The 1,144,650-nt window shown below is 46.3% G+C and overlaps 25 protein-coding genes, 7 long non-coding RNA genes and 3 other non-coding genes across 130 annotated transcripts; 21 read left to right on the forward strand and 14 right to left on the reverse strand.

The window, feature by feature from the left end:
- Positions 1-9,448: 9,448 nt before the first annotated feature.
- On the forward strand, positions 9,449-22,356 carry DENR (density regulated re-initiation and release factor). Of its 2 annotated transcripts, XM_006047197.4 has the most exons (8): positions 9,449-9,604; positions 10,405-10,518; positions 14,163-14,182; positions 14,867-14,951; positions 16,847-16,930; positions 19,659-19,775; positions 20,501-20,640; positions 20,748-22,356. In XM_006047197.4, exons 2-8 carry the CDS (start codon positions 10,413-10,415, stop codon positions 20,790-20,792), a joined length of 597 nt encoding a protein of 198 aa, XP_006047259.1. In that variant the 5' UTR covers positions 9,449-9,604; positions 10,405-10,412; the 3' UTR covers positions 20,793-22,356. The 2 variants fall into 2 exon arrangements, with proteins under 2 accessions (XP_006047259.1, XP_044786177.1); XM_044930242.2 differs by lacking the exons at positions 14,163-14,182; positions 14,867-14,951.
- Positions 18,654-18,784, forward strand: LOC112580058. The gene has a single exon (XR_003104412.1). It is a non-coding gene; the product is annotated as a small nucleolar RNA SNORA70 (small nucleolar RNA).
- Positions 22,357-24,785: 2,429 nt separating the features above from the next.
- CCDC62 (coiled-coil domain containing 62) lies at positions 24,786-70,139 on the forward strand. 17 transcript variants are annotated; one of them, XM_044930244.2, is made up of 15 exons: positions 24,787-25,296; positions 25,386-25,468; positions 26,453-26,611; positions 29,936-30,164; positions 32,734-32,900; positions 35,703-35,804; positions 38,212-38,383; positions 40,568-40,669; positions 46,182-46,270; positions 46,616-46,731; positions 48,562-49,287; positions 52,213-52,369; positions 57,911-58,033; positions 68,564-68,657; positions 69,348-70,139. In XM_044930244.2, the coding sequence occupies exons 3-14, from the start codon at positions 26,537-26,539 to the stop codon at positions 68,615-68,617; spliced, it is 2,112 nt and encodes a 703-aa protein (XP_044786179.2). In that variant the 5' UTR covers positions 24,787-25,296; positions 25,386-25,468; positions 26,453-26,536; the 3' UTR covers positions 68,618-68,657; positions 69,348-70,139. The 17 variants fall into 17 exon arrangements, with proteins under 17 accessions (XP_044786182.2, XP_044786179.2, XP_044786178.2 ...); XM_044930252.2 differs by lacking the exon at positions 26,453-26,611 and adding an exon at positions 27,261-27,315 and having other exon boundaries at positions 24,789-25,296; XM_044930247.2 differs by having other exon boundaries at positions 24,786-25,468; positions 46,185-46,270.
- A 6,228-nt stretch (positions 70,140-76,367) lies between these two features.
- HIP1R (huntingtin interacting protein 1 related) lies at positions 76,368-103,292 on the forward strand. Of its 7 annotated transcripts, none has more exons than XM_025267732.3 (32): positions 76,372-76,553; positions 90,976-91,039; positions 91,445-91,587; positions 91,838-91,898; positions 92,831-92,976; positions 93,295-93,371; positions 93,611-93,672; positions 95,280-95,420; positions 96,125-96,182; positions 96,300-96,375; positions 96,538-96,678; positions 96,783-96,844; positions 97,057-97,129; positions 97,216-97,399; positions 97,488-97,576; positions 97,659-97,775; positions 97,872-97,973; positions 98,194-98,388; positions 98,617-98,764; positions 98,879-98,965; positions 99,277-99,384; positions 99,521-99,657; positions 99,884-99,994; positions 100,195-100,253; positions 100,505-100,535; positions 100,621-100,683; positions 101,060-101,160; positions 101,292-101,397; positions 101,495-101,618; positions 101,698-101,759; positions 101,874-102,077; positions 102,307-103,292. In XM_025267732.3, exons 1-32 carry the CDS (start codon positions 76,461-76,463, stop codon positions 102,349-102,351), a joined length of 3,270 nt encoding a protein of 1,089 aa, XP_025123517.1. In that variant the 5' UTR covers positions 76,372-76,460; the 3' UTR covers positions 102,352-103,292. The 7 variants fall into 7 exon arrangements, 5 of the variants coding, with proteins under 5 accessions (XP_025123519.1, XP_044786190.1, XP_025123517.1 ...); XM_006047200.4 differs by having other exon boundaries at positions 76,373-76,553; positions 91,842-91,898; positions 92,896-92,976; XM_025267733.3 differs by having other exon boundaries at positions 76,468-76,553; positions 92,896-92,976.
- LOC123329944 lies at positions 76,560-90,975 on the forward strand. Of its 2 annotated transcripts, none has more exons than XR_006545573.2 (2): positions 76,560-79,880; positions 87,538-90,975. It is a non-coding gene; the product is annotated as an uncharacterized LOC123329944 (long non-coding RNA). The 2 variants fall into 2 exon arrangements; XR_006545574.2 differs by lacking the exon at positions 87,538-90,975 and adding an exon at positions 80,604-80,853.
- On the reverse strand, positions 78,798-80,212 carry LOC123329943. 2 transcript variants are annotated; one of them, XR_006545572.1, is made up of 4 exons: positions 80,074-80,212; positions 79,657-79,765; positions 79,347-79,427; positions 78,798-78,921 (listed from the first exon to the last, which is right to left on the reverse strand). It is a non-coding gene; the product is annotated as an uncharacterized LOC123329943 (long non-coding RNA). The 2 variants fall into 2 exon arrangements; XR_006545571.1 differs by lacking the exon at positions 78,798-78,921 and having other exon boundaries at positions 79,342-79,427.
- Positions 103,293-105,037: 1,745 nt separating the features above from the next.
- On the reverse strand, positions 105,038-136,440 carry VPS37B (VPS37B subunit of ESCRT-I). Its single transcript, XM_006047199.4, has 4 exons — positions 136,249-136,440; positions 109,601-109,772; positions 107,957-108,039; positions 105,038-107,258 (listed from the first exon to the last, which is right to left on the reverse strand). Exons 1-4 carry the CDS (start codon positions 136,357-136,359, stop codon positions 106,755-106,757), a joined length of 870 nt encoding a protein of 289 aa, XP_006047261.4. The 5' UTR covers positions 136,360-136,440; the 3' UTR covers positions 105,038-106,754.
- Positions 115,936-116,007, reverse strand: TRNAC-ACA. Its single transcript has one exon. It is a non-coding gene; the product is annotated as a tRNA-Cys (tRNA).
- Positions 136,441-148,169: 11,729 nt separating the features above from the next.
- On the forward strand, positions 148,170-150,047 carry LOC123329945. Its single transcript, XR_006545575.1, has 2 exons — positions 148,170-149,313; positions 149,515-150,047. It is a non-coding gene; the product is annotated as an uncharacterized LOC123329945 (long non-coding RNA).
- Positions 150,048-150,896: 849 nt separating this feature from the next.
- On the forward strand, positions 150,897-155,667 carry LOC123329942. Of its 2 annotated transcripts, none has more exons than XR_006545570.2 (2): positions 150,897-152,593; positions 155,026-155,667. It is a non-coding gene; the product is annotated as an uncharacterized LOC123329942 (long non-coding RNA). The 2 variants fall into 2 exon arrangements; XR_006545569.1 differs by lacking the exon at positions 150,897-152,593 and adding an exon at positions 154,263-154,511.
- A 14,025-nt stretch (positions 155,668-169,692) lies between these two features.
- On the reverse strand, positions 169,693-213,110 carry ABCB9 (ATP binding cassette subfamily B member 9). Of its 7 annotated transcripts, XM_044930266.2 has the most exons (13): positions 212,662-213,110; positions 201,947-202,027; positions 193,636-194,333; positions 186,647-186,761; positions 185,929-186,059; positions 184,822-185,027; positions 181,921-182,118; positions 180,499-180,627; positions 178,229-178,417; positions 177,565-177,738; positions 174,839-174,998; positions 173,174-173,310; positions 169,693-170,936 (listed from the first exon to the last, which is right to left on the reverse strand). In XM_044930266.2, the coding sequence occupies exons 3-13, from the start codon at positions 194,246-194,248 to the stop codon at positions 170,676-170,678; spliced, it is 2,313 nt and encodes a 770-aa protein (XP_044786201.1). In that variant the 5' UTR covers positions 194,249-194,333; positions 201,947-202,027; positions 212,662-213,110; the 3' UTR covers positions 169,693-170,675. The 7 variants fall into 7 exon arrangements, with proteins under 7 accessions (XP_044786201.1, XP_006047264.2, XP_025123524.2 ...); XM_006047202.4 differs by lacking the exons at positions 201,947-202,027; positions 212,662-213,110 and adding an exon at positions 199,424-199,634 and having other exon boundaries at positions 193,636-194,249; XM_025267739.3 differs by lacking the exons at positions 201,947-202,027; positions 212,662-213,110 and adding an exon at positions 199,424-199,634 and having other exon boundaries at positions 193,636-194,252.
- Positions 213,111-213,133: 23 nt separating this feature from the next.
- OGFOD2 (2-oxoglutarate and iron dependent oxygenase domain containing 2) lies at positions 213,134-216,617 on the forward strand. Of its 3 annotated transcripts, XM_006047206.3 has the most exons (7): positions 213,134-213,419; positions 213,846-213,902; positions 214,582-214,695; positions 214,785-214,884; positions 215,562-215,689; positions 215,943-216,200; positions 216,274-216,617. In XM_006047206.3, exons 1-7 carry the CDS (start codon positions 213,288-213,290, stop codon positions 216,535-216,537), a joined length of 1,053 nt encoding a protein of 350 aa, XP_006047268.1. In that variant the 5' UTR covers positions 213,134-213,287; the 3' UTR covers positions 216,538-216,617. The 3 variants fall into 3 exon arrangements, with proteins under 3 accessions (XP_006047268.1, XP_006047269.1, XP_006047270.1); XM_006047207.3 differs by lacking the exon at positions 214,582-214,695; XM_006047208.3 differs by lacking the exons at positions 213,846-213,902; positions 214,582-214,695.
- A 1,352-nt stretch (positions 216,618-217,969) lies between these two features.
- ARL6IP4 (ADP ribosylation factor like GTPase 6 interacting protein 4) lies at positions 217,970-220,424 on the forward strand. Of its 3 annotated transcripts, none has more exons than XM_006047203.3 (6): positions 217,970-218,131; positions 218,499-218,672; positions 219,071-219,379; positions 219,463-219,580; positions 219,982-220,051; positions 220,130-220,424. In XM_006047203.3, the coding sequence occupies exons 2-6, from the start codon at positions 218,510-218,512 to the stop codon at positions 220,184-220,186; spliced, it is 717 nt and encodes a 238-aa protein (XP_006047265.2). In that variant the 5' UTR covers positions 217,970-218,131; positions 218,499-218,509; the 3' UTR covers positions 220,187-220,424. The 3 variants fall into 3 exon arrangements, with proteins under 3 accessions (XP_006047265.2, XP_006047267.2, XP_044786202.1); XM_006047205.3 differs by having other exon boundaries at positions 219,095-219,379; XM_044930267.1 differs by having other exon boundaries at positions 218,130-218,272.
- A 558-nt stretch (positions 220,425-220,982) lies between these two features.
- Positions 220,983-380,735, reverse strand: PITPNM2 (phosphatidylinositol transfer protein membrane associated 2). 18 transcript variants are annotated; one of them, XM_044930256.2, is made up of 27 exons: positions 380,646-380,664; positions 341,301-341,389; positions 258,505-258,677; positions 249,952-250,166; positions 248,773-248,894; positions 245,530-245,757; positions 242,610-242,918; positions 241,560-241,655; positions 238,754-238,858; positions 238,512-238,582; positions 235,443-235,690; positions 234,635-234,824; positions 234,376-234,495; positions 233,606-233,811; positions 231,888-232,066; positions 230,209-230,379; positions 229,495-229,644; positions 228,265-228,429; positions 227,448-227,579; positions 226,389-226,537; positions 225,943-226,059; positions 225,482-225,598; positions 225,211-225,359; positions 224,969-225,118; positions 224,396-224,579; positions 224,186-224,314; positions 220,983-223,975 (listed from the first exon to the last, which is right to left on the reverse strand). In XM_044930256.2, the coding sequence occupies exons 3-27, from the start codon at positions 258,580-258,582 to the stop codon at positions 223,649-223,651; spliced, it is 4,107 nt and encodes a 1,368-aa protein (XP_044786191.1). In that variant the 5' UTR covers positions 258,583-258,677; positions 341,301-341,389; positions 380,646-380,664; the 3' UTR covers positions 220,983-223,648. The 18 variants fall into 18 exon arrangements, with proteins under 18 accessions (XP_044786191.1, XP_044786192.1, XP_025123526.1 ...); XM_044930257.2 differs by lacking the exon at positions 380,646-380,664 and adding an exon at positions 379,764-379,894; XM_025267741.3 differs by lacking the exons at positions 258,505-258,677; positions 380,646-380,664 and adding exons at positions 373,345-373,587; positions 379,764-379,880.
- Positions 380,736-384,939: 4,204 nt separating this feature from the next.
- On the reverse strand, positions 384,940-437,254 carry MPHOSPH9 (M-phase phosphoprotein 9). 12 transcript variants are annotated; one of them, XM_006041421.4, is made up of 24 exons: positions 437,117-437,254; positions 434,076-434,338; positions 431,878-431,987; positions 425,547-425,636; positions 424,282-424,805; positions 423,274-423,397; positions 419,608-419,698; positions 417,860-417,966; positions 414,482-414,607; positions 413,858-414,318; positions 413,400-413,555; positions 409,524-409,611; positions 407,648-407,863; positions 404,270-404,317; positions 402,987-403,051; positions 401,471-401,572; positions 394,908-395,033; positions 393,612-393,784; positions 392,316-392,462; positions 391,406-391,526; positions 390,494-390,597; positions 389,573-389,820; positions 389,199-389,267; positions 384,940-385,443 (listed from the first exon to the last, which is right to left on the reverse strand). In XM_006041421.4, the coding sequence occupies exons 3-24, from the start codon at positions 431,932-431,934 to the stop codon at positions 385,342-385,344; spliced, it is 3,345 nt and encodes a 1,114-aa protein (XP_006041483.2). In that variant the 5' UTR covers positions 431,935-431,987; positions 434,076-434,338; positions 437,117-437,254; the 3' UTR covers positions 384,940-385,341. The 12 variants fall into 12 exon arrangements, with proteins under 12 accessions (XP_006041483.2, XP_006041477.2, XP_044786195.2 ...); XM_006041415.4 differs by having other exon boundaries at positions 431,878-432,031; XM_044930260.2 differs by lacking the exon at positions 431,878-431,987.
- A 21-nt stretch (positions 437,255-437,275) lies between these two features.
- Positions 437,276-450,111, forward strand: MTRFR (mitochondrial translation release factor in rescue). 3 transcript variants are annotated; one of them, XM_006041424.4, is made up of 4 exons: positions 437,276-437,426; positions 440,394-440,443; positions 447,718-448,018; positions 449,727-450,111. In XM_006041424.4, the coding sequence occupies exons 3-4, from the start codon at positions 447,737-447,739 to the stop codon at positions 449,961-449,963; spliced, it is 519 nt and encodes a 172-aa protein (XP_006041486.2). In that variant the 5' UTR covers positions 437,276-437,426; positions 440,394-440,443; positions 447,718-447,736; the 3' UTR covers positions 449,964-450,111. The 3 variants fall into 3 exon arrangements, with proteins under 3 accessions (XP_006041486.2, XP_006041485.2, XP_025123555.2); XM_006041423.4 differs by lacking the exon at positions 437,276-437,426 and adding an exon at positions 437,436-437,573; XM_025267770.3 differs by lacking the exon at positions 437,276-437,426 and adding an exon at positions 437,630-437,719.
- Positions 450,112-452,269: 2,158 nt separating this feature from the next.
- CDK2AP1 (cyclin dependent kinase 2 associated protein 1) lies at positions 452,270-462,825 on the reverse strand. Its single transcript, XM_025267771.3, has 4 exons — positions 462,479-462,825; positions 457,588-457,685; positions 455,800-455,926; positions 452,270-453,092 (listed from the first exon to the last, which is right to left on the reverse strand). The coding sequence occupies exons 1-4, from the start codon at positions 462,531-462,533 to the stop codon at positions 453,025-453,027; spliced, it is 348 nt and encodes a 115-aa protein (XP_025123556.1). The 5' UTR covers positions 462,534-462,825; the 3' UTR covers positions 452,270-453,024.
- A 17,056-nt stretch (positions 462,826-479,881) lies between these two features.
- Positions 479,882-532,103, reverse strand: SBNO1 (strawberry notch homolog 1). 2 transcript variants are annotated; one of them, XM_044930269.2, is made up of 32 exons: positions 531,915-532,103; positions 523,322-523,453; positions 522,660-522,764; positions 520,434-520,743; positions 516,929-517,029; positions 513,272-513,368; positions 511,735-511,895; positions 508,142-508,275; positions 507,865-507,955; positions 506,510-506,671; positions 505,376-505,511; positions 505,187-505,292; positions 504,899-505,052; positions 504,289-504,471; positions 503,374-503,471; positions 501,305-501,456; positions 498,448-498,645; positions 497,902-498,069; positions 497,628-497,803; positions 497,021-497,152; positions 495,240-495,375; positions 494,427-494,539; positions 494,266-494,337; positions 493,700-493,799; positions 491,638-491,712; positions 490,833-490,979; positions 490,654-490,748; positions 490,463-490,555; positions 484,541-484,678; positions 483,800-483,876; positions 482,577-482,770; positions 479,882-481,404 (listed from the first exon to the last, which is right to left on the reverse strand). In XM_044930269.2, the coding sequence occupies exons 2-32, from the start codon at positions 523,451-523,453 to the stop codon at positions 481,262-481,264; spliced, it is 4,179 nt and encodes a 1,392-aa protein (XP_044786204.1). In that variant the 5' UTR covers positions 531,915-532,103; the 3' UTR covers positions 479,882-481,261. The 2 variants fall into 2 exon arrangements, with proteins under 2 accessions (XP_044786204.1, XP_044786203.1); XM_044930268.2 differs by having other exon boundaries at positions 520,434-520,746.
- Positions 532,104-541,503: 9,400 nt separating this feature from the next.
- Positions 541,504-542,394, reverse strand: LOC102392760. The gene is made up of 2 exons (XR_326065.4): positions 542,047-542,394; positions 541,504-541,623 (listed from the first exon to the last, which is right to left on the reverse strand). It is a non-coding gene; the product is annotated as an uncharacterized LOC102392760 (long non-coding RNA).
- Positions 542,395-542,622: 228 nt separating this feature from the next.
- On the forward strand, positions 542,623-561,317 carry KMT5A (lysine methyltransferase 5A). 4 transcript variants are annotated; one of them, XM_025267773.3, is made up of 8 exons: positions 542,623-542,782; positions 548,120-548,241; positions 549,333-549,489; positions 552,586-552,805; positions 553,186-553,273; positions 556,137-556,196; positions 558,435-558,625; positions 559,395-561,317. In XM_025267773.3, exons 1-8 carry the CDS (start codon positions 542,773-542,775, stop codon positions 559,603-559,605), a joined length of 1,059 nt encoding a protein of 352 aa, XP_025123558.1. In that variant the 5' UTR covers positions 542,623-542,772; the 3' UTR covers positions 559,606-561,317. The 4 variants fall into 4 exon arrangements, with proteins under 4 accessions (XP_025123558.1, XP_025123557.2, XP_025123559.1 ...); XM_025267774.3 differs by lacking the exon at positions 542,623-542,782 and adding an exon at positions 547,737-547,872; XM_025267772.3 differs by lacking the exons at positions 542,623-542,782; positions 548,120-548,241 and adding an exon at positions 547,644-547,872.
- Positions 561,318-565,851: 4,534 nt separating this feature from the next.
- Positions 565,852-592,382, reverse strand: RILPL2 (Rab interacting lysosomal protein like 2). Of its 3 annotated transcripts, none has more exons than XM_006041409.4 (4): positions 591,790-592,269; positions 582,878-583,029; positions 575,766-575,879; positions 565,852-566,376 (listed from the first exon to the last, which is right to left on the reverse strand). In XM_006041409.4, exons 1-4 carry the CDS (start codon positions 592,111-592,113, stop codon positions 566,346-566,348), a joined length of 621 nt encoding a protein of 206 aa, XP_006041471.1. In that variant the 5' UTR covers positions 592,114-592,269; the 3' UTR covers positions 565,852-566,345. The 3 variants fall into 3 exon arrangements, with proteins under 3 accessions (XP_006041471.1, XP_025123562.2, XP_006041472.1); XM_025267777.3 differs by having other exon boundaries at positions 566,303-568,504; positions 591,790-592,382; XM_006041410.4 differs by lacking the exon at positions 565,852-566,376 and adding an exon at positions 574,684-575,202 and having other exon boundaries at positions 591,790-592,382.
- LOC112580053 lies at positions 576,004-576,115 on the reverse strand. The gene has a single exon (XR_003104408.3). It is a non-coding gene; the product is annotated as a U6 spliceosomal RNA (small nuclear RNA).
- Positions 592,383-609,339: 16,957 nt separating the features above from the next.
- On the forward strand, positions 609,340-613,133 carry SNRNP35 (small nuclear ribonucleoprotein U11/U12 subunit 35). Of its 2 annotated transcripts, none has more exons than XM_006041408.4 (2): positions 609,340-609,479; positions 612,261-613,133. In XM_006041408.4, exon 2 carries the CDS (start codon positions 612,264-612,266, stop codon positions 612,999-613,001), a length of 738 nt encoding a protein of 245 aa, XP_006041470.1. In that variant the 5' UTR covers positions 609,340-609,479; positions 612,261-612,263; the 3' UTR covers positions 613,002-613,133. The 2 variants fall into 2 exon arrangements, with proteins under 2 accessions (XP_006041470.1, XP_044786205.1); XM_044930270.2 differs by lacking the exon at positions 609,340-609,479 and adding an exon at positions 611,782-611,916.
- A 4,516-nt stretch (positions 613,134-617,649) lies between these two features.
- RILPL1 (Rab interacting lysosomal protein like 1) lies at positions 617,650-660,264 on the reverse strand. Of its 7 annotated transcripts, none has more exons than XM_044930271.2 (9): positions 659,473-660,264; positions 651,911-652,061; positions 643,212-643,330; positions 642,330-642,551; positions 638,253-638,366; positions 630,199-630,371; positions 627,685-627,777; positions 620,360-620,383; positions 617,650-618,493 (listed from the first exon to the last, which is right to left on the reverse strand). In XM_044930271.2, the coding sequence occupies exons 1-9, from the start codon at positions 659,779-659,781 to the stop codon at positions 618,349-618,351; spliced, it is 1,350 nt and encodes a 449-aa protein (XP_044786206.2). In that variant the 5' UTR covers positions 659,782-660,264; the 3' UTR covers positions 617,650-618,348. The 7 variants fall into 7 exon arrangements, with proteins under 7 accessions (XP_044786206.2, XP_044786209.2, XP_044786207.2 ...); XM_044930273.2 differs by lacking the exon at positions 620,360-620,383 and adding an exon at positions 620,662-620,749 and having other exon boundaries at positions 618,350-618,493; XM_044930274.2 differs by lacking the exon at positions 638,253-638,366.
- Positions 660,265-660,441: 177 nt separating this feature from the next.
- On the forward strand, positions 660,442-676,079 carry LOC123329948. The gene is made up of 3 exons (XR_006545579.2): positions 660,442-660,572; positions 662,083-662,238; positions 674,992-676,079. It is a non-coding gene; the product is annotated as an uncharacterized LOC123329948 (long non-coding RNA).
- A 3,905-nt stretch (positions 676,080-679,984) lies between these two features.
- Positions 679,985-689,424, forward strand: TMED2 (transmembrane p24 trafficking protein 2). Of its 2 annotated transcripts, XM_006041403.4 has the most exons (5): positions 679,985-680,282; positions 681,970-682,162; positions 682,544-682,564; positions 684,510-684,617; positions 687,900-689,424. In XM_006041403.4, exons 1-5 carry the CDS (start codon positions 680,103-680,105, stop codon positions 688,022-688,024), a joined length of 627 nt encoding a protein of 208 aa, XP_006041465.1. In that variant the 5' UTR covers positions 679,985-680,102; the 3' UTR covers positions 688,025-689,424. The 2 variants fall into 2 exon arrangements, with proteins under 2 accessions (XP_006041465.1, XP_006041466.1); XM_006041404.4 differs by lacking the exon at positions 682,544-682,564 and having other exon boundaries at positions 679,988-680,282.
- Positions 689,425-692,267: 2,843 nt separating this feature from the next.
- DDX55 (DEAD-box helicase 55) lies at positions 692,268-710,363 on the forward strand. The gene is made up of 14 exons (XM_006041402.4): positions 692,268-692,618; positions 695,935-695,985; positions 696,077-696,163; positions 697,554-697,645; positions 697,726-697,788; positions 700,282-700,431; positions 700,977-701,166; positions 703,909-703,991; positions 705,199-705,330; positions 706,189-706,281; positions 707,235-707,349; positions 707,807-707,975; positions 708,920-709,215; positions 709,611-710,363. Exons 1-14 carry the CDS (start codon positions 692,511-692,513, stop codon positions 709,785-709,787), a joined length of 1,806 nt encoding a protein of 601 aa, XP_006041464.3. The 5' UTR covers positions 692,268-692,510; the 3' UTR covers positions 709,788-710,363.
- A 98-nt stretch (positions 710,364-710,461) lies between these two features.
- Positions 710,462-722,948, reverse strand: EIF2B1 (eukaryotic translation initiation factor 2B subunit alpha). The gene is made up of 9 exons (XM_025267783.2): positions 722,800-722,948; positions 721,830-721,931; positions 720,056-720,192; positions 719,807-719,923; positions 717,670-717,782; positions 715,412-715,480; positions 714,070-714,145; positions 712,023-712,148; positions 710,462-711,301 (listed from the first exon to the last, which is right to left on the reverse strand). The coding sequence occupies exons 1-9, from the start codon at positions 722,810-722,812 to the stop codon at positions 711,137-711,139; spliced, it is 918 nt and encodes a 305-aa protein (XP_025123568.1). The 5' UTR covers positions 722,813-722,948; the 3' UTR covers positions 710,462-711,136.
- Positions 722,949-722,971: 23 nt separating this feature from the next.
- Positions 722,972-744,548, forward strand: GTF2H3 (general transcription factor IIH subunit 3). Of its 4 annotated transcripts, XM_006041398.3 has the most exons (13): positions 722,972-723,102; positions 726,644-726,723; positions 730,951-731,057; positions 731,488-731,654; positions 734,842-734,904; positions 736,182-736,211; positions 736,360-736,388; positions 738,796-738,870; positions 740,022-740,075; positions 741,990-742,058; positions 742,460-742,595; positions 742,876-742,912; positions 743,005-744,548. In XM_006041398.3, exons 1-13 carry the CDS (start codon positions 723,090-723,092, stop codon positions 743,072-743,074), a joined length of 930 nt encoding a protein of 309 aa, XP_006041460.1. In that variant the 5' UTR covers positions 722,972-723,089; the 3' UTR covers positions 743,075-744,548. The 4 variants fall into 4 exon arrangements, with proteins under 4 accessions (XP_006041460.1, XP_006041461.1, XP_044786215.1 ...); XM_006041399.3 differs by lacking the exon at positions 726,644-726,723 and having other exon boundaries at positions 723,019-723,102; XM_044930280.1 differs by lacking the exon at positions 730,951-731,057 and having other exon boundaries at positions 723,069-723,102; positions 736,174-736,211.
- Positions 744,549-745,641: 1,093 nt separating this feature from the next.
- Positions 745,642-774,374, forward strand: TCTN2 (tectonic family member 2). Of its 7 annotated transcripts, XM_025267780.3 has the most exons (19): positions 745,642-745,936; positions 746,113-746,220; positions 746,665-746,741; positions 748,014-748,209; positions 748,665-748,733; positions 750,176-750,276; positions 755,145-755,335; positions 756,384-756,510; positions 757,541-757,682; positions 757,904-757,969; positions 759,532-759,666; positions 759,920-759,997; positions 763,682-763,762; positions 764,659-764,770; positions 768,287-768,393; positions 771,708-771,864; positions 772,644-772,769; positions 773,411-773,499; positions 774,155-774,374. In XM_025267780.3, exons 1-19 carry the CDS (start codon positions 745,855-745,857, stop codon positions 774,256-774,258), a joined length of 2,148 nt encoding a protein of 715 aa, XP_025123565.3. In that variant the 5' UTR covers positions 745,642-745,854; the 3' UTR covers positions 774,259-774,374. The 7 variants fall into 7 exon arrangements, 6 of the variants coding, with proteins under 6 accessions (XP_025123565.3, XP_025123564.2, XP_025123563.3 ...); XM_025267778.3 differs by lacking the exon at positions 763,682-763,762 and having other exon boundaries at positions 745,721-745,936; XM_044930278.2 differs by lacking the exon at positions 759,532-759,666 and having other exon boundaries at positions 745,721-745,936.
- A 4,862-nt stretch (positions 774,375-779,236) lies between these two features.
- On the forward strand, positions 779,237-820,134 carry ATP6V0A2 (ATPase H+ transporting V0 subunit a2). Of its 2 annotated transcripts, XM_025267784.3 has the most exons (20): positions 779,237-779,582; positions 784,319-784,397; positions 787,501-787,598; positions 788,961-789,098; positions 790,182-790,270; positions 791,490-791,616; positions 798,954-799,036; positions 801,311-801,404; positions 802,091-802,303; positions 804,922-805,072; positions 805,469-805,605; positions 806,161-806,348; positions 806,451-806,541; positions 808,077-808,195; positions 808,862-809,072; positions 809,783-809,902; positions 811,638-811,757; positions 814,180-814,297; positions 816,327-816,498; positions 817,112-820,134. In XM_025267784.3, exons 1-20 carry the CDS (start codon positions 779,466-779,468, stop codon positions 817,209-817,211), a joined length of 2,565 nt encoding a protein of 854 aa, XP_025123569.3. In that variant the 5' UTR covers positions 779,237-779,465; the 3' UTR covers positions 817,212-820,134. The 2 variants fall into 2 exon arrangements, with proteins under 2 accessions (XP_025123569.3, XP_044786212.2); XM_044930277.2 differs by lacking the exon at positions 816,327-816,498.
- Positions 820,135-820,252: 118 nt separating this feature from the next.
- On the forward strand, positions 820,253-981,661 carry DNAH10 (dynein axonemal heavy chain 10). Its single transcript, XM_006056319.4, has 79 exons — positions 820,253-821,168; positions 826,045-826,131; positions 829,151-829,251; positions 830,753-830,861; positions 833,549-833,664; positions 839,347-839,563; positions 841,334-841,491; positions 843,187-843,417; positions 847,200-847,390; positions 849,022-849,220; positions 854,763-854,957; positions 855,694-855,864; positions 858,158-858,334; positions 859,447-859,572; positions 861,211-861,383; positions 862,439-862,590; positions 866,177-866,341; positions 866,935-867,142; positions 867,281-867,437; positions 870,684-871,160; positions 871,327-871,485; positions 873,385-873,501; positions 873,585-873,687; positions 875,139-875,317; positions 877,485-877,696; positions 879,504-879,657; positions 880,823-881,056; positions 882,029-882,151; positions 883,519-883,752; positions 886,476-886,699; positions 889,200-889,469; positions 889,622-889,805; positions 891,687-891,821; positions 892,932-893,084; positions 895,394-895,582; positions 897,323-897,469; positions 898,414-898,605; positions 900,366-900,484; positions 902,691-902,849; positions 903,306-903,441; positions 904,198-904,320; positions 906,291-906,425; positions 906,725-906,941; positions 911,119-911,238; positions 912,506-912,651; positions 918,650-918,802; positions 920,202-920,462; positions 922,996-923,168; positions 924,552-924,645; positions 925,010-925,177; positions 925,865-926,053; positions 929,048-929,219; positions 931,897-932,100; positions 933,020-933,100; positions 936,698-936,895; positions 937,564-937,725; positions 941,318-941,492; positions 949,192-949,373; positions 951,422-951,558; positions 953,178-953,395; positions 956,262-956,483; positions 956,680-956,827; positions 960,679-960,958; positions 962,138-962,367; positions 963,095-963,368; positions 965,888-965,992; positions 966,393-966,547; positions 967,167-967,321; positions 971,156-971,339; positions 972,136-972,336; positions 973,384-973,593; positions 973,727-973,822; positions 974,870-975,041; positions 976,366-976,497; positions 976,672-976,883; positions 976,976-977,143; positions 978,801-978,981; positions 980,471-980,616; positions 981,316-981,661. The coding sequence occupies exons 1-79, from the start codon at positions 820,955-820,957 to the stop codon at positions 981,460-981,462; spliced, it is 13,773 nt and encodes a 4,590-aa protein (XP_006056381.4). The 5' UTR covers positions 820,253-820,954; the 3' UTR covers positions 981,463-981,661.
- A 1,061-nt stretch (positions 981,662-982,722) lies between these two features.
- CCDC92 (coiled-coil domain containing 92) lies at positions 982,723-1,019,149 on the reverse strand. Of its 4 annotated transcripts, XM_044930281.2 has the most exons (5): positions 1,018,656-1,018,825; positions 995,332-995,378; positions 986,701-986,847; positions 986,027-986,068; positions 982,723-984,155 (listed from the first exon to the last, which is right to left on the reverse strand). In XM_044930281.2, the coding sequence occupies exons 3-5, from the start codon at positions 986,828-986,830 to the stop codon at positions 983,380-983,382; spliced, it is 948 nt and encodes a 315-aa protein (XP_044786216.1). In that variant the 5' UTR covers positions 986,831-986,847; positions 995,332-995,378; positions 1,018,656-1,018,825; the 3' UTR covers positions 982,723-983,379. The 4 variants fall into 4 exon arrangements, with proteins under 4 accessions (XP_044786216.1, XP_025123571.1, XP_025123570.1 ...); XM_025267786.3 differs by lacking the exons at positions 995,332-995,378; positions 1,018,656-1,018,825 and adding an exon at positions 1,019,006-1,019,149; XM_025267785.3 differs by lacking the exon at positions 995,332-995,378.
- Positions 1,018,821-1,055,415, forward strand: ZNF664 (zinc finger protein 664). Of its 3 annotated transcripts, none has more exons than XM_025267789.3 (5): positions 1,018,821-1,018,956; positions 1,020,141-1,020,277; positions 1,035,528-1,035,615; positions 1,051,388-1,051,448; positions 1,051,556-1,055,415. In XM_025267789.3, the coding sequence occupies exon 5, from the start codon at positions 1,052,061-1,052,063 to the stop codon at positions 1,052,916-1,052,918; it is 858 nt and encodes a 285-aa protein (XP_025123574.1). In that variant the 5' UTR covers positions 1,018,821-1,018,956; positions 1,020,141-1,020,277; positions 1,035,528-1,035,615; positions 1,051,388-1,051,448; positions 1,051,556-1,052,060; the 3' UTR covers positions 1,052,919-1,055,415. The 3 variants fall into 3 exon arrangements, with proteins under 3 accessions (XP_025123574.1, XP_006056376.1, XP_006056378.1); XM_006056314.4 differs by lacking the exon at positions 1,018,821-1,018,956 and adding an exon at positions 1,019,382-1,019,537; XM_006056316.4 differs by lacking the exons at positions 1,018,821-1,018,956; positions 1,035,528-1,035,615 and adding an exon at positions 1,019,382-1,019,537.
- A 68,836-nt stretch (positions 1,055,416-1,124,251) lies between these two features.
- Positions 1,124,252-1,134,801, forward strand: LOC112579941. Its single transcript, XR_006545580.2, has 2 exons — positions 1,124,252-1,126,601; positions 1,131,781-1,134,801. It is a non-coding gene; the product is annotated as an uncharacterized LOC112579941 (long non-coding RNA).
- The last annotated feature ends 9,849 nt before the right edge of the window (positions 1,134,802-1,144,650 follow it).

The raw sequence follows: 1,144,650 nt of genomic DNA on the forward strand, positions 1-1,144,650 counted from the left end.
GTGTTATGACAAAGTATCGTGTGTGGTAAGACGTCACTTCTCATTCAAGGAGCCCAGGGCAAATGCTTTCATTTTCTTTGACAGAAGTCTTCTCAGAAAGTGACAGAACGATTCTTCCTTCAGGCTTCATCCGAATGACAGGTCTTGCAGCATTACTTCCCCATTGCCTCTTAGCCAGCTCTTACCTTTGTCCCCTTCCTTCACACATGCTTTGCTTGAACATCGGTTCCCCTCTTGTGTTAAAGGAAATGACACTGACCAGGGTTCTTGGCCTTCCCCAATCAATAGAAATTGACTACAGACCAGACAAGAAATTCAGGCAAGGCTTTATTGGGGTCCCTGCTGCAGCAGAGGGGAGTGGGAACAAGTAACAGGTTCCCTTGCTTGCTCATTTCCTGGGAGAGGGGGGCGATCTGGTTCCTTATACGTGGTGAGGGTAACGGTGTGGTCTGTCCAGAGAGGTACCCGGGGTCTTTTGCTCACCCTTTAGGTGGTGTTGTGTGTAGGGGGCATATGTAGTACCCTATTTTTGCTTCCAACACCCTGTTTTTGTTCCCAGCTATTCAGATGTGACAATTGGATTTTTTGGGGCCTTTTTGTATCTTTTGTCCAGAATTTGCCCCAACTGCATATGTGCACAGTTATTTTTCAGTCCCTTATAGGTTCTTTGAATTTCATTGTTGGAGGAAAGGTTTGTCCAGGTGCAAGCACCCCAACACTGCAGCAAAGGGTCCCAAGTTCCAGGCTTGTCTCAGAAATGCTGGGCTTCCTGATAGTATCATTTAGGGATGGAGATGCATAGAAAACTTTTGGAGAAGGAAATGGCAACCCACTCCAGTGTTCTTGCCTGGAGAATCCCAGGGATGGGGGAGCCTGGTGGGCTGCCGTCTCTGGGGTCGCACAGAGTCAGACACGACTGAAGCGACTTAGCAGCAGCAGCAGTAGCAGAAAACTTTACTGTAGTAAACAGTTGGTGGGGGGGAGCGGGGAGCCAGGGAGGCTGTAGGGATGGGGAGTGTTTGTCTTTCATAATAGGAAGCTTTAGAAGGAGGACAGTCAAAAGCTGATACAATGACTCAACAATGCTATCCAGAATATAGGCTGTTCATGTTTCCAGTCCAAGATCCTTAGCATATGCACCTTCATTCTCAGGCTTGCAAAATGGTTGTAAGCCATCCTCATGGTTGCAAGATGGCTTATGTTCATGTTTCAGTTGGAAAGAAGACAGAAAATTTGACTTTGTTTTTAAATAAGGAATTGCCTTTTTATTTGAGAATGTTAAGTGATAAATTTTTTTAAAAAACAGAGAATTCCCTGGTAGTCCAGTGGTTCAGTTCAGTTCAGTTGCTCTGCTGCTGCTGCTGCTAACTCACTTCAGTCGTGTCCGACTCTGTGCAACCCCATACAGGGCCAGTTTCCTCCGTCCCTGGGATTCTCCAGGCAATAACACTGAAGTGGGTTGCCATTTCCTTCTCCAATGCATGAAAGTGGAAAGTGAAAAGTGAAAGTGAAGTCGCTCAGTCGTGTCCGACTCATAGCAACCTCATGCACTGCAGCCTGTCAGGCTCCTCCGTCTATGGGAGTTTTCAGGCAAGAGTACTGGAGTGGGTTGCCATCAGTCGCTCAGGCATGTCCAACTCTTTGTGACCGCATGGACTGCAGCATGCCAGGCTTCCCTGTCCATCACCAACTCCCAGAGCTTACTCAAAATCATGTCCTTCTCCTTCTCCTCCTGCCTTCAATCTTTCCCAGCATCAGTGTCTTTTCAAATGAGTCAGCTCTTTGCATCAGGTGGCCAAAGTATTGGAGTTTCAGCTTCAACATCAGTCCTTCCAATGAATATTCAGGACTGATTTCCTTCAGGATGGACTGGTTGGATCTCCTTGCAGTCCAAGGGACTCTCAAGAGTCTTCTCCAACACTACAGTTCAAAAGCATCAATTCTTCAGTGCTCAGCCTTCTTCACAGTCCAACTCTCACATCCATACATGACTACTGGAAAAACCATAGCTTTGACTAGATGGACATTTGTTGGCAAAGTAATGTCTCTGCTTTTTATTATGCTGTCTAGGTTGGCCGTAACTTTTCTTCCAAGGAGCAAGCATCTTTTAATTTCATGGCTGCAGTCACCATCTGCAGTGATTTTGAAGCCCAAAAAATAAAATCTGTCACTGTTTCCATTGTTTCCCCTTTTATTTGCCATGAAGTGATGGGATCAGATGCCATGATCTTAGTTTTCTGAATGTTGAGCTTTAAGCCAACTTTTTCACTCTCCTCTTTCACTTTCATCAAGAGGCTCTTTAGTTCCTCTTCACTTTCTGCCATAAGGGTGGTGTCATCTGCATATCTGAGGTTATTGATATTTCTCCTGGCAATCTTGATGCCAGCTTGTGCTTCATTCAGCCCAGCATTTCTCATGACGTACTCTGCATATAAGTTAAATAAGCAGGGTGACAACATACAGCGTTGATGTACTCCTTTTCCTATTTGGAACCAGTCTGTTGTTCCATGTCCAGTTCTAACTGTTGCTTCCTCACCTGCATACAGATTTCTCAGGAGACAGGTCAGGTAGTCTGGTATTCCCATCTCTTTCAGAATTTTCCACAGTTTACTGTGATCCACACAGTCAAAGGCTTTGGCATAGTCAAGAAACCAGAAATAGATGTTTTTCTGGAATTCTCTTGCTTTTTCGATGATCCAGCGGATGTTGGCAATTTGATCTCTGGTTCCTCTGCCTTTTCTAAAACCAGCTTGAACATCTGGAAGTTCACGGTTCACATACTGTTGAAGCCTGACTTGGTGAATTTAGAGCATTACTTTACTAGCGTGTGAGATGAGTGCAATTGTGCAGTAGTTTGAAAATTCTTTGGCATTGCCTTTCTTTGGGATTGGAATGAAAACTGACCTTTTCCAGTCCTGCGGCCACTACTGAGTTTTCCAAATTTGCTGGCATATTGAGTGCAGCACTTTCATAGTATCATCTTTTCGGATTTGAAATTGCTCAGCTGGAATTCCATCACCTTCACTAGCTTTGTTTGTAGTGATGTTTCCTAAGGCCCACTTGACTCCACATTTCAGGATGCCTGGCCCATGGTGATCTCACCATGGTGGTGTCTGGTTCATGAAGATCTTTTTTGTATAGTTCTTCTGTGTATTCTTGCCACCTCTTCTTAATATCTTCTGCTTCCGTTAGGTCCATACCACTTCTGTCCTTTATTGTGCCCACCTTTGCATGAAATGTTCCCTTGGTATCTCTAATTTTCTTGAAGAGATCTCTAGTCTTTCCCATTCTATTGTTTTCCTCTATTTCTTGGCACTGATCACTGAGGAAGGGTTTCTTATCTCTCCTTGTTATTCTTTGGAACTCTGCATTCAGATGGGTATATCTTTCCTTTTCTCCTTTGCCTTTTGTGTCTTTTATTTTCTCAGCTATTTGTAAGGCCTCCTCAGACAACCATTTTGCCTTTTTGCATTTCTTTTTCTTGGAGATGGCCTTGATCCCTGCCTCCTATACAGTGTCACAAACCTCTGTCCATAGTTCTTCAGGCACTCTGGCTATCAGATCTAATCCCTTGAATCTATTTGTCACTTCCCCTGTATAATCGTAAGGGATTTGAATGGTCTTGTGGTTTTCCTACTTTCTTCAATTTGAGTCTGAATTTGGCAATAAGGAGTCCATGACCTGAGCCACAGTCAGCTCTCAGTCCTGTTTTTGCTGACTGTATAGAGCTTCTCCATCTTTGACTGCAAAGAATATATCAATCTGATTTCGGTATTGACCATTTGGTGATCTCCATGTGTAGAGTCTTCTCTTATGTTGTTGGAAAAGGGTGTTTGCTATGACCAGTGTGTTCTCTTGGCAGAACTCTGTTAGCCTTTGACCTGCTCCGTTTTGTACTCCAAGGTCAAATTTGCCTGTTACTCCAGATATCTCTTGACTTCCTACTTTTGCATTCCAGTCCCCTATAATGAGAAGAACATCTTTTTTAGGTCCTTGAGTCCAGTGGTTAATACTCATGCCTTCACTGCCAAGGGCCCAGGTTCAGTCTCTGGTTGGAGAACTAAGATCCTGTAAGCCACGAGGTCCTGTAAACCACAAGAAATAAACAAGCATGACTCTTGTCCAATTATAAGTAAACGTGTCAATATTTTTATTTCATTCCTTAATTAGTATGGGAATCAGGAGATGTGAAAACCAATTCAAAGGAGAATTTAAAAAAACATGCACACATAGGCATTCATATACACATACATAAGAACCAGAAATGCCGAAATGAATTTACAAGCAGATGGAATACTAGTCAACAGAGAAATAATCAATTACAGCTCCACTAGACAGAAGTGATTTGCATTTCTATGGACAAGAGCAAACTGCTTGGCTATCCATTTTTAACAACTTATGAAATTGTAAAATAGCACAAAGACAAGGAAAGATAGCATTGAAGAGAATGCTAAACAGGACACCCAGTGTTCTTTTTTGTCCATTTAAAAATCTTTCACAGTGTTTCCCAAGAGAAGAGATGCCCTTCTCAGCACCCACTTACATCTCATTGACCAGAATTGCATCACTTAGCCTCCTTCACTGCAAGAGAGGCTGGGCAATCAAGCATCTTTAGCTGGACACATGGTGACCTCAAGTAAAACAGGATTCTGTTAGTAAGGTAGTCTGCCTCACCTGTATACCCACTTGATGTGTTAAGAGCACTAGATTTTTATTTTTAGAAATGTTTATTTATTTGGCTGCACCAGATCTTTGTTGCAGCTCATGGGATCTTTCCCTTGTGGGAGATCTTCCTTGCAGTGTGTGTGTGTGTATGTATGTGTGTGTGTGTGTGTTAGTTGCTCAGTCTTGTCTGACTCTTTGCAACCCCATGGACTGTAGCCCACCAGGCTCCTCTGTCCATGGAATTCTCCAGGCAAGAATACTGGAGTGGGTAGCCATTCCCTTCTCCAAGGGATCTTCCCAACCCAGGGATCGAACCTGGGTCTCCTGCATTGCAGGTGGATAACCACCTGAGCCACCAGGGAAGCTCTCCTTGTGACATGAGGGATCTTTTTAGTTTTGGCATGCTGGCTCCTATTTGTGGCATGTGGGACCTACTTCCTTGTCCAGGGATCCAACCTGGACCCCCTGCATTGGGAATGCAGATTCTCAACCACCTAACCACCAGGGAAGTCCCTAAGGGTTCTAGATTTTAATATAATTTTAGCACACGTGAGTATGAGGATGGCTGGAGTAAACTGTTGGTTTTGATACTATTATTGACTATGCCAAAGCCTTTGACTGTGTGGATCACAGTAAACTGTGGAAAAGTCTGAAAGAGATGGGAATACCAGACCACCTGACCTGCCTCTTGAGAAACCTATATGCAGGTCAGAAGCAACAGTTAGAACTGGACATGGAACAACAGACTGGTTCCAAATAGGAAAAGGAGTATGTCAAGACTGTATATTGTCACCCTGCTTATTTAACTTATATGCAGAGTACATCATGAGAAATGCTGGGCTGGTAGAAGCATAAGCTGGAATCAAGATTGCCAGGAGAAATATCAATAACCTCAGATATGCAGATGACACCACCCTTATGGCAGAAAGAGAAGAGGAACTAAAGAGCCTCTTGATGAAAGTGAAAGAGGAGAGTGAAAAAGTTGGCTTAAAGCTCAACATTCAGAAAACGAAGATCATGGCATCTGGTCCCATCACTTCGTGGGAAATAGATGGGGAAACAGTGGAAACAGTGTCAGACTATTTTTTTGGGCTCCAAAATCACTGCAGATGGTGATTGCAGCCATGAAATTAAAAAACGCTTACTCCTTGGAAGGAAAGTTATGACCAACCTAGATAGCATATTCAAAAGCAGAGACATTACTTTGCCAACAACGGTCCGTCTAGTCAAGGCTATGGTTTTTCCAGTGGTTATGTATGGATGTGAGAGTTGGACTGTGAAGAAAGTTGAGCACCGAAGAATTGATGCTTTTGAACTGTGGTGTTGGAGAAGACTTTCGAGAGTCCCGTGGACTGCAAGGAGATCCAACCAGTCCATCCTAAAGGAAATCAGTCCTGAATATTCATTGGAAGGACTGATGTTGAAGCTGAAACTCCAATACTTTGGCCACCTGATGCAAAGAGCTGACTCATTTGAAAAGACTGATGCTGGGAGGGATTGGGGGCAGGAAGAGAAGGGGACGACAGAGGATGAGATGGCTGGATGGCATCACCGACTCAATGGATGTGAGTTTGAGTAAACTCCGGGAGTTGGTGATGGACAGGGAGGCCTGGCATGCTGCGATTCATGGGGTTGCAAAAAGCTGGACATGACTGAGTGGCTGAACTGAACTGAACTGAACCTGTTTCCACATTCCAAACACAGTTCCAAAAATGGACACTTGACTCAGGGCTTGACTAGTTATGGTGATTGATTTAGGAATGGATGCAATTGGAAACAAGCCCATCAGATTCAACCTTTGGACTTTCATTGGAACAAAACTATAACTTACACTAGAAAAACAGTAATACTTAAGGCTGAAACATATTTAGTCAATTTCCTGAAAATGTTTAGTTTTCAACTGGATGCCTGTATTCTTTGCAATAATTCCCCTGCCTCTAAGAGTCTGTGGCCTCCTGGTGAGAAACCACTGTGCTGTTTCTTTATTTAATAGGTTGTTCCTCCTTTTATTATCTGAATGCTGACAGGTTGTGACAAGTGCGTGAGAAAGTACAGCTCTGGGTTTGAATGCCAGCAATGTCAGGCAGAGTTCACCTAGAGAACAGTATTTAAATACTATCTAAGTATTTAAAGCAGAGGGGAATTTCATTCAGGGCTTTAAAAGCTAAACAGAGATAGTGAAGCCACTCAGAAATCAGCAGCAAGAGGTCATCAATCACCACTGGTAGGCTAGAGACTAGATCTAGGGAAGGGGCGATGTTACAGGAGCCCAGAAGCTGATATGCTTAAATTATACAGGGGGAGACATCGGTACTCATAGAGATGTTGCCCAAGAAGATGGCACGGTCTCATTACTGCCTCCCATTGACTGAACTAGCTGGAAGCTCAGGAAAAAGAAAGCTTGGAAATTCAGTCATAGGAGTCAACACCCCCTTCTCTACAAAGCAGAGCAGGAAAAGCGTGAGGAATGGCACTGAAGACATTAGGTCTACTACACAGGACTGGGCACTCATCCATATTTCCTCATGTCTAAGATGCCACTGACTGCAAGATGCACCTTAGTTTATGCATCACTAAGAAAGGAAAAATACTGCCAAATTAAACTATGCCACAGTGAAATCCCATAGACAGAGGAGTCTGGCGGGCAACAGTTCATGGGGTCACAAAGAGTCTGACATGACTTAGCAACTAAAACAACAATGCAAAGACTCCATTCCATGCAATACATCTTGATACAAGAGATGTGAAAATGTAAAAATATGTGTGTCTTAAAATCATTAACATGCTACTAGCTATGTGTCTTAAGCATAGGTAAACGATGCATTCCCATCTTTGAGCTTTGATTTTACCCTCTATTTGGAAATTAGAGACAGTCACTACATTGTAAGGATTTTGTAATTCTAAGACTGTTAAGCTCAATAAGATTAGGGACTTTGTCTCTTGTTCACTGTTTCCCCAGCATGTAGCACATAGGGCATTCTCAGTTATCAGTCATGTCTGACTCTTTGAGACCCCCATGGACTATAACCTGCCAGTCTCCTCTGTCCATGGAATCTTCCAGACAAGTATACTGGAGCCGATTGCCATTTCCTACTCCAGGGGATCTTCCCGACCCAGGGATTGAACCCGCATCTGTTGTATCTCCTGCATTGGCAGGTGGCTTCTTTACCACTGTGCTACCTAGGAAGCCCCTGGCACCTAGTAAGAACCCAAGTTTTAGGAAATGAAGTCACCTGGACTTGATCTCCAAAGGAACAGGTTCTTGGCACGTTAAGTATCAATAAATGGAACCTTTTATTATTGGAATCAAATAGGCTTAGAAACAAGATCTTTAATATCTTTTAGAATTGATGCTCTTTTGCTAGAGGGGGAAACCACTCATTTATATAAGAAAGATATGAGTAGAGGTCATAGTCTCTGGGGCAAAAGATTATGCTAGATGGCTTCATACACACTAAGTTCTGAGCAGACGATTTAAGGGTGGTACTGGTGGTGGCAAATGAAGCTGTAGGGAAGGGGGAGAATGAGACAGATGTGAGTGGAGGAAACAGCAAAACAGAAAGAACCACCTCCAACATCTACACAGCACTTTTGGTCTCCATTTCCCTAACCCACATCTCTTCAACTGTTGCAGTGTTATTCCCATTTCCTAAATAGGACTCAGGCTGAAGATGGATATTCATTTTGGTTTTTCCCAAAATGAAACAACTAGATAGAAGCAAAGCCAAGACACACCTGGTATGTGAAAACCTGATGAGAAATGGACTATTTCCTGCAATATCAGTAAACAAAGGATGTGACAGTCATCATCACCACCAAACTATGAGCTGGTGAACTCGGAGGGAACTCGGGAAGGAAAAAATACCTACCATCTAGCAGTCATCAGACTACAGCTACTCCCTACAACAAGCCCTGAGGACTCAGGATGGGAAAACACAGGATATTGGCCCCAGGTAGCTGAGGTGTATATTAAAGGAGAGATTTCAGTAAGCCCAGACTACTGCATCTGCTCATACACAGAAAAATCACTTAATTTCTTTACTTGACATACCTGATTTTCTTTAATTAACAATAATCTTTTGATTTTTCAGACTACCTGCTCCTTGCTGCAAAATGCCTATATATCCTGGCTTCTGCCCTCCCCAGAACAGTTCTCTCAGGGTTAACTTGAGATGCTGCCTCCTAGGCTTGAAGCCCTAAAATTCCAGCCAAGTAAAACCTAACTCTCAATCTTGAGGTTGTGAATAATTTTTTAGTCTACAGTGACGTGGGAGAGTTTAATTCCAATTTAAAACACATATAAGGATCAGTAAACACCAGGAAGCTGTGAAAATAGTTGTTAGGTTGGTGAGATTGCAGGGCAATGAGAAAAATGGAATAGCATTGACACTGTCTTTTTAAAAAGAATTCCGCCAATATAGAGTAGGGCGTTGAAATTAAACCAAACGCCTTTTCCAGTTGCAATCTCCCCGCGGAGGAATGACATCCAATAGGCTGGACGTCAGTCAGGACTGAAGGATGCACTCCAGACCCCAGGGCCACGGCCACGTCCCCGCCTCAGCAGTAAGCAGTAAGGAGTAAGCAGTAAGCAGTCTTCGCTTTCCAAAGAGCGCCCCCTTCCGCGCCGCGACCGCGAACCACCCACCCTCTCCCACAGGTAACGAGCACCGCCTACTGGCTGTCAGCCTCTAGGCTGCTTGGCCCCGCCCCTGAGCGAAACGCGCATGCTCTCCAATTCCTCCCCGCCCCAGCCTTCAGGCTTCTCGCGACAGCCGCCCGGCGGCCACTGAATCTCGCGATAAAGGCTTATTGTCTCGCGGGACCGCCGCTGGTAGACGCGCTCTCGGGCGGCTCTGGCTGGGGAAGAGGAATCGCATGTGTCGCTTCAGCTGGCGGTAGTGGCGGGCGCGGAGGCGGCGGAGGCTGTGCGACCGCCTGGGTAATAACCCCTCGTGCCTCTCCCGCTTCGGAGAAGCTTGTAGAGAGCGTGGGGAAGCTGAGGTGCTGTCCGGCGGAAGGGGGCCGGGCCGGGCGTCTCCACACCCCCGCCCACATGGGCCGCTCTGGTGTCCCCGGGGTTGCCCCCTTCGCTTCAGGTCGCGCCCTCACACCTGACCGCTCTTGTCGCCTTAGTCCCCTTACATTCTGCTCCTTTCTGGTCCTTTCGCCCGTATTCTGTCTCCTCAGACTCTGGTCTCCCCACCCTCTCTCACTTCCATCCCCTCTCCCGACTCGAAAGCGTCCCTTTCTTGGCATCCAGCCGCCCCCACACCCTGCACTCTGGGCGCCTCCGGCGGCCCACCCCTTCTTCACCCCCTCTTCGTAGGTTTTTCCAGCCTCTTCAGCTGCTTCTTGGCCTTTCTCTGTTGTTGTACTTTGCATCCCTTCCGAATCACCCCCAAACCTTTTGCCTTGTCTCCACCGAGGTCACTATCCCCATCCTTTTTTCCCATTCCTGCTTCTTCCACCGGTGCCCCCCCCCCCCCCCCCCGCCGCGTTGTCATGGTCCATTGCTATGAATCTCACTGTTGTCGCTGGCTTTCCTGTAGACCTGGAAAATGGTGTGCCCAGAATTAATCATATTTTATGAATCCAGCTTCTTACCTTTCATTCAGCAGAGAATTGAAACAGATTTTGGGTGGGGGGATTTCTAGTGGAAGACAAGGCTACACCTGAACAGTGTTTCTCTCAGGGCCTTGGTCCCAAATAGTAAAGCTGTGTTATTTTCTTTTCTGACAGGTTTTGAAATGGCTGCTGACATTTCTGAATCCGGTGGGCATGATTGCAGAGGAGACCAGAGGAGCAACACCAAGTTAGATGCAGATTACCCACTTCGAGTCCTTTACTGTGGAGGTAAGTGGTGGAAGGCAGAAAATGGCTTTCACTCACTGTATTTTTATACGTTATGATCAGTGGCTTCACATTTGGTCCAAGTAATTTTTTCATCTTTGTCATTTGGTGAATCTTTACTTGGGAGTTGGGCAAGAGGAGGCATGGATGAACAGATTTTCCCAACCTGTGGGACTTGGGTCTTGCTACTTGGCCTGGAGAAATTTTCAGTCCAGTTGAAATAGACATGTGTAAATAGATTATTCCAGCCCAAAGTAACTTTCCAGTCTGGCTGTTAAAGTTGGGCTTCTTGTAAGATAATTGACTCTTAAGGGATGACTGGATGAGGGAGTGGGAAAATGCATCCTAGATGAAGTGAATAGCTGTGTAAGGAAAAGCTTGTCTGTGGAGAAATAAGCGGTTTTGTATGAGTATAGTATGTAGTGTAGAAATAGTGTAATAACAAGTGGAAGATGATGAGGCTGGAGTGATGGGCAGTAGGACAGTTGTGGGAAAGTGTCCTTGGTCTGATTAATAAAATGTGGATCAGGGATTTTTTTCCCTTTGATTGTGTTTCCTCATTTTCAATTCAGAAATATTTGTTAATTGGAGATAACTAATTTTCCTAGCATCTTGGAAAGGTTCAGAAAAATTTGAAGACATACGACAGTAAAGTAAAGGGCAAGTAAATATTATCTTTTTTAGTAAATATTTTTGGCCACTTACTATGTGCCTAACTGTTTTGTGTGCTGGAAACTGAATAATGAATAAATTAGGAGAAGTCATTGTTCTTGTGGACCTTACCTTCTGTGAATGTAATAGAGATTTCTTCTGGAATTTAAGTACTATAAAAGGAGAGGTGTTGTCACTGAGTTGAAAAATTGTATCGACGCATCATTTATTTACTGTCTTTGATTAAGAAAATAAAATGAGTATAAAATATCCCAGAGAGTAGGCAGGGGAACTTTATGTAAGGTTGACTTTGGCGTCATGGACCAGGGTTTGCATCCTTACCTTGGGCATTACCAGCTGCTCCTGCTTAATTCTAGCTCTGTGACCTTGGGCAAGTTACCTGATTTAACTAAGGATTAGAGGTCTGTTTCTTAAGGTCTGTAAAAAAAAAGATGGTGATTACATCTGGAGTCAGATAATTCCTATAAAGCTGGTTCAGCAATGAATTCAAGAACATAATAACAGTAAGTGCTCTTATTAAAAAAGTATACTGACTTAGTTTATTCATTCTTGCTTGTCAGATGTAGTTATGAGTTACTGTTCTTTGTATCCTAATTCATTGAATCTAAGTCTCCATATGTTATAAGAGGCACCATTATTTTAGGTTCCACTTAGAAAGAAAAATTTGTTAAGATTGACATGCCATAATTATGGGATGCATCCCTATAAAAGTGAAAAGAAGAAAGAATTAATGAAATACAGTATGTGAAAGCCATCCTCTTCAATTGCTTATGTCACCCCTCAGATGGCTTTGAATAACCACACTAAGTATGCATCTAACCCAGTGATATTTCACCAGTAGTCACCAGAGGTCCCTAACCTTTTTGAGAAAGGTTTATTTTTATTTCCCTAGTTTGTATTGATACTCCAGGCACTAGGATGGAGACAGGATTACCTTTTCCTCAAGGAGTTTAAGGTCTAGTTGTAGGAGAAGGACTTAGGGAATATTCAATGCTAAATTTAAAAGACCAGAGCTATGAATTAGGATTTTAGGAAAAGGAGGGATCTTTGTTCGAAGGGAAGCTGGGAAAGTGAAGTGAGAAACCTTAAGTAATAGGTAGAATTTGCAAGGAAAGGTGGAGGAATTCACAAAAACAGTATGGGGGCAAGGTTTAATGTGGTATTTTCAGGGTAGAGGGGGAAAAAAAGGAGCTAATTGGTGCAGAATGCTGGTTGAAATATAGTGAGAAACAAGGGTACGTGGATGGGGTCATTTCCAGGGAGACATTTGTCTGCAGGACTGAGACTTCAGAATCTGAAGTCAGTCTGAGTTTGAATCCTGGTTTAGCCAGGATTGGCCAAGCCAGGCCAGTGACCTTGACCAGTTCCTCATCCAGAAAATGGATAACAGAGCCTACCTCAGCAGGCTGTTGAAAAGAATAAATAAAATAATGCTTCTAAAGGCCCCATCTCCTAATAGCACCACATTGTGAATTTTGAGGGGACACAAACATGAAGACCATAGCAGAAGGTTTCATGGATGATGGACTTTGTTCTTCATATCTCATCAGCAGGTGTATAAGGTCAGGTTGTTAGTAATGTAAAGCTGGTGACTGCTCATTATTTTCATTGAAGAGCTATAGTTTACAAATAGTAAATCATCTGTGGAGGAAAATTGACTCAAATAATGTGGAACTTGGAAGATATGTCCAACTTTTTTCATCATATTAGAATTTTGCTGAACTGAATATTATTTGAAATGGTGTACAAAGTTTTATGGTTTTAGGGTTTGCAGTAATGGTATTTAACCTGTAATTATATCCTGAAAGTGTGGCTGAATATCTGTTCCTACTAGTGATTGAACTTGAACTGTGAAGATCAGAGAGCTCTGGTTAAGCAGGCAGAGCTTTAGTAGGAAACTCTAAACTGAAATAGATGGTGCATTTTATCGAATAGTTTCTGCCACATTACCACCTTTGTCATTGGATGAGCTATTGAACCTATTTCAGGGCTTCATCTATAAAAGACCGATAATGGGCTGGTACACCGCTGCATTGCCTTGATAGGTTCTGTGGTTTAATTAGGTAAACGAGCATGAGCTTCAGAAACAGACCAGGGTTCAAATCTTGTTCTAACCAGATGCAAATGAATTACTTGTTCTAAGTCTCATTTTTGTCAATCATAATAAACATGGTAATTCTTACTTATCGGGTTGTGATGATGAAACATAATACAAAGTATAACAGAGTGCCTGGGATGTGCCCAGTAGATGGTAATTGCTGTTACTAGTAATGGTGTACCACCCGTCCTCTCCCTCACAAGCCTCAAGGTGTTGGGCGCACTGTACCAGTCCATTCCTCACCTTAAAAATTAAGCAGTTGACCCAGTAATAGAGTTATAGATAAAATTGAGAAACTTTGAGTTTTTCTAGTCCCTTAGCCTTTGCAGGCTATCTAGTGACAAGACTGAACCAACTCCCTTTGAAGGAAGGAAATTCAGTTTCATGATCTTGTATAGCATAACATGAAAAGGAGAGGAAAACTGTATTGCAAAGAAATGGTAACAGAAGTGCTACTGAAGTCTGTAAATGTGTTCGTATGAACGAAAATTAGTGGCTGTTTTAGTGAAGTTATCAAAAGAAATAACCAGCTCCATTTAAGCTTTGTTGCATGGGTAATTGTTCCCATCCTAGCTTAGTTTCCAACCCATTGAAGTGGTTGTGGTAAAACCGTAAGACATTCCAGATAGTATAGTCTGATGTTTTAGCAACTGAAGGAGACATTGTTCTTTAGATCAAAAAAAGAAATCAAGATAGTATCTCTATTAACCATGTGGCATTAACCTCAAAAAAAGCACATGATGGGGGTAGTATTTGAAAAGTGGTATAGACAAGTTACAGGAAAAAACAGAAACGAAGCGTTTTGTCAAATTATTAAGTCCTGTGTGTGTGTACTTATTTATTTATATTTTCAAATCTTTTCTCTCCATTTCCCCAGTCTGTTCATTACCAACAGAGGTAAGTTCTTTTCAAATTCTTTTTTTCTTTTTTAATTTGAGGTTATTGATTTTATAGCTAGCTTGGGAACTTCATTTTGTTATTTTTCATTTTCTGTCATTTGCTGGCAGAGTTTCAACCTTTTATAGAGAACTTCGGTTTAGAATGATTTTATGGTCCTACAGATTGTTTTTTTTTAGACTTTGAGTCATATGTGTGCATCTTTTGCACTTGTCTATACATAGTTTGGATTTTTGCGCAGAACTCATGGTCAGCCAATAAAACAAGAGTAACCTTAAAGTCAAAGTTTAACATCCAAACAGAGAAGAGAAAGCATAAATTATGTGTAAGGCTTTCTGTTGATAAGCTTCTTAAGTCAGGCTCTGTGGGCAGTTCATACAAATGAGACGCCTATATGCCCGAAGCAAGAAATGCTTGTGGTTATTTTTGTCTGTTTCCTCCTTTTTCTAATGGCCCTTCTGTTTGTTGGAGAGGAAATAAATTGCTACAGTGAGGAGGTGTGTTTTAATTTTTAATTTCTTATGGGACATTTCCTGATTGAATACAGATTTTCTGTGGATGAGACATTAGGTGGGAGTAGTTGATTTTATCATTCTATAAATAGCAGGCACAGGGAATGATTTTTTAATTAAAATGATTAAAAATATACTGTTGTGACTCAGTTTGTTCTTTTCCCCCCTCCAGTACTGTGAATATATGCCTGATGTTGCTAAATGTAGACAATGGTTAGAGAAGAATTTTCCAAATGAGTTTGCAAAACTTACTGTAGGTATGAACATTTTTTTTTTTCTTGCATAAAAGCCTGTACACCTGAAACAGATGCATGTAGGGCATTATTTTAAAGATACAAAAGTCCTCTAGTAGGAACAGAATTGTATCACTCTAATATCTATGTCTATTGACTGTAAAACTGTTTTAAGTTCTTCGGTTAATTAAGATTTCTTACATAAAATCGCAGACCACTTCATGAGTCTTATCTGGATAGGATAGGTCAAAATATCAACGTTCTTATATAAAGAAGAGTAAATGATTTAGGGATATATATTTTCACTCATTCGCTTAACAAATTATTTCTTGTATGCCTGCTATATGCTACACACTCTTTTAGATGCTGAGAATAAAGCAGTAAACAAAAGACTTGTTCTTTGGAAATTATAGAGGGAGAGACAAAATAAATAAAACAAGACAAATGAAATAAATACATTAAATTATGATAAGCAGGGAATAGAAAGATAAGAATTTTGGGGGAGGGAATTTGAAATCTTGAAAGATAAAAGATGGCATTTGAACAAAGACCTAAAATAAGTGAGGGAGAGAGTCCTTTGAATATCTGGGTGAAGAATTTTCCAGGCAGATAACGCACCCAGTGCAAAGGCCCTGAGGCAAACACTTAGCGCATACAGCATATTTAGAAAACAGCAAGGAGGCCTTTGGTTTTTTGTGTTTTTTTTTGGTGGGAGGGTGGTCAGGGGCAGGTAGGAGATGAAGTCAGAGAAGTAACAAAGGACTATGTCTTAAAGAGCGAGTCTAGGCTTTTCTGAATGAGATGAGAAGCCTTTGGAGCAGTTTGGGCAGAAGAGTGATGATAAGGTCTGACTTTTGTTTCAACAGCATCTTTGGCTGCTATGTTGAAAATAGACTGAAGAGAGACTTCCCTGGTGGTCCAGTGGTTAAGACTGGGCTTCCAGAGCAGGGATGTAGGGGACTCAGATTCAATCCCTGGTCAAAGAACTAAGATCCCACATGCTGCGTGGCATGGCTAAAAAAAAAAGACTGAAGAGAGGCATAGGCAGCAAAGCAGGGAGATCAAGTAGGTGGCTCTTGCAGTGATTGGGTCAGGAGGATGACCACCTAGTCCAGGATGGTAGCAGTGGGGTGGTGAGAAGTGGTCAGATTCTGGACATGTTTTGAAGGTAGAGCTGACAGGGTGTCCTGATGTGTTGCTGTCCTGATGTGGGATGTGAGGAAAAGGGCCAGCTGCACTTCTGACCAAAGCAACTAGAATGGAGTTGCTGTAGCCAAAGGTAAGGAAAACTGCAGAAGGACAGATTTCCTCAGTTAGCAAATTGATAGCTTTTCGTACAAGACTGGTAAAAATGAAGGCAGTAGCAGAAGAAGGGAAACCCTGGGCCAGAAACAAGGCTATCGAAGTATACCCAATGTTACCCTGCTATTTGCTGCTTTGATTTTCAGATAGTTTTCCATGAGGCACAACCCCTGAGACAACATGGTCCGTCTGTGATTGGATAAGCACCCTCAAATCTGATGTAACAGTCAGTCTACCTGGTGGGCCCTGACTTGCCTAGGATGTATCTTCATATTCAGGACCAGGCTTTCTGTTAACAGAATCAGTATGCTTGATGCTAAACACTCCTGTGGAGTCTTGAGGGTTTTACGCTACTTTAATGTAGCTTCTGTCACCGTACACTTAAACCATAATGACTTCAGAATCAGGCCTGATAGGAGTCCAGGAATACAATCACTGACTTTATAAATGTTATACTCATTTGTTGGTAAAATACCTTATTTGTCTGTAAAGGTATTATCCTTCAATTAAAAAATAAATAAAATACCTTATTTGTGTATGAGGTTTCTCAGGGGTAATTTCTTAATGTTAGCATGAAGTGATGTCAGTGCTTATAAGGGTTTTGTTTTTACATCTAGAAAATTCACCCAAACAAGAAGCTGGAATTAGTGAGGGTCAAGGAACAGCCGGGGAAGAGGAAGAGAAGAAAAAACAAAAGAGAGGTGAGGCGTGATTTGACTTATACAAACATACTGCTAGAACAGGGCTCCCCAGAAAGCTTAGAATCTGCCTGCCAACGCAGGGAATGTGGGGTCAATCCCTGGGTCGAGAAGATCCCCTTGAGAAGGAAATAGCAACCCATCCCAGTATTCTTGCCTGGGAAATCCCATGGACAGAAGAGCCTGGTGGGCTACAGTCCGTGGGGTTGCAAAAGAGTTGTACACGACTTAGCAACTATACAACAATAATCACCAGAAGAAATAAGAAATGAAAGCATTCCCAAACTGAATAACATCTTCCTGTTACTGCCTTCTGTGTGAATACCATACAGAGGGGTACAGGATCGTTCTCAGGATGACTGGGTTTCCTATGATTTGGTCTCTATCAGTAAGTTGGACCCAAGGAAACTTGCTTCATTTGCCATGTATATACATAAAAAACAGCCAGCCAGCTTGTTTATGACTTAAAAACTTTGTTACCTTATAAAAATACCTTATGTATTCTATTTAAATAGAGTGAGGACATTTATAAAAGATTTTGTTCTCTCCTTATTACTGTCAGCTCAGTTGAATTTTTCTTTTCACAACTGATGAATATACTTGTCTACCTCTCCTCCTTCTAAAATGAATTTCTCGTGCCTTGTATCCTATCCCTGCCTGTTTCTTCTTCCTGAATTAATTCTCCCATAACTAAAATTAGCTTATAAATATTTTCTAGGACTTCGCATTAAAACAAAAAACATTCCCCCAAGAACTCGTGTCTCTCTTTGCCATATTCTCCTCCCCATTGCCTTCTTAGCTGGACTTCCTTGCTAAGACTAGACTCAGCTATCCTCCTTTCAGTTCAGTCATTGAGCCTTCACTCCTCAGTCCATCCTTACCTGACTTTGATGCCATTGAAACTCCTCTGATAAGGGTCACAAATGGCTGGGTGTTTGCTCAGTGGTGAGAGAGCGTCTGAATACTCCTTTCTGAAGTGTTGTGCTTGCTCCCTTATTCTGCTTTCCTTCCTCCTCAGGCTTCTGTGCAGACTTCTCCCTTCTGTCCCTTTAAAAAATGGTGTTTCCCAGGACTCGGTGCACTTACCTTCTCATTCTGCATATCCTCCCTGGATGATTCTTCTGCATCCTTAACTTTTGCCCCCACTCTGCACTTAGAACTCCCAAATCTAGTCCTGGGGGATCATGTCTCTAGACTAGAAATGTGCATGGTCCCATAGGCACTTCAAACACAGCACTTCCAAAGTAAACTTACTTAAGTCCCGAATCTGCATCTTTGGTTTTGTTCACTTTGATTAATGACAGCAGTTTATCCAATCATTTGAGCCAAAAACCTGAGACCCATCTTGGCTTCTTTCTTTTTGCCCCTTTGAATCAGTTCTGAATTCTGTGATTTCGTCTCCTTCCTCTGTTTATTCTGTACCTATTGGCCATTGCTGTTGCTACTGCTTTATTTAGATTTTGATTAGTTTCTGCCTGAACTAATGTAGAAGCCTCCTCAGTGGCCTCTCTTTCATTGCTCTTCACAGGCCCACCCTCCACACGGTATGATGATCTTGACAGACCATAAATCAATGATTTCACTCCTGCATAGTCACTTGTATGCTGGGTTCTTTTCTTTGCAGTATAAAGAGCTTGATGTACTAGTTCTTGAATGACTGGTATATAATCTTTGCCTATCTGGCTTTCTTTCCTACATATCATAAGCTTCCTTCAGACAAGTGTATTTGCAGCCAATTAAGCCAACCATGCTCTTTTCCCCATGGGGGCTCAGTGTGCAATGGTTGTGAACAGTACACTACCTCCTCTGTAGTGTATTCAATTTGTGGCCTATATGAGTCGCCCTAAGGAGACAGCCCTTTCCAGTGGACACTCGCATCCACCCTAACGAGACCAATTGCCTATGGGACCACCCCAGTTTAGGCTCCAGACAGGTATGTGAAGTGCCTTTGGAAAGCCCCAGGACACAGTGGCCAGGGTCCACATTGGTCGAGTTGCTATGTCCATCCATACCAAGCTGCAGAATACGGAGCATGTGATTGAAGCACTCTGCAGGGCTAAGCTCAAGTTCCCTGGATGCCAGATGATCCACATCACCAAGAATTGGGGATTTACTAAGTTTAATGTGAATGAGTTTGAAAACATGGAGGCAGAAAAGTGGCTTGTCCCAGATGGTTGTGGGGTCGAGTACAACCCTAACCGTGGCCCCCTGGACAAGTGGCGGGCCCTGCACTCAAGGGAGCCTTGGCACTGTCTTTTCCTTACTAGGCCAACCAGTAAATCCTACTTTCCTGTTACACACACCAAAAGACAAAGCATAGTTCTCAATTACAGCATACAGAAACCTTTTCTGTCCTCTGGAAGTAGAGTAAGCCATTCCTCTGCAGCGCTTATGGTAGTGCTGTGTTCATGGATCCTATTTCAGTATATACCAGATTGCTGTAATTTAACCTGTTCTCTCCTTGCCCTGGACTGAGAGCCTCTGGAGGACAGGGACTGTGTTTGTGTTCTCTTGGTCTTTGTGTCCTCAGCCCTTAGTGCAGTGCACAGCACATACTACTTACAATGTATTGACTGAATGAATACTCATGCATGTGTTTATGAATTTTGTATTAGAAAAAGAAGCTTTAGAAATTAATATTTTATACCTTTTGAAAATCAGTATATTTAAAGATAGTATTCTCTATTTATGATAAAACAACTAATCCTGAACTGTTTCTTAATAAATAAAGGTGGAAGGGGTCAAATAAAACAGAAAAAGAAGACTGTACCACAAAAGGTTACGATAGCCAAAATTCCCAGAGCAAAGAAGAAATATGTAACAAGAGTGTGTGGCCTTGCAACTTTTGGTGAGTTCAAGCTTAAGTATGTTTAAAATTTGTGAGTTTTATTCATTAATTCATTTCATTCTCTTTTTAATCTATTATCATGAAAATTTTACAGTTCTGTTTTTTGCTAAGAAGGATACAAAATGAGATTTTGGATTTCTAACTATAGTCAAATTTAAAATTTTAAAAATCTTTTGCAGAGGGGACTGGTTTGACTTTCCATTCCAGAATTTCTGCTTGTGCACATTTTATCTAGAATGAGGGCTGGACAGGTTTCCCTGAGCAGGTCTACCAGCACTGCTCCTTTTTCCCTCCCAGTCTCAGTAGCCAAACAGTTGCAAAATGACCTGTCCCCTCTGTCTGACAGTAGCAGGGGAGGGAAGGTGGTTAGTGGTGGAGTGTCTTCCTTTGTAAAAAGGGATAACCACAAGAACTTCATTTACTTGGAAGTGTATATGTAATGTTGGAATTCATGTGTTCCTGGATTTTCTTTGGTCTTACTATATGAATCAGGAATAGTATGGATGATCTTATTTTTATGTACTGAGGCTTTATCTGACCTTAAAAATGTTACATTGTTCAGATGACTGCCTATGGGTAGTTTGTAATTACTGTTCTGAAAGGAACATGAAACCCATTAATATGATCTGTTTTATGAATTTAAAATGCAGATTAAATTTCAAAATGGAAAAATATCTTTGACATATGATTCCAATTATAGTCTGTTTCTTTTTTTAAAATAACAGAAATTGATCTTAAAGAAGCACAAAGATTTTTTGCTCAGAAATTCTCCTGTGGTGCCTCAGTAACAGGGGAGGATGAAATCATCATTCAGGGAGACTTTACAGATGATATTATTGATGTCATTCAGGAAAAATGGCCAGAGGTGAGTATTTGGAACTTGTGCATCTATAGAAGTAAGTTACTAAAGCAGTTGCTTCCATGTTAGTTGCTAAGCACAGCTCATGAAATGTAATTATTTGTGTTTTATAGGTGGATGATGATAGCATTGAAGATCTTGGAGAAGTGAAGAAGTGATTTTGAAAATGTGTCTGTATTTAATGATCTGAACTGATTGTTAATGTGGCCAAAGGGAGAGAGGCCTTTTAAAAATATATATATTTATCCTACAGTAAAACTGTAGCCTACCCCTCGCCCTTGGAATTGTCACTGTTCTGTACAAGGCTGCTTGTTTTTGGGTGTGTGTTTTTTTTTTGTTTTTTGTTTTTTAATTGCCAAAGTCTAATAAATAGGAGAGACTGTCATGCTTATGCATGAGATAGAATTTAGTCAAATAAAAAATTTTGGTCGTTTGGTACTGACTTTTCTCTTTCTTTTTAACTTTATTTTTGGAAAAACTAGATTTTCTGTGGAAAGCTTTTCTGTTGATTATTTTAAAATAATCACAATTTAATCAAAAATGATTTTTTTTTTTTTAATCTGAGTGATATTTTAAAGATTTGAATTTGGCTTCATCACCAGTAATAACTCTCCTTGCTTCTTTGGTGTGGTAGTTTTGAGACGCTTGAGTATCTCATGGATCTCTGGTTGAATTTGCTTCATGGTCACCAACCAAGTTCACTTTGTGGGCATATTAACATATTGTTGGTAACAGCTGTTTAAGCTGTTGTGGAGATTATTTGGTAAAATATATTAAAAGCCTTAAAACCATCTGCACTGTTTGACCCACTTCTTTGGCATTATCCTAAAGATATAATGTCTTGCTTAAAACTATGGATGAGGGTGTTCATCACAGTGCTACTCATAATATTTAAAAAATTGCAAATGATTATAAATGCACAGTTGGGAAATGGTTAAAGAAATGATGGTGTGTCATATGGTAGGATATTTGCATATATTTTAAAATACTTTCTAAGAATTCTTGGAAAGGTGTTTGATAATGGTAAGTAGGGGGTCAGACACCCAAATCCATTTTATACATTATTTTCATCATCTTGAGTGGACAACCATTCAGAGAGCCTGAGTTCTTGCTCTGGCTGTAAATTTATGTGAGTGAAATTCTGCTAGTCATTTGAAAATAATATACACCATTGCTCAGTATAGTCTGGAAAGCAGCAATTGAAATGTGTTTTTCTTGGAAGAGAAGCAGTGACAATGAATCTTAATGAATATATTAAATGAATTTAAACTCTGTTTTTATAAAGGTCCTAAGTCTGGTGCTACAAATTGGAAAGAAGACTCAGTGGTATTTTAAGTTGCTGTCAACACCTTTAAGAAAGTTAGAACCCATTGTCTGTTGCCATGCAGAATACCATCTTGAATGAATGAGTGGGTTTTTGAGTAATTGAAACATTAGGAAGAATGTATAAATAAAGTTGTAAATTAAGAAAATGAAATTCTGCATTAACTGTGAGTTTAGTTAAAATTATCTAATGAAGCAAATTTATCCATTAAGACCACTTGATATGTGTTATGTATGTATTCTGTTGGTGCTAGAAGATGTCTGTGTGCTTGTATCAACACGTGACTTCATGTAAAGATTCTTAATGTTCACAGTTCTTGGCAAATGCAGTTTCAGTCCATTTATAGCCACAGTGGATGTTACTGCAGGAAAATGCAGGATTAAAACTGTCCTTGTGTATATGTGTGAATCTTTTTCTTTGACTTGAAATTTAAAATGCAACTGTTTAATCTCTGATTAAAATCTATTGTTCAAGGGGAATTCTGTGGCCGTCCAGTGGTTAGGACTCAGCATTTTCACAGCTGTGGCCTGGGTTCAATCCCTTGTCAGGGAACTAAGATCCCACAAGCCTCATGGCATGGCCACACACACACACACAATATATATATATATAGTTCAAGGACTGAGTTGAATTCATACATTCTGTATATACTTTTATTATGTAAATACTTTCACAATCTAGTATTTTTAGCAAAAAGAATACTTTAAACAGCTTTATAATATGTGTAAGAGATTTACAATGATTAAGCTGGCAACTTCAAATACAAATACAGTTTTGGTATGTAGTGTCTTATTTTTAAAAAACATCTGGCAATATATGGTTTTAAATTCTTTTTTAGTTAAATTGTTGTTAAATAACATTAAGTCAGCTGTCAGGTATAATCCATGGTAGCTTTCTCATTCTTAAAAATTAATAACAATTTTTAAAAAACAATTTATACCTTTTAGGTTCTGTTATTTACTAAATGTCTTTACTTAGGAAATATGGTAGAGAAACTGGAATGAGTCTGTAGAGTTCATCAGTTTGAATTAGTGCATAACTAGATGCTGTTTAATTCTTATATTTTCTCTTTAAAGATTTTTTACCTTAAAATACTAAGATTTTTGATTTGCAACTAGTCATAATAACCCTCTTAACCACATCCAATTGGTACTTAGCAACCATAACTCATAAAAATGAGCCTCATTTCTTACTGCTTCTATACTTGTACTTTTAAAGTGAATATTAGGCATGTGATTGCCTGGTAAAGAAGGACATTTTAGGGCTTCCTAAAACTCCCAGGTTTTACAAAAGTGAAATTTGAGAAGCATGTGAGTTAAAATGTTCCTCACTTGGAAAATTGACATTCAACCACATTCCTTTTCATCTTTCTCATTCTACCACCACAACTTACTGCATAGTCATCTATTGATAAGTCATTTAACAATTCGTCAGCATTTGCTTTCTTGATTTTTAAACTCTAAGGCATTGCCTTTTTGGTTCTGAACATGAGCCTATCCTGAGGAGACAGGTGTCTTCCAAATCAGTAAAGTTTCAAGGTAAGATTTTTTTTTTTTTCTTTTTAAAAATGTTGGCAGTGCTGGATCTTCATTGCTGCAAGAGCTTTTCTGTAGTTGAGAGTGCAGGCTACTTTCTAGTTTTGGTTTGCAGGCTTCTCATTGCGGTGGCTTCTCTTGCTGTGGAGCATGGTCTTCAGTGGTGGTGGCTCCCCAGCTCTATAGCACAGGGTCGATAGTTGTGCACAGGCTTAGTTGCTCTGCAGCATGTGGGGTCTTCCCCGAATAGGGATCGAACCTGTGTCTCCTGCGTTGGCAGGTGGATTCTTTACCGATTCTTTACCATTGAGCCACCAGGGAAGCTCCAAGGCAAGAAATTTTAAATTTGTTTTTTCCATGTTCAGGTTATCTTTTATGAACATGAGGGCGTGTTTTGCTAATTCAGTCAACCAAAAGTAAAGTTGAAATACGATTAAGAATTTGTCTTGCCAGCACTGCCATCTTAGGGGTTAAGCAGTAGGGGTGGGTGACCAGAGATTAAATATAATAAGCATTACTTTTTTATAGTTCAGTTCCTATAAGAGTAAAAAGGGGGAAGGAGTGATTATGAACAGGAGAATAAAATCTTAATCTCAACTCAGAACATGGTAAATATTGTCAAGATAAAATGCCAAGGGTCTCCCCCCACAGGGTGCACAACCACCTGCTTCCCAGGGGGCAGGACCCTCAGGGTGTGCACCTCTACCCCATGGGGGTACATCATCATTTAACTTACGCCAGGGAGGTGTATGCCCCCCTCCAAGGGGGACAGCACACCCACTGATTCAATCTGCTTTAGTAAAGATCAGATCAGATCAGTTGCTCAGCCGCGTCCGACTCTTTGTGACCCATGAATCGCAGCACGCCAGGCCTCCCTGTCCATCACCAACTCCCGGAGTTCACTCAGTCCATCGAGTGAGTCAGTGATGCCATCCAGCCATCTCAACCTCTGTCGTCCCCTTCTCCTGCCCCCAGTCCCCCCCAGCATCAGAGTCTTTTCCAATGAGTCAACTCTTCGCATGAGGTGGCCAAAGTACTGGAGTTTCAGCTTTAGCATCATTCCTTCCAAAGAAATCCCAGGGCTGATCTTCAGAATGGACTGGTTGGATCTCCTTGCAGTCCAAGGGACTCTCAAGAGTCGTCTCCAACACCACAGTTCAAAAGCATCAATTCTTCGGTGCTCAGCCTTCTTGACAGTCCAACTCTCACATCCATACATGACCACTGGAAAAACCATAGCCTTGACTAGACGAACCTTTGTTGGCAAAGTAATGTCTCTGCTTTTGAATGTACTATCTAGGTTGGTCATAACTTTCCTTCCAAGGAGTAAGCGTCTTTTAATTTCATGGCTGCAGTCACCATCTGTAGTGATTTTAGTGACCCTAATTAAATCAATCTCCTCCTTAATGTGTGTCCCAAGAGGTAAGGCAGATTGATTTAATGGGGTGGGGTGGTGTCAGGAAACCTAAGATGTTTCATTGATTTAATGAACGTTAGGCGATTTAAGGACTCGATTTAACGGCGGGTGGGGTTGGGTGACAGTATTTGAGGGAGGTGATTTAATCAGCAGTGACTCATGATTTAGGGGTTGGTTTAATATATAGGAGTCACACAACACAGGGTGTTGACTGAATCAATGGGAATCACCTGACTTAGGACAGGGACTGATTTAACAATAGGAATCAAGTCATCCAGGGGCTGATGAAATCAGCCCGGGCACCCCTCAAGAGGGACAGCACCCTTCCAGGCTGAGCAGCAGGGTGGGTGTACGTCCACCCTAAGGCGTCACGTCTACCCCAAAAGGTGCATCTCATCATTTGATGTAACAAAAGAGCTACATCAAGAGTAAAAAAATCCCTAAACTTTTTACTCTCTTTATCTGTGATTCTCAGTTTAGAACTGTGCGGGGCTGGTCAGCAATTGACTATCAACTACTACCAGAGGTGGCGTCTGCCTCCATCTATTTGAATGCCAGGTACGGACTGTTCTCCCTACCCGGATGTGCAGGGCAGCTAAGGCGACAACGCTCACAGTTTAGGAGGGAAAGATGCGAGTCTGTAAGCAGCTGGTCATACATAGGCCAGGACGATGTGGCAGAGACGGCCGTTCATTTGTTCCATCATTCTCTGGGTAGTGGTGAAGGAGCGGTTCTTTGCGGGCCGCGGTAACGGCTTTTACATCGCCAAACCATTCGAGAGTCTCCAGACTTGCAAGAACAAAACGCCGGGATGGCGGCGCGGCTCGCGCCAGGAGGGAGCCAGCCCCCCTTGGGGTCTCGCGAGAGCCGGGGCGGCCCCTCGGCGACGCCGTAGGCCGAGTGGGCCGGGCGCGCTCCGCGGGGTCGGCGGTTTGGGCGGGGTGGCTTGGGCCGGCGAGGGCGCGGGGCTCCGGGGTTCGGGGCTCGCCCCCCGCCGCTCCAGGCAGGCGCGCCGATGGCGTTTCTAAGGTGACGCTGCGCACACCGACTGTCTCTGGGGGTGGAGGAAACACCTATGAACCCTTCGGCCTCCTTCCTGGCCGGGCGCCAGGTGAGCGGCCGCCCCTCGGCGCCTCCGGTTTCCGCCGGCTCGTCCCAGGGCGAGCGGAGAGCAGTCCTCTGGGACAACGTGCATGGGGGTTACTCAGGCATCGTTCCTGCTTAAAATGTGAAACAATACCCAGGACGCAGGGGAGCGTCACGTCCGTTTCCTTACCTTAATGAAAACGTGTTGTTCAGTCCAGGCGCGGTGCTCACTTTTTAACGATATATCAATGGGCATCTGCAGGGTTGTTTCTCCATACACCTGCTCGTTTACCTGCCCTTGCTTCCCAGCCACCTGCGAGTGGAGCAGCGCTGTAATCACCAGTTTTCCCAAAACGTCTTGAAAGTAAACTTGCCTAAGATGTGCATGTATCTGGTCCGTATAGGTTGAGATGAACGTGTTTTGCACACGTGGTCCATTGTTGTTTCCCGTGTTAGAATCCGTGCTCCTGGCTGGCGAGCTCAATGCCCCAAGCAACTGGTCTGCCCAGAGAATATTGGTTGAGTGAATGAGTGAGTGAAATGGCTTACCAAAGACTGGAATTCAAGTCTTATGGCTTGGAATTCCTTGACTCCAAGTTCCATTTTCTGTGTTTAGTAAGTAAGTAATTAATTCGTCATTATTATTTCTCTACAACTCTTATAATTCAGAAAGCAATAATGATGTACATGGGTCTCTGGTAAACAGTAACACTTTTTTTTTTAATTGGAGTATAATTGGTTTACAATATTGCGTTAGTTTCAGTGTACAGCATAGTGATTCAGTTTTTTGTTTTTTAGTTCTTTAGTTCATAGATGGGGACAGTGCCATACTTAAGAATGTGACTTACAGCCTAGCTAATAATTTGTTAATAATAGCTAATGTTTGTTGATCGGTTATGATGGAACAAAATTTTATTAAGGCAGGACATGAAAATTTTAACATAAAATTTTCTCTGCACTTTGAGCCACACCCTCCTCGTGTGTATTGTGCATCCCCTTTATACATTAACTAGATCCCTTTAAAAGACCTAGGAATGCCTGCTTACAAAAAAAAAAAAAAGGTTTGGTTTTTTTTTTTCCTTAGAACTAGCAAGCAACTCCTTAGTAGATAGCATTCCTTTTTCAATCATGTAAGGGGTCACAATGACCCACCACTTGCCTTGTCTGTGCAAATCTAAACTGTGTAAAGGTGAATGTATTATTTTGATGTATTTTCAACTCTTTGTCTTGAAAACATATGTAACTGTGTTTTGACATCTTATAGGCAGAATGGTTCTCAGAGCTTTTTGAAAGACTGTCTCCCAGGTTACAATCCTCAGGTTGGCTGGAAAAAATCTTTCATTTCTTTTTTAGATTTAACTGTTGATTGATTTTTAAAGACACAATAGTGTGTCATTTTTAATGATACAATGGGAAGTGCTTTACAGACCTAATCTTGCTTAATCCACACGACTAAGAAATCGAAATAGTGTTACTACCATTTCACAGCAAAGAAACTAAGGATTAAGAAAGTTAAGTAACTTGCCCAAGGTCTTGGAGCCACCAAGTGGCTCATTCTGGATTCCCACTTAGCTGAGACCAACTTGACTGCACTAGACTTTCAAATGATGTATGCCTAAAAGAAATTATTGTAGATAATTTTGTTAGGCATGAAAATGGCATCTTGGCTATATAAAAATGTTCATTTTTAGAGAGGCATACCAAAGTATCTAAAAGTAAAATACATTTTTTATCAACAACAAAAAGAAAAAGAAAGATTGAAACGTTGCAAAATTTTTGATAGTAGTAAGACCTAGCTACTGAGCAAATGTGAGTTCATTATACTGTTCTTTTATCTTCAGTGTATGTTTGAAATTTTTCCTTTACAAAATTTGTTTTTAAGTAGGTATGTTGAATTTGAACCAGTTATATTTAAACAATATTTACTTCCTGTTTCCCTTTAGTTGATTGTTCTAGAATTGCTAGATGGGGGTATAAGATGGGGGATAATATTGTTGATTGATACAAGGAGCTGCTGCTGCTGCTGCGTTGCTTCAGTCGTGTCCAACTTTGTGCGACCCCATAGACGGCAGCCCACCAGACTTCCCGTCCCTGGGATTCTCCAGGCAAGAACACTGGAGTGGGTTGCCATTTCCTCCTCCAATGCATGAAAGGGAAAAGTGAAAGTGAAGTCGCTTAGTCGTATCTGACTGTAGCAACCCTGCAGGGGTCCAGACCCGGCTGATCCAGGGTATTCGAAGGAGAGACGGCGTAGGCGAGGGTCAGGAAACAACTGCTTAATTAAACGTTAATTAAGGATATAAAGAGTAATAGAATGAGGATAGCTCGGTAGGAAAATTCAGTGGAGAAAAGAGGCTGAGTAGCTTGGTTTACGCGGGAGACCAATAAAACTTCAAGACAAGAAGCTTGCACCACTTACGTAGGCCGCAGGCATCCTTCCGTTCTCCCGAAGGAGAGGAGACACAGTCCTCCCCGGTCGGATCTTAGAAGCCTAGGCATAATTAGTAAGCATGGCGGGTTCCACGCTCCAGATGGAGACTCAGCCAGAGTGAGAGAGAGACATGGGGAGACCAGTCTTTCGAGGAACTGATCCCAAATCTTTATTTTCCATGGTCTACTTTTATACACTGAGATGTTATGCAAAAGTCACTCGGGGTCAGCAGTCCTGACTTTTATCAAAGTCAGGTGCTTCACACAAATGTATACAGAGGTCTTAGGGGTGTTACATCATCTTCTGGCCAGGGGGCCTGCTGACAATTTATGGCCCTCTCCTTGTGACAGCGGTCAGTCAACCAGAACACTTATTTCTCCAGGGGTGATTATTCTTAAAACAGATGCCACCCAAATAAAGTTACATTCCTATAGGGAGAGGGTGTAGTGGGTTTTAGTTAAGGAAAGAATTTACTTAGCCTAAGGTCTGATGTGATTAATATCAAAGGTTAATACTTATTTCTTCTATGTATTCATTAATGTGTGTAAGGGCAGGGGATATGGAGACTTAGCAACAAGCATTGGCTCAACAAATGAAAAACCCTTCATCAATACAATTTCTAATCAGCCCATTATACTTATGGTTTTCTAACTTTTCTAAGGAACCTGTTTTTAGAAGGTTTAAAGCACCTCGTGCCTCTCACAGTTGGGAGGCTGTGAGCAATCACATGTGGCCGGACAAGCCTGTCAGGCAGGCTAGAGAACCTTCAGAGGAGTTTGTACATTGAAACACTCCTATCACGCCCAGGAATTATTATTAACTGGAGCTCTAAGTTAACTCCTTCTCCGAAAGAGGTGGTGGGGGACAGCCCCCGTAAAGTCAGAGGTGTAGGGGAGAGCGCAAAGTAGTAAAGTAGGCAGGCTCTGGTTATGGGGGTAGATGCTTGAGGATTTCCAGGGGGACTCCTGAGGCTCAATCCTGCCTTTGCGTATGTTGAGCCTCCTTCCTCATGACCTTTGCCATGGGCGGAGTGCCTCACGCCGGCTGCCAACACAACCCCATGGACTGAAGCCTACCAGGCTCCTCCGTCCATGGGATTTTCTAGGCAAAAGTACTGGAGTGGGGTGCCATTGCCTTCTCCTAATACAAGGAGGGTTGACAGCAAAGAAAAAAAATGCAGAAATGGGTTTATCTGTGATTAACCAAATGAAGGTTTTACAACTGGTCCTGCTCTTTAAGAGTAGTGTGTTTGGTATGACAGAAAATGATAGAGACAGAGTGTATAGTAGATGTTAGCATATGTTAAATATACATAATTTTGCCGCCATGTTATAATCAAGAAATAAAATTCCTTGATTCAAGTTGCTACCTTGAATTGGCAGCAAAAGAAGATACTGAGTTGGCCCTAAAATTCCTTTGGCCAACCCAATATAATTGTTTGGAAAATATGCTTTGGCTGATTTATGTCGATGGTTTTATTTTGACATGAATCTACTTTCTATATTTAGAACATTGGGTCAGAGGTTGAGATTTCCACTATTGAGAAACAACGGAAAGAGCTGCAGCTGCTCATTGGAGAGTTAAAAGATCGAGATAGAGAGCTCAATGATATGGTTGCAGTACATCAGAGACAACTTCTTTCATGGGAAGAGGATCGGCAGAAAGTGTTGACTTTGGAAGAACGTTGCAGCAAATTAGAAGGTCAGACATATCTTCAGCATCATCCATCTAGCGCTGGTACATGCCAACATACTGAAAGCGCTCATGGGAAAAATAGAGAAGGAACATCTCAACACAGTCCCTGTTGTCCTAGAGTTTAATTGAAGATAGGAGGACTTCATGAACATTCACAGCAGAACAGACAAACACAATGTGAATTAAAGTAGGGCAAGCAAAGTATTAATACTTAACTGTAGAAAGAGTGCTGGGACAGCTCCAGTAGACAGGAAGGGTCAAGAGCGAACCTGAAGGAAATTAGTTTTGAGCTAGAATATGAATGAAGATGCCACTGAACTGACCATTCCTTTTGAACTGACTCAAAGATTTTAAACTTTTGATATTGAACTTGATCTCAAGTACTTAAAACAGTCATCTTTTAAAATTACAGCAACCTCAAAAGTGACTTACAAAAATTTCCCTTTGTACCATATTTTAACTGTCATCCTTTTGGTGCTACCCTAAAATCTGACTGTTCTATTGACAGTCAGACTATGTTAATATTACTAGAATGTACTAGAGGAGGAGATACTAGATCTGTTTATAGAAAAGTAGGGACTTCCCTGGTGGTCCATTGGTTAAGAATCCAATGCAGGGGATGTGGATTCGATCTCTGGTTGGGGATCTGAGATCCTGCATGCCATGGGGCAACTAAGCCCTCGTGTCACGACTACCGAGCTCACATGCCTCCACCAGAGAACCTGGGTTCTGCAACTAAGACCTGACACAGTCAAAAAAATAAGAGAGATAATCATATATCCCCTTCTTTTTTTTTTTTTTTTGCTTTTATTACACAAAGGATTCTGTAAATGTGACAGTCTAAACATGATTAATTTTTCAATTTCCTGATGACCATCTGATTTTACTCTAACTGTATGCACCCACACATATATACATATAATACAGTATTTGTTTATTTTTTAAATTTAATTTTGTTTTAATTTTTGACCATGCCATGCGGCATTTGGGATCTAAGTTCCCTGAGTAGGGATCAAACCTGTGCCCTCTGCATTGGAAGCACAGAGTCTTAACCAGTGGACCACCAGGGAAGTCCCAATAAGGTATTTTTAAATTAAGGTGTACACATTGATTTTTGGAAATAATGCTGTTGCACACTTAATAGAATACAATATACTGCCATATAAACATAACTTTTATATGCACTGGAAAACCAAAGTATTTGTGTGATTCACTTTATTATGATATTCCCTTTATTGCAGTGGTTTGGAACTGAACCTACAATATCTCAGAGGTCTGCCTGTATAACCATTAGTATCTGGTTTTAAAATGATCAAGACATTTGAATAGGCATTTCATGGAAAACTGGCCAATAAATTTACAAAAACGTTCTCATTCGTAAATTAGGGAAATGAAAACGAAAATTAAGATCATAATGAGACTTCTTACACTTAACAAACTGGCGAAAAATACCAGGCACTGGTAAAATTGTGGAGCAAGGGAAGATTCATTGACTGCTGGTAGGAGAGTCAATTAGTACAACTACTTTGGAAGAATCACGTGACAATTCTGGTAAAGTTGAAGATATACCAAGCTTTGGCTCTGCATTTCCACTTCTGGAAGAATACTCCCACTTCAGTATGCAAGTGAATTACCTACAAGTGAAGTGAAAGTGTTAGTCACTCAGTCGTGTCCGACTCTTTGCAACCCTATGGACTGTAGCCCACTCGGCTCCTATGTCCATGGAATTGTCCAGATAAGGATACTGGAGTGGGTGGCCATTCCATTCTCCAGGGAATCTTCCTGACCCAAGGATCCAACCCAGGTCTCCTGCATTGCAGGCAGATTATTTACTATCTGAGCCACTAGGGAAGTCCTCAGGATCTTACTAATAAGTAGATTGTGATACAGTAGGTCTGTGGCCTAAGAATCTGCATATTTAACAAGTTCACAGTTGATATTGGTGCAGCTGGTCTGAGGGACCACGTTTTATTTAGGAGCTCTTGCAAAAGCATGAAGATGCTTGTGCAAGAATATTCAGAGCAACATCGTACATAATAGCTGTGAAGTGGAAACAGTCCAAATGACCATCAACAGTAGAATGTATATGTAAATGTTGGCATGATCATATAATGTTATTATGTAGGAATGACAGTGCACAAGGAGGAGTTACACGGCCACATGGACACATCTCAGGATCATCATCTTTATTTTTTGGCCCTGCAGTGCAGCTTGTGGGATCTTAGTAACCGGACCAGGGATCAAACCTGTGCCCTTGGCAGTGAAAGGGCAGAGTCCTAACCACTGGACCACTAGAGAATTCACAGAATCATAATCTTAAGTGAAAAACAGCAAGCAGAATTCACACAATTAAACTATTTTTAGGGATGTGATCAAAGATAGTGAAACTGTAATAAAAAACAAGGAAATGACCCAGGATGGTGGTTGGAAGGTGGGGAATTGGAGAGACTGTTCAGGAAGTGACATACAGAGCTCTGGGTTGCTGCTAGTGTCTTGACTAGGTACAGTATCGTGCATTTCATAATAAAAACTTTTCAAAGAAGAATTAACCTTTGAAAGATTCCTTAGCACCCTTACTTTTAAGCCATTGCCTGAAAATAATCTCCCTCAGGTGAACTACATAAAAGAACTGAAATAATCAAGTCACTCACAAAGAAGGTAAAAAGCCTTGAATCGAACCAAATTGAATGCCAGAGTACTCTTCAGAAGACTCAGCTACAGCTTCAGGAGATGGCCCAGAAGGCAACCCATTCCTCTCTCCTCTCTGAAGACCTTGAGGTTGGTTTTATTTTTTTTTTAATTAATTAATTTTTTATTAGAGTGTAATTGCTTTACAATGTTGTGTTTCTGCTGTACGACAAAGTCAACTGGTAAGATTGGTTTTCAGGTAAGCTTCGCTAGCCCAAATTCTGTTTGTGTTTCAGTTATTAAAGTAGTTCATAGACTTAAATATTTCCATTAAATGTGTGTGTGTATAAAAGTATACCCATCCATTCAGCGTCACAGTTTTATATTGATGGTGAGCTTTGGTTAGCCAGGAAATGGCAACCCACTCCAGTGTTCTTGCCTGGAGAATCGCAGGGACCGGGGAGCCTGGTGGGCTGCCGTCTATGGGGTCGCACAGAGTCGGACACGACTGAAGTGACTCAGCAGCAGCAGCAGCAGTGTTGTTTTGTCTTGAAGATGAAACTTCATTACAGCTCTTTTTTAATCGTTAGGCCATTTGTTTGGTAGTATCCTTCATTTTATCAACAGTGGGTTAATTTTAAAAGTCTTTCTCAAAGTCTGAGATCGGTATCATCATGCAGCTTCAAATTATGTTTCCTGAATAACTGTGTCTAATCTGATGAAACAGATACCTACCTCATGTTAGTGGCATATTGGGAACAAAATGTCAGAGTGATCTTTCAGTTTTCAGTCCTGGCCGATAAGTCATCAAATATCTTGTGAGCTCATGCTTTTTTGAGAGGCACAGTGAGACAGCCTTTTTAAAAATATTTATTTATTTATCTTTTTTTTTTTTTTTTTAACTGTACTGGGTCTTTGTTGCTTCAAGGGCTTTTCTCTAGTTTCAGAGAGTAGAGGCTACTCTCTTGTTGTGGTACACGGGCTTCTCATTGTGGTAGCTTCTCTTGTTTCAGCGCAAGGGCTCTAGGGTGGACAGGCTTCAGTAGGTGCAGCTCACGGGCTCAGTAGTTGTGGTGCATGTGGGATCTTCCAGGACCAGGGATGAATCCATTGGCAGATGGATTTTTACCACTGAGCCTCTGGGGAAGCCTGAGAAAGCCTTTTTTGCTGTTGTTGTTACTGCCTTCATGTTCTTGTTTCATAATGATACCAGTATAGATCTTGGTAGTATCTTAATAACTCATAATAATTGTATAGATTTTGGTAATATCTTAATAACTCATAATAATTGTATAGATTTTATGTCTTAAATTTTTTTTTTTCAGATTACTCTTCTAGACAGTTTCTAGCTGTAAAATAAGTGAAAACTATTAATGGAATCTCTTGATGTGAAAGGGAAAGTCACTCAGTCCTGTCTGACTCTTTGCGACCCCCATGAACTATACAGTCCATGGAATTCTCTAGGCCAGGATACTGGAGTGGGTAGCCCTTCCCTTCTCCAGGGGATCTTCCCAACCCAGGGATCGAACTCAGGTCCCCACATTGCAGGCGGATTCTTTACCAACTGAGCCACAAGGAAACCCCAGAATCTCTTGATATGTTGAATTAAAAAATGGAAGTATGTTAGTCAGCTTGGGCTGCCATAACAAAATACCATAGACTGAGGGAAGGCTTAAAAACAGAGATTTTCTTCCTCAGGGTTCTGCAGGTTAGAAGTTGAAGATCATGGTGCCGGCTTGGTTGGTTTCTGGTGAGGGCTCTCTTCTTGACTTGCAAATGGAATGGTCACCTTCTTACTACATCCTCATGTGACAGGGAGAGAGACAGCACCTGAGCAAGCTCTCTGGTATCTTTTCTTCTGAGGGCTCTGATCCCATCCTGAGGGCCCCACCCTCATGACCTCATCTAAACCTAATTCCCTTTCAAAGGCTCCACCCCCAAACACCATCACATTGGAAGTTAGGGCTTCAGCATATGCATTTGAGGGGGGATGCAGTTCAGTCTGTAGCAGGGAGATTTTTTTCTTTTTTTAAATTAATAAACTTTGTTTTTTTAGAGAAGTTTAGGTTCATAGCAAAATTGGGTGGAATGTACAGAGATTTCTCATAGACACCCCCTACCCCGCCCCCTCCCCCAGCCAGCCTCCTCCACTGTGGACATTGTGCATCCCAGGGGAACTGATACATTTGTTGTAACCAGTGACATGTCATTGCCACATCATTGGGTGAGACATAGTCCATAGTTTACATCAGGGTTCACTCTTGGTGTTGTACATTCTGTGGGTTTTGACAAATAATGACCTGTAACCACCATTGTAATATTATACAAAATATTTTCCCAACCCTGAAAACCCTCTCTGCTCTGTTCTTCTTTATTGCAGTCCCTTGCAAGCCCTGATCTCATAGTTTTGCCTTTTCCAGAATGTCATGTAGTTGAAACCATAGAATATATAGCCTTTTCAGATTGGCTTCTTTCGCTTAGTAATATGCATTTAAGTTTCCTCCATCAAATCTAGATCTAGATCTAGATCTAAATTAAAAAATCCCTGATAAGTGAGAATACCTCAATGTGAAGTTATTTCAACATAAAGTAAAAAAAGATGCACAGAAGTTCTTAATGCTACTTTATTTTAGCAAAGGAAATCTCTCACTAATCCAGTTTCTGTTCATTCTTCCCGTTCACGTTCCTCTTTCTCACCAACCAGAAAGTATACATAAAAGACCATTAGGAAGAAGGCACGTTTATAAACGTAACAGATAGAATTTAGAAGGGAATCATAAGAACTGAGAGGAAATAGATGTTTGTGTTGCTTTTTGATGACTGCTTAAATAGCTCACTTTGTTACTGAAAAGGTTAAAGAAAAAACAAAAAGAATGAGCACAGATTATGGCTGGTGAGAGTAGTGAAAGCTTTTAAATGACTGGGTTAGTATTTTGTGCTTTTTCTTTGTAGGCTAGAAATGAAAATCTCAGCAACACATTAGTGGAACTTTCTGCTCAAGTGGGACAACTGCAAGCTCGTGAACAGGCTCTCACCACCATGATAAAGCTGAAGGTAATTCAGAATAATGATACCTCTATGTGGCAGCCACCTTGTGGTCGATAAAGTATAGTCATGTACCTTATCTTACTTAAGTCCCACAGCAACCCACAGATAGGTTGAGCTATCAATATTATTCTCTTTTTTTTAAATTCTGGTTTTAGAAATGAGGGAAACAAATTTAAAATGATGCACCCAAGGCATTGAGAGGAGGCAGAACTCCACTGTGGGTTTCTGTCTTCAAGGCCTGTTCCATGGTCTAGCATGCCTGAAATTAGCTGGTTTTCTTCTGAGGTATTCTACTACTAGGTCTCATAAAGTTATTAGCAGTCAGATTACTTGTTAATGTTTTTTAATTGAAAAGAAAACTTAGCAATCAGCAGTTGATACAGTCACTAACATGCCTTAAACAGTGGTTGATGAACAGTTATCTTTTTTTTTTTTTTTTTTTTTTTTGTGGCCACATCATGCAGCATGTGGGGAATTAGTTCCCTGACCAGGGATTGAACCCGTGCTCCCTGCACTGGGAGTGTGGAGTCTTAACCACTGGACCACCAGGGAAGTCCTGATAAATAGTCTCTTCTATTTGATGACACATGTGTTTGACCACAGGTGACTAGAGAAGTGATGCTGGTATAATGGGATACTGATGGTAATTGACATGTGATTTTTCCCACCACATGATCAGGGACAAGGTTTCAGAAAATTAAAGAGAAAATATTAAAATCTATAGAGTTGTCTTTAATCAAGTAGTGACCAGTTTCCTGGCTTCAGCAACCCCTACAGTTTCCATCGAAGCAAAGTCCTGGTAAAGCTGCCAGTACCGAGATGCTGAAAATGATTGCCTGACTGGTGTGTGTGCAGTGGCATTTGCTTAACTGTGTCCATGTACTTAATAGGACTACTGTGAAGTTATCAGATTACTTTGTTATCTGATCACAAAGTTCCATCTCCTGCATCCCAACCCCTGTCGGTTTTTGAATGATCTGCCCCAACCCTATTTTTTCCATAAATCCTCCTAACGTGAGATATGCAAACTGTGAAGTGTTTTAGGAACACACATATGATGCTACCACAGAAACTTTTGTCCTTAAGCAAAGGTGAAACCTGCTGATAATTGATATTCCCTATGAGTGGTGGGGAGAGTACTTTTACTTATTATTTTCATACCTTCAGGTGTTATTTGAATTGCTTTTCAACAAGCAGATAGATACCTTTTATGTAATTAAAACAACCACTTCAACAGTAAGAGGTTCTGGCTTGGGTAGGTTTGGGATGAGGTCTTGGAGTTGTCTTAAGAAGCTGAAAAGAAGGAAAGGAAGAGAGGGCCTCTGGGATTTATCTGTAATCCAGAAAATACAGCCCACTCCAGGGCCTCCAGTCCTCCTATTGCTATTATAGTTTCATAGGTAATCAAATGTTTGGTTCTAGACTTTCTGAGACTGAAAACTGGTGGTTCGTGCATGGTTTTGGGGGCCAGCCAGCCAAGTTCAAATCAAAACTCTGTCACTAACTTGTGCTATGCTTAGTCACTCAGTCATGTCCGACTCTTTGTGACCCCATGGACTGCATCCCACCAGGCTCCTCTGTCCATGGGATTCCCCAGGCAAGAATACTGGAGTGGGTTGCCATGCCCTCCTCCAGGGGATCTTCCCAACCCAGGGATCAAACCCAGGTCTCCTGCATTGTAGGTAGATTCTTTACCTCCTGAGCCACCAGGGAAACCCAGCTTGTGTAATTGTGGCCAATTTCCTATCTACTCCTCTGTCATGTGGGTAATAACAATATTTCTTACCTCAGATAGTTACTATGAGGCTTAAATGAGTTAACACATGGAAAGCGCTGGATTGCAACTGGGTACACAATTACATGACACGGTCTTTTTTTTTTTTTTAGTTTTTATTAGTGTACAGTTAGGGCTTCCCTGGTGGCTCAGAGGTAAAGCCTCTGCCTGCAATGTGGGAGACCCAGGTTTGATCCCTGGGTCAGGAAGATCCCCTGGAGAAGGAAATGGCAACCCACTCCAGTACTCTTGCCTGGAAAATTCCATGGGCCACAATCCATGGGGTCGCAAAGAGTTGGACACGACTAAGCGACTTCACTTTTACTTTTCACAGTTGATTTACCATGTTCTGTGTTTTAAGTGTACATCAAAGTAAATCAGTTATATATACACATATACCCACTTCTTTTTAGATTCTTTTCCCATATAGGCCATTACAGAGTAGTGAGTAGAGTTCCCTGTGCTATACAGCAGGTTCTTACTAATTATTTATTCTATATATATGTCGGACTATATAGTAGTATGTACCCGTCAATCCCAATCTCCCAATTTATCCCTGCTCCACAATGAGATTTCAGTAAGTGTCATCTTGTTTAGTTGGCATTTTAAAATGTAACAGTTTTCAAATTTGGGTTTTAGGACAAAGATATTATTGAGGCAGTCAATCACATTGCTGACTGTTCGGGTAAATTTAAATTGTTAGAGCACGCCTTACGTGATGCTAAGATGGTGGAGACCTGTATTGTGAAAGAAAAGCAAGATTATAAGCAGAAATTGAAGGCACTTAAGATTGAAGTCAATAAATTAAAAGGTAAGGAAGAGGCCTAAATGGAGGTGTTTTATCTTGGGAATATATTTCTTCATTTGAGATCACTTAATCTGATAACTGGGAAGAGGTCTGTTGTTAGCATTAGGTCCCATCATGAAATGTTCATTTCATTTGTATAGAATTATGCAGCAGTTTTTGTGTTACAAGATGAATAGCAAGAGTGGGGAAAACTGCCTAATGCATTATATTTAAAAAATAATCCTGCCTTTGCTGTACCAGTTAACTATTGCTACTATATGCCTTGTGGCAACCAACGATGGTATCTCAGTGGTGTCCTTTGATAAACTCATTTATCTGGAAGCCACTAGGGAATTGGCTGATCTCTGTTGGGCCCACTGGAGCATCTTTTCCCCGGCTGGGTAGTGTGGGCATTTCTTCCCATGGTGAAGGCAGAAACTTAAGAGAGGAAGCAGAAACATAAGAGGGCCTGGCACACCATCACTTGCCCTTCATTCTGTGGCCAAAGTGACTCACATGGGTGAACCCAGAGTCAGGCAATGGAAAAATATCCTCTGCCCTTTTATGGGAAAAACTAAAAAAAAAAAAAAATTGAGGAATGAATGCAGGGAGGGATAAGGAGTTGCCACCTACAACTCAGACTACCAGAGTGGCTGTTCAGTGAATGTTCTCTTTTGGGGAGAATTCCTTTTGTGTCCTCCTTTTTCTGTTTTCATTCTCACAGTAACTCCATGGTTTATTCTACTCCTTAAAGTTTTCTAATGAAACAAAGGTTGGGTATGGCAGATAGGTTAGTGCTACATACTTGGAGGTAGATCTAGGTGATAGAGTAAAAATTTGCATTTGTCTACAAAGCCCTGGTGGCTCAGATGGTAAAGCGTCTATCTACAATGTAGGAGACTGGGGTTCGAGCTCTGGGTTGGGAAGATCCCCTGGAGAAGGAAATGGCAATCCACTCCAGTACTGTTGCCTGGAAAATCCCATGGACAGAGGAGCCTGGTAGGCTACAGTCTATGGGGTCACAAAGAGTCAGACACGACTGAATCTGTATCTGTCTATCTACAGAGGGTAAAGGGGGAGGCCCACTTGTCTCTGGCTTTTCCCAGCTGTATCACAGAAGAAGCTGTTGGATTCAGGAGCTATCTGGGTCTTAATTCCACACCCAGATGATTGCATTTGTAAGTGGTCATCAGTTGGACCTGAGGACTGACTCTCACAGTGGAACAGGCAGCCTTAGAATGACAAAGTGGTGCAATGGTGTGGTTACTCCGCCTCTGTCCCAGGCGGGGCCCCTTATGAGGCAGGGAGTTACTGTTGAAATTGGGAAAGGTTATTGTGACAGGTTTAGTTTAAAAGACTCCACCTGCTAAAATCTTGTTCTAATGATGCCCTGACTTCTGGCAAATGATAATTTTGTGTCCATTTGTAGCTTCATCTAAAACCATAATCATACTATAAGCCCCTTGACAGCAGGGATGGACTCTGATAGCACAGCCCTTGAAGTATATTGCAGGCATTCAGTAAATTTATTGAATGTTATGTATACCTAGGTAAGATTAAAAGTAAAAAGAAGTCTGTTTTATCAAGTTTTACGCCTTATTTTAGAAATTTAACATTTGTTTAAAAAATATAAAATAAAAACAGGGTCATGGGTAGTGGGCCAGAGAGTAAGGGACAGAGACTCATTTAGTTTGAGCACACTGGAAAGACATCTTCGAAGAGAATATTTGAGCTGAAACTTGGAAGAACTAGTCATGTAAAAATCTGGGCCAAGATCTTCCAGGCAGAAGAAACAGCAAATGCAAAAGCCCTGGGGTGGGTTCAGGGGTCGGGGCAAGTGAAAGGAACAGATTGAAAGGACAGGGCCAGGCTGTACAGGGCTTAAGGGTCTGAGTTTATATTTCATCCTAAATGTAGTATGAGGGCTTTTAGCAGAGAAGTGGTGCCAGCAGATGGCCCTGATGGCTCTGTGGACATCAGGCTGCAATGGAAGAGGCAAGGTTCGCGCAGGGAGACAGTGGGAGCCTTGGCCAGGATCACTGCCAAGCATGCAGTGAAATGTCAGTTACGGGACATTTTAGCTGTAGATCCAACAGGACTTCATATAGATTGCAAGTGGGTGCTAAGGACATGAGAGGTATTCGCAGTGTATATTCCTCTAGAAACTAGTATTTATTTGAGGACTTTCTCCCCCTTCTATTTGTGAAGACGATCTAAATGAAAAGACAACAGAAAATAATGAACAACGAGAAGAGATCATTCGGCTCAAGCAAGAGAAGAGTTACCTGCATGACGAATTGGTCTTTACTGGTAAAAATAGATTGTTTAAGTGATTGAATAGTTATATATTTTGTAACCTGTACTTTCTTTGGTACTACCATGGTGGGCTAAATGAACTGTGCCTGCTTCAAAATACTATATGTATTTATGTAATTAATTTTAACACCCTTTGAGAAATGAAGAGAGACCACACAGGACATTTTAAAGCTGTCATCGTGCTTCCCAGTTAACTCAGTGTTCCCTTCTGTAAAATGAGGAACTGCTCTCCCTTCCAGCTTGAGTATGTGACTATACTTCTTACTAAAAATGTAACACTTGGCTTAAAAATTCATTAAGAAAGAATCTTATGAGCCAAAGAAGGGAGGATGTTCATACTTTTGCAAACACTAGGTAAAAATTAGGAATTCAACATTTTTTCAGTTTTCCAAATAAACCACCCGTAATTATTACAGTAGGAAAACTTCATGTGTTTTATTACATCAGTATGACCCCAAAATAATAATATTGGAGATGAATTGTTCATGATTTGAAAGCAAGTTTGTCAATAATGTGCAGTGTAAAAATTGCACACACACTTCCCCACCGGCTGCCATATTCTCCTGCACTTTTAACCCCAACTCACCCCAGTATGTTAGAGTGTGTAGCCCCTCCTTTCTCTACTCCCAACTGAGAATCACTGAGATATAGATCTGATCCATATATGGCTAGATCTGATCCATATATGGCCCTGCCAGCCAAGATTTTTTTGGACTTTAATTCTGGTAGTTTGTATTAAGAAAAGCATAGATTTGGAGATAAAATTCAAAATAGAAATTAAATGAACATTTTTGGGTGTACTCATACAGACCTTCAATGTTCTTCCTTCTAGGAAGAGAATACATTTCTATAAGTTAAAGGACAGGATACGGTATTACTTTTTTTTTTTTTTTTCTCAAATGAAGTGGAATTCTTAATTCTAATCTCGTGTAATTAAGATAGGAGAAATGCAGTTTTCTACCACTAGAGGTCACTATTTCTGTTATTTCTAGGATTGCTGTGTTTCAAAGCAATACTCTCCTATACAGCATGCACACAGCTAAAGATACATATATAAAGATATACATATATTTGGATGTATACATAAAGATACGTATATTTGTGGCTTTACAGTTTAATTCACACAATCTTTGGATCAGTGTATATTTGCCAGGCACTCTGTTAGTGACCAAGGCCCACAGAGAATTTAGTGTTACACAAATGCTATGAATAAAATGCTATGAAAGGTCAGAAGATGGAGAAAAATTCACAAGATATTTTAATAAATAACAACCTTTTCTTTTGGTTCATCTATTTCTACTCATTCTGTTAGGTATTATTAGGTAAAGTATATGTAATTTGTTACCTAATACTCCAATAAATCCATTTTGTGAAATAATTTTTTTAATCATTTCCTAAGCTGATTTCTTAAACATTTTTTCTGCTCAAACCACTGTCTCAGAACAATTTTTGTACGCTTAAATGATAAAAGTGAATTATGCCTAAAAATAATTTTTAAAGGCTTAACATGATAATATGCTCTCAGGTGCCATGGCTGAAAATTAACACATTTTATTCGAGATTGGAAGATGCCTTAGAAATGTACTTTTAATTCAAAACTTCATTTTCCCTCTTATTGAAGTTTTCACATAGGCTTAGAGACAGGTTTCATTTGTCCATGTTGCTTATAAGAAGTTTTTTTTTAAAAAAACATGATGCTAGTTTACACTTCTGTGGTCCTGGGAGTTCTGTAAGACTGCGTGAAGGTCTTTCAGGCAGTGAAAGGCACAGCGGCTTGACCAGAGCTCAGCAGGTCCAGACGGCCAGCGCCCCTTCTTTATGCTGCTGTCCTCAGGCTGCCTTGCTCAGGCAGGTGTCAGCAGAGAGTTCCATATCTCTTTGTTTTCAGTAACCAACGTGTGAAAATAGGCAGGCCCACTCCACTGTGGTCCCTAGATGATCCAGCCATGTAGGAAAGTGTCAGATCTAAGGAAGTAGTTCTGTTTTATGCAACAGTAGATGAATCTAAAGACAGTTAAGGCAGTACTGAAATACATTTAGAATTGCCCTTTTGATGCCAGATAAAGTCGTTCGCTTTTGTCTAGGGGGCCGTGCTGTGCCCTAAAGAAGTTATCTCTAAACACTGGGAAGGCACCAGCACGTTAGATGCTGTTGAAAATGAGAGGTGGGTAGAACAGAGAGCAGCCAGGAGGCCTAGAGGCCGATAGGCATCACTTCCCCTGTGAAAGGAGCTATGGCCCCTCTTTTATTGTTTTCTTTGTGCATAGGATTGAATTCATACAAACTAAATGGGGCTTCATAAATATTGCAAGTGCACTGCTTTTTTAGACTTTTGTTGTGGTGTTGACTCATCTAATGCAAGGAAATAAATTCAGAAATGAGGAGACTTAGTAGTTTAAACCTGAGGCAGTAGCTTTCACTGTGCTGTGTCCTCCATTCTGTGCACGTGGATTACCTTTTTGAAATAAGATGATACTGCAGGCCCGGGTTGGAAGGGCTGAGCATTAAGCGTGTTTGGGTAGGAGGTGGTGGCTTTTCACAGGTCACTCCTCGTGCTTTATTCCACCTGGCCCTGCTATGATTACCACCAAGCACTTGGCAGAAAAGCTGTCTGGGTAGAGTCTCCGTCCCCAGCAAAGCTCATGGCTTTGTCCTTGGTTGGTTTCTGTGATGTTCCAAATGTAAAGCAATGATAAAATAAATATTTGTATTTTTCATCCAATAGAAAAATGACACATGGAAAAAGAACTATTAATAAACCATAGGAGTTGCACATTTCGATTTAGGCTGCATCTAATTGACTCAAAATCCATTCATGTAATAGAGGGCCATTTTGTGCATTTCATTTGAACTTCTTATAAAGATAGTAGGGTTTTTTTGGGTTAAACATTTATTGTTGATCTCTCACTTCTGAGTGAATGAAATGATTTCTCATTAAGCATAATACTAATATTTTTTTCTGGTGCAAGACTTCATATAGCACATCAGATCTTTCTTTTCTGTGGGTTCTCATTTGCCAAGTTCTGAAACCATTTTAAAAATATTGACTTCGCATCATCTCACACGCTAGTAAAGTAATGCTCAAAATTCTCCAAGCCAGGCTTCAGCAATACGTGAATCGTGAACTTCCTGATGTTCAAGCTGGGTTTAGAAAAGGCAGAGGAACCAGAGATCAAATTGCCAATATCTGCTGGATCATGGAAAAAGCAAGAGAGTTCCAGAAAAACATCTATTTCTGCTTTATTGACTATGCCAAAGCCTTTGACTGTGTGGATCACAATAAACTGGAAAATTCTGAAAGAGATGGGAATACCAGAACACCTGACCTGCCTCTTGAGAAATTTGTATGCAGGTCAGGAAGCAACAGTTAGAACTGGACATGAAACAGTAGACTGGTTCCAAATAGGAAAAGGAGTCCGTCAAGGCTGTATATTGTCACCCTGCTTATTTAACTTCTATGCAGAGTACATCATGAGAAACGCTGGGCTGGAAGAAGCACAAGCTGGAATCAAGATTGCCGGGAGAAATATCAATAACCTCAGATATGCAGGTGACACCACCCTTATGGCAGAAAGTGAAGAGGAACTAAAAAGCCTCTTGATGAAAGTGAAAGCGGAGAGTGAAAAAGTTGGCTTAAGGCTCAACATTCAGAAAACGAAGATCATGGCATCCAGTCCCATCACTTCATGGGAAATAGATGGGGAAACAGTGTCAGACTTTATTTTTTTGGGCTCCAAAATCACTGCAGATGGTGACTGCAGCCATGAAATTAAAAGACGCTTACTCCTTGGAAGGAAAGTTATGACCAACCTGCTGCTGCTAAGTCACTTCAGTCGTGTCCGACTCTGTGTGACCCCATAGACGGCAGCCCACCACGCTCCCCCGTCTCTGGGATTCTCCAGGCAAGAACACTGGAGTGGGTTGCCATTTCCTTCTCCAATGCATGAAAGTGAAAAGTGAAAGTGAAGTCACTCAGTCGTGTCTGACCCTCAGCGACCCCATGGACTGCAGCCTTCCAGGCTCCTCCATCCATGGGATTTTCCAGGCAAGAGTACTGGAGTGGGGTGCCATTGCCTTCTCCATGACCAACCTAGACAGCATATTCAAAAGCAGAGACATTACTTTGCCAACAAAGGTTTGTTTAGTCAAGGCTATGGTTTTTCCTGTGGTCATGTATGGATGTGAGAGTTGGACCGTGAAGAAGGCTGAGCACCTAAGAATTTATGCTTTTGAACTGTGGTGTTGGAGAAGACTCTTGAGAGTCCCTTGGACTGCAGGGAGATGCAACCAGTCCATTCTGAAGGAGATCAGCCCTGGGATTTCTTTGGAAGGAATGATGCTAAAGCTGAAACTCTAGTACTTTGGCCACCTCATGCGAAGAGTTGACTCATTGGAAAAGACTCTGATGCTGGGAGGGACTCGGGGCAGGAGGAGAAGGGGACGTCAGAGGATGAGATGGCTAGATGGCATCACTGACTCGATGGACGTGAGTCTGAGTGAACTTCGGGAGTTGGTGATGGACAGGGAGGCCTGGCATGCTGCGATTCATGGTGTCGCAAAGAGTTGGACACGACTGAGCGACTGAACTGACTGACTGACTGATACTCCAACTCTAGTTATAATGAAGTGTCCCCATTTCAGCAGAATGTTTATGGTCTTTATAAAAGAATGAATATTTTAAAAAATACCTCTTTTTCTTTCTGAGCTAGGAAATTGAGTGTAATATTCAAGTGTATGTTCAAGACAATTCTGAATCTTAATTACCTATCAGGTAAAAAGAGTTCTCAAGAAATAGAAAGTCTGTAAAGGAGTCCTGGGCTTTCATTAAAATGGAAAGACAAGTTTATCTACCTATGGGGTCACCTCATAGGTTCAAGTATCTTAAGTCTTTGGTTTGCAAGATCACATAGGAATAGCCTGATTGTGAGATTATATCAGATTGACTTACATACTGAAGAAAACAGTGATTTTTTTTTTCCCCCTTGTAATGTTAGTTTTTTTTTTCTGTTGATAAAAGTAATATGTTGTTTGGATTTTTATAAGGAAAATGCATTTACAAGTTACCTGTGTAATGTGAATAAATAAGTAAAGAATAAAGTATTAAATTTTAGAGATTTAGAACTCATCCCCTCCCCCCCAAAAAAGGAAAACAATTTTATTTAATCCTTACATCTAAAAATAACTTCTTTTGATATTTCAGTGTGCTTGCCCTCAGCCTTTTTCAGTGCATATGTACATACAGACACACACAAGTCATTTGATCATAGAGTTTGTACAGTTTGGAATACTTTTTTTGACTTAGCATTAATTATATTGCGAAAGTTTTCAAATTTAGTTAGAAGCACAGATTCAGCTTCTTCCTGGACATCCATTTTGCAATTTTAAAATTCAGAAACGAGTGGGAAAAAAAATTGTTAGCCATGTGCACATTCAATTGTCAGAAATGAAGAAGTGTGTATTGATGTGGCTGGTGAAAAATGTTTTAATAATATTTGTTCTTAAATAGCAGAGAGAGAAAAAAGGAAAGATGAGCTACTTGATATCGCAAAGTCAAAGCAAGAACGCATGAATGCAGAGCTGCATAATCTGAGACAGGTACGTCCCCAATCACTCTTCACTATTAAGTGGGAAACATTTATAAACAGATATTAAATTAGGAAAAGTGTATGCCTGGTGATTTTGTTTATGGTGCTTCTGGAATCCTGACTACTTTAAAGGTGTATCAATCGTATTAACCTCGCAGACAGAGTCTTGCTTATAGTAAAGGAGACTAGTTATACTAACAAATCTTGGTGCTAACATAGGAAAAAGGAAAGCAAACATATTCAGCATACGTCTTTAGCCACTGTCTGATACGTTTTAGCGTCTGAAACACCCAATTGTTGGCTTGCTTTAGCTTTGTCGTTACACTTTGTATTGATTTATCAATATCTGTGGCAGATTTACGTAAAACAACAGCGTGATCTGCAGTTTCTTAATTTCAATGTGGAAAATTCTCAGGAATTAATACAGATATATGACTCAAAGATGGAGGAATCAAAGGGCATGGAATCCAGGTAACCTTAGTAAGATGCCATTAATATGATATTGTATTTATTTCCATAATTCATCAATATTTGTTAAGTACCTACTATGGGTCAGTACTTACTACTATTCCCTAGATAGCAGGGAGTAAATGGGAAAAAATATATGTGAGCTAATAATTATCATTTTAATCCTGGGTTGTAGTGAGACTAGATTTAGAATTTAGGCATGATCCTAATTAAACTATTTGATAAATTTCATTAAATACATTATTTGTGTGTGTGTGTTGTATAGAAGGCTTTGAGGTAGAGTAGACATTACAGAGATAAATCATTTATTCAGAACTCTCAGTATTTTAGGCACTGGGCTAGGAATAGGGAGAATAAAGATATACTGGGTATTATGCTTATCTAAAAGAAAGAACATCAAAGAATGGTAGAAATAACTGCAGTAGAAGTTCAGCTGAGGGTGACCTCTGCTCTCAGCTTGATTTTTCCATTTTCCTTATTAATAGAAGAAGATATCTGCTCTTACCTATAATAGGCAGTATGTGAATTAAATTGGTTTCTGTAAAAGTAAAATATAAACATATGAAGAGTGGTTTAATTTAATAAGCATACAACTGTCCCACAGTTCAGTTTAGTCCACATATCCAGCCAAAATAGTAAGGGAGTGGTGGAAAGGAGGGGGCATTCGGGGAACTCCCATCTCCCCACGTAAGGGCAGAAGCTGGGCCCAGTGGCACGCTCCTTTCCCTAGGAGGCTGGCGTTCGGGGTCGGGAGTGGTCAGGAGTTGTAGGGTTTTGCTACAGACAGGAAGACTGGGGACTCACCCCACACTTTGCTGCATTTGCTGTGCTTTTCTTTGGGTCTTTTACTGGGGATTCTAACACCATTGCTCTGTATCCCAGCATCTGCAGCTGCTACTAATAAACACCAGACCAAGCCGGCGATCTCCAGCAGGCAGAAGCCCCTAACCAGTTGTCTCTCTTTCCTTTTTGTACTTCCATTTCCTCTGGGAGGCACCTGGGCTAGACGATTGAGGTTATTCTTTAAGAACATAAAGTGGCCTTTCCCATTCTAGAAGGAGAATCAGAATCATGTAGATTAGAACACCTGAACACATGTGACATGAGAATTTTAACAGGCAGTGTAGTAAAAGGTTTGTCACAATGAGTTTTATTTTATGCACGTGTCATTTTTACTTTAGACTGGTTTTCAATACATAGCTACATAGGTGCAGCAGATAAATGGGATAGTCAGAATACAGTATGGTGAACACATTTGGCACTGTCCAGTTTATCTCTGTACCTTGAATCCCCATTGCCTTTCAGTTCTGGCTTTAGCTCTGTTTACTGTGAAACTAATAGAATTAGGAAAAGAAATAACAGATCAGTCAACAAGTATTTACAGAACACTGAGTGTGTACTAACGACCGTCCTAGGTGCTAGGGGGATTAAAAATGGCTTCATATGTGAAAAACACCCTTAAGCATCTTTAGACAAGACATTCATGTGTCTGAAACAGTGAGCCATACAGTTGTAATAGGAGAGTCTCTCTCTGATGAATTAGATCATATATGCAGTAAGATAATGATTTGCAGTATGGACAGTATGTATAGTAGACCTTAAGGATGGGACATGGGGGAGTGGGCATATGGGCTTGGTGATCAGAAAGACTTCCTGGAGGAGGCTGGGCTAAAATTGGGCTCCAAAGAATATAAAATTACTACCTTCTGTTTTCAACTGAGACAAATGGGTCTTATTAGGGTTTAGCTCAACTGATGAGGTTTGAGTGAAATATTTAGAATGATAGTATCAAGTATATCTTATAACTTCCCGTTTTTTGTAATGCCACCATAGCAGAGACATGTGTTTATCAGACCTTGAAAATAACCACCTAAAAGTCGATTTTAAGAGGGAGAAAAATCAGAAGTCACTGGTTAAGGACCAAAAATTTGAGACCACGTTGGTTCAGCAAACTAGGTCAGACAAGAGCTCTTGTGATGTATGCAAAGAGAAGAAACTACAGGTTAATACTTCATTTGGGGGAAAAAGTGTAATTGCTATCTCATCTCTATTTGCAAAAGACTTAGTGGAGAAACAAAAGTCTTGGTCTTTGGGAGGAAAAATCCAGATTGAACCCGAAAACAAAAGTACATTTTGCAAGATCCACGCAAAATCACACAAAGGGAATGGAATTGGGATTCAGAACGAAGAGAAGCAACCCTCAGAAACATCAACATCTGTATCTGATGATAAATGGCATGACGTCAACGTTTACCTGGGCCTGGCCAGCTGTTCTGATTCAAAACAGCCAGAAAAGCTGGATGTCGACTATCAGGACCAGCTGGAAAGGCCTGGAGTCTCCTGTTGCCACAAAAATGAAGCCTGTGTGGATGAAAGCGACATGTGGGAGTCCAAGAGCTGCCACCCGAGTGACTTCGTAATCGAAGCGCCGGGCCACATGTCTGACGTGGAGTGGATGAGCATCTTCAAGCCTTCCAAAGTGCAGAGGGTCGTGCGCCACAAATCTGTGTGCACTTGTTCAGAAAGCGCCAGCGGGACCAAGTACAACTCTTCGACAAGGTTAGTCTCGTTTCACGTTTGTAAACACCCAGGGAGCCTACTTGGTGGTGTGGTTCAGTTGCTAAGTTGTATCCAATTCTTTTGCACCCCATGGACTGTAGCCCGCCGGGTACCTCTGTCCATGGGATTCTTCCAGCAAGAATACTAGAGCTGGTTGCCATTTCCTCCTCTAGGGGATCTCCCCCACCCAGGGATTGAACCCACGTCTCTGCATTTTCATGTGGATTCTTTACCGCCGAGCCACCAGGGAAGCCCAGGGAGCCTACTTACTGAGTTTAGAAATAGAAAAGGCCTGCAGGAGCCACTTCATGCCAGCTGTGAAATGCAAGCAGCGTTCGCAACAGACATTGCGTTTGACAAACCACTTTCTCTTTTCATCACAGCGCAGGCTGTTGAGTTTTTGATTGCACAGAGACTTGATTCCAGTGAGAAGTTTGTGCCTAGGACAGCATCTGAGGCAAAGGTTTTGCTTAACAACACAGCCAGTTGTCATGAGCTGAGCAAACATGTTTTATTTTAAAACAAACGGGGAGGTCACTTCACAGAGTAGAATGCTGCTCTGGGGCATTCCTCAGCCTGGATCCTTTTGAATCGATAAGCTGTTTCTTTCATGTCCAGATTACATTCCCTAGACCCCAGATAAGACATTCTCCTGGCCTGCATTGGCTTATTGATACATCCAACTGCTTTGGCCTTTGTGTTCAGTTTACATCTCCCAAACTTTCTTACTTTTCAAAATCATGCAGGAGAAAGAATATTTGTATTTAACAAGCTTTTTGGCCTTTTTCTTTCAGTTTTATTGAGATATAACTGAGGTAGAACACTGTCTAAATGTAAGGTGTTTGCCATAACGATTTAAGTACATCAAGAAATGATGAGCACAGTAAGTTTAGTGAATGGCCATCATCTCATGTAGATACAAAAGAAAAAAAAATTATTGTTTCCTTGTGATGAGAACCCTTAGGATTTACCTTCTCAGCAATTTTTGTATATAGCCTACAGCTGTGTAAATGTTATTAATCCTACTGTATGTGAAGTCTCTAGTTCTTATAACTAAGTTTGTGCCTTTTGACCATTTCTATCTGACTGTATTTTTTATTTTGTTTAAGACAAGAAAATGCATTCAGTTCAGTTCAGTCACTCAGTCGTGTCCGACTCTTTGCGACACCATGAATTGCAGCACGCCAGGCCTCCCTGTCCATCACCAACTCCCGGAGTTCACTCAGACTTACGTCCATCGAGTCAGTGATGCCATCCAGCCATCTCATCCTCTGTCGTCCCCTTCTCCTCCTGCCCCCAATCCCTCCCAGCATCAGAGTCTTTTCCAATGAGTCAACTCTTTGCATGAGGTGGCCAAAGTACTGGAGTTTCAGCTTCAGCATCATTCCCTCCAAAGAAATCCCAGGGCTGATCTCCTTCAGAATGGACTGGTTGGATCTCCTTGCAGTCCAAGGGACTCTCAAGAGTCTTCTCCAACACCACAGTTCAAAAGCATCAATTCTTCGGTGCTCAGCCTTCTTCTTAGTTGTTAGCAAATGCTTCCCTTTCAGGCTCATCCCACTGTCCGTTGCTGAATCCTGTAGGTAGTTGTGGGGCACTATCCTAACTTGTGCTATTTTTAAAGAAAACCTTGCTCTTTGACCTTAAATTATAGAAAGAATAAAGTTTCTCTATTGAGAGCCTTATCTGAATCATCACATTGCCTTTCATAGGACTTTATAGTTAAAAATTCCTTTTGGGGATTTTCATTGTTTGGGTTTTCATTTGGCCTGTTTAGAAGCCTGAGTCATTTAAAAATCATATACTGATTCTGTCAGTTGCAAAAGCTTTTTGAAAAATTGGTTGTTACACTAAATGTTACCTGTTGATATTTGGTTTTAATAAAAGATTGCCTTAAGTGATCACAAATCCCAGTAGGACACAACTTCCTGTTTTTCACTACTGAACAAAAACACGCATATATTAAGGGAAAAATTTTGTGTTAGACAGTTTTAAGAGCACAGTGGACATACATTAAATTTAAGGCATGAAAGAAATTCCAAAGCAACTTCTGAGTTTTCTTTCCAGGCCCTTTTGACCTCCCTGGCTTGAAATAATTCAAGTGACTTCTTGTTCTTCCAGCAGAGGCACATGCCAAGGCATCGCATGACAAATGCATGATTAAGTAGAAAAGATAATCATGTTTTCCCATTCTTCCTTAGATTATAAGAACTTGTGTGCACACTTCATCATCTGACCAAAATGTTCTTCACATTTATACCTCCATTCCATTTGACAGCTAGGGGTGTATCTGTGGACAGAGAAGCCATAGCAGCCTGCCCTGACTGATCCAGAAGGTCCGTGGGAGAAGGAGGTTTCCAGGGCCTGTTTCCAGGCTCTCTGCTTTGAGCCCAGACTTTAATAACCTGCCCAGAAACTTAGCTACATGTGTCTGTTCTCTAATTACTGAGATCCTGTAGAAGAATTAAGGACCCATAACAGTGCCATTCAACTTTCAGAAAAGAACTTTTAAAAAACTATTAGCAAAAATCAATCTCACGCCGAAAACCTAAAATCTACACGTTTAACCTTATACTGTATTCATTTCTTTCCCCCGTCTCTCTTGGATGATCCTATCCCTCAAACCTTCTTTTCTTTGCTGTTTTTTCCCCAAGGTGTAGAGAGGAGGACAATTCTCTCTTCTGTAGTTACCCTTTAACAAAGAATTTTGTTTTCTTGCTGTGAAGGGTATGCAATAATTTATAATATCCTATATAAATATTCTATTCAAATCTATAACATTCTATTCAAACTTGAGCTTCTTCATGAAAAAGGAAAAATCTCTCTTTTTGTCCTGTTGAGATGCTTTTCTGTATAAGAGTACTGGTGTCATATGTTTGCTATTGTTTCAAGATGCCTGTTTTTGTTTGGTTTTATTATTCACAGTGAGCTGATCGCCATCCAGCAGTCCCACTGTTTGGATTCTTCAAAATCTGCCTTAAGAGAGGATGAGAAGTTGATAGAGACAGACTCCTCTTCGGCTAAAAAGAACTCATCTAAGATTTTGTTAGTCAACAAAGACGCAGCCCTGCCCAGTGAAAAGGTTTGTATTTTGCTTAGAAATACTCAGCTTAGGGACTTTTCTGGCAGTCCAGTGGTTGGGACTTAGCCTTCCGATGCAGGGCGCTGTGGGCTTGATCCCTGATCGGGGAGCTAGGACCCCACATGCCTCATGGCCAAAAAACAAAGAACAAAAGAGGAATATTGTAACAAATTCAATAAAGACTTTAAAGATGGTCCATATTTAAAAAAAAAAAATCTTTAAAGAAAGAAAGAAATACCCAGCTTATTCAAGCACGATTTCTCCCCAGTACACTTTCAATTCTCCTGTAGCAATATTGTTAGCGTGCTTATGTTAGCGTGCTTAATTTTGGCTGTTCTTCAGGTTTTATTTTAACCATAGGACTTTACCTGCATTATTGAACTGAAGTCATACTTACTTCCTTTCTGTTTTCTTTAAACATACTGTAGGTTAGCTTCAGGCAAAATGTCCCTCAGGCCCTCCAAGTGATTGCTGTATCTATTTTTAGTAAATAGCTTAAACACACAGAAAATGAAGAGTACAAGAAGCAACTGTGTACCTACATTCAGATTTAACATGTTTACATTTTGCTGTATTTGCTGTATTTTTCAAGTGTTAAAGAAATTGAATGTTACAGATAAAGAGTAAACCCTGTGTGTCGTTCTGCCCTGTCCACCCCTGCCACCAGTTAACCACTACCATGAAGTTGTGTCCACATTTGTTTTTATGCTTTTATGTTTTTCATAAAAGTGTACACTTAAACATCACATACTGTTCAGTTCAGTTCAGTTCAGTCGCTCAGTCGTGTCCAACTCTTTGCAACCCCATGAATCACAGCACACCAGGCCTCCCTGTCCATCACCAACTCCCGGAGTTCACTTAGACTCACGTCCATGGAGTCAGTGATGCCATCCATCGAGTCAGTGATGCCATCCAGCCATCTCATCCTCTGGCGTCCCCTTCTCCTCCTGCCCCCGATCCCTCCCAGCATCAGAGTCTTTTCCAATGAGTCAACTCTTCGCATAAGGTGGCCAAAGTACTGGAGTTTCAGCTTCAGCATCATTCCTTCCAAAGAAATCCCAGGGCTGATCTCCTTCAGAATGGACTGGTTGGATCTCCTTGCAGTCCAAGGGACTCTCAAGAGTCTTCTCCAACACCACAGTTCAAAAGCATCAATTCTTCGGCGCTCAGCCTTCTTGACAGTCCAACTCTCACATTCATACATGAACACAGGAAAAACCATAGCCTTGACTAGACGGACCTTTGTTGGCAAAGTAATGTCTCTGCTTTTGAATATGCTATCTAGGTTGGTCATAACTTTCCTTCCAAGGAGTAAGCATCTTTTAATTTCATGGCTGCAGTCACTATCTGCAGTGATTTTGGAGCCCCCCAAAAATAAAGTCTGACACTGTTTCCACTGTTTCCCCATCTATTTCCCATGAAGTGGTGGGACCAGATGCCATGATCTTCATTTTCTGAATGTTGAGCTTTAAGCCAACTTTTTCACTCTCCACTTTCACTTTCATCAAGAGGCTTTTTAGTTCCTCTTCACTTTTTCCATAAGAGTGGTGTCATCTGCATATCTGAGGTTATTGATATTTCTCCTGGCAATCTTGATTCCAGCTTGTGCTTCTTCCAGCCCAGCGTTTCTCATGATGTACTCTGCATAGAAGTTAAATAAGCAGGGTGACAATATACAGCCTTGACGGACTCCTTTTCCTATTTGGAACCAGTCTGTTGTTCCATGTCCAGTTCTAACTGTTGCTTCCTGACCTGCATACAGATTTCTCAAGAGGCAGGTCAGGTGTTCTGGTATTCCCATCTCTTTCAGAATTTTCCACAGTTTATGGTGATCCACACAGTCAAAGGCTTTGGCATAGTCAATAAAGCAGAAATAGATGTTTTTCTGGAACTCTCTTGCTTTTTTGATGATCCAGCAGATGTTGGCAATTTGATCTCTGGTTCCTCTGCCTTTTCTAAAACCAGCTTGAACATCAGGAAGTTCACGGTTCATGTATTGCTGAAGCCTGGCTTGGAGAATTTTGAGCATTACTTTACTTGCATGTGAGATGAGTGCAATTGTACGGTAGTTTGAGCATTCTTTGGCATTGGCTTTCTTAGGGATTGGAATGAAAACTGACCTTTTCCAGTCCTGTGGCCACTTCTGAGTTTTCCAAATTTGCTGGCATATTGAGTGCAGCACTTTCACAGCATCATCTTTCAGGATTTGAAATAGCTCCACTGGAATTCCATCACCTCCACTAGCTTTGTTCGTAGTGATGCTTTCTAAGGCCCACTTGACTTCACATTCCAGGATGTGTGGCTCTAGGTCAGTGATCACATCATCGTGATTATCTGGGTTGTGAAGATCTTTTTTGTACAGTTCTTCTGTGTATTCTTGCCATCTCTTCTTAATATCTTCTGCTTCTGTTAGGTCCATACCATTTCTGTCCTTTATCAAGCCCATCTTTGCATGAAATGTTCCCTTGGTATCTCTAATTTTCTTGAAGAGATCTCTAGTCTTTCCCATTCTGTTGTTTTCCTCTATTCCTTTGCACTGATCGCTGAGGAAGGCTTTCTTATCTCTTCTTGCTATTCTTTGGAACTCTGCATTCAGATGCTTATGTCTTTCCTTTTCTCCTTTGCTTTTCGCTTCTCTTCTTTTCACAGCTATTTGTAAGGCCTCCCCAGACAGCCATTTTGCTTTTTTGCATTTCTTTTCCATGGGGATGGTCTTGATCCCTGTCTCCTGTGCAATGTCACGAACCTCATTCCACAGTTCATCAGGCACTCTATCTATCAGATCTAGGCCCTTAAATCTATTTCTCACTTCCACTGTATAATCATAAGGGATTTGATTTAGGTCATACCTGAATGGTCTAGTGGTTTTCCCTACTTTCTTCAATTTAAGTCTGAATTTGGTAATAAGGAATTCATGATCTGAGCCACAGTCAGCTCCCGGTCTTGTTTTTGTTGACTGTATAGAGCTAGCTTCTCCATCTTTGGCTGCAAAGAACATAATCAGTCTGATTTCAGTGTTGACCATCTGGTGATGTCCATGTGTAGAGTCTTCTCTTGTGTTGTTGGAAGAGGGTGTTTGCTATGACCAGTGCATTTTCTTGGCAAAATTCTGTTAGTCTGCCCTGCTTCATACCATATTCCAAGGCCAAATTTGCCTGTTACTCCAGGTGTTTCTTGACTTCCTACTTTTGCATTCCAGTCCCCTATAATGAAAAGGACATGTTTTTTGGGTGTTAGTTCTAAAAGGTCTTGTAGGTCTTCATAGAACCGTTCAACTTCAGCTTCTTCAGTGTTACTGGTTGGGGCATAGACTCTTTGTTTAAAATGTACGTAAATGTCTTTTGCAGTGTGATTTTCCAGCTGTCAGTATTTTGTGGCCCTCATCAGTGTTGACACTGTGGAACTGGCCTCTTGATTCTGATGGTCGCTCAGTGTGCTGTCCAGTGACCGAATCCACCGCAGTCTGTCTGTTCACACCCCGACATGCAGGCAGTGAGGTTGTTTCCGTGTGGGTGTGTGTTTAGTTGCTCAGTCATGTCCGACTCTTTTCGACCCCATGGACTGTAGTTCGCCAAGCTCCTCTGTCCATGGAATTCTCCAGGCAAGAATACTGGAGTGGGCTGCCATTTCCTACTCCAGGGGATCTATCTCCCCAGGGATGGAGTCCACTTCTCCTGCACTCCTGCATTGGCAGGCTGATTCTTCATGACTGAGCCACCTGGGAAGCCCTGGGGTTGTTTCTACACTCATTATTGTAGATGAGCCAGTGTCTTTATCATGAACAGGCTCCTGATCGCAGCTCTATCATAAAGAAAATTAGTTCAAGTAAACTTAGTCATTTTGGGGGTTATTTTGGGAAGATATCTGGCTTTGAAAGCATCTGATCTGAGTTCAAATCCCCATTTTGCTTTGTCTTAGCTCAGTGACCTTAATACAGTTATTTAACTTCTTTGAGCCTCAATTTCTTCACCTACAAATATATAATTAAAGCATCACAGTTGGGGCTTCCTTCATAGCTCAGATGATAAAACATCTGCCTCCAATGCAGGAGACCTGGGTTTGATCCCTGAGTTGGGAAGATCCATTGCAGAAGGAAATGGCAAGCCACTCCAGTATCCTTGCCTGGAAAACCTCATGGACAGACGAGCCTGGTGGGCTGCAGTCCATGGGGTCGCAAAGAGTCAGACACGACTGAGCGACTAACACACACACAGAGCATCACAATTCCTTGGTTTCAAGGGGATGTCGTAGGGCTTGGCCGCTAATGCGTATTTTGATGAGTGTTGGTTCTCTTTGTTATGAATTGATGGTCCTAAGTGTTGACGAGAATCAGGAGCATCTGGACCGTTCATTCACTGATGGTGGGAATGTAAATGGCAGAGCCATTTTGGAAAACACTTGGGTACTTTCTATTAAAAAACTGCTTAAAAAAAAAAGTTAAATATACACCTACCATATGACCCAGCTATTCTACTCCTGGAGAAATGGAAACATATGTACACATAAATATTCAAGCAGCTTTATTTTCACTAAACAAAACTGGGAACAACCTGAGTATGCTACAGAAGGTGGTTTATCCATACAATGGAGTACTTCTCAGCAATAAAAAGGAATGAACTATTTATACACATACAGCATGGATGTACCCCAAGATAATTATGCTGAGATAAGAAGCCAGACAGACAAAAGTATGTAATGCATTTATATAAAATTCTAGAAAATGCAAACTAATCTCCTGTGAGAGAAAGCAGATCAGTAGTTGTCTGGGAATGGGAAGGAGGGACTCTGAGAGGCAGGATTTCCCCAGGGAGACAGGCATGGCAAATGTGACCTGTATTCATCATGGGAATGGTTTCCTGGGTGTGTACACGTGCCAGAACTCACCAGATGTTAATTGTATATAGTTAGTTGTATGTTCACTGTGGAAAACTCACAGGTTGTACACATGTTATATACTGTGAAAAACTTTTAACACAAAGTAGAAAATTAAACAAGAATGAACAAACTAAGGTATATTTCCACATATTTTTGGAAGCTAACAGAGGACTTCCCTGGCGGTCCAGTGGTTAAGACTCTGTGCTCCCAGTGCAAAGGATCTAGGTTTGATCCCTGGTCAGGGAACTAACCTACATGCTCTATAGTGTGACCAAAAAATAAAAAATTAAACAATTTAAAAGCTAGCAAGCCTTAAGTGTTAAAGTTGCATTTTGTAAGTGTTTTGACTTGATAATTACAGCCTTGACAAGTTGATTTAAGAGAGGTAAACAATGCCTATGATTCTTTTATCACATGGGTGTTACTTAATTAGTTGTAGTAAGTTCTGTTGAAGTCAAATTACCTAGTCAAATAGGTTTTAAGAAAGAACTGAAATTTCGTTCTTTTAGTATTTAGTGTTCTGCTTTGGCGTATAACAAACACCTAAAGTCAAAGAACTAGTCATGAATAGTTGATGTTTGTGTCTGTTAGATTGTTTCTTGTAGACATAAATGTTGGAAAGTGTTTCTTGATTTCATCAGTGCTTGAACTGTGTTGTGTTCCCAGGATGATTTTTCTCCCACGAGTAAGCTTCAGCGTTTGCTGGCAGAATCCCGTCAGATGGTCACGGACCTGGAGCTGAGCACCCTGCTTCCCATCAGCTCTGAGAATCTCAGCACCAGCAAAAGTGTACGTGCTTCCTTTTCTTTTGACCCAACCTGTAGTATCTGAACATCTTCCGTCATTGTGTGCGAACGTCACTTTCTGTTAGAGTGATGGTGTCTTCATGTCTGGGGGAAGGGGTTAGCAGCCTGCGTTTAAGGAGGAACAGAATGTTGCCACAGATGTCACCACACCCGGACTTCCTCTTTCCAATTACCTGGGCACATGCACGTACATTCTGGGGGATTTTTAAAAGACATTTTATTATACAAAATTTCAAGTACAGATGTAGAAAGACTACTTCTAATCCCAGAGTTTCAGTAACCATCAGCTTTCTGCTGTCTTTGTTTCATCTTCCCCCATCGGTCCTGTTTTTTCCTGAAACATTTTAAAGCAAACCCTAGACATAATGTCAGGTTTCTCTGGTGGCTCAGTGGTAAAGAATCCACCTGCCAATGCAGGAGATGCAAGAGACATCTTGCATCTTGCATTCAATCCCTAGGTCAGGAAGATCCCCTGGAGTAGGAAATGGCAAGCCACTCTAGTATTCTTGCCTGGAAAATCCCATGGACAGAGGAGCCTGGCGGGTAGCTACAATCCGTGGGGTCACACAGAGTTGAACATGACTTAGCAAAAACAACAGACATCATGTCTTTTCACGCATATGTACTTCATTCTGTAGCTCTAACAGATAAAGACTTTTATTAGACCCAGCCAAATTCACAGTAACTTTTTAATATTGTCTAATGACTACACCACCTTAAGGTCTCCCTGTTTGTCTCAAAAGTATCTTTTTACTATTTGTTCAAATTAATACTCAATCAAGGTCCATATTTTGCACTTCAGTGAATCCCTAAGGTCTCTCTTCATCACTAACAGTTCCTTCTCCTTCCTTCCCTCCCTCTCTCCTTCCTTCCTCCTCTCTTCTTTCTCTTTTGTTTCATTTTTTAAAAAATATTTATTTGTTTGACTGTGCTGGGTCTTAGTTGCAGCGCGTGGGATCTTATCTTATTAGTTCCTCAACCAGAGATCAAACCTGGGCCCCCTCCATTGAGTGTAGAGTCTTAGCCACTAGACCACCAGAGAAGTCCTTCTGTCTTCGTCTTTTGATGCCACTTATCTGTGGGAGAAGCACTGGGTCATTGTCGCGTAGATTTGCCCAGGGACTGAGATGGGCTGGATGGCTTCACCCTCACTGTTGCGTCACACGTCCCTCTCGCCTCCAGATTCCTGTAAGCTGGTATTTCTCTCTAGTGACTTGTTTAGACTTGGGGTCAGTTTGGGTTCTTTTCATTGGCTTTGGCGCTACGCCCTCATGGTGACACCCAGTCTGCTGCCTGTGCATCGTATCAGGGGATCCTCCTGTCTGGTTGCCCCGCTTTTGAATGTCAGACTTAATGGGGAGATAATGGTCAGCCTGAGCTTTTTTATTATAGAGTTTCCCTAAAGTTCACTTAATGACTTTCGTGTTTCTTGATTGTTGTGCTTTAGATCTGTTGTTTCATTAGGGATTGCAAAATAGTCATTTTCTAAATCTATCCGTCTTTGAGGAGTGTGTCACACATTAATTCTAAACGCTTTCTCTGAGCACAGGAACATTGCAGTAGCAGTGATATAAGTTGCTTTGTAGATTTTATAGCCTGACATAAATAGTGAAAAGAACACTGAACTTGAAATCAGGGCACTAGAGTCCCAGTTTCCCAGTCTGTAAAATACAAGCTTGAGATGGGTACTATAAGATTCCAGGTCCATTAGTTGGATGCGCTGTAGACATAGTTCAAGATACTTGAAAGCCATTGAGTTAAACTTTTTTGTATCCCTGACCAAATAAAATTAGAAAGATCTGCAAGACATTGAAATACCATTTGTTAAAAAAATTCTTTAATTTATTTTTGGCCGCACTGTGTCTTAGTTGCAGCAGGCAGGATCTTTGCTGTAACAGACGGGATCTTTCATTTCAGCGCCCTGGCTTCTCTCTAGTTGTGGTGTGAGAGCTCAGGTGCCCTTCTGTCTGTGGGATTTTAGTTCACCAAAATCCCACAGATTTTTTTTTTTAACTTTTTTTACTTTGTATTGGGGTATAGCTGATTAACAATGTTGTGATAGTTTGAGGTGAACAGGGAAGGGACTCAGTCATACATATACATGTATCCATTTCCCCCCAAAACTCCCCTCCCATTCAGGCTATGGAAGATGGATTCTTACCACTGGGCCACTAGGGAAATCCTGAAATACCTCTTTTTTTTTTTCATCATTTATTTATTTGTTTATGGCTGCGCTGGGTCTTCATCGCTGCACCTGGGGCTTTCTCCAGTTTTGGTGAGCGGGGGCTACTCTGGCTGCAGTGTGTGGGCTCCGCGTCGCAGTGGTTGCTCTTGTTGCAGAGCACGAGCCCTGTGCACAGGCTAAGGAGCTGCGGTGCACAGGCTGGGTTGCTCTGCAGCATGTGGGATCTTCCTGGACCAGGGATTGAACCTGCGTCTCCTGCATTGGTAGGCAGATTCTTAACCACTGAGCCACCAGGAAAGCCCTTAATGCCTATATGCAGGCGTACATGTGTGCGAAGTTGCTTCAGTCGTGTCCAACTCTTTGTGACCCACTGGACTACAGCCCACTAGGCTCCTCTGCCCATGAGACTCTTCAGATAAGAATGTTGGAGGGTTGCCATTCCCTTCTCTAGGGCATCTTCCCAACCCTGGGATCGAACCCACATCTCTTATGTCTCCTGCATTGGCAGGTGGGTTCTTGACCACTAGCGCCACCTGGGAAACACTAGACTCAGTGGTAAAGAATCTGCCTGCCAAGCAAGAGACGTGGGTTCAGTCCCTGGGTTGGGAAGATCCCCTGGAGGAGGAAATGGCAACCCACTCTAGCATCCCTGCCTGGGAAATCCCATGGACAGAGGATCCTGGCGGGCTACAGTCCATGGGGTCAAAAAAGAATTGGAACCAACTTAGCTACTGAACAACCACCACCAACATCCCTCTCAAGATATAGAACATCTCCATCACCCCAGAAAGTTCCCTCATGGTCTTTGGAGTGAATCTTTCCCTACCTCCACCCTAGGCAACTACTGATTTGACTTTTATCATTAGGGAACAGTTTTGCCTGTTCTAGAACTTCATATAAATGCAATGATACAGGTTTTACTGTTATTTTATGACCAACCTAGACAGCATATTCGGAGAAGGCAATGGCAACCCACTCCAGTACTCTTGCCTAGAAAATCCCATGGACAGAGGAGCCTGGTGGGCTGCAGTCCATGGGGTCGCTAGGAGTCAGACACGACTGAGCGACTTCACTTTCACTTTTCACTTCCATGCATTGGAGAAGGAAATGGCAACCCACTCCAGTGTCCTTGCCTGGAGAATCCCAGGGACGGGGGAGCCTTGTGGGCTGATGTCTCTGGGGTCACACAGAGACGACTGAAGTGACTTAGCAGCAGCAGCAGACAGCATATTAAAAAACAGAGACATTACTTTGCCAACAAAGGTCCGTCTAGTCAAAGCTATGATTTTTCCAGGAGTCATGTATGGATGTAAGAGCTGAACTATAAAGAAAGCTGAATGCTGAAGAATTGATGCTTTTAAACTGTGGTGTTACGGAGAACACTCTTGAGAGTCCCTTGGACTGCAAGGAGATCCAACCAGTCCATCCTAAAGGAAAGCAGTCCTGAATATTCATTGCAAGGACTGATGCTGAAGCTGAAACTCCAATACTTTGGCCACCTGATGCAAAGAACTGACTCATTGGAAAAGACTGCTGGGAAAGATTGAAAGCAGGAGGGGGAGGGGACGACAGAGGATGAGATGGCTGGATGGCATCACCGACTCGATGGACATGAGTTTGAGTAAACTCCGGGAGTTGGTGATGGACAGGGAGGCCTGGCGTGCTGCAGTCCATGGGGTCACAAAGAGTCGGACACAACTAAGCGACCAAAGTAACTGACTGACTTACAGGTTGTACTCCTTATCTAGCTTCTTTCAGTAGAATTATTTTGAGATTCATACGTTGAATTCATTCATTCATTCATATGTTGCTGTTTATCAGTATTTCACTCTTTTTTATTGCTGATTAGCATTCCATTGTATGAAAAGACCACAGTTTGTTTATTTGCCCGTTGATGGGCTATTTGGGTTGTTACCAGTTTTGGACTATCATAAGTAAAGCTGTGAACATTTCACACACACAAGCCTTTTTTTTAAATTAACATATGTCTTCATTTCTCTAAGGGTAAATACCTAGAATTGCTAGTTATAGCATTTAAATTTTTAATAAACTGCCAAGTCATTTTTCAGAGTGGTTGGTACCATTTTATGTCCCTCCCAGCCCTGTATGAAAGACCTAGGTTCTCCACAGCCTCACACAACCGTGGTTTTTTTTTTAATTATTAATTTTTGGCTGCACTGGGTCTTCATTGCTGCTCACTGGCTTTCTCTAGTTGTGGTGAGCGGGGGGCACTCTCTGTTTGTGGGGTGCCAGCTTCTCATTGTGGTGGCTTCTCTTGCTGCAGAGCAGAGGCTCTTGTGTACTGGTTCAGTAGTTGAGGCTCAGTAGTAGTCACTCCGTGGCATATGGAGTCCTCCTGGACCCAGCAATCAAGTCGTTGTCCCCTGCTTTGGAAGGCGGAGTGTTAACCACTGGACCACCAGGGAAGTCCCTGACCTCAGTGTTGTCAGTCCATTTGATTTTAGCCATTCTAGTATATTTGACATAGCACCTCACTGCCATTGACTAATTTGCATTTTCCTGATAACCTAACGACAAGCATCTTCATGCACTCCTTGGCCCTTCAGGTGTCTTCCCCTTCTCCTATGTACTCTGTTTTCCCAGCATCTCTAGAATCAGTGAATCCGTTCAGTTCAGTTCCGTAGCTCAGTTATGTCCGACTCTTTGCGACTCCATGAACCACATAATGCCAGGCCTCCCTGTCCATCACCAACTCCTGGAGTCCACCCAAACTCATGTCCATCAAGTCAGTGATGCCATCCAACCATCTAATCCTCTGTCGTCCCCTTCTCCTCCTGCCCTCAATCTTTCCAAGCATCAGGGTCTTATCTAATGAGTCAGCTCTTTGCATGAGGTGGCCAAAGTATTGGAGTTTCAACTTCAGCATCAGTCATTCCAATGAACACCCAGGACTGATCTCCTTTAGGATGGACTGGTTGGATCTCCTTGCAGTCCAAGGGACTCTCAAGAGTCTTCTCCAACACCACAGTTCAAAAGCATCAATTCTTCTGTGCTCAGCTTTCTTTATAGTCCAACTCTCACATCCATACATGACCATTGGAAAAACCATAGCTTTGACTAGATGGACCTTTGTTGGCAAAGTAATGTCTCTGCTTTTGAATATGCTATCTAGGTTGGTCATAACTTTCCTTCCAAGGAGTAAGTGTCTTTTAATTTCATGGCTGCAATCACCATCTGCAGTGATTTTGGAGCCCCCCAAAATAAAGTCAGCCAGTTTCCACTGTTTCCACTGTTTCCCCATCTATTTGCCATGAAGTGATGGGACCGGATGCCATGATCTTAGTTTCTGAATGTTGAGCTTTAAGCCAACTTTTTCACTCTCCTCTTTCACTTTCATCAAGAGGCTCTTTAGTTCTTCACTTTCTGCAATAAGGGTGGTGTCATCTGCATATCTGAGGTTATTGATATTTCTCCCGACGATCTTGATTCCAGCTTGTGCTTCCTCCAGCCCAGCGTTTCTCATGATGTACTCTGCATAGAAGTTAAATAAGCAGGGTGACAATGTATATCCTTAATGTATTCCTTTTCCTATTTGGAACTAGTCTGTTGTTCCATGTCCAGTTCTAACTGTTGCTTCCTGACCTGCATACAGATTTCTCAGGAGGCAGGTCAGGTGGTCTGGTATTTCCATCTCTTGAAGAATTTCCCACAGTTTATTGTGATCCACACAGTCAAAAGCTTTGGCATAGTCAATAAAGCAGAAATAGATGTTTTTTTGGAACTCTCTTGCTTTTTCCATGATCCAGCAGATGTTGGCAATTTGATCTCTGGTTCCTCTGCCTTTTCTAAAACCAGCTTGAACATCAGGAAGTTCACGGTTCACATATTGCTGAAGCCTGGCTTGGAGAATTTTAAGTATTACTTTACTAGCGTGTGAGATGAGTGCAATTGTGCGGTAGTTTGAGCATTCTTTGGCATTGGCTTTCTTAGGTATTGGAATGAAAACTGACCTTTTCCAGTCCTGTGGCCACTTCTGAGTTTTCCAAATTTGCTGGCATATTGAGTGCAGCACTTTCACAGCATCATCTTTCAGGATTTGAAATAGCTCCACTGGAATTCCATCACCTCCACTAGAATCAGTGAATAATACATTGGAAAGTATATGACATCTGAAGGCAGTATTTTTGCCAACTTAATGATTATCTGATTCTAGCTGTGGGATGTTAAGCAAGAGATTTAATCACTTTCCCTCTCCTGTGAAAGGAATGTTGCGATGAGATCTTCTGGATCTTTCCAGCTCAAAAATTCTTTTAAACCAAGTTTTCAGTAACCTTTTCACTAACCTGAAGTGTCTTTAAGTCCTTTGCCCATTTTAAATATGAGTTGTTGGTATTTCCTAGGAGGATTTTTTTCTTGACAAAATCTTTGCAGCATCGTGAAGTTGTTTATTTACATTGGGGTAGAACATTTTTAAGTATTGGTAAGAGTTTTTAAAGTTTTTAACAGCATTTATTGAGGTATAGTTCACCTATCTGTAGCCTCCCCCATGTAGAAGTGTATACAGTTCAGTGGTTTAGTATATTTACAAAGTTGCGCAACCGTCAGCGTGATCCAGCTTTAGAACCTTTTCATCATTCCAGAAGAACCTTGCACCCACTGGCAGTTACTCCCCATTTTACTTCCCCTCCCCGCTTCAGGCCGATGTTCATCTACTTTCTGTCCTTGCGGATTTGTTGGGCAGAGATTTTTCATCAGAGTTTGTTGAATAGAATTCAGAAGATCCATAAATTTTGATGGAGGGGTAAAAATTACACATTAGGTTATTTTTGTTAATCTCTAATTGAAATAGAGCACGTCTTTCAATTACGAATATAGGAAATGAGCCATCTTCACACCTGCTACTTATGATCTTGTTATTAGTAGAAATAACAAGTAATTCTACCACATTGCAGTTATTACTGGTGTCTTGAAATATCATTTACACTAAGTACTGTGTCAGAATTACAGACCACTAGGCCTGCTGCTAGACCTTATTATTTAATGCCCTAATAAAGAAGGCTATATACTATTGTATCACAGTCTTATTTAGTATTTTGATAACCACAGTTATAGCTTCCATAATGCAACATATGGGTTCCTAAAAATCACCACACAGTGCAAAACTGCACAATAAAAACCATACAATTTATGGGGAAAATGGGATTTGGAACATAGCCTCAAAACCTTTATCAGTGACACATCTTGAAAAGGACATTTAAATGGTAGGACAGCTTTATGCATGTGTTAAGAAACACACAAATATTGCCATAAATGTGGCACTTGACCCTGAGAAAGCCCTGAAGTTTGCAGGTAGAATTGGGCATCGGAGAGGCTGCAGTCTGTGACTCACTGGAAAGTGGCAGGAGGAGGGCAATTGGTTAGAAAGTCATAGCAGCGGGTGTGGATGTGTTTCATGACACCCCCGGGGCGAGAGCTGGTGGGCGTTGGAGGGGTCTGGAAGTAGGGGTGAGTATATTCCTACATGACCCAGCCCAGTTCACCTAGGGTTTCTTGTGGACAAAAATTAGGCATTAACAAATGCAAACAACTCAAGTCATTCTTAGATATATCAGATGAATTGGAACAAATGTGTGTTTTCAAAACAAGTGTCATAGCAGAACCAGCTATGCTTCAGAGTCATCCTTCTGACAGCTCCTACTCACCCTCATGGCCTCGGGTTCTTCTCTTAACCTCCTCTTCGGGGTTTCATGTTAATTCCTAAGATGTAATCAGGAGCTCTCACTTTTGTCCTCATAGCACCGCTGGGGGGTGGGGGTGTGTGTCAGAGTGCGTGTCCCGGCACATGACAGCTGGGAACATCCATGGGTCTCTGCTCCCGCTTTAGCACCTTTAGGAGCCTCAGTCACTCATCCTAGCCCCCACCCCCCGGTGTAGCACAGGCCATACCTGCTACAGAGTATGCTTGGTAAATACCGTGAATGGAGCTGATAGGAGTTCAGGAAGAATGCAGAAGGGTGACCACAGGTGTAGATGGAAAAAATGCTACAGCTATTCAAGTTTGGTGAAAACTTGGTTTAAGAGAATTTTTGAGCTAGAAAGATCCAGAAGAGAGATCTCATCACAACCATTCCTTTTACAGGAGAGGGAAAGTGATTAAATCTCTTGCTTAACATCCCAGCTAGAATCAGATAATCATTTAGTTGGCAAAAATACTGCTTTCAGATGTAATATATTTTCCAATGGATTATTCACTGATTCTAGAGATGTTGGGAAAGTAAAATTTAACTAACAGAAATCTACTTGGCAGTGCACTTTGCAAATTCTGCCCCTCTGGCCCTTTGAGTGGAGTATTGCTGGTTACAGAAAATAGTACATAATTTTGTAAAAAATTCTTAATTTTTGCAGCAAGGAAGCAGGATAAGTTTTGAGCAGCCTGTCTGCTTCCCCAAGATTTTGCCATCTGTCGCTAAACACAAAGGTCTTAATTGAAAGCCTGTCTCTGAAATAGGCATTCTCACATTGCTGGGGAAGCACAAAGTACTTCTGTCCTTCTGGCAAGGAACCTGTCAATGTTGTCTAAAACTTGCCCTGGCAGCATCACTTTGGGACTCTCTCATTCACATACAGCTGTGTATATGTAAAATGGTATATGGACAGGTTTTTCACAGCAGCCTTGCTTTATTTTTATATTATTATTTGTAAAATATTTGTTTTTACTTATTCATTTATTTGGCTGCACCAGGTCTTAGTTGTGGCATACGAACTCTTAGTTGCAGCTTGTGGGATCTAGCTTCCCCGATGAGGGGTCGAACCTAGGCCCACTGTATTGGGAGCGTGGAGTCTTAGCCACTGGACCACCAGGAAAGTCCCATGGCAGCATTGCTTTATAACAGCCAAAGTTAGGAACTGATCTGAGTGTCCAGCAAGAAGAATCTGAGTGAATAGCTGTGGCCTGTCCACCAACGGAATATGACCCTGAGACAGAACAGGAAGGTCGTAGGTGCGGAGATGTTTCCAGGATATTCAGTTCAGTCACTCAGTCGTGTCCGACTCTTTGTGACCCCGTGGACTGTAGCACACCAGACTTCCCTGTCCATCACCAACTCCGAGAGCTTGCTCAAACTCATGTTCATTGAGTTGGTGATGCCATCTAACCGTCTCATCCTCTGTCATCCCCTTCTCCTCGGCCCTCAATCTTGCCCAGCATCAGGGTCTTTTTCAGCATGTACTAGTGAGTGAGAGGAGACAGGATCCTGAAAGCTTCATGTGGTATTCTACACATGAGGTGGGAACAGGAATCTGTCTATGTATATATGTTCAAACCATGCTCTTTAAAAAACATTAATTTAAAAATAGAGGAAAAAAAGGAATGAGTGAGACAGCACAGCTGCCGCACCATCAGCAGCAGACCTCCCGCGGGGTGGGGTGGGTTTCAGTTTCAGCCTGAAACTGAAGTCGGAGTTTTGACCCGAACACAGGACTCAGTCTCCTCATCAGTAGTTGGCAGCTGTTGGGATTACCTGTCAAGGTTCTTAACTTTTTCTGTGGCAGGCTGGTAAAGCCTATGGATCCCTTTTAGAATCATCTTTTTAATTTTATTTTAGTATCATTAAAAAAAAATTTACTTATTTATTTTTGGCTGTGCCATGAGGCATGGAAGTGTGGAGTCTTAACCACTGGACCACCAGGGAAGTCCCCCCTAGAAAAATGAAGTAAAATACATCATATTGTAAAATACATAGGAAGGCTATCCCAGTAGAGAGGAGAGCAGCGTGATTAAGAGCCCAGGGGTCTGGAAGCACCAAGAAGAATCCCAACATGGCTCAAAGGCTGGCCCCGTGGGAAGATGAGGCGGCGAGCAAGCCCAGGTTCACCACTGGAGTCTACCAGTGTCTTTTCAAGTATCCTCCTCCTCTTCTTTCCTTCTTCTTTTTTAATATCTCCCCAAAGCCTAACCATATTACGCCCTCAGTAGGCACTGTGCTGAATTAAAGCGTTGCTCAGAGTTGTGGAGTCTTCTTGATGACCCTTGTCCTCACTGCAGGCTCACCGCAGAGTCTATATTAAGGCTGACAGAGAGCCAGTTATATTTGGGCGTTAGCTGACTCCCAGGGTTTAGCCATAACACGCATACGGTAAAGCAAATAGAACATTCCAACTGCAGGCTTAGAGACAGAGGGGCCCCACACATGAGCAGGAAATCAGTCCATCTTTGTTGGCTGGCTGGCTGATGGTTGTATGAAATTGCTTCATTGTATTTCATTAATTCCCTAAGGTCTTTTAAAGGCATTTCTGCTGTATTTGTGTATTGTCCTCCTAAGTATTTTCTTATTCCATCCTGGGTACTCATTGGGAGTTGTTTTGTAGAATATGGAAGTCTCAGAAGAGTCAGCTGAAAAAAATATCCCTCTCGGTAACTGAAGAAAACAAAAGTTAACTTCAGTGTTCATCGTGATCATGGGTAAGTCACCTTTCCTTATCTCACCTTATATTTATATTTAATAAGTAACTTGGGAACATTGATAATCTAGAAGCACAGCAATGAGTTTGACCCCTAGTCCTTTCTCTCTTGCCTGACCTATTTATACACATCTTCTAAATTTAATTAGAGTCAAATGTCAGTTACTTATAAGAGAAATGCAGATCCAAAAGTTCTTGTTGTCAGTACCTAGAATTTTAAGCCTAAAGAAGTGAATGCATATACCTTTCAAACTCCTATGTCAGTATTTTCATCCGAATGTCTGTCTGAAAAGAAGTCTTTCCATGGGGTTTCAAGTATTCTAAAAAAGGCTTATTGACCCAGGAAGCACTTTCTTGATTTGTGTTTCCTTCTATCGAACCTTCATTTCCTATGCCAAGTTTCTTTAGAAGCCAGTTTGATAAGTTAAAATATAAAATCATCTCAGTTGTTTTCCACTTAAGCATAAGAACATTTTTTACAATTGTGAACGCACCAAGCGTAAGCAGCCCTCTCTCCCTGTCTTCTTTCTCTTTCCTGAGAAGTCCTCATATTTCTAATAGTTTGCATGACCTTATGTTGTTGAGAATCAAGACTGTATAGTTCATTTTTTTTTTTAGAAGCTGGGAGCTTATCGCACACCATCCAGTGCTCATTGATTTTGATTTGATTAACTGTGTTTCCTTCCCACAGAAGCTGATTTCTCATCCATGTGGAAGGCAGGAAGCAGACATTCATACCTAATACTTAGCCTTGAAAACAAAAAGCGGATGGTAATCCTTTGTAAGCAACATCTAATACCAAAGGGGAGCTGAAACCGAAAGTTAATTTTTAAACATCTATATCTTGTTTGTCTTCAGGTTAGCCATTTTCATGTGGAAGAAATATTTTTCATGTGTAAGAAATGAGACCTAATTGTATATTATATGTAATATGCCAACTTGGAATTTATGCTTACAGAGAAAAAGCCTTCTCTATAAAGACGCTGACTCTGGTTAAATACTCCAGAAGCTCTATAAAAGTGTGAACATCAAATGGAGAATCCATGCATAAAAAATGCTGTTTTAGCCATCTGATTTTTTAAAACCTGTGCATACATTTACATTATAGCCAGTAGCTTATCAGTGTCAGCTCCAAATATATGAGAAATAGTTTTCCCTTGTAGTTTTAGCCCTGAACTTGGCTGTGTAAATAGCCATAAAGTGATACAATATAAAACCTTTTTAACTGCAAACTATCTCTTGGGTTACTGACAGTCGAGGTCCTTCAGTCCCAAAAGCTGAGCAGAGCTCCCTCTTGTCTGGATCAGTAGTAGTCCCATCAACTTATACAAACCAAAGCTCGCTGGAAGATCAAGTTTTATATGCATTTTTTTTTTTAATCCTTGAAGACTGAAACTTCTGTTTTAACCTGTAAAGTAATTTAATTTTTTAAAGAATATAATGATCAGCTTCAGTCAATAAAAAATATTTTTAATAATAAAAATAGTTTTTTGGGGTTTCTTTTTCTGACACAGGAGCAAAATAAGGACGGTTACTCTCTTGAAACCAAACCTGGCAAGTTAATTTCCTGAGGAATGGGAATGCAGTTTTTTTAAGCATTGCCGATATCAAAGTTCTATTGTGCTTATCAATGCCCCTTTGTTAAAAGGTTTCAGTGCTACTTCAGAGATGATTTTCATGAGAGTGGAGGAGCCACCCCATTTAGCCTTTTTAATGAGGGTGCTGAAAAGAGAAATTGGGTGAAGTTTGGCTATGCTCTTTATAAACGCTTGCTTTCTCCCCCAGGCTAGGCTAGTTTATACAGGGCAAAACTGAGAAAGGTCCTGTGTATTCGATTGTGAACGATTGCCTCCAAGTTAGAAACCCAGAATGTCCCTGGAGAGGCCGACTTTCTGAGAAACAAAATATTAAATTTTCTCCTTCTCTTCATGATAGGTTCACGGCTGCACGTCAACTTACCTAGTGAAAAGAGAAAACACTGATGAGATGCTAAGAACACTTTCAGGGACCTGAAGGATTTGAAAAAAGTCCAGTTGTTTTGTAACTAAATGTCTTTTAGCTCATAGAGTTATAGTATCTACCCATACCTATTCTTACCCATCCATATTCTTGTGTATTACAGTACATGCATTTCAAAAATGGAAACCTTAGTATTATCAATTTCTGTCTCTCAACCCTAGTTATTTAAGTCCATAAGCAATTTCTGTGAAAGAGAGGCAGCCTTTGGTTACAAGATAAAACTAGATTTCAGCCTTTATATTTTGTCATCAACATTTTTCATCTTGAAAGGGGAATTCCCTGGCAGTCCAGTGGGTAGGACTCTCTGTTTTCACGGCCAAGGGTGAGGGTTTGGTTCCTGGTTGGGGAAGTGGTTTTTCCGGTAGTCATGTATGGATGTGAGAGTTGGACTATAAAAAAAGCTCATTGCCGAAGAATTGAAGATTTTGAACTGTGGTGTTGGAGAAGACTCTTGAGAGTCCTTTGGACTGCAAGGAGATCAAACCAGTCAATCCTAAATGAAATCAGTTCTGAATATTCATTGGCAGGACTGATGCTGAAGCTGAAACTCCAATACTTTGGCCACGTGACACGAAGAACTGACTCATTTGAAAAGACCCTGATGCTGGGAAAGATGGAAGGCAGGAGGAAAAGGGGATGACAGAGGATGAGATGGTTGGATGATATCACTGACTCGATGGACTTGAGTTTGAGCAAGCTCCGGGAGTTGGTGATGGACAGGGAAGCCTGGCGTGCTGCAGTCCATGGGGTCACAAAGAGTCGGACACAACTGAGCGACTGAACTGAACTGGGAAAGTAGGATCCCATAGGCCATTCAGTGGCCAAAAAAGGAGGCAACTGAATTGTACTATAATTTGCCTGCCAGAAATTATCTCAGCCTTCAAAAAAGACTGATGGAAGTGTATTTTTAGAGTTTGTGAACAGATCTATTAAATAGAAATAACCCAAAAGAAAGAAATTCTGAATAAAGATAATACCGAAATTCTGAATACAAGATAATACTTAACAGTTTTACCTTAAAAGTGCTGATAGAATGAAAAGGATTGAGGGTCACTATGGGGTAAACTTGGTTTATTTCAGGAAACGTGGCTGAGGTTTAGAACCTTGTGTGTGTGTGAATCGCTCAGTCGTGTCTGACTCCTTGTGACAATATGGACTATAGCCCACCAGGCCCCTCTGTCCATGGGATCTCCCAGGCAAGAATACTGGAGTGGGTGGCCATTTCCTTCTCCAGGGGATCTTCCCGACCCAGAGATTGAACCTGGTTCTTCTGCATTCACAGGCAGGTTGTTTACCGTCTAAGCCACAGGGAAGCCCCAGAACTTTGTGTATACCATTGATCCTGGATTGATCTGGAGTTGTTCTTGGTGACCTTGATCTGAGATTTTCCTTCTCTGGTGAGATACCAGTAGCTACAGTGGCTGTTTCCAAGCCATGCATCTTTGTTTCTCTTGAGCCATGTGATGACAATTCTGTTGGGGTCCATTTCAAAAAGGTTCATCATTCTGGGCCAAACAGAATCATCATAGTAACCACTACATACGTGATACAGAACAATGAATACAATCAGATTAAGAAACCAGACACATTAATCAGAATCACAGCTGACAAGGTAGGTTAAAAACCAGAATGGTCTTTGAGAGAACTTCATCAAATGAGGGCACATTAGTCAGTCCTGTAAATGATGATTTCTGGGTCCTCAGCCAAATGCACGCTTACGAGGTCTAGCAAAGAGACAAAATAATTTGAGCTCGCATTAAATATTGTTTTGCTGGCCACTGCAGACACAACAGGGAGCAAAGCAGACTCAATCTTTGTTTACAGTCTAGTGAAGTTGTTTAGTTGTTAAGTCATGTCCAACTCTTGTGTGACCCCATGGGCTGTAGCCCCCCAGGATCCTCTGTCCATGGGATTTCCAGGCAAGAATACTGGAGTGGGTTCTCCATTTCCTTCTCCAGGGGATCTTCCTGACTCAGGGAGCAAACCCATGTCTCCTGATTTGGCAGATGGGTTCTTTACCACTGAGCCACCAGGGATGCCCATCTAATGGAAGAGACAGATCTTAATCAAATCACAAATAGGTTGTGAAAACCTGGTAAGTGCTACAAAAAATAAAGCTTTGAACTACTGTGTCAGCATACAATAGGAGCATAGGTCAAGAGTGGAGGGTTCAGGGAAGGCTTCCCTGAGGAAGTGGCATCTGAACTAAGCCTAAAGATAAGTAGATGCTGACTGGCAAACAGGAAGAAAAAGAGCATTCCAGATAAATGGTAACAGCATGTGCAAAGGCCCTGAGGTAGAAAGGAGCGTGGTACATTTTCTGACCTGATGGACTAGGATGGAGCAAGATGAAGCAGGAAAGAGAGGCTGGGACACCAGATCAGACACACGTCAAGGAGGCAGCATGGGAATTACAGCACCATCATTTACTAAGTCCAATGATGTAAACTCTACTGTTTGCTTTCTTGGTTTTCCTTGTAGTCAGGTCTAAGTTATCCAGTTATCCTAAATGCTCCTAAATATCCAATGTCCTAAATGCTTTGCCCTTGTAATGGCCCAGGGGAAGCATTAAACAGCACTGGAGATATGCAACAAAAAGCAGAATCTCAGCCAAATAGTCACAGAGCCAGTTCTAGAATCAGGTCTCCTGCCTGAAGGTGTTCTCACGAGGAACCTGACAGATTGAGGGTGGGGAAGATTGTGTCCTTGTGTCCATAGGAATGCTCTTTCATAAAACTAAGCCATTTGTTGATGTGCCAAATTACGGGGGACTCTGTATTCACTTTTTCAGCTCCTTCATTCCACACATATTTTTGTTGGATGTTGCTAATGCACCAGACACCCTGCTAGGCACCACCAGGATAAAACTGAGTAAGGCAGGGAACCCCCTGGTGGTCCAGTGATCAGGGAACTCAGATTGCACAGTCTGTACTGTGCAACAAAAAATTACTAAAAAAAACTTAGTAAGACAGTGTGGTCCTTACCCTCCAGCTGCTCAAATATCTTTCTTACAAACAGATCAATCATAATTCATTAGAGATGTCTTTAACAAAGTACTCTGGGATCCCAACAGTATTGAGCACAGCTCCTGGCACAGTTACCAACCCTTTATTATTGATAGGAGTGGTAGTTGGTTGCTGATGTTAAGTCCCTGTGGCAGACATAGCTTTTTTTTTTTTTTTTTTAATTTATTTTTGGCTGTGCCACGTGGCGCATGGGATCTTAGTTCCCTGACCAGGGATTGAACCCATGCCCCCTGCATTGGGAGCTCAGAGTCTTAACCACTAGGCCTCCAGGGAAGTCCCAAGTCCCTGTGGCAGACATTCTAAACCCGGAGAGGGTGTTGCCTGGTTTAAAAGAAGATGCGTGAAGGTCACATAATACGTGCTTTTGTTGAATGTGGAAAAAGGTGTTTGACAAACAGCTGGTTTGGAGCCTGCAAATCCCTTTCCTGCAGGCCTTCTTCCCCCACAGCTGTTAACTAGGGGCTGAGGGTTAAAATGAAATTATATATGCAAAGGGTTTTACCTGCTGCTAGGGGCTGAGGGTTAAAATGAAACAATACATGCAGAGGGTTTTACCTAGTGCCTAGCAAATACTAAGCATTCAGTAAATATTAGCTGTGCTTAGTGCTCAGTTGTGTCCTATTGTATGCAACCCCATGGACTGCAGCCCGTCAGGCTCCTCTGTCCACGGGGATTCTCCAGGCGAGACTCCTGGAGTGGGTTGCCACACCCTCCTTCAGGGGACCTTCGCAACCCAGGGATGGAACCCAGGTTTCCTGCATTGCAGGCAGATTCTTCACTGTCTGAACCACCAGGGAAGCCCAAATATTAGCTATTGTTATTTTATTGTAAAGAAGATTTTCGGTGATTAGAATTAAAGCAGAATTATTTCCTCTTTATAGGGGAGTAAGAGGAAAGCCTTCTTAAATACATCTTTCAAGTTCCCAGTGTCAGCTCCGGGACTAGACAGTGAGGATAGAGTGAGGTTACAGAAGGTGTCCAGCAAACAACATTCAGGGTTATGTAGGTATCACCTTCCCACTTCAAGGGGTGTCCTTAGTATTGGGTGATTTCACACCTATACTCTGAAAGGAAAGCTGAGGCTAGCAGAAACAAAATAACCATTTGAGAGCATACCTGTGATTTAAAAAGAAAAAAAAAAACTTTAATTTTGTGACTGGTAATTTTAGAAGCAAACCAGTAATAATATTAAAAAAGGAAAAAAAAAAAAAAAGACTCACATCACCTGTGGCATCTGCTGCATGCTCTCTGATGAATCAGCTCTGAGTTGGTCCAGAGCTGTCTCCAGGCTGTCCCAGCCCTGCCTCTCCCGGTCAGGTTCTCAGCCCTAGGAGGGTCTCTGAAAAGTCATCCCACAGTCCCGCGTTGATTACAGCTGTGATAACACTCCTGCCAATGCAGGAGAAGTAAGAGACAGCGATTCGATCCCTGGGTCGGGAAGATCCCCCGGAACAGGGCATGGCAACCCACTCCAGTATTCTTGCCTGGAGAATCCCATGGGCAGAGGAGCCTAACGGGCCTCAGTCCATAGGGTCCTACAGAGTCGGACACATATTCTTGCCTGGAGAATCCCATGGACAGAGGAGCCTAACGGGCCTCAGTCCATAGGGTCCTGCAGAGTCGGACACGACTGAGCGCGCACACACGCAGTTACATTAGAGATGCACAGAGTGGACAGCCAAATTTTATGCCTTTGACACATAAAGAGAGTCCCTTGGACTGCAAGGAGATCCAACCAGTCCATCCTAAAGGAAATCAGTCCTGAATATTCATTGGAAGGACTGATGGTGAAACCGAAACTCCAATACTTTTGGCCACCTGATACGAAGAGCTGACTCATTTGTAAAGACCCGGATGCTGGGAAAGATTGAAGGTAGGAGAAGGAGATGACAGAGGATGAGATGGTTGGATGGCATCACCGACTTAATGGACATGAGTTTGAGTAAACTCCGGGAGTTGAAGGACAGGGTGGCCTGGCGTGCTGCAGTCCATAAGGTCGCAAAGAGTCGGAGACGACTGAGCGACTGAACTGAATGGGCACATAAAAGTAATAGGTGCTGCTGCTGCTAAGTCGCTTCAGTCGTGTCCGACTCTGTGCGACCCCATAGACAGCAGCCCACTAGGCTCCTCTGTCCCTGGGATTCTCCAGGCAAGAACACTGGAGTGGATTGCCATTTCCTTCTCCAATGCAGGAAAGTGAAAAGTGAAAGCGAAGTCGCTCAGTCGTGCCCGACTCTTAACGACCCCATGGACTGCAGCCCACCAGGCTCCTCCGTCCATGGGATTTTCCAGGCAAGAGTACTGGAGTGGGGTGCCATTGCCTTCTCCGTAAAAGTAATAGAGGCCTGTTTAAAACGAAAGAAAAAGTGTCTAGATGTGCTCCCCTTGGTCAGGTTTCATTGAGGCCAGGTTTTCTCCAGTTAACCAGATCTTGACCTGGTGCGGACAGGGCTCAATGAGTCGGGGAGGAGGCTGTGTGTGCAGACAGAGGAGAGACGGGTGTTTCTGCTCCTACACTTGAGGCGTGGAGGGGCTGGGGGCCCCAGGCGCCGAGGCCTGGGCCAGCGCACCCCACCGGGGCGGGGCGGGGGGGCGGGGCGGGGAAGGGGGCGGTGCCTGGGCGGGGCGACAGCAAAGCTCCTCCCCCGAAGGGCGGGCGTTGCCGTGCGGTGGGCGGCCTCGCGGTGCCTAGGCTTGGGCGGCCCGCCTGGGTCGCTCAGTCGCGCGGAGCCCGGCCAGGGAGCGCAGGCGGCGGCAGGATGAACAGCATCAAGAACGTGCCGGCGCGGGTGCTGAACCGCAGGCCTGGCCACAGCCTGGAGGCCGAGCGCGAGCAGTTCGACAAGACCCAGGCGAGCGGCGGGGCCGCGGGCGGGCGGGCTGGCGGACTGCGCCCTCTCCCCTTCCCCTCACACACGTCCCTCGAGCCCGGCCTGCGCCCGTCCCCGGGGTGCCCCAGGCCCCTCTCTCCCGGCCGCCTGTATTCCCCTGGCTGCATCTCGGTCACGGCCACCCCAGATCCCCGGCCTCCGCCGCCCCGGACGCAGGTGAACCGGAAGCGCGCGCCGGCGCCCGGGCCGGAGGCGGCGCGGGGGGCTGGGGTGGCCGGGACTGAGATGCCGCCGGGGACTGAGATGCAACTGAGGGGCCCAGGTGGCCCGGGAACCGGCCAGGTATTCAGGGACTGAGATACGGTCGGGGGCCGAGATGGCTAGGGGACAGCGGTGTCCAGGGACCGAGAGGCGGCCGGGGACCTCGGGTGCCCAGGGGCCGAGAGGCGGCTGGACACCTCAGATGGCCAGAGCACCAAAGTGTCCAGAGACTGAGGCGGGTGGGGACCGAGGTGGCCGGGAGCCCAGGTGGCGGAAGGGGATCCAGCTGGAGGGGGCCGAGACGCCGCGGTGGGCCAGGTGGGTCAAGGTACGTCCCGGGCCCGGGTGCGTCCAGCCCGGGTTGGCCCGAGTGGATTTCTCCACCCTGAGCGCCTCCCCTCCCGGGCTCCGGCCACCTTTTTCCACGCCTTAAAAGAATGCCCCCTCTTCGGAGAAGCAATGCATTTCCTTCAAGGAAACTCAGTGCTTCCTTTCCTCCTGAGTTGTTTTCCAGGGCCGCACAATATCTTATTATCTGCTTGGCGAAAAGTTTCACGTATGTAGCCAGACTTGTTTGCCCGAGCCATTGGCCCACATATAAACAGGTTCACACCCCCTTATTAAATGCCGGCGCCTGACAGACAGAAACTTCCTAGGGTTCCCTTCCTGCACTTCCCACGCTCAGGCATCTCTTCCTGAGGGTGGCCTATCCCGGGAAGGTTATTTTAACAATGAAACAATGACAGGGGGTGTGTATTTGTCCGTGTGTTCCTGCTGAGACCACACTGATGAGGGCTGAGACCACACTGATGAGGGCGTTGCTGTTTCTGGTTTTCTGTTCCTTTTTATTTTACCAACACTGAGGTGGTGTTCTGCCTGGGTGGGGGTGGGGGGAACTTACTTGTTTATTTGCCAAAGTAAGTCAACCAGGACTGACACAACAGAAAGTTTTTCTTTAGAGATAAGCCGTGGACTTCCCTGGCGGTCCAGTGGTTAAGACTGTGCCCTGCATGCTGGGGGCAGGGGTTCCATCCCTAGTTGGAGGACTAAGATCCTCCAAGGGTAGGCCAGAAAACGAAAGGAGCTAGAAGGATGGAACTTACCCCTGTCTGAAGCCAGGTGGTGACATTTGTGTCTGCCATTATTAGCAAGGTTCTCCCTGTAGGAGCAACAACTTCTGAGGTGTCTTTCAAATCAAGTTAGTACATGCAACCTACAACAACTTTCGCTTTGAAGTAAGAGAAAATGCAGAGGAAACAGCTAACCTTTGTGCTTGAGATTAACAAGGAAAATGATAATAAAACCTTGGCTCTAGGAAAGCCTAGCCACAAATTATTAATTTATCCTTGTGATCATCATCATCCGGCCCCTGGTATATTTTCAGCCCAGATAGCCCATCATAAAAACAAACGTGGCATTTAATTTAAAGTCATTAATGCATAATTAACTGTGCCAGGAATTTACAGAAGGATGGGGAGAAAAATTTAATTGGCAGAGAGAATCTGGATGTTGTCAGATGTTATTCAGTCTCGGATTTTTAGTTTCTTTCACGCTTTTGAGAAGGTTTAGAGAGGCCGGATTGCTACATAGAAGAGATGAAATTAAAGGGCTGAGTTCATTGATCTTACTCTTAAATTGTGATAAATCAAGGGCAAGCTTCCCGAATGTCAAAGAGAGTTCCCGATACAGCACCGCATATTTTGATGGTTGGTTTGGTAAACAAGAGGGTGTTTTGTTCTTGCTGCTTGGTTTTTTCTCAGAGGCTGAGAGTGTTACTTACAATGAATAATTCTTTCTAATAGGTGAATCTCATAGGCTTTACCCATTCCAGGGCTCTTTTTTTTTTTTTTCTGGAAAGATGGGAGTTCAGGTTCAGTGTCTAGATTTGTCTTCAGAATGACTTATTGAGAGATGCAGGAATAAGGTTTTGTGCATGGTTAATATTTAATTAGCTCGCTCCCAGAAATATCTAGTGAGCTGCCAGCCGGGCCCCATTGGAGGAAAGGACATGGAGAGCCGAAGCTGCTGCTTACAGGTCTCCTTCTGAACAGAAAATAGTGCATCCAGCCCTCAAACACTCCTTGCCTTCGCAATGCACTGTCCGGGTCTCCTCGTTGACCACAGCACCCTGTATATCAGAGGGGCATTTTGGCTTCCTTAGAACATGTGTCCCCACTGTCCTGCCAGCCTCGCTATTCCTCCTGGCCTTATGGGTCAAGAAGAGGAAAAATGTGACTGACCACACCCTGTTTTGCAAAAGGGTTTCTAACCCTGCCCGGGTCAGGAAAGTGGAGGGAGGGCAGTCTTGCATCCTTCACGTTGCGGGTACTCGTGGTTGTTATGTGATGTCAGTGCGTGAGTGCCTGTGTATTAATCCCCAGGGCGCTGTGCAGAAAGCTGGTCTATTCTTCCCCAAGACTTTATGGTCCCTTTGGTGATAAAGCCCCTTTTTAAAATGGAAGGGACAAAACTGCACTGGCGTTTTGTTGTTGTAGTGTTCTGAGTACAGAACACTGGGATACAGCGTACCCGTGTTCTGAACATGAAAATCACCTGTCTTGTTTCGAAGGTGGTGCGATATCACCGAAAGTTGGTGCACCTGTGTCCCTGGGCAGGGTGCTGAACTCCTGTTCCCTGTAAAAATAGAGAAAATTCCATCTACTTCCTTGGGCTGTTTCAAGGTCTAGAAACGATGGGGTGGGCTAAAGAGGCCCCCCGCCCCACACCAAAGATGTCCATGTCCTAATTCCTGGAACCCGTGAATATCTTAGCAGTCCTGGGTAAGAAAAATGCTAATCAGAGGACCTTAAAAATAGGGGGCATGGCCTGGGTTAGCCAGGTGGTCCCAGTGTAATTACAGTACCTTTAAATGTGGAAGAGGTCACGAGGAGGTCAGGGTGATGTGCGGTGAGGGGGACGCCGTGGGACATTGCTGGCTTTAAAGCTGAAGGAATGTGAGTGTCCTCTAGAAGCTGAAAAAGGCCAAGAAATGGATTTTTTCACAAAACTTCTAGAAAGAAACGCAGCCCTGCAGGCATCTTGATTTCAGCCCCTAAGATCCATTTTGGACTTCTGACCTCCAGAACTGTAAGATGATATGTTTGTGTTGTTTTAAACCACTGAGCCCACTGTGGTCATTTGTTAACAGGAGGAATATTCAGCAAATACCATCAAAACGCGAAACATGTAGTATGGAGCTCTGCAAGTGGTCAGCGATAGCCTTCTTTCTCCCTGCCCCCACCTCCCCGAAAAGCTTTACAATTTGAGAACTATTTCAGACCTTCCACTAGCGAGGAGACCCATCTTTGAGGCCTAGCATGGGTGATGGCTCAGCAGATGGGAGTCCTAGAAATGCTAAACCCTAAGCTTGTTCTCTTCCTTGTCTATGAGCACATTGGCTGTCTGGGCCTCTGTTTCCCGTGCAGGAAATGGAATCAGAGCCCCAAAGCTTCTTTAAGGTCAGGACGAGAGAGGGGCCCCATTGCTCAGTGAGCCGTGCCGGCGGGGGAAGAAGAGCATCACGCCTGGGTGGGAGGGTCAGGAGTTAGGGGCTTTCTGGGAGGGGTGGGAGCTGTGGAGGGGGAGCAGCAGGCGGTAAACTGTTCATACGTTCAATTTTTCAGGTCAGTGACATACTGCCTCTGTGGAAATGAAATCTTACAAAGATTAACATTTATTGACACTTAGGGCTTCTCACCCTGGCTTGTCCAATAGAGACAGAATAGGAGCCACCTGTATCACGTTTAGATTACTTAGCCACCCTAAAGACATAAGCAGGTGAAATTAATTTTCATCGTATATTTTATTTAGCCCAGTGTATCCAAACTACGGGGCTTCCCCGGTGGCTCAGCGGTAAAGAATCTGCCTGCAGTGCAGGGGACAAGGGATTGGTCCCTGGGTCGGGAAGATCCCCTGGAGAAGGGAATGAGAGCCCGCTCCAGAACTCGTGCCTGGATAATCCCATGGACAGAGAAGACTGGCGGGCTGCAGTCCATGGGGCCACAAAGAGTCGGACACGCCTGAGCACGCACATCCAAAATATAACGATCCCAGCACGTAATCACTGTGGAAATTATGAATGGGGTATTTTACATTCTTTTCCTCCTCCTGAGTCTTCAGACTCGTTTTGTGTTTGATTCAGCACATCTCAATTTGGGCTCACATTTCAGGTGCTCGGTAACTTGGCCGGCAGCTACTGGATTGGTTGACCGGGTGTTAGAATCACCTGGGGGCGTTTTTACACTTGTCAGTGTCTAAATCCTGGTGACTGGGAGTGATTTGACTTGGATTGGAGTCCTGCGCACATGGTCTATTAAAGTTCCCTAGCCAGGAATTCTGTAGAACCTCAGAATCAAAGGCAAGCCCCAGCACACGGACAGGTGTTTGGGCACTTCACTTGAATTTCTGGTTTGAAGGCCGTTCCCAAATTGGCAGTAGTCTTTTGGACTTCCGATTTCCTCTGTCCTGACTTGCCTACGCGTGAGTGTCATCACCCGTCTCCGCCGGGCAGGCAGACTTACACACTCTCCCTTTTAAAAAACATTTTATAGTTGATTTACAATGTCTAATTTCTGTTGTACAGCAAAGTGACTCAGTTATACATATAGTCTTTTCATATTCTTCTCCACTATGGTTTATCGCAGGAATACAGTTCCCTGTGCTATACGGAAGGACCTTGTTGTTTATCCATCCGGCGTGTAATAGTTTGCATCTGCTAACCCCAGACTCCGAGTCCTTCCGTCCCCTGGTCACCCACCCCCTTGGCAATCACAAATCTGTTCTCTATGTTGTAAGTCTGTTTTTGTTGTGTTGATGAATTCACTTGTGTCATATTTTAGATTCCACATAGAAGTGATATCATAGGGTCTTACTCTTTCTGACTCATTTCACTTAGTATGATCATTTCTAGGTCCCTCCGTGTTGCTGCAAATGGCGTGACTCATTCTTTTAGTGGCTGTGTTATATTCCCTTGTGTATATGTGCCGCATCTTTATCCATCCACCTGTTGATGGATACGTTGTTTCCATGCCTTGGCTGTTGTAAATAATTATACATGCTCCCTTTCCGTCTTCCGTATTCCTTATAGATACTGTGGTATTACAACACTGTAAGTCACCAACCCCTTTCTGGGCCTCATTTAAATGTTTATTTTAAAAAAGTTCCCCTACCTCTGAGTCTAGGAGGAAACCTCAACCATATGGTGGAAGTCAGAAAGCCCCCAGTTCCACCCACGTCTGTCGGCTCCCGGAAGGCTGGGGCAAAGGAAGGGGCCTGGCACCCAGCGTAGGCTGATTGAAAGGCTAACGAGAGGTGAGCCCGAGGTTTTCTGAAAAGGAAGGGAGAACCAACCTGGCTCACAACCCGGCTCACAACCCCCTGGGATGCTGCCCGCAAAGCCACACCTGAGCAGCCCTAGCAGCAGTGGTCTTCCTCCCCGGCCCCCAGGGGTGGGCCAGCTGGGGTGGGTGGGGGGTGGTGAGCCGTGCCCTTCCTTCCAATGGCACTGCTGTTTCATGCCCCTGAGACACCCTCCACCTGGTCCTGCCCCATCAGCCCGCTTGGTGATGCTCAGGACAGCTGCTGACTTCCGGGTTCCTGCGTTTTCCCCCCAGAATCCCCCTGGGCTCCCCATGTGTCTTGTGACCTCTTGGTCCAGGCTGGGGTGAGGCTGCGGTTGCTCATCCTTCTCCACCCTCTTCCCACCTTTGCTGTGCGTTTCTCCCATGCGTTCATGAGGGACCACTGACTGACTGTTGGCTTGGTTCTGGTGCCCTGGGATGTGTCTCTTCTGAGGGTGTTCACTTTGGTAAAGGAGGTGGGAGATGGGCAGGGGGGCTCTGTGCCTCAGTCACCCCATCTGCAAAATGGAGCTAATCCTAGCGCCCGAGTCATGGAGTAGGTGTGAGGCTTTGTGGGACGCCCCAGCGCCTGGTGCAGAGCCGGTGCTCGACCGAGCAGCTGTTGGCCATTAGGCTGTGCGTGGGAACGCAGGCTAGACCAAAGAAATAGAAGTAGCGCCCTCCTGGCTTCTGTCCCTGTGTCCCCAGATGAGCCTCTGTAAGTGGGGAGCTGGGGCGGTCAGGGAGGGCTGCCACAGAAGGTAGGGAGCCGCCCATTCCTGGCAGGGCGATCCTGCGGTGCCACCTTCTCAGGTATGGCAGGCCCTGTTCCTGGGTGACTCTGTGCCCTGGAAGATGCCCCAGGGGGACCCCCCAGAGAGGTTGGGGGAGGCCAGCTGGGACTTCTTGGCAGAAAGGCCTGCCCTCCTGACCTTGCCCCCAGGTCAGCGTCCCGTTTGTGAATGAAACCCGCCTGGGCACTGAGTCCAGCTGCGCGAGGTGGAAACTCTTTGGAATCGAGTCTAGGCCTGCTTGGCTGGGGCAGTGGGGCGGGAGGTGGGGGGGGGGAGCGCAGGGAAACCCAGCCAGCTAACCTGAGCTGGGTCCCAGAGAGCGTTTGCCAGGAGCGCCTCTGCCAGCCAGGCCAACAGCAGTACCCTTCCCCCGCTCCACCTGGCTCCAGGGTGGACTCAAATATCACCTTGTTTGCAAAGCCTTCCTGTGCTGCCCTAGTTCTCGCGATGCTATCCCCATTTGCTTCCCCGTCTCCCGAAACCCTGCAGCCAAACCAGCAGGAGTGGGTGGACCTGAGGCTGGGCATGTGTTTGGATCCAGAGTCACTCGAGGAGGAGAGATCGTATAGCCTCCCTCCCAGCCCCTAAGCACCATCCCCTGAACCCCAGGGTCCTCAGGCAGGACACCCTTGACTCCTCCTGTGTCCTGGCACCCAGGAGTGCCTGGCTCAGGACCCAATTGGCGAGTGTGCACCAAATGAATGGGTGCCCTGGGGACCCGTGGGTCTCCCTTCTTTGATGCTGCTGCTGCTTGGTGAAGCCTAAAAGGCCCTGCCACCCACTGCAGGGAAAGACTGAGCCCTTGGAGAAAAGTTTAGTAGAGGCGGGGTTGTTTTTCCTCCTGCTGAAACAAACACAAATCTCAAGTTGCAATAGGTTCTCCCGCCAGAGTGACTCAGCCTCCTAGATTGTGGGCCAGACAGGTCTGGGGAGTGATGTCAGCAGGACCCAGGAAGGAACCTGCCCCGGGTCTGGCTCCCTGTCCGTCCTGGAGGCGGGACTCAGACCACATCCTCCTGTACCACTTCCTCCTCATGTGTCACCTGCAGAGCCCAGGGGTGGTGGTGGGGGGCGGGGAAGTGGCAGTGCCCACCCCCACTGAGCCTCATCCTGGGGAATGGGAGGAGCCCGCCTGGGGCTCATGCCCTCCCCTCCCCTATCCAGTTTCATAAGGTCAAATGATTGAGGGGCTCGGACCAAGCGGGGACTGGGGGGCGGGAGTGGAGGGAAAAGACGGTTGAATGGGCAGGATGGTGTCGCTCTACAGACTTCCCATCTGCTGAAATGACCAAGCTGCCGACCTCTGACCCTGAGTTCCCACCGCTTTGCCTATGACAACATCCAGCCACCTGTCTGGCTACAGAAATCCTGTGTTTGCTTCATCAGTGGCCATCGAGGTGGCAAAAGCATTTGAATGCGGTCTCTCTTTGCTCTTTGGAAACACTAAAGCAGGATAACCCACCTCTCTGCCAGCCCCTGTGCCCCAGCTCTTTGAAGGACGTTTTTTGTTTTTTGTTTTTTTTTTTTTTTTGGTCCCTGCCAAGTGCTACCATGAAGTGTCAAGATAACAGGACGAGGAAGATTAAGTCTGATTCATTTCAGGGTTGGTTTTAAAAATAGAAATGGTTTTATAGTTGCCTTTGGTATTTAGTGGTTAAATCATTAGCTGGAGAAAGAGACACACACACTACCCTGAATTTAACCAGCACTTAATTTTGAAAGAGTTTTTGTTCATTCAAGTTTTCACCCTTTCACTCATCCAATAAAGATTTATTGACCACGGGTTTGAGGACTAGAGGTACAGCAGGGAGCAAGCAAGACCAGCCAGGTTCCTCATGCCAAGTTCAAGTTCAGGGCTGGGAGGTAGAATAAATGATTAACACATGGTTTCAGAGAATAAGTACCCTGGGTGAAAGTGACCGAGAGAGTGCTCTCTGTGTGGAGGAGGGGGCTGCTCTAGAGAGGGGGCTTGGAGGAAAATTCCTGGGAGGGGCGTCTTAGAGCAGAGCAGGGTGACCCCAGAAGCACCGCTGGGCCTGGGGGTGGGACCAGACTTGCCCTGTTTGAGGACCAGAAGGAAAGCAGTGTGGCTAGAACAGAGCAAGATGTCCCACCCCTCCCACGAAGATGTCCTACATCTTCGTATGTGTTTGTGTCCTCCAAGACCCAAGGGTTTTTTATTCCTGCTTCCCAGATGGGAAAGAGGAGGTTTCTAAAGTGAAGGTTCCCTAGTGAGTCAGGGTGCGCGGGCCTGGGGTCTCCGGGCCAGGGTGCCGTGGGTGGCCGTGGTGGAGCCGGGAGAGCCGACCTGTATTTGTCCCCATGCACGTGGGCTCCTGGGGAAGGGGTCTCCCCGAGTCTGCATTCCTCTGCTGTGCAGAGGCCCCATAGCCTGGCTGGGAGGTCAGACCTCACAGAGAACAGTCAGGGCTGCAGCCTCTGCGGTCACTGGGCTCTGACCCCTTGCTGCGGTTTCCAGAACAGTGGCTCTGTGAGTAGTTGCATACTCGGTGACCATGCTCCCCTGAGGTGCTCCCTGGGCGCCCTCTGCCTGGTGTGCAGTCCCATGGCGATGGGGCGGGCAGGAGGTCTTAACTTCTGTCTCGAGTCCACAGCAGGTGCCCAGGTGGCAAGCCTCGGGGAATATCACCTGTGGGGTCTACTCCCCACCCCCCGCCCCACCTCACCGGGTGCCCTCCTGACTGCACAGAGATGCTCCCTCTGTGTTCCTGGGGGTCACCCATCCAGGGCCAAGCGCCCCTGGAGGCTCTGTCCACCCTGGTCCTGGGATTGTCGCCCTGGGCTTGACTCCCAGGCCTCTGCTGGCACCAGACGGGGTTTTATTTGACAAACAAGAACGAGACTGTTCCTGGAAGCAGGGCAGGTGTGTCCTGGGGTCCCACAGACCCAGTGGAGCCCACATAAGAGGCCTTCCTAGAGGTCCCCAGCTCGGCGGCCAGACAGGAGCCGCCCCAGGAGGAGCCGGAGGGAGCCAAAATGAAGTCAGGCAACCTTCCTTGCCCACAGGAATGGGGACCCTTGGGAGACCCCCCCCAGCTCCTTGCCACCGCCCAGTTGCTGTTATTCCCTGTGGTTTGCACAAATCCGGATCCGGAATCCGCATGATGACTTGGGGTCAGGCCAGGTCCTCCCTGGGTGACAGCAGGTCTGGGACCCAGGTCCCTGCAGTGGGACAGAGGGGCCTGAAGGACGTGCGGGCCCCCAGCCCCCCAGCCCCTCCTGCTGTGAGACCCAGGACCGGCGGTGTCTAAGGGGACTGTCTGCAGAGCCAACAGCCTGGGTCCCGGTGCTACCCGGCCACCCTGGGGACTGCTCACCCTGGGTTAGTGGGGAGGGTCACGGGAGGCTTGTCTGGGGGGACAGCGCCTGGAGTAGTGCCCAGTGGGGTGTGGGTGCTGGGGCTGCGTTTCCTCATTATGACCTTGAGCAATTGACTTAACCTTCTCGAGCTCTGATTTCTTCATCCACCTGCTTCCAGGGTTACTCAGGAGACTAAATGAGATAATGCTGGTAAGACGCTCGGCACGGTGCCTGGCACATGGCTGAACTTGATAAAAATAATTTTATTAGTCATTTATTGAGGCCAGCTCTCTGGCCCTTCAGCATGAAGTATGCCTCCTGCCAGCTTCCCTGGGGCCAGCGATTCCAAGTGCATCTCCAGAGCCTGCTGGAGGCCTCCCAGCCCTCAGCCTGGTCCTCCCTGTCCAGAGGGGCAGGCCCCTTGCCATGAGGAGGTCCGTGGGCCTAGGCTTGGAGTTCTCCAGCAGAGAAGGAGCAGCCGTGGTCTGAATGCTCGGGACGTGGTGTAGTCACCCAGCCTCAGGGTCCACCTCTGCCTGCCCTCCCCTGTCTCTGCAGAACCCCCTCAGCTCCTTCCCCCGGAGTCCCCCTACCATCACCCGGCATATCTGGGGGTCTCACAGACCCACCGTTCCTGCTCTTGTCCTGCTCTCCCAGCCTGGTTCAGAAGTGGGCACAGCTGCTCCCTGCCCTCCCCTGCCACGCACCCCTCGCCCCCATCATCCCCAGCCACTCAAAGATTGAGTGGGAAGTCAGATAAACAGACCCCCAGGACGGTCGCCACCTGCCCCTTGCCAATCCCCGCCCCCTCCCCGGACCCTCTCTTCAGTTTGGGCTCTTCTATCTCCACACCCAGTGAAAAAGGGAAAGTATTAGTAACTCAGTCATGTCCAACTCTTTGCGACCCCATGGACTGTATGTAGCCCATCAGGCTCCTCTGTCCATGGGATTCTCCAGGATACTGGAATGGGTTGCTGTTTTCCTTCTCCAGGGGATCTTCCTGACTTACGGATTGAACCCATGTCTCCTGCATTGGCAGGCGGGTTCTTTATCACTTGTGCCACCTGGGAAGCCGGTCTCCACACCCAGGCTCCTAATCAACCCATTCTGCTTGAAGTTTCTGCTGTCTCCCGGAGGGAAAGGCTCTCTCCATGGCAGTTGATCCTGCCCGTCCTGAGAGATTATACTCTGTTGGCAGAACTGCCCCGCTTGTTGGACCAGGGCGGAAGGCAGCCTCTTTCAGTCCCCGGTGTCCCTCTGACTGCCCCCCACCCCTTGGTCTCCCCACAGGCACTGGGGGGCTGGTGGAGGACGCCGTGCTGTGTGGACAGGACCGGGTGTCGTAGTCAGAGCCGCCCTGGACTGGAAGCCCGGGAGCAGAGCCATGGCGGAGTCGGCCGGCACAGATTCCTGGGCTGAGGAGAGGAACCGCGGTGTTCCCCACCCCCCGATTCTGCGGCACATGCAGGACAGTCTAGGGAGGCGATGGGCACCCCGGGGCCTGCTGTCCTGTCCTGGGACGGGGCTTGGCTGCCGCGCCTGGCAGGAACAGCAGGCCTGTGAGCGTCCACAGACTCCCTCTGTGTGAGCACTGTGCCTCCTTGGGAGACTTCCCAGCCCACACATCTGCCGCTGCACACAACGGGGCCTGTTCCCTCCGGGAGGGACCCTGTTCCCGCAGCCGGTGGCGCAGGGAGCGGGCGGCACCAGGAGGCGGGGCTTATGGGGGGACAGGAGGGGCCTGGTGCCCAGACTGTGCCGCGGGCCTGAGTCACCCACATCTCGCTGGGTCCCCAGAGCCTCCCTCGCTGCCTCTGGAAACCGTCCATGTGCACCCCAGGGCACTGACATGGACTTGGGGGAAGGGGGTGGGGGGTGAGTAAGGACACTGTCAGGGATGCTGAGTGCGTGGAGAAGCGTAAATCAGGGGAGACTGAAACAGTGGGAGGAAGTGGACTCCCCAGAGGAAAGGCCGGGTGCGCTTCCTGGGGGTCCAGGCCCAGCCATGAGAGGGTGCTTACATCTGGACTGACGCTGCGGGAGGGCGGGGAGGTGGGCCCAGCTCCCGGCTCCCCTGCTGGGCCCCAGCCGGCCCACTTGGGCAGGGTGGGTCGCTGCTGCAGGCTGGGGGAAGGGGGGCAGGGGGCTGGCCTCCAGGAGGAAGGGGGTCTGGGGTCGGCCCCAGGACAGCGGGAGGGCAGGGCGCCTGCTGAGCCTGACTGCAGGTGACATTTTGGTGTCCCCCAGCCTTCGGGGCAGCCTGCTTTGCACGTGTGGCCCTCCTCTGCGCTGGCCCATGGTCTTGCAGGCCAGGTGGCAGTCGTCAGAGCCAGCTCAAGTGTTAGGGTAGCTGGGGGATGGGGTTACACACCCCAGAGACGGGCCCACTCCCACCTTACGGGCTGGTGTGCCCGCCCCGCCAGCTCTCTGCCTGTGCTGGAAGGAGGGGCCTGGGAGCTGGACCACAGGATCGTTAAGGACACAGCCAGACCTGTCTGTGCCCTTATTAGCTGTACAGATACCCAAGCTCTTGGAGCCTCAGTTTCCTCATCAGGAAAGTGGGCTCATGTCCATTGGGAGCGTGTTGCCTGGACCTGGCGCAGGGGAGTGCCCAGGCGTTGCTGGTTGTTGATCTCCGTCCTCAGCCTCTGTGGGCTGAGTTCTCTGCCTGATGGGGCGTGATGTTGGCCAGCAGGCAGCAGTACACCCGGGCCGGCTCCTCTCACAGTTGATGCCTGTGGAACGCGGGCAGGCGCCTGGGCCTCAGGGAGGCTGAGCTGGCAGAGGACCAGCAAACACAGAACAGATGGCTAGGGAGCCTTCCGTGTCTGGCTCGCCAAGGCTTCTCACGTAAGGGGAGCCAGAACCAGCCTGTGTCCTCTCAGGACCCTGGTCCACAGTGAGGCCAGAGCCGCACCTCCAGCCTGGCCCTTGATGCCGGGGGAGCCGCCCCCCAGGGCCCAGCGTGCTGTGTGCCGCTGCCCAGCTCTCCCCGAGCCCCCAAGAACAGCCACAATGGGTGCTGTGTGTGAAAGGAGGTCAGCCGGCCTGGCTGGGGTGGGCGTGAGGGGCCCAGCCGGCCCAGCCCCAGCCACTCCCAGGTCCGGGAGCCGGAGCAGAAAGCACGGCCATGGCTCTTGGGGTTGCTCTCCTAGCAGAGCAGGCCTCCAGTCGGTCACAACAGGACCACAGATGAGTGAGATCGCCTCGTGCGTGGCAGGGCCAGGTCCTGTTGCCCCCGCTCCAGAGACGGAGAGCAGAGTGGCCTCCGGGTTAGAAAGAAAGGAAACGCCCACTGCCCCTAGGGGTTCTCTCTCCATCCTGTCTTGCTCCCATCACAGCTGGGCCCGCTCCAGACAAGTCGGGGCAGGACCGGGCTGCAGGGGGAGCAGGGACCCCCTTGCCTAGCCTTGAGAGCTCCCTGGACGGCTGAGGCCACGTGGGGTCTGGGGCCGCACTTGTAGGGGACTTGGGAGAATCGCTGAGCTGGAGAGGTGTCTACACTGGGCAGGGACCCCATCCAACCCTCCCACCAACCAGCAGCTCTTCTCACTCGATCCACAAGCTCAGGGCTAGGTGGGTGGACAGAGGCTTACAAGACCTGTCACCACGTGGAGAATTAAAACATATCCATGAGCAAGCCCAGGGCCAGTGGTGGTTCCTGGGTGAGTGGGGTGGGGGTGACAGTCAGTGCCCCGAGCCTTTGGTGAGGGAACAGTCATATCCAGGAAGCCTTCTCGGAAGAGGAGGCGTTGTGCGCAGGGGGTCAAGACTCCAGCAGGTGGAGGAGGGAGGGGACCTGAGGCTGCCACCTTGCTCGGAGCCTGAGTGGGGGCAGCATGTGTGTAGGTGGGTCCTCCCCTTCCTGCCACCCCTGGTGGGTTGCAGTCACTGTTTGGGTCAGTGGGGCTGGGAGCTGAGTCAGGACTCACCCACCCAGGATGCACACAGACAGGCTGTGGGACCTGGTGTATCCTGGTTTTCCACGTAGTGGCTGTGGGGGCCTCATCTCTCTAGGCCAGGCCCCGGGGTAAAGTGGGGGTGACATGCATCTCCTGGTGGAGTCCTGGAAGGCTCAGGCCACAGCAGTCTCTCCAAGAGGCGGGACCCATGGAAGCTGTCAGGAGGGGACTGGCCTTGCCCCCAGGGTCCCGGGGGGCCACACCTTCTGGGGAGAAGGAACTGCCTGCAGTTTTCAGATCAGAGTTGTTCTCCTGCAGCACAAGCTGGCCCTTGGCCTTATTTCCCAGACCCCAGATGCTCTCAGTGGCGGCAGCATCGAGCGTTAGTTGTAGTTTGAGCTGCACGTATCAAGTGAAAGAAAAGTCCCGAGTGGTCTGGTTTGCTTAGGTTAGAGAATTTCTTTTTTTAAAATCATATTTATTTAATTTTTGACTGTGTTGGGTCTTAGTTGTGGTGGGCAGGATCTCGCCTTGTGGCTCTCAGGCTCAGGAGTTGCATTGGGCAGGCTTAGTTGCCCCGTGGCGTGGGGACTCTTGGTTCCCAGCCAGGGGTCAAACCTGCGTCCCCGGCATTGGAAGGTGGATTCTTCACCACTGGACCACCAGGGAAGTCCCTCAGAGAATTTCCGTTCTCCCCTCATCTCTGCCCTCGCCTCTAACCAGCGGGAAGGAGCCATCCTGTCTTTGTGTCCCCTCCGTTGGCTGCTCTCTCCCAGGAAGGCTGCCGGGTGGGTCTCTGACCTCTGTCTCCTCTGTCCCCTCCCAGGCCATCAGCATCAGCAAAGCCATCAACACCCAGGAGGCCCCCGTGAAGGAGAAGCATGCCCGGCGTATCCTCCCTGCGGCCTTTCCTCTGGGCCCCTGGGGGAGGTGGGGAGTGTGAGGCGTGCATGGGGGAGATGGATGTGGGGAGCAGCGGGCGCTGCGGACAGCCCGATGAGGCGTGGCCCCCACGGCCTGGTGCCAGCCTTGCTCGGCCCCTTCCAGACTCTGAGTCCCGCCTGGGGAAGGCCACCTATTGTCTTGGGCCGTTGGGCCCGGCATGGGACGTGGGGCACGACCGTGCCTTGCTTAGCTGAGAACCACAGTGCTCAGTAGGGGGCCAGCGGGGGGCGGGGAGGGGGCTGGTGGCCCGCCACCCCCATCTCTGTGGTCAGTCTCCTGCTTGGCTGCACCCACCGAGCCCTCACCCACACTGGGGGCTCTGCCGTGTGCACTTGGCCTTGACCTGGCAGGCATCATCCTGGGCACTCACCACGAGAAGGGGGCCTTCACCTTCTGGTCCTACGCCATTGGGCTCCCGCTGCCCAGCAGTGCCATCCTCAGCTGGAAGTTCTGCCACGTGCTCCACAAGGTCCTCCGGGATGGGCACCCCAATGTGAGTAGCTGCCACCCGCTGGTCCAGGGGCCCTGGCCCTCCTTCTGCCACCCCCACCCCCGCGAGCACCGCCGAGCCGCGTCCTCTGAAATGAGTATGGGACCGTCCGCAAGTCTGGGCCCCTCAGCTCTGGGCTGGCCGCCCGTCCTGCCGCTGCCCTCCGTCTGCCCCGCCTCGAGGGAGCAAGTGTCAGCCCTGCCCCTGGAAGGCACTGGCTCCTTCATCCTTCCCCCTTTGTCCCCGCCTCGAGGCAGGTGCTACACGACTGCCAGCGGTACCGGAGCAACATTCGGGAGGTCGGAGACCTGTGGGTAGGTGCGGGGAGCGGGCGCGGGGGCTTGGGGGCACACGGGGCCTGGGGAACGGAGCCCCAGTGGTGGTGTCCTCCCAGCAGAGTCAGAGCCACGTTCTCGGGGGCCGCGGTTGGGGAGGAGAGCGTCAGTACCTGAACCTGAGCCTTGTTCTTAAGACCTGGCGCAGGAAGCCCCAGACGCACCGCTGGTGGGCCCTCCAGCTCCAGAATTCAGCCCTTCAGTCCCTGGAGGTCGAGTGCCCCACACTGAGTCTAGGTGAGGGGTGCAGACTCTAGGCCCCCCAGGACCGTTGGCAGCTGTCGAATCTTGGGAATCTGTGTTTTCAGCAGGCTCCCCAAAGATTCTCATCCACAGTGAGGTCTCAGAGCCCCCAGCAGCGTGTGTTCTAGGTCCGCTCCACAATCAGGAATCAGGGGCATCCCCCAGGCAGAGAGAGGGCCCCTGGCCTTATTTGTCCTCCAGGAGCATGGCTGGGGCTGCATCAGCCATGCAGGGGGCCGGGCGGGCCTCTGGAACTGACCAACCTGCAGTGGGGAGGCCCCTAGAAGGAAAACGCGTCCCTGGTGCCATCTGCAGACGTGGGCCCAGCTGCTGTGGCCACGGGGGACGTGGTGTTGGGAGGAGGTGGTGGGGAGGGTGTGTGTACACACCCATAGGAATGTAGCTCCCTGGCTGCCACCAGCATTTTAATAAAGTGTCCCGGCTCAGAACTGGCCTCTTGCCTGGACAAAGAGCTCTTTTGTCACAAGAGTCTCTCTGGCAAGACCGATAAGGAGAGAGCAATAGGCAGGGAGGGAGCTGGCAGAGAAACTCTTCAGGGAAAGGAGGTCAGCCACCTCTGGTGAGCTGAGCGGTGTTTGTTGAATGAATAAGGGACCGGGTGGGTGGGCGCAGGACCGACATCCCACTCGTGGCCTTGCTTCTTGCAGCCTTGGCTTCCTTGCTGGGCCCAAGGGGTTCCCGGGCACGTCCTCACCCCGGGCTTTCTCCGCAGGGTCACTTGCACGACCGATACGGGCAGCTGGTGAATATTTACACCAAACTCTTGCTGACCAAGATCTCCTTTCACCTCAAGGTAGCTTCCTCAGGGGAGTCTGGGGTTCTTCCCCCCGCTCCACCGCCACGACATCAAGGAAGGTGGGGGGGTGTCGGACACTCCAGACAGACGGCAGGGAAGTCAGAAGGCCTAGGGGTGGCTCCCAGCGTGGGGCTCTGGCTGGACCTCGCATCCTCTCCACCTCAGGGTCTGCAGGCAGTGCCCGGGGCGGGTGGTGGCTCCACAGGCTGGGGGGTGGGGGCTGCTGCTCCAGCCCCTCCCTCCCTCAGATACTGGAGGCGGCACTGGGCCAGAGCCGAGGGGGGCTGAGGTTGCATGGGGGTGTCCTCTCCACAGCACCCGCAGTTTCCTGCGGGCCTGGAGGTGACAGACGAGGTGCTGGAGAAGGCGGCTGGGACCGATGTCAACAACATGTGAGTCCCCCGGCTCCCCCAGGGTGGGGGTTGTGCCCTGTCCCAGGGCCGAAGGTCACGGGTGCCCAGAAGATGAGGCTGAAGCTAAAGGGATGGGCTCACGTGGAACTGGGTGTTTTGGCTGAAGGACCGCCGTCTGGGTATCATGCGAGGGTGTAGCCACGAGCATCCCTCCTGCCTGGGGGGCTGGGGGCACGCCCCGCACCCCTCCCACCCAGCTCTTCCTCCTTCCCCTGTAGCTTCCAGCTCACCGTGGAGATGTTCGATTACATGGACTGCGAGCTGAAGCTCTCTGAATCAGGTGAGCCGCCGGGGGGACCCTGGGGCCTCCAGGTGCTCCAAAGCGCAGGGAGGAGAGGCCTTTTCACCCCTGCAGGATGCCAGGCCCCTGGTGGGCATGTCCAGGGCGAGGTCTGGCAGAAGGAGCCCCGCTCTGTTGGCCCCAAGGTAGGAGAGGGGAGGGCAGGCCGTGGAGGACCCCAGGAGCCATGTCTTCAGGTTTCCAACCACCTCCTACCCAGGGCAGTTAGTTTGGGACAGTCCCACCCATTCTCTGCCGTGAAAGGCCTCTGAGTCACTTCTCCCTGCCCAGGAACCCAACAGCCTTAGGACAGGAAATCTCAGCCCCACCACCTCCCCATACCGCCACCAGGGCTGCAGAGGTGACGGTTTTGAGTGGCAGCTTCGAGACAACTTGTGGGTGACTCGGTGCGCTCCATAGGAGAGTGAGAGGCAGATGCCTTTTTAAGGGGAAGCCAGGAGTTAGAAAGAGTAGGTCCGGGCAGCCTCCTGGCGCCGGTGTCTGGACCCTGAGGCCGGGTGGTCTGGTGTTGGGGGCAGCTGTCCGGAGGTGTGCCTCTCCCCGAGGGCACCCCCACCCCATGTGCCAGCATCTCCTGGAGAAACAGCCTGAGGGGGAGTGGGCGTTCCCCACCCTGAGCTTTCTAACAGCCCCAAACGGAAACATCCTGAACGCCCCCCAGATGAGAAGTGACTGAGTTGTGTTTTAAAACCCCAAGTCGTGTTTTATGTGTATTTAGATTTTTTTACAAGGAAAACACTTGGCCTGACACGTAACTAAGAATCAAGGTTTGAGCAGGTGCTGTGCCTCCCCCGCGGCCCTTCCCTCCCGGGCGTCCTCGTGTCACCCTGGAGGCTTGCAGTTGGCCCCACCCCAGGCAAGGCGGGAGTAGGCCCGAGGTAGGGCCCCTGTCTGGAACAGTGTCCCCCGTGGACCGCCCTGGGTGTCACCTACTCACGTCTCTCCCTGCCCCAGAGAGGGGCCCGGCCTGGGGCAGCAGTACGTCTGTCTCTTTCCCTCCTGCTTGGTCCATCGGATGAAAGGATGATTCTCAGGGGCAGGGAAGATTGACCCCGGGATCAAGTGAGGTTTTGGGGTCCCTTGGGGTTTGCAGAACCACATCCTGAATCTGCTGCTATGAGACTGGCCAAGCCTGGGCTGTTCCACGTCTGTGCAACCTTAGGTCTCTCAGATTCAGAGTGAGGGGGGAGCCTGTGGGTACAGGACTGTCGAAGTCACCCGGATCCTCGGGCCCGCTGCCTGGAGGCTCTCGGGAGACGAGAGTCGCTGGCCGAGCTGAGCTGGGGTTCGTGTGCCCCCGCCTTGCTGTCATCCTCATTGGTGGGAGGGCTGGGCCTCAGTCTGCGGCAGCTTCAGAGCCTGGGGTCCCTCCTCGCCTCGAGGAGCGCGCCAGTTGCCGAGAGGCTGGGGTCGAGTCCCACTGCCCAGCAGGACTGGCAAGGCCAGTAACCCAGGCCATTGCCCTGTCTTCGGGTGACAGCCAGCTGTCCTCACCGTGGTCATCCCTACTCCTGTGACCGGAGTAGGCTCCACACTGGTGTCTCCGGGTCCCCTGTTCAGGCTCCTCCTGCCCCTCTTTTCTGCAGTTTTCCGGCAGCTCAACACGGCCATCGCTGTGTCCCAGATGTCCTCAGGCCAGTGCCGCCTGGCCCCCCTCATCCAGGTCATCCAGGACTGCAGCCACCTCTACCACTACACGGTCAAGCTTATGTTCAAGCTGCACTCCTGTGAGTCCCCGTGCCCTGAACCCTGCCTGCCTCGGCCTTGAGGGTCAGCTGAAGCCCCAGAGGGCTGTGCGGACAGCCTGTGTTAGGGATGGGAATTGAGCAATCTTTAAGATACTCATTTATTATTTATAAATATATTTATATATTATTTATTTATTGCTTACATATTATTTATATAATGAGTAATAAGCCCATTACCCATTAATAGAAATAACATTTGTTATGGAAAAAAAAAATAACTATTTTCCAAAAACAAAGATTTAGCAGGGAGAGCTGCAGAGATTTACATGTTTGCAGTTCCCTTGACCGCCTGGCCCCGGAGGCCGCAGTGGGGCCTCTCCTGTGCCGCTGGGGAGCACTGGGAGTCCCGTGGTGTCTCCTTAGTGTTCAGAAGGGGTCTGTGCGCTGCTCCACCGTCAGCCGTCTGACTCCAGTCCTGACGCCCCAGCAGAGCCTGGCGGGCAGTGGGCTGTGCTTGAGGTTCCGCCCATCCTTCGCTCACTCAGTTGAAAGCCTGACCCCCTCACAGGGGTTCCTGGGGCCTCCTGATGGTGGGTGGGACCCAACCAGGTGGCAGGAGGTCTTGTCTCTAGTCTCCGATGGTTTCTAGAAGGGGGAGGAGCAAGGAGGGGCCAGGGAGGGAGCCCTTTGAAGTCTCAGAGCGGTGAGCAGAGAGGAAGCCCCTCCAACCTTGCTGCCCCCAGGTCTCCCAGCGGACACCCTGCAAGGTCACAGGGACCGGTTCCACGAACAGTTTCACAGGTACCGGCCTGGGCGGGGTTGAGGATGGCAAGAACGGGGCTCCTCGGCTCTCGCCACAGCGCTGGGGCTGCGGGCCGGGTCCTGGCTCCTGATGATCTGCCTCCCTCCCTCCCGCAGCCTCAGGAACTTCTTCCGCAGAGCCTCGGACATGCTCTACTTCAAGCGGCTCATCCAGATCCCCCGGCTGCCCGAGGTACCTGCGCCCTCCAGTGGCCGCCGCCGGGGCTGCAGCCCTCCCTGTCCCTGCGCTGGGATGGGGTTGGGGGGGCGTGTGGCTGGGGGGTCGGCAGAGGGAGGGGCTTCCTGGTTGTTGGGGCGGGGAGCGCCCAGCAGCTTTCACCCACTGCCTCCGCAGGGACCCCCCAACTTCCTGCGGGCCTCGGCGCTGGCCGAGCACATCAAGCCGGTGGTGGTGATCCCCGAGGAGGCCCCCGAGGACGAGGAACCCGAGAACCTCATTGAGATCAGCACGGGGCCCCCCGCGGGGGAACCAGCGGTGAGCGGCGCCCCCTCCCTCCCTCCTCCCTCCCTCCCTCCCTCCCTCGGTCTCCTGGGGGAGCGGGGCGGAACTCACCGAGCAAGCATTGTTGCCCGTGGCAGGTGGTGGCGGACCTCTTCGAGCAGACCTTTGGACCCCCCAATGGCTCTGTGAAGGACGACAGGTGAGGGCCTGGGGAGCCCACTGCAGTGCAGGGCGGTGGAGATGGGGAACAACAGCCTTCAGGGAGCTGTGATCCTGAAAGACCACGGGTGGGGGACACAAGCAGGAGATGCCCAAATCTACTGAAGATAAGACCGGGGGCTGTGCCCCGGTCCCCCAAGGGCCCTGCGTGACTGAGCTTGAGCGTCAGGGCCCGCCGACCTCTGTCCCCAGGGACCTCCAGATCGAGGCCTTGAAGCGGGAGGTGGAGATGCTCCGCAGCGAGCTGGACAAGATCAAGCTAGAGGTGAGGGGTGCGGGCAGTGGGGCTGGACCCGGGGCTGGCCGGCCTGCGGACCCCACACCCACACCCGCGCCCCTCCCGCCGCCCAGGCCCAGCGGTTCATCTCGCAGCTGAAGGGCCAGGTGAACGCGCTGGAGGCAGAGCTGGAGGAGCAGCGGAAGCAGAAGCAGAAGGCCCTGGTGGACAACGAGCAGCTCCGCCATGAGCTGGCCCAGCTGCGCGCCGCCCAAGTGGAGGGCGAGCGGAACCAGGGGCTGCGCGAGGAGGCCGAGAGTATGTGGGCAGGGCCGGGGGGTGGGGCAGATGGGGGGAGCTGATCCCGAGTTGGGGGTCACGGCCACGGCCTCTTCCGCCCCTGCAGAGAAGGCCAGCGCTACAGAGGCACGCTACAACAAGCTGAAGGAAAAGCACAGCGAGCTTGTCAACACGCACGCCGAGCTGCTCAGGAAGGTAGGCCGGTACACAGAGGGGCGGGAGGGGAGCCCCGAGCGTGGCGGAGCCTGAACCGAACCCGTCCAGTCTGTCCGTGCAGAACGCGGACACGGCCAAGCAGCTGACCGTGACGCAGCAGAGCCAGGAGGAGGTGGCGCGGGTGAAGGAGCAGCTGGCCTTCCAGGTGGAGCAGGTGAAGCGGGAGTCAGAGATGAAGGTGCGTCTTGGAGCCCCCGCCCCCACCATGCCCAGAGCACCCCCCCACCCCCCCGTCTCCACTGCCCCCTGTAACATCCTGTCCCACCATGTCCAGCTGGAGGAGCAGAGTGACCAGCTGGAGAAGCTCAAGAGGGAGCTGGAGGCCAAGGCGGGAGAGCTGGTGCGCGTGCAGGAGGTGCTGAGCCGCACGGAGCAGGTGTGGGGCCTCCCCAGCTAGGAGCATGGGGTTCAGAGGGGCCCTTGGTTTGGGGTGCAGCTGGGACGAGCACCAGGGGACACTTGGGAAGCAGGAACTGGTCCTCGCTCAGCCCTCAGTCCCTACCCCCTAGTCTTGTGGGCCCCTAGGAACTGTGAATTCAGGTGGGGATGGGGCGGGCAGGCACCCGGCAGCCCACTCACACACTGGGTGTTCACAGAGTGGGTCGGAACTGAGCTCCAGGCTGGATGCGCTGAGTGTGGACAGGGACGAGCTGAGCAGGGTCGTGCAGCAGCGCGAGGCTGACCTGCTGGCAGCCCAGAGCCTGGCTCGGGAGAAGGAGGAGGCGCTGAACCAGGAGCGGCAGCGCGTCTCCCGGGAGAGGGACGAGCTGCAGGGGCGGCTGGCGGACAAGGTAGGAGAAGGTAGCGGGACTCGCCCTCCCTGTGTGATGGCCGCCTGGGGACAGGAGCCCTTCTTAGCACTGAGCTGGCTGCCCTGCTCTGGCAGGAGCCGCCCAGGCACTGAGGGGTGGAGCAGGACCTCTCTCCAGAGCCCCCTCCTCAGCGAGGGTCTTAGGGGGCACCTGGCTAGCTGACCTGGCCGGGGTCTCCACCACCCCTCTGTCTCCCCCGCCCTCCAGGAGTCTCAGGAGCAGGGGCTGCAGCAGAGGCTGCTGGACGAGCAGTTCGCGATGCTCCGGGCTACTGCCGCGGAGGCTGAACGCATCCTGCAGGATGCGGTGGGCAAGCTGGACGACCCCCTGCACCTGCGCTGCACCAGCTCCCCAGGTAGGGCCGCCCGCCTGCCCACTGTCCCTCCCGCCCTACACCCTGAGAGAGGTGGGCTGCGTGCTGGGGCCTCAGCCCAGGCCCCTCCCCTGACCCGGCCTCCTTGTCTGGCAGACTACCTAGTGAGCAGGGCCCAGGCCGCCCTGGACGCGGTGAGCGCCCTGGAGAAGGGCCACGCCCAGTACCTGACCTCCAGAGCAGGTGAGTGCCCTGGACAGTGCATGGGACAGGGCAGAGGCCGCAGGCCGTGGTGCCCACCGGCCATTGCCACCTGTGGGCCGCCTCTTCAGGGAGCCACACCCTGGAGCCCACCCACCCTGCAGGCCTGGGGTCCCACAGACCCCGGTTTGGTTCCTGCTCTGCTGCTTTGTAGCTGCGTGCCCTGGGCCTGCCCCGCTCCCCCCTGCGCTCTGGGAGCTGGGCTGCTGGGCCCTTGGGGCTCTTGGGCGGGGAGGCAGCACCAGGCCTCGCTGCGAGGCAGCAGTGTTAGGGTGTGTCGTCCCCCCGAGCAGACGCCTCCGGCCTCGTGGCGGCCCTGACCCGGTTCTCGCACCTGACTGCGGACACCATCGTCCATGGCAGCGCCACCTCCCACCTGGCCCCCACCGACCCTGCTGACCGTAAGTGGGCCCCAGGCGCGTGCCACATGTGGTCCTTGTGGACCTGGGAAGGGGGGCGGCTGCAGAGAGGTTCTGGCGTCAGGCCGGGCCAGGGTCGTCCAGGGCTCCCCCCTTACAGCCCTCTTCCCCACCCCAGGCCTGATCGACACTTGCAGGGAGTGTGGGGCCCGGGCGCTGGAGCTCATGGGGCAGCTGCAGGAACAGCAGGCCCTGCTGCAGGCCCGGCCTGGCCTGGTGCGGACCCCCCTGCAGGGCATCCTCCAGCTGGGCCAGGTGAGGCGGGCAGCGGAGCGTGGGCCAGGAGGAGGGCGGTGGGGCCGGGGTCCCGTTTCTCCGTATCTCCTTCCAGCTTGGGCTGAGCAGGGGCTCAAGTGCAGGGCCTGCCACTGCGGGGCACAGGTTGGGGAAAGAGCACTGCCCGTCTGGCCCCCAGGCTCTGTGGGGCAGCCAGGGCAGAATCCATCCACCCTGCCTGACTCCCGGATGCCTCATCCCCCAGGAGCTGAAGCCCAAGAGCCTGGACGTGCGTCAGGAGGAGCTCGGGGCTATGGTGGACAAGGAGATGGCAGCCACATCTGCGGCCATCGAAGATGCCGTGCGGAGGATTGAGGTGAGGACTGGGGGTGGGGGCAGGAGTCCGGGTGCGCCTCCCTCTGCGGGAGGGCCAGATGGCTTCTGCAGGTCAGAGGCGAGGGGGCGGCCGAGGCTCTGTGACTGATGAGGTGGTGGGGGCTGACCAGCACCAGTGTCCCCCTTCGTTGCATGCTGCCCTCCTCCCAGCCCACTCAAAGCTCTTGTCGTTGGGTGTAGGACATGATGAACCAGGCCCGCCATGCCAGCTCTGGGGTGAAGCTGGAAGTGAACGAGAGGTGAGCCCCACTGTGCCTCCCGGTCTCCCCGGGGCGGGTTCCTCAGTTTTCCCGGATCTGGGGAGGTGGGTTCTATCCCTCTGACTGCTTAGCCCTCCAGTAAGAAGGGCTGGGAACTGGCAGAGCACACCCTGCCCTGTGGGCCCACCTGCTGCGCGCCCACGAGGCCGCAGCTCCCTGGTTCCCCGTGGCTTCCAGGGCCACAGTGCAGACCCTTTTCACTCGTTCCCCGTCCCTCCTGCTCCTCCCAGGATCCTCAACTCCTGCACGGATTTGATGAAGGTGAGTGGCTGGCTGAGACCCAAGCTGGGTGGGCTCTGTACCTGGCAGGGCCGCCCAAGGGTGACTTGTGTCTTGATCTTGGCAGGCCATCCGGCTCCTGGTGACAACATCCACCAGCCTGCAAAAGGAGATCGTGGAGAGTGGCAGGGTGAGCTGGGCTGCTGGTGGGATGGGGCATCCCTGGCTGGGCCAGGTGGGGCCCACTCCTTAGTGGGCAGGCTGCACAGCTGGGCCATCGAGGACAGATTCCTGCAAGGGGCCTGACCCCAGAGCCCTCTTTGTCCCAAATCTCCCTGTGGTTTAAGATTCCCCCCAGGGCTCCTTTTGGGCGTGAAACTCCTGAAGTGTACAGAATGGCGGCAGCAGGCCCTCCCCCAGGGCCTGCAGCGTGCCTGGGACCCACAGCCCAGGGGTGCGCCCCTGTGGCTGGGTGAGGGGAGAGGAAGAAGGGCTCGCCCCTGGGGATCTGGTGTCCTCCTGGTGACATCCTTGACTGGTCCACCCTGTCCTCCTGTCACCACTAGGGGGCAGCCACGCAGCAGGAATTTTATGCCAAGAACTCGAGGTGGACGGAAGGCCTGATCTCTGCCTCCAAGGCGGTGGGCTGGGGAGCCACCCAACTGGTGTATGTTGCCCCAGGTCTGGGGGTGGGGTGGAGGGGGCAGGGTTGAGGTGCTCAGGGTTTGCGGAGGGGGCGTGGGGGTGCCTGGCTGTCCAGGGGGTCGGAGACCCAGGCCCCACCCGTTCTGCCCCCAGGGAGTCGGCAGACAAGGTGGTGCTGCACATGGGCAAGTACGAGGAGCTCATCGTCTGCTCGCATGAGATCGCGGCCAGCACGGCCCAGCTGGTGGCGGCCTCCAAGGTGAGGTTCCTTGGCCTCCCCGGGAGGGAGACCGCGGGGCGGTGGTGCACGCGGTGGGCCCGTCCCTGAGCCATCCCCGCGCCACCCACGCCCCCAGGTGAAGGCCGACAAGCACAGCCCCCACCTGAGTCGCCTGCAGGAGTGCTCGCGCACTGTCAACGAGATGGCCGCCAACGTGGTGGCCTCCACCAAGTCGGGCCAGGAGCAGGTCGAAGACAGAGGTGGGCACTGGCGTCCCCGTGGGGCGGGGCGGGGGTGGGGAAGGCACGCAGACACTGACCCACCCCGCTCTGCCCACAGACACCATGGACTTCTCCGGCCTCTCCCTCATCAAGCTGAAGAAGCAGGAGATGGAGACCCAGGTAGCTGCCCTCCCACCTCCCCTTCCTGTCCTGTTCTGCACCCCCCCTGCTCCTGTGCAGTCCCCTCTCCCTGGGGCGAGGCCCAGCCTGCTGAGCTGCTGTGCGGGGCTGCAGGTGCGGGCCCTGGAGCTGGAGAAGACGCTGGAGGTGGAACGTGTGCGCCTCGGGGAGCTGCGGAGGCAGCACTACCTGCTGGCCGGGGCCGTGGGGGCACCTGGCGAGGAGGAGCCCAGCCAGCCCAGCGCTGCCCCCCGCAGCGGGACCAAGAAGCCGCCCCTGGCCCAGAAACCCACTGTGGCCCCAAGGCAGGACCACCAGGTGCCCAGCCGGTGGGGGGGGGGGGGTGACGGGATGGGCCCTGGGGTGCTGGCCCTTGGGGACAGTCAGACACCACTGACCGGGGGGGAGCAGACACATTGCCTGGCATCCCAGGGAGCATGGCAGGGGCCCAGAGCTCATCCCACGGGAGGTGCGGGGGGCCCTGACCCAGGGTGTGTCCTGCACTCCCGGCCGTGGCCACTGAGCCCCTCACCTTTGACTCTTGCAGCTCGAGAAGAAGGATGGCAGCTACGCAGCTCAAGTCGTGAACTAAGCCCCCTGCAAGGGGTCCGGCAGGGAGGCTGACGGGAGACCTGGGCCTCATGGCTGAGGCGCCTCCGAGAGGCCCGGCCGCCCCCCAGGGGCCCAAGCCCCTGGCCCCCAGCCCTCACTGAGGGCTGACCACACGCCCAGGACTGACTGAGGCTGTCCTCCTGGACAAGAGCCTGTTTATCTGCAACAGGGACCGCTGAGAGCAGCTAGGCCCTGGCGGCCTGAGCCACAGCTCTTCGGGAAATACACAGAGCGTTTTGAGTATTTTGAGCTAGACCTTTTGTGAGTTTGTGTTCCGCACACCGGAAGGCAGGGCCACTCCCTGCCCTCTGGACCTGCGGTCTGAGGTTAGCGATGAAGGGCACAGTCTGTGCTGGCTGCTGGGGACGGGTGAGAGGTCACTTGTTTGTAGCCCTCTTGGGGCGTGGGCTCCAGGGAGACATGACTGGTGTGGCCCCAGGCAAAGCAGGATGGGGTCTCGCCCCTTTCTCCCTGGGCCTCGCCCTAGGGCGTCACTGACGCCTAGGGTGCGCCGAGCACAGGGAGGTGACCTTGACCTGGGAGAGGCGGGCCCCGCGCCCACCGGGCACAGGTGCTGCCACCCCCCCGGAGTCTGCGGTGACCCTCCTCCTTCCTGTTCTTCACTCCCCGGATCTGCCAGCCCTGCCCGGGAGCCCTCACCCCTTGCCCACCGCCTTCCTCCCTCTGCCGCCCCCACCCCTGGGAGGCTTCCAACCACACAAGGCCCAGAAGCCAGGAGCTGCCTGCCCACTCTGCAGATCAAAAGTACCTCCTGCTCCCCGGGAAGGGGCGCGTTTGGATGAGCGTGCTCCCCTGCCGCCCCCCTCCTCCGGGGAAAGGGGGAGACCCCGGGTCTTTGCGTGTAGTTATTTCCTTGTGTTGAAGGGTCCTACTGGCAATAAAACGCACTGACTGTTGTCACCCTTGGCCCCCTGAGGAGCCGCGTCTGGTGGTGCTTCTCTCTGCAGCCAGGACGCTCGGCGGAGAAGGGGCCCACCAAGTCTGTACAGTGGAGCACTAGGGGCTACAGAAAGCCTTCTGGTGCTTTTTCTGCCAAGAAGCGTCCAGCTTGTTTCCCAAGGGGAGGGCTATGACGCTGGGGCGCCTGTTGCTGTCTTAGGGCTTTTCCTCAAGAGGCCTCTGTTGCCAGCCAGAGGCCCCCGCCCCAGCGCTGTGGGAAGCTGTACCCCTTTCAGAAAGGGAGGGGTGAGGCCGATTCCTGGCAGTCAAGACTTGCACCTGCATGTCACACGCCTGAGCATGGTGGCAAGCCTGACTCCTGGCCGCGGCTGCCTGTAGTGGCAACACAGAGTCGAGTCTTTAGGGAACTTACCGGGCGCCGAGGCTCCTCAGAGCGCAGTGGGCTGCACCGCACCCTCCTTCCCCAGCAGCACCCTGGGCACAGCCTTGGCCGGCTGCCTCAGAAACCGCGCCCTCCCTGCTGGTCGCCAGCACTTGGGGAACCCAAGGACGATGCAGGTCGGGGGAGAAGCAGGTCACCTTGGGTGGCTCCTGCCCTGTGGCCTCCTGCAAGCACCCTGCTCCGGGGCTGTGGTTTCCTGACCACGAGGTGGGGCCCTGCCGCCTCCAGGGTGGTTGGCAAGGGGCGGGTGAGGTCAGGTGAGAAAGGGCTCCTTGAGCTGGAAGGGCACGGGGAGGGAGCAGCGTCTGCTCGTCTGCTAGGGAGACGGTTTCAGCCAACAGACCGACGCACCCGGTTCTTGCACCAAATCCAAACCAGTGCAGAAGCATGTGCGCTGGCTACACTCACGACCCCAGCGGACACACCTTTCCCTGGAGCCCCCATCGGTGAGCACACCACCTACCACTCTGGCTGGGGCTTCCTGGGCGTGGCCCAGAGGAGGGGGAGAGCTCACATGGGGCTGTGAGGAGCCAAGCGCACTTCCAGCCCCCTGGGGATAGACTACGGATCTGCCTGTAAGCTTCCTAGCAGCCACTGGGAAAAGACAAAACTCAGACATTCTTGTAAACAAAAGCAAGTTGCTTTCTCAGCAGAAGCCCCCCCCCACCACAGGAAAACCAGAGTGTCTTGAAACCCTCAGCACCCTGAAGGGCACGCGGCCGTCTGTTTCGAGCAGACAGCGACGGGGAAGCTTCCGCAGGGCGGCTCCAGCCTTGCGCTCCTGAGAGCTCCTCCCAGGGGCACAGAGGCCGAGGCGCAGCTCAGCCGGGGGCCATGGCCCGAGGTTCCCCTTCCCACCCTCCAGCAGTGTGCAATGCTGCCACGGGTCCTCTCCGAACACCTGTGGGCGAGCCTCTGGAGCAGAAGGCCAGCCACTGGATCTAGTCTACCTGAAATCGGCAGAGAACGTCCTCACCAGAGCTCCCATTGGCTGGCCTGAACCCAAAGGGCACCCTGAGTGCCCTGCTCTGAGGCGCTGGCAGGGCAGCCCGGACCCCAAAGGCATCTTCTGATGGAGGCGGGAACATGCTATCTTCTTGACGTACCTTGAGAAGCTGATTAAAAAACAACACTGCTGTGAGGGCTGGGGCTCCTGGGCCAGGCGGACACCTCAGCCACCTCCATGGCCTTCCATGTCTGAACTTCAACCACCTTACTGGTCCGCTTCACTGTTGGAACGCTGACTGCTGAGACGCCAGAACCAGACACATCACAAAGCTCCCCAGGCAAATGAAGGCCGGGCTGTTATTAACAATTCTCTATTTATTAAAAAGGATCTTACAGCTTTACAGCCACAGCTCAGATGTGGCCCTGGAGAGACAGCGAGGCCAGCTTGGTGGCCCCTTCCCCCCATCAACGCCGACCGAGCTCACGCGTTTGGCTGTGCCCCTGGCAGGGGGCGGGCACCCCCAATGGCGGGGCGGACGGCAGAGGTACGGGGTGGTGGCACCACTCTCGAGGTTCAGACATGGCAGGCCCACCTGATTGGCAGGGCAGGACGTCGACCTGTACAGCTGTTCTCTTCAAAACAGTTAACGATACAGCAGAGTTCAAGTCCAGGAGAAGAAATGTACAGTCATCCAGGACAAAGGGTGGTGGCTTTGCCCACGGCCTGCTGGGCCAGACCTGTCTGAGCGCTGCCTGGATTCTGTCCTCTGGGCTGCAGCCTGCTGGCGAGTCATGGGTCCGAGTTCCACCACTCAGCACGGCTTTTTCCGTCAGCAGGTGGAGGGGGGCACCACCCCCCCCAACCCCCTGCCCCAGCTGGGCCCTGGGAGCCCGGCACACATGGCACATGCAGACGAGCGCCCGGGGGGGCAGGAGAAGCCGGGGTGCGGCCAGGGCCTCGGAGCTCGTCGGCCCCCCTCCACACCGAGGGGCTGCTAGCGGCCGTCGCACCCCTGCCCCAAGCCCAGCCAGAGGCGGAGAATATTGGCTACGAGTAAGTATCCTGGTTCAAGCTGGGTGGACTTTCCTGCCACCCACAACACGACAAGGAACGGATGCAGACGAGACCCCCGGCCTGGCCGGCCTCCCCCGGCCCCGGGTGAAGCTAAGGCACAGCACGGGCACGGCACAGGCCACAGGCGTGCCCATGCGCTGCTTGCACCAAACGAAACTGCATCACTTCATCTGCATCTCAACCTGCGCAGAACTGGATGTGCATTTTTCCGAAAGTTTCCCTGAATGGTCTTGTGAGTGTCAAAAAAAACATTTTCTTCCCCAATATAAAACAGGAAAAGTACACACGTAGTAAAAACACTGGAGGAGTAGGTCTTCACAGAAGCCTGGGCTGGCTCGAGGAGCAGCAGCAGCTGGGGACGGCCTCCCTGTGCCAAGCCCAGCTCCCACCCGCCTCCTCACCCGGCCATGACTTGCCGGCCTCTGGACGTGGCTGGGGGCCAAGTGCAAACTCCGTGGGCGGCTGTGAAGCGTCCAGGGTCGGGGAGGGAGGGACTGGGAGGACCGCCCGCCCCACGCAGGTCCAGGGAGCACCTTCCGGGCTGGCTCACCCGACCAACCCCCACTGGCGGCTGCAGTGGATGGTGGTCTGGGACGCACAGAACCGTCTTGAAAATAAAGAAGAAATGATGAACCGTGCTTATTAAATAAAGCTGCAATAGGAAGACGATGATCCTACGTGGGAACAGAGGTGGGGGGGAGGCTTTTCCCCCCCAAACTCAGGGGCTCATCAACACAGAACAAGGAACCATACTGAGCACACACACCAGCTCGACCACAGCCATGCCCGGCCGAGCCCCCGTGCACGGCTGCCTCGGTGTCCAAAACCAGGGTTCTACGTCTATCACCACTGACCTACGGCTCTAAAACCAGCCAGATGCCCTGCCCTGGGCACCAGAGACCCTGGCAAAGCAGCCAGTGCCCACAGTCTCCATCTGTGTGTGTAGAGCCCCGGCCGGCAGGCGGCAAGGGAGCCTCCCGGGGAGGACAAGGGCTGCTCACTGGAGGATGAAGCCTGGCTGGTGCGGGGGCAGCCGGGGCGGGGGTCTCTGGGGCAGCGCTGGCGGGTACGGGGGTGACACAAACTGCTGCATGGAGAAGCCCTGCTGGGCGGGGAGGCCCCCTCGGGGGGGCAGCGGCGGGCACTGCGCGACCGGGTACGGGAGGGCCTGTCCTGAGCCCATGGCAGCGGTGAACGGCGTAGCTAAGCGTCCTGCAGGCGCCGGGGGCGGTAGGGGCGGCATGCGCCGAGGCACCACGGAGGGGGGCCCGCTGGCCTCCGGGGCAGGGTAGGGCAGGGCGGTGGCGGGGGCTGGCTCGGGCACCCTGGGTGGCAGCGGGGCGGGCGCGGGGGCCTGCGGCAGTCTCTGCCCCTTCAGCACCATCTCCTGGAGCTTCTCGATTTTAACCCTTCGCATGTGGGCCAGTTTCCGCTTGCTCTGATAGACGTCGATGAAAGAGTCCAGAGGGAGTTCTCCATCAAGAAACTTCTCGGCCATGTTCTGAAGGAGCAGGAGAAACTCAGTCATGGGCCGGGCGGGTCAGCCGTTAGGGGAGGAAGACCCCCTCACCGACCGGGGCAAGGGGAGACGGGGCGAGCCTCCTCCCGACACCCGTCCCGTCCTCACTGCAACCGTGGCCCACCCAGGACAGGGGCCAAGAAGAGAGGAGGGCCGGTCCTGTCCGCCTCCCGAACTGCAAAATGGACAGGCAGCAGGCCCTGCGAGAGCAGCCTTCAGGCGACAGGGCCCGAGACCTGCGTTTCCTTCCCTCCGCTGGCTGCGACCTGACACGCTCACTCCACGCAGGCCGGCGGGACAGGAACCTGCTCGTGCCCACGAGGGCCACCCTGCCCAGTGGGTCATCAGACCACACGGCCCAGTTTGGCACCGTGCTGCCCGCCCCAATGTGCCACAGCGGCTCAACTTTTGACCCCGATTCGTTTCCTTATCACTGAGCAGGCTTGAGCCTCAGGTGCTCGGCGGGCCGTGCCCACAGGCTCCGCCCAGCCAGCTGACTCGGACAGATGGTAACTCAGCCGCCAGCACCCACAGGCCAGGTGCTGAGTCTCAGTGCAGCACGCGCCCCTCACGGGAAGACCTGGCTGCCCCGCTGCTTCCCTGGACCCCTGCCCGGTGCGCTCCTCAGCCCACAGGCCCGCCTGCCCCAACCTGGGGTGTCCCCCAGGGCTGCCAGTTACCTCGGTATCTTCCTCAATCTTGGCCCCTTCAGCCTGCAGAAGCGCTAAAAGGGTCTCCAAGGAAGCGCTGCTGGACTGTTTATCTGGAAGAAGCAGGAGGCACAATGGGGTCAGGGGGCACCGGCACCCCCTCAGAGATCACCTCGGCCCCCAGCCCCTTGGAGCGACCCACCCCATGCCCTCAAAGAAAGAGTGCACTTTAGTTGGAGAGGCAACAGGGGAGGAGCACCTAGTGAGCGGGCTTTCCAGGAAGCAGAAGGGACGCAGGAACATGCAGGAGAGGAAGGAGGGCACGCGACCAGCGGGGTGGGGCGGGGCGGGGGTCTGTGCCCGAGCTAGAGCGGCCGTGTCACCACCCGCCCCACGATAAGCCTGCAACCACCCTGTTACTTCCTTAGGATTTCTGAAGGATGATTTACACAAACACCTAAAGTAGACACATCTCCAGTGTATGTGTATAAACTGCCCCCCAATCCAGACTGAGACAGAACGTCTGCAGAGGCTCCAGCCCTGCTCCCAGAGGTGCTGCCGTCCATTCCCCAGGAACGCTGCCTGGTTCTGAGCTTCACCCAAGTGGTCTCACACAGGGTGCTCCGTGCTGGCCTCTCTCGCTCAACACGTCTCTGAGACCATCCGTGTGGTGGCACGAAAGGGGAGCTCGTGCCTTTTGACGCCATGTGGCACGGAAAGCTGCGTATCACGACTTACCCATCAGTCCAGAGATGGGTGTTTAGATTGCGTCCAAATTTAGCTCTTACAAATAAAGCTACAGCGAGCCCTCTTGCGTGTATCTCTTGGTAGACGTGAACGTCCGCTTTTGTGGGGGAGACGCCCACCAGCGAGACAGGAATAAGAGCGCGCGGCTCCACTGCACTCCAGGTGCTGACAGACAGCATCTCCAGTTCTCACCCCTCCCAGCGACGCAGAGCCCTGCGTGCCCGCCAGCACCACCGTTACCAGTCTTTTCGCCTCTGCTCAGTCTGGTCAGGCGTGTTACAGCACATGCTTTCTACAGTTACAGCGATACAGGGACCACGGTATTGGATGGTACTGAAACGTCACTGGAGAGAGTGATCTTTTAGCCTTCTCTTTCTCTTTGGCCACGCTGCACGACACGGGGTCTTAGTTCCCTGCTCAGGAACTGAACCTGGGGCCGTGGCAGCGGAAGCAACACGTCCTAACGCTGCACCACCAGCGAAGGCCCTTTTTAACCTTCTGTGAATCTCAGAGTTCCCTTGAAAGCTACTTAGGCCTCAATGCTAGTCAACTCCTGCGTCACTTCATAATGGCTGCAAATTAAAGAGTGACATTAAAATAAAGTATCCCAGTGATCAATCTCTTTCAGCATTAACTGTGAGGGCCCAACCTCACAGGATAAAACATTAGTTGTATTATCAGAATTCAGAATATTGCCTTTTTTTCCTATGCTGTTTGGAAAAGGTGCAATCTTGTTGAAAAGGCAATCAAGTCTCTTTCTCTAAACTAGTGACACAATCCTATATACAGATGGTTTTTGGCAGCAGTGATCACTGTCTTAATCTGAAATTGTTCCCTAAATAACATTTCTTTCCTGGTTAGTGCAACAGCTTGAAAATGTACCCTTCCATCAGCTCCTTATTCTTGAAAGATCACCCTAAAAGTTACCTAGCTTGGTCTTCTTTATCTGATAGGCTTCAAAGAGCACCTGGAGTTCCTGGTATTTCTGGGTCAAACAAGCCTTCCGAGAGTCCAGCTGGGGCTGGTAGAGGAGGTTTCCTTCTGCCAGGCTCCGGTTGCTGGCCAGCGTCATCTCCTTGTTGAGCTGAACGTTCTGTGTCTGAAAGGACCATGCAGGGTGATGAGAAGCAGTGTGTTAACCCCCGAGCGCCATCCCCAGGGCCACGGCACCAAGAGCATATGTTTGGCTGGGCGGCTGCCCCTACCCCACCTCCAGCCCCAATCTTGAACACTGCTGTCTGTTCTTAAAGAGCAAGGCCATTTCCTCTCCCTCTGGCCCACAGGCTGGGCTTTGTCCTGGGACCTGCAAGGCTTTCATGCCCAGAGCTTTGCTGTGACCAGAATTCCTTACTGCTGCCACTGTGCTCTTAGAAGTGACTGGCTCTAAACATTCAGAGCTAGGCTTTTCTTAAACAAGCTGCTGCTGCTCTAGAGAAGTGGAAGAATCACTTCTTATCAGAGGAGGATTGGCATGGTGTCAATTCAGGCTTAGTCACCAGGATCTGAGACCAAACATGAAAGCCTGAGATCCTGGGAAGGAGCCCGCTCAGGGGCCCTGTTCTACCCCGTCTCCATGCCCACCGCATCTGAGCAGAGGCCCAGCTCCTCGTCACTGGTCCACCACTGCCGCTGGCCCAAAGCCGGGGGCAGGGGATTTATCTGCCAACAGGGGTTCTGGGCATCCAGGGGGTGACAGATTGTCTGGGGGTGGAGAAGCCCCGCTGGACCTCAGTGAGAGGGGTAGTGGGAAGTCTGAGAAAAGGTGAGGAAGTCCTAAAGAAACATAACCCAAAAGTACACCTGAATAAAAGGGCAAAAACGCAGCGTCATGTGTCTAGTCCAGTTCCCTTTCCCCTCGCTCGCTGGGCAGTCCTCCACGGCCCGCAGCCCCCTTGCTCCTGGATGTGAAGACTCCTTTGCCCCGACCTCGCTCAGAAGTGCTCCTTCAGACCCACACCAGCCATCCCGTCGTCCACCCCATAGTAATACTGTCTACACCCCACCCTACACCACCCCACCCAGGCTATTTTCGCTGCTACTTCCTTCCTCCTGCTCCTCAGACTGTAGATTCCTGGCCTCGCTGCCTTGCCTTGGCTCTGACCCTCCCCCTCCAGCCATACCGTTTGGTGCTTGTGTACAGTTCCTAACGCGTACGTGTGTGCACACACGCACACACACACGTGTGAGAACAAAGAAAGATCCTGGGACGCCCTGACCACTGAGAGGTGGGGGTGGGGACGATCCTCTCCTTCAGTTCAGTCGCTCAGTCATGCCCGACTCTCCGCGACCCCACGGACTGCAGCACGCCAGGCTTCCCTGTCCATCACCAACTCCCAGAGTTCACTCAAACTCAAGTCAATCAAGTCGGTGATGACATCCAACCATCTCATTCTCTGTCATCCCTTTCTCCTCCTGTCTTCAATCTTTCCCAGCATTTTCCCCAGATTCTCTCCTTTGCAGACACCTAATCTGCATCTCTCCACCTAGATCACTTCATGGCAAACAGATAGGGAAAAAATGGAAACAGGGACAGACTTTATTTTCTTGGGATCCAAAATCACTGCAGATGGTCTGCAACGATGAAATTAAAACACGCTTGCTCCTTGGAAGAAAAGCTATGACAAACCTAGATAGCATATTAAAAAGCAGAGACATTACTTTACCGACAAAGGTCCCTATAGTCAAAGCTATGGTTTTTCCATGTATGGATGTGACAGTTGGACCATAAAGAAAGCTAAGCTGCCGAAGAACTGATGCTTTTGAACTGTGGTGTTGGAGAAGACTCTTGAGGGTCCCTCAGACTGCAAGGAGATCCAACCAGTCCATCCTAAAGGAAATCAATCCTGAATATTCATTGGAAGGACTGATGCAGAAACTTCAATACTTTGGCCACCTGATGAGAAGAAGTGACTCATTGGAAAAGACCCTGATGCTGGGAAAGATTGAAGGTGGGAAGAGAAGGGGACAACAGAGGATGAGATGGTTGGATGGCATCACCAACTTGATGGACAAGAGTTTGAGCAAAAGCTCCGGAGGTTGCTGATGGACAGGGAAGCCTGGCATGCTGCAGTCCATGGGGTTGCAAAGAGTCGGACACAACTGAGCGACTGAACTGAGTGACTGATCCACCTGGATGACAGGGCAGGGCCCTCAAGATTAGGCTCAATTTAAAGCAGAATTTAATTTAAAGTAGAAAATTAAGCCTATAGCTTAATATAGTTCAACACTATAAATCTGTGCAGTAGAAACTCTCCTCTCTTGCTGCTGTTTTTAGCCAGCAAGGAAAATGGGGGCTGGCAAGACAACTGGGGGAAACAGAGACTCCAGTCTTGAAGGGCACAAACAAAACTTTGCCCACACCAAGACCCAGAGGAAAGGAGCAGTGACCCCTACAGGAGACTGAGCCAAAACTGCCTGCTAGAGCTGAAGCCCCTGGAGGCGGCTCAGCAGGGGCTCCACGGGGATGGGGGCACTGGAGGGTCCCCCTCGGCGTAAACCCTCTTGGAATTCACCATCAACCCCACCATAAAGCCTGGAGACCCCAGGGCTGGGTGGCTTCAGGCCAAACAACTAGCAGGGAGGGAATGCAGCCACACCCATCAGCAGAAAACTGGATTAAAGCTTTACTGAGCAAGGCCCTGCCCACCAAAGCAAGACCCAGTTTTTCCCATCACCAGTCCCTCCCATCAAGAAGCTTACACAAGCCTCTTAGCCTTATTCATCAAAGGGCAGACAGAAGAAGTGAGAAAAAGCACAGTTTCACAGCGGCTAAAACAAGCCCTGTTATAGAAAGTTAATCATGATGAAAAAGCAGAAAGTGATGTCTGAGATGAAGGGACAAGATAAAATCTCAGAAAAACAACTAAATGAGGTAGAAATAGGCAACCTTCCAGAAAAAGAATTCAGAATAATGATAGTGAAGATGATCCAGGATCTCAGGAAAAGAACAGAGGCAAATATTGAGAAGATGCAAGTGTTTACCAAAGACCTGCAAGAACTAAAGAACAAACAGAGCTGAATACTACACTAGAAGGAATCAACAGCATAATAACTGAGGCAGAAGAATGGATAAATGACCTGGAGGACAGAATCATGGAGATCACTGTCACAGCCGAGAATACAGAAAAAAGGATGAAAAGAAATGAAGACAGCCTAAGAAACCTCTGGGACATTAAACGCACCAACATTCACATTATAGGGGTCCCGGAAGGAGAAGAGAAAGAGAAAGGAACTGAGAAAATACTTGAAGAGATAATAGCTGAAAACTTCCTGAACATGGGAAAGGGCTTCCTCAACCAAGTCCAGGAGGTACAGAGAGTCCCAGGAAGGATAAACCCAATAAGGAACACACTGAGACATATGGTAATCAAACTGACAAAAATTAAAAGACAGAGATAAAATATTAAAAGCAACAAGGGGAAAATGACAAATAACAAGGGAACTCCCATCAGGCTATCAGCTGACTTCTCAACAGAAACTGCACACCAGAAGGGAATGGCATGACATACCTAAAGTAATGAAAGGGGAAAACCTACAACCAAGAATACTCTACCCAGCAAGACTTGCATTCAGATTTGATGGAGAAATCAAAAGCTTTCCAGACAAGCAAAAGTTAAAGAGAATTCAGCACCACCAAACCAGCTTTACAACAAATGCTAAAGGAACTTCTCTAGGCAAGAAACACAAGAGAAGGCAAAGACCTACAGAAAATAAACCCAAAACAATTAACAAAATAGTAACAGGATCATACATATTGATAATTACCTTAAATGTAAATGGATTAAATACACCAACCAAAAGACACAGACTGCTGGGTGGATGAAAACATGCATGTATGCACTTCCACTTTCCACATCGCTGCCTGACCCCACAAATTGTATATAATTATTTTATATTGTTAATCATGTTCCCATTATGGCTTGCAATTGTAATTATCTTTTATTGTTTGGCTACTGATTGTGAAAACTGATGAACATTTTTTACTACTGTGATCATGTAACTATTACTCACTTAATACCATTGTATCATGACTGATCAATAGAAAAATAACAGAACTCCATATATCACCAAAACTAGGATCCAACAGAAAACGTGTAATCACTTTTTAAAATCCAGATGCATATCAGAATCATCTTGAAATTTTCTGGAAAATTAAAATACTCAGGTATTGCTTTTTTTTTTCTCCAGAGCTCCAGATATGTTTCTAATGAGCAGTCATGAAAAACAACCAGAATACATGATGATCTTTTACTTTTATCTAGTTTGTTTCACTTTTTCTATTTCATATTCAGTACTCCCATATCATTTAGCTTATGTTCTCCAATTTCTCCGTCTCTTTTTTTTGATGTTCTTTCTTAAGCCTTTATCAAGAGCAGTAGAAAAGCTTTTGTATACATATCAGTTCAGTTCAGTTCTGTTGCTCAGTCGTGTCCGACTCTTTGCGACCCCATGAATCGCAGCACGCCAGGCCTCCCTGTCCATCGCCAACTCCCGGAGTTCACTTAGACTCATGTCCAACAAGTCAGTGATGCCATCCAGCCATCTCATCCTCTGTCGTCCCCTTCTCCTCCTGCCCCCAATCCCTCCCAGCATCAGAGTCTTTTCCAATGAGTCAACTCTTCGCATGAGGTGGCCAAAGTACTGGAGTTTCAGCTTTAGCATCATTCCTTCCAAAGAAATCCCAGGACTGATCTCCTTTTAGAATGGACTGGTTGGATCTCCTTGCAGTCCAAGGGACTCTCAAGAGTCTTCTCCAACACCACAGTTCAAAAGCATCAATTCTTCGGTGCTCAGCTTTCTTCACAGTCCAACTCTCACATCCATACATGACCACTGGAAAAACCATAGCCTTGACTAGATGGACCTTTGTTGGCAAAGTAATGTCTTTGCTTTTGAATATACTATCTAGGTTGGTCATAACTTTCCTTCCAAGGAGTAAGCGTCTTTTAATTTCATGGCTGCAGTCACCATCTGCAGTGATTTTGGAGCCCAGAAAAATAAAGTCTGACACTTTCCCCATCTATTTCCCATGAAGTGATGGGACCAGATGCCATGATCTTCATTTTCTGAATGCTGAGCTTTAAGCCAACTTTTTCACTCTCCACTTTCACCTTCATCAAGAGGCTTTTTTAGTTCCTCTTCACTTTCTGCCATAAGGGTGGTGTCATCTGCATATCTGATGTATACATATAAATATGTATAATACATATATTTTAGAAAACTTACAAATTTTTGCCTAACTAAAAAAATTATGGCATTTTGATTCCACTTGTTTGACTTAGTATGAATAGACTGCTAGATTTCTGATTAAAAAACAGATATGCAACAAGCGACAAAGGTTCACTGTACAACACAGGGAACTACAGTCAATATCTTGTAGTAACCTCTGATGGAAAATAATTCCAAAAATGACGTATGTGTATTTATGGAACTGAATCACCTTGCTGTGCACCTGAAACACTGTAAGCCAACTGTACTTCAATAAACTACACTTTTTTAAAAAACAAAACAAAAATAAACCACTGTACACCCTGGAAAACAGCTCAGAAACTCCTTTTAAACAAAATAGGCAACTACCATACCATCCAGAAGTTGTGTGCTTTGGCATTTATTCCAGAAAGGTGAAAGTTTATGTTCACAAAAAAACCCTACACATCAATGACCAGAATGGCCTGCTATGTAATCAAAACCTTGATGCCACCCAGGTGTCCTTCAGCAGGCGAAGGGCTTCATCACAGCCTCTACCCACAGCAGGAGCGGGCGCAGCCCTGGGAGAGGACAAGCTGCCGAGACACGTGGACGCCTGGGTGAAGACCCGCGCCACTCGGCTGAGCAGGGGGAAATACAACTCACAGGGGCGCCGACTCTGTGATTCGGTGCATACAACACTTCCTGAAATGACAGAACTACAGAAACGGAGACTGATTCATGGCTGGGGGGAGGGACGCGGCTGTCAGAGGCAGCAGGAAGCTCCTCATGGCCGTGGTTCCCTGCTCTGTTATCAGTGTCAAAAGTCTGGTTTGCTGTCACTGGGGGAACCTGGGTTAAAGGGCGCACAGGATCTCTGTGTTATCTCTTACAACTGCACGTGAATCTACAATCACCTCTCAATTTAAAGTGTGAAAGGGAAGTGAAAGTGAAGTAGCTCAGTCGTGTCCGACTCTTTGCGACCCCATGGACTACAGCCTACCAGGCTCCTCCGTCCATGGGATTTTCCAGGCAAGGGTACTGGAGTGGGGTGCCATTCCCTTCTCCAGGAGATCTTCCCAACCCAGGGATTGAACCTGGGTCTTCTGCATTGTAGGCAGACGCTTTACCATCTGAGCCACCAGGGAAGTCCAAATTTAAAGTTTCAGTTCAATTCAGGCGCTCAGTCGTGTCTGACTCTTTGCGACCCCATGAATTGCAGCACGCCAGGCCTCCCTGTCCATCACCAACTCCCGGAGTTCACTCAGACTCACATCAATCAAGTCAGTGATGCCATCCAGCCATCTCATCCTCTGTCATCCCCTTCTCCTCCTGCCCCCAATCCCTCCCAGCATCAGGGTCTTTTCCAACGAGTCAACTCTTCGCATGAGGTGGCCAAAGTACTGGAGTTTCAGCTTTAGCATCATTCCTTCCAAAGAAATCCCAGGGCTGATCTCCTTCAGAATGGACTGGTTGGATCTCTTTGCAGTCCAAGGGACTCTCAAGAGTCTTCTCCAACACCACAGTTCAAAAACATCAATTCTTCGGTGCTCAGCTTTCTTCACGGTCCAACTCTCACATCCATACATGACCACTGGAAAAACCATAGCCTTGACTAGATGGACCTTTGTTGGCAAAGTAATGTCTCTGCTTTTGAATATGCTATCTAGGTTGGTCATAACTTTCCTTCCAAGGAGTAAGTGTCTTTGAATTTCATGGCTGCAGTCACCATCTGCAGTGATTTTGGAGCCCCGAAAAATAAAGTCTGACATTGTTTCCACTGTTTCCCCATCTATAGGGGCTTCCCTAGTGGTCCAGGGTAAGAATCCGCTGGCCAGTGCAGGGGACATGGGTTCAATCCCTGGTCCGGGAAGATCCCACATGCTGCAAAGCAACCAAGCCTGTGTGCCACAACTACTGAGCCCAAGCTCCAAAGCCCATGTGCCGCGATGACTGAGCATGCCTGCCCTGGAGCCTGGGCTCGGCAGCAAGAGAAACCACAGCAACGACAGAGTAGCCCCTGTTCACCGCAACTAGAGAAAGCCCAAGTGCAGCAATGAAGACCCAGCACGGCAAAATATCATACATCTTTTTTTAAAACAAAAAATACAAATAAACCGTTGGTGAGATCTTCTGCTCCTACTGGTCTCATCTGATGGACAAGAAGGGAGCAAAGGGGTTCAAAGTCACAGTCCAGACCCACCACCCCGGGCAAACTGTCATTCTGACTCAATCAGCTCTGTGTGTAATAAACTCTGAGAGGAACAGGCATGTTTCTGTCCTCAGATCACTGAAAATGGAACAGAACTCCTCGTGCCCTGAGCTCTGAGCCCTGGGGTGACTGGCCCTCACTCACCCTGTCCCGCCAGTTCCGAGAGCCAACCAAGCTCTGCCCATGAGCCCCAGCTTAGTGCCTTGTCCACAGAGGCCCCCCCAACTGTCCTCTCTGCCACCCCCTGTCCCAGCACCTTGTTTCTTCCCTGTCTCTAGTGAAAGTCAGCGAGCACTATGTCTGTGTCCCCACTCACTGTCAACCCCTTCAGAGCGTTGACAGGTCCTGTCATCTGTGGTGGGCCAAGCACCCAGCGCACAGCGCCACTCAGCGCACAGCGCCACTCAGCGCACAGCGCCACTCAGCGCACAGCGCCACTCAGCGCACAGCGCCACTCAGCGCACAGCGCCACTCAGCAAGGATCTGCTGAATGAAGCAGGGAGACACTCTCACCCCCTAAAAAGCCAGTCACGTGAGGCCAGGTCTGGCCAACAAGGTGGGTAAAAAACCACAGAGTTTAAAAAAAAAAAGAGCTGTGCCTGACGCCCCAAATCCTTTATGCAACAGATGGGCTCCCTTAAAAGAGCTCTTTAGACTTTGTGGGTCCCAAGACCCTCTGTGGATGGTCTCACTCAGCCTGGATCTAAGGGTGATCAGATCAGGAACGTTCCCGTCTTCAGAGCGCCGTCAAGCGCCGCCACCTCCAAGGGCTACCCTGCAGCGGGGCTGCCTGTGTCAACCGAGTCCCTGGGCGCAGAGTGTGCATGCTCAGTCATATCTGACTCTTGGCGACCGCATGGACTGAAGTCGGCCAGGTTCCTCTCCGGCAAGAATACTGGAGTGAGTTGCTGTTTCCTTCTCCGGGGCATCTTCCCAACCCAGGAATCGAACCCACGTCTCCTGGATCTCCTGCACTGGCAGGCAGATTCTTTACCACTAAACCACCTAGGAGGGAAGGGGGGTGTTCACAAATCCCCCATGCCCAGACCAGTTCTGGAGTGTCTTCAAAGCCCCTGGGTGATCCCAATATCCAGCAAAGCATCCGGCCTAAAGTATGTCTATGAATAAAGCGTATTTTCCTGGGACCCAAGTCAGGTCAGACTCACGGCTATAAGTCACACACAGGATGCACGGAGGCAAACTAAAACTTCAACCCACAGGGACGACTGTTAAGCTGGCTGTTTTCTCTCCATCCCTGAGTGTTCAGATGTTTTTACATGAACATCAGGAAAATCTCCAGTGGCCTTCAGGGCACACCTGCAGTGCTCTCTGGGGTGGGGGTGGGCAGTACTGTGGAGACCGGTGGCGAGGACAGTGGCTGAGGTGGGAAGAAGCCCCTTTCTTCAGCCTCTGACAAAGCTCTTCCAATACAACCGTGGGTAGGCAAAGACCTTCCTCCCTGATGTTCCTCTTCATCATCCCAGTTGAGGAAAGCTGGGAGGAAGCAGCCAGCCTTGTTCTATCATTTGCAAAGCAAAGGTGGGGACAGGACTCGGGGGACTGGACAAGCCACACTCGGCAAGGCTGAAGCAGCAGCCACCCTGAGTGATGAGACGATCCAACTCCCAACCTCCTGTCCTACCGACCCGAGGACGCCGGGAGAGGCCCACCGCGCAGAGCCACAGACCCTGAAATTGAAAACAGGCTCTCCGACCTCTTGATGGTTTCTCATGATCCTTTTTCTTAACCATAGAGAAATCTTTTCAGGAAATAATCTCTCTGTGGTAACGAAACATTTTTATATGTCTGCTCAGTTTCACTTCAGTTTCCTTTCCCTTTTCTGTTCAAAATCAAAGAAAACTGAGATGTGTGATGGCAGCATTTACAGTTAAGTTCGATGTAGAGAGTGGCTGCTGCCCATCGGTTCATCTGTGAGCAGGGCTGTCGGAAAGGATGGTCACCCGCAGCCTACAGCGACCTCTCAAGGGTGTGACTTTTTTTTTTACTTTCCTCTTTCTACTTGTAAACAATGTATGAATCATTGCAATAAGTATGTATAAATTTACAGTAAGTTATGCTTTAATTAAAAAAAAAAAACTGTTAGATATTAATAGAACCAGAGAGGCAGAGGCTCTAGAGAGAGAAGCTGCCTTTGTTTAAAGCAAATAAAACAACGAAGGTCTTTTACGCACGCTTGTCCAGGCCAAGTGGTGCTCCCCTCTCTCGTGGGGGGCTCACACATCACCACAGGACATTCTCACAGAATCCACCCGCCACCTCAAATGCTCAGGTCATTATTTATCTGAAGGAGTGTGGTAAAAAATAAAGTTGGTTAAGAAAGAAAACAGATCTAAACTCCCCTCTGGGTGACAAGAGTGGTGTTACAGACGAGAGGCGCGGGGGCAGCCCGGGAACCGGCCTGCGCCCCGCTGTCCTGCGCTGGGTCAGGGCTCGGGGGTGCAGTGAGGCCACGTCTTCCAAACCAGATGCTTCTCCGGTGGGAAGTTCGGATTCCAGCTGGCTGGTCGGCCCCTTCAACTACACCTGCTCCTTCCTGAACACTCGGTGGGTACACCTGCTGATGGTTCCAAGCTAAACCTTTTTATGGAAAAATACTCACAGAGTGGTCCTTCCTCCCACTTTATATAATCCTTATCGTAACAAAGTCAATGACATTACTGAATTATGTTAGCAAATTTCAACGAAATGGATGGAAATCCTTAGTCATATTAGAAGTCCTTTAAATGCTCAAAAGCCAGGAAGGACTCAGAATCTGTGCTGGGAACTAAGATAACAACACAGGTTTGGGATGAGCCTGGTGGTCCAGTGGTTAAGAATTCGCCTTCCAACGCAGCGGACGAGGGTTCGGTCCCTGGTCAGGGAACCAAGATCCCACACGCTCCGGGGCAACTAAGCCTGTGAGCGCAGCTGCTGAGCCCGTGTCACAGCTGGAAGCCCACGCGCCACGACGACGCGCTCTCGTGGCGCCAGTAAGGCCTGAGCAGGCAAAATAAATAAGTAAATATTTAAAACACACACCTGCCTTCTTACTTACCGCCACGCTCAGAAGGCCTAGTATTTATGCAATCAATGATCCCATTTTATTTAATGAGCAAACGTCTTGTCTGGCGGATAAAACGCTCCCTGCCAACAATTTTGCTCACGCTGCTCCCGGCCTGGCGCCCCCTTCTCCTCAGACCCCTGGTCTGGCCACGGCTTTCGGCCTCTTTTTGGCCTCAGAAAGCCACACTCTCACTCTCGGATCGTCAGGCATGTGGCATAACCTACACGCCACTCGATCCACCCACTTAAAAGTGTGAGACCCCACGGTGAACTGCACCAGCCCTGGGGGGTCTACACCCACTACCTCCTTGTAAAGAACCCCTTTATTAAACACCCCTGGAGTCCCCTAAGCCGAGTGCCCCCTGTCCTGCCAGAGGCCCAGCTGGTACACCTGAATTGGCTTTCCCCGTAACATGCAGTGACATCTGGGCTCCTTCCTGTGGCCTCACCCAGCGCACCTCTGGCTTTACTCTGTGTTGCAGTTCGCTGTGCTTATTTATCTGTTTATTCATTCACCTGAAAAAGCATTTTATGAGGCACTGTTACACGCTGGCTCTGGGCAGGGTAGGCGATGGACATGGGTGAACAAGCAGGCAGAGACCCTGCCCTCACAAAGCGCCAACTGACTGAAGACAAATGAAACCAAGTCACGCTAACACTACCACTGAGTCACAACTCCCGGGAGTGACGGGGGCTTGTGTGGGCTGAATGGTGGTCCCCAAGAAGAAATGTCACATTCTAATCCCTGGAGCCTGGGGATGTGACCTGATTCAGGGAAAAGGTGTTTGCAGATGTAATTAAGTTAAGGATCTGAAGATAAAGAGATCACCTTGGATTATGTGGGAGGCCTGAAATCCAATGACAAATGTCCTCGTAGGAAACACATACAGGAGAAGATGTAGAGGGGAGAAGGCCAAGAGAAGACAGAGACGGGGATGAGTGATGCGGCCATAAGCCAAGGAGCCAGCAACACCAGGAGCGGGAAGAGGCTAAGCATGGATTCTCCCCTAGAGACTCTGCAGGGAGCATGGACACCCCTGATTTTGGACTTCCAGCCTCCAGAATTGTGAGAGTGTAAGTTTTTCTTGTTTTAAGCCACCGAGTTCGTGTGATGTGTTATGGCGTCCACAGGAAATGACTCCAGGGCTGGAAACTTCCATTTCCCCTCGAGATCCACTCTCCATCCTGCTCTGGGTCCCGGGGGGCTGCCTGGCTGAACCACAGCCACCACGTGCCTTCTGGTTCCAGCTGGACTCAGCGATGGGAACTGAGGGTGGGAGGAGCCTGAGAGGAGAAGGGGGTTCTCTGGGCCCCCTCCCTCTGGGGTGGCTGTAGGTGACCTCAGCCACCACCCTCATCCAAAGCAGCCCTCTCGCTCCTTCCCTCGTTCTCCACAGGCTGCTCCATCCCTCAGGCCTGGAGGTGGGACGCACACACCTGTGGCCAGTCCCGCACCGGCCTTGGGGGGTCTACATCCTCGCCCCCCAAGCTGAGTGCCCCATCTTGCCAAAGGCCCGACACACAGAAGTGGAATGGCTTTTCCCGAGATGTACACCGACATCTGAGCACACGCTCAGCCTTCTGATGAGAACATCAGGCTCCTGAAGAGAACTGTGTCGTGTTCACGCCCCCTTGCCCAGAACGTGGCACGGCACCCAGCTCACCGTCACCTAGCGCTAAATGCTTGTCCTGCTCGATCTGGAGGACTCCTGACTGCTGTGGCCTTGGGCCACTGCCCGTCAGCTGTTAAAACCTTGCCAAACTAGCTTCTTTGAATGTTTATAATACATTTTTAAACAGTTAATGTCACAGATAAATGCTCATTATTACACACAACCAGGCGAAACTATGTGCGCCAGGAGTGTAACAGTTTGGGAGGGAGACGCAAAGGGAGGACACTGAGATGACGACGGTGAAGAAAAACCCCCGCCACGGCGCAGACGTCAGACACGCAACACGCATCTGCAGACTCATCAGACACCGGCCAGCTTCACACAACCCCTTCTCTTCAGCTCAAAGTCAGCCCTCCTGGAAAGCCTATTAAAACGTGGGAGTAACGTTATGATTGTGATGGCCTGCTGCTGCTGCTAAGTCGCGTCAGTCGTGTCCGACTCTGTGCGACCCCAGAGACGGCAGCCCATCAGGCTCCCCCGTCCCTGGGACTCTCCAGGCAAGAACACTGGAGTGGGTTGCCATTGAAGCCACTTATTTCACATATCTTTTTTTTTTTAATCACTCACAAACTCCAGTACCTAGACTATGAATCATGAGAGCCACCAAAACATGTTTCAACACAGTGGTTGGCTCATTTCATTCATTCATTCAAAAAATACTTAAGAAGCACCATTACATGCCAAGCTTGGGAGAGACGACAACCAGAATACAGTCTGTCCTCTTGAGCATCAGTCTCTGCGTCAAGACCCCCTTGGAGACAGGCCATGGGAGCTGAACACCACCCAACTCCAGAGGGCACCATTCACTCTGCACTGCAGCCCCGGCTGCATTTGCTCTTCAAATAAAAGGCCCCGGGGAGGAAAAAGGGGGGGTGGGGGGGGAGTCAAACAGATATGAATTTAAAGATTTAAGATGAGTTATTGGTGGTGACAGGAAAGCTTCACTCGCCAGCACCTTTCAATGCCCAGCGAACATTCACTGAGCACCCACTGCACAGCTTGGTGCTGTGCCGCCTTCTCGTCACGTGTTATCTCCATTTAACCCTCTTGGTGAGGGTGAGATAAATCTGTTCCCATTTTACTTGGGAAAAAGGAAATTCAGTCTTAGGAAGGTTGAAGAGACCACTGCAGTCAAAAGTACCGGGAAGGAGCTCCGGACCTGCAACCTTCAGCGTGAGGATGTTCAGCCCCAGCGTCTCCTGCATGATCGCGCCATCGACTGCACCACAGAATCCACCCTCCCACACGGAGGACAGTCTATCACGTCTACCACCACATCTCTAAGTGCCAATAACCATCTAAATTCCCTTCCTATTTATGTCTATTTTTTTATATTTTCAAACACAAAGCAAAGCAAAGGTTAAATATAATGAATCCCTGGGTGCCCTTCTCCCGGGTTCGACAATCAGCAACATTTACCGATTGCGTTCCATTTGCCTGTACTCCTCACTTTAGGGAATGCATTTTAAAGCAAATCTCGGCATAGTATCATTTCACCCTTAAAATGGCACAAGAACTTTTATTAACTCCAACTACAATGCCATAACTACACTTACTAAAAATTCTTTAATTTCACCTTCTGTATGGATCGGCTTGCATTCCTCTATGAGCATTCTGCCTCATCTGTTTGAGTATTTGAAATAACTGATATAGGAAAAGCAGGATGAATGTGTGATTTCACCACCCCTCCACTTTTAAAACCACTTTTAGAAGGCTGAGTTAGTGCTCCAGCAAACTCTAAAAACAACCAGCAGGCTTTTTTTCTGGAGGTACCATTATTAGGTAACAGATTTTTAACCAGCTGTCGTCATTAATCTTTCCAGTGCTCAAGTTGTTCACGGCCAGTGGGAGACACCTCGAGCCGGCTCTCAGGCTGACACCCACCCCGGGCCCTGACAGCTGCCCTGCTCTCTGCTGAAACAAGATGTCCCAGACCCATCTGTACTCATGGGGCCCCCAACCCAGACTGGTCCTTCTCAAAGACATACTTTTTCCTTCTGCTGGGAAATTAATTTTGATTTGGATCTTTTCCTCTCTAAATAAAATTAAGTAGACAATTATTTTTAATACAAAGATATAGAACGGAAGAAATCTCAGCCTTTGTACTTCCTACTAGGAACGTTCAGGTTGCATTAAGACTTTAAACACAGCAGGCTTAGGGATTAGGTGATAAAAAGGTCAGCATGCATTCAGCCAGGTTAACCTCATTTCCTTTAACTGTGCTATACTTGATCTAGTTCAAGTTCACCAATTAATTTTAGGGTGGATTTCACCAAAGTTGTATGCAATTTGAGTTTAGGCTTAAATACTAAAGGTTATCAGAACACCCAAAATCATCCTCCATTCAGTGAAAAGATGTTCCCAGTGATGCAATCACTTTATCAGAGTCTTCCAATTAGAGACAGCCTCTCAGGAGGAGCCTGTAATCCAAGCCTACAATATCCCAGAGGAGACTTGCAAATGCAACCCAATGTGGCTTGATTTAACCCAAGTATTCCTTGTGTTTTTATGAAAAAACTTAACAGCTGCTGAGTTGGACTGTTTAACATGCTAACAAAATTAAGAACCTGAAAAAACAAAAAATACAGTTAAAGAACTGGAGAACATTCTGAAACTGTTCTAAAATACAACAGTCTCGTGGGCTGTGTGAAACCATCTCCAAGGCTACAGCCTACTCGGGAAAGGACATTTGCCAGCTGCTTATCAAATGTTCCACCAAAACAACCACTCAAACAGAATGTATTAGACTAAAAAAGACAGCTATTTCTGATGGCAGATACCAAAATCCTTCTTGCTGACAGAAACTTGCTGTCCTTAGAAAGCAGCAGATGACGGATGCAGACTCGACCAAACCTTTCCACATGGAGCTGGCTCGCTCCATGATGAGTGTTATTCACTTTAAGTGCAAAACTGAACACAGAAATGCAAAAAACTAGGCTTGAAAATAAATGGACCAGCTCCAGGGAAGAAGTTAGTGGTCTCAGCGACACACAACTTGATTGTTTTCTACTTCTGGCAGGCACAACATACCAGGGTGCTCTGTTGGGCTTTTTTTTTTCCCCAGAAGACTTACTTCCTAATATTTAGAGGAAAACTAAACAAGATCTTCCCACTTCCTGGACTTGTGTGGACAGCTATGCCAGTAACAAGCGTTATTCCTGGCATCAGGGGCCTCACAATTCCTGGGGACTCAGGATGGAGACAGAGAGGGGTGAGGAGCAGAAGGCAAGATGGGACCCAAACAGACCACAATGTTACCTGTCTCTGACCCTCATCTCCTAAAAGCAAGGGGCCTGTCACACCTGGACCCACCCTACTCCTACGGAATCAGAACCTCACTGCAGGTGAACCAGGAAAACAGAGAAGCCCTCATTTCATACTATCAGAACCAGTCAGCTCAGCTGCTGGTTAACTGAGCAGTTCGGTTCAAGTGGTGACTCACGAAACACTTAGAATTTTATAGATCTTATCCATGTTTTTCATTTAAGGCAAAGGTCTTTTCTTAGAGATAAGGTCCACTAGCTCAAGTTTCAAAAATTCCTCATCCAGACCACAACCTCTCTGTGGGGAACTTAAAAAAAGACACTGGACAAGCAAGATGAGAGCAGAATCCTTCTGGAATCTTCAATTTCCCCCATCAAGTCCATACCTAATTCACTAGCTTTTTTTCCTCTAGTGAATCACCTGTTAGCCCTCAGCTTACAGTTTTTTTTTTAAGATTTTTCTGATGTGGACCATTTAAAGCCTTTATTGACTTCATTACAACAGGGTTTCTATTTAATGCTTTTGCTTTTTGGCCATGGAGGCATGTGGGAGTTTAGCTCGTTGACTAGGGATTGAACCCTCATGCCCTGTACTGGAAGGCAAAGTCTCAGCCCTTGGACAGCCAGGGAGTCCCAGCTTACAGTTCTCACACACGGTTCATCAGTCGCCATAGTATTTAATGAAATCATGTGATTATGATAACAAATAAAATCAGTGAACAGGTCTAAGAGCCAACACACTTGACTCTGGGTAATTACTCAGTGTCGGAGCTGAAATGCCCAGGGGATCTGACCATGATGGGGGGAGGCATCAATCATTGTACCTGATGAAGGGCCTGGAGAGCGCCAATTACTGGGACACTTTAGTTAAGTGGAGGGAGGTCAACTAATAGCTTCTACTGTAATTTTAAAGCCCAGATCCCTCCTCCCCTTCCCAAAAGAAAGCAGTCTATGGAAGACAGAACTTCTAAACTTGGCTTTTCTTATTAGTAGTTCCTTGCCAGCACAACCAACCAAAGCGTTCACTTGTTTAGCGAGAGCTTCGGGGTTTTCCCCTCTTCGTCTCCTCTTAACCACAACTTACAAGGAAAGTATGTATGAGAATTTTCTGGGATGGTCTTTACACAGGTGCAGGTGAGAAAACGCCTCTCCAGGAAGATCTGGGTGTGTATTAAGACTATATCTTTAGAAGATTTTGCTTTTACATGTAAAATATATCATGACATGAACTTTCCAACACCTGACTCAAACATTCAGTTCACTAGATAACATTTACTCTCACATGACTGAAATTATTCATCTCTGTTCAGTATGAGAAAATGCTATTCTAATAACGAGGTTTGTTTTTTTTTTCTAGTCTGTGGGTAGAGAAAGGGATTAGTCAAAGGAGAATCAGTTACTCTAAGTTATTCTACTTAAATTTCATACACACACAAAACTGCAATTATAACTGATGCAGGGAATAAAATTTCTAACAAAAAGAATCACCAGATAATAATTTTTTGAAAATAAGTCATTCTTAAGTGTTGATATTTTAATAGATTTATGTTCAAAGATGTTAACTGTAATATAAATTATGAAAGCAAAAAAAAACCAAAACCAGTACCTAAGGGACTAGTCACATAATTGTAGCATCAGTTCAGTCGCTCAGTCATGTCAGACTCTTTATGACCCCACAGACTGCTGCACGCCAGGCCTCCCTGACCATCACCAACTCCCGGAGTTTACTCAAACTCATGTCCATTGAGTCGCTGATGCCATCCAATCATCCCATCCTCTGTCATCCCCTTCTCCTACCACCTTCAATCTTTCCCAGCATCAGGTCTTTTCAAATGCATCAATTCTTCCCATCCATCAGGTGGCCAAAGTATTGGAATTTCAGCTTTAGCATCAGTCCTTCCCGGAGAAGGCAATGGCACCCCACTCCAGTACTTTTGCCTAGAAAATCCCACGGACAGAGGAGCCTGGTAGGCTGCACTCCATGAGGTCGATAGAGTCGGACACGACTGAGCGACTTCACTTTCACTTTTCACTTTCATGTACTGGAGAAGGAAATGGCAACCCACTCCAGTGTTCTTGCCTGGAGAATCCCAGGGACGGGGAAGCCTGGTGGGCTGCCGTCTATGGGGTCGCACAGAGTCGGACATCAGTCCTTCCAATGAATATTCAGGACTGATTTACTTTAGGATGGACTAGTTGGATCTCCTTGCTGTCCAAGTTGCAGCATACCCACATGATTAAAATATAAGTCACTAAAAATCATGTCATTGAAGAATCTTCTGACAAAAAATAAGAAAGTGTTCAGGGCACAACTTCACAGATAAAAAACAAGACAAAAATACATGCAAAATTATCCCAGTGGCAGAAAACATAAAGAAAACATATAAAATGTTTAACAGTGTTTATCTCTGAGTGGTGGTATCACACGTGACTATGTATTTCTTCTTCATAGTTCTGTATTTTTTAGTTTTTCTATAATATGAATGTTAAAAATGCAATTTTTAAAGGTTTAATCAATTGGGATCAGAAATTTCATACACTATATAGACTTCCTTGCCTTCTCAAACAGAGAGATGAAAACAGGACAGCCTCTGATGGGACAGAATTGTCAGTATCAAGTAACCATAGAGCCCTCTGTGATAAAAACATACTCCTGGGCCACGGAAGCAGATGGCTACATTTATGACCTTAAATAAGCAGTTGCCGAAGTATGCCCCAGGGAACCTAGCCCCACCAGACTGATTAAGCGTGGGAAATATTGCAATACATACTATTAATAGCTGGAAGAGAAAAACCAAACAAAGCAAAGCAAAAATAAAACCCCTCTTATTTAACCAGGTTCCCCAAATTTCTTCACCATGGAACCCTTTTAATGTAATCACCATCAAAAGCCATGGAATCAAATAGCCCCAACCACTTCATTAACAACTGTTGAAGCTTTATTTACTGGGCATTTATTAAACTGTCATGCACTGTGTTCCACAGTTTACAAACACCGTCTTATTTAATCCTCCAAATGTCTCTTAAGGATGCTATCTTAATTCTCCCATTTTAAAGATGGGGAAGCCAATACTTAGGAAGGTTCATCTGTGTCCAAAGTCTCCTAGCAACCCAAATCCTGTCTTAACCACTATGCTTAACAGCTGATCTTCCATTTTTTGAGCAGCTTCATTTATTTCTTGATGGTGTATAATCGGGTCTACTAGTTATCTCCTACACCCTGTAAAAAATCTGCCACTGACAAGCCGAGAAGACCAAGCGTGTCGTTATCTGAGTTGTGTGCAAAGCAAGATTCAGCAGACTGGGCACTGGGTTCAGCGTTCCCCGCTAAGAGATTCTGGCTGACTGAAAAAAATTTTTTTCTTCCAAATTCTTTCAGCCTTCTGACTGATCCCTCTGCTTTCTGGTCTTACCCCCTCAAATCCATCCTCCTCTGGCTGTCTGAATCATTTGTATGAATCACCAAGTGTGACCGCGCCACTCCCAGGCTTAAAACCCTCCCTGTGACTGGACGGTGAAGCCCGAGCCCTTTCAGCAAGCTTGGGACCGTCGGGTTTCTGCCGGCCTCTCTGACCCCGTCCCCTCATGCCCTGCCCTGGTCCCTCCAGCGAGGCCTCCAACAGTCCTGTGCACATGCTGTTTCTTTCCTCGTGTCTCTCTTTGTGGGGCTCGGAAACCCTTCTCCCTCCTTACCTGGCTAACTCACCCTTGCAATCACAGCTCCTGAGTCATCTCCAGGAAACACTCCAATCGGCAGGAGTCACCCCCAGCCCAGCAAAGGCTCTCCGGGTCTCCCTCCCACTAGGGCGTGCCCTCACCCCTCCTGCGTCACGTACATTGGGATCGGCTTACGTGTACCAGCGCGATCCTCAAAGATGAAAATTCTGTGGCTTAGCGGTTTCACATCCCCAAGGTGCTCCATGAAGGTTGAGTAAATGCATAAACTTCCTCGACATCAGCTGTGCTCGGGAAAGCCGCTTTCTGATGGCAAACGTTAATTAGCACTTATTCTGTCCCTCTGCCAATGCCGGCCCTGGGCTATGGTATGAAAATAACCTCAGGGCGCCATTAGCTAACCTTGGAGACAATAACCTACAGACCAGAGAGCTCCACCCATGGCTCTCTTTTCCCTCTTCCCTGTGAAGAAACTAGAATTTTCCTCCGTCTTTGTACCATTGGGTAGTTTGGTTTTCCTGAATGATGATGGGATGTAAAAACCCCCTGGAGCCGAAGAAGGAGATAAACCAGCTAAAACTCTTGCCCCAGCGTGTTCCGAGCCTCAGCAATCACACCCGTGAGCAGAGGCTGACGCACAGGTCGTTACAGACACCAGGCACTGCGGCCTGGCATGGTCCCCTGAGCAACAACCTGCCAAATGCTGTGATAAAAGCCGAATCTACGACCGAGCTGACTGGGCTCAAGAGCACCTCGATTCTGCACGTGTCCTGAGGTTCCTCTTGACCAGTCTGTACAGCACAGGCAGCGCAAAAGGATGCTGACTTGTCTGTAAAGTCGAGTCATCAGACCCGTTTCTCCTTGCGCCTCCATGGCACCTCTTTCCTTTTCCCAACCCGCCGATGATAAGCTCAATGGCCTTTTAAACTTTTATGTTCGCCTTGATTTCAACAAGTGCTTGGGAGAGGTTACTTAGCTCTCAAATTTGTATCCCTGAGCTCCAGAACCGCACAGTCAACTGCCCACTGCACGAGGCCACGTAACTGCCCTGCCTGTCCCCCTGCCGGGCTCCACGGCCCCAGGGACCGCCACCTCCCCCCCCACCCCCCCCCACCCCCCGCCTTGCTCTGGGCCCTCCTTTTACTCACTTTCGCTTAAAGCCCAGCTAGCTCCACTCACTCAGGAGCACTAACTGGGCACAGCCTATGTGCCAGGCCTGTGCTAGGGTGCCCGGGACACAAAGAATGGAACCCCAGGGCCAGGCAGGACACAGGGAAGCAAGTGACTTACAAAATGTGTGTCAAGTGCCACCAAAGAGACACAAAAGAGGCTAAGGGGCCGTGTGTCTGTGACTGAGCGGGAAGAGCGTTTGGAAGGCAAAGCTGATGGGCCCCTCAGTGGGCAGGGGAGGGGGGTACAGCTCCATGAGGGTGGGAAGTAGGAAGGGGCTAGGCCAGCTGGTCTGCATCTCCCCCCCCAGAACTCTGGCTCGAATCCTAAGCTCTTCTCGCCTGGTCTTCCGGAACCCCCCACGCCAACCCAGCCCACACTGCGGCCAGCACGGCCTTCCTGAGGCGCTCCTCCAATCACACCGCGGCCCCGCTCCAGAGTCACGGAAACTCAGTGCTACCAAGTGAGTTGCCACGCAGCTCCTGCCCGGGCTCTCGGCCTCGTCAGCTTTCTTTCTTGTCACTTCCCTTCACACGAGCAAACCTGACCTGGTAACTCACGAGTCATGAAACCTGCCCCGAGCTTTCCTGCTTGGTGCCCGGGCTCAGCCGCCTTCCTGAGCCCCCACTTCGGTCAATATACAATTGAGAGAAATAAATACCTAATTCAAGACAGTGGCTCCCTGGGGGGGTGGGGGTGGCGATCACGCTCGGGATGGAGCACAGGGTTTGCTCTGGCTCAGTCGCGTTTTCTTCCTAAGCTGCTGGCAGGTACACAGATGTTCCTTGTGTCATTCCACCCCCTTACAGGAATTACTGTATTTCATCATTTATTTTCTTAAAGCTTGCCCGCCTATCAAAGTCCATCTCTTGCAGTAGGAACCTAACCTAGCCAGAAAGCCCCTCTTCATCTGACATTCAATGTTATTTACAATTCATGTGTGGCCTTTCTCTTATTCTTCCTCTAAAGAAAATAAACAAACGACTGTGGTAAAATATACACAACACGGGCCTTTCCTGGCGGCTGGGTGGTGAAGAACCAGCCTGCCAATGCAGGGGATATGGGTTTGATGCCTGGGCTGGGAAGATCCCCTGGAAAAGAAAATGGCAACCCACTCCACTATTCTTACCCGGGAAATCCCATGGACAGAGGAGCCCGGTGGGCTACACCCCACGGGCTCACAAAGAGTCAGACACGACTTTCCGACTAAAACAGCGCACACACGAGACTGGCCGCTGCCACCACTTTCCAGGGCGCACTCGCACGCCAACGGCGCGAGTCTGCTGTGCGGCCACACCGTCACCTGTCTCATCTCCCCAATCCGAAGCCCCCACCTCCCATTCTCTCTGGTGCTGTGGATGTCTGTGCACTGAACCTCCCCCCAAGTTATAATACAGCGATTATACGCTATTCGTGCTTCTACCCTTTGCACTGCCTCACAGGTGGGCGCTGCACAGACGTGGACCTGACACGGAATCGTCTAGAAATGGCAGCCAGGACGTTATGCCTTTTAGTTTTAGCAATAACAGCCGATAACAACAGTCTACTCAGTGTTCACTCTGTGCCAGGTACCATGATAAGTATTCTAACAACTTCTCTGATTTAGCCCACCTGCAACCCTATGGAGGCGCTTGCTGTTATTGTCCCCTTTATTTTCAATGAGGAAACTGCAACTGGAAAGACTGAATGCTTGCCAAAGGTCACATCGCTGGTAACAAAAGCCAGTTCTGTGCTGAGCCGCCCCCACTGAGCTTTTAATCAATACAGAGGAAGTAGACAGCAATTAAGTAAAATAAGGGATCGGATTTCACGTAAGCCAGCCTAAACAATTCTGAAAATCTCGTCAAAGAAAGGGAGCCACCCTCTACCAGCTTCACCTGCAATGCCACTTAGCCTCACAAGAACCCTAGAGGCAGGCACGGTCACTGTCCTCACTTTCCAGGGGACGCACTGAGCTGGAAAACAATAAAATAAGTCACCAAAGTCGCAGCTATAGTCTTTCCACGAAATCCAGATGCCTTCTTTGAAAAAGAGTCAGCCAATATTGGATTCCAGAAAATATTCTGGGACACAGTAATGTTTTACTCAAGAGTTAAAGTCATAGGTCCATGGAAGAGAAGATTTAAACATAAAAGTTGCAGCCTTTATATATATGCAGTAATGACTGGCTGACAGGAACAGAAACATACTCCTGTAGTAGCCACTCAAAAGGGTTTCACATCTCAGCCTCTAAAAACCAGTCCCACCAGCGTTCAGAGCTCGTTTGAGGAAGCAGTCCCTCGTCCGTACGCTTCAAAGAGCCCTTATGATTCATGCAGTAGCTTCGCAGCCCCACACAAACCACCCCAGAACACGCCTTAGGGAAACAGCTTCTTCCAGACCAGGCTCTTGAGTTTCCACAGAACTGTTTCTCAGATCCTCAGTTTTTGCATGTGGGCAGTTTCACCTGTCACAGGAGCAGAGTTCCTGAGTTTGAATTCTTAGTGAATCCTCAGCTAACACCAACTCGTCAGCATTTCCTCAGAAAGCACACTGGGAAGAATGACCCAAGAGGTCCGGTTTAGCTGCCTAATCCCCTGAGCGATGGTTCCTTTTAAGGGAGTGCCCTGCAAGTCCAATGGGGTTAATGTGGACAGACAGACAAAGGCGCATTCCACCGCCAAGTAAAAATAACTTGACATAAAAATAAAAACGTGTGCATAAGAAATATCAGCCCAGAGCAAAAGGAAAGAGCTGCCTATCAGTAGGGACACACTACATTTTAGAGAACTGCATGCAGACAAGAGGAACAGGAAAAGAGAAACCCACGGGCAGGGAAAATGAGAATGTCTGCTGCTCCAACACATTTGACTCTAGTTTCCAGCTGGACTACAGCTCAGAAGCCACAATTAAAACAATGTAAGTGAAGCACAATACACAGCTTATTTAAACCTAACAGTGAACGCCTTCAAAACCTAGCCACACTTTCCAGTCGCCACAAAATAGCCCCTCAGGCTTGAAGAAGCCTTACTCTACAATTTAAAACACTTCCTTCTGCCAATTAAAAAAAAAAAGGCCTCGGTTTAGGGTAAGAGATCTACTCCTGAAAGTCCTGTTCTATTTACTGTCTCATTCTAGTGCTACTGAGACAATCACTAACCACAGAAAGCTAAAAAAAAAAAATTTAGGCTAATAACAAATAAAAATCTACTCTAGATTCTTGAAATAAGACCCTATTATCTGGCTGGGATGACCTTATATGCATGATTGTCAATAACTGTTCCAAAAAGAGAACTACAAATTACTCATGCAATTACTCTTTACTGAACACTATTAATATGTACCATGTTAAGGACCTAACCCTGGAGTAGGAAATGGCAACCCGCTCCAGTATTCCTGCCTGGAAAATTCCATGAACAGAGGAGACTGGTGGGTTACAGTTCATGGGGTCCCAAAGAACTGGACATGACTAAGCACTCACACAAGCACCTAACACGCACTCTCTAATATAATCCCCAAGTCAACTCTGAGAAGTATTTTCATTGAACTTTCCTGGTGGTCCAGTGGTTAAGAATCTGTCTCATCAATGCAGGGGATACAAGTTCGATCCCTGGTCTCGAAAGATCCCACAGGCCACAGGGCAGCTGAGCCCCTGTGCCATAACTACTGAAGCCCGAGTGCCCTAAAGTCTGTGCCCCATGAGAGAAGCACGTGGGCAGCTTCTCTGCAACGAGAAGTCCAATCACTGCAAGTAGAATAGCCCCGCTCACCACAACTAGAGAAAACCCACATGCGTAAACCAAGACCCAGCGCGGCCAAAAATAAAACTAAGAAGTATATTTTCTTTCCCACATATCCTTCCCCAGCGGCGGCTCACAGAGGTGAGGTGACCTGCCTGCAGTCACACAGCTGGGCAGTGGCCAGGCCTGGCCCGGAATGTGTAATTCCAGAGCCCGAACGTTCTTTAACACCAGATCATAAACATGCCATCTGGTCAAAGCTATTTCACAAATATTTCCTTCTGTCTCACAGCCACCCCCAAATAAACCAACACGCAACATCAGCAGCTGAGTGAAACTGCCAGGGCCAGAATGCTGGTTGTTCACATCACAGCCCTTCCCTCAGAAACCCACCACACACGTCCAGGGCAACAGGACTTTCGAAGGGTCACCATGGCTGGGTGAGCTGCCTGGCTAAGGCAGTCTGGTTTTCACGTTCAATTTCCTTGTTTTAATACAAGCACTATACCCTGAAGAACAAACTTCTGCTGAGTAATTTAACTTAATCACGTGGCCTAATCAAGAGAGATTGGTCCTCAGTATCTGTATGAGGTACTCTGGCATGAAGATCACCTGTACTAAAAAAACAAAAACAAAAAAACCCCTGCTAGATTAATCTGCCTCTCCCTTTAAATAGTAACCTACGGTGTGTCTCAGATAGAGGAAACAGGTAAAGCTGTCCTAACAGCCTGAGTCAGCAGACTGACTTGACTCCACAATCTTCCCTCCACTAAAAGGCACTTTACTTCTATTAATGTTCTACTAATATAACTACAGTACTCTGTCCTGAAACTGGGGAGTCACATATAATAAAATTAACTTGTAGGCAGTGTTACACATTAGAAATACATACCTATCATTTTATTATTAAACTAGAAAGATGCCTACAGGCAGTCGACAAAAGGTCTCCCGGCAACTGACAAGCAGAGTTAACTAAGCAAAGATTTTCTTTCTTTGGAGACATGAAACTCTCATTCAGTCAAGAAAGATGGATTTTGTCACTTATTCTTCTCTTAAAAGGAAAGCGCCACATGGAGACCATAAATGGGGTGAATTGCATCTCAGAGCAATGTTATATGTGCCAAGTTACAAAGCCTGTGAATACAAGGGGTGGATTAATGGAAAGACTGATACCATCTTACTACAGTGGCCTCTCTGTAGCTCCGGACAATGATCTGTTGAGGGTTTTCCAGTGGTTTTGAATGTGCAACCTCCATACAAGCCCCCTTTTAAGGGGGCTGGCTCAGTGCTGAACAGTCAATCCCTTTGCAGAAAGCAAGCCAAAAGCCCCCACACAAGCTTCTGGGTGAGAAGCTTGGCCCTGTAGGCGTGGGAAGGCTCAGACTTCAGAGACAAAGGAGCAAAAGCAGGAGGTGGGCTGGGGAGAGCTGGCTGGGCCAGGGTCTACCAGCCTGGAGAGGACCCAGATTCACAGGCTGGACTTTCGGGGAAAGAGTTCAAAAGGGCTGGGGGAGAAGGACAGAAGAAAGCACACCAGGAGCGAAGTCAGTTACCCCTGAGAACAAACCCTGCTACAAGGGATGGAGGGAGATCTCCAGAAACAGTAGTGGGCACACCTTGCAGAGACGGGGCAGTCTGTCTACTATCAGAGGTGGGGGTGGGCTGTCAGCCCCTGACCTCCAGTTTATCTCCTAAAAAACAACTTCAGGGATCCTCCTTGGCCCCAGCTAGGAAGGACACTGTGGGGCAGAGCCACCATGCTAGAATTACCACATTCCCTTCTTCCACGGAGGGGGGCATGGCATCCTGCCAACCCACAAGACCAGAGGTGAGCCCCCGGGACAACACTGGTAAGACACCTTCCAAATGAAGTCAGACCCGGAACAGGCCCTCTGACCCTAAGGATCCCTCGGATAAACAGCCAAATCAGATCTTAACCTAGGTAAGTCCGCTGCCTCGTGTCTCCCAGCCTTGGAGACCCCTGCCCACCTCTAAGGCCCATCTCAGAACCACCTCTCAGATTTAGCTAGACACTGCCCCCAAATCCATCTTGGAACCCCCGGTCCTTTCCTAAGATTCCTATCTAGCTAATCCACTCAGCCCCTCAAAGCCTATCCTCAGATCCCAGTAATTATTTCCCTGTACCGTCAACCCTTCCCTCAACACCAACCCCTGCCCAGACCTAATCTTCCGCCCCCTCAGTCCCGTCTCAGGCATCCCCAATCCTCGATTACCGTCCCCTCGACCCATTCCAACCCAGTTTCGGTCCCTCAATTCCCTCCTCGCCTCCCCAAACTCGGCCACAGCCCTCCACGATCCCGAATACCCCTTCCAGGCTCCCTAATCCGCGTTCCACTCCGCCTCAGGACCCCTCCAGCCCCCGCAAGCTCTGTCCCACCCAAGAGCTTTTCCCAGCTCCGCCCCAGCCTCGGTCCCCTCATCCCCAACCCCACCTCAAGCCCCCCTCCCCAATTTCTCGTCCCAGTCTCCTCAACCCAACATGAAGCACCGCGACCGTCTCCGCCTCGGGCCACCTCCAGCCCGCCGCGGGCCCCCGGCCCCGCGCCCCCCTCGAGGCCCCGCCACCGCCGCTTTGAGCTGCCGCTCGGCTCACCTCCTCCATCTTCTGCACCATCTCTGTCAGCTGCCCCTCATCCTCCAACAGCTCGTTGAGCTGCACCAGCGACAACCCGGCGAACCGAGCTTCGCTCACACCGCCCGCCATCGTCCCGTCTCGGCCGCCGCCGCCGCCGCAGCTCTGGCAGCCAAGCTCCACGGACCGGAAGCGCCGCCCTCAAGGCCCGCCCCCAGCGGGGGGGCACGTGACGCCAGCCGTGGGCCCTGACGTCATCGCCTCGCGGGCGGGAGGACATGACGTCGCAGTGTGGGCTCTTGGCAGGAAGAGTGTTAGGGGCTGGGGTTGTCTCTGGGAAGAATGGGGGCTTCTAAGGGAAGGGACCTGGAGACAGGCTTGGGACGCAGTGGTCAGCGGTAATGATGTCACTGCAGCATGACATCAGGAGGGTGTCAGAAGAGCCTTTTCCTCCAGGAAAAGAAAGGCGTAGATGTGAAGAAAGTAGGCAGTGGGACGGAAGTTTGTGCAGCCTAAACCCAGCCTGACCGAGGGAACCCCAAAGAAGGGGATTTATGGGAAAACAACTCTAGATGCCTTTGGTTTTTCATAATTGTGGAACTGCCAAGTCATTCGACAAAATTGAGACCTACTATGTGGACTAGGAACTGGGTATATCAGTTCAGTTCAGTTGCTCAGTCGTGTCCAACTCTTTGCAACCCCATGAATTGCAGCACACCAGGCCTCCCTGTCCATCACCAACTCCCGGAGTTCACTCTAACTCATGTCCATCGAGTCGGTGATGCCATCCAGCCATCTCATCCTCTGTCATCCCCTTCTCCTCCTGCCCCCAATCCCTCCCAGCATCAGAGCCTTTTCCAATGAGTCAACTCTACGCATGAGGTGGCCAGAGTATTGGAGTTTCAGCTTTAGCATCAGTCCTTCCAATGAACACCCAGGACTGATCTCCTTTAGGATGGACTGGTTGTATCTCCTTGCAGTTCAAGGGACTCTCGTGAGTCTTCTCCAACACCACAGTTCAAAAGCATCAATTCTTTGGTGCTCAGCTTTCTTCACAGTCCAACTGTCACATCCATACATGACCCCTGGAAAAAACAATGCCTTGACTAGACGGACCTTTGTTGGCAAAGTAATGTCTCTGCTTTTGAATATGCTATCTAGGTTGGTCATAACTTTCCTTCCAAGGAGTAAGCATCTTTTAATTTCATGGCTGCAATCACCATCTGCAGTGATTTTGGAGCCCCCCAAAATAAAGTCTGACACTGTTGCCACTGCTTCCCCATCTATTTCCCATGAAGTGATGGGACCAGATGCCATGATCTTAGTTTTCTGAATGTTGAGCCTTAAGCCAACTTTTTCACTCTCCTCTTTCACTTTCATCAAGAGGCTTTTTAGTTCCTCTTCACTTTCTGCCATAAGGGTGGTGTCATCTGTATATCTGAGGTTATTGAGATTTCTTCTGGCAATCTTGATTCCAGCTTGTGCTTCCTCCAGCCCAGCGTTTCTCATGATGTACTCCGCACATAAGTTAAATAAGCACAGTGACAATATACAGCCTTGACATACTCCTTTCCCTATTTGGAACCAGTCTGTTGTTCCATGTCCAGTTCTAACTGTTGCTTCTGACCTACATATAGGTTTCTCAAGAGGCAGGTCAGGTGGTCTGGTATTCCCATCTCTTTCAGAATTTTCCACATTTTATTGTGATCCACACAGTCAAAGGCTTTGGCATAGTCAATAAAGCAGAAATAGATATTTTCCTGAAACTCTCTTGCTTTTTCCATGATCCAGCGGATGTTGGCAATTTGATCTCTGGTTCCTCTGCCTTTTCTAAAACCAGCTTAAACATCTGGACATTCACGATTCACGTATTGCTGAAGCCTGGCTCGGAGAATTTTGAGCATTATTTTACTAGCGTGTGAGATGAGTGCAATTGTAAGGTAGTTTGAGCATTCTTTGGCATTGCCTTTCTTTGAGATTGGAATGAAAACTGACCTTTTCCAGTCCTGTGGCTACTTCTGAGTTTTCCAAATTTGCTGGCATATTGAGTGCAGCACTTTCACAGCATCACCTTTCAGGATTTGAAATAGCTCAACGGGAATTCCATCACTTCCACTAGCTTTGTTCGTAATGATGCTTTTTAAGGCCCACTTGACTTCACATTCCAGAATGTCTGGCTCTAATTGGGTATATAGTTCTGAATAAAATAAAAAGGACCCCCGCTGACATGGAGCTAACAGACAGGGAGGCAAACAAAAAAATAAACGAAGTGATTACAAATTGGGAGCGTGCAAAGAAGGAAGTGAATGTTGAAATAAAGAGAGTAATGGGGATACCTTTAAAGAGAGCAATAAAAGGTGGTCCTCTCAGGGAAGATGACATCTGAGGAGATCTGAAGGGTGAGAAGGGCAGAATCACCCACCATTCCTATAGGAAGCGCAAGCCTGCAAGACCAGCATGTACGGAAGCCCCGAGTCAGTTCTAGCTTGGTACATTCAAGGACGGGCAGAAAACCAGTATGACTGGAGCATCAGAGCAGGGACCCATGTTAGTGCCGTGTGCCTCAACTCAGAGGAAGGTACCTAGACATTTAGGTGGGCCAAGCTGTGCTCTTTCAGAGAGATTATTGCCGGTGCCATTGTGCAGTCTCCCCACCCCTAGAAGCGTCTCAAGATCCAGGAATTCTGGGAACTTGTTATCCTGCTTTGGAATCTTCCACAGTTCTAGCTGGACGAAACCAACATCTGAGCATAACCACAAAAGCCTCCTAATTTTACACATAAGGAAACTGAGGCCCTTGGAGGAGGAAGTTGTCTTTTTTTTCAAAATCAAGTAATTGGCACATCTCCTGGCTCCCAGACTGGCATTGGCCACGCTGGCATCCTACCACACTGACCTCGGCACATAACTCAGCACTGAGCACAGTCCAGACATTCAGTAAACACTTGTTGGCTGACTAACGAGCTTTGTGCATGAGGCTGATGTTTTTGCTCCCCCATCCATAGAACATAAGGTCTGAGTTGTCTGCCCATACATTAGACTGGGCTCCAGTGACCATTCTCTTTCCTCCTAGCCCCTGTGACTAAGGGCACACATTAGTGGGAGATGAGTAAAACTAGCAGAAGCATTTCATACTGTCTGTAAACAAAAGATTTTTATTGAGTTCTAAAAGGGCCCTTGATTGTTTTCTTCCTTTGAGCTTGTCCAAAAAGGTGGCTTTAAGAAAGACCATAATAAAGAAGAAGGGGATGGAGAAAGTCAAGTTTATAACCAGAGTAGGCACTCAGTTTAATTTCATTATTTTCCCTTTTCTCTCCAGGAAAAGTATAAACCTGCCAAATTGAGAATAGTAGCTGTACTTCCAGGAAATCCTCACCCATGAGGCTTAAGATGATGTCCAGAAGTTTCTCAAATTCCCCACAGAAGGTAAGAACAAGGTTGGAGGTCAGAGCACTCCAGAACATAGAGGGGTGACGTGACTCATCCAAGGCACACCAAGAGCAAACCTGGTCCTGAATGGCATACCTGTGTACAATGGGCCCTAGAATGCTTAGTCCAAACCAGGTTCACAGCAGCCCTGCCTGGTCCTTATAAACCTTCTCAAACCTGCTTTCTGCCACTGACCTAGTCGAGTCACACACCACTTCCTTTGTCAAACAGAGCAAACCGCAGAAAGGTCTTGTTTTCTGCTGCTCTAAAAACTTCTCGTCGCTCTTAAAAGTGGTTGAGAGAAGAAAAGAAACATAAGAAGATCCTGGCATTGGTGTCAAACCTGTTGATTTGAATGCGTGGGTGAGCTGGTACATCTCCCCCCCCCCCGGCTTTGTGTTAAACTAAGGTCCGGGTTTCTCTGCAAACTTACACCTGCCTGCAGTATTTCTGGGTTAACTAAAATTTTGCACCGGTGAATCAGGGGCAATGTGTGTAGGTGCCAGGGCTTCTGTCTCAATAGGAGCATTGTTACTGCCTAGAAACGGATCTCCTGTTACATAACATGGGGAAATGGTTTGGAAGGCATACTTCCCCACCACCTGATACAAAAAGAAAAATATATAAGGTTCAACTAGGTAGAAGTTATGGTCTTCTAGCCTTGAGGTTAGAATTCTTTCTCTCTGATGGAAGTAAAGAGAATTACAGATAGATATTTTCCAGTTTGAGAAGCTGGAAGAAAATCTGGACCTGATGATGCCATATCCGTAGCACACGCTGTCAGCTATGTATGGGCAGCAGAGGAATGATTCCCTAAGGCGGCAGGTGGAAGAGCCATGCTCCTCGGGACGTGTTGCTCCTCCTGATGTCACCCTGTTGTCACTGTCATCTACTAATATCCAAATAGCCAACATGACCTAAGTACTAGTCATCAAGAAGGGGGGAAAAACTCATTTTGGACAAAGTCCCTACTTTGGCGAGTGTAAGGAAGATATAAAAATAGAGAGCAGTATTTTTTTAAATTATATTTAAGGTTGGTGTTATTAGGGTGTGTTAGGAAGGTAGAGAATGTAGAAAGCTTGGGTATTTTGATTTGAGGTTTGTATTTTCTTGGTTTGGGGATTTTTCTCTTATTTTTTTATTCCCTTGTGTGGTTTATTTAATCAACTATTTCAGTCCCCCCACAAAAAAGAAGAAGACGGAGAGAGAAAATATAACAAACCCTCATGTAACTCACCAAGCTAAGGACTAAACATCACAGGCACAGTTAAAGCCCTTAATATCCTTTCTCCCTCTCTAGAGGATAGCTACTGTCCTATTTATTTTACCTTACATGTATATATCCATAATCTTAATTTTAAAACATACACATTATATGTATATATGCGTATATAAGGGGCTTCCCAGGTGGCGCTATTGGTAAAGAACCTGCCTGCCAATGCAGGAGACATAAGAGATGCGGGTTCAATCCCTGGCTCAGGAAGATCCCCTGGAGGAGGGCATGGCAACCCACTCCAGTATTCTTCCCTGGAGAATTCCATAGACAGAGAAGCCTGGCAGGCTGTAGTCCATTGGGCTGCAAAGAGTCAGACACGACTGAAGCGACTCAGCACAGCACAGCACAGCACACATACGTATATACACAAACAGATCTTTCCGCTACTTGCTTTTTAGGATCAATGGTGAGTTTTTTGCTTTTTTTTTTTTTTTTTTTTTGGCCACACTGGATGGTTGTGGAATCTTAGTTCCCCAACCAGGGATCAAACTCCAGGCCCACAGCAGTGAAAGCACGCGGTCCTAACCACTAGACCACCATGGACTTCCCAGCAGTGGGTTTCTGAGATGTATCTTTGTTGATTCAGGCTTCCCAGGCGGCTCAGTGGTAAAGAATCCACCTGCTGCAGGAGATGCAGAAGAGGTAGGTTTGCTTTCTGGGTTGTGAAGATCCCCTGGAGGAGGAAATGGCAACCCATTCCAGTATTCTTGCCTTAAAAAAAAAAACAACTCATGTACAGAGAAGTCTAGCATGCTGCAATCCGCAGGGTCACAAACAATTGGACATGACTGAGCACACACACATCCTTGCTGATTCATATAGTTTGGAACATTTTTTCCATAGCTGTATGGTGTGCCATTATATACATACGTGACAGTTTTTAAACTCCTTTCTTCTGTTGTTGCGGTCCTAGGGTATTCACATCTCAACATTATGAGATGTTGCTAAATTGCTTTCCAAAATCGTTGTACTGGTAGTGCTTGTTTTATTGTGATCAAATATATGTAAAATTTACCATTTTGAATATTTTAAGTGCACAGTTCAGTGGCATCAAGTACATTCACATTGTTGTGTGACCATTGCCACCATCCGTCTCCATAAGTGAAACTCTGTACCCGTGAAGCAGTAATTCCTATTTCCCTCTTCACCCTCTATAAACCATTATTCTATTTTCTGTCTCTATGAATTTGACCCTACTAGAGGCCTCACAGAAGAAGGCAATGGCACCCCACTCCAGTACTCTTGCCTGGAAAATCCCATGGGCGGAGGAGCCTGGTGGGCTGCCGTCTGTGAGGTCTCACAGAGTCAGACACAACTGAAGTGACTTAGCAGCAGCAGCAGCAGAGGCCTCACATAAATGGAATCATATAATACTTGTCATTTTGTCTTCCCTGGTGGTCCAGTGGTTAAGACTTCTTCCTTCCAATGTAGGGGGTACAGGTTCTATTCCTGCTCGGGGAAGCTAGGATCCCACATGCCTCTCGGCCAAATAAACACCAAAATATAAAACAGAGGCCATATTGTAACAAATTCAAGGACTTTAAAAAACTTTGTCCTTTTGTGACTACCTTATTTTACTTAAAATAATGTCTTCAGGGTTCATCCTTGTTGTAGCATGTGTCAGAATTTCATTCCTTTTAAAGGATGAATAATACCCCATTGTGTGTACCAACCACATTTTGTTTATCTGTCAATGGATATTTGGGCTGTTTCTACCTTTTCTGTTGTGAATAATGCCACTATGAACACTGGTGTACAATTATCTGTTCGAGTCCTTCATTTCAGTCCTTTTGGATGTACACCCAGAAGTAGAATTTCTGGACTATATGGTATTTTTATCTTTTGGGGGAACCACCATATTGTTTGACAACATATATTGGTGCACATAGCAACTGCACCATTTCACATTCCCACCAGTCACACACAAGGACTCCAGTTTCTCTGCATCCATGTCAAACTCATTTTCTGGAGGGTTTTTTCCTTTTCTTTTCTTAAGTATATAAACAGCCATTCCAGACTCTTCGTTGGCTTTGCTTTTGTGAAAAAAAAATAAAATAAAAAAACTTGTGCCAAAAAAAGTGATCTCTGAAAGATTTGTATCACCTCATCTCTCACCCAGTGTAGGGCAGATGTAGGAGTGTCTAAAAAGTTCCATAAACTGACTATTATCTAAAAAGATAACTCTACAAGCCAGGAAGTAAGATGTAAAGCGGTCCTGGATGAGTAGAGAAATGAATGTTTCTGTATGTAAAGGATGTGGCTAATTTTGAGACTGAGAACTTGAAAGTGATGAAGGGAACGGGAGACAGATGGCTGTTAGATATCGGAAAGGTGCCTGGGGTAGCCAGCCTCCTGATAAGCACACCTGTGAGTAGCCCTCTGTTGTCTGCTAACAGAGCTGGGCTGTGTGATCGGGGGAATAAGGCAGTGATGGACATCACTTCCAAGATTAGGCTTCTATTTCACACTCCTCTTTCACCTGATGAACTCTGGGGTGAGCCAGCTGTCATATCAGGAGGACATTCAAGACTGACACATGATGGGGCTTCCCTGGTGGTCCCGTGGTTAAGGCTGGGCCAATGAATGCAAGGGACACAGATTCGATCCCTGGTCCAGGAGGATCCCACTTGCTACAGAGCAACTGAGCCCATGCACCACACTGCTGCGCCAGAGCTCTAGAGCCCAAGATATGCTACTACTGAGCCTACACACTGCAGTTACTGAAGCCTGCGCGCCTAGGGCCTGTGTTCCCCAGCAAGAGAAGCCCTCGCAATGAGAAGCCTGCAAACTGCAACTCGAGAAAGCCTGAGTGCAGCACCGAAGACCCATAACAGCCAAAAATAAATAAAACAAATCTTTAAAAAAAAAAAGAAGTCGTACACATGATGAATTACACACTACCAACAACCATCCTCAGCTGAACCTCAGGTGACCATAGCCTCATGAGAGACCCTGAGCCACAACCACCCAGCTACACTGCTCCGGGGCTCCTGACCCTCAGAGACTATGAGAGATAATAACTGTTGTTGTTAAACTGCTAAGTTCTGGTGTAATTTGTTCTGCAGTAAGAGATAACTAATGCTGCACCTGGAGAGGGGTCATAAGAGATAAGGATGAATAAAGAACCATATTATGATGACTTCTGAAGTAGGAAATGGCAACCTGCTCTAGTATCCTTGCCTGGAAAATTGCATGGAGAGGGGACCCTGGTGGGCTACAGTTCGTGGGGTCACAAAGAGTCAGACATGACTGAGTGACTGAGCACACGCGCACACACATTATGAAACTTAAAATGATCAACATTAAGAGAACGGATAAGTCTGGGTGGTAAATCTGACGTGGTATATTTAATAGCCATGCAAATAAGCAGCAGACTATCAAACAACATGGAAAAACCAATAGGAGTTAATATCAAGGTACAAAGGCAAAATATAATCACATATTGTGATTATAACTATGAACAAGTCATGCTTGTATATAAACAAAGACTAGAAAGTCTTTTTAAATTGTTGGTGGATAGGACAGTAGATTAAAATTTTTCTTGTATGAGAGTTATGTTAAGGTGACAACTTGCTTGTAGTTTTTTGTTTTTTAACAACAAAAAAAGAGAAAAATGATGCTGGTTCCTTTTAGCAGCTACTGACAACCTCAGAAAAACCTTTATTGAACATCAGTGCAAAGACCAAAATAATCACCAAAGACATAATGAATTCCTCAAACCCCAGACTTCTATGCGAAGCCAACCCACAAGAATTAAAAATGTGTTGACTCATACTCCAGTTTTTACAGTCTGATCTCCTTTCAACTCCCTACTTTAGTGTTGCTGAAATTTTACTCTTCTCACTATGTTAAAGAGTTTAAAAAAAAAAACAACTGGCTTTGCTTTTTGTACCTCTCACCAGAAACTATTCTGTTCTGCACCATTATTTCAAATTAAAGCAAGCAGCAGACTTCCCTGATGGCCCAATGGGGAAGAGTCTGCCTGCCAATGCAGGGGACACAGGTCTGATCCCTGGTCTAGGAAGACTCCTCCTGCCGCGGAGCCACTAAGCCTGTATGCCACCATTACTGAAGTCTGCAAGCCTAGAGCTTGTGCTTCACCACGAAGCCGCCGCAGTGAGTAGCCCGCACCCCCGACGAAGAGCAGCTTCTGCTCAGTGCAACTGGAGAGAGCTCATGTGCAGCCAAAAATAAATTAATTTTTTTAAAAAGAGCCAATAAAGCTATTCACTCTTCTGTTCAACCTTCCCCTCCTGCTCAACGAATCCATTCCACAGGGAAGATCATCTGTAAGATTACTTAACTTTTGCTCCCCCGAAGAACAGTTTCACAGATTGTCCCTGGAGAGGACTCTAAATGTTTTCAAATTCCAGAACTTTGTTTTCCTCACCAAAATGGCCTTCAGAAAGTGTTCAATATTTTGGCCTGTCTTTCCTTGACCCTGCAGCTAAACCACAGAGGCAATAAACAGTCTGTGCTGTGTATATATATACTGTAGTAAGCTTGACAACGTCAAGAATATGAAGTTCATGCACCTAGAAATTAATTTGGCTCTAAATTTCGCTTCCAGTCCTCACAAGGTTTGAAAAACCTAACATATGAGCAATGGTTACGACATTTAAGTTGATTTACATGTAGGTAAAACTAGAAAGACAAGATTTCCAGGCAATGTACTTGCAAACTCTCTAGGGAGAAACTGAAACTTTCTCAAGGTGGTACTTTCAAAAGAACCTTTATAGGGTTTGGGTTTGGGGTTTTTTTAAGTTATAAAAGTAATTTGCATCTTTCATTTCTTAACTGGGTGATGGGTTTATTTTTCTCTGTCTCTTTTGGGTAAATTTGAAGTACTTCACAACAAAAATATACAGATTAACATTCAGAAACTTAAATATTTACTGTGAAAACTACTCCAAGTAGTTAAGATGTAAACTGTAATGTTAAAAAGAAATCCTAATCTCTTATCCTAGAGGTAACTATAATAAACAGATTTGTGTTTTTCTTTCTAGAATTTTTCTAAATCTGGGCAAACACATACACATGTAACATTTCATTTAGCAGAAGTAGGATTTTATGACATACCCTGCAGTTGGAAGTTTAGTAATTTTAGTTAGTTACACCACATTCTTTTGAATGGTTGTATAGTATTCCAGAGGACCTGCTGTGGGCCTCTGGGTTTCTAGTTGTCCATACACTATGATGCAATGAACTCTCTCATATATACATCTTTGCATACTTCTGTGAGTATATAGGTAGGAGAATTTCCTCTCAGTTGAAATGGAACTTCTTAATTTTTTAATAGATTTTTAAAGAACAGTTTCAGATTTACAGAAAAAAAAAATGATAGTTCAAAAGTTCCCATATTGTCCCTCACCCAGTTTTCCATTTTTAACATTTTATATTAGTAAGGTTCATTTGCCACAATTAATAAATCAATAAATTAATAAATCAATCAGATCAGATCAGTCGCTCAGTCATGTCCAACTCTTTGCGACCCCATGAATCGCAGCACGCCAGGCCTCCCAGTCCATCACCAACTCCCGGAGTTCACTGAGACTCATGTCCATCGAGTCAGTGATGCCATCCAGCCATCTCATCCTCTGTCGTCCCCTTCTCCTCTTGCCCCCAATCCCTCCCAGCATCAGAGTCTTTTCCAATGAGTCAACTCTTCGCATGAGGTGGCCAAAGTACTGGAGTTTCAGCTTTAGCATCATTCCTTCCAAAGAACACCCAGGGCTGATCTCCTTCAGAATGGACTGGTTGGATCTCCTTGCAGTCCAAGGGACTCTCAAGAGTCTTCTCCAACACCACAGTACAAAAGCATCAATTCTTCGGCGCTCAGCCTTCTTCACAGTCCAACTCTCACATCCATACATGACCACAGGAAAAACCATAGCCTTGACTAGACGAACCTTTGTTGGCAAAGTAATGTCTCTGCTTTTGAATATGCTCTCTAGGTTGGTCATAACTTTCCTTCCAAGGAGTAAGCGTCTTTTAATTTCATGGCTGCAGTCACCATCTGCAGTGATTTTGGAGCCCAGAAAAATAAAGTCTGACACTGTTTCCACTGTTTCTCCATCTATTTCCCATGAAGTGATAGGACCGGATTCAATTTTCTGAATGTTGAGGTTTAAGACAACTTTTTCACTCTCCACTTTCACTTTCATCAAGAGGCTTTTTAGTTCCTCTTCACTTTCTGCCATAAGGGTGGTGTCATCTGCATATCTGAGGTTATTGATATTTCTCCCAGTCAATCTTGATTCCACCTTGTGTTTCTTCCAGTCCATAGTGATACCTTATTTCGAACTAAGGGCATACTTCATCTCAAGGGCCTTTGTTTTTTATATCTAATGTTCTTTTTCTGTCCTGGGATCCTAATGAGGATACCATACTGGATTTGGTCATTAGGTCTCCTTAGGCCCTGCTGCTGCTGCTGCTGCTGCGTCACTTCAGGCATGTCGGACTCAGCGACCCCATGGACTGCAGCCTACCAGGCTTCTCCGTCCATGGGATTTTCTAGGCAAGAGTACTGGAGTGGGGTGCCATTGCCTTCTCCGCCTTAGGCCCTGAGGTTGTGGCAATTTCTCAGGCTTTCTTTGGTTTTCAGGACCTTGAGGAGCACAGGCATTTTATAGGTTGCTCTCTATTGAGAATTTGTCTAGTGTTTTTGGGGACCTCCCTAGTGGTGCAGTGGCTTCCAGTGCAGGGGGCCCGGCTTCCATCCCTGGTCAAGGAACTAAGATCCCATATGCCACGACTAAGACCTAGCACAGCCAAATAAATATTTTTTAAAAAACACTAAAAAGGTCTTTCTCATGATTAGTGCCTTTCTCATGATTAGACAGGAGTTACAGGTTTTGGGGAAGAGGGTCATTATCATCATGTTGTAGCCTTTCTCATGATTAGACAGGAGTTACAGGTTTTGGGGAAGAGGGTCATTATCATCATGTTGTAGCAAGAGTATAGACAAACACTGACTTCTCTGATGGTACAGTGGATAAGAATCCACCTACCAAGGCAAGAGAAATCGGTTCAGTCCCTGATCTGGGAAGATCCCACACGCCATGGAGCGACTAAGTCCGTGCCCCACAACTACTGAAGCCCGCACGCCCTAGAGGCTGTGCTCAGCAACCCCACAACTACTGAAGCCCGCACGCCCTAGAGGCTGTGCTCAGCAACAAGAGAAGCTACGCAATGAGAAGCCTGCACATTGCAACAAAGAGTAGCTTTCGATCATCGCAACTAGAGAAGGCTGTGGGCAGCAGTGAAGACCCAGAACAACCAAAAAAAAAAAAAGGGTATAGACAACCGGACCTGATTGGTCACTGTCCATGTGGCCTTTGATCACCTCTGAGTAGCCAGGGTGTCAGGTGTCTCCCTGTGAAGTCATTTGCCTCCTCTCCACAGTCCTCTTGAGAAGAAAGTCACGAAGCACAGCCTACACTTAAGGAATTGCTCCCCCTTTTTAATTTTTAAGGTCATAAAATGGTATAAAAATCCAATTTTAAATCAGTTGACATGGAGGCAAAACAAAAAGCCATTGTTAACAGCCTCTTGAGTTTCCTTCCTGGAATTTTTTTCAAGGCATTTTCAAGTCACTATTTTCATCTCCACCCTGCCACCCACTCCTCACCTTTTTTTTTTTTTCCTTTTTAAAAGGGGGGATCATATTTGACTTCACGGAATCTATAATTTTGTAATCATGCCACTAAAGAAGATAAAGCAACGTGACTGTTTAATAACATGATCTGACCTGCAGAGCATTTCAAAAGCACTTGAAGCTTTTTCAGCAAACACTGCCTCCCTTTTCATTTCCTCTATCAGCACTGAAAATAGTTGGAGTTTTTTTTTCTCTCTCTTAATTCCATGCATTAAAAAAAAAGAGATTCTTCTCGACAGAAGGTGTTAATTCAGGCATTAAATCTGGAACATTCTAATCACTGTGAAGTTTTGTGTGTCTCATCTTTGGCAGAAAACGTGTGAAGATGAGAGCTTATTCCTTACACCTTACAGCTCCTGAAGCGGCTCTACAGAAGCTCATCACTTACATCCTCCCACACTTGAGTCACCTCCCACCTCCTGACCTCGTGTTCCCAGCTTCAGGGTTTCCAGAAGCCCACCTAGTTCCCTCTCATCTTGCAGGAGGGGCTGCCTTAGCTGATGCACCCCAAATCTGCCTTCTCCTCCCAAGCCTCTCCCCTGTACAATTTTGAACTGCACAAGTCATAAATGAATCCCTCTGTATTCGTTTCCTGTGGTGGCTTTAACGAACCACCACCAACTTAAACACAAATTCACTCTTCCACTGTTCTGGATATCAAGAGGCTGAAGTCAGGAAGTCCTAAGCGGAAGGTGCTGGTGGAACTGGTCCCTTCTGCATGCTGGTGAGGTGGAGTGCTGGCGGAAGTGGCCCCTTCTGCAGGCTGGGGGGGGGGTCCCCTTCCTTGCCCTCTTGCAGCTTCTGGTGGCTGCCCGCATTCCTTGGCTGGGGGCCACCTTCCATTTTCAGAGTGCATCGCACAGACCTCTGCTCCCACTATCATGCCCCCTCCCTCACTCTGACCCCCCTGCTTCCCTTTCATAAGGACCCTGTGATCACATCGACCTCACCTGGATGACCAGGAGATGCCTCATCTCAAGGGCTTTAACTGAACACACCTGCTAAGCCCTTCTGGCCTCATAAGGCAATGTGACAGGTATTGAGTATTAGGATGTGGGTTTACTTGGGGGAGTATTATTCAGCCAGCCACACCATCCTTCTTTAAACAGAAATAAGTCAGAATCTAAGAGCCCCTTTGGGGCTTCCCTGGTGGCTCAGCGGTAAAGAATCCGCCTGCCAATGCAGGAGATGCAGGTTCAATCCCTGGGTTGGGAAGTTTCCCTGGAGAAGGAAATGGCAACACACTCCAGTATTCTTGCCTCGGAAATCCCATGGACAGAGGAGCCTGGCAGGATCCTAGGGTACCCTCAGGAAAGACGGCATCGGCCAGAGAGAGATGACACGGGTCTTATAATAAATTGAAACCTGATAGTCTGGGGTTGAACGATAAGAAAATAAAGGAGAAAAAATAAAGAGAAGAGAAAGAGGCTTGATCTTCCTTGATTAATACAGAAAGCCAATAAAGCTCCTGTGTTCTAAGGAGTCATCCTGAAAGAAGAACAGAGAGAGAAAAGGAGGAAAAGGAAAAAAAGAATGACACGGGGAGACCAAGCTTTGGTGAGCGAGGCCCATAACTTTATTTTCAAAAGGAACTTTTATACCTTGACTTGTACATAGAGGGAAATGAAAGATGCAAAGTCATACAGAGTCAGCTCAACATTACATCAGTTTGACCTTCACCGGGACCAGGATGTTTTCTGCATACCTTTTCATTTACAAGGGTCTTTGTGTTAGGTACATTATCTTCTGGCCCTGTGGCCTGCCAACATTTTATGACTCTTTTTTGATAAAGGTTGGTCAACCAGAAAACTTGTTTTTTCTTTTAAAGTGTTTTTTTTTTTTTTTTCAATCTGCATCACCGTCAAAAAGTACTAAACAAAGTTACATTTCATAGAGCAAAGGTATGGTGGGTTACAAGAAAGAAAGAACCAATTAGCTCAAAGGTCTGATGAGGTTAATTCCAAGGCTACTACTTGTTTTTCTTACATTCCAACTATGTTAACTAATGCACTCCCAGGTGTACCAGGGATAAGGGATATGGGCACTTGGCAGCAAGCATTGGCTCAACAATGAAGCCCTTTACCAGTACTATCTATTCTAATAATTTTTCATCCCTTAAAGGACTCTATGCTCATTAGGACTTTTAGAATGTTTTGGCCTCCCATGCCTTTCAAGGTTAGGGAGTTGTGAACAGTCATGTGTGTTAATTGTAAGAGTATGGATAAACCTGTCAGGCAAGCTAGAATGCCAACAGAGGGGTTAAAATAGAAATATTCTTTTCATGCCCAGGAGACTTATTAATTAGAGCCCTAAGTTGACTTTTTCCAGAGAAAGGTGGTTGGGGATAGCCCCCTGTTAATGTCAGAAGAGTTGGTGAAAGGCACAAAATAGTAAGACAGACTGACTCTGGTTTTGGGGTAGATGCTCGAGCAGATTCAGGGGGTCCCTTGAGGCCTGATCCGCCTTTGCCCGTCAGGTCTCTTCTGCATGACCTTTGTCATGGGTGGGATCTCATGGGGTCACAAAGAGTCAGACACAACTTAGCGACTAAATAGCAATATTATTCAGCTAGCCTCACCATCCCCCTTTAAACACAAATAAATCAGAACCTAAGTGCCCCTTTGACCGCCTAACGTTGTACCCCATCCTGTGTCCCAAGAGAGACCACTATTAACTCAACTTGGGGTGTATTTTTTTGACCATTTTTATCTTTAACATATGTACATATATTCACACAGCAGATTTATTTAGTATATTGTTGATGGTGAATTTTTTAAATTAAAAACTCAAGTGGCATATTATTCAACATCGTTCTCTGTTTTAAGATTCATCTATTAATAGATACAAAAGTAGTTCAGCTGCCACCATTGAAAACTATTTGCGTTTCGTAGTAAAATATACACAAAATTTGCCATTTTAACCACTTTTAAATCTGCAGCTCCACGGCATTAAGCACATTCACATTGTTGTACAACCTCCACCATCAACTCCGATTTTCATCAGCATAAACTGAAACTCTGTCCCCCTTAAACAACTCCCCGATTCCCCATCGCCCTCACCCCAGGGACCTCTCTTCTTTCTATTTCGATGAGTTTGCCTCTTTCAGATATTTCGTATAAGAAGCATCACATAGTATTGATGCTTTTCTGTCTGATTTTGTCTCACTTTGCATAATGTTTTCAAGCTTCCTGCATCTCACAGCACTATCGGCACTTCATCTGGCAATCCAGGCCTTCTGTTTGCGCTCAATCGACCTGCACCTGTTTACATTTTCTTTTGCAAGCCATCTGCAACCTTTTCCACCTGGGTTTGATCTGTCCCTGCCAATGAATTGTAAACTAGGGCCAAAAAAAAAAAAAAAAAAACCACCAAGGGACACTGGTTCGATCCCTGGTGTGGGAGGACCCACGTGCCTCTCAGCAACCGAGTCCGTGAGCTCCAACTACTGAAGCCTGGTCTGGGTAACTGGAGCACCTGGGTTACCAGGTACACGCTCCAGGAGGAGCAAATGATTTTATTTCTTAGACTTCTCTTTTCCCATCTGGAAAATGGGGCTAATTCCTGTCTCAGCTCCTTGACTGTAAAAATAAGGCATCGCAGGGTGATCATCCCTGGTGATCCAGTGACTAAGACTCTGCACTCCCAATGCAGGGGGCCCGGGTTCAATCGCTGGTCAGGGAACTAAGATCCTACATGCCACAACTAAAGACCCTGCACAGCCAAATAAATAAGTTAATAAAAATAGATTAAAAAAAAATAAGGCATATGTATAGAAAAGCCTGCATGGGCAGATCTTGCCTCTTGACAAGTCAACCCCCGGCAGCCTGGTCTGGGTGGCCTGAGGTTCCCCCGACGCCTGGCAGGGGCTTGACAGAGGAAATAAAAAGCTACAGAAACCCTTTCTAACCCTCCTTCCTCCTCTCCTCTTGGCTGGAAGGGCTGGGATGGTTTTTCTGGGCTGGAAATATTTGTCTTTGTTCGAGAAGAGAAAGACGGCTGAGCAGGTGAAGCTACGCCTCTTCCCTGAGGGGAAAGCTCTGGAGACTCTCGGGGTTTGCAGGCTGGGCTAGCCACAGCTCAGTAGCTGGGTAACATTCCTCCTCCGGCCTGTCTATTTTAAAGCACACAGATAACAAGGGAGGCGAGGCGAGATGACAAAGGCTGAACAGTGGGTGAAGGACATCTGGCACCAGGAGCTGGCAGCAGGCTGACGGCTTTCAGTGACATGGCCCAGCTCCTGCTGTGTGCAAGCCTGGGAGAGGAACGTGGGGGCCTGGGAGGAGTGGGGGGCTCCCTCTCCCCTCCTGAATGCAGCTCACAACTGAGGGAAGGGAGGGGGCAGGGCACACTTATCACGGAATCTTTTATTCACTCTTCACTCATTCAACAAATATTTGGCCTCTTCAATTCTGTTGACATCTCTTTATCAGTCCTGGATAATTCCTAGCCATTCTCTCTCTTTTTTTTTTTTTTTTTTTGGCCACACTGTGAGGCATGAGGGATCCTATTCCCCAACCAGGGATTGAACCCCCAGACCCCTGTACTGGCAAAGTGGAGTCTTAATCACGGGTATGTGCTAAGTCGCTTCAGTCATGTCCGTCTCTTTGCGACCCCATGGGCTGTTGCGCTCCAGGCTCTTCTGTCCATGGGATTCTCCAGGCAAGAATACTGGAGTGGGTTGCCATGCCCTCCTTCAAGGGGTTCTTCCTGACCCCAGGACTGAACTCACATCTCTTCAGTCTCCTGCACTGGCAGGAGGGTTCTTTACCACTGGCGCCACCTGAGAAGCCCCCTTAACCACAGGACCGCCAGGGAAGGGAAGTGCCCTGAGCCATTCTGTCTTACAATGGTTTCCCACCCCATTCTCTCTTGCTTCACTAAAACTCCAAACAAAGGTATAACTAATAAATCCTCCCATTCTCGTTTTTCTCTTTCTGGTATTTTCTATATTTTTCTCTCCATGTTGTAGTTATGGATTTCTCCTAATATCTCACTAATCCTTCTGCTGTGTCCAGTCTTCTGTCAAATATAATTGTGTTTATTATTTATTAAATTTCTACCAGCTCTGTTTTGTTCTTTAACAAATCTCCTAGGTTGCTTTTCATAGCTTGCTGTTGATCCTTGTAAACATTTTCAAGCTTGCTGATGATTTATTTGTGTGTGTGCTAGTCACTCAGTCGTGTCTGACTGACTGTAACCCCATGGACTCTAACCTCCAGGCTCGTTGGTCCATGCGATTCTTCAGGCAAGAATACTTGAGTGGGCAGCCAGTTCCTTCTCCAGGGGATCTTCCTGACCTAGGGATCGAACCCAGGTCTCCCACCTTGCAGGCAGATTCTTTACCATCTGAGCCACCAGGGAATTTTAACCAGGGTCAATAAACATGAGCGCCTTAGAATCTGGATAATCCAGTCCCCCAGGTTTCTGTGAGTCTGCTTCTGCTGGCTCTTGCTCATAGTGCTCTGTTCCCTTGTGAGCTAGGTTTTCTTCAACCATTTTGTTCGTTGCCCTTGGACAATTATTTGTGGGGATTCTCTGTGGCCTAGACTGAATGAGCTGACCTCTGAGGAAGACCTGTGCTGCTTCTGCCGGGCTCTTAAGGCAGCACCAGCTGGAGCCATCTCAGATCAAGCTCCTGTGGGCAGGCAGGTCTGCAGCAACGATTTCTTGGGAATTATTTTCTTGCTGTTCCTTTTTCTGGCTTGTTCATCATCAAGACAGACCACTCTGCCATCCACCCTCTGGGGTTAGGGTCGGTCATGTCCCCCCATGCTGTCCTGGTCAATGTTGAGTAGTCAGCTATCAGGGAGGGAAAAAGCCCTAAACCGTAGCACCTGCTGCTCACTGTGGTGTAAATACTCTCACTGTGGTTGGTTTCAAGCTGCCAGCAAGAAGTCAAAAATGTGACAGTTGGAAGACCTGGTGAGCCCGACCCAGGCGTTTGGGGTCTCCCCCAGGATTTGGGTGAATTTGAGCTGAGAGAGTCCTGAATGAGAAGGGGGTGGCCAGGAGAGGAGGAGTAAGGGGAAGGGGTGCAGGCAGAGGGAAGATCTTTGCATGGGCTCAGAGGTGGGGACAAAGTTGGCATGCTTTAGGGAAAGACGGAGGCCATCGTGGCTGGTGTGGTAAGCTGGGGGAGGGAATGGCAGAGATGAGATTTGGGGAGGGAAGCATGGCTAGGAGACCCCAGATCAGAAAGGCCAGCTTTATTCCAAGGGTAGGAGAGGTCACTGCAGGGTTTGAACCAGAGGAGTGAGAGGATCTGATTTAGAGGGTTTTTGTTTGTTTTGCTGCACCTCATGGCATGTGGGATCTTAGTTCCCCCACCAGGGATTGAACCTGTGCCCCCTGGAGTGGAAGCTCAGAGTCCTAACCACTGGACCACTAGGGAAGTCCCTGATTTATTAGAGTTTTAATAACCTCCATGACTCCTTAGGTGTAGGCTGCACATAGAGACTTCCTGCCAGAGAAAATAGCATGGAGAAGGGTAAAGAGTAACTTTGCAGCGGAGATGCCTGAGGAGCATGAACGCCAAGGCAGGTGACCAAAGTCAATAGCGAGATGATGGCGCGTCGATAGTATTACCTTTGACTTGAGGCGACGACAATGGCACCTGGTCTGTGTGGCACATGGTCTGCCTTCCAACATGCCCCTGCTCACAGTCTGATCGTGAGAAAAGCAGCAGACAAATCCCAAAGGACACTCCACAAACACCTGCCCCCTCCTCCTCAAAACTGTCAAGATCATGAAAAACGAGAAAAGTGTGAAACTGTCACAGCCAAGAGGAGCCTAAGGAGACACGGCAGTTAAATGTAACGTGGTCCCCTGGAGGGTGTCCCAGAGCAGAAAGAGGATATTAAGGGGGGAAAAAAAAAACAAGGAAATCTGAATAAAGCATGGACTTTCGTTAATGATGTATCAATATCAGTTCATTCATTGTCACATACCATCCTCATGTTAAATGTTAATAATCAGGGAAACTGGGTATATGTATTACTAGCCCAATTTCTGTACTATCATCCCAATTATTTTGTAAATCTAAAACTGAAAAATAAAGTCTAGTTGTAAAAACAAAAAAGGAAGATCTTGCTGGCTGCTGTGTGGACAATGGGTCCTAAGGGTGGGGTGAGATGGGAGCTCAAAGACAAAGATCATTATCCCAGCCGTGCGGTGAGATGTGGCTTGGGGTTTCCAAGGCACAAAGGAGATGGAGAAACAGAATCAGCCCCACTGGGCAGGACGAACTGAGAGCCTATCCAGAGATGAACTGCTGGAATAGAGAAAGGGAGGAGTCAGGTATGAAGGCCAGGTCTCTGGACTCCAGGGACTGGAAGATGGCGTTGTTAATGAAGGTGGAATTTATGTAGTGGGGGTGGGGGGAGGGGGAAAAGGTTTGGGAGAAAAGTCTCCAGAGGCTGCATTTCCGCTGTGATGAGTCTGAGGTGGCTTTGGGACTTCAGAAAGGAAATATCGGGTAGACAGGGAGGTGGACGAATTCCTCTGGCAGTTAGCCTTAACGCACCTGCTATGAGAAAGTAGCACCCACCTACTATGGGGGGACCTGGGTGTGAAGAGGCACAGGTCCTGCCTTTGAGAAACTGAAGAGTATGTTTGAAGAGCGAATATTTCACTAGGAAAGTGTTGGCAAATCAAACACATGAGGATGGGGACTTCTCTGGTGGCCCAGTAGATAAGAATCTGCCTGCCAATGTGGGGGACTCGGGTTCAAGCCCTGGTCAGGAAGATTCCACGTGCCTTGGAGCAACTAAACCCGTCTGCTGCCACTACTGATGCCCTCGCTCCCAGAATCCACACACCACAACGAAGAGGAGCCGTGCACGCTGTAACTAGAGAAAGCCCTTACCCAGCCATGAAGGTGCAGGAAAAACCCGAAAAAAATCACTGCATGAAAATAAAGGTCCTAGTTTTGAAAAAAACAAATGCATGAGGATGAGGAGACCAGGTAGGGTAGTGAGAAATCTGGGGAGACTGCCTGGAGGCAGCGAGGGCACAGAGGCTGTACCCAAAGCAGACATCTTCCAATTCCAGACAAGACTAACCTTCACCAGAGCCAGTCCACATCAGTCCAGACTTCAGCCAGCCTCCCATTTGGAAACAGCCTTCCCTTTTCTGAGGCTGATGTCCAGAAAAGCCAAATAACTGAGGGTCAGAGATCAGAGAACTCACATGTGGCAGGTGCCCAGGCCTCAGGGCCCAGGTAACTGTCTTGAGTCGGTTTCTGAGGTCCTGGAGTCTCTGATTGCCTTTGGTTATGTAATGCATCGATCCAATCCAGGGCCAGGAAAGGTGAAGGGCCTCATATGTCCCCGGGCCCTTGCTGACCAGCGGAGCAGAAAACCCCTCAAAGTGTTTCTCAAAGCCCCACAGGTCCTTCAGTTATGAAGACCAGCAGGACATCCTGAACAGGCCAGCAGGAATGTCCAATGGTGAAACAATTGCTACACCCCCCGTTTGTGGCTACCGAGCAGGGTGAGCCCAGGCCTGGCTGTCTTGGGGAGCGGTGGGGGGTGGGGGGGCGCCTCCCCTGGCCCTGTCCACACAGAGCCAGAGGATCAGTCATATCACACCCTGATCAAAATCCTCCTGTGCTCTCCACCTTTGCAGAGTCGGTCACACACCTCCCATCTCATCCTGTTCCTTCTTCCGGCTTCACCTTGTCCATGCTCCACCCCACTGCCCACTTCCTGCTCTGGCAACATCCAAGCTTCTTCTGCCTGCTTCTTAGTCTTGAGACCTGCTACCCCTTTGCCTCTAGTCAATTTTTCCCACTATCTTTCTTATCTTTTAAAGAGGTGAAATTCATATAACATGCAATCAACCATTTTAAAGCATGCAAATCCCTTAGTCTTAGTTATATTTACAATGTGATTATCACCAGGTCTTGGGAATTACAAAACTCTCTCGTCACCCCATAAAAACCACTTCTCACCCAATGAAGCCTCACTGCCCTGCTCGCTAACCTTTAACCTGCTTTCTGTCTAGAGACTTGCTTATTCTGAGTAAGTCATATAAAAGTAATCATACTTTCACACTTTTGTGACTGGCTTCTTTTATTAGCAAAATGTTTTCGAGGTTTATCCACATTGTGGCCTGTATCAGAACTTCATTCCTTTAAAAAAAATTTTTTATTTGGCTGCACCAGATTGTAGTTGCAGCATGTGGGATCTAGTTCCCTGACCAGGGATGGAACTTGGGCCCCTTGCATGGGCAGCATGGAGTCTTAGCCACTGGACCACTAGGGAAGTCCCTTCATTTCATTTTATGCCAAATAATATAGTCCGCTGTCTGCATAGACCACAGTTTGTTTATTCATTTGTTAGTGGATGGACACGGGTTGTTTCCACTTTCTGGCAATTGTAAATAGACCTGTTATAAACATTCATGGACAAGTTTCTGCATGGATACCCATTTTCATTTCTTTGGGGTCTGTACCTAGGAGTGGGATTGCTGGGTCACATGGTAACTTCAGGGTCAACTTTTTGAGGAACCTCCAGACTTATTCTTTGCCCCTGATATCCGGGGCTGGCCCTTGCTCCTCATTCAGCCCTCAGCTCAGATGTGACCTCCTCAGATCACCTCAGCTCAAATAACACTCCTCTCCCAACCACTCTCGTGTCTTTTCACAATGCTGGGTTCATGATCCCTTAGGACATAGGTGATTCCGTACCTCTTGTTTTCCCTGGTGACCCACAGCCTCACACAGTACCCAGCATTCAATGAATGATAATAAGTCACTGCTCAACAAGGGATATGACTAAGAGGCTTGTAAGGTGGTCAAGCTCCAACATTTTGGCCACCTGATGTGAAGAGCTGACTCATCGGAAAAGACCCTGATGCTGGGAAAGATTGAGGACAGAGAACGAACGAGATGGTTGGATGGCATCACCAACTCAACAGACATGAGTCTGAGCAAGCTCTGGAAGATAGTTAAGAAAAGGGAAGTCTGGTGTGCTGCAGTCCATGGGGTCGCAAAGAGTCAGACATAACTGAGTGACTGAACAACAAAGATGGACAAGACAGAATGCAGGTCAGGGAAACGTAAAGTTAAGAGTAATCCTCTGCTACATAATGAATACTGATCCGTGGGCGTTTGGCACCCTACTGAGGTGGCAGATCTCACAGCTCTATTCTCTGATCTGTGTGCAGTCAGAACGTAAAGGTTTAAAAGGCATGTTTTTGGGACTTTGCTGGTGGTTCAGTGGCTAAGACTCTGCGCTCCCAATGCAGGGGGCCTGGGTTCCAACCCTGGTTAGGGAACTAGATCTCACGTGCCACAACTAAAGATCCCGCGTGCAGCAATTAAGACCTGCATGTGTGCGTGCTAATTTACTTCAGTTGTGTCCAACTCTGCAGCCCTATGGACTGTAGCCCCCCAGACTCCTCTGTCCATGGGATTCTCCAGGCAAGGGTCCTGAAGTGGGTTGCCATGCCCTCCTCCAGGGAACTAAGACCATCTTACAAGCCTGGAAGTGCAGCCAAATAAAGAAATAATGCTTCTAGAAAATGTTTTATAATTATTATATAAATAATAATAATCAATCAGCTGAATGACCGACCTCAGGCTATCTAAGGTGAGGCATGTCCTTGTCATCTTAAGTCTGTTGGTACCACCCAGGGTGACTCAGCTCTTTAGTGGACTACTTCCTCCTGCCCGCTCCCCCATCCAAGGAGAAACAGAAACCAGTGTAAGGAAGTCACGCTGATGATCTATTTCTAAATCCCTCCCCGTTGGTGACTCAGCACAGACATCTCTTCAGCAAGCCCCAACTCCATGGGCTGGCACAGGTAACCCCTAGTGACTAATTGCAAAGGGAAGAAAAAAAGACAAAGGTGGAAAAAAAGGGTGGAAAACAGGGTGGAAAAAAAGACAAGGATGGGGTGGGAAATTAGTTGTGTGTATAATCTCACAGTCAGCCTGGTGCAATGGTTAAGTGCTCCAGCTGGGGGTTTAGGCTGCCAGGGTTCAAATCCCAGCTTTGGGACTTGCTACAGGTTATTTTTATTTGCTTTGTTACAGGGAGTGGGCTTCTCTTGTTGTGACTCAGAAGTTTCAGCATGAGGGCTTACTGCTCCAAGGCATGGGGGAATCTTAGTTCCCAACCAGGGATCGAACCCAGGTCTCCTGCATTGGAAGATGGAGTCTTAACAGTGGACCACCAGGGAAGTCCCTCTGCATGTTATTTAATTTCACTTTTCTTTTTTTGGAAAAACAGGGTTAATAGTAGTAGCTGTCTCATAGGCTTGTTGTGAGAATTAAAACAGTTAATATTATATAAAGTGCTTAGAGAGAGCTGGGTATGTTGGAAATGCTTCATACAAGAATAGTCATCATCATTATCATCCATCTCAGTACTGGTATCTGCAGCTGGGCAATCAGACAGAAGGAGATAATAAATGGGCTTTTAAAAAGTTAAATGGGGAATTTCTTGGCAGTCCAGTGGTTAAAACTCTTTGTGACCCCATGGACTGTAGTCTGCCATGCTCCTCTGTCCATTCCCAGGCAAGAATACTGGAGCAGTTTGCCATTTTCTCTTCCAGGAGATCTTCCTGACCCAGGGATCGAACCCACATCTCTCCCATCTCCTGTATTGTCAGACGGCTTCTTTACCACTCGTGCCACCTGGGAAGCCCTAAGTCCAGGCACGTGGGTCCAAGACCCGGCACATGGGTTCGAGTCCCAGTCTGAGTTACACATCTTCAAACACGACCAATTTTTATTTTATGTGCACTGTACCACAATTTTTTAAAAAAGTAAACATTAAACAGCCTCTTTCAGAGCCATCTGCCAAAAAAAAAACAAGGTAAAAAAAGTCTCTGTATTATTATTTGAAATTATAATAGTTCTCCTACCTGGGGCCAGAAATAACTATGTCAGCAGAAATGGCTGTTTGGGTCCTGAATTTGAAAGTCCTCGCTCTGTGCAGTCTTCTAGAACTTCAGGTCCTGGAGGAGGGCAGGATGACTGACTGGATGGAGCTGCCCGCAGCGGGGGCTCAGGTCTGGGGGAGTGTCTCACCTGGACGCACTGGCTGGCTCTCGGGCTTTTCAACAACTTCTGTTTTCAGTAAACAGAAATCAGAACAGCTGTTCTCCATCTTGTCTTCCGCAGCCCCTTGGGCACTTACCATGCAAGGACTGGGTTAGCTTGTTTTGAGTATCCCATCCTTCCCACCCCGCCCCGGGGAAAACGGACACCCAATCCTGAAACACACGTGTGCCTACTGCTCATAACCAACCACTGTTCACCTTTTCTTCTATTTGCTCTGAATCCACTTTTATTCTTAACAAAAGAGTAAAGCATCGTATGTTCGTGCCCTTCTAGTCTCCAACCACCAGAGACAAACTCCAGCATGAATGGAGCCTGTAGCCTCCCAGCCGATTGATTTCTGAACTCTGTACACATATTTATAGATCCAAGAAATAGATTTGCTAGTGTTTTGTATTAACACAGATAAACACTATCGTAATATCTTTCGGCAACGTGCGTTTTTTTTTTTTGCTTGTTTATGTTTTTGAGATCTTTCCAAGTTAATATGTATGGATCCAATATGCCTTTTCTTCCCACATAATATTTCACTGTATATCCTGTACCATATTTTTAAAAACCAAATTAAAGACCTCTCCATTGTTTCTAGTGATTTGCAAATGAAAACCAGGTGGCTATGAGCATCCTTGGGCTAATTGCTGCAGAGCAATATTTTTCAAATAGCCTGAGGCATACCTAAGTCATGAAGTCAAATTTTCCTTAAATGATATAGGGTAGAATAACGTGTAATGAATACTATTCCTTGGTGAAGGTTTTGTTTTGTGTGCATGTGTGCTTGGTAGGGAGGTAAAGATGTTCTTCTTACTAATAAGGATTACAGTGAAAGCAAAGTTTAAAAAAACATTGCTCTCCCAGTAATTCTACCCAAGAGAAATGCGAGGTATAGCCATGCAAAAAGTACATGAATGTTCACAGAAGCTCTATTCACAATAGTCGTAAAGTGGAAACCACCCAAATGTCCCATGAGCAGACGAATGGAAAAACAAAACGGGATCTAGCCATAAAATAGAATCTTATTCCATCATAATAAAAAATAAAGTATGGACACATGTTCCAACACAGAACTTTAAAGACATGATGCTCAGTGAAAGAGGCCAGGCACAAAAGGCCACATATCGTCTGATTCCGTGCACATGAAATGTCCAAAAGAGACAGATCCATAGAGACAGAAAGCAGATTAGTGGTTGCCAGGGGCTGGCAGAGGGTGGGGCGGGGGAGCGGAGAGTGACTGCTTCCTGGGTACGGATTTCCTTTCGGGGTGGTGAAAGTGTTCTGGAAGCAGCTAGTGATGAGAGTTCCCCAGCACTGCAGATTTACTAAAAGCTACTGAATTCTGTGCTTTAAAATGGTTTAAGTAATGAAGTCCATGGTATGTGAATTTTATTTCAATTTTAAAAAAAGGAAAACCACTCCTCTAAGGCAAGGGTCCCCAACCTCTGGGATCTATGCCTGATGCTCTGAGTTGGAGCTGATGTAATAGTAATAATAGAAATGAAGTGCACGATAAGTGTAACATGCTTGAATCATCCTGAAACCATCCCGCCTGGCCCCCAGTCGTTGGAAAAGTTGTCTTCCACAAAACCTGTCCCTGGGGCCAAAAAGGTTGGGGACCGCTGCTCTAAGAGTGGAATAGTTGTAGAGTTTGCACATTTCAACTTTTTTTTACTAGATGTGGCAAATTGCTCTCCCAATTTGAATTCTTACCACCGTGAGCTTCTGTCTCCCCACAATCACACCAATATCTCATACCCAAGAGAAGAACAAGAAGGGGAATAATTCAGAGCTAAGTTGTGGGTATAAACCAGGGCTCACAATCTAGAGGCCCAAGGACTTGTTTTGTTTGCCCTGTTTGTATTTTTTAAAAAGTTTGAATTAGATACCTACCGTTAAAGTCAAGACATCACAAAATGTGGTTTGGCCACTTCCCTTGAAACATCGGAAAACTTGGCCCCATTTCATACACATTTCCTTGTGTTGACAGCAGCCGAGGTGAGCAGCCAGTGCCCGCTTTCAAGGAGTAATGAGGTCTTCACTTCACCATAGTCCCCACCGCTCCCTAATATCGTACAGCTGGTCCCCTCTATGGCTTTATGTTCCCCCTCTGGCCCATGTACTTTGATCGCACTCATCCTGGTGTAAAGTTTGTTTTTTTAAGGATTTCCTTATTTATTTGGCTGTGCTGAGTCTTGGTTGTGGCACTAGGGTCTTCAATCTTCCTTATGGTATTTGGGATCCTCAGTTACGGCACATGGGATCTATTAATGGTTCCCTGACCAGGGACCAGTCCCCTGCATTGGGAGCTCAGAGTCTTAGCCACTGAATCACCAGGAAGTCTCAGGGTGTAAAGTTTTGAGCTCCACATGGGAGCTCACCCTAATAGCTTGTATTGGCACAACCATACAGGGCAGCCCTGATGAAGAGGAGGAGATGATTTCCAAGCCAACGAACTATGGATGTTTTCCTGAGGTAAGGGAGGTTGCAGCCAGACAGGGGAGAAAAGCAGACTTGGGAGTTTGAGGGGAAGGTGGGGTCAGAGCCCTGGCACAGCCACCGTGCCAGGGAGTGGAGTGACCGTCATTCCAGTGCCCACTTGAGCATGCTCAGCCTCAAAGAGCCCACCATGAGCAACATCTCAAGTTCCTGGGTTTCTGTCCTTGGAGCTGTCGGCTCTGACCGTGACCCCAAATCAGATTAACGGCCTCCTCCCAACACATACGCTTTGGGTCAGAGTCTGCGGAGGCCAGCTGTTTGGAAGAACCCATCTGCTGCCTGATGCACTCAGCTCCGCTTCAGGGGCCAGTGTGGAGGAGGGAGAGGGCAGCGACTGGGGAGTGGGGTGCCCTGTAGCAGACAGCTCTGACGGTGAGAAATGTCCAGGGTGATGACCTGGGACGGGGAGCAGAGTGCTGCTTATAGAATTCTCTGCATTTTTAAAATATTAACAACAACAAAAGTGCCCCCTTTACCAAATGCCAAAGATTCAGTTGTAGAGAGAGGCTTTCCCAGACCCCTGCCTCTAGCGAGGACAGCTACCCAGGACTAGGTACATAATGTGCAGGGCCCGGAGAAAAGTGAAAATGCAGGGTCTCTTGTTCACAACTGAAGAATTTCAAGGAAAGTTCCAGGTGGTCCAGTGATTAAGACTCCACGCTCCCCATGCAGGGAGCCTGGATTCGATCCCTGGTCAGGGAACTAGATCCCACATGCTGCAATGAAGACTGAAGGTCCTTCATGTTTCGACTAAGGCCTAGCGTGGCCAGTTTAAAATATATATATTAAAAAAGAAGAGGAATTGCAAGGTGGTGGCCAGAGCTTTAAATCAAACGTGGGGCTCTTCTGAGCACAGAGGCCCTGGGTGACTATCTGGGCTTCACGACACCCCTTACCTCCTGCCACCCACCCCTTGAAGCCAGGGCTACCTCTGCCCTCTCACCGGCCCAGATTCTCACACCAGGATTAGGCCTGCTCTGGGTCTCCACAGCCCCCCAGCTCCTTCTTGCTTGTATCTTTGCCTGTCTCTCCTCCAGATGGCGCTTTTCCTGAAGGTCCAGCTGCCACGCTTTCCCCTGACTGCCTGGACCAGAGGAAGGCCGCTGTATTAGCCCAATGAATGGTCATTCAGAAAAAGTCAGCTTCAAAAATATGGCTCTCTACCTTCTGCCCACTAGGACGGCTATAATTTAAAAGAAATACACAGGAGGACCTCCCTGGTGGCCCAGTGGTTTAGACTTCGTTTAAACCACCACTTAAACAACCAATGAAATGGGTGCAAGTTCAGTCCTGGGTCGGGGAGTTAAGGTCCTACATGCCTTGTGGCCAAAAAACTCAAAGATAAAACAGAAGCAGTATTATAACAAATTCAATAAAGAATCAAAAAAGTTTTTAAATAAAACCAAAAAATAACAGAAAATAACAAGTGTTGGTGAGGATGTGGCGAAATTGGACCCTCCTACTTTGCCAGTGGGAATGTGAAATGGTGCAGCCACTGTGGAAGATGGAGTGGCGATTTCTCAGAGTGATCATATGACCCAGCAATCCTACTCCTAAGTATAAACCTCAGAGAATCAAAAATATGGCCACACAAAAATGTGACTGTTCATGGCAGCACTGTCCACAGTAGGCAAAATGTGAAAATAACCCAAGCGTTCAGCAGTGGATGGATGGATAAACAGAATAAACAGAATGGATTCCATCGATACAATGGAATATTATTCAGCCATAAAAAGGAATGAAGCACTGATATAGGCATAGATAGACATAGACATTGGAGAAGGAAATGGCACCCCACTCCAGTGTTCTTGCCTGGAGAATCCCGGGGACGGGGGAGCCTGGTGAGCTGCCGTCTCTGGGGTCGCACAGAGTCGGACCCGACTGAAACGACTTAGCAGCAGCAGCAGCAGACGTAGACATGGATGAACCGTGAAAACATGATGCTGAGTGAAAGAAGTCAGAGAGAAAAGGCCACAATGTCTACAATTCCATGGATATGAAGTGTCCAGAACAGGTGAATTGACAGAGACAGAAAGCAGACTAGTGGTTGCCAGGGTCTGAGGGAGGTGGGGGAATGGAGGGTGATGGTTAATGGGGACCTGGTTTTTTTGGGGGGAAGGGTGATAAAAATGTCCTGGAAAGAGAGGATGGTGACGGTTTCACCACACTGTCAATGTACTACATGTCATTAGTGGTAAATGTTATGCATATTTTATCTTAATAAAAACAATTTTTAAAAACCTATCTTTGAATTGAATTGAATTTTAGAACAGAAAAAGGACACAGTGGGGAAACTGGGGAAATCCAAAAAAAGCTTGGCATTTCACTGCCAGCGCTGTGCCTGTGTGGGCTTCTTAGTCGTGACAAACGTGTCCCAGTCATGTGAGACAGCATAAGGCAAAGCTGGTGAGGGTATAAATACAGCGACGCCTTCTATCATCACTGCAACTTTTCTGCAAACCTAAAATGATTCCAAAATGAAACATTTATTCTCGAAAATCATACGTAATTTCCAGAAAAGGGCTTGTTTAGTCTCCAGAAGGTTCTTTTGGCTGGCTAGGGCCCACTCTGGGGTTCAGATTTGCAATTTAGGGAGCTGGAGCTGACTTCAGCCTGGGAGAGGGAGAAGAATCTGGAATTCCGAGGCTGGGAGAGAGGGATGAGGTGAAGAGAGGGGGATGGGGAGGAGGGAAGGAGGAGTCTGGGCAAGAATGGAGTTGGGCTAGCGGGATCCTCCATGGAAGCGCCTTGCTGGAGAAACTCCAAGAACTTTGGAGAACAGGAATGTCCAGCACAGAGGTTGCTAATGGATAACTCACAGTCCAAAGACTAGGGAGGTGTTATATTTACCCTTGGTTTTGTAAATATAATTGAGCCAATCTATAAAAAATCTATAAACTCTCACATGACAATTGGAAATTTCCAACTTCCTTGGAAACATCTGAAAATCTGCTAATTTGAGGCCACCTTTCTCTATGTCCCCAGATCTGGAGCTGAGTCCCAGCCATCCCCTTTATTTATTTTTAAATTTATTTATTTATTTGTGGCTGCATCAGATCTTCGTTTTGGCATGCAGGATCTTTAGTTGTGGTGAACAGGCTGCTTCCTAGTCATGGAACACGGGCTTAGTTGCCCCAACACATGTCAGATCTCAGTTCCCTGACCAGGGTCCAGACCCACATCCCCTGCATCAGGAGGCAGATTCTTAACCACTGGATCACCAGGGAAGTCCCCTGGCCATGCTCTTTAAAGGGGTGTGAGCTCTCCTGTTTGCCATGATCCCCACCATCCCCTATTGTCACCAATTATGGCAAGAAAAATAAAGAATCTGCCTGCAATGCAGGAGGTGTGGGTTTGATCCCTGGGTTGGGAAGATCCCCTGGAGAAGGAAATGACAACCTTCTCCAGTGTTCTTGCCTGGGAGAATCCCACGGACAGAGGAGCCTGGCGGGCTACAGTCCACGGGGTCGCAAAGAGTGGGACACAACTTAGCAACTAAACAGCAACAACTGACACTGAGCTTCAGTCACCACTTATCTTTGAGCTTGCACCATATTTTACAGACTAATTGAACAGATTTTCTCTGTACTATGCCAAAAGTGGAAAAGCAAAAGAGAAATCAAGACATTGTCTGATTTTTATTATATCTGGCTGGCTTCACTCACCTATGATACCTACCTGGCTCCTGGAGAGACTCAGGTTTAAGAACTCAAGTCTCATGTTTGATGGGCAGCTTTCCCTTGCAGGTTAACCTACCCGCCCCAATCCACAGTCTTAAGTCTTCATGCTCACAGGTGTTGTGTGGTTGGGATCAAACATACACATTCTTCTTGGGTGTGAATCTTGGTTCTACTCTTTACTAGCTGAGTGGTCTTGGGCAGGTGGCTTAACTTCTCTGTGCCTCAGTTTCCCCATCTATAAAGCAGGGATGACACTGTACCTACCTTTTAGAGGTTTTATGAGGATTATGTGATGCAGCTCATATAAAGCACACACACCTGTGCCTGAAACGTAACAAAAGAGGCAGAGATTTCAGGGGGTGACGAGTGCTGTGATGATAACAGATCAGGGTGACCGGGGGAAACCCCACACTCAGTACCTGCCGAGCAGGAGGGGCCCATGAGCTGAGAGAGAAATGAGAAAGAATCATCTGGGAACCCAGGGGGAGGAACAGTGTGTCAGGAAGAAGGAACAGGCAATGTAAGGGCTCAGAGGCAAGAATGAGCTTGACTCGCTCAAGGAGAAGCAAGAAGGGAGAGGAGCTACTGAAAGGCAGGCAGAGGCCGCAGGGAGGCGTTTGGACTTGATGCACTGAGACACCCTGGAGGGTTCTCAGCACTCAGAGGCCAGGATCCGATTGACAGGAGGGACACATGACCTGGCAGCAGCAGGCTGGTCCGGTCTGAAGCCTCTGCTTCCAGTCCCATGATCCCTGTCACAACCAGCCTGACTCAAGCATGGCTGGCGTTGCCCTCTGAGCATTGCAACCCCGGACCCCCAAACCAAACAGGAAGTCTTGAGGTGACCTTGGGCCAGGGCAGGGGAAACCGGGATGGGGCAGAGTAGGGGATGCAAAAACCACGTGAAAGAAGGCTACAAGGTGTATGCTACTCAGTCATGTCCAATTCTTTGTGAATCCACGGACTATAGCCCACCAGGCTCCTCTGTCCATGGGATTCTCCAGGCAAGAATACTGGAGTGGGTTGCCATGCCCTCCTCCAGGGGATCTTCCCAACCTGGGATCAAACCCCAGCCTCCTGTGGCTCCTGCACTGCAGGTGGATTCTTTACCGCTGAGCCACTGGGAAAGTCCAAAGACTGCAAGGCTCCCCCTAAAGAGACCCATCTCAAATCCCTGGAAACCGTGAGAGTGACCTTACTTGGAAAAAGGGTCTTTGCAGACCTGGTTCAGAATCTCAAGGTGAGATGATTCTGGATAATTCACATGGGCTCAAAATCCAATGTCAAATGTCCTTACAAGAGAAAGGCAGAGGGAGATTTGAGACATGGGGAAGAAGGCTGGGTGATGATGAAGGCAGAGACTGGAGGGAGGCAGCCACAAGCCAGGAAGCTTTGGAGCCCCCAGAAGCAGGAAGGACCCTCCCCTAGAGCCTTCGGAAGGAGCTCAGCCCTGTCAGACTTCTGGCCTCCAGGTCTGGGAACGATATGGTTCTGTTGCTTTAAGGCACTTGCTTTGTGGTCATTGGTTACAGAGGCCACAGGAAACCAGCACACCCTCCTCCAAGGGCCCCCACCTTCCCAGACAAGAGGTTCAATTTCTCCTTTCACCCTTGTGACACATCCCCCATTACAGGTGAGAACACCGAGGCCCAGAGAGGGGAAGACAAATGGGGAAGCTCCTTACAGTTATCTCAACCTTCCTCCTGCCTGAATTGAGCTCACCTATGTATCTTGTTGTTGAGCAAACTCCGGGAGATAGTGAAGGACAGGGAAGCCTGGCGTGCTGCAGTCCTTGGGTCGCAGAGTCAGACACGACTGAGCAACTGAACAACATGTGCCTTGCTGGGTTTTCACAGCATTTTAAAATTTGTGTTTATTTTTATCATGGTATGGTAAGCACAGCAAAAAGAGTCCAGATAACACAATGCCCTGAAACTTTTTCATTCCCTGATCTTGGCGGGGGTTAGCTGCGGGGTCTTGGCTGTGTAGTGTAGGGTAAATCAATTAACCTCTTTGAGCTTCAGATTCCTCAACTTTAAAATGCGGAGAGAATTGGTGGTTGTGAGGATTAAATGAGATCAGACACTAAGCACCTGGTATCTCTCCAATTCCACCTGAAACCCCAGCCTGGGCCTGAGCAGGTTCTTGCTGGGGCACCCAGTTCTCAGGTTCACGATGGCTTCTTCAGGGAGGGAGCCAGAGGGTCCTGGATAAATAAGATGCTCAAGGCAGGTCCAAGGCCCTGAGGGCATGCAGGGGACTGAGCTGGCCACGGTGTGGGCCTCAGGCCTCGATTTATTTGGCAGGAAAATGGATACACGGCAGACATGGAGCTGGTGTATGCAGTGTGACTTCACTGGTTGTTAAAAATATTCAAATACTTCCATACCTGTTGGTAAAAGCCACTGCCCCAGGCCCTCTCCCAGGACCCCCGACTTCTGCACAATTCAGCAAGTAGGAACTACCACCAGGAACTCCTGTGTCCAGCCCTAAGCCTCCCTTCTGACTGAGCTGTACTGCTGGGTTACGTGTCTTAGCGCCATGGGCTGGTGAGCGTAGGGTGCTCTGTCCCTGATGGAAAAAACGGGTGCCATTTGCTGGGTCTCGGCTTTCCCGGGAGGCACAAAGGACCTGGGGGTTTAGTGGAGACCGATCTGTTATCCTGCACAAGCCCCATGGAGACAGATGGACGGACGTGAGTGTCTGCGCTGGGGATCCTGGGGATGTGAAGGGCACCCGCACACTGGATGGGGGGAAGGCCCTAGACCGCCCAGAGTCTCCCCACAATTACACCAGGCAGTGCCTGATGAAGAAACCTAACCAGGCGATGAGGCAGATGGCCCAGGAAGAGGTCAGAGGTCAGGGGTCAGAGGTAGTATACTTTATTGACCGGGTTCTCCCAACATCTCACAACCCCCCTATAAAGCCAGACCTGGGCTTTGCCAGCATCCCATGCACCGGACTCCCAGACGTCCAGAGAGCCTCAGAACGGCAGAGCAGATGTGGGGAGGGCGCTGCCAGCCAGGGGAGAGGGCGTGAGGAGGGGCAAGCCAGAGGGAGGGGCTCAAGCTGGGCACTGGGCCGGGGACCCCCCGAGGCTCCGCCAGGCCTGGCCAGCCCCTCACTCCCCTAGTTAAGGTTCGTAGTGGTTCACAGTGAGACTGGCTTAGATTTGGGGGGTGATGGGCAGGCAGGTGCCTTCCACTCCCCGCCCACTGTTGGCCTGACTCACGAAGCTGGAAGAGGGCAAGACAGAGGGCAAGACGGGAAGTCCCTCCACCCCACCGTGTTCCCACCACCACAGGGACTGGGAAGCCCCTTCTCTCCAGGGGCAAACAGCAGAGGCCCAGTTCTCCCTGACATCCCCCCAGGCTCTTAGGGAGAAGGGTCATTCACTCCTGGCTCAGAAGTTTCCAGAACATCTCAGGGACGTTGCCCATCATTACTCCCAATTAGAAAAATTGTTTTGAAATCTAGGAGTTGATGGGGGCCATCAAACCAAGCAGTAAAAAAACCTGGTTAAGATCTTGGTTTAAAAAGGTAGTTCTACCTTCGCCTAGAAGCTTCGGGAGACCAGCCCGAGAGACCAGTGGTGTCTCCGTGCCCAGACTGGCAGGGGTGGCTCATGGCAGCAGGGGGCCGGTGGTGGCCTGGGGAACAGGGCAGGGACCCGGGGAAGAGATGCAGGAAGCGGTGACTTGTGGGGCAGGGCAGGTGGCCCTCCCCCTCCAGTGCCATGGGCTTGGGCTCAGAGGGCAGTGGGGGCGGCCAGGATGGGGGGCCCCCGTGGGCACCTCTGCCAGGCCGGCTCTGGGGCCTCTTCCCCACCGGGAGAGGCGGGCCCTGCGGTCAGGCCTTGTGACTGCCGTTGCCCGGTGGCTCCCTGTGGCCGGCTGTGAAGTCCACGGTGGGCTCGAGCCCCAGCATCTGCCGCTGCACCAGCCTGGCGTAGAGGCCGCCCTGGGCCAGCAGCTGCTGGTGTGTGCCCTGCTGCACCACGCGGCCCTTGTCGAGCACCACGATGAGGTGCGCCCGCTCCACCGTGCTCAGCCGGTGCGCGATGATGAGCACCGTGTGTTTCTGCAGATTGCCGTGGATGGCCTGCTGGATCTGCGGACACAGGAGGGCACCGGCTCACAAGGGCGCTGCCGCCGCCCACCACACCACCCAGTCCTGGCTCAGATCCCGGGTCCACCACATCCCATGGACGTTCAGCCTCTCTGGGGCTTCTTCTTTTTCTGGGGCTTCAAGCGAGGGCTTGCACAGGACCTGCTTCCTGAGTTTTTGTCCTTGGGGGACAGAGCTCAGAGCCTGACATGGGGCAGCACTCGGTGAATGACGGAAGGGCTCCCGACATGGTCTTCCCCTAACCCTGGCCTTGGTTAATGGTCTCACCGTCAGCCTCAGAGCTCATGCCAACAAAACCAGCATCACCTGCTTCCTCATCCTTCCCTCACCCCCCAAACCTGACTCATCAGCAAATCCTGTAGCCCCATCTCCCCAGGGTCTCTCTGCTCTATCTTTCCACCTCTGCCACTGTTCCTTTTCCCTTGGATCCCGGCAACTTTCCTGGTGCGCTCCCCACGTGGATTTAATACTTTTAATCAGTTCTTGTTGAACTCGCGCTCCAAGCCCTCCAAGAGCTTCTTGTCCTATTTAGGATAAAACCCAAACTCCTGGGGGGAATTTTTGGGCCGTGAAACTCTTCTGCATAACATGACATCCTGTGTTTGTTAACACCCATAGAATTCGCAACACAAAGGGACCCCAGATGTGAATGATGACCTTGAGTTAATGACAATGCACTAATACCAATTTTCAATGGGAACTAATATACTGCTAATATAAAATGTTAATAACAGGTGACACTGAGGGGGAGGGGTATATACGGGAACGCTGTACTTTCTGCTCAATTTTCTTTAAACGTAAACCTACTCTAAAAACAAACAAACAAACAAACAAAAAACACACACACACAAAAACCACCAAACCCCTTTCTAGGGCCTGAACAGCTGGCGTACCCACCATGACTCTGTCCCGACCTCACCATGCTCGACCCCCACCATCAACCATGCTGACCTTGGGGGGTTGGCTGTGGACCTGCTCCGAGCCTTTCCCCTCACTGCCCCTCTCCCCAGGACGCTCTCACCCAGATCCCCCTGACTGGCTCCTTTCCCTTCTGGTCTCAGCTCAATAGCTCCTTGATGACCCTGGTTCTGCACGTGAATTCTGGGCAGGTGTGACCCCATCTGAACCCTGCACTAAGGCAGCCATATTACAGCGGGGCTCCTGCAGGGCCAAAGTCTTGTCCTTGGGATGACCCCAGCCCCTAAGTGCCGCCAGGGGAACTGAGTGTCCTAACCAACACATGCTGGGTGGCGGCAGCTGAGCCCCCTTTCTTAGAGCACTTACTTACCAAAAGGGGCTTAGAGTTGTCAACCTTCCTCTGTCCCATGGAGATACATATGCAAATCTCCTAAAGCTCAGGAATGTCTCTCTCTGTCATTCCTTTGAAATGTAGTCATTGGAAGGATAGGGCCCCATCTCCCAGACTCGGTGGGGGACAGGAATCCTAATTCGAGTGGTTGCCCACTGTCTGCCAGCTCCCAGCCCTTTGTGAGTCTCCCCTGAGCCCTGCTCCTGCCCCTTCCCTGCGCCCTCAATCTCCCTTTGAAATGGCTGCCCCATCACCATCATCACCCCTGCACAAATCTTAGACCTCAGCTCTTTCCCCTGCTTTATTAGCTACTGGATAAAATCTGTTTTCCCAGCTTTAACTAATGGCCAGCTGTGTTTCTCAACCTCTCCACCACAGGACTGTTTCATTTTCTACATAGCACAGCCCCCAGGGCAAACTCACCCTTGTCTTCTTGTTATCTGTCTCTCGACCTGGACTGGAAACACCTTGGGGGCAGGGGCCAATGTGACCCTGGCACCCAGAACAGCGCTGGTGCCCGGGAGGCAGGCATTAAATACCGTGTGATAAATGAATGGATCCATGGTGAGATAGGGGTAGCTAAGTCTTCAAATACACTGTGGGCCCCTCTTTATCAATGACATGAGAGCTGGAGTAAGACACTCAGGTTATGCGCTCCAGGGTGGAGCTCCTAATCCAGGGCCCACCTCTCCTGACTCAAACCCAGGTGCATTTGGTTTCAACACTTAGAGCCCTGAGGCTGGGCTGAGTGACCATGCCCTGGGTCTCCTCTGTCCCCGCTCTCTGCCCTCAGCTCCGGAACACTCCAGTCCAGGAAGCTGGCCTGGGAGAGTCCCGACAGCCACCCTGAGCCCTTCCCAGCACCTGTCCGCTGCTCTGCTCCAGCATCACCTGCCACCCCACAACTCACCAGATACTCGCTCTCCGCATCCAGGGCGCTGGTGGCTTCGTCCAGGATGAGAACGGGTGGGTTCCGCACCAGAGCCCGGGCCATGGCCACCCGCTGCTTCTGGCCCCCGGAAAGCTGGGCACCCTTCTCCCCTGTCTCTGCGAGGCGGAGGCACAGGGGCAAGTGAGTGGGAGGGGAGGCTGGGTGGCCCTTGGGGAGAGACGAGCAGTCCCTTGCCTCTGCCCTTCCCTTCTGCCAAGGGAGCTCTGCTCCCCGGGAAAGGTGGGGCTGAGAGGGCCGCTGGCTGGAAACCTCATGGAACAATGCTCCCTCTTCCTGTTCATGAGGGGCAAGCAAATTATGACTGTGTGCGGTTGGTACCAAGATGCCAACTTTTACTTATTAATCTGGCAAAACTCCAAACGTTTGAGAACACACTGTGCTGGGGTGGCCGAGGGGGCACCCCCAGTCTTCCTGGGGTACAGCTGCTGAGATCCCTGTGCACACTCCTCTGTGTGTTGGGTTGTGCTGTGTGAGTACACAGACCACAATTACAGACACACACCTGGACCAGCAAACCCATTTCTGGGAATATTTCCTGCTCATTTACTTGCTCGCGCACTGTGACTCACAGCACTGTTAACTGAGAACGACAAAACCCCCAAACCAAAAACACAATACAAATTGTCTATCAATAGGAAACTGAGGAAATCAGTTATTTTTGAGGAAAGTATTATAAAGCCACACAGTAGAATACTGTGCAGTAGCTAAAAAAAAAAAGTATCTTTCTAGGTATCAATATGGAAAAAAAAAGGTATCACTTAAAAAAACAGGTGCAGAATATAAGGTGCTGTTTGGTTTTTTTTTTTCTGTAGATGGTGGGAGGAACTAAAAACACATACTCATATATGCATAAAGAAGCTCCAAAATGACATGTAAGAAATTAATGAAAGAAGCTTTGGTGGGGCCCGGAGGAAACTGGTAGTGAAGACTGGGATGAAATGAAACTTTTCACTGGATATAGTTAGGTCTAATTTTTTAGTTTTGAACTGTGTGAATAGCCCTGCGGCAAGAGTTAAAATTTTAAAATACATTAAATCAAATCTATAAGTTAATATACTGTTCAACTCATTAAGTTAAAATACTTATTCACATAAAGTAACTATAAATAACATAATACATATACCATTTTAAAACAATTATGTTTCGGAACTAAACTGAGGTGATGGTTTTAAAGCCCTGAGAATGCACTAAGTGCTATTTATTTCTGGCCGCACCACACGGCGTGTGGGATCTTAGTTCCCTGACCAGGGATCAAACCCATGCCCCCTTGCAGTGGAAGCACAGAGTCTTAACCACTGGACCACTAGGGAAGTACCTGAATTGTTCACTTTAAAATAGTTAAGTTTAGGGACTTGCCCAGTGGCCCAGTGGTTAAGAATCTGCCTTGCAGTGCAGGGGCAACTAAGCCTGAGAGCTGTAAGAAAAGCTCCCAAGTCCTGCAGCCAAGACTCAATGCAGCAAAATAAATAAATAGATAAATATTTAAAAACAGTTGTTTATGTTACGTGGATTTCCCCTGAAATAATAAAGAGTAGCTGGCAGAGGGCAACGCATAGCTCAGAGGGTTGAATCCCTGAGGATGGCCCTCCGGGCACAGTGGAGGTGATGCTCTGGGCCCTGTACCTGTATTGTAGCCGTCCTGGAGCTCCATGATGAAGCCGTGGGCATTGGCCTTCTGGGCAGCCTCCACCACTGTCTCGAAGGGCACGGCGGGCAGGCCATAGGAGATGTTGTCTGTGATGGAGCGAGCAAACAACACTGGCTCCTGGCTCACCAGGGAGATCTGTGGGGGAGGGAGGACGGCATGGGAGGCCGGGAACCTCAGCAGCCCCGGGCCTGGCTGATGCCTGGGGCCTCAAGCCTGACATCTGATCAGGGCCCACGGCTGGCTGCTGCATTCAGCGGCGTCTCTTCTTTCCAAACAGTGGAGTCCACTTTCTGCACAAGCCCTCAGCCGCCCTGACCAACACACTGGGGGCCCCGCTAAGCTTGCTGCTCTGGGCTCAGCCAAGTTCCCTGACCTCCGAGACAGAGCTCATTGGCTGCCTCTGACCTGGAAGAAAAGAGAGTGAGAGAGTGTGGAGTGTGCCTCTGTGAGTCTGTCCATGGCAAGAAGCAAGAGGCCAGAGCAGGCAGAGGCCACAGGGACCTCCCAGATGGTGCCCCCTCCCTTTTAGAGACCAACAGAAAGGAACTATTGTCTCAGGGTCCCAGCTTTAGGAATGTGTATGTAGTTGGAGGATGTCACTACAATACTTTAAATAGCCAAAAAGAACAAAAATCTAATTGTCCATAAATTGAGGATTGATTAAATGATTACAGTGCATCTATAAAATCAAGCTGCTATATATATATATTTTTTTAATAAATATAAAATGATTCTATTTTTGTTTAAAAAAAAAGTGTATGTGTCTTTATATATTGTTGTTGCTGCTGTTTACTTGCTAAGCCACGTCCGATTCTTTGTGACCCCGTGGACTGTAGCCTACCAGGCTCCTTTGTCTATGGCATTTCCCAGGTAAGAATAGTGGAGTGGATTGCCATTTTCTTCTCCTCGGGATCTTCCCAATCCAGGGATTGAATCCGTGTCTCCTGCGTCTCCTATGTTACAGGCAGATTCTTTTCCACTGAGCTACCAGGGAAGACTTTACATGTAGATATGTTTATGTAAAGATGGGAAACATGCTGGAAAGGGAAGGATGTTGACTAAACTGATAATGCTGGACCGTGCCATGGGGTGGAATTCAAAATGGGAGGTGGAGGGGATTCTCATGTGTTTGTTATAAAATTCTCTGAATATATGGGAATATAGTTAGATGGTTGAGTTCTACTGCTTTGGGTTTATGAAAATTAAAAATTTAAACAGAGGATATTCACAAAAGAGGAAATCCAAAACTCCAAGAAACGTATGAAAAAGGACTTAAAATCTTTAGTCACCAGGAAAATGCAAAAGACCTCAAAGAACCACCTGTAGACACTCACCAACTGGTTACAGATACAGGACTGATACTAGGTATCTGAGATTAAGTATCTGAGCATGTCAACTATTGCAAAGCCTGAGTGCCCTGTCCAGGAGCCACTTCCAGAACTCTGGTGGGCAGCAGCCCGGTGGTGGCATACCTGAGACCACTTCTCCACCACCTACCCCTGGTTATATACACATGAGTGGGAAGAGGTCACAATCTGCGGCCTCCACCAGCATCTACAACTAGCTGGAAGTTCTGGAGTCTCTGTGGCAACCCAGGCTCTCGGGTAACTTAATGTCTGTTGATGATGTAAATGGCATCTGCTTGGTAGTTGGTGTTTCCCGTATAGTGCACAACCTGAACAACCATCCAGGGTGTCCCTGCTCTTATACCAGCTCAGGGTCAGATGCTGAGTGCACCTGTCTGAGAAGATTACCAAAAACTGTAAGGTCACGAATAGCCTCCTTTAAGTACCGGAGATAATTCAAATGTGGAAAACCTGAACTCTCTTTCACTGCTGGTGGGACTATAAAGTTGAAAAAAGAAAAAAGTAAACCACCTTAATGGCAGGAGTTACTAGAGCTGCGGATACTCATCCACTCTGGGAGAACCTACCCACCGTGCATACCAGGACACACAGACAGTATCGGTGCTGTCCGTATCAATATTGTTGCTAAATATTGATACTAAAAAAACAGGAAACACCCCCAACTGTCCATCAAGAAACAGAATGTGTAAATGGACTGTGACATGTTTACACAGTGGATTATCTCCCAGCAATGAAAATGAGGGAACTACAAACACAGCCTCAACCTGGAAAACTCACAAATAACGCTGAGTGGAGGAAACAGGACGCAGAGAATACATGTGTTATGACGCCAGTCAGATGAAGTTCAAAACTAGCAAAACACAGCTGCACTGTCTGGGGAGCCACACAGCGATGGGAAGAACAAAAGAAAAGCAAGAAAGTGATGATTATGAAGGTTGGGTGAGATGGCGCTTCTTGGGAGGCAAAGAAGGGGCACATGGAGTGGGGTGGCGGGGGGGGGGTGCTTCTGGAGTGCTGGAATGTTCTATTTCTTGAACTGGGTGGTGTTACGTTGGTGGTAATCCTTTTTTTTTTTTTCTTAATATATATTTTATTTGGTTGCATTGGGTCTTAGTTACAGCATGTGGGATCTAGTTTCCTGAACAGGGATCAAACCTGGGCCCCTTCCATTGGGAGCACAGAGTCTTAGCCACTGGACCACCCGGGAAATCCCGGTGATAATCCTTTGAACTGGGTGTGTATCCTGAGCCCTCTTGCCTGCATCTGTTAGTGCGTGCGAGAGAAGGTCAAACAGGGAAAGGGCGGAGGAGGGCAGCAAAGGCCCGTGCACCTACCACTCGGTGTAAGTACTTGTGGTCATAGGCGCCGATGGGCTTCCCGTCCAGCAGCACTTGGCCCCCCTCCAGGGGGTAGAAGTTCTCCAGGATGTTGACGCACGAGCTCTTTCCGCTGCCCGATGGCCCCACGAGCGCAGTCACCTTTCCTGGGGACAGGCTGAAGGAGACGTTCTGCAAGGAACATGGACACAAGGCGGGGCCGCTGGCTCACTCAGACGCTCTGGTCTCAGAGGCCCCGGGCACCCTTCCCAGCCTGCCCCACTGCCGCCGCCCCCAGAAGGCTCTCCTTTCTAGGCCTTGACAGCACTTTTATACTCGTCTCCTTTGCCTGGAATGTTCTCTCTGCAGAGAGCCATTAGCTGGCTGCTGCTCCTTGTTTAGGTCCCAGATCAAAAGTCACTTCCCCCGAGAAGCCCTCTTGGACTATTAATACCATCTCTGCGGACTACCCTGATTTATTGCCTTCCTAGCATTTCTCTTGGAATCCTTTTGTTAAGGCTCTGCCCTCCCCAACAAGGGCCCAACTCCAGGAGTGGAGGGACTCTGCTTTTCGTAGTTTTGGCTGCACTGCCAAGACCTGGCCTGTAGGAGGTGTGAGAGAGATGGGAGGAGGGAAAGGATGATTGGGGGTGGTGGTGGGGGTACTCGGGCCCTCTCTCACCTGCAAGACTTGGGTGTGGGGCCGAGTGCGGTAGGTGAAGGTCACGTTCTCAAAGTCCACCCGGCCCTCCAGGTGGTCAGGGGCCAAGTTCCCGTCATGCACCATGGTTGGCTGCCGATCAATGAACTCAAACACCTTCTCGGCGGCCCCTACTCCTTGCATCAGGCCGCTGTAGACGGAGCCCACGGACTGTGGGGGGAGGATAAACATGTTCCTGACCCATTGACACCCCAGTCCTAGGTCCCCTCACCATGGTGCCAGAGGGATGAAGTGGGTGCAGAGAGAGCAAGAACACAGCAGCAGGTCTGACGGGGGCGGGCATGGTCACAGGAGGCTGTCCGAGCCCCACCTGCTTGTACAGCAGACCAGGACCATGATGCAAAAAATGAAGACAGTGATAAAAAATACTGATGCTTTATGTGTTACAGCTAAACCTCACCACTGTCCAGCAGGGTAGGCGTTATCACCCGCCAGAAGAAGAAATGAAATTGCAGAGAAGCCAGAATGTAGCAGAACAGGAATTGGACCTTCCTCTTTCAGCTGCCACAGAATTTTTAAATTTCGATGATAAAAACGGCCCTAAATGTATACTATACATTTCCTTGGGTAAAAATATACACAAGTATAAATATGAATAATGACTCATTTTACTGAGTGCATATATGTCTTATGAGGTAGCTGCTATCATTAGCTCCTCTGTGGTGATAAAGAAACCGAGGCACAGAGTGCTCAAGTAACTTCCCCCAGGCCACACAGATGGAGAAGCAGCAGAGCCAGGATTCAAACCCTGGCGTCTGGCTCCTGAGTTCAGGCCCTTATGACTTGTGACTGCGGGTCCTGGTTGGTGAAATGGGGGTAATATTAGTGCCTGTATCGTGGTTCTGTGAAGACAGTACTCAGCACATAGGGAGCCCTCAATACACCACAGCTGTTAACATCCAGATAGAATTACTCATATTACTCATAAGACACAAGTGCTGTGTAGACACTGTCCTCTGTCCCTCATCCCAGAGGTGGTCCCGGTTATCAGGAACTGTGTCTTTCAAGTCCTTTCTCTATGCATTTACGAACACATGCAAGTACATAATTAAATAATTTTGAGACGAAAGAAAACCATGAGATCAGCCCATCCCTATGACTCAGAGACTAGCTTTTGCACTAATTCTGTGTCTTAGGGTTCTCCACACCAGTGCACACAGCTCTGCCTCGCTCCTGTGGCTGCTGCCTTGTTTTTGTAGCACAGACGGACTGTTTGTGGCATACAGACATACCGTGTTGCCCAATCGCTGGCTGACAAGCATTTAACTTCTCACTGTTATAAACAGTGCCACACTGGAATCCTGGGACACATGTCTGCCCACTGCTGTGGATGTTCCTGAAGCATGGCTTCCTTGACGCTGATTCAAATGACACTGAGGGTCTGACTGGAGCTAAGGCAAAGTGCCGTCTGCAGAAGACACCAACCCGCCCCTGACCCCCACATCTTTGGGCTTTTATCACTGCAGGATACTCAGGCTCTACCTTAGTGCTGGAGGGCTTTGTGGGGGGGTGGGGTCAGACCAGAGAACGAACACCCTCACTCTATGCATCCTCTGGAAGTGACTGATGGCAATTTAGGCACAAGCTCCCCAGCTCCCTCATCTCAGGACCTGCTGGTGGGAGAAGCCAAATTAAGAGTTAATCTACAAGGACTTCCCTGCTGCCCCAGTGGCTAAGGCTCCGTGCTCCCGATGCGGGGGGCCCGGGTTCGATCCCTGGTCCAGGAATTGGATCCTGCATGCCGCATCTAAGACCAGGCACAGGCAAATAAATTTTAAAATAAAATTGAAATACTGAATGTGTGTGTGTGTGTGTGTGTATATATGATATAATCCACTTAAAAAACAAACCCACTCTGTTCTTTTTCCATAGAGCTGCTCTTTAAAGTGGGTTAAAATAAAGTCAGACCATCTGGCTTGGAACTGGGAACCCCTACGAACATAGGGGGCAGGTCACTGAACCACTCTGAGCCTCAGCTGCTTTTTCTGGGAAGTGGGGACCCGGGGAGCACTGGGCCTCATACAGGTGCTCAGGGGCATCTTCTGAAATAATCTCTGTTGCTGCCACTCTGCTCCGCAAAGTTGCTGTCATTTTAGTCTCCTTGTTGGTATTATCATGTCCTTTAGGAAGAAATGCCACCTCCTGTGGACCCTGGAGCACCCCCATTCAGATCCCTCCCCCTTACCTCTCCCTCCTCCCCGGGACCCCCCCTCCCCCAGCCAGCCCCTCACCTCCATACAGTCTCCCAGGACAAACTCATAGATGATGAAGGAGATGAGGTTGCCACTGGTCATCTGCCCCGAGATGACGAGGTGGCCCCCGTAGTAGAGGATGCTGACCTGGACCACAAGCAGCGTGAGCTGGAGGGCAGACGGAAAGCGGAGTCTGACTCACGGTGGGGCCTTGACTTAGGTCCACAACCCCATTGCCTCTGTCCCCCCGCCCCACAGACTGCAGGGGAGGTGAGAGCAGCTGTGGACTCTGCACTCACAGTCACAAACTGCACGTCCAGCCAGCGGCAGGGACGGCCTCCCGCGAGCTGGTGCCCCTCTGTCACTCACACCCTCCCCACCCCCACCAGGGAGTTCTTCCCTGCAAAGGCCCCCTGCTGGAACAGGCCATGAGCCTGGTCAGGAACAAGGCTTTCTTTGTCAGGCCCTGGCGTACACACACACACACACACACACAGCTCCCAAGCGCCTCAGTGAGGCCAAGCTGGAGCTATTCGTCTCCTTCTTATTGGGAAAAGCGTGGTTCAGAGAGGCTGAGTCCCCTGGCTAAGGTCACACCGCAAGCCAGGCCAAGCAGATGAGGTCAGTATTACCAGGAAGGAGAGGCTGTGTCTGGGGTGTGCTTGCTTCCTGCCCCCTCTGGTGCCGGGGGAGAGTCTGCGAGAGGAGTGGAACCTGCATACCCATGACACAACCCACTCAGGGTCCCTATCTGCCCCTCCTCATCCCAAGCCAGTGATGCTGGGTCAGAACTAGACCCACAGCTGGACCACAGTGCCTTTGCACAAGCAGCAAGAGGCGCCCTTGCTGGTGGGCAGACTGCCAGGAGACTTGGCTGGTGGATTCCAGGCCTTTCTCCCCTCTGGCTGGGCACTTTTGAGGAGGGGTTACCCTGGGTAGGGGGAGGTCCCAGAAGGTCCTTATCCCCTGCCTGTCTGTAGACCACCGGCTCCTTCCTTGCCCTAAATCCCAAACCCTCCTCATGCCTACCCCAGCTCTTCCGCCACAGCCCACCCTCAGGCGTGGCCAGCACACAGTGACAGGCCCCACATGCTTCTTCTCCAGGAGGGGCTGGAACGCGTCCCCAGGGAGTGAGCCGGACACTCTAGGACCTGCCGGGAAGCTGCCCAGGTCGCATCCCCAGGTGGCCTCAGGGTGACTCCCCACCTTGGCAGGGGTGTCTCCCCAAAAGGGAAAAGAAAGTTCCTGCCCGGCCACCCCACACCCAGGTGAGAGGTAAGAAGGGGTGTCCTGGGCGGACATTCACAGGAGTCTACATTTCTTTCCAGAAAGATCCTCTGAGGACAAGCAGAAAGTCGGGACAAAGTCGAGTCTCACACCAGCATGCAGGGACCTGGGCTAATGTACTGACTAAGGGGTCCCCCGCCTTTGTGTCAGGCCTGCCCGGGCTGGGGCACGTACCCCGCTGCCCCAGACGTAGTACATGTAGGCCGCGGCTTCCTTCCTGTTCAGCTTGTACACCTGCTGCAGCTTCCGCGAGTACACCTCCGCCTCCTCCTCCTCGTTGGCAAAGCTCCGCACTGTCTTCATGGCGCTGATGGTCTCCTCGGCCGTGCTGCTGGCTCTGGCCAGAGCACTCTGGACCTCTTTGGAGAGCCTCTATGGGTGCGAGCGGGAACAAAGAGGAGGAGACCTCAAAACAGACAGGCACACCCTCTGCCCGAGCCCCAGGTCTCTCTGGGGTTTTCTGTCTTTAGTTGGTGTCAGATCTATGCAGGGAGTTCCAGGGACAAGGGGATGAGACCTAGCTCCCCTTCCTCCCCCATCTCCTTCTAGCATGATTTGCTGAGCTCAGACAACAGACTCCAGCTGGGATTTGGGGGTGAGCTCCTGAGGCTCTATCTCCTGAGGGATGGGCCACTGATCGTGAAGTTATCTCTAGTATTCAGAGGAAGTTATGCATGACCATACATAATCTTCTCAGAAAACGAGTCTCGATACCTGATCCTGAGCTGGCATAAGAGCAGGGATGCTCTGGATGGTTGTTCAGGTTATATACTGCACAAGAAACACTACCTATTAAGGAGGCACCATTTACATCCAGCAACATACATTATGTGAGAGACTGAAAACTAGCACAGAGATTCCAGAACTCTTAGCTGAGTTCTAGATGGTGGTGGAGGTCACGGGCTATGAAATCTGCCCACATGGTGTGCTTATTACTGGGGATGAATGGCTGAGAAGTGGTTCCAAGGAAATGATCACTGGACTGCTGCCCACAGAGTTCCGGAAGCAGTCCTTGGGCCTCACTATTCAGGCTCTGCGACAGCTACCACACTCAGAACTTCACACCAGCCAGGAAGGCTGCCCAGAGGCTCCTTGGCATGTCTCGTGACCTGCGAGTCACGCCCAGGCCCTCAGAAGGACACAGTGTACTCAGGCTCAGGCACCTGGGAGGAGCTACACTGCCTTGAGTCACAGTTGGCCGCAGACGATGTGTGTGGCTTGTGGTGATGACTCAGTGATGGTATCCTATACATGGGGTACAGGTACGAGACCTAAATAGGGCTTGCTTGAGGCCACAGCCCTGAACCTGAAGGTGGAGCCTGAGGCGTGCACAGAGGCAGGGCTGCTGTGATGCGGGGCGCTCCAGGGCTTCCTGGCCCCTCCCAGGGGCTGGCAGGAAGGCAGGAAGGGTGGGGTGGAAGGGAAACTGCTGACTCCAACTCATATATTTACTTTCTCTCCTCAGGAACAAAAACAGTGAGGCCAGTGATCCAGAGCTGCAGGGGAGAGGGCCCTCCTGGGTGATGGGGCTCTGCAGGAGGGTGACACAGTGGGCTGTGGGTAATGGATTCATTTAGGTGCTGGCCTCAGGCCGTGGGCACTAAGGGTCCTGACCAAGTGGGGACCTCAGGGTCCAAGCGCCCTGCTCAGGAGCGCCCCTGTCCCCCTCAGGCCTGGATCACTGGGGAAGGGGCTGCCTGCACCTGCCTGCACCCACCCTGGGGCCCTGAGAGCTCAGAGGCCCCCACCACTGTGGGAAGCAGGAGGAAGCTGAGGCCGGGGCCTCGCTTACAGGCTGATCCTTCTGACGGCAGCGCTGGGGGCAGCCAGAGGGGACTGCTGCTTGCCCGTCACTGCATCGTGGGTGAGGGCCTCGATCATGGGGGCCTGGGTGCCTCCACCCGCTGCCCCAACCTTGAAAATACGCTCTATAGAAAGAGAGCAAACTTTGCATGCAGTGAAGCCCAAACTTCCCACAAAGGCCTATACCATCTACCCATCACCTCCCGGCTCTCTCCTCACTTCTGGTTCCGGCCTCACCAGCCCTCCTGCGTCTCCTCAAACAGGCCAGTCACGGTCCCACCTCAGAGCCTTTGCACTGGCCGTGCCCTCCGCTTGGAACGAGCTTCCCCAATATGGCCACCTCTTTACTCAAAGGCCACCTTCTCAGAAAGACCAATTTAAAATTGCAGCCTGGGACTTCCCTGGTGGTCCAGTGGTTAAGGATCCACCTGCCAATACAGGGGACACAGGTTTCATCCATCGTCCAGGAAGATCCCACATGTCTTGCAGCAGCTAAGCCTGTGCACCACAGCTACTGAGCCTGCACCCCAGAGCCCGTGCTCTGCAACCAGAGCACCCACCGCAATGAGGAGCCCGTACACCACAACTAGAAAGTGGTCCCTGCTCGCCACAATGAGAGAAAGCCCAAGCGCAGCAATGAAGATGCAGCGCAGCCAAAAATAAAATAAATAAAAACTTTAAAAAAGGATAGCAAAAGAAAGACATTTAACTTTAAAAATAAAATAAAACTGCAACCAACCCAATGCTCTCTATTATGCTATTTCTTTTCATTTATCTCCTTATCTCCTCCAACTTTTATTGTATTATATATATCTCTAGTCGTTAAGTCATGTCTGACTCTTGTGACCCCATGAACTGCAGGCTCCTCTGTTCATGGGATTCTCCAGGCAAGAATACTGGACTGGGTTGCCATTTCCTTCTCCAGGGGATCTTCCCGACACAGGAATTGAACCCGGGTCTACTGCATTGCAGGTAGATTCTTTACCAACTCAGCTATGACTGTATTATATATTTCCATAATTATCATTGTTGCTATTTATTGGCTGGTTCTATTAGAATATAAGTTCCATGGGGACAGGGGTCCTGTCTGATTGATGTATCCCAGTTCCTGGGACTTAGTAGGTGCTCAGGAAACATTTATTGAATGACTGAATGCAAACTCAGTTTTAAGACAAGTCCCTCGCTGGCCCCCAGCGGCCCTCTGAGCCCATCCTAAGGGATCATTTGAGAGCTGCTGGTGGGGGACCCCAGTGGGGATCAGGCGGGGCCTACCTTGTAGTACTTGCCGTAGATGTCGGATACCATCATGATGATGGGGAAACCCATGAAGGTGACCAAGGACAGTTGCCACGAGAGGCTGAACATGAAGACCACCACACCTGTGACCTTAACCGTATTCCGCAGGAAGATGTTGATATTCTGGGAGACCAGGTCGCTGACCATGGTGGTGTCCGAGGTGAGGCGGGAGATGAGGTCCCCTGGAACACAGGCCTCTCAGCTCCCTCTGCAGTAACAGGGCCACTGAGGGCGGGGGAGGGGGACCCTTGGGGAACTTGGACCTTCCCTGTCTTCTGGGCTGGGCTGCAGGGGGGACAGGGTGAGTCGACGGCCCTGAGGGCTGCTCTGCGTCCAGCCCTTGTCACCAGCATCTGGTTTCAGCTTCAGCATCTCCCAGAGCACAGAGGAGGCAGCTGAGGCTCAGAGAGGGGAAGAGTCTTGCTCAGCGCCGCACAGCATGGCTGTGACGGAGCCAGAGCTGAACCCGTGGCCCCTCCCTGTCACTGGCAGAGGGGCCACTCCCCTCTTCAGCCTCATGGTAATAACCATCTGAGCTATGGAAGAGAGAGGACCAGACCGCCCCTTACTGATGGCTGGATACTGGGCTAAGACCTTGACAACAATCCCGTGGGGCAGCTCCTGTTATTGTTCCCATCTTACGGAGGAGAAAACAGAGGCTCAGAGAGGTGAAGTCAGGGATGGGGCCTGCACCCAGGCTGGGCTGCCTCAGAGACTGGATCTCGGCCCCCCGTTCTGTCCCGTCTCCCTGCCCTGTTCACCCCCACAGGCCGGGGGAGTCCTGGCCCATGTGCTTCCCACAAGCCAGCGGGAGGTGAGGCCTTGGTTGCTTCAGGGACAGGGTGGCCTGGCCAGGGTCCTAGAGTGGCCACAGCTCACAGCAAAACCTCAGACCAGCTCCCCAGGGCTCAGGGGGGCTGGAGGCCCATGCCAGCCACCAGGGGCATCCCCACCCTGAACTGGATGGCAGGGAGAGTCAGCAGGACTGAGAGCACTGATTCACTCAGTTAAATCCTCAATGCGGGGCAGGCCCACCTGGCCGGGCCCAGCCCCAGGTTGCCCGAGGCCCCCGGGAAGACCAACCTGTGCGATTCTCATCAAAGAAGCTTGTCTCCTGAGACACCAGCGAGCGGAAGAGACGGTTACGGAGACGAATGTTCAGTCTGGCAAATATGAGGGTAAAAATGCCGCCCCGAATACCTGCGGCAAATGAGCTAATTGCAGATAAGAGATGTTATGTATAGCACGACGTCCTTCCGGCAACTGACCCCCGCCCCCCACTGCTCCCTCCCTACTGCTGTCAGGCCAGGGCCTTCGCAGGGGCAAGGGACCCCAACCTTGAGCCCACTCTCTGGGGCTGGCACTGCCAGGGGGTCACCCTGTTCCCAACAGGAGCCCCCAAGGTGAGGGCACAGGGGGGACTTCTTTCACTGTGGGTGAGAAGCCCAGCTCCACCCATCAGGCCTCTTGCCTTTCCAGAACAGCACAGACAAAGCTGGCCCTTGTTTCCTGCCTGGAAAACAGCTGGGGGTGGGGTGGTGCTGAAAGGGGAACCCCGAGGACTGAAGTCATTTTTAGGGACAAGAGGGGTGTGGCTCTATGGTGGGGCTCAACCAAATGGGCAGAACTAAGCCAGTAGCTGGGTTGTTGGTTACCATGGGGACCAGCTGAGGGACAGGCCTTAGCCTCCCATCCCAAGGGGCGTTTCTTGGGCCTCCGTGGCCCCTTTTTCTCTCAGGAGCTACCCCATCCCCGTTCACAACTGCAGGCCTGGTGGGTGGGGGCAGGCAGGGGTCGCTACCTGCCGATGGCCAGCACACACAGGATGATGACCGCCGCGCTGAACTGCTCCATGCTTTTCTGGATGACGATGCCGTCAATGGCCCGGCCAGTGTAGTAGGGAAGGAAGGTCTCTCCTGCCGGAGACAGGGCGGGCTCATGGGGGCGTCTGCAGTCAGGAGGGGGCTATGGAAGCCCCCAGACTACCCTCACTGCTTACTCCACTCGTGGGGTTTTCTCTCTCTGCAAATTCCTGCTTAGTAGCCAGGCGGGGAAGGGGGGAGGGGCCCCCTCTTTTCAGAGATCAGGAACATGGGAAATGTGAGTTATTCAGTTTATACTGACTGGATCCTGTTATCATGAATAATGGCTCCCAGTCATGGAGAACACAGAGCCACGGGGCTCCCGGGTGATAGTTCATCCCCTCTGCACGAGGACTCAGAAGGCGACCCTGTTATCATACATTTTACAGATGAAGAAAGTGGACCGAAAAGATGAGCTGAGGCCCACCCAGTCACACCACCAACTGATGGCTGACAGCCACAAAAGTTCACTTCTTTCTTCTGTCTGCCAGAGGGTTCAGAGTCCAAATTCTAGAAGCTCAGAAGATGTTGATGTTCTGCTTCTGAGCAATGCTAGAACCGCCACCCCACCCTTCTTGGTCGGGCACGTTACAGCTTGCCAGATAATTTCTTACCCATGTGTCTCGCTGTATCTTCACATCGATCCTGGGTGTGGCGGGCGGAAAGGGGCATCTGGGAGAGATGTCATCCCCATTTCACTGAGGTGGAATGGGAGACTCAGAGGGGCTGAGTAACTTGCTTGACATCACACAGCAATTAAGAGGACGGCAGGACGCAAACCCAAACCAGCTTCCAGTCTGGGACTCATTTCTTGTGCCTTCCCTCCCAATAACCTGGAATGAATGGCCCACTCTCATGGAAATGATGGACACGAAACGGGAGGCGGTCAGACCAGACTGTGTCCGGTTTTCACTGCAGCTCTTTCAGCAGCCACAGCCTGGGTCAGCACCAGGCATAGAGGAGGCACACAATAAAAGTCAACCAATGCTCTGTGCAGGTCTGGTGGGTCCCTCCCCAGGCCGCGAGGCAGAACTGGCTCAGCCAAGACAGTGAGGCCTTCCGTGGGGTTCTGGCGCCCTCTGCTGGTCTTGGCGCAGGAACCACAGGGTGGCTACAAAGCTGGCCTCCATCTCCCCTGCCCTTGGCCAGATAGGGTCTCCAGCCAGAAGTTCTGCCTCAGCTGCATCTCTGCCTCAGTTTACCCACAGGGAAGTAAAGGGCCTGAGGAGCTTCAGCAGAATTTTTGGTCCAACAAGCACCAGTGATGGTATTAACCACCACAGACGTTCATGGAGCCCCTGCTGGGTGGGGGCGCTGAACTAGTAAGCAGGTAGGCAAACTCTTTTGTTGAATCTGCCCAAGAACCAGGTGAAACTCTCCGGTCTGCCAGCAAATCTTGCGGCTCTACTTTCAAAATATTTCCAGAATTTGCTGCCTCTCCCTCTACTGTCCCACCTGGCTTTGTCAACGTCCTTTGGATGGTCTCAACTAAGTCTTAGTTCTCCTTGCTGCCACCTTTGTCCCCATCAACCTGTTCTCCACTCCCAGCAGACAGCAGGACCTTGTGAAACCCAAGTCAGATCGTCTCATCCTGGATCAAAATCCTCACAGTGGCTGACACCCCCTGCATGACTGGCCCTGGTACTGAGCTACTAACTTCTACTCTCCCTCTACTCTCTCTACTTTTCCTTTAATAATCAGGCAGCTTTCTGCCTCAGGACCTTTGCATAGGCTGTTCCCTCTGCCTGGACCACTGTTACCCCAGATAGCGGCTCCTTCACCTCTTTTAAGTCTCAAATGCCTTCCAATAATCCTATAAGTGTAGTATTATCATTTTTCCCATTTTACAGATGAGGAAAGTGGGGGTCAGAAAGGTTAAGTCATTTGCCCAAGGTTATTGTAGTTAGGTTGCTGTGAAATCCGTACTAAAGAATTGAGGGAGACACTCATCACTAAAATTAATCTTTTTTTTTCCACAATGGGCAGTTTTCCTTTTAGATTATAAGGTTTCAGAAAAATCTGGGCCCTACTGGATGCTTACTGATTGAAAAATAATCGATAATCCCAGTGTGTGTGCATGCGTGCTCAGTCACTCAGTTGTGTCCGACTCTTTGTAACCCCATGGACTGTAACCTGCCAGGCTCTTCTGTCCATGGAATTCTCCAAGAATACTGGAGTGGGTTGCCATCCCCTTCTCCAGGGGATCCTCTCGACTCAGGAATCGAACTCATGTCTTCTGCATTGGCAGGCAGATTCTTTACCACTACACCACCTGGGAAGACCAATAACCATAGTCTTTAACTTTTGTGAAGTACCTAGTTTTGCCAGGCACTTTGCTTCACCTCATTTAATTTTCACAATAATCTGGGACTTCCCTGGTGGTCCAGTGGTTAGGACTCTGCACTTCCACTGCAGGGGATACAAATTCAATCCCCAGTCAGGGAACTAAGATGCCCTGCGGACAAGTTCAATCCCCGGTCAGGGAATTAAGATGCCCTGCGGTGCAGCCAAAAAAAAAAAAAAAATTCACAAAACCCTGACAAAGCCCTCATTACAGGATGAGACACTGAAGTTTGGCCATAGTAAGTAAACTCAACTAAAACTATCTGAGACTTCCCTGGTGGTCCAGTGGTTAAAAACCTACACTTCCGATGCAGGGGGTGCAGCTTTGATCCCTGGTTGGGGAACTAAGATCCCAGATGCTGTGTGGTGTGGCCAAAAAAATAAAACCATGAGTGAAGTTGGGGGCCTGTTCTCAAGTTGAAGCCCTTGACCTCAACATAACCCTATGGGCTGGCACAATCTGCTCGGCTGTATTTTAGGACATCTGTATCCCTGAGCGCACAACCGTTGACCACAGCACCCTGGCAGGCGGGGGAAACAAGGCCGTGTGGGAGACAGCGTGTGCCCATCCCAACATGGGCAGGATGGCCATTCACTCATTCATCTACTCAGTGAGTCTGATTCTGTGCCCAGTACTGGGGGCCCTGAAGGAGTCAGATCTGACCTCTGACCCCAAGGGGCTCCAAGCCTGCTAGGGGAGGCAGCAGAGTAGACCCAAGATACTCCTGTCACCAAAGCTGTAGCTAAGGACCAGGGTCAATAGAATAGGCTGCTCACGAGCAGACTGCTGACCTCGTAGCATGAGGAGGAGAACCAGTCTCGTTAAATGACAAGGGGTCATCTCAGTACTCACGGCCACTAAAACTGGGAGCTTCCTATATGCCAGGAGTTGTCCGAGGCAGCCTACTTGTATGAGCTCACTGAACCTCACAACTGCTGAGATGCCCATTTTATAGACGAGCAGACGTGCCTAAAATCACACAGTGGTCAAGGGGCTGGAACTGAGAGGACAGAGGGTAGACGGTACATGGAAAGGGGCTTGAGGGCTCGCCCAGTTCTCTCTAAGATCACTGTGGCTCTGTGGCTGCTCCCAGACTCTGTCCCTCTGTGAGTTAAATATGTAACAACTCACAGGAGTGAACATCCCGGTACTTACCGGAGGTAACAAGCTCTGTACCTCTCCTTCTCCTCCCAGTCCTTTTTGTTTGTTTGTTTGCCTGTGCCTCATGGCATGTGGGATCTTAGATCCCCAATCAGGGATTGAACCCATGACTCTTGCATTGGAAGTTTGGAGTCTTAACCATTGGATCACCAGGGATGTCCCACTCCTCTCTGTCTTTATTCCAACTTTACAACATCTTGGAACAAGGATACTAGCAACCCCCATTTCACAGAAAAAAGATGTGAATCTATGAAAGGTTGGATCATCCGCCCACAGTCACACAGCCAGGCCTGGAGCAGGAATGGAATTGGTACCTGGGCCTTGTCACCCCCAGAACCCACAGAGTTTCCACCCTGCGATGTCATCTTCCCACTGTGTTGCTGAAGTGGCACTTTCAAACTGTTCGGACCAGACCAGAGTAACAGATATCATTTATATCACCAACCAGGACACACACACAGGTGCATACAACTAGGATAAAAGTTTCATGCAACTTAAGCTCATCAACTTAAGCTGGTTTTAGAAAAGGCAGAGGAACCAGAGATCAAATTGCCAACATCTGCTGGATCATGGAAAAAGCAAGAGAGTTCCAGAAAAACATCTATTTCTGCTTTATTGACTATGCCAAAGCCTTTGACTGTGGGGATCACAATAAACTGTGGAAAATTCTGAAAGAGATGGCAATACCAGACCACCTGACCTGCCTCTTGAGAAACCTACATGCAGGTCAGGAAGCAACAGTTAGAACTGGACATGGAACAACAGACTGGTTCCAAATAGGAAAAGGAGTACGTCAAGGCTGTATATTGTCACCCTGCTTATTTAACTTCTATGCAGAGTACATCATGAGAAACGCTGGGCTGGAAGAAGCACAAGCTGGAATCAAGATTGTCGGGAGAAACATCAATAACCTCAGATATGCAGATGATACCACCCTTATGGCAGAAAGTGAAGAGGAACTAAAAAGCTCTTGATGAAAGTAAAAGAGGAGAGTGAAAAAGTTGGCTTAAAGCTCAACATTCAGAAAACAAAGATCATGGATCTGGTCCCATCACTTCATGGGAAGTAGATGGGGAAACAGTGGAAGCAGTGTCAGACTTAATTTTTGGGGGCTCCAAAATCACTGCAGATGGTGATTGCAGCCATGAAATTAAAAGACGCTTACTCCTTGGAAGGAAAGTTATGACCAACCTAGATAGCATATTAAAAAGCAGAGACATTACTTTGCCAACAAAGGTCTGTCTAGTCAAGGCTATGGTTTTTCCAGTGGTCATGTATGGATGTGAGAGTTGGATTGTGAAGAAAACTGAGCGCCGAAGAATTAATGCTTTTGAACTGTGGTGTTGGAGAAGACTCTTGAGAGTCTCTTGGACTTCAAGGAGATCCAACCAGTCCATTCTAAAGGAGATCAGTCCTGGATGTTCATTGGAAGGACTGATGCTAAAGCTGAAACGAAGAGTTGACTCATTGGAAAAGACTCTGATGCTGGAAAGGATTGGGGGCAGGAGGAGAAGGGGACGCCAGAGGATGAGATGGCTGGATGGCATCACCGACTCAATGGACATGAGTTTGAGTAAACTCTGGGAGTTGGTGATGGACAGGGAGGCCTGGAGTGCTGCGATTCATGGGGTCGCAAAGAGTCGGACACGACTAAGTGACTGAACTGAACTGAAGATCATCACAGACTACATACCCTGATGGCTGTATTCTGCTTCATTATAAAAAATGCTTTGAACCCAGAAATGTCACTTATCTATAGGATGACTTCTTTAGATATATTCACATTTATAGGAAATGTGTATAAACAAGAAAAAAACAGACTCAAAACCACCCAAGAGTCCAATAACAGGAGATTGACTAAATAATCTATGGTACAGTCACACAGTGGAATATTATGCAGTCAAAAACAAAATGAGGAACTGGGAAAATTCTAGGATGTATTATTGTTGTTATTGTTTTATATGGCTGCACTGCATAGCAAGATCAAACAAGTCAGTTCTAAAGGAAATAAACCCTGAATATTCATTGGAAGGACTGATGCTGAAGCTCTAATACTTTGTATACGTGCTGCTGAAGCGAGCATCGACGCTCCAATACTTTGGCCACTTGATGCAAAGAACAGACCCATTGGAAAAGACCCTGATGCTGGGAAAGACAGCTAAAAGGAGAAGGAGGCGCAGAGGATGAGACAGTTAGATGACATCACTGACTCAGTGGACATGAATTTGAGCAACTCTGGGAGATAGTGGAGGACAGAGGAGCCTGGCATGCTGCAGTCCATGGGACTGCAAAGAGTCAGACACAAACTCTGACTGAACAACAACAACAGCGCAGCATGTGGGATCTTAGTTCCCCTACCAGGGATTGAACACGTGCTGTTGCATTGGAAGCTCAGAATCTTAACCACTGGACCACCAGGAAAGTGCCCAGGATATATTAAGTGAGAAGAGCAAGACACAGACTAGAGTGCAAAAGGTGGGGGGAGAGAGACTTCTTTGCTTATAGCTGTATAAAGAAACACTGCTGCTGCTGAGTCGCTTCAGCCATGTCCAACTCTGTGCGACCCCATAGACAGCAGCCCACCAGGCTCCCCCGTCCCTGGGATTCTCCAGGCAAGAACACTGGAGTGGTTGCCATTTCCTTCTCCAATGCATGAAAGTGAAAAGTGAAAGTGAAGTCGCTCAGTCGTGTCCGACTCTTAGCGACCCCATGGACTGCGGCCCACCAGGCTCCTCCGCCCATGAGATTTTCCAGGCAAGAGTACTGGAGTGGGGTGCCATCGCCTTCTCCAAAAGAAACACTGGAAGCATATATAAGAAATGAATAAAAGTGGTTTCCTGCCCACTTGGAAGTTGCTGGAACCATTTCCTGTAGTTAGCCCTGGGCAGGGGGATTTAGGATTGTCAGGGGCAGAATTAGGGCGAAACACTCAATGTTTACCTTTGCGTATTAATTTGATGTTTGAACCATGGAAGGAAGATATTAAAACTGGAGAGGACAGGGCTTCCCTGGCGGCTCAGTAGTAAAGAATCCGCCTGCCAATTCAGGAGATGCGGGTTAGATACCTGCTCCAGGAAGATCGCACATGCTGCGGAGCAGCCAAGCCCTTGTGCTACCGAGCCTGTGCTCTAGAGCCCGGGAGCCCCAGCTACTGCAGCGCGCGTGCCTGAAGCCTGTGCTCCACGACCAGGGAAGCCACCGCAACAAGAACCCTGTGCACCGCGACCAGAGTAGCCCCTGCTTGCCACAACTAGAGAAAAGCCCGCACAGCGACAAAGACCTGGCACAGCCCAAAATACATAAATAAATAAAATTTTAAAAAATTGTATTAAAAAAAAAAAAACTTGAGAGGAAAGAAGAGGTGGTCACACCCCCCAAACATATTCCCTGGGTGCCCACCAGGCCCCACGGGCTGGCACTTACCCAGAGCCGCCACGATGAGGAAGAAGGAGGCCGCCACGAGGAAGGCGATGTCGGGCTTGGTGTAGGACAGCAGCTTCTGCAGCGTGGCCCCGGACGCCTGTTCGGGTGCAGGCCGGTCCTCGCCGGGGAAGCCCTCGCCCTCACCCTCGCCCTCGGCCCCAGCGCCCCGCCCGAGGGCCTTGGCGTCTGGCCGCACCGTGGACAGCAGCCACCAGAGCAGGAAGGAGGCAGCGAGTGAGATGTAGGTCCACACGAAGAGGGCCCAGAACCACGGGTCCCGGACCGGCTTGCGTACCTCGGAGAAGAGCAGCAGCTTCACCATGGTGTAGATGCCCCCGAAGAGGCACACGAGGGCGATGACTGTCCATGAGGCCCGCAGCCTCCGGGGCCCCAGGGTGCTGTTCTTGGCCACGCCAATGGTGGCCCCCAGCAGCAGGCAGCTACGGTACACGCAGGCCGCCCAGAGGTCCAGCACCGAGTCAAAGATGTTGAAGTGGCGGATGTCCTCCAGCAGGCTGCGGTCCAGGTGGCTGAGGATGTAGATGGCCGTGGTCATGCCGACGTCCAAGCTCATGAAGGCCAGGGTCACCACCACCGCCTTGCACAGCCGCATCCTGCTGGCCGGGGGTAGGCAGGCATTGAGCGGCAGGCTCTAGCTCATGGGGGCAAGGCCATTGTCTGCGGGGGCGAGGCCAGACCTGCAGGGGGCAGTGGGGCGAGGGGTGAGGGCATGCTGCTTGCTGGCTGTGTGACGTTGAGCAAGTCACTTGACATCTCTGAGCCTCAGATTCCTCATCGGTAAAATGGCAGTGACAAATTACAGAGGGGGAGGGTGAAAGTTCTGCTCATTCAGGGAATATTTATTGAGTGCCCTCGGTGGGCCAGACTCTGTTCTTTGTGCTGAGGATTAAAAAAAAATTCTTTATTTAGCTGCACGGGGTCTTAGCGGCAGCATGCAGGATTTTTAGTTGTAGCATTCAAGCTCTTAGTTGGGGCATGTGGGTCGGGTTCCCCGGCCAGGGATTGAACCTGGACCCCTGCACTGGGAGTGCTGAGTCTTAGCCACTGGACCGCCAGGGAAGTCCTTGTGCTGGGGATTTAACTGTGAACCAAAATAACAAAGATTCCTGCTCTTGAGGAGATGGGACATTCATGTCAGAGACAGACAATTAGTAAGTGATACCGAGTGTTAAGAGACAGGGTTTGGGGGGAAGAGTTGGGTGTAAGGGATGTGAGGGCAATTTTAAATGGGGGTGCAGGGAAGACTTTGCTGTGAAGGTAACACTTAAGTAAGACTGAAAGAGATGAGGGAGTCTGCCATGTGCATACCTGGGGGAAAGCATTTTGGACAGGTGGACAGGCGAGAGCCCTGAGGTAGGAATGTGTTGATGTGCTTGAGGGAGACAAGGAGACCTGGGGGTCTCTGATGCCCCATTTGCAAAACAGGCAAAGCTCCAGAGTCTCCAAAGGAGGAGAGAGGCATGGAGCAACAGGAGGGGTGGCTGTAAATAGCAACTGGGAATGGGGCAGTGGGGCAGGGGGGCAGCCTGAGAGACCCTCTCCCCCACAGCTCTGAGGCTCAGATCAAGGTGACTGACTGGATGTTCTGGAATGCCAGAAACCTCACACAACTCCAGGAGGCCAGTGCTTCCACATTCCCATTTACAGTTGGGGAAACTGAGGCACAGAGAGCCAAAAGCACATGGCCCATGTCGCTCTGGTAACAATGGCCTGAGCTGGGACTCATACCAGTGTGTGCAGGGTCCCAGCACCTGACCACAACCTCAGACAACAGCAGGTGTCCAATTACTATGAGCAAACAATTACGAGGCACAGCGCTTCCTAGAGTCCCACCCTTTATGTGAGCCACGCGCTTTGTATGTGTCCGCTTATTTAGCCCTCACAACAACTTTGTCAGATTTACACTATCATTCCCACTTAGCTGATGGAGAAACTGAGGCCCAGAGGAGCTAATAACTTGCCTAAGATCACACAGCTGTTGAGCAGTGGAGCTCTGATTTGAACCCAGAGCTGTCTGGTTTTAGAAGCTAGGCTCTAAACCGCTAAGCTAAAATGCTTGTCAAGATAGCAAGTCCTTACAACAGCCAAGACATGGAAGCAACCTAAATGTCTGTTGACAGATGAATGGATAAAGATGTGGTATATATACATACACACACACACACACACACACACACACACACACACACACACAACGGAATGCTGCTGCTGCTGCTGCTAAGTCGCTTCAGTCGTGTCCGACTCTGTGTGACCCCATAGACGGCAGCCCACCAGGCTCCCCCGTCCCTGGGATTCTCCAGGCAAGAGTACTGGAGTGGGGTGCCATTGCCTTCTCCTACTCAGCCATAAAAAAGGATGAAATAATGCCATTTGCAGGAACATGGATAGACCTAGAGATTACCACACTAAGTGAAGTGAATCAGAAAGAGAAAGACAAATACCACATGATGTCACTTATATGTGGAATCTAAAATATGACACAAATATTAATGAAACAGAAATGGACTCACAGACGAAGAGAACAGACTTGTGGTTACCAAAGGGGAGGGGGGGTGGGGGAGGGATAAACTAGGAGTTTGGGACTAGCAGATACGACATATAAAATAAACAAGGACCTGCTGTATAGCAGAGGGAACTATGTCCAATATCTTGCAATAAACCATAATGGAAAAGAATATGAAAAAGACTATATATATAACTGAATCACTGCTGTACACCAGAAACGAATACAACATTGAACATCAACTATACTTCAATTTAAAAATACACACATATATATGTGTGTATATATACACACACACGCATACAGCAAGCGCAAACACAGAATGTTCATCAAAGGAGAACAGAGCCTATATGAGAGGGGGCTCCACCAAGAAAAGAACTGAGGACAGTGATAACACCGACGAGGACAGCAGCAAGAGCAGTAACAGCAGACACTGATGTTACCGTGCGCCTGGCACTGTTTTGAGTGGTTTATGTGCAGTCGTCCCTCACAAGAATCCTATGAGGTATGTTTCATTGTTATCCACATTTTACGGTGAGAAAACTAAGGCACATAGAGGTTAAGTGATCTGCTCCAGGCCACCCAGCTAGGAGGAGGTAGCAGAGCTGGGATGTGAACCCAGGCCTTTTGAGTTCTAAAATCTGGGCTCTCAACTCCGAAACCGTGATTCTTCAAACCAGCCTCGCGGCAGGAAGGGGGTAGGCAAGACTTTTAATGATGCTCAGGAGGGTCTGAGATGCAGAGGGGACACAGGGGTGTGATGGTCCCCAAGCCTGAGGGGCTCTACTGTCACCACAGCTCTTCCAGGGAGACTCAAGTCCATCCTAGAGAAGACGGTTGCCCGTCAGCAGCTGACTCTTCCAGGGAAGCCCGGGCTGAGGGGAATCCGGGGCAGGGGAGGGGGTGGAGGTGGGGATGGGGGAACAGAAAACCCCCTGCGCAGGCCTTTGTCCCACCCCCAGTAGGGCTGCCGACTCAGGCTCCTGTCTGCTGCAATGCAGAGGCCTCAGGGAGCCGGTGAGTGGGTGAGCATGAGACAGAGCCTGGGGAGGGATGCTCTTGGCCTGGTGCCTCCACAGGCCTCCTGGCCGCAAAGGCCCTGCCAGCCACCTTGGCTGCAGCTCACCTCGGGGTGGGGACGAGGAGTCCCTTTAGCCCTTGGGGAGGAGCTGGCATTCAGAAGTGGGAGAGGAGGCAGACCTGCCAGAGGCCAGCACAGGAGCAGGGTGGGGGGTGGGGTGCTGCACCAGCTCTCCCCACCCCGACTCCCAGCCACTGAGGAAATCCCTTCCCGACACCCTCCGCTTTGGGTAAAGTCAACCCGTTTGATGGCCAGCCACCTACCTGGGAGCCCAGCTGTTATCTTCCTCACCGGTATAACCACATTGTACAGATGGGGAAACCGAGGCCCAGAGAGGGAGGGAGAGAGGATGGTCTGAGGTTACCCAGCGAGTGGGGGCAGAGCAATCACAGCACTGGGGTGCCCAGCTCTCAAGTGCTGAGTCCTCCTACTCCAGGCTCTGATGGATCAGAATCCAACTCAGGTCAGGTTACAGCCCTCAGTGGAGATGGGACGACTCTTGTTATTTTTAAAGTTACCGAGCAGCAGAATGAAGGGGATGCAACCACCAGCCCAGGCTGGGAGGAGGGGAGGATGGGGACCAGTGGGATGCTTGGAGCCATGTCCATGCTCTCCATCTACCTGACCTGGGTTTGGCCAGGTGAAGCTGGAGGGCAAATTGTGGGCACATGGGTGACATGTGTGCCCCAAGGGACAAGGACAGGGTGGTGGCCAGAGGTCAGGGCAGCTGTGCCCAGGGCCTGATGTGCCCAGGAAGACAGGGTCAACTTGCCTTGACCCTAAGAGCTAAGGAATGGCATAGGATTAGCAAATGACCCCACCCTCACTGACGGTCCTGTCAAAGGCTTTTCTTTCTGGTAGAAGAAATGGTGGTTGGGGCATCGCCAGCTGTCAGATGCACAAAAGGGAAGTCTGAAACAGCCAGGAGACAATTTACAAGGGTGACAGGTACTGTTTACATTTAGGGAGTATTGCTAAGTGTTTGACAATGTACTAAGTGCCTGGCACCTCCCTTCCTGATTATTCACTGCTACTCAGGGAGGGTCTCTCAGTTATCATTCCCATTTTACAGATAGGCAAACAAAGGCTTGGGGAAGTCAAATGACCTGCAGAGAACAGGTGAAATCCACACTTAACTCTCTGGGACCCAGGCTATGCAGGGCTCCCAAGAAAGCGTCATGAAGAACCTGGAGGGGCCCACCCAGTTCAGTTCACCCCCAACTTCTGGGGTGAACTTTTCACCCCCCAGCGGTATTGTCCAGCTGACTGGGGCCGGTGCTGTGGGACGGTATCACTGTGGGGTCTCTGGATGCAGGGCCAGGACTTCTTCCTCCCTGACTCCCACCTTTGCTGAGCCCCCTAGCCCACGCTGGGCCTTCGAAGAGTTGTTTCAGATGACTCACAGCGCTAGGTGAAGCGAACTGGGGAAGCTACGGTGGCCTTCCTGCCAGCCTCCTTTGGTCACCTGGCACCTGCCCCCCTGAAGCAAGGGAATGGAGGCCAGCCAATCTCCAGGGGGCGGGGCAGTGGGCGGGGAATCCTGTCAGACCAGTTGAAAGCTAATTTAATTAACCTCAGGTCTGGGGAGGGGCACCCTGCTTTAACAGAGGCTTAGAAACAAGGCAGAGACCCTTGGGAACCCACAGGCTTAACTGCCAAGATGGAGGCAGAGAAGGCTCAACCCACTGGCCAGCCAGGGTGAGTGGGGGGAAGGGGTTCGCCAAGGTCGGCAGACCCAGGCCTGCCCCCAGGTTTCTGATATAGCCAGGCTCTCAGGATCTATGAGCACGGCCCGCTGGAAGGTGCGGGGAGCCCTCGGAAGAGCTGCCAGTCAGATCTTGGGGGAACAGTCATCCCAGGATCCACCCCCAAAAGGCACCCCCACCATTTTCCAAGAGGTGCCGGCACCTAAAAGGTTAAAAAAAAAAAGTGCACTCTCCTTGCGGCGTAGAAAGGATGCTGCAGGGATGGGGGGCTGGGACATGCGACTGCGGGCGGTGGGGTCCCAAGGCAGGGGCCAGGAAGGCTCCCAGGAGGCTCCCACTTTCTACCGAGATGCCTTTACTCCACCCCCGGGGCAGGGAGAGCCAAGTGGCCCCCCAGCCTGTGCAGGCATAGCACCTCGACCTGAGAAAGATCTGGGTCGGGGGTCCCGGGCGCTGCACTCTTACCTGTTATCTTACCTGGCACCAGGTGGGCCGTGGGGAGGGGGAGCAGCGGGCTGGGGTCCTCAGGGGCGCCGGTTCCGCGCGGCTCATTGGAGACTGCGCCCGGCGCTGCGCTCGCTCCTCCCCTCCCTCCTCCCGCCGCTCCTCCCTCCTCCCGCCGCTCCTCCGGGCCTTCCGCCCCGGGCTGCGCCGCAGCAAGGTCGGTGCGAACCCGGCAGGGCGGGCACCCTGGCTCGCTGATGGGCGGGGAGGGGCCTCCCGCCGGGCGGGGCCTCTGGGGGGGCGTGGCCAGGGCTACCCCGCCCGCCCACCTGCGGCAAGCCCCGCCCCCACCTGCGGCGAGCCCCGCCCCCATCCGCAAGGCCAAGGTTCTTCTGGGGGGCTCCAGCCCTTAGAGGCCTCGGGCCCATTCTGAGCAGGGGGAAATGGCCACACCTGCTGCGGGGGGCCTGCTCTTTAATCTGCCTTTTGTTCCAGAGGGACAACCTTGCCAGCCCTGGAGGATGGAGGTTACAATCCTCATTCATTCAACCGATATTTGGTGAAAGGCACTATGTGCTGTAGAGATGCTTTGGAGAACAAAGCAAGATCCTTGCCCTTCTGGGGCTGATACTCTAGTGAGCGAGCCAGGCGCTACCCATAATGAATAAGTAAATTATACTTGTTGGAAGGGAATACATTTCATGGAGAAAAATAGAGCCAGGGTGGTGGGAAGTGGGAGAGAGGAGGGAACCTACATGTCCTCCGTCATCGCTAGGGTCTAGGTGCTCGATGCTGGGTGTGAAAAAAGAGAAAACTCCCATTCTTTGTGGGGTGCGGAAATCAACAAGTAAACACGGTAAGATAATCTCAGGTAGTGCCAGGTTATTACTTATTTCCTGTAAAGTAAATAAAACCCGAAGGGCTTCCTGAGGAAGGTGAAAGGGGAGAAAGAGGGAGCCATGGCAAGATCGGGAGGGGATGTATTCTAGGTGAGAGGAACTGCCAGTGGAAAGGCTCTGAGGTGGGAACTCACCTGGCATTTGAGGAACAGAAGAGGGATCCATTCATGGGCAGGAGCGTAGGTCAAGCCCAGAGGAGTTGGGGGGTGGGGACAAGATATGCCCCTGTCTCTATTCAGCCTTCAGTCAGAGATTGAAAACACTCCCTGAATTTAAAACAGCCTCTGCTCCTCACACTGGACAGCTTCTTTCAAGGGGATCTGGCCAAGTGCAGAATTGTAAATGCACTTCTTTTTTTTGACCCAGTAGGAAGTTCTTCTATAGATAGACTTGTGGAGGGAGCAGAAGATACTAGTTTGCAGATAGTTACTGGAGAAGCAAAAGTCTGGTGGTAACTCGCCAAATAATTACAGAGCATGCTCAACAGAATACTCTGTAGGGGGGGGGGGACAACTATGTGTCAATCTATACACAAAAGTTACAGAAAGGTATGAAATGACCTCCTCAATGAGTAAAAGCAAGGGATAGAATCAAGCTGAAATATGATACTGTTTGTGCAAAAACAAAAGCAAATATATAATTGTACCGGAAGAGAAGCTCCTGGATGGATTATCCAAAAGCTAGAGTGACTCAGAGCTGGGACCAGATTCAGGCTCTCTCATTTTTGCTGTGTGAGAATAGCCAACATCATATTGAAGGAGCAAAGCAAAGTCATTGTGCTGACACTACCTGACTTCAGGACTTACTCTAAAGCTGCCATAATCAGGACAGTGCGTTGTTGACAAGAGACAAATGGATCAATGGGACAGTGCAGGGAGCCCAGAAATAGACCCATGTAATAGTCAACTGATCTCCCACAAGGGAGGAAAGGCAACACAGTGGAACAAAGACAGTCTTTTCAGCAAACGGTGCTGAAACAACTGGACACCCATGTGCAAAAAAAAAAAAATCTTGTCACAAATCTTATATCTTTCACAAAAGTTAACTCAAAATGGCTCACAGATCTAAATGTAGAACACAAAACTATCAAACTCCTAGAAGATAATGTAGGAGAAAAATCTCTATTTTCTTGGGGATGGAGATGATTTTTTTAGATATAACATCAAAGGCATGATCCATGAAAGAAAGAACTGATAAGCTAGACTTCATTGAAATTAAAAAAATTCTGGAACTTCCCTGCTGGTCCAGTGGCTAAGACTTCACGCTCCCAATGCAGGGGGCCTGGGGTTCAATCCTTGGTCTGGACTAGATCCCACGTGTGGGAACTAAGAGCCTGCATAGTCAAATTTAAAAAAAAAAAAAATAAAACTTCCACTCTGCGAAAGATATTGTTCAAGGAATGAAAAGAAAAGCCACATACTGGGAGAAAATACTTGTTTTTTATATATATATCTGATAAAAGATTGTTATCTAAACCATACAAAGATCTCTTCAAATTCAACAATAAGAAAACAAATAATCTGAAAAACAGGGAAGAGACCTGAACAGACATTTCACCAAATGAAAAATACAGATGGAAAATAAACATATGGCAAGACAGTCAATGTAATTTTCATTAGAAAATTGCACATTGAAACAACGAGATACCACTACATACCTAATAGAATGGCCCAAATCCAAAGCACTGACAGCACCGAATGCTGATGAAGATGCGGATGACAGGAACTCTCTTTCATTGCTGGGGGGACGCAAAATGGCACAGTTAATTTGGAAGAGAGTTTGGTGGCTTCTTACAAAATCAAACATACTCCTACCATATGATCCCGCAATCACACTCCCCAAACGAGTTGAAAACCTATGTCCACACAGAAACCTGCACACAGATGTTTAGGGCATCTTTATTCATAATTGCCAACACTTGGAAGCAACCAAGATGTCCTTCAGGAGGTGAATGGCTCAAATGATAATCCAGACAATGGAATTGTACTCTGTGCTGAAAAATATAAATTATCAAGCCATGAAAAGAGAGAAGAAACATAAATGCATATTACTAAGGGAGACAGGGTTTCCCAGGTGGCGCTAGTGGTAAAGAGCTGCCTGCCAATGCAGGAGACATAGGTGATGCCGGTTTGATCCCTGGGTCTGGAAGATCCTCTGGAGGAAGGCATGGCAACCCACTCCAGTATTCTTGTCCGGAGAATCCCATGGACAGGGGAGCCTGGTGAGATTCAATCCATGGGGTTGCAAGGAATCAGATATGACTGAAGCGATTCAGCACTCATGCACACAAGGGAGACAAGCCAATCTGAAAAGACTAAATACTGGATGATTTCAACTATAGCATATCCTGGAAAAGATAAACTATGGAGGAACTTCCCTAGCAGTCTAGTTACAGTTCCGCACTTCCACTGTAGGGGGCACGGGTTTGATCCCTGGTGGGGAACTGCGATCCTGCATGCCCTGTGGTGAAGCCAAAAAAACCCAAAACAAAACCTATGGAGACAGTAAAAGGATAAGTTTGCCAGGGGTCAAGAGAGGATGGGGAAGACTTCCCTGGTGGCATATTAGATTAGAATCTGCCTGCCAGTGCAGGGGACATGGCTTGGATCCCTGGTCCAGGAAGATTCCACATGCTTCGAGAACAACTAAACAAGTGCACCACCACTACTGAGGCTTTTGCGCTTGTTCTAGGACCTCTGTGCTGCCACTACTGAAGCCTGAGAGCCTGTGCTCTACGACAGGAGAGGCCACCGCCATGAGAAGCCTGCTGCAACACAGAGTAGCCCCTGCTCGCCACAACTAGAAAAAGCCCGAACAGCAACAAAGACCTCAGTTCAGTTCAGTCGCTCAGTCGTGGCCAACTCCTTGCGACCCCATGAATCGCAGCACACCAGGCCTCCCTGTCCATCACCAACTCCTGGAATTCACTCAGACTCATGTCCATCGAGTTGGTGATGCCATCCAGCCATCTCATCCTCTGTCGTCCCCTTCTCCTCCTGTCCCCAATTCCTCCCAGCATCAGAGTCTTTTCCAATGAGTCAACTCTTCGCATGAGGTGGCCAAAGTACTGGAGTTTCAGCTTTAGCATCATTCCTTCCAAAGAACACCCAGGGCTGATCTCCTTCAGAATGGACTGGTTGGATCTCCTTGCAGTCCAAGGGACTCTCAAGAGTCTTCTCCAACACCACAGTTCAAAAGCATCAATTCTTCGGCGCTCAGCCTTCTTCACAGTCTAACTCTCACATCCATACATGACCACTGGAAAAACCATAGCCTTGACTAAACGGACCTTTGTTGGCAAAGTAATGTCTTTGCTTTTCAATATGCTATCTAGGTTGGTCATAACTTTTCTTCCAAGGCGTAAGCATCTTTTAATTTCATGGCTGCAGTCACCATCTGCAGTGATTTTGGAGCCCCCAAAAATAAAGTCTGACGCTGTTTGCACTGTTTCTCCATCTATTTCCCATGAAGTGATGGGACCAGATCCATGATCTTTGTTTTCTGAATGTTGAGCTTTAAGCCAACTTTTTCACTCTCCTCTTTCACTTTCATCAAGAGGCTTTTTAGTTCCTCTTCACTTTCTGCCATAAGGGTGGTGTCATCTGCATATCTGAGGTTATTGATATTTCTCCCGGCAATCTTGATTCCAGCTTGTGCTTCTTCCAGCCCAGCGTTTCTCATGATGTACTCTGCATAGAAGTTAAATAAGCAGGGTGACAATATACAGCCTTGACGTACTCCTTTTCCTATTTGGAACCAGTCTGTTGTTCCATGTCCAATTCTAACTGTTGCTTCCTGACCTGCATACAGATTTCTCAAGAAGCAGGTCAGGTGGTCTGGTATTCCCATCTCTTTCAGAAAATTTTCCACAGTTTATTGTGATCCCCACAGTCAAAGGCTTTGGCATAGTCAATAAAGCAGAAATAGATGTTTTTCTGGAACTCTCTTGCTTTTTCCATGATCCAGCGGATGTTGGCAATTTGATCTCTGGTTCCTCTGCCTTTTCTAAAACCAGCTTGAACATCAGGAAGTTCACGGTTCACATATTGCTGAAGCCTGGCTTGGATAATTTTGAGCATTACTTTACTAGCATGTGAGATGAGTGCAATTGTGCGGTAGTTTGAGCATTCTTTGGCATTGCCTTTCTTTGGGATTGGAATGAAAACTGACCTTTTCCAGTTCTGTGGCCACTGCTGAGTTTTCCAAATTTGCTGGCATATTGAGTGCAGCACTTTCACAGCATCATCTTTCAGGATTTGAAATAGCTCAACTGGAATTCCATCACCTCCACTAGCTTTGTTCGTAGTGATGCTTTCTAAGGCCCACTTGACCTCACATTCCAGGATGTCTGGCTCTAGGTCAGTGATCACACCATCGTGATTATCTGAGTTGTGAAAACCTTTTTTGTACAGTTCTTCTGTGTATTCTTGCCATCTCTTCTTAATATCTTCTGTTTCTGTTAGGTCCATATCTTTTCTGTCCTTTATCGAGCCCATCTTTGCATGAAATGTTCCCTTGGTATCTCTAATTTTCTTCAAGAGATCTCTAGTCTTTCCCATTCTGTTGTTTTCCTCTATTTCTTTGCAATGATCGCTGAGGAAGGCTTTCTTATCTCTTCTTGCTATTCTTTGGAACTCTGCATTCAGATGCTTATATCAAACCCCACGTCCAAGGAGCGGTGGTGGGCAGGTGCAGGAGGGCCTAGAGGAGCTATCCCACATTGAAGGTCAGGAAGGGCGGTGGTGAGGAAATACCCCTCGTCCAAGGTAAGGAGCAGCGGCTGCGCTTTGCTGGAGCAGCCGTGAAGAGCTACCCCACGCCCAAGGTAAGAGAAACCCAATTAAGACGGTAGGTGTTGCAAGAGGCATCAGAGGGCAGACACACTGAAACCATACCCACAGCAAACTAGTCAATCTAATCACACTAGGACCACAGCCTTGTCTAACTCAATGAAACTAAGCCATGCCCGTGGGGCAACCCAAGATGGGTGGGTCATGGTGGAGAGATCTGACAGAATGTGGTCCACTGGAGAAGGGAATGGCAAACCACTTCAGTATTCTTGCCTTGAGAACCCCATGAACAGTATGAAAAGGCAAAATGATAGGATACTGAAAGAGGAACTCCCCAGGTCAGTAGGTGCCCAATGTGCTACTGGAGATCAGTGGAGAAATAACTCCAGAAAGAATGAGGGGATGGAGCCAAAGCAAAAACAATACCCAGCTGTGGATGTGACTGGTGCCGGGAGCCGGCATATTGCATATTGAGTGCATATTGCATATTGAGTGCAGCACTTTCCACAGCATCATCTTTCAGGATCTGGAATAGCTCAACTGGAATTCTATCACTGCCAGGAGCAGGAGCTTCGCCCATGGCAAAGGTCATGAGGAAGGAGGCTCGGCACACGCAAAGGCAGGATCGAGCCTCAGGAGGCCGCCTGGAAATTCTCGAGCATCTACCCCCAAACCATAGTCTGCCTACTTTCGGCTTTGTGCTCTCACCTACACCTCTAACTTTACGGGGGCTGTCCCCCACTACCTCTCTCTGAAAAAAGAGTTAGCTTACAGGTCCAGTTAATAATTCCTGGGTGTGACAGTGTTTCAACCTACAAACTCCTTTGGAAATCCTCTAGCCTGCCTGAATAGGTTTTTCCAGCCACATGTGATTGTTCAGAGCCTCCCAACTGTGAGAGGCAGGAGATGTTCTAAACTGTCTAAACACAGATTCTTTTGAGTAGTTAAAAGATTGATTAGAAATTGTATTGGTGAAGGGTTTTTCACTTATTGAGCCAATGTTTGCTGCTAAGTCTCCATACTCCTTACCTACTGTGTCCTTGGCAGTGTATTGATTGATATAATGGGTGTATAGAAATGTAAATAGTAGCCTCAATGTTTGTAACGTTGGACCCTTGCGTTAATTCTTTTCTTGATTGAGCCCACCTCACCTTTGCCCTATAGGAATGCAGCTTTGTCCAATGCTTTTTTGGAGGCTGGTGCCTGACTTTGGAATAATCACCTTTAGAGAAAGATAAGTTTCTTAAAATGTTAACAGGCCTCCTGGCCAGAAGATGATGTAATTCACCTGAACTTTTGCATATGATAAGTTTGAAAGCCTGGCTTCGATTAGGACCAGGAACCGCTGTCCTTGCATGACTCCACCCCTTCCCCCATTATCCTCTATGCATAACTTTAGGTATAAAAACTACTTTGGAAAATAAAGTGCAGGCCTTGTTCACCGAAACTTGGTCTCCCCATGTCGCGCTCTTTCTCAAATTCTGGCTGAGTCTCCATCTGGAGCGCGGAACCCACCATGCTTGCTAATTATGCCTGGGCTTCTAAGATCCGACTGGGGAGGCCTCAGTGTCTCCTCTCCTTCGGGAGAACGGAAGGACACCTGCGGCCTACGTAAGTGGTGCAAACTTCTTGCCTTGAAGTTTTATTGGTCTCCCGCGTAAACCAAGCTACTCAGCCTCTTTTCTCCACTGAATTTTCCTACTGAGCTATCCTCATTCTATTACTCTTTATATCTTTGATAAATATTTATAAATAAATAGGTCGCCGACGCCGTCCCCGCTTCGAATACCCTGGATCAGCTGGGGCTGGACCCCGGCAGACTGGTGATAGAAGCAAGGTCCGATGCTGTAAAGAGCAATATTGCATAGGAACCTGGAATGTCAGGTCCATGAATCAAGGCAAATTGGAAGTGGTCAAACAGGAGATGGCAAGAGTGAATGTCGACATTCTAGGAATCAGCGAACTCAAATGGACTGGAATGGGTGAATTTAACTCAGATGACCATTATATCTACTACTGCGGACAGGAATCCCTCAGAAGAAATGGAGTAGCTATCTTGGTCAACAAAAGAGTCTGTAATGCAGTACTTGGATGCAATCTCAAAAACGACAGAATGATCTCTGTTCGTTTCCAAGGCAAACCATTCAATATCACAGTAATCCAAGTCTATGCCCCAACCAGCAATGCTGAAGAAACTGAAGTTGAACAGTACTATGAAGACCTACAAGATCTTTTAGAACTAATACCCAAAAAAGATGTCCTTTTCATTATAGGGGACTGGAATGCAAAAGTAGGAAGTCAAGAAACACCTGGAGGAACAGGCAAATTTGGCCTTGGAATACGGAATGAAGCAGGGCAAAGACTAATAGAGTTTTGCCAAGAAAATGCACTGGTCATAGCAAACACCCTCTTCCAACAACACAGGAGAAGACTCTACACATGGACATCACTAGATGGTCAACACCGAAATCAGATTGATTATGTTCTTTGCAGCCAAAGATGGAGAAGCTCTATACAGTCAGCAAAAACAAGACCGGGAGCTAACTGTGGCTCAGATCATGAACTCCTTATTACCAAATTCAGACTTAAATTGAAGAAAGTAGGGAAAACCACTAGACCATTCAGGTATGACCTAAATCAAATCCCTTGCGATTATACAGTAGAAGTGAGAAATAGATTTAAGGGCCTAGATCTGATAGATAGAGTGCCTGATGAACTATGGAGTGAGGTTTGTGACATCGTACAGGAGACAGGGATCAAGACCATCCCCATGGAAAAGAAATGCAAAAAAGCAAAATGGCTGTCTGAGGAGGCCTTACAAATAGCTGTGAGAAGAAGAGAAGCGAAAAGCAAAGGAGAAAAGGAAAGATATAAACAAAGACCTAGCGCAACCAAAAAAAAATAAATTAAAAATTTAAAATAATAGTAATTTAAAAAAAGAAAGGAAGAGGGGATGAACGAATAGGCAGAGCATAGCAGATTTTTAGGGCATTGAAACTATTCCATATGACACCATAATAGTAGATATGTGACCATATACATTGTCAAAAACCATAGAATATGCAACTCCAAGAGTGAACCCTAATGTAAATGAAGTACTTTGGGTGGTAATGACATGCCAAGGTGACAATCGATTGTAACAAATGTACCACCCGGTGTGGGATGTTAATGGTCGGGGGAGGCTCTGTGTGGGAGGCAGCAGGGAACACATGATGAATCTCTATACTTTCCACTCTATTTTGCTGTGAACCTAAAACTGCTCTGAAGAAATAAAGTGTATTAAAAAATGGTTAAGAAGCCAATTTTACATTATGTATATTTTAACCACAGTAAAAACTGTTCATTATAGCTTCATCCATGACGTCCCCAAACTGGAAACAATGCAAATGCCCATCAGCTGTAGGAGATACAATGAATGGTGGAGGAGGGCACCTGGTGGAATACTATGCAGTCACAAAAAAACATAAGCCGCTGCTACATACAACACTGATGAATCTCAAGATCATAATGCTGGGGGTGGGGGAGAGATAAATTAGGAGTTTGGGATTAGCAGATATAAACTACTATATAAAAAACAGATCAACAATAAGATCCTATTGTATAGCACAGGGAACTAAATTCAACATCCTATAATAAACTATAGTGAGAAAGAATTATGAAAAAGAATATGCATATATGTATAACTGAATCACTTTTCTGTACATCAGAAGCAAGCTAACACAAAACTGTAAATGAACTACACTTAAAATAATGCCAAGTGAAAGAAGCGGTATACAAAACAACACATACTACATGATTTTATCTGTATTGAATTCAAGAACAGGCAAAACTGATCTTTGCTCTTAGAAGTCAGAGTAGTGACTACCGTTGGGATGGCCAGTCATTGATGGGGGACATGTGGTGGTGGTGGTGGGGGTGGCTGGGATGTTCTGTTTTTGGATCTGGGTGCTGGTTATGTGGGTGTGTCTAGTTTATGAAAATTCACCAAACTGGACACTTATGATTTGTGCCCTTTTGTACATGTGTGCTGTCAGTTCAAGTGAATATGTACATACATATATACACATACATACATGCACACACACACATCACTCTGGAATCCAAAGATGGGTGTTCTCCTTTTTTCGGCCGTGCTGCAGAGGCTTGTGGCATTTTAGTTCCCCGACCAGGGATTGAACCCTGTGAGAGTGCAGAGTCCCAACCACTAGACCACCAGAGAATTCCCCAGTTGGATGTTCTAATTCTGCTTCTGCATCCACTAGGTTTATGTCCCTAGGCAGGACCCTGAACTTCACTGAGCCTCTGTTTCCTCATCTGTAAAATTAGGATAGGGGCTTCCCTGGTGGGTCAGTGGTAAAGAATCCACCTGCCAATGAAGGAGACATGGGCTCAATCTCTGGGTCAGGAAGATCCCCTGGAGAAGGAAATAGTAACTCACTCCAGTGTTCTTGCCTGGAAATCCCAAGGACAGAGGAATCTGGCGGGTTATAGTCCATGGGGTCGAAAAAGAGTTGGACATGACTGAGCGACTAAACAGCAACAAAATTAAGGATAATAATATCTCACAAGGTCGACAGAAGTCCAAGTGAGTGCTGGCTGTGAGCACAGTGATTCGGTGCTTACTCTTATTATTCTGGCTGTGGTTCCCTCTGGTGACGGAGCCCAGGTTGGGGCAGAGTGGGGTTGGGGATGCCGTTTCCAGGGCAGAGGTGGGGCACGGGGAGGGCCAGTCTCAACTGAGAAGCAGAAGACACTCATCTTGCAAAAACAGCCAAAAAAGGAGCACCCTAACAAGTGAGCTAGCCAGGGTTGGGGGGCTGCACATGCAGGCCTGTGTGGTGGCTGCCTGGGCAGCTGGTCTGCCCTGGGCCTGGGGAGGCGGGAGGGGGACAGTAGGGTGCTAAGAAGGGAAATGAATGAAGACCTGGGGAAATAGATCCTCTCCTGGAGAGCAGGGCCCTTCACTATCGCTGGGCAATCAAGATGGCTATAAAACTTTAACCACCTGCTCAGGCCCCACAGCTCTGGGCTGGGGAGTGGGGTCCTTGAGGGGCAAGCATGTCCCTGACAGTCATTCTGCTCCCTGGGGAAGCCTGGTAGCTTCGGGAGTCCCAGGTCTGGGCCCCAGAATCTCTGAGGTGCAAAGACCTGGTTTTCATGCCCAAGAAGGAACCCAGCAGGGTCAGACTTGGGTTCCTTCCAGACTGCCCCACATATGAGCTGTGTGACCTCGCATGGGTCACTTAACCTCTCTGAGCCTCATTTTCCACATCTGTCAGATGGCGATAGCTCCTACCTCAAGTTCCTACCTTGTTGTGAGGACTAAACAGCTTCCCTTTGTACATAGAAAAAAATCCAAAATGGTACCAGTGGCCCAAAGATTTGGTCCCAAATACAACCCTGGCCCTGTTCTCTATGACTCACCCTCTTGTAGGCTTTTTGCTGTCCTTCAAGCACTCCAAGCTCAGCCCACTGCAGGGCCTTTGGGTTTACTGGGTTTATTAATACAAGTGTGCGATTGTGACTGTAATGTGGAATGTTGCATGCATATAAAGGAGGGAGTGTTGGTGATATGTGTGAGGGTGTGTACACATGTGTGATTTTGTGTGAATGTGTGCTAGCACGTAAGTCTGTGTTTGAGTGTGTGCAAGAGTGTGTGTGACTGTGGATGTGAGTGTGACTGTGTGAACCTGTGTGTACACAAGAGGAAAGGAAAGCAGAGTCATCAAGAAAATGCCAACAAAGGATTTCCCTGGCAGTCCCAGTGTTGGGTCTCCACGCTTCCACTGCAGGAAGTGTGGGTTCGATCCCTGGTCAGGAACTGAGATCCTACAAGCTACACGGTGTGGTCAAAATATTCATACTGTGGTGAACAGGGAACTCAAAGGGAAGACTGTTGGGTTCAATCCCCATATGTATATGTCCCTTCCTGGGGAATGACCTGGAGCAGGTCACTGCACCTCTCTGGGCCTCAGTTTCCCCATGTGTGCGTGTGTGTTTAGTTGCTCAGTCCTGTTTGACTCTCTGTGACCCCACCAGGCTCCTCTGTTCATGGGATTCTCCAGGCAAGAATACTGGGGTGGCCAGCCATTCTCTTCTCCAGGGCATATTCCTGACCCAGGGATCGAACCTGGGTCTCCTGAATTGCAGGTGGATTCTTCACTATGTGAGCCACCAGGGAAGCCCCTTGCCCCTCTGTAACATGGTGATATAACAGTACCCAGCTCCAAGGTTTGCTGTAGGGATGAAAGGAGTTAAGGTGACTGGTAGTAGACGTGTTAGCTCAGGTCCAGTCGAGGTGGGGCTCAGCCAACAGTTGTCATCCATAGTCACTGTTTATCTGGGGGTATTAAAGCCCCAGAGTCTTCCTCCCCACCTCCATCCCAGCTTCACGCTGAACCGTGCAGGGAACTCTAGTGCAGGAAGAAGTTCTACAGGTCAAGACTTCCTCCCCAGGTGTGCAGCTTCATTCTGCCAGCTTGGCAACATGACTGCCAGCCCAGCTTCTTCTCAGGGCTTTGCAGATTGGGACTTTGGGGGTGCATGGTGGATCATAATGGGGTTCCCAAGACAGAGTTATCATGCGAAATTCCATGCTGGATGAAGCACAAGCTAGAATCAAGACTGCCAGGAGAAATATCAATAACCTCAGATATGCAGATGACACCACCCTTATGGCAGAAAGTGAAGAACTAAAAAGCCCCTTGATGAAAGAGGAGAGTGAAAATCTTGGCTTAAAACTCAACTTTCAGAAAACTAAGATCATGGCATCTAGTCCCATCACTTCATGGCAAATAGACAGGGAAACAATGGCAACAGTGAGAGAGTTTATTTTTGGGGGGCTCCAAAATCACTGCAGATGGTGACTGCAGCCATGAAATTAGAAGACGCTTGCTCCTTGGAAGAAAAGCTATGACCAACCTAGACAGCACATTAAAAAGCAGAGACATTACTTTGCCAACAAAGGTCCATCTAGTTAAAGCTATGGTTTTTCCAGTAGTACATATGGATGTGAGAGTTGGACTATAAAGAAAGCTGAGCACTTAGAATTGATGCTTTTGAACTGTGGTGTTGGAGTAGACTCTTGAGAGTCCCCTGGACAGCAAGGAGATCAAACCAGTCAATCCTAAAGGAAATCAGTCCTGAAGGACTGATGCTGAAGCTGAAACTCCAATACTTGGGCCACCTGATGCGAGGAACTGATTCACTGGAAGAGACCTTGATGCTGGGAAAGATTGAAGGCGGGAGGAGAAGGGGAGGACAGAGGATGAGATGGTTGGATGGCATCACTGACTGGATGGACATGAGATTGAACAAGCTCCAGGAGTTGGTGATGGACAGGGAAACCTGGCGTGCTGCAGTCCACGGGGTCGCAAAGAGTCTGACAGGACTGAGCGACTGAACTGGAGTAAACTGAAGACAGAGTTGCGTGTACTGTGATTGGGTCTCCGCGATGCTGCGGGGCACGCTCTATCAAACAGAAACATACTCATCTCACACTTGGCTGTGCAGAACTTGAACCTGGTTGTGCGGGCTGTGGCCACGACGGACCACACTCTATTCCCCCCCCCCCCCCCCACACCTGAATCCGTGACGAGAGCCACCGGAAGTCTCGCCGGACGGAGCCCTCTCTTGGAGACACTCTCTGGGGCAATCCGCGGCGAATCCTAAGAGATAGGGGCGTAGGCATCGGGAGCGCCGGACAGGGACCGGGATGAATGCTAAACGCAAGCTCAGACGCACAAAACTGGAGCGCAGTTGGAACAAAATCGGACCCCAAGGCTCCAACTGTCCTCGTGACTTCAGCTGGTCCGCTAAAAGCTCCTAGCAGAAAAAGGAGGCAGCGCGTTTAAGCCGAAGGTCTTGGAATTCCGAGTTCCTACTTCTCCACGTCCTGTGAGGGTGTGACTTAAGTTCACCTATCTGTAAAGAGGGATGAGTAATCCCCGCCTCGCGGATGGAGAAACTGTGAAGCTGCAGCCCATCAGGCTGGCGTGCTCTTAGCCGACGCTGCCAGTCTCATTCCTGCCTGGGAGTATCTTTCTGCACCGCAGACCGTTTTGTGGGGCGGAGTCTTCGTTCTTTTCTGAATTTGGGAATTTAGAACGGACCCTTGGCCGCTGGTTCCAAACCGCGCCCCTGCCCGGCTGGGGGCGTACCCGGAAGTGTCCCTACGGTAGCCGGTGGGGCAATGCAACACTTCTTACCATGGGGACCGCAGCGGCTCCCCGGCGTTTCTGCCGCTGCGCTTGCTTTTGCTCAGAGAACTTGTACGTGGCGCGCTACGGGCTGCACGTGCGCTTCCGGAGCGAACAGCAGCTGCGCCAGGACTACGAGCCCGTGAGTGGCCTCTATTGGCTCTGCGGGAAAACGAGCGGGGAGCGGTGGTGGAGGAGGGATCTCAGTCCCCGGGGTCGTTTACTTTGCCTTTGGCGCACTCAGATCGGACGAGAAGATTGACTTAACCTCTAGCTGCCTCCCGTATTTTCCACCTCAGATGACGATCATGGTATAGCTTTAGTGCGACTGTCGTTAGGAATCAATGAATGAACTACATGTAAAGTGCTCAGGGCACAGCCTGGCTGAGTACTCTCTGTTATTAACAAGAGCCGCTGCTGTGTGCTTAATGTGCTTATCACATTTCATTTTTTCGATGATCCTGTGATCGGATCATCTTCATTTCAAGGTGGAGAAGCTGAGGCTCAGAGACCTTAAGAGACTTGCCCCAGGTCACACTATCACGCTTATTGGTTTTTCTGCTCTCAGATCCTGCGCAGCCGAGGCTGTGTCAGCCCTAAAGACTTCCAGCAGCTGTTGGGAGAGGTAACACTCCCCACCCTCCACCGCCCCCTCTGCACCCAGCCCGGCCCTTTCTGTTTAGATTTGTGTCAGCAGCTTGAGGGGTCTCCCGGCCTCAGGTGTGCCATTGTCAGATCCCAGAAGGGCTCCTTTGACCTCCCCTTACTTCCTCCTGTCCCCACTTAGCACAGCACCTGGGTGCCGGCACCTGGAAAAGAAAAAGCAGGGAAAACGCCAGTTGTCTGCTTTGTGCCCTTTTGAGATGAGAAACTTGCACTCAAGGGGAGGAGTCACCTACTCAAGGTTTCACACCAGGTGCCACCTGGCTCCTGATTCTTTATTCCCCCCCCACACCACTTCTGCCACTGCTGCTTGTCTCCCATGGAAGGGGAGGGGGTGGTGTTAAGTGTCGAGAAGCTTCCTAAGACAGCCATCTGCAGCCTCTGGAACACAAGACTTAACCAGGACTCTGTTTCCCCTCCCTGCTTGGGCCCAGCTGGTGAAGGTGCAGCGATGGGTCTCAATCCAGCCAAGCTGGTGCAGCCCTCAGTGGGATGGGCCCCCTTCTGGAAGGAATCCCCGTCAGCTAACAATTTAACACCTGCCGTTTACCCTGGCAGAGTCAGGAACATAGGAAGACTGGGCGTCCCCTTGGGAGGGATGGGAGGCCCCGTTCTGGTACCCAGGCCATGTGTCACCCCAGCTGGAGCAGGAGGTGGGGCGGCGGCGGCGGCTGGGGCCGGAGTCGGCTGCCAGGAAAGCCCTCATTGCCAGCTCCTACCGCCCAGCACGGCCAGAGGTCTACAACTTGCTGCAGGTACCTGGCAGGGGGCAGGTTACTGGAAGGAGGTGGAGGATCCGGGCCTGGGGGCTGTCTGCCCCATGGCTGGTGTGTTCTGCCCCTAGGAGGCCACTTTGGCCCCTGAATTTCTGGCTGCAGCTGAATACAGCGCATCTTCAGGCGCAGACCTTAAGGGCCTTCTCCAGCGGCTGGAGACAGTGTCAGGTGAGGTCTTGGCCTGCCACTTGGCAGGACTGGGGGTGGCAGACTGGGGTCCCTTCACCCACCATATCTGCTTCTAAAAGTCAACCCAGCAGGAGTGAGAAGAGGGGTAGGATGGAACTATCAGGAGGAGGGCATCGTATTCACTCACTTGCACACACATCCACCACAGTGATCAGTAATTCAGTGCTGTGCACCAGGCACGAGCCAGCCGGCATCCTCAAACTGGGGTGACTAAAGACGTTAATGAGGGGATGGTTGAGACAAGTGTGGGCTCAGGGGTCAGCGAGGGATGGTGAGAGACCTGCCCCAGGGTTAGCAGTGGCGGTGGGAATGGGGAACAGTTCCCATCCTGAGACCTGAAGGAGGGGGCAAGAGTGAAGTCTCCTGAACCTGCCAGGACCTGGAGCTGGGGGGGAGGGGTGACCAGCCAGGATGCACATCTGAATTTGGGGGTCAGACCTCAGGGCAGGGTGAGGATCTAGGGATGAGTGGTGGGGGGGTCCAAGAATAGGGCACCCTTGCCACACACATTATGTCATTTGACCATCACAAGAGCCCATTTAATCACAAGGTGAGTACTCACATCATCCCCATTCTACAGATGAGGAGACTGAGGCTGGGGGGAGTGAAAAGGTTAGCTCCTGGCTAACCAAACTTCCCTCCCTCTCCTTCCGCAGAGGAGAAGCGAATTTACCGGCTGCCAGTGTTCACAGCGCCCTTCTGCCAGGCCCTGCTGGAGGAGCTGGAGCACTTCGAGCAGTCAGACATGCCCAAGGGAAGACCCAACACCATGAACAACTATGGGGTGGGTGAGGTTCCACCCGGCTGGCACAAGGAGGCAGGGACGTCCGTCTGGGGAGACGTGTTCCCAGCACAGACCTCCTCTGAGCCTTGGTCTCACCATCTGTAAGATGAAATCAGGCAGTATTATTATGAAGTTAAGCAGGTTGATGATGTCTGCACAGCACTCAGCACTGTCCTTAGTGAGGGACTCCCCCAGGGACCCAGGGACAGGCCCTACCAGCTTCCCTGCTAATTCTGGGCTCCCCCACCCCCAGGTGTTGCTACATGAGCTAGGCCTGGATGAACCACTGGTAACACCACTGCGGGAGCGCTTCCTCCAGCCGCTGATGGCCCTGCTATATCCAGACTGTGGTGGGGGCTGGCTGGACAGCCACCGGGCCTTTGTGGTCAAATACGCGCCCGGCCAGGACCGCGAGCTGGGCTGCCACTATGATAACGCCGAGCTCACCCTCAATGTATCCCTGGGCAAGGCCTTCACAGGGGGTGCCCTCTACTTCGGGGATCTCTTCCAGGTTAGTGTGTTTAACCCGTGGGGCTGGGCCGGAGCCACCGTGAGTACCCAGGCCTGAGCCCCACTGTCCACAGGTGCCTTCGACCCTGGCCAAGCCCTTGGAGGTGGAGCACGTGGTGGGCCAGGGCCTCCTGCACCGGGGGGGCCAGCTGCACGGGGCCCGGCCCCTGGGCACTGGTGAGCGCTGGAACTTGGTCGTCTGGCTCCGGGCCTCGGCCGTGCGCAACCGCCTCTGCCCCATGTGCTGCCGCAAGCCTGACCTGGTGGACGACGAGGGCTTCGGTGATGGCTTCACCCGCGAGGAGCCCGCCACGGTGGATGTGTGTACCCTAACTTGAGCTTGGCCAGGGCCAGGGTGGCGGGCAAGGATGGAAATAAACGCCATGCAGCCCTCAGCACTTCTTGCTTTGAGAGGACACACAGGCTTCTGGGTCATTCTTTCAGCAGACAGGCTGGCTTAGGTCGGGCTTGTAGACCAGAGCCTGAGACCAGAATTCCTGTGCAAGTGGTTTAAGGAGGGAGCGCTCCAGGGAGGAGCAGGACAGGGCAGGAAGGAGCTGGACCAGGATGGTTTGACACAGCATCCAGCTTCAGCCCCATCCCACTGGGCTCTCTGGAGCATGAACTGTAGCACAGTTTGCCCCCAACAGCAGTTATTGGCTATGGGGTGTTTCAGGGTATGGAGTGGGTGAGTAACTTCCCCAACATCCATCTCCAGGGCAGCGTGGCTCCCAGTGGCCAAGGGAATCTTCCAGAGCAGAGTCCAGGTGTGGGGTGTCAGCAGCAGACACCATGGCTAAGGTCGAGAGCACCTGTCTTCTAAGGGGATTTGGGTGGGTCACCAACAAAGATGGAAGGTGGGTCACCTCCATCTTCTGGATGGTATGGAGGGGTTGCTACAGAAGGATTAAAAGCAGGGACTTGGAGCCAGACTGCCTGGATTCAAATTCTGATTCTGCCACTTCCAGTTGTGACTGGGGGTAAGCCACCTGCCTCTCTCTGCCTTAGTCTTTTTTTCCTGGAAGTACCTATGTCCTAGAGCTGTTTTGAGGATCAAATGACTTCCCATTTATAAAGCAGTTTACAACAGTCCTCTGGGTTTGCTGCTGTCATTACTATCAAAGAGTTTGCAACTCGGTGGCCCCAAGACTGGATGAGGCATGCAGCTATGCTATGTTTGGGAGAGTCTTCCATGTTGAAATCTTGAGTTTGGGCTCCCCTGGCAAAGTGGGAAGATCTGGAAATACCCGGCCCCAGTCCACATTGCAGAAACCAGGGAGACCAGACTCAGCTGCCCCCACTCTCGAGGCCTGTGGTACACTCCCTCACAGGGGTCCCTCATATGTTGCTGTGATCTTCCTGGTTTCCATGGACGTCTGAGTTTGTGACCTCTGTATTACTGAAAGCAGACATCGTAAAGACCAAGGTTCTGGAGCTCATGGCCTGCTGGTGTGGACATGTCCGCAGAAAATCCACAGTCGCCTCCTCCCCTGGGCTTCACAGGGACTGGGGGTGCTGCGGGCCGACCGAATAGGATAGAGATGGGAGAGGGCACAGCTGCGGCAAAGGGCCTGTGAGCTCTGGGACTGGCACCAGGCTGGCGAGCAGGTCTCTCGTCCGGGAGCTCCCCCTAGAGGTGGAAGCCTGGAGCCCCAGCTCGCCTCTCTGGGAGGTGAGCGCGCCAGACTCGGTTTCTTGGGCTGCCCCACAAACGGAACATGGGGCTTCAGAACTAAAGGCAGCAGCCCTCGCTTCGCGGCCGGACAGCCTCCCAGTGCACCGCCCGGGCCGGAAGTCACCCAGCCATTGCTTCCTCACGCGAAGGCGTGGTGCAGGGTTGGCGGTCCCGCCGGATGGGCGGTTGAAGAGGGAGCGGAACAGCCCCGGGGACTTTCTTTGAGGCGGCAGGCCGCGGAGGGCACGGGGTGGAGGGTAGGTGCACGTGGGAAGGGAAGAGGAACGCACCTGGCAGCCAAGGAGCGCAGCCGTTCCTAAAGGCGCCTGAGGTGCGCGCGCAGCCGTGAAGCGTCCGCGCGGGGGCGGACCCTTAAAGGGGCCGCAGCGGTGGAGCAGGTAGTCCGCGGAGAACTTGGGTTACCCGGGTTTGGGGGCGGGCGAGGATCATACGGTTCCTCCTACTCTCCCTCAATAACGCTGCCCCGGGTAGTGACGGATGCCAGGCCCCAGAAGACCAGGCCGAGTCTGGTTGACTCGGCCAGAGTAGAGCCTCCCTGGGAACCCAGTCCGCGGGCCGGCCCCGTGATCGATCCCGGGTTTAAGCGCGCCTTCGTGTCTGCAGCTCGCGGCGCTATGGCTCATGTCGGCTCCCGCAAGCGCTCTAGGAGTCGCAGCCGTTCCCGGGGGCGAGGGTCGGAAAAGAAAAGGAAGAAGAGCAGTAAGGACGTCCGGAGGAGCTGCTCGGCTTCGAGATCCCTAAGCCGCAAGGCCAGCACCACCTCCTCTGGGGCTGAGGGTGAGGACCAGAGGGAATGGGAAAGGGATGAGGGAACATCAGGGAGGAAGTTGCAGGTAGTCGGGAGGGCTTCTCCAGACTGACTTTGGGGAAATCGCAGAGAGCACTATTCAGAGGGACACAAGAGTGTCCTCGCTATCTGGAATGAAAGACGCTCAGAATCCAGGGGCTGGGCCAACCCATTGAATACGGAGTGAAGCAAGAAGTTTATCATAATTTTGGTGTAGCAGGGCCTAAGATGTGGGTGCTGGCCACCTTGCTCTTGGGCAGACAGTGACTGCGGAGTCGAGAAGGTGCCTCTCCACAGCGTGCTGAAGCCCTGCCAGGAGGTAGCCTGAGCCTGCTACAGGCCAGAGCAAGGGGACGAAGGTTTACTTCTTCCCCTCCTGGCCTTCCAGCCTCACCTTCTCCCTGCATCACAGAGAGAAGCAAGCACAAGGCCCGGAGGAGACCACGATCCAGCTCCTCCTCCTCTTCTTCCAGTTCTTCTAGCTCCTCTTCCTCTTCGTCTTCCTCCTCTTCCTCCAGCGATGGCCGGAAGAAGCGGGGGAAGCACAAAGACAAGAAGAGGAAGAAGAAGAAGAAAAGGAAGAAGAAGCTGAAGAAGAGAGGCAAGGAGAAGGCCAGAATGCAGCAGACTGAGGCTCTGCCCGGGCCCTCGCTGGACCAGTGGCACAGAGCAGCCAAGGAGGAAGAGGATGGCCCAGGTACTGTGCTGCCCGGGGTGCAGGGCAGGGAGGGTCCCCTCCCTGAGGCCCTGCCACCGCCTCCCTGCCATCTTCCCTTCCAGTCCTGACGGACGAGCAGAAGTCCCGCATCCAGGCCATGAAGCCCATGACCAAGGAGGAGTGGGATGCCCGGCAGAGCGTCATCCGCAAGGTGGTGGACCCGGAGACAGGACGCACCAGGTGGGGCGCGCTGCCCCAGACCGCACTCTGAGGAGGAGGGATGGGGGCTGCTGCTGCTCGAAACAGGCTGATGTCCAGGGGAAAAGTCCCTTGTTGATGAGCCTTCTCAGGCCATTGCTCCCTATTGGCTGGAGTAGGCAATTGCAGGAGCTGGAAAGGCCTTGAGGGAGGGCCTTCAAAGAGCCACAGCTGGCCTGTCTGATGGCAGAGCTACCCTCTGTCCTCATCTCTGTGGAAAGGGAGGGAGGTAAGGAGGGAGGAGTGGGAGTGGCCAGCAGGGTGTGGCAGCCTGCTCAGGGTGGTGGTGGGACCTGGGCCTGGCACCCCTCTGTCAGGTACTTCTGGTTCTGGTGCTCTGGCCTCTCAGTTAAGAGGCTCAGCCTGCCCACCTCCATCCCCAGGCTCATTAAGGGAGATGGCGAGGTCTTAGAGGAAATCGTCACCAAGGAGCGACACAGAGAGATCAATAAGGTGGGTGTCGCCCCCTTACCCAGGCCCACCCCCAGCTCTTCTTCTGACCTGTCCCCTCCTGTGTGCTTTCTTCCCCAGCAAGCCACCCGAGGGGACGGCCTGGCCTTCCAGATGCGAGCAGGGCTCCTGCCCTGAGGCCCCCCCCGGCCCCCGGCCAAGGCCTGCTACACACAGTGTTGGCATGACCTGGAGGCTGGCCTCAGGGTGGGCAGCGGGGAGCCCGCTGGGTGTTCTTTCTCCTGCAGACCAGCCTCTGGCCCAGCCTCCTCTGCAATTCAGGGAGTGGAGGTCGGGGGTCACTGGCCGAGTCAGCTCCTCCATCTCCCGAAAGAGCTCACCTTCCCAGATATTAAATGTTCCCTGGTTGGAGACATCCTCTGTGTTGTTGCTTTTTGTGCTGAGGGGGAGGGAAGGAGGCAACCCGACTTCAGGGCAAAAATAAGGACTCTGCAAGCTTTGGCGGGGGGCACACACCAGCCACTCTTGCGGTCCTCACCCTCAGGTCAGCCTGCCTGGACCAGAGCCCCACCCCACCCCAACTGAATCCCAAACCCTCGGCTCTTAAGCTGATTTCCTCAGGCCTGGCGGGAGGCTGTTGCCCTTGCTGTTAACTCTGCAGATAAGAGAGTCCTGCTGGCCTGGGAGGAGTCCTGGCCCAGCTCTCAGGCTGTGTCCTCTGTGAGGTGGAGGCTGACAGCACCCACCTCCGTCACTGGATTGCTGTGAGGACAGACCGAGTTCATGCCCAGGAAGGGGCTAGAAGGAAGCCCAGCAGAGATAAGGCCCATGGGGGTGTGTTGGTATCATTGTGAGCACAGCTGGCCTTGTGTACTGGGAAGGACTGCCTTTACTCCCAAGGGCAGGCTGCACCCCCCCAGCCAGCCCCCACCCCCAGTGCTCTGGTGGTCGGCGCAGTACTGAGACCCAGAAGGAAGCCTTCTTGCTTTAATCGGTGTAACAGATGACAACACAGTACACAGCACACTCAGGCCCGATGGAGCAGGGACAGCAAGGGCGGGCGGGGATACGTCAGGACACCGCTCACAGGCGGCCCAGACAGACAAGACAGACAGGTTGAGACGTGAAGGCTGCGACGTGGCAGGTGGGCAGGCAGGCGGTTCAGACCGAGCTGGGAAGGGGGCATGGGGTCTCTGCGGAATCCCTCTTTAGACATCAAAGAGAAGGCAGGTGGTGGGGTCTGGGAGTGGTGGGCTGAGGCTCAGTCCTGGGGGTGGGGGGCTGGGACTAAGGCTTCTACTCTAACAGGCCTGGGGTGGGGTGGCAGTCAGCAAGGCCTGCCTCACCCTTTGGTTATGACTGGTCGGGCCTGAGCCCTGCAGCTCAGCACCCAATGCTGTAAACATTTTTGGTATTTTTAAAGGACTCTGTCCTCCCTCTCTTAGTTTCTGAAAAACTGGTGCTTCCTTAAGAGGATAATGTGCCAAGAGGAATCTGAAGGGAGGCAGGAAGCCGACCTGGATATAGAAGAGAGACGTCCACGGGGAGGGTGGGCTGCCCACCTCACCATCTATGGCTGAGGGCCGCTGGGAGAGGCCCGGACTATTGCTGTTGTCCTTGGCATGGCTGGCGGCTGGGTAGGCAGGTGGGGAGCTCGGAGCCGTGGGGCAGCGGCCCGCTGGGAGAGGCCGAGCTCGCTGCCCACCCAGCCTCCCGGGGCTGGCGGCCTCCAGGCCTTTATTGCAGGCGGGCCAAGACTCTTGCAGGTGCTCCTCCATCCGGATGGCTGCTCACCGAGGCGACAGGCGAGATGGGGTGAGGTGGGACCGACAGGAGGAGGCACTGGCCACGGGGCCCCTGGCTGGGGCTGTGATTGTCGGGCCGAGCGATTCCCGCTGGGAGCAGGGGTTAGATATTGCACTTTCACTGCAACAGTTACATTAAAACTTGGTCCATAAAATAATCGTCGCTTTATACATAATGCCGGAAACAACAAAAAGCTACATCTTAAATATGAATAAATTCTGAAGGTCCCATCCCTCCAGACATTTTTTCTCTGCACAAAATAAATAGCTTTCACTCTGTACAGACCCACTTTTGCAGAACATTTACATGACCCTTTGGCTGTACATATCTACACACAGGAAAATGTTAACATCCGTTTGTGTGCCTCACCATCCCAGCCCGCGAGGCCCCAAGGCCGTATCCAGGTTGGCAGCCGCTTCTCACAGAAGCAGCCTGGATGTTGGACGGCTAGCTGAGCCCTGGCAGGCTCCCCTGTCATGAAGCGGGTGGAGGAGCAGCAGAGGGGCTGCCTGGAGCTGAGGCCACAGCTGAGATTGCGGTCAGTTCTGGGGAGGGAGGGCTGATGCTCAGACCCAGCGCACAGGACAGCATGGTCCTTACCAGGTGGGAAGTGTAGTCATGGCTGCCTGCCCTTAAGCTAACTAAGCGAGTTGTGGCTTCTTCTATTCGGCATCGAAACGGAATTGGCATTTAAAAAAAAAAAAAAAAAAAAAAGGGTGTGCCCCACTCACCCCAGAGTAGAAATTCTGTGGAATTAATGGGGCTCGGGTGAGGCAGAGAGGCCATGCCCATGACAGGGCCCTGGGACCCAGAACCAGGCTGGACTCCGTCACAGTGCTGGGTGTTTTCATGTGGAGGGGCTGCGTTTGGTACAGAAAGAGTTAAGAAAAGGAAGCAGCCAAGGATTGCTCATTTAAAAAAACCTCATAGAAATCAGATTGGAGAAGTAGAAAGGTGTAGAAACGCGGAAGGGAGGGCCGAGGCTTGGAGCCTTGGCTGATGGCAGGCGAGGAGAAGAGGCCAGGCCTGTCCAGGCCCCGCGGCCCCAGGCAAGGCTTCTCAGGAGCCATTTGGCTTCACCAACTGACCTGGCAGCCTGAGCTGTGCCCAGGGCAGAGATGGCGCCAGGCCCACGGCTGAACTGGGCTCCAGATGGGGCAGGTGGAAGAGGCTGGGGTCTGGGGCTGCCATGGGTTCATGGGCCAGGCAGAGCGGCAGAAATTATGATATGGCCTTTCTCTCCTATTTGTACAAGGATTCTCCGCCCTGGAGTCTTCTGTGTAGTGGCAGGTCTTGGATGGGCAAACGTTGAATTTTCATGCATGTCCATGAGTCTGTAGCCATAGGAGATGGTGATGAATCTCCACTCTCAAAAATCAGTGCAAAACCAGTGAGGTCAAACAGTTGAGTAACTCGAGTCAACAAGAAGCAGGCTGTCCCCCTCTGTCGCAGCTGCTACCAAGTGGGAGGAGACCTGGGGGTCAGGGCGAGCAAGTGGATGGGAGGTGCCCAGGCCTGGCATCGGAATGCGGGTACGTCAATGCAGGGCAAGCGTCCAGGAGCGCCTTCTGGCCAGTCCACGTTGGGAGTCCTGGTCCTTAGGTCTTCCCAGGGATGGTCGTCCTGCCAACTTCCACGACCAGCTGGAACCCCGCAGACCCTAAAGTGTGAGGCTGGGCTGGGAGGGCTGTGTCTGGCACAGCCCGTGTCCTCTGCCGGGCCCTGGGACGAGCTTTGCCCCAGCCGACCGTACGTGCCCAGGCCAGGCCTCCTGGCAGGGCGGGCCGCCCTGGCCTAGCACCATGGAGACCACAGCGCCTCACTCCCGGTGCCCTACTTGGGGCCCGCGGCTGGTCCGGGCTCTGGCCGGCCGGCCAAGGTGCGGCCCCAGCAGCCGGCCGCCATGCTCATGCTGCGCTGTCCCCGCTGCTCGCTGTCCGCCTGGCTCTGCGTCCGCTCGTGCGGCCGGGGGCCGGGGCCACTGGGCTGGGCCGAGATGGTGCGGAGCAGGTGGTTCCGGGAGCGCAGGAAGTCGCCTTGGCCCGGCAGGCCGAAGCTGCCCTTGCGCAGCGCCATGCGGGTGGCCGCGTTGCGGGCTGGCCGCGCCCGGTGGTTGTACTTGAGCTGGGCCAGGTGGGCCGCGTAGCCGTCGGTGATGAACTGTGGGTGAGGGCAGCGGGAAGCACGGCTGTCAGGGGGCGGGACTCCGGGTTGCCCGGCAGCCGGGGGGCGGGGCGCCCAGGGCGGCGCGGCAGTCGGGGGGCGGGGCTCCGGGGGTGTCCCGGCAGTGGGGGGGCGGGGCTCCCAGGGCGGCGCGGCAGTCGGAGGGCGGGGCTGCCCGCCTGCCCCGTCCACCTGAACGCCGCTCACCTGGCACTGCTGCTGCAGCTTCTTGGTGGGCCGGCCCACGATGTAGATCTGCATGGGGGACAGGCTGATGGAGCTGTAGACCGCCACGTCCTTAGTGGAGCCGTAGGCCGCGTGCACGCGCAGGTGCAGCTGTGGGCGAGACCGGTGTGGGCGCAGGCTCAGCCCTTCCGCCCCCACCCCCACCCCGCTCCCTTCCACTCGGGGACCCACCTCGGAGATGAGCAGCTTCAGGAAGTTGGCCTTGTGCCGCAGCGGGTCGTGCACCAGGCCGTCACAGAAGGACACCACGCCGTGGGGGAAGTTGTGCTGAGCCAACCACGCCACCACCCGCTGCTTCTGCATGTCAGGCCGGCCAGTCACGTAGATGATGAGGTAGCCCAGGTCCTGCCAGTGCCTGGGGGCGAGGGGGCAGGCCTGGGTGTCCCACGGCCGCACTGTCCTCCCTCTGGGGCTGCCTGGTCTCCTTGCCCAGCCAGCCCCACTAGCGGGCACAGGCTTCAACAGTAACAGCCCCAGCACAGTGCTCACTGCTCGCCTCTCACAATCCCCACTTCCACCCTCTGCAGCAGGTGTAACTGGTCTTGTTAGGAAAAGCCCTGCTTCCCAGGTGAGGGAACTGAGGCATCCACAGTAAGAGATCCCAGCTGGGAAGTGGTGCTGCTGGCCCCTCCAAGCCACAGGGTCCCTGCCCCCTGTCCTGGCTCTGGCACCCAAGACCATCCTCTCTGCCCAGCCCCCAGCTACCTGCCTTTGAGCCCACCCACTGCCCCTGGGGGCACTCACCGCACCACGTCCACAGCCCCGGCTCGCACTTTGGGGTCGCTGCCCATGATGGACACGCTGGCAGCGAAGGAGCCATCAATGCTGAAAACCACGAACTCCGTGCCCTTGGGCAGCACGGTGATGTAGCTGTCAGCAAACGTGTGGTCTCCCCTGGGAGGGGGTGGCTCGTCAGAACCCACTGGGACCCCTTCCTCCAGCCCCAGACCAGGTCGGCCCACCCACTCGTTCTTCCCAGCTCCTACCTGACCACCATCTTGATGGGGTAGACTCCCACACCTAGGCGATGGGTCTCAGGGATGGTGTAGGAGACGCGCCCACTGCTGTTGGTCACCAGCGTGTCCAGGTACAGCCACTCACCCGAGGGCGGCTGCATCATGATGTGCACGTCCACCTGGAGCCAGGCAGGCTGGTCATGGGTGGCCATGCCCCTGACCTCCCCAACCCCGACTCTCCACCGCCCAGCCAGAGGGAGGCGGGGCGGGGTGGGGCTCCCACAGGGTCCCAGGTCTTTACCTTCTCCCCGGTCAGGGTGACCATGTCCAGGGGCCCGTACATGAACCGGCCCGTCAAGACCTGTGGGCCATCCTCGTTGGCGACCGCGTCATTGATCCGGTGGTTGGCTGTCACATTCTGGGGGGGGGGGGGGTGCAGGAGCAAGGTTGGGTCAGGGTAGGGGATGGAGGGGTGGCTGGGGTCTCCTGGGCTCAGCTCAAACTTCCCAGGGGCCTGGGGGTGAGCATGGGCACAAAGTCAGATGGCCCAGGGTTCAAGTCCAGCTCGGCCACTGACCTACATGGCCTTGGTGTGGGTCCCTGTCTGTAAATGGGGGAACAGCTCCAACCTCAGACTGTGAGGATTAAGTAAGACAGCACACATCTCTGTGACTCAGTTTCCTCATCTTTAAAATGGGGTTTTCTCAGGAGGATTCAATAGGACAATAGCCCTGGAGTCGGGGCACCCAGAGGACCCCTCACCCGAAGCTTCACGTGGGTCCTCTTGCGCTGCCACTTCTCTCTCGGCTTCGAGGGGGTGAACACCGAGACCTCCTTGCCGTCTAGCTCCAAGATGCTGGAGTTGTCGTGCCTCATGACCTGCGAGGGGACAGAGGGGGGTCACAGGGCAGACTCAAGCCTGGGGCTTCCTGTTCCGTGGGGAGAGGCCAGTGGCCCTAGGGGCCCAACTAACTTTGTGAGGGTTTGGGGGGACAAACCCCACTACAGTCCACCCTCTGGCCCCCGAGAATTCACATCTGTCCCGTGAAGGTGTACATCCATTCACCCCATCTCCATGGCTTCCTCTGCTGGGGCCAGAAAAGTGGGGTCTCCCACCGTCCTCATTTATGAAATGGGGCCGAGTCAGCAGCAGGGTCACTCAGGGACCTGAGAGGTGTTGGTGTGTCTGGTACGGGGACTCTGGGTACCTGTCTCAGCAGGAAGGAGACCACATCCGTTGACTCCCAGTAGCTGGCGTGGAACAGGTGGGGCAGGGCCACGGTGGGGAAGGCCGTTAGAGCATCGGGGCAGTACAGGGCGTAGTCGATCCGCTTCTGGCCCCACCACTTCGCAGCAACTGCCAAGAGGAGGGGACCTTGACTGGGCTGGGCCCCCGAGGGTCACCTGGCCTCTCAGGCCCAGCTCTGCCCAGAGACAAAACCCTCCTCTGACCAGGGAGCAGGACCATCACCAAAGCGAGTCTCCTTCTCCCGGGCTCAGCGATAGGGGAGCGGCGAGAAGGCACAGGAGGTCGGGACAGCAGCAAGCGGCCCAAGTGCTCCGGGGACGGGGAGTGGGGGCTGTGGCTCAGCAGGGAAGTGTGGAGTTAGAGGGGGAGGGGAAGAGCCCAGTGTGGAGGCAGGACTCCCTGGCCCTGGTCAACCCCTTGTCAACTCCCGCCCTGGGCCTCATCACTGCCCTCTCTGGGCTTCTCCTGGACCCCTTGAATGCCCGTCCCACCTCCCCAGGCCTCAAAACTGTGAAAGGCTTCCCAGAGCGGGAGTCTCAGGTCCTGGGTCTCAAGGCAGAGGCCTGATGCCCTCAGCCCCTGGCAGGCAGAGTGTGAAGTGAGGGCCTTCAGTCAGACGGAGCCTGTGTGCATATGTGCGGGTGAATCCGGCTCCCCCTTGGGGCTGGGGGGCTGCCCCAGGTTTGCAAAGAGCCTCCCCAGTGGCTGGAGGCCGGAGGTGTACTGGTTCAGGGTCGGAGCTCTCTGCCTGCAGCCTGCCTGATAGGTGACGCCGGTCCTCACCCAGCCTCTGTCCAGCGCACCCCTCCTCAGCGCCCCCCCTCCCCCGCTCCCAGCCCCTAGCTAACTCCAGCGGCTTCTGCCTCCTCCCTGGAAGTCAGGGTGCTCCCAGCCCAAGCTCCAGCTCCCTGGTTAGGCGTCAGCAGGGCCCTGGGGGTGAGGTGTGTCTGGAAATCAAAGCATGACCCCAATTAGAGGAGAAGCATGTGTGCGCATGGAGGCCCGTGGTGCCCGGTACCTTCACTGATGTCCAAGTCGGGGAGGCGAGGGGCCCTCTCCCGCTTGCCCAGGGTAGAGGGGGCTGGGTGGGGGAGGGCAAGTAGGGACAGGCGCCTGACGCTGGGGGTGTGGCTGAGCGGAGCTGGGGCCTCTGAGGAGCAAGAACAACAGGAGAGGCTCAGCCATGCTGGGGCTACCACGCCAGCTAGCCTTAGCCTAGACCCTCTGCTCTGACAGGCGGCTGGGGAGCCAGTCACATGGGAGGGAGGCCGGCAGGGGGTTGCTGGCCCTGGCAAGAGTGAGAGGGGATAGTCCAGACTCTGCTTCCAGCTGCTAAGAAGATGGAAGGAGCCAAGGAGGCCGAGGTGATCCACCCCCTGGGGTGGCAAAAGGGGCCGTGCACAGGAGACCTCGCTTCCCTGGCTCCCCTGGGCCACCCCTCCAGCTTCTCCAGAAATGGCCCCCAGCTTTCTCCCTCAAGGAACATCTGCCCCTCTGGGCCTAGGACCCCTCCTCGCAGACCCATCACCCTGCAGCTGAGACAGCACCACCGATCTCCTACCAGCTGGACTTGGCCCCCCACTCCAGGGCCACCCTTTTATATGCTCCTTCCTTCCACAGTTCTCGATGGACACTGGGGCAGGACGACTCTTCACTGTGGGGCCATCCTGAGCATCATAAGGTGTTTAGCAGGTCTCTACCCACCAGATGCCAGTGGCACCCACCCCAGTAGTCTCCAACTGTCCTCTGGGGGGGCATAATGGGCCCGGTTGACACCGGCCGCGACAGGACAGAGCCCCCTGGCTCTGATGGGTGGGTAGCGCTGCTGCACTTACTCTGGGCGATGCCAGATGCCGTGTAGCTCTCGGCCATGCCGGACACCTGGCTGGCGATGCTGATCTCGCTGGCCCGGCGGAAGCCTCGGGTGCTGGGGGCTGAGCCGGGTGAGGAGGGGGCCGCGTGCTCTTGGAAGACCGTGTTGTGGGCCTGGAGTGCCTCTGCTGCAGGTGGACAGGGACCAGAGACCAGGGGTAAGGGGGCCTTGCCCAGCCCGGCCCCGGGACCCCCGAGCAGGGGTGCCCAGTGTGTGCTAGGGCTGGGGCAGGCCAGAGCGGCAGCTGTGCCAGGCAAGGCCAACACCAGCTGCAGAGGAGTGGGGGGCATCTGAGCACAACTGGCAGACAGGATGGGCCCATGCGTGCCAGGGCCTGCCTGTTCAGGGTCGAGAGGGCAGGGCTCAGAGCTGAGGCAGAGAGAAGGGAGAGCTGGGGCAGGGCTGGACAGACGGACCAATACAGACACAGTGGGCAGGGAGGCAAGGTGGCCAGGCTCATGCCCCACCCTGGCCACCCTTCCAGTCTCTTGGTCTAGTCTAGCCTTCTTGGCCTCTGGGGCCCGGCCTGGCCTGACCCACAGCCCATGGCAGCTGGGTTTGGGGTGCTAGCGACAGGGGCCTGGGACGGCTTCCTAGGCATGTCCTAGGCGGAGGACTGAGCAAATGAGACAGCATCGTGCATGCCCCTCACACATGGGCCACATGAGCCAGCCCCGGATGGGCATCTAGGGACAAAGGAAGAGGGCTGAGGGCTCCAGCCAGGCTCACCTGGGCCCGGGCTGAGGGCGGGCCAGAGGACCCACCTCTAGACAGGAGCAGGAGGTGCCTGGACCTCCTCAGGGAGGGAGGAAGTGGGTCGAGAATCCAACCCTGTGCTGGGACCGAAGTCTTCTCCTGGGGGACAGGTGGGTCCCAGAGGGCCCGAGGCCTCACCCCAACTCTTGGCTGCCCCTACTGGTAGCCTCAGAAGTGGGGGACAGAGACCTTGGGCTGACACCTGTGCTGGGTGACCCCAGGACAGCTGCTCTCCTCTCTGGGCTCCTTCTTTGCTTTGAGTCCCCTCCCCGCACTGCCCAGTGCCAAGACCACTCCCAGGGACCTGTCCTGCCCCGTCTCTGCTCCTCGCCACAGTCCCCCAAACTCTGGGTGGCCAAGGAGTGGGTGGGGGGTCCCTGAGGACCAGCGGTCAGCCAGCGAAGCAGACACCACCACGAGCAGGGGGGTTACACACACTCAGCGCAGCCCGGGCTCGGGCGGGGCCCGTCTTGCGAGGTGAGCGCGGGCACGGGGATACTGGTTTCCAGGAAGCCGTCCCCGGAAGGGAGAGGGGCCAGGGGGCCGCCCTCCAAGACCAGCTCGGGGTTTCTCTGCACGGTCTCGACTGGAGGCAGACGGGGAGAGAACAGAGGACAAGAACAGACACTCGTGTGGACGCTCCGACAGACACAGGGCTCCTCAAGGACCAAGACAGGACTGGGACACACGGGGGGCAGGAGGGACGGGCCGTTCCCGGGAGGGACGAGATGGACCACGGGCAGCCCTCGTTCACGCGACCTATCTCCAGGCCAGGTGACCTGGAAGTTCCGGGCCAATAGCCTGCCGTGGGGGCCCTTCACAGGGCGGGACACAGGCCCAGACTCTGCCAGGGTCCCTTGGGTCCTCAGCTCTGCCTTGGTGGGGCAGTGGGAAGGGGAGCGGTGCCCTGGCTCTGTGCTGTGTGTGAAGCGGCGGGAAGGGGGAGGCCTGTGGAGGTGTCTCACGCCTTCCTCCCTGGGGCGAGGCACCTGCACCTACGCCAGCTGTCCAGCTTCTAAAGGGCTCAGTGCAGGCCGCCCCTTCCCGCACGCAGGGCCACCCCCGGAACCTGGAGCACCCAAGGAGTCGGGCCAACTCCCATCCTCCCCCAGGGCCGGGGCCGGTGGAGGTGGGGCACAGGTTTTCTCACCCAGCAGCGTGGAGCAGCCGTCCCCCAGCGGGTAGCGCTGGTAGCGGGGGATGCTGAAAGGCGGCAGGGCGTGGAATCGCCGCTCCAGTAGCGGCTCCAGGCGCGAGGCCGATGGGTCAGCGGGGTGGAAGAGGTTGTAGACTTGCTGGCAGGCCGGCCGCAGCTGGAAAACTGAGGGCGGGGCGGAGTCGCAGAGCCTGGAGTTAGCTCCGCCCTAAGGAGGCGGGGCCTAGAGCCGGCTAAGGTCCGGTGGGGTGGGATGTGCTTGGGGTTTTAGAAAACAGAGAAACCCAAAAGTGTGTCTCCATCGATTTGGGGTCCTGTTTGGGCCACTGTCCCTTTATTAACCAAATTTATTTTAATTAAGAAAATTATGATAGTGGTAAATTTTTTTGTTTTTTGTAGTACAGGGATATATACGATATAAGACATATAACGGAAAGCTCCTCTCCACCCCCAGAGCGCTAAGGCTAGAGCCCTACCTGCAAACCCTGGGGAGCCCCGAGCATGTGCGGCCGCGCAGGCTAGAGCCTGCTCATCCACTCTGATTGAAAATGTTTCCAGGCTCTGAGCTTCTGAACATTTTGCAGTTGTTGGGAAGATGCCCTGGTGGTCGAGTGCAGGGGACACAGGGTTTTTGAGTCCTCGTCTAGGAAGATCTCACATGCCGCTGATCGACTAAACTTGTGCTTCCCAACTACTGAGCCCGAGGGCTGCAACTATTGAAACCGGAGCACCTAGAGCCTGTGCTCTGCGACAAAAGCCTTCGCTTGCTGCAGCTAGATAAAGTGCGTGCACAGCAATGAAGACCCAACACCAAAAAAAAAACCAAACTTGCACACAAATAGAAATATGATCTATGCTTTTTGTACTTGACCTTTTTTTTCATTTAACACAAAAAATGTTGGGAGTCTTTCATACGAATATTTTCACTGAGCCCCTTTCTTTTGAATTGCACTGGGGCATTGCTTTGTACGGCTGTGCCAAAGTTGATTTAACCTCAGCCTGCATCCCATTTAGGTTGTTTCAGGTTTTCCATGATTACAGATGACGTTGCCCTGCCATCTCTGTCTCTTGAGTCTGTGCACTCATGTGGGTGCACAGTGTCTTGCCCTTGGGCAGGTGTCTACAACCTTTCTGAGCCTCAGTTTCCTCCTGGGGCCCCTCCCCTGCGCAGCTCTTGTAGGATGGGAGGGAGCCCACACCGGTTGATTCTGGGGGCACTGGGCAGGGACCGCTGCTCTGACAGCTTTTTAACCGACACTTTTCCACCTCCCTGTGTGTGTTGTCTTGAGGAGGAACCTGGAGCAGCATGGCTGTGGTCCCTCTGGGGCTGGGAGGCCACTGCATCAGGGAGACTTCAGGGGTGCCTGGCTTCCTTATGGGAGACTGGGTCTGTCCTCATCTGATCCTGGGGCAGCCCCCTCCATCTCTGGACCTCAACTCCCAGAGGTGCCTTAGAGATGAAATGAAACAGTGTGTTGGGAAATGGGGCTGGAGACTGAGCTGGGTTGAGGCTGGAACAAAGGAGAGCCATGGGCCCTTGGTGAGGCAGGGGGTGCAGAAAAGAGGCTGATGCAGGAAGGGGCCTGGGATGTGGCCCTGGCCTTGTAACAGGGGTTCACTGAGATCCTCTGCCCAGCTCATGGACCCCTACCCTCCCCTGCAGGGACTCTCACCATCCAGGGAGGGGATGACCGTCTTCCTCAAGGCAAGGACCAGCCCCAGGGGGCACCCGAAGAGGAAGAGGTCAGCGACCTCAAAGTCGAACTTGCCCACGGCCCCTGCACCGTCCAGCATGGTGGAGCTGCTCGAGCGGCGGGAGCTGGGCTCGTTCCTCAGCACGCTGGCATGGAGGCTGCAGGTATGAGGTGGGGTGGGGAGACGAGTGAGGTCACACCACGGCCCTCCTCCAGGCCAGCCTGCCCTCAGCCTCCTGAAAGAGGCTCCTCGGGGGTCATCAGGCCCCAACGAAGCTTGGGTCCTGTGCAGTCCTGCGAGTGCAGCTGTCCAGCACCTGCTGGGACACCCCTGGTGACAGTAGGGCCCGACCTCTCCAGGGAGCCCACTGCCTTTGGGACAGCCCTGGCTGGGACCATGCTGTCCCCAGTCAGTTCTGCCTGCTGACTCTGCCAATCCCTGCTTCTTCCCCTGCCCCAGTCAGTCTGTTCCCTCTGACTCAGACGTGGATGGACCCAGAGACTATCATACAGAGTGATGTAAGTCAGAGAAGCAAATATCTTGTATCAAGACATACATGTAGACTCTAGAAAAATGGTACAGATGAACTTGTTTGTAAAGCAGAAATAGACACACAGACGTAGAGAACAAACGAATAGACACCAAGGTGGGAACAAGGAGGTGGAATGAATAGAGATTGAGATTGACATATATGCACTATCAATACTATGTATAAAACAGATAGGGCCTCCCTGGTGGCTCAGACGGTAAAGAATCTGCCTGCAGTGTAGGAGACCCAGGTTCGATCCCTGGAGGAGGGAAAGGCAACCCACTCCAGGATTCTTGCCTGGAGAAGTCCATGGACAGAGGAGCTTTGTGGGCTACAGTCCATGGGGTCAAAAAGAGTCGAACATGACTGATTGACTAACACTTTCACTTACTTTTTTTCATAAAATAGTTAACTAATGAAAACCTGCTGGATGGCACAGGGAACTCTACTCAGTGCTCTGTGGTAACCTAAATGAGAAGGAAATCCAAAAAAGAGGGGATATATGTATGTACATACATATGTATATATATATATATGTATATATATATGTATATACATATAGCTGATTCACTTGGCTGTATATTAGAAACACAACATTGTAAAGCAACTGTATCCCAATTTAAAATATATATATATATGACTTCGCTGGTAGCTCAGCTGGTAAAGAATCCGCCTGCAATGCAGGGACCCCAGTTCAATTTCTGGGTGAGGAAGATCCCCTGGAAAAGGGATGGGCTACCCACTCTAGTATTCTTGGGCTTCCCTGGTGGCTCAGATGGTAAAGAATCTGCCTGCAATGCGGGAGACCTAGGTTTGATCCCTGGGTTGGGAAGACCCCCTGGGGGAGGGCATGGCTACCCACTCTAGTATTTTTGCCTGGAGAATCCTATGGACAGAGGAGCCCGGTGGGCTATAGTCCATGGGATTGCAAAGAGTCAGACACAACTGAGCGACTAAGCACAGCACAGCACAGCATGACCATAAAAAAAAAAAGACCACAGTTGCACCCAACACCTCTTGGCTGAAGAACCGTGGGCCTACCCTGCGGACCCCAGGACCTAGGTCAGGGGGCCTTCAGGTCTCTCACATTGGCCATCAGCACCACCTGGTCTGTGTCTCCCCATCTTAGAGTCCCCATCCTCACCCAGCGGGGGCCTCCCCACCCACCTGGACAGGAAGGCCTGGTGCTGCTGGATGGTGTCCAGCTCATAGGTGGACGAGTCACTCCTCTTGCGGGGTAGCTGCCGTTTGGGGTCTTCATTGCCGTTGCTCCGGGGGATGTCGATGTTGCTGCGGCTCAGGTGCCGGCTGCTCTCCAGGTTGCTGCCATGTGCCGTGTTGACCGTCGAGCCGGGAGACAGCAGGTCAGCATCCTGGAATGGCCCCACACAGGTTCACTTCCCGGTGGCCACTGGCCTGGCCCTCTCTTCAGTGTCGTGGGAGCCGAGTCTCCCCTCCTGACCCTAGGCCTGTGGCAGATTCTCACCCAAGCCAGGGAGGAAAAGGCCCCATCCCTGTGTGCCCTATGGTTCCTCCCATCTTCACTCCTGGCCCAGCCCATCCATCTGGGCCTTGCTGACTTCCCACTGATCCTGCCGCCTCGCCCAGCCCACCAGGCTGCTTGCTACTCTGCAGCAGAGGGACCTTGGGTCCTTTCTCCTGCCAGGAGGCTCAGAGGATCCAGGCCCTCATGGTGATGGATCTGCTCTCCACGGTGCAGACCCGGCTTCACTGCCTGCTGAAACCGCTTGCGCTCCTGTTTGGCCTCACTGCAGCTGCTCACCTGTGCCATGCATCTGTCCCCCGCCTCTGGGCACCTGCGTTGGCAACCCTGACCCTTCCTTTTTACCGCAGGCCTCTGGGATGTTTGGAGTCAGAGGGTGACATGGTCTCCATCCTGAAGGTCCCCTGCTCTGGGGGCTGGAGGGAGCTCGTACCTGCACGCTGGCCACACTGCCCCGGCGGCTGCTGCTCTGACTCTCAGACACCGGCTGGTTGCTGCAGCATAAGGCATCGAACGCCAGGATGCCCCCAACACAGTCGCCGATCAGGCAGACCTGGGTGGGGAGAGGTCCAGGGCCCTGAGCGCCCGCCCCGCTTGCTGGGGTGCTGGCTGGGGAGAGCCCTGGGCCGGAGGACCAGGCCAGTCCACCCTGCAGGGGTTTCTATCTCCCCTTCTCCCACCCCACAACTCACCTGCCCGTTGAAGGTCACGCCCTCCTGGGACTTGATGAAGTCCCCGTAGGCGAGGTTGGCTCGTTGAATCACTGTGGCAACGGCCTCCTGGTACTGGGGTGAGGAGGTTGCCAGCAGGGGCAGGGCGGCCAAGGGGATGTGGTCCTGGCTGCTGGACAGACAGCCTTCGTCGTGGCTGTAGGGGCTGAGGCTGGGGGAAGGGAACCCGTCAGGAGAGAGCAGGTGGCTTCAGTTCCGCCCAGGGGGCCCCCTCGCCTCTGTCCCGAACATCAGAGCTGGAGCTGCCTGACACCCTGAGAGCCTCGGCCCTGACTCAGCAAACCACGTGGGGATGCTTCCAGGCCAGGCCTGGGGAACAGGGCTGGGGAGTAATCTCAGAGGCAGGGCAGCATTCTCATATCACAGATGCAGAGACTGAGGCTCAGCTTTGGGCCCCAAACTCTAACCCCCCTGTATCCTCCTGGTGGCTCACACGGTAAAGAATCCGCCTGCAATACAGGAGACCCAGGTTCAATCCCTGGGTTGGGAAGATTCCCCCAGAGAAGGGAACAGCTACCCACTCCAGTATTCTTGCCTGGAGAATTCCATGGACAGAGGAACTTGGCAGGCTACAGTCCATGGGGTCGCAAAGATCTGGACATGACTGAGCGACTAACACACTCTAACCTCAGCCATCTTGCATGGGTTTGCTGCCTCCCAACAGAACAAGTTAGACAGCTGGATTGGATGACGGGACCATGGTCCCAATATTAGGTGGGGCAGTCTCTGACCCTCGGGGCCAGGGGAGGAGTGGAGCCTACACACTCACTCGGAGACGAGGGCGAAGGCATCGGAGCAGATGGGCGGGCAGGGCACCAGGCGGATGGCGAGGTGGCCCAGGGCGCTGGGGTAGTGCACGCGTATGACGGTGTCGAACACCGTGGCGATGGTGTTGGCGTCTCCCTGCTTGGAGCTGGGGTCCCCGGCGCCCGTGTCCAGGATGGTGCCTCCGTGCAACAGCAGCAGCAGCACGTGGATTTTGGAGGGCGGTGCGGCCAGTGGAGGGCTGACCTCGTCCTGTGTGGGTGGGGGGGTTGGTGGGGGTCAACTCCCTGGGAACTCAGCTCTGTGCCCGGGCCGAAGCTTCTGTCATGCTAGGGAAAGAGGCCTGTTGAGGCCCAATCACACCCTCTGAAAACCCCGATCTCAGTTCCTCTGCTCTGGGGCCTGGTGCCCGATGCCTCAAGCCCTTCCCCTGGTGGGGGAGGCCAGCTGCTCCTCCCCGTCCGTCCTCTCTGCCTGCAGCCCAGCTCCTGGCCGCCGACCTGACCAGGGTACAGAGGACATGGAGAGAGGGGTCTATTCCACCCAAAGCACAAACTCCACTTCCCATCAAGGGGGCCCAGACAGGGGTTTCTGGGGCTTCTGGCCTTGCGGAGGAGGCAGAAGCTCAGTCCAGTGCGGGCCTTTGGGGTCAACCTGCCCTCCGTGTGTCTGTGTCCAGGCATTGGACGGTCACAGACTCACTTAAGAGGGGCTGGGGTCAGGGACTCAGCCTGGCTGCTCTGCCAACAGCACTGAGCTCTCATTCTATCTATACGGGCTGTCCCTGGACTATGGCCTCCAGGCCCCGCCATTCCCAGACTCTAAGACCAAGGTCCTCAAGAGCAGAGATGTCCCAGCAGAGGTAGAGCCCCAGCACCTTAGAACAGAGAGGGCAACGCAGGTATCTCTATCTGAAACCACCCCCCACCCCCACCATTTGTGAGGAGTCATGCTCCCACTTCTTGCTGCTCAGCCCTGCTTGTGAGGTCCAAGTGAGACTTGCATATATCCAACTGTTCCATTTCGAGACGAGGTGGCCCAGAGAGGCCAAGGGACTTATCTAAGGTCACACAGCATGTCAGTGCCAAGCTGGACTGGAACCCAGAGCTTCTACCACCAGCTCAGTGCTCTTCTCCTACCCCAGGCTGTAATCCCAGTTCAGGGGCCTCACCCCGCCCCCAACTCCTGGTGTGTGACTGTGGGAGGCCAGAGCCCAAGAGGAGCCACTGCTGAGTACTCGCCATGCACATGTGATATCAGTGAGTGTGGGGGTCGGGGAAGGGAGCTGAAGAGAGGGGCCTCTCCCTAAGGAACCAGCAAGACAGAACAAGGGGCTGAAGCCATCTGGAGGGCCCTTGGGGGTCAGCTGGCCCTGAACTGGGCCATCGGCTGGCAGGAGTGGGCAGCAGCAGGACCCAAGTGTCAATGCAGAGCCCAGGAGAGGGGTGGGCAGCGCGGGCGCTGAGCCCAGCAACCAGTGAGGCCACAGGGACAGATCGGGCTAGACTGGGAGCCTTTGAGCAGCAGAGGGCTTTGGGTGAGAGGAAGGCTGATGGGCGGGCGGTCCTCGGCCCAGAGAGGAAATAAGACTGGGTTGCATCAATCCCCAGGAGGGGCCTGGTCATCAGCCAGTCATGGGCCTTGGGGCCTAGGCAGGAACGCACGCCCAGCAGAGCTTGGGTCCAACTCCTGTCTCTTCTGAGGGCTGCACACGGCTGCTGGGCCTGGGAGGGAATGAACTCATGGCCTGAGGCATGGTGGGGTCATTGGCTGCCCGATGGTCTCAAGGATTAATCAATACAGTCAGGCGAGGGGCTCATGGAAGGAATATATTTGAGCAGCCTCCTGGTCACCCAGACATACCCCTAGTCACCTGGGATGGGCAGGGCTGGGCAGTGAGGGGAGCCTGCCTGGGCCTGGCTGCCAGGACCCAGCACTGACCAGCCCGAGACACAACTTTCCTCCTGTGCAAACTGCTTTCTACCAGGGCATGCCCTGCCTGAGACTCGAACCCTAGTGGGAACAGAGCCCTCGGGAGGCAGGGCCTGGGAGCCAGCTCTGGGGAGCCAGGAGGGCCCCATCAGTGGCTCCGTAAAGCCGTCCTCCTTCCCTGAGGTTGGGAGAGGAGCTCTGGTTTGGGGGCTGTTGCAAGCAAAGGGATCCGACTGAGGATGGCAGTACTCCAGAACTGGTGCTGGGCCAAAATGCGCATCCGCAGGCAGATCCAGAGCCCGAGGCCCCTTCTGCCCCTCCTGGGCGGTGGGGGGGAGGCGGCTGTCAGAGCTGTGTGCACCAAAGGGGAGGAGGGGGTTCGCTTTGCTTCATTGCCATTAACTGGCAACTGGAAATCAACGCCCCTTGTCCCAGTTACCCTTCTAGAAAAGCCTGCTTCAACCTTGGACCTCAAAGAGAACCCCAAGAGGAGAGGGCAGTGTGGATGCCCCCCCCCAACCCCTAGTCCAAACTCCCCAGGGGTCCTGAGTCCCCAGGGGTATCATCTCCACCTTGGGCAGCTAGAGGCCAGAGCAGCACGGTGACCCCGCTCCACTCCGGCTCCTGCCCGAACGCAAACAGCTCTGACGGCCCGCAGGTGGAGGAGCAGAAGGGGCGTGAGCTCCGTGCAAAGAACCCCCAAAGCGGACACAGGCACTCTACCAAGACAGCTTTATTGCACACTGAGAGTAGGGCGGCCACGGCCAGCCACATCACTTCTGCCTAGGTGACTTTCGTTTCCTCCCCTTCCATCTTTTTTTCTTCAGGGACTTCAGACAGGTTGAGCACAAAGTGAAGATCTTATTTTTGATCTGGAATTTACAAGTTTCTCATTTTAGTCTCCAGGGTTGGAGCAGGGCAAGGCCTTCCTTGGGGGAGCTGTCCTACTGGAGCAGACCCTACTGGTTGTCAGGGACTTCAGAGGGGGTGGGTCCAGGCCTCTCTCCAGTGGTGCCCAGGCCAGAGTGGACGTGAGGCTGTGGGTGCCAAGTTCTGCCTCCATTGCCCCCTTGGGAACCGGTCCTTGGCGCCCTGGCCCCTGGCCCCCGCGGCCCTGGCCCTCTGCCACCTCGGAACTCACCTCGATGATGTTCAGCTGCTCCACGCTGGAGGCCACCCTGAACTCGGGGGTGCTCTGGCGATACAGACCATCTGCAACACAGAAGCGGTGGGTGCTGTGAGCAGACAACACCAGACAGAGGTTGTGACCATGACCTGCAAGCCCCCTCAGTCCCCCCGGGTGGCTGGGTGCTCCTTTTCGGGGAGGAGGGGCTTGGTCCACTTAGCTGCCCTCCCCAGGCCCTGCTGCCCCCAGCTGGTTACCCTGTGAGTCCTCTGGCTCAGGGCTTTCGATTTTGTCCATGAGATCGTTGGAGTTCCACTTGGTGATGTCCTTGGGGAACATTTCCTCTGAGTCAGACAGGTCCTCTGGGAAGGAAAGAGAGGGGCTTCAGCGCCTCGATCAAGGGTGGGGACCGGGGTGGTGTCGGTCACTGGGAGGCCCGGCTTCCAGTGGCGGAGGGCCTGGGAGTGGCCAGTCCGGGGGCCCCCATGCTTCTATGGCCCGTGTGCCCCTCCCCACTCAGTTCTGTGGTCTCTCTTCCTTAACAGGATGGACACATGGCCACCTTCTCACAGGACTTCTGCCTGATGTTTTTGGTTTGTTATTATTATTATTATTGGCTATGCTGGGTCTTTGGTGCTACATGTGGGTTTTCCCTAGTTGTGGAGAGCAAGGGCTAACTCTAGTTGCGGTGTGCTGGCTTCTCATTGCTGTCTGCTTGATTTTTTTTTAAAAATTGTGGTAACATTCACTGAACATAAAACTCACTATTTTAACCATTTTCAAGTAGCACTTAGTCCACTCAGAATGCTGTGCAACCACTAGCTCTATCTGGTCCCAGAGCTCCTCCATCTCCCCACACGGAGACCTGTCCCCATTAGCAAGCATGCCCCAGCCCCCCTCTCCCAGCCCCTGGCAACTGCTGGTGGACTTTCCACACATGGTACCTACAGTATGCGGCCTTTTGTGTCTGGCTTCTTCCACTTCACATGGTGGGGTTTTTGTATTTTTTTCAGTTCAGTTGCTCAGTCGTCTCCAACTCTTTGTGACTCCATGCACTCCAGAACGCCAGGCTTCCCTGTCCATCACCAACTCCTGGAGCTTACTCAAACTCATGTCCATTGAGTCGGTGATGCCATCCAACCATCTCATCCTCTGTTGTCCCCTTCTCCTCCCGCCTTCAATCTTTCCCAGCAGGAGGGTCTTTTCAAATGAGTCCGTTCTTCACATCAGGTGGCCAAAGTATTGGCGTTTCAGCCAGCATCAGTCCTTCCAATGAATACTCAGGATTGATCTCCTTTAGGATGGACTGGTTGGATCTCCTTGCTGTCCAGGGAACTCTCAAGAGTCTTCTCCAATACTTTTTTTTTTTTTTAGTATTTATTTATTTGGCTGTTCCGGATCTTAGTTGCCGCCCATGGGATCTTTAGTGGCAGCATGCGAACTCTTAGTTGCAGCATGTGGGATCTAGGTCCCTGACCAGGGATCAAACCTGGGCCTTCTGCACTGGGAGCTTAAAGTCTTAGCCACCGGGCCATCAGGGGAGTCCCCACACGGTATTTTTAAGATTCAACCACGTGTCAGTGCTTCATCCCTTTTCATGCCTGAGTCATAGTCCGTCATATGGATGGACTTCAGTTTGTTTCTCCATAATGTTCCTGACTGTTTTTAATGTCCACAAAAGGATAGCTTAGTGAGAAGCGCTGCTGTGAACAATTCCACCCATGAGTCTTGTGTCTGCTTTCCTGAGAACGTATCCCCGTGACCCCTGGGTAGGAAGCGGTTGTATGGACCCTGGCATGTATGTGCTGGTCCCTCCTCCCTGGGTCACTGGGACGGTTTCCTCAGGACGCTGCAGCAGTGACATCTCCTGCTCTGCTGTCTCTCCTCTTTTCCAGATTTTTCTAAAACTCTTCCTGTGTCTTTCCCTCATGTCAGGGACACAGAGCCAGGAAGGGCTTAGCCTTTTGGCCTGGCTGGAGGGGAGAGTGGGAGTGTGGGATGCCCCATACCCACTCCCTACTCTCGGGGAGGCCCCAGTGGAGAGGCCAGCTCAGGGGCCACTTGGCTCCTGTACCAAGTCCCCCCACCCTGCCTTCCAGGTTTGGCAGGGGCCAAACCTGCCTCTGCCCTGTTGCGGGCCCGTGGGCAAGTACCTGTCCCTTTCTGAGCCCGTGTCCTGCCTTGTGAACTGCAAATCCATCTCCTTGAACTTGCCTGCCAGCCCCTCTTACTTCCTTGAGAGGAACAACCAAGGTATGAAGGAAGGCTGTTTAGGCCCTGCATCTTCCCAGCACAGGTGGGTGATTCATCTGGCTGTTTTCTTGCTGTGCTTGTTCTGAGATTCGTGGGAAAAGGGGCTCTTTACGTATTTTCTGCTTCTTCGCATTTTTGAGGTTTCTGAATTACACGTGTGTTAATTTAATCATGAAAAGACAGTAATTACAAAAAATTAGAAAATCAGAAGTTACACTTTCGTAAGCTTCTGAGGGAATTTTTTTTTTTTTTTTGATTGTGCCACACAGCTTGCAGGATCTTAGTTCCCTGACCAGGGATTGAACCCACGCCCTCGGCAATGAAAGCACCAAGTCCTAACCACTGGACCGCCAGGGAATTCCCTTAGGGAGTTAAATTCGGCAGAGGATGAGGTGGTTGGATGGCATCACCAACTCAATGGACAGGAGTCGGAGCAAACTCCAGGAGATGGTGAAGGACCTCGAAGCCTGAGGTGCTGCAGTCCGTGGGGTGGCAGAGTCGAACACAACTGACTGACTGAACAACAACAATGGAAAAAATGTCCCTGTATGATTGTAAATTTGTTTTGGGGGGTTTGAGAGAACAGTCCCTACCCGCCAGATCCAGGGCACATCCTGATATCAGGGTTAGGGTATGAGAGCCCAGACTCCTGGTGACCTCATCTTATCCTGCCTCCGCCCCTGATGCCCTGCTGTTCACCCAGAACTTTCCACGGGTAATTCCCATCATGACTTGCATCCCCACCAACCCTTTCAGATCCCACCCCTCCCTCTCTTGGGAAGACCGGTGCGCTCCAGGGTGCCCACCTACCATGAGCATCGAAGAACTCGTCGTCCGAGCTCTCGTCTGAGTCCCGGGCGATACTCTGCATCCTCCATTCCGAGATGCTGTGGCGGGAAGGACTCGCTGGAAGGCAAAACCGCAGACCGACTGAGGACCTGGCTGCCCCGGGAAGAGCAGGCGGAAGCGGGCAGGTGCGATGACGCTGGAGCGGGGCCAGGAGGGCTCAGAGGGGATGGAGTGAGGGCAGGGTGGCCCTGGCTCACCTCCCAGCCCACCTGGCACAGCGAGGTCCTGTCCCGTGAGGACATGGAGTGGGGAGGGTATTGGGTATGAGGCCAGGATGTGCAGCCACCCGGGCTGGGGTCCACTCGTGTGCCCCTGACCTGGCTGGCCCAGGAGCGAGCCCCTTAGACTGCCACAGTGACGCTGATAGGTAGGGAGGCTGGGCAGTGGTGGGGAGTGAGATTAAAGGTACAGTGTATGTGTTTCCCTGGATCCCTTCAGCACAGGACAAACAAGCCTGGCGTAGGAAAAACTGGATTTGCAGGCATAGAGGGGGACTCCTGGTATTTTACACAAAATACCCTGAGTTTTCCCACTAGCCATTGCACTTTCACATCAGTTTCAGAGAAAGGATTTTCTCAGTATCTGAAGGCTTTCAAGGTCCTTTGGCAGAAGCCCCTCCTGGGTATGCTGGGTGTATCCCCCACCCCAGACCTCTCTCCTCTCTGCCTCGGAAGCCTGGCTCCTCAGAGCTGCAGCCAACCGGGTCCTACGAGGGGCTGGGAGCGGGGTTCACATGTGGCCAGCCTGCCTGTCTGCCCGGGGCTATGTGGGTGAGTCTGGGGGAACCTGCCAGGGTTGGGGGTCGCCCTGGGCTTTACTCTGCAGCAGAGGCTACGAAGAGGTGACTGGTTCTGACTCCCTACAGGTGTAGCCTTGGATCCGAAAGCAGCAGACCACCTTCAGTGTTAGAACGCCCCACAGCTGCCCTGGGATGGGAGCTGCCCTGAGGGGTGGTCACTGGTGTGGACGAGTAGCGGGGGGAACCCCACAGCATGGTCGCAGGGTGCTCACCTCCCCGCTTGGATGACCGAGATGACTTGGAGGATGTGGACCACTGCTTCTTCAGACCCCTGCCCGCCAGGGGCTCCCCACCACTGCTGCTGGGCTGGGAGGGCTCCCCAGAGGCCTGGTCCTGGGCAGCCTCATTTTTGGCCAGCTCCACGGCCCCTTTGTCCTCCTCATTGAACTGGGCCATCTTGCGGGACAGCATGAGCTGGGCCTCCTTTTCCAGCTCCCGGATGTTGTCCATGTTCAGCCCGTACCATTCGTCCTGCCAGCACCAGGCCTGCCGGTGGGCCCTCACCATCACCTTCCGCAGGCCTAGGGGCAGGGGTGCAGGGAAGACAAACAGGCCTGTGTCAGAGTCTCCCGGGGACCCTCGGCTGGGAGGCACCCCAGGCTGCGGGTCAGGCTCTGCTCCATACCCACTGCTTGGCCTCCAGCAAGCCACTGTCTCTCCAACCCCCAGGTTCATTTTCCCATGTGCAAATGAGGGATCCAGTTTATAGACGGCCTCCCGAGTTCATAGTGGCTCTGTAACTGGGGCAGGGGGTCTCCTCCCTCAAGGGGAGCTGGAGGAGGGCTCCCTGAGTGTTTCCTATCTGGTCTAGTGTGCCTCTCTTAAATTTCCCACAGAAAAATCAAGCTTAAGTTTGAAGCAGGTTGGTCCTTTCTTTTTTGAAATTCACTTTTAATTTGTTTTTATTTTTTTTTATTAAAAAAACTTTTGGCCACGCCATGTGACATGTGGGATCTTAGTTCCCCGACCAGAGATCGAACCCCTGTCCCCTGTATTGGAAGCACGGAGTGTTAATCAATGGGCCACGAGGGAAGTGCTGGTCCTTTCTTTTTAAAATAAATACATACGCATATAAAACATGATAGGGATTTCCCTGGTGGCCCAGTGGCTAAAACTGAGCTCCCAATGCAAGGGGTCCAGGTTCAATCCCTGGTTAGGGAACTAGATCCCACATTATGAAACTAAGAGATTGAATGCTGTGACTAAATGATCCCATGTGCCATAAGGAAGACTGAAGTTTCCATGTGCTGCAACTACAACCCAGCACAGCCACATAAACAAATATAAAATAAAATAAAACAGGATAAAAACATACAGGAATATCTTATACATAGAAGGCAGAAAATAAGATACTTTAAAGGTATAAAGAACAGAAGAACCACGAGCACAGGGAGCAGATGGGGGCTGCCTTGGGTGAGGATGAGAGTGGGGGTGATTGGGAAAGACTCTGGGGGGGTGGAATGTTCTAGAACTATGTGCACTACTCTGCAAATACACTCAAACTTACGGAACTCAAACTTCTCTTACAACAAATGCAAAATTAGGCCTCAATAAGCTGCTTAAAAAAACATTAAGAAGAAATAAATCACCTCGGCTCCCCCCCGACACACACATCATTCTTCAAGGGAGCAGAAGTGACCAGCAACACGGACCCCACCATCACCCTCCCACCCCGTAAGGGTCCATCCTGAGTTCTGTGTTTATCATTTGCTCTTCTTTCCATGTTTTTCTATACAAGATGTTGGGTTGGTCTACATGTTGTTGACATTTACATGTATGTGTCATGCTGCACGTTATTTTTCCGCCACTGGCTTTTCTGGGTGAGTTTCTGGTTTGTTGCTGTGCGGTCGATTTTTATTTGTTTGAAATACCACATTTTATTTATTCCTTCTCCTGCCAATGGGCCTTTGGCTCACTTTCACTGTTTGTCCATTTTGCTTTTACAAACCTGCTGCTCTGAACATTCCAGAACGTGCATTTGAGTTTCTCCCAGGGGGTGGGGCAGACCCAGGAGGGTTGTCACTGGATCCTCCGCCCGCTTTCCTACAGAAAACTGAGCGGCTTCCCGGGTAGCCCAGTCCTTGCTTGTCCCCAGGCTGGTCTCCGGCGACCCTTGCTCCTGATTCCCCCTTCCTGGACTCGCTCAGGCCGCTCTGTCTCCCCTGCTGTCCTTTCTAAATCCCTCAATCCCAAACGTCTGCCTAGAAGGAACTCCCTCTCACCCTCTGTTCCTGGGAGGGTGCTCCCAGGCCCCAGGCTACGGCCTCAGGAACACCACCCTCAGGGCCAGCCAGCACTAATGGTGGACAGACTGTCTGATGCCACGTTATGTCTGGACAAGGACAGATGGGCCAGAAGATTTGGGGTCACACCCAGGACTGGCCCTGTGCAATCAAGGGGGAGGCGGGGAGTGACAGTGGCCACCCTGCTGGGCCAGGGAGAGCCAATGTGACAGTTGTGAGGTGTCACCAGCCGTGCTGTGACCCTGCTCAGGGCTACAGTCACCCTTACTCTGGGAGTCAATGGCTGTCGCCTGGGTGCTGCCCTGGATCATGAGCCTCGGGGCTAAGACCAGGCCCTGGGCACTGACCCCTACCCTGACCTGGGGGACATGGAAGGAGCCGAGGTAGCTCTAGGGCGGGGAGGACCCTGGGTCAGCTCTAGCTGTGCCAGGAGCCCCCAGTCATCTGTTGGTCCTCTGTTCCCTGGGCACTTGCTCCAGGCCAGGCCAGTATGGGTGTGAGGACCAGAGGATGGCCAAGCCGCTGTCTGCTGGGACTTTCAACCCAAAGCAGGAGGCAGCACTGGTGCAGGGCCTGGGGTCTGGCCCCAGGGTGCCAAGAGGTGCCATGAACAGCAGGAAGGAGGCGTTACACCCCATGGGGGTGGGCACCACATGTTAGAAACTCCAGCTAGTCCAGAGCGTCTGGGGCAGGACACACACTGCCTGTCTTCAGTAGGTGCTCAACAAGTGTTTGTGTGGTCAAGGTAAACCAGGTGGGATGCTGCACATGGGCCCTGGGGTCACCTGCCCAGAGTAACAGAAACTTGGAGTCCCAGGCAGATGCGGGGGCGGGGGGGGGGTGCAGCAGGCGGATGGAGGGACACAGAGGGAGAGGCCGGCACCCTCACCTGTGTCGTGGATGAACCTCTCGATCTTGGACTGCATGCCCCAGTAGCGGAACTCCACCTTGCAGAGCTTGTAGGCGCACATGATGGGGAACACCTGCTGCTTGTACTCCTCAATCCAGTTCTCCGATAGGGGCCCCCGCTGGGTCTTGGTCGAGTGGAACAGCTTGGGGTCCTCTTCCATCTTATACTCATTGGGGGGCACGGGGTCCTTGACAATGTCGATGAAATCTACGAGGAGACCCCCCTGTGCGTGACCCCTTCGGCCCCAACCTCTACCCCACCCCTCCCTTTCCAGTCTCCTCTCCCATGTCCCTGCCATCCCCGAATCTCGGCAGGACCCCAGGCTTGGATGTGTCCCAGGGCCCCACATGGGAGTGGAGATGCTGCTCTGGACCACTCTGATCCCCGAGCTCCCCCGACCTCAGGACCTGTGTCTTTCCTTGTTGTCTTTTCAAATCATTTCAGCAAAACCCCTGCTTTGTGCACTGTTGCCAAAGCGCATAAATCAGGTGATGAGCTGGAGGAGCACGGGTGGGGAAGATGAATTTCCATGGAGGATGTGGGATGGGGCGGGGGAGAGTAAAAGAGGACAAGCTGGCATTTCAGCCACAGGCGCAGAACTGTGAGGCGGAGAACGTCCCAGAGTGTGACTCTTGACCCAGAAGTGGGGCAGTTTGGGGAACCACCAGAGTGTTTGCGTGGTGAGAGGTGACGGGGATGCAGCTGGACTCATCAGCCATCACTCGCCAGGCACCCTGAAGGTGGCTGGTCTGCTAGGAAGCCCTTCCCAGACAGACAGCAGGAGGAGTCCAGAAACCACGTTTGAAGGGCCCAGAGGGAGGTGTTGGGCATGAGCCAGTCCAGGATGTGCTGGGCGCTGGGGAAACAGGACTGGGGGCTGGTAAGACCTGATTCGGGGAAGGGGGGTGACAGTGACTCTGGGAAGAATGACCTCTGGTCAAATGCCTCCTCCCCCAAGTCAAAACCATCTCGCTGGGCTGGCTCCTGTGGTATGCGTGTGTCAGATGGGGCGGTGTGCACACTTGGTGAGGAGGAACCTAGGACGGGGCTTGTAGCTCAGAGAACCTCCTTTCAGAGGTGTGGGGACGATGGCACTTGGTGGGGCTCTGCCGGGCCCGGGCCCTGGCTGTCTCATCTTCCTGGCACCGGGTCTGGGCTGTGGTTTACAGAGGAAGACATCAGCCCCACTGGAACAGGCAAGGGGTCAGAGCAGCCCGAGGGCAGCAGACAGTGGAGGGGATTTACATCCTTCCCGGAGTAGACCACATGCACGGTGCACTGGGGCAGGCAACGGCCACCAAGAGGAGGGCTGGGACGTGAACCATGACGGGAGGCCTCCGGGGAGAGCCTGCAGCTGGCCAGACAAAAGCTGTCAGAGGGCCTGGGCCCTTCCTTCCTGTTACGGGTAGAGTGTGTCCCCTGGCAAACGCATATGTCGGCCCCAGAATATGACCTTATTTGGAGACAGGGTCTTGAAAGAAGTCATCAGAAGGAGGGCACCTAATCTAACCAGCATGGTTATGCAAAGGAGAAAGCAGTAAAAGTTTTAGTTCCGCAGTCGTGGTCGGACGCTTTGTGACCCCATGGACTGTAGCCCGCCAGGCTCCTCTGTCCATGGATTCTCCTGGCAGAAACACTGGAGTGGGTAGCCATTCCCTTTTCCAAGGGATCTTCCTGATCCAGGGATTGAACCTGGGTCTCCCACATTGCAACAAAGGAGAGATTTGGCTCAATTAAAAAAAAAAAACACAACACCTGAAACTAACACAATATTTTAAATCAAGTATACTTCAATTAAAAAAGAAAAAGGAGAAATGTGAATATAGACTTGAACACGGACAGAACACCATGTAAAGATAAAGGCAGAGATTGGGGTGGAGTGTCTACAGGCCAAAGAACACCAAAGACTGCCAGCAGCCACAGGAAGCTAGGGGAACTCCCCTGGAGGCCCAGCAGTTAAGAATCCACCTTCCAATGCAGGGGACATGGGTTTGATCCCTGGTTGGGGAACTAAGATGCCACGGGGTTACTAAGCCCTCTTGCTCTGGAGCCTATGTGCTGCAACTAGAGAAACCATGCATTGCAATAAAAGATCCTGCATGCTGCAACTAAGACATGATGCAGTCAAATAAATAAATATTTAAAATTTAAAAAGAGCTAAGGGAGAGACCCCAAACAGATTCTCCCTCAGGGACTTCAGAAGCAGTCAACCCTGCCAACACCTTGACCTTGACTCTGACCTCCAAAATCGTGAGACACTAAGCATCTGTTTCTTTAAGCCCTTAAGTCTGTGGTACCCTGTTCTGATGATTCTAGCAAGCTGATGCATCTCCCAAACCCCAGTGGGGCCTAAAAGCTCGGGCAGGAGGGAGGAGTCCCAGGGAAAAGCCATCTCGGCATCCGAGGGTGGCTGAGGGTCATCACCACCCCTCCAACACCCGTCTGAGACCCACAATGGCTCATTCCTAGGGGCCTGGGGGCTGTCAAGGTGCAGCTGGTCCACTGATGTGTTTTGTCTGGCTGGTATACAAAGATTTTAAAAATATTTGTCAACCTTGAGGAACTGGGAGATTTCACATGAAAACCCTGATTTCTGGCTTCTCTTTTTCTTTTTTCTTTTCAGGCCATGCCATACAGCATGTGGGATCTGAATTCCCCAACCAGTGAACCCGTGTCCCCTGCATTGGGAGCGCAGAGTCTCAACCACTGGACTGCCAAGGACGTCCCTCAGGCCTCTCTTGAAAATGACTTAACAAATGGAACCCATTTCCTGCACGGTGTAGTCAGCTGGAGGGGAGTGGAGGAGAGGCCACCCACCATGAAGGGGACACAGGCCCCACTGTATGCACAGCCCCCACCCGGCCTGCCACATCCACCGATGGCTGTCAGCCCTAGATGGCTCCCAAGCACACGTGCATTTCTGGGGATGGGGACACCTCAAAGGGATGGAGGGAAGGGGCTTGAGTGGAAAAGCACTTAGCCTCAGTGGGCACATCAGGGAAATGGGGCCAAGGAGACCTGTCCTGCCTCCCCAACTCCCCCGACTTCCCACCAGGCTGGCTTGGACTCTAACCTCCCCTCCCAGGACAGAAGCCGGTCTGGAGCCTGCCAGGCCTGGAGACCAGAGGCAGAATCGAGGGGCCCATGGGCAGGGCAACTGGGAACTTGGCCCCGCAGGGCTCCTGGCCCTCCTAGGGTGGGAGCATCAGGGTGGACGGTTACCGATTGTCAGCTGGTTCTTTTCCACAGGAGACAGGCTGAAAACGTTGGGGTTTTCTCCAGCATCGGTTTTATAAAAGGTTTCGATGTCGATGGAGAATTTCTCCACAAAAGGGCAAGTGAACCTGTGGGGGAAGGAGAGTATCCACCAGGACCCGGGCTTGGAGGGGTGGGCGTGGGTCGCTGGGTGGAGGATGAAGGCTGGAGTGGTGGGTGAGACCTGTCTGTTCTGTCCTCCTGGACCTTCACTGCATGCCAAGAAGAGCCAAGTCCAAGTTGGGGCCAGCGGGAGGGGTGGACTTACGAGGGGGGGGGAGTCATTGCAGGAAGTGGCTGGCAGCCTGTGTCCACGCGTGTGAGGCATGATGCGAATACGGTGTGGATGCAGTTAAGGTGGCACAGTACCAAATGGGCTGAATCTGGACCAGCACTTGGTGTGACATGCCACCCTCTCCCCTGTCCCCTAAGAAGCCAGGTGTGGCAACAGGGAGACAGCCTCTCTCTCTTGGCTGGAGATGAGCTCAGAGGAGAAAAGTACTGCTGGGAAGTGAACAACCTGGATGGATTCCCCAGCAAGTTCCAGGCCCTCACCCACCTGGACAAAGAAGCCCCAGAAGACTCGTGGGGACCCCACCTGTTCAGCACATGGGTGGCCCCCTCTCTCTTCTAATCAAGCAGTGCTCAGTTATATTGGGTGGGGGGCACAGAGTGAAAAGTGCCCCCTACCCAGGGGGATCCAAAGAAAGCCGTGCTCAACATGGCTTGTTATAAAATATCATCATAGTCGCTGAAGGTGTCAGGGTTGGAGGGAATCTCTGAGCCATCTGGGCTACCCTCAGTTCCTGTTTCTTCCCAGCTGGTGGACTGTCCTGCATTCCTAGGCAAACATTAAAGTGAGTCTGTGTTCCCTGAGCCTTCCCAGATGGCAAAGGAGTCTCAGATGGCCCTCACTGGACTCATGCCTTCCTGGGCTCCCCCCACTGGCAGGCTAGGAGGCACCTAGAGGTATAGCCTGCCCTCTCCTGTCTATTCCCCTGAGGGGGAACCTTCAGGGTACCACTTAGAATGGAGGCTCAGCTCCCTGGGAGCCAGGCAGCTGAGACTGTCTGGGGGGCCAGCGCCAGTATCTATGCCCCTGGGTTACTTCCTGGGAGGGCGACATGGGGCCGAGGGCAGGCTCACCTGGTTCGAGTGTAGGGGTAGGCGTTCCAGGACTCCTCCACCACCCGCAGGGCCGCCTTGGGCAGGATGGAGCGGAACCAGCTGGGGATGTGCATGCCCACATGGTACACCTTGTGCGTGTATTGCCCGGAGCCGCCGGGGCCATCTGTGTACGGCCGGTTCTCCAGGATCTCCACGCCGCTGCCTTCGCCGTGCGTCTCGTTCCGGCTCTTCTTCTGTGGGGACAAAAGCACGTGTGGGTCTGAAGCTCTCTGCAGAAGGGGGGAGGCTCGGGAGACCCAGGTGAGGGTGCTGAGTGCAGCAGGGCAGGGGCGGCTTTGGCCAACCAGGCTGGCTCCTTTTGGGTTACTTCAACACATCCTCCTCAAATACCTCCCCCTACAAGGCTCCACGTGTCCCAGCATTCATGCAGAAGACTGAAGGGCCACGGTTCCCTCTCCGAGCCCAGTACTGCACATGCAAACTCCTCCGTTCTGACTCCTGAATCTCCTGGGCCTGAAAGCGTCCCCAAGGTCAGGAGGAGGTGCTTGCTTTCTCACCTTTTAGCCAACATTGTACTGGAGGTTCTAGCCAGAGAAATTAGGCAAGAAAAAGCAATAGTAAGAGGCATTCGAATTGGAAAGAAGAAGTAGGGACTTCCCAGGTGGCATAGTGGTTAACACTGCAATCTCCCACTGCAGGGTGCCAGGTTCCGTCTCTGATCAGGGAAGTAGATCCCTCACGCCACGACGAAGAGTTTGCATGCCGCAAATACAGATTCTGCAATAAAGATTCCATGTGCCGCAACTAAGACCCGATGCAGCCAAAAAAATTTTTTTTATAAAGGAAGAAGTGGGGCTTCTCTAGTGACTCAGTGGTAAAGACTCTGCCTGCAAATAAGGGAAACATGGGTTGGATCCCTGGTCCAGAAGATCCCACATGCAGTGGAATAACAAAGCCCATGAGCCACAACTGCTGAGCCTGCGCTCCAGAGCCCATGCTCCACAGGAGAAGCCACTGCAGTAAGTCCAAGAACTGCAACTAGAGAAAGTCCTTGAAGAAACCAAGACCCGGCCCAGCCAAAAATAAAATAAATAAAAACATTTTTTTAAAGAAAGAAGTAAAACTATCTCAATTTGTTAATGACACAATCTTAAACACAGAAAAACCTAAAATCCTCCCAAATCTGTTAGATCTAATACATGAATTCAACGGAGTTGTAGGATACAAAATCAACACACAAGAACAAATAATGCAGAAAGGAAATAAAGAAATCATTTCCATTTACAATGGCGTCCAAAAGAATAAAATACTTAAGAATAAATTTAACCAAGGAGGAGCGAGAGTTGTATACAGAAAACTATAAAACATTACTGAAAGAAATTAAAGAAGGTTTAAAATAAATGGAAAAGACATCTGTGTTCATATGAATTGGAAGATTTAATATTGTGAAGATGTCAACACTCCCCAAAGCAATCCGTGGGTCGAATGTAATCCTTATCAAAATCCAATGGCCTTTTCAGTAGAAAGGGAAAAACTGATCCTAAAATTCATACAGAATTTTGAGGGATCTCAAATAGTCAAAACAATCTTGAAAATAAAACAAAGTTGGAAAGCTCACATTTTCTCATATCAAAACTTGCTAATAAGGACTTCCCTGGTAGTCCAGTGGTTAAGAATCCACCTTCCAAAGCAGGGGATGTGGGTTTGATCCCTGGTCAGGAGAAGGCAATGGCACCCCACTCCAGTACTCTTGCCTGGAAAATCCCATGGACAGAGGAGCCTGGTAGGCTGCAGTCCATGGGGTCGCGAAGAGTCGGACACGACTGAGCGACTTCACTTTTACTTTCCACTTTCATGCATTGGAGAAGGAAATGGCAACCCACTCCAGCGTTCTTGCCTGGAGAATCCCAGGGACGGGGGAGCCTGGTGGGCTGCCGTCTATGGGGTCGCACAGAGTCGGACACGACTGAAGCGACTTAGCAGCAGCAGCAGCAGGAAACTAAGATCCCACATCCTCCATGGTGTGGCCAATTTTAAAAAAAGTGCTATAAAACTATAGTAATCAAAACAGTGCAGCACTGGCATAGGACAAGTCTGTGTAATGGAAGTGAGAGTTTAGAAATAAATCCAATATTTACATACTATATTTACTGATTTTCAACAAGGGTGCCAAAACCATTCAATGGGAGAAGGAACAGTCTTTACAACAAATGCTGCTGGGACAATTAGATATCCACATGCCCACAATGCCATACCACATATAAAGAGGAACTCAAAACAGATCAAAGACCAACTTGTTAGAACTAAAAGCATAGAACTCTTAGGAGAAAATATTAGGGCAAATCTTCATGACCTTGGATTTGACAATGGTTTTTCAAATATGATACCCAAAGTATAGGCAGTCAGAGAAAAAAAATCTAAATTGGGCTTTATCAAAATTTAAGAAAGAACAGGGGCTTCTCTGATGGTCCAGTGGTTAAGGCACTGCACAAGCTTATGCTGCAAGGGGCACAGGTTTGATTCTGGTTTGGGAACTAGGACCCTGCATGGCATGAGGCACAGCCAAAAAAAAAAAAGAAACTTTTGTGTATCAAGGGATGCTATCAAGAGCGTGAAAGGACAACACAGAATGAAAGCAAAGTTTTTGTAAATAATACATCTGATAAATTATGTCCGTACAATGAAATGTGACATGGCCATAAAAAAGAAGGAAGTACGGACACATGTTACTACATGGTTGAACCCTGAAAACATGTTCAGTTAAAGAAATATACTGTATGACCCCACTTCTGTGAAATGCTTAGAACAGGCAAATTTAGAGAGTCAGAAAGTAGATTATTGGTTGCCTGGGTGTTGGGGGATAATGGAGAGTGACTTCTTTATGGGGTGATGAAAATGCTCTAAAATTGCGATAATTTCACAACTCTGAAAAGTGCTAAAAGCCACTAAACTGTACACTTTAAATGTGTGAATTGTGCAGTGTGGGACTTACATCTCAATAAGTCTGGTATAAAATCAAACAAACAAAGAAATAAAAACCAACCCTGCCTCCTGCACTCAACTAAGATTTCAGAGAGTTCAAACACAAGGAATGAGAAGGGGCCTTGGAGGCACTACCCAAGAGATGGAACGTCTAGGTCACCCCCAAGTGTCTCTCTGCCTCCAACGTCCTTCCTGGGGTCTGAAAGGTCGGGTTTCTGCTTTTGCACAAAACCTTCATGGTCAAGGTGCTAGTGACTTTAAACCCAGCATCTGTTTCCATGGCAACATGCTGGCATCACCAAGGTCATCTTCGGTCAGCTTCCTGGACAGCAGCTGTGCACACGCTGGCACGTGCACGCACCCCGAGTGCAGGCACACACCCACGCCCACAGGCATCCCCAACAGCACTGCCTCATCCTTGGGCACGACTCTCTTAGGGCACAAAGATGTACTATATCTCCATGTCCAGAGCCACTGGGTCCCCCTCAGAAAAAAAAAAAGACCCTGATTGAGGCCAAGGAGGGGTCAGAGCAGGGACATGCCCATTCCCTGCTCTTTAAAGGAGCTCCTGGAATGCGGCCCAGATTCTGTAATGAAAACAGTAACCGTTTCCTGGATGCCTTCCAAGCTCCCGCCTCTTACAGCATCCTTGTTGATTAGTGGTTGTGCTAAGTGCCTGCTATGTTCTTTCTCCTTTAGTTCCTGCAGCAGCCCCTTGAGAAAGGCGCAGGCCTGCTCTCACTCCCAATGTTCAGATGGGAAGGTGGAGGCCCAGAGAGGCAGTGACCCATCCGAGGCTACAGTTACTAAATGGCAGAGCCGGGACAAACTCAGACCTGTTAGATTCCGGGGCCTGCTCACCCACGGCATTGGGCACCTCAAGGAAAACGCCTCAGCACAGAGAGGTGCTAATAAACAGTTACTGAGCAAGTGGAGACTGTAGTCCTAACCCTGCAATCACCTTTCTCTCATCCTGGACAGGCTGCTTCCGCCTGGTGTCAGTTCCCAAAACCCTAGTCGGGGGTGGGGCTCCCTCTCTGCCTAAGGCCCAGGGTAGTGGGTTGCAGCCTCCCTGCCAGACCATGTCCACCTGGAATCTCAAACTGTGACCTTACTTGGGAATAGGGTCTTTGCGGATGGAATTAGTTAAGATGAGGTCATCTTAATGTAAATGGATTGGACAATTTAGGGTGGCCCCTATATTCAATGCGGAGAAGGCAATGGCACCCCACTCCAGTACTCTAGCCTGGAAAATCCCATGGACGGAGGAGCCTGGTGGGCTGCAGTCCATGGGGTGGCTAAGAGTCGGACACGACTGAGTGACTTCACGTTCACTTTTCACTTTCATGCACTGGAGAAGGAAATGGCAACCCACTCCAGTGTTCTTGCCTGGAGAATCTCAGGGACGGGGGAGCCTGGTGGGCTGCCTTCTATGGGGTCGCACAGAGTCAGACATGACTGAAGCAACTTAGCAGCAGCAGCAATATTCAATGAGAAGGCATCCTTCTCATTCTCATTCTCATAAGGCATCCTTATGAGAAAATAAAACGGGGGACACGTCCCTGGTGGTCCAGTGGTTAAGAATCTGCCTTGCAATGCAGGGGAAGGGGGTTCGATCCCTGGTCAGGAGATCCCACATGCCGAGGAGCAGCTAAGTCTGTGCCCACGTGCTGCAACGAAAGAGTCCGTGCACCACAACAGAAGACCCACGCGATGCAACGAAGATCCCATGTGACATGACTGGGACCTGACACAGCGAAAGAAAGAAGAGGAAACGGAGACACACACACACACAGGGAAGATGGATACAGACACACACAGAGGGCAGGGGGCCATGTGACAATGGAGGCAGAGACTGCAGTGAGACAGCCTTAAATTGAGAAATGCCGAGCATTGTTGGCCACCACCAGAAGCTAGGAGAGACAAGGAAGGATTCTCCCCAGCCTCCCAAAGCCTCCAGAGGGAGCATAGCCCCCTAACACCTTGATTTTGAACTTCTAACCTCCAGAACTTTGAGAGAATACATTTCCATTGCTTTAAGCCACCTAGTTTGCGGTGGTTTGTTACAACGGCCCCAGGGCATGGAATGAAGGTCTGGGGTTCCGGGTGGCTAGCGAGAAGAGGATGTGCAGGTCGGAGGGGCCAGGGCACAGGGAGTCTCTGAAGGTGCCCAGCCAGCTGGGATCTGAGGGCAGAGAAGGACAGAGAGGGAGCAGGGACGGGGGTGGGGTTGGGGGGGTCCTTCCTGCTTGGCCTTAGTGGGGCTGCACAGACCCCAGGTCCCAGGGTTGGGGCAGGGGAGAAGAGGTGGAGGGGAGGGCAGGCGGCGCTTGGTGCCTCCCCCGGGGACCATGGAAGGACAGGTAGGAGAGATAGGCCCGGCTCCCAGGGGCACAGATGCCCAGTGTGAGACCTGATGGGTCCCCCTGCCTACTCTACCCACACAGGCTGGGTGGAGAACCTTCCCCTCCTCCTGTGCTCCCCTGCCGCATCCCTGGAGCCTGGGGTATGCAAGAGAGAAGTCTGGGCCACCTGGCCCAGAAAAAGCCTGGTTCAGAAAAAGCCCTGGATGAAGGGGCGGGGAGGGGGTGGGTTTAAAAGATTCAAAGACCAAGAAACCCCCAGCCAATCAGGCAGCTCTCAGAGCTGTCCAGGGTCCTGGCCAAGCCGCTTCCGATCACTTCCTCCCTTTGCTGAGCACCTCCAAGGATGGAAGGCTCTTTCTCCACCAAACAGACTGATTTTTCTTCTTCTTTTGAAACCGTGAACAACATGTATATTGAATTTCATTCAGGCAGGTGCGAGGCACTGTGACACGTAAGCCCATCTTGTTCACAACCTCAGGGAGGAGGTGGTTTGTTCAGCAGGCAGGCCTCTTTCTAGTTGCCACCCCAGCTGGCAAGCGGGATCACTGGGCAATGGATGAATGGTCTTGCTCTTCTTTCTGCAGAAACAAAGCTGCCTTCCTTGATGGTCCATCCACCTCGTAAGGCCTAGCTCAGAAAGGAGGCCCTCCTGGAGCACTGGCCCCAAGCCCACGTGAGCACCGGGTTCCCGTGCCCCCAGGCCCACTGGTCTGGTCTCTATTCAGTGGGCTGCATACACATCTGTCTCCCTGCAGGCAATCCCAGGCACAAAAAGTGCTTTTCATTCATCTCTGTAGCCCAACCCTCAGCCACAGCCGGGCACAGAAGAGTCTGGTGAATTTAACTTCTTTTTTAAAGAAATATTTACTCATTTATTTATTGGGCAGTGCAGGGTCTTAGTTATGGCATGTGGGTTCTGGTTCCCTGACCAGGGATGGGACCCAGGACTCCTGCATTGGGAGCACGAATTCTTAGCCACTGGACCACCAGGGGAGTCCCTCAACTGAGTTTTTTAACAGCATTATTGAGGTATGACGGACAAACAGTAAACCATATATATGTAAAGGTACAGTCACTGAGCTGTGATGTGGGTCCACGCCCCTAAAACTGTCACGCAGTGGAGATAACGGGCATGTCCATCACCCCCACAGTGGATGGAGCCCCCCCCAGAACTTCAGGGCCAGAGGTGGGTAAGATAAATTCCAGAGTGGGAGAGAGGTGACTGGCCTTGGGAGGCAGACGGTGTCGGTGAGGCTGTAGGAGGCAACACACAGGATGCTGGGGACGTTTCACATTAACTGCAGCTACAGGAAAGATGTTGAAAAACAAGCAACTCGAAACAGGGGCTGCAGACAGATGGCAGGTGTTTGAGGAGCCCTGAGTCAGAGGTGGCTATATACTCAGAAAAGCCTGGGGTACCCTAGAAGCTGAAAGCCAGCCCCTGGGATCTTGATGTCCCCAGCCTCCCAGAAGAGCTGAGCCACCGGCTGTGGGCCAGGGCTCCCTGCCGGCTCAAGGAGGAATGAAGAAGCCACAGGACACACAGATCCTCTGGCAGATCAGCTGGTCCTTGAGCAGGCTGAGCCATCTCCCGAGTGCCTGGCGCTGGGGGGCTGATGCTAGTCTCGCCTCTCCCCACTCTCTAGGAATAATTATGGGGTAAGTGGTTCAAGAGGGAATCGAGTGGCACTTCTGAAGAGGCATGAAGCAAACAGCCCCCCAGAGAGGCTGAGTTTGCCTTCTGTTCTCTTCCCGGCCAAGCATTCCATGCAGTGCTCTGGGTCAAACTCGGAATGGATGTGGAGGCCCTGCCGGGCTCCCCCTGCCCTGCCATGATGGGGCCCTGCTTAGCTAGGGGCGGCACTGAGGCATCCTTGTACCCCGGAGAGCCAGAGCCAGGAGGGAAGCAGGTTCACAATCAGTCCCCCAAGTGGGACGAAGGCTGCCAGGCCAGGCAAAGGGCTGGGGCACCGAGAATGAGCGAGAGGCTGGCAGAGAAGCTGGGATGGGACTCCACCCTCCACTGAGCAGGACCCTAGCCAAGACCTCAAGGAGCAGGAGCTCTGGTCCCATCTGGGCCATAAGGATGCAATCCTGGGGCTCCCCATCCTGGGTTCCAGGCTACTCAGGCACTGAGTAGGGAGCCCAGCAATGTCTTGGATGGGGTGCTCATCTCTGGCTTTTCACAGGACCAATCATCCTCAAATCCATTTGTGTGCATGCTAAGTCGTTTAAGTTGTGTCCAACTCTTTGCAACTCTGTGGACTACAGTCTGCCAGGCTCCTCTGTCCTTGGGATTCTCCAGGCAAGAATACTGGAGGGGGTTGCCATGCCCTTCTCCATGGGATCTTTCCAACCTAGGGATCGAACAGGCATCTCTTACGTCTCTTGCACTGGCAGGTGGGTTCTTTACCACTAGCGTCACGTGGGAAACCCCAAAGTCACCTGTGACTCTGTAAATCAGCCACTTAGCCTAGGGTAGAGAGGAAAGTGTGTACCTGGAGCCAGGAGGCAGGCTGTGTGTTCCCGGACAAGTCATTGAACTTCTCTGGGCCTCACACCTTCCTGTCTGTCAAATGGGTTGTTGTGGACTGACTGTTTGTGTCCCCTGTCCCCCTATGTTGCAGCCCCAACCTCCAATGTGATGGTGCTGGGAGGTCAGGCCTTTGGGAGGTGTTTAGGTCATGAAGGTGGGGCCCTCACAATGGGATCAGTATAAAGAGACCCTCCCAAGGAGCTCCCTGGCTCCGTCCACTGTGTGAAGACACAGTGAGAAGGTGACCGTCTGTAAGCCTGGAAGAGAGCCCTCACCAGACACGGAATCTGTCAGCACCTTGATCTTGGACTTTCCAGCCGCCAGCACTGTGAGAAATAAACGTCTGTTGTTTAAGCTGCCTCATCTGCAGCATTTTACAGCCCAAGCTGATGAAACGCAAGGGTGATATCTGGATCAGTGAAAAGACGGGTGTTAAATACAGAGTGCGAGTCTTACACATGCTGCTAATACTGTGCTGGTGAGACAACCCAAACGCCACAAACATCTGCAGGGTGTTGCATGTGCCTGGCTTTGTGCTTGGAAGCCAGAGCTCGGGTGCAATTCACACACTGACCAGGAGCCCACTGAACAGACACTGCTGTGAAGGCCGCGGTGCCACCCCGCCCTGACGTTGGTGCTAAGAGCCGCTGTGGGCATGGTGGGGCCTGTCCTGGCCCCACCACCCACCTGTATCATGTACAGCTGGGCGATGCGGTACTCCTCCACGGTCATCGGCAGAGGAATCCGATATTCCTTTATAATCATCTTGGAGTCCAAGCCTTCCCGTCGATGGGGAACTGCGTGTTGGGACTTCTAGACGAGGTTCCTTAAATAACCATGACAAAATTCACCAAGGACCCCTGAGAGAGAAAGAGAGGACAGGAGAGTCACTTTCTGCAAAGGCTGGTGAGTACAGTGGCACAGGGAGGACCTAGTCTTGATCCCAAGTTAGAATTCTGACCTCAGTTCGGCCACAAGCCCACAGCATGACCTTGAGACCAACGTGTGACCTTGAGCAGGTTCCCTCTACCTCCCCAGCCTCCATTTTCCCTGTTGGCTCAGCAACTGTGTACTGGACATGTATAAACTGATCAGCCTGGTGGAAATAAAGGATTGTTCTCCTGCCAGCGAGAGCCAGGCAACAAGAGGGCATCACATCCCTTAAGAGTCAAGAGCATCGAGCTCCTGTTTTACTCGCAGGTCTAATAAGCGGCAGCCTCAGCTCTCCTGTGCTCTGGGGTAGCTGGAGGCAGGCATGGTGATAGCAGCAAGTGATGATGGCTGGCAAGAAGTCAGGACAGGGGCTTCCCTGCTGGTCCAGTGGTTAAGACTGTGCACTTCCCATGCGAGGGGCAAGGGTTTGATCCCTGCTTGGGGAGCTAAGATCCTGCATGCTGCATGGTCAAAATTTTTTTTAAAAGGGTACAACTTGAAAATATAAATAAAATGAAATATAATACATAAATAAAATATAATAAAAAATAAGAAGGCAGGACAAATGAAACTATGAAAAACAAATGTGAACAATTTTAAAAACTGGCGGTCTGGGACCCTTCAGCATCAGGGCAGTTGGTCCTGGTCCTGTCACTGGGCACAGATGGCAGCACTACTTCCAGCAGGAGACCTCGGGTTATCAAAGGAGGCGCCCTGACATGTAGTTTCAGTTCAATGCACCACCCACTGCTGACTGATACCTACTCTACTGTTGACATTGGGCTAGGTCTTGGAGGTAGAAGAGGAAAGTAAGATACACGGTGGGGTCGCACAGCATGTGAATTATGTATCAATAAAGCTCATTGAAAACATAAGCAAGGGGCTTCCCCTGGCAGTTCAGTGGTTATGATTCCGCCTTCCACCGCAAGGGGTGCAGGTTTGATCCCACCTGCCTAGCAGCCAAAAAAACAAAACATAAAATGGAAGCAATATTGTAACAAATTTAATAGACTTTAAAAATGGTGCACATTAAAAAAAATTTTTTTAATTAAAAGCTATAAGCAAGCAATGTATTCATAGCAGCTTGTATTTAACACAACAATATATTTGATGAAGACCTGCACCGAAAGGAATCATATTTTAAAAAACAAATTTAATCCTTGAAGGAGGCATATCCTCAGCGATCTGGAAAATGAAATCACCCATCAGAGTCTTTCCCCTAGATGGCAGGGGCTTCACTGTAAATATATTTGGTTACCCCTAGAGAGATCAGATGGTATTAACTGGAAGCTGAGTGAAGGCTTCCAAGACAGCCAGTGGCAGAATCAGGATAGTACTTCAGAAGGATCACACCGGGGATAGCAGTTGGTGAGGATTCACGGTGACTGGAGGCAGGGTGTCAGCTAAGTGATAAAAGTGAGGGACTGACCAGGCAGGCAGCTTCCCCAGGGCACCAAGTGTATGAGGCCTGAGCATCGCCCAGGCACTAATGCATTACTGGATAACTAACAAGACTGGGAAAAGCATATATACCAGAACTCCTGGGATAATCAGTACATAAGATGGAAAAGAAATCCCTTAATAAACCACCTAACAGGAGAGATGGAGCTGGGGGGTGTATATAAATAGGTCAGAGATGGCCCTGCATTATTAGCCCAAAATAACCCCCATGCTGTTGACTTCTTTACAGTAGGTAGGTCTGTATTGTGCTCAGTCCCTCAGACATGTCCGACTCTTTCTGACCCTATGGATTGTAGCCCACCAGGCTCCTCTGTCCAAGAGATTCTCCAGGCAACAATACTGGAGTGGGCTGCCATGCCCTCCTCCAGGGGATCTTCCCGACTCAGGGATCAAACCTGCGTCTCCCGCGCCGCCAGCACTGCAGGCAGACTCTTGACTGCTGAGCCTCCTGGGAAGCCCAGGCCGGACTATTAGCCCCCCTGCAAAACCTCCAGCATCAAACTCAACTTCTCACGTATCCAATTGCTTTAAATACAGTCCAGATAAGCATCTCTTTAGCCAATTAAGACTTCATCTATGGACTTCCTGGTGGTCCAGTGGTTGAGAATCTGCCTTCCAATTGCAGCAGACACGGGTCCTGTCCCTGGTCCAGGAAGATCCCACATGCCCCAGGGCATCTAAGACCCTGAGCCACAACGTTAGAGCCCAAGAGCTCTAGGGCTCATGCTCTGCAATAAAAGCAGTCTGTATGCAGCAATGAAGACTCAGTGCAGCCAAAAAAAAAAAAAAAAAGAGAGAGAGAGAGAGAAACAACCCCTGGGCTCAGCTGGGGGCAGCACAACACCTAGGTTGGCACTCTCAAGAGAGTAAGACACCAATTTGGGCACCTCCTCACACACACACACACACACACACACACACACACAAAACGAGAAAGAATTAATGTTTGAGAGGTTGGACGAAATGAGGACTGGAGCAAGGAAGGGAAAACCTAGGTTCAGTAAGTGTCATGTTTCCAAAGCGTTTCCGCTGTTTTGTGGGCTCCTTCTGCAGCAAGGGATAAATGCAATGACCGAGAACGACCTTGGGCAAGATCCACATTGTCTAAATAACAAAGAAGACAGATGCTAACAAAGAGGTCAGAGGCAAACTCTAAATGTTCTTGAGAAACTGTAGGAATCTAAGCAATCTGCCCTCTGGGCTCTTCAGAGCTCCACAGTAGATGACCTGCCCACACTCGCCCATACATAAGTCAGACCAAGTGTCTGCTGGTTTGCCTCCTGTGGCCTGCTAGGCACCAGGGCAGGCTGTGGGGCTCGACTACGCTTCTTCCTTCCGTGCGAGTGTGCTCAGTCGTGTCCGATTCTTTGCAACCTTATGGGCTATAGCCCTCCAGGCTCCTCTGTCCATGGGATTCTCCAGGCAAGAATACTGGAGTGGGTTGCCATGCCTTCCTCCAGGGGATCTTCCTGACCCAGGGATTGAACCTGCATCTCCTGTGGCTCCTGCACTGCAGGCAGATTCTTTACATTGAGCCACAGGAGAAGCCCATTTAACTGCATGGTAACTAACAATAGGGGAGAGGAATCAGAAATTAAGAGTGACACAAAATGTGCAGGCAAGACTTCCCTAGTGGTCCAGTGGTTAAGACTTCACCTTCCAATGCAGGCGGTGCGGGTTCGATCCCTGGTAGGGGAGCTAAGATCTCACATGCCCTTCGGCCAAAACATAAAACAGAGGCAATATTGTAATGAATTCAATAAAGATTTTTGGAAAAACTGGTCCACGTTAAAAAAAAAAGTCTTTAAAAAATGCACTGGCAGTCACAGTGGAGTTCCACCCTGGGATCTGAGGTCATAACCTGACAACGCCTTTCTCAGCTGTGTGACCTGTGCCTCAGACTCTCTATACACATAATGGGGATAACACCACCTGCTGTCCAGAGTCATTATCAGGGTCACCGAGATAAGGGCAGGTGAAGTGCTTGCATGCCAGGGGGTGTTCGTCACTCAGAGGGGATTTCAGAAAGGCTTTACAGAATGTGGAGCTTCCAGATGACATGAGTGGGGTTTCCTGGGTCTGTGAGATTCTGTTCAGCAGAGCAGGTGGGAGGAGGATGCTTTGGGAGAAGGAACAGCATGTGCAAAGGCCCTGGGGCAAGAACGTGACGCCCCATCTGAATGGTGCAACCCCGGGACTGTCACATGGTGTCCCTGGAGGATGGTACTGGGGCAGGGGTTGGGGTGCAAAGACCATTGGCAGCCACTGTCCCCAGGGCAGAACATGTTCAAGGCCTAGACGTGGCTACTCCCTGAAGCCAGGCATGACAGCCCACTCATGTGTGCATGGAGTCCAGTGTCAGGTTGAGTGGGAGCAGGGTGACAAATGATCTGCCTTTGCTTCCAGAAGGGCTTTCTCCCAGGGGAGGAAAGACACACTGGCCAGATGGGGTATGACCACAAAGCCCACTTTCTTAACTAGCACTTGTGCACATTAGTCAAGCTGTCCTTCCGAGCAGCCCTGGGGAAGGTCTGCAGTCATCCACGCCTGTCCGGGCTGATCTCTGGGAAGCCACCGGTGCTCTGCCTGTCTCAGGTCACTCTGCCTCGGCCAGAGGAGCAGCGCTCAGGAGAGGGATGGGCCATCTGGGGGTTTTCTTTCAAGGAGATCACTCTGAAGGGCCTGGCAGTCTCTTGCCTCATCGGGTACTTGCATTTTATTTACTTAAAATCAGATCTGTTTCTTTCTACACCTACACTAGTCAGTTCAGACAACCATCCTGACTTCCTGTTGATGGAGGAGTAGGGGCACTTCCGTTCTCAAAATGACACAGAATGACTAAAGACACAGAAAAGTCACCATGGCCGTGAAACGAGGAAATGGTTGCACCCTAACCACAGTCCGTGAAGGACAGCAGCCAGACGCCACAAGGCCCGAGCTGTCAGCAAGGGACATGCTGAGAGCTAACATGTGCCACCTCGGACCTCCAAACAAATAACATCACCTCCTGGAAGACACAGAACCATGGAGTCTAGGGCTGTGGATGACCCCAGGGGAAGACAGCCATCACCCCACATTTTGTTTTCTACTTTAAGTTTTTAAAAGTTATTTTTATTTATTGTTAGGCTGTGGGCTTCCCTGGTAGCTCAGCTGGTAAAGAATTCACCTGCAGTGCAGGAGACCCCAGTTTGATTCCTGGATTGGGAAGATTCACTGGAGAAGGGATAGGCTATTCACTCCAGTACTTTTGGGCTTCCCTGGTGGCTCAGCTGGTAAAGAATCTGCCTGCAATGTGGGAGACCTGGGTTTGATCCATGGGTTGGGAAGATCCCCTGGAGAAGGGAATGGCTACCCACTCCAGTATTCTGGCCTGGAGAACTCCATGAACTGTATAGTCTATGGGGTAGCAAAGAGTCAGACACGACTGAGCGACTTTCACTTTCATTAGGCTGCAGTGGGTCTTAGTTGCAGTATGCAGGCTTTCAACTGCAGCACGCGGGATCTTAGTTCCCTGGCCAGGGATGGAACCCAGGCCCCTCACATTGGGAGCATGGAGTATTATTAACCTCTGGACCACCAAATAAGTCCCTTCTTTTCTATTTTTTTTATTGAATTATTACATAGATCCAGAAACATGCACATAAGTACACATCGGTATATTTTCACATACTGAACACACCTATGTGACCAGAACCCAGGTCAAAAAACAGAAACAACCCAGAGCCCCCACTTCAATCCACCAAGGCACAACCTCCCCAACCATGGACAACCACTGTCCTGCCTTTTGCCTGTTTTGTATTTTGTACTAGGTTGAAGCCTGGGCTTCCCAGGTAGTGGTAAAGAATACGCCTGCCAATGCAGGAGATATAAAAGACACAGGTTCAATCCCTGGGTCAGGAAGATCTTCTAGAGGAGGAAGTGGCAACCCAGTCCAGTATCCTTGCCTGGAGAATCCCAAGGACAGAGGAGCCTGGCAGGCTACAGTCGGTGGGGTCTCAAAGAGTCAGACATGACTGAAGCAATTTCGCATGCATGCACTAGGTTGAAGCCTACAAAATTGCCAATATCCAACTGTCTTTGACCCACCAAATGAGCAATTTCATATGAAATCATGCTGTAAGTGCACTTTTGATTCTAAGCTGCTTTTGAAACATCATGATCCCAGGGTTCATCCAATTTGCTGCATGTGATTGTAGAGGGCTCAGTCTCATTGCTATCTAGCATTTCACTCCGCATATATGCTATAATTGATTTAACTATTCCATCGTTGATGGGCATTTGGGTAATTTTCAATTTGGAGCTTATTGGGAATAGGGCTGCTGTGAACAACTGAATACACTTACAAATGCAATTTTACATTATGGAATGGACGGGGAGTGACAGTTGATGGACCAATATGCCATTTCTATGTCAGAACTTAGTTTTCCAAGGAAAGGAGTGAATGGGGCTTGGGAGGGAGGCAGGGCAGTGAGGGGATGGATAATAAGACAGAGAATCAGAGACTTAAAGAGCTTTTTTATGAACCACAATGACTGCATGAACCCCCAAACCTGAGAGAGCTGGAATCCATGGGCACAGGATAAATAATAGCTCTGGGAGGGAGACAATAAATTAGCCCAAAATGCAGCTGCAGACTGCCCTGGATCATTCCCTGAATTTCCTGCAAGCTTCTATTTAGAAGGCAGCTACAGAACAATAATAAGAAAGAAATTCACATAGGTCGTGTGCATCGCGGGTGGGGGGCGGGAAATGACGAACATGCATCACAGGAGGAATCATCCAGAAAAATGCAGAAAGATTTCAGAAAAACAGCTCTCCCTTGAGTCAGAGAAATTACAGATATAATCTCTTAGAAACAAGTTGGGGCAGAGGAGTGGAAGAAAGTAAACAAATTTAAACAAGAAATTATTGGATAACAGAAGAGATGAAAGCTGAAAGGCTGGTAAGCAGAGTTCAGGGGAAAATGGAAAAGAAAAATACATACATCACAGATACTTTTTAGAGCCTTATCATAAGCAATGAATAAAGAGGCAAAACATAGTGTGAACAATTAAGGATGGTAGGCGGGCTTGAGAAACTCACAGAAGATTAAGTGAAGACTAATAAGACAAAATGACAGATATGGGAGGCAGAAGGACATCCAACATATATATAATTGGTATGCTTCTCTGAGAAAATAGAATAATCGAATGGAAGTGGGAGAAGTATTCAAATATATAATGAAAAAAATTTCCTGAAATAAAAAAAGGTTTGACTCTGCAGATTAACTGCCATTCTGCAGTCCAGGAAAACCTGATGGTGTAACAAACATCAAGACATCCTTAAAAACCTGGTTGAGCTTAAAGGATAAAGAATCATACAACCAGGGTGGATGTGGAGATGGTTGAGGACAATCAAAATCCTCCTCAGCAACACAATTTCAAAACACAGTGGAGCAATATCTACAGAGTTCTAAGAGAAGGAAAATGTAAGCCAGAATTTTTATATCCAGCTAAACTGTCCTTTAAGCATACAGTGAATAGACATTCTGAAACATGAATTTAGGAGCTTAGACATCCATGAGGTGTCTTTAACATTGCCTGATACTAAAATCCATTCAACCCAAAGATAAATAAGAGTAAGATCATCAATGGAGAGATCCTGGTGAATACTAAGTCATATTTTTGAAATCATGACAGTTATGGTTACTGAATAAAACACAAAGACCTTGACATGGTATATAAATAATATAACTAAGAAAAATTGAGAATGGAAGAACAGAAGTTGACAATAATTTCCTCAACTTCCATGGCATGGAAGTTGATTCATTATGTAGATTAAAAAACAAATGAGGAGTGAATAGTTGGAGCACAGGAATTCTTAGAGCAGTAGAATTACTGGACATGATGCTACCGTGCTGGATGCACATCATCCTACATTTGTCAAAACACATAGATGGTACAACACAAAAAGCGTGACCCTTAAAGGAAACTATGGCCTTTGAGTCTGGGTGAACTCCGCGAGTTGGTGATGGACAGGGAGGCCCGGCGTGCTGCGATTCATGGGGTTGCAAAGAGTCGGACACGACTGAGCAACTGAACTGAACTGAACTGAACTGATGGACTCTGGGTGGTAACAATACATCGATGTAGTGTCATCGGTTGTAATGAACCACTCCAGTGGGGGTGTTGATAACAGGGGAGGCTGTGCTTGTATAGGTGGGGGTGGGGAGTATATGGAGAATCTCTGTACCTTCCTCTCAATTTTGCTGTGAATTTAAAACGTCCAACTCACACCTTTTAAAGTTTTTCTCTCAGAAAGTAGATTAGAGGTTAGCAGGGGCAAGGGAGAAGAGGGGAATGGTGAGTCATTATTGAATGCTTACAGAGTTTCAATTTTGGTGATAAAAAAAATCCTGAAAATAGCAGTGGGGATAGTTGTTCAACACTGTAAATGTTCCAATGCCACACAATTTTACACTTAAAAAGTGGTTAAAAAGGCAAATTTTGTCATATATAAATATATATCACAATTTAAAAAATTAATGTAATAGGCCAAAAACCATTGAATTGTACATTTTAAATGTGAATTGTATGGGATGTGAATTATATCTAACAAACCTCTTAAGGGAATTCCCTCATGGTCCAGTGGTTAAGACTCTGTGCTTCCACTGCAGGGGGCACAGGTGCTATTCCTAATCAGGGAACCTACAAGCCTGGTGGTGAAGACAAAATAATAATAGTAATAATAATAATAATAAAGCTGTTAAGTTTGCTTCCTCTTTTCTCATCTTAACTCTAACCTGTTAGAAACTATTATCACTGAAGAAATGTTGAAATGTTTGAATAAATGTTTTTCTGAAGTTTAACAAATACATGCAAATAGGTGATTTGCCGTTGGTTAAATTCAAGTAAAATTAAATTTGATCTTTATTTTTAAAATGCATGCAGAGGGGCTTCCTTAACAGTCCAGTGGTTAAGACTCTGCATGTCCAATGCGGGGGACCCAGGTTCAATCCCTGGTTGGGGAACTAAGATCCCATATGCTGTGCAGCGCAGCCATAAACGAAAAATAAACAAAATGCATAAATACATAAAAAAGCATATTTTAGAGCATTAAAATATTATAGCATTTTTAAAAAAGCTTTTACTGCTCTGTACATATCTGTATCATGCCATGCATATCTATACAGAATCTGGATAAGTGTTCAATGGATGCTGTGCACACACACGCTAAGTCACTTCAGTTGTGTCTGACTCTTTGCAACCCTATGGACGATAGACCGCCAGGCCCTTCTGTCCATGGGATTCTCCAAGCAAGAATATTGGAGTGGGTTGCCATGCTCTCATTCAGGGGAACTTCCCAACCCAGGGATCGAACTCAAGTCTCTTATGTCTCCTGCATTGGCAGGGTGGCTCTTTACCACTAGCGCCACCTGGGAAGCCTGGATGCCGGAGAGGGTTATTGCAAATTGACGGAATTTTGGGCAACTTTTACTAGCACTTTTCTTTATCGCTCACTTTTTCATGAGGCAGCTGCAAGAGTGTGAGCAGTATGTGTATAGCCGGCCAGAGAAGGTCATCTGCGTAGTTGTGAAAATGATGAACTCTGAGTCAGTCAGACCTTCTGCCACCTCCCAGCAGTGACTGTAGGCAAACTGCTTAATCTCTTTGCTCTTTCATTTGATCTTCTACAAAATAAGAGGTGAGAATAGCACCTACCCCATTGGGCTATCTTGTGGATTAAATGAGATTGTGCCCATAAAACACTTTAGTCCGGTTCCAGCCAGCACTCAGCTTAGCAATTAGGAGGCGCTGCTGTGCTGAGCAGGGTCTGGAAGGCAGGTGCCTGGGGAACAGAGTCCGTGGGCGCCTGGCTGGGCTGCCAGGTGCAGGCACAGGTGCAGACACTACACCCACCAGCATCAGGGAAAGACAGCCCAGCACCCAGGACAACAGTGTCCACACGACGAATGGCAGGTGCTGGTTGGCTTTGCAGCCAGAATGCAGACCTGGTTAGGGCACACAGGAGTCCCTGTGTTCCCTCTCCGGCTGAGTCTGGAGCCCGGGGTGGGGCACAGACAGACCCCAGCCCCCTAAAGAGAGAAGGCAGTGTGACTTGGCCTCCGCCTGTCCACTGTGCCTCCTCACCCAGCCCTGAACCCTCAGATGATCTCATTACACCCACTCTGGCTGCCTGGGCTCGAGAGGCAGACTCACATTTCATCTTGGTCCCTGCTGGAGTCGTGATGGGTTAGACAGAATTATATTTTACTGCCTTCCACAGGGCAGCTTTTGGGGCTAGAATAATGAGACGGAAGAAAGAAATATACAAGTCTGCAGAGGCTCGCCTGCGTGGGAAGCCAGGCAAGGAGTCTGTGTGACCGTCACCCACAAACCACTACTTTCCCCCCAGCCTCTCTGCAAGAACAGTGACAGACCTCCTAGAGGGCCCCTCAGATGTGGCCCAAGGCTCTAGAAAAGCCTTGGGTTTCCAGAATCCCTGTATTCATGACCTTAGAAAAGACTCCCAGGCTCCATGTTCATCAGGAAACAGCAGAAGGGCCAGGTGATGTCAGAGTGGGGGCCACTTGGCATGGCAATCAGGGAGGCCACGAGGGGCGGAACCACCTCTGGTCAAGATGCACAGCTGACTGTGTCCTGCTGGGCCCAGAGCCCTGGCTCGGGCTGGGAGCTGGGGAGGGCAAGGGTGGGGGCTGACCCTCCCCCTTTCAGGTAGCTCATCCCATGAGAACTAACACGGGAAGACAGAGAAAATGGGTCTGCAGTTGACCCAGAATATCTGATTCTGCCCAAGGGCTTGTGGACAGGACAGCTCTTGGGACCTCTCTAGCTGAGAGTTCAAAGGTCTCTAGGGACCCCGGGTTGGGGGGGGGGGGCATTATCAGAGAAGATTGGTGGATTATTAAGGTTTGGCTCAGAAGGGTGGGCAGCTAGGAAGAAACAACAGTGGCTCTGAGCGGAGGCCAGGGCAAGACACCCGGACTGGGAGGGGGAGCGAGAGAATTGAGTTTACAGAGAACCTAATCTGTTTTTCCGTGATTAGCCGGGGTTTGACGTCACAGATGGAATTTAGGAGTGAGGCTGTGCAGAGGCAGCGGAGGATGGAATCCATCCAAATACAATTCAGCTGCATTCTGGCCATTAGGTCTGGAAGTTCCTCCAAGCCAGGCCAGCGGAGCCTGCCTACACATTCACAACAGAGGAGGGGACGGTTGGTGGGGAAGGGAGGGGCCCTGGGCACATTGGGAACGAACTTTCTGGATCCCCTGGGTCTCTCTGCTGCTGTCTTTAGGAAGCCCCCTTCTTCTGCTCTCTGCTTCCCCAGCCTACGGGCCCCCAACCAGGGGCCAAAGTGGGTATATATTAAAAGAACTTCAGCTGCCCCCATGTGGGCAACTCCTTCCCTCCATACCTCCTCCTGCCATCCAGATCCAGGGACGGCAGGCTCCAGATGAATGGGAGAGGGTGTAAAGAGGAAAGGGGCAGTGTCCCAGGGACCAGCGCACCAGGCCCTGGGTGGAGTGGATGAGGGGTGGTGCGGGGAGAGTGTGACCACTAATTAGCTGCCTCTCTGTCCCCTGGGGTAAAAGCAGGAGCAGACATATGCCCCCATGAAATTCTGAGCTGGAAGGAACAGGGCAGAGGCTTGCTATTTCTGCCCCAAAGTAGTCTCACCTTTATCCGTTAGACACTGGACTTCCTCCAAGGTTATGGGGAACAGTATAGGACACGCCCGTTCCAGTCCAACCCTCACTTTATAAATGGGGAGACTGACGCCTGGATTTCACAGGTGTGAAGAGCTGGAGGACACAGACTCCCTCCGTGTCCTGTAACCTTAGAAGATGATGACACAGCACCCTGCAGCTTGAGTGCTGAAGGGGCCCCGTGGAGCCCCAAAGCCCCGAGCACCCCTGCAGTCACTGACATCCCAGGAAAGGCCACACGTCTCCTCGCTGTTTCCCTGCAGTGCCAACCTGGGGACGACTGCCAAGCCACTGCGGGACTCAGTCATCAGCCCTTCCCTCCGGGGACAGGGGCCACCTGGGGGCAGCTCACAGTGCTCTGCAGGCTGGGCATGCTGGGTGGTGGGGGTGGGACCCTTGGGATGTGTGCGAGGCTTCTGCAGCATAAGGTCTGTAACACCCCAACTCTAACAGCAGCCGGGGCTGAGCAGCGAGGACTTTTTATCGCTATGGTGCAGAGAGCAAAGCAGGTTCCCAGAGGGCTGGCGCCCTCAAGGACAGCCACAACACTAAGGGCGAGGGGCACCCCACTTTCCCCAATTTCATGACTCCTACTCCCTGCCAGCTCCAACCCTGCTTGTTGGGAAACAAAGAAAGGAGATGTGCAGGTGAGGAAATTCAAACTGAAGTCCCCCAGGGACTTTCTTGGGGGGCAGGGGTCCAGTGGTTAAGACTCCAAGCTGCCCATTCAGGGGACATGGGTTTGATCCCTGGTCAGGGAACTAAGATTCCCTCATGCTGTGGAGTGTGGCCAAAAAAGATTAAAAAAAAAAACAAAACAAGATCCAGATCCTCCAAGATGAGCAAGAGGGGTACTAGCCAGAACTCACCCCACCCCTTCTGCTGATCACCCTGTGGGGACCCTGCTGGTCACTGCCACCAAGACCAGCACCCTGATGGCCTCCCGGGAGCCAGCCACTCCCCGCTCTTAGCACTGAGCACAGCTCAAAGGAGGTGGGGCCGTTCACACAGAATGCCACTGGATGCTTAGAGGTCATAACAGAAACATACACCCAGAGGGACCTGAGCTGACAGTCTGGCTCCAAGCTGTGGCTCACACAGCTGTCACCTGGGGGATGGCTCAGAGGTTCTGGCTCCTGGTGGCCTCCCCTGGGTGGTACCACTGCGGCACCCAGGTCACTTTCTTATGTTGGCAGTACCCACATCTGTTCACCTAAGCTCCTGCATCTGGGCCTCAGGGGAGTCCGCTGGCCTTAGAGATGAGCACCCCTTGAGGGGAGACTGTCCCCCAGCTACTGGGTCAGGAGGAGGAGGAACCCACCAAACCAGATGCTAGGAGGTGGGAGCACCTCCAGGTTAGTGGGGGAGCCGGGAGCTCTGCTTAAGCTGGTGTTCAGAAGGCCATCCATTACAGGCTGGGGTTCTGCTGCAGGCCGTGCCCCAGGGCACCTCCGCTCATGAGTCCCCTGGGAAACATAAGCTTCTGGGCAGCAGAGTTAATAAGAAAAACCGGTAATGAGAGCCAGACCTGAGATTTTCACCCAAACTGGGACGACCCCTTATGTGACGATAACGATGTGATAATGACAACATGAAATAAACATCAGGCTCCCAGCACTGAATGCTCACTTCTCAGACCAGCCTGGGCTCCAGGGGCTTGTGGACACCTCAGAGGACTCAGCACCTGGCAATCTTGCCCCAGTGATTCTGCTCCTACACCCACCCCAGCTATTTTATACCTTCTCCTCAACTGTTCTTCTCCTTTATTCCCTCAAATTCCCATGCTGTTGCTGCTGCTGCTGCTAAGCACTTCAGTCGTGTCCGACTCTGTGCGACCCCATAGACGGCAGCCCACCAGGCTCCCCCCGTCCCTGGGATTCTCCAGGCAAGAACACTGGAGTGGGTGGCTATTTCCTTCTCCAATGCATGAAAGTGAAAAGTGAACGTGAAGTCACTCAGTCGTGTCCGACTCTTAGCTACCTCATGGACTGCAGCCCACCAGGCTCCTCCGTCCATGGGATTTTCCAGGCAAGAGTACTGGAGTGGGGTGCCATCGCCTTCTCCAAATTCCCACCCTAGAATCCACTAATCCACCAGTACCTATTGCTCCTGCTATGAATACAAAGGAAGAGCATCATGGCTCCCAAGAGAGGTCAACCTCTTGAGCACTGAGTCCCATCCTCGTCATTTAAGAACCTTCTTCTGGACTTCCCTGGTGGTCCAGCGATTAAGAATCTGCCTGCCAAGGCAGGGGACATGGGTTCAATTCCTAGTCTGGGAAGATCCTACATGCTTTGGGGCAACTAAGCCTGTGTATCACAACTACAGAGCCTGTGCTCCAGAGCCCAAGAATCACAACTATTGAGCCTGTGTGCCACAACTACTGAGCCAGCACTCTAGAGATACAGTGCTCTGCAACAAGTCTCCCCACAACTAGAGAAAGCCCTTGCACAGCAACAAAGACCCAGTGCGGTAGAAAGAACCTTTTCCTGATGGGCAGAACTGAACAGACATTTTTCTTCTTTTTGGCCATGCTGCATGGCATGTGGGATCTTAGTTCCTCAACCAGGGATTGAACTCATGTCTCCTGCAGTGGAAGCACAGGGTCCTAACCACTGGACCGTCAGAGAACTCCATTAATAGACATTTTTCTGAAGAAGCCATACAGATGGCCAGCAGGCACGCGAACAGATGCTCAACATCACTAATCATTTGGGAAATGAAAATCGAAACCATCAAGAGCTATCACCTCTCGCCTGTCAGAATGGCTGTCATCAAAAAGACCACAAACAACAAATGCTGGAGAGAGTGTGGAGAAAAGGGTACACGTGAACACTGTTGGTGGGAATATAAACTGGTGCAGCCACTGTGTAAAACAATATGGAGTTTCCTCAAAACACTAAAAATAGAATTAGCATGTTGTTTTGTTGTTTAGTCACTCAGTGGCGTCTGACTGTTTGCAACCTATGGATTGTGGCCCATCAGGCTCCTCCATCCATGAGATTTTCTAGGCAAGAACACTGAAGTGGGTTGCCAGTCCCTTCTCCAGAATTACCACAAGATCCAACAATCCCACTCCTCGGTATAAATTTGAAGAAAATGAAGACATTATTTTGAAAAGATATATGCACCCCAATGTTCATAACAGCATTATTTACAATTGCCAAAATATGAAAGCAATCTAAGTGTCCACCAACAGATGAATGGATAAAGAAGCTGTGGTGTATATGAAAGTGAAAGTCACTCAGTTATGTCTGACTCCTTTCAACCCAGTGGACTGCAGCCTGCCAGGCTTCTCTGTCCAGGGAATTATCTAAGCAAGAACACTGGAGTGGTTGACCCTTCCCTTCTCCAGGGGATCTTCCCAACCCAGGGATCGAACCCAGGTCTTGATCCACTATATACACACACAATAGAACACTGCTGCTGCTGCTGCGTCGCTTCAGTCGTGTCCGACCCTGTGTGGCCCCCATAGACGGCAGCCCACCAGGCTCCCCCGTCCCTGGGATTCTCCAGGCAAGAACACTGGAGTGGGTTGCCATTTCCTTCTCCAATGCATGAAAGTGAAAAGTCAAAGTGAAGTCACTCAGTCGTGTCCGACTCTTCGCGACCCCATGGACTGCAGCCCACCAGGCTCCTCTGTCCATGGGATTTTCCAGGCAAGAGTACTGGAGTGGGGTGCCATTGCCTTCTTTGCAATAGAACACTATTCAGCTATAAAAAATAATGAAATTTTGCCATTTGCCACAACATGGGTTGACTTGGAAGGTATTAGGCTTAGCGAAATAAGTCAGAGAAAGACAAATACTGTATGTTGTCACTTATATGTGGAATCTAAAAATAAAACTAATAAATGTAACAAAACAGACACAGAGAACAAACCAATGGATGCCAGTAGGGATGGGCAAGCTAGAAGTGGGGAATCAACAGGCACAAACTAGGCAGCATAAAATAAATAAGATACAGGGTATATTGTACAGCACACGGAATATAGCCAATATTTTATACTAACTTTAAATGGGGTATAAATGTATAAAATACTGAACCTCTATGTTTTACACCTGAAACCAACATAATGTTGTAAATCAACTGTACTTTAATTTAAAAAAACAAATGAAAATTAAAGAGCAGGGCTTCCCTGGTGGCTCAGTGGTAAAGAATACGTCTGCCAATGCAGAAGACACAAGTTTGATCCCTGGTCTGGGAAGATCCCACATCTGAGAACAACTAGGCTAGTGTGCCACAACTACTGAGCCTGTGCTCTGGAGCCTGGGAGCCACAACTACCGAGCTCAGGTGCTGCAGCTACCGAAGCCCTGGCACCCGAGAGCCTGTGCTCCACAACGAGAGAAGCCACTGCAAAGAGAGGCCCGCATACTGCAACGAAGAGTAGCCCCCATTTGAGGCAACTAGAGAAAAGTCAGCACAGCAATGAAGACCCAGCACAGCCAAAAATAACTAAATAATAAATAAATAAATAAATATTTAGAAATTTAAAGATCAGAAAAAAAGAACCTTCTCCTAAATTAACTCTCTCCTATCAGTTTCTGTCTGTCTACAGCAGCCCCCTGTCCCATCAGCATGCAAATGTGCTGGTAATAGGTCCCATATTTACAAAAAACCCCTAATAGCTTGCTTTCTTTTTTAAAATTTTTTAAAAATTTATTTTTATTTATTTGGCTGCTCTGGGTCTTAGCTTCGGCACACAGGATTTTTTAGTTGCAGCATGGGAACTCTTAGTTGTGGCATGTGGGATCTAATTCCCCAACCAGGGATCAAACCCTCACCCCCTGCACTGGGAGTGTGGAATCTCAGCCACTGGTCCACCAGGGGAGTCCCTTGATATCTTTTTTAAGCTAACACTTTTGAGATATAATTAGTACGTAAAAATCTACTAGTTGTAGGTGTACAACAGAAAGATTTGATCCCACAGCTCTCTACACCCCAGTTCCTCTTGGAACCATCCCATCTCTCCACTCCCCATTATAGCAAAAATCCTCTCCAGAGCTAGCTATTCCTGGGATTTCAGCCCACTACATCCCCGAAGCTGCATCAGTCAAGGCCATGACCAGGTGGCTAAGCCGGTGGCCAGCTCTCAGTCCTCGTATTTCCACTCTTTTTGTTAATTCCTGTGTCTAACGCATACTGATGGAGCGTCCATGGCTTGCAGGCAGGTAGCACAGACCTTGAATAGATTTCTGCCTGGAAAAGGTTCATTTTGCTTGGCCAGCACACCCAACCAGCAAACCTCCAATTGGAGCCGACTGTGTGCAAGGTTCCAGCATCTAGGCTCTGAGCCAGCTTATTCAGGGCCTGTCAACCATCAACTGCAATTTATGAGTTTCATTGGCTTCAAAAAAACAAATAAATAACTGGTGTTGTGCAGCCTGCACATAGCCCTGCCAGGCTGGCTTCAAACCGGGAGGGGCATCAACCTCATGTTGGGATATTTAGGAGCCAGTGTCCCTGGTCCTACCCCCTTAACCCAAGGCTCTAAGTCCCCACAGTATCTATTTTTTTTTTTTCACTTGAGTTTCTCTAGCTGCCCTAAATCATGTAGGATCTTAGTTCCCTGACCAGGGATTGAACTCAACTCCCCTGCTTTGGAAGCAGATTCTTAGCCACTGGAGCACTGGGGCAGTCCCCCGAACAGCGTCTGTTGCAAAAGCTACAGCCCAATGGGGCCCAGACCCAGTGCTTTCTAGTTGTTTCAGTGAGCGTTAGAGCCCTTTAGCTCCAAGAAACTACCCACAGTTGCCCACGATGCCTGAAACCGTGTTTCCCAGACTTGGCAATCCCAAGAACCAACTGAAATGTTCTTTGAAGACACAGATGCTGGAGCAACTGAAGACTCAGAGACTAAGCCCCATCCCCACCCTAGTTCATCATGGGCACCACGAGGAGGATGACAAGAAAATACAGTTCAGGGGCTTCCATGGTGGTCCAGTGGTTAAGAATCCACCTTCCACTGCAGGGGACACAGGCTTTAATCCCTGGTCCAGAAGGATTCTACATGTCATGGCCATGGAGCAACTAAGCCCGTGTGCCGCAGCGTGCACCCTAGAGCCTGTGCTCTACAGGAAGAGAAGCCACCGCAATGAGAAGCCTACGCACCGCAACCAGAGAGTAGCTTGCTCGCCGCAGCTAAAGAAAGCCCGCGTGAGAGCAATGAAGACCCATCGCAGCCAGAAATAAATAAATAAATAAATAATTTAAAAATCCTCTTAAAAAAAAAAATACAGTCCATTCCATCCTGACTCTTTCGAAGACCCTACCAGGGCCTTATCATACCCTGCACCCCGACGCGTGGAAATCAGATTTTCTGCTTGGTCCCCTGGTGTATAAATTGCCTCAATCATTTCACACATTCAGGCCACATGAATAAACTATGAGCTACTTAATCCTCATGACTGCCTTGAGTTAGATATATTACCCTCATTTATCTATTTGTTTTATTGAGGTATAATCTGCATTGCATACAATTCAGTCTTTCAGAGTGGACAATTCAGTGGGTTTCGATGTATTATTTACAGAGTTGTGCAACAATCATCACTGTCTAATTCCAGAACATTTTTCATCCCCAAAGAAAACCCCACACTCATCATCACTCAGTCTTCATCCCCTCCTCACCTCCCCGGGGAACATTAATCTGCTTTTGGCTCTTATGGATTTGCTGGTTCTGGATATTTCATTTCATATGGAATCGTACAATAGCCATTGGTGTCTGGCTTCTTAAACTTAGCATCACGCCTCAAGTTTCATCCACCTTGTAGTCTGTGTCAGTACCTCACTCCTTTTTGTGCAGAATAGCATTCTACTGCATGGCTATTATGCCCATTTATATATATATATATATATATATATATATATATATATATATATATACATATTCATTTATTTGGCTGTACCAGGTCTTAGTTGCAGCACTCAGGATCTTCCATCTTCATTGCAGCATGCTGGATCTTCAGTTGCGATATGTGAAATCTATTAGTTCCCTGACTAGGGATCAAACAGGGGCACCCCGCATTGGGAGCTTGGAGTCTTACCCACTGGACTACCAGGGAAGTCCCTATTATACCCCTTGTTAGAGCTGAAGAAGGGCTTCCCAGGTGGCGCTAGTGGTAAAGAACCTGCCTGCCAATGCAGTAGAGCTAAGAGATGAGAGTTCCATCCCTGGATCGGGAAGATCCCTGGAGGAGGGCATGGCAACCCATTCCAGTATTCTTGCCTGGAGAATTCCATGGACAGAGGAGCCTGGCGGGCTATAGTCCATGGGGTCACAAAGAGTCGGGACACAACTGAGCGACTCAGCACACACACACACACACACACACACACACACACACATAGCTGAGGAAAACCATGGCTCATTGTCATTAAGGCATCTTGTGCCTGGTTACTCAGTACACATTGCAGTCAGGTTTATCTATCTTTCTCTGCAGCCAGGATAGAAATAGCTTAAGAACTGAACAAATTCTTCTAAATTTACATCAATTTATATAAATCTATCCCCCAAGTACAAATAACCACATGTTATGGTTTACAAATGCTTTTAGCTTCGTACTCTCACTTTTGCAGCTCAGTTCTCCAAGGTGGAAAAGGCAAGTGTGCCCCATTTTGGAAAGGAATCAAAATTTTAAGTGGTGTATTCAAGGCTAGAGATATTTATTGATGGGTTAGTAGTGACTGCATCCAAATCCAGATATACCGTGCACAAACAGGTTTTTTTGCTCACAGCAAAAAAAAAAAAAAATGTTTGTTTAAAGCAAAAAAAACTTTAATGCTTTTTACAAAGATGCATGACTTGGTGAAATCATTTTTGTCTTTTTCTTTTGGATTATTTTGTCATGAGGGCAAACCTTGGATCTGAGGGCCAACCCCATGTAAATTCTGCCCAAGAGTCGTTACTTGGCTTTATTTTAATGTTCCTGGCTGATCTTGGAAATCAAGGCTGCTTTCTCTTTCCAAACACAGATTCCTTGGTTCCAGCCCAAAAGTGCTGCACTACAGAGTGTGGAACCTGGGAATATGTATTTTTAATAAATTCCCTGTGTGGCTCATAAGAACAGAAAAGCACCTAGAGGCTAAAATCTTAACTCCATAACCTTGCAAGTCAAGTCCTTAAAATCAGGTCTCAATCAGTCCCTCCCACCTCTCCTCCCAGCAAGAAATCTGACACTGGGGCCCCTCTGAATGGCACGCAAGCAGCAGTGTTTACTAAGCCAGAGGTCCAGCTCTGTGCCAGGTGCCCGGGGAGCAGGGGACCAAGACAGAGCCCTTGGGGAGCCCCTAGGTCAGCAGTCCCCTATCTTTTTGGCAACAGGGACTAGTTTCATGGAAGACAATTTTTCCGCAGACTTGGGGACTGGGGGATGGTTTCAGAATAATTACATTTATTGTGTGCTTTATTTCTAATCTAATGCTATTGTTGATCTGACAGGAGGTACCAGCCCACGGCCTGCACTGGGGAAGACGGACATTTCACAAGTCACTGAAGACCTGGTGGGAATATTATTCAGCCTTAAAAAGGAAGGAGATTCTGCTACCTGGGCCTTGCCTGCCTTCCTATGGCTCTAGCCACCTGGGCTGCTTCCTCTTCATGGAATATGCCAGGCTACTTCTTGATCCAGGCCTCTGCCATCCCCCTTAAATGCCTGTCCTCTAGGTGACGGCCCAGGTGACCCCTTGTCCTGATATGGGCCTCGGTCCTGATGCCATGTGCCCTCGGTGGAGGCTTTCCACTGGCTCAGCACCCTCTGGAACGGTCCGATCCACTTGCACACAGCTGTGCCTTCCCCCCAGCACAGCCAACCCCACGGCCGGGACCTCACCTGTCTTGCTCATGGGTAGAAGAGCACTAGGGATGATGCAACGAGAGCAAATTCACCCTGTTCATCTTGTCATTCTCGGCAGGTGCCAGGGAGCAGGGGCCTGGCGCTTACTGGGTACTCAGGAAAGCTTGCCCGGCAAACATTCACGCAGCCCCGCGACAGGCAGATAACATTGCTCAGCAGCCAAAGTGCTAATTACGAACTGCTCCCTTAGCTGTTCCTGAGAGCAACCAAAGGATTCTCCAAGAATAGCGTACCCTCCCTGTCACGTCCCTGGAAGAACACACCGGCTTTCTTGACAGCGTCTGTGACTCAGACTGTTCATGGAGCCAGACTTGCCTCCCCCCCCACAGTGTGCACAGGGGTAGAGACCTCAGACAGGCGGAGAGAGAGCTGCGTGTTGTTATCCGCAGCCTGGGGTACACAGCAGCATCTGGGACTGTAGTGGCCCCTCCTCCAATGGGGGTGGGCTTGGGAGCGACCAGCATGGCCCTGAAGGAGATATGGCAAAGCCCGGCAGCCCTAATGCCCCTAGAGAGGCTGCCACCCCCTCTCGGATGTGCATGGTACATTACAGTTCATCATGCTCAGAAAGTCAGTGCTCAGAAGCAGCCTGAGCAAGGCAGGAAGACAAAAGCCCAGAGGGGCTGAGTCATTCAGTGAGGCCACACAGCGAGTTACGGGCAGAGAATCCCCCTGGAATCGCTCTTTCCTGGCCTGTGACCCAGAACTTGCTCTGCTGTGCCCTTGGGTAAGCAAGGGGCCAGGTGCCGCAGGCTTCAGCAATTGGGTCCGAAGACCCGCCTCAGAAGGGAGCAGGCAGGGTGAGCTGGATGCTGAGCCAGAAGGCCCAGCAGTGTCCCCAGGGGGAGTTGCCCACGTGAGTGCACATGCAAAGCTCTGTACGACTTTGGCCAGGTCGTGCTCCCCCTCACCACGTGAGTGCTGTGGCCTTTAGAGCCAGGCCTCCCAGGACTGCTAGGGAACACAACCTTCCTGGAAAGTTTCCCAGGTAATTGGCTCTTCTTCATACCTATCAGTTTCCCTTCATCGCCCCATAAAATCCTCCTGCTGATGACAGATGTCATTCCTCTCCAGGCAGGGAGAAGGGAAAGAAAGAAAACACACACACACACAAACTGGTGAAATTAGGAAGGTCCAGAAGAATATCTATTTCTGCTTCATTGGCTACACTAAAACCTTCGACTGTGTGGAAAACAACAAACTGCGGAAAATTCTTAAAGAGATGGGAGGGAAGGCCACATCACCTGACCTGTCTCCCGAGAAACCCGTATGCAGGTCAAGAAGCAACAGTTAGAACCAAATATGGAACAATGGACTGGTTCAAAATCGGAGGAGTTCAAGGCTGTATATTGTCACCCTGTTTATTTAACTTATATGCAGAGTACATCATGTGAAATGCAGGGCTTGATGAATCACAAGCTGGAATCAAGATCACCAGAAGAAATATCAACAGCCTCAGAAATGCACGTAATACCACTCTGATGGCAGAAAGTGAAGAACTAAAGAGCCTCTTGATGAAGGTGAAAGAGGAGAGTAAGAAAGCTGGCTTGAAACTCAACATTAAAAAAAAACAAACTAAAGATCATGGCATCTGGTGCCAGAATTTCAAGGCAAATAGAAAGGGAAAAAATGGAAGCAATGACAGATTTTATTTTCCTGGGCTCCAAAATAACTGGATGGTGATTGCAGCCATGAAATTAAAAGGCACTTGCTCCTTGAAAGGAAAGCTATGACAAACCTAGATAGTGTGTTAAAAAGCAGAGACATGCTTTTGGCCGACAAAGGTCCATACAGTCAAAGCTATGGTTTTTCCAGCAGTCATGTGCAGATGTGAGAGTTGAATCATAAAGAAAGCTAAGCACCGAAGAACTGATGCTTTCAAACTGTGGTGTTGGAGAAGACTCTCGAGAGCCCCATGGACTGCAAGGAGATCAAACCAGTCAACCCTAAAGGAAATCAACCCTGAATACTCATCGGAAGGACTGTTGCTGAAGCCCTAGTACTTTGGCTATCTGATGAGTAGAGCCGAATCATTGAAAAAGACCCTGATGCTGGGAAAGATTGCAGGCAGGGGGAGAAGGGGGTGGCAGAAGATAGATGGTGAGATAGCATCACTGACTCAACGGACATGATTTTGAGCAAATTCTGGGAGACAGTGGAGGACAGAAGAACCTGGATTACATACAGTCCATGGGGTCACAAAGAAATGCACACGACTTAGTGACTGAACAACAACCTGGGTCCACAATTTGGGAAGAGAAAGCATCAGCTGTAGCTGGGTTGCCTAGTTCAGTTGCATAGGCTGTTCACTGCCCAAGTCTAAGCAGTGACACGCTCATGGACTACCATTGGATTAGCACTCCCTTGAGTTGGGCAGTACAGGGAAAGGGCCCTGCCTGATTTGGAGGAATGTCCTCACTAGTCTCAAGGCCCACATCTCACTAACACTTGCCCTAGCATAAGGACTCCTCAGTTCTCAGGGACTGAAGCCCAGGACCTAAGAGAAGAAATTAACCATCTTCTATGAGCTGAGTTTCACGTTCTTCTCCAGCATTTTCTCCTCTCTCTCCAAATCACTCTCCATTCCTACCTCTGTCTCTGATCAGTTCTGGAAAGTGTTCAGCAGCTCTCTCTTCAAATATGAACTCTGGCTTATAGTCCTCTCCTCTTCCTGGAACTCTGACTAGATAAATGTTAGGTATTCTCCTCCTCTGCGTGTCTTATCTCCTCTACAGTTTCCTCACATCTGGCTTCCAGTCATTAATCCCTTTTTCAGCTATGACTACTCTCCTAGTGAAGTTCTGTTTGATTCTTTTCCAGATCTGCTGCTGCTTTTATTTTTTGGCTGTGCTGCACAGCATGCAGGATCCTAGTTCCCTGACTACGGATTGAACCTGTGCCTTTGGCAGTAAAATCGCAGAGTCCTACTGAAACACCAGGGAATTCACTGCTTCATTTCTTTACAGCTTTTTATCCCCTGCACATATTTTCAACCATGCCTTTTATTTATTTTAATGCATCAAATGTAGTCAGTTTAAGGTCTAGTCCTAAATATTGGTGTGTCTGCAGTACTGAGGGGCTGTTTGTGCCGCAGACCGTCCAGGCTGCCTCTGGCTCACAGCACCTCCTCTCCTCTGGGCTCAGTTACTCTTAACTATGAACTGATCATTTTCTGTGGAGGTTCTTGGCAGAAATCTTCTGAGACTGAGAACAAGGGTCTATTTTTCTTGAGAGAATTTACATTTGCTTCATCAAATGCCTGGCTGCGACCCTGAACTCACCTGAGCTCTCACCTTAAATCACCAGCTAGTGGTTTGTTTTGTGTGTGTATGTATTTTTTGTTTGTTGGGGGGATATTTTTGCTTTTTTAAGCAATACTTAAAAAAAAAAAGTATTTATTTATTTATACATGGACTTCCCTGGTGGTTCAGATGGTAAAGAATCTGCCTGCAATGTAGGAAATCCGGGTTCGATCCCTGGGTCAGGACGATCCCCTGAAGAAGGGGAAGAAAACCTACTCCAGTATTCTGGCCTGGAGACTTCCATGGACAGAGGAGCCTGGCAGACTACAGCCCATGGGGTCAGAAAGAGTCAGACTCAACTGAGCGAGTAACACTGTCGTTTATTTACGGCTGCATTAGGTCTTAGGCGCAGCACTCAGGCTTCTTTCCAGTTGTGGCACTTGGGCTCGGTGGTTGCAGTGTAGGTTTAGTTGCCCTGCAGCATGTGGGATCTTAGTTCCCCGACCAGAGATTGAACCTCTGTCCCCTGCATTAGAAGGTAAAGTCTTAACCACTGAACCACCAGGGAAGTGCCTAGTGGTCAATCTGAACCACTAGGAAGTTTGAGTTCCTCTTTCTCATTCTTCTACTCTTCCGCCCAAACAGCTAGTAAGTCTATTTGTTTCTGGGGGCTGCTGTCACAAACTGGGTGGCTTTCAGCAATGTAAATGTATTCTCTCACAGTTTTGGAGGCCAGAGGTCCGATATTAAGGTGTCATTGAGGTTGGCTCCTTGTCCCATGCCTGTCTCCCGACATCTGGAAGTTGTTGGCAATCCTTGGCATTCCTTAGCTTGTAGCTGCATCACTGGAATGCTTCCTCTGTCGTCACACAGCCTTCTCCCTGTGTCTCTGGGTCCCTGCATCTTCACAGGGCTTTCTTATAAGGAAACCAGTCACTGGACTTAAGGTCCATCCTACTCCAGTAGGACCACATCTTCACTTGATTACATCTGCAAAGACTCTATTTCCAAATAAGGTCAAAAGACGGTGCGCTTGATCTCAACTGCAGGCCAAAGTTTACTGACTCTTGTTCCAGTGACCATCTTTCAATATTTAAACACATGTACTTAAACATGTAACTCTCTAGGGTGCTTAGATTAAAATGAATCTATCTTGGCCTTCCCTGGTGGTCCAGTGGTTAAGAATCTGCCTGCCAATGCAAAGGACATGGGTTTGATCCCAGGTCAGAGAAGATTCCACATGCCTTGGGGCAACTAAGCCCTTGTGCCACAACTACGGAAGCCCGCGAACCCTAGAGCCTGTTTTCCGCAACAAGAGAAGCCACTGCAATGGGAAGCCCGTGCACTGCAGTGAAGAGTAACCCCGACTCACAGCAACTAGAGAAAGCCCGCGCACAGTCACGAAGACCCACCACAGCCAAAAAATTAAATAAATACAACTTTTAAAAGAGAAACTTTAAATTAAAAAAAAAAGTCTACCTCTCCTTCTTCAACAAGAAAAGAAACAATAGCTGTATTCATTCTAGCTCCTCACTGATCCCCCAAACTGTGGGGGTCACTCCAGAACCCCTTCCTGCTCATCACTCACAGCTAGGCTCAGAGCACACTGAGAACCTCTCTACCTCCTGGAAACAGTACAGGCCACTGTTTCCTTTTTCGATCGAATCCCATTTTCACTCCATCTTTTGGGACTCCCTCATGGTTTGTTTTTCACTAAAGGTGTATCTTTGCCTACATGGATATTTGCGTGTGTGCGCGCTTAGTCGTGTCCGACTCTTTGTGACCCCGTGGACTGTATACCCCACCAGGTTCTCTATCCATGGAATTTTTCAGGCAAGAACACTGGAATGGGTTGCCATTTCCTACTTCAGGGGAGTGTTCCTAACCCAGGAATAGAGCCCGTGTCTCTTGCATCTCCTGCATGCGCAGGCAGATTCTTTACCACTGTGCCACCCGTGAAGCCCTACATGGATATTTAGTAGTATCTTTTCTATCACACGGAAAGATGTGGAGCAAGAAGAGAGGGCTATGGGATGCCCTCAGTCTGCAAACAGTGATCTTGCCCCTGCTTAAACTTCCAAGGATTTTTAAAAAAACGAGAGGACAAAGGGAACACAGTCAGTCCTTCAGTGATGACAAAGGCACGGAGGCTGTCGACAGCTATATCCCCTCCATGTACCCAGTCTGGGACAAGGGATCTGGCACTTGGGCCTCAACAGAGCTGAGCCCTAGTCCCTGGGGGCATTTGGATATGCAACTCCAGCCATTGCTGATGCCGGCTGCCCCATTCTCCCTCCCATGGTGACGTGAGCATCCATGTAGGTCCCTTTTTACTGGAGCTGGCTGGAGCTGGACTTCTGTTACTCACAACCAGACAAGTCCTGACTAATATAGGATAATATCTTCTTTTGATCTTTTGCATGTTTTTCACTTGTTGAGCAAATCTCTTTCTCCTAAAGGGCATAGAGATAAATTTCACCCTGCCCTGAGGTCAAAAAACGATGGGAAAAAAAAAAAATCCGAATCAGCTTACATGTTCAGTTATTCTGAACTCTCTCACACTGCTGTCTTTGTCCATGCAATGGAGAGTTGATCTGGTCGGGGAAAGGGTGAGGCAGATGACAGGACATCCGCCTCCCTTACATCACACGTAGATAATATCTGTGAAGCCTGAGCACTCTCTGTGAGTCTGGGGAGTTGCTCGGGGCTTCTAACAAATCTAGTTCCACCTGCCGAACTACCTCAAAGCCTTCTTCCCACCCCCAGGAGGTGGTAACACCACCAGCTGGGCCTGCCCAGTGTGTCCAGCGCCGCTCGGGCTTGGTGCTAAACAGACACAACACCGGGGACCAAAATAAAACACATCTCGGTAAGATCTTGACTCAGCTTTGCAGGAACAGCGGGCTCCTGTGCACACACTCCCCCACCCTGCATGCCTGTTTGTAAATTAATCACACGTCAGAAGACTCTGCTCAGAGTCACAGGTTTCTGGACCACTCTGAGGGGAGCTTGGGCTACGGGATCTTTGGATCAACGTCAAAACCAGATGAATCCTTTCACCAGACCCTAGATGGGAATTCTGTCTTCCCAGACCCCTAAGCCATCTTCGTCTTGCATCCCTCCCCAGCAGAAGCATAGAGGGCAGGGGGAACCAGCACTGCCCGCCCTCCCCCCGCCCCCGCTCCAAGAGCCCTGTCTACAAAAGTCTCCTCCATATATTGATATGACAGTTTAAACATAGACACGCACACTTGTAAGATGTTACTGGAAGCTGTGTGAAAGCAAGATTAGAAGAAGCAGAAAGGGTCTTCCCTGGTGGTCCAGTGGTTGAGAATCGGTCTCCCAATGCAGGGGACATGGGTTCGATCCCTGGTTGGGGAACTAGATCCCCCATGCCCTGGGGCAACTAGAGAAGCCAACACACTGCAACTACTGAGCCCTTGTGCTGCAACAAAGACCGTGTTGTTCAGCTGCTCAGTTGTGTTTGCCTCTTTGCGACCCCATGGACTATAGCACGCCAGACTTCCCTGCCCTTCACCATCTCCCGGGGTTTGCTCAAAGTCCTGGTGCAGCCACAAATAATAAACAACAATAAAACATCTTGAGGAAAAAAGAAGTAGAGAGAAGGTAGTTAGGAAGCAGCATTTTTAAATTGTATGTTCACACCCACACTGGCCATTGTTTCAGGCCCCTGCCTCTCTCTGGGGTTCTTTGCTGTGGCGCTAACCTCTCTCTGCTCCTGGGTTCACAGGTTCCTGGAACACTGCCCAGTCCCAAGCCCCGTTGAGCATCCCTGAGTCAGTTCTAAGGGTCCCTGGGTGGGAGCAGAGGGTCAGTGGAAGGAACGTGGGGCTGAGCTTGCTGACCTGTACTCGTCACGTAGCCCTGGCCTCAGTTTACTCATCTGGGAAGCAGAGTGAATACCTGAACTCTGGGAGCTCTTAGGCGATGCCAGGTACCCCAGTGGAAGAGCATAGGCTGATAGCTTATGCTCACGTTGCCTGGGAGACAAACTCCTCTTCTATTTGGAGCTGTCCCAGACTGTTCCATGCTGGCTTCTCACCGAGAGGGCTTCACCTGAGCAGACAGATGTGGGGACAGCACCACTGCGGTTACTTGCCTTCGTGGGCTGGGGTTGGGTTCACTGTGTCAGCAGCTCCTGCCAATACCAGGAAGCCCGGGCCCAGGCTGCTGCCTCCTTCTGCTAGACTGGAAGCATGAAAGAATTGAGCTGCCCTGCCCTCCTCTTCCAGAAAGTCCTCCTGGGTTGAATGAGAAACGCTCACAGTCTTTCCGCACTTCCTGTCCCTGTGTAACACTGGATCCTGTCCCTGCCCTTGGGCATTGGGGTGATGGTCCACAACCTGGGCCTTGGGATCTGGCTTTCTCCACATTCAGCTCAACTGGGGAGTCACAGGATTCCATTAAGAATGAGGCCAACAACCATCAAGGAACATACCTTAAAGTTTCCTCTTTAGGGCTTTGTAGTCCTGGGAATTCATTGTTCACTGAGGTCTAGCCCTTGGCTGTGAATGGGGACCAAGTGGGTATAGACTGAAGTCATCATTTGCTTTGGGCAAGTTGGGGAGCTCTAAGGCCTCAGATTCCAAATGCAGTAAGTGTGTATATGTATGTGTATCCCTTTCTAACAGACTTTGAGAAGAGCAAAGGAAGGAATGTTCATACCACTGTTCTCATCCTATAAATATTTATGAAGTGCCCTACACAGACCCGAATGAAACCAGGGGTGGGCAGAAGGCAGGACCAGTGGTTCCTAAGACTTTCTCCAGGGATTTCTCTAGTGGTCCAGTGGCTAAGACTCCGAGCTCCCAATGCATGGGGCCCAGGATCAATCCCTGGTCAGGGAACTAGATCCTGTATGCCCCAACTAAAGATCAAAGAACCTGCTTGCCACAACTAAGACCCAGAGCAGCCTTTTTTTTTTTTTTAAATAAAGGACTCTATTTCCACAGGCAATGGGCCTACAGACTCTGAAGCTGGGGCGTCCTGGGGCCCGTGGAAGCTGTGGGCACTGGTGGTGAGAACCCAGACACTTGGACGCCTGGCTAATTGCAGGGAGCCTCCAGGGTTCCCCACCCACTGACGCCCACCCCAAGTGAGGAACAAGTCCGGGGAGAGCAGGAGGTAGAGCCATCTGTCTTGTCCTGAATTATTAACCGCGGAGGAGGAGGTGCAGGCAAGGCCGTGGACCAAGGCAGGGGAACCAGGAGCAGCTGACCCCGCCCTGGAGGGAAGTGGGTGGTCAGGGAGGGGGAGCAGGGCCTTTGACCACACATGCCCCGGGGATCTAGAGATTCAGCTGTGACCTTTGGTAGCAGCTGGGCTATGAGCCTGGAGGCGATTTTCCTGTCCAGGCTGCAAAAACTAAACCAAGGTTCATTCCCTGAGCTTTTACTTTTCCAAGTAGTTATGAACCAGTGTTCCTCATTCCTTCCTGTGGGGCATTTTGCAGAAGATTAAAGCAAGGCCGGACAAGATCAGGCAGTTCAGCCAAAATTTCTCGACTGTCAGGGACCGGCATGCATCCCAGGCCCTAAGCGCCACCTGAAGACCCTCCCCGTGGACTGCCCATCGCTAGGCAGAACAGAATGTCGAATTCGCCCCACTTGTGGTCCCCATTCCTCCCGGCCTCGGTTCCAGGCCTTGTCAGCCCTCCCTGGGAGGCAGAACAGCTTCCTCGTTGGCCTCCAAGCTTCCAGTTTGGATTTCCCTCATTTCCAAAATCTTCCCTCTAGAAGCCAACAGACACACCGCGTTTGAGAATTTTGCAGCTATTCCCAGTTTTATGGCGAAATAAATAGCAAAAATAGAATTTTGCTATTCCCAGTTTTATGGCGAGGGCCACCGCCAGGGTCAGAGCCCCGCCCCCGAACGGCACTCAAGGCCCTAGGCTCCGCCCCCGCCGTCTGGGACATGCCCACCTTTTGGCCGCCTGGAGCCGCGCTGTGGACCGCTTCGCACCTCGCGTCCCCGTCAAGGGCAGCGTTCACGGGCTCACCGGTTCTCCCGTGTCTGGCACGCGGCGGGAGCTCCCTCACTTTGCCTGAAGCATGTGCTGAGATTCACACTTGCTTGTCCTTCTGTCGAAAAGTCCTTCCCCACCTGGTCTCCCTGGCAAACTCCCAAAGTGTCCTTTAAAACTTAATCGGCACGCGCCTTGCCAGCACCCCCCTAGATCGAAGCTGGGTGCCCCAGGATTCTCAGGGAGCACCTCGCCTCCAGCCCTCACACAGCCCATTCCCACTGCCTGGCCCCAGACCAGGAGGCTCCAGGGCAGGACTCTGGCACATCCTGAATCTTGGGTACCACTATAGAGCTGCAAAGATGCTCAGGGACCACCTCCCGGCGTGGTGGTCCCTGGGAGGAAGAAGACCAATCCCCAGCACGTGGCAGGGTACACAGAGCCCATGTTTCCAGAAAGTCAGAGAGAGGCGCTGGAGGCTTGGGGTCACTTCTGGGGGATCTTCCAGGAGGCAGTCTGGACAGGAGCCAGTAGACAGGCCACCTCCCCATGGACTAGCCCCTGCCCCCTTACACTGGTGGGCAGCTTACATGGGGGGCCCTTAGCCTGAGTCCTGGTCAAGGATCTAAACAGAGGGTGGGTCCAGAGAAGGTTGGGAAGGAATGTTCCTGAGTATGCAAGTGTTCCTGAGACCACTACCACTGGTCTCCTCATCCTATAAATATTTACAAAGTGCCCTAGAGGGACCCTGAGTGAAACCTTCTAGGCAGAAGGCAGAGTTTCTGACTCTCCACCACTGTGTCTTCGGGACCTGGGTCTGTGCTCTCAGCTGTGGGGGCACTGGCCCAGGCTCACCCCAGTCTTTCCACACACGGCCACACACACAATTAATGCCCCAGCAGGTGCCGGGCCTGCTTCTCCCGCAGGTCCAGCTTGCGCCTCACTGATCTGTTCTTTACAGAATGTATCTGAACGTCCTTCCTGGACCAGTGTGAGGCTGGGAGCTACAGCCAGACTGGACCTAGGGCTGGTCTGAGGGCCACAGAGCAGAAAGTACAGGGTGAGCTTAGGACACAGGGGAACAAACCAGAACAGAAAAGTCAGGCTGAATGGCCCCCAGCATCTGATGTACGTGTGATTTCACTGATAGGAAACATCCGAACTGGCAAATCCCTAGAGGAAAGCAGGTTGGTGGGTGTCAGGGGCTGCGGGAGGGACTGTTTATGGATATGAGGTTTCCTCTGGGGAGTGACAGAAATGTTCTGAAACTAGAAAGAAGTGGTAATGTTCTCAATACCATGAACGTATTGTATGTATGTTCAGTTGCTCAGTCGTGGTCAACTCTTTGTGACCCCATGGACTGTCCATAGGATTTTTCAGACAAGAATACTATGCTTACTCCTTGAAAGGAAAGTTATGACCAACCTAGATAGCATATTGAAAAGCAGAGACATTACTTTGCCAATGAAGGTCTGTCTAGTCAAGGCTATGGTTTTTCCATTGGTCACGTATGGATGTGAGAGTTGGACTGTGAAGAAAGCTGAGTGCTGAAGAATTGATGCTTTTGAACTGTGGTTTTGGAGAAGACTCTTGTGAGTCCCTTGGACTGCAAGGAGATCCAACCAGTACATTCTAAAGGAGATCAGTCCTGGGTATTCTTTGGAAGGAATGCTGCTAAAGCTGAAACTCCAGTACTTTGGCCACCTCATGCGAAGATTTGACTCATTGGAAAAGACTCTGATGCTGGGAGGGATTGGGGGCAGGAGGAAAAGGGAACAACAAAGGATGAGATGGCTGGATGACATCACCGACTCGATGGATGTGGGTTTGGGTGAACTCCGGGAGTTGGTGATGGACAGGGAGGCCTGGCGTGCTGCAATTCATGGGGTCGTAAAGAGTCGGACATGACTGACTGAACTGAACTGAACTGAGAGTGGATTGCCATTTCCTCCTCCAGGGGATCTTCCCAACCCAGGGATCAAACTCGTGTCTCCTGTGTCTCCTGCATTGCAGGTGGATTCTTTACCTGTTGAGCCATCTTAAATGCCACTAAATTGTTCACCCTAACATGGTTAGTTCTTTTTTTTTTTTTTTAATGTTATATGAATTTCATCTCCAGAAAATTTTTTAGGAAAAAATAAAGTCACAAAATGCCATTCATCAGTTTCCCTCCTTTATCCAGTATGCCTTGGCAGCCACCCTGTTTTTGCTGAGCCAGCATCCCAGCTCTTAGGTCCCCAGGGCTCAGAGCACCAACCATGGGCGCATTTTCTATGTTACCCTGTGTTTGTTTGTTTCCCACAGCACACTGTAAGAGAGGGGGACTGACTGTATCACCTTCCTGCTTAAAATTGTCAAGAATTCACCTTTAGGACTTCCCTGGCTGTCCAGTGGTTAAGAGTCTGCCTGCCAATGCAGGGGACACGGGTTCAATCCCTGATCCAGTAAAATCCCACATGCCTCGGGCAACTAAGCCTGTGTACCACAACTACTGAGCCCACATGCCTAGAGCCTGTGCTCTGCGATGAGAGAAGCCACCTCAGTGAGAAGCCCGAGTGCCACAGCTAGAGAGTAGCCCCTGCTCGCCGCAACTGGAGAAAGCCTTTGAGCAGCAACAATGACCCCAGCCAATAAATCAATCAATAAACAAAAATTTTAAAAATTCACCTTTATTCACCAGAGAACACTTGAGCTCCGTATCCTGGCACTCAAGGGCTTGGATAAACTAGCGATGGAGCAACCTCATACATGGAGGTCCCCAGATGGTCTGGGGATGCCCAGCCTATAGAGCTGAGCCCCGCCTTGTTGATAAAGCCATCAGTAGCCCAAGCCTCCTCAGCCAGTGCCCCTTCCCTCCAACCAAGCTCTCTGCATGAAGGACGTGTGTTTTTCACATCTGGGCTGCTTCGAGATCTCATTTTCCCCACAAAACTGTGAGTCCTCCAAGAACCAGAAACCACGTGTCCTCTCCTGTGGATGCTCCTGATGCTACCACAATGCTGCCCAACTCCAAGGGCGGGGTCGCTCTCTTCTACGTAACAATGCTTACACCCACTGTTCACTTAATGGTTTCACCTGAATGGACATACAATCCCCCAGCACAGATAAACAAATGGTTTTGTTATATATATATAAAAGTCAGAAGAAAACACAAGTGCACCTCCAACTAGAGCGGTCGAATAGACTTGCAGAGTCCACAGTATACACTCAGGGAGAGGATGAAGGCTGGGGTTGAGGTCACCACAGGGAACACCAGATGGGTGGTGCAAAGTACAACCGAGAAAAGTTTCCAGAGCCCAGGGTACAGATGTGGTGCTCCTTACAGGGGCCTGGGGTAGTGCAGGGATCTTTAAGGGTGCTAGGTTGACACCAATGGGATCACAGAACTCAGACACTGAAGAGGAATGTGTTACCTAACCCCATCATTGTATAGATGGGACCTTAAGACCCAGAGAGGGCTCCCCTCTCAGTGCTTCCACTGCAGGGGACTAGGGTTTGACCCCTGGTTGAGGAACTAAGATCCCATATGCCGTGCAGTGTAGCCAACAAAAAAATAAGGCCCAGAGAGGGGCAAGGAATTGATTTGTTTATCCAGCCATCAATGCATCAATCTTCAATGCATCTATTCATCTGTCACCTACCCATCTATCCATTCATCCATCCACACATGCATTCATGTATCCATCCATGCATCCATCAGCTATCAAGCGTGCATGCACACATCCACCCATACATCCACACACACATGCATCCATCCATCTATCCATCCCTCCCTCCTCTCCTTCTAGGGAGCTAGGGCATAGCCCTAGCCTCTCAACCCTAAGCTCTCCACAAGGGGCCACAGTTGCTTTCAAGTCCATGGCCACACAGAGGAACTTTCTTGACCCCATTAGGTAGGAAAGAAGCAAGTCCCTGCTACTGGGGCTCATGCCAAAGTACATACTATCTCAAGCACCTGCCCTAAAGCCTGTTCACTGACAGCTCAGGGTGGGCAACTGCTTAGAGCCCACTCTGCAGATCAGGAAATGGCAGCCCTCCTGGGATTCGCTCTCTCCCTGCACTATGACGTGGGGCAGGTGTGGCTTGGCCGGGGGCAGGGTGGGGGTGGGAGACACTCTTGGTGGGTAAGAGGTCAAGCAAAGGCTCTCAAGCAGGACTGCCACGGCAGGCAGGTGGCGAGGGGATCCCTGGGTCGCCACAGGATGGTGGGAGATGTGTGGGGAAGAGCTTGCACATCGGGGAGCATGCACTCGGGGACTTCGGAGCCCGCCAACGCTCCCATATGCAAGGGAGCTCCTGAAGGTTACAGGGAGAGCTGGTCCCCAAGAAGGGCAGGCAGATGGGGTTTGAGCAGAGTGATGCCAGCTCCCTGTGCGCCCGCAGCTTCAGACAGCACTGCAGAAGAGGCTCGGAGGCGAGCAGCTCTGAGTGCTCGCAGCCGCCAGCTGCCGCGAACAGGCAAGGTAAGGAGATGGCACAGGTGCGTGTACAAAAGGACTATCTGAGAAGCAGGAACTGCAGCAGCGGGTGGGTGGTGGGTCCCCAAGGAGGCCCTGCAGCACAGAGCGTCTCCTGGCTCGCTCCCCTCCTCCCTGCCCAGGGAAGGGCCCGGCTCGCATCTGTCTTCTCCCCTCCATTCACACCTGGGAACCATCTGCTTGCCTCCTCCCCATTCAACGTGCTTTGCCTACAAATCCAGTATGCTATGTCCCCATACTCCCTCGCGGAGAGGCAGCAAGATGGAAGAGCAAGTCTGAGCCCTGGCACTTTCTCTTCTCTGTCTTTAGATAAGATACATAAAGTTCACTCATCTGTAAAGGGGAGGGGATGGTGATAATACATCCAAGGAGAAGGGTCAGACATACGTGCAGAGAGAAGCCCACAGTATGCCTGGCAATAAGGATGTGTTCTGTCACCCATGGTGATCATAAAAATGTCTGCCTCCTGGGCACTGCTGGTGGTGCTGGGTGGAGTCCTAGAGGCCCCTGTGGGTGGCATCACCACTTTCGCTCCAGGAAAGAGACCCACTGGGAGGGACACTGAGGGTGCTGGGGCAGGGGCTAATTGTAACCAGAACAAAAGCAGGTTTATCCTTGGGGCCAGACACATTTAAGAATTCAGAGCTCCCCACACGTTAGATGGGAACGCTGCATATTTCAGCAGCATCCAATAATCAACTCCGTGGATATTTCTGCAGTGAAATAAGTGAACCCAGAATACATAAGGGCTATAAATAGCCCCATTTGGACTATAAATAGCTTCACCTCGGTTCAGGCGGGAGTTTGCTGCCAAGTGAGTTATGAAAAAGTGTTTGCTTTGCAGAGCTTCCTGGAGTTTGGAATTGAGGATAAGGAATTGCGGTTCTGCACGTCAGTGTTTTTCATCACAAACCAGGGAAACAACACTGTCAGCCCTGGCTCATCCCGCAGCCGGCGAGGTCCCGATCAGAGTCACAAGCCTCCTGCCCCCAACACCTGCCGGCCCCTGACCCCGGGGACACTGCACAAGGAGACCAGTCAGCAAGCAAAAACAAAGGCGCACACGCAGAAACACACATGATGATGCATGTAAACATAATCACACCAGCCGCAGGCGCGGAGGCAAACCGAGCCGCAGGCCCAATCCGGCCTTCTCGGTGCTTCAAGGATGGGGAGGGGCCCGCTGTTTGGGAACGCAAACAGGGGCCCCTCGAGGCCCGCTGTTTGGGAATGCTGATCGACATGTTCTGTGAAGTTGCTTCAATGATCAGAATAAAAAGGGGGGACCTCCCTGGTGGTCCAGTGGTTAGGAATCTGCCTTCCAATGCAGGGGACTGGGTTTGATCCCAGGTTGGGGAACTAAGATCCCACATGTTGTGGGGCAACTAAAAGTCCCCGTGCCACAATGAAGAGCCCACCCATGGCAAGGAAGACCAAGCACAGACAGGAAATAATTTAAAAAATAAAATAAGTAAAATAAAAGGAGGTGTTGGGGGTGGGAGAGGGATACATTACAAGTTTGAGAGTAGCAAAAATAGTCAACAAGGTCCTACTGTATAGCACAGGTAACTATACTCAATATCTTGTAATAGGCCACAATGGGGAAGAACATGAAAAAGAATATATATGTACACACACATATATGTATGTATACGGGGCTTCCCAGGTGGCACTGGTAAAGAACCTGCCTGCCAATGCAGGAGACGTAAGTTCCATCTCTGGGTTGGGAAGATCCCCTGAAGTAGGAAATGGCAACCCACTCTACTCTTCTTGAGTAGAGAATCCCATGAACAGAGGAGCCTTGTGGTCTACAGTCCATAAGGTCGAAAAGAGTTGGACACGACTGGAGTGACTTAGCACGCATACACACACATATGTACATATATGTATGACTGAATCACTTTGCTGTACACCAGAAACTAACACGACATTGTAAATCAGCTCTACTCCCATAAATAACTAATTAAGGGTGATATTAAAAGGGCAGCATATTCAGTCCCATAGATGCCCTTATGCCCCCAGGCTCTCTTTTGAGGCCAAGCCTTAGTGGATCTCTGTCCTATTCCAGGTTCCCCGGGTGAACACAGACAGAATCTTCAAGCTGCTGGTTCTAGGCAGCCCCAAGAGACTGGGCTCACAGTCTGGAGAGGGAAGCTGAGAGCAGGGACAAGCTTACCCAGGAGGAGGGGGTAAGACATCAAAGGCAGAGCCCAGCTTTGAAGCCAGACCAGGATTCCCATAGCGGCTCCACCCTTCACTGGGTCTTGGCAATTTACTCCCTCTCCGAGCCTCAGTTCTTCCGTTTATAGAAGTAGGTCCAATGTCATAGACGTCCCGTAGGGTAGTCCGGCGGAGGTGGGGGCTGGTAAATGAAGAGGCAATGACTGGGGACTTCCCTGGTGGCCCAGTGGTTGAGAATCTGCATGCTAGTGCAGGGGACACGGCTTGGATCCCAGCTCCAAGAAGATTCCACAGGCCCCGGAACAACCGAGCCTGTGCACCACAACTATAGAAGCCTGTGCTCTAGAGCCCATGCTCTGAAACAAGAGAAGCCACCGGAGTAAGAAGCTTGAGCACCAAAATGAAAAGTAGCCCCTGCTCGCCACAGCTAAAGAAAACCCCCGTGCACAGCAACAAAGACCCAGTGCAGCCAAAAATAAATAAACAAAAAATTGTTAAATGCCTTTAAAAATGAGAGAGAGACAATGAACGTAAAGTGCCCAGCACACAACACCCAAGGGACAGTAGCGGCTGCCATCAGTACCATGACGATGGCAACGGTAATGCTGAGACAGCCCTGCTAAGGGAGGGCTTCCCTCTGACCTGCATCCTCACACTCACAATAGTTAGGAGTAGAGGAAGTAACTCATCAATATTGTCCTCACCAACCTTCCCACCACCGGCTGGGACCCCTGCCTGCATGATGACACGAGGCGGGCAGACAGATGCCCTCTCCGCATCTTCTGTTGGAAGACTGCAGCCAAGAGGCTGATGGGGACTTCAGTCAGTTCAGTCGCGTCCAACTCTTTGTGACCCCATGGACTGCAGCACACCAAGCCTCTCTGTCTTTCACCATCTCCCAGAACTTGCTCAAACTCATGTCCATTGAGTCAGTGATGCCATCCGATCATCTCATCCTCTGTCGATCCCTTCTCCTGCTCTCAATCTTTCCCAGCACCAGGGTCTTTTCTAATGAAAAGAAAAGACCTTCGCAGTAGGTGGCCAAAATATTGGAGCTTCAGCATTAGTCCTTCCAATGAATATTCAGGACTACTTTCCTTTAGGACTGACTAGTTTGATATCCTTGCAGTCCAAAGGGACTTGGTCAAGGTCAAACCGGGCAAGTTAGTCACAGGGAGGAAACAAGAATCCTTGATTCTAAGCCCAGGTTACCCACCCAAGCCGGCATCCTGAAGCTGGCAGCCCTTAGCAGCCTCTGGGCACTCCTGGGAGTAAGGCCACCTTAGGGACACAGGGATGTGAAGCCACATCCGGTGGCCCAGGCTGAGTGAGGCGCAGGGCTGGTGAGCTGGAGGGGAGGGCAAGAAGAAGAGGGGGTGGCTGGGGTGCGGGGAACTGAGTCATCTTAACCGGTCCAAGCCCATCGCACACAGTCTGGCTCTTCTATCTTTGGCGGGGAGCCTGGGGCTATTTCTGGAAGCTCTGCACACAGCCCGCCACTTCCCTGCCAGGCTGACTGGGTCAAAAACAAAACCAGCCCAGCAACAGCCCCATGTCAACAGGGTGGGGAGGGGGGAGGCACTCGACAGCCCTGAACGGAACAGCAGGCTTGGGGGTGGTGGGGGCGGCGGGGGCAGGCACCATCTCCCCACCCTGCAAAAAATAAAATAAAACGAGGTGGTGAAACAAACAAACAAAGCTAGTGGGAGGCAGCAAGATGCGGTGGGGAAGACTCGCTTTGGCACAGATGGACTTCAGTTCAAATTTAAGCTCTGTCTTTGAGCCAGTCATTCAACCCCTCCAGGCCTCAGTTCACCAGTTTGCAGGAACATCATCCACTTCATGGGGTTAGGCAGGATTAAATAAGATGATGCTGGGGCACTGGGTACCTCCTTCTGGACAACTGAACTCTTCGCCTCAGCCTGATACTCTGGTCATCCCTCCAAGGCAGCTCAAAGCCCCCTCTCCTGGGCAGCCCCAGTCCACCCAAAGCAAGTACTCAGAAAACCCCTGTGGGTAGAATGAAAGCGGGGAAAGGGCTGGCAGCAGAGAGTGGAGGACAAGGATGGGAATGGTCATGTAGGGCGTTTTTCCAAGGAGCTGGTACCACGGGAGTGGCAGTCACAGGTTATCATGTCTCTCTGACAGATGACAGGCGCGGGCTCAGAGAAGGGAAGTGACATGCCCAAGGTCACTTGGCGAGTCAGAGCTCAGGGAAGCCCAGCTCGCCCCAGTGAGGGCTGAGGTCCTCAGCAAGCTGCGCTCTGATTTGTCTGGAGGAGAAACTGGGGCCTAAGGGCAGGGAAGACAGCATGGCTCAGAGAGGAAGGTACAGGTGGCATAGGACATTCTTGAAGGATCATCTTTGCCCAGGGGCCTGGGCTCAGGGGTCTGGAGCTAATTATGGACCAAGGAGGGTGGGAGCATGTATTGGGAAACTGACAGCCTAGTCAGACCCCCCCAACCCCGTACTTTTCTCATTAGACTCTCAGAAAGGAGCTCAGCTTGATGTTTTGCAATGACCTAGACGGGTGGAATGGAGGTGGAGGGTAGAAGGGAGGCTCATGAGGGAGGGGATATATGTATGCATATGGCTGACTCATGATGTTGTGCAGCAGAAACTAACACAATGTTGTAAAGCAATTATACTCTAATAAAAGAAACGGGGGAAAAAAAAGCCCCAGGTTTGGACTCACAATAGCCAAAAGGTGGGTGCAATCCATGTGTCCATGGATGGATGAACTGATAACCAAATGTGGTCGATCCACACAATGGAATGTTATTCAGTCTTAAAAAGGAAGGAAATTCTAACTCCTGCTACAACATGGAAGACATGATGCTATGTGAAATAATCCAGACACAAAAGAACAAGTGGTGTGTGATCCCACTTCTATGAGGTGCCCGGAGAGACTCATAGCGACAGAAAGGGGCTGGGGGGAGTGGGGGCTTAGTGTTTAATGCGGACAGGCTTTCAGCTCAGGGAAAGAAAAGAGTTCTGGAGATGGATGGTGGTGATGGTTCATGAGAATATGAATGTACTTAGCCGCTGAACCGCACACTTAAAAATGATTAAAATGGTAAATTTTGTTATATGTGGTGGTGGTTTAGTCGCTAAGTCGTGCCTGATCTTTGCGACCCCATAGACTGTCACCCACCAGGCTCCTCTGTCCATGGGATTTTCCGGGCAAGAACACTGGAGTGGGTTGCCATTTCCTTCTGCAGGGGATCTTTCCCACCCAGGGGTCTAATTCCAGTCTCATGTATTGCAGGCGGATTTTTTTACTGACTGAGCTACGAGGGAAGCCTGTTACGTGTATTTTACGTGTGTTATGTGTACTTTATCACAATTTTAAAATAAAACAGAAAAGGGAGAAAAAGCCCCAGAATTGGGTACAGGGTTTTCTTTGGGGGTGATGAAAATATTTTGGAACTAGACAGAAGTGACTGTACAACATCGTGAGTGTACTAAATGCCACCGAATTGTATACTTTAGAAACAGTTTTATGTTATGTGAATCTCAACTAAAAAAAAAATTAAGCTGCTGAGGATGAGGCAGGTGGCTCCAGCGGACAGGCACCCTGGGCGGGGCTGAGAGCTAACGGTGTCTTCCATCACTGAGCCTATTACTTCTCACTGAGCAGGAGCATCTAAGGGACATCACAGGTGTGGGCAGGGATGCAGACAGGTGGTTGAGATGCCAGCAGCCAGGCAGGCACAGGCCACCTGCTCCCGGCAAAGAGGAATGCATGGCACCATGGCAGGGTCCCCTCCATCACCCCTGGATGTAAACAGTTCCTAGAAGTCAGACACAGGAAGGGTTTCACACAGCAGCAGGATCCATTGCTCCTTAGTGGATGGGGACACAGGGCCCTTTGAGGGAGAGGGATACACCCAAGGTCTGCAGGAGGTCACGGCAATGCTGGACCTTACGTTCTCCAAAAGCATCCAGCCTGTGCGTGCAGTTGTGGAGACCAGCATTCCCTCACGGCTGAGATGTGTTCAGTGCATCTCGTCTGGGACAGGCCCTGGACGCATGGGGATGAAGGCTCTTGCAGGTGCCAAGCACCTAGATGACCACTCCACACTGTGCCCCCCCAGTGTAGTGCCCCGTGAGGGCTCAGTGCTGAGACAGAGGCAGAGTTGGGGGCAGGCAGGGTGTCTGGCTGGCCCCTGGACAAGGTTCCTGGGCAAGCTGGCAGGATGTGGAGCTTCCAGAGAGATTGAGGGAGGGAGACCCGGCTGCAGAAGCCAATGGGGTGGGACGGCACGTCGGGGGAAGGGGTGGTTGGGCTTTGCAGAGGAGTCGATGGCAGCATGTGGGAGCACTCCTCCCCCCGCAAACCCATGAGCCAGGGGTCTGGGGCTGGCACTGCCATGTCCCTTTGGCTGCCCTGGGGTGAGTCTCAGTCTCAGGCTCAGAGCTCATGGGATGGGGACTCGGATGCTGTGTGCAATACCAGTCCTTTGAGGGCTGGGAAAGCATCTCCCAGGACGGCACGCTCACCCCTACAAGGTCCTGCTGGAAGGCTTTTTGTCAAGCAATCTGTCTCCCTGGGACTCAATCTGGTCCTGAAGCTCTTCAGAGCCTTGTTTAGCTTTTCTTGCCCAGGACACCATAAAGCATGCATCCAGGACTTCTCAGGTGGTCCAGTGGTTGGGAATCTGCCGGCCAATACAGGGGACATGGGTTCGCTCGCTGGTCCAGGAAGATCCCACATGCCACAGAGTGACTACGCCCGGGAGCCACGACTATGGAGACTGTGCTACAGCTACTGAAGCCCGTGTGCCCTGGAGCCCGTGCTCTGCAGCAAAGAAGCCACCACAGTGAGAAGCCCGCACACCGCTAGAGAGTAACCCCCGATCGCCGCAACTAAAGAAAGCCCATGTGCAGCAACGAAGACCCAGTGCAGCCGAAAACAATAAAATAAATTAAAAATAAATATATAAATAAATAAAACCAACCTTAACAAAACAAAACAGGTGTCCAAGCGGCACACCCTCTCCAGGATAGTTACCCACGCTCCCCACTGGCTATCACATCACCTCCTGTGCCCTGGACTCTGATTCTACTCGCAGAGCCAAAGCTGCCCTAGCTGACAACAGAGCCTGAGGCAGCTAAAAGCCCCAGATCTGTTTCCTGGGACCTCCCCCTGCCAGACTACTGCTTCCCCTGCCAGCGCAACAGACCTGCCCTGCCTGCTGGGTGGAGTGGACAGCAGTGCGTCCCCCGAAATTTGTGTCCACCTGCAACCTCAGAATATGACCTGATTTGGAAATAGGGGCTTTTTCAGACCTAGTTAAGGATCTTGAGAGGAGATCATCCTGGATTTAGGATGAACCCAAAATCCAACGAAGCGTCTCCATATAAGAAGAGGAGAGGACATAGGAGGAGGACATGCAGAGGGGACGACCATGTGAACACAGAGAGATCGGAGAGACGCAGCCACAAGTCAAGGAACACCTGGGGCCACCAGGAGCTGGGAGAAGCCAGCAGGGATCCTCCCCTAGAATCTTCAGAGGGAGCACAGCCCTGACGACATCTTGATTTCAGACTTTTGACCTCCAGAACGGAGAGACAATCCATCTCTGTGGTTCTAAGCCACCCAGCCTGAGGTCTACTGTCACGGCAGCTCTGGGACGCTGGTTCACTGGTTTGCAGCATCAGGAAACAGGATGTAGCCCGAGCTGACCACATGGGCATCACCCAGTGTCCCCCTGCGCTGGGAGCCTTCAGGAGACAAGGCAATGGCGTCCTGGCCAGGAGGGTGACACCGGAGCTCAGCAGGACAGAGCACGCCTGTCACCAGGCTCTCCCAGGGCTGCAGCCCAATTAGGTAAGGTCACTTGAGGAGCCCATGCAAGGCTGTGAGAAGCCATTCTCTGTCTGCTATGAAGTGGCTGCTGGATGTGCGGCCACACGGCCTTTCTGCTTTCCCCATGCTGCTGTCTAGACAGCTTGTTCCATGCCCCCACACCTGGTCAGGCCAGCCCAGCCCTGTCTGAGTTCTCAGGGGAGCCAGCCCCAAGCCAGCACCAGATGCACAGGCCTAACCCAAGCACCGCCGTTTCTTCCCTTTTTAAAAAATTTTGACCATGTCATGTGGCATGTGAGATCTTATTTCCCCAACCAGGGATCAAACCCGTGACCTTTGCATTGGGAGTCCTGAGTCTTAAGCACTGGACCACCAGGGAAGTCCCAGCCACTGCAGTTTCTCTGGTGAGAGATGCTTGACCTCCACCCTGACCTTTGGCTCAGTGTCCCTTACATGTCTCCATTTTTGGAGAACCTCTCATTGGGGGATGGGGAGCTGGCCAAGGCTTCTGGAAGCTCTGGGACTGAGATTGGGGTTACCCTGGTCTCCTGTTGGGTAAGGGAGCTCAGACAGTTGAGCATCAGCAAACCCCTGTGGCGGGGAGGGGCTCTCCCTCTCCCAGCTCTGTGGATGCTGCCGTGCCAAGGGGCAAGGTTAGGGCCATCACAGCACTGATGAAGTTGGTGCTCAAAGGGCTTTGCCATGGCCAAGAGCAGCATCTCTGCAACTGAAGTCCAGGGATGAGCTGCTTTAGAAATGTCTCGTGAGCTTGTTCAAAATCAAGGTTCCTGGGACTTTCTTGGTGGCCCAGGGGCTGAGAATCCACCTTCCAATGCAGGGGACGCAGGTTCAATCCCTGGTCGGGGAACTAAGATCCACATGCCGAACAGCAACTAAGCCTGCCCACCACAACTAGAGAGTATGTGCACTGAAATGAACGACCTACCTGCTGCAACTAATAAGGGCCCCCTGGGGCCCCCCTAGAAGGCACTTGCTGCTGTCAACCGCCTGCAGAGACAGGTCTCATGGAGCACCCAGGCCAGGCAGCTCCGAGGAATGTGGCACTGGCCAGGCCCAGGCAGGAGCCCTCCCACTGGCTGCCGCACTTGAGTCCTCGCAGACTGCCCGGTGGTTAGAGGGAGCACAGCTGTCCATGGCACAGAGGCTCTTCTCCCAGGAGTACCGGGCAGTATCTCCTCCTCAGGCTGCACACGAGGCAGCCCTGCCTGCTAAATGACCGCCTGGGGACTTCCCTGGGGTCCAGTGGTTAAGACTCCATGCTTCCAATGTAGGGGGCGTGGGTTCGATCCTTGGTCAGGGAACTAGGATCCCACATGCTGGGCAGCACTGCCAAAAAGTAAATTTTTTTTTTTTAAAGACAACAACAACAAACAGGACCAACTGGTTCTTCAGCCAGGACCAGTAGGGGGTACACCTCTAAGGGCTCAGCATGGAAAAGGCCCTGCATGCACCGGCCCAGCCAGCATTGGCTGTGGGGCAAGAAGCAGCCCAAGAATGTGATGGCTCGTGCCCGTGCTTTGCAGAAGGAACATCACCTTGTCACCAGCGAGGTCTCTCCACAGCTGCAAAGGGAGGGGGGCAGGTAGAAGGGAGCAGGGGCCAGTGCGGAGAGGAAGGGGGACTCTTCCCTGGCCCTGGAGCTGCCCAGCCCAGCCCAGCTTGGCTCTGGGATACTCAAGAGAACCCATCTGGGTCTCTGTGCCAATTTCCCCAACTTCTGGGCCTGACCTGGAATCCCCAGTGCGTAGGCTGCTGCCCGGGAGGGCAGAGGGCTACAAACAGCTTCAAGCCGCCCTCTTACCCCCAGGGGAAGCGGCCAGGAGGTGATTCAAGCATAGATTCTGCTCTCTGCTCTCTTTCTGGGTCTGGGGAGGCCCCTCCTTGGCACTGTGGCCACATCCGGCTCCAGCAATGAGACACACTCCCTGTGCCTTGGTTTCTCCACCAGCAACACTGCAGGGGCCCTGTGCCCTCAGCTGGCTGGCGAGGCCCAGGCCTTCCTCTTCTAAGCCGCAGGCAGCTAGTGACCACACCTCTGACGGAAGCTCCCGCTGGCCACAGCACAGCACTAGCTCTCCAAACATTTGGGAACATGTAAAGCAGCAGCTGACCTGGCCCCGATCCTCGGATGACCTTTGGTACAGACTGTCTATTTGAAACTAATCCTTTTCTTGAGTCCTGCCCTGGAGGAGAACCCTATAACGCAATCACTGGCATCATCTCGCTCCTTCTCTCGGCCCGTTCTCACCCAGCGCCCCGGCACGAGGATCGCCCTTGTTCTGCACAGAACACAACTCAGGCTGGCGGCACTGAGTGACTTCCGCCAGGCCTCACAGCTGGAACTCAATGCCGGGTCCATGTGGCTAACGACTTCTGCTCCTCCTGTCTCCCCAGGGCAGCCCCCACCTCCCAGTCTCCCCATCCAGGAACCTGGAGTCCCAAGGTAGGACTTTAGCCATGCAGTTCGCAGGGGCCCAGTGGGCAAAGGAAACCAGGCAGCTGGCGTGCGTTCTGAATTCCCCGTTCCCGGTTCCTTGTCTGCGCAGCCTGCTGCGGCCCTGACAAAGCCCAGTCACAGCCGCAGGCAGTGATAATGGTGTGTCCACGCCTCGAAAGCTGTGAAGTGCCTGACAAGGGCACGGGGCGACAGGCGGAGTGAGGTGCTGGCCAGGAGTGTGAGGCTCTGCATATACCCTCCCTGGTCCTTCCCGCCTCCCAAGGGCACCGTCCTTAACCCTGTTGTGCAGGCCAGGAAACTGAGCTCAGAGAGGCCAAGGGGGATCTCCCAGGTCTCACGCCTAGGCTGATGGCAGAGAGTGGACAGGAGAGGGGCTTGGTCTCGCTTCCACCTCCACGTTTCACCAGCAGGCGGTGGGCACCTGATGGTGTGAGATGGCCCCGAATGAGCCCCACACTCCCGCCCTGTGCTGCCTTCTGTCCTCCCTGCGACCCCCGGAGAGGTGAGGAGGACCTGATGAGAAATGATTCTCTTGTAGCAAGGTGGGGAACCTGGAACAGAACTCGCTGGGGGTGCTGGCTCGGGTACCACCACGCTCACCTTGGAGGTTGGGGTGGCCCACAGGCAGCAGAGCCAGAACTCCCAGCAAGCAAGCCAAGATTTACTGAAAGGGGTTCTCTGGAGCCAGGGGTTCAGTGGAAGGCCACAAGGCCGACAGCACGGGAAGGGAGGCTGCAGCTTGGACCCAAACGAAACCAGCATCCTGGCAAGAAACCATCAACTTTATCCAGGCCTGGGGCAAGCAGCAGGCTCCGTCCTCTGGAAGGAAAGACTCAGGCCCCGGGGAAGGCCTCGCCCAGCCCCAACCTTGGAGGCCCTCCAGTCCAGGGAGAGCCCTGTCTCAAGAGAGAGTCTGGCCTGGCCACAACCTGTAAGCTCCCCCACCATAGCTCCCTCTTGCCCGCAGGCTGGCCAGCCATTGGCTTTGTTCATGTGGCTTCTTAAGGTACAAACCCTCCTCTGTTATGTCACGATTCTGTCCAGTTTTAGAGAAAAGCTCTCAAATGCTGTTCTGTTTTTGTTTTTTTTTTTTCATTTCTAACTTACCAAAAAGTTGCAAAAATAACATAAGAACTCTTAGATTCTCTCTACCTAGAATCACTGTTTAAATCATCTGCTTTACCACTGGCGCACTCTCTCTCTGCGTATCTATATGCATATATCTACATACTCCAAACGCTTACAGTCTTTTCTGAGCCATCAGATAGTACGATACCAGGATATCTAAATGCATGATAACAACCCTCTGATGCCAATTCTTGGGATTCACTGCCACACACCCTCACATTCCTCTCCTCCTGGCTGAGGTACATAAAGTGGGTGGTGCTCTCTCCAGGTTACAGATGAGGAAACTGAGGCACAGTGTCCTGGGGTACATGGCCCTCCTTCTACACCAAGCCACCCACACCTAAGGTCTCATAAAACACACACACCCACTCTGCAGACTTTTGGATGACAAGACGATGTCTTAACTCTTTTTCTTTTTTCCCAGAGAACGTTTCATGTGGCTCTCATTTATTTATATTTGGCCTGGCACACAGGATCTTCGTTCCCTGACCAAGAATCAAACCCACGGCCCCCTGCAGTGGAAGCATGGAGTCTTAACCACTGGACCACCAGGAGAGTCCCTACCTTAAGTTTTACAAGAATGTGAGCCAGGCTGCCCCCACAGCACATTAGAGAGCAGATCAGCACCCGGAGAATCAAGATTCTCTACAGAGCAGAGGGTGGGAGTGATGGGCGGTGGGAGTGTAAGGGGCTCCCCACTCCACCCTGCACCGCCTCCTCCTTCAGGGCCTGCCCTCTGCTTCTTTTTTTTTCTCTCCTTAGACAGCTGGGATGGAGGGCCTCCTCCCTGGGGGAGCAAGGACTGGGTCTTCCCTTCATCCTAAAGCCCAGAGGCAGGGGGCCCCATGCAGAGCAGGCTGTGTGTGTAACTGATGAGTGAATGAATGAGTCCGAGAGCTGAGTTCTGGCTCTGCCATAGCGCGGGCTACTCAACTGCTCTGATGCTCAGTTTATGCTTCTGCTCAGTCGCTCAGTCCTGTCTGACTCTTTGCGACCCTATAGACTATAGCTTGCCAGGCTCCTCTGTCCATGGGATTTCTCAGGCAAGAATACTGGAGCAGCTTGCCATTTCCTACTCTAGGGGATCTTCCTGGCCTCAGTTTTCTCACCTGTAAAATGGGACAACACCAACCACTTCTACAGTGTGGTTGCAAATTTTTACATTAGATGAGATTTGTGAAGGCGCCTGTGAGGTGGGTGTTAAGACCCCAGCTCAGAGTCTGCTGAACCAGACAATGGGGAGAGATGGAAAGCAGAGCTGAGGATGCCTAAGTACAAACAATGTGGGGAGGCGCGCACACACACTTGCACGCACGCATGCACACACGGCCTCACGGCTCAGCACCTCTCAAGCTCAGCACTCTCTCTCTTTGACAGCCCCTCTTCCTTTCAGCTTGAGACCCTCAGCAGCCCAATCTGAAAAGCTGGCACCTGGGGCTTCCACTGAAGACACAAGTATACTAATGTCTATAACACACCTAACAACATAGCAAAGCCTGGGGCGATGTGGAAAAGAGGAACGGTAAGAGAGGAGGGCAGAGCTTTCCAGAAGTGGACACAAATGGTCTGTCTCACTCACATAAGACTCGGAGCTAAAAAGCAATGCACAAAAAGGACGGCTGTGTGATCTTATCAATACTGGGAACTGTTTATGGGAGATCATGTTATCAAGGGCAGAATGCCAGCTGGTACATGCACCCCTGATGGAAGCAGGGAAAACGGTGTGTGTGTGTGTGTGTGTGTGTGTGTGAGTGTGCATGTGTATGACTGCGTGCGTGTGTGTGTGTGTGTGTGTGTGTGTTCAGGCACATTGCAAAGCAGACCGGGAGAGTTGAATGTTCATGAGCTTCTGTTCTCCTGCACAATTTCTTAAGCCATTTGTGTAAAAAGATGAACTGCTACCACTAAGATTTTCTTAGTCTCAGCCTCTCAGGTGGTCGTGGTCCCAAGTCCTAGAACCCTGGATATTGAGCCAGGACCGCCTGTCCTGCCCGACACAGCCTGGGTAGGGGGGACGCCAGCGCACAGGGCAAGGCAAACCAAACTTTCCCCGCAGAGATCTTCCTGTGGGCTTCCTGAGGTCTGTCCGAACCACCAGGCTTCCCACCGAGCCCTCCCCTGCATCCCAGGGCTCCCGTCGAATTAAAGAAGAGAGAGAGCCACTCACCGCCTGAAAGCCAGCCAACACGGCCACTATTCCACTTTTCCTGGAGTGAGCTTTCCACACTTGGGGAGGCTGGAGCCACCGGCAGCCAAAAGGCTCTCACCTCTCCGACCTGCTCTCACACCCTCTGCGGCTCTTTACGAGGCTTTCAAGTAAGGCACCGGTTTGTGAGGTTGCTCGGAGAGAGGAGGCTGGCTCCTTGTGCTGGAGGACAGGAGAGGGAGGGGGGGAGGCTGGCACGGAGCACTCAGGATTCACTCTGGATGAAAGCCGGCGGGTTGGTGGAGCCGTGCTTCCCTCCCGCCCCACACCACCCCCTCCACCCCCGCCCCGCAAGCCAGCCCTGCTCTGCCATCCTTCCAACTAGCTGGCATGCTGATTAAACACAAATGTGGATCACCCAAGCATTGCCCCCCCACCCTGGACGCCCGTGAAAGACACCCTTCCTTGAGGGGAGGCCAAGTAACCCCAGCGGCCGCAACCTCCTGTGGGTTCTGGGAGCTGAGCTGAGAACAGGGTGCCGCCACTCACGGGGCTGACCTTTCCCGTGTCACATCAGATTTTCCGTTCGCCAGCAAACCCAACCCAACCCAACCAGCACGCGGCCTCCCCACCCCATCTCACGACTCGTAAAGCCATCAGAATTTACAGCAAACGACCAGAATCCAGACGCGGCTAATGTCATTAAGAAGCCTGCACAGCGCCCAGATGCCGGCAGGGGCTCGGTGACAGACAGACGCCAGCCTCGCAGTGAAGGGAAAGCAAGACACAGCACAGACGCCGCAGGCACAAAAGCCTTCCTCTCATCCTGCCCCACAGGAACCGATCTGATTATCAAAGGGAAACACGGAGGACTCAGAGGTTAAGGCGGCTTTAGCGAAACAGGGCTTCGGGAGCAAACACAGTTTAAAGAGACCCGACCACAGACCCAGCCTGGGGTGGGGGGTGGGGGAGCCCTGCCTTGGGCTGTCTGTTTTTGAACGCAGTCCGCCAGAGATAATGCTGAAAACAAGCACATAATCCAAGGAACCGCCTGACTCTGAACACATACCTGAGTGTCTAGGCGCCCTGCCACCTCAGCCCCCAAGGTGGGGACCACGATCACGGCTGACTATTATTTCCTCTGATACCTGCACCAAACTTTCAAGCCTCCCTCTGAGTCACTGGCATTCACTTTCTATTTAAAGATCACACAGGGCTTCCTCTTAAGCACCATTCAAACCCGTGGCTTCTAAGAACTGGGTGTTAAATCTGTTTTCTTCGGGCCTCACTTTCCATCAACAGAGATGTTCTCTTTGACAGCGAGGGGTTCTTTTTTTCCATCATCCACTGCCAGGAGGCAGAGGTAACCAGAGGGGCACGGATCCCAAGACCACCCCTGGGACGGGCGGCGGATGGAGTAATCTCCCCGATTCCTTTCTGGAGAGCTATGAGAAGCTGTCCTGAATGTCATGGCTGGAAACGGGGTAGACACAACGGAAAACCTCAACCTGCTGGGCAGCGGTCTTAGGATTCTGTCTGAGCCACACTCCACTGAGGGGCTGTCCCAGACACACAGTGGTACTGCCCAGGACAGCCAGACAGCTAGGACCCTCCCTCTGCCCGGATCAGCCTGACTACACCATCTTCTGGGAAATGCTTGGTTACGGGGATGAAACATTTCCCCCACCAAACTCCGTTTCCAGGTGAGAAAGGATTAGATAGAGAAATCTGTACCAAGCCATCACCACTTGGGAGCCCTGTCCCATCTGGGGTGTACGTGCATGCCCCCAAATTCCCTCTCCCTCCTCGTGTGGTCAGACCAGTCCAGGAAAGCAGACTCTTCCTGCTGTGTAGTGATGAGGCTGAAAACTGGAAGAGCAAGAGACAGCCACAGACCCAAGCACCAGGAGTGGGAGTGGGCCACTTAGAGCCACCCTGGAGGAAAGACCCCACATGCGCCCAAACTCTGCTGTGTGCCCTCCAGCTCCGAGTCGGGCCATGTCTCTCCCTCCCTCTCCCCCTCCACCCCAGCGACTCCAGGGAAAACAAGCAGCCCACGTGACCAGGACAGAGCCTGCCTTGCTAATAAACCCATCCCAAGGCTCTGACAGTTTTAGCAGAACATTACCTTTCAGGAAGAAAATGTAAGGACCGGGAAGAGGGGAGAGAAAGTGTCAGGGCTGGAAGCCACATGCCACAGGAGCCGGCCGGGGGCTGGTCCCATGGTCTCCCATGTCTGCGGAGGATCCCTGAGCTCCCCATGCTGACGGCCTCAGGGAGCCACCCTGGGCACACAGCCCTGCCGGCAACCCATGCTTGGAGACGGCAGGGTGCCTCAGGGACCAGGGACGGACGGAGGGATGGACCGATGGATGGAAGCGCCGTGAGCCTGGCGGGGACGGAGGAGGAAGGGAGGCCAAGAGGAAGGGGTGGGGAGAGAGGAGAGAGAGGGAGGGAAGAGGAAGAATTGATTCTCGCTCCTCCACTGGGACCACTGAGCTAAGTTGCCATGGAGAAAGGGGAGCCGCTGGCAGAGCCCGAGGCGGGCGGAGGAACCTTATGCCAGAGGGAAGGCGTCAGCTTGGAGCCAATCCCCACACTTCTGGTGCGGCCTCCCCCAAACCAGGCCTTCTGGGCTGAGGCGGCCAGGCTGGGAAGGGAACTGGCCCGACTCAGTGGGGCAGACAGCAGCTCTCTGCCTGCTGGGAGGAGACGGGGGTGAGTGGACAGGAAGCTCAGGGCTTCCTTGCCTGGTTCACTGTGCTCCATCACCCCGAGATGAGCTGCGCTCCTCATCTCATGCCCGGCCACCTGCCCGGCTAAACTCCGTGGGGACTGAGGGGCCTAGAGCCCCTCCCGATGCCCTGGGTACCACCTGGGGCCCTGGTGTTGGAGGAGGCATTTCTGACCTCCACCTGTCTCCTTGTCTAGAAAAATCAGCGTCGCCAGACCTTAAGGCACATTTCCCCATGAGTTTCAGCCATATTTTCCAACCTCAGGTGGGATGAGGGGACATTCAACTAAGGGAGGATTTCGACACCCAGAGCCTCTTTTGCAGAAAGTGCAGGAAAGATGAAGGCACTCTGGGGTGCCGGGTGGATGACCCTCCCATGTAGACAGCCCTCCTGGTTGGACAGCCCTCCCAGGTGGACGACCTTCCAGGGTGGATGACCCTCCAGGTGGACAATCCTCCCGGGTGGATGCCTCTCCAGGGTGGACAGCCCTCGCAGGCTCTGCCTCCCTGCTGTCTCCCGCGCTGGGCTGCTGCCACTGGCCCCTGCCAGCCCCGCTGCTAGTCCAGTCCACGACCCCGGCCCCAGCTCTGGCCTTTGCTGCTGGCCCCACACTCACACCACGCTGTAGAAATGGGGACAGAGAAAGCACCGGGAGGCCTGGGCTGCGGTCTCAGCCTCCCCTCTTGGACAGGGGCACATCCAGGCCCATCTCTGGGCCTCCACTCCTCACCACAAGCAGACACAACCCCACCATCCTCCCAACTGGAACTCCAGGGCAGTTCAATACCAAGACAGCAGGGGCCGGGGAAGGTGCATAGATACCAGCTTAGGAACGTTGTGCCCTTGTGGGGAACGGAAGCATGTCGGGCATACCTCCTACATGTCCCACTCCCCTTGCTGCCCATGGCCAGGACTGAGGCCCTGGAGAGACTGAAGGCAACGCAGAGGCCTTGTACCACCTGACGCACACAGACCCGAGGGTGGCCCCAGCTGGGTTCCGGTCTCTGAGGGCCACGATCTGGGAGACCTTTTCTCTCCACCATTTTCTTCTAGTTTCCCCCTCATGCTTTATTATGAAAACGTTCACACACACAGCAAAGTTGAACACATTTCCTATTGAACATTACATACGTGCACCATTGAGATTCTACCATTTCCTCTCACTTGTGTTTAATGTGGCAAAACACCCTTAAAATTTACCATTTTTTAAAAGATTTTTTTTAAATGTGGACCATTTTTTAAAGCCTTTATTGAATTTGTTATAATATCACTTCTGTTTTGTGGTTTTGGGGTTTTTTGGCTGAGAGGCATGCAGGACCTTAGCAACCCCTCCACTGGAAAGAGAAGTCCTAGCCACTCGTGGTGGTGGTAGTTTACTTGCTAAACTGTGTCTGACTCTTTGAGACCCCATGGACTGTAGCCCACTGGGTTCCTCTGTCCATGGGATTCTCCAGGCAAGAATACTGGAGTGGGTTGACATTTCCTTCTTCCCGACCCAGGGACTGAACCCTCATCTTCCGCATTGCAGGCTGGTTCTTTACCGCTGAGTCACCAGAAAAGCCCCGTCGCCCCTGAACCACCAGGGAAGTCCCATTCTTACTGTTTCAAAGCCCACAGGTCAGAGGCATGGAGTGCCACAATCCCCTCTCATTCCAGAACATTTTGACCACCCACAGCCTCACCATGATAGGCACTGACTCCCCGCCTCCCCACCCCCCCGCTCAGCTCCCGGCAACCACCAGTCTGCTCTAGGTTTCTGTGAGTTCACCTGCTCTGGACACTTCAGATCAACGGGCTCGTACACGCCGTGGCCCTTCATGTGGCCTCTTTCACTCTGCATCGGGATCGGGTTCTCGAGGTTCGTCCACTTGGTAGTGTGTGTCAGTGCTTCACTCCTCTTTACGGCTGAATCACAGCATTGGAGTCATTGGATATGTGCGTTGCTTCCAGCCTTTGGCTATGGTTCTCTCGCTTTTAGAATGAGTTTTTCAGAGCCCAGTGATGTTTCCTGAAGCCTCTCCTATGGGATTTGGTCTCAAAAGGAGGCCCCAAATGGAAATGTCAATCCTTGCTCAGCCTTTTCATTAAAGCATTGCTCCCCACCGGGTAATGGAGCCTGAGTCGGGGAGCTCCACCAGGCCCTGAGGCAGGGGTGCCAGACACGTGTGTGGCCAGCTAGTGACTTTGGGTCACCTCTGTCCCAGGAAGCAGCCCTCCGGGCAGCAGGACCCATGTGCACACCATCCCCACATCTACCCAATGCCCCCAGGTTCGAGTGCTCTCTTACACTCACTAGCTGCCTGACTAGTGAGTCATTTTCCTTTCTCTGAGCCTCAGCTTCTCCATCTGTAAAATGGGGGCAAACAGTCTCCACCTTGAGGGGGTGCTCTGGAGATGATACCAGTGTTGTTTCATGGAACTTTCTGGGATGACGGACGTGTTCTATGCCTGAGCCACCGCTAGCCCAGGGGCTACTGAGCCCCTGGAAGGTGAACAGTGTGACTGGACAATGGAATTTTTAATTCTATTTTACTTTAATTTAAACTTGAAATGAAGGGACTTCCCTGGGGGTTTAGTGGCTAAGACGCTGAGATCCCAATGCAGGCAGCCTGGGTTCAATCCCTAGTCCAGGAACTAGATCCCACATGCCACAATGAAAGATCTGGTGCAGCCAAATAAATAATGCTTTTAAAAATTAAATTTAAATTAAGAAGTCACATGGGGCTACTGATGATCGCTCTGGACAGAGCAGCTCTAAGCTCTTAACAGGCTGGGAACACAGGCCCTGCACATAGCTCCTCTGTCTTTTCCTCTATCCCTTCCCCTCCCTACTTACCCCACGGTGTCTGGGCAGTTGGAGCGAACCTCTGTTTGCAGCCTGGCCCCCCATGCTCCCTCTAAAAGGACAGAAGGTGGGCAGTCGGGCTCTCGGGGAACACAACAGGCATCAGCTGGGGAGTGGGTACAGTAGACTCCATAATGATGTAGGGCCCTGAACCGCTGACCTCTCCTCCTGCCCCCCTGGCCCCAGACCCCTATTCTAGAACCCCATCTCCTGCCGTTTCCCCCAGCAACTCCTGAGGTCATCCCTGGAATGTCCAGGGAGGAGTTGGAGGATTGAAACAGACCCTCTCAGCACTCCTAAAGTAGCAGCAGGGATCCCTGTGGGGATGGACAGGGGGTCCGTGATCTCTGCCTGGGCTATCTTGGCTTTTCAGGGACATCTTCCCACGTTCTCATAGGCTTATGCCCTGGCACTGGGACTGGACTAGGGTCCAGGCCAGATTTCAGTTCGACCTTTTCACTCTGCAGATGCTGAAACCCAGACGCGGCTGCAGGAACACAAGGCAAGGTGGGGGTATAGGGAGGGGGGCATTGGGGCTGAAGTCCAGGCCCCTGACTCCCCCCAGGCTGGCCTTCATGGGCCTGAGAGGCAGGAGACTCTGAGATGGGCCAGGGTAGGAGGGGACCCCCAGCACTCCACCCCACACCAGGGCAGGTCAAGGGCCCAGGGGACGGCTGTGTGGCTTCAAAGCCAGAACAATGGGAACCAAAGCCTGGCCAAAGCCACCATCCCACTCCTGTTGCCCCGGAACCAACCCCACCAGCCCCTATCTGCCCAAGTTGGGGAGAAGTGATGTCTGGGGGATGGCAGTGGGGACTCCAGTAAAATTTAAACATAACCATAAATAACCATAACTCCGCGTGTGCTGTGAGCCCACCAACAGGTATGGGTCACCTAGAGACTGCTGCCGAGGACTGGGGGCCCTGGGTGGCTCCCCCTCACCCTGAAAAACCTCCTCTTAGGCTCCCACATGCCCCCTGCTTCTCTTAACAGGACAGCCAGAGGGATCTTCTACAAACCTGTGCCCCAAAGTGACCTGGCCTCACCCCACTCACAGTGAACATCTGGAGGCCCTGCTCTACCCGCCTCGGAGAATCTGTCCCTCGGGCCCTCTGCCCAGAGCCCCTCCCCCTGCAGCCTCTGCTCTGGGCCCCTCCTCACTGAGGCTTTCCTTGACCACCCGTCTTTCTTTCTTTGCCATGCCGAGCCTCATGTGGGATCTTAGTTCCCCGACCAGGGATTGAACCCACACCCCTTGCACTGGATTGTGGAGTCTTAACTGCTAGACTGCCAGGGAAGTCCTTCCACTTTATTTCAAACTTCACTCCAATGTCAGCACTCCCTTGACTTTCCCCTTTACTTCATAGCTTTGATACTTATCTAAAATACTATGTACTTTCCTTTCTTCTTCTGCTATTTTAAAAATTGTAGTAAAATACACACAACATCAAGCTTACCATCTCAATCATTTTCAAATGTACAGTTCCGTGGCATTAAATACCTTCATACTGTGGTGCAACCATCAACCCCATCCATCTCCAGAACTTCTTCATCTTGTAAAACTGAAACTCTGTCCCCACTGAACAGCAACTCCTGGTCCCGGCCCCCGTGGCCCCTGGCACCCGCCATTCTACTTTGATTGCTTTCGGCACGTCACAGGAGTGGAGCCATACAGTCGCTGTCCTGTCTCTGGCTTATTTTACTCCGCTTCCCTGGTGGCTCGGATGGTAAAGTGTCTGCCTGCAATGCGGGACACCCAGATTCAATCCCTGGGTCAGGAAGATCCTCTGGAGAAGGAAATGGCAACCCACTCCAGTACTCTTGCCTGGAAAATTCCATGGACGGAGGAGCCTGGTAGGCTACAGCCCATGGGGTCGCAAAGAGTCGGACCCGGCTGACCAACTTCCCTTTCTTTCTTTCCTTTATTTTACTCAGAGTAACACGTTTTGGGTTCATCCATGATGTGACACGTTCTTTTTTTTAAAAAACTGTCTTTCCCACTGGAATGTGGCACGAGTAGTAAAGAACCCATTTGCCAATGCAGGAGATACAAGAGATGGGGGTTGGATCCCTGGGTTGGGAAGATCCCCTGGAGGAGGGCTTGGCCAACCACTCCAGTATTCCTGCCTGGAGAATCCCCATGGACAGAGGAGCCTGGTGGGCTACAGTCCTTGATGTCACAAAGAGCTGGACATGACTGAAAGGACTTGATAGATATGCCCACTAGAGTAGAGGCTCCAGGGGCAAAGATTTGGATTGGGTTGTACTCACTGCTATCTCCCCACGGCACCCAGCAGGCAGTGAACACATTTTTGGGATGAATGAATGAGCGTCTGAGTGAATGAATGAAGACTCTGTAGTACCCTACGCTACAGGGCTGGGTCTGCCCCTCCCCACATCGTGAACCAACTCCCATGATGATAGCCCCGCCCCATGGCTCTAGACCCCTGCCCTGGAGTCCCAGGACCACTGTTCCAAGGGGTGACCACACTCAGCATACACAAAACCGCCTATTTGATGGTGGGCTTTCCCCCTAGACATGGTGCACCTATGGGAGGATTATGACAGGGACAGACAGATGCCCAGCTGTGGACGTGGCGATGTGCCCTGGAGCCTCACACTGGCCTTGAGGGTAGGGAGGAGGGACAGAGTGAGGAACTGGAATACACAGCGGGGAGGCTGCGCACATGGGCTTCAGGTGACCTGGAGTTCGCTGTGGACCCAGCCCCTGCTCAGAGCACGGTTCACACCTCAGTGGTCCCTTGTCCTCCACCTTCTCCACATCCTGCCTGGCTTCTTACAGCCTCCTCTCTGAGAACTCATTTTACTCCTGTTTTGGGGCTAGACAAGGTCACACAATCAAATTCATGTATAAGGAGGACCTCTCCGCACGTGCAGCGAGCCTGAAGGGTCACCAGCACTCCAGCCAGGCTGGCTGGCTCCAAGGGATGTGGGGACCTTAGCCCTTGCCAGGCTTGGGCGGGAGGTGTCCACCTCTCGGGCAGTGGCCAGGGGCCCACGGCAAGGCTCAGCACCCAGCCAGACCTCAACCCATGGGGGTGGAAGACAGTCACCCCAAAAGAGCCCAGATCACTACAGAGAGCCCCTCCCTGCACCAGGAAAACAGACTGAGACAGTGGAAAAACAGCTGTACCTTTAAATTATTTGGCTCAAAGATATGAAAAACATTTGCCTGTTGAAGCTGTTTGCATGTTTGGTTATTTTTAGGGTCAACTGAAGTTGCCTCCCTTGGAACCAAATGAAGCCCAGGAGGCACGTAGTCTTCTTTCCCAGATGGGGGCCCCAGACCTGCATCCCTGGGAACTGGGGCTTGAGTGTGAGAGCCCTGGGGGTCGAAGACAGCAGGGGCCCCCACCACCACCCAAACACACACACCAGGGGAGCCAGGGCAAGTCTGCCGGGACCTTTAAGGAGACGTTCGCTGCTGACAGCGTGGCCGCCCACCTGGGTCCAGAAAGAGACCCCATCTCCTGCCGGGAGCAGGCTTTGAAGAGAAGGAAGCTGGAGGCCCTATCTCCCACCAGGCCTGGCTAATGGGAATATTTTGCTGACATATTTCTAGAACAAACGGCAATTAGAGCAGATTTGCTCTTTCACTCCCCCTCCCCAAAACAGGAATAAATCAGCTCGACCAATTTCCCAGCTAATGATTTCCTCCATTAAATTAAAAAGAAGAAGAAAATGTTTTTTTTTTTTTAAATAGATTACCAGCCCTGTGCTTTTGGAGACCATGTGACCTGTCAGCTCCTCTTAAGCCCTGATACATCAAAGTCCCTTCATTAATTTTTAATAAATAAAACAGTCATAGTCTAAAAAGCAGTCCTCCTCCACCTGCTCCCAGTCGGCCTGGCACACAAGGGTCAGCTCCCAGGCTGGCCATGGGAAGCCAGCTCATTCGGGCCGAAGATAATCTGAGAATCAGTGTGTGAGATCCATTTCACAGATGGGAAAGATGAGGCTCAGACAAGCAGCACCTAAACACGAGGCCCACAGAGGACTAAATGTGGGTTGAGGGTCTTGATTTCAAGATGTTCCCATTTGTTGTTGTTCAGTCCCTAAATTGTGTTTGACTCTTTGCTACCCCATGGACTGCAGCACGCCAGGCTCCTCTGTCCTCCACTATCTCCCAGAGTTTGCTCAAACTCATGTTAATTGAGTTGATGATGCTATCTATCTCATCCTCTGCTGCATCCCTTCTCCCTTTGCCTTCAATCTTTCCCAGCGTTGGGGTTTTATCCAATGAGTCAGCTCTTCACATCAAGTGGCCAAAGTATTGGAGCTTCAGTTTCAGCAACAGTCATTCCTAGTGAATATTCAGGGTTGATTTCCTTTAGGACTGACTGGTTTGATCTCCTTGCAGTCCAAGGGACTCTCAAAAGTCTTCTCCAGCACCACAGTTCAAAAGTATTAATTCTTCAGTGCTTAGCCTTCTTTATAGTCAAATTCTCACATCCACACATGACCACTAGAGAAATGCAAACAGGTGAAGCCAGGAGCTAAGGAGCCCCAGCCTTCAGGTGTAAGGATGGCATGAGTCACTTTACCCGGGACCTGGGCCTCTTTTCCTCTTGTTGCTCTGCAGCTCCTGGGACAGAGGCCCGCAAGCATCACATATATTTCTAAAAAGTTCACCTCCCTCCCCCAACAGCAGTGGTGAACCTTGGAAGCTCTGTGCCAAGGGAAAGAAGGCAGACACCACAGGACAAATACTGTATGATTCCACTCGTATGAGGTACTTAGAGTCAGCAGATCCTTAGAGACCGGAGGTGGAAAGGTGAGTATGGTGGTGGCGGGGGGGTAAGTGTTTAATGGGGACAGAGTTTCTCTTTGGGGAAAGAAAAGAGCTCTGGAGATGCTGCTATTGATGGTGACCCAACAACTTGAGCGTAGTTAATGCCACTGAACTTAAAATGGATCAAGTGGTCAATCTTATGTGTATTTTGTGCTTAGTCACTCAGTCATATCTGACTCTTTGCGACCCCATGGACTGTAGCCTGCCAGGCACCTCTGTCCATGGAATTCTCCAGGCAAGAATACTCCAAGTGGGCAGCCATTCCCTTCTCCAGGGGACCTTCCCAACCCAGGGATTGAACACAGGTCTCCCGCATTGCAGGCAGATTCTTTACTGTCTGAGCCACCAGAGACAGTGGACTTGTTTTTTTCCTTTTTATATCTTTTCATTGTGGTAAAACAAAAGCCCACTCTCCAAAATGCTATTTGAAGACACAGGAAGGGGGACTTCCATGGTGGCCCAGGGGTTATTCCATACTCTCAATTGCAGGGGGGTCCACGTTCAATCCCTGGTCAATGAACTATATCCCGCATGCCACAACTAAGGCCCGACATAGACAAATAATTTTTTTTTTTTTAATTTAAAAAAAAAATACAGGAGGGCCTAACAACTCCACAGCGACCAAGTCGGCACCCTCTGTGGCCTGCTGCTAGACAGACCTCAATTCCTGAAGTACAGCCGGGGAGCTCACAGGCCCCTCCAGTCATGTAGAAATGCCAGGGACCTTCAGAGAAAGGCTCCTTGTGTCAGCCAGCGTCACTGAGACAGGATTCTGTGTCCCTGATGGCCTATCAGAGGCCAGAAGGTAGGCAGAGGCTAAGAAGAGCCAGAAGATACCCTCTCTGAAAGATGCCCCAGGGCCTTTGGACATGCTGTGCCCTCTGCCAGGAATGCATTTCCCCAGATATACATGACTTGATTCCTAAGCTTACATAGGTTTCTACAGAGAGGTCCTCTCTGAACCATCCTGTAGCCAGATGCAGGGAAGGTTGCAGGGACCAGGCAGGCTGGCCTTGAGCAAGAATGGGAACCCAACAGCCCTCAGCATCCATGGTGGGCTGGCACCAACACACTGTCCCTGGCAGGAGAGAAGCAGCTCATGGGAGGGCTGTTAGATCCTGGCCCCACCACTACCAGCCAGAGGGCTTGGCAAGTTCCTTCATCCCTCTAAGCCTCAGTTTTCTTTTTTTATAAAGGGGATGGGAACGTCCCTGGTGGTCCAGTGGTTAAGACTCCATGCTGCCAACGCAGGGGGCACAGGTTCAATCCCTGGTGGGGGGAACTAAGATTCCACATGCTGCATGGTGCGGCCGAAAATTAAAAAAAAAAAAAAATAGGGATGGACTTAGAAAACAAATTTATGACTGCTGGGCGGGGTCGGGGAAGGGAGAAAGGATACTTAGAGAGTTTGGGATGGAGACGCACACGCTGCTATATTTAAAATGGATAGCCAGCAAGGACCTCCTGTACAGCACAGGGCACTCTGCTCCGTGTGATGTGGCAGCCTGCATGGGATGGGGCTGGGGGAGAGTGGATACATGTATGTGTGGCTGAGTCCCTTTGCGTCCACCTGAAACTATCGCAACATTGTTCACTGGCCATACCTCAATACAAAATAAAAAGTAATAAAAAGTTCAGGAAAAAAATGGGGAAATGGGGATGAAAATAGACTTCTTTGAGGGCAATGTGAGATGATGTATGTGAGTGTTGGTATAGGGCTGGGACGTGGCCAAAGGTCAACAAATGGTAACAATTCCAATTATAAACTCCCAAACATGCAGGCACGTTCCTTCAAACAGGGCCCAGGGGGAATGATCCCAGAAAACTCAAATAACGACACACACGGCTAATCACTACCCAGGCTAGCCGAGGGTCAGTGACCCGGAAGGCAGAGGATGGCGCCTGTAGGCTTACTGTGCAGTGTATTCGATTTAACTGATTGAATCATTTTATCCCCATTTTGCAGATGAGGTAACTGGAGCACAGACAGGTTAGTCACTTACTTGCTTCAGGTCTGGAGCCGAAGTCAAACCCTGGTCATGTGGCCCCAGGGCCTGCCTCAGCTGGTCCTCACTGATCCATAGTGCCTCTTTTTTTTAGTTAACATTTTTTTTTTCTTACAGTAGGTCCTTATTGGTTATCATTTAAAATATAGCAGTGTGCACATGTCAATCTCAAACTCCCTAACTTTCCTTCTCCCCAACCCTTCCACCCTGGTAACGACAGCTTTCTTCTCTAAATCTGTTTCTGTTTTGTAAATAAGTTCAATCATATCAACACTTTTTTAGATTCCGCATATAAGCCATATCATGTGGTATTCGTCTTTCTCTTCTGACTTAGTTCACTTAGTATGATCATCTCTAGGTCCATCATAGTATATCTTGAGAGAAGTGTGAATGGAGGAAGGGAGGGAGGAAGGAGAGAAGGAAGCAAAGGACGGGGGAGTCCAAAAGAGCAGAGGCAGAGACCCAGACAGCTTCCGCAGCTCTGACATCCGGGCTACGTGAGTTTCCAGAAGTTGGAGGGAAAGATCTCAGAACAGGCCCCCTTGGGGAAGCCCACAGCTCAGCGGGACCCGCCTGGTTCCTCTCAAAGGTCTCCAGGGCCAGGCCCAAGATCTTCGTACTTCGTTCCGCTCAGCTCATCTGCACGGATCAGCACCCCCATGTGCAATTAACTTCCTCAGCACCTGGGCTGGGCAGGGAGAGGGAAGGAACAGCTCAGCACTCAGCTCTACCTTGCGATGCCTCCCCAGCAGCTCAGAGACCCAGGGGACCCCTGAAAGCCCTAATCCTCTCAGCGGCCAGACCCAGAGGGCCCTACACGCTGGTGGGTGGTTCTATGTGCCCGGCCGAAGGGCAAGAGGCTTCCAACTCATTCTTGAAGGTGATTCATTTCCCTCTATGCCAGGAGTCCCCAGCCCTGGGGACACAGACCAGTAAGGGTCCATGGCCTGTTAGGAACCAGGCCACACAGCAGGAGGTGAGTGGCGGGCTAAGCTTCATTTGTATTTATAGCCGCTCTAGTTACAGGAAAACAAGCTCAGGGCTCCCACTGATTCTGTTTAATGGTGAGTTGTATAATTATTTCATTATATATCACAGTGTAACACTAATAGAAATAAAGGACACAATAAATGTAATGCACTCGAATCATCCTGCAACCATTCCCCCCAACTCTGCCCTGGTCCATGGAAAAACTGTCTTCCACAAAACTGGTCCCTGGTGCCAAAAAGGTTAGGCACCGCTGCCCTGTGATACCTTCCATCTTCATTAACAACTCTTAGGCTACTGCAATACAGAATTTCTAACTGGTCTCCCTGCTTCTACTCCACAGGGCAGCCAAAGTGAGCATTTTAAAATGTAAATGCAAAAAAAAAAAAAAAAAATGTAAATGCAAATAGGAATATGTCATGCCTGTACCTCAACACCCTCCCCAGCTCCTCTCACACTTAGGACTTTTTCTTTGCTGTTCTGAGAGGCATGCAGGATCTTAGCTCCCCAATCAGGGATTGAACCCACACCCCCTGCAGTGGAAGTACAGAGCCTTAATCACTGGATGGCCAGGGAAGTCCCAAGTCCAAAAATCTTTATCATGACCTACAAGTCCTCCAAGATCACACCCCTGACTCTGCCACCTCCTACCACCTTCCTCTTGTACTCCTCAGACTTGCCGAGCACACCTCTGCCTCAGGGCCTTTGCACCTACTGTTCCCTCTTTCTCAGATATTACAGGACTGGCTTTCCAAGTTTGTTTAGGTTTTAACAGGGAGGTCCTCTCTGATCACGCTGTCTCAAACCCCCTACCACCTCCTCCTCTCTCTCTATTCTAATCCCTTGCTCATTTTCCATCCTGGCATTTAGTATGGCCTGTTTGTTAGGAGGGGATTTCATCTGGTTCACTGCTGGATTTCTAGTGCTTAGAACAATGCCTGGTACCTGAGTGGTGTCCCAAAACTCTGTTGGATTTATTTTTTGGCCACACTGCGAGGCTTTGGGGATCTTAGTTTCCTGATCAGGCCCCTGCAGTGAAAGCACCAAGTCCAAACACTGGACCGCCAGGGAATTTCCCTGTCTATGGTTTCAGACTTGAGGATGGTTGGTGGAAGTCGGGGAGTTTCTGGGGACGGCTGACGTCTTGTTGATCAATCTGCATGGTCAGTCTGTATAAAGTTATCAGCAGGACACCTAACGTCTATATGCTTTTCGTAGCATTGTTACACTTCTATAAAAAGTTTTTAAAAAACTTTTTTAAAAAGCTCCATTAAATGAATGAATTATGGATAACTAAACAATGAAAGATGTACACCAAAGCTCTTTAAAAGCATGTATAAGCCATTATCTTGTAATAACGGATAATGGAATATAGTCTGCAAAAATACTGACTCACTATGAATCTAATATAATACTGTAAATCAACTATACTTCAATAAGAATAAATAAATCAATAAACAAAAGCACAGATAGATTTAACAAGACCCCTAGTACCTACCAAGCCGATCAAACTAAGTGGAACACGGAGTTCTCTCACCATGAACCACATAAAGTCATCTTGCTTTTTATGGAGAATGAGAAGGGAAGGGACAGGTCCTTCAGGACACGGCAGCCACAAGCACTTAGTGAGGCACTGTTTAGGGCACATCTATGGTCCCTTTATGCAAATCTGGAGAAGTTCAAAGTTGTAAAACTCCAACCCCACTTGGCACTAGAGATCAAGCTGTTGGTCCCAAATGCACTCTTGCAACTGGCCAGGGGACACCAGTCTGTCGGGGTACCAACAACAACGACATCCCTGGCAGAGGCTGTAAGTGCCTCTTCCCACCAGCTAGATGGGCACCGTCAGAGGAGATGGACTGTGCCTGGCCTGGCTGCCTAGCCTTTAACCTTCCTGCCTTCTTCCGATGGCCTCCCGCCCGCCCTGCCTGCTTCCCAAGGGGGCCTTCTCACTCACTGCCAGCCCAGAGCCCTCTCCTGGGGAGACCATTCTGCTGCCTCCAGCTCTCTTCTGGGTTCCAGGACTGACTCTTTGAAGACTGATCCCCCCCAAAATGGGAACAGGTCTTCGTCTCGGCTGGTCTGCAAAGCTGGGCTGAGGGAAGAGGAAGATGACGAGAAAACACGAATTTTCCTTGCAGGAGAAAAAACACAAATTTTCCTCCCATACTCAGAAAAGATGTGGAACATCTATACCTCACTCTCAACAAAACAACTCGTGCAGGGACTCCCCTGATGACGCAGTGGTTAAGAATCTGCCTCGCACGCAGATTCTTTTCTATCTCCACTTTACAGGCATTTCTATCTCCACTTTACAGATGTACAAAAGGAAGCTCCGAGAAGGTAATTGCTTCAAGTCCCACCAGGAGTTACAGACCCAGCTGGCACTCTGTCCTGCCCATCTAGATCCCAGTGACCACAAACTGGGCAGATAAGCCTCCAGAAGGAGTCAAAAACCAGGCCAGCAACGCCCAGCCAAGTTACCTCATCTCTTGGCATTTCCTCATCTGTTAGAATAAGGTTCATATCAGCGCTGACACTGGGAGTATGGCAAAAATGAGATAAGATACCATGAGAGGAGCATCCAGCACAGGGCCTGGTCCAGGGCACACACCCACTAAACATCAGCAGCGGTTCACGTTCAGCAGCATGCTCATTAATTTCATGAACGTTACACCGTGAGGTTCCTGCAGGCCCACCTGCCTGCTTCCTCGGAGCCAAGGACAAGCTGGAAGCTAGGTAGTGAGGCTGTGGCTGGAGCACCCAGGGTAAGCAGAGGAGTTAGGCTGCTCACGCGGTCACCCGCTCACTGGCAGGCCCCCGCTGACCTTGCAGAAACAGCAAGGAGTGCTTCCTCTCTCCCAGGTGCCTGGCCTCACAGCAGGATCAACATCCTGCAGCCTCTTCCTTAGGAGACAGGCTTTCAGAAGCCCCCAAGTTGCTTGTGGCAGCCTCGTGGGGCACATGACTTATGGCTGCTCCCACGCTCCCAGCTACAAGAGCTGCCCTCTGTCTTCCAGTAAAACCCGAGAGAGGCTGATCAATGTTCTCCTGCTTCATTCCCACCACCACAGACGGGGGGTTGGGGAGTGAAAGTGACAGTGTTAGTGGCCCAGTCTTGTCCGTCTCTTTGTGACCCCATGGACTGTAGCCCCCCAGGTTCCTCTGCCCATGGAATTCTCCAGGGAAGAATACTGGAGCGGGTTGCCATTCCCTTCTCCAGGGGAATTTTCCTGACCCAGGGATCAAACCTGGGCCTCCAGCATTGCAGGCAGATTCTTTACTGTCTGAGCCACCAGGGAAGCCACTGGCGGTGGGGGTGGGGAGTGGGGGCGGGAAGGGGAGTTATTAAATCCATCCATCTAACTTCTCCACGATAGGTCAGTGGTTCCTGATACTAGTGCTTCTTTACTGTGTAGTGGGGATGGGGGTGGGGAGGGTGGCTGGGGGTGGGCCAGGGGTGGGGAAGACAGAAGACAGCATAACTGTGTGTCTAAGACCCAAATGCAAAACGCGTAAGGGTCAGCTTGGCTGATGGTTTTTAAGACGTTGACATTGTAACGCCCTGGCCAGCCACTCTCTGATTCAGATACCTTACTCCCACCATCTAGAGCCTACGAGAGCCCGGCTGTCAAACCCAGAAAGCCACCTCCCCACACTGTGCTGGAGACCCCGTCTATAACCGGCCTGCAGTTCCTATGAAGATCAGCTCTCGTCTCTGGGCCACCCCATCGCCATAAGATGGCACCTTGGAGAGTAAGAGCTGCCTCAGTCTACTTGCAAGCTGGGAGGCCCTCCTACCCCGATGAGTCCTCTTTTATCACCCCCGTCTTGCAGGACTGATGCCGGGGCTCATATTAAATAAAGCAGACAAAGCCTCCTGTGGATGCCTGACTTCCAGAGCCAGTCAGTGCAGGAGCTGTTTCTCTTTGCCTCCTAGCCCTCCTGTTTGGTTCTGGAACTTGAGGGGTCCTTGCAAGTCAGACAGCTCAGCAGAGAGACCCCTCAGCCAGCGTTCCACACTGACAGTGTGGGGTGGGTGAGGCCTCACGTGAAGGCTGCAGAATCTTTTTTAAAAAGTTTTTTTTTTTTTTTTGCATTTATTTATTTGGCTGTGCCAGGTCTTAGTTGCGGCATGCAGGATCTTTAGTTGTGGCATGTGAACTCTTGGTTGCAGCGTGTGAGGTCTAGTTCCCTGACCAGGGATCAGACCCAGGCCCCCTGTATTGAGTGCTCAAAGTCTTAACCACTGGACCACCAGGGAAGTCCCTGGAGGCTTCAGAATCTTCCCCGTGACTCTGACTGCAGCCTCCGTCCTCCCCCAAGAACCAGGGGTGGCTCAGGTGTGGCCCCTGGAGAGCTGAGAAGCGCGATTCCTTTGAATAGAAGATTCTGTGCCCCAGAAGGCAGTGCCACACGCAGCCGTAAACAGGATTACTAGTCACTCTGTTTGAGAAGATGAGACCATTAGAGCAAGATTAAACTAATGTGTAACTGCCCTCTTCTAATCCCTGGGTTGGACTCAATCAGGCTGGCTGTCATCTGAGTCCCTTTGGATCTGCTTTGAGGCTCCTGGAGGCCTTAGAGGTGAATCTCAAGGTGGAGCCTTGGGACACATGCAGCTCAGGATTCCAGTCTTGGAACAAGGCCTCTTGTCTGCCGAGGCCTTGTGCTCTCCTCATCTGTCCGTCTCATGGAAAGAGAAAAGAAAGACTGGCAGGAAACCCCGAATGGACCCTCTCCCTCCGGCCCCCTCACAAACTCTCCCTTCTCCCACTCAAGAGGCCTCTCAGAGAAAGAACGTCCTCACTCCACTCATGGGAGCTCCTCTTGGAAGCTGCCTTTCCTGCTGCTGGCATCCTCTGCAACTGTCCCCTGACCCTCTCAGTAGCTCAGAGCTGTGTTTGAGATGGAAAAAATGTCACTCTTTAAAAATGCACTCAACCGACGAGAGGAGAACAAAATGTCGTCAATGACACACGCGGTTCAGCCACGAAAAGGAATGAAGCGCCGACACAGACTACAACATGAATCAACTTGAAGACGGCGTGCTGGGTGAAGGCAGCCTGGCACAAAGGGCCGCAGGCTGTCGGTCTCCATTTATACGGAATGTCCAGAAGAGGCAAAATCCAGAGAGAGGGAAAGCAGACTAGCGGAGGCCAGGGGCTGGGGGTGTAGAAAGCGATGGGACAGGGGGAACGTCAAGGGCTTCATTTTTGGAGGGATGAAAATGTTGTCAAACTGCGATGGCTGTACAACTCCGAGAATATACTAAAAACCCTGAACTGTACAGTTTAAATGAATGAATTGTATAGGATGTGAATTATAATCTGAAAAGGCTTTTGTGGAAAAAAAAAAAAAAAAGAAAACCCACAGAGAGACTTCCCTGGAGGTACAGAGGTTCAGACTCCGGGCTTCCACTGCAGGAGGCATGGGTTCAATCCCTGGCCAGGGAACTAAGATCCTGCACACCACACGTTGTTGTTCAGTCGTGTCCAACTGTTTGCAGTTCCATGGACTGTAGCACCCCAGGCTTCTCTGTCCATGAGATTTCCCAGGGAAGAATAGTGGAGTGGGTTGCCACTTCCTTCTCCAAGGGATCTTCCTGACCCAGAGATCAAACCCAGGTCTCTTGCATTGGAGGCAGATTCCTTACCATCTGAGCTACCAGGGAAGCCCTATAAACCAGGAAATGTAAGTAAAAGTCCTGAGTTCTGTGAACTTCCAGAGAATCATCGAACCTGAAGTTGGGGAGGGTAGGAACCCCCATTTGTAGCCAAGTCAGAAGTAGGTAACCTGGGACCCACTATTTGTGATTAGCATCTGAAGTGGGGGTGGGGGGAAGCAATCTTGTGGGACTGAGCCCTTAACTCAAAAGGTCTTCACTAACCCTGGGAAGTTAATGTCAGAATTGAATTGACTGTAAGGACACTCACATGTTGCCCATAGAGAACTGGAAAATTGCTTGGTGTGGCAAACCCACACATTTGGTGTTGGAAGTATTGAGCAGAGAAATGGTTTTGCTTTATTTCCTATCGGAGAAATGAGGACTTGTACTTGCATGACCTTCAGGAGGCTCCTGACTCTGACCTTCTTAATCCATGAAGGCTGGGATTTTGGGACAGCATCTGACTTTTGACTCACACAGTTCTTAACAAAGACCACAGCATTCCCCCAAGGCAAGATCAAGCCCACACAATCTCCCCTTTCGCCTATTTATCAATCGACACCAGCAGAATCATAAATACTTGGTGATGTATTTATGTATAAATCATAAATACATTTATAAATACATAAATACAAGACTGGACTAACTTCTGGGTTCTGTGGTTTACTGGAGCAACCATGTTTATCTTTCCATCACACGGCACTTTCTAAGTCACTGCTTTTTCAGGGCGCTGGCACTCAGCACAGAGTCAGCACTGGGGTGAGGAGGGGTACGTGGCAGGCAGGAGCGGGGGTACTGAGAGTCACAAATCAACATCCTTTTACAACGGGCTGATTCGGGGTCGGAACCTGGAGAGGGAAGCCGGGGTCATGGACTAAGCCTCCAGGGAAGCAGTTATCTCGGCTCCAGACCTAGGCTACTGGCAGCGGCCACACTTGCTGGACAAAGTCACCCCTCCGGTGATAAGGGGACCTGAGCAAGTCAGAACCAATGGATGGCTCCAAGCACAGCCCCATCATCTTTAGAAACCCGACTTTCTCAGGCACCCACAAGTGTACATCCTGAATTTCACAGGTTCCGTTAAAAGCAACAACAACAACAACAAATCTTTCAGGTGCTCAACAGTGCAAGACATCACGATGCTGCCATCAGCCTGCCCCCTCCTCCCCCACCTCTGACCTGTCATCCCCATGGAGTCAGATGAAGCCTTTTCTAATACATCAGAGTGCTAGAGGACTGAGCCCCTCAACACTCTCCCTCGGCTTTCAAGCCAGCATCCATGCTCCTTAACCAGACCACAAGACCTGCCCCCTACCCCCGCTGGTCTGGCTCCTTCCCTGGGCTCAGCCTGCGCTACCAGCCAGACCCCGCAGCACCTGCTCTGGCTTCTGTGCCTTTGCACAGGCTGTTTCTTCTGCCAGGAAGGCCCTCTACCACCTCCCGGGTTGGGTGAACTTGGCATTCCAAGAAGTCCAGCCCAAGTGTTGGTGCCCTTCCTCCACGGGTTCCGTGCCCCAGAAGCAGGTCCCCCAACCCATTCCCATGGGCTCATAACTGCCCACTGACTCTAGTCCTTTCTGGTGGCCAGTGAGCTCCTGAGAGTGGGGATGACACCTGATTCATCCCTTGGGGCCGAATGACGGGTCCACACACGTGCCGCCCACTCGAGACATCGACGTGGCCCTGTGGTTCCCTTTGTCCTCGAAGCCCTGAAGCAGCTGCAATGACCATGGGGCAGGGGTGCAGACCCCTCATCCACAGGAAAGGCAGGGCTGTCCACTCCCCCTCCGCAGGGCTGATGTTCACAGTGTTAATAACCATCCTATCCTTGCAGTGGGCCTGAGCGCACGGTCCCCCGAATGCAAGGGGTCTTTGTTCACTAAGGCTGCAGAGGGGACCGGGCTCGTGGGAACCACTTCCCACAACTGGTGACTGCATAGTAAGGATACTTTGTTCACGGGGACATCCCAGGATTCTCGCCAGCTCACCGACTCCTATCCTTTTCCATGAAAAGTGTCTCCCAGGTGCGTGTCCTGGTCCTTGCTCAGCGCCAGCCCAGGTACCTGATGCTGCCTAGGAGGGGGCGGTCAGAGCCGGGGAGGAGGCAGGTGGAGAAAGGTGGGCCCGAGGAGGGGGTGAGGGGTGAGGGGCCAGGGACCACCGGACTCCTGCCCCCTGAGACTCTATCCTCGATGGAACAGGGGGTCACTAGGCAGCCGGCTTTGGGTGAGCACTGAGGACTGGGAAACCAGAAGATAAACAAACCTGGGATCTTTTCAGGAGGAGGCAGCCGGGAGGAAGCAGAAGAAGGAGAGAGACAGCAGCTTGAGAAAGCAGAGCAGGCACCCCAGAGCAGGCCCAAGTCCAGAACCACCCAGAACCTGTCCTTGTCTACTGGCCGTGCTTGCAACAGGACTGGGCCTGGGGAAGCCAGGGGGCTGGAGATGCTGGCCGGGGGCTGCCTTTGGGGCACAACACGTGACTGTCCCAGGACTCTTGCTTGGGGTTGGGGGGCGGCTGGTCCCCTTTATCCTAGCAAGGCTAAGGGGGAACTACCTCTGGCAGCCCTGTCCAGCCATGCAAGGTTCCTACAGACCAGTTCCTCCCTCCTCTCCTCCCACGGACCTTCCCTCCTGCCGCCCCTCTGCCACCCGGCCCCACCAGGCACAAGTGTGCTTTGCGAGGGAGCCGGCGAAGAGATGTCTTTCCGCACGGCACAGCGTGGCTGGGGAGGTGTTCCAGCAGACTTATTTATAGCCAAGCACCCCGTCCGCACGCTCTCCAGTGCTGCCTGCCTCGTTTGCCTGCCTGCCTGCCTGCCACTGGGGCTTTTCAATCCGTGTCTATATTTATCCCGAAGCCGTGGGGATAATGGCAAGGCCAAAAATAGCCGTGAAGACATTCACGTGAAGATGATGGACAGGTCTCCAGCTCCTGGCTGACCTCACCCCCCCACCCCTCCTCCCAACACTCCGCATCTGCCGCTTGGCCGTGGGTAACGGGGAACAGCTGGAGGGACTGGGGAGGCGGCCGAAGCCAGATGGGAACAACATAATCCCTCTCTTCACGCTGGCCGTGGTCCTCTGTAGTGATGCGGCGGGCCAAGTCCAAAATGATACATCACAGCCGCTGGGCTGTGGGGAGACCAAAGGTGACACGGTCTCTTGATGGACGTCAGCATGTTAATCAGCTCACAGACAGAAGGGAGAGTCAGAGATGGTACATATGCACAAAAAGCAGGTCACCCGCGCACCAAGAATGCAAGGAGATGCCCCCTGCCTGGCCCCTTGCACCTGGACGCAGGTGCCGGGCTCACCGTGGAAATGTGCGCATGGTCTCCTGTTGACCTGGCTTCTTCCCACCTCCTGGAAGGGAGGACGAATCAAAGACAACCTGGCTGGTCAGGGAAGATGCTGAGACGTTAGGGGAACTGGTGGGTGGCTCCTGCTCCCCCTGCTTCAACATCCTGGAAAGAGTATGCTCCATCTGGGATGGGGGACAGACATCAATAGAGGGAGGCTCAGGAACTTCCCTGGTGGTCCAGTGTTTAAGATCTGAGCTTCCACTGCAGGGGGTACAGGTTGGATCCCTGGTTGGGGAACTGGTCGAGACTCCATACACTGCCTGGTGCAGCCAAAAAAATAGAATTAAAAACAAAAAAGAAAAGAAAGGCACAGAGTGCAGCAGGAGCCAAGAGAAGCAGCTGGCCACTTGATGGGAATGATTTCATGCAAAGGGGGCATTCTGGTTGGGCTTTGAAGGCTGCACAGGCGTTTACCAGGGGGGGAGAAGGGGGAAAGGCATGAGCCAGTGCCTTTAGTACTCAAAGTGCGTGGTATGTCTGGGGAATGGGGGAAGTCCCAAGTGTCAGAAGTGGTGAGTCAAGTGGTGAGATGGACCCAATCACAGATCTGAAGGGCTTTTGAGCACATGGGATTCAGGAGGCTCACTCACATTCTTGGAGCTGTGGCTGTGCCCTGCAGTGTTCTCTGACCTGTCACTGCTCCCAACAGGGAGGAGCTTTCTGACCTCATGCAGCCCGGCTTCCTATGACAGGACCTCTGGGCAGATCCCTGACACCTGAATCTCTAGCTACCCTGGTCCTGACTTACATCTGACTCCCCATCCACCCATCCCCTCCCACGAGTCTCTCCAGGGGAGCCCAGGCTGCAGGAGCACCTCCCCACAAGCAGGGAAAGAACCTCCAGTTGTGAAGTGACCACGGGCCGTCCCACATAGTTTCCATTCAATCCTGGTCCCTGGGCCAGGTAGATTCAACCTGTCCATTTCACAGATGATGACATGAGGCCTTTGGGACGTTGAACCCCTCAATCTTCTTAAGACCACATTGTAGTTGGTGACTGAGCTGGGTTTATAATGAGGTTGGCCTCAACTCTGTAGATAGGGCTTCTCAGCTGCTTTCTTCCTTCCCTGCTAGGAGGTCCTTGATGTGTGTGTCAGCAGGACTTTTGTAGGATCCAGTCCCTCTCCAGGCTAATCTCCATTTCACCACCCTTGACCCTGCACTTCTGCCACTTGGGATTTTCCCCACCCCACCACCCAAAATACCACACACTTTGAGTACTAAAGGCATCGGCTCGTGCTATTCCCTGTGCCTTCCCCACTTTGCTCCTGTCCAACTCCTATGCATCCTTCAAAACCCAGTTGAAATGCCTCCCCTTTCTATGAAATCTTCCCCATCAGGCAGTTGGCTGCTGCCTTCTCTCTGGTCTGGCTGCACTCTGTGCCTCCCTCTACTGATGCACTATTTGCTCTGACTCGTGTCTGATCCCAGATGGCACACTCTCCTCCCTCCCCGTGACCCACTGCCTGGCACAGTAAACATCTGCCAGGTGAGAGAGTGAACCAATTCCCTCCTCCCCTCACACAGAGCTGTCATTTTTTCCTACCTCCCTCCAATTGTTTTCCTAAAGACTGGACTCTCTTCAGTAATCGAGGTGAATGATAAGCCCGGGTGCTCTCTGACTCTTCCTCCCCATCTGGGCAGCACACAGGCTGCCAGGCTCTCCTACTGCTTGGAGAACACCCAGTGCTGCCAGGTTGATGAGCTGCTGCTCTGCCAGGGCACCGACAGCAGGGCCACCCCCCGGCCGAGGGAGCAGGCCTGTCTCTGTGCCTGGGGGCTGGCGAGGCCCTGGGGACTCTGGGCCACATCTGCAGCGTGGGGCTCCAAGGACACATTCCATCACTGGGCTGACTCTCTGCGGGGCTCCTGCCAGGGCTGCCTCCTCCTCCCCAAAGGCTGACCTCAGAGCAGGAGCTGGGCTGCCAAGGAACAGGGGCCGCTTCATGGGGCTGGGTCTCGGCTCCCCAGCGCTGCTGGGTCTGAGTGACCCAAACCGCCCCCGATTCTGGAGGCCTGGCTCCGTCCGAATGCTCCCTGTGTTCCTGGGTCAAAGGTCAAAGTGCCTTTTGGAGTTGAAGCCACCCCTAACATCACAGATCCCTGTCAGACCCTCCAAGTGAAGGGAGCTCCCAGGGTGCAAGACAGTGACAGTCTAGGGAGCTTTCCCAGGGGTGATCAGAAGAATCAAAAGCACCAAAACATGTGGTACCCCCAGAAGCCAATTCTGCATCCTTTAAAACAGCGCTTCCCAGCCTTTTTGGCACCAGGGACTGATTTCATGGAAGACAATGTTTCCATGGACCGGGGCTGGGGGGAGGGGATGGTGTGGGGATGATTCAAGTGAGTTACATTTACTGTGCACTTTATTTCTGTCATCATTACATCAGTACCACCTCAGATTATCAGGCATTAGGTCCAGGAGGTTGGGGACCCAGGCTGTAAAATATCATGGACGGGGTACCTACTATGTGCCCAGTGCCTGCAGTCTTGGGGTGGGGGCACGGAAATACTTACAATAGCAAAAACTAGATACAGCCCCCACCAAGCACTTTATAGACATTCTCATTTAATCCCCATGACAACCTGTAGTGAGCACTAATCTTGTCCCCATTTTATAGACAAGGAAACTGAGGCTGAGAAAGGTGAAGGGACCTGTCCCAAGTCCCCCAGCCAGATTCTAAACCTGGGCAGCTTGGCTCTGGACCCTGCATTAACCGCCACACTACACAATTCTGCACGACCATCATTATAAAACAGTGCGCATTGAAAAATGGGACAGTCGCCTTGGAAAAGTCTGGCAGATCCTCAAAATGTTAAATACGAGAGTTTTCATATAACCCAGCAATTCCCCTTCTAGGGATGTACTCAAGGGAAATGAAATGTAGGTCCACACAAAAACATATACATGGGGGATTTCCCTGGTGGTCCAGTGGCTAAGACTCCTCATTCCCAAGGCTGGGGGCCTGGGCTTGATTCTGGGTCGGGGATCTAGCTCCCGCATGCTGCAACTAAGAGTTCATTTACTGAAACTAAAGATCCCACATGCAGCAGCTAAGACCCAGTGAGGCCAAATAAATAAAAATAAATATTATAAAAATGTACGCATGAAATATTTTTTAAAATGTATACATGAATGTTGAGAGCAGCCTTATTCACAGTAATCCGAGAGTGGGGGGAATTCCCAGGTAGTCTAGCAGTTAAGACTTTGAGCTTTCACTGACCAGGGGGACAGGGATTCAATCCCTTGTTGGGGAACTATGATCCTGCAAGTTGTGAAGCTCAGCCGAAAAGAAAACAGTGGGGAAAATGCAAATGCCTATCAACTGATGAATGGATATATGTATCCATCCACTCAAGCGAATGTTATCCTGAGATAAAAAGGAATGAAGTACCGATTCAGGTTACCACGTGCATGAGCCTTGAAAACATCACTGTGAGTGAAAGAAGCCAGTCACCAAAGGCCACATATTGTAGGATTCCATTTACACGAAGTGTCCAGAATAGGCAAATCCACAGAGATGGAAAACGGATGAGTGGTTGCCAGAGGCTGAGGCATAGGGACACTGATTCACTGAGCACCTACTAAGTGCCAGGCACTGGGCAAGCTACTCTACACTGCCCCCCTCTTTTTTAACATTTATTTATTTGGCTGTGCATGTGAACGCTTAGTTGTGGTCTGTGGGATCTAGATGCCTGGCCAGGGATGGAACCCAGGCCCCCTGCGTTGAGAGCGCAGAATCTTAGCCACTGGACCACTGGGGACGTCCCTAAACTGCCTGTCTCTTGGGCCCTCTTTCCTCTGGTTACAGTCTTTTTAAATCTAGGCCATTCTTGCAAGATGCTTTAAAGGTTCAAGAAAACACACCCCTGACCTCAGAAGTCCCCTTGAGATGGGAGTAAAGCGTGAGTCACGGGAATGGGGCTGGCCCTGGGGCGGTCTGTGACGTTGGAGGAGGAGTCCTCCTGCTGGGATGTCAGCTCGGCTCCCCGCTGCTGCCTCATCTCATCCTGTCGCCCTGGCCTGCTTCTTGGATCCAATGGATAAGCCTGTGCACAGGGAGGTACCAGGGAGTAAGGGCAACACACTTCCCCAGAGTATTTATAACTCTCACGAGAACCAAAGGGAAGGAGTGACCAACTGAGGGAGGAGGCGTGGCTCTCCTTCTAAGCCTCTCAAAGCACAGCTCTGCTCTATTTTCACCTCCAGCACACGGAACAGCTCAGGCACACAGAAGGTGCTTAATTTGTGTTACTCGAATGATCACCTGACTTAAGGCAGCTCCTCTCATCTGGGAACCCCCCTCCTGGAAAGCATGCTGCAGGAACAAGCCAACAGACTCCCTTTCCTCCGGGAAACTGAGGAGTTGCAGATCCCCAAACCCATCACAGACGCAGGCGCAGCCTGAGCACGGCACTGGACCTTGATTGTCCTGGAGAATGGGTCCCATCCTGAGAACTGCCCCAGGGAGGCTAGGAAGGGTCCCCCTCCGTCCTCCACAAGTGCTGCAGCCCAAGGCAAGCAAGGACTAAATGGCTCGTGCCCTGGAGGGAGTCTGTCTGGGTTTTGTTTTTTGCCATCCCCTCACTTCCCAGGTGGCACTAGTGGTAAAGAACCCACCTGCCAATGCAGTAGACTTAAGAGATGAGGCTTTGGTCCCTGGATTGGGAAGAGCCCCTGGAGGAGGGCATGGCAACCCACTCCAGTATTCTTGCCTGGAGAATCCTATGGACAGAGGAGTCTGGCAGGCTATAGTCCATGGGGTCACAAAGCGTCGGAGATGGCTGAAGCGATTTAGCACAGCACACACGCACACTTCTAGCTCCCAAGGAAAACTCCAACAAAAGGACCAAGGTAGGCGTGACACCAGGCCACTGAGGCTCAAGCCCCACCTCAGTGATCCAGCTCCATCTCCCATGTCTGGGCACCACGCTCTCATCAGCCCTGTCCTGGGACCACCTGTGGCCACCAGGTGACAGGTTGCCTCCCAGGAGTTGCACCTGGGTCCCCGTATTTTAAGCGCAGCCTGTGATGAGTGACACAGCTGTAGGCAGTGAGATCCCAGCCCCCACCTACCCTCCTTGCTCCCTTTCTTATAAGGGATGAACTGTGGATTTAAGTAGACCACTAAGCATGCAGGAGGCCTCTGACTCGTGTTCCCCGGGGTATCTGGTAACTGTAGTGGCTGTTCATAGAGTCCACCCTGGGACAGAGATCCCAGGCCTGGACAGCGCCTGCACGTGCCTCACACCTGAGCCTGATTATCCATGATCATGGGGGCATCCTCGGTCCACCTGTCTGTCTCCTCAAACTGTTAGCTCTTCCAGAGCAAGGCGACCTTGTCTCTGGGCCATCACCTTAGTACTAGCTCAATAAAACCTTCAAAAACATGCACAGAGAAAGAGAAAAACTAATATCATATAAACCCACATATGTGAAATCTATAAAAATGGTACAGGTGAACTTATTTGCAAAGCAGAAATATAGACAGAGACATAGAGAACAAGCATATGGACATCAGGGGGGAAGACTGGGTGGGATGAACTGGGAGATTGGGGTTGACATGCATATACTACTGCGTATAAAATAGGTAACTAACGAGAACCTGTGGTCAGGTATGGATGTGAGAGTTGGACTGTGAAGAAGGCTGAGTGTTGAAGAATTGATGCTTTTGAACTGTGGTGTTGGAGAAGACTCTTGAGAGTCCCTTGGACTGCAAGGAGATCCAACCAGTCCATTCTGAAGGAGATCAGCCCTGGGATTTCTTTGGAAGGAATGATGCTAAAGCTGAAACTCCAGTACTTTGGCCACCTCATGCGAAGAGTTGACTCATTGGAAAAGACTCTGATGCTGGGAGGGATTGGGGGCAGGAGGAGAAGGGGACGACAGAGGTTGAGATGGCTGGATGGCATCACTGACTCGATGGACTGAGTGAACTCCGGGAGTTGGTGATGGACAGGGAGGCCTGGCATGCTGCGATTCATGGGGTCGCAAAGAGTCAGACACGACTGAGCGACTGAACTGAACTGAACTGAATGAGAACCTACTGAATAGCACAAGGGAGCTCTACTCAGGGCTGTGTGGTGATCTAAATGGGAAGGAAATCCAAAAAAGAGGGGATCTACGTACAGGTATAGCTGATTCACTTTGCTGTACAGCATAAACTAACACAACATTGTGAAGCAAATACACTCCAATTAAAAAAAAAATGCATAAGAGCATTGCCTCTGATCTGCCCAAGAGTTTAGACACGACCACCAAGACTTCAGCCCAACTGAGATCAAAATGCGGGCCCAGAGAGAGCCATTAAAGACCCAGAGCATCTAGAATCTCCAGCTTACACTCCAGGTTCCTGCCAGCCAATAAGTCTACCAGGACCCCATGCTCTGCTGCAGTGTCAGGGGCCTTCCTCCCTTGGAACCTCACACCTATGCAGGTCTCCTTACAGAGCCACCATGGGTTCAGCTACAAACACTGTGGACTCGGGGTCAGAAGCTCCAGTCTTGGCTCTGTAGGTTAAGTGAAAAGGTTGCACTAGATGATGTCTTCTTACGTGCTCAGTCAGTAAGTCACGTCCAACTCTTTGAGACCCCATGAACTGAAGCCCCCCCAGGCTCCTCTGTCCATGGGATTCTCCAGGCAAGAATTCTGGAGTGGGTTGCCATTTCCTTCTCCAGGGGATCTTCCTGACCCAGAGATCGAACCTGAGTCTCCTGCATCTCTTGCATTGGCAGGTAGATTCTTTATCACTGAGCCACCTGGGAAGCCTAGATGATCTCTTGGGTCCTTTCAAGTCCATGAGAACCTGGTTTTTAAAAGCCCACACAAGAACTTTCCAGACTAGGTTGTTAAGACTCTGCACTCACAATGCAGAGGTCCCAGGTTTGACCCCTGGTCAGGAAGTAGATCCCACATGTGGCAACTAAGAGTCTGCATGCCACAGCTAAAGATCCCGCATGCTGCCACAAAGATCAAAGATCCCCGGTGTGCCGCAGCTGAGATCCAGTGCAGCCAAGTAAGTAAATATATATTTTTTAAAAAGAAAAAAGTACACACAATGAGGATCACCTCATTCCTCGGCAATTCCTTCCAGCTCTGCCTTTGAAACATGCCTGGAGCCCAACTCTCTGATCAGTGCCATGCTGCCACCCTGGCCCAGCACCTGACAGCTCACCTCTTGCGTGCGTCTCCCCACTGGTCTCCCTGCTTCCTTTCTTCACCCCATCCAGTCTGTTCTCAACACAGTAGCCAGAAACCATCCTTTTAAAGCACAGGTTGGATCCTGGCCCTTCTCTGGTCAAACTCTGGAGTGGTATCATACCTTACTTAATCAAGGCAAAAGTCCAGACAGGATTTCAAGGCCCTGCTGGATTTGGGCTCTCGTATTTCTCCAACCTCCCGCTCCTTCCCTCACTCCCTCACTCAGGTTTCTTGAGCACCCTGGACAAACTCCTGCCTCAGTGCTTTTGCACAGGTTGTATCTGCCTGGGATAACCTCCTAGCTCTCTCCCTCACCTCCTTTAGGCTTTTGCTTAAATGTCCTTGACCGGAGAGGCCTTCTCTCCCCCTGTTTATTTAGCTGTGATCACCATTTGATGTACTTATATATTTTACTGCATATTTATATACTGTATGTCTACCCCCCTGCTAGACTATAAGCCCAGGAGGGCTAGAGTTTTAAAAGTTTTATCACGCCTTTATACCCAGCTCCCAGAAAAGCAGCCACGCACTAAATACATGTTGAACGAATAGGTTTTGATTATTTGTGGTAGTCTGGACATGCGACTAAGAAAAATGGTCTCAGGCTATATGACCCTCCAGCTTGACAGAGTCCCTCTGAGAATCCCAAGCTCTGGACACTGTCTCCGAGAATCAAAGTGATTATTTTGGGCAGGTTCAAGGCTCAGGAAGTATGTGGAGGGACAAAGCAAGGAAATGACACAGACCTGGTCTGGTCCCCAGGAGGTGTGGGGGGTCATTCCATAAGCAGATGCTTCCTTGCTGGGCAAGACAGGGTTATAAACAAAGCTCATTACTGCATGAGACACCCATCAAGGGGAAAGCACAGGAAGGAAAACTCAAGGGGTGGGCTCTTCATTAGAACCAGGGAGGACTTCCTCGGTGGCCCAGGAGTTAAGAATCCTCCTGCCAATGCAGGAGACATGGGTCTGATTCCTGGTGCAGGAAGCCTCCACATGCTGCAGAGCAGCTAAGTCCGTGTGCCACAACTGCTAAGCCTGCGCTCTAGAGCCTGGAAGCTGCAACTACTGAAGCCCAAGTGCCCTAGAGCGTGTGCGCTACAACAACAGAGGCCACCTCGATGGGAAGCCCGTACACCGGGTGGGAGAGTGGTCCCTTCTCACCGCAACTAGAGAAAGCCCATGCAGAGCAATGAAGACCCAGTGCAGCCAAAAATAATCCATTAATTTTAAAAGAAAGAACCAGGGAGAGGCTGACACAGGGGAAGAGAGAGCAAAGGGCAGCCAGAAGTGGGGCAGCAGTGCCAAGAGCCTGCGGACAGAGCTCCAGGGGCACCCCAGCCCAACCACTAAAGCCAAGCCAGCTGCTCGCCCCACCCTGCCCTGCCGACCCCAGAGCTCTCAAGCCAAGGGCCCTCGAGCCTGGCTCTCCAAAAGGTGCCCGGGCGAACGTCCACAAGTGACCAGGAGCAGAGGCCAGAAACAAGGCCCAAGAAGTGCAGCTCCTGCCACCTGGGTGAAGGTGAAGCATGTTCTGGGGAAGATGTGTGTCACCGAGGCCAAGAGGGCAAACCCCGGGAGTGGGTACCTGGGGCTCCTGAGGAGAGGACGAAATGGGAGGTAGAAGGACACTGCTCCCGGCAGGGTGGTGGGGTGGGGAGGTTCCCCAGAGAACGTGGAAAGAAGGGAGGGTCAGGCTCCAGTGGAAGCCCCCTCCACTTTCTACCCGAGTCTGGGCAGGGCTGGCCAGGCGAAAAGGGAATATGGGGGACTTCCCTGGTGGTCCAGTGACTAGGACTCTGAGCTCCCAATGCAGGGGGGCCCGGGTACGATCCCTGGTCGGGGAGCTGGGTCCCACACACCACAGCTAAAGAGTGTGCATGCTGCAACTAAGATCGAAGATCCTGTGTGTAGCAACTAGGACCCAACGCAGCCAAAATAAACAAATGTTTAAAAAAAAGAAAGAAAAGGGAATATGGATGGGAGAGGTCAGGAAAGGACATTGAGGAGACACCAAATCCTGCCCAGCTGATTCTTAAGCGCTGTGGGGGGACCTCGAAGGACCACAAGGCAAACCCCAGTCCTTGCTCCTGTTGCCCCTCCCCACCCCGCCCCTCCGTGCATGCTCGTGGCCTCCCTCATTGACCCAGCAGACCTACAATCCGGGAACTGTCAGCCAACCCTCCCATGTGGGGCTGGGGTGCAGACGGGGGCGTACAGCTTCCACAAATGAAGGAAAGACACCTTACCCCTCCCTCAGCCTCCACCCAGGGGCCCGAGGGGAGGTGGGGAGGCCAGCTCGGTGGCTCGGACTGGTGTGGACGAACAGTGTGTCGGTTGCGGCTGTGGTCTGAGGTCCCTGCCCTTGTCATCAGCTCTCTTCCTCCTCAGGAGACAGTAGTGACCTTGCGGGGGCCTTGGCGGGCAGTGGCGACAATGGCAGGAAGTGCCCCTCCCTGCCAGCTGGGGAGTCAGGAAGGAAGTGACTGACTCCGAGCCTGGGCCCTGGGACCCCGGCTGAGCCCCCACCCCAAGAACTAGCCCGCCCCCCCCACTAAGAGCTAGAAGCTCTGCTCACCTGCTCAGGACGGCAAAAGTCCTCTGCTTTGGGGAGAGGCGGGGCTGAGAGCAGATGCTCTCGCCACTGGGACCCCCCTCTTAGAGGCAGACCTCCTGCGGATGGACGGCTCCTAAGTCAGGTCAGAGGATGCAGAACGCGAATGCAGCCAGGCTGAGCTGTGAAGACAACTCTAGCTGCCCCCTGCCCGCCCTCCACCCCACCCCCACCTCCGGGAAGGACGGGCTCTGGGTTCCTCTGGAGCAAGGAGCTTCTCTACAAAAACACCCTGCTCCTTAAGCCTTTTCCTCTCCAGCCCCCTGCAGAGGAGACAAGGAGTTGATCTCCCTCTCGGAAGGGGCATCTCACTCCACACCACCCCCTGCCTCTTGCCATCCAGGGTCCAGTGGTCTCCATGTCTGACCAGGCCACAAACTCCCAAGAAGAGCTCAAAGGCAGGTAAGGCGTGACCGTGATTGTCTTCACTGTCTGGGGGTCCAGGGTAGAGCCCAGAAGGGGGAACCTCAGGATGTTGGAACAGCATATGCAAAGCGCAGAGGTGAGAGGGCAGAGCGGACACTGGGCCAACACCAGGGCAGAAACCCCACAGGGGCTTAGACTGCAGAACTGCATCTCGGGCACCTGGGATGGTACCCAGTTGTCACTGGGTACTCAGTAAATGTTCGCTGGGTGAACAAGAGAAGTTGAAGAGTTCCTTTTTTTTTAAGATTGTTTTTGATGTGGACCATTTTTAAAGTCTTTATTGAATTTGTTACAATATTGCTTCTATCTTTCTTATTTACTTATTTTTTTTGGTTTCTTTTTGGCCGTGAGGCGTGTGGCATTTTAGTTCCTGAACCAGGGATCAAACCCGCGTCCCCTGCACTGGAAGGCAGAGTCTTAACCACTGGACCGCCAAGGGAGTCCCCGAGGAGTTCTAAGTGAGGACCTGCAGATGAGGGGAGGCTGTAAGCCCACCGTCCGTAACACCACGGAACTGGGTGCGAGGCCATCAGGAAGGACAAGAACCCCCTTCCTGTAGAAGAGGAAACAGGAAGCGAAGGCTCTGTGGGAGCAGGGCCCCTCCAACCGACATGAACTGATGTCAGAGCTCAGGCCAGGCTGTGTGGGCCGAGGAGGGCTCACCAGGCCCCCACCTCCGGCCAGCAGGAGGACAAGTGGCCGCGGAGAGGCAGAGAGGCCCCTGTGTCCCCATGTCAACTCCTTCCCCAAACACCCATTTGAGACACCTTGGAGAAAATTCGTGCAAAACAACAGAACAAAAAATACAACACAAAAAAGAAAAAGAAAAAAAAAAATACAACACAGCACTCTTCCTTCTTAGCACTTGGAGGCCTTTTCACAGCAACAAAAACGGGTGAGCAATTAGAGGAGACAGCCCACGGTGAAACACGGCAGTGAGTGGGCCCATGGCTGTGGCCTTGTCTGCTGGGCCCCGTGTGCCCAGGGAGCAGAGGAAGCCCAAGCGAGGTGTGGAGGGGGAGGGGAGAGGAGGGGAGGGCAGGGGGACTTACCTGGAGCCAGGCCCCCAGCCCATGGGGAAGCCCAGCTGTGTTTGGGAAACCACGTCATGTGCATGGGTCTAGACTTGGGGTCCAATGCCAAGATCACCACTGACTAGCTGTGTGACCTTGAGCCAGATACTTGCCCTCTCTGAGCTTCAGCTGCCTCATGTAAAACAGGGATTGTCAGTATTCTTGCCTGAAAAAATCCCATAGATGGAGGAGCCTGGCAGGCAGGCTACAGTCCAAAGGGTCAGACACGACTGAGCGACTAAGCACACATGCAGGCAAGGGCCTCTGCACAAGTTACTGTGTGCTTAGCAGAGGCAGTGCGTTTACAACCCATAGCCCAGCCGACACAGCAGAAACCAGAGACTTTAGTGTTCCCTTCTTCTCCCTCCAGGTTAGTTTCCCCAAATGGAATGTCCCCTCTCTGAGCCCCAAAGCTCAAACCAGCCAATTAGCACACAGGGAGAAGAGTTCATCGATGTTCAGGAAAGGAAAAGGCAACATCACTTCAGCTGCTCTGCCCACCAGAGGCCTTGGGTGTGACAAAAAGGGGACAGAGGGAAGCCGGGGCCTGAGACTCAGGACAGCAATGGGATGAGATGGACCGGAAGCCAGCATGGGGGCTCCTGCGAGAACTCGGGGCAGAAGGAGAGAAAGGGCCAGCCCCTGGGGGATGCGCTACTGGTCCTGACTCCATAGAGGATCCCAGCCCATCACAGCCTCCGGCCTCAGTTTCCTCCAGGGAGGTGGTTACCCTAAAACACTCACACTGTTGTTTCCATGTTGCCAACCACAACTTGTGAGACACGGGAAACCAGCACCCAGACTGCGTGCTCAGACGCTTCAGTCATGTGTGACTCCTTGTGACCCATGGACTGTAGCCCGCCAGGCTCCTCTGTCCGTAGGATTCTCCAGCAAGAATACTGGAGTGAGTTGCCAGGTCCTCCTCCAGGGGATCTTCCTGACCCAGGGATCGAACCCATGTCTCTTAGGTCTCCTGAATTGGTAGGCGGGTTCTTTACCACTAGCACCACCTGGGAAGCTCACCCTGGAAGCCCCAAAACTCTGGTCCTGTCTCTGACTGGGGTGGGGAGGACCAGGCTGAGCCAGGGAACCAAGAGCAGAGAAGCACCCCCAGGGTGCCCTGTACAAAGGAGAGTAACACAGGCTGCCCTGGGGAAGCCAAAGCTACCAGAGACAGAACATCACTCCTTCCTGCTAGGTGAAGATGAGTCAATATCTACAAGACGCAGGATTGATGAATACAATCTACCCCATGTAAATCAGACAAAGTCAGATATTTACAGAAGAGGAAACGGCAGTTGAGCCCCTGCACCCCCAAACTCCACAGCTTGAGGGGGGCAGTCCTTACCTGCGGGTCTGCGTGAGAAGGCAGCGCTGATGTCCTACTCTTGAGGCCCACAGAAGGGTATGGGGCACCAGGGCAGCCTGGCCAGCATCCTGCAGGGAGAAGGCCAGAGGGCGAAGGGGTGAGATACCTAGTCGCTCTGATTTTTCAGAGCCCACTGGGAAATCCACATGGCCAGGCCTCATCCTGAGTAACGCCAGAGAAATCCAGATGTGACCAGAGGACAGGAGTGGGACACCTGGCTAAAGGAGTCTTCATTTGACAAAAGGGACTCCTTCCAGGACACGTTCCTGGAGGTTGATCCACCCGACACTGCCCGTGACTTCCTCTGTTAGGAAGACAGCCCGAGGAACCCAAACCCCCATCTCTAGCACATGTGGGAAGCTTTTTTGTTTCAGAAGCCCAGCGTGGCACCCTCAGCCTCAAACCTGAGGCTTTTCACCCATCAACCTTTGGGACTGCGGGACCTCGGGACCTCAAGCTGCAGAGGGGAGGCAGGCGGGAGACGGGGATGCGGAGGGGCGGGATATAACAGCCCGGAGCTCTCGGTCAGCAGTTAGCCAGCATCTTGATGCCTGGGACAGGGTCACAGTCAGCCTCTCGGGGAGATGCAGATGACTCTCACCTTCTAATCAAGCCCCTGAACTTGGGCAGTATGTGGCTGGAGGCCCACCTCCACCAGAGGCCAGAGACGAGCACTCACAACAAAATGAAAAGAGGTGGAGAAACAGATTTCCAGGGAGTCCCGGGGTGCAGCCAGCCTACAAGAGCATAGAACATGCGCAGGCACCATGAAAGCCGCCACCCGATCCAGGGCTCCCCCCAGGACACAAGATGCTCCCCTGAACCACGTGTGCAGCTCAACATGAAACGGAGCAGGACCCCTGTGGTCCTTGCCCACCCCACCCTCCACAACCATGCCCACAGCCTGCCTTTTGTCTGTGGAAAAACTTGAGCCAAACAATAAGCTTAATCGGAGAAGTAAGAAGATGCAGAAACAAAGGAAAACAGTCAAAGGAGACCAAATAATGATAGTTTGGTCATTAAACATAGTCAAGGACCTCCAGTTCCTCCTCAAGGGCTATAGGTAACATTCCCAGCCGTGTCCTGGCAGCTGTTTCGCAGATAGAGACCCCCACTAAGTGGAAGAAGTTAACTACACGATGACCAGACACAAGCCATGACACAAGCTGCCACAATTCCGAGAACTGGCCTCAAAGAAATGGAAACAATCCTGGAACTGAAGATTAACTATACTTAAAACCACCAAGATGACCGCTGGTCAGACCGCTGAAGACCAATTTCAAGATGAGCATCAGAGCTGACTCTGCTGTTTCTGCCTGGAGCCCCCTCTCTCCATCTATAAAATCTCTTGCCCCCTGATTGTTGGTGCAGCATGGTGGGGGAGGGAAAGTCAGCCTTTGGACAGGTGTACCGCCTCCCCCGATCCCCGTTTGCTGGCATCCATTTCCTTTCCACCAACCTGGCCTCTCTACTGGTTTTTGAGCTTCGAGCAGCCAGACCCCACTTTTGGTTACAAAGACGTGTTCTTGTTTGTCTGACATCGGTGCTTCCCGTGCACGGTGCCCAGGAGGCAGGCAGCAGTCCTGGAGGCCTCCCAGTGACTATGATGGGAAGGCAGAAGCCTTGACTGTTGCAGGAACCCTCCTCCAGAGCAACCCTACTCCTGGGGCTGAGGCCAGGCACCTCAGCCTGGGTGCTGGGTGTTTGGTGCTGGGTGTCCCTGGCAACCAGGGACACCAGAGGTAAAAATCAAAGAAGAGGGGGGTTTCATGGTGCCCCAGAAAAATGAAAGTGATACATTGCAGAATGAGGGCACAGACGGTGAGAGTTCAGAGGAGGAAGAGAAGCGAACTAGGGAGGTGAAAAGATAACCAGCGACGGCACAGTGGTGGGAGGTGTGGCTGCAAACGACAGAGATCGGCTTTTCACACGCCGCCCACCCCACTGCAGTCCCACGCTCCCTCCGGGGGAAGCCTCGGCAAATGCTGTGAATTCCTCTTTGGGACCGGCCTGCAGGGGTTGAGGCTCCTTCTCTGCCCCGCACTTACATGTGCAACCCCTGAAGAACGAAACATCCCAGGTGACCCAGGTGCCAGTTCCCCTCCCAGACACACTAACTCGGCCAGCTCCCCGGCTCCATCCCATCAGAACCCTTGGCTTGCCCTGGCGTACATGCCCTGCCTCTGCAGGACTTCTCCTCTCTTCTGCTTCTTAGCTCCACCAACAACCACCAACCCCTCTAGGAGAGTGCCCATCTCCCCATTTGAGGGGTCAGGAAACCTGCCAAGAGGTTTAGTCAAAGTCGAGCCGGCTTCAGCGTGACTCCCCTCCACTGTGTGCACCTCTCCCAGGATGTCACCTCTTCCAGGTGAGAAGGTCAGCTGTGACTCACACACCCCCTTCCCCCTACCACCCGCTGCAGAAGATCCGAGGGGGGCTGCGAGAAAGGATGCTCACTCTTCACACAGGGGTGCATGGTGGGGAAATGATTTTTCTGACAAAAGAAAGCATTTAAAATCCAAAAATTGAATGCAGGGTCAACTTAAAGAGCAAGGCAGCTCCTGGCGGGACAGAGCTCTAGGGGCAGCGGGGCAAAAGCACACTGAAATAAAGTAGGAAGATGCTGCGGGAGGACTTGGCTTTCCTCCCATGACCACTCACACAAAAGGCGAAAAGCCAATCAGCCTGCTCCCTTAAAGGGGATGAAACATCAAAAGAGAACACAATTCCAGGCTGAGACTTCCTGCACACGTGTTCCGTGCACGCCTGTAGCTGTGGTCTAGGGGGGCATGGAGGGAAGTTCTGGAACTAAATGATGTGCAGTGTGTTGCTGTTTACCAGGAACAAAGACATTTTATTCCTTTGAGCTCCCTCCCCCAGTGTTACTGAAGTATAGTCGACAAATAAAATTGTGATATACTTCAAGTGTATAGCCATAAAAAGAATGAAATAAAGCCATTTGCAGCAACATGGATAGACCTAGAGAAAAAGACGATACAAATGAACTTACAAAATAAACCCACAGATATAGAAAATAAGTTTAGGATTACCAAATGGGAAAGGTGGGGTGGCACAAAGTAGGAGTTTGGGATTAGCATACAAACACTGAAAGTGGAAGTCGCTCAGTCATGTCCGACTCTTTGCGATCCCATGGACTGTACCCTGCTGGGGTCCCCATGGAATTCCCTCCATGGAATTCTCCAAGCCAGAATACTGGAGTGGGTAGCTGTTCCTTTCTCCAGGGGCTCTTCCCAACCCAGGAATCGAACCGGGGTCTCCCGCATTGCAGGCAGATTCTTTACCAGCTGAGCTACCAGGGAGCCCAGCATATGCACACTGCTGCTGCTGCTAAGTCACTTCAGTCGTGTCTGACTCTGTGCAACCCCATAGACGGCAGCCCACCAGGTTCCCCGTCCCTGGGATTCTCCAGGCAAGAATACTGGAGTGGGTTGCCATTTCCTTCTCCAATGCATGAAAGTGAAAAGTGAAAGGGAAGTCACTCAACCGTGTCCAACTCTTCACGACCCCATGGATTGCAGCCTACCAGGCTCCTCTGTCCATGGGATTTTCCAGGCAAGAGTACTGGAGTAGGGTGCCATCGCCTTCTCTGATATGTACACTACTATATATAAAAGGGATAAACAACAAGGACCTACTATGTAGCATAGGGAACTAAAGTCAATATCTTGTAAAAATCTATAATGGAAAAGAATCTGAAAACGAATATATATGTATATGTATAACTGAATCATCTTGCTATACACCTGAAACCAAGACAACATTGTAAACCAACCATACTTCAATTAAAAAAAAATAAAAAGTGTACAGTATGATGATCTGATAGACGTACGCACCGTGAAAGGATTCCCACCATTGAGTTTATTATTCTATCACCATGTTGGTTTTACTGTTGTTGTTTTGTGGTGAGAACACTTAAGCTCTACTCTTTTAGCAAATCTCCCTTATACAATACTACAGTGTTATCAATTGTAGTCATCATGTTATACATTAGCTCCTCTTCTTTCAGCTTTAAATCTAAATCTTCAATATGCCTCTTCAATGACTTGGAAAATTGCAAGAGGGTGAAAAAAAGAAAAAAAAAAAAAAGCAAACCCCATCCTTTGAGAACAGAAGTCAGAATTGCTTTCCTGAAAAATTTTCAGATCCCTCAATGTTTTAGTCGGTGGACATGAATTAGTAAGTGAATCTGTTTCTCTACACAACTGCTATTAATAGAATATCAGTCTCTCTTCATCCCCACTAAATAAATGTCAAACAAACACTTAAAGAATACTGGTTTGATGGGGTGCCAAATGACTAGCTTGCCCAGACGTCCACATGTCTAAAGCTGGCCCTGGTCGAGAGTGTAAGTTCCAAACGAGTGGGTAGCACGGCTGGAGTTAAACACTGTTGTTTCCATCCTCCGTTGACATGGAGACCGGGGGAGGCAGGTGGCTGAAGAATGGGCAGAGAGGGATGGATGCAAACGGCAGTGGTACCCAAGCAAGTTGTCCAGGTTGCTGATAACAGGTATGGGCTGTCCAGCTTTTGATTCCATCTGAAGGTATGGCTCTTGACTTTCTGATTTATTAAGATGTAATTCACATGCCACAAAATTAACCCATTTTTTAAAAAAAATTCATGTGGGATCTTATTTCCCCAAACAGGGCTTGAACCTGCATTGCCTGCATTGGAAGGCAGATTTTTAACCACTGGACCATCAAGGAAGTCCCATGACCCTTCTAAGGGGTACGGTTTAGCCGCATTTAGTACATTCATAAAGTTGTGTGACTATCACCTCTCTCGAGCTCTGGAACATCACACACCCCAACATCGCCCCCCATCAAGGAAATCCCACGTCTATTAGCAGTCACTCGGCAAATCCCTTCCCTCCAGCCCCTGGCCAGTGCCATCTGCTTTCTGTCTACAGATTTGTCTACACTGGACATTTCACGTGGCCTTGTGTGTTGGACTGCTTGCACTTCGAATCATGTTTTCAAGGTTCATCCACATCGTGGCATGTGTCAGTACTTCGTTCTTCTTTTGTGGCTGAACAGCACGGCACTGTGTGGATCGACTCTTGTTCATCCGCTCATTTGTGAATGGACACTTGGGTTGTTTCCGCTCTGGGGCTATTATGAATTATGCTGCTGAGAACATTCATGTACAAGTTTTTATGTAGACATATGTTTTTGATTCTTTTAGGTACATAGCTAGGAGTTCCTGATTTTTAATAAAATAATTTAAAATGAGTAATACATTCTGAAAAGATTTCTAAAAAAGGCATGAGAGTGAGTTTCTCTGTTGTCCCTGTCCCCTGGCACCTGGTTCTTCTCCCCAGGGTCAAGCTAACTCTCCCTGAGAGGCCCAGACACAATGCACAGCCTGCTGCACCTTACAGTCCTCTGGCAGGAGGAGACCTGACAACTAGATGAGGCCAGAATCAGCTCAGTGATGCTTCGCAGCAGGCACAGGGCGCAGTCTGAGTCTGGTCTCTGCCGCCTGTCAGCAGCCCGGCCCTGGGAATCGGCTTAGCGCCCCGGGCGGACAGGTTTTGACATCTGGCTCTGCCATCTCTAGGCCCTGTGGCCTGAAGCCAGCTGCTTAACTCCTCTGGACTTGGCTTCCTTATCTGTAGAAGAGCGCTCACACTAGGACTTCACTACTGGTCCAGTGGCTGAGGCTCCCTGCTCCTAATGCAGGGGGCCTGGGTTCGAGCCCTGGGAAAGGAACTAGATCTCACATGCTGCAGTTAAAGAAAACAAAAGATCCCGCATGCCGCCACTAAGACCCAGAACAGCCAAATAAATAAGAAATAAAATAAGTATTTTTTTTTTTTTAAAATAAAGAGTGCTAACACTACTACCTAGTTCACAGGACCGCCAAGAAGGGCCCATGAGCTCAGGAAGGCAGGTGCTCGCACCGCGCCCGGCACACAGCAGGCACCCAGTGCTTGCCGCCGCTGTAGTTACTACCACAACTACTTACTACACTGCGGCCGACCCCATCCTCGGTCTCCCCACCTGGGAAACGGCAGCAGACACCTCCCGTGCACGGTTATGTGGACTGCACGAGACCTCAGGGTGGGCCGCCGTTGCTGAGCAGCGAGAGCTCTGGGAGAGTCAGGGTGGCCACGCTGCATGCCCAATCCCCCGCTCCTGCTCCGGAACCACCCCAAGGAGAGGACGGGTGTCCCCACTCAGCACCCTCAGCCCTGAATACTCCACGCCGCCACCCACAAGTACAGAGAAAGACCCTGCTTCCTGGACCCTCAGCCCTGAGGGGCAAGGGGGGGCAATGGCTGGGCTTCTTATTTCTTGTCCCTTTCCAGTCACCACCCACCAACCCTTTCTGGTTCCTTCCCTCTGCTTTCTCAACACACTCAACTCTGAACCTGAACATCTCTCTCTGAAGCCCAGGCATGGAGGCAGCAGGGAAACCCTCAGAGACCTTCAAAGTGAAGGGGCCTCGAGTGAGGAAGGACACATTAGCAGGGCCATTAGGAAGCTGTTAGGGGTGATCTGCTCCCAGCTGGTAGGAGGCGAAACCAAGCCTGCAGAACAAACCCGGGTCCGGGAGGGCAGAGCGGGGAGAGGAGCTGAACAGGGCTGCTTTGGGCGTGTAAAAGTTCACGGGGAAAACACCCAACACACACACTCACACACACGCTTAACAGAAAGGAGAAATTCTTAGCCTGCAGCAGTTGGTAGCATTATGTAAAATCCCAAGCCCACAAAAATATCATTTGGATGATAAAAAGTTAAATTTAGCTAAGTACAGAGTGACTAATACTACGAGGGAGGGGCAGCGCCCCCAGTTGCCTGGAGCTGATACAGCTGGCTTTTAGAAACTTTTGACAAGTAACCAGGGCCTGGTGCGGCCCAGAATAACAGATTATGTAATAGGAGGCGCAGCCATTAGCAGTACAGAGCAGACGGCAGACGCTGCAGCTGCCTGGAGGCAGGGGACCACTGGGGTCTGACTGCAGCTTCTCCCATAGCACCCGGCCTCTGGGAGCCCGGGAGATCCAGGGGCATCCATCAGCGGGGATGCGTTAGCGTGAGTGGATCCACCTGCCTCTTTTGCAAAGAGCTTCTCCCAGAGTGGCTGTGCTGGATGTTTACCTTGGTGGCCCCTCGTGGGCCAGGGCCCTGGGAAGTCCCTGTTCTTTAAATCCAGTCTGGCCCCATGTCCTGTACTGACCAACAGAACTGGGAGAATTGGGGAGGCGGAGTCACACTGGAGCAGAACCTTAAGGAAGGACTGGTTGAGACTCACTGAAGGCAGAGGCTCCAGCAGATGTTAGCACCGTGTTCACAACAGCACTAGTGACAACAGCAGAAGGCAGGCTGCCCTGCCAGCAGGTAGATGCATGAGCAAAATGTGATCTATACAAAGGAACAGTATACAGCCCTCGAAAGGAAGGACACCCCGTCACATACGACAACATGGATGAGCCTCGAGGACGCTATGCGGAGTGAGATCAACCAGACAAACAGGACAAATACTCTCTCATTCCATTTATATAAGGCACCCGTAAGAGTCAAGCCCAGAGAGATGGAAAGTAGCAGGGTGGCTGCCAGGTGCTGGGGGAAGGAGGACGGGGAGTTAAGTGCTTAATGGGGATAAATTTTCAGTTTTGCAAGGTGAAAAGGATTCTGTGGGTGGTGAAGATGGTTGCAACGATATGAATGCACATTGCCACAGATCTGTACACTTAAAAATGGTTACAGCATGCACCTGAAACTAACACAATGCTGTTGTTTTTTAGTTCATTTGTATTGGAGTGCAAATGCTTTACAATGTTGTATTAGTTTCCACTCTACAGCAAAATGAATCAGCTACATGTATACAAATATTCCCTCTTTTTTTGGTCTTAATTCCCACTTAGGTCACCAGAGAGCACTGAACAGAGTTCCCTCTAGTTTCATCCCTCTATAGTCTCATCAGTTATCTATTTTATACATCGTGTCTATAAGTGTATGTGTGTATCAATCCCAACTATGCTTCAATTAAAGCAATGGTTAAAGTGATACATTTTACACTATAGGTATTTCACTTCAATAAAAAAATTAGATTTTTTTTTAAGAAAAGAAGAGGATGGAGGAGAAGGAGGAGGCATGGATGTGTCTGTCTGTCCGCTGGGGGAGTGGGCAGCCATCATGTAAGAAGTCCAAATAGCTGGAGATCACTGAGCCAATCCAGCCATGGGGAGGGGTCATGCACAGAGGAACCAGTGCCTCAACTGATAGTCAAGAGCCTATACCCACCCACCGGCCATGGGAGCTGGGTCATGTGTGGAAATGCCTCTTCCACCTTGAGTCAAGCCATCCCAGTTGACATCAGCGGAGCAGGGATGAGCCGTCCCCAGGAAGCCCTGCCCGAATTGCCACGCCATCAACAAATAAATGGTGCTTTCAGCCACTAAGCTGGGGCGGGGGGGTACTCTGTTGCAGCAGCAGAACACTGACACAGCAGTCAAGCCCTCTAATGGGTTTGGGGGAAATTTCTGTTATGAAGCTCTTCCACGCTCTCACATATGAGTCACTGAGAGAAGTCAGTGCTTGAATGAGTCTGAGGAAAAGACTGATTTGCCACTCCCCAAATCCCAGTGGAATAAACGCTGAAATCAAGCCCTGTGGTAACATTCAAACAGCTGCTGGGAAGGCTGGGAGATTTCTCCAATGATCCAATGGACTAATCAGGCCATCCATCAGCTGATCAATTCAACCTTCTTTTTAACAGTCATTCTTTTTAGGCCATAAAAAGAATGACTTTGAATGGTCCTGCCCAGAGAAGGGACTGGTACAGTGTGGACAGAGATATTGGTGGAATTTCCTGTGATGGGTTGGGGGGTGGGTAGTGATCCCAGGTGTGGGGGCTGAGAACAGAGTTCTAGCTGGCTGACTCTGAGCAAGTCTGTTCCCCTCTCTGGGCCTCAGTTTCCCCAGCTGTACAGTGAGAAGATTGATGTCTAAAAGGCCTTTCCAGGTATGGAGCAAAGGGACTCCTCCTACACTGTTGGTGGGAATGCAGATTGGTACAACCACTATGGAGAACAGTACGGAGGTTCCTTAAGAAACTAAAAATAGAGTTACTGTATGATTCAGCAACTCCACTCCTGGGCATATATCCAGAGGAAGCCATAATTTTAAAAGATACACGCACCCCAACGTTCACTGCAGCGCTGCTTACAACAGCCAAGACGTGGAAGCAACCTGAGTGTCCATCGGCAGAGGAACGGGTAAAGACGACGTTGCTTATTTTATACAATGGAATACTACTCAGCCATCAAAAGAATGAAATAATGCCATTTGCAACTACACAGACAGACCTAGAGATTATCATACTAAGTGAAGTAAGGCAGACAGAGAAATACAAATATCACATGACATCACTCATACGTGGAACCTAATTCTTAAAAAAATGACATAAGTGAACTTATTTACAAAACAGAAGTAGACTCACAGACTTCAAAAACAAACTTATGGTTACCAAAGGGGAAAACCTGACGGGGAGGGATAAATTAGGAGCTTGGGATTAACGTACACATAGTACTAAATATTAGACAGATAACTAACAAGGACCTAGTGTATAGCACAGGGAACTCTACTCAACACTCTGCAATCACCTATGTGGGAAAAGAATGTGGAAAAGAATGTGAAAAAGAATGAATACATGTATATATATATATAACTGAATTACTTTGCTGTACACCTGAAACTAACAGAACATTGTAAATCAACTATATTCCAATAATTTTTTAAATTAATAATAAGAAAAGACTTCTCCCTTGGGTTCCAACAGTCTGCAACACTGCAGTCTTGGCAGAAGGGAAAGCAACACTAAAATAGAATCCAAAACACTGAACAAAGTCCAATTACCTGTGTTTACAGGGAGACACACACACTGGAGTCTTCACCTCTGTCCCCTGGGGGCCGGGGCACTCTTATCTCTGCGTCCTGTGTGAATTTGTTTGTTCCTTCCACAGCATTCCCTGTGGAAGTCCGGCTTGATCCAATTTCCTCTTCTGAATTACACTTTAGCTCCCTGGATTCTTAGTGGGGCTGTGTGATTAGTTCTGTGAATAGAGGGATGTACACCACTCCCCCACCCCCAGGCCTGCCCCTAAGACACCTCACATGATCTTCTGTGCTGAGACTCCTAATTGAGGACAATCTACATGCAAATGAATTGGAAAAAAAAAACAAACCACTTAGCTGTGGACTTCCTAGTAGGCAAAGCAAAGAGGGCAACAGGCTGACCACAGAGCTCTGCTAACCGAAAAACATACTGCTCATGATAAGAATCTCTGTCTTGGCCAAGAGCTCTGAGAGGAAGGCTCTCCAGGGCCTCTGGGTGAGGGAAACGGTGTCGGGGCAGGAGGGAGCAAGAGGCCAGGCTTGTCCTGAAATCTGTTCCCTCCATGGCAGAGGGAGGGCCAGCTTTGGTGGTCCTCCTGTGGCCTGACTGGTGCATTACTGCACGGAGTGTAATTCTTCATCCTTGTTAATGTCAATACCACAGCAGCATGATAAATACGGAAAATATTTACATACCCGTACCACGGATGGGTTGTTTAGACCATCTGGCTACAGGATGCGGTAAGTGTTGTCAAACACATGGCCTGTCTATAAAGGCTGTGCCTCAGCCCTGGGGGAGGCCGGGCTCCGGGGTTCAGGTGGCTTCCCTGAGCCGTATCCCCACCATACACTGGACCACGGGGAACCTGAGACACCAACTCACATCTCAGCAGGCCTGGACCCACTATCAGCCTCAGGCCCCTGCCAGTTGGGAGTAGAGCCCTCAAACTCCCTCTTCTGCTCCCTCTGGGTAAGCACGTCTGATAACCTCCTGACACTTCTTTAGTAAAGAACTCTTCAGGACTCAAGTGTTTCAGACAAGACTCACTTGGCAAGGACTTCCCGGGTGGTCCAGTGGTTAAGAATCTGCCTGCCAATGCAGGGGCCACAGGTTTGATTCCTGGTCCTGGAAGATCCCACATGCCTGAGGGCAACTGAGCCCACGCACCACAACTATTGATCCTGTGCTTTAAAATCCAGTCACAACTACGGAGCCGACATGCTGCCACTACTGAAGCCCGTTTACCAAAGAGCCCGTGCTCCACAACAAGAGAAGCCACCGCAGTGAGAAGCCCGAGTCCTAAAACTGGAGAGTAGTTCCTGCTCTCTGCTACTAGAGAAAGCACGCTTGCAGCAGCGAAGACCCAGCACAGCCAAAAGTAAATAAATAAATCAGTCTTTAAAAAAAGAAAAAAGACTCACTCAGCAAGACCGCCCCAATCCACAGCCACCCCGGGAATGTCTCCAGGGAGCTCACGGGACTGTGGGGAATTCTCAAGAGGCAAACAGCATAATTCGCTTGTGTCTGAAGCAGCCTCTGCCTGAGCTTCGTCTCGCTAGAGAGGCAGGAGACAAGGGTGAGGTGCCACCGCTCCTGAAGGATGGACGATGGTGAGCTTAAGTTCGCTTCAGGGAGAGTTTCTTCTGTTGAGTTCTGAGATCAGGCTAAATAACAGAGGTTTTTTTCCTCCTGGGTGGATGTTAATATTTTCCCCTTTTCCTTCTTTTAAATTTCAGGTGTGGGGCGTGTTGCTTTATTAATTTTAGTAAGAGCCAAAAAGTTCCCTTCAGAGCTCGTTTTCAGAGTAGCAATTTTCTTAATGGGACGCATGCGTTTGCCGCCCACGGGAGGAGCCATGTCAGCCTGGCAGTCACAGCGCCCGGTGAACACCTTCCTGACAACCGTTAGTCAAATGGAAACTCGCCGCATTGGCTGCGTGGCCAGCAGCCTGGGCCGACACTCTGACAAGGGCTTTTGAGGGGGGGGCATGCCTGGAGGGAAGGTAGGCCGTGTTTCTGTCCACTATGAACTCACAGCTTTAGGGTCTCTTTTTTTTAATTTTTTTTTTTTTTTGATGTAGACCATTTTAAAAGTCTTTCTTGAACTTGTTATAATATTGCTTCTGTTTTATATTTTGGGTTTGGGGCCACAAGGCATGTGGGATTTTAGCTCCCTGAACAGGGACAGAACTTGCATCCCCTGCATTGGAAGGCGAAGTCTTAACCACTGGACCATCGGGAAATATCTAGTCTCTCTTTTTTTCCATTTTTTTAAAGCCTTTTGTTTCGTATTGGAGTATAGCCAGTTAACAATGTTGTGACAGTTTCAGGGGAACAATGAAGGGACTGAGCCATACATATACACGTATCCATTCTCCCCCAAGCTGCCTTCCCATCCAGGCTGCCATATAACATTGAGTAGAATTCCCTGTGCTGTATAGAAGGTCCTTGTTGGTTATTCACTTAAAATATAGCCGTGTGGACTTGTCTGTCCCAAACTTCCTAACTATCCATTCCCCCCTTTCCCCCAGCAACCATAACTTTGTTCTCTAAGTCTGTGAGTCTCTTTCTGTTTTGTAAGTTCATTTGTATCATTTCTTTTTAGATTCCACATATACTGGATATCATATGATATTTCTCCTTCTCTGTCTGACCTACTTCACTCCTTAGAGTCTTCTTATAACAAACACCCTTGAAGATTTAAAATGTACCAACCAGAGCGTTCAGGGCCTCAGGTAGCACACGGACTGGGTTCAAGTGCCAGCTGACCACCTTGCCTCCTGGAATCTGGATTTTGACTGTGAAATGAGGGTTAGTGACAGCCAGAAGCCGCTTCCTGCTCTGACAGTCATGAGCTGGCTCTGCAGTGACTGGGCCAGTAGGGGACTCTGTGGCCATGGAATCAATCGAGTGCCACAGTCTTTCCAAGGACTGGCCCTCTGTCCGTGCAAACAGGGTGAGGACCACAAACCCCACATGGGAGAGGTGAAAAAAGTCAGAGCCTGAGGCCAGACACAGCCTGAGGCTCAGGGGCTTGCTACCGTGTTCCAGAAGAGCAAGCCCATGTGCACAACCCACACCCTCTAAAAGCACCGAGACCAGCAGGCCAGGTGGCTTGACGATAGAGTTGGGACAACAGTTCTCACTGGTAACACACCGAGCACCCAGCGAGGCCCCATATCCGTGCAGAAGGCTCAGCATCTCTCTGGGAGGCGCTTCTGACCCCTTGAGCCCCAGCAGAGATGTCTGCTCAGAGCCACCAAGGAGTTTCAGACTCCTGTTCCACTCACTGGCTTGCAGACAGAGCTGGGCAAAGGCTCTTTTTGCAAAGTGAGCTGCTGGGGACACGGACATATGGTGACAAAGACCACACCCAGGTCGCTGCTTGCTTCATTCTCACTGGGCTCAACAAACACCCAGGGATAGAACTTCCCCTGGTGTCCAGTGGTTAAGACTCTGTGCCTGTACTGCAGGGGGCACAGGTTCGATCCCTGGTGCAGAATGTGGCCCCCAAAAAAACCCCAAAGCATTTAACAGCAAGCCAGCAAGAGGCTTCTTTTGTTTAAATGCAAAAATATAAGATGGCCAAGAGTGGGCCCAGCACCTCAGAACAGGGCATGGCTTAGGGGGAGTGGGTTAGCCCCAGGCCTCCCAAGTCAGAGTGAGGATCTTTTCCAGACAGCCCAATCTGAGTTCCCATGTCTCCAGCTCTCAAGGCCTCCCTGGCTCCCATGCCCCAGTGGACAAGCCAGCACTAGGCACCACTAGGCCCCCTCCAGTTCAAGGAGAAATGAGAACTGTGGGTCAATGGAGCAAGCCATACTAAAAGCTCTGTGTATTCTCTTTTTATTCTTAGATTAGATCTTTCCTATTTCTTAGTGTCCTTTAGTTCATGAGAAGATGGCTACGGGGAATTACAGCTTTCCTCTGTGTGTGGTTAATTATTCATAACAAATTTTAACATTTTTAGGCATTTTTAAGTGTGCAACGGCATTAAGCACATTCACAGTGTTGGGCAACTAGCTTCACCACCCGTTTCCAGAACCTTCTCATCCCCCCAAACAGAAACCCTATAATCATTCAACACTAACTCCCCAGGCCCCTTTTCCCCCAACCCTAGGTAATGTCCGTGAATGGTACCTCTTTAAAAATAATGTTCTTACTTGGCAACATTATCTTGTAATTAAAAAAAAAAAATTTGTTTATTTGTCTGCATCGGATCTCAGTTGTGGCATGCAAGGTCTTCCGTTGCAGCGCATGGACTCTCTAGTTGTGGCACACAGGCTTAGTTGCCCCACGGCAGGTGGGATTCTAGTTCCCCAACCAGGGGGTTGAACCCGCATCCCCTGCCTTGCAAATTGGAGTCTCAACCCCTGAACCACCAGGAAAGTCCCTTATATTGTAATTTTAAAGCTCCTGGTGCTTCTCAGCTACTTGATGATAGATGAGTCGACAGAGGAGGGGCCTGGACAACTTCTGTCCCCCACCCCACCAGGAAGGAACTTTACAGGCCACAGTCTGTCTGGAGGAATCACAGGCTACCCCCCTGCCGTGCTTGAGTGGACATCTAATGGGAGCCCGCTGGCCAGGAACTCTGCTAGACTTGCCCTTTGCGGTAGAAAGGCTCTCACCCAATTTTCTCCAGATTTTCATTTTACTTAAAAGCTCTTCCTTGCTTGGGGTTTTGAGGTTAAAAACCACTGTCTCTTGCTCCCACACCGTAAGCTGGAGTGTCAATTGGGCCTACCTTTATGGAGAGCAATTGAGCAGTAGCTACAGAAAATAAAAGGCAAATACTCCTTGACCTAGTAATTCTACTTCGGGAAAATTTATTCTGCAGATTTGAAAGCCTATTTGCATCAAAACCTACGAACCAGGACACTCACTGAGGCAGTATGCTCTTCCTTGGTTACAATGCAAAACTCCATGGATGGGGAGTTGGTTTAAGAAACGATGATGCATCCAGTAGCCAAATAACAAGCCCATCATTAAAAAGCTCCAGGCATGGGACTTCCCTGGTGGTCCAGTGGTTAAGACCCTGCGCTTCCACTGCAGAGGGCACAGTTCCAACCCTCGTTGGGGAACTAAGGTCTTGCATGAGGCAAAGGTGAGGCCAAAAAATAGAAGGAAAACAAAAAAGTCCCGGACAGCCTAAATGAACCGATAGAGGAGGACCTCCAGATGTCTGAATTGTCAAAATTAAGTCAAAACAGCAGGTGCATAGGGAGGCAGTCATTTGTGGTTTTCTGAAGTAATATACACTCATATATGCAGAGCATCTTTCTGAAAGATACACGCACCGGGAGACTACAGACAGGAAGCAAAGAAGACTTACGTTTACCTCTCAGCCCTTTGACATTGGGTACCAAGTACTGAATATACTGTATTACTTATCCAAACAATATTTTTCATACCAAGTATGGTCTTTATTTATTATTTTGTTATTGGACTACTTTATTGGAAACTATGAATTTGTAAGTTCTGTAAATCAAGGAATGTATCTAATTTATCTTCTTTCTTCTAGTTTTTTTATGTTTAAGATGCACAGCATAATGACTTGATCTAGTTTATCTTTAACACCTTGCCAATGTCTGGTATAACATCATGTACAACTTTTTGTGTGTTTTAGTAATTTTTTGAAGACATGAAAGAATGAGTAAACAATGAGTGAAGAAAAGTAGTGGAGGGGCCTCCCTGGCCGTCGAGGGGTGAGACTTCGCCTTCCACTGCAGGGAAGTGGGGTTGGGCAGCTTAGATCCCACGTGTCTCGAGCCCAAAAAACCAAAACATAAAACACAAGAAATATTGTAACAAACTCAATAAAGACTTTAAAAAGTGGTCCACATCCAAAAACTTAAAAAAACATACTCCAATATAAAATTTAAAAAATGAAAAAAGAATTTATTAAAAAAAAAAAGGATTGGAAAACTAAGTCATATTCTTTAAATACTAGAAAACCATGAGTCTTGAGTTGCCAGGGAAGGAAGAGATTGAGGGGAGGCAGGAAGTGACCGACTGTGGCAATTGAGGTAGAAAAATCAGACTTGGTAATTTCAAAGGAAGATAAACACCACTGACAGGGCAGTGACATTGGTGTTAAAGGTTTAAGTGGGGACTTCTCTGGTGGTCCAGAGGCTAAGAGTCCGAGCTCCCAATGCAGGGTGCCAGGGTTTGATCCCCGATCAGGGAACTAGACCGACCCCACGTGCTGCAAATAAGACTTGGCAAAGTCAAATACATAAATATATTTTTAAAAATATGTTTAATTGAACAAGAGTTTTTAAATTTTTAATAACTATTTTAACTTTTTTTTTTCATGTGACTCAATTTATTGAGATATTTGCTTTATTGCAGTGGTCTGGAACCAAACCCATTGTATCTCCAAAGTATGCCTGTATTGTATTATTTTAATTTTTTTTTAAGTCAACATTTAATGTTTCTTTTGGAACAGTAGAATGCCAAAAAAAAAAAGTAGGTAGTCCAAATGATTTTAAAACACATTTTTTTGGAAACTACATTATATCTACCTTTTAATCCTTTGAACCACACATTCCTAAAGAATTAGAAAGTATATCAAGAAACCATCCCTCTCCAGTGAGCTGGTTCCCAGGTTTGAGAGCTCTCCAGGGATCAATGCATACATACCAAGCTCGGGAGCACTTGCCCGTGATCCTCCATGATCCAGTCTGCAGGCCAGCAGCAACCCTGACCATTGAGAAGTGGGCTGACCAGCAAGGCCCCTAGGCTTCAAGGAACAAACTTCCACAAAGCCCGAGGCCCTCAGTCCTCGGAAAGTTATACTCGCCCCCTTGGCCGCTCATACAAACAATGGTGGCTAAAATAAGGCAAAAGATTAACAGTGGCAAAACCACGCTGAGGAGAGGAAAGGAAAAGAAACAGGAAGGAGGGAAGGCTACCTTAAAAGGAATTGAGAGAGCCTGGGGTTCACTCAGAGGGCCGTCTGGCAGGCATGCCCCAATCCAGCTCTTCCAAGGCCCTCCAGGACAGCTGGGTTCATGACACCCAAACTTCATCTGCATCTTGGTAGCTCCGGCCAGTTGGATGACTCACCCATCCCTGAAAGACTGAGTTATACCGAGGGCTCGCTGTTTATTCAGAGAGAGACAAGAAATGCCATGGAGAAAGAGCAGGATCATCACCAGGGAAACATGAAGGATGCCTCAGTCCCCAACAAACTGGTTCATTCAGTGTCCTTGAGCTGGTTTATTTAATTTTATTCATTTATTTATGGTTGTGCGGGGTCTTCATTGCTGTGCACGGGCTTTCTCCAGTTGCAGCGAGCGGGGGTTACTCATCGTTGCGGTGCTCAGGCTTCTCATTGCAGCGGCTTCTCTTGTTATGGAGCACGGGTTCTAAAGCGTGGGCTTCAGGAGCTGTGGTACATGGGCTTAGTTGCTCCACAGCATGTGGAATCTTCCTGGACCAGGGATTGAACTGGTGTCCCCTGCAATGGCAGGAGAATTCTTAACCATTAATCCACTAGGGAAGACGTCATCTTTTTTTTTAATTGGCCACCATACCATCTTATTACTTCTAAATATTGTATCTATTTTGAAGCCCTAACCTGTATCCATCTCAAAACATTAATTTTGCAACCTTGTTTCTCAGTCTTCTGCTCCGCATCTTTCCTAGCCCATAGCACTAGCTTCACTCTGAAGTGATGATTTTTAGTGAGAGAGGTTCTTGCAACTAACATTAAGGGAATTCCACTTAGAGCAGAGTTTTTAAATGCTTGGCCCCCAGATCTCTTTTGGACACATTCTCCAGTAGCATTCTGCACCTCTTGGAAAACGCTGTAGAGTGTTTCACTCTTAAGGATTAAGTTGCTACTGATCAGAGATGCTCTTTGTCATGCGGAAATCTATTCCTACCCTTTAACTGTTATGTTTTTAAGAGCAATGGGTGTTGAACTTGATTAAATGCTTTTCTGACATCTACTGAAAGCATCTAAGTTCTTTTTCTTCCTCTTTTTTTTTTCCCTTTTGGTAGATTTCCTCATCTTTAATCATCTGCTTATAACTTTAAGTCTGGTCCACGACCCAGTGTACCGACCCCTGTGCCGGGAGCCAGACTAGGGCAGCAAATAGCTCTTGCATACAGAGGAAAGTGGGGGGTACAGAACATGGAAAACACAGACAGCTGAACAGCACGCTAGCATTTGTGAATTCATGTATCACACAAAAGTCACAGTGAGAACCCAAGGAACCACACGAGTTAAGCGAATCACAGAGGGCTTCCTGTAGGAGGCGACAGAGGGAATTTAGAGACAGGCTGGAAATGAGGGCATCTGGATTTGAGTCTTGCCCCCCATGGAGCCCAAGAACATGATTTCCTGGCCTCTAATTTTGTCAAGGCTATGGTTTTTCCAGTAGTCATGTATGGATGTGAGAGTTGGACTGTGAAGAAAGCTGAGTGTCAAAGAATTGATGCTTTTGAACTGTGGTGTTGGAGAAGACTCTTGAGAGTCCCTGGGACTGCAAGGAGATCCAACCAGTCCATTCTGAAGATCAGTCCTGGGTGTTCTTTGAAAGGAATAATGCTAAAGCTGAAACTCCAGTACTTGGGCCACCTCATGCGAAGAGTTGACTCGTTGGAAAAGACCCTGATGCTGGGAGGGATTGGGGGCAGGAGGAGAAGAGGACGACAGAGGATGAGATGGCTGGATGGCGTCACTGACTTGATGGACGTGAGTTTGAGTGAACTCCAGGAGTTGGTGATGGACAGGGAGGCCTGGCGTGCTACAATTCATGGGGTCGCAAAGAGTTGGACACGACTGAGCGACTGAATGGAACTGAATTTTGTCAGCAATAAAACAGAAATAATCATAGACCACGAGACCTTCAGAGGCATCCAGGTTAGCCTCCTTCATTTGCAAACACTAGAGGCAGAGGATCAAAGGGAAGTGATTTGTTCAAGATCATCGAGCCATCCCTACTGTTTATCTTGGTTCCAAGGGGAGGGGGAGAGAAACAAAGACAACCTGGAGATCTTGGGCAGAAAGGAAGCAGAGAACACCCGGTGTGTCATGACCCTTCCCCTGTAATAAACATTATTGTTGTCTCCTTGAAAGCAGGCTGAGTCAGGCGGCAGCCCGTGTGCTGTTCTCAAGGTGCAGAGGCCAGCGGTCAGAGGAGCCTAGACGGGAAGAGGGGAGGTCCTGGAGCCGCCCCTGCAGCAGCCCCAGGTCTCCTGCATCAACACACTTGTGCAGACGTACATGGATGGCTTTGCAATCACTCATTCACTCCCCTATTCATTCTGCAAGTACGGAGCCCATACTGAAGCATGTCCCCCAAGTTCATGTCCTCCTTGGAACCTCAAAACTTGAACTTATGTGGAAATATGATCTTTGCAGATGTAATTAAGTGAAGTTAGGCTGGGTTGGGGGCAGGGGCCTGGATCCAGTATGACTGATGTCTTTTTTTTTTTTTTTTGGCTGCCCTGGGTCTTCACTGCTGTGGGCTTTCTCTGGTTGTGGTGAGCATGGGCTAGTTTTCATTGCAATATGCAGGCTTCTCGTTGCAGTTGTTTCTCTTGCTGTAGGGTGTGCAGGCTCAATACCTGTAGCACACTACGTGGCTTAGTTGCCCTGTAGCAGGTGGGATCTTCCTGGACCAGGGGTCGAAGCTGTGCCCCCTGCATTGGCAGGTGGATTCTTAACTCTTGGACCACCAGGGAAGTCCCTGATTGGTGTTCTTATACAAAGAGGAGAAGAGATACAGAAATAGATGCACACAGAGGGAAAACAACCACATGAAGACAGAGGCAGAGATGGCGGGATGGGGGGTACATCTATAGGCCAAGGAGAGCTGAGGATAGCCAGCCACCACCATGAGCGAGGGATGTGTAAGACTCTCCCCTTAAGCCTCCAGGAGGAAGCAATCCTAAATTTGGACGTGTGGTCTCCTGAACCAAGAAAGAACAACTCCTCTTGTTTTAAGCCACCCAGTTTGTGGTGCTTGATTATGCAGCCCCAGGAGCCCCAGAGTTTGCCCCATGGAACCTCTTGCTGGGAGGGAGAGCGGGTGTTTGATTGGAATCCTTCAAACCACATTATCGCCATCAGCAGGCTGGTCTTCCCAGCCACCATGCCATACATGGCCTGTGAGTGAGCGTCCCAGCCTCCCTAGGCCAGACACAGAAAACCAAGTGCTCCTTAAGCTGTGAGGCCCCAGGTACCACTCAACACACTTTGCACACATTGTCCTCTAAACGTCATACGCATGTGCTCAGGTGTTCAGTCGTGTCCAACTCTGCGACCGCATAGACTGTAGCCCACCAGGCTCCTCTGTCCTTGGCATTCTCCAGGCAAGAATACTGGAGTAGGTTGCCATTTCCTTCTCCAGGGGATCTTCTTGACCCAGGGATCGAACCCACATCTCCTGACTGCCAGGCAGACTCTTTAAAGCCCACTTTAAAAGTCAGTTTCAGCCAAAAGGCAGGTGAGGACACAACAAATCTGAGAGAGCAGTCCGTGCCAGAACCATACTCCAAATCTGGACTGTCTGCATGGGGGTGGGGGGAACACGCTCTTTTGCATACCCACTTCCCAGCTCCCCCAGGGCTGTAGCACCTGCCCCTGGCAGGCCTGTCTCCCACTCATTTGCAGCTGTGGGGACCCCAGGCAGTTGGCATCTGGTCTTTGATGGTATTTATCTTTCCACTCCCTGAGAGCAAGCGAGAGCCATAAAAGGCCACGCCCAACGTCAGGTGCGCAAGCGTTTCGTACAGACAGATGTCGTTCACACGTGGCGACCAGGCCTGGCCACTAATGGACAGGGACGCCTCCCCCGGGAGCGCGAGAGCCTGGGATGCAGCTCACAGCTCAACTCACTGCTGAGCTGCAGGGCCTTGGCCAGGCCACAGGTGTGGACATCTCCCAGTGCCTGGACCAGGCCAGGCACTCCACAAGCAAAAGCAAGATGTGAGCCACCACAAGGCCCACTTGAGGTTCTAGCACAAGCCTGAGACTTCTGTTTGGGTACCATCTTAATGCTTTTTGGCCATGGGACATGTGGGATCTTAGTTCTCTGACTAGGGATGTAACCCGTGCAGTGGAAGTATAGAATGTTAACCGCTGGACTGCCAGGGAAGTCCTCCATTTGAATCATTTTTAAGTGCACAATTCAGTGGCATTGAGGCTATTCCCAGTGTTGTGCAATCACCATGGCTATTTCCAGAATATTTTCATCACCTCAAACAGAAGCTCTGTCCCCTCTAACTCCCACCCCCAGCCCCCGGTAAGCACTGCTCTCCTTTCTGCCTCTGAATTTGCTATTCTCAGCACCTCATACAAGTGGAATCACACAATATTGCCTTTTTGTGTCTGGCTTCTTTCTCTTAGCATCGTGTTTTCAAGGATCATTCATGTGGTAGCTTGTGTCAGTACTTCATTCCTTTTTGGCCACGTAATATTCCATCATATGGCTATACCACACCATTTCTTTTATCCATTTATCAGCTGATGCACTGGGTGGTTTTCAGCTCTGGCTATTGTGAATAATACTGCTAAGAAAACAGGTGTATAAGTACCTGTTTGATTCCCTGCTTTCAATGCTTTGGAGTAGAATAACGCACGAGTAGAATTCTAGTAGCATTGTTTTGTATGGGTGGACCACATTCTATTAGCCCATCATCAGTTGGTAACCAGACAGAGGACCCAGAGATCAAATCACCAACATCCGCTGGATCATCAAGAAAGCAAGAGAGCTCCAGAAAAACGTCTACTTCTGCTTTATTGACTACACCAAAGCCTTTGACCATGTGGATCACAACAAACTGTGGAAAATTCTCAAAGAGATGGGAATACCAGATCACCTTACCTGCCTCCTGAGAAATCTGTATGCAGGTCAAGAAGCAACAGTTAGAACTGGACATGGACCAACAGATTGGTTTCAAATTGGGAAAGGAGTACGTCAAGGCTATATATTGTCACCTTGTTTATTTAACTTATATGCAGAGTACATCATGCGAAATGCTGGGCTGGATGAAGCACAAGCTGGAATCAAGACTGCCAAGAGAAATATCAATAACCTCAGATATGCAGATGATACCACCCTATGGCAGAAAGTGAAGAAGAACTAAAGAGTCTCGATGAAAGTCAAAGAGGAGAGTGAAAAAGTTGGCTTAAAACTCAATATTCAGAAAACTAAGATCATGACATCCGGTCCCATCACATGGCAAATAGATGGGGAAACAATGGAAACAGTGAGAGACTATTTTGGGGGGCTCCAAAATCACTGCAGATGGTGACCGCAGCCATGAAATTAAAAGACACTTGCTCCTTGGAAGGAAAGCTATGACCAACCTAAACAGCATATTAAAAAGCAGAGACATTACTTTGCCAACAAAGTTCTGTCTAGTCAAGGCTATGGTTTTTCCAGGGGTCATGTATGGATGTGAGAGTTGGAATATGAAGAAAGTTGAGCACCGAAGAAGTGATGCTTTTGAACTGTGGTGTTGGAGAAGACTCTTGAGAGTTCCTTAGACTGCAAGGAGATCCAATCAGTCCAGCCTAAATGAAATCAGTCCTGAATTTTCATTGGAAGGACTGATGCTGAAGCTGAAACTCCAATACTTTGGCCAACTGATGAGAAGAACTGACTCACTGGAAAAGACCTTGATGCTGGGAAAGACTGAAGGCGGGAGAAGGGGACAACAGAGGATGAGATGGTTGGATGTCATCACTGACTCAATGGACATGAGTTTGAGCAAGCTCTGGGAGCTGGTGAAGGACAGTGAAGCCTGGCATGCTGCTGTCCATGGGGTTGTGAAGAGTCAGACACGACTGAGTGACTGAATGAACTGAACCTGGTGTTGCTGCTTTCCTTTTTTCTCTTTGGCCATGCCACTCGTGGGATCTTAGTTCCCCGACTAGGGATGGGGTCCAGGCTCTCGGCAGTGAAAATGTGGAGTCCAAACACCGAATCACTAGGGAATTCCCAGTAACTCTGTGTTTAATCACTTAAAGAACCACTAAACTGCTTTCCACAGTGGCTGCACCATTCTACATCCCACCAGCCAGGGGACAGGGATTCCCATTTTTCCACAGCCTCGTGAACACTTGTTATTTTCCACTTTGGGATACTAGTCAAGCCTGAGATGCCAGAAGAAGGGAAGAGACAAGCGCGCCCGGGGCCCTGGACATGGCCTGCTGGCACCTGTGCACTTCAGCCTGCTCTCTGCAGGGCTGCACGGGTGCGGGCTGGAGAGTTGAGAGCATTCGGTTCAGTTCCAGCACTGGTGTTTGTGGCTGTGCGACGCTGGACACAGACTTTAACCGCTGGGAGCCTTAGTCACATCCTCTGTGGGAACCGAGCTAACGCCCCAAGTGTCACTTCCCACAGGAGGTGGGGCTGTGAATCTATGAGAGCAACAGAAGGAAGAGTATTTTCAGCAACTCTACAGGGGGATACAGAGGTGGTAGAAAGAGGGGGGCAGGGTTAACCTCCCTTGATAGATCGCTTATGATCGTGTCTGGACAGGACTAGAATACGTTCCCCTTCAACCTCCTCTTTTTCTGCCTATTCAAAAAAGTTTTTTGTTTTAATTAATTAGTTAAGTTTTGGCTGCTCTGGGTCTTCGGTGCTGCACGTAGGCTTTCTCTAGTTGGGCGAGCGGGGGATACTCTAGTTGCGGTGCTCGGGCTTCTCATTCTAGTGGCTCGTCTTGTTTCGGAGCTGGAGGGCTTCAGTAGTCGCCGCACTGGGGCCCTAAAGCACAGGCTCAGCAGCCGTGGCACAGGGGCTTCGTTGCCCCTCGGCATGTGGGAACTCCCCGGACCAGGGACTGAAACTGCATCCCCTGCATTGGCAGGCAGACCCTTCACCACTGGACCACCAGGGAAGTCCTCTTTCTCTGCCTTTGATTGGAGAAGCCAAAATATGGGGAAAAGTAGAAAGACAAAGAGGGAATAGGAAGAATGCTAGATGACCGACTGAGGGCGACCTTGCATCGGAATAATTACCGGACACAGACACACACCCCAGTGTACACACACACACGCACACACACTGACAGTTCTTGAGTCACATCATGGATTCAAAGTTTGTCTGAATTTCTTATGTCACCAGATCGAGAGAAGCACACAGACAGCAGGAATTACAACCCAAATTTTCAGAGGAGGAAATGAAGGCCCAAAGAAGTGGGGTCACACACAGCCCAGTCCAAGTGGGGCCTCTGGACACGAGTGCAGCTCAGCCAAACCATAAGACAGCCATGGACACCGAGCTCCACTCAGGGCCCAGGCCCACGGCTTGTTCTTCCAAAGCAGCAGCAGCATAGGTCTGTCTGTGTCTGTCTCTCTCTCACATACATACCCAGTGACTGAGGTCTCCACCGAGCAGCCAAGGCTACATTCCAGGAAAGAAACAGGACCCTTTTTCCTCTCACCAGCAGGAAAAGCACATAGCCTCGTGGGCCCCCAGCCGGCATCTCCATAGTGACAGAATCACAGAGGCTGTGGGGCTAAAAATAAAGCTTCCACTTTCTGAAACCCCCGTCTGCTTAGCTCCAGCTGCATGAGGGCTTGGTGATGCTCCGTGGCCAACACCTAAACAGCGAAGAGGGGCCCTCTGCCCTGAGGACGGGGGACAGACAGCACACCCGGGACACTAGGAACAAAAGACCACCTGTACTCTCACGAAAGAGTTCCCGAAGGTTGTCACCCACAGGCTCCCAGACAAAAGGGCTCCATGTGTGTAATGACAGCAAGCAAAAGGCGCCCCAGCTTCCATGCACAAACGTCCCCACACGTGCACAAGCAACCCGTTCATGGCAGCCCTTGGGAGGCACCTCTTAAGCCTTGAAACTAATAAGTGTTCCTTTTCCAGAAGTACCAAGGGTTTGCAAGTTTTCCCACTTAAAAAAAAAAAAAAAGATTTTCAAAATGCTTAGCTCCCCAGGCAGGCTCTCAAAAACCTACTTCACTGCAAAAATGGGTGCAGTGTATGGTAAATGGTCTAAAACAGTCATTTAGCCAAGGGCTTCCCCGGTGGCTCACAGAGCTTCCCCAATAGCTCAGTTGGTAAAAAAAAAAAAAAAAAAAAAAAAATCTGCCTACAACGCAGGAGACCCTGGTTTGATTCCCAAGTCAGCAAAATCCAAAATCCGCTGGAGAAGGGATAAGCTACTCGAGCATTCTTGGGCTTCCCTGGCGGCTCAGCTGGTAAAGAATCCGCCTGCAATGTAGGAGACCTGGGTTTGATCCCTGGGTTGGGAAGATCCCCTGGAGAAAGGAAAGGCTACCCACTCCAGTATTCTGGCCTGAAGAATTCCACAGACTGTAGAGTCTATGGGGTGGCAAAGAGACAGACACTACTGAGCAACTTTCACTTTCACTTTCCCTGGTGGCTCAATGGTGAAGAATCCACCTGTCAATGCAAGAGACGTGGGTTCAATCCCTGGGTCAGGAAGATCCTCCGGAGAAGGAAATGGCAACCCACTCTAGTATTCTTGCCTGGGAAGTCCCGTGGACAGAAGAGCCTGGCAGGCTACAGTCTATGGGGTCAAGAAGAGTTGGATGTGACTGAGCACACACACACAGATGGATTTTTTTCAGAGCCAGACTGCCTGGACTTGAATGGCACCTTTGGGGTAGCCAGCTTTCTGTTTTGGGCCTCAGTTTTCTCATCTGCACAATGGGACTAACTGCAGGGTGCCATTGAGGACCAGGCATAGACTAGGTGCTTCAAGAGCTCAGTTATTCAGCTGTCTGGGGGTCCTGTCCTTGGTGGGTCAGCCTGAGAACCCGCTAGCAAATGGACATTCCAACTGAGAACAGCTTTTCAAAGGGCCAGCTGTGCATCAGCTGGAAACTCCCCATCTTAGCCAGCAATTTGCACACACTGAAACCCCGCCCCGCCAACTCTCCATCTACATGACCTTCCCCAAATCAACCCTCAGCCTCGGCTTATCTTCTAAATAATCTATAACATGGATCACAACGAACGATTCCCAGTATGATTATTAACTATATTATGGCTCATTTTAAACAGCCTTAAAATTCGCACAATGAATGCAACTCCTCATTAGTCACACAGCCCTGAGTTAATAATTAAGCAGCCTTAATTGGTGGATGTGGAAAGGCATGGCGCAGCTTCCTAGGCACCACTGCACACGGAACCAGCCCAGCCCTATAATGGATTTCCTAAGTCAGCTCACAGAGCTAATTCACATCGAAAGTTAATTAGCCTAATGAAGGCAAGTGCGACTTAGTGACTTCCAGCCTGATTCTGCTCTGACTCAGCCACCCCAGGAGGCTGCCAATGCCATCCTCCTGGGTTCGATTTCCTGGAGCTCCAAGGAAGGGGCCCCAGGGACGGTGCTTCGGGGAACCATGTGTTCCTGGCTCCCCGACTGCGATCAGCTGGGAGTCAGCGAGCACTCAGAAGGCCACAGAGAGGCAGGATGCACCTCCTTGTGGAGTTCGTTCTGGAATCTCTGCAAGGGAGGGAACCTTCCAGCAAGTGGAAGTCATAGGTGAGCCCCAGTGAGGGGGAGGGCCAGGCACCACCAACCTTCATAACCTATGACTGGTGAAGACCAGGACTGTCCCTTGTCCCTGACCAGGAAGATAGCAGCTCACATATGCAGGGCAGCTGACAATCCACAAAACTACCCTCTCATTCAGACTCTCGCTGCGTCCTCCCCTGGGAGGGAGCATCGCTGGATGGATACAGAAACCAAGGCCCAGAAAGGCAGGCTCATCAAAGGCCACTCATCTTGGAAATGGCACAACTCAGATCTCCCAGACCCCCAGGCCCTCCTGGTCCAGCTGTCTCTCACTGTTCCTCGTTCAGGGGCAAGCCAAAGTCAACATCTTGCTGGCCCAGAAACAGCCCAAGTGTCCATCAACAGGAAAACAGAATCTATCTATATACAGTGGCATATTACTCGGCCAAGAGAAGAAGGAAATTCTGACACAAGCTACAATGCAGGTGAATCTGAAGGACATTATGCTCAGTGAAACAAACCAGACCTCAAAAGGACAAATACTGTATGATTCCACTTATTCGAGGCACCCAGAGAGAACCTGCAGAAACAGAAAGCAGAACGGTGGGTGCCAAGGGCTGGAGGGAAGAGGACGTTGTCGTTTAACGGGGACAGAGTTTCAGTTTGGGAAGAGGAAGAAGTTCTGGACAGGGATGGGGGTGATGGTTGCACAATAGGGTGAATGTACTTAATGCCACGCGACTGCTGAAAAATGGTCACGGCAGTAAATTTGACATTATGTGTATTTTACCATTCACACACACAAAAATGAAGTACTGATATCTGCTACAACATGGGTAAACCTTGAAAACATCATGTTACATGAGAGAAGCCAAAAACCAAAGGTCACACAGTGTAAGATTCCATTCGTTGGGTGGCCAAAAAGTTTGCTGGGGTTTTTCCGTAAGATCGTATGGAAAAAAACCAAATGGATTTTTTTTTTTTTTGTCCAACCTAATATTTGAAATAATCGGAACAGATAAATCTATAGAGGCAGAAAACAGAAGAGTGGTGGCCACAAGCCAGGGGAGGAGAGAGAAGGGAGGAGACTGCTGATGGGTGTGGGGTCTCCTTTCGGGGTGGTGAGGATGCTCTAGGATGAGACAGAGGTGGTGGTCGCACAGCACTGAGAACATAGCATGTGCCACTGAATTGCACATTTACAAGTGGTCAGTTCTCTGTTACATGAATTCCACTACAAATTTTTAAAGAAGGCCAGGAAAGAAAACCCCGTATTCTCTTCTCCTGCACCCATCTGCCTTCCCCTCTCCTGCATCCACACCCTCACCCAGCACCCTCATTCTCTGCCGGGCATGTGTCCAGTGGCCCTTCCTGGCCCTTCCATGCGCTGCACACCCTGCAACCTCCATTTTCCCTCTGCGTCCAGCCTGAGCACAGTCAGAGGCTTGGAATCCTCCTGAGTGTATGTCCTTCCGAGCAGGCTGGATTCTAGGGAGAGCAGGAGAAATCTGGAAGGCAGCCTCCTGGGAGAGCAGGTGGGCCAGACTGCCTTCCCCAAGTTTCCTCCCGTCAGAGGCTTCGTTAAACCCTCTTCTTGGACTTCTCTGCTGGTCCAGGGGTTAAGAATCCTCCTGCCAATGTAGGGGACGTGGGTTCCATCCCTGGTCCGGGAAGATCCTATGGGCCTCACAGCAACTGAGCCCAGGCTCTGCAACCACTGAGCCCGAGCACCTAGAGACTGTGCTCCACAACGAGAAGCCACTGCAATGAGAAGCTGGCGCACAGCAACAAAGATCCAGCACGGCCCCAAATAAAAATGAATTAACAATAAAATCCTCTTTCAAGTTCAGAACCAGGCAAGGTGCTCCAGGAAGCCAAAAAGGCATACCTCAGCCCTGCCCGGGGAGCGGTGCTGGCTAGGACACCTGGACCCTAGGAGCCACCTGGAGAGGATGACAGTCCTAGAGTGGCCTACACAGTGTGGAGGGCCCCAGGGAAAAACAAACCCTCTAACTCTTGCCCATCGGACTCCGGCCTGAGCTAGAGAATCTCACGGGGACCCACCTGTGTCTCTTCTCCACCCAGTGGCCACTGGGCCTCCCGCTCTCCCAGCCTGGAGGAACCCGGAGATAGCAGGGCAGCCGATCGCAGTGCTGCTGGGAGACACAAAGCGCTGGCCTCTGCCTGCTCCCCTCCCTGCTGCCACGTCTTTTCTAATGAGGGAGAGAAAGGGCACAAGTGGGGCAGAAAGAGGGGTAAAACCCAGAACAAAGTGACCCACTGCCACTGGATGGGTCAAAGAGGATGGTGAGCAGGGCGCACCCACCATGGTGGACGAGGCCCCGTCCACTCTGAACTGTGCCCTTTAAAAGCACACCTGCCCTGCCCCTCCCCCACGCACGGGCATCCTGATACAGCCAGTCTGAAAGCTGCTCTCACTTCAGGGAAGGGAAAGGCACCACTTCCCAGGACCTCAAAGACACACAACACGCAGGGCCTCTGACCACAGCCTCCTGGGTGTGTGGCTACAAGACTCGACAATGGGGAGCCCAGGGGGCCCCCAAGTCATGCCCACGTTGTGATCCCAGAGCACACTGCCCTGTCTCAGGAATCTATGATAAATCCTGGTCTACATCCATGGTGCTTTGGGCCTCTTTGAAGAGCAAAGGCTACAGAACAAGAAAATAGAAATTCTGTTTTCTTCTCTGGGTAAAAAATGAAACAAAAAATTCACACAAACCCAAACCGAAAACTTCTGGGCACTGTTCAGACTGAACTGCATCAGGACATACTCATGGAGTTTTTGTTGCTGTATTTGGCCACACGGCAGGTTTTCCAGGATCTTAGCTCCCCAATCAGGGATTGAACCCCAGGCCTCAGCAGGGAAAGCCATGAGTCCTGACCACTGGACCATCAGGCAACTCCCCCGATGGATTTATAAGCAACAACATAACAACATGGCATGGGTCATGGAAGGAATGCAGCGGCATGAACTTGAAGAATCAAGGACCCCAGTAGGACAAGAATCCTGGCCAGCCATTAACTTGCTCTATGGTTGGCCCAAATCATGCCCTCCCTGAGCTGTAGTGTGTGTGAAATGTGACAGCTACAAGCACTGGATGCCAAATCAAGACTGCTTCCAGCCTCAGGTTCCCCACCTGTAAAATGGGCACAGCAGCACTTCTGGGAGTTAAGTGAAAAGCAACAGGCAGAAGCTCTCTGGGCCACGGAGGGTACGACCCAAAACATGGAGGAATGAGAAAGGACGTTTTCCCTCTGGATCTCTAGCCACTACCTCTCCCCAAATGGTCATCAGTTGGCCCTGAGTTACCTCCCGGCCACTGTACTGGGCACAGGGGACTCAAAGTCAAATAAGCCCAGGACCCTGAGCCTGCAGAGCAGCTAGGCTTGACTGGGGGATCCCCATAGTCTGGAGAGGGAAGAGTTGCCTTCTCCTTGGGCAGGAATCTCAGGATCCAGAAAAGTCCACTATGAAGTATCAACCTGTCTGGTTATGTGATGGGTGCCTTTATCAGCCTGAACCCTCCAGACACCAGTCCTGTAGCTCTCAGGCCACCAAGACAAACTCAAGTGAACCAAACATCTCAAATTTCACAAGCCCACCTCCCTCCAGTTCACAACCGCATCTTGAGTCTCAAGCCTTCTCCCCATCCAGTCTGGGGTGGTAAGGTTTCGGGCAAATGGAAAGTCATTCCTCCTGAAAGATCAAACCCGTGGATTTTTTTTTTTTCCCCAACACTCCTTCCACTCTCCTATTCTCTTAAGATGCTGAATTCCTCTTTTCCCCCGCTGCTGCAAAATCAGACAGCACATTTCTCAGGAAAGGGGACAGTCAGCCAGGAAAAATAACTAGGTATAAAGAGACAGCAATGGGTGTGATTGGCGCTCTAAACCTTGGTACCTAAGGAGTGAAGGGCAGGCTGCGCTGGTCAGCTCTCATCACCATGAGCTCACGACGCTCGGGTGAGTCATCGAGGCTAAGACCCGAAATAAAACCAGTGGCTCGGGAACTCAGCTGAATACTGATGGAGTGATATGTTCCCTGCCTCCCCTGGCTACTCCTGGTGGCAAAAGCTCAGGCTACATGGCCCCCAAGTATAAAAATTAATGAGCTCTTTTCCATACTGGGTTAATGCAAATTGTGCTCTGGATCAATTAAATCGGCCACTTCAGAACTTTGCTTGGCTGCGTTGGGAAATGTCACAGGCGTGGGGGGACAAAATGAGGTCTTAAGTTATGCATGTCCATCTGACGGCTCAACAAGGGGGAGTGCTTTCAGAACTCGAAGCTTTTGTTATTAATGGTGTTTTAGTGTTGGGTTCTTAAACACATCAAACAAATTTCCTTCAAACTGGTAGTTACTGACTGCCACGGGGAAGGCTGCAGGCCTCCCACCTCCCAGATGGCTCAACCACAATGAACGCGTGGCCTGTCAGATGCACAACACTGACGAACTAATTGAAATATGCTGTGGGAAGCCAACCCCAAATAAATGTGAAATAGCGGCTTCCTTACGCCAGAGCCCGCCTGCCGAACGCCCTCCCTGGCTGGCCATCCGTACCGGCTGAGCGGTCCCCTGGCTCCGAGAGCGCCACCTCTGTGTGGTTTTCAATGGACTTAAATGTCTTTTTTTTTTTTTTTCCCATTGTGATTACCCGAGAGGGAAAAATTCTAATTGCAGAAAATGTTTGGTTTTCCTCCCTCTTATGGGAAAAAAAGAGAAACCCTGCAAGTGGAAAGTCAACTCTCACGAAGTGCCCAGGAAACAATTATTGGGCCCTCAGGCAGGATGGAGGGAAGAAATGGACCCATGGGCAATAAAGAGGCCTTGACCGGCCTCCAGAGCTGCGGGCAGCCCTGTGCAGATGGATGCTGGTCCCTGTCGGAACTGGGAATGGCCACCCCAACGTCTGCCCCTGGCCCTTCAAGGAGGGTTTTCAAGGGGCTGTAAAGAGACAGCAGATGGACAGCCCATCTTTCACCCGCTTCGCGCAGGGCGCTGGCGCCTAGTGGGCTCTCCCTGGGGCCTGACTCCTCCGTCGACCACAGCCAGGTGAGGCCAGGAGGCCGCAGGGCCTGACTCGGTCCGGCAGGGCTGCAGCGGGAGATAGCTCTTGCCCTGCCTCACAGCATAGCAGATGAGTCAGCCAGGCCCTACGGAGACCTGGGCAGTAGTCCCCGGCTGCTAAAAGAGAAAATTGCATCCTTCAAGGGGAACCATCTCCGAAAAGGGAAATAAAGAACCTTGGAGAAAAGAAATAGCAATAACTCCTATGACCTGTGTACCAACTCTTCAAGGGGCACAAGCGACAGAACATTTTTGTAAAGGTGTCCAGGAGTAAGAAAGCCAGGATTGGAGGCGTGGGGCCCCAGGAAGCCCCATGCTGGCCCGAAGTGCCTCCCTAGGAGCATCATTCCTTTGGGTGACAGGCTGCCCTCAGCTCCTCCCAGCAAAGACCAGTTCTGTTAGATGTGAGGTTGCCCACATCTTCTGGTGTGCTGGAACATGGGACCTCCTGTTTGCAGGCTGTGGAAAGGGGAAATGGGCACCCTTCTGGAAGGGGTACAGGAGGGCGAGGGGGGAAACCTACGTCCAGATATTTCTCCTTCTTCTGGCACCCAGGACGGAGCAAACACAAGAAGCTTCGGTCCCAGCCTTTACTCACCAAGCATCACTGAGCGTCGCCGAGGAGTCCAGGTGGCACTAGTAGTATAGAATCCACCTGCCAAAGCAGGAAACTCGGCTTCGATCCCGGGTCAGGAAGATCCGCTGGAGGAGGCAATGGCAGCCCACTCTAGCATTCTTGCCTGGAGAATCCCAGGGACAGAGGAGCCTGGAGGGCTACAGTCCTTGGGGCGGCAAAGAACTGAACTCAGCTGAGCACACGTGAGGAGCCCTGTTCTGGATGCTGCAGACACAACGACAAAGACAGCAGATGAGGTCTGTGCCTGGGAATGGGAGGACTGTGGCCACGGAGAGGAAGGCTCTCACAACAAACGCGATAGGAGCTCAGGGAAAAGAACGACACTTGGGATCAGCCAGGGGTGGGTGCAAGTGTTGGCCGGGCCCCAGCTACTCACACAAGCTGCATCAGGTCCTTCACCTCTCTGAGCCTGTTTCCTTTCTGTTAAATGTGGCAACAGTCCCTCCTTATCACTCAGGAATGCTGTGTTGTGGAACTACTTTGCATAAACAGTCGGTACCCATTATTCACAGATTTCGTAGTATTTACGGCCCCTCCTATCTGGCTACAGTTTTACCTGTAACTCAGAAACTGAGGAGCGCAGTGCTTACTCGGTCTTTTGCAGACGTGCACAGAGCAGGGAAAAACTGAGTCACCCTGACTGCCTGAGCCCTGCAGAGGTCAAACAAGGCGGCCCCTGCCTTTCAGTTCAAACTGTCAACAAGTATCCTCTCCGTGGTCTGTTTAGTGCCACGGTTTTCACACTTCTGTACTTTTTGTTAGCGATTTAACATGGCCCCAAGCATGAGGCTGAAGCGCTGTCTGGTGCTCAGAGCTGGGGAAAACCATGATGCGCCTTATGGAGAAAACATGTGTGTTAGAGGATCTTCACTCAGGCATCGAGTGATGGTGCTGTTGGCTGAGTTCAATTTGATGAATCAACTGTTGTTGCTGTTTAGTCACTAAGTCATGTTTCTTTTGCGACCCCATGAACTGTAGCCCACCAGGCTCCTCTGTCCTGGATTTCCCAGGCAAGAATACTGGGTGCGTTGTCATTTCCTCCTCCAGGGGATCTTCCCGACCCAGGGATCGAACCTGCATCTCCTGAACTGGCTGACAGGCGGATTCTTTTCCACTCAGCCACCAGGGAAGCCCAATGAATCAGTAACATATATTAAGTAAGAAACACACACAAAAAGAGTTTTCTATTGGTCAGGGGACAAACGTTGTGGCCAGAGGCTGGCAGGAACCTAACTCTGAATTTCCCCAAAGAGCAGAACTGCCAGAACTGGACCTGGACTGTGTGCACACGTGACCTGGGATGTATTATATTACACTTGAAGACCTTCTGCCCTGCTGGGCCACCGCCCCACGCAGCTGAAGGTTGACATGTCCACACCCATCCGGTCAGCATTACCATGGGATGGGAATCAGCCTTGGGATCCCCAAGTCCTCGGGCTTCTTTTAATAACTCTCTGTCTTTCCCCTGTACCACCAACTCCCCACACCATCCCATAAAAGGGAAATGGGACTATGGGGTGAGGGCTCTCGGAGGAAAAGCTTTGAGAAAGATGCCGTATTTCAGCAAAAAGAGGGTGTGAAACTGCTTTCTCTCTTTAAAAAAAAAATTCATTTTTTTTTTACAATGAGGACTTAAAAAAAAAAAAACTTATGTGGCTGTGCATGCAGCATGTGCACCTGTGGCATGCAGGATCTAGTTCCCTGATCAGGGATCAAACCCTGGCCCCCTGCATCGGGAGCTTGGAGTCTTAAGCCCTGGACCACCAGGGAAGTCTCGAAACTGCTTTCTCAATGTTCTTCCCCAAGCCGTTTGCTTGGGTTTGATTTGTTTGCTGCCGGAACCCTGCCTGTTGGTTAATCTGGTTTCTCTCCTCTGGCAAGGGCAGTTGTTAATATGAGTAACTGAAGCGAATGCCAGCCCTCCTCTCCAACAGGGCTCTTTCTGCCTTTGGTCATGACGATTTTGCAGGACTTTCTCTTGGTGTTCACCAGCCTGGAAGTGAGGAAGGCAGTACCCCTGTACCTACTTTACAGGAACAAAGGACCGATGTACAGGGCTGCTGCCTGTCGTCAACCCCCGCCAGTAACAAGAGCCCGCACCGAGCTGGGAATTAGGGACCTGGGTTCCAGGTTTTGGGGCAGGTCTTGGGCAAGTCACTTCTCTTCTCTGGCATCACTCATCCTTAACGGGGCACAGTCCTCAAGGCTCCAGTGTTCCCAGAGTCTCCTGCAAGGCTGGAGAAGACCTGAAAAGGCACCACCAATCTTGCCATTTTCTCTCCTTTTCCACAGGAAACTTTTCTGGAAGGGCCCTGGTGATAACCATAGATTTGAAACTCTAAATTCTACACACCTTTCCAGGTGCTGTGACTATCAAAACTCCACCCATTCTTCAAGGCCGCCTTCAAATCCCACCTCTTCCAGGAAGTCAACTCTGACCGCCTTACCCAGAAAGGGCGTCTCCTCCTCTGAACCCTGCCTGCTGTTTAAGCCACAGCATGCCCTGTGTTACCTGTGGGGCGAATCACCCTAACCACACCGTGAGTCGAAGTTTTACGTTCAATGTTACTTATTATATTCAACTCTTTATATGTCCAGTTTTCCAGAAACCCTTTGTGATGACTGATAAAGGTAGATTTACACATATGTATATATACGCACATAGACAGTAAAGTAGAAATTAGTATGCTGACTATGAGAGTGAGTGAATATAGCCTGTACATGAATATGTTGCGTTGTCCGTCCAGCGTCCTGGAAGCCAGGGAAGAGGAGGTGACATGAATCAGTCAGAAATACAGTGCAGGTGGAATGAGCAGAGTCCAGCAGAACTGGGTAGAAACCTGCAGAGCCTTTGGACAAGTGGGTTGACCTCTCTGTGTCTCAGCTTCTTTCTCTGGGAGAAAGGAGGGCAAACACCACCTCACTGGCAGGGTGCATGGGGCAGCCTTGTGCACGCTGTACATGCAGTACACATACCAAACATGTTTTCCCCCCATCTTCCTTCCCATGATCAGAGGAAGCAAACTACTTTCCCTGCACACAGGGGAGGCAAAGCGTCTAAATTCTAAAATCAATTTTTCATACACGCTCTAAGAAGACTTGAGCAGAGAGGGAGCAATGCCCCTTGTTCATTACCGCGGGCTTTAGAGCAGAGCGGACAAGGATTTGCCATGGCTGCCACGGCACTACTTGGTAACATTCTGGGTACCTCGTGAAAGCCTAATAAACACTGATGGAAGGATGCAGAGAGAAGTCATTTGAAGACCACTTAGCGGGGCTTCACTGGTGGTCCAGTGGTTAAGAATCTGCCTGCCAGTGCAGGGGACATGGGTTCGATCTCTGATCCAGGAGGATCCCACATGCCCTGGAGCAACTGAGCCCGTGCGCCAAAACTACTGAGCCTATGTGCAACAACTACTGAAGTGCGAATGCTCTAGAGCCTGTGCTCGGCAACAAGAGAAGCCACCGCAATGAGAAGCCCACAAACGGCAACGAGAGAGCAGCCCCCCACTCACCACAACTAGAAAGAAGTCCACACAGCAACGAAGACCCAGGACAGCCAAAAATAAAATAAATAAATAATTTTTTAAACCTTCATTATTAAAAACAAATAAAAGACCACTTAGCTACATTGGTGTCCGGTGGCAGGGGGTCCTGGTGGGCAGGTTTCGGGAGGTCTGTCCACAAGGCTGAGAAGGGGTGGGAAGGGGCCTGGAAGCATGTGAATGCTCACTCAGGATGGCTCACCTTTCCTGCCCATGGCTAAGGACACAGGCATGAGATCACTGGCCTTCCACAACGGAGCATACACTCCCCCACCCTCTACTCCATTGTCTTTTCCAAAAGCAGCCAAGCAGAGATCTCGAAACACCAGAAGTTTCCGCTTCTAATCTCTACAGATGAATGGCACCGTTCTCCATGACTGGCTCTTCTCAGAGACCAAGCTGGAAAGCCTGAACGGGATGGGATGGTGAGAACATCTGCCTGCTTTCATTTCATTTATGTATTTTTTTTCTTTGGCTGAACCTCACGGTTTGCAGAACATCCCCAACCAGGGATTGAACCCGAGCCCCCTACTGTGGAAACAGAGTCTTGGGCACTGGAGCACCAGGGAAGTCCCCGTCTGCCTGGTTTTAAAACAGGCCTCTAGATAGGGAGGAAGGCAAAGTTGGGTCCCTGTGAGACAGAATGTATAGTCAACTGGAACAAGGGCTCTCAGCTTCTCACCTTTATCCCACAGACCTTTTCCCTAGAGCCTCCCATGTGCCAGGCACGGGAGAGGCAGAGAAATGAGATTTAGGGCCAACCCCTGCTCCCCTAGGAGCTCAGTCTAGCAGGGAGGCACAGGATAACATTCAACTGCCATTCTTCGTGGTAAGTTGAATTAGCATGGGGCACAAAGGTGGAGGTAATGGACTCCACCTGGGAAGGCCAGTGAAGACAAGCCTGGATCTCTGTAACGAACAGTCAAAAAGGCAGAGGATGCAGGGCCCAAATCCTGTAGGGCCTCATAGAAGCAGAGGAATTTTCTTTCAGATTCCATAAGGAAGGACCAACCAAAATCAAGAGAAACCTGGTAACTTAGTTAGAGACGTTATGGGAGGGCCAGGCCTGGAACCTTGAATCCCAGTCTGGTTCTCTACTGCCTCCCATGTCCGATGAGTGTGGAAGGCCAAAGAGAGAAGTCCATTCCACACTCAGGGCCCAGAGAGCTCACAGTCTGTGCCTGGACATCCTCATAGCAGAGCGTGTACTGTCCTAGTCATTTGGCAAGTCACTCCCTACAAGAAAAACAGCCCTTCCTAACTCATGGTGTTTCTCTCTGCAAAGAAAGAGGGCTGGGAGTCTCTTCCAATCGCCAGCGAAGAATTTAACAGGGACAGTCCAGGAGTCAGATAAGCGAGGGTCCCGGAGCTAAGCTGGGGCGGGGGGGGGACTTCTACTCCATCCAGACACTGATGCTGACAGTGCCCAGGATGCTGACCCAGGGCAGGCCCAGGGATGACTCGAACCCCACCTCCATCCTCCAGGAGCTGCCAATCCCGCAGGGGAGATAAGCCAGACACAAAAGTAACTATAAAACAAGGCAGGTGGTGATAAGAGTCACACGAGAGACCCAGATAAGGTGCAATGGGAGTTCAGAGCAGAGATGAGTCACACTGGGGGCTTGGCCATGGGGAAGACTCAAATGAAGGGGAGCATTCCCTTCAGAAAGGAGGGAGGGGTCTAGCCTGCCACCCCAATGGCTCCCTGGTGGGGATTGGGGAGAGAGCTAGCAGTGGACAGAGAAAGATGCTCAAAGGAGGTCCCCTCTGAAGAACTCTGATTCTAGAGGGGAGGGGGTGGGCAGGCCTGAGACTTTCTGCCCTACCCCATATTTCAGAGGTAGGGACAGGAATGTAGGATGAGGAATCCAGAATTTATGTAGGGGGCAGCAAATGGGTTGAAAGGGGATAGAGCTAGAAGATTTGCCTTGAAATGACATTTACCTAGCAAACACACTCTATTTACTCAGAACGTCCATCTGAGGTTACCCTAAGGGAGAATTAGCTGCACGTTATGGGGGAGGGGGGACTCAAGAGTTTTCCCCTCCCCAAGTCACCCAGCGGCCCTGCACGCCCCCCGCCCCCCACCCCATAAGAAAGGCTGAGAGGGATAGGAAAGCAGATGGCTGCTCAGACACAGAGCTGGCACCGCAGGTTTTACAACAGGAAAGGGCGACTCACGGGATGGAGATTGGCCAGATTTTTTCCTCCAGCGAGGGGGACAACCAGGAGCACTTCTTCCAAGTCCTGGCCCCCTCTCTCTGAGGGCCACACCCCACGCTTAGGCCCCGGGTTACACCCCCAGGCAGGCCAGGGCTGGAGGAGGAGAGAAGCGCAGAGGGCTGGACGGAGGGCTGTGGCCACCACTTCCTCCCGACCCCTCGGTCAGGCGCGCGGGCCGGCCGGGGAAGGCCCAGCACCGCACACACACCTGCCCCTGGGCCGCCGCGACACTTGTCACTGGGGGAGGGGAGCCCTCCGCGCCCCAGCCGGAACCGACAGAAATTCAGAATTAGCATTGGGCCCCCCACCCCCCGAATCCGGAGAGCCAGTGCTTGGGGTAGGGGGGTCGGGTGCCGGGCTGGGGGCGGATTTCCTCAGCCCCGGGTCCCGGCGCGCCACACCCTCCTCGCAGCGCGGGGCGGGGGGCCCGGGTCTCCCACTTTTCCCCGCACCGGCCAGGAGGGCGGGCCGGGGCCTCCGGGAGCCGCCGCCCTCCCGGCCGGTGCGGGGTGGGGGGTCCCCGCCCCGAGCCCGCCCCCACTGGGGTTCGCTGCGGGCCTGAGGAGGGGGCCCAGCCGCGCCGCCTTCCGGCCGGGCCGCCGAGACACTCACCCCGCTCTGCACGGCGCTGCTCCGTCCTCTTCGTCCGCGCTGGGCCGCCGTCGCCTCACGCGGCCCGGGAGACTCCGGCCCGGTGGCCCCAGCCCGGCCGGCTGCGCCCCGCGGCTCCACGCGCCGCCGCCGCCGCCAGCTGGCCCCGGGCGAGCGGCCGGGCTCCCGCGGGCATGCTCCCAGATCGTCGGCTGGCGGGCGGCGAGCGGGCGCACGTGCGGGCCGCCTCGGGTCTAGGCGCTCGGAGCGCGGGCCGCGGGCGGGGATGGAGGCGGCGGCCGGCGAGGCGCGGGGCCGGGCGCTCCCGCGGACCGACCTGACAGCTCTACACGGCGGCAGCGCCGTGCCCCGCGCGCCTCAGCGGCCGCTGCTGCCCGTCCGCGCCGGGCCCGCCTCGCATTCCCTCACTCGGCGGTGGGCCTGCGCCTCCGTCAGGCCACGCGCGGAGCCGCCCGCCGCCTCCGCCCGCCCGCCCGCCGCAAGGGCCAGCCTCCGCCCGGAGAAACCCCGACAAACTTGGCCCCGCTCGGGCGTCAGGTCTGCGCTCGCCCGGGCGACCCCCGCAAAGGCCTGGAGGTCACTTCCATGAGGGGAGGCCCCGGCCCACAACCTCTTGGCCCTTTTAACACTGTGAGCCTCACTTGCCAGGAGACACTCCCCCCGCCACCCCCCCACCCCCAACAATACGAGGGGAAAGGAATGAGCAGATTTACAGAAAAGAAAAAAGCGAAAAGAAAAATCGAGTCCTTTGGGAGTATAATGACAGAATCAGGGGGAACGAGCTGCGGAAAACTAAGGCAGGCATTTGGAATGTGTGGGCAAACCAAAGGTAGTCAGTGGAAGTCCAGACCTTGACACCTGGTGCTTTTATCCGTTACCAACCTGATTTGTAGAAATAGAGGCAACCAGGGGTTCTCTCCTCAGGACACCAAATATGGTCTGGACTGAAAAATGAAAATGCTCTTTGGCAATCAGAAGGCGTGGCAGTAATAGTAGCCAGAGGGTAAGTTCTAGGCCCCTGACCTCAAGAAGGAACTGGCAGAGGATCAGAAATAGCTTCATCTTGATATTCCAACCAGACTGGACACTCCAGTTGAACCAAGAGGGTACTGAGTGATATTTAAATCATGAAGTATATATTTAGATTAAGCAAGGAAGGCCTTGTCAAGATTTGAAATAACTGAATTAAACAGGGCACACCCCCAACCTAGGAGTAGTTTACTTATCACTAAGTATCACTTTCTCAGGTTGAAAGGAGCCAGGGAGCGCTTCCCCTTGGGAGGGCAAGTGTAAGGTGACGTTAAAAGCAGCCCAAGATGAGTTCAGATCAAGTCAAAGAGAGTACAACCCAGACCAAAGGCTATCCCATCTCCTTGGACACTGAATGGGCCAACTCCTTCCCTCCACCAAGAGGCATCCTAAGAGCCAGTCAAGTTTTCCAGCCCCAGCTGCTGTTGAGTCGGCCAGGGATTGAGTCATCATCTGTCTCCTGCACAGGCGTCCTCCTTGCCTGAGGATCTGTGGAAGCCAAAATGAGCGACAGGTCCTTTCACTGCTACTTCTGCCTTGACCTTTTTTTTTTTTTTTTTTTACCTTTATCAAAAAAGTAACGTTTTCAGAGCATATAGATTTCGGGAGTGAGGCTCTCTGCCTGTAGGCCAGTCAGAACAGAGCCCCTGGGCAGCTGCCCTTGTAACCCTGCAGTGCCTGCCCCCAAAACAGTAACTCAGAGGACTTAACACCATTAAAAACCAGAGCCCACAACTGGCCAGCAGGAATAAATACACTGATAGCACAGATGTTTGTATCCACAAATATTTATTCAATGCCTGTATGCAAAGAGATGGTCCCTGCTCTTGCGGAGCTTACAATTTCATCACTCCAGCATCTGACTAGATTTTAAAACTGCAACAAGGACTGGTCTTTATCTAATGTCAGTAGCACTACAGGAAGCAGATTTCTCACTGTATTGGTCATGGTTACAGTGAAATTGTGAATAAAGCATTATCTCTGAAGTCTGTCGTCACAGCAATGACATGGCATATAATGTCCAGCAAATGCAAAGTTATGGCTTGATTCCTCCTATTTGAGAGGAGCCTACTGAAATAGAACACAAATCAGAAAGGGAAAGCTTAGTAACACAGGTCCTAAGAATACTGGTGTAGTTTATTATTAAACTGCCACAGAACTCTTGGCAAGGCAGGAAATTATTTCCTGCAACATTGGTGCAATATAATTCATTTAATCAGACCTGCAAATTTCATAACCATGTACAATCACTTGTGATGGGTAAATACGATTTACCTTTGATTCCTAAAGGGCTCTAGACATGTATCGATATTTATTTTCTAAAGCTTCTTAAAGACTCACAGCACAAGTGGCACATTAAAATTTACTGAAAACTGCTTTTGAGATATCTAAAATTCAAAATGACAGAAATGTCTAACTTCTCAGAATTCAAATAGCATTCAGCCAAGCACCTGGCTTTTCCGAGTTAAAAAGGGGAACAAATTCTGGTTGCTTATCAAACTCCAAAAGCAAATCATAAACTTCATGTTAACTTTCAAACATTCAGTGGCATCCTCTTCCTTTGTGTGGTCCTGCTGCACAGGCCAGCAACTTTAGAAGTCTAATTATGGAACATTCAAAGGAGCAATTATTTTTATTACATTGGCAATACTTTTTTTTTTTTTTAGCAAAACAAGCTTATATCAAACAACTCCCAAGTCACATTTAAGATTGCAGGGTATCTGAACTTACTACAGAGGTCATCAATTACTCATGGAAAAAAAAAAAAAAAAAACCAGAGGGAAGCTCATTTAAACCCCGAGAAAGCTCATTTTTTGCAAAAAGATGGAGAGAACATCTTTGACCACCTAACGTATGTCAACCAGCCCAAGGCAGTTTTTAAGTCAATTGTTAGGGACATGGTCTACTTTTCTAAGAAAGCACTGAAATCACTACTTCAAAAGCCTATTTAATAACTCAGAATGAATCTGAAATGTACTACTGATTGAAAACTTAAGAGACACCAGGCACTTTGCATATAATCTCCCACAATGGAAGGAAGTTTCTTATCTTTACCTGGAGGAAAGCCTGAGCAGGGTGTGATCCAGGTCTGGCTCATCTGTCCCCTGTCCAGTTCCTGCAGTCCTAGTGTGGATTAGTAGCTATATCCACTTGGCACCTTCAAGCAGTCAAGCACATTCCTCCCTCAGGCGTTTCAGTGAAAGGAAGGTGGCAGGTCTGGGTGACAGGAGAGCAGTAACTCTATTTGAATTTTAAATGGCACTTCCTAGAAGTGGAAGATTCACTTAGTAAAAAAACCTAACTGCAGCCAGCAACTATAGTTTACCTCCCTGGGATATAACAGTTGCTTTTTAAGGTTGTCACCTTTCCAGCTTTTAGGCTGTTTTTAAATAGAGTAGTTGTACATTAAGCATTACCAAAAGGAAAGACGGTTGGAAGGATTTTCCTTGGTGTCCCTCTTCACAGCTATGGAGAGAAATGAATTTTTTTTTAAATTTCTGAAGTGACTGATACTTCCAGTTTATGACATGTCACAAATCAAATCACATGTTTCCCTGAGAGGCAAAGAAGACACTTTAATGGGGCTTAAATACTGGAATATGACTACTAAGAAGATAACTCCCTGGTAAGATAAAACTCTCATCTCTTCTGAAAGGGCAATTTCCTATTCTTTGGAATGTAACAGACTTTACAATAAAAGCAGGGAACAATGAAACAGGCTAACAATTTTCAAGTGAGTTTTTAATGTCATGTATAGGACCATATTAAAGGGAGCATCACCCGTCAAGTCAATCCCTTTATTAAGTTTTGACACAGCTATACTGGAGATTGATTAAAATGAACGTTTTCTTCACTAGGAGATTAAAAAGAAAGAAAGAAAAAAAAAAAGACTAGAAAAAAATACCAGGAGTAAGGCACTTGATTCTGATGAGTAACTCTGATTAGCCAGAGGTCTTCAACAGGTTGCAGGAGGTGAGAGTAAAGGTTTGATTCATGGACAGGAAGGAGCAGGAGAGGCAGCTGTTAGCGGGTTCCCCTTGCTGAGAAGCCCCCACAACGCTGAGCAGGGAGCCTGAGGAGGGAACCAGGCCTGGAGCTCAGGCAGAGGAAGCTTTGGTGAAGGGTGCTCAAGGATACTCTGAGATCCCTGCTCGAAGGCATACATAGACCCTAGTGGAATATCCGGTGGCTTGGCTCGCCGAAACTACATGCTATTAAGAGCCGCAGGGAGGAGGAGAAAAAGCTCAAAAGTAAACAAACTTTAAAACCTGAATCAGTGGGAATTAGTGTTGAAAGTGTGGAATGAGTCTTGTTTATCAACACATACTGAGCTTGAGTGGGCACTGGGTTCTGACTGGCCACCAAAAGAGTGAGCAGCTGAGGAGCCCGGACCTTGACCAGCAGTCAGGACCTCTACCTGCCATACTTCTGGTCAGATCACAGCCTCCGACCTATGTGGAATTTCTGAGAGCAGGAGGCACTGCCAAGGCAGTGGGCTAGAGCCCCCCAGCAAGGCCAATCGAAAGGCACGGCGCTCTATCTAGACACATTACCTGTGCAGTAACAAGCAGCATAAGCTGCTCTGACCTCCACCTACTGTTCTTACAGCGGCTAGTATGGAAGTGTTTTTCTTCATTGGAGGGTGGGGGGATGGGGGGATGGTGGAGAGATGTTAAAAACATCTTCCTGACAATCTGACATCTGAGGCCGTGTACGCTGAGGAAACTGCTCTTACAACCTCACTGGGTGGTAGCCTGTATTTCATCAAAGCTTTTTATCATCTCAGTGTCAAAGGTGGGACACAAGTTACATTCAGAAAGACGGGCAGAAAGCTACAGCTCTCTGGCTGACTTTTTTCTGGAAAGTACTACATATATCACAAAATTAGAGATTTTTTCTAGCATTTTTCTTTCTTACAAATAAGAAAGCTTAAGGGAAACAGAATGAAATATTCTCACTTTCAGAGCTTTCCAATATTCCATTATTTCCAACATTTCCATTATTAACTCTAATGTTCACTCTAAGACACGTTTCAAACAGGAATTACATTACCATTTTTAAAAAAAACTTCAACATAGTTAAATCTAGGGTATGCTTTTTTTTTTTTTTTTGCATTCAGCATGTATTACTCTATCACTGTGGAAGCTCTTCTTAAGCATTTATTTAAAAAAACTAGAATCATATTCACAATGTAGAACAAGTTTATAAAATTGGTGTGCAAAGTTCATCGTAAAAGGATAACACTATGTTTAGAAACAAAGCTGCCTCCCCTGTTATATTTCTTTATTCTTGATATAAACAGGAGACATATACTATTTAAAAATAATACTTTTTAAATAGTAAAATATACAAGAGGTTCCTGAGCATAACAAAAATATCTTGAAAATATGTGGCTATCTGAAGTATAAAATAGCAAGTGTAAAGAATAGCATGATTGTAAAACTACGTTTGAAGGCTTAGAAACAGTATAAAATAGTTTGCCTTTTTTGAGTGCATAATTATACATTAGTGCAAACAAAAATGTCTCAAAATTTAATGACCACAAATCTCAAAGATTTGCAGAGGTGCGCAAAACATGGAATTTCTTTAACGTCATGCGAACAGAACCCAGCTCTCGATTAATCTCCTCCAAACGATCTTCCAAGGCTTCCTGGGCGAAAATAAAGGAAAAAACTTAATCAGAATTCTACCGAGTTCACCAATTCTATAAGTATCACCAAAATGACCTCTCTTTCAGCAAATGAGCAAGTTTAAACATCAAAATTAAATTTATTTTGGCTTTTATACAAATCTTTCTTTACATTATTTCATTTAAACTATAAACATAAATCAACTTTTCAACCATTCAAAGTAACTGCTGAACTTTAAGTATTCTCAATATGTTTGATACACTATGTGGAAATTATAGCAACAGCAACCCAGTTCTCTAGGAGAGAATTATTTGACTCCACTGAACTGAAAACAGTACAAGAGGAGTCCAGAAGGTTCTTCATACATTTCTCCAGAAAAAATGGACACATCTGACAGGTGCTGTAACCCACTTATATCAGATAACTTTCTTCTGACCAAAATTTATAGGTTAAAAAGGAAAAATGCTGGAGGAGAACTTTCCAAGAAACAAGAAATTGTACAATGAATCAGTGTAACAACTGCTATTTTAAAATAAACACTACTACTGTTAAACAGTACCTGAAATATATATTCACTACTTTTGGTATTTTATTCAGTACTAACTCCAATGGTATCCTGAAATAAAACCTAAAAATTTTCTCTTCAACACTTTCACTGTAAGAAATTAACAGTTCATTTTTAGAATATTCAGAAGATAGAAGAGCAAAAAGTAACAACCACTGTTCCTGTTTCCTGTTTTTTTATGTATATAGGAACATCATTTTAAGAAAACAAAATCAAACACTTCTTTAGAATGTTTTTCAATTTAACTTTTCTTGTTATGGAATATCCTTTATGAGATCATTTTAAATTAAATATATATTCTGAAACATGTCTCTACACATACCTAGAAATAATGCCTTAGGAATCATTCCCTCAAGTAAAAATGCTAGATCCAAAAAAATGTATAATTTTAAAGCTTTGGATACATGTCAAGCTGAATTCTAGGAAGTCTGTGACACTTTCTCCTTACTCAATGTTGAAGGATAAGCTTTTCCCTAGCCCAGGTATCATTGTTTTTTTGTTTGTTTTACACCTGCCAATGTAAGAGCTTAAAAATGATGCATGCACACGTGTGTGTGCTCAGCTGTGTCCAAGTCTTTACAACCCCATGGACTGTAGCCCACCAGGCTCCTCTGTCCATGGGATTCTCCAGGCAAGAATACTGGAGTGGGTTGTCATTTCCTTCTCCAGATTTTTCCCATCCAGGTATCAAATCCACGGCTCCTGTGGCTCCTCCACTGGCAGGCAGTTTCTTTACCACTGAGCCTCCTGGAAAGCCTTAAAAATTATGCTTTTGTTTAAATGTGTGTTTGTTTTTTTAACTCATTAGTGAGTTGGAGCATTTTTCATCTTTTTTTGCCCTTTTTTACTTATGAATCCTACACAAGCATCCTCAGCCCTTTTTTTTGTTGTTGTTGCCCTTGGTCTTCTTACTATATTGAAATGGCTTTGACATACATGACCAGAAACTAAGGCCCTTTAAAAGTCTTATTTTAAGAGCTTGTTGGGACTTCCCTGGTGGCTCAGTGGTAAAGAATCTGCCTGCCAATGAAGGAGATACGAGTTCGATCCCTGATCCAGGAAGATCCCACATGCTGCAAAGCAACTAAGCCAGTGTGCCACAACTATTGAGCCTGTGATCCAGAGCCAGGGAGCCACAACTACTGAGTCCACGTGCCACAACTACTGAAGTCCACACACTCTAGAGCCTGTGGTCCGCAACAAGAGAAGTCACCACAACGAGAAACCCACACACCACCACTAGAGAAAAGCAGGGAAGACCCAGCATAGCCAAAAATAAAAATAAATAAAATTATAAGGAGCTTGGGCCTCCCTGATAGCTCAGTTGGTAAAGAATCCAATCCCTGGGTCGGGAAGATCCACTGGAGAAGGGATAGGCTACCCACTCCAGGATTCGCAGGCTTTCCTTGTGGCTCAGCTGGTAAAGAATCCGCCTGCAATTCGGGAGACCTGGGTTCAATCCCTGGATTGGGAAGATCCCCTGGAGAAGGGAAAGGCTACCCACTCCAGTATTCTGGCCTGGAGAATCCCATGGACCAGTCAATGGGGTCGCAAAGAGTCGGAAACGACTGAGTGACTTTCACTTCACTTCATAAAGAGCTTAAAATCTTAAAATCATCATTATGTAAACATATGTAGACGTATATGGAACCAAATGTTTCAGATACATTTAGAATTAGAGAACCAACAAATTTTTCTTCTGCCTTCCCAATAAACGGCTTTATTTATTTACTTTTGGCTGCACCTTGTGACTGGAGGGATCTGGGACCAGGATCAAACCTGTGCCGCCTGCAGGGGAAATCACAGAGTCCTAATCACTGGGCCACCAGGAAATTTCTCAGTAAACTACTTAAAAATGAGTTTCATGTGTTGAGTCTTACCAATTATTGAATAAAAACTTTCAGAGCAACAAAGAAAATGAAAGAAAGTCAGAAAAAAAAGAGATGTAAAAGATAACAAAGAACCCATCCAGGATCTTCCTGGATTGGGGATCGAACTCATGTCTCCTTCACTGGCAGGCAGATTCTTTACCATTGAACCACCAGGGAAGTCCCAACAAGCTCTTAAAATAAGACTTTTAAAGGGCCTTAGTTTCTGGTCATGTATGTCAAAGCTGTTTCAATATAGTAAGAAGACAAAGGGCAACAATAACAAAAGGGCTGAGAATGCTTGTGTAGGATTCATAAGTACAAACCTAGAAAAAGACCTCTTCTGTGTGTCTCTCTTTCCTTCTGATATCACAGATCAATCTGAGAATGAACTTTTTCTGAAATTAAGGCTCTGAAAAGCCAAAGCATGCCATTATATGAGACACAGCATTCATGTGATGTTTAAAATGTTACAAAAAGATATTTAAAATGTCCCATGGCTTCATGCATTTTATTGATAATTCTCTTTGAAAAGCAACTAAAAGAAAGGCACACGGGTCATTTCACCTGCACCATCTCCTGCTCAATAATGGAATCACATCTCTCTTTTTAACCTCACATCTATCCCAGGTGCAAAGTGCCACTGTTTTACACGTTTACTAAATGGAAAGAGATTCAGAAATAATTTGCAGTTTGGAGAGGAAAAAACAAAACACAAAAAGAGAGATTTAATGTGAGAGCCTTAACAATGCAGAAATCTGTTAACAGACATCTTGCCATTTGCTCCCAAGTTAGTTTCTTGAAAACATGATGGCATGAATGCCTTTTTCTTGGAAGTATCAAGTAAAATCACTTTGTTCCTGAAAGCTAGCATCAAGTTATAAAATACGCTGTCATTACCAAACACTTCCCACAAAGGCTAAAAGTTCTGATCGACTGTTTCAGTGTGCCTAAAAACTGACATTAAAGAACCACTGTGGGGGCCGTGTGGACTTCCCTGGTGGCCCAGTGGTTAAGAATCCGCCTGCCAACGCAGGGGACATAGGTTTGATCCCTGGTCTGGGAACTAGGATCCCACATGCCTCAGGGCAACTAAACCCATGTGCCACAACTACTGAGCCCTCGCTCTAGAGCCCACACTCTGCAACAAGAGAAACCAGCGAAACAAGGAGCCCATGCACTACAACTAGAGAAAGCCCGCATACAGCCAACAAAAACCCTGCAGAGCCATAAATAAGTAAATAAATACTTTTTTAAAATTAGAGAAAAAAAATCCTCGTGGTTAAATGGAGCACTGACTAGCATCAGGCCTCCAAAGCAGATTCAAGCTAAGACATGTCACCTGATTTAATCTCGTCTGCAAAGTGACTCGTCCTCCAGTAGACGGCATTCGGCTTAGTGCTGCCTCAATCTGGTAACACACACAAAAAAACATTTAAATAAACATAGGGGAATTCTAATTACTGGCAAGGATGTTTATAACAGGATGGAAAGAAAAGACTTCAGCCTAGTATTTTCTTGTCCATCTCGACTTCACCTAAGTTCCCTCTGACACAATTAGTAACGACAGCTGGGTTCACATGCACTTCCAGTACAGCTTTGTATGGCATCATCAGTAACTTCCTGTGTTTGACTCAATAATTCCCTTCTGACTGTTCCTCAGGCATATGTACTAAGTTCAGACAAAGATTTAAAACTTTTTTTGTTTGTTTTTACCTGGTCTTTTTCTTTTGTAAGTTCATCAAAAAACCGTTCCGTTTCAGCTAGGGTCCTTATCTTTGCTGTATACTCAAAATTGTTACCCTGTGGTGCTATGGAGACGGGCTGACACTGTTCATAGCTTAATGACTTGTTCTTCTCCCAGGCTGGTCTCACAGAGACTTTCTTCGCTCCATCTGGCAATGGTTCGGGGGAAGAGCTATGATTAACATGGATGTCAGTGGCTTTTTCTGAGTATTTTTTTTCTGCCAGAGAGAAAAGAAATTTCTTCCTTATCAACTCTTCTCAGAGAGCATGTACATACTAAATATGCTACCCAACTTCACTTTCTGGAAATGGCTGCTACACAGTCAAAAAAACGTAATGAAAAGAAAATATGTAATCAATCATATATACTCAGCTTTTTCTCCTCAGAATTCTAAAAACCTTTCCCTTAGTCTGACAATCTTCACATCTCCCCTAAATAAACGTATGCAAACTTTCTGTAAACTTGAAGCAAAAAAAGTTTAAAAAATAAGCAACACATTTAGTGGACATATATCAACATTACAGAGTTAGCATTTTAAGGGCCTGCCCAAGCAATTTCATGTATATTATTTTATAACTTTATCTCAAACGCAAAGTACAATTGAGAAAAAGGAAAAAACATCCAAAGCCTAAGTTGTATATAAGTTACAGAACAGAAAAAACTGAACAATATGGCCCTGGTAATTAAACATTAACATCCCCTGACCTCAGTTTCCCAACTTTCCAATGAGGATAACACAAACAATATGAGCATCAAAAATACTTATTTTTAGAGGCCCTTGGGTAAAAAAAATTTAAGTGCAGGCTATAATGTCATCTAGAGCCTTGATGCCAGAAACTCACAAAATGAATGACTAAAACCATAATTAATAATTTTTTAGGAAAAGATACCTTCCAAGTCATGTAGAGGAAGAAACTGGAGTTGTTTCCTTGGATTGGAACGTTGTACAGTAGACACAGGAACAGTATCTAAATCATCCAAAAGTATATCAAATCTATTGAATGAAGCAAGTTACTTGTGAGAAAAAAATGTTAACCGATGTTCCCTATTCTCCACTAGACAGATGAGCTGGCATCCAAGTTAACTCACATATTTACATATTTTTTAAGAGAGAAAGGTGGTCATATATTTTTTAAAACTTAAATTTAAATAATATTTTCTAACACAAAACTATATTTACATGCCGGCGACTTAAAGCATTTACTGATACATGATCTCATCTGATCTTTGTTAATAAGCATATAAAATAAGCAGGTAGGCATTATTATCCCTGTTTTATAGAAGAGGAAACTGAGGTTCAATGTGCTTCATTAACTTTCCCCAACAGCCCGACAGAGCTGGGCCACCAGCTCTCGTGTCTTAGGCATCAGTGGTCATCTCCCACCACAGTACACACTGCAGACCACCCTTCAGAGAGAACAGCCTTCTCAGGAGCACAGGCAAACTGATGTTGAGTGCCAAGGCCATACCAGGACAGCCCACTTTCTTGTACAAATGGCCCCCAGTTTTCCTTATACCTTAAACCTTTTTAGGAAAACAAAGAATTATTCTATATCCAAAAGCTGGAAGGGGTTCTGAGGCAGTATTTAAATTTTATAGTAGCCAGTTTACATGGTTAAAAACAGTTTTCATGTATTATAGTACTTTTTTTATTTTTAGTAGGGCGTTTATTTAAATGATTTAAATCCACAGAATCCCCATTGACAACTGAAAAATTAGTGATAGCTAGATGTAAAAGTTGACGTTAAAAAAAAAAAATCAATTCTATACATATTTTATTCTCCAGTTTTTAGAGAACTTACCGAATCGGGCTGCTCTCGTTTTTGCTAAGTAGATGACTAAATCCTGGGGACAAATTTTCTTTAGGGGATCGCTTTGGACTATACGCCACGGTCACTGGTGTTAACATAATCTCTCTCTTTGCTACAGAGGAAAATGAAGAGGGGACAGTCTTTTCCTTCTATGTAGGGGCTATGTTGGCAGAACACAGAAAAGCACTGAAAGAAAAACTAACTGTAAAAAGAATACATTTTCACTGTAAAACTTTCTGAAAGATAAACAGGAGTATACAAAACTAAAACAACGCATACTTCTAACTATCTGGAGGAAACCACTGGCCACATTTTACTCTATCAGACTGTCGTTGCAGTGCTCTGTCTCAAAACTGGTTTTTCAGGATTTTAGAAGTCGACTGGAAATAAGATGGAAACACCAGTGCACCTATGAACAGTTCTAAGAGCACAGTCATATATGAATTTCTTCAGCTGCTTACGAAAATGGAAACTAAGGATACAGAAATCCAATGCTTGAGTTTAAAATCATACTTGCAACTGGCTAAAGAAAATGCTGAGTAACTTTAGGTAACTACATGGAAAAAAAAAAAAACAGCTTTATTTCAGGCTAGCTTAATTTGTTTGAACTAATGTTTAATTAGTCAGTCATCAAAATATTTGAGTTTGACTCAAAAACTGAAGTGGTATTAGTTGCAAAACATTTGTGGAACACACATAAAAATCTCACTTTGATAAACGGTGAGAATGTCTTCTGTTATGGTCATAGTAACTGTGCAATCAGACAGTTTGTTACTGAACAAGATGGCATTTAGAGATTCGGTGTTCAGAGCGCTGTACTAGGTGCTATGAAGAGCATAAGGGAAGCAGAAAGCATCAGTGTGTACAGCTCAGATGTCACTTAGAAACCTCTAACCCTTACTTGGAGTACTCGATTTACGATTTGAAGGTGGCAAAGATGATGATCTCTGTGAAGCAGAATTAAACCTCTTTTGTCTTTGCTGGGCACCTTTCTCTGGGGACCGACTTGCATTGACTGAAGAGTCAGCTGGCCGAGGATTCACCAATTCTGTAACAGAAAAATGTAAAAAACAAAACTAGCTTCAGTTATCTGCCTTCATCAGCAGATGGTTACACAAAGCAAGCAATTCTTCTATCTATATTATAATGATTATTTGCAAATGCACCACATTACAATGAAAACGCTTGATGAAAAAAAATGTGGGAGTTTTTAATGAATTCATTCTGGTTCTCTGTTTACAACTGGCATTCAAGGTGATTTTTCAAGACAGCTTATTTTTAGAAAACAGGTCACTAATTTATTTACTAGGAGATACTGCTTAGGAAATGCAACGCTGAAGATCTTAATGATGTGATTAGCAGGCCTGACCAAATAAGTGCCAGAGAAAGAACAAGTGCCTGGACCTGTGAAACACACTTCAAGTATTAAACATACTTCTTGGGCTTCCCTGGAGGCTCAGTGGTAAATAATCTGCCTGCCAATGCAGGAGACACGGGTTCAATCCCTGATCTGGGAAGATCCCACATGCTGTAGAGCAAATAAGCTTGAGTGCCTTAACTATAGCCTGATATAGAGCCCAGGAGCTCTAACGACTGAGCCCGCCTGCTGCAACCACTGAAGCCCACACACGCTAGAGCCTGTTCTCCACAAGAGAAGCCACTGCAGTGAGAAGAGTAGCCACAACAAAGAGTAAGCCCTGCTGGCAGCAACTAGAAAGAAGCCCGTGTGGCAACTAAGACCCAGCACAGCCAAAAATAAACAAATAAAATCATTAAAAAATAAACAGACTTCTTGTCCTACTGACAGATGCTCAGTAAGCAAGAAAGGGAGCGTAGGAAATGTTATATCTCACTTTATGAACTCCAAATGCCTGCTGTAACTTTCTGATGTGTGTGAGTAAGACAAACTGAGGTAGAAAGTTTCAAATACTCTTAAGAATGTCACAGAAATCTTTAATAACAGAGACTAATATGTCATTTACTTTGTATAAAAGGTATGTATGTAACGACAATGATACATTAACAACTAGTGGATTCAACTGTCTGAAATAGGGCTGAAGCAGCAGGAAAATAAATTAAACTTTTTATTTGACTACTTGGGGCATTTCATTTTAAGAAGGTATATAGTCGGGGTAGAAAGGGGAGGAGATCTATGTATGCACCTGTATTCCTATCAGACAAGGAATAAAACACTTACTATTCGAGGTGTCCTCTTTCTCCGTCTGTGTGCCCCAATGTTTAAATACTTTTTCTTCATCAAGTTCTTTCAAAGCTTTCATGATTGGTGTGTCTAAAGTCTCTCTCTGCTTTTTTATCAATAAACTTGGTGAACTTCCAGGTGAAAGATCCTTTTCCAGAGAAGAATGGTACCTTAAATAGTAATTACAAGACACACAGTGCTATGACCTGAATATTTTCTGTCTCCCCAAAATTCTTATGTTGAATGAGATTCTTATGATGAATTCTTATTCTCAATGCGATGGTGTGTATGTCGGGGGCAGGGAGGTAGGGTCTTGAAGGTGATTAGGTTTTGATGATAACATGAGAGTAAAGCCCCTACGCTGGGGTTAATACCTTTATAAAAAGAGGAAGAGATATCTTGATCTCTCCCTCCGGAGACACATGCACCAAGGAAAGGCCACGTGAGGACAGAATCCAGCCCAGCCATGCTGGCACCCTGATCTCAGACTGCCCACCTCCAGAGCTGTAGAAAGTAACCGTTTGTTGCTTAAGCCACCCAGTCAAGGGTAATCTGTTGTAACAGCCTGAACTAAGATGGTTTACTGGGATTATTACTAGACTAGAGGAATAACATGAGGGTTGATAGTTATACACCACAATGAATACGTATGCTTTTCAATACAAATCAATAAAACTGAACCTGTTATATAAGACCATTGTTTCCCAATCCTTTTCACAGCCTAGTGCATGCTGTTGTTTAGTCGTGAAGTCATGTCTGTCTCTCTTGTGACCACATAGACTGTAGCCCACCAGGGTCCTCTGTCCATGGGATTTCCCAGGCAAGAACACTGGAGTACATTGCCACGCCCTTCTCCAGGGGATCTTCCTGACCCAGGGATCGAACCAGCATCTCCTGCATTAGCAGGTGGGTTCTTAACCACTGAGCCACCATGGAAGCACTCAGAGAAATATAATATTTATATGGCACTCTGGAGGAAATGAATGAGGTTGCTTCTGGGGGCTCTGGTGATCCATAGGGTGAGGATCAACCTCATGTCCTAACTGCAAGCCCATGCACATGGCACATGGCTATGCCAGGGGCACAAGTACAGAGGCTCTGCACCACCTCTGAAAGGAAAATTTCCTAAAAGCGCTAGCCTTTCAAAGTAAAAGAAAAATCAGATCCTCAAAATTAAGACATGAAAGGAATAAGGAGATGGCTCTTTAAACCTTCTTGAACTTCGAAAGGCAACTGAAATCTCTAAGAAAAGCTAAGAGTGCCTAAATGAGATCTTCGATGGAGCTGTCTCACCCAGGAAGGCAGGTCTCCTCCGGCTGGCTGTCCAGCTTGGTGTCCAGGGGCTGCCCAGTGAAGATGGAATGCTCCGCTCCCGGGATCAGCCACTTCCTCCGGCTGACGTCTGAGCCTGCCAGTGTGCTGCGAGGATGAGAAGTGTGCTCAGACGCTGCAAGGTCTGCGCTCTGGTTTAGACTGAGCACAGACAGCAAACAACCTGCTCTGAAATACTATTTCCACATTTACCCAGGGATTCAAAGAGTGCATAGAACAATCTTATCATTGTAGCTAGATGAACTCTATTTGAAGGTTTTCAGTTCCAACTGAATTGCTCTTCTTGGTCTTGGAAGAACAAGAAGATAAATCTTCAACAAATCAACGCATAACTTAAACAAAACATCTGGTTCACACCTAGAAAATTTTATAATTTGTGTATGTCTTGAACTAAATCTAGCCTCAAGATTTGGTGCATTCACATGCACACAGCTCTGAACACCCCCGCCCAGCCCCTCACCACACTTCACACCCTTCATGACCCATTAGAGCTCAGGGCCAGGGGATGAAGGATGGTCCTGCCTCTCCCCCGTAGACCAGGAGGACTCACAGAATTTTCTGTGAAGACAGAAAAGGCCTTCCATCTGCACAGTCCAATACCAGAGCCATCAGCCATACACACAAACTCGTGAATGCTTGCAACACAGCTAGATTTAAACAGCTCTGTGGAGAAGGGCCCTGCTGTACTGAACAGTGCCGTTCTAGACCAGGACGTTCCTGCCTCCGTTCCTGGGAAGCACAGCCCGTCCGAAGCTCATTCCACCATCCTCTGGTAGCTCCTGCCCTTGTCCTGACCACCCTCCCCATGCACATGGGAGCTGCTCCACCTCCCACCAACCATGCAACTTGCAGAGGATGCTCACTGAACTTTATGACCCTAGAGAAGACAGTCCCTTCAGAAATCAAACCTCCAGGGACTTCCCTGGTGGTCCTGTGGCTAAGACTTTGCATTCCCAACACAAGGGCTCCAGGTTCGATCCCCACTCAGGGAACTAGATCCCACATGCTGCAACTGAGTGTCTGAATGCTGCAATTAAAAATTCCGCATGCTGCAACTGAGACCCAGAACAGCCAAATAAATATGTTTTAAAAAAGGAAATCAAACCTCCAAGATCCTTCCGACTCCCATGCTCAAGCATCCGCATGCACAACACACTCACTTCAAGGCCCATGACCCTGGGTCTCCCCTTTCCCTGGGCGTCAGCCCCTTCCGGCTTTACAGCTCCTCTTTACCACCCACCCCCAAACCAGGACACTCTCCTGCTGATCATTACTCATTGCTTGGAACCCCTTTTCTGCTCACTTTTCGGCACACCTGACTGGCAGCAAGACCTAAGCCTGGATGACTATAATGACCTCACTTTTCTTCAGTGTCTGTATTTTTACAGCTGAGCTTTGCAGGAAAGAAGCTGCCTGCCTGTGTAGACTGGGACATCATCAGAGAATCGCTATCTCAAGTGGACGCCCGACACTGGCTGCCAACACATCTTGCTGTAATCAAGGAGCTCCGATTCACCAAATATGACTATCTGACACCCTCTCCACTCTCCTCAAACCCCTCGCCCCAGGCTTGACTGTCAGGTGATAACCACCCATCACACTCCAGAGAGAAAACAGAAACCAGGAGACAGGAACTCCTGTCTTCCTCTCTCTGCGCCTTTTCACAACCAAACTTTTTTAAAAGGGTTGTCTCATCTATTTTCATTTCAATCCCAGTCACTCCTCTTCCCCTCAGTTTTTAAATGAAGAATCATTTCAAACATTTTTAGAAAATTACAAAGAGTACCATAACAAGCACTCACCCATAGTTTTAACAAATGCTAACATCTTACCATATGTGTTTTTAATTTTAAGACATAAAAAGCATATTTCTGGTTGTTTACATTTTTAAAATTACATAAAAGGCATAATGTACACATCCTTTTAATGCTTTTTCTACTCAACATTCTGTATGAGACATACCCATGTTAATACATATATAAACCTCTACCATTTTAATCATTTACCCACAGTATGACTGTATCACAAGTTATTTATCCTTTCCCCTCTTGGTGAATGTTTAGTTTTCAATGGACTCCCTTTTCAGCAATGCTATAATAAACATACACAAGAACTTCTCTAAGGTAAACATCTATTGTATGTGTGCTCAGGTGCTCAGTTGTATCTGACTCTTTGCAACCCGTTGGACTGCAGCTCACCAGGTTCCTCTGCCCATGAATTTTCCAGGCAAGAATACTGGAGTGGGTTGCCATTTCCTACTCCAAATACCTATTAGATTGGTGAAAAAGTAATTGAGATTTTGCGTTGCTGAACCCTGCCTATTGGATACTGGAATACCTTCTTAAATGTGGTTATGTTATACATAATTTTAATGCACATTTTTTTGCTAATGACTTATTACTTGCTGTTTATATTTATTTTAGACTATAGAAATGATGTTAGATGAAAAGCAAATTCAAGTGACTTTTTTTTTTTAATTCAAATTCAAAATGGGTTGTAAAGCACTGGAGACAACATGCAACACCCACAATGCATTGGGCCCAGGAACTGCTAAGGAAAGTACAGTGCAGTGGTGATTCAAGGAGTTCTGCAAAGGAGACGAGAGCCTTCAAGATGAGGAGTGCAGTGACCAGCCGTTGGAAGCTAACAACCAACTGAGAGCCATCATTGAAGCGGATCCTCTTACAACTACACAAGAAGCTGCCAAAGAATTCAATGTCGCAAATGAAAGTGAAAGGGCTTCCCTGGTGGCTCAGCTGGTAAAGAATCTGCCTGCAGTGCGGGAGATCTGGGTTTGATCCCTGGGTTGGGAAGATCCTCTGGAGAAGGGAATGGCTACTCACTCCAGTATCCTGGCCTGGAAAATTCCATGGACTGTACAGTCCATGGGGTAGCAAAGAGTCGGACACGACTGAGCAATTTTCACTTTCACTGGCATTTGAAAGCAAATTGGAAAGGTGAAAAAACTCGCTGAGTGAGTGCCTCATGAGCTCACTGCAAATCAAAAAAGTTGTTTTGCAGTACCGCTTTCTCTTATTCTACACAACAGTGAACCATTTCTCATAGGATTGTGACATGCGACAAAAAGTGGATTTTATACACCCAGTGACGACCAGCTCAGTGGATGGACCGAGAAGCAGCTCCAAAGCACTTCCCAAAGCCAAACTTGCACCAAGAAAAGGTCATGGTCACTGTGTAGTGGTCTGCTGTCCGCTTGGTCCACTACAGCTTTCTGAATCCCAGGGAAAGCATTATATCTGAGAAAATCGATGAGATGCTCCAAAAACTCAAAGCCTGTAGCTGGTACTGGTCAATAGAATATGCCCAATTCTTCTCCAAGACAATGTCCAACCACGTGTAGCACAACCAATACTTCAAAAGGTAAACAAATCGGGCTACGAAGTTCTGCCTCATCCACCATATCCACCTGACATCTCGCCAACCAACTATCACTTCTTCAACCATCTCCACAACTTTCTGCAAGGAAAATGCTTCCACAACCAGCAGGAGGCAGAAAATGCTTTCCACTGCTGCTGCTGCTAAGTCGCTTCAGTCGTGTCCAACTCTGTGCGACCCCATAAATGGCAGCCCACCAGGCCCCCTCATCCCTGGGATTCTCCAGGCAAGAACACTGGAGTGGGTTGCCATTTCCTCCTCCAACGCATGAAAGTGAAAAAATAAAGTGAAGTCGCTCAGTCGTGTCCGACTCCTAGCGACCCCATGGACTGCAGCCTTCCAGGCCCCCCCGTCCATGGGATTTTCCAGGCAAGAGTACTGGAGTGGGGTGCCATTGCCTTCTCCGAAATGCTTTCCGAGAGTCTGACAAATCCCAAAGCATGGATCTCTACACTACAGGAATAAACACACTTATTTCTCGTTGGCAAAAATGTGTAACGGTCCCTATTTTGATTAATAAAGATGTGTTTGAGCCTAGTTATAATGATTTATCTGGAGGAGGGCACGGCAATCCACTCCAGTATCCTTGCCTAGAGAATCCTATGGACCGAGGAGTGTGGTGGGCGACAGTCCATAGGATCACAGTCAGACATGACTGAAGCGATTGAACACATGATGACTTAAAATTCACAGTCCAAAACTGCAAGTATTTGTGTACCAATCTAATAACATCCTATTTCTTCTGCAACTAGTTTTTTGTTGTTGTTCCATATTATGTTAAGATTAAACCACATTGAGTCTAGTTCAGGAGTGGGCAAATTTTTTCAGTAAACAGCCAAATAATAAATATTTTAGGTGTTATCAGCCAGATAGACTCAGTCCCAACTACTCACCTTTGCCACTGTAGCACAAAGCAGCTATAGACAGCATGTAAGTGAATAAACTTGGATGTGAGCCAATCAAACTTTATTTATGGACACCAAAAACTGAATTTCATATAGTTTTCATGTATCATGAAACTTTTCCCCCGAAAAATTAAAAACAAAAACCATTCTGTGCTCAACAGACCCTACAGAAACAGGCATAGGCCTGGATTTGACCAGGGAGCTGTCGCTTGTCAACCCCTGATCTAGTCTGTATATGGTCATGCTGAGCAGTATTATGCATAAATGTATCACAATACACCGACATTACAGCTGTTAGACATCCGGGTTGTTTTCACTTGCTCTTCATTCAGTACATTCCCAACTGGCTTCCGTTTCTATGGCTCTACATAAATGGCTCTCCAGGTCATCAAGAACCCCCAGCTTGCAAATGCAAGGGACACTCAGTCTTTATCTCACTGGTTCTCATGGTAGCTGCTTCAGTCTTCTTCCTGTTTTTTAGCAGCTATTTCTCAGTTTCCTTTTCCAGCTCCTTGTCTACCCAAAACCACAACACTGGAGCTCTTCAGAGCTCTGACCTGGACTTACTTCGCACTACACACACCCATCCATCCAATAACTTTAAGCACCACCTACAAAGACAAAACTCTAGTATTTATAACTCCGGTCTTCTTTCTGCACTCCAAATGCAAATTTATCATCCCCTGCTTGAGTTCCACTTGGAATTCACATGAATCTCACACTAAAATATTCAAGATGGAAATTCTGATCTTTACTCCATGGTCTGCTCTTCGCATCTCTTCCCTGGTTCAATGTGACACCCTTGGCTGTTTAAGACAGAAACAAAGGTTTTACCTGGCCTTATCTGAAACCTCCCTTTCTTACGCTCCACCCAACTCATAACTATGTTCTGTGGCTTCTACCTCCAGAATTTTCTCAAATCCTTCCCCTCTACCCATTTCTGTGGCCACAACCAAGATAATACCATCTCTCTCCAAGTCCTTCAAGAGTCTAATTAGTCTGTTTCTACTCTTTTCCCTTCCTTATGGCAGGTTCACTGAACAAAAGTATAAAATGACACCATTTTACTATACAAAAAGCCTTCAAAGGTGCCCCAATGGACTTAAGAGTAAAACCCAAACCCTTGTGTATGACGGGAACAGTAAGGCCACACAAGCCTCCTCTGGGTTCTTCAAACATAAAACTAAGCTCTCTCCTTCCTCAGGACTCAGCAAGACCACTGTCTCTGTCTGGAACACTCCCTCCCTTCCACACCTCTCTCCTGAACGACTCCACACACGTCTTACCTCTCAGCTTACATGTCCCCTCCTCAGAAAGGCCTTTCCCCCCAGGCAAACCTTAGTCCTTCCTTTTGTTCAATCTCAAACATCCAACTTCAGTTATTTACATATTTTTTTCTTTAAATAATCCATTATGTCCCACATAAAATAGATTAGTAAAAATTTAGAAAAAGTTTCTCCTTTGACAATTACAACTTAAAAAGGTTAACAACACAATTTAAAATTTTTGTGATAAAACATCAATATTAGGAAGTTATAATCTACTCTTTATTACTTTTTTTACATTAAAATCATAATAAAAAACAATTCAAATTATGAAAAAACTTACTCTGTAAATGTATCATCAAGATAATGTTCTTAGCTTATAACAAAGCTAATCTGGAAAAACTAAAAAGAAAAAGTCACATAACCTAACGCAGATCCATCATCTTAAGTTTTTCATTAACACAGGAATGAAATTTATGGAAGTTAAGAGCTACGGCAACTCACTCCAATATTCTTGCCTGGACAATCCCACGGACAGATGAGCCTGGTAGGCTACAGTCCATGGGATCGCAAAGAGTTAGACATGACTGAGCAATTGAGCACAAGGGCTAACACACCTTTTGAGATGTTGTAGTCCAATGTCCTTGCTTTTACAGATTATAAGATTGAGCTCCAAAAAAATTAAGTGATTCATCTGAGGTCACACAGCTGGGCAGAGTCAAAAACCAAAAACCATCCCAATTCTCCTCAGTCCCAATTTGCTTCTACTATTTCCTCCTTTTGGCAAATGCCTCTGCGTAAGAGTTATCACAATATCTAACAGTAAGATGCTTTCACACATAAGATCTGTGATGACATTTAACCCTGTCTTCCTCACGATTTAGACAGATGAGTGTCTCAGCTCAATTACAGGCTTTACCTATTACTAGTTTCATAGAGATTAAATGAAGTAACTTACTTGGCATGTGAGGGTCTCATGGGAGTTTTAGAATTATGACGAAGACTTAACATATTTTCATGCTCTACTTGCTTGACTTGAGCTTCAAGTTTTGAAATTGTCCTAGTTCAAAAGCAGTAAAATAAATTAAGTACATTTCAACAAGCTTAAAATACAGCTCAATTATAAATTACTTATTTAACAGACATTTCTACGAAAGGGGTGACAAAAGAGATGCAAATCCATAAAACTTTTTCATAGTAAAATGTCACATTAAACTTTAAGAAGCTGAACAAAATCAGGGAGAATAAATAGAAAGGCAAATAGAAAAAAATCCTACAAAGGAGTATTTCATATGCTATAACTAAAGGAAAAGGGAACAACAAATGCATTTAATACAGCAAGTAGAAAAAAATTTAGAAATTTGACTACAGATAAAACAGTACAAATTAAATAAAAATAAAATTCTAGCAATCAAATAAACTGCAATTTGCAAATAAACTGCAAGAGATGTTTAATTCTAACAGGTATGTGACTTGTACAAAATATACACAGGTTAGGCTCTCACAAAAGAGGAAGCAGGCTTGCCATCCAAAGCAGCCCTATTAACAAGAACTTGCTTTCTGAACAACTCTCAACTTACAGGCAGCTCATCTAATTTGTGCCATGCTCAGAATAACAGCTTATCTTCAAGTTCACCAACAGAAAATAAGTACTATGGACAATTAATTATTTTGAGGCTTATCTATGCATTCTTTCTGTTCTTTTAAAACTTTTGAATATGTCTTTATCTCATCTTCCAAATTTAGAGTCTTACCTACTCTGTTGCAGGGAAGGTTTGAGAAAGAAAGCTCTAACAAGGCTGATTGTGTATACCAATCTGATAACAAAACTATCCCTAGAATTGAACACTTCACAGAAAAGACTTGAGCAGACAAGAAAGCTACCCAGTACTTCTGTTTTTTCCAATGAGAAGTCCTTAAGTGTATGGTAAAATCTCTAAATAAGGGACATCATTAATCTCCAAACACAAAAATACACTCTGAAGCCAATTAGAAATATCTAATCATGGCCATAGGGACCATTTACACACTGTGCCTTACCTAATTAAGCAAATCAGATCATGATTAAGTCCCCGAACCTGGTCTTTAAGAAATATATAACCACAAAATTGGTGTGAATACTAATTTCTTTTTGGAGCACAAAAATAATTCAGTGAATTAGACTACTTCCTAAAATTCTTTTCAATGACTTAGTAGCACTTACGCTTTACCTATGCTAAGAAAATGCATAATGTTTAAGCACAGGCACACCTTGCGGGCACAGCCGCCGATGTATTCTAATTATTTTAAAATCTTCGGCTAAAATCAAATGTATTTCCGGGTGATGGGAAGATGAAGATAAAATCTAATCTCAAAGTGCTTAAAAATCCTTAAGAAAGGGTTTTCTTTCCCATCATTTTCAATCTAGACACATATTTAAGGGCTGAAAGAACAATTAAAAGGTTTTAGCTTATTAGTAAGATAATAGATTTTACCTTTTCAAATCAGAAATCTGAGTATGTGCATCAAGCAATTTGTTCTCAGTTATATTTAATGTATCCTATGAAAATAAAGAAAAAAATTCAGATAAGTGAAGACAAATATTTAGATGTATTCCTCTTAAGATGCATAATATAAAACGAATCTAAGACTACACCAAAAGAGAACTATAAAGAAAATTATGCATAATCAGCAAGTCTGGCATCAACCAGAGAAAATACACATAACACAAAGGAAAAAATGAGACAGCAAACACTGGTTTAATCAAACAGCTGTGTGTAAGTTCCCTTTTCAATAAAAGTGAAGTAAAGTGAAGTCACTCAGTCATGTCTGACTCTTTGCGACCCCATGGACTGTAGCCTACCAGGCTCCTCCATCTATAGGATTTTCCAGGCAAGAATACTGGAGTGGGTTGCCATTTCCTTCTCCAACGGATCTTCCCGACCCAGGGATCGAACCCAGGTCTTCTGTGTTGCGGGCAGATGCTTTACCATCTGAGCCACCAGGGAAGCCCCATCCAAGTACTAACCAGGCCCAACCCTGCTTAGCTTCCGAGATCAGATGAGATCTGCCATGTTCAAGGTGGTATGGCTGTAAAAAGGGTATGGCCCCTTTTTAATAAATAAAGCCTATTAAGCTTTGCTTGATTAGAAACAGTCAAAATTAACATTTTTAAACACAAACTGACTGAAACCTCAGTAAATGGAAAAACTAAAACCTGTAATGATGAGATTTCAGCTGTTAACGACTAGTCCCTGAAACCCCAGACATCCTGGCTACCAAGCTGTGCTGGCCTTTTCATTAACCTTGGATAATCACAACCCTGCATTTTATGCAACAGAATTACTTGAACCTCACTTACTTATTGTGGCGTTTCAGTGAATTAGAAATTGTAGATCCCAGAGTTTTAATTATAAGAATTCAAATATAGATTACTCAACCCCACAAAAAGCTACTGTTTTGCATCACAAAACTTTATATCTAAATAGTATTAATTATGTGCATTTGTATGGTATTTTACACTCCTAAAAACTTCATCTCATCTCAAATGAAGCAACTATTCAATAAATATTTTTTAAATTAACAAATTTAACAAACTTGTGAGTTAAAGGGCAGATATTTGGAAATAAGGATACTGACACAGAGAGGATAAGTCTAGTTCAAATAGCCAGATGGGCACAAAGGAGGGGAGAAAAAAAGGAGACAGTCAGATCTCCTGACTTCCAAACTGATGCGTCTGCCCCACAGGAAGTTCAGAACATGAATCATTGACCATTACCTTTACTCTTTCGTGTTCTTTTCCAAGGGACTCATACTCTCCTAAAAGCTACAAGGAAAAACAAAAGAATTGCATCACAAGATTAAATATTATAACATCAGTGGAGTCTATAAAAACCTATAAAATCACTGCCCATACTCTTCAAAGATGCTAGTGTCATGAAAGGACGATGTTAACACATTGTTTCAGATTCAAGGCAATTAAAAAAAGCAGAAACAAAAAAGGAAAAAAAAGAGATGAATGAGGGAATTCCCTGGTGGTTCAGTGGTCAGGCCTCCCATAAGCTGCACAGTGTGGCCAAAAATAAACAGTCACATGTGGCTAGGAGCGATCATGTTAGAAGGCACAGTTCTATAAAATAGTCTGTGATCTTCAAAGAATTTGAAGGTTATAAAAGAAAAACAAAAACTGAGGAACTGCTCCAGATTAAAGGAGATAAAAGAGATATGACAACTCAATGCAGTATGTAGCCTTGGATCACATCCTGAACAAGGGAAAAGAGATCTGTTATCTCTTTATACCAAAAGTATAACTAACATTTTGGTATAACTAACATTTATAGTATAATTCACAAAAATTGAATGGAGCATATAAATTAAATAAGAGTACTGTACTGGGAAACACATAGTTTTTGAGGCAGAAGCCCAGTGTGTCTCCCTTTGCCTGCCACAGCTATCCTTTCCTACTTCACCCTCTCAAAAGATTACCGTACTAATGTTAATTTCCTAATTTTGCTACAGTTATATAAAAGACTGTCTTTGTTCTTAAGACATATACCTCGAAGTATTTAGAGATAAAGGTGCATTATATCTCTAACTTACTCTCAAATGGCTTAGGAAAAATATTTTTTTCAATCATTTAACTACATGTGGACAGAATGATAAAACACATAAGATGTTATTCAGAATCTAGGTGAAGGGTATATGGAAATTCTTTATACAATTTTTGCAACTTTCTGTAAGTCTGATGTTATGTTAAAAAGTACAAGAAATTTTAAAAACTAGGAGCTCATGTACTCACACACACTAAAATTATACTATCAATACATTAAGAATAATAATAACCAAACAATATAAAGTTCTAATAAAATACAGCACACTGAAGAGAGTGTTCATACACACGCCCCCCTGAAACTTTACTAAAATGACTGTAAAAGAATAAAAAACATAGTGCTTGCTGATACGACATGCTGAAAACGATACTTTACTTCTATGATTTTCCTCCTAATAACCCCCGGTCTGATGATGAGAAAAACATCAGTCAACTCTCAAAGGACATCCTGCAAAACACCTGCCCAGTCCTCAAAACTGTCAAGGTCATGAAAGAGGAGGGACGTCTGAGAAACTGCCACGGCCAAGAGGAAGCTATGCAGATGGGATGGCTAAATGTGACCTGGTCTCCTGGAGGGAGTCCTGGAGCAGAAAAGGAACATGAGGAAGAAAACAAGGAAATCTAAATAAACCGTTGAATTTATTAATAATGCATCAAAATGCTCATTAATTGTGGCCAAGGCACCACACAAATCCAAGATGTCAAAAACAGGGGAAATGGTGTGGGGCATATGGGGACACTCTACTGTCTCCTCAGTTTTTCTGTAATTCTAACTATTTCTAAAAAATAAAACTTTTTTTTTTAAATATAAAGTGGGGTTGTAACTATAAACATTTTCAGATATGGAAGACCTCAAAATTTGTTTCATGCTTCTTTTTTTCAGGAGATGTACACTAGCAAAACAGAAGATGTAGAACCTATACAAAATGACAGATGCAGTACAGAAAAGAAGGAAAGACAACTCCCAGGATGATGACAAGGGCAAGCCCTACAAATCTGTGTATCAAACCTCAGAGCAATCAGTTCAGACTGAAGCAAGGATACTAGGGAGGCAGGCAAGGGGAAAGGAAGTGCTATGCATGTTTAAAAAAACAAAACAAAACTAAGCAGATTAAAAATAAAGCAATTACTAAATTAAGGAAAAATATAATAAAAGTTGGAAGAGAAAGGAAATAAAATCACTGAACATTGCAGTTTAGCTCTGAAAAATATTTATATAGACATAAGAAATACTGAATTCTAATCCACCTATAAATAATATATTGTATTTAAAATCTAAGATACCACTGATCAGAAATCGTACTATTTAATATTTACTAAAATACTAAGAGGGGGCTTCCCTCGTGGTCCAGTGGTTAAGAATCTGCCTTGCAATGCAGGGAACACTGGTTCAATTCCTGGTGCGGGAAGATCCCACATGCCATGTGGCAGCTAAGCCTGAGTGCCACAACTACGGAGCCTGCACTCTGGAGCCCGAGAGCTGCAACTATTAAACTCTGCACGATGCAAGAAGAGAAGCCACCGCAGTGAGACGCCCATGCACCGCAAGTAGAGAGTAGCCCTCACTCTCCACAACTAGAGAAAGCCCACGCAGCAGTGAAGACCCTGCACAGTCATAAAATGCTAAGAGGAAAAAACGCTGCCAATTAAAATAAGACACTATAGTGTAAAAATGTATTCCAATTTCAGAGTTGTTCAAATGTAAAAAATAAGCTTCTTAGAATCAATTTAATCACACTGGAAAGAGGGGGACAAGTGTTTGGGAGCCAATGGTGAAAGGCAGCTAAACTGTAGTGATCTTGCACAGAAGGAAGTCAATATGTAACATCTGAGACTGACAGGTAAAAGAAAAGAGAAATGTAAGTTTATTATTTAGAAACAGGGAGCAAAATTTCAGAAGAAATAACTGAAAGGGCTGAAAATAATGACCTCTAGGATAGAGGATTACAAGTTAGGAAGAGGTGGAGAGAATATGCTGTTTCTCATTTGAAATTTGACCACTTAAACCATTTATATGTATTATCTTCATGAAAATAAATGTTAAAAAACAAAGCAGCAAGAATCAAATCTAAAGCTACCAGAAAGAAAATTTCAACAGCCGGAAATACTTTCAGATTTTTTATGTACTGTCACAAAAATATTAATAAAAACTTAAACCAAAAAAACCTGAAACTTAATCCATCTTTAATGTGATACAATTCTAAATTTTAAATGAAATTAAATCAAAATGAAAAATTATATCAAGCCTCTTCTAAATCTGGTTCATTTTACCTTCCAGACACACAGATGTTGATTTAAGACCACTCAAAAGCTGCCCTGCTAGAGACCGAAAGGCGTGGGAGTGACACCATAGTTCTGAAAGCCCTGACTTCCTGTTTCAAGATAAGACCCAACCGACTCGACCAGAAAGGTATACAGATATTTGCAGCAACAGCAAAGTCATGTAAAGCGAAAACAAACGTGAAATATGTCATAACAGCTTGTAAGACTACAAAACCTGAATCTACTTTTAGCCAACCACAGAACTGAGTTATCATTGTCACTTACATCTTGAAACATTTTGTTTTCTTGTTTTAGTCTTGCTTCTTTATCATCTGAGAGTTTGTAAGCATTCTCAAATGCCTCTTCCAAATCCTGAAGTCTAGATTTCAGTCGAATAATGGTATTGTCTTTTTCTTTATTACTTGTTCTCATTTCTTCAATTCGTTCCTGCAGAATTTTGGAGGCACTGCTGGCTGCATTGAAGCGTTCTCTGAAATCACTCTACAAAACAAAGACAAGGATAATACGTTGTTTTCAATAATAATAATTTAAAAACAAACAAACAAACAGAGGTCTCAATAGCAGCTAATAAACTGCAGACACTAAAATATAAAAACATATAAATGGAAATAAACACATTTGATATTCTGTTATATCCTAGGAATGGAGACTAGAAAGGATTACCCTACAGAATAATATACAGAAAAGCACTGAGGCATTCTGATTCCAGGACTCACATATAGACCACTTTAAAGAGGAAAAAAATCACCATGACTATCAGGAAGCTGATTCTGAGAGCAAAACTGGAATTTTTTGCCTCCCATTAATATTTATAGGGGGAAAAAAAGCATTTCTTACCATATTGTCTCATAATGAAAATAAAAGAAAATTCAAAATGCATCTGATCTGTTAATCTTCATTCAATAATCATTAACTGCAAATCCACCGGGCACCAGGTTACTAGGGTGCTAGAAATGTAAGATTAACAGAACTGTCCCTGACTTCATGAAGTTTATAGTTTAGGAGGTGCATGCATGTGCATGCATGCTCAGTCACTCAGTTGTGTCTGACTCTTTGCAACCCTATAGACTGTAGCCGCCAGGCTCCCTCCTCTGTCCATGGGATTTTCCAGGCAAGAATCCTGAAGTGGGTTGCCATTTCCTCCTCCGGGGATCTTCCTGACCCAGGGGATCGAACCCACATCTCCTGCAGGCAAATTCCTTACCACTGAACCAAATGGGAAGCCACAGTTTAGGAGGAGACAAAGATAACTAAATAAACATCCAAGACACAGAAATAATGTCTAGAATATAACTGGCATTTTCCAGCAAAACATTGTTTGTAAAATTACACACAGAAGAACAAAACTTGGCAGTGCATGGGGGAAAAAAAACAAGTTATTTAAGAGGAAAAGGTTAAGCACTCCTACTTATATATCTAAAAAACTGAAAATATGTCCATATAAAATTTTGTATACACATGTTCACAGCACTATCATTTATAATAGCCAAAAAGTGAAAACAACCCACCTATCACCTGATGGATAGATAAACAAAATGTGGCGTAGCCATACCACAGAGTACTACTCAACTATGAAAGAGTGACATACTGGCCCATGCTACCCTATGGATAAACCTTGAAAACCTGATGCCAAGGGAAAGCAGCCAGACACACAAGGTCACATATGATATGATTCCATCTACACCAAATACCCAGAATAGGTAAACTCATAGAAGCAGAAAGCAGAGTAATGGCTGCTTATGGCTGAAAAGAGTGTGTATGTGAATGGTGGGGATGGCTAAAGGGGTTTGGGATTTCTTTTTAAGGCAGAAAAAACTTATAAAATTAATTATGGTGAAAGGTGCATAAATTTGTAAATATACTAAAACCCACTGAATTGTACACTTTAAAAGCATGAGTTTTATAATGTCCAAATTATCCCAATTAAAAAATAAAAATTTTAAAGGCTAAAATTTGTAGTTATCATATGAAGCCAGCAGCATTCAAAACGGAATCTTAACAAGAAATCCTAAAGGAGAAGACAAGCAACATATAATGCTTTTATGAAAATATTCATTTGTCTCTAAAGTTCAATAAATAAAAAAGCTTACATTTTTAAACATTTAGCCACTAGAACAACGACCAAAAATACCATACTTACCACTTCTCTTTCCAGTAAGTTATTCTTACTTTCAAGTGTTCTCACACGACTAGTAGCTTCATTCAGAGCACTCTCTAATTGGCCACATCTAAAAAAACATATTGAAACAAAACAATCAAAAGCAATATCCTTTCTCTTAAAAGTGTTAGAAAAATCTGATTCTCTAGTATATTACATAAAACAAATTTTCCAATGTTAGCCAAGACTAAGGATGCCATTTTAGTAAAATATATCCCAATGAACCTGATATTATAGCATTCAGGGAATATTAAAAATGATATGAAAAAATCTTGAAGAATTATTAGGTGAAAAAAGCAAGATATGAACAGGTTTTTGTATATTCAGGTTCACAGCAGCATAATTCACAATAGCCAAAAGATGGAAGCAATTTAAGTGTCCACCAAGGGATGAACGGATATAAACAAAAAGCAGTGTGTATGTGTGTGTGTATACATGCAATGGAGTATTATTCAGGCTTAAAAAGGAAGAAAAACTCTGACACATGCTACAACATGGATGAACCTCAAGGACTTAGTATGCTGAATGAAATAAACCAGACGCAAAAGGACAAATACTGTGATTCCATTTATACAAGGTACCCAGAAGCATCAAATTAATAGAGACAAAGTAGAATGCTGGTTGCCGGGGCTGGAGGGAGGGGTCATGGGGAGTTATTGTTTAATGAGTACAGATGGACAGATTTGCAGGCTAAAACAAGTTCTGGAAATGGATACTGGTGATGGCAGCCCAACAATGGGAAGGCACAAAGCCAGTGAACTGTACACGTAATGTGATACAGACGACTGCATAAAACAGCTCAATCTTTGTCATGAAAAAAATTTATACATGCACATACATTATTTCTAAAAGGATGCAAAAAATTAAGTCTAGGATGTGAGAACAGAAGATGGGTAGAAAGACTTCATATTATATCTTTCTATATTATTTCAAATTAGCATGAATGTCATTATTCTTATAATGAAGGACATTCTTTGTAAAGCTAATTATCATAGGACCTGAACATAACAAAATACACAGAAGAATTCGGTTACCATTTTGACTCAGTGTTCAATGATGCATTGTGAATAACAGCTAGTATTTATTGGACACTGGCTACATACTCAGTCTATGTTAAGCACTTTGCATTCATCCTCACAATCCTGTGAGTCAGGATTGCTATCATTCCCACTTTACAAATGTGAATACAGAGACACGGAGGTCAAGTTCCTCCTGAGCCATACTAGGATTCCAAGCAAGGCAGTCTGGCTCCAGAGTTCAGGTTCCTATCCACTATGCATTGATAACCTCAGATATGCAGATGACACCACCCTAAATGACAGAAAGCGAAGATGAGCTAAAGAGCCTCTTGATGAAGGTGAAAGAAGAGAGTGAAAAAGCTGGCTTAAAACTTAACATTCAAAAAACTAAGATCATGGCATCCAGTCCCATCACTTCATGGCAAATAGATGGGGAAACAATGGAAACAGTGATAGACTTTATCTTCTTGGGCTCCAAAATCACTGCAGGTGGTGACTGCAGGCATGAAGTAAAAAGATGCGTGCTCCTTGGAAGAAAAGCTATGACAAACCTAGAAAACCTATTAAAAAGCAAAGACATTACTTTGCCAACAAAGGTCCATCTAGTCAAAGCTGTGATTTTTCCAGTAGTCATGTATGGATGTAAGAGCTGGACCATTAGGAAGGCTGAGGGCCAAGAATTGATGGTTTTGAACTGTGGTGTTGGATAAGACAGCAAGGAGATCAAACCAGTCAATCCTAAAGGAAATAAATCCTGAATATTCATTGGAAGGACTGATGCTGAAGCTGAAACTCCAATACTTTGGCCACCTGATATAAAGAGCTGACTCACTGGAAAAGACACTGATGCAGGGAAAGACTGAGGCAGGAGGAGAAGGGGATGACAGAGGATGAGATGGTTGGATGGCATCACTGACTCAGTGGACATGAGTCTGAGCCAACTGCAGGAGATAGTGAAGGACAGGGAAGCCTGGCGTGCTGCAGTCCATGGGGTCCCAAAGAGTCGACACAACTGAGCAACTGAACAACAAAAGCATCAAAGCCTTGCGGAAATGAAATACTGATAAAACTGTTGATGAAACAGGCAAATAATAATACATTCACTGAATAGTCAACTGTAGGTGTGCTGTTATTTTTCTGTTTTAATTACCACACTAATTCTAATATGCCAAAGAGCTCACCCCCTAAGTTACAACTGTGTGACAAGTGTTAATGGCCCCAACTGGAGCTCCCAATTCGCAATTTTAAAGTCTGAAAAAAACTGCTACGTATACTGCCAACGTAATTATTAGTTTTTGTCTTAGGTAAAAGATTTCTCTCTAAATAACCTCAGGCCAAACCAAATCCTTTGGGGGCAGTGGAAGAGGCAAAAATGCATTGCTCTTCATTTGCATGTTACAGGCACATTGACTCCAGTGCCTAGACTGCTGTTGTTATTAACACTTTCATTTATGTAAGACACTGACTTCCAGGCTGCTCCTCCATCCTCTCATGACTCTGAGGGGTTCCAGACATAACAATATTTTAACTAGTTCCCCTTTACTTTGTGCCTTCTTTGGCACCTTTTCTTTGACCTAATAAGGCCTACTGGTCGCTTCTGTCAGGCTTCTGATTTCCAACCGGAAGTACCTGTGGTCATCTGTGCCTTCCTAAAAACCACACACACACACAGACAAGAACCAGCTTCCCTAGCCTGCTATCTACTCTTTTCTTTTCATCCTAGAAAACCTAAAACTAGTTTGTTTTTTTTTTCCCATTGGTCTTTTCAAACTACTTCTGTCTGCCACTGGACCCCACCCCCACCACCAACAGCAAAATAGAAGCAATAGAAATGACCAGGATGGATTAAGACAGCATGTTAACTACCACAGCAACCACACACTGGTATAAAGCTCGTTTTACTCAAATTCTGCAAGTGAGACTGTTAACTGGACCAGAAGATTTCAGCTCCCTCATAATTATTCTCAAGGAGCTTTGTCTTCTTTGCCCTAAAGAAGGATTATTTACTGTCATCTAGACCCTATCAGTTTTCTTTCTTTTTTAAAAAATAATTTTATGTATTTGTTTTTGGCTGTGCTGGGTCTTTGTTGCTGTGTGGGTTTTCCTCTAGTTCTGCCAAGCAGGGGCTACCCTCGGGGCTCTAGGCACAACGGCTTCAGTAGTTGTGGCTCCCGGCTCCAGAGCACAGGATCGATAGTTGTGTCACAAGGGCTTATGGCTTAGTTGCTCCTCAGCATGCGGGGTCTTCCTGGATCAGGGATCGTACCCTGCACTGGCAGGTGGGTTCTTTACCACTGAGTCACCAGGGAAGCCACCCTTCAGTTTCCAATCTGTTTAATTTCATTTGTAAAGTATGTTGCAAGGTATGCTGTTATTAATACTAGTATCTCTAAACTAAGCGGAAAGCTGTTCTTAATATAAGACCATGCTCCTGTGTGCCTATGGTTTTTTTAAATGAGATAATTATTTCCACAGGTGCATGAGTGGCTAGGTTAAAGCTATGCATATCTGGGTCAGAAAAAAGGACATCAGCCACAGACTTATTAGGAAATAAGTATACAGGACAAAATGACATTCCTTTACATATACAAAATCTGCTCAACTGTCTCAGTACTTTGCCCATATGAAACAAATGTCCTCATCAATTTTCAGTATTTTGTAAGAGGATGGCTCAAATCTTTAAAAATAATTACTTAGGCAAACATGTTTCTCTGAAAAATTTCAAATGGAAATTATGTGCTTTCAAAATGTTTTATCATCACAATATATTATGCTTTGGGTAAAACAATATATCCAAATTGGAGAAACACTAACTTTACAGTTAAATTACAAGTTTTACCTGTCAGCAAGAATTTGATTGGTTTTCTTCCAGTCTTCAGCTGCAGAAATTTCTTTTTCCTCCAGTTTCTGTTTCAAACTATTTATTTCTGATTCATAGTAAGCTCGAAGGTCTGCTATGTGTCGCGCATGCTTTTCCTTCAGGTTCTGTCTAATCCTGTTGGTGAGAAGAAAAAATATTTAGAAAGCATCTCCTCACTCTCTCAATAGGAAAAAACAAGAACACAATCATTCTCATAATCAAAAGTACAGCCTTTTCCCTTTATACACCTATAGAAAGTATGAGATTAATCTACAAGTTGACAGCTATTAATAATAAAGCAAAAAAAGATTTTTTAGACAGTCTACCTTATTTTAATTTTTATGTATTACTGAAGTTCAATAAAAACAATTTTCATCATTTAAGCAGACATTAGAGAATATCTATTAACATTACAAGCCATTCGCAGATGTACATACTTAGACAATACCACAGGATCCTCCAGGGAAGTCAGTGAAATGCATTCTGGGACACCATTGGCTGTACCTGGAAGCTGGGACTGACTGACTGAGACAGGCAGTCCCAGGACAGGGTTTTCTTCATCTACAGTGCTGACTGAGATGTCGTTACTATCAACGGTATATACTGAAGGAAACGTGGAACTGGTTCTACTCTCATTTCGGAATCCCTGATTTTTCCAAGAGTCCACTGGCAAAACTTTTGCATCTGTAGGATATTTTGGGAAACCAGATAACTGAGAAGTGATATGACTTGCTTGTGAAAACAAGTCTATGTCAGAGTGACTAGAGAGACTAGGATCTAGAACAGAGTCCGGTGAAAAGGATATTCTGTCATCAAGAGCATTCAAAAAGCTATGTGGTTGAATCCCTGAAATCTGCTGATTTGGCTTCATGTGTAAGGTTGGGTCCAGAGTCAGTACCTAGAAATAAGACAAAGAACAGTAAGCTTTCTCTCTCTCAGCGCAGGTTTGTTTGTTTGTTTAAGTGAGTAGGCTTTAGATCTCCTAGGGAAAAGAAGCTCAAGATGCGAGTTAAAGTCATGAAGCATCTTTTATTTTCACCCAGCAGTGCTGACAACTTTACCTCTGGCGGATGATTTGGGTTGGAAGCAGAAGTGAGATTCCTCTCAGGTAACTGCTTGTTTTCCCTTTGTTTTTTATGATAAATATCCTTCAGTGATGGTGGCTTCATCTCATTACTAGTATTAGACTTAAAGATACGAAACAAAATTATTCAAATATTATCAATGAATCAATGATGAAAAAAGTTTACTTTCCTGATATCAAGATCAGCACCATAAAAAGGTTTTTTGAAAATTTTAAAATAAACCAAGATGCTAGACCATCAGATTTATAATAAGAGTTTAGAAGTCATTCCCCATTACCTGTTACTTATAAATATTAATGGGATAATTTTAACCTAAGATATTTAAAACCCTAAGAACACTTTCAAAGAATAAAATCCGTGGTAATCTCCTTACTTAAAATAAGAACCAAGTTCTAAAGAAAAGACTTCATAATGAGTGAATGAAGCGGGACAAGAAAACTTCCAGCCAGATTTATTTCCTGTGACTTGAAGGAACAAGTCAAGAGTGTCAAGAGTGGAGTTGCCTCGCTCTGTAGATACATTCACGTTTAAGAGCTGGCAGTCCCTGGTGCCTCAGATGGTAAAGAATCTGCCTGCAATGTGGGAAACCTGCGTTTGATCCCTGGGTTGGGAAGATCTCCTGGAGGAGGGCATGGCAACCCACTCCAGGAGTCTTGCCTGGAGAATCTCCATGGACAGAGGAGCGTGGCGGGTTACAGTCCATGAGGTCGCAAAGAGTCAGACATGACTGAGTGACTAAGCACAGCACACCACAGACAACAAGAAGTGTTAAGAAAGAAGTTACCCAATGAAAATAAGACCCCCTTTAAATTAGTTATAAAAATAAGAAGATACAATCCTAACTTCCACAACTGAAATCAGGGCTTTGCTATACTGGAAGTATTACAAAGAGGCCTCAGCTCCAAATAGTAACACACCGGGCCTAACTTATCTCAAGACGGGACTTTCTGTAGGTCATGACAGGGTACCATTTAACTCTGGGCCTCAAATTTAAACTGTGGACATTCTCTCAAATGATATTACAGATTCAGTGAGCGATACATTGAAAGCACTGAAAGAACACAGTCGTCATACAGCTTTAAGCTTTTAAACTGTCCCATTTCCAGATACCACAAAGACTGCCGAGCACCACGAACTAATATTTTTTAATAAACCCTTAACTAGCTTGTGAAAAAGACAATTATACTTTGTGCGTGTCCACTAAAGGCATTAATTTGTTAAATGTAAACTTTTAAAATTAACGATTTCTATAACCCCACTTTGAAATTTTACTTTTATATACCTACAACTCAGAAGCCTTTTCAAGTGCTGAAGCCCACGCTGAGCAGCAGTTCTTCCGCTCTGGCTATAGCCTGAGAAAACTACTCCGGGGGCCTGGGTGAAGAGTTACAACTATTCTATTTAGGGCTCATAGTAATACAAAGTGACTTTTTTCACCTTGGAATGGGTGAAGGGATGGATGGACAGAGAGATGGGTAAATGAATGAATGGATCAAAAACAGCATATTAGAGAAACACTGGGAAAGTAGCCCTATACTGGGGCTTCCCTGGTGGCTCAGTGGTAAAGAATCTGCCTGTTGATGCAGGAGACATGGGTTCGATCCCTGGGTTGGCAAGATCCCCTCGAGAAGGAAAGGGAAACCCACTTCAGTATTCTCACCTGTAAAGTCCCATGGACAGGGGAGCCTGGCAGGCTACAGTCCATGGGGTCACAAAGAGTCAGACACGACTGAGCACACACAGCCCTATACGAGGAACTGCTTCTTTTTTTGCCATGCCACAAGGCTTGTTGGATCTTAGTTCCCCAACCAGGGATTGAACCAAGGTCCTCAGGAGTAAGAGCACGGAGTCCCAACCACTGGACCACCAGGGAACTCCCTTTTCACTACCTTTACGATTTCTCTTGTCATATTTTAACATCTCTGAACAGAGAATGCCTCTTATAATTAACAATATCCTACAAATGCCTTTGGTCAAGTAGTAGCTGTGACACAATTGTCACTGGCTGCTTATATGCAAATAAAAAAGCCACCAAAATTGGCCAAACAGGTGTCAGCAGCTTGGAAGAAAATCCTAGTGATTTGAACCTGTGCTGGAATCCCTGAGAACCAATATATAAGGGACAGTGAATCAGCTGCTTAAGCAACATTCCTCATCTGAGGGTGAAATACAGGTCAGTCCTACATAACTACTAAGCCAGGTAGAAACTCAGCACCAAGGCTTTTCATTCTCTTTTAAAGAAATGTAAAGTCACCAATGCTCTTGGTGGCCCAAGGGAAATGGAGTATGGAAAACACAGAAACCAGCACTGACGTAAGAGAAGAGTGTGAAGAGTTAAGCCCCTGAAGGTAAAGACGTTTCAACCAATTTACTTCACTTATATTTTTCATTAAGTATATATGAGAAATAGATGATAAAAATATGTTTAAGTCTATAAAACATAAATTCTAAGTGATAAGAAAGAATTGCATCAGTCTAATTGATGGCATTTTTTTTTTCTTGGTAGAATAGGAAGCAGGAAGGCTTAAAACTGATGGGTACTTAATATTTGAGTCAACAAAACAGAGTGTTCATTTACAGATGTTGCAGATCAAGAAAACACACACAGTGAGCCTATAACTGAAAAGCCCATTGAGTCTCCCAGACCCCTCAATCTCACTTCCCCAGCCCTTCCTTCTGTGTGTTTATCTGTCTCTTTCACTTCTTTCCTGAAGGATGGAGTGCTGGTCTCCACCTTCTCTGGGACTCAGACGTCCACAGATCTGCTGGTCCCATGTTGTCCAGTCCATCTACGCCTGTCATTGTGTTTACAGCTCTCCTGGTTACTTTAATCGTATCTCTCCTTTCCTCCAACCTATTTTCTCATCCCCTGATCTAAGCACAGAAGAGAAAGAGATATATATCGATATACATCGATATACACATACTGGATATTTTTATTTCTTGGCTCTGAAGTCAATAAAATATTTACATTTCTTGCTCAAAGAAAATCAATACAGTAACTTAATTATGACAAAATGGATCAGTGGGAGGTTATACCAGAGTAGAAAATCAAAACCAGGTCTGGAAACGGGAAAAGTTTATCTGTGTACTTACTACATTGAAAATAGTGGACAGAACCATGTCATTTAATTTCATATGACACTGGGCATTTTTAATTTCATTTTTAAGTAATTTTCCTAAGATCACACAAGCAATGAATGATAGAGACCAAATTTGAAAGCAGGCGGGTATGATTTAAGGCCCATGCCTTTTTTCTGTATATCAGAAATTTAAAAATACAAAATTTATAAATGAAACAGTATACAATTGTGTAACACAAATATACATGTGTGTCATGTGTTATTAAGTTACCTGGCTTGGTGATATATCCGTGGAGGAGGCTGGTGCAAATGTCTTCTCTAAAGTCTCAGGCAAAGAGTGATACATGTCCTTTTCCTCCAGTTTCCAGTAAGTCAGTCCTAATGTGAAAAAATACACAGAATAGATAAAGGTGAGGAAAAAGAATAATAGTGTTTTCTAGAAGAACTTATTTCTACCTAAAGAAAATTAAATATGGGAGGTTTTGGCTACCTGGATACAGAAAATTGAATTTAGAAGGGAAAAAAAAAATTCACTTAAATGTCTTGCCATGTAGGAGTCCTAACTTAATGATTAAAATATTTTAAACTGAACTATAAATATTTAAGACTTTTTTTTATGTGGACCATTTTAAACATCTTTATTGCTTATAATATTGTTTATGTTTTGGTTTTTTGGACCTGAGGCATGTGTGATTAGCTCCCTGACCAGGGATCGAACCTGCACCCCGTGTTGGAAGGTGAAGTCTGAACTGCTGGATGGCCAGGGAAGTCCCTAAAATATTTTTTAAAAAGACAACAATTTCTTTACGCAAAGTACAGACTTATACAGGAGCAATGTAAACAACTTAACGATTCAAATGCTTATTGAGCATTTACTATGCTAGCTGCAGGGAGGAGGCAAAAAGACTACAGTGTATATACAGTATGTCAGAAGGTGGCAAGCACTCTCCTCTGGTAAAATTTAAAAATTGGGCGTAAGGGAGGATGCAGTGTGTGTGGAAGGGAGGACAGGTGCTCTTACTGAATAGGATGGTTGAGGTTGGCCGTGTTAGCCATGTATGAGGAGGTTCCCCCCAAAAGGAGTGAGGAGAACATCCACGTACAGGAAGCAGCTGAACAAAAGCCCTAAAACGAGAATTCATCTGATATATTTGAGTAAAAAGCCTCCCTGCTAAATCAGAGAAAAGGGGAGACTAGGAGACACTCAGGTCCAACAGCAGGGCTAGATGTCTGTAGGCCTGTGGGAATAAGGACAAACTCTGGGCTCTTATTCTGCACATAGCAGTCCCACTGCAGGGTTTATGCAGAGGAGTCACGTGATCGGATCGGTCCTTACAAAGGATCCCACTGGCTACAGTGTTGAAAACAGATGCAAGGTGCAAGGTGAAAGCAGGGAGGCTGGTCAGGAGGCTCATGGGAGCCCATAGGGCAAGTGATGAGGCTCTGCGAAGGATGAGAGCAGGGAGGTGGTGGCTGTTGCTAGCGTCTGGCAACTTTCACAGGCAAAGCTGATTCATCCTGAATCGGATGTGGGATGGTGGAAAAAGGAGTTAGTGTGTAAAGCCATTAAGACTAAAATACGTTCACCATGGAGAATACAGAATGGCTCACAGGGGAGTTGAATTTCTTAATTCACTTTGGATATCTGAGAAAACTCTGAGATGATTTTTGTAGCCATTTGAAATAACTGTAAAAAAAAAAAAACCACTTCTATCTTTTCAAAACTTGTAGCACAAATTAAGGCAAGTGAGGAAGTTACAGATGCAGAGACATAAGACAACACACAATACATCTTAGAAACCCCTTTAGTATACAGTACACGATTATCACCCTAGGAGAAACGCACACATTACTATTTTGAAAAAACTCCTTAAAAATGTAAATATTGGGACTTCCCATGTGGTTCAGTGGTTAGGACTCCATGCTTCCACTGCAGGGGGCACAGGTTCTATCCCTGATTGGGGAACAAAGATCCCTCATGCCAAGGGGTAAGGCCAGAAAACAAAACAAGTATCATACCTGTTCCTGAATCAGACATCCAAGATTTTGGACCCTCATCTGGTTTGTTGAAGTAAAAAGCTCTACAATGTGTATCAGCAGTGAAATCAGACTACAAATCAAGAAAGAAAGCCATCAGTTGACAGTTTAAAATTGCTAGGCACAAACTGCTGACCCAAGGAATATGAGCCAGGTGTCAAACCCAGGCACAGAGAAACTTTCAGAGCTTCACAGAGAAAGTCAGCCTGGCTTTCCCCATGGTTCCAATAATTGCAAAATGATAGGAATTAACAGTGAAGGATTTTCTATTCCTGTGTAATTTACAAATGTTTATTTTGATTCTCTGTGGAGCTGGAAGAAGAAACCGGAAGCAGGTGTTAAAAAGAGTTCAGAATGAAAACGAATTCCTAATTTGCCATCGATTTCCAAAAGAAATTTCAAGTGCCTAGAATTACAGTCATTTAGTACAAAAATTAATGTAAAAGCCGTAATAGTTCATTTTTATCAGTAAGACTGCAATAAATCAACTCTGAAAACTGCACAAAAATAACATGAACTCTAAACAGTAGACTATATCTTATATACAAATAATTGGTTACCAGAAAAGGTTAAAAATGCTTACTTATCCTCAATTCTAATTAAAAACTCCAAGTTAAAATTTCCTTACAATATCTCTGGCATTGTCACAAGAAATCTGTGTTTCCAAACAGATATGTGAAAAGATTATTTTCATCGGAATTTTTATCAGTTCCACCTCCAAACTTTCAATTCCTGTTTATAAGTACATGGCTCTATTTGCTTAGAAGCACCCGTGGACCCACTGCCAAAGTAAAAGCATGCTAAAGCTGCTGACGTTCTCCCTACCAAGAAGGGGATCTCCGCTCAGCCTTCTTTTTCTAGCCGCCTCAGATTCCCAGGTGAAGCCAATGGTAAATAATCCACTTGTCAATGCAGGAGACATAAGAGACACCGGTTCGATCCCTGGATTGGGAAGATCCCCTGGAGGAGGGCATGGCAACCCACTCCAGTATTCTTGCCTAGAGAATCCCACGGACAGAGGAGCCTGGTGGGTTAGAGTCCATAGGGTCACAAAGAGTCGGACACGCCTGAGTATGCACGCACAGCTTTCTAAGGCACCACTTTTAACCTCTTTTTCATCAAATGTCTCTTCTACAACTCCTATCTGTTTGAATTTCTGTTGCATATCTGAACTTAACTGACCAGAAAAGAGCTGACTGCAGAAGACTAAGTGAAAAATTCCCAGTGAAATATTTTGTTTTGCACCGGTTCTGAGACACAAATCCTAAAGTGATAAGCCAACGCACACTGCGTTGGCCGGAGGGGGCTTACCTCACATAATCGTCTGCTGCTCTTCCAGCCCATAAGGCATTGGCTGAAGAAAACAGCCCATTTTTAAAGAGAAAGGAACGTATGGTGCAAGGAAAGCCCTTCCCAAGAAACCAGCCTCAGCCTAGCACGGGACCTTCATCAGTAACTGTCTAAAGCACCTGAAAAACCACACGGAGGCCACAGCTGGGAAAGTGGTAACAGCCAGTCTGTCCCAAAGGACCAAGGAAACAAAGACTGGCTGGAGCTTTAGAAAATCCCTGCGCTCAACACTATCCAATTTCAAGATGTGCTTCAGAATAGCTAGACCCCCAAATAAACTATATTATATTAGAAGAAAATTGGATCCCAAGAGAATTCTGATCATAAAGATTCTCCAGATTTAGGCTGAAAATGAAAAGAAAAAAAAAATGAGAGACATGAGAAAGTATGAAATAAAGAGGAAAGTTCCAACTTTTGTGAATCCACAGAATTTGAGAATTAGGCAAGTAAAAAGTACGATTCAGGTGTGGTGTCTTTGTTTCACCAACCCCCGTTACCTGAAAGCTGTTTAAAACAGACATACTAAAGAAACTTGATTTCCCCTAATGATTTAATATCAAAAATATCAAATTCACCTTTAAAAAAATAGGAAAATAACACTTGTTTAGGAGATGATCAAAGAAAAGGAAAAGTTTAAAGAGCATCATGCCCTCGTCACAGCTTTACCCTCTGCCCTATTGAGATCCCCAGAGGCAGAACAGACTACTAGGAAGACCTAACCCCAAACAGCATCTCTCAGACAGTACCTTCAGCTGATCCTTCCGCTCCTCATCAGATTCTCCACTGAATGGAGGAAGAAAACTTGGCCAGATTACTGGTTTCAAGCTTTACAGCCCAGAAGACTCACCGGAGGAGCTTCTAAACCACCTGGTAACAGGTCACAACCACACCAATGAGGGCAGACCATCTGGGGCTGGTGGCCAGGTGTAAGTAGATTTTTTTTAATTTTTTTATTTGGCTGCGCCAGATCTTAGTTGCAGCATATGGAACCTAGTTTCCCAATCAGAGATCGAACCCAGGCCCCCTACATTGGGAGTGCAGAGTCTTAGCTACTGGACCACCAAGGGAGTCCCAGATTTCCGAAGCTCCTAATGACTCTAACGTGCAGCAAATTCTGGGAACCACAGGGCTACATTGAACAAATACTGATCCACAGTTGCAAAAGACAGTGAATCCACTGAGATACACACCACAAATACATAGTTTATCAGAAGTGAAAAAGTCTCCACTGAGTTTCAGTTAATGTTGAAACAAAAAAAAAGAAACTAGTATGTATGAAAACATTTTCCTTTTCTGCCAACCTATTCCAATGAAAAAAGCAACTTTCAGTCCAGTCTCCAAATGCTTTTATGCCATTACACCAAACAAGGATATACTGTGCGGGTTCAAAAGAACAGAGCTACCAATACAGCACCAGGCGCAGAGGCTTGATGGTTCATGTAGCTTCTTCACTTTCATTTCCCTCCTCAACACAAATCTGATTAAGTTCAACACCTGATATTAAGAAGCCTAAGTTATCATGGATTGAAGAAAGAAAATTTACCAAAAGAGAAGTAAATAGTGCCTTATGAAGGCTGAGGGACTGTGTTCTTATGATTTCTATTCTTTAATAGATCTTTTTCAAAGGATGATAGAAAGACTGTTCAGAATAATCAAGATGTGACCTGTTTCTAAAGGAATCAAGTTTGTAAAGAGACTTGACTTTGTGATTTCAAGGTATTATATTAAATAATGTTATTCAATGACAATTTAGGCCAAAGGGGCTTTAAAGATATTTAAAACTTACTCAGTATCCTTAACTCTTTAACAAAAGCAGCTGCTGTATGAGCAAATGAGCCACATTTAATCTCTTGCAATTTGGATAATAAATTCAAGTTGTCTAAGCTTCAACTGTTCTTATAGAAGCATCTAAAGCATTCACACATATATTACTACTTATTACAACTTAATAGTAATAAAAATTACTTGAGGGTTTTTCAAAAATAAATAGATTACTCTCAGGCTAATTGTAAAGATTTGCAGTACAAAGGGAATTAGGACATTTACAAAATAAATGTTTCATTTTTTTTTCTAGTACTTTCATTCCTCACTAGCTTTGGTTTCTGGCCTATTAAAGAACCACTACTTGGACTACTGTTTCCCATTCTTAGAGACACCATAAAAGATAAGGAACAAATTAACAATACAAAAGAAAAGGCAAAAAAAAAATTTATGTTAATGAACAGGTGGTAAACACAATATAATTATCCTGATTATCTGCAGCTAAAGCACACCAGAGTCAAGTGACTTATCACCTACTTTCTCAATTGGTGATTTCTTGGTTTGCTCATCTCCTTGCATAGATTTTGAGTAGCCCTCTTCTTTATGTGCTCTCTTTGGTTGGTTCTGCTTCAACCTTTGAGCCCATGATGTTATCAATTTACTATTTAAAAAGAAAAAAACAAAATACCTCTCTTTAAATGCTGTCTTCAAATAAAACTAAACACTGATAGAGACTATACTTCGAATTGCCTTTCTAATAGCAGAGAGGCGATAGATTTTTATTGAGTTGCGTGAATTTCTTTTCACGATATCTTATTATTAAAGGCAAAATGAAGAAAAGGACTGACTAGCAGTGATTAACAGTACGTGCAGTCTGTAGCCATGAGACAGAACAAACACCACCATAGTGGCACCTACAAGTATATCTCCATAGTGAAAACATACTTATTTAGATGGACTTATGGGTACCCAAGATATGAGTTGCTATAGTTAAATACCTTACATTAGATGACATACTTCAGAGACATAAAACTGAACATAATTTTAAGTGATTATTTGCCTTACAAATTCAGCCAAAGTTTCTTTTACTTAAAAGTCCCCTGGATGAATTAAAATGTCATTTAACTTACAAAATCTCTTCTAATATATAACAAACATAAAATTGAGCATGCTTGTATATAATATTTGGTTTTAAATTATATGAACGTGTGTGACAAAATTCCAGTTGATTCAGTCCTATACTCTAATTTTCAGCAAGTCAATAGTGACTACAAAATATAAAAGGTATTTTTCTGGCAAGCCTCCCACCCTAAGAGTTTTTGTAGTCTTATTATCAATGGGAAGGCAGTCACATGTCATTAACATATAGCGTGTTTTGTTACTTTCAATTTTCCAGAGGCAATAAATAAAAAATTTGATAAAACTGACATGTTGAAACACATCTCATTCCAACTAAAAAGAGCTATATTTACTAAACATTTTAGCTTATTATAAATGTATTTAACAAGTAAAACTCCCTTCAAGTGATGGAGAAATTCAACTTACTTGTTTGTTTTTCCACTGTATACTTCTGAAATCTTACTTTCACCAAGAAAACTGTGTTCAAATTCACTGGGAAAAATGGGAGTATCTTCCTTTAAAGAGGCACAAAACTCTTCATTTGGATGTATATAAAAACTCTGGTTTTTCACACCATCTCCAAGTGGCTCCGCTGGCAGCACCGGTGCTCCAAATTGTCCTTCAGAAGCCTCTATGTGCTCCATGAAATCTTGAGCGTCCTTAGATTTGTAGGTGTTTAGTTCTGAGACGCAAAAGGTTCCATACCCACTGCTCACTGAGCTACTATCCACATTGCAGTCTGGTTGTGACAAGGATGCTTCTTGCTGCATTTCAGACTCTTCAGACTTAGGATAACTGATAACATATTCATTTCTCTCACCGTTTTCAGAAAAAAAACCCATTTGACTTTCTGAAGATCTTTGTTTGCTTAAAGAACTTCTATCATAGGAAGCCCAGGAAGCATTATTGTTCTGTAACTTGACTAAATTTTTTATTTCCTCCTGTATACGCTAAAAATAAAAAAGAGATTTGGGGGGTAAAAAAAAAGAGAGATTTGGCTAAGAATGTATATTAAATATACATTTTCATAAATGTCTTAAATATACTGCGTTTAAAAATAAGAGCTACTACTCTAAAGATGACACTTGTGCCTTACATTTAATTTATAAGCAAAACTGATATAAAGAATTAACTCACTGGGGGCCTCTCGTCTTCTGAAATGCCCCACACTCTGACTGTAGAGTGTGTTTCTCCCAGGGCTGCTCTTGCCTTTTGAGACAGACTGCATTCTGTCTGTGGAATGTGTGCCTCTCTAGGTAAATCCACTTAACTATTACCTTGGCTTTCACTGAGTTCTGTCTTCAATGAGACATAAAGAACCTGAGCTTCAGTAGGCCCTGACACTAGGAATTAATCCCCTACCTGGGTGGAGGACGGAACTATGATGCTGACCCTCCTGACTTCAGTGGACCCTCCTGACCCTCCTGACTAAAGTGTGGACTCTGTAGATCTCTGCCCCAATTCTATGCTGAATTCTCCTCTGCTCAAGCCCCCTCATGAATATGCATGTGCCTTTAGTTTAAAACTTCCTCAATTTTACAGTTCAGGGAGATACTGCTTTGGGTGTTCTCCTTACTTGCTGCAAGTAATTAATCCTTCCTTCTCAAAAAAAAAAAAAAAAAGAATTAACTAATTGGTTCTTCTAAAAATTTTACAATGTAAAACAAGAATCAATATAAAGAACAACTTACTTGAATTTGGTTGTGAAATTGCTCCTGTTGAGCCACTATCTGCTCTTGGCACTGTTTTTCCACCAAATTGAATAGCTGTAACCACCTGGTCTATTAAATTATAAAATATTTTGGTTAAAAATAATTTTTTAACCTAGTATTTCACAGAAATATTCCTCCAATGGGAAAGGGCCTTTTATAAATGTATTTTTAATGTAAAAATTATAAGCTAAATTAGTTATAAAACTATAAAATTAGTTATAAAAATGCAAAAATACAAGGACATAGGCTTGGGCACCCCTTTATGTTACCTGTGGTCTGGGTAAACTTGAAGGTCTCAGTAAATTTGATTAACTTGATGTCATCTGCTACCTTTCTAATTAATCAACAACCGCCGGTAGATGCACTTCGAATTTGTCTTAAGCCCCTCTTCCTTTCCTCATAACAGCCAATAGTACTCTTAAACATTAACTTGGACCCAGAAAAAGAATCCCACATCTTAAAACAACAAACAGTTTGGTTTATGAGAATTTGACCCCAAATTAATTTTTCAAGTTAAAAAAAAACAAACAAAACAAAAACATTTGAGATATTAAAGTGTTTTAAACACTGCAGCAGACAAAAAAAAAAAAAAAAAAAAGAATCTGAAAACATATGGAAGTGACCTAAGATTTCCTTCTGAGCCCCTTTTAGGTCCTGAACCATCCTGACCAACCAACAGTAGTTAGTAACTAGATGAGGCCAAAACACAAGAGGGGAGTATGAATTCTCCAGAGGCTGAATTCAAACTAAAGGCTGGTCTACTTTCAGTAACAGTTCAGTTCAGTTGCTCAGTCGTGTCCAACTCTTTGTGACCCCCATGGACTGAGCCAGGCCTCCCTGTCCATCACCAACTCCCAGAGCCTATTCAAAGTCATGTCCATTGCGCCATCCAACCATCTCATCCTCTGTTGCTCCCTTCTCCTCCTGCCTTCAATCTTTCCCAGCATCAGAGTCTTTTCAAATGAGTTGGTTCTTCACATCAGGTGGCCCAAAGTACTGGAGTTTCAGCTTCAACATCAGTCCTTCCAAAGAATATTCAGGACTGATTTCCTTTAGGATGGACTGGTTGGATCTCCTTGCAATCCAAGGGACTCTCAAGAGTCTTCTCCAACACCACAGTTCAAAAGCATCAATTCTTTGGCGCTCAGCTTTCTTTATAGTCCAACTCTCACATCCATACATGACTACTGGAAAAACCATAGCTTTGACTAGGCGGACCTTTGTTGGTAAAGTAATGTTTCTGCTTGTTAATATGCTGTTTGGGTTGGTCATAGCTTTTCTTCCAAGAAGCAAGCATCTTTTTATTTCATGGCTGTGGTCACCATCTGCAGTGATTTTGGAGCCCAAAATATAAAATAAACAAACAGTATGCAACAATATATAATGTCAAAAAGTAGCTACTGCGACAACTGGCTTTCTTGTTTAAAACCGTCCAGTGTCTTTCCATTCCATTTCCATTCCAGTGTCATTTCCATTCCATTCTATTCCCTACAGGGCCCTGTGTGATCTGGGTTGCACACACCTCCCAGCTTCCTCTCAAATCCCTCTGTCCCTTTCATGACACACACTGGCCTCGCTGGCCTCCCTCTGTTCCCTGGACATGCCCAAACTGTCTTTCGCCTCAAAAGTCTTGTACTGACGCTTGCTGTACCCTCTACCGGGAAAGCTTTCTCCCCAGCTCTCAACATGGCTGGCTTCTTCCCATCCCGCAATTTCAGCTTAATTATCCTCATCTCTCGAAGAGTTTTCCAAACCATCCTCACAGGCACTCTCTTTCTTGGCATCCTGTTTAGTTCCTTCAGAGCATTTACCACAATCAGCAAATACCTCATTTGTTCACTTGGGTTTACCAGTCTCCCTCCCATCCCTGCCTGCAAGCCAGCACCTAGGATACAAGACCAAGTTGGGCACTCAGATATATAGTCTAAACAAACATAACAATGGATATTGAAAGCTGAAGGAAATCAGCCTTGAATATCTGGAAGGACTGAGGCTGAAACTGAAGCTCCAATACTCTGGCCACCTGATGTGAAGAGCCGACTCAATGGAAAAGATTGAGGCTGGGAAAGACTGGGAGCAAAAGGAGCAGGAGGCGTCAGAGGATGAAATGGTTGGATGGCATCACTGACTCAATGGACATGAGTCTGAACAAACTCAGAGAGATAGTGAACAACAGGGAAGCCTGGCGTGCTTCTGTTCATGGAGTCACAAAGAGTTGAACATGACTCAGCGATGGAACAACAACAACTGCAAGCTGAACTTTTCTTGGTATTATAGATCACACAATCCAGGGATCCTCCCCATTCATGTTGAAAGCCATTTACACAACATAACAGAATTAAATTGAAATCTGTATAACAGTATTAAGGTAAAGGGGAGAAAACCTCAAGATTGGAAAAGAAAGCCTTAAATCAAATATGAGGGCACTGACAGGAAGTGAGAATTCTAAATCAACTGACTTCAGGACAAAGCGGACTAGATCAAATCAAGTCCCGTACTCTCTCAGCTTACAAAGTACCTTATATTAATGAAAACAGAAAAGAAACAATCTAGCAACAGTTTTCTCAAGTTATACCCCTGTACCCTTAGGTGTTATTTTTAATCTGATACAGTTATTATTCACATAAAGCTTAACTATAATAATGATAGAATAACAATTTAATAAAAATAATGGCTTCATAGTATGTGAGACAAGATATTAATCACATCCTTATCATCATTTTCTTATTTAGGATACAAATGAAGAGAGTTCATTCAGGCTATAAACTAGTGGAGATTTCTGTTTTTCTGAGACAGATTTTATTGTTTACCCTTTAATTTTAAATAAAGTAACTTAAAAAATATTAATACAGTGATAACATTATACACTTAATTGTTAAGAAGGGCTATTATTCATTTCAAACTAAAGTGATTTGTACTACCTGCACTTTATATATTGCTGGAGGATACGGGCACCTGACTGAAGTTTTCCTGTGAACGCAGTTTTCTGCTGCTATCAGCCTGCATGGGATTGCTATAGTCTGGTTCCCTAGTCTGACCTGGTAAATACCCTGTGGGCTTTCCCATAGTTCTGACTCCCACCTCTCCACCAACTTGTGTGATTCTGAACAAGTAAATTTAATTTCTTTATACTTCAGTTTCCTAATTTAAAAAAAAATTACTAAGGAGATATACATTCCTTTACTGTCTTTAAAATCCAGTGTGTATTTTTTTGGCGTGGGGGTGGGGGCTGTGCTGGGTCCTTGCTGCTGGGCAGGGGCTTTTCTCTAGTTGCAGCGAGCAGGAGCTGCTCTTTAGTTGAGGTCCATAGGCTTCTAATTGCAATGGCTTCTCTTGTTGCAGAGCACAGGCTTAGTTGGCACACAGGCTTAGGCGCTCTGCGGCATGTGGAATCTTCCCAGATTAGGGATCAAACCTGGGTCTCCTGCATTGGTAGGCAGATTCTTTACCACTGAGCCACCAGGGAAGCCCTCAGTTTCCTAATTTATAAAATGGCAATAACAACACGTTATTTGTGGCTGTGAGGATTAAATTTTAAATATGATGCCTGCAAGGCAAGGATCTCAGTGGGGGAACTATATGTTGAAATCTGTGAGGTCATGGTTGTCACAAAGATAGTGGGAGCACCACCAGCATTTAGGGGGCATGGTCCAGGGATACAAAACACAGGACAGTCTCCACAATAAGGAACTATCCTGTGTCCATTTTATGTTGTATTTTGCACAGTTTTCAAGCCACCAAATCGTCCAGGAATGCAACTACCAAGATGTTTCAGAACTTGCTCAGACATTACGCGCCGTTTCAGAAAGTCATGTCACCAGCTACAGTGCTGGCGCATCAGTGCAAGGCGGCTGTGCTGTTCTGTGCTGACAGCTGCTGTGCTCATGCAGATCTCACAGCGGTAAATGCTGGACTGCTTCACTATGTTCTCTAATGTAGATACATCTGAGCATTTACATATTTACATATTATCTTATTATAAATAAGTATTATTACTCCTTTATATCACAGGACATTACACTGACTTTTTTAAAAAGCAGATACAAGCAGGTTATATTATCTGTGAATTTCATTTCAGGACAATATAAGTTGATGTTATTTTAAAAGCTGTTATAAAAAGGGAGCTTCAGGTCTAATAAGGTTGAGGGCCACTGACAGAAAGTATCTCGTATACTGCCCGGCAAATAGGTAAGCAATAATCATCAGATAATTGTTGTTATTATAATCAGTAGTGCTAAATAATTAAAATGCTATAATGATATGCTTTAAAATTTTCTTATAATTATAGAAATATTAGCAAGTACTTTAAAATGCATTAGAGAAGTTGCCTGGGGGGCCAGTGATTAGGACTCGGTGCATTCACTGCAGTGGACTCAGTTTCAATCCCTGGTCGGGGAACTAAGATTCCACAAGCCACACAGCACAGCCAAAACCAAACAAAAAGAATATCTTAAAGTATTTCTACAGAAATGCATTAATAGATTCTTTCCTGATAGAATAAAAATATATAACCTTCCCGAGTTTAAGCAGTGATAAACTTTGAGAATTCCAGAAGAGAAGTTTTAATAAAAGAATTCTAAAGAATCAGGTCATCACCAGATCTCTTCCAGAGCTCTGTAGAAGGTTTAGTTCTTTAATAATGTACATTAGCTTCTTACAACTGGTAGAAATCAGTTACTATATAGAAATGTTATTATTTCTATATAGCTACTATAATATATAGTATATATATTATATATAATATATTATATATAACTATAATAGAAATGTTACTATTTCAAAAGAAAAGTATAAACATGAAATTCAGGGAAGAGTCAGGAATAAGACTTACATGATATTTACCCTCCCATTCTTTCTAAAGCACTACCCTAAAGCGTCAGAGGCCTTTATTTTCATATGTTACAAAAACACACAAAACAAATTCAAGAAGTTTTACTGAAATGGCCAAAATAGCATTTCACTTTCCGTGAAAGTACAAAATAGCTTACAAAGCTCTTCAGTGAATAATCAATTATATCCCTACATTATGAAAATTAAAGTCAGTTAATACGAAACATAATTTAAAAAATCTGTTAGATCACAGAAGAAAGGGCAGAAAGAAACCAGTTCAAATGTTAGGAGGTTTAAGCGGCTAGCTGGTATCCTGGCATGTAATAATCTATGTCTTAAATTCACAAATATACTCTGATTCTGATTGAAGATGTTGATTTCGAAGATTTCATGTAAAACTTTCTAGTTAAAAACGCATTTACCAGACGTCAAGCCACATTCAGGCAATTTGCCTCATTTTTTTTTAAAGCACTAGGGGACACATTTCATGAAACATTCCATTATTATTTACATCATTTTACAAGGACATTTTATAGGTCTTTTGCATTAGCACATACTGATCATTATGTGGAAAAAAAAGTATAAAAAATTAAACAGTTTTCTTTTAAGTTTGCTGTAACAGTCATTTTTATAACTCTAACGATTATGGATAATGAATATAAGTAGCTATTACTGATTTCTTAAACCAGATAATCTTTCATTCTATTTATTCCACATTCTGAAAATTAACACAGATTATAGTCTTAGAACTATAATTAACACTTAAAACAAAATTTACTGCTCTTTAAATAAAGAATTTAATAATAACGTTTTATACATTTCTACAAAGCATTACCAACCTAGCCTTGGAAAAGTGTATCGTGGGCATTACTGCATGACACAAAATTTACATATATTCTTTTAACTATTAAATTTTTATATCGCAATTTAACCTATGGACAAAAGAGCGAGCCACTTGACCTGAATAATCAATGTAAGTCAATAAAGCACAGCTAAATGCAATAAGGTACGAAACGGAAGCCTTATTTATAAACAGAGCATTCAAAATATTTCTAAGTGAATTTATGTTTTACAAAATCACGACAATTCTGTTTAAGTTACTTAAAAGACTAGGATTAGTAACAAACATCAATAACTTGGTTGGCGATTCTCATTTTTCTGAAAAAAGACATTTTAGTTTATAAAAACTAACAAAAAAACCTAACAAAGTATAACAAAGTATTTTAGTTCATATTCACAATATATAAATTAGAATGTCTAATTTATATATTAGTGAATATATTGTTAAAATGTACTTTTGATCATCTTGTTCACATTTGTTCTATATTATTCCTTAATTAATATACTTGACTGCTTTATTCTAGCAATAACTTAAGTATCATGCTCTTTAGAATATAAATTGCTAGTAATTTAGAGTTTAGTAGAGGCATATTCATAAACAGAAATTGTTTAATTCCAAAAATAAAACAAAACTAGATACCTCACAGTTTTTCCAAAGTTCCGAATCAGTCTTTCCACTGTTTTGTAGCTCTTGCATTAAAGAGGTGAGGACTTCAACTGTACCTTGAATTACAGATGGTCTGGTCTTCCCTGAGAAAGAGGATACCCCATTTGTACTAAGGTGGGGACTACTTCTGTTGAAACATAAATAATTCACATGGTTTTCTTCATTCTACCAAAGTGTTGAATAATTCAGCAGTTCAAGATTTAGCAGAGCAGTACAAAACTACTGATACTTAATCCTACTTAAGAGCACCTCATTTGCTGAAAATCTGATCACAAGTTTGTCCATGAAAGGAAAACAGCAGCGAAAAGACAGATAGCACTTAATTATATTTTTAAGAACAAAACAGAAAGACCTTCAGAAGGGAGAGAATACTCCAAAGTAGAGCAGAAGATAAAAGTGTATGCTAAACAATAAGGAAAATTCTCAGTGACTCTGATCTAAATTATTCCAGAGGAGTATTTCACTCCACTTTAAGAGCAGTCCTTTATTGTAATAGAGATCCTTTCTCCACTGCCCAGAATTACAGTCACGTCTTGTTAACTGGATCCCCCTAATTTGGCATGATAAGCTCATGCTTATCTTTGCACTGTCTTTGAATAAAAGTACTGCCAAGCAAATTAGTAGCAGATATTCAGGACTTATTTAGCCTATTCAATGTATAAAATAGCACTAATTTTTCCCAGGAGGACTGCTTTTCCAAATCTGAGAGGAGTTTATTTCAGATTTGCTTTATAAAAACACAAGGCATAATTAGGGACATTAAAATTTATTTAAATTCCAACCACTGAAAGGTCATTTTTCTTTTATTTATTGATACTCTGCTTTGTTTTACAAACAATTTGTGAAAAAGAGGACACTAATGAAAATAACAGTAATATAAAGAGTTAGGATCAGAAAAATACTAATAAAAATTCAAGGGAAAGAACATAATATGGTATTCATTAAGGGTTTAATACACAATTACAGTTGTATAATAATCAAGTTTAAATTTGGCCAATTTAACTGCCAGTCACAATAAAAGGGAGACAGTTCAGTGACATAATTTTCATTAGAAAGGCACATTTAAGTTCCTCCAGGCAAATCAAACACTATGTTCTAAAAAGGGTTTCTTCTAGAAGTAGATTTCAAAAGGGCTGCCAAATGATGACACAGGAAACAAAAAGCGTGGCCAACATTCAGGAAGTAGGTACAGATTACAATGGCAAGTGTTTCTGGACCATGTCCCATGCTTTTTTTTTTTCTTCTCCCTTTTTACCCTACTTTATGCTTTCTCATTTTATATATTCTTGTAAGCCGCCTTAAATTTCTCCTGAGGAGGGCAAAGAATAAACAAATCTCTTAAGGAATTTATTTAAAATACACAATTTCTTCAAGATCTATTACTGTGTGCAAGTTTGCTCCTTTACCAGTAAGCGTGCCAGACTGCTGTGTTTCTGCTTTACTGTACTTGCTTTTTATAGGTGATAAATGGCCTCTGCCTCTTTGCTGTTTGTAAGCTAATGCAAATTTTGAAGCTGGGGTGCTGTAGTTCATGGGGTCTCAAAGAACTGGACATGACTTAATGACTGAATAACAACAAAAAGTTTAGAAACCAAATAATCAACTTGTCTGACCATGTAAAAAATGAGAGTAAACAGGCCCTGATTCAAACAAACCAAACATGGGATAATTTAAAAAGAAATGCATAAAATGCATTTTTTGATAGCATCTATTTTGTCAACTCAGCCTGCTTTTTTGCTAACTTCCTAGTATTCAATTTTTTTTCAATCTTGAAATTGCTACTTTCAAGATTGATGAGGTATTCCTGCAACATGAAACATTATTTTTCCTCTTAATTTCAAAATGGAGAAACAATATTTAGGCAATTAAATTTTAAAGATATGCTTGTAATTTACCAAAAATAAAAAAAAAATGTAAAGAGAACTGCATCTAGCAAAACAAGTTCTTTTTCACAAAGTTCCCCATATGAAAGCGTATCTCCGGGAGAAATGAAGAACAGGGAAGTACTGAAATTATTCTTAAACAACTGTCCTTGAACGGTTCCTGATCTCAGTTTTGGGGTTTTAAAAATGCAAACAGTAAGTATGACACTATTTGCATAAACTGGCAAATTATGCAAATGAAGTTATTTTGATTCGTCATTACATTAAAAAATCTATTCCCATTCTTACCTATTAGTATTTAAGTTCAGTCCAAGAGAATGAGGAGAATTTTTTATATCAGATTCTATAGAAGATGACGCTTTCTGTGAGGGTTTCCCCAAGTCAAAATCTTCCATAGTGTACAGAAATTGTTACACGCTCTCATTTGAAAATTCAGGTTCTTGCACTGTTTGAAGAAACTGAATCTGAGTCATCTTCAGATGCTTCATCGTCTACAGGCATTTTCAGTTGCTGACATTCAGAAGTGAAATATCCGAAGGTCCCAGGAGAGTCTGAAAATGAATGGGGAACAAAATACTATTACAAAAAACTTTGTCAAACCTTTAGAAACCTTGATCCTTTTATACAAATCTACATTAAGGATAGCAACACTTTTCGTAATAGCCAAAATTCAGAAACAACTCAAATGTGCATCAACTGTTGGATAAATAAATGTGGTGTATCCATATGGCGTGAAGAGCGGATTCATTGGAAAAGACCCTGATGCTGGGAAAGACTGAAAGCCAAAGGAGAAGGGGGCCGCAGAGGATGAAACGGGTAGACAGCATCACTGACTCAATGGACACAAATCTGAACAAACTCCAAGAGATAAGGGAGGACAGAAAAGCCTGGCATGCCGCAGTCCACCGGGTCACAAACAGTCAGACAAGGCTTAGTGACTGAACAACAACAATCCATATAATATTTCTCAGTCATAGAAAGTAATAAAGTGTGGAATTATGCTACACTGTGGATAAACATTTAAAACATTATGCTAAAGGGAATTCTCCGGCGGTCCAGGGGTTAGGGCTCAGGCCTGTCACTGCCGTGGGCCCAGGTTCAATCCCTGGTGGAGGAACTAAGACCCTGCAAGCAGCGCAAGGTGCAGCCAAAAAAAAATACACACACACACACACACACACACACACACAAAATAAAAGAAGCCCAACAAAAGACCAGATTATATGATTCCATTTATACAAAGTATCTGGAGTAGGCAAATCTATAGAGAAAGAAAGGAGATGAATGGTTGCCAGCAGCTGGGAGGAGAGAATGAGAGTGACCAAAATGGGCATAGGGTGTCTTTCTGGGGAGATGAAAAGTTCTAGAATTAGACAGTGGTGATGAATAGCACAATCCTGTGACTATACTAAAAAAAAAATCACTGATTTATACACTTTAAAAGAATAAATTTTATGGTAACTTGTATCTCAATAAAAAATCTACAATAACAGTGATTTACAGAAGTAGCAGTAGGAGTTGAAGGCAGGAGAAGGGGTCAACAGAGGATGAGATGGTTGGATGGCATCACTGACTCGACGGACATAAGTTTGAGTAAGCTCCAGGAGTTGGTGATGGACAGGGAAGCCTGGTGTGCTGCAGTCCACGGAGTCGAAAAGAGTCGTACACGACTGAGTGACTGAACTGAACTAGTATTTTTTCAGGTAACATTTCAAAACTTTAGGTGCTTAATAAGCAAGGTTCCAGACACAATTCTGTGTAATAATTGGAAAACTTACATGCCTTGTTCATTCCTTTAATACATTTTATCAAGCATGCTTGTTGATTTATACCATTAACTGATGAATGGGAACTACTTACTATTTAATTTGGTATTGAAAACAGCCAGTTAAACTGTTAACAATGCTTGTTTCCCCACTGAAGGTGGGGGTGGAAAGAATGCATTTTGCACCGTATACTATATACACAGAGTACTTTAAATTACTTCTGAAAAAATAAACTATTTGCCAGGTCCACTAAAATTTAACTGAGGCTAGATGTACAGAGGTAACCTGGCTATAACAAATCAATTGCCTCCTTTTTAAGGAATCCATGTACTTAAAAAAAAAAAAAAAAAAAAACAAGCCAAGGAATAACAGGGGGGAAAAAAGAATAAAAGAAAACCCATGCTGCTGACAAGATGGAAGCTTTAGGGGATGCAATGGTGGAAAATAATTCTGGTTCCTCTACGTTCCCACTTTCTACGGCCTGGTTTTACAAAGGACAACGTTGAAAGAAAGCATCAGCTCACAAAGGAACCGTTTCCTTCAGGGACAGGTGTGAAGGCCATGGGTAACCCGACCTAGCTAAATAGATTTCTCCCCAGTGACTCAGCCCATCACCAACGACAAAGGGTACTGACAAACTCAGGGGCCGCACCTTCCATCTGGCAATGAAAATACCTGAATTCAAATCACCTTGCTCTTCCACCAGGAAAACGCAAGCTCTCTGGGGACATGGATCTGCATGCAACCCCATCTATTATTTCCCCCGTTGAGTTAATCCGGACGCAGTAGACCCAGATGCATCTTGAAATGTGATGATGCCTCCCCAGCACAGCGTGAGGGTGGGGAGAGGGATGCGGGGGGATGAGTTTTTTAAAAAAGATATACAATGCAGAATTTTAAGAACCTGATGGAGAATGGATATAAGAACAGAGACGTTTTTGTATCTCCCACAAACAAAATATGACGCTTTGGATGCCCCCAGTTCCAAAAGGGTAAAAGGGAGTTAGGGGGAAAGGGAACGACTGATACGGGGTCTGCTGAGAATATTAAAGTTAACCAGGCGTTCTGCTTTGTTGGGAACCCGAGAAGGGAAAAGAAGGGATGATTTCAGGTTTTGAGGCCAGATTCTGACATTTTCGCGCTGACAGCCAGACCGCCGCTGCTGGTTCTCCCCTAAATCGTAGTCAGCAGGGAGGCCGGAGTTAAAACTGTCGGTGCAACAACTACATTACTGATTCTCAAAGGAAGCCCAGGAACCTGGTCAAAAAAAAAAAAAAAAAAAAAAGAAGAAGAAAAACGAAATCCCTCAAGCCCCCCGCCCCTGGAGAAGAGGCACTCAGCGATTGGGCCGCGCGGGTGTCACTCAAGGGCACAGAGTCTAGAAAAGGCGTACGGACCGGGAGAAAGCCCCCACACGCCCGCGGGCTCCGGTGGGGTGGTGTCACCTGACTGTTGTCTTCCCCCGCCCTAACCCATCAGCACACTCAGGGGTCCGCTGGCTCGGTGTCCTCGACATCGCGTCCCCTGCGACTGGCAGCTCCCCGCAGGCCGGCGGCCACTTACCTGGCCGCCGCTCCCACTGCCGATGTCAGGGTCGGGCGCTCGGCCTCTCGCGACCGTTAAACTCGAGGGAGCGTGCGCGCCCCGGCGTCTTGGTCGCGATTGGTTACTTGGAAGGGGGCGGAGACGGCCGTGCAGCGGCGAGCGCTTCGGCTTCCCTTTCCTGTCCCCCAGCTCCCACCAGAGACGAAGGTCAGCCGCCGGGGAAACGAGAGGGGCGGGGCTGCTGTCAAGTCCTCGCCTCTGATTGGCTCTCTGGGAACCTACGGCAGCTACGCGGGAAAGACTACTTAGCTTTCCGCATGCGCAATAGGTAAGACGGGTGGGGCTCTCAGGCCTGAGGGCAGCTGCGGCGGGAGAGCCGCGCGTGCGCAGACCGGGAAGCGAGTTAGCGATCCGCTCCTGAGGTGATTTCGGTTCCTCCAGAACACTGGGGGCGGAAGGCCATTCCTGAGGTCAGGTAAGCGTCTGTGGAGAAGCTCGGCATCCACACGGTTGCCCACGATCATCAGGGGCTCTGGAGAGAGGACTGGGAGCTGGAATCCCTGAATTTCCCTGTTTTGCGACCGAGTCGCGCCGCCCATTGACCTGGAGGCCCCACTGGCGGTGAGATGAAGCCGGCCCCGACACCTGAACTAAATTGTCCCTGGATCTGATTTACCTTAGGCTGGTGGGGGGTCAGCACTGGGCTCTTCACGGACTTGGGGGGCGGGCGAGGACGAGAGCTCACCGCTATGGGGGAAACAATTCCACCGAAGCCGGAGGGCAAATGGATCGATGCTCGTTTACTTGTTCGGCAGAGCCTTGGGTAGCTATGATCATGCAGCTGGGCCTGTTTTAGGCATTGTGAGGGTTTTGCTCCTTCCAAGCCTTTCGAAGGACCACAGAGAACCCACGTCCCTTCCCGTGGGCCCCCCGGCCCATCTCATACGCACTGTTTAGTCTGCGTTTTTCAGACGAAAGTACTTTAAAGTACTTCCAGCTCTTAGATTTACCTCTAGGTGTCCTGAACCCCCAGTAAAGGCTCATCGCTAGCCCTGTCCTTACGTGTGCCTGGGAAGCCAGGATGCAGGAGTAGAAGGATGCAGGATGCAGAAGCCAGGAGCAGATGTTATTTGCCTTTGGAATAATAAATCTGCCAAGAGGCGTTTCATCTGATCAGAGCCTTGTAGAAACACCTAACAATTTTGTCTCAACAGTAAAAATTCATTCTCTCCAAAATCTTATCAGTGTATGGAAGATCTCAAACATAAATAAATCAAATCCTCCTCCCAATTGTGTTAATCCACCAATCAGCACTGTGTTTAATACTTATACTAAATCAAATTACTTTTAAGCACACGGCTCTATTTTCAATGTCTGTTTCAAGTCCATCAAAAAACAAAACAAAAAGCAGTTTTACCACTAATTTCAGTTGGTTAAAAATCTATAATTGAGATACTGTAGAATCTTGCACTAACACAAGAAAGGGAGAGTGGATTCCTGGGACAGCTCCAGGCAAAGGGAGGTGTGTTTCCTTCAAGAAAAATGTTAACCCCCAACATCGAGTACTGGATATTAGTTCCTAATCATGCACTAGGCAGGAGAGCATGGCTTTTTGATACAGAATCAGATGGATTTTGTTTAGTTTCAGTGCGTTTGTTTTTGGCAGTGTGACAGTGTGATTTTAGGTAAGTTTCAAAGAACCTATTAATCTGTTATTAATTAATAAGCCAACATGTTCAGGAGCTAGTATTCTGATTAACCAAGTTATCTTGTTAACCAACTGATATGAAAGATTTTGGTAAAGGTACTCACACCTTATTTCTTAATTTAACCTCTTTGAAGGAGTCTAAATTTTTACAAATTCAGAGTGGAAATTGCTTTTGACTAATTGGACTAAAAAGAAGCTTTATAAAAATAACTAGGGAAGAGAAGGCTTTAGAAACACAAGTATGTGCCGTGTGTGCTGTGCTTAGTGACTCAGTTGTGTCCAACTCTTTTCTATCCCATAGACTGTAGCCCGCCAGGCTCCTCTGTCCGTGGGGATTCTCCAGGTAAGAATCCTGGAGTGGGTTGCCATGCCCTCCCCCAGGGGATCTTCCCAACCCAAGGATAGAACCCAGGTTTCCTGCATTGCAGGCAGATTCTTTACCATCTGAGACACCAGGGAAGCCCAGTAACTATTCATCTAATTTAACCTCCCTCTCCTCATATTGGAGAGTTTGCATTACTTGTGTGCAAGCTTACACTAATATTTTATGGCTTTATAAGAGTGTGATTACCATATGACTTTATTATAACATATTGCTCAAGTGGGACTTCCCAGGAGGCTCAGTGGTAATGAATCCACCTGCCAATGCAGGAGCCACAGGAAATGTGGGTTCAATCCTTGGGTTGGGAAGATCTCCTGGAAGAGGAAATGGCAACCCACTCCAGTATTCTTGCTGGGATAATCCCATGGACAGAGAAGCCTGGCAGGCTACAGTCCATGGGGTCACAAAGAGTCAGACACAACGGAGCGACTGAACATGCATTGCTGAAGTATTCCTCTTTTGCCATGAAGGCTTCAAATGACAGTTTTGAGTGGAGCTCCTTAATTGGGATAAGATTAGGCTATTCAGTAATACTGGCTGTTAACGGCTTGAGGCATTTAATGTCTATTAACCAGGGTGTTACTTGGTGTCAGTAATTCTTGTATCCAAACAGCTTGTCATTGATGGGGGTTGGGGGAGGGCTGTCCCCCACAGGAAAAACGAGGAACTCTAAAACTAAAACCACTGAACATGAAAATGAATGATCAGGTGTACATTTAAATATGGTGTATTTAATATCAGGTGTACATTTTTTTTTACCTTTCCTACCCCTCATAATTTTTCTTACTATATCAGATAATTCCTAAAGATCTGTATGTTTAAAGCAGGACTTGCTTTGATGAAGGTAGTTTTTATCTTTCACTTTGAAACCAGCTGGGAAGTCAAGCTATATTCTCTGCATCATAATTACCTCTCTGGCACTTGATTTCATAGACTACAATTATGACCTCACCAAACAGCGAGTCTTTGGTGATCGCATGGTCCCCAAGTATTTCTTAAATTGGACCATACCAAGTAAAATAGTTTGCAGGTCATGTTCTAGATATCTTTTCTCTGAGCTTTTAAAACATAAGTCCATGAAATAATCCGTTTGCAGACTGGGCTTGTGTTTTGTCAGCCAGAGGTTGCTGAGCTTTGTGTGCTTTGGAGCACCACTAAGTGCTTTAAATCTATGGCAACCTGTGCAATTTTTTTTCTCTTCCTAGGTGGTATAACCTCCATTTTACAGATTTGGAAACATGGCCAGAGCTGCACGGTGAGTAAATCATGGCATTGAGACACTGGCTCAGGTCATACTGACTACAGAGCAGTAGTCAGTAGTAGGGACAAATAATGGAGAGAAAGTGTCAAGAGAAAATTGAAAATGAGCTAATACTCTTTAAGGAGCTTGGGGAAGAACAAATCTGGAGATGTTATGAAAGGTTAAGAAACAAGGGTTGGGAAGGAGAAATTTAGTTTAAGAAAATGGAATGTTCTTCCAAAATAAGTCTTCCTGAAATATTCCACATAGTATGCATCTCATCTTTTATTTATATGACATACAATAATGTATTTGAATGTGGTTTGAAAACAGACATCCTAAACAAATACAAGGCATCATTAATAGAATCTTTGCAACTTTTAGAGAAAAATGTGGAGTGTAATCATTGCTGCTTTTTTATGTGTCTGTCTTATTTTAATAGCATAGTTGATAAATAACAGAGTTCCTGTTAGGTGCCATAAATAGAAGAAAATCACAGTGATGCACCCAAATAGGAAAGGTGTAATTGTGGATTCAACGTTTTCTGTTTGAAAAAAACTGAACGGGCTGTTGGTATTGTATGAATTGAAAGCTTTTCTCTTTATCTACTTTATTAGTTGTCTCTTGAACTGGGCAGCAGTAAGCCTATTGAATTTAAACCATACTCAGGAGTGGTCTCCTTATCTCTTGTCCTCTGTCGTCAGCTCTGTCCTTTTGACAGCTCTGTTGTCCTTTCCTGCTCAGTCCATTGTGCTTTTTTTTTTTTTTTTTGAGAAATAGTTCTCTGGAAACACTTACTGTGGCTGGACGGTGCTTTCTCTTCAGTGGAGAACCCCCAGCCTAGGAAGTGACAGGGTCTGTGTCAAGCCTGAGCCACAGTTCCCTGGGGTTCTGTTTGGGGATGTGTTCCAGCCCTCATGAGGATATGGGTTTCCCAGGTAACTCAAACTGTAAAGAATCTGCCTGTGATGCTGGAGACCTGGGTTCGATCCCTGGATGGGGAAGATCCCCTGGAGAAGGGCATGGCAACCCACTCCAATATTCTTGCCTGGAGAATCCCATGGACAGAGGAGCCTGGCGGGCTCCAATCGATTGGGTTGCAAAGAGTTGGACGTGACTGAGCGACTTTCACTTCACTTCTTCATGAGGATTTCAGGTAACCAGAACAGAAGCTTGAGCTGGATGTGAAAGGGAAAGAAAGGGTGCTTTCTCTTTACTCCCATTTGGCAGGGAACACCAAAACACACTTTTGGGGTTTTTTCAAATGTATTTACTTACGGATTGGCAGTGTCAGGTCTTATCTTAGTTTCAGCACACAGGATCTTCCTTGAGTCATACAGAATCTTTTTCTGCATCACACAGACCCTCTAGTTAGTTGTGGTGCGGGCTTAGTTGCTTCATGGCAGGTGGGATCTTAATTCCCAGACCAGGGATCAAGCCCACGTCTCCTGCATTGCAAGGTGGATTCTTAACCACGACCACCAGGGAAGTCCCCCAAACACACTTTCAAACTATAGATTATTATTAAGCATTTCTCAGAAAATCCTCTCACTTAGCTTCTGGTGCCATCAGCTGGCCATTTTGTCTTTTTAAAAGCTCAATGAATTTGGTCCTTCACCCTTGATGAGATCAGTGTTTTTGAGATCTAGTTTATCTCCTTCAGGAAGGGGAAACAAGACCATGACTAAGCAGGTAAACAGCCCTGCTGCATTCTGGCCTCAACTTCTGAAATATTACCAACATAAGAGACAAGCTCTGAAAAGCAGCTGGAAGAGCTTGCTAATTCCTGTGTCCTTTGCTTCTCAAACTTGAACGTGCTGCTGAATCACTTGAGGATCTTATGAAAACGCGGGTTCTCGTGTAGAAGGCCTGGGGTAGGACCTGAGATTCTTCAGACCCAACAAGCTCTCAGTGGCGCTGCTGCTCCATGGACCACACTGATTGCAAGACTCCAGAACTCCCTTAGCCACTACAGTAGCTGCAGGCACTCATGGCTAGTCCAGACCAACATGTGCTATGAGCGTGGCCACACCTCAGATTGTGCAGACCTCATATAAAAAGGAAATCTCAATAATTTTTATAGTGATCACATGTTGACCTAAGTATATTTGGGATGTATTGGATTAAGTAAAGTATATTGAAATTTACTTCATCAGTTGCTGTTTACTCTTTTTAGTGTGGCTTAGAAAATTTAGAATTTCACACGTGGCTTGTGCTGTATTTCTATTAGACATTGCTGTTCTAGAACATTAATGGAATAGAAGCAACGTTTTTGGTGTTCTTTTTTTCAGATGACCCAGTTTCTCAATCCCCTCGTGACCATTTCACCTGCTCTTTTTGCTCAACTCGACATTTATTTCATTCTTTTCTCCAAATGTCTTTCCTCTCTTGCCTGTTCCTTCCCTTTCCACCTTCTCCACCTTCATCATTGTCAACACGATCCTAAGACTCTTAGCCAGCAGTCATATAATCCTAAGAGCCAGGACTGCAGGCAGCAGCCACCTTACCTGATAGCTGGTTAGAAAGGCAGGGTCTCAAGCCCCACCCCTGGTGGGGGACTTCCCTGGTGGCTCAGAGGGTAAAAGCATCTGCTTACAATGCAGGAGACCCAGGTTCGATCCCTGTGTTGGGAAGATCCCCTGGAGAAGGAAATGGCAACCCACTCCAGCACTCTTGCCTGGAAAATCCCATGGACAGAGGAGCCTGGTAGGCTACAGTCCTTGGGGTCGCGAAGAGTCAGACATGACTGAGTGACTTCACTAGTCACTAGTCAAGCCCCACCCCAGACCTAATGAGCTGCATCCTATTTAACAGGATCCCTAAGGGATTTGTCTGTGCATGAAAGTTAGAGCCATGAAAGAGTGAACTATCACCTTTCCTATTGTTGTCGTTTAGTCACTCAGCCGTGTCCGACTCTTTGTGACCCCATGGACTGTAGCCCTCCAGGCTCCTCTGTCCATGAGATTCTCCATGGCAAGAATACTGGAGTCAGTTGCCATTTTCTCCAGGGGATCTTCCTGACCCAGGGATTGAACCTGCATCTCCTGCTTGGCAGGCCGATACTTTACCACTGAGCCACCTGAGAAGCCCCATCTTTGCTAAAGCACCGCATTTCAGTGAATCTCCACACCTGTTCCTTTGCTTAGTTTGGATGATTCCCGCAAGGTTGATACACTAAGAAGTTGTGTCTAAGAGAAACTAGTACTCTACCTTTCTAAAACATCATCAGTGAATGGTAGGCAAATGGCATCCAGAAGGTGGGTCCAGAGCTAATCCTGAGCTTTCCAGATTCAAATACCTTCTCTGTGTCTAAGACGCACAGGCAGTAGCCTCCCCTTACCACTCTCCAGAGCTTTTGAGCCATTGGTGAAACAAGCCTCACCTCACTGCCCCTTGTTTAAAGTCTGTGTGTGCTCCAATCACAGGCCACATTCCAGAGCAGAGCATGCCACCCCTGAGCTGGGTGTCTGTCTTGGTTTGGGCTGATCGCGTAAGCCAGAGGAGGGACCCTGCCGGCTCCTATCAGGAACAAAGGCACCTTCTAGGATGCAGCTTCGAAGTCCTGATAACCAGCCTTCCAGGTGACGGGGGCACAGTGAAGTCTGAGAACCACTGCTCTCTGGTGTCTCGTCCATGCTAGGCTCTGGCACATACCTTACTTACAGACATCTCCATTTCCGTTTAATGCTGCAGTCTCAGACTCATTGAGGCATATAGTAGATGCTGAAAATATTCATGGAGCAAATTAATGTTCCCTGTTGTAAAGGCATCTGCCCTCTTATCTCCAGCTTCACCAAGTGAGAGAGCTTTAACCTAAATTGCAGTCAGCTGTCTAGCGCAGAAGCCGCCCTCCAGGGAAAAGCAGAGCAGAGGGGAGTCAGGGTGGAGACCCCACCCAGGCCTGAGGCTCACACCAACAGGAAGGAATCGGGGCTTACTGTTTCGACTGCCGGTTTCCCTGTACTCACACTGCTTGTTACTTTTTTTTTTTTTCTTTTTTTTTTTGTCAGGATGAGCTCTAATTTGAGCTGCTTTTATTGTTCCCCAAAGACTTTGGGTTGCTCTGTGGGTATCACAAAAACTGAAATCCAATCTGTATTCTTCTCCGAGCTTCAGGGAAGTGGAGCCACGGGTGTGTTTGTCATTTTTAGCCATTTTTGGAGTCCAGCCAGAGCTCCAGGAGATACTCAAAGTATTTGGAATCATCCGATTGGCCGTTGGAATTAGCTGTTAGACAAAGCAGCCAGTAACTGAACACTGGGGACCTTCGTGAACTCCAGTCGGGTGGGAGACCTTCCTGTGTATGTCAGCTCTAAACTAGGACAGAAAGGTAGACTTGAAGCACATCGACCTGGCGACAAAGCAGCTGATAAAAGTGCTCTCCTCCTCTCTACCCTTTGGGAGTTTCGCCCTATCTCAGACCTCTTTCCTTTTCTTTGTGGCCACACTGTATTCTACCTCCATCCTGCCTGGTCAGATTGCCTAACGGAAGGGCAGCCCCAGGAGAGGCACTGGGCTCCTGTTCCATGAACCTAATCCAGGGACCAGACACTAATACACAAAGGAATTCTGTTCTGTAGACTGAAAGCAGAAACAAGGGGAAGGAAATTGTGGACATCGACTTGGTCTCACTCAGTCATTTACAGGGGAGCGGATTCTTTGTTGTAGAGATGGCAAAGAAAGGCTTTATCATTCATCTTTTCCTGAGGATGCTTCTGACATTTCACACAATAAACAGAACCCATTTTTAAAGCACCACTTTCACTGGCATACTCTTGTTTCAGAATACCTTCCCTGGTAGCCCCGGAGCATCTTATGAACCAACACCGCCTTAATTATCACCCACTGGGACTGACGGAACATTGTACTTTTCACAAAGAAGATAGGAGTTTAGACAGAGGTTCCCAACCTCCCAGGGGCTTCCCTGGTGGCTCAGCGGTAAAGAATCCGCCTGCATTGCAGGAGCCGCAGGAGATACGGGTTGGATCCCTGGGTTGGGAAGATCCCCTGGAGGAGGGCATGGCAACTCACTCCAGTATTCTTGATTGGAGAATCACAAGGACAGAGGAGCCTGGCCCACCACGGCCTTTAGGGTTGCAAAGAGTCGAACATGACACGTGACTGAGCACGCCCACACGCCCCAACCTCCGGAATCTAAGGCCTGATGATCTGAGGTGGAGCTGATGTAATAATAATAGAAATAAAGTGCACAATAAATATGAATCATCCTGAAACCATTCCCCACCCCTGTGGTCTATAGAATAATTGTCTTCCACGAAGACAACTGTCTGCCAAAAAAGCCTGTGGCCCATTGGTTTGCACCATAGTGTCAGTTACAAGATTGAAAACTAGCACTGGCCTAAAGACTGAAAAGTATATTTCATTGTATTTATTTTCCATAGAGATGAAGAATACTGTATTCATTCTGGAAACAACCCATGTCATCTGTACTGATAACTAAGATAGGCACTTAGATTTCAGAAAATGCACATATTTGCAAGGAAGCCATGCCCACTAGCATGTTTCTGCCATAAGGTCACCTAGAGATCATGTGGGGCCCAGTGGACGTCAGCCATCAGAACTTCTGGTGGGTGAAAGGCAAATGAGCCAAGAGAAACCCAGTGAAAAATAACTTGGTAGACCTTAAGTACTTTTGGCTGAAGAAGTTGGTTTAGGTAAACTCCAGTTCCTACCTGTGCTAGAGACCAGTTGCCATGAGCTAGAATGTACAAGGTTTCAAGTGGTGAAAGAAGCTGTCTAGAGCCTCACAAGAAGCAGTTGTTAGAAGAAGACATAAAGCAACTACGATTAAAAAAAAAACAACTCTACATCTCTTTTCAGTGTCTACCGAATCCTCACTCAAGAAGTATTTAAGTGAGGGGCACATTCGTACTTCCCCAAATCCACCAGGGTGATTTTGCTAAAAACCAGTCTCATACCTTCAGGAGTATCAACGAAGCCCTTTCCAGAATACTACTCTTTTCTCTGAGTTCACTCAAAACCTGTGTGGGTTGCATGGAGAGGGCTTGCATGCGTGCCAAGTTGCTTCAGTCATGTCGGCCTCTGCAACCCTATGGACCGTAGCCCACCAGGCTCCTCTGTCCATGGGATTCTCCAGGCAAGAATACTGGAGTGCGTTGTCATGCCCTCCTCCAGGGGCTCATCCCTACCCAGGGATCAAACCTGTGGCTCCTGCCTTGCAATCAGATTCTTTACTGCTGAGCCACCGGGGCAGCCCCAATGAAGAGGGCTTATTCTCCTGCATTTTTCAGATGAGAAAACGGGCCAAGGTTGTGACACACACCCCTACCCTGTTCACATGGAGAGTACGTAGGCCTCTGAAAATTGACAATGCTTTTCAGATCTTCTGCCTTCCCTCGAAAAACACCAGAGGCCTGTGGGACTCACCACATCGTCATGGCTGTTATTCTCTATTCATTTGTCAACTAAGACACTTCAGCTGTATGCTAGTCTTGAGTAGTTATTGAAACCTCCCATTCAGCAGCTCTCACATTCTTCTAGAACACCTTCTCTGACTGGGAGAAATTCTGTGAGCTCCGTGAAGACTGCATCTTGCTCTCTGACCTCATGTCCCTCCCTCTCCCTTGCCTTTTACTTTGAACCTAACAGGCACCTTAATAAAAAATCAGTGGATTTGGTAGCACTAAGGATGAGTGCTGGTTGGATTCTGTGATTGGCAGTGCTTCTGAGGGAACAGATGTTCCTATTCAAATCCATGAAACTGGAAACATTAAAAAACAACAATCAGGACATTGATTGATAGTGATATTTACTGCGTCAGACTGTTTAAACTCAGCTCTAAAACAGACTACCACATACTGTCGTCTTTTCATTTTGACTTCAGAGATTCTCACACACTTAAATCATGTCACTTGACTCAGATTCTAAGTCTTGCTTGGTGTCCTATGGAGTATTTCCTCATCAAATTACAGCCCCGTGCTTTTGAATTTCACACTCGCAGCCTCCTTCCCGAGAAAACGGCACCTCTGGGTGCTTTGAAGATATTTTTGGTCCTTTTACAAGAAAATATTTACCAGCTGGCAGGGCATGTACTGCTGTGCTGAGAACACTATAGACAATGCAGGGCCGGGGAGAGGTGTGTGTGTGCGGCCGGGTGTCCTGTCTGCACGGATTTCCTAAATCCCCTGCCTGCCAGATGGGTGGTGATCCTTTGAACTGCTGCATAAGAGGTGATCTTAGAACCTGAAGAAGTTCATCTAATCTTGAGAGCAGACAAGGCTGAAGGCTCTCCTCTCTGTCTGATTCAGGTCCTGAGAGCCCCTCGCCATGAGTACCTCGGGTCTGTTCCGTTTTCCCGCCCCACTGACCAGAGTGTGCCCGGTGCCCTGGGGACTCCGGCTCTGCGAGAAGCTGCCGCTCCTGTCCCCAGGAACGGTGGCCACTCCAGTGCAGGCGGCCGGCAAGAAGGACCGCCCCACGCTGCTCTCCCTGGACGAGCATGAGCTTGAAGAGCAGTTCGTGAAAGGCCACGGTCCAGGGGGCCAGGCAACCAACAAAACAAGCAACTGCGTGGTGCTGAGACACGTGCCCTCGGGCATCGTCGTCAAGGTAGAGGAAGGTGGTCTCGGGGGCCCCTGACTTCTCCTGAGTGACAGCTGTGGCCCCCAGCCGTAGGGGGACTGTGGGTCTCGGGCCTGGCCCCGGGAGCCCCCTCCCAGGATCCTGTGCAGCTGTACTCTTACTGCTGCCGTCCTTGAACTTGGCAGGCCCCACAGTTCTTGTCGAGCCACTGGGCTGCAGAGGGCTCTGTCTGTGGCCCTGACATGGGCTCCGGGCCCCCGAGCAGCCCGCGGGCCCAGGCTGTCTGCCAGCAGGCTCAGCCCTTAGCCACCTGGCTGATGACTCAGATGGCTGCACCCTCCATGTCTCTCTGTCCCCCCTTTGGTAAATGTCAGCGACACCTGCCCTTCTGGAGAAGGACTGAATGAGGTAACGAGGCAAACTGGTGTCAACCCTCAGCAGAATGGGCCGACAGAGCCTCCTGAATATAAAAATCCAACCACTGATCTGAACATCGCCAGCTGTCAACACATGCTGCACTCTAAGAAAGGGTGTACTGCTTTCTCCTGTTTCCTGGTTTGGTAGTGGGCTCACTGGCTCTGGAACTGCTGGTCGGTCCTGTAGCCCCAGGGCCCTGAAGGCAGCACAAGCCTCGAGGCGCAGTGGAGAGAGGATTGGCGGGTTTTCCTACACCAGTGGTACCATTAGCAAGTACTTACATATCATGTGAGCATGTTGCCAGCCGGCCCTGTTCTGAGAGCTTCACATTCGTGTTAACTCTTAATCTTCATAAGCCCACGCTCATAAGGTGGAGCCTGAGGCCCAGAGAGGTTCCTCCAGCTGCCAGAGTCAACTCGGACCAAACCCAGAGTCTGGTCCTGACAGCTGTTCTTTGCTGCCATATTTCTGAGCATATTAGTTAAAATCTCAATCATTTTTCGTTTTCTCCTCAAAAAAACTGTTATTCATGAGCCACAAATAAAACTCTGAAACCTGACATAGTTAAATTTGTTTAACCTGTTTCATATAGCTTACTCCAAAGTTGTTCAAAATGTTATCTTTTCACCCTAACAGAATTTATCAAATAAATTAGCTTTGCAAGGCACTCGCCAGTTATAAGAGATGTTACATAATGAACATCATGGTTGACTAATAGCACATGCGTGCATGCTAAGTCACTACAGTGGTGTCCAGCTCTTTGCGACCCTATGGACTGTAGCCCACCAGGCTCCTCTGTCCATGGGATTCTCAAGCCAAGAATACTGGAGTGGGTTACCATTCCTTTCTCCAGGGGATCTTCCCAACTCAGGCATTGAACCCACGTCTTTTACGTCTCCTACATTAGCAGACAGGTTCTTTACCACTAATGGCAAAAGAGGCTGTTTTCCTCCTTCAGACAGAAGTTTATAAATGGGACAAACAAGAGGGCTTGCTTCGACATACTGGTTGACATTTCCAGAATTATCTGGGGACTTTCTTTGAAGGCTATTGTTACTTCTAAACAAAACAACACTCCAAATATTGGCATAGTCACAGTGAAAGCCATGTAACAGCTGGGGTGTGGGACTGGGCACGGGCTGGGCAGAGGAAAGAAGGGGCTTGGCTTTTGTCCTGCTGCTGACCCGCTGGGACTCCTGACAAGTGGCTTTGCCCCTGCGGGCCCGACCCCTCTGTAAAGGGATGAGGTTGTCTAATGATTCCCAAGGTCCTGCCCAGGACACACCAGTTTCACATTATGAAATATCATCTCTTACAGTGCCACCAGACCAGATCTGTTGACCAAAACAGAAAGCTAGCTCGGAGAATCCTGCAAGAGAAAGTGGATGTCTTCTACAATGGCGAAAACAGTCTCGTTTGCAGAGAAAAACGCGAGGCAGAGAAGAGAAAGCAAGAAAGAAAAAAAAGAGCAAAGGAAACCCTCGAGAAAAAGAAACTCTTGAAAGAACAATGGGAATCCAGTAAAAGTGTGCCTGGAGAGGACTGCAGGTTCTGACTGAAAGAACCTGCCGACTGGCCTCCAGGGTGGCGGCTTTCAGAGGAGAGCGTGTGTGCCGGGCCCCAGAGACAGCCAAGTCTCTAAGCGGCAGACAGACTGTCACAAATAGAGATGCAGACTCTGAGAATAAAACTATAAAGAAACACAAGGAAGTCATTACTGGAGAAGGAACAGGGGCGCTTTTGTGGGGGAGGAAAGAAAGGTTATGGTGACGGGAGGCTTGGAGGGCCTCCCAGGCAGCTGCAGAGTCCTTTTTCTTGACCATGGCAGTAAGTAGAAGCATATCCCCTTTTAAGCTATACATTTGTGTGACTGTATCATATTTTATCATCAAAAGTGAGAAGTGAAAGTATTTTTGAAAGAAAAAAATAACAGACTTTTTATGGGAAAATGGTAGAATTGAGTCAAACAATAGCATTTTTAGTGCCTCCTTGTCATCCACTGGGACTGATCATTGACACATGGATGTCCGTTAGCTTCATGTCAGGTTAAGGGAATAAAAGAAAACAAGATGGTGGAAGATTTACAGGTTGGTAACCCACCTGCCCACTTACCCCATTACCTTAAGACTGTTGACAAGTGACCACTCTGGTGTGGAAATATACACGTCATTCCCTGTATGTTGATCTATAAGTAGTAAGTTTATGAGAGATGAGGTTTCAGAAACCTGGTTTGTGAATTTGCTTAATACCATCCCTCAAGCCAGATTTGACCTTACAGATTGTTGGTGGGGGAGGGGGGAGGGTTAGGCGTGGTTATTAGCTTGGTTTATTAGATCCCATCTGGAGTTTAAGCAAAAAACTAGGAAGGAAACAAAAACCATGAGGTGAGAAGGCTACGGTCAGACACAGGACCTGCCTCATTTCTTCACTGAAGACCAGACTGCATGGTGGTGGTGGTTTAATCGCTAAGTCACGTCCAACTCTTGGGAATCCCATGGATTGTAGCCTGCCAGGCTCCTCTACCCATGGGATTCTCCAGGCAAGAATACTGGAGTGGGTTAGCATTTTCTTCTCCAGAGGATCTTCCTGACCCAGGAATCGAACCTGGATTCCTGCATTGTGGGCAGATTGTTTACCACCTGAGCTATGAGGGAAGCCAGACTGCACGCATTCCAGTAAAATGACTTGTAAGGAAACCAGGTAAGGCTCTTCTCACCTGGCAGTGGCCTGGTTTGGAAGCTTAGCTCCATGCAAGGCTCTGGACCTCTGCCCACAATGTGCAGGACCCTCCGATCTCCAACCTCCTTTTAGAAGGTAGCCAAGAGAAGCATCTGGAATGGTACATGAGAGACCGTAACAGTGGACGGGAAACTCGGGGGAGCTTCAGACAAGAGGGACAGGCGCTTTAATTTCTGTCTCCCTTCTTGAATTTTTGTGAATTTCTTATGTCCATGAAGGAGATGCAGACAAGCCAGCTCCCTAATACCCACCTACTGGCCTTTAGAGCTGTCATGGCTGGGGCCTGGCCTCGTACCTGGAAAACTGACCACATCCCTCCTCTTAGTCTTACCTCTCACCACGGTAAGCCCTCATTACATGGGGATCAGTGCCTAAGGAATATAGGAAGGATTACCTCAAAGTCCCTTTGGAAGGCACTCCTGGGGTTCCCATGAGTTCTCAGGACATCCCAGGCAACCCACTTTTCCCAGCACGAGGACAAATAGTTCTTACCATCTGGTGAGAACAGGGTAAGTAGCCAGATGGAGTTTAGTAGCTGCATTATATGGAAAAAAAAAAAAAAAAAGCTCATAGGATAAGTTCCTAAACACAGAATGGCCTAAGGGAGGCGAGCTCAGGAAGGGCAGAATCAAGGGCTTCCCTGGTGAAGAATCTGCCTGCCGATGCTGGAGACAGGTTCTACCCCTAATCCCACATGCCACGGAGCAACTAAGCCCACGTGCCGCAACTACTGAGCCTGTGCTCTAGCGCCCGGGAGCCGCAACTACTGAACCCCTGTGCCCTGGAGCCCGTGCTCCTCAAGTGAAGCCCCCGCAATGAGAAGCCTGCGCACCGCAATTAGAGAAAAGTAACACGGCCTCTACTCTTGCTCTCCTTCCTGGCGTTCACTTACACCTGCTGTCGTGAAGATGCATCCACTGTGCAGCTTCGCCCAATCCTTGCCTTCTGACTTACCCCACACATCCCATCCCTGGCCCGTTGTCCTACTGACACTGTCACACCAAACCTTCCTGGACCAGGTAGGAAAATGCCCTTTGACAAGTCTCTCCCACCTCTCACTGAGGAGCTGGTTTTTTTTTAAATATCACCAAGAATTCAAGGAACCCACATGTTAATACAAGCTGTTAATGAAAATAAGCTTTATTACATCAAGTAATAAATACAAAGACGCAAACAGTTCCATTTTCTTCCAGATGTTTGGGTCAACCCTCAGAAAAGGCAGAACTGAAATCTACATACAGTCTTAGGAAAAATTTCAGGGGTCCTTGTTAGGTTTGGTTTGGGAGGTTGCTCTTTCTTCTGTATTTATAACTTGTGCATTTTAGAATGGACTTCAAAAGCACTAATAATCATGCAAATACGCTTAAGCAAAAAAGAAGTTACATTAAGCAGAATCTATACCGTATGGCAACGAGGGGACTGGCTCCTAGGTAAAGTGTGCTGTCAAGTTCGTACTACTAAAAAACTTGAAGTTGTATCAGCTTGTGAAAAGGAACACAGAACAATCTGGGTTAACATAAATGTATTCAAAAGAAAACCAGACACTGGTATCTTAGAGTCAAAACTAGTTTGCTGTAAGATAGGTAACTTCTACGTGCATCTTTTGAATCAATGCTTTTTAAAAAAAGAAAACAAAACCACAAACACCTGGGAAGTTCCTAACTATTTCCAATGTAACTCCTAATCAATTTCAAAATCTTTCCTCAATCTTAAAGAGACTGTAGATTCAGAGCCTAAGTGAACCATGGGAGGGGCGGGGGAGGAGAAACTGAACTGGTTAACCATTTTGAAAACACGAGTTTCATCTGAACAAGGGAGGTGAACTATAACTTCTCCTCTGGGAAGAAGCTGGAAAACCTTCCAGGCTCACAAGGCAGCTAGGACCTGGCATTCCGCTCCGTTTCAGCCAGGCACTCCCGCACCAATCCTCGGGCATGGATGATGCCTGGAAGAGAAGCAGAGACGGGCATCAGAGGGCAGCACCAACTCCAGGAGTGGAGAGCGGTCCTTCCACAGCCAGCTGCAGAAACCTAAGATTGGAGAGAACATGGGACCTGCATTCTACGACCCAAACCCCATCCTATCCCTCAAAGCCAACATTCCTCGTCACATCTTCCTTAAAAGTATTTCTTCCCATGCTCAAGATGACAAACCTGCAAGCTCTTTTCCTGACATTACTCACTACACAAACCATGTTACCATCCAGATGCCAGGAATAAGTATCTCCACCCAAGTTCTTTAAGTGAGGACCTGTGACCGAGATTGCAGGCCAAGTCGCTTCAGTTGTGTCCGACTCTTTGCAACCCTATGGACTGTAGTCCTCTAAGGCTCCTGTCCATGGGTTTCTCCAGGCAAGAATACTGGAGGGTTGCCATACCCTCCCTCCAGGGGATCGTCCCAACCCAGGGATCAGACCCACATTTTTTGTCTCCTGCATTGGCAGACAGGTTTTTGACCACTAGTGCCACCTAGGAAGCCCACCATGGAGCTTTCAAACCATTATTTTTCCTAAATTCTAAAAAGGACTTGGAAGTGTCAGGTAGCCTGCCCAGATCTGGGCACAAGACGAAGGCTCACTCAGTCCACCCTGGTCCACTGCTTCATCCTTTCTGCTAGGGACTGGTGCCATCTACGATGTGATTTTCCCCTCATCTTTTATCACTATGGTTTGGGAGTTATCGTTTGTTTCTGTTTTGTTTTTGTTTTGGCTTTACTAAACTTCATGAAACACTTACCTCATTTTAATTGACACCAAGAATCTATTCCTTCTAAGAGCTGACCCTGAGAGGGCCCTAGGAATGACACCCCAAGTCACTCAGGTATCCCCACCTCACAAATCTTATTTGCCAGAGCTTCTGAAGACTTTCAGTGAAGGGCGTGCGTACAGCCAACTGTCACAGCTGCTGCACTCTGCCAGGATACCATGACAGGGCCCAGGCATTACACAAGCGATGGGTGTGACCATGTTCCAACAAGTCTCTACTTAAACCCTAAAGTTTGAATTTCACAAAATTTTGACCTGTCACAGAGTTTTTTTCCATCGTTAAAAACCACAAATAGTTCACTCTCAGGTTTTGGCACCAAAAAACAAAACAAACAAAAAACACAAATAAGAACTTCCCTGGTGGTCCAGTGGTTAAGATGCCACGATTCCACTGCAGGGGACGTGGGTTCCATCTCTGCTTGGGGAACCAAGATCCTGCATGCTGCGTGGTGCAGCCAAAAAATGGAATAATAAAAACACAAATAGCATTCTTGGTGCCTGATTCCCCATTCCCTAGGACCCTCCTTCCTTGCTATGATGTAAACTTGGCAAGCTCCCTCAGCTACTGGTCAGGGCAACTGTGGGACTAGGTGCTCACCCAGGATGCCCTGCACCAGTCGCTAGGTGTATCCACGTGTTGACCTGAACTGCCAGCTTCGCTGGGTGGCTGCAGATAGCCCATCAGACAGACTCTGGGGCTCAGCATTTCCGCAGGCATGCCCAGTTAGGTAACCAGCACTCCAGTTTACCCGGACTGTGGGCCAAGTGACGCCCCCCTGACCCCTGCGGTTGGACTGGGGTTAAGCTCATTCTCTACCCCAAGGCCTCTTCCAGCCCCTACTGCCAGCCTCCCCTCCCCATACCAATGCCTGTTATTCTCTGATCTGGCTTTGCAATCAGTCTCTTTACATAGGTAGTCACCACCTGTCCTCAGCCAGCCTTGCCCATCACTAGAGCCGTGGCTTGACTACCACCGCGCCCCCCTGCCGTCACGCCCCAGATTTACAGCCACAGAATGTTCCCCTCTTTCGTTTTTCTCCAAAGTTGCTTCTCTAACCTTAAAAAAAAAAAAGAAAAAACCCTCCTAAAATTAAATTCGCACATAAGCCACCATGCTCTGAACTGCCACCTTCTAAAATAGAAATCCTTTTCTCCTCTCCACTCCCTTTTCACTTCGTGAAGCAGCAACCAACCTATTTCACTGCCTTCTGAAGTCAGCTGGCCAGTCACATCTTCACGTGAGTCCCTTTCTCCTGGTGACACCAGCCTCCCGCCCTCCCTCCCTCTTCAGTCACGAAAGAACTTCAAAGCTCTCTCACCCTCCGCCCCACACCCCTCCTTGGGGCCCTGTTCCAAAGAGGACAGCACCGGGCAATGCGGGCCCCTGTGGCCCCAAGGTCTCCCCCAGAGAGGGGGGCCCACTGTACTGGGCTGCCTGGGGCTCCCAGGACCAGAGTCAGCCAGCGGGAGTGAAGCAGGCATGAGGCAGAGCTGCAGGATCTGGGTACAAAGGCTTTTTTTTGGTCGCGCAGCCTATGGGATGTTGGTTCCCCAACAGAAATTGAACCTGCACCCCCCTTCAGTGAAAGCAGGGAGTTTTGACCACTGGACCCCCACCCAGGGAAGTCCCGGGGCTTCCCTTCTCAGATGCCTCATCTGACAATTGGCCGCCACGCCTCTTCCCTTCAGATCCCCAGGACAGTCTAGCTCATGCTGCCTCAACAATCACTCTGAAACAAAATGAGCGCCCCTGTGCCATAGGAGATGCTTCTGTCTGCCACCCTCCGTTTTCCCCAAAAGATCTTTCAAGACAGGTAAAGAGCCAGTGCCGGGAGTCAGCCAGCAGAAAGGCATCACCCACCAGGGGAGTCCAGGGTCCATGACTTACCTCGTTTTAGTCTCTCCATCGCACTCTTGCTGCCCGCGTAGGTGGGTCTGATCTCCTTCCCCAGCTCTTCGATGATGGCCAGCAGCTCGGCATATTTGCTCTGGGGCACCTGGCTGTTCCCAGTGCCCTGGATTCAGAAAGGAAAGCGTTCAGAAGGATTCCACCCAACCTGACCCCAATGCCCCAGTCAGGACCCCACTGCACGCCAGTGGCATGGGGCCAGGGCAGGGGAGTGGCCCAAGCCCAGAGGCAGCGGGGCAGAGGGAGGGCGGCCTGGCCCAGAGTCCCAGGGCAGATGCCTCTGCTGCGGGCAGGCACGTCTCCTCTGGGCAACAACTACAGACCAGGGAGCCGGCTCTCTCTACTGTCCTCGTACACTCAAGGCCACCACCCAGCAGTCTCCAGAAAGTCCTCTGATCATCTTAAATAAGAAAGAAAGAGTCGACAGGTGATCACTGAGAATTTCCTGGAAGGAGCCATGGCTAGGCAACTGATCCCAGGAGGGCTGGGGATCCAGAGTGAGTGGCCGAGATGGACGCCACACCTGGGGGTCAGCAGGACTAGAAAAACTGCCAAGGCCACCCAGACAGAAAACAGAATGTATTTAGAGTCTTCCCTCCTCCCCACACCAGCAGGGTCCACCACACAGAAACCCTTTCCTTCCAGACCCCCCTCCAACTGCCCCCAGCAAGCACACTGATCAATGGGGCAGAGTTCCCACCAGCCTGCTCGGGCCTCCCCGCCCCCACCAGCTGCATCAGGCTGGCCACCTCCCCCGGGGGAGGCCCTCGCCTGCTCCCCCCGCCTCTGTCGCCTCTGCTTCCTGGCCTCCCAGTCCTTCCTCCTCTCCTTGTCCGGCTCCTCGGCATCCTCTGGGCGCCTCCCCTGGGCCCCTCGATCCTGCCTCCTCTGCTCTGGCCGCTGCCTCAAGGCTGGGGCACTTCGGGGTCTGTCCAGGCCACGCCTGGCCCTGTCCTCCAGCCACCACCTCTTCGGGGTGCCCTTGCCCCCACCCGCTTCCCCTCCAGGGGCAGGAGGGCCTGGTGGGGCATGGCAGCGGGCTGCCACCTCATCCCCCAGGGCAGGGCCGGCCTCTGTGGCGACCTCGGAACACGAGTTGCAGCCACGGGAGAGCATCTCTCAGCTGGTGGCCCAGGCGCCCCCCCGCCCCCCTCAAGGCAGCACTTCCTAAGGAGGCGAAGCTGCCTCCACTGATGGCCCCCCCAACCCGAAGGGGAAAGTCAGTCTCGGCTAGTTTTGGGGTGGAAGGGGGCAGGGTCACAGCCCTGGGACTGGTGGAACCAGGTGTAAAATTCAGGGGCCACCAGCTCTTGATGGAACCCACCTGGGCTCCACTAGGGTTCGGGCCCCGTCCTCCCTGCTGGGGCCATGATCTTGTGGCGAGTTGAGTGGGAACAGGGTCCCCTCCCCTCCGTCCAAGCTCAGATCCAGAGTCCAGGCCGGACCTCACTTGCCCAGGCAGCAGGCACGAGGAGACCGGCCAGGGACACACATGGGGCAGTGGCCCAATGGGGACGGTGGCTCCCCAGGCCACCAGTGCCCCTGGGCCCTCCCACCCCTTCCTGTCACTCAGTGTCCCCCGTGAACCTCTCGCCACTTCTCCATTCCAAGGCCCTGAGCCCCGAACACGAGCCCAGCCAGGGCCCTGGGTTGGGGAAGCTGGGGTGACCACGCCATTCCATCATTTCTACTCCTTCCACTGCCTCCCCTCCGTGCCCAGGCCGCCCCCAGGGTCCCCCCCACCTCGCATCACCCCCGCTGCCATACCTGAGTGTAGCCGAGAGATGGAGGCCCGTAGTCACTCAGCAGCTGGCGGTACTGTGAAGACGTTGCCATGCTGGTGGAGGGCGGGTGGACGCTCCCAGCTGTGGGGGATGAGACAGAAGTCAGTAATCCAGTAGCCTTGGCTAACTGTAGCCATTGCCAAGGTAAGGACTCTGAGTCCCCCTACCCAGGACTCGTGCCGTCAACAATGGTCTTTTGTCTCCGAGGACAGAGAACCCTCCTCCCATCCTCCAGCTTGGCGGTGGCTGACACTTGGCCTAAATGACTGACAGTAAAAAGGAGCTAACAGACCGCTGCCCTTCACACCCCCGACCCCCAGCAGACATTGCTAATCAATCACAGAGCTCCTTGCCACTCATGCCATCAAGGACTCGGAGCAAAGAAGAAATCTGCTGCAATATCAGCCTAATCCTTTCAAGTCTCCTTTCCTGGGTCCTGCGCCTCAGAGGTTGACACCCTAGGGACCCATGGATGCCACAAGAGCCCACCTACTACTAAGGCTAGTCCACACTCGGGCTAAGACGTCCTGTGTGCCCAGACTTCTGCTAGACTATACAGTGAGGAAGATAGGGGAAGGTTTTAGAGTTCTGAGGCCCAACCCTGGCCGGGGACTGATGTGCGTTGTGTGCTCAGTCACTCAGTCGTGTCTGAATCTTGGTGACCCCATGGACTGTAGCCCGCCAGGCTCCTCTGTCCATGGGATTCTCCAGGCAAGAACACTGGAGTGGGTTGCCATGCCCTCCTCCAGGGGATCTTCCTGACCCAGGGACCAAACCCACATCTCCTGCATTGGCGGGGCTGGGGGTGGGGGGGTGGTTCTTTTACCACTAGTGCCACCTGAGAAGCTCACTGGACACCAAGTCAGGAATCAGGAGCACATCACAGCCTGTGTATCCCTGAGCAAGTCCCTCAAGCTCTCTGAGCTCCCGTCACTCCTCTCCAAAGAGGGAACCAGACTCTCGCCAGTCTGAATCTATGCTTGGATGGCTTATGCCCCCAGAGGGGAGGAGTAAGACCCGACTTATGGATTGCCACACTAGAAGATGCTTTCCCTCGGTGGAGGGACCACGTGGGGCCAGGGCCTGGCTCAGAATGAAGTCTCCTGGATGGGGGATGGGGAGGTCCGCAGCAAGGAATATTCCAGCTCCAGCTCAGGAGCTGGAAGCACGCAGACCCATAATGGCGTCCAAGTGGCCATTAGCGGGTAAAGGATGTCCTGCGGAATTACAAACAGCGGTAACCATGGAGAATTTACCTAGCCCTCCTCAGCAGCGGCCCGCCTGCTCCACGCCTGGCCTGGGAGCAGCTTCCCCTCTGCCTCCCGCCCCCGGAGCCAAACTGTCTCTCTCTCTCTTTCTCCCTCACACACACAGCGGGCTCTGCAGACTTGGCCCCGGGGATGGACAGCTGGTGCCAGGCCGGCCAAACCGACCAGCTGCTCATCTGGTGTGGGTAACGGGAGGGGCAGGAAAGGAAGGAAGTTCAGGGGCTCAGGCTGCTAGAGCTAAAGGAGCCCTGGAACCCCTCACTGCAGAGAGCGAAACACGGACCAGAGAGGGTGGGCACTGCCCCCGGGCCACACAGCACAGAAGAGGCTAACACCTCACACCTGTCCCTCTGTCCAGGAGCTGGGGACAGTTCTGTACCCAACCTGACTGGCCCTGGATTTCTCCGCTGGGGCCCAGATTCATGCCCAAGCATGGGATGCCCAGACAGGAAATATGGATTCTGCCACCTCTAAGTTGGGGACTGAGCACAGCACCCAGCTGCCATGCCTCTAAAAAGGGCTGCTCACACACCTGTGCTATGAGCTACACTCACGTCTCTGACCTCCATCTGAGGCAACCATGGGTGTGCAATGGCCAGAGCAAGGGAACGTAGCGGGTGCCCCCCCCAGCTCCCCTCGCCACATCAGCCAAACCCCAATTTCCTGGCCTTCTGATGTGGGTGGTGAGTGTGGTCTGCGTAGCTCAGGCTTCACTGCCCCAGGCCAGGGTTCAAGTCGTGACCACTGCAAGTTCTTACGCTTCTCTCTGTAAGGCTGGGATGCTAAAGGCAAGAGTCGGGGCGGGGGCAGGGGGGGCGGTCCACGGCACTGCTCAGCTCTTCAAGGCATCTAGAAGATTCCAGCTCCCGGGCAGGAGATGAGTGCATTCTCTGCCCCACCTCCTGCCCTCCTCCTCCTATTACTACATTCTGTATGTCTTGTCTTCCTGACCCATCCTCTCTCCTGCAGGCAAGGGTCTGGACTGGGAGACAGGCCAGCTGCGCCATACTGCGCTGCAGAACCTAAGACATGGCCCTTCTCTTTCTGGCCTCAGTTTCTCCATCTGTTTGAGGTAATAGTTCCCAACAGAATGTCTAAAGGCTCTAGAACCTGCTCCTCCACGGTGCTGGGGTTAGGCCCTGAGAGAGGGAGAAGGAATGGGTTGCGGGCGTGGAAGCGGTGTGGAGGAGAAGTCAGGCAAGAGCCCAGAGCTTGACTTTCCTACCACCTGGGTGATGAGGTAGGCGACCCGACTCTGAGCCAGTCCTTTGCTCAGTGTTCAGAGGGGGGTGTCTGTGGCCCTGGGAAGAGTTGGCAGAGGGGCCCCAAGTTCCACTCATGCCCAGAGCTTCCTGCAGACACAGGGAGGGCCGGCGGTCCGGCTGCCCAAGGCCAAGGAGAAAACCAGACAGGGCGTGAGCGCGGTTGTCTCGGAGCATCGCAGACAATGCGCGCAGTGTGCGGGGACCAGGGAGGGCCCTGAGCCGAGGGAGGGATTGGCAAAGGCCAGCAGCTCCTGGGGCCAGGCGCGGCTCCCCGCCCCCACGCCAGACAAAGAGCGGCCCGGGCCTGGGGAGCTGGCGGCCTTCCCGCCACTTGGGGCGCCTGGGGGGGCTCTCTGGCGGGGAGGCGGGGGCTTTGTCTAACTCCGCCACTGCCACCGCCGGCCAGGCCGCGGCTTGGCAACTCGCGAGCAGGAGGCAGGGCTGGAGGGCGTGAGGGATGATGACAAGGAAGCCGGAGGAGCGGCAGCGGAGAGTCCATCTTGGATGCAAATGGCACAGGGAGATGCGGGCTTTCTAAAGGGGTCCACGCGGAGTGGGGGCAGCCCCTCACCCGAACCCCAGAGATCTGGAGACCTCAGCGCTCCTCCTGGAGTTCACCACAGGAGAAGGAAGACCATCTGGGCACAGGTGCTAGCCAGCCCAGAGCAGGGCTTCAGGGTGCCTAAGCGGGTGACTTGCTCCCTCTGGGACCCCAGTCCCCAAAGGGCCAGGTTCAGGGTCCCTGCCTCAACTGCACCAGGGCAGCCTGAGACTTCCCGCCGACCTGGGCCAGCAGCAAGACCCTCCACCCATCCCACCCCAGAGTCAGATGAGGGAGGCAGTGAGAAACACTGGCCACAAAGCCTGCCTCTTAAGGTGTGCAGACCCCAGAGATGAGAACATTTCAGCTGCAAATAGGGGCCGTTTTCTCTTGGGGCTCAGACAGAGCCCACACTTGACCAACTCAACTATCTAACCCTACAGCCATCCACACCCTGAATCTTAACCCTTTCCAATCCCCAAATCTCTGTCCAAGAAGTTAAATACACACACACACCCCTATATACACCTATGTATAGGTATATACATACATGCATATACACTTAGAGCTTTTCTGGGGCGCCCTTCAGATTTTGGAGTTACCGAGTCAACATTAGGAGACAAGGCCCAAAACTTTCGGCCAACTGCCAGCGTGGCACTTCTGACCAGAGAGGCCCATTTCCTCCCTGCCAAGCCCCTGCCGCCACCCCCACCTCCATGCACCTCGCTTTTTTGGAAGTTTCCCACCAAGAGTCTAAAGGAGAACCTCTGTGAAAGGGGACAGAGTCAGTCACCTACGAACCCCACAAAATTTTACCACCAGCCACACACACCCCGCGTGCCCCCTCCCACACACACACCCCGCCCCCGCCCTGGTCTCTGGGGCAAGACCCCCGGGCTCAGCCTAAAGCTGCCGGACAACTTATGCAGGAGTTTCCTGGGACCGCCCAGCTTCAGCCCCAGCACAGGGAGAGCACGGCTCCTGGAGGAGGCCCCTCTAAACCCAGACTTGGGGGCTCCAAGCCGGGACCCCAGCTGCAATGCCTCCCCCGCCCTCTGCCTGCAGGCAACTCCGAAGCCCCCGGTCTTCCCCAACTTCTCTCACTCCGCGCACGCCTGAGGGGAGGTCCCGTGCGCCCCGTTTTGGGCACCTGCTCCCCCACGCCAGGCCGGGCGGGCGTCCACAGACCACCTCCCCTGCACCGCCGGTGACCCCAGCGGCCCCCCGCCCTCGGGAGCGGCTGCAACCTGGCGCTCTCGCAGCCCCGCAGCGCCGCCTGCGCGTGGCCCGGCCTTGCTCACGTGCACCCCTGCCGCCTGGACCCCCCCGCCCGGGCCTGCCCCTCAGGTCCCCAAGGGCGGACCCGCGCCCCGCTCCCGGCGCCCCGCTCCCGGCGCGACCGGGCCGCTCCCGATTCCCGCCGGCAGGGGCCCTCGCCGAGCCGCCCAAAAGCCGGAGGAAAAAGGAGCCGAGAAAGCCTCCCCCGCCCTCGCTCGCCGCGCTCCCCACGAGCCCTCGGCCGCCGGCGTGGGGGGGACCGCGGCGGCCGCCCGCGTCCCGAGCCCCGGCCCTGACCCGACCCGAGGCCCGGCGCGGCGCGGGGCGCACCCGCGAACTTTGGCAGCGCGCGCGCCGGAATCATGGCGGCGGCGGCCGCGCTGCCCCGGGCCGGGACCCGGTGCCCGCCGACCCCGGCCGCCGCGGGCCCCCGGGAGCCGGGGCCGGGGCCGGGCGCGCGAGCCCCCAACTTGGCTGCACTTGGGGCGCGGCGCGCGCGGCCCGCGGGACGCACTCACTCACCGGCGTTGAGGGAGGCGGCGGGCATGTGCGCGGTCAAGTTCGGTTTGTAAGACATCCCCCCGAGCGGCGGGGCGCGCCGGGGCGCAGCGGGGCCCGGCCCGCGAGGGCGGCGGCGGCGGCGGCGAGACCCGGCGACGGCGAGGCGGTCCCGGCGTCCGTGCGCCCGTCCGTGCGCCCGCCGAGCTCCCGCGCACTTTTTGTTGTTGACGGCTCGGGCCGCACCGGCAAATATGGCCGTCCCTCACCCTGACACCCGCTGCAGTATATCACCCATACATCGGGCGGGCGCGCGGGCGCAGGGGCGGCCGCAAACTTTGAGCGGAGCCAGCGGGGCCGGCCGGGGCCGGGAGGGGGCGGCCCGGCGCGCCGCGGCCGGGCGTCAGGGGGCGGTGCCGCCCGCGGCCGCGCCCCGCGCCTCTGGGCGCACTCGGCGCCCGCAACTTGGCAAAGTTTGGGGGGCTGGGGTCCTGGCAGCGCCCGAGGCCCACCTGGGTCCCTTTCTTCTGCTGCGCTGGCGGTGCCTGGAGATTTGTTGCTGTACCGATTAATTTTTTCTTTTTTTCTCTAAAGCTAGGTAGGATTGCGGAATTACTCCCCCCCCCCCCCCCTTTGACTGTGGGGGCAGGGATGGAAAATTACCTGGAGAAAATGGTGGCGAGTGGTATTTTTAAGCACGTAGATCATTCCAGACGCCGAGGTCTGGCTACTCCCCAGAATAAGAACAACCAATTCTTGACATTGATTTCAAATAAATTTCACGTCCCTGTCGGTATTAAGTGATTGTTAACCCCTTGGCGGCCTAGACTCCTTTGACACTGGACAAAAGCCGGAGGCCTCCTCCCGCGAAAAACACACCGTCGCATCCACCTAATTTTGCATCTTAACTCGTTTAAATATTTAAGAAGCGACTGCTGTGTGGCGAGCACTGTTCTGGGCGCTAATTAGACAAGAATAAACTTAACCAAGTTTCTTCTCTCCTGGAGTTTACATTGCAATTTTTGACCCTCTTCCCACCCCACCACAGCCCACTTCTCAAATCGGACTGAACTGCAATCATGAAATGTATATTACATCAGATGATGAAGCTTTTCAAGGTATTATTTCTTGGAGTTCTCCTTAAATAGTAAATCTTGTCAAAAGACACAAGATGCCCGCCCTTTTCTGCCATTTATAATCGCCCTGCTTTGCAAATATCTTTTATTAGCTACAGACTTTCAGATACATCTGGATCTAGTAAGGATTCTTATTGCCCTAGAGGTAAGGGATGCACCCATTCCCTCCCTCCTTCCTTTACTTTAGGAGTGAAGGTACAAGCGACACCCCTCTTCCCAGGACCCCTTGTGATCAGCTTTAGGCTGGTTCCGTCAAGGATGTTCAGCAAAGTGTTAGTTCCGGGGTAAATTAATATCATCCTTTTCCTACCGTGCTCCCAGAGGACCAATACTCTATAGAGTAGCACTGTCCAATAGAAAAGTATTGCAAGCTACATATGTAGTTTAACAGTTTAAATAATCACATTTCAGAAAGTAAAAAAGAACTGATGAAATTAATCTTTATTTTTTATTTAACATAATATATGATTTAAATATATAATGTATGGAATCAATATATAATAAATATAAAGCAATTATTAAAGATACTTTACATTCTTTTTATGATACTATCTTCAAAACCCACCGGGGATTTTACCCTTACACCTCATCCTGATTGGGACTGGCCACATTTCAACAGCTTGGTAACCACAATAGCCAATGGTTTACTTATTGGACCAATACAGGGCAAGAAGCTATAAGCAGAGGGCTCATAGGCTGACAGACCCGGGTATTAATTCTGGCTCCATCATCTATTCACTGTTGGACTAAGCCTCCATGTCCTTGGGGCAAAAATCCAGGTCTCAGAGGTCTGCTTCAGTCCTTTCTACAGATGGTGTGGGCTATTCTCTCCATATTGTATTTTTAGAATGATGTCCATCCTCACTGATCATAATTTTTTTGGGGGGCAATGCTGAGGGGTATGGGGGATCTTAGTTACCCTGCCAGAGACAAAACTCGTGTCACATGCAGTGGAAGCAGAGTCTTAACCACTGGACCACCAAGGAAGTCCCACCACTGATCATCATGGAAAAGTATTTTTCCTTTTGTTTTTTAGATCTATTCATTTAGTGTAAAATTCACCCTTTAAAAATACACAGTTCAGTGGGATTTAGTATAAGCACAAAGTTGTGCAGTCATCAGCACTATCTAATTCTAGAACATTTCCGCCATCCCAAAAGGAAACCCAACAATAGTCACTCCCCATTCTTCACTACCCATAGCTTTAGGCAGCTGCTAATCTGCTTTCTGTGTCTATGGATGTACCTATTCTGGACATTTCATAGGAATGGATTCAGTTAAAATATGTGTGTGGCCTCTTTCGCTTAGTATAATACTTTCAAGGTCCATCCGTTTTGTAAGATGGATCAGGACTATGTTCCTCTTTATGACTCAATAATATTCCATTGTATAGATAGGCCATATTTTATTTATCCATTCATTAGCTGATGGACATTTCATTCATTTTCACTTTTTGACTATTATGAATAAAGCTGCTATGAACATTTGTGTTCAAGTTTTTGTGAAAATGTTTTAGTTCTTTGGGGTACATAGCCAGGAGTGGAATTGCTGAGCTACCTAGTAACTCTGTGTTTCACTTTTTGAGGAACTGCTACACTATTTTCCATAGTGACTATCATTTATATTCCTATAAGCAATCTGTAATATTTATAATTTCTCCATATCTTCACCAACACTTTTATCATCTGGCTTTTTAATTTTAGGCATACTAGTTGGTATGAACTGGAATCTCATGGTTTTGATTTGCTTTTTTGTGTTTTTTTTTTGGCTGTGCTGGGCCTTCTTTCTGGTGGATAGGCTCTTCGTTCCAGCACTCAGGTTTAGTTGCCTGGTGGCACATGGGATCTTAGTTCCCCCCCAGGGACTGAACCTGCATCTGCATCCCCTGTATTAGAAGGCAGATTCTTAACCACCGGACCACCAAGGAAATCCCTGCATTTTTTCTTTTTGAATTTGGCTGAAGGGGCACTCGGGAGCTTTGATCTTTATTGTGGCGTGTGGTGAACCCGAGTCCCCTGAACTGGGAGCTCAGAGTCTTAGCCCCTGATCCACCACAGAGGTCCCCCCTTTAACCTATTTTTTAATTTGAGTTTTTATGTTAAGTTGTATGAGATCTTTATTCTGGATACTTGTCCCTTCCCAGATTTATAGCTTGCAAATATTTTCTCCCATTCTGTGGGCTATCTCTTAATTTTGTTTCATTTCATTAATTATTTAGGCTGTGCTGGGTCTTCATTGTTGACCCTGGGCTTTCTCTAGTTGCAGAGAGCAGGGGCTACGCTCTTGTTGCGGTTCCCAGGCTCTAGAGCACAGGCTCAACAGTAGTGGTGTATGGGCTTACTTGCTCCGAGGCATGTGGGGTCATCTAGACCCAGGGATTGAACCAGGGTCTCCTCCACTGGCAGGTGGGATCTTTTTTAAAAAAATGTTATGTATTTATTTATTTATGGCTGTGCTGGGTCTTCATTGCTGGGCAAGCTTTCCTCTAGTTGCTGCAAGTGGGGGCCACTCGAGTCACGGTGCAGGGGCTTCTCACTGCAGTGGCCCCTCTTGCTTCAGAGCATCAGCTCTAGGTGCGTGGGCTTCAGTAGTTGTGGCACATGGGCTTAGCTCTTGTGGCTCCCAGGCTGTAGAACATAGGCTCAGTAGTTGTGGCTCACAGGCTTAGTTACTCCAAGGCATGTAGGATCGTCCCAGACCAGAAATCGAACTCATGTCTCCTGCATTGGCAGGCAGATTCTTTACCACTGTGCCACCAGAGAAGCCCTCTTTTAATTTTCTTGATAGTTTTGGTACGAAAAGTGAAAGTCTCTCAGTCGTGCCCGACTCTTTGCGAATATAATAACCCCATGGGTTATACATGGAATTCTCCAGGCCAGAATAACTGGCCTTTCCCTTCTCCAGGGGATCTTCCCAACCCAGGGATCAAACCCAGGTCTCCCACATTGCAGGCAGATTTTTTACCAGCTGAGCCATAAGGGAAGCCCAAAAATACTGGAGTGGGTAGCCTATCCCTTCTCCAGGGGATCTTCCCGACCAAGGAATTATCCGGGGTCTCCTGCTTTGCAGGTGGATTCTTTACCAACTGAGCTATGAGGGAAGCCCACAGTTTTGGTATAAAAAAGGTTTTAATTCTACCCGCACTCCCCTCCAGCACCACATGGTTTGTGGGATTTCAGGTCCCAAAGCAGGGATTGAACCGAGGCCCTTGACAATGAGAGCAAGAAGTCCTAACCTCTGGACACCCAGGGAATGCTCCAGAAGTTTCTGATTTTGATGAAGTCCAACCTATTTTTAAATGTCTATTTGCTTATGGTTTGGGTATCATATCTTGTCAAAGGTCATGAAAATTTTCACCTAAGTTTTCTTCAAATAGTTTTTCTACTTTTTGTTCTTATGTTTAGGCCTTTGACGGAGAAGGCAATGGCACCCCACTCCAGTACTCTTGCCTGGAAAATCCCATGGACGGAGGAGCCTGGAAGGCTGCAGTCCATGGGGTCGCTGAGGGTCGGACATGACTGAGCAACTTCACTTTCACTTTTCACTTTCCTGCATTGGAGAAGGAAATGGCAACCCACTCCAGTGTTCTTGCCTGGAGAATCCCAGGGACCGGGGAGCCTGGTGGGCTGCCGTCTCTGGGGTCACACAGAGTCGGACACAACTGAAGAACTTAGCAGTAGCAGCAGCAGCAGTTAGGCCTTTGATCCATTTTTAGGTAATGTTTGTGTTATGGATTCATACACAAAATTCATTCTCTGCATGTGAATACCCAGTCAGTTGTCTCAGTACCATTTGTTGGAAAGTCTATTCTTTCCCCACTACACGGTCTTGACACCCTTGTTGAAAATTAGTTGACGATGAGTGTGAGTTTATTTCCAAACTCTCAGTTCTATTCCCCGGATCTATGGAAGCTATCCTTGTGTCCCTACTACACTGTAGCTTTGGAGTAGGCTTTGAATTCAGGAAGTCTGAGTGCTCCAACTTTTTCAAGATTATTTTGGCTATTCTGGGTCTTTTGCATGTCCCTATGAATTTTAGGATCAGCTTGTCTTTTTTTTTTTTTACAAAAAAAGTTGGAATTTTGATACAGCTTGTATTAAGTTCATCAAGTTAGGGAGTATTGCAATTTTAATTTCAATGTTAACTCTTCCAATCCTTGACTACAAGATGTCTTTCCAATCATTTAGCTCTTTTTCTTTAATTTCAACAATTTTTTAATAGTTTTTAGTCTACAAGCCTCATACTTCTTTGGTTAAATGTATTCCTAAGTATTTCATTATTTTTGATGCATTTGTGAGGTTTTCTTAATTTTAGGGTTATCTTTAGTGTGTAGAAACACAACTTATTTTTCTACATTGTCTTCTATCCTGACACTTTCCTGAATTCACTTTTTAGCTGTAATAGTTGTGTCTGCATGTAGATTCTTGAGGATACTCTCTATATCAGAGTTTTCATTCTTCATTTCCAAATGCAATGCATTTTCTTTTACTTGCCACATAACTCTGCCTAAAACCTCGAGGATAGAACTGGATAGAAGCAGTAAGAGCAGACATCCTTGCCTTGTTCCTGATCTTAGGGGTAAAGCTTTTAGGTTTTCACCATTACGTATGATGTTCACTGTGGCCTTTTCATAGATGCCTTTTATCAAGTTGAGAATGTTCCCTTCTTTTCCTAGTTTGTTGTGTGTTTTTATCATAAAAGAGTTGGATTTTGTCAAATGCTTTTTTAGAATCAGACTTCCTTTTTTTAAATTGTATTTTTGGCTGTGCTGGGTCTTTGTTGCTGTGCACGGGCTTTCTCTAGTTGCAATGAGCAGGAGCTGTTCTCTAGTTGCGGTGCATGGGCTTCTCACTGCGGTGCTTCTCTTGTTGCGGAGCAAGGGCTCTAGGGTGCACAGGCTTTGGTAGTTGCAAAGCAAGGGCTTCCCGGCCCCAAGGCATGTGGGATCTTCCTGGACCAGGGATCAGACTGGTATCCTCTGCACTGCAAGGTGGATTCTGAACCACCGGACCACCAGGGAAACCCAAATGCTGTTTAAGTGATGTTTTATTTTTTTTGCTAGCATATAATTGCTTTACAATACTGTGTGAATTTCTGCTATACAACAAAGTGAATCAGAGATATACACACACACACACACACACACACGTGCGTGCTAAGTCGCTTCAGTCATATCCAACTCTAAGCGACCCCATGGACTGTAGCCCAACAGGCTCCTCTGTCCATGGGGATTCTCCAGGCAAGAATACTGGAGTGGGTTGCCGTGCCCTCCTCCAGGGGATCTTCCCAACCCAGGGATTGAACCTGCATCTCTTACATCTCCTGCACTGGCAGGCAGGTCCTTTACCACTAGCACCACCTGGCAAGCCCCAAATATACATATATCCCCTCCCATTTGAGCCTCCCTCCCACCTCATCCCAAATGCTTTTCCTACATCCATTGAGATCATGGTGGGAGGGGAGGGATCTCCTTTATTCAACAAATATTAATAGTTAGGAAGTGTTTACTACATCTCAGGCACTATTGCAGCAGCAGCAGCAGCAGACCATCCCCATGTTGTGATGAAGCTTATCATTACAGGCATGGCTGCCCTGTTTAGCTGTCCCCTCTCACCCCACTACACTGGAGCCATTTCCTTACCCCTTGTCTCCCATGAGTTCTTCAGACCAGACTAGATTACGACCCTGGTGCTCATTCATTCCCACATCAGAGCCTTCATCACACCAACTTGCCCTTGTGTTTCACTTGGCGAACTCCTCAAAGCCCAGCTCAACTATCCCACCTCTGAAAAGACTTCCCTGCTATTGCCCACTATTGCATTTGGCTGCTCTCCTTGAGTTTGAGCCACATAAAGGAAAGACCTGCATCCTTGAATGTCTAGTCAAGGCATATAGAACATTCCATAAAGGGCCTCAGTGTGTTCCTAGAAATGAGGCAAAGCAAGATCAATTCTCATTTGCAGGTGGTAACTCCTGTTCACAACCTTCTTCCTGCTCACAACTCACTTTCCATAAAAGATGTGTTAGCTTCCTGGGGCTGCCATTATCTAATCACCACTAACTGGTGGCTTGAAACAACAGACTTACTTGCTCTCAGTTCTGGGGGCCAGAAGTCTGAAACTAAGGTGTGGGCAGGGACAGGCTCCCTCTAAAGGCCCAAGGGAGGATCCTTTCCCTCTTCCAGCTTCCAGAATGGCTACACGCATTCTTTGGCTTGTGGTCACATCACTCCAGCCCTGCCTTCATATGGCCTTCTTCTCTATGTGTCTTCTCCCTGGCTCTTCTAAGAATATTTGTTACTGAAGACCCACTTTAATTAATGCAGGATGATCTTATGTCAAGAACTTCAATTACACCTACAGAGACCTTTTACCCCCAAAAAAGTCACATTTACAGATTCCAGTGGGTAAGACTCTGCACTCCCAATGTAGGGGACCCAGGTTCAATCCCTGCTTAGGAAACTAGATCCCACATGCCACAACTAAGACCTAGCACAGCAAAAAAAAAAAAAAGAAATCTGTATGAAACTCTCAAATAAGTCCCTTTAGCTTTATTATTATTATTATTATTTTAGCAAAGAAATGTTTATTGCAGGGCCAAGCGAAGAGAACAGGTGGATGCTCAAACACCCTGAACTCAAGATGCTGCTACTGCTAAGTCGCTTCAGTCGTGTCTGACTCTGTGCGACACCATAGACGGCAGCCCACCAGGCTCCCCCGTCCCTGGGATTCTTCAGGCAAGAATACTGGAGTGGGTTGCCATTTCCTTCTCCAATGCATGAAAGTGAAAAGTGAAAGTGAAGTTGCTCAGTCGTGTCCAACTCTTAGTGACTCCATGGACTGTAGCCTACCAGGCTCCTCCATCCATGGGATTTTTCCAGGCAAGAGTACTGGAGTGGGGTGCCATTGCCTTCTCAAGATAGGTCCTTTTAAATGAGTGGTTTTAGAATGATCTAGAATGGACCCTTATTAGCTTAATGGGCATGTCACAGAGTGATTTGCCAGGGAACACAACAGATGAAGGAGAAAGCAGAGTCCAGTGGAAAAGCCTCAGGGGATAAGCTTTAGCTCTGGATCCACTGTAAGCCAACTCTTTAGGCCTCAAATAACTTGTTTAACCTATCTGGGCCTTAGTTCATCTATAAGATTAGGGAGGTTTGATGGGATGAAGCTCCAAGAATTCTCAAAACTCTTAACATCCTAAGAAAGCAGTCAGACAACATATGTACCATTTTTTGCCTAAGGGAAAAGCATCAGAAAAGTCTTGAAATTGTTAGGAAACTTGATACCATTCTGGGGCCATCAGCTCCACAGTGGAGTGAACCTGCCTCAGGTGGTAAGAAGGGAACTTGCAGGAGTTGAGGGTGTATTTAACCTTCTATGTATGTGGCATTTACTGCATACATACTAGCACAGACGCACACACAGGACTTATAATTGAATAAATTAACAGTGGAAGTATACTCAGAAATGCTTACTAGAATACGTGACCAAAGTCTTCCCTGGCGGTCCAGTGGTTCGAACTCTGTGCTTCCACTGCAGGGTGCACAGATTTGATTTCTGGTCGAGGAACTAGGATCCTGCAGATCCTGCATGCCATGGGGCACAGCCAAAAACAAACAAAACAAAAAGACTATGTGAGCAAAAACATTCAGAGACCACTGACCTAAGAAGCTAGTTAACTAGGCAGTCAGACCCAACAGTCTGATAACCAGACAGGCTGTGGGTAAAGTATCATGATTAACTTCGCAGTGACTCCAGTGTGGTTTCTATCCTCTGGACACTAAAACCATATCTGACATCAAATTGGGTTTTGATCAGAAGTCTACACCCAAATTTATTAATTTTCAGTTACGTTTCTGCCATTATTTCTGTTTTATTGACCAGGAGCTGGCAAGCTTTCCCAAAAAGGGTCATATAGTCAATATTTTAAGCTTTGCAGGCCACATTCTCTCTCACTGTGCAAGTCTGCCATTATAGCATAGCCTTAGATGATACATCAGATGATGGGCATGTCTGGATTCCAATAAGACTTTGTAAACACCAATATTTGAATATCAGGTATTTTTCACATGGTACAAAATATTCTGGGACTTCCCTGGTAATCCAGTAGTTAAGAACCCACCTGCCAATGCGGGGAACATGGGTTTGACCCCTGGTTGGGAAGATTTCACATGCCAAGGGGCAATTAAGCCCACAAGCCTAGATAGAGCCCATGTTCCACAACAAGAGAAGCCACCACAGTGAAAAGCCTGCACACCGCAATGAAAAGTAACCACCACTCGCCACAACTAAAGCCCACGTGCAGCAACGAAGATCCGATGCAGCCATAAATAAATATAAAACAAACAAAAAAACAAAAAAAATGTATTTTTTCAAACATCTAAGAAAATAAAAACTATTCTTAGCTTCCAAGGTCATTCAAAAATAGGTGACAGTGGACTGGACAGACCCATGGACTGTGGTTTGCCAATCCATGTTAGACCTCAAAAGTTTAAGTCTGATCTGCAAACAGAATAATCCTATTTGTATAGCAATACCTCTGAACAGGAAACACACATGTAAAAACATACACTGTGGAAATAGCTAAAGGGAAATCCAGTATTAATGCAGAAATTTAGAGGATTTTATAACTTATCTTGATCTAGGACTAGAGATGAAAAAGTACATTCTAGGCAACTCTTATGTCTCTAAACAGTGGGCATCTTCACAGAACACTTGACTTTCTACCGAAGGTTCATGAATGTCTCTATTTTCTACAAGTAATAATTTATTCTAGTTTGCCTTTCTCCAGTAATTGCACATCCATCTTTGTGAGAATGAATCTTGCCTACAACTACAGATAAACAACAGAAGCTAGAGCATTTTTGTAATACTCAAAAATTTACCCTCTCAAGTTCCCCAAGAAAGGATAGTGAAGAAACTGGCAAGAATGACTGCCTTGCAAAGGAGAATGAGGGCCAAGCGGGAGGAGCAGAGAGAATGTTCAGTGTGCGTTCTCAGCTGCCTGTTGACTTGTCAGGTGCTGGTGTTAATGTATTCAAGTAAACAACCAATCACAAACATAAAAATTAAGTATTCCAGGCTAATTTAGTGTTCACCTAGCTGTCTTACCTTTGCATGCTACTGGTGGTGATTGCTAATGGGATGGTAGCTTGGAACCGGCAGCGTGGCACTCGCCTCTCCTAACCCAAAGATGCACTTGAAGCCCAGAGTGGGCAGCTTTCGGAGGACAGAGCCAACTTGCTGAGAGTTGGGCTCTAAAAATAAACATTTTGCACATTTCTTTTAGCCTCCTTTCTCTCCATAAAGGCCTTCACAGATGGCTTCTTTACATCATGCTCTCAAATGACTAGCTGATAAATATTCATACTTATGGAAATCGTATTGTACATACTCCAAACCCCCTAGCCAGTTAACATTTGTATTTTCCATTATCTCAAGGGTGCTGCCCCCATGTTCACGGGCCTTGTCCTCTACAACACACAAATGTGTGTGCAGACACACAGATCAGACACCAGCCTTGGCCTCTGTGTGACCGACTTGCTTAGAGGCAGTTTTTCCCGTCAAGAGGCCATGTCTGGAGACATTTTGGGTTTTCACTATTGGCAGGGTGCAGGGTATGCAGCGTGTACAACTGGTATCTAGTGGGTAGATAACAAGGGTGCTGCTCAACACCACACGATGCACAGCACAGCCCCCACCTCTCCCTACCCTCTGCAAAGAATGGACCGGCCCAAAGGTGAATGGTGTGGAGGCCCTGGGGAGCACCATGTGAGAACGCAGACCTGGATTACAGATGAGTCCCCGAAGGGAATAAAGTCAAAGCAAGCTGGAACCATTAACAGGAAAACTCTGTGAGGACAGTGGAGGCTCTCCATGAAGTCGGGCTTCTTATTTCTTCTTATTCAGATTAATACTCAATGTATTAAGGTTATACATTTAGGAACAAGTTTTCTTTAAATCTTGATGCTCAATTTATAAATATTTTTGTGAGATTTCAGTTAAAATGTAAAACACTCCCTTTCACTTATTCTTCAATTAATGCTCGGTTATCTCATGTGTTCGGCAGGCTAAATTCCCCTAAACATGAACACCATTTACAAATTTGATTCAATTCCCTTAAGCATTTCAAGCTACAAATTGAACATGATGCTCTCAAGCATTTCAAAGCCCACAGAGGACTCGCAAACAAGCCAGACTCGACATTTTTTTAAATGTTTTTTAAAAAATACCTTTGTCCACATCTAGAGAACGAGTTGGTCCAGACCACCCCTGCAGTTCCCCAACCTCTGTGCTCATCTCATCTGTGAAGTGAGTGCCAGCTCTCAGATGGCATGGAGGTGAAGAGAGGCAGGGAGGCTTACACACACACACACACACACACACACACACACACACACACACACGACACAGGGATCTACTCACCATTCTGGGTGTCCTGCAGTATCTTCTCTCCTGTTCACTCCCAAATTCTCTGGTTTCCCGAGCCCAGTGCAAGGATCTGACTGGATCTCTCGGCCAACCATTACTTCGCCATCCAAGAGCCCCAGAGCTCACCACCCTCCCTCTCTCTGTCCACCGCAGGCCCCACAAAGCAGTCTGGTGCCAGTGGATAGTGGCTCACCTCCTCCCCACTTTACCACAACCCCCGTACCTGGCATTCCTGATGTTTCCTTCCTAGCTCCCATGACCACCAGAACCTTAACCTAATCGCTTATTTGCTGTCTCTGACATGAGAATAACTACCCATGAAGAATCCCTACCAAAGAGAGCCATGCGACCCGATGATAGACACACAGCAGTGGCTTATCAAATACTTAGTGAAGAAATATGAAATACAGGCACCAATTCCACAAGCCTTATAAAAGCTTTTCATCTGAGAACCAGCAGAGGACTGAGGACTATGGGAAGCACCCACAGTGACTGGCACACGCTAAGCTGCCTGCAGTAGTTTCCGTTTTGCTTTTCATCAGCAGAGCTCCAATCTCAGACTCACGGATTGGATGGCTGTGCAGCAGCAGGAATGAATTTTCAATAGCAAGCCTCATAGCCCCAAGTCCTCCAACACTGCGGCACCTTGCAGAGGACACCTGTGATCTGAGCCCCCCGGCCCAGGCACCCAGTGCCAACTCACTGAAGCTCTACAGCGGCGCAGCCATTTTTTTGCTCTAACAAGCACTGGGCTGCTTTTTATCCTCATCGTAAGAAGTCTTCTAGAATTCTTTTTAAATATAAAGCCAATAAAAAGTCCAAGCCCCCCAGTGGAAAGAAGCTCTCTAGGTCAGCATGGTGAGCCCTGACATAGCTGCAACAGGTACTCAAGAGCCCAGTCAAAGAAAACACACAGATAAAAGCAGCATATTAGCCAGTTTAATTTATTTAAAGAATCTTACAAAAAAAGAAAAAAAAAAAAAAAGAGAAAGAAACAAAAATCAGAAAACACAACAACAAAAAACTAAATACAGAATTTTGTTACGCTTCATGGTTGATCGTTTTTACTTGCAAGGGCATAAACCTCGCTAAATGCAGCCAATACATTTTTTTATTGCATGAGAGCCAATTTTTTTTTTTTTTAAGTTACAAATCAAAATGGTTAGAACAATTGTTTCTGGACACTTGGTTCTGTATCACCACAGAAGGCTGAAGAAGCAGTGCAGTATCATCAGAACAGTGCGTACCCTTCATACACTGACGGACATTCGAAACAGAGTAGCAATATAAAAAGAGAGATTGTAAAAAAGAACACAACAGAAACAACTGAAAGAGTTTTACATCCACCTTTGTTTCAAATTGTCTTTGGATTCCATCACGTGTTGTCTCAAGGTGCACCATGTCAGATTAGTAAAGGAGGAAGATCTATGCCTAAGTACAAAAGTATCCTTTGCTCAGCGGGAGGTAGAACCTGGCAAAAGTTTTATTGCAGAGATACAGCGTACCTCTTCCCACCTCTCATGGTTGATGGTAGATACAAGTGGTTATTGAAAAATAATATCAGTAGTTTGCAAATTCAGTATAAACCATGAACAGGATGATTTTTTTTTTCTGATGGCGGCAAGACTGCAATATGCTACGTAGAAAATACAAGCTATCTGCCCCGCAAAGTGGAAGTCAAAAAGAAGGCTCAAGCTTCTTTATCCTCTTCAGTGCCACAAATACTGTCAGAACAAGAAAGGCCCTCAGGACAGGGGGATGGGTGGAAAAGCCAGGGAGTTCTCACTAAGGAGACTGATCCTCAGCCCCAGGGAGGCCTGACCTGCCTACGTTCCAGGTGGCACCCCTTGCTCAACTCTGCACTACAAGGGTGTGGCCTCAGCCTAACGGCTGCTGCTGCAAACCATGTGGTTCAACTGCTTCCTGGGAGTCAGAAAAGGAAAGCCTCTGACACAGGAGCTCACCTCTGACAGGCCCTCTTTCAAGACACACTAGGTTCCTAAGACTCACCTAAATACAGACAACCTCTAAAAGTCTACCAAGCTCAGAGCAACGAATGAAACATGTACATGAATGAAACGCCCCAGAAATGCTCATGGTGTCTTTGCTGAAAGTTACGGGGAAATATTTTCTGAAAAGTGCAAAACCTGCAGATAGAAACACAGTGTTTGCCTGTTACCACAGTGGTGGGAATGATTCCCACCACGTCTGTGAGCCACTCCTGGGTGGGCCCTCCAGGCAACACTAATCCAATCGTTAAGAGTGCCTCCAGCCCTTGCAGCTCCTAGGTTTACAGCCCATCTAGTCAAGATCAACTCAACAGCTCGCTGGTGGTGGGACAGCTCAAGGGATCCCACCAGCCTGTCCCCTCCACAGGTAACACACAGCATCGGCCCTTGAGCCGGAGGCTCACAGGAGCCTGCACGAGTAGTTGTGCTGCTCTACTCAGGAGGACAACTGTCCCTGGAAGTACATTCTCTAACCTGCCAGTACGGACACCAGCACGTACCGGGCCTGTCTCCGCCCCTTAACTGTTGGGACAGAAGCAGATCACCCATGCTCACTGGAAAGTAAGTTTCTGATTATTATTTGAAGGCTGAAAGGACAGATCAACTTCTTTAAGAAACAGAAAATTTGCAGCAGCAGCAGCCCATACATCACTGTTCAGATCTACAAGATTTTCCTCTCGGCTGGAAAGCCACAAGGATGAAGGATGTGGTGCAGGCCTGAAAAACTGCAAGGGTAGAAACAAGTCAGGTTTATGGAAGAGTTGAGGTTAATCCCAAATGCACTGAAGAAGTTAGAGGAGCTTAAAGGAAGTCTTGGGAAGAAATTTTTTCAGGTGAAAACAGGCTCACTATAGCTTCCAAAGAGCAACATAAATGAGCATAACTAGTCATATAATGACAGTATCAGAAATTGCACTCAAGTACATTCCCCCAGTACAATGCATTGCACACAGTAAAAAAATTTGTAATAAAAATGCAAAACATAAATCAGGCATGTTGAAAAATATTAACACAAAACAGACACAGGAATTCTACAGTAAAGATGCAAAGCCGAATTCTAAAATACATGAACAAATTCAACTAAAGTTTTTCATACGTTTCTAGAGCAAAAAAGAAAAAAAAAAAATATTATTAAGAAGCCCCCTATGGGAAACCAAGAAAAGAATAAATAGAATTGGAGGAGGGAAAAGAGACAAACAAGTGGGTGGGGTCCCAATTTACAAGAAATATTTACATTCAGAATTCAAAAGAACTCAACATTTCTATATATACACATTATGTACATATATATAAGTACAGCGTAAGATTAGAAGGTGGGTTTTGGATTTCACCTCAAGTACTCAGAAAAAAATTACTAGCTAGCTAGAGTTGCAGGTATCTAAATGTGTTTCCTTCACTTATATGCCCTTAAAACGCACTGCCTTGTATTAGACAATTGGTATCCAACAAGGACTTTTTACAAATGGTTTTTGCTCACAGCTGTAGCCACAACATGGACTGCCTACTGCATATTCCAGCAGCAAGGCATGCACAGTGCATGCACCTGGGTGTGGTGTTAGCCAAGGAGACCTCAGATATAGGGAGGATAGTCAACCAATGCCCACTACCACTGGGATGCCTGCATTCACCAAACATCTGTTAACTGGGTACCAGTTTCACAGAGACTCTATGTAACACCATTCGTAGAAACTGTCGAATGTCATTCAGGTACATTTTTTTAAGAGAGTAATTGGGTAGGGACTTTCCTCTTAACATCTTATCAAGAAAAGGACCCAAGGGAAAAATACTTTTCCTCTGTTCCTACTTTCATCAATTGAGATCCATCAACCATTTCTAATCTATCACTTTTCTTCCCCCTCCTTGGAAAGTGGAGGGGAATGAGGGAAAGGTTCCCATTATACAACTCTAAGTGCTGTCCTGGTACCCTTGCTTGTCATCCCTGTTAGAAGTTGTTCTGATAGCATCACATGGCGATTAGCAAATGAGTGTCCCAGGGGGTACAGCCAGAAAATTATGCCTCTAAAATATTAATATTTCCCTGGAGTTTGAAAATCTAGAACTTTTACCTTTACAGATGAAGCAAGATAAAACTAAAAGGTTTTACTGTTGCAACTCAAAAAGGTTTCTGAAGTGCTAACTGGGTTGGAATAAATATATATATACATACACACACTCTTACATTGCTCTGGATGCAGGTTCTTGCTAACGTATATACAGATGTGAAGAAAAGATACTGAAGAGTTTTATCAGCAATTTAGCAGCAGAAAGGGAAAACTGCTTAAGATATTTACTTTTTCATCAAGTTGTGTTTAAAAATACCTTATTAATACTTTTAGGAATTTGTATCATTGATACATATCTGGATAATCCCACTAAACTGCAGCTAGAGACCTTGTGGTATGGAGGATGCTAGATCAGGGGAACACTAACCTCCCCCAATACCATCTGAGCAGCTCTGGACTGGGAAAGTGGTTTTCAGCACAATCGGTACTATAAACTCTGAAAACACGAACATGATTCATAACCAGATCTTTGTGCTCAGAGCCATATTGCTAAAAAGGGAGAAAAGGCATTAGAGGCCAAATGGACTCACATACGGTTCAACAAGGTCCTTGGGTTCAGACATGGCATTCAGATCCTGAAATACAAGACCTGTTTTACAGAAGTTAGCTCTCGTTTGAGACTTGATTTTTTTTTTTGACAGAGGAGGACGTTGAATGCTGGGTTTCCCCATGTTGACCAACCTAAAACTTGCTGACTTGGATAAGGGCACAGTGTAAAGGTCGTATGTTCACCTCCAGAGAGGAGCATGGGCAGAGGCTCCGAGGGCTCACGTGCACACCCCACCACCATGAGCGTGGGCAGCCGGCACCTCAGCTCCCCATCCGTTTACACGGCTGCCTTTCCGAGGTCTACTCTGAGAGTTTTCACAGGACTTATTTCTGGACCTTTTTTAAAAATGCAAAACAAAGCTGTTCTACAAAGAACAGGACCTACACATCCCCCTCTGTAATAAGATAGCTATTCCAAGAGCAAACATTACATCGTGAATTGTGAGGGTCAACTAATTTCATGTTAAAGAATCCTCATACTGAAGCTGCTTGGAAAAAACCATAACCTGCTTAAAAAAAACAAAGATGCCCGCACACACAAAAAAGGCAAAGTTGGGCCAAGCCTATGAGAGTCTCTCTTCCACAACGCTGCCATTCTGTCTCACTGGAGGGAACAGGCTGGTTAGGCTTCCTCTCCACAGCTCTATCTCCCTTGGGGTGCCGATGGAAGCAGACTAGGCTCCTGATTTAAAAACAGAACTAAGTGGGAAGTTTTGGTGCAGGTGGACAACTCTGCTCTTGGCTGCCAGCTGGGTCTAGTGGCCCTAACAAGGGACACTGGTTGATATTCACATGGATCACTGCCTGAGATATAAGGATAGACTGAGGATAAAAGTTGCATCCACTGGGCAAAATATGCCAAAGAACTGAAATTATTCTCAATTTGTTCTTTTAGGCATCAAGAATAAATACATCCAAAGAAAGAAAACTTCTGGTGAACGTGACCTAACTAAACTCAGGCTTGTAGAAACACGAGAAGATGACAGCGCTAGCTTACCCACCACTGAACACATATCTCACCAGATCCTGCAAGAAGAGGTGAACGGTTCAACTCGCAAAACACTTGAAAGCACTATTATTTCACCCCTTCCTCAACACCACTTTGATTTTGTGGGGTGGGTTTGAAGCCAAAATCTAAGGCTGCCTGGAATGTTGAGCAACACGCCGAGCTCTGCAGCGTTTCCATCACAGGCTACTTCTGCAGGTGGTGAGGGCCTAAACAAGAGTCCACTTCGGGTTAGTATAATAACTTTTTATTTGACATCTACAAGACTGTGGTATCTTGCAGCTTTTGACCAGGTTTATACAATCTCAGTTTCTTAATAGTGCAACCTGTGCAAGCAAAAAAAGTAAAGGGGAAAAAAAAAGGAAACAAAAAGACCAATTGTCCCCTCACTTGTTTTTATAAACATCTATTATAGGCGAAACAAAACTTACCCATATTATAGATAAGTGTCTATTCACATTTGTACATTACCATTTTTAACAGCTTGAGATAAACTCTACAATGTCTTACAACACATTAAACAATATTCAAGTTACTGAGTAACAACAATAACAACAAGAAATAAACATACAGCAGAAGCCTCAAGTGTTTCCTCATTGTCTAGTTTACAACTCAAGTACAAAGTTTTCATTTTTAAGAGTGACAAAGCAAATTAAGATAATGAAGTTAAAAAAAAAGATTGCTTGCAAGACAGAAGCCAATCTGTACTCCTTTCTACAACTATCTTTAAGTTAAGAAAGATGTAATTTTAAGAAAAAACAGGCTTGTAGCCTTTTTTGCAGCACACATTAGGAATGCTATTAATACATTAAAATTAACTTTTAAGAGTTTTATCACCAAAAAAATGTGTGTACTCATTACCTTGACAAGAAACCTGGGGCAGGAAGAATGGGAGGAGGAGATTTTGCAGGGTTTGAAGCAATACCCAGGTATAAACACTATAAAAATGCAATAACCAATGCTGTACATCTACAAATGTTTCGCTCTGTTACTTGACTTCTGTGTTAATCTTGTTTACGCATGCTTTCAAAGACATGCACTGTCAGAACAAAAACTAGAAAAGAACCTGAATGCATGATATGCAACCTTTCATTTCATGCTTTAATAAACCTATTGTTTCAATAAGTTGGGAAAAGAAACCAATATATATTTTCCCTATTTATAGACTCAAAACACATGCATCCGGGGATAAGTCCCACAGCAATGGCATGGATGTACTGCGTTAACCCTGAGCACTGTATAACATAAAAGTAAAGCCAGTTTGGGAAGTTCCAAGCATTTTTAAACCAATTATGGTTCGCAGCTTTTAACAAACTCACAAACAAACAAACAGACTGACACATACACACACATACCCCTCTGCTCACCCAAAGTAAAAGCATACGGTAAGTACCATGGGAAAAGCACAAGGAAAGACAGATGTACCAGTCGGCACTGCTGATTTTCAGTTTTGCTATCTATTCCAGGTTTGTCCTTATTCCCAAGAAAATTAACTAGAGAGAGCACGACTGAAAAAAAAATTATAATTCTTTGGAAACTGTCCCTGATTTTTATGCAAATGATATGCTTCAACAGCATTTCAGATACATCCATGTTGAAACCTGTCTGTTCTTATGTGCTGCTCAAGCTGGCAATGCTCTGGGGGTGACGCTGCTGCCAGAGCTGTTTCTGCTGGACTGCAAGCTGTTGAGACTGGTCTGAAGTTGAAAGGAGATTTATAAGAGGAGACACACAATTTGCAGGAATGATCAAACCTGCAAGGAGAAAACAATTTATAAAGGTTGCATCCAGGAGAATTCATACTGTAGTTTACAGCTTCACAGAAAATCCCAAATGATGTTATAATATTAAGTTAATAAATAAACAAGATTCCATACACAAACTAAATGAATACTAAATAACTGAACTGGCCCCTTCAGAAGCAGCCTGATCCCTCAGCAGTATTACCCACAAATGCCTGAGCACATTCATGTGTCTAGGGCAATACCACCTACCTGCTAAAGCAGGAGAAAGCCAGATACAGGATCTTCCTAGCCACTATCTTTGCAGTCTAGAAATGCACGCAAGCACCACCTTCTTTGGTATGTACTAATGTACCAAAGAGACTCCAGATAGTGGCTACAAATTCAAATGCACACTGAAACACTAACTTCTAAGTGGAAGAGTGTGGAAGTCAGCAAACTGGACAGTGTATACATCCTGTATAAGGGAATGTGAACTTCGCTCATGTGGGAACAGGGGCTCAATGCTCCAGGCTTCTCTGTAGTGTAATTTTTTTTTTTTTTTTTAAAGAAGATAGAAATCCATTCCCTTGATTTTTAAAAAGTAGCAACTAATTCAACTGAAATCTGGCAACCAAAAATACTTGAGGATCAAAAAAATGCTCATGGACTGACTCTGGCCCGCAGGCAACCCATGATATAGAGAAAGGTTGTTGCACAAGAAACAGAGCACGTGACAAGGCAAGTACAGTGACTGGGTGGACTGCTGCGAAGTGAAGCCTGTCAAGGAGGGACTGTGGGGGTGGCCAGCCTGGTCTCCCTTGCTCCCTGCATGACTTCAGTCCAGCCTCTGTGCACAGTGGCTTTGAGTTCCATAGCCTCACGTGGCCCGAACACAAAGAGACAGATGTCAGAGAATCCCTCGTCTTCATACCAGAGAGCCTGCACAGAGGTCAAGAGGGAGGGAAGAAGGGAGCAGGAGCGCTGCGGGCAGCGCAGAAGCACATCAGAACCTCAGCCACAACCAACTACAGACATCCAAAAGCTCAACTTCCGTTCATCCTTTTAAGAACATCACAGAAAGGAAACTTTACCCCACCACTGGAAAAGACAGATTCTAAGATGTTATGAAGCAAAATAAGAAAAACAAGGATCTGATTTTCTTTATTCTCACAGCTCGAATCAAAGGAAAAAAAAAGACTCACCTACAATCCGTTGTCCATCCTCTGTTCTTAGGCGAACTATCTGCATTTTCACATTTGTGCCACTGACAGACGCAAGAACACCCTCAACTTTTGTCCAGACACTCAGTACTGAGCCACATAATACATAGTATGTGCGGCAACGAAGACCTATTTCACAAACTAATCCCAAGCTTGCTTTTTTGCAGTTGCCACGCCTAGGACAGATCAAAAAAAAACAAAAAACAAAAACATATATATATATATATATATATATATATATATATATATGAATATGCACACATACCAGGCTCACACCTACTGAATTTCAAATGGAAACTGCCCTATCATTTACCTTAAGTGACAGTTTCAGAGTCTGCAATTCTTTTCACATATTGGATTATCCTGTCCAATTTAAGGTATCACTACTGATTTTAAAATTACAGTTATTTCTGGGGTCTGGCTCCCTATAGAAGGGCTGATATATTGGTTTTGATAGCCATTTTGCATGTGCCATTTTAATATGTTTGTTTACTGGACTAATGCCAGTTTATAAGATAATTCTGTCATTTCTACAGTATTAAAGGACAAATATATGGTTCTAGATCAGGTAAGTGAAAAAGGCCTCAGCAAAACAAAACAAAAACTTGCTTATATCACAGCAAAGCTATCTACTTACACGTGTCTAAATAAAAACCTGGCTAAAATTCATCTATATCCTGAGTCCCTTTTCATAAAGTGGGCCAAGATATTCCATTTTCAATGCCATGAAATGAACATAATGACTTGACAACACCTCTGGCTAGCCTAGCAGCACAGAAGGATCAGTTCCAGGGCTCAACAGTCAAGTTTTCTACTGCTGTTAGCTACTTGAGGCCTTAAAAATAAAACTGACTTGAGACTTCAATAAAACTTTGGCAGGGTGGGGGGAATTTAAGAACAAAAGGAAGGAAGGAAACGAAGAGAGAAGTAGAAAGAAAAAGCTAAGTCTCAACCCCAAGCATGGAAATTAAGTCCCTGCAGGCAGACGACAGTCATTCGGAAGTAAGGAAGCATCCTTGAACAGCAAAGGGGAGAAGTAAACAGTGTGTGGTCAGAGACTTCCACTGTGTGCCCCTGCCTGAAGAAACAACGAGCAACTGGTAACTGCCCATGTGCTTACAGGGACAGACTGCCAAAGAGTGAAGAAGTATTTAAATTAAACCTTGACAAACAGAATAAATGGTGAGAAAAACAAAAATACTAACCAATAAGCATGAGTACAAGTATCTGCAGATGAATTATACTGATCTAACCAGTGGACCACGGCATCGTCTGAGACTACCTGTGAAAAGAAGATGAAAATTCCACTGAAACACACACTGGTTGCCTAATTTGATCTCTGAAGTCAATTTAAAATCATCTTTACATACAGAACCTGGCCATTGCTACTGCTTGCATCTGAATGCTAAAGCTCTCCCATGAGGGCTTCCCTATGTAATGAATATTTCAAATAGCTAACAATTACAAACTGTTTTCCAGTGGAAAATGGCTAGGAATAACAGTAATATAAGGTAATGCTAACAACAAAATAATTACATAGGAAAGTTAGAAACAACAGGCATTCACTATTTTTCTTGAAATCACTGCAAAATGTAAACATAGCAGTTCACAATAAAAGCAAGAGTTGGTGGGAAGGTATTTTAGTCTTGTATATCTTTCTTTCATTTAAAAAATTCTAATTTTTGTAGTCAGCATTGTTAAAGCTTCCTTTTTTGACAACATAAGCTGCTTCAAATAATCATAATTTTCCTAATGGTTGATAACATTAAGACTGGGATATTAATTTAACAAGACTTTTTTAAAAGTTAAAACTTTTCCTGAAAGCCATATTCCAGCAACCAATAATAGGAAAACTGACAAAAAATTTCACATATAAACATAAACATACTTTAAATACATTATGAAAAAGTAATCATATATAACATCATGTACAAATGGAAAAATACCTTCTTATATTTCTTTTTTAGATCAGCATAAACTTCTAATTTGAGTTGTTTCCCGGTATTTGGTCTATAAACTAAGAAAAGCTTCTTTTTAGGGTTTACTTCTTTAACTAAGATGGCAGTTTTCTTGTTGTTTCTTATCTATTAAAAAAAAAAAAATTGGTGAGAAAATATATAGTCAACATTGTACGTTTTAAGACAGGCTTGCTTTTTGTACCATCACATCAGCAAATCTTATCCTTTGAAAGATTATAATGCCAAAGTGAAAGAAAGTGCAAGTGAAGTCGCTCAGTTGTGTCCGACTCTTTGCGATCCCATTGACTGTAGCCTACCAGGCTCCTCCGTCGATGGGATTTTCCAGGTGAGAGTACTGGAGTGGGCTGTCGTTTCCTTCTCCAAGGGATCTTCCCAACCCAGGGATCAAACCCACATCTCCTGCATTGCAGACAGATGCTTTACCCTCTGAGCCACCAGGTAAGCCTATAGTGCCAAATGTGTAGATAAATATAGAACTGTGAAGAAAAGATAACACTGCTGTGTAATCGAGTTAAACAAGGTGAAGGCCTTAACTTTGAGGCAGGCTGAAGGTCAAGATATTTTTTAGAAAATTGTGTTGAATAAGACTTAAAGCACAATGTCCAATGGAGAAAATTTTGCTTCTTTTAGTCCATGACACTGGACTCACAGCCTAGACAGGCTCAGAGATGTGACAGAGGAATCTAAGTAGTGGGTAGGAAGAGTCTTCATGGGAAATTCTAAGGTATGTTACTCTCCTTCAAGTTACAATGAAATATAACCTTCAAGAAAACAATTTTGATCATTCACAGTCCTCTGAATTCATCTAATCCACCAGTGCTACAATTTTAAGCCCACAGTTTGTGAGGGTGAAATACCACATGAAATATCACAAATTGATCTGTAGACAGTAATGCTGTAATAGGAGAAAGCCAAATGTTGAACAAATAATACACAATATGAGGCAGAAGTGGAAGAAAAGGATAGACAAACAATGGAACTTGGTGTTTCTGTTTTTTTGTTTTTTTAAATTTTTAAAAGTTGGACTTTATGAGAGAAATCCTAAGACAAAGGAGTTGTAAAAACCACCATTTCACTCAAGGAAATATAAGGTTTGGAAATTAGTATCTGTTCTAAATAATGGTGAACAATTTCAAAGCAAGAGTCTCTGGAGCCAAATTGAAGGAAAAGGAAAAGTCTGAAAGGTATCTTTCCAGCTCCTCTACAAAAAAGCCCTTCTCTACAGGGCTTCCCTGGTGGCTCAGACTATAAAGACTCTACCTGCAATGCAGGAAACCCATGTTTGATCCCTGGGTAGGGAAGATCCTCTGGAAAAGAGAATGTCAGCCCACTCCGGTGTTCTTGCCTGGAGAATTTCATAGACAGAGGAGCCTGGCAGGTTATAGTCCACTGGGTCACAAAGAGTTGGACACAGTTGAGAAACTAATACTTCCTTTTCTACAAAATAAATTGTTTGCTAAGCTACTAACTTTTTATATTAAGATAATTCTTAAATGGATAAAACAACTCAGTATTTTACCTTTTGTGGATATTAAAGATCCTTTGTCTTTTACTTGTTCACATGATTTGAAACACTGTTTATATAAATACTGTGAAGTCTATGAAACACTAGTTGAGTGAAAAGTACATTTAAAAATCTTTTATCAGCTGATGTGAAATACTCTAATTATACTTTAAGGCGATGTTTAAAGCATGTAACAATGTGATCTACCTTGACAGTGTTAATTATTATAGTTAAAAAATAAGCATCACACTACAGAGGAAGTGACTTTGTGGACTTTTCTGGTGGTACAGTAGATAGGAATCTGCCTGCCAATGCAGGGGATGTGGGTTCTATCCTTGGTCCGGGAAGATCCCATATGCTGAGGAACAACTAGGTCCTTCCACCAAATCTACTGCCTCAATGCCTAGAGCCTCTGCTCCTCAACGAAGAGTATCCCCTGCTCGCTACAACCAGAGAAAGCCCACAAGCAGCAATGAAGACCCAGCACAGCCAAAAATAAATAAATAAACATTATTTTTAAAATTGTGTCAATGATTCTGACATGGCTTTCCTAATGTCAACACACATTAAACAAATTCTAAGTCATATGTGCTTAATGCTGAGGAGGTTCAAAGAAATAGGCTATGCCTTCCTGGAAGAACGCCTCCTCTTCAACTTTCTGGCTGCGCCCCAGTGTGCATGATCTTAGGTACCCTGACTAGGGATAGAATCCACGCCCCCTGCATTCGAAGTGTGGAATCTCAACCATTGACCACCAGGGAAATCTCAGATGTCTCTTTGGAGGTCTTCACTCCTCACATCCAGCTGTCTGAGCCCATGCAGACAGTAACAAAGGGCAATGTTACCACATCCTTTCACTCCAGGGAAACTGATAAGAATCAGCATCTTCAACAAAATCTACCAGTGCTTCAATTCTGGTAATAATTTCAAATGAAAGACAATAACCAATATCCTATATGGACCAATCAAAATCCTATCCAAGGCCTTAAGAGAAATTTGAATAAAATCTGGTGAACTGTATCAATATCTTCATTGTGATATTGTACTACAGTTGTATAAAATGCTACCACTGGGAAAACTCATGTACAAGAAATTCCCATGTATTACTCTGTATAACCTCACAAGGATCACAAGATTTACACACACACCCCTCCCTCCCCACCCCCCAGAACCAGATCCAGTTTGAGAGCTTTGCTACTGAGTTAGGGACCATAAACTAGGCTTATGGACAAAATCTGGCCTGATCTTATGCTTAACAACCGTTTAAGGAAGGGAGGGAGAAAGGATCTTAGAAAGGAAGGGGAAAAAATTCACAAAGAAGAGTCAGCAGAGATGATACACGCCCTGGCAAGATCTACGATACTGACTACCTGACCCCTCTCATAAAAAGTTCAGGATTCATGCTCTAGACAGCTTATTTATGGTTTTACCCTGCCTGCAGCATCATCATAATTGGTCTCATTTACACAGTTACTTCTTGAACCAGGTCTTCATTTACAGTTTGCCACTCCATAAATGTCTGCAAATAAGCAAAAAGTGCTATATACATACAATGGAGTTCAGTTCAGTTCAGTAGCTCAGTCGTGTCCGACTCTTTGAGACCCCATGAACCGCAGCACGCCAGGCCTCCCTGTCCATCATCAACTCCCGGAGTCCACCCAAACCCACGTCCATTGAGTCAGTGATGCCATCCAACCATCTCATCCTCTGTCGTCCCCTTCGCATCCTGCCCTCAATCTTTCCCAGCATCAGGGTCTTTTCAAATGAGTCAGCTCTTCAAATCAGGCGGCCAAAGTAATGGAGTCTCAGCTTCAACATCAGTCCTTCCAATGAACACCCAGGACTGATCTCCTTTAGGCTGGACTGGTTGGATCGCCTTACAGTCCAAGGGACTCTCAAGAGTCTTCTCCAATACCACAGTTCAAAAGCATCAATTCTTCTGCACTCAGCTTTCTTTAGAGTCTAACCCTACTTATTTAACTTATATGCAGAGTACATCATGAGAAACGCTGGGCAGGAGGAAGCCCAAGCTGGAATCAAGGTTGCTAGGAGAAATATCAATAACCTCAGATATGCAGATGACACCACCCTTATGGCAGAAAGTGAAGAAGAACTAAAGAGCCTCTTGATGAAAGTGAAAGAGAAGAGTGAAAAAGTTGGCTTAAAGCTCAACATTCAGAAAACTAAGATCATGGCATCCAGTCCCATCACTTCATGGCAAATAGATGAGGCAACAGTGGAAACAGTGTCAGACTTTATTTTTATGGACTCCACGATCACTGCAGATGGTGATTGCAGCCATGAAATTAAAAGACGCTTACTCCTTGGAAAGAAAGTTATGACCAACCTAGATAGCATATTAAAAAGCAGAGACATTACTTTGCCAACAAAGGTCCATCTAGTCAAGGCTATGGTTTTTCCAGTGGTCATGTATGGATGTGAGAGTTGGACTATTAGGAAAGCTGAGTGCAGAAGAATTGATGCTTTTGAACTGTGGTGCTAGAGAAGACTCACAAAAAGGAATAAAGAACTGACACAGGTAACAACATGGATGAACCTTGAAAACAATATGCTGAGTGAAAGAAGCCACACACAAATGTCATATGTTGCATGAGTCCATTTATATGAGGTACCAAGATATGCAAATTTATAGACAGAAAAGAGATGAGAGGTTATCAGAGGCTGGGGCAGTTGTGTAATGGTGATGGCTGGACAGCACTGTGAATATAATCAATGCCACTAAATCGTACACTTTAAAATGGATAAAACGGCAAGTTTGTTATGTATTTTACCCTAACTTTAAAAAATTCTGTAATATGCCAGAAATCATTAAATTATACACTTAAATGAGTGAACTGTACAGTATGTCAATTATATCTCAATAAAGCTGTTAAAGAAAAAGAAATAAAGATTAAAAAGAATTCAAGAGAAAATAAATATTAAAGGCAAAGTAAAGATCTAAAGTGTGGAAAGAGGAATCCTAGTAATGGAGAAATTCAAGAAAATACTAAAAATTTTACAAATAAAAATAATTCAGAAACTTGCTAAAATAAAGATCTGAAACTACATATTAAAAGAGCATACCACCTACCTGAGAATACTGACCAAGAATGACTAACAGAAGATAAACTCTAATAAAATTACCAAACTTCAAAGAATCCTTTATACATACAGGCACTAAAGAACAATTAAATACAAAAAGGGAAAGGAAATTAGAACACTATCAAACTCTGACAGCAACTCTATCTCAGAAGAGTACATAGTAGCATCTTTTAAGATATTCAAGAAAAGAAAATGCAAAATAATAGACTTCATGTCTGGTAAAACTGTCATTATCTATAGAACTAAGATTAATTAAGGGTTAAAAGAAGAGTATACCATATCATTGTCAGACGCCAACATGCAGAAATAGTATAACTATTTTTAAAATAAAATGGGGGAAGGTATATGCAAACAAGTTATTTTTAAAAAGTATTTTCACGCCAGTCCAGGTTCGATGCATGATACCGGATGCTTGGGGCTGGTGCACTGGGATGACCCAGAGGGATGGTATGGGGAGAGAGGAGGGAGGAGGGTTCAGGATGGGGAACACATGTATGCCTGTGGCAGATTCATTTCGATGTATGGCAGAACAAATACAATATTGTAAAGTTTAAAAATAAAATAAAATTTAAAAAAATAAAAATAAAAAATAACAAGTATTTTCAGGAATATTGGGGTAGAGTGCCCATAAGATTTTATCATCCTATGTGCCCTGAAGCACAAGGATTATTGGTGTGGAAGAAGACCAAAGTATCAGAGAAAAGGTGAAACTAAAATTCCACAGTTTTAATCAGGACAAATAAATATACACTCATCTGTGTTTGTACGTGTGTATGTCTGAATGTAAATTATGTACACACATATTCTCTCTCCCCTTAGCTCTGTCCACGTGCAAGTACTAAACTAATGACAGTAGTTACATTAGTAACTGAAAACTGAATCTTGAAGACATAAAGCATTATTATGACTAAAGAAGGTCACACTATATTATGGGGGGGGGAGTTCAATTTACTAAGAATATGCAATTTTGGGGGGCCATGCTGAGTGGTAAGGAGAATCTCAGTTTCTTGACCAAGGACAGAACCCATGCCCCCTGCAGTGGAAACATGGAGTCTTAACCACTGGACTGCCAGGGAAGTCCTCAAATATGTAATAATTTAAAACTTGCATTTAATAATACTCCTCAAAACCTATTAAAAATGTATCACGCTTACAATGATAAATTATCATAATAGAAAAAGCTAAATACAGGTGGAAAATCAGTACAAAGCAAACATAATTACAATGCTGGCAATGAAAACACATTATTTTAACAATTAAGATTTAAAGGAAACAAGTCTTACTTGCAATGACAAATAAAAGCCATCATCTGGTCCTGTCAGCTCAGCCCAAATCTTGGTAGCTTCCTCCCAGGACATTCCCCTCTCCACACTTATCTGTAAAAAAAAAAAATAGTAATGAAATTTAAATCACTTCTTAGGATGTCTATCAGAAAAGCACACTATACTTGAATGTGCACATTTTTCAGACTTACTGTGTATAATTCTACATGGCCAGATGTTGAATATCCTGGAGTCAGAAACTTCTTAACATCACTTTTCCTCACTTTTTCATCCCCAGAACCAAGATCTTGAATAAGAAAAAGCAACATATAAGTATAAAAAAAATTTTCATCAGGAATACACATGACATTTTAAAAATTTCCCAACTTACCTAAGATTCCCATATCATATCTTCCATTTTTTTTGGCATTTTGAACGACTGCAGTAAGTGTGTCTGCAAAATACTGAAACAGTGCATTCTGTTGATGCACTTCCATGCCCAAAATTCTGTTTAAGAATTTTCCTATGTTGTTATAATCTGCAATGACAAAATTTTATGAACGATTTAAGGCATTCAAATGGCAGTTTAACAAGTTTATTCATCTCAGCCTAGTTCAAGTCTCACTTTCGTCTCCAAAGTCTTCCCTCACAATTCTTGTACTGTTTCCAGAACGGGCCTACACTTTGACCGCTTCTGTCTCTAGCTATTAGTACAGCTATACTGTGTGGTCAAAAGATGTTTGCCAAATTAGATTTTTGCATCTTCAACTTCACTTACTGAAAATATGAATACAATTTAGCACATAAGAATGCTTTCCAACATTAAGTCATAACTTGTAAAGTTATTAAGTACCAGAAGTCAGTGAAGCTCAACTTTTGCTGCACAAGTAGAATGCCCTAGAGCTCTGGAAAATTGCCACTGCCTGAGCTCCTGGCCTGGCTTAAGTACTTTCAAAAAGCTTAACAGTTGCTCATACCTGCAACCTAGTTTGAGAACTGCTGATACAAGAGAGAGGAGAATAGAGGTCTAATTTTTTTGAATAAACATAGTAGCAGGAATGCTTTGTGAACACTAAGTACTGAGAGACAGACCAATAGACTTGAAACTTCCCCTTCAAATTGACAAAAACAAACAACAAAATGGGCTGTAATGATACAGCAACACTTATGTACATATATGAAACTCATATTATTACCTTTATCTAGAGTAAGAATTCCCGAACGATCTTCTACATTTATTAGACCAACTCCTATCAGTCCTTGTCGAACATCTAAAATAAAACAAATTTATAAAAAATGTTACAGCTCAAATGACTCAATGAGCTGTTACCTAACTAACTAAACCAGATCAAGTTTTAACATACGTATCTTCCGTAATTCCTATTAGCTGAATTAAAAGGAACGCACAGACCCTAAAGATCTTTAGGCACTTCAAAATCCTAGAACTCTAACTTCACATTATACATACTGTTTTCACTAAGATGTCTTATCTTTCCAACAACAATCTTTGGCAGTGGAGATTCTAGGCTACAAAGCTGCTCTGCTCACAGAATCAATTTTGAATTTTGAATACACAGCAGGATAGTGATTAAATAACTGTGTAAATAAGGAAATAATCATGTTTCCTTTCCAAACATTACCTATCAGTATTGACAAGGAGATGCAAAAGATAAGCAACAAGTGTAACGGTCAACATGTTCTGAATTATGTTACTAAGAGGATGATTTATAAAATAAAAAAAAAAAATAAAAAAATACTGGTATCCGGGCTCCAACCCAGACTTACTGAATAAGGGTTTAAGAAAGAGAAAAGGGAAATAGGAAACATAATTATATCCTATTTACATGTTTATTTAGTTAGCTAGACTGCTACATGCTTAAAATGTTTAGATTCTGCAAGTGACATGACAACTCTGTAGCCAAAGAGCTCCAATGCAAAAAATCCTCGTTTTAGGAACCCATTCTATGAAGAAATTACTTGAATAGAAGGAATTCTTCTGAATAGAAGAATAGCCGTTATAATTCCAGCACTTTGTGATGCAAAAAAAATTAAAACTACTTGAATGTCAATAAAGGAATAACTGAAGAACTGTTACATAAGCTAGATGGAGAATATTACACAACTGTTAAAAACGTGTTCATGCTATAGCTAATGACTTATGAGAGATGTATGTCTGTGATATACTGAGAAAAGTACGTTGCAAGTAGTATGTTTTTAAAAAGCTCTGTGTTTAGATAAACATGGACAAGCGTTTGTTAGTCTGCTCCTGTTCAAACTGTCAACATTTGTAACCTTACCAGATGAGAGTGGAAGTGGGCAGGTAGTTAAAGAGAGTATTGGCTCCTCATTATTTACTTTTGATTAGTTTTCATTACTGACAATGAATAAATAACATGCACTATTTCAGAACTAGAACTAAATCGGTGAGTCATTTTGACAATCCCTCCAATGACCAGACAAAAAGAAAAGAAGGAAAGGGAGAGGGAGAAAAAGAACAGGGCTAAAGTTTTATAGGTTTTTGTTTTGTTAAATGCCATCAATGATTATAAATAGCCCTGCCAGCTGTGTCAATATGGACTACCACCAACAGTAAACACCAGTTCAATTGGAAAGGACTTCCTAGTAAAAAAACGCTAACTTAATAATGACAATGTTTCAAGTATCTTACATCTATTTATTCTCCAAAATACTTTCAGTTTCCTGAACTACTGAAATGTCTCAGCCTACTAATATTAATGGGGTAAAATCTAAACATCTAAGAATTTCTGTAGCACTACTTAGGACTTCTTTAATATAAAAATTTCCAAATATACACAAATGTAAAGAGAGAATATTCTATGAACCCACATGTACCCATTATCCAGTTTTAACAACTGTTAATATATGGCCAATTTTATCAATATTTACACTCCCCACTAACCTTCACAGATTTACCCAGATACTTAAAATTAAATGCAAAAAGTTATTTGACATAGTCATCGTCAATTAATCTAACAAAACTATTTTTCCTCTAGTAATCTAAAGTTATACAACATGCAATAAACTCAAGAGTAAAGTCACTTTACCTGAATGAAATTTAGTAAATCTACTGCTTATTATAAGAGGTCAATTTAGGTGTCTGATAACCATCAATTTCTAAATTTCATACATTTTATGTATGAAAGCAACAGCACCTCTTAGAATGGGTTTTAGTACCTTCTAAAAGGTGAGGCTTGTCAGTACTCATTTTCCTTTTTTATGATTATTTTTAAGAGTTACCTTTAAAGAATTCTCCAGGATAGTCTGGAGGTGGTGATACCATAGGAGAATCTAGGTTTACAATGGATTTCATGACAATTTCTAAAGCATTTCTTCCATACTGCAATAAAAAAGCAAAGACATTTAACCAGTTTCAGCATTTGGATACTCTTCAATTACATGACCAAATGAATGCTATAAAAACTACTATTGTATCAAACAGTAAAAAATAGCAGGACTCAATTACCTTTATGTAAACTTTACATAGCCTAGTGCTTCATTCACACCTTTGCACACAGCAGGCATTCAATAAATAAACAACTTTCTTTACTACTGGGAACTTCTACTTGATTCATCCACAAGTATTTCTTATAATCCTCTTTTCCCACAGAAAGAGATCATTATACTGCACATTTGATCACCGAAGACCTAACTGCTTTCCATCTTACAGGAAGCCATGATTTTACAGCAAAATAGTAAGAGGAGGCAACTTAAAAGTTTTAAACAGTAACCACTTGACCTTTCTGTTCCTCATAGACACCATACACTGCCACAATTTTTCAGGGATACTGAGAGCGGAAATGTACCTTATTGTCGAAGTTGAACCGGCTCAGATCTCTAGATTCTGTTGCTCTTCTGTCTCCATGTGTAAGTGCGCCCTATCCAAACATAAAATTTCCAATCAAAGCAGAGAAGACAAGTAACATACACCATCTTTTACACACATCTATGTAACTAAAAAACTTACCAAACTCTCAAGTCTTTTAGCAACAATAGATGCAAATCTTTGTTCTCCTGCCAACTCAGAAATCAGAAAGACATATTCAGGAGCGGTAACTTGATTTGATCTATGAGTTCGTCCTGTAACGACATTAAAAAAAAAATCACTGATTGTGTTTGCTCGGTACTAGTGTTATGAGATCTATTCCTAGCACTTAAGAGTAAGCTGGTATCCTGAAAAAGTAAAGAATATAATCACCCCAATTCCCCAAAAAGGAAAAAATTGTAAACAATGACTTGAACAACATTTGTATTCAGAGTAACACTCCTCATTGCAAGAGAACAAAAACTCCCATAAAACTGTTAAGTGATAATCGCATTAAGTGCTACCCCAGTTTGGATGACCACAATGTTGCTGATGCACAGCTGCTCTGAATTTTCAAAAAAAAATTTTTTTTAATTTTTCTTTTCTTTTTTTTTTTTAATTGCCAGGTCATGGGACCTGAAGATGGAGGGGAAGGGAGGAGCAATGTGCCCTCACTCAAGGCACTGGGGGTTGAAAAGGACATCAAGTGGCAGCTGCTGACACAGGTAATATACATCCCCAGAGGTCTGCAAGAAGGATATTCCTAAGGAGCCCCATTCTTGAATATAAAGCCAGAAAGCCCTACTTCAGGTCTTTTACAGCTTTTATGACTAAGAAATACATTCATGATGTACTCTATTCTTTAAGGTACATGCAATACCTAAGTATCTCCAAAACCGACACACGCGTCGAGTTTTACTATGTCCAATATTAAAGTATTTTCCCCAATGAAATGAAATTCAGTGCAGGACTTACCAAATTGCTGAATTGCTCTATCAGCACTCCATGGTAACTCCAGAGTCATATGAACTCTTCGCCTTTGATTTTTAGCCCTTCTATCCGCTTGTAATGAAATACCTGAGCTGGCAGCTTCTGAGATGATAGCAATATTCTGTATCAAGAGGAAGGAGAAAAAATAAAAGATCACTTTTGCACAAAGACAAGCAGGAAAACATCCACCACCACGTATTCTCCTTAAATTATAGAACCCTTCATTTTAGCTGTGCATGGTTACAAGAACACTCAAAATCAAGACTACATTTCCCGTCTCCCTTACAGCTAAGTGTGGGCACACTCCACCCAGCAGGTCGCATGGACAATGTCCAGGAAATGTCCCTAATTGAAGATACGTCTTCCTCTTTTTTCCTCTCTGCTAGCTGAAACACATTCAGTAATGACTGAATGTAAAATAGCTGTCATGGACTATGGAGGTTAACCTGAAAATCCAAGTCTGCATATAAAGTATCAAAACAGAAGAGACCTAGTTTTCAAGGGGTCATGTCAGTGCTGACCTAACAAAATTTCTACATGAGAAAAATGAACTTCCACTTTAGGTCATTGTGATAGTGGGTTTTCTGTCACTTAACAGCCAAACCTGATCCCAACTAATACATAATTCCTAATGGACATGGGCCTAAATTACTAGTGAAACAAATAAATAAAATAATTGATACCTCTACCTACAATCTTTAAAATACATAACAAGAGCTTTGCTGCTGCTGCTGCTAAGTCGTGTCAGATGCTGTGCGACCCCAAAGATGGCAACCCAACAGGCTCCTCTGTCCCTGGGATTCTCTAGGCAAGAATACTGGAGTGGGTTGCCATTTCCATCTCCAATGCATGAAAATGAAAAGTGAAAATGAAGTCGCTCAGTTGTGTCAGACTCTTAGCGACCCCATGGACTGTAGCCTAACAGGCTCCTCCGTCCATGGGATTCTCCAGGCAAGAGTACTGGAGGGGGTTGCCATTGCCTTCTCCAGAACAAGAGCTTTAAATACACTTAAAAGATAACTTTGATAACGGTAATAACTATCATTTGTTTTCCACTTGCAGAAGTAAAAGAATTTTTTAAATACAGAGCAAAATGTGGATAAAGATATAAGATTTTATTCTACCCCTTTCAGATTAAGGAATGAGGCTGAAGTGTTACACCTACCTATTTTTTAGCAAACTCATCAGCAAACGCTTAATAAGCAATTCCAACTACATGGAGGAAGAACTGATCTGAGACTCTTACAATTCATGAAGTTTACTTAACAATAAGAGCATACAGAAAGGGCCTCTGAAGGCAACCACAACCTCTGCAGTCATTAAATAAGCAAGTGTAATCTACATTCATTCAGAGTAAATCATCCTAATAGAACATAGCAAAGCAAGATAAGAAACAGCAAAACTAAAGAATCCTAGTAATCTAGGCATGCTTAAATATATCTCTAGATTCAAAATTACACTGACACTCAAGTAAGCATTAGATATATGACCACTAATATGACCTGAAAGAACATGATATAGTAATATTCTGATTAAAGACTTTTAAAGGCCCCAAAAGAGCTGCATCTTATTCTGTGCATGACACTTACTGCATTCAACTTATAAGAAAATAATGAAAACATGTAAAATGTTCAGTAATTACTATTAGTTTAAAAAAAAAAGAACATTCAACATACATGATTTTTATTAAAAGAAAAAAACCTAAAGATTAACTGAAATGCACGGGCATAATTCTTTTCACCAAAACGCATCCTAGAAAAACATACCTTATCTCCATCCATAAATCTTTGTTTTTCTGTAATATTTAGTATTTCCACAGGAACATCAAGTTCAGATCTTGACTCATAAGATATGCTTCCATCATCATTGCTTACAACCCTCCCCTTGCGGCCAGTCATCTGCAAAGTCAAACAATGTTGCTTACAATTAAGGTATCTGAGTATGGTGCAGGAAGTTCAGGACTCCCACTAGAGAAACATGGTGGAGGTGAAAGGGAGAAGGAAGCCAACGTGGACTGTGCATCCTCTCCCCACCAGGAGCCGGGCGGGGGAGATGAAACACTGCGACATAAAGCCTGGTTCTGAAAAGTCCAAATTCAGTGGAGAAAAACCAACATGTGGCAATGACAACAGAGGCTGTGTGACAGGGGCCATAACAGAGATCTGAGTCTTGGGGCTGATACTCAAGACACTAGGGGAAGGAACTCACTTGCTCTAGGATGACAACTAGAGTAGAACAAGGGTTCTCAGATCTCAGAGAGGATGTTAGATAATTTTATGAGGAAACAATATATTATTCATTCTAAAGGGTTTGTAAGTGGCAAAAAAAAAAAATTACCTAGGACAGAGTCAACAGTGTTCAAGTCATATTTACCTCAGCAACATTTTCAGGGCCACCAAGTTCATCAATAAGTTCATCCAGGGTATTAGGAGGGAGGTCTTCAGCTAATTTTTCTAGTTTATCAAGCAGGTCTTTCTTCATCTGTTGGGCCCTTTCCACAGCATCCTGACTTGTTATAAGGCTACTGTTGCTGTTGGTGTTACTGTTAGCTAGATAAAGTACATGTGTTAAAAATCAGTACACAGTTTAAATATTTGTTTTGTTTGAAAGTACATTTCACAGACAAAGCAAACATCCACGTGGTTACCTGGTGCACTGTTAGGAGCAGGTGAAATAACTGGTGTAGAAGAAAAACTAGGTCGTTTTGATCCAAGACCTGATGCTAATAAGGCACTTTGAATAGAATCTGGATCTATACTTTTCCTTTTTTTTTTATCTTTGTTTTTCTTATGATCTTTTCTGATTAACCAGGGATCTGAAAGTTAAGGAAAGACACAAATCATCTGTTAACACAAGCACAGAATTTTCAAAGGAAACCACCATTGAGTTTTTTTGTATTGTTGACCGACAACTTGTAAACCACCACCAACTATAGCAGTCCAGTACATCCATACACCATGAGGTAAATGCCATGGTTTGAGGTTAAACATAATTGAACAAAATTGACGTCATGACCTTTCATAAATGAGCTCAACTGCCAGAAAACAGACAAGCTTGGAGCTCCCACAAAGCAAAGATTAGAATCTGTCTGATAATTTTTATAGGAAAAGAAAAGGTTTTAGTACAATATCCCATTTCAAATACACAGAAATAAGGACCCTTTAGTTTATATTTAAAATATTAAAGAACTTACCATCTTCATCATCCTCACTAGACTCATCTCTGAATGGGTTGAAATCATCATCATCTCCAGAACTCATGTTTTTAGAGCTCTCATAGTCACTTTCTTCATTATCAGAGGCATCAGATTCACTTCCACTATCATCAGAACTGCTACCAGTAAGGCCACCTATTTTTCGTGCTTTTTTGGCTTCTCGAGTTATTTCTTCACCTGCCCACAAAACCCAAACAAGAGAGTCAAAATGCACTGTGGTAAAAGTTAGGAAATTATATTTAGTTCATAAGCACAGTTAACCAATTCAAAAGAAAACTACAGAAGAAAAGTATTTGCATAAGTATATAAGAACAAGGAAGAGGGGAAGGCACACCATTCTACTATTCTTGCCTAGAGAATCCCATGGACAGAACCTGGCAGGCTGCAGTCCACAGGGTTGCACAGAGTCAAACATGACTGAATCAACTAAGCAGCAGCAGCAGCAGCATACAAGAACAATGAAAAATTCATGAACAATTATAGCCTTTTGGACTCCTGTAAAAAATCAGGTTATATACAATTATTTTTAGGAGAAATTATGTACATAAGTATTAACTCAAGACAGCCTTCAAACGCACAAGTTTTAAAATTCAGGACAACAAAGATGAAACAATCCCTGGCATTGTCAGAATGTGTGTATCAGGTTGAGAGACAAGGCCTAATAATTACAGGTTTTTAAACTACTTAAATACTTTATGGAATACTACCCCCAAAATCTACAAAACTGCATTTTTAAAAGTTAAACAAGGTGCTAATCTGAATTATCTTACTGGAAATTCATAGACGATATCTAGAGTAAACTAATCAAAACTGAGAAGAACATTAAAAAGGTTCACATACTAACGAAATGGTGAGAAGATAATTTAGAAAAGGGAAACAAGGCCATCCACTGACCACTCTAACAGGTCACTGACTTTAGGTCACAGCATTACTTTTTGTGTCACCAAAATAAAAAATAATGCCAGTTATAATACCCAACCTGCTTTCAGGCATATTAAAAATATAAAGGAAAAAGCATTTCTTGCAACAGATGAAAATTTAAGGTTAAAGTGTCAGGCACTGTATTTAGAACACACAGCATCATGTATGTTCTTATCAGCATTTTAGAGAGAGCCTGAGATGTTAACTTCTAAAAGGCAAAGAGCTTGCTAAGTCACTTAAGTCATGTCCGACTCTGTGAGACCCCATAGACGGCAGCCCACCAGGCTCCCCTGTCCCTGGGATTCTCCAGGCAAGAACACTGGAGCGGGCTGTCATTTCCTTCTCCAATGCATGAAAAGTGAAAGTGAAGTCGCTCAGTCTTTTCCGACTCTTAGCAACCCCATGGACTGCAGCCTACCAGGCTCCTCCATCCATGGGATTTTCCAGGCAAGAGTACTGGAGTGGGGTGCCACTGCCTTATCCAGGCAAAGAGTTTAGTAAGCACCTAAACACAAATCCAACTTTGCAATTTTTACAAAATGTGTAACAAACATAAATAAGTGTATGCCTAATAATTCAGTAATAAACTAACAAAAGTCTCTTTAAAGAGGACTATATAAACACACGGGCTTCCCAGGTGGCTCAGTGGGTAAAGAATCTGCCTGCAATGCAGGAGACGTGGGTTTGATTCCTGGGTCAGGAAGATGCCCTGGAGGAAGGCATGGCAACCCACTCCAGTATTCCTGCCGGGAGAATCCCCATGGAAAGGGGAGCCTGGCAGGTTACAGTCCATAGGGTTGCAAAGAATGGGACACGACTGAAGAGACTGAGCGCGCCTGCATGCACACACATACTCTCACACACCCACACGCACAGCATCAACAACAGAAAGGTCCAGATTTTGGTTCCCCGTTTATCATCCAGTAGTTGTGTGAACCTAAGGATATCGCCTGACCTCTTTCTGTGCCTTAATTTCCTGTTTATTAAAACTGAAAAAATAAAGCCTTTCATATGGATCCCTTGCAGTTAAACAAGACCATGTGTGGGCAGTGCTCAACACAGTGCCTAGCACCAAACTATTAAAGCCCCAATATAAAATGGGGATTACTTGTGCATTCAAAATGACATGGGCCATGGGAATTCCCTGGCGGTCCACTGGTTAGGACTCCGTGCTTTTTGGCCCCAGATTCAATCCCTGGTCAGGGAACTCAGATCCCACAAAGACACGCAGTCAAATAAATAAAAGACACTTCCTTTAAAAACAAACCAAACACTACATGATCCAATTTAAGGAAGGCAGTTCAGTTCAGTCGCTCAGTCATGTCTGAGTCTTTGGGACCCCATGAACCACAGCATGCCAGGCCTCCCTGTCCATCACCATGACTCAAAGTCATCTCCATTGCATCGGTGATGCCATCCAACCATCTCATTCTCTGTTGTCCCCTTCTCCTCCAGCCTTCAATCTTTCCCAGCATCAGGGTCTTTTCAAATAAGTCAGCTCTTCGCATCAGGTGGCCAAAGTATTGGAGTTTCAGTTTCAGCATCAGTCCTTCCAATGAATACCTAGGACTGATCTCCTTTAGGATGGATTGGTTGGATCTCCTTGCAATCCAAGGGACTCTCAAGAGTCTTCTCCAACACCACAGTTCAAAAGCATCAATTCTTCAGCGCTCAGCTTTCTTTATAGTCCAACTCTCACATCCATACATGACCACTGGAAAAACCATAGCCTTGACTAGACGGAACTTTGCTGACAAAGTAATGTGTCTGCTTTTTAATATGCTGTCTAGGTTGGTCATAACGTTCCTTTCAAGGAGTAAGCGTCTTTTGAAGGCAGTACACACCCAAAATACAGCTTGTATCAAAATGCTCAAGTTTATATTATTTCTAGCACCATTTAAAGGAAAGTACTCACCTTTCCGCTTCTTTGTTTTATTTTCCTTACAAGGACTATCTCTTGGTGAACTGCTGTTACTTGGAGCTGTCAAATCAATTCCCAGCAAACTATAAAGCTTTTTTCTGTCCGGAGCAGGAAAGTGTTTTTCAATGAGTGACTGTAACACTCCTCTGTTCATACAAGAGATAAAAAAGTGACAGTCAGTGGCTCAGTATGCAAAATTATTATATATAAAATATTACTGAAAGTATTTGCTTAAAATAAGTACACTTTATTAGCAGCATCTCCAAATTGGATACCACAAGTTGGTTAGCTTCATGTAATTATAAAGCCAGCTTAGGAACTCAGCACCAATGGTTTCTTTTTCAGAAATGCTGCAGCACAGGAGGACTCCATGTGGAAAAACTGAACATAAGGGACTGAGTCAAAAGGTGACTCAGAACAGTTGGACTCTGAATATAAAGGACTTTAACAATCCTTTAACCAATTTATTTCACATGTATTTCCATTTTCAGGTATGTGAAAGAGTTAAAAATAATTAAATCTATGTCTTATTGAAAAACAAAAACAAAAAAATAGTTTATTCAATCTTATAAGACACTGATAATCCAGGTCAGAAGAATTTCAGTATTCTAGGCAAGACTATCCAACTGAAATGTAATGTAAACCAAGCACAACTTTTACACTTTCTAGAAGCTGCATTAGGAGAAGGCAATGACACCCCACTCCAGTACTCTTGCCTGGAAAATCCCATGGACGGAGGAGCCTGGTAGGCTGCAGTCCATGGGATCGCTAAGAGTCGGGCACGACTGAGCAACTTCACTTTCACTTTCCACTTTTATGCATTGGAGAAGGAAATGGCAACCCACTCCGGTATTCTTGCCTGGAGGATTCCAGGGACAGAGGAGCCTAGTGGGCTGCCGTCTATGGGGTCGCACAGAGTCAGACACGACTGAAGTGACTTAGCAAAGAAGCTGCATTAGGGCTTCCCCGATAACCTCAGTTGGTAAAAAATCTGCCTGCAATGCAGGAGACCCCCGTTCGATTACTGGGTCAGGAAGATCTGCTGGAGAAGGGATAGGCTATCCACTCCAGTATTCGTGGGTTCCCTTCTTGGCTCAGCTGGCAAAGAATGTGCCTGCATGCCTGCATTGCTGGAGATCTGGGTTCAATCCCTGGGTTGGGAAGATCCCCTGGAGAACGGAAAGGCTACCCACTCCAGTATTCCGGCCTAGAGAATTCCATGGACTATACAGTCCATGGGGTCACAAAGAGTCGAACAGGACTGAGCGACTTTCACTTTCAGGAGCTACATTAAAAAGTTAGAGAAAACAACCTGTCACTATAAAATGTCACAATGAAATGTTTTACATTCTATTTCCTTAAGTCTTTGAAACTTGGTGCATATTTCATACTTGACAGTCATCTCATATTGGAATAGCCATTTCAACTGCTGCACTAGCCATGTAGTACCTATCATCTCAGAGGCAGTACTAGGCAAGATACAGATTAGCAGGTGCATGCTCTGAATTTAAAGGAGTTTTAAATTATGTCTTAAAAGGAGCCACTTGAATGTATCCCCTAAGGCAAAAGATATCATGGTGGCAAAAGTTATTTTACTAGTTTTACTCCCAGAGTTGGAATTGTTTGGTTACACAAAGCAAAAAGTAACGTCTAAAGCCTTTCTTAAAATTCTTTTGACTTTTCAAGAATTATCTGCAATGCTGACATGAAAGCATAATAAACTGGGACAAACGAAACCATTATTATACAGCTTTGCATATTTGTGCTTTCAAATACACAAAGCAAAGACAAAACTGAAACTTAAACCAAGCTGTCAGAATTCCAAGATGTACAAAACAGAAATCAAGCTCTTCATCAGTCCAAATACTGGACATACAATGTTAAAATACTTAACATTTCAGTATTTCTATGTTACTGTTTTTCAATAGATATATTGCTACGGATACACAGGATTATGAAAACTCAGATCAGAAAAACTTAAATTTAAAAGGCAAAAATTTTGTCTCCAGGAAATGCTAACATTTAAACTAATCTTAGTAAAGACTCAAAACTATAAACATTACTTGGCAGTTGAAACAAAATCATTCAATTCTCCCCCGCCCTCTTCCAAGGCTTCTAATGTTCTAGCTTCTCCCGTAGACTGCAGACCAATTACAACACACTGGAGGAAAAAAAAGAATGTTATTAATTATAAATAAAAATATGTATGTGGTTTCTTACAACATACTTTACACATTTAGTTTTAAAAAAAGATTGCAAGGCTTCCCTGGTAGCTCAGTGCTAAAGAATCCACTTGACAATGTAGCAGACATTGGTTCTATCCCTGATCCGGGAGAATTCCACATGCCACAGAGCAACTAAGCCCTTGAGCCACAACTACTGAAACCCACATGCCCTAGAGTCCACGCTCCATAACAAAAGAAGTCACGGCAGTGAGAAGCCCAAGCACTGCAATCAGAGAAAAGCCCATGCAGCAACACACACACAGCATGGTCAAAAATAAATAAATTAAAAAAGATTTCAAACAAGAATTACCCATTTTGTACATGTGTACCAATGTCTTTATTTTGCATATTTGAAATGCGCTATATGTAAAACACTTAGCCAGGTGATAGATAGTATTACAGCAGTGAACACTACTGAAGGCCCTGCTCCAGTTTTTTGTGCTTTAAGTAGATATATATTCACCAAAAACGAAAAACCTTTGCAGTATTACATATCCATATCAGTGGTTACATCTATGGACAGCCAAGTTATAGTGATGTTTGTTTGTTTATACCACCTTTTTGAGCTATCCAAATTCTTTATAAATACATATTGCTTTTATTGTCATAAAAATGTATTTTTTAAAGTCTCACTGTTAATACTCTTACAACTATCCTTTAGAAACAAAGGCTTTTATAAGTAGAAAACCTCAACACCCAAAAGACTAAAACACAAAACCAAAGACACATCTGTTAATGCATTCTCCAACTTACTTTTCCATTCTTGATTTCTTCTCGAGCTAGTTGCACAACTCTTTTAACTTTGGACGCTATGCACAAGTATTTGAAAAATCTCTGGTGAGCAGACCAGAACTGACCCCACATGGATTTCTTCATTCTCTGCTCAGCATCAATCAGATCTGCAGCTTGCTGAAACCGCTCTCGAGCAATGACCCACTGAAGGCACACAATCAACAGATATTTCAATCTTCGAGTGTGAATTACTTCAATATGACTAATTCAATCAAAAGAATGTGTAAGACACCATTTAACATTAATTCAATGAAGCATTTTCAGTAACCTGGGAACCTCTAAACAAATGTTTTTTAGGACACTCACACAGAGCTGTCTCAAAATTCCTATTAACTAATACAGTAATTTTAGGAAACAGTTATGTTGATTTTTAAAGCTACGCATGCTCTGCTATAAATGGTTATTTAAGTTACTGTAACAGAGAAAACTGGGAAAATAAGGATCCAGTAATTTATCTTGTTATTTTACGGCAGAAATATACTGTGAGCTGACAGACATTACACTGGACAAAACTAACAAAAACATCATTGGGTACATTAAAAATACTAGGAGTTAAGGAAAAAAGGCTTACCAGTTTGACTGCTTTGTTATACATTTTAACATAGCTCTGAGAAAGAAGAACTTCCTCAATTTTGAAGGTCACTCCAGTAAAGCTCAGCTGTCGAGCAATGTACATTCCTCTAAGCTTCATATCCATAGCAACTATTTCCATGGCACCAACACCTCTGAATAAAATTAACACACACAGTAACTATCATTAAATATAGTAGAGCTTTAACATACATGGAAGAGATTTTAGCAAAATACCTCTTTTAGATTGCTACTGAGAACAAATAATGTACACTGTAAATTCCATTACCTCCGTTCTACTGCCTGAATAAAGTCACTGAATTCTCTAAATGGAGTTCCCTCACCCCATATTCCAAGACGGTTCATATAGGCCATATTTCGTGGTTCAGAAGCACCTGAAAAACCCCCAAACAAAACATATTACAGCTGAAAAAGTAACATGTAAAAAGATACCTTTATCTTTTAAATAAATACTCACCAGTGGCACTAGCATAGACAACTCTAGCTTTTGGCAATTTGTTCTGAAGTTCTAAAACTGCTAAGCCTGTCTTGGTTGGCTTTGAAGAACCAACAGGACATAAGTTTTTTGCTTTATGACATTCATCAAAAACTATCTGAAAAGAATAAATTAAGGAACATGTCACTTTAGTACCAAGTGTCTCTAATCTCAGAAAGACTTAACTTTTATTTCCCTAAGGCCTGGGGAAACATGCAAGAGTCCTAAAGAGTAAACAAACAAACAAACAACAGAAAAACAACTCTGGAGTGAAAATAAATCAGGATTATCATGGGGAGGGATGCTGTTGGTAACAAGCCCCTGCACATGAACTTTTTGTTTTTTTTTTTTTACTAACACCCATACACCTATCATCTGGTTTCATCAAACCTTAACATTTTACTGTTATCTGCTGCAGACTGTTTCCTTTTTTAAAGTTACAAATATAAATAAAGCCCTCTATGTGATTCTTCTCCTTGATTTCTGCCCCTGTGCTAGCCACAGAGGCATTCACTGAATTTGGCACTAATCTTAACTAGATATTTAAATCTTTTTCTAGATACAAAAAAAAAGTTACTACTGTGGAAAATGAAGACTGCTTAAATCAAATGGGGAGTTGGTGAGGGCCTGTGGTTTTTCTTTTTGATTAACTGCTGTTATACTGTCCTTCAGGTGGCTGAAAGGAATTTTGTAACTTCTTCAGACATCACTAGGTGCCAAAGCTCTCACAGGACAACTTTGATGCTGTATGAATTCTGCCATTTTGCCAGCACTGATACAGTTCTTGGGTCCACCACTCCATTAGAACCATTGGCTCCAATCATATTAATCTATTACAAATCTTACAAAGCTGGGTGCTTCTGGGTATTTAGGTCCACATTCTATTTTAAGGCTGCATATTCAGCATGTCCCGTACCTATTAACATTTTCCTAAAGCAGGAACTAAACAGTGGCCTCATATATGACAGCTACAAAACAGAATCAACTGACTCCCTTGCAAGCTATGTAATCATTAAAGCTCTCATTCCAGCAGTCTTTTTACTTAACTTCAGAATTCCCATATATTACATTAACTTTCATGTCATTAAAAAATATAAAATTTGTTGGAAAGGATACCACTCCATCGAAGTCATCACCGCACCAATGCAGAAGTTGTTTTAACCTCGTTTTATATTTACCGCCAGACTGACTTTCACCAATAAGGGAAGAATAGGTAGCAAAAATAACACCCTTCTTCACACTCCCATTATGTTTGGAAGAAATTTTTCCATATTTAAACTGAAAAAGAAAAGGGAAGAACTTAATACACTTCTGTCTCTGAAATATTTATCCCACCCAAATCTATACAGCAGGGAAATGATGGTACCATGATGGGCTTTAGGAAAGTCAAAGGACCTCTTAATCATACACAAAATTTCTCACACACAAGTACATACATACATACACACGCATGTGTGGATGTATATAAAATTATAAGGATCCAGTTTTCAAAGTCTATCCTCAAAAAACATTACAAACCAAACTCTCCCCAAGAAAAAGGCACAATATTCATTCTACCAATATTTACTATGTATTTTCTATATGCAAAGCACTGTAATTAAGATCTGAGGGATATATAAGAACTATGATCCATACTCACTGCAGCCCTCCTCAATTATACTGACTCAGAAATTAAAAATATTGCTAGATGCCCATTACATGTTTTAGTTTTGAACTGTTGGTAATTATCTAAGACATAATACTTTTACCTACCAACCCATTCAGTAAATCTCATCCTCAAAAAAGTCACGATGGGCAGAGCAACACTGAAGCAACTTAGGACTAGTCTGTACATTTACTCACTTAGGACTAGATGTACATTTACTCACTGTCAAAGGCCTGCAGAGAAGTGCCTGCAGGAATTAGGTTTGTTAGCCTAGGCAAACTAGGCTCCAGGAATTGGTGCCTAGTAGGAGGCCAATAAAAACTTGCTAAATGAACATTAAACTGTGCTTCTAGAGAGTGAAACTTTTCTTCCAAATGACAGAACTGTTTTAACATTAACACAGGTACAGGTATACAAGTTCACTGAATATACAAATATCTAAACCAGTCTCCAAACCACAATTCATGATGCAACGGACATACTATACTACCTGTCCATACAGCTCTATTACACTGCACTCTTATACTCAGTGTATTAGTTTCATCCATAAATAGTAGTTTTATAAGCAGAAACAATAAATGAAAAAAAAACCCTGAAGATTGAGAGAATACACTCCATAAAGAGAGAGAATGCCTTTCTTACTTGCCACTACATAACCCTACCTGGCACATTATCTAAACCAAAAATCAACAGATGTGGCTAGCACTCACTATACTTCTTGTGAAATAACTCATTTAATCCTCTTAACAACCCTACAAAGTGGAAACTATCATTCTTGTCTCACAGATATTTACTGAATGACCAACTGAATAGAAGACTTTCATACCTTATTCAATGAATGGACCAAAATGTTTTTTGCTCCAATATCCCTCAAATCTCTTTCGGCATCATACTTTAAATCATTTGAAACACTGAACCTATAAAAAAGAAAGGGAAAAGAAAAATACACAAATTAAATGCAAATCCTATCATTCTAGCAGTATTCAGGAATAAATAAAATCAGGCCTTGACACTTCTAAAAAATACATCTACTCATTAAGACCCATCCCCATATGCTGGTCATTTGCAAATGAAAGTTCCCACAGACAGTCTTGAGCACTTACCATAAAGCCCTTTTTCTACTTAACAAATAATTTTCATAGATGATTCCTGCTATTGTCCTTCCTTTTCCTACACCAGCACCATCGCCTATTAAGAAGCCAGCACGATCTCCATTAGGTAGGAACGTTTCATGTTGCTGAAAATGAAAATGCTGATAATTAATCTATTCCTTTAGATATTTTGGTGATCGGTTTCTCATATTATTTTAGCAATATATTAACATTGTCTATTTTTATACAAATGACATACAGTTAGCTTAGTGTGGAAACTATATTTACTATACAGGAATACTCTGTTTCATTTTGCTGCATGCACTGTTAACTGCACTTCTGGGAAACAGCATTTTTTTTTTTTTAAACGAATTGACAGAAATGCTGTATCAAGCAATTTTATTGGTGCCATTTTTCCAAAAGCATTTGTTCACTTCATGTCTGTATTACATTTTGGTAATTCTCATAATACTTCAAACTTTTTTTATTATTATTATGTTTGTTACTATGATCTGTGATGAGTGATCTTTGATGTTACTACTGTAATTGTTTCAGGGTGCCATGAACTTTGCCCATAATTAATAAACATTGTGTGTACTGTGACTGCTTCACTCACTGACCATTTCCCCCATCTCTTTCTCTTTTGGCCTAATTCCTGAGACACAACAGTATTGAAATTAGACCAATTAATAACACTACTTAATGGATTCTTTAAGCATTCAAGTAGAAGGAAGGGCTACCACGTCTCTCACTTTAAATCAACAGCTAGAAATGATTATTTTAAGGCCAGGCTGCAGGGCATGTGGAATCTTCGTTCTTTGATCAGGGATGGAACCCACAGCCTGTGTATTGGGAGTACAGAGATTTAACCACTGGGCAGCCAGGGATCTTCCCTAGAAATGATTATAACGTAAGGAAGGCGTGTTGAAAGCCACAATAGGCTGAACACTAGGACTCTTGCTCCAAACAGCCAAGTTGTGAAAAGAAAAAGGTCTTAAAGGAAACTAAAAGTGCTACTTCAGTGAACAAACAATAAGAAAGAAAACCAGCCTTATTACTGATATTAAACTTTTAGTGGTTGAGATAGAAAACCAAACCAGCCATAACATTCCCTTCAGCCAAAGCCTCACCCAGAGCAGGGCCTGGATTCTCTCTTTAATTCTATGAAGACAGACAGGTGAGAGCTGCAGAAGAAGCTAGTAGAGGCTGGATCATGAGGTTTAAGGAGTCTTCTCCGTAACATAAGCACAAGGAGAAACAGCAAGTGCTGATGTAGAAGCTAAATCAAGTTATCCAGAAGATAATAGGGTAAAAGTGGCAACATTAAACAACAGATTTCCAATGCAGATGAAATAGCCTTCTATTTGAAGAAGATGCCATCTAGGGTATTCACAGCTTAAGAGAAGTCAATGCCTGGCTTCAAAGCTTCAGAGGACAGGCTGACTTATGAGGGGTTAATGTAGCTGGTGACCTGAAGCTGAAGCCAATGCTCATTTACCATTCCAAAAATCCTAGGGCCCTTAAGAATTATGCTCAATCTATGTTGCCTGTGGTCTACAAATGGAACAACAGAGCAGTACATCTGTTTACGACATGGTTTACTGAATATACGAAAGCCACTGTTGAGACCTACTATTGCTCAGAATAAAAGATTCCTTTCAAATACTGCTCACTGATGATGTACCCAAGAGCTCCGATGGAGACACACAATGATACCAATGTCACTTTCATGCCCACTTTATAACACAACAGCCATTCTATAATCCAGGAACCCAAGAGTAATTTCAACTTTCAAGTCTTACTCGTTAAGAAACACATTTTGTAAGGCTGTAACTGCCAGAAATAGTGACTCTTCTAATGGATCTAGACAAAGTCAATTGAAAACTTCCTGAAAAAGGAATCACCATTCTAGATGCCAGTAAGAACATTCGTGATTCATGGGAAGAGGTCAAACTATCAACATTAACAGGAGTTTGGAAGATGACCCCAATCCTCATGGATGACTTTGAGGAGTTCAAGACTTCAGTGGAGAAAGATTCTTGACATGGAATCTACTCCTGATGAAAATGCTGTGAAGATTGTTGAAATGACAACAAAGGATCTAGACTATCACGTAAACTTAGTTGATAAAGCGTGGCACAGTTTGAGGACTGACTCCAATTCTGAAAGAAGTTCCAGTGTGGGTAAAATGTCATCAAATGGAACTGCATGCTACTGAGAAATGATTAGTGAAAAGAAGAGGGAATCAATGAAGCAAACCTCATTGCAATCTCATTTTAAAAACCTGCCATAGCCACTCCAACCTTCAGCAGCGACCATTCTGATCAGTCAGCAGCCATTAACACCAACACTAAGACCTTGCACTACCAAAAAGATTACAATTTGCTGAAGGCCCAAGTGATGATTAGCATTTTTTAGCATTATTTCTAAATTAAGGTATATACATTTTTGGGGGGGGACATAATGCTATTGTTATCTTCTCCACTGCCTATTGGAGAAGGCAATGGCACCCCACTCCAGTACTCTTGCCTGGAAAATCCCATGGACGGAGGAGCCTGGTAGGTTTCAGTCCATGGGGTCGGGAAGAGTCAGACATGACTGAGCGACTTCACTTTTACGTTTCACTTTCATGCACTGGAACTTTTCACTTTCATGCACTGGAGAAGGAAATGGCAACCCACTCCAGTGTTCTTGCCTGGAGAATCCCAGGGATGGCAGAGCCTGGTGGGCTGCCGTCTATGGGGTCGCACAGAGTCGGACACGACTGAAGAGACTTAGCAGCAATGCTACTGTACACTTAGCAGACATCATAGTGTAAACACTAACTTTTACATGCACTGGGAGACAAAAAAGTTCATGTGACTCGTTTTACACAATGTTTGCTGTACTTCGGTGGTCTGGAACCAAATCTGCCCTATCTTCAAGGTCTGACTTTGTTTTTTTCCCTTGCTACTCTCGCGTGCAGCAGGTAACTAAGCTAACAAACTGGTGAGCATTCTTCCATAATTTTTCAATGACTATACAATCAAATACAAACCTTTTTATAACACATAAATATAGTGGATGGTTGCATATTTATTTTACAAAAATGGAGTATATCAGAAATCCTCTCAAAGACAACTGGCGTAAGATAAAAGCTAGTACAACACCCATATGGTAATACCAAAGTTTATTCAATCACTCCCCAAGGGTGTGAGCTTTCAAATCTATTCTAGCTTTCAGTCTTTAGGGGAAAAAAGCTGCAACAAATAGCCTGATACATATGTTCTTATCTAATAGTTCCATGAAACAGACTCCCAGTTCCAGTAACGGAACTGTTAGGTCAAAGAATATACACATTTTTAATTTTAATACATGTTCCCAGTGAGCCCCAGAAAGGCTATGACAATTTATCATTTCCACTATAAATGCAGTCACCAAATCCATGCTATCCTTTTCATTTCATAAAACTATCTGTTTCATAAATCCTATCCATTTCATAAAACTAAAAAAAATCACATTCACAAGTTTTTCATTCAAGGAAAACTTTTAATTAAAACTAGTATATATTGTGAACTAAGATTAAAGATAAAAACTGTACCTAGTTAAAAAATATTATGGCTTACCTGGGCTGCATAAGTAATTGCTTCAAGCTGTAATGCTGATAACCAGCCATTATCAATGGTTTCTTCAGAAATAGATGTCTTGTACCAAACATCAGGAGGAGTAACACTGGATAAAGAACTAGTCTCAACTACGGCATCTGGGTGACGTAGGCCAATTTTTACTAAACAAAGGTTTAAAAATACTTCATTTTAATTATTCTGAGTAATAACACTTCCACTCTTATCATAAAATATTATAGCATTTCTCCTGTGACAGAGAAATGTAAGTAACTATACACCCTGGGATCCTATATAAAGTCACCGAATGATGTAAAGTACTGTTAAATTTAACTAACGTGATCTAATTACCAACTACCTATGGTTTAAACAGAGACTCATGAGGGTTGGAGGAGGCTCAACAGGGAGGGGATTCATAGACATGGCTGATTTGGGCTTCCCTGGTGGCTCACACAGTAAAGCAACCACCTGCGATGCAGGAGACCTGGGTTCGATCCCTGGGTTGGGAAGATCCCCTGGAGGAGGAAATGGCAACCCACTCCAGTATTCTTGCCTGGAGAATCCCCATGGACAGAGGGGCCTGGTGGGCTATAGTCCATACAGTTGCAAAGAATCGGAGATGACTGAGTGATTAAGCATAGCATGGCTGATTCATGTTATACGGCAGAAACCAACACAACATTGTAAAGTAATTATCCTCCAGTTAAAATGAGAGTAAAACAAATAAATTTACAGAAAGAGACTTGCTGATTAAAAAGATCTAGGAAAATACAATCTCAATTCATACCACGAGGTTCTCCGCTGTTAGCACACTCCTAGGTTACGTTCATTTTAAATGATCTACAAAGTAGGGAACTAGAATCCATATACAGTTAGTAAACAGATTTTTAGTTTAAGTGGTCTTATTAGTGACTTTTTATAGAAACCCAGAGTGTATGAGAAACAAATTCTAGCCATACATTTTCCCATTACCCTCAGAAAATGAAAACGTGAAAAAATTTATATATAAACTAAAAATTACTAATTTTCAACTTAATATACTGGCCACTTAAAAAAAAAAAAAAAAAAAAAACTGAATCACAGTCCTTGTGGGGAAAAGAGGAAGAAATGGTGTTAATTTAAGCCACTGAATTCAAATAGCACATTTTATTTTAAGATTCCCATGCTTTTATAGCTTGTTTTAGATAAGCTGTATAAACTATAATGCTAAGATATATGTTTACATCTCTGTAATTTACTCTGATTTTATAATCACCACTGATATGAGCAAAATTAACTTGAAAGGAAAAAGCTTTTTTACTCTTGGTTTTAAAAGACTTCATTCCAAAACAAAGTTCTAAATTTGTGTAGGAAAATTAAAACTCACAGTAGAATTTTCATGTAGCTATTTTAAAACATATTCATACACAGCTCATACTTATCAAATCCTGAGGTACCAACATGGACAGATCCTAATAGGTAACAATGTGCGGGGAAAAGTTTTTAAGTTTAAAAGGAACCCAGAGGTTTTTCATTATTTTAACAAATCTCAAAGACATACATTTTATTGGCATATACTCTGCATAGGTTTCCGCATGACCCATTTCTTCTTCGTCTTCTTCTTCTGGTTCATCTTCCTCTTTCACAACAGGGACCTTCTGTAACACAGAGAGAACAAAATCAAGTAAGTCCACAGAATGGAGGCCCAACGAACACACAGAAATCCTCTTCTGCAGGAATATCCACTATCTTCATCTTGGAAGCAGGACATGCCATTCTATAGTTCCTAAAATCTAGGTCATACTCTATGGCTTCCCTGCTTCTCCAATGATGAGCACAATCTGTGATGTGATATCATCACAAACACACACATGGGATCACCACAGGGCTCCACCACCTTCTCAAACCAGTTTCCCTTTCAACACTGCCCACCAGCCTCCCTGATGTCCAGATGTCTCTCTAACCTCCAAGAGCAGAAAGAACAAGAGGTTTGGAGAAAAATGGTGGCTGAGCCCCAGCAGCGCATTCTACAACCTCATGGGCAGGGACTCTCTGTAAGTCTCACTCCCAGTCTCTTTTCACTTCAACCTCCATCTGTTTTCTTTCCCTCGGGTCCTAAAACCAAAACCCCAGAAAACTCGGGAGTTTAAATGTTCTTCTGAAACACAGAATTTATTTCAGACGTCTGTGTCTCCACAGACACAAAAACAACACCACATCATCTACTCTCCAAACACTGGCACATCTCAGAGTAAAATGATGAGTTATTAGTAACTACACCAAGAGAAGAGCAGACCAGGAGAAGCCCAGACAGTCCCGGGCAAAGTGAGTGAATGGCCACTATAGCCATGTTACCTTGTATTCCTCTACAGAATCTTAAAGGGGTAGAGACAGGGAGAAATAGGGGAGAGGAAGCCCCAAAAAAGCTTCTTTTCACTACCAGCAAACTATAAAGGGAAGCTCTTTATGAATGAGGGCTTAATCAAAGAAGAATGTAGGGAGAAGCTGTGAGACCAGAGAAATACAAAGAGAAAACCCAGTTAGGATCTACACGTAATGCCAAGGATAAAATAGTATTAAAAGGTAAGATCAGGCTTCTGTTTCATTTTTACTTATTTTTACTTAATCTAGAGCAGAATATGATGACACACAGATACTCAATAAATGTGGGAAGGAATAGGGAGATGATAGATAAACATTCAGCCAACATCGATCCATGAAGTCCTTTAGGAAAAACAAAAAAACAAAAAACTCTGTATATTCTCAGGAAGTATACCAAAATGAAACCCAGTTTCAGAAATGAGACCAAATGCGGCTGGCCAAAGAAACAGACACAAACCCCAATTCTGTTAAATTTGTGTAGCCTTGGGCAAATCACTACATCCTCAGTCCTCCCTACCCCGTCTTTGCACCTCTTCTTCATCTATAAAACAGGAATATATACTATACTAAATGACCAGCCTCCCTTCTCCCTCTACCTTAAAAAAATTTTTTTACCACAGATATAATAGGAGGATTAACTGGTCACAAAATTCAGGGACCAGACAAGTAATATTTCTAAGCCAGCTGGATAGAAAAGTGGCAACTGACACCAAGCTTAGGGTGAAGGAGCAAAATGAAGGGGAGGGAAACTGTGGCACATGGGGAACATGTGACGAACACACAGTAGATGCTCACTACAACTCTAGGTATTTTTATGTGTTAGCGACACACTCAAGATTTTTCAAAATAATGTGGAGGCCAAACAAAACACATGCCAATTGGTTCTGATCCACAAGCTACCATTTTGCACTGTTAGATGTCACTTAACTACTAGGACAATACAGAACTTTTGACATGTTATGGGCAACATGGGCTGGACTAGAAACTTGAACACTAAAATCTTTAAGAAAAATACATTCTTATTTTCAAAAAATCAACTTTCAAGTAAGCTGTTGACACACAATCACTAAGTAAACTGATACTGCCAGGACTTATTCTCCTGGTCCCTGTTCAAAACCTCAGGCCCAAGTTGCTCTGCTGTCCCTCCAAGTCCAAATTCCATTCCCAGTCTTACCAATCCTCTGGTATCATTATATACAGTCACCTCTTATTTTCTTTTTTTTCTTTCCCCTTACCGTTTCCAATCACCTCTGAGATTCCCCAAGTTTAGTTCCTTGTTACTTCCTTTCTGGATTACCTGACAACCACCTAACCTGTTTCTTCCTCCCAATCCATCCTGAGTCACTAACAAGTCCCTCTACTTCCATCCAGTCGCCCTCACTGGGGCTGCTCCAAGTCCCAAGTCTAACAAACTCAAGACCTTCCACAGAGCCCCCAATCAACCATTCCAATTTCTTCCTGCAAGCCAAGTATCCTAAGCTCATAGCTACCACCTTCTTTATGCCTAATGATGCTGTAGCTCCCTTCCTAATATGCCCTCTCAGTTTCTCCATACTCAACACCCCAACTCCATGACACCTCTTCCATAAACTGAACTCCTACCAGGCCACCTGAGTCTCACTTTCCTCCAAACTCATAATCCTTATTGCGAGCATCACAACACACCTCTTGCTGTACCTTCTATTACTACTTAAACCACGTGGTGTTAAATTATGTTTATTAAAAGGGGGAACCAGAAACCCACCTCACAGAGGCAGGGTTAAACACTGTGCAATTATTAAATACAGGTATAGAATCAATTTTTTGCCTTTTCATACAAAGGTCTGTCTAGACAAGGCTATAGTTTTTCCAGTAGTCATGTATGGACGTGAGAGTTGGACTATAAAGAAAGCTGAGTGCCGAAGAATTGATGCTTTTGAACTGTAGTGTTGGAGAAGACTCTTGAGAGTCCCTCGGGCTGCAAGGAGATCCAACCAGTCCATCCTAAAGGAAATCAGTCATCAATATTCATTGGAATAACTGATGTTGAAGCTGAAACTCCAATATTTTGGCCACCTGATGCTAAGAGCTGACTCATCTGAAAAGACCCTGATGCTGGGAAAGATTGAAGGTGGGAGGAGAAGGGGACAACAGAGGATGAGATGGTTGGACAGCATCACTGACTCAATGGGCATGAGTTTGAGTAAACTCTGGGAGTTGGTGATGGACAGGGAGGCCTGGCGTGCTGCAGTCCATGGGGTCGCAAAGAGTCGCACACGACTGAGGACTGAGCTGATAGTATCAATTTACCTGAAGCATATAGCACTTTCAAAATGTAATTAAAAAAAAGTTATTATATAGGGTGGGAGGTTGAGGGAGGTTCAAGAGAGAGGGGACATATGTGTACCTATGGCTGAGTCATGTTGATGTACGGCAGAAACCAACACAACATTGTAAAGCAATTATCCTACAATTAAAAATAAATTTTAAAAATGTTATATAATTGCTTACAATTAAACCATTATATATCTGACAGTTCATAACTAGCTATATAATAAGGCTCAATCCTAAAATGACTATAACAATGAAATACTTTTGGTTAGCCCCACACTGTCTTTTTTACTTATCAGACAAGATTTTACAATAAAAAAGGTGTTAGTATTTTATGTAATACTCTATCAAACATGCAAGTTACAATCACCTTGTTTAGAACACATTAGTTTATTCCAGTGAGGTTTAATGCTTAGTTTATGTGGCTAAGACACTCTCCTTCACCTAAAAAATACACTTAGCCAAGGGTAGAGCCAAGTATATTTTCATACCACACAAAAACAGAGATACAGTTTTTGAAACTCACCATGGTTGGGGAAAAACTCCTCATTTTCATGTCATTTATCCATATTCTTGCTACTTCTTTATTAGAAGACTCTTTCTTTACTGTGCCATTGCTTACATCAGCTGATGAGGAGAGACAACTTACATTTTAGAACAAGACATTGTTCAAACAAACGATTTTCCTACAGTTTAAAAAAAAATTCAGTAAAGTTTACCCACTTCACAAACCAAAGAATACAAATCTGTTTATTTCCAATTAAGCGTTAGGATAAAAATATTCAAAGCTACATGTCATTATGCAGATAAGAATTGAAAACAAAAAGAAATGTGTGTACAGGAAATTTGAAAACTATTTATCAAAAATACACCTCAACCAGAACACTATTTGGCAGTTTATTTCAAAACAATTACCAAAGGCTAGCATTATTCTGAGACACTTCACTTAGTTCATTAAAAAAAAACACCCAACACCTGGTGTTATCACAGAGACAGTCAATCTCACTTGATCTGGAGGTAATTATTAACTTTCAGGCAAAATAATTATTTCTTTTAATTAGGGGGAAAAAAAATTTAAAAAATCAAGGAACTCTGGTCTTCCTTCCCTCAGAATAAAGATCCAAACAAAGAACCTGGGCTTCTTAGTGGTTTACACACTTTTTTTAAACATTAAAAACAGAACCTCTCAATCAAAGCAGAACTGCTTGACTGAGAAACCCAGAACCCCTGTAACTAGCCTCCAGCCATCCCTGAAGCATTCCCAGTACTGGTATTCTTGAGATCAGTGTGGAAATCGCATCAGGAGAATGCATCAGCATCTTGTTTATGTACTCTATCAAAAGATGGGGAGTACTTTGGTGGCCTGTCACTTTGGACTACACAATGACTAGGATTAAAGCGTAAGAAAGATAAAGAAGCTGGTACAGAAATAATAAATTTAAGCTTGGGGACACAGATTTGTTTCACATGGAAGAGCCAGTGAACAGTTTCATAGAAAGCATTGGAGCTCAACTGAGAGACCAGAATCCAAAGAGAAACCCAAAGGGCTAAGGACTGCAAAAGGGGCAATATCCACACAGATAGAAGAGAACAGGCACGGAATTCTCTGGTGGTCCTGTGGTTAGGACTCCATGCTTTCACTGCTTAGGGCCTGGGTTCAATCCCTGGTCATGGAACTAGGATCCCACAAGCCAGGCAGGGCAGCCAAAAACAAAAGACAATAGAGACAGATAACATGCAAAACCTTGCTCTTTGTTATTTCATCATTCATCTTTCTTCCCTTTCAATAAAAAAAATGACCCTCTCCCACAACACAAAAGTTAGTTTATCTTCAGCATTCATTTATCGTGTTTCTTTTTCGTCCCTCCTCTAGTATGACAATTTCTCAGGCTTCCACACAAGGATGGCCTTGACTTGCTGTCATCTGTCTTTTAAAAACTGTTACATTGGATGTGGATGTTACTGTACTAGATATTACTTGGTCAACTTCAAATCTACCCTGTTTTGCTCTCTAAACTCTTTCCTCACAATGACACAGCAGTCGTCTTTCTCCTCATTAAACCCAGACTTTAATGAAAACCAGCTTCCACTAACTGCTGATCAGCCCTAAGTCTCCCAAGAGCCATTTCAGATCAGATGCTGCCCTGCACCTCGGCTAGGTCAGGGTCATGGTCCTGCTCTCCATGACAAAGGTTGGAAATCAGTCCTAAGATAGTTAAAATGATTTCTCAATGAGCATCAAGTTGCCAGGCTCCAGTTAGTTCAAGACAGTAACCTTGGGAGTAAAACTACAGCCATAAAGCACAACAGTATGGACTCAAACAGAAAGATTAGATTATCTGATATTTTTTTATTACATTTGTCACTGGAGACAATGTTAGTTCTGCATCACTCTACAAACACTCCTTGCCCATTCCTTCAGAATGCCCCCAGCCCTCTACTTCATAAATGCAAAGACATTAGAACTTCCAAGCAATCAATTCTGCTGCAAAATTACATAACAGTCTGCATCAGATGTTAAAACGTATCTCCCACAGCTGGAAATAAAGCAGTTGTGTGGAAGGAGGAACTCTCTACTCAGTATCTATAACCTCATTCCAAGGGTCAAATGGGACGTTACATATTAGTATACATCACCAGGCAGGCAGGCAAATACTATTTAACTCAATGGAAAAAGGAAAGAAAGACTATCCTTCTCAAGAGTTCACATTTTGAGAATTCCTTAGCAGTCCAGTGGTAGAACTCCATGCTTTCACTGCCAAGGGCACACGTTTGATCCCTGGTCAGGAAGTTAAGATCCAGCAAGCCACCCAATTGAGCCAAAAACAAACAAACAAATTATCTGTTAACTGAGGAATAAATAAGCCACTCTATAAAGAAAAATTAACTGTAAAATTTACATTCTTTACACACAAATGAATTTCTAAAAAAAGTGATCAAACCACTGTTGAGCTTTTTCTCTTTAGATCTAAACCTACACTTAAAATATTAGATTACCTAGTGGTAACTGAACAATTCTTGTGAATATACTAAAATCCACTGACGTGTACCCCTTTAGAAGGTACAATGGTATGTGAATTACCTCAATAAAGCTATTATTTAAAAAGCATTATGAGTGCTCACTTCGAAGAAAATAATAGTGAATTAGTTTACAATAAAAGTTTATTAAAAAAAAAAATTTACTAAAAACACAACTACCAACAAGCAATGAAGCTAATGACAGGTAAGATCATAAAACTGTAGGAATTAAAATAGCAAAGCATCAGCCCGTTACCTTAAGCATGGTCCAAAGACCACCAGTAACAGCAACTCTAAAAAGTTCGTTAGAAACGCAGAATCTTGGGCCCCACCCCAGACCTATTGAATCTGATTCTGTTTTTTAACAAGACTCCCAGGTAAAGACTTCCCTGGTAGTCCAGTGGTTAAGAATTAGGCTGCCAATGCAGGGGACATGGGTTAGATTCCTGGTCTGGGCAGATTCCACATGCCATGGGCAACTAAGCCCATGCACCACAGCTACTGAGCCCATACCCTAGAGTCTGAGAGCCACACTACTGAAGCCCAAGCACCCTAGAGTGTGTGCTCCACAACAAGAGAAGCGACTCCAATGAGAAGCCTAAGCACAGCAGCTAGAGAGGAGTCCCTGCTCGTCACTACCAGGGAAAGCCAATAAGTATCAAAGACGACTCAGCGCAGCCAAAATAAATAAAATAATTTTTTTTAAATAAAAAGATCCCCAGGTGACTCACAGGTATAAAGTTTGAGAAGCAATGATTTAAAGGACTGAGAAATATGTCAGCCAGCTATTCACAATATACAAAACTTAAGATCTCATGGTGTTAAATGTGGCTTCTCAATTCCACACATTATCTCAAAGCTTAAAGCTTTTAAATGTTTGCTCCCTTGAAGGAGAATCATACAGACATCACCTTTCATGCTCAGTTCTTTCAAGACCTAAGTAAACCCCTGAAAACACACTGACATATCTTAACAAAGGCAGGAAGTTGACACTACTGAAAACAAAGACTTACTAGCTGCTGTTGCAACTGGCTGAGCAATATTAGCCGGTGGCTTCAGTTTCATGAGTTCATTCAGACTATTATTTTTTAGCAGGTCCTTCAGTTGAACTTGGTCTTTTGAAGGTGCGGAAGTCATGGCATTTCGTACTGCTGGTGCTGAGACTGAAGGGCGTGTGTTTGCAGTAGTCTGAATGAACTTTGTTAAAGTGATGGTTTGCCTATTCGTGGTTACAGGTGGTGTCTTAGTCATTACAATTGTAGATCCCAAGGTTGGAAGCTGATTTATTTGATTCAGCACAAATGTTGTAGTAGATGGAGGCTGCTGCTAGAAAAGAAAACCATATACATCACACCTGTGAAAAATTCTTTACTCTCTATTGCTATTGCTAAGTCACTTCAGTCGTGTCCGACTCTGTTCGACCCCACAGATGGTAGCCCACCAGGCTCTCCCATCCCTGGGATTCTCCAGGCAAGAACACTGGAGTGGGTTGCCATTTCCTTCTCCAATGCATGAAAGCGAAAAGTGAAAGGGAAGTCGCTCAGTCATGTCTGACCCTCAGCGACCCCATGGACTGCAGCCTTCCAGGCTCCTCCATCCATGGGATTTTCCAGGCAAGAGTACTGGGGTGGGGTGCCATTGCCTTCTCTGCTTTACTCTCTAGTGCAACTCATATCCATAAACAGAGGAGGCCATTTAAAAATCTAAAACTGACTTAAGAATCTTAGCTAACCACTGGCACTTCATTTCTAATAATCATTAGCTATAAACTACCTAGTTAAAGGGCTTCCCTGGTGGCTCAGTGGTAAAGAATCCACCAGCCAATACAGGAGGTGCTGGTTTCATCTCTGGGTTGGGAAAATCCCCTGAAGAATGAAATGGCAACCCACTCCAGTATTCCTGCTTAGAAAATCCCATGGAGAGGAGTCTGAAGGGCTACAGTCCACGCGGTGGCAAAGAGTCGGACATGACCTAGCAACTAAACAACAACCAAGTTAAAATATACCACTTTAAGGAAAAGAAGGTATAGCAGTAACACTGAGGGCAGCAAGCATAAAATGAGAGTATCCTAAGTAAGCTGTGATGTACAGCAACCCTACATAACACAAGGACTAGGAACATAATTTCTAATCCCAGCACCGATCCAACTAATAAGATAGGCAAATCACTGAGGATCATTTTTCATGTCTAACATTCTATGATTCCTATAGAGTGTTTTTTGTCTACTGCACAGACTATACTGATGTTTAATTTGCTAAGATAAAGCCACCAAGCAGAGTTTTAAGTTTCTGCCACCAAGCAGAGTTTTAAGTTTCTATGACATATGAAAAATCCACCCAGGTAAATTACAAATATTAATGATAATGTGGATTTTTCCTTTGAGTCTAAGACAAAGCTATATAGCATTTTATCTTTTTTAGTTGGGAATGGGAGTTAGGAACTGGACAAAAATTTTTTAAAAAGTCAAGATCTGAGGATAACAGCATGTCTATGACTTCTACAACTAAAGTACAACTAAGATATTTTTATAAATTTAAATCTATTTCTACTTTCTGCCCCCTTCAAAGTATCTGTTATTTCTCCATGGCTTCTCTAACAAGAATCTTCTAGATTACAATTTATCAATTTTAAATGTAATTTTCAATAATACTTTATCACAAAGTCATCAAATTTTAACCTAACAGTTTATCTAATAATTTATACCACTAGGGCTCTTAAATAAGTAATTTCTATGTTTAGGGAGTTCCCTGATGCCCTGGTGGTTAGGATTCCAGGCTTTCATTGCCAGGGCCAGGGTTCAATTCTTGATAGGGGAAGCTGAGACCCCATAAGGCATAGCTGCCAACAACAAAACTGCTATGTTTAAAGCAAGATGAGGAACTCTACATTTAAAGCATAGTAATTATTATATGTGCCAATGGACCAAACTGATTAAAATGAAAAATGTAATGGGATAATGTGTAGTTCATCTTTACTTCATGAATTCTTGATCATTTTCAATAAATAAACTAAAAAAATGGTTTTTTCCTATCTTTTGATCAACATAACTAACAGAAGAGTCAAAGAAATGTTTTATAAAATTCAGTTCAGTCCTCAGTTGTGAAAGTAGGTGAGAGTAAAATATTGGGAAAGTAGCAAAAAGCAGAACTAGTAAAATAAACTATTTTATAATAAAGGTTATTTTATGACTATAATCCTAAACTATTTTCATAGCAACACCAAATCCAAATAATTCTTACCCTAACATTTAAAAGTGCCGGAGTAGGTACCGTCTCTGGTTCTTGTTTAACAGGAACTGCTGCTTCAGTCTCCAAACCTAGTTCTAATGCACTAAGTGGCACTGACTGGAGAGAAAACATCAGAGAAAGAAACAAATGATGGCAGTGAATTCTGTTTCAAGAACAAGAGATATATTTATTTCATTAAAATTAAAAAAAAAAAAAATCCAAGCTTTACATTCAAATGGAATGTAAAACCACTGATACCAGGTACAAAATAACAATATTTGCAAGCATAATATCTTCATTAAACTACACTAACACCAGAATCTTATTTTTGTTTCAGAGAATGTGTATCATGAAACCTACACAAAAAATTAAAAATGTTTGAACTCTCAGAAAAGTGTTCCTATAAAGTACAAAGACAAGTATTGAGATTAGTGGTCCTCCCATAATAACTCTAAGCAATTCATCTCTTGCTTTTATATCACCACATATCAAAGCAGAAAACATCTTGATTTGCACTACAAGTTATTTTCCACCTTGTGAATGAACACTAACACTCAACATAAAAATAATGTTCACATGCATATTTAAAATTAACTTATTAATACCTATTTCTATAAGAGAAAATAAAACTAAGAAAAAATTCATTTTTTACAGATGCTTTGGAAAACTCTTACCTGCTGTATGGGAGGGGTAGGTGTTGGAGTTGCAAGCCCCACATCTCCACCATCAATATCAAAGAGGTCATTTGGACTAATTCCACTCTCGCTCAAAGCAGCAAGCAGTAAATCTTGCCCTGGTTCCACCATCTTTAGAACAAAATATTAAATATTAACATAAAAAACTTAGGATGACAACTAACGCTCTTCTAAATATAAACCAATATTTTCTACCAAATCCATTCATTCAATATTTATGAAAAATCTTCTACATAGCAGACAAAAACAGATGAAAATAGTCTCTTATCCAAAGAAATTCACATTAAGATGGAAAGGACAAGGGACTTCCCTGGTGGTCCAGTGGCTAAGACTCTGCACTCCCAGTGCAAGGGGCCCAGGTTCAATCCCTAGTCAGGGAACTAGATCCCACATACCACAATGAAGAGTTCACAACCAAATAAATAAAATATTTTTTAAAAAGAAAAGCCAAACTATGTAATTCAAAAATAAAGTGGATGATTAAAAAAAAAAAAAAAAAAAGGTGGAATGGACAAAGAAGTATGTAAATCACAGCAAGAGTCTATGTCTACAAAATGCTGTGGGAACAGAGAAGGAAATGGTGAATTAACCTGGAGAGAGAGGTTACAAAGATTACAATGCAAGCAAGTCCCAGGTAAGAAATCGCCAGGCAGACAAGGATCTTCTGGATAGTGCATTCAAACTCATGGCAGCACAAAGATACCGGCACTCCAGAAAAGATGGCTACAGTAATTCACCATCTTCACCGTGGGTATGGAAGCTCAGAACAGAAATATGAGGTTTGCAAAGGTTATGGAAAGAGACAGGAAATGATCACTACAGCCTGTTCACTATGCTAGGAGCACATTTAATCTTAAGGGCAACAGCAGTTACTAAAGGGTTTTCAGATAGAGAATCGCATGATGTAGTCAGATCTGTGGCTTAGAAAAATTACTCCATAGCGGTGTGGAAGCAAACTGAGAATGGGTAGAGTAAGACCAAAGCAGGGAGACATCTTAGGAAACTGCTACAGCAGACCAGGAAAAAGATGATACGGTGTTAACAGCAGAGTACAGAGATAAAGAAGGGGGAATGGATTCCACGATATTTACAAAGGAGAATCTGTAAGTTTAAATAAAAGCTCAAAATGAAAGAGGGAACATGAAATACACATAGAGTATAAGTTGGTAGAGGATTAGAATTAAGCCATGAGAAAATGGGGTGAGGGGGAGGTTGAGCCCAGGAGACCTTAAGATACATGGAGTTCGGCGGCGGGGGAGTGGAGGAATGCCTATTTCGAGTACGCAGACACATCTTCAGTTGGAGTTTCCCAAGCCAGATCAAAGTATTCTACCACTAAGATGGATTTTTATCTATTTTGTAAGGAAACATAAAGATTAACAGAGCTTTCTCAATTTTAACTTTTCTCATTAATTTATCTGAAATAACCAATTTATACATACAAACATACTTATGGGTAATCTGACTGCTTGGTTTTTCTCAGAGAACTAATTTCATGTTACATAAATAACATTCTAATTTCAGTTAGTCCACTTGTTTTCAGACTGTGCAATAGAATGAAATGTTTCATTATGTCCTACCAAAAAAAAAAAACAAAAACGTTGTTAGCCAAGAATACCACGACTTCCCAACATACAACAACTACTCTTCTAGATGAAATCAGGACATTTTAACAGAGAAATTCTCTACTAGATAAGTCTATGTCATCTGTACATCATTTAGAAAGATGTTCTAAAGGAAATATGAACGAGTTTCAGGTGGAAACCACAGACATTGAGAAACAAACTAAGGGGAGACCTGCTGTTTAAAAAAGAAGAGAGCCCAAAGAAAATCTCCCCAAAATTTTTCAGAGAAATGAAAAGAAGTCTAAGGAAGAAAGCATTCTGAGCAGACAGGAGGAAGGGAACTGACAGTGATTAAGTGTCTTTTGAGCTTCCCTAAAAGTTCAGTTGGTAAAGAATCAGACTGCAATGCAGGAGGCCCCGGTTCAATTCCTGGGTTGGGAAGATCTGCTGGAGAAGAATACTGAAGCCCACTCCAGTATTCTTGGGCTTCCCTGGTGGCTCAGCTGGTAAAGAATCAACCTGCAATGTGGGAGATCTGGGTTTGATCCCTGGGTTGGGCAGCTACCTTGGATAAAGTAAACGCTACCCCTCCAGTATTGTGGCCTGGAAAATTCTATGGACTGTATAGTCCATGGGGTTGCAGAGAGTAGGACACAACTGATCGACTTTCACTATTTTTCACAAGCCTTGCGGCATATTTAGCTCTTCATGTACATCACTAGTCCATGACAACCCTTAGCAAGATAGGTACTACAATCCTAGACATGAAACTGAGGCTCAAAAAGCTTAAATTACCCACCCAAGGCCACACCTAGAGCTAGACTTCTCTAACTCCCAAAGTCATGCCATCTCTTTCCAATCAGTAGATAAAGAAGTCAATGTTGGTGTGAAGTTTCAATACTTAACTTCAGAATAAATGCCTGTCTGAACTGGAATGGGGAGTGTTGATATTACACAGCAAGATGGAAATAGTATGAAAGAACCAGATGCCAGAGGAGACAAGAAGGAGAAATATCCCAACATGGATTTAATATAAAATTGACAAACTATTCTAATAAGGAAGTAATAAATAATAGTTGACCATACTTTACAAATTACTATTCTAGTACATGGTACACATGTACCAAGAGTGCTAAATTAATGCTTAAAAAAAATACATTTTCAATTATAAAATACTTCACTATGACCATTGACCTAATTATACTCAAAAGTACACAAATATCATTAATTTATTTCAACAAAAAATCATTTAAGTGTTACTGAATTCATGAGCTTTTTGAAATATATTTTCTGAACAACTACAATTAAAAGTACAAAAATATTACAGAAGAGAGGAATTTGGGGAACAAACTTGTTGGCATTCATACAAGAGATAACAGCAACACTTGTAAGTAACATTATCAGTGATCTCTTCAAAGTTCATAGGAATCACAATTTGAGACCCTCTGATCTGAGGAGTGACCAGGCGGTGACAATACCATAAGAGACATTGTCTTTCACAAACTATTAGTGAAAAAGATTTTAATTTTATACACATCTTATATACAAATAAAACCTAGAGCCTTTCTCTCAAGCCAATTGGGCAAAAATTTCCTATTTGTACTTTTTTTTGCAATGAGAAGCAGGGAAGGGGATATAGAGAAAACATCTATACCAGTGTCTAACTTTATTAAGCAAAAACCCTTAATATTTAATCATATTCCTATTCTGAAACTATTACAGACTCACAGAATTTCAGTGCTCAAGCTAACAGAGCCCCTAAAAGGTTATATTATGCAACCTTCTCCACATTTTACAAACAAGTAAGATATATTCCTGAGAGGGAAAACAACATTCTCATTTTGAAAGTATATAATGTAAACACAAATACCATTATGTGCAAAAGAACTGTTACAGTGTCTACAAAGATTTCACAGACCTCAGGTGACATTTAACATGTAGTAGCAACCTAACAACGGAGAAGGCAATGGCACCCCACTCCAGTACTCTTGCCTGGAAAATCCCGTGGACGGAGGAGCCTGGTAGGCTGCAGTCCCTGGGGTTGCTAAGAGTCGGACATCACTGAGCGGCTTCACTTTCACTTTTCACTTTCACCCATTGGAGGAGGAAATGGCAACCCACTCCAGTGTTCTTGCCTGGAGAATCTCAGGGATGGGGGAGCCTGGTGGGCTTCCGTCTATGGGGTCGCACAGAGTCGGACACAACTGTAGTGACTTTGCAGCAGCAACCTAACAAATACTTTAGCCACCTGATGTGAAGAACTGACTCATCTGAAAAGACCCTGACCCTGGGAAAGATTGAAGGCGGGAGAAGGGGATGACAGAGGATGAGATGGCTGGATGGCATCACAGACTCAACGGACATGAGTCTGAGTAAACTCCGGGAGTTGGTGATGGACAGGGAGGCCTGGTGTGCTGCAGTCCATGGGGTTGCAGAGAGTCGGACACTACTGAGCGACTGAACTGAACCTAACAAACCTAAAAGTTACTAACCATAGAGTGATTCTATTTCAAACAATGAACAACAAAAAGGTTCTATTTTATCATAAATACTTTCAAAAATATCACCTGTTCAAAAGTACATCTATCAAAATATCAATGATAAATAACAAATAATAAATAAAACAGTAGTAAAGAGAAACTAAGAAATATCCTTGGCAGGAAAAGAATCCTGAGAAACAAGAGCCAATCAGAAGAATGAAAGGATACAGTTCCCACAGAGAATACCAACACTGAAACCTATCAACAAAGACAAGGTTCCTCTTGTTGAGACCAAAGCAGATTTTCACAACTCTGGAAAGACACAAGGGATGTATCTGCAGTGGCAGCAGCACACCACAGAGGTTGAAGTGGGAGTCAAACAGAACACATGGCTTAGAATACTGACAGCAGTATGAGAAAGTCAAGTAATAACGACTCAGTTTTCTCATCTTCACATGGGAATAAAAAGAGAACCTACTTTATAGGATTACTGTGTTGATTAAATGTTATGCTGCTGCTGCTGCTGCTAAGTCACTTCAGTCGTGTCCGACTCTGTGCAACCCCATAGACGGAAGCCCACCAGGCCCCGCCATCCCTGGGATTCTCCAGGCAAGAACACTGGAGTGGGTTGCCATTTCCTCCTCCAATAATTAAATGTTATACTACTTGGGATAAATATTAACTGCTGCTAAGTCGCTTCAGTGGTGTCTGACTCTGTGCGACCCCACATACAGCAGCCCACCAGGCTCCCCCATCCCTGACATTCTCTAGGCAAGAACACTGGAGTGGGTTGCCATTCTAGCTATTAACTATCATACTGATAAACATTACTTCAAAGTTCAAAAAATGCTTTTCTTCAAATTGCTGATGCAACACCTTATTTCCAGAATATAAACTTTACCTGTTCGCAATTTAATTCAATAATTAACTTTCATATTAGCTCTATAAAATACTAGCTCTTTTTTACTCAGGTCATACTTTCAATTTGTCCAGTTAACCAGCCTATCTAGAGGAAAGTGGCAGACATCTTCAGATGTGTACACACAGTATCATTTTTAAGAAGTATCTTTTAAAAAAATTATCTTAGGGAGGGGCCATACGTATACTTGTGGCTGATTCATGTTGCTATATGGCAGTGTGTTTGTCGCTCAGTTGTGTCTCTTGTGACTCCACGGATATATGGCAAAAGCCAACATAATTCTGTAAAGCAACTATCCTCAAAAAAAAAAAAATCTTTGCCTGAAAAAGATTTTTCTCATTATTTAGTAGTGCTAAGCATGTCTGATTTTTGACCCAACTTTTGTTTTTACCCAGCCCAGATATCTGATGACTGACATTTAGCTTAAGAATCTGAAGGATAATGATCCACTTTGAATTTAACTGGTAAGTCCATCAACAAGTATTCATTAAGTGTCTACCGGGCACTGGTTCCTTAAGACTATTAGGTAGAAGGGAACGTAGATATAAACAAGTTTGCTAAAGAAAATTTTCTTTACCTAAAAGGGTATAATCTGTGTTTTTTAACATCTACTTCCCCAAGCAGCAATTGCTCATTGACATGCCCCTCCCCTCACTCTTACTGCAAAATCTATAGAAAGAATGGAATCACAAAGGAATGTGCAGATTATATACAAGTTCCAAAAATGTTTTGAAAAAGCACCATGAGAAAGAACGGGGTAGGAGGGTGAAACTACATTCTCGATCACAACATGGAAATCAGATGGCTAGTCTTCCCAACATTCACTGGATGGTTGGACTTTTTTTCTCTTAACTCTCAAAATAATCCGTAAGTAAAAATTACCTGTTATCCCCTTGTGGGAGATGAGATACTGAGGCTTAGAGAGATGAACCGTAACAAGTTAACAACAAAGCAAGCTTGGAGCAGAGTTACAAACCTAGGACGGCTGATACCACACCTCCCAGATCCTGTGCTTTGAATCCCATACCAGTATGTTTCAAACTGCTAGTCACAACACAATGAGTTGTCAAATAATTTACGTTATGACCGGTATTTTTTAAATGTTTCAAATACAGACTATTCAACTATGTTAAATACAGAACAGAATTAGTGCAGCACACAGTAAAAGGTAAACGTTATTATATAAAACTCAGTTCTACACATGTATTAATGTGCTAGTTCACAATATAAAACACATTTCTTACTATGGAATACAGTAAAAAGGTTTGAAAATCACTGCTCTATGCTACATACTGTCTGCTAAGAAGTAAATAAGCAAATTAATTTGATGGGTTTTGTACCATATATATATTTTTTGTTCATAAGAGAGTTCCTGCTCTTCAAGAGCCTATCCTTTCCATCTACAGAAAATTTCAGTGGTATCCCAAGGCTGTCCTTAATACTCAGTTCAGCCACATCAAAGTGGATCTGTCAATTAGCATAAAAAAAAAAAAAACAACTGCAAAAACTTAAGGATTACATCATTTTCGTTACTAATTGGGTATTTAACGGAAAACAATTCCTCTCAGAAAGTATCTTTCTTTACTCCAATGTTCAAAAACCCACAGAGCCTCAAGTTACCTGAAAAGTCAGGTAACTTGTGAAGACCAGCCCTCAGACCTGCCTGCTTTCTTACTTCACAGGCAGGTCAGCAAATCTCAAATCAAAGCTCAATTTAGAGACTAAGAAAGGCCAAAATGTTATCTGTACCTAAAGTCTTCGCGGGTTGGGGGGGGGGGGGGCGGGGCGCGGCACGAGGACGACTTTAAAAATCTCCATACTGCACATTTTAAACGGTAATCTCAGTAACGCCCTTAAAACTTGTAAAACTGCCTGAAACATAAAAGCACTCAATGGACGAATGACTGGATGAATGAATTTATCAACTATAAGTCACTCACTAAACCTCCCTTTTTAACACTTATCCAGCAACTGAAGTAAAACTTACTTAAATTTCTGAAGAACTGTAAGGAATAAATTTAGAAGGGAAATAGACTGGGAGATAAAAAGCAGAAGCCAGAGGAAAACAGTAAAGATGTCTTCTCTGGTAAGGTAAACACTGGAAACTTCTTTAAACATGAAAATAAAATGTCCCCTTGCTTGCAAAACTAATGTCCTACCAGCAGTAAATTCTACATTTTACCCTAGAAATTCTGTACAGACTATCCTTTGTGCAGTGATGAAGGCTTTCCCCATTGCGTACAAAAATCAGTTCTGACTGCCGTAAATAACCGGGAAAATATGGGATCCCTTCGCACTGTTAGCTAGTTTAAGTGACTGCAACTGTTAGGAGGAATAGCGATAGAGAGCAACTAAGGATTTGACAGCTTTCTGGGCCCTCCTTGGCCGACACTTTAGAACCCCATTCCGTCTCTAATTCTGGTTACATTGAGAATATGAAATATTTAACAACATAAACTGCTAATAATCAACTTCAAAGGCCAAAGGGGACCCAGCTTTTAACCTTCTCTCATCAACACGTGTTCAGTACAAACTTCCGGGTGCAGTTACAATTGGCTGCGCAATTCAATGGATAAAAACGTTGCTTTCTTTGACTCTCATTTTCTCTCCCGTTCTTTTCCCACGTTTCTCAACCAGCGACTCCCCAAAACAAAAGCCTCCCACAGTAAACCGAGCACGCACATAAAAAAGAGCTTCTCTGTGCGAGGATCAAGTTAGTGGTCCGCAAACATTAACCAAACAGAAGCACAAAGCCGGGGTGGAAAGGGGAGGAGCTGGATGCCAGGGTCAGGAAAGAAACAATCACAAGGGTTCAGGAACATCCAAATCTCCTCAGCGGTTAAACCGACTTCAAACCACTACTGGGAAACCACCAGCATACACTGGTTTGGGGAACTTTAGATGCTCGTTACGCCAAACACTCTCAAAGTAAGCAAATCCCCAACCGACTTGCCCCTCCACAGATGCCTGCTTAGCGTCTAGGAGGCGGGCGAGCCAGCTTGGGGCAAAATTAACCTCATCACTGGCTGAAGCGTGAAGGTGGCCCCACGTGTCCCACGTACCGTCCCCACCACCCCGACAGCGAGGTGACCAGCAAATTGTAGGTGCGGTGTCCCGTCGCTCCCCGCACTCTCGCCCTGAACCGGAGCAATGCCTGGGTATGAGGACTTTTGAAGGACTGCGGAGCTCACTTTTCTGCGGGTCCCGGGACCTCACAGACCCTGGTCTAGCCGCGGAACCAAAGGGGGCGACCCAAGCAGAGCCGGAGCCGGCGTCCGCAGACGCTGACTCCTCGCTTAAACGAGGTGTCTCCAACCCCGGACAGCGCGCCCTCGGGGCCCGAGAGCCCCACGCGCGGCGACCGCAGGGCCCGGCGCTGACGGGCGGAGGAAGCGAGCGCGGCGGGGCCGCCGCCGGGACCGTGCCCCCGAAGACCCCGGGGCGCGCAGCGGAGGGGGCGGCGAGGGAGGCCCCAAACCAGGGTGAGGTGGCGGCCTCCCCCCCCCACCCCGAGCCCGGCCCCGCACGGCCCCCTGAAGAGGGTGGGAGTGGGAGGCTGTCCGGGAGAAGGAGTGTGGAGGCAGAAAACGGATAAGGGGTGGACTTACTTTCCCCGCCGGATCCGACACAGGAACAGATTCTCTCAGGTGACGACAGCTTGAAGAACCAGAGGCGACGGGAGCGGAGGCGGCGGTGGCGGCGGCAGCAGCGGCGTCCGGCTCTGCCTACCTCCCCGCCGCCATCTTGACGCCCCTCCCCCAACCCCCCCACCCCACGGGGAGGGGGTGGGGCGACGGATGAGGCGCCGCGCGCACGCAGCGCGCGCCGCGCGACCCACGTGACTTCCTCCCTCCCCCCCCCCCCCCAACACCCTACTCCCTAGCACTCCTCTCCGCCCCGCCTCCGTCCTAGGTGAAGGAAGATGATTTCCATCCCCCCATGACTGCCCCCTGCCTTCGCCGCCAAGCACGAACTCCGTCGCTCCCGCCGACCGGGTACCAGTGGTTGGATCCAAGGGAATTCCGGAACCCAAACGGTCCATTACCGCGGCTCCCGGGTGGGCGAGGGGTGAGGGGGCCGGGTTTCCGAAAAGGGGGAGGGGGGGAAGGCGAAGGCCGCCTAGGAGAGTCACGTGTCTACTGCTTCCGCCGGCGCTCGAAAGACCTCGCGAGAGTTCCGTTCCTCCGCCCTTTCTCCCCCGCGGGCTGTCGGGAAGAAGGTCGGTGCTTTGACTTGCCACGAGGAGGTCAGCTGGTGGGCCGGGCGCATGCGTGCCACACCTGCTTTCAAAGTCCCTAGGAGGGGCCTGAAGCTGTTTTCAAAACGTTTTTGGTGTGTGGCTTTGGCCCAGGAAGTTATCTAGTAGTGTCTCTATCACTTTGAAACGCTTGTTACCTTAATGAATTCTAGAAAAAAATATTCGCCTACTTATTACTTCTTAGGCTTGCTCAAAGCACTTTATTTAATGTGAAACCGCAAGTAACTGGAGCCCCTCGTCTGTTTCATTACCATAATCAGATCCTAAGGAGTGAGAGCGCGGTTAGCCCCTCTTTCTCTTTTTCTCGCGCACACCCACTAACCTGAACAAACTGTTGCTCTCAATTAATGATTGCTGCAGGTCTGTTGCTACCTCCTCTCTCTTCCTTATTTTTGTATTCTCCGTTATGATTATTGTTACTGGTACTACTACTAAATGACCTGGCCCAGAATAAACAAATTAACTTGGTAACCCTTTTGTAAAGTCATCCTGAGAATGCTGTTTGAACCCGTTGCTTAGGTAATGGGCACGCTGGGTGATTCTTGCCCCCTACCGGTGGCGCGTCGAACTCGCCTTGTGCTCAAAGCAAATTTAGTGGTATGGTTAACTTCGAGGTAAAAGCGTGAGCTCTTCTAGAGACAGTATGGGGCTAGGGGAGAGGGGGAAAAAAATTACGGCAAGAATAGAGTCTTCCAACGTAGTGTCTATATACATAAATATGTATTGTTCAGTTCAGTCGCTCAGTCGTGTCCCACTCTTTGCAACCCCGTGGACACAGGCCAGGCTTCCCTGTCCATCACCAACTCCCGGAGCTTGTTCAAACTCATGTCCATCCCATCAGTGATGCCATCCAACCATCTCGTCCTCTGTCGTCCCCTTCTCCTCCTTCCTTCAATCTTTCCCAGCATCAGGGTCTTTTCTAATGAGTCAGTTTGTCAGGTGCCCAAAGTATTGGAGTATCGCAGCTTGAGCGTCAGTCCTTCAATGAATATTCAGGACTGATTTCCTTTAGAATGGACTAGTTTGATCTCCTTGCAGTCCAAGGGATGCTCAAGAGTCTTCTCAAACACCACAGTTCAAAAGCATCAATTCCTGTGTATTATATATGTGTACATATAAATATTTTAAAGTATGTTAGTGGCTCAGTCGTGTCAGTCTCTTTGCGACCCCCATGGACTGTAGCCTGCGAGGCTCCTCTGTTCATGAAATTCTCCAGGCAAGAATACTGGAGTGGGTAGTCGGTCCCTTCTTCAGGAGACCTTCCCCACCCAGGGATTGAACCCAGGTCTCCTGCATTGCAGGCAGATTCTTTACTGTCTGAGCCACCAGGGAAGTCCAGGCATTTTAAATTGAAGGTTAAATACTTTGCTGATCACTTCTGTTATTTCATTTACTGCATACACACACCTATAAAGATAACAATAATAAAAACAGTTCCATAAGAACAATGCCTTGGAGGAACTTCCCTGGCAGTCCAGTGGTTAAGACTGCCCTTCCAATGCAGGGCTCAGGTTAGACCCCTCATGGGGGGAACTAATATCCCACTTGCCCCACAGCAAGAGGCCAAAAAAAAAAAACATTGGAAAGCAAAGTCATTCATCTGTCTTGTTCACTACTTTCCAGTAGACTAGTTTATGATCTAGTACAGTTGACAGCAAACAAGCAATTGTCATATTATGAAAGAACGCAGTAAAGAAATCTAAGAGAATGTAGTTAATGCATCACTGTCTTTGATGCTCGGTTGGAGCAATTCAGTTTCCAAGTGGCCCCCAAACTCTAGCTGTACACTGGGACTAGATCCACCTTTTTGGTACTTTCTGAGCATCTAAGCCAGATTCTAGGGACTTCCCTAGCAGTCCAGCAGTTAAGATGCAGTGCTTCCAGTGCGTGGGGCGAGGGTTCAATCACTGCTTGGGGAACTAAGATATCTCATGTTGTGTGGCTTGGGCAAAAAACAACACCCAGATCCTTGCTGCCATCTCTGCACCATCTCTTTACCCTGAACCAAAGTAAAAGATGGAGTTTCGGGGCATATTTATACAACTGCACATATGCACAGAAATGTTATGCACAAAGTTATTCATGGCAGTAGCAATTTGCAGAAGCAAAAGATGGGAAATAACCTTAATGTCTTTGAAGAAAAGATGAACTGATTAAACTATGGTACTTTCCTACAGTGAAACAGTTGTTAACAAGAAGGAAGCACTTCTGTCTATGAGAATACATAATATATTTTGATTGAATGTACACTCGGGGCATCTCAGAATGACAACACAAGTAGTGGTTGTATCAGGGGATAGAAACTGAGATACTGAGGGTCAGAGGCAGAAGGAAAACTTACTGGAAACATCCAGAATAGAGATACTGCTGGAAGCAGATAATTCAGAAAAATTCCCTATTCAGGCATGGTGTCGACTCCGACTCCCCTGTGGCTATTTATCTTTACACTGTACTTCTCATTTCATTCAAAAAATATTTATTGAGTCAGATATGTTAGAGGTATTGTGTTAGGGACACAAGTTTAAGAAAAACAAATCAAGGGGAGGGAGAGGCGGGGATGGTCCCCTTACAGAGTAGTAGGCGTTAATCCTCAAAGCAAAAAATGTAAATTTGTAACTGTGACAATGCAACATAAAAGCTAACAGAACCTATTAGAGTAATTTGATCTCATCAGGGAAATCAAAGAAGGCTTCCTTGAGAGAGTGATAACCTCCGTAAGATTTGAAAAGTAGGTGTTAACTCCTGGAAGTGAACAGGGAACTTCAAGAAGAGGTAACATGTTTCTGTAACAAATGTTCTGTGTAACAGACAGGAGCAAAGCAAGTGCACCAGTTATTAAGACATGGCATTTCTGAACTTTCCTGGTCCAGTGGCTAAGACTCCATATTCCCAATGCAGGGGGCCTGGGTTCAATCTTTGGCCAGGGAACTAAATCCCACATGCCACAACTAAGAGTTTTCATGCCATAAGTAAAGATCCTGCATGCTGCCAACAAAGATCCTGAGTGTCTCAACTAAGACCTGGTGCAGTCAAATTCATTAAAAAAAAAAAAAATACTGTTTCTCAGCTCCAAACTCAAGCATCTGTGCTCTCCTTTGTGATTCACTGCAAAACTACACTGCTGCTTTGCCAGCTGTTTCAGTGTTACACTCTGCAAGCCTAGAGGGAGGCTGCTAGGCTGGAGGAGGAAAAAGTTTCCTGTGAACTTCATCCCAGCAACACCTCTTCACCCTGGCACATGCCTTTCCTTCCTACAGCAGGAGCTGTATCCATTTTGCAGATGTTTCCCACACTTTACTGGTAGAGCTGGCCTCATCACACCAAACTCTCCTTCCAGACAGAAGGACCAGTGAGAGCATCCACAAGGTCACTCTCTAAGCTCAGAGACACCAGCTGAGCAGAACCCCCTCCTGGGAGTTTGGGTATCAGCAACATGGGGCCCCTCCTTTATTTTTTAACTTTCTTTCAACCTTTACTTTTTTATTTTTTACAATTTTTTGACAAGTTTGAAATTACCAGGAAGACCACTTGGTTTTTATTTTATATTTATTTTTATTTATTTGGCCATACTGGGTCTTAGTTGTGGCATGTGGGATATAGTTACCAGACCAGGGATCTGACCTGGGCCCTCGGCAGTGAGAATCCTAACCACTGGATCACCAGGGAATTCTAGGGAGAATTTCTGCTTGCATTTTCACCCTATGCATTTAATGTATTTGTAATTAATGCCCTGCTATTCATTTTTATAAACTTTCCCTTAAAAACACCATATTTAAATTATTAACTTAAAAGGATAACTATGGGATACAAAGGGTTATGGGTTGAACTGTGTCCTCCCCGAATTCGTATGTTGGAGACCTGACATAAACTTCAGAATGTGACCTTATTTGGAGATAGGGTCTTTACAGATCTAATCAAGTTAAAATGAGATCCTTGAGGTGGGCGCTAATCTGACATGACTGTGTCCTTATAAAGGGAATTTGGAGATAGACATGCAGAAGAGGAGAACAGCATGTGAAAATGAAGCCAGAGGTCGGGGTGATGCTTCAACAAGTCAAGAAAGCCAGCCTGCCGCCAGGAGTTAGGAGAAAAACATGGAAGAGAATCTTCCTCACAGTTCCTTCGCAGGAACCAACCCTGCCAGAACCAACCCTGCCAGGACCTTGGTTTTGGACTTCCAGCCTCTAGAACCATGAGATGATAGATACATTTTTGTTACTCAAGTTGCTTAGCTTGTAGGGCTTTGTTAACAGTCCAAGCAAACTAATGCAACTATTAAGAACAAGTCTCACAGGAATTCCCTGGGTCTAGTGGAGAAGGCAATGGCACCCCACTCCAGTACTCTGCCTGGAAAATCCCAAGGACGGAGGAGCCTGGTGGGCTGCAGTCCATGGGGTCGCCAAGAGTCAGACATGACTGAGCGACCTCACTTTCACTTTTTACTTTTAAGCATCGGAGAAGGAAATGGCAACCCACTCCAGTGTTCTTGCCTGGAGAATCCCAGGGACGAGGGAGCCTGGTGGGCTGCCGTCTATGGGGTCGCACAGAGTCAGACATGACTGAAGCGACTTAGCAGCAGCAGCAGCAGTGGTTAAGAATCCGCCTTCCAATGTAAGGGGTAGGGGTTCGATCCCTGGTCAGTGTGGGAACTGAGATTCCCACATGCCAAGGAGCTTCTAGAGAAAACCCAGGTACTGCAAATAAGACCCAATGCAGCCAAATATATATATATATATATATTTTAAAGATTTATATTTGTTTACTGAAAAAAAAAAAAAGCCCACACAGAAAAAAATGTGAGAAAAATCCCATTCTACATTGAACAGCCTGAGCCGTGCTGCTAAACCATCTCTAAACTGACTTTCAAAACAAACAAAAAACTACCCTTGCTCATCAATGCATACATTTTCCATGTGCTTTTTCAATAAAATTATGAATTTTAAAACTGTAACGAATTCCCAATCAATTGAACAACTAGCTTGTAATACCTTTTCTTAAAGAGAGAAGTGGCAGTGGGGAAGGGGGGACTGGGAGAAGGGGAGGGCAGTGGGCAGGGGGGCGGACTTTCCTGGCTGTCCAGTGGTTAAGACTCTGCACTTCCACTTCAGGAGGTGCTGGTTCAATCCCTGGTTGACGAACTAAGATTCCACATGGCATGCAGCAGTGGCAAAAAAATATTTTTTTAATAATTTAAAAAGAGATACAGGGAGAAAAAATAGACCTGTTTATTTACAACAGATTAAAAAAAAAGGCTCATCAAACATAAAAGCCATTCGCTATTTTTCATCCTATGCCAAATTTTTCACAGCATTGGCTATTTCTCATCCTATGCCAGATTTTGGGCTTACCAGGTGGCCTAGTGGTAAAGAATCAGCCTGCCAATGCAGGAGACACAGGAGACTCAGGTTCAATCCCTGGGTAGGGAAGATCCCCTGGAGGAGGAAATGGCAACCCACTCCAGTATTCTTGCCTGGAGAATCCCATGGCCTGTAGCCTGCCTGGCTCCTCACAAAGGGGTCGGAGACGACTGAGCACTGAGCACACACTTGCCACATTCTATACTCTCGATACCATTTTTGTGTTCATTCAAGTTTTGGTCTCCCTTCTAGAGAACCAAAGAAAAGAAAGAGAAAAAAGTGTTAATAACTCCAAATTACAACAACTCATTAAGATGCAATTTTGTAACATTATTTAGAAGTTAATTGCTAAATTTCTACATCCCATACATTTTATTTTTGTCATTTAATTCTTTATTTTTGGCTGCACTGTAGCTTGCAGGATCTTAATTCCCCAACCAGGAACTGAACCTGCACTCTTAGCAGTGGAAGTGTGGAGTCCTAACCATTGGACCTCCAAGAAATTCCCCTCTCTCATTTAATTCTATCAATAAACCTATGAGGTAGGGAGAGTATTGTTTTACTCTTATTTGCTTGAGTTCCAAGTATATATGTACTAAATATATATAGTACATATTAACATATATGTGTATATTTACATATGGGGGATTTTATATATTTTATACATCTGTGCACATCCATACATACATATTACACATATATACACACACATATAATGGGAAAATGTATGTATATTATATATTTTGTTGTTCAGTTGCTAAGTCATGTCCGACTGTTTGCAACCCCATGAACTGCAGCATGCCAGGCTTCCCTGTCCTTCACTGTCTCCTGGAGTTGGCTCAAATTCACATCCATTGATTCAGTTATGCTATCCAACCATCTCATTCTCTGTCACTGCCATCTCCTCCTGCCCTTGATCTTTTCCAGCACTCACAGATGAAGGGAGTTAGTAGATTACAGTGGCCATGATTGTGGAACACATAACCCTATTTAGTAGAACCTTATAAGAACTCATGCCAATGAAAAAGTATTTAGGACTTCTCTGGTGGTCCAGTGGTTGAGAATCTGCCCACCAATGCAGGGGACACGGGTTCGATCCCTGATCTGGGAAGATTCCATGTGCCGAGGGGCAACTAAGCCTGAGTCACAACTACTGAGCCTGGGAGTCTAGAGCCAGTGCTCTGCAAGAAGAGAAGCCCCCACAATGAGAAGCCCCTGCTCACTGCAATTAGAGAAAGTCTGTACACAGCAACAAAGACCCAGTGCAACCAAAAAATAAATAAATGAATAAATAAATTTTTTAAAGTATTTAACAACAGCAAAAGCCTGGAGCAAATATTCATGTAAAGATAACAGTAGAGTAAGGAAAATTATCTCTGCTGCTGCTGCATCATTTCAGTCGTGTCCAACTCTGTGTGACCCCATAGATGGCAGCCCACCAGGCTCCCCCATCCCTGGGATTCTCCAGGCAAGAACACTGGAGTGGGTTGCCATTTCCTTCTCCAATGCATGAAAGTGAAAAGTGAAAGTAAAGTCGCTCAGTCATGTCTGACTCTTAGCGACCCCATGGACTGCAGCCTACCAGGCTCCTCCATCCCTGGGATTCTCCAGGCAAGAGTACTGGAGTGGGGTGCCGTTGCCTTCTCCAAAAATCATCTCAGCACTGGAGTGATTACACCCACAGGGTATGGCCCTCTTAGGAAAACAGAGATCATTAAATAGACATTCCTAAAGCATGTCACGTTACTTCAAGATTCCAGGTCTCAGTGCAGATTACTGTCACTTAAGTAGCTATCTGCAGTCCTTCTGTTTACGTAACTGTTTGCAAAATTACTCTTTAGATTCACAAATCTATCCATCTACCCTTGGCTTAAAATCATGTAGTGGAGACTTCCCTGGTGGTCCAGTAGTTAAGAACCTGCCTTGCAATGCAGAGGACGCAAGTTCACATCCCCGACAGGGAACTAAGATCCCACATACTGCAGAGCAACTAAGCCCAAGAGCCACAACTTGAGAGTCAGTTCATAGCAACAAAAGATCCCTCATGATGCAACGAAAATCCTGTGTGCAGAAACTAAGCCTCAACATAGCCAAATAAATAAATACTAAACAAACAGAAAACCATGCAGTAGTTTCTTATCAGACTTGCAATAAAAATCTCAGTCCTTATTAATGGCTTTTGGGTCCATCAGGATCTGGTCAGGAAAACAGAATTTAAAATAGGCAATTCATTAAACAGGTGGCAGAGGATTGAACAAGCAAAAAGGGAACATTGAAGTAATTTAATCATAACAGCAGGAAGCAGTTCCCACTTCTAGGGCCGGAGAACAAAGAGAACAGTTGGGGTTAGCAGAGCAAGAAGAATCAGAAGAGGATTCCTGGAGGGCTGGTTCTTATGCCTCTGGGAAAGGGGCACCGTGATGTTGGTGCTGGCCCTTCAAGAGCCTCCCCTTGGCAGGGGAGGGGCCCTGCCAAGCTGGGGCTCAGAACTCTGAAAAGGGGCTGTTGCTGGCACTTCTGAGGTAGCGCACTGAGGCTATTTCTGGAACCAACCTGGAGAGTGAACCAAATGCCCTGTCAGAAGCAAAATGTCATTACTTACCATGATAGGAATAGCAAGTAAAAGGGCATGCACAAGTGAGTCCCTCCCCCTGCCTTCCAGTCTCCTCTCCTATCGACAGAACCTAAAACTAGCTGACAAAGGTGCAATACAGTTTGCAGGATGGATACTGCTGGGCAGGGTAGAGAAGAGTGCACTGCCCCTGAGAGACCAGCACAGCCTTCAGTGGCCTATTCGATCTAGCCCCTACCTACTTTCCCAGCCTGATCCCCTCCATTCTCCCCAAAAGTGAAAGTCGCTCAGTTGTGTCTGGCTCTTTGCGACCTCATGGACTACAGTCCATGGAATTCTCCAGGCCAGAATACTAGAGTGGGTAGCCTTTCCCTTCTCCAGAGGATCTTCCTGATCCAGCAATTGAACCGGGGTCTCCTATACTGCAGGTGGATTCTTTACCAACTGAGCTATCAGGGAAGCCCCATCCATTCTCCCCATGATATACTCAATTCCAACCACATTGGGTTTCTTTTTCTTTCCTAAAACAACCAAAGCTGATCCCCAATTCTGGAGATTTGCTTTCACTATTCCTTCTACCTGCAAGTATCTTCTCCCTTGGGGTTTACTTATTCAGGGTACAACCTAAAGTCACAAACTCAAAGAGGATTTCTCAACTTCACCAATCTATAGAAGCAGCCATCTCCCCACACGCGCTCTGTAAAATTCCCTATTTTCATTTTACCCACAGCATTAATCACTATTCAGTATTATCTTTATTTTTAAATTTGTTTAAATTTTTTTTGGCTGCTCCCCATGGCATTTGGGATCTTAGTTCCCTGACCACGGATCAAACCTGTGCCCCCTGCACTGGAAGTGAAAATCTAAACCACTGGATTGCCAGAGAAGTCCCTTAATATTACCTTTAAAAGGTGGTTTCTTATTTCTTTCCTAAAAAATTTAGGCATCTGTCTTATTTGCCACTGTGTCCTTGGGGAATCGGACAGAGCCAATAAACAGCTCAATAAATGTTGAATTAATGCATTTTAGTGAAAGTAAAAACCTCTGTATATCAATGGAAGCTGGAAGGAATCTGGCAGATCACAGATGACCCCATCATTTGACAGCTGGATAAGCTGAGGACCAGAGAGCTGAAATGATATACCAAAAAGCACAGTGAGTGACAAGTGTTGCTTCCTACTTTTCCCAGTGCTTTCACATATATCACCTTGTTTTGCTCTTCTACTTTCCTGGTGCAAATGATAGGGTCCTTGGGCAATGGTGGGGATTCCAAAATCATCTCGGGAACCAAAGAGAATGGACCTCTGCTCCTATCTCCAGGAAGGATCCCTAGGAAGAGCTGTAACTGAACACCTTATCTGTGTTCAAAGCAAAGAATACCTAGGATACCCGTGCTTCTCAGGGACTTAACCGACCGAGGCTCCTCTGGGTGGGGAAAAGCGCAGGCTTGTTTCCCTGGGGTGAGGGAAGCCCTCTAGTGGACTAGGACTCAAAAGACTGATCCAGGACCCAGAAATAAACTGTTCCGTGACGTTGGGCACCAAGTGAGTTACCTGTTCCTTCTGATCCTCTGTTTCCCCATCTGTAAAACAGTTGGGGTATGTTGGGCTAGGATCGCCGTGGTTCCGGGAGGCTGATTCAATTCAGCCTCTGGTAAGAACTCTGCCCGCGGGTTTTGAATACTGGAAGAACAGACTCCATAAACCTTGCAACGTAGGAATGAATGGATTAAACTGCTGAAAAGGTAAAGGTGGTTCGGATGTTAAACTGCTGGGGGCTAAGCTTCCCATAAGTGGGGGGTCGAGGGGTCAAAGGTTGGGTTCCGGTCAAACCCGAGAGAAACCGGAAGTCCCCTGTGGTTCTACTCCAAGCCGGGGCCGCCAGCCGCGTGACTAAATCTCCCCGGGGCGGAGCTTCAGCACCGCCAGAGGGAGGAGTTTGGAGCCCCCCAATGGCAGGGCAGCTCCCCTTCCAGCACAGCCAATCAACGCGGAGAGACGGTAAAATTTAAACCCCCTCCCTCCTCCTCCGCTGAGTCCTGTCCCGAAAGCGTTTGTAGAAAGTGCGGCCGCTCGCCCCGCCCCCGCTGAGGAGGCGGGGAAAAGGGCGGGCTTTCCCTCCAGAGTTTGCCTATCACGGCGGGCAGCGTGAGAAGAGACGGGCAGCGGCGCCAATCAGGGCAGCAGCCGGGACCCGGCGGAGCAGTTGGCTACAGTTGTTGCAACTTTTTTCGAAAGCTGCGTTTCCCGGGAGATCCTAGGCGGTGACAGAGCAGGGCCATGGCTAGAGGTATTGGCCCCGGTGGCCAGCGCCGGGGCTGCTGGGTTGGGGGGTCGCGCTGCAGGCGACACCGAAGTGACGGGAGCGGCGGGAAGGCGTTCACCCGCCGGCTGCTCGGAAGGCGCGCGGGGACTAGTAGGGTTGCGGGGGGAAGGGCTGCGGAACCTTTCTCACCTCTTCCCCACCCTCGCTCCAGAAGCCCCCAGAAAGCCCTCCCACTCCCGTGCTTCGGTTTCCCCTTTTTAAAGTGTGGGCACTTGGTGACCTGCCTCTCGAGAGGCAACGGGGCCATATGTCAAAGGTGTTTGGAAACTAAAGCGACTAGCGCCTCAAGGGAATTGTTGTCATTGATACAAATGAGGGGGAGGGCGAGGCTTCGCTTGCTTTGCGGCTCTCTCTTGTTTGGAAAGGAGGTGATCCCGAGGCGAGGGCAAAGATCGGTACCCTACTTGGTGGGGAGCGCTTCCGAGTGGACACCGCGGCAGGCGCTTTCCTTTCCCTTTCCACTCCCTGAGTCAGCTCTGCGCCGCCGGGGCGGAGACGGGCCCCGCTGGCCCACTTTGGGGTGAAACAGGTCCCCTGGCACCTCCCGGCGCGGCCCTTCGCGCCGCAGCTGATCAGGGCTCCTGCCCACGGGAGATGGCTTGGGTGGGGTTGTGCTGCTGCGAGGGAGTCGATGTCTCTGCCTGAAGTTCTTCGCACAGTTAGTTTGCTGTCAGGACAGACCCACGTTATGCGGCAAAGTGATCTCTAACCGCTTGGTCGTTTCCAGCCGCTGTGTCTCCATGCAAAAACTTGAGCGTGGCGGTTCACTTGAATTATTATGTAAAAGAAATAAGTCGAGGTTTTACATTTTTCTCAAAATTCCCGGGGTATTACACGTTAGTAGGAATTTGCCTTAATGCAGTATGCAGGCAGGTCTTTACCGTCTCAGCCGCTAGGGAAGCCCAGGCTCCCCATAGCGATCATAATGAACAAAATAAGGATTCATTCAGCAGATATTTATTGGGCTTCTTTGTTTTCAGCCCCTGCACCCAGTTGCATCATTTATTCTCATAGCATCCCTTTAGGGTCTTTGGGAACAAGACTTACCTAGATTTTGATTAAGAAATAAGGCATAGTAAACTTCAAGTTAAAGAGCTTCATAATCTAGTCCACAAAGAAAAGTAAGATGCCTCAAATATTCTTCTTCAGGAAAGTGTTAAGCATCTAAAAGTATATTTAATAATATCTGGCTAATTTATCTGACAACTGAATAAAATTATGAAAGTGAAAGTAACTCAGTCATGTCTGACTCTTTGTGGCCCCTTGGACTGTAGCCCACCAGGTTCCTCTGTCCATGGAATTCTCCAGGCAAGAATACTGGAATGGGTTGCCATTCTCTTCTCCAGGGGATTTTCCCAAACCAGGGATCGAACCTTCGTCTCTGGCATTGCATGAATTCTTTACCCGCTGAGTCACCAGGGAAGCGAGCTACTGAATGTTTCTAGGCTGTAACCCTCCCAACCCTTTATGAGAAGATACTATGCCATTTCACAGATGTAGAAACTGAGGCTTGGGGAAGATAAATCACTTGCCTAAGAGTTATGTGACTAAGATATTGATAAATATGAAGATGCTTTAGCATAAAAAATGTATACTGCTGTCCTCAAACTCAAGACTCTAAAGTACTAATTCATTCATTTGACAAGCATTTATTCATTACCTACTGTGTTCCAGGCCCTTTGCTAAAGACACAACAATGAACACAGACAGAGAGAGAGCACAGTGAGGCCAGAGGGGTGGGAAGGCTGCTATAGGCCACAGTGAGGACTGTGGATTTCATCCTAAAAGCAAAAGGGTATGGTTAGGGATGGGAGGAGTGGTAAGAAGCACATGATGAAAATCTGTGTTCTTGGGGACCACTCTAGCTCCAATAAACTGGAGACAGTCACAATAGAAAGAGGCAGACCAAGTAGGAGGCCATCTGATAGAAGGACAGATCCTACCCAAATGAATACTTTTGAGGCTGTAAATATTTACATGATTGTAAAATTTCTAAAACAGAGAGGAGTTGCCAGATATCTGAACATTATGTTCATGTGACTTAGCAGGGCTCTCAAAGTGAGCTACAAGCTGTGAACAAAGACTGCTTTTCTAGAAGAAAAAGACTGATCCGTCATTTGAAATACTGTAAATAATTCAATATCTGATTACACTAAATGCCCAATTTAATGATTTGCAAGAATAATGAAGCCTAAGAAATAAATAACTACAAATGGGGTGGGGGGGAGGTCAAGTGACTCAGTGAGAATTACTGACCATACATTACAAAGGTGATTCCTAAGCCTGTTATGCTAGAAGCTGGGAACTCTCCTCTTCACTTTGGCTAAATAAGAGAGGTAGAGGGACTTGCCTGGTGGCCCAGTGCAGGGGGTGAGGTTTCCATCCCTGGCCAGGGGAGCTAAGATCCCATATGCCTCCAGGCCAAAAAAACCCAAACCATAAAACAGAAGCAACACTGTAACAAATTCAACAAAAACTAAAAATGGTCCACATCAAAAAAAATAATAAAATAAAAAAAATGAGGTAAAGTGGAACAAGCAGAGAGAATGGCTAGAGTATGTCCAGTGACTTTGGCCTTCAGCTTCCACCTCTGAAAAATGAAAATAACAGTTTGTAAAGATTAACTGACATAATAAAGTACCTGGCTCTCGGTGATAATTATTATTAACCCTTATTAAGTATTTATTTCAGTGGCCAAAAGGTTCACTTTGTTTCCCCCTACAGATTAATTTAAGCAAACTATTTTTTAAATGCACTACTGCTAAAATAGTAATTTAAATGATTTTGGTGTGATGGGAAAAATGAAAGGGGCTTCCCTGGTGGCTCAGCCGGTAGAGTCTGCTTGCAATGTGGGAAACCATGGGGTCTCAAAGAGTAAGACACGACTGAGTGACTAACACTTTCAAATATTCAGTAAATGTTAGAGATTAGTATCATTGGTGATGAATTCTATTTCTATGAGATCCTGGGCACCATTAAGAGTTTTTATTTCTGTGACTGGGTATATGTATTTGTTATGCCCATAGGAACCTCATGACAGAGAAAAGAAACTGTTCTACAACTTTACTGAATGATTGGTACTACATTTTCTAGCTACTAGAGCTGCAGAGTTGAGAGGAATGGGTGCTAGACTTGTATTTTAGTGTATCCTCTGCATCTGTGCACTAAAATAGAGGAAGATGTAGCCATGGGTATGTGTATGGGGTGGGGGAGTGAAAAATCGTATGAGAAATGGACAAGATGACTTGAGCAACTGTTTCCTGCCTCCAAACCAAGATCCCCCTGATTGTTTGGCAACAAACTACAAACCCTCTTTGCCAGGCAGAGGTAACAGACACTGTTTCAAATGGCTCAACCTGAGTGTCCCTTTGGAATCCTAAGTCTCTGCATAGTCTCTTGGATATTCAAGTGGGCAGAGTACCCTACCCTGCTGGAATTAGTGGTTGGGTGGGGATGGAGGGACTTCCGCAGCCCTGTGAAGGATTCTAAAGCATGAGCTGATTTGGGAGGCTGTGTCCTGAGCAGTGTCTTACCATTTAATCCACCGTCTAATCCCTTCTAAGAGGAGGAGGAGGCAGCTAGTTACAGTGATAGCCATTTGTTTATGTGGGTGTTGGAAGGTGCCCTCGGTAAGTTGTGGAATTCATTGATCTTGGTTTTTTATCCATGAGGATGCTGCAGCCCAGGCTGGGGAAGAGACTTGGCCTTTGTCACAAAGCACCTCTGGAGCAGATGCAGGGAGAGATACCCAATCTTTGCCTCCCAGGCCATAACCGAAGGCGGGATGCCCTGAGGTGTTTGTTTGCATCTATGACTTTGCACAAATACAGGGACTCTTTGTTGGCTGTGAGCCCTCAAACCCTAATGGCTACAGCACAGTGGTTCAGGGCAGTAATCTATGCCGAGATACCACAGTGCCTGGAACCACTGCCTCCTAGGACATTTCTCATGGGGGGACAGGACACTTGGGTGACCTGCTAATAAGCCTTCTGCAACACCATTAGCTCCTCCCTACCTATTTCTATAACTGGTAAGTTAGTGGCTGGGAGTGTAGGCTCTGGGGTCTGTTGGCCTGGAAATCTAGTTCTAGTTCTGAGAACTTGGCCAAGCTCCTCACTTCTCTGAGGTGGTTTTCCTTGTCTGTGGAAGAGAAAATAATAAGGTTTCTACCTTCAAAGGGCTGCTGAGAGGTTTGAATGACAAGGTATGCAAGAGAAGCGCCCAGCAAACATGTTATTATAATTCCCGGCTCCATCTCCCCAGGGACCGCACGGATCTGGTGCAGCCCGCCTGGGTTTGACATCTGACCTGATCACTTTCTAGTTCTGTGGCTCTGGGCAAGCCCCTGCATCTCCCTTAAGCCTCAGCATCCCCATCATAAACGGGTTACCCGCAGGACCTGGCCCCTAGGGGCTTGCCGGGAAGGTTAAATGCCCACGAAAACGCTCCGTGGGCACAGACTCAGGCACACAGGAGGGCTTTCGTTCACCGCTGCCCGCTGCGCCTGGCACGGACGGGTCTCCCGAAATATCCGTGGAGCCAGCGAGAGTGGGAGCCCGGCCGGCCGAGAGCCCGGGCTGTCATTATCATGTTTCCCACCCCTTCCTCCCCGAGTGGCTGAGGACGCGCGCGAGGGGGCGCGCCCGAGTTGGGATTCGTCGCGGCCGCGGGCCCGCCCTCCTTCGCTCCCTCCCTCCCTCCGGAGGAGCTTCTCAGCTCCGCCCCTGCCAGCCCCCTCCCCGGCCGGGAGCGGACGGTGGGCGGTGGCGGCGGCGGCGAGCGGGCGGGCCGCGGAGGACGCGCCGCCAGCGCCTCCCTCCCTGCGTCCTCGGTCCCGGGCCGGCCGGGGCTGCCGCGGCGCGCGGGTGCCGGGCTCTGCCTCGCAGGCCATGGGGGAAGGGGGCGCCGTGGGGCGCCGCCGGCCCTTCCCCGGGGCGCCGCGGCGGCGCTGGTGGCGGCGGCAGCAGCAGCAGCAGCGGCAGCGACAGCGCTGGTGGCCGGGCCGCGGCGGCGAGGGCGAGGGGCGCGCCGCCATGGGCCTGGCCGGGCTGCAGGTGGGTGTGGCGGGCCCGGCCGCGCGGGGGGCGGGCGGCGCGCGGGGCCCGGCCGGGCCGGGAGGCGGGAGGGCGACGCGGGCCCCGGCCCGGCCCGGCCCGGCCGGCCGGCCCACCGCCGCCGGGCCCTCGGAACATGGCTGCGGCGGGAGGCGCCGCCGCGGCGCCCGGCCCGGGCGGCCCCGCTCCCCGCCCCGCCGCGCCCTGAGCGCCCCCTCCCCCGCTTCCCCCGGGTCCCCCTCTCCAGGCAGGAAGATGTCCAAGCCCCGCGCGGTGGAGGTGGCGGCGGCGGCGGCGGCGGTGGCAGCGACGGCCCCGGGCCCGGAGATGGTGGAGCGGAGGGGCCCGGGGAGGCCCCGCACCAACGGGGTAAGCAGGCACCCTTCCCGCACTCGCTCGGCGCGCTCCCAGGGGCCGTGCGGCCGGGCGCCCCCGCGGGCCCAGCTCCGAGAGCACGTGGGCGCGCCCGCGGCCCTGGGGCGGGGGTGCGGGCGGGGCGCCCGGCCGGGCAGCTTCCTTTTCTGCTGCCTGCCTGGGAGTGGCGTCCCCACTCGCTCCGCCATGACCCTGGCAAGCTCCGACCTCGGAAAAGTTTGTGTCTTTATGGCATTTCCACACCCCGAGACCCGGCCATCCCGGTGGCGGCTGCGCCTTCCCAGAGTGTGCGGGGCCTGCCCGGGGCCCTCGGGGAGGTCACAGGTCTTCGCTGACTTGGTGAATGGCTCACCAGGCAGAAAGGCCCAGCAGTGTTTCTGGGAAAGCCCTCCTCCCGTCTGTGCTTACGCAGAGGAGAGGCCCCACACCCAGAGACACCAGCGGTGACCCGTACCGCCCCACCGGCCTGCCCACCGCAGTAGAGTAACCGCCCTAAATGCCTTGGTCTGCTGAGCTCCGCACCCGCCTAGTTAGCCTGAGAGAATTCCCCAGCCGCAGCCCAGTCCCGCAGTCCTAGGACTGCACGATTTGAGAGGGGCCGGGCTTGGGCTCATAGAAGGCTCAGACAGTCTTGGCAAGTCCTACCAGCGAGCTGACCTCAGGTCCAAGAAGTGGTTATTCAGGTTCCCTGAGGCCTGTCTGTGCTGGAGTTCCTGCAGCTCCTGCCAGGGCAGTCAGCTGCTGCTCAGAGGCCAGCCCTTCCAATTCTGGCCTCGTTTGCCCTGGTCAGTCTAACCTTCTTATTACTGGTAGGTTGCCTCCTGCTTCTGTGGATCTTTGTGGACAGCTGGTTCTCTTCGCTGGCCAGATGTTCCCCCTGCCCTCCTTAACAGACTGGAATTAGAGACCAACTTGGACCTGGGGGATTCTAAACCTTCCACTACTAGGCTTCCCCTAGTAACCCAGTTTTTGAACCATGTTTTTTTCCTTTTTTTTGTCTTGGATTCCGGTTGCCCCTTCTCCGTCTAAATGTTGTAAGATCTTCTTCTTCAAGCCTCTTTCAGAATATGCATTTGTCGTTTTAGGAGAATGTATTTACCGGGCAATCAAAGATCTATACCTACATGAGCCCGAACAAATGCTCTGGAATGCGTTCCCCCCTTCAGGAAGAGAACTCAGTTGCACAATACGAAGTCAAATGCCAGGGGAAGCCATTAGCCGGAATCTACAGGAAACGCGACGGTAAGCCTCTGAAATGGCCCTGCTCTATCCACCGCTGACCGGTTGCATCCTCAGTAATAATGTCTGTATGCTAGATTTCCTTATCCAATCTTTTCAAGCCAAAGTTTGCAAAGTTTGAATCATGTCCTGTCTTGCTGCTAAGAAACATAGACATGGGGGGAATAGAGCCGCGTGTTCCAGGGCGTGTGCCCTATTGGTCTAACAGGTTTTCCCTGTTTTTACAAGAGTTAGCATGTCCTTCAAGCTTGGTTTTCTTGCCAAGTTGCCAAAATAAGGCAGCTGGCATGTCGTTAGAGAGGTTTACAGGCGCTAAAAGTACAGAAATGATGAGTCTGGGCTGTCCAGACCAGGCACTTGTACTGCAGCTGAGTCATGTGAACCTAAGGAACTGACTTCCTTCTCTTTTCTGAGCTGGCCTTGACCTCAGTTCTAAAGGTTCTTTCCACTCAAGTGTTCAGTGCTACTCTGAAGCCGCGTACTCCAGAATGAGATTTAGAGTTAAAATGCTGAGCAAGAAAATACTTATTGAAAGTTCTGTCTGGCCCTGCAAAACATGCCGAAACCTGTTGGAAATTTTGCTGTAACCCAAATACTCCCTTTTAAAGTGGCGGTGGTAGGGGTGAGGGGGGGATGGGGGCTAGTGGTGAACTTTCCCCAGTTACTGTGCTCTAAAACTTGCCTTAAAGAAACAGCGGCTACCAGCTGCTCCAACAGCTCTGTACAAGGAAGCTTTGTATTTGTTAACAGAAAGTGCCATAAAGGGATGGGGTAGCCCAACCTCTGGTCCAGATCTGAGAACCAGGGGCAGGAGCCAACCCTCGGCCTGATTACCCCTGGTAATGTTATTTCAAATGGACTTAGGTTCTAATCCTAGCTCTGCCGTTTATGAAAGGAGGGGTCACAGGCAGGTTGCTACGTGTTTTTGAGCCTCAGTTTTTCATCAGTGGGAGAGAGGAGTCCTGCCTGAAGACCACTTAAAGCATGGGTGCAAAAGGCCTTTGTGAGCAAGTTCCCTGGTGGTCCATTGGTTAGGATTCTGTGCTTTTACTGTCAGGGGAGAAGGTTCAATCCCTGGTCTGGGAACTAAGATCCTACAAGCCTCGTGGCACAGCCAAAAGAAAAGGGAGGGGGACTTTGTGAACGCTCCATACTGTCAGCCCATTTTCCACTGGACCGGAAACATTACAGCCTGCCCCTCCCTGCGTCCCTGCTTCCGTAGCACTTAGGCCAGCACTAACCACACTGAGACTTGGAAAGGGCCTCTCTCTAGATGCCATAAGCCAGCCTCACAGCCCTTCTGGGATGGGGCAGGATGTAGATTGTCCTGAATGGTGACACGGGGCACAAGTTAGCTTATTTGACTCGAAGTGTTACTACATGGTGACAATTGAAATGGGGGGCTGGATGAACACTGGAGGAGACCCCCACAGACTGGGCGTCTATCCATGATTCTCATCCTTTTCCTGCCTTGACACAGACTCACGTGACAGCTAATGTTCATGAATACCACCCACTCCTAAGGTTATGCCTGACGTCTTGGCCTTAACTCCCTCTTATTCCACTCAAGACAGTGTGTCAGGGAGCACCGTCTGTCTGTGTCAGGGAGACAGTGTATCTGGACCACCTGGAGAACAGTCCGGATGGCTGCTGATGTATTTATTTTTTTCTTTCGTTTGTTGAACTATTATTCAGATATCCTGACGTTCACCATTTTAAAGGGTACAGTTCACTGGTTTTAGGTATACTCACAGATTTGTGCAGCCATCACCCCTGTCAAACTCCAGGACATTTCCATCACCCCAAAAAGAAACCCTGTACCTACTCACAATCATTTCCCATTCCTACTTTCTCCCAGCCCTAGGCAACCACTGATCTGTTTTCTATCTCTGGATTTGCCCGACCTTGACATTTCATATATATGAAGTTGTAAAATATGTGACCTTTTGTGTTTGGTCTCGTGTACATTATAATGTTTTCAAGGTTCGTACATGTTGTAGGCTGTGTCAGTACTTCATTCCTTTCTGTGGCTGAATAATATTCCGTCGTGTGGATAGACCACATTTTGTGAGTTGATGGACATTAGAGTTGTTTTCACTTTTTAGCTCTTCTGAATAAGCTTCTGCGGGCATTCGTGTATAGGTTTTTATGTAGACATATGTTTTTAATTCTCTTGATAGATGCCTAGAACTAGAACTGCTGAGTCAGATGATAACTCTCTAACATTTTGAAGACTGCCAGACTTTTTTTTGCAAAGTGACTGCACCATTTTGCATTCCCACCAGTAATGTAATATTTATTTTTAAAAAGTAAAAAAATTTTATGGAAAAAAAAAAAACAGTCCAATACTGGCGCTCCATGAGTATTTTTAGTAACAAGTCATTGGCGACGTCCCACACAACACACTGAACCGGTATTGGGGCACCATGCTGAGAACCACTGTGAATGCCATGCTTCGACCCTGTTAGAAGAGGGATTTAAAAAAAGAATCTGAAATGAATCATGCCAGGGAGCTAGCCTTTGGGGAAGAGGTCTTTGTTGGGAAGAGGTTCTGCTTTATCACCTTACTTCCATCTACCAATGCTGCCCCACCCTGTGGGAATTGTGCCCCCCCCCCCCCCCCAGCCCGTTTCCTCAAAAGCCATCGATGGAGCCCTCATGCCAATGTTGCTGGCTGTGTCACTTCTGCTTCAAAGGCTCTTCCCTCAAGATGCAGACGACCTGATGGGTTGATTAATCACAAGAACGGAATCCAATCACAGTATATATATATCAACTTATCATGGTCTAACACTTCAAATATGTTATAATTGTATTGATCAATCATACCTCAGCAAAGCTAGAAAAGGGGGGCGGGGGGGAATGATGCAGAGACCAAAAGCTCTGCCTAGTGTCTGGGTCAAAAAGTAAAGCCAGATCTTTTCCCCATGATGCTGGTTAGTGGACACCAGGCTTAACAGCCCAAGGGCACTACTGCCCAACACGCCCCCACCCCCCCCAATCTCCTCCCCGAGCCTGTCTTAGCAAGCATCCGAGGGCTGGAAAGTGGGAGGTGTCAGGTCCAGAGTCAGCCTGTCTCTCCCCACCCTCTGCCCACAGAGAAAAGAAACTCTGGGAATGCAATACGAAGCTCCATGAAGGCCGAGGAACAGAAGATCAAAGACGCCAGGAGAGGTCCCCTGGCACCTTTTCCAAACCAAAAATCTGAAGCTGCAGAACCTCCCAAAACCCCGACCTCGTCTTGTGATACTCCCAATGCAGCCGCTGCCAAGCAGGGCCTGAAAAAGCCTGTGAGGGGCAAACAGGCCCCCAGGAAAAAGTAAGTGCTCCCTGGAGCCACTTCTCATGCAGGGCGACCTGTTGGGTACCAGCTGGGGGGAGGCCGTCCACCCTCTCAGGCCCTTGAGCTATTAAGGCTCAGATTCCCGAGACAGCACCAGGGATACCATTACTTGCTGCGTCCTGGTCTGCCTCGGGTCCAGAGCCCCCACCCTGCTGAGAGTAGGCAGCCTGCCTTTGGCACTCTTTCTGAGGCTGCTGTGGGCAGGCGAGCTGAAGTGACCCAGGGCCACAGTGGACAAAGGTGTTTTACATGACCCGATTTCCAAGGAGCCTGCTCCTGAAGGGTCGCATGCCTCCTGGCTGTGAACATGGTTTCAGAGCTAACGCTTGGTTCCTCCTCTTCCTTTCCCACCCCAGAGCTCAAGGAAAAACACAGCAGAATCGCAAGCTCACAGATTTCTACCCTGTGCGAAGGAGCTCGAGGAAGAGCAAGGCTGAGCTGCAGGTAGGGTCACATGTTTCAAATCGGCTCTCAAAGGGGCGGGGTGGCCCAGTGGGCAGTGCTCACTGCGCACCACCTGAGCTCTCTTTGCATTGTCACGGGAAAAGTCTCTTGGCCTCCGCGGCCCCGATGTTCTCCTGGGTCTAGTGGGGGTCGTCATAACTCCCTTGGGTCACTGTGGTGCTTAGTTAAGATGCTTCTGTGAAGGAGCCTTTTCGCCTGTAGTGTGGGGCATGGAAAGTCAGAACCTCCAAGGAAAGTGGCTTTGGCAGGGCCATCGGAGCCTGAGACTGGGGTGGGCTGCGTGCTTTCTTAGAGGCGTGTTTGTCTGCTGTCCAGAGGTTTTGTGTCTCGAGATGATGAAGAGCACTGGCTTGGGAACTACTTTCTGGTTGTGTGACCTCAGGGCTTAACCGCTCTCTGCCGTGTCGTCTGTGAAATGGGGATGATGTAGTCGAGCCCTGTCTGGTGGTTGGGAGGGTCATGCACGTTAGTGAATGCACATAGAACACTTAGAACCGTGCCTGGGATGCAGTGAGGACCTATTAACCCTTGTCACCATTGCTTCCCCCGTGTTGTCCTTTCCTGGGGCTCCTCTCTGGCCTTCCCCATGCAGCCACAGAACCTGTGAAAACCAGGCAGGAAGGCCAACTGGGCTGTAAGGCCCCCGCCCGCCGTATTTGCAGAGTGCTGAGCTGTGCACAGTCGATCAATATTTGATGCAGTGAGGTGTGGTTATTGCCTTTCTGTTAGGGAAACTCAGGGTGTGGCCTGGCCCTGCAGCCCCCAGCTGCTTCCATCCCCCCTCCCACCCAGGGGCAGCAGAGCAACCTCTAGGCTTGGGAGGAGCACTCAGGACTGCCGCCCCCACCAGGGAGGTGGGGGACCCCGGCCTCTCAACCCTCAGACTCTTCCACATTTGGACGTTGAATCTGTAGCTGTACAGACGGTGAGGCAGCATCTCTGTGTCTCCTTCTTTGAATTGACAAGACTTCATTTTTTAAAAAGGGGGGAGGGTGTCATTTTTCTCCCCTCAGAGGGAAGCTCTGGCTGTATTTCCTTAGAAAGGCAGTGTCTTTCAGCCAAGAACAAGCTGTTACAAGCTGTTTGCCTGCAGTGGGAGGCTGTGCGAGGTCAGCCTAGAGACAGCACTGCAGAGGGCGAGGCGGTGCCAGCCCCCAGCACCCGGGACACCTCCCAGCCGCGGTCGGGAGCCGCAGAGCCCACTCAGGGAACCTGGGGGTCCACCCAGCGCCGCTGTGGGCTGCAGGGTCAGGGAAGCCTGAGTTGGCCTTTTTTAATTAAAAAAGAAAACAAAAACCAGGGGCTTTTCTTTCTGGAGGAGTGGAAGCTGCAGTGGGTGTGTTGCCAGAGTGCTGAATTCTACCGCAGGCGAGCTGAAGGCAGCTGGCAGTGGCTCCCCAAAGCTTGGTCTGCAGGCAGTCAGGCCCACTCTGTGGCTGGATGGAGAGCCAGAGGCCAGGGAGAGCCACACTCTGCCCACCACCGTTTGTGTTGGCTTTGTCGAGTGGGCACCCCGGCCAGGTGGTGGCTGGCCAGGCTGGTGGGGCTGTGGCTGGCAGAGGTGAGGCCCGAAGGCAAGGCAGCCGGGTCTCCTCTCAGGTGAGGCTGGTCCAGACCTGACTGCCCTTCTGGGTCAGCCAAAGCCGAAGTGGACAGGGCATTAGGGGAGGGTGTGGGTAGGTGGGCGAAACAAAGAGCCCTGAAGACTCCTCGTTGTGGCTGAAGACAGAGCAGGCGGGGCTCAGTCCAAGGTCCAAGTCCAGGGCAAGAGGGTGGAAACAGGGCCCTGGAGAGATGCCCTGAACCCCTCGTTGCTTCGCTGTGGGAGCCCCTTCTCTGGTTGGCCCAGCGTGGGTGGATGGCAGCCCGCACTGGGCAGGGACTGCAGTGTTGGCAGTGCCCTGGCCGCGTCATCACCAGCCCAGCCCAGCCAGCCCCGGGCCTGGCATGCAGAGCAACCTGCTGACTCCAGCTGGGCACGTCTCGAGTCCTTCCTGCCTTCACCCTGGTTCACACCTTGCTCCCTTTCCAGGCCCTCAGTCCCCCAAGGACCGACTACTGCTGCCTTCCTCTTTAGGACGCTTGGAGCTAGTTGTTCGCGTGTCCCCAAACCACCCCCCCGCACCCCCCCCCTCCCCGGCCGAGTAAAATGGACTCCTTGGCTGCACATTCAGGGTGTCTCACCTGGCCCCAGCTCATCTCCTCTGTCTCGTTCTGTCCCAGCAGGATAGTCCCTGTCCCCACTGCCCACCACGTATCCCAGTTTTCCCACGATTACACCTATCTACTTCTGCACACTTGTAACTAATTATTTAACAAGGTGGTTGTGCCTGTGCATGTGGGGGCAGGGCATCGTTGCCTTGAGGGCTCCCTACGTCCAGGTGCTGTTCTCGGCCAGGAAATGCCACGGCGAACAGAGGGTGGACATGGTCAATGGGTGGGTACACACCTCCTGTTCAAGCGGTGCAGCCTCTGATCAATTTAGCCCTGGCTAATTTTATATGCAGTTGGAGTCCTGATTTTTACATGTCCACAATTTAGATATTTTGTACAAGTCTGTGTGGGCTAAATAGAGCATAGCCCCAGGCCACATTCTGCCACAAGCCCTATTCTGCCCTCGAGCCGCCCCGTCCCCCTCCTGGCCCACCTGAACGCCAGGTGGTGAACAGCCCACCTTAGACGGGCAATGAGGAAAGGACGGGGGCTTGGTGGCCTGGACATGCTGGGGGACCGATGCCATGGAGGCTGAGTATGAACGGACCCTGTGGCGGCTGGGACTCCCGGAGTGGCCTTGGTGAGAATGCTGATGCACTTCTTGTTTTTTCTTTCCCTCTCCACCCAGTCTGAAGAAAGGAGAAGAATAGATGAGCTGATTGAAAGCGGGAAGGAAGAAGGAATGAAGGTAAGGGGCTGCAGGGCCCACCTCGTGGAGGCTGAGGCTGTGAGGTCTGGCCCTCCCTGGTCCAGAGGCCCATGCAGGAGTCACGCTGCCTTAACCTTCTGATATCACTATGACCAGGCAGACTGTTGCAAGCTGTCAAGGGACTGAACACTAAAAGTATCCTTAAGGGAATACCTCCTGAAGGAAATGTAATGAGATACTGTCCTGTGGAAACTTTTTATTTATTTATGGCTGTGCTGGGTCTTCGTTGCTGCGTGGACTTTTCTCTAGCTGCGGTGTGGGGGGGCTTCCCTCTAGTTGATGTGCTCAGGCTTCTCTGCAGAGCACAGGCTCTGGGGCACGCAGGCTTCAGTAGCTAAGGCTTCTGGGCTCAAGAGCGCAGGCTCGGGGGTTGGCGGCACATGGACTTAGTTTGCTGCTCCGCCTTTGCGAGATCTTCCCAGACCAGGGATCAAACCTGTGTCTCCTGCACTGGCAGGTGGATTCCTACCCACTGTGCCACCAGGGATGCCCCTGAGGAAAATTTTCACGACGAAGGACTTCCCTCACAGACCAGGTTAAGAATCTGCCTGCCAGTGCAGGGGACTCAGGTTCAACCCTTGGTCAGGGAACTAAGATCCCACATTGCCACAGGGCAGCTAAGCCCAAGTGCCACGACTTCTGAGCCCATGCACTGCAACCAAGATTTGACACAGCCAGTAAATATTTCTTTTTAATCACGATGACATTTATACACATATATGTAACTTACTATCGTAACCGTTCTTTATGTGTAAAATTCACTGGCATTAAGTACATTCTTCATTCACAGTTGTGCAACTATCCCCTCTGTCTAGCTCCGGAACCCTTTTGTCCTCCCGACTGGAAACCCCAGACCCACCAGTAGCCACTCCCGTTCCTTGCCCTCAGCCCCTGACAACCAGTCTGCTTTCTGTCTCTGTGGATTAGCCTCTTCTGGACATCTCATACAAATGGAGTCATAGAATGTGTAGCCTGTTGTATCTGGCTTCTTTCATTTAGCATGACACGTGGGGAAACTTTTAAAAGGACAGGCTAGTTTTTCCTATACTGTTTTCCTGGGAAATGGCAATGCCCAGGAAGATTTGCTTTTCTCTCACGTGCTCAGTTGCTTCAGCTGTCTCCTACTCTTCGCGACCCTATGGACTGTGGCCCGCCATGTTCCTCTGTCCATGGCATTCTCCAGGAAAAAATACTGGAGTGGGTTGCCATTCATCCTTTATGGGATCTTCCTGAGCCAGAGATCAAACCCAGTGTCATGTCTTCTGCATTGGCAGATGGGTTCTTTACCACTAGCGCCGCCCCCTATTCTTGTAGTGTATTTCAGACATAGTGGGAGCATGAGAGGGGAGGAAGTCTCAGAGGTAGTGGCCAGATGGGTCTGGGCTAGGACCCAGGGGATGGGAAGCTTCAGTTTCCACCTGCCACTGAGGGGAATCTGAATTTTGTTCTGGGCCTCTCAGCCAGTCACCCTCCATCTCCATTTAAAATGGAGTGCAGGAGGAGGTCAAAATAAATAAATAAAATGGAGGAGAAACCCAGGCATGTACATTATGGACTAAAGGAGAGACTCAGAATGTTGGGTCCTACTTTTCCCCTAAAGAGTGGGCCAGGATGTGGCTTTGAGTCTGTGCTACATCACTTCCTAGCTTGGTGGCTGGGGACACATGACTCTGCCTGTCTAATCTCTAATTTTGCAGGTTTTCTCACCTGCAAAATGGGCAGCACCCACCTAGCAGACTTCTCAGGATCCCACGTAACAGTGCTTTGCAAACAAACACAAGGGAGCTCTTTGGGGTGATGGATTCTGGTGATGGTTGCACAACTGTGTATGCTGCATGGGCTTCCCTAGTGGCCCAGTAGCAAAGAATCGGCCTGCCAATGCAGGAAACACAGGTTCGATCCCTTGGTCGGGAAGATGCCAGGGATCCGGAGAAGGAAATGGCTACCCACTCCAGTATTCTTGCCTGGGAAGTCCCATGGACAGAAGAGCCTGGCGGGCTACAGTCCATGGGGTCGCAAAAGAGTTGGACACGACTTAGCAACTAAACAACAATAATGTGCTGAATGATACCCTTCAAACCATGTGTGTGAAATGAGTGGATTTTATGACCAACTGCAGTAAGGCTGTTCAAAGAATGTACTACAAGCTGCTGGCCACGCACGGTGGCATTTGTTGCTGTTTATGAACCAACCCTCCCTCTCGGCACCTCCCAACAGATCGACCTCATCGACGGCAAAGGCAGGGGTGTCATCGCCACCAAGCAGTTCTCCCGGGGTGAGTTTGTGGTGGAATACCACGGGGACCTCATCGAGATCACCGACGCCAAGAAGCGGGAGGCTCTGTACGCACAAGACCCCTCCACGGGCTGCTACATGTACTATTTTCAGTATCTGAGCAAAACCTACTGGTAAGTCCCCTGGGGCTTCAAGTGGCTCTTCCCACCCTGGCAGAGGTGCAACCAGAGGGCCTCCGAGGGCATCCTGACTCTTCTTTTGGCTCCAGCTTCTTGCTTGGTTCTTGCTGCCATTTTTCAAAGCTGCAGTGCAACTCTTCCTACCACACACACCACTTCCATTTTTAATTCTGGTGATTGAAGCGGTTCTGGAGGCAATCTTGGCCACCAAGCGGTGGACCAGTCACGTGAAAGCCCGCAAAGGGGCTCACCTGGCCTTCCGTGTGGGGCATGTGACCAGAGCAGCTCTGGGAATTGCTATTTCTCTGTCCCCTATGCGATGATATCACTGATTGTTGTTTTATTTATTTTTTAATAGACTGTACTTATAACGTTCCCAGCAAAACTGAGTGGAAAGCAGAGCGAGTTCCCATATATCCCGCCTGCCCCCACCATCCTGCATAGCCTCTCCCCTACCCTCACCAACAGAGTTGATTTTTATTCATTTATTTATTATGCTGAACTCCACAGTCATCTCTGGTGCTTCCACAGAGTCTTTTGCATTCCCGTCTACACTCCTCCACCTCTCGCCCAAATACCCCACACCCAACGCCCCTCTGGGCTCTTAAAGTTACATATATATATATTTTGAGTTGAGTTGCTTTCCCAAAAACACGGCCATAAATCACCATCATCCCACTAGAGCTGAGAGCAAGCCTGACTCAGACTGGGTTCAAAAGCCTCTTTATCAATTTAATCCTCTGTCGCCCTCCCTCCCTGCCAGCGTGGATGCAACCCGAGAGACGAATCGCCTGGGAAGACTGATCAATCACAGTAAATGTGGGAACTGCCAAACCAAACTGCACGACATCGATGGCGTGCCTCACCTCATCCTCATCGCCTCCCGTGACATCGAGGCTGGGGAGGAGCTTCTGTATGACTATGGGGACCGCAGCCGGGCTTCCATTGAAGCCTACCCCTGGCTGAAGCATTAACCCAACGGTCCCGCCCCCTCCCCCTTCTAAGGACAAAGTGCCCTCAAAGGGAATTGATTTTTTTTTTTTTTTTTTTTTTTTACACACTTAATCTTAGCAGATTACTTCAGATGTTTTTAAGAAAAAAGTATATTAAGATGCCTTTTCACTGTAGTATTTAAATATCTGTTACAGGTTTCCAAGGTGGACTTGAACAGATGGCCTTATATTACCAAATCTTTTATATTCTAGTTGTTTTTGTACCTTTTTTGCATACAAGTCGAACGTTTGTGCTTCCCGTGCATGCAGTCCAAGACTCGGCACAGGTTTTAGAGGAAAGAGTCAAACATGAACTAGGAAGCCGGGCGACGCACCTGCCTCCAAACGAAGAGCCAGGACTCTCTCCCCTGCTCCCCACATACCTGCCCCCCCAACATCCCAGTGCCAGGTGGGCGCGAGGAAGACACTGCCTTCCCCACGGCCCAGATGGGATGTTCCCAAGCTCTTGTTTTTCCTGACATCTCGACAGGCGCACATTGAAGTGTATGAATATTTTTTAAAAAAAGGTTTCACAGTAGTCTTCCCCTCTGCTTTCTTGAAAGCTTACTGACCCGGTGGCTCACGGGCCAGGCCTCGATTTAACTCTTCCACGGGCTGCCGCTTTTCCGGGCACCTTCACGCATCAGGGCGGGGAATCAAAGGAGACGTGGGCAGGGACAAGCATTGCTTACCTAGCCCTTGCAGGGGCAGGGTTTCCCGAAACTGGGTTAGTTTCTTTATAGAAATGTGAACACTGAATTTATTTTAAAAAATAATAATAAAAATCAAAAAAAAAACAAAAAGACAAAAAAAAAAAACCACAGAAGACAACTTACATGTATATAGGTCTTGAAGTGAGTGAAGTGGCTGCGTTTTTGTTTTGGGTTGTTTTTAGTTCGGCTTTTTCTTTTTCCACCCTTGGTTTTGCTTCTGTAGAAGAGATATGAGATGGTACACTATTCTAATCAGAAATCTAAAGTTTTGTAGTGGGACCAGAAATTACTTAACCAATTCCCCACCCCCTCAACCCCAACCTGATTCTGCTTGGGTTGAAAGCTCCAGACCGGCTGTCAAGGCTTCCGTGTGTCAGACCGCCTGGTGTCCTTCCTGTAAAGCTGCAGCCATGAACCAAAGAGCGAGCCTACAAGCCCCGAGAGGCAGGGCCCCTGCCCTAGCTGCCAGGGGGCAGGGGAGCTGGCAGGCCCAGGGATCATGGCTGAGGGTCAAGTTTTCACCTCGACTGTGACAGCAGGAGTAGCGGGTAGCTTCTTCCTGAAGGGGGGACCGACTCCCACCTTCTGTCAACTTGTAGTTCAGGGGCCTGGGGCTCCAGAGCTTCGATCTGGGGTCTGGCGCAACCCCACCCCACCGCCCACTCCCAGGTAAATGTGAATGGAGACAGGTATGAGAACCTGTCCTCGACTTCAATGCCCCCCCAGCCCCGGCCTCACGACGGTGCTACCTGAGGAAGTCTTCCCCCTCCCACGCCCACCCCCACCCACCAATCCCACACTTGCCTGGTCAGTGGTCAGCAAATTGGAGGAGGATCCGATGGGAGTGTGTAAATGTGAGATAAAATGTCTTGGTTGTACCTGTTTGTGGTTTAGCTTTGTATTTAAGAAAAGGAAATAAACTTGAAAATTATTTGTCATCATAAAAATGAAACAAAAATTAAAATATTTATTGCCAGGCGAGGCTACCTGTGTCATTCTGTTGTTTTTCACAAAGCAGGGGTAGAAAAAGGTAATATACTTTCTGTTTCTGTTTTGGGCTGTACCATGTGGCTTATGGGATCTTAGTTCCCCAAACAGGGGTTGAACCTGGGCCCTCAGCTGTCAAAGCATGGAGTCCTAGCCACTGGACCACCAGGGAATCCCCGTTGTTTTTTGTTCCACTGGGTCTTTGCTGCTGTACTCAGGCTTTCTCTAGTTGCGATGAGGCAGAGCTACTCTGGTTGTGGTGTGCAGGCTTCTCATTGGAGTGACTTCTCTTTGTGGAGAACGGGCTCCAGGGCATTTGGGCTCAGTAGTTGTGGCGCATGGGTTTAATTGCTCCTCAGTATGTGGAATCTTCCCAGACTGGGACTGAACCTGTCTGTGTCCCCTGAATTGACTGGTAGATAACTATGGGACCACCAGGGAAGTCCCCCCTGTTTATTTTACAAAAGGGCCACTTAACCAGTTTGAGTCAGTTTTGGTGACTGTCCTAGGGGACAGTCTCTTCATTTTTATCATGAGGGATCAGAGGTTGCTTGTGGAGATTAAAAGTGAAGCACATGGCCCCCTGAGAAGAGGGCCCAGCATGTAGCATATATTTTAGCTGTTGTCATTTGTCATTGTTTCTAATGTGCTAGACTTGATTCTTAGGTAGGCGTCTCAAGAGTCATCAACCTTCCCTGTCTGGTGCTGGAAGTATCCCAGATCCTGATCCCTAACCCCCCACACCACAGTCCACCCCCAAGAGGCTGCCTTCCTTCAGCCCCAAGGCACTGGAAGCAGGTTGGAACTGAGGGCAAGGTCCTTGGTTTACAGGTGAAAGATCCATTCCCGGCATAGGCTTTCAGCATCTGTCAGCCGTTGCCCTGAACAAATCACTTACCCTCTGAAATCTGTCCATCAAGTTGGGAACAGCCTCTACCCACCTGCCTTGCAGGGGTTTCTCGAGGATTCAGTCATCATATACTACTACCTTACCATGGAGGGGACAGTGTGGCCTGGTAGCCAAGCGCTCAGCCCTGGAACCGAACCTCAGGTTTCACCCACTTTGCCGCTGTGTAACCTTGGGCAGGTTACCAACCTCGGGCAGGTTACCTAACCTGTCTGGGCACCACTTTCCTCTCCTGTGCCATAGAGACAATACTGGTGCTTGCATCGGGGTGATTGTGAGGATTGACTGAGTTTAAGACATAAAAGAACTTGCAGAAAGATAAACTTCAGGAATCAGCTATTATTAAGATGAAAATTTGGGGTGTTTTTAAAAATTTATTTGGCTGCACCGAGTCTTACTTGTGGCATGCAGGATCTAGTTCCCTGACCAGGGCTCGAACCTAGGACCCCTGCACAGGGAACGTGGAGTCCCAGTCTCTGGGCCACCAGGGAAGTCCCTTGGGTGGTTTCTATCATTCAGTATTTACGAGTGCCCCAGACTGACAGATAACTGCTTCTAAGCCTGCTCTCCTGGCTCAGGGTTTGGAGATGGAAGCCTGCAGTGTGGGAGCAACTGTCTGTCTTGAATGTGGTCACACTGGGCCCAGCTCCAAGGACTTACCTTCTGGAATTCGAACACCCACATCCCAGCATCTGTGATTCTGAAGTCAGGATGCTCAGATTTGTTTCCCAAGTCAGTTCTCACCTCCAAGGGGCAGAAATCTTCCTCCTCCCTACCCACTATTAAGAGGGGAGCACCTAGTCAGGGATGCACCATTATACAGGGTTCCAGGAGTCAGAAGCCCCTGTGCTGTGGCAATCGCATTCTGGACCGACACTTAAAGGTCGCCAACTTCTTTTGGGAGGCACAGTGGTTTTGACCTTTGCACCTGAGTTCAAGTCCTACTTCTGTCACTTCCAGCTGGGGCCTTGGACAAGCCCCTTAGCCCCACCATACTAGCAGCTGCTTGGGTGCATAATAATAGTAACGCCCTCCTCAAAGGGATAAGGTGAGCCAACATATGTACTGCTACTGCTGCTGCTAAGTCACTTCAGTCGTGTCCGACTCTGTGCGACCCCATAGACGGCAGCCCGCCAGGCTCCCCCGGCCCTGGGATTCTCCAGGCAAGAACACTGGAGTGGGTTGCCATTTCCTTCTCCAATGCATGAAAGTGAAAAGTGAAAGTGAAGTCGCTCAGTTGTGTCCGACCCTCAGCGACCCCATGGACTGCAGCCTACCAGGCTCCTCCATCCATGGGATTTTCCAGGCAAGACTACTGGAGTGGGGTGCCATTGCCTTCTCCGGAGGCAACATATGTAGGTGCAGTAAATTGCATTCGTTATTAATATCAGCACTTTTTGGAGAATCAGGGTACCTAGAGCTTCACAGATAAGAACCTGGGCTTGAGGGGACTTCCTTGGTGATCCAGTGGCTAAGACTCCATACACCCAATGCAAGGGGCCAGTGTTGAGCCCTGGTCAGGGAACTAGATCCCACATGCTGCAACTGAGAGTTTGCACACTGCAACTAAATATCTCATGTGCCACGGCTAAGACCCGGTACAGCCATATAATTTTTTAAAAAAATCTAGAATCAGGCTTGCATTAGCACCCTGGGCAGTAACTTCATAGCTACGTGACCTCGTGTAAGGTACTTCAACCTCTCAGAGCCTTCATTTCCAAATCCATAAACTAGGCAACTCATATTAGTTAGTCTCCATCTCCTCAGGTTGTTAGAGGAATAAATGAGATAATCCAGGCAGGAACCGAGATGTGATCACTAAGCCAGGGTTATTCACTGAGAAGACAGGCTCACAGGATGTGTTCAGCAGGCTCATTATTTTCTTTGCAAAGTGTAGTCTCCTCTGTCTATGGACTGTATTTCATTGATGCCTAAATTTACTTCTTTTTCATATTTTAACATTGCTGAAATCATTGGTGAGCCTTAAAGTCAATAGCATCTTGATGTTATCATTTGTAGCATTTTTTTTTTCTGTCACAGCAACACACAAAATAAAGGTGTATCACTTAGATACAATGAAATACATGTCCACCATATATATGCATGTATGTATCAGTTCAGTTCAGTCGCTCAGTCCTATCTGACTCTTTGCGACCCCATGAATCGCAGCACACCAGGCCTCCCTGTCCATCACCAACTCCCGGAGTTCACCCAAACTCATGTGCATTGAGTCAGTGATGCCATCCAGCCATCTCATGCTCTGTCGTCCCTTTCTCCTCCTGCCCCCAATCCCTCCCAGCATCAGAGTCATTTCCAATGAGTCAACTCTTCGCATCAGGTGGCCAAAGTATTGGAGTTTCAGTTTCAGCATCAGTCCTTCCAATTAACACCCAGGACTGATTTCCTTTAGAAGGGACTGGTTGGATCTCCTTGCAGTTCAAGGGACTCTCAAGAGTCTTCTCCAACACCAAAGTTCAAAAGCATCAATTCTTCGGCGCTCAGCTCTCTTCACAGTCCAACTCTCACATCCATACATGACCACTGGAAAACCATAGCCTTGACTAGACGGACCTTTGTTGGCAAAGTAATGTCTCTGCTTTTGAATATGCTATCTAGGTTGGTCATAACTTTCCTTCCAAGGAGTAAGCGTCTTTTAATTTCATGGCTGCAATCACCATCTGCGGTGATTTTGGAGCCCCCAAAAATAAAGTCTGACGCTATTTCCACTGTTTCCCCATCTATTTCCCATGTATGTATACATGTGTTATATATGTATAATATATACGTGTGTGTGTATTTGGCCCTTGAACAGTGCAGGGAGTTATGGGCCCTCACTCTCCCACATTGAAAAAAATCTAAGTATAGGGACTTCCTGGTGGTCTAGTGGTTAAAACTTCAAGTTTCCAATGCAGGGGTGTGGGTTTGATCCCTGGTCAGAGCACTAAGATTCCTGTGCCACGTGGTATGGCCAAAAAATAAATAAAATCCACCTATAGCTTATAGTCAGCCCTTTGGATTCAAGGTTCCTCCTCTATATATGCAGTTCCAACTGGATTCAACCATCTCATATGTGGAGATATGTATATATATCATATGATATATATACATATCTCCACATACGCAGATTGTGCAGTACTGTGGTGTTTACTGGGCTTCCCTGATAGCTCAGTTGCTAAAGAATCCGCCTGCAATGCAGGAGACCCCAGTTTGATTCCTGGGTCGGGAAGATCCACTGGAGAAGGGATAGACCACCCACTCCAGTATTCTTGGGCTTCCCTGGGGGCTCAGCTGGTAAAGAATCTGCCTGCAATGTGGGAGACCTGGGTTCGATCCCTGGGTTAGGAAGATCCCCTGGAGAAGGGAAAGGCCTGGAGAATTCCATGGGCTGCATAGTCCATGGAGTTGCAAAGAGTCGTACATGACTGAGAGATTTTCACTTTCAATTTCATGGTGTTTACTACAGAAAAACATCCATGTGTCAGTGGACCTGCACAGTTGACCAGACTGAACTGGTCAAGAGTCAACTGTATACAGTTCACAAATTTGGAAACCAAGACTCCAAAAGGCTGAAGTACCTTACACCAGGTCACATAACTCTAAGAGGCCACTCTGAAACACAGAAAGTGTAAAAGTCATTTTACTTTAATACAAAATCATATATAGAAAGTCATATGAGCAAAATCAAATATTCACTAATATCAGTGAAGTCTTCATTGCAATGTCCACACCAGGTTTTCCTGCATCCTCTCCCCGTCCCCATTGGGCTGGTGTATTTCGCTGCTGTGTGGCAAAGACGTGGGCCCGGGGACGCAGAGCTGGTGTCCACATCTGCGTGCTTGGGGCCCCCTGGGTGGTTGAAGTGGGGCTGCAGGTGGCCCCACTGTTTTTTTCTTCTGCTTTCTCAATTTCTTTTGCCACTTCTCCTGCTGTGGCCCAGCGTTCAGGGGTGTTCAGTTCTGCAGCCGGGGAGAAAGCTTCACCCCTTCCTCCTCGGACGGCTTTGAGGGGAAGCGAAGAAGCAAGTGCAGTGGGTATGCGTGGCACCAAGAGATGACTGTGGAAGTTGTCTTTGTGGGTGGTCCTCCGTGTCTGAGAACGCAGTCATGGCCTCAGGTCTAGGTCTGCTTCCCCGATCGGAAAGAGAACCTGGGTCGGGGCAGGAGGTGGGAGGTCAGAGGAAACAGAGCGCTGTAGCGGGGGGTGCACAACCCCCTGCAAATTCTGTAAGCAGCTCCTGCAGGCCATTCACCCAAAAGTTTATTTCTTAAGAGCTCATTATGCAATAGGCACTGTTCCAGGGCTTTCCGTCTACTAGCTCATTTCACACTAATAACAGCATGAGGATGTTGAGTATAGTCAATATCCCCATTTTACAGATGAGCAAACTGAGGTTCTGGGAGGTTAAGTAACAGGCCCAAGGTCACACAATTTTGTCTTGGAACTGGGAGTTGGGCCCAGAAGCCCACTTAACCACTGTGCTAGACTGACAAACGGAGTCTGGAATGTTTTTGTTTTCATTTTAAGTGGTTTTTATTGTAGAGGAAACGGTAACTTCTCAGTGTTCCCTACAATGATAAAATGAATAATGACTAATATGTAAATTCTTGGATATAACAGATAACACATATAAAGATATCCCTGAAGCATGAACGCCAAACTTTCAGTCCTCCTGATGCACTAGACACGTGGGGGTGATCACAAAGTACAGTGTCAATGCTAGCTCAGGTTGTCGGAAAGACGCAAAGATGGCCAGTGAGCTGAGAAGTCAGTGATGGGGATACAGGCTCTTGCTTCTAGTCAGACAAGCCCCAGTCCCAGCCCCGCTAGCAGCTCTGCCGGCAACGGCAGGGGTGAGCCCTTGACTCATGTGTGGATACAGGCGATAGGGCACATCCACCCTCCCCCTGAACCTAAGTATACCACCTCCCAACCCCCACTTCCCTGCCTCAGGAAATGACATCACCCCCCACCCAGTCATTCAAGCCAGGAACTGGGAGTTGTTCTCAATTCCTCTCCTGTCATCCCATCTGTTGTATTTTAGTTACCATGCCCCAAATATGTTCCTAATCCCACCACTTATCTCTTCCACTGCCACCCCCAGGCTGAGCCACCCTGATGAGCATCACAGCCTTCCTGTCTGCCCCCTCCCCCACCACCCCCACAATCCACTCACACAGCAGTCAGCATGACTGCATCACTGTGCAGAGATAAGTCATTCCTCAGCTTAAACCCTTCCAGGGCTCCCCATTGTCCTCAGGACAAAGATAAAACCCTTCTTAGCATGACCTAATTCTTCGGAAAGTCATTCATTCATTCACTCCGTAGCTTGTCTGATCATCAAGTCGTGGCCTCACTATCTTCAAACCTGTGTCTTCAGTGTTTGCTCAGTCGCTCAGTCGTGTCTGACTCTTGGCCCCGTGGACTGTAGCCCGCCAGGCTGCTCTGTTCATGGGATTCTCCAGGCCAGAATACAGGAGCAGGTTGCCATGCCCTCCTCCTGGGGATCTTCCCAGCTCAGGGATCAAACCCAAGTCTTGCATCTCCTGAATTGGCAGGGGGGATTCTTTACTACTAGTGCCACCTGGGAAGCCCATGACCTTAGGCTGGCTTACGTACATTTCATTTTTGCCATATCAGGCTCAAACTCCAATTATGTGACCCAAAGAACTCCCCAAGAAGAGAAAGAAAGAAACCAGTAGCTTATGGGTCTGGAAGCCTTGTTTCCAGTGCGATCCTCAGCCAGTGAATATCCCACATAAACACTTTCAGATCTGATACCCTCTGTAGGGTGGAGATGCTCTCTCATACATTATCTTACCACAGGAGACCCTTTCTAGGGAGAAGAAACAATTTGACTCTGTCCTATCAACGCTTCTTCACAAAGCAGTCAGAGTAAACTTTTGTTTTTTCAAAAAGATTTTATTTTTTATTCTCGGCTGCATCATGCGGCGTGTGATATCTTAGCTCTGGACCAGGGATTGAACCCATGCCTACTGCATTGGGAGCACAGAACTTTAACCCCTGGATCACCAGGGAGGTCCTTAAGCTTTTTATAGGTGAATATGGACATGTCACTCCCCAGCTTAAAACCTTCCAAGGTCTTTCCAAAGCACTTAGAATGAAATCCAAAGTCATCACTGGGATCCATGTGGCCCAGAAGGACCCAATCGCTCCCCACTCCAACCTCACCTCCCTTCTCTTTGCTGCTCCAGCCGCTATCATCTTTGCTGCACAAGCTGTCTCCAGCCTCTGGCCTTCATACCCGCTGTTCTTTCTGCCAGGAAGGCAGGGAAAACTCAGACCATTATGGTCTTTCAGAACTTAGCTTGAATGCTGCCTTTTCACAGGTGCCTTCCAGGACTCCCCAAATCTAAAGTAGCTCTTTATCGGGACTTCCCTGGCGGCCCAGCTGTTACGATTCAGTGCTTCCATGGCAGGGAGGATGGGTTCAATCCCTGGTCAGGGAACTAAGGTCCCCCATGCCTTGAGGTGAGGCCAAAAAAATTAAAAAGTAGCTCCCTATCAACCTCTCTCTTAGCACCCTATTTAATGGTCTTCAGTGCATATAGGGCCATCTGAAATGTCCTGACCAGTTCATTATCTACCTCTCCCGCTAGAATGTAAGCACCCTGAGGGCAGGGACTCTGGCTTGTTCACTCTACCCCAGCACCTAGAACAGTGCCTGCTGCACGATAGACCCTCAATAAATATTTGTTGGAGGAATAAATAAATGTGGTGTCAGGTGGTCTTGTCTGACATAGCTGTTTTCACGCAGTCATTCAAGAAAGCTTGGACTTCCCTGTGGTACAGTGGATAGGAATCTGCCTGCCATCGCAGGGAACACAGATTCCCTCCCTGGTCCGGGAAGATTCCACATGCTTTCGAACAACTAAGCCCGTGTGCCACAACTACTGCGCCCACCTGCTGCAACTACTGAAGCCTGTGTGCCTAGAGCCTGTGCTCCACAGCAAGAGAAGTCATCGCAATGAGAGGCCCATGCGCCACAGTGAGGGAGTAGCCGTGCTGGCCGCACCTAGAGAAAGCCCGAATGCAGCAATGAAGACCCAGTGCGAGCAAAAAATAAGGAAAGAAAAGAAAGGAGATAAGAAAGCCTGGCAGAGACATCCTTGGTGGTCCAGTGGTTAGGACTCCACACTTCCACTGTAGGGGGCCTGGGTTTGATCCCGGGTGAGGGAACTAAGATCCCACAAGCCTGGTAATACTTAACTAAGAAGATGCATACTCTGTGGGCTATCTGCCCCCACAGAATCATGTCCTCCCTTCTGTGGCCTGCTCTCCGCTCCAGGAGGCTGACATCTGTGGATGATCTCAACAAGCTCCCTTGTCCTCTAGCTTCTGGCTGTGCTCAGCCAATGGGAGGCACCAGCAGGAGCTGGGAGGGTGGGAGGAGAGAAGTGTAGGGATATTCAGTCCCAGCTCTGTCCCTGCCGGCCTTGTCTCACTAGCCACTGTGTGTTCCTCTTCTGAAGGCCACACTTCAGTCTGACTCCCCCAGGGCCCCTCACAGCTCCCTTTCCTCGCTCCTCTGTTGCCTGCCCCAGGGTGCTTCTCCATCCCTTATCTCTGTTCCCACATCTGTAAAATGTCCCTTCTTGAAATCTTTTCAGCCACTCCTTTTGAGTGAGCCTTGGTTTCTTGATAAACAAGAACCCTGGCTGATAGGCTCCGTGGCCTTGCAATTTTCCTCCTGGATGTCTCTCCCTGGGAAATTCACACACAAGTCCATGAGAGGACATGAATAAGCATGCAGATATTCACTGCAGCACTGTTCACAGTAGGGAGAAGGCAATCTGGGATCCCATCACTGGGGTTAGAAACAAGACGTGTGTCTACACTGCTAGGTGGATAGATCTTAAAAAACTGCTTAGGGACTTCCTTGGTGGTCCAGTGACTAAGACTTCGAACTCCCAATGCAGGGGGCCTGGTTTGATTCTCGGTCAGGGAACTAGATTCCGCAAGGTCACAATTAAGACCCAGTATATTCAAATAAGGCCCTCCCTTGTAGCTCAGGTGGTAAAGAATCCACCTGCAACGCAGGAGACCCTGTTCCAATCGCTGAGTCCGGAAGATCCCCTTGAGGAAGCCATGGCAAACCACTGCAGTTTCTTGCCTGGAGAATCCCATGGACAGAGAAGCCTGGCAGGGCTATAGTCCACAGTGTTGCAAAGTGTTGGACAGGGTTGAAGCGACTGAGCACGCATGCATGCATAGTCAAATAAAGAAAAAAAATTAAAACAAAACAAAAAAATTGCTTAATGTCCATCAAGAGATGAAGAGATAAATCAAAAGTGGTCTACATATACCATGGAATATCACCAGGCCTTAAAAATGAAAGAAATTCTGACATGTGGTGCAACATGGATGAACCTAAGAACAATGTGCTAATCATATAAGCCTGTCACAGAAGGACAAATACTGTATGTCTCCTCTTATATGAGGTCTCCAGAGTAGTCAGATTCATAAAGACAGAGAGGGGAGTGATGGTTGCCAGGGGCTGGGGGAGGGGAACTGAGCAGTTAGTGTTTAATGGGGACAGAGTTTCAGGATGGGATGATGAAAAAGTTCTGGAAATGGATTGTGGTGATAGCTGCATAAGATCATAAATTTCCTTTTTTCTTTTTTTGGCCACACCACACAGTATGTGGGATCTTAGTTCCCCGACCAGGGATCAAACCCACGCCTCCTGTAGTGAAAGTTCAGAGTCTTAACCACTGGACCGCCAAGGGAAGTCCCTGTAAACATATTGATATTTAATGCCCCTGAAAAATGGGGACTTCTCTGTTGGTCCAGTGGCTAGGACTCCACACTCCCAAGTCAGGGGCCTGGGTTCGATGCCTGGTTGGGGAATTAGATCCCACATGCCAAAACTAGGAGTTCGAATTCTGAGACTAAAGACTCCAAGTGCTGTGGCTGGGGATCCGGAGTACCTCAACTAAGGATCCTGTGTCCCACAAGGAGACCTGGTGCAGCCAAATAAAAAAGAATTTTTAAAAAATGATTAAAATGGTCTCACAGACATAGAAAACAATCTATTATGGTTACCAAAGGGGAAGTACGGGGGAGGAATAAATTAGGAGTTTAGTATTAACAGATACACACTATATATAGAATAGATAAACAACAAAGACCTACTGTACCACACATGGAGTAATATTCAATAACGTATTATAACCTACATCAGAAAAGAATATTTAAAAAGATATATATTATATATGAATAACTGAACCACTTTGCTACACACCTGAAACTAACACAACACTGTAAATCAACTATACTTCAATTTTTAAAAAACGGTTAAAATGGTAAATTTTATGTTAGGTATAACTTTTTAAAAACACTGAAGAAAAGGCTCATTCACACTCAGTTCTCAAAACCCAAAGCATTTGACCACATATTGCTTAAAGCTGTGCCGCCCAAAACAGTGGCCACTACGAGTCTTAATTGAAATATGCTGTCAGTGTGAAATATACATGAGATTTCAAGGGCTTACTATTTTTAAAAAAAGACTGTAAAATATGTCACTAATAATATTTTATAGTGATTACACGTTGAAAATGACAGTGTTTTGGAAGCATTGGATTAGTAAAACATATTACTAAAATTTTTGTAAAAAAGTGCCTGAAGAATTATTCCCTGGTGGTCCAGAGGTTAGGACTCTGAGTTTCCACTGCAGGGGGCAGGGGTTCGATCCCTAGTTGGGAACTAAGATCCCGCAGCCATGGCGCAGAAAAAAAAAAAGCCTACAAAAGAAGAGTGCCTGGTAAAAAAGAAAACAGTGACAGTGCTTAGTGAAGGGGGAAGAAAGCACTAGGAAACAGAATGAAGATGAAGTGTAAAACAAAATATCAGTTACCACTGAAAACACACCCACATAAGACAATATATACTTTTTAGAACACATTAAATACATATGAGATGGGCTGAGGGGGAGGGGAGCTGGGAAGCAGATTGCAAATGGGCGATGGAGATAAAGAAGGAATAAATAAAAGCAAGAAAAAAGAAAGCTTGTGCTGACAGCAAAGCTCATCGTGCCATGAGCTGAGAATCACTAATGGAACACTCTGTTCCTGAGGATCCAGAAAAAGAAAAATCTCTCTTCTCTCTTGAAACAAAGGCATCTTAATTAAATCTGCCCTGGGAGGTAACCCAGAATCTCTGACCCCTCAAAATTACTTCCCTGTAAAACCGGAGGCAACAGAGTCCTTACAAAATCGGTCATGGCAGTACCCCCAGGGTGAACATCTTGCCTGGCGCACAATATAGACTCAGTGAGGGTCTGTTGACTAACTAACGACCAAATAATGTGAATGGAAGTTGAGGTCCCCTCAGCCCTCCCTGGGAGGCAAGACTAATGAAGCAAGAGCTGGAGGGAGGCTGAGGACCTGATGCAACCCACAATGATGGTTCATTCGGATCACACAATTTTTATTTTTAAGCTTAAATGATTTGCCAGCATTTGGAAAACAGATTCCATGAACAAATCCGACGTCTTGGCATCGCTCAAGAATCAGAAAGTCTGTTAACAAGTTGTTCACTGGCCAGAAAGAACTGAAGGGCAAATGTCCCCACCCCACCCTACACCCCCCTCACACATCCACATGAAGTGCTTGGCCCCCGCAGGCTTTCAAGTTTGACATCCTTGACCAAAGCCGTTTCTCACTTTCGATCCAAAAGTCCAGGAGCTGGTAAACTGTCACCAGGTCATTTTCAAAGCAACCAAGACCAACAGGCTGCTTGCTTCAGCCTGGAGTTGAGGAAAGGTGTGCCTCAGTTCAGCTCAGTTCAGTCACTCAGTCATGTCCAGCTCTTTGCGACCCCATGGACTGAAGCATGCAAGGCTTCCCTGTCCATCACCAACTCCAAGAGCCTGCTCAAACTCATGTCCATCTAGTCGGTAATGCCATCCCACCATCTCATACTCTGTCATCCCCTTCTCCTCTTATCTTCCATCTTTCCCAGCATCAGGGTCTTTTCCAATGAGTCAGTTCTTCACATCACATGGCCAAAGTAGTAGAGTTTCAGCTTCAGCACTAGTCCTTCCAATGAATATTCAGGACTGATTTCCTTTAGGATGGACCGGTTGGATCTCCTTGCAGTTCAAGGGACTCTCAAGAGTCTTCTCCAACACCACAATTCAAAAGCATCAATTCTTTGGTGCTCAGCCTTCTTTATGGTCCAGCTTTCACATCCATACATGACTACTGGAAAAACCATAGCTTTGACTAGATGGACCTTTGTCAGCAAAGTAATGTCTCTGCTTTTTAATACGCTGTCTAGGTTGGTCATAGTTTTTCTTCCAAGGAGCAAGCGTGTTTTAATTTCATGGCAGCAGTCACCATCTGCAGTGATTTTGGAACCTAAGAAAATAAAGTCTGTCACTGTTTCCATTGTTTCCCCTTCTATTTGCCAGGAAGTGATGGGACCAGATGCCATGATCTTAGTTTTTTGAATGTTGAGTTTTAAGCCAGCTTTTTACTCTCCTCTTTCACTTTCATCAAGAGGCTTTTTAGTTCCTCTTTGCTTTCCACGTTGTCACCCTGCTTATCTGAGGTTATTGATATTTCTTCTGGCAATCTTGATTCCAGCTTGTGCTTCATCCAGTCTGGCATTTTGCATGATGTACACTGCATATAAGTTAAATAAGCAGGGTGACAACATACAGCCTTGATGTACTACTTTCCAAATTTGGAACCAGTCTGTTGTTCCATGTCCAGTTCTAACTGATGCTTCTTGACCTGCATACAGGTTTCTTAGGAGGTAGGTAAGGTAGGTATTCCCATCTCTTAAAGAGTTTTCAACATTTTGTTGTGATCCACACAGTCAAAGGCTTTAGCATAGTCAATAAAGCAGAAGTAGATATTTTTCTGGAATTGTCTTGCTTTTTCTATGATCCAACAGATGTAGGCAATTTGATCTTTGGTTCCTCTGTCTTTTCTGAATCCAGCTTGAACATCTGGAAGTTCTCGGTTCAAGTTCTCTGTTGAAGCCTAGCTTGGAGAATTTTGAGTATTACTTTGCTAGCATGTGAGATGAGTACAATTGTGCAGTAATTTAAACATTTTTTGGCATTGCCTTTCTTTGGAATTGGAATGAAAACCGACCTTTTCCAGTCCTGTGGCCACTGCTGAGTTTTCCAAATTTGATGGCATATTGAGTGCAGCACTTTCACAGCATCAACTTTTAGGATTTTAAATAGCTCAGCTGGAATTCTATCACCTCCACTGGCTTTGTTCATAGTGATGCTTCCTAAGGCCCACTTGACTGAACTTCACACAGGACGTCTGGCTCTAGGTGAGTGATCTCATCATCATGGTTATCTGGGTCATGAAGATCTTTTTTGTATAGTTCTTCTGTGTATTCTTACCACCTCTTCTTAATATCTTCTGCTTCTGTTAGGTCCATACCATTTCTGTCCTATATTGTGCCCATCTTTACAAGAAATGCTCCCTTGGTATCTCTAATTTTCTTGAAAAGATCTCTACTCTTTCCAATTCTGTTGTCTTCCTTTGTTTAAGAAATGGAAGAAACTAAGGTGTGCCTAGTTGTATTCATACCTGGAGTCAGAAAAGGCACATCTGGGGACTTCCCTGGTGGTTCAGTGGCTAAGACTCTGTGCTCCCAATGCCGGGGGTCTGGGTTCAATCCCTGGTTGGGGAACTAGATCCCACCTGCCACAAGTAAGAGTTCGCATCACACAACTAAGGGATCCCACATGTCATATCGAAGATTGAGGATCCTATGTGCTGCAACTGAGACCTGGCACGGCCAAATAAATACTTTTTTAAAAAAGAAGAAAAGGCATATCTCAGATTGTTGTCCAAAGTTTCCCCACATTCAATAGTCTGGGTATTCATTAAAAATCCAGATTTCTGGGCCTCCTCCTAGAACCAGCAATTTGATTTCTGAGAATCTGAACTTTAACTATCATCTCACAGTCTATGGTTTGAGGTGCTGCAACCAAAGAAACCAGGAATGAACAAAGGGGCATGAAAACAAGGGGAGTGTTCGAAGGAAACTCTCTTATGTGTCCTAATGTTGGGAGACAGGGGGCCCTCCAGAGTTGGAAGGAGAAGAGGTGATGATTTAGCCCCCGTAAACTCCAATAATTATTGCTATTGTTTTTCTTGTTTAATATTATTAGTATTATTATCTGGTTATTGTTATTATATCACAGGGAGGCAGTAGAGTGTAGAACCTGGGCTTCCTTGGGTTCCTGACTTCACTACTTACAATGTGTGTGACCTTGGGTACAGAACTTTACCCCCTGGAATTTATTTCCCCATCTGTGATTCAAGGATAACAACAGTGTCTACCTCATAGGGTCGCTGTGATGAGTCCATGAATTAATAATGTCAGGTGCTTACGCTACTGCCTAGAAGACAGCATAATACACCAGCATAGCGTTTTCATATCAGCTGCAGGACCGCCACCAGGAGAACAGGGCCTCTCCCCTCACCCCCACTCCTTCCTTTAGCGACTATTTAGTGGCAACATGGGGCAGCAAGTCAACTTACAGTTTCCTTATGATTGTCTTCTCCTCCTTGTTGCTGTTGGCATTGCTGCCCCTGGGAAAAAGAGCCTCTTTCTCTCTTCTTCCTCCTGGGCCTTCTCTTGGTGGAATCAGACCACTGGGAAAAATGAGATAAATAAGTGGGTTGTTTTATTGCAGATCTCTTATCTGTGCATCTTTGAAAGTGAAGGTTCTTTTTTTTTACAGTTTATTTATTTACATATTCATTATTATTATTATTAAAACATATGGAATGCTTTATGAAATTGCATGTCATCCTTATGCAGGATGACATCTTGCATAATCTTCTCTGTTTTGTTCCAATTGCAGTAAATGTGCTGCTGAAGTGGGCACTGAAAGTGAAGTTTCTTCGTAATTATTATTATATTAATAATGCTATCATTGAAAGCTCTAGAGTTAGATATCCTGACCCAGATCTCTGGAATCTTCCTTCCTCTTTTCCAGTGTTGATACCTCTTCTTTCCTTCTCTTATCTAATTACCATGGCTGGTACTTCAAGCTTCTCTAATTTCTAGAAATATGATCATGTATAAATTCTCTAACTCAGGGCTCCCCAACCTTCAGGCTACCGACTGGTACCTCCTGTCAGATCAGCGGTGGAATTAGATTAGAAATAAAGTGGACAAAAGTGTAAAGCTCTTGAATCATACTGAAACCATCCCCCACTCCACCCTGGTCTGTGGAAAAACTGTTTTCCATGAAACTGGTCCCTGATGCCAAAATGGTTGGGGACAGCTGCTTTAACTTAAGCCTTGATTTCCTAATTGGAAATAAAAGAATCATAAAAGTACCTGCCTTCTAGGATTGAGGGATTAAGTGAGCTAATACATGGAATTCATTCATTTAACAAATATTATTAGGCTACATAGTCTACCAAGGTATATAGACATAGCAATGAACAAAACAGATAAAATATCTTTTCTCATGTAATTTATATTCCATTGAGAAGAAAACAGTCAACAAACAAATAAGTAGAAATGTAAAAATATACAGTAAGTCAGGTGGTGCTAAGAGCTAGACTGATATTAATCAATAAGATACTGAGGTCAGGTGACCCAAAGAGATCCAGAGTATTTCCCTGGACTTGATGTACAGAACTTGGAAGAAGGCTGTTCTCTCTCACTTGCTCAACTGGGACTGCCAGCAGTCATGCTCCCTAAGATTCAGAAAAGGATTGTCTTTAATACAAGATAAGGAGGCCAACAAAGAAACAGAATCAAAGAAAGAATCAGGACTGGGGTCCCTGATTCCAACCCTGAGGTCTTAGATGCAGTTTTTTTCTTTATTTCTGAGAGCAATTCTAGGATCCTTCCTAGCTATGTGAACCAAAAAAATCTCCTTTGGTACTTTAGCTGATTTGAAATAAGATCTCTGTCACTTGCAACCAAAAGAAGCCTGACTGTGATGAAGCATTTCAATGTCTGACCCAGTAAGCTCATTAGATCCACTTAGGTATTTTGTTGTGTGTACCAACTGGTAAATTTATGCCTATGCTACAGGCATAAATTTCCCCCTTACCACAGACTGAATTATGTCCTTCCAGAATTCACATATTGGGACTTCCCTGGTAGTCCAGTGGCTAAGACTCTGAACTCCCAGTACAGGGGGCCTGGGTTCAATTCCTGGTCAGGGAACTAGATCTCACACGCTGCAACTGAGAGCTTGCATGCCAAAACTAAAGGAATCCACATGCTGAAACTAAGACCCAACACAGTCAAATAAAAACAATAAAAAATTTTAAAAAAAGTTTTAAAATAATTTGTATGTTGAAGCCCTAACCTCCGGTATTACAGTATTTGGAGACAGGGCCTTTGGAAGACAATTAGGTTTACATGAGGTTATGAGGGTGGGCCCTCATGATGGATTGCTGCTGCTGCTGCTGAGTCGCTTCAGTTGTATCCAACTCTGTGCGACCCCATAGACGGCAGCCCACCAGCCTCCCCCGTCCCTGGGATTCTCCAGGCAGGAACACTGGAGTGGGTTGCCATTTCCTTCTCCAGTGCATGAAAGTGAAAGTGAAGTCACTCAGTCGTGTCCTACTCTTCGAGACCCCATGGACTGCAACCAACCAGGCTCTCTGTCCATGGGATTTTTCAGGCAAGAATTAGTGCCCTTTTAAAAGGAGATACAGCTTTCTTTCTTTCTCATTCTCCCCACCAGCTGAGGACACAGCAATATGGCAGCTGTCTACAAGCCAGAAAGAGCCAAAACCAACCATACTGGCAGCTTGATATAAAAATTACCTTTCCCCACTACCTACAGCTATCAGTTCAGTTCAGTCGCTCAGTCGTGTCCGACTCTTTGTGACCCCATGAATCGCAGCACGCCAGGCCTCCCTGTCCAACACCAACTCCCTACAGCTATAAAACACCCTAAAACTAATTGATTTACAATAATGATGGGGGACTGCCTTGGCAGTCCAGTGGTTAAGATTCTGCCTTCCCATGCAGGAGGTGTGGGTTCAATCCCTGACTGGGGAACTAGGATACCACACATGGCACAGGGTGTAGCCAAAAGTTAAAAAAAAAAGAAAAGTGAAAACAAACAAATAAAAAACAATGATTTATGACTTCTCATGATGGCTCTATTTTTTTTTTTCCTGGCTGCTCTGCACAGCTTGTAGGATATCAGTTCCCTAACCAGGGATTAAATCCAGGCCTTTGGCAGTGAGATTGTGAAATTCAAACCACTGAAACCGCCAAGGAATTCCCAGATGGCTCTATCTCTTATGGTTGATTTGGTGGTTCTCCTAATGGTCCACTTTGGGGTTCTCAAGTGGCTGTGTTCAGTTGGTGGATCAGCTGGGGCTGTCATTTGGGACCCCTCGATTCTTCTTCATGTGACCTCTCCACGTGACTGCCTTGAGCTTCCTCATAGCATGGCAGTCTCAAGGCAGCAGTCTGAGAGCATAAACATGGAAGCTGTTAGGCCTTCGAGAGTCTTAACCTTGGAAGCCAAACAGCATCACTTCCACCACATTCAACTGGTCCAAGAAAGTTATAGGGCCATCTAGATTCAAGAAAAGGGAAAATAGACTCTACTTGTACTCTGATGAGAGGAGTGGCAAAGTCTCACTGCAAAAAGAGTACAGGATGGGAAAAACTGTTGCATCCATCTTTGGAAACAGCCTACCATAGCTGCCCTCAGTTAAAAACTATCCTTCGTATGAGCCTGGGCTTCCAAATTGATGCAGTTGCTAAGAGAACACCTCAGTTGACATGCTGGTTTCTCCAGAATATATAACACTAGAGACTAAACAGAATCCGGCTATCTGTCTATCAGCCTGCACCAGATGGGAAGTGCCCATCTGTTGTTCTCTGGGAATTCAAAACTGGAACCAACATGTGTTGCTTTATTCACTTGCAAGCTGCTTACGGCATTGGCAGTCTAGCAGTTCCTCTTTTTAATTAACTGTGTCTGAAGCACTTATTAAATGAGATGAAGGCAGGTCTTTCCATTAACGTGGTTCCAACCTCAGCGGAAGGAAGACAATTAAATTCAGTCCTTTCGGATAGGACTTTCTAAGGACATTTTTACTTTGCTGCTCTCTTAATGATATCACATTGAATGAATTTAATGAATAATATCATTGGGGGACTTCCCTGGTAGTCCATTAGCTAAGACTCTGTGTTCCCAATGCAAGGGGCCTGGGATGGATCCCTGGTCAGGGAACTAGATCCCACAAACTGCAATTAAGAGTTTTTATGTTTCAATTAAAGATCTCTCGTGCTGCAAACTCAGCACAGTCAAATTAAAAAAAAAATTTTTTGTTTGGTTTTGTTTCAGAGTACATCCCATACTTCCAAACTTTCCAAGTTTCAATGTGGTGTGATAATTAAAAGCTCAGGCTCCGATGTCAGTCTGTCTGACATCACATCTCAAGGTTGCCACCACCAGCCCAGGGACTTTGAGCAGCTACTTGACCTCTCTGACCCTTAGATCATCTTGGGGATAATATTACCCTAACTCACAGGCTTGCTGTGAACACTAATTGAAATTATGCTTGGGATACACTAAGCAGAGTTCCTGGTAAATCTGTACACAGGTCAAGAAGCCACAGTTAGAACTGGACATGGAACAACAGACCGGTTCCAAATTGGGAGAGGAGTACATTAAGGCTGTATATTGTCATCCTGCTTTTTTTTTTTTTTTTTGCTTTTTTAACTTATATGCAGAGTACATCATATGAAATGCCGGGCTGGATGAAGCACAAGCTGAAATAAAGATTGCCAGGAGGAATATCAATAACCTCAGATACGCAGATGACACCACCCTTATAGCAGAAAGTGAAGAGGAACTAAAAAGCCTGTTGATGAAAGGGAAAGAGTAGAATAAAAAGCTGGCTTAAAATTCAACATTCAAAAAACTAAGATTATGGCATCCGGTCCCATCACTTCATGACAAACAGATGGTGAAACAATGGAAACTTTATTTTATTTTCTTGGGCTCCAAAATCACTGCAGATGGTGACTGCAGCCATGAAATTAAAACACGCTTGCTCCTTGGAAGAAAAGCTATAACCAACCTAGACAGCATATTAAAAAGCAGAGACATTACTTTGCCGACAAAGGTCTGTATAGTCAAAGCTATGGTTTTTCCAGTAGTCATATATGGACGTGAGAATTGGACTATAAAGAAAGCTTAGCACCAAAGAATTGATGCTTTTAAACTGTGGTGTTGGAGAAGACTTTTGAAAGTCCCTTGGACTGTAAGGAAATCAAACCAGTCAATCCTAAAGGAAATCAGTCCTGAATATCCATTGGAAGGACTAGTGCTAAGCTGAAAACTCCAGTACTTTGGCCACCTGATGCAAAGAACTGACTCATTGGAAAAGAGCCTGATGCTGGGAAAGATGGAAGGTAGGAGGAGAAGGGGACGACAGAGGTGGTTCGATGGCACCACCGACTTGATGGACATTGAGTTTGAGCAAGCTCCGGGAGTTGGTGATGGACAGGGAAGTCTGGAGTGCTGCAGTCCATGGGGTCGCAAAGGGCCAGACACAACTGAGCGACTGAACTGATAAATATTAGTTGGCACAGGACATCCCTGTGGTCCAGCAGTTAACACTCCACGCTTCCAATGCAGGGGATATGGGTTTGACCCTGTGGAACTAAGATCCCATGTGCTCTGCAGCACCACCAATACACCAAAATGAAACAAATACTAGTTGACTGAGCCTGTGCTCTAGAGCCCGAGAGCTACAACTGCCAAGTCTATGTGCTGCATCTACTGAGGCCTGTGCACCTAGAACCTGTGCTCTGTAACAAGAGAAGCCACCACCAGGAGAAGCCCTCACGCTGAAACAGAGTAGCCCCAGCTCGTTGCAACTGAAGAAAGCCTGAGAAAAGCAGCGAAGACTCAGCACTGCCAAAAGTAAATACATAAATAAATAAGAGAAAAACAAATATTAGTAGGCAATACGTTTTTATTCTTTTGGTCTTTCCTTTGCCTGCCTCTAATGAAACCTGCTTTGCTTAACTGCAGGCTTCTCAGAATGATTCAACCACAGAGCTCCTTTATGCCGTGCCATGTGGCTTGTGGGATCTCAGTTCCCCAACCACAGACTGAACCTGGGCCACGGCAGTAAAGGTATCGAATCCTGACCACAGGACCACCAGGGGACTTCTAGAGCTTCCTTTTCAAGAAATACCTATGTAAACTAAAATATTTTGGGAAACTTGGCACAGAGGGATACAACAAAGTTCAAACCTGCTATAGCAACAACTTCCTTATTTCCTGCCTTGCTTATCCTACAATTCCTCCTGTATGCAATATTATGATTTTTTTAACTTTTTTAATACAATTTCAAACTTAGAGAAAAGGTATAATATTAGTGCAAAAACTTTCCATATACTTTTAACCCCGATCCTTCAAATGCTTATCCATGTATCTATCTACCTACCTAGCTATGCATCCATCTTTCCATCCACCGACCCATCCACCCCTGCAACTATCTACTTTCTCTCTGAACTCTCTTGAGAGTGAATTGGAGAAATCTTACCCCCTTACTCCTAAATACTTAAGTGGCTTTCCAAAGAACAAGGACTTTCTCTTACATAACCAAGTTGTTCAGTTATCAGAATCACCACATTGATCTTTTCAAATAGTGAATCAGATCTGGTCATTCCCTTGATTAAGGCAGCCCTGAGTCTTCTTGTTACATTTGCTATAAAACTAGAGCTCCTTGGTGGGGGTGGGATGAATTGGGAGATTGGGATTGACACATATACATTATTGATACTATGTATCCAATAGACAAGTAATGAGAACCTACTGTGCAGCTCTGGGAACTCTACTCAATGCTCTGTGGTGACCTAGATGGGAAGGAAATCCAAAAAAGAGGGGATATATGTATACAAATAGCTGATTCACTTTGCTGCACAGCAGAAATTGACGACACTGTAAAGCAACTATGTGTGCCAGTCGCTCAGTTGTGTCTGACTCTGCAGTTTTGTGGACTGTAGCCCTCTAGGCTCCTCTGTTCATGGAATTCTCTAGGCAAGAATACTGGAGTGGATTGCCATTACAACTATACGCCAGTAAAACAACAACAAAATAAAAAACCTAAAGCTCCTTTCTGTGGCCAACACAACCAGTGCCTGGTCTCTTCTGAACCATTGTATACCTCACAATCCAAGTTCCACCATGGTGGGTCCCCTAAATTGGCCAAATGGTTCCCACCCCAGGACCTCTGCACTTCCTGTTCTACTTTTGCCCAACCAAACTGTTACTTGGTTGGCTGCTTCTTGTCATTCACCTCAGAGGGGTCTTCCCTGTCCACCGAATCTGACACAGGCCCCTCCCAGCACTCCAGTCTCCGTCAAGTCACTTTTCTACATTCTCTCCAGCATCCACCGTGCTCATCCTGCGGGCTCATTGTAGGCTTCCTGGCTGAGTGCCTATCTTCCTGCTAGCCTAGCACGGACTTCCTATTTTATTTCCCGCTCTACCCTCAGTGCCGAGAATAGATTCCAGCATAGAGTGGGTCTCCAGCAAGCTGACTGGACAAACATCAGAACAGATAGGTAACATATCAAGGAGTTCCAGACAGGATCTGGGTCTGCAGAGTAGGAGCCCCAGGGCAGCAGGGCCCACCTCTTATAGCACTGCAGCTCTTCCTGCACCACCAGCAGCTGTGACTTGAGCTTGTTGCGCTCCTGAAGCACGTCCCTCAGCTCCTGCAGAGTAAAGCGTGGTCGGTTGGGATCTGTCAGGTCAACCACCATTTTGTCTGGTCCCAGGTTCACCTGTAAGAAAGGACATCACTTGTACATTTTACCCCATGAGGATGGACTTTCCATCCAAGAAAGGAAAGTTCTCTTGTTCTGTTACTCCCAGGGACCTGATGAGGTGAGGCACCACCCGCTGCAAGTGTTTGGTTGATAGTAAAGAGTCTGGGAATTCCCTGGCAGTCTGGTGGATAGGACTCTGTGCTTTTGTTAGGACTCTGGGCCCTGGGGTGATCCCTGGCTGGGGAACTAAGATCCTCTTTAAAAATTTTTTAAAGAAGCAGCAGCAGCAAGAGTTCTAAGTACTATTCTCCAAGAAAGGAGCCAGGGCTCCTTGGAGAGGGGCTGAGTCTAGGGCTGGAGCAGGGCAAGTCCAAGTTTAGTCTGGAATATTCCATTGTGTAAGGGATGGAGACAGAGCAAAAGGACATAATTCAAAGGCGCTCCTACTGGCCAAACTGAACAATCTGAGTAACAACATTAATAGCAAGAATGGATAATAAGCCATCAAATAATAAGAGGAGGACTCAGGAATCTATACTTTTTTTAATTTAATTAACTAATTAATGGGGATCTAATAGCTAACTTTATATGTCAACCTACTGGGCTAAGGAATACCCAGATAGTTGGTTAGCCCATTATTTTGAGGTGTGTGTGAAGGTGTGTTTTGGAAGAGATCAGCATTTGATTTGGTGATCTAAGTACAGCAGAGGGATCCCCCCAGTGTGGGTGGGCATCATTAAGGGCCCGAATAGAACAAAAAGGTGGAGAGAGGGTGAATTCACTCCCTGCTTGAGCTGGGACATCCTTCTTCTCCTGCCCTTTAGCACTGCACATCAGTGCTCCTGGTTCTTGGGATTTCGAACTGTCCCAAACCAGGACTTTTACCATCAGCCCCTGAGACAAGCCTTCCAACTTGGACTGAATTATGACACCAGCTTTTTTGGTTCTATAGCTTGCAGACATCAGATTGTGGAACTTCTCAGCCTCCATAACCCCCTGAGCTGATTCCTATAATGAATATTCTCATCTATATCTATAGCTACATCTATATCTCCTCTTGTTCTATTTCTCTGACTAATACACTGGGAAGGAAGGGAATCTGTACTTTACAGCAGAATGCCAATTAATATTTATTTATTTATTTGACTGCACCAGATCTTAGGTGAGGCACAGGGGATCTTTGATCTCTCCTGTATCATGCAGGATCTTATAATTGTGGCATGTGAACTCTCAGTTGCAGCAAGTGAACTAAGAGTTGCAGCATGCGGGATCAGCATGGGGGATCTACTTCCCTGGCCAGGGATCAAAGCCCAGACACCTGCATTGGGAGCAGAGTCAACCACTGGACCACCAAGGAGATCCCTGGAATGCCAATTAATGTGTAGAAGATGATAAGAGTTAGAAAATCCTTTTGCAACCAATTTAGTAATAATTGATTCAGGCAAGACTAATGAATGGATCTAAAACCATTGGGTGAAAATTTGTCGGAGAACAGGATATTTTACAGTTTCAAAGTATTTTCCCATAGGCTACTTGCAGAAATTTTGTAGACAACACTTTAACCAAGGGCTAGAAGTTACCATCACCAAACATCACCAATGACGACAAACTGAATCAGGCACCTTCTGATCCAAGACACTGAGAAGGATATAGCATCACTTGAGTGATAACCCTGCTAAACATGTGTTACTTGTTTAAAAATGAATCTAACTATGAGGAGACACCAGAACAAGCTCAAGTTGAAGAACATTCTACAGACACTGATACATAATATATTCAAAAATGTCAATGTCACGAAAGACAAGGAAAAGCTGAGGAACTGCTCCAGACTAAAGATGACTAAAGAGAGGTGTCCTACTTCCCTGGTGGGTCCAGTGGTTAAGACTCCGAGCTCCCACTACAGGGGGCAAGGGTTCGATCCCTGGTTGGGGAATTTAAGATTCCGCATGCTTAGAGGTGCAGACAAAAAAAAAAAAGAGAGAGAGAGAGAGATTTCCTAAAGATACTGTACAACTCTATACTAGATTCTGTATCAGAAAAAAAAAATGCTATAAAGGTCATTATTATGAATTTTGAATAGGGATGGCATTTAGATCTTAGTATTCTACCAACTTTTCCCCCTGAATTTGATCATTTATTGTGGTTATATAACAGTATGTCTAGGAGATACACACGAAAGTATTTAGTATTTAGGGTGAAAGATCCTAATCTTTTACTAACTCTGCAGCTAACATAATGTCTGCTCAAATAGCTGGGCAGACTTTGAATGAGTAAATAATGTGTATATACATATGTGTATATTGACATTGACATTGAAGTCGCTCAGTCATGTCCGACTCTTTGTGACCCCATGGACTATTCCTCTGTCCATGCAATTTTCCAGGCAAGAGTACTGAAGTGGGTTGCCATTTCCTTCTCCAGGAGATCTTCAGGACCCAGGGATTGAACCCGGGTCTCCCACATTGTAGGCAGACGCTTTACCGTCTGAGCCACCAGGGAAGTCTCATGTGTATATGGGTGTCTATACTTCAGTCTGTATATCTTTTTTTTGGGGAGGGGGGGCTGGACTATGCGGCACGCAGGATCTTAATTTCCCTACCAGGGACTGAACCCACACCCCAGGCAGTGGAAGCAGGGAAGTTTCAGTGTCTATTTCTGTTCTCTTAAAAATAATTTTATTTATTTTTGGCTGTGCTTGTCTTTGTTGCTCTGCATGGGCCTTCTCTAGTTTTGGCAAGTGGGAGCTACTCCCTAGTTGCAGTGCTCCAGCTTCTCATTGCAGTGGCTTTTCTTGTTGTGGAGCACAGGTTCTAGGCTTCAGTCGTTGTGGTGCATGGGCTTAGCTGCTTCGCAGCATGTTGAATCTTCCCAGACCAGGGATCAAACCCACATCCCCTGCATTAGCAGGCAGACTCTTAACCACTGAACCACCAGGAAGTCCCAGTGTGTATTTCTTAAGACATACTATACACACACACAAACACACATCTCCACACACCTGAATACAACAACTGAATCAGGGTGAAAGGTATACAAGTGTTCATTGCACTTGTCTTGCAACTCTTCCATAGGTTTGACATTGTTTCAAACTGAAGTTAAAATGAAGCAAATATTTAAAGACAACCTAAATGTTCACTAGCAGAAGTCTAGTTAAATAAATGGAGGCACAACCATACTCGGGAATATTCTACAGGGGACAAAGAGAATGAGGCAGACCTCAAAGAGAAAGGCAGTAGTGCCCACATTCCTCCTCTTGGACTGACAAATATCAGTGGTGTTTGAGGAAACACTGTCGTAAAAGCTGTTGGGAAACTGGCTCCTTCACTGACTGCAAAGGGAGCCAATCACTTTATCCCCTTTAGAATACAATTTGGCAACAGTTCCTGGTGGCACCAGGCTTCTCTCGTGGCTCAGATGGTAAAGAATCCACCTGCAATGCAGGAGACCCAGGTTCGATCTCTGGGTTGGGAAGATCCCCTGGAGAAGGGAATGGCAACCCACTCCAATATTCTCTTCTGGAGAATCCCATGGACAGAGGAGCCTGGTGGGCTACAGTCCATGGGGTTGCAAACAGTCAGATACAACTGAAGTGACTTAGCACGTATACACATTAAAATGTCAAATGCCTTTCCTTTGACCCAGTGAGTCCACTTCCTCTACATATTCAGGGGCCAACTGGTACAGATCAGACTAACCCACTGAGGCTCGGGCTCAGAGCAAATGATTGGAAAACAAAGGTCTTTTAATAGGAAACTGGTTAAAGGAGAGATTCTTAACATTTTTGTGTTCTACAAACCTTTTTTGGCAGTCTGATAAAGCTCATCTGGATTCCATCTCAGAATAATGATCTTAAATGTATAAAACAAAAGGCATAGGATTACAAGGAAACCAACTAAGATAACATACACTCATCAAAATCTAAAAATAAATATGTGATCCCGAGACCTGCTCCTTCATTAAACACAATGTAGCTACATGTCCAATAAGATACAGAACAAAAACAAAGTTTTGAGATACATACTACATTGTAATGGGATATGAAAATACCTGTGATTTCCATTGATGATTGTCACAGGTACTACTGATAATATTACTGTGGTTTGTTTTCTACATTCATGATTTTTTTTAATTTATTTATTTTTAATCAAAGGCTAATTGCTTTACAGTATTGTGTTGATTTCTACCAAACATCAACATGAATGCATTCATGATTGAATAAAGTGGTACTACATTTCATCTGGAGGCTGGTGAAAATAAAAATATAATTTCTTCCCATGCAAGTTCATGGATCTCATGGATTAGACTCATAATCTAGGGGAACAGGGCGGAGCAGGGTTCCAAAAACTCCAAGCTGAGAACCCTCAGGTTGAACAATTGATATTACTGTACAATGGAAGTTTCCAAAAGCCATTAAAAGATGAGGAAGTAGAGATTTTGCTGGTGATCCAGTGGCTAAGACTGAGCTCCCAATGCAGGGGACCCAGGTTTGATCTCTGGTCAGGGGACTAGACCCCACAGGCCACGCTAAAAATCCTGCATGCAACTAAGACCTGGTGCAGCCAATAAATAAATAAATACATTAAAAAAAAAGATGAGGAAGCTCTTTATATTCTGACTTAGTACCACTTTCATGCCATATTAAGTGAAAATAAGCAAGGGGCAGAACAGGGCATATATTATCATACTATCTGTGTGAATAACAGAAAACTATATTCATATCTGCTTGTGTTTGCATGAAGTATCTCTGGATACTTTAAGAAACTGATTGCTTAAATTTTTTCTGAGGGGATATGAGAGCTTTTCCAAAGCAAATACTTTTGTAACTTTTGAATTTTGAACTTAAATTTTTAAAAAAAAAGGGAAAAAAAATCTCACACCTATTAGGATGGCTACTGTAATCAAACAAACAAAATACAAAATAACCAGTGTTGGCAGGACTTCCCTGATGGTCCAGTGGTTAAGACTCTGTGCTTTCACTGCAGGGGACATGGGCTGATCCCCTTGTGGCTCAGATGATAAAGAATCCACCTGCAATGCTGGAGACCTGGGTTCAATACCTGGGTTGGGAAGATCCCCTGGAGAAGGGAAAGGCTACCCACTCCAGTATTCTGGCCTAGAGAATCCAATGGACTATATAGTCCATGGGGTCACAAAGAGTTGTACACAACTCAGTGACTTCCACTTCACTTGACTTCACAAGGAATATCCCACATGACATATGGTGTGGCCAGAAAAAAAAAAAAAAGACAAACAAGCTTTGGTAAGGATGTGGGAAAACTGAAATTCTTGGGCACAGTTGATAGAATGTAAAATGGTGAAGTCACTATGAAAAACTGAATGGCTGATCCTTTAGAAATTAACAACAGAATTATCACATGATACAGCAATTCCACTTTTGGGTATATACCCAAAAGTCTTGAAAGCAGGTGCTTGAAGACTGATTTATAGATCCATGTTCAAAGAAACAATATTTATACAGATCACGAGGTGGAAGCAGCCCACGTGTCCATTGACAGATGGATAGACAAACTGGTGAATCCCTACAATGGAATATTATACAGCCTTAAAAAGGAAGGAGATTCTGACACATGTCACAACATGGAGGAACCTTGGGACATGAAGTGAAATAATAAGTCAGTGGCAAAAGAGCAAAAATCATCTGATTCTACTTATATGAAGTACCTAGAATAGGTAAATTCACATAGACAGAAAGGAGAACAGAATTACCAGAGGCGCAGGGGAGAAGGGAAATTTGGAGTTAGTGGTTAGTGGGCACCGAATTTCAGTTTCGCAAGATGGGCATTTTGGAGGACGGTGGTGATGTTGCATAATAATGTGAATTGACTTAATGTCACTGAACTCTGTTCTGAAAAATGATTAAGATGGTAAATTTCACCTCTACTTTACCACAGCTAAAAATAGTAATTAAAAAAACAAGAAGAAAAAAAAAAGACAGGGGCATATTTTTATAAACTGTCTAGCGGCATTAAATATTCATTCTTTCTGCCTTTTCCCCCACGCTTGTTCTCAAGACTATGGTTTGGGAGGAAAATGTGCTAGCTCATCTGGGGCTAATGAAGCTTGTCTGCTACGCCCCAGGCAGAAAATGGCCCGGGCCCTGCGCAAACCACACTGTTTACGATCCATCATGGGTCTATCTTTGTGCCTGGAGTTGGAGATGACAGGAAACAAGCGCAAAATGTGAGCTGAGGGATCTTGGGCAAGTCATTTAACTGTTCTTGAATCTCAAAAGTCAGGCTTCTAATGATATTCAACCATCTCATATGACAGATCCTAAAGAAGAACCTCCTCTACAAATAGCACTGTCACCGTGACTGATGAGTAGGTGAAGGAAAAGGGTACCAACAAAGCTACCAGAAATCTTCACTCTTCCCTGTGAATTTCAGCCACCCTGTTTCTGTTGTCTTTTCATGGCGCGCTTCTCGGTCTGTAATCCTGTGGGCTGGTTTTGAAGGTCTGTGTGTCTCGCTTCTCCCACTAGTTGTGAGGTTCCGTGAAGGCAGGGACCTTGTCTAATTTAGCTCCATAGCTCCAGGGCCCTCACAGTGTAGTCACTCATCCATGTCACCACAAGTAAAGTTACAGGTCTGTACCTCAGCACGGTGTGGTTAAGACTAGCATCTCTGAGGACTTCCCTGATGGCTCAGTAGACAAGAATCTGCCTGCCAATGCAGGAGACATGAGTTTGATCGATCCCTGGTCTGGGAAGATTCCAGATGCCCTGGGGCAACTAAGCCTGTGCTTCACGATGGGAGAAGCCGCCTCAAGGAGAAACCTGTGCACCGCAGCTAGAGAGTAGTCCCTGCTCGCTGCAAATAGAGAAAGCCCTCAAGAAGCAATGAAGACCCAGCACAGCCAAAAAAAGAAAACCAGACTAGCATCTCTGAACTAAAATCCTGCCTCCACCTCTTACTTGCTCCAAGTCCTTGGCAGATTACTTAATCGTTCTATGTCTCCGCTTCTATAAAACGGGAATAATAATAGTATGAGGATCAAATGAAATAATTCACTTGAGGAAGTTTTTAAAACTGTAACTGGAAACCTACTAGAGAGTTGTGATATTAATTTAGTGAGTTGCAAAATAATTTAAAAATTCATAAAAATAGAATAGGAAAGTATGACTATATATCATGTTTAGTAAGGGTGAGTTAGGATAAATTGTTTCTTGAAACTTTTTGTTTCATCAGTTCTGAATATTGATGCAAAATGTAATTTTGTAAAATGGGGGTATAACATATATACAGAAATATGCACTAATCTTGAATTTATAGCTTGATGATTTTTACCATATGTGTATACCCAAGTAACCACACCCAGATTAGTTCCCTATATATTTCCTTCTTGTTCTCTCCCACTCTCCCATCCTGGGGTTACCATCAACCTGTCTTCTATAAGTAAAGATGGGACTTCCCTGGTGGTCCAGTGGTTAAGACTCCACACTACTAATATAGGGAGCTTGGGTTTGATCCCTGATTGGTGAACTTAGAATCCACATGCCACCTGGTGCAGTCAAAAAATTTATATAAAGATTACTTTGCCTATTCTTGAATTCTATGTACAGGAGGCTCTCTTTTGTACCTGGCTTCTACCTCTCAGTGCAATATCTGTGAGATTCATCCATATAGTTGAGTGTTTCAGTACCTTCTCATTGTTGTGTAGTATTTCATACCACAAGTTAAAAAATCCATTCCTCTGTTCCATCTGGATTCCCAATTTGACACAATTATGAATAAAACTGCCCTGGATATTCTTGTACATATTTTTCTGTGGTCATAAGCAGTAATTTCTCTATAGTTAAAATGTATCTCTTACTCCAGGTCAAAGATTCTCAAATCATGAAACCTGGACCAAGAGCGCCTGTATCATCTTGGAACCTGTGAAAAGTTGTAGATTCTAGGTCCCACTGCAGACCTACTGAGTTGGAAACTCTGGGACTGGGGCCAGCCAATCTGTGTTTTAATCACTCAAGGTGATTTTGATGCCTGCTAAAAGCTTGAAATGCCTGCTTCCCTGGTGGCTCAGATGGTACTGAATCTGCCTGCAATGCAGGAGGCCCGGGTTCTATCCCTGGGTGGGGAAGATCCCCTGGAGAAGGAACTGGCAACCCACTCCAGTATTCTTGCCTGGAGAACCCCATGGACAGAGAAGCCTGGCCGGCTACAGTCCATGGGGTCGCAAAGAGTTGGTCATGACTGAGCGAGTAACACAGTAAAGCTTGAGAACCACTGCTCAAGGTCCCCATCAACCTGTCTTCTGCAAGTAAAGATGGACTTCCCCGGTGGTCCAGTGGTTAAGACTCTGCCCTTCCCTCTTCCGCAGGAAGCCTCTGCTTTAGAACATACTCAGTGCACGGCCCAGCACCTAGTAAGTGCTCAGTTAATGTTACCTATCATAAAGCTTCTGGGCTTCCCAGGTGGAGCAGTCGTAAAGAATCCACCTGCCAATGCAGGAGACATAAGAGATTCAGGTTCGATCCCTGGATTCCTTGGAGGAGGGCATGGCAACCCACTCCAGGATTCTTGCATGGAAAATCCCATGGACAAAGGAGCCTGGTGGGCTACAGTCCATGGGGTCGAAAAGAGTCAGACAAGACTGAGCAACTGAGCACACACAACACTTCTAAACTGAGGACTGGATACTCGTGGGGAGTTGTTTTGAGGGGTTTGGATGTTCAAGAGAGGTAAGCGGCCCCCCTCCCACTGGGAGCTCCCTGCACCCCGCCCCCGGGGCGAGTCCCCGCTCTCCCGCACTCACCTCCCTGCCGGCGGCCGAGCCCTCTCTCCGCAGCCCCTCCACCTCCTTCCTGAGGTTGTCCCGCTCCATTCTTAGCTCCTCCACCGTCAGGTTCCCTTCATTCACCAGCGTCTCCAGCATCTCCAGGACGCGGACGATCTTGAACTGCAGTTGTGTCACCCGGGGGTCACTGCCCAGGGCCATCAGCTCACGGCCCATCACGTAGGAGATGTCATATACGTCCTCAGCGGTCAGCTGCAAGGGGCTCTTGCCCAGAGCCCCCTCGGGTCCCGCCTCGTCCTCCTCCTCTTCCTCTTCTTCCTCTCTCAAAGGGGGCTCCTCCATGGCGGCCCAGACCCCTACAGCCTCCGGAGCTGCTTTCTCGGAGTCTGCGAACGTTCAACTTCCTCCAGCACAGAAAACTTTCCGCTCGCTGGGCCGAGGACCCTGCCGGGCCCGGGGGCGGGGGAAAGTGGCCCAGAAGCGGCCAATCAGCGCCGCCGAGGGGTGGGCCCGGGAGGTGGGGGCGTCTGTGGAGGCCACGCAGGGCGGCTCGCAGGCCCGCGCTCCGGTGCACCGTCCACCCCGAAGTCCGTACAGGAGTGCGGGCTGCAGGATACGGTTCTGAGCACGAAAGGACAAGAGGAAGGGAAGGCAGGGGAGAAGAGGAACAGAAAGGTTAAAGGGTGACTGTGGTCGCTCCCAGCCAGAGAGCGGCTGCAGACCGGGGGAAGGGCAGCGCCCCCCAGCTCCGCCCCTTGGTAACGGCGACCGCGGAAGCCGGGTTTCCACGGAGACGGGGGCGGGGTTTCCACCGCAGCCTGGGAAAGAGGCTAAAAAAGCACACAGCTTTTCCCTTGCTGCACTCGGGCCTTCCAGCCATAGAATTTGCATGGTATGTGGAGGCAGATCCGGTCTCTGAGAGTATTTTCTGCGGCAAAGCGGGAAAACAGCAGAAGGTGGCAGCTCCAGGAAGTCCGGAGATCTGGACTGCGTAGAGCTTTCAGGCCCACTGTCACCTGGACCTGCAGCATCTGACCCTCAGTAAACTGGAGATTTCCCTGCTCTGTGCACCTGGCCCTCTCCTGGGATCCACCACTTGTCCAGCGTATGGCCTTGGAGAGTTGCTTAACTCCTCCTAAACCTCACTTTGCTGCTAAGTCGATTCAGTCGTGCCCGACTCTGTGCGACCCCATAGACGGCAGCCCACCAGGCTCCCCCGTCCTTGGGATTCTCCAGGCAAGAATACTGGAGTGGGTTGAACCTCACTTTACTACTGTGTAGAAAACGGTACCAACGGAATAGGGTTTCTGTGAGGAATATACGAAATCTTGAGACAAAGTGTGTGACAAATGCTATCGGATATCCTGCATTCTTTTCTCCAACAAACGCTAAGCTTGTGGTCAAGAAAACAAACAAAATACATACTATTTTCAGATGGTACAATAGTCTAATTGTAATAGTAATTGTAATAGTCTAAAGCAAGCCCCTGGGCAAGAAAGAAAGGGAAGTCTGTCAGTCATGTCCGACTTTGCGACCCCATGGGCTGTAGCTTATCAGGCTCCTCTGTCCATGGAATTTTCCAGGCCAGAGTACTGGAGTGGGTTGCCATTTCCTTCTCCAGGGGAACTTCCTGACCCAGGCATCGAATCTGGGTCTCCCGCATTGCAGGCAGATGCTTTACCAGACCTGACAAGACCCTGTGATTAAATAGGTAGATAAACTATTAGGCTTACCATAAGTAAAATAAGTATATCCTTACAATGGAATGTTCATTCAGTTCAGTTCAATCACTCAGTCGTGTCCAACTCTGCGAACCCATGGACTGCAGCACACCAGGCCTCCCTGCTGCTGCTGCTGCTAAGTCGCTTCAGTTGTGTCCGACTCTGTGCGATCCCATAGACGGCAGCCCACCAGGCTCCCCCGTCCCTGGGATTCTCCAGGCAAGAACACTGGAGTGGGTTGCCATTTCCTTCTCCAATGCAGGAAAGTGAAAAGTGAAAGTGAAGTCACTCAATCGAGTCAGACTCTTCCCGACCCCATGGACTGCAGTCCACCAGGTTCCTCCGTCCATGGGATTTTCCTGTCCAAGAGTACAGGAGTGAGGTGCCATTGCCTTCTGTCCATCACCAACTCCCAGAGTTTACTCAAACTCATGTCCATTGAATTGGTGATGCCATCCAACCATTTCATCCTCTGTTGTCCCCTTCTCCTCCCGTCTTCAGTCTTTCCCAGCATCACGGTCTTTTCCAGTGAGTCACCTCTTCAAATTAGGTGGCCAAAGTATTGGAGTTTCAGCTTCAGCATCAGTCCTTCCAATGAATATTCAGGACTGATTTCCTTTAGGATGGACTGGTTGGATCTCCTTGCTGTCCAAGGTACACTCAAGAGTCTTCTCCAACACCGCAGTTCAAAAGCATCAATTCTTCGGCGCTCAGCTTTCTCTATAGTCCAACTCTCACATCCATACATGACTACTGAAAAAAACATAGCTTTGACTAGATGGATCCTTGTTGGCAAAGGACTGTCTATGCTTTTTAATATGCTGTCTAGGTTGGTCATAGTTTTTCTTCCAAGGGGCAAGCATCTTTTAATTTCATGGCTGCAGTCACCATCTGCAGTGATTTTGGAGCCCCCAAAAATAAAGTCTGACACTGTTTCCACTGTTTCCCCCATGTACTTGCCATGAAATGATGGGACCAGATGCCATGATCTTAGTTTTTTGAATGTTGAGTTTTAAGACAACTTTTTCACTCTCCTCTTTCACTTCCTTCAAGAGGCTCTTCTTCTTTGCTTTCTGCCATAAGGGTGGTGTCATCAATATCTGAGATTATTGATATTTCTCCCAGCAATCTTGATTCCAGCTTGTGCTTTATTCAGCCCAGTGTTTCTCATGATATACTCTGCATATAGGTTAAATTAGCAGGGTGACAATATACAGCCTTGATGTAATCCTCTCCCTATTTGGAACCAGTCTGTTGTTCCATGTCCAGTTCTAACTGTTGCTTCCTAACCTGCATACAGATTTCTCAAGAGGCAGGTCAAGTGATCTGGTATTCGCATCTCTTAAAGAATTTTCCACAGTTTGTTGTGATCCACACAACATAGCATAGTCAATAAAGCAGAATGTTTTTCTGGAACTCTGTTGTCAATGATCCAATGGATGTTGGATGTTGGCAATTTGATATCTGGTTCCTCTGCCTTTTCTAAATCCAGCTTGAACATTTGGAAGTTCATGGTTCATGTACTGTTGAATCCTGGCTTGGAGAATTTTGAGCATTATTTTACTAGCATGTAAGATGAATGCAATTGTGCGGTAGTTTGAGCATTCTTTGGCATTGCCTTTCTTTGAGATTGGAATGAAAACTGACCTTTTCCAGTACTGTGGCCACTGCTGAGTTTTCCAAATTTGCTGGCATATTGAGTGCAGCACTTTCACAGCATCATCTTTTAGGATTTGAAATAGCTCAACTAGAATTCCATCACCTCCACTAGCTTTGCTCATAGTGATGCTTCCTAAGGCCCACTTGACTTTGCATTCCAGGATGTCTGGCCCTAGGTGAGTGATCACACCATCGTGATTGTCTGGGTCGTGAAGATCTTTTTTGTATAGTTCTTCTGTGTATTCTTGCCACCTCTTCTTAATATTTTCTGCTTCTGTTAGGTCCATACCATTTCTGTCCTTTATTGTGCCCATCTTTGCATGAAATGTTCTCTTGGTAGCTCTAATTTTCTTGAAGAGATTTCTAGTCTTTCCCATTCTATTGTTCTCCTCTATTTCTTTGCAGTGATCACTGAGGAAGGCTTTCTTATCTCTCCTTGCTATTCTTTGGAACTCTGCATTCAAATGGGTATATCTTTCCTTTTCTCCTTTGTCTTTAGCTTCTATTCTTTTCACAGCTAATTGTAAGGCCTCCTCAGACAACCATTTTGCCTGTTTTTCATTTCCTTTTCTTGGGGATGGTTTTGATCACTGCCTCTTGCACAGTGTCACGAACCTCCGTCCATAGTTCTTCAGGCATTCTCCCTATCAGATCTAATCCCTTGAATCTCTCACTTTCACTGTATAATCGTGAGGGATTTGATTTAGGTCATACCTGAATGGTTTAGTGGTTTTCCCTACTTTCTTCAATTTGAGTCTGAATTTGACAATAAGGAGTTCATGATCTGAGCCACAGCCAGCTCCCAGTCTTGTTTTTGCTGACTGTATAGAGCTTCTCCATCTTTGGCTGCAAAGAATATAATCAGTCTGATTTCAGTGTCGACCATCTGGTGATGTCCATGTGTAGAGTCTTCTCTTGTTTTGTTGGAAGAGGGTGTTTGCTATGACCAGTGCATTCTCTTGGCAGAACTCTATTAGCCTTTGCCCTACTTCATTCTGTACTCCAATGCCAAATTTGCCTGTTACAACAGGTATTTCTTGACTTCTTATTTTGCATTCCTGTCCCCTATAATGAAAAGGACATCTTTTTTGGGTATTAGTTCTAGAAGGTCTCGTAGGCCTTTATAGAACCGTTCAGCTTCAGCTTCTTCAGCATTACTGGTCGGGGCATAGATTTGGATTACTGTGATAGTGAATGGTTTGCCTTGGAAATGAACAGAGATCAGTCTGTCATTTTTGAAATTGCATCCAAGTACTGCATTTCGGACTCTTGTTGACTATGATGGCTACTCCATTTCTTCTAAGGGATTCCTGACTGCAGTAGTAGATATAATGGTTATCTGAGTTAAATTCACCCTTTCCAGTCCATTTCAGTTCACTGATTCCTAGAATGTCAACGTTCACTCGTGCCATGTCCTGTTGATCACTTCCAATTTGCCTTGATTCATGGACCTAACATTCCAGGTTCCTATCCTCTTTACAGCAATATTGCTCTTTACAGCATTGGACTTTATTTCCATCACCAGTCCCATCCACAACTGGGTGTTATTTTTGCTTAGCTCCGTCTCTTCATCCTTTCTGGAGTTATTTCTCCACTGATCTCAAGTAGCATATTGGGTACCTACTGACCTAGGGAGCTCATCTTCCAGTGTCCTATCTTTTCGCCTTTTCATACTGCTCATTGGGTTCTCAAGGCAAGAATACTGAAGTGGTTTGCCATTCCCTTCTCCAGTGGACCACTTTTTGTCAGATGGAATGGAATCATTTTGTCAGATACAATGGAATATTATTCATTCATAAAAAGGAATGGGGGAATAGAACAGATGGTCCAGAAAGGAACCCTTGCATATATGATCAAATTATATTCAACCAAGGGTGCCAAGAACATTCACTGGGGAAAGGACAGTCTTTTCAACAAATGGTATTGGCAAAATAGGATATCCACATGCAAAAGTGTGAAGTATCTTCCCTTACACCCTATACAAAAATTAACTCAAAATGGATCAAAGACCTAACCTATAAAACTCTAGGAAGAAAACATAGTGAAAAAGCTTTATGTCAAAGTATTTGGCAATGATTTCTTAAAAGACACAGGCAACAAAAGAATAAATAGATAAATCAGATTACATTGATGAAATAAAATTCACATTTTAAGGCGGGACAAGAAAATGTAAACACAAAATCTCTCTCTGTCCATTTGGGTCTCCTCCTTCCCTCATACGCAAGGTGTATTTGCATTATACATTAACCAGACCTCCTCAAAGGTGCGGATGCCTGCTTGACTGCAAAGATCAGTTTTTCTTTCTTTTCTTCTGATGCTAGCAATGTAACTTTTCTGTGTGTTTTTTTGGCCTGACTGCGTGGCATGCAGAATTTTAGTTCTCCAACCAGGGATCGAATCCTGGTCCCTTGCCATGGAATCAAACAGTCCCAACCACTGGACAACAGGGAATTCCAGTAACTTCTTGAAAGATTGGCATTGCTTTCTCTGGCAGTCCAGTGTGGTTAAGACCTGTGCTTACACTGAGGTAAACTGGAGTTCATTTCCTGGTTGGGGAACTAAGATTCTACAGGAATGGCTCCCCCGAACCCTGACCCTGTGCCAAATAGCGTTTTTTGCAAACTCTGTAGGGCTGTAGGGAGTCATGGTGACTTGCTGCCTGCATACTTGGACTAGATATCTTTTTAGTATGTCATTTTGATGTAAGATTCTTTGTCCCCAAAATGTGTATAATGTGCCTTCTAATGGGCAGAACAGTTCTCAGGACTTCCTAGAGTCTGTCTCTTGGGTTATAATTCTTAGTTTGACTTGAATAAAATTCTTTTTTCTTTTTAACTTGATTGTTAATTGAATTTTTGTTGCCAACATCAACATTTAAAACTTGTGCATCAAAGACTACAATTAGGGACTTCCTTGGTGCTTTGGTGGCTGAGACTCCATGCTCCCAATGCAGGGTACTGAGGTTTGATCTCTGGTCAAGGAACTAAATCCCACATGCCACAGCTAAAAAAAAAGAAAAATATCCCACATTCCCCAGTGAAGATCAAAGATCCTGAGTATCTCAACTAAAACCAGGCACAGCCAAATAAATAAATAGTTTTTAAAAATCTGTGCAGAGCCTGGATGAGAGAGGAATTTGGGAGAGAATAGATACATGTAAATGTATGGCTGGGTCACCTTGCTGTGCGCCTGAAACTATCACAACATTGTTAATCAGCTATTGTTGCTGTTTAGTTGCTAAGTCCGTCCGACTCTTTTGTGACTCCATGGACTCCTCTATCCTGCCAGGCTCCTCTGTCCATGGAATTTCTCAAGCAAGAATACTGGAGTGGGTTGCCATTTCCTTCTCCAGGGGATCTTCCCAAGGGATTGCACCTACATCTCCTGCATTGGCAGACAATTCTTTACCACTGAGTCACCAGAGAAGCTATACTCCAATATGAAATTAAAGGTTTATATTTTTAAAAATCTGTGCTGAAGATAGTTAACATAGCAGGCCCAAGAATGCTATCATTTGAAAATACTTCTTGCAAGGTTGGCCTTGGCTAGGATCTGGGAACTTGAATGTGCGGAGGGTTCCCACCACCCCAACTGATAAGAATGCCTTAACCATATGTGCAAACAAAATACGGCTTATGCTGAATGTGCTAGGCAGGTGGTACCTGCAGGACCAGGTACAAGAAAAACCTTTGGCACGGAGTCTCTGATGCTTCCTTCATAGACAATATTTCACGCATGTCACAACTCATTACTTGGAAATTATTCTAAGTCAAAAAGCCAGTCACAAAAGACCCTGTGTTGTCTGATTCCGTTTACATGAAAGGTCCAGAATAGGCAAATCCATAGAGACAGAAAGTAGATGAGTGATTCCCTAAGGCTGAGGAGGTATGGGGTTTCTTTCTAGGGTGATGACTCTGTGCATAGATTAAAAATCACTGAATTTCACACTTTGGGAAAATTATATGGTATGTAAATTACATTTTGTTGAAGCTGCTATGAAAAAATTAAAAAATAATGGGCAAAGGACTTGAGTAGACATTTCTCCAAAGATATAGAAGTAGCCAATAAGCACAGGAAAAGATGCTCAATATGGCTAATCACTAATTTCATTACAACCACAATGAGGTATCTCCTCACAACCATTAGGTTGGCAATTTTTTTTTTAAGGTAGAAACTAACAAGTGTTGGCAAGGATGGGGTAGAAACTGGAACTCCTGTGCATTGTTGGTGGGAATGTAAAATGGCATAGCCTCTATGGGAAACAATATGGTTGTTCCTCAAAAAATAAAAAATGGAATTATCATATGATCCAGCAATTCTGGGTACATATCCAGAAGAATTGAAAGCAGTGTTTCTAAGAGATATTTGCACACCCATGGTCCCAAAAGCATTATTCACAATAGCTGAAAGGTGGAAGTAACCCAAATGTCCATCCATAGATGAATGGATAAACAAAATGTATACACACACAATGAAATATTAATCAACCTTAAAAAGGAAGGAAATTCTGACACATGCCACAACATCGATCAACCTTGAGAACTTTATGCTAAGTGAAATAAGCCAGTCACCAAAATATCAGTACCATATGATTTCATTTATATGAGATATCTTGTGTACAAATTCATAGACAGAGAAAGTAGAATGGTAGTTGTCAGGGGCGGTGGGGAGCAGGGAGTGAAGCCTGGTCGTTCAGTAAGTATGAAGTTTCAGTTCTGCAAAGTGAAAAAGCTTTAGAGTTTGGTTGTGCAACGTGAATGTATTTACTACTACTGAACTGTACACTTAAAAACAGTTAAGATGGTAAAATAAGTTTTTTCTGGTGAAGTACACAGGACATGTACACACTGCCATATTTATTTATTTTTGGCTGCGCTGGGTCTTTATTGCTGCATTCGGGCTTTCTCTAGCTGTGAAGCGTGGGCTCTAGGTGCACGGGCTTCAGTAGTCGCAGCACGCGGGCTCAGGAGTTGTGACTACTGCTACTTGTGGATTTCAGTGGTTACAAGAGGGTTTCCATAGTTATGGCACAGGGGCTTTAACTGTGGGTTTCAGTAGGCATGGTATAGGGGCTCATTAGTTAACGACGTGCAGCCCCTAGAGTGTGCCTGCTTCAGTAGTTGTGGTGTGGGGCTACTCTGAATCTTCCCGGATCAGGGATCAAACCTGTGTCTCCTGCATGGGCAGGCTGATTCTGATCCCCTGTGCCATCAGGGAAGTCCCAGGTTTGGTTTGGTTTGGTTTTAATTCATGATAACTCTCTGGGGAAACTCTCTGAGGTGATGAAGATGTGCCACGTCTTGATCTTGGTGGAAATCACATGACTATATGCATAGGTGAAATGTTAGGGGACTGTATGCCTAACCTTGTGTATTTCCTTTAGGTAATTTATATCTCCGTAAAGAGCTGGTGAGGAAGAAAAGGATGAATCACTGACAGATGCTACTATGTGGATGAATCTTGAAAACATCTTACTGAGTGAAAGAAGGCAGCCACAAAGCCATACGTACCTCTTGTATGATTCCATGTATAGGAAACGTGCGCAACAGCAAACGCGGTTTAGTAGTTGACTAGAGCTGGAGCCGGCGGGGGTGGGAGTGGGGTGGGGGGAGGGGGATGAGGAGTGACTGCTAATGTGGACAGAGCTTCTTTCCAGGGTGATGAAAATGTTCTAAAATTAGACAGTGGTGATGGTTGTACAACTCTGTGAATATACTAAAACCCACAGAACATCATTCTTAGAACGTAGACTTCTCAGAACAATGCTATCAGAAAGAACTCAATACGGCTACCTTTCTTTCTTTCTTACCTTTAGAATTCGCAGCCACCGGTGCTGGTAGGGATCTCTTCTCCACTGTCCTTTTCAAAGTTTCTTCTGCCTTGAAACTTCTCTAGAAATTCATCCTCTGAGGTGCCATATCTTCCCTCCTTTGTTACACAGTGAAACCTAGTAAATGACGCTTTTACAATGTCAAAATGTCTTCCAGTGAGTATTTAGGCTTTAGATATTATTTTAAAAAGATTCTTTTGTTTATTCATTTAACCATTTATTTACTGAGCACCTACTATGTGCCAAGACTGTAGTGCAGTCATCAAGAGGGCTGTGAAGTTAAGTCGTCTTCGACTTGAACCTCACAATTGTTATTTGCTGGTACGTAAGTTAGATGCCCGAATCACTCCAAATCCCCATTTCCTACAGTCAACATGGAAAAATAAAAGTATTCCCCCAAACTTGGTGTGAGGATTAGATGAGATAAGGTGCTGACAAGTGCCTCATCCAATGTCTAGCATACCAGAAGCATCAGTGGATCTTAGCTCTTATCACTATAAAGTATTAATGATCTTAACTCTTGGATCCCTCATAGAATTGGAACAATCTGTTGGTAGATAATCATGACCCCCCCTCTCCATTGGGAAATTATGAAAACAATTCTGAGTTACAGCTGTTAAAACACAAAAATCAGGGACTTCCCTAGTGGTCCCTTGGCTAAGACTCCATGCTCCCAGTGCAGGGGGCCAGGGTTCAATCCCTGGTCAAGGAACTAAATCCCACATGCTGCAGCTAAGAGAGTTCTCATGCTGCAACAAAGATTGAAGATGCCTCAAATAAGACCTGAAGCAATGAAATACATTTAAAAAAAAATTCAACTGAGTAAATTTGAAGAACTCAATGGCTTTATTTGATGAGTCATGAATTCGCATCCTATCTAGCAAATAGAAAATAGTTCCAGAGTAGCTGTACAAAATAGAAGATTTTTAAAGGCAGAAAGAGGGGATAAGACCAGGAAGTCATGAACAAAATAAAGGATTATTTTTGGTAAGGCTACCTTCCTTTAGGGGAAAGGTGGGGAATCTATCAAGCAGATTACTAGAGATGATCAGGAAATTCCAGACTGATTGGTTTAAAATCCCACCTCTTGGAGAAGCTGAAACTGAAATGAGATATTAAAGTTTTTATTTCTGCCATGGGACTTAGCACAAGTGATTCCATTTGGGGCCTGTTTCTTTTTTAAGCCAGAGGAGGTTCTTAAAGCGTGCTTCGTGTGCTTCAGGGACCAGCAGCATCAGCGTCACCTGGAAACTTTTGAGAAATGCAAATTCTTGAACCACTGAATCAGAAACACTGATGTGGGCCCCAGCAATCTGTGTTTTACCAAGTCCTCTAGGTAATTCTGGTGCACAGTGTGTGTGTGTGTTAGTCGCTCAGTCATGTCTGATTCTTTGCAACCCAATAGACTGTAGTGGGCCAGGCTCCTCTGTCCATGAGACTCTCCAGGCCAGATTTACTGGAGAGAGTAGCCATTCCCATCTCCAGGGGATCTTCCCAACCCAGGGATCAAACCTGGATCCCCCACATTGCAGGCAGATTCTTTACCAACTGAGCCACCAGGGAAGCAAGGATTACTATTATTATAAACTACTTTTATCTCCAAAATGTGAAGTACAAGAAACTCCCTAAGTTCATGTTTGGGAACAAGATATGAATTGGGTCATTAACATACATAGACTGTCTACAACAAAGCTTTTCAAAAAGTCCCAATGATATATCACGATACAAAGTTTTAAAAATAATTTCAAAAACACTCATCCCCTGAGATGCACTTTCTTCCCTCTCTACCTTTAAGTAGAAACCAAACTGACTGCAAAAAGGCGCGAAAGTAAGGTCATGCCCTATGCATGGTGAAAGGAAAAAGTGACGTGGGAATCAAAAGTAGTGGGTGGGTCACGTTTTATAAAAATGGAATCATAAGTTTCTGGGGGTTAATTCCACTCATAGGAAATATCTAGTGGTCCTATTTTGGTACATCAAGCAGAGTAAATCTCATGCTCTTCTGATTACCTGCAGCATCACTAACTTCCTGAGTGGCTCATTCAGTATGTCTTTCTTCCTGTTCTCTAAATTATGTTCAGGTCTTAAATCCTGCATAGACACAGCAAGGATTTGAGAGATTTCCCAGTTTGGCTTAAATGCCTGTAGTTCTGGGTCAGTGACTTCATCTCTCTGAGGCGAAGTTCTTTAGAACAGAATTTGATTGCAGGAAGGGTGGTGCCTGGAGCACTTGTTTTCAGTTGGTGTTTGCAGAACACTTTTTTTTTTTTAACTTAGGTGAAATGTTTATTCAGGGTGGTGAGTGGAGGATCGGGGGTGTGGGGAGGAATGCAGTTGGGTGGGTAAGGGAAACATTAAAGGAGACTAAATCTTCCAACCTACTCTCCAGGGCAGCTCTTGTTCCACCCTGGAAGGCAACAATACACTCAAGGAGCTGTTGAAAGAATGAAGTGAACTTAGCTCAGTGCCTAGCAGGGGATGCTAAATGTTTGCTTTCAGATAGTATGAGTGTGATGGTGATCATGTTGAAATGTACATGAATAGCGAATATAATACTGTACACGAAGAACTAACATAGTGTTGTAGGTCAGTTATACTTCAAAAACAAACAAACAGGAACCTCCTTGGTGGTCCAGTGGCTAAGACCCAAGTTTCCAATGCTGCGGGCCCGGGTTTGATCCCCAGAGAACTAAGTCCCACATGCTGCAGCTACGAGTTTGCATGCTGCAACTAAAGACCTCGCATGCCACAACTAAGACCAGGCGCAGCCAAATAAATATAGAAAATTAAAAAATAAATATTTAAAAAACAAACTCATAGAAAAAGAGATCGGACTTATGGTTACCAGAGGTGAGGAATCAGGATGGGCGAATTGAATGGAAGCAGTCAAAATGCACATATTTCCACTTATTATTAATTAAGATAAATTAGTACTCAGGGTGCCTGTTATATCTGAAGGTTATTAAGAGAGTAATTCCTAGGAATTCTCATCACCAGGAAAAATGTTTTTTCTGATTCTTTTATTTTGTATCCATATGAGATGATGAATGTTCACTAAACTTACTGTGATAATCATTTCATGATAGACATAAATCAGATCATTATGCTGTACACCTTGAACTTATATAGTGCTGTGGGTCAGTTATCTTGGTAAAACTGGAAAAAAAAAACACACCTTCCATTAGTGTGAAACTTATATAGAAATCTCTAGTATGGTAGTTCTTGTTGTCCCCCAGATCTTCAGCTTGGTTGGTAAAGCATTTTACTGTATAATTATCTTGTATATAATTGCATTTTAATCATATATTTAAAATTTGACAGTCATGGAGATAACCTTTCAGATGACCCTCCAAGAGGCCATCAAGCATATGAAAAGATGAGCTCAGTATGAATTGCAGGGGGCACAGGCTCGATCCTTGTTTGGGGAAATGAGATCCCTCATGTTGCACAGCCCTCCCCACAACCTCCCCCAAAAAGATGCTTGACATCATAAGGAAATGCAAATAAAAACTACAAGGAAATATCACCTTGCATCTATGAGAACGGCTGTTATTTAAAAATACACACTCACACAAAAAGTAGAAAATAACAAGTGTTGGCCAGGATGTGGAGAAATTGGAACTCTTGGGCTAGTGGGGACATAAAATGGTGCAACCACTGTAGAAAACAGTATGGAAGTTCCTGAGAAAACTAAAAATATATAGAATAACCTTATGATCCAGTCATTCCACTTCAGGGTATGAGCGGGTGCTCAGTCATGTCTGATTCTTTGTGACCCCATGGACTGTAGCCCATCAGGCTCCTCTGTCCATGGGATTCTCCAGGCAAGAATACTGGAGTGGGTTGCTATGTCCTACTCCAGGGGATCTTCCCTACTCAGGGATTAAACCTGACTCTCTTGAGTCTCCTACATTGGCAGGCAGATTCTTTACCACCACGCCACCTAGTATACAGCCTAATTAGAGAGAGAGAAAAAACTGACCCCAAAGACTATATGTTTGTTAAAGCAAACATTTCAGCTGGTTTTCCTTCTTTGAAGAGTTAATAGAAATGTGTCAAAGGAATATTACTAAGAAGCTAAAGGGGCTTCTTTCCTCTCCTCCTCACAATTAAGTCAGGTCAAGAGATTTGTATTCAAAAGGATAAGACAATATCATCTCAGAGACAACTTTCCAAGAACCTAAAAGAGAAAATCTTTATTAGCACTTTAACCAACAACCCCACCGGCATGTTACCTCCGGTCAGTTCCCTTTGAGTTGTGATGCTTGATTGTTTCCACCTTTGCATCTAATGACTGCTGTGCCTTCGAGTACCAGCGACGTGTGGATCTGTGATAACAGCTTACTCTACGAAATGCACTTCACCTCGTAGGAACAGACATGCACCAAAACTTGGGTCATCATTTAAGTGAACAAATTCACTCCCAACATTTAAAGCTCAATTCCATTTTCCCACTCATTAAAAACAGTTAACATTAACTTTCCTCCTACCATTTATTCCTATGGCATAGGTGATTTAAAAGAATAGAAAAGTACATATTCCAAAAGAATTGAAAGCAGAATAGAAGAAATATTTGTACAACCACGTTGTAGATGCGTGCATGATAAGTCGCTCAGTTGTGTCCGACTCTTTGTGAACCCATGGACTGTAGCCTGCCAGGCTCCTCTCTCCATGGGGATTCTCCAAGCAAGAATACTGGAGTGGGTTGCCATGCCCTCCTCCAGGGGATCTTCCTGACCCAGGGACCATACCTGCTTGTCTCCTGTGTTGGCAGGCAGGTTCTTCACCCCTAGCACCACCTGGGAAGCCCAATCATGTTGTATGTGGCAGCATTGTTCACAACAGCCAAGAAGTCTAAGCAACCTAAGAGTCCATCACCAGATAAATGGATAGAAAAAATGTGATTTATCCATACCGTGGGATGTTAATCAGCCTTAAAAAGGAGGGAATTATGACAACATTGATGAACCTCAGGAACATTAAGTGAAATAAACTGGTCATAAAAGAATAGTTTATGATTCCACTTACATGAGGTACTTAAGAATAGTCAGAATCATAGAGACAGAAAGTAGAATAGTGGTTGCCAGGGGCTGGAAGGAAGGGAAATAGAGAGTAATTGTTTAATGGGAACAGAACTCCAGTCTTGCAAGATGAAAAAGTTTTGGAGATTGGTTGCACAACAATGTAAATATACTTAACACTACTGAACACACTTAGAAATGATTAAGACAGTACATTTAATATTTAAAAAAAATTATTTTATTTCCCTGCATCAGATCTTAGTTGCAGTATGTGGCATCTAATACCCTGACCAAACATTGAACCTGGGCCTCCTGCATTGGGAACAGTCTTAGCCACTGGACCACCAGGGAAGTCCCCATCGCATCCTTTTAAAGGTTCGTATTAGTGACTTATACTGTTGATGCTGACCTCAATCAGCTGGCTGCGGCAGTTTTTGTCAGGTTTCTCCACTGTAAAATTACTCCCCTTTCTCTCTTTTCCATATTGCAGTCTTTGGACAAAAGTCACTATGCCCCACCCAGACTTAAGAAATGGGCACTTTTGCTCCACGGTATTGAGAGAGGAGTTGTCTAGAGACACGATTTGGGGTTCTGCATGGGAGATGTGTTTCTTCTACTCAGTTTATTTAACCATTTATTTATAACAGTATAGACTCATAGATACTTGTTTTATATTTTGGGTTCTACTATAACATTGTTTTGTTGCTGGAATTGTTCCTCTTTGGCTGTTGGGAGCTCTACTGTGTCCCTTCGATGTCCTTATCAGTGGGTCTTTCGGTTTATTTTCAGCACTTCTTTACTTTCTGGTATTACCAGTTCCTCCAAGTTCATCTTGTGTATTTCTTGTCCCAGTCCTAGAACCAGCCATTTTTCCAAGGTGCTCTGATTCCTTTTATTGGAAGACATTAAAAACCAAGATCTGGTTGCTGCTGCTGCTGCTGCTAAGTCGCTTCAGTAGTGTCCGACTCTGTGTGACCCCATAGATGGCAGCCCACCAGGCTCCCCCATGCCTGGGATTCTCCAGGCAAGAACACTGGAGTGGGTTGCCATTTCCTTCTCCAATCTGGGTGCTAGGTTGTGTCAATTGCTACTGGAGTGCAAACTTATACTTAAAACTTTTTATTGTTAAAACATACATAAAATTTACCATTTTAACTATCTCTGAATGGACAGTGCAATGGCATTAAGTACATTCACAATGTTCTGTAAGAATCACCATCCATTCCCAGAACTTTTTCATCAGCCCAAACTGAACCTCTGTATTCATAAAACAGCTCCCCTTCCTCCAGCCGTCAGCCCCTGGTAACGACCATTCTACTTTCTGTCTCTATGAACTTGACTATTCTCAGTCAGTCAGTTCAGTCGCTCAGTCATGTCCGACTCTTTGTGACCCCATGAACCGCAGCGCACCAGGCCTCCCTGTCCATCACCAACTCCTGGAGTTTACCCAAACTCACGTCCATTGAGTCGGTGATGTCATTCAACCATCTCATCCTCTGCCGACCCCTTCTCCTCCTGCCCTCAATCTTTCCCAGCATCGGGGTCTTTTCAAACTAGTCAGCTCTTCGCATCAGGTGGCCAAAGTATTGGAGTTTCAGCTTCAACATCAGTCCTTCCAATGAACACCCAGGACTGATCTCCTTTAGGATGGAGTGGTTGGATCTCCTTGCAGTCTAAGGGACGGTCACTCATATAAATGGAATCATAAAATATTTGTTCTTTTGTGTCTGGCTTATTTTACTTACCATGTCTTCCAGGTTCATCCAAAGTTGCAATTATCAGAATTTCCTTCCTATTTAACAGTATTCCATTGCATGTATATAACACACACTTTTAAATATGAAATTTTAAACTATAGATACTGCTCATTTTTTTCTAGCAGCTTGTCCTTCACCCCAAATTTAATTTTCCTTCCTCAAAATATAGAACTGATATATCACTATCTTAATGTATTCAGTTCCTGAGTTTGGATGGGAGTTCAAATAGCAAGAGTACAAAACCCACATTATCTGAATCTACCCCATTCTTGAGTTTTGGATAACACCAGAAGTTCAGAACCTAAGGAATGCTTGCTGTTGTTTAGTTGCTATGTCTGACTTTTTTTGCAAACCCACGGACTATAGCCTGCCAGGTCCTCTATCCATGGGGTTTCCCAAGCAAGAATACCAGAGTGTGTTGCCATTTCCTTCTCCAAATATGCTCATTTAAAAAAAAAAAAAAAGGGTACCACTAAAAAAAAAAAAGTCTTCAAGGAATTGTTACAATATTGTTTCTGCTTTGTTTTGGCCATGAAGCAGGTGAGATCTTAGCTCCCTGACTAGGGAGGGAAACTGCATCCCTGCACTGAAAGGTGAACTCTTAACCACTGGACTGCCAGGGGCCTGCCCTGATGATTTTTTTTTTAACTCAATATACTACTATAAAGAAAGCTATAGACGTTCAGGGCCTATGCTTCGCCTACACAATAAAGATTCAAAAAATACTAAGTAACAGTAATACATCCTTATTTGTTGGTGATTGGCTTACCTTTTAAGAATAAGACTGGAATCAAAATGAGATCAGCTGTTGGCAGATATGACCCACTTGAAAGAATTAATGAGTGGTTGAAGAAATCACGAGACATTCATCAAGAAAAGCTCAACTGTATCAAGACATTTCAAGTTGTACCGCAAGTCGTAATCTACCCGAATATATTATTAACCTAACAAACAAAAAACCTATACTCTGAACCACACATCTATCGGTTCTATACAGATTTACTGATTGCAAGGCCCTCCCTTCCCCTTCCCACGCCCAGGTTTTGAATCTAGTCTTCTTAACGGTAAAGGCTGGGGTCCTAAAAGAACCGTTTGGGAACTTGCAAAAAAAAAAAAGCAAAATTTCAGAGATTCTTCAATTCATAGATCGCTACGGGAGCCAGGGAAAGGCATTTAAACCAGCTCCTAAGAGATTCTTAGTCTCCAAACTCACTTTGTTTTTAAAAATTAAAATTTATTTAATTGGAGGATAACTGCTTTGCAATATTGTTAGAAAAACTCTGGCAAAAAAATATGTACAACGTTTCCTTGTGAACCGGCACACGCATTTTCTGAGGGGGGAAAAAACCGTAACATGAATCGAATTCTCAAAGTGGGTCTTAAGAACCGAAACTCTCTGCGCTGAAACATCTCCTCGTAAGGAAATTCAGCGGCTTCCAGTCAACTAGCTGCACTTTCGTTAGTTGTTCAATTCAGCATTTTTTAATCTTCATGAAAAATTTTAGAAAAGCGGAAATTTCACTCTCTTCGGAGACGATACGCCTTTGATGCTCAATGCCTGTGATTAAATTTCCTACAATAAAAGGAAAGACGGAAATAGGGCCGGTGACGAATCTGCTGCTTCAGATGTTAAGGTCCGGTCGGTCTAAGAAGAAGAATCTTCCGTCGCGACGAGCTCGGCACAGGCCTCGGTGGGAAAGGAAGACCGAGCTTTGCTGAGGTGAGAGGGAACGGCCAGGTGGAGTAGGGCCCACCTTGCCGAGAAGGACGAGGGGAATCTGCCTGGATCGTGTGTCGGCTCGAGCGTGGGCCGCCATGTTGAAACCGGGCAAGGCGGGGCGGGGAACCTCTTGGGATTGTGTTGCGAGCAGCGGGGGCGATAGCTGGGTTAGTCTTTCCTCCTGTGCGCACCCAAATGAGGGGCTGGTGGAGGTAGCCTCTCCAGGGCCGGCGGCTGCAGGAGTGACTGGAAACATAAGCCTTTTCACTAAAACTTCCGCCTTAGCGTCCAGGTCCCCACTACGCATGCTCTGACGGCTCAGTGACCCAGCCTTCAAGGTTTCCCACCTGGTGGGAACCGCGGGTAGTTTCGTTCTGCAGATTCAACCTGGGGAGGCGTTCGTTGTGTATTTGCTTCTTTAAGAATAGATTTTACTTGCATAATAATTTGTAATTATAAAGCGTTTTCAAAGACACTACCTTATCTCATCTTCATATAAAACGCGGTGAAGAGGCATTTAGCAGCATTTAACAAATGATTTAAATTTTGCCCAAGAAGGCACTAGGTCTTAAACCTGGGTTTTCTGACTCCCAATCCAGAGCTTTTTCAGTTTGCACACTTCTGTTTTTAATGGCTAATTGCCCAACCCACCTCCACCTCGCACGATTCATCCCCATTCCCGTTTATGAAGTAATGACTGAGAATTGAAAAAGCCAGAGAGAGTCTAAAAATTTGTAGGAAATCTCAACGTAATGTTACAACGGAGGAAACACACCGAGAAAGATAAATGAGAACCCGTGAAGTCCGCTGTTCGCTTGGTATTTAGTATTGACAGGAGCATGCTTATGAGGAAGAAAACAAAATTCATCTTTTGTACCTTTGTAATTCTCTCCAGATTTTAATTTGAAGAATTCTTACAGCTTTGAACAGGAGCTCTGACTGTGTACCATAATGTCAGGTTCATTTGGTGGATCTTTGCAACCTTTTCCTGTGAAATGGGGACGGGTTTCCTTCTCACTTGATTGGGGTCGCGGTCAGCCTTCAACACCCAGACCTAGCCTGCTTTTTCCTATCCCTATTTCAAGCTTTATATTTTACGATAGCCATCTAAGGAAATAGTTAAGAGCTCAAGCTCTGGGATCAAAAAAGCCCTTGGTCCTAACTCCACAGGTGAGCTACTTCTGTGATTTGGGACCAAAGATACCTTTTTGCATTTCACTTTCCACATCTGAAATGGCAATAGAAGTACGTGTGTCCTGTTATTGTTGACCGGTGAAGGGAGATAAGTGCTTAGCACAGTGCCTGACACCTCCTAAGTGTTCTATACAAGATAACTATAATTATTATGGTGTGTTTTTTTTTCCCCCCCTCTGCAACCTTGTGATGGAGGCAGGAAGTAAGATTAGAATTTTAAGAATTTTAGGGCCATTTAGAGAATACCAGAACAGAGATCAATGAAACAAGGCAACGATGGGACTTCCCTGGTGGTCCAGTGATTTAAGACTGCTTCCTTTTCAGGGGGTGCAGCTTCAATCTGTCCTTGGGAAACTAAGATCTTGCATGCCAGGAGGCAAAAAAAAAAAAAAAAAGATAGCCAATGAAGATCACCAGATACATTCAAAACAGCCCTGATTTTTAAGTAACATATTTCAGCATTGGCTCTAAAGCTTCACAGAGGTGGTCACATTATTAGCAGGATCTGATTTATTCCAGCAGATTCACATAAGTCATTTATCATGTGTCAGACTTAACCTTACCTACACTCTTTAAAAAAAAAAGAGAGAGAGAGATCTTGTATCAGAATGAATGGATGACTATGTGCTTGCTGGACTCAAATTACCATTGTAGTCAATACTCAACCCCTAAAGCATAAATGGATTATCAGCTAGGGAACTGAGAAGAAACCCCATCTTCCTTTTGAACTGAAGAGCCTGAGGCTGGGTCACTGTTATTTTGACTTTGCTACCTGTTTACTGCATTCAGAGCACCATTTTCCCTTATGGCTTTTTTTTTTTTAAAAAGTCTTTATTCTTTAGTAATAATGCACACTGAGATATTTACAGATGAATGATGTAATATCTTGAATTAGGTTCAGAATAATCTGGGAGGGAGATGTGAGTGGGGGGCACAGATTAAATAAGATGGGTCAGGTGTGGGTCATAGTTGGAGCCAGGTAAGAAATTCATGGAGGGTTATGCCATTGTTTATGTTAGTATGTGTTTGAAATTCTTGGTAGTCAGAGGTTTTTGTTTTCTTTTTAAAAAATTATTATTGGCCACTCTGCTTACAGGGAGGATCTTAGTTCCCTGACCAGGGATTGAACCCCTGCCCTGGCAGTCCTAACCACTGGACCACATGTAAAGAGTTTCTTAAAACCTCCTTTTCCATAGAAGTTCCCAGGCTGGTTTTCCTAGGACTGTTTTAAAGTTTCTGAAAGGCAAGCCTGGATTTTGATTCTGGATTTTGATCCATATTGCCACATTAAAAGAGTTTATACATGCCCTACTATGGCTAAGCTAGATAATAAATGTATGCCTCAGACCTCAGCATGTTGTCTTCCCTGGAGCGGGGGTGGGGGGGTGGGTGAGAGCACCCTGGAGGCCCACTGCCCGGCTATGACCCTGTCTCCCCTACTTTCTAACTGGGAGGCCTTAGCCTTTGCTTCCTTCCCTGTTGGAATAAGGGATTTAAAATAGTATCCATTTAATGGGGTTGTTGGAGGACTGAAGGCAGAGCTCTTAGTAGGTGCTACATAAACTTGCTTGCTGTTCCCCTCCTTAGAACATGAATGATTGGATGCCCATTGCCAAGGAGTATGACCCGCTCAAAGCTGGCAGCATTGATGGCACTGATGAAGACCCGCACGATCGCGCTGTCTGGAGGGCGATGCTGGCACGATACACCCCCAACAAAGGCGTCACAGGGGACCCCCTCCTCACCCTGTTTGTGGCGAGACTAAACCTGCAGACCAAAGAGGAGAAGTTAAAGGAAGTGTTTTCCCGCTACGGGGACATCCGGCGGCTTCGGCTAGTGAGGGACTTGGTCACAGGCTTTTCGAAGGGCTACGCCTTCATCGAATACAAAGACGAGCGTTCTCTGCTCAAAGCTTACCGGGATGCTGACGGCCTGGTCATTGACCAGCACGAAATATTTGTGGACTATGAGCTGGAGAGGACTCTCAAAGGGTGGATTCCTCGGCGACTCGGAGGAGGTCTGGGTGGGAAGAAGGAATCTGGGCAGCTGAGATTTGGGGGGCGGGATCGGCCTTTTCGCAAACCCATTAACCTGCCAGTTGTGAAAAATGACCAGTTCCGAGAGGGGAAGAGGGAGAGGAGGGAGCGGTCTCGGTCCCGAGAAAGACACTGGGACTCCAGGATGAGGGACCACCATGACAGGGGTCGGGAGAAAAGGTGGCAAGAGAGAGAACCAGCCAGGGCATGGCCAGAAGGTGACTGGGAGAGAGAGAGGGACTTCAGAGATGACAGGGTCAAGGGGAGAGAGAAGAGGGACAGAAGCAAGTAGACCATCCCTCCCCCTCTTCCTCTCCAAACCCAAAGGAAAGTGCAGGACCAGTAAGAGTGCAGGGATACCGCATTGCTTGTGTACAGAGTCTAAGTCCAGTGGTTGAATAAAACGTACTGATGAAAACGAAAACAGAACAAAACCTTTCCAATGATAATGGGGTTGAGTTTTCTTTTGACTCTGGAACCCGGTTTCAAGCTGAACACACTGATATTGTATGAATTTTCTCTTCTTCATCTTACGAGTGTGTGTGTTAGTTGCTCAGTCATGTCCGACTGAGGTTTGCAACCCCATGGACTGTAGCCTGCCAGGCTTCTCTGTCCATGGGATTTTCCAGGCAAGAATACCGGAGTGGGTTGCCATTTCCTCCTGCAGGGGATCGTCCCAACCCAGGGATCGGACTTGGATCTTCTGCGTTGCAGGCGGATTCTTTACCATCTGAGCCACCAGGGAAGCCCCTCTTCATCTTATGGTTTTTTCAGTTTTTATTATTTTTAAAAATCTTTTGCCACACCTCATGGTACATGGAATATTGGTTACCAACCAGGGAACCTGGGTCCCCTGTATTGCCAGCATGGAATCTTAATCACTGGACTACCCTGTTTTTGTTTTTGGGCTTATGGGCAGCTTGCAGGGATCTTAATTCCCTGACCAGGGATTGAACCCGGGGGCCCTCAGCAGTGAGAGTGCAGAGTTATCTCTAGGGCATTCCCTTCATCTTACAGTTTTCAGTTCAGTTCAGTCGCTCAGTCGTGTCCGACTCTTTGTGACCCCATGAATCGCAGCACGCCAGGCCTCCCTGTCCATCACCAACTCCCAGAGTTTACCCAAACTCGTGTCCATCAAGTTGGTGATGCCATCCAGCCATCTCATCCTCTGTCATCCCCTTCTCCTCCTGCCCCCAAACCCTCCCAGCATCAGGATCTTTTCCAATGAGTCAACTCTTCGCATCAGGTGGTCAAAGTATTGGAGTTTCAGCTTCAGCATCAGTCCTTCCAATGAGCACCCAGGACTGATCTCCTTTAGGATGGATTGGTTGGATCTTCTTGCAGTCCAGGGGATTCTCAAGAGTCTTCTCCAACACCACAGTTCAAAAGCATCAATTCTTAAGAAAGCACTCAGCTTTCTTCACAGTCCAACTCTCACGTCCATACATGACCACTGGAAAAACCATAGCCTTGACTAGACGGACCTTTGTTGGCAAAGTAATGTCTCTGCTTTTTAATGTACTGTCTAGGTTGGTCGTAACTTTCCTTCCAAGGAGTAAGCGTCTTTTAATTTCATGGCTGCAATCACCATCTGTAGTGATTAAGGACCTGTTATTTGATAAGCTTGAGAAACAATTTTGTAATCGCCATCATCTGTACAGAAAGACCTGTGTAAGGAACCATCACTCATTTAATTTGGTAGTAGAGAGCTTTATTTTGATTTTTTTCTCCCATCTACTGGAAATGACCTTTTTGAAAGTGTAGCAAAAAGAGGTGATGCCTGGAAACCATTTGCATTGATCTGACTCTCAGGAACCTGAATCTGGTCAGGATCAAAGTTGTATCTTTTCCATCTTTATGTCCATAGTGCAAGGGTTTGGTTAAGTGAAATTAAAAATAGGATAGAAAAGTGAATTCAAGGAGATTGTCCAGAGACAGAGAACCAAAAGCCAGTCCTAGCAGTGTTCTGGGTCAGTAGCCAGCTTCTCTTGAACAAATATAACTCCATTTTCCAGCCAAGTGCTGACTACTTTTGTTTTCCCTTTCCTTTTTTGGTGGGGTGACTGGCATTTAAAATGAAAAACCAAAGTTGCAGGGCTGTGAGGCTATGGACTATGGCACTCTTCCAGCCCTTGGAAAAGAGAAAGTTCAAGAGAAGTGAGAGTGAAATGAAAGTGAAATCCACAAAAGGTCAGTATCTAGTTTTGATGGACTGATTTGCCTTTTCCCTTGACCATCTGGCCTCTGGTTTGTTTAAAAGCTGGATATATTGACCTTAACTTCTGAGGACTTTGAATAAGTGCCATACTATTCCTATGGTTTTCAAGAAACTGACATTTAACATTTTTGTTTTATCCATGACTATCTTTGAAAGTTAAGTTCTTAAAATTCAGGATGTCTCATGCAGAATAAATGCCTGATTTAGTATCAAGATTCACACATTCATTACTAGGTTTTGGCATCAGGAGTATGAATCTCATTGTTACATTGGGGACCTACAATATCTTAAAATTACTGTTAACTGTTAGAACCATTTTAGAAAAATATACTGTTTCTCGATTTCCAGTGCAATAATTTACAATCTCCCAAATCTCAACCATCTTGCAGGAACACCTTTCTGATTTCACCCACATTTCATTTAAAACATCTGTTATGGGCTAGAGTTAGAGTTAGCAGGCATATTAGGTAAACGAGAGCTCCCCATCCAGGAACATGAATTGTGAGATGGCTTCAGAAGTAACACATCCAGTGGCAGTGTTTTGTTTAGTTCTAATTTTTATCTGTTGACTGTGCCACGCAGCATGTGGGATCTTAGTTCCCCAACTAGGGATCGAACTTTGACCCCCTGCATTGAAAGCACGGAGCCTTAAGCACTGGACCACCAGGGAAGTCTCCAGTGGCAGTGTTTAGTCTAAGCTGGCATTTATCAACCCTGAGTACCAGAACATGAATGGGTGGAAAAAAATATACACACCCAGACCCTGCCTCTGGACATTTGGGTTTAGTCTTGTATCAGTCCTGGTAACTTAAAAAAAAAAAAAAGTAGGACTACCTCCCTTTCCCCACTCTGCCCCACCCTGGCAGGGACTGTAGCCATCGACATGGCAAAGGCCGACTCCCTCTGACGCAGCAGTTCTGCTTCTAGTTCATTCTGCAGGCCGATGCACAAGTATGAAAGTGCACAGTGCTGTTTTAGGACAACTGGAAGCCATCTGTCCACCCGTGGGCCTGGACAAACATGAACACATTACACTCTGCATGGTTGACCAGGGTTCCTCAGGACTGGCGTCGACATTTGGGCTGGAATGTTCTTTGGTGTTGGGTGCTGGGCTATGATTGTAGGATATTTAGCAATACCCCTGGGGCCCACCCAGGATGGATGACAGCACCCGCACCAGCACCCCACCCCCACCCCACCCAGTTGTGACAACCAAAAATGTCTCCAGAGAGTGCCAAATATCTCGGGGCCAAAATCACCCTTGGTTGAGACTCAATGTCTCTCATACTGCTGTGGAGTTATATCCGGGGTATTCTAAGGAATGAAAAGTACAGAAGGACGTGTGTATCATATGCTGCCATTTATGTAAAAAGAACAGAAATATATGTTTTTCTACATGACTGCATTACTTTGTCAACAAAGGTCCGCCTAGTCAAGGCTATGGTTTTTCCAGTGGTCATGTATGGATGTGAGAGTTGGACTATAAAGAAAACTGAGCGCTGAAGAATTGATGCTTTTGAACTGTGGTGTTGGAGAAGACTCTTGAGAGTCCCTTGGACAGGAAGGAGATCCAACCAGTCCATCCTAAAGGAGATCGGTCCTGGGTGTTCACGGGAAGGACTGATGTTGAAGCTGAAACTCCAATACTTTGGCCACCTGATGCGAAGAGCTGACTCATTGGAAAAGACCCTGATGCTGGGAAAGATTGAGGGCAGGAGGAGAAGGGGATGACAGAGGATGAGATAGTTGGATGGCATCACCGACTCAATGGACATGGGTTTGGGTGGACTCCGGGAGTTGGTGATGGACAGGGAGGCCTGGCGTGCTGCAGTCCATGGGGTTGCAAAGAGTTGGACACAACTGAGCAACTGAACTGAACTGATGTATATTCATGAATTATTTCAGGAAAGACACCCAGGAAACTACCAACACTGGTTACCCCAGGGAAGGGCAGTCAAATGTGATGGGGGGAGTTTGATGGCGGATCAGTTTTGTTGTTGAGTTGCTCAGCCGTGTCTGACTCTTTGCAACCCCCTGGACTGTAGCCTGCTGGGGTCCTCTGTCCATGGGATTTCCCAGGCAAGACTTCTGGAGTAGATTGCCATTTCCTCTTCCAGGGGATCTTCCTGACCCAGGGATCAAACCTGCATCTCCTGCATTGGCAGGCTTTTATACTCTCTGAGAGTAAACTCCAGTAGTTCTAATGGCAGTCAGGTTGGAGAACCACTACTCTAAACCAACATTATCCTATCTGATTATTTTTCTTAGTGATCTGTAAACAGAGTTCATATAGATTCTGTAAACCAACTTGATGATTTCTTAGCACAACACAGTAAAACGTGCAGAAAGCAGCCAGTCAGATGTCCTTGAGTGCTCTGTTGGGAAATGGTATCTCTTTCAAGTCTTGCACCCTAGGTACCCCATTGGGTGGAGAAAAAGCATTATTTGGGCAAACCCCCAACTTTCCAGTTGCAGACAGGGCATCCGGCTGTCCAACACAGCCCCAGAAGTCAGCCAGACATCAGTGGTCCCCAAGCCATCTTCACCCACCACCCTCTCTTTGCCAAGTCTACCCCACCCACCATCCAGCATCCCCTAGCACTCCACACCCCACTCTCAATCCACTTTGGGATCTTTGTCTTCTTCCCAGGGGACTAAGTATTTGATACAGTAAATGCTGAAAAGAAACAAGATGCCAATAAAAAAGAACACACGAGAACCATTGCAGTGTCTCATCCTTAGCAACTTTGTTTGGTTAGTACTGCATAACTCACAGCAGATTCCAAGGCACTGGCCTTGAACATTGCTACATGCTCTAGGCATTATCAGTAACAAGGTGCAATAGAGAACCACAGGCTCTTGCAAACTTGTCTCCAGTTTCTGGGTGGGAGGACTGTTTTCTGTTGCTTTGTGTCTGAGCCGGGCCAATGTGTCCTGTGACTTCGGAGGCCCTCCCTGTCTAGTTGATGCATTCTATATATTCTGCTACCACCATGACAATATCATGAACGCAACTAATAAAAACCTATCAGTTCCCTGCCTCCCATGTCAGTATGCCAAATGTGATCATAAAATTTCTACACAAAGAATTTCATACAAAGCAAGTCAAACAGCAATTAGAGCAGCAGGTGATATATCTGGCGAAGCTCGTGTTACTGAAGTTAATGCAAAAGTCGGCCTCCGCTCATGGTCTTATTAAATATATATCTTAAGGTATCGGAGTCATCTATTAGAAACGGTGGTAGCCCTGGTATAAATAAACGTCTTTTTAGAGTTTGGCATCAGTTTTTCAACGTGCTCCCTCGAAGCAGACAGTCTGTTGGAGGGATCAGTTTTGAGGGTGTGATACCCGAGGTGGCCGTGTTCCATGGCAGCCCCTGGGGGTGGGTGGTTCAGGTCCGAGGACAGAGGTGGGTCATGGTCACAGGTGCTGCAGGGCCTCCTGTCCTTGCTCCGTGTAACCGTCATCGCGGTGGCAGTTGGCCCACTGGCCGAAGGTCTCGTGGATGCGCACGTTTCTCTGCGTGTTGGCCAGACGCTTCTTATCTCGGGAGAAGAAGCTAAACCTTTGGGAAGGGAAAGATGGAAATGAGAGGCTGCCCTTGGCTGTGCACGCCACAGATTTTGCAATTGCCAGGACGTACAGCAGCAAACGTGAGGGGAGCGAATCAACTCAAGGTGTGAAAGAAAAGATTGGGGGTGCGGGTCAGAGTTACTCCAGAAAGCAGCGGGGGGCTGATTCTGCATGTGACTGTCACGGTACCTTGGAGGTGACAGTGTGAGCAGGGCGTGCGCGTAGGTGATGTGTGATGTACCTCCCCCCTTAAGCACTGCAGGGGATTTCTCCTCCTTACCAGTGGAAATAAAAGCTACTGGAAACATACGTCATGGGTTTCTTTACCTCGATGATGCAGAGAAAGGAATACTCAGAAGCCATATGAGATGTAAGATGATTCAGATGTAAAGAGATGAATGTTTTAAAGTAACTATGTATTTATGTGATGTGAACTGGGAAGCTAGATAAGTAGCACCTCAAAGTCCAAATTTCATGGATATTTCTACTGCTTAGAATGAGCTGAAAGTAGGTAGTTAAGAAAAGAGATTAAAATACATATTAAGAAAAAGTAATAGTACACATGTGCACTGATTAGATAAACACTGTGAATACAGACTGTGAAAGAAATTTGGAAACATCAGTTTGGACAAGTGACAAGAAGTGATCTAATGGTGAGAGCCTTTAGAAGTTGCCACAGTTACTATCTGCATGGCTACAGTAGACCATGAAGTCTTTTTCAAATAGCTCTGACTGTTGCTCAGTGATCAATCAGAGCGAACCATCAGATGCCTGAATGATACAAGTGGAAAGCTCAGGCCAAAAGTTGACAAAGTGGCCCGCTTGAAACAAAGTCAGCTTAAACGCCACCTCAACAGAGTTGAGGACCCAGGGCAGTCAACCTGAGTTGGCCCACATTGAGTATTTCCGATAAGTTCTTTCTAAGCTGCCAACTGTCCTCCTGTACTCCCAGCTTCTAATTAAAGATGATTTCTAGTCTTACTAAGTTCCTCTACTCTTGAATTTTGGTTTTTGAACTTGGTCAGAGTTATAGTAATTCAGTTATGTTTTCTGAGAGCAGGAATAGGAAGGAATCCCTGAGAAATCAAAGCTTCAACTATTTTTAGTTCCCTCTGTCCGTTTACCTATTAGGTTTTATTGTTTGTTTGTTTTGTTTCTGTTTTTTGGTGCTGTGGCCTATGGAGTTCAGTTTCAATCACATTTGGGTGAAAATGATTTTCCTATTCTGTGGTTACTGGATCCTACAATCACTTCCTACCTAGAATGAAGTAGTCTTTCACTGTAAAGCTGGGGCAAGCAAAGTCTGCCTGGAGAAATCCTCTGTACTAGCTAAAGTCTCTCTCTCTTTTTTAACAATGTCTTCTTGGACTGTTTTTGTTTGTTTGTTTTTAAACTTTTTACTTTGTACTGCGGTATAGCTGATTAACAATGTTGTGATAGTTTCAAGTGAACAGCGAAGGGACTCAGGCATGTATATGTAAAGCCTCTTTTTCTTCCTGCAGCCAATATATGTACTGGCAAATGAAGGAATGACTCTCGTTCTGGGTTATCTGAGAGCTCTTTCTGTAATGTAATCGAAGCAATTAAGCTGGCCAGAAATATAGCAGCATTCATCACTGATACATATCATGTCTATCTGATTCAAGCAGGAAAGCCACTTGCAACTTCCTGTCTAAGGGGACACAGAAAGAATCAAGACAAAGTCCCCTCTTCTGCTTTTCCTGTTAACAAGCTCAAACGGCTTGCTGACGATGGCTTGGCAAAACAAAGCAGTTTAGAAAGCCAGGGTGTGAAGATCGAAAAACACAGAGTTAGTGTCACTCAGAGGGGTGGGTCATGGTGGGTGTGGCTTACTGACCCGTCATTTAAAGGACCTTCTTTACTGGATCATGGACAAGGTGGTTTTAGAATGGAAACAGAAAAGACAAAAAGAATTATCGGTGACAGAGCCCAGAATTCCAAGGCTTCACTCGTGCAGATGGAGCGTTCATGAGTGGCGCGTTTGAAATCACACTCAACACCCACTTCAAATGGGAACACGCAGGGGGATGGCCATGCAGCTAAAGGGGCCAGAGGAGACAGGCCAGCCCCAGCGATAGCCGCAGCAGACATTGCAAAGGCACAGCTCAAGAGGAAACCAGAAAAAAATCCAGTGCCTACGAGGGACACAAGTCGTCGGACAGGCTGCAGGGTGGGGTCGTCTATTATCAGTCCGGCTGCTACCATGGGCATTATGGCTGTAAAGATCCTGGTTAGAAAAGTACAGATAGACACAGAGAAGATAAAAACAGGGGAGGTTGGGACTTCCCTGGTGGTCCAGCGGCTGAGACTTCACGATCCCAATGCAAGGGGCCCCGGGTTCGACCCCTGGTCAGGAAACTAGATCCCACATGCTGTAACTAAGAGTTTGCATGCCTCCATTAAAGATCCCGCATGCTGCAACAAAGACTCAGTGGAGCCCAGTTAAAAAAAAAGGGCAAGGCGTGAAAAAGAAACACTTTCCACAGACAGGTCAGCTGAAGGGTTTGCTTATGGTTTACGTGGAACTGTGCTGCCCACCTACCACCCCGCCTCTGTTCGTACTTTGGAAAGTCCTAACCCGTAGCTCAGAATGTGACCTTATTTAGAAATAGAACCCTTGCAGATGTAACTAGTTTTGGTGAGGTCATACCAGAGTAGGGTGGCCCCAGTCCAATACAACTGGTGTCCTTATAAAGGGGGACGTGTGGACACAGACATGCATACAGGAAGAAGGCCACGTGAAGATGGAGACAAAGTTTGGGGTGATGCTTCTATGAGTGAACAAAGGCCAAAGATGGCCAGCAAACCACCAGAAGCTAGGAGAGAGGCATGGAGAAGACGATCTCTCTCCACCCTTTGAAGGAACAGACCCTGCTGAGTACCCTGATCTTGGATGTCTAGCTTCCAGAACTGTGAGACAATACATCTCTGTTGTTTAAACCAGCTTGGTTTGTGGTACAGCAACCCTAGCAAATGAATAGCATGTGACAACCACGTAGGGAAGACAGGCTGGACTCAAGGACTGAAAACACAGGCCTGGATGTGAAGAATGGCAGATCAAAACCTCCTGTGGGATTCAGTGGTGACATCCGTGGGTATCTTCCAGCCCGTCTCCCCCACCTGCCACAAACTGCAGGCTTCGTATCCTGAAGGCAGCCGGGGGAGACGCAGGAGAGAAGATGAGGCAGCCAGGATGGGCCGGGCAGGAGACAGGCTGCATAATCGCTCCCCTGGATGAGCCAGAGCCTACTCAGCAAGCTCTGGGAGACACTGGATGACAGGGAAGCCTGGTGTGCTCCATGGGGTTGCAGAGAGTCGGACACAACTTAGCCACTGAACAGCAAACAACAGTAATGAATGCTCATCAGTTCCTTGTCTGGGCAAGGAAAATGAAGAAACTCCAACCACGTCTCCAGAACTTATTTTGAATAGCTTGGTTTTGTTTTTGTTTGTTTTGTTTTTTTTAAAGAGGTTGGCTGGGGAAAAGATATAATAATATGATGATCTCAAATGAGGTTTGAGAATTCTCTGTGTCTGGATCACCTTTCATGCAGCTCCCCAAAGTAGCTCGGAGCTGGCATCTCAGCAGAACCATCTGAACGGCTTCTCATGGTGACAGTGAGGGGCTTCCTACTGAATGGGCCCAGTCCACAGAGGCCAGGCTAGCGGGCACCATTAGCTTCTCGGCCATAAGGCTCTGCATTCACCTTTATGCTTTCTCTAGCATAACAGGGAGCCCCCAAAGACACAGTCATTGTTTGGGGGATGGCCCCAGATATGCGGGCTGGGTATTTTTCCTGGATAGATGTTTGCCTGCTGGGAAATGCTGGACTTCATTTGGGGCCCAATCAGGGGCCAGACTGATGCATTAGGGCCTTGGGACACCTGGCGGGGAGGCAGGAGGGGGTTCTGGTTGAGCTACTCTGTGGGTCTCGCTGGGATCCCTGACATGGACGGCCCCCCTCCCCTCCCCATTCCAGGTGCCTCCCTGCAGAAGCCACCTCCTCCAGAGGGACAGCCACTGCCATGAAAAAAGACTGGCTTGTTTTGGTCAAAAGTTATATCCTGGATACAATGTAGCTGGTTTCAAGCTCCCACCAGCCCCCACCACCGCCCCACCCTGCAACAATTATTTCTGGAAGACTCAAAGCAAATGAGGTTCTAACAGTGGCATTTCAGGCAGTGCAATGGGCGGCTGTGAAGTTATTTCTGGGCTGCAGTGAGCAGGGTGGCAGGTAGGAGGACAGGGAGAGACTGCACCGTTGTCACTACCGTTGGATACTCAGGTGCCCACCTGCTTCAAGGCCAGCTTTTCTGGTGTGTGAGGCCAGCTGTTCGGATTGCAGCTTCCCTGGCTGAGCCTCTGTGCCCACTACCAGCTGCCTGTCTCCCTGGTCAGGCCCCTTCCTCCGCTCAGCAGCCCTGTGTGTGCCTGTCAGCCCGTGATGGAGAGCTGCGAGTGACACAAAGGGGGCGCTGCTGCCTGGTGTCCACTGGGGACGAGGGTGGAGCCACTCAGGCGCTCCCTCGTGACCTTCCCAGGCAGTGCCAGCCCAGACTCTCTGGCCAGCAGCTGCTCAATCACAAGCTATTCTTGGAACGTCCTCTGGGCACGCTGTTTGGACAGGCGGTTGGAGTTTCTGGTTCCCTCGACCAGTTCAGCCCAGAAATGTAGACTCTGGAGTCTTTGGCTGGTGGTGCATTTGAAAGATAAGGGAACTGGGCAGTCAGCCCATAGCTGGTGACTCGGGAAGTGGGGGAGGTAAAGAAAAGGAGGGGCAGGGAGGCCGAATGAGGCGGTTGGGGCAAGCACAGGGCTGGGTGGCAAAAAAAGGCATGGGTTCCAATCCATCCCAACTTTGATCCTTCCCAGCAAGTGATCACAGTGAAGTCAATGGGCTTCTCTGGGCCTCAGTTTCCTCATCTGAGAAATGGGGCTAACAGTCCCAGCTCTGAATCTCCGGACAGGGCAGAACCTCCAAGGTATTAAATAGTTACTGCTTACTCATTGGTGGGTGGGGAAAGTGGTGGAGAGCAGGAAGCTAAGCTGGGGAAGAGCTGTGAGCTGCACTAAAAAGGCTGTGTCGGGATTTCCCGACACACTGGACACTGTGGTCCAGGGTCTGGGACTCTATGCTCCCAATGCGGAAGGGCCCGGGTTCCATCCCTAAGTCAGGCAACTAGATCCCAAGTGCCGCACCTAAGACCTGGAGCAGCCAAGTAAATTTTTTTAAAAAAAGCTGTATGACTAACATTCCACAAAAGCCAGGACAAAGGGACCAGACAGACCCAGATGGGTGCCTGAGAGTGAAGGATGGAGAGGGAGACAGGCGTGGAACCATCTTAAGAATGGCCACTCCCTTCCCTGGTCCCCAGGGAAGATCCATTTCTGCCCCAGGCTCTGAGCTCGTGGTCACCCTGATGCAGCTTCCGGTCAGCGGCCGAGGTGGACAAAGGCGACCGCTGTCCTGTCTGGGCTGGTCAAAAGCCTTTTGTGCCGGTTTGATCTCCTACTTATCCCCTAGAAGACCGGGGCAGCTATGGGACTAGCCACCTGCACCCCGTGGAAGAGAGAATCTGAATTCTCTCTCCTTCTCTGTCTCTGGCTCCCAGATTCCAGCTGTTTCTCCAGCCAGGCTCAGACCCCAGGTCTTGCTGAGCAACCAGAGGCCAAACTAAAGGGGAAATGGGGTTTGAGAACAGAGTCCTTTCCGGAACAATCTGGAAAAAAAGAGGACCAGACACCACAGCCAACTCAAGTGTGGGTAGAAGAACTAGTAGAAAAAAGAGTGTTGGCTAATTCTGATTCCTTTCCTCTGGATTTTACCTAGTTTGACATTCGCAAAGACCAACACTTAATTACCTGTTTTAGAGAGGGGGGGCTGGAGTGGAAAACTAGAAAGTCAGAACCACACTGCTTCAGAAGGAAGCCTTAGAATTACATGTGACTTGGAATTACAGTGCCGGAGATGCTGTATATGCAGTGCTGGTGGATCAGAGGTGATGGAAAGGTCTGACTGTTAAAGGGAAGGAGCTGCTGAGGGAAGAAGATGTTGCTCTCTTGGTCTTATCCTTCCCTTAGCCAAGGGAGGGACTGTGTGAGCTCATAAACATTTTCTCTAGGTCCCCAGGATTTAAGCCAAAGCATGTAAGATCACTTCTGCTTGTCCTAGGGCTTCCTTGGTAGCTGAGATGGTAAAGAATCTGCCTGCAATGCAGGAGACCCAGGTTTGATCCCTGGGTTTGGAAGATCCCCTGGAGAGGAAATAGCTACCCACTCCAGTATTCTTGCCTGGAGAATTCCATGGACAGAGGAACCTGACAGGCTACAGTCCATGGGGTTGCAAAGAGTTGGACATGACAGAGCGAATAACACTTTCACTTTTCACTTTCTGCTCATCCTTACATGCAAGTGGGGCTGGAGGACAGATCAGGGTCTCAGCGAAAGGAATCCCACTTCTTACCAAGCACTGGATGGGAAATCCTAACCAAGGATACTGAGTACATCAGAGAATCAAGACCAAAGGGCTCCTTCTCCCCAAAGATGAGGTTACAGTGAATGCTGGTTACTTCTGTCTGCTCAGCAAACTGATCTTGCTTGGGGTCTGTCCCTCCCTTAACTTCAGTCTGTGGGAACTGGATGCAGTTAAAGCTGCTCCAAGCTTCAGGTGTGAGAAATAGACCAGACCAGACCAGACCTATGGATGCACTGCCCTGTGATTGGCTTAGGGGGTGGTCATGTGACCTGGTCAGAGCCAATGAGACTCAATTCTGTGACCCTGTGGGAGATTCTCTTTTCCCACTGAAGTTTCATGCCAGAAAGCAGAAGCCTGAGCTGATGGTGGCTGTACTGCCACCCAAGAATACAGCACGCAGAAAGGAAAACTGGGGTAGAGGTGGAGGGAACGAGGCAAAACCCTGATGACAAGGCCTGGATCCAGCTGAATCTAAAGCCAAGATGACCTGAAAATTGTTAGTTGCTTGACCAACAGTTTATCTTAAGTTACTTAGAGGTGTGTTTCAAGTGCCATCGGAAGATTACAAACTAATACATGGCCGACATGGTGTTGAGATCCAGAGAAAGCCTATCAGTGAATAGTTCCAAGCTTCACCCCCGGGAAATATTTATCCCTAAGCAGAACTGGGGACCACCCCCCCCCCCCAAATCCAGCAGATGGAGGGCCAACGTGTGAAGCTGGCCAAGAGTGGCTTGGAAGAAACCCACATCTTTAACCCCACACTCTACAGGGAGGCCAGCCTTTCCCAGGGCCCAACATTTGAACAAGTCATCCCTTTCTAAGGGCAAAACAAAAACAAAAGCCAACCCAGGGACTTCCCTGGCGGTCCAGTAACCACTGGACTTCTATCATAGAGGGTGCAGGTTCGATCCCTGGTTGGGGACCTAGGATCCCACATGCCTCAGGGCCAAGAAACCAAAACATAAGACAGAAGCAATATTGTAACAAATTCAATAAAGACTTTAAAAATAGTCCACATGAAAAAAAAATCTTAAAAAGAAAAAAGACTGTACTTCCAATGCAGGAGGTGTGGGCTCAATCCTTGGTCAGGAAACTAAGATCCCATACGCCGCCCAGCTCAATCAAAAACCCAAACCAAATAAAACCAAACAAAAACTAAAAGCAGAAGGTCCAGCAGTTACACACACTTTGCATTCCCTTCCCATCCCCCAATGCTGAGGCTTAAGTCAATTCACAGGATAAGAACTAGTCGAGGATTTTCAAATATAAATGGGCTTTAAAGTTTGAGGCATCCACGTAACACCCCAATTCCCCTCTCCAAACATCCCAGCTAGCTTTCCAACCCAGGCCACTCGCTTTCACAAAGCTTCTACCAGGGTTTGTGTGGAAGAACTGAGGCCTCTTTTACAATAAGTTGTAAGGCTGAGAGCCAGGAAGACCCTCTTAGGGGAGAACAGGAGGCCACAAGACAGCTGGGAGCGGGAGGCCCTCCTGCAGTTTAAAATGGGAGCTCTGGGCCAGGTGCCTGGGTTTGAACCCTGACTCTGCCTCTTATTAGCTGTATGACCCTGGGCAGGTGACTGACTTCAGTGCCTCAGTTTCCTTAATTGTAAAATGGGAATGACAATGCCCCCACCTCACAGGGCTACTGGAAAAGACCCTGACGCTGGGAAAGACTGAGGACAGAAGGAGAAGGGGGCGACAGAGAATGCGATGGTTGGATGGCATCACTGACTCAATGGACATGAGTTTGAGCAAACTCTGGAAGATAGTGAAGGACAGAGAAGCCTGGCATGCTGCAGTCCATGGGGTCGCAAAAAGTTGGACGTGACTGAGCGACTGAACAATAACACAGGGCTATGGTGAGGACTCAATCTGCCGGGACAGTACTGGGCACATAGTACATTCTTAGTAGATATTAGCACATAGTAGGTTCTTGGTAGATATTAGCTAATGAGACTAGAGCTTTAGCCCTTTACCTGAAGGGCTGCAGGGGTCAATGAACCAAAAACTGTTTGCAAAATTGTATGATTTCCTCCCCCAACCTCTCCAGGAAATGGTCTGCAACCTCTCATCTGAGCCTCAAAGGAGTCTTTTGATGTGAGGATCCCTGAAGTAGCTTTAAGTCTAGTTGAGGGCAACGACTAGGTTGCTCTTTTTCTTGTGTTCCCCACAGCAACCAGGACCTGGCTCTGTATGTATTATGCACCAATGAATACTTAATAGAGAGATGGAGAGACAGATAAAGTCATCACAGAAAAGCATAGATAGGGTGGACCTGGGGCCATTCGGACATCTCAGAGCTGGGGTTTCAAGCCCTTAAGATGCACAAACCTTCCCCACCACGCAGTATTTCAGAGACATGCCCCACCTGATACACTCAAGCAAGCCCTGAGCGTCAGCCATAGGTCCCAGCCCTTTCCCGCACTCTCAGCCTTCCCCAAACCTCTCTGCCCAGGGACCAACCCCCATCCCCCTAGGAGGAACTCAGCCTTCAAGGTATAAGGTGAACGCCAAGTCAAGGGCTAGGCCCAAAGTGCCCCAGGGTTAGGTCCCTCTCGGCGGAAGGTGGTTAGTGACAAGCCCCGGCCTGGAGCAGGCGCCCAGGAGAAGTGAGAGGCCATGTGAACCACCAGCTCAGCCGCCAACGAACAGCTCCAGAGACCGGAAGCGCAGCACTTACAGTCGCTTGATCCCAGACTCGGGCTGGGGAGACATTCTCGGGTGGGCAATGGGTGGAGGTTGGGGTATTTGATTCTCCTCTTCGATTTCTTCACTGGAAGGAGTTGAGAGACATGAGATTAGAGAGTCAACAATTCCATGAAAGCTGGAATATTTCAAGGGCACTGTCTGGTGGTCTGAGAGGGCACATACTTTTACAAAGGAGTGATAATAAGGGACCCAGGAGGACAACAGTGGCCTCTGCCCCACAAGCTCTCTGCCTCAGGGGCTGGCTTCTGGAATGGCCAGTTAAGAGGAAGGATATGTCCTGGAGGCAGTGCACACAGGTGTCTGCAGCCCCTTTGGCCCAGGTGGCCATGAGTGAGAAATTTCAGGAAGGTACCCACATCTCTATTTTAAGTTTACTTTGGAGAGTCTAGCCAAATAGAATGATTTCCTATTTCCTGTTCTTTCCAAATGTTTCCTTGTCTCCACGCCTTTGCGATTCATTCTGCCTGGAATATGCCACCCACATCTCCCATATCTAAGAAGTACCCTGTCCTTTAGAGAAGGCCCAGTTCAAATGCCACCTCCTCCATGAAGCCTTCCTGATTTCCACCCCATCCCCAAGCCAGAAGAGACTTCTCTCTGTCAAGCAGCCAGTGCACACACTGTCATAAAACTTTCTTACATGGCAGACTCGCAGTGGGTTTTCAATAAGCATGTATGGCATTGTATTTTCTCTGATGTCTTATCTTCCCTACAAGGGCAGGGACCACATTGGTCCTTCCTTCCAGTTTTCTATTCAACAGGCACTTGTGCACCTACTCTGGGCTAAGCTGCCTCCTGAGTGCTGGGAACTTAGTCATGAACAAGACAAGTAAGGTTTCTGGTGCCATGATGGTGCAGTCTAGTGTGGAAACAGACAATAAAACCAGCATGTTCCTGAACAGGAGAATGTGAAATGGTGAAAAAAGCCATGAAGAAAGTAAAACTGAGGGGGGTGTGGGACTTCCCTGGTGGTGCAGTGAATAAGAATCCACCTCCCAGTGCAGGAGGACATGGGTTGACCCCTGGTCAGTGAAGATTCCACAGGCTGTGGAGCACTAAGCCCGCATGAGGGCCTGAGAGCCAAAAGTACTGAAGCCTGTGCTCCACAATGAGAAGCCTGAGCACTACAACGAGGAGTATTCCCTGCTTGTTGCAACTAGAGAAAGCCTGCACAAATCAATGAAGACACAGCACAGCCAAAAGGAAAGCAAAACTGAGTAAAATGAGAGACTGTGACTAGGACCGAGCACTCCTTTGAAGGGGTGGCGATGGTGAAGGAAGGCCTCTCTCAGGATGTGACACCTGACCCAAACCCTGAGTGACCAGGAGCCAACTATGGGAAGAGTCATGCGGAATGTTTTTCCAGCTGTAGGAGCAGCATGTGCAAAGGTCCTGAAGTTACCTGAACCGAGCAAGGTGTGTTTTGAGGAACCAATAGCAGGGCAATGTGTACAAAGCTGGGGCTTCCCAAGTGGCGCTAGTGGTAAAGAACCCATCTGCCAATGCAGGAAACATGAGACATGGGTTCGATCCCTGAGTTGGGAAGATCCCCTGGAGAAGGGAATGGCAACCCACTCCAGTATTCTTGCCTGGAGAATCCCATGGATAGAGGAGCCTGGCAGGCTACAGTCCACAGGGTCACAGAGTTGGACACGACTGAGCGATGAAGCACATGTACAAAGCTGAACGAGTATGAGGTGGCATGGTATGAGATAGTTGTTTAAGTCGGAAAAGTGCTGTGCATAGGACTTTGCAGGTGAATGGGAATGTTTTTCTTCACTGTTCAATATGTGGCCGTCAGCCACAAGTGCTGATGGAACACTTGAAATGTGGTGAGTGCCACTGAGGAACTGAATTTTACATTTTACTTAAGTTTAATGCATTTAAATAGCCACACATGGCTAGTGGCTACTGTATGTGCAAGGACTTCATTGATCACGGATGAACTAAATGATCAAAAATATTAGGCTGGGTAGCTCCATCATCTCTGTTAATTTTTTTCCTTTTTATCCCCCACCATCTCTTATCTGTAATTCCCAAGTCCACACAGCTCTAAAAACCAAAATTCGCTTTTTTGGTCATTCATTTGGTGGCAAACTCTGAAATGAAATCTCGTGAGGCTGTTTATCATCTTGACTGATCCCATTGATTCCGTATGAATGTTCACATCTTTTGCTGCAAAAATATTCTTTTGTTTGATTTGGGGGGAGCTGCCCCAGAACTCACATGTAGTAAAGATCATAAGGTAATACAGTATTTATAATATTCCTTTCTAACTGCTGGAAAAGTTCTGAATTATAAGAGGATTCTGAGCCTCAGTTTCAGAAAGGAATTTTGAGTTGGTATGTAAGTGCTTCAGGCCAGCGACGATGCCTACAACGAACATAGGTGCAGTCCTTGTCTTCCAGGTGTGAATTTGTCTTGTCCCCAGACTCTGAACAACCCTCAGAATGGAGCCAGCCTGGGAGCTCCGTGGAACACTCACCTCTTATAGTATGCCAGCTCTTCTTGCAACAAAAACACCTTGGACTTGAGCTCGTTCCTTTCATGTAGCACGTCCCGCAGCTCCTGCAGTGTGAACCGGGGGCGGTTGGGGTCCTTGAGATCCATGGCTACCTTCTCCGCCTCCGAGACACACTCTTCTCCGCCCAGCTCTGCCTGGAGGGGGCAGAGATGCTGCTAATGAATTCCTGGCCACAGCCACTAGCACCCACTCTGCATCCTGCCGGAGCCTGAATTTCCCACCCTCCCCAGGGCCTGAGCAGCTTGCCGAGGGCGCTATTTTAAGAACTTGCGGGCGGCCTCCGCTCACGTTCTGTGCAGTCAGCGTTCATCCCTGGGGAGAGCACAGCCAGTGGCCACCTGTGCACTGTTTGCCTTCTCAACACCCAGACCCACAGTCCCATTGCCTCCCCAGTTGACTCAGGGTTTTAATTACAAATAACATTAAAAGGTGTCAGAGGAGAAGAAACTCAATGCTCCCCCAGCGCCACCGTCCTCGTAAGTCTGCCTGGTTTCCCTTCCCCATGTTCTTGCTTCATTTTCTAACCAATTGGCATATTCAGTCTTGTCTGACTCTTTGCGACCCCATGAACTCTAGCCTGCCAGGCTCCTCCGTCCATGGAATTACCCAGGCAAGAATACTGGAGTGGGTTGCCATTTCCTCCTCCAGGGGATCTTCCCATCCTGGGAATCAAACCTGAGCATATTGCATCTCCTCTCGTGTCCACTGCGCCTCCTAGGAAGCCCTTTCTAATGGAGGCTATTGCTAATTTGGCCAAAGTCGTTGGAATCAGATCCAGTGTGCCATTCTCTATTCCTTTTTTCTTTGATAAGAAGTCGTACACAGTTTCCTATTTGTTGCTGGCCTTCTGGTTAAGCCCACTCCTCCCCAGGGGTGGTGGGGATCTATTCACTGGCGTTCCGTGGAAGCCCTGGTAGGGGTGGAGGTGGGAGGTTAACGTCGCAGCTGCCGCAGGGCATTTACGTCTCTTCCATGTGGGTCACACAGATGGATCCTAGTCTGCTAAGTTTCCAGACCCAAACCCCACACTCCTGCTCTCTTCCACAGCAAGGAGTTTTGTTGTTTTTCCTAATTGTGATAAAAGTCCACTTAACATAAAATCTCCATTTTAAAATGCACAATTCAGGGACTTCCCTGGCAGTCCAGTGGTTAAGCTTCTGCACTCTTAGTGCAGGGGGGCCAGGCTCAATCCCTGGTTGGAGAACTAAGATCCCACATACCACTTGGCATGGCCAAAAACTAAAAAGAAAATAAAATTCAATATAAAAAATCAAAACCCTATTAAAAATAAAACGCACAATTCCATGATGTTAGATGGCACAATGGTAAAGAACCTGCCTGCCAATGCAGGAGACTCAGGAGACACATTCAATCCCTGGGTTGGGAAGGTCCCCTGGAGAAGGAAACAGCAACCCACTCCAGTATTCTTGCCTTGAGAATTCCAAGGAGAGAGGAGCCTGGCGGGCTACAGTCCATGGGGTCACCAAGAGTCGGACACGACTGAGCACGCACGCGTGTAGCATGTTCTTGGTGCAGTGCAACCACTTCTAACTGGTTTCAAAACATTTTCCAGAGGAAACTCCACACCCATCAGCAGTCCCCCTTCCCCCAGCCTCTGGCAACCACCATCTGCTTTCTGTTTCTCTATGAGTCTGCCTTTTCTGGACATTTTCTAGAAATGGAATCATATAATATGAGGCTTTTGGTGACTGGTTTCTTTCACTCATGTTTTCAAGGTTCATCTACATTGTAGCCCACATCAGCACGTCATTCCCTTTCATCGCTAAATAATATTCCACTGAGTGAATAGACCACATTTTGTTTATCCTTTTATCCACTGATGGACATCTAAGTTGTTTCTACCTTTTGGTAAATGAACAATGCTACCATGAGCATCTGTGTGCGAAGATTTGTTTGAACACTTCAGTTCCTTGGGGTATACATCTAGGAGTGGAATTGCTGGGTCATATGGTGACTCTATGTTTAACTTCTGGAGGAACTGCCAAACTGTTTTCCACAGTGGCTGCCCCCTTTTACATTCCTGTAAGCAGTGTAGGAGGGGTTTGACATTCTCCACATCCTTGCCAACGTTTTTTTCTTTTTTTGATAGCAAGGAATTTTTTGCAAGCTTTCCAGGTCCAAGCTGGCCATATCAGCAGGTGGCCCATACTCTACAGGCAGTGTACAATTCCTGACAGCCTTGCGTTGCCAATGTCCCATGATCATCCAGAAGGAGTGGACAAAAGCTTAGGACAACAGTTGGAAAGCTTTGGACCAAGGGAAAGGGACTGAAATACAGAACTGGCTCCCCCCACACCAAAACCCCACAGAAGCACAAGGAGAAAGGGACTCCAGCCTAGATGGGCCAGGTGGCTGAAGGACTACAGGAGGCAGAGCTGAGATGCCTCATGTCTGGAGAGAGTTGGGAACGTGCTGTTCTGGGAGAGGACAGTTGAAAGGAGACACCACCCACCAGAGGAGATCAGGTGACGGCAGAGCCACCTGGCAGGCATGGGATGGGAAGCGGGTCTGAGCTGGAGTCAGCGCGAGCAGGGGCAGCAGGGGAGGGGTCTGGAGGCGGCGGGAAACTGAAACCTGACACACGCTGCCCACCCAAGCCGGCTGGGCAGCTGAGAGGGGCCCCTTCCTGCCCAAGAACTGGAGAGGAGACAGGGGATTAACACCCCAAGAAGGCACTCTAAGGTGGTCACTGATGCTATACCTGCAAAGGACTGTGTTCTCAGGGTACATCTTCAATGGGTTTTGGGTTTTTATTTTTGGCTGTACCACTGGCATGTGGGATCTTAGCTCCCCAACTAAGGATCGAACCTGCGCCCCTGGCATTGGAAGCATGGAGTCTTAACCACTAGACCACCAGGGAAGTCCATCTTCAGTGTTAAACTCCCTCTGCAGAGCCTTTGGGGCCGCTCCTTGGACCACCTGATGACCATACATTCAGACAGTATCCTCTACCCAAGACCATGTAGAGCAAATGCTTAATACACAGCAAGCACTCACTAATGGCAGTTCTCTTCTCTTCCTCTGCCCAGGTTAACCACAGAGCATCCTCGGAGGTGTGTGTGTGTGTGTGTTAGTCGCTCAGTTGTGTCCAACTCTTTGCAACCCCATGGACTGTAGCCTGCCAGGCTCCTCTATCCATGGATTTTCCAGGCAAGAAGACAGGAGTGCGTTGCCATTCCCTTCTCCAGGGGATCTTCCCAACCCAGGGATCAAACCCAGGTCTAACAGTCACTTAATATGAGTGAGCACCAACTTTGTGCCTGCTGGTCACTGAGCTAATAAGACGAATCAGACAGGTGGAGGTGGAGGAAAGATACACACAAATAGAAATTTGTAAGATAATATAATGAAAGGTGCAAGGACATCAATTCTGAGGAGGACCACAGATGTTACTGCAGATGTGGTCTCTGTGCACAGGGTCTTGAGGGATGTGTAGGAGTTCACCAAGAACTCTGGGCCCACCCCAGTGGCCCCACTTCCACCCCACCTGCCTTTTATTTGATTCTGTGTTCTAAAACTCCTTTGAAGTAGTTGCCAATTGTTTTAGATCAGGAGGTTTCACATTAAAGTTTGGGTTTCGGGCTTCCTTTTGGGAAAAACATTGGAAAACTAGGTCACATGGAGTGTACATGGCAGCACTGGGCTGGCGCTGTGTGGCAGCTACGTCCTTTTATGCGCTGTTTCCAGGGCTGCACACTCACCTCCCCTTTTCCCCTCTCTGCCTAGATGCCATAGGTGTTAAAAGCTGTAGACAGAGATCTCAGGCTCACACACTCCCTTCCAGCCCCTCCTTCAAACAACCCAGGCTCTTACACTCGCTGGGCAAGTCCCCTGCCTCTTTCTGTCTCTGGGAAGTGCCAGCTGACAGATGACCACATGCCTGGGGAAGACATAAAGCCCTTCAGGAGGCGTCCCAACCCCTCAGTTTCCCAGAGGGCTCTGGGCAAGCTGCCCGCTCCTTTCCAGGCCCCTGTTTCCCCATCGAGCCCTAAAAAACCCATTAATATTTCTAAGGGGTCTTCCCACGCCTACATCAGGCATTCTTATGAATACAGGCTTTCAGGGTATGGTAGTTCCCTGCTCACCTCCATGGGTTGTCCTCACCCAAGACACCAAAGGGCTTGCTCAGAACCTGAGTTCTTTATCTCTGGCAAAAAGACAGTTCTTTTATCAGAGGAGCAACCTGATCCCCGTAATGCTTGAGGGATGCCGAGACAGGTGTGGGAAAAAAAGTCCAGACTTCTGGCAGTGCCTCCTGGAAGTGCAGAAGAGGATGAGACTGGGGCTTCAGCTTTTCCGGAGGCCACCAGGCACTGCTGCAGTGCCCTGGGCAGCCCAGTCCTCGAGAGACATGGCCAAGGCTCTTCCCAACATGGCAATCAGGTCCATCAGCAGCGAGCCTTCTAGACTTACCCCATGAGGGACCACAGAGGTAGCTCAGGTTATCGCTGATTGTCTGTGGTCCCCTGAGGCTCTCTGGGCACAGCTTGAGGGAGATGCCTGAGGCCCCAGGTACTCCCCAGGGAGGCCCAAGAGACCAGCCGACAAGCAATGGGGCCTGTCCAGAGGCCTTAGGGAGACAATACCCTCCATCAGGGCCCTCCATCCTGAGTCCTGACCCCCTGGGCATGCTCCCCTCACCACACCACTGCCTGGGTCTAGCAAGATCACTTCCTGTGCTCCCAAGGTCCCTGGAACATACTTCTGAGCAACCCTGGCCCAGCAGTGGGGAATGACTGTGCTCTGGTCACCCTTGGTAGCTCCGGGCTACCATGGATAAATTCAGTGCCCAAAACCCTGGTTCACAGGCCAGCCATCAGGCCCCTCTTTGCTTTTCCTGTACACTTAAAAACAAACAAACAACTAGAAACAGACTCACACTGACACTATCACAACACCGTTAATCAGCTACACTCCAATATAAAAAGTTAACAAACAAACAAACAAAACCCCAACTTACTAAGAAATCATAACTTAAAAGGCGGAGACACTGACATCAAGGAGGTACTATTAACTTTAAGTTTTCTTACTGGTTTTATATAAAGTCCTTTAGACAAGAAGCCGACTTCATTTTCTTAGGGTTTATATGTCCAACTGTCAAAGGCAGGACAGCCATCAGTTAAACTGTGAGAAGCTGGATGAGCTAGAAAACATGCTGAGTAGGAAGGCAGTCAGGATCACATGGTGCATGAGTCCATTTCAATGAAATGTCCAGAAGAGGCGAATCCACAGAAACAGAAAGTAAACGAGTGGTTGCCGGGGCTGGGGGAGGCAGATGGGGAGTGACTGCTAATGCGTAGGGAGTTTCTTTCCGGGCTGATGGAAATGTTCTAGATAGTGGTGACGATCACACAATAGAGTGAATATACTTAATGCTAAAAACCACTGACCTGGGGACTTCCCAGGAAGTCCCGTGGATAAGATTTTGCCCTTTTGGGACTTCCCTGCTGGTCCAGTGGCTAAGACCATGAGCTCCCAATGCAAGGGACCTGGGTTTGATCCCTGGTCAGGGAACTAGATCCCACATGCTGCAACTAAGACCCTGTACAGCCAAATAAATAAATATTATTTTTTAAAGACTTTGTGCTTCTAATGCAGCAGGTGCGGGTTTGATCCCTGGATGGAACTAAGATTCCACATGGCACAGCCAAAAAATAAAAAAATTTATCTGTACACTTTAAATGGATGGATTGTATACCATGTGAATTACCTCTCAATAAATATGTTATAAAAATATACAAAGAGACCTGCCTACTGGAGATCACACTGAAATGACAGCAATAACATCTCGGAAAGAATCATATGAATCAAGAGGCAATGTTAAGAATAGATTCCTCTAGGCATATACCCAGAGAAAACCGTAATTCAAAAAGATACGTGCACCCCAGTGTCCACTGCAGCACTCTTTACAATAGCCAGGACATGGAAGCGACCTAAATGTCCATCAACGCAGGAATGGATAAAGAAGATGTGATACATATATACAAACGAATATTACTCAGCCATAAAAGGGAAGGAAACGGTCATTTGTAGAGATGTGGATGGAACTAGAGTCTGTCATACAGAGTTAAGTAAGACAGAAAGAGAAAAACAAATATCGTATATTAGCGCATACATGTGGACTCTAGAAAAATGGTACAGATGATCTTATTTGTAAAGCAGAAATGGAGACACAGAGAACAAATGTGTGGATACTGAGGGGGATGGGGTGGAGTTTGGGATGAATTGGGAAATTGGGATTGACATATATACATTATTGATACTATGTATAAAATAGATAAATAAGAACATACTGTATAGCTCAATGCTCTGTGGTGACCTAAATGGGAAGGAAATTTAAAAAAGGTCGGGGGGTGGAATACATGTATACATATAGCTGGTTCACTGGGCTGTACAGCAGAAACAGACACAATATTATAAAGCAACTATACTCCAATAAGGGCTTCCCTGGTGGCTCAGCTGGTAAAGAATCCGCCTGCAATGCGGGAGACCTGGGTTCCATCCCTGGGTTGGAAGATCCCCTGGAGGAGGGCATGGCAACCTATTCCAGTATTCTTGCCGGGAGAATCCACATGGACAGAGGAGCCTGGCGGGCTACAGTCCACGGGGTCGCAAAGAGCTGGACACAACTGAGCGATTAAGCACAGCACAGTACATACTCTGATAAAAGTTAAAAAAAAAAAAGAATTGATTCTTCCCCAGCTCTGGATCCCTGCATAGCTCCCATCTTCCCTCACTGATCTGGTGCCAGGACTAACTACCACCCCAGCCTCACCCTGCACAGTCTCTAGTCTGGCTTATGCTGTTCCTCTTGCCCCACATTCCATCCCTGGACATCCTACCCAGCCCACAGACCCTTCTCAAGGCCTTGAAGCCCTGCATGGCCATCTCCTCTACACTCCGAATTCACTGTGCCCTTCTCTGATCACCACCCTCTATCCAGCCATGCTAACTTTTTTTATATTGGAGTACGATTGCTTTACAATATTGTGTTGGTTTCTGCTGTACAATGAAGTGAATCAGCTGTTTGTATATATACACCCCTCCCTCCTGGACCGCTCTCCCAGCATCCCCATCCCACCCATGCAGGTCATCACAGAGCACCGAGCTGAGCTCCTTGTGCTATATTGCAGCTTCCCACTACTATCTGTTTTACACATGGTGGTGTACATATGTCAGTCCTCATCTCCCGATTTGTCCCCCCCTCCCCTTCCCCCACCCTGTGCCGACATGTCTGTTCTCTACCTCTGTGTCTCTATTCTTGCCTTGGAAATAGGTTCATCTGTCCATTTTTCTAGAGTCCACATATATGCGTTAATATATGCTATTTGTTTTCTCTTTCTGACTTAATTCACTCTGCATGACAGATTCTAGGTCCATCCATGTCTCTACAAATGACCCCATTTTGTTCCTTTTAGTGCCAGCCATGCTAACTTTTAGATTTACTGAATCAAGTCAAGTTCATGTCCCTCCTTTGTCAGATAAGAACCTATTACCAAAGAGATGGACGGGCCCCAAGTCACACGGCAGCAGGTGACGAAGCCACCACTACCTGCAGCTTCCTTGTTTGAGTGACAAGCATCCTGAACGCCACTCAACTCCAAAGGATGTTGTCAAGCCCTCAAAAGACACCCTGAGTTCAGGAACAGACGCTGCAGAGAAGCTTAGTGGGTTAGTCATAACTGCTACTGGATTTTACTCCTCTGTTTCTGCCCCACCACCAGAAAGGAAACTGAAACCTACCGGCAGCCAGGCCAAGGAGGTGTGAAATGTCCTTGTCCGAAAGAGATCTGGAACAGTGCTCCTAGTCTTGTGGCTAGGGGTGATGTCCTCAGGACCCAGGTTTGGACCAGCCAGAGACAGAGCCTGAGCTCTCATGGGGCTCAGGAGGCTGAAAGGGGGACCCAGGGGAGGTGGAAGGGAGTGACTACCCCAAGCTTCGCCTGCTGGGCGCCCCCACCATCCCAAGGCTATCGACTTGGTCCAGCTCTCACCTTTCTTGCCTGGATTACTGCCAAGGGCTCCTGACAGTCATGGCTGCCATCATCTCCTTGTTCAACTGTCCGCCATAAACTCAGAGCTGATCCTGCCACTCCCCTGCTGAAACCCTGTGAAAGAATCCACAGCCTTCACTGCTCTGAGTTCTGTGTGTGCCATTCTCAAGCCGGACTCTGACACTGACGACAGCTGTTGTCCTGCCTGGCCTGCGCGTCTCTGGGCTGGGTCACGGCAGCTTTCCTCTGGAGAAACTCCTCTTTCCTACTCTCCGTGCATGTGGCTTGGATTGGCACCCTCATGGAGAGCCATGTGCTCAGAAATGGACAACATGTATAATCTAGACCTCAGACCACAGTGATGGATTCAGGTGAGGTCATGAGAAGGTTCCTGAGACTTTTGCTGAGAATTTGAGAAAGAAGCAATTTCTTTCCACTGCGGTTGCAAAGCTGGTTGAGTACTAGGGGCCACTATATGGCAAGAGGCTGCTTGAGAATGACACCAACACAGAGAGAAGGACTGAAACAAATTCCTGCCAGCGTCATCAGGGCACCTGGAACCAGCTATACCTGAAGCCATCATTAACTCAAAGCTTTTAGTTACACAGTCCCAAATTCCTTTTTTTTTTTAATCCTTGAACCATTTTAAGTTAAGCTTTTGTCACCTGTAGCCAAAAGATTCTACTCCAGTTTCCCTTTTAAGACTTCTCTCTCTTCCTCCCTATCTGTATCTCGCAGGTTCTTGTCCTTCAAAGAACCTAGGAGTGTATGGCCCAGATTCACAAGATACTTAATGACTCTGCTGGGACTTGAGCCAGCCTGATGGCAAGTTCGTCTATCTTACCTCCCTCACCTGGAACCCAAGAGACCAGCACAGTGCCTGCAAACTGGAAAGTCAAAAAATATGTGCTGGAAGAAATGGGAAGCTCTGAGTTTTTCTCTAACAGTTCATTACACTTTTCTGAAACAGTATATCCATCTTCTACATCTGTCTACCAACATCTTAGCATTGTTATCACTGACATTCAGCTGAAGCAACAGCTGGTCCATGAAACTCCACGCCACCCCCATCAGGATTAACTGCCCCATCTCTATGTTCCTGGAATATCCCAGGGGCACATCCACATGGGAGATACCTTTGGTGCCCTGGGTCACATACTGGGCCCACCCAGATTTCCGCTGCAGCTGTGGTGTGGTTCCATTCATGTGGACAGAGCCCCACCTCGAGCACACACTGGATGTCTTTCCATTTTTTTTTTTTAATATTTACTTCATTTATTTATTTGGCTGTACTGGGTGTTAGTTGCCACATGTGGGATCTTAGCTGCGGCATGCAGGATCTAGTTCCCTGAGCAGGGATCAAACTCAGGCCCCCTGGATTGGGAGCTTGGAATCTTAGCCACTGGACCACCAGGGAAGTGCCCTGTCTTTCCATTTTCCCCCCAGTTTCTGCTCCATAAGTTCTGCATGGGAGTACTGGGAGGGATAACACCCCTGGGGACCCCACCTTCTCTTAGTAATTAGGGACAGGCATTTGTAGATCACTGCTCTAAGACTTTCTCCTCCAGAAAGACTGTTCTGGGAGGTCTTCTCTGAGGTCCCAGAGGGACTGAGCTTCCCTGTGGCAACCTCAGTGACACATCCTCAAATTCCCTTTTCCTCCTTCCCTGTGTCAGTTCTCTGGTCTTTGAGATCAATCACTTCCCCAGTTAACCTCCTGCCCACATTTCTCTTCTCAAGCTCTGCCTCGAGGGAACCCAGACAGAGACAGCTTCTTAGTGCGAAGACAATCCCGTCCCACCTTGAGTGTGGCTGCTGGGGTCCAAGACTGCCTCCTGTACTGGGCTGTAAGCTCCTCAAACCTCCACAGCGCCCAGCACAGTGCTTGCAGATAAAAGCCAAACTCCACTCTGCAGCACTGGCCCCTGCCAACCTCTCTGACCTCATTCAGACCCTCTCCCTCCCTGTCAGCTTGCACACCAGCCATCCTGACTTTCTTTTTTCTTTTTGGCTGCGCCATGTGGTATGTAGGCTCTTAGTTCCCTGACCAGGGATCGAACCCTTGCCCCCTGCATTTGAAGGGCAGAGTCCTAACCACTGGACCACCAGGGAAGTCCCTCACCCTTTCTTTCTTATTCTTCCTTGACTGCACTGCAATTTCCCCTGCCACGGGGCCTTTGTACAGCCAACCCCTTCACCTAGTTCACTCTCATTCTTTCCATCAGCTCCTCAGCAAAGCCTTTTTGACTCCCTCAGACTATCATGGTAATAATAACAGCTAACACTCTAAATGTTTAACTCATTCAATTCTCATAATAGCAATCTGGGAGTAAGAACTCTTATCAGTATTCCCTTTTTTTTTTTTTTTTTGCCAAACCACATGACATATGAGATCTCAGTTTCCTGAGCAGGAATTGAACTCAGGCCACTGCAATGAAAGTACCAAATCCTAACCACAAGGCCACCAGGAACTCCCTAGTATTCCCATTTTAGAGATGAGAAAACTGAAATGCGAAGAGGCTAAATAATTTTCTAAAGTCATGGCAGAAGTATGGAATAGAGTAGATATGAACTGAAGCAGACTGGCTCTCGAGTCCATGCAGTTGGGGCATTCTGGCACTATGGCTCTCCTTTAACATAAATTGCTGGTTTGCTTTTTGGGATATAATTCACATACCATAAAATCCGCTCTTTTGAAGTATAAAAATCAGAATACATTTTAGTGCATTCAAGGCTGTGCAACTATCACCATTATCTAATTCCAGAAACATTTCCATCGCCCTCAAAGAAACCCTGTATCCATTAGAAGTCACACCTCATTCTCCCCTCTCCCAGTCTCTGCAACCATCCGTCTTCTTTCCCTCTCTATGGATTTGCCTATTCTGGATATTTCAAACAAATGACTCATACAACATGTGGCCTTTTGTCTGGCTACTTACACTTAGCATGTTTTTGGGGTTCATCCAAATTGCAGCATGTCTCAGTATTCCATTCCTTTTTATGGCTGAGTAATATTCCACGATGTGGACAGACCATATTTTGTTTATCTAGTCGCCAGCTGATGGACATGTAGGTGGTTTCCACCTTTTGGCTGTTGAGACTAGTGCTGCTATGAACATGTGTGTACAGGCCTTTATAAAATACATTCCTGCATTTGGCTGTGTTGGGTCTTAGATGCAGCGTGTGGGCTTCTGTAGTCGTGGCGCATGGGCTCCAGAGCGCGCAGGCTCAGTACTCGCAGCACACAGGTTTAGATGTCCTGTGGCATGTGGAACCTCAGTCTCCTGATCAGGGATCGCTCCCTGCATTGTCTCCTGCTTTGGAAGGCATTCTCCCAACCACTGGACCACCAGGGAAATCCCTGTGTACAAGTCTTTAGGTGGACATATATCTTCAGTTTTCTTGGACATATACCTAGAAGTAGAATTGCCGGGTCATATGGTATATTAGGGCTTCTCAGGTGGCTCAGCGGGTAAAGAACCTGCCTGCAATTGCAGGAGAGGCAGGAAGCGCAGGTTCAATCCCTAGGCCGGAAAGATCCCCTAGAGGAGGGCATGGCAACCCACTCCAGTATTCTTGCCTGGAGAATCCCACGGACAGAAGAGCCTGGCCGGCTACAGTCCATAGGGTTGAAAACAGTCAGGCTACAGTCCATAGGGTCAGGCTACAGTCCATAGTGTCGCAAACAGTTGGACACAACTGAAGCGACAGAGCACACATGCATGCATGGTATATTATGTGATTATCTGTCTAATGTCTGTCTCTCATACTAGCTGTAAGCCCCATGTGGACAGAAACCCGGTCTCCATTTCATCCCCCATGCCTACAACATAGTCAATAATTATTTGAATGAATGAATGAATAGCAGATGCCCAGTAACCACCAGCGAGCTGGATACTTGGGGCTAGAATGCTGGGAGTCCTGGGTTCCAGGCCCAGTACTACCTCTGCCCAGCTGCGTGTCTCCTGGCTAGAAGCTGGCTCTCTTTGGGCCTCCCATTTCCCTCAAGTGTAATGGCGAAAGCAAGGCAGCCTGGCCCACCTCGAGCCAGCCTACAGAGGCCGGCTTCCCACTCACCACAGGCTCCTCCTCTCCATTTTGGTTGAGTTCGCCTTGCAGCCTCTCTCGCAGCTTCCCAAGTTCCGCCCGCAGGCTGCCCATCTCCTGCTCCTTGGTTTGCAGATCTGCCTCCAGTTCTACCTTCTGTTCAATCAGAGCCTTCCCCTGGGCCTCTACCACTGTGATGCGATGCCGGAGGTCGTGGTTGATCTTCATCAGCCGGGTTTGCTGCTGCTGCAGCTGTAGAGACAGAAAGCCCACTGGACGAGGCCACCACGTACAGTAGCTCACGTTGTGCACTGAACAAGGGCAAACCGTCTACAGGCATGCCATTCACACTGTACACGCTTTGATTTGCTTGAAATTTGTTCACATTCTTACAACTCTGTTGATGCCAGAGATGGGCAATGTATATATTTACTATGACAATTTTATGACAGGTGAAAGATAAGGGTCTTGTTAGTATATTATGACAATTTCTCAACAGATGGAAGTAACATGCTTTGGGAAAGGGGTGTCTTTTTTTAATTTAAGCAGAGACAAAGTATAGGTTTTGGAGGGGCCGGGACAATGCCAGGCCATGAAAGGGTGGACTGGAGGAAGCCTCAGGGTCAGAAAAAGGCTGACCAGGCTCTGGAACTTCCTCAGTGTGTGGCATCAGTCAGGTCCGTGGGCATTGCCATGTTCCCTCCTACTGTTCCAGTGAAGACTTGGCTGAGGGGCCTATCCATAGCGACTGTTTCAGGGCTGGGCCCACCAAGCCAGGGCAGGATCCCTACATCATGGAGCCCATGGAGTGAGACCGAGCGGGAGAAGGGGAGCTTTCGGAGGGGAGGGTGGAGTCCCTTGCTGGTACCTACTGGCCAGGGGTGGACATGGCAGGTGGGGCTCAGCGCTTACCGCCTCAACATCCTCGTTCTTCAGCCCCAGCTCCCGATCCTTGGCACGGATCTCATCTCGCTGTTTGTCCACCACCTCCTTCAGCTTCTTCATCACCTGCCGCTCCCGCTCTGACATGCCTAGAGAGGGGCGAGAGGGACCAGCAGGTGAGTCTACCTCCCGCTCCTGCTTAAACCATCGGCAGGGATTTCCCTGGTGGTCCAGTGGCTAAGACTCTGCTCTCCCAATGCTGGTGGCGTGGGTTGGATCCCTGGTCAAGGAACTAGATCTCACATCTCCATTTCATGGCAAAGAATCTGCATGCTGCAACTAAGACCTGGCAAAGCTAAATAAATAAATATTTTTAAAATGTTCATAGCAGCATTATTTGTAATAGCCCCAAACTGGAAACTGCCAAAATGTCCGTCAGTAGTAGGATGAATAGATAAACCTTGAGAGTGACAGGTAATGGAACGCTGCACAGCAGTGAAAATAGCGACTACCAGCTGCGTTTGAAATTGATCAAGTCAGTTATTTCTCCAGACACTCCCTGTTCCTTAAAGGAGATTCTTCAGCTGGAGTCCTGACTGCCAGGCCCCCAGACTGCTGATGGGGAATCACAGGGCCATCTGAGGGTTCTGGGCGCTGGGTATCCTTCTCTCAAAACTCCTGGGCAACTGCTGTGAGGTGGGACCTGGGCCTGGGGTAGTGGAACAAGAAGACATGACTAACATTTCCAGAAAAACCACACCTTAGACACAATGCAAGAGCGAGTGTGTGTGTGTGTGTGTGTGTGTATCTCTGTCTGCATAGGGGAGGGGGTGCTGAAATCAGGTGCAGGCAGAGTCTGTGAAAAAGCCACAAAAATGTTTGCTGTCTGCTCTCCAAGCCCCCATACTGCAAAGCCCCGGGGCAGGAGTATCAGGGGCTTCAGTTCAGTTCAGTTGCTCAGTCGTGTCCGACTCTTTGCGACCCCATGAATCGCAGCACGCCAGGCCTCCCTGTCCAATTTAATCCTTGGTGGGGCACATTCCACTCCGGAGAAATCAGATGAGTGGAACTCAAGTGGGATGGGGGCAGGGAAGCACGAGGGCCAGAGAAAGGAAATCTGTATTTGGGACCCACCTACATCTGAGTTCCCCAACCAGGGACTGAACCTAGGCCACCAGGGTGAAAGCAGCCCGTCCTAACCACTGGACCACCAGGGAATTCCCAAAGAAAGTTTTTTTTTTTTTTTTTTTGGCCACACCACATGGCTTGCAGGATCTGTTCCCAGGCTGGGGATTGAACCCGGGCCATGGCAGTGAAGGTCCAGAATCCTAACCACTAGCCACCAGGGAACTCGCCATCCGTCACCTTCATGGGTGTTGGTGGCTGTAGGATGGAGCAGTCAGAGAACACATGGTCAAGGGCTGGGAGTCTGGGGCTAGGTTACTTGGACTCATTTGCAGCTGACCTGGTGGCTGTTTTCTGACTTGCAGATGGGGGTCATGTGGTGGCCCCATCTCAGGGGCTCTTGTGAGGCTGCCTCTGTTAATCTACGTGAAGTACTCACAACAGGCCTGGCCCAGAGTGAGTGTCTCCAAGTGTCATTTTATCTATAAAAGAGAAATACCAGTTCTCCCTGCTCCAAATGCTCTGTTAAGACACAGTCCAAGAGTGCTGGAGAAGTGGTTTGAAAAACTAAAAGGTTAAGTGTTTTGAAGAGATTCTCAGACATAGGTAAAAGCCGGGAGTTGTATTGTTACTCCCTCAGTCGTGTCCAACTTTTTGGGATCCCGTGGACTGTAGCCTGCCAGACTCCTCTGCCCATGGAATTTCCCAGGCAAGAATACTCGAGTGGGTTGTCATTTCCTTCTCCAGGGGATCTTCCCAACCCAGGGATCCAACCTGTGTCTCCTGTGCCTCCTGCCTTGGTAAAGGATTCTTTACCATCTGAGCAATTATTTAAGTCACCCAGCAATTCAAGACTCTGGGAGCTAAATTAACGACACATTCAGGGGACTTCCCTGGCTCTCCAGTGGCTAAGACTCCATATTCCCAATGCAGGGGGCCTGGGTTTGATCCCTGGTCAAGGAACTTAGATCCTACATGCTGCAACTAAAAATCCTGCATGCTGCAATGAATATCGAAGATCCCAAATGCTGAAACTAAGATCCAGTGCACCCAAATAAATAAGTAAATAAAAATATTTAAAAAAAGAAAGTGCACCCTTGTGCCCAAGGGTAGGGAGACTCTTAGGTGTAACTTACACTCCAGAGCTCGCTGCCCTGCACGGACTTTATTTGGATTCCTCCTTTCCCTGTCCTGATCCCTCCACTTCCCCCAACAGTCTTGTCTAGGGGGCACTTCCTTAATAAGTCACCTGCAGAGGAACATCCTCATCTCAGGGTCTCCTTATAGAAGATGCTGATATAAACAGAGCTTAGCTCACTCTATCCTCAGAATACTTTACAAAGTAGGAATCCTGCTGTCCCCAGTGCACAGCTGAAACTGCAGTGCACAGTAGCCAGTGAACTTTCACAAGGTCACACAGTTGATGAGCAGCACTACCAGGATTCAGGATTCAGGCACTGCTCAGGATTCTAGACAGCGTATTAATAAGCAGAGACATCACTTTCCCAACAAAGGTCTGTCTAGTCAATGCTATGGTTTTTCCAGTAGTCATGTACAGATGTGAGAGTTGGACCATAAAGAAGGCTGAGCTTTCAAAAGAAGTGATGCTTTCAAACTGTGGTGCTGGAGAAGACTCTTGAGAGTCCCTTGGACTTCAAGGAGATCAAACCAGTCATTCCTAAAGGAAAGCAACCCTGAACATTCATTGGAAGGACTGATGTTGAAGGTGAAGCTCCAATACTTTGGTCACCTGATGCGAAGGTCCGACTCATTGGAAAAGACTCTGATGCTGGGAAAGATTGAAAGCAGAAGGAGAAGGGGGCCGCAGAGGATAAGATGATTAGACAGCATCACTGACTCAATGGACATGAATTTGAGCACTCTGGGAGACAGCGGAGGACACAGGAGCCTGGTGTGCTGCAGTCCATGGGGTCACAAAGAGTCAGCACGACTTAGCAACTGAACAACGACAACCAGAATTGAAACTCAGGTAGCCTGGCTCCAGGGTTCACACTGTCGCAACCACTTTATCACCCCTCAAAGTGCTCTATGTAAAATACACATCAGCCATCAACAGATGGGTGGATCAACAAAGTGTGGTCTATCCATACAATGGGATATTATTCTGCCTTAAAAAGGAAGGAAATTCTGACACATACAACATGGATGAAAGTCAAGGACATTTACGCTCAGTCAAGGACATTTATGCTCAGTGAAGTAAACCAGTCACAAAAAGGCAGATATCGCATGATTCAACTTCTGTGAGCTACCTGGAGTAGTCAAAATTATAGAGACAGAAAGTAGAATGCCAGTTGCCAGGGGCTAGGGGAGGGAGGCATGGAGAGTTATCATTTAACAGGACAGAGTTTTAGATCTGCAAGATGAGATGAGTTCTGGAGTTCGGCTGCACAATGTGAATGTACTAGACCCAGCTGAATTGTATACTGGGTAAGATGGTTAAGATGATAAATATTATGTGCAGATTACTACAACAAAACATATATAAGACTTTCCTGGTGGTGCAGTGGATAAGAATCCATTAGCCAATGCAGGGGACACAGGTTCAATCCCTGGTCTGGGAAGATCCCACCTGCCACGGAGTAACTAAGCCTGCGTGCCACAACTGCTTACTGAGCCCAAGCTCTAGGGCCTGCAAGCCACGACTACTGAGCTGGCATTCCTAGAGCCTGTGCTCCACAACAAGAGTAGTCCCCATTCAGAGCAACTAGAGAAAGCCCTAGCACAGCACTGAAGGCCCAGCGCAGTCAAAAATAAATAAATAAAAATAAAACATATATGTATATTGCAGAAGGAAATGGCAACCCACTCCAGTACTCTTGCCTGGAAAATCCCTTGGACAGAGGAGCCAGGTGGGCTACAGTCCATGAGGTCACAAAGAGTTGGACACAATTTAGCAACTAAATATTGACAACAACATATAACATAACATTCAGTTCAGTTCAGTCCCTCAGTTGTGTCCGACTCTTTGCGACCCCATGAATCTCAGCACGCCAGGCCTCCCTGTCCATCACCCAGAGTTCACCCAGACTCATGTCCATCGAGTCAGTGATGCCATCCAGCCATCTCATCCTCTGTCGTCCCCTTCTCCTCCTGTCCCCAATCCCTCCCAGCATCACAGTCTTTTCCAATGAGTCAACTCTTCGCATGAGGTGGCCAAAGTACTGGAGTTTCAGCTGTAGCATCATTCCTTCCAAAGAAATCCCAGGGCTGATCTCCTTCAAAATGGACTGATTGGATCTCCTTGCAGTCCAAGGGACTCTCAAGAGTCTTCTCCAATACCACAGTTCAAAAGCATCAATTCTTCGGCTCTCAGCTTTCTTCACAGTTCAACTTTCGCATCCATGCATGACCACTGGAAAAACCATAGCCTTGACTAGACGAACCTTTGTTGGCAAAGTAATGTCTCTGCTTTTCAATATGCTATCCAGGTTGGTCGTAACTTTTCTTCCAAGGAGTAAGCATCTTTTAATTTCATGGCTGCAGTCACCATCTGCAGTGATTATATATAAATAAATAAACTACCAAATTTCAAAGACTTAATATGAAAAAGATATGCAAAATATCCTATGGATAATTACTGATTTGGCTGTATCATGCAGTTTTCAGGATCTCGGTTCCCTGACTAGTACTGAACCCAGACCCTTGGCAGTGAAAGCATGGGGTCCTAAGCACTGGACCACCTTGGAATTCCTCTACTGATGATTTTTTAAATTGATAACATGTTGAAGGATGATACCTTGAACCTATTGGTTTAAATTGGAATTACTTTCACCTTTTTACTTTTTTAAATGCCACCCCTAGAAAAATTATAATCATATCTGTGACTTGCCTATATTTTTTGGTAAAAGGTAAAAGATGTTCACGATTGAAAGAGTAACCAGAATATTGCCTTATATACATATTTTTGAACAGTGCTGTTCTCAGCTTCCCTTCAGACGATGGCTAAGTGGTCAGTCTTCAGCCTCTCCTAGTGACAAGAGTTGTTTGTCCAGAGTCCAGGAGTTTTTCTCCAGAGGCCTAAGCATATTTTTGTTCCCCCACCCCCCATCGCTTCCATATCTGTAATTCATCTCAGCATGTGCTAACTAGTAGTTTCCAAGTGCTGACAGGACGGTTTCCAAATACAAGAGGCAGCGAAGTGCTTTTTCATCTGGAGACTTTCGGGGAGCTGGAGACAAGAGACTGGCGGGTGCTCTGAGCCCAGCGCCCAGTATCAATGGCTGGGAAAGCAGCACTGTTCCAGGCAGGGTTGGCTCTTATTTTTGTTTTGTTTTTCTTTTTTAATGATTTTATTTATTTATTTTTGGCTATGCCGGGTCTTCTGGCTGTGTGGGCTTTTCTCTAGTAGCAGTGAGCAGGGGCTCCTCTCCAGTTGTGCTGCTCGGGCTTCTCACTGCGGTGGCTTCTCTTGTTGCAGAGCACAGGCTTCCGTCGCCGCAGGGCGTGAGCTCAACAGTTGCAGCTCCCAGGCTCTAAAGCACAGACTCGGCAGTTGTGGCTTAGTTGCTCTGTAGCATGTGGGATCTTCCTGGATCAGGGATGGAACCTGTGTCTCCTAAATTGGTAGGTGGATTATTTATCCCTGAGCTGACAGGGAAGCCCTCTTTTTTCTTTTCATAGTGTTTTTTAAAAATTATTTTTTGGCTGCCCTGCGCGGCATGTGGGATCCTCGTTCCACAACTAGGACTCGAACCCACACCCCTGGCCATGGAAGCCAGAGTCTCAACCACTGCACCGCCAGGCAAGTTCCAGGGCCGGCTCTTCTAAGCAGGCACCCCACCCCCCTCATCCCCTCTATCTCTAGTTTGCCCCAAGTGGTGCCGGACACATAGTCTAACTTCATGGGGACCTCTCCCCAGGAACCCTCTGTCCTGTGTCTGTTCCTCTCCAAGGTGGAAGAAATGCTCTTGTCCCTGTTATGTTCCCATAGCTTCCTGTGCAAAATAAAAATAACCGTGAGAGGCATGCCTGGCATCTGCCCAGTTTCTCCACTTGGGTGGGGGCTGCAGCCGTGCAGAACACCCGAGCCTCCCTGAGCTCAGCCCTGGGAGCTGGACCCACGTGAGATGCCAATTAAGTGCGTCTCAGATGGCACCTGTGTGGGCTGTCTGATGAAGAGCCCAGCAGGGACGCAGAGAGCCAAGGCACAGCCCTCCCACACGGAGGGTGCCACGTACACACAGATGCAATGAGCCCCGAGAAAGCAGCTCCGGGTGTTGGGACCCACACCTGGCAGACATGAGGCCTCTGGGGCATCACTGGGGCATGCAGGGGAGTTCCCACATCACCCCTGGAGCCTACTGGGTGACCTCCAGAAATATCACAAACCAAAAGATGGCGAAGGGTGCCTCGTGAAGTCCAACAGTTACCACAGGCTGCAGCAATTCCACTTAGAGGTATATACCTCTCGAAGCACCGCAAACAGGGACTTCCCTGGGGGTCCGGTGGATAAGACTCCACGCTCCCAATGCAGGGACCTCGGTTCCATCCCTGGTCGGGGAACTAAGAGCCCAAATGCCCCAGCTAGAGAAGCCTGAGTGCAGCAACGAAGACACAGGACAGCCACAATTTATTTAAAAGAAAACAAAAAACACCGAAAACATTATGTCCACATAAAACATATACCAGAACCTTCACAGTGGCACTCTTTACAACACCCAAAAGTTGGAAACAAGCCCGTGTCCGTCAGTGGAGGCATGGATAAAAACAAAACGTGGTACAAACAGATAAGGGAATATTATTAAGCCATGAAGAGGAAGGCTGCACCCCCTCAGCCCGTTTTCCTCCTCTTTTTCAAAAAGGAGATTGGATAACAATAGCTCATAGTGACAATAGTTAAAAACTTTCAGTGTGTGGGCACCACGTACTATTTTAAGCAGTTTACATGTATTAATTCATTTAATCCTCACAACAATCTGATGACAGAGACAGGGTTATCTGCCCCATTTTCACATGGGGCACTTAGGCACACCAAGGTCAGATGACTTGAGCAAGGTCACTCAGCAGGTAACTATCAGGTTAGGAATCACCCCTGGTTAGCATGCTTTGAGCACCAATGCTTATCACTGCTAAGACTTTTGTTTTCACTGCACCGTTCATGTCTCAACAAAGGAAACCCATGGAAAAGAGGACGGCAGCACCTGGATCAAACATTTCCTTTCTCCTTGGTCCCTACAGTCCTTATACAGTGCAGTACTTTATACTCACGAGAGTTGTAACTTCTGAACTTCAGGTCTCCTCCCTGGAAGTCCATTCCCCTTCATAACAGACATGAGGAGGGGTTTGTGTCAGGACCCAAGGAGTTTACTCAGACTAAAGAGATGGGTCTAGGACTTCCCTGGTGGTCCAGTGGCTAAGACTTCAAGCTCCTAATGCAGGGGGCCCAGGTTTGATCCCTTTTCAGGGGACTTGATTAGACATGCTACAACTAAGAGTTTGCCTGCTGTAACTAAAGATCTCAAGTGCCCTAAGCTGAAGCAGCTCATCAGGGACCAGACCAAATCTTTCTGTGTTTGCTTCCCCAGCACCAGCAGAGGGCCTGGAGTGAAGGTTCTAGATAACTGTTAATAGGATCAATGACAGCTGGGGTGCTCCAGCGCCATTAAGATCTAGGTGGCCATCCCGGCTTGCTCATTCTTAAACGTGTGCCCATGACACGTACCTCAAATCTCTTCCTAGCACATTCAGAATAAAATCCAAACCTAGGTCTCTAAGGGGCTATGTGATCTGATCCCTGCTGGCCCCTCTGACTTCATCTTTAACCACCTTTGGCCTTCTGTGATGCTGGTCTGTGATGCTGGTCTCCTTGGCTTTCCATAAACAGTCATGCCCCAGGGCCTTCGTACCTGCTTTCCCCCCAAGATATTTGTACGGCTCACTCCATGACTTAACTAGGGCTCAGATGTCACCTCATTAGAGAGGCTCTCCTTGATCACAGTATCTAAAAAAGCTCCTCACCAAGTCAACTCTATCATATTCCACCCACCTTCCTTTTCAGTTCTTCCACAACCTGGGTCAGAATCAGGGCTGTGTTATCTGTTTACGTATTTATCATCTATCTCTTCTGCACTAGAACATAAGCTTCACGAGGGCTGGGGCTTTGTCTTGTCCAAGGTGTATCCCCAGCACCTAGAAAAGAGTCTGGAAAAGTGAGGAACCTCTAACAATTTATTAAATGAACTGCTCAGTTTCATCACCTGTAAACCAGACTACACAATTTCTCTCAGGCAGAGTGATGGTGGGAACGGCTTCCCCAGTGGCACAGCGGTAAATAACCCGCCGGACAATGCAGGAGACACAGGCTTGATCCCTGGTCTGGCAAGATCCCCTGAAGGAGAAAATGGCCACCCACTCCAGTATTCCTGCCTGGGAAATCCCATGGACAGAGGAGCCTGGTGGGCTACAGTCCATGGGGTCGCGAAGAGTCGGACACGACCGAGCACGCACGCCTGGCATGTGATGGTGTAAATGCACATGACATGAGACACGACGCTCGGGGCCATACTCAGGACTCACTGGTGATGCTGGTGATGACGACGGGAAGAGCCTTTCCCCCCACCTCCCAAGCCAGCCCCTCCTCTTACCTTCGTGTTTCTGGAACTCCTCCTCGGAGAAGCTGACGTCCTTGTGGGAGAGGTTGGTCATGAGCTGCTTGTTCTCCTCCTGCAGCTGGGCAATCTGAGAAAGGAGGTCTTGTGCTTCCCCTCGCCACACGTCCTCCACCAGCTCCAGCTCCTGCAAGGGCGAGGGGCCAGTGTGGGTCACTCACTGCCTGCCCAGGGCAACAGCCTCACCCACCCCACCCCAACACTCAGGAGCAGCTCAGAGATGCTGGAGCTTTGGGGTTGTTCCCTTCTCCGCAAGAACCAGGCACCAGCAGGTGAGAAGTTCAGGCATCACCAGCCCACAAGGCAACTTCACAAAAACTAGAAGACGCCCTTCCTCTGGGCAAAGCCCGCACTTACACTGTTAGGACCCAGGCAGGTTAGAACTGCCCTGAAGACAACCATGGCACCAGATCTGCACCTTTTAACAACCCAGACAGGAGACAGAGGATGGAGGGGCAGCCCCAGGTTACAGGGGCCTGAACGTACCTGCCCTCTAGGGAGGTCACATCCCTGATCCTCAGACAGACTTTCCATCCTAGCAGGACACACCTCTTTCCAAGAGACAGAGAGGGCTACAAAGATCCCAGGGATGTTCCCTGGCCCTGAAGCTCCTAGTATACCTGAAACAGGCACCTCTTCAAGTAGCCTTGAGCAACTAACTTTAGAACTCTGAGCCTCAGCTTCCCTTAGCTGGGGAGCCCTAATATCAAGGCTCACGGTGAAGAAAACAAAAACACGAATTTGAAAAGATACATGCACCCCTCTGTTTACAGTAACATTATTTACAATCAAGATCTGGAAGCAACCTGAGTGTCCGCTGATAGATGAGTGGATAAAGAAGATAAGGTCTATTGACACAATGGAATATTACTGAGCTGTAAGAAAGAATGAAATCTTGCCATCTGTGACACTGATGGACCTAGAGGGAATGATGCTAAGTGGAATGAGTTAGACAGAGAAAGGCAAATACCATATGATTGCAGCTATTTGCAGAATCTACAAAAAACATAGATACAGAGAACAAACAGGTGGTTGCCAGAAGGGAGGGGACCGGAGAGGGAGTGAAATACGTGAAAGGGGTTAAGAGGTACAAACCTCCAGTTACAAAATAAATAAGCCACAGGGATGTAATACATAGCATAAGGAATACAGTCACTAGTATTGTAATAACTTTGCATGGGGACAGATGGTTACTCGACTTATCATGGAGATCGTTTCATAATATATGTAAATGTCAAATCGCTACACTGCACACTTGAGACTAATATATAATACTGTGTGTCAACTATGTTTCAGTAAACAAAAAATAAAGGCTTACTGGTTGAATGTGAGGATAAACAAGATGCCTATTAAATAATTTTGTGGATGGCTGTAATCAGAGAAATGCTGTAATCAGAGAAACAGATAATAACAAGTGTTGGCAAGGATGTGGAGAAACTGGAACCCTCCTGCATCACTGGTAAGAATGTAAAATGGTGCAACCACTGTGGAAAGCAGTCTGGCAGTTCCTCAATAAGTTAGACATAGTTACCATATGACCCATCCATTCCACTTGTAGGGTCTGAGAAATGAAAGCATGTGTCCACACAGAAACATGTACACGAACCTTCACAGCAGCATTATTCATAACTGCCAAAAGGCAGAACCAACTCAAACATCCATCAACTCATGAGCAGGTACATAAAATGTGGTGTATCCACACAATGGAATGTAATTCAGACAAAAGGAATGAAGCATTGACACAGGCTACAGCTTTGATGAACCTTGAAAATACGATGCTGAGCGAAAGCAGCCAGATGCAAATGGTCACTCAATGTGTAATTCCGTTGATGGGAAATGTCCACGATATAGATGGACATACCAAATCCACAGATACAGAAAGTATATTGGCAGCTTGGCAGGGGCAGAAGGGTTGGTGGAGAATAAGGAATGACTGTTAATGGGCCTGGGTTTTCTTTCTGGAGTAGTGAAAATGTTCTAAAACTGACTGTAACACAAGTCTGGGAAAAAACTAAAAAAAACATTGAATTGTACACTCTGAATGGGTGAACTGTATGGCAAGTGAATTATATTCAATAAAGCTGTTGCCAAAAAACCCAGTATTTTGTAAAACCATTAACTGCATAGAATGCTTGCTTAAAGCATGGATATTGGAGCCTGTTGACCTGAGCATGAATTTAATTTCTGCCACTTACTAGCTGATCTTGGACAAGTTATTCAATCTTTGGGTGCCTTGGAAATGAGGAAGATAGTGTAATATCTACCCTGCAGGTTTTCATGAGGATTAAATGGTTAATATATGTAGATATTTGGAATTGTGCCCAGTACCCAGAAAGTGCTAAACATATGTTTGTTGATTTCTGGTCCTCCTACAACCCATCCCAAGCCAGCCCAGGTGGGCAGATGTCAGCATCGCCTCCGTTCATCTTTTAAATAAGTTCCTAAATCCCATCGCCTTCATCAGGAAGCCTGCTGAACTTGGGAAATGAGAGGTAATAACTTAAGTATTCAGACAGCTGGTTCAAGGTCACCAGGGGAGGTGAAGGGTGGGGCCAAAGGGCAGAAGCAGTGATTGAAAAAAGATGGAGTGGCCATAGGACCTTCCCGCATGCAGGTATGGACTGGAAGTAGAGTCAGGCTCCTCCTGCCCCAGTCCTCTCTGCTCCCACCTGACAAAGGCTCGGCACACAGAGGGCCCCAGTGCTATCAGCCTATCAGTCACGTGTAACTGGCTGGAGGAGGCAGAACAATGCCCCCCAGAGATGTGCACAACCTCATCTCCCTGGAACCTGAGAATATGTGACCTTGTGCGGCAAAAGGGACCTTGAGATGGGGAGATGCTCCTGGGTTATCACGGGTGGACCCAATGTAATCACAAGGGCCCTTAAACATGAAAGAGGGAGGCAGGAAGGGCAGAATCAGAGAAGAATGATGGGGGGACTTCCCTAGTGATCCAGTGGTTAAGACTCCACAATCCCACTGCAGGGGACGTGGGTTCAATCCTTGGTCAGAAAACTAAGATCCCGCACATAATGTGGTGACAGAAGCAGAGATCAGAGTCAGAGATTTGACGATGCCACACTGCTGACTCTGAAGATGGAGAAAGGGGCCACAAGCCAAGGGATGCAGGTGGCCCCCAGGAGCTGGAAAAGGCCAGGATTCTCCCCTAAAGTTGCCAGAAGGAATGAATTTCCTGACACCTGTTTTTAACCCAAGTGAGACTCCTTTCTGACTTCTGACCTCCAGAATTTTATCCAGTATTCTTCATATTGATATTATTCATAGTATCATATTATCCAACATGATAATAAATTTGTGTTTTGAGTCAGTAAGGCTGTGGTAATTAGCTACAGTAGCAATAGATGAATACAGTTCATCTATTATCCCTCAGTTCTTTTTTTTTTATTCTTCTCTCAGTGAGCTGAACTTGATACTGGGGGAGCTGGTTCTTGCCCCTGAGCCGATCAAGGACAATTTGATCCTGCCTCCACACCAGCTAAAAAGGCTTTTCCAGGAAGTGGCCCCTGACTGATCATCTCCTTCACCTTTTCTTGGCACTGTTTTCAAACTCCTTATGCCGGCCCATGAGGCCCAGAGTTATCAGATCCCCGACTTCCCTGAGGGATTCCCAGTTGGCTCAGTGGTAAAGAACTTGCCTGCCAATGCAGGAGGTACAAGAGATGTGGGTTCAACCCCTGGGTCGGGAAGATCCCCAGGAGAAGGAAATGGCAACCCACTCCAGTGTTCTTGCCTGGGAAATCCCAAGAACAGAGAAGCCTGGCTGCTACAGTCCATGGGGTTGCAAAGAGCTGGACACAACTTAGCCACCAAACAATGTCTCCCTGACCTCTTCCTCACTTGCTCTGCTCTCGTCATACCAGCCTTCTTTGCATTCCATGCACACACCAACCTCCTACCTCAGGGTCTTTGCACTTGCTGCACTTCCTGCCTAGAATGCCCCTCCCCCAGATCTCCCTATGCTGGTACCTACCCTTCATTGGATCTCAGCTCAGATGGCACTTCTCAGGGAAAGCATTCCTGACTGCTCCATCTATGAGACCCCAATGCTGACCAGTCTCTTTTATATTTCCCCATTTTATCTTCTTCATAGCACTTAGGATAAGCTGAAATGTTTTAAACTGTAAAAAAAAATCTATCTCCTCACTCTAGAATCATATCATCCTATTAGAGTAGCCATTAGTCATGTGTCTACTGAGCACTTGGAATGCAGCTGGTCTCAACCAAAACATGCAGTGAGGGTTAAACATTCACCGAATTTCAAAGACATGGTAGAAAAAAAGAATGCAGAATACCTTATTAATAATATTTTGGTAACTGTGTGGTGATGGATGTTAACTGACCTTAGGTGGTAATCATTTTACAATATACACATATATCAAAGCATAATGCTGTACACCTAAAACAGTGTTATCTGTCAATCACATCTCAATAAAAAGTACCTTTACATGGATTACATGTTGAAATAACATTTTGGAAAGCCTGGTTTGGTATGTTATTAAAATTAACTTTATCTGAGGAATTTCCTGGTTGTCCAGGGGTTAGGACTAGGTATTTTCATTGTTCTGGGCCCAGATTCAATCCCTGGTCAGGGAGTTAAGACTCCGCAAGCCACAGGTGAGGTTAAAAAAAAAATGTTAACCTTACCTATGTCTTTGTATCAATGTGATACACCATATTTATTTCTACGGGACAGCACTGCACTAGAAAGTCAAGCCCTTGAAGACAAAGACCTCATCTCTTGTGGTCACCACTGTGGCCCAGAACAGTGCCTGGCACTTTGTAGGTACTCAATACATATATCTGTCGAATGAATAAATGAATAACGGACGCTATTTACATGATATGCATCTGCCACTGCTTTCTAAAGTCTCTTTCTGTGTTTTCCCGTCTTCTCTGTTACGCACTCGCTGCCTGAGATGAGGACCTGGTCTTCCTTTCCTTTGCATCACCCATGTCACCTGGGAAGGCACTGTGCAAGCTGTGGTCGGTCAGTGGGGTTGCAGACTGAGCAACCAGGCAGTACCTGGTAAGACTGTGGCCTAGGTCTGCGTGATGAACAGAACTGAGTCTTTTGGGGGCCTTTTGGGAGGAGGAGTAGAAGAGAGGGTGCAGGCTTTACTGGAGCCATATTTGCTTTGTTTTGATCTTTTTTGACTGCGCCATGCAGGATGCAGGATCTTAGTTCCCCAAGCAGGAATCAAACCGGTGTCCCCTGCATTGGGAGCTTGGATTCTTAACCACTGGATCACCTGGGAAGTCCCTGGAGCCAGTTGAAAGAGAGAGAAGGAAGAAAGGAAAGAAGGGAGGGAAGGAGGGAGGCAGAAAAGGTGGGAGGCAGGAATGAACAGACAGACAGATAAGATCAAGGACATGCTAAGAAGATTTTTGTGGAAATAACACCTTGAAGATCCTTTGAGGCTTATGATGGGGTGGGGGTGGAGTGGAGGAGGGAATAAGAGGAGTCTCTCTTGATCTCAAGAATATGAAGTAAAGGGGACTGGAGCTGGGATGGGAAAAAAAAGGATTTTGTCCTCCGAATTATAAAAGATCATCCTCGGTGTTTACAAACGAGCCCTGGCTCTGAACACACTGCTGTTTACTTCCTGGCCAATGGCACTCCAGAAGTGACAAGTGAGGCTGGCTGGGAATTCCACCTGACTCCAGGCCCAGTGGCCTCCGATGGCTCCCAAGGGTGTCTCCCAGCCCAGCTGCAGCAGAACTTAAAATGCCAAGGATGGGGACACAGGTGCCAGGACTTGTGTGACTTGGGCTAAGGCTCTTAGTCCTTGTCAGTAAGAAGCAGTTTGTATGTGAGCAACTCAAAGTGCCTTCCTTCCTCGACCTTTTGGGAGAGATGGAAGGTGCAGGAGTCTGGGTACCTAGGGTGGGGGAAACATTTCCAACATCAGCCTAAGAGAACTCTGTGAAATCCCCTCCTGACCCAAAAACAAAAGTCAACACTTGGCAAAGCCCTCAAAATGGGCCAGGTTTTGTCCTAAGCACCATAACCCTATGAGATGGGTACTATCAATATTCTATTTCCCTATTGTATAGCCTATTATTAATATTCCCTATTATTAATATTTCCCTACTGTATAGCCCAGAAGCTTGAGGCACAGAGAGGTGAGGTGATTTGCCCAGGGTCACACAGCCCATGAGTGACAGCTTTAAACCAGGCTATCTAACTCCAAAGGCCCTGGGAATCTTGACTTTAATTACAGGGCAGGGGACATTTTCAAGCTCCCTGTGAGATCTTGTCTAAGCTCCCTGTCTAAGGCTTGGGAGCTTGAATTTCCTACCTGACCTCAGGACACAAGGACCTCTGAGGACAAACACAATCACACCTCCAAAACATGAGTACTTTGAATCACCCAGGGATCTGCCCTTAAGGTTAAGACTGCGAACACAGCCCAGGCTCTCTTCCTTGAAAAGACACAGACCTCAAAGCACACAGTAGGTTGATGGCTGGCCGGAGAGGTTCAGAGAGGCCAAGGGTATTTTCCCGAGGACACACAGCGAGTCAGAGTCTACTCAGACACCCTGATCCTCCAAGGAGAAGCGTTTCCTCTCATTCTGTCTCAAGGATCTGCCAGGAGCCTCCCTAGGCTGAGGTTGGGACAGGAAACCACAGGTCTCCCACTTCCTTTTCCCCGGCCACCTCATGTGGACTGCGAGGAGTCCCTGATTCATGAGTCCAGAAGGATCCTTGGTCACAAGCAGAGTCTGAGCCTTAAAGGCGCCCCAAATCATCTTTCTCCAATTCAAAGACGGTGGGGAAGAGACACTAGAATTACCTCCATGGGGGCTGGGAGTCTCAGCACTAACTTGGGACAAATCCCTCCACGCGGATCCTCAGTTTCTTCATCTGTAAAATGAAGGGAATTATCCCTACCTCACAGAGTAAAGTCAAGGTGGGGAAACCAACCTAGGTTAATAAACTTGAAGGAACTCTGGAGAGTCATTGGCAATCAAGAGCCCAGAGACGGAGGGTCAATGAACTCGGTGGCTGGAGGTCCCATCCCCTTGGCTCTGAAAAGGTCTGGAGTACGATGAAGAAAGGAGCCCTGTGTCACACGTTCTGGGTAGCACTGAAAGGTAGGGGCGCTTATTTCATTTCTGGAAAAGAATAATATTATCTAAGCACTTTAGATACTATTCCATTTAATTCTTATAAGGCGGGTCCTATTCCTATCGCCATTTGATATGTGAGGAAATGAAGCACAGAGAGGTGAAATAACTTACTCAAGGTCACACAGCTATTAAATGGTAAAGGTGGGGTTGGAACTCAGGTTTGACTCCAACCAACTACCCTTAATCTCTGTGGGTGGTACATGCCAGGTGCCCAGGCTGGGTAAGAGAGGGCCAGGGGCCTCGCTCCTTCCCTCATCCAGTAGGATCTTCTCTCATCTATTCCCTGTATACACGTACGTGTGCACCTACAGAACCCCAGTGCTGAAGGGCCCCCTAGGTCCCAGCGGCCCCATTGCCCGGATGGGCAGACTGAGGCTACCGCCCACCTTCTGGTGCTTGCGCTCCTTCTCGATGCGGTCCATCCTTTCCAGTCGCAGTCGGTCCAGCTCGAGGCGCAGCTCGTCCAGTTCGGGAGCGACGTGGTGGCGGCTGACGAGCACCTCAAGGATCTCCAGGACACGCACGACCTTGGGCATGAGGCGCGCGATGGCCTCGCAGCCGTGCTGGTCGATGACCCGCTCGAACTCGTGGCCCACGAGCGACGCGATGTCGTACACGTCCATGACCGTCAGCTCCGCCACGTTCTTCTCCAGCGCCGACTCGGCCGCCAGCGCCGACCCCCGGTCCTCCTCCATGGCCCCCCCGCCCAGCCTCTCCCCCACCCCGCAAACTAGTGCAACTCCCAAACTTGCCGCTGTCGAGGGCAGCGCCGGGGCCGGGCCCACCTTTCGCCGCCGCCGCCGGCCGGCGCTTAGCTGGCCCTCGGGCGAGGGCGCACCTGGCAGGCGGCGGGCGTCGGCATGGGCGGAGGCGGTGGGCCGGGAGCCGGAGGTGAGCGATCAGGGTGCGGGTCTCGGCGCCCGGATCGGCCCGGAGCCTGCTCCCCAGTGAGGGGAGGAGGAGGCGGCGGCGGCGGCGAGGAAGGCGCGCGCGTGCGCAGGCCCGCGGCGCCTCCCAAGTTGGGAATTCGAGTTGGGCGCAATGGAGGCGCGGGGTCTAGCTGGAGAAGGGGCTACGCTGCCCTCTCGCAAGCAGTCCTCGCCCGAGGGCTCGCTCCCTCGCCCTGGGCCTGAGAAGGAAGGGCGGCCGCGGCTCCTCCGGGAAACTTTGGCGGCGGCGACGCCGGCTGACCAGCTCCCCCCGCAGGGATGCCGCGCGCCCCGCCCCGATCCCGGCCTGGAGAGGGGCGCGCCCGGCTGCCGCCGCCCGAGGGCGCCCTAGGGTCCCCGCGGGCACCGCACCCCCACCCTCCGACTCTGCAGCCCCCCGCCCCGCTCCCGCCGCTCCACCCGCGGGACCTTCCTTCCCCGCCTCCAGCCGGCGCCCCCAGCGCGTCCGGAGGCGCCACCCCCGCCTCCAGCGCGGTCCTAGCTCCTCCTCTCCCAATCCTGTCGCGGAGGGGTCGAGACTAGCCCAGAGAAGCAAGGTGGGTGGTAGGGTGCGGAGGCGGTGGGGCTGCGGGTCGCAGATCTCTTGGGACCACTCACAGCGCCGGGGGGCCACTCTGCGTTGCAGAAAAATGGAGGGCTCAGGAGGTGGACTCCGGGATGCGGCCCATCCCGGGAAAGGGTCGAGGACCCCACGGCTCGCCTATCCTCCCCGCCGGCCGGGTCAGCGGGCGGACCTGGCGGCGCCGGGCCCTGAGCTTCAGAAGAGGCGCCCAGGAGAGGGACAGAAAGATCGAGGGGTCCTCTGGTCCCTAAGCCTCCGGGCTGCCCCGCTTGCCGGCTAGCCGCATCCGTTAGCGGCTCTTTGTGACACACCTACACCACTTCACAGAGACGGTGAGAACAGGGTTTGAATTTCAGCTTTCTTGTCACAAGCCCCCTGTTCTTTTGACCTGGCTAAACCTGCTAGTCCATCAGACCATCCTTCCTCGCCCAGGTGAGCCTTCTCGGAAGCCACAACCCCATCCTTCACACCCCTTTCTCTGCATCCCCACATCCCACTTCGTACTCCTATAAAGCTGCTCTTAACACAGTGAGTTTTGACCAAGGTTACACTTATTTCCCTCTTCAGAGCTCCTTGAAGTCAGAAAAAACCCTGAACGCCATTGTAGCTATAAAGTGCACCCCAACTTGACACACATTATTTAAAACGAAAAATGCTTAAAGTTTATGTAAATATATATATAATTTTTATGTATTTATTTTTGACTGTGCCTGATCCTTGTTGCTGCATGGGCTTTTCTCTAGTTGCAGTGCGCAGGCTTCTCTTGTTGTGAAGCACAGGCTCTAGGGTGCCCAGGCTTCAGTAGTTGTAGTACATGGGCTCCGTGGTTGCAGCCTCCTGGCTCTAGAGCACAGGCTCAGCAGTTGTGGCACATGGGCTTCATTGCTCCGCAGCATGTCAGATCTTCCTGGATCAGGGATTGAACCTGTGTATCCTGCATTGGCAGGCGGATTCTCTACCACTGAGCCACCAGGGAAACCCTAAAAATGTTTAAAGTTTAAAATATATTGAGCATTTGCTTTATATTTAGTTTAAAAGTAGTGTTTACCATGTGTCAGGCATTATTCCAGGTACTTTACAAATATTTCCTAACTTACTACTTCTTAAAGTATGGCCACATGACCATCAGGGTTCCTCAATGCCCGAAGGGTCTCTTTGAGGTCCCTTTGCTAGCTATACATCAATGACAGGCTGCATCTACTTCCTACAGGTAAAACAAATCAGCATATCGTGATTGACTGAATGTGCAGATACAGATCCTAGGGGCTAGCTCTCTGATAATGAGCTAGATTTTAAAGAGATTTGCAAAAATATGGAACAATGTCACTGTCCTCAGCACTTGTTTATTTCTTTTGGAGCATAGTTAATGTTTATTGAAAAAATTCATGCTAACATGTGTCTGTTTTAAATTAATCAGTGTTTTTTAAAAACAGCTCAAATTTCTAGTTATAGTAGATATCAATAGATGTAACATTTTAACAAAGTCTCTTTAAGGTCTTCAACAGTTCCTAAGAGTCCCTGAGAGGAAAAAGTTTGAGAACTGCTGCCTTACTACTTCTTAAGAAGTATTATTATACTTTACAACAGAGGAAACTGAGACACAGAGAAGTCAAATCACTTGCCCGAGGTCAAACAAGCTGGTAAGTGTTAAAGCCGGGGTCAGATCTGTGCACAGCCTCCCAATAAAGTGGATCTATGATTTGTTGTTTAGTCACTAAATCTTGTCCGACTTTTTGTGAGTCCGTGGACTGTAGCTGCCAGGCTCCTCTGTCTATGGGATTTCCTAGGCAAGAACACTGGAGTGGGTTGCCATTTCCTTCTCCAGGGGATCTTCCCAACCCAGGGATTGAATTCAAGTCTTCTGAGTTAGCTGGGGAGAAGGCAATGGCACCCCACTCCAGTACTCTTGCCTGGAAAATCCCATGGATGGAGGAGCCTGGTAGGCTGCAGTCCATGGGGTCGCTAGGAGTCGGGAACGAGTGAGCAACTTCACTTTCACGTTTCACTTTCTTGCATTGGAGAAGGAAATGGCAACCCACTTCAGTATTCTTGCCTGGAGAATCCCAGGGACAGAGGAGCCTAGTGGGCTGCCGTCTATGGGGTTGCACAGAGTCGGACACAACTGAAGCGACTTAGCAGCGGCAGCAGCAGTGTTAGCTGGTGGATTCTTTACCATCTGCGCCACCTGGGAAGCTCTGATCTATGATTATCTCCACCCTAAATCAAGGACAGTGAGGAATAGGGAGGGACATTAACTTCCTCTAGCTACTGTAACAAATTGCCACAAACTTGACTTCAAACAATAGAAACATTCTCTGACAGTTGGGAAGCTGGAAATTTGAAGTCAAGGTGTGTTCCTCTGATGGCTCTAGAGGAGGATCCATCCTTGCCTCTTCCAGCTGCTGGCTTCCAAAAGTCGTGGCAGCATCACTCCAGTCTCTGCCTTGTCTTCACACGGCCTTCTCTGTAGGTCTGTCTTCTCTCTGTCTCTTAGAGGAACACTTATAGGACTTCCCTGGTGGTCTACTGGTTAAGACTCAGCATTTCTACTGCAGAGGGCAAGGGTTTGATCCCTAGTGGGGAACTAAGATCCCACCCACATGCTGCTCAGAGCTGCAAAAAAGAAAAAAATAGGAACAGTTGTCTTAGATTTAGGACCTACCCACACAACCCAGAATGATCTCATCTTGAGATCCTTAATCACATCTCTACAGACACTTTTAAAAATAAGGTCACATTTACAGGTTCTGAAGATTAGGACAGAAACATAGCTTGTTTTGTGGGGTGACGAGTGTCAGGAGGAATGGCACCATTCAACTTGCCACAGGAGGTTAGATAACTTGTTTAGGGTCCCACAGCTAGGAGGGACAGAGCTGAACCTGGTGTGCCCCCATGGTGAACTAAGGGATAAGTAATGGATGCTCAGACTGGGGCAACTTTGCCTTCCTCAAAGCAGGCAGCAAAGAACTTTGCTAGAGAAGCCACAGTGTCAGCCAGCAGCTTGAGCCTCAGGACCGGGACAGGAAAGGGATGGGCGAGTGGAGGAGATGGAAATGACTTTGCCACAACATGCCACAACTAAGACCCCAGGAAGGGAAAGGGGAGGCAGGAGTCCAGGATGACCTCCCCCCACCAGATGATGAGCCTGAGTTCTTCAGAGAATGTTTACAATCTTAAGTAGGGAGAGGCAGTTAAGCTCTGATGGTTAAGCTTCCAGTTCACTCTACATTCTAAGCTTGGTGCAGTCACTGACAGGGTGTGTGGCCTTGGGCAGGTCACATGACTCTTTGGGGCCTCAGCTTCCCACTCTGTAATATGGGGTCACAAAGGGTAATTGTGATTATTAAACAAATAAGCATGTGAGCCAGCCACACAAAGTTCTATAGAAAAACTAGATGAAGACGATGAAGATGAAAGAAACCTGGAGGCGAGAATTCCCTGCTGTCCAAAATTAGGACCCCATGCTTCCGCTGCAGGGGTCCAGGTTTGATTCCTGGTCAGGGAACAAAGATCCCAAAAGCTATGTGGCATGGCCAAAAAAAAAAAAAAAAAAAAGGAAACCTGGAGGAGATGTCTAGGTTGGGTGTAGACGTCTGGTTGACAGCGGGGACCTGGAGCTGAAACTCAGGACTAGAGCAGTTGATGTGGTAAGACCAATATTGACGTTCACTGATTCAATAAATACTTAGCTCTTAATAAATTGCCACGTTCACTGCTAAACCTGTGGGCTATGACAGTATCTGAGAGACAGGATTACTGCTCTTGTGGGAAACAGATGGTAAACAAGTAAAACCAAAAATAAACTAATTTCAGGTAGAACAAGAGAGGGCTGAGAAAGAGGAGGGGAATTAGCAAATTAGTGTGTTACAGGAACTAGATGTGCTAACACAAGTCAATTTCAAAAAAGAGTTCCAGACACCATATTGTCTCACCTACAAATATTTTAATATGTATTTCTAAAACAATGAAATTACAAATCTATAGTATCATGATCACACTTGAAAAAATTAATAATTTCTTCATATCAAGCATCCAATGTTTGAAATGTTGTTTTATGAGTTTATTTTTTAAGTTTGTTTAACTCAAGATCCAAATCATATCCACATATTCCAATTGGTTGATATGTCCCTTAGTCTCTTTAAATCCTCCTCCATCTCTTCTTTTTCCTCCTTGCCTTGAAATCAATTTGGTGATGAAACAGGATTGTTTGCCTTATAGAGATTCTCAGTCTAGATTCTAATCATTTTACCTCTGTAAAGCCCTTTAATATGTTTGTTCCATCTTTTCTTTAGACTGGTGTTGGCTTGAGAGGTTGATCTGATTTGAATTCAGTTTATCTGGTGGTAATGTGTTCTAGCATTTCCTTTTGTTAGGAAAGAGTCTTTTCTGTTTAGATGTAAACCACCTGCAGTGATACTGACCCTTTAATGTGTGCAATTCAGTAGTTTTTAGTATGTTCACAAAGCTGTGCAACCATTATGCTTGTGTGCTAAGTCACTTCAGTCGTGTCTGACTATTTGTGACCCTATGAACTGTAGCCCATCAGGCTCCTCTGTCCATGGGATTCTCCAGGCAAGAATACTGGAGGGAGTTGCCATGCCCTCCTCCAGGGGATCTTCCTGACCCAAGGATTGAACCAGTGTCTCTTACGTCTCCTGCATTGGCAGGCGGGTTCTTTATCACTAGTGCCACCTGGGAAGACCCATGACCACCCTGTAATCTCACATTTTCATTAACTGCCCCATAAAATCCTGTACCTATTAACAGTCAACCTCCATTCCCCTCTGCCCAAAGCCCCTGGTCACCACTAATCTGCTTTCTGGATCTATAGATTTGTCTATTCTGAACATTTCATATAAAGGAATCATATACTATGTGACCTCATGTCTGACTTCTTTCACTTAGCATCATGTTTTTCAAAAATATTTCTATTTGTTTATTTATTTGGCTGTGCTTGGTTTTGGTTACAACATGCGGGATCTTTGATCTTTGTTGTGGCATTTAGGATCTAATTCTCTGACCAGGGATTGAACCCAAACCCCCTGCATTGGGAGTGCAGAGTCTTAACCACTGGACCACCAGGGAAGTCCCTTTAACTCATTTAATCCCCACAAAAATTGTTTATTCCCATTTTACAGATGAAAAACTGAGACAAAGAATGATTCAGTGCCTCACCAAAGGTCATATAACAAACAAACCTACTGCATCAAATGTGAACTTGGACCCAGAATCAATTTCTGGTGCTCTCTTCCACCGCCTTCCCCCTGCTCCCCAACTTGCCCCATCCAATCCATGCTCAGCCTGCTGACTCACACTCAAACAGAGCACATTTGTTCCCTGGGCTTCACACACATGGGCTGTGGTCTTCTCTTATTCCCTCCGTATCATATGATTCCATTTATTCAGAATGTCCGGAATAGGCAAATGCACAGAAAGCAGGTTGGTGGTCGCAGGGCTGCCCCACCCGGCACACGAAAGGTGCTCACTCAATAGTTGTGAGCTTCCTGGTTGGATAAGGGCCTTTTCTCTTTTTCTGCCTACCCTCTTCTGGAGCCTGGTTTATCTCAGAGAAATGAGGAGTTCTGTTCCTATGAAGTGATCTGAAGAAAAGTATTATTTAACCACAGGCAAAACAACACAGAAGGTGGAAACAACCCAGGAGTCCACTGTGAGATGAATAAACAAAATGCAGTCCATCCATACAATGAGACAGGATTCCGCTATAAGAAGGAATGAAGCACCAACACAGGCTACGACACAGACAAACCTTAAAAACTGGAGGCTGGAGCCTTCCCTCACGGTCCAGCGGCTAAGACTCGGCTCTCCCAGTGCAGGGGGTCTGGGTTCGATTCCTGGTCAGGGAACTAGATCCTAAATGCCACGGTGAAGATCAAAGATCCCACATGCCACAACTAAGACCCAGCACAGCCAAATCAATAAACAAATGGAAATACATATTTTTGAAAAACATGATGCTAAGTGAAAGAAGTCAAACCTGAGGTTACATAATATATGATTCCTTTATATGAAATGTTCAGAATAGGCAAATCTATAGACCCAGAAAGGTTAGTGATGACTGTGGGCTTCAGGCAGAGGAGCATGGAGGGTGACTGTTAATAGGTACAGGATTTTATGGGGCAGTTCATGAAAATGTGAGATTAGAGAGTGGTCATGGGTACAAATTCGATCCCTGGTTGGGGAACTAAGACTCCACATGGCAAAAAAAAAAAAAAAAAACAGATCGGGGCTGGCACGTGGTAAGAGCTACGTTAATGTTAGCGGCTGCTCTTTATATTGTTGTTGTTACTATTACGTTTGCTGTTGCTGGCACCACTGAAGCATTTCATTCAGAACACTGACGCCGTGGAGTCAGCACTGTTCTCTTACTGTGGTGTTTGAAGCTACTAGAGGAATTAGAAATTAGGGCAACCAAGTCCCATCAATTGCACCTGCAACACATCTCAGAAATTCTTCGGCTTCCTCATCTCCCTCCTAGCACCCTAGCCCCACTTAATATTATTTCACCACCTGGAAGGCTACGGTAGGCTTCTAACTGAGTTTTCTGCTTCATCCCTTCTTCCTTCTAATCTTCTACTCAACAGTCAATATTTTTTTTTTTCTCCACTACATGGCATGTGGAATCTTCCTGACTAGGGATCAAACCTGTGCCCCCTGCAGTGGAAGCATGGAGTCTTAACCAAGGAATACAGGGGAAGTTGGCATTCAATAATCTTGATAAATACATACATTGTATCACACCAGGTATCAATGCCAAGTTATAATAAGCCCAAAGTCCTTCCCAAGGCTGACATAACTTTTATAGTCCATCTTCACCTCACACCTAAGCAACTCACTGTCTGAGCACCAGCCACCCTTCTGTTCCTTTAGTCCTATGTACATGGTTCATCTAGTCCAAACTCACATCCTTGGTGAGAGCATCCAAATGGCTGAGCTTGGATCATAGCCCATGATCAAGGGAAGTGAAGTTTAACCTTTTTTGTTCCTTTTTTTCCCTTAAGTTTAACTTTTTAAACTTCCATAGAAGGAATAAAACTCTGCTTTCATCAAAAATCACATAGGGATGGACAGCCCAAACTTAGAAAGCAAGTTCAGGTGCTGAGTGGGAGACAGCATATGACTTGTTGAGGAGGGCATGCAAATTTGAGTCAGAGCGGAATTGCTGGGAAATAATGGAAAGGTGATTAAAGGTCAGTCCACTGGAGGGTCTCTTTCTCCATCCACTCTACACACAGTACTCAACCTTCCCTCCCAATAACATGGAACAGCTATTCAAAGGTTATGGGCTGGGACTTCCCCAGTGGTCCAGTGGTTAAGACTTTGTGCTTCCAATGCAGGGGATGTGGGTTCTGTCCCTGGTCAGGGAACTAAGATTTCTCATGCCATGTGACAAAAAAAGTTAAAAAAAAAAAAAAAAAAGACTATGGGCTTGCTGATATATTCATGAATAAAATGATGTAATGTCTGTGATTTTTTGCTTTAAAATAACCCATTGGGAGGGTGGGATGGTTGGGAATGTGGAGAAGATGAACACTTGCCTTTTTGTTAATGATTGTTTAAGCTGGGTGATGGGTATATGGAACTCCATCATACTATTTTCTCTCCTATAATATTAGAACATTTTCATTACAAATTAAAAAAAATACAGACTGTGGGCTTGAGTGAATGACAAAATATTAGCTTTCCTGGGATGAGTTTTGCTTCAACTATGGGTAAAAGAAGAGAGACTTGATGCCACCAACAAGAATGGAAAATCTGGAGTGGGGAGAAGGGTGAGTGGGTGCTGGGAGCTCCCACAGTTAGCTGCATAAGGAAGAACTGAGCCAGAGGTTCCCGGAGCCAGTTGCCTGGGCACGTGGCAGAGAGAAGCAGTGATTATGTGCAAGGAGAAGTTACTGCTTCCTGGAAAATCAGGCCACCAGCTCCTGAGAAACCACACTAGGACTTGAGAGGGAACTTTGGGGCACTAGAGAATAGCTCCCTGTGCTGTTGCCATAGACTATCTAAAAGACTGAAAGTCTGTGCCCCTCAAATTCATATGTTGGAAACCTAACCCCACAATGTGATGATTTTAGGGGGAGGGGCCTCTGGGAGGTGATGAGGTCATGAGGATGGAGCCCTCATGCATTGGATTAGTGCTCTTATAAAAGAAAGAAATGCCTGCGGGCTTCCCTAGTGGCCCAGTGGTTGAGATGCCACCCTTCCACTTCAGGGGTCGTGAATTCAATCCCTGATCAAGAAATTAAGATTCCGCATGTTGCTAGCCTTGGCCGAAGTTTAAAAATAAATGAATAAAAATTTAAAAAATGACAGAAATTCCTCCTCTCTCCCACCATGTGAAAAGACAGAGGTCTATGAACCAGAAAGGGGGTTCTCACCAGACACCAAATCTAACAGTGCTTTGATCTTGGACTTTCAGCCTCCAGAAGTGGGAGAAATAAATTTTTGTCACTTATAAGTCACTCAGGCTTTGGTACATTTTCTGGCCTTCTTTATAAAAAATTGAGATGTAGTTAACATACAACGGGCTTCCCTGGTGTCTTTGATGGTAAAGAACCTGCCTTTAATGCAAGAGACCTGGGTTTGATCCCTCGGTGGAAAAGATCCCCAGGAGAGGGAAATGGCAACCCACTCCAGTATTCTTGACTGGAGAATCCCATGGACAGAGGAACCTGGTGCGCTACAGTTCATGGGGTCACAGAGAGTCAGACAGGAGCAACTAACACTTTAACATACAATATTGTATAAGTTTAAGGTATCAGTTCAGTTGCTCAGTCTTGTCTGACTCTTTGCAACCCCATGGACTGCAGCATGCCAGGCTTCTTTGTCCATCACCAGCTCCTGGAGCTTGCTGAAAGCTCAAACTCATGTCCATCGAGTCACTGATGCCACCCAACCATCTTATCCTCTATCGTTCCCTTCTCCTCCTGCCTTCAATCTTTCCCAGCATCAGGGTATTTTCCAAGGAGTCAGTTCTTTGCATCAGGTGGCCAATATTGGAGTTTCAGCTTTGGCATCAGTCCTTCCAATGAATATTCAAGACTGATTTCCTTTAGAATTAACTGGTTTGATCTTGCAGTCCAAAGGACTCTCAAGAGGCTTCTCCAACACCACAGTTGAAAAGCGCTCAGCTTTCTTTATGGTCCAACTCTCACATCCATACATGACTACTGGAAAAACCATAGCTTTGACTATACAGACCTTTGTTGGCAAAGTAATATCTCTGCTTTTTAATATGCTGTCTAGGTTGGTCATAGCTTTTCTTCCAAGGAGCAAGCATCTTTTAATTTCATGGCCGCAATCACCATTTGCAGTGATTTTGGAGCCCAAAAAATAAAGTCTGTCACTGTTTCCATTCTTTCCCCATCTATTTGCCATGAAGTGATGGGACTAGATGCCATAATCTTCCTTTCCTGAATGTTGAGTTTTAAGCCAACTTTTTCACTCTCCTCTTTCACTTTCATCAAGAGGCTCTTTAGTTCTTCTTCACTTTCTGCCATAAGGGTGGTGTCATCTGCGTTATCTGAAGTTATTGATATTTTGGCCAGCAATCTTGATTCCAGCTTGTGCTTCATCCAGTCTGGCATTTTGCATGATGTACTCTGCATATAAGTTAAATAAGCAGGGTGACAATATAAAGCCTTGACATACTCCTTTCCCAATTTGGAACCAGTCTGTTATTCCATGTCCAGTTCTAACTGTTGCTTCTTGACCTGCATACAGATTTCTCAGGAGGCAGGTCAGGTGGTTTGGTATTCCCATCTCTTGAAGAATTCTCCACAGTTTGTTGTGACCTACACAGTCAAAGACTTTGGCGTAGTCAATCAAGCAGAACTTAAAGTAAGATTAAGGTATACAGTGTGTTGATCTGATACCTTTATGTGTTGCCGTATGACTGTCACCATAGCATTAGCTGATCTATGAGTGTCTATGGGTCTTTTTGTTACAGCAGTTCGCACTGACTAAAACAGACCATTTTACAAAGACTTATTTTTCAGGAGTCCGAGTAGTCTTCTGCTTTACTTGCCCTGTCTCTTGGGCTCAGTTCCAAGGGTTGACATCCTGAAATAGCCTCAGATCCACTCTTCTACCCATGGCAGCCTTGACTTCCCAAAGATGCTAATCTGGATTCTTATTCCTCTTTCTCACCCTGTCCTCCTCCTCTTCCTTCTCCTTTTCCTCCTCATCCTTCTTTTTTTTTTTTCCTCATCCTTCTTTAATTTGATAGACTTGAGAACAGTTCTGATGTCATCATTGCATCTTTTTTAGTAATATTTTAAAAAAATATTTATTTTACTTATTTGGCTGCACCAGGTCTTAGTTGTGGGATCTTTGATCTTCCTTTCAGCATGCAGGATCTTTTTTTTTTTTTTTTAGTTGCATCATGTGGGATCTAGTTCCCTGACCAAGGATTGAACCCGGGCCCCCTGCATTGGAAGAGCAGAGTGTTAGCCACTAGACCATCAGGGAAGTCCCCTCCAGAAATGTCACAGGAGACTCATTCTGTTCTACTTAATAGTCACCCTCACTAAGTCAAAAACATTATATGGAAGATAATAGTGTCCCCAAACCCATCTTAGAAAACAGGAAGATCAAACCTTAGCAACACAATTGTTTGAAGTGCATTGGGCACGCTGTCTGAATTTCAATGTCTGTTTCACCTAAAGAGAGGTTGCTTGTAAATACTGGCTCTGTGCAGATTTTGTATTACAGTTATATTCATTTGGTAGCACTTCTCTGCTTTGAGGGTCCTCATCCACTTTTTTTTTTTTTTAAAGATTTTTTGGATGTGAACCATTTTTTAACTCTTTATTATGTTTGTTACAACACTGCTTTTGTTTTTATGTTTTTGTTCTTGTTTTTTTGGCATGTGGGTTCTTAGCTCCCCAACTAGGGATCAAATCCACACCCCCTGCATTGGAAGATAAAGTCTCAACCACTGGGTGGCCAAGGAAGTCCCAAGTGGTTGGGCTCTTAAAGAAAATGTTGAAAGAAAGCTATTTAAAATGTAAAAAAAAAAAAAGAAAAATCACCCATTGACTTTGTATGGGCTCCTTGAAAAGAATATGAATTAATGCTTTGTTGGAGGGTATAATACCAGGGAAGCAAGAGTCAGGGAAGAAGTAAAGTGAGGCTGAAAAGGAGGGAGACCAAGTTTAAGGTGGAATATTGCCAAAGTTGGTCCAGCTTTGCAAGAATGCTCAGCTGGTTGCTTAATCCAATGCGTGCTGAGGTGACCTTGGCGCTGCACAGGGCTCTGCCTTGGGTGCTGTTCATGCCGCAAAACCAAGTATCCAGGTGAGGGTGGGGAGGGTCCTGGTGGGATGAACGGACCTGGGGTTTCCACACCCACAATCCGGCCATTTACAAAATTATGTATTTAGTAGGATTCTTCCTATCCCATTTCCACTCCCAGGTAACTACTGTTGACAGTTTGACTCATGTTCTTTCTGATTTTTCTCCTGAGAACATGCATATATATATATATATAACACACATTTATTTTTTATGGAAGTGTGACAAACATATTAATATACAATTTGCTTTTTTCACTTCATGTTACCCTATAATCATCTTTCCAGCTCCAGCATATATACATATATCTTGTTTTATTTTTCTTTTTTAATAGATAATCCCTGCCTCCTTCTTTCAAATGATTGTATAGTTCTCTGTTTTATGAATGTACTGTAATTTACCTGATTATTTCTTCCCTTGATAGACATTCATGCCATTTCCTGCTTTAGGCTATTTTAAACAACCTTGCTGCGTAAGTTGACTTTTGGTTCTTTCATTTTTATGGGAAGTGAGTGGCCAAAATATGTCACATCCTTGTCTGCCCAGCACCTCTGTTCCTGCGTATAAATGATGCAGTGAAGCCACAGCTCACCCACTTGCAGACAGCCAGCCTCAGGCTGTGTTGCTGTTCTGGGGGCTGGGTCCAGGGGCGTAGGTTGTGAGTTGGGGCTTTGGTTGGGTGGTTCTGGGGAGAGTATGAGGATCTGGGAATTTGCTCTAGAGTGGGTGCTAGCAGGAACCAGGGATGACTCTACGATCGAGGCTCTTAATATATCTCATCTATATGGGGGGACAGACTGGTGAGAAGCTGAGGCTGTAACTGGTGCAGAAGCAGCTGTCACTCATATTCGCCAGGAGAGGGTTGGATCTGGTGTTCTGTGGCTTGGACCACATTCATGTCTTGTCTTGTTCCATCATCATCCCAGAGTGGCCTTGGCTGATGCTCTTGTTCTGTGAAATCGTTATCTCAGTGGGAGAGCAGCAAGGCCAGCTGATGCCAGGTCAGCAGGTGGGTGTCCAGCACTGCTCCCTCTTTGTCAAAGCTGCAAAGGTTGTTTGGTATTCAAGATGGAAGTAGATAGCTGCACAGTTGCTCAGTCATATCAATCCTTGCGACCCTATGGACTGTAGCCCGCCAGGCTCCTCTGTCCATGGGATTTTCCAGGCAAGAATACTGGAGTGGGTTGCCATTTCCTTCTCCAGGGGATCTTCCTGACCCAGGGATTGAACCCACCTCTCTTGCGTCTCCTGCATTGGCAGGCAGATTCTTTACCACTAGCGCCACCTGGGAAGCCCCAGAAGTAGGATCTAGGGAAAAACAAAACTGGACCCTGACCAACTTTGGAACCTGACCTAACCTCAAAGGCATTATCTCTCTTGACTGTCCTTTGTACCTGAACCTGGCTGTTTCTGGACCACACCTTGGACAGCTGAAAATTCTTCCTTGTTTTAAACATATTTTTAATATTTATTTTATTTATTTGGCTGCACTGGATCTTAGTCATGGTATGCAAGATTTTCAGTCTTCGTTGCGGTATGTGAAGTTGTAGTTGTGGTATGTAAGATCTAGTTCCCTGACCAGGGATCGAATCTGGGCCCCTGCATTAGGAGCACAGACTATTCCGGGAAGTCCCCCTTGCTTGTTTTAAATAGCTTATTGAGATATAGTTCATATGCCATAAAGTCCACACATTTAAAGGGTACGGTTCAGTGACATCAGTATGTTCACAGATACGTGCACCCGTCACTACTATCTAGTCCTGAGTCTTTTTATTTTTTTTTTTGGCTGTACCCCATGGCTTACAGGATCTTAAGTTCTCCAACCAGAAATCGAATCTGGGCTCGGGCAGAGAAAGTGCTGAGTCCTCATCACTGGACTGCCAGGGAATTCCCAGAATATTTTCATTGCTCCAAACAGAAGCCCCTACCAGGTGAGAAAAGAGTGGGTGAGGGATAAACTGAGAGATTGGGATTGACATATACACACTCATTGTTGTTTAGTCACTAAGTCCTGTCTGACTCTGTGTGACCCCATGGACTGCAGCACGCCAGGCTCCTCTGTCCTCCATTTTCTCCCAGAGTTTGCTCAGATTCATGTCCATTGAGTCAATGATGCTATCTAACCATCTCATCCTCTACTGCCCTCTTCTCCTTTTGCCTTCAATCTTTCCCAGCATCAGGGTCTTTTCCAGTGAGTTGGGTCTTTGCATGGTGGCCAAAGTATTGGGGCTTCAACTTCAGCATCTGTCCTTCTAATGAATATTCAGGGTTCATTTCCTTTGGGATTGACTGGTCATATACACACACTACTATATATAAAAGAGATAACTAGGGGGATTTGCCTGGCAATCCAATGGTTAAGAAGATTCCATGCTTCCAATTCTGGGGGCACAGGTTCAACTTCTGGATGGGGAACTAAGATCCCACATGCTGTGGGGTGCTTCCAAAAAAAAAAAAATAGGCAAGTAATAAGGACCTACTGTAAAGCACAGGGAACTCTACTCAGTCCTCTGTAGTGACTTACATGAGAAAAGAATCTAAAAAAGAGTGGATATATGTGTAACTGGTTCACTTTGCTGTACAGAAGAAACTACACAAGGTAAATCAACTATACTCAAAAAAACAAAAAAAAACCAAGCCCCATTAGCAGTCACTCCCCGTTTCCTCCTTACTTCTACTATAGCCTAAGGAAACCACTAATTACTCTGTCTTTATGGACTTGCCTGTTTTGGACATTTTATTTAAGTAGAATCATACAATGCATAACCCTTTTGTGACTGACTTCTTTGACTTAGTTTACTGTCGTCAAGGTCCACCTTGTTGTAGCTTGAATCAGTACTCTATTCCTTTTAATGGCTGAATAATAGTCTGTCATAGGGATAGACCATGTTTTCTCTATTCATTTACCCATCAGTGAACTTTTGGGTAAATTGGACTTTCCCTATTATCTGCTTGTGGTAAAAGTAGTGCTTTCCTTCTGGAAGCTCAGGTGCCTAAGTTATCCACTGCTGTGTAACAGGTTGTCCCAAAACTAAGCAGCTTAAAACAACAGTAATCATTATCTTTCACCCTTTTTGCAGATCTGGAATTCTGGAGCAGTTTGGCTGAGCAGTCCTGATATGGGATCTCTCAGGAGACTGCAGTCAAGATATCAGCAGGGGCTGCAACATTATCTGAATGCTTGACTGGGGCTGGAGGAGCCACTTCCAAGATGGTGCCCTCACGTGGCTATCAATAAGAGGCCTGAGTTTCTCTCCCCTGTGGGACTGTCTCCCAGAGCTGCTTGAGTGTCTGTATGACATGGTAGCTGGCTTCCCTCAGAGAAGTGTCAAGAGAACACTGAAGCAACAATTCCTTTTATGACCTAGCTTCAGAAGTCATAGTCATCTCTGCCACATTCTCTTAGAGGTCAGTCACTAAGTTCTGCCTCTCATTCCAGAGGAGGGCAATTAGGCTCCAATTTTTTTTTTTTTTTTTTGGCTGCTGTAGCATATGGGAATCAAACCCATGGCCCCTGCAGTGGAAGCGTGGAGCCCCAACCACTGGACCACCAGGGAATTCTCTAGATTCCACCTTTTAAAGGTGGGAAGATCACAGAACTCCTGGATATATTTTGAAACCATCACAACAGGCAATGATAGAGCTGAGGAGTCAAACAAGATTGTGAGACAAAGGCATAGATTATCAACAGTAGAAAGATATTAATCCACTTAGGACTAGAGAAAGGAAGGGAGGAAGTAGGACTATCAGAGCCCAGGAGCCAGGACCATCCAGTAGAAACTGGACTTTCAGAGGATCTGGAGCCTCGAACGTGCAGTCACTGGCAGAGATGCTTCCCAAAGCAGCAAGGGAGACAAATGCTCTGGCTTCTTCCTTCCTCTGCCCTCCAATCTTCCACAAGTGCCTGCGACTGGCTGAACCTACCAGGAAGCAGAGTGAAAGGGAGCCTGGGAAACAGATTTCCTTGTGATACAAAGGTGGGCAGAGAGGGCCAGGATGGGTGTGAGATGAAGGTCCTAGCACGGCATCTCCCAGGACGGCTTATTTGATTAGGTGGTGACATTATGGTTAAACTTGTCTTGAATTTTCACTTTTATATCAACATTGTTCTTCATAAAGTAACATTTACAAACTGAAAATGAAAAAAAGAAAAGAAAAATGAAGAAAATTCTCTAGTCTCCTTTACTCTTCTCTACTTTTTAAGAGAGAACTTCAGTGGGACCAGAAGGGAAGGCGAATGTTAATACCCAAACAGCAGAAAGCTGATCTAGCCTTTCTGGGGAAGCAGCCTTTGTTATTCCCTTTAAAACCTGTCAGCATCTGAGAACTGACTATGCAACGGATGCAAATGCCTCATCAGTGTCTAACCTAGTTTCCTGGTTTCTGCCATAACAAGCTTCTGATTCCCAGAAAAAATAATTGATCTTGTCCTCTCCAGGTATATACCCAAGAGAATTGAAAAATCTATATCCATTAAGAATATGTACGGAAATGTTCATAGCAACGTTCCTAATAATAGCCCCAAAGTAGAAACAACCCAAAGTCTATCAGGGGGTGAATGGCTAAACAAAATATGGTCAGGGGGAATGGGGAATGGGATATGACTGCTAATGGGTCAGGATTTCTTTTAGGGGTGATGAAGTGTTTTGAAACTAGACAGTGGTGATGGTTGAACAACTCTGTGGGTGACAAGTCCTGAGAACTTGTAGGTCTTTGAATTCATTTGTTTTCAAATCCTGAAATATTGTTGAAAGATACCTGATGACCAATTATGCATGCGTGCATGGGTGCTAAGTTGCTTCAGTTTTGTCTGACTCTTTGCGATCTCATGGACTGTAGCCCGCCAGGCTCCTCTGTCCATGGGAATCTCTAAGCAAGAATACTGGAGTGTGTTGCCATGCCCTCCTCCAGGAGATCTTCCTGACCCAGGGATCAAACTTTTATCTCTTACATCTCCTGCATTGGCAAGCGGGTTCATTGGCAGGCAGGTTCTTTATGGCTAGGGCCACTTGGGAAGCTCGAGTAATTATGACAAGGATGCTGAAAAGAAAAACCTGGGCAAAGAAGAAAATATCCCAAGTTTATAAAAATATACCAGATTATATAGTATTGTGATTAGAGTTACTTTTGTCTCTTTTCCAATTTTTAGACAGCCCTGTTACTTTTATAATATAAAAATTTATAGATGACTTCTGGTGTCGTCTTTGGCTTGGCCCACCACGTTTTCAAAAACTGGAGTTGAATGTATTTATTTTATTTGCTACACTGAGTCTTAGTTGTGTCATGTAGGATTCTCAGTTGCGGCAGGTGGGATCTAATTCTCTGACTGGGAATCGAACCTGTGCCCTGTACATAGAAAGCTTGGAGTCTTAGCCACTGGACCACCAGGGCAGTCCCCTGAATGTATTCAGATACAGAATCTATGCTCCAGTTTGCCACAGTCCTTCCTACTCCTTATTGCCTTAAGCTGGTGCCATCTCTCATATAAACTGCCTGATCCCTAAAGTGAGTCCCTTGACTTACATAATAAAACTCCCATAATATACAATTCACTGTGGTCCAGTGATATAATAAATATCCACATTTTAAATCCCTGACAAGTGGGGTTAGAATGTTATTGAATCAGTTTGAAAATGAAAATTAATATTTAATGTCTAGATAAAAACAAAATTGTTCTTCAAACTTTTCTACAGAGCTGGGTTGCTTGGGAAGTCAAAAAGATGATATTCACCAGTTTAATTCAGTTTAATAGGAAACCTCTGATGATATTATAAGCAAAAAGAGATTTATTATAGGGAAACTGTTGTCGTTGTTATTTAGTCGCTAAGTCGTCGTGTCTGACTCTTTTGTGACCCCTTGGACTGCAGCCCATCAGGCTTCTCTGTCCATGGGGTTTCCCAGGCAAGAATACTGGAGTGGGTAAGACATTTTCTTCTCCAGGGGATCTTCCTGACCCAGGGACCGAACCAGCGTCTCCTGCATTGGTAGGCAGATTCTTTACCACTGAGACACCAGGGAAGCCCACTATAGGGAAATAGAGGCTTCCAAATGGATTGGTGAAGCTGGGAGAGCAGGCTCTAGGCTGAGCCTCCTTCCAGTGATGGCTGCCAGGATGACACTACAGAACTGACCTGCCAAGAGAAGCAGGGCCCTTGCCAGTCTGCAAGGTGCGGAATCAGGGGACCATTATTAGAACTCTTGAGTTCAATAACATATCATCATAGCCAGGAAACTTCCATCATCACCCTAATTGTACCTATTTCTTGACACCTGCCCAGGAAACTGGATATTGGGCCACTACTGCCCCCTATTGCCTGTTAGTCTTTGAAGAAATAATTCCCCAAACATGCACAGCACATAGCATCATCTGATTTTCATGATAACTTTACCAGATGAGCAAAGAGTGTGGTGTCATATTTTTTACAGACAGGGAAATTAAGGTTCAGAGAGGTGATGGAACATAAATAAGGTCACACAGCTATGTGCAAAGCTGGAGTAACAACCCAGATCTCCTCATGCTCAGGCCAGTTCAGTGAACTTGCTATGTCAACTACCATGTCATGGGTGAGGTTTTTTGGTGGGGCTTCCCTGGTGGCTCAGAGGGTAAAGCGTCTGCCTGCAATGCAGGAGACCTGGGTTCGATCGCTGGGTCAGGAAGAACCCCTGGAGAAGTAAATGGCACCCCACTCCAGTACTCTTGCCTGGAAAATCCCATGGACAAAAATCCCATGGACAGAGAAGCCTGGTAGACTACAGTCCATGGGATCGCAAAGAGTTGGACACGGCTGACCGACTTCACTTTCTTTATGGTAGGGCCTGAGAGCACAGAACACTAGCACAGGTATGCCAAGACTAGTGCCTCGGGAGTGACAGACTGGTAAATGACTGTAACTCTAAGCACAGAGGAAGGAGCTAGTATTGTGCAGGAGGAAGTCTAGAGCTGACATTTGAGTTGGGTTTTGAGGGATGTGTAGGAGTACCTCAGGAGGCAAAGGGTGGGGGAAAAATTGTCTTAGTAGCTGGCAATATTTAAGGGGGTGCAGGGTGTCAGCAAGACTTTTGGGGAGGTGAGAGACTTCTAATTTAGGAGGATGTGGAGAAGGCAATGGCACCCCACTCCAGTACTCTTGCCTGGAGAATCCCATGGACAGAGGAGCCTGGTAGGCTGCAGTCCATGGGGTCGCTAAGAGTCGGACACGACTGAGCGACTTCACTTTCACTTTTCACTTTCATGCATTGGAGAAGGAAACGGCAACCCACTCCAGTGTTCTTGCCTGGAGAATCCCAGGAACGGCGGAGCCTGTTGGGCTGCCGTCTATGGGGTCGCACAGAGTCGGACACGACTGAAGCGACTTAGCAGCAGCAGCAGCCAAGGTAAAGTTTTTTGTGTGTATGTGGTTGTATTATAGACATACAGTAAAGCAAAAAATATGGAGCACTACTCAAGTATATAGCTTGAGCTTTTAAAAAAAGCATATGTAAACACTCGTGTATCCATCATTTAGTGACGATATAATATTTCCAATATCGCAGAAGTTTCCCTCGTTCCCCTTCCCAATCTATACGCACCCCCGTCTTTTCCCCGGTTTTGTTTGTTTGTTTTGAACATAAAAGTTCAAACCCTTTGGCTTCAGCCCCATCTCCTCCTTATACTCCTATTGCTACCTCCAAATCTTCCGCTGTCTTTATGGATAATCCTAAGAGTGTCTCGCACGAGGCAGAGGAGGTTTCTTGATATTATCGCTTTCTATTGGAGAAGGAAATGGCAACTCACTCCAGTATTCTTGCCTGGAGAATCCCAGGGACAGAGAAGCCTAGTGGGCTGCGGTCTATGGGGTCGCACAGAGTCGGACACGACTGAAGCAACTTAGCAGCAGCAGCATGGCCCACGGAAATTTAGGCAGTACATGAATGGAACTAGTGACGGAGACGATGGTTTCTGGTCCTTCTGAGCCACCGTCCAGGCTCGAGACGCGCGGAGTAGTCTTGTCCCTCGGCGGCCGCCGTGCGTCCGTTACGTGGCAGCTATGGGCTCCCGCCAATCCGCGGCGCCCGCATCAGCCCCCTCGGGTGGTGCAGCCGGAAGGGGCGGAGCTGAGGCGGCGGTGGCTGAGAAGGCAGCGGTGGCGGCAGCGACGACGGCGGCTCTGGAGGCCGCAGTCCCGGTCCTGGCTTCGGCCCCAGCCCCACCATGGTGACGCTTGCTGAGCTGCTGGTGCTCCTGGCCGCCCTCCTGGCCACGGCCTCGGGCTACTTCGTCAGCATTGACGCTCATGCAGAGGAGTGCTTCTTCGAGCGGGTCACCTCGGGCACCAAGATGGGCCTCATCTTCGAGGTGGCCGAGGGCGGCTTCCTGGACATCGACGTGGAGGTGCGGGCGCGCTGCCCGAGGCGGGGGCCCGCGGCCGCTCGGGGGTTGGCGGCGCCCGGGGCCCGCGCGGGGCCAGCGTGGAGAGCGGGACCCGGAGGCCGCTATCCGAGTCCTGGGAGGGCCCCAGGCCGCCACCCGGCGACCCCCTAACGTCCCTTTCCCTCGCACCCGCCCGTTTCCGAGCTCCGCTCGGGAGATGGAACCGTTGCTTGGCTGCTTTGGATTCTCAGCTTGAACGGCTGGTTCCCCTTGGAACCTCTCGCCGAGCTTTGTCTACCAGGCGCCGCGTGTCATCTCCGGGCCCAGGAGGCGCTACACAGTCTTGTTTAGCTGATGGCAGGTCTCGATCCGGGCAGCAGCTGCTTCCCTTCCTAGCGCGAATTAAAGTTGGGACGTGGCATGGAAACTTCTGAAAAAGTAAATCGGAAGCTGTTGAGGAATGCTAGGTAGACGTTCGTGTTGTGTTTGCCTTTATTTTTCGTAGAAACGACCCGAGTTAACCCGTTCTTACGCAGACCTTCGGATACCTCGTTTAGTCATCTCTGATTAAGAGAGTGGAGTTGGGTTATGCGTTTTAGAAGTGATTGCAGTGAAGTATCTGTGGAGAAAACGGAAAATCGTTTCAAGAAACCAGCAGTCCCTAAATTTCGTCCTGTATCATTTTCTTTAAGCCAAAAGAATGACTCGCTTCTAACTTTTTTAAGGAAACCAGATGGAATGAATATTTAAACCTACCGGTTAGCATGATTAATTGTGTCTATGGGTTTTTCCATCTAACAGTTAACGTCAGCAGAGTTAAACAAAACAAATGAAGTTCAGAAATAAGGGGATAATGGAGGTAATAACTTAAAATTAGCTAAGCTCTTAAGAGATCAGCTCTTTCAGTCTGCAGGTGGCACGGGCTTCATAAGAGGAACTACTTGAGCAAGGTCTAACAACTGATTTGGAGCACAGTGGGATGAGAACATGGGTCTCTGAATTTCCAGTCTAGTCTTTTTCCTTAAGTCTTCAGGCATAAAAGATAAAGCAGAGTAGGCAGTAATCAGTCAGGAAAAACCTCGATGTGTAGGCTTACTCAAAGTTCTTAGTTTTTAAAAGAGATTTCTTTTTTGTTGTTTTGATATTAATAGCTACATATTTGTCTGTTGGTGGTATTGGGCCATTTGAAGACAAGTGTATGGTGTGGTTTCTGTTTCTGATTGGTTTATTAAGTTGGAAAATTAAGACAAATGTAGTCAGAGTTGAAAGGTATTCAGAGAGCCTTGTTTCTTAAATGGTAGAGCTGTAGCCCGAAGAGATTACTGTCACCAACTGAAGTGGATCGATGTTCAGGTTCCTTTTTCCTAGCGAATGTTTGGCTGTCAATAGACATCACTTAACAACTTTATTTTTAAAATTATTTTTTAATGAAGTATAGTTGCTTTACAATGTTGTGTTACTTTCTCCTGTAAAGCAAAGTGAATCAGCTATAGGTATACATGTATCCCCTCTTTTTAGAATTTCCTTTCCTTTTAGGTCACCATAGAATATTGAGTAGAGTTCCTTGTAAAATAGGTTCTCATTAGGTTATCTGTTTTATACACAGTATCAGTAGTATATCTGCATCAATCCCAATCTCCCAATTTATTCCCTCATTTATTATTTTGAATCTTTTGAGTTATCTCATGAATTTCTCTTCTGCCTCCAGATTACTGGACCTGATAATAAAGGAATTTATAAAGGAGACCGGGAGTCCAGTGGGAAATACACATTTGCTGCTCACATGGATGGAACATATAAGTTTTGTTTTAGCAATAGGATGTCTACCATGACTCCAAAGATAGTGATGTTCACCATTGATATCGGGGAAGCCCCCAAAGGACAAGACATGGAAACAGAAGGTGAGATGAACATTCTGAAGATTTATATCCCTTTCTCAGAGTTAATATTAATCCTGTACATTTTCTCCACCTGAATGTAGTATTTATTTTTGATGACTTATTTTAGGTTCTGTCATTACAACCAAAAACCTTTTGTGAAATATACTTTTCATTTATCCAGATCTTCGAATTAACAAAAAGAAATGATTGGAGGTTCATGTTTATGTTTAGTTCTTTCCAGTTGCCATTTCTGGCAGCAGGCAGGTTACACATATCCTAGTTGTTGTTCTGTTAATTTGCCTACGCTGGTATATGCATCTTTAGTTGCTCATTTGTATAAATGACTACTTTAGCTAAACTTGTTTTTGTATGTGTGTGTTTATATCTTACACTCTTCTTCAGGTGGTGGAGATACCTGGGATGGTATGTGGATTATTTTCTGACAGTCTTTCTGCATATTTTTGTTGCCTACTGTCTTAATTTCTGCTTTCCTTTCTAACCTCAGTCTGTTAGCATGACAGTGTTTTTTCTCCTAGTTAAACCCTACAACTAATTTAGAGTTTTAGAGTGATTATTTTTTGGTGGTTTTTATTTTGTTACATGAGACAGAGGTAGGTCATGTGAAACTTGGTTAGACGTGAAAGGCAGTTCTAGGAGCCACGTCTACCCTAGATAAGGTGACAAAAGCTTTGTTAGACATATGTTGCAGGTGGATTAATTTTTCTTGCTCGGCTTATCAGCAGTGAGCCCTAAGTTGATTCTTCTGGATAAATCGTTTACCAGGAGCCTGCACATAAGGATTTTTTGGCCGGGGACTGGGGTGGGGTGGGCTGGGGGGGCCATGGTATATTTCAGGACTTTTGGAAACTAGTAGTTTATTTCATAGTATTAATGTGATATAATTTGCCCTAGATAGCACTTCATAGAGTATTTACATAAGTAAGGTGAACTCTTTTTAGATTTTGAAATCTATAGAATTTAAAGAATCATACTACTCAGAAATTTCTGTGCTTGCTTTTCAAGGCCATTTGCAGTTCAGGACTTGGCTAATTGTCAAGGAAAATTAGTTTTGAGGGGCTTTGACTTTTTTTGTTTTCTGGAAAATAGTCCTTTCTAAACAGTTGGCTATTTAAATGTTGGCTGGTGAGTGTGAATATTTTCCTTAAATAATCCTTTAACATGATGTTTAACAGTCTCGCTTTTGCTTGTTCATATTGGTGAATGACAGCTATAAAATCAAGCTTTCCTCTAAAGCAGTGGTTCTCAGGATGTTTTTTGCTCCCCAGGGTACACTTGGCAATATCTAGAAACATTTTTGATTTTCCTGAATAGGTTGGTGGTTATACACTGTGTCGGACACTTTCCCACCACAAAGAATTATGTGGTCTAAAATGTCCACAGTGCTTCTCCTGAGAAACTCTGCTCTAAAGGTTCCACCTAGTGCATGGACTTCTGACATGAAGCTGGTGAGAGATTATTTGTGATTCCAGCCCAGCTGCCTTAAAATGGTAGAGGCTTTTGGCTTCTCATAAGAAATTTAGGATTATTTGTGGCAATTTGGAATTCTAGATGAGGCTGGATTTTGGGCAATAGTGAATAGACCCCTCTGATGGCAGTCTTCCCTTGTACATTGCCATAATACAGCATTACCTATAAGCATACACTTTCTTCAGAACTGTTAGTTTACCTTGCTAAAGAGAATGCCTGGTTCTAGACCTTGAGCAGTTGAGAACTTGTATTTTCACTTGCAGTGTCTGCTAAATTTCCCACTGTAGTGAAATTATTGCTTTGACTATAGTACTAGAATGTTGAATTGGTGCAGATTTTCCCTAGAACATCTTCATGTTTTTTTCTGCTTAGCTTCATAAAGATTAAAAGTCAGCTTTGATAGTTTTCCTAAATTAACATTAGAGTTACATGATTTTCAAGAGTAGATTTTTATTTAGTTTAAATATTGTTATTTGTAGGATTATTACTAGGGTGTTATTATTACGGTTTTAATTTGTATTTTGTGCCCCTCCTCCATCTTTTGTTTAATCTCCCCTATGGTTGGCCGTGAGTCTGGTGAACTTCACTTAGCAATTTCGTAGAAGACATTTCTTAGGGCTGTGTTCCTTTAGTTAGTAAATGTTGTATAGCATTTTTCCTACTCTGAAAGAGGTTTCTCTACTGGGAACGAACTTTTTAAAAATTCTTGGGGGATTAAATTGTCATCAGTGGTCCAAAATGATGTCTGAGTCATTTCTGAAAAATAGCTGCTTTTGTATGCCTTCTCTGGAGGAGGAGTTTGGTTTTTTTCCTGGTTTTAAGAATTTTTCAAAAAGAGATTTCCAAATATGTTCTAATCCATTTTCAAATTCTTTTGTAGCTCACCAGAACAAGCTAGAAGAAATGATCAATGAGCTCGCAGTGGCGATGACAGCTGTGAAGCATGAGCAGGAATACATGGAGGTTCGGGAGCGGATACACAGAGCAAGTAAGTTAATGCTTTGGACTTTGCAGCAGTATCCGAGGGCCATGAATTGGTGACCTGTATTACCCAAGAGCTGGATTGTGTTTTCCTCATTTGGAAATTTTGGACACATAAACATACTAAGGGGTTGACTTTTAAAAAGCACCTATGCAAAGATATTTGAGTATGTACATTTGTTTGTAGAGCTTTGTATTAGACTAATTTATTACTGGGACATTGATTCTAAACCAAACAATGCTGTTTAGATTCAGCACTAGCTTTTATAAGAGTTTTAAAAAATGAGTGGTTAGCTAGGGAGTAAGCTAACGGTTTTCATAAAGCAGAAAGGAAAAACATAAAATGGACATTGCATTGGGTTTTTTTTTTTTTGCCTTTTTTTTTTTTTGCATTGGTTTTAAATCCGATATGTGAAGTTTTTGTGATCAATAATCATGCCGAGGCTTAGCTGTTTTTCTAAAACCTGGGGTATGGTTTAATTAAAAAGCATTAAAACATGAATAGAGGTGTTCATCAGGTAAAGATCAGTTTGGGTCCCAAGTTTGCAACCTGGAAGCTGTGAGTGTGTTTGTCTTCAGAAACATTGATAATTGGAATCCCACCCTAGGTTGCAAAGCCTGTTTTAACCCGTGGCATAGCACTAATTATGATACTTTTGCATTTAAAATTAAAGAGGTACCATATTGATCCACAGACGAGATACCATTTTTTTTTTTTTTTTTTTTTTTTGGGGGGGGGATGATCATATCTTAAACCCAAGTCCACACCTGTCCAGTGTCTTCGTCCTTCAGGTCACCCTTGGGGATGGGCCTCACTGGGCGTGAGCTCGTCTGTAAATGCAAAGTGGCTTTTGTGTGAAGTCTTTGTTCTGAAGGTGGGATAGGGAGTGGAGAGAGGAGTGACTCAAATAGATGAGAACAGGTTGAATTTCTCCAAGATTCTTGCCAGTGATGGAAAGGCATCGTTAGGACGTAGAGCCCAGACTTCACCTCTGCTTGGGAGAATAATGAGTAGATGTGACGGACTGGACAGGTGCCTCTGTTCTTACCTTTTTGGGGTGGATTGGGGCATGAGATGGACTGAGGCTTATATGCAGCCACTCTTGCCTCTTCCACCTCATTCCTTCTCCTGGCCTGTGCTCTTATTCTTCTCACCTTCTAGCATCCCTACCTTCTCTCCATCACCTGTTGCTTATTTTTCTCCCAGGAGGGGGCCAGCCCATTCTGATGAGAAGGGCTCAGAACTTTCGCTGCTTTGTAGCTCAGCTAGCACAGCAGCCAGAGGAGGCCCCCATCTTCTGGTGTCTGGAGGCATCCGACCTTTTTCTCTCATCCTAAATTTGAGTGGAGATACTCCTGAATTTGTTTCACAAACAAAATAGAATTTTAGACATTCAGTCTAATTTTATAAATCCAGTAGTTCCCACAGTGTTTGTTTTTTGTATATCTTCCTATAACACTCGCTCCTCAGAGATGGCTATAATGAGATTTTTTTTTAAAACTACAGTGTTGTAATAGTACTGTTTTTAGATCAGGCTAATGTGTGAACCAAGCTTCCCTGGTGGCTCAGTGGTAAAGAGTCCTCCTGCCAATGCGAAAGACTTGGGTTCAGTCTCTGGATCGGGAAGATCTCCTCGAGAAAGAAATGGCAACCTATTCCAGTATTCTTGCCTGGAAAATCTCATGGACAGAAGAGCCTGGTGGGCTAGAGTCCATGGGGGTGCAAAAAAATCAGACACGACTTAGTAACTAAACAACAACAAATATGTGAATGACATGAGAACAGTATTTTACATACACATATTTTCTTCGATGATTGCTTTCCTGTTATATGGCTTCAGTGTGTTCTATTTAAGTTTAAAGATGCATTTTTCTGTTATTGAAGGGAGAGATAAATACTTGTTTTTATACAGTTAAGATGCTAGTCATTAAGTTATGCTAGAAATGGATTATAAAGTTGGCTGCTGCTGCTGCTGCTAAGTCACTTCAGTCATGTCCGACTCTGAGAGCCCTGAGATGGCAGTCCACCAGGCTCCCCTGTCCCTGGGATTCTCCAGGCAAGAACACTGGAGTGGGTTGCCATTTCCTTCTCCAATGCATGCAAGTGAAAAGTGAAAGTGAAGTTGCTCAGTCCTGTCTGACTCTTAGCGACCCCATGGACTGCAGCCTACCAGGCTCCTCCGTCCGTGGGATTTTCCAGGCAAGAGTACTGGAGTGGGGTGCCGTTGCTTTCTCCGTATAAAGTTTGCAGCAGAAGTAAATTTCATGCCATGGAATGAACATTAAAATTTCAGTGTTGGTGGTTTTTAGAATTCTAGTTAATGGTTTTGGGCATTTGTCTATTCTTACTCTGGGGGAAAAAGTCATTTTCTTTCCTTGAGTAAGTATAGCTTATCTTTCTGGAGTCATTTAATTGATTTTCACTTCTTTTTGAGTGATCATTAGTCCAGCAGTTACTGCAATTCTAGTTTCTCTTTTTATAAATGATACATATACTTCTAAAAATATGCCAGTTACTTATTCATCTCTCTTAATTGCTAATTATAATTGTTTTTAGTGGTGGCCATTTGCAGAAAAATGAGAAACTACCCAGTAGTTTTTAAAAGTTAAGGAATTTGATCAGGAACTTGAAAGAATGTCACATAAATTGAGTGCAATAAATTAATACAGCCATACTATTCCTTTGATCAATTTCTTAGCTTAAAAATGGGGTAAATCCTGTAACTAGTTTAAGTTTGTCTGGTAATAGCTGCCAGCATTGGTCTGTGAAACTGAGAAACCTTTAGATCTAGAACCAATGCCAAATACATAGTGGGTGCTCAATAAATACTGAATAAATGTTTAAAGAAAAGGCACTTTGAAACATTTTAACTTAGTAGGTAGTGCTTCTTGGGTAACTTATCTTGAAAGAATAAGGTTGAATTTTCTGATTCAGCAAAAAGGATTCTAATGTTAGGGACTTTCTATGTGTGAAAGAGAGAAGGTTGGATTGGGTTTTAACTCGAGAATGTGACCGTGGGCAAGTCATTTCTTCTCTGTTCTCATGCATAAGCAGAGTGGACTTGATTGCTCCATTAATCTTTAAGGTCTCATTTAAATGTAAAACTCTGCTTTTAAGTATGTTTAAGTGCTTGGGGACAAAAGACAAAGGTATTCTGAATACTGTGAATGTTGTGTAAAGTATTAACTTTCACATGAAGTTAAGACTAGGGGTAATTTTGGATGTCTGTGCTGTTTCTTTTCTTTTGTTTGTTTTGGTGGTTAAATTTTGTTTGTTTGTCCTCCACAGTCAATGACAACACAAACAGCAGAGTGGTCCTTTGGTCCTTCTTTGAAGCTCTTGTTCTAGTTGCCATGACATTGGGACAGATCTACTACCTGAAGAGATTCTTCGAAGTCCGGAGGGTTGTTTAAAAGCCTTTTCCCCATAATCCCAAATTCATAATTCACTGTTTACCATAATAATGTCATTAGTTTCTATGTTTTTATTTTCTGAACTATATCTTCACAGCTTGTTTCTTTGTGATTAATAGATATTGGGGGAAAACACTTTTTTAGGAAAACTATAGTGAAAATTTGACATTTGATTGGCATAAATTCATATTTGAATTCTGAGGGCCTATACAGGCCCTCCCAAAACTCAAACACTAAGCCGAATATAGGTGTAGAGTCCTTAGTTTTCTTTCCTTTTATTTTCATTATAAAATACAGTTTGTTCAGGATAGTACTTTACTAAAAGGACTCTCTTCTTGGGATCCCTTATCCTACAGTTCAGGTCATTAGAAAGATTCATTTTGTTGAGAAACAACAATCTGAATCTTGACATTTTCTATCCAGCTTAATGGTAGAGCTCTGTGACTAGAGTATGTGACCAGGTTGGTACTTTTATACTTTGTCTATCTTGTTTTTGCTTTAAAGATAAGACTTAAACCAACAACCTTTACCCACCCCTCCAAAGTTTCACTTTGAACCTTAGAACTCAATCACCTCCACTTAAAATTGTTGACACAAGCAGCTAATAACCATTTTTTGGTTTCTGCCTAACCTTGTAAGAAGTTTATTAAAGCCAATTCTCTTGGGTGTTTTAGCAAACGGTAGCAAACGGTCCACTCTGCTTATGCATGAGAACAGAGAAGAAATGACTTCCTCTGTGCTGGCGCATCCACCTTCTCTTCTCTTGGCATGTAGGAGGTGTGCATTAATGTAATTGGAAAAATCTGGATTTCCGATGCCAAAGGGTTAAAGCCTCTTGGATTTCTTTGCAGTGATATGCAGCCACTATTTTATTTTTGATCAGTGGCATTTTGGCCACTGTTTAATTAGGGTACTGAACATCACTGTCAGTACTAGGGTTTTTGTTTTTCTTGGGTCTTTCTTTTTTGGCACATGTGAATTTTGTTTTGTATAGAACGAAAAACGACTTTCTTTTGGTCTCTGATAATGGGTTTAAAAATCAAGGAGCATCTGGTTTTATTGTGGGGATGATCCAGATTATGTTGTGACTGATGTATATTGGTTACTTGTACCTTTTTTTTTTGGATCTTTTCAAGGGGAAAACTACAAGTAACGAGTTTTGTATAATTAAATTTGTTACAGGTTTTCATGTTCAAGGTAAACAATTTTTCAACCTTGGGTGAAAATACTTGCAGCAGTTTAAGGTGACTGAGTTTTATCTTAGGACAACTGTTGCATGCCAATTTGTGTGCGCGTGTGTGTGCAAACACTTCAAATTGAGTTAAAAGATGTAAATTTAAAATTGGTTGTGTATCTGATCTGCCCCAGGTTCAGTAAATAAACAGTTGTTTTTAAAAACAGTCTTGGTATTCTGTGTTTTGTATATTTATGATTAATTCACATTTGTTAAATACCAGCTTTCTAATCAAAGCTGAAATGAGACATGTCATGTTTTCCCAGTAATGATGCCTATTATAAACATCTGTTACTTTTTATGTCTGTAAACTTGATAATAGTAAGCACGAATCCAGTTTTAGGTTTCCCTGTGTGGTTTCTTTGATGGGTCAGTATTAACATCTGAAGTATTTTTTTCTTTGGAACAAGTTTATTTTAACTTAGCCACCTGGTTTATGGTAGTCAGCAGTAAATTTAAAAGGGATTAAATGATTCACCCAAGCCTCACAGATGAGTGACTGATGTGACCAGAATCTAGATGTCTGCCTTTAGGAACCGTTCTTCTTTCTCTATTACACTGAGGGCCTGCTGGTAATAAAACTACGGTTTATCCAGCACCCATGCTAAGTGCTTTAGGTGGTCTGTCTCATTTATTCCTCAAAACATCTATTACCTTGGGTACTGTTATAATCCTCATTATGGAAATAAAGTCTTGGAAAGGATCCCCAGATGCAAATGCAGCTATGCTGTTTCCCTCTGTCTTTGCTTTCAGACCTGCTTGGAAATAGCTGTCAAAGGCATTTTAAGGATGTGATGATCCCATTAAAGTGAAAATGTCGCCTCAGGCTTTACTCTCACCTAGTTTGAGATGACTGCAATTTACATTACTCCCATTTACTCATACTTTGGCCACCTCATGCCAAAGAGTTGACTCGTTGGAAAAGACCCTGATGCTGGGAGGGATTGGGGGCAGGAGGAGAAGGGGATGACAGAGGACGAGGTGGCTGGATGGCATCACCAACTCAATGAACATGAATTTGGGTGGACTCGGGGAGTTGGTGATGGACAGGGAGGCCTGGCGTGCTGTGATTCATGGGGTTGCAAGGAGTTGGACACAACTGAGCGACTGAACTGAAGTGAAAATATTTGGGTGACTGCCTGGTGCTACCAGTTGTAGTCACTGAAATAAAATAGAGGAAAATTCCCTTTATCCCACTTTTAGTGGGGGAGATGAGCCTAGTCATATAAATTATATGGCATATTAATTATATGGCATATTAATAATGTGCTATGGGGGAAAGTAAAAAAGGGCAAACAGTTTTTGCTGGAGTCCAGCTCCAGCAGCCAGGGATTCAACCTGAAAAGATGAACAGTGTTGGCGATGAGGCAGCCTCTCAGTTTTCTTTTGGACTGCCTGTTTATTTCAAGTTTAAGATTCTCTTTTATACTTTTATAAAAACATTAGGCCAGAGGTTTGACATTTTCAGTTCCCCCTCTCCCAGATTTAATATCTCCATAAATCATTGTTGCTCTTCAGAGTTCCTACTTCCTACTTCCAAGTGATTGTCTTGGAATCAGCCTTATCATCTATTATCTACCTCCTCTTATGTGTCCTATAGTTGTGATTACATTGTAACTCATGCTACATTCCTCAGTTTACTGCTTATCTTCCTAAATCCTGTTTGCCCCTAACATCCTGAGCTCTCTATCTCTTAAAAAGGCTTCTAGCTATAGTGTCTCTAAAAATTCCTAATTTCTATAAGCTCTATAAAATATGCTAACTTTACAACATTCCTTAAATCTTTAACTTCTGTTTTAATTATTTCTAAGCTCTAAATTCAGTAAACTCCTTTGCCATAAACATTCTCACAAATAGGCTTCAGATAGCAATCCCTCCCATGGCCTCAAGCTACAGTCTATGTGCTCATCCTGGAACACTCTTTTGTAAAAGTCCTTGAACAAATGTCAGTGGTTAACTTTGAATTATTTTCTGAGCACAGCTGCAGAAGGCTTTGTGCCTGCTCATGCTCCTCTCAAGAACAATAAGCACCTTAATATTCCTTTTCAGTCAACTCAGCTGAGGAGAGGAAAAGACAAGTCAGAATTACAAGGTCTAACTCCATCATTCCAGGCCATGCCTGCTGAATGAGGACAGGGGTCTGGGGCTGTGCCTCCATTTTGTCAGTAATGCCTAACGCTGCTCTTGACAAGTTTTAGTGATTAGGAAGGGAAGGCATTACTGGTGACATTTCAAAAGTCCTCATGGATGTAAGGGAGCAAGCCAAGCTGAAGAGACGGGCCCAAGGCATAATAGTCTTAAGCACAACACAGTCGTGCCCGACTCTCTGCGACCCCATGGACTATAACCCACCCAGGCTCCTCCATCCATGGAATTTTCCAGGCAAGAATACCTGAGTGGGTTGACATTTCCTCCTCCAGGGGAGCTTCCCGATCCAGGAATGGAAGCCAGGTCTCCCCCATTGCGGGCAGACTCTTTATCGTCTGACCCACCAGTGAAGCCCAAAGGCGCATTCTTAACCACAGGACCACCGGGGAAGTCCCTGACTGGAGTGGGTTGCCCTGCCCTCCTCCAGGGGATCTTCCCGATCCATGATAGAACTCAGGTCTCCTCCACTGCAGGCAGATAACTTCACCGTCTGAGCCACTAGGGAAGCCTAGCCACTGGCGAAGCCCAACGCGTAATAGCTGGTCGGTAAAAGCTTCCTGAATGAATTGTACACGTGCATAAAACCAACCAGTGGTGAACACAGGAATAAGATACAGTGTTCTTATTTAGGTATCTGACCCAACTTCATCGGAAGTAAATATTTATTTTGTCCCAAGCAGTGGATCCGCACCATCAGTCTATTTTGCATATCCAGGGCTCCGGGATTGGGGTACATTTCTGTCCACTCCCTCCGGACCTACTGTTGTTTGACCAGGACGCGGTGTTGTGCTGCCATCTGCCTCCGACCGGCGGGGAGAGTGTGAGAGCCGGGGCAAAATCCCTCCCGCCCAAATGCCTGCTCGGTGTGAAAGGCGCCCGGAGCCTAGGTGGTTGCACTGGAAGAATGGCACTACTCCAGCCGGGTTCCCGCCGCCCGCTTTTATTCGCCAGAAGTCCGCTTTCCACTCTTCTGTTGCAAAGGCGCCTTTCCCGCCTTCCGGATCTTTGCGAAGGGAGTGCGGTTTCCGGGCGGCTGGCTTGGCGACCGGAAGCGGAAGTGCTCCCGGGAGGCGTCCAGGTAGTAGCTCGGTGGCTGAGTGCACCATGGAGCACGTGACGGAGGGTTCCTGGGAGTCGCTACCGGTGCCGCTGCATCCGCAAGTGCTGAGTGTCTTGAGGGAGCTCGGTTTTCCGTACATGACACCGGTGCAGGTACTCGGCATAGGCCCCGGGGGAGGAGGGCTCTCGGTGCGAAGGGGGCAGGTTGGGAAAGGGAGACTCAGAGCTGGGACTTTTTTGTCATGTCGTCTTTCTTCTTCCCCGACTTGGGTGATGCCTAGCTGGTTAATGATCGCCAGGCAGAGGCGGCAGGCGGCAGCGCGCCTGTACTAGGGTTTTCATAACACTGCTCCTCCATCCGCTCTTAGGTGCTGAGACTTAAGTGCCTGGCTCGAATCCTGCTTCTAAGTACCTGGTTCGTATCCTGGCCCTGGCCTCTGTAGATCTGTGAGACCTTGAGCAAATGACTTAACCTCTCTGTGCTTCATTTCCTTTCCGTGTGAAATGACGAAAATAGTATTACCTAAGAGTTGTTGTGAGGATTACCTAAGACAATGTTACGGACACTCAGTAAATGTAACCTGTTGTCTTGTTTTGTGGGCCAAGTGAAGTGTCTTGGTCCAGCTCACTCATTTATTCAGCAATTTCTCCAGGACAAACTGTGTATCAGGTACTCTTTTAGGCTCTGGGGATTTTGCAGTGTTGGTCCTCACTCATGGCCCTTGCTTTTTAATGCAGAAGAGAGAGAAGGGAGTAAAGAAATAAGGTAATTTCAGCTGGTGATCAGTGTTGTGGAGGAGACAGTGACAAGAAAGTACAGGGCAGAAGGTAAGATAGAGAAGGCCTCTTGGAGGAGGTGTCATTAAGCTGATACCTGAATGAGAAGGAGCCAGCCAAGGGATGACTGGAGGCAGGATATTCTAGCAAAGAGAAATGCCAGTACAAGTGGAATGAGCTTGGAGGAACAGAAAGAAGGCCTTTGTGGCTGGGGCATCATGCGTAGTGTAAGAGATGAGCAAATCGAGGGCTGACCATGTAGGGTCTTACTTGTGGGATCTTGTATTTTATTTGGAATGTAGTGAGAAGCCGTCTTACATGGGAGGCTGCAGGAAGAGAAGGGCTGTGACTGCTGTGTAGAGAGTGGACTTTAGGGGAGTAAGAGAACAAGCGAGGCCATCCACTGGGAGGCCGTTGTCAAGTTAGAGGTGATGGTGGCTTGGAGTAGAGAGGAAGTTGTGGATATTGAAGAGTCGCTTTTGAGATAGCTTTAGGGTTGCTGAGGGACCAGATGTGGGGGTCAGGGAAGAGGAATCTAGAGGGACCCTGAGGTTTCTGTCTTTAGTGACTGGGTGATTGGTGGTATCGTTTACTAAGGTGAGGAAAGCTGGCAGGGGTAACAGTCTTCAAAGGAAAAATCTAGAGTCCTGTTTTGAAATGTGGAGGTGTGCATAGGCTCCTCAGGAAAGGTGTGGAGGAAGCAGGCAGTGCTGTGTGTCATGCCTTGGGACTGTTGGGCGGAGAGGACCCAGTATTTGCCATGGAGTCCCTGGTCTAAGTGCTGTCCACTATGGTAGCCACTCACATATGACTATTAAGAACACTTGAAACATGGTGAGTCCAATTGAGATGCACTCTAAATATAAAAATCTATAATGGATTTTGAGGACTTAGCATGAAAAACAAATGAAAAATATCTCATTCGTTTAAAAAATATCACTTACACATCAAGCCGAAAATATTTTGGATGCTGCTGCTACTGCTGCTGCTAAGTCACTTCAGTCGTGTCCGACTCTGTGTGACCCCATAGACGGCAGCCCACCAGGCTCCCCCGTCCCTGGGATTCTCCAGGCAAAAACACCGGAGTGGGTTGCCATTTCCTTCTCCAATGCATGAAAGTGAAGTCGCTCAGTTGTGTCCGACCCTCAGCGACCCCATGGACTGCAGCCTTCCAGGCTCCTCCATCCATGGGATTTTCCAGGCAAGAGTACTGGAGTGGGGTGCCATTGCCTTCTCCGATTTTGGATGATATTAGGTTAAATAAAATATAAATAAAAATTCATTTTGTCTATTTTTGCTTAAAAAAATATATATATATATATATTTATTCATTTGGCTGCATCAGGTCTTAGTTGCATTATGCAGGATCCTTCATTGTGGGCACAGACTCTCTAGTTGTGGCGCACAGGCTCCAGACTGTGTGGGCTTCAGTAGCTGTGGTGTGCAGGCTTAGTTGCTCCACAGCATGTGGAATCTTAGTTCCCTGACCAGGAATCAAACCCAGACCCCTGCACTGTAAGGCGAATTCTTAGCCACTGGACCAGAGGGGAGTCCCTCTTTTTACTTTTCTTAATGTGGCTACTAGATGAGTATGTGGCTCACATTATATTTCTTTTTTTTTTTTAAGTATAACTGATTTACAGTGTTGTGTCAATCTCTGCTATATAGCAAAGTGACTCGGTTTTATACATTGATACATTCTTTTTTAAACATTCTTTTCCATTATGTTTTATCCCAGGAGATTGGATATCGTTCCCTGTGCCATACAGTAGGACCTTGTTGTTTCTCCGTTTCTAAATGTGATAGGTTGCACCTATCAATCCCAAATTCCCAGTCCGTCCCCTCCCTCCCCCACTCTTGCTTGGCAACCACAAGTCTGATCTCTTCCCGTATTTATTTCTGTTGGGCAGCAGTGGTCCATAGCAGAGTTCTCAGTCTCTGCGCTCTTGATACTTTGGACTGGATAATTCTTTGTTATATGAAATGGCCCTGGGTATTATGGGCTGTTTAACAGCATCTCTGGGCTCTACTTACTGGGTGCTAGAAACAAACCACCTCCTGCTTCCCCTGCCCCGTTCTGACTACTTACAACATCTCCAGTTATCTTACAATAACTGCCACATGTTCCCTGAGACTTACTTGTGCCGACGCAGTTAGGAAAGTCCTGCATGTGCTGCGATGGGTGAGCTCAGGCTCTGAGGACCAGGAGTGGAATCCTGGGCGGTGGGCAGGGGGAAACTTTGAAGCCAAGATCTGAGTCTGCTTCAGGTTCAGCTGCTCGTTGCTGCAATCAAAGGGCTAGGTCCCTGGTAAACGTGCGGGTTCTCGGTGGTGTTTATAATGAAAGAGCCCATTTGAGTCGTTATTTTGTGCTATGAGGACAGGAAGGAACCTTAAAACCACTGTCTTTAGCCCCTTCCTGGTCTAGAAAGGAAGAGTAGGCGAGGCAGGGCTAGAACTCAGGACTCCCAATTCCCAGCTCGACTCGCTTCCCCCTCATGCCATCTGCGTAGACACCACGCCATGTTACCTGTGACCTGACCACACTGAGGTCCCTGGTGGTGACTGATCAGAATCCACTTTGCGGTGGGATCCAGTGTGACTAAGGCCAGTGCTGTGTTCCTTGGGCTTTGGGCCTCGTCTGTGGTGTCACGGCATCCCATAACTGGTAATTTGCTGTCTCTCTTTTCAGTCCGCAACTATCCCTCTGTTCATGAAAAACAAAGACGTTGCTGCAGAAGCGGTGAGTACGTTATGGCAGTGCAGCCTGTCCTCCCGTTTGCCCTCCAGGACGAACTTGGAGGAAAAGCAAACCACAGCTTCCTCCCTTTCAGGTCACAGGTAGTGGCAAAACCCTCGCTTTCGTCATCCCCATCGTGGAAATTCTCCTGAGGAGGGAAGAGAAGTTAAAGAAGAGTCAGGTGAGGAGACCAAGCGCTGTATTTTCCCCTAGTCATCAGAGAGTTCACAGTTGAGGAAAAAGCTAGTCAAAAGCTTGAAAAAAGAAGAAAAGTACAGTGTGTCCTAATGACTTGCAGATTCTGTGTTTTTGAATTTGGCTGCTCCTTAGCACGTATCTGTAGCTCCCCAGGCAGCAGTCACCATGCTTTCGTGCTCGTGCGTGGCCTTGCCTGGGGCAGCAACACTGATGGCATGTTCCCAGCTGAGCCTGAAGACGGTGACTCTGCCTTCTCGTTCCTGCTCAGACTGGAAACACGGGTCCTTTTCCTGGTCTACGTACTGCTGTGATGTCTTTTCGTGTGTGTGTATGTGGTGATTTCACTGCTTAAAATGACCCCCAAACGTAGTGCTGAAGCACTGCTGAGCATTCCTGAGCGCAAGGAGGCTGTGATGAACCTTACGGAGAAAATACATGTTACATAAGCATCATTCAGGCATGCATGATAGTGCTGTGGCTTTGAGGTCAACGTTAATGAATCAACAGTGTATATTCAATGAAATACCTTTATTTAATTGAAGTATACTTGACTTACAAAGTAAGGTGTCTTTAAACAGACATGTGTGTAAAACAAGCTTAGGTACTGTTAGGTTGACAAAAACATGACCAGAGGCTCGCAGGAACCTAATCCCACTTCCCGGGGAGCCATGGTCCAATATTTGTTACCATGGTGTCTGGCTGCTTTGTAGAGAACTGACTCTAATTCAGTCTACAACTGACCCTTGAACAACGGGTTTGAGTGGTATGGGTCCACTTAAGCGCAGGTTTTATCAGCAGTGAATAACTGTAGGTCTCTGCCAACTGGTAGTTTAATCCCTCCATGTGGAATGGGGTTACAGAGGAATCAAACCAGTTATACCCTGTTACATGGAGACCCGACTTTAAATTACAGGTGGATTTTCAACTGTGCTTCCCAGGTGACAGTGGTAAAGGATCTGCCTGCCAATGTAGAAGATGCAGGATGTTCAGGTTCAGTCCTGGGGTCAGGAAGATCCCCTGGAGGAGGAAATGGCAACCCACTCCAGTATTCTTGCCTGGAAAATCCGATGGACCGAAGAGCCTGATGGGCTCCTGTCCATGGGGTCACAAAAGAGTTGGACACGACTGAACACAAGTACTTTTTCGACTGTGCAGAGGGTTGGTTCCCCTAACCACCCCCCCTCCCCCCGACCCCCATCATTCAAGATTCAACTCTAGTTGATTCGCACCATGGCCACGCACTGCTGGAAAAGGCCAGGAAGTACTGTTTCTCTGGAAACCTTCCTCCGTGAGGTGGAGGGTGCCGGTTGTGGAGTTTCAGCTCTGTAAGCTGCAGGCTCTGCTAATCGTGTCCCTTCCTGCCACGTGGTTAGGTGGGCGCCATAATCATCACACCCACACGAGAGCTGGCTGTTCAGATAGAGGAGGTCCTGTCTCATTTCACGAAGCCCTTCCCACAGTTTAGGTAAGTTGGGGGCAGAGTCCCAAACTTTCAGCCATGGGCTGCAGTTCCTCCTGACCTCAGAGACCCTTCTCTTGTTTCAGCCAGATTCTCTGGATTGGAGGCAGGAATCCTGGAGAAGATGTCGCCAGATTTAAGGAGCTTGGGTGAGTTGCCTTGCTGCTTTGCTTGCTCTTGACATTGAACTTGATGCACGATCAAGACCTAACTGGAAATGCCCCCTTCAGTCACCCCCCCCCCATAAAAAGTTTTTTATTCCTGTCAACCTCCCATTTTGCTCACTGGTTAATGGTCTTGTCTCTCCCGAGGTGGTCCCTGACCTCGCCTTGAACCCCAGATAATCCACTTGTCTCCCTGGCATCTGACTGGCATCTCACAGCTTTTGCAGAAACCTCTAAAACAAGAGCTTGGAATTTTCATCCCTAGACTTGTACCTCATGTGGAGTTTCCTATTCACCTTTCCCCTGTATGCCTCTCCTGAGGTCAGGGAGTCAGCCTTGACTCCTCACCGTCCCCACATCCCCCCTCTCAGTTAACCGTCACCAGATCCTTGGCCTTTTCTCTCTGAAGCACATCTCTTAACTGGTCAACTTTTCCATCACCACCTCTTCTGCTTGTTTCGCCCCTGAACTCTAGGAACGGCTCTTTCTTTCTCTCCTGTGTGTTTCTTTACCTTTTAAAAAAATTAATTTGTTTATTATTTATTTTTGGCTGCTTGGGATCTTAGTTGCAGCACACAGGCTCTCTAGTTGTGGTTCAAGGGCTCAGTTGTCCCGCTGGCATGTGGGATCTTAGTACCCCAACCAGGAATCGAACCCATGTTCCCTGGATTGCACGGTGGATTCTTAACCAAGGACCCCCAGGGAAGTCCCTCTGTTCTGTGTCTCTGCTGTTAGCCCCTGGTTATCCACTCCACGTAGCTACCAGAGTGCCAGCCAGGTCGTGTCCCTCACTGAAAGCGCTTCAGTGGCCCCTGCTGGCCCTTAGGATGGTCCTGATGTTGGTGTTGGCACCCTGTGCTGCCGTGCTCTCCCAGTCTGCCCTGCTTGAGCTGGCTTTCTCCCAGGTATTGTACGTGCCTGGCTCCTTTGCATCCCCAGGCAGCTCATGAAAGTCAGGGTGGTGTTAGTCTCGCAGCATTTTACCTTCAGGGCCTAACAAGGAGCGGAGCATACAGCAGGTGTTTACTAAACATTTGGAATAAATGTTTGAATACACGATGGCAATCAGCCTGTGGCATTGTATTGGCCCACTATGACTAATAGTTTGTAATGAGCAGTGATAGATTTTGTGCCCAGATTGTCAGTGAATTTTTGATAAAGAAAACTCCTTTTCTTGAGCGCTCGCTGTGTCCAGCTACAATGGGAGATGCTTTGCAGTGGCGGGGAACAGACTCGAGTTCCTACAGGGGTCGGAGGAAAATACAAACATCTGAAGTGGGGCTGGGTGGGGATTGGGAGAAACTGGCTAGTTTATGCCCGAATACTCATCTCCAGCTGACATGTTGCTGCAGGACTCTGTATTGCCAGGTTTTTAATTTTTTGTAGTCCAGATTTTTTTTTAACTTTTGCATGTAATTCACATTAAAAAAATAATAATAACTTCCCTGCAGGGACCCAGTCAGTGGGGAGGCCGCATTTGGCCTTAAGTCTGCCAGTTTGTGATCTTTACATAAAATTGTCTCTAGTTCTGTTGACATTCACATTTTATAGGTGAGTGACCTGGGGCCTAAAACAGTCGAATAAAGCCAGGGTCCTTTCAGTAAAGGCCCGGATAGTAATTATTTTAGCTTCGTCAATCACACAGTCGGGGTCATTACAGCTCCCTCTGCTGTTAAGTGTGTGAAAGCCTCCAGAGGCAACCCATGAATGAAGGAGGATGCAGAGTCACAGAAACAGTGGAGGCCAGATTTGGCCGAATGGTGTTTGCTGAGCCCTGCCCTCAATCTCCGGAGAAGGCAATGGCACCCCACTCCAGTACTCTTGCCTGGAAAACCCCACGGATGGAGGAGCCTGGTAGGCTGCAGTCCATGGGGTCGCTAAGAGTCAGACATGACTGAGTGACTTCACTTTCACTTTTCACTTTCATGCATTGGAGAAGGAAATGGCAACCCACTCCAGTGTTCTTGCCTGGAGAGTCCCAGGGACGGAGAAGCCTTGTGGGCTGCCATCTATGGGGTCGCACAGAGTCGGACACGACTGAAGCGACTTAGCAGCAGCAGCCCTCAATCTCAGCCTGGAACTCAGACCTGTCCCCTCATGGCGCAGCCTTCTCCTCCCACTCTGGTGGTCTCCCTTCTCATCTGTGGGATTTTAGATGACATTTTTGGAGGGATAGGGCTTCCCAGGTGAGGCAGTGTTAAAGAATCCACCTGCCAATGCAGGAGATGCAGGAGACTGGGGTTCGATCTCTGGGTGGGGAAGATCCCCTGGAGAAGGGAATGGCAACCCACTACATACAGTATTCTTGCCTGGGAAATCCCATGGACAGAGGAGCCTGGTGGGCTATAGTTCACGGAGTCGTAAAAGAGTGGGACATGACTGAGCCCTCATGCACAGGGGTATACAGCAATTGTGTTTGGAATCACAAAGGTCCCTGAGATTCACTGAGTGCAATAAATGTTAACTTTCTTTTCCTAGTGGGAACATCATCGTGGCAACCCCAGGCCGTCTGGAGGACATGTTCCGAAGGAAGGCTGAGGGCCTCGATCTGGCCAGCTGCGTGAGGTCCCTGGAGGTCCTGGTATTGGATGAAGCAGACAGGCTTCTGGACATGGGTTTCGAGACAAGGTACTGAAGTTTGGACTTAATGTGACACAGGGTGGAAAGGACCCCAAGGTGGAATTCCTTTATCACTTCGTGACTATATCTGTTAGCTGCACTGGAATTTCATCAGGTTGTTTGATCCATCAAATTCTCCCACACTAAATTTCAGTTGTTCTTTGATGCATTTTCCTTCATGGCTCTTTAAAAGTTTTTGTGTGTTTTAAAGAATTAAATAGCTTTATTGGGATCCAATTCATGTTACACAGTTTGCTCAATTAAATAGTGTGCAGCTCAATAGTTTTTAGTCTCAAAAAGTTTTGTTTTAATTTCACTCTTTTAATTGTCCCCTCATTATAAGAGTTCACTTATATGTTTATATTGAAGAAACGTTGGGAAAATAAGAGTATAAAAAAGAAATAAAGATCACCCATAATCTCATCTCCCATTAATAGCTACTGTAAATATTCTTATGGTTTCCAGTCTTCTAAAATACCTGTTTAGTATAATAAAACACCCTTTGTTCCTTATGCTGACAAGTAAGGGGTTAAGATGAGCCCTTCTGTTTTTAGCATAAACACCATCCTGGAGTTCTTGCCGAAGCAGAGGAGAACGGGCCTTTTCTCGGCCACTCAGACCCAGGAGGTGGAGAACCTGGTGAGAGCTGGCCTGCGGAACCCCGTGCGCATCTCGGTGAAGGAGAAGGGCGTGGCGGCCAGCAGCACCCAGAAGACCCCTTCCCGCCTGGAGAACCACTACATGGTGAGCGCTGGGTGTCCGCACCGACCCCTGCCGGCCAGTGACGACGAGGGCTGCGGTTCACAGTGTTGTTTACTTGAGACTGAAATTTGCCAACAATGTTTCTGAAGTGTTCTCACAAAAAACTGAAAAGATGAAGTGAAGTGATAGGTGTATTAACTTGATTATGACAGTCATTTCACTGTGTATGTATATTAAGTCATCACATCGTACACCTTAAACATATATTACTACATGTATGTATTTTTACTATATAAATGTGCTTAAATATATACAATTTTTATTTGCCAATTGTACCTCAGTAAAGCTGGAAAAAAGTAAAACCAGTATTGTTAGTCAAAGCAGTTTACTGAAAAAAATTACCAATTTTTTTGACTCATACTATTTTCAATAAGCTTAGTTCCATTTTTCCTTTGAAATGATCAGCTATAAGAATTGTTTGAACAGCTTATTAGATTTTCAAGTAAGTAAGTTTTTACTTATTTGAAAAATGATTTTCAAGTACTTTTTTCTTAACTTTCACTGTCTGTATGTTTTACAATATGATACACCATGTTCCCACTAATATGTTAACTCTTAGCAGTTAAAACAAAAAGCAAGCAAAAATTAATAATGATGAGTGCTCTATGGATTAGCTTTCAGTTTTCTAGGTAACTAAGTCTGTAAAATGATACCCTGAGGCACATTTGGAAGTGCAGCACTTGGGGCAGGGCTGGGATACGTGGTGTATGTGATGATACTTGTCATTCAGCAAGTAAATGAATAAGTAAGTTAACATGGGCATAACTGTGTTTTAAGCATACTCTCCAGGGATGGTGTCCTTGGGCCTCCTACCCCCAAGTGATCAAACTTTTTGACATGTGCATGGCGTGTGCTGGGTACAGGCGTGGGACACTGGGTTCCCGGCCCATCAGTATGAGCCTGAGTTAGAGAAGGGCACAGCCCGAGGAGCAGCTCAAACACAAAACCTAATGATAGATTCTGAAGGAGCCTTTTTGGGTGACTGTTCTGCTCTGGAACCTAAATGTTTGGTGTGTTCATTTTGCAGCTGGGAGTTGCTCAGTTTAGCTTCCCTGGTGGCTCAGATGGTAAAGCATCTGCCTGCAATATGGGAGACCCAGGTTTAATCCCTGGGTTGGGAAGATCCCCTGGAGAAGGAAATGGCAACCCACTCCAGTACTCTTGCCTGGAAAATCTCATGGACGGAGGAGCCCAGCAGCTACAGTCCATGGGGTCGCAAAGAGTCAGACACGACTGAGCAACTTCACTTTCACTTTCTTTCAATTTGCAGCAGTAAATCCTAGCTGCTGCTGCCCTTCCTCACCAGGCAGCGGGAGGGCTTTTCGGAATGTGATTGTTAGTAGTGAGTCCCCTCCTTCTGTCCTCTCTGGTCACTGGCTCAAGCCAGGAGGCATCTAGAGAGGATGGTCAGCCAGGGTGGCCAGGCCAGTGTCCCTGCTTGACAGGGCACATCTATATTGTCAGCCAGGGAACAGGGTTTTTCTTTTGGCCGAGAGGGGCTCCCTAGCTCCTGAGCACGGTGACGTGTTTGCAGAGAAAGTGGGCCATTGCCAAACCAGTGTCCCTAGAGCTGGGGACTGTAAGGGCGATGAGGTTGCTGTTCTTTGTGTCAGTTCTTGGAGGGTCTGGGGGTAGGGGGGTCAAGGCAGAAGAGCTTGCAAATCAGAAAACTGCCTCTGGTGCAGCTGTCGGGAGGATGTTTTTGAAATCAGACTGGGGGTGTTATACTTGGTGCTGCTGTTTCCGCTTGCGGCCAGGCTGGTAAAGTTGGGCAGCCGGCTCTTCCTAGGGGAGAGAGGAGGCCATGGACGGTGAGGTGGTTAAGAGCAGGGGTGCAAGGGCAAGGCCGCCCAGGCGTGCAGCTCGGTTTTGTCCCTTCCTAACCGAACCAGGTGGACTTACAGTTCATCACCAGTGAAATGGGGGCTCGGGGAGCACCCACTTCATAGGGTTGCTGTGAGGGTTGGTGTATTAAAACACATGAAGGTTTTAGGCCAGTGCTTAGTACGTAGTACGTACTAATAGTTTAGCTTTGGAACCCACTGTGGCTGCTGTTGCATTCTGCTCTTTTGCATTCATTTAAGCAACTGCATTTAGAAATGTCTGAGTGTGTGAGAAAGAAATTCCAAATTGAGGATTTGGTTTTAGTATTAATAAAAATAGGGGGAATGCATTCAGGTGGATTTACATGTATTTAATTTGGGAGCCTGAAAGGAGCTCCAGTCTGTCTCCATGGAGGTCTGTGAAGTAATTCTGTGCAGTCCATTCTGGAAATCTTTGTAAACCTCAGAGCAGTGATTTCTGAACATGGCCATGCCTCAGAATCTCACGGGTGCTGTTAAATAATACTGACCCTTGGGTCCAATTCCAGAGCTGTGATCTGTGGTCTTTAGGCTGTATCTGAGGACCTGTATTGTAAAGCCCTCCCCTGGGGGTGGTGTTACAGCCAGCATGGTGCTGCTGGCATGTTGGGGTTTGGGAGGTACTTACTGCACTGAGTGACTCGCTGTCCTCAGTTACATGACTATGTGATTTAACATGTGGCAGCAGCAGGGGCTGATGTTAATTCTGAGCTCAGTGGACTGAGTAACATCCTGGTGAAAGTCTTCCTCTTCATGGAGGCAGTTAGCGTCCTTAAAATTTAAGGCCCAAACTGAAAATAGTTGTGGGGTTGTTTTTATTGTTAGCAAATTGTCTTGATTGGTTTTCCTTTTTATTTTGCAGGTCTGTAAGGCAGATGAGAAATTTAATCAGCTGGTACATTTTCTTCGAAATCATAAGCAGGAGAAACATCTGGTCTTCTTCAGGTAATCCTTCTAGGGTTCAACTACACCTGGAATGTGCATGAGCGTGCAGCCTTCAGTTTTGGAATTCCTTTTAGGTTGGTCCTCTGTTAGAAGTGTGTTTAACTGCAAGTGACTGAAAACCCAACTTCTGCAGCTCAAGCAGGAGGGGTTGATTTTTCTCCTGTAAAAAGAAGTCCAGAGGTAGGCAGTTCCTAACATTGGTTTCTGTCTCAGCAACGTCAAGGCCAGTATTTCTGTGAGTGTCTTGGCCTTTCCTTCCTGTAGGTCAGCTCTAGTTTTGAGATGACCACTGTGACACCCCGTCACATCTGCACTGGAAGCAGAGAAAAGAGGAAAGGCAGGGGGAAGGGCAGTACTTGCTATATTTGACTCTTAATCAGAAAAGGAAAGGCTTTCCCAGACAACACCTGCCCCTGATCTTGGCTGACTTCTGCTTTCATTGCATGGGCCAAAGATGGGTCACCTGGCCGCCCCTCACTGTGAGAGGTGGATAATGAGTGGGCAGCTGTCCCAGCCTCTGCAGTAGCGGGAGAGGGAGGAAGTGGTTGGGATGCTGTTTAATCAGCCAGCCTAGTGTCTGCCACGCTGGGGTATGTCCTGTTGTCAGAGTGCGTGCATTCTTGGGCTGTTCTTTCCTCCATATATACCTACAGTGGTGTTCTTTGGCATACCCAAAGAATTTCATGTTTCTTTTCCACCCATCATTTCACCAATAAAATGCAGTAACTATATTGACTCATAGTTAGAAATACAACCTGGTTCTCTCTCTCTCTCACACACACACACACACACAGCTGAAACAAAGATTTCACAGGACTGTGCTTGACTAGGTGGGAGGCATTCTGATGCTTTCTTTTCTGTTCTGTTCTGATTTTTAAAAAATGCTGGTCCAGACTCACTAAATTGATTTTAGGACCCACTAGATTACTTTCAGGATCTGTGGGTTGTGGCCCTTGGTATGTAAAACTGCATCCTTATATACAATGTGACTTGTGGAAAACAGTGGGGAATCCAGCAGTGGTCACTTGGCACAGATCTTTAAAAATTTTTTATTTTGGCTGTGCTGGGTCTTTGTTGCAACACATGGCCTTTCTCTAGTTGTGGTGGGCAGGGTTCTCTTATTGTGGCGTGAGGGCTCAGTTGCCCTACGGCATGTGGAATCTTAGTTCTCTGACCAGGGATCAAAGCCCTCTGTCTTCTCTCCCAGCACCTGCGCCTGTGTGGAATACTACGGAAAGGCTCTAGAGGCCCTGGTGAAGGGTGTGAAGATAATGTGCATTCACGGAAAGATGAAATACAAGCGCAATAAGATCTTCATGGAGTTCCGCAAATTGCAGAGGTGGGTTGGCTTCCCTGGAGATGGCAGATCTCCAGCCTCTCTGCTCTTCTGCAGGTTGCTCTGCTTCTAGACCTTCTTGTGTGTTGGAACCCTCTTCCTTCTCTAACCCAGTTATCATGTCTTCTCACCCTGCCCTCTGTCCTGAGCCCATTACACTTGGCTGCACTGACTTCCTTGTCAACTTCCCTGCTCAATTGTAAGCTACATGAGAACGGGAACCTGTGTGTTATGTTCATTCTTGGATTCCCCACTATCCAGCCCAGGTCTGGCCCAGGGTTTGGTAAGCTGTTTGTTGAATGAATGGGTAGACAGAGCGGATGGGAGAAACCCATTGAAGGTTCCAGGTTGACTACACTATAGGAAAGCTGTGTCTCTGGACACTGTAATTTGACTTTGTGCATAGAAATAATACTTTTCTGTTTTTCTTGACCACCAAACATTCTGGCTATATTAAAAACAATCTTTTAGGCAAAATGATAGACTTGATAATTACACCTCAGTATGAGAGGGAAAATTTCATTTTTTTTTTTTTTTTTAATGGCTCCGAAGGATTAGACCAAATACAGTGTTTTTGGGGTTTTTTTCTTCCCCAATCAAAATATGCTAGTTAAAAAATCTTTTCATTAGTTTTCATTCATCTTTTCATTATCTCCCCATCTCTTTACAAATTTCACTGAGAACTTGTGAAGTCCTAGAGATTCTTGGGAGGAGGAAAAATCAAAATGTTATTACTATATACTTGCTTCTGTGAGATTCTGCAATCTGTTTTTACTGTCATCGTGTTCAAATTAGTAACAACTGCTTGATGGTAGGGAAATGGTGGTCTCCTTACTCAGCTGGTGTTTTCTTATTTTCTAGTGGGATTTTGGTGTGCACTGACGTGATGGCCCGAGGAATAGATATTCCTGAAGTAAACTGGGTTTTGCAGTATGATCCTCCCAGTAATGCCAGGTACAGAGAACGTTACTTGCTCTGTCTAGGAATCTAGTCTTAACGAAACAGGAATCGTGAGGAAGGTAAACATGATGGTTGTCAAAACATTATGAAATAGCAAACGTCGGGGAACTGGTGCGTTATCACCGGTAGGTCAATAGTGATGCGGTATTGTATTTTCAGATACCTTTTAAAGTTCTTGCAGAAATGCACATGAATAGAGTGTTTAAAGGAAAACAATATATATACTACATATGGAGATTTCAGTTATTCTGAGAGCAAGCATATATTTCTAGGAAATGCCTCCAAACATAGGAAAATGCCTGTAAATACAAACTCTTAGGCAATACTTGTTAATTCTGGGTGGAGTTAGGGGTAGGACTCACAAATCATTTTCTCTTTTATATTTTCACTGTTTCCCAAATTTTCTGCTGGGACCACGTCTTCCTACCTGTATCATCAGATGGGCATAAATTTATAAGTTTTATAGTTGACATTAAATGTCTAAGAGATTGCTCTCTGGTCTGCTGCTGCTGCTAAGTCGCTTCAGTTGTGTCCGACTCTGTGTGACCCCAGAGACGGCAGCCCACCTGTCCCTGGGGTTCTCTAGGCAAGAACACTGGAGTGGGTTGCCATTTCCTTCGCCAATGCATGAAAGTGAAAAGTGAAAGTAAAGTCGCTCAGTCGTGTCCGACTCTTAGCGACCCCATGGACTGCAGCCCACCAGGCTCCTCTGTACATGTGATTTTCCAGGCAGGAGTACTGGAGTGGGGTGCCACTGCCTTCTCCGTCTGGTCTGCAGTGTGTATATTTAATCGCCAGCTCTTCTCTAACTAGTAAGTGGCAGGGCTGGGATGAGCCGTGGAGTCGGGCGACTCCTGGTGTCATTTGAAGCGCATCAGCTGCGTGGCCGCAGGCCAGTGCTCTGCTGAGCCGTCAGGCAGTGACTGCCCCGCCCCATGTCGTTCCAGTGCCTTCGTGCATCGCTGTGGCCGCACAGCCCGCATCGGCCGCGGCGGCAGTGCGCTCGTCTTCCTCCTTCCCATGGAAGAGTCGTACATCAACTTCCTTGCAATTAACCAAAAAGTAAGCCGTCTTCCTTTTTTCTGTGGAAATCCCAAAGCCAGGGTAGTTGGAAAAGTTCTTTTCCAGAAAGTGGTCCAAAATGTAGATTAGGGGCTGGGCTGGTGGTGTCAGTGCGGGAACCTGTCTACAGCTTTATAAAAGGCTGTGGAGAGGCTCCGGGGTCCACTGCTGGCCCCAGCTGAGCATCATTACTCGGGAACACAGACCTGTGTTACCATATTTTCCAACCAGAAATCAGGATTGTTATGTAAAATCTGATTTTAAACTTTGCTTTAAAAAATTTAAAATACTTTCTGGACCAAGTAAAATACTTGGGTTGGATTTGGGCTTCAAAGCCTCCACTGGATAAGATTAAAATGAGTGGTTTTGCCTTTGATTTTACTGGCATTGGCTCTGATGGGGTAGCCTGGTGGGGGAGGTGGTCCCAGCCAGAAGTGACGATGTGGTCCCTGTGCAGTGCCCCCTGCAGGAGATGAAACCCCAGAAGAACACAGCCGACCTCCTTCCAAAGCTCAAGGCCATGGCCCTGGGTGACAGAGCCGTGTTTGAGAAGGGCATGAAAGCTTTTGTGTCATACGTCCAGGCTTATGCCAAGCACGAGTGCAACCTCATCTTCAGATTAAAGGGTAAGTTTGATCTGCTCACCATCTGAAACATTTGACGGTTTTTACAAGTATTACAAACATGAAGGGCTTTCCAGGTGGTGCTGGTGGTAAAGAACCTGCCTGCCAATGCTGGAGACATGAGAGACGTGGGTTGGATCCCTGGGTTGGGAAGATCCCCTGGATGAGTTAATTGCAACCTACTCCAGTTTTCTTGCCTGGAGAATCACATGGACAGAGGAGCCTGGTGGGCTACAGTCCATGGAGTTGGATACCACTTAGCAGCTGAGCACCTGTGTTGAGCACAAATATGAAACTGCTTTGTCTTAGGTCCATGTCAGGGTTAATGTTTTCCAAGCATTTATTTTTTTTATTTTTATTTTTTTCTTTTTTTGGACCTTGAGAGCTTGTTTGGAGGTTCTAGCAGGGGAGCGCAGCTACTCGTATACCCTTGACCGAACACCGGTCCTCCTCTATCGGGGATGGTCGTCTTCGACCGAGCGCGCAGCTTCGGGAGGGATGCACATGGAGCGGTGAGGGAGGAAGGGGACACCTGCCTAGCCAGCCAGATCAGCTGAATCAACCCTGGCGATCAATGGGGTGACAGATGTCGCAACCAGATCGCCCTCACATGCTCCAAGCATTTAAAAGAAAGTTTTTCTGAGACTTACCTGGCCTGGACTGAGCTTCCATTGCAGGGGGTAGGGGTTCGAGCCCTGGTCAGAGAACTAAGATCCTGCATGCTGTGTGGCATAGCCTCCCCAAAAATAAAAATAAAAGTCTTCCTTGGGTTTGACTAGGTGCTGGCTGCTGAGTATTCTTTTAGTAAAAATGTAATTATTTTAATTCTAATTAAAACGAGTTCACTAGATCACATAGAAAAAATTCCATTGCTATGAATATTCTGTTGGTTGATGCTTACAGTCCTGTTCTGGGTGTGCTAACTCTTGATGTTTTGGTTTAATCAGACCTTGATTTTGCTAGTCTTGCTCGAGGTTTTGCCCTGCTGAGGATGCCCAAGATGCCAGAGCTGAGAGGAAAGCAGTTTCCAGATTTCGTGCCTGTGGATGTCAACACAGACACCATTCCATTTAAAGACAAAATCAGAGAAAAGCAGAGGCAGAAGCAATTATTGGAGCAGCAAAGAAAAGAGAAAACAGAAAATGACGGGAGAAGAAAATTCATAAAAAATAAAGCTTGGTCAAAGCAGAAGGCCAAAAAGGAAAAGAAGAAAAAACTGACTGAAAAAAGGAAAAGGGAAGAGGTAGAGCTGGCAGTTTTTAAAATTAAATACTTAGAATTCTGAACAAATCTCACAGAAGTGTAGTGTATAGTGCCTTCTAATAGGAACTGCATAGACTCTTAGATTTTTGTTCTCTCTGGGTGGATTGGGTTGGGGAATGTGCTGTTCGTGAAAGCTGATCTAAGAGCATGTAGTTCCCGATTGATTAAGAAGTGCTGGTTTGGGGCTTCTCTGGCGGTCCAGCGGTTAGGACTCTGCCCTTTCACTGCTGAGGGGCCCAGGTTCAGTCTATGGTTGGGGAACTAGAATTTCACAAGCCTCCTAGAGTGGCCAAAAAACCCCCCAAATTTTGCTGGTTTCACTTAGAACACTGTTGCTGAGAAATTCAGTAGCTTGTTGGTCTCTTCTGCCCTCAGGGTTCTGATATGGAAGATGAAGACATGGAGGAACTTCTGAATGACACAAGGCTCTTGAAAAAGTTTAAAAAAGGCAAAATTACTGAAGAAGAATTTGAGAAGGGGCTGTTGACAAGTGGCAAAAGATCAATGAATAAAGCTGATTTGGAGATCTCAGATTTGGAAGATGACTGCTGATTCCCGCCCCTCAGGTGAAACGCACAGGAGTGCAGAACGCGGGGAGCTGGCTCCCACTTGGCAGACAGCTCGAGCTGCCTTCTATTGAACATCAGAACTTCAGCAGCTGTTGGGAGCTGTTGCAGAAATGGCAGATGTGAGGGGGTTTCACACTTGTGAGCATTTTACTAAAAACATACCAGCCTTGAAGTCTAAGAGAAGAAAACGTAAATTTACATAACTGTAAAAATAGATGTCAATATTTATTTTGATGGGTTACATGAAGAGCTCATTCTTCAGTGTTTATTTTATACTTATTAAACTTATTTAATATAAAGCTACTGAAGTAGATTTGATTTGAGAGCCTTTAACAGTTACTCAGTGTTTTCTGGCACCTGATCTCCCTTCCCTGGGTGTCTTCACCTCTGGACCCTCGTTTCTCTCTTTGATGTACTGCACTGAACACCCACACAGCCCCTAATACTGTTTTATTGGTGAGTATATGAAAAAGCAGCAGCAAGTTATTCTGGGAAAGAAAATGGTTACACCTCCTGTTGAATAAACTGTAGTTCTAATCAACTGCCTTAAGTACGTGAAGGTGGCTGCCTAGTGTCTTTATCAAGATGGACAGCACATCTAGTGTCAGAGCCCTCTGGCTGGGCCGGGGTCAGCTTGAAGTGCAATGCGACGCCATATCAAAATCTTTCATGTAATTTATTTGAAAAGATGCTGAGTTTGTTCCCAAGAACAATTTTAAAAAGCTGTTCAGGACCCAAATGTTTCAAGTAACATCTTTTCCCAGATATAGTATTTTAAGTTTGCAAATATTCTGGAAGGCATCTTTATAATTGATGAGCCGTGCAGGATACTCCGGCCAAAGAGGCCATTAATACCTGTTCTTGGGTTCTTGCAATAGTATCCACTCTCTTTGCCTTGATTCTTTTGTGGAGATGACAACCCTCAGCTTGTATTCACCGCTGGGAGCCTGATTCAGTAAGCGTTGCCGCCTGCTTGTCTTTCATGGATGCTTTTGGCAAATCAGTCTGGAATGTGGGGAAGCTGAAGGGAGGGAGAGTGGGCACATCTTCATCCATCAGTCAAACAGCCAATAATCTTATATTCCTGGAAACTGGACATGAATGAAAGTGTCTGGAAATACCATTAGAGCACAATTTAGGTTGGGCTTTAGGGGAACCATGAATGCATTTTAGATGGGACTGAAATGAATAAAAAATTTCCCAAGAGTTAGGATTTTAAGTTCTTAGTCCATAAAACTTCAGAAAAAACAATTCAGTTTTGGCCTGGCTCACTGAGGGGCCATGAGACTACTCCCCATATCCGACGTCCACCAGCAGGAAAGGACCCGGTGTTTACAGGTAGAGCTTGATGAGTTCGTCGCTGACGGCCGAGGGCGTCAGCACCCCCAGGTCTGTAAACAGCAGCGTGATTAAGGAAGGGGAGGTGTAGTCGACCCACGGGTGCTCCTCTCTGAGGTCCTGTCCAGTCTGTACAGACTTCAGAGTATCCGCCTTGTACTGAGGAGACAGGAAGCCAACGTTAGTCTGCCCCATAGACTGAGGGGTCCGAACTGGTGAGGCCTTGGCCTGAGCAACTGAGGCGCTCCTGCCTGAAAGCGCCCTCTGGAAATGGGGAGGCCAACTGTGTTGCACACTGGCCAGGGGACCGAGTGTGGCTTGGGTCAGCCAGGTCATTAGAGAAAACCTTAAGCCATGCGTCCCCTCATGAGTGGCTGGAGTAACCCCTCGAGACCTCTCAAGACAACCCCAGTATGTGCTGGAGTAACCCCTCGAGACCTCTCAAGACACCTGTACAGAGCATTTATAGAAAGCTAAGTGCCAGGCGCTGTACTACATTCCATCAATTATCTCTGAAGCATCACAAGCCCTGTACAGATAACTGAAGTTCATAAACCTTACAGTGAGAGGACCTGCCTAAGAGCACATGGTTAATAGGTGATGGAGATGGCAGGTGAGCCCAGAGAAATGACCCAAAGCTTCATTACCTACCAACTTTCCCTGCCTGCTTGGCCTGTATCTAGCGCTTAAGTGAGAGACAAAAGACTGAAATTCTGGGGACAAGTTAGACTTCAACAACCACCAATTTATCTGTGTATCCTGTATATTAGAAAAAATAGCAATGTGAAGTGAAAAACTTATTGGAACATTCTTAGCACTGCATTTTTCCAAAGGTTTCAGTTTAGACTCAAATACCCCTTATAATATGTAAAACTCTTGCCTTAAACTTATCTGGGACATCTTGCTGGTTTAGTGGGAAGAGTCGTACAAACTTGAAACTTTCCGCAACAACATAAAATGGCTTGTTCTGTGCTTTGGCGCACACGGCCATCTGGTTAGTTCCAATCTGGGAAGTCAGAGAACAGTGGAGAAAGGTGAGATCTTATAGCACACCTGTAGTGGAAGCAACAGAAAGTCTATGAGTGAACGTAATATATGTACTTCTGGCTTTGGAATTAAAGAGGATCTGTTAAAAAAGAAAGCAATAGCTATTTCTCCAAAGATCTACAAATGGCCAATAAACACATGAAAAGATGCTCAAGAGTCTTCGTCATTATAGAAACACAAGTCAAAACCACAATTAGACACTGCATCACACCCACTAGGATTGTTGAGTCGCTAAGTCCTGTCCGACTCTGTCTCCTAGTTTGCTCAAACTCATGTCCATTGAGTCGGTGATGCCATCCAACCATCTCATCCTCCGTTGTCCCCTTCTCCTCCTGCCCTCAATCTTGCCCAGCATCAGGGTCTTTTCCAATGAGTGGGCTCTACCCATCAGGTGGCCAAAGTATTGGAGCTTCAGCATCAATCCTTCCAATTAATATTCAGAGTTGATTTCCTTTAGGATTGACTGGTTTGATCTTGCTGTCCAAGGGACTCTCAAGAGTCTTCTCCAGCACCACAGTTTGAGAGCATCAGTTCTTTGGTACTCAGCCTTCTTTGTGGTCCCAACTCACATCTGTACATGACTACTGGAAAAACCACATCTTTGACTATATGGACCTTTGTCAGCAAAGGGATGTCTCTGCTTTTTAATATGCTGTCTACGTTTGTCATAGCTTTTCTTCCAAGAGCAAGCATCTTTTAATTTTGTGGCTACAAGTCACCATCTGCAGTGATTTTGGAGCCCAAGAAAATAAAATCTGTCACTGTTTCCACTTTTTCCCCATCTATTTGCCATGAAGTGATGAGACCAGATGCCATGATCTTAATTTTTTGAATGCTGAGTTTTAAGCTAGGATGATTAAAAAAAAAAAAAAAAGTATTGGCAAGGATATAGAGAAACTTGGAATTCTTATGTGTTTCTGATGGGAATGTAACATGATGCAGCTGCTGGGGAAAACATTTTGGCAGTTCCTCAAAAAGCTAAACACAGAAATACCATGTGACCCAGCAATTCCACTCTTAAGTATATACGCCAAAGAATCGAAAACAGAAACTCTTGTATACCTATGTTGTCAGCAGCATTAGTCACAATAGTCAAAAGGTATTCATCAACAGCTGAATGGATAGACACCTCTGGTCCAACCATTCATTGGTACATCATGCAGCCAGAAAAAGGAATGAAGCACTGACACCTGTACAGTAAGCTGAGCTTTGAAAACATGCCAAGTGAAATAAACTCAAAAAAGAGACAGATACTTTAAAAAAAAAAAAAAAAAAGAGACAGATACTGTGTGATTCCACTTACATAAGGTACCTAGAATGGGGAAAAATCACGGAGACAGAAAATAGCTTAGGGGATGGGGGAGAGAAAGAGTTTTGTGACAGTTCTTTTGGATGATGGAAAAGTTTTGAAGACAGTGGTTATGGCTGCACAATAATGTGGGATGTAATTAATGACACCAAACTGTACACTTAAAAATGATTATGATGGCAAACTTTACGTTATACATACTTTATCAGACACAACAGACTATCAGGAAGTCTTTCCATGTGAAGCAACAGATAAATTTTAAATATACTGATGTCAAATATGCGCCATTAAAAAGAAAAAACCCAATTCCAAGTAAAGCATGTTTTGAATAAGTATAAATACGTTCTCCTAATCTACACAGATCTCCAAAGCAGAAAGAAATCTGACCAGAATCTGACTGACCCCACTGCAGTGGCTCAGGAACTGGGAAGCCACTGGTTGCAATGGTGGAATCCTGAAGCTAAGCAGGGTTAGAGGAATGAACCATGATACACAATGCGGTTGGGTGTCCGAGATTATTAGTGCAGCTCCATGCCCTGAGCAAGGACCTGTGGAGAACTGATGCTCCTACCTTGTTAATGATTCCTCCGTTTTCAACAACTCCTTCAGCACCAACTATGACAAGATCCACTTTCTCCATGATGTAGCTACAGAAATGAAAAACAAATTTTTAATGCTCCCTTTCTTTGCTCTTGCAACATCACCTGCAAAGATTAATGCTCCCATTTTCAGCAAAGTATGTTCCTCTCATAACTTTCTTCCAAAGAGCACTGAACACCCGAGACAGCCCCTGGCACTGTTACTGGTTCTGCTACAGGGGCACCAAGACCCATTTTGATGACACTGCAATAAGGTGTATAACTCATGCTGCCACCCAGTAGGCACACGCTTACATGTGTAGCTGAAGCAAGAATTTCATGACCCGCATTTATCTTTACTACATGTGGCACACTATTTTTTGTTCTACATCAACACGAACAAAACAAAAATTTAAAAACCTGATGTGATCTGAAGTTGGAAAAAAATGTTATGCCATTCAAGAATTTTACAGGTAGGGTGGGGGCCAATTTACCTTTTAAAACGAGCAATTACTAGAATCCTTCAAAATGTTTACTCCCCCCCCCCATATTTTTTGGCCACAGTGCGCAGCGTGCAGGATCTCAGTTCCCAGACCAGGGACTGAACCCATGCTCATGCAGTGAAATCACAGAATCTTAACCACTGGACTGCCAGCAAAGTCCCAAAATATTTACTCTTAAACACATGCCTAATTTCCTTAATCATCTTTCTGTGTGTTTTCTTCCCAAGGGATTGTTTTTCCTGTTTTCTCTTATGAGCCACACTGCCAATCCATGGAGCATGTCACCTCAGCTTTAGGAGTGAAGTTGTACACAGGAGATGAAAAATTCTGGAGTGCCACTGACGACAACCCATGTCTTTAGATGAAGAGAGAACACTGATTACGAAAGCTGACCCAGTCACTGCACCTTGCTCTTAAAATGCACCATGAGGGGCTTCCCTGGTGGTCCTGTGGCTAAGATTCTGCATTCCCAATGCAGGGGGTCTGGGTACCATCACTGGTCGGGGAACTAGATCCCACATGCTGCAATTAAAGATCCTGCATGCCATAAGTAAGACCTGATACACCCAAATAAATTTTTTTTTAAATGCACCATGACGCCATGTATCCAGCTCTCCCCAGCATCCTACAGCCCTGTCTCGTGTGTACACCATCCAGTTCTTATCATGAACACTTGCTGGTTTAGTGCTGCTGTCAATTAGAAGGCAGGACGCTGCCCACTCTTGTTTTATGAATGAGACTGGGACCCTCCATCTGGAAACCCTGCTCCAAGCCAACCCTGGGAGTGGGTGGGTGAGGAAACCTAATTGTGATGGGGGAGCCGGGTGCTTACCCAACTGCAGCATCAAGGACCACAGTGACAGGGACGTTGAGGTGGCAGAGGGCTTTGGCCATCTTCTTACTGAAAGTGACATTTTGAGAATGTTAGAAAAAGTTCAAGAAAGTCCCTATCATAGAGACTGGTGAGTCACTTAATTTGGACAATGATAAATCACATTAGCTAGAAACTCAGTTAATTTTTTTTTTTAATGTGGACCATATTTTACACACACTCCCTGCATTGGAAGCATGGAGTCTTAACTACTGGACCGCCAGGGAAGTCCCCTCAGTTAATGGACTAAGGGGCTGATATTAAGATTCTGGACTTATCAAGACAGTATGGTACTGGCACAAAGACAGAAATATAGATCAATGGAACAAAATAGAAAGCCCAGAGATAAATCCATGCACATATGGACACCTTATCTTTGACAAAGGAAGCAAGAATATACAATGGATTAAAGACAATCTCTTTAACAAGTGGTGCTGGGAAATCTGGTCAACCATTTGTAAAAGAATGAAACTAGAACACTTTCTAACACCATACACAAAAATAAACTCAAAATGGATTAAAGATCTACACGTAAGACCAGAAACTATAAAACTCCTAGAGGAGAACATAGGCAAAACACTCTCTGACATACATCACAGCATGACCCAGCCTCTATGACCCACCTCCCAGAATATTGGAAATAAAAGCAAAAATAAACAAATGGGACCTAATTAAACTTAAAAGCTTCTGCACATCAAAGGAAACTATTAGCAAGGTGAAAAGACAGCCTTCAGAATGGGAGAAAATAATAGCAAATGAAGCAACTGACAAATAACTAATCTCAAAAATATACAAGCAACTCCTACAGCTCAATTCCAGAAAAATAAATGACCCAATCAAAAAATGGGCCAAAGAACTAAATAGACATTTCTCCAAAGAAGACATACAGATGGCTAACAAACACATGAAAAGATGCTCAACATCACTCATTATCAGAGAAATGCAAATCAAAACCACTATGAGGTACCATTTCACACCAGTCAGAATGGCTGCGATCCAAAAGTCTACAAGTAATAAATGCTGGAGAGGGTGTGGAGAAAAGGGAACCCTCTTACACTGTTGGTGGGAATGCAAACTAGTACAGCCACTATGGAGAACAGTGTGGAGATTCCTTAGAAAACTGGAAATAGAACTGCCTATGATCCAGCAATCCCACTGCTGGGCATACACACTGAGGAAACCAGAAGGGAAAGAGACACGTGTACCCCAATGTTCATCACAGCACTGTTTATAATAGCCAGGACATGGAAGCAACCTAGATGTCCATCAGCAGATGAATGGATAAGAAAGCTATGGTGCTATGGTATATATACACAATGGAATATTACTCAGCCATTAAAAAGAATACATTTGAATCAGTTCTAATGAGGTGGATGAAACTGGAGCCTATTACACAGAGTGAAGTAAGCCAGAAAGAAAAACACCAATACAGTATACTAACGCATATATATGAAATTTAGAAAGATGGTAACAATAACCCTGCATATGAGACAGCAAAAGACACACTGATGTATAGAACAGTCTTATGGACTCTGTGGGAGAGGGAGAGGGTGGGAAGATTTGGGAGAATGGCATTGAAACATGTATAATATCATGTATGAAATGAGTTGCCAGTCCAGGTTCGATGCACGATACTGGATGCTTGGGGCTAGTGCACTGGGACGACCCAGAGGGATGGTATGGGGAGGGAGGAGGGAGGAGGGAGGAGGGTTCAGGATGGGGAACACATGTATACCTGTGGCAGATTTATTTTGATATTTGGCAAAACTTAATACAATTTTGTAAAGTTTAAAAATAAAATAAAATTTAAATTAAGGATAAAAAAAAGATTCTGGACTAAGGAAGCATTTGGGTTCTTTAAAAGTATGTATTTTAGGAAAACTGTGCTCTTGGGGCTGTGCAGGAATATGTAAATTCAGAAAAAAAGGGATTTTATTATGTTCTGGGTACATAAGAAATGTAACTATCTATTCCTTGATATAAACCTTTCAGTTTATATCTGATTTAAGTACTAAATAAAGCCCCTAGACGCTGTACTGTGACCTACTCCAAATTCATGGTGATTTTTCTTCCAGGAGCAGGGACGGGCAGTGCGAAAGGCGATGTTGATTGACAGACAAATCGGGGACTTCGTCTGGCTGCTTTTACAATGGAGTCTCATCCTCAGTTTGCTCATTAAAGGGACTGCTGGGCACATGACCACAGGGAAAGATACTTGCCCTGATAAGTCAGGCTGTGACTCCGTAATGTACACACTGAAACGCTTCTTGGCTGCCACGGCAGCTTCCAAGACTCTCAGGACCACTCTGGAGTAGGCGTGCGTTAATATTCTCTGTGGGTAGAGAAAGCGCTGTCAAAAATGCAAACTTCCAATGATCACTCAGACTCTCTGCCACTCCAGTGTGTGTTCCTGGTACCCTAAAGCTTCTCTGTATGCTTTCGCACAAATCAATTATAATCAGAAAGCAGATCCGTGACAATACACTGAGTTTAAGCTCATATATTGATACTTTTTGTTTTTGCCACACCGTGCTGCATGTGAGATCATAGTTCCCCAACCAGGGATCAAACCCTTGCCCCTTGCAAGGAAGCCTGCAGTCTTAACCACTGGATGGTCAGGGAAGTCTCTATTGATACAATCTGAAAAAGTTTTCTGCCAGAGGAATATATTATGGGTCTCCTCTTTTCATAGCAAGCACAGAAGTGGCATCTCCATGTGGTGTTACTCAGATACAAAAGCCTTTCTGTCTGAAGGCTGTTAGGTTCCTTTGGGTTGGTTTCCCTAATTCTAAGACCTAGTCTGCACACCTGGGCCTTCAAGCACCAGGCAGCTGGCATAAAGGGATGCAGAGGCTGGTGGGGCCAGCAGCGGAGCACGAAGACTGACCTCCGGCTGTTGTCACATGGGGCCCACTGCTGCTGGATCATCTGATTTTTCTAGAGGAGCTAAAATCCAGTATTTCAATGTTGACTCATTTTTTAAAACTTTTATACAATTTGGAGTAAACAAAACCCAACTGTGGACTGGACACAATTTGCAGATACTTAGATGGAATCAAGATGTTCTAAGGAACAGAGTGCAGAGGAAGAGTAAAGCAAGGTGGAGGGACCAGCTCCCTGGCTCCTTTCTGGGTCTTGCCTGAGAGCTTGTTAGAAATGCAGGTTCTCAGGCCCCACCCGTCTCACTGAACCAGAATGTGCATTTTAATTTAATTTACAAATTTATATTAAAAAAAAAATTTTGGCCATGCTGCATAGCACGGGGGCATCCTAGTTCCCTGACCAGGGATCGAAACCATGCCCCCTGCATTGGAAGTGCAAAGTTTTCACCCCTGAACTGCCAGAGAAGTCCCAGAATATGCACTTTAAAAGACCTCCAGGTGGTTCACCTGCATGCTTGAATTTAAGCCACTCTGCTCATAATTTACCCTAAACAGCACTGATGCAGGTAGTTACTACACATTAAACTCCACAAGGTGAATGAACCCTCTCGTGCAACTGCTGGGAAGGAGGAGGTCTCGGCAAGAAGCAGTCACCAGCTTGCCTCCACCTGGTCTCAGAATGGCTTTGTTTGAAGCTGGCTTTTGTACCAGTGCCAGCTGCATCTATTACGTCATTTATTTCATAACATAATTCAGAGGCTGTGAAAGGAGTAATAAAACTGAGGACAAGATTTCAGAGTCCAGATGCAAGTAAATACTTTTACAGTCGGCGGACGCTTAGTTGGCAGAAAGGATGTGTGCTGGCGAAGAGATGTCATAAAAGTTTTATGACCCCTTTGCTGGGAGACTGACTTAATGTGCTGTTCCTGTCTTTCCTGATTTAGGTTATCAACACCTGGCAGCTTTGCATCTCCGTGACAGCATTTGGAATGAAGATGAAAAAATCTCAATCCAGTGCTAACCTTCGGCAGGAAGAGAGTCAGGATAAACCAGTGACAAGAGCTGTGCTGATTTAATTCAGATCAGTTTAGTACATATCCAGTAAGAGAAAGCACTTCTTTCGTAAGACAGCTTTTCAAATTAAGAATCATCCATGCTGTCCCAGGGTTTTCCTCTGCCTCTTTAAAACGACAACCACCCATGATATAACATCTACTTTTAGACACTGCTTAATGTGTGCCAGGCATAGTGCAGAGTCCTCACACACACCATCTCATTAATCCTTACAGCAGCCCTATGAGGTAAGTACTATAATTACCCTTATTTGAAAAGATGAGAAAAGTACAGCACAGAGAGCTTAAGTAACTTGTCCAAGATCACACAGCAAGTAAGTGGCAGAGGCAGGATTTTACCCCAGGAGTCTGATGCCAAAGTCCTTGCTCCCGATCACCACCCACGATCATGACGTACTCACCGCCCCATCTTTGATGAAAGTATGGCACAGATCTGCAATTTTATTTCTTGACAGTGATATTCTCCTGAGGAAAATCTCTCCCCGCTCAATCATGATCTTTTTACATTTGGAGTAATCCTAGGGGGAAAAAAAAAGAGCAACATGAGGGGAATGGGAGGATCCAGGGGAAGGGGAGGATCCAGGTCAAGCTGAGAATACTTGTGGCCAAACACAGAAGCAGAGTGGTGACCGGGGGAGGGCAGGGCTTACAGAGTATTCCAGGGAGGTCAGGCTGATGAAACGCAGGAAGAGCTCCCCGCCCGATGACACGGCCACAGAAGAGTCCACGCCACACAGGGTTTCTATGGCACTGGTGAGATTCGCCCTCAGGCCCTGGATTGTCTCCCCTGGAATGATCACATGAGCAACATGATGTTCATTTCAGTATCACAGCCCCTTGATGGGTCTGCGATTCATTCATTCATTCAGCCAGCCAGCGTGGACTGGGTGTAGGCTGTAGCCAGGCTCTCTGATGGCTCAGCAGATAAAGAATCTGCCTGTAATGCAGGAGATGTAGGTTTGATCCCTGGGTCAGGAAGATCCCTGGAGAAGGAAATGGCAACTCACTCGAGTACTCTTGCCTGGGAAATTCCATGGACAGAGGAGCCTGGTGGGCTATGGTCCATGGGGTCACAAAGAGTAGGACACGACTGAAGCAACTGAGCACACACACTTCCTAGATGCCAGAGATAACATCAGTGAACGTGGCCAGCCCCTGTTCTGATGAACTGCCTTTCCTTTCCTTTTCTCTTTTTCTTCTTGGTTGTGCCGCCTGGCTTGCGGATCTCAGTTCCCCTGATCCCCTCGGCAGGGAAGTGCAGAGTCCTGATCACTGGACTGCCAGGGAATTTCCAGGACTCTCTTTCTACTAGGAGAGGTAGACAGTAAACAAGCACACAAAGAAATAAACAAGTTATTCAGATTGAATTGAGGACAGAAAAAAGCAGAATGATGAAAAAGGTGGGACTACTTCAGACAGAGTTAGTAGGGGATGGTCTCTTGGAATCTGGGCCTTTTAAACAGAGACCCGAGTAAGAAAGTATCCAGCTGAGTAAAGATGCAGTGGGCAAAGTCTCAGATGCAGACTATACCAACGCAAAGGCCCCAAGATGGGAATAAAATTGGTATGAGAAAGGCCAGAGTGAAGCACAGTTCAGCGAGGGATAGCATGGAAGGAAATTAAGTAGTGACAGAAGAGGTCTGCAGGCTGCTGCAGGTAAGGCTTAGATGTTTGGATATTAGTATAAGTATAATGGGAAGATGCTGGAGGTTGTCTTAGAGACATGCATCTCTAGGTCAGCCCTTTAAATTAAAGAATACTTTATTATTTTTATTATTATTTTGTTTATACCCAGAAGTTTACATTTGAGATGACTGAATTTGCAGCACTCACAATGATGATATTAAAGCTAGAATTTATACTAGAACATTCTCTATAGCAACTGCAAAGAATCTGTCACAAGACAGAAGCTCAATAAACATTTGTAAAGCTGAACGATGGCTGTAATTTAAGCTTCACAGTTAACCTGGCATAATATGGTCCTTCTTGATTCAAAGTACCTTTCAGGGGCTTCCCTGGCAGTCCAGTGGTTAAAGACTTCGCCTTCCAATGCAGGGGGTGCTGGTTATCAAACAGCTCCCTGGTTGGGGAGCAAAGATCCCATATGCCACACAGCCAAAAAACCAACACATAAAACAGAAGCAACATGATAACAAATAAAGACTTTTTAAAAAATGGTTCACATAAAAAAAAAAACAAAAACTTAAAAAAAAAAACAAAGTATATTTCATTTGTGAGAAGAGACCCATTGGATCCTAACTTGAGGGCTCTCTCCACGTTGAAAGGACTGAAATGAAGGGAAAAACTGAGCTTGAGGCTGTATTACCTTATATCAGCACACATCCATCTCTCACTTTCTACAATTTTAACAGTTACAAGCAGACTTTCCTAACACCTGGAGCGATGGAGGCGGACCCCTTTTACCTGTATCTCTTCTCAAGAACTCCAGTAAAGTCCGGATGGCAGCTACTGCTGAGGCCATGTCAGGATCTTCTTTTATCTGAGACTTAAAGTATTTGATTAACTCTGCGAAGGGAGAAAAAATGGATTCAGCGAATTCATTTAGCAGGAGAGACAACCACAGAGCTTATCAATGACTGCTCACTTTAAAAAGCAAACTAATTTAAAAAATAGTTCCTTTGCAGGGTGTTTGGCTTCAGGGACACAGAAAATGTTGATGGAAATAGAGATGACATCACTTTACTATTTGCAAACTCTTTCTCATTTTGAAAAATCTAGCCCGTGTAATATGAAATAAAATTTAAGCCCCACCAAATGATAGTGAAAGGTCATTCTCACCCTTATTCTTGACCGCAAGTCTGCAAAAAATCCCAGAGCCAACCTGCTTACTGATTTCTCCTGCACCCCTCCAGACAGTCTACGCCAAGTCAAGCCTATTCACCTACCTACATACACCTACATATGTATGTGATGTAGAAGTCTACTCTGCTTTTTTACATGAAAGGTACTATATACATATTAGTTTGCCCTTATTCTTCACTTAATAAAACACCTTGATAACCACTCAAGACAGGCACATCAAATACGCCTTTCTTTTGATTCTGGTACCAGATTCAACAGGGCAGGTTCAGGGAGTCTTACTCATACTTCACATATGAAGAAATCAAGACTTCGAAGACCCGCACATTAGTCCGAAATCTCACGTTTTTGGAGGGCACTGGAAAGCGTGGGCAGAACGTATGTCTGGGATACACCCAAGACCCATTCCCTGGATACATGAGCAGCGAGAGGGTTTTAGTTGTGACTAGAGGGACCACATCCGACCAAACAGCCAAAACTGACCGCGCCCGGAGCCCAGTCTGGGCGTGTGAGGTGGAGGGACCCCTGCGCGGCTCCGCCCTAGGCCCAGCAGGCCCAACGCGTCCCGATTTACCCTTGTTGTCCATGGTGCACTCTGGACCGCGGAGCCTGAGAGGCCCAGAGCCGCACGAGACGCCTGGACTGGTCCCGCCGCCGCGCGGACTCAGCACCACACTGACTGACAGCGCGCAGCCACGCTCTACACTCCACTTCCGGCGCCTTGGGGGCGGGGCTGTGGGTAAGGCGCGCGGCCTGAGCCACGCCGTCTCTTACGTCATTCGGCGGCGCCGGAAGTCGGAGTTCGTACACTTCGGAAGGTCCGCTTGTTTGCAAGTGGCTGCTCGCCGAGGGACTCTGGTCGCCATGGTCTCAGACGGTGAGGGCCGCGCCGGCGGGAGCCGGGCCGCGCCGGCGGGAGCCGGACCCCGGGACTAAGCAGACTTTGCCCGGCGATGACCTACCAAATGGACTGTATTTTGGGGGCTGGGTGGAGCCTGTTTTTTCTTTAAAGGAGTAGCAAATGTATTCATTCGTTCATTCATTCAGTAAATATTTTTGGAGCGCCTGTTGTGTGCCAGGCGTTATTTCATGTCCTGGGAGATACATAGAGAACATGACAGACTAGCGGAGGTTACAGTCTAGTGAGCGAGACAGACAGTAGGCAAGTAAATAAAAATAATTTCGAAGGGTGACAGAGCTGTGACGACAGTATAAAGGGGTGATGGTGTCGATTGCGATTCGGGGATGATCCAGGAGGAGCTGCTTTCGATATGGGTCCAGGAAAGACTAGTGATACTCAGACTAAGACTTGAATGATTTTATAAAGGCTCTGTGAAGGCCTTGTGACAGATTGAGCCAATACATTGCAATGGGAAGACGGAAAGGGGACACCTGCGGGTTGAGGAGGGTGGAGACTTTCGTTCATACATTAAACTACCAGTTACGAAGCTTAATGTCTTAAAGGGAGAAAAAAGAGGCCAGGGTGGTGGGAGCAGGGTGGGATAGAGGGATGAGATCAGAGAGCCAGCTAGCCAGGTGCAGGTCCCTTGTGGGACTAGATCTCTATTTTAAGTGTAATACAAGCCGTTTTAGGGCTCCTAGCAAGGAAGTATTACTGATTTACGATTTTTTTTTTTTTTTTTTTTTTTTTGCGAGCTCTTAGTTCCCTGACCAGGGATCCAACCCATGGCCTCTTGCAATGGAAGCATTGAATCCTAACCACTGGACTGCCAGGGAATTCCCTGATTTACTATCTTAAAGGATTACTTTGACTGCTGTGTGGGAAATGGACTGTGGAGAGCAAGAATAGAAATAGATCCTTTCAGGGGCAGTAACAATTGTCCATGCATCATTTATCTGTTATAATATCACAACTCTGTGAGGGGAGGCAGATCTGGTATGGCCCCTGTCTACAAATGAGAAGGTAGAGACCCAAAGAAAGAAATCCACAGGGACAATCCATGTGTATGGATTCAAACCTCTCCTGACAGGTGACACTTTGTTTTTCTCAGGCTTGATAGTAGCAAGGAATGTATGGTTCTGAGAATTGGGGAGTGGGACCTGATGGAGATATAAGGCCAGAGGCTTTTGGGCAGAAGAGTGAGGGCCTGTGTAGAGACAGTTATTAAGTGACTCTTCTGTGCCAAACACTTTGTTCTGTGATTTACACAACATTCCTCATTCTCTGAAAAGTCCACGATTTAGAGGGCTGAGTGGGGAAGAGAGATCAGAAGCACAGCTAAGTGTAAAATGAGGTCGTGAGTACTGTCATCAGAAGAGGGACAGCCCTGTGGGTGGTCAGAAGGAGACAATAGGGCATTGAAAAGCCACAGTGTTTATTTCAATTTTTTTGATGGAGTATAATTGCTTTACAATGTTGTGTTAGTTTCTGGTGTATAAACAGCATAAAGTGAATCAGCTATCTGTATACATGTATCTCCTCCTTTGTGGATCTCCCTCCCTCCCACCTCCAGCCCCCATCTAGGTCATCACAGAGCACTGAGCTGAGCTCCCTGTGCTACACAGCAGCTTCCCACTAGCTGTTTTACACATGGTGGTGAATATATGTCAGTCCTAATCTCCCAATTCGTCCCCCCACCAACTGTGTCCACATGTCCCTTCTCTATGTCTGTGACTCTGTTCCTGTCCTGCAAGTAGGTTCATTTGTGTCATTTTTAGCCACAGTCTTTGGAGTCAAGCAGATCTGTCTTCAGAGCTGGATGTTAGCTTTGTTACTTGTTAGCAGGCCATGTGACTTAGAGCAAGTTACTTTCTCTTGCAAAATAGGAATAGCATATTTCATCTAATCTAAGACAATATGATTATGAAATGTGCTTTTATTTTATTTAATATATCACTAAGAGAAAAAATGTGATCCGTCATAATGGTAAGATACCTTCCTGAGTTCAGCAACTGTCAAATGTAAAAAAAAAAGGAGGGAGTACATCTTATAATTGGTGAAAGATAGCTTCCCTAGTGTCTCACTGGTAAAGAACCCACCTGCCAATGCAGGAGACATGGGTTCAATCTCTGGGTCAGGAAGATTCCCTGGAGAAGGGAATGGCTACCCATTCCAGTGTTCTTGCCTGGAGTATCCCATGGACAGAGGAGCCTAGCAGCCTACAGTCCATGGGGGTCACACACGAGTCGGACACAACTTAGTCAGACTCAACAACAACAACAAGCGAAAGACAGCATTAAGTCCCTTTCTGGGCTGTCAGCAATGGGACAGGAAGATAGGATTACATGTGTTAGGTGTGACACAGGCTGACATTTCCTCTCTTCTGAGATGGGGGAGCCAGGACCTGTTGGAAGACCTGGGGAAGACTTTTGAATAAGGAGGTAGCAAGGTTTGGGACCTTGGAGAGTAAATAGGATATGGGTATATAAGCAAGGCATTGCTGCTTTCTGCTATTAAATGAGCATCCTGGGTTTTTCATAACAACGTATGCTTACTGGTTCACATGTCTGTCACCTCAGAATATAGTCTCCCTGAGGGCTTGGATCCAGTATCCCCAACACCTAACACTGGTACTTCAGTGGGGTGTTTGTTGAATTAATGTGTTAGCCTGTTTCATTGTGTCTTTAACTTTGTAGAGAGTAGCCTAATTATTTTCACAATAAAGTCTTTACACAGCCATTGCTTTTCACTCTGGTTTTTACCTTTTAAAGATTGGTTACTAATTATAATTGGCCTTGCTGGAAGGTGATTTGATGGACCTGGAGCCAGACTGATTCTGTGTCTCCCTTTAAATCTCTCCCCCCTCAGTCCTACCCCCATGCCTGAAATTCTACTAGTGATTCTTAGTGCTGGTCCATCAGTACCCTCTGTCCTTGACCAGACATCTGTGATGCATGTATCTTTGGGGTCATAAAATGTTTATTGGGCATCCACCCTGTGCTAGGCATTGTGTTCAGAGCAGAGGACAAGCAGTGATAAAAGAGACAAAAATCCCACCGCACAAAGTTCACAGTCTACTGCAGGGGTCCGCAACCTCTGGGACCTAATGCCTGATGATCTGAGGTGGAGCTAATGTAACAATAATAGGAATAAAGTGAACAGTAGATGTAGTGCTCTTGAGTCATCTGTAATGAACCACCCCACCCCACACACACACACACAACCTGTGGAAAAAATTGTCTTCCATGAAACCCATCCCTGGTGCCAAAAAGGCTGGAGGCTACTATTGCAGTGCATGAGAGGTGTAAATGTGCAGAAGGCAAGAGCTCACTAAGGGCCTCCAGAGCCGTAAGTCTTGAAAAGAACTTGATCTGTGTTCCTTTCATGATTGTAGCTTATATACATAGAAAGGCATATGGTGGTGCTTGCTTTGGATTTAATTTACAAATTGGAAATGTTAGCTTTGTTTCACTTTTATGAGGCTAATTTTTTTTTTTTTTTTTTTGGTTAATTGCAGAAGATGAATTGAATCTTCTAGTTATCATAGTTGATACCAACCCTATTTGGTGGGGAAAGCAAGCATTAAAGGAGTCTCAGGTAAGGCTGCTTGGGAAGGCTTTTGGATAGTTCTGATTTGACTGAGTACTTCCCTGGTGGCTCAGATGGTAAAGCATCTGTCTATAATGTGGGAGACCTGGGTTTGATCCCTGGGTGGGGAAGATTCCCTGGAGAAGGAAATGGCAACCCACTCCAGTACTCTTGCCTAGAAAATCCTACGGATGGAGGAGCCTGGTGCAGGCTACTGCCCATGGGGTCACAAAGAGTCGGACACGACTGAGTGACTTCACTTTCTTTCATGTATATATTGCTTTTTTATTAAGGTATAATTTCATACCATAAAATTCACCCATTATAATGTATAATTCAGTGTTTTTTAGTAAAAATCATAGTAAAGTTGTATAACCACCACTACCACAATTCCATTTTAGAAAATTCCTATTTCCAGAAGGTTCCCTCGTGCTTGTTTGCAGTCAGTCACTGCTTCTACGCCCTAGCTGTTATTGTTGTTTAGTCACTAAGTCATGCCCAACTCTTTGCGACCCCATGGACTGTAGCCCACCAGGCTCCTCTGTCTGTGGGATTTCTCAGGCAAGAATGCTGGAGTGGGCTGCCATTTCTTTCTTCAGAGGATCTTCATGACCCAGGGACTGAACCCACATCTCCTGCATTGGCAGGTGGATTCTTTACCACTGAGCCACCTGGGAAGCCCTCCCCCCAGTTGTAGGCAACCACTCGTCTGGATTCCGTCTCTGTGTTGCTTTTTCTGGACATTTCATATATTGATTCCATATAATATGTAGTCTTTTTTTTTTTTTTTTTAATACTTTCTATTTTGAAATAGTTATGGAATCACAGGAAATTATAAAAACTGGTACGGAGAGGTCTGTGTGCTCTGGCTCCAGCTTCCCCCAGTAGTAGCATCTTCTGTAACTGCAGTACAAAGAGCAAAACCAGGACACTGACATCAGTACACTCTCCAGACCTTATTCAGATAATAACAGTTTTGCGTGCACCTGTGTGTGTATGTTGGTTCTTGCAGTCTTAGCACATGTGAGATTTGTGTAACTGCCGCCACAATCAAGGCACAGAGCTGCTCTATCCCAAGGAGCTGCTCAGTGCTCCCTTTATGGTTGTTGCAGCTTTCTAGTCCCTGGTACTAGTCTAATAATATGTTCTCCAGATCTCTAATTTTGTTCCATAAATAGATCCTATAGTATGTAGCTTTTGAGGGTAGCTTTTTTCTTTTATTATTTTTTAAGAGAACTTGGGACTAGGCTGTTTTACTTATTTAATTAATTTGTTAATTTTGGCCATGACCCAGAGCATGTGGGATCTCAGTTCCCCAGCCAGGGATCAAACCCATGTCCCCTGCAGTGGAAGTGTGGAGTCTTTAACTACTGGGCTACTAGGGAAATTCCTATCCTTTTTTTTAAAATTAATTAATTTCCTTTATTTTTTATTTTTGGCTCTGCTGGGCCTTGTGGCTGCATGCGGCTTTCTCTAGTTTTGGTGAGTGGGGCCTCCTCTCTAGGAGTGTGTGGGCTTGTCTTATTGTGGAATGCCAGCGTCAGGGGGCACAGGCTTCAGTGGTTGCAGCCCGCAGGCGCAGTAGTCCTGGCACGCTTGCTTAGTTGCTCTATGGCGGGTGGAATCTTCCTGGACCGGGGACTGAACCCACGTCCCCTGCATTGGCAGGTGGATTCTTAACCACTGGACCACCAGGACAATGTCATGTGTCATTTTGATTATAGTCATTCTAGGGTAAGTGGTAGTACCTCATTGTGGTTTTAATTTGCATTTCCCTAATGACTAAGCTTTTGTTCATAAACTTACTAGCTATCTGTATATTTTCTTTGATGAAATTCATATAAAAATGTTATGTCCAATTTTTAAATTCTTAAATTGGACACGTTCTTATTTAAACTCTTAAATTAGACATGTTCTCACGATTAAGAACAAGTTATGTACTTGATTGTAACTTTACCAAGTTGATATACGGTGAGCTGCACATATTGAAAGTGCTATGTTTTCACGTATGTATGCATTCATGAAATTATCACCTCAATCAAAATGATGAAATACAGATCCATGGGAGTTCCCTGGCAGTCCAGTGCTTAGGACTCTGCTTTCACTGCTGTGGCCTGGCTTTCGTCCCTGTTTGGAGAACTAAGATCCTGTAAGCTGATCGATGTATCCAAAAGAACAAAATAAAACAAAAACACATAAATCCATCACTCCCAGAATTTATATTCTTTTGATTTTCTCTCACCCATCTCTCCCTGTTCCCTCCTGGAGGTAGCCACTTATCTGCCTAATATCACTCTAGATTGGTTTGCATTTTTAGGGTATGTATATACCTGAAATCACGGAGAAGGCAATGGCAACGCACTCCAGTACTCTTGCCTGGAAAATCCCATGGACGGAGGAGCCTGGTGGGCTGTAGTCCATGAGGTCGCTAAGAATTGGACACGACTGAGTGACTTCACTTTCACTTTTCACTTTCATGCATTGGAGGAGGAAATGGCAACCCACTCCAGTGTTCTTGCCTGGAGAATCCCAGGGACAGGGGAGCCTGGTGGGCTGTTGTCTGTGGGGTCGCACAGAGTTGGACATGACTGAAGCGACTTAGCAGCAGCAGCAGCAGCATACCTGGAATCAAACAGTATATAGTTTGTTTTTTGTTATTGTGTTTTTTTCTTGTTTGGTCTATTGGTCTGTTGTTTTTACTCAGCATAGTTACTTTGACATTTGTCCATGTTGCTACATGGATCAGTAGTTCATTTCTTGTTATTGCTGAGTAGAATTCCATTGTGTGGCTGGACCAGCATATCACTACATATTATCATACTCTCCAGGAAGACTGTCTTACTTTGAACTCTCATCAGTGGTATATGAAGATTCCTTTTTTTTTGTACTAACATGAGATGCTCTGTTTCCTTATTTTATCTTTTGCCAGTATGATGTACTAAAAATTCTCTCAGTCTTCTTTTGGTATATCTAATGGCCCTTTGTATTTCTCCTTCGTATTTTTCTTTGGGGGAGTTTCCCATTTTCCTCTTTGGGTGTTCCTTTTTTTTTTAACTGGTTTGTGAACACTCTTTATGTTAAAAGGTTAACTCATTGTCTTTCATGTGTTGCAGTTTTTTTTTCCAGTTTGTAATTTGCCTTTCACTTTGGTTTAGTTGGTTTTTGTTGTATAGAAATTATAATAGTTTGTTTTACATTTTAAGGAATAGAGTGAGTGAAATTTATCAGTTTTGTTTTCTGCTTAAAGTATTTCTTTCTTTATTAATATTAATACTTGTCAGAATGTAAATTCCATGGAAAAAAAGGGTCTTCACATGGCACCTAATAGGTTCTCAGAATATTTAGTGAATGAATTAATTGAAAGACTTTACAATTACCAATTTAATCAATATGTATTTTCTATGTGTAGCAATAGTTTGCTAGTAACTTTATCACAGAAGATGTGACATGTTTACTATTCCCTGAGTGTTATACAAAAAACATTTGTGGAATATTGTACTGATGAGGAAGTGGTCTCCTAAGTAAAATTAGAAAACTGTAGTTTCTTTTTCAGATTTGATGATCCATATTTTTGCTATGAATACATTTATTTATGAACAAATAAGTTGTATTGATTAACAATATAACAGCTGGAACAATAACAGTGAAAATGAATGTCTTTGCATGTGATTTCTTGTTGGAATGTTAGTCTTTCTTGAGTTTCTATTTCAAATTGGACAGTTTTGATGATCGGGGATGATGAAATTGTACCTGGTAGACAGTTCTGTATGGGAGGAGAAAGAAAGGATGAGTCTTGATAACTAGTATTAGTAAAGATTGATTCTACTGACTAAATTTTATATAGGTCAGCTGGAGCACAAATCAATCATCATGTTTATAAAAAATGACCATATCTCCTCCTACTTACCCAGTTCCATCCCATCCTCCAGGAGTAGCTCTTCCTTCCTTTTGCTCTCTTCCGTGATTCATGGGGTCGCAAAGAGTTGGACACGACTGAGTGACTGAACTGAACTAAACTGAACTGATGAGACCTGACCAGCCATGTGTTGTTTTTCTAAGCAAGTCAGAAATGGGCAAGTCTGTGCTGTTCAGAATCAGAAAACTATATCTTTCCAATGTTTTTGCTTATGACCTTGGAGAAGGGAACTCCAGAGCAAATTTTTAGCGTGAATAATTATCTGACATAGTGGTTTTGGGTAGCTGTTGTAGATTCTTTTGTCTTCTGTGTTTCAACAGTTTACTCTGTCAAAATGCATTGATGCCGTGATGGTGCTGGGAAATTCTCATTTGTTCATGAATCGTTCCAACAAACTCGCAGTGATAGCAAGTCACATTCAGGAAAGGTATGACCATTGTGATTACTCTTCCTGCTCAGTGCTTAAGGACCCTGGGATGAGATATTACTGGGGTAGATGAATATACCTCAAATAATAAACGGTCGTAAATTAGAATTTGGTAGGAATTCTCTTTGGTTGTCATCTGAAGAGTGAGAACCACCGTAAGCGTTTCAAGAGGCTGTAAACGAGTACCTTCTTTATTTCTCTCATTTTTTAAGAAAACAATGGAATCATCAAAACATTCCATGGTGGTAGACTCAATGTTTGCCAATTTGTCTGTTTCATACATTTTGTAAAACTGAAGTTTATGAGGGACTCTTGAGATTCTGGAATTGGTGTGGTCTTTGTTATCTCTGCTGAATTCTATTTTGATGTTTAGTGAGGGCCCTGAGTCCCGGTGTAACTAGGGGATTTTTTGTCTGTTTTTCTATTTCAGTCGATTCTTATACCCTGGAAAGAACGGCAGACTTGGAGACTTCTTTGGAGACCCAGGAAACCCTTCTTCTGAATTTACTCCCTCAGGAAGTAAAGATGGAAAATACGAGTTGTTGACAGCAGCAAATGAAGTTATCGCTGAAGAGATCAAAGATCTAATGACCAAAAGTAATTGCTTTCAGCTTTTCTTCCTCCCATTAGTGCTATTTGCAGATGGAGTTGAATGTGGAAGTCCTTGAGGTTTTGAGTCCAAAAGTTTGAGATTCTTGATATTATCTACTTAATTTTTTTTCTCTCTCTCTTTTTTTTAAAATCATGCCCACGAAAGCCTGTGTGATACTTGCCTGACGTCTACAGCATGGACGCTGTTCACCAGCCTCCACTTGAAACACTCTAGTGTCTGAGGATAGCCTGTTTTGACCCATTTTTCCTCTTTCTCAGACCATTCTTCCTTCCATTTTTGACTTTTCCTTCATCTTGTTTGTTCATTTTTTTAAAATATTGATTTTATTTATTTTCAGCCGTGCTGGGTCTTTGTCACTGCACTCAGGCCTTTCTCCAGTTGCAGTGAGCAGGCTTCTTGTTGCGGTGGCTTCTCTTGTTGCGGAACACAGGGTCTAGGGCCCGTGGGCTTCAGTACTTGTGGCACACGGCTTAGTTGCCCTGAGCCATGTGGAATCTTCCCAGACCGGGATTGAACCAATGTCCCCTGCATTGGCAGGCAGATTCCTATCAGGGAAATCTATCATTTTATTTGTTTAAAAACTACTTTTTTTTAATTCTGCACAGTGTTTTTCTTTTTTTTTTTCTGCGCAGTGTTTTTCTTCCTCTGTATTGTCTCATCCAACCTTCCCATTAATTATCATTTGTGTATGAACACTTCCCAGTCTTTGTCTCTAATCCATCCTTTCTTTCAAACTGCAGATGTCTCCACTTAAGTGTCCCTCAGCCTCATTAATAAGCCCTAGACCAGTTTCATTTTCTTTCCCCTCAGTTACACCACTACTTCCATTTCTGTCACCCCCATCTTCCTGCTTTTCCAAAAGCTTTCATTTTGACTGTTTCCTTCTAAACCAACATCTAATCATCTATGAAATCCTATTAATTTAGTCTCAGAAGTACCTCCAAAGTCTGACCCCTTATTACCTGCCATGTCGCTCAACCTTGGGACCACTGACATCTTGGGTGGGGGAATTCTTTGTTGTGGGGGGTTTCCTGTGCTTTGGAGGATAAGGGTTAGTTGCTCAGTCATGTCCCACTCTTCGCACCTCCATGGACTGTAGCCCCCCAGGCTCCTCTTGTTCATGGAATTCTCCAAACAAGAATACTGAAGCAGGTTGCCATTCCCTTCTCCAGGGGATCTTCCCAACCCAGGGATCAAACGCAGGTCTTCTGCATTGCAGATGGATTCTTTACCATCTTAGCCACCAGAGAAGCCCTTTGGCGGATACTTACTTAGCAGCATCCCTGGCCTCAACCAACTGGATGCTAAAATATCCCCCAGCTGGGGCTTCCCAGGTGGCACAGTTGTTAAAGAATCTGCCTTGTAATACAAGAGATGAAAGATGCAAAACTCGGGTCAGGAAGATCCCCTGGAGAAGGAGATGGCAACCCGCTCCAGTATTCTTGCCTGGGAGATCCCATGGACAGAGGAGCCGGTGGGCTATGGTCCATGGGATCACAAAGAGTTGGACATGACTGAGCACACTTGCAGGTACAAACCAAATGACTCTCTTGGGGCACAATTCCCCCGGTTGAGAGCCTTTGCTCTGGATCATTATAACAGCTTCTTTCTCCTGTCTCTCCCCATTCAAGTCTTTCCACTCAGCCCTCTAGAGTTATTCTAAAAATCAGAGTTAGTATTCCCTGCCTCAAACACTTTTGCTAATTCCCTATTGCCTGCAGGCAGTGGTTTTAAACTGTCTCCTCTGTCCAAATCACTGGTAGGGAAAAGGCAACTCTAGAGACAGTGGATCAATGATTTCTCTTGGGACTGGTGGGGAGCAGGACGGGACTGGGAATGGGCCTAAGTGATCTTTTGGAGTGATGGAAATGTTCTACAGTTGGATCATGGTGATGATTTCAACTCTAGAAATTTACTGGAAATCATTGACATGTGCACTTAAAAAGAGTGAATTTTGAGATCTGTAAGTTACACCCCAATAACATGAAATACTGGGCCCCATTTCATCATTTCTGATTCAGTGGGTGTACGGAGGGCCCAGTGCTTTGGATGGTGGCTCACACGGTAAAGAAACTGTCTGCCAGTGCAGGAGACCGGGACCCAGGTTCAATCCCTGGGCCGGGAAGGTCCCCTGAAGTATGAAATGGGAACTCACTCCAGTCTTCTTGCCTGAAGAATTCCGTGGTAGAGGAGCCTGTTGGGCTACACTGCATAGGGTCTCAAAGGGTCAGACATGACTGAGCATAGCACAGCACCGCACCAGGGAGGACCCAAGAATTTGTATTTTTCTTGAGTCCCCAGGTGATGTTCCTCCAATGGGTTCTAGAATCACATTTTGGAAACCACTGGCCTTCAGCATAAAGGCCCAACTTCTCAGTACAGTGGTCCAGACCTTTCCCAGTCTGACCTCCCCGTGGGGCATCAGCCCTCCTGGACCAGTTGCAAGCCCCGTTCCTACAGGGTGTTAATGTGATTCCCACCTTGTTGAACTGGATGTTTAGAATTTTGATTTTTATGAGTGATTTTTGTTGTTGTTGTTGTTTTCGCTCAAGTCTCCAGATAAGCTGTGAATTTTGTCCCTACCTCCCACAGGGGAGGAATTTCTCCAGGAGAATTTCTCCAGTCCTTTTTTCACCGGGCCAGCTTTCCCGGGGCAGTGGGAAGGAAGAGGTGATAGGAAAGGCTCAGAGCCTAGCCAGGGACCTCTGTGCAGGCTGCCCTCGGTCACACACAGACTTGTGTACCACTCAGATCATTGAGAAACTAGAACCTTCCCTATTAACACCAGGATACTTTTTAGTATTTATTTTTATAACATAAAATTTACCATTTTAACAATTTTTCAAGGTACAGGTTGGTAGCATTAAGTACATTCACATTGTTGGGCAATCACCACTATCCATTTCAAGAACTTTTTCATCATCCCAAACTTAAACTTTATACCCATTAAAAAACCACTCCTCATTCCTCCCCATTCAGCCCCCAACCACCAGGGTATTTTAAATTGAGAAAATGTTTAACAATTGCTTATCTGTGTTTATAAACCCAGTTTGACTGATCTGATCTGATCTGATGATTTCCTTCATGAAGATGAATGCTTTGGTTTAAAAATGATTTTGGTTCAAGAAAGTACCTAAAAATTCTCTTTTTAATGCTTTTTGTTATTTACAGGTGACATAGAGGGTCAACACACAGAGACTCTGCTGGCAGGATCCCTTGCCAAAGCTCTTTGCTGTATCCTTGGTGGTTTTTTTTCCTTTTTTAAATATGTATTTATTTATTTTCTCTTCGGTTGTGCGGGGTCTTTGTTGCTGCCTGCGGGCATTCCCTAGATGTGGCGAGCGGGGGCTACTCTGTACTTCCGGTGCTCTGGCTTGGGCTACTCTGTACTTCCGGTGCTCTGGCTTCTCATTGCCGTGGCTTCTCTCGTTGTGGAGCGTGGGCTCTAGCGCGCACAGGCTTCGGTGGTTGCAGCATGGGGGCTCAGTAGTTTCAGCTCAAGGGCTCCAGAGTATAGGCTCATTAGTTGTGGCACACGGGCTCAGTTGCCCCGTAGCACGTGGGATCTTCCCAGACCAGGGATCGAACCAGTGTCCCTTGCATTGCAAGGTGGATTCTTAACCACTGGACCACCAAGGAAGCCCCTGCTGTATCCTTGGTGTTTTAATCATTCAGAAGTTTGTTTTGTTTTTTCCTTTAATAAAGATACCTTAATTTGTGATATTTCTTAGAACCATGGATGCCCACATTACTGGAAGGCAAGAGTATTCTAAAGCGATAGATAATAAAAAAGCTTTAACATGGTTTTAGGAGAAGCTGTAAGAATGAGAAAACTCTACTTTCTCCGGTATGTCTTGCTCACAATGAATTATTCTTCAGGGTGTTTCTCTGTTTATTATTAGACAGATTAAAACTTTTCCTTCTCTCATGTTAGAAACAGTGTTTGATTTTAAAAGCCATTTGCTGACTTTGGGGCTTATTAAATGAGCAGCTGGTTCTCCCCAGGAGAATGAGTTATTTTGCTCACCTTTATAAGCATGTTGATAATCTGCGTTTGTGTGACATTTTTTTCAGTCTTATGTAATTTAATTTGTTTGTTTTGTACAGTATCGAATGATCCCTCCGACCCCAGACTATGATTGGGGGAGTCTGAATAGTCTGTGTATGGTTTACAAATTCGTCATCTCATTTGGTTGGTGTATTGATTTACTTGTGCCAGTATTCAAATCTAGGACATGATAGATAGCCATAGAACAATCAAATCTATTAATTTTAATTTTCTTGGAGAACAATCATATTCCGGTCAGGTTGCAAAACCCACTTGATTGCAAAGTCAGTAATTGGAAACTCCCAATCTCTTTTGTGTGTTTATTGTGAGTCATGGAGCTTTTCCTTTTTTTCAGGTAGGTGGATGCTGAATTTATTTAACTATGATTTGAATTTATTTGTTCTGTTTACTGTTATTATTTATGAAACAATATTTTTAAATTCCTTGATGCTAAGAAAATAAGACATTCATAGAATGAACAAGGAAGTTAAAGGTGAGAGCCTGCAATCTTCTATGAGACTGTAATTCTTATTTTACTACTATAACTTTGAGGGGCTGTTTTAAAATTGGTAAGAAAACTTTATATATAATATGTTCAGTGAGATTTAGTTGTAATATAATCTGTTTTTATCTCTTTATAGATAATCAGGAAATGAAATCAAGGATATTGGTAAGATTAAAAGAAATCTGTACTATATTTTTATACCAGCCAGAGCCAGTTAGAAAACAGACTGAAAAAAAAAAAAAAAAACCAGACTGAGAAATAAGACCCATTTATAATAGAAGCAATAAATATTAAGAGTCCAGAGTTAATTACTGTGTAAAGAGTTAAGTACTGTGTAAAGTTGATTATGATGAAAAACTGAAATTCTGAGAGACATAAAAGTATTGAATAAACAGAGCCATATTTTTTCTTTTTTAAATTTTTCAGTTATTTTTATTGATGTATAGTTGATCTACAATATTATATAGTTACAGGTATATAATGTAGTGATTCACAGTTTTTTAAAGGTTATATTCCATTTATAGTTATTAAAATATTGACTATATTTCCCATGTTGTGTAATATATCCTTGTAGCTTTTTTTGTCTGTAATAGTTTATACCTGTTAAATCTCCACCACTGTATTGCCCGTCTCCTCTTCCTTCTTCCCCATGGTAACCCCTAGTTTGTGGAGAGCCATATTTTATTCTTGAATGTCAGTTTGTCCAAGATTAAACTGTAAGTTCAGTGAAATCTCAGAATATTACTCAGATTTTTTTTTCCTGGCAGAGTGGGGGGATTTAAGAAAGTCAAGAATTTATCTAAAAGAATAAGTCAGTGGGAATAGCCAGGAGCTTTCTGAAAGAGAATAGTAAGCAGGCACTTGCTCCAGTCAACTTAAAAAAAAAACATACAACATGACTGTTGTGAGTTTAAGTTTTATTCAGGGTTTTACTGAGCATTATAGCTCAGGAGACAGCCACTCAGCTGTGGAGTAACTGTCCCAAAGAGGTAGAGGAGAGAACCAGTTTATGTGGGTTTGTGTTTTTTTTTGGCTAGGAAATTCACACAGTCAAGCATACATCTTGGTAAGAGATGACTGCTAATCACAAAGAACAGATATCTCAAGATAGTGATTTTAGTGCTTTTCTATTTTTTCAGCTCTTGCCTACAAAGAGGCAAGAATCTGGGGTTGTTGGAATTCTTCCTGAGATACCCGTCTGACCGTCTAAGGGCCTGTTTATCCAAAGCACTGAGTGCCTCACCCTGCCTTTCATCCTGGACTCCTTTCAGGGTGCGCGGTCGGTGGGCAGCTGCAGTGGGTTCCCGATTAACCCTTGTAGAACTGGGTGGGAAGCAGTGCTCTTTGTTCTTCTTTATTCACACTCCTTTAGGCACTCAAACACATTATAAAGCCACAGTAACAGTGTGGTTCTGGTGCAGTAGTATGCAGACAGATAATGGGTACATAGTGGGGTTGACACAAGATGAATGAAACACTTCAAATGTGTGGGAACGAAATGGATTATTCAGTAAAGATACTGGGCCAGTTGGTTGGCCGTCAGGAGGAACACAAAGCTAGATCTCACTGCTTACCCCTAAGCAGATTCTAGTAATGATTGATCAAACATGTCAATGTAAAAATTCGAGTTGTAAAAGTGCTGGAAGAAGATACGTGTTTATCATCTTCAGTTGGTGAGTATCTTGCTAAGCATGATGTGAAACTTTAAAAGGAAGCTTAAGACCTCAAAAAAATAAAACCCCCAAAACAAGGATGGGAAAAGAAAAAATCTATTAGGAAAAAGTGTTTTCAACATAACTACATGACAGGATTGATGTAATGTTTCTAAAATAAAAAAGAGCTTTTAAATTAATTTTTAAAAGTCAGGGTTGACTCCAAAGGAACAGGTGGGAAACATGAGCAGTCTGCAGAAGAGGAAATGCAAATGACCAGGTAGCGTTTGGAAATATGGCAGCCCTACTAGTGGTTCTTCTCTTGTATCACCCGTGAGAGGATAAATTAGTACAGCTTTTCTGGAAGGCAGGTCAGTAATATGTATCAAAATGAAATGTGCAGACACTTTAGTAATCCCACTGGTTATCTTAGGAGCTAATCAGTTGTGCAAAGGGTAGATGGGCATATTCATCAGAGCATTGTCTAAAATTGAGGTTTGAAAAAAAACAACTGAGATGTGGAAACTGCTTAAATGTCTTCTGTAGGTAATTGGTTAAATAGTCAAAATCTAGGAACTCAGCATGAAGGATGATATACACTCATATTTATTGACATAAGGTTGTTTCCCCCAGATATTGGGGACTACAAAACCAGGTTGCAGAATACTAGGGTATCATCCTGGGTGTGTGTGTCTGTGTTTCTGTTGGATATGAACGTATATACATGTCCACATAGATGCTCTTTAGAAACCATTAACAAGGATTATCTCTTGAATTATAGGATTTGGGGGAGATTTTTAATAACTACAAAGATAAATAAGAAAGATGATATTGACTATAGTTTGTTGTATACTGTGTTGACATTTGAGTAAGAGCACTAGAATGTGGCTGAAAGGTATTAACATGCATATGATTTTTAGGTGATTAAGGCTGCAGAAGACAGTGCCTTGCAGTATATGAACTTCATGAATGTCATCTTTGCAGCACAGAAGCAGGTGAATTGAGAGCCTTCTTTTTAAAGATTATTGCTTTCATAATGAAGGAATTAATTTTACTGTTTGGCCTGCTTAAAGAAATAGTCTGACTGAATACTTACTAAGGGATTGGGAATCTGGAATCCATGTTTTGTACTAGTCATTTTTCTATTTTGAGTCCTGCACCCTTGAGAATCTAGTGGATCCCCAGAAGATCCACTAGATCCTCAAACTCACTTTTGTTTATAGTTACATGGTTTAACTACATGTATAGTTACAACCCTGTTTAGCCCATCCTTAGACTTCGGGCTAAGAATCCTGAGTTTTATAACAGTTTGCTGCATGTGTGGCCTCAATTTCTTTGTCTTTCTGCTTTAGGGAGGTTTTAGGTAGCTCAGTGGTAAAGAACCCTCCTGCCAATGCAGAGATGCGGGTTCAATACCTGGGTCAGGAAGATCCACAGGAGAAGGAAATGGCAACCCACTCCAGTATTCTTGCCTGGGAAATCTTACAGACAGAGGAACCTGGTGGGCTGCAGTCCATGGGGTCGAAAAAGAGTCGGACACAACTTAGCAACTAAACAACAACAATAAATATTTGATATTTTTACTTTGCAAATAACTCAAGTGTTCAGATGAGTTATCATTAATACATTTTCTTCTTTGACATGTTTAAAAAAAACTTTCTTAAAACTTCAGTTTAAAAAAAAAACAACACTTCAGTTTTGGGATATCCCTGGTGGTCCAGTGGATAGGGCTCCGTGCTTCCACGGCATGAGGTATGGGTTTGATACCTGGTCAGGAGACTAAGACCCTGCATGCTGTGGTGGTATGGCCCAAACTTCAAAAGCAAACTTCCGTTTTAACCTAAAATGCTGCTATAGTCACCTGTAACGCTTTCTGTCTTGGAGTGGCAGCATGATAGCGTGGAAGGCCGTGGACTTTGGGGACAGGCGGATTGGGGATGGCAGCACTGTTGGCCCTTGGCTCTGTGGCCACCTCCCAGCCAAGGCCTGGGTGTTTCAGTTAAAATGCACATCAGATATCTGTCTTGCAGTGTAGCCATGCATATTAAATGAGTCGTTTTAAGAATAGAGTCTGGCACATAGTAGATTCTCTCTATAAGGTAGTCTTCACTATTCCTGTTAATATTTTTTGAAATGTCCATTTCAGAATATTTTGATCGATGCCTGCGTGTTAGACTCCGATTCAGGACTCCTCCAACAGGTATATTTTAAATGAATGCTTGGTGGTGGTTCTGAAAGCGTGGTGAGTTCTGTTACCTGTGGTAAATGCCTCTCACCCACCAGTCTTCACACAGCTTTAGGGATTATCCCTTATGATGCATTAGATTAGAGCACCAGCATCTCTCTGGTTCTTTAGAAATTTTTATTTATATTCTACATAATGATTTGATTGACTTTGTAAAAGTATTAAAATTCACACAGTAGAATGAATTCAAACAGCACAGAAAAGTATTTTTAAAAAGAGTAAAAAAAAAGAAAAATCTGTTCAAATCCTTTCATCCCAAGGTTATTGTTAATGTTAGGTGACCAGCATGATCCCTCTATACGTACAGATAGAAGAGTAGATCACTAAGCAGAGAATTTTATAAAAATAGGATCCAGATCTGTGCTGTCCTTAATGATAGCCATATGACTGTTGAGCTCTTGAAAAGAGTCTGATCTGAATTGAGAAGTATGTGAGTATACAGACTGAATTTCAAAGACTTAGGATGAAAAACAATGTATAATATCTCATTAATGATTCTTATAATGGTTACATGTTAAAATGATAATGCTTTGAATATATTGAGTTATATAAAATATGCTACTAAAACTTTATCTCTTCATTGTTCCTGTTTTATGTGGCTAGAAAATTAAAAATTACGTATGTTGCTCATAGTATGTTTCTCTTGGACAGCACTGTTAGATGTTACTTTTAATCAAAACATGAAAATGAGTTTTACTTTAAAAAGGAAAAGGAAAACCAAAAAACTGGAAATAAGACTGAAGACAGTACTAAACTTTTGATAAATGTTTTTTGATCACAAGGAACATTATTTCCTAAAAGATCAGTTAAAAGCATAAAATTACAGAAAACTTTGAGTTTAGGTTACTGCTGGGGATTGACTGGGGAAGCGGGGGTGCAACCAGAAAGTACACCAGCCTCAAAAGTTCTAGGATTATCCTGTTTCTTAAGCTTGCATGGTGTTTGTTGGAATGTGAAGTGGTACAGCCTCTTTGGAAAATGATCTGAAACTTCCTCAGAAAGTTAAACATGGAATTACCAGTTGAGTCTGCAATTCCGTTCTTAAATATTTATTCCGTGAAAACGTGTCCACACAAAATACTGTCCATGAATATTCACAGTTGTGCTATTCGTAATAACCCGGAAGTGCAAACAGCTCAAATGCCTATCAATGGACGAATGGATAAACAAACTGTGGTCTATCCATGTGGTGGAATATTATTTGGTCATAAAAAGGAATTGAAGTACTGATACATGCTACAAGACTACAGGATGAATGTACCTTGAAAACCTTATCCTAAGTGAAAGAAGCCAGTCATAAAAGGGCATAGCTTGTCTGATTCTGTTGATGCAAAGTGTCCAGAATAGGCAAGTCCATGGAGACAGAAAGCAGGTTGGTGGTTGCCAGGGGAAAGGAGGGATGAAGAGTGACTGTTAATGGGGATGTAGGGTGATAAGATGTTCTGCAACCAGATAGCGGGGACAGTTGCACAGCTCTGTGAATGTTCTAAAAATTAGTAAATCATACATGTTAAAAGGATAGGTTTTATAGTGTGTGAATTACATCTCAAACTGTTAACTCTAAAATATAATGAGAGTGAATAAGCATGGCAAGAATAAAAATTTACCACCAGCAAACAAACAGAAAAAAGGACTTGTAGTGTCTTATAACTGCAGGCTTCAAAGGGTGAAAGGGCGTGGACCAAGGGGAAAACACAAGCTATTTGAACATCTGGAGAGGTGGCTGCAAGTTTCCAGTCTTCCTTCACTCTGGGAAGAGACGCCCTTTTAATTTGCTGTGTCGTAGACCTGAAGAGTTGGTGCTGAGAATGACCTCCGTCTGTAAAAGCTAGTGCTCACGTGGCAGTAAGTCCTTTGTGTGTCTTACAGGCTTGTGACATCACAGGGGGACTGTACTTGAAGGTGCCCCAGATGCCTTCCCTTCTGCAGTATCTCCTGGTAAGGAAACGTCAACAGTGAACCTAATGCCTTGAGTCAAGCGAGACCCTTATTTCCTGGGGAATGAATGCGAACAAGACGGCTGACGCCTAGTAACTCAAAGAAAGGAGTGGAGGGGTGACCTAGGGAATTCCAGCTTCCAGTAGTCTTTGGACCCTGTAAGCCCTATGCAGAATGTTGTATGACTGTTAACAGCACAGTGCCTGTGTGTGGAGGTGCTCAGTAATTGCGGAATGAAAAATACACATTTCTCAACAGACATAAAAGGGAAATCCAGTTTAGTATTCTCAGTGTTTACTGGCTGATGTCTAATATCTGTATCTTGGCTTCTGGTTGTTTTCCCCTGTGCTTTAAATAAAAATTTCATGGTCATTTTTTGTTTGTTTGTTTGTTTCATGTAGTGGGTTTTTCTTCCTGATCAAGATCAGAGGTCTCAGTTAATCCTCCCACCCCCAGTTCATGTTGACTACCGGGCTGCTTGCTTCTGTCATCGAAATCTCATTGAAATCGGCTACGTCTGTTCTGTGTGCTTGTCAAGTAAGTTGGTGTACTGAGTTTTTCTTTTTTACGTCTTTTTTTTGGTGGGGGGCAGGGAGCACTGTGTGGCATGTGGAACCTTAGCTAACTGACCAGGGATTGAATAGATGCCCCCTGCAGTGGAAGTGGAGTCTTAACCGTTGGACCACCAGGGAAGTCCTTACTGAGGACTGAGTCCATACTCAGTTTTTCTATGTTGGAGGGGAGTGTGCAGAAGGTACCTTCAACTGTGTTGCTTCTAAATCATCATGGTGTTTTTTTTGTTTGTTTCCATTTACAGTATTCTGCAATTTCAGCCCAATCTGTACCACATGCGAGTAAGTATCTTTGGGGTTGTGTGGTTGGCTCCTACTTTACAGAGATTTAGAGCACTAAAAAGTGTTTTACTTTTTTCTGCGTATTATTTCAGGACAGCCTTTAAGATTTCTCTGCCTCCTGTACTGAAGGCCAAGAAAAAGAAACTGAAAATGTCCTCATGATAATAAAAATCATTTCCCCATCACTTAGAGCTGGTTATAGAAATTATATGGCAGAATCTTTGTTAGGGAAGTTCTGAAAAAAATAGAGATGTGTGTAAGATGATGAGCTTTCTTATAGGAAATATCGTGAAACATCATCCTTATACTGTGCTTCTGGGGGGCTGATTTATTTGAGGGAGTCATTCTATGCAATATACCCTAAAGTCTTTTCTGGCTGGTTTTTGTCCAGAAATGGGGGAAGAAAGCACAAATTTGAGACTTTTTTTTTTTAATGAGATGATCATTTGTCAAAGACAGTCTGTCCTGACTGATGGAATGTGTCAGAACCTACCCAAGTCTGGGTCCTTACTGTGAAATGTACAACATGAAATTTGGACCTAGTTCTGGAAAAAAGTGACTATTTATGGAGTAATGGCATTAATCAAGATAGAACATCTTACTTGAGTCAACACTTAGCTTCGACAGTATTCATGTAAATAAAATCCTTATTTTCTCGATTGAGGTTTAACTCCATATATGACCAGATATTTATTCTTTTGTCTGACAATACATGTTTGGAGAGTTACCCAAATGAGAGCTTGTCACTGAGTATCTCTAAAATCTGATTTTAAACGAGTATGGAAAGCAAGTGCAGTAGTCAGGAAGGAACTTTTTCTTCAAAAACAGTTGTGTGAAGAGCTTATTTGTGAAAGCCGAATAAGTCTGGGTTCACAAGGGGAGTTTCTTCGGGAGAATAGATATTTTCCAGCTAAGTGTTGCCCCACATAGAATTCATTCCTTTTTTAGAGGAGGGGAAAAGCATTAATACTGGAGAATGGTTCTCTGGAAACTTTGGGCTTAATACTGAAAACTTGTATCAATTCAAAAGAAAAATTATTTGTGATTTCAACAATAAACAACTTATTTTTCTATGTAACCTAGAAGTTACTACAAGTCCTTTTAAATTCCAGCATAGCGTAGGAAGAGTTTTCAAGAATGGTGGCCAGTTTGATTTGTTTTTAGAAAGTATACTGACAGAAACCCATATGTGTATACAACATTATATATAAATAAGATTTTAATTTTCTTTTGATACCGTCTCAAAAATTGTCTCAAATATTTAAATAATTTGGTATTTGGTTAGATTATTTCAGGTAGGTTTTATATTCTGGATTTACAATTTTGTTAACAGATACACAAAGATTTTGGTGGTCACTTTCCAAGTATTTGTTAATCTCTGAGTTTAAGAATGTCTTTTTAAAATAATATTTAATATTTTACAGCCTAAGTGTAATGGAGATCACTATTTTTAAGTCTAGGAAATAAAGCATCATATATCTAAAGATGACTAAATTCAAACAAGCTTATAAGGTCTTTGTTATTACTTTTTCATTTGAAATGTGTTATGAGCTGGCTTAATTGTTTAAATTTTAACTGTTGTGTTTATGGTTTATTTTGTATAAATTTTTATAATAAAATAATTTAAATTTTCATATTTCCCTGAGTTATTTCTTCTTACTGGTTGTTTATTTCATGCTCATTCATCTTCAACTGTGTACTTTTTAACTGGATTTGTTCACATGTCAATTTTTTATTCAACCCTGAAGAACTTTAATTTCAATCTTGCTAAAACTATACACAAAAATATTGTTACAAATACAATTATAGATTGGTATGAAGTTTTTAATAGAAGATTTTTTACACACCGTACATGGATTCTGCCCGTCAATTGGTTTACCGCTCATCTGATAGCTAACAAAATGAGTGAACAGTTACTGAGTACTTACTTACTGTACATCAGGCATTAGGCTAAGCTCATTAGGTGTGTTGCCTCACTTCTCACACAACCCTGTTTGGGAGAGACTGTTACCTCCTTTAAAGATGAGGGCGTGAAAATAAAGCGGAGGAAGCCTAAGTTTAGAGAGGTTAAGTGATTTTCCCAAGATCACTTAACATAGAAGGAAGGTGAAATTCAAACCACGCAGTCCAACCTCAGGCCCTGCACCTGTAAGTCACCGAGCTATGATAACGCTTGCGATCCTTTGAGGCTACTGAGATAAGAAAAATGAATTTTTTTCCCCAGGCAGCATTTTGGTAATTTTGCATCTGTTCTAATGGTGCTAAAACTTCGTGTGTGTAGTTTGAGAAGACCTCCTTTCAGAGATCTGAGAGCTCTATGCGGTGGTGGTTCAGTCGCGAACTCCTGTCCCACTCTGCAACCCCGCGGACTGCAGCACGCCAGGCTTCTATCCTTCACTGTCTCCCTCTGCGTGGTAGAAACAAACAAAACCTCTGAAAAACGGAGAATAATAAAAACAATACAACAGAACAATTACAGCACTGCAACATCACCCCCTTTTTGTCCCTCCTCCCAAATTCTCATAAAAATCAAGTTTATTAAGTTGCTTGTTTAGAACCCAGTGCCTGCGGCCTCGCATTTGCATTAACTCCAGAATGACTGAATTAACTCCATGTTGGAGAAACTCGGGGTTTTCAACTAAACGCGGACTCCTACTTTTTCGTGAGTCTTTTCATGGAGTGATGCAACTAGAAGGACCTAAGGCCTGTGGCAGGGCTAGGCTGCTGCGGATGGGTTTGAGGGCGGGCTCTCTCTGGTGTTGGTCCAATCACGGCTCGTCTTTCGTCAGACAGGCGGCCGATTGGTGGTTGCCATAGCTCCAGGCGTTGGCTTGACAAGATGGTGGCGGCAAGGCCGCCCGGGCATAGCTTCCGAGTCCCCGCGCTTCCAGTCTTCTAAGGCCGGTGCAGCCCTGTTGTGCAGGCCCGGCGAGCCCCCAGGCATGCGTTTGTCGCCGCCGGTCCCTTTGCTTTTGGGACTTCTCCTTCTGCAGGGCGTCTTGAGGCCGCTGAGGGGAGATGTGGGTATGTAAGATGGGGCAGGGGCCTACAGGACGGGGATGAGGGAGAGGACGAGTCTTGAGGCCAAATCTGGGACTGCCGCCAGAGCTGCGGAAGACACCGCCCAAGAAAGCCACCACCCAGGGTAGGCAGGGGTTCTGCAACTATTAACTCCTCCCTGTCCCTTTCTTCCTGCCTAGTTTTCATTCCTTCTGTCATCCGCATGTCCGGCCCTGTGGTCAGCGCGTCCCTGGTCGGAGGCACCGAGGATGTGACCGTGTCCCTGACCCAGCTGCGGGACGAGATGGGTAAAGAGTCTGACCTTTCCTTTGGGGAGGGAAGAGGTTGGGCCAGCTTCAGGCCGCCCAAGAAGCCTGGCCAGGTGGCATCCTCTGAGTCCCTTGGCGCTGTCCCCTGCAAAGTCGGGATGGGGGCTGCTGCTGTGGACCAGAGGACCAACAGACAGGGTGAGTAAAAGAAAGCTTGAAATTACAAGTTAGCATTCACTGAGCTATCCCATGTACTTAAATACATCACCTCATTTTCCTAATAAGAACAGTAATGTCTTTTAATTCTGTTTAACAAATGAAGACACTGAAGTTCAAAGAGGTTGTCACTAGTCGAAAGTCACACAGCTTGTAAAGAGTCCAATCCTAGGCTTGGAAAGGTGTTCTGTCCTAGGAAACCTGACTCAAGAGTGCAGTACTTTGGTGGCTGGGCAATACTCTCTTGTGTTCCAATCTCTCCTGTAGGTTTATTGCCAGTTCCCACCTGTGGCGAGCTGAACAATGAGACAGGAGACTGGAGTTTGACTGTCACCCCCACTGTGGTAAGGCCAGAGGTGGAAACCTTCTCAGTAGCATCTGCGGAGCCCTGCATCTGGTGCTCCTGCAGTGTTGTTTTTCTCTCTCTCTCTCTTTTTGACTGTGCCCAGCAGCTTATCGGGTCTTAGTTCCCTGATCAGGGATTGATTGAACTTGGACCAAGGCAGTGAAAGCGCCGAGTCCTAACCACTGAACCGCCAGGGAACTTCCCCTGCGATGTTCTTTTAATCAGACAAGATAGAACTTAGTGCTTGGAACCGCCATGAAACTGTGGGCTATCTGATCCTGTAGGCACTCATCTTGGACGAGTTTCAAGAAGCTTGTGAGGGAATTCCCTGGTGGTCCCATGGTTAGAACAACATGCTGTCACTGCCGAGGGCCCAGGTTCATTCCCAGGTTGGGGAACTAAGATCTCACAAGCTGCATGGCACAGCCAAAAAAAAAAAAAAAGCTGTGAACTCTCTAAAATTGTGTATAAAGTTTTGTATGTGTGCATTTTTTTCTGATGAGAGGCTTGCCAGCTTCTGTCAGATTATCAAATGAATCTGTGACTCAAAAGAGCTTCATGAATTGCTGGTCTCACCCAACTCTGGGCTTATGTGTAAGGACACTCAAGCCTGGAGAGATGAAATGTTTTCCACTAAATAGATATTTCACTGAGTGTCTAGTATCTGCAAAACATCAACTCTGAACATAAAAGACGAAACAGACTTTGCTTGCACCCCAGGTACCAGAGCCTGTTTCCATGGACTTTTATTTATGTGTATTTAATCTGCCAGTAGGATAATAAAAGTGCCAGACAAATACCTTTATCAGACCTGTGTTCAGCTTTCTCTAAACAGAAAAAGGGCTTTCCAGGTGGCTCAGTGGTAAAGAATCCACCTGCCAATGCAGGAGACCTGGGCTCAGTCCCGGGGTCGGGAAGATCCCCTAGAGAAGGAAATGGCAACCCACTCCAGTATTCTTGCCTGGAGAATCCCATGGACAGAGAATCCTGCCAGGCTACAGTCCATGGAGTCACAAGTTGGACACGACTTGGTGACCAAACAACAAGCAGGCACAAGTTGCTTGCTTGTATGTTCAGCTGAGGATTAGGAATCAGGGCTTGTGTACTGCAGTAGGTTTACAGGGTAAAATTGAGCAGAATGATGTCATCCTTGGGTCCAGTTTGCCTTTTGTAAAATGAATGGAGGCAGATTGAGCTTACTTAATCTTATGTGTTCTTATAGATGCTGTTTTGAGTCACCATATAAAGTACAGTGATATTTTCCTTTCAGAATTCGTTGGAAGTGACCGTGAGGTTGAAGAGGGATCTGCAGTCATGTTCCTCTAATGGGACAGATCCCTTCCTGGAGGCCCCGTGTATTGTCCAAGCTCTTCTTGTTTCAGCCTTTCATAATACATCCTGTTTAGCACATCTGCTCATTCATGTGGAAATTTATGCCAACTCCTCTCTGGGCCAAAATGCATCAGGCAAGTAAAGTCTCCGACTATCAAAATGTTTACTGCAGATGTTTGAATGTAAGTGTGTGCCATGCAGTGTGTGTGCTTCGCTCGTGAGTCTGTCTTGCTTTCCTAAACTTATTTTTCTTTTGTTTAATTTTCTTATTTTAAAAGTTTCCAGGGAATTCCCTGCTGGTCCAGTGATTTAGGGCTCCTCACTTTGAACTCAAGGGGCATGGGTTCGATCCCTGGTTGGGGAATTAAGATCCCATCAGCCACACAGTATGGCCAAAAAAGAAACCTGACAGGAGGGCTTAATAGTTGCTATACCACTCAGAGCAGCAACTTTTTTTTTCTTTTAAAAAATATGCTTAAGTATAGTTAGGTAATATTTCAGAATGTCCTTGTACCAATAGCCAAACTTAGGAAAATTAAGAGTCTGTATATATTGGTAATTATGAGATGTCCACTCTGACCCCATGAAGGTATGAAAAATTTTGCACCCAGTCAGACAGAGATCAGAACAAGAAAAAGGATGGAAGGACAGCCAGGAGGTAAGCGGTATGCTTGGTAACAAGGAAGCTAGCCAACAATGTGGGAGGCATATAGATAGATTCACAAATACCTATCTATATATCACATGGTAAAACCCTATTCTAAAGTGCCTTGCTTATGTCTCACAGATTTGATTATACTGAGAATCAAACCCTTACCCTTGTGACATGGTCTCTTATTCGGACTTTCTTGTTCTTGATACCACTGACATACTAGGGTTCTACTATATTATAGCGTAGAATATATAATAGTTGTTCTCTAGAAGCTTCAGTTATCTTCTCATTGAAGTTGACTGATACATAGAGTTTACAGAAATAGTCACGGACATAGCTTTCCAACTATTAGTCTCTGGATTCTGAATTAGGAGGCTAAAATGTAATATAACATATTCCTTTTCCAATCAGTGTGAAAATTACTAATTTCCCCCACACTTGAACCAGAATCAGGATGTGAAAATTTGCATTCACAGTGTGATGGGACTTGAGGTTGAGTGTGTAGCTCAGTTAAATGAGATCTTGTGGTCATATGGCTTCCAGATAAACTGCAGTGTCACCGTGGCTTCAGATTTGTTTTTTTTTAGTTGTGGTATAGTTCCTTTACAAGGTTGTACAGCAAAGTGAATTAGCTCTGTGTAGAGATACAACCCCCTTCTCTTGGATCTCCCTTCCCACTCATCTAGTCGCCACAGAGCGCCGAGCGGAGCTCCCTGTGCTTTGTAGCAGGTTCCCACTAGCTACCAGTTTTACACATGGCAGTGCACATACCCACTCCCAGTCTCCCAGTTCCCCAACCCTCCATGTCCACACATTTGTTCCCTTCATCTTCGTCTCTATTTCTGCCCTGAAAATAGGTTCATCTGTATCATTTTTCTAGATTCTACATACATGTGTTCATATACAATATTTGTTTCTCTCTTTATGACTTACTTCACTCTGTATGACAGACTCTTGGTCCTCCCGCATTACTGCAAATGACCCCATTTTGTTCTTTTTATGTCTTGAGTAATATTTCATTGTCTATATGTACCACATCATCTGTCAATGGACATTTAGGTCATGGCTTCAGGTTTATCTGTTGAAAGAGGTAATGAATTTGGAGGAGTAAATGCTTACAATCAGTCTGTGTTATGAAAGGAGTTGTGCAGTGTATTGAAAAATCAGTGCATTGCATTTGGCTTAACTTGCAAATCTTAGTGACTTGATCATCTTCAAGATCAACTGTGACTTCTTCAGTTTGTATAACTAGGACATTCTCTTCTATTTGGGTTTTTGTTGGAGGAGTAGATACAGGCCTCAGTAGATATAGCCCATCTCAGGGATACCTTCATGTGGAATACTGGTAATGGTGATTTGTAATACAACTCAGCTTTCTCTGAGTGAAAATGTGGCCATGTCTCATCAGTGTTTCACAGCTGAACTTCTCTGTTGTTTGTACTTTTCAGAAAATGTGACTGTCGTTCCTAACCAGGTGTATCAGCCCCTTGGTCCTTGCCCTTGCAATTTGACAGCGGGGGCCTGTGACATTCGCTGCTGCTGTGACCAGGTATGGTCTTTCTGATTATTGGGTGCAAAAACTGTGGTACCTGATAGCATGCGGAGGGCACCAGCAGTTCCCCATCAACAGCTTTGTAGTGCGTGGTCTTTCAAAAGCTGAGATTGTATGTCATGTTTTCCAATTGAGTATTTTCTTATCTAGCCTTTTCAGCCTAGTTTGTGGACAAAGAACTTTCCAGGTGACGGTAGTGGTAAAGAATCCACCTGCCAGTGCAGGAGATACAAGGGACACTGGTTCAGTCCCTGGATCGGGAAGATCCCCTGGCATTGGAAATGGCAACCCACTCCAGTATTCTTGCCTGGAAAATTCCATGGACAGGGGAGCTTGGTGGGCTACAGTTCATGGAGCTGCAGAGTTGGACGTGACCAAGTGACTAAGCAGCAATTATGGACAAAAAAAATGTATCTGTTTGGATAAAGTCCTGATTGTGATGATACTGAGAGGATGATTTTAATGTCTTACTTGGAAGCCTTTAAGAAAATATAAAAAGGAGAGAAAAAAATAAGTGATTTTTTAAGTGATTTTTTTTTTTTTTTTTAGTAAATTCAACCATTGCAGTAATCTAATTTGAGGATGTTTCCAGCACCCCCGAAAAGAAGCCATGTGTCCATTTGCAGTCACTCTCATTCATGCCCATCATCCCCAGACTGTTTTATGTTTGTTTGTTTTCACTAGAAATTAAGTATATTTATTTATCTGGGTGTAGTTGATTTGCAAATTATGTAAATTTCAGGTGTATAACATAGTTACAATTTTTAAACATTATACTCCTTTTATATTTATTATTATAAAATATTGGCTGTATTCCTTGTGCTGTACAATAATACACCCTTGTAGCTTATTTATTTTATACGTAGTAGTTGGTACCTCTTCATCCCCTACACCTATGTTGCCCCCTGGCCCATCCCCCTCCCAACTGGTGACCACTGGTTTGTTTTCTGTATCTGTGACTCTGCTTCTTTTCTGTTATTTTCACTAGTTTGTTTTCCCAGGTCACTATTAATCTACTCTCTGTGTCTATGGATTTGCCTCTTTTGGACATTGCATGTAAATGGAATCCTTCAGTCTGTAGGATTTGTGTCTCGCTTCTTCTTTTTTTTAATATTTATTCCCCTGTGCCAGGTCTTGGTTGCCTCATGTGGGGTCTAGTTCCCTGACCAGGGATTGGCCTGGGCCCTCTGCACTGGGAGCCTGGCGTCAGCCACTGGACCACCAAGGAAGCCCTGTGTCTGGTGTCTTTTGCCTAGCATCATGCTTTCAAGGGTCACCTGCTCTGTGGCGTGGGTTAGTGTTCCATTCCTTTTTATGGCCGAATCATCTTCTGTTATGTGGATATATCACAGAGCGCTTAACCATTTATCAAGTGTGGACATTTAGATTGTGTTCACTTTTTGGCTACTATGAAGAATGCTTCTATGAAACAAGAATATAAACCTGTATACAAGTTTTTGTTTGGACGTGTGTTTCCATTTCTTTTGGTTATGTTACCTAGGAGTGGAATTGCTTTGCCACATGGTAACTGCATGTTTAACCTTTTAGGGAACTGTTTCTCTTCTTTTTGGCTGAGCCACATAGCTTGTAGGATCTTAGTTTCCTGATTGGGAATTGTCCTTGGCAATGGAAATGAGTCCTAACCCCTGGACTGCCAGGGAATTCCCTTGAGGAACTGTTTTTTCAAAGTAGCTACATCATTTCACATTCCCATCAGCACTGTATAAGGGTTGTAATTTTCCATGATGTCACCAAAAGGCTATAATAATCTTGATTACAGCCTTCCTTGAAGGTGTAAAGTGGCATTTCATGATTTTGATCCATATTTCTCTAGTGGCAAATGATGTTGAACATCTTTTCAAAGGCTTTATTGAATGTTTATATGTCTTCTTTGAAGAAATGTCTGTTGAGACCCTTTGGCCAGTTTTTAATTAGGTTGTCTTTTTGTTGTTTAATTTTGTTGTTAAATTAAATTGTCTTTTTGTTTTTAAAGTTCACTATGCACTCTGGATTCTAGTCCCTTATCAGATATATGATATGCCAAAAACTTCTCCTACTTGTTTAGGAAGTCCATTTTCCTGTTGGTGTTCTTTGAAGCCCAAAAGTTTTAATTCAATAAAGTCCAGTTTATCAATTTTTTTCTTCCAGTTTTCAATTCAGTTCAGTTGCCCAGTTGTGTCTGACTCTTTGCGACCCCATGGACTGCAGCATGCCAGGCTTCCCTGTCCATCGCCAACTTCTGGAGTTTATTCAAACTCATGTCCATTGAGTCGGTGATACCACCCAACCATCTCATCCTCTGTTGTTCCCTTCTCCTGCCTTCAGTCTTTCCCAGCATCAGGGTCTTTTCAAATGAGTCAGTTCTTCGCATCAGGTGGCCAAAGTATTAGAGTTTCAGCTTCATCATCGGTCCTTCCAATGACTATTCAGGGCTGATTTCCTTTAGGATGGACTTGTTGGATCTCCTTGCAGTCTAAGGGACTCTCAAATGTTCTCCAACACCACAGTTCAAAAGCATCAATTCTTCGGTGCTCAGCTTTCTTTATAGTCCAACTCTCACATCCATACATGACTATTGGAAAAACCATAGCTTTGACTAGATGGACCTTTGTTGGCAGTTTTATTGTGATATAATTGACATAGTCACTGTACAAGTTTAAGGTTTAAAGTATGGTTATTTGACTTCCATACATTATGAAGTGGTATCGCAATAAGTTTGGTGAACATTCATCATCTCATATAGACACGAAATTAAAGAAATAGATGGAGGAGGAAGTGGCAGCCAACTCCAGTATTCTTGCCGGGAAAATCCCATAGACAGAGGAGCCTGGCAGCCTACAGTCCATGGGGTTGCAAAGAGTCAGGCATGACTGAGTGACTGTACACATTCACATGCATTCTAGAATCCAGTACAGACCCATTTAGATCTGTGTATATATGCCTATGTTGTAGGTGAGGAACTTTCATTCATGTTAGTTTACACAACGCATGGTTTAAGATAGATTTCTAGAACTTAAAAATATTTTTAAATCAATTTGGAGAGGATTTAGTTTCCTGAAAACAAAATGTATTTTTTTCTCTCTTGACCTTGAACTACTTGAACTCTATGGTTTTCCAGTTCATTTACCATTTTGAGGAATGTGGCCTATACACACTGCTATATCTAAAAAGGATAACCAACAAGGACCTACTGCACAGCACAGGGAACCCTGCTCAATGTGATGTGACAGCCTGGATGGGAGGGGGATTTGGGGGAGGACAGATACATATTTATGTGTGGCTGAGCCCCTTGGCTGTCCACCTAAAACTATCACAGCATTGTTAATTTGCTATACTCCAATATAAAATAAAATGTTTTTTAAAAAAAGGACAAAAATAGAAAACTTTACTTGTGATGAGAACCCTTAGAATTTGCTCTCTTAGCAGCTTGCATATATAGTCTACAGCAGTGTTAATTATATTGCTCTTGTAGATTACATCCTTAGTGTGTACTTACAAGAGGAAATTTGTACCTTTTGACCTCTTTCATCTAATTCTCCCTCCCTTTATTCCAGTTTTTGGTCATTGTAGTTGCTTATGCTTTTGCTGTCATTTCTAAGAATCCATTGTCTAATCGCAGATCAAATACATATTTTTAATTTTTATTTTTTAAATTAATTTTAATTGGATTATAGTTGCTTTACAATGTTGTGTTAGTTTCTACTGTACAACAAAGTGAATTGGCTCTATGTATCTGAGAAGGCAATGGCACCCCACTCCAGTACTCTTGCCTGGAAAATCCATGGACAGAGGAGCCTGGTAGGCTGCAGTCCATGGGGTCGCTAAGAGTCAGACACGACTGAAGCAACTTAGCATAGCATAGCATTATGTTCACTTTTCTCTTTCATGCATTGGAGAAGGAAATGGCAACCCACTCCACTATTCTTGCCTGGAGAATCCCAGGGATGGCGGAGCCTGGTGGGCTGCCATCTATGGGGTTGCACAGAGTCGGACACGACTGAAGCGACTTAGCACAGCATAGCATAGCATATACATATATCCCCTCCTTTTTGGATTTCCTTCCCATTTAGGTCACCAGAGTATTGAGTAGAGTTCCCTGTGCTGTACCTAGGTTCTCGTTAGTTTTCCATTTCCCAATTCATCCCGCCTCCCCTTTTCCCCATTGGTGTACCTGTGTTCTCTACCTCTGTGTCTCTAGTTCTTCTTTGCAAATAGGTTCATCTGGGTCTTTTCTCTAGATTCTACATATGTGCGTTAATATATGATATTTATTTTTCTCTTTCTGACTGACTTGACTCTGCATAACACTCTAAGTCCATCCAAATAAAGTGACTTCTTGATGATACCAATCGGGTCGTGATATAACAAGAATGATTCAAGGATTCTTCTGGAATTGTCCTTAGATTTCTCTGGACTAGGAATTTGAATGCTGCTGCTGTTGAGTTGCTAAGTTGTGTCTGACTCTTTGCGACCCCATGGACTGTAGCCTGCCAGGCTCCTCTGTCCATGGGATTTCCCAGGCAAGAATACTAGCGTGAGTGGTGATACCAGTTGAAAATTCTCCACCTGCGGTCTATTTCATATTACCTTTTCTTTTTCTCATCTTATTTGTAGGCATATCTTAGGTCCCCAGTTAAGATGTAAATTCCGTGAAGGTCCGAAGTTCCTGACTTGGAGCCTGGTAGGGAGATGACTTGCTGTGAGCGCAAACACTCTCAGCCTGGAGGCCAGCTGTTTGTTTCCTGCCTTCTCTACCACACCCTGCTGGTCTCCAGCAGCAAGTGCATCATGCTGGCCAGGAGATCCTGACAGTGGGCAGAGGGAGGATTTAATCTTCTCTGTGCTCCTCTACATCTTCTTTCCAGGAATGCTCATCAGATTTAACAGCACTGTTCAGGGAGTCCTGTTTCCCTGGTGTTTTTGGAGGAGATGTTAATCCTCCCTTTGATCAGCTCTGCTCCATGCAGATGGCACATGAAGTCCCCGACTGGTTTCCATTCCTGTGTGTGCAGCTCGCCAACTCACCCTTCCTTGGGTACTTCTACCATGGTACCATGTAAGTGTCTGAAGGGCTGCCCGGGAGAGGGGTGTGCACCCAGATGGCCCTGGAATGTGGCCATGTCCTCCTCGGGACCTCTCCAGAGGCTCCATGCTTCAGTCCCTCCATTCTAGATTCAGTTCTAGGTTTCACATAGTAAGTTTATTTTGTGTTAAGTATTTGAAAGAGCTGGTTGTTGTTCAGTCGCTAAGTCATGTCCAACTCTTTGCAACCCCATGAACTGTAACATGCCAGGCTTCCCTATCCTTTATTATCTCCCAGAGTTTGCTCAAACTCATGTCCATTGAGTTGATGATGTCATCCAGCCATCTCATCATCTGTCTCTCCTTTCTCCTTCTGCCCTCAATCTTTCCCAGCATCAGGGTCTTTTCCAGTGAGTTGGCTCTTTGCCTCAGGTGGCCAAAGTACTGGAGCTTCAGCTTCAGCAGCAGCCCTTCCAATGAATATTTAGGGCTGGTTTCCTTTAGGATTGACTGGATTGATCTCCTTGCAGTCCAAGGGACTCTCAAGAGTCTTTTCTAGAACCACAGTTCTAAAGCATCAGTTCTTCTGTGCTTAGCCTTCTTTATGGACCAGCTCTCACATCCGTACATGACTACTGAAAATACCATAGCTTTGACTATAGGGACCTTTGTTGGCAAAGTCATGTCTCTAGGTTTGTCATATCTTTCCTTCCAAGGAGCAAGCGTCTTTTAATTTCATGGCTATGGTCACCATCCACAGTGATTTTGGAGGCCTCATTGAAAAGAAATTGATACCACAAATGGTTAATAGCGATTCTCTGGGTTGGGGGAAAGAGTGATGGGCTCGTGGGGGACTTTAACTTTTTGTCTTTTACATTTCTGTCTTGTTGACATTTTAAAGCAACTTTATTATTAGCATTGAAGTAAAACTCATGGAACATAAATTAACCATTAACTACTTTAAAAAGCACAGGTCAGTGGCATTTAGTACAAATATTATTTTGATAATTAAAAAAGCAGAGAAAAAATTGAAAACAATTGCTTTTATCATGTTAATGGTGGTTTCTCTCATCAATTTGCAGTTCCTCTGGACATCAAGTTTCCTTTGACATGTATTTGCATACCGATCTAAAAGACTTTTCAGACTTTGGTTACAAACAAGGAGACCCCGTTATGACAGTAGATAAGGCGTATTTTACTCTTCCGCAGGTAATCCTTTCAGTTTTAATATGCCAGAGGCTTTTTGTCACTTTCCCCTTCCTCTTACTAATTTAAGTCATGTTATTCTAAAAAAAAAATCTCTTCCTGAATTACGTATTTTTCTCCTATGGACTTTTCAGGCACTCAGCCATTTAAGGTCTCTGCATTGTGTTTTTGTCTTTTGATAGTCACTCTTAAATCAATCTGTCTTTGCTAAATCTCAGAGTGAACTTACTAAATAAAACCAAAAGACCGTCTAGAAGTTTCCATGGAAGTAACTATTGTTTCTCACTTGTATTAGTTTAACAGCCAATTTCTAGCAAGCCATAAATACTTTTAAAATTTTATTTATTTTTTATTGAAGTATATTTGGCTTATGGTGTTGTGCTAATTAAATATTTAATAGAATTTTGAAAAATATTTTAAGACTTGAGTTTTATGTGAAATCTTACCTGTATTAAGTTCAAAATTATGAGGAAAAAGTATTTATGGGAAGATGACATGGGAGGCTAAACTGTTTCTCTTTACTATCCATATGAATCCGTTCTTATGGCTTTAACAAAAATGCATTTGTAATGAGGGAGAGAAAATGAAGTTGAGGGACCCTCCCAGGCAGTCCAGTGGTTAAGACTCTGTGCTTCCACTGCAGGGGACACGGGTTCCCTCCCTGGCCGGGGGAACCAAGATCCTGTATGCTGCCTGGAATGGCCAAAAAGTGAAAAAACAAAAGACAACAACAGAAAAGAAACTGCAGCTGAGTGTAATCATGTTTCTGCAGAGTAAATGATGCAGAGCAGGGAATTTTCTTAAAAACTGTACTTACTGTGACCCTGCAGCCAGTGGCTTCCGGGGTTTGATTAGCAAGTCAAGTAGACACTCTGCTCAAGTCAGTTAACTAGTGAATGCCCTAGCCTTTGTTGGAGCTAACCCAGCAGTAGAAGCAGGCTGCAGAAAGGATGCTTTTCCAAGACACTGATCTCTTTTTTCTATGACCAGAAAGGAAGTCATAAATCTGTCGGCATTCCCCCCTTGCCCTCAGGTGTCCCTGGCTGGGCAGTGCCTGCACAACGCTCCTGTGGCTTTCCTGCAGAATTTTGATGTTCAGTGCATTACTAGCCTGGAGGAGTACCTAGAACGAGATGGGATTACCAGTGCAAAGATAAAGAATGGTGCTATGGGAGGTAAGTTATGTCCATTTGAGCATGGACCTTAGATGCCAATTAGATGCCAAGAATAGCGGGTTGTTTGATGGCATTTGGGGAGTGGAGGGGAGCTGAGTAGTTGGCGTACAGGGCAGGCATAGGCACTGTATTTGTTTGGCAAACTTTCATTTTCGTAGGTAAATGTGAACACGTGAGGTTCATGTACTCCTGTGGAAGTTCATTTATGTATGTTTTTTCAGGCATAGTTACACCGAAAGTAATCTATGAGGAAGCAACTGACTTAGACAGATTCATCACCAATACAGGTATTTTAATGTTAGACTTTTATACCATTTCTATAGGAATATATATAATTTCTCACAAGGAATATATACAGTAAGTCCCTATATACAAACCTTCAAGTTTCGAACTTTGCAAGATGCAAACACGTGTTCCACCACCATCAGGCCTGAGTGAAATTTCATCTTGTCCTTCGTCTCCTATTGCTGACGATCCTATAGCTCTACCATCTCCCAGCTCCTCTCCCTCCTCGCCTCTACACTCGATGCCAGCCCCTGTATGCCAGTTCTCGTACTGTACTTTTCAAGGTCCTGTACTGAAGGATTAGAAATGTTTTCTTCATTGTTTGTGTTTGTTTTTAATGTATTATTTGTGTGAAAACTATTATTAACCTATCACAGTACAGTACTATAGAGCCAATTGCGTCAGTTGGGTACCTAGGCTAACTGTGTTGGACTTATGAACACGCTTTTGGAATGGAACTCGTTCGTATGCAAGAGACTTACCGTAGTCCCAGAGTAGAACACATTTTCATTAAGAATTTTAGGAGATTTGTAGTTGTTAGAGAAATACCCACTAGTATTTTGCTTGTTCCTTGTTCCATCTTGACTTACTGTGGAGTAACATCTGTGACCTTGAACCCAATCCTTCTCAGTCCTGGATTATGTGGGTTCCAGGGTCCCTCCTTGTTCTCTGGGTGTGTGGGCTTTTTCTTAAGTGTTTTTCAGAGAGTTAAAGGTTCTTTAGGACCCAGCATTTTCACTTCTTGCTTGCTTTTCTTTTTCCAGTCATTAAACTCTGTGATTGTAATGCAGCCAACTGAAGTACATAGAATTTGGCCAATATTACCAGGACTTTTGTTTTTCCATGAAGGATACTACTTGTGTTTCTTTTCAATGTGTTATAATTCTTGGAACTTACTCTTTCCTTCCATCAGCTATTAGTACATACAATATAGTAGTGAACTAGACACCAGGCCCCTGCTCTTAAAGAGCTGACATTCTGTAATCTTTGCTTTAACAGATGTAATCTTTACCAGATGTACTCTTTCTGTAATCTTGCATTTAACAGATACTCTTCCAAGCCTGTGCTTTGCACTAGGCCATGAGCTGGGTACCAGGGAGGCTGAAATAGAGGAAAGGGACAGGGACTTTCCTGGTGGTCCAGTGGTTAAGACTCCATGCTCCCAATGCAGGGGGCCCAGATTTGATCCTTGGTCAGGGGACTATGTCCCACATGGTGCACCTAAGGCTTCCCATGCCACAACTAAGACCCAAAGCAGCCAAATAAATGAATAAATAAAAAGTAAATATTTTTAAAAAAGGGAAGGGATGGAGCTCACTCAGTTTATTGGGATGGTGTGGAAAGAGGAGGTAGCTAATGCTGATTTGGAGATCTGAGGACAGCTTCTTGAGGAGGTGATGACCCTGCTGTGTAAAGGAATTGGGTCTGCAGGGCAGGGATGGGGGTGGGAGACGGCCACCCAGGCAGAGGGAACTGCCATTAATAGGCTTGAACCCTTAAAGGAAGGTCTTTAATATTTTTATTTTTAGGTCTTTAATTTATGAAAGTACTCTCTTATTTCCAGAAACACTTTTAAGTACTGGACCAGCCCCCAGGAACGTGAACGTGGAAGAACATTATATTTTCAGGTGGAATAATAATACAATCAGTGAAATAAACGTCAGATTTATTAGGGCAGAAATTAATGCCCAGCAGAAAGGTAACTTTGTGAAGGGCAGCGAGAATGCTTTTAATTTAAAGCGTTTTTTTTCTTTCTTCACAATTCTCATAATTATAACAGATAAACTAATTCAGACCTGTTTTTCTTATTTGTGTTTATGATTTAATCAAAAAACAGTGGGTTTTTTTTTTTTTTTTGCATGTTGAAATGCAATTATAAGGTAAAGAAAACAACACTATGGTGGATAATTTCTTAGTAAATTGGTGACATTATATTTTTATTTTATTTCTAGGAATCATGACACAGAGATTTACAGTGAAATTTTTAAGCTATAACAGTGGTAATGAACAGGAATGGTCTGGAAACCCAGGTGAGAGTGCATATCAATCACTGATCTTACAAACACATTTTAGTTCAACACTCCTGTGCTATAATGATGATTGTAAGTAATTGTTTCCAATTTTAGTTCGTGACTCTGACCTTTCTCTTTTTCTCTTGTGACACTGTATTCTTTTCCTGCTAACAGCTTACTTTTTTTTTCATTACGTGTTATATATAGTCGGAGTTGTAAAGCTAAAACAGTCTTTCTCTTTAGCTACTGGTCTTTTTTTAAATGAAATAATTTATTTGATTGATGTATAGTTGATTTACAGTGTTGTGTTAGTTTCAGATATATAGCACAGTGACCCAGTTATACACACGTGTATATACTCCCCCCTCGTATTCCTTCCCTCTATGGTCTATCACAAGACACTGAATACAGATCCCTGTGATACACAGTAGGTCCCCACTGTTTATCTGTTTTATGTATATAATCATTTGTATCTCCTAATCTCAAACTCCTAATTCCTCCCTCCCTCCCTCTTTTTTTTTTTTTGGTGGGGGAGGTGGGAGGCTGTGCTCCGCCACCTCTGAGATCCTCATTCCCTGATGAGGGATTGAACCTGGGCTTCAACAGTGACAGTGTGGAGTGCTAAACTTGATCACCAGGGAACTACATTACTATTCTTCAACACGCAGTAATTAATCATGAAGGAACAACTTTTATTTTAACTTATAGAGAATTCCCTTACTATTCTTCAGCACGCAGTAATTAATCATGAAGGAACAACATTTTTAAACTTTTTAGTAACTTTTTGCTTTGCATGATCTTCAATATTTATGTATACTGATTTAATTATACACAATTCTTTATATATTTTCTTTTAAATAGGCTTTTAATGTTAGGGTTTATTGTTGGCTTTTAAGAGCAGACTCTGGTTAAGTCAAGGTACAGTACAGAAGTTATGTAAAATCAGTATGGAAGTTCAATGTTGCTTTTCCTACTCAGTGATTTTGAAGAAATGAAGCAGTTCTAGTGTGATTTTTTTTTTCTTTATTTTCTAAACTGCATGCCCATGGCCACCTAAGGCATTCCTCTGTGTATTTATTGGCTACTACAGTATTTCGAGAAGTGTTTGGGACATTTCTTTAAATTATGTACAACCCAAAATGTTGATGTTTTGTATGGATCACAAGTGCAGCATTCCTTAATTATTTCTGTTATAAGTCACAATTGTTATTTAAAGAATGACATATGTACTGCATGAAAACATTATGACCTTTTTCTCTTAGTTTATATAAACTCCAAGGTAACTGAGGGGGAAAAAAAAGAGACCAGGCTCCTGAAATTTAAGAATTTTTATGTCACTGACTTAATTTGACAAGGTTTCTGAGAAAACCTGTCAGAATATATGAGAAATGTTGATGCTCTCGTCAACAAAGAATACATCAAGAGCCAGAACCAATCAGGCAGAGACACAGCTTGTGTATAGAGAGACGGTGTCTCTCTAGCACTTTCTGAGGCTGGATGGGGTTTTTCAAGGACTATCTGACATGGGCCCTGTCCTCAGGGACTCTCTTCTTTGGAGCTGACGGCGCTAAGTCACAGGAAACTACAGTGAATGACCCAAGATAATTAACAAACGAGGTCGGTTACTAGGGTCAGTTGCTCCAGGATTCAGGGGAGTGGAATATTGACCATTTGCCCAGACTGCATCACTAAGGAACAGTGTTGAATGTCCAGCACGTGCTAGGTTTTATTTTGTTTTTTTAAAAATATTTATTTATTTTTCTGGGTGTATTGGGTTGATATGTGGGATCTAGTTTCCCTGAGGCGTGTGGGATCCCGACCAGGGTTCAAACCCAAGGCCCCTGCGTTGGAAGGCGGATTCTTAACCACTGGACCACCAGGAAAGTCCGCATGCCAGGTTTTGCTCCTAGGCTGGAGGAAAAGCACCGAGCAAGTCAGAACCCTGCCCTGGGTGTGTTTCCACTGTGGGCTGCGTGGAGGAGACTGTGTCTTGAGAAACAGATAATTGGAAAGGGTGCTGGGGATAGGAATAACCTGGGGGAAGCCAAGGAGGCAGACATGAGCATGAAGTGTACTCTGGCAGGATTAGACCCATGGCCAGAGGGGAGGCCGCTTATTGGGAAGGGTTGGGTGTAATGCTGGAAACGCAAACACCATGCAGGAACCTCGATGGTATCCCAATTTATATGAACAAAGTGAAAGTGAAAGTCACTCATTGACATCATGATGATGTAGGGAAATATCCTTAGTTTTGAGAGATGTCTGATGGAGCTTTCATGATGTGAGTGTCATGATGCCTACAACTTATTTTCAAATAGTCCTGCCCCTCTCACCCCAAATATATATACTTTTATAATAGATAAGACAAATATCTTTATATTTCTTATTAATATAAATTAATATATTGTTTGTGGTGTTTTATTGAAATTTGTGTTTTGGTGTTATAAAGCTTCTAAAAATGGGAAATATTTTATCTATCCTGAAGGAAAGATCTTTGGGGTGCACATTAGATATGTTAAGATCAGAAGAGCAGTGGGCCCTGAATGGCTCATGATCTAGCAGTCAGAGGCGCTTTACAAAGGAGAGGAACACTCTGGTAATGAATAGGCCCAGGGGTTCCCTTGGACTTGAGGCGTCCATTCTAATTTTCCCTACAGGAGCCCTGGAGAAGGAGATGGCAATCCACTCCAGTATTCTTGCCTGGAGAATTTCCTGACATAGGAGCCTGGCAGGCTACAGTCCATGGGATCAAAAAAAGTCGGACATGACTGAATGACTAACACTTACTTAAGAAGAATACAGCTAAATGTTAACAGTGGTTGACTTTAGGTGGTGGCTGTATTGAGTGAGGTTCATGGTGTTACTTTTAACTTTTCTGTGCTTGTGAACTTTTTCACATTAAAAAGGTGGAAACCGTAAGCTGGATTACTAGGAAATGGATGGGAATAGGAGCTAAATCAGACCTTGGGGTTGAATTAGTTTACTGGAAAAAGGCCACATGGGAAAGTTACTCTGGTTTTAAGTTTCCTTTATGAGCCCCTGTGATAAGCCGTACTAATCACTCAGTGAGTGTTCATGAACTGGCCTGCCCAGCAGCTTATTGTTCTCCAAGGTGAGAGTTCTAAGACTGACTCCTGCCTAGTTTTCATTTCTCAGATTTCACTTTAAAAGTGTCTTCAAAAAACCACACTAACATCTGTGTTTTAGAATCTGAAAAAGAACATGTCTATAACTGAGTCACTTTGCTGTACACCTGAAACTAACACAGCACTGTAATCAACTATACCTCAGTAAAAGGGCTTCCCTTGTGGCTCAGCTGGTAAAGCACCTGCCTACAATGCGGGAGACCCAGGTTCGATCCCTGGCCCGGGCAGTTCCCCTGGAGAAGGAAATGGCAACCCACTCCAGTATTCTTGCCTGGAAAATCCCATGGACAGAGGAGCCCAGTAGGCTGCAGTCCATGGGGTTGCAAAGAGTAGGACACAACTGAACGACTTCACTTCATACCTCAATAAAAAACGAAACAAATGAAAGGAGTGATGTTGATGTCCTTCTCTTGAGGGTATTCTGAAAAAGAACGTTGAGCGCATGTTTCCTTTCATTGTGGATTCCTTCTTTCTGTTATTTGACGAGCTAGCGCCTGTTGCATTGAAATAAACTAAGAGGGAAAGATGCTCATTCTTGTGTGTTGTGTTTGTCTAGGTTACCAACTTGGCAAGCCTGTTCGAGCTCTAAGCACCAACGGGACAAATAATGTCACAACTTTACACCTTTGGTATCCTGGTAATCTGATTTGATGATATGACTAGCTCTCTGGTGAACTAGCGGAGAAGGCAATGGCAGCCCACTCCAGTACTCTTGCCTGGAAAATCCCATGGACGGAGGAGCCTGGTAGGCTGCAGTCCATGGGGTCGCTAAGAGTCGGACACAACTGAGCAACTTCACTTTCACTTTTCACTTTCATGCATTGGAGAAGGAAATGGCAACCCACTCCAGTGTTCTTGCCTGGAGAATCCCAGGGACGGTGGAGCCTGGTGGGCTGCCATCTATGGGGTTGCACAGAGTCGGACATGACTGAAGCGACTTAGCAACAGCAGCAGCTGGTGAACTATAATTGGAAATATTGCCATATTTTGAATCTGATCGAGTAACCAATTACTTTAAAGCCTGGTGTGTTTATTTAGCCTAGGGGTGGTTGTTTTCCATGCTTCTGCAGCTTCCTTTTCTTTTTTCTTTCTATAAAAAATGTTAACTGTTTTCACTTGAAGTGCTGATTTTCAATAAGAGAGATTTAAATGTGAAAGTGGCTGGAGAGTCCATTGTCATTGTTGTCATTGATTAACCCAAGATGGTGCTAATCAGAGACAGGAAAATAGTTTCATTCCAAACTATGGAAAATCTTTGCATCAGTGGTAATTACCCACATGTGCCAGAAGGCATTAAATTTCAGGTTCAGAATAAACCCCTGATCCCTGTCCAGGTATTTTGATACAGAAAGTAGCCTTTGTTCAGCTTTCAAAGGATTAGAGTAACAATGACCTCATTTCTAGAGAACTGGAAGCTATTTCTGCTTATTGTTCTCTGTTTGTTTGTTTTTTTTTAAGAAAAACTTTGAGGTAAATCTTTTACTTACTTTTGTTTTGCAAAAATAGCAAGAGAATAATCTTTTTATTTTATAGCCGGAAGGAGTTTGTGTTCAACAGCAACTCTCAAACCCATTTTATTTGGAGAAAATGTACTATCTGGGTGCCTTTTAGAAGTTGGAATTAATGAAAACTGTACTAAGCTTAGGTGAGTGTCTCACTGATGGATTTATCTACGTTTTGAGTGGTTTGCTTAAATTTAATTCACCACCCCCCCTCCCCACCATGAGTATTAAAGACAGCATGAAAAACTTCAGTCTGAATGAAACTTATGTGGAAGTGATAGTAAATAGTACAAACTTCATGGACTTCCCTGGTGGTCAAGTGGTTAGTAATCCATCTGCCAATACAGGGGAAACGGGTTTGATCCCTGGTCCAGGAAGATCCCATATGCTTTGAAGCAGCTAAACCCTCAGGCCACAGATAGTGAGCATGTGCTCTGCAACGAGAGAAAACCCGCATGCAGCAACAAAGACCCAGCGCAACCAAATAATAATAATAAATTAAAAAAAACAAAAAACAGTACAAACTTCCAGTACAATTTAGAGTTGATTCAAACATCAGCATAAGTGCAAATAGACATTTTCGGAAGTTTCATCCGTATTTATGCAAATTTCCCTGGGAAGTTTGTTCACATCATTGGACCCCACATTCCTAGAAAATCAGAGAAAGGGTTGGAGCTAAGTGTCATTGGTGATTAACATTTAAAGAATTTTTAAGCTTTGTTACATGATGTATAAAGAATTTCCCATTTAATTATCTGGGTGGGGTTTGGAAAATTTATGGATATTCATATGCATTCTTTTTTTTTTTAATTGATGCAAAATTCACACAACATAATCATTCTAATAGTTGACTGGCATTTAGTGCAGTCATAATGTTGTACAACTACCACCTCTGTTTAGTTCCAGCACATTTTGGTCTCTGCAACATGAAACCTATACTTTTTATTTTTTAATTAAAAAAATATATATTTATTTGGCTGCAGCAGGTCTTAGTTGCAGCATATGGGATGTAGTTCCCTGACCAAGGATTGAACTGGAGCCCCCTGTGCTGGGAGCTCAGAGCCTTAGCTGCTGAACCACCAAGGACATCCCTGAAACCTGTACTTTTTAGAAATCACTCTCTATTCCTCCCTCCCCTCAGCTCTGGCGACAGCCAATTCACTCTCTGTCTCTATGGATTTACCTATTCTGAATATTTCATATAAATGGTCTCCTATACTTTGTGAATTTTTATATCTGACTTTTCTCACTCAGCATTCTGTTGTTGAGATATCCATGTTTGTAGCCTGTGTCAGTGCTTCATTCTTTTTCACGACTGAATCATATTCCATTGTATGGAGATATATATATATATATTTATATGTGTGTGTGTGTATATATGTGACATTTATTTATTAATTCCTTAGTTGATGGATATTTGAGGCATTTCCACATTTGTGGAATAGTGCATTGTGAATTGTGTTTTGAAAGCCTTGGGTCACTTTTTGTCTGAGCGCCTGTTCTCAGCTCTTCTGGGTGTGTGCGCAACAATGGAATGGCTGGATCATCATGTTCGGTTCTTAAGGAGCTGCCATGTTGTTTTCCGTAGAGGCTGTACCATTTTGCATTCCCACCAACAGCGTAAAAGGGGTCCAGTTTCTCCACATCCTTGCCAACACTTGTTTGTTTTTTTGGCCATGCCATTCAGCAGGAGGGCTCTTAGTTCGCTGACCAAGGATTGAACCCTTACTCCCTGCAGTGGAAGCTTGTAGACTTAACCACTGGACTGCCAGGGAATTCCCCCTCGCCAACACATGTTATTTTCCAGTTTTCTGAATAATAGCCAACCTAGTAGATGTGAAATATCAATATCCGCAGATATGCAAATGACACCACCCTTATGGCAGAAAGTGAAGAGGAACTAAAAAGCCTCTTGATGAAAGTGAAAAAGTTGGCTTAAAGCTCAACATTCAGAAAACTAAGATCATGGTATCTGGTCCCATCACTTCATGGGAAATAGATGGGGAAACAGTGGAAACAGTGTCAGACTTTATTTTTTTGGGAAGACGCTTACTCCTTGGAGGGAAAGTTAGGACCAATCTAGATAGCATATTAAAAAGCAGAGATATTACTTTGCCAACAAAGGTCTGTCTAGTCAAGGCTGTGGTTTTTCCAGTGGTCATGTATGGATGGGAGAGTTGGACTGTGAAGAAAGCTGAGCACCAAAGAATTGATGCTTTTGAACTGTGATGTTGGAAAAGACTCTTGAGAGTCCCCTGGACCACAAGGAGATCCAACCAGTCCATCCTAAAGGAGACTAGTCCTGGGTGTTCATTGGAAGGATTGATGCTGAGGCTGAAACTCCAATACTTTGGCCACTTCATGTGAAGAGTTGACTCATTGGAAAAGACTCTGATGCTGGGAGGGATTGGGGGCAGGAGGAGAAGGGGATGACAGAGGATAAGATGGCTGGATGGTATCATTGACTTGATGCACATGAGTTTGAGTGAACTCCAGGAATTGGTGATGGACAGGGAGGCCTGGTGTGCTGCAATTCATGGCGTCGCAAAGAGTCAGACATGACTGAGCGACTGAGCTGAACTGAGTAGATGTGAAGTGGTATCTTATTGTGGTTTTGATTGCATGTATTGGAGAAGGAAATACACTGGCAACCCACTCCAGTATTCTTGCCTGGAGAATTCCATGCGTCTATGGGGTCGCAAAATTTGAGCAACACAGACACAACTGAGCAACTACCACTTTCACTTTCGTTCTTACACCCATCTCATCTGAAATATATCCCAAGTGGTGTACTTCTCTGAAGAGCAGAAAATAAGTTGAGGTGACATTGAGAAGGGAAGAGAAAGTGTGGGAATAGGTTACCCACAGTGGCCCCTGATGGAAGAGTGTGAGGCCTGAGTCAACAGTCAAAGTCTCTCCCTTGTGGTTCATAAGATTTGTACCTCCAGTGAGGTCACTGGAACAAGAGAGATGCTAAGTTCTAGTTCTTAATCTTAAACCAAATTTTTAAAAATTTGTTTCTGGCCGCACTGGGTCTTTGTTGCTGTGTTTGGGCTTTCTCTAGCTGTGGCGAGCAGGGGGGATTCTTCATTGCAGAGCATGGGCACTAGGCACACAGGCTTCAGTGGTGCAGGATGCGGGCTCAGTGGTTGTGGCGCACGGGCTTAGTTGCTTCTCGGCGTATAGTATCTTCCCAGAGCAGGGGGTGAACCCTGTCCCCTGCCTTAGCAGGTAGATTCTTATCCACTGGATCACCAGAGAAGTCCTTTTCACCTCATTTCATAGCTCAAACTTCTAGCTAATTATTTAGGTTCCTTTTACTATGGGGTCACTCTGGCCCATGAACTTATCCTGGTAACTTGACATGTGATCTACCCACCTGCCAAGTTCTTTGACACCCAAAGGAGCCTGCACATGATTCTAGTGTAAGTTACTAATGTTCTAAGTCTGAAGTGAGAGATTGCTTCCATACATCCTCCCCTTGCTGTGTAAGTTCATCTGGGGAAGACCATCCTTGAGGGGTGAGACTCCCAGCCTAGATCCCCTGGCAGTTTTTTTTTTGTTTAGGCATCCAGCAAGCACAACCTGGACACCCTCAGAAAGGACTTCAGGACAAGACCTGCTGGTCAGAAGCTGAGAAGTGTCTTCCTCTCTTGCAGGGAGAATGCTGTTGAACTGCTTGATTCATTAGTACAAGTGACTCATGTTGCAATGAGAGGCAACTCCAATTACAACGATCTCAGTGATGGCTGGCTTGAAATAATACGTAAGTCAAAGCTGCACGCGTGTGAAAGATGTTCCTCGGTTGCTCTGACTATGTAGCGTCAGATGTGGCATTAAAGCCTGACTCAGCAGCCGTCTTTCTTTGCTGTGATCCAACAGACATTTGTTTAGAGGTTAGCTCTCCAGGTAGGAGGCTTTTTGTGTCTTTTACCTCTTATTCACAATGGCTTTTTTTTTTTTTAAGGAGGAAATCTACAGGAAGTTCAAATTGCCCAGTTGTTTTACAAGCTAATGGTCTTTGGAAAAGGAAGTCTTAATGAAATTTAAGGATTTTTGAGTGTGTGTCAGTCTGCATTCCTATTTTTGATTGCCAGCAATATGGACAGTTGAGAACTGGTTTTATAATTTACAAAAGCAATTTTGTTAACTTAAAAGGTGATAGAAAACATTGTGCCAAGTGAGAGAAGCTAGACACAAAGGAGCACATACTGTAGGATTCCATTTATAATGCGGTGTTCAGGAAAGGCAAACCTATAGACACTGAAAGCAGGTTAGTGGTTGCCCAAGGCTCAGGCTGTTGGAAGGAAAGGAAGGGTGATTGCTAGTGAGTATAGGAGTTCTTTTGGGGAGGGTGATGAAAATGCTCTAAAGTTGAATCTGCTGCTGGTTGCATAACTCTGTGAATATAATTGAATTGAATTATACATTTAAATTTAAGTAGGTGAACTATATGGCATATCAATAAAGCTATTAAAAAAGAAAGAAAGAAATTAAGGTATAACAGAGCTAATAATAGTGGGGTCACCAAGGCCAGATAAAAAGATTTGATGTTCCAGCGTCTTTGGTCAGAGGCATTTGCTCCGAGTGTTGAGGTCACAGGGGTTTGGTGTGTGAAGAGATATGCAGGGGTTTGGTGTGTGAAGAAGAGATATACCGCGGGGAGTACATGGAACAGACTTAGCTCCAATGAGCCCGATTTCCACTCCAGTTACAGAGTGTCCATCTGGTCACTGAGCTGTGGCTCACAGGGGTGGTCTGAGGTCACAGTTTGTTGTGGCAGAGCTGGAGCTAAACCCAGGGTTCCTAGCTTTTTCTCTTCTCCCAGCCAGCAAGTCTGGTAGCGTTGCTCTGATTTCTCAGGGAATCTGGAATGCATAAAGGGCTTCCCAGGTGGCACTAGTGGTAAAGAATCCACCTGCTAATGCAGGAGACATAAGAGACTGCGGTTCGATCCCTTGGTGGAGAAGATCCCCTGCAGGAGGGCACAGCAGCCCGCTCCAGTACTCTTGCCTGGAGAATCCCATGGACAGAAGAGGCCAGCGGGGTACAGTCCATGTGTGCATGCTAAGTTGCTTCAGTCCTGTTCGACTCTTTGTGACCCCATGGACTGTAGCCCGCCAGCCTCCTCAGTCCATGGGGTCGCAAAGAGTCAGACATGACTGAAGCGACTGGGCGTGCATGCTTGAGTGTATAAAGGCACTTTGAATACAGAGAGAGCTTCTTTTCTTCCTGTCCTTCCTGGGATTGCCTCTTGGGGCCTGAACGAGCTATCTGACGCTGCAGCATCTGCTTTCTTAAGTCCCCTCCCATCCCTGTGGATGCTGCTGGGAGTGCAAACCCTCCCCCTGCCCCCAAACACCGAGTCCTGTCTTTACCCTTTCTACACCTTCCGAGGTCACTTCAGCTCATCAGGTTGGGATTCATACAAAGGACCAACCAGACACATGCCCCTGAACTTTCCCCACCTGTCGTGATTAGGGTCTGAATCATTACAACCCCCTCTGTCCTCTTCCCTGGGGGTGGCCAGGGATCAAGTAATATGTATGCCTGGCTGAGGTACTGCTGACCACTCTCTGACGCAGGCAGTGGGGTCTGGCCAGCAACGTGGTTTGCCTGTCCCACTTCTGCTCAAGACCCTAAGCCCAGAGTTAGGTCCTCATCTGGAAGTAGAACCGAGGGGTCGGGGCTTGTCAACTCCTTGTTAACCTGTCGGCCAGTGAGGTGGGCCATGGAGGTGCCCGTGGGATGCAGGGAAGGGGTCAGTAAAGCACCGAAGAAGTAAAAACCACGGGAAATTTCAAGACAGAAAGCCAGAGTTGGGAAATCAGAGGTGAAGGCATTGTGCTGCCTTCATGGTGGAAGCTGTTAGCTTGTATTTCGTATCTAAGCTGCAGGTCAACCCTGGTCCTCGTTAATGAGCAGAAGAGGAACAGTGCTGAGCCCATGTATCAAGGAGAACGAAACTGTTGGTGACAGCCTTCCTGATTCCTGAAGAAACAAAGAAATCCCCCCAGAGTGACCCTAAGGCTTGCCATCCACATCCTGCGACTGACCTTGCTGTTTCTTCTCCTCCCACCCCCGCAGAGGCCAGTTTTCGAGATGAATGGCAATTCATCTCTTTTCCAGTTTTATCCTCTTCCATTTGTATTACTGCTATGGCAGCACACCAGGAAATTGCTTTTGAACTATTTGATCTATAGTAACTAAAGTTGTTAGTATGGATTCTAAATGTCTTACACAAGCTTTTACTAGAACAGTGACTGCACAGAATAAGTCTCAAGGTCTTTTACTACAAGTCAATATTTCTGTTCAAACTCTGGGTGGATGTCAATGAGGAGCTTGGGAACTGAATCATAATTTATGGTTTTATTAGGTGAGTCAAAGATTTTAAAGTTCCAGTGACTGAGTTAACATACAGGGGACACTTTTCTTTAAGTCTCTATTTTTTTTTTTTTTAATTATTCGTTTGTGGCTTCTCTTGTTGTGGAGCACAGGCTCTAGGGCGCTCGGGCTGCGGCACGTGGGCTTAGTAGATGCAGCTCATGGGCTCTAGAGCACAGGCTCAGTAGTTGTGGCTCATGGGCTCAGTTGTTCCGTAGTATGTGGGATCTTCCTGGATCCAGGATTGAACATGCGTCTTCTGCATTGGCAGGCAGATTCTTGACCACTGAGCCACCAGGGAAGCCCAAGGAGACATTTTGAACACGAAAAGTGAAAGTGAAGTTGCTTAGTCATTTCCGACTCTTTGTGACCCCATGGACTGTAGCCTACCAGGGTCCTCCATCCATGAGATTTTCCAGGCAAGGGTGTTGGAGTGGGTTGCCATTTCCTTCTCCAGGGGATCTTTTCAACCTAGGGATCGAACCCAGGTCTCCTGCATTGCAGGCAGACGTGTTACCGTTTGAGCCACCAGGGAAGCCATGGGAGGCATGTAACTAGAGCCTGTTAGAGATTAAAGACTCAATCCTCTGATTCCTGCCTAATAATATTTCCAATTTGGGGGGTTACATTACAGTACTGTAGGAGAACAGAAACGAAATTCTTTTTTCCAAAATGCACAACTTAACACCTCTCCAGGTGTGGATGCCCTTGATGCAGGCGCAGACCCACCTGACAGCAACGTGAGTGGCATCTGCCTGGATGTTCCCGCGCAGCTGAACATCCGCATCCTCTTCTCCGATGCTGGCGCCGTGGAAGGGATGACTCAGCAGGAGATACTTGGCGTCGAGACTAGGTATGATGGCATTGAGGCTAAGTGTGCATTCGCAGGGAAGTTTCCTCAGGAGGTGGCAAAGAAGAACACCAGCAACTTCAGGCTTATATCAGATTAGCAAGTCCGGTGGAAAGAGGGTGCCTCGTTTCCCCATCTTTCTCAAAAATGGTCTAGGAAGACTTTCATTGGTTCAGTTTCAGTCATGTGCTCCATTCTGAGCCAATCACTATGGCCAGGAGAGTAGACAGATCTGATTGACCGGGTGTAGGTGATGGGCACATTCCTAGGTTCAGGTGAGTCCCCTCTCGTCTGCTCGACAGAGTGGGAGAGAGTTAGTTCCCTCTAGGGAAAACTGGGGCGCAGTTACTAGAAGAAAAGCAAAGGGCTGCAGGGATAGGCAAAAAGGCAGCAATAACATAGAAAGCCCTCAAAAATTGTTAGCTGCTGCTGCTGTTATTACTATTACACTATTGTTTGAGACAAACAAGTGATAAAACAAATGAACTTTAAAAGCACCAGCATGAAATGAGATGACGGGGGAGAAGAGAAGAAGCAGAACTGGCAAAATGCTGGTAGTTGTTGCAGCCTGTGGTAGGTCCACAAGGGTTCATTACACAGCTGTCTCAGCTTGTGTGTGCAGTTGAAAATTTCCGTACTACAAAGGGGGAAAGGCAGCACCAGGAAAACGTGAACCGTGTATAGGAGAAGCCCAGCTCATGTTGTTGTGTCAGTTACCCGGTGTTCTTAGCAGACCAGAAGTGAGCGGTGGCTTTGACGCCTGCGTGACCTTTCCCTCCCAGGTTCTCCTCCGTGACCTGGCAGTTCCAGTGTGGACTGACTTGTGAGGACAAGGCTGACCTCTTCCCCATTGGTGCATCGGTCCAGTTTATTAAGATACCCGCACAGTTACCCCGTCCCCTTACAAGGTAATCTGTTTGCTGATCTCAGTGACATGATCAGGAAGCAGAAAAACATATGTTCAAAACTAAGAAGTTTAGGGACCTCCCTGGTGATCCAGTGGTTGAGACTCCGTGCTGCCACTGCAGGGGGCATGAGTTTGATCCCTGGTGGGGGGAGTAAGATCCCACATGCCACGTAGTGCTGCTGAGTAAGTAAAAGACAAACAAAAGCTTTACTTCTTTAATCAAGTTTTAAATGAGTCTTTAAAAATAATTTTATTTGTTTATTTTTGGTTGTGCTGGGTCTTCACTGCTGCTCCCGAGGACTTTCTAGTTGCAGAGAGCAGGGTCTACTCTTCAGTTTTGGTTTGCGGGCTTCTCATTGCAGTGACATCTCTTGTTACAGAGCACAGGCTCTAGGCATGTGGTCTCAGTAGCTGCAGCTCTTGGGCTCTAGAGCACAGGCTCAGTACTTGTGGCATGCGGGCTTAGTTGCTCCAAGGCACATGGGATTTTACCTGATCAGGAATTGAACCCATGTCTCCTGCGTTGACAGATGGATTCCTTACCACTGGAGCCACCAGGGAAGCCCTTTAATCAGGTTTTGATGCAGCTCATCAAAAGCATGTTTTGTTATAGCTATTGTAACCTTCTAAAATGTTTTGTAGATTCCAGATCAATTATACAGAGTACGACTGTAACAGAAATGAGGTTTGTTGGCCACAACTTCTGTATCCACTGACCCAATATTATCGAGGTAGGTAAAGCCCTTTTCTAAAATGGTTATCATTATGTTACATCAATTAAAAAACTTTTGAAAAAAGTATAAATGTCACAGGAAAGTTAAAACGTATAGCAAAATTGTAAAAAGAAAACATGTACAGATGTTGCCATTTAGAAATGATCACTATTTATGTTTTGGCTTATTTCTACCTAGTTACCCAAAAAGTTAAGAAATAACAACATTCCTGGATATTCTCTGGTGGTCCAGTGGTTAAGACTCTGTGCATTCACTGTAGAGGGCGTGGGTTTGATCTCTGGATCCCTGATCAGGGAACTAAGATCCCATAGGCTGTATGGCTCAGCCAAGAATGCCCCCAGGACCAAAAAAACGTTGCTCACACTGCTCTATTTAAAATGGATAACCAACAAGGTCCTACTGTACAGCACAGAGAACTCTGCTTAATGTCATGTGGCAGCCTGGATGGGAGGGGAGTTTAGGGGAGAATGGCTACATCTATATATGTATATATACATGTATATGTGTATGGCTGAGTCCCTTTGCTCTTCACCTTAAACTATCACAACATTATTAATAGGCTGTACCCCAGTACAAAATAAAAAGTTTTAAAAAATGATGATGATGATAATGACAAAAAAAAAGTTGCTTAGTTTGATTTATTGTCTTGCAGGAGAGCCTTACTCTCAGTGTGTTGCCAAGAGCTTACTACTGGTATCCTTCATCATATTAGCTGTATTCCTCAGTAACCCCTGGATCAGAATACACAAAGCTTAGAATTCAACTACCGTCTGACTTCTTACAGATCATCAGCTTCTACGTCAGGGATTTGTTGTCCTCCTGTGTGCCTCTCTGTAAAATCTTAATAAATGAAATGTTTTATTTTTATAGAACATTTTATTAGGTGCTCCACAAATTAAATTCACATATGTACTGATCCAAACGTTCAAAGCAATTCAGAGTGGGTGTTCTCACCGATGCACCAGAGTGAGCAAAACGCATCAGAGGGTCAACTGTGTCAATAAGTGTAATTAGGAACTTTAGGTCATCACAGATTATGAAATTCATAGGAGTTTTGGTCCAAATGTTATTCCTACCATAGAGAATGAGTTTTTGAATTTTTTATATATTTCTGTTGAAATTATAAGTTTCCACTATTCCAAAGAAAGGATTAGAAAGGCATTAAAGTCTGTTGCCTTAAAAAATATTCACAACCTCAAAGTTGAGAGTTATGTTTTATTTGGTGGGAATTTTTAGAACTTCAAGCCCAGGAGACACCCTCTCAAATGATCCTGAGAGAATTGCTCTGAGGAGGTGAGGAGAGGAGTCACGTTATATATAAGTTTTGCAACAAAGGGCAAGTAGTTTGAACATCAAAAGCTTATTGTTAATTAAAACCAGATATCCCAAGTTAAGGGGTTTTGCACTTTTCTATGTATGGGAAGTTGCAGGAGTCTGGGCCCACTGAAATCATTCCTTCAAATGTACTTCAGCTAAATAGAGCCACTCCCCTGTGTTTTTAGACTTCCCAGGTGACTCATTGGTAAAGAATCTACCTGCTGATGCAGGAGACACAGGAGACAGGGTTTGATCCCTGGGTCGGGAAGATCTCCTGGAGTAGGAAGTGGCAAACCACTCCAGTATTCTTGCCTGGAAAGTTTCATGGATAGAGGAGCCTGGTGGGCTACAGTGTGCAATCCACTGGGCTGCCAAGAGTTAGACATGACTGAGCATGCATGCACATTCTGTGTCTTTGCATCCTGAGGTTGCTTTCCTCAGGGCTTACCGTGGGGAGTGGCCGTAGTCTGAGGATTGCTAGATGGCAGGTGCTCTGCTCCTTCCTGAATCCCCTTAGGGCTCACCATCTCACATTGGAGGGCTGCAACTGCTCATGGCTGTGATATCCTTCTCCAGGAGATATTTGATATGGCAGGAAATAGTCCATTTCTGAAGTCTTAAAAAGTGTGTATAATACGAAAATCCAAAAAAAATGGATGAGGCAAGATGTAGGGGTTAGGGGAAAGGACCTAACATAGGAGGTAAGTAAAACAAAACCAGGAGTGAACACAAGCCCATGAAAAAACATGCCAATGACCTTGCATTTAATAAAGGTAGGTCCCTAATATAGTCTTCAGTTTGCAAAAAAATTCAAAATATGATTAGCTATAGGAATCATGGGGACCATTGATTAAAAAATAATCTGGCTTTCAATGAAGTACAGTTTTTCCTAGTTGAGTCTTGAGAGAAATTCCTCCTGGGGCCTCTTACAAAGGGACAGACAGCACGATGCAGCATGGGGAGAGGGGCGGAGCGGCCATCTCCAACCACAGCCATGTGGCCACATTGCCACCTCCAGTGAGGTTTCTTGGTGGGCTAGATAAATTTAGTCATTGTTTCCGATGGACTTTGTGCACCGTGGGTAAATGGAATTTTCTAAAGCAATTCTCTTCTCTCTCTGAGTTCTGAGTATCTCTTGACATCCTGGTGCTATGTACAACGTGGTGTTGCATCTTTTTTTTTTTTTGGTCCACACCATGTGGCTTGTGGGGTTCTATTTCCTCAACCAGGGATCAAACCCATGCACTACAAACTACTGTTTTGTAATACAATGAGAAATGGAATATTTTGTGCCATATCAGTAAACAAAGGATGTCACAGTGATCACTGATTGCAGCTACCATGACTGGTGAGCTGGTGAGCCCCAAGGGAACTCGGGAAGGAAAGAATACCTGCCACCTAGAAGCTGTCAAGATTGTAGCCACTCCCTACGGTGGAGCCCTGAGGAATCTCAGAATATGATGTGAAATAGTGTTTGCTGCCGTATCAGTAAATAAAGATGTCACAGTTATAGCGATTGCAGCCCTTCCGTGTGAGCTGTTGAGCCCTAAGGGAATTCAGGAAGAAAGAGAATACCTACTATCTAACAGCCAAGACTGTAGCCGCTCCCTGTGGTGAGACCAAGGAAAGGAAGGGTCAGGATGTGAAAACAGGATACTGGCCCCAGATAGGTGAGATGCGTATGAAAGGAATGGTTTCAGTGAGCCCAGACTCTTGCATCTTGCCATACATAAAAAAAATCACTAAATTCCTTAACTTGAGATATCTGTTTTTTCTTAATTAACAATAATCTTTTGATGTTCAAACTACCTTCCCCTTGTTGCAAACTTCTTTATAACCTGACTCCTCCCCCTGCTCCTCAGAACCGATCTCTCAGCGTCACTCGAGACGCTGTCTCCTGGGCTTGAAGTCCTAAAAAATCCCACCAAATAAAACACAACTCTCCACTTTTAGGTTGTGAATACTTTTTTAAAAGTCCACAACATCACGGAAACACTGAATTTCTCCCCACTCTGCTGCACTCTTTCTTGGATGTGGATCTCTGTGGGTTGAGGTGATTACACCCGCTAGGAATTGAAAATTGTCTTTTATTAAAGCAAAGGAAATACCCAACTGATTGGTTCTTTGTAGTGATTCAGAGTCTTTCCCTGGCAGTTAGCATAATTAGCTCTGCGAAGTTAATGTAAAATTTCCAAATGACAGGGAATTTAGCCTGATTTGGTGGGCTTTGTTAGGGTGATTTTGGACTTGAGAAGGGAAAAACTCACTTTGACAGTAGAAGGGGATTAGGGTCGGAGCAAACCCAGGTCTCCTGCATTGTAGGCAGATTCTTTACAATTTGAGCTACAGGGAAGACCTTACTATATAGAGTTTATATGTTCATATATGCATTTGGGAAGTATTTATTGATCTACTACTGCCCTGAACCCTGGAGATAACAAGACAATGTCCCTTGTCTGGTAGAATTGTTGACTGAAACAAAACAAAATAACTTCAACATAACTCTGAAAGTTGAGAGTTATGTTTTGTTTGGGGATCTTACTGAGGGCTATAGCTCAGGAAGGCAGCCTCTCAGATTGCTGTGAAGCTGAAAAAGGTAAGGGAGGAGCCAGGATATACAAGAGTTTTTGTCGAAGGAAAAACATGTAGTTGAACATCAAAAGATTACTGTAATCACAAAGAACAGCCATCACAAGTTAATGATTTTTAGTGCATTTGTTGACAAGTCCAAGCTCGCTCTGCTTGCCTCATGACAGGCCAGTGAATTGGAGACAAGGTGTTGAGGCAAGGAATATGACTTTTTGGAAAGCTGGCTGATGGAGAAGATGGCAGACTAATGTCTCAAAATAACCATCTTGTCCAGGTCTGGATGCCAGGTTCTTCTATAGACCAGAGAGAGAAGCCACGAGCAACTAAAGTCAAAAGACAGAATAGAGAAGGAAAAGCAATGAGGAGGTAAAGTAGAAAGGGCCATCAGGCTTGCAGTACATGTCCCGGAGGACCAGCCTCAGGAAGGGATGTGTTAATCTCTTTTTTTTCTCACAGCCATTCACAGGTGCTCAGGGTCAGAGTCTCTCTTTGAGCTGAACAAAGGCACTTTAGTTTAACAGGCAGAGGCGTAGCATCCTCTGAGACAGGCCATTTTGAATGATTATAATAACAACAGCAATGAAAAGCAAGTCAAAGAAACAGTTGAAACATGGGAGTCAGAATTGGTTCTTCTCTGCAACACTTTTCCATGCGTGGGAAGGTGGAAGAGTCTGGGCTCGTCGAAATTATTCCTTAGATATGCATCTTAACTATTTAGGACCGGTAACTTGTTTTTCTCCTTTCTGAATCCCCTCAGGATGAACCCTTGGGGGCGGCTGCAGTGGCTAATGGCTTGATGGCTGTGACATCCTTTGCTTACCGAAATGGCAGGTGATTTTTTTTTGTCCAGGAAGTTTTACATTCTACTGGGGGAAAACTGGCAATAAACATAGACAAGATAATGTCAGACAGTGGTAGGTGCTATGGAGAAAATAAAACAGGACTGCCTAGGGTGGGGTGGTAGGGACACTTCTGCTAGTGGTCAGGACCAGCCTCTTAGAAGCAGAGACATTTGAGTTGAGACTTGTAGGAGCTAATCTTGAGAAGGCCCTGGAGAAGGGTGTTCTAGGCAGAGAGAAGGGAAGAGTCAGAAAGTTCAAGTGCACCAACCTGGAAAAAGAAAGAAGGCAGGTGGGTGGGGTGGAGATCAGGGCTTGGGGAAGGGAGAGGTTAGACCAGGTGGTGTGTCTGCTGGCCCTAGTAAGCAGTTTGAACTTTATTCAGAACGAAGTGGGAGAAGTCAGAAGATTTTAAGTAAGCTTACATCCGATTTTCGTCTTGTTAGAGATCTCTGTAGCTGCTGTATGCAGGATCCTATCAAGAGTAGCCTGGCACCAGACCCTGCTTTGTCCGCACAGGGGCCAGGACCCCAGAGAAAACCACCACACGGGATGTAATTCCGTTGATAAGAAATGTCTTAACAGATCTATGGAGAAAAGGTTGTTTAGTGGTTATCGGGACCTAGGGGATAAGAAGGGGACTGACTGCAGCTGAGCAGGAGAAATCTTTATGGGGTTGATGGAAACGTTCTCAAATTGATCCAGACGCTGAACTCTGTAACTTTACTAAAAATCACAAAATTGTAATACTCTAGTCGGGTGAACTTTCTAGCACGTAAAATCAATAAAACTCCTCCTATAAAGTTGTGAACGGCAGAGAGAGGGGCAGCTTTTGGTCAGGCCGGGGCTGCATTCCTGAATTCCCCGCACTAACGCGGGGTTAATGCCCGTTGTCCCAGCAGCCGCCATCGGCCGCAACTCCTGGCGCCATTGGTCGGCCGGCGGGGCGCGCGCGCGCGCACGCGTGGGGGCGGAACCGGAACCGGCTGTAGCCGAGGGGGCGGGGCCCCGAGGGCGGCGTTGGCGGAGGCTGGAGCGGCGGCCCCGGTGGCTGGACTGGGGACAGCTGCTATAGCCCGGAGCCCCATGGTTCGGAGCCGCGGCCAGGCCGCAGGAGAAGCTCGATCCCCGGGTCAGCCCGGCTGACCGTGCGGGCCCGCGCAGCCCGGAGCCGCCGGCGCCCGTCGGGTCCCGCCGGGGGGCGCGGGCCGGTCCGCCATGGGGTCCCTGTTCCGGAGCGAGACCATGTGCCTGGCGCAACTCTTTCTGCAGTCCGGCACGGCCTACGAGTGCCTCAGCGTCCTGGGCGAGAAGGGCCTGGTCGAGTTCCGAGACGTGAGTGTCGCCCGTGAGATGCGGGCTGTCGCTCCCCGCCAAGCTCCCTCATTGCACCTTTCGTTCGGGCCTCGTTCCCCGCGGGCACCTGGGCAGGGGCGCCCATTTCCCAGAAGGGGAAGCTGAAGTCCACTTTCCGGCCAGAGCTTCCGCAGAGCGGGGCCCGAGCCCAGGGTCGCCGGATGTCTGGTCCGCGGCCGCCCTCGCTGGGTTAGTTAGGAACGCTTGTCTTCATCAGCTAGGGTCGTGCCATCTGATGCTTCGGAGCCAGGCGCTGGGCTAATTAAGCGGGAGAGAAAATCTGTTAAGGCCTCTTGAAGCCCTTTTGGAACTTACGGAGGAGGGGAGGAATATTAAGTAATGATACGTGAACAGGAATACGTTTGCTGTACTGACTATAAAAGGGGATGGTGAGATGGTGCCCCCGGTAGGGGCGGTCAGGGAAGCCTCTCTGAGGAGGTGTCCTTGGGCTGAGACCTGAGTGAGGAGTGAGCCAGGCCTGGGAAGTTCTGGGGGACACGGACCCAGGTGGAGGGAACAGGAAGAGCCAGGAGTCTGAATTAGGAATGAACTTGGTGTAAGCTCCCTGGCGGCGGGATTTTTTTGTCGTTCACTGATACCTGGTGATGTATTGATACCTAGCACTACCTCGTACGGAATAGAAGTAGAGTCAGAATTTGTTGAAAGGGAGCTGTCCCCCCAACAAGTAGTAATAAGCACTTGTTTTATATATCTGTTTATTTGTTTTTTTGTTTGGCTCCACCATGGACTGTCAACCCCTCGGGTAAGAGTCTTGTTCATTCCTGACTCCTAAGTACAGCCCCTGGCTTTGTGGGCATTAATAGGCATTTGTGGAATGAATGAACAAGCTTGTATCAAGTGCTTGCTGAGTTTGGTGCTGGAGACTCGGGGTGAGCAGGATGGACAAAGTCCCTGTGTTTTTGTTGCTCACAATCTGGGAGGAGTTAACAAACACACTCTGATTATGAGCTGTAATAAGTGCCATGCAGGAAAAAACAGTGTGAAAAGGAGATTATGAAGCAGGACCTGGCTGATTGAGCTCGAAGTCACTTGAGTGAACACTTTAATTCTTGGGACCCGCCTTTCATCGCTTTGGTTTCCCTTCATCTTTCTGAGGGTGCTGTAGTTTCAAAAGGGAACTCTTCTACTCAATATTTGATATCAGCGATCCTTGGGTTGGTCCCCCAAGGCAATTGCAAGGTCAGAGAGAAACTCCTGAATGAGAGGTAAGGCTGCGGAGAGGGCCCAGCTTGTCCTGGTTCTTGGAGCCACCTGGGCTTCAGCACATGATGCCCACTTTGCTGGCAGGGGCTGTGCTGAACTGTGAATAAGGAGCCCCAGAGAGATTCAAGAAAGAGTTGTTTGAGAAACAGGCTCCCTTCTTTATAATAGATTTCTTCCATCCTGTTAGTCCTCAGGCCAAGAGACTTCAGTCAAGCTGAAGTCTTAGAGGTTTGAACAAATGCAGTAATTGCTGTGAAGATTCAAATTTTGTTGAATGCCATTACATTAGGTAGTAGAGGACGGTTGAGATTGTTCTAAACTGAAAATCAGGGAAAGAAAAAGAAAGTGCTGTTCATCTTTTTCAGAAGTGAAATAAAGTGGAAATGCTCACATTGTGTGATGCTCTGTGTTCAGAGCTCAGGGGTGTATGTGTGTCTGACTTCAGGATGACTGTCAAGCAGCTAGAGCAGAGAGCTCCATCATACCTGACTCTTTCTGTTCTCTTCTGGAGTTTCTTACTGACTTTGTGCTCAGCGGGTGGGATCACTGACGCCAGTCTTTTCTGGCTTGCGCAGGTGGGAGCTCTTCCCCCTTTTCTTTTAGCGATCCTTCTAAGGGAGGAGAGGCAGGACCAGAGTTTCTGCAACGATAGCCAAAGAGAAGACCTGGAAAAGAAAGGTGATTCAACTCACCAGTAGGACTCAGCAAAGGGCAAGGCCGTCCCACTTTTCTCAGGGTCTGGAGTCTGGGGACAGTGTTTACCTCCTGTCTGTCAGGATCACAGGTGTGGGTACTGGTGAAAACAGCACAAGGCAGCCTGTGCTGGTTTTTCTAGATTAATTATTAGTCTTAAAGTGAATCTGTGTTAAAATGTACTTCATAGCATTAGCCTGGAATTAAGGTGCTGTTACCACCTAAAAAGAAAAGAGAAGCTAAACTTCACACAAGAAACCACACAACAGAAAAAAACCAGTTACCATGCTGTGTAAGCTGGCGATGGGGGATGTCATATCCAGTCACGTGTGCGTTGTTGCCACAGAAATTTGCCTTTTCACGAAGATCCTACTATTTGTGGAACCCTGGTGTCCGATTTGAGTTCACTAGTGTTTGATATTGAAGAAAAAGACATCAAAACTGAGAAGCCGTGTCATTTATAGACAGCTTTTGATGGGCGGCTTCCTCTGCTCATTCTTAGTTCTAACCAGGCTGAGGGTATCTGAATCACTAGGAACTTGAAAGTGGTGACTAGTTTGGATTAGTGTGACTTCCAGAAATGAGTGCAAATGTGACAAACAGAAGTGAGATTAGAGTTTTTGCCTTTCTTCTGGTTAGTTCTTTATAGAAGTTTGGAAAACTGAACAAGAATTGAGGCTTTAGGGTAGATGTTCAAGCAGCTTCATGCCACGCTGTTTGTAATTCTCCTTTTTCAGAGTGCCCCACACCATCTGGGCTTCCCTTGTGGCTCAGCTGGTGAAGAATCTGCCTGCAATGTGGGAGACCTGGGTTCGATCTCTGGGTTTGAAAGATCCCCTGGATAAGGGAAAGGCTACCCACTCCAGTATTCTGGCCTGCAGAATTCCACCGACTGTATAGTCCGTGGGGTGGCAAAGAGTCGTACACGACTGAGCAACTTTCACTTTCAACCCCATATCATGCTGCGTGGAGTAAACATAAAATTCTTGCCCCACATGCCTTTCAGTGTAAATAATTACTGTAATTTAAAAAGTTGTGATGGTAATATATGTCCATTGTGGGAAATTTGGAAAACCTAAGATAATAATTTCCATGATCCCATTAGCTAGAAGTACACTTTACCATTTTGGTTAACATTGGCCAAACATTATTTTTCTAATAATATTTTAAAATGTACATGCATAGGTATTTTTGTATCATTGGAGCCACACTAATACTGTGTGCATGCGTGCGTGCTCATTCGTGTCTGACTCTTTGTCACCCCATGGCCTGTAGCCTGCCAGGCTCCTCTGTCCATGGGATTTCCCAAGGAAGAATACTGGAGTGGGTTGCCATTTTCTCCTGCAAGGGATCTTCCTGACCCAGGTATCAGACCTGCGTCTCCTGTGTTGGCAGGTGGAATCTTTACCTCTGTATCACCTGGGAAGCCCCACACTGATAATATGTTTAATCTCCTTCTTCCCACACACAAGTTGTGATTAATTTCCTCATTTTATTAAATATTCTTTTATAATCTTTTTTGTTGTTTTAAGCTTTGTATGATAAGATACTAAGTAGAGGGAAGAGTATATGGAAACAGTGAATTGCTATATACCCGTAATATAAACCCGTGGCGGGAATTCCCTAGTGGTCCAGTGGTTAGGACTTGGTGCTTTTACTACCAGGACCCCAGAAGGCCATATGGTGCAAAAAAGAAAAAAAAAGAAAGCTCCCATCAGACAAGATCAATTGGAAGCAAATCCCAGATATATTATTTCATTCATAAATATTTCAATAAGTACCTCTAAAAGGTAAGGACACTAAAAAGATACCATTATCATACCTAAAATTTTTAATAATAATTTCTTAATATAATCAAATACCTAATCATTTAAAACATCATTTTTAATAAATGTATAGTAATCAATTATATTACCGACCCATAATTTTTATACAACTTTATTGATGTGTATCATAAAGTTCACCTGCTGCAAGTGTACAATTTGTTGGTTTTTAGAAAATTTTCTGAGTACTGTGTCCGTTGCCACAAGCCAGTTTCAGAACATGACGTCATCCCAGTAAGGTCCCTTATGCTCATTTCCAGGTCATCCCCTCCTCACTCTGAGACCCAGGCAGTCATTCATCTGCTTTCTGCCTCTAGGTTTCCCTGCCTGGACGTTTCATAGAAATGGAGTCGCACAGTCTGTGGCCCTTTGTGTCTTCTTTCATTTACATCAGGTTTCTGGGTGTCTCCTCCCTGATGTTGATGTATTGGTTGTTTTTAATGCTGGTATTCCGCGGTGTGGATGTAGACGGTGATTTCCTTAGCCAATTTTCCATGGTTAGTAGTTTTTTTCTCTATCCTTGAAGTTGATCCTCCTCTTCATACATTTTTGTGCATATCCATAGTTTTTTCTTTGAGGCTGAATTTCTTCATGGGATCGTTCTGGACTAGAGGATATTTTTCAGGCTTTTTTTTTTTAATCTTTTTTTTTTTGGCTGAGCGGGGTCTTTACTGCGGTGCCTGCACTCTAGTTGTGGTGAGTGGGCTTGCAGTTCCCCCGCCAGGGATCAAACTTGTGTCCCTTGCATTGGAAGGTAGATTCTTAACCACTGGTTCACCAGGGAAGTCCCCAGACTTTTTTGGATAACAGTTGCCAAATTGCTTTCCAGAAAAGATGTGTCAGTTTATACTCCACTCAGTAGTATACAAGGATATGCTTTTCCCTTAAACCCTGGCAGTCATACTTTATTTATAAAATCGAAGTTGTTTTTAAATTTTAGAAAATTCAGAGCAAAATTTTCATCCCTCTTCTCAGCTCAACCAGAATGTAAGTTCTTTCCAAAGAAAATTTGTTGGTGAGGTGAAGCGATGTGAAGAACTGGAGCGAATATTGGGTAAGTTTTTTTAAATAACTTAAATAATTATTTTATATAATTAAATATATAAGCAAACCTTGTTCACTTTAGAAAAATTAGAAAATCTAGACACGTAGAAAAGAAAAAAGAAATCATCTGTATTCTCACCATTCGTGTAATCACTGTTATGTAGGTTTATATTATCGTTCCACACTTTTTACGTTTCATCTATAAAATTAAGGATTTACATATATAATGATCAGGTTATTTTGTTATTAGCTTTATTTCTCATTGAATGATACTTTAACATCTTTTCATGTCAGTAAACAGATTGATTCATTGTTTTTAATGGCAGCATAGTATTTTATGGTATTAATATACTATGAGTTATTTAGCCAATCCCTTGTAGTTTGTTATAACTTAGAACAAACTACATGTTTGTTAATATAGTACTTAAAATATACATGTTAATATATTACTTAAAATTGTTATACATGTTGATATATTACTTGTTACATGTTAATATATTACTTAAAATTGAATCAGAGTACAAGGGAGGTAGGAAGTGGTAGATAGATTGGTTAGTAATTTCCTTTTTCTCAGGCATTATTTCCTTTGCATACATCAGTGTTCTCTGACTGTTAACTGTTAAAACTCAGCAGCTCAAGGCTACTTCCTTTATCTGTAAAACTTTTAACATCTTAGCCTAAAATAAAATGTTATTGTTGTCCAGTCGCTCAGTCAAGTCTGACTCTGAGACTCGATGGACTGCAGCACTCCAGCCTTCCTTGTCCTTCACCATCTCCTGGAGCTTGCTCAAACTCATGTCCATTGAGTTGGTGAAGCTATTCAACCATCTCATCCTCTATTGTCCCCTTCTCCTGCCTTCAATCAGGGTCTTTTCTAATGATTCTGCTCTTCACATCAGGTGACCAAAGTATTGGAGCTTCATCTTCAGCATCAGTCCTTACAGTGAATATTCAAGACTGATTTCCTTTAGGATTGACTGGTTGGATCTCCTTGCAATTCAAGGGACTCTCAAGACTCTTCTCGAACACCACAGTTCAAAAGCACCAGTTGTTTGGCACTCAGCCTTCTTTATGGTCCAACTCTCACATCCATACATGATTACTGGAAAAACCATAGCTTTGACTATAGGGACCTTGTTGGCAAAGTAATGTCTCTGCTTTTTAATATGCTGTCTGGGTTTGTCATAGCTTTTCTTCCAAGGAGCAAGCATCTTTTAAAATAAAATAGTCTTTATCAGTTCAAACCTTGAAGTTTTGATTGAAATACAGAGAGGAGAACAGTTCCAAAGCCACTGTCAGAAAAACCTGAGGATGAGAGAGTTGAGGAGGGAGATAAAGGTGACTTTTAGAATGATTTCTAATAGTTAATTATTGTGGATTTCATATTTTTTAACTGCGATTTTTAAGATCAAAAGAAACCTTTGGATCATCAGCAGCCTAGTCCTCTGCATATTGTTTGCGATCCCAGTCATTTGTTTGGATCGTGAAAGACAGGGCAATATCACACTTCCTTCTTTGCCACGTGTATGAGTCATTGGGCAGGTTGTATATTTGGAATGAGTTTTCAAAGACAGGGCAGGATTGACAGGACATTAGACATGCCCAGGGCTTCCTATAGCTTTGTTGTTGTTATGTCACCACAATCGTGTCTGACTCTGTGTGACCCCATAGACGGCAGCCCACCAGGCTCCACCATCCCTGGGATTCTCCAGGCAAGAACACTGGAGTGGGTTGCCATTTCCTTCTCCAGTGCATGAAAGTGAAAAGTGGAAGTGAAGTCGCTCGGTCGTGTCCAACTCTTTGTGACCCCATGGACTGCAGCCCACCAGGCTCCTCCATCCATGGGATTTTCCAGGCAAGAGTACTGGAGTGGGGTACCATTGCCTTCTCCTGTAGCTTAAACTGTTTCATAAAGAATCCAGACTTAAAAGAAAATGAACCATCAAGTAAATTTAGGTATGTGCCATGCTCTTCTGTGCTTAGTTATGTCCTGCTCTTTTCGACCCCATGGACTGTAGCCTGCCAGGCTTCTCTGTCCATTGGGATTTTCCAGGCAAGAATACTGGAGTGGGTTGCCATGCCCTCCTCCAGGGGATCTTCCCAACCCAGGGATCAAACCCAGGTCTCCCACATTGCAGGCGGATTCTTTACTGTCTGAGCCACCAGGGAAGCCCAAAAATACTGGAGTGGGTAGCCTATCCCTTCTCCAGGAGATCTTCTTCACCCAAGAATTGAACCAGGGTCTCCTGCATTGCAGGCAGATTCTTTACCAGCTGAGCTACTGGGGAAGCCCAAAATTAGGTAAAATAGGTTAAAAAAAATTTACATCCATTTTTAAAAAGCTCTTAAGCCCATTGCTTCCTTATTGGTAAGACATTCTGCCTGTTTTCCTTCCTCTCTCCCTCCTTTCCTTCCTTCTTCCTTCCTAGCAAAATAACTAGTAAGACTTCTCCAAAACATTGTATCTGGTAATGATTTTTTACCAGGTATTATGACTTTTATCCTATGGAAAAGGATGCTTCAAGGAATTGAACATGTAAACTTAAGAATTTAAGTTATTTTTGGCTGTTTGAGTATGAGTTTCATGAATCTAGTGTAAATCGTCCTAAGTCAAAGCATCACAGCTAACTGGTGACTTGGGAGAGCCAGGCTCTTTGCCCTGAGGTTTCTCTCTTTGCTGAGAAAGGTTGTTGTGTTTTTCCTGATGGGTATATATTTCTTCCTAATGGCATCTGTAGGGAGTTCACACTGACATCTCTGGTGGCTTATTCCTGGCACTTCCAAGTGTGTTCTTAACTTTCTGCTTTGTCTACAGGTGGCAGAGGCAAGTGTGACTCCAAAGTTCTTTAACTAGAGTTTTAGTAATGAAGTTCGGGGAATTTCAGAAAATATGTATATAGGTTACTGTCACTCTATGCTGATCTCTCTAGGCAGAATTACTTTACAGATCTTCAGAAGCAAGGTGACAGTAGTCATCTGTCAGTTGGGACAGTCAAGACTTTTGTGCCTTTAGACAGTTTTTAGATGACCTGGGAAAAGTGGGGACATGAAATGTTCTCACTGAAATGTCCTGGAGTAAGTTTTTCAGTCTAATTTGTTTAACTTTTCCACAGCATACTTGGTGCAGGAAATCAATAGAGCGGATATTCCCCTCCCTGAGGGGGACACCAGTCCTCCGGCACCACCTCTGAAACAAGTGCTGGAAATGCAGGTAACTTGGTTCTGGAGGAGGGTTTTAGGTCCACGACCTCAGTTGGGCTTATTCACTTACTGTATATTGTCTAGTGCTTTTCTGCTTTTCTTCTCAAGACTGTGGAATGAAAGTCAAAGGACCATGTTTGATTAAGTCTCAGTAACAGATTATCTGTGACACATTTTAACTAGAATTCAGGTTTTTCTTCCTTAGTGTAAGACAGGTGGTATTGAACAGAGATTGACAAGAATTAGATCGTGAGATCTGGTCATGTAACCTCTGGGCTTCTGCAGGCCTTAGCATGCTTCTGCTACTGCAGGTGATCGAGGCTTCAGGCCTGTACCCTTCACATTCTCCCCTGATTCACTCTCACCCTTTCCCCTCGAATTATCAGAAGCTAGTGTGAAAGTGGTTCCCCATGGTCAGCCAGCAGGATTCCTTCTCTTGGAGTTCAGTGTCTGGGATACACTGTGAGAGCATGGGGTCATTCATTCATTAGCATCCCCCTCCACCCCCATGAATTATCTGTTGAGATTTTGGTCTCCTCATCTGAGCGTTCATCACACTCGGAAATAGACTAGAGCTTTTACAGCCCTTCTAAAACAATTAGTACTGAATAATTAGGACCATTCCATTGCCGACTGGTCTGTTTTACTGGGAGGAAGTCATTTAGCAGTTGGTATATGAACGGACTCTGGAGACAACTCTACAGTCCAATGAGAGCAGTCAGCTGGTTTGGCAAGTTTGGTGTGTTGGTTGTGATGCAATTACAAATATGGTGATTGTAGCTGTTTATCAGTTCTATAAAGCAGAGCACAAGTAATAAATGTAGTGTGTCAGGGCATTTGTTTGAATACAAGTTTTCATTGAGTCAGTGGGTTGTTTTACAGATTTCTGCTTCTACTGTTTTAATACTTAAAGTATTGGTAAGGATGCTTGGTACACAACTAATTGTTAAAGATTTGTTCTCAAGTCTTTTTATGTCTAATTAATTGAATAAGTGCAACTGCATAGAAACTCAGGCTAGAGACTAGAAATGGGTATGTTTGGGAAAGAGTGTTTTTCTGTGTTACAAATAAAAGAAAATGTAGTCTTAAAAGAGGAAGACTCTCTGGTGTATGGTAATGTGTAAGCAGGTGAAGGGAAACCAGAAGAAGTGCTAAGACCTGAGAGTAGCATGCAGAGTCATCATGGCACCCAAGTGCTTGCCATCACGGGTACCTGAGTTAATATGAAACAGAAAATGATGAACTTTGAAAACCTGTGCATGTTTTCATATCCCTATCAAACTCTCATATACATTCTGGCTTTTAAAAACTTCTCCTGGTTCTGGGGTGCTGTGAAAAGAGTATTAGAGCCAGGACTGGCGTTGCATTTCAGGAGCAGTTGCAGAAGCTGGAGGTTGAGCTGAGAGAGGTCACTAAGAACAAGGAGAAGCTGAGGAAGAACCTGCTGGAGCTAATTGAGTACACCCACATGCTGCGAGTGACCAAGACCTTCGTCAAGCGCAACGTGGAGGTACTGGTGATGCTTGGAGGAAGTGCCTTTCTCTTTCTTTTGGCTGCATGGCATGCAGGATTTTAGTTCCCTGACTAGGGATTGAACCCAGGCCCCCTCCATTGGGAGAGTGGAGTTTTAACCACTGGACCACTGAGGAAGTCCCAGGAGTGCGTTTCTTTTATAAAAATCTCATTCCCATAAGGTTTTCAGGTTTTGTTATCAACTCCTATAGAGATACTGCTTTTTAAAAGAGAGACATCTTTAAAAAATGAAAGAGATACATTTTGATCTTTGCTTTATTTTTCAGCTGGATTCCATGTTGGTTTTAACTATTTGCTGTTGTTTAGTTTGCTAAGTCGTGTCCAACTCTTTGTGACCCCATGAACTGTAGCCCGCCAGGCTCCTCTGCCCATGGGATTTTCCAGGCAAGAATACTGGAGTGAATTACCATTTCCTTCTTCAGGGGATCTTCCTGATCCAATGATCGAACCAGAGTCTCCTTCTTGGCAGGTGGATTCTTTACCACTGAGCCACTTGGGAAGCCCCGGCTTTAACAAGAACTACTTCCTATTTGTAAAATGCTTTAGTTTGCAATTGAAAAAAAGACTTTTTATGATCATGAAAAAAAATTGAACAGTGGAAATCAAACTCCAAAATTTCAGTTTTATTCTTTCCTTCTTCTCAAATTCCTAAAAGTAATGGAAGTTAAAAAAAAGAGAAAATCTATATAGGAATAAAGAACAGCCTATGCAGCAGTACTGTACTCTGCTGAGCATCAGAGAGGGCAAAGTGTATTCCTTCTGAACCTCGTTTCACTTCCTGTGGCAGGTGTGACCTCTGATACAGTTACTCTGTGTTAGGTTAAGGCGATGACATACGTTATAACCAGACTTTTATTATATGTAAATGTCATCAAGTAGTTTACAAATAAGGAATGGGGAGGTTATCCTCTTTGTTTATCGGAGCCGACTCGCATGTCTAAGTTACCTTGGCACCCAGATCTGAGTAGTTCTGATGCCGTGCAGACTTGTTTGGAAGCAGGACTTGGGAATTAAAGTGTCACTTTTGGTGAGACACGCTTGGTTTCATGTCTCTTTGTAGTTCGAACCCACTTACGAAGAATTCCCTCCCTTGGAGAACGAGTCTTTGTTGGACTACAGCTGCATGCAGAGGCTGGGAGCGAAACTGGGGTAGGTGACAACTGGCCTGGCGAGCTTCACACTGTCCTTCTTGTCAGTGGGAGATGAGAGTAGATGGGCAGCCACCATCTGCAAGCCTGTGTGGAATCAAAGAAAGTGAATATTTGTATGAGAAAACACTGTACTCTAGTATTTGTTGACTTGAATCACTCAGCTGTATTGACTTTTTAAGTAAATGTGATAGGAGTTTCTTCTTTTGGTATCATGAACTGGAAAGAAGGAACATTTATGCCATTCATCATCATTCCATAAGCTTCAAATAGTTGGTCATTGAAGCATCAAGCCCTGTTTTGTTTGGTGGGGACATAGGGGCTAAACTGAATTGGGTAATTTATTAATCATATTTTAAGGGTCTCTCTCTACTATTTATTCTGTTTACTTGAGCTAATGGTAACTTGTTTCCTCATGTGATTTGTAATCTCTTTTTACTATGAACTTCAGTTCCTTTGCTCCTTATCTGTAGGAATTCAGTGATGTTTAGTGTGAGGCTGTATTCCTTCAGAAAGAACTGATTTTTACATATGTCGGGTACTTGGGAGCACTCCACCTATTTGGAATCATTTTACATTAATTTTTCTGCTTGAGTTTGTTTGTTTGTTTGTTTTCTATTTGTTTACTCACCCTGCACATAATATGAGTTTCATCCACAAACCTGAGTGCATTCTAACCTGTGGTTGTAAATCATCAAGGAATATTCTCCCCCTTCTCCTCAAAATTGAATGGAAATAAACAAGTTTGCATGTAGGCTCCTTTGCAAGATGGATTTTTTCTAGTCCACCCAATCACTTAAGGTGTAGTCCTTTGTTGAGGGGGGTGAGAGTCCCAACTTTGAGGGGATTGTGGGGCTTTAGTTCCAACTCCTCACCTGATATAGACCCAGGGCTCCTCTGCCATGCTGGCTGGCTTTGAAACGCAAGGCCTTGAGATACTGGTTACGTATAGATACTGGCTCTGTATAATACATCAGGACATAACTATAAGGTCCTATTTTATTTTTGGATTCCAAGAATTTCTCTAAATTATGAGCTCAGCTTTACATGGAAGAGGATGTTTCAAAAATATTTTATCCAGCATTTCAGATATTGTTCAGTTGGAGAGCTTTCAGAGTATCTTCCCCATTTTGCCAGAAATAAATGTCTTCATCATCCTTTTACTGCAGTTTGATAATATTCATTGCTTTTACCTGACCACAGCCTTTATTGTCTCATAGATTTGTATCTGGCCTAATTAACCAAGGAAAAGTTGAAGCATTTGAAAAAATGTTGTGGAGGGTCTGCAAAGGGTACACCATCGTGACCTATGCAGAGCTGGATGAGCCCCTAGAAGACCCTGAAACCGTGAGTAAATGTCACCATCTCCTTTCAGCAGTGACAGACTTGCCCCAGAGCTGGAGGCACAGTCCAGAGTAAAGCATTTGAGTGAGTTGTTGACCGGATCCCTTCCCTATCCTTGGATATGTTTGGGGAGTTCCTGAGAATAAGGACTTTCTCCTGTTCTACTGAAGTACAATAGGGGCATTAACATGGATACATCACTACTTTCTGAGCTTCAGATCCAGTTTAGGTTTCAGCAGTTGTCCCAGTACAACAGATCCTTTTACAGCAAAGGATCTAGTTAAGAATCACACTTTGGATTTATTTGTCATGTCTTTTTTCTTGGTTGCCCTGCAAGGCTTGCAGAATCTTATTGAATAGATCCCTGACCACAGATCGAACCCTGGGCCCTCAGCAGTGCAAGTGCAGAGTCCTAACCACTGGACCGCCAGGGAATTCCTACTTGTCATGTTTTTTTGGTCTCCTTTATTCCGGGGTAATTTCTCTGTCTTACCTTGACCTTCATCGTCTTGGCATTTAAAAATTATTATAGACCAGCGTTTTGGGTAGAATGCCCCCCTGTTTGGGTTTGTCCGATGTTTTCTCATGATGAGATTCAGGTTATGTGTCTTTGTCAAGAATGTCCTGGAGGTGATGTTGCCTTCTCACTGCTTCCCATCGGGCACACGATTCCTTTGTCCCATTACTGGTGATGTTCACTTCGATCTCTTGATCAATACTGGTGATGTTCACTTTGATCTCTTGATCAAGGGTAGTGACTCCTAGTTGTCTCCACTATGAATTTGTAACTCCTTTTCTTTTGTATTTAATACATGTTTTTGAGGAAGTGCTTTGAAACTCTGGAAGTACTCAGTTCCTCATCACATTTTCAATCTGTTAATTTATTTCCTGTTTTATTCAATGAGTTATACTCTGTTACTTTTTTATTTTCATATTCAAATTCTTTAGATTTGGCCAGCTGGAGCCTATTCAGCTGGCTTTTATATTCTTTTTGCATGTTCCCATCATCTTTTGAATACTTCTTTGCTTTCCTGATAACAATATATGCAGATTCATTTTGTAATTTCCCTCATGCAGCTCTGGAATTAGCCATTTCTCTAAGGAGCTTAGTTCTCTTTGTTGGAGAATGGTAATTAGAAGCCACGCTGTGGTTTCTGGGTGTGCCCGTTGTGAATGAGGTGATGCTGTTCCCAGCTCTGTCAGTGGACAGAGGGTGCACATATGCATGGCTCACCCACTCACAACTTTATTTCTGTACCTGTGTGTATGTGTGAAAACTCTGGCTTTACATCCAGTTCTACTCCAGCACCATAGGGTTCATCCTGATTTGTAAGCGTTCATTTGTAGGCTTCATTTCTAGATTCGTAACTCCTTTCTTCATTGGGGAGAAACTCAACTCCCATCATTATTAATATACTTATTTGATCAGTCCCTTATGTGACCAGTCTGCCCACTGATCTCCTATCTCTGCTGCCCTGCCCTTCTCTCCATACAGAGCTTCAAGTTCCCCAGCCCCTAGACTGAGTGGCCCCTGGTGTGGGTGCCCTGCTCACCCTACCTGGGTGGCTCCCCTGCGGCATGTTTCCTTACTTTGCTTGGGCTCTGATTTTGCCCTGGGCCCTTATTGCCCTTCCCCTCCCCTCTCCAGGTCCATCCCCAAACGCCCATCTAAGGCTTCAGGAATGAATTATTCAGGAAGGGAAGCAGAGGAGCCAGAGAGGAAAGAGCCATAATTACCTTTTAACATAGCTGTGATTTAAAAAAATTTTTTTTAAGACTTCAACCATAAAAATAACTATTTTGCTCTAAATGAAGATGAATTGATCTACTAAAGGTAGAAAAGGAACTTGGGCTTCTTAATTTTGAGAGAAGTGTTCATGTGTTCTTTCCTGGATTTGCCTTAGGAATTTTGGCTGTAATGTTGTTCAGTTGTGTCTGACTCTTTGCAACCCCGTGGACTGTAATCCACCAGGCTCCTCTGTCCATGGGATTCTGCAGGCAAGAATACTGGAGTGGTTTGCTCTGTTCTTCTCCAGGGGATCCTCCTGACGCAGGGATTGAACTCAGGTCTCCTATATTGCAGGCAGATTCGCGGGAATAGTTTTGACACATAAAGGAGTTTGGCTGTGAAATGATTTTTATAAGGTTTAGCCTGAGTAAATCACACATGTTGGAAAATCTAATCGGTCAAGCTGTTCATTAACCATACACTATAATATTTTTTGTGCCTCCTGAAATTGCCAGTAGCAATATGTTAATTATCCATCACCTGTGATCTCTGAGACTTCTCCATGTAAAGCTGAAGATTAAAACTGTTCTGAAGTATACATATTCTTTGAGTTTTTTCTTTATTGAGAACGTATCATTCTCATGCAAAACATAAAAATTTTTAAAAATACAATTTCTAAGCTCTTTGGTGCTGAGTTTATACCAGTAGGTTAAAGGGCATTAAATGTCTGTGAAGAAATACAGAGACCTGGTTAGAGATATGTGTGTGTGTATATATATATGTTTTTTTAAATTTTCTTTTTAAAAATGTATTTCCGCATTTTTTATTACATTTGGCTGTGCTGTGCTGCGTCTTTGCTGTTTTGCAGGGGCTTTCTGTAGCTGTGGCACGTGGGGTCTACTCTCTAGTTGCGGTGCATGAGCTTCCCATTGCGGTGGCTTCCCTTGTTGCAGAGCATCGTCTCTAGGTCTTGAGCTTCAGTGCTTGTGGCTTAGTTGCCCTGTGGCACTTGGGATCTTCTGAACCAGGGATCGAACCCGCTTCCCCTGTATTGGCAGGCAGATTCTTAACCACTGGACCACCAGGGAAAATTTTAAAAGTTTTAACTTTCTTAAAAACTTTTTTTCCTTCTAATTTTTTGTTGAGGTATAATTGACAGAAATGTGTATCTTAAAGCCACAATTCCTCCCTTCCCCACGATTATGAAGGAAATGTGAGCTCGTTCTAGAAAACTGAGAATAACAGAAAACACAGAGATGGAAGTCAGTCACCTGTGATCCTGCTGCTCAGAGAGGGCCACTGTTTGCCTTTCGGTGTGCGTTCTGTTAGTCCTTGTTCTTGGGAGGATGTGGGGTTTGGTTTGGTAACTTTCACTCAGATTCTAGGATTTGTTTTTAGTGTTATGTTTAGTATCTTTTGGGTCCAATGTCTGACCTCTGAAAGTCCTTACAAACCCCAGAGTGGATTTCTAGCCATTTTCTCCTTTGTCAGTATCATTTTTAGATGCTGACCAGTCTCTCTGTCAGAGCTAGACTCAGGCATGTGGTTTCAGATCTGTGTTTTTTATATTATGTATATCCCTGTTCCACATTATGTCTTAGGTGGTTGTATTCCCTGACACAGTACTATTTTTAAAATCATTAAGGAATGTTCAAAGTAAAATTCACTATAAATGCCTTTTCTCCTGCAGTGTAGTTTCTTTAATAATTTATCTTGAAATAATTTCAGTTTACAGAAAAGTTGCCAGAAGAGAACAAAGCCTTCTCCTGTTCCTTCCAAACTGTTAACATTTTGCTGCCTGTACTGTTACCCACTTTCTGCATATCTGGTCCCGTTTTCTTTTTTTTTTTAAGTGTCTATTTTTGGCCGTGCTGAGTCTTTGCTGCTGCGCCCAAGCTTTCTCTGGCTGTAGTGAGTGGGGGCTACTCTTTAGCTGTGGCGTGCAGGCTTCCCATTGTGGTGGCTTCTCCTGTGGCAGAGCACACGCTCTAGACACATGGGCTTCAGTAGTTGTGGCACAGGCGCTTAGTTGCTCCTCGGCATGTGGGATCTTCCCAGACCAGGGATCGAACCCGTGTCCCCTGCATTGGCAGGCTGATTCTTACCCACTGTACCACCTGGGAAGTCACATCCCCATTTTCATTCATCTCCTTGCAGACCTTCTGAGAGGAAGCCATGGACAAATGTTCATTGCCCATCACAGGAATGCTTTTTTGTATTGTAACCCATCAGGCTCCTCTGTCCATGGGATTCTCCAGGCAAGAATCCTGGTATAGGTTTTCATGCCCTCCTCCAGGGGATCTTTCCGAACCAGGGATGGAACCATGTCTCTTATGTCTCCTGCATTGGCAGGCAGGTTCTTTACCACTAGCACCACCCGGGGAAGCCCAATAACCACGATACAACCCTCCAAATGAGAAAAATCAACAGGCATGCAACACTTTGGTGCAGTACAAACATGCCCTTCAGGCTCCTCACAGTTTGCCTTGTTTCCTTGCTGGTCCGCTGCCCTAGGGGAGACTGTGACTTGCATTCGGGACAGACATTGTGTTCTGTGGGACGACCCTCCTTTGGGGTCCATTCAGTGCTTCCTCACGACCAGGCTCTGAGCACACGTTGCTGATGGGAACATGGATGCTCTGGTCCTCTCAGCACCTCCCACCAGGGGGCATGTGATGTTGGTGTCCTGGTCATGTTGGTGTCCTCCAGGTTTCTCCACTTACATGTCACCCTTCTGCCCTATTTAACTGTTAAGTGGTTGCTGAGGAGATATCCCAAGGTTATTGGTCCTTGGGGCCTCAACCCTCACCAAACTTCTACCCAGCAGCCTCAGCCTCTGTGGCGACTCTCTGGAGCTCGTCACCTCTGTCGCAGTTGCCATCATTCTCCCTTCTGGGCTTACTGGTTACCATCCTGCCCTCACCGTCACTCATTCATCCACAGACTCACACCTTCCTCTTTATTTGATTCTGTTACGGTCCTTTTTTGTTTCGATGCCCAGATTGTCTGTGATTTGGCCACTGGGAGTGGCCTTTGTGCACGTTTCTCTGGCCTTTGGCACGTTCTCAGCATTCAGCAGGCACTCGCTTACTTCCTGTCACCATAGGATGGTCCTGGTCTCCGCCTGGAGTCAGCCGTTCCTTCAAGGACTTCTGGTACCTTTTAGTAGAGGATGGAATTTAGAAACTGGGATCTGGGTGTTCAAGTACTCGTTGTGTACTGGAGTGCTGTTGTTTCTGGGTCCTTTCAGCAGTCAGACATGCACACACACCACACACACACACCACACACACACAGCTGTAACCACTCCTGCAGCGACCTGTGCACATTTATTATAGACCATTTGTTAGGGACTTTCGTGCTGGCCCAGTGGTTAAGGCTCCGTGCTGCCAGTGCAGGGCGTGTGGGTTCGATCCCTGGTCAGGAACCAAGACCCCTTATGCCCTGTGGTGCAGCCAGAAGAGTAAAAAAAAAAAGAAAAACAACAACCCCAAACCCGCCATTTTTGCAGACTATATCCTATAGTTCTAGACACCTCCTTTTCTGTCTTTTTCACTCTCTTCTGATAGTGAAAAATCTGGCTCCCCTTATCGACAATATAGTTCACAAATTGCGTAATTTAGGTATTTATTCAGTGTATCCAGCCTCCCAGCCACATCAGCTGTCGCCGCCTCCCTGGTCCCCGGCCACCTTGTGTCCTTAGCTTCAGGATCCCACCGCCTCCACTTTGCCTGAAGGTCCCCAGCCTGTTTCCTGTCCCACGTTATTTCACGGCTTTTAAAGCCACCTTTTAAATACCATCTCCCAACTGGGTATACTGGCTTGGACCTCTGCCTCAAATACCAGACTTCTGTTGAACTGGCTCCTCCATAACTTTGAAGTTCCCTGAAGACATTTCCACAGGATGCTTAAAACTGAACTCCCTCTCAGTCTTCCCCTGCCTCCCAGACCTGACCTTCCAGCTTGCCTGTCTCAGTCAGCGACAACTCAGCTCTCATCCTTCCAGCGTCCAGAATGATTCCTGTGAAACTAGTCAAACTCCCCCAACCACACCCCCAACCTAAAACCCTTCCTTGGCTTCCTGTCTCACTCAGCCAAAAGCTCAAAGCCTCACAATGTCCCAGCCAGTCACCCCTCTGGCCCTCGGTCTAGCCATTTCTCTTCAGGCAGGCTGGCCTTCTCACTTCCCCTCATCTTGCCTCTATCTGAGCTTTGTCTTGGCTCGAGAGGCTTTTCCCCAGGATCCATGTGGCTTGCTCCTTGCCCCTTCACTCCTCTAGACCCAGATGTCACCTTCTCCAGGAGGCCTTCCCTGATTGCCTGATTTAAAATCGTAGTCCCCAACCCGCTTCTCCCTGTCATCCCCCCTCCCCGCAGCTTTATTTTCTTTTTTATAATTATTTTCATTTTTGGCTGCACTCGGTCTTTGCTGCTGCATGGACTTTTCTAGTTATGGCGAGTGAGGGCTACTTTCTGGTTGTGGTCCTTGGGCTTCTCAGCGTGGTGGCTTCTCGTTGCAGAGCATGGGCTCTAGGTTCACAGGCTCAGCACTTTTGGTTTCTGGGCTCTAGAGTACAGGCTCAGTAGCTGTGGTGCATGGCCTTAGTCGCTGCATGGCATGTGGGCTGGACCAGGGATCGAATCCGTGTCTCCTGCATTGGCAGGCAGATTCTTTACCACTGAGCCACCAGGGAAGCCTAGCTTTATTTTCTTTATCACCCTCATCTCCACGTGGCATATTCCGTTCTTTCTTTGTGTCTCTCACTGCCAACCTGAATACAAGCTTGCCTCCCCTCCTAGGTCAGGAACTTTTGTCTGTTCTTTTCACTGCTGTATTCCTAGCACCGGGAACAGTGCCTGGCAAATAGGCCAAAAACCTATTTGTTGTTAGTTGTAGAATACTTGTAAATACAGTCAGTTCTCATTATTTGTATAGTTATGTTGTACAGTCTCCACGAGAACCAGGCCATTGCTCCTAGGAGAAGCATAGGGTTGGGTTCCTTTGAGCCTCTGGTCAGTATTTGTGTCAACTGATCAGTCCATAACCTTGTTTTATATGTGTTCTGTCTAAAGACTCCTTACTTAATATATACTGTTGATTCATTAGCATTGAACTCACTGCCAACCCACGCTAGCATGCATGTCTGAGCAACTCATATGGGACACACTTAAGGGCAACTCACAGCCTTTCTGTGCTCAGGAACACTAGGCAGCACTTAGCAACACCCCTGAGGGCCGTTTCCAATACCTAAATTACCAACAAAAGGCACAGAAATGTGAAAAACTTGGAGCTAGACAGACCACGAAAAGGACACGTTTACAGTATGAACTAATGGTCACCTTGTTTGACCTCAACTGGAATATGCATGTTTAGGAACTCAAAATTTTTGTCACTCTGCATGTCTGCAAATGATTTAAAAACTGCTGCAAGTTTTGGTTTGGGGAGTTATATCTGGAGTGAATTTGCAATTGTGGAATCTGGGGATGATGAGGCTGGACAGTGTTTGTTGAATGAATGAACACATTAATGAACTAACTCTGACAGAGTACGAGCTGCCAGGGTTTTCAGAGTTCTACCTGCAGAAGTAACAGTCATCTTTATCCTTTGTAGGGAGAAGTCATAAAATGGTATGTGTTTTTGATATCCTTTTGGGGAGAGCAGATTGGCCACAAGGTTAAGAAGATATGTGATTGGTAAGAAAAAGAAATATTTTATTTCCTTTATTTCTTCATCCTCAGTAACCTCTAGTTTTCCTTAAATAGGTCTCTGAAGAGTAACATAGTGGTTGCAGAGGCTGCTGGGCTTTGTTACGTGATTTCTTTGCTGTAATGCGATGTTTTCAGACATTTAATTTGTCGTCTGCCTTGCCAGTGTAATACTTAAGATAATTTGAAAGTAAACACCATGTTTTTAACATTCCCAGATTTGATTTCTTTCTTGGGAATTAAGGCTCAAGATCAATTGGGGAAGGAATCCCGGTTTACTATTTGCTGCCTTTCTGTTGCTTTGAGCCACACATCAACATATCTGTCCTCCTGGAGCGGATGGCTCATCCTTTGTCCAGCCCTCCACAGTTAGCTTCTTTGCCCTGGGGAAGGGGGCCTGGCAAGTGGTGGAGAGGGTGGGCTCAGAGCGGCCCGCCTGCCAAATGAGGTGGTACAAGTAAAAGACTATCAGACCACATGAACCTTCAAGAAACGCAGAGCAGTGTCCCAGCAAGAATCAGTCTGTGACTTAGTTTTGTCACTAGTGGGGAAATAAACAAGGCCACACCAAAACTCTAAAGAATGGCCTTTTGTTTTCTTATACTCTGGGAAGTTTTAGCTGGCCTTGCTTCTTGCTGGGGTAAGGGTGGGACTTGGTTATTTCCTTTGGATCCGTGTTCACCAGAGTTTGATACACAGTCACTGGTGTTATGAAAAGTAATTTTAGGTGTTACATGGGCAATGTAACTTGTTCTTACTTTAATAGATGTATATTTATTTTTATGTAGATAACAAAAACTATAGCCAACACATAAACCCCTGACTTTACAAATATCATTGCTTAAGATAAAGCTAGAGTAAGAATTTAATTTTGATGGTCAGAGCGTAGAGAGAAATAGAAAGCATGGCATTCAAATACTGAAGCAGTGTGAGAAATCTTGCAGCTTGGGAGGTGTGGCCCTGCCTCCTCTCTGACCTGGTGTCACATGGCCCCAGGGGATGTTTACTGTGAAAGTGAAAGAAAGTGAAAATGAAGTCGCTCAGTCATGTCAGACTCTTTGCAACCCCATGGACTGTAGTCTCCTCCATCCATGGAATTTTCCAGGCAAGAGTATTAGAGTGGGTTGCCATTTCCTTCTCCAGGGAATCTTTCCGACCCAGGGATTGAACCCAGGCCTCCCGCTTTGCAAGCAGACACTTTTACCATCTGAGCCACCTTAGCACGTGTCAAGGGCAAGTGCCAGGAATCCAGAACTTTTTTCTCCCTTGATTTTCTTTTTTTATTTCAAGTTTTTTGTTAAAAAAAAAAGGATTATAATTAGTTGCTTTACAATATTGTATTAATTTCAGCTATAAACCCTGCAAATCAGTCTGTGTATATCTCCTCCTTCTGGAACCTTCCTCCCACTGCCTCATCCCGCCCCTCTCGGTCATCGCAGAGCCCTGAGCTGAGCTCCCTGTGCTGTACGGCAGCTTCTCACTAACTGGCTATTTCACACACGGTAGTGTGTATATCGGAGAAGGCAATGGCACCCCACTCCAGTACTCTTGCCTGGAAAATCCCATGGACAGAAGAGGCTGGTAGGCTGCACTCTGGGGTCGCTCAGAGTTGGACACGACTGAGCGACTTCACTTTCACTTTTCACTTTCATGCATTGGAGAAGGAAATGGCAACCCACTCCAGTATTCTTGCCTGGAGAATCCCAGGGACAGGGGAGCCTGGTAGGCTGCCATCTCAGGGGTTGCACAGAGTTGGACACGACTGAAGCGACTTAGCAGCAGCAGCAGCAGCAGTGTGTATATGTCAATGCTACTCTCAATTTGTCCCGTCCTCTCCTTCCCTGTTGTGTCCACAAGCCGTCTCTACATCTGTGTCTCTTATTTCTCTCTCCTTTTTTTTTTAAGGTAATTATTGTATGTTCTTTGATTTATGTTATACACTCCCAGCTTAAGGGTCATGGTGAATTTAGAACATTGAAATTGGAAATGAGCTTTTAGGAATCGTTGAGAGCAGAAATGGAATTTGGAGCCAAGAGAGAGTTGGCTAAATCTGTGGAATTCAGTGGACATTTGTCCAGTGTCCATCTGCAAGGCCTTAGCATGGCCGGGTGCCTGTGTCTGCACCTTTTTCTCCCAGAGGGCTGCTTTTATTCTGGTTTGGAGGAAATATGCCCAGACGGTGTATTAAATTTAGCTCTAGTTTTCTACATAGCTTCTTGTAGTTCTGATGGCTGCGGCGCTGTCTTGAATCCTGTCTTCTAGTTACCACTGCCACGTTTACCCCTACCCGAACACAGCCGAGGAGCGCAGAGAGATCCAGGAGGGACTGAATACCCGGATTCAAGATCTTTACACCGTGAGTGAACCAGAAACGTACCTCCTTATCTAAGGGCTTGTGAAACATTTACAAATCCATTTAGTTCCTTTTTTAATATGGAAAATTTTGGTTGTGGACAAATCAAGACGTTTTAGGGAGACTGGAATGTCACCTCCTTCCTCTTCATGGGCGTTTCATTTTAGCAGCCTATTAGAATGATGGGGCTTTAAAAAAAAAAAGAGTCTGATTATCTTTGATCTGCTGACGTGTAATTCTTCATCAGATAGGATGAGTGAGCCCCATGTAAAGTGCTGGCTGTAATTTTACCAGCACTGTTTTAAGTCGTCTTTCTGCTTAGAAGTTCACTCTGACCCATTTGAGTGAAAGAGGGTTTCTTGGCAGAATGGGATGGGAATTGGTGGCTCCTGGGGTTGACAGGAAGTGGGGTGAGGCTGGAGTGGGTAAGAACTAGGGACCTAGGTCTCTGGGCCCAGCCAGGCCATCATGCTGCCCTGGGGACCACAACACCTCACTGTTCCTGTGCCCTGGGCTCCTGTTCGGCAGAGGCAGCTCCAGGCCTGGAGGAGAAGGACTGAACTTCCTTAACTGTCCCCAGAGAGGCTGGTGCCTGGAATCCCCCCATCATCGAGGAGAGAGTACCCTTAGAGGAGGTCAGGTGCCCGGCAGATGCTCTGCTGAGATCCCGTGTGTTTGTCTTCACCCAGGTGCTTCACAAGACCGAGGACTATTTAAGGCAAGTGCTGTGTAAAGCCGCCGAGTCAGTCTACAGCCGCGTGATCCAGGTGAAGAAGATGAAAGCCATTTACCACATGCTGAACATGTGCAGCTTCGACGTGACCAACAAGTGCCTCATCGCTGAGGTCTGGTGTCCTGAGGCTGATTTGCATGAGCTGCGAAGGGCGCTGGAGGAGGGCTCGGTGAGGCGGCCCTCCCATCCCCTCCCCTCTCTCCCCTCCCCTCCCCTCCCCTCCTCTCCTCTCCCTGCTGGCCCTTTTCCTGCCCACAGTTGGAGTGTATCTTATCAAGCTCAGGGCGATGAGATAGACGGAGAAGACACCATGTTGATGCTTTTGAACCAAAATTGCAGAGTCAATCACTGGAAGCTCTGTGCACATGCATTGTTTTTTCCTTAATTGAAGTTTAGTTGCTTTACAGTGTTTTCCTGTATACGGCAGAGTGATTCGCACAGGCTTTTTCAAACAAACCTTTCATTTTAGATTGGAATATAACCGATTAACAATGTTGTGATAGTTTCAGGTGGACAGCAAAGGGACTCAGCCATACCTGTACAGGTATCCACTCTCCCCCAAATCCCCCTCCAGTCCAGGCTGCCACATAACATTGAGCAGAGTTCCCTGTGCTGTACAGTAGGTCCTTGTTGGTTATCTATCTAAATACAGCAGTTGCAGTGGCATTTTTAATTTGCTTGTTTGAGTAAGTAGTTCAGTGACATGGTTTATAAGTCAAAAAAATATTATTAAAGAACCAGTGAAGGGACTAACTCTTACCCAAAGCCTCAGTTTTGTTCAGTTCCCCTGCTCAAAGACAACCCTTGTTTTAGTTTAATTATGTCTTTGAGTTTCTTAATCATAGATAAACAAATAGGAATATATAAAAGGGGAGAATTCCCTTCCTTCACAATAGATTATGTGCTATTTGTACTTTCTTTTCTTTTAAGAAAACTTCCCTGTTTTTATAGCTATTTAATATCCTACTGGAATGGATGTTACATGGTTTATGGAACTTGTCTCTGGTCATTTAGGTGGTTTCCAACTTTGCGAATACCACCAGCACGGAGACTAACACTTGACCTTTGACAATTGAAACACTCACAGATTTGCCAGATACTTGGTAGATTCCCAGGATGGAATTGCTGGATCAGTTTTGCTAGATACTTGCCAGATGAATGCAACCAATTGTTGCATTTCCCCTATTTTGAGTGAGGGTGAATATCTTTCTTTCATTAAAAAAAAAGAAAAATGTATTTATTTTACTTTTGGCTGTGCTGGATCTTTGTTGCTGCTCTCGGCCTTTCTCTAGCTGTGGAGAGTGGGGGCTACTCTCTAATTGTGGTGTGCTTCTCTAGTTGCAGAGCATGGGCTTAGTTGCCCCGAGGCATGTGGTATCTTCCCAGACCAGGGATCAAACCCAGGTCCCCTACATTGGCAGGTAGATTCTTAACCACTGGACCACCAGGGAAGTCCTGAATATCTTTTTGTATGTTTAAGAGCCTTTGAATTTTCACTTCCTGGTGAGCTCTCTGTTCACATGCTTTGCCCATTTCCCACTTGGGGGTTGGTCCTTTTCTTACTAATTTCCTTATCTTGTTGTCTGTGATACGAGAACAAATGTTCTCCCCTGTTCTGTCACTTGTCTTACGGTGTCTCTTTCTGTTTGTTTGCTTTGGTCCTGCGGAAGTTTTTGGTTAAATATACTTCCACGTATTCAACTTGGTTGAACCTATTAATCTCAGTTCCTGTGGTCTCTGAACTTTGCTGCTGCTGCTAAGTCGCTTCAATCGTGTCCGACTCGTTTCCTTCTCCATTAAACCATGTGCTGCTGCTGCTGCTGCTAAGTCGCTTCAGTCGTGTCTGACTCTGTGTGACCCCATACTCGGCAGCCCACCAGGCTCCCCCGTCCCTGGGATTCTCCAGGCAAGAGTACTGGAGTGGGGTGCTGTTGCCTTCTTCCCCTGAACTTTGAATAATAGGTTATTCTCACTTTAGGACTATGGGCTCAGTCTCCCATGTTCCTGTGTGAGTTTTTTTTAATTGGGGTATAGGTGTTTTACAATGTTGTGTTAGTTTCTGCTATACAAGAGTTTTTCTGTATCAAAACTTAGTTCTTTACTGAAAATAATAGGTTTACATACTTCAATAGACAAAGAAACATGTTTTTTTATGAGCTTTTGGTTAATCACCTTGTTTCTTCACATAATTCTGTTATGGTACAAAAACATCAAAATAATGATGGCATAAAAATAGTTATTTTGGAGTATGGGGCATCTGTTGTATTTATTTAAAGATCTAGATGATTCTTATTTATTGAGGTAGCATCAGTTTTGAGAGACATGACTGGTACTTTAGTGCATATGTGTGTATATAAGTAGCCCCAGGGTCGCCAATATAAAACTGGAATTTAGTGGTTTATCTCCTAAAAATGTTCAAGAGAAATTTAGAGACAGCTGCAATATTACCTAATAAAAATGAAATATAGGGAAGAATAAATCAGAATGTCAATATGGCAACATTTTGGTTTATTTCTGTTACACTCACCACTGCCCACTTCCACCACTCAGCCTTGCTAGATTCTTCCTTCTGTAAGACCGCAACCCCAGGCGCAGCCTCCCTGCCCACCCCGGGAGCCTCCCTCAGTTCCTCCTGTCACTCCTGCTGTACTTGGACCTCCTGGGGGGTGGTGATCGGTACTTCCCCACGTGGCCCTGCACAGGGCCTCGTCATAGCAGGCCACCAAGGTTTGTTGAAAGAGCTCTTGGGTGGTAACTTTTTCTTTTTTTCTTTTTTTCATGTGAAAGAGAGAGAGCGGTGGTACGATCCCCTCATTCATGAACACAATCCCAACAAAAGAAACTCCCCCAACTCTGATCCGTACCAACAAATTCACCGAGGGGTTTCAGAACATCGTGGATGCCTACGGGGTCGGGAGCTACCAAGAGGTGAACCCAGGTTGGAAGCCTGAATTTGCTAGTCTTTACATTTTATATATTCTGTGCATCACTGCTGCTTTTTTTCCCCTATGAGAATGTAACAGACATTCGGAAAAATAGGCTCACTAGTAGCTGTTTTGTTATTTAGTATAAGCTGTTTATTTCATTTTGAACGTGCCTGGCTGCGTGTGGAATCATACTTCCCCAGCCCGGGATTAAACCCGTGCCCCTGCATTGGAAGCATGCAGTCTTAATCACTGGACCACCAGGGAAGTCCCTAAAGTGTTCTTTTTAACCTGTCAGTTCTCTTTTGAGAATTTGGGAGAAAGTAAAGATCATTATATGCGGTCGTGTTTGCATTAACTAGAAATTTCTGCCTCTGCTGCCAATCAGAAATCTCTTGCTTTTCCTGCAGCTCTCTTCACCATCATCACTTTCCCCTTTTTATTTGCCGTGATGTTTGGAGACTTTGGACATGGTTTTGTGATGTTCTTATTTGCCCTCCTGTTGGTGTTAAACGAAAATCATCCCAGACTAAATCAGTCACAAGAGGTAAAAACATAAACCCTCCAGCTCATTATCTCCAGTGAGGTAGCATTAGTGATTACCTTCTGTTTGACTAGAAAAAGATATTTAAAATATCTTTATATTAAATATATTAAATATTTATTAAATATAAATATATTAAATATATTAAATATTAAAAAAATATTTAAAATATTTAAAAATGTTTCATTTTTGGCGATAACCATAACCCACCTGACTGAGACCTAGGTGGGGTGGGTCTTCATTCTTGTGTGATGGGAAGTTCTGTGCCATGAACTTGATTTTTATTTATGCATATATATTTTTAAAGTGTTTATTTATTTGGCTGTGCTGGATCTTAGTTGCAGCATGTGGGATCGAGTTCCCTGACCAGGGATCAAACCCGGGTCCCCTGCACTGGGAGTGCAAAGTCTTAGCCACTGGACTGCCAGGGAAGTCCCCATGAGCTTGACTGTGAGCAGCCTGGAGAGAAGCGGTTAAGAATGTGCCCAGACTAACTCGATCACTTCAGCTCCTGTTCCCCGTGGTCCTGTCTCACTCACCGCACTTCGCTCCCCACAGATCATGCGGATGTTCTTCAATGGTCGCTATATCCTCCTGCTGATGGGGCTGTTCTCAGTGTACACGGGCCTCATCTACAACGACTGCTTTTCCAAGTCAGTCAACCTCTTCGGCTCCAGGTGGAACGTGTCTGCCATGTACAGCTCCAGTCACAGCCCAGAGGAGCAGAGGAAGATGGTGCTTTGGAAGTGAGTGTCTGCCCGGCTGCCAGATGGTGTCTGAGGTGGAGGGCGTCACTCCGGGGCCCCCTCGCCATCACAGGAGGCCCTCACCCCTCTTTTGTGTTACAGCGACAGCGTCGTCAGGCACCACAGCGTGCTGCAGTTGGATCCCAGTGTGCCCGGGGTGTTCCGCGGCCCTTACCCTTTCGGCATTGATCCCGTGAGTATACTCCTCCCCTTAATACCTCAAGTTTCTTGCTGCTGCTGCTGCTAAGTCTCTTCAGTCGTGTCCGACTCTGTGCGACCCCATAGATGACAGCCCACCAGGCTCTGCCATCCCTGGGATTCTCCAGGCAGGAACACTGGAGTGGGTTGCCATTGCCTTCTCCAGTGCATGAACGTGAAAAGTGAAAGTGAAGTCGCTCAGTCGTGTCCGACTCCTAGTGACCCCATGGACTATAGCCTACCAGACTTCTCCGTCCATGGGATTTTCCAGGCAAGAGTACTGGAGTGGGGTACCATTGCCTTCTCCGCAAGTTTCTCGCTAGTACCACCTAATTTTTCAATGAAAAATGTTTTTAGTTTTGACCACTCTGTGTGGTTTATTCCCTTAGGAACTAAGGTCAGGGCCTTAGTTCCCTGACCAGGGATGCAGCACTTGCCCTTAGCAGTAGGACCTCAGAGCCCTAATCATTGGACCACCAGGAATTCCCAGGATCACCTAGTTTAAACTGTCACAGAGGTTTCACAGACTGTTCAGCACGGTTCAGGTGGTTTTACCTGAGGGGCTGGTTCTCGGGGGTTTCTGTCTGGATGACAGAGGCTCACCGGGTATTCCGAGTCAGGCTGGTGTGCAGATGAAGCTGACAGTCCATTTGAGAAGCCAGGATCAGTGCCTGAGTACAAGTCCACGGAGAGCTGGGTTACAGTCTGTCCTACTCCCTGACCCCCTTGATTCTAGTGAAAAGTGCCATGAAACATGTGCTGCTTCTTCCATTTCTTCTTTGTGCACGTTAATTATTTTTTTATCTTTTGTTTTAGAAAGAAATAGTGTGGAATTTTAGAATGGGAAAGGGAGCTTAAGCTTACCATGGTGCTTATTGAGGTGGTTGTTTGAAAGGGGAAAAGTGTGGGGAGAAGGAAAGAGAGGCAGTGGCTCTGGGGCTGGGGCTGTCCCCACCTGCCCACCCCGCCATGGGGCTCGGCAGGCGGCTGCTTCTGAGGCCCAGGCAGCGTCTCTCTAGACTCAGGGTTCTTCTCGAGGAATCTCAGCCTTAAGAGAAGAGCTTAGAAACTACCTCAAGGGACTTCCTTGGTGGTCCAGTGTCTCAGACTCTGCCATCCTGATGCAGGGGACCTGCGTTCAATCCCTGACCCAGGAACTAGATCTCGCCTGCCACAGCTGAGTTCACAGGCCGCGAGTACAGAACCTTCATGTTGCAGCTAGAACTGGGCGCAGCCAAGTGAATAAAGCCGCGTCAGAATCGGTTTGGAGGGAGGTGATACAGTAATGAAAAAACCCACTGACAGGAGTCTATCATCCCCTTATCTGAGCTCTCCAAGGGACGCTCTCTCCTAATTGTTTATTCTTGTCTCTAAACATAATGTACATAATTGAATATTGTTGCCTCAAGTCTTAATATGATAGGAAACTTGAAAAAGCTTGACCACGGTTGCCTTAGGGAATAGCACTTTCATCCTAAGGCAGTTGAAGGAAGTTAAGTTTTCTTTTTTGCTGTTTCGTTTTGTCTTTAGATTTGGAACTTGGCCACCAATCGTCTCACTTTTCTAAACTCTTTCAAAATGAAGATGTCTGTGATTTTAGGGATTACTCACATGACTTTTGGAGTCATTCTGGGAATATTTAACCACTTGTAAGTACAGATTTTTTTTTTAAACCAATATTTATAAGCCAAGTTTTTGGTACTAATATTTCTTAAACTTTGCTTGTTGATAGACTGCCTAGATCTTAAAGGCAGCCAGTATGGGGGTATGTTGTATTCATATGATCCTGTTTTAATGATCAGTTTTTTGGCAGCTTCTTTGATTCAGCAAATATTTGTTGAGCATATAGAATTTGCTTGGCACTGTTAGGGGTTGAACAGTGAGATCAGAAAAAAGTTTTCACCCTCATAGAGTTTATGTTCAAGTGAGGGAGACATGCAGCATGTTCATTCACATTTATGTCCAGAGGTGATTTTTGTCATATTCTTTTTTATTTTATAAATCAAAAACTTTTGGTTTGTTTCTTACAGCTGGTATATTAGAAGTAAGAGATGATGTCTTTTTTCTTCTAATTGAATCTGAAAGGGAAAGACTAGTCTTCTCTCCTGTCCTCACATCTTTTTGTGATTATATCTGGGTTATATCACAGATGATGTGATTCTGAGATGGGCTTTGTCATGGAGAATTTAAGATTAATTTACTCTTTACTTTTTATCTTAGTACAGCTGCGTGCTGCCGCTAAGACCCGGTGCAACCAAATAAATAAATGTTAAAACATTTGTTCATGGGTTAATCAATTCTGTTTTTTGCCCTAGGCATTTCAGGAAGAAGTTCAATATTTGTCTGGTTTCCATACCAGAACTGCTCTTCATGCTCTGCATCTTTGGATACCTTATATTTATGATCATCTATAAGTGGCTGGTTTATTCAGCTGAAACCTCCAGAACTGCTCCTAGCATTCTGATTGAATTTATTAGCATGTTTTTGTTCCTGGCTAGTGACACAGGTGGTCTTTACCCAGGGCAGGTAAACAATCTTTTTTTTTTTCTTCCCCCATTCTTAGGAACTCAAGGGAAGTCCTCATGAGAACCTTTTTGTTTCGATCAGTAGAATGATGAAAGGTGATTCCCACGGCCTCCCAGGCACTGAGCGGCTTTCTGTTTCTCTCTGTTATCACAGGGGCGTGTCATTCTGTCGTGAGTGCTGTCTCTGGGGCTCTGGTCAGACTGTAATCCAAACTTGCTGCCACTCCTTAGCTGTCAGAAGTGGTGGGGAAAGAATGTGTTAGGGAGGGTTCCCGAGTACTGCTCATCCATCTGTCTTTCCAGTTTTTTCTTTTCTTTTATTTTTCCAGTTTTTTTCTTTTTAAATACTTGGATTTATTTATTTATATTTAAATAATACCACTGAGCCACCAGGGGAAGCCCCTCCAGTTTCTTTAAAATCAGTTTCTGATTCAGCCAGGCTTTCAGAGAACTGGCAGTTGGACTATGGCACATGGTTCTCTCCAGAAATGACTTTTCTATATAGATGCACATTTGTGTGATGCCACCCATATCAGCTATGCGTTTAAGAAACAAAAGGTAGAGACCCGCTGACAAATATAATGTAGCTTGCATTTACTTTACGTTCCTTGCTGATAGACATTCTACTTGGTTGTCAGTGGTTTCAGGGTACCAGTGACACTTGGTAGGTCTTTGCGTGTTAACCGGCTTCCTCCCCGTCTGCACCAACAGGAGCATGTCCAGAGGCTGCTGCTGCTCATCACCGTGTTGTCAGTCCCCGTGCTTTTCTTGGGAAAACCACTCTTTCTGCTGTGGCTGCACAGGGGGCACAATTGTTTTGGGGTCAGCAGGGTAAGTGTGAGTTCGGATGCACGTTTGTCGATGGTGAGCAAAGTCTGTTTTTAGCTGTGAAAAGTTTTGTAAGGAAAACACCTTCCGGGAATTCCAGTGGCTAAGACTCCACGCTTCCTCTGCAGCGGGCATTGGTTCAATCCCCAGTCAGGGAACTAAGGTCCTGCTTGCTGTGCAGTGCAGCCAAAGAAATAAATAAATAGATTTGGTAAAAAACAAAACACCTTCCATGGGATCCAGGCTTTGATTTAAAAGCTAAAACTTCCCTCACTGAGCACTCTGGTGTTGGCTGTTCTGCAAACGTGTGGCGCCAGGAGCCTGCACATCTGGGCATGGGAAACTGGTCCCCCTTTAATGAACCCCAAACCTAGCAGGAGCTTGCACTGAAATCTTTCAATGATGCTGGTCATAACTAAAGTGTTTTTCTTCCTTATTCTTGCCTCTTCATTTTCTAAGGTGCTTTTTTAAGTAACATAATTAAAGGAAATTTGGAAAATATAGAAAATAGTGCCTTGAAGTTTTCCTGTACAGTTATAAACAGTGTTAACCATTTGTTGAGTTTCTTTTCAGACTGTTTTCTTGTTTGTCTATATTTCTTTTTTAAAAAAATTCTGGGGCTGGGGTGGGGGAAATATTGTAGTAAAGTACGCGTGGTGTGAATTCTCCATCGTAACCGTTTCAGGCACACAGTTCAGTGTGCACCTCAAGTACACACTGGCATTAAGTATTTCACACTGTGCATCCGCCTCCCACCCGTCTCCAGAACTCTTCCATCTTCCTAAACTGAGACTTCATATCCATGAACACTAATTCCTCATTTCCTCTCGCCCCAGCCCTTGGCAACTACCCTTCTACTTTATGTGTGTATGAATTTGATTGCTTTAGGTATCTCATACAAGTGGATTCAGGTAATATTCTCCTTTTATTTTAGCATAATGTCCTCAAGATTGATCCATGTTGTAACCTGTGTCTGAATTTCCTTCCTGGGAATTCCCTGGTGGTCCAATAGTTGGGACTCTGTGCTCACTGCTGAGACTTGCCTGGGTACAATTCCTGGATGAGGAACTACGATCCCACAAGCTATGTGGTGCCAAAAAATAAAAAAGGAAGAGAAGAATTTCCTTCCTTTTTTCCCCCCACTTTTTGACTCCATAGTATGTGAGATCTTTGTTCCCTGACCAGGGATTGAACCTGTACCCCTTGCATTGCAAGATGGAGTCTTAACCACCAGACCACCACGGAGGACCCTTCCTTTTTAAGGCTGAATAATATTCCATCGTGTGGATAGACTACATTTTGCTTCTCGGTTCATCCATGAATGGGCACTTGGGTTGCTTTCACCTTTTAGCTGTTGTGAACAGTGCTGCTCTGAATGTGGGCATATAAATATCTATTGGAGTCTTTAGCTTTCGGTTCTTTTGGGTATATGCTAGAAATGATTGTTCTTTATTTAATGCTTTGGGGAGCCACTGAACTGTTCCACAGTGGCTACACCATTTTATGTTCCTGTCAGCAATGCACAGGAGTTCCTCCACACCCTAATCAATGCTTACTTATGCTCTGTTTTTTTTACAACAGCCATCCTAGTGGGTATAATATGCTCATTTTCTTTTAAAGGGCTTTTTATTCCTGAAGAGCTGAATCTTTAACAGAGTCGAAGGGGTTCTAACTTTGATGTTGTCACAACCTTGCGATTTTAAAGGCACTGACTCTATTTTCTTTGGGTTGTTTTTAGAGTGGCTACACACTTGTAAGGAAAGATAGCGAGGAAGAAGTTTCTTTGCTGGGAGGCCAAGACATAGAAGAGGGGAACAACCAAATGGAAGATGGATGTAGAGAAGTGACGTGTGAAGAGGTAACCTTTTCAGTTACTGTTGTTGATGTGAGGAGCCAGGCTTGCACAGAGATGATCGTCATGAGAGTGATAAGAATCACTTTTTTTTTTTTTTTAATTTTTACTGGAGTCTAATTGACTTACCATTGTTAATTTCAGGTGTACAGCAAAGTGAATCAGTTATACATACACATACCAGTTCGGTTCAGTTGCTCAGTTTTGTCTGACTCTTTGCGACCACATGGACTGCAGGACGCCAGGCTTCCCTGTCCATCACCAACTCCCAGAGTTGCTCAAACTCGTGTCCATCGAGTCAGTGATGCCATCCAACCTCTTGTCCTCTGTTGTCCCCTTCTCCTCCTGCCTTCAAGCTTTCCTAGCATCAGGGTCTTTTCCAATGAGTCAGCTCTTTGCATCAGGTGGCCAAAATATTGGAGCTTCAGCTTCAGCATCAGTCTTTCCAGTGAATATTCGGGACTGATTTCCTTTAGGATTGACTGGTTTGATCTCCTTGCAGTCCAAGGACTCTCAAGAGTCTTCTCAAACACCACAGTTCGAAAGCATCAATTCTTTGGTGCTCAGCTTCCTTTATATGTATCCATTTAGATTCTTTTCCCATATAGGTCATCACAGAGTACTGAGTAGAGTTCCCTGTGGTATACAGGTGGTCCTTATTAGTTGTCTGTTTTGTATATAGTAGTGTGTATATGTCAACCCCAATATCCCAGTTTATCCCTTCCCTCACTGTCCCTTGGTAACCATACATTTATTTCCTCTATCTGTGACTGTTTCTGTTCATTGATAGTAATCATCTTAAACATCAAAACTCAAAGCAAAACAACCGTTCCTCAAAGCTTTCCAAATACTGTTCTCTTCATAGAATTGTCATCATAAGGATTTCGGGTTAACATTTTGTGGTTCTTAGTCTTACAATGGGATTTATAGTGTTAACATCACAAGTTGTGATATTAAATGACTTAAGGTGCTGTGAACATTGCTTTCAGAAGATTCTCATCTCCATGAGAACTTCTCCATAGTTGTAAGAAAGAGACCGTGTTCACACTGGCTTCAGGGGGATTCTGCTGGCTCAGGTCAGGACGTGGGGAGAGTGGGCCTCAGGCTGGTGAGGCTCTGGATTCCAATCCCAGCAAGTCTGGCTGGGGTTTTCTTCTTAAGTTTGCTTCACATTCTGAAGCCAGTTGGCCCCACGATGTTGGAACTGTAGCCACAGCGTGCACTGGGCTCATCTTCTTCAGTCTTTCAATCAGAGAAAACCACTCTTAGCATGAGGAAGAATCCTAAGGAAGTGCTGTGATCGGCCTGGCTGGCGTCACTCGCCGTCCCCAAACCAGTGAGTGCTGTAGTGGTCTGCACGGGCTGCCACAGCCACGCTCGGGCTTGAACTGAAGACATTTCTTCCTCACGGTTTTGGAGCCCAGATGTCCAAGGTCAAGGTGTTGGCAGGGTCAGTTTCTCCTGGGGCTTCTCTCTGTGGCTGTGTCCCCACATGGCCTTACTGCTATGCATGCATCTCCTGTTGTCTCTTCTTATAAAGACATCAGTCCTACTGGATCAGGCCCCAACCTTATAACCTCATTTAACCCTAATTACCTCCTTAAAGGCCCCATCTCCAAACATACTCATATTGGGGATTAGGGCTTCAACGTACGACTTAAGGAGGGGGCACATTTTAGCTAATAACGACTGGCTATGGATCCAGGGTGAGAGGGGGGAAGAAGCGTTTCCTCCCAAGGAAGGGAAGCCAGTCCTGGCGGACAGAACTAGCATGTCTGCTGCTCTCGTCTACTTTATTTTCTTGGAAACTTTTTTGGTTGTTCAATGAGGACTAAACAAGATTTCTTACAGTCAGCCTTTTGTAATTATTATGTAATTTAGTGCTTTAATTTGAGACAGTTAATAATTAACTTTCTAAGGTCATAAAAAAACAAAAAGCAGACCTGGAAGAATGTGAGAGGCGTCTTGCCCAGTGTTCTACAGTCTTTTCACTGTTAGGGACTCTTTTTATAGTTTCTCGTTCTCAGACTCGTATTAAGATGCTCTTATCCATTAAACACATGTACATTCACAATCTTCTACTCTTGTGGTTGGTGGATGTCTGGTTTTTCATGATACGTTTTATAATTACTAAGAGTAGCTCAAGAACCTCATTGGGCTGACTGAGGGCCATGGTGGTTGTGGCATCAGAGTTCCCGAGTTCCGGTCCAGTGCCTCCAGCTCACCTGTGGGGTCACATCCTGGGGACGGGAATGGGAGCTCCGTAGATCGAAAGCTGGGTAGCGGCAGAGCTGTGAGCAGAACTCGGATCTCGTGGCTCCGTGCCCCTCACGCTCCAGCACGTCCTCAGCAGCGTTCCAGAAGCCAGTCCTGTCACCGTCATGCATGTCGTGTACAGAATCTAACCAGGTTGTGTCATCTCTTGTAGTTTGATTTTGGAGAAATATTAATGACCCAAATAATCCATTCCATCGAGTACTGTCTGGGATGCATCTCTAACACTGCTTCGTACCTGAGGCTCTGGGCACTCAGTTTGGCTCACGCACGTAAGTGTCTGGTTTGACCTGCAGTTCCCAAACTCTGGGCCAAGACACCCCTCAGCACCTCAGTTAACTCATGCGGGCACTGTGGGACACTAAAAATTTTGATGGAAAGGGCACTGTCTACGATACTGTGTGAATGGGGACTGTTAGGTTGTTTGGACTTGACTACTTACTGCCCTGGTCTCCTGGGTATTTCTTTTGACTTCAGGGTGCTGTGAAAAAAATCACTGGGACACGAGTTGTTTTCAGGACCGAGAAGGCTTAGGAACCTCTGGCATAAGCATTTTACTCCCTCTGCTCTGACCATTATTATTTTTGTTTTTACTGTTATTTTAATTCAGCCCTGCCTCACCAAGTGTGATGGTCTAGTTATGTCAAGCAAGTCCTGAAACAATAGTTTTGATTACAGATAGTCCTCCTTTTGCATTCTCTGGTGATGCATGGATTTCAGTTACCTCCATTTTACTTAAGTCTCACCAGCTGCCCCAAAACATGGTTGAAATTTCAGTTTCTACAGTAAAATCTGAGTATATGGGTACAAAGCGCAGGCTTCACTGCTGGCCTTTTAGCCTACAAGTCACTTGTAAATAATACACATGCACATCATGACCAGAGACCAGCGACCAGCGATGTCACTTTTTCAGAGCCTGTTGTGATTGGACCCTGTGTTTTTTCATTTCCTTATGCATTTATAAACAAGAATAAGAGAGTGTTTTCATGTTTTGATAATTTTGAAAGGTCCCAGAACAACTGTCATTTTCCCCATTGGTCCCTGAACCTGCTTCTCAGTTCGTGCCCAGACAGCAAAGTGCATGGTGGGCTTGCCTCCTTGTAGGCCAGTGGTAAACTTACCTGGCATTTAAAAGTGGATCAGTGAACTGAGGGAATTGGCCAACAAAGATGAAAAAATGCACCAAAGAAACAAACGGTGATATGTTGGAAGTGAAATGCAAACGGAATGTAACAGGAGTTTAGGAGAAAGAACTGATGTGGGGGTGTGACGCTGCTGCTGTTCGAGAGGTGAAATTTGCAGCCAGAGGAACTTAGTAACGTACGGAAGATGCTGGTGTCCCAGAAGTGATGCTGCCGAAGCTCCAGGAGGTAGTTCAGGACTTGGAAGGCGCAAAGGACACTGTAGAAGCTGATTCCAACTTGGAAAAGAGTAGGACAGCTTGCTAGGTATTAGGGAGAAGGCTTGCTCTGTGTCCAGGTGCCTGGCTCTCCCAGGTCACATGAGAAGAAGGCTGTTCAAATCACCCTTGATAAGTTTTTACCAAAACCCCCCAACAATTTAATACTCAGTATTTCTAATGTTTAAAAGATAGATTCGCTCTCTTTTTTTCATTTCCTTATGCATTTATAACCAAGAATAAGAGAGTGTTTTAATGTTTTGACAGTAATTTTGAAAGGTCCTGGAACAACTGTCATTTTCCCCGTTGACCATTAAGGATGCTTTCGCTGGTCACTGTTCTGCCCCTGCTCTGTTGTGCAAAGACTATCTGTACTTGTGAAAATCACCAGGTGATAGAGGTGTTCCTTTGCTGGTTGGCACACTGATATTTTTATAAGCATAGCCGCAAGTTGAGACTTTTCTGGTTGGAGGGGGCGCTGTGGTCCACCATCTTCTATTGCAGAGGAGGAGACTAAGGCCCAGTGAGGTTCGGTGCTGGCGCTGGATCACCTGCCTAATCAGTTAGTGGCCGAGTCAGGACTGATGCCCAGCTTCCTACTGCCTGATCCAGGGCTGCACGGGGACCGAGCCAGCCAGACCCCCATCTGGATCAAGATCTCTCCTTGGCAGGCAGGCAGACCTCTGATTTCTCTGGAATGTCAAGTCATCCTCCACATTTGAGATGATCAGGTTGCTCACGTAATTTTTACGTGAAGAGCAGATTATATCTTTTACGGGTATATATTTATTTTAGAGATAAGAATTCAGAATTTCTCAGAAGGAAACTCAGTCTGGCTGGCTAATGGAAGTGACTCACTGAAGGTCAACAGAGGTTAACTCTGCAAAATGCTTCCCACGCAGAGCTGTCTGAGGTCCTGTGGGCCATGCTGATGCACGTCGGCCTCCGGGTAGACACAGCCTACGGGGTCTTGGTGCTGCTCCCAGTGATCGCTTTCTTTGCAGTATTGACGATTTTCATCCTTTTGATCATGGAAGGGCTTTCTGCATTTCTTCACGCCATCCGCCTCCACTGGTGAGCTTGGAATTGAGCTTCAGAACTGATATTTAAGACAGTAACCCCCCTTCAATATATATACACATAGAACATTTCCAGTAATATGTATGTGTACCTACATTATTTAGGCTAGTTCTTTCCTTGCCAGTATTGAGATCTGTTTTCTGATCCCCTGAGTTAAAATTCTGTTTTGTTTCTGAGGTATTGTCCCTGACATGTAAAAAGCAAGTTTATACTTGATGAATAATTATGTGTATTTAATATTTTCAACTCCCTTTGGGTCTGACAGGTTACTTTATCTCATTGTAAGCCATATTTCTTAATGTTTTACAATATACATCAGATTGTCTGTGTGTCCAGTTACGAGGAGAGAGAGGTTCCTAGTTCTCGTGTGAATGTCCATAGAGTGGGAGGTAACACGAGGTGTCAGCATTTCCTTCATGGGAAAGCCAACAAAGGGTCAGTGTGTGCGTGTGTTTTATCTCATTGAAAGTATTTGTGGTAAGAGCATGTATGGAATGAAGCACGTTTGGAAGTACAGGAACTTGTTTTTTAACTTAGTAAATGTTGTTTTAAGAAATGTAGGAAATGTTATTCAGAATCTTTCATTAATACTTTTTTTTTTTTTTAGGGTAGAATTTCAGAACAAATTCTACGTTGGTGCAGGCACCAAATTTGTTCCTTTTTCATTCAGATTACTTTCTTCGAAGTTCAGTGATGACCTGGCGTGATCATATTGAAGTATCCAACAAGCTTTCAGATTTATGGAGAATTATCATGTTGTAGAATTCCTTATGTTAAATTGATGATAGGAAAAATTCCAACTTCATTAATTGCCTTATGAGACAGCCAAATCTATAAGATATACCTCTTCCTCATATGTTAAGTATTTTGTAAACTTTCTCAATTTCAGATATATAAATTTCTTTCCATTTTTATGATGAGCAAATGTAAGTTCATGCAAAAGTTATGGTTGTTTTAAAAATACAGGCGTGGGAGAGAGAAGCCAATTTTGAATGGTGAATTGAACATAGTCTTAGATATTTGATTCCTTTTCATTTTATTAAAAAAAAAAAAAAAAAAAGCCAGAGTTATTCTGTCACCTGAAGTTGTCAGATAATATTTTCCAACAGCTGAAGCTAAGTAGTTTTAAAAAAATTTAATGATGGATAATTAGAAGGTTCCCATTTATTATATTTTGCTTAATTAAAAGTATGCAAACTTTCTCATTGTATGCTATCTAGAATTACAAGTAGAATTATTTGTATAGTTTTGTCTTGTTTTAATAATTGGAGAAAATGGGATAAAATAACATGCAACACAATGGTTATCCCACTTGTATATTTTTTTAAAGACTTTTATCCTGTTATCCTTACATAAAACCAATTATGATAATTGTATATTTGAGAAGATAAACTGTGTACTGAGCCTTAAAATCCAGTGTGACTTTAGAAGACATAATATGGATATGATTTGAATTTAATTGGCTGATGTTCCTGAACCAAAAAGGGTTTATACTGAGTGAAGAAGGAAAGGTGAAAAGTAGTATTTTGTATATTTTTATAATAAAATATAAATTAAGATATTTTACCATGAAGAGGTTGCACCTGTCCTTGAGAACAGTATAATTATAATGTTCCACTTTCAGACTAATTCTAAACAAATGTCTGATAAAGGCACTTAGAGTTAAACTTTTTACTACTAAGATCAGTGGAAAACCAATTCTTACTAAGCCATTGTGTATAATCTTCAGTTTAAATTCATCTTTTCACTTGACATTTGAGTCAGTCCAGTTGAACATTTTGATCTGTCCTGTATTTTTATGTTATGTTCATTTTTCATATTTTACTGTAACGGGTTTTAGATATTTATTTTCAAAAAGAAACCTGCAGTGTTTTCCCTTTCTTAACATTTTGAGTAATTCACATGAAGAGACCTGCTTGTCTCCTTCACCCTTGCTGCTAGGAGAGAGTTTGGGACTTTCATTACAAGCTAAGATCATGGTGGCCCTGAATTTAAGTGTATCTTTTCAGGTGATTTCAAGGCCTGTTTGCTGAGGGGCATGAACCGAACATCATGACGTAACTGTGACTCTAACATTAAACCTTTTTAATTGTAGTCAAGATGCCATGCTACTCCTCCATGAGATGTTGTCCCTTATCTTAAAATATCAAACAAAATGATGCTGATGAAACTTAAAAATGATTCTTCTCTCAATGTTAAGTTTCCCCAGAAAGATATAAGGTTGGACACTTCTGGTGGGTGAATACAAAATGTGGTTAATGCCTTGCAGGCTCGGACTTGTCCCTCACAGGTTCTTATTTTTATTATTTTACTCCAAGGGTTTATTGTAATAAGATAACTAATTCATTTTTAGGAAACCAACAATTTCAGGGCACTGTTAACTGACTAGTAAACAGGAAACCTACAGGATCTGCCAGAATTCTTTTCCACCCCCCACTGGCAGTTGTCAGGGGGACCACTTTACCTTTATCAGGGCATAGAACAGAGTGAAGAGTCACTTTTCAGTTGAAACCTATGTAGTAGTTCTGTAGAATGTAATGGTATTATTAAACACAAATTGTTAGTTCTAATTTTTGTGAAAGAACTCTCAAGAATTAAGAGTTTGATGACATCTTGTAGGCTTCAGGGTAAATTTTCTTTCTTTATATAGTTACTGGTTCTATCATGTTACTAGAGCTGTTGCTCTGTTTTGTTTGCAAGTGATTTGGTAGAAGTATTATGTATACGGTTGTTAAGATGTAACTTCGTTCCTGTGATAGCAAACTTCCAGAGGAAAAACAGTCAATTGTCTGGATGATGCCAAGTATCTGTTTATTTCGCTAACTCGAAATGTCACTACTGCCACATTCTCCACTTTCCATTCAGCTGTTCATTGTAAAATAAAAATCCAAGGGATTTCTTCAGTAAAATAGAGGTTGATTTTGCCCTGCAAGGATGAAGAGGGTCCTTGCAGTGGTGTGATTGTGCTGAATCAAGAAGTGCAAAGAGGGTTTGTTGGAGGTCATGCTGAGCCTTGGACTGGCCATTCATCATGAGTAGGACTTTGAGGGGACTCACCTTTCACTGAAAGCTCCTCAGTCCTCATTTATGGAATGAGTATTTTATAACAACACTCTGATCTCAGTTTTCATTCTGCAGTAGTTTAATAAGGCATAGATTGTGTATAGCATTAAGTAACTTTTATGTCTACGAATTAAAAATTCAGACACTTTCGGGCCTGATTCATTTTGGAAAAGAAATAACAACATCAGCTGTTCCTCAGCCTGCATTTACAAACAACCTTATTAAATTTAAAGCCAGGTTTGCTTGCATGCCATCTGGTGTATCTTCAGCAAGAAATCTTACTTCAAGATGATGAAAATAAGACAGTTTGGAGTGAAAATTTTTCAACACCCAGGCTGAACTTTGGTTTAGAATTTTAATACTTAGAACATTCCACTTGTTCCTTGATGGGAAAATCCAGTAAGAAGGCTGGATTCAGCCCAATTCTGAATCTAGGGGCTCAATTCTGTGAGGGGAAAGGACTGAACAAGTTAAAAGATCCACAAATGCATGAAAGGACACATTTGCATCTTCCTGTCAGTATTCAGCTTCCCTTTACTAATGAAAAATAAATATATCTATTTTTGAGACGGTGGGTGTTTTGCTTTATTATGCTTTGGCTTGGCTACAAAGCCTTTGATCCTGTACCCAGTTTCCCTTCATGGGGCTCCCGGCTCCCTGACCCTGCTACACCAGAAGGAACTTGCCCCTTCTTGGAAATCTTCGCTATATATTTGCTCTTCTGACGCCCTTTGATCCAGAGCGACCGAGGGCTCAGACTGAAGTCCTTTTGCCTTGCGTCCAATTTTGCCTCTACCACCTCCGAGATGCCTAGGCCGTCTCTGTCACCTGTTTTGCCCGTGTTTTCTTGTCGTCAGTGCGGGCGGGATGTTCCAGGACAGGCTGGCGGTGGAAAAGCAGGAGGCCTTGCACATCCAGCACCTACAAGGCTCCTGGCTCACTTCCAGGCCTGCAGACCTTCCACGACTGAGACTGGCGCTGGCCGAAGTCTTTCAATCTCCTTGCATGCTGCCGCCCTGCTCACCTCGGTCCTCCCAGAAGGAAGGGGGCGCCCATCCGGGAGAAGAGCCCCGACCACCCTCCGCGCGCAGGCTGGGGCGCCCCGGCCCTCCCCTGGAGAAGAGCCCCGACCACCCTCCGCGCGCAGGCTGGGGCGCCCCGGCCCTCCCCCAGGGGCTCAGCGCCACCCTCCGGAGTCTCGGTTCGCGCCTCTGTGAGCTCTGGGCTCCGGTACTGGCGCGCGTAGGGACTGAGGGCCCGGGGCTGTGCTCCCCCGCGCCAGCGGTGGCCGTTGCCGGGGCGCCCGTTGCTAGGGGCGCCGTTGCCACGGACGCCCGCCCTGCGCTCAGCTCTCTGAGCGCTGAGCTGTGGTCAGTCCTGCCGCGCCATGGACGACCTGCGAGTGCTGTGGATGCGCGACCGTGTGTACAACGCCTTCGGCATCACAGACCCTCAGCTCTTCGAGGAGCTGCTAAACCGCAACGACGGCAAGGCCGAGGAACTCATCCTACACTTCCTGAACCAGACCAGCGACGAGGAGGGCGCCTCGACTCTCTTCTTCTACCGCAAGGTGGTGCCCGAGGAGGTGGAGGTGGAGATCGGTGAGCCCCTCGGCCGCCTTCCCGCCGTGCCCCCTTCGGCCCTGTTCGTTCCCATCACTCCGGCTAGGAAGGCAGATCCCTGCCCACCCGCCACTTTTGGCCTCCCGGGCAGTCCGCAAATGCTCATTGCCGCCCACCCTGTCCAGGCACAGTCCAGGCACTTAGGTGAACCGGACAAGCCCACTTAGATAAGTAATCACAGCAAACACTTATCACTGCATCAGTACCAGGTACAGTTCCTAACACATATGCGTGCGTGCTAAGTCGCTTCAGTTGTGCCCAGACTCTCTGCGACCCCATGAACTGTAGCCCGCCAGACTGCTCTGTCCATGGGATTCTCCAGGCAGGAATACCGGAGTGAGTTGCCAGTGCCCTTCACCAGGAGATATTCCCGACCCAGGGAATGCACCCGCGTCTCTTGTGTCTCCTGCATTGATTGGCAGGAGCGTTTTTTTACCACTAGGGCCACCTGGGAAGCATCCAGTTCAGTCCCTCAGTCGTGTCGGACTCTTTGCGACCCCATGGACTGCAGAACACCAGGCGTCCCTGTCCATCACCAACTCCCTGGAGTTTACTCAAGCTCATGTCCTGTGGGTGTATTATCCCATTTTACAGATGGGCTAGCCATGGCACATAGAAGGTCAACAAACTCATCCCCACAGGTCACATAATAAAGATTCAGAAAAATATGAATCACTGTCCAATGGCATGCAGTAGATGGATGGAGCAGTAGCCCAGGGGCTGAGAGGGACACGTCAGGCTCACTCTGCCAGATGATGACAAGGTCCACCTTGGTGGAGAAGAGCACCCCTTCCTATCTTCCTAGACTCCCGCCCGGCACTTGTAACATCAAAACAAGGTGTTAAAACATTACAGCAGATGTAAACGTTTATGTTGAACAATTGAGCATTTCAAATAAAGATAGTAACAGTGACTGATGCCCAGAACTCCATGGAGGAGGCTGTTCCAGCCCTGGGACATGGAGAAGGCTTAGGGGTGGGGACGGGGGAGACAAGACAGAGGACAGGGGACACTTAGAGAGGTGCTTGTTGGGGAAGGAGACTGAGAAACACGCAGGTTCTCTCCCAGCAGGAGTATCGGCATCAGTGCAGTGGTCATGGACTGGGTTTGTGTGATTTGTCTCATTAACCAAGGGCTTCCCTGGTGGCTCAGTGGAAAAGAATCTGTCTGCAAAGCAGGAGCCTCAAGAGATGCAGGTTTGATCCCTGGGTTGGGAAGATCCTCTGGAGAAGGAAATGGCAGCCCACTCTGGTATTCTTGCCTGGAGAATCCCATGGACAGAGGAGCCTGGTGGGCTACCGTCCATGGAGTCACAAAGAGTTGGACACAACTGAAGCGACTTAGCAGCACACACACGTCTCGTTAACATCAATGTGCTAGTGTCACATCTTCAGGAGACTTTCTGGACCCCCTGCAGGACCTTCCACTGGGTGGGAAGGCAGAGTCACACAGCATTTTTTCTTTTCTTACAGAGTAGTAGTCACATTCACATATTTTAAGTATACCCTCTTCACACAAAATGATACACATCCTCACCGTAGAAAAATCCAAGCCCGCAAATAAACAGTAATAATGGATTGTAAATGACGTCCAGAGAGGGAATCTCACAACATTTGGAATCTAACTTATTATCTGCCCCCTTCTTCCCTGGCAGACCTTTGGATCTGGATGTTTCATTATAATAGGACCTCAAATTTAGACTTTTTCATTATCACCAAGTGAAATTATGGATACAAAGATAAATGAACAGGATTGACTATTTCACATGTACCACAAAGTTCAGTAACTTTGATTTTATGTAGTTAAAAATATATATATATAAGCATAAATTTTAAGTATACTATATATATCCTTAAAAATGTGTGTGTGTGTGTGTGTGTGTGTATATATATCCTAAGACCCTAAGAAATGAATGTGACTTATGCAACTTGGACTTCTTGTGACCTCTGAGGGCTTCTGTTCATAGTTTGGTGACTGTCTATTGTGCTGTATATACTCACACATGTTTAGCCCATTGCCTCCTGGCAGGATGTCCCTCTTCTATGCAGAAGCAGATTTTACTCTCTTCAGAGGGTCCCCCTGCTTACTTCCTGCAAAGGGTGCTCAGAAGTCCCCCAAGAGCTATGTCTGTTTCTGGTCTGTCTTTACAACCCCTGCCCCCTTCCCCAGCATTCTTCCCCTCCTTTTCTGGATCTTCTTATTGTCATCACATGTTGAGAATGCAAATATATTCCCTGCTGAGGATGCTGTTCCTGGAGACTCAAAGTTACTGCTCCTGGAGATACTAGGATGGTATTGGATGTTGGGTCCTGGGCAGAGGTGGGGAGAGAGGATCTCTCCTCAGCTCAGGTCTCACATTGTCACTCCCCTTCTGCTCATTAAGCCTGCAGGCTCACAAAGACCCTTGGACAGTTTTATTGGATCCTTTATGGCAGTGGTTCTCAACGCCTGAGCCTGTTAGGGACCAGGCTGCACAGCAGGAGGTTAGCAGCGGCATAGTGAGTGAATCTTCATCTGTATTTACAGCCATTCCCCATCACTCACATGACTGCCTGAGCTCTGCCCCCTGTCAGATCAGTGACTGCATAATAAATGTAACTTGCTTGAATCATCCCATAACCAGCCGCCTCACCACATCTGTGGAAAAAATTGTCTTCTATGAAACCAGTCCCTGGTGCTAAAAAGGTTAGGGACCACTGCTTTATGGAGTCAAAACTCTCTGCCCTTAGTTAAAAATTGTTTGGATGGAGACAAATAGATGCTGGTCATGAGGAAAGAGGGGTGTCTAGACCAGCAGCATCTAGTTCAAGATGCTGTTCTAAGAGCTAAACATGTGTTGTTTCTTGAAATAACAAAATGGAATCATACTGTCCAGATCACTTAATAACTTGCTTGCATTTTTACACAGCAATTTTTAGAAATTGCAAAGTTATGCAGTAATCTAAAAGTTGCACACTATTAAGTAATGAATATTTCCAGCAAGTATTACTGGAAGATATTCTCTTAAAAATTCACATAACGTAGAACTTAGAAACATAGAAAGTGAAAGATAAGCCCTCAGTTGCCCCTCGGCCCTGCTCCCATTCCTATGTTGTTGCTGTTTAGCTGCTTAGTCGTGTCCGACTCTTTGCGACCCCATGGACTGTAGCCTGCCAGGATCCTCTGTCCATGGGATTTCCTAGGTAAGAATACTAGAGTGAAAACAAAAACAAAAACGAAAACAAAAAAAAGAATACTGGAGTGGGTTGCCATTTTCTTCTCCAGGGGGATCTCCCAACCCAGGGATCAGGCCCACATGTCCTGTTTGGCAGGTGGATTCTTTGCCACTGAGCCACCTGGAAAGTGCATCCCACTCCTATAGGTAACCATTATTGGTAGCTTGCTGTACATCCTGCCAGATCTTTTCTGGAATCAATTTATCTATCTATATTCAACATCATTATCATCTTTATCTCTATATATAATGGTATGTATATAATGATAAGGCTTCCTTGGTAGCTCAGCTGGTAGAGAATCCACCTGCCATACAGGAGACCCCGGTTCAATTCCTGGGTTGTAAAGATCTGCTGGAGAAGGGATAGGCTACCCACTCCAGTTTTCTTGGGCTTCCCTAGTGGCTCAGCTGGTAAAGAATCAGCCTGCAGTTCAGGAGACCTGGGTCTGATCCCTGGGTTGGGAAGATCCCCTGGAGCAATGATAACATATATTGTATAGAGAGAGCTCTTAAAATCATAAATAAGGTCATACTATATATAGTATTTTGTGACTTGTCCACCCTCAAAGATACCTTGGAGAATTTTGTCCATAACTATAGATCTACATAACTTTAGAGTTGTACCCTATTTTATTTACCTATCCCCTAATGAATGGACATTTATCCTGCCACAGTATTTTATTTTACACACAATGACACAATATGTCCTTTTGTACACTTTATTTTATGGGAGAGACTTATAAAAGTAGAACTGGAGGTGTAGTGGATGTGTGAATTTGTGGTTTGAACAGATCCTGCCACACTGCTCTCCAGAAGGGCCCTGCCAGTCCACACCCAGCTATGGTGATGGGGTGCCTGTTTGCCAACATCCTCGCCAACACTGAGTATTATCATGAAAATTTTGACCAGTCCCCTAGATGAAAGGGGATTGGATGCAGGTCCTCATTCTAATGTATATTTGTGTGATAATTAGTGGGGTTGAGCCTCTTTTTGGGTGCGTGTTGGTTACTTACATTTCTTCTGGGCTGCTTGTAACGATGTGATCATCCCGTGTAATCTTCCTCTCCTGCAGAATTTGCACAGGTCTTCCTTTTGTGTCCCTTAAGGTTGTCTCCAGTAACTGGGATATTTCTATGGGACTGTGTGTTGGTTTGCAAACCGCCCCCATACACGGAGGGCAAGGAGAGACCAGAGAAAGATGCAGCCACTCTGATCAGTAGGTGGTGGTCTTTGGTGTGGCTGGATGAGTTTACTGCCTGCTCACCAGCACATAAGAGTTTATAGAGAGGCCTTCCCGGGGTTTAGGCACCCACAGCACCTTGAGGTTCCCACCACAGCTGATCTATCCAGGTGCATCCTTGAAGTGGCTCCCAGGGTGGGCATCCCCAGGACAGGGCAGGGGCTAACAGCTCCTGATTGCCTGAGGGCAGCACTCGGGTTGAGCAGCGGTCCCTCCTCTTGGTGACCTCCTTCAACAGACCATAATAGGGTATGGGCTTCAAGAGAGTCTGTGGCCTTCAACAGACTCTTCCGAGGCCACAGTCCAACTCTCAGCACCAAGGAGAGTGGTGATTCCCCGGGGCTGGCACGGTGAAGCAATTACATTTTATTTTTCTTCTTTCGCTTTATGTGGCTGTAAAGATGATGACATTCCTGGCCTGTCTGAAGAGGAAGAAGAGGAAGAAGAGACAGAGTTTCAAAAAGTGGAGTCGATAGATAGAGCATCAGGTATAGAATTGGGAGTGAGGGGAACTGGGGGGCATTCACCCGGAGGGAGGGGTCTGCTTGCCCAGACTAAAAATCAGTCTCTGCTTTTTACTTATGTGAAGCTGAGACTTAGTAAGAAGTTTTATACAAGGAGAAAGTGCTGGGTGTTAATAGGTTCATTATTAGTTACCCGGGGCTGCCGTAACTAAGGACCACAGACTGGATCGCATAGAACAAACAGCACAGCCTTCTTTCCCAGTTCTGGGGGCTAAAAGTTCAAGGTCAAGGTGTGGGCAGGACTGTGCTTCCTTGACACAGGAGGACCCAGCCCCAAGTACTGGTAGAGCCTAGATTGAAATCCTGCCCCAGACCATCAAGTTGCAAGCAGAGCCCAACAACCCATTTCCTCCCCATTTCTCCTGTAACTCACCTTCCCTTACAATAGCGAAAGTTAGATGCGGCACTTTACCAAGATACTGAGTGTTTGAAAGTCAGAGGGGAAGGACTTCCCTGGTTGTCCAGTGGCTAAGACTCTGAGCTTTCGATGCAGGGGGCCTGGGTTTGATCCCTGGTCAAGGAACTAGATCCCACATGCTGTAACTAAAGTGCCTGCATGGTAGTTTATGAAGACTGAGGATCCCACATGCCACAGCTGAGCCAAGTGCAGCCAAGCAAATACATGCAAATAAATATTAAAAAAGACAACGGGGGGTGGGTTAAAAAAAAAAAAAAGACAACATCTTGGGCTTCCCCGGTGGTCCAGTGTTTAAGAATCCGCCTTGCAATGCAGGGAACGTGGATTTGATCTCTGGCCCAGGAAGATTCCACGTGCTGTGGAGCAACTAAGCCCGTGTGCCATGACTACTAAGCCCACAGTCTGGAGTCTGTGCTCCTCAGCAAGAGAAGCCACCCCAGTGAGAAGCCTGTGCACTGAAGAGTAGCCCCTGCTCACTGCAGCTAGAGAAAGTGGTGGCGACAAAGACCCACCACAGTCAAAAGGAAAAAAATGATAAAAAAAAAAACCCTTAAAAATTAAAAATAAAATCAGGGGAGAAAAAGGATTGGGGTGATGTGCACTGTTTCCTATTGTCATCTTAATTTTTTCAGAACAATTTATTGTTAACCAAAACATAACCCCCTCTCTAGTGAAAATTAGGGGTGTTAGAGGAGAGGAATGCAAGTTTAGAAGTACAGGCCCTCCATTCTTCCTAAGATTTGTGTAGGTTGGGTTTTGATAAGACAGCAGTGGTCGTGAGCAACACGGTCATGCTTACTGATGGCCTCCTGCTTTGTTACCAATAAATCCGTGATCAGGAAAGAACTGGGAGGGAGGAGGCTGCTTGGAGAGAAGGGTTAGGACAGTCTCCAACAAAGCAAATTAATGTTCCTTCCAAGCGTATTTTTTTCTTTTCTTTTTATCGTGGTAAAGCATATGCAACATCAAACAGCATTTTATCCACTTCTAAGCATATAGCTCTGTGGCATTGAATGCAGTTGGCAGAGTATTTTTTTTAATCTTTTTTTTTTTTTTTTTTTTTTGCTGCATTGCATGGCATGTAGAATCTTAGTTCCCCGACCAGGGATTGAAACCTCATCCCCCGGAGTGGAAGCATGGAGTCTTATCCACTGACTGGATCACCAGGGAAGTCCCTCGATGGTGTATTTTTGTCTGTGGGCTCTTGCTCTGATAATGCTAGTTCTCCCAGCTGTAGACTATTTCCTCTGCTAGCCAGCACGCTCCACACTCAGCCAACCTATAATCTAATCCTCCCAAATCTCACCCCAGTAGATATTATTGACCCATTTTATGGATGAGAAAACCCACTGTAGAGAGGGTTCAGACCACACATGTTGATTTGTTCCAAAGCCTGGACTTTGTCCAGTGCCTTTTGGAGAACAGCCAAACAGTTTGAGAAAGCTCTCCCTTCTCTGTGGGCTTCATCGGAAACTCAGGGTTGTGACTGGTAGGCTGTGAGATGTTCAGATCCCATCAATAACAGTAGACTTCGGAGTCATAGATTCATTCCAGTTAGTTTTCTTTCCACCCCCCAGCACTTTCAAGTTTTATAGTGAAAAAGGAGTAGATGCTAACATGTTAACTATAATCTCATCCTAAGGATAAAGTGCCCCCTCTAAGTAAAAATCTCAGAGAAGTCACTCATTGGACACTGTAGCTGAAACAAGCTTGTACACTCCCACACACAAATTAAAATTCCAACTGAGGACCAGTCAAAACCACAACACAATTCTCCTAAGTATAATGTGAGTCAAGGCTACAGTAGGATTCATTTGTAAAAAATGTACATCCAGCTATTTTTTTAAATATAATTTTATTTTTTTATTTAGTAGTGGAGGTTACTCTCTAGTGGTGGTGACCAGGCTTCCCCCTGCAGTGGCTTCTCTTGTGAAAACAGGCACTAGGGTGCACCAGCTTCAATGGCTGTGGCTCTTAGGCTTAGTAACTGTGGCTCCTAGGCTCTGTGGCACAGGTTCAGTAGTTACAGGGCACAGGCTTTATTGCTCCGTGGCTTGTGGGGTCTTCCTGGATCAGGAATCGAACCTGTGTCTCCTGCGTTGGCAAGCAGATTCTTTACTGCTGAACTACCAGTAGGGCCCAACACCCAGCTTTTTGATAGCACGCCCACTGAGTGAAATATACTAACGTTCAAGATGCAGGTTGGTCTGCTGCTGCTGCTGCTAAGTCGCTTCAGTCATGTCCGACTCTGTGCTACCCCATAGACGGCAGCCCACTAGGCTCCTCTGTCCCTGGGATTCTCCAGGCAAGAACACTGGGATGGGTTGCCATTTCCTTCTCCAATGCATGAAAGTGGAAAGTGAAAATTGAAAGTGAAGTCGCTCAGTTGTGCCCGAATCTTAGTGACCCCATGGACTGCAGCCTACCAAGCTCCTCCATCCATGGAATTTTCCAGGCAAGAGTACTGGAGTGGGGTGCCATTGCCTTCTCCGCAGGTCTGGTCTAGGTGACCAGAAACCTCATTTTCCAAGCTTTTCATCTTGTGCATTGCATCATGTTTTGCAGTTAAGAATCTGCAGCTGAGAATGTACTCTATACATCGTCCTCGCATCAGCCTTGAGGAGGAAGAGATGGACCTTGAGAGTATAGAGAACCTCCCTGTCAAAGTACGTGTGGCTCTTTCTCCTCTTGGGTAGGGTATAGTTTATTTCAGTGAAAGGATGCAGATTAGAATGAACAGAGAACAAGGCATACAGGGCAGAGTCCAGATGAAAAAAAGAACGAGTTGTCCTTTCCAAATGGGGCTTCCAGGGCAGCATTCATTCTTCTTCTTTTTTAAAAAATATTTTACTTTATTTATTTGGCTGTGCCAGGTCTTAGCTGTGGCACATGGGATCTTTAGTTGTGGCATGTGAGATCTAGTTCCCAGATCAGGGATTGAACCTTGGCCCTCCTGAGTTGGGAGTATGGAGTCGTAGACACTGGACCACCAGGGAAGTTCCCAGTATTCATTCCTGCAGCAACCATGTGAGACAACACATAGGCGGTTGTGCCAATCAGAGGAGTTCACCCAAGTCTTGGTGTCCAGGGTTTTTAGTGGGGATCAGTCATGTCTGCATGAAGTCCGCACAGTTATTCAGCAGCCCATTCTACTTTGCAGAGGTCAAACTGAGGCAGTGTGACCCAGTTCCCCAGGCAAACAAAATCAGTTCACCATAAATCACATTTTTAGTGTGAACTCTCCAGCATGACCCAAGGGCCCAGGTCTACAGAGATGCTCAGATCAGCCAGGATGTTCCAAAAGCTTAAAGGTCACCACCTGGGAACTGGTTCAGGGATAGCCTTTTCCTTTTTTTAAAGATTGTGTGTTGTTGTTTTTTTTTTTATGTCGACCATTTTTAAAGTCTATTGAATTTGTTACAGTATTGCTTCTGTTTTATGTTTTGGTTATCTGGCTGCAAGGTATGTAGGATCTTGGCTCTCCAATCAAGGATCAAACCAACACCAACCACATTGGAAGGTGAAGTCTTATTCACTGGACCACCAGGGAAGTCCCAGGGCTAGTCTTGAGCACCTTTGGAATGTGTAGGGTTTGGACAACCCAGGTCTGCTGGGTCAACCCTTCACTGTACAAACCCCAGGGAGCGTTCATAAAGTTAGGATGGAAGCATTTGGCCTGAGATGTGCTAATTGAAATTATGTTCAGTTGCCCCATGAATATGCCTCCCTGCAAAAAACCTGAATTCAAGACGGGTTTGTTGCAATTTGTGGTCCAGAGAAGCTTGATTAGGATATTGCTCAATTTAGTGTAGCTGCAGTGGCCAGTTGGTGGAAGAGTCAGGCTTAGAGTTCAGCATCTGAGTGAATTTTATTTTATTTTTTAAAGTTTTTTTTTTTTTTTTTGGCTGCTCCAGGTCTTAGTGGCAGCATGTGGGCTTGAGTTTCCTGACCAGGGATTGAACTTGGGCCCCCTGCACTGGGAGCATGGAGTCTTAGCCACTGGACCATCAGGGAAGTCCCCCTGGATGAATTTTAGCTCATGTCTTTGGTCCACTGGGAAGTAAGTTCAGCCAGTGCATGGAGAGAGAGCTCAGGTGTACACAAATATTAGGTGATTTGGGTGCACGGATATATCTCAGAGTGACTTTTTTGGTCCCTATGTTTCAGAAAACTGTTAAGCAAATGGTGGAAAAGACATATCTCCAGGTGATTCGTCCTCCTGTTCCTGAGGAGTTTCTGGACCAGAATGTTTTGTTTTTTCTCAGAAATACAAAAGGTATGTTTCCAGCGGGAGTGTGTGTGAGTGTGGGTGTGCATGCAAGTGCATGTGCGTGTGTCTGAGACTCTTAGTTTTACATGTTCTTGAGAAGATGGCTTTTTATCAGTACAGTCGATCCTCATTATTCACGGACCAACTCGCTCAAAATTTTTGTAACCCCAGATCAGTACTTCCAGTGCTTTCATGGTCTTTGAAGGACACATGTGGAGTGGGGAAAATTTGAATCACTAGCATGCATGGACCCAGCTGAGGTCAGGCAAGGCCATGCTCTGCCTTCTTATTGCATCAAACACTATAGATGAGTGTCTTTATCGTGATCTATTTAGTGCCAGGGTTTTTGAGTTTTTGTGGGGCTTTGGCGTGATTTCACTGTTTAAAATGTCGCCAAGGTGGGGTGCTGAAGCACTGGCTAGTACTCAGAGTGCAGGAAGGCTGGGATGTGCCTGACGGAGAAAACGCGTGTGTGATGTAAGATTCGTTCACACGTGAGCGATGGTGCTGTTGGCCGTGAGTCCAACGTTAGTGGATCGGCAATTATGTTCAATAAGGTGTCTGAACAGAAACACACCTAAGGTTGCACAGTAAGTCCCCTATGTACAAACGAGTTCTATTCCAAGAGCATGTTCGTAAGACCAGTTTGTTCGTAAGTCCAACAAAGTTAGCCTAGGTACCCAACTGACACAATCACCTATGTAGTACTGTGCTGAAATAGGTTTATAATACTTTTCACACAAATAAGACATAAAAAGACAAATAAAAAATTAAAAAAATTCAATCTTCTAGTATAGGACCTTGAAAAGTATAGTACTACAGCCGGCATACAGGAGCCGGCATCGAGTGAAGAGGCAAGAAGAGTTACTGATGGAGGAGGGAGAGGGAGTGGGAGATGGTAGAGCTGAAGGATCGTCAGCAACAGGAGACGGAGGAGAAGCTGCAGTTTTACTCACACCTGACGTTGATGGGCAGGGTCTTGTTTCCTGCTGGTTTCACTCCTATCTATCCTCTTGAAAAGAGGATTCAGTGATGTTTGGGTAGGACTGTATCAGCTATATCACCCACGCTTTTTTTCACGCTTGCTTCTGGACATCCTGGGCTTGAAATAAAGATACAGTTCGACTGTCCACTATACAGTACGCTATAGTAAAGTACACGACACACACGGTGTTGCTTTTTTCTTTTCTTGAACACTGATGGCCCTTTGGATCATGACCTCATCGCTAAGTTCTGAGTTTCTGTACTTTGTTCTTCCCAAATGAGAGGGAATACAACAAGAAGGAGGAAAGATGACCGGCAGAGGCTTAGCATTAAACAGTTCTTGTTTGAGGAGGGGCCAATCTCAGCTCAGTGCTTCCCTATTTAATAATAATCACAAGCCAGGAACAATAATCAGCCTTGGCCAGAGGGTATGGAATTTACCCCAATTTATTACTATTTACTCTCATCATATATATATATATATATTTACAGGTGTCTTTCATTGATGTCAAGCTTTCTTTTTCACACTTGGCTTTTACATAATTTCCCTTTAAAATAAATTTATTTCAGTAAAGAAGCATTTGATAGAAACCTATGAGGCAAAGAATAGTGTGCAATCTATACAGAGGCAGGGAAAGGCATGCAGACTGAAGCTTGTGGTGCGTCCCAGTAAGACTCAGAGAAGTGTCCCAGGGCCCTTTGAAGTGTTTACAGAGCTGGTTCGTGGTGATTAATTTTTTGGTGGCGGGGGGAGTCAAGGGAGAGGGTGGGAGTGAATACACATCAAAGAGAACCTGGCCAATTCCATGGTGACTCAGTGGTAAGGAATCTTTCTGCCCATGCAGGAGGCATGAGTTCGATCCCTGGCCTGGGACGATCCCACATGTGGTGGAGCAATCAAGCCTGTGTGCCACAACTCCCGAGCCTGTGCTCTAGAGCCCAGGAGCCCCAAGTACTGAGCCCGTGCCTCAACTACTGAAACCTGCATGCCCTAGAGCCCATACTCTGTATAAGACAAGCCCCCACAATGAGAAGCACCAAGGGTAGAGAGGAGCCCCCTGTTCGTTGCAACTAGAGGAAACCCTGTATAGCAACAAAGACCCAGCACAACCAAAAATAAGTAAATAAATAAAAGAAAACCTGGTCAAGAGAGACTTTCCAATATGTCTTTAAAAAACCCACGACTTGGGAATTCCCTGGCGATCCAGTGGTTAGGACTTGACGCTCTCACTGCTGGGGCCCAGGTTCAATCCCTGGTCAGGGAACTAAGATCCCACAAACTGTGCAGTGGGGCCAAAAAACAAAAAACAACAACACTGCCACCCCACCCCCACCCCCTGCCCCCGAATGCTGTGACTTGAAAGGTACTTTGGTGATGAACTGGGGAGGGTTACTGGGAGTGGAGAGACAGACCAAGCAAAGAGTTCATCAAATGCTGCTAGGAAACCCAAAGTGTTTCTCTCCTTGTCAGGCTGTACACACGCCAACCAGATAGTTCATCCACGGGGCCCTCAGGTGCTGCTCGCGTGACCCTCTGAACCACAGTGCGACCCTCAGCGTTTGTTTGTTCCTCAATGAGCACGTATTCTGATCTGTGCCTGGATCATTCCTTTGTATTTTTGGCAGAGGAGCTGGTTCCCACACATTTGGAAATATTGGCTGTGTCCACCTCCCTCCTCATCTCACTCCCCAAATCTGTTCCTGTCTAGAGACCATCTCTGAGGCGACTGACATGAAGGAAGCTATGGAAATTATGCCCGAAACGCTGGAGTATGGGATTATAAATTCGCATGTGCTTGCTTTCCTGAGGGATGTTATATCTCAGGTAAATATGGATGGAAAAAAGAATCTTGGCACTTTTTACAAGTAAGGCCATCTGGGAATTCCCTGGTGGTCCAGTGGTTAGGATTTGGCGCTTTGACTGCCAAGGGTGCGAGTTCAGTCCCCGGTCAGGGAACTAAGATCTCACAAGCTGAGCAGCTCAGCCAAAAAAATAATGAAAAAAGAGTAAGGCCATTTGCTTCATTGATTCCATAAAGAGGTGGTTGGCATCTCTTAGGTTCCAGACACTGTCATGGGGTTTGTTGGTGGAGTTGTGAGCAGTGGTGCGTGTTGTGAGCAGGACAGATGACATCCTTGTGTTCTGGCTTATACTGGTGGAAAGATACCAAGCATCAATACAAAAACAGGAAACTCTCAGGTAGTGATGGCTGGCTTGAGGAAGCAAAACCCTAGCAATGTGCTCGAGAGGGCTTCCTTGGTGACTCAGTGGTAGACTCTGCCTGCCAATGCAGGAGATGTGGGTTTGATCCCTGGGTCAGGAAGACCTCCTGGAGGAGGTCATGGCAACCCACTCCAGTATTCTTGCCTGGAGAATTCCTCAGACAGAGGAGCCTGGTGGGCTACAGCCCATGACGTTAGAGAGTCAGACATGACTTAGAGACGAAACACCAACAGCAACGTAATAGAAATGGCCTGTGTGAATACGTGTGTGTTCACGTGGTGGTGGCTAGGGACACCTAGCTGGAGAGGTGACATCTGACTTTTGGACAACCAATTAAAAAAGCCCATAAGCAGGCTAATTCACTAATGATAAGTTATTAGGAAAATGTAATAGAGTGGGAGTGAGGTGGTCAGGAAAAACCCCCTCTGAGGCAGAATTGAGAGGTGGATGAAGTGAAGGCATCAAACAAGTGAGGATCTGGAGGAGGAGGATCCTGGGCAGAGAAAACAGCATGTGCAAAAGTCCTGAGGTGGGAGCAAACTCTGTTTAGTCTACAAACAGAAGGATGACCAGTGCAGCTGGAGCATAGTGAGTGAAGTTTGGAAAGGAAAGTAGGTTTGAAGCATATGAATAAAATGATCTGGTTTGCATTTTTCTTCTCATCATTGTGTGTACAACATATTGCAGAGGCAAGAGCTTAAGGGACCAGTAGACCTAATAGCAGGCTATGGAAGTGTCTGAATGGTGGATGATAGTTGTTTAGGCTCCAGAGTTCAATCAGGGGAGGCAGTGAGAAGCAGACAGCATCAAGAATACATTAGGGATGGAGCCAACAGGCCTTCTGATGATTTGGATATGGAGCTTTAGGAAAAGAGCATCAAGAATGACTCCTAGGATTTGAGTTTGAACAACCAGGGGGATATTAGGGTCATTACTGAGATGGGGGGAGTGGAAGGATCTGGAGGAAAAAAAACCCAGACTCTATTTTGCACATATTAAGCTTGAGATGCCTTCTAGACATCCAAGATGAGGTGTGAGGCAGGATGAATGTCTACAGATCAAGGGAGAACTCAAGGGATTCCAAATATATATATTTTTATTCTATCTTTTTTTTTTTTTTTTTGGCTTTGCCAAAGCACCTTAGTTCCCTGAGCAGGGACTGAATCCATGCCCCCTGCTTTGGGAGTGTGGAGTCTCCACCACTGGACCATCAGGGAAGTCCCTCCAGCAAGTTTTTATTGAGCACCTACTGTATCCCCATAGCAGTGACCACCATAGTCAAGGTCTGTATCTCACGGACCTTACATCCTAGTCAGGAAGAGTCACATTAAGTGAGATCAATGAGAAAATATACACTGTGTTAGACCATGATAGAGTTAAGGAGAAAGACGAAGCTGGGAAGGGGGTTAGGAAATGTTGGCAGGTGGTAAAGACAGGACATTTGAAATACTGGATAGGGTAACCAGAAGGCTTCAGTGTTGTCTTTTGTTGGGACTCTTGCAGTTGCCTCCTGATAGATTTCCCAGCTTCTGCTCATGACCCTCTACTATATCCTTCACATATCAACCAGAGAGATTCTTTAAAATATGGGAGTCACCGACATGGTGTCGCTGTTATTTGTACTATCTCAGTTCAGTTCAGTCGCTCAGTCATGTCTGACTCTTTGTGACCCCATGGACTGCGGCACGCCAGGCTTCCCTGTCCATCACCAACTCCTGGAGCTTACTCAAACTTATGTCCATTGAGTCGGTGATGCCATCCAACCATCTCATTCTCTGTTGTCCCCTTCTCCTCCGGCCTTCAATCTTTCCCAGCATCAGGGTCTTTTCCAATGAGTCAGTTCTTTGCATCAGGTGGCCAAAGTATTGGGAGTTTCAGCTTCAGCATCAGTCCTTCCAATGAATGTTCAGGACTGATCTCCTTTAGGATGGACTGGTTTGATCTCCTTGCAGTCCAAGGGACTCTCAAAAGTATTCTTCAACACCACAGTTAAAAAGCATCAATTCTTTGGCACTCAGCTTTCTTTATGGTCCAACACTCACAACCATACATGACTACTGGAAAAACCATAGCTTCAACTAGATGGACCTTTGTTGGCAAAATAATGTCTCTGCTTTTTAATATTCTGTCTAAGTTGGTCGTATCTTTTCTTCCAAGGAGCAAGCGTCTTTTCTTGCTTCCTGATTTTGGAGCCCGAAAAAATACTCTCTCACTGTTTCCATTGTTTCCCCATCTATTTGCCATGAAGTGATGGGACCAGATGCCATGATCTTCGTTTTTTGAATGTTGAGTTTTAAGCCAGCTTTTTCACTCTCCTCTTTCACTTTCATCAAGAGGCTCTTTAGTTCTTCTTCATTTTCTGCCATAAGGGTGGTGTCATCTGCGCATCTGAGGTTACTGATACTTCTCCTGGCAATCTTGACTCCAGCTTGCACTTCCTCCAGCCCAGCGTTTCTCGTGATGTCCTCTGCATAGAAGTTAAATAAGCGGGGTGACAATAATGCAGGCTTGATGTGCTCCTTTTCCTATTTGGAACCAGTCTATTGTTCCATGTCCAGCTCTAACTGTTGCTTCTTAACCTGCATACAGATTTCTCAGGAGTCAGGTCAGGTGGTCTGGTATGCTCATCTCTTGAAAAATTTTCCACAGTTTGTTGTGATCCACACAGTCAAAGGCTTTGGTGTTGACAATAAAGCAGAAGTAGATGTTTTTCTGGAACTCTCTTGCTTTTCTATGATCCAATGAATGTTGGCAATTTGATCTCTGGTTCCTCTGCCTTTTCTAAATCCAGCTTGAACATCTGCAAGTTCTCGTACTGTTGAAGCCTGGCTTGGAGAATTTTGAGCATTTCTTTGCTAGCATGTGAGATGAGTGCCAGTTGTGTGGTAGTTTGAGCATTCTTTGGCATTGCCCTTCTTTGGGATTGGAATGAAAACTGACCTTTTCCAGTCCTGTGGCCCCTGCTGAGTTTTCCAAATTTGCTGACATGTAGAGTGCAGCACTTTCACAGCATCATGTTTTAGGATTTGAAATAGCTCAACTGGAATTTCATCACTTCCACTAGCTTTGTTTGTAGTGATGCTTCCTAAGGTCCACTTGACTTCACATTCCAAGATGTCTGGCTCTAGGTGAGTTATCACACCATCGTGGTTATCTGGGTCATGAACATCTTTTTTGTATAATTCTTCTGTGTATTCTTGCCACCTCTTCTTAATATCTTCTGCTTCTGTTAGGTCCATACCATTTCTGTCCTTTATCGAGCCCATCTTTGCATGAAATGTTCCCTTGGTATCTCTAATTTTCTTGAAGAGATCTCTAGTCTTTCCCATTCTATTGTTTCCCTCTATTTCTTTGCACTGATCACTGAGGAAGGCTTTCTTATCTCTCCTTGCTATTCTTTGGGACTCTGCATTCAGATGGGTATATCTTTCCTTTTCTCCTTTGCTTTTCACTTCTCTTCTTTTCACAGCTATTTGTAAGGCCTCTTCAGACAACCATTTTGCCTTTTTGCATTTCTTTTTCTTGGGGATGGTCTTGATTCCTGTCTCCTGTACAATATCGCGAACCTCTGTCCATAGTTTATCAGGCACTCTGTCTATCAGATCTAATCCCTTGAATCTATCTCTCACTTTCACTGTATAATCATAAGGGATTTGATTTGGGTCATACCTGAATGGTTTCCCATACTTTCTTCAATTTAAGTTTGAATTTGGCAATAAGGAGTTCATGATCTGAGCCACAGTCAGCTCCTGGTCTTGTTTTTGCTGACTGTATAGAGCTTCTCCATCTTTGGCTGCAAATAATATAATCAAGCTGATTTCGGTATTAACCATCTGGTGATGTCCATGTGTAGAGTCTTCTCTTGTGTTGTTGGAAGAGGGTGTTTGCTATGAGCAGTGCGTTCTGGTGGCGAAACTCTATTAGCCTTTGCTCTGCTTCATTCTGTACCAAAGCCAAATTTGCCTGTTACTCCAGGTATCTCTTGACTTCCTACTTTTGCATTCCAGTCCCCTATGATGAAGAGGACATCTTTTTTGGGTGTTAGTTCTAGAAGGTCTTGTAGGTCTTCATAGAACCATTCAACTTCATCTTCTTCAGCATTACTGGTTGGGGCATAGACTTGGATTACTGTGATATTGAATAGTTCGCCTTGAAAACGGACAGAGATCATTCTGTCATTTTTGAGATTGCACCCAAGTACTGCATTTCAGACCCTTTTGTCGATTATAAGGGCTACTCCATTTCTTATAAGGGACTCTTACCTGCAGTAGTATAAATAATGGTCGTCTGAATTAAATTCGCCCATTCCAGTCCATTTTAGTTCACTGATTCCTAAAATGTCTATGTTCACTCTTGCCATCTCCTATTTGATCACTTCTAATTTACCTTGATTCATAGACCTAACATTCCAGCTTTCTATGCAATATTGTTCTTTATAGCATTGAACTTTACTTCTATCACTGGTCACATCCACAACTGGGCATTGTTTTAGATTTGGCTCTGTCTCTTCATTCTTTCTGGAGTTATTTCTCCACTCCTCTCCAGTAGTGTATATTGGGCACCTACCGACCTGGGGAGTTCATCTTTCAGTGTCATATCTTTTTGCATTTTCATACTGTTCATGGGGTTCTCAAGGCAAGAATACTGAAGTGGCTTGCCATTCCTTTTTCCAGTGGACCATGTTTTGTCTCTATTAGGGTACAAATACATTCAAAGCCAGAGGCAACTTAAATGCATGAATTATTGAATATGATGTTGTGTGATTTGTTTCTTTTTAAAACATTTTTTATTGGGTTACGGTTGATTTAAAACATTACATTCGTTTCTGCTGTACAGCAAAGTGACTCAGTTACATATATACTTATATCCACTCTGTTTTTGTATTCTTTCCCCACATAACTCACTACAGAGCTCTGGGTAGATTTCCCTGTGCTGTATAGTAGGTCCTTATTAGTTATCTATTTTATATATAGTAATGTATGTATGTCGATCCCAGTCTCCCATTTTTTAAATTTATCCCTCCCCTGCTCCCTGCATTCCTCCCTGGTAACCATAAGTTTGTTTTCTACATCTGTGACTTTTCTTCTGTTTTCAAGGTCATTTGTACTCAGCCATAAATAAGAACAAAATAGTGCCATTGGCAGCAACTTGAAATGGACCTAGAAATTGTCATACTGAGTGAAGGAAATCAGACAGAGAAAGGCAGCTATCGTACGATATCGCATATATGTGGAACCTAAAAGAGCGGCACAAATGATTTGATTCTTAAACTTGGCTTTTCAGGTTTTTTTGCCAGCCTTGTCCTTCAGTCAGCACAAGGATGCCAACCTGGGACTCACGTCTGGAGAAGTCTTAGACTCTTTTGATTATGACATAGACCCACCTAGCATGCCCGGGGAAGCAATAGAATATCACAGCATTCAGTTAATACGAGATGAATTTTTAATGAACATCCAGAAATTTGCAAGTAGTATTCAAAGAACAATGCAGCAACTTGAAGGTAAGGCTTCAGTTTTTCTCCTTGGTTAAGCAGGATGTTTCCATTAAGAAGAATTTACTTTTGGACACAGTGGGGGATGGAGAGGTGGGATGATCTGAGAGAATATCACTGACACATATACATGACCATATGTAAAATAGAGAGCCAGTGGGAGTTTGATTTATGATGCAGGGAACCCCAAACTTGTGCTCTGTGACAACCTAGAGGTGTGGGATGAGGAGGGAGGAGAGGAAGGTTTCAAGTGAAGGGGACATATATACATATATACACACACACATCTATGGCTGATTCATGTTGATGTATGACAGAGGCCATCACAATATTGTAATTATCCTGTAATTAAAAAAAATTTCTGAAAAGAAGAATTAAGAGTCCAGGAGATTTTTTGGTATTAATTAATGATTGTTCTTTTTACCTGCTCCTGATGTGAAAGACACAGAGCTGATCTTTGTAAGAAACATAAGAAAGAATAAAGAATGACAAATCCTTGTCTTCAAGGATTTTATAATCCAGGGCCCAAGGAACTATGGCAGAAAAAGTAACTTGAGATAGATGTTAGGGTCCTTAGGCCTTGGAAAATTGAGACCCTTTGGGAGAAGTGGTGAGGAAATCAAAGAGGACTTCCTGGAGGTGGCAGCATTTGACCTCATCTGAAATGATGAGCAATGCATTGGTAGGTGGAATTGGGGAGCAAGGGCATTTCAGTCAGGGAGAATGTGGACCTTGTGAGGTTCTTTTTGCATTCATGTTGCTAAGCACTGTATGAGATTGAGTGTGCTAAGCACTCTGTATTTTCAGTCTGAAGATCTAGCCTTTTAGTATGAAAAACTCTCTTGATAATTTCCTCCACTATTTGTCTGTTTCCTTTTGCTAATATTCCTGTTGGGTGTGTGCTGCTGATTCTGTTACTTATCTTTTCACTTGTGTTTTCCGTCTCTTTGTGTAGAATACACAGACAAAGAGATCCTAAAGAGTGCCTAAAGAGTTCCTCAACTTTTACCTTCACAACTTTTGATTAGACTTTCACTTATTCTGTGACTGTACCTTTTCCATAGCATTCTGTTCTTGTTTGATGGATGCTATATTGTCTCAAATCTCTAATAGTTGGAATTAAGACTGCCCCCCCGCCCCCCCCCCCCCCCACATCTTTTCTTTTATCTCAATGTCCTCTGAAGTCATTGTTGCTGACTTTTCTTGGATTGTCTGTTTCATGCTGGAGACGTTCTCGAATATCTATTGCGATCTGGTTGTTTGTTCAGTTTTTAAATTGACATTAGGTTGTAAACTCAGGAATTCTTATTAATAAATAGCTAAATCATTTTGATGGCACTTGATGCTGCTACGGTGATCTAATTATCTAAAATGTTTTAGGGACTTCCCTGGTGGTCCAGTGGTTAAAAATCTTCCTCCCAATGGAGGGGATGAAGGTTTGATCCCTGGTTGGGGAAATAAGATCCCACATGCCAGGCGGGGATGGCAACTAAGCTTGCATGCTGCAACTATGTAGCCTACGCCCTAAAGCCTGTGCACCACAAGGAAGATTCCACGGGCTGCAACTGTAAGACCTGATGCAGCCAAATAAATAAATAAAACGTTTTAGTACATTCTAATGAAAGAGATTTTTAAGAGAGTGATATATAGGAATATGAGGATCGTGATGTACCACTATATACTCATGTGTGGAGAGAAGATCCAGAATTACCTTGAAGGTTATTGTCTGTAACCATTTCCTCCAAACTCCTGACTGACTGTCCATTTTTATTCTCCTAGGTGAGATCAAGTTAGAAATGCCAAGCATCAGCGTAGAGGGAGAGGTATCTGATCTGGCAGCTGACCCAGAAACAGTTGAAATTTTGGAGCAATGCGTGATAAACTGGTTGAATCAGATATCTACAGCCCTTGAGGGCCAGATGAAAAAGACACCACAGGTAAGGTGTGCAATGCTTTTGCAGATCCCTAATCCAGTTCATGGAACAACAGACTGGTTCCAAATAGGAAATGGAGTACGTCAAGGCTGTATATTGTCACCCTGCTTATTTAACTTATATGCAGAGTACATCATGAGAAACGCTGGACTGGAAGAAACACAAGCTGGAATCAAGATTGCCAGGAGAAATATCAATAACCTCAGATATGCAGATGACACCACCCTTATGGCAGAAAGTGAAGAGGAACTAAAAAGCCTCTTGATGAAAGTGAAAGTGAAGAGTGAAAAAGTTGGCTTAAAACTCAACATTCAGAAAACGAAGATCATGGCATCCAGTCCCATCACTTCATGGGAAATAGATGGGGAAACAGTGGAAACAGTGTCCGACTTTATTTTTTTGGGCTCCAAAATCACTGCAGATGGTGACTGCAGCCATGAAATTAAAAGACGCTTACTCCTTGGAAGGAAAGTTATGACCAACCTACATATCATATTGAAAAGCAGAGACATTACTTTGCCAACAAAGGTTCGTCTAGTCAAGGCTATGGTTTTTCCTGTGGTCATGTATGGATGTGAGAGTTGGACTGTGAAGAAGGCTGAGCGCTGAAGAATTGATGCTTTTGAACCGTGGTGTTGGAGAAGACTCTTGAGAGTCCCTTGGACTGCAAGGAGGTCCAACCAGTCCATTCTGAAGGAGATCAGCCCTGGGATTTCTTTGGAAGGAATGATGCTAAAGCTGAAACTCCAGTACTTTGGCCACCTCATGCGAAGAGTTGACTCATTGGAAAAGACTCTGATGCTGGGAGGGATTGGGGGCAGGAGGAGCAGGGGACGACAGAGGATGAGATGGCTGGATGGCATCACTGACTTGATGGACTTGAGTCTGGGTGAACCCTGGGAGTTGGTGATGGACAGGGAGGCCTGGCGTGCTGTGATTCATGGGGTCGCAAAGAGTCGGACACGACTGAGCGACTGAACTAAACTGAACTGAACTGAATCCAGTTCATGCTTGCCATCCTGAGAAAGAGCCAAGAGTCTTGGAATCTGTGTGATCTAGCCTCTTTTCTTACTGTTTTGTGACCTTCTTAAAAATATTAAAGTAAACATACCTGAGATGTCATTCTTGGGCTTTCTAAGGTTAGTGTGCTACCAGATGTCTCCCTGATATTGATAAAGATAATACTATATATCAGTCAGGATGTTTGAGCTGAAAAAAACAAAACAAAACAAAACAAAAAAAAAAACAACCAGGAAATCTAACTAAGCTGGCTTAAGCAAGAAAGAGGATTTACTGGCTCATTGAAAAGTCTAGAGGGCAATGCTGGTTTCAGATACAGTTGGATCAGGACTCTGGCAATCTAGCTGGGTTTCTCTGTAAATTTCTTGGTTCCAATCTCCTCTCTGAGTGGGTTTCCTCCTCGGGCTGGTCTCCTTCATGGTGACAACTTGTAGCAGTTTCTGACTCCACATTCCCACACCACTTTGTCCAGAGAAAGATGTAGTGTCTAGCGTTCCCAACTGGAGTCCTGAGATTCCCTCTGATTGGACCGTCCTAGGTCAGGTGTCTGCCCCTGAAGTCCTTGCATGGGTTAGCTCCTAAATATAGAGCCTTTGGGAAGAGAGGCGTGGATGCTGGAGGAGCAACCACAGTGTCCATTCCCCACTAATGATGATGATGTTTGTGTGCTCATCGCAGGGTAATGGTCCTCTGGCTGAAATTGAATTCTGGCGGGAAAGAAATGCCACCCTAAGTGCTCTGCACGAACAAACAAAGCTTCCAATAGTCAGAAAAGTCTTGGATGTGATGAAGGAGTCAGATTCGTTGCTTGTGGCCAATTTGCAGCCCGTCTTAACTGAATTGTTCAAGTTCCACATGGAGGCCTCAGACAACGTGAGGTTTCTTTCCACAGTGGAACGTCATTTCAAGGTAGGCTGGGTGCACTGTAGTTTGGAAAGTCAGCCACACGGATTTAACTTCTGTTTGTTTATTCAGCATTTAAAAAATTGCAGTAAAATATATATAACATATTTATTATTGAAACCACTTGTAAGAGTAAGTTTGGTAACATTCAATACATACCCAGTGCTGGGTACCCATCGTCACCTCCTATATGCAAAACTTTTTCACTGTCCTCAACGTGAACTCAACATCCCTTAAACCACAACTCTGATTTCCCCCTAGCCCCTGGTAACCTCTATTCTAATTTCCAACTCTATGAATTTGCCTATTTTAGGAATTTCATAGAAATGGAACCATACCCTATTTGTCCTTCTGTGTATGGTTTATTTCACTCAGCATAATGTTTTCTTTCCTTTTCTTTTTTTGTATTTGACTGCACTGGGTCTTAGTTGCAGCATGTGGGATCTAGTTTCTTGATCAGGGATTGAACCCGGGTCCCCTGCATTGGAAGCTCGGAGTCTTGGCCACTGGACCACCAGGGAAGTCCCAACATAATGTTTTCACGATTCATCCTTGCTATAGTATATGTCCGAATCTCATTCCTTTTTAAGGCTCAGTAATTTTCCACTGTATATACCACATTTTGCTTATCCATTCTTCTGTTGATGGACTTTTGGGTTGTTTCCCACCTTTTGGCTATTGTGAAGAATGCTGCTATGAATCTGGGTGCACAGATATTTGTTTGAATCTCTGCTTTCAATTCGTTTGAGCATATACCCAGGAGTAGAATTATTGGGTCGTATGATAATTCTGTGTTTTCAAAAAAACATTTCTTTATTTACAGCTGTGTTGGGTCTTAGTTGCAGCACACGGGGGTGGGGGGGTCTTCATTGTGGCTTGTCGGCTCCTTAGTTGGGGTGCAGAGGCTAAGTTGCCCCAGGGCATGTGGAATCTTACTTCTCTGACCAGGAATGGAGCCCATGTCCCCTGCATTGAAAGGCAGACTCTTAACCACTGGACCACTAGGGAAGTCCCAATATTTCTATATTTAACTGTCCGTGAACATTTTATATTTAACTCTTTTCCACAGTGAGCGCACCATTTTATTACATTCCCACCACAAGTGTAATTTCCTCTTTCACAATTCCTCTCCCTTCTGATTTATCGTGCACACAGTACAGTATTCCAAGGCCAGCAGTCATTATTACTGTTCTAGTAATGAGGCCAGTAGGAGTCCTGTTTGTGTGGTTGGGGGGTGCTCTATGTGTGGTGAAGTCCTGTGAATGTGTTGACCCCAGTCCTGAATATCCCGCAGGTGCATATACAACCTCACGGAGCCTGTTTCCTTCTCTGGAAAACTGAGCTCATGAGAGAACCTACCTCAAACGGTGGCTGGAAGGTTCAAGTTAACTTATGCATGCAGAGCACACAGCATGTCAGGAGCAGCATCAGGGGTCAACAGCAGCACAAGTGGCCCCTAGATAAGGATCTAGGTGGTCCCCTGAAAGCGATAAAACAGCTGGTCAAATCCGAGGGCTTGAGGTCCAAGTGGAATCTGCCTCTAAATGGATGTTGGTGATAACGTTTCCTTGCTTGAACTTTATTTATCATCTCTGCAGAGTAAGTGGCTTGCGAAGACCAGTGAAAGGCCAGCTTCTAGCACTCATGTAATTGCTTTTGTGGTTTTTTGCCATCCCTTTGTGAATCGGAAACTTACTTTTCTTTAAGTTAACTTTAGATTTATTAATATATTTTTGTGTGGGTAATATAGACTCATCTTAAACAATCAAGCCTGTGCAGGTATTGGTTTGATATAACAACAGTTATTTCTAATGTACACTAAAGTAAGTATATATTTTCTCTTTCTTAAGTTTTAATCAACTATTTAGAAAACTGGAAATGAAGTTAATAGAAGAAATCAAGATCAGATGGTAGCAAAACATTTCATGCATTAACAATCTTGAAAGTTCCTTTAAGTATATATTTTTTCCTTAAAATAAGTATATTTTTTAAAAGTTCTGTTGTCAAAAATCATCTTACTTCTTGCCAAAGGACACATACCCTGGAAAATACTGGCACTGGATAAAATTACCTCGGAGAAGGCAATGGCACCCCACTCCAGTACTCTTGCCTGGAAAATCCCATGGGCGGAGGAGCCTGGTAGGCTGCAGTCCATGGGGTCGCTAAGAGTCGGACACAACTGAGCGACTTCACTTTCACTTTTCACTTTCATGCATTGGAGAAGGAAATGGCAACCCACTCCAGTGTTCTTGCCTGGAGAAACCCAGGGATGGGGGAGCCTGGTGGGCTGCCGTCTATGGGGTCGCACAGAGTCGGACACAACTGAAGTGACTTAGCAGCAGCAGCAGCAGCAATGCCAACTTTGATCCACTCAGTGGCACTCTTGCCACTAAATATAGAATAATTACATATGTATACATGCATCCATACTCCATATATATATCTGCAAATTGCTTTATTTATTTTAATTGTAAATCTTATCTTTCCATGTCAGTGCATACAGACCTACCTATTTCAAACTTCTTTTGTTTGTTAAACACTTTCTTCCATGATAAGAACTTTTTTTTTTAATTGAGAAGAATGTCCTACACTATTGGTGGGAATGTAAGCTGGTGCAGCCACTGTGGAAAATAGTATTCCCTGGGTCAGGAAGATCTCCTGGAGAAGGGAATGGCAGCCCAATCCAGTATTCTTGCCCCCACCCCCGCAAAAAAAAGGGGGGCTCAAAGAAATATGGGCTTCCCTGGTGGCTCAGAGGTTAAAGAGTCTGCCTCCAATGCAGAAGACCCAGGTTCGATCCTTGGGTCGGGAAGATCTCCTGGAGAAGGAAATGGTAACCCATTCCAGTATTCTTGCCTGGAGAATCCCATGGATGGAGAAACCTGGTAGGCTACAGTCCATGGGGTTGCAAAGAGTTGGACGTGACTGAGCGACTTCACTTTCACTTTTCCTCAGAAAACCAAAAATAGAATTACCATATGATCCAGCTATCTCACTCCTGGGCTATTGTATAGCCAGACAAGAGTCTAATTCAAAAAGATACATGCACCCCTATGTTCCTAGCAGCACTGTGTACAGTAGCCAAGACAGGGAAGCAACCTAAATGTCCATCAACAGATGAATGGATATAGAAGTGTTACATGTATACAATGAAATATTACTCAGCCAGAAAAAGGACGAAATAATGCCATTTGCAACAACACGGATGCAACCAGAGATCATTACACTAAGTGAAGTAAGTCAAAAAGAGAAAGACAAATACCGTATTATATCGCTTATATGTGGAATCCAAAATATGACACAAATGAACCTATCTATGGAACAGAAACAAGAATCAGGGACATAGAGAATAGACGGTGGTTGCCAAGAGGGAGGTGGGTGGGAGAAGATAGGAGTGGGAGGTTGGGGCTAGCAGATGCAAACTGCTAAGTACACTATAGATGGAGAAACAACAAGGTCCTACCGTATTGTACAGGGGATAATATTCAATATCCTGTGGTAAGCCATCATGGAAAAGAATATGGAAAAGAATGTTAAAAAAAATTTTAAACTTGAGAGACCTGCAACAGGAGCACATTCCCCCCACCCCCAAAGTAATAAAATCCAGAAATACATTTAATAATTGGGTTGGCCAAAAAGTTCATTTGAGTATTTCCGTACCATCTTAAAATATCTTTTAAATTAAAAAAAGGGAAACTTCCTGCACACTGCTTGTTCTCTTACACCGGTTGCCCTGAGACTGAGCCAGCCTGCCTTGCTCTTTCGTTTGCACCCGCCTCTCCGGTTAGAACATCACGCACGGATCCAGCTTTCACGTTGTCTTGGAAACAATCCCCTCCATGATGAGCGCCCTGAGGATGGTGTGGATTATCTCCCGCCACTACAACAAAGACGAGAGGATGATTCCGCTCATGGAGCGCATTGCCTGGGAGATCGCGGAGAGAGTCTGCAAGGTGGTGAATCTGCGGACGTTGTTCAAGTAAGACCGGGCGGCGCTGTGTGACTCTTAAGCCCTTAAACCGCTATGTGTGTGTGCCAAGTGTCCTGCCCCACTCTTTGTGACCCCATGGGCTGTAGCCCCCACCAGGCTCCTCTGTGCATGGGATTCTCCAGGCGAGAATGCTGGAGTGGGCTGCCATGCCCTCCTTCAGGGGATCTTCCCAACCCAGGCATCAAACCCCCGTCTCTTTATGTCTCCAGGATTGGCAGGAGGGTTCTTTGCCACTAGCACCACCTGGGAAGTCCTAAACAGCTTTATCAAAACATAATTCATACTCTGTACAAATCACCCATTTAAAACATACAATTGAATGCTTTTAGTACAAAGTTGGTGAAAAAGTTCGTTCAGGTTTTTCCAGCAGATGTAATGGAAAAACCCCAATGACCTTTTTGGCCAGCCCAAGAGATCCAGAGTTGTGTATCCACAGTCATCAGTGATTTTAGAAAGTTTCCTTCATCCCAGAAAGAAACCCCGGGGCCCTTTAGCTGCCTCTCCCCCTCCCCGCTCCCCTCCTAACCCTGGCAACCACTGATCTACTTTCTGTGGACTTGCCTCTTCTGAACATTCATGCAGATGGAGTCAGACAACTTGTGGTCTTTTATGACTGGTTCCTCCCACTCAGCATGTATTTTCACGGTTCCTCCATGGTGTAGCCTGTATCAGTGCTTCATTCCTTTTTATGGCCAAATGATACTCCACTTGTGTGGATTAATCAAGACCATCTTCTTTAATTAGGGGCTTCCCTAGTGGCTCAGACAGTAAAGAATCTGCCTGCAGTGCAGGAGACCTGGGTTTAATCCCTGAGTAGGGAAGATCCCATGGAGGAGGAAATGGCAACCCACTCCAGTATTCTTTCCTGGAGAAGTCTATGGACAGAGAAGCATGGTGGATACAGTCCATGGGGTTGCAAATTATCCTTGGAGAGACTGAGGCACATGGTCTGAGGGAACCTCACTCAAGGACCTTGGATCCCCTCAGGTGGAATAGCTTCTGAGGATCAAATCTGGAAGGGGACACCGATCTTTTTTTTTTTTTTAAACTCCCTCTCTCTCTTTTATTTTGGCTGAGCTGCATGCAGGATCTTAGTTCCCCGACCAGGGATTGAACCCGTGCCCCCTGCAGAAGTGCAGAGTCCTAACCAGCAGACGGTCAGAGAATTCGCTCGCTCTCTTTTTTACTTTCTTAAAAAATAATCTATATAAGTGAAATAGGTACCAAAATCTCACTATTATCATTTTGCCTCCAGTATTACAGCCCCCTCCCCCCTCCCCCCGTGGACCCAAGGCCACCAGCTTCCCTTCAAGCTCAAACGGAAAACTTATTGGGTAAACCACAGCTTTGCCCATTGAGGGGCAGCTGCAGTGAAGGTCCGTGGCTTGGAATCCTGCCCACACCACTGCAAATCGCTTTGCTGCAAATTTCTTGGCGAAACAGTCTCTTGCCTGGGAAGCTTTTTGCGATGAGGCTATGTCATCGGAGAGGCTCAGCTCCTTGCTTAGGATTGTCCCCTTAGAACCTGCCCCTCCCCACCAGGGAGCAGTGTGGCTCCAACTCCCCACCTCCCCGCAGCTCTGCCCTCCTGTGCATCAAAGTGTCTCTTTGCTTCCCAGAGAAAACCGAGCGAGCGCACAGCACAAGACCTTGGAGGCCAGGAACACCCTCAACATGTGGAAAAAGGCCTATTTTGACACCCGGGCCAAGATTGAGGCTTCGGGGAGAGAAGCTCGGTGGGAGTTTGATCGGAAACGGCTGTTTGAGAGAACAGATTACATGGCCACCATCTGCCAGGACCTCTATGACATCCTGCAGGTAGGGAGGCTGGGTCTTCAATGCACGCAAAAGCGGTCAGATCTGGGATTTGCTCCATGGAATGCAGTTTGGCTTTTTGACGATGTGGATCTCTCCGTGTCAGTTGGGAGCAGGGAGGTCAGGAGGGTCTGGCCAGGAGAGATGCCTGCAGAGCAGACAGAATGTTCCAGAATGTCCCAAAGCACACCTGACCTTTGCAGCTGTCCCTTCAGTTTTGTGACATTCCCCCGCCCATCTCCCCACTTTTTTTTTTTTTTTAAATGCCCACAGTGCTCAGCTTGCAGGATCTTATTTTCCCAACCAGAGATTGAACCTGGGCCCTTGGCAGTGAAATTGCAGAATCTTAACCACTGGACTGCCAGTGGTTTTCCTTGGTTTTCTTGTTTTAAACATTTGTTTTAGAAAATTGAAATGTAGTTGGTGTACATTATATAGGTTACAGTTGTACAGTAGGATTCACAGTATTAAAGGTTATACTCTATTTGTGATTATTATGCAATATTGGAAGCCAGCTCTGCTTCAGAGGGAGAAGGTGGCCTCTCTGAGCTGTCACTGTCCTTGTTTACTCATCGCAGCTGCAACATGATGACTCGTACTGGCCCTGAGTCTCCCTGAACTCCTGCGCATCATGGCTCTGCTAGGAGTCTCTGCTCACGGGGCCTCACACGCTGCCTGTTGATGGGGTGTCGTGGACAGCCCACACCCAGCTTTTGCCTATCTCCTCTGCTCACACACATGCGTGATGGCCTCCCCCTCAGACTTCATTTACAAAACACAAGCTCAGAGATAAAGTGGTCGAGAATTTCAGGATGGTGATAGCAGAGCCTTTAATCCAGCCCAGAGCCCTCTGGAGCCTGGGGACCTGTGCGCCTGCCTGAGTCCCACACCTATGAAGCCTGCCCTGTATGTACATCATCTCTGCCTCATGGAGCTCACAGTCTAGTGGAAGAGAAAGAAGGTGGACATGCTAATCACACGGAAGGACTCCTCTGGTGGTCCGTGGTTAAGACTTTGCATTCCAACGCATGGGGTGCGGGTTCCATCCCTGGTTGGGGAGATAAGATCCCACGTGGTTCTCAGGCGAAAGAAACCAAAAACATAAAACAGAAGCAGTAATGTAGCAAATTCAATAAAGACTTTAAAAATGGTCCACCTCAAAAAATTCTTATTTTTTGAGAGGAAAAAAATCACTCAGTTCCATAGCTACAGCTGAGATGAGCGCTAAGAAAGGGGAAGAGAGGGGGCTCTGGAAGTGTGTGTAGGGGCCTGAAAGTGAAAGTGTTAGTCACACAGTCGTGTCCGACTCTTTTCGACCCCATGGGCTGTAGCCCATCAGGCTCCTCTGTCCATGGAATTCTCCAGGCAAGAATACTGGAGTGGGTCGCTGTGCCCTTCTCCAGGGGATCTTCCTGACCCAGGGATTGAACCCAGTTCTCTCGCATTGCAGGCAGATTCTTTACTGTTTGAGTTACCCATGTAGGGGCCTACCCTGTTCTAAAGGATCAGACAAGATGAAGGCATATTTAATGATGAGTAGTAGGTACCAAGGAGCCGTGGCTGCACGGGCGCAGGAGGGCCTAGAGGAGCTATCCCACATTGAAGGTCAGGAAGGGTGGCGGTGAGGAGACACCCCTTGTCCAAGGTAAGGAGCAATGGCTGTGCTTTGCTGGAGCAGCCGTGAAGAGATATCCCACGCCCAAGGTAAGAGAAACCCAAGTAAGACGGTAGGTGTTGCAAGAGGGCATCAGAGGGCAAACACACTGAAACCATACTCACAGAAAACTAGTCAATCTAATCACACTAGGACCACAGCCTTGTCTAACTCAATGAAACTAAGCCATGCCCGTGGGGCAACCCAAGACGGGCGGGTCATGGTGGAGAGATTTGACAGAATGTGGTCCACTGGAGAAGGGAATGGCAAACCACTTCAGTATTCTTGCCTTGAGAACCCCATGAACACTATGAAAAGGCAAAATGATAGGATACTGAAAGAGAAACTCCCCAGGTCAGTAGGTGCCCAATATGCTACTGGAGATCAGTGGAGAAATAACTCCAGAAAGAATGAAGAGATGGAGCCAAAGCAAAAAGAATACCCAGCTGTGGATGTGACTGGTGATAGAAGCAAGGTCCAATGCTGTAAAGAGCAATATTGCATAGGAACCTGGAACGTCAGGTCCATGAATCAAGGCAAATTGGAAGTGGTCAAACAAGAGATGGCAAGAGTGAATGTTGACATTCTAGGAATCAGCGAACTGAAATGGACTGGAATGGGTGAATTTAACTCAGATGACCATTATATCTACTACTGCCGGCAAGAATCCCTCAGAAGAAAGGGAGTGGCCATCGTGGTCAACAAAAGAGTCCGAAATGCAGTATTTGGATGCAATCTCAAAAACAACAGAATGATCTCTGTTCGTTTCCAAGGCAAACCATTCAATATCACAGTAATCCAAGTCTATGCCCCAACCAGTAATGCTGAAGAAGCTGAAGTTGAACGTTTCTATGAAGACCTACAAGACCTGGTAGAACTAACACCCAAAAAAGATGTCCTTTTCATTATAGGGGACTGGAATGCAAAAGTAGGAAGTCAAGAAACACCTGGAGGAACAGGCAAATTTGGCCTTGGAATATGGAATGAAGCAGGGCAAAGACGAACAGAGTTTTGCCAAGAAAATGCACTGGTCATAATAAACACCCTTTTCCAACAACACAAGAGAAGACTCTATACATGGACATCACCAGATGGTCAACACCGAAATCAGATTGATTATATTCTTTGCAGCCAAAGATGGAGAAGCTTTATACAGTCAGCAAAAACAAGACCGGGAGCTGACTGTGGCTCAGACCATGAACTCCTTATTGCCAAATTCAGACTGAAATTGAAGAAAGTAGGGAAAACCACTAGACCATTCAGGTATGACCTAAATCAAATCCCTTATGATTATACAGTGGAAGTGAGAAATAGATTTAAGGGCCTAGATGTGATACATAGAGTGCCTGATGAACTGTGGAATGAGGTTCGTGACATTGTACAGGAGACAGAGATCAAGACCATCTCCATGGAAAAGAAATGCAAAAAAGCAAAATGGCTGTCTGAGGAGGCCTTACAAATAGCTGTGAAAAGAAGAGAAGCGAAAAGCAAAGGAGAAAAGGAAAGATATAAACATCTGAATGCAGAGTTCCAAAGAATAGCAAGAAGAGATAAGAAAGCCTTCTTCAGCAATCAATGCAAAGAAATAGAGGAAAACAACAGAATGGGAAAGACTAGGGATCTCTTCAAGAAAATCAGAGATACCAAGGGAACATTTCATGCAAAGACGGCCTCGATAAAGGACAAAAATGGTATGGACCTAACAGAAGCAGAAGATATTAAGAAGAGATGGCAAGAATACACAGAAGAACTGTACAAAAAAGATCTTCACAACCCAGATAATCATGATGGTGTGATCACTGACCTAGAGCCAGACATCCTGGAATGTGAAGTCAAGTGGGCCTTAGAAAGCATCACTACGAACAAAGCTAGTGGAGGTGATGGAATTCCAGTTGAGCTATTCCAAATCCTGAAAGATGATGCTGTAAAAGTGCTGCACTCAATATGCCAGCAAATTTGGAAACCTCAGCAGTGGCCACAGAACTGGAAAAGGTCAGTTTTCATTCCAATCCCAAAGAAAGGCAATGCCAAAGAATGCTTAAACTACTGCACAATTGCACTCATCTCACACGCTAGTAAAGTAATGCTCAAAATTCTCCAAGCTAGGCTTCAGCAATACGTGAACTGTGAACTTCCTGATGTTCAAGCTGGTTTTAGAAAAGGCAGAGGAACCAGAGATCAAACTGCCAACATCCGCTGGATCATAGAAAAAGCAACAGAGTTCCAGAAAAACATCTATTTCTGCTTTATTGACTGTGCCAAAGCCTTTGACTGTGTGGATCACAATAAACTGTGGAAAATTCTGAAAGAGCTGGGAATACCAGACCACCTGATCTGCCTCTTGAGAAATTTGTATGCAGGTCAGGAAGCAACAGTTAGAACTGGACATGGAACAACAGACTGGTTCCAAATAGGAAAAGGAGTTCGTCAAGGCTGTATATTGTCACCCTGCTTATTTAACTTATATGCAGAGTACATCATGAGAAACGCTGGGCTGGAAGAAACACAAGCTGGAATCAAGATTGCCGGGAGAAATATCAATAACCTCAGATATGCAGATGACACCACCCTTATGGTAGAAAGTGAAGAGGAACTCAAAAGCCTCTTGATGAAAGTGAAAGTGGAGAGTGAAAAAGTTGGCTTAAAGCTCAACATTCAGAAAATGAAGATCATGGCATCTGGTCCCACCACTTCATGGGAAATAGATGTGGAAACAGTGTCAGACTTTATTTTTCTGGGCTCCAAAATCACTGCAGATGGTGACTGCAGCCATGAAATTAAAAGATGCTTACTCCTTGGAAGGAAAGTTATGACCAACCTAGATAGCATATTCAAAAGCAGAGACATTACTTTGCCAACAAAGGTTCGTCTAGTCAAGGCTATGGTTTTTCCTGTGGTCATGTATGGATGTGAGAGTTGGACTGTGAAGAAGGCTGAGTGCCAAAGAATTGATGCTTTTGAACTGTGGTGTTGGAGAAGACTCTTGAGAGTCCCTTGAACTGCAAGGAGATCCAACCAGTCCATTCTGAAGGAGATCAGCCCTGGGATTTCTTTGAAGGGAATGATGCTAAAGCTGAAACTCCAGTACTTTGGCCACCTCATGCAAAGAGTTGACTCATTGGAAAAGACTCTGATGCTGGGAGGGATTGGGGGCAGGAGGAGCAGGGGATGACAGAGGATGAGATGGCTGGATGGCATCACTGACTCTATGGACGTGAGTCTGAGTGAACTCCGGGAGTTGGTGATGGACAGGGAGGCCTGGCGTGCTGCGATTCATGGGGTCGCAAAGAGTCGGACATGACTGAGCGACTGATCTGATCTGATCAGTAGGTACCTGGGCCTTCCCAAGTGGCAGAAGTGATAAAAAATAAAACCTGCCCATTCATGCAGGAGATGTAAGAGATGTGGGTTTGATCCCTGGGTTGGGAAGATCCCCTGGAGAATGGAATGGCAACCCACTCTAGTATCCTTGCCTGGAGAATCCCATGGACAGAGGAGCCTGGTGGGCTACAGCCCACGGGATCACAGAGAGTCAGACATGACTGAAGTGACTTAACACACACACACACAGTAGGCATCTAGACGTTTTACACTGTATGTGCAAAGGCCCTGAGACAGAAAGGAACATGGATCTGAAAGAGGCCTGGAGTGACTATAAGGCAACAGGGGACGAGCAGGATGGGAAGAGATAGAAAGAGGGGGTAGAGTCCTGAGCCTGAAAACTTTGACATCTGTATCAGGGCATCTGGGACTGGTCCTTTGTGCAGTGGGTAACCCAAGGGCTTAGACTGAGAGGAAGTTACCTGTGTGACACAATCCATTTATTAATAACATCGGGAGCATCATGAGAAAACCAAATGATCATCTCCCTCGTTTTGTTTGATTGGACAGGTCGTGGAAGAATTCTACAACATATTTGGTCCAGAGCTGAAAGCAGTGACTGGGGATCCCAAGCGCATCGATGATGTCCTGTGCAGGGTGGACAGCCTGGTCACCCCCATGGAAAACCTGACCTTTGACCCCTTCAGCATCAAGTGCTCCCAGTACTGGAAATATGTGATGGACGACTTCAAGATCGAAGTCCTGGCAAGTAACACAACCTTCAATTTGACCTTGAAAGTGGATACTGTGATTCTGTTGGGTTATTTAGTTATGTTTAGGGTTTTTTTTTTTTTTCCAAATCATAAAAAGGGATCCCTGCTTTTCTGATGAAAAATGAAAACAGTGCAGAATAGCATAAGGTGAAAATGAACATTTCTCAATGTCCTCTGTCCCCACTCCTACTCCCCGGGTGGAATGGGTTTACCTGAACTATCTCTGCTGTTGTGTCCTCTCCCATTTCTTTGTCTATATGAGTTAATATTTTAAAAATTTCCTTTTCCATCATTTTGACTAGTGGAAGGGAGAGAGCAGAAAACCGATGCAGCAGCTGGTCTGCTATTTTTATTTGGACCCCAGCCTCCACTAAGGGAAGTCCTGGTGGCTCAGATAGTAAAGAATCTGCCTGCAATGCAGGAGGCCCAGGTTCAATCCCTGGGTCAGGAAGATCCTCAGGAGAAGGGAATGGCAACCCACTCCAGGATTCTTGTCTGAAGAATTCCATGGACAGAGGAGCCTGGTTGGTTACAGTCCCTGGGGTTGCAAAGAGTTGTACCTACCTATACTGTAGCTAACACTATAGCTTCCACTAGAGTACAATGGAAATCCTTCTCAAGATACTGATTTGGTTTGTTTTGCTTCTTTCTTGACATTTTGCTTTTTGTGGGACAATCACAGGGTCCTAAGAGTTTTTTTCTTGGCTTTTTTTGTTTGTTTTTGTCAGGTTATTGAGAAAGAAGCAAAACATTTTATTGATGAATCTTTTAAGACACTTCGATCAGCTGAAGCAGCATTTGATATGCTTTTAAAATTTAAACATATTCGTTCACGGGAGGCCATTAATCGACAAATGATGATGAAATTTAATGATATCCTTGCACAGTATTGTAAAGAGGTAACTGAACCAAATCTGTGGCTGTTGTAGCAGTGAAAATACACTTGGCAAAGTGTAAGCAATGGGACCACACTGTTGTCTTTCTCATCTAGATTCAGAGAAACTGTGGAATTTCCCCAAAATAGCATGTTGTATAACCAAAACAGGTAACCAAAAGGAAGTAGGTTTGTTTATTTAGTGGAGAAATTCAGTAGGAATTTATGAAGTACAATATTATATGCCATCAATCTTATATGCCATTACATTGTGATGGGCCCTGAGTGAATAGTCATAGTAACAATCATAGTAACAAGAGTGTAGTAGTGTGAAGGTCGTGTGTGTGTTCATATCCACATTCCTGTTGTAAGGATACTCATTATGCATTGGACCCACCTAGATAATCCAGGATCATCTCTTTGTTTTAAGGTCAGCTAATGGGTGACCTTAACTCCATCTGCTACCTAATTCCTCCTTGTCATATAACGTATTCACAAATTCTGGAGATCAAGACCATTATTGGGGCAGATCTTATTTTGCCTCTGACACCTAATTATTCATGTGAGAGTGTGACATACATATTTTATTTATTTTTAATTTATTATTTTTATTGGAGTAAAATTGCTTTACAATATTCTGTTAGTTTCTGCTGTACAGCAATGTGAATCACTTACAGGTATACATATTAATATATCCCTTCCCTCTTGATCCTTCCCACCCTTCTCCCATCCCATCCTTCCCGGTCGTCACAGAGCACCAGACTGAGCTACCTATGCTGTCCAGTAGCTTCCCACTAGCTGTCCATTTTATACATGGTAGAGGTCAGTGCTACTCTCCCAATTCATCCCCCGCTCCCCTCTCCTTGCTGTGTTCACATGACCATGCTCTACATCTGCATCTCTATTCCTGCCCTGCAAATAGATTCATCTGTACCCTTTTTCTAGATTCCATATACATGCATTAATATATGATATTTGTTTTCCTCTTTCTAACTTCAAGTATGAGAGACTCTAGGTCCATCCACATGACTACAAATGACCCAATTTCATTCCTTTTCATGGCTGAGTAGTATTCCATTGTACATATGTACCACAACTTCATTACGCATTCATCCATTGATGGATATTTAGGTTGCTTCCATGTCCTGGCTATTGTAAACAGCACTGCAATGAATGTTGGGGTACATGTGTCTTTTTGAATTATGGTTGCAAAATTTTATTTTAAAGTGCAAGCCCAGGCCATATGATTCAGCAGTTCCATTTTGTGCATATACACAAATAATTGAAAGCAGAGTCTTGAAGAGATATTTGAACACTGATGTTCATGGCAGCACTATTCACAACCACCAAAACCTGGAAATAACCCAAGGGTCCATTGATAGATCAGTGGATAAATAAAGTGTGGTATATCTGTACAATGGAATATTATTCAGCTTTAAAAAGGGAGGAGATTCTGCCATGTGCTTTTAATACAACATGAATGAACCTTGAGGGCTTTCAAATAAGCCAGTCATAAAAAGACAAATACTCTATGAGTCTATTTACATGAGGTACTTGGAGTAGTCAAAGTCATAAAGACAAAATAGAAAGGTGGTTTCTAGGAGCTGGGGGAGAGGTAAATGGGGAGTTACTGTGTTTCATGGGTACCCAGAGTTTCAGCTTTTCAAGATGAAAGAAGTTCTGGAGATGGATGGTGATGATGGGCGCACAACAGCATTTTGTTGTTGTTCAGTCGCTAAGTTGTATCAGCATGAATGTACTTAATTACACTGAAATGCACACTGAAAAATGGTTAAGATGGTGACTTTTGTCATGCATATTGTACCACATTTAGAAAAATATTACATGTTAAATAGTTATAAAACCTCAGTGGCATGTACACACACACATACATACCATATAGGAGGCCTGGCCACCTGTCATGTCTAGAACAGATTTCAGAATTTCCATGATGAATTCCCTGGCGATCTGTGGTTAAGATTCTGTGCTTTCACTGCCGAAGGCCTGGGTTCGATTCCTGGCTGGGGAACTAATATCCCACAAGCCACATGGCCAAAAAATGGTCCACCAAATGATTGTACACAGTCTGTAAGTACAAGGCAGTCTGGATCATTGGATATGTTAAACCAAACCAAAAATTCCTGCAGAGTATAAGAAAAAGCAGTAGAGACTAAGTAATAAAAGCATTATTCTGTACCTTTAAGTATTTCTTGACATTCCACATTCATTTCTTTAAAGATACAAACCTCAAGTTCAATCTTGTCTTGGCTTGCACACTGATACTGCTCACTTATGGAATATGTCTGATTGCTTTGCAGATTGACATAGTTAACAAAATCTTTGTCCAGAACCTTGACAATCCCCCGTTGTATAAGAACCATCCCCCGGTGGCAGGTGCAATCTACTGGGAACGGTCCCTGTTCTTCCGGATTAAGCACACCATCCTCAGATTTCAAGAAGTAGAGGAGATCCTGGACAGTGATGGAGGAAGAGAAGTACGTTATGTCTGCTGCAACGGGCCTGTTTTGAGTTTTATGTTTTAAAAAATCATTCATTTATTTAGGCTGCTCTGAGTCTTGAGTGAGTGCTGCGCGTGGGCTTTCTCTATTTGTGGCAAGCGGGGGTTCCTCTCTATTTGTGGTGCATGGATTTATTGCGGTGGTGCCTCTTGTTGCAGAACACGGGCTCCAGGGCACTCAGGCTTCAGTAGCTACGGCATGCAGGCTCAGTAGTTGTGGCACACGGGCTTAGTTGCCCCCAAGGCATGTGAGATCTTAGTTCCCTGTCCAGGGATCAAACCCATGTGCCCTGTATTGGAAGGTGGATTCTTAACCACTGGACCACCAGGGGAGTCCTGGATTTCACGGTTTAATTGTAGATGGGTAGCCTTGAGCATGCCCAGGTGGCTCCTTCAATCCAGGTGACCCCCGAGCATGAGCTGGCTATACAGAGTTGCCTGCATGAGAAGCAGCTCAATTTCAAATCCATGCCTGTAACTTAGTCTTCCCTGTGGTCCCTGGGGACCACATCTCCATATGTATGACATGATGTATCTATGACAGCTTCCAGGTAACAATCACATGACTTCCCCCTGATCTTGATCTTCAGCCTCTCCAGAGGGTGACCACGCTCTTTTTGACAATACTGTCCCTCCTCTTCTTGCATTTTTGTCTGTTATATCACAAGGGCTGGGAAACCTTTTCTTTAACTGTCCAGAGAATAAATATTTTAGGCATCTGTGGGTCAAACGGCGCCTGTTGCAACTATTCAACTCTGCCTTTCTAGAAAGAAAGTGGTAAATAACATGTAAATGAACAGGTGTGTTCCAATAAAACTTCATTTATGGATGCTGAAATTTGAATTTCATATGGTCTTCACAAGTCATGAATAACTGTCATTCTTTTTGAGCTCCCAGCCATGGGCTGAGGTTTGTGAGTCCTCCTAATCAGCCTAGAGTTTAAACCGTACCATGGCAGGCAAACCATCCAAATTTGTGCAAATCTGCCTGCTTCCTCTTGCATAAAGTGTTAAGTGATTTTTTTTTCAGGAGAGAGAAAAAATTGTTATTTTCAAGGACAAAGTGACATTTGCCTGACTTCTCTGATAGGTCAAACAAAAATATTTGGAACTGGGTAGGATGATGAAAGACTACGAAGATAGAAAGTATGAGCAGTGGAGAGAGACAACAGAACAGATCCTGCCAACTCTCATGAAGAAGAGTCTGCTTACTAAGGTGCATCTTTTCAGATCTGAAACAGTGTTCTTGCCTAGAGAATCCCATGGACAGAGAAGCCTGGTGGGCTACAGTCCATGGGGTTGCAAAGAGTTAGATGTGACTGAACACTGACATGCGTGCGTGCGCGCCCACACACACACGTCCCAGACTATGGGGGCTGTGTAAGATGATGGTAACTCCTATTTCCTTGAGGTCTGATGTGTTGACTCTCACGAAGTTGAGAGGTATTTCCAAAATCAAAGGCAAAGAAGGGCAGAGGTGGCAGGGGTTGACCAGGGAGAAGAAAAGAGGCAGGAAGGGAAAACCTGGGGGTAGCAAAATGTCATGGTCAGGGAACAGGTGGGGATCAGGCAACCCTTCTGACTTCTTGGCTTAATTCTGGGCTTCAGGGACCCAATTTGTAAAATGACCTGGATCAGATGATCACAAACATACAAAGTATTAGTTGAACCGTGTATGAAACAGGTTCCAACCACTGATGGTTGATTATTTTTAACTTACAAAGTGTCACTTTGGTAGCAACCAGGGTTCTTGGCCTTCCCCAATCAATAGAAATTGACTAGAGGCCAGATAAGCAATTCAAAGCAAGGCTTTAATGGGGGCCCCTGCTGCAGCAATGGAGAGTCAGAAGTAACCCGTTCCCTTGCTCACTCACTCCCCGAGCATCGGGTGCTGAGCCTGTTCATTATATGGGGTGAGGGTAGGGGTGAGTCCAGGGGGTCTGGCCAGAGGGGTGGCTTAAGTAATTTGCCCATCCCTTTGGTGGTGTTGAGTTCAGGGAGCTTTTGCTCCGGACACCCTGTTTTTGCTATGGCTCTTCAGAAGTGGCAATAAAGATTTTTCAGTCTTTTTGTCTTTTGTCTAGAATTTGCTCCAACTGCAGGTGTATGCAGTTATTTTTAGGTCCCATAGAATTTCTTTGTATTTTGTTCCTGGAGGAGAAGTGTGTCCAGGTGCAAGCATTGCAGCAAAGGGTCCCAGGTCCCAGCCTGTCTCAGTTGCATGGGATTCATCCTCATCTTTAGCACAGGGCCCAGCATATACCAAGTGCTCAACAAATTAAATGTTAACAGTGAGAAAGGAAAGACCTGGGCCTGGCAGTTTCAGATCTATGGTCTCCTAAGTTCCAAAGTAGGTACTAAAATGAGTGAAGAGGCCAGGTAGAGCTTATCAGGAACTGGATGGCTTGTGTCCTATTCAAAAGGGACAGCCGCTCCCCAGCTTCAGTCTATTCTTGTCATTTATCATCAGTGTTTCCTATTTTTTGAGGGACGCCAGATTTTTGGATTTTTTTCATGCAATTGCCCAATTTTCAAATGTGAGTGCTAAATCAAATTCTTTAAAAACTCTGTTTACCCAAGTATGTCTTCTTCTTTTTTTTTTTTTTTACCATATTATTATTATTATTATTATTTTAAATTTTATTTTATTTTTAAACTTTACATAATTGTATTAGTTTTGCCAAATTGCCAAGTATGTCTTCTAGCTTAGTTCTGGTCAGCTCCCTGCTCTGTCAGGGCAGCAAAACCCCTCCACTGATTTTTTTCAAATTCACATTTATAACTCGGGTTGCGTTGATCTGATTGCTTTGTGGACAGCCCTTCTCACTCTTATGAAACATTGTCTCCCCCACAGACTTCTGCCGCTGGTGATGATGCCACAAACCCTGACAGAGTGACTGCTTTCTCAATCAACTTTTCACCTGCTCTCAGGGAGATTATTAATGAAACAAAGTACTTGGAACAGCTAGGTTTCCCTGTCCCCGAATTAGCAAGGAACATTGCCCTCCAGGAGGACAAATTTCTTAGGTAAAAGGATTCTTCTTTTAAATCAATGGTCAGCACTTCTTATCTTGGGACCCCTTTACACTCTTCTAAATTATTGAGAACCAGCCCCCTGCCCATACCAGGGCTTTCATTTTTGTGGATTTTATAACTATCAATGTTTGCCACATTAGAAATGAAAACTAAGAAATATTTAAAATTTGTATTAATACATTTGTCTGAAGTAGCAAAGATAAACATTTCATGTTAACTTAAATAGCACTTTTTTTTTTCTTAATTAATTTTCATTGGCGTATAGTTGATTTGGGGGCTTCCCTGGTGGCTCAGATGGTAAAGAATCTGCCTGCAATGCAGAAGACCTGGGTTTGATCTCTGGGTTGGGAAAACCCCCTGGAGAAGGGAATGGCAAACCCACTCCAGTATTCTTGCTGGAGAATTCCATGAATAGAGGAGCCTGGTGGGCCATAGTCCATGGTGTCGCCAAGAGTCAGACATGACTGAGGAGCTTTCAGTATGACTATAGTTGATTTATAATGTTGTGTTAATTTCTGCTGTACAGCAGAGTGAATCAGTTATAAATGATTATACATCAGTTACACATACATGCTTCCCAGGTGGCGCTAGTGGTAAAGAACCCACCTACCAGTGAAGGTAGATGTAAGCGACATGGGTTCCATCCCTGGGTCAGGAAGATCCCCTGGAGGAGGGCTTGGCAACCCACTCCAGTATTCTTGCCTGGAGAATCCCATGGACAGAGGAGCCTGGCAGGCTGCAGTCCATAGGGTCACAAAGGGTTGGACACGACTGAAGCAACTTAGCATGCACACATATATACATACTCTCTTTTTTTAGATTATTTTCCTGTATAGGTCATTACAGGGTATTGAGTAGAGTTCCCTATAAATAACATTTTGAAATTAAAAAGTAACCAATATTTTCCAAAAAGGAAAGTTATTGGGAAGAGTGACATTCTTTTAAATTTTTAGTCTGGTCATTGGTCTTTTGTAACGTATTATAAGATTATTGAGCTTTTTTGAGCTCCATTTTTCTAATGTCAGTGACTTTCCTGTAATGTACAGGTACACGGATGGGATACAACGTATGTTGGATCATTATCACATGCTCACAGGAACGTTAAACGAGGCAGAGTCTCTTCTTCTTGATGACCATTCCCAGGAGTTATTAAGAGTGTTTAGATCTGGATACAAGAGGTTGAACTGGAACTCACTAGGTAATAAATTCATCTATCTATTGCCTTTTAGACTTTGGGATGCAATCATTCTTTTAGATTGTCTTAGTTGAATTACAATTTTTGTATGTATGTGAAAGTGAAAGTCGCTCAGCCATGTCTGATTCTTTGCGACCCCATGGACTGTACAGTCCATGGAATTCTCCAGGCTAAAATACTGCAGTGGGTAGCCTTTCCCTTCTCCAGGGGATCCTTCCAACCCAGGGATTGAACCCTGGTCTCCCGCATTGCAGGCGGATTCTTTACCAGCTGAGCCACAAGGGAAGCCTGCATGTACATAGATATGGTTAACAAACCATGCTTTAAAAAAATATTTATTATTTATTTGACTACGTTGGGTCTTAATTGCAGCACACAGGATCTTCATTGCCTCATATGGGACCTTTTGTTGTGGCGCATGGACTCTCCAGCTGTGGCTTGTGGACTCAGTAGTTGCAGTTGATGCCCTGGCTTCTCTAGTTGTAACGTGTGGGCTAAGTTGCTCCATGGCGTGTGGGGATCTTAGTTCCTTGACCAGGGATTGAACCTGTGTCCCCTGCATTGCAAGGCAGATTCTTAACTACTGGATCACCAGGGAAGTCCCTAACAAATATATTTTGAGCATAATGTGCAGGGTTTCGTGTATGCTTAGTCGCTCAGTCGTGTCTGACTCTTTGCAACCCCACGGACTGTAGCCCACCAGGCTCCTCTGTCCATGGTGTTCTCCAGGCAAGAATATTGGAGTGGGTTGCCATTCCTTTCTCCAGGGTTTTGTGTAGTGATTGCTTTTATTTGTTCTTTTTTTGAAGTTTTAAAATGACAGACTCCGTTTCATTAATAGTTCTAGGACGGTTCAAGGGATTAATATCCTATTGGGTGAGTCATGTAGTCTGTGCTTTTTGAATAAGTGTCCATGTCATCTAACTTGTCAGATTCATTGTGAGTTTTTCTTATTGTACCCTTATTATCTTTATAATACCTGTCTTTAGTGGTCCCTCCTATTTAATTCTGGGTATTGTTAACTTGTATCTTCTCTTTCTTTTCAGTCCTGCTAGAGATTAGTTTTATGGAAGCCATTTGTTTCATTGATTTTATCTGTTGTCTTATTATCTGTGTTCAATTTTATTAATTTCTGCTCATCTGTATTATTTCCTTCTGCTTGATTTGGAATTTATTTTACTTTTTTTTTTTTAAGAGGTTCTTGAGGTGGGAACTTTAACTGATTTGATATTTTTCCTCTTTTCTAATGTATGCATTTGGTACTATTTCCCTTTCAGCACTGCTTTAGTTATGCCCCACAGATTTTGATAGTTGTATTTTAATTTTTATTCAATTCGATGTATTTTTAAAACTTCCTTTATGACTTCCTCCTCGACCCATGGATTATTTAGAAGTGTGTTATTTAGTTCCAGAGATCAAATTGCCAACATCCGCTGATCATGGAAAAAGCAAGAGAGTTCCAGAAAAACATCTATTGCTGCTTTATTGACTATGCCAAAGCCTTTGACTGTGTGGATCACAATAAACTGTGGAAAATTCTGAAAGACATGGGGATACCAGACCACCTGATCTGCCTCTTGAGAAATTTGTATGCAGGTCAGGAAGCAACAGTTAGAACTGGACATGGAACAACAGACTGGTTCCAAATAGGAAAAGGAGTACGTCAAGGCTGTATATTGTCACCCTGCTTATTTAACTTATATGCAGAGTACATCATGAGAAATGCTGGACTGGAAGAAACACAAACTGGAATCAAGATTGCTGGGAGAAATATCAATAACCTCAGATATGCAGATGACACCACCCTTATGGCAGAAAGTGAAGAGGAACTCAAAAGCCTCTTGATGAAAGTGAAAGTGGAGAGTGAAAAAGTTGGCTTAAAGCTCAACATTCAGAAAATGAAGATCATGGCATCCGGTCCCATCACTTCATGGGAAATAGATGGGGAAACAGTGGAAACAGTGTCAGACTTTATTTTTCTGGGCTCCAAAATCACTGCAGATGGTGAATGCAGCCATGAAATTAAAAGACGCTTACTCCTTGGAAGGAGAGTTATGACCAACCTAGATAGCATATTCAAAAGCAGAGACATTACTTTGCCAACAAAGGTTCGTCTAGTCAAGGCTATGGTTTTTCCTGTGGTCATGTATGGATGTGAGAGTTGGACTGTGAAGAAGGCTGAGCACTGAAGAACTGATGCTTTTGAACTGTGGTGTTGGAGAAGACTCTTGAGAGTCCCTTGGACTGCAAGGAGATCCAACCAGTCCATTATGAAGGAGACCAGCCCTGGGATTTCTTTGGAAGGAATGATGCTAAAGCTGAAACTCCAGTACTTTGGCCACCTCATGCAAAGAGTTGACTCATTGGAAAAGACTCTGATGCTGGGAGGGATTGGAGGCAGGAGGAGAAGGGGACGAGAGAGGATGAGATGGCTGGATGGCATCACTGATTCTATGGACATGAGTCTGAGTGAACTCCGGGAGTTGGTGATGGACAGGGAGGCCTGACGTGCTGCGATTCATGGGGTTGCAAAGAGTCGGACACGACTGAGCGACTGATCTGATCTGATTTAGTTTCTAAGTGTTTGGAGATTTCCCTGTTATCTTCCTGTCGCTGATTTATAATTTGAGTCCATTGTGGTTGGACAACATACTGAGTATAATTTCAGGTCTTTTAAATCCGCTGAGGTTTGTTTTATGGCTCAGGGGATAGTCTATTTCAGTTAGCTGTCTCTCCCCCTTTCAGAGTCTTACGCTTGTTTTATGGATAATATTCATGGTCTTAACTGTATTTAGCAGGAAGAATAAGGAAAAGTACATTCTTCTTCCTTTACTTTTTAAAAAATAAACAAGGCATTTTTGTTTTTCCTTTTTTTCCTGGTTTTTCCTTTTTTGCCCTTCCTCCTACTTCTCTTCTCTTGCTCCAAATCTTCTTTTTCTTTGTCATTTCCTTCTTTCCTCTTTCTCGCTTTTCCTTTGTACAGAGAATGTGTGTTTGGACCGTGGACTCCAGAGCAAAACCCCTGGGTTAAATACCTAGTTTCTACCCACGTGACTCAACCTCTCAGGGGCTCTGCTTCCTCATCTGTGAAATGGGCATAATGTTTGTACCCTATTCATAGGTTGTTGTAAGGATTCGATGATGTAATAAACATCACAGGCTTAGGCTGTTGCCCGATTAATCATATATTCTTAATTCAGGTTTACTATGCGTGTTCTTGCTGTTTACTTTTCTAAGCAACAGGCCAGAGGAGACTGCAGGCACAGTGGCATGGGGTGGAGGGTTCAGGTTGCCATGGCAATGAGAGGACAAGAGGGTTGGACTTCTTTATCCTCATGGTGCTTCAGATACAATTATGCTAAAATGTGAACAGAAGAAATGTATCATTTGGTTGATTCTGAGCACCCGCTCTTTGTTCCAGTCCCCAGGGACCAAGTGGATCTTTGTCACTTGGAAGACCCAAGGGGATGGAAGGAGCAGGGTCCTTCCTGTGAAGGGATGTGGTATTAACATTACAGTTGTTGGTGGGAGGGATGTGGAAGGAAGTGTTGAAAGCCAAGTATCTTTCTTTTGTTCTTTCTCTCCAAAGGTATTGCTGACTACATAACCCGGTGCAAACAGGCCATTGGGAAATTTGAGTCCCTTGTCCACCAGATTCATAAGAATGCAGATGACATTTCTTCCAGACTTACTTTGATAGAGTCCATAAATCTCTTTAAATATCCAGCACCTAAAAGTGAGGACGAACTCCCAGGTAGATCTGGCTTCTTTTTTCTTTTGATTATGGGAGGAAAAGTCTCTTGGTCATGATTGTGCACACACACACACACACACATTTTATTCCACAAATGGAATAAAACCATGCCTCACGATCTCAGGCAATTACTTGAAAACATAATGGGTAATTCTTACTCTTTGTCACGTTTTATGTATTGCTTAGTTTTACAGATTCCTGAGTCTATGAAGATTAATGGTTCTTTTGTCAATAACTCTGTAACAGGAAGGTGAACTGTGTTTTTATGGACTCACAGTAATTTGTTCAAATGGTATTTTAAACGTTCTTGGACTTAGTCAACAAGGAATTCAGGACTAGTTAACAAGCATTTCGAGGCAAGCAAGATTGCCCAAAGACATAGCATGCACAATCAGCATTCAACCCCATGTGGTCATGTATTTTTTGCTTTGGATGTGTCTTGCTTTGGATGGTGTTGACTTGTTTTCTGCTTTTGGTCAAGATTAGAGGCTGCTTTTGTATTTGTGAGATACACAGCTCATGTTTGGGTTGCTTTTTGAGTAATGTCCTTTCCCGTGTCCATGAAGAGCTTTAACAGATGTCTTCCACTGCAGGCGTCAAGGAGTTCTTTGAGCACATTGAACGAGAAAGGGCCAAGGACGTGGACCACATGGTCAGGTGGTATCTTGCCATTGGGCCCCTGCTGACCAAAGTTGAGGGGCTGGTCATCCACACCAACACGGGCAAGGCCCCCAAGCTGGCCTCCTACTATGAATACTGGGAAAACAGAATCTACGAGGTCCTGACAAAGCTCATCCTGAAGTGAGTTAATCTTCGTATTACATGTTGTAAAGACAGTGTATGTGGGGAATTCCTTGGCAGTCCGGTGGTTAGGACTCTGTGCTGTCAGATCTATTTCACTCTGCTAAGTTCTGAGTCTGTTTTATTGACCCCTCCTAGGAATCTGCAGTCTTTTAATTCTTTAGTCCTTGGAAACGTCCCTTTGTTCCAAACGGAAACCATCTTGACAGCGCCAGAGATCATTCTGCATCCCAATGCAAATGAGATTGACAAAATGTGTGTTCACTGTGTCCGAAACTGTGTGGAGATGACCAAGGTAAGGGCGGGAGTGTGTGTTATTTCCCAGGTGGTCCCTGGCTGCGGAGAGTTAGGCCCACCAGCTGTGGACAGGTGTGACCCAGAGTTGCTGAATGCAGGTCTGACTGCTCGATTCTCAAGAGCTAAAGAGGCCAGGTTGGTGAAAAGCAACGTTTGTTTTATTTTGGATGCTGGTAATGGGGATGAGGGGTGAGTGGCGGAGGGTGGAGACCTGTCCAAAGGCCTAACCCCCCTCCCCACTGACAACCAGTGGGCAAAGAGCTTTTATGGACTGAGGAAGGGGGCTCCATGCAGAAACAGCACAGTCAGCTCTGACAGTCATTTTGAAATTGTCTTCGGTCGTCTGGCTAGTGTCACCGTGATTGTTTTAAGTACAGTTAATCTTCAGTTCCACGGTCAGTTTGTTCCCGTTTCCTTGAGGCCGATTCTCAGAATTGTGGCAGCTCATGTCACGGCTACAGTCTGGTCATCATGTTGTTAACTTCTTCCACCTGGTGGGGGTTTCATTATCTATAAGACAGCTCACAGAATTGTTGTTCAGTCACACAGTCGTGTCCAACTCTTTGTGACCCGTGGACTGCTGCACGCCAGACTTTCCTGTCCTTCACTATCTTCTGGAGTTTGCTCAGACTCATGTCCATTGAGTTGATGATGCCATCCAGCCATCTTATCCTCTCTCACCCCCTTCTCCTCCTGCCCTCAATATTTCCCAGCATCAGAGGCTTTTCCAATGAGTTGGCTGTTCCCATCAGGTGGCCAAAGTATTGGAGCTTTAGCTTCAGCATCCAGAGAGTACTCGGGGTTGATTTCCTTTAGGACTGACTGGTTTGATCTCCTTGCAGTCTGAGGGACTCTCAAGAGTCTTCTCCAGCACCACAGTTCAAAAGCATCAGTTCTTTGATGCTCAGCCTTCTTTATGGTCCAACTCTTACATCTGTACATGGCTACTGGAAAAACCATAGTTTTTACGAACTGGACCTTTTTTGGCAAAGTGATGTCTTTGCTTTTTAATACTCTGTCTAGATTTGCATCTTTTAATTTCAAGGCTGCAGTGATTTTGGAGCCCAAGAAAAGAAAGTTTGTCACTGCTTCTACTTTTTCCCCATCTATTTGCCATGAAGTGATGGGACCAGATGCCATGATGTTAGTTTTTTGAATGTTGAGTTTCAAGCCAGCTTTGTCACTCTCCTCTTTCACCTTCATCAAGAGGCTCTTTTGTTCCTCTTTACTTTCTACCATTAGAGAGGTATCATCTGCATATCTGAGGTTGTTGATATTTCTCCCAGCATTCTTCATTCCAGCTTGTGATTCACCCAGTCCAGCATTTCACATGATATACTCTGCATATAAGTTAAATAAGAAGGGGGATGGTATATAGCCGTGACATACTCCTTTCCCAATTTTGAACCAATACGGTTTTAATTGTTGCTTCTTGACCCACATACTGGTTTCTTAGAAGACCAGTAAGGTGATCTGGTACTCTCATCTCTTTAAGAATTTTCCACAGTTTGTTGTGATCTGCATAGTCAAAGGCTTTAGTGGTCAAACAGAAGTAGGTGTTTTTCTGAAATTCCCTTGCTTTCTCTATGGTCCAACAAATGTTGGCAATTTGGTCTCTGGTTCCTCTGCCTTTTCTAAACCCACCTGTACATCTGGAACTTCTTGGTTCACTTACTACTGAAACCTAGCTTGAAGGATTTTGAGCATAACCTTACTAGCACATGAAATGAGCACAGTTGTAAAGTTCAGTTAGTTCAGTTCATTTACTTAGTCGTGTTTGACTCTTTGCGACCCCGTGGACTGCAGCATGCCAGGCTTCCCTGTCCATCACCAACTCCCAGAGCTTGCTTAAACTCATGTCCATCAAGTGAGTGATGCCATCCAACCATCTCATCCTCTATTGTTCCCTTCTCTTTCTGCCTTCAATCTTTCCCAGCATCAGGGTCTTTTCCAATGAGTCAGTTCTTCACATCAGGTGCCCAGAGTATTGGAGCTTCAGCTTTAGCATCTGTCCTTCCAATGAATATTCAGGACTGATTTCCTTTAGGATTGACAGGTTGGATCTCCTTGAAGTCCAAGGGACTCTCAAGAGTCTTCTTCAACACCACAGTTCAAAAGAATCAATTCTTCAGTGTTCAACTTTCTTTATGGTCCAATTCTCACATCCATACATGACTACTGGAAAAACCATAGCTTTGACTAGACGGACCTTTGTTGGCAAAGTGATGTCTCTGCTTTTTAATATGCTGTCTAAGTTGGTCATAGCTTTTCTTCCAACGAACAAGCGTCTTTTCTTGCTTCATGGCTGCAGTCACCATCTGCAGTGATTTTGGAGCCCCCCAAAATAAAATCTCTCACTGTATCCATTGTTTCCCCATCTATTTGCCATGAAGTGTTGGAACTGGATGCCATGATCTTAGTTTTCTGAATGTTGAATTTTAAGCCAGGTTTTTCACCTCTTTCACTTTCATCAAGAGGCTCTTTAGTTCTTCTTTGCTTTCTGCCATATGGGTGGTGTCATCTGCGTATCTGGGGTTAATGCTGTTTCTCTGGGCAATCTTGATTCCAGCTTATGCTTCATCCAGCCCAACATTTTGCATGATGTACTCTGCATATAAGTTAAATAAGCAGAGTGAAAATACATAGCCTTGATGTACTCCTTTCCCAATTTGGAACCAGTCTGTTGTTCCATGTCCAGTTCTAACTGTTGCTTCTTTGGACACTTTCTCACCTGGGAGGCTCATCTTCTGGTGTCATATCATTTTACCTGTTCATACGGTCCATGGTTCCTTACTAGCAAGACTTATTGCTGAATATGATATGTACTGTTTTATGTGCTGTGTTTAGTTGTTCAGTCGTGTCTAACTCTTTTCAACCCCATGGATTGTGGCCTGCCAGGCTCCTTTGTCCATGGAGATTCTCCAGGCAAGAATACTGGAGTGGGTTGCCATGCCTTCCTCCAGGGGATCTTCCCAACCCAGGGATCAAACGCAGGTCTCCCACATTGTGGGAAGATTCTTTACTGTCTGAGCCACCAGGAAAGCCCATGAATACTGGAATGGGTAGCCTATCCCTTCTCCAGGGGATCTTCCCTAGCTAGGAATCGAACTGGAATCTCCTGAATTGCAGTCAGATTCTTTAGCAGCTGAGCTACCAGAGAAGCCTATGACATGTACAAAGGGAGCAAAATAGATACTAAAGGATTGTCTTCTCCCCTGCCCCACCCTGATTCTTATTTTGTCAGCATTTTGTTCGCTGGATGAACGGCAGCTGCATAGAATGCCCCCCACAGAAGGGAGAGGAGGAAGAACTTGTTACCATCAGCTTTTACAATGATATCTCTCAGAACCCTCAGATAATTGAGCAGGCTGTTATGATCCCCCAAAACGTCCACAGGATTCTGGTCAGTCTTATGAAGTACCTGCAGAAATGGAAGCGCTACCGACCTCTCTGGAAACTGGACAAAGCCATTGTGATGGAGAAATTTGCTGCTAAGAAGCCTCCCTGTGTTGCGTACGATGAGAAGTTGCAATTCTACGCCAGGATCGCCTCTGAAGTGATGCACCACCTCTTGATCAAGGATGAGCATTGCATCCGCCTTCAGCTCGGACCCCTGGCTAACACTGTGCAGGAAAACGCCAAGTCCTGGGTGGTTTCGCTCGGAAGACTCCTCAATGACTCAGCCAGAGAGGAACTCAATAACCTGCATGAGGAGATAGAGGTAGTGGATCTCAGGTCTTCTCTGAAAGTCCAGTGCATTGTCCATTGTGGGACAGAGCCCCAGGGTTTCTCTAAAACTGCTTTCATTTCAAGGAAGTCAGGGCTTCATTCGGCACTGTATTTTCCCCCTATGCTTATTTAGTGTCCCTTTGAACTTTCTTTTATAGTCCCTGAACAAAAACCTGAAGAAGAGCCCCAGTACCCTCGAGGATCTCAAGTTTGTGCTTGCAACCATCGCAGAAATCCGAAGTAAATCTTTAGTCATGGAACTCAGATACCGGGACGTGCAGGAGAGGTACCGCACCATGGCGATGTATGGGCTCTTTGTAAGTGAACTCTTTTCTTTACTTCTTTCCCTTTTTCTTTATTCGCTGTTCTCTTTATTTATTTATTTTTTGGCTATGCTAGGTCTTCATTGCTGCAAGGGCTTTTCCTAGTGGTGGCAAGCAGGGGCTACTCTCTAGCTGCGGTGCTTGAGCTTCTCATTGTGGTGGCTTCTCTCGTTGCAGAGCACAGGCTCTAGGGCTTGCGGCTTCAATAGTTGTGGCATGTGGGCTCAGCAGCCGCGGCTCCCAGGCTCACTAGCTGTGGTGCACGGGCTTAGTTGCCCCGTGGCACGTGTGATCTTCCCAGACCAGGGATCGAACTGTTGTCTCTGGCATTGGCAGGTGGATTCTTTACCACTGAGTCACCAAGGAAGCCCTGAAGCCCCTTTCTTTTTTCTTGATGTTAATTTTCTTTAATAAATCAAGAGCTATTGCAAAAATGAAAAAAGTGGAGGAGAGAGATAAGACAATAAGAGAAACTGGTAGAAGATGACAGTTCAGTTGTCTTTAAGTTTGTTAAACATGGGTTTCAAAGACCTTCAGAAAGCCCATGGATGAGTTTGAGGGTTGAGGGTTTCAATCTCCTTGAAATTATATGTGAAATTTTGCATGCCACGCATCACATGATACACAAAAAGGAGTCCACTGGAAAAACAAAGTAGAAGAGAGAAACAAATAGCTGTTATAAGCCAGCATTTGCATAAAATCTGTATTTCAACATTTTCATCACTTGAGTGCTTTTATCGCCCAAATGCCCCTTAGCCTTGCCTGCAAGCTAGAGATTCTCTCATCAGAAAATGCACAGTGGGGACTTCCCTGGTGGTCCAGTGGTTAAGAATCTGCCTTTCAATGCAGGGGACACAGATTCCATCCCTGGTCAGGGTACTAAGATCCCACATGCCCTGGGGCCACTAAGCCCATGCCCCGTAACTACTGAGGCTGGACACAGCAAGGAAGATCCCCCATGCCTCAACTAAGACCCAATGCAACCAAAAATAAACAAATGACTTAAAAAAAAAGAAAATGCACAGTAGTGGTGATCACTTCGTAATGTATAGAATAATGAATGCCTATGTGTGCACCTGAAACACAATATTGTAGGCCAATTATACTTCAGTAAAAAATAATAAACACAAGAAGAGGAACTTTTCCTTAAAAACTATCCGTTTATCCTGAGATACAGTTTATATAAAAAGGGCAGGTTAAATCCTTGATTCTTGATCTGTATTTACATGTTTTCAGAATTAGAATTTGGTTCCCTCGCACCCTCCAAAGGAAAAAGAAAATTGTATAGAGTGTGCAAAATTTATACTTTTATAATTAAAGTCAAAATGTTCAATTCTGTCTCTTGTTATCTTTATTAAGTAGAATCATTTAAGGTTCTGTATCTTAGAGCTCCATTACTATCTGCTTATATTGTCTGTGTGCCTCTTGATTTCCTCCACGTCATTTGTATCCTTTTCATTCTGTTATTTCTGATTGAGTTCTGGACATCATTTATGAAAAGTTGTAAAGAGAATCAGAGGCCTCTCATGATGCTATGTTTCATCAGAGGAGATTTATTTTTGCTTTCGACAGCACAGCTGGGTGTGTTAATGGGTCAAGATAACCTTATTCAAATCAGATGAAGTTGATTTGAAGCTCAGTTTTACTTTATGAATGACTTATCTCTCTAGGTTATCTCTCTCTCTACCTACCTATGTTATCTATCTCTTTTAAAAATTACATTCTTCTGATTTTTATTTGGATTATAAATATCTTTGTATAATTCACAACATCTGTTCAGATGGCCTATTCTACTGTTACCCAGATGAAGAAATCCCAGGACAGTAGCCTTGACCAGAAATTTCAGTTCCAAGCCTGCTTGTCATTTATTATCTGTCCTTTTTTTTTTTTAAGCCTTCTGATGCAGAGAAAGAACTGGTTGACAACATTGAGAGCATGTGGTCAAACCTTTTCAATGATTCGCTGACTGTGGAGCATGCTCTGGGAGGCATAAAGAGAATGTTCACAGAGGTACCTTTAAATGCTTCACCTTCTGAATATAGATGTTGAAAAATACCCAGTGGGCTCAATTAATGCAACCCCGCTTTCCTCAGCTTACTCGAAGTGAAATACTAAACTACAGACAGCAGATGGAGGATTTTGCAAAACGGTTTTATCGTGAAGGCCCTGGTTCTGTAGGTGAAGATCTTGACAGAGGTAAGGATATCCACATTGGTCTGACTGGGGCATTTGAAGACATTCTGCTTAAGAATTTTGTGGGGAGATTGGATGGAGTGGTGGTTTGCAAGCTTGCCTGTACACTGGGTTCCTCTGGGGATCTCTAAAGATCGCTGCTCCCTGGGGACCAGGTTCACATAATCTGATTCCACCGATCTCAAGGGTGGTTTGGACATCAAGGTTTAAAAACATTTTTTAATTTATATATTATTATTTTCTAATTTTTATCTGCAGGTGAGTTTTCTCTAGTTCTGGTGAGTGAGGGTTCCTCTTGTTGAGGAGCTCGGGCTTCTCGTTGTGGGGGCGTCTCTTGGTTGTGGTGCTCAGGCTTCTTGTTGTGGGGGTTCCTCTTGTTGAGGAGCTCAGGCTTCTCGTTGTGGGGGCGCCTCTTGTTGAGGAGCTTGGTCTCCAGGTGCACCAGCTTCAGTGATTGCAGCACGTGGGCTCAGTCGTTGTGGCCCACGGGCTTAGCTGCTCTGGAGCCTGTGGGATCTTCCTGGGCCAGGGATCGAACCTGTGTCCCCTCCATTGGCAGGTGGATTTTCAACCACTGGACCGCCAGGGAAGCCCCTGGACATCAAAGTTTTTAAAAGCTCCAATGGGGATCCTAATCTGCAACCCAAGTTGAGACCACTTAGAGCAAGAATGCTTAGGAGACAGAAGTTTCTCACTGGAGGTGCTTGCAGTAACTGGTTTTAGTTAGAATGATGGAGAGATAAAGTCTGGTCATTCTACATTTGTCTTCCCAATTGGCTTTTATGGCCGATGTGATAATTTTGCATATTTTTCATGATTTCTAATTCAATTTTGTATACCTTAAGATTGTATGTATTCCAACACTTGCCTGCCTGCTTGTGAATTTTATACAAGCATCTTATGCAAACAAATCACTTCTTATCTATCAAAAAAAAGTATGTATTCAAAATGAACTTATTTACAAAACAGAGTCACAGACTTCGAAAACAAACTTATGGTTACCAAAAGGGAAAGGCGGTCAGGGGAGGGAGGAATTAGGAGTTTGGGGTTGTATTCACTACTATACATACAATAGATAATCAATAAGGACCTACTGTATAGCACAGAGAACTCTACTCAATACTCTGTGGTAACCTATATGGGAAAAGAATCTGAAAAAGAATAGATACATGTGTAACTGAATCATTCTGCTATGCACTGAAGGTCACATAACATTGTAAATCGACTATGTTGTTCTTGGTCACTAAGTCGTGTCTGACTCTCTTGCTACCCCATGGACTGTAGCCTACCAGGCTCCTCTGTCCATGGGAGTCTCCAGGAAAGAATACAGGAGTAAGTTGTCATTTTCTACTCCAGGGGATCCTCCCAACTCAGGGACTGAACTCGAGTCTCCTGCATTAGCAGGTGAATTCTTTACTACTGAGTATAAATTTATTTATTTACTTATTTATTAGGAGTAGAACTTTTAGCCACTTTCGATAAAGAGCTGATGAAACATGAAAAGAACCGTCAGGAGCTGGCTAATGCTGAGAAGCTTTTTGATCTTCCAATCACGATGTACCCAGAGCTGCTCAAAGTGCAGAAGGAAATGAGCGGACTGAAGGTGATTTACGAGCTCTATGAAGGACTGAAGGTAAGCATCCACCCACAGGTTTGGTCTCCATGGAGGGAATGTGGCTCAGTGGACTTGGAGGTCATAGTCATAAACAGCCTGGGGCAGATTTCAGAGAAACTCGCACTTTAGATCTTGGGAGGAGGTGATGGGGGGTGACTGCTAATGGGTATGAGGTTTCCATCTGGGGTGTGGAGAGAATTCTGGAACCTGATGGATGTGTGATGGCTGCTTAACACTATGAATGTCCTGCTTTCCACTGTACATATTCCTGGTAGAAAGCAGGTCGGTGGTTACCTAGGGGTGGGGTGGAAGGAGAGGGGTGGGAGGGGGTGATTATAGAGCGGCAGGAGGAGACCACTGAGAGGGATGGTGATGGATACGTTCATTATCTAGATGGAGCTGATGGTGTCACAGATGTGCACCCATGTCAGTTGTACACTTGAAATACGTGCAGCTTTATCGTATACCAGCAAACTCTCCATAAAGCTTCAGAAAAACAGAGAGAATGGGGAGAAAGGCATTAGAAACGCCAAGTATAGACGATGTTTCCAGTGAGTCTTGTTACAAAGAGAAGCAGAGAAATGAGGACTGGTGGGTGAAGGGGATGTGAGGTCAAAATAATTAAAACATTTTTCTAGTTTATTTATTTTTTGGCTGCCCTGAGTCTTCATTGCTGTGCACAGGCTTTCTCTAGTGTCTCCAGAGAAGGAATACGTGGACTCAAGAGGGAAAGGAGGAGGGTGGGGTGAATTGGGAGACTGGGATTGACATATATACACTGGTGATACTATGTATAAATCAGAAAACTAATGAGAATGTTCGGTGCAGCACAGGGAACTCTACTCAGTGCTCTGTGGTGACCTAAATGGGAAAGAAATCCATAAGAGAGGGGATGCTGCTGCTAAGTCACTTCAGTCGTGTCTGACTCTGTGTGACCCCATAGACGGCAGCCCACCAGGCTCCCCCGTCCCTGGGGTTCTTCAGGCAAGAACACTGGAGTGGGTTGCCGTTTCCATTTCCTTCTCCAATGCATGAAAGTGAAAAGTGAAAGTGAAGTCGCTCAGTTGTGTCCGACTCTTCGTGACCCCATGGACTACAGCCTATCGGGCTCCTCCATCCATGGGATTTTCCAGGCAAGAGTACTGGAGTGGGGTGCATTGATGTATATATATAGCTGATTCACTTTACTGTACAGTGAAACTAACACAACTAAACGACACAACTAACACACAAATATAACACGGCATACACATCATAAAGTAACTATACACCCATAAAAATTAAAAAAAGAAATCACCGGACACATATTACATGAATTACCATCATTTCCTGTCAAGCATGTTTCATGATTCAAGCAACTCTGTCGAGCCTGGATGTCACAGGTTGCAAATGCCAACCACCCAAGATGGTATAAATTGTATGTAAGATAGTACTTTTTATATTCAATCTCAGGGAGCTACAGCACAAAGTCTTTTCTTTATGATAACTAAGCAGGAGTATCTAAGTTGCTGGTATTTTGTAACCTTAGCTTCTTTTGTCAGAAAAGGACAGTGCTTGAATGAAGTGCGTTATGTTAAGACCCCCGTGATTCCCTGAGTTAAAAACACTGATTTCTGACATCCTGCTTTTCTGTTTTCCCTGAAAGAAAGAAAGGCATATTTTTGGATCCCACACATTCTCAGATATAGCCTTATTTTTGTGTAAGCCTTTTAAAATTTTGTGTAAGACTTATTTTTAAGGCTTTTATGAAGGATTAAAAAAGTTGGAATGCTTTTGTTTGTGTTTGAGAGCCTTAGAATTAATCTTTCCTTTGTGAATTTGAGGTTGTTGTGGGATCAGTGTTGTTTAGTTGCTTAGTCGTGTCTGATTCTTTGTGATCCCGTGGGGTCTATAGCCCATCAGGTTCCCCTGTCCATGGGATTTCCCAGGCAAGAATACTGGAGAGGGTTGCCATTTCCTTCTCCAGGGGATCTTCCCCACCCATGGATTGAACCTGCGTCTCCTGCATTGACAGGTGGATTCTCTACCACTGAGCCACCAGGCAAGCCTCCTGTTGTGGGGAAATGGATGTTAATATTTGGAGAGAAGCGAGCATGCCAAGGGTTAAGAATGTACTCTCCCTTCTAACCACATTTGAGTTTCCAGACCCGTCTTGTTGATGGAACTATTTCTTGTTCATTTCCAGGTTGCGAAGGAAGAATGGTCTCAGACACTCTGGATCAACCTGAATGTTCAGTTTCTCCAGGAAGGAATTGAAAGTTTTCTCAGGTCCCTCAGAAAGCTGCCCCGTCAGGTCCGAAATTTATCGGTGGCCTACCACTTGGAATTGAAAATGAAGGCATTCAAAGACTCAATTCCCTTACTTCTTGACTTGAAGCACGAGGCTCTAAGAGACAGGTTGGTGGAGGAGCTTTTACTTTGAGATATGTCTTTGCTCAGATCTGATGACAAAGAACAAGATTCCAGCAGCAACGCAGGGCTGGAAATATACAAGTAATATTTCTCTATATAATATTGCTTCCGTGTAAAGTTCCCATTAAATTATCAACCACAGGGATTCTTCTACATCAACTCCCACGCTAGACCTGGGACTAGAGAGAGAAAAACTGGATTCTCCTTCCTGACTGTCTCTTTATACAACAAAACCTAGTGATTCTATGCTTACTGCTTATGTGCTGGGTACCTGGCGTTCTGCCCGTCCAGTGCCACGTTTAGCTGCCTTATTACGTTCATTCCATATACATCAGACCTTAAACGTGGGCAAGTGTGAACCTTCAGAGGAGGCCAGGTTGGGTTACGAGCAGCGCAGCTTGGTGCTGTGTCTGTCTTGTTCCTTCTATTTGAAGTAGCCGCTTTTCTTTATCGTGCTGTGTCTTTTTCACAATGCTTGAAACATTTGGTGGTTATTTAATTTGTAGATTTGTTGTATTGATCACTGCCTGTCTCCCCAAGTTGGTAGCAGTGTTCCCGAGGGCAGGGGCCTTACCTTTGAGCCACTCTGAACCCCCAGCTGCCAGCCCGCTACCTGAAGAGAGTTAGTAATTACTGAATATTTATCAAACACAAGCATGCTCGTAAATTACAACAGGGTATCAAATAGGCTGAGTGACCCAGAGAGGCCGGGATCACCCGTCTAGAGACCATGCAGAAACAGTTATCAATGAATGAAAAGTGTGTTTTCTTAGGTGGTAGTTAAGATGAGGCATCTAAGAAAGTATCTTCTAGATTAGGGGTATCCCAAGCCCTGGGCCAAGGACTGGTCCCAGTCCAGATAGAAATCATGCTGCACAGCAGTAGGTGAGCAGCGGGCGAGCGAGCAAAGCTTCATCTGTATTCACAGTCGCTCCCCATCACTCTTATGACCGCCTGAGCTCCACCTCCTGTCAGTTCAGCAGTGGCTGTAGATTCTCATAGGAGTGTGAACCCTCCTGTGAACTACACATGTGAGGGATCTAGGTCTCATGCTCTTCGTGAGAATCATCTCTGAACCATAACCCACTCCCTACGCCTCAGTCCATGGAAAAATCGTCTTCCACAAAATTGGTCCCTGGTGCCAAAAAGTTGGGGACCACTGTTCTAGATGTTTCCTGGGTTTGATTCTGGCAGCTAATGGGATTTTGGAAAACTGTGGACATACATATAATTCCAATAATGTCTTCATGTTTCCAAATTCCATTACAAGAAGTGATTATTATGGGATTTATCCTGTGGTTGAAGAAAGAAAAGTGAAAGTGTTAGTTGCTCAGTCTGTCTGATTTTTTGTGACCCCCCAAGGGCTTCCCTGGTGGATCAGCTAGTAAATAATCTGCTTACAATGCAGGGGACCTGGGTTCAATCCCTGGGTTGGAAAGATCTCCTGGAGAAGGGAAAGGCTACCCACTTCAGTATTCTGGCCTGAAGAATTCTGGACTGTATAGTCCATGGGGTTGCAAAGAATTGAACATGACTGAGCGACTTTCACACGGACTGTAGTCCACCAGGCTCCTCTGTCCGTGGAATTCTCCAGGCAAGAATGCTGGAGTGGGTTGCCTTGTCCTTCTCCCAGGAATCTTGCTGACCCTGGGATCAAACCCGGGACTCCTGCCTTGCAGGCAGATTCTTTACCATCTGAGCCACCTGTGAAGCCCTTGGTTGAAGAGGGAATAATTAAACCCATCACTAAACTCAGTAGACATAAAGATTTTTGATGTGGATGTACCTTCAGGCATTGGAAAGAGCTTATGGAGAAAACGGGCGTGATTTTTGAAATGACTGAAACATTCACCTTGGAAAACATGTTTGCTATGGAACTTCACAAACACACAGATGTTCTCAATGAGATTGTGACATCGGCCATTAAGGAGATAGCCATTGAGAAGGTAGGACTATTTTTAGTTATAAAGCAGGCTAGAAAAAAAAAAGAATTTTTTTTTTTATTCAAAGAGAAAACCTGTTTGTTCTGGTACCTGTTATGTTTGAATAAGAAAGTATTATTTGTTCTAGAAATAGAATTTCTGCCTCAGTTAAATATTTTAATTGTTCTTATAGTTTCACTTTCAACTTATTTACTAAAGAAATAATGTGTTCAAGGTAGAAAACTGAGAAAACAAACAAATCACTCATAAATTCCACCACCTGAAGATAAATTATTAACATTTGAGTGTACACTCTTTAATGCTTTGGAATGCCTATGCAGGGAATTCCCTGTGGTCCAGTGGTTAGGGCTCTGAGCTTCCACTGCAGGGGCACGTGTTCCATCCCTGGTTGGGGAACTAAGATCCCGCATGCTGCATAGCATGGCCAAAAAAAATGCATATACACACATATACACGCATGTACACATATAAACATATACCCACACATACACACTACAGAGATATGAAAACACACATACACACACCAACATATACATGAGTACTATGCCCATATACATACATGCTCTCACACATGACACATATAGGTGTACATAAATATGAATATATCACTCATACGTGCACACACACATGCATGTACACATGTGCATACACATACATGTGTGACATACACAGATACATATGCACACATACACACATCTGTGTATATATACACATACCCATAATTATTGACAGGTGGTTTTTGAACATGCCATGAAAAGACAAATTTTTTGTAATTTGATCTTCTTGCTAAACAGTAAACACAGAGGCAGGATCTCATGAGCATGCAGATTGGAGGCCAATTACAGAATTTAGACCCTGGCTCTGGCACTCAGCTGAGTGAACGTGGCAAGCCGTTCCCAGTTCCCACCTCTGCGAAAGTGTGGAGAACAATAATCCCACCCTCGCAGGAGTGCTTTGAGGACTAGAGGAGATGGTGTATAGCATGTGCTTACCTGGCACAGAGCAAGCACTGGGCAACTGACAGCTAGAATGGCCAGCTTCTCTGGAACACTGACCCAGAACTCTGGGTTCAGGAGCTGATCCATGGCTAACTCAGGAAGCTCCTGTTGGGTTGGGTTGTTTTTTTCAGCCCGTGTGCCTGAACCATTCTTGTCATATTCCCGACTAGGCTGTGAAGGAAATCCTGGACACATGGGAAAATATGAAATTTAATGTGATCAAGTATTACAAAGGCACCCAGGAGCGAGGCTACATCTTGGGGTCTGTTGATGATATCATCCAGTGCCTGGATGACAACACTTTCAACCTGCAAAGCATCTCAGGAAGCAGATTTGTGGGACCTTTCCTGCAGACAGTTCACAAATGGGAAAAAACGCTTTCTCTCATAGGGGAAGTCATTGAGGTGAGAAAAGAGACACAAAAGATGGAAAGGAGCTGATTCATAGAAAGAAACTTTGTATAAGACAATTCTGTGCTCAGAAACTAATGATCCTCTTTGATTTATTTTGAGGGGAGGTATGCATAATTAGAGGAGTGAATCTGAGTTTTTATTTCAATGAATGCATTTTTAACTAACAGGACTCCTCATTGGCGCTTTTTCATGTACCCTTGTTCTTATTTAATACTGTCCTGTTCTTGTTGCAAGAATGCTTTCATCTCCTGTATCACATTGAAGAATTTAAATATATTTAAAACCCTTTTCTGATTTCCTTCTATTTTTTATTTTTTCAAACTAGAATTTTCCTCTTTTTAGGGGAGACTCACTTTCACAGGGTATGGGTTTGTCCTCCGTGTGATTTTGATTTTTTTTTTAAGTCCGTCTTGCATACATTTTTTTTTTTTTTTGGCCTGTGCTCATTTCACTTTGATGTGTGTTTTTGCAGTTTTCCCAACCTAGTCCATCGTGTTGGGAAGCGCCCAACCAGGTCTTACCTTAGTTGGTTTGGGGCTTTCCTGCTTTGTGTCCAGACCTCTGTGAGCCACCTAGGCTCATTTCACCAGTTTTGTGAGACAGCCTTGTTTTTGTCCTGAGACCACAGGAAGGCACCTTGTATTAATATAGCTACACCCTAAAGCTTGGGGTGGGATGAAGCCAGGCCTGGTTCACTGGCTAGGAGTGTGGTCAGGCATGGGCTTCCTTCATTTGCTTTCTTTTGAAAAAATAATTTATTTATTTATGGTTGTGCTGGGTCTTTGTTGCTGCACACACACAACTTGGCAACTAAACCACCATATGCACTTATTCTGCCCTCTTGCATGGAAATTCTTTTGACCTGAATTGATTTAAATCTGTCCCGTGTTAGGGTGGGGTTTTGCCATACATACCTCGAGGCACCTGGGAACCTGTGTTGATGATAATGTTTTGCCTTTACAGATTTGGATGTTGGTTCAGAGAAAATGGATGTATCTGGAAAGCATCTTTATTGGTGGAGATATCAGATCACAACTTCCAGATGAAGCAAAGAAGTTTGATAACATCGACAGAGTATTTAAAAGGGCAAGTGACTGGCTTCTATTTTAGTCTTGAAAGATGGACAGTAATTGGAGATCCTTTCACTTATGTATTTACATGTAGTATTTGGTCTATTTGTAGCTTCTGAATTTTTTCTGTCATTGTATGTGAATTTAATCTCTTCAGTAAGAATTCCTGTTTGATCTTAAGCCACCAGCATAAGGCACTACAACTTTTTTTATTTTTACTTTTTATCATAAAAGTAGTAGTTATTTAAAAACCTTGGGGAAATGTAGAAGAGAAGGAAAAGATGTGTCTTCCATAGTTTCATCATCTTTAATATGTAATATTTTCCTATGTATATGGGTTTAAGAACACAGTTGTAATGATATTTTGTATGTGTGTGTGCATACTTGGTGTCTTAGTTGTATCCGACTCTGTGACCCCATGGACTGTAGCCTGCCAGGCTCCTCTGTCCCTGGGATTATCCTGGCAAGAATACCTGGAATGGGTTGCCATTTCCTCCTCCAGGGGATCTTCCCAAACCAGGGATTGAACCCACCTCCTCTGGCTTCTGCTCTGGTAGGTGGAATCTTTACCATTGAGCCACCTGAGAAGCCCGGTATTTTGTATAATTTCATCTTATAATTTTCTCTTCATATTGTGAGAAACATAGTTCATATTATGAAACCATCTGAAAACATTTCAATGACTTTATATAATGTCTCAGTGAGTGGACTGACATTAGTTTAGTTGATTTATTGCTAGTAACTGGACATCTTGTTTGAAGTGAAACTCTTTGCATTCAAAAATAATTTGTCTGAAGATTTTTTTTTTCCATTTTTAGGATTAACATCTTATAAGTAAATTATAAGTAAATTACCCATGAAGGACTGTGGTCATCTTAAAGTCCTTTCCAGAAAGGGCGGTACCAGTGGGCACTGCTGCTAGCGGTTAGTGGGGTAAGGATTGTCACCCAGCCCACCTGACCTCAAAGCCCCGGTGTTTGCTGCTCAGGGATGCTGTTGTATTCTCTAGTATGAGCAGCCAACTCATGTTTGGGGCTTCCCAGGTGGTAAAGAACCCACCTGTCAATGCAGGAGACATAAGAGACCCCTGGATCGGGAAGATTCCCTTGGAGAAGGAAATGGCAACCCACTCTGGTATTCTTGCCTGGAGAATCCACAAGGAAAGAGGAGCCTGGTAGGCTACAGTCCATGAGGTCGCAAAGAGTTCGGACACAACTGAGGCGACTTTGCATGCACGCATAATACATCTGTATCATTTCTTTTTAGATTCCACATATAAGGGATGCCATATGATATTTCCCCTTCTCTGTCTGACTTACTTCACTCAGTATGACACTCTCTAGGTCCATCCGTATTGACAGTTGTCCTCTTGACTTTATCCAGATCATGGGCGAGACTTTGAAAGACCCTGTGATCAAGAGATGCTGTGAGGCCCCGAACCGCCTCAACGACCTGCAGAACATCAGCGAGGGCCTGGAGAAGTGCCAGAAGAGCCTGAACGACTACTTAGATTCTAAGAGGAACGCCTTCCCCAGGTTCTTCTTCATTTCCGATGACGAGCTGCTCAGTATCCTGGGGAACAGTGACCCGCTCTGCGTCCAGGAGCACATGATCAAGGTCGGTCCCCAGGGGCTCCCGTGGGAGTGTCCCCATAAGCTCTGTAATTGCAGCTCATCTGAGTCTGCTACACAGCTGGGTTCAACTCGGAAGTCCAAGATTGTGGAACACTGCTGGGGTTTTTATTTGAAACATAAATCTGATGAAATCCACTGTACTCTGAAGTCACACCAGCACTGAGCTGCTATTTGTTGTTCTTTTTCCACACTCCCCCAAACAACATTTTTTGAGAAACTGAAACAATGCAGAAATATACAAGGACGAATATAATAACCAGAGAGACCATGCAGGATAGTGGTTCAGCACATCCAGCTAGATTGTCTGGGTTTAAATCCTGGCTGTACATGGATTTGCTGTGTGGCCTTTGGCAAGTGACTTAACCTCTCTGGTCATCAGTTTTCTTACCTGTAAATTCAGTTAACTCCAATTCTACACATTTATAAAGATCAAATGAGTTAATGTTTGTAAAGTACTTTGAACAGTGCCTGCCCGATGATGTTGGCTAAAGAACCTTATCTACCCCCCAGAATTGACACCCTTGTTAGCAGTTAGTCATATTTGTTTTGTCTCTTTTTTTGTAAGATAAAATTACGGAGATAAAGTTGGCATAGTCTTTGTTTCATCCCCGTTCACAATTCTTCTTCCACTTTCAAAAGGCAGCCATTATCATGGCTTTGATGTAATTCCTTCCAGCCTGTGTTTTCATACTTTTACATAAATGCATGTGTATCCGTGAGTGATACTGAAGGGCAGGAAACACAACAGACAAAACCGTCTCTTTGTTTTCTGACAGAGAATCAGAGCAGCGCCAGGAATAAACTTTGGTCAGCTCATCAAAGCTCTATGTTTAGTATCAGCCTAGAGGTTTCTCAGCCTTGACACTGTTGGCATCTTGGTTGCGATATTTATTTTTTTACTGGCACCTATCTGACTCACAATGTTGTGTTCATTTCAAGTGTACAGCAGACAGTCAGTTATGATATACAGTTAATGACTCTTTAATTGATTAATTAATTTTGGGTTACGCAGGGTCTTTGTTGCTGCTTGCAGTCTTTCTCTAGCTGCAGCAAGCCGGGGCTACTCTTTGTTATGTTGTGCAGGCTTCTCATTGCAGTGTCTCCTCTTGTTGTGGGGCACAGGCTCTAGGCACACGAGCTTCGGTAGTTGTGGCTCGCAGGCTCGGTAGTTGCAGCTTGAGAGCTCTAGAGCCTGGGCTCAGTAGTTGTGCACGGGCTTAGTTGTTCCGTGGCATGTGGAATCTTTCTGGATCCTTATCCACTGTGCCACCAGGGAAGTCCATCCACTCTATTTTAGATTCTTTTTTGGGCCAGACAGTTTTTACTCTGTGTGTGTGTGTGTGTGTGTGTGTGTGTGCGTGTGTGTGTGTGTGTGTGTTTATGTCAGGGGTGGGGGCGGCCTTGTGCATTGTAGGTTGTTTAGAAGCATTTCTGGCCTCTACCCAGTAGATGCCAGAAGCATCCCTCTCCAGCTGTGAAAACTGAAAACGTCTCCAGACGGTGCTGAGTGTCCCTGGGGGCAAAATCATCCATGATGGGGAGCATTATAGAGCAATTACTTTATTTCAAATAAACAAAGTGCTGAGGATCAGTTGCTTAATACACTGCATATGTGCGTGTGTGCTAAGTTGTTTCCGTCGTGTCTGACTCTGCAACCCCATGGACTGTAGCCACCAGGCTCCTCTGTCCCTGGGGATTCTCCAGGAAGGAATACTTGAAGTTGCCTGGCTCTCCTATGGGGGATTTTCCCCACCCAGGGATCGAACCAGAGTCTCTTAACGTCTCTTGCACTGGCAGGTGCATTCTTTACCACTAGTGCCACCTGGGAAGCAAGATTAATACACTGTGTTTTCTTTAATTAATGCTGATCTCCTTCTCAAAGTATGAGTTATAGTTTGCATGGTTTCCTTTCTCAAAGGGAGAAGGCTTCTATTCTGTTTCTGCTTTCATAAACACAGATTTTACTGTTGCAGAAAAATGTGTTGTTAGAAGTACTTTGGCCATTGGTAGCTCCTTTTATAAACCTCTGATTTTATTTTTTAAAGCTTGTTGCCTTTCTGTACTCCTGTCTGATTTGCAGAGTGCCTTGTCTTATCTAATGGGCCCTAAAAGACACATTTCCCTGAATATTAATCTAATTAGTAACAATGAGGATAGCCAGCAAATGCCAAGTATATGAGGAGCTGACATTTCACACACGTTATTTAATTTGATCCTTTGACTGCATTTTGTAGGTGCCGTAATTATGTTTATTTCAGGCTGAGAGAGGAGAAGCAACTTGGTCAAAGACACCTGATTGGACAGTGGGGGTGGGAGTCTTCATTCCTCGTTCCTGGGAGGTCTCTAATTCCTCAGCCCTAGAGTGTTTAATCACCATGCTGTCCCGCTCATCCTGTGTTCAGCTGGTCCATGTGTCCGGATACCTCTCCATCCCAATGTACACCCTAGAATCTCAAGTGTGGGGAGAGAACCTATCTTCTCTTTTTTTGTTTTTGTTCAACCCACCTCAGACCTTTTCATGCAGATAAAAGGAAGTACCCAATGAACGTTTGTCACTGGGTAGAGAGATACCTATTTGGTGTGTGGTCTCTGGTGCTGTTGCTGGCATCCTGGCAGCCCTGATGAGTGATGAGGCACTGCAGGCTGTTCTTTGATTCCAGAACCCAGTGAAGGTATTACAGGGTGGACTCTCCCACTGTATTGCAGATGTATGACAACATAGCACTGCTGAGGTTTCATGACGGGGACAGTGGAGAAAAACTGGTATCTGCCATGATATCAGCTGAAGGAGAAGTCATGGAGTTCCGGAAGATCATCCGGGCTGAGGGGCGTGTGGAGGACTGGATGACAGCAGTTTTGAACGAAATGCGAAGAACTAACAGGCTAATTACCAAAGAGGCTATTTTTAGATACTGTGAAGACAAAACCAGGTAGGATTGTAAATGTGATTGTGTGTTACTTTATTATATTAATGGCAATAAGGGATCAATTTTCAGGGTGTGGAGTAGATTGACTGACATTTCAAATGTCAGGTTTTCTTTCCCTGCCATAGCTAAATTAGCTGATGGATACCTGTGTTCTTTAAGGATTACTGTGTACAGCACTTCTCAAATTGTGGTCCATGGACTGGGAGCATCAGGGCCTCTAGGAGCCTGGTCAAAATCGCAATTTCCTGGGCCCCACCCCAAACCTGCTGCATCAAAAACTCTCAGGGTAGGGCCCCAGGAACTGGGTTTTCACAAGATCCCAGGCGATTCTGAGCTCAAATGTGAGAACCTAGTGAATGCATTGGAGAAAGAAATGGCAACCCGCTCCAGTATTCTTGCCTGGAGAATCCCAGGGACAGAGGAGCCTGGTGGGCTGCCGTCTATGGGGTCGCTCAGAGTCGGACACGACCGAAGCGACTTAGCAGCAGCAGTGACTCACCAGAAACCAGGCGTTCATTAGGATGGACTCTATGTGTAGGTTAATGGCAAAGTTGTTTCTAGAATAGTTGATGAATTTCAATCATTCTTTGATTTTTTGGCCTCAGAGCTTCCAAGCACCGAGCTAAACCATGCCTAGCCCTAGTCACTAAGAGGGCTGGCTTACTCTGTGGTTGAACCCAAAGCACACAGAGCATCTTTGGATAGCTTCCCAGGAGAGTTGCAGTACATTTGGCAGGGCCTTTATGCCGATACAAAGTCTTTATTATTATGGGAACACTGTCCTCTTGGTTTCGCATGCTGCCTTTTTGATTTTGCAAACTGAAAATGTCTACTTAATGAATTATTAGGACAGAGCATAGTATTTGTCTGATTAGGTTCCTGCTTTTTCTTGGTTCTGTGCCATATAAAAAATGGGTTTATCTCTTTATGTAATTGGGTGTATATAGATACATTCAGTGGTGTATTGGTAAACTAGCTCTCTGAGAAGAAAAGCTTTGATTTGGAGCGTATGTCAATTCCCATAGCGTAAACACTCTGCGTGTCTAACTGAGACGCAAGCCCACTGGACTAGTAAACGAGAGAAGCAAGGTGCCATGTAGCTTCTGTTGTCGGATGCCAGTTTTGGAGAAACAGCCCTCACACCCCCTTCTCCCCATTTATGTGTCTTTATACAGGTTTGTATGAGAATCAAAAAGCATGCCCAGTGACACTCAGGAAATTATAGCAAGGAAGCATGGGAGGTGTGGTCAGAGATAATCAACTTTTTTGTTGGAATTTTAAAAAATTTAAAAATTCTTATAATATGCCTATCATACTAAATAACTTTTAAACATCTGTAAAAACACATCTTTCAAGTGATCTGGCTTCTTTTGCACAGTCATGCCCCTGTAACTGTTCGTGCACATGTCTCCATTGGCCTGGTATTTTATTATCTAACCAGAAGAGGTTTATCTCCTTTGTTTACTGGCTTCTCTTACTTCATCTTCCCTATTCCAGATCAAAGAAAAATTTTTAAAAAAATTAAAGAGTAGTTGATTTACAATATTGTATTAGTTTCAGGTGTACAGCAAAGTATTCAGTTATATTAATATGTAAATATACATAAATATGTATATTTCTGATTATTTTTCTTTATAGGTTATTGCATGATATTGACTATAATCCCCTGTGCTGTCCAGTTAATCTTTGTGACTTATTTATGTGTAGTAGTTTGTATCTGTTAATCCTACACTCCTGATTTTTTCTCCTCTACCTAAGTCCCTTCCCCCTTTGGTAAGCATAAGTTTGTTTTCTGTGTCTGTGACTCTATTTCTGTCTTACTTCACTCAGTGTGATAATCTCTAGGTCTATCCATGTTGCTGCAAATGGCAATATTTCATTCTTTTTTATGGCTGAGTAATATTTCATTGTATTAGATTGTTTCCATGTCTTGGCTATTGTAAATTGTGCTGCAATGATCATCAGGGTGCATGTATCTTTTTGAATTATAGTTTTCTCTGGATATATGCCCAGGAGTGGAATTGTTGGGTCATAGGGTAATTCTGTTTTTAGTTTTCTGAGGAGCCGACATACTATTCTCTATAGTGGCTGCACCTACTTACATTCCCACCAACAGTGTAGGAGCGTTCCCTTTTCTCCACACTCTTTCCAGCATTTATTATTTGTAAACTTTTTAATGCTGGCCTTTCTGACTGGTGTGAGGTGATGCCTCATTGTAGTTTTAATTTGCAATTCCCTAGTAATTACTGATGTTGAGCGTCTTTTCATGTGCCTGTTGGCCATCTGTATGAAACAAATATTCTTTTTTGTTTTGTTTTGTTTTCGGTCATGCTTGTGGGATCCTAGTTCCCTGACCAGGGATTGAACCCATGCCCCCTTCCGTGAAAGTGTGGAGTCCTAACCACTGGACTGCAAGGAAAGTCCCGGAAGAAATAGATTCTTGACAAGACCATTTTTAGTTCCAATCCTGGGAAAATCTCATAGAGGCATGCTTTTCCTTTAGGGTCGACTGGATGCTCATGTACCAAGGGATGGTGGTGCTGGCCGCCAGCCAGGTGTGGTGGACCTGGGAGGTGGAAGACGTCTTCCGCAAAGTGAAGCAGGGGGAGAAGCAGGCCATGAAGAACTACGGCCAGAAGATGCACCAGCAGATCGACGAGCTGGTCACCCGGATCACCTTGAACTTAAGCAGGAACGACAGAAAGAAATACAACACCGTGCTCATCATAGACGTGCATGCCCGCGACATAGTCGACTCTTTCATCAGGGGCAGGTGGGGACCTCCCAGGGCACTGGTGTCTCGAAACCTGTCCTGTGTCATCCTCTGGCCTCTCTCAGCATCTCTCCATCCTGCCCCCACCGTCTACCTTCTCTTCCGTCTCAGCTCTGTCCCTCTTCACTTATCCCCCCTTGCTCACCTTCCAGCATTCTCGAGGCCCGGGAGTTTGAATGGGAAAGTCAGCTGCGTTTTTATTGGGACCGGGAACCAGATGAGCTGAACATCCGCCAGTGCACGGGCACCTTCGGCTACGGCTACGAGTACATGGGTTTGAACGGGCGGCTGGTTATCACGCCCCTGACGGACCGGATCTACCTGACGCTCACCCAGGTGACTGGCGGCCTGGCTCTGGTGGGGATCATTCACCTGGGGTCATGTGTTTTTTCTCTAGGTGTGATAGTAATTGTGATGGTGTACTGGGTTGAACAGGCTTCCCAAGTGGCTCGGTGGTAAAGAACCTGCTTGCCAGGGTAGGAAAGGCGGGTTGGATCTCTTGGTTAGGAAAATCCTCTGGAGCGGGAAATGGCAACCCGCTCCAGTATTCTTGCCTGGGAAATCCCATGGACAGAGGAGCCTGGTGGGCTACAGTCCGTGGGGGGTCGCAAAGAGTCAGTCATGATTGAGCACGCATGCACTGGGTTGAACATTGTCCTCCCCACCCCAAATTCATGTCCACTCAGAACCTCAGCTGTGACCCTGTTTAGAAATAGGGCCTTGGCAGATTGAATTAGTTAAGGATTGGGGTGAGAACATCCTGGATTAGAGCCCTAGTACCAATGCCTGGTGTCTGTGTACGAAGAGAAGAGAACACAGAGGCACAGAAGAGATGTGAAGACAGAGAAAGAGACTGGAGAGAGGCAGCCACATGCCAGGGAATGCCTGGAGCCACCAGAAGCTGGAAGAAGCCAGGAATGAGCCTCTCTTAAAGTCTTCGGGGCAGTGTGGCCCCGCTCACACCTTAATTTCACTTTTAGCCTCCAGAACTGTAAGAGAACACATTTCTGTTGTTTTAAGCCAGACAATTTGGGGTACTTCGCTCTGGCAGCCCCGGGAAATGAATGCTAATAGTAAAGGGTTCAATAGTAAAGGTCGTTCTTTAAAAATCTGTAAAAGAAGTTCCATTTGGACTATGACATACTTGCTACCTTTTGGGATTGGGGTGTTTCAAGTTCTGGTGGCCCCCCAAACCACCCTCAGTTTCAATAGTTTGCTAAGAGGAATTACAGAATTCAGTAAAGCCATTGTGGTCATGGTTATGGTTTTTATAGGGCTTCCCACGTGGCTCAGTGGTAAAAAAAAATCTGCCTGTGATGTGGGTTCAACCCCTGGGTCAAGAAGATCTCCTGGAGAAGGAAATGGCAACCCCCTGCAGTATTCTTGCCTGGAAAATCCCATGGATAGAGGAGCCTGGTGGGCTATGGGGGTGGCAAATATTTGGACAGGACTCGACTAGACAGCAGCAACAACACCAACAATATGGTTTTTATAGCAAATGGATACAGATAAAAATCAGCAGTGGGAGAAGGGAGACGTAGGTCCAGCAATGGGACAGGGTCTAGGAGAGACCAGGTCTAAGCTTCAGTTTCTTGTTCAACTCAATGGTCCAGACAGCATCATTTTCTCCAGCAACTATGTGTGAAGTTCTGCTGCCCAGAGAAGCCCACCGAGCCTTGGGTTTTAACTAGGGGTTTGTCATGCATGCAAGACTGACCCCTCTAAATGACTGACCTTAGTCTCCAGACCCTCTCGAAGTTGATCCAGGGCTTCCACCATAAATCACATTGTTAGACTGTCCGGCATGGCCCGAGGTCCCCAGATAAACAAGGACTCTCTTCTGAGGCAGAAAATTCTGGGGCCTTAGAGGTCAGCTCCTAGGATCTAAAGACAAAGGGCCAAAACTTTCTTTGGGCAAAATGAATCCTTCCCTGCACATATGTCCATGTTCCCATGAGCCTCAGCTCTGGGAACTGCTAGGCATTGTCCTCAGGGCGGGTACAGAGTCCAGCATGTTGTGGAGTCGTTGGTTTACTGGTCCCTGTGTAACAGGGGGTGGGGGTGGAGTGGTCAGTGGAGGTCAGTGGAGGTCAGTGGTCACTGTCAGAAAAGGTGCATTACCATTTATATATTCCACATAGATTGTCACGAACTGGTCATTGACACCTCTTTCCTTCCATGGCAGACAACACGTGTTTTGCATTTGACTTCTGACAGGCACTGTCCATGTATCTGGGTGGGGCTCCTGCTGGCCCAGCAGGTACCGGCAAAACCGAGACCACCAAGGACCTGGCCAAAGCCTTGGGCTTGCTCTGTGTCGTAACCAACTGCGGCGAAGGCATGGATTACAAAGTAAGGATCTGGTGTCACTTCTTCCATCCAAATACTAACCAGGCCCAACCCTGCTTAACTTCCAAGGTCAGATGAGATGGGATGCTTTCGGGATGGTACAGCCGTCGATACCCTGACATCACATCTGGTGCCGTCTTCCTAGGCCAAGAGCTCAAAGGAGAACATGGGTGAAAGCATTTTATCTTATATGCTTCCAAGAAATGACATAGTGACAGCTGGAGGTGGGAAACCTTTCACCATCTCGGTCTGGGAACTTAGATGTATTTCTTTGTTAGCAGCATGTAGAGCAAGCGTCTCAGACTAAATGCCCACTGGAGTCAGGTGGATAATGTAAATCAGTAAACAGCAGACAACAACAGAGAGTGATGGCGACTGTGGCCAACTGGAAGGCAAAGCTCCGCCTGAAGGAGGCGCTGGTGTTCAGCTTAGGTCAATTGTTGCCAAGAAGAGAGGACCCAGTGTTGCTGGATTTTTCAACATCTCAAGAGAAGCCAGAAATCTGAGTTTTTTACATTAAAATTCTTAATTTTTGAAATCTTTGAACTTCTTTACAAAACAGAAATACTAGAGTCACAAATATAGAAAACAAAGTTATGGTTACCAGGGATTATGGAAGGGGAGGGATAAATTGGAGATCAGAATTGATACATACGTACTACTATATATAAAATAGATCACTAATAAGGGCCTGATGTATAGCATAGGGAGCTCTACTCAGTACTCTGTAATGGCCTTTAGGAGAAAGAATCTAAAAAACAATGGAGATATATGCGTGTGTGTGTGCGTGTGTGTATGTATACAACTGATTCACTTTGCCATACAGCAAAAACTAACAACATTATAAATCAACCCTACTTGAATAAAATTTTTTAAAAATTAAAAAAAATCCTTAATTTGTGAAATCCTGTAATTGGGAGCCGGAAAGGCCTTTCACAAGAGACCTTGGCAATCTTGCCAGGAAGATCCATTAGTAGACCGGCTGGCTGAACGCATCTCTGCCAATCTGATAATCATCGTTTGCTTTTAATTTAGAAAATTGTATCCATACGTGGATCACTTGTGATTTTAAAGATGAAAATTGCCCTTGTCCTGACATTCCTTTCCTCCTAGGCCGTCGGGAAGATCTTCTCGGGCCTCGCTCAGTGCGGGGCTTGGGGCTGCTTCGACGAGTTTAATCGCATCGATGCCTCTGTGTTGTCAGTCATCTCGTCCCAGATTCAGACGATAAGAAATGCTCTGATCCATCAGTTAACCACGTTCCAGGTGAGAATAAGTGTGAAGCTGGCCCAGATCCTCCCCAGGATGGGAACGTGCGATGGTGGACAGTCATCTATCCAGACCAGGCTCCCCCTAGATGTAGATTTGCCCGACTTCTGCTTCCATGTGGAGATAATTGGGTTTCCCCAATTGATCAGCATCTTTGATAATTAAGTACTGTAATAATCTAAGAACTTCAGACATGGGACTCCCTGATGGTCCAATGGTTAAAACTCAGAGCTCCCAATACACAGGGCACTGGTCCAGTCTCTGGTTGGGGAACTAGGATCTTGCATGCTTCATGGGGCGGCCAAAAAATAAATTAAAAAAGTAAATTACAGACATGACTAATAGTGACAGGTAGGGCCATATTCTCAAGTAAATGAAGTATGAGGTTCCCTTTCAAGGTCAAAAGATGTTTTTAATGACTTCCCAAATTTGAGAAAAAGTGACTTGAGAGAAATCAAGATTCCGTTGAATCAGAATGTCTTCAGTAGAAATTATTGCAATAAACAAGAAATTTTGCCTTCAGACCCGGTAAAGTTAGGGCATTATAATGACCAAGTTTTTTTTAATGTCATTTTGGATCAATAAGAACCAAATCTGTGGGCATTTATTTATTTTTTGGCCACAGCATGAAGCACGTGGGATCTTAGTTCCCCGACCAGGAATTGAACCCACACCTTCTGCATTGGAAGCACAGAGTCTTAATCACTGGACCCCCAGAGAAGTCCCATGACCAAGATTTTTAAGGTTGTTATTAAAGTGAAAAGGCAATTCTAATTTTTTTTTGAGATTATACTAATCTCTCCCTGTCCAACAATACATTTGTAGACTCAAGTTTGGGACATCTGCTTTAAGTTACATCAGATGAAAATGGATCAGAGTTTGGAGAAACGTGATCTTATGTAATTTAGGTGGCCCGGGGTGCGTTCCCTGACAACAGGGACCAGAGTGGCTGAACCGTTTCCCTACCCTGAGGCCCTCTGTGATCCCAACGTGCTCTACCGTTCCTCTGGCCACTGTCCTTGCTCCTGCATGCCCCTCCACCCTCGTCACTTTATGATACTTACTCTACAGACATATCAGACCCTGGGACGCCAAATGCATCCCTATCTGCCTGAAATTGTCCGTTTTTTCTCCTTCACCTGAAAACTCCTATACATCCTTCAAGGCCCCACAGAGCCTCATTGGGTGATCCAGGAACCAAATTCAGCCTGGGCTGTGAGGACTCTGTTATTTGCCCCTCTGCGGCCACCCCACCTGCTTTTTCCCTGGACCTTAGTGTTGCTGGTGGTCAGAGGATTATGTAAAGTGGGTCCTGTTAAACATTTGAGGATTCCAGTGAAGGTTCTAGATGGATTTCTATTCATTAGTTCTGAAACATTTTAGGACTGAGCTTACTACTGCCATGGGAGACAGATTGAACCTGCAGTGCATTTGGGTTTCTAGAAGATGTGTTTTTAAGAGCAGGCCTGTCTCCCATCTCCAGGAGATGCTCTAGGACTCACATGAGACATTGAGGCATGGATGACGGTGGTCTCAGTGCAGATTAGGGAGATAAGACAGCGGCCTCCATCCTTTGGGGAGCATCAGCTACCTGCTGGGCTGCCCTCCTGTCAGAGGCAGCCTGGGCCTCATAAAAATAAGAATTCTGTTTTCTGCCTGTCTGATGGGCCATTAAAAGAAACAAAACAGTAAAAATCTAGTAGAGAGGAAAGTTGAGAAAGTTGAAATTCACTGTAGGCTAAAGAGACTCAAAATATGGAAATTTCTGTACTTTGTCAGTCCATGGAGCACCAGGAGGACAAAGGCTGGTTTCTTTAAAAAAAAAAAAAAAAAAAAAAAAAAAAAATATATATATATATATATATATATATATATATACAGACACACATTTATTTATTTATTTGGCCATGCCAGGTCTTAGTTGTGGCACGCAGGATCTTTAGTTGTGGCATATGAACTCTTAGTTGTAGCTTCCTGGATCTAGTTCCCTGACCACGGATCGAACCCCAGGCTCTCTCCATTGGGAGCTTAGCCACTGGACCACCAGGGAAGTTCCAAGGCTGGTTTCTCAAAGGATGCTGAGATGGGATTCTGGTGGCAAAGGTCTGGGGGATACCCAGGCAGCCAGATGGGGATAAAGGTGGGAATGGGAAGAGAAGTGACAATTAACATGAATGAAAATCCCACGTTGTGCGAAGTGATGGGCTATCCATGAAAATGAGTAGCCACATGGCTCCCCAGACCACCTTTCCCCTGGCAGGCTGGCCGGCAGCATAACCCTTCCTTCCTTTGCTCTTGTCCCCTAGTTTGAAGGGCAAGAGATCTCCCTGGACTCCAGAATGGGCATCTTCATCACCACGAACCCTGGCTATGCGGGCCGCACGGAGCTGCCCGAGTCGGTGAAGGCTCTCTTCCGGCCGGTGGTGGTGATCGTGCCAGACCTGCAGCAGATCTGCGAGATCATGTTGTTCTCCGAGGGCTTCCTCTGGGCCAAGGTGAGGCTCCCCAGTGCCCCGTGGCCCTGAACCCCATCTGAGTCTGCGCTCAGACTGGGGCCTGGGCCATTTTCGTTCTGTGTGACTCTTCAAATAGTTTTGCTTGGTCTCTCTCCCTCCCGTTTTATTTATTTGTTAAACAATGAATGATAGATGCTTTGGGACCAATTAATTTTTTATATTCATTTTATCTATTAGGCTGTACTGGGTTTTAGTTGTGGCATATGGGATTCCAGTTCCTTGGCTAGGAATCCAACCTGGGCCCCCTGCATTGGGAGTGTGGAGTCTTAGCCACTGGACCACTGGGGAAGTCCTCTCTCTCCCTTTTTAAAATGACAACTTTCATTTTGGAACCATTTGACTCACAGGAGGTGGGGGCAGGAGTCCAGAGAGTTCCAGGGACCCCTCATCCAGCTTCTCACAGTGATACCCTCAAATCTGGGGAAATTACATGGACACAATGCTATTAACTCACGTATGGGCTTTATTTGGGTTTCACCAGGTTTCACCTTCTCTCTCTCTCTCTGGTGTGTGTGTCTAGCTCTGTGACATTTAATTCCATGTATAGAACAACAGGAGCCACAATCCAGACACAGAGCTGTCTCATTATCACAGAGAAGCTCCTATGTCACCCTTACTGGTGGCACCCTGCCCCCCACTCTAACTCACAACTGCCAGTCATTCTCTATCACTACAATTGTATCACTTCTAGAATGTTCTATGCATGAAATTATACAGCGTGTAACCCTTTGAGGTGGGCTTTTTTCACTAAGCCTCATGCCCTATGTGGCTTTAAAAGTATATTGCTATATTTAAAATGGATAACCTACTGTACAGCACGGGGAACTCTGCTCAATGTGATGTGGCAGCCTCGGATGGGAGGGGAGTTTGGGGGAGAATGGAGACATGCGTATGTATATCTGAGTCCCTTTGCCTTCCACCTGAAACTATCACAACATCGTTAGTTGGCTATACTCCAATATAAAAATTAAAAGTTCAAAAAATAAAGTAAGCTTATAAGCAAAAAAAAAAAACCAAACAAACACCTTTTCTTAACAAAAGCAAAAATATTTAGGGATAATGCCTTTATCATGTCTTAAAATGTATATAAAAAGATTGTACACATACATTTCCACAGAAGGTTCTGGAAAAGGTGCAAAATAGCAAATATTTTTAAAATAAAGGATTGTTAGGTTGCTTCCCTGCAATGTTTTGGTGAAAGCTCTTATTGACAATCCTCTTGTCTAGGTTTTGAGCCAGAGAGGAGAGAGCTCTGGTTCTCGGTTTTCATGCACAAGCTCCCCATGCCGTCCCTAGGGACAAGCAGGTTTTGAATCCTTGATGTAGACCAGGTGAATGACTCATCCTCAAAAATGGTTACAGGAAAACTTTAATAACATGTTTAGTTCGAAGGAAGCCAGTTTCTGAGTATAATCGCCATGATTTAGAACATTGGATGAATTCTGTTCTTCAAGGTGGTTAAGATTTTCCTTGGCATTCAAGGACTGCCATCCAACTTTGCTAAGGCTGGTGTACTTTTCACTTAGCTCCTAGGCTTGTCACTGTGGAAAATGAAGGTCCCATCCTGGTATTTGTTTCAGGCAAAAGCATCTTGCCTGTATCTGTTTGTAGAGCAGCTTCATCTGAACATCTTTATGTCACTTTTCTTTGTGTCATAATGTTCCAGTGTTTTCAGGGCATTTCCTTCATGTATTTTTTCAATATCTTTTATCACAAAAGACTCTGGCCAAAAAGATGACCGTCCTGTATAAGCTGGCCCGGGAGCAGCTCTCCAAGCAACATCATTATGATTTTGGACTCAGAGCCCTGAAATCGGTATTGGTGATGGCTGGTGAGCTGAAGAGAGGTTCTTCTGAGCTTCGGGAGGTAGGGGCCACGTGCACTAAGCTCTCTGGGTTTTTATTTGGTTCACGGGTATTGAACGAATGCTGGGATGGAAGTGCCAGGGAGCACAGGTCAATCAAGAAAAAGCTTTCCTTTTTTTATATAGTTTTATTTGTTTAAGTCTTTCTTTTCTTTTTTTTAAACTTTAGTTTTGGCCGTGCTGGGCTTCACTGCTGTATGGGCTTTTTCTCTAGGTGCAGCAAGTGGGGGCTACTCTCTAGTTGCGGTGTTGGGGTTCTCATTGGGGTGGCTTCTTTCCTTGTGGAGCATGCGCCCTAGGGCATGCAGGCTTCAGTAGTTGCGGCTCCCAGGCTCTAGAGCACAGGCCAATAGTTGTGGCACATAGGTCTAATTGCTCCATGTCCAGGGGGATCCTGGACCAGGAATTGAACCCATGGCTCCTGCATTGGCAGCTGGATTCTTTACCACTGAGCTACCAGGGAAGCCCAAGAAAAAGCTTCACGCTTAGTTGTCACTTCATTTACCTGTCTGGCCTTCATTTGGTCTCTCCTTCATTATATTGTTCTCTTCTAGTTTGACTTATTGTCAAGTTCAGTGTCTTCACAGCACCAATGTTTGTAACACTTCAGTGATAATAATCGATCTATAGTTGCAGGGTGGTGAGATGGAGGGGTGGGGATGAACAAAATTCTCAAGAAAGCATGAACATGAGTTTTTTTCCTCTTTGCAGTAAAAGCCAGAGGAACAGTCATGTTTCTTTCACATGGGGCTTCCTCCAAAACAGAGCTCAGTGGATGCTGCTCTGTGGGCAACAGACTCATGTGTTTCTCCAGAAACTGTACTTGCAGTGCTCTATGTTTTATATTCCATATAAGATTTCATTGTCTATTTCATAAGACCATTTCTGGACTAGCCCTGGGGTCTTCTGGAAACATCTCTGAAGACATGTGTTTCATTCCATGCAGGATGTGGTATTGATGAGGGCCCTTCGAGACATGAACCTGCCCAAGTTTGTGTTTGAAGACGTGCCTCTCTTCCTTGGTTTGATCTCTGATCTGTTCCCTGGACTGGATTGCCCTCGGGTTCGCTACCCTGATTTCAATGATGCCGTGGAACAGGTGCTTCAGGAAAATGGCTACATCATCTTACCTGTCCAGGTAAAGTGGTGCTGAAGAGGAGAGTTCACTGACTTTCTCTGGGTCCTTTCCATTTATTTTTCATTTAAAAAAATTGTAAAATGCACATAAGATTTCCTGTCTTAACCACTCCCCACCCCACCCCCATTTTTTATTGTGATAAAGTACATACAACATAAGATTTACCATCTGATCTTACATCTTATCCATTTTTAGTGATGTTAGGTATATTCATGTTGTTGTAAAACAGATCTCCAGAACTTTTGCGTTTTGCAAAAGAGAAACTCTGTTCCCATTAAATAATAACTCCTATTTCCCTCCCTCAGCCCCTGGTAACCTCCACTCTCTTTGACTCCTCTGGGAATCTTATATGCCTGGAATCATACAGTATTTGTCCTTTTGCATTTGGCTGATTTCACTCAGCATCATGTTCTCAAGGTTCATCCACATTGTAGCATGTGTCAGAATTCCCTTCCTTTTTAAGGCCGAGCAATATTCCATTGTATGTATATATCACCTTCCAACTGGCATAATGTGATCAGATAAGTATTTTTTGGGGGGGGGGTTTCGATCATCTAAGGTTTTCTTCCTTCCTTACCTTTTTACCCCAGAGTCATACTTACAAAAAAATTAAATTAGATATTACAAATGGAATTTTGATCACCTGAAACCTGTGAGGTTTCTGCTGAGGGTGTCAACTCCCCAAGCTGCAGGGTCGGAATGACTGCCTCTGGATGGGCCACCTTGGGGCATCAAGCTGTCCAGCAGTCTCAGGCAGGGGCAGTGGATACCAACCACAGATGAGAGAGCCCTCTGCAACTTTTCTGGCCTTGGTGGTTTCCTCTACAGGGAGTTGTTTGAAGAGATGTGTTTTTTGGTTGGAAATGTAAAATGGTGTAGCCACTTCAGAAAAGTCTGATGGTTCCTCAAAAAGCGAAACTTAGCGTTACCTTGCGTGCATGCATGCTAAGTCGCTTCAGTCATGTCTGACTCTTTGCAGCCCCATGGACTGTAGTGCGCCAGGCTCCTCTGTCCATGGGATTCTCCAGGCAAGAATACTGGAGTGGGTTGTCATGCCCTCCTCCGGGGGGTCTTCCCAACCCAGGGATCAAACCAGGTCTTCTTACATCTCCTAAATTGGCAGGAAAGTTCTTTACCGCTGGTGCCACCTGAGAAGCCCAGAGTTACCATATGATACAGCAATTTTATTCCTAGGTATAAACCCAAGAGAAATGAGAGCATATTTATCCACATGAAAACTTGTCCACAAATGTTCATAACAGTGTTATTCATAATAGCCAACAAGTGGAAATCATACAACAGATGAGATAAACATAGCGTCATCCATCCATATAATGGAATATTATTTGGCCATAAAAAGAATGAAGCACTGACACAGGCTACGCTGATGATAGTGTATAGCATGATACTAAGTGAAAGAAGCCAGACACCCAAGACTACATACTGCACGATTCCATTTCTATATTCCATTTATACTGAGAATGGGAAAATCCATAGAGACAGAAAGTGGGCGCTTGGAGCTGGGGGCAATGGGCTTGGTAGACATGACTAATGAGCACACAGGTTTTATTGGGAGACTGATGAAAATGTTCTAAAATTGAATGTCATAATGGTTTCACAAACTTTCAAATATATTAAAGCCACTAAATGGCTGAAACGCTTTAAATGGGTGAACTGTACGGTATGCAAATTGTAGCTCAATAAACCTGTTTTTAACAAGAAGGTATGTTTTAACCCAGCTGCCAATGTTTGTCCCCCAGGTGGATAAGGTGGTTCAGATGTTCGAGACCATGTTGACTCGCCACACGACGATGGTGGTGGGGCCCACGGGAGGGGGCAAGTCCGTGGTCATTAACGCTCTGTGTCAGGCCCAGACCAAGTGAGTAATGGTGTCCATGGGGAGGGCTTGGTTGCCAGGGTGGTTTCAGGTGAGATCGGTGGCGTATTACTTGGTCCCACTTCGTTCTCTGATTTCCTGGGAGATTACATTGGTCCCAAATAGCCCCCTTTAAGCCCAGAGCATCTTTTTTGGGGGGGGCATGCCTCAGGGCTTGTGGGATCTTAGTTCCCTGACTAAAGATGGAACCCATGCCCCCTGCAGTGGAAACGTGGAGTCCTAACCACTGGACTACCAGTGAAGTCCCCAAACCAGAGCATCTTAACTTGTTTCATTGCTGATTTAGTTGATATATTTTAGAAGGCAAAACAGTGAGCCTTTTGTCCATCAGGCTGTAAATAGGTTTATTTATGAAATGATTATTTCACCAGCTATCTTATAAGGATGTTTTGAAAATTAGCTTAGGTTGTATTTTCTTGACGTTCAGATTCCTTTAAAGCCAGCCAGGACCCACACCATTATGCAACACTATTATGGTATCAGAGTGGCCAAAAAGAAAGTCACCTCCCTAAATGCCTTGTCATCGCCAGCCTTGCAAGGGCTGTATCTCTTGAAGGAAAAAGTGACCTCGCACGCCTAGTATAGAATGTCACAAAGACCTGTGGTGAATCAACCAATACTCTTATACTGAAAATGAGTTTTCTGATTCTCACTTTTCTCCTAAGCAGTCACTTCCCAGGTAGCGCTAGTGGTACAGAACCCATCTGTCAATGCAGGAGACATAAGAGACTCGGGTTTGTTCCCTGGGTCAGGAAGATCCCCTGGAGAAGGACGTAGCAACTCACTCCAGTATTCTTGCCTGGAGAATCCCATGGACAGAGGAGCCTGGTGGGCTGTAGTCCATAGGGTTGCAAAGAGTCCGACACAATTGAAGCGACTTAGCATACATACAATCACTACATTGCAGAAAGATTTCAATACATGCTGATATTCCAGCAAAAATCTAAATCAAGCCTTATAATTGTTGTGACTTTACCAGTTCTAGATAGTCTATAACATCTTTTGTAGTTTATAAAATTTATAAAATGAGTGTGTCATTTCTTCATATTCCTTCTTGTATTTTTCATGAGAAAACCATTGGACCATGGCTTACTGATTGTAAGGATTTTACTCCATAGCCATCCTGTATTTATTCTTTAATTCATTGTTAGATCAGTTATGAAACTATTATATATAGATGTGAGTATCAGTATGCCACTTTTATTTTTATTTACTTTGTTAATTATGAACTATGGTTCATGTGAACTTTAGTTTTCTGTGGATGAATTAATCCCCCAGCACCATGGGAGTTTACAGGCATTGTAGTGGGAAATACCCCTACATACCCCTACATATAAGTCTAAGTGATTTATAAAAAAAGTAACTCAGGGTCTTCCCTGGTGTTTCAAAGGCTAAGACTCCAAGCTGCCAATGGAGGGGGCCCAGGTTCGATCCCTGGGCAGGGAACTAGATCCTCCATGCCTCAACTAAAAGAACCCATGTGCTGCAACTAAGACCTGGTGCAGCCAAATAAATAAATAAATATCTAAAAAATAACAATGCAGAGTGGATGTCATTCTATTAACACAAGGGATTGAACATCATGAGTTCAAAGGTTTTATGTTACCCTGATGACTGTTACCTCTTATACAGTAGTTGTGAAATATTTACATAAACATGCCATATGCATGAATATGTAAATACACAGAGATGAAATACACATGAAGGTGAGCATCTGTTGCTCCCCAAAATCAAAGCCGTGTTATCAGTTCAGACCTCGCTTATATTGGAGCCACATGTCTGGTGAAAGGTGGTTCCCTTGCCTTTGTTAGTCGCTCAGTCATGTCTGACTCTTTTCGACCCCATGGACCGTGGTCCACCAGGTTCCCCTGTCCATAGAATTCTCCAGGCAAGAATACTGGAGTGGGCTGCCATTCCCTTCTCCAGGGGATCTTCCCCATCCAGGGATTGAACTCGGGTCTCCTGCATTCACAGGCAGATTCTTTACCATCTGAGCCAACAGGAAAGCCTTCCCTTGAGTTTAGTAAAAACCATTAACAGAGAATGGGAAGCCCAGAGCAGGATTTGGATGGTTTGCATGTTAAATTTTGGATTGGATCCAAAATCTAGCCCCCTACATGAGTGGCCTGGATTGTTCTAATGTGTTGAGTCTGCCTGAGTCCTGGCTGAGGCTTTTCATTCTGTGTAGGCTTGGGCTGGTGACAAAGCTGTATATACTGAACCCCAAGGCTATGAGTGTCATAGAGCTGTATGGCATCCTGGATCCCACCACCCGAGACTGGACAGATGGGGTGCTGTCCAACATCTTCCGGGAGATCAACAAGCCCACGGATAAGAAGGAGCGAAAGTGAGTATCTGTGTAAGGAGGGAAGAGCCTGGGTGGATTTGTAATGAATTAGCCAAAACTTACAAGTAAACAACTGATGTGTAGTACTGTAGTTTCATGCTTGGAGGCAAGTAGACTCAGGAGGCTCTGCTCGTGAAGCTCTAGGTACCACTTCAGCACTGTTTCTGTCTTATGTAATTTCTTCTCCTTGACTGTATTGGTCCCCAGCTTACTATGGAGGAAGCTGAGGTCCAGGGAAGAGGAGGGAAGAGCTTGCCTCAAGGCCAGGGATGTGAGCTTGGGACATGATGGTTATTTTATTAGGTCAAATCTCTGAACCAAGTAGGGTGCTCTGTCTCACGTTCTGGTTAGAAAACCCTGGGAAAAGATGTTCAACATGAATGGGGAGGTTACACCAATTTGCATTAATGGGAAGCCTTCCAGGTGCCATGGCTCACTTTTTTCCGGTTGCCACAGGTATATTTTATTCGATGGTGATGTGGATGCTCTGTGGGTGGAGAACATGAATTCTGTGATGGATGACAACAAGCTGTTGACGCTGGCCAATGGCGAGCGCATTCGGCTTCAAGCGCACTGTGCCCTGCTCTTCGAGGCAAGTAGTGATGAAGAATAATTTCAAATAGAAGCCTTTCTTTGAATTACAATTTTTTTTCTTTTTTTAAATTTTATTTTATTTTTAATGAATTACAATTTAAAGTGCTTATTTTTTAAAATTTATTTTATTGAAGTATAGTTGATTTGCAATGTTGTACTGATTTCTGCTGTATAGCAGAGTGATTCAGTTATGCATTTATATGCATTCTTTTTCATATTATCTTGCATTATGGTCTGAATATAGTTCCCCACACTACACAGTAGGACCTTGCTGCTTATCCATTCTGTATATAATAGTCTGCATCTGCTGACCCCAGCTCTCAGTCCTTCCCTCTCCCTACCCGCTCCTCCTTGGCACCCACAAGTCTATTCTCAGTCTGTTTCTGTTTCATAAATAAATTCACTTGTGTCATATTTTAGACTCCACGTATAACTGATATCATATGGTATTTGTCTTTCTCTTTCTGACCTATTTCATTTAGTATGATAATCTTTAGGGCCATCCATGTCGCTGCAGATGGCATTATTTCATTCTTTTTATGGCTGAGTCGTATTCCATTGTATGTATGTACCACATCTTCTTTACCCATTCACCTGTTGATGGAAATTGGCATTGTTTCCATGACTTGGCCATTGTAAATAGTGTTGCAGTGAACACTGGGGTGCATTTATCTTTCTGAATTGTAGTTTTGTCCAGATACATTCCTAGGAGTGGGACTGCTATAGATAACACTGAGTTTGTTCATTTCTCCAGGTTGGGGATTTACAGTATGCCTCCCCTGCGACTGTGTCTCGATGTGGAATGGTTTATGTGGATCCTAAAAACTTGAAATATCAACCATACTGGAAAAAATGGGTTAATCAAATACCGAACAAGGTGAAAATTATTTCCAAAATGAACTGACAATCAGTATTGGTGGCTAATTGTATAAACATAACTCAGAGGGATGTTTGAAGGCCATGGCCTTGACCTTGACCTGCCTGTGATCTTGAGCACTAAATGTTATCAGTAAGTTGGGTGACAGCATGGAAGACACCCTTATTAGATTTCCAGAAAATTCATAGCAGGTGGGCTAGATAAGTGATTTTGATAGTCTAGACCAGGGGGTGACAAATTTTTTTCTGTGAAAGAGGGTAAATATTTTAGGCTTTGGGGGCCATATGGTTTCTTTTGCAACGACTCAACCCCACCATTATGGTATGAAAGCAACCATAGTACATGAATGGACATTGCTATGTACCAATAAAACTTTATTTACAAAACAGGTGGCAGGCCAGATTTGGCTTATGGATTGTAGTTGGCAACCCCTCATCCAGCCAAGTCCAGTGGTCGAGAGACTTGTCTCTAGGAGGTGTCCGGCTCCTCCTGTCTTGCTCAGTTGGATGAACACAATGTGTGAAGGACCCAGTTTGTCACAGAATTGAGACTCAGTGGTTTCAGTTGATCTCAAACACTGTGATATTCATAAAGCTGCTCAGAAATGTGTACCTGTCTTTTTTTTTTTCTCCAGTGGGTCTTCATTGCTGCTCATGGGCTTTCTCTAGTTGCAGTGAGTGAGGGCTACTGTCTAGTTGCAGTGCAAGGGCTTCTCGTTGTGGTGGCTTCTCTTGGGTGGAGCGTGGGCTCTAGGGCACACGGTTTTCACGGTTGCAACTCTTGGGCTCTAGAGCACAGACTCAGTAGTTGTAGTGCACAGGCTTAGTTTCCCTGGGGCATGTGGGATCTTAGTTCCCCAACCAGGGATTGAACCTGCATCCCCTGCACTGGCAGGCAGATTCTTAACCACTGGACCACCAGGGAAGTGCCATGTATTGTCTTAATGGTAGACTTCATTGAAAGATTCAGAGGCAAACATGACAGTCATGTGAAGGCTGTGGCTTGATCACACCCAGGACATCGTGACCATACAGGATGCAGCTCTAGAAGGACCACTAGGCTGATGGAAAATTGGAAGCTAGGACACAATTACCTCAGAGAAGAGAGGAGCAAGGGGAACGTGTTAGGACCATTTGAGGCACACTGTCATATGGGAGGGGCTTCCTAGGTGGCGCTAGTGGTAAAGAACCCACCTGCCAAGGCCAGAGACACAAAAGATCCCTGGGTCAGGGAGATCCCCTGGAGGAGGCCATGGCAACCCACTCCAGTATTCTTGCCTGGAGAATCCCATGGACAAAGGAGCCTAGTGGGCTACAGTCCATTAGGTCGCAAAGAGTCAGACACGACTGAAGAGACTTAGCATTCATGCATGTCATATGGGTGATGATGCCCATACAAGCCCTTGTGATCATCATTGCCTCTATAGGGAGAGGCATTCCATTGCTTCATACTCTTTGTTCAATGGCTGTGGCCACGTCACTTAAATTCTTAATCAGCTCTTTGCCTGTCAGGTGGGACCTTTTATAGCACCTCCCTCCCAGGTGGTGGGATAGATGCTATGGCAGTGAAATTAAAGGTTTTGCAATGAAACAGAAGCGTATTATAAAGACCAAATTTTTATACAAATATATAGATGAGTTATCAGAGTTTACTCACCTGCTCAATTTCTCATTCATGAGAAAATGTTTCTCATCCCCTCTTTTTACAAGCACAGCTTCCCATGAACTTCTGTTTGAATAAAGGAACCCTTGGGAGTTCCCCAGCAGTCCAGTGGTTAGGACCCAGCACTTTCCCTGCTGAGGGCCCAGGTAGGATCCTTGGTCAGTGAACTAAGATCCTGCAAGAAGCATGGAACAGTCAAAATAATAATAATAATAATAATAATATAATCTGTGATAGAAGAAGCAGACTGAAAATTAAAATAAATAGAGGAACCCTTGAGAATGCTTTGAAATTCTGCTCTTTTTTAGATGGAGCAAGGTTATTTAGAGAGCTTGTTTGAGAAATACGTACCGTACCTCATTGATGTGATAGTGGAAGGAATAGTGGATGGAAGACAAGGAGAGAAGCTGAAGACGATAGTTCCGCAGACAGACCTAAATATGGTAAGAAACTATCTTTGTTAGCAAAAAGAAATTCTTCCCTAAAGAGCTTTCAAAAGGGAAGCAAAGACATCAGATGGGTAAGATCTAACCTTGCCGGTTATCGACAAGGGAGACTCAATATTTCTTTTTGTGACCATGAGCAAGACAAGATACTGGGCTCCATCTGCCCAAACCAATATGGTGGGCCATATAATTCCCATCGTTCTGAGATCTGGGGTCCCAGGGTTTGTGACCAGAACTGACTCTCGTGGGGTTGTGTGGAATATATGGGCTGACCTAGGTATTTTCCTGTGAACCAGGTAACCCAGTTAGCCAAGATGCTGGATTCGCTACTAGAGGGAGAAATCGAGGAGCCCGATCTTCTGGAGTGCTACTTCTTAGAGGCTCTGTACTGTTCTCTGGGCTCCTGCCTCCTCGAGGATGGAAGGGCTAAATTTGATGAATGTATTAAGCGCATTGCTTCTTTGCCTACTGCTGATACAGAAGGGATATGGGCCAGTCCTGGGGAACTGCCAGGTAGGAACTAAACGTAACCTGTTTTTTTTTTGCTCAGAATGCTTTTGGTTAGGTTTTTAGAGGACATGACCTTGCTTTTCCATATCTATGCCTGTAAGGGTTTCCTAGATTGTTTGCTTCTGTAGAAGAATGTGCAGGGCACCTAGTGGAGCCCTCAGGAGAAGTTCAAATGCATAAACTTCAATAGCAGAGGTCTGGATCTTAGTTGCAGCACGTGGGATCTTGAGCTGAAATCTTGAAACTTAGTTGTGGCATGTTGGATCCAGTTCCCTGACCAGGGATTGAACCTGGGCCCCTTGCATGTGGGTGCAGAGCCTTAGCCACTGGACCAGTGGGGAAGTCCTAAAGCCCAGTTCCTTTGGGTGGCCTTTTTTGATGAATCTAACCTTTCCCCACCTAGCTTAGGTGCTTGCTTCATTCACTCTGTTTAAGCTCTGTAAAATTTTCACATTGTGCTTGTCTTAATTTCTTCTCCTTTTATATTCTCTGTTTTTTTTTTCTCTAAAATTCCACAGCTAATTCATCTGCTATATTCCCGAGACTTTGCACAGCAGATAATCACATGTGGATCTATAGGTCGTTTGTAGGAAATCATTATATTAAAGTTTAAGTGTTTGCATGAAAAAATGTGCATCCTCAAAGAACCATATATGGTGAAAAGGCTGCATTCTACAAGAACTATAGATAACACTAGGATCCTTCTTCGTCTGTCTCTTAATGACACTTGAATATGATTGGCAGGGAGACCCAGGTTTTATTCTGTAATCATTACCTTGTCTGCAGTTTTTAAAGCTCAAAGTAAAATGATCATAGGTCTTTCTTCTAGAGAGTCATTGAGCAAATAAAAGATGTTTTAAAAGTCTGCAGTCCTTGCTGGGCATACACACCGAAGAAACCAGAATTGAAAGAGACACATGTACCCCAGTGTTCATTGTAGCGCTGTTTACAATAGCTAGGACACGGAAGCAACCTAGATGTCCATCGGCAGATGAATGGAAAAGAAAGTTGTGGTACATATACACAGTGGAATATTACTCAGCTATTAAAAAGAATGCATTTGAATCAGTCCTAATGAGGTGGATGAAACTGGGGCCTATTATACAGAGTGAAGTAAGTCAGAAAGAAAAACACCAATACAGTATATTAATGCATACATATGGAATTTAGAAAGATAGTAATGACAACCCTATACGCAAGACAGCAAAAGAGACCCAGATATAAAGAACAGACTTTTGGGGTTCTGTGGGAGAAGGTGAGGGTGGGATGATTTGAGAAAATAGCATTGAAACATGTATATTACCATATGTGAAATAGATGACCAGTCCAAGTTCAATGCATGAAGCAGGGCACTCAAAGCCAGTGCACTGGGACAACCCAGAGGGATGGGATGGGGAGGGAGGTGGGAGGTGGGTTGGGGATGGGGGACACATGTACATCTGTGGATGATTCATGTCAGTGTATGGCAAAAAGCACCACAATGTTGTAAAGTAATTAGCCTCCAGTTAAAATAAATTAATTAATTTAAAAAATGTATACCTGTGGCGGATTCATTTTGATATTTGTCAAAACTAATACAGTTATGTAAAGTTTAAAAATAAAATAAAATTAAAAAAAAAAAGTCTGTGGTCTTGGGACTTCCCTGGTGGCCCAATGCCTAAGATACCATGCTCCCAATGCAGGGGACCTGGGTTCAATCCCTGGTCAGGGAACTAGATCCCATGTACCACAACTCAGAGTTCGCATGCAGCAACTGAAGATTCTGCATGCTGCTACTAAGACCTGGAGAAGCCAAGTAAATACATAAATATATATATATATATATATGTAAAGTCTGGGGTCTTTTGGAGGCTAGTTTTCTTGTACTTTTTCAGAACCCTGAGTCCCCTTTCTGGGGGGAGCTTCCCAGTTATGCCCACCGTGCTGGCTACATGCTCCTGCAACCCTCACCCCTCACAGAGACGATGCTGATCCCAGTCTGGTCTTTCTCTCTTAGTTTGCCCTCAGCTTGAGAACTTGAAGACAACCTGTAGACAGCCCACTTCCAAATGCCTTCTGCATTCAAGTCCAGCCTCTGGGTCCCTTGACCTCATCCTAGCCCATAGCACTCAATGCTGCTCTGTCTACATCATAGTTACACCTTCCACTCCCCACCCATCGTCAGCTTGTGACTCCTGCCACATGTGTTCTCAGCTGGCCTCATGGGGACTATCCGCTGCCCCTCCCTGTCTTCCTACCACCTTCTGAACCTTCTAAATCCTTTTCTGCTGCCCTGTTGCTTCAGTCTCTCTTGCCTAAATTTCATGGCCTTCTTGCCTAATTTTGCCTTTCTGTCGAATCTATCTGAGGTAACCCAAACCCACCTTCTCTGCCTCCCCAGGGTTTGAATGGTACTGAGAAAATCACTATGAAGACTGAAAGTGAAAGTGTTAGTCACTCAGTTGTGTCTGACTCTTTGTGACCCTATAGACTGTAGCCAGGCTCCTCTGTCCATGGGGTTCTCCAGGCAAGAATCCTGGAGTGGGTTGCCATTCCCTTCTCCAAGGGTTCTTCCCAACCCAGGGATCAAACTCCTGGCACCTCCATAAATTCAGTCTTGAACTTGAACTCCCTCTCCTATCCCCATGGGATAATTCATTTCCCTTTTCTCCAAATTTCCACTGGGCCCTCGCCCCCATCTCTGCACATGACCTTCCTCCTTCCTTGAACAGGAAAACCCCACACTGTCAGATAGGAATTTTTCCAGCCCCCATCTTCTCCTGCCTCCTTTCTCAGGGGTGGGGAGACCCTCCTCTTGGCCAAGCTGAACCTGCCCTGAGCTTTGAGATCTTCCACCTCCCACCTCCTCAGGCTCCTGTCTTCACTGGTTTTCTCCTCTGTCTTTTATATTTTCCATCTGTCCATCTCTACCAACCCTGTCCCACTGGCTCTTTGACATGTTCTAGTAAAGCCTTCCTAATCCTAGCCCCTTCTAGAGATGTCTCTCTGCCTCTTCCTTTTTAAATTATTTGGCTGCACTGGGTCTTAATTGTAGCACGCAGGATCTTTAGTTACAGTGTGTAGGATCTAGTTCCCCAACCAGGGATCGAACCCAGACCCCCTGCATTGGGAGCTCAGATTCTTAGCCACTGGACCACCAGGGAAGTCCCTGCCTCTTCCCTTTTAAAGCCACATGTCCTGAAAGATTGTCCTCAAGCTACTTTCTCCTTCATCCCACCACTTCTCAACCGTCCGCCTCCCACCTCCTTTCTGCACATCTCCACCCACACTGCTCCCAGCCAGCACCTGCACTGCGTTCTTGTTGCCGGATCTGACAGCCTCTTCTGATTTTTTCCTCCCTGACCTTTCCCCAGTATCAAGCATGGTGCTACTTTCTGCCTTCTTAAAAATTCTTCTTCCATCCTGCTCCATTCTGGCCATGCCTGCACAGTTTCCTTGGTTGAGTCCCCTACCTTGGCCCCTCCCTCATATCAGGATTTGGTCCTAGACCTTCTTTTCACTCTTTGTGTCCTCACTGAGCCCTTTTCACCCTGCTCCCAGCTCTGACTTCCAGGCCCTTTCCTTTCTGAGCCTTCTTCTGGGTTCCCTAGTTTGGTTATATTTAAATCTATCTTTCCTTTCTTTCTTCTTTTTTCCATGCATCCATATTTATCTCTCTCTATTTACCTATCCCATTGACAGAGGAGTCTGGCAGGTCCATGGGGTCACAAAGAGTTGGAATGACTAACAGTTTGGGCTTCTCTGGTGGCTCAGACTGTAAAGAATCCATCTGCAATGCAGGAGACGTGGGTTCGATCCCTGGGTCAGGAAGGTCCCCTGGAGAACAGTATGGCTACCGACTCCAGTATTTTTGCCTGGAGAATTCCGTGGACAGAGGAGCCTGGTGGGCTACAGTCCATAGGGTTGCAAAGAATCAGACATGACTGAGTGACTAACACTTTCACTTTTCACCTATCCATCCATTCTTCCATCCATTTGTATCTGTGTGTCTATGTCTATTTATATTTATTCATCCATCCATCTTTATCTATCTCCATCCATCTGTCTGTAGCTGTCAGTTTCTCCAATTAAGTTGCTATCCAGGGAACAAATAGCATTAGTTCGTTTCAAGCATGAGCCAGAGCTGATTCTACATTTTCATGTCCACAATCAAAACAAAAGTGACCACTTTTTATTACAGGTCAGCTTCCAACCTTGTATGACTTTCACTTTGATTCCACACAGAAGAAATGGATACCGTGGAATCAATTAGTTCCAGAGTATGTTCATTCCCGCGAGAGGAAATTTGTTGACATCCTGGGTACGTGAGAACTGAAGCTTCAGTTTAAGCATATGTGGTTCTCATTCTGTGTGGAAGGGTGGAAAATCCCGTGGTCCCAGTGGAACTCTAAGTCCCACCCAGAGTGCTGGTTGGGAGAAACTGAACGTGAGCTATGGGTTTTGCCAAGAGGGTGGCACTTTGGCTTCCTTTTATGTGCCTCTGGACATCTGAAGATGTCTATACCCCTCAGCTCCTTTGCCTGGCAGGTGGATCCTCCCTGCCAGGGAGGGTGGCAGGGCTTGAGGTGGGTAGGATGCTCCTCTGCTTCTGCGCACCTTGCACAGGCTCCCTTCTGCCCCGTGGAGCTGTCTGAGCATGGGGAGGGACGCAGGAAGGAGGGAAAGAGGAATGACTAAGGCAGAATTTTGTAAGAGATGCTGCCTTGAGAAGTAGTGTACTATGGATATTGTGTATTGAGCTGTATTTAACATGCACACCTCTGGCTATTTGGATACCATGGAGGCTCAAGATATTCCATGAAACGAATATCTGATTTTGGTTGGTATAGAGTTCTTGTAGAATGAAGCATACGTGTTTTCTCAGGAACCAATCAGCATTTAAAACTGGTAGTGTAGGAGTAGCCAGATTTGACTTGAAGGTTTGATACTCTCTTCAGAGGAAGCTGAAAAAAGTGAAAGTCTGTCGCTAAGTCGTGTCCTACTCTTTGCGACCCCACGGACTGCAGCCCCCATGCTCCTCTGTCCACGGGATTTCCCAAGCCTGAATACTCGAGTCGGCCACCACTGCCTCCTCCAGAGGACCTTCCTGACCCAGGGATCGAAGCCGCGTCTCCTGCTTGGCAGGCGGACTCGTTACAACTGAGCCACCTGGGAAGCCCTCAGAGGAAGTTGTTGGTCAGGAAACAAGTCTTGAAAAGTGACTTATGCAGCAGAGAACCTGGGAGTTTTCAATATCCTGAGTATAAGTCAGAATTGGATATTGAAACCATTTGGGTTTTCTACACTCGTATGTGATGAGGACACAGCTGTAAAAATGTATCAAACTCCTCAAAATATACACTTAATATTGGAATGAATTTTATGGTCTGTGAATTATACCTCCATAAAGCTATTAGAAGCAATCATTAGGGGTAGTGAGCGTCTCCATTTATATGTTTTCAAGATCACCCCTTGGGTTTTTGCTGATGCTTCTTATGGGATTTGTGGGATCCTGGGAAACTCCAGGCTGCCCAGTGTGCACGTTATTGGTGCTTCTGTGATGCTCTAATTCTTCATACGTTGTTTAGTTCATACAGTGGATACAACCCGTACTACCTGGACACTGGAGCAAATGGTGAAGATTAGGCAACCTGTTCTCTTGGTTGGTGAATCTGGTACATCCAAGACAGCCACTACCCACAACTTCCTGAAAAACCTGAATGAAGAGACTAATGTAAGTCATTATTTGTATCTATGGACAAATAACAAATTACCCCAACACAAAGCAGTTCATACAACAAATACTATCTCACAGTTTCTGCAGATCTGGAACCTGGGGGTGGCTTAGCTGGTTGTTCTAGCCCAGGCTCTTTCATGAGATGGCAAGGTTGACCAGGGCTGAGGTCATCTGAAGGCTTGACTGTGGCTGGGGGAATCCTCTTTTGAGATGTTCTGTATCAATTCCTCACCATGTGAGCCTCTCCAAGCACCCTGGTGTAGTCCTTTATTTTTTCCTGAAGATTATTTTTTCATTTATCTATTTTATGGCTGCACTGGTTCTTTGTTGCTGCACGCAAGCTTTCTCTACTTGTGGCAAGCAGGGGCTGCTTTCTAGTTCAGGTACATGGGCTCCCTCATTGCAGTGGCTCCTCTTGTTGTGGAACACAGGTTTTAGGATGTGCGGGCTCGGTAGTTGCGCTGCATGGGCTTAGTTGCTCCACAACATGTGGGATCTTAGTTCCCCAACCAGGGATCGAACCTGTGTCCTTTGCATTGGCAGGCAGATTTTTTTTTTCTATTTTTTTAATTAATATTTTTTTCTATTTTTTAATTAAATTTTTTTTTTTTACTTTACAATATTGTATTCATTTTGCCATACATCAACATGCATCCTCCACGGGTGTACATGTGTTCCCCATCCTGAACCCCCCTCCCGCCTCCCTCCCCATACCATCCCTCTGGGTCATCCCAGTGCACCATCCCCAAGCTTCCTGTATCCTGCATTGAACCTGGACTGGCGATTCATTTCTTATATGATATTATACATGTTTTAATGCCATTCTCCCAAATCATCCCCCCCTCCCTCTCCCACAGAGTCCAAAAGACTGTTCTATACATCTGTGTCTCTTTTGCTGTCTCGCATACAGGGTTGTCGTTACCATCTTTCTAAATTCCATATATATATATATATATAGTGTATATATATATATATAGTGTATATATATATATAGTGTATATATATATAGTGTGTATATATATATATATATATATATATACTAACGCATATATATGCGTTAGTATACTGTATTGGTGTTTTTCTTTCTGGCTTACTTCACCCTGTATAATCGGCTCCAGTTTCATCCACCTCATTAGAACTGATTCAAATGTATTCTTTTTAATGGCTGAATAATACTCCATTGTGTATATGTAATATGGCTTTCTTATCCATTCATGTGCTGATGGACATCTAGGTTGCTTCCATGTCTTGGCTATTATAAACAGTGCTGCGATGAACATTGGGGTACATGTGTCTCTTTCAATTCTGGTTCCCTCAGTGTGTATGCCCAGCAGTGGGATTGCTGGGTCATGTGGCAGTTCTATTTCCAGTTTTTTAAGGAATCTCCATACTGTTCTCCATAGTGGCTGTACTAGTTTACATTCCCACCAACAGTGTAAGAGGGTTCCCTTTTCTCTACATCCTCTCCAGCATTTATTGCTTGTAGACTTTTGGATCGCAGCCATTCTGACTGGAGTGAAATGGTACCTCATTGTGGTTTTGATTTGCATTTCTCTGATACTGAGTGATGTTGAGCATCTTTTCATGTGTTTGTTAGCCATCTGTATGTCTTCTTTGGAGAAATGTCTATTTAGTTCTTTGGCCCATTTTTTGATTGGGTCATTTATTTTTCTGGAATTGAGCTGCAGGAGTTGCTTGTATATTTTTGAGATTAGTTGTTTGTCAGTTGCTTCATGTCCTATTATTTTCTCCCATTCTGAAGGCTGTCTTTTAACCTTGCTTATAGTTTCTTTTGTTGTGCAGAAGCTTTTAATTTTAATTAGATCCCATTTGTTTATTTTTGCTTTTATTTCCACTATTCTGGGAGGTGGGTCATAGAGGATCCTGCTGTGATGTATGTCTGAGAGTGTTTTGCCTATGTTCTCCTCTAAGAGTTTTATAGTTTCTGGTCTTATGTTTAGATCTTTAATCCATTTTGAGTTTATTTTTGTGTATGGTATTAGAAAGTGTTCTAGTTTCATTCTTTTACAAATGGTTGACCAGTTTTCCTAGCACCACTTGTTAAAGAGATTGTCTTTTCTCCATTGTATATTCTTGCCTCTTTTGTCAAAGATAAGGTGTCCATAGGTGCATGGGTTTATCTCTGGGCTTTCTATTTTGTTCCGTTGATCTATATTTCTTTGTGCCAGTACCATACTGTCTTGATGACTGTGGCTTTGTAGTAGAGCCTGAAGTCAGGCAGGTTGATTCCTCCAGTTCCATTCTTCTTTCTCAAGATTGCTTTGGCTATTCGAGGTTTTTTTGTATTTCCATACAAATTGTGAAATTATTTGTTCTAGCTCTGTGAAAAATACCATTGTTAGCTTGATAGGGATTGCATTGAATCTGTAGATTGCTTTGGGTAGTATACTCATTTTCACTATGTTGATTCTTCTGATCCATGAACATGGTATATTTCTCCATCTATTAGTGTCCTCTTTGATCAGTGTTTTATAGTTTTATATATATAGGTCTTTAGTTTCTTTAGGTAGATATATTCCTAAGTATTTTATTCTTTTCATTGCAGTGGTGAATGGAATTGTTTCCTTAATTTCTCTTTCTATTTTCTCATTATTAGTGTATAGGAATGCAAAGGATTTCTGTGTGTTGATTTTATATCCTTGGCAGGCAGATTCTTAACCACTGCACCTGCTGTTGTTCTCTTGACCTGGCATCTGACTTCCCTCAGAGTGAATGTCCAAGGTAGAAAAGCAGACACGACAATGCTTTGTATGATTCAGGAAACAACACACCATCACTTTTGCTGCATTTTGTGGATCACAGAGGCACTACTGTGGCCCCCTCTGATGCAACATAGGAGGGGGCTACACAGGGTGTGGGTACCTGGAGGTGAGGATGATTGGGGGTCATCTTGAAGGCTGGCAGTTACATTCCTCATCACCATTTTGTGGTTTTTCATTTCCTTCCTCCAGTCATGTGCCAGACGTGGGAGGGTTTGGGTACTCCGGTGCAAACGACAGTGAACAAAGCTATTAAGGTCCGCCCTCATTAAGAGGGGACCCTGACATGAGAATGAATCATGCATAGAACGTGATTGTGCAGAACATGCCAGGTGCACCGAGATGTTAGGAAGGAGGGTCCCTGCGTTTCTCCTTTCTGTGCACTCTGAGTGGTCCTACATGGCCCACCTGCTCACCATTGCAATTCTCCTGGTTTTAAACAATTTTTATTTAACTTTTTAAAATTTGCAGCATGTGGGATCTTTAGTTGTGGCATGTCAGATCTAGTTCCATGACCAGGGATCCAACTTGGGCCCCCTGCATTGGGATCTCAGAGTCTTAGCCAGTGGGCAATCAGGGAGTGCTAGTACTAAGTCATGTCTGACTCTTTGCGACCCTATGGACTGTAGCCCACCAGGCTCCTCTGTCCATGAGATTCTCCAGGCAAGAATAGTGGAGTGGGTTGCCATTTCCTCCTCCAGAAGATCTTCCCGACCCAGAGATCGAACCTGCGTCTCTTACTATTGGCAGGCGGGTACTTTACCACTCGCGCCACCTGGGAAGCCCCATTCCCTACTTAATGTTTTATTACCAAGTAAAGACTCTTATCTCCTCCAAGAAGCTGCCTGTGATTTTCGGGATGTCCAGCTGTCACATACTTGTCCCCAGGCCACTCACTTATTCAGTTCCTTGTTAACGTTGTCCATCTTTGAGGTTCTTGATTCTGATTCTGGCCTTCTGGAACCTGCAAGCAGAGAAAAGCTTCCCACTGCTTTCCTCTCTGACTCTTCCTTACACCTGTGCTACATGTGGCAGAGGGGCTCCGGGGAATCCTGTGGCCCTCCCGGGTAGGGAGTGGTCAGCCTGGGTTTGTGATGGGCACATAATGGTTGAGGGCAGGATTGGGCCTTGCTGCCCCCAAATGGATGGTCAAGTTCACTCATATACTGGCGTGTGCAAGCATGGCTATTTAGCTTTAAGAATGCCATTGTGGAGGGCACTTGAGGAGTGTTTACAGCCAGAGGGACCTACAAGTTTATGGAGTTGGGCAAAGAACACTTGACTTCAGTAGCCCCACCCCCGCCAGCCTCTGTGCTCCTCTCCACCGAGACTCAGCAGCTGGTGCTCATAGGTCCAACAAGGCGCAGTTCAGTGGTTAGGACTCCACGCTTTCACCGTGGAGGTTCAATTCTTGGTCAGGGAACTAAAATCTGGCAAGCCTCAAGGTGAGACAAAAAAAGAAAGACACATCCAAACACGCTCACAATACAGACATGCATGTTTATTCTGTGATGTTCAGGTCAGCTGCCCTGCATTTGTGGGCACCCAGGAGAAGGATGTTATCTGAGGCAGTGGTTCTTTTTTATTTATTTATATTTTTGGTTGCACTGGGTCTTTGTTGCTGCATGTGTGCTTTCTCTAGTTGCGGCAAGCAGGGGCTACTCTCTAGTTGTGATACACAGGCTTCTCATTGTGGTGGCTTCTCTTGTTGCAGAGCATAGGCTCTAGGCACATGGGCTTAATTGCTCTGAGGCATGTAGGACCTTAGTTCCCTGACCAGGGATCGAACTCATGTCCCCTGTGTTGGCAAGTGGATTCTTACCCACTGGACCCTCAGGGAGGTCCCACAGGGGTTCTTAAAGTGTGGTCCCTGGACCTGCAGCATAAGCATCACCTGAAAACTTGCTTAAACTGGGACCTACTGAATCAGAAACTCTCAGGATGGGAACCCATTGGGCTGAGGGGAAGATCCCTCCAGGTGGTTCTGATGCATAATTAAGTATGGGAGCCACTGATCAATGATCTGTCATTAATTGCTCCAAGAAGGGGTGAGGGAGAAACCCCAAGTACACGTGCATGAAAATGTCCACCCCATAGAGGGACCAGAGGCCCTCCCTCACCCTTCTCTCAGCAGTTCCTTCCAAGGACTAATCAGTGGTTGTTTGTGTTCTTTTAAAAAAATTTTTTTTATTGAAATATAGTTAATTTACAATGTTGTGTTAATTACTGCTATACAGCAAAATGACTCAATTTTATATACACATATATAGTTCATATGTGTTTATATACACACACATATATACACGTATAGTTTCTTTATATAGGCTTCTCTGGTGGCTTAGATGGTAAAGAACCTGCCAGCAATACAGGAGACTCGGGTTCGATCCCTGGGTCAGAAAGATCCCCTGGAGAAGGGAATGGCAACCCACTTCAGTATTCTTGCCTGGAGAATTCCATGGGCAGAGGAGCCTGGTGGGCTACAGTCCACGAGTCGCAAAGAGCTGGACATGACTGAATGACTGAACAATTAACAGACAAACACACACACACACACACATATATATATATATATATATATATATATATGTGCACTTTCTTTTTCATACTCTTTTCCACTGTGATTTAATCGCAGGATATTGAATATAGTTCCCTGTGCTGTGTAGTAGGACTTTGTTCTTTATGCATTCAGTATATACCAGTTTGCATGTTTGTGCTCTCTTTGACTTATTTATTTAGATGTAGCAGGCATGATGGTAACTTATACTTGAATATTGCTTTGTCATTTTGAAAATACTTTGATATATTTCATCTCACATGATAAAAATCACTCTGTTAAGGAGTCCAAATAAATGTCATTGAAATAATATTTCAGATGAGAAAAAGGAGGCTCTGAAAGCTTAAGCAATGGTTCTGAGGTCACCTGGTTAGAACTGTGTAGGGCCAGTACCTCCCCCACCCTGACCAATCCACATTGCTCCCCAGTCCACACTGTTCACCTGGCAACTAGTTATTGCCTCTTACAACCTTTCATAAGGAAAGAGGAATTCTTGCTTTAGCGTTAAAATATACAATGAACTTCAGGCTCATATTGGGTTGCAAAAAAATTAGTTCAGATACCAGTGAATCTGTAAAATAGATGGTAGCTTACAATCAAATATTTCATGTAGGTACCATGAAAAAAGACCGTGTTTTGGAATTATCTATTTCTGTTTCAGATTGTGTTAATGGTCAGTTTCTCCTCCCGCACCACGTCCATGGATATCCAAAGAAATTTAGAAGCCAACGTGGAAAAACGAACCAAAGACACTTATGGCCCACCCATGGGAAAACGCCTCCTGGTGTTCATGGATGACATGAACATGCCGAAGGTTGGTGAGGCCGAGCGGGTGGGGTGGGGGGGCAGTGGCGGGGCTATGTAATGGGTTTGAGTGAACGTGAAAGCATCTGTCTTTTAGTCTTCACAATGTCTGTAGGGCCAGGTTATGGAGAATCAGCTTAGGGGACCATGTGATTGGAGGGACTCTTTCCTTAGATGCGTTCCTTAGTTTCTCCAAGGATTAAAGCAGGTAGCAGGCAGCTTCTGAACTATATTCAGTGTATATAGTTCAGTGTATGTTTGAGTAAGTGGTTCTAGATGAGCTGTACTTTAGATAATAATACTGTTCTAACTCCTGTATACCTGGGGAGCCAGGTGGTGCAGTGGTAAAGAGTCTGCCTGACAGTGCAGTAGATGCAGGAGACGTGGGTTCAATCCCTGGGTCAGGAAGATCCCCTGGAGTAGGAAGTGGCAACCCACTCCAGTATTCTTGCCTGGGGAATCCCGTGGAAAGAGGAGCCTTACAGGCTACAGCCCATGGGGTCATAAAAGAGTCAGACATGACTGAGTGACATACATGGAAAGTGTAAGGGCAGGCACTTCCTAAGAATTCCTCTAGATTTACCAAAATCTAGATTTTACCAAAATTCCCTAGAGCAAGGGAATGTTCACAGGCACCATGAGTTTGTTTCTGGGGCTAGAGCCTAAGAGGTGCAAAGTTTTCTTAGTACTGGGATTGAAATTTATTATCATGTCTGCAGAACCATTCCCCCCCACCAAAAATGTATCTTCTAGATGGACTGTTTACAAAGCCAGGATCCATGCGTCCATCCATGGATGCATGCAGGCATCCATCTATCCATGCATCCATCCATCTCTCCATCCATCCATGCATCTATCCATACATCCATCCATGCATTTATTCACCCATGTTTATACCCATACATACACTCATCTATCTATGCATCTATCGATCTATGCATCCAGCCATCCATCCATACACTTGTTTATCCATCCATCCATCCAATTGACATATTTATTGAGCATCTCCTATGGGGACTGGTGCTGTGAAGTGATGAACAAAATATATGTAGTTCCCGCCTTCAGGGAGTTTGCAATCTAGAGAGGGACACAGATTTAAAAAAAAAAAAACAACTACAAATGAATATACAGAACTGCAAACTTTGAGAAGCCCAGTGAAACTCAAACCAGAGCACTCTGAGAGAGTGAAAGGAGATGGGATTTAGCTGAAATGAAAGTGTAAGTCGATCAGTCGTGTCCGACTCTTTGTGACTCCATGGACTATACAGTCCATAGAATTCTCTAGGCCAGAATACTGGAGTGAGTAGCTTTTCCCTTCTCCAGGGGATTTAGTTGAGATGGTCAGCAAAGGTATTGCTGGGTTCTGCTTTACAATATCACTGTTCTTCCTTTTCTTTAAAACAATTGAGGTGGATGAGTATGGCACACAGCAGCCAATTGCCCTGCTGAAACTGCTCTTGGAAAAAGGCTTCTTGTACGACCGGGGCAAGGAGCTGAACTGCAAAAGCATCCGCGACCTCGGCTTTATTGCTGCGATGGGGAAAGCCGGAGGAGGCCGCAACGAAGTCGATCCAAGATTTACTTCGCTCTTCAGTGTCTTCAACATTCCCTTTCCTTCTGAGGAGTCTTTGCATTTAATTTATTCCTCTATCCTCAAAGGCCACACCTCGGTAACTTTTTTTTTTTTTTACATATACATGAATCTATTCTTTTTTTTTCCTTTTATTTAAAAAAATTTTTCTTGACTCATGTATTTTTGACCATGCTGGGTTTTCATCGGTGCGTGCAGGCTTTCTCTAGTTGCAGTGAGTAGGGTCTTCTATTGTTGAGGAGCACAGGCCCTAGGGTGCATGGGCTTCATCAGCTGCTATGACGCGTGTGGGATATTCCTGGACCAGAGATTGAACCTATATTCCTTCATTGGCAGGCAGATTCTTTACCATTGGACCACCAGGGAAGTCCTATTCTTTTTTTTCACCTTCAAACTTTTAACTTTTTAGTTTGTATTGGGTTATAGCTGATTAACAATGTTGTGGCAGTTTCAGATGAACAGGAAGGGACTCAGCCATACAGATACAGGTATCCGTTCTTCCCCAAACCCTCCTCCCATCCAGGCTGCCACATAACATGGAGTAGAGTTCCATGTGCTATACAACAGGTCCTTGTTGGTTATCCATTTTGAATATAGCAATGCGATGGACCTAGGGAAGTCCTATTCTTTTTCAAATTCTTCTCCCGTTTAGGCTGTGGGTAACTTGACGTAATTAGAAGTCTAAACCGGAGGGCCTGGTGTTGGTAGAAACTTGGTAACGATGTATGCATTTGGCACAGCAAGCACAAGGCCTAGAGTCCATGGTGCTTTTAGAGGCCCATGAACAGGTTTTAATTTCTCTCAAAATCAGAAGAAAGGAATCAATCTAATCCAGCATGGATTATATCCATCTTTATACCAAGTTAATCATAATATATATAAGATAATATATTTAATTATAAGTAAGTAATAAAAGAATATATAAATGTATATGTATATATAAGTACTATATTTTTATGGCGGAAGGGGCCCATGAAGGCAGAAGTGCCTAGGGTCCGTGGAAATCATGGTGTGGCCCGGAGTTACATAGGCCCCCTTGAGTGACAGCAATGCAGCCACTACAGGATGTGGGCTCTGGAGTCAGTACCCATTCTGCTCCTTGGGCAAGTCCCTGGAGCTCTCTCCTATGCCCATCCTCATCCAGAATAGGGAGGTGATGCTGTACCGGCCTCCCTGACGTTTTGGAAGAATGAAAGGAGAAAGTGCATGTAACGTGTGGCACAGTGCACACACCGATACTCACTAGATAGTGGTAACTGCTGTTATGTCACCATGATTTACACGACCTCTACAGATGGGCTTCCCTGGTGGCTCAGACCCTAAAGAATCAGCCTGCAATCCAGGAGACTCTGGGTCAGGAAGATCCCCTGGAGAAGGGAGTGGCAACTCATTCCAGTGTTCTTGCCTGGACAATCCATGGACAGAGGAGCCTGGTGGGCTACCTTCCATGGGGTCACAAAAATTCAGACATGACTGAGCGACTAACATTTTCACACTTTACAAATGGAACCCCTTCATTTAAATAATGACCTCTGATCCTGGCATCGCTCTTCTAAAGCAGGCTTGTTCACTCAAAGTCCTGAGGGACCAGGCAAGAAAGATGAAGGTGTGGGAAGGCCAGATGTGATCAGGGAGCACCTGGCATGTTCATGCCCTACCACAAGCCATTCACTTTCAAAACTGTGAGGTCTGTGCAAGTCACATCAGTCTCAGATGGAGGGTTGGTTTGGGGCTTTGGTTTCGTATCATGTTGACTTGTCAGTTAATGTGAAAATCTGGGGAAACAAAAGCAGATCAGATGATTAGTTTCTCTGGTCCTTCCTTTTTTTTTTCTTACCTCCTCACAAAAAAATTGATGATGGGTTTTCCCTGGTGGTTGGTCCAGTGGTTAAGAATCTGCAGTGCAGGGGACACTGGTTCAATCCCTAGTCTGGGAGGATCCCATATGCAGTGGAGCAGCTAAGCCTGTCAGCCCCAAGTGCTGGGCCTTGTGCCGGGAGCCTGTGCTCAGCACTGGGGGCGGGGTGTGTGTGTGAGGGGAGCCGCTGCAGTGGGAAGCCTGAGCACCGCAGCTCAGTCACCCCCACTTGCCAAAACTAGGAAAAGCCCCGGTGCAGCAACAAAGACCTAGCACAGCCAATAAGTAAGATAATAAATAAAATATGTTTTAAAAATTATAGAAAAATTCATGCAATGTAAGACTAGCTATTAAAACCATTTAAAAATACACAGTTCAGTGACACTTAGTACTTTCATAATGTTGTACAACTATCACCACTGTCTAGTTCCAGAATATTTTTATCACTCCCAAAACAGTTATTCCATTCTGTCCTTCAGCCCCTGGCAACCACTAATCTGGACTCTGTCTCTATGGATTGTCCTATTCTGGACACTTCCTATCAGTGGAATCGTACACTATGTGGTCTTCTGTGTTTGGCTTCTTTCGCTCAGCATGATGTCTTCAAGGTTCATCTACATTGATCCTGTTTCAGTGTTTTGCTCCTCTTCCTGGCCAAATCATACTCCATGATAATGGATGGGCCACATTTTGCTTATCTGTCCATCCATTGAGAGACACTCGGTGTGGGGGGGCGGGTCTTTTCATTCTGCAGGTGTTTCATGAGAGCATCGTGGCTGTGAGTGACAAGCTGACATCCTGCACGTTGACTCTTTACAAAAACATTGTTCAGGATCTGCCGCCCACTCCGTCCAAGTTCCATTACATCTTTAACCTTCGAGATCTCTCACGGGTTTATAACGGTCTTGTCCTCACTAACCCGGAACGGTGAGTTTCGTCTTATCTTACTAAAAGATGCCTCATTGGTATGATAGCTTCTCCTATTCTTTTAAGACAGAGGAGCTATCAGGAAATGCGATGTGAATCCATGTGTCTATTAATCACCCAGTGTCTTTTTGTTTATGTTAAACGAAGAACAGAGTCAAATGCTTGGTTAAGACTTGATGCCTCTTGAGCCTCTGAGTTGAAGGCTGGGGAAGCCAAGAGAGGCAGGTGTGAGGCCAAGTGGACAGGTGTGTTCAACCCAGAGGTGGGGATGTTATGCCAACCTTTGTTCTCAGTTCTAAAGGTGGAGTTTGCCCAGTGGAGTCTTTCATTCATACAACTGAATTGTTTCCAGTTGCCAACTGGTTATATTTTATGTGTCTTTGGGAGAAGTTAACCACAGAGGACAGAGGGATTTAAGTCTTGGTGTAGAAATTTACTCGTGAAAACTAGATGAATTTGTGTATTTACATTAATGTGTATTTCATCTATGTAGATTTTCAGGGATGTCCCAATTTTATGGATTTACATTATGAATCCACAAAATATTGAAAAATGAATCAGGAATTTTCCACGTGCCCACAGTGACTCTCAGTGCTCTTGAAAGGTTCAGAACGGCAGTTCAGGAGGGGGCCGGTCTGGGTATTTATAGGTGGAGTGAGGCCTCTTTGCCAGAAACCAGAGAAAGACCCAGAATTGGGGTCAGGTGGAGCTGGTTCTTAGAAAAAGGAGCTGCCAGTGGCTCCGCAGCTGGTGTTAAATTCATAAATTCCAGTGAGGAGGAGTCCCATTAAGTTCTCATGTCATTTACATCACTTGTAGATAATGTTCTTTTTTTTTTCTCTGCAGCAAGAGGAGCTATAAATGACAACATTATAGTCTTTACATTTAAATTGTTAGTGTCCATTAAGTTTCAGGCTTCCCTGATAGCTCAGTTGGTAAAGAATCCACCTGCAATGCAGGAAACCCCAGTTCAATTCCTGGGTTGGGAAGATCCCCTGGAGAAGGGATAGGCTACCCACTCCAGTATTCTTGGGCTTCTCTTGTGGCTCAGCTGGTAAAGAATCTGCCTGCAATGCGGGAGACCTGGGTTTGGTCCCTGTGTTGGGAAGATCCCCTGGAGAAGGGAAAGCCTACCCATTCCAGTATTCTAGCCTGAAGAATTCCATGGACTTTATAGTCCGTGGGGTTGCAAAGAGTCGGACACTGAGCGACTTTCACTTCACTTCATTTCATTAAGTTTCAATTAATATGGAACCGGGTTGAGGGGGGGACACTATAGATATGTCCTTTTCTGCACCCTGTATAGTCATCTGAAAATAGTAGCATCCAGCCTGCTCTTCTCTAGATAACTTTGTGGCTAATTTTGCCCCTTCCATCCTGTAGATTCCAGACGGTGACCCAGATGGTGAGAGTCTGGAGGAACGAGTGTCTGCGAGTCTTCCATGACCGGTTGATCAATGAAACAGACAAGGAGCTGGTCAGTACATTGAAAATGTACCAGCAAATGCAAAAGACAAACAAACAAAAAGCACCCAGAACTCAAAACAAACAAAAAGCAAAACTCCAACAACAAAATTTGTCTCTGGGTGAAATGAAAAAGTACAAAACAAAAACCCAATTTTTTTTTAGTGTATTTTTTTATATGGGGCTTTACAGAAAAATAGAGACTAACAGTGGAAGTCAATAGATAAAGGAGGGTGGATTGTTAAGTACTTAGCAGCAAAGGGGAAAAAGATCAAATGCACATGACTTCAGATAATCCTAGCCTATGCTCTTTTTCTGACAAGTCTTAGCACATGTATGGTGTGAGTTTGGGTCCTGAAGTGATCTTGTGTTGTAAGGTCCAGGAACACATAAGAATCTTGGTCACGGCACATTTTAATGATGATGTGGAGGCGGTGATGAGGGACCCCATCCTGTTTGGAGACTTCCGGACAGCTCTGCATGAAGAGGAAGCACGCATTTATGAAGATATTCAGGATTATGAGGCAGCCAAGGCTTTGTTCCAGGTGCGGACGGGGCTCACCTCTCCCAGGATTACGTTACTTGGGTGCCCAGGAGGTGGAGCTGGGGAGAACGCTGTGCCTGTCTGTAACTTGGGAATGTGGGCTTGTGTCTGACTTAGTGGTGTCCACGTCCTGTGGTGCATGTGAATGACCTGATGAATTTATTCATTCAGACCCCTGGGACCCATCCTCATGCGTTTCCCTTCATCAAACCCATGGAGGGTGCCAGGGTTCTGGTGCACACCCAACTTTGGGAACCCCTCATCTGACTCCCTAATGTTCATTTTCATCTTAATTCATAAGGCTAGAGTTGTGGTCATCTTTGGCTTACTGCTTGCCAATCATAGACCAGCAGATCGAAATCTTTTTAAAATTTATTTCATTTAATCAGTTTATTTATTTTGGCCATGCTGTGCAGCATGAGGGTTCTTAGTTCCCTGACCAGGGATCGAACTCATGACCCCTGCATTGAAAGCTCAGCGTCTTACCCACTGGATGCCTGGGATGTCCTGCAGATTGAAATCTTGTTTGTGAAAGTTAGTCTTGTGAACCCAAATGATTTACTCATTTCAACCACTATTGACATTCAAAACAGTCTCTCCTCCATTTTTCATCTCTCCCGCACAGGAGAGTCTGTCTCTTAAAAGTCAGTAGTCCTTAAAAAAATTTTATTTTTGGTCTAAAATTCAGGAAATCCTTGAAGAGTATAATGAAAGCAACACCAAAATGAACTTGGTTCTCTTCGACGATGCTCTGGAGCACCTGACCCGCGCGCACCGCATCATCCGAATGGACCGAGGCCATGCCCTGCTGGTCGGGGTCGGGGGCTCCGGGAAGCAGTCTCTGGCCAGGCTGGCTGCCTTCACAGCTGGCTACGAGGTAAGCCAAACTCCCCACTAGAAAATGGCTTTGCTATGCTAATTTCTGCAGTTAGTAGTTCCTGCAAAAATTCAAACAATGTATTACAGATCATAACATGATGCTTTTACAGAGTATCAAATGGTTTTTTCTGGGGGGGGGGAATCGATATTATTTTAACTGAATATTTGAAACATCTAAGTATTGTATTGTTTTTGGAATGTAGAATATGTCAAATCAAGTTCGAGAGTCAAACATGAGCAAGTCCTGTGATGCATAATGTGTGATGTGTGCTCATGCAGAGGGGATCTTAGCCAAAACCTCCATGGACCCAGTGTTCATGGTCATTGATGTGCTGGCTGTTGTTTCAATACAACCACCATCCAAAGTTCTGGGCCATTCTTAGAATCTTCAAAAAACAATTAAACAGAAACAACAAAAAATATTTTTATTGAGATACAATTTCTAGATCGTACAATTCATCCACTTAAGGTATACAATTCAATAATTTTTTATGTTCAGAAGGTTGTGAAACCATCACATTCAATTTCAGAACATTTTCTTCATCCAAAGAAGAAATCCTAAACTCCGTATCTTCCTATTCTTCCAGCCCCTCAGCCTTGAGACATCATTAATCTTTCTTTCTCTCTTGACTTTCCTATTTTGGGCTTTTCATACAATAGGATCTCAAAGTCTGTGGTCTTTTGTGACGCCTTCTTGCACTTGGCATAATGTTTCCAAACGTCGTCCCCGTGTCAGTGTTTCATTCCTTATGTGGCTGAATCACGTTCCATTGTATGGTAGACCACGTTTCAGTTATCCATTCATTCATTGACAGTCATTTGGATTACTTCCACCTTTTGACTACTATGAATTATGCTGGCATAAACATTCATGTACAGGATTCTGCAGGGACATATATTTTCATTTGTCTTGGGTGGATGCTAGGAGTGGAGTTGCTGGGTCGTAGGGTAATTCTCTGTTGATCCATCTGAGAAACTGCCAGGTTGTTTGCCCAAGGGGCTGCACCATTTGACATCCCCCCAGCACTGTGTGAGTGGGGCCCCGTGTCTCTACACCATCCTGAGACTCTTACAGATAGTCCTGCAGTGCCCACAGGTAACTTGCCAGCCTGGTCCATCACCGTGGAGACGTGCATCCTGCAGTGAGATTCAGTTTTGAAGAAGCGTCAACTCCACTGCTCACCCTCCCCACACACCCTCCTTAGTTCTTTGGTATCTGATTCTGTTTGTAACTCGGGTCTTGCGTTATCCTTGATGCCTCTGTTTTTTGCCTATTGTTTTGCTCTGTTTTTATGATCATTTTTTTTTTGAAATTGGGAAGTTAGAGGATTCAAGGGTATATGTTTTTAAAAGATTTTTGACCCATGACACTAGAGTTCACATTAGAAAGGTGAATTCCTGGTGGAGTGTGCCTCCTTGAAGTGGGAGTAAAAAGGGCCAAGGGACTTCCCTGGTGGTCCAGTGGTTAGGACTTGGCTCCTTTACTGCAGGGGCACGGATTTGATCCCTGGTAGAAAACTGAGATCCTACTTGCCTCGAAGGAGGGCCAAAAAATTGGGGGGCCTGGGGATGGAGGACCAGGGGAGAAGCAAAGGACTTCTAATTTTATCCATAGCTTTGTTAAAAATAGATTTGAAGAAAATATATGAGTTTTGGGTTTTTAGCAAATGTTAAATATGGGTGGTGGGTGCGGTGGCATTCTATTATTCATTGTATGTGGTTGATTACTCTTTATTTATTTATTTATTTTATTACTCTTTAAAGGAATTGAGAGTCTTGTCTATTTATTTATGGCTGTGCTGGGCCAGATTACATTTGGCTGAAGGGCATCCAAATGGCCCTGAGTTTGTGTGTGTGACTGTGTGTGAGACAGTGTGCAAGTTTGGACATGCAAGTTTGTGTAACTGTGTGTGTGAGAATGTGTGTGAGTGACTATGACTGTGAAAGTGTGTGACAAACTACGTGTGTGCCCAACATAAAAGTGTGTTGAGTGTGGGAGTCACCATGTGAACATGTGTGGCTATGAATGTGCATGACTGACTGAGTGTGAAAGAGGCTTTTTGTGTGTGTGTGAATAGAGGTGGAGAGGAGAGAGGAAATGAAGGATTTCTCTGCTACCATAAATCTGAGCTGTTTTAAAACGACTGCTCACAGTTAAACTTCTACACATCTGAGCCGGAGGAAATGCTTGAACAGAAAAGACTTGGCTTATGTGTGTGTCCTATTTCCATTTATATCTATTTTGTGTGTCAGAGGATTTTTGAATTTAATATTTTAAAAATTGCTTCTTCGTCAGTCTTTTTTCTTTACACATCTTCTCACAATTTGTCTCATTTTAAATGAGCTCACGGTGACTCTGGTGGTGCTTAGTTGCTAGGTTGTGTCCGACTCTTGCGACTCCATGGACTGTAGCCCGCCAGGCTCCTCTGTCCATGGGGAGTCTGTACCCACACCCATTTCCTCTGTTGCATGGCCCATCTCTGCCTTATCTCCTTCCCTATAATTCAAATGACTCTTTTCTGCCACATCACATGGCTTGCGGGATCTTAGTTCCCTGACCAGGGATCGAACCCGTGCTCCCTGCAGTGGAAGCACGGTGTCCTAACCACTGGACTGCCAGGGAAGTCCCATCCAATTACTTGTTTTTAATGACGGAGGCTGTCCTTTTCACTGCCCCCACCCCTCTTTTTTCTGCCTTATTCACAATCCATCTGCAGGAGCCTTGTTCCCTGCACACATTCACCTCGCCCACGTGCGCACCCGCACAGAACATCCACTGTGGTTTGTTCGACAAAAAGGAATGTCAGTTTTCTGTGTCCTGTCTTTCTCACTCAACCGTATTTTGTGAAAATGTCCCCAGTCATCCGGTTCTGTGGTCCTGGTTCCTCTTGGATGGTGGCTCAGCTGGGAGCCGCCCTCTCGCTCTGCGCTTACTTGGAGACCCTCCCTTGGGCCAGTGGTCTCAAGGGGATGCTGTGCTCCGTGTCCGCAGGTGTTTGAGATCCTCCTGAGCCGGGGCTACTCTGAGAACAACTTCCGGGATGACCTGAAGAACCTTTACCTGAAACTTGGCATTGAGAACAAGATGATGATCTTCCTGTTCACGGATGCCCACGTGGCCGAGGAGGGTTTCCTGGAGCTCGTCAACAACATGCTCACCTCAGGTACCGGGATGCTGGTCTCACATGGGGTTTGCTGGTCTCTGCGGCTCAGCTTTCAGCGGAGGCTGTCTGGTAAGCGTTACCTTTTAAGCGCACTTCCTACCTACACAGGAAGTATTATTTGAGCTCTCACAGGTGGGTAGGAGCCAGCACGTGTATCCCAGGCTGAGGGTCCAGTGTCTATGGTGGGTGATGCAGGATGCTGATTGATCATGCCTGGGGTAGCGTCAGAGCCACCCTCAAACCACATCCAGACTCAGAATGAATGCGAAGTGATTCACCAAAGGAAATGAGGGACCTCTGACTACAAAGAGGGGAGTGGACAGGGGCCAGGGACACAAAGAACAGAACTCCACTTTCCGGTCTGGCACCAAGGAAACCTTTCCCCAGGTTTTAGCTCTAGTGCCTTGCTGGTCTCCCTCCTCTGGCAGTCTCCTGTCTCCTGAATGCCTGGGGCGTCTTACCATCCCGGCTATTTATGTGGCATTTAGCACACATGTCCTTGGGTTGGCAGCAGACTTTCCATGCGTGGGTCACAAACTTGTAATTGGGATGTGAATGTCAGACCTTTTCTCTCTCTGTAAACCCCATTGCAGGGCTCAGGGTATATTTTCCTTGGAGACTGAGTGGGGTCCCCAGGGGTCTGTACCCCATATGATGCAGGTCAAATAGGTCTGAAGCCCTTTTGCTTTGCGGCATCATGAAGACTTTGCATCTCATCCTTGACACGAATGACATTAGGAGCGGGGATAATTCTATTCTTTGTTGTGGAGGCTGTTCTGGGTATTATGGGATGTTAGCATCCCTGGCCTCCATTCACTAGATGACACTAGTACCATCCCCAACACACACACACACACACACACACACACACATTGGACAACCAAAATGTCTCCAGACATTGCCAGATATCTCTTGAGTTAAGTTCAGTAGCTCAGTCATTCAATTGCTCTTTGCAACTCTGTGGACTGCAGCACACCAGTCTTCCCTGTCCGTCACCAACTCCCAGAGCTTACCCAAACTCATGTCCATTAAGTCAGTGATGCCCTCCAGCCATCTCATCCTCTGTCTCCCCTTCTCCTTCCTCCTTCAATCTTTCCCAGCATCAGGGTTTTTTCCAATGAGTCAGCTCTTCGCTTCAGGTGGCCAAAATATTGGAGTTTCAGCTTCAGTACCAGTCCTAATGAATATTCAGGACTGATTTCCTTTGGGATTGACTGGTTGGATTTCCTTGCAGTCTAAGTGACTGTCAAGAGTCTTCTCCAACAGCACAGTTCAAAAGCATCAATTCTTAGGCTCTCAGCTTTCTTTATAGTCCAACTCTCACATCCATACATGACTACTGGAAAAACCATAGCTTTGAGTAGATGGACCTTGTTGGCAAAGTAATGTCTCTGCTTTTTAATATGCTGCTTTTAATATAGGTTGGTCATAGCTTTTCTTCCAAGGAGTAAGCGTCTTTTAATTTCATGGCTGCAGTCACTATCTGCAGTGCTTTTGGAGCCCAAAAAATAAAGTCTGTCACTGTTGCCATTGTTTCCCCATCTATTTGCCATGAAGTGATGGGACCGGATGCCACGATCTTAGTTTTCTGAATGTTGAGTTTTAAGCCAACTTTTTACTCTCCTCTTTCACTTTCATCAAGAGGCTCTTTAGTTCTTCTTCACTTTCTGCCATGAGGGTGGTGTCATCTGCATATCTGAGGTTATTGATATTTCTCCTGGCAATCTTGATTCCAGCTTATGTTTCATCCAGCCCAGCGTTTTGCATGATGTACTCTGCATATAAGTTAAATAAGCAGGGTGACAATATGCAGCCTTGATGTACTCCTTTTCCTATTTGGAACCAGTCTGTTGTTCCATGTCCAGTTCTAACTGTTGCTTCTTGACCTGCATACAGATTTCTCAGGAGGCAGGTCAGGTGGCCTGGTATTCCCATCTCTTGAAGAATTTTCCAGTTTATTGTGATCCACACAGTCAAAGGCTTTGGCATAGTAAATAAAACAAAAGCAAATGTTTTTCTGAAACTCTTGCTTTTTTGATGATCCAGTGGATGTTGGCAATTTGATCCCTGGTTCCTTTGCCTTTTCTAAATCCAGCTTGAACAGTTCACGGTTCACATATTGTTGAAGCCTGGCTTGGAGAATTTTGAGCATTACTTTACTAGTGTGTGAGATGAGTGTAATTGTGCAGTAGTTTGAGCATTCTTTGGCATTGCCTTTCTTTGGGATTGGAATTAAAACTGACCTTTTCCAGTCCTGTGGCCTCTGCTGAGTTTTCCAAATTTGATGGCATATTGAGTGTAGCCCTTTCACAGCATCATCTTTTGTCTCTTGGGGATATCTCTTGGGGAGGGCAAAATTGTCCCCTTGAGAACTCCTGCTCTGATGCTCACATTAACCCACCTAGGTAAGTAGCAGGCATTTGTTATTTCCATTTTATGGATGAGGAGCCTGATGTCCAAAGGGATTTTCACACACAGTGAGTGAGCCTTGGGTCTCAGAGCCGGGACCCAAGCCCTGCCCTTCAGACTCAGCAGCGACTGCTCTTTGGTGACACAGCGTGTGTTCAGCTGCTCAGTCATGTCTGGCTCTTTGCAACCCCATGGACTGTGCTCCTGCCATTTCAGTGCCTCGAGAAATAGCCTGAGACTGAACAAAATGCTGGCCTTTGTTTTCTAGGCATCGTACCCGCTCTTTTCCCAGACGAGGAAAAGGAGTCTATCCTCAGTCAGATTGGGCCAGAGGCTTTGAAGCAAGGGACAGGCCCGGCCAAGGAGTCCGTGTGGCAGTACTTCGTGAACAAGAGTGCCAACAACCTGCACATCGTCCTGGGCATGTCGCCAGTGGGGGACACCCTGAGGACCCGCTGCAGAAATTTCCCAGGTGCCCTGGAGCAGAGCCTGCAAATCCTTTCTTCCCCTTCAGTAGGGAACATGCTTTGGGTGAGGGAGTGACATGCATCTTGAGGTTCCACGGTTCCACCAGCCAAGTGACCCATGACATGGTCATTAGGTTGAAAGTTGAGTCCTGCCATGTAGGATGAGCCTGGAGCCACCACTCAACAATCGCCAACCAGCTCTTGTGTTGCAGATGGATGGCTGGTGCCCTTCTTTTTTTACTTTAAATTTTCCAAAAGTTTTTATTATTGATTTATTTTGACTGTGCTGTGTCTTTGTGGCAGTGAATGGATTTCTTTAGTTGTGGTGCATGAGGGCTTGGTAGCTCCAAGGCATATGGGATCTTAGTTCCCCCACCAGGGATTGAACCCTCGTCCCCTGCATTGGCAGGTGGATTCTTAACCACTGAACCTTCAGGGAAGTCCTGGCTGATGTCTTTCTAACATGAGGAAAAGCTCATAGTCCCAGCCTCGAGGCCCATAATGTACACAATATAGCTCTCTGCTCCTTTCTATTTGGAAAATTCTGGCATCCTCATGGAAGTAGCAGAACCTATCCCTAGAATGTGGGTGGGGGGCAGTTTTGCTCCCCAGGGGACACTTGTCAATGCCTGGAGACATTTTTGGTTGTCACAATTTGGGTGGGGTGGGCTATGTATAATTGGTATCTAGCTGATAGAGACCAGGTGTTGCCAAACAGCCCACAACGCACAGACAGCCCCATCACTGAGGATTATCCAGTCAAATGTCAATAGTGCCGAGGCTGAGAAACCCTGTTTTTGATCGTTGTTTTTGAACATGTCCATCTCATTCACCAATTTGTTGGGTCCCAAAGACTGTATCCATGTTCCCGTGGGTCTCAGAGTAGCAGAGGGATCATCTCTTTTCTCTCTCTTTCCTTGCAAGGTCTGGTAAATAACACTGGTATTGACTGGTTCATGCCCTGGCCTCCTCAAGCTCTGCATGCAGTCGCTAAGTCATTTTTAGGTAAGTGGCAGCTAATACCAGGACCACATTAACAGTATGCGTATGTGCTCAGTCGCTAAGTCATATCCAACTCTTTCTGACCCCAGAGAATATAGCCCAGCAGGCTCCTCTGTGGGATTCTCCAGGTAAAGATACTATATATTAACAGTATAACAATTTGTTATCCTTTTCCAGACTTTGAATTTTGGTCCAGTAGATTCCACGGTCACAAATGATGTTCGTTAGTGTGTTTTGGTTCATATTGTGTTTTAGTCCAAAGAGACTTCAGGGGATTTACAAAGATAATGCAGAATAAGAATTGATTAGGTATCATAAAAAGTAGGGGTCAGCAAAGCATGGTCTGCAGGCCTAATTCAGCCCCTTGCTTGTCTTAGTAAATGAAGTTTTATTGAAACATGTAATAAACATAATGTCTATGGCTGCTTTTATGCTACAACCACAAAGTTGAGTAATTGGCACAGAGACTGTATGGCTCACACAGCCTAAAAAATTACTATTTGGTTCTTAAAAAAAATTTTTTTTTATTGGAGTATAGTTGCTTTACAGTGTGTATTAGTTTCTACTGTAGAGCAAAGTGAATCAGCTATACATATACATATATCTTCTCTTTTTTGGATTTCCTTCCCATTTAGGTCACCACAGAGCACTGAGTAGAGTTCCCTGAGCTATACAGTTGGTTCTCATGGTTGTTTAGAGAAAATGTATGCTGACCCCAAGGATGTCTAAAAAATCTTTTGGTAAACTGATTACCCATCAGTGTGGAATTTGCTCTACAGATTCAACTCCCTAAGGCCTTGGTTATTCATTGTAATCTTCAGAATAAGAAAGTGTTAGTCACTCAGCTGTGTCTGACTCTTTGTGACCCTGTGCATTGCAGCCTGCCAGGCTCCTCTGTCCACGTCTCCAGGCAAGAATACTGGAGTGGGTTGCCATTCCCTTCTCCAGGGGATCTTCCCGACCCAGGGATCAAACCCACGTTTCCTGCATTGCAGGCAGATTCTTTACCATCTGAACCACTAGGGAAGCCCTTAAGCCAGTCAATTCATCCTTAGGGAAAAACTTTTATATGGACCTAAGTTGAGCAGCTTTATGACACTGGATGACCTTGTGAATAGCTTTAGCCTTATAAATACATATCCAATAAATAAATAACTAGTCCCACTTTACAGACAGATTGCAGTTTTTTGGAGAAGGGGGCTAAAAGAATATGACTCTTTTCTAATGATATAACTCAAAGATCAGCAAACTTTTTCTGTAAATGCTGCTGCTGCGAAGTCGCTCGGTTGTGTCCGACTCTGTGCGACCCCATAGATGGCAGCCCACAAGGCTCCTCTGTCCCTGGGATTCCCCAGGCAAGAATACCTGGAGAATGACTAGATGATAAATATTTTCGGCATTGTGGGTCATATGGTCTCTGTTGCAACTGCTCAGTTTCGCCATTGCATCACAAAAGCGGCCATAGACAATATGTAAGTCAATGGGCATGGCTGTGTGCCAGTAAAACTTTATTTACAAAAATGGGCAGTGGGTCAGATTTGTCCTGGGGGCTGCAGTTGCCAGCTCTGATATAGATGTGCCTTAGCTTTCATGGGACTTCCCTTGTGGCTCAGACAGTTAAGAATCTGCCTGCAATGCAGGAGACCCAGGTTTGACCCTGGGTCAGGAAGATCCCCTGAAGGAGGGTATGGCAACCTACTCCAGTATTCTTGCCAGGAACAGAGGAGCCTGGTGGGCTACAGTCCATGGGGTCTCATAAAGAGTTGGACACAACTGAGTGAGTGACCCTTTCACCGTCTTTTCACTTTAGCTTTCATAGGCTTTTTAGCCATGTCTGTGCGTTAGTACTTAGCTGCTTTCAGTATTCAGTGGTCAAGCATCATAAATAATGGTGCATGGAGTTTACTTAGAATTTTTCTCTTAGGATATATTCCTGGAATTGGGATGACTGTGCCCAATAAGTATAGATATTTGTGAGGCAAAACTTTTCATGCATGCTGTAAAATTGGCCCATGGACTGTGGTTTGTTGACCCCTGGTATAATTCAAGATCAAATATGCAGAATCTGGATGAATGCCTACTTTTGGTCGTACTTCCTTCCTTCATTTTTGACGTGAAAGTATTTTGCAATCTGTGAGATAATTCAAGTGATGTGGTTTTGGCAGTGGAAGTGATTATTAATTTTTCAGCAGACATATAGGAAGGCCTGAGCTCAGATGCTCAGTCATGTCTGACTCTTTGTGATGCCCTAGGCTCCCCTGTCCATGGGATTCTCCTGGAAAGAATACTGGAGTGAGGTGCCATGCCCTCCTCCATGGAATCTTTCCAACCTGGGGATCGAACCTGCATCTCGTATGTCTCTTGCATTGGCAGGTGGGTTCTTTACCACTGGCACCACCTGGGAGGCCCCATAGGAAGATCTACCTCATGCCAAATATGTGTTGGGTACAGGGAATATAGCAGGGGCACTGGGTAAATTTCTTTCCTGGAATCTCAAGCCCCTCTCCCAACACTGTGTTAGCCTTTAGCAAGACAGACCTTCCTACGCAGGGAAAGAAAATTGGCTTTCTACGTTCTTAGAGAAATTGCCAGAGTATCAGTCATTTCAGTTCAGTTGCTCAGTCATGTCCAACTCTTTGCGACTTCATGGACTGCAGCATGCCAAACCTCCCTATCCATCATCAACTCCCGGAGTTTACCCAAACTCATGTCCATTGAGTCGGTGATGCCATCCAACCATCTCATCCTCTGTTGTTCCCTTCTCCTCCTGCCTTCAATCTTTCCCAGCATCAGGGTCTTTTCCAATGAGTTAGTTTTTTGCATCAGGTGGCCAAAGTATTGGAGTTTCAGCTTTAGCATCAGTCCTTCCAATGAATATTTGGAACCGATCTCCTTTAGGATTGACTGGTTTGAAAAACCAGAAAAGCTACTGACAAGTGATAAGTGCTCTTTTCTTTTTTGTTAAAGCATTTTTATACTGTATTTTATTGTGGTAAAAAATATGCAAAATTCGCCATTTTAACTATTTTAAACCATTCCAAGTGTGCACTGTTATCCTTTTAATACTCACAATGTTGTGCAATTGTCATCACTGTCTGTCTCCAGAACCTTTTTCATCTTTAAAACAGAAACTCTGTCCCCATTAAACACTCAGTCCCTGTTCTCCCACCCCAGCCCCACCCTCCACCCCTGGGAGCCTCTAATTTACTTTCTGCCACTAATTTGCCAGTTCTAGGTGTCTCATGTGCCCTTTTATGGCTGGCTTCTTTTACTTTGCGTGTTTTCCAGGTTTATCCATGTTGCTGCACGTATCAGAATTTCCTTCTTTAAGGCTGAGTAATACTCCGTTTATGGACAGGCCGTATTTTGTGTATCCGCCCATCTGTTGGTAGACACTTCTGGCTGCTGTGAATAGTGCTGCTATGAACATTGCCATACAAAAATCTGCCTGTGTTTGTCTTTCACCTCTTTTGGGGATGTGCTTAGGAGTGGAATTGTTGGGTCACATGGGAATTCCGTGTTTAACTCTGAGGAACTCACTCAAGATCGAGCTTGTCTCTTTTCTTTATGAACCACCCTTTTCCATTCCTTCCTCTTCAGGGACTAATCAGATGATCCCGGCAGAAAATATAGAAGATCTGGTAGAACATGTTGTTTTGGTCCATGAATCCGTGGGTGAATTCAGCAAACAATTCCTACAGAAACTGAGGCGCTGCAACTATGTGACTCCGAAGAACTACCTGGATTTTATTAACACGTATTCAAAATTACTGGATGAGAAAACTCAGTATAATATAGGTAAGACTTGGGAGGGCGGATGGACCATTCATAGAGATTGTTATTCCTTACAAGTAAGGATCCCAGTGCTGATGTTTTCCTTAAGCAGATGTTTTCTTAGCAAGATCGAGCATACTTGGGACTGAGGCAAAGCCGAAAAGCACATTTTGGATTTTGTACCTCAAAATGATATGTGTGGGTGGGCAGAGCCCTGGCATGCATTTATTTTTATTTTTCTGTGTTGGGCCATGCACTCTAAGCTCTAAATTTGCATTCCATTAGAGATACTATTTAATGAGAGCAAGCATTTCTGTTGGAAAACTTTTAAAAAAATTCTCTGGTTCTGGCTGTTGGTCAAATGAAGCACTGTTTTCAGAAGTATATTCATTTGTGTTAGTCGCTTAGTCACGTCTGACTGTTTTGCAACCCCAAGGACTGTGGTCCACCAGGCTCCTCTGTCCATGGCATTCTCCAGGCAAGAATACTGGAGTGGGTTGCCATTCAGAGATGCCACCCCCAAAATGGCAATGGAGGTGCTGAGAGATGCTTGACATCTCATGAAGATGATTTTATTTTATTTTTTTTTTCCTGTGAGCCCAAGTTGGGTGAATCTTACTGCATTGCGTGTAGTTGGGTGGGTTGAGAACAGAGCCCCCTCAAGGGTGAATACCTGTGTTCCCTTTCCTCAGCTCAGTGCAAGCGTCTGGAGGGAGGCCTGGACAAGCTGAAGGAGGCCACCATCCAGCTGGATGAGCTGAACCAGAAGCTGGCCGAGCAGAAGATCGTGCTGGCGGAGAAGTCGGCTGCCTGCGAGGCCCTACTGGAGGAGATTGCCACAAATACAGCCATAGGCAAGTGTGGGGTCAGTTCTGGGGATCTGGACTGCCCCCTTCCCACCAAAAAACCCCCAAACAGGACAGGGCTCCATTGCATAACAGCCCTGGGAAGCTACTTGTAGGAACTGGCATGTTTTGACCTACCCATTACTATTTTTTTTTTTTTGAAGATTTATTTTTTTTATTCTTATTTTTTGGCTGCACTGGGTCTTCACTATGGCACACAGGCTTTCTCCAGTTGTGGTTCGTGGGCCTAGCTGCCCTGCAATGTGTAGGATCTTAGTTCCCTGACCAGGGATTAAACGCACATCCCCTGCATTGGAAGGCAGACTCTGAACCACTGGACCACCATGAAAGTCTCAAACTGGGTGCTTTAAAACAGAGACATTTATTTATTCTCACTGCTTTGGAGGATAGAAGTCTGAAATGAAGGTCTTGGCAGGACCCTGCTCCCTCCAAAGGTTCCGGGGAGGACCCTTCCTGGCCTCTTCCAGCTTGTAACAGTGGCCAGAAGTCCTGAGTGTTCTTTGGCTTGTGGACGCATTCCTCCAGCTTCTGCCTCCACCATCACATGGCGTTCCCCCACTGCGTCTCCGTGTCTTCACATGGCCTTCTTATATGGACACAGTTGTTAGATTTAGGATCTACCCTAACCCAGTATGACCTTGTGTTAACTAATTATATCTACAAAGACTCTCTTTCCAAATAAGGTGACATTCTGTTGTTCTGAGTGGCATGGATTTTGGTGGGGGCACTATTCAAGCTGGTACACCTACTCCATGCCAAGCTTTGTTCTAAATGTGGGGTCACAGCCCCTGGAAAGAAGGTTACATTCTAGTGAGTGGAGCCCATTCATGAGCCAAGAATCAGATGAAATTTCAGATTGTGGTTAGTGTCACAAATAAACTAAGATAAAATAAACCAAATAAACAGAGTGATGAAACTGAGAGTGACCTGTGGGGAGGCTGACTTTTGGGCTGGGCTGAATGAACATATAGAGGAAAACAATAGAATGCGAAACACTAGAGATTTCTTCAAGAAAATTAGAGATACCAAGGGAAACATTTCATGGAAAGATGGGCTCAGTAAAGGACAGAAATGGTGTGGACCTAACAGAAGCAGAAGATATTAAGAAGAGGTGGCAAGAATACACAGAAAGTGAAAGTGAAAGTGAAGTGCTCAGTCGTGTCCGATTCTTAGCGAACCCCATGGACTGCAGCCCACCAGACTCCTCCGTCCATGGGATTTTCCAGGCAAGAGTACTGGAGTGGGGTGCCATTGCACCTAACAGAAGCAGAAGATATATTAAGAAGAGGTGGCAAGAATACACAGAAGAACTGTACAAAAAAGATCTTCATGAACCAGATAATCATGATGGTGTGATCACTCACCTAGAGCCAGACATCCTAAAATGGGAAGTCAAGTGGGCCTTAGGAAGCATCACTACAAACAAAGCTAGTGGAGGTGATGGAATTCCAGTTGAGCTATTCCAAATCCTAGAAGATGATGCTGTGAAAGTGCTGCACTCAATATGCCAGCAAATTTGGAAAACTCAGCAGTGGTCAGAGGACTGGAAAAGGTCAGTTTTCGTTCCAATCCCAAAGAAAGGCAATGCCAAAGAATGCTCAAACTACTGCACAATTGCACTCATCTCACACACTAGTAAAGTAATGCTAAAAATTCTCCAAGCCAGGCTTCAGCAGTACGTGAACCGTGAACTTCCAGATGTTCAAGCTGGATTTAGAAAAGGCAGAGGAACCAGAGATCAAATTGCCAACATCTGCTGGATCATTGAAAAAGCAAGAGAGTTCCAGAAAAACAATCTATTTCTGCTTTATTGACTATGCCAGAGCCTTTGACTGTGTGGATCACAATAAACTATGGAAAATTCTGAAAGAGATGGGAATACCAGACCACCTGACCTGCCTCTTGAGAAACCTGTATGCAGGTCAGGAAGCAACAGTTAGAACTGGACATGGAACAACAGACTGGTTCCAAATTGGAAAAGGAGTATGTCAAGGCTGTATATTGTCACCCTGCTTATTTAATTTATATGCAGAGTACATCATGTGAAATGCTGGGCTGGATGAAACACAAGCTGGAATCAAGATTGCCAGGAGAAAAATCAGTAACTTCAGATATGCAGATGACACCACTGTTATGGCAGAAAGTGAAGAGGAACTAAAGAGCCTCTTGATGAAAGTGAAAGAGAAGAGTGAAAAAGTTGGCTTAAAACTCAACATTCAGAAAATTGAGATCATGGCATCTGGTCCCATCACTTCGTGGCAAATAGATGGGGAAACAGTGGAAACAGTGTCAGACTTTATTTCTTTGGGCTCCAAAATCACTGCAGATGATGACTGCAGCCATGAAATTAAAAGATGCTTACTTTGGAAGGGAAGTTATGACCAATCTAGATAGCATATTAAAAAGCAGAGACATTACTTTGCCAACAAAAGTCCATCTAGTCAAGGCTATGGTTTTTCCAGTGGTCATGTATGGATGTGAGAGTTGGACTATAAAGAAAGCTGAGCACCGAAGAATTGATGCTTTTGAACTGTGGTGTTAGAGAAGACTCTTGAGGGTCCCTTGGACTGCAAGGAGATCCAACCAGTCCATCCTAAAGGAGATCAGTCCTGAGTGTTCATTGGAAGGACTGATGTTGAAGCTGAAACTCGGATACTTTGGCCACCTGATGTGAAGAGTTGACTCACTGGAAAAGACCCTGATGCTGGGAAAGATTGAAGGTGGGAGGAGAAGGGGACGACAGAGGATGAGATGGTTGAATGGCATCACCAACTCAATGGACATGAGTTTGGGTAAACTACGGGAGTTGGTGATGGACAGGGAGGCCTGGCGTGCTGTCCATCTGTCCATGGGGTCGCAAAGAGTCAGACACAACTGAGCGGCTGAACTGACTGACTGAATGAACGTAGGAAAAGCTGATGAAGAGGCAGAGAGATCTCAGTAAGCCAGAAAAACTTTGAGGGCAGCCCTGGTGTCCTCAGCTAACAGCAGCCAAGCAGGGTTGGGGTTGTCTCATGGGATGGAGTGGGCGGGAGGTATAGGTGGGCTAGTCAGGGAGGGTCAAGGTTTCAGCAGCTGTCCTGGTGTTAGGGACCCCAGGGACCATGAGGACACGGTCCCACTGGGAACACCCAAGGCTGCCATATTGGCCAAAGCTCATTTGACCCCCCTCCTCCCAGTGCCCATTTTTTTTAAAAATTATTTTTTGAATTTATTTTTGGTTGCACTAGATCTTTGTTGCTGCAGGTGAGCTTTCTCTAGCTGCAGCAGGTGTGAGCTACTCTTAGTCACGGTGTGCAGCTTCTCATTGTGGTGGCTTCTCTTGTGGAGCACAAGCTCTAGGCACGAGGGCTTCAGAAGTTGGGTGCACAGGTTTAGTTGCTCTGTGGAGGCACAGGGATCTTAGTTCTGGACCAGGGACCGAACCTGTGTCCCCTGCGTTAGCAGGCCGATTCCTACCCACTGCACCACTGGGTAGGTCCCAGTGCCCACCTTTGAGGGCTGTGTCGCCTTGGCTCAGGAGCGGTGGTCCATCCTCCCCGCCTTCGATGGCTTCATTCCCCTCCCTCTCCCCCAACAGCGGAGGAAAAGAAGAAGCTGGCAGAGGAAAAAGCCATGGAGATAGAGGAGCAGAACAAGATTATCGCGGTGGAGAAGACAGAGGCTGAGACCGCCCTGGCTGAGGTCATGCCCATCCTGGAGGCTGCCAAGCTGGAGCTGCAGAAGCTGGACAAGTCAGATGTGACTGAGATCAGGTAACGGCTGGCCATCCCCAAGTGTGCTTGGCCACCAGCGTCACCCCTGACAGCAACTATGACTTAATCATGGTTTGGCATTTCTGTGCTGCCTACTTTCCATGGTGGGGACTGTCATCCTCTTAATTTCCAGATGAGGGTCCTCAAGCCCAGAGAGGTGAGCTGACTTGCCCCAGTCAGTAGGTAGCCCAGCCCACTGGCCTTGAACCCTGGCCACTCATAGAAGTAGATTGGGTTCCAGAAGGGGCTGGTGGGAGAGGTGGAGCCTTGTAAATCAGTCCTCTTTAGGAGAACATGATTGGGTGTCTGTCCTGAAAGAGGCAAGGCCCTGGATGCGGGCCAGGTGTGCCAAAGGCTGAGAGCAGATGGGAGATGCCCTCATCTATTTCTAGACACATGATGGACTTTTAAGGTGGGGAGGGTGGTTTTTTTTTGGCTGCACTTGTGTGGATTGTAGGATCTTAGCTTCCCGACCAGGGATTGAACCTAGGCCCAGGCAGTGAGAGCACCAAACCTTAACCACTGGACTGCCAGGGAATTCCCAGGAGAGTGAGTCTTTATTGTGGCCCCCAGCCATTCTGCAAAGCCGTGTGTCAAATGACTCCAACCCCTGCAGCCAGAGGGCTCATTTGCTGTTCAGAAGGGGGGCCTGGTATGGCGTTTTCTTCCTTCCCACCATGGGGCACTGTCCTTAGGGTACTGTTAGTGGATCTCAGTGGTAAGTTTGGCAGCGCCAGTGAAGCCAGGAAGAAACAGCGTCCTGCCTGCCCCACCCCATTCCCTGTCTTTCTGCTGCATGGTCCCGCTCATGTATCCCTGTGTTAGGAGCCTCGGCTCTCTCCTCTCCTTGCTCACATCATGTCCTCATTTTCAGAAGAGGCGTTGTCCTTCTGGCTGCACGATCGGTGAGCGAGACTCCTGTTTCCAGGCTGGAAGCTGACCTGTGTTTCATGTGCCTGGTGGGATGGTGCTGCTTCTCTGAGCTCCTCTTTTCCTAAGGGCCACGTGGCGGCCCTTGTCCAAGGCTGTGCTCTGGTTGTTGGCTCTTGCCTGGAAAATCCCATGGACAGAGAGAGGAGCCTGGCAGGCTACAGTCCATGTGAAACACGTGGATTCAAACAGAACATTCAGCTCATTCCAGAGCAGGAAGCCCAAGTGACTCCTGGGCAGAGGGATGGGGTCATCTGGAGATGCTCTTGCTGTTAGCAAGAGATCCTGATTTCAGAGGTTTGCAGTGTGATTGCAACAAAGGTATATGGATGGATGTTTTATAATTCTGTTTATTTAGTTTTGGCTATGCTGGGTCTTTGTTGCTGCACATGGGCTTTCTCTATTTGTGGCAAGTGGGGGCCACTCTCTAGCTGTGGTGTGCAGGCTTCTTATTGTCATGGCTTCTCTTGTTGCAGAGCACGGACTGTAGGGCAAGCAGGCTTCAGTAGTTGCGACACATGGGCTCAGCAGTTGAAGCTCCTGGTCTCTAGAGCACAGGCTCAATAGTTGTGGTGCATGGGCTTAGTTCCTCAGTGACATGTGGGATCTTCCTGGACCAGGGATTGGACCCACAACACCTGTATCAGCAGATGGATTCTTTAACCACTGAGCCACCTAGGAAGCTCCAGTATGGCTGCTTTAAAACTGCAATAGCATGTGTTGGAAGTTTAGACTGAGTTGTGAGAGAGACTAAGAATATGTGCATTTTCAAGGGGAACATCCAACCACTGGTTATATGGATTTGGGGCTCTGCTTTGCTTGGTGGCTCAGATGGTAAAGAATCTGCCTCCCAATGCAGGAGACAGGTTTGATGCCTGAGTTAGGGAGATCCCCTGGAGAAGAAAATGGCAACCCACTCCAGTATTCTTGCCTGGGAAATCCCATGGACAGAGGAGCCTGGGGGACTGTAGTCCATGGGGTCACAAAGAGTTGGATACAACTTAGCGACTAAACATCAACAACAACAACAACTCAGGTCAGCAGCATAAAAACATTCTGAGAACAGAGTTGGGAAGGATCTTTGAGGGGGATTTATCTGGGAGGAGGAGAAGGTTGTGAATCCTCTCAACAATCCAAGGGGCTGGTGAGAAGGGGTTTCCATGGGACCACATGGAGAGCTTGATATGTGTCCCATGTGGTTAGACGGGGTGCCTGTATCACCCCTGAGATAGTAAAAGCAGCCTATGGCCTAAAAGGAATAATGTAGTTATTGTAACAGGTGATATGTTCACGCATGGCTTTGCTTCTTCCCAGCTGTGTGACCTTTGGCAAGTCACCTAGCCTCTCTGTGCTGGAGTTTCCTTATTTGTAAAATGCAGATGATAATCACTGTCCCCACAGCCTCAGGGTGGTTGAAAGTGAAAGTCACTCAGTCGTGTCCAACTCTGCGACTTCCAGGCCAGAATTCTGGAGTGGGTAGCCTTTCCCTCGGAGAAGGCACTGGCACCCCACTCCAGTACTCTTGCCTGGAAAATCCCATGGATGGAGGAGCCTGGTGGGCTGCAGTCCATGGGGTCGCAAAGAGTTGGACACGACTGAGCGACTTTACTTTCACTTCTCACTTTCATGCATTGGAGAAGGAAATGGCAACCCACTCCAGTGTTCTTGCCTGGAGAATCCCAGGGACGGGGGACCCTGGTGGGCTACCATTGCACAGAGTCGGACACGACTGAAGTGACGTAGCAGCAGCAGCAGCAGCCTTTCCCTTCTCCAGGAGATCTTCCCAAACCAGGGGTCGAACCCAGGTCTCCCGCATTGTGGGCAGATTCTTTATCAGATGAGCCACAAGGGAAGCCCAAGAATACTGAAGTGTGTAGCCTACCCCTTGTCCAGGGGATCTGCCTGACCTAGGAATCGAATTGGGGTCTTCTGCATTGCAGGCGGATTCTTTACCAACTGAGCTATCAGGAAAGCCCTGAAGTTCAGGGTAGGTATGAGGGTCCAAGGAGCTATTATGTAAAGCTCTCTCAGAACTGGGTTGAGCATGGGGTCAGTGCCACGTATACATCAGCTAGGTCCTGGTTCCAACATCAAAATGACATGCCATGAAAAGCCCCCTCTGACCTGCTCCTCATCAGCCTAGTTCCCCTCCCCCTACAGGACAGAGAACCATGGTATGATTATGTATATCTCATATACATTTCCCATATATCCATCCAGAGACGTGTTTGTTTTTTTTTCTTGGCCACATCCCACGACATGCAGGATCTTAGTTCCCTGACCAGGGATTGGACCTATGCCCCTTGCAGTGGAAGCTTGGAACCCTAGCCAACAGGACCACTAGGGAAGTCCCATCCAGAGAGGTTTTGCCCGTGCTCAAGGCAACCAGATGTGCCAGTGTCTCTTCAGTCCCTGATGTTGGGCTCTAAGGGTTGTAGAACAAGGGATACCCACATATTCTCTTTTCTTTCCTTTTAAAATATAATTGGTAATACACATCATTTTCTGCATCTTGGCTTTTTCCATTAAAAAGACACTTTGAAGATATTTTGCGTGTTGATGTATGGGAACCTCCTCATTACTTAACAGTAACCCATCACATACCCTTGGATGGCTGTTGCTGCTGCTGCTGCTGCTAAGCTGCTTCAGTTGTGTCTGACTCTGTGCGACCCCATAGACGGCAGCCCACCAGGGTCCCCCGTCCCTGGGATTCTCCAGGCAAGAACACTGGAGTGGGTTGCCATTTCCTTCTCCAATGCATGAAAGTGAGAAGTGAAAGTAAAGTTGCTCAGTTGTGTCCGACTCTTCGCGACCCCATGGACTGCAGCCCACCAGGCTCCTCCATCCATGGGATTTTCCAGGCAAGAGTACTGGAGTTGGGTGCCATTGCCTTCTCCGTGGATGGCTGTACTATCGTTTATTTAATCAGCCCCAATTTATGCATTTTTACCTTATTTCCAGTTTATTTTGCCTTTCCAAACAATGCGGCAAAGAATAATGCTTACTTCACTATGCCCAAGTCCACTGGAAGGATACATTTTCAGAGGTGGAATTGCTGGGTGCAAAGTTGTGTGTGTTTTTGTCTGTGAGTGCATGCTCAGTTGCTCAGTCATATCCGACTCTTTGCAACCCCATGAACTGTAGCCCTCCAGGCTCCTGTGTCCATGGGATTATCCCAGACAAGAATACTGGAGTGGGTTGCCATTCCCTCCTCTGGGTTTATGTCTATGCTGCTGCTTCTGCTAAGTCACTTCAGTCCTGTCCGACTGTGTGCGATCCCATGCTGTTGCTTAATGCGCTCCGCAGTTGTGGAACCGATTTGTACTCCCTCTGGCAGTACATGCGAGTGCCTGCTTTTTCATGGCCTCACCAACAGAGGGCACTACTAAGCACTTGGATTTTTGATTATTTATAGATGAACAATGATACTTGTCTAGTTCTAATGTGCATCTCCCTTATGATGAGAGAAGTTGCCTTTTTTTTAATAGGTGAAAAATGTGTGTAAGAGTCTGTGTAGTTCATTTTCTGTGAACGCTTTATGTGCTTTGCCTGTTGTTGAATTGTTTTTGTTGCTGTTGCTTTTTTTTTTTTGCTTCCCTTACCCTTTCCAGGGGCTTTTTATATTAATAGTGAGATTAGCTTTTTATGTGTGATGTGAGTTGCGAATAATTTTCCCAGTTTTCCATCAGCCAGTTGACTTTAAAAACAAAATTGTGTTTGATGTGGATCATTTTTAAAGTCTTTATTGAGTTCGTTACAATATTGCTTCTGTTTTCTGTTTTGGTTTCTTGGCCAAGAGGCATGTAGGCTCTAAGCTCCCTGACTAGGGGTCAAACCCCCACCTCCTGCATTGGAAGGCGAAGTCTTAACCACTGGACCACCAGGGGCGTCCCAGCCATTTGACTTTGTTTAGGTGGTTTGTGTGTGTGTTTGTGTTTGCTGTGTGTAAATTTTTATTTTTATGAGGTAGATTTTGGCGATATTTTATTTTGTGGCTTTTTGCCATGACCTCATATTTAAAAGGCCTTGCAACTGGAAGACTGTAAAGTAATCTCCCTGTGGTTTCATGCTATACTTTTATAGTTTAATTGTTTACCTTTAAATCTTTGATCTCTTTGGGATTTTTTCCTGGGATTTAATAAGTTTCGATCCAGATGACTACAATCTGGCTTTGTTTAGGCCATTTAGATGTTAAGGGTGATGAGCCAGCACTTAGGTCTTGATGATTCCCTAATCCTTTAATTCTTTAAATAGCACTTCCTCTCTATAATGCTCAATCCCCTTTGCAGAAATCATTAAATGTTAAGGCAGGGAGATTAGGAGTAATGAAGATTAGTAGTGGATGTTTCTCTGGAGTACAAAAGGCTCCCTTTGTTACTGGTCTGCAACTCTGCTTTTCTTCCTTTTCTTCATTCAGTACCATCGGGTGCCTACTGCCTGCCCACCCTGTGCTGGCATGGGGGCCGAGAGACAGTGAGCCAGCCTGGGGGCTCTTTACCACATGGAACCCACAGTCTGGGGGAGGCATGAGTATGCACATGGGAATCGCGTGAACAATAAAATTACCCAGGAAGAGGTCAGGGAGGCAGGGTTTGGGTTGCTATGACTGGATAATGGGGGACCCGATCTAGTCTGGGGGGTGAGTAGTCAGGGAAGGTGAACCCCAGGAAGTGATATTTAAATGGGACATGGGATGGAGGCTAGAGGGGGCTGAAAGGAGTGTGGCTTGAGGGAAAAGTAAAGACAGTGTCTGGGGTAGAGTGAAGGGAGGTGGAAAATAAAGCTTGTAATTGGTGTTCTCCTCCAGGGAAGGCAGCATGACTTCACCTCCATCTGTCTGTCGTCTGTCTCTCCCTAAGTTTCTTTCTTTCTTCTTTTTTAAAAAGATTTATTTATTTACTGGCTGTGCTGGGTCTTCCTTGGTGCACTTGGGCTTTCCCTAGTTGCGGTGAGCAGGGGCTGCTCTTCGTTGTCGTGTGTGGGCGTCTCATTGCAGTGGCTTCTCTTGTTGCGGAGCGCGGGCTCCAGAGCACGTGGGCTCAGTAGTTGCGGCTCCAGGGCTCAGTTGTTCTGAGGCATGGGGGATCTTCCCAGACCAGGGATCGAACTGGTGTCCCTTGCAATGCAAGGTGGATTCTTAACCACTGGACCATCAGGGAAGCCCACCCTAAGTTTCTGTTGTGGTAGAAGAAAAGAGTCCGATGAATCAGAAACACTTTCATTTCTCAGACTTGTGATCTTAACTTTTTTCCCTATTTTTATACCATTTTATCTAACTCATAAAACAGTGTTTGGTAACCTTACTATTGCAAACTCCTTGGTTATCTGGCACCACAACACCATGTTCTGGATAAACGAGGTTCCTGGGACCGGTTCATAAACTGACCCCAGAGAGCTTCCCTTTCATAGACTCAAAGGCTGTGGGGGCTCCAAGTTTCCGGTTCCGCTTTCCCGTTTTACAGATGAGAAAGCTGAGAACCTGGGACCAGTCCAAATGGCTCAGGACACTGCCCCGAGGCGCTTTCCCACTTGTGTCTGAAAACATCTCACTGACCCCCTCCTCCTTGGATTATTCAGAGAGCAGTGGCCCGGCCTGGTCTTCATCAGCCCCGAAGGGAACCTTTTAAAAACAGTTGACAGCATCCCCCGCTGTCGTAAGCGCCTAACGCCGCATAATTGAGCCTTTCCCTGGTGACTCAGGGCCATTACTTTAATGGTTGGGTTTTGTGCTGGAGCATTGCCCTGGCTTGTGTCTGTGCTGCGAGGGTGAGTGGGTGGGGGCCGGGAGGGGTGGGGGCATGGTTGCCGGGTTCAGAGTCTCCACGCTGCTGTGTGGCTCAGATTGTTCTTTCTCTGTGTCTCTCTCCCCCGACACCGGCCCTCCCTGCCCCCCTCCTCTGGGGCCTTCTGGCCTCTCCCCAGGCTGCTCCTTGCCCTTGGTGGGGAGTTCTTCATTTTCCAAATCCTTTCCTTTCCTTTTTCTTCATCATTTTCCTTCTGATTCTGTCTCCACGGCTTTGGTGCCTGCACGCCTCGTGTGACGTGTAGAGACATGGCCGGGCAGCGGGCAGCCGAGCGGGCCCCCTGGGTACCAGCAGTGTGCCACTCGTTCCTTCTTGGGTCTTCACGCTGCCGATGCTGCCTTGCATTCTCCCGATCCTTTTAGATTTCCCGTTCGCTGGAGGGCCGAGGCTGCTGGACCTGTAAGTGTCAGAGCAGCCGAGTGATGGTCTAGCTTTGTCAAAGCCAGATAACAATTTCCACAGCCTGAAGGAGCCCAGGCTGCGGGGACCTCGGACCCCACGGGCTGTGTAGACACAGGCAGGCCATCCAAGCACTGGAGCCCCATTTCTTCATCTGGTAAATGGAAAATAGGTTGATGATGATCATGACAATAATGACTCTACCACTTAGAGTCTGAGGAGTCACCCCAGGGTGTAATTAAAAACACAGATTCTCAGGCTCCACCCTGCCCTGCTGATTCAGGGGCAGCCTGGGTTTGCATTGAATGATGCCCTGCTGTGTTCCTGGTGCCCGGTCTGAATCTAGGACCCTGAACTGGCACCTGATGGAGATTGAGTCCTGCCCTTGGAAAAGCTCATCCCCAGGAACCCAAGTGGGTGTTGGGATGTGATCCCCTTTGCCTCCATGCAGTATTACCTCCAAGAGACGGTTCTGCATCGAGCCATTTTTTTCTGGAACCTTCCTTAGGGCCAGATCCTGGCCAGATCCTGCGTCCGATCCTCATACGTGTCTGTTTCTCCCCCAGGTCCTTTGCTAAGCCCCCGAAGCAGGTGCAGACGGTCTGCGAATGCATCCTCATCATGAAAGGCTACAAAGAACTCAACTGGAAAACCGCCAAAGGCATGATGTCCGACCCCAACTTCCTGAGGTCTCTGATGGAAATCGACTTTGATTCCATTACCCAGAGCCAAGTTAAGAACATCAGAGGTGAGCACAGATGGATGGAGGGGACAGCCAGGCTGGTTCTCAATCTGGTGGTTCAGTCTTTGGGGCAGGGAGGCAGGGTGAGGAGGGGGCTTGTCACAGGCACACCCTCCCGTGGTGGCCAAATGGTGTTGCCGTGGCTGTGCCGATGGAAGAACGGGAATGATTGTCCCTAGAGGAAGATGGCGGCATAGTTGCATGAAGCAGAGGGTGGTGGCTGGATGGGCAGTGACAGCGGATGCCCCATGAATGTGTAATTCAGCAACAGCTCTAGTTCTCCCTAGCAGGAAACACAGCTGTCTTCCGGAGTCCACTCTACCTTGTCTTCTGTGCTTCTTATCTGATGGGCATAGTGGTGCCAAGAATCGGTCTAATGGGCAAAGGACTGGAATAGACATTTCTCCAAAAGAGATAGACAGATGGCCAAAAAGCATATGAAACTACACTTAATGCTGGTCACTAGGAAAATGCACATCAAACCACAATGAGGTAGCATTCAGAGCCACTCAGATGGTGTAATTTAAACAAAACCACACAAAACAGCAAGTGTTGGGGAGGATGTGGAGAACTTGCAACCCTTTTACGTTGCTGGCAGAAACATAAAATCTTGTGGAAAACAGTTTGGCAGTTCCTCAGAGGGTTAATCATAGAATTACCATGTGTCCCAACCATTTCACTCCTATGTATATACCCAAAAGAATAGAAAATACATATTCAAGCAGAAGCTTATGTGCAGTGTCCCTGACAGCATTACTGACAATAGCCGAAAGGTGGAGACAACCCTCGTGTCTATCAGCAGATGAATGGATAACAAGAACAAAAATATCCACACAGTGGAATATTATTTGGTCATAAAAAAGAATAAGCTTCATTTATGTTTTAGCTGCCATATGCTACAACACAGATGAACCTCAAACACGTGATGCCGAGTGAAAGAAGTCAGGCACAAAAGGTCACGTGTTGTAACTCCATTTATATGAAATATCCATAGGCGAATCCATAGGGACAGAAAGCAGATCAATGCTTGCCAGTGTCTGGGGAGGGGAAGTGGGTTGTGATTGCTGAATAGCTGTGAAGTTTCCCTTTGAGATGATGAGAATGTCTTGCAACTAGGTGGAGATGAGGCCTGCAGAATCTTGTGACTCTACTAAATGCCACTGACGTGTATACACTTTAACATGGTTCATTTTATGTTATGTGAATTTCAGCTCAATTAGGCAAAATGGATATTCAGGGGAGAAAAACAAAGAACTGGTCTAACTTTGACTACTCTGCTTGTGCCTCTTGCCTGTATGATGTCTTCTGCAGGTCCCTGAGGGGTGGGCGAGGAGGACGAGCCAGCACCACCCACCCCATTCCCTTCTTTTCAGTTACAGAAGCCACACAGTTCCTGCTAAGCCTGACTCCTGATCCACCCCCAGAGCTTAGCCAGTGGGAATGATGTTAGTCTTCGTTCAGGCATATACACATGTGTGTCACTGTTTATCATGATGGCTTATTCAGAACTTTATCATCAGTACAGAACTTTATCATCAGCCACTTAAAAACAAAGCTAATTAAAACCGGAAGGATAACAACTACAGAAACCCAAGGGGCTCCCTTTACCCGATCCTTGGATGGGTTTCCATTTAGGTGAATTTGCTTCCAGAGTAAGAGGGCAGGTGGAGGTGATGGTGCCCCCATGATGACAGTTAAATGAACCCCAGTTAACTGCCAGCTCTGAGCCACCTTGGTGCCCAGCTGGGAGTCCTCGCTGGTGCCTTGGGTCTCCAGGGCCTTCCGGGTGTCACACAGAGTGCCTGTGTCACAGGATGCCCTGGGTGGCAGTAACCTGTGCCCCCTACTCACATCTTAAACAGCCACTCACAAAGAACTCATTTAAGGTTGGATCCCCCTGTTATCTGTGGGAGAGCTCTCCAATCCCTCTCACAGGATTACCGGGAGTAAGGAACTAGTTACACTTGCTTTGTCCATAGGTAGCTTATTTCTCATTTTATTTTCCTGAGACAAAGCTCATTGCTCAGTGAGATCATTGCATCTTTGACCTTTAGGCCTCTTGAAGACCCTCAATACCACGACCGAGGAAATGGAAGCCGTGAGCAAGGCAGGCCTGGGGATGCTGAAGTTTGTTGAAGCTGTGATGGGTTACTGTGATGTTTTTAAAGAAATCAAACCCAAAAGAGACAAGGTACTGCCCATCTGTAAGCCCTGCTCACTTCTGCTAAGAGATAATTTTGCAGTCAGAATGAACGTGTCCACAGCTTTACTGGAAAAATTCTGGCAAGGTTCTCATTTTAAACCACATAAACATTTTTCCCAAAGTACATACAGCTCTCATTTAGATGTCATGTGAACTGACAGAGCCAAAGGCTGAAAGATTTTTTTTAACTTTTAATTTTATATTGGAGTGTAGCTAATTAACAATGTGTGATAGTTTCAGGTGGACAGCGAAGGGATTCAGCCATATGTATACATGTACCCATTCTCCCCCAGACTTCTCTCCCATATAACACTGTGAAAGATTTTTGAATAAAAGAGGGTGAAAACCATTCTTGAGGGAAGGCTAATGCAGGGTTTCTCATCCTTGGCACTATTGCCATTTTGGATTGAATCTTTTTTTGTTTTGTGGAGCTGTCCTGGGCATTGTAGGATGTTGAACAGCATCCCTGGCCTCTACCCACTAGATGCCCCCAAGTTTCAACAACCAGAAATGTCTCCAGACATTGCCATGTGTCCCTTGGGGGAGGCAAAATAAGTCCCTGTTGAGAACCACTGGGTCAAAGTAACATACAGAAGACACAACACAAAGAGAATTGGATAAGGTTGATTCCATCATTTTGAGACGTGTTTGTACTTATTTATTTTTGGCTGTGTAGGATCTTAGTTGTGGCATGCAGGTTTTTCTCGGATTGTGGCTCAGTAATGGCAGCACTCCAGCTTAGTTGCCCCAAGGCATGTGGGATCTTAGTTACCCTACCAGGGATCGAACCCATGTCCCCTGCATTGGAAGGTGGATTCTTAACCACGGAACCACCAGGGAATGCCCGAGACATATTTTGACATTGCGTTTTAACTCAGGATTTTGTCACTCAGAAAACTTAGAAGCCGTAATAGGACTGGTAGTATCTTCAATGCAGGGCTTCACTGGTGGCTCAGTGGTAAAGAATTTGCCTGCAATGCAGGAGACGCCAGAGATGAAGCTTCCATCTCTGAGTCAGGAAGATCCCTGGAGGAGGAAATGGCAACCCACTCAAGTATTCTTGATGGGAAAATCCCACGGACAGAGGAGCCTGGTGGGCTACAGTCCACTGGGGTCACAAAAGAGTTGGATACGATTGATGTTACTGAACACACACACACAAACACACACACAGTCTTCAATGATTTTTTTTGAGTTTTGGACTTAGAGTCACAGGGTCCTCTTACTGGGACCTTAATTCACATGAAAATTAAGTTGTCTGCTAACTCAGTACAGGACATCTTTTTTCTAATGTGATGTGGGATTTTGCATTAAACCATTGAAAAGGTTCCTAAGAGGAGAAGCCACGTGCCTTGCTATGGGTGGCCCCAGAGGATAGGGACAATGATAGAAATGCAGGTGGAGTTCAGTGGTTAAGACTCAGTGCTTTCACTGCCGTGGGCCTGGGTTCAGTTCCTGGTCGGGGAACTAAGAACCCACAAGCTGCATGGCACGGTCAAAAAAAAAAAAAAAGAAATGCAGGTGGACATAAGCCAGGTGTGAGACTGTTTTATCCCCACCTCACAACTATCCTTTTGCCTACTGTTTTGGAAATTGTCTTCACTTAGGTGGCCAGGCTGGAGCGGAATTTTTTCCTTACCAAACGTGAGCTGGAGAAGATCCAGAATGAGCTGGCAGCGATCCAGAGGGAACTGGAAGCTCTGGGGGCCAAATATGAGGCGGCCATACTGGAGAAGCAGAAGCTGCAAGAGGAAGCCGAGATCATGGAGAGACGGCTGATTGCGGCCGACAAGCTCATCTCGGGGTTGGGCTCAGAGAATGTCAGGTCAGCCTGAGTAATGGGCCCTCCTGCTAAGTGGCTCTAGGCCACACTTTGAGGGGATTTTAAAAAATTAATATTTATTTGTTTGTTTCTTGGTTGCACTGGGTCTTAGTTGTGGTATGTGGGATCCAATTCCCTCACCAGGGATCGACCCAAGGCCCCCTGCATTGCGAGCATGGAGTCTTAACCACTGGACCACCAGGGAAAGTCTGAAAACCTTGTGGTTTGTGAGTGAACATCAGCAACAGAATTTCTCGCCATATGGAATCTTTATTCCACACTGCATTTTGTGCTGAAAACCATGTGAAAAAGTTCTGATTTTACTATTATCATGTCTAAGATGGATAATGCCTGTTTTATAGATTCTTTTTCTTTAATTAAGATTTTTTTGATGTTTAAAGTCTTGATTGAATTTGTTACAATATTGCTTCTATTTTATGTTTTGGTATTTTGGCCATGAGGCATGTAGGATCCTTGTTCCCTGACCAGGGATTGAACCTTCTTGAAAGTCAAGGAGGTTGACTTTCTGCAACCTTCTGCAACTTACTGCACCACCAGGGAAGTCTCCTCTCTCTTTCTCTCTCTCTCTCTCTCTATATATATATATAATATAAAAATTTAAAAATTTTAAAAATTAGGTCTCAGAAGGCACTGGCACCCCACTCCAGTACTCTTGCCTGGAAAATCCCATGGATGGAGGAGCCTGGTGGGCTGCAGTCCACAGGGTCGCTAAGAGTCAGACACGACTGAGCAACTTCACTTTCACTTTTCACTTTCATGCATTGGAGAAGGAAATGGCAACCCACTCCAGTGTCCCTGCCTGGAGAATCCCAGGGACGGCGGAGCCTGGTGGGCTGCTGTCTATGGGGTCGCACAGAGTCAGACACGACTGAAGTGACTTAGCAGCAGTGTTACTGCATGACTGTTAAGGAGAGGCAATGCAGCGGTGGAGACAGGGAGAAGCTGTACCCTGGAGCCTGGCAATGTTTGTTTCTTTTTTTAAATTTTAATTGGAGGCTAATTACTTTACAATATTGTAGCAGGTTTTGCCATACATTGACATGAATCAGCCATGGGTATACATATGTTTCCCATCCTGAACCCCCCTCCCACCTCCCTCCTCATCCCATCCTTCAGGGTCATCCCAGTGCACCAGCCCTGAGCACCCTGCTTCATGCATCAAACCTGGACTGGTGATCTGTTTCACATATGATAATATACATGTTTTAATGCTATTCTCTCAAATCATCCCACCCTTGCCTTCTCCCACAGAGTCCAAAAGACTGTTCTATACATCTGTGTCTCTTTTGCTGTCTCGCATACAGGGTTATCATTACCATCTTTCTAAATTCCATATATATGCGTTAGTATACTGTATTGGTGTTTTTCTTTCTGACTTACTTCACTCTGTATAATAGGCTCCAGTTTCATCCACCTCATTAGTACTGATTCAAATGTGTTCTTTTTAATGGCTGAGTAATATTCCATTGCATATATGTACCACAGCTTTCTTATCCATTCGTCTGCCGATGGACATCCAGGTTGCTTCCATGTTCTGGCTATTATAAACAGTGCTTCGATGAATGTTGGGGTTCACGTGTCTCTTTCAATTCTGGTTTTCTCGGTGTGTATGCCCAGTAGTGGGATTGCTGGGTTATATGGCAGTTCTATTTCCAGTTTTTTAAAGAATCTCCACACTGAACAGAATGTTTGTTTCTCGATGACCTTTAACCCCAAGTCCCTTCTGGACCTGTCTGGAGGAGGACCTTCTCTGTTGCTGGCACCCCTTGTGGCTGGTTCACTCCTGACCTTCACTTTTAAGCAGGTGGAGATGTTTGATGCTTACGGGCAAGAGGATCACTGGGCCATAGATGGTCCACTGGACGTGATGCAGTTTCTAAACTGAAACCTGTAAAAATGTATGGAAAATGCTGGAAAATATTGTTTGCTTGTGGGAAACAAACCATTTTCAATATGTCTAAAATCTAGAAGGGCTTCCCTGGTGGTTTAGTGGCTAAGGCTCCATGCTCCCAATGCAGGGGGCCCGGGTTCCACCCCACATAGCTTCCTGTGTAGCTCAGTCGGTAAAGCATCTGCTGGCAATGTGGGAGACCTGGGTTCAATTCCTGGGTCGGGAAGTTCCTCTAGAGAAAGAAATGGCAACCCACTCCAGTATTCTTGCCTGGAGAATCCCAGGGACAGAGGAGCCTGGCAGGCTACAGTCCATGGGATCGCAAGAGTTGGACACGACTAGGTGCTTTCTTTCTTTTGGGTTCCATCCCTGGTCAGGGAACTAGATCCCACATGCCGCTAACTGAAGAGTTTCCCATGCCCCACCAGATCCCATGGCCTGATGAAGATCGGGAAGACCCCATGTGCTGCAATGAAGACCTGGCACAGCCAAATAAACACTAACTTTGGCCGCTTACCAGAAGAGGCCAAATGAAACACCTGCTTTCTTTTTTCTTGGTCAGAATTTTGTCACCCAGTAGGATAGGGGCTCATGCTCTGCTGGCATGTTTATAAGCTATTAGTTAGGCGTTTGGAAACAATTCAATTACAACTTAACGCATATCTTTGAGACCAAATGTATCCCCCAAACATTTATCGAGGCCCCGGTTAGATGCTGGGTTCTGCCGAGCACCTGGGATTGAACAAAGCATTTGAAAACATTGGGTTCGCTAGGTGGGGAACTGGCAAAGTGAGCCAATGGTCTCTGTTCTCAACAAGAAAAGAGTATCTCAGGAAACGTTTCCTTCTGGCGAGCCCCCTCCCGGCCATAAGTCAGGCTGGTTCTTCTAGAAGGTTCCTGGGTTGTGCCGGAAGGTGCTGACTCAGGGCAGCCCCTGCCTCCCGTCTCCTGTGCCAGGTGGCTGAACGATTTGGATGAGCTGATGCACCGGCGGGTGAAGTTGTTGGGCGACTGCCTGCTGTGCGCAGCCTTCCTGAGCTATGAGGGCGCCTTCACGTGGGAATTCCGGGATGAGATGGTCAACCAGGTGTGGCAAAACGACGTCCTGGAGCGGGGGATACCCCTGAGCCAGCCCTTCCGACTGGAGAACCTGCTCACCGACGACGTGGAGATCAGCAGGTGAGGGCGACCCCGAGCTGGGAGGACCAGGGGCGCCTCGGGGCAGCGTGCAGAGCTGGCGGCGTGCCTGCCTAACCCACCTTCACAGAGACTGCAGGGAGCAGCTGAGCGCCCAGCTTCCCCGATTTGGATGCTCCCAGTCAGTTCACAACTCAGCCAGAAAAGTCCCCATTTCCCCTGTCGCTGTCCCTTCCAGGTGGGGCTCCCAGGGGCTGCCCCCCGACGAGCTCTCGGTTCAGAACGGCATCCTCACCACCCGGGCCAGCCGCTTCCCCCTCTGCATCGACCCCCAGCAGCAGGCCCTCAACTGGATAAAGAGAAAAGAGGAGAAGAACAACCTGCGGGTACGGCCGCCCCCTCCCTCCATGTCCTCGCCCTCCTGCTGCACTGGGGCCCGGCTCTGTTCTCCCCAGTATTCCCCAGCCTCCAGGAAGACCAAGCTGAAATGCCACCATCCTGAGGCCCCAGGCAGACTGTCCCCTTCCTGGGCCCTCCACCCCATTGAGTCTTGGAGGGTGGCTTGTGAACCACCTTGAATCTGACCCTATGCTTTGCCCTGGTGGCTCAGACAGTAAAGAATCTGCCTGCAATACAGGAGACCTAGGTTCAATCCCTGGGTTGGGAAATCCCCTGGAGGAGGGCATGGCAACCCACTCCAGTATTCTTACCTGGGAAATCCCATGGACAGAGGAGCCTGGTGGGCTACAGTCCATGGGATCACAAAGAGTCGGACACGACTGAGTTACTAACACTTTTTTTGCCCTGTCTGTTGCCTCCCAGGCTCTGAGCAACCTAAAGGCAAAGTCAGTTCAGTCAGTTCTGTCACTCAGTCATGTCCGACTCTTTGAGACCCATGGACTGCAGCACGCCAGGCTCCCCTGTCTATTACCAGCTCTTGGAGCTTGCTCAAACTTATGTCCATCGAGTCAGTGATGCCATCCAACCATCTCATCCTCTGTCATCCCCTTCTCCTCCAGCCTTCAATCTTTCCCAGCAGCAGGGTCTTTTCCAGTGAGTCAGTTCTTATCAGGGGGCCAAAGTTTTGGAGTTTAAGCTTCAGCACCAGTCCTTCCAATGAATATTCAGGACTGATTTCCTTTAGGATTGACTGGTTTGATCTCCTTGCAGTCCAAGGGACTCTCAAGTCTTCTCCAACACCACGGTTCAAAAGCATCAATTCTTTGGCGCTTAGCTTTCTTTATAGTCCAACTCTCATATCCATACATGACTACTGGAGAAACCATAGCTTTGACTAGACAGACCTTTGTTGGCAAAGTGATGTCTCTGCTTTTTAATATGCTGTCTCAGTTGGTTATAGCTTTTCTTCCAAGGAGCAAACATCTTTTAATTTCATGGCTGCAGTCATCATCTGCAGTGATTTTGGAGCCCCCCAAAATAAAGTCTGTCACTGTTTCCATTGTTTCCCCATCTATTTGCCATGAAGTGATGGGACCGGATGCCATGATCTTAGTTTTCTGAATGTTGAGTTTTAAGCCAACTTTTTCACTCTCCTCTTTCACTTTCTTCAAGAGGCTCTTTAGTTCTTCTTTGCTTTCTGCCATAAGGATGATGTCATCTGAGTATCTGAGGTTATTGATATTTCTCCCGGCAATCTTCATTCCAGTTTGTGCTTCATCCAGCCCAGCATTTCGCATGATGTATTCTGCATATAAGTTAAATAAGCAGGGTGACAGCCTTGATGTACTCCTTTCCCGATGTGAAACCAGTCTGTTGTTCCACGTCCAGGCAAAAGCAGTACTTTATTCATCTTTGCATCCTGCCAAAGCAGAGCAGGGCTGGGAGGCCTTAGCTGCTTGATCACTTTCTTTTTGGAGGGCAGGGGAGGGGCTTGATTGAGATAAAATTTGCCTGCCATACAGTCCCCCCATTGGAAGCATACAGTTCCACGGGTTTTAGTATATTACACACCGAGTTGTGTAACAATCAGCAGGGCCAGCTTCTATCACTTTCCCCCAGAAATACTGTGTCCTTTAACCATCACCACCTCCCAAACCTTCACTTCCCCTCCCGCCCACTCACCCACGCCAGCCTCTGACAACCACTGATGTATTATGCATCTCTATACATTTGTGTATTCTGGACATTTCCAGTGAATGGGATCATACAGCCTGTGGCCTTTTGTGACTGTCTTCTTTCACTTAGTAACATGTTTTTCAAAGTTCATTTTCCCTTCTTAGCAAATCCAACATTTTTAAAAGACTTTGTTCAAGTCCAGGACTCAGCAGAACCCAGGATCTAACAGGGGACTCGATAAATGTTTGAGGGATGCATTTTGTCTCCAAATACGTGTTAAGCAGTAACCATGGTGTTTCCAAACACTTAATCAACACATACTGTAGTGTGTAACGGTACTTCACTCCTTCTCAGGGCTTAATAGTAGTCCATTGCATGGATGGACCACAAGCTGTTTATCTACATATCAGCTGATGGACATTTGTGTTTTTTCTACTCTTTGGCTGTCCTGAATTGTGCTGCTGTGAACATTCATGTGCAAGTTTTTTGTGGGCATGTGTTTTTAATTTTCTTGGGTGAAATCGCTGGGGCTCAATTACTAAAATAATTAACAAATTCATGATTTTTAAAAAATCTTTTCCTTATTTTTTCTGGTCTTGCTTCCTGGTATGTACATGCATTTAGAAGAAGCATCCCAAGGTCAGGGGAACATCTGTCCCTAAACTTCACATATAGCTATTGTGAGATAAGTATCATTAATGCAGGAATATTTTTTGACATCCCTCTTCCCTGAGTCTGCCAGAGAGTTTTGCAATTGCCAGCCCACTCCTAGCCCCCAATCCTACTCCTATTCCCATCCTATCTCTTTTTTTAAAAACAGATATTATAGCTCTTATTTTATTTATTTATTTTTGGCTGCACTGAGTCTTTGTTGCTGCCTGAGGGCTTTCTCTAGATGCAGTGAGCAGGGGCTACTCTGTAGTTGTGGTATGTAGGCTTCTCATTGGAGTGGCTTCTCTTGCTGTGGAGCATGGGCTCTAGGGCTTGTGGGCTTCTGCTGTTGCCGCTTGCAGGCTCTAGAGCAAGGGCTTGGTAGTTGTGGTACATGGACTTAGTTGCCCTGCGTCATGGGGCGTCTTTCCAGGCCAGGGATCAAACCCGTGTCCCCTGCAATGGCAGGTGGATCCTTATGCACTGGATTACCAGGGAAGTCTCCCATCCTATGTCATAAAGAGGGAGGGTTCAACTTATGGGGTGAGAGGCTAAGTACACCAATGTAATAAAATAGGGTAGAGAGGAAGGGAAGAGGAAGCCTCAGGGGCTGGAATAGAGGAAGAGTTTTTACAGATGTTTTGAGGAAAGAGATCAGGAAGCAGTTGCAAGGTTTGGAGGGAAGTGAACAAAAGAGAGAAGATTAACGCAAACATTTTTGTGTTTTGTGGGCTCAGTGTTTGGACTCTTTTCGAGGTTTTCTGAGAGATGTGATGAGATTCTCTCCTGATCACTTTTTTTTTTCCACTTCTTTTATTCTGATTTTTTCATTTATAGAGAATACTGAATTTAAAAAGCCTTATGTAAACCATAAAACCTTTATGCTCATCACTTTTTTAAAAATTATTTTTGACTGTGCTGGGTCTTCACTGCTGCATGGGCTTTTCTCTAGTTGCGGGCAGTGGGGGCTACTCTCTAGCTGTGGTACATGGGCTTCTCATCGCAATGGCTTCTCTTGTTGCACTGCACAAGCTCTAGGGTGTGTGGGCTTCAGGAGCTGTGGCACCGTGGGCTCAGTAGCTGTGGCTCCGGGGATCTAGACTGCAGGCTCAGTAGCTGTGGAGCACGGGCTTAGTTGCTCCATGGCATGTGGGTTATTCCTGGATCAGGGATTGAACCCGTGTCTCCTGCCTTGGCAAGTGGATTATTTACCACTGAGCCACCAGGGAAGCCCAGAAGGTGGATGCTTAATCACTGGACCACTGGGGAAGTCCTCTCCCGATCGCCTTTGGCTGCTGAACTGTGCTTTCGAATAAGGCTGCTCGGAGCCTGACCCTCGTGGATTTCTGGGTTTATACCGGTTCCACACCCTGCTTCTGTCCCTCTTCTGTTTTTCTCTCTGCCTCCCTTCAAGGTGCTCACACATCCACTGCTACCTCCAAGGATTTTTTTTTCCCCTTGAGTTTGGCAAGTCAGCTGATTCTTAGTCTTTGCCTCCCCGCCCTTGCAGGTGGCATCCTTTAATGACCCCGACTTCCTCAAGCAGCTGGAAATGTCCATAAAGTACGGGACCCCCTTCCTGTTCCACGATGTGGATGAGTACATCGACCCTGTGATTGACAATGTCTTAGAAAAAAACATCAAGGTCTCCCAAGGACGGCAGTTTATCATTCTGGGAGACAAGGAAGTGGACTATGATTCGAATTTCAGACTGTATCTGAACACCAAGCTGGCCAACCCCAGATACAGCCCTTCCGTGTTTGGGAAAGCCATGGTGATCAATTATACTGGTAAGAATGTACAGAAGGTCAGTGTCAAATTTAGGTGGAGACACATTCGAGCTGGAGGCTCTCATGGGACTTCATTTCATTGTGAATCATTCTCTGGGTCACACCTTTCATAGTCAGTCCATCATTTCTTGGGCTTCCCCAGTGGCTCAGCAGGTAAAGAACCTGCCTGCAATGCGGGAGACCTGGGTTCGATTCCTGGACTGGGAAGATCCCTTGGAGAAGGAAATGGCAACCCACTCCAGTATTCTTGCCTGGGAAATCCCCTGGACAGAGGAGCCTGGTGGGCTATAGTCCATGGAGTTGCAAAGAGTTGGACATCACTGAGCAACTGAGCATACACACCTAGAAGTTCTTAATGAGGAAGGAATATCTAGAAGGTTCTGGGGCCCTGTAGAAGGCAATGAGTTATGTGTCTTGAGACGTGATAAGTCTGGACCACAGGACTCAGACATTCACACTTGGAGCCAGGTGAGACCCCTCTCTGCTGGTGCAGAAAGCTACTCTCTGTTTGTGTATTTAAATATATGGCTTGGTTTTAGGTTTTCTTCTTCCTCTCAGTTGAATTCTGTTAGGAATCAAACGTCATCTTCCACATTTTCTAGATGGTCACACAGGTTCCTCAATGGGTTAATCAAGTTTATGTAGGCTTTAGGGGATTCCCTGGCAGCCCAGTGGTTAGGACTGGGTGCTTTCACTGCCAAGGGCTTGGGTTCGATCCCTGATTGGGGAACTGAGTACCCGCAAGCCATGAGGTATGGCCAGAAAGAATTGGGTTATGCTTTCAGCAAGGGTCCCCCCAAGTGTAGGAGCCCCGAATTTGATCTTAATGCATCATCTCCCTTGCTGTTCACCTCTCCATGTAACAGCATCTCTGTTTCAATCTGTCCAATATTTTTCACCTGGGGCTTTATAATGTTTTTTAATTAATTTATTTTTTAATTGAAGGATAATTGTGTTGGTTTCTATCAAACATCAACATGAATCAGCCATAGGTGTACATATGTCCTTCCCTCTTGAACCTCCCTGAAGAATGGTTTTGATAGAAGAGTGAGTCCTCATGTTCCTGAGATGCTGGGCCCACCCTCCTGTCATCCCAGGCACTACTGTGTAGGGGAGAACACACAGAGACCAGCTTGTTGGGGGGACAGCAGTAAAGGGCCTCCCTCTGTCCCCCCACAGTCACACTGAAAGGCCTGGAAGACCAGCTGCTGAGCGTGCTGGTAGCCTACGAGAGGCGCGAGCTGGAGGAGCAGAGGGAGCACCTTATCCAGGAGACGAGTGAGAACAAGAACTTGCTGAAGGACTTGGAGGACTCCCTCCTCCGGGAGCTGGCCACCTCCACGGGGAACATGCTGGACAATGTGGAGTTGGTGCAGACCCTGGAGGAGACCAAGTCCAAAGCTACGGAGGTATGAACTGCAATGGAGGGAAAATACTTCCATCCTGGCCCTGGAGTCCCAGGGGTGTTCCCAGGGACCCCTGTGCCTCAGGTCAACCTCTTTCTACCAAGAGTGATAGAAAACCCAGCTCCACTTGTCTTAAGTCCAAAGAGAATTTATCCTCTTAGAAAACAGGAAAGTCCAGAATGGCTTCAGGCAGGGATGGATCCAGGACTCCAAACATCATTAAGACACAGTGTTTCTCCATGTCTGGGCTGGACTTCCTGCTGTGTTGGCTTCCTTCTCTGCCTCCCTGTGGAGCCAAGCTTCCCTCATGGTCACAGGCTGGGTTTGTCCCTTTACTTTCCCCGAAGAGAAGTGTGAGAATCTTCTACATCACATGTTCACCCCAAGTCACTCCCATGGCCTTGGGATGCCACGTGTGGATTAGTGGGACCTGAGTCACATGCTGCTTTCCTAGAGATGGGGTTGAGCCCTACATATGAATGAAAGGAGGAAATCGTGTCTCAAAATCAAACTCAGGGACGGTTATTAGAAGAAGGGGGCACAGGGCCATGGGAGTCAAGCCACAAATCCCTATCTACACCTCGAAAGAGGGTGGGAGCCCTTCCTATGAGCACCTCCTGGGTTTCTTTGCTGCCACCCTCTCCCTCACTCCCGGCTTCTTACTTTTTGCCCCTAGTTCGTAAGTCTTCCTGGTTATGGCCTTAAGTGGCAACACGCAGCTCTTCTTTAGGTATCAGAGAAGCTCAAGCTGGCGGAGAAGACAGCCCTGGACATTGACCGGCTGCGGGATGGCTACCGGCCGGCCGCCCGGAGGGGGGCCATCCTGTTCTTCGTGCTGTCAGAGATGGCGCTGGTCAACTCCATGTACCAGTACTCCCTGATCGCCTTCCTGGAGGTCTTCGGCTTGTCGCTCAAGAAGTCGCTGCCTGACTCCATTCTTATGAAGCGATTGAAGAACATTATGGACACGTTGACCTTCAACATCTATAACTATGGCTGTACAGGTAAGTACCTCTTTGCAATGATTAGGACCAATGTGCCTTGTGTATCTGTGTGTCCAAATGTTTTCTTCTTATAAGAACACCAGTCAGATTGGGTGAGGACCCATCCTAAACACCTCATTTTATTTTTTGAATTCATGTTTATTGGTGTACAGTTGTTATACAATGCTGTGTTAGTTTCAGGTGTACGGCCAAGTGAATCAGTTGCATATATCCACTTTTTATGATTCTGTTTGCACATAGGTCATTACAGAGTATTGAGTAGAGTTCCCTGGGCTAGACAGGAGGTCCTTCAGTTCAGTTCAGTTCAGTCACTCAGTCATGTCCGACTCTTTGCGACCCCATGAATCGCAGCACGCCAGGCCTCCCTGTCCATCACCAACTCCCAGAGTTCACCCAAACCCATGTCCATTGAGTCGGTGATGCCATCCAGCCATCTCATCCTGTGTCATCCCCTTCTCTTCCTGCTCCCAATCCCTCCCAGTATCAGAGTCTTTTCCAATGAGTCAACTCTTCGCATGAGGTGGCCAAAGTATTGGAGTTTCAGCTTTAGCATCAGTTCTTCCAATGAACACCCAGGACTGATCTCCTTTAGAATGGACTGGTTGGATCTCCTTGCAGTCCAAGGGACTCTCAAGAGTCTTCTCCAACACCACAGTTCAAAAGCATCAATTCTTTGGTGCTCGGCTTTCTTCATAGTCCAACTCTCACATCCATACATGACTACTGGAAAAACCATAGCCTTGACTAGACGGACCTTTGTTGGCAAAGTAATGTCTCTGCTTTTGAATATGCTATCTAGGTTGGTCATAACTTTCCTTCCAAGGAGTAAGCATCTTTTAATTTCATGGCTGCAATAGCTATCTATTTTATACATGCCTGTGTGCATGTTAAGTTTCTTCAGTCATGTCCAACTCTTTGCGACCCCATTGACTGTAGCCCTCCAGGCTTCTCTCTCCATGGGGATTCTCCAGGCAAGAATACTGGAATTGGTTGCCATTCCCCCCTCCAGGGGATCTTCCTGACCCAGGGAGCGGACCCACGTCTCTTATGTCTCCTGCATCAGCAGGTGGGTTCTTTGCCATTAGCGCCACCTGAGAAGCCGTTTTATAACTGTATGTGTATGTCCATCCCAATCTCCCAATTTATCCCTCCCCATTTCCTTTCCCCCTTGGTAACCGTAAGTTTGTTTTCTATATCTGTGGCGCTTGTCCTGATTTGTGAATAGGTTCATTGGTACCATTTTTTAGATTCCACATAGAAGTGCTATCGTATGATATTCGTCTATCTCTGTTTAACTTACTTCATTCAGTACGACAATCCCTAAGTCCATCCATGTCACTGAAAATAGTTTATTTTGTTCTTTTTTTTTTTAAATGGCTGAATAACCTAATCACCTCTTAGAAGTCCTGTCTCCAATTCTGAGGTATGGGGGATTAGGGCTTCAACTTATAGATTTTCGGGAGACATAATTCAGCTCATACCAGTTAGGCAGGAAAATTGTTGAGGACTATTGTTCCTATAGGTCTCACTTAAGTAACCAACCCTTCTAACACATATAAGGTAGAATTCAAATCTCAGATTTTGACTTACACTTTTTTTTCCAGGACATATTTTTTCTGGTTAAAAAAAAAAGAACTCTATTGTTTTGCATCTTCCTATTCATAAAGAGTCTGTTGATGGAATGAGCCTACTCTGTAATAGAGACTGGCCATATCTGGCCCACTGTATGCTTTTGTAAATAAAGTTTTATTGGCATACAGCCATGCCCATTTCTATACATATCCGTCCATGGTGGCTTTCACAGTACAGTGGCAGAGTTGAGTAGTTATGACAGAGACTGTTTAGCCTGCAGAGCCAAGATAATTCACTCTCTGACCCTTTATAGAAAGTTGCTAATAGCGTCTTTTCTACTGTAAGAGCTTTTGCTTTGAGTTTTGGGTAATTGACTAGCACTCCATTCAGAAGGTGGCCCTGAACCTCCATCATACTGCCCTTCATCAGCTTGGGGACCCCCCTCCTCTTCCCAAGAGGGTGTGGTTAGTGCTGCCCAGAGACATGACCATTTCTGATACATACAAGTGAGGGTCACTGCCCACTGCACTTTTGAGCATGACTGTCAGTTGAGTTCATGTGTTTTTTGTTTTTTGGCTGTGCTGGGTCTTAAATGTGGTGCTAGGGCTCTTCACTGCGGTGTGCAGACTTCTCCATTTGCAGGGCGTGGACTTCTGTCTAGTTGTGATGGGTGGGCTAGGTTGCCCCATGGCATGCGGGACCCTGGTTTCCTGACTGAGGATTAAACCTGTATCCCCAGCATTGGAAGGCAGACTCCCATCCCCTGGACTACCAGGGAAGTCCCCAAGGTCGGTTTTGCACTCAGATATTCATGGGCACTAAATGCACCTAGCTGTGCAGTTGAGGTGTTTCATCTCATTTCTCTAAAATTTAAGCAAGTCATGCATAAGAAACCTAGTGTTTAAATATATTTATTTTATCCAGACCCATTTGTTGTTTCTCTTCAGGGTTGTTTGAGAGGCACAAGTTACTTTTTTCTTTCAATATGACTATCAAGATAGAACAAGCAGAGGGGAGAGTCCCCCAGGAAGAATTAGATTTCTTCTTGAAAGGTAATGAGCTTGTCTCGTTTCATGCTTTCCAACTCCCTGGACCCACAGTGCACATGCATATGAGTTTGTTCACTAAACAACAACAGTCATTTTCCATCCTTAAAACCTGACTTCCAGTAGCACTGCTTTAGTAAACATCTCAGTTGACAGTTCCAGCCTCAGATATGGTTTGAGTTAATTTAGAGCAACCAGGCTCTGCCTTAAGGCCACCCTGAGACTGGAAGCCACTCAGAGCTTCCTGGCTGGAGTCACAGTCAGTGACGAGGAAGCCAATGCCCCCTTCTCTTTCCAACCCATTTTGAGAAGTGAATTTCCCCCAAAGTGAGAGAAGTCCCAGTATAGAGCTGCTTGCACTTCCTGGTGTGATGTCAGCTGTTTACATCTCTCCTGTTGTCATTAGGAAACATTTCCCTGGAGAAAAGCAAACGAACCAAGCCCTGTGCTTGGTTGTCTGACCAGGGATGGGAAGATATCATGCTTCTGTCAGAGGTATTTCCAGACAACTTTGGGAATCTTCCTGCTGATGTGGAGAAACATCTGACTGTCTGGCAGGAGGTGAGCTCATGTTCCCTTTCTGCTTCTTCCCTTCCTTGCATGTTGGCAATCTCCATGCTTAATCTGTAGCCTAACTCCTTACAAGTGAGAAGATATGTCTCTGAGTGACTCATGCAGAGGGTAGCCAAGGCCCTCCACCTCCCTGATGGAATCCTCCTTTATCTGGTTCAGCTAGTTTTGTGGGAGAACCATCCATCTTTCTGTCCCTATGTTTATCTCTCTGTCCATCCACCCTTTCATCTATCCATCCACCCATCTGTCCATCTGTGTACCCATCCATCCATCCATCCATTTATCTATTAATATCTGTCCATGCATCCATCCATCCGTCTATCTGTCCAGCCATCCATTCATCCAAGACACTTTCTGAGCCTCTGTGGATTGACTGTGTCCATTGATGGGCACTGTGGACTCAACGACTCAACAGTGTTATAATAAGGCTCAGTTCCTTTCTTTCTAAAGTTCACAGTTTTGGAGGATAAAAAAAAAATGACAGAGCTACCTAAAATCGCCTGTAAATTTCATCCCTTTACAGAGGCTTTTGAGACCTTCACCTAAAAAGGGGGCCCTATCTCATTTCTGAGTTGATGCCACCATGCATATTCTTTGCTTTCCCCAGTGGTATGACCTGGATTCCCTGGAGCAGTTTCCATTCCCTCTGGGTTACGATGTCAACATCACCCCTTTCCAGAAGTTGCTTATTTTGCGCTGTTTCCGTGTGGACCGGGTGTATCGGGCCGTGACTGACTACGTGACTATAACAATGGGAGAGAAGTAAGTGAGCTTGTGTCTGCTTGGTCCTTTCTGTGGGGTAGGATACCTAATGTTACCTCCTCCTGGGCTCATGGATGGCAGGCGTGGCCAGCTCCAGAGAGCACAATTTGGTAGCCACTCAGGAACAGCGCCTTTCAAGAGAAATACAATGTGAACCACTTTTGTAAGTAGAAGTCTTCTGGTGGCCGCATTCACAAAGGAACAGGTGAAATTAATTTTAGTACTGGTTATCATAAGCACATAACTATAGTACATTACTATATAGCAATGTTATATATAAATAATAAGTATTAATAGTAAATAATTGTATGGACAGGGGAGCCTGGCGGGCTACAGTCCATGGGATCCCAAAGAGTTGGACATGACTTAGCTACTCAGCAACAACAATTAATAGTAAATAAGTGAATTTAATTATTAAATGATACAAATGGACTTATTTACGAAACAGAAACAGACTCACAGACATAGAAACCGACTTATGGTTACCAAAGGGAAAAGGTGGGGAGGGGGAGAGATAAACTAGGAATCTGAGATTAACATATACACACTATGACATATAAAATAAACAAACAACAAGGACCTACTATATAGCACAGGAAACTATATTCAATATTTTTTAATAACCTAGGTACGAGAAGAATCTGTAAAAGAATATATATAACTGAATCACTTCGCTGTACATCTGAAATGAACACAACATTATAAATCAACTATACTTCATAAAAAATTTATAAAAAAGAAACAGGTGAAAATAGTTTAAATAACAATTATCAGTATATAAAACCTAATACATTAATATATAACAACATATAATATAAATAATATGTCTTTTCAGTTCAGATCAGTCACTCAGAGTCATGTCTGACTGTTTGCAACCCCATGAATGACAGCACGCCAGGCCTCCCTGTCCATCACCAACTCCCGGTGTTTACCCAGACTCATGTCCATCAAGTCGGTGAAGCCATCCAGCCATCTTATCCTCTGTTGTCCCCTTCTCCTCCTGCCCCCAATCCCTCCCAGCATCAGGGTCTTTTCCAATGAGTCAGCTCTTTGCTTCAGGTGGCCAAAGTATTGGAGTTTCAGCTTCAGCATCAGTCCTTCCAAAGAACACCCAGGACTGATCTCCTTTAGGATGGACTGGTTGGATCTCCTTGCAGTCCAAGGGACTCTCAAGAGTCTTCTCCAACACCACAGTTCAAAAGCATCAATTCTTCAGCGCTCAGCTTTCTTCACAGTCCAACTCTCACATCCATTCATGACTACTGGAAAAAAACCATAGCCTTGACTAGATGGACCTTTGTTGGCAAAGTAATATCTCTGCTTTTTAGTATGCTATCTAGGTTGGTCATAACTTTCCTTCCAAGAAGTAAGCGTCTTTCAATTTCATGGCTGCAATCACCATCTGCAGTGATTTTGGAGCCCCCCAAAAATAAAGTCTGACACTGTTTCCACTGTTTCCCCATCTATTTCCCATGAAGTGATGGGACCGGATGCCATGATCTTAGTTTTCTGAATGTTGGGCTTTAAGCCAACTTTTTCACTCTTCTCTTTCACTTTCATCAAGAGGCTTTTTAGTTCCTCTTCACTTTCTGCGTAAGGGTGGTGTCATCTGCATATCTGAGGTTATTGATATTTCTCCTGGCAATCTTGATTCCAGCTTGTGCTTCTACCAGCCCAGCATTTCTCATGATGTACTCTGCATATAAGTTAAATAAGCAGGGTGACAATATACAGCCTTGATGTACTCCTTTTCCTATTTGGAACCACTCTGTTGTTCCATGTCCAGTTCTAACTGTTGCATCCTGACCTGCATACAGATTTCTCAAGAGGCAGGTCAGGTGGTCTGGTATTCCTATCTCTCAGAATTTTCCACAGTTTATTGTGATCCACACTGTCAAAGGCTTTGGCATAGTCAATAAAGCAGAAATAAATGTTTTTCTGGAACTCTCTTGCTTTTTTGGTGATCCAGCAGATGTTGGCAATTTGATCTCTGGTTCCTCTGCCTTTTCTAAATCCAGCTTGAACATCTGGAAGTTCACGGTTCACGTATTGCTGAAGCCTGGCTTGGAGAATTTTGAGCATTACTTTACTAGCGCGTGAGATGAGTGCAATTGTGCGGTAGTTTGAGCATTCTTTGGCATTGCCTTTCTTTGGGATTGGGATGAAAACTGTGACTACAGCTGAGGTTTCCAAATTTGCTGGCATATTGAGTGCAGCACTTTCACAGCATCATCTTTCAGGATTTGAAATAGCTCAACTGGAATTCCATCACCTCCACTAGCTTTGTTCATAGTGATGCTTTCTAAGGCCCACTTGACTTCACATTCCAGATGTCTGGCTCTAGGTGAGTGATCACAGCATCGTGATTATCTGGGCCGTGAAGATCTTTTTTGTACAGTTTTCTGTGTATTCTTGCCACCTCTTCTTAATATCTTCTGCTTCTGTTAGGGCCATGCCATTTCTGTCCTTTATCGAGCCCATCTTTGCATGAAATGTTCCCTTGGTATCTCTAATTTTCTTGAAGAGATCTCTAGTCTTTCCCATTCTGTTGTTTTCCTCTATTTCTTTGCATTGATCACTGAGGAAGGCTTTCTTATCTCTCCTTGCTATTCTTTGGAACTCTGTGTTCAAATGGGAATATCTTTCCTTTTCTCCTTTGCTTTTCACTTCTCTTCTTTTCACAGCTATTTGGAAGGCCTCCTCAGACAGCCATTTTGCCTTTTTGCATTTCTTTCCCATGGGGATGGTCTTGATCCCTGTCTCCTGTACAATGTCACAAACCTCCCGTAATTGTATTTAACTCAAATATTAAAATCTTAACATGTTGTTAGTGGAGATATTTTGATTTTTTTTGGTATCAAGGCTTTAAACTCATACAGCACAATACATGACATCTCACTTTGAACTAGCCACAGTTCAAGGCCTCAATAGCCACACATGCCTGATGGTTACCATATTGGAAGCTCTGGAATCAAGCGCAAAGATGGATGGGTAACTTAGGGTATGTGTGTACTCAGTCACTTCAGTTATGTCTGATTCTTTGTGACCCTATGGACTGTAGCCCACCAGGCTCCTCTGTCCATGGGATTTCCCAGGCAAGAATACTGGAGTGGGTTGCCATGCCTTCCTCCAAGGGATCTTCCTGACCCAGGGATTGAACCCGAGTCTCTTAAATCTCCTGCATTGTCAGGAGGGTTCTTTACCACTGGTGCCACCTGGGAAAGCTGTGACAAACTCAAATATGCCTCCATGGCTGGCAGGTGATGGAAATGAGTGAACGAGACTGCACAGGGATGGGGGCAAACTGGAGCGGTCAAGTCCTGGCCAGTAGCCGCTTAACCTCTGCTGACTGATGCCAGGTGGTGGTGGGGACCCAGATCTCTGACTCTTCAAAGCAAACTAGAAATTTGGATTTCTACACAAATCTCCCAATCTTTATGTGCTGGCAACTAATTTTTTAAAAATCTTGATATATTGGCCATTAAGGACATGCCTGTGAAGCTGCTAGTGTGGGACTTCTGGGTTCAGTGCCCTGGGCACATCCACCTGGAAGGCTGGCCTGTCACGAGGCACCCAGCTCAGAGCAGGTCTCCTGAACCCAGCCTGGATATATCGGGCTATGCAGAGAGGTCCCTGTGATCCAGGAGCTGATCATCCAGTGAGTGAGATGTGTGTGAACACTGGATACCTAATAAGGAAGGCTGAGCAAAGAACGACACCAGAGGAGTAGTCAGAGGTTCTGGATGCCGGCAGGCAGAGTGCTGGCCACATTGGCCGGTCCCTGCCCAGAGCTATCCTCCCAGGAGCATTTTCCAGTCGTGTTTCTTTCCCTAGGTATGTGCAGCCCCCGATGATCAGCTTTGAAGCCATCTTTGAGCAGAGCACCCCCAACTCGCCCATCGTGTTCATCCTGAGCCCCGGCTCGGACCCTGCCAGTGACCTTATGAAACTAGCCGAGCGCAGTGGTTTTGGAGGGAACCGCCTCAAATTCCTTGCCATGGGTCAAGGTCAAGAAAAGGTAGATTGTTGTTGGAAGCAACAAGCCCTAAATGTGCTTGAGGTGCCTGGAATGAATTCACGAATGCCTGGCTTTAAGCCAGGAGTGCCACCCACACACCAGCACCACGCCTTTCCGGTCTAAGGAGCAGGAATCAAATGTCACAGCGATGATGACAATGTGAACAGTAGTTAGTTCTAGAGCTGACCATCTGTGATCGCCCGGGCTTGCACCCGTATGCTGCAAACAGTATGTTCTGCTATTTCCAAAGCACTTTCTTTTAAAAAATAATTAATTAATTAGGCTGTGCTGGGTCTTAGTTGCGGCATGCAGGATCTTTAGTTGTGGTATGTGGGATCTAGTTCCCTGACCAGGGCTCAGATCTGGACCTCCTATATTGGGAGATTGGAGTCTTAGCCACTGGACCACCAGGAAGTCCCTCCAAATCTGGTCATCATCGCATCTGGTGATCATCTCCCTTGGCCCTTGCAGCAGCCCTGTTTTGGATCATGCTGTCACTGGTGGCTGCCAGTGGCCAGGCCACCCTGTCAGGGGGCAGGTGCCACTGTGTCTGAGGTTGGAGCTCTGGGTGCCAAGGGAGGCCAGTGAGTGCAGCCCAGTGAACCCAGGTGACCCTGGAGGAATGCTCAAGGGTTGTATCTTCAGAGGCTCCCTCTGCAGCTCTGGGACCACCGGCTCCTTTGTGTCTTCTGCTGCAGTGGCCAGCAGGTTATGGGGGCTTGGGGAGGGTCTGGGAGAGCACAGGGTGGTGCAGCCTTGGGACGCCAACACTTCCCTTCTGTCTCTGTCAGAGCAGGTGGCCCTGCAGCTGCTGGAGACGGCAGTGGCTCGTGGGCAGTGGCTGATGCTGCAGAATTGCCATCTCTTGGTCAAGTGGCTGAAGGATCTGGAGAAGTCCCTGGAGAGGATCACCAAGCCCCACCCTGACTTCCGCCTGTGGCTCACCACAGACCCCACCAAGGGCTTCCCCATTGGGATCCTGCAGAAGTCCTTGAAGGTCTGCCTGTAGGATAAACAGACGCACCCATGGCTCAGTTCCTCAGTTCGCCTCCCAGTTTTGCTACCTGTGTGTGTGTGTGTGTGTGTGTGTGTGTGTGTGTGTGTGTGATGTGTGTAGGATAGAGCTGGGACCCCTTGCACCCTTCTTCCCCAATTCCATCTCTCTCTTCAGAGATGAGCACTGTCCAGAATAAGGTGATGATCACTGGGTGACAGTGATGATTCCCAGGCCTGTCTTTATCCCTTCTGCATGTACCCAAAGCATGTGTGGGTTAGTTTTCACAGACTTCACATTTATTAAACCTCCTATTTTCTCTCTCATGATTGGCCCGCCCACAGCCCACAGAACCTGAGTGCTTGTTTCAAGGGGTTTACAGGCCCTGTTTAACTTAGTCTCCGGGGACATTCTGGGGAAAGGTTTTGTCATCTCTCTCTGCCTCTGGGACAGGTAGAGGGAAAATGTACCTCCTTCTGTTTTACATTTGAGGATCCCATGAATCAGAAAGAGGCTTAAAGAGCCTTCCTAGGATCATTTGATGAGTTAGGGCAGAGCTGGAACAACATCTAGGTTGGGGTGTGTGTGTGTGTGTGTGTGTGTGTGGCTGGGCTGGGTCTTCGCTGTCGTGCATGGGCTTCTCTTGTGGAGTGCGTGCTCAGTCGCTTCAGTCATGTCTGACTCTTTGCAACCCTATGGACTGTAGCCCGTCAGGCTCCTCTGTCCATGGGATTCTCCAGGCAAGAATACTGGAGTGGGTTACCATTTCCTCATGGGGTTAATTGACGCGTGGCATGTAGGATCTTAGTTCCCAGACCAGGGATCAAACCCTTGTCCCCTGAATTGGAAGGTGGATTCTTAACCACTGGGCACCAGGAAAGTCCCCAATATCTAGGTTTTTTTTTTTTTTTAACTAATTCGCCTGGGTCCTTGACTTTCACTGTTAGGGAAACAGGGAAGATGCCCCGTTAGGATGGAGAGAAGGCCATTCTTCAGAGCCCGGCTCCTGGGTCTGGGGTCCCTGTCCCCATCTGTCTGCCCTCCTGACAGGTTGTCACTGAGCCACCCAACGGGCTGAAACTCAACATGAGAGCCACGTACTTTAAGATCTCTCCTGAAATGCTGGACCAGTGCCCACACCCTGCTTTCAAGTCCCTGGTCTACGTGCTGGCATTCTTCCATGCAGTGGTGCAGGAGAGGAGAAAGTTCGGGAAGATCGGCTGGAATGTGTACTATGACTTCAACGAGTCTGACTTCCAGGTGAAGATGCGGCTGCTGCCTCCACCCGGGGACACTCCTATCTCAGTGGTTCCTGCCTGCGTTTTCAGAAAACAGTCAGAGCCTGGCTGGCTGTGGGTTTGTGGATACCCAGGCCTGTTCCTCCTCTTTTAAGGTATGCATGGAAATTCTGAACACATACTTGACAAAAGCCTTCCAGCAGCATGACCCTCGGATCCCATGGGGTAGCCTCAAGTACCTCATCGGAGAGGTAGGAGCATCCTGGGGACCCTCTGCACCTCTCCACTCCCCCCACCCCCACTGGGGCGGGCTGGGCTATGGCCTGGCACCCCTGGTCCATGGCCTCTGAGCCCTCTGGGACTCCCTTCTTTGAAAAAAAAAAAGATATTTATTTTTGGCTGTGCTGAGTCTTGTTGCTGCTCGGGCTTTCTCTAGTTGCGGAGAGTGGGGGTACTTTTCAGTGCAGTGCATGGGCTTCTCATTGAGGTGGCTTCTCCTGCTGTGGAGCACAGGCTCTAGGTACACGGTTTTCAGTAGTTACGGCTCCTGGGCTCTAGAGCACAAGCTCAATAGTTGTGGCACACGGGACGCAGTTGTTCCATAGCATGTGGGATCTTCCCAGACCAGGGATTGAACCTGTGTCTCCCGCTTTGGCAGGCAGATCCTTTATCACTGAGCCACCCGGGAAAGCCCTGGGACTCTCCTCTTGCTCCTGCTGCCCATCAGTCAAAGGCCCCTGCGTCCCTATGGAATACCTCCATTCATCACTCCATTATTCCTCATTCTAAGTGAGCAGGCTTCACCTGGGGGCCCTGGACTTATTGTCCTGGGGACTCATGTTCCCCACCCAGGATGCTTCAGGCACATCACTGGAGCCCAGCTCCTGTTCAGCTGGCCTGGAGGTCTACTCTGGAGGCCATGACATTATACAGCGTTTGTGGGAAAGCTTCCCCGGTAGCCTGCACGTGGCTCAAACAGAGACATCACCATTCCAGATACAAAAGGGGCTGCTGGCTTCCTGCGTTGTTTTGTTGCTTATTTGCTGTGTTTTGGGGAGTTTGGCCAATTGTACACAAGAACTGCTGTCACCCTGGGCTCTGCGAGTCTGCACACTAGCCCCCTGGTATATAGCGGCTCAAAGGCACTGTGGGCGAGTATGGTTGGAGCTGCATGGTGGCCAGACAGCAGGAGTCTCACTGAGGGTGCATCTGGGCTTGACCCTGGGCTATCTGCTGGGACCTTAGGGTTCACCCTGGAGGTCTGGGTTCCCACCGACTCTCTCTCTTTTTACCGTCAGGTTATGTACGGAGGACGGGCCATCGACAGCTTCGACCGGCGTATCCTGACCATCTACATGGACGAGTACCTGGGAGACTTCCTCTTCGATACTTTCCAGCCATTCCACTTCTTCCGGAACAAGGAAGTGGACTACAAAATCCCCCCAGGGGATGTCAAGGAAAACTTTGTTGGTGAGATTTCTCAGTCATTAGAAAGTATGCTAAATATTTTATCCTAAGGGAGCCCGTGCATTTCAGCTGTTCTGATTTCTGCGGTTGGCTTGATGGTTCTTCTGACCCCTCCGCTGTTGGGGTTCCTTGTCAGGTCGGGGGTGGTTTCTTATGCTTTTTAGAGGGAACGCAGCAGGCTCTTCCTAGCCTAAGACCTGATGGAGTTAGTTCAGACTTCCTATCCTGGAATGATGGTACATATATCAGATTCTCCACTGAAGGGCAGAGTGGCCCCTGGGAAACTCACAGAGCCATTTTCTTTTCTTTTTAATTTTTTTAAAATTTAATTTTATATTTGAAAACAAAGCAGTTTATTATACTCAAATACATACATATTTGTATATATCCCCTAGATATATACTGATAAGGGAAGGAGATCAAAGATATACATACGTGTGTGTTAGTTGCTCAGTACTGTCCATTCTTTGCGACCCCATGGACTGTAGCCTGCCAGGCTCCTCTGTCCATGGAATTCTCCAGGCAAGAATACTGGAGGGGGTTGCCATTTCCTTTTCCAGGGGATTTTCCCGACTCAGGGATTGAACCTGGGTCTCCTGAACTGCGGGCAGATTCTTTACCATCTGAGCCACCAGGAAAGCTTAGAGTTTATATAAACTTTTGAAGAATACATCTGAATAACCCAGTTTATTATAATTCATATATTTATTGTTAGAATATATCTAATGATCCTAAATGTTCTTTTTAATATAGTTTTTTTTTTTGTTTAAGAAATTTTATTCATCTATTTGGCTGCATCAGGTCTTAGTCACGGAATGTGGGATCTTCATTGTTTCATGCAAGATCTTTTGTTGGGGTGCATGGGCTCAGTAGTTGAGGCTCATGGGCTTAGTTGCTCCATAGCATAGGGGATGTGAGTTCCCTGACCAGGGATTGAACCTGCATCCCCTGCATTGGAAGGCAGATTCTTAACCACTGGATCACCAGGGAAGTCCCCTCACTGGGCCATTTTCATAAAAGCTGTGCATAGAAGGAGTTCCCTGGTCATCCAGTGGTGAGGACTCTGGGCTTTCACTGCTGTGGGCCTGGGTGTGATCCTTGATTGGAGAATTAGGATCCTGCAAGGCATGGCAAAAAAAAAAATAGATGCACCCAGAGCTGGCTTGGATGTAGTAGTGTTGAATTCTTATTTTAAAAGCATGTACCCCTTTAAGAAGTGGAAAGTAATATAACGTGTCTGGGGAGGTTAAGGCTGTGGGTCTTCAGAAATTGGGGGCTGGGGGGTTGACACGGCGGTGTAACCGCTGCCTGTTCTCTCCATTTATAGAAGCCATTGAGGCCCTTCCGCTGGCCAACACGCCTGAAGTGTTTGGTCTTCACCCCAATGCTGAGATTGGATATTACACTCAGGCGGCTCGAGACATGTGGGCTCACCTGCTGGAGCTGCAGCCCCAGACGGGTAAAGTCCCCTGCAGACAACTGTGCTCCTGGGGGACCAAGGGCGTTGGTCCAAAGTGTGCTGCTTTGGTTTCTGGTAGTTTCCACATTGCTGGTGCCTTTCATCGAAGGCGCTGGATACCCTGGTCCCATGCTCAGGTGACTTGCTGTCTCTAACAACGTGTCCTGGTTTCAGGGGAATCCAGCGCTGGCATCAGCAGAGATGATTACATCGGCCAGGTGGCCAAGGACATAGAAAACAAGATGCCCCAAATCTTTGACTTGGACCTGGTCAGGAAGCACCTTGGGCAGAGCATCTCCCCCACCTCGGTGGTCCTCCTGCAGGAGCTGGAACGCTTCAACAAGCTTGTCATACGGATGACCAGGTCCCTGGCTGAACTTCAGAGGGTAAGCCGCAGTACTCAAGTGCAGATTCCTGCCCAGGTGGAGTTCCTGGTCTTCCCTTAGTCTTGCCTGATTGCTCTTGATTCTGTCAACAGGCCTTGGCCGGAGAAGTTGGGATGAGCAGTGAATTAGATGATGTAGCCAGGTCTCTCTTTCTCGGGCAAATCCCCAACATCTGGAGAAAGCTTGCCCCTGACACCTTAAAGTCCCTTGGAAACTGGATGCTCTACTTCCTGCGGAGGTTCAACCAGTACACGACATGGGTGAGTGAGGGCAGCGATCTGCTTGCTGGTTCAAGGCTTGGCCGGGACTCCCTCAAACCACCTCCCGACTTCTCCCTTCCCTGGTAGTACCTCTGTCCGGAGCTGATTAGGTGCTCTGGAAATGGTCCGTGACTCTGCAGGCATATCTGTATTTTTTTTTTCCCATTTCTTTCTTTCTTTTAAAGACTTGAAGCATACTATGCATGACTTATTCACCTAAGAGTCTGTCTTGGCAATTGTTCCATCTAAGTATTACACTGAGATCTCTCTAGGCAATTCCAGCTCACATCCAGCTGTATCCTTTCCCCAATGGACATTTAGTTGGTTACCATTGGAGTTTTTTTTAAGTCAACTTTAAAAATTTGGCTGCACTGGGTCTTAGTTGCAGCATGTGGGCTCTCTAGTTCCCTGACCAGCAATGGAACCTGGGCCCCTTGTGTTGGGAGTGTAGTCTTAGCCTCTGGGCCACCAGGGAAGTCCCTGTCTTTTTTTGTCTGCTTGTTTTTGGTTTAGCTAGTACAAACAACAGTCTGTTGCACGTGACTTTGGAGACTCATATGAGTATATTCCTTGTGTACAATGGAAGGATTGGATCCGGGTGTGTGCGTTTTGAATTCTGACAGCTCTTGTCAGTTTCCTAGAGAACTTGACACCAAGTGTACAAGAATGATCATTTCCTTGCCTCTCTGCCACATGGTGTGTTCTCAATATTTTGGACCTTTTTCTTCTTCATACGTAAAAAATAATATCCAAGATTTTGGATGTGTATTCCTTTAATTATGGTGAGACCGAATGTCTTTGACTTGTTTACAGACCTTGCGTGTTTTTCTGTGACTTGACTTTTTGTATTTGGATTTCATTCTTACCAAGTTTTCCACCTTTTAAAATTGATTTTTAAGAGCTCTTTGACTTCCCTGGTGGGTCAGATAGTAAAGCGTCTGCCTACAATGCAGGAGACCCGGGTTCAGTCCTTGGGTCGGGAAGATCTCCTGGAGAAGGAAATGGCAACCTACTCCAGTATCTTGCCTGGAAAATCCCATGGATGGAGGAGTCTGATAGGCTACAGTCCATGGGGTCGCAAAGAGTCAGACACAACTGAGCGACTTCACTTTCCTTTCCCTTTTTGTACATCAAGGGGATTTACCCTTTTTCTCTGCTGGAGTTGCAGATACCTCCCCAGCTTGCCTCAAGCTTGTTGATTTTGTGTATTTTTTTCCATAGGAGAGTTTTACATTTTAATGTAGTCAAATAGACCAGTCTTTTCTTTCATGGCTTCTGAGTTTTGTATTCCCTACTCCATGATTCTGAAGCAGAATCATGCTCGCGGGAGATCTCATTTGGTACTTTTGTGGTTTATTTATTTATTCATTTTTGTTTTGTTTTTGGCTGTGCCACGGCATATAGGATCCTAGTTCCCTGATCAGGGATTGAACCCTCGACCCCTGCAGTAAGAACGCAGAGTCTCAGTGTGGTTTATTGTTTATATTTAAGTCTTTGCTCCACCTGGAGTTTGGCCATCCAGCTTATTCTTCCCAATGGGCCAACAGCTACCCCAACACCATCTTTCTCCCTCTAAGGTGAACTGCCTCTTTTGTCAGCCATGACCCTGGCATTTGATGGCAACCCCAGGCTCCCACCTGACCGCCTCCCTTTCCAGGTCACCGAGAGCGAGCCCAGTGTGATGTGGCTCTCTGGGCTGCACATCCCAGAATCCTACCTCACGGCCCTGGTGCAGGCCACCTGCCGGAGGAACGGCTGGCCACTGGACCGCTCCACTCTGTTCACCCAAGTGACCAAGTTCCAGGATGCAGATGAAGTGAATGAGCGGGCAGGACAAGGTATGGCCAGCTCCCTGTAGACTCACAGACTCTCCTGTAAGGTCTCCCTTCTGGAGCTGAAGGCATGAGCACAGTGTGGGCCCGGATGGGCCAGGAAGTGTTTGAAGGTCAGACTGCTGCAAACACTGGCTGTGTATGTGCACTGTCCGCGTGGGTCCTGCCATCTCTGAGGGTGTGTCTGGATGCTTCTTGTCCAGTTTTTCCTTTGAGATGCGGGCTGATGTCAGGGGAGAGCTGAGCCACACTCGCCCTGCTCGTCTATGGTAAATGGGCTCCTAGGGTTAGAGTGTGAGCTTTCAAAGAACTGGATCGCCAGGTGGCTTCCCAGAACCATGAGAACCCAGGGGCATGGAAGCCAGGGAGTGGGATAGGCGAGGTGCGGACCATTTAATTGTGCTGTAACTTCAAGTCCCTTAGACACTGGCTACAGTCTGCAAACTACAGCTGGAGACTGCTATTTCTTGGGGGAGTCATGTCTTAGAACAGTGGTCCCCAACCTCTGGGATCTATTTCTGATGATCTGAGGCAGAGCTGATGTAGAAATAAAGTGCACAAGACATGCAATGCGCTTGAATCATCCTGAAACCATCGCCCCAAACATTGCCCCTGACTCCCAGTCCGTGGAAAAATTGTCTTCCACGGAACTGGTCCCTAGTGCCGAAAAGGTTGGGGACTGCTGTCTTGGAGTGAAGTGCAAGCACAAAAGCCCTCTTGATCTATTGATAGCTTGGGGAGCAGGGATATACAGTGAACATTCAGGAATGCTCCATCCCCATTGTAGAAGCCCCAGAAAGGTCTCAAAGGGACTGGCGGTGCTGGGGCCTCCATCCTCTCTGGGCCAAGTGGCCGTCCTATTCTCCGCTCCTGGGCAAGTATGCACTGTCCTCCCTGAGACCGCTTCCTCTGCGAGGCTTCAGCTCCCTGCTTTCCTGTCACTTCGGCTCTGGGGGGACTCGGAATTGCTGTGGTGCCAGCTGACTCTGGGGGCCCCAGGCCGCTAAGTCTGGGGTGCCAAATCGCTGGGGAGAGACGCCCACCCCTCCTCCATGGCACGGTGGCCATAGGGAGGGTCATGGGGTCTCCGGGGCATCGGATCTGGGCTGTTCCTCTACAAAGGGAAAGTGGGCCAGGTAGAAGTGGTGGCCATGTCTTTTGGGAACAGGCATGGGCTGTGTCTGGGGAAGGAGACTCGGTTAGTTACCTTTTTGTTTATTGATATGCACATCCCCTAAGAGCCATACAGCAGAATTATACGTCCCCCTGCCTGAGTCCAGGGTTTCCCGCATGGCTCAGTGGTAAAGAATCCACCTGCCAATGCAGGAGATGCAAGTTCTATCCCTGGGTTGGAGGAGGAAATGGCAACCCACTCCAGTATTCTTGCCTGGGAAATCCCATGGACAGAGGAGCCTGAGGGGTTGCAAAAGAGGCAGACACGACTGAGGGACTAAGCAACAATGCCTAAGCCTGGCTGTCTTCCTTGTGCCTCTAGGATGCTTTGTCTCAGGACTGTATCTAGAAGGCGCTGACTGGGACATAGAAAAAGGATGTCTTATCAAGAGCAAACCCAAGGTGCTGGTGGTTGACCTGCCCATCCTGAAGATCATCCCCATTGAAGCCCATCGCCTCAAGCTGCAGGTGAAATGCTGATGCCCACCCCAGTTCTCCTCTTCTGGTCTCCTCTGACTAGAGTTAGACACCAGGCAGTTTCCAGCAGTCTTGCCTTTCAGCACAGGAGCCCTTCACCTTTCAGGGCTGGGGGAAGCCCTTGAGCCTGTCCTCAGGAAATGCACTTGTGCGCATGAGTGTGTGCAGAGTCTTCCTCAGGGGGCCACGGGTTAAAGCTCGGATGCGGTGCTCCAGGCCTGCTTCAGGAGTGACTTCTCCCTTCTTGTGAAATTCTGTGGGCACTGCTTGGATCTGAATGGAGTTAAATTCGCTGTGGACGGCAGGTGCCTCCTGCCCTGCCACCTACCCGCTTTTCATGGGTGTTTGCAGAGCCTGGGCGTGCCTCATGGGCTTGGTGGGGAGCCTTCTGGTTCCTGAGCTCTTCGATGAGCCTTCGCCCTCCCACCCACCCTCTGGGACTAGCACTCCCTTCTGCAGGCTCAGCTGGTCAAGAATCCTCCTGCAATATGGGACACCTGGGTTTGATCCCTGGGTTGAGACAATCCCCTGGAGAAGGGAATGGCTACCCACTCCAGTATTCTGGCCTGGAAAATTCTATGGACTGTATAGTCCACGTATATAGTCCATGGGGTTGTAAAGAGTCAGACACGACTGCGCAGCTTTCAATTTCACTTTCGATTCTGCCCTCACACCCTTTTTCCTGTGCAGAACACCTTCCGGACGCCTGTCTACACCACCTCCACCAGAAGGAATGCCATGGGGGTCGGCTTGGTTTTTGAAGCCGATCTCTTTACCACGAAGCACATTTCTCACTGGGTCCTGCAAGGGGTGTGCCTCACCCTGAATTCTGATTAACCCTCTGGCTGAAGAAATAGCAATGGATTCTAAGTCTGTGGTCAGCGGTGGATATGCTGGAGTTAGAGAAAGACTAGATCGTCTGCTGTCACTTCTTGGGACTGCTGGAGGAAGGAGGGGGATTGACACTGCTTTTTCCTTTCATTTGAAATCCATTTTCATCTTTTTCCATATAAGTTAACCTGAATGTTTTTTTTCAAAAATATTTTTTTAAGGATTCTATGTATTCAAAAAGTAAAATAAAAAAGAACCTTTTAAGATGTGTCAAATTTTCTTTCCCTTTTCAGACAGAAATCTCTTTCCCTTCTCAACAAAATTGGCTGGCATGTCAATGGCACAAGTGAGAATTCTAATGTAAATTTGTCAAAGGTGGTTTTTTTTTTTTTTTTTTTTGGTTTTTAGTATTTTCTTAAGTCATTTATTTGGCTGTGCCAGGTCTTAGTTGCAGTATGCAGGATCTTTAGTTTCAGTATGTGGGGTTTAGTTCCCTGACCTGGGATTGAACCCCAGCCCCCTGCATTGGGAGCAGGGAGGTTTAGCCACTGAACCACCAGGAAAGTCCCCCAAAGGTGGTTTTCTGATAATCCAGGTCTGTTTCAGCAGCTGCCTCTTTGGGGCAAGCGCTGTGTGCTAGGGTGTGGGGTAGAAGGCAGGGGCTGCCCCGTGGGGTCAGCAGGGGCCCCTTCCCTGGGCTGATGATGCCAAGGAGGAGCAGAGGTGGACAGAATCACCCAGGGCCTCTCCCTTCCACAAGTCTCCAGCCCAGTTCTTGTGGTGCAGACCTGCCAGCAGGTGGGTTAAGACAGTGGGTCTGATGTTTAAGCCCTGCCTGAGCTCCTGCCCCCAACTGCCTGGGTTTGTGAGGGTGCAGACTTAGAAATTTCCAGGACCAGCAGCTCCCGGGTGTCCTTTTCTTCTGTGCACCTGGAGCCCTGGCCAGGCCAGTCTGGGAATGAGGAGCAGCTTAACTCTGCATAGGAGGGACAGGTCTGAGCTGAGCGCTAGCAGGACACAAGGGCAGGGCCGGAAAAGCGACTTTTGCCAGAAACGCAGAACATTCTAGGGACTAGCTCTGGGTAATGTGAGCTAACCGGGGCTCCTCTTTCCGGAAGTGAACCCCACCCCGGGACCTACCCTGGGTGAGCCCACTCTCTGGGCAGCAGTTACGGGTGGGGGTGTTCTATTTCTCCCCCTCCCACTGTCTCTCCCCTCTAGGCCCACCCTGGGGTGGTTTAATAAAAGACACAAAACAGAAAGAAGGCAGGTTTAGAAAATAAAGTTTGTTGGGATCTTAAACATTTTGGATAAAACAAAAAATATGAACACACATTCAGCTCGTGGTGATATGAGGAGTAATCTCATCTTATTTAGTTCCTGTGACATAACATACATCTGCTCGGTTTATCTGTGCCGCCCCCGGGGTGGGTGTGTCGGGGGGGGGTCTCCAGGAGGGCGCAGGGCTTTTCCGGAAAGGCCGCCCCGGAAACCCGAGGCGTGAGGTCAAGGCCGATATGCGTTGCTCCGACTTTAGAATTAGGCGTGTGACTATCGGATAATTTCGTTAACGTCGAGCAGGAACGCGGCCTGTGGCCCGTGCTGTGTGCGCGCGCGTGCGCGGAGGTTCCGCGGAGCGGGGCTAGAAGCAAGCGAGTGGGCACGCAGGTGTTTGGCCTCAGCGATTAGTAAATACGGATTCTGCGGCAGAGGCAAGATCCTGTTTCGGTGTCAAGTCAGAGGGCCAGAGGAGGAGTAGGAGGAGAATAATCTGTTGACAGTGTGAAAAAAATTTGGCATGCATGGGAATTTAAAAAAGACAAAGCAAAAGAGGAGGTGTGGATGAAGTGTTTTCCTAGTTGTGATCACAGTGCCTCGACAGCGGGGTGGAGGGTCGCCGGGGGGTGGAGTGGGGCGGGGCGCTCACACAGTTCTGTCCGTCCCTGAGTGCTTCCTGACCACCTTGCCTCCGTTCACCTGGTCCACCGCCAGCGTCTCCACCTCGGGCGGGGCCTGCGCCGGGGCCACGTGGTGGATGCGGTGCGCCACGCCCACGTGCGCCTTGTGCGGCTTCTCGCGCGCCGGGCTGGGCTGCTCGCCGGCGCTGCGGTCCGAGGCGATGGGGGGGATGACGAGGGGCCGCTCCTTGATCAGGTGGACCTCGGCCGACTCCCTGGCCAGCAGGAATGGGGTGGGGTCCGGCATGGCGTCCACCGGCTCCCGCAGCAGCAGTTTCCGGCTCTCGGCCCCAAATCTGTAGACCTCCTCGAACTCCGGGTGCAGCGGGGCCGAGAGGCTCTTCTTCATGCGGCGCCGGGGTGTCTCGGGCAGCCTGTCCTTGGGCGGCGCCGGCTTGTAGCTGGCCAGCGCGGGGCTGCCGGCCGGGCTGCCGTCCGAGGTGCCGCCCGAGCTCAGGAGCTTCCTCTTGGTGGCGTGCAGCTGAGAGGTCAGGTAGGCGATGGTGCCGGCGCGCTGCTCCAGCTCGCTGGTCAGCACGCCTAGCTTGTGGCTCTTGACCTTCAGCTCCTCCAGGTACTTGCGCTCGCGTTCCTTGATGGTGTTCTCCAGCACGGTGATCATCGCGTTCTTCTGCTCCAGCTCCTTTAGCAACTCCGTGTTCTCGTCCTCCTTCAGTTTCAGCTGCGCCTCCAGGTCTTCACATCTTTTCTTGAGTTCACTGCTTCTGGAAGCTCCGTCCCCTGGATGGACAAGCCGAGGGGGCAGAGTGAGAACCCAAGGGCAGGGAGGCTAGATGCTGGGGGTTGGGGGGATGGGGGCAGGGAGACCTTTCCTGCAAGGATCAGGGGTCTAGGCCGGCCTCGCCTCCCCATGGGAGAGGGGTACGCCTGTCCAAGATGGGTGTGGTACCCACAGGCCACAAGGAAGGCGGGACCCCACCCCTCATGCCCCTTCAGCGTCCTCTCCTCCCAGGAAAGGGCAGGTGATCAGGAGGTCTTTGAGGCCCCGTCCAGTTCAGTTCAGTTCTGTGGCTTAGTGCATGAAACGATGTCTCCAAATTTAAAAAAACGCTGATGTTAAAATGGGCAGCTTCAGAGTATTGGTTGGTTATGGTTTAATCACTGAACCCTATCCAACTCTTTTTGCAACCCTGTGGACTGTAGCCCGCCTGGCTCCTCTGTCCATGGGGCTTCCCAGGCAAGAATACTGGAGTGGGTTGCCATTTCCTCCTCCAGGGGACCTTGCCGACCCAGGGATCCTTGCTGAGCCACCTGGGACGCCTTAAACCTTTCCAAAGGCATAGGATTACACTGTTAGCAGAGCCATCTGTCTGCTCCATTCAAAGCACGTTTTGGAAAGACATAGACATTCTCCATGTCTAAGGCACAAAAGCTCTCAAGTTGCAGGGAAGACCCAATACCAGGCTGCCACCTTTCCCCTGCCTCAGGTCCCCTCTCTGCATCTCTCAGAGCCTGAACCGTAACCCCTGGGGGAAGGCCTGTTTAGAAAAAGCCATCTTGACTCCACTGTGGTTTCTGCACTTTTAAAATCATCATCCTGTTCTCTGGTGCAGCTGTTTGGGACAGGCCATAGCGGCCCTGGCTTCTGTCCCCTCTGCCCCAGCTGCCAGCGGGCTGGTAGCTTTGCGGGTCCCTGAGGATTCTGGCTTTGGGGGAGCATTGCTGGGACAAGTCTAGAGAGAGGCATTCAGGGCTGTTCTGGAGGCCACCCAGTAATGTGGCCCCTCGTTCAACCAGTCTGTAGAGAGCACACGTGCTGTGCCAGGCCCTGTGCTAACTCGCTGGACACAGACGGAACACTGCTCCATCCTTTCTTTCTGGTTTATGTCACATCTTGTTCTTGGTTACAGAAAGAATGCATACTCATTGTAAGAAACCAGAGAACCCAGAAAAGCAGAGGGGTGAAATGAAAGTCAATCAGTCATGCCCAACTCTTTGTGACCCCACGGACTGCAGCCTGCCAGGCTCTTCTGTCCATGGAATTCTCCAGGCAAGGATACTGGAGTGGGTTGCCATTTCCTTTGCCAGGGGATCTTCCTGACCCAGGGATCGAACCCTGGTCTCCTGCACTGCAGGAAGATTCTTTACTGACTGAGCTACCAGGGAAGCCCACAGAGAATGGGCATTCTAAATGAAGTGTTGGTCGCTTCGGTTGTGTCTGACTCTGCAATTCCATGGACTGTAGCCCGCCAGGCTCCTCTGTCCATGGAATTCTCCAGATAAGAATACTGGTGTGGATAGCCATTCCCTTCTCCAGGGGATCCTCCCAACCTAGGGATTGAACTTGGGTCTCCTGCATGGCAGGTGGATTCTTTACGGTCTGAGCCACCAGGGAAGTCCATTCTAAATACATGTGTCAATCAAAAAAAAAATAAGAGCACACACCCCTTCTGCCCAACTGACAGCCCCTCGTCACACCTAGGGAGTCCAGACTGCCCTCCCCCTCCTCTAGGAGAGCTCTGATCACACATGCAACTCTTCACAGCAAATGTGTTTTCTTCTACATGTGTCATTAGTGAAAACAGGTGGCACCAACATCTGCCACAATAGGAAACAACAGTGAAATCAAATCTGGGGAAGGGAGTTCTTACCTGTTTGATCCGAACTCTTGACTGTCAGCTCGTATGTTAAATCTAAAAGGGAGATCATGTACAACCATTGTGAATGATTACTGTGTATTCAAAACCTTCATCTGCTCTGAAAATGCAGAACTGACTCCCACGATCAGCCTGAGGGTCCTGCCCAGACAGGGCAGGGATTGCCAGCATTAGAGGCAAAGTGACAACAGAAACCATCAGTGGCCACTGGCCTTACTAGGGTTCAGAGGGGACCCTTCTTTCCCCTAATATGTACCCAACATCCACAATTACCAAGCAGCTTGCTCTGTGTATTACACTTTGATCCTTGGTTCCAAGATGTATTGTATTAATAAACTCTAACCATTGCACTTGGATCCTTCCAAGTCCTCAGTAAGCTGAGAACTGGCTTTCCAGCTTTATGCTTGGTGCATGTGGCCTCAGCAAAGAGGATGAGGTAAGGCATTCAGAGGGACTCCAGCGATGACAGGGTTAACCACCCAGAGGAGGGAAGTGAAACCCCCTTCTCACTCCCCTGGCGCAGCTCTGGAGGCAACCAGTGTGAAATTGTCTTGATGACAGGTTCTGCTTTGCTCGGCAGCCCTGGAGGACAGGCCTGGGACTGCCCACCCGCCCCCCCCCGCCCTGCCCCGGTCCCTGAAGGTTGCTGGGTGCCCCCACCCCCATACCTGTGCAATGTTGCTGCAGCCGCCTGATCTCCGCGTGCAGTCCCTTGAGCGTGCTGGCGTGCTCCCGCTGAAGGAACAAGAGGTTCTTCTGTGCGCTGTGTAACTGGTTCTCCAGGTTTGTGGCTGCCATGCTGACATGCAGGTGACCTGTGGGGGACACAGGGTTTGGTGGTAGGAGGGTTGCGGGGTGACAGGCAGGAAAAGGACACTGCCTGCCACCTGTCCCCCCACCCCCTGCCCTGTGGTTTTGTGGGGTGGAGGGCAGTGTGAGGCCCAGCTCTGGATGCACAAGGTTCCCTGATTCCAAACCCTGGCCTCGCCACGGGCTACCCGGCTGCGACCGACTGAGGCCAGACTCACTCCTGAAAGACGTCCTTGAGCAGGTGAAGCACTGGCTGCCTCCTTCCAGGAAAACCAGCAGCTGAGGAAGTGAAGTCTAGAGCTGCCAGGCCAGGAGTAGGAGGGAGATGAAGGGGCATTTCAGAGGGAAGCCCCCCAGGACGTCACAGACTTGAGAGCCAGCCCCCAACCAGACCCTTCTCTTTTCTTCTGATTTCCTGAGAATGATCCCATGGGGCCACAAGGAGGAGTCTGGAGTCCAGACTCAGACCCTGCCCTACTCCCCGCCCCTCAGCTTCCAGCCTCCATCATCAGCTGCTCACTCAGGGCTCAGACTCTTGGCCTAACTGTAACTCGAGAAATGCGGTGAAGTCAGCCGGCCGTTCTGGAAAGGCTACCAGAGTAATTCAAGACACCTTTGCACAGTACTGGAAAATGCTATGGATGAAATGTGGATTATCTGTCTATAAATTATTCCTGTGAATACAGAGCCTCACGGTGCTTTTTCCCTAGTCTGCTGGGCCAGCAAGCACCCCCCAGAGGAAACACCACCTCTCACGGGGCTTCCGGTGGCTGGGTGTGTGGTAGGGCAGCAGCGTGGCTCAAGGGGCCGCTCCAGAGGTGACAGCGCAATGGTCACACCAAGCTCAGTCTGTTATCTCTTTTTTTTATTTTTTTAACTTTACAATATTGTATTGGTTTTGCCATACATCAAAATGAATCCGCCACAGGTATACATGTGTTCCCCATCCTGAACCCCCCTCCCTCCTCCCTCCCCATACCATCCCTCTGGGTCCTCCCAGTGCACCAGCCCCAAGCATCCAGTATCGTGCATCGAACCTGGACTGGCGACTCGTTTCATATACATGTTTCAATACCATTCTTAAGTCCCGTGGTGAAATCTACACCCCAACTCTTGAGCTAAGAATGGGGTGTATTTAGAACCCCAGGACATGTGTTTTTCTTCACAAGAGAAAGCTCCTTCAAAGGAAAATGAAGATGTGCAGGGAAGGAGGGAGAGTGCGCCAGACAGAGCCTGGGAGGAGGATGCTCACCCGCACATCCTAGAAAGACACGCCTAGCAGGGGAGAAGCTGGCGAGACACAGCAGTGACTAAGAGGAAACTGAGGGGCTTCCCCGGTGGCCCAGTGGTAAAGTACCCGCCTGCCAACGCAGGAGACGCGGGTTCAAACTCTAGGTCGGGAAGATCCCCTGGAGAAGGAAATGGCAACCCACTCCAGGAATCTTGCCTGGAGAATCCCGCAGACAGAGGAGCCTGGCGGGCTACAGTCCACGGGGTCGCAAAGAGTCGGATGCGACTGAGCGCACAGGCAGACACACAAGAGGAAACGGAACACGCAGCTTTGGGTGGGAGTGTTCACCGCGCCTTAGTACAGGAAGCGATCTGGGAAAGTGCTGCCTGGAGCCTTAGAATTTGTCTTCCCTCTGACTTAGCAATTCCACCTCTAGGAATCCACCAGAGGGAGGTAATAGCCTCCGTGTGAGGGAGATGGAGCTGTGAGGACATTCGTTGCACTGCCTTCTACGGTCAGAACTGAGTCAGGAAGCAAACTCAAAACCCAGTAAGAAGGAACGGCTTGAATAAATGGGAGAGTCATCTCTATGGAAGGAGGATCGGATCTCCCCAGAGGCCTGGAACTCTACCTAAGGTCTGGCCGCAGGCCATGCCACAGTTGAGTTTCCATCCACCAGAGCTGCCCTCGGAGGAGCCGAGAGCAGCCTGCCTGTGGGAGCAAGGAAGGTTTCTGCCACCCCCGGAATTGTCTCCCTGCTGCAGCCACAAGCTTCTTGTACGTGACTGCCGGGCCAGATACTAGTTCTAACTGTAGCCCCATGGTGCCTGAGATCCTGACGGCATGGTCAGGATGTGGCCTTGGGAGGAGTATACTGACCTAATAAGGCGCCAGCTCCGAGCAAGGCAAGTCCAGGGTGTGAGCCATGAAGGGTATGTGGCAATTCCACGGGAGACGTGTTTCTCTTTAAAAGGATAGACCTGGAACTTGCCTGCTGGTCCACTGGTTAAGACACTGAGCTTCCAAAGGAAGAGGTGCAGGTTTGATCCCTAGTCGGGGAACTAAGATCCCACATGCAGCGCAGCCAGAAATAATTTAAAAGGACAGACCTAAATCTGTGCTAATGTGGCTAATGGAAAAAGCAGAGCCTGTGTTTTAGGGGTTTGCCATTGATGAAAAAGAACCATTTACATTCCATCCAGAACTTGGTGGGTCCAGGCGGGTAAAGAACAGACCGGGTGTCCAGAGCTCCCTCGCTGTCCATCTTCTCTGCCACCTGGAGCAGCCACCGCTGTGTCTTGGTGACCCTACTTCGAAAACAGTTCTCGAAACCACTGGTTTTTCTCCGTCTTACGCCTAAGCCACATCACCCTCACCTGGATCGCTGTAGAACCCTCCCTCTGTCCCCTCTCACCTCCTCGATTCTGTCCCCACAGAGGAGCAGAGTGATGTTAACAGGACCTGCCATGGCTCTGAGTGGGGTGGGTTCACGAAGCCCCGGGACCAGCCCTGTGGTCTCCACGCCCAGTGGCTCAGTGAGCCTCTAGGGCCTTGGCCTCTGCACCCTGGGGGCCTGTCTTGGGTTCCTCTGCCCAAAAGGCTCCTCTCGTGTCCTCTCTTCAGCCCACCGTTCCCTGTGAGCTGAGGTCTGCATGTCTTTACTTCTTGACTCAAGTTCACTTCCGCCCTGGCCCCAGGCTGGGCGTGGTCACGCCTCCCGCCCTTCACCGCCAGCCCACAACTAGCCAACTACCTCCTGCCTCCATGCACAGACTGCAGGTTGGGTCACCGCTGGATCCCAAGCCCTTGCTCGGAGCGTGGCACCCAAGAGGCCAGCTGTCAGCACTTGCTAAACCAGCGGGCCCCAGCGCCAGGCTGTTGAGCGTGGGTGTGGCACCAGGGGAGCTCAAGGCCTTTGGGGCTAAAGAGCCTTTGTTTCCACCAACTTCTGACTTAATTTTGCACCTCTCAAGGCATGCCTTGTGCAAAGAAAGCACGATATACTAAAATTGCAAAATGGTTTTGTCCAGCGCTGATGGTACAAATGAGGTGCCCAGAAATAAATACGCGCTTCTATGACGTACCGTCAGGAGCAGGGAGGGGAGTGGAAATGTGGCCTCCACAGGCACCCCTTTTCCACATCACAGCATGGGGTTCAGTTTTACTTGTGGGGACGTTGCCAGTGGTCCAGCGGTTAAGAATCTGTTTTCCAATGCAGGGGACTCGGGTTCAATCCCCAGCTTCCCTGGTAGCTCAAGTGGTAAAGGATCTGCCTGCAATGCAGGAGACCTGGGTTTGATCCCTGGACCAGGAAGATCTTCTGGAGGCAGGTATGGCTACCCACTCCAGTATTCTTGCCTGAAGAATCTCAAGGACAGAGGAGCCTGCTGGGCTACAGTCCATGGGGTAGCAAAAGAGTCAGACACGACTGAAGTGACTGAGCATGCATGCATGGGTTCAATCCCCGGTTGGGGAACTAAGAATCCCACGTGCCACGGGGCAACTAAACCCATGCCGCAACTAGAGCAGCCCCCGAGCCACAGTGAAGATCTGTGTGCCACGTCTAAGACCCGGGGTGGTCAAACAAATAAATATTAAAACATGTTTTACTTGTAACAAATTTAATGATTTAAATAAGCATTCGCATTCTAGCTGCCTTCATGAGTCAGTGACTTGAACTGCACTAAATCTGTTATTCATTAATTCATCACCATAACTACAGAAATAAAAGTGTGCCCTCGAAGCTTCCCATTCACGCAGGCAGGCAGTCTGGAGACGAAGGAACACAAGACATACAGGGGAGTGTGAGTGTATGATGGGCAGAGCCGGCTCTGTTTGGAGCTCGGACAGTTGGAGGACAAGGGTTTTTCAGCCCTGTGATACTCCATCTGGATGCTGGTGTCTCCTCCTCCACAATCTACACTGACTTACAAGGCCCAGAAGAGGAGATACCATCTGGGCAGGGCAGCCTCTGGTTGGTGGATGTCCACGAGAGAGACAAGTCTCATCTCCAAATGGGATCCAGATTACTGTCAATACATTATTTTCTCATCAGCACAAAGAAGTAAACAGTATCACTGACTTCCGGAGAATAGAGAGTCGCTGCTGTTTTAAAGAAGGTGATGGTTTGGGACTGCCCTGGTGGTCCAGTGGCTCAGACTCCGTGCTCTCAGTGCAGAGGGTCTGGGTTCCATCCCTGGTCAGGGAACTAGATCCTACACGCTGCAACTAAGAATTCACGTGGCACAACTAAACATCTGACGTGATGCAACTGAGACCTGGCATAGCCAAATAAATAATGTAAAATAAATATTTTAAAAGAGAAAAGGTAATGGTTTAATGTCATCTCCTTGGCTACTGATGACACGGAATCACCGCAACGACTTAATCCTTCCAAGAAGCTGACATGAATGAAGCTACAGAAGCATCCTGTTTAGATCAAGGAGACGCAGCTGAGATGCAGACAGTCTGGAGGAAGGGAGGGAATCAGTCCTGGGAGGCTGTATTCAGCATCTCTGAGGCGCTATGGGATTCAGAGACATGAAGGAGCATTCGTGACCCCTCCCTGGAAGGGTCAGCGAGACGGATGAAGGGAAAACGCAGGCGTCTGTTGCAGATGAATAATGCATCCGGCTTGAGCAAAGGCACTCAGGCCCCCTCAGCTGTGTCAGCCAGTAATGGCGGGTGACATCCATAAAGTGTGGCTGGCAAAACACTGCACTTTTCAGGTCAAAAGGGCACACACTACATGTTGTGGGCTCTTTGTACTGCAGCTTTTTGTCTCGAGGCAATCCCGTTTCTTCTCTGTTACCAGGAGCCATCGGCGATTTTACAGTTATTTGCTTGGTCAAAGGCAGCGTGGCCTGGACACGGGCCCTCTTCTCCCCTGGGAGATGCGGTCCTCGCTGCAGAGGACTAGGTTTCGGCCAGGGTAGCAGTCAGAGGGCAAGCCCGCCCTCTGCCCGCATCTTCCCCAGGGAACCCTGGCAGAAGCAGATGCCTTGGGCATCTCCAAGTGGGCCCACCTGTGGAACCGGTTACCTTAATTGGTTTGGAGGTTAGGCCACATCCATGTTTTTTTCCCCCTTTGGCAAATTCACTAAGATTTAAATTTCTGTGAATTTACTGTTTGCTCTACATGTTCAGAAACTTAACACTCGAAAAGGACTGACTTCTATAAAGGTGGGCACCTGGCTGCGACAGCTTCCCAGAGTGGGGAGGGACACTAACATCATCTCCTGGTGACGACATGCTCTCCGTGACTGTTCTCAGAGAGACGTAAGGACCCCGACCTTGCTGGGTCTGCTGTGTCTCGGCCTGAGGACAAATGGCCCGTCAGTAGTTCACGTCCAGTTTTCAACCGAACTCACGACTAATGTCCCTTCCCCCCTTTCAGGGCTTTACTGTATAAATGATGACATTAGGGTCTTATTTATGGAACTGTCTCCGCTCACACGAGCACAGAGTGCTTTCCCATCACTTATGTCACTTCACAAACACCCCTCTGGGGAAAAACAGGAACCTCCTACCTACGCACAAGCGAACGGGTAGTTCAAGAAATGCCGCATCCGAGCCTTGCTCCTCGCCCTCGGGTCCTGTGCGTGGATCTCAGATTCATTCAGGGATTCAGATGCTTTCCACAAAGCACGTGTCTTGTAGTGCTCTGTGGCCGAGGGGGAAAGGAGCACCGTCTGTTGCAGAAGCGTCTTGGCTGGAAGGGATGCAGTGCCCACCACCTCCCCCACCCCGGCAGACCACCAGGATGGGCCTGGAGCTCCACTGCTGACGCAGGCAGGATTCACCACTGCCTACACGCAGGTGAGTCAACGACCAAGAAGGCTGTGCTGTCCATCCAACACAGCAGAAACAACTCACCAACAATTCTGCTTTTTTTTTTTTTTTGACCACACCACTCGATCCCTACCAGGGATCAAACCCCATGCCCCCTGCATTGGTAGTGAGGGGTCTTAACCACTGCCCCACTGGGGAAGTCCTGAGTCTTGCTCTTAATACCAGCCAGGATTTCCAGGAAATGGGCGAGGGTGTTCTGGGCCTAGCCAGCCTTTCTTTGGAAAGCAGCCAGGCAGCACAGGAAGAGATGACGAGGTACTGTCACATGATGCGTGCGTCCTGATCCTTGGCCGGTGCCCAGTCCAGGAGCCGGGGCCACATTCCCTGTCTCCCTGTCCAAGGCCAGGCTCACAGGAGCCCTCTGGGGGCTGAGTCAGTACGGAGCCTGTTCTGGGGCCAAAAGCAGTGCCTCAGCTCGGCCACCAGCAGCCAGAGACGGCCCTGGGACTCCAGTGGCGGAGGCACTCGAGCCAGATTCATCTTTTCCCCTTTTAAACAGGTACCTTGCTTTTGCTTTGACGGCTCTCCTAGGCACACTCAGATCTTGCCTACGTTCTCCTCTCGAGGCATAGCCCTGATCGTGTCATATCCCTCTGATGTTCTTGGAGTCCAGCTCCATGTTCCCAGAGGCCCTGCCTGCCAGCTGCCTCCCCTCAGCCTCCCCCCGCACGCCTACGCTGCTGGCCCCTCACCCTCGGCATCTGCCCCGCTCCCCACCCCAGCACGGGGCCTCTGCACACCGGTCCTGCAATCTACACTGCTCCTGGCAAACCACCGCCCACCCACTCTTCCTCCACGTCTGCACTCCTTCCCGCATTACATACAAGCTTCAGATACTTTTCTATGGCTTTCCGAGGGTGCCGAGTGGGGAATCTCAACAAGAATTACAGGGCATTAATAAAAAAGCACTGCCACAGTGCTGATTCGAACATGACCTCATCCCGTAATTTCTTCACATGCCAGAAGCAATATTTTCAAGTATCCCTGGACCACACTTCTTAGACTAAAAGAAATGAAGTATCTTTGTTAGGGAAGGGTCTCACCATTTAAAAATGGGACATTTCTTTGTTCCTGGGTGATCCAAAGTAGACCTATCTTTTTTGCTCGACACAAAGCTTGTGGAAATAGGGTAATAATTTTAGAATCTGAAAAAAAATATAGCACACCCAGTACTCACGTGGTGCTGTGAATTAGTTATAACAAGCTATTTTAGATTCTAGTCATGAATAAATTATAACCCATTCACATCTGGTTCTCAGGCCATGAACCACCAGAAAGACAGGAGTCTGGCTGCCTCTGCAGGTGCTCGGCAGGGCCTGAGACCCAGCAGGAGGTGCCTGGCTCTGTCCAGACCCTCGGCGTCCAAGCCTTTTGTGCATAAAGACCTCTGCGGCTTTTCTTGTGGGAACTCTCTGTGCGGCTCTGGTGTCCTTTAGCTGAAGCACTGTCATGGTGAATATGAAGACTGGCCAGAGGACAAAGGTGGCGAGTGGCGTGATGAAGTGTAAGAGGAGAAGAGATGGTTTCCAGCCTTGAGGTGGTGCCCTAAGTAGATTCATACACTCAGGAAAGGCTGAGGGTGGAAGAGACCTTCAAAACCAACTATTCTGTATTTCCACACCTCTGTATTTCAAGGTCAAGAACCTGCGGCCCAACAAAGATTTGCTTAGCACAGTAGGATTTAAAAAAAGGGCAGAAAGGCAAAAGTCTTGAGGTGCTTGAGTGTTTAGGGGTTAAATCTAACCCTATTTTGTCACTGAAACTATCGTAATATCTAACTTAAGGAGCCAGTCCCAGTGCTGGAATGTTGCTGGTAGTCCAGTGGCTAAGAGTCCAAGCTCCCAATGCAGGGGGCTCGGGTTCAATCCCTAGTCAGGGAACTAGATCCCACATGCCACAACTAAAGATCTGGCATGCCTCAACAAAGACTGAAGACATGGCAAAGCCAAATAAACAAATACATAAAAAGGGTTAAGTGCTCAATGCAATCACTTATGGTGTCTGGCACGTATTAAGTCCTCCGTAAACATCAGCTATATTATTTTACGTAAATGTTGGTCAATGTACAAATATTGTTTACTTGGTCCCACACTAGGGTATGATGTTTCCTGAACATCATCTGAGTTTGAAAATGAGCTAGCAAAGGATTCGAATTCCTTCCAAAGAGGAAAACATAAAAGCAGACGGGGCATTTTCTGATGGCCTTTTCCATTTTCATTGGAGAGAAGCCATTCAGGGAAGTGAACAGAGACAGGCAGGCAGAGCCAGGCACCCTAAGGGACAGTAGAACCTACTTCCTACTTTGAATCAATCTATAAGACTCTACAAGAAGCTACAAGAAGGCCGAAGGCTAATTAGGCCATCAGCTCTCAATCCAGGATACCTGCTTGTAGGAAGGGAAACTTACCGTCTCTGAGAAGTGAATCCTGACGTTATTCTGCATTCACAACCATCCTGGATAAAGACACTGTTGTGAGTTGCATGACCCCGTCATTTCTACTTGCACATATTATTTAAGAAATTCAACTGATAAGTTGTTTGAGAGTCCTCAAGAGTTGGGGCACCAAGAAAAAGGACGGCATTTCAAGGAGACGAAAGCATTCAGCAGCCACTCCAAAAATATTCTGATAAAAGGAATGGACACCATGAAAAAGTAGAAGCAAAAAGGACACTGAAAATAAAAGGTGCAACTGTTTTTAAAGTGACAAAAAATCTTATTAATCATTCTTAAGGAATTGGGATATTTTTAAAAACTAATACAACACGTGAGTCGAGAGCTTAGCACACCAATCAGAACCTTGGGTTCCAATTCAGACTCAGCCACGTTCTAACTGTAGTCTCTGTCTGCCCCTACTGTGTCCTCCCATGACACAGGGAACAATACCAGTACTTACAAGACACAGTGACTGGGGGATGTCTCAGATAAAGCACTTAACCTATGTCTGGTCTACGGTGATAAAGTGGTACCTGCACTAAATTTGCACTCATCCACATGAGTGGAAACTGGGTGGAGATATTTTGTGAGGCCTGTTCTCTGTCTGGGTGGATAGTGCATATCATCTTTTAATAGCTGGTCTGTAAGCTTCCCAGGTGGCACACTGATAATCCACCTGCCAATGCAGCAGACACAAGAGATGTGGGTTCGATCCCTGAGTCAGGGAGATCCTCTAGAGTAGGAAACTGCAACCTGCTCCAGTTTCTTCTTGCCTGGAAAATCCCATGAACAGAGGAACCTGGAGGGCTATAGTCCGTGGGGTTGCAAAGAGTCGGATGTGACTGAGCACATAAAACTTCTTTAATGATGAAAATATATTACTTTATAGTCAGAGAAAAATATAAAGCAGTTTCTCTTAAAAAAACATAACCACTAACTATCCACTAGCAAAGTGGTATCATATGTTTTAATTATGCTGTTTCAGGGTAGTCTTGGGTTGCTTTACCAGAATGGAGAAAAATTGATGGGAAGGCAGTTTTTATAAAAGCAACAATTTAGTGTCCCTGAGACATGCAGAAAATGATTGTGACGAGCCCTTGAGTACCTCCCCACCCCCATGTGTTATACCTTCCTGTAATTCTCTGACATTATCCATCATGAAATGTAAGGCCCATCAATAGTTCTTTAGTCACTGACAGCCATTTCCTCCTTGAAAGAATGCACAGCCTAACATGAAAGCTGTGATAGATGTGATTAGAGGGATCCGCAATTAGGTGGGGAAATACGATACGTGGTCGTCTGGGAAGTCTGCAGTCACTGGAGGCCTACACGATGGATTTATGAACCATGATTCTCTGCAGTCTGATTAGCTCATAGTTTAAGGGGGGGCGGATTGGGCTTCTATGTACAAAATCATATGTCAAATGTCTGTACACTGGTAGGGGCTCGGCGCTTCCGTGTGCAAATGTCTCAGGAAGAAAACAGGTCTGTGTTTCGGGTTGTCTAAAAGGCCCTCCGAGTGGGCAGCGCAGGCCGGGTAAAGACAAGCATGTGCAGTCCCATGGTCTGAAGCCATCTGGTACCTTCCAGGAGTGCCTGGAGCCTCCTGGAAAACTGGGTGACTTCACCCGCTCCGGCAGACCCCACCCCAGGAGGCAGGGGCACCAGCACCCCGTCCTCCCCCGACCCCGGCCAGGAGGGGCTGCCCCCGGGGCATCACATCAGCACAGTTACCTCAGTGCTGCTTGTTTCAGGGAAGGTGCGTCTAAGGAAGGAGGTGGCCAAGGCTGGTGGGGCTGTGATGGCGCCACCTGGCCCTTCCTGTCCTCCTCCTGCTCTTTCTGGGCAGCCTCCAGCTGACTTCCCCCGAGGATGACCCAAATAGCTTCATTTCAGAAGCTAGCGCAGAAAACATTTGCAACTAAATAGAGATGCCATTCGTGAGCTTCTGACAAGCTTGTGGTTGAGGCAACGATCTAGGGACATGTAAAACCTCACGGCTCACCACACACCTAGTTCTACCTAGTGATATTTGCCTTTAAAAGGAAAGGAAAATTAGCAGGTCATATCTGATAAGTGGTTCCATTTCTACATCTGACTGTGATTACTGCAGATTTTAATTGTCTGCGGGTTGATAACTCTAAGCTATGGTGACCCAAATGCCAAACTGTCTTTTCACACTAATGAAATAGGAGATACTTCTTAAATGTTACTGCTTGATGATCACTATCCTAAACTGTATTTCTGAGGCTGAGATGTGCTCAAGCGAACACTTGCTTTAAAAAAAACTCTGTGTGTGGTTTGCCAAACAGATGAACCATTTCAATGGATTTAGCTGATAGGGTTTTTCTTTTATCTATCTTACGGGCCTGACTAATAAGAGTATAGGTTTTAAGAAAAGAAAGGCATCATTAATCAAAGCTCTGCACACTTTAATTTAGCCATACTTTTATTACTTACAATAAAGTAAACTAGTCAATTGTTTCAGTCGTGCTAATAGAACATATTTAGCCAAACTCTCACTGGGCATCTAAGAAGATGACCACTGATATATAAAAGCACAAGCCTTTATCCTTGTGCATATCCTGAGATATGCAGATAAAACCACTCCAGTGGCAGAAAGCTCAGCAGTGGCCACAGGACTGGAAAAGGTCAGTTTTCATTCCAATCCCAAAGAAAGCCAATGCCAAAGAATGCTCAAACTACCACACAATTGCACTCATCTCACACGCTAGTAAAATAATGCTCAAAGTTCTCCAAGCCAGGCTTCAACAATATGTGAACCGGGAACTTCCAGATGTTCAAGCTGGTTTTAGAAAAGGCAGAGGAACCAGAGATCAAATTGCCAACATCTGCTGGATCATAGAAAAAACAAGAGAGTTCCAGAAAAACATCTACTTCTGCTTTATTGACTATGCCAAAGCCTTTGACTGTGTGGATCACAATAAACTGTGGAAAATTCTGAAAGAGATGGGAATACCAGACCACCTGACCTGCCTCTTGAGAAATCTGTATGCAGGTCAGGAAGCAACAGTTAGAACTGGACATGGAACAACAGACTGGTTCCAAATAGGAAAAGGAGTACATCAAAGCTGTATATTGTCACCCTGCTTATTTAACTTGTATGCAGAGTACATCATGAGAAACACTGAGCTGGAGGAAGCACAAGCTGGAATCAAGATTGCCGGGAGAAATATCAATAACCTCAGATATGCAGATGACACCACCCTTATGGCAGAAAGTGAATAAGAACTGAAGAGCCTCTTGATGAAAGTGAAAGAGAAGAGTGAAAAAGTTGGCTTAAAACTCAACATTCAGAAAACTAAGATCGTGGCATCTGGTCCCATCACTTCATGGCAAATAGATGGGGAAACAGTGGTAACAGTGGCTGACTTTATTTTGTGGGGCACCAAAATCACTGCAGATGGTGACTGCAGCCATGAAATTAAAAGACGCTTACTCCTTGGAAGGAAAGTTATGACCAACCTAGACAGCATATTAAAAAGAAAAGACATTACTTTGCCAACAAAGGTCCGTCTAGTCAAGGCTATGGTTTTTCCAGTGGTCATGCATGGATGTGAGAGTTGGACTATAAAGAAAGCTGAGCACCGAAGAATTGATGCTTCTGAACTGTGGTGTTGGAGAAGACTCTTGAGGGTCCCTTGGACTGCAAGGAGATCCAACCAGTCCATCCTAAAGGAGATCAGTCATGGGTGTTCATTGGAAGGACAGATGCTGAAGCTGAAATGCCAATACTTTAGCCACCTGAAGCGAAGAGCTGACTCATTGGAAAAGACCCTGATGCTGGGAAAGATTGAAGGCAGGAGGAGAAGGGGACAACAGAGGATGAGATGGTTGGATGGCATCACTGACTCAATAGACATGAGTTTGGGTAAACTCCGGAGTTGGTGATGGACAGGGAGGCCTGGCGTGCTGCGGTCCATGGGGTCACAAAGAGTCGGACACGACTGAGCAACTGAACTGACCTGACGAGGGTGAAAAAAGAGAATGAAAAAGTTGGCTTAAAACTCAACATTCAGAAAACTAAGGTCATGGCATCCAGTACCATCACTTCCTGGCAAATAGATGGGGAAAAAGTGGAAAGAGTGACAGATTTTATTTTCTTGGGCTCCAAAATCACTGTGGACAGTGACTACAGCCATGAAATTAAAAGATGCTTGTTCCTTGGAAGAAAATTATGACAAACCTAGACAGCATATTAAAAAGTAGAGACATCACACTTTGCCAACAAAGGTCTGTCTAGTCAAAGCTATGCTTTTTCCAGTAGTCATGTATGGATGTGAGAGTTGGACCATAAAGAAGACAGAGCGCTGAAGAATTGATGCTTTTGAAATGTGGTGCTGGAGAAGACTCTTGAGGGTCCCTTGGAAACTCTCAAAGAGATCAAGCCAGTCAATCCTAAAGGAAATCAACCCTTAATATTCACTGGAAGGACTGTTGCTGAGGTTGAAGCTCTAACACTCTGGCCACCTGATGTGAAGTGCTGACTCACTGGCAAATACCCTGATGCTGGGAAAGATTGAGGGAAACCGGAAAAAGGGATGAGAGAGGGTGAGATGGTTGGATGGACATGAGTTTGAGCAAACTCAGGGAGACGGTGAAGGACAGGGAAGCCTGTTGTGCTACAGTCCATGGGATCGCCAAGTGTCAGATACGACTTAGCAACTCAACAACAGTCCTTGTGCTATTCTAGAAAGCTCTGCCCTCTCCCAGTCCTGTCGTCCTTTGTTTTTCGGTCATGTCCAACTCTCTGAAACCCCATGGACTGTAGCTCGCCAGGCTCCACTGTCCTCTGTGTCATCTTGGACAGCATTATAATTGAGCTAGGCAATCATGCAAATCAAGTCACCTCCCAGCTTGCCCTTCTACAAAATGGGCCTATGTGGGTTATTTCCAACAAGTTTAAAGGATAGTAGAGATCTTTGAAATCATTGAAACAGTCCAATAGTCAAGTCAGTGACTAAAGGCATCAGGGCCAACCATTCAGTTTCAGTAATTACATATCCTCTGGTGATCACTAATAAAGTATTTTTATGGGGCTTTTTCCTTAAACACACTTTTTTGAGTTTTTCTTTTTTTTTAAATTATTTTTTATTGGAGTATACTTGCTTTACAATGTTGTGTTAATTTCTACCACATGTGTGCAAAGTCGCTTCAGACTCTTTTTGACCCTATATACCATAGCCCACCAGGCACCGCTATCCATGGGATTCTTGAGGTAAGAATACTGGGGTAGGTTGCTGTGCTCCTCCTCCAGAGGAACACCTAACCAAGGTGTCAAACCCACGTCTCTTACGCGTCGCCTGCATTGGCAGGCGGGTTCTTTACCACTGGTGCCACCCGGGAAGCCCAGTTTCTCCCGTACAGCAAAATAAATCAGCCATACATTTACATATATCCTCTGCCTTTTGGACTTTCTTTGCATTCAGGTGAGTTCAAATAGTTTTAAAAGAAGATAAACTTATTATTCTTAAAAAAAAAAAAAGGCATTTACCTAGCTCTTCATTCCCTAGAACCTTTCTGACTGGTGCAGCATGTCCACCTAAGGTTGCTTGACCTCTTGATTGTCTATCTACTGAGCTGACAGGTCTGACAATAGATCATCCACGTCTTCAGAAGTGTCCTTTCTGTGAGCTTCCTGTGCTGTGTAGAATAAACGAGGCACGTTTACTGATGACATTTAGGGCATCTCCCATGAAGTTCTTTCTACTCACAATGATTCTTCATTGTGTCACGGATCAGGAGAATTCTTAGAATTCTATATTCCAGTTCTTTAGTAGGTTGCTCACTGAGTTCCAGGGAGAGAAGAAAAACTCCACACAAAACACTGATCTATTAAGAAGGTCTGGCATTTAAAACAAACAGGCAACGCTGAGATCCGGATGAAGCTGACGCGTGTGAGAACAAGGCAAGGGAGGCAGGTACTATGCAGGTGATTTAAGGTTTGTCTTTGGGACAGAATTTGGCTCATTTTAGATAAATAAGCCATCAGTATGAGCCATTATCCCAGTAGAAATAAATAAAAACAAAGAAAGGTACAATAAGAGAAAGGGCCACTGTATTTCACAGATTATCTGTCAGCTGTGGGAGGGGAGAAGAAGGAATTGGGGAAAGAAAACAATCACTGCATTTTATATTCATTTGGATTTTCCAGAGAAGGAGATGCAATTCAGTATATTCTCATTCTTCCTGTCCTTGACCTTGACACTATTTTCTTGTGTCCCTTTTTCTATTTGTACAACGACCTTTGTTTTGTTTTCCTCTCATATTTGACCTCATTCTTCCTCCGTGGGGTTAATAATAATCCTCCATTCATGGCACTCTTTCAGGGCTCACTTTACCAATGCTGCTGCTACTGCTAAGTCGCTTCAGTTGTGTCTGACTCTGTGCGACCCCATGGACTGCAGCCTACCAGGCTTCTCCATCCATGGGATTCTCCAGGCAAGAACACTGGAGTGGGTTGCCATTTCCTTCTCCAATAGATCACTTTACCAATAGATACTTTCAATAATAAGCATAAGATGTAGCCACATGTTTGTGTTTTTAAAAATACTGTTTTGGCTGTGCTAGCCAGGTCTTAGTTGTTGCACGTGGGATCTTCCATCTTAATGTTGCAGCATTAGGACTCTTGGTTGCGACCTGTGGGAACTCCTTCCCTGACTAGGGACTGAAACTTGGCTCCCTGCATTAGGAGCATGGAGTCTTCATCACTGGACCGCCAGTGAAGTCCCTGTATCCACATTCTTGGAACTTGGCAATTCTGGTTTAGAGTGCCCAGATTTTCCATTTGAAGTCCAAAATTCTTGGGTGTTTCAGCTTCTTCTGGTTGGACCAAAATATGGTGGAGTCTATTGGTCATTTGGGAGCTGGTGGGATTTGTTTTTCCTCCAATTTTTTTGGTAACTGATGGTCGCCCTGGATCATGTGGGGCACTTCTTTTGCTGGTTGTGGGAGGGTGTGAAGCAGCTCCTGTCTCGGTGAAAACAGATGCCCAGAGATGCTCTTCTGGCTTTCCTCTGCTTTTCTGGGGGGCGACCACTGCAGAGTGAAGCGGGCTTGCCGACAGTGATGCTGTTGGCGACAGTCTGTCCCGTCTCCCGCAGCTCTGGCCTCTGGGTTGGTCTGAGGCACTCGGGGCAAGAAAATACTCAAAGGCATTTTTTAATCGTGTAAAGCTGAACGTCATTCACAAAAATAGTCATTATGGCTACTATTTACTGTTTATGTGTCAGGCTCATAGATAACCACATAATTCTTCTTGAAAAATATTTATCTGGCTGTGTCAGGTCTTAGTTGCAGCACACAGGATCTTCAATTTTTGTTGCAGTATGTGGGATCTTAGTTCCTTGAGCAGGGATCAAAACCGGGCCCCTCTGCATTGGGAGCATGACATCTTAGCCACTGGACCACCACGAAAGTCCCTCTTTTTCTTTTTAAGGAAGGGGAAACTATGCTAACACTTTTAAAATCAGGAAAGATCTAACCCTTAGCTTAGAATTTCATTGAGCTGAACCGTAAAGCACTCAGGGATAAGATTTTACCAAGATGTAAAATCCTGTTGGCGGTGGTCTGCAGAGGGGAGCTGTACTTGAGGATGAGCTACAGTGATGTGGCAGGTAGGGATGAACCCCCGGGCTCTGGATCCAGGGGTTGGCGGCCCCGGTTTGAATCTTGGCCCTGCCACCTGTTAAGTCTGGGCCTTTGGACGAGTTATGTATAAACTCCCTATGCCTCACTTTCCTTATCTGCAAGATGGGAAAAACAGTACCTACTTTAGTCAGGTGGTTGTGAAGATTACATGAGTTAATCTAAAGAGCCGCTACCCGAGAGAACTTCCTGCAGTGGTAGAAATCCTCTCTTCTCTGCTGCCCAACAACGTGGCCACCAGCCACGTGAGCCCCTGGCACACAGGTAACTGATATATCTGAGAAAAGGAAAAGTTTGTTTTATTTGATTTGAATTAATTCAAATTTAAGTTGCCCTATGTGGCTAGGGAGGGCTTCCCTGGTGGCTTAGTGGTAAAGAACCCACCTGCACATGCAGGAGATGCATGTTTGATCCCTGGGTTGGGAAGATCCCCTGGAGGAAGAAATGGCAACCTACTCCTGTTTTCTTGCTTGGGAATCCCCATGGACAGAGGAGCTTGGTGGGCTACAGTCAGTCCATGGGGTCACAAAGACTCAGACACGAGTTAGCAACTAAACAACAACATGAGTTGGGACAACCATACTAGGCTTTACAGATTTAAAGCATTTACAACTGTGCCTGGAACTATGTGCTGTCTGCCATTACTACCCTGACATGGAGCACCATCCACGCATGTTCCCCCGGCTCCTGGATAACGCCACTGCGGAGTCTGCCATGGCCTGCTGTCACTCTGCACTGCAAGAACACTTTAACAATTTTTAATACAATTTTTTTAAGTTGGCAGGTTGTATTCTCATTTTTATTCAGTTCAAGAAAATTTCTTTTTTTGGTTGCCCAGCATGCAGGATCTAAGTTCCCTGACCAGGGATTGAACCTACACCCCCTGAAGTGGAAGCGTGGAGTCTTAACCTCTGGACTGACAGGGAAGTCCCAACTATCTTATTTTGTCATTATCATCATCCCATCCCATCTTGAGTCTTTATAGCACTTAACACTATCTAAAACTAGGTCACTTATTGATCTTTCTTACAGGACTAGAATACAAGCTCCATGAGAACAGGGCTTTCTCTCTGTCCTCTGTTATAATACTAGCATTTAGAGCATGGAATGCCTCCCTCTAGTAATCTGAGCTGGCCCTTCAATAAGAAAGGGTTCTCCCTAGTTGAGAATTAGTGGTAATTTCAATCTCTGGTCTGACTCCCCTCCACCCCCTGCCACATTGCTGCTGCTAAGTCGCTTCAATCGTGTCCGATTCTGTGTGACCCCACAGACGGCAGTCCACCAGGCTCCACTGTCCCTGGGATTCTCCAGGCAAGAATACTGGAATGGGTTGCCATTTCGTTCTCCAATGCATGAAAGTGAAAAATAAGTCGCTCAGTCGGGTCTGACTCTTCATGACCCCATGGACTGCAGCCTACCAAGCTCCTCTGTCCATGGGATTTTCCAGGCAAAAGTACTGGAGTGGGGTGCCATTGCCTTCTCCGCCCCACCACATTAGGTAGTGAATATTGTATTAGCGACATGAGACAACTTGGAAATATCAATATTACCTTGTTGGGCATGGTGATAAGGCAGAGGAGGAGGCAGTGCTAGTTCATGCAGGCCTCTGGGAAGTTTACAAATAAAAATGCCTGAAAACTCTCAAGCCACGTACAAAGGAAATATAGTTTAATTTCAGTGGGAGGGGAAGGGAGGCTTGTTGAGGATGCTCTGCAGAGCCTGTGACATACAGGATCCCACTGGGCACAGCTTACTAACACCTGGACAGTTAGTTCTCTTAGGGGCCGACTGTGTGTGTTCGCCAGCACTGACACGGGCACAGTGCCAAACGCGAAAGGTGGCTCTACCCGTGGGAACTGAGCTGGCTTCATACTTTCTCACCTCTCCAGTGGAGACAGAAACTCAGGAATTCAGGAAATGCTCATGCCAAGTTTTGATGATGGTTTTTCTGGTCCATGATGGAATGAGAGAAAAAGGAGAACGCGGTGACTTTTCCATAAGGCTAAGTTTATTTGGTTCAGAGGGTGAGTCTTTATTTTCATTTTATAAATTCCTAATTGAAAAATACACTGTTCCATGAATTCTGCAGGCCTAGAAACCATTTGAATCACCAAGAGGTTTATGGTGATGGCCAGGAGCTTAACATCATTATCAGCTTTTTTTTAAAAAATAATTCAGTATTATGGAAGTTCACTTTATTTAATTGGCTGCCTTGGGTCTTAGTTGCAGCACGTGGGATGTTCGCTGCATCAGGTGGGGCTTTTTGTTGCTGCACACGGACTCACCAGTAGTAGCTCATGAGCTTAGTTGCTACAAGGCATGTGGTATTAGCTCCCCAACCAGGGATCGAAGCCGCATCCCCTGCATTGCAAGGCAGATTCTTAACCACTGGACCACCAGAGAAGTCCTCTCAATTTTGTCTTCTAATTTTTATTTTGAAGTTTAGGAGGCCCATTACAACAGGTTGAGCAACCATGCTTCCTTTTATATATGCATTGAGGTTAAAGGTCAAGCCAGCATCTGTTCTAAAGTGCTCACTGTGTACTCATCCTGTGCCTACAGCTTACTGGGGATGTGAGGCTCAGCCGCCAGAGTACAAAGAAAACAAAGTATAATTCAATCCTTGTGAGGATGCCCAGTCAGGGACCAGGGGAAGGGTAACCCAGCACAGTACCTGGAGCTCTTTCTCATTTACCTGCCTGTCTACCGTCTGAGGATCTGTGAATCCCAGACAGGTGGGGGCCACATCCCAGTCATTTTAGTGTTCCTGGTACCTTACAAATCACTGGGCACGTGGAGCTGCCTGAGAAACCTCGGGTGGCTAAGGCTGCAGTGACCTAGGTGGTCTCAAGAGGCCGGGACTGAAGCTGACCCTCAAGGACGGGCGGGGTTTACACAGGAGGAGGTGACAATGAAGTTTTGAGAGTCACAGAGAGACCACTATACTGTCCCACATGGGAAAAGCATTCCGGCGAGTGGTGAAAAATAAAGTCAGGTAGAAAAGTGAGGGCTGGATTTGAGCTGCTTATTAAAAGTCGCTCAGAAAAGCTGAGCTGGAAGAGAGAGGAAATGGGCGGAAAGTTGAGTTTTTACCCATTAGAGCCAAAGTGCTACCAGAGGGAATTGAATCTGGCGGGGATGATGCAGTGGGGAAGGGAGGGGCCAGGAAGGGCAGCAGCCACACAGCCTGAGGCGCCAGGGACTCAGGGTGAACAAGGCAGAACCACCTCGTACCAAGGGCTCACATGCCAGGCACTGAGCTACCCTGAGTGTTACATTCTGAGGATTAGAGAGCCGCCTCCTATCTCACAGGGCTAGCAAACAAGCCGAAGGGGTTAAATGAGTTCCAACTGTGGAAAATTCTGAAAGAGATGGGAATACCAGACCATCTGACCTGCCTCTTGAGAAATTTGTATGCAGGTCAGGAAGCAACAGTTAGAACTGGACATGGAACAACAGACTGGTTCCAAATAGGAAAAGGAGTACGTCAAGGCTGTATATTGTCACCCTGGTTATATAACTTCTATGCAGAGTACATCATGAGAAACGCTGGACTGGAAGAAACACTAGCTGGAATCAAAAGATTGCAGGGAGAAATATCAATCACCTCAGATATGCAGATGACACCACCCTTATGGCAGAAAGTGAAGAGGAACTAAAAAGCCTCTTAATGAAAGTGAAAGTGGAGAGTGAAAAAGTTGGCTTAAAGCTCAACATTCAGAAAACGAAAATCATGGCGTCCGGTCCCATCACTTCATGGGAAATAGATGGGGAAACAGTGGAAACAGTGTCAGACTTTATTTTTCTGGGTTCCAAAATCACTGCAGATGGTGATTGCAGCCATGAAATTAAAAGACGCTTACTCCTTGGAAGGAAAGTTATGACCAACCTAGACAGCATATTCAAAAGCAGAGACATTACTTTGCCAACAAAGGTTCATCTAGTCAAGGCTATGGTTTTTCCTGTGGTCATGTATGGATGTGAGAGTTGGACTGTGAAGAAGGCTGAGGGCCGAAGAACTGATGCTTTTGAACTGTGGTGTTGGAGAAGACTCTTGAGAGTCCCTTGGACTGCCAGGAGATCCAACCAGTCCATTCTGAAGGAGACCAGCCCTGGGATTTCTTTAGAAGGAATGATGCTAAAGCTGAAATTCCAGTACTTTGGCCACCTCATGCAAAGAGTTAACTCATTGGAAAACACTCTGATGCTGGGAGGGATTGGGGGCAGGAGGAGAATGGGACGACAGAGGATGAGATGGCTGGATGGCATCACTGACTCTATGGACGTGAGTCTGGGTGAACTCCGGGAGTTGGTGATGGACAGGGAGGCCTGGCGTGCTGTGATTCATGGGGTTGCAAAGAGTCGGACATGACTGAGTGACTGAACTGAACTGAAAGTCACTACTAGCCAGGGGCTGGGTGCGGCTTCATCCCTCTGACTCCACAGCCACACCCTTAGCCGTGAACTCCTAGGTTCTTGGCAGGTGAAGGTGAAGCATGCCCTATGGGGGCAGAACATCCTTTGCCCCATATTCCGCTTGTTAAAACTCTTCTTCTGCTCTTTCCTTTTCCTATGTTTTAAGCTTCTCTAGTCTACTCTTTTTTTTTTTTTTTTTAACTCTTTTTTGGCTTGGGCTAACCAGGAGAATACTAGTGTTGATTTTTTTTTTTAGGAGTTTTTTGGATGGACCATTTTTTAAAAGTCTTTGTTGAATTTGTTACAATATTGCTCCTGTCTTACCTTTTGGTTTTTCTGGCTGCCAGACATATGGGGTTTTAGCTCCCTGACTAGGGATTGAACTCACATCCCTTGCATTGGAAGGTGAAGTCTTAACCATGGACCACCAGGAAAGTCCCCAGTGCTTTTTCTTGATGCTCATGAAAAAAGCATGTTTCTTTGCTCCTAAGGCTGCAGAAAATTCTGGACTATTCTGGACTAAGAAGCTAGTTCTATTAGGGAACTACAAGCTTACTCTGCTCTTCAGTGTGGAAATGTGTGTAAAGGTGTATACTACTTTGGTTTATTATCAAACAAGTGTTTTAAGACATCTGGACTTCCGAGACTGTTACTGACTCACTTAAGATATAACTCCTAATTTCTAAAAGTTTGCTTTTCTAATTGTTTGCCTTACTTGATAATTTATCATCTTAGTAATACAATTTAAATCATTATCTCTGTTTTACTGACATTTTAGAGTTTCCTGATTGGTTAGATGAGGGGCTTGGGATTTCTCGATTCATAGAAAAGGTTGAATTAAGTGTAGATTCTAACACTTTCTTTATTCAGATGGAGATTGAGTCTGCCTGTTCAGATCAACAATTGGATGGCTAACCAGCCTGGGGAGGGGAGAGAGAGGGAGGGCTCCTTCCTCCTGAGAGGAGGAGGCAAATAATCCTGAGACAAATAATCCAGCCAAGAGCGCTGAAAGTAACACCGCTTGGGTCTTGCTGAGGAGCTGGTCTGCTTCTGCAGCCTGACTGACCTGTTTGGAACACCCTGTATGGAAGATTGTCTTCTTCCTCAGAGAACCGACACAGTCACTATTTTACAGCTGAGGCAAGATACTACTGGTCATTTTGGTCCAAAAAATACACAGAATAGGCATGTAAATTTTATGACTTGAGACACATGAGGGCAATCAGAATTCGAGGGGGAGCATCTTCCTGGTGAATCCCATTTTTGAGTCTGACCAAATCAGGCAGTGGTTCCCGGGGGAGACCGGCCAGGTCTGGAGACCTTGTGGGCCGTCATGGCTGGGAAAGGGGCGCTTCCGGCATCTGGTGGGTAGAGGCTGGGGTACCACTAAACAGCCTATGACACATAGGATGTCCCCCCTCAAGGCAGAATGCTCTTGCCCCAGAGGTCACAGCACTGGGTTGGAGGCAGTCTAATCCGGGGCGGGCCTTTTCCCCCTCCTGACTTGAGGTTTATCCTGCTCTCCCTGGGGTTCTGGGATTGCTAGTAAACTGTGGGTGATGCAGCGCTCAGGAGGGACAGTCCCAGCCATGCAGCCTCCTTCCTATAATAGAGGGCTCCTGACCTGGGAGGAGAGGCAACCGTCAGTGAGAGCCCACTAGGCTGCCCGTCTGAGAGGGTTTCTCCACACCTTCCACTCTTGGCGAGGCAGGTATGTAGAAAGGCACTGCGTTACACATCTCACTGTTCTGCATCAGGATATATGCATTTCCTTTTTTTTTTTTCCCCTTTTGCTCAGAAGAAAGGAGCTGTATGTAAAATTTGCATAAGAATACAATCATTTTCTTCCCACTACTGGAACAGTTTGAGATTTTGTTTTTCCTGTTTGAATGCTTCAGTGAACTGGGAAATGGGGAGGGTGAATGTAAGATAATTCTGGAACCCCCCCAAAGGGGACTCCAAATTTACAGTGATAAAGCTGCATATTTCTGCAGACGTTAAATGGATATATCCAAGTTGACCCAATATACACTTTCAACAGGGGTACTTTGATCTAAACATTCAGGGTACCCCTAGGAAATGTTGATATTTAGAGGCTTTAATGTTTCTTGAATGCAAAGGAATTCGTGTTTTAAAGGAGACCACTTTTTGTTACTGTTTTTAGCCACTAAGTTGTGTCTCTTTGTGGCCCCATGGACTGTAGCCCACCAGGCTCCTCTGTTCATGGGATTCTCCAGAATACTGGAGTGGCTTGCCGTTTTCTTCTCCAGGGGATTGTCCCGCTCCAGGAATTGAAACCGCATCCCCAAGCCCAGGAGACCACTAAATACTTGCATATATCTTATGAGGGTTCTAAAGACTCCTAAGAAATTTATGAAACCATATCCAAGCTCTTAATCTTTTACATGTGGTGGCACTTTTAGAAAAGATTTCCAGGCTGGGAGAAATGAAACTACGGGCTTCATGGCCACCAGGAAACCCTGTTTACAAAAAAGGGCCATAACTTAAAACTTTGTAATTTACACAAATATACTGGAGAAATTAAAGAAATGTATTGAGCTGGTAATTTAAAAAATGGTCTACTTTAAAAAGGTTGATTCCAAAGTACGATTACTCAGGTTATAAAATCCCAGTTTAGAAATAAGATACAGGTGCAAACTGAAAAGCTCCTTATCTTCTTTAAAAAGCTTCTGTATTAAGTACAGGAAGTATTCCAACAGAACACAGAAGATGCATGAAGAATTATTAAAATACTCTTGAGGCAAACCCTTTCATACATTGTTCAGTGACTTTGGGGATGTAAATGAAGGATCTGTTTGCCTCTGTTGGGGGATATAAAGTATCGCTGTGCAGTCTTTCAGTGGAGAAACCACCTTTCTCTGAGCATCTCTCTGAGTGAGGCACCTCTCGGAGGACAGCTGAGAAACGCCAACAAGTAAAACAGATGCGAACCTGGCCACCACTGGAGCTTACATTCCTGAGGAGGGAGGGACAGATGATCCTACACATTATCACTTCATACCAAAAAGCGGGATTTCTGCCAACAGGCTACATTAATCTGAAGTTACTAAATTCCTTACCGACCATTATTTAAGAGTAGATAAATCTAAACATGAGCATACAAGTAAAATGAGCTATAATGTACGGAACTGTTATCTCTATCATTTGCTCTTAAAAACTCTCTGACAATATTACATTGTGTTAACCTATAAAACTGTGCTACTTCCATTAGCTGAGTAATTTTTTTTTTGAGTAATGTTTTAAGATGCCATACTTATCTGACAAATTCTTAGTATCAACAATCGCATTATCCTTTAATGCAACTTACAGTAATATTTATTTTCTAAAATCCCTAATTCTCTTTGGACTGATGGTGAAGCAGTTAGCTAACTTTTTACCTCCAGATTTGTAAAGAAATTAAAATAGGGAAAACACACCTTATCATCTCAGAATTCCTGCGAACCATCTGCTCCGTAATTGTTGTTGTTACTTTTTGGGGGGGTTAAATTTTATTCTTCAAATTCGAGGATAATTGCTTTACAATGTTGCATTGGTTTCTGCCATACAACAATGTGAATCAGCTGTAAGTATACACATGCTAGATATTTTTGAACACTTATTTTTAAAGCCCAAATTAAGACAGTAAAGTCAATTCATATATAATTGGCTTCTGATATGAAAACTACAATGTAAAATCTCTAAATAATACATGGTCATTTAACTATACTGTTTCAACCACGTGTGTGTGTGTATGGGTGCATCAAGGTATAGTAAAGTAAATCAGTAATAACTTGTGTATAATTGAGGAGAGACTAGTAGCTCCCAGAAAAGAACACTAGTCCCTGGAAGGCAGACGGTTCCAACAAAGGAGGCTCTGTCTTCGTTTTGCCCCTGCATGGTCTGTCCACAGACAAGACATATTGCCCTCAGTGCAACATGTGATTCTGCTTTTCCTTCTTACTCTTTTTTTTTTTTTTTTCTGATTCTCCTTCTGACTGTGGTCAATTGTGAAAATAGTGAGGGCGCCTCACTCGGGGAGGAACTCACATTTCTAATGGTCTTCATGTTATCCTATGTTGGGGCCGTTTTAGAAACGTTCTCCCTTAGATGAATAACATGGTCAAGGCTGTCTTTGGCCAGGCATCCTTTATGGACTGACCAGTCCCTCAGTCCCTCCTTTGTTCTTGTTTTCTGGCTTCACTGGGTTTTTGTTGTGGACAGCAGGCTTAGTTGCCCTGCGGCATGAGGGATCTTAGTTCCCCGACCAGGGATCAACCTGAGTCCCCTGCATTGGAAGGCGGATTCTTAACCACTGGACCACCAGGGAAGTCCCTGACCGGTCCCTTCTGGCAGCTCTTCATCATGCTGTACTTGCCCCCGATCTCGTAACCCGTGGTGCAAGGGCCTTTGGAAGCTGTCAGGGGCCCCTGTAACTAGTCATTTTGGCCTTCCCCAGGCAGCACCTTGGCAGCTCCTAAGGATTTTTCTCATCTTGCTCCTGTGCCCCTGGCCTTGTACATGTACATGTAAAGGGCTGCAGGGGGTAATTCAGCAGGAGTGGTATGTTCCAATTTCAGCAGTTCAACAGCACTGTATGAGCTACATTATGTGTCATGCTCACATGGGCAGGAGGGCAGGGGCAGGTAGAGCAAGAGAGTGGCTTAGCTCTCTCCCCTTTAGAGGGGTGGGATTTGTAAATATATTCAAATTTGTCTGATTCAAACAAGGAACATGATTTTCATGTCACCACTTAGTAATTTCACCAGATGTAGAGGGTACCCATGTACAAAGGGCTGACACAATGACCATCAAAAAGACTTCTAAAATATTTTATTTCTGGATTTAGCACTTTAAATGTGTCTATACTTATAACAGGAGTCTATGATTTACAGGTTGGATTGTAAATAAAGCTGTAAGGCCCTTCACATTCACTGTATCATTCAGAATCAGAAGAGGCAGTTAACTGTCACAATGGAATTGTAGGGGAAAAAAAAAGGAAACCTGGCAGGCTTTTTCAGAACTGGACGGAAGCAGCCAGGTGCCCTACTTACAGACTGTGAACAGGAGAGCTTTAACAGACAAAAAACTGGGACCTTTGTCTAAAAAACTCAGTAGGCTTATGAGACTTCTTTTTTCTAAGATTTTCCTCTTTTAATGTGGACCATTTTTTAAAATCTTTATTGAATTTCTTACAATATTGCTTCTGTTTTGCATTTTGGTTTTTTGCCCTGAGGCACGTGGGATCTTAGCTTCCTGACCAGGGATAGAACCAGCAGCCCCTGCATTGGAAGGCAAAGTCTTAACCACTGGACCACCAGCAAAGTCCCTTATGAGACTTCTAAAGGTAGAATTTTAATGTGCTAGATGAAGTTGTGCTCTGTCACTGGGCAGTCCTGATAAAGGGCATCGAAGCATTTCATTCAGGCTAAGAAGCCTGGGTGATGAGGTTCACTTTAGGGCTCAACAGTTTGCACTGCTGAACAGTTCAACCTTCCCACAAGGATTTATACTCCTGTGGGCCACTAATATTCATGTACCAAGGCCTCACAGCATCTCTGGTGCAAAGAAACTGGCCCCAGCTGCTTAACAACTCCTAACTTCACTTGGTTTTCCTTTGAGGTTCAGAGATGGATAATCTGCTTCCCACTTGAGTTTCAGACTCAAGATGAAAAGCCACCCAGGAAGGTCCTACGGGCCTCTGGGCCTACATGGGAAGGCCCTCTACTGTGCCCATAGCCTGCTGGCGGGTAGAAGTCAAGGCGCCGTTGGTTCCAGACTTAGTCAATGAGCATCAAACTGCTGAGTTCCATTCTACAACTGAACGAGGCACAAGCACACCGCTGAACACACAGCATGTGCAACCTGTCTTCTGGAAGGTCTCACCTTTGGCCATATTTATTCCAATTTAAATTCTACCCCCCAACCCTGCCACCCCCACAAAAACCCCATGTCTTTGGCCTCAGACAGTAATGTTGCACTTTGCTCATCTCTGAACCACAAACTCACTATACTGAGAAATCACTTTCTGCTGAAAACTGACTCCAGCACTTTCTTGATGGAAACGAATTCCTCACTTGAAACCCGTCACACAATTCAGAGGCCGCGAAGGATGACCTATCTTTTTCCCCTGTCATCAGAGACTATGTCCTACCTGCCCCCACCAGCCCTGCCCCCATCCAGTGCAATAGGACATGTCAGCCAGCAAGCATCTCAGTGGCTGAAAGCTGCTGCTCTGTTCCCCAGGGATTTTCTAGTCTGCTCGCCATGATTCAACCAAAAGATAAAGATCACTCACTATCGAAGACAAGGACTGACCCCTCCTTGAAAAGGACAGGCTCTGCCTAATAACTTCTGCTATATTCCCAGAACAGAAAATTTAAAAAATAGCAAAGCCCTTCTTCATCTTGCTCATCAATGTGCAAGACAGATATTTCTAAAAACTGGATCTATTCCCACGTGCCACAGCCACTCAGGGAGACGTGACACCAGTGTCCTTTACCTGAGTTGATGCTTGTGATAGTTGGAGAAACGGGCTCCTTCGATGTCTGGAGTGTGGCAGGAACCTCATCACATACACTCATCATTGTAAGAGAAATTACATTGGAAACCATTAGAAAACTATGGCGGCCTCTGGATGATTAAGCCATGATAGGAATGGGCCTGTACCTTGGGGAGCCAGTGTTGTGTTTCACAGTGAGGTTACACTAGAGTTGGCCCTTTCAGAGTGCGGGGCCACTCATTTCCAGGTGGACTGTGTGACTTTAAGAAAATCAGTACTGTAATAACCCTGGGAATTATTAATATGTGGCAGCAATGTCACATACGAAATGCCTCAGATGGACTTTCCTGGTGGTCCAGTGGCCAAGACTCCCAATGCAGGGGGCCCAGGTTTGATCTCTGGTCGGGGAACCTAGATCCCACGTGCAGAAACTAAGATGCAGTGCAGCTAAACAAATAAAAAAGAAATGCCTCATAAATCCTCTTACCTATGTAGTAAACAACAAGGGTTCAGCCTGCATTTAGAAACAGGGTGGGAAGGAACTCTGAAGAGCAAAGGGTCATGGATCTTACATGGGTCTAACTGTTAACATCTTAAGTGTTGTCAAAGAGGAAACAAAGAGAAAGATTGTAGCAGCAGAATATTGTATGCCTAGAATTCCATTATTAAAAGCATTCTTCTATTTCCTTTTCTTTATTGTAGCTTTTAGCATCTCAGGCTTGTTCTTGTGTGTTAGTTGATGGAATTGCACTGCTCACTCCCGAGAATCAGCTAGTAGGAAGGATCTCGAAAAGAGGACAACACTTTTTCCCTCTTCCCTTACAGGCCCAGAGGAGTAGAGAATTCTTGCTTCAAACGGTTATTTCTGATAAAGTGGTATACAGGGATAATCATAAAAGTATTAATTTGTCTGCTCCCCAGTGTGGAAACTCGTGTAAAAACAAACTCTGGTTTTCTGATTAACAAAGGGGTCTTTTAAGACATCTGTGAGATGCCTTCAGAGATTATGGCGAGGATCTGTAAAATGTAACCTTTCACCTACAAAAAGGCTGCTTTCTAACTGGTTGCCTTACTTGATAATTTGTTGTCCTGATCATAATATTTAAAACAGCATCTGCAATTTTTTTTTCTCCTCAAGGAATAAATCAATACTCGTAAGGTGTCCTTATTTGATTTTTCGGTTGGCCAGAAGAACTTGGTATTCTCTTTTCCTTTCATACATAAAGTATAAATAAACAGTGCATGTCTGGTTCAAGCAAATTTTTAAAATCTTTATGTTATTTAAATAGTCACACCCAAATCCAGCTGGTGGATAACAGGCACAAAAGCATGGGACAAACTCATCTGCTAAAGAACAAAAGAGAGGAACTGTTTTTCTAAAGGTTTTTTTAAAAAATTAATTACACGTATACATTAATTCAGAGCTGTTTTTTCCCCCTCTAACTTCTTCCTAAATTGAAGAGCTCAAAATCTGGTCTAACTCAATTGGCCTCATTATCATCATGTTCCACTTAAATCCTTGTGCAGACAGTATTTATTGGGTTCTCTACTGTCCACAGGAAGCTCTAGCTCTGCTCCTGGGCCACAGACAGAGTCCTAACCCCACTGATCCACTTAATACATGTACTGTGATTGACAGTGAATAGCCTCATCTTTGTTGTAACGGACAGAGCATCGTCCTAATCATCGACAAATTATCATTCCTAGGTTTGGGCTTAGTACAAAGCGGACACATCTTTTCCTTCTTCAAACACAAACTCCAAGTTGCCTCATTTTTTTGGACCGCTGTGGTTCTGCTTCTCAGCTGTGTTTTACCTGCCAGCATGTATGGGCCAAACATATGGAAAAAAGTCCAGTGCAACTTAACTGTCAGTGGATATGACTGAACTTCTGGCTGTGAAATTTGAGTCATGTTTGAGTAATGAAGTAAACAAACCAAAATGCAGCACAAGCACAAGAGTCAGCCCTTAACCAGTATCTTTCAAAAAATAATTTCAGCTAAGAAAAAAGAAATCTATTCACCTTCACAACCTGCTGACTCTTGAAAGAATGACTGACATCATTCCATTAAAAAAAAAAAAAAAAAAAAAAAAAACCTCTCCTGCTTGTCTTCCTAGAAAAGGGTAATTTTCCTCTTGATTAAATGTTTATTATAGAAAATAAAAGCCAAGAGAAAAAATCATGCATAATTAAGAAGAGTCTTTTAAAAAGACACGGGATGTGAGAGTGCTTTATTACCTATAAAGTCCCACACAAATGCAAAGAAAGTAGGCTTAGAATCATCTCTGGTATCAGGTAGGCCTCTGCCCTGGTAACAATCTTCCGAGGAGGGTGTTGTTATACCCAAACTGCAGAAGTCAGAGTAAGAAACAAAAAGACACCACGATGCCCTCCAATCAGACTGCCACTGCAGTCCCTCAGCCCCACTCAGAAGACCTCTCTCAGGCCAATGGGGGTACCTCCTAGCAGCCATTCCTGCCCAGCAGGAGACCAGATTATTCAGAAACTCTGCAGGGAAAGAGCAGTCCTTTCTTGCCACTGGACGTTCTAATCATAAGCAACTTGTGCTTTTTATGTCAAAGTGAAGTCTGTCTTTCTGCAAGTACTACTTGCCTTCGTTGGAACTCATGGAAATACTCTAGAATACACAAAATCCCTCTGCTGCTGACAGACCTTGAATATCTGAAGACAAATAGGACATGTTCACTCCTCTGCCCAACGTTTCTGCTGGTTTAAACATCAAAGCTGGAGATGTGAAAATTGGTGTCATTAAGCTAGCACCTACCTAACTAGTCTGGAATGGTTAATCTGAGTCAAACATTTATTGCACACTTGGTGAGTGAAGCATATAAAGGCACCTGGTTTCTGCCCTTTAAGGATACCCAATCTAGTAGATAGAATTAATCTCGGTTAACAAATACAGTGTGTCCACTATGTCTTAAGGACTTTTTATGGCTGACCTTGTTCCAGATAAAAGAAAAAAAGGCTTCTTCTTTTCTTGCCATATGAGAAAATGATAAATAAATATAAAAATAAGTATGTCTTAAAAGTCTTGACGCTGTTAACATCAGTATTGCCGCAAATGCACTGTCAATTAAGTAATGATGCTAAAATGAATTTATCCAATGAATGACAGATGAAAGTTATGCACCCACAAGAATGATTTTCTGCCATAAATAAAAGGATTCATTTGTTTTTGAAAAGAATCAACAATAAAAATATCTAATTGCCAAGAAACTTGTTTGTTAGACTGTTATATCTACAAATGCTACAGTAAAAATCTCATATACACAAATTACTGTCCAGTACTTTAGATATTAAGTATACCTAAACTAAATTTACTAATTACATCATGATGCAGAGGAATAATAAAAACTATTTTATCTTAAGGTATTCCAGTAGTGTCTATGCACATGTAAACATATGTATAAAGACACACACATATAAATTTACCACAAACCTTAAAACCTTCTCCCAAAATATATTTCATATAAAATGAACATTTAGCCAAAAGAAATAAATTCAAAACATCTTTGGAGGTAAAAGTCACTTTAAATGTTAGCATTATTTTCCTTGCAATTCAATGGCAAGACAATGCAGGGGAATTCTTGCTTGTGCAAAACAAAACCCATTTAATAAAACAATAATAAGTCTCCTGAAATACATTTCAGACTTAAAAGTCTTAAAACGGCAATTCTAGCATTAACACTCTTACAGGTAGGTTTCTGGAAATGGGTAATACATTACGGTAGGACAGTCGGGCGGCTTGTATTTTGTTATTAAGACTGATTGCTGCAACTTAAATAACGCGATCATACTTCCTCTTAAGACCACTTCATTTCATTATAGAAATAGATCATACTGCCTAATACCAAAGCTTCTAATTAATACAGGTCAGCGTGAAAACACGTAAGTTAGATAAACTAGAGTAACTCGCTGTAGTAGACGGCGGCTCTGTAGCCGAGCCTGGAGCCCTGCTGCATATTTGCATTCCGCTCAGTTTCATGAATCACAAACAAATCGTTATTTAGGGTAAACTAAAGCTCACACCAAAGCTTCAGAAAAGGGCTGTAAAGATAGAGTACTTACGTAAAGGGTTATCAGGACAGGAGACAATGCAACTTATCTGGGAGGGTCTCTAATGTCCACGGGGTGGTAAAACGCATTTGAAAAGGCGATGTGGATTCGGATGGCCGCCTCCCCACGGCATCCCAGACAAAGCAGGGCCAGGCCCTCGGGCTCTCCTAGTGCACCTGCAATGCGGATCCCTCACCCTACAATCCCACCCCGGGGCTGGCAGGAGCGGCTCCTGGGCCGCCCTCTCCTCCCCCTTCGGATTGGCTTGGGTGCGCAGTGGGTTCGCACCCCAGCCTGGACTGTAGCCCTGGCAAGGGCAACCCCCTCCCTATAACGGGCTGGAAGACCCTGCAAGCAGCTGGCGCGGAATCACCGAGCCTCACTTTTGCCCTCCTTTCCACCTATTTGTTCCTCACCCCCCGCCTCATCCCCCCGAGATGTCTCCGTAAGGGGACACCCTTCCCCACCCCGTGAGTCTGAAGGACCCCTCCCCTTGCAGTGAGGGCTTGAAAAATTATCTAAATGAGTTCCCGCTGCGACAGGTGCCGCCGCCCCCCGCCGGCACCCGCAGAGCCTCCCTGCAGGTACCGCCAGGTGAGTGGGGCTGGACTCGATCACACCTCGGGCCCCGCCTCACCTGCGGGCGCAGCCGTCGCGGTCCTTCAGGCGGCTCCCCCCCTCGGCGCGATCCTTGGGGCGGGAGGCTGCGGGGGCCGGCGGCCCATGGGCGGGGCGGCGGGCGGGGCTGGCTCCTGGCTCCGGCCCTGCCCTGGCCCGGCCGCCGAGGGAGGTCAGTGGGCACCGCCCGCCGAGCGCATCTCGCCGGCTCCCACCCGAGCGCTCGCCGCGGTGCACGCTGGGAGCGGGGGGCCGGGGCGGCGAGAAGGCCTGGCCGCGCTGACCCGGCGGGCGGCCGAGGCGCCGGCGCGGAGACGGCGGTGGGTCTGTGTTTGCGAGGAGGGGCGGGGGAGGCCGATCGATACTCACTTCGCGGGGACGGGATGACGCCCCGCCCCCACTCTCCCGCAGCTGTGCGGGGCTGGGGAACCGACCAAGGGGAAGGGAGGGTCTGGTCGGTGGGACGCAGGCGCACAGCTCAGGTGCGGCCGCACTGCGGTTGCCCAGGGTAACGCGGGCCCGGGTGGGGTGGGGGGGGAGGAGGAGGAGCGAGGCGGGCGAGCGGGAGCGCGCGCGCTGGGCGGTGAGGGTTGGGGGGGGTACCCGTGACAGGCCTGACACTGGGGAGGGGGGAGGGCGCGCGCGGGCAGCCGACGGGGGCGGGCGCAGAGCCGGGGTGGGGGGGAAGGGGCGAGGGCCGGGCGGCGCGCATGCGTGCGGCCCCCGCTCCCCCGGGGCTCGCCGGCCTCGTGCGTGCGCACGCGCGCTGTCCCCCGGAGGCGTCTGGGTGTGCGGAGCGCGCGCGCGCGGCTCGGAGGCGCACCTGTGAGGTGTCCCTTGAGGAGAGGGAGGGTGGGTGCGCGGAGTCCGCGGCCTGGGGCGCTTCAACCCCTCACTTGGAGTGAGTTCTGGGGTGGCCAGGCTGTAGTGTCTTTATTTCTTTTCGGGATCAAGGCGGGGGCGAGCGGGGGTGGCCAGGGAGCGGGTACTGGGTCGGAAGGAGGATGAGTGGATTAAAGAAAAGAAAAACAACCTATCACTTAGGATGGGCCTGGAGCCGGGGTGAGCGCCCGGGCATCGGGTAGGAAAGGTCAGAGTGGCTCCGCGCAGCCTGGCGGCCCGGCGGCCACCCGGGCCGGCCCGGGGGAGGGCAGCCTGACTTTGGGCCTCGGTGAGCCGGCGTGGGCCCGCAGTGCCCGGGAGCGGGGGTCACAGATGGCGGCCAGGGCGCGCGGCGGCGGAGGGGCAGCGACCGGGGCGAGGCCGGGCGGAGGCCCCAAGGGAGCCAGACTCCCGAGCCGGGCTCCATTGTTGTTGGAGCCGAGGGAAGGGGGAGCAAAACAGCTTTAGAAACCCGTGAAGCCGCGCCTTGGAGCCTTTCCAGGCGGGTCCCCGGAGAGGCGGTAATGGCCGCGCCGTGGGATCAAGGGAACCGGGCTGTGCCGCGGAGAAGCCTGGCTGCATGGTGTGATGTTGTGTGTTTTTTGTTTTTTGTTTTTTTAAGAGCGCCTCGCGTCCCAGCAGAGCCAGCGGAGCATCCTACTCAGGTGATGAGGAACCCTCCGGGCACCCAGCGCAGATCGCTGCTGCCGCTGGACGCCTCCATTGTTTGACCATAACAAGGGCCGGATTCTCACCCAGGTAAACTGGATGGCAGCGCAGTCGAGCTCCCTCTAACCTCCCACATCCAAAGGAATCCTCTTCTCCTCTTTCAGGACTTTACTCCAGTTTTCTTCCTGGGCCCTGCTTCTGATTAACTCAGTATATCCACTTCCCAGGCATTTCCCTCTCTGGCTTAATCTTCCCGCATCTCTCTGCCCAGTCACCTCTCATTTCTCTCAAAACTCAGCCCCTTTGTGAAACCTTCCTTGCCCAACTCTAACAACTAAATCTCTCCCGGAGGAGCCTGTTCCGGACTCTCCTAGTTGATAGTTTATTGGTTGTCTTATTGCAACAAAGGAGACTAGATATTTAAAAAAAATTCTAAGCTATTGCCTTTTGTTTTAAAGAAAAGTTTTGTGATGTTTATTGTTTTAAGAGAATCGAACTGTTTTTGTTGCTATATATGTATTTTTTTTAAAGCGGGGGTTCCTCCTCCTTTTATAGATGCACAGTTTTTTAGACCCAGAAAAATGACCTTGTTCACCCCACAGATTCGTTTAAATCTTAAGAATTACTTTTAAATCAGCAAAGTAAAGCCTTTTCTTTGTAAAAACTAAAACATCACAGAGATGGCTAATGTCTTTGACTACAAGACCTCTGTTCCCAGAGATAACAACTGTGTATAACCTTCTAGATCTTTAAAAATGTTTTTACGCCAGTGTGTACTTGTATTATCTTCGACTGTTTTAACAAGTATGAGTGCACTCTAGCTTTCCGTTTTTAGCATAGGATGCATTCAATCATTTTGCAGAACTGCTGCATCATGTTCCATAGTTTGAGGACACCATAGTGTATTTAAGCCATTTCCTGAATTGATGGCAATTTATGATTTAACTGTACATTTAAAATAGTTTTTTTTTGTTGTTCTCTACTGAAGTTTTAGTGAAGGGAGCACAAATCTACACTTATTACAGAAACTGTTTATGATGGACGTTCTCTTTGGTTCAGAAATGTACATGTGGTAAATTTCTTGTAATTGTGACCCTGTTTTAATTGTGACTCCTGTTTTAAAGTCCTGTGACCTTGAGGAAGACATTTAATCACTCTAAGCCTGAGTTTTCTTTTCTAGATGTAGTGATAATATCTGCTCTATTTACTCTACCAAGTTCAGTGATATCATGTGTGTGAAAGTCTTTGTAGAGTATAAAGTAGTATATAATGTTGATTTTGTGATCTGAAGGGATTTTTAAATTGCACTACAATTTTTATTTCTTTCTTTGGCCAGGTATGTATATTATAAAATACTACAGATAGCCAACTTTGAATGCTGTTTAGTTTCTGATTTTGTCATATTTTTATCAAGTACTCTTGAGACTTCTGAAAGAGTATTTTACAAAGCATATTTTTCATAGTGCTTTACATGCTTTGAAAAATAAGGCATAAAAATTAATTGACTGTGAATAAAGCATCAGCAAATTGAACACTACATAAAATACTCATAATATATAAACAGAACTTCCTAGTGATGTAAATTTGTTTGTGTTTTTCTGTAGCAGCAACAGATTTAGGTTAGTTTTTATGTCCTTTGAGTAGAATGGATTCTTACTGAATTTGCCAGCAGTATCAGAGTTGTAACAGTTTACATACATATTCAGTAATGTGATGGTTATCATATTAAGATGTAAAAGGCACAATTAAGAGGTATGTAGGTATTTTTTTTCTTTTATTCAAATGTATACGAATGTTTCTAGCATGGCCACCAAAATCAGCTTTTCTCTGTTCTGTTCTAGTTTACGTTATGTGGGCAGAAGGGATCAGAAATTAAACAATCACGCAGCTGCTCATATAATCACAAACCGGTGTCTGCTATGAAAGTGAGGTAGCACTGGCGATGAGAAAGTATTAAAAAGGGGACCAAATTTTAGATTGCAGAGAGAGGACTCAGGAAAGACTTTTTTTGCAAAAATAAGCTTTGAGCTGAGATCTGAAGGGTGAGTAGGCGTCAGTGTAGAATGAGATGGGGGATAATTTTCCAGGCAGGGAAACGGCATGTGGGAAGGCCCAGAATGGGGAAAGCTTTGCCCATTCCGGGAACTGAAAGAATGACTTATGGATACATTATGGTGGGTGAGGGGCAAGTGTGGCTAGGCAGGGGACCAAATCATGTAGGGTCTTGTAGGGCAGGTTAAGGATGTTTTATTTTATCCCGAGTGAAATGGGAAACCATTACAAGGGTTGGGTTTTAAACAGGGGAATGACTTAATCAGATTTGTATTTTTAAACAACCACTCCAGCTGCCCTACCTGCAGAATGTGGGAGTGGGGAGTGAAAGTGGGGAAGACCAGGTAGGTGATGTCAGAGGTCTGTCAAGAAGAGAGATGGTCTTTCCCTTCTACTTCACATTGACTTCAAATTACCAGCTAAACTAAGGTCAAAATAGATATTTGTCTGTAAAAATAAATAATTTTTTATTTTCAAAAAGTAGGCATAAAGATGCACTTTTTTATGCAAAACACATATGTTACACTAATTATTCATACTATGCTTAACAGAATAGGATCAGAGAGAGTAAAAATTTGGGATATTTAACATATTTTTGGTAAGTTTTGTCAAAGCAGGAATACATGAAATAAGAGTGAGGTGAGGTTCTAAAAATGAAAAGAAGGGAAATATTGTAAATGCTATTTGCCAGAAAAAAAAGAATAACAGAAAAAAAATACTAGACAAAAAATTGAGAAAGCAACTGGGCACACAGTGACTATATAATATTTATAGCTTTCTGAATACTAATAATAACTTTTTCAGAAACTAAAATGGAAAAACAAAAAAGCAGGCTCTGATCACAATGCAACAAAAACCATGAAACAGGTAAACACAGCTTCATCAAGATAAGTGTGACTGACCTGCCTGAAAGAGACCAAACAATACCCTGAAAGATAAGAAAGAATGTCTTAAACTGAAGGATAGGCCATATCCCTGGATGTGATGTTTAAATGCTATAGAGATCCCCCTTTTCAGGTGAACTGGACAGAATAGTGAGTAATGAGCTAGAACAAGGTCTATCTAATTGTTTAAACATATTGTAGAGCCAGTTGTATTTAAACAGTGTCACACTAGCTTCAGAGTATCTGGACAGGTCACTGGAACCTATTCAGCACCCCAAAGATGAAAGTGTATGGAAGTGTAATAAGTGACAAACCATCACGAATGCCCTCCAAATCGGAGAAGATATGGAAGTAAATATTAAACATCTGGGCTGGACTTTGCTGATGGCCCAGTGGTTAAGACTTTATCTTCTAATGTAGGAGGTATGGGTTTGATCCCTGGTCAAGGATCCCACATGCCTCAGGGCCAAAAACATAAAACAGAAGCAGTACTGTAACAAATTCAATGAAGACTTTTAAAATAATGCCCACATTAAAAAAACCTTTAAAAAAATAGGTGAACATCTGGAAAAAGGAGTTCTGCATGCTGAGGTGAACAGAGAACAGGCGTAGTGATCAGACAGACTTGAACTGGAATTTAAGGAAAATGATACCACCATACAGGTGTTGAGAGAGAAAGAGGTACAGGTCCTGGCACCCACGAGACATTCAAATCTGTTATTAGTTAAAATCTGTATTGGACTACATAAACATTTAAAATTTCTTTAAGAAGAAAGGAAAAAGGAAATCCTAGGATCAAAAGCCAAACCACAAAGTAGAAAAATAGTAGTGACAAATATAAGTGTAGAGTTAATATCTAACATGTAAAGAACTCACACAAATCAATGAGAAAATGAAAATCCACACACATGGTTGCAGGATGTGGCTCGATAGTTTAATGGATATAGATGTAATTTGACATTTAGAAAGATGTGTAATCTCACTAATAATCAAGTAATTTGTAATTATTCCTGTAGAAAAGTAAGACTGTATTCTCAATAGCAACAAAACCAGAAGACATTTAAGAGTAACACACAAACGTACAAAAGCTCTATGAAAAAATTAGAAACCTTTACCTGAAGAATTTAAAAGCTAACCCAAATAAGTGGGCAGACATTACATGCTTTGGAAAGGGACAGCATCTTTGTAAAGCTTGCAGTACTCAACAAATTAAACTGTTACTTCAATGTAATTCCAGTTGAAATCCCAGTGAGACTTACTTTTGGACACTTGATAAATTGCTTCTAAAATTTGTCCAGAGGACTAAATGTCGAGGCTTGAGTGGCCAAGAAATTTTTCAAATGGAAAATACTGATGAAGGATTTGCTATGCCAGATATCAAAACATACTGTAATGGTACAGTTATGTAAATGGTGAGTACAGGAATAGAGAGGTTGGTACATGGAACAAAGTAGAGTCCAGTAACCCATTTATATAGAGAGGAATTTATTATATAATAAAGTTGGTATTTTGAGTTGGATACATTGGATATAATCTTGGATACATTGTAGAGGGATAAATGACTATTTGGAAAGAAATATTCTACTTCTCCTTATTCAAAATGACTTATTTGAATTAAAGAATGAGCTTAAAGACAAAAACACCTGTAAAAGTATAAGAAGAAAATATAAGAGAATTTATTATGTTGGAAAATAAGTTTCTAGGGTAAGCAGTTTATTAATAGCTAAGACTAAGGCCCCAAATCTAAAGAAGAGACTGATAAGTTTGAATATCATCAAAGCTGATATTTCTGTGTGATGTAAAAACATAAGTTGACAGACTGGGGGTAAAGTTCTGGTAACATATACAAACAAAAAAAAAAATAATAAAAAGCCACTTCCCTGGTGGCTCAGATGGTTAAGTGTCTGCCTACAATGTGGGAGACCTGGGTTCGATCCCTAGGTCAGGAAGATCTCCTGTAGAAGGAAATAGCAACCCACTCTAGTACTCTTGCCTGGAAAATTCCAGGTCAGAGACAGAGGAGCCTGGTAGGCTGCAGTCCATGGGGTCGCCAAGAGTCAAACATGACTGAGCGACTTCACAAACAAACAAAGGATAATAGAATTGACATAGTTAAGAAATGAATGGAGGATGTGAATAGTTCTCATTTAATAGTTCTCATAGAGAAATGAAAGTGTCAAAGCGATGACAGGAAATTCAGCCTCACTGGTGATTAGGGAAATGGAAATTAAAACGGTGAGATTTTGTAGAGGAGGGAATGGCTCTCAGGCAAATTAAAATGCTCTCCAAGTATGTAGAGGAAAAGCTACCTGATACGGTCTTTGTTGTTCAGCTGGTAAGTTTTGTCTGACTCTTTGTGACCCCGTGGACTGCAGCACGCCAGGCTTCCCTGTCCTTCACCATCTCCCAGAGTTTGCTCAAGCTCATGTCTACTGAGTCGGTGATGCCATCCAACCATCTCATCCTCTTTCGCCCCCTTCTCCTTCCCTCAATCTTTCCCAACATCAGGGTCTTTTCCAATGAGTTGGCTCTTCACATCAGGTGGCCCAAAGTATTAGAGCTTCAGCATCAGTCCTTCCAGTGAATATTCAGGGTTGCTTTCCTTTAGAATTGACTGAAATTAGTTTGCCCTTTCCCCATGACAATTTGGTTAAACCTATCAAAATTTTAAAAACACCCATATGCTTTCATCCAGCGGATACACTTCAGGGAATTGGGGATATTCTAATAAGAGGATACAGGTTAAAGTTAGTATGAATGAAGTCTGTCACAGTTTCACTTATAAAGAGGAAAAGCTGAAGATGAATGCAGAAAAAGTTTGTTGCCTCCACACTATGGAATGTTAGGTAGCTTTTAAAAAGAAAGGCAGATTTGTATGTATTGATACAGCCTGGATGGATATCTAGAATATATTTTTGAGCAAGTTTAGTTCCATTTTTTGTAAGATAGAAAACAAAATAATGTGTGTGGTTGTGTGTGTGTGTTCTGAATGAAAATAGAGATAGATCTAGAAAAATATGTGGAAAATGTATTGTGATTACTTCTTCTGAGGGGAGGAGAAAAGGGGAGATTGAATTTTTATTTATGGGATTGATTTTATATTTATTTTACATGCTTTTGGATTGTTGTAGGTTTTAAACAGTATTTACTTCTGTAAGGAAGATATTACAATTTCTCAGTTAACAAAGGCCCAAATTTAGACAGAAAGTTTTAAGACCTAGTACCTGGGTGTAGCAAAAATGTCACACACTTATATTACATTGGCTATATGTATCAAGAACCTTAAAAGTTATCATATTCATTGATGTAGCAACCACCTAGAAACCATCAAAGGAATATTTTTAAGTACAGAGAGGCTTTATGTGTAAAAGATACATATTATAGAATTATTTTTAAGGGTGCATTTGCAGGCTGGTTAAGTTATCCACTGGGTAATATATTATTGGCTATTAAAATATTTATGAAGAAAACATATTGAAGTGCTTGTGACAGTGTTAAGTGAAGAAAATCAGGATATGAAATTGCATACGTTATATGATTAAAACTTTTATTAAACAGAAGTCCCAAAAGCCCTCCACAAAAACCTGTGATGGTAAAATGTCTGGAGGAAATTAAATGAAAATCTTAAAAATTGTGGACTTTGGGTAGTAGGATGTTGGAACATTTAAGTTTTTTACTTTTTTATTTTCCAGGATTATATGTCATTGAATCTATAATTTGTTATTTCATTTATAATGGAGCATTTACTTTTTAAAAGTGCATCATATCTAGGACATTTGTTAGCTGCATAGTTAATAGATGTGTACACTTTAAAAAATACTTCTGTCATATATTAAAGTATTCTCTAAAGTGAATGTTTTCTGAGTGATATATTTGTTGCTCCCAGCTTTTGGAGGGAAGTTTTCTTCTTAGCAATATGCAGAGTACAAGTAGTTCTCATTTCTCATAACTGTAGAATAAATGCAGAAACTTAAATGTGGGCCCTGGGATTTCCTAGTTTGACTCTTGTTAACTCTTTGTGTTTCTAACACACACATCGGGTTGTAAAGCACGCTGCCTTTTACCGACTCAGGGTGAGTAGGACTTAGCCTGGGAACCAGGGGCAGAAGCATGGGGAGCCTGATTATTATTCAGGGCCTGCAAGTGACTCAGCAGAGTGGAGCTCAAGGTATCTCAGGCCATGCGGTGTGGGAGAACTGATGGGGTTATGCCAAGGGTAGGTAAATTTGCTCCCTTGCCAAGTGTTCATGGACCTGCAGGATTCTGTGGATGTGGCGTAGCGTGGGGCGTAGTGGAGGACAAAGCCGAAGAAGTGTGATAGTGGAGATGAGGTTGAGGACTTGGAAGGGCTCTGGGAGCACAAAAGAAGGGGTCATGCAGAATCCAGAGGTGAGGGTAAGCTTTCTAGAGAGAGTGATGTCTGGTGGTGAGACTGAAGGTAAATGGAGGGAATAGCAAGTGTGATGGGTCAGAGGTAAAAGGAACGTGGTCGGGGGATGGGGGTAGTGGTTGAGGCCTAGGAGCAGACTAGATCTGGGGAGCCTGAAGAAGTTTGGTTTGGTTGGAACTAGAATTGGAGTGAGCAATGGTGAGAGATGAACCAGGAGAAGTAAATAGTAGCTCACACTGATCAGAGTTTAAAAGCCATATGAATAAATTTGAAAACTACACTGAGAATTAATGGAACCCATTGAAAAGCTTTAAGCAGGATAATGAACATCCCATTTTGCATTTTAGAAAGATTACATGACAGTGGATAATGGATTAGAGGAAGTCAGGCATGGAGGCTTTGTAGTGTCCTGGGGGAAGACAGTGGCCTGAATGACAGCTGAGCGTCGGTTAGGTGGGTGGATAAATTCAGGAGCAACTGGGAAGATAGACTTTGTGAGCAGGAGGAGGGTTGATGGTAACCAGGTTCTGGCTTAGGCCATTGAGTGACCAGTGGACCGATTTACTACAGCTGAGAACAGAGTTGACTTTGGTGAGGAGATGACAGACTGAGTTTTGGATGTGCTGACAGAACAGGGCTGTAGAGAAGCTACATGTCACTTGTAGGTTCTTCCTGAGAGAATTTGCAAAGATTGATTTTATGCTGCAAATACATACTTTGCTCTATGAATGAGTGCTCTGTATAAATCCATTATTAAAAACAGTGTTTCTGTGGTAACTATTTTTTGGAATATAGTTACACATCTATGTATTGTTTAAGTTTGGGGAGTATCTGTCTAACTTAGACTGGACTGTTGATGTCTTCCATATGGAGTTATTGGAGTTATTTAAGACTGCATGACTCTGACTTTGAGTAATACTGTGATTGCCTTTTGCTTTAGACTCTCTCTGAGCAGGTGATGGTGCTGTAGTCAGTTATCTTGTTGAGAGTTATGGCTGAATAATTGGAGTGATTTCTACTGATGTTTCCATACTGGTCCGTTCCACACAGAGGTAGGCCAGGACACAGAGTGGTGCCAAGTCTGTATCCATCTGCAAGTGCTCACCTGGCCACTGGAAGTTGTCCTAGTCCATGTAGACTGGCGGGACAAAATATCACAGACCAGGTGACTCCAGCAGCAGACATTTACTTCTCATGGTTATGGAGGCTGGGAAATCCAAGATCAAGGAGCTGGTAGATTTAGTGTTTGATGAGGTCCTGCCTGGTAGCTCAGCTGGTAAAGAATCTGCCTACAATCCAGGAGACCCTGGTTCAATCCCTTGGTTGGGAAGATCTGCTGGAGAAGGGATAGGCTACCCACTCCAGTATTCTTGGGCTTCCCTGGTGGCTCAGCTGGTAAAGAACCTGCCTGCAATGTGGGAGACCTGGGTTCAATCTCTGGGTTGGGAAGATTCCCTGGAGAAGGGAAAGGCTACCCACTCCAGTATTCTTGGGCTTCCCTGGTGGCTCAGCTGGTAAAGAATCTGCCTGCAGTGTGGGAGCCTGGGTTCAATCTCTGGGTTGGGAAGATCCCCTGGAGAAGGGAAAGGCTACCCACTCCAGTATTCTGGCCTGGAGAATTCCATGGACCATATAGTCCATGGGGTTGCAAAGAGCTGGACATGACTGAGTGACTTTCATATTTATTTTGTGAGGTCCTGCCTCCTGGTTCATAGATGCCATCTTCTTGACATGTCTTCACATGGCAGAGGGCCGAGGGAGCTCTTGGGGTCTCTTTTATAAGGACACGCATCCCATCGTGAGGGCTCCACCCTCATGAGCTAATCACCTCCTAAGCGCCCCACCTCCTAGCACCATTGCAGTGGGGTTGAGGTTTCAGTATCTGAAGTTTGAGGGGACACAGACATTCAGGCTCGCACAGAAGTATAGCTAGAGGTTGGAGAGTCAGTCACAGTGTCCTCCCCTCACGGCTGGCATGGCAGCTGTGTCTGGGTGACAGTGTGTGGACCAGAGTGAGGTGAAGCTCAGAGCAGAGCTGGGGGGTGGTCCATCTAGGAAGCGGTAGGGGAGACGGGGCCTGTGGAAGAACTCATCAGAGAGGAGGAGGATGTCTTCACCAGACAGCATTTGGTTAAAAGAAAGAAACGTGTCTGAAGTGGCCTGAGTGCAGGGGGATCTCTGAGGAGGCTGCCATGGCGCCCCACGCGTATCTTGGCTGAGGCCTCTAGCGTCTGCAGCGTCACAGGAGCCGGTGCAGCTCTCTCTGCCTGTGTCTCTCCCGAGTCACTGTCCCTCTCAGTTCACTCTGTAGACCCAGGCTTTCCACCTCCCAGTTCTGAACTCTCAGGGACAAGCATCTGATTGGGTCAGCTCAGCTGACCGGGTTCCTGTTGCAGAGCCCACAGGGGCAGATTCTCCAGGTGGTGAAGGCAGGTAGGGGTCTCGGGGTAGGGCGGTGCCCTGGCAGCTGAGGAGAAAGTTCCCAGAACTGGCAGGAACAGTAGGTTCTAATGGCTCAGAGATGTGATAAAGGGATAAAGAGTCAACCTAGATTTGGCAAATCAAAGTCATTTAGCCTAGATGTAAAGAATTACCACAGCTAACCCACAGCTATGGTAGATACTCATGCTATGGAAGAGGTTGGAAGAAGGGAAATTTTTAAAAAATTAAATTAACTTTGGAGTTGTATCAGCAGAATTCCAAGTTTAATTTGAAAAAGCAGTAATTTCTGTTGCTGACATTAAAGCATTTCTACAGCTTTACTCTAACTCGAGAATATGCAGTGTCTCTTGTGTCACCTGATATAAGAAATTCAATAAAGCTGTTCTAGAGCACATTTATTTTTTATAACCTGCAAGTTGATAAAATAGTCATAGCTTATTTCCACAGCTTATTTTGCATTGCCTTCCACAGTAGTGTGCCAAATCTTGTGAGGAAGCTCTTGTTCCAGCTAGAGCAATCCTCTGTCCCAAAGGTTATAAATTCTGCCTGTTTAGGTAAATGATAAAATCAATTCATAAAAAAAAAAATCTGAACCCTCTTTCCTCAGAGTAAACCCCATTATGTCCCTCTGGCTTTCAAAATTATTTTTAGATGTGCATTTCAAACGTGTAGGATTAAGCTTGATAGGATTTAAGAATGTTTCAGTGATTCAAAGTACTGGGCATCAGCCAGCAAACACAAGTCAGGTTTTTAGTTAACCAATATTCAGTAACTTATCACTGTATCTCTCTATCATGATAGAATTAGGACCTTGTGATAAGCCCCCAGACTCACAATTACGATCAGGGATCCTGCAGAAAGCCGGCTGTACCAGTCTTCACGGTGCTTAGTAACTAGTTAGAGGCAGTAATCAACTGTGAAATTCGCTGCAGGTTCTAATGCCTTAGCCTAAATATCCATGAAGATTTATGAGCAAGTGTTTGAGTGCCCTCTGGAGGCCTTGCTGCTACTGCTGCTGCTAAGTCGCTTCAGTCGTGTCTGACTCTCTGCGACCCCATAGACAGCAGCCCACGAGGCTCGCCCATCCCTGGGATTCTCCAGGCAAGAACACTGGAGTGGGTTGCCATTTCCTTCTCCAATGCATGAAAGTAAAAAGTGAAAGTGAAGTCGCTGAGTCTTGTCCGACTCTTAGCGACCCCATGGACTGCAGCCCACCAGGCTCCTCCGTCCACGGGATTCTCCAGCAAGAGTATTGGAGTGGGGTGCCATTGCCTTCTCCACCTGGAGGCCTTATGAACAGTTAAAACACAGATTCCTACAAAAGGTTTTCTTTAACAGCTAGAATTAAGAACTAGTGGACTAGATAGATAGTTGAACTGGTCCGGGTGTGAGTAGGGAGCAGAGGAGAGCCAGGATGGAACCCACAGGAGCACTAGTACTTGGGGAGGGGGAGGAGTCTCCAAGTGGACTGAGGATACCAGTGGATGGAGTGAGAGTGAAGTCATAGAAGGGAGTGTCCAGCATGAGAAAGAAGGTGCCAAGAGGAACTTCAGCGGTGTAGTGGTGGGTCGAGGAATGAATGGGAAATGAAAGGATAGAAATCAGGAGAATAAGTCTCTAAGAAGCCTGGATGGGGAAATGGAGAAAATATATGGCAGCTAGAGACGGCTAAACCCACTCCAGTATTCTTGCCTGGAGAATCCCAGGGACGGCGGGGCCTGGTGGGCTGCCGTCTCTGGGGTCGCACAGAGTCGGACATGACTGAAGCGACTTAGCAGCAGCAGCAGCAGAGATGGCTAAGTGTTGGTTTTCCTTAAGGTAGAAGGGAGTTTGCATGGGTTTAAATGCCGAGAGTAGAAAATAAGCAGAGATCAGATGCAGTGGAAGGATGTGTGTGGGGGGGGGGGGGGCAGGGGAAGTTGACTTCAAAGTTCCTGGCTTAGAAGAGTTGTTGGGGAAGATGTTGCCTTTTACAGGATCTTGGAAGATGGTGAATTAGTGATTTTCATTTCACTGTGTGATGATAGGGAAAGATTCCTGCTATGAGAGAATGTGGAATTGTCATTATGGAAATGGTTCTCATTCAAGCCAGGAGGTTGAGCTTAAAAAAAAAAAGATGGAGTGAGGACCCTTTAGCAGATACTCATTTAGAAAGAAGGACTAAAAGAAGAGGTGAAGGCCTGAGGAGAGGTGAGAAAGTGCAGGGGACTGGGGATCGAGGAGATGCGTGTAAATTAGAGTCAGAGTAAAAAGTGAACAAGGCTCTTGGGCTCTGAAGGGGAGGGGAACTGTTTGGTTTGGTTTTGTTTGGCTGGACACCACGCAGGTTTCTGGGATCTTAGTTCCCCAACTAGGGATGGAACCTGGGTCCTCGACAGTGAAAGCACCGAGTCCGAACCACTGGCCCGCCAGGGAGTTGTAGGGAACAGTTTTGCAGAGGAAGCATTGTGTGGGTGGGATGTACCGGGGCAGCGTTGGTGTGTGGGGCAGGACCAGGAGGTGTAGAGTGTGCGGGGAGGTGGGCAGAGACAATAAGGAGGGGGAAATGGCCACAGCTGGAACAGACGGAGAGCTTGTCTGTGCTCACCCAGTAAGAGCCCAAATAAGCAGACTGCAGAAAGAGAATTATATTTGTCTTTGTGCTTTTCAGGTGTAAGATTTAAATCTTGTGTAACTTCTGTGGTCCCTTCTGTTTTTCTCAAAGTGAAAGTGTTAGTTGCTCAGTCATCTCGGATTCTTCGCGACCCCATGGACTGTAGCCCTCCAGGCTCCTCTGTCCATGGGGTTTTCCAGGCAAGAATACTGGAGTGTGTTGTAGTTTTCTTCTCCAAGGGATCTTCCCAAGCGGGATCGAACCTGGTTCTCCTGCATTGCAGGCAGATTTTTTTTTTTTTTTTCTTACTGTCTGAGCTACCAGGGAAGCCCAGTGAAAGGGGGAATCTGGCCAAATGGAAGAGAATGTTCAGATCTGTTCCTGACATTTGAGGGGACTCTTGTATAAGAAGAGAGTACCTGTGATCAATTTTTGATTTATTATTCTGACAGATGGCCTTTAAATGTACATGATCATTTGCAACCTGAACAACATTATTTCCCTTCTTTTTGGTAAAACTGATAGGACAGCTACTAGAAGTTGTTTCCTTTTTGTAAAATATTTCATTAAGAAAAAATAATAGACTCCTAACTCAGAAGTGCTAAAATTACAGTCTTTTTAAATTTGGAAAGTGAGGGTTGATTTCTAACTTCAGACTGCTCAGTTTTGAATAGTAAGGCATAATATTTAACGTGTAAGCTTCTATAAAGGGTATGGTGGGCGGGCTCCAGCTTACGCCCAAGCATGTTTGGTTCCCCAGGACTGGTTTGCAGGCCTCTGAAGGCCTCAGCACTTTCGTCTTTGGCAACCTTTAGCATGTCACATGTCAAACAAAAACATGTACCCATGTTCCATGCAAAAGTAGCTTATACAGAACTGAGAGTTAAGCTTCATTTGACTAGTTGTAGGCATTAAACATTTATTAACTTTGATTTTACTACTTTCTTTTCATATTTTACATCCAATAACTATTTTTTCAGGTCTCAAAACATTTTCATGGGCCATTAAGATGCTCATAAGCTTTGGGGCCTGTAGGGAATGAGACACCCCTCTTCTACTGAGATGTTGAGGCACGTCTGGCTGGGGTGGACTTGCCAGAAATCTGTTTGTTGGAGGCACTGTTACCTCCTGGGAAAACTCCATTCTCAAGGGAGCTGAAGTAACTGCTTTAGTTAGTGCTCTTTTTTTGTTACAAAGAGCAGAGATCCATTCCATTTTAGGAAACGGGATATGACATTAAGGATGCACTTGGACCAGAAAGCTGTTGTTCTCTAAGGCAGCTCAGAGAAGCAGTCTTTCCCATCGACAGTGGGGTCTCAGGGCTGCTCTCTTCCTCTGTGTCTTTTTCCTCTTGCTGCCGTCTGACTTATCCCTTTCCCTTAGCCTGTCAGTCTGTTTTTTACTTTACTTAGAGTTTCTACTCCCTCATGACTTTGGTTTGCTGTGATTGCACATGGCCACTCCAGCTCCTTTGTATATCCTAACCTTTCAGCTTCATCTCTCATGGCTCATCACCTGGTTCTCAGTATTGTTTAGATTCCTGAGGGAGAGACTGGGAATGTGACTTTGTTGCAGCTTTTACTGTTATTCCAGGCCACAGCAGAGGTTGCTGTTAAGCTCATGGGTCAGGTGTCTGCACCTGCCCTCAGAAGCCGTGGTGACGTGAGATGGAGCAGTCATGTGGTCCATGGCAGCTGGACCTACCCTTAAAGCTGAGGCAGTTTCCGTTAGTAGGATTTTCAGGCCAGCAGGCACCATGATCGGCACATATAGTTCAGCAAGGAAGAAAAAACCTGGCCCCCTGTCAAAACCATTTGAAGTCTCTATCCTTTAAAGTACATCCTATTAACAGCCTTCATTCCGAGGCAACGCTTTGTTCCTATAGAGAAACTGAAATCCCTAAATATATTGAAAGCATTTTCATTTTCCCCTTTTCTCCCCATTTTATTCAGTCTCAGATATTGCAGGGTCACTCAGGGCGACCTGTACGATTCCATTTCTTGTGTTACTGATTTCTGCTGAAATGGCTGTTAGCAGAGTTGGGATAACTCGAGCCTCATGGCATTCACATGTTTCCTTCCCCTCAAAGTTCTGGGGAGCTATACAGACACAGCAACTTAGCACCAGCCCCAGAGTCTCCAAATGAAGTGTCCCATCTGAATGTCGCCTGGCAGCAGTGATACCTGACTTCCTCAGGATGCCATCAAACTTGCCAAGGAAAAGCGATTTCCCCAAACTTTAAAGTAGATCTTGGAATCTACACCCAAAGTACTCTTAGCACTTCTAGAATATAGCAGAGGGGGAGGGAGCAGATGGAATAAATAAGATAATGATAATGATAGCTAACCGTGGTTCAGCCCTTAACATTTTCTAGGCCCTATTTTAGATACTTGTCATACATTAACTTATTCAACCCTCAAACTACCTTATAATGGTCCCTTACAAGGTCAGGTGCTTTTCTTATCCTCATTAGCCCCATCCTTAACCTCTGACGTGAAGGCTGCACAGCCAGCATGTGGTCAAACCAAGATAGGAACCGGCTCAACCCGCCTTCAGTCCCTACTTCTTCAGCACCCTCTCACCTGGAAAATAAGTGAGAAAAACAGTATTGATTCACATACTGATTAAGACTCTTGAGGATTCCAGCCAATCCCAGTCAGTTATTTGGTCTCTAATAGGAACCTAGAACTCAGTGTGGATAAATTCCTAACAAGATGCTATTTATGATACTAGGATTCTTGTGTCTTGAAGTGAAGTTGTATAGACATGCCTGGCTTTTCCTTTATAGAGTTTCTCGGATTTTTTCATCCTCTGGCCCTGCAGGCCTTGAATTTCACATTTTAGAATGAGTCCTGGTTATAAGAGGGTCAGCTGGGACCTCATATTTAGAATACCCAGTTCTTTGAAAAGCTTGGTGATCCTCAGTCGTCCCTGATACACGCCTTTTCCTTTTCTCTCCGCATGTCTCTGACCCTGCAGGATCCTGAGGCTCTTGTTGCCCTTCAGCCACTGTGGGCCCTGCCTTTTCCTCTGGAATGTCTTGGGGGTTTTGACTTCTGTCACTGTGGTAAGTGTTCCCCTTTTTTCAACCATTTTTGTAGATGGAGAATCACCCTCAACTATTTCTAAAGACTATCCAAAATGTCTTTGGAGTTCTTTCTAAGCATGTTCCCTTTCGGGCTCAATGAGGAAGCAACTTTCCCTGACTCATGGTTTTTCTTACACTCTTGCCTGGATCTGGCTTTGACTTCTGTAGACCTTAGGCACCCTTGCTTAACTCTGAAGTCAGCAGAAGCATCCTTGTCCCATCTGGTGTTCCTTTTTGTACCTCTGGACTCTAATTTTCTCGATTTCATGTGAGCCATTAGTTATTAAAGCTTTCCTTTGCCTGCTCCACTTCCCTCTGCTGTCTGGAAGGCCTCTGGATCAGAAACCTGGTTTCTGGGCTGATGGTCTCCTGGTTGTCTTTCCCATTGTCCCTGTCTTCATTGAGATACCACAACGTGCTTTTGAGCTGAGTTTGTTACTCTGTGTGTTTCTGGTGTTTTCTTGTTGAAGCCGAACATCAGCTTTCTTATTAAATATGAGTTCCTGAAAGTCTTCTTACCCTGGGCAGGGTGTTACTTCAGTCTCTGTGCAGACATAATTCTGAGAGCATCACATTTCCAGCATAAGCATTTTTTCCTTCATTTTCATTTGAACCTGTGGATTTGTGATCATTTTTAAATAATTTTTTTTCATTCTTCAGCTCAACTCAAGAAGACAACATGTATTTTACATAGGACAAGTATTTGTTCCTCTTCATTTGGTCATTGTTGAAATCCAAAATATTCCAGTTGAACCCATAGTCTGAATTGCTGTGGTTCACATTCGTAAGAAAACTTTATGTCCTTGACACGCACAGCTGGGCAGCAGAAGGAAGGAGAACCCTGTCTTGGTAGTTGTTGGCCTGGGGCATGTGGCTTCTTGTCTTTCCCCTTCACTGTCAGAGACTGAATTCTCAGCTCTAGGCCACTCCCAGCCCTGACTTCACTTCCCAGCCACATGAGGAGCACTGACTGGGTGAGGTAAAGGAGTTTCAGTGGCCTCTGTCCTAGTGGGTGTAGTTACTATACCTGGCGAGAAGGTTAAGCCCAGGGGGAGGTGTGGTGTCTTTCTCTTCTTGACTGCGCGGCCTGGGTGGGAAGGCGGAGGCTGCTCCTGACCAGCTCACTCCCCTCCCTTTCTCTGGGCACTGGATTGATCTCCAGCCCCGGTCCTGTTTGGAAGCCTGGGCAAGTCTGCCTGGGCACAGCGGCAAAGGATTTTTCTTTCTACGCTGTCCCTGTCTCCTTTCTCTCTGATGCTGACTTGGGTGTCCCCAGCCAGCCTTCTTCATTGTGAGTGATCAGACCAGAGATACAGGCCTCGGTTTATGTGAATTCCTGTTCTTTCCATGCTGACTTTGGTCTCAAGTTCAAGGTTTCCACTAACAGAGGAAAAAGGTCTCCATGTGATGTAGTCCCACTGTGAAATGCCACATCAGGAATGGGCTTCACAGGCCTAGCTAATGATGAAGTGATCGGGTGTGTTGTGTTTCCAGTTCGGTCCTGTGCTCATTTCTGCCTAGAGTACTCGGGGTTGAGGAGTGTTATTGAGGCCACTGGCCACATTTGGTAGTCGTCTGCTAGCACACGTTTCTACAGGGAAACTGATCCCCCTCGGGTGTCAGTCTTCCCAAGTCGAAAGCCTGAATGTTGAAGCTCTGTGCTGTTTGTTGTAACTGTTCCTGGGCCCTTTTTGAGAGTGGGGTGGTGATGCATCTCTAGCCGTGCTAATCCTGAATTCTGGCTGCCAGAGGGCATCCAGCCTGAGATGTGGCAACAGCTAAGTCGTGAGCTACCTTCAAGGTTCGAGCTTCTGAGGGAGCCTGCTCCACAGACCTGTCTCCCCCAATCACACTCACCTTGGTTTCCCAAATAAAACAAGTTACAAGTAGTGACCCAGGTGTAAAAGTAGCCAGAATCTGAGATAGTTAAAGTAGGCAAATTCATAGGAACAGAGTAGAATGGAAGGGGGAGTTGTTCAATGGGCACAGAGTTTCAGTTTTACAAGATGGAAAGGTTCTGGAGATGTTTCACGCTAACATGCACATACTTAACACTGCCGTGGACTCTACATTGAAAAATGGTAACAATGGTGTGTTTTATTATGTGGTTTTTTTTTTTAACAATTAAAAATTAGAATCCCAAATCTGTAAACTTTTTGACTTGCCAACTGCTGTGGCACTCCCAGTGCAAGTGTCACTCGAGACAGTCCTGTTAAAAACCCACTTCTCATTTCTCTCGAGGTCCCCTGGGTCCAGGCTGTGTCTCTCCTTCATTTACTTATCTGGGCCCTTTCGGGCACTGAGTGTCCTCATTGTGTCCTGGCAAGGTTTTGTTTTCAGTGCCCCCGTCAGAACTGCTCCTTCTCAAGCGCTGATGAAATTGAGGCCTCTAAGCCGCACGATATGAGTGAGGGTGAGCATCGGAATGACTAATGCCAGGTCTTAACCATCCATTTCGTGGATGAGTGAGCGACCTGTGGTCACACAGCTGTTTAGTGATGGATCAGGAATTTGAACTTAGGACCGCATGCAAGCCCAGTGTTCCACCCACCAAATTATTATGATTCCTAATGTATAGAGATGTTTACACATTTACCAGATAGATAAGATGAACTTGAGCCTTGTATGTGGTGCTCAGGTGATACATAACTGAAGCAAGTCACACTCTGTCCCGTCCCGCGGTCATTTGTGTACAGTGTTCAAGAGCAGGAAAGAGGTGGGCAGCTCAGAGGGAGAGGAGATGTCACTGCAGTCAGGTGTATTTTAAAACGATCCTTTGAACAGAGGGTCAAGAGGGAAGAGTGCTGGGAGCCGCAGGAGACAGATGCGAGGGTGAGAAGGCAGCGTTTGACTCTGAGCAGAGGAGGATCCCTAATTACAGGGAGAGGCACCGCCGGGGCTCGGGAAGCTTCTGCCTGTGAAATGACATTCTTGGCAAATGAATGCATGTGTCATGCATTAATTAAAATAAGGGAAATAAGGAAACTCATATTTATTTGGCTTCAGCGAGGCTGCGAGCACCCTGATAAGTACTTTCACACTTATTATCTTCTTTAATTATCACAGCTGAATGTTGTAGACATTATTATCCATATTTTTACAGATCAGTCTGAGATCAGCCAGGGTCACATAGCGAATGGCAGCGCCAGGCCCACACCCTGCTGTGTGTCTCTTTGTAGGTCATTTTTGTGGGAGGGCTTGGCTGGAGGGGAGCGGAGGAGTGTGTCCCCGTGTCATGCTCTATCACCGAAATCACACAGGCAGGCAGTTGTTCTTTGCAGACTCAGAAGAAAACTTGGTATCACTCCCTGCATACTTGTTGCCCTTCTCCAGACCTCATTTCATAGTCTCTGAGATAATTTCTGGTTAAAGAAAAATCTGGCATGGTTTCTTTTGTCTTTTATCTTTTTTCCATTAGGAGTCATTAGGCCAAGTCACACAAAGAGCAGTCATCCCAAGGACAGAGAGAAAGCGGCTCTCTCCCTACAGCTCAGTAAAACCCAGAGCTCACGTCCTTGGCCACTGGACTTTGTTAAGGGCGAGGGCAGGGAACCTAGAACTTTCAGTGTGTAGGGCTTTGGGACTTGTGGGCAGGAATAACGGCTGGGGACAGAGGAGCCCACACACCTGGGGCCCCAAGTAGGAAAGGTGGGTGGGGTGGGGACAGAGTGGCCTCCCTGGGAGATCCTGGCCAAGTGACTGAAGGGCACCAGCGTCGGGGTTCTCCTCTAGTGCTCAGGACTCATACTGGATCAGAGTCTTTTCTCACCAACTGGAGGGAGCGAAGCAGGAGGAAGGCATCAAAGTGTCCTGAAATCCACTGTTATTGTTAAAGTTGAGTTGGAGACTCCTGCTCAGTCAGAAACTCCTTTGACTGATCTGAAAAGTTGACCTCACTACCCCCGGGGGAAACTGTCCTTCTAAGTCACTCAGGCTACTGATGATCAGTGGTGTATTCAGGAAGTGCCGCTCCGGCGCCAGGTCGGGAGTGTGGGAATACAGGTGAGGGCATGCTGCTGAGTAGATGCCGCACCAACGGCAGCCAGTGGCCAGTGACTGACAGACTAGTTCAGGAGCCCTGCTCCAAGGTCATGGCACTCCAGTGACAAGGTGCAGTGTGTAAGCACCTGCACGGGCCCCGGGGTGGATAGAAGCCCGGCCCGCTTTCTGAGGCTGTAGAGGGATTTGACCACAGGACATTTAGGTCCAGGAGAGAGATGTGCACATAAATCACAGTAAGTGAAGCTCCGCTCTCAGCTGAAGTTAGCCTGGAAAGACGAGGAACCCTACGTTCACTTGTGTGAGTGAGAGCACCACCTCAGAAGAGTGGCCTGGCGGTTGGGCCTTGGAGCGGGGGATTTGTCAGCAAGGGCAGGTGAAGACGTGTGGGGAGCAAACCAGGTGGAGGCCTTAGTGGCTTCTGTAGAGTGTTAGGGGAAGCCAGCCCCAAGGTGAGAGGTCTAGGACCTTACGAGGTGGGGCTTCCTGTGACCTGTTGCCATTGAGGCAGCCCAGGGCATGTGCAGAGGGACCAGCATGAGGAAAAGTGGCCTTGGTAGCTTAGGAGTGAGGTACTGGGAAAAGTGTGGAAAATTGGAAAGGCTTTCTGGGGACATGAGCCTGCTCTGGGCAGCCAGCGTGGGTGTCTTCCAGGCTGCTGTGTCTTCCGTTCGGGGACCAGTGGTGACATAGAAGCAAAATAGAATGAATGTGGCATTCACAGTCCTGATCAATGAGTGACGAGTGACTGCTTGCTTAAGTTATTCTCAGGTAGATACCTGAGCAGAGATGAGTGGATTGGGCCCATAGAGTTGAGTGTCTAGGTTGACACTACCTTGTGTGATGTGTAGTTTAGACTGGAATTTTCTGAAGGTGTAGTGGGGTTAGTGAGAGATAGATGCCGCCTCTGCTGTCTGCCCAGATCTCTGTGGCATGCAGAGAGGGGTGGCCTTGAACTTCTTAGCCCTGTTACTTGGCAGTATGCAGACACTAGGCACCTGAACTGCCTTTCCATTTATCTTTTGTTCCAAGACTTGTAGAAGAGGGCCAAGTAGAGGTACCTTGGTGTAGTACTGCAGCCAGAGTAATGTCTGAGCTAGTTGACTTCTGGGACTTCCTGATGGCTGGGAGTTTCTAGTCACGCTGGGGACAGGTTCCATGTTCTCTCTTCACTAACAGCAGCATCTGGCATGTCCAGGGGGAACCGTGTAAGATAATAAAAAATCACAAGGCCCTTGGGCCAGAGATCAAGGTCTTACAGGAACACATCAGGGGTTGCTGTCTGATGGGATAATTTCTGAATCCTTTAAAAAGCGTCTCTCTGGATAGAGAATTATTTCTTGTAGTGTTTATTTTTTCAGTCTTCTTATGGACAAAACTTGACTTTGGGGTTACTTTAGAGGAGTATCATTATCTCTATAGTATCTTACATCCAGAATAATGATGGCTAATGACGGAAATGACTGACTACAATTAATTGTTCATCTTACAGTTTGTTCCCATACTTTCAGCTTTAAAAAAAGTGAGTTTGAGATAGAATCTCAATCCCTTTTTGGGCTTTGGATCTTTTTACACTTTAAAAAGTGTTACTAAGGACCTCAAAGGGCTTTCTGTCTATGTGGATTATAGGCATCGATACTTACAATAGAAATGAAGACTAAAATTTTACAAAAGTATTAATTTAAAAATAATGACAAACTCATTACACATTAACACAGATTACATTTTTATGAAAATAATACATTTCTAAAACAAAAACATTTAGTAGGAAGAGTGATATAAATATTTATGTCCACTTCTGTGCTCAGTCTCTTGCAATATGTTGTTTTAGCTGAAGTAGGTGAAGACATCCAGCTTCACAAACAAAGGAACTGAAAAGGGGGTTTCAGTAGCCTTTTCAGGTACTTGAGAGTTCCTTTGTGACCTGATACCAAACTTGACAAGTGGTAGTTTCCTGCAGATTATTTGCAGTGTGCAATCTGAAATCCTGTGTTAAAATTCCCGGTCTCTTCCTGCACTTTGAATAGATGTTTTACCCATGATGATGCATTACCTGACACATGGGTCGTTTGGACAACATTAGTTCACTTTTTGCAGAGGCTGAAAATGTTCATACATTTCATTATGTATAATATCAGGAAACTCATGGTTAGTGTTAACTGTCGTTTTCATCAGGACAGTCTTCAAGTCTCAGGAAACTAGAGAGCCCATGGTGACAGACAGGAGTTTTCCCAGATTCTAGTTTTCATTAGAAAGCTCAGATTGACAGTTGGCAATAAATGCCATCAGTTTCCTGTTATCTGAGATGTCTGCACCCAGTCTGCAGAGCAAGTGTGTAGTCACTCAAGTAAAAATGACGTTCAGTCGAGAAGATGCCAATTGAGTTTGCAGCTCAGACAGTTAGACAAGCGTTCCTCCTTGAGACAACACTGTGCTTGGGTACGTGACCTGATGTGGTTCCGTTTTAACCAGGAATATGATAAATATACATTAAAATACATGTGTGTGTATTTCATATCAATGTAAATAATGAACATGATATGTTTAACATAAATGTTATAATAAAAGGGTCTAGATTTAAAGAATTATTTTTTATTGCTTCTTCAAGGATATTCTTAATTGGAACTTTTTTTTTTTTTTTTTACTGTGAGCCCCTCGAGGTGAAGAATCTTTCAACTACTGGTGCCTTTGCCACAGGGTTTTGTATGAGAAGCCTAAGGAGTGGCCATCCAGTGCATTTGCATCCTCCAGGCAAATGTCAGCATGGTAAAAAAAGGCAAGCAGCGTTTTAGTATTATCTTGAAAGTCATTTTGATCTTGTTTTGTAAGGGTGTGGAATCCTCAAGAGTCTTGGTTTTTGAGAACTGCTGGTCTAGGACAGCAGCTGTAAAGAGCTGAGCCTCCCAGGGTTGGATGGCTGTTTGGTGTCCCGTGCTCATGGGTTGGGTTTTTTGCAAGAGACTCAGCTTGTAGCTGGTGGACCACTTTCAGCCCGATGACACTGTATTTGTAGGAGTGAATGTTTTTAAGGGGGAGTAGGTGGGAGGGGCCCACTCACCCCTGATGTCTTCAAGTGAACAAGAGCACATGGTTCTATTCCCTACCCAACCCTGAAGACAACTGACCTCTTGCCTGTTGCTGGAGCATGGTTGTAAGATGAACCAGGCCGTTTGTCAGGCTCTTGGCTTAGTGTGTTGGAGGAGGAGCCTTAAACCTGGAGTGAGTGAGGAAAGCAGAATGTGCAGGGCATATTTTAGAGCACACTTTTAACATCTCTGTGGATAGCAGAGACACAGAGAAAGGGGGAAGGAAAGAGATGGATACTGTGACCAAGCCTTATTCTGAGCTACAAAATTGAATACAAGAGGAATTTTTAGGGAAAAGAGTTTCTTTGTCATTCTACAGCCAGTATTGATGAGCATTTTCCCCAACTCAAGAGAAAGATCTGGGGACTTGGCTTTCACCCCAGGAGGATAGAGCACTGAGTTATTGGCTCCTCAGTGCTGCATTGACAGGGAGAGGTGATCCAGAATAGGGATGAGCACATGGTCCGGAGAGGGAACGGACGCAGGGAGGTGACTGGCCACTGGCCAAGCACTGCAGGCTCCTGAAGCTGCCCTCCAGTGAACGGCAAGCTTTCCTGACATGCAGCAAGCTGAGGAAAGATCAGAGGGGTGTGCACATGGAGCCTGGGCTCGTGCACAGTCTGATTACATGTTTGTAACAGCCCCGAGAGATAGAGTTGTGAGTATCATTTCTCTTTTACGTTCAAGGTCTTTGAGTCTTAGGCTTAAATGACTTGCTTAAAGTCACACTGTGAATAAGTGGGAGAGCTGCGAAGTGTGTGTGTTGCAGAATGACAAAGGGCAGAAAGTGCCGTTCTTGGGGGAGATGCGGCTTTCAGTGGGCTGAGTGTGAAGGAGTGAGGGCTGCTGGGGCCACGGGGCTGGGACCGCACGGAGACTCTCGCTCAGGACTAGGCTATTGGATGGGTGGTAGGTTTCACAGGCTTTGATGTCTATAGAAGGGTGTAATCTTTCTTCTTTCTGAAATGTTTTCTTGGTGATGAGGATAAGAGGCTGGAGCTTCTTCATAGTCTTGGCCCGCTAGAGGTTGTACAGTCTTAAGACTCGCTAGCAGATGATTCCCTGGCAGGGTTTGTGGTTATCTGGGGGGACATTAAAGTCACGGCTGCTGTGGAAAGGGACGTGGTGGGGACGGGTGAGTGGAGGTGTGTACGCTCCACACTAGGCCAGCTTTGTCTCAGTCCTGCAGCAAGGAGCCTCGCTCCCTCACTGTCCAGGCTCTAGGGACAGATTCCTATGGCATCAGAGGCCATGCGGCCATGGCAGAAGCTACATGTGAATTACAAAGCCTTCCGTCCTGTTTCCAGACAGAACATTATTGCCTATTGCTGCCCACTCCCCTCAATTTCAAATCCTAGAGTTTTATCCTAAGAAAGCACCCTTTCCCATCACACAGGAAACCATAATCTGGTAGAGCTGAGAGGGGGTCAGAGTTGCCCACCCCCCGCCCCACCCGCCCTTCTGCCTCCCATGTGCTGACGTGCACTCCTAGGACTGGTCATCCTGGCTGTCTCTAGACACACCTTCCTCAGGGTGAGTTCCTCCAAAAGGGTTCCTCCTTTTGGTTTCGGTTTAAAAGTAGAGTTTACTGGATGTCTTCCTTGTGATGTGAAACCAGTTGGGATGCCCCTTAGGCGTGTAGCTGTGTCCCCAGGGCCTTGCTCAGCCACTCGCACAGCACTGGGCCCGTTGCCTCCCCTGCTGGACTGTCAGCCACACAAAGGCAGAAGCCACAGCTGTGTTGTTCATCACAGGATCTTCCAGAGGGCAGCCCACTGCCCAACAAGTACTGGGGCTGAGTGTTTGTGGAACGTGTGCCTGCACTCTTGCACAGGCTGATCCTGCGTCTGAGTTCAGTTTCCAGGACTGTTGGCATCAGGGACACCTTTCTTCTGGGCCTGCTTCTGGGTGGGCTGGATTCTCTTGAGTATCACTTAGATATCAAACACTCAACAGCATGGCATGAACCAACACGTGTTAGGGCAACTGGGAACACTGGGATCTTCCTGTAAAACACTTCCCAATAATTAAGAGACTGGGAGTTGATTGGGATTCTTTCACCCTGACTAGTCTGAGTCATCCTCATCTGAGCTACAGCCCTTTGATCATCTCTGAGAACCTTCTCCAGGCCCTGGGACACAATTGCCTGCTCTGCACGTGGGGAGGAGATGAGTCATGTGGCTGGTGCAGCCCACTGCCGTTGGTAGTAGGAGCCTTGGTTGATGCTGGAGGCATCGGAATGTCTTCCTTCCAATTCTTTTTTTATTCATTTTTATCTTTTCTAGGAAGGATGCCCTTGTCCCTCTGAATGTCAGAACCATAAGCCCGTATGTTCTGACAGGTCTGGTTCTGGATAGGAAGTTAGTTTGATTTCTGTTGACGTAGCTTTGACTGGGCTATTAGAGGAGGCTACTGTAGAGCGGGGTTATCTGTACTTAATGCACGATAGGAGCCACGGCACTGTAGACAGACCTGCGACACAGTGCACCACGGCAGCCGGCTTGCTGTGGGGTCTGAGGGCGAGGCTTCTGTCTGCCAGCTCCTTGACAGGTGTGCATGGCTTTCTGTCCTACTCAATTGGGGGGTTGGTCTTGATTTCACAGCCAGCCTGTGCGGAGTGTGTCTAGGTCTGAGTCAGCATTCTGGAGCATCCACTCGTCTGCTGGGGAGCTGGCTGTCCTCTGAACACGGCTGCACTGGTGCCTCCTGCTGGCCCAGTACCGGGCCCTGTGGGGTGCTGACTCTCAGTGTCCCACTCACTCCCTCTTGTCTCCAGCCCCTGCCTTGTGGAGCCTGGGTCCTTCTGTTCTGTAACCACTGGATCGTTTTAACAAGAAATCCATGAAAAATGAGTTCACTGTTTTATCCTATGTAGAATTGTATTTTGGGGACAGCTGTGTAAAAGACAGTAATATATGAAAGACACACACAGAAGTGTGTTTAAATAATCCTGTTTCAAAGTCCACATCCAGTCTTCCCTTCCCAGCACAGCCTCATGAGCTTCTTCCCAGGGCAGAGGGACTGTTACCTTTGAGTTCTTCAACAAATTCAGGCTGAAATTTGGAGAGAAAATCAGTGTCCCGACTCTCTACCTGCCTCTTGACCTTTGCCCCCTGTGGGTAGGACCAGAGCAGGCTCGTCTCCCACCCTGGAGCCCACTAACCATTGTCAGCAAAACTCCAAGAGAAATGACAGACCCTGTGCCTCCTCCCCCGGCCGAAGCCTGATGCCGTAGGAAACAAGCGTGCTGCCTGCAAGGAAGGTCAGGGCCACTGCGGTAGACTCTGGGCCTCGCCCCACAGTCCAGCAGCGGTGCCGCCTCCTGGTCAAAGCGCCGGTTGAACTGTGTCTAGACTTGGGAGCACGTGGCCCAATCAGCCCTCCAAGGGCAACAGTCCCGTCCTCATGGCCCATTAATCCTGCGTCTCCGTCTCCAGGTGACCCTTATCCCGTGCCAGGGCCCAGACCTTTTGTTCTTTCAGGACGTAGTTTCTTTGTATTTAGGGCTCATTTGTTTTTTAACTTCCTTGCATTTCAGCCACGGTTGTTTATTCACCTAGATCCCTTACTTTTAAGTGACCTGGGGGACAGGTACTGATGAGGTGGTGTTGGTGTCACACGGTTGACATGAGGCAAATCTCCTGATGGACAGACCTCAGGGAGGGAAGAAACTCCTTTTCATGAAAGATGGGGTTTGGGGCAGTTGGGCTACTTAAAACCCTTTTCCTCTCACTTCTCTGCTGGCCTGCACCTTTCTTATTTGAAAAAGTCTCCTCACATGCAGGTTGAAGGCACAGACTTGCTGATGGTGCCCCGAGGTCTCGTGCAGAGTTGGGACGTGGCCTGTGGTGGTGCCTGGTGACCTCAGCTGCAAGCCCACTTCCTCCTCGGGTCTCCCAGGTGGCCCCCAGTCATACACACTGTCCCTGTGAAAGCCCTTACGGGACACTGGATAGCAAACATGCTTCGAGGGAGAGATTCTTGGGAGCATCGTGCCCTTGCGGTGTGTAGAATTCTGTGATTCCTCCCTGCTCTCTTGGTCTGCGTCTCCTTTGTCTGTGAAGAGGCAGTGAGATAGGTGCTGTTTTAGGAAAGGCTGCGGTGGGGATCCTTGGTGCCTGTTTGTCCTTCTCTCGTTGGTCGCATGGCAAGTCTGGAGATTGTTTGCCTGGCCTTTTACTTGCAGAATATGGCTTGTGCTCAGTGGGTTGAGACTTATAGCTGTGCCCAGGCCTTTTACCTGGAAGGCACGGCAGTACCCGATTTCCCCACTCAGAGGCGCTCTGGTGGAAGGTCACGCACAATGACTGCAGGAGTTTCATGTCACCAGCAGAGCCAGTCTCTCTGAGCCCAGTCTGGATGGATGCCCTGACCCTGGCCGCTGCCTCTCCAATGGAGGGCACCAGGGGAACCACCGCATTTCGGTTGAGGAGCTGGTGAGGGAAGGAGGAGCCGAGTGCAGCACTGCTCCCCGTGTCCCTTGCTCATCCCCAGCAGCCTCCCTCCTCTCTCCAGAGACGTCTGCAGTGCGCCCACACTCACGCACTCAGGATGGACTGCCGAGGTCACAGCCATTGGAGGGTTGCATCTGCTTAGTTCACGTGCACCTCTGTGCAGTGTTCCAGGTTGTCATTGCGAGAGGAGCAGGAAGATCCCAGTATTGGCCAGTTTTGTTATCCTGAAAAATGACAGACATACACAAAGGAAGAGATCGACTGTCTTATTCATTATTTATCTATCACCTCGATTCAACAGTTACAACAGTCCTCCCGCGTTTGCTTTGTCTGTTATTTTTATTTAGCCCAAGCATTTTAAGATACATCTCAGACATCATTTCATTGTTAAAAGCCTCAGTATACATCTCTAAAAATACAGACATTGGTTTACACAACTGCAAAGGCATCATCACACCACATGCAGTGAGCCCGGTTCCTTGTGTAATCTGATACCTAGTCCCCTGGGCATCTCCCCAGTTGTCCCGTTTTAGCAGCTGGCTTATTTGACAAATCAAATTCCTAAGAAGGTAGATCCTCAAGTTACATTTGATTGTTATATCTTAGGTGTCTTTAATCTAGAGCAGGTCCCACCCCAACTTTTTTTTCTTGTTTTTTTTTGGCTGTGGCATGTAGCATGTGGGATCTTAGTTCTCTGATCAGGGGTCAAACCCAAGCCCCCTGCATTGGAAGTGCAGCCTTAACCACTGGACCATCAGGGAAGTCCACCCTCCCCCCCTCCCCAACCTTTTCCATATCATTTACCTGTTGCAGAAATGGGCAGTTGTCCTGTGGACTGGCTCACATTTTGATATTTTTCTGCTTGTATCCTGGTAGTTCCTTAGTCCTCCCTCCTAGTTCCCTCAAATAAAAAGGAGTCCAGGAGGCGTGTTTAGCAAGAATGTTTCAGGTGATCCTGTGTGGTTCCAGTGGCATCAGGCCAGGTGGCAGGGGGTGTACTTGCTCCTCTTGAAGTATGCTGACATGATAAGGGGTTCAGGGGTTGATAGCGGGATCCTCAAAAGTATAAGAAGTTCTTGATCAGCCTTTCATCTGATGTTTTTACTCATTTCTTGCCATGGTCTGAATCATGCATTTCGTTACAGTTGCACATTTACTAGCTGGCTTGTTGCATTCTCTCGAAAGATAGTTTATAGAGGAAGACTTTCTTTCCTTTTAATTACCAAGTTTCAAAAAAGGTAAAAGTTGGTATTCTGTAACTTTCAGTTTAGTGCCTTGAGTCTCTCTCTCTCTCTCTCTCTGTCCCTCTTTTCCTCTCTCCATGCCTCCCCACCCCTTGTCGTTACTGTGAATTCAGGGATTTTGTATATTTAGTGTGTTTCAATGGATCACATTCATCATTCCTTCTGATGCTCAGTTGTCCCAGTTTTGGCCAGTGGGAGTCTATTCATAAGTTGGCATCTGTGTTCTTTGGCATGACTCCTCACATTCTGGCATAACAAGGTGTCCCAAGGCTCACAGTGTAAAGTGCTGCTCTGGCCTTGAGACCAGCCACTCTGCAAAGATCCCTATGCCATTTGGTGGAGAAGGTTCCGTAAGAGAAGGGACCACTGCTGTTGGTTATCATTGCTTACAGGCCTTTTTGGTGGATACCCTGAAAAAAAAAAGAGGAAGGAAAACATGAATTCAAACTGATATTTCTAAATAAAATTTTACATTATAAGATTTTTTTCCTTAATTTTGATTTTATGTCAGTATCTCACTTCTTTCACTTCGAATCTTGGTTCCTAACAACATTACCATAATGAGTTATTCTACTTTATGAACATACATTTGTTATAACTCAGTTAAACTATGAAAGAAGTTTAAGTTCTTTGCAGCTTTATTTATCAACAGAATTTCCCCCTAAGTATGGACACTCAGTCTCTTGTACTTAAAAGGTTTTTGTGGATAACAGGAAAGTTAAGGCTCACTTTCTTCATTTTGTTTTAATATTTTAGGAATTGCTTTTCTTCTTTATTTAATTTCGTTTTTTGAATTTATAAACATATGTTTCCAAAGCCAAAACAACATGTTACATTCAGAGAAGTTTTACTTCATCCTTTTCTTCTTCCTCCTGTTTAAATTCATTTTGTATTAAACAAAAACAGACTTTCAGATATAGAAAACAAACTTAACTGTTACCAAACAGGATAAAGGCGTGGAGGAGATAAAATAGGCATTTGGGATTAACATATGCACACTACTACATATAAAATAGAAGACAGCAAGGACCTACTCAACTCAAGCACAGGGAACTATACTCAATATCTTGCAATAACCATAATCTGAAAAGGAATATATATCTAGATGTATAACAGAATCACTGGTTGTACACCTGAAAACTAACAGAGCATTGTAAATTATACTTCAATAAAAAATTCATTTTGTATTATCTTTCTCCATGTTTACTTGTATACATCACATAAAGATATATGTAAATAATTCACATTCCCCTCCTTTTTTGCACAAAAGGAAGCAGGTTGGATATATTAATCTGGGCCTTGTTTTTTTTTCCTAGACAGTATTACCTGGGCCTGGAGAAGGGAATGGCAGCCCACTCCAGTATTCTTGCCTGTAGAATCCCATGGGCAGAGGAGCCTGGCAGGCTGCAGCCCATGGGGTCACGAGAGTGGGACATGACTTAGCGACTAAACCACCACCACCAGCACCTGGGCTTCCTTGTGTCAGTACATCGTGCTTGTCCCCATTCCCTCTTTTTGATGGCTGAGCAGTAGTTCCCTGTAAGGAAGCCCCATAGTTGATTCAGGCCCTCCCCAGTGGGTGGGCCTTGGGCTGCCTGCAGTTTTGCTGTGACAGGTACCGCATGAGTGAATAAACTGGCCATCTCCTATTTTGCCAGTATATCTTGGGATAGATCTCTAGAAATGTGATTAATCAGAGGATAGATGCATATATAATTTTTCACACACTGATTATATTTTCTTTTGCTGAAACCTTGTTTGTTTAGATGAATTACATTATCTTGACACTTCCATCTGGAAACAGTACCGTTTATTTTGCAAATTTTTTTTTTTTTGGCCATGCTACTTGGCATGTAGGATCTTCATTCCCCGACCAGGGATTGAACCTGCATCCCTTGCATTGGAAGCTTGGAATCTTAACTGCTGGACCACTGGGGAGGTCCCCTTATTTTGTGATTTTAATGTTAAAGAAATCTCCTCAAGCTCTTGTGTGCCCTGTCTTTGTATTGAACATATTATTGAGAATGTTATTCTAAGATCTGTTTATTTCATTAACTAAGTAACTGAAGTATCACTTGCTGAGCATAATACAGGACAATGAAAATGTAGCTAAGGCATCCTAAACCTCAAAAGATTTCAGATTGAGTACTTGGGGATTTTCTTCTGTGTCTATTTGGTGTATATTTTGTCCCATGTTGGTTATCAAAAGTCTGGTAATAAGGCAGTGGAAAATATACCTTTATCTGCTGCACCAGAATGAAGCAAGACATGTCTGCAGGAGAGAGGAGGTTTCATTAAGTACCTTGTGGATGCATCCAGTAGGTATCCATTGAACACCTCTGCTTGGCCAGAATGTAAGTGAGCAACATACTAAGTTCCTCCCTCCTGGCGTTTACTTTCTAGCACAGGAGACAGAACAAAAAGCAAGGAACAATTAGATAATTACAAGTTCACTGTACTTTGAAGGAATCAAATAAGAGATTTAAATAGAGTCTCAGCCAGGAGCCTTCTTGAGGAAGAGGGAAGAGGGGCAGCTGACACACCCAGCTGTGTGTGAGGTTGGGGCGGGTGGGGCAGGGCCATGCAGGACCTTGGGTTTTAGGTTAAGGATTGGGATTCCAAGAACATCAGGAAACCATTGGGACAGTTAAGCGAGGGAATGACTCTTGATGCCGACATGTCATATGTTTACTTTCTCTGGATTGGAGGGCTCCTCAGTATTGTGTTTCAGCTCCAGAAGCAGCAGCATTGTTCCTTCTGAGGTTCCAAGTGGAGGGAGTTTTCCTTCTTGCTCCTTTGTGTTGACAGCTGCTTCTCATACTCACATGTAGGTCTTCTGAGGATTTCTTCTCTTTTTCAATAATATTAGCCCTTGGTGTTGCTCAGATAGTTACAGTCAGCGGTTGTAATTGGATTATGTGCTTAGGCTGTGAATGGGAGCATGATATCTACAAATTCTCTTCTTCAGACCTGCAAATCCAAGAGACACATCTCTGGAAGAGAGAGCTCCTTCCTCAAGATCACAGAAGGTCTGTGTCACCACTGTCTCGCTTATTGGAAATTAATTATAGAATCCACAGCAATTTTCTGGATGAGAAAGGCGTTTTCAGTGTATGTGTTTACGTTTCTATTACAGGAGACCGCCAGAGCAACAGCGGTGCAGGGAGGCTCACAAGGAAGGACTGACACACCTGGACCCGTGGTGCTGGCTTCCGGGGAGGCTCCCATCTGATGCGAAGGAGGCAGGATGTCATAGTGACTCTGCAAGGGGAGGCTCCCGGGGACCGAGGCCAGCACGCAGGATTGCGCCCTCGGCCGCAGGGGACACTGGGCAGGCCTTTCCCTGCAAGTGAGACGAACGAGATTATTCTGCAAGAGGAAGATTCCAGGGGCTTAAAAGCACAAAGGTTTGCACCTTGGCAGCCTCTTGGAATGTTGACAGCTCAGGATCTTAAAGAAAGTGCTGTGTTATTGAGTTCCAGAGTTGATGTGGATATACATGTCACTTTATAATCAATAATACTGAGTGAGGAACACTATGCAGGAAGAAACCTTCCATAGAAAGACAGGCAGGGAAAAGCTTAGGCCGACCTCAGACCTCCCACATAGAGCCAGCTTGAGATAAACGCCAACATGGCCAAATGAGAGACTCTGAGACAGCCGCCTGTAGTCATTGTAAGGAAATCTCTAAATCACGATACCAAATAGGAACCATGATCTACAAGTGCCCCATGTGCAGGGAGTTTTTCTCTGAGAGAGCAGATCTTTTTATGCATCAGAAAATTCACACTGCTGAGAAGCCCCATAAATGTGACAAGTGTGACAAGGGTTTCTTTCATATATCAGAACTTCATATTCATTGGCGAGACCACACAGGAGAGAAGGTCTATAAATGTGACGATTGCGGTAAGGATTTTAGTACTACGACCAAACTTAACAGACATAAGAAAATCCACACAGTGGAGAAGCCCTATAAGTGTTACGAGTGTGGCAAAGCCTTCAATTGGAGCTCACACCTGCAGATTCACATGAGAGTTCATACAGGTGAGAAACCCTATGTCTGTAGTGAGTGTGGAAGGGGCTTTAGCAATAGTTCAAACCTCTGCATGCATCAGAGAGTGCACACCGGAGAGAAGCCCTTTAAATGTGAAGAGTGTGGGAAGGCCTTCAGGCACACTTCCAGCCTCTGCATGCATCAGAGAGTCCACACAGGAGAGAAGCCCTATAAATGCTATGAGTGTGGGAAGGCCTTCAGCCAGAGCTCCAGCCTCTGCATCCATCAGAGAGTGCACACTGGGGAGAAGCCCTATAGGTGCTGTGGGTGTGGGAAGGCCTTCAGCCAGAGCTCCAGCCTCTGCATCCATCAGAGAGTACACACAGGGGAAAAACCTTTTAAGTGTGATGAGTGTGGGAAGGCTTTCAGTCAGAGCACCAGCCTCTGCATCCACCAGAGAGTGCACACAAAGGAGAGAAACCATCTCAAAATATCAGTTATATAAAGTGTTTTGCTAAGAGTTAAAAAAAAAAATTCTTAAAACCCATAAGTGCCACTAGGAAGGAAAAACCCTGTAAATACCTACATTGATCCAAGAAATTTTTACAGCAGGACCCAGCAGAACATTGTTTTCCAGGAGGCATGTGTGAGGGTGAGGTTTTGGATTCATGCCAAGTGTGTTGCACAACTTGTGAATCTGGAGCTCCTGTGAGTGTGTGCCCAGGGCAGGCTGTGAGGTCCCAGTCGTGGGTGTGCATTTCCTGGGATTCTGGTGGAATAACTACACAGGAAACCATGGTCGTTGCGCAGCCTCCCAAGTCACCTTCTGTCTACACTTTACCTAAAAGTTACCCCAGATACTGCTCCATTTCAGGAACTCACGATCTTCTCTTGATCCCAGCATACCGGTAAATGCATCTGAAAACGGCCAGCTCCCACCAAGTAGTGTTCTGGTACTTCAGAGGTTACCACCTGGTTCAGCCTCTCCATATCTGTCCATGTATCCTATTACTTCTGCACTCACTTTACCCATGTATCCTCCAAATGCCCATAACTATCCACCCCTTCCTAGATGGCATCAAATTTCATTTTAGGTTTTAGGTGACTCATGATGGCCACTTTGCCTATCAGAGAAAATCATTGGCAAGCATACACGCCCTTGAACTTTAATTTTGTGAATTCTGCTAATCACTGTGTCACTATGTTAGACTTAATTTTCTAGTGGCTACATCACATATTTTTAACTTGAATATTTTTTGGTTTTTTTTTGGGGGTGGGGGGGAATAGCTGAATGTAAATAGGGAGGAGGAAGTGAGCGGAGTTAGGACTTTTCTCCATCCAGAACTGCCCTCTGGGGCTCCTTTAGTAACACGTGGAGCCACTTTCCCCTAGGAGAAGTGGATGGTAGGAGGCGTCCCTAATAATAGTTTTTGTTTCTGTAATTTTTGGCAATAATGTGTAGGATTACATATCCGTTCCTTTGTAGGAAGGAATGTCTCTTAACCTCTCCTTTTCTTTCTTCATTCATCGGACAAGTATTTATTGAACACCTCCTATGTGCCAGGCACTGTGCCCCTTGCGGGGGATACCACTGAGTAAGACAGACAAGGGCCCTACTCTCGTGGAGTTGACTTCTGGTGGAGGAGACAGATGATAAGCAAGTAAACAAATAACGTAGTGTGAGATAGTGATTAAGTGCTATGGAGAAAATAACCTAGGGTGATGATTTAGAGCGGTGGGGGGTGGGTGAGGGTGGGGGGCGGCAGTAGATAGCGGTCAGGGAGGCCTTTGTGCGGGCGAGGGCGGCCCGGGGTGGCTGCGGAGCGCAGGTGCCCAGCTTTCGCAGGTGGGTCGGCCTTGCGGTGCGCAGTGGGCGGAGCAGAAGGCGTGGCCCGGCGGTGAGTGTAGTGAGCAGCAGGGCGGGGGAGATGCTGAACGCTCAGTATCCTGACGTTTATAGGCCTTTTTTTTTTTTTTTGCTACATTGATGATAAAAACTCATGTGGAGGAACTCCAGGAATGTTTAGAAGACCAAAAGTCCCCAATGACAACAAAAAGCAACTAAGTTTGAACTTTGTTTCTCTCCTCATTCCTGTTTTCGTTGATTTCCCACATGTAGTCCTTTTTGCTCAGGAAGTCTTTGGGGGAAATTAAGGCTTTTTGAAAGCTCTGAACTGGGTGATCAGGTTAGCAGTGTCTGTCCACTGTCTTGAGAGGCTGGAAAATGAACTACCCGAAATAGTCACCGAAATACAAAACAAAGCTTGATTTTCTCTTCATATTTGAATTAATTTCTTCTGTTTGACTGGAAGGGGTTTTTGTATAACTAAAACCTCAGGCATAAAGGAGATTTAAAAGGGGCATATAACTGAGTGGGTGAAAGTAGAAGATGGGATTTGGGGGGGGGGTATATGTGTTACCATCTGAATTTTCATCTGGATAGCTCTGTTAACAAGCCTTTGGGAAGTCACTTCACATAATTTTCCTCCTTTTTGCAAAGAGAGGGCTGGCTTAGTTATTTGATAAAGCCCCTTCCAGGCCTGAATTCCTCGACTACGATTTACTGTAGTGTCTTAACACTCTTCTTCCATGTCACAGTAGTGTGGAGCATTAGAGAAAAGCCTAGACTTTTAGTTGATAGCGAGCCAGTTGAAATATCATTAATAGAATTTTAGTTTTAGGAAAAATTGGTTTGATTTCTAGCTTTATTACTATTAGGTATGTGAGCTTGGGCAAAATCACTTAATCTTTGAGTCTAGTTTTCTCACGTACAAAATGAGGACATTAGGCTAAATGATTTCCGAGTTTCCAGCTAGTCCTAGAGTTCTATATTTCTACATAGTTGAATTATTTTATCATGCTGTTGCTGGGGAATATGACTAACACTTTTGAAGCTACTAATTTTATGTCGAGCTTTAAAGTCCATAATTGTTATCTTTGGAAAATATTATTTGACCTACAGTATGTCCAAATCAATTTAATAAAATCACTTTATAACAGGGTTCTGTGCTTGACATATGGTGGTATGAATTTGGTGGGGTATGTGTGTGTCTGTCTGTGTGTGTGTGTGTGTATGGTGGAGTGGGCTTGTGCATTATGTCTAGGTGACCATATGATATAGTGAAGAGGTTGCCGTTAATACTCAAACATGGACAACAAGCGTAAACTGGGACCATCCCAGCCAGGATGTGAGGACACCCTGGCCCAGGGGACAAGCAGTTAACCAAGGAGTCATGAGGTCTGTGGCAGACTGGAGAAAGCCCACCTTCCTGAGAAGATGGCCTGCTCAGCGGTAGCTGTTTGTTTCCATCGTGGAAACCAGGCCTCAGGGTCCCACCTGGTCTGCTCTTTTAAGGAAAAACCAACAATCCAGATTTTTACTTAAAATTTAATTATTTTTAAAGGTTAGCAATTAATTCACATTTCCTGTGTGACCCATTTTGGTATTTGTATTAAGGAAATGGCAACCCACTCCAGTATTCTTGCCTGAGAACTCCCATGGCCAGAGGAGCCTGGCGGGCTGTACATCCATGGGGTCGAAAAGAGTTGGACATGACTGAGCGACTAAACAGTTATCTGTATGCTGCCCATAGGCTTCTATTTCACTTTGCAAGCTCTGCTGTGGCCCTTGATGGCTGTCACCCACCTCTGCTGAGGCCTGACACCTCTCAGCTAAGCAATGGTGGCCCAGACCCGAGCTACAGTCTCCGATAGAGGGTCTGGCATCCATCTGCCTCTTGGGGCAAGTCTATGCTCCACTTCTGGTTGAGGCGGAAGTAATCCAGACAACCCTTTCAGTGTGAGTGGGGTGGGGCAGAGAGGTCACAATTCCACTCACGTTCACCCATCAGGTCACTCCTGTGCCTGCTGGGGGTTCAGGTATGGGAGTGAGAAGTCACAGCTCACTTCCCAGTTTCCCGATGCCTTCCCAGGGGCCTTCCAACTCTTGGTTCAGTTATTCCCCCAAATTTAAATTATTAAGCAATGTTTTCTGTACAGCCTGCTGTTATCCTCAGCAATTTGAAAATAATAAGTGAAAGCAAATATCAGAAGATAGAAAAAATACTCAACGGTGAAATCAAACCCTGAAGAGGAGGTGAGAAAGAGGTTGATAACATCACAGGGCAGGAAGCAGATTATAAGTAGGATTGCTGAGTTGGTATGTGGATTGAGATGAAGAAGGGTGGGGAAGCTGAAGGTGATAGAGCCCTTACCCTGTGACCTTGAGCTTAACTTCTCTGAACCTCAGGTTTCTCATTTGTAAAATGGTTTTGAAAATAACATAACCTGGGAGACATTTGAGAAAATGAAATAAACACATATAAAGTACTTGTGTGCTGTCGCTTCAGTTGTGTCCGACTCTGCAACCCCATGGACTGTAGCCCGCCAGGCTCCTCTGTCCCTGGGATTCTCCAGGCAAGAACACTGGAGTGGGTTGCCATTTCCTTCTCCAATGTATGAAAGTGAAAAGTGAAAGTGAAGTCACTCAGTCGTGTCTGACTCTTCACGACCCCGTGGACTGCAGCCCACCAGGCTCCTCCACCCATGGGATTTTCCAGGCAAGAGTGCTGGAGTGGGGTGCCATTGCCTTCTCTGCCTGGTGTGCATAAGGTAGAGTAATTCTGAGGTCAGAAGGACACAAAGACATTTTAAATAAATCATTCTCACCTTATGTTTTAAAATATTAAGAGGCACACGAGCAAATCTGGAGATTCCTGGGCCCTGTGTTTGTTACATGTGTCAGCGGAGGTCTTGGTGGGCTGTGACCCATTGAACCAAAGCGCTTTCATTGTTCAGATGCAGGTATAATGTTGGAGAAGGAAATGGCACCCCCCTCCAGTATTCTTGCCTGGAAAATCCCATGGACAGAGGAGCCTGATGGGCTATAGTCTGCAGGGTTGCAGAGTCAGACACGACTTAGTGACTAAACAGCAAACAGTTATAATAGATGCAAATACAATACACTTTTAGAATAAGATAATAGCACATGTATGTTGCTCTTAATGATTTTCAGGTGAATTTACACAATTTATAGTCTGTTTTGCATGTACCCCTTTGGTCCTGCTCCCCCATACTGCTTCAGAAAGTGGGTTCACCCTGACCTGGCCTCCTCCTCTGTAAAGTTGGTCTTGGCCCAGGTCTTTTCTGCATCATGAATTAGAGTGGGAGTGTCATGTTGAGTTTTTAAACCTAGGATCTATAGATGGGTCTCAAACAGATCCAGAACCTTCTTAAACTGTATGCAGAGTTTTGTTTACCTGTGGGTATATAGGCGTTTTTCGAGGAAGGCAGTCTTTTCAATTTAGCTTGTGACTCTAATGGATAAAGAACACTGATTGAGAAGAACTTTCTGATTGAGCCACACAGTTATTTGTTGTGCAGGGACCTTGGGAAAAGGGACACCTAAGAGGTCAGAACAGCAGTGGGTCACTGGGGTGAACCAAAAGCCGGGTAATAGCAAAACAAAAAAACTAACCCTGTGCTGTGTTGTGAGGCAAGAAGACACTGTTGGCGTAAGGTGAAAGGTCCGTGTATACCTGTTACAGTGGGCTCCGTGCAAGCCTGTTACGATACAGTGTCCTGTGCTCAGGGGAGAAGTCCTGTGAACAATGTGAGAGAGTCTGTGTAGGTGAGAACAGCTGGGTCCTTCAGAAGGACTGGCTGGACATGCAAGGAGTCAGCTCCATGCATGGAAAATGCCGGAGCCACAACTGAGTCTGGCTCTTAGTTGCAGGAGAGGCAATTCCTGATGTAAAATTGGAGTGAGGGCCCCAGTGCTGGGGTAGGTTGTACTTAGATTCAAATAAACCTATTCACATCCCTTGGTGTCATGTCCTTCCATGTCTAATTTCTGTGTCCCCCTTCACTTGCTTGGTATACCAAATTAAGGAAATATCTCCCTGTTCATGGTTAAAGCAATCACCTTGAGCCTTCAGCCTGTCTGTTCCCCAAAGTGTCCTTTCTACCCCGGTGCTCCTCTGCCCTTGCACATCCCCTCCCTTTCTGAAATAAGCTCAAGATGCACAGGGACTTAGTCCAGAGGGTGAGTCCTCCTCCTAACATCCTGTGAGGAATTAGCTCGAGATGTCAACTAGCGACCAGCAGGCCACACAGCATCGCTGCTGCCAACAGTGTTTGGAGAAGAATCAGTTTCCTACGTACTGTATGCCAAGACAGCTCACCCGATCCAGTACACATCAGGAGAAGAAATCAAAAGAAAGAGAAGCATAAAATAAGATGGCAAGGGACTTCCCTGGTGGTCCAGTGGTCAAGACTTCACCTTCCAATGCAGGGGTTGCAGGTGTGATCCCTGGTTGGGGAACTAAGATCCCACATGTCTCAGGGCCAAAAAGTCAAAACATAGAAGCAAAATTGTGACAAATTCAGTAAGGACTTTAAAAATGGCCCACACCAAAAAATCTTAAAAAAACGTAAGAGAGCAGGAGTAGATGTCAACATAGTACTCATCATAGTGAGGCTCTGGTGGCTCAGGCTGTAAAGAGTCAGTCTGCAATGCAGGAGATCAGGGTTCAATCCCTGGGTCAGGAATATCCCCTGGAGAAGGGAATGGCGACTCACTACAGTATTCTTGCCCGGAGAATTCCATGGACAGGAGCTTGGTGGGCTGTATAGTCCATAGCGTCACAAAGAGTTGACTGAGCAATTAACACTTTCTGTTTGCATTCTAATAAATATGAATGCATTAAATTCTGCTGTTTCTGGACACTTTCAAGTTGAACGGTAAACTTCACCACAAATATGTGTACAGGTTGATTATAAGAGACCATGTACGAGAAAGAAGTGACACAAAAGGCTGAAAATAAGAAAGTGAAAAAACATACAGGAAAATAGTAACAGAAAGCCAGTGGTGGCAGCCTTGCCAATAAAATGCAAGGTAAAAAGCATCCATTTATGCAGGGAATAAGTTGTCAAGGTAAATAGTTATGTACCTTTGTTCAACTAAAAACAGCTTTGAAAGAGAGTTTATGTGTTCAGAGGTACAGTGAGACATTAATTCCCAACAACAACAGAACATGTTAATCCTCATATCTCAGAAATCTGCAAATCAATTAGACAAAAACCAACCATCACTGTTAACAAACTTGATCTATCAGCTGTCTCTGAACTTTGTGCCAACAAACCCTCTTGGAGCATTCATAAAAACTGACCATGCTTTATCCCAGAAAGAAAATCTCGTCAGATTCCAAAATGCATAAATCCCACAGGCCACATCCTCTGACTGTAAAACATCTTACAAATCAAAGGTGCTGAGAAGGAGACAAAAATTCCTATCCACTTGGAGATTCACAAAAAACTAGCAAAACATCCCTTCCCCTTCAGGTTGACAGCTAGCCAGGAAGTCAGTGTATGTACAAACTATTTAGAGATGAATGGCAGTGACAACACCATGTAACGTATCTCAGTTGTGATGGAAATGAGTAAAAGTTTTTATAGCCTTAAATATCTATTAGGTAAGAAGTGTTAAAAGTAAACTGAGCCGGGGACTTCCCTGGGGATCCAGTGGCTAAGACATCATGCTCCCAATGCAGGGGGGCCAGGTTCGATCCCTCGTCAGGGAACTAGATCTCACGTGCTGCAATGAAGATCAAAGATTCCAAATGCCATAGCTAAGACCTAGCACAGCCAAGTAAATACATACTAAAGAAAAACCGTAAACCAAGCCTTTGAATTTAATATGCTTGATCTTTATCAAGACCGTTTTTTGTGCTTGCTCCTTTCACCTATCACTGTGCTGAGTCATTCTGAAAAAATAAGGATAACCCATAACATACAGCACTGTTAGGACCCCAAGGAGTTGTTGGGGGGCAGAGGAGGGGCCCCCTGGATCCCGAGGAGCCACACATGGATAAGGTTGCCTAATGAAGTGCAGAATGCCTGGTTACATTTGATTTTCAGATATTTGGCCTACTGATGCTAAAACGTACTCATCGTTTAGTCATCCATCTGAGATTCACATCTAACCGAGTGCCTTCTATTTTCATTTGCCAAACCTGGCACCCCTGCCTGAAGGAAGGAGGGCAAGGGGCTCTAGTGTTCAGGGGAGGAGTGTCATAGGGGAGTGAAGGAGACCCTCGGTGGGGTGAGTGGATAGCCCATTGGGCCAGACCAGAAGCAGGGAGACCTTTCTGGTTTCTGCAGTAAAGAGAGGCTGCACACCCTGGTGACAGGGATGCTTCCCAGGCAATGGGGAGAGGGAAGGTTCTGGGTTCACAAGAATAGTCTGATCCAGGATTCCTGGGCACCTGGACCCTGGCAAAAGCCCGTGTGGGCCCAAGGACTGAGGCCAGGGCTGTTGGGGGAGAAACCTCTGGTGACGATGGGGGTGGGGATTTGGAGCACAGTGTGGAGGCAGGGATCCAGGTGGGCACATCCTCATGGCCCCTGAGAGGGTCCAAGTGGGGCTGTCTAAAGCATGGACCCCAGGGCAGGGCTCCTGACCAGATCCAAGGGTGGTCCAGACTGATCACATGCCTACAGAGACTGAGTTTGGGATGATATCAGGCCAGACTGCCCCAGTAGAAATTTCTTAAAAAAAAAAATGTATATTTAAATACATATGGCTTTGATATGAACCGTTTTTAAAGTCTTTATCGAATCTGTTGCAACACTGCTTCTGTTTCGTGTTTTGTTTTTTTGGCCACGGGTGCCTGGGATCTTAGCTTCCCGACCAGGGATGGAACCCACACCCCCTGCCTTGGAAGGCAAAGACTTAACCACTGGACCACCAGGGAAGTCCCCCAAAAGAAATTTCTGCCCCATGTGAATACACAAAAGTAATATTTACAGAACAGTCATTCTGAGGAAAGGAAGGACGAAAAGCCAGAGTCCATGAACTCCAGCTGTCTTTGATCACACATCCAGGGCACTCTCCAGTTGGCATTCTCAGGTCGCTTCCTGATTTCCCCTGTGTTTTGATCTCATGTTCGGCAAGGTGCAGACCTGACTCAGACCAAGCGGCGGGGAGATGTGTGAATAACTCTTTTTCCAGCGTTAAGTGTCTTCCGTCTCAACAAAAGTGCTAATCAATATCCTCAAGAGATCCTTGTACTGCAAGAAGCCTGAGAGAAAGATTGCTGTCAACCTCAGTGCTCAGTGCGGGGCCTCCTCAAAGGCTGGAGAGGCCAGTGTTGTCAGGGACCCCTGCAGGGAAGTGGCTTGTGATCCCCATCAGCTCTGAAGCATCACCCGGGGTCTCTTCTCTCTTCTTTTCTTCACTCTCAGAACACACACTACATCATGCCTGTTCAAGTTTCCCAAAGTCCTCGGGCCCCTCTGATCACTGCCTTGGAATATTGACACAATTTTAGTGCAACGATAGATGGTGTGTGTGTGTGGTTTTTGTTCAGTTGCTAAGTTGTGTTTGACTCTTTGAGACCCTATGGACTGTAGCCCGCCAGGCTCCTCTGTCCATGGGATTTCCCAGGCAAGAATACTAGAGTGGATTGCCATTTCCTTCTCCAGGGAATCTTCACAGCTCAGGGATTGAACCCGTGTCTCCTGCATTGGCAGGCAGATTCTTTTACCACGGAGCCACCTGGGAAACCCCCAACACAATTTTAATATGCACACCAATGGGGTGAAGCAATCACTCAATAACCCCCTTGAGTATGGAACAGTAAAATAGATACATTTGCTTTAGAATTAATTCTATTTCATTTGCCTTCATGATTTAGTCTTGAATAATATAATCAAATTAGCTGACAGTACTTAAGCAAACTTGAGTTATGTGAGTAATTGAGAAAGAGCCAATTATTTGATGGAAAAAAGCCAAGCTGGGATTCTTTTTTTTTTCTCCTGGGTAAAGAATAGTCATCTAGAAGCTGCTGACTCACTCATGTTTGTTGTTGTAGTCGTTCAGTCACTAAGTCATGTCTGACTCTTCAAGCCCCTTGGCCTCCACTATCTCCTGGAGTTTGCTCAAACTCATGTCCTTTGAGTCGGTGACACCATCCAACCACAGTTGAATACTAATCATACACTAAAGAGTTTTATGTTCTCTGGATAGTTTGGGGTATTTGTTAAGACCATGAAATAGTGAGAGATGTTCATTTTCCTTTTATAAAACAAAGAATGCTCTCAGGGAGCCTCCCTGGCTGTCCAGTGGCTAAGACTTCACCTTCCAATGCAGGGGGTGCGGGTTCGATTCCTGGTCTGGGAGCTAAGATCCCACATTCTTTGCTGCCAAAAAGCCAAAACATAAAACAGTAGCCATACTGTGAAAGTGAAGTCGCTCAGTCGTGTCCGACTCTCTGTGACCCTGGGGACTCTAGCCTACCAGGCTCCTCCGTCTATGGGATTCTCCAGGCAAGAATACTGGAGTGGGTTGCTGTTTCCTTCTCCAGGGAATATTCCCAACCCAGGGATTGAAGCTGGGTCTCCTGCATTGCAGGCAGATGCTTTCCCCTCTGAGCCACCAGGGAAGGCCAGCAATTCTGTAACAAATTCAATGAAGACTTTAAAAATGGTCCCTGTCAAAAAGAATGTATCCTCAGACTGAAGAACAATTTGCTTATTTACGTTTTACTAGAAATAATGTTGCTATTGTCTTTATTAGAGCTGATACATCCATCCATCTATTATTGAAGTATAATTTCCCTGCAATATTGTGTTCTAGCTGCACAACATAGTGATTTGATATTTCTTTGCATTACAAAATGATCACTAGGCTAAGTCTAGTTATCATCTGTCACCATACACATCTTTAAAAAATATTATTGGCTGTATTTCCCATGTTGTCCATTTCATTCCCCATGACTTATTTATTTTGTAACTGGAAGTTTGTACCTCTCAGTAGCCCTCACCTATTTCTAGAGTAGATACATTTTAGAACAAAACTAAAAAAAACCACCCAGATCCATTTTATTAGCATGGCAGAGTCAAATGCCAAAGTTATTCTACCTAAGGAAATAAGAGCTGTTGAGCACTGAGAACTTGACCATTCTATGTCACATGGCTAGAGAGGTCAAAAATTAAGTCTTTGGTTATTTTGGATCAAGCAAGTTAAAAATCGAATCATGTCACTTGGAAAAATGAAGTGATGTGGCTTTAAATGCATGGATAGCCCCCTCTAGTGGTCAAAGGGGTGTGTCGGGGCTATTATACAGGTTCTTGGTTATTATCCATCTGGGTTCCCTACCTCCCTGCATGCGTGCATGCTAAGTTGCTTCCATCGCGTATGACTCTTTGGGACCCCATGGACTTGTAGGCCACCAGGCTCCTCTGTCCATGGGCTTCTCCAGGCAAGCATACCATGCCCTTCTCCATCCCTACCTCCCTACAACTTTCTAAACATTTTTTTTTCCCTCTTGGAGAGGGGGAACGCAAAAACTTCCATTCTACACCTGTTCTCTGGATTACTTTAAGAATATTTCTGTTGTCTGTAAAGCATCTTTCTGGGTCCACCCACCCCAAATGCTGTGAAAGCAGCTACTGTGGATGTTACTAAACTCCACAATCCCCAGTTTTCGCGCATTCTCTGTTCAATTTATGCCTTTCTTATCTAAGTTAAATGTTGCCTCTCATGCCCCTTTGTTTCATATGTTTAAGTTCTTTGTTAATTCTAAGTTTTATTAATTACATCTAGGCTAGTCCTCCAATGATCACTCATTTAAAAGATAAAAAGATATAATTAATTGGGCTTCACTGTGGTTCAGTGGTAAATAATCTGCCTGCCAATGCAGGAGACATGGGTTCGGTCCCTGGTCCGAGAAGATCCACATGCCGAGGAGTAACTAGGCTTGTGCACCACGACTATTAAGCCTGTTCTCCACAAGCCGGGAGCTGCAGCGACTGAGCCTGTGTGCTACGTCTACTGAAGCCCGAGTACCCTAGAGCCCGTGTCCGAAACAAGAGAAGCCACCGCAATGAGGAGCCCTTGTTTTGAAACTAGAGAGTAGTCCCTGCTGTCTGCAACTAGAGAAGACTCGTGCAGCAACAAAGACCCACACAGCCAAAAGTAAATTTTAAAAATTATTTAAAGATACAATTAATAATGCTAAGACGACTTTGCGGTTTTGTTTTGTGAGAGGTGCATGCGAAGTCACTTCAGTCGTGTCTGACTCTTTGCCACCCCATGGGCTGTAGCTCGCCAGGCTCTTCTGTCCATGGGATTCTCCCGGCAAGAATACTGTAGTGGGTTGCCATGCCCTCCTCCAGGGGATCTTCTGGACCCAGGGATCAAACCCATGTCTCTTACATCTCCTGCATTGGCAGGCAGGTTCTTTTCCGCTACTGCCACCACGGGTAGTATCGTAAAAAACAGAAGCAGGATGTGATTTCATCAGGCAATGTCTTTGGGATAATATAAAATGAAAATTAAGAGTAGCTTATAAATCATTGAGTTACAAACCATTACTTCACTTGTGCTGTGGCTTGAAAAAGCAGGTTTCCTTCCAAGAGCTCAGACCATTGCCTGTAAATCATACCACGGATGATAATGTTTTCAAAAATGACTCTTAAACAACTGCTTGGCGAAGCGTGCCAAGTGTTTCTGATAAGACAGCCTATTGATGAAGCAGTCCTTTTTGGCTCTACATACCCCAAGCATGTGTGTCAGCAGATTAACATTATCTTCCCTTTTCATTTTCCTGCGGGGCTCATCAATGACCACTATCTGACCAAAGAAAGTTCCGCTAAACGTGTAAGAGTGCTCAAAAGATGGCTGAACGGCACAGCAGCCCAGTAGGGTGTATTTTAGCTTAAAGACCAGAAAGGCTTATGCGCTTATGGGTGGTTAAAAGATATTCCTTCTGCTCTGCCTCCTTTTCTCCCTCTCTGGGCAACAATACGGGGAACTTATAAACCACCTTTATTATTTTTTTATAGTTACCCCTGGCACTTTAAGACCATCATTAACTCCATCTTCTTCTACTGTATTTTATTATATTATATATATATATTAAAATATATATACATACTTTAATTTTGGCTGCATTGGGTCTTCATTGCAGTGATCAGGTTTAGTTGCTCCACAGCATGTGGGACCTTGGTTCCCCAACCAGGAATCAAACCTGCGTCTCCTGCACTGGAAGGTGGATTCTTAACCACTGGACCACCAGGGAAGTTCCTATAAAGCCACCTTTGTAGTTTATGGTGGGCTGCCGTCTATGGGGTCGCACAGAGTCGGACACGACTGAAGTGACTTAGCGGCAGTAGCCGTAGTTTATAGAAGCTGACATCTCTGTCTTAAGATAATTATCATTGTCATGGTTATAGTAATTCAAAGGGGAAAAGATTTCCTGTTTCCGTGTTATGCGCAGGACACTGGAAAAGGTGGTGGGTGACTTGCAAAACTGAGGGGGCAAAGCTAACCAAGAAACCCGGTCTCCTGGAATCACCATCGGATCATGCAATCCCACTTCTGGGTACAAACCCCAAAGATTTGAAAGCAGGGACGCCAACAGATATTTGTCTGCTTGTGTTCATAGAAGAAGCATGATTCATACTTGCCAAAAGGTGGAAACAACTCAAGTGTCCATTGATGGATGAACAAATAAGCGCAGTGGGGTCTGTCCACACAATGGGATGGTACTCAGCCTTAAATAGGAAGGAAATTCCTACACATGCTGTGAATACAACATGATTGAGTTTGAGGACATTATGTTGAGTATCATACAAATATTGTATGATTCCACTTATATGAGGTACCTAAAGTGGTCAAATTTATAGGCAGAAAGTAGACGAGTGGCTGCCAGGTACTGGAGGAGGAGGAATGGGGAGTTGGTGTTTAGTGGGGACAAAATTTGTTTTGGGGAAGATGAAAAAGCTGTGGTGACAGATGGTGGGGATGTTTGCATTTGAATGCAAACATTTGAATATACATTTGAATATACCTGATGCCACTGAACCATATACTTAAAAACAGCTAAAATGGGGACGTCCCTGGCAGTCCAGTGATTAAGACTCTATGCTTCCAGTGCAAGGGGTGCAGGTTCAATCTCTGGTCAGGGAACTAAGATCCCACGTGCCGTGCGGCGTGGTCAAGAAGACGACTAAAATGATAAATGTTATATATATGTCAACACAATGAAAAAAAAAGATCCCAAAAAGGGAATGACATTTTGGAGAAATATTTAGAATGCAGAGTTGGGAAAAAAATCGTAGTGGAAGCAGATTTTGAAGGACTTTATCTGGCTTTGATTTTGGTCCCCTATTTCTTAGCTGTGTGATTTTGAGCCAATTGCTTGACCTCTCTGTGCCTCAGATTCCTCATCTGTAAGACAGGAATAAGATTTGTACCTATGGCAACTGGCTCTTGTAAAGCTGAAAGGAGATGAATACAGAACCTTGCAGAGGGAGCATACAGTAAATACTGGCCATCATTGCTGTGATCAGAGTTTAACCTGGCCAAGGACTCTCCTCTAATAAATAGCAGCACCTCCTGCAAAAGGCATGTCAGCCAGTCTTCTCCACCGTTAGGGTGTACCCGTCACTCATCATGTTATTTGCTGGACTGGATTGAAACCAGAGAGCTAGCATCTTTGGAAGGAAATCACTGCAGCTTAAAGATGATCAGAAAATGCATTTAAGAAATTTGAAGGTGTCACAACACTGTCAGTACTGGACTCTTCCTATAAGTGAAATCAAAGAATGGATCTATATGATTTTCAAATAAATGTACACTTAAAAAACCCACCACCACCAGGTATCCTGTTTGGCAAACTGGTGGTCCATCAATCAGGGATTTTCCTCCTTCATCTGGATAACCTGCTGCTTGAGGCAGCTCAAGTAGGTGACCTTGAGTGTCTCCCTGAGTAAAAGTCACCTTGCTAAGGGCTGAAAATACAGAGGATGATATCAGACATGCTCTTTAGTTATTTATTTAGCTGAGTTGGAGAGAAAGACTTCCGGGGGACTTCCCTGGCAGTCCGGTGGTTAAGTCTTCACCTTCCAATGCAGGAGTTATGGGTTTGATCCCTGGTTGGGGAGCTAAGATTCCCACATGCCTCTCTTCTAAAACAAAACAAAAGCAATATTATAACAAATTCAATAAAGACTTTAAAAATGGTCCACATTAAAAAAATCTTAAAAAAAAAAAGACTTTCAAACAAATCATTATAACATAGGGTCATAGAACACCCATGGAAGTCTAATCAAGGCACAGTGTGAGTGTAGAGGTGAGCATGAATAGCCCTATATTCATGATCTAATGAATAGGTCCACAGATCCAAGAGAGACTTCCTCCAGGAGTCTTTTAAAGGATGTGTAGGAGTTTGACAGGGATGATGAGAAAGCGCACTTAAAAGGAGTGCACTTCAGAGGAGACTGTATACCCCAGTGGTTCTTAAAAGTCACTGTGCTTCAGAAATCACCTGGAGGGCTCACAAAAAGCCCCACACCAAATTTCTGATCCAGTGGGTATAGGGCGGCACCTGAGAATTTCTGTCTCTATCAAGTTCCCAGGGGATGCTGGTGCTGATGCTGTTGCCCTGGTGACCACACTTCAAGAGCTGCTGAGTGACATGAAGACCTGGAGCATGAAGTGACGACATGCGTTTGGGAAACTGTAAGTAAGACCATATTACTGGAACTTGAAACATCTAAGGGATGTGATTAGAGAGCTTGTGAGAGGTCTTAAGTTCCAGGGAGGGGTGGGCAAGGGAGATAAACACACAGTTGTATGCTCTAGCTACTGCAGACATACTGTGCTATAGTATTGGCTCCTACAACTCAGGAAGCAGGGGGCATCACATTCATTTTACAGATGAGGTCATTGAGGAGCACAGGGTTAACTGATTGGAGAAAGAGGTGTAGGAGGCAGAGGACCCTGGACTTGGAGGCTCATGAGATGTGGATGAGCAGTCTCTCGGTCTTGACTTTGGAGGCAGATACAAGGTGATGCCAGTGACCAAGATAAGAAGTGTGGGGAAGGGGCACATTTGCAAATATTCTGTCCAGGATTCATGGGAGCAGGTAAATGTCCTCCTTCCCACACTTACCTGTCCCCTCCCCTTTCATTACGTGCTTTCTGGTTAATTTTGTCTTTTATCTTCTCATTCACTCATCCTCTTTATATTTCCCTTCTTCGTATGCGATGCTCATCACCACATTACACCTTATTAACAAATTTTCTTCATCCTCATATAGAACTAATTTTTAGAACAAAAAACATAAGGATGCAACTAGACAAGGAAAAACGGACAGAACTTTCACTCGATGTTGAAGTCTAAGCGCCTTGAGAGAGCATGTCTTCTTTTTATTATGAAAAATTTTAAAGAGAGAAAACAGAATAATTGACACCCCTACGTCCATTACATGGATGTAACAATTATTAACAGTTTGCAATTTTACCTTCATTTCCCTTTCGAGAGCATTTTAACTTGTTTGAGACATTATGACACTTCACCTGTAAATACTTGAATATTTGTCTTTGAAAATAAGGACATTTTCCTATGAACCACAGCAGCACCATCATTCATAAAAGATGAGCAGAATTTATTCAGTCATCTATTGCCCAGCCTCTATTCAAATATCCCCTCAAGATTTTATCACGAATTTTTTTCAAATGTGGAAAGAATTTTGGTGACCATCCATATACATATCCAACATCGCGAGTTTTTGTAATTAACATCTTGCTTTTGGCTTTGTCATGTACCTATCCACCTGTGCGTCCATTCATCCCTCTTAGTTTTTCATTGCATTTCAAAGCAATGTGCAGATCTTAGCATTCTCCTTCCCCAAAACACTTCAGCATGGGCATCACGGATAAGCGTTCAGTAATTTTGTTGTTGTTGTTTTTCTTGTTGGGGTAAAATTTACCTCTGTAATGACACACTTGTTTTAAGTGTAATATTTGATGAGTTAAGACAAACGCGTACATCTGCGTAACCCAAATCCCTATCAAGTTACGCATTATCATCACCCCAGAAAGTGCCCCCAGACCCCTTTTGCAAGCCCAACTCCCAACCACAGGCTACCCCTGTTCCAATTTTTCCTACCATCACCTCTTCTGGAACTTCATTTAAATAGAAGCATACGATGTGTACTGTTGAATGGGAGGTTTCTCTAACGCAGGACAATGTTTAATACTCACCCACATTGTGTGCGTCGCAATAACTTCCTTCTTTTCCTTGCCGCGTATTATCTATCCTGTTTCTGGTTGGTGGACAGTTGGGCAGTTTCCTTTTTTTCCGTTGCTAATGAATGAAGCTGCAGTGAACATTTGTGTACAGGGTTTCTTGCTGTACAAATGACTGCTGGTTTGTTATAACCACAGTCCAATCAAGGACCGCACGTTACATTAGTCCGTGGGCTTTTTATGTCTCTTTTCATTTTCAGGGGGAGGGATCAAATTCCCTGATGTATCCACAGCTCCTGTTACCTGGTTGGCATGAGGAGAAGCTAAATCCTCCGAGTGAGCTACTGAGTCACCTATGTGTTGACCTTAGCTTTCTACCTGGAATGGTTTCATGTGCCCCTTGCCTGTGGTCAGGAGGGGAAAAAACCTCCAGGCAAGAGATCTCAGAACTCAGGCATCGGAACTCTTTTCTGTGATGTACTGTCATCTTGCGTCCACAAGAGGGCGCCCGATCACTTTGAATGATTTAAATTCATCAGGCCCCGCAACCAGGGCTAAAATGTTCTTCCAGAAAACAAATCTTTTAAGATTTTCCCTCTGTGTTTTCAGGTCTGTTGAATTCAATAGTGACGTCTGTTCAGTTGCTCAATGAGTATTTACTGGATACCCACCATGTCTGATCCATTGAGCTGGCACCGTGGGTGGCAAAGAAATGAAACATTTTCCTGGCTGGTGGCTCTCCCACCTACCGCAGGAAGATAAGGCAGCCACAGAACATCTCAGTGTGAACTTGACGTCAGGAGCGTCAAGCTGAGACACGCAGGCGGGTGTGAGCTGGCACTGGGCTCGTCCCATGCAGTCACGATGTCAAGAGCAATGGTGGAGGGCCCGGAAGGTTCTGGAACATTGGGTATGTGTAGGAAGGTTGGAAAGCGTTGGGTGGCCCAGAGCTAGGAGGTTTGGAAGACTATTCCGAATGCCACCGAGGGAGTTGAGTGATGGGTGGTGGTAGATTGGAGAAGGGGGGTGGGGCAATGGGGAAAATTGGGCAGAAGGATCGGTTGGTCCAGTTGGAGGTGATGGCACCTGTGTTAATGATGATGTAGGGAGAATGGCTGAGAATCACCTCTGAATTCTGTAGGCATGAACAAGACCACTGGGAAGAGTAGAGGAAGAAAGCATGTTCTGGCATGCTCTCTCTTTTTTTTTTTCAAATTATTTATTTGGCTGTGTTAGGTCTTAGTTTTATTATGCAGGGTCTTTTGTTGGGGTGAGAGGGCTTAGTTGCCCTGTGACAAGGGGTTTCTGAGTTCCCTGACCAGGGTTCGAACTCACATCGCCTGCATTGGAAGGTGGATTCTTAGCTATTGGACCACCAGGGAAGTCCCAGAGCACTCTTGTTTTGAATATTGGTTTGTAAAATATGGGTTTTTAATATATTGCATTATATTAATAATACTCTTTAATATATGGGTTTTTAATATATTACATTATACTGATAACGCTTTTTCACCTAGATGGTTTCAAGCGGTGAGATGCTTTTTTGCCACTCCCCCCCCCTTTTTTTTTAAGTTACTCTGAGGAGTTCCCTGGCGGTCTAGTGGTGAGGAGTTTCCTGGTGGTCTAGTGGTGAGGAGTTCCCTGAGGGTCTAGTGGTGAGGAGTTTCCTGGTGGTCTAGTGGTGAGGAGTTCCCTGAGGGTCTAGTGGTGAGGAGTTTCCTGGTGGTCTAGTGGTGAGGAGTTCCCTGAGGGTCTAGTGGTTTAGGATTTGGTGCTTTCACTGCCATGTTCCGGATCAAGGAACTAAGATCCTGCAAGCCATGCAGCGTAGCCCAAAAGAAAAGCTATTCTGACATTTGTTATAATGGTGGTACAGAAGGCTTTATTTAGGACAGTAGGTGTCAGGACTCAAGATGCAGGAGAGATCAGGCTCAACTCTGCATACAGCAAAGACAGCTGGGGATTTATAATCAATGGTGGGGCAGATTGGTGGATGGACAATTACCAAGAGGATACATTGAGGGTAGGGAATCTTGCTAAACTGACTTGGCAGGATTCTTGCTGAAGACAGGACAAGTGATCAGATATCAAGGGTAAGGGATCCTTTCTAAAGGGACTTAGTCACAGCCGGACCAGCTGATGGAAGTCAGCGCCCAAGGATGAGGCCTGGGGGGAAGAGAGCTCAGAGGAGCCGGACTTGGGATTGGACAAGGAGAGACTTGGTATCCTGTCTCAGGCATTAACAGATCTCTCATGAATGCAAATTTCAATATGTAAATTGGGAAGTATTTCTAAAGCAGAAAGCCTAAATATATATTGTTTAAAGTGGGAGGTATTCGTATTATTTAAATAGGAACATGATCATGGTGAATTGGAAAAATGCATGTATCTAAAGCAAGATGAAACCTGAAATCATTTTCATACAAATATCGAGATTTTTTTTGACATTCTAAGTCAGTAGGAGAAGTCTGTTTGATTTACAAAAGTAAATGAAGCGTCAGATAAAGAAAGGATTTGTGATCTTTTGTTCATACTTTAGAAAAAGATGGTGTTAGTGAGTTAAAATAGATGTATTAAATAAAATGAAAATAGAAAATGCTTTTGGTCCATTGAAATAAGGTGGTGTGTTAGGTCATGACTAGATCCCCCATTAATAGGCTAATTTGTACACACACACTGATTTGCATAAATATCCATCCTTCCTCCTACACACTTTACTAAGTTTAAGGCACAAAGGTTTCCTTAACAATTTATATTTTTCTTTTTCTCCCCTCATTCTCCCTTAAACTCCCCTTCTCATCACCAAGGGGCAGCTAGATGCATGGGTTCTCGAGTTGAATGTAACACCGCCATCTCACCCCGTCCACGTGACTATGTAATGGGGGTAATAACACTGCAGCCTCTTGGGAGAGGGGCGGGGCTGCCACAGTTCCTGGCTTCCACCCAGGCACGATCCTTGTATCTGGTTGAGATGGTCTTGGACCCAAGTTTAATGTAAGGTGGAAGTCCAGCCAATTCTCTCTGCTCTGTGAATTAAAAGGGAAAGCACTTTTCCAACTTGCCCGTGGAGTTTGATGCTTCCCTAAACTTCTTGTGTTACGTGGTTAAGGCTGAGTTAGCAACTTGCACTTGATCCAAGAAACTTCAGTAGACCCTGTTTAATGCTTCTTTTTTTATGGAATCATCCAACTTTAAAAATCCATTTCTCTCTTATATATAAGTTTCTGTCCATGGGATTTCCCAGGCAAGAATACTGGAGTGGGTTGCCATGCCCTCCTCTGGGAGATCTTCCCAACTTAGGGATCAAACCCGTGTCCCTCACATCTCCTGCATTGCACATGGATTTTTTACCACTGAGCCACCAGGGAAGCCCCATATATAAGCCCACAGATATTAAAAATAGAACAAGGTGTATACACCTAGGATACAAGTTCCTTCTTCAACACAACACTTGCAGAGATCAGATGAACTCAGGAAGAGGCTGGGAACTTGGCCCCAGAGCCCAGAGTCGGAAGTGATCAGTTATAGTTTGTTTCTCTGTGATGTCCACTGAGCACCCCGGGGAGCTGGCCCCAGGTGGGTATGCAGTAGGGCAGAATGACCTTACCCTCTGGAAAGTATCCTCACCCGTGGACTGGTTTCTCAGGGAGATTGAAACTCGGAGAGAATGAAAAAGGAAAATGGATGAAACCAACCAGATTTTGTTTGCTCCTGGTGGGTCAGGAAAAAGAAATAATAACCAAAAGTTTGTACTGTTTTTTAAAAATTTTTTTCAAAGAATTTTTTTGATGTGGGCCATTTTTTAAGGCTCTTTTATTTTTTAAAGCTTTTTATTCTGTGTTGGCGTATAGCTGATTAACAATGTTATGATAGTTTCAGACGGACAACAAGGGAACTCAGCCATGGATACACATGTGGACCATTTTTAAAGTCTTTATTGAATTTGTTACACTATTGCTTCTGTTTTATATTTTCTGGCCACGAGGCATGTGGGATCTTAGCTCCCCAAGCAGGGATCGAACCCACACTCCCTGCATTGGAAGGTGAAATGCCACTGGACCACCAGGGAAGTCCCAAAAGTTTGCATCATTTTACCTGGGCGGGCAGTCCTCTGACACTGGGCTCTGTGTCTCACCTTCAGGGTTCAAGGTCCCAAGAAGGGGTATCTGTATTAGTGTCTGCTGTATTTCCGATAAGGTCACACTCACAGGTTCACAGTGGACATGAGTTTACGGGGAAACTGTTCACTCCAGCACGCTACCCAGGCGGTCATACCTTGGCCACGTGTCTGCACCTGGGCTACCAGGGAGCAGGAATATGGGTGCCTCTACTTTTGCTAACACAAGTGAGCTGCCTCGAAGCAAGAGCCACACGATGGGGGTTCCCTCCAAAAAGAGGGATGTCTGGAAGCTTGGCAGTCAAAAAGGGGAGGCTTTTCCCAACCATATGACCTGATGGCAGTAATGAGTATGGCAGCTCCATCAGCATAAACCTAAAGTCAGCAACATCCCTAATTCTCATCTTCTGCTTCTGCTTTTGTTATCTTTTCTCTCTCTCTTTTTAGATTATTTACTGGCTTCACTGGGGTCTTCACTGAGAAGCATGAGGGCTTTCTCTAGTTGCATCAAGCAGGGGGCTGCTCTTCCTTGCAGTGTGGGCTTCTCATCGTGGTGGTTCTCTTGTTGTGGAGTGCCGGCTCTAGGGCATGGGCTCAGCAGCTGTGGTACACGGACTTAGTTACTCCGAAGTATGTGGGATCTTCCCAAATCAGGGATCGAACCTGTGTCCCTCGAATTGCAAGGTGGATTCTTAACCACTGGACCATCAGGGAAGCCCTTGTTATCTTTTCAATCATCAGTGAATACAGAGTGAATGTACAGTTGATGGATTCAAACTGAGTTGGGTCTTTCCCTATTTTTGGGCACTCAAGGCAACCCAGATATGTCTCACTTCTCTGGTGGGGATTCTACAGTTGTCTGATGGATATGTTCTGTCTTTGCCCTCATCGGGGGCCAAGAACACTGCACACAGAAACACTGATCTCCATGATGATGAACACAGGAGATAGCCTTGAGTATCAGCTCACAGGCATTTCTTCATCCTGGGCCTATAGATTGGCAGGGGTTTCCCAAGTCCCTGAGTGTGACTGCTGGATCTGCCAAGATACCAGTTCCCTTCCCTTAGCACATCCTAAATTCTCAAAGAGCAGAGACCATCTAAGTCAAGGACAAGTCAGGGACTGCCCTCTGTCTGCCTCGCCGACCTCTGCCCCACACACTGTGCAGCTGTTCAGAGGAGTAACACGTGTAGGACTTCCCTGGTGGTCCAGGAGTCAAAAGTCCACCTTGCACTCACTCCAAAGGACACTGGCTTGGTCCCTGGTCCGGGAAGACCCCACATGCCTCGGAATGTGGGATCTGAGTTCCCTGACCGGAACTAAGCCAGTGTGCCCAGACCACTGGGCTTACATGGGCCCTAGAGCCCATGCTCCGCAGCAAGAGAAGCCACTGAAATGCAAAGCCCTCGCATCGCAGCGAGAGAAAGCCCACGCACAGCAACCAAGACCCAGCACACCCCCAAAATAAAGTAAGTAAATCAGCAAATCTTAACAAAACATAAAATAAAAAAGGAAGAGGAAGCCCACTGTACCCTGAGCAGTGATCATGGCAGGTGCTCATCTGCTACATCACCACTGTGTATTACGTACAAGGTCCTTGACATGAAGAGTGAAAAGCCTCTTGAAACACCAGCACCCCAGTCAACTTCCCTCCAAACTTGTAGCCAGGCTCCCAAGGGATCCAGGAGGCAGCCCAGATACCTCACTGAGAGGTCACCCCCAACTTCATCATTCTACCACTGGCCACTGTCATCTTGAAATGCCATGGGCATGAGGGCCAACTTAAAGGCTTCATCTTCCAGTGGATGCGCGTTTTGTTCTTTGCATCATTAAGCTGAAGAATGCGATAAGACAGAAAGATAAGATGCTTCCATATATTGTATTACTGGAGGCCAGGGTTTCTTGGCCTCAGCACTATTGACATTTGGGACGTGTCATTCTTCGCTGTGGGGCCATCTTGGTCCCTGCAGGATGTTGAGTGGCATCCCTGACCTCCACCCAAGAGAGGCCTGAAGCATCCTCCCAGTTGTGACAATCAAAAATGTCTCCAGACACTGCAGTACTTCCCCTGCAGGGAGGAGGGCGGGCAGAATGTCCCTGGCTGAGAACTGCTGCTCCGGGCTGTGATTAGGATTCAATCCTAAAAATAGGAGAGGACAGAGTATACGTGTGCATCCAGCATTTGGAAAACTTCGGAAAAAAAAAAAAAAAAAAAACTTCGGTGCTTATTTGCACAAGTCGTGATTTCTCTCCGTCTCTGCTCCCAGCTCTTTATCAAGGGACAAGAGAGGCTGATCAAATCCATGACCAAGTTGCTGTGGACGACAGCCCTGCCCCAGAAACAAAGGAACCAGATGTTCTAAAGCACAAGAGAAGGAAAAAAAAAAAAAAAAAAAAAGCAGCTCTCCACGTTGTTTAATTCATATTTTTATTGGAGATGCCTCAGCTCCTCCATGAAACTTAAGTATTAGGGGAAGAGCAGAATTAATTCAAGCAACATTTGAAGTCAGGTTCTGCTGCAGGTTCTTTGAAAAGATGAATGAACAAAGGGAGACAAAAATCTGCTCTTGGAGGGGCTTGTCCCCCAGCCATGATGAGCTCAGTGTTTTGTATGATATTATAAAATTACTATTCAGCTCGCCTTCCAAGCTCTTACATCTGCCTTCTCTTTTATCTCTTTTCCTTGGCTGCACATTCTAAGTTTGCAAAGAGCAGAGAGCACGTAAGTAGAGCACAGTTTTGTGCCTGTCAAACACCTGGGGAGTGCCCTGATGGCTCCTTGGTCCTGGGAGCATCCACTCCTGATGAGAAGGGGGCACTGTGCTTCTCTGTAACCACCGAAACCGGAAGTTGTGTCTGGGCTTCACTTGGAGGCTGAATGCGTGACCTTTCCCATGCCCTCCTGGAATGGATCTTGTGTTGGGGATTTTTTTCAACATGGGCAAAGGAAATAATCATGGAGGCAGATTAGAGATAGTTTTGCCAAGTATTGGTTTCTCTGATCTGAAGGATCTTGTCTCCCAGTGACTCCTTTACTCCAGGGCTCACAGAAGGACAAGATCAGCATGTAGTGAAGTTTGGCACAGACTTTGTGAGTTTATGTCATAAAAAGCAAAGTGATGGGGTTTCGATGCTGTAGCTCTAATTTTTTTTAAATTAATTAATTTATTTTTGGTTGCGCTGGGTCTTTGTTGCTGGACATGGGCTTTTCGGCGAGCCAGGGATACTCTCTAGTTGCAGTGTGAGGTGAGGGCTTCTCATTGCGGTGGCTTCTCTTCAGAGCACAGGCTCCAGGTGCAAAGGCTTCAGCAATTGCAGTGCCCGGGCTCAGTAGTTGTGACTTGTGGGCTCTGGAGCACAGGTTCAGTAGTTGTGGTGCACGGGCTCAGTTGCCCAGTGGCAGGTGGGGTTTTCCCTCATCAGGTACCAAACCCGTGTCCCCTGCATTGGCAGGCAGATTTTTAACCACTGGACCAACAGGGAAGTCCACAGATCCAATTTTTAACAAGCAAATGCAAAGAAAAGATAAGCCCCCCTTCTGGACTGTGTCCCTTTTCCTGCCCCTGAAGCTCACAGGGTCTGAGAAATAATCAGCAGCTAGACACTCAGGCAGGGGGAGGGAGAGGGCTGTGTGCACAGGGCTGCCTGTTTCCTGGGGTGCCACACATGCACACGCATGCCTGCACGGCCACTGTGGCAGTGCACGCTCAGATCTCCCTCCAAGAAAGATCTTGTCCCGCTGTGGGAGTGGTGATCAGACAGCTCCAGCATCTAGTCTCCATCTCGGCTTTTCAGCAGAGGCAGCCCCCAGGCAGTGCCCGAGTGTGGTAGGGGCACAGGGTCGGCCATTTCCGTCCTGCGTGGAATCCTTCATATGGGCAGTCTTTGCTCTGGAGCTCGGGGCTGGGGGTTGGCTGAGACCCTCAGATCTGCCTGCCCCAGTCCTGCTTCCTCTCCTCTGTCTCAGGCATCACCCCCAGTGAGGCTCTCGTCCTTCTAACTCAGTGTCCACTTCCCAGAGGACCCGACACAGTGCTCATGTTGTTGCAGGAAGTGGGGACCCCTTCCAGGGCCTGAGAGTGGGCTATTGTCTAACACTCAGAAATGAATTGTCCGAAGAGACACACGTGCTGACAAAGCAAGAGACTTTATTGGGAAGGGGCGCCCAGGTGGCCAGCAGGAGGGTGAGGGAACCCAGGAGAACTGCTCTGCAATGTGGCTCTCGGTCTTGGGTTTTATAGTGATGGTGATATTTTCTGGGCTGTCTCTGGCCAATCGCTCTGACTCAGGGTCCTTCATGGTGGCCCACACATTGCTCAGCCAAGATGGATTCCAACTAGAAGGGTTCTGGGAGGACATGTGGGCTGGCGTCTCCTCTCTCCTTTTGACCTTCCTCGAATTCTAGACAGTGGTAGCTAATTAGTTCCTCATTCCTTGCCAGGACCTCCTGTTGCAAGACAACTCGTGCAAGTGGCTACTGCCTTGTCTGGCCAGGGCAGGTGGTTTCAGCCAGCGTTTCCCCTAACAATGTGGTTCCCTCCTAGGAACATATGATTAATAGTATGTGGGCCTCTTGTTGGAGAGGGTGCTGTCCAGGGGTTTTGAGGGGACGGAGGGCATTGAAGGGCTTCCCTGGTATCTCAGAGGGTAAAGAATCTGCCTGCAGTATGGGAGATGCAGGTTTGATCCCTGGGTCAGGAAGATCCCCTGGAGAAAGGAATGGCTACACACTCCAGTATTATTGTCTGGAGAATTACATGGACTGAGGGGCTTGTTGGGCTACAGTCCGTGGGGTTGTAAAGGGTCGGACACAGCTGAGCAGCTAACATAGTCACAGTCAGGGGGTTGAGACCAATCCCTGGCTCAGATGGGACCTTGCTTACTCACCTCCATGTACCAGGGAGGGAGGGAGGCGATGTATTCACTCCTTTCCGGATGAAAAATCAGAGCAAGGAGTTTTCGCTAACTTGGCATTTTACAGCCCAAGAGGCAGTGAGCTCGCCTCCGTATCCATGCTTGGGGAATTTAGTGAGCACAAGAATAGGCTGGCATGTTTCCAAAATGGAATTTATTTATTTTTTTTGGTAGACTAGGATCCCCAAAACCTCAGAAGGCAGAGGGGAAAGCCTCTCTTTGTCTTTTTTATTTCCCACTGGCGGCTCCCCCTTTTTGGAGCTGCTGTGAGAATGTAAAAAGCTACTGCAAAGACTCTGTGCTTTTGCAAAAATGTTTGTCCAAAGTGCCAGCTGCCTTGGAAAAAGCCCCTGAATTGCTCTTCCTTAAAAAAAAGAAAAAAAATCTCTGCTCTTCATCTGTTTAAGAGGTTGATATGAGGCCAGTTAAAGGGGCAGTCACAACAGACTCCCAGTCTCTTCTTTCTCAAGTTTTTGCAGTAATGCAGGAATGCAGCCCCTTCATGCTATTTGTGAACCTCTCAGGCTTTATGAGCCCTTGACCTCATCTCCTTTCATCCATGTCAGTGACTGGCCTCCTCTGAAGAACTGGAAGGTTTAGTGAAGTATCACTGCCTGACCCTGGGATGCCAGTCTGAGTCGCCCAGAAAATTGTCACCCAGAAAACTGGGGGAAAACTGTCCCTAGGCTTAGTTGCACTGACCCCTAACACCATATTGTCACCTAAAACATCCCCCCTCACTGCCCCCATCCAAATCACCTTCCTTCCTTGCTATGCCCAAATCCTGATTTTGTTTTGGTGGCTAGTATCTAGGAGATACTTATGACTGAGATAAGTCAGTAAGTCCATGGTGTTCCCTTTGACAGTGATTGGTCACTGGGGTGGGTGTGTGACCCAGCCATTAGCCAGTGAGACATAAGGAAAATTCTGATGGGAGCTTATGGGAACGGTTTCCCTTCAGGACACAAGGGGAGAACAGCATCATTCTCATAACTTCAGCTACCTCTGAAGCTCTAATGAATCCCCAAACGAGCCTGAACCATATGAAACTGCTGATTTCGACCTATACAGAAACGACAGTTTTGTAAAATCTGCTTTTTTTGTCGTTTTAGTGGCTAAGTTGTATTCTACTGTTTATAACCCCATGGACTATAGCCCACCAGGCTCCTCTGTCCATGGGATTTTCCAGGCAAGAATACTGGAGTGGGTAACCATTTCCTTCTCCAGAGGATCTTCCAGACCCAGGGATCGATTCAGTGTCTCCTGCACTGGCAGATTCTTTACCACTGAGTTCCTAGGGAAGCCCTGAGCCCCAGTTATAGATTGGAGATTCCGGTGATCCCCTCCTTGGGTTCGGGTTAATTTGTTACAGCAACTAGCAGAACTCAGAGAAACATTTTAGCTACTAGATTACCAATTTATTGCAAAGGACAGAATTCAGGAACAGCCAAGTGGAAGAGATTGCACGCAGCAAGGGCTGGGGGAAGGGCAGGGCCCTTGCCCACCCTGGGGCATGCCACTCTCCTGGCGTCTCCACGTGTTCACCACCCTGGGAGCTCTCAGAACCCTGAACTCTGTCCTTTTGGGTTTCTTTGGAGGCTTTGCTATGTAGGCATGATGGATTAAATTACCAGCCGCTGGTGACTGACTGAACTTGTGGCCGCTCTTTCTCTCAGGATGGATGTGGGAGGCGGGTAGGACCAAAAGTTCCAACCCTCCAATCACGTGCTTGGTTCCCCTGACAACCAGCCGCCACCCTCAGGTGCTTTCCAAAAAGTCACCTTCTTAACATAACAGAAGACACCTTCCTGGCTCTCAACACTAGGAAATTCCAAGGGTTTTAGGAGCTCTGTGCCAAGAATGGGGCTGGAGACCAAGTTTGCGTGCATGGAAAGCTGAATCCCAGTCTTGCACTAACATGATGGACAGACTTTGGCAAATTATTTCACCTCCCATGGATTCTGTTTTGTTTTGTTTTTTTAATCCCAAGTGAAAAAAATATTTACCCTCTGTTAGGCAAGTGCAGAGGGAAAGAGAGCGAGCCGGGCAGTCAGGCAAGGAAAAGGAAATTTATTAGAGGGAAAAGAGAGGGTGACTGGCTCTTAACGAGAACCAGTGTCCTCCCTTTCTGACGGAGTCCTTCTTACACCCCACCAATGAAAAATTCTCTGAGGGGATGGTTACATAGCCAGAGGTCTGGAACCTGGTGGTATCGCAGCTTTGAGAAGATGGGCGCCAGTGAGAAAGCAGCGCGCCATTTGGGCAATTTGGCCAGTCTCATGGGTCACTGTGATTTTATTCTTTGTTTGTGAGGTCGATATAATGAGCCATCTGATTAGTGAGACCCCATGTGGACCCTATCACCCTCCTTTATTGGTGGAGTCGGGGGAGATGAGATGTGCAAAGAGTCTGAAAAGGGCATCGTGAAATGCGTGAGAGGGCCCCTCAAGTGTCATTTCCCAATATCCGGAGCCCAGAAGGCACCTCGCTGCTCCAGCGGTGTCCTTGGTCATGTAAATATTGCCACAAGCTTAGGGAACAGCCTCCACACTCAGAAGTCTGTCTCTCAGGGGCTCTGGTTGAGAGACTTCTCATGAATTAGTTTCTGCAGTCCTGCGTTTTAGTTGAAAATCCTTAATGGAAGGTCTGAAATATAAGAGGAGAGGAATTACAAACTATTGATTAGTCTCCTCCCAGCTCGAAAAGTCAATGTCTCTGCAACTGTAGAAGCCAGGATGGAAACAAGTCTTTGCCTTAAAGGAGAGTCCAGGGAGAGCTTAAGCGGGAGAGAGTAGAAGTGAGCAAAAAAGCCTTTTCTCAGGAAAACAAAGGCAGGTGTCAACTACAAATTGGTGCTTGCCACCCACCTCTACAAGGATTAAATCATATGCTGCTGCAGCTGCTGACCTCCAAAGCTCCCTGAAGGAGTTCAGGGTGGAGAGCAGAAATGAAGCACTCTGCGCTCTGGGAAAACTGGCTGGGCAGGTCTTCAGATAGATATTTTCAGGAGCCGATCTTACGAGCCCAATTCTCATTATCTCCTCATATCTAGAAAAGCACTAAAATTCTTCATAGTGACGACTGCTCCTTGTGACTAGCAGAAACCTTCAGAAAAAAATACATGCTTGATTGCATGCATTCCCCCTTCACCAAAGTCACATACATGCTGGCCTCCCCCTTGCCCCTGCCTCTTTGGAGCAGTTTCTCAGAGTTATCTGAGGTGCCATCTCCTTGGGCTGCAGTCCTCATTTTGCACCCAGAAAAACTTAACTCGAGACTCTCACACTGTGCAATTCTCTAAAGTTGACACAGGCTACAGAGGAAGGAGAGATGCCGGGGCACCCCCCTCCCACCCTGAACAAGGAAATTCGATGGAACACGTTCCCCACGTTGTGTCCGCTGAGAATAAACTGGATCCCTTCCAGATGTCTCTCTCCTCCTCCTCCCTTTGTACATATTTCCTGTGCAGACAGCTTCAGGAGGCATTTCCTGCGAAGGTTATTTCTTCAAAGCCACCCTCCCTCCCTCTCTCTCCCTCCCTCCCTGTCTCAGCTAGAATAGGAGGCTGGGGACATTGCTACAGAGCTCGTCAGCAAGGGGGCAGCCAAGTCCAACACATACGACACAAGGACCCTGTCCATCCTCAAGCTGGCAGGACAACCACTCTGTCCACTTCCTTTGAAGTGTCCCTCTCTCTCTCTCTCTCTCTCTCTCTCTCTTCTATGATCAAGATGTTTCCTGTAATACACAGGCCTATTTTTAAATCCACTTTCCATTGGCTGGGAATAAAGAGTGGAAAAATACAATGAATTGTGGAAAGAAGTGGGACAGGTCTGTGTCAACAATGGGCTTTCAGAGGCACACGGAAACCTCCCCTTGACAAGCCATCAAGATTATTTTTAGAATTAGAATGGATCTCAGGGTTCTCAGGTAGCTCAGCAGTAAAGAATCTGCCTGCCAATGCAGAAGATGCAGGTTCGATCTCTGGCTTGGGAAGATCCCCTGGAGAAGGAAGTGGCAACCCACTCCAGTATTCTTGCCTGGAGAATTCCACGGACAGAGGATCCTGGCAGGCTACAGTCCATGGGGTCACAAAGAGTCGGACACAACTGAGTGACTGAGTGCGTGCACGCGGGCCATGGAGGGGTTACATCCCATTAGGCAGGAGCCATTAGCCCACAAATAAAGGAAAGTAAAGCCTGTCACAGTTACCAGGAAAGTGCACGCCAAGTGTGAAGAAGGAGAAGTGACATTCTGCAGGGCGGTCAGGAGGTGCTTCACGGAGTTGATTCCGTAATGGCACTTAGCGCTCTTGCATGTATTTCTTTGGCCAAAGCAGCAACTTGTGTGACCAAGGCTATTATTCATGGGGCAAGAAAGTACAATTCTCCCTCAGGGAGGGACAACAGATATTTTGGGACAATAATATAGTTTGCCACCATTGGTAGGTAGAGAGTACTGATTGTGTGGTTGGAGTTTAACCTGCTGTTGGGAGGACCAGCTGATTTCCTTAAAGGGCGCTTGGGGATGTCCTGAGCAAAAACTTTCTTACTTCACCAGGAGAAAAATCAGTTATTTACCAGATAAGCAATGGGCAGACCTAGAGAGTAACAGTGGGAACAAGAAGACATAAACGGATAGAAAAGATGTTGAAACTGAGTGGGACCCTGTGGGACCTTCCTGAGGACAGACACCCCTCCATATCCCCCTGCCCCCCAACCCCCCACCTCTTGTTTGTAAAGGAGCTTTAGCCTCCTTGGCCTTCTCCAGGTTTCAAAGAGTAGATTTAATCAGAGAGGTGAGAAAATGCAGAAGCAAAGGAAAGCAGTGAAGCACAACAAAATAATAATAGTTTAGTCATGAAACAAAGTCAAGGACCCCTAGTTCCTCCTCAAGGGCTATATCCTTGAGCTGTTTTGGAGAAACTGAAGCCCCAGCAGGTGGAGGAAGTTAAGTGCACGCTGACCACCAGCACGTCTCCCCAGATGGGTTGAAACCAAAAGGTTGATGACTGAGATTCCTGAATCATCACCCTGTTACCCCAACACCAAGGAGCCTGGTGAACTACAGTCCATGGGGTCACAAAGAGTTGGACACGATTGGGCACTTGCTTCTTCTCGGTATCCACAGGGGATTGGTTCTAGGACCTCCCATGGATACCCAAATCCACAGATGCTCAAGTCCCTTATATAAAATGGCATAGTTTTTGCACATAACCTGTGCACAATCTTCCATATACTTTAAATCATTTCTAGATTACTTATGGATTACAATTACATGTGGCAAACTCGAGTTTGACTTTTTGGAACTTTGTGGATTAAAAAATTATATTTTTTCCATCCGTGTGGTTGGTTGAATCCATGGGTGCAGAGTCCACAGATGCAGATGACCAACTATAATAGCGAATGAACAATTGAATAAACTGTCAGCCTCGGCAATAACAAGAGATGCAAATGAACAGCATGAGACCACGTGTTTTAATTTATTAAATGAACAAAGATTGAAAACGGGCAAACCTGAGAGACTGTGAGGGGGAAAGGACTGTCCGGGGTTTCTGTGTTAGCATGGTCTGCAGGGAATTTGGCAGCAGGGATACAAAGCCTCTTTGACCCAGTAATTCACTTTTAGGAACCTGTCTGGTGGGTTTCAGACAGCTTTCAGCTACTTATTCTCAGAAAATAATCAGAGCTGTGGGCAAAAACTTGAGCACGAAGAGGGTTTTATGACAGTCATCACAGTGTCAAAAAATTGGGAAACAGATAAAACATCGAACGCCTGGGATTTGATTAAATACATGGGGTTCCAACCAAGAATAGAACAATATGTGACACATGAAAAACGATGTCGTTGAAAAGATCTTCTGGGGGCTGCTTGTGAAGGGCCAGTAGCGTGGAATGGTACCACTTGCATAGGTCCAAGACGCAAAAGGTAGTAATTTCCTGCCATCCCAGGACAGCACAAAACCTTCCCTTTCCTGTCCCCAGCCCTCCAACCTTTTCCAGAGGCAACTGACACCTCCACGTTCTTACAATCCTTCCAGAGAAATTTTGTGCAGGACTGTTAGTTGGAACAGAGAAGGCAATGGCACCCCACTCCAGTACTCTTGCCTGGAAAATCCCATGGACGGAGGAGCCTGGTAGGCTGCAGTCCATGGGGTCGCGAAGAGTTGGACATGACTGAGCGACTTCACTTTCACTTTTCACTTTCATGCACTGGAGAAGGAAATGGCAACCCACTCCAGTGTTCTTGCCTGGAGAATCCCAGGGACGGGGGAGCCTGGTGGGCTGCTGTCTATGGGGTCTCACGGAGTCGGACACGACTGAACCGACTTAGCAGCAGCAGCAGCAGTTAGTTGGAAAGGACGTCCAGGTAAAGAGACATGATTTCTGGTTAGAGAAGATCCGAGGATGTTCTCAGGCTGAGGAAAGAAACCTGCAGGTCAGGAGAGACTGCAAAGAAAAGAGAAGGACTCTGTGTGGTACCCTCAGGAGAAAGGAGAGAACTGTGTGGTGGAGTTGCCTACACATAGTCGAGGAGGGGCGAAGGAGAGGAGGGGCGGAGAAAGTTGCAGGGAGGGAGGCCAACAGGAGGCGACCCCATGGTTCAGCATGTGAGTGGTTGGACCCATGGTAATAAAAAGAAGTAAACACTAGTATTCCATTGTAAATGTACACCACACCTTCTTTATTCATCCATCTGTCAGTGGACACTTAGCTTGCTTCCACGTCTTGGCTGTTGTAAATAGTGCTGCTGTGAACACTGGGGTGCACGCATCGTTTTGAATTAGAGTTTTCATCTTTTCCAGATGCATGCCCAGCAGTAGGATTGCTGGATCATACGGTAATTCTGTTTTTAGTTTTTTAAAGGCATGTTTATGAAATATTGCCATTTGTAGCAACATGGATGGACCTAGACGTTATCATACTAAGTGGAGTAAGTCAGACAGAGAAAGACAAATACCATATGTTATCACTTATATGTGGAATCTTTAAAAAAAATTGTATGTTGCGCAATCATTGTATGCATGAAGCCTCATTTTATATGCTTCATTAAAATCGTGGATCATCTTTTCTCTGTATCTTAGTATCTTCATTCCAACAGAAGCTTAATTCCATGACTTCCTCTCCATCCCATCTCCTGTGTAATTTTATCTGACCTGTATCTCATCTTCTTAAGATCTACATTATCAAATATTTTATCTGATAAACTGATGCATAATAAGACAAATGTTTCAAGTGAAAGCTTGAATCAAAGCTTTGATACACATCTGAATCAAAATACTTCATTATAACAACTCTTGAATAAAATAATCTTAATGTTAAATGATGCAAATGGACTTATTTACAAAAGAGAAACAGACTCACAGACATAGAAAACAAACTTCATGGTGACCAAAGGGGAAAGAGGAGGCTAAATTAGGAGTTTGAGGTTAGTAGATACAAACTGCTATAAATAAAATATTAATATATAAACAACAAGGACCCACTGTATAGCAGAGAGAACTAGAGTCAATATCCTGTAATAACCTCTAATGGAAAAGAATCAGGAAAAGAATGTATCTGTCTATCTATTTATCTATCTGAATTGCTTTGCTGTTCACCTGAAACTAACACAGCATTGTAAATCAACTATACTTCAATTAAAAATTTTTTTTAATAAAACAAAGAAGCAAATACTGGTGTCTGAAACATCCTGGATGAACCTCCAGAGAACTGTACTTTGTGGGAAAAAAACCAGCCCCCAAAGTTTATATACTGTATGACTCCGTTTGTATGATGTGATGGAAGTGGAAGAAATACAGAATTTAGAAAAGGGATCACTGGTTGCCAAGGGTTAAGGAGGGGTAGGATGGAAAGGAAGAGAGGATGGTTATAAAAGGGTGATGTGCAGCATCCTGGTGATGGGCAGATTCTATATCTCAGCTGTATCAGTGTCAGCCTCATAGTTGTAACATGATTTTGTAGGGAATTACCATAGGAGAAACCAGGTTAAGGGTACTAGGAAATCTCTGCCTTATTTCTTCTGTGTGGGGATCTACAATTATCCAATTATCTCAAAATAGAAATGTTTAGTTTAAACATTTATATGTCAAAATGAATGCCAGTTCTTATGCCAGTTTTGAAGTTGGAAGTGCATTTATTCATTTATTTTTCATCACGAGGCTGTCTCCTCTCCTTGGTTGACATTTTTCAAAGGCCTAGATTTTTTTTATCCTTCAATAACCATGGCCCTAGAGAGATGTATGTCTGTTATTTTCTTCCATTCGCAGCAATACAGGAGCCCTGACCATCTTCAGCAAAGACAAATAGCTCAAAATAAATGAACTCCTGCTCAGAGAGAGACTCTTCTCCCCCCACCCACCCTCATCCCCACATCATTCATCTAGTTTTTTTAGGATATTTTTGATGTGGACCATTTTTATCTTTAAAGTCTTTATTGAATTTGTTACAATATTGCTTCTATTGTTTATGTTCTGGTTTTTTTTTTTTTTTTTTTTTGCCTTGGGGCATGGGGATCTTCAGAGAAGGCAATGGCACCCCACTCCAGTACTCTTGCCTGGAAAATCCCATGGACGGAGGAGCCTGGTGGGCTGCAGTCCATGGAGTCGCTAAGAGTCAGACACGACTGAATGACTTCACTTTCACTTTTCACTTTCATGCATTGGAGAAGGAAATGGCAACCCACTCCAGTGTTCTTGCCTGGAGAATCCCAGGGACGGGGGAGCCTGGTGGGCTGCCGTCTATGGGGTCGCACAGAGTCAGACACGACTGAAGTGACTTAGCATAGCGTAGCATAGCATGGGGATCTTAGTTCCCCACCCAGGGACTGAACCCATACCCCCTGCATTGGAAGGTGAAGTCTTAACCACTGGACCACCAGGGAAGTCCCTCATCTGTTATTTTTAGACATGGATGTTGAAATTATGTAGCAGAAATAGAACATGAACTTTGGAGTCTGAGTATCTGGGTTTGACGCTGACTCGACTGGCTGAACTGTATCAACCTTGCCAAGACTTGGTTTCCTCATCTGTAAAAATGGGGATAAAAACAGCACCTCTTCATCATTGAGAGCATTTAACTTAGGGGCTGCCTAACGATGGTCCTGGGGCCCAAGCCTACCCCCAGTTTTGTGAAAGCAGTTTTATTGACACACAGCATTCATTTCCGTGTCCATTCATTTACCCAGTGTCTGCAGCAGTATCACCATCCTAGGACAGAGCCAAACAATTGTGACCGAGACTGTCAGACTCACAGAACACTTACTGTCTGTCCCTCTACAGAAAGAGTTTGCCAACCCGTGACCTAAATGATATAATGTATGTATGTGAAAATGCTTAAAAATACCAGAGCGTTGGTCAAAATTTTCATTATACATCTTTAACAGATCTTCTCTTTCCTAAGTCCAGTAGGCTGACTTTTTTCATACAGGGTCAGTCTGAGCAGGCAGATTTAGGAGAGCTTGGATAACATGACTGCTGATAAGAGTCTCACGTACTCAGTTTCTCAGTCGCGTCTGACTCTTTTCAACCCTTTCAACAGTAGTCCTCCAGGCTCCTTTGGCCATGGGATATTTTAGGCAAGAATACTGGAGTGGGTTGCCATTTCCTTCTTCAGGGAGTCTTCCCAACCCAGGGATCAAACCTGGGGCTTCGAAGCCCCAAGAGTCTCATAGTAGATGTTATCAATAGTTTTCCTAGCTGGAAACAGAATCTCACAAACACATACATTATCTATCTATCTAAATATGTATGTATATATGCGTGTAAATGTTTGTGTCTACATACATAGATGTAGACACATGCATAGTTATGTATATATGTGTGTGTGTGACCCTCTTATCAGGGGTCATGTTATCCAAGCCCTTCTGAAATCTGTCTGCTCAGACTGACCCTGTGTGAAAAAAGTCAGCCTATTTGACTTTTAAGGGAAAGAGAAGATCTGTTGTTAAAGATGTGTGCACACACACATGCATATATATACACCTATCAATTTATCCATGTGCTTTTAAAATTCTTTTTCAGCAAGGAAAACTATTCATATATATATACACTTACATGCATTGACATATATATATCAAATATGTATATGCACATATAAACATACAAGTATATCTTATATACATGGATATATGTGTATATACATATATACACACTGACCTGGGTTTCCCTAGTGGCTCAACGGTAAAGAATCTGCCTGCCAATGCAGGAGGGGCAAGTTTGACCCCTGGGTCAGGAAGATTCCCTGGAGAAGGAAATGGCTGACCCCTGGAGTCAGGAAGATTCCCCTGGAGAAGGAAATGGCAACTCACTCCAGTTTTCTTGTCTGGAGAATTCCATGGACAGAGGAGCCTGGTGGGCTACAGTCCGTGGGGTCGTAAAAGAGTCAGTTGCAACTTAGCAGCTAAACAACAGCAACAGCAGCACCCCAAGCCAGGGGAATCCTCCTGCTGCTCTAGGCCCCGCCCCCATCCATATTCTTTTTCATCCCCTAGTGTTCTGAGTTGGAAATTCATTATCATTTTTAGGATGAGCGTTTCTGTCTCTCTCCTCACTTTTGGAGGGTTTGGAGATAAATGAACTTGGGTCTGTTTGGAAAGAGAAGATACCAGGACAGGAGAGTTCAGGACTTTGCTATCTCAGCTCTCACTTCTTTTCTATCACCTGTCAGCCTTTGGTCATCGCGTTTTCTCCATTGGAAGACTCTTTGGATTCTTTTCCTATATCAATTAGGACATTCCAAGAACCCTGGAAATGCCTTCATGACATTTGTGGGTCTTGAGTGTCTAGACCGTCTGGCACATCTGTGGGTCTAGTCAACAATGGGGACCATCCAGCATTGTTTACTTGGAACCTTAAAATGCATAGAATTAACATTGTGTGTTTTGAAGAAAACCTTATGATCAGATCTCTGCCCAGCATTTTGAGCACTGAGGAAAGCAGGAACTTTTGACTTGATGCAATGAGCTGAAAGCCCTTGCCTTTCCTCACAGCCAATAGTAAATCTTTCCTGAAAGTCCCAGTGTGAGCTGGTTTCCAGCCATTGGAGCAATCTTAAAACAAATTGACAGGTATAACATAGAAGTAAAATGCTGTGTTTCTGGGAATGTGGGAATCACAAGGGAATGCTGCGTTGGCTGAAACAGTTAAAGGGGGATGGAGAGAAAACAGAGCAGAGCTTGGATGGTGGGCCAGCCTAAGGCTGCATCTCCTCGGGTGTATTTCGTTTGTCTTTATGTGAGATCACACAGGGCTCAGAGAAAAAGCCGGATGAGGATGATGATGACGGTGACGATGGTGATGATGGTGATGATGTGATAATAATTCTTGAGCACGCCTAGCGGTCCAAGAATCTGAAGCACTTTTACAGATTTTGTAGCAAAACCTGATGTTTCTGTAACTGGTAACAAGAGACTATTCTTTATTTAAAAAAAAAAAAAAAAAAAACACCTGATTTTCTGGCATGGGCTCTCACCTCTGATGCTTCTTGATCTGTCTCCCCTTCTTCACATCTCTTAACTCAGTATCCCCTTTTCAGGGTAGCCTTGCTCTACCCCATAGATTAGTGCAATTCGATCGATGACCGCTCTCGAAGCCCCCACAACCTGTGACAGGTTACAATTGAACTTTGATTTATTTCTCCCATCTGGAAGCTCTTAGGGGCACAGACACCCCTGTGTCTCCATCTACCCCTGGGGCCTCCCACTCCACCTGGCAAAGAACAGGTGTGCTCCCATCAGGCATGTTTTAGTGAACGTGCAAATGCAGGAAAAGAGAAATGCACCAAGGTCTCTCTATATAAGCGAGCCAAGAGTATGGACAAGTAATTGACAAACAGAAACCATGGAAAATATGGAAAACAGCTTTCATAAGGTCAATCTTCCCAGGTGGCACTAGTGGTAAAGAAACTGCCTGCCAGTGCAGGAGACATGGGAGACGTGGGTTTGATCCCTGGGTTGGGAAGATCCCCTGGAGGAGGGCATGGCAACCCACTCCAGTATTCTTGCCTGAAAATTCCATGGACAGAGGAGCGTGGAGGGTTTTGGTCCATAGGGTCACAAAGAGTAGGACAGGACTGAAGGGACTTAGAATGCAAGCACACAAATTCTATTCAAAGAAATTACATTTCCCCTGATTGAATCGGTAGAGAAGAAAATAAAATACAATGTAATAATGTTGCAGTGAATGAGATTCTAATGAAAGTGTGTTCTTTTTGATCTAAACTTTAGAAACAATCTAGCAATAAGTATCAGATCAGAGAGGAGGATAATAGTAAAAAGAGTAACAATCCCAGTCATAAGAGCTCACATTTGTTGAGGCCTATCCTGGGTGTTCTTTGGAAGGAATGATGCTGAAGCTGAAACTCCAGTACTTTGGCCACCTCATGCAAAGAGTTGACTCATTGGAAAAGACTCTGATGCTGGGAGGGATTGGGGGCAGGAGGAGAAGGGGACCACAGAGGATGAGATGGCTGGATGGCATCACTGACTCGATGGACGTGAGTCTGAGTGAACTCCGGGAGTTGGTGATGGACAGGGAGGCCTGGCGTGCTGCGATTCATGGGGTCGCAAAGAGTCGGACATGACTGAGCGACTGAACTGAACTGAACTGACTCTGTTCTTTGTAGCATCTTGTGTGTTTGTATCATCTCGTTTCATCCTCACAAGGTAACAATCCTATGGGTGGGCCTGTTTCTGTCACTCCATTTTATAGCTGAGGAAATAGAGGCAGAGAGAAGTAATTTGCAAGATCACACAGCAGCTAAGGTGGGATTTGAACCCAGGCAGTAGTGCAAAATCTGTATACTTCATAGGCTACCTAAAAGGTTTATGCCCTTTGGGCTTCAAATTTCACTTCTGGGAGTCTAGTTCAAGGAATTATCTTAAAGATGATTATGCACACACATGTTTGTAGAAACAATATTTATCAAGATATCTGTTCCATGGGTTACTCTGTTGTCATTTAAAAAGGTGTTTGGGACTTCCCTGGTGGGGTCCAGTGGTTGAGAATCCTCCTTCTAATGCAGGGGACATGGGTTCTAACCCTAGTCTAGGAGCTAAGATTCCACATGCCTCGGGGCAACTAGACCCTTGTGCCACAACGAGAGAGCCCTTGTGAAGCAACGAAGACCTAATGTAGCTAAAATAAATAAATAAAATAAGCTGAATGCATTAAACGGTGTTTATGATGGATAGATATTATATATCACAAACATATTTCTGAAGAATTTTATGTAGGAACAAATGCAGACTTGTGCCTTTTATGACCTCAGACTGCACACTAGCCAGATCTTCAGCTCTACCATCTCCCACCTCCTCTCCCTCCTCCATTAGTAACTCTTCTTGCCTCTTCATTCGATGCCAGCCCCTGTATACTGGCTGTTGTACTATACTGCTGTATTTTTCGAGGTCCTGTACTGTAAGATCAAAAATGTTTATTTTTTGCTTTGTTTTTCAATCTATTGTTTGTGTGGAAAGCATTATAAACCTGTTACAGTACAGTACTGTGTAGTCAATTGTGTTAGTTGAGTACCTAGGCTAACTTTGTTGGACTTATGAACAAAATTGGACTTAGCAATGCACTCAGGGAACAGGACTCATTTGTAGTTAGTGGACTTGCTGTATTTAGAAAATTGTCATCCAGTACAGTGAGGGCCATCACAGAGATGGCACATGTAAGATGATTTTTTTTTTTTTTTTTAATATGCAGGGTAGGGTATTGTCGTTGCCATCTTTGAGTGGTCTTAACAGATAATTGGCTCCTCTCTGTAATTTTTTCCAGAACAAACCAGGGTAGAATTTCAACTTTTTTTTTAAAGCCCATGTTATTAACTTTGGTGGGTGTTTTCTAACTGATCTGTGTGTGAATGGGGATGCAGAGTTATTTATTTATTTATTAGGTTTTTTTTTTTTTTTTTTTTTTTTTTTTAATGTGAGTGGACCATTTTTAAAGTCCTTGTGGAATTTGTTACCATATTGTTTCTCTTTCATGTTTTGGTCCTCTGGCCTGAGGCATGTGAGATCTTAGCTCCCCCAACCAGGGACCAAAACTTCACCCCCTGCACTGGAAGCAGTCTTAACCACTGGGCCACCAGGGAAGTTCCCAGAGGTATTTTCAAAGATCAACTTGGCTGTTCTCCTCTCTCACGGCTGAACTGGAATATATTGGTTCCTAGGCAGGTACCTGTCCCTGTTAAGATTCTCAAGGTCAGCCCACAATGTTGGCTCAGGCATGTGGTACCATTTATAACTGTCAGCGTCGAGCAGTGCAAGCCAGGTTGCTGCCAGGAGATATGGTGTTGAACTCACAACTGCTCCACGTCTGTTGGGAACTTCACTGAGCATAGACCTCCTGGAGGACTGACTTGAAGACCATGTGGCCCTTCCATTTCCTCTAGAGCAGGGATTGCATGGTTTTCTGTAAAGGGCCAGATGGTAATATTGTGTTTTTTGAGCCAAATGGTCTGTTGCCAACTATTCACCTCCGAAGCAGTCAAACAATATACTAAGGAATGGGCGTGACTGTGTGACAATAAAACTTTATTTACAAAACAAGGCTGTGAGCTGGATTTGGCCCGAAGGCTGTAGTTTGCAGACTCCTGCTCTAGATAATCTGAAATCTGGGTGGATTAAGGGAACCAGCACACGGTGCTTTCTGGGGACCTAGGTGTGCCAGCTGCTATAGAATTAATTATCTCAGATGACTGAGTGTAGGGGGTTGTTGTTCTTTAGTCACTAAGTCATGTCCAACTCTTTTGCAACCACATGGACTGTAGCCCACCAGGCTCCTCTGTCCATGGGATTTCCCAGGCAAGAATACTGAAGTAGGTTGCCATTTCCTTCTCGAGGGAATTTTTCTAGCCCAGGGATTGAACTCTAATCTCCTGCATTGGCAGGTGGATTCTCTAACACTAAGTGACCAGGGAAACCCCTAGGGGGTTGCTGTGTATTAACCTGTGATTATTGCCTTGGCTGAATTGCAGGGAGTGGCTTGCACTGAAGACAAGAGGGCTTGACTAAAAAGCTATCCAGACTTGGGATATTTGGGGGATGTCAGCCCTGATATTTTGAGTCATTTTCTTTGAGAACACCTGAGAGTGCTGAGCAAAATCACCCCGTCTTTTGTTAGGGACACTGAGTTAGGCCGTATAATCAGATTTTTGCTTTTACCGCAGCTTCTAGGAAACTCCAGTCAAATTCATGCATCTGCTAGTTCAAGTTGGCAGGGTAATTTGGGCTACAGTCTTGAAGGAGCCTCATTCTCAGACCAGTTCTCTTTTTCATATTCTCATAATCCACCATGATGAATTGTACAATTGCCTCGTAATCTGCCTCAAATCCCCTTTGAAACAAGCAGGAAAGAAAACAAGAGAAGGGAGTGGAGGCGGGAGGGATGTGCCTGAGCATATAACGTATGAATAGAGTATTTCTTTTTCATCCCTAGTGACCAGGTTGGGCTACCCAGGTGGCACTAATGGTAAAGAACCCGCCTGCCAATGCTGAAGACATAAGAGACTAGGGTTTGATCCCTGGGTGGGAAAGATCCCCTGCAGGAGGGCATGGCAACCCACTCCAGTATTCTTGCCTGGAGAATCCCATGGACAGTGGAGCCTGGTGGGTTATAGTCCATAGCATGGAAAAGAGTCAGATACGACTGAAGCAGCTTAGCACAGCACAACCAGCTTGAGTTCCTATTCACTTCACTCAGGAAGTCTGGTCTTATACTAGGTTCTGCATTCTATCTGTTTCAGGGAATTCCCAAGGAACATTAGCAGGTACCACAAATTCTCCCCTGCACACCCCGAGGGTTCTCTCCAAACTGGGACTTTGTTCTTTAACAGATTCAGTTCAGTTCTATTCAATCACTCAGCCATGTCCGACTCTGCGACCCCATGGACTGCAGCATGCCAGGCCTCCCTGTCCATCACCAACTCCTGGAGTTTACTCAAATTCCAGGTGAGTAGGATAATGCCATCCAACCATCTCAGCCTCTGTCACCCCTTCTCCTCCTGCCTTCAATCTTTCCCAGCATCAGGGTCTTTTCCAGTGAGTCAGTTCTTCACATCAGTTGGCCAGAGTATTGGAGTTTCAGCTTCAGCATCAGTCCTTCCAATGAATATTCAGGACTGATTTCCTTTAGGATTGACTGGTTTGATCTCCTTGCAATCCAAGGGACTCTCAAGAGACTTCTCCAACACCACAGTTCAAAAGCATCAATTCTTAAGTGCTCAGCTTTCTTTATAGTCCAACTCTCACATCCATACATGACTACTGAAAAACCATAGCTTTGACTAGATGGACCTTTGTTGGCAAAGTACTGTCTGTGCTTTTTAATATGCTGTCTAGGTTGGTCATAGCTTTTCTTCCAAGGAGCAAGCATCTTTTAATGTCAAGGCTGTAGTCACCATCTGCAATGACTTTGGAGCCCCCCAAAATAAAGTCTCTCACTGTTTCCATTGTTTCCCCATCTATTTGCCACGAAGTGATGGGGCTGAATGCCATTTATCTTAGTTTTCTGAATGTTGAGTTTTAAGCCAGCTTTTTCACTCTCTTCTTTCACTTTCAAGAGGCTCTTTAGTTCTTTGCTTTCTGCCATAAGGGTGGTATCATCTGAGTATCTGAGGTTATGGATATTTCTCTCAGCAATCTTGATTTCAGCTTGTGCTTCATCCAACCCAGCATTTTGCATGATGTGCTGTGCATATAAGTTAAATAAGCAGGGTGACAATATACAGCCTTGACGTATTCCTTTTCCTATTTGGAACCAGTCTGTTGTTCCGTGTCCAGTTCTAACTGTTGCTTCTTGACCTGCATACAGATTTCTCAGGGGGCAGGTCAGGTGGTCTGATATTCCCATCTCTTGAAGAATTTTCCACAGTTTGTTGTGAGCCACACAGTCAAAGGCTTTGGCGTAGTCAGTAAAGCAGAAGTAGATGTTTTTCTGGAACTCTCTTGCTTTTTGATCATCCAGTGGATGTTGGCAATTTGACCTCTGGTTCCTCTGCCTTTTCTAAATCCAGCTTGAATATCTGGAAGTTCATGGGTAACATACTGTTGAAGCCTGGCTTAGAGAATTTTGAGCATTACTTTACTAATGAGTGCAATCGTACAGTAGTTTAAACATTATTTAGCATTGCCTTTCTTTGGGATTGGAATGAAGACTGACCTTTTCCAGTCCTGTGGCCACTGCTGAGTTTTCCAAATTTGCTGGCATATTGAGTGCAGCACTTTCACAGCATCATCTTTTAGGATTTGAAAGAGCTCAACTGGAATTCCATCACCTCCACTAGCTTTGTTCATAGCTATGCTTCCTAAGGCCCACTTGACTTTGCATTCCAGGATGTCTGGCTCTAGGTTGGTGATCACACCATAGTGGTCATCTGGGTCATGAAAATCTTTTTTGTACAGTTCTTCTGTGTATTCTTGCCACCTCTTCTTAATATCGTCTGCTTCTGTTAGGGCCATACCATTTTGTCCTTTATTGCTCTGATCTTTCCATGAAATGTTGCCTTGGTATCTCTAATTTTCTTGAAGAGATCTCTAGTCTTTCCCATTCTGTTGTTTTCCTCTATTTCTTTGCATAGATCACTGAGGAAGGCTTTCTTATCTTGCTTGCTATTCTTTGGAACTCTGCATTCAAATGGGTATACCTTTCTTTTTCTCCTTTGCCTTTTGCTTCTCTTGTCAGCTATTTGTGAGGCCTCCTCAGACAACCATTTTACCTGTTTGCATTTCTTTTTCTTGGGGATGGTCTTGATCACTGCCTCCTGTACAATTTAACAGATTGCTTCTCACCAACTCACTCCTTGGTTGGGGTGGCTGAGTGGGGCTTATGTGGCCCCCTAGAATTCCCTAATGGTAACCTGCTTGGAAACACTTTCTGAGCTGCCCTCTCTTCTCTGTCTCACTTTCTGCTCCCCATCTGATACTTTCTGGGGTCAACTCCCAAATAAATCACTTACATTCACCGTCTAGCCTCAGTGTCTCCTTCTAGGGGAGCCCACGCCAAGAGGGAGATTTTGCAGATGGTGGATGGACAAGGCTCATTGGATGGAGTGAGGGCACAGGAGAGGCTGAGGGAGGCTTGGGGTCAAGGGCACAGGTAGGCCAGTTGCTTTTGAGGAAGAATGCTTGGGTTAGAGAAAAGAATGCAAAGGTGGTTACAGGGGTAGGTAACTTGAACACCAAGAAAACAGAGATAAGAACTTCAAGGGAAAGAAATCCAGTGGAATCAATTTTTTAAAATTCTTTTCTGAAAAATCTATCAAAGTAATATATGCACATAATTTAAAAAGTCAGAAAGTCTAGAAGACTGTTTAAGTGGTGAGTGACAGCTTCTTGCCCTGCCCCTCACTTGGCCCTGGAACCAACCTCAATGGAACAGTTTTGGGTTTTAGTTCTAGTGGGTACCCCAAGCCTCTAAATGACAGGCTTCTGTGGTTTATTTTGGGTTTACCGACTTTAGGCATTGTCTATTGACTTCCTGTTATGCTGGATTATGTAAGATGATGGAGCAGGCAAAATTATAAGATGGCCCCAGGATTCTGGCCCCAAGTGTACACATACCTTCTCTTAATTGTTCAAAAACTACTCTGGATGCAACTGTATAATTAAGATCCTTGATCAATTGACTTTACCATAGGGAGATAGACAGATGGGCCTGACCTAATCATAGGAGCTCTTTACATCTGGTCTAGAAGTCAGAGTAAGTGAAAGGTTCAAAAGCTGAGGGAGATTTGATGTTGGAGAAGTACGCCTTTGCTGGAGATGGCAAGGAACTTTGGGTGGCCTCTGGGAGCTGTCACTCAGCCCTACGAGCCCAAGGCACTGGATTCTGACACAGCCACATGACCTTGGTAGAGAACCCCAAGCTTCAGATAACAGTGCAGTTTATTTTTAAAAAATGTTTATTTTGTTTACTTTTGGCTGTGCTGGTTCTCAGTTGCTTCACACAGGCTTTCTCTGGTTGCAGTGAGTGGAGGCTACTCTCTAGTTGCTGTGTGAGGGCTTCTCATTGCAATGGCTTCTCCTGTTGTGGAGCTCAGCCTCTGGGTCACTCGGGCTTCAGCACTTGTGGCTTGTGGGCTCTAAAGTGCAGACTCAGTAATTGTGGCACATGGGCTTAGTTGCTTAGCATGTGGGATCTTCCCGGACCAGGGGTGGAACCAGTGTCCCTTGCACTGCAAGGCAGATTCTTAACCATTGGACCACCAGGCAAGCTGGGTAGTGCAGTTTTAAGCCAAGCAAGATGCTGAACAGAAACTCCAGCCTGCCTAGTTACAGAGCTGTGGGTTGATAAACTTTGTTTGAAGCCACTGAGCTTGTGATCCTTTGTTACTCAGCATAGATAGCAAATACAACCAGTTTAAGATGGTGTGAGGCTTGTGCTCTGTCCCAGCACTCCTCGTCATCCTTGTGACTTTTCCCAGCCTGGCTATTGCTGCCTTAGTCCCTCTACTGGTTACTCTGCCATGTCAAACCATGACCTTCCTTGTCATTTTCTTATTCACCACCACAGGGACTGTCATTTCAGCACCGCATTTTGTAAGTTGCAGACATCTTCAATTTCACAGGCTATGTGTTTTCTGGGACACTAAACTATGCCTGAGTAACAAGAAAGCAGGCATAGACAGTATATGAAGGAACAAGCCTGGGACTGCCCTGGTGGTCCAGTGGCCTGGACTGTGAGCTCCCATTACAGGGAGCCTGGGTTTGATCCCTGGTAAGGGAACTAGATCCCACATGTCACAACTAAAAAATATCCCAAGTGCCACAATGAAAATTGAAGTTCCCATGAGCTGCAACTAAGACCTGATGCAGCCAAATGAAATTTTTTAAAAAAGGAACAAGCATGAGAGCATGCATGCATGAGTACTGGATGCCAATAAAACTTTATTTACAAAAACAAGCTGTGGGTCATGCTGCCCTCAGACCCTGTTTCCCCTCTGGTCCTCTGTCTGATGAACTATATTACTCTCACCAGATCAAGGCTGCTGACTTTGGCATTCTTTCTGCTCCATCCTTAGGAGTCTATTTCCAACTTATAAAAAGCAGGTTTTGGGTTGATGTATCATTACAGAATGCCCTGGGAATATCTAGGCTTATCTCTGCCTGTCAGGGACTTTTGAAATGCTTTGCTTCTATTTGATTCCATTCATGTGAAAGGTAGAGGCCCCTTAGAGCGTGAAGATGGAGACACAACTCCATCCTTTATAAACAAACTCAGGTCTTGTTCAATCTGTGCATCGCAAGTAGGGGTCACAGCTGGAAGCATTTTCCCGGGAAATTCAGGGTTGTCAAAGGCATTTATCCAGTATTTTATTGTAATTGGTTAATTTATGCTTTATTTACCTTGTGAATATGATCTGAAAGTTAGCACTGGGGGAAGGCTGCCTTTTTATGTTCTACATTGTCAGAAAAATATATGTCTCTTTGGCAAAAAAAAAAAAAATTTTTAAAGTGAGAAACGGAGCTTTGGAATAAATTTTCCACGGCTTAGGCTGAGGCCCACCCCTACACCCAACCCCGCCAGACCCATCTCCCTGGCCCCCCGTCACCATGATCTGTGTTCCTTTAAGTCAAACAAAGCTAGTTTTTGCCGAGCACATTCAAATGTTTCACCTTAGACGGCAGAACTTGGAACTAATCTTCTGGGATCAGCGTTGCTGCAAATCAGGCCAAGAACCATTGGAATAACCCACCTCGCGGTTGGAAAACGCTGATTCCTCCGAGGAAAATAACACACAGACCCAGTAGCCCGCTTGCCTTGTTGACGCAGCGAGTCTAGGCCTGCGCCTTGCCCTTCCCGCACGTGGGCCCACAGATGGGAAATGCATCTCTCCCGCCTCCGTCAGGGGGCTGCCAAGGAGAATTTGCATGTTAGGCCTCTCATCATTTCCAATTGTTCTCCAAATAAAACAGGCCCTGGAGCTGAGGCGAATGCCTTCCAAGGCACTTTTCCACTGGGTATGGGTCCAGAATAAATACTAAAGAGAAATCTGCCCCTCCAAGCACTTCTCGGAGATAGTTTTTCATTCAGACCAGAAGCCGAAGAGAGCAGGGCGCATCCAAACCAAAGGCAGCATGCTGCTCCTCCATTTCCTCCCCTGGCCAGACCCCATCATCTGTTACCTGGTGATACCGGGCTGGGGCTCTCTCTGTCTTCCTACTCTTATCTCTTCCCCTCCCTTCTCTCTCCAGCCTTGCCCTCTCTCCCACCCACCCACCTTTCCTTCTCTTTCAGTGACAAGCCCATCCATCCCCTTTTGTAAACACACACACACACACACACACACACACACACAAACTTTTTATCTTGCCATAATGATAGACTCTGCAGAAAGTTGCAAAAATATTAATAGTATAGACCATCCTGGGTACCTTGTATTTGGCTTTCCCCTACAGTTTCATCTTCCATGACAGTAGTGTGAAAGTGAAAATTGCTGTTGTGTCTGATCCTTTGTGACCTCATGGACTGTGGCCCGCCAGGCTTCTCTGTCCATGGAATTCTCCAGGCAAGAACACTGGAGTGGGTAGCCATTCCCTTCTTCAGGGAATCTTCTTGATCCAAGGAGCAAACCCAGGTCTCCTGCCTTGCATGCAGATTCTTTACCATCTGAACCACCAGGGAAACCCATGACAATAGCATATTATCAAAACCAGGACATCAACAGCAGTACAACGTCTATGTCTAATTCCATGTCTAAGACCTTCATTTTTTTCTTTTTTTAAAACTTTTTGGTCCGCCCACATGGCATGTGGGTCTTAGTTCCCTGACCAGGAATCAAACAGGCACTCCCCTGCAGTAGAAGTATGGACTCTTAGCCACTGGACCACTGGGGAAGTCCCTAGGCCTTTCATCTTTGAATGCTCACTTTCCTGTAAGTTTGTTCAATTTTTAGGTTTTTTAAAATTATTGTTTTATTTTGGTTGCACGGGCTCAGCAGCATATAGCCTTAGTTGCTCCAAGTCATGTGAGATCTTAGTTCCCTGAACGAGGATGGAATCTGAATCCCTTACATTAGAAGGCAGATTCTTTACCACGGGCGCACCAGGGAAGTCCCATTTTCAGGATTTTTAATTTACTCAAAGAACACGCATCTAATGTTTATATTCTCCTTGAGGTGGGGTGCTGTCTTTTCTCATCTGTTCACTTCCGGGGCATCCCGAGGGGCCTGGGCCCTCCTGCAAGGCAAACCCCCCAGGGGAAGAATTTGTAGCCCGAGTTCCAGATCTTTCTGGGCAGCCTTGGAAGTCCTCTCACACACTTTGTCTCTTGGTCCTCCATTTATTTTCATTTAATAAGTGAAAGGAGATGAAATTGAAACAGGTGCATGTTACTCCTGGGGAAGAGCTCTGATTACAGATTTGATGAGAAAGCTGTTCAAACTGTGGCCTGAAATGAGTTTTGTGGCCCATCTGCACGCGTCTGTCAGATGTGCAACCTCCCGTGATACGGGTGATGGTAGGCGAGCTGCACGCAAATAGGCAGGGGCTCCTGCAGGTGCTAAGGGAAAGCTCAGCCTGACCTTGGGGCCAGAAGTGGACTCCCAGTCTCCACACTCCTATGACCTGGTGTGGATGGGGCTCCCCCAACAAGGAATTCTCCAGCTCCCTGACACCAGCTAGGCATCCTGCGATTGAGCTCACCTTCCCACTCTATCAGAATACAGTGATGGATCCCACAGGTGAAGGACTTAGTCCTAAGACTGCCCCCACCCCAGCTTCAGATGCCAGTCACAAGTCCAGGTTGTCACCTGTGTTACCAAGTCCAAGCTAGCTCTGCTTTCCACCTGGCAGGCCAATAAATCTGAGACAAGGTGTTGAGGCAAGGAATAACGACTTTATTCAGAAAGGTGGCAGACCAAGAAAATGGCAGACTAATGTCTCAGAATAACCATCTTATTGGGGTCTGGATGCCAGATTCTTTTATAGAACAGGAAAGAGGAGGAGGAAAGGAAGTAAAGTAAAAAGGTCATGCTGCTAAGCTGCTAAGTCACTTCAGTTGTGTCCGATTCTGTGCGACCCCATAGACGGCAGCCCACCAGGCTCCCCCATCCCTGGGATTCTCCAGGTAAGAACATTGGAGTAGGTTGCTGTTTCCTTCTCCAATGCATGAAAGTGAAAAGTGAAAGTGAAGTCACTCAGTCGTGTGCGACCCTCAGCGACCCCATGGACTGCAGCCTTCCAGGCTTCTCTGTCCATGGGATTTTCCAGGCAGGAGTACTGGAGTTGGGTGCCATTGCCTTCTCCTAAAAAGGTCATAAATTTTGCAAATATCTCCTGGAATGGCCAGCCTCAGGGAGGGGATGTGTTAATTTCTTCCTTCCTATAGCCATTCACAGGTGGACAGGGTCAGGATGTTTCCTGAAACAAAGGCACTTTGGTTTAATATTCAGTGGAGGGGCAGAGTTCCCTGAGGCAGGCCATTATGTATAGATAGTATCCTTTTAGTGAACACAAGCAACATAAGGAAAGGTTAAAGTAAAAGAAACAGACTCAACATGGAGTCAGATTTTGTTCTTCCCCTTAACACCTGTGCTTCTGATTGGCTCTTTTTTTTTTAATGATTGGCTGTGCTGAGTCTTTTTTGCTGCATGCAGGCTTTTCTCTGGAGTGGGGGCTACTCTTCGTGGCAGTGCTTGGGCTTTTCATTGCAGTAGCTTCTCACTGCTGTGGAGCACAGGCTCTAGGTTGCACGGGCTTCAGTAGTTGCAGCTTGTGGGCTCAGTAGTTTTGATTTCTGGGCTCTCGAGCACAGGTTCAGTAGTTGTGGCACGCAGGCTTAGTTGCTCCGAGGCATGTGGGATCCTCCCAGACCAGGGATCGAACCTGTGCCTCCTGCATTTGCAGGTGGATTCTTTACCACTGAGCCATGAGAGAAGCCCTCTGATTGGCTCTAAATAGAAGGTTTCCACAAACCCCTGTTGAAGTTTGATGATTGCTAGAATGACTCACAAAACTCAGGAGAACTTTGTGCTTACTAGATTACTGGTTATTATAAAAGGATACAACTCGGGAACAGCTAGATGGACGGAGGCACGGGGTAAGGTCTGTGGGAGAGGACCTGGGGGCTTCCACACCCTCCTTGGTGCCATCCTTCCAGTATCACCAAACCCAGAAGTTCTCTGAACCCCATCCTTTGGGGTTTTTACTGAGCCTCCATTACACAGTTACGGTGGATGAAATCACTGGCCATTGGTGATATGTTCAACCTCCAGCCCTTTCCTCTCCTTGGAGGCGGGAGTTCAGGAGGTGGGACTGAGTGGTCCAAGCCTCTAAGCATGTGGTTGGTTCCCCTGGCAACCAGCCCACATCCTGAGTCTTCTCATTAACATAAACCGTGGTCAGAAGGGGCTTGTTAAGAATAGCAAGCATAACTTTATCTCTGTTATCACGGAGGAAATTCCAAAGGTTTTAGGAGCTCTGTGCCAGGAACAGGGACGAAGATCAAATACATATTTCTTACTATAAATCACAATATCATGAGATGGAATCTAGTTTTTTTTACATTCTAGTGAGTATAAGGTGGGTCTGTGAATTCTCAGGAATTTAAGCAGCTGTAGCTTCTGGCTCCTTCAATATTTGAGAGTGACCGTTATTTTTTTCCAAGTATTTCTTTTAAAAAATTATTTTATTCTTATTGTTATTTTATCTATTTTTATTTTTTGGCTGTGCCACGGGGCATGTAGGATCTTAGTTCCCCAACCAGGGATTGAACCCATACCTCTGCAGTGGAAGCACAGAGTCCCAACCACTGGACGGCCAGGGAAGTCCTGTGACCTTTATTTCTGAGTTAAATTTGGGGCAATATGTAAGGAGACAGGACCAAGGACCTGACCTGACCAGTTGGGTGGATTCAGGACTGGTGCTGTGGCCGCTCTTGGCTGTCTTTCCACGGGTCTCTGTGTCCTTCACCAGGAATTAGCCAGAGGCGCCGGGAGTGGGGTGTGGGGGAGCGGGGTGCGTCATTCATCCATATCTATGGGGCTCAGGGGGCTTCCGAACCTGGGGGGGAGCTGCAGAGGCTGGAGAAGCCTGCGGGTGATTTGTCCCAAATTCACCTTTCCGGAACGTTCAGCTGCAGTGGGTGAATGGATTTGAGGTTTTCTCTCTCCTCCTGAACAGTCTGTATACAAAAGCAAAGGAAACCAGGCTACTGGGGAGACAGTGCTTAATGATCTGGAAACAAGCACCGGTGTTTTTCTTGGCTAGGGTGAGAATGCTTACCTTGATTGGAACTAGCCTTTCCGAAGCACATTTCAATCAAGGCTGCCTTTGTCTGGGTGGTGTGAGGGTGAGGTGGTGGACTGGATCGCCCCCTGTGTGCGCGACGAGCACCCTGACCCGCTGTGTGCACAGCCCATGAAGAGCATGATGTTGAATCTGAATTTTTGCGAAAGGCTCTATTTCAATGGGATAATTCTTCAGAGAATCCATCTTTCTTTACACTTTCTGATTTAATCCATTGGTGGGCTTCCCTGGTGGCTCAGACAGTAAAGAATCTACCTGAAATGTGGGGAACCAGGGTTCAGTCTCTGGGTCAGGAAGATCCCCTGGAGAAAGGAATAGCAACCCACTCCAGGATTCTTGCCTGGAGAATCCCATGGACAGAGGAGTCTGGTGGGCTACAGTCCATGGGGTCGCAAAGAGTTGAACACGACTGAGTGATTAACACTTTCTTTTGACTTTTCTTTTAAGTAATACAGCATAAGGCACCCAGGAGACAACAGCTATAAACAAGCCTGGGATTCAGAAGGAAAGGCTTTGGTGGTGGTGCCTCCTGAAGTCTGAGGTCACTGATTCCACAAGAGGATGCCAGCAGCGGGAATGACGGGAGGTCAGGGTCTGAAAGATGTCAAAGCTTCAGAGTCAGGAGAGTGACAGCTATGTGACCTTGTACAAGTTACTTAACTTCTCTCTTTCCTCATCTGTAAAATGGAGTGTGAGAGGCAGAATAACGCCCCTCCCTCCAAGATGCATGAGTGCAAGCTAAGTCACTTCAGTCGTGTGTGACTCTTTGCAACTCCATGGACTATAGCCCACAAGGTTCCTCTGTCCATGGGATTCTCCAGGCAAGAAAACTGGGGTGGGTTGTCATACCTTCCTCCGGGGGCTCTTCCCAAGCCAGGAATTGAACCTGCATCTCCTGCGGCTCCTATACTGCAGTCAGATTCTTTACTGCTGAGCCACCGGGGAAGCCCCCCTCTCCTAATATCTGGGACCCATGATGATGTTAGATTACAAGGCAAAGGGGAATTAAGATGGCAGCTGACTTGAACATGGTGAGGTTATCCTAGATTTTCCAGGTGGAACCAACCAAAAGGGAGACAGGAGAGGAGCTTGAAGTGATGCGCTGGAGAGAGGAACCAGCTCGCCGTGACTGGCTGGCTTTGAAGGCAGAAGAGGAAACATAAGCAAGCTAATGCAGGTGGCCTCTAGGAGCTGGAAAAAGCAAAGCTATGAATTCTCTCCCAAAGGCTCCCAGAAGGAAGACACCCTGCTGACACTGTTATTTCAGCCCAGTGAGACTGGGTTAGACTTCCAACTACAGAACTACAAGATAATACATTCTGCCACTTTAAGCCACTGAGTCTGTGATCATTTGTTACAGCAGCAAACGGAAATTATCCCTTGATTATTATGGGGGATAATCGTAGTACTCCTCTTGGGGTAGCTATACTGGATGAATTATTACATGGAAAGCACTTGGAACAGTGCATGGGTCAGTATCACATTGATGATGATGATAATGATGGAGAAGATTGTTACTGGCCTAAATATACTTATCTTTTTTTTTTTTTAAATTTATTTGGCCACGTTGGGTCTCAGTTGCAGCATTTGGGATCTTCATCCTGTCATGTGGGATCTTTTGTTGAGAGTCATGGCCCCTCTAATTGTGGTGCGCAGGCTCTGGAGCACGTGGGCTCAATAGTTGTGGCTCACAGGCTTAGTTGCCCCACAGCACGTGGTTCCCTGACTGGGGATTGAACCCACACCCCTTGCGTTGCAAGGTAGATTCTTAACCCACTGGACCACCAGGGAAGTCCCTAAATATACTTATCTTGAGGGATACCCACATTTGGAGTGTGAAGAGGGAGGGAGAGCCACAGCGGAAAGAGGGATACAAAGGAAAACCAGAAGGGTACAGTGTCAGGGACATCTCAGGTGTGCGCAGGAGGTGGTGACGCCCAGTCACGACATGCGGGAGGCGTGACAGCAGAGACCCCAGGGGCCTCGCCTAGCTGGGTGTGGTGGAGAAAGCCCTGGAACAGGACCCTGTCTTTGGAGCTCTATAGCTGGGCCTTTCAATCTGGTAGGTACCCACCACACGTGGCCCCAGAGTGCTGAGGAGGGGGTTCGTCTGAATCTAGACGGGCTGCAAGTGTAAAAGGCGTACTGGATTTCAAACACCCAGGACGCGAAAAAGCATGTAGGCAATCTCATTAATAATCTACGTCGAGGGACTTCCCTGGTGGTCCGGTGGCTAAGACTCCACCCTCCCAATGCAGGGGCCCTGGGGTTCAATTCTGGTCAGGGAACTAGATCCCAGACGCCGCAACTAGGAGTTTGCACACCGCAACTAAAGACCCTGCACGCTGCAACAAGGATCAAACATCCTGTGAGCCACCACCAAGACCCGGCGCAGCCAAGTAAATAAAAGAAATTAAAAAAAAATGTCGATTACATGTTGAGATGGTAAGATTTTGGAAATGTTGAGTTAGATAACACCTAGTTTTTAAATTAGTCTCACTTTGAAAAAAATGTAGCTGCTAGAAAATTAAAAACTGCATCTGTGGTTTGCACTAACGCAGGGCTAGGATAACTGTCACCAACTAGGGGTGTAAGCTCAGGCAAGGCTTCTCTCCCCTGTGGGTTCTGTCCCTTTGTTTCTAAGACCAGGTGACTCCAAGGTCTGTTTTGGGTGTCCTGGGTTTTGGTGGCCAGAAGGTCTCTGGGAAGCATAGATGGAATCACGTGGCAGAAAGGTACATTGCAAGGGATGAGGGTCAAGGAAAGGCAAAGGGAAACCGAGGCCAGGACTGCATTTCTGTGGAGGCGGATGATGTGGGCTAGGAGAGAGACAAGCTGAGAATCATTGCTCACGCTCTCACAGAGACCTGGGTAATTTATATCCGAGGAGCGGGAACAAATGTAGGGGGAGAGATTAGATCGACAGGAGAGAGGGTGAATTGATGGACGAGCCTCATCGAGGGAGGAGAGAAGAAGATTTAAGAGCTGGGCAGGAGGTAACCTTGGAGGGGGCCAGGAGAGAATGAGCGGGTGAGAAATAAATTAAACAATTAGCACGCTCATCCAAACCGTGCCTCAAAGGGCGAATGAAATAGAATTGGGTGCCTCACAGGACGAGGCAGCTAACAGGTGCTGGAGGGAGTCAGGAAGGGGAGAAAGTGCTGCAAGAAGGAAAATTAGAGTCGCCTGAGGAAAATGAATGCAGTCGGGCAGAAGGCAGACAGAGGAGTGGAGCCCAGGCTCCCGCAGAGAAGACACAGGCCTCCTGAGGCAGCATTTTGAAAGGCCTCACATGCCAAGATAAAGGTAACTGCAACCCAGACTCCAAAGAAAGGCAAAAATCGAGGACGAAAATAAGCGTGTTTTACTCTCTGACCCTCATCAACCTATTTTTCCAGTGTTTGTTCCTCCTGAACCAGAAAGGACTCACAGTCTCTTAAAGTGAAGTCGCTCAGTCGTGTCCGACTCTTTGAGACCCCGTGGACTGTAGCCCACCAGGCTCCTCCGTCCATGGGATTCTCCAGGCAAGAATACTGGAGTGGGTTGCTATTTCCTTCTCTTAATTCCTTAATTCCACAGTCTCTTAATTCCTCCCAAATCTTTTTGAGGCCAGAGCGTCCTTTGCAAATCATCAATTCCCATATCAGGGCTGAGAGGTACCTCCAGAACACCATCTCCAGCCAATACTCGGAGAGAGGTTTATATCTCCTGTTTGAAATCTTACTTCCTGCCTCATTTCTTCTTTCTTTTTTAAAGAATTAGTTGATATTTATTAATTAATAAATATCAATTTATTTATTGATTGGGTTTTTTATTGGCTGGGTCTTCGTTGCTGCGCAGGCTCTTCTCGAGTTGTGGTGAGCGGGTCACTGCTCTTTAGTGCTTCTAACCTCGGTCCTTCCTCTTATTGCGGAGTGCAGGCTGTAGGCCACTCGGGCTTCAGTAACTGCTGCACCCAGGCTAAGTAGTGGCAGCTCCCGGGCTCAAGAGCACAGGCGCAATAGTTGTGTGCTCAGGCACACAGGCTTAGTTGCTCCACAGCATGTGGGATCTTCCCAGATCAGGGATCAAACCTGTGTCTCCTGCATCGGCAGGCAGACTCTTTAGCACTGAGCCACCATGGAAGCCCCTTGCCTCCGTTCTTAAGCTCGCTGTGAGAAATCATCATTTTTTTTCTCATGTTGTTCTAGCTTTGGACATGAGGCTTAGTAAAATCACCACCATTGCTTTTTTTGTTTTTTTGGGGGGAGAGGGTGGCCATGCGGCAAGGCGTGTGGGATTTTAGATCCTTGACTAGGGATTGAACCTGGGCCCCCTGCATTGGAAGCGCAGAGTCAACCTCTGAACCACCAGGGAAGTCCCATTGCTTTCTTATTTTTGACCCTTCTGCTCATTCTTGGCCACCCCTTGGGGAAGCACTTCATCTTTGTCTCACTTGGAAGAGAGGAGGCACATGGTTGGTTCCACATCCTTGGGGTTATCTGGTGGGATAAATCAGACTGCACAACCTCCTGTGGGCATCTGTTCCATTCTATGGCTTTCGTGTGGAATCCCCTTACACTTTATTTATTTTGGGTCTAGGTCTTCCTTGCCGCGAGTGGCTTTCTCTAGTTGCAGTGAGCGAGGGCTACTGTCTAGAGGTGGTGCTTGGGCTTCTCATGGAGGTGGCTTCTGTTGCAGTGATCGGGCTCTAGAGCTCAGGCTCTTTCTTGTGGTGCATGGGCTGAGTTGCCCAGTGGCATGTGGAATATTCCTAGACTAGGGATCCAACCTGTGTCCCCTGCATTGGCAGGTGGATTCTCAACCACTGGACCACCAAGGAAGCCCCCCTTACATTTTCTTAACCAGCCATTAACACCATATAACAGTTTTCCCTGGCTGGGAACCTTTTCTTCCATCTCCAAGAAAGACAGGGAAGTCTCAGCCCTATTTCCTTTTCTCTGTACCTCAAAATCTAAACCCCATCTTTCTCCTGTTGCCACCACAGTAAGGACAGATGGTCAGTGTTTCTTTTGCTGGCTTTTGACCCATCCCTCTGGCCAAATAAGATCTTAGCATTTACGGGCCAAACCTGGGAGGTTTCTCTTCTCCAGCCCCACACCCTGACCACTTTCTGAACTGTTGATTTTCCTGCTATTTTTAAGTTCAATCAGATTGGATTTCGTTTCAGGAAATACCTCACTGGTTCTGTCCCTCTTTCTCCCCACTGCCCTTTCTGGTGTCACCCTGTCTGCTTTGGCTAAGGAGACCAGCTGAGGACTGAAACAATGTGTCACTTGGAGCCAGGCGTGTAAAATGAGGACGCTTTTCTTTCCCAAAAAACCTTGGTGCCCCCAAATGGAAAAATCTAGCTCTCAAAACATGAGCCTGTTGGCTGCTCTGGCTGAAAGATGCTGCCCGTGAGGAAGGAACGTGCGTTATTTTGCAAAGGCCAAAGGTTCTTTCAGAGGTTTCTTCTGTCCTCTGAGGTGGGAACTGGATGCTAAAAGCCAGTGACAGTTCATAACGGCGGCACCTGCATTTGGCTCCTTGCCAAATCAGGAGAGTCTCTGACATGTGTCGTTCATGGAAACACTGACGAAACTGGACCACAGAGGGTTAAATGCCCAGTGTCACATGGCAGCTTGCCACAGTGATGACATCAGCAGCCGGGGTTTCCAGCACCTGGGCACACTGGCCTGGGCTCTCTGGACTCTTCCGCTGGGACATGGGGGAAAAAGGAAGAAAGAGCTGGCTCATGGAATCTGGTCCCGATTTGCCTGGATCCCCCTGGTTTTCCACTTCTCATATTTTGGTGCTGCCTTTTTCAGAGTCAGCCCAAAGGCAAAGATCTCCCCAACTGGCCTTTATTCTTCTTTCTTTTTTTTGGCCATGCTATGGAACATGCAGGATCTTAGTTCCCCAACCAGGGATTGAACCCATGTCCCCTGCTTTGGAAGCAGGAATCTTAACCCCTGGACCGTCTGGGAAGTCTGATGGCCTTTCTGATGTTTGCATTACCTGCCTCCATTGCTGGCTCTGTGAATGGGAAGGCCATCCATCTTAGATCTTGACCCTGGCTCTCTGATGTGAGGATAAATCTGGGGTCTTCGTCGCTTACCAACCTTCCAGGACTTCATGTAGGGGTAAAACCCTTGGAGTGTCCCATCAACTCCCCGCAATGTGCAAGATTCTGCCCCAGGGTCCTCTGTAAGAGATGGACATGGTTCCACTCAGCCCTCTGACCCACTGCTCCAAGGTCCTCATTTCCCACAAGACTGAGGTCCTTCTGCCACTTGCTTGGTTCTTGACTCAGGTGGTGTTCTTGTGGACAAGACCAGTTGTCTCATATTCTTCGGCTACCTCCCTCTCTCGGATGCTGGTCCTGGATGGATCCGGCACATGGGCTCTGCTGGTGCTCAGCCTCCTTCTGACTCACTGTCCCCCTCCTCCACCCCCAGGACCAGGACGTCTGCCCGAGACGCTGCCTGCTCTTGGCCACATGGCATTGCCTTCAGGATAAACATCTCTGGCTGACACAAGATTGATGCCTCCTTAAAAGACTTCCCGTAGCTCGCACAATGCCCCCTTTGTAGGAATTCCTGTTTTACTGCAGGGCGACGGCTTGCTGAGACTGAGCTGCTCCTTACCAAGACTGTGGCCCCTCCCTCACCCCAAAGCTTTCAAGAATCCAGAATTTGGAGCAGCCATGGTGCCTGCTTCCCAGTTGGGTTTCTGCTCTGAGTCTGGACAGAGTCCAGATTGGAGCCCTGAGCTGGGGTGTTCAGACTCCTTACAAAGGACTCTCCCCCAGGAAAGCCATCCAAGACACGGCTCCCAATCTCTTACTTTGGAGCTGGGAGCTCCCACCCCCATTAGCCTCAACTCTGCTCAAACCTCCAATGACACAGGCAGCTTGGACAATCCCCATAAAGCAGCCTGGGCATCAATATCCAGGCAAGCAGGTGGGTCACAGCTTTTGCATTTTGCACGGAAAGTATCTGAAAGGTACATTTCACCTTATTCTCTGGTGGCCTCCGTGAGGCAGAAGGTTGTTATAGGCAAGGGCAGGAATCTGTCACCCAGTGCTGTGACGGGTGGCAGGGAGCACATACATAAGACACAGGAGAGCAGAAAACACTCACTACATTCATCTCCTTTGTGCCCAGAGCTCCCTCAGGAACTGGGTCGCACAAGAAAGCTGGCTCTGCTTCTACCCTCTCAAACTCCTGAATGTCTCTGCTAAAGATCAATTGCTTAGTTATCTCATAATTATAAAGCTAATGTGTGCTCACTGCAGGAAATGCAAAGGGGGTAATGGAAGGGAAGGATGATAAAAACCATCAGTCGACATCATCTGTCTCGTATCATCTCTCCCCTTGGACATGACCATCATTTAAATTTTTTTTTAAATGGAAGTGAAATTCACATGATGTAAAATTAACCTTTTTTTTTTTTTTTTTAAATTAACCATTTTAACGTGAGCAATTCAGGGACCTCCCTGGTGGCCCCATGGCTAAGATTCTGAGTTTCCAATGCAGGGGGCCCAGGTTCAATCCCTGGTCAGGGAACTAGATCTCGAATGCCCCAACGTAGATTGAAGAATCTGCATACCACAACCAAGACCAGGTGTGGACAAACAAATAAATAAATAGTGAGTAATTTCAGTGGCATTTACTACATCCATAATGTTTTGCGACCAACACCTCTGCTGCTGCTGCTGCTAAGTCACTGCCCCAGAGAGGGCAGCCCACCAGGCTCCGCCGTCCCTGGGATTCTCCAGGCAAGAACACTGGAGTGGGTTGCCATTTCCTTCTCCAGAGCATGAAAGTGAAAAGTGAAAGTGAAGTCGCTCAGTCGTGTCCGACCCTCAGCGACCCCATGGACTGCAGCCTTCCAGGCTCCTCCGTCCATGGGATTGTCCAGGCAAGAGTACTGGAGATCACCCCATGAATCATAGCCCACCAGGTTCCTTTGTCCATGGAATTTTCCAGGCAAGAATACTGGAATGGTTGCCATTTCCTTCTCCAGGGGATCTTCTTGATCCAGGGGTCAGACCTGCTTCTCCTGCATCGGCAGGAGAATATTTTACCACTGAGCCACCTGGGAAGCCTCTAGGGGGTTACAGAATATTAACCTGTAACTGTGGGCTTCCCAGGGACACTAGTGGTAAAGAACCCACCTGCTAATGCAGGAGATGTAGGAGACACAGGTTCAGTCCCTGAGTCAGGAAGATCTTCTGTAATCCTCAAGAACCAAGGAGCCGGGTGGGCTACTGTCCATAGGGTTGCAGAGTCAGACACGGCTGAAGTGACTTTGCATGTACGCACAACCTGTATATTGCCTTGACTGAATTTCGGGCATATGGTATACTCCAATAAAAATTAATTTTAAAATGTATACATTAATACACATTTACATTAATTTTTTTAAAAAATGTATGTTACAAATATAACCACCTGTGTAACCTCTATCACAGTCAAGCTCTAGGCTCTTTCCAGCACTCCAGAAAGGTCCTTTGAACACTTTTTCAGTTAGCCTCCCCTTTGTCCAATCCAAACAACCACTCTTCTGATTCCCACATCTTTTATTATCTGTTCTGAAGTTGCAGTAAATGGAATTGCCCAGTGTATTTTCTTCTTTGTTTATCCATCTTTCACTCTGCACTGTCTTTTTTGAGATTTGTCTGTGCTGCTTCATGAATCAGCAAAGTTTTTCTTTGTTGTTGCTGAGGAAGTACAATTCAATGGTATGAATAAAAAATAGCAGCATGAATATAAAATTCTATGAGTAGATAATTTATTCATTTGTTCTCCTATTAATGGATGTCTTACTGAGTTCTATTACAAACTATCTCCGACCTCACAAGCAATTGTGAAATAAGTGCAATCTAGAAAAATGGTAGAGATCAACTTACATGCAAAGCAGAAACAGAGTCACAGATGCAGAGAATATAACCTCACAAGCCATTTTCAATGTCTGCCTCATGTCACTGGTTGGTCCTAACAGTTTGCATGTGTGGGTGCTCAGTTGCTTCAGTCATGCCCAACTCTTTGTGACCCCATGGACTGTAGCCCACCAGGCTCCTCTGTTCATGGGATTCTCCAGGCAAGAATACTGGTGTGGGTTGCCATGCCCTCCTCCAGGGGATATTTCAGACCCAGGTATCAAACCTGCATCTCCTGCATCTTCTGCATTGCAGGTGGGTTCTTTTCCACTGAGCCACCAGGGAAGCCCTGTTTTATTATTTGTGGGCATTCATGTTCTTCTGTTGGAATGAACATCCTTAAACACAAAGTTCTGTCCAGGATAGGTGCTTGCCACATTGAAGTTGAGAACATTTTAAAGCCTTTGACACTTCTGTCTCAGCACCCTATATCTGTATATAAAGAACCTACGTACTGGGTGGTCACATGACTCAATTCTGGCTAATGAGCTCCAAGTGGAAATCCAATGGAGACTTCTGAGATTGTGTTGCTTTTCCTATTAAGTACCACTCCTCTTCCTCGTTATTCTTTTCACCTTGCTTCCACCAGGGACTTGAGGCTGGAGGTGAGCAACCACTTTGAGGCCTTGAAGGGATGTTCCCCAGTAAAGATAAGGAAGCAGAAGAACATTCTATCTGAGAGGCTGGGCATCTTCCACTGGCTTCAGAGGCTGAATCTGGGACCAATAAATGGAAACTTCAATAAAGAAGGTATCATTTGTAGAAAGAAGTTATTCCAATTAGGAAGTCAGTGAGCTCCTTCCTTATCAACAGAGATATTTCCGCAGGAATGGAACACCCATTTGGGGGATGGGGGAAGGGGCTTGTTGTTGTTTAGTCACTAACTCACGTCCGACTCTTTGCAACCCCATGGACCACCAGGCTCCTCTGTCCATGGGATTTTCCAGGCAAGAATACTGGGGTAGGTTGCCATTTCCTTCTCCAGGGGATCTTCCCAACCCAGGGATCAAACCCGGGTCTCCTGTGTTGGCAGGAAGATTCTTTACCAGGAAAAGGGGTACAAGCAGAAAATAGTGTGACCTCTGATGCTCCTCTTACTCTGAATTTGATGACCCAATTCTAATGGGTACATTTTCTGCCTTTGAGTCTGTCAAAGCAAAGTGGCCATAGAATGCCTCCCTTCCCTCCTCATCTTAAAAAGGACATTAGAATTCATCTTATTTCTTATAAGACTTCAGAAAGTTGATGTATCCTTTAAAATTAAGCCCAGATCCCTCTACGTCCCCCAAGTACACACTCATCAATCTCTCTTCTGTGAGGTTTTATTAGAAGGTCTTTTGTGTGTATTAAAAATGCAAAATATCTACCCAATGCCAAATTCCAGAAATGCACAAACATGAAAAGGTTTAGTTTGTAAAGGTTTCTTATGACAGCTGCCACAGTGGTCGTTAATATGTAAATTCCGTTGGCTGAGAAGGTTGACTTTCGGTCATAAATCGCCTCTTTCCTCCTGATAATCCTGTCTGACAGCTACAGCTGTCTAGACAATGGAAAAATTAACACCATGAAACAGAATAGTTTAGAAACCTTTGGAGCCAAATACTTAAAAACAAATTTTAAATCCAGGGTAAGAAATATGAGACCAATTAGTTAATTATTCAAGGAATCCCTCCAGAGTACCAACTTTGACTAGTAAGACCTTATGCTTGAGAAGCATTTTAATACTTTGACAAAGTACTTTTCCATACGTTATCCTCTTTGATCCCTTGGAATGTGTGACTTTATTTCTGAGACCTTCCTCCATGGTTGTAAAGACCACCAAAATGTGACACCCCAGCTCTCTAGCATCACCATCACCTTCTCTTCTGTAACAAATTAGCTCTTTGGGAGAAAAATGCAACCTCAGCTCATTCAGATATGTCAATATGGGACCTACTTGAGAGAAAAGAAAATTATGTGTAACTATTTTTTTTCTCCTTAACTCTTAAAATCCTTCTTTGGTTTTCCATTGCTTTGAGATCAAAGCTCTCCCAGTTTTAACATGATTACCAAGACCTGCATGATTTGGCCACTGTCAACTTCTTCCCAATCTCATTTCTTGCTAATTTCCCTTGATCCATTTTCCCTCTGTCCAAACTGGCCTTTTTAAACTTCTTCCAATGACGCCTCCTCTTCGACCTGTCCCCACCGTCTTTTTGTACATCCCTTCATCTGGTAAACACCTCCTTATTAATAAAGGCACTTCCTCAGGGAAAGACCCTTCTCTCTTCTTCCCATACCATAGTAGATCAAGTTCTTGCAGATTAGAGGTAAATAAACCGCAGCTTTTGGGCCAAACCTGGCCCTTCATCTGCTTTTGTAAATAAAGTTTTGTGTGCACACCACCACGTTCATTGGTTTATGTATTGTCCATGTATTGTCTCTGTATGGTTTCTTTTCCCTTTAACAAAAAAATGTTCCCCAGAGTTACTGAAGTATGACTGACAAAACTGTATATATTTGGGTTGTATATATTAGCAAAACAGTATAATGTTTTGCTATCTGTAGGCACTGTGAAATGAGCACCACAATCAAGCTAAAGAATCTATCCATCCTGAAATAGTTACTCTTTGTATATGTGTGGTGAGAACACTCGAGATCTACTCTCTTAGCAAATTTCAAGTATACAGTATGTTGTTATTAACTATAGTCACTATGCTGTGCATTCGAGCTCCAGAACCACTCTCTGACCAGCATCTTCACTTGCTCCTAACCCCCTGGTCCCTGGCAAGCATCATTCTACTCTCTGTTACTGTGACTTCGACTATTGTTTTAGATCCCTCATATACTTGGGTTCATGCTGTCTTTGTCTCTCTGTGCCTGACTTATTTCACTTAGTATCATGTCCTCCAGGTCCATCTCTGCTGTTGCATATGGTAGGATTTCCTTCTTTTGGAAGACTGAGTAATATTCCATTGTTTTATGTATGTATGTGTATATATATATATATATATATACTGCTAAGTCGCTTCAGTAGTGTCCAACTCTGTGCGACCCCATAAACGGCAGCCCACCAGGCTCCCCTGTCCCTGGGATTCTCCAGGCAAGAACACTGGAGTGGGTTGCCATTTCCTTTTCCAATGCATCAAAGTGAAAAGTGAAAGTGAAGTTGCTCAGTTGTGTCCGACTCTTAGTGACCCCATGGACAGCAGCCCACCAGGCTCATCCATCCATGGGATTTTCCAGGCAAGAGTACTGGAGTGGGGTGCCATTGCCTTCTCCGATATATATATATATATATATATATATATATATATACACACACACACACACGCATACACACACACACACACACATATATATATATATTTGTTTTCATTGATGCACACTTAGGCTGTTTCCATGTCTTGGCTCCTGTGAATAATGTTTGTGGCTGTTTTCTTGATACCATGGCAGAGTTGAGTAGTCGCAACAGAAACCGTGTGGCCTACACAGCCTACAGGACTTACTATCTGGCCCTTTATGCAGACGTTTGCAGACCCAGACCCATGCTTTAGAGCATTGATCTCAGTTTGCAATGATATACTTGTTATTAAGATCATGTGGCAAATAGACTCAAGGGATTAGATCTAATAGAGTGCGTGAAGAACTACAGACAGAGGTTCATGACATTGTACAGGAGGCAGTGGTCAAGACCACCCCCAAGAAAAAGAAATGCAAAAAGGCAAAATGGTTGTCTGAGGAGGCCTTACAAATAGCTGAGAAAAGCAGAGAAGCAAAAGGCAAAGGAGAAAAGGAAAGATATACCCATTTGAATGCAGCATTCCAAAGAATAGCAAGGAGAGATAAGAAAGCCTTCCTCAGTAATCAATGCAAAGAAATAGAGGAAAACAACAGAATGGGAAAGACTAGAGATCTCTTCAAGAAAATTCGAGATACCAAAGGAACATTTCACGCAAAGATGGGCACAATAAAGGACAGAAATGGTATGGACCTAACAGAAGCAGAAGATATTAAGAAGAGGTGACAAGAATACACAGAAGAACTATACAAAAAAGATTTTCATGACTTAGATAATCATGATGGTGAGATCACCCACCTAGAGTCAGACCATCCTGGAATGTGAAGTCTGGTGGGCCTTAGGAAACATCACTATGAACAAAGCTAGTGGAGGTGATGGAATTCCAGTTGAGCTCTTTCAAATCCTAAAAGATGATGCTGTGAAAGCGCTGCATTCAATATGCCAGGAAATTTGGCAGTGGCCACAGGACTGGAAAAGGTCAGTTTTCATTCCAATCCCAAAGAATCCCAAAGAAAGGCAATGCCAAAGAATGTTCAAACTACTGCACAATTGCACTCATCTCACATACTAGCAAAGTAATGCTCAAAATTCTCCAAGCCAGGCTTCAACAGTATGTGAACCAAGAACATCCAGATGTTCAAGCTGGTTTTAGAAAAGGCAGAGGAACCAGAGATCAAATTGCCAACATCTACTGGATCATCAAAAAGCAAGAGAGTTCCAGAAAAACATCTACTTCTGCTTTATTGACTACACCAAAGCCTTTGACTGTGTGGATCACAATAAATTGTGGAAAATTCCTCAAGAGATGGGAATACCAGACCAGCTGGCCTGCCCCCTGAGAAATCTGTATGCAGGTCAAGAAGCAACGGTTAGAACTGGACATGGAACAACAGACTGGTTCCAAATCAGGAAAGGAGTACATCGAGGCTGTATATTGTCACCCTGCTTATTTAACTTATATGCAGAGCACATCATGCAAAATGCTGGGCTGGATGAAGCACAAGCTGGAGTCAAGTTTGCCGGGAGAAATATCAATAACCTCAGATACTCAGATGACACCACCCTTAGGGCAGAAAGCGAAGAAGAACTAAAGAGCCTCTTGATGAAAGTGAAAGAGGAGAGTGAAAAAGTTGGCTTAAAGCTCAACATTCAGAAAACGAAGATCATGGCATCTGGTTCCATCACTTCATGGCAAATAGATGGGGAAACAACGGAAACAGTGAGAGAGTTTATTTTTCTGGGCTCCAAAATCACTGCAGATGGTGACTGCAGCCATGAAATTGAAAGACACTTGCTCCTTGGAAGAAAAGTCATAACCAATCTAGACAGCATATTAAAAAGCAGAGACATTACTTTGCCAACAAAGGTCTATCTAGTCAAAGCTATGGTTTTTCCAATAATCATGCATGGATGTGAGAGTTGGACTATAAAGAAAGCTGAGCACTGAAGAATTGATGCTTTTGAACTGTGGTGTTAGAGAAGACTCTTAAGAGTCCCTTGGACTGCAAGGAGATCCAACCAGTCCATCCTAAAGGAAATCAGTCCTGAAAATTCATTGAAAGGACTGATGCTGAAGCTGGAACTCCAATATTTGACCACCTGATGCGAAGAGCCAAGTCATTGGAAAAGACCCTGATGCTGGGAAAGATTGAAGGTGGGAGGAAAAGGGGATGACAGAGGATGAGATGGTTGGATGGCATCATCGATTCAATGGACATGAGTCTGAGCAGGCTCTGGGAGTTGATGAAGGACAGGGAAGCCTGGTGTGCTGTAGTCCATAGGGTCACAAAGAGTCAGACACGACTGAGAGACTGAACTGAACTGAAGATTATGTGATTATCTCTTACTTCTTCTAGACTTTGGCCTAGAATTGGACAATTACTCAATCAAATATTGTTGAATGAAAGGAAAAAAAATAACTGGAGAAAAATAGAGGAATTTAAAAAGGAGAATGAAAGTAAGAGAGAAAGAAAAAAAGGAACAATAGTTGGGCATATTATGAACATCTGTGATGCTACAGATCCGTTCTTTCAAGTAGTCATGCTCTGTCTTCAGAAATTCTCATTCAATGGTTCTGGCTCTTTAAAAAAAACTATTTATTTGGCCACATAGGATCTGAGTTGTGACACGTGGCATCTTCGCTGTGGTATGTGGGATCGTCTGTTGGGGCACGCAGGCTCTAGAGTGCAGGCTCAGTAGTTATGGCACTCGGGACTAGTTGCCCCACAGCATGTGAGATCTTAGTTCCCAGCCAGGGATTGAACCCAAGCCTTTTGCAGTGAAAGTTGTGTTCCTAACCACTGGACTGCCAGGGTACGCCCCAAATGGTTCTTTTAAGTGCCTTTGTTTTGGACCTGCTTACTATGCAGCAGTAACTCACTGGAAAACACCATGACTGAGCTAAGTGACAAAAAAGGTATCTCATGAAGGTTGGCTATTTATGGAAAGTCATTGAAATGGCCTCTCTGCTTCTCATGCATTTCTGCTTTGGCAGGGCAAACACTTTTATGCTCATTTTTCCAGATGAGGAAATTCAGTTCAGTTCAGTTCAGTTCAGTTCAGTTGCTCAGTCGTATCCGACTATTTGCGACCCCATGGACTGCAGCTCGCCAGGCTTCCCTGTCCATCACCGACTCCTGGAGCCTAGTCAAACTCATGTCCATTGAGTCGTGATGCCATCCAACCATCTCATCCTCTGTCGTCCCCTTCTCCTCCTGCCTGAGGAAATTAACACAGGTTAAATTACTTCAATGAATGTGTCGGGGACCTAACATGTGCATTATTTTTTCACCGTACAAATTACAGAGCTACTTTGTTTTATACCTGGCGGCGACACATGCGAATCTTTTCTAATACAAGTCTTAAAATAGTGGGATGATAAGAATCTTTTTAAATCTCTCTCTGTTTCCAGGCCGGGGAAGCTGTGACTTTCTAACATTTAAGTAGGACATGGAGAGTGTTTTAAAGTAAGTTTCCAAAGGGACAGGACTGTATTCCTGGTGGTGGCTGCCAGGGAACATGCGTTGTGCAGAAGGATGACTTTGATAAATATATGGAACAGTATGAAGGGGCCAAGTTTCTGTTCCAGAAAATAGCAATTGTTGGCAGTATAGGTTTAGATTCTACCTTGACTTTCCCTGTCTCCACCTCTTTCCCTCCCTCCAAAAAGATTCTTTTCCTATTTTATATTTTTAACAAGGAAATGAAAAGAATTGGCATGAAATGAATTATGTCTTTCCCAGCATACACTTGTCTTCTGCTTGACAGTGGCCAGGATTCATCCCAGGTGGAGCAGTGGTAAAGAATCCCCCTGCCAATGCAGGAGATGCAAGAGACTTGGGTTCGATCTCTGGGTTAGGAAGATCCCCTGGAGTAGGAAATAGCAGCCCACTCCACTATGCTTGCCTGGAGAATTCCACAGATGGAAGAACCTGGTGGGCTGCAGTCCATGGAGCTGCAAAGAGTTGGACAGAACTGAGCGACTAAGCACAGGACTCGTCACAGCCATGCTTCCTTGTGGAGATGTCCTGTGTTGATGGGTGATGGGGGACCACGTGGGCCAGTGATTGGCAGTCTGTGAGTTTCCATGAGGGTCTGTGTTTGGAGGTTGATGGAGGGTTGTCTACGGTCTCAGGGTTTGAAGTGTGTGCTGATCTGAAGCAAATGTAATAACCCACCATGGGGCAGTCATATATCCTGTTCCTCCCCTAAAACACAGCATCCTTGACTTGAGTCCGAGGAACAACTAACTGGGGGACAAATGTGTATATAGACACTGGTACCCTGGACATCTCAATAAGAATTGATACCCTGTAAGTCCATAAATAGCGACAGAGGTCTAGAAACAATGGTTGTTTTTTAAACTTTTTTTTTTTGGCTGTGCGGCATGTGGAATTTTAGTTCCCTGACCAGGGTTTGAACCTGCACCATCCTGCATTGGAAGCATGGCATCTTAACCCCTGGACTGCCAGGGAAGTCCACAACAGTTAGTTTTTTACAGTCAAAGTATCTGATGGAAGACCTTCAAAGGGTAGAGGTATTGTAAATTCCCAACAGAAGGATAATTTTGCAACAATAGTTTGGAGCCCGAAGGGGGAAAGGTCTGGAGCTAAATGCACAGGGAGTTGGCAGAAATGCAGGCATAAAAATTCAACCTGCAAAGGCCACAGGAGTTTTCCAACCGAAGAGTGATTCTGAGCTGAAGTGAATGAACCAGAACTGAAAGTCTCAATTTCCTTCCTGCATTGTAGGAAAATTGGGACTCTCAGTCCTCTCTGGGTTCCAGTGGAAATAATTGTCTGCTCACTTTCAAATGGTGAATCCAAGAGTGGGACCATTTCATGCCCGAGGCTTTCTCTTGTGTCTCCTCCCATATCTTCTCATCACAGCCTTTTTCCAAGCCAAGCATCACCCAGCCACCCCTGCCCCCACCACTCCATGGTCACAGGGCAATTTTAAGTTCCGTGAAAGTGACTTTGGTATTTGGTTTAGAAAAAAAAAAAATGGCTTATTTAACTCAATTTGAGCCTCCCCCAGGACAGCCCATGAAAAAATGCCAGAGGAAGGTGGGTCTCTGCCTTGATACCCAAGCAATGCAGCCTTGCCCCCTCAGATAGAACAGTGCGCCAGACCCATGGGACTTGAGATTTGGGGTCTGCTTCCAGTCTGCTGTTAAAAATGTCTTATCCTGGGGCTTCCCTGGTGGCTTACTAGTAAAGAATCTGCCTGCCAATGCAGGGGACCCGGGTTCGAGTCCTGATCCGGGAAGATCCTACATGCGGCAGGACAACTAAACCCGTGTGCCGCAGCTACTGAGCCCATGTGCCTAGAGCCTGTGCTCCGCAACAAGAGAAGCCACTGCAGTGAGGAGCTCGTGCCCTGCAATGAAGAGTAGCCTCGCTCACCTGCACTAGAGAAAGCTCGAGCACAGCAATGAAGACTCAGCACAGCCATAAATTAACTAATTAAAAACACAAGTGATTCCTTTTAAAATATTGCCTTGTTCCCTCATCTGACAGATGTGCCAGTAGATGAGGTTAACAGAGAAGTAAGCTCCGTGTTCCTGGGAAGAATAGAACTTTACAAACCGCAGACGCCACGATTAGTTGCATTAAGGTGGGAGCCATGCATGGCAGGCGTCCCTCAGACCCCCATCCCCTCCTCCTGAAACCTCAGTTCATGTCAGTGCAAAGCGGCAGAGGGCTCCTTGCCAGCCTCTGAGAGGGGTCAGAGGTGCCCCGAGAAACAGATCTCTGAAAATAGAATCAGATAGAGGAGATTCAAGTGCTTCTCTGGGACAATTAAGGAAGTCCTGGAAAAATCAATTTGTCCCCATGCTTTTGAAGCTGGCTGTGACAGAGGAAACTGAAATTCTGTTCTTCCAAATGGTAGGAAACCTCTGTGCTCTGGGTGTCTAGTCCTGAAAGAGGCTGTATCTGGGGGAAGTACAGGGGAGGGGGCCTGCCTCTACTCAGGGAACAAATAATAGGGCTCCCAGAGGGCGTGTTTTGGGGATGCTTGGGGGCCAAGTGTTGACATATATACTTTAGGGCTGTGGGCTTTTTTTTTTTTTTTTCTTTTTAAAGTCTTTTATTGAATTTGTTACAATATTGCTTCTGTGGTTTTTTGGCCACAAGGCATATGGTATCTTAGCTCCCAGACCAGGGATGGAACCCTTATTCCCTGCATTGGAAGGTGAAGTCTTAACCGCTGGAGCACCAGGGAAGTCCCAGTGCTCTGGTTTTTAAATGATGTTCTATGATGGTCCTAAGGGGGAGGATGGGGGTGCCCAGGGGCCAGTAATGCCCTTGAACTTGGATGTGGGCTGTAGGGGGACTGCCCTGGGTCTGGGACTTAGGGAGCTGACTCTGTCCAGGCTCTCCCCTCAGAGGACACGAGTCCAAGGGTGGATGTGAGAGGAAGCCCCTCCCCTGCCCCACCCTCATCCCAGCCCTGGCTCCAGACAACTCCTGATACCCGGGACCCCAGATTTCATGTTACCCGGGATCCCAGAATCCCTGCCCAAATATCCTGGGCCTGGGATAGACCACCTTGCTGGTGTGTGGGTCTCCAGATGTGAGGGGTGGCCCACAAGCAGTTTCCAGGGGATGTGAGTGGGGCTGGGTGTGCGGAAGGCTCTTTGTGGTGCAGAATATATGATGTATACCTGCCATCCAGTACAGGTACATGCTGTGTGTGTGTGTGTATGTGTGTGTGTGTGTGTGTATGTATGTGGATATGTGTGGGTGGGTATGTAGTTGAGAGTATATCCTGCTATTTCCACTTCCCTCTGTTAAACATTTTTTTGAAACTTTCTGTATTTTTTGGAGTATACTTGATTAATCATATTGTGTTAGTTTCATGTGTACAGCAAAGGGATTCAGTTTCCATTAAAATTTATTTAAACCAGAAGTTGGGTTTTTCTAATGCCCTGTTGACATCTTTGGAGGTCATTCTATGCATCTCAGTGATTTAAAACTGAGCAGGTGTTAGAATTAGAGTTGGTTCTACAAACATGACCAGGGGTAGAAACACCGGAAAACACTTGGAGAGATGCTGGGCATCACCCAGAGGCAGCGTGCTGTGGTCGCCGCAGTGATTCCCTTGCTCATGAAGGAGGACTCTTTTTTTTTTTTTTTTTGAAGGTTCTTTAACTTTCCATAGGGGCATCCCAGGAATTCAAGTGTGGAATGCTGTATACGCACCTTTTCTGCTCCTCCCATGGGCATTCTAAGATGGGGTTGAGGGGTTTGTGTGGGTTAAGCAAGTGCTGCCTCAGCTTTTGTGCCCCACTTTCTCTATGCCACTGTGGGGTTCAGGGGGTCACCCCGTCTTTAGGCTCCAGAGAGAAGTGACTCCTACAAAGGAAGACTGAGTAGTTTGTGGAATAAGGGGTGTGTTGGGGGAGAGACTTGTGTGTATGTATTTATATTTATGTGTGTGTATGTATGTGTGTATCTGTCTATGTCTATGTGTGCATGAGTATGTGAGTATATATGTGTGTGTGCATGCACATGTGTAGTATCATGAGATTTGTGATCTCTCATCACAGTCTCTAAAATCACAGATCGGACCATTCTGGAGGTGGCATTTTATTTCATTTTAATGTAATTTTTATTTAGTTTTTAAAAATTTAGACCCAGGGCAGCCAAAAATAAATAAATAATTTACAACTTTATGGTTTTTTAGTTTTTGCTTTAGAATATATTATTTTATTCAATCTTTATAACAAGTGTGTGGATAAAATAGTATATTGCTTTATGGTTTTTTTTTTTTTAAATATTGATTTGGCTGCACTGGGTCTTAGGTCCGGCACACAGAATCTTCACTCTTCATTCAGCATGCAGGATCTTTAGCTGTGGCTTGTAAACTCTTAGGTGCAGCATGTGGGATCTAGTTCCCTGACCAGGGATAGAACCTGGGTTACATTGGGAGCATGGAGTCTTAGCCACTGGACCACCAGGGAAGTTCCTTTTAAAAAAACATTTGTGGAGGTGGCATTTGAAAGATCACCTTATCCACTTCCTCTTTTAGGAACTAAGTACCAGAGTGAGGAAGTGACTGTCCAAAGTCACCCCTGAATCAGAGCCCAGAGCCCTTTAGTTCAGTTCAGTTCAGTTGCTCAGTCATGTCCAACTCTTTGCGACCTCATGAATCGCAGCACGCCAGGCCTCCCTGTCCATCACCAACTCCCGGAGTTCACTCAGACTCACGTCCATCGAGTCAGTGATGCCATCCAGCCATCTCATCCTCTGTCGTCCCCTTCTCCTCCTGCCCCCAATCCCTCCCAGCATCAGAGTCTTTTCCAATGAGTCAACTCTTCGCATGAGGTGGCCAAAGTACTGGAGTTTCAGCTTTAGCATCATTCCTTCCAAAGAAATCCCAGGGCCGATCTCCTTCCCGCCCCAACCCTGAGAGAAGCCTCACGATCCTTCAGGCAACATCGATGGTTGAAGAGAGAAGCTGACATAGTACATCTCAGGAGTAATTTTTAACTTACTAGGGCTCTGCTTTGTTAATTTCCCAGACAAACTGGCTTCTGTCTGTTTCGGTTGCAAATGACAGAAACCCCAACTGGGTTAAGCACTAAAAATAATTTGTCTCATCTCTCTGCAACTGCTGACTTTGAGCATAATTGGAAATAGGGGTCTAAACTATATAAGTAGGATGCTCTTTTTTCCCCCTCTCTTTTTCTTCCTAATTCTTGGCCCCATCTTTTCCTTATTGAGTCCATCCTTGAGCTTTTCCTGGTGCCCCTGGCACTTTCACCCCTGGCGGTCACAAGATGGCAGCACCAGATCTAGTGCTTCAGAAAAACAAAACAAAACAAAAAAACAGAGGAAGTTCCTTGGTCCCAGCATGCCCATCCACATCCCAGTGGCTTCTCATTGGCTCCTATTCAGTCACATGACCACCCCCTGAACCAATCACTGTGGCCTTGGGTCCCTGGATCCCTGCAGGAAACCCCATCTGTATCCTTTATTATTGGAGTTAGTCAGGGACTGACACCATAGAAGGAAATTAAGAGCCTTTCCAAAAGAAAATGCATGAAAGTTGGGCAGCAAAAGCATCAGCTCTCTGCTTGATCAAATCCTATTATGATAAAATAAGGATATTTAAAGGCTCTCAAATTTGCCTAAACCAGGGGGTAGCCCAGGCCTTTGTTCACTGATCTACCTGCATGAGCGATGACCTTGATTTCCTAGGTCCATAACATTGACCCCAGGTCTCCATGTTCTTTGAAATTTATAAAACCTTTTCACATCCAGGGTGGGGCCTGAGGGCAAAAAATAAAATTGCTTGTTTAATTAAATCAATTACTTAATATTCTAAAGCTTTATGATGATGTAAAGCACAAGTTTTATATACAGGGCACAAGAGGTTTTAATAGACTTGACTTGTGTTCCAAATTAAAACAATGTTAAATTCTTGAGTAACCCTAGCAGGGAGAAAGAAAGAAAAAAAAAGAAAGAAAGAAAGAAAAGAAAAACCCTCTTATTTCCAAATCACTACCAGTGGAATTTTAAAAATTATTTACACACTTAGCCATGAGTCCCTTTATACATGATGGGTTTGGCAGGAAGGTCTGAAGCAATAATTTAAAACAGAGGTTGGGAATGTATATAAGGAACTCCCCCTCTTTTCAAAAATAAATGTACCGTTAGATCCACAAAGAGGTGACTTTTCCTAAGAAAAGACCATAACTCAGAGCCGGGGGCCTGTGGGTGCTGTCTGAGTTAAGCTGACAACACAATGTGCTTACTTTCTGTGGATTCTAGAATGAAGGGAACGATGATTCCTTAGGTGCAGTGGAAAGAAAAACCGATCCCTTGTCACAGATTATTTCGTTTGATTTTAGTCCGGACTTACATGCTTTGATGGAATTCTGAATACATGGCGGTGTTTTGTGGTTTGTTTGCTTAACTGACCACTCATTATCTTTTGAACTTTTTGAGAAAATGGCTTAAGGTATGTGGAAGCTTTTTTTTTTAATATTTATTTTATTATTTATTTGGCTGCGTCAAGCCTTTGGCAAGTGGCATCTTCATTGCAAAGAGTCAGGCACGACTTAGAGACTGAACAACAACGTCTCTTTGTTGCAGTGCAGGCTCTGTGTTGCGGTGTACAGATTCTCTATCTGTGGCACTTGGGCTCTAGAGTGCACGGACTCAGTAGCTGCAGACCATGGGCTTAGTTGCCCTGAGGTATATGGGATCTTAGTTCCCCGACCAGGGATCAAACCTGAGTCCCCTGCTTTGGAAGGTGGATTCGTAACCACTGGACCACCAGGAAAGTTCCTCTACTGAACTTTATATTGAGTTTTGTTCTAAAATAACAAGAAGACTCCATCCTCTGCCCAAGGATGTAGACATCCCAAAGACAAACGACTGTGTCACGGATGAAGGGGCTAGGTCACCAGGTCCTTTCCAGTAAGGGAAGGGGTCAGTGTTGAATGGCTATTTGGTAATACAGAAATGGATTGGAAAGACTGCCAGCAGGGAAGGAAGAGATAGATAGTCTCAAAGCCCCTAAACTGTTCTTGTTGCCTCTCAGAGTGAGCGTCTGGAGGGGATGCTGCCCAGGGCCCCATCTATGTCTCTCAGTTGGCCATTGACTCGCTCACCTTCTAGCTGCCACTGCCTGAAACCTCTTCTCCGAAACCTGGTAGGTCGCTTTGCCCAGCCAGCAAGCTGGAAGTGCTGGGGGATCTCCACCCAGTCAGAAGCCCTCAATGTCTCTGGGCAACTGATGTATAAATCCTTAGTTCCTTCCCTCCTCAGGTAGCCTAACCCTTCTTTCAAAAAAAAAAAAAAAAAAGAACTTTTCTATTTTAGAATAACTTCTTTAGACTTACAGAAAAGTTGCAAAATAGCACAGAGAGTTCTCATATACTCTTCACCCAGCTTCCCCTGATATTGAAATCTTACACATTTATTCAAAGATCAAAACTAGGAAATTGATGTTAATAGGATGCGATTAACTGAACAACAAACCTTACCCGATTTTCACAAGTTTTTCCACTAATGTCTTTTTACTGTTCCAAGATCCCTCCTGAGATCTCACAGTGCAGTGAGCTGGGGGGGTCTCTTTGGTTTCTTCTAACCTTGTGACAGTGTCTGTCTTTTCTGGTCTGGCCTGACCTTGACATTTTTGAAGAGTGCAGGTCAGTGATTTTTGAGAACGGCCCTCGGTTTGTGTTGTCTGATGTTTTCCCATGTTTAAAACAGAGATACATTCACGTTTAAGTGTATTTAAGATGTGTCTCAATTTAAATTTAGAGATTTAAAATGAGATACATTTAATTATTTATTTATTTATTTTATTGGCTGCGCTGTGTGGCTTGGGCGATCTCAGTGGTCAGACCAGGGATCAAACTGGTGCCCCCTGCAGTGGAAGCATGGAGTCCTCACCACTGGACTGACAGGGAATTCCCTAACATGAGATTCACTTTATTTTCATTTATTTATTTTTTAAAGAGTATTTATTTATGTGGCTGCTCTGGGTCTTAGTTACGGCCCACAGGATCTTTGGCTGTGGCATGCGAACTCTCAGCCGTGGTATGTATGATGTAGTTCCCTGACCAGGGATCGAACCCCAGTCCCCTGCATTGGCAGGTCAGTGTCTCAGCCAGTGGACCATCAGAGAAGTCCCGAGATACATTTTAAAATGAGATACATTTTTGGCAAGAAAGCCAGAGGGACAGTGTTGAGTTGTTCTCTGTGGCATCATAGCCAAGGCAAATGTGGTCCATAAGTCTTCCTGCTAGTGATGTTAACCTTGATCCCTTGGTTAAAGTAGCAACTTTCTCCCTTGTAACATCACCGTTTTCCCTTTGTAATGAATAATGCTACTGGGGGAGACCCTTGGAGACCTGGCAAATATCCTGTTTCTCCTCAAACTTTGGCCCAATGATTGTAGCATCCACTGGTGGGTCTTGCCTGTGGCAGTCAGGATTTGGGGAAGAACTCTGTAATAGCACATTATTTTCCACAGTAAGTTGTAGGAATAGTCACATTGTGCTGTGCTGTGCTTAGTTGCTCAGTCATGTCAGACTCTTTGTCACCCCATGGACTGGAGTCTGCCAGGCTCCTCTGTCCATGGGATTTCCCAGGCAAGAATACTGGAGTGGGTTGCCATGCTCTACTCCAGGGGATCTTCCCAACCTAGGGATCGAACCCAGGTCTCCCGCATTGCAGGCAGATTCTTTACCATCTGAGCCACCAGAGAAGCCCAAGAATACTGGAATGGGTAGCCTATCCCTTCTCCAGGGGAACTTCGTGACCCAGGAATCTAACTGAAGTCTCCTGCATTGCAGGTGGGTTCTTTCCCAGCAGAGCTACTTGAGAAGCTGTCACACTAAGCTGGATAAATAAAAACCATGTCACATTACAGTGACCTGGCTCAGGTTTTGATGCAGATGAGTGATGAGGAAACTTTTAGTGTTCAGCCCTGTTTGGATTTCAGATCTGTGGGTAAAGGGTTGTGGATTTGTATCTTCTTTCCTGACATTAGAAGCGAGGCTGATCTGGGAAACTGGCAGTATGATTCCTGCTTTGCTGAAAAGTGTGCATCTGATCTTTGACCAGATCAAGCAGAATCTGGTACAAAATGTTGCTTCTCTGTTTCTTGGAAGCCAAGTTGTGCTTTTGGAGTGGGGAAGAGGAATACCTTTGTGGTAGGGGATGTGGGTGAGCTGGAGAGATACAGAACCAAAAGTTGAAAGTCATTGCGGGTTTGTCTTCCCTCCTCCCAGAGTCAGGCCAGATTCCCTGGAGCTGGTACAACCTCCCCTCCCCCAACCACCACCACCTTTATCATCCCTCTGGATTTAAGGCATCTAAGGTACCCTAGAATGGCCCTGTTTCCTTGGAGGGTGTCTCAGAAATGGAGAAGCGATTTGGCAAAGAAAGGGCTACTTCACTGCAAGGAAACACACACACCCACTGTCCATTTCTTTTCATTTAACCCCACAGTCCTCCAAAGGGTGTGCACTGGGGACTAAAATTCATTCGGCACCATTTAGAGGAGAACGGACTTGAAACATATAAATGGAACTTTGAAAACATAATGGAACACAGATCCTTCTCTTGCAGAAAAGACGTTTTAAATAAGAGGTCTTTCAGGTTCCCCCCTCCTGCCTCCATCTGATTTATAGGTTTGTGATTAACCATGACATTGACCAGTCAGATCCAAAGTGGACGCTGCTGGAGGTTCACTGGGGCCAGGCGGGCAATCTTGTCACAGAATCAGCAAGTCAGCGCTTGTATTCATCCCCTGCCTCAGCTGTAACAAATTGCTGTGACTTAGAGGCTTAAACCAACATGCATTTATTACCTTGCGGTTCTGGAAGTCCGAAGTCTGGAAATGGGTCTCACTGAGCTAAATGGGTCTCACCTGCTGAGGTGTCAGCAGGGTTGGCTCCAAAGTTGTAGGGGAGAATCTGTCTCTTGACTCTTCCTGCTTCTAGAGCCTGTCCTGTCCCTTGGCTCGTGACCCCTTCCTCCATCTTTAAAGCCAGCAATGGCCATTTGAGTCTTTTCTCATGCCATGTCCCTCTGGCCTTCTCTTCTTCCCTTTTCCATCTTTTAAGAACTCTTATGATTACAATGGCCCCAACTGGACAGTCCAAAATTATGTTGTTGTTGTAAGGTCAGTTGATTAGCCACCTTAATTCCACATGTAAACTTAATTCCTCTTTGCCCTGTAACCTAACAGATTGACAGGCTTGGGGAGTACTCCATGGACATCTTTGGGAGGCTGCTATTCTGCCTCCCCAAGGTGGAATGAACGAGTCACACGAGAGGACAGAAAGCCTCCGGCAAGGAGGTGAGAGACTACTATGTACCCAGGAAAATTCACCAGAATAATAGCTAACGTTTATTAAATGCTTACCATGAACTTGACCCATTTCAGACTTTATCTCATTTAATTCTGTGAAGTGGATACTATTATTCTACCCATGTTACAGAGGAGGAAAAGCAGAGGCTTATGAAATCAAATAAATTAGCTAATTCAATTTTAATAGTCACATGTGGTCCATCGACAGATGAATGGATAATGATGTGGTACATATATGCATGGGCTTCCCTGATAGCTCAGTTGGTAAAGAATCCGCCTGCAATGCAGGAGATCCCAGTTTGATTCATGTATTCCATATACATAATGGAATACTACTCAGTCATAAGAAAGAACAAAATAATGCCATTTGCTGCAACATGGATGAACCTAGAGGTTATCATGCTGAGTGAAGTAAATCAGACAGAGAAAGACAAATACCAGATGATATCATTCATATATGAAATCTAAAAAAGTGATACAAATGAACTTACTTAAAACAGAAATGTACTCACAGACATAGAAAACAAACTTATGGTTACCAAAGGGGAAAGGAGGGAGGGATAAATTAAGAGTTTGGGATTAACAGATACATACTACTATGCATAAAATAGGTAAACCATAAGGACCTCTGGATAGCACAGGGAACTATCCCCAATATCGTCCAATAACCTATAATGGAAAAGAGTGTGAAAAAGAATATATATAAACTGTAAACCAACAATGTTGTTAGGTTGCTAAGTCCTGTCTGACTCTTTGAGGCTCCATGCACTGCAGCACACCAGGCTCCTCTGTCCTCCACTATCTCCTGGAGTTTGCTCAAATTCATGTCCACTGAGTTGGTGTTGCTATCTAACCATCTCATCCTCTGCCGACCCCTTCTTTTGCTTTCAATCTCTCCCAGCATCAGGGTCTTTTCCAGTGAGTCAGCTTTTTGCATCAGGTGGCCAAAGTATCGGAGCTTCAGCTTCAGCAACAGTCCTTCCAATGAATATTCAGGTTTGATTTCCTTTAGGATTGAGTGGTTTGATCTCCTTGCATTCCAAGGGACTCTCAAGAGTCTTCTCCAACACCACAGTTCAAAAGCTTCAATAAAAAAAAGTTACATATGGCTAGAGGCTACCGTAAAGAGCAGTGCAGCTGATAAATTAAAATTAATTAAATCAAAACTGAGCATAAATTAATTAAAGTGTGGGCTAGCCAATGTCTCAAGTGCTCCACACACAGCCCAACCTGGATGCAAACCATTTCCTCAGCTCCAGAAAGTTCTGCCAGGCAGCACTGCTGGAGAGAGTAAACATCTTTCCCAACATCAGACAATTAGATAGCAGGAGAGTCAGGGTTTGAACACACTGCCTTTGGTTCAAGAACATGAGCTTGGAACCACCGTGTTAGATGGATACTTGGCATCCACTTCTGTCATGGGGGATTGAAATGCCTCGTACGCTGGGTACAACTTTTTACATCTTTGTCCATCTGCATTGAGCCCCTTCTTATGAATACATGGTTTCTGGTTCAAATGCATTTTGGCATTTTCATTCAGCCTTTGAGTACTTGCACCTGCTTGAGTTCACTGCAGAAAGCAAACGGGTCACCAAGGCTGTTCAGCACCCCCATTAGCTGCCTGGCACAAACTGGGCACTGCCATCTTTCCCTTGCCCTTTTTCTTTGTGTGTGTGTGTTCCAGTGCTGGATATTGTCAGATGTTTTTATTTTTATTTATTTTGCTGCATTGTCCAGCTTACAGGATCTTAGTTCCCGGACTAGGGATCAAACCCAGGCCCCAGGCAGACCACCAGGGAACTCTCCTCCCCTGCTCTTTCATTAGCCTTCCGAGGGTGGACGGAAGCCTTCCAAGGGGAAGGACGTAGAGAGCCGAGGAGGATCACATCCAAGGAAAGAACAAGTTTTTATCAAGCTCCTTGCCCTGTAGTGTTGGCTACGTCAGAGGTGGTGGTCTGCTGATCTCTGTGTGGACACTCATCCGGTTTTTCTCTGACTTTTTCAGTGGAAATTTGCCAAAGAAGATGACCTGTTTGACTGTAAGAATAGCAACAACTTGTACTCAGAGGACACCTGGAATGTACCATGGCTCTAAGTGTGCCCATGAATGAAACTGTCACGCCCTGAGGCAGAAGTTCCATCTCCAGTTTCCAGATGGAGACACTGAGCTTTTCAGCCCCTCCCTGGGGTCACAGCTAGGAGTGATGGTTTAGGATTCAAACCCAGACTGCTTAGCTTCAAGTTCTGGGCCCTTCACCCTGTGCAATTTTTCCCCGACATCTTTTTAAAAAATTAATCAATTAATTCATTTGTTATTATCATGTTTTGGTTGTGCTAGATCTTCATTGTGGTGGCTTTTCTGGTTGCAGATCACAGGCGCTGTAACTCAGGCTTCAGTGGTTGTGGCACACGGGCTTAGTTGCTCCACGGCATGTGGACTCTTCCCAGACCAGGGATTGAACCCTTGTCCCCTGCATTGGTGGGTGGATTCCTATCCAGTGTACACCAGGGAAGTCTCCCACTGTGTCTTGAATGTCACCCAGAGGTCATTTTGTTTCATTTCTCAAGTGCATGGCACTTGTGGATGGAACTGGAGGACCAGTCTGCCTGGTGTTAGCGAGGGTGCTCCCCTCTACAGGTGAGCTGGGCTACAGAAGGCGTGGCTGGTGAGCCCAGGCCTGTCCGCTGTCTCAAGGTGCCCTCTACCCTTTCCTCCTGGGTCTCTGCTCTGGGCCCCTGGAGGTCTCTGGGCAGGAGCAGCCTTGCCTGTGCCAAGCTCCAGGTTCCAGGGAGTGGAAGTGATGTGTTTCCTGCATCAAGGAGGAAAACCAGAGGTGGAAGGAATGAGAGGAACTGTGTCCCACCTAGCCTTTCATGCTCCGAGCCTTGAACAAGCGGGGACCAGATAAAGGCAGACTTCATCAGGATGCTCTCACACTGGGCCACCCAACCCCAGGGCTCCCAAGGATGCAACCCAGATGACATGCATGTTATGGGTACCTCATGCTTCCTGGCTGGCTCAGTGGTAAAGAACCCATCTGCCAATGCAGGAGACGAGGATTCGATCCCTGGGTGGGGAAGATCCCCTGGAGGAGGAAATGGCAACCCACTCCAGTATTCTTGCCTGGAAAATCCCATGGACAGAGGAGCCTGGCAGGCTACAGTCCATGGGGTAGCAAAGAGTTGAGCACAGCTAAGTGACGGAGCGCGCGTGCACGCACGCACGCGCGCGCGCACACACACACACACACACACACACATGCCGCTTTAGCCACTGGCTTCATTACCACCCCCTGTTATCCAGGCCTCTGGGATATTTCTCTTCACTCCAAGAAAGCTCCTTTTGTGCTGCTGTGAATTCCCAACCACAAGGGCCAGTGTACAGAACAAACAAATCAGCCTGAGGCAGACAGAACTTTCCAGAATTCCTGGCCTGGCCAGACCAGCTCCTTCCTGAGCAGTGCAGTGCATGCCACATTTCACAGTTTACAAAATGACTTTTTTTTTTTTTTTGGGTTTTCACAAGGAAATTTTTCCAAGAAAGTTTTGAAAAAGATAAATGATGCTCCCACAGGATTTCATGGAAAATGTTCACCCGACTTTCTGAATTGCCTCTGGGAGTCCAATTGGGGCTGGCATGTCCCTGTGGGCTGAAGGACAATTGTCCAGCCTCCAGGGGAAAGTTTCCGGCTGCCTGACAAGGACTGAAATGCTGTCCAGAAGGACAGAGAAAATATTTATTTTCAGCCTCGGGCGAAAATCTTAAATTCATAAATGTGTGAATTCCAGAGTCACAGAAGCAAAGTGTAAATTGTTCAGGATTGTCTGTATTCTGCAGATAGATTGTGCAATGAGAGTGTTGAAACCAGAATGATAGGAATGAGAGAGATGCAGTTTATCTTATAAGAGTCATGCTTAAATAAATACTGGGGAACATTCAGGGCTATTTAAAATAAGACGTGGAGTTCTACCATGCGGCCACCTGACGCTGACTTCCCACTGCTGTTTCTACTTCCACTCTTGCCGTGTTTTGGCTCTGCTTCCATCTCTGGTATTTTCTTTCAGTTCATTTACTGTTCAAACAGCCCTTGATTTTCAGGTCACTTTCCGTATTTAACCTTAACCCTTTCTTCCCCCATCTGTTAATCCAGAAAGCGCTTCACTATTGCTCTTTTTTCCTACTTACACTGAGCTGAATTTTTTTTTAAATCTTAAAAGATGTCTTTAACCATTCAGAAATGTACAAAAATGACAAAGAATTAAGAGGAAAACAAACCCACAGGAATGGTTCAGGTCTCATATAATTCCTGCTCACATTAAAAAAGTCCTAAATTTTATAAACACTTGAAAGCGCAAACAGTACAAAGAAGTGCAACGTGGAAGATGAACATCTCCCCTCTTTCGTGCAGACCCTCCTTTCTTGGGCTGCTTGATTTAGCAAAATAAGGCACAGGATATCCAGTTCAATGTGAATTGCAGATAAACAGTATTTTTTTTTAAATTTATTTATTTGATAGTTGTGTCACGTGAACTCTGAGTCATGGCCTGTGGGATCTAGTTCATGATCAGGGACAGAACCCGTGCCCCCGTGCATTGGGAGCACAAAATCTTAGCCACAGGACCACCAGGGAAGTCCATAAACAACATTTTTTTTTTTTTTAGTATAAGTATATCCTGCATATTGCCTGGGACACACTTATGCTAAAAATTCTTTTGTTGGGGCGCGCGGCGGGACGGCGGCGGGACGGCGGGGACGGGTGCTGGCCTACAGACCCAGCATGAGCGAAGTTCCCTGCAGAAAACGTGATGACTATCTTGAATGGCCTGAGTATTTCATGGCGGTGGCCTTCTTATCAGCACAGAGGAGCAAAGATCCAAATTCCCAGGTCGGTGCCTGCATGGTGAATGCAGAAAACAAAATCGTGGGCATCGGATACAACGGGATGCCAAATGGGTGCAGTGATGACCTCTTGCCTTGGAGGAGGACAGCAGAGAACATCCTGGATACCAAGTACCCTTACGGCATTCTGGAAGCATCTGGGGTGAGAGCTACAGCAAACGGCTGCCGATGGCAGCAACACAGAAGGAATACGCATCTGTGCGTGTGGACAAATTAATAGAGAACAGGCTTTATACCTTCCTCTCCTTCCAGCGATTCAAATCTGCTCCAGTTCTGAGATGTATGAACCAGATGGAGATGGTACACACAGGCAGGAGGGGACAGTTGAAGAGTGTTTCATCCACAAACAAATGAGAAAAAGGTTGGCGGACAGCAATGAAGAAGTCCCCACATGGGCGTGCATGCTTGAGTCGCTCAGTCGTGTCCAGCTCTTTGTGACACCATGGACAGTAGCCTGCCAGGCTCCTCTGTCCATGGAATTCTCCAGGCATGAACACTGGAGTGGGTTGCCCTTTCCTCCTCCAGCCCATCTGTAAGTACAAGGAAATATATGAAGAGAGGAGACATGCTTAGTCAAGAGGTGATTCTAAGACCAAACAGAAAGAAAGGACTGGGGAGTCCTCTGTGAGTCAGTCCATCTGGTGGTGTTTATTGAAACATGGATGCTGGCCCGGCTTCAGGAAATCCCATGATAAATGGAGAATTTGGGGATTAGAACGTGCCCGTCTTCTCCCTGCTCTGACCATCTGATGCACAGGTCCTGGCCAGTTAGTGGAGGTGTAAATTTCATCTCTGTGCTTCTTTCAAATGATAGATGCCATAGTAACTTTAAAATATTGAATAAGATAACCGAGCATGAATTTTTAAATTCTGCAATTAAAAGACTTTGTTCAAAATGCCATTAATTTTGAGTTTAGGTGGGAAAGAGAAGCAGAATTCCTCTGAGTCCTTTTTCCTTCTGCAAGTGAATTATAACTTTTTAGAAAGTGAAATAAATACTAATGAGCCCTGTAAAAAAAAAAAAATTCTTTTGTTGATCTGAAATTCAGTTTTAACTTGGCACCCTATCTTGTGCCTGGCAATCCTATCCCTTCCCTGCCTAGACCCTCTCCCCAGTGCACATCTGTGGGGTACATCCTAGCAGTAGGATTGAGGGTCAAAGGAATCTAGAATTGAGACGGGGTTGGAGAAATTTACTGGAGTAAATTGAGCACTGCAGTGAGCTTCATCCTGCTCATCTTCCTGGGAAACATTTTTTTCAAGTGATGGCAACAGCTGGATCCTTACAACAAAGGAAACCGTCAGCACACTGAAAAGACAACCTATGGAGTAGGAGAAAGTATTTGCAAATTATCTATCTGATAAAGGGTTAATATCTAAAATAGCTAAAGAACTCCTACAGCTCAATAGCAAAAAATCAAATAACCTGATTTAAAAATGGGTGAAGGTCTCAACTAGATATTTTTCCAAGGAATATATACAGATGGTCAATAGGTACATGAAAAGATTTTTGCTCAGCATCACTAATCATCAAGAAAAGACAAATTAAAACCATAATGAAGTACCACCTCACACCTGTTAGGATGTCTATCCACAAATGTTGGTGAGGATGTGGATAAAAGGGAACCTTTATGCATGGCTTCCCTCATAGCTCAGTTGGTAAAGAATCTGCCTGCAATGAAGGAGACCCCAGTTTGATTCCTGGGTTGGGAAGATCCACTGGAGAAGGAAAAGGCTACCCACTCCAGTGTTCTTGGGCTTCCCTTGTGGCTCAGCTGGTAAAGAATCTGCCTGCAATGCGGAAGACCTGGGTTTGATCCCTGGATTTGGAAGATCCCCTGGAGAAGGGAAAGGCTACCCACTCCAGTATTCTGGCCTGGAGAATTCCATGGACTGTATAGTCCATGGAGTTGCGAAGAGTCAGACAGGACTGAGCGACTCTCACGTTCACTTTGTGCATTGTAGGTGGGAATGTAAATTGGTGCAGCCACTATGGAAAACAGTGTGGAGGTTCCTCAAAATATTTAAAATAGAACTACCATACGATCCAGCAATCCCACTTCTGAGTATTAGCCAAAGGAGTTGAAATCAGTATCTCAAAGCTGCAGCATTATTCTTACTATATGCTCATGGCAGCATTATCCACAGTAGCCAAGACATGGAAGCAACCTAAATATCCACTGACGAAAGAATGAATAAAGAAACTGTGGCTTGTAATTCAATGAAATGGTATTCAGCCATGAAAAAGGAGGAAATCCTGCCATTTGTGACAATGTGGATGAACTTGGAGGCTGTTACCCTAAATGAAACAAGCCAGGTATAGTAGGGCAAACACTGCATGATACCACTTATATGATGAATCTAAAAGAATTGAACTCAGAAGCAGATGGTAGAATCGGGGTGGCCAGGGGCTGAGGGGAGGAGGACACAGGAAAGATTTGTCAAACGGCACAAAGTTTCAATTATACAAAAGGAATATTAATTCCTGGAGACTTCCTGTACACCACAGTACCTGTAGTTAACAATACTGGTTTGTAGGTTTAAAACTTGGTTAGGAGGATAGGTTTAATAAGTGTTGTTATCACACCCCAAAATAAAAGAGCAGGAAGACACTTTTGTAAGTGATGGATATGTTTATGGCATCTAATTGTGGAGATGGTTTCAAGGGTGTATACTTATTTCCAAACTCATCGAGAGTCGATGTGAAGATCAAGAGTTTGTGTTTTTTTTAAGGGGGTGGGGACTTCTCTGGTGGTCCAGGGGTTAAGAATCCTCCTTCCAGTGCAGGAGACTTGGATTGAACTCTGGATGGGGAACTAAGATCCACATGCTGAGGGGCAACTAGGCATGTGCTCGGCAACTAGAGATCCTGCATGCCGCAGCAGAGATTCTGCATTCTGCAGCAAAGATCCTGCGTGCTGCAACTGAGATCTGACACAGCAAAGAAGTAAATAAACATTAAAAAAGTTAAAAAGGGGGTGTATCATATTTAAGTGAGTGAGTGGAACAGGAAGACAACAAGTCACAAGATGGCAGTGTTTTAGGAAATGGATTTTATTTGGATCTAAGGTTTGAATGATATTGTGCATGTGTGTGTGCCAAGTCACTTCAGTGGTCTGACTCTTTGCAACCCCATGGGACTGTAACCTGCCAGGCTCGTCTGTCCACGGGATTCCTCCAGGCAAGAATACTGGAGTGGGTTGCCATGCCCTACCCCAGGGGGTCTTCCCAACCCAGGGATTAAAACTGCGTCTCCTGTGGCTCCTGCATTGCAGGCAGATTCTTTACCACTGAGCCACCAGAGAAGCCCTTGAATGATATTGGCCACACTGAATTCATGAAATGAGAGGCTCTTATTGAATCTCATCTCAAAACATAAGATTTATTAGCATTTGAAGAACTGATGTATTTAAAATTCTCATCAGTCCCGGGATCTGATCTTGCTTGTTTAGTGGACCCGGGAAGCAGCATCTCTTTTCCATCTTCTCGGTTTCCTCCCAATATCTGGATAATCTTTGGATCCTCTCTGGACATTGGGCAGAAACCGCATGTCATTATCATCCCATTTGATCTGGTGTTCTCACCACTTGCTCCTCCAGTGGCAGGTCTGGTGAGTGTATTTACACACCTTCCACTGTTTGTTTTCAGATCAAATATGTGCGAAGGAAGCAAAGGCCTTTCCTTGTTTGCTTTGCCTTGTGAAGCCCGGTCAGGTGATGGGCTGGACTCAGCACCTGAATGCACTCAGTGCCCCCACCCCCCTCCCTTCCCCAGGACCCACCAAGAACCCTTGGCCCCTTAACCATGCTTTTCAAACTTTCTCAATAATCACAGTCCATTTCAATATTCCAATCCATTACACTCACACACATGTACGGAGGTGAGAGTCAAAATATTTAACATCTGGTGGGGCCAAGAGGCTGACCCATCAGAATTTGGTCTTAAAACGGAGCCAGGCCTGGAAACCCCCTGCTGTGCCAGAAGTTAACCCTTTTGTTGCTGAATCTGAAAGGGGTTGTGGGGAGAGCGTATGGTCAGGCAACAGGGCAGCAGGAGGAGGACATGGTCAGGCAACAGTTGTCCCCCAACCAGTAGAAATGCATTTGAGTATTTTAACAATGGGTATAGTTGTAATGCCGAATGCCAGCTGAATCTCAGCTTTGCGTATATATACATACCTGAAACAAAAGTTCCGTAAAGCAATACTTAGCTTTTCTGCTGTGACACTCTCTGATGTTCTGTTTCATTCTGTTTTGTTCCACTTCACCCCAGCCCATTCTTTTGCTTAAAAAAGTGCTGACCCAGAGCTTCTAAACTGATTTCACAACCCACTGATTGCTCAGGACCCACAGTTTGGAACACTTCTCTTTTCTGGTAGCTCTCAACTTCTTTATGCCCAAGAAGTAGCTGGGAAGTGTGTTACAGATGTAGATTCCCCACTCAAACCCTGCTGGGCTGCAGCCTTCATTTCAGAAGTCCTCCAAGGCCCCTAAGTGATGCTGATGAGGATGGTGTAAGAACCACTCTTGCAGAAACACATGTCCATCCTGGGATGTGAAACAGACACACACACACACACACACACACACACACACATATATCCTTTTCTGGATTCTCTGTGTGTTCCTATTTATCTATGTGTCCAATCTGTATTGAAGAAGGGAAGATATTTTTAGTTGCAAACAAGGAAAACTCAATTGAAAGTGATTAATACAATGCAATGGATTTATTGACTTATACTTGAGAAGTCTGGGGCTTCAGGCAAGGAAGGATCTCATAGCCCAGATGACCCAGTAAGGACTGACTTTCTCTCTCTGCATTTGTCAGCTCTGCTTTCTTTGTCTCAGTGCTACCTTGGTCTGGATCCAGGAGCTCCAAGATTACATGCTTCCTTGGTCATATCCAACAGGAAAACGAGAATCTACATAAACAGGCCCTCTGGAATTAGGCTAAGTTATCCTTTTTGATCTGATTTAAAACACAGATGGCTTATGCCAATCAGACTCCATCCTAGAGCTGAGGATGAAGTTGGTCCCACATAAACCCTGGCTATTCAGGGTGCTCTTTGGGAAAGGGAGGTTAAATGCTCTGGATTGCGAAGAATCAACAGTTGCACCTCCATTTGCTGAGGCCACACCTCTTTTAAAGAAAACTTTTTATTTTGTATTGGGGTATAGCCAATTAACATATTGTGATAGTTTCAGGCGAACAGTGAAGGAACTTAGCCATACATATGCATGTATCCATTCTCCCCCAAAATCCCCACCCATCCAGGCTGCCACATAACATTGGAAAGAGTTTCATGTGCTGTATACAGTGGGTCCTTTTTGGTATCCATTTTAAACATAGTAGTATGTACATGAGACCACACCTTTTTGATGATTACAGCTTTGTAGTATGTTTTACCATCTTGTTACTGTCTTTTACACAATTTCATGGTTTTTCATTTTAGATGAATTTTAGCATCAGCCTTTCATTTATATTAGGAGGTTGCTTGGAATTGCACTGAAGTGCTGGATTAAAGTGGGGGTGAAATCAGCATCTTTATAATGTTGAGCCTTTTTACCTAAAGAATAAGATAACACTTTCCATTATTCAGGTCTACGCATATTCCCCAGTGAAGTTTTATAAGTGTTCTCACATTGGTCTTGGGCATTTCTTCTAACTTTATGCCTCAGTACTCTCTGATTTTGTTTTCTTACATAGATGGATCTTTTGGCCCCCTGATATTGTGTCATTGGTTGAAGCTGTCATAAAGGAAAGTTGTTGACGTTTGTGTATTTATCTTGTATCTGGCCACCCTATCAATGCTTCTTAGTTATAACACTTTTCCAGCTGGTTCTCCTCATGGGAATCTTTGCCCCCTTTCTCTCCTCAGATGTGCCTCAGTTTGGCTCCCTCTCTCCTCCCAGGAGTCACAAGTAGTTTCTTTTATTTTTAAGGTAACGTTAAAAAAATTTAAATTTAGTGGCTGTGCTGGGTCTTCATTGCTGCACTCGTGCTTTCTCCAGCTGCAGTGAGCGGGGGCGCCTCTCTAGCTGCAGTGCATAGTCTTCTCATTGCAGTGGCTTCTCTTGCTGCAGAGCACAGGCTGTAGAGCACAGGCTCAGTAGTTGTGGTGCACGGGCTTAGTTGCCCTGCAGCAAGTGGAATCTTCCTGGACCAGGGATTGAACCCATATCCCCTGCATTGGCAGGCTAATTCCTAACCGCTGGACCACCAGGGAAGTCCCACACATGGTTTCTTAATCTTTAATTCCCTCCACATCTTCTTAGAGCTTGTTCCACTTTACTTTCCCTGTTTCATCCCACACCATCCACTCCCTACCAGAACCCCTCTATTCCACGAGTCAAAAACATATTCAGCATCTTCAGATTTCATGGGTAGTGTGAAATGGACATTTTCCCCTAAACCTCTCTTAATATATAAAATTCTTTGTGGGATACCACTGAGGGCTATTATTTACAAGCTGCCAAAGTTTGGGTAATAATTGTTCTCATACTTGGCATCCAGTTTAACTGCCTAATGGGGCCAGTGGAAATACCACTGTGTGTCGGGAGAGAGGAACTCTTTCAGAGGTTGGGGGAGGTTGTAATTTGGCCCTCCTCTTTAAAGCTCCAATAAATATTTTCCTGCCACTGCTTTTAGAGATAGAGAAGCAAGTATTTCATCCCCAAACTATTAGATTTTTTTTATTGCATATTTTACTCTCTGCAACAGGTCAAATAGCATGAAAACAGGTAGTTAGTTGCAGAAGTTCAAGTAATGTAAAGGTGTTAATAATTCCCTCTTACGGATAATGTAAGATGTAATAATACCCACCCAGGTAACAGGCAGTAACAGTTTAGCATGTGTTCTTCTATGCCATGTTTGTACTTATGAGCTTGTTTAGCATGTTTTTTTTTTTAATCAAAGTATAGTTAATTTACAATATTGTGTTAGTTTCAGGGTACAGCACACTTATTCAGTTATACATATGTGTGGAGATCTATATTATTTTTTCAATTCTTGTTCCCTTATAGTTTATTGCAAGACATTGAGTATAATTCCTTGTGCTATACAGTAAATCCTGTTGTTTATCTGTTTTATATATGGTAATGTATATCTGTTAATCCCATATTCCCAATTTATTCCTTTCCTCCTTCCCCTTTGGTAAATATGTTTGTTTGCTATGTCTGTGAGTCTATTTTTGTTTTATAAAGAAGTTCATTTGTCCTATTTTTTAGAGTCTGCATATGTGATATCATATAAAATTTCTTTCTCTAACTTACTTCACTTATTATGATCATCTCCAGCTCCATCCATTATTGGTTTCATTTTTTAAAAAACAAATTTGTTGTTGTTCAGTTGCTCAATCACGTCTGACTCTTTGTGACCCCATGACTGCAGACTTCTCTGTTCTTCACCATCTCCCGGAGCTTGCTCAAACTCATGTCCATTGAGTTGGTGATGCCATCCAACCATCTCATCCTCTGTCATCCCCTTCTCCTCCTACCTTCAATCTTTCCCAGCATCAGGGTCTTTTCTAATGAGTCAGTTCTTCACACAGGTGACCAAAGTATTGGAGCTTCAGCTTCAGCATCAATCCTTCCAATGAATATTCAGGACTGATTTCCTTTAGAATTGACTGGTTGGATCTCCTTGCAGTCCAAGGGACTCTCAAATCTTCTCCAACACCACAGTTCAAAAACATCAATTCTTTGGCACTCAGCTTTCTTTATGGTCCATCTCTCACATCTATACATGATTACTGGAAAAACCATAGCTTTTACTAGACAGACCTTTGTCAGCAAAGTGATGTCTCTACTTTTTAGTATGCTGTCTAGGTATGTCATAGCTTTTCTTCCAATGAGCAAGCATCTTTTAATGTCAAAGCTGCAGTCACTATCTGCAGTGATTTTGGAGCCCAAGAAAATAAAGTCTGTCACTGTTTCCATTGTTTCCCCATCTATTTGCCATGAAGTGATGGGACCAGATGCCATGATCTTAGTTTTTTTGACTACTGAGTTTTAAGCAAGCTTTTTCATTCTCTTCTTTCACCTTCATCAAGAGACTCTTTAATTCCTCTTTGCTTTCTGCCATAAGGGTGGTGTCATCTGCATATCTGAGGTTATTGATGTTTCTCCTGGCAATCTTGATTCCAGCTTGTGTTTCATCCAGCCAGGCATTTCACATGATGTACTCTGCATATAAGTTAAGTAAGCAGGGTGACAATACACAGCCTTGACGTACTCCTTTCCCAATTTTGAACCAGTCTATTGTTTCATGTCCCATTCTAACTGTTGCTTCTTTATCTGTATACAGGTTTCTCAGGAGGGAGGTAAAGTGGTCTGGTATTCCCATCTCTTTAAGAATTTTCCACGGTTTGCTGTGATCCACACAGTCAGTATTCTAGTCACATTACGACTGGTTATTGTTTTTAACGCTTTCACTTTTGGAATAGTTTTAGATTTGTAGGCAAGCTGCCGAGCTCTCACATAGCCCTCACCCAGGCTCTCCCGTGGTACATCTGCCAAAACCAAGACACCAGCTCCAACACATTACTGTTAACTAAGTGAAGTGAAGTGAAGTTGCTCAGTCATGTCTGACTCTCTGTGACCCCATGGAGTATTGCCCTCCTCCATCCGTGGAATTTTCCAGGCAAGAGTACTGGAGTGGGTTGCCATTTCCTTCTCCTGGGGATCTTCCTGACCCAGGGATTGAACCCAGGTCTCCCGCATTGCAGGCAGATGCTTTACTGTCCAAGCCACCAGGGAAGCCCCATTTAACTATTTTACTATTAACTAAACTTCACCCTTTATTCATATGTCACCAGTTCCACCTCAAACCCCATCCAGGACACTACACTGCATTCAGTCATCATGCCTGCTTAGCCTCCTCCAATCTGGTTCCTTAGTCCTTTTGTGTCTTTCAGGACCTTGACACTTTTGAAGAATACTGGCCGATTATTTTGTAGAATGCCCCTATATGTGTCTTTGATTTCTCTTGCTTAGACTGTGAATGGTTCTGAGGGAGGAAGAACACAGAGACAAATTCTTATCACATCATGTCAGCAATGCATATGATCAGTCTATTACTGATGAGGTTAACCTTGATTGCATGCTGATTTTTTAAACTTAATTATTTTTAATGTAATTTAAAAGAATTGACTGTACCAGGTCTTTGTTGCAACACACAGGTTCTTTAGTTTGCAACATGCAAGATCCAGTTCCCTGACCAGGGATTGATCCCGGGCCCCCTGCATTGGGGGTGAGGAGTCGCAACCATCAGGTAAGTCCTTTTTTTTTAAACTGCCTCTTCAGACCAACACATGTGCCTTGTGCATTCATTTTAACAGCTGCATAATATTCCACAGCATTGATGAAACATGGGTCATTCAAATCTTCCAAAGTTCTCATATAAATGTGAAAACTCTCAGTACCTGGATGAATGATTCTCAGTAAGTGTGCTGAACTGGAAAGACACCCGTATGTTTACTGTGGGTGAGCTTTAAAACTGGGTGGTCCCAGTGCAGGGGGGAAGTGCTAGACAGTAGCAGGTATCCCCAAGGAGGGGAAGATGAGTCCACAGAGATCAGTGGAACCATGAGGGGAAACCTCCCAGAGGTACATAAATGGCTGTGAGAATGGTTGGGTCATAATGATGTCTTAAGCCCAGACAAGGAAAGAAAATTATTATAAATGGTGGAAGGCAGAGAGGGTCCGGTGGGGCGAAGATGGACCATGGGGAAGACGTTGAAAGGACTGGGAGAAAGCCTAGCTTGATCCAGGCACTGGAGGTAAGGCAGCGACGGAAGAAGGAACCTATGGAGGTCAGGGCTCTGCCTTTTGTCACATCATCGTGTACCACCTCTGAGGGGATAAGCCAGCCTGTTGGAACATCCTCTTGGACAACATGCATGCTACTCCCGGTGGGTGGGGGGTAGGTCCTGCAGAAACGATGGATCCATATAGTTTCTAGATGTTCTTTGTTTCA

This window comes from Bubalus bubalis, chromosome 17, assembly GCF_019923935.1.
Source record: "Bubalus bubalis isolate 160015118507 breed Murrah chromosome 17, NDDB_SH_1, whole genome shotgun sequence".
In the NCBI taxonomy this organism is placed as follows: Eukaryota; Metazoa; Chordata; class Mammalia; order Artiodactyla; family Bovidae; genus Bubalus; species Bubalus bubalis.

Coding starts and splice junctions, on each gene's coding strand:
- HIP1R (XM_025267732.3), top strand. CDS start 76,461: ATGAACAGCATCAAGAACGTGCCGGCGCGGGTGCTGAACCGCAGGCCT. Junction 91,040..91,444: donor GAAGGAGAAGCATGCCCGGC/GTATCCTCCCTG, acceptor TTGACCTGGCAG/GCATCATCCTGGGCACTCAC. Junction 96,376..96,537: donor AGATCCCCCGGCTGCCCGAG/GTACCTGCGCCC, acceptor CTGCCTCCGCAG/GGACCCCCCAACTTCCTGCG.
- SBNO1 (XM_044930268.2), bottom strand. CDS start 523,453: ATGGTGGAACCAGGGCAAGATTTACTGCTTGCTGCTTTGAGCGAGAGT. Junction 506,672..507,864: donor TGGTCCATTCATTGAATAAG/GTATGAAAGTCT, acceptor TTTCTTTTTCAG/TTTAAATATGGAAAAATTTC. Junction 490,980..491,637: donor AATTCTTACTCTAGATAAAG/GTAATAATATGA, acceptor TTGTCATTGCAG/ATTATAACAACATAGGAAAA.
- VPS37B (XM_006047199.4), bottom strand. CDS start 136,359: ATGGCGGGCGGTGTGAGCGAAGCTCGGTTCGCCGGGTTGTCGCTGGTG. Junction 109,773..136,248: donor TGGTGCAGAAGATGGAGGAG/GTGAGCCGAGCG, acceptor TGGTCCTTTCAG/ACACAGAACGTTCAGCTCAA. Junction 108,040..109,600: donor GATAAAGAAGACCAAGCTAG/GTAACTTTTAGG, acceptor TGCTTCTTCCAG/ATAAACAGTCCAGCAGCGCT.
- ATP6V0A2 (XM_025267784.3), top strand. CDS start 779,466: ATGGGGTCCCTGTTCCGGAGCGAGACCATGTGCCTGGCGCAACTCTTT. Junction 801,405..802,090: donor GGATTCAAGATCTTTACACC/GTGAGTGAACCA, acceptor GTCTTCACCCAG/GTGCTTCACAAGACCGAGGA. Junction 805,606..806,160: donor GACTAAATCAGTCACAAGAG/GTAAAAACATAA, acceptor CGCTCCCCACAG/ATCATGCGGATGTTCTTCAA.
- CCDC92 (XM_025267786.3), bottom strand. CDS start 986,830: ATGGCAGCCACAAACCTGGAGAACCAGTTACACAGCGCACAGAAGAAC. Junction 986,069..986,700: donor GCTGCAGCAACATTGCACAG/GTATGGGGGTGG, acceptor TCTCCCTTTTAG/ATTTAACATACGAGCTGACA. Junction 984,156..986,026: donor CAAGAGTTCGGATCAAACAG/GTAAGAACTCCC, acceptor TTGTCCATCCAG/GGGACGGAGCTTCCAGAAGC.
- DENR (XM_006047197.4), top strand. CDS start 10,413: ATGGCTGCTGACATTTCTGAATCCGGTGGGCATGATTGCAGAGGAGAC. Junction 14,183..14,866: donor TCTGTTCATTACCAACAGAG/GTAAGTTCTTTT, acceptor TCCCCCCTCCAG/TACTGTGAATATATGCCTGA. Junction 20,641..20,747: donor TTCAGGAAAAATGGCCAGAG/GTGAGTATTTGG, acceptor TGTGTTTTATAG/GTGGATGATGATAGCATTGA.
- DNAH10 (XM_006056319.4), top strand. CDS start 820,955: ATGGACGACCTGCGAGTGCTGTGGATGCGCGACCGTGTGTACAACGCC. Junction 858,335..859,446: donor ACAGTGATGGAGGAAGAGAA/GTACGTTATGTC, acceptor CTTCTCTGATAG/GTCAAACAAAAATATTTGGA. Junction 893,085..895,393: donor ATCAGTTAACCACGTTCCAG/GTGAGAATAAGT, acceptor CTTGTCCCCTAG/TTTGAAGGGCAAGAGATCTC.
- MPHOSPH9 (XM_006041415.4), bottom strand. CDS start 434,182: ATGGAAGATTTTGACTTGGGGAAACCCTCACAGAAAGCGTCATCTTCT. Junction 403,052..404,269: donor AAGAACACGAAAGAGTAAAG/GTAATGGTCAAT, acceptor TTATTTTCATAG/GATACATTAAATATAACTGA. Junction 389,268..389,572: donor TTACAAAAGAAAAAGACCAG/GTAAAAACAAAC, acceptor GTGTGTTACCAG/ATTGAGGCAGCACTAAGCCG.
- CCDC62 (XM_044930243.2), top strand. CDS start 26,537: ATGGCTTACCAAAGACTGGAATTCAAGTCTTATGGCTTGGAATTCCTT. Junction 38,384..40,567: donor TGAAGTCAATAAATTAAAAG/GTAAGGAAGAGG, acceptor CTATTTGTGAAG/ACGATCTAAATGAAAAGACA. Junction 40,670..46,181: donor TGACGAATTGGTCTTTACTG/GTAAAAATAGAT, acceptor GTTCTTAAATAG/CAGAGAGAGAAAAAAGGAAA.
- MTRFR (XM_006041424.4), top strand. CDS start 447,737: ATGAGTACCTCGGGTCTGTTCCGTTTTCCCGCCCCACTGACCAGAGTG. Junction 448,019..449,726: donor CCTCGGGCATCGTCGTCAAG/GTAGAGGAAGGT, acceptor CATCTCTTACAG/TGCCACCAGACCAGATCTGT.
- EIF2B1 (XM_025267783.2), bottom strand. Junction 717,783..719,806: donor CTTTCATCAAAGATGGGGCG/GTGAGTACGTCA, acceptor CTCTACCCACAG/AGAATATTAACGCACGCCTA. Junction 712,149..714,069: donor ACGGAGGAATCATTAACAAG/GTAGGAGCATCA, acceptor CTGACTTCCCAG/ATTGGAACTAACCAGATGGC.
- ARL6IP4 (XM_006047203.3), top strand. CDS start 218,510: ATGGCTCATGTCGGCTCCCGCAAGCGCTCTAGGAGTCGCAGCCGTTCC. Junction 218,673..219,070: donor CACCTCCTCTGGGGCTGAGG/GTGAGGACCAGA, acceptor CTGGCCTTCCAG/CCTCACCTTCTCCCTGCATC. Junction 219,581..219,981: donor CCGGAGACAGGACGCACCAG/GTGGGGCGCGCT, acceptor CTCCATCCCCAG/GCTCATTAAGGGAGATGGCG.
- TMED2 (XM_006041403.4), top strand. CDS start 680,103: ATGGTGACGCTTGCTGAGCTGCTGGTGCTCCTGGCCGCCCTCCTGGCC. Junction 680,283..681,969: donor TCCTGGACATCGACGTGGAG/GTGCGGGCGCGC, acceptor TTCTGCCTCCAG/ATTACTGGACCTGATAATAA. Junction 682,565..684,509: donor TGGTGGAGATACCTGGGATG/GTATGTGGATTA, acceptor ATTCTTTTGTAG/CTCACCAGAACAAGCTAGAA.
- SNRNP35 (XM_006041408.4), top strand. CDS start 612,264: ATGAATGATTGGATGCCCATTGCCAAGGAGTATGACCCGCTCAAAGCT.
- OGFOD2 (XM_006047206.3), top strand. CDS start 213,288: ATGGGGACCGCAGCGGCTCCCCGGCGTTTCTGCCGCTGCGCTTGCTTT. Junction 214,885..215,561: donor GCGGCTGGAGACAGTGTCAG/GTGAGGTCTTGG, acceptor CTCCTTCCGCAG/AGGAGAAGCGAATTTACCGG. Junction 216,201..216,273: donor ACTTCGGGGATCTCTTCCAG/GTTAGTGTGTTT, acceptor CACTGTCCACAG/GTGCCTTCGACCCTGGCCAA.
- RILPL2 (XM_025267777.3), bottom strand. CDS start 592,113: ATGGAGGAGCCCCCTTTGAGAGAGGAAGAAGAGGAAGAGGAGGAGGAC. Junction 583,030..591,789: donor GCTCGGCCGCCGGCAGGGAG/GTGAGTGCGGGA, acceptor CCTTTCTTACAG/GTGAACCTGGGACCAGACAA. Junction 575,880..582,877: donor GAGCTGCAGTGCTATAAGAG/GTGGGCCCTGCT, acceptor CATTTTTCCCAG/TGGTCTGATTCCACCAAGAG.
- PITPNM2 (XM_025267741.3), bottom strand. Junction 229,645..230,208: donor CGGCTGCTCCACGCTGCTGG/GTGAGAAAACCT, acceptor GTCTGCCTCCAG/TCGAGACCGTGCAGAGAAAC. Junction 228,430..229,494: donor GAGCCCGGGCTGCGCTGAGT/GTGTGTAACCCC, acceptor GTCCACCTGCAG/CAGAGGCACTCCAGGCCCAC.
- ABCB9 (XM_044930266.2), bottom strand. CDS start 194,248: ATGCGGCTGTGCAAGGCGGTGGTGGTGACCCTGGCCTTCATGAGCTTG. Junction 177,739..178,228: donor CCCACACCCAAGTCTTGCAG/GTGAGAGAGGGC, acceptor TGTTCCTTGCAG/AACGTCTCCTTCAGCCTGTC. Junction 170,937..173,173: donor ATGCGGAGAGCGAGTATCTG/GTGAGTTGTGGG, acceptor CTGTGTCCGCAG/ATCCAGCAGGCCATCCACGG.
- CDK2AP1 (XM_025267771.3), bottom strand. CDS start 462,533: ATGTCTTACAAACCGAACTTGACCGCGCACATGCCCGCCGCCTCCCTC. Junction 457,686..462,478: donor CGCCGCCTCCCTCAACGCCG/GTGAGTGAGTGC, acceptor CATCCCCCACAG/CTGGGAGCGTCCACCCGCCC. Junction 455,927..457,587: donor CATCTCTCGGCTACACTCAG/GTATGGCAGCGG, acceptor TTCTGAATCCAG/GGCACTGGGAACAGCCAGGT.
- ZNF664 (XM_025267789.3), top strand. CDS start 1,052,061: ATGAGAGACTCTGAGACAGCCGCCTGTAGTCATTGTAAGGAAATCTCT.
- DDX55 (XM_006041402.4), top strand. CDS start 692,511: ATGGAGCACGTGACGGAGGGTTCCTGGGAGTCGCTACCGGTGCCGCTG. Junction 695,986..696,076: donor AAGACGTTGCTGCAGAAGCG/GTGAGTACGTTA, acceptor CCTCCCTTTCAG/GTCACAGGTAGTGGCAAAAC. Junction 700,432..700,976: donor GACATGGGTTTCGAGACAAG/GTACTGAAGTTT, acceptor TTCTGTTTTTAG/CATAAACACCATCCTGGAGT.
- KMT5A (XM_025267772.3), top strand. CDS start 547,708: ATGGGGGAAGGGGGCGCCGTGGGGCGCCGCCGGCCCTTCCCCGGGGCG. Junction 549,490..552,585: donor AATCTACAGGAAACGCGACG/GTAAGCCTCTGA, acceptor CTCTGCCCACAG/AGAAAAGAAACTCTGGGAAT. Junction 558,626..559,394: donor TATCTGAGCAAAACCTACTG/GTAAGTCCCCTG, acceptor CCTCCCTGCCAG/CGTGGATGCAACCCGAGAGA.
- TCTN2 (XM_025267780.3), top strand. CDS start 745,855: ATGCGTTTGTCGCCGCCGGTCCCTTTGCTTTTGGGACTTCTCCTTCTG. Junction 757,683..757,903: donor AAAGAATGGTGCTATGGGAG/GTAAGTTATGTC, acceptor ATGTTTTTTCAG/GCATAGTTACACCGAAAGTA. Junction 763,763..764,658: donor TTTACACCTTTGGTATCCTG/GTAATCTGATTT, acceptor TTTATTTTATAG/CCGGAAGGAGTTTGTGTTCA.
- GTF2H3 (XM_006041398.3), top strand. Junction 742,059..742,459: donor CCCTTCTGCAGTATCTCCTG/GTAAGGAAACGT, acceptor TGTTTCATGTAG/TGGGTTTTTCTTCCTGATCA. Junction 742,913..743,004: donor CCAATCTGTACCACATGCGA/GTAAGTATCTTT, acceptor GTATTATTTCAG/GACAGCCTTTAAGATTTCTC.
- RILPL1 (XM_044930271.2), bottom strand. CDS start 659,781: ATGGAGGAGGACCGGGGGTCGGCGCTGGCGGCCGAGTCGGCGCTGGAG. Junction 652,062..659,472: donor AGGAGCGCAAGCACCAGAAG/GTGGGCGGTAGC, acceptor TCGCCCTTGCAG/GAGCTGGAGCTGGTGGAGGA. Junction 618,494..620,359: donor GAAGGTCCTTTAAATGACGG/GTCAGTAAGCCA, acceptor CCCTTCCCAAAG/GTTTAGCTTCTTCTCCCGAG.